The sequence below is a fragment of the Canis aureus genome, chromosome 15 (genome assembly GCF_053574225.1).
Source record: "Canis aureus isolate CA01 chromosome 15, VMU_Caureus_v.1.0, whole genome shotgun sequence".
Taxonomy (NCBI): Eukaryota; Metazoa; Chordata; class Mammalia; order Carnivora; family Canidae; genus Canis; species Canis aureus.
In genome coordinates this window covers 44,560,971-45,714,403 of record NC_135625.1, presented here as the reverse complement: position 1 = coordinate 45,714,403, position 1,153,433 = coordinate 44,560,971, and the positions used below count along the sequence as shown (strand labels likewise).

At 39.8% G+C, this 1,153,433-nt stretch overlaps 4 protein-coding genes, 6 long non-coding RNA genes and 3 pseudogenes across 27 annotated transcripts; 5 read left to right on the top strand and 8 right to left on the bottom strand.

The window, feature by feature from the left end:
• Positions 1 to 27,971: 27,971 nt before the first annotated feature.
• Positions 27,972 to 28,245, bottom strand: LOC144284164 (ragulator complex protein LAMTOR5 pseudogene; annotated as a pseudogene).
• Positions 28,246 to 44,511: 16,266 nt separating this feature from the next.
• LOC144284649 (uncharacterized) lies at positions 44,512 to 51,741 on the bottom strand. Of its 2 annotated transcripts, XM_077849469.1 has the most exons (4): positions 51,572 to 51,741; positions 51,069 to 51,194; positions 49,566 to 49,755; positions 44,512 to 48,009 (listed from the first exon to the last, which is right to left on the bottom strand). In XM_077849469.1, the coding sequence occupies exon 4, from the start codon at positions 45,880 to 45,882 to the stop codon at positions 45,178 to 45,180; it is 705 nt and encodes a 234-aa protein (XP_077705595.1). In that variant the 5' UTR covers positions 45,883 to 48,009; positions 49,566 to 49,755; positions 51,069 to 51,194; positions 51,572 to 51,741; the 3' UTR covers positions 44,512 to 45,177. The 2 variants fall into 2 exon arrangements, with proteins under 2 accessions (XP_077705595.1, XP_077705596.1); XM_077849470.1 differs by lacking the exon at positions 51,069 to 51,194.
• Positions 51,742 to 161,986: 110,245 nt separating this feature from the next.
• Positions 161,987 to 175,879, bottom strand: LOC144284648 (uncharacterized). The gene is made up of 2 exons (XR_013353094.1): positions 171,895 to 175,879; positions 161,987 to 164,777 (listed from the first exon to the last, which is right to left on the bottom strand). It is a non-coding gene; the product is annotated as an uncharacterized LOC144284648 (long non-coding RNA).
• A 13,717-nt stretch (positions 175,880 to 189,596) lies between these two features.
• LOC144284025 (uncharacterized) lies at positions 189,597 to 190,851 on the top strand. The gene is made up of 3 exons (XR_013352501.1): positions 189,597 to 189,727; positions 190,399 to 190,480; positions 190,788 to 190,851. It is a non-coding gene; the product is annotated as an uncharacterized LOC144284025 (long non-coding RNA).
• A 73,188-nt stretch (positions 190,852 to 264,039) lies between these two features.
• On the bottom strand, positions 264,040 to 268,085 carry LOC144284163 (methylsterol monooxygenase 1-like; annotated as a pseudogene).
• An 11,566-nt stretch (positions 268,086 to 279,651) lies between these two features.
• Positions 279,652 to 993,270, bottom strand: PSD3 (pleckstrin and Sec7 domain containing 3). Of its 13 annotated transcripts, XM_077849457.1 has the most exons (18): positions 865,669 to 866,322; positions 726,522 to 726,630; positions 681,615 to 682,698; positions 678,494 to 678,889; positions 616,314 to 616,508; positions 616,132 to 616,212; positions 614,187 to 614,299; positions 611,411 to 611,469; positions 584,234 to 584,323; positions 527,746 to 527,817; positions 483,801 to 483,844; positions 456,841 to 457,034; positions 371,734 to 371,804; positions 339,736 to 339,893; positions 336,796 to 336,940; positions 317,220 to 317,363; positions 292,857 to 292,915; positions 288,421 to 288,590 (listed from the first exon to the last, which is right to left on the bottom strand). In XM_077849457.1, the coding sequence occupies exons 1-18, from the start codon at positions 865,975 to 865,977 to the stop codon at positions 288,557 to 288,559; spliced, it is 3,357 nt and encodes a 1,118-aa protein (XP_077705583.1). In that variant the 5' UTR covers positions 865,978 to 866,322; the 3' UTR covers positions 288,421 to 288,556. The 13 variants fall into 13 exon arrangements, with proteins under 13 accessions (XP_077705581.1, XP_077705585.1, XP_077705582.1 ...); XM_077849455.1 differs by lacking the exon at positions 292,857 to 292,915 and having other exon boundaries at positions 279,652 to 288,590; positions 865,669 to 866,307; XM_077849459.1 differs by lacking the exons at positions 292,857 to 292,915; positions 865,669 to 866,322 and adding an exon at positions 790,694 to 790,811 and having other exon boundaries at positions 279,652 to 288,590.
• On the bottom strand, positions 434,073 to 456,834 carry LOC144284647 (uncharacterized). The gene is made up of 3 exons (XR_013353093.1): positions 454,232 to 456,834; positions 435,163 to 438,290; positions 434,073 to 435,012 (listed from the first exon to the last, which is right to left on the bottom strand). It is a non-coding gene; the product is annotated as an uncharacterized LOC144284647 (long non-coding RNA).
• LOC144284646 (uncharacterized) lies at positions 672,661 to 697,327 on the top strand. Of its 2 annotated transcripts, XR_013353092.1 has the most exons (4): positions 672,661 to 672,758; positions 672,860 to 673,025; positions 691,779 to 691,876; positions 692,824 to 697,327. It is a non-coding gene; the product is annotated as an uncharacterized LOC144284646 (long non-coding RNA). The 2 variants fall into 2 exon arrangements; XR_013353091.1 differs by lacking the exons at positions 691,779 to 691,876; positions 692,824 to 697,327 and adding an exon at positions 673,434 to 676,328.
• LOC144284024 (uncharacterized) lies at positions 802,112 to 806,577 on the top strand. Its single transcript, XR_013352500.1, has 3 exons — positions 802,112 to 802,251; positions 804,628 to 804,701; positions 806,377 to 806,577. It is a non-coding gene; the product is annotated as an uncharacterized LOC144284024 (long non-coding RNA).
• On the bottom strand, positions 848,720 to 850,883 carry LOC144284023 (ubiquitin-conjugating enzyme E2 E1-like). The gene is made up of 2 exons (XM_077848421.1): positions 850,076 to 850,883; positions 848,720 to 848,880 (listed from the first exon to the last, which is right to left on the bottom strand). Exons 1-2 carry the CDS (start codon positions 850,506 to 850,508, stop codon positions 848,783 to 848,785), a joined length of 531 nt encoding a protein of 176 aa, XP_077704547.1. The 5' UTR covers positions 850,509 to 850,883; the 3' UTR covers positions 848,720 to 848,782.
• Positions 993,271 to 1,056,688: 63,418 nt separating the features above from the next.
• LOC144284022 (keratin, type I cytoskeletal 18 pseudogene) lies at positions 1,056,689 to 1,057,970 on the top strand (annotated as a pseudogene).
• Positions 1,057,971 to 1,072,644: 14,674 nt separating this feature from the next.
• LOC144284644 (uncharacterized) lies at positions 1,072,645 to 1,082,221 on the bottom strand. Its single transcript, XR_013353089.1, has 2 exons — positions 1,081,926 to 1,082,221; positions 1,072,645 to 1,074,903 (listed from the first exon to the last, which is right to left on the bottom strand). It is a non-coding gene; the product is annotated as an uncharacterized LOC144284644 (long non-coding RNA).
• SH2D4A (SH2 domain containing 4A) lies at positions 1,081,812 to 1,153,198 on the top strand. Of its 4 annotated transcripts, none has more exons than XM_077849451.1 (10): positions 1,081,812 to 1,082,139; positions 1,087,484 to 1,087,863; positions 1,098,921 to 1,099,080; positions 1,100,749 to 1,100,920; positions 1,118,114 to 1,118,194; positions 1,123,328 to 1,123,439; positions 1,125,109 to 1,125,319; positions 1,128,088 to 1,128,218; positions 1,151,226 to 1,151,446; positions 1,151,931 to 1,153,198. In XM_077849451.1, the coding sequence occupies exons 2-10, from the start codon at positions 1,087,683 to 1,087,685 to the stop codon at positions 1,152,021 to 1,152,023; spliced, it is 1,362 nt and encodes a 453-aa protein (XP_077705577.1). In that variant the 5' UTR covers positions 1,081,812 to 1,082,139; positions 1,087,484 to 1,087,682; the 3' UTR covers positions 1,152,024 to 1,153,198. The 4 variants fall into 4 exon arrangements, with proteins under 4 accessions (XP_077705577.1, XP_077705578.1, XP_077705576.1 ...); XM_077849452.1 differs by lacking the exon at positions 1,081,812 to 1,082,139 and adding an exon at positions 1,082,149 to 1,082,303; XM_077849450.1 differs by lacking the exon at positions 1,081,812 to 1,082,139 and adding an exon at positions 1,082,465 to 1,082,614.
• The last annotated feature ends 235 nt before the right edge of the window (positions 1,153,199 to 1,153,433 follow it).

The window sequence follows — 1,153,433 nt, the reverse complement described above, 5'->3', positions numbered from 1 at the left end:
CTGGCTTCTTAGGAGGTCATTTCAACCCTTGAATTAGCCAAGGATTGAATGAATTACAGATGAATGGATAAGAAGAAGATACACATATACATATTGGAATATTACTCAGCCACAAAAAGAATGAGATCTTGCCATTTGCAACAACAGGGATGGACCCGGAAGGTATTATGCTAAGTGAAATAAATCAAACAGAGAAAGACAAATACCATTTGATTTCTCTTACATATGGAATCTAAGAAACAAAACAAATGAACAAATAGACTCTTGAGCTCAGAGAATAAACTGGTGGTTGCCAGAGAGGAGGTGTATAGGGTTTGAACAAAATAAGTAAAGGGGATTAAGAGATACAGACTTCCAGTTACAAGACAAATAAGTCACAGAGATGAAAAGCACAGCGTAGGGAATATAGTCAACACCATTGCGATAATGCGTGGTGACAGATGGTGACTACATTTATCATGGTGAGCATTGAGCAATGTATAGAATTGTTGAATCAATATGTTGTATACCTGAAACTAATATAACATTGTATCTTAATTATACTTCAATATTTTTTTGAAGTGTGACTTAAAAATGAGGAGGTACATTTTTTTGCAGAACATACTTCCTACAGAGAGTTAAACGAATTTAATGTCCATGTAGACAAAAGACCCGAACATAACATTATAGGGTCTCCAGATGTTGCACTGGTCAATTGCTCTTTGAAAGTGAGGAGTGTGAAGTAAGTGTGATAATATGCAGACTGCATTCTCAAGACTCATAAGCCAGGTCTTTGTGAGGGTCAGTAGGGACGGGGCAGTAGTTAGGAGGGCACTTGGAAAGGTGGGTGCCTGCTGTACAAGTAATGACAAGAGGACTGTTTAACTCCAGCTGGTAATGAAGGGAAGTGTGCGGCTCACAGTGATATCAGGCCTGTGTTGCTCCTTGAGCTCTAAGAACTGGGTTGGGCTGTTGCTTTTGGAACAGCTGTGCTAGGTCACTCACTTCTAGGGAGAAAAGCAAGCTGCTCAAAGAATTCTTGAGATGTCTTTGAGGCAAAATGGTGGTTTTATTAAAGCCCGGGGACAGGACTGTGGGCAGGAAGAGCTACTCCCCTGGCTTAAGAGGGGAGGCTGATTATATACTTGGAAGTTGGGGGAGGTAGGAAAGGGAGGTTTTAAAAGGATTTTCTTATGTTAAAGAAGACTCACAGGACACTGGAGGCCTTGTCATTGTCAAGTTAAGGTTGTTTTTCCTTCTAGCAAGGCATTAACATTAAGATAGTTGGGAGCTTCCTGTAGGAACATTACACTCTGCTCCCCGTCAAATATGTCCATGGGCTACAGGTTCTAAGGACATTTAATTGTATCTACATTTCCTTGTGGAAGCTAGGTTATTGGTGAAAATGCTTTGTTCTTGTAAATTACCAAAACATTTGTAAACTGAGGGAGGCTCAGGTGTTGCAGGATTGTGATCTCTAGAAGTTAACTATTTGCTTTTCCTTTCCTTAGCTTCAGCGCAGCCAGAGCGCCTGAGGAATGTCACACCTGGTGGGGATGTGGGGTGGGTGTCAGCTTCTGCTTAGCCTTCAGCTCGCCTTCTGCTCCCTCATTTTATGGACCCTTTGCCCATCCTTTTTTTTTTTTTTTTTTTAAGATTTTATTTATTTATTCATGAGAACACACAGAGAGGATTGAGAGAGAGAGAGAAGCAGAGGGAGAAGCAGGCTCCATGCAGGGAGCCCGACGTGGGACTCGATTCCGGGCCTCCAGGATCACGACCTGGGCTGAAGGCGGCGCTAAACCGCTGAGCCACCCCGGCTGCCCCCCTTTGCCCATCCTTAACACAGTAGATGAGGACATGAGAGTCCACACATTTTTATATTCTATACTCTATTTAATCCTTATAACAATAATAGAAATCAATACTTTTAAACCTTAGGAAAAAATTCATGGACCATGCTTATTTTTGAGGTCACTCTGCCAGATATCTGATATTCTTGCTGATAACCTCATCTGGCAACCTGCCAGTTGCCTTAGAGGGACCTTGAGTGAGTTGTCCTCTGAGCCCTCAGGTGGCCCCAGGACCTGGATACTGGCTGGCTGGAAAAGCACCAGGAGGAGGGACCCCCTGAGGTAAGCACAAGGCTCCTCCTCGTGGGTTGGGAGTCAGTTTCTCTGTGACTGACACTGGGAAATGAAGCCTCTGTTTCTGATCCCACCTCAAGGGGGAAATATTCTCCCAGAAGTCTTCAGAGAGATACTTTTCCCATAAGAACTCACATTCTGGTTACCAAATCATCTGACAATTGCAGAAATTTTGTGTTCTGTCCTTTTGAATCTTTTCTTTCTCCTCTTTTCCACCTCCATAACACTAACAGCACTGACCGTTACTTCCACAACAGCAAAGGCTGTTGACCACGTGGTTTTTATTAGTTTCCACCAGTGGGCAGATGTCTGTGCCCTGAAATGCTTCGTGAGTAAAGGGGTTTACTTCTGTTTCTTCTTCACCCTGTTGCCTGCATTCTATATATCAGAAAATTAATTTCCCCCTAAATTCCAATGTTGATGAACTAGGGTGAGTCACATCATATTCTTAGGTGGAGAGTAAAATAAAACCACCACAAAATACCCAGGATGACAAGGAGATTCATAAAACGTCAGTTCTCATGCAATTTTATGCTCTCTGAAATATCTAAACTCCTGCTAAGTAACAATTCCTCATGTAGTGGTTCTTTATTGTGTCCTGCAGCTAAACTAACCGTATTTAGATTTTGTGCTTTCCCCAAATCAATTCTTTGTTTTGTAAATACACAGGTAGCTAGGAAGCTGTTGTGGAGGGTGACCTCTCAAACAACGTTATTTAAAAACCTCTGTCAGGAGGTTTTGTCTCAGGAAATCTTAGGAGCTGTCTGCAGACAAGCACCGACGTGGAGGGTGACTTCTATCTTTGCTCACTGCTGCCAAGCGGCTCCTTGACTCTACCCTCTAGTTTGCTCCCTTCTGGTTTGCATCTTGGAACTTACTCATACCACCTAAATATAATGAGTGTGAATCAACCTGGCAGTTCACAAGATATGCCTCACTAAATGTATTCACTAAGTGCTTCTCTAAGCCAGTTCTATTATTGAATTGAAAGCTCACAAACATTTGGATCTCAGCCACTCACATTTATTTATTTTTTTTAAAAGACTATTTATTCATGAAAGACACAGAGAGGGAGAGGTAGAGACACAGGCAGAGGGAGAAGCAGGCTCCATGCAGGGAGCCCGACATGGGACATGAGACATTGGACAAGGGACATGGGACTCCATCCCAGGACTCCAGGATCACACCCTGGGCCGAAGGCAGGTGCTAAACCGCTGAGCCACCCAGGGATCCCCATCAGCTACTCACATTTAACCAACTAGACCTGAGATGCAAATTATTAAAATAAACTTAAAAAATCACACTTTCAAAGAACCTACCAGATGAGCATAGGAAAAAAAAAATTGAAAGTCGATTTAAAAGACAAAGGCTTCCTAGATAAATGACATTGTGTTCTGATGAGTCTGGGGTATCATTTGAATAAAGAAGCTATAATGATGGAATGCTGGCTTCTTGTGGATGACAGAGGGACTAAAGTTGGATGCATCACAGAGGATTACATTTCCATTATCAAAAGACGCTGTTCTGGTTATCAATATATTGCTTTTCTGATCCAAATTCACTTTTCTTGGCCTGGCTTTGTGATATGAAAACTGGACACTAGACATTTCTTTTGCCATCTGGCAATGTTAGAATTTGTTAACGGCAAGCTACTGCTATCTGCCAGTGGACTAGTGTGGGAAAGTGTGACAGTGATCACCTTAGGGATGCTGTATTCAGTCAGCGCCACCCTCCAGCAAGGGTAATGTGCTCAACCTGGCAGCCGCAGCCTCTCCCTGGAGACCTGAGTCTCAGCTTGCTGCTTGTGGTGGGGGTGCTCATCTAAGTTGATAGTTTCTTTGTTTTGTATTCTTCAGGCCTTTTACATTTGCTACTTCTCTACCAATTTCGTGGTCTCCGACTACTATACTTTTTTAGTTGTTAATCACCTTTTACTAGATAAATACACATTATTTTAAAACTTCCATGTGCAGATTAAATAGCATTCCCAGAACGGTGGAGTAAGGATCTGGAAAATCTGTTCTTCTATAAAAGCAGAGAGAACACTGCCAAAATCATCAAAATATTTTTTTTCAGTATTATAGAATTTAACCAAATCTTGCAGTATCCCAGGGAGTTTTTATTCAAGAAAAATGGCTGAATCTTGGTAAGATCTTTTGTGGCATTTTAACTTCTCCTATTCCAACCCTTCTCTGCCAGTTCTGCAGTGGCATTGATAACCAACAGCTGATAACCACAGTCATGGTGGCTGTGAGAAGTAGCAGACTAGTAGCCACTGGAAGGGGTAGGACGGGTTTGAAGCTGCCCAAAGCCCCATGCCTAGATAATTGCCACTATTTGACGTGTCTGGCAGTTCTCTGGAAACCTCCACTCAAGGACTTGTCTTTATTTGACCTGACTCAGAGCTTACTACATGTAAACAGTCTTTTCCCTGGGGCACCTGATGAAAAAATTCAGTGGCAATTGCTTAACATAAAAGCTGCCCAAGGCAGCAATAGCTTTGGGGGCAAACAAGAAGCTGACCAAAATAAAAGAAGGAAAATCAGATGTTCATAGGGCTTTGAAAAGCTCCAACATATTTCTGAGAATGTAAAAAGCTGTGCCCAAGCTGCCCCGGAAAGACCACAGGCCCATAGCTCTCACTTTGTGTCTTCCTTGAGGGTCACCTTGAGCAGGATGTGATGGATGATGCAGTGTTGTAAAGTGCCCACCAACACATACACAAAGCCCCACAGGAAAGGCTAGGAGACTTAATGGTTCAAGGCTTTTAGGGAAATCTCTGTTCAATCATTAGCTGGCCAGTAAGCTAACTGAGCAGAGACTTTAGTGACCACATGCAATAGAGAATACAGACTATAGAATTAATTCAGGAAAGTCACAAAACAAAGAGCAACATAATAACATTGACAAAGGGAAAGAACCACAACCCCTTTGGAGTAGGAGAATGGTCTCATTCCCAGAGCTGCCACATTTTATTATTTAAAATGCCTGGTTTTCAACAAAAATTAGGAGATATCCCAAAACAGGAAATCTTGATTCATCACAGAAAAAAAAATAATCAAGAGAAACTCTTCAGGAGGAAATCAGAGACTTTGGACTTTGTAGGCATAGACATTAAATCAGCTCTTAAAACATGTCCTAGGGGCAGCCCTGGTGGCTCAGCGGTTTAACGCTGCCTTCAGCCCAGGGTGTGATCCTGGAGACCCAGGATGGAGTCCCGCGTTGGGCTCCCTGCATGGAGCCTGCTTCTCCCTCTGCCTGTGTCTCTGCCTCTCTCTCCCTGTGTCTCTCACGAATAAATAGTATCTTAAAAAAAAAAAAAAAAAAGTCGCAGTGTCCCAGGAACTAATGCTAGACCTGGTTTGAGGTCTAAGGAACTAGAGAGTACAAGTATGATGTTTCACCAAAAAGAAAATATCAATAAGCAGATAGAAATTATAAATAGTACTAAAGAGAACTTCAGAAACTGAGAAATAGAATGACTGAAATGAAAAAAATTCAGTGTAGTAGCTAACAGCAGACTGAGCTGTCAGAAAGAAGAAACAGAAAATTTGAAGATAAATCACCTGAGATTATCCAGTCTGAGAAACAAAGAAAAAGAAATAAAGAAAATAAGCAGAATCTCAGATATCTGTGAGACACCATCATGTGCCCCAACATACACACAATCGGAGTCCCAAAAGAGAGGAGAGAGCCCAGAGCTAGGAAGAATATGCTTTCCCAAAGTTGATGAAAAAAATAATCTACACATCTAAGAAATTCAAACAAATTTCAAGAAAGATAAACTCAAGGAGATATACACCTAGAAGAATGAAAGTATCAAATGACCAACAAAGAATCTTGAAAGCAATAAGAGAGAGAGAAGGGACTTCTGGCCAATCCTTAATAGTGCTAACAGTTGATTTCCACGTGCAGCAAACTGTCCTTCAAAAAAGGAGAAGGAAAAATGGCAAGTAAGGAAATTCAAAAGTCATTCCCTCCACAAAGTCATGACTAAACTGGCAAAAATTATTAAAAATCAACTTTTTTGGAACTCTGGCTTTGATATCACTGGGACTTCAAATCAGAACAAGACCAAACACTGTGAAGGTAAAACTTTGAAAATTCTGAATGTGTCTCTTGGCACTTTTATTTCTGCTATTAGCATATAGTGCTCAGCTGTGAGCCTACCCTGTTAAATTACATCCAGCATGTTCTGCTTCCTTTCAAAACTCTTGTAGCTTTTCAAAAATTTCAAATGTAGTTAATATTCTGATTTATAACCAAGAAGTTTTCCAAAGTTTTGTTTTCAAACAGTGATCATTACAATGTTAACCTGTGTGATTCTGTGTAACTGGGTGAAAAGCTGCATCTTTCAGCTCTAAGACCTTTCTATACTCAGGCCAAAACTTCAAATCCAAAGCAAGACCCAGTTTGACTTACATTTCACTGCGATTATAAAGGATATGCAGTCAAGTAACAAATATTTTTCAACCTTGAAAGCCATATTCAAATTAGTTAAAAGGAAAGCCTTAATGGCCCTTTTAATTTAATTTTAATTTAATAATTTAATTTTATTAAATTTCCTATTTTGGAAATGCCTTCTGGGTATTGAAGTAAGCATGAAGGTAAATGCAGAGTTAGAAATTAAATATTAAAATACATAATGGAGGGACATCTGGGTGGCTCAGTGCTTGAGCATCTGCCTTTGGCTCAGGGTGTGATCCAGCAGTCCTGGGATCAAGTCCTACATCAGGCTCCCTGCATGGAGCCTGCTTCTGTCTCTGTCTATATCTTTGCCTCTCTCTTGTCTCTCATGAATAAATAGATAAGATCTTTTAAAAAATAAAATAAAATACATAATGGATTATGGTTTATAAATAGCTAGTAAGAAAAATTCAAGTGGAGTAAGCTCACATTTTCATAGTCACTGGAGAATGCACTGTTAATCTAGGAAATGCTGAACTGAAAAAGGCATACACATTACATATACATAATTTTTAAATATGAACGATTATTCAATTTTTATATGTGCAGATATGTAGATAGATTAGCCCCCTCAGCAGTCTTACCTTTCTGTCATTAATGAATTATAAGCACATACATGACAGGCAAATGGTATATTTCATAAAATCTCAAACAATATAAATAAAGGCAAAATCTCCTGCAATGAGAAAAAATTTTTTATGATCATAAACTTTTCACTCTCTGGACATTCTTTCCTTTAGTTATCATTTGTCCCAGGTACTGAGCTACATTGGAGCATGAAGTTAGATGTTCACCAGCAGCTGAGAATGACTTTGGGAGAATCGGGGACCCAGAATCCTCATTTCTTTGTTATAGAATCACTGTGCACCCACCTGCTCTACTTATATGCAAGACATGCTGGCACATTTACTTCTTTCTATGGTTTCAGCTATGTTCATGGTGAAGGTATGTCCATGATGAGGCTACTGGCTAAACTATATTTAGAAAATCATCCCCAGGCCCTTCTCCAAATAGATCTACTACTAATGCACATTCTGAAAATTTGCCATTATAGATTATTATAAATGCATTCCTTCTTAACTTTAAGATATTTTGTATTCAAAAAATCATCTTTTGAATCCATGAACTCCTAGGAGAAATAAACCATTTATCAGCTTCCATTTTAACAGGGTTAATTAACAGGTAGCTGGGATGCCAAGGAATGGGAGTAGAGCTCAGACCCTAAGTATGGGTCTCAGAAGAGCAAAGCAGCCCAGAGAAATTCCCCATGCTTTGATGTTAATTAAGTATAACCCCTGATTATAAGATTTCAAGAGAAATAGTTTGTAGGACTGTAATCATACTCATAACCATGCCATCTCCCATTACAGCCTGCAAATGGCTCCATAGACCACCTCACTCCATCCTAGAATTCCAGGGCATTCCTCTAGCTGTCACATGATTCTCCTTATAGTATTATTCATTAGGGATACCTTACTGCTGTGTATTGATCTCAGTAATCACAGTAACTTCGGTGTCTATTACTGTGCCAGAAACATGAATGTAATCTGTATTTGGTAATTTGATTGCATGCAGTGAGATTTTTAACCAAGGAGGCATTTGTCTTGGCTATACCTGATCTTCTAGTCTTTCAGATACATTTCAGAATCAGCTTGCTAATGTCCATCAAAGAAACCCGCTGGGAATTTTGATTGGTATTCAATTAAATTTGTAATTTACTTTTTTTTTTTTAATTCATGAGATACAGAGAGAGAGAGAGAGAGAGGCAGAGACACAGGCAGAGGGAGAAGCAAGCCCCATGCAGGGAGCCCGACATGGGACTCGATCCCGGGACTCCAGGATCATGCCCTGGGCATGAAGGCAGGCACCAAACTGCTGAGCCACCCAGGGATCCCCTTGTAATTTACTTTTATGGAAATTTTAAATGATATTATTTTCCCAACCGTGAACATGATTTATTTTCTGTTTATATCTTTTAAAATAAATTCAGTAAAATTATATCATTTTCCACAAGAATTTTGCACATAATGTGTTAGATTTCTTCCTAAATATCTCCTATTTCTCTTGCTGTTATAAATGTATCTGTTTATAATTACACTTTAACTGCTGCTGCTGTTTAGAAAGGTAATGAATTCTATAAAGTATAAAATCTAAGCCTTAAGCCCATGGTGCATTTGAAAATTGTTATTAGGGGTGCCTGGGTGGCTCTGCAGCTGAGTGTCTGCCTTTGGCCCAGGGTGTGATCCCCGAGTCCTGGGACTGAATCCCACGTCGGGCTCCCTGCAGGGAGCCCGTTTCTCTTCTGCCTGCGTCTCTCCCTCTCTCTGTGTGTCTCATGAATGAATAAATAAAATCTTTAAAAAAAATTGTTATTAGGTTACTAGTCTTTCTCTAAAAGACCTTCTCAACCCGTCTTTCTACCTCATAAAGTAAGCACTAAAAATATCTCTCTGAATCAAAGTCCAACAGTTAGTGGTAGGTACATGATTCAGACTTAAAACAATGAATCTAATTTATGACCATGTTATTCAAACCTGAAGAGAGAGTATAAAAGTGGAATTGTGAGGCTTTATTTTCAAAAGTTGTATTCTGGGAATACAGCTGGGCGGTGGGAAACTGCACAGGACAATGTTTAACATTCTCACTGATGTGACTTTCTCAGTTATAGTTCACTTAAGGCCAGTGGAGATCCACAGCATCATCTTATTTATTGGCAGGATAACTGCAGCCGCTTTAGAAAACACAGAACAGACAAAGGAAGAAACAATGATCTCCAGTAATTGTACCTCCATGGAGAGCTACCAATGACTTCTGAGCATCCTTATCCTTACTTCTACTCACATGTTTGTGATTTGGCTGACAGTAGATCTAGTTGGTTCCAAGTTATAGGTGGGTCTAGGTTTTCTTGTATCTCATCCTGCCAGTGAGCTAGCTGGGTCAGCACTCCTCGAGACAGTGGCAGAAGCATAGAGGGCAAGCTCCATTTCAAATCTGCAATAACAATACATCTGCTACTATCCTGTTGGCGAGTGCAAGACCCTAGCCAAGCCCAGCAACAGTGTGAGAGGGAATAAACCCATCTCTAATGGAAGGGAGCTAAAAGTTACATGCACAGAACTTGTGTGCAGAAAGATGTGATGGTCTGGGGACAATAGTTCAATCTATCATAGTTTTTTATTCCAATGATAGAATACTACTATACCTGTTGTTAGTTTAAACACTTACGTATCATCATTGGTTTTACTGATTGACAGGAGCAGAGCATGGACACATTTTAAAAATTCCATTTCCACATAAATAGGGCTGATTTTGCCAGACTCATGACTTTCTAAGACCCATAATGTTACACAAATGTTTATGAGTTGTTGTTGGTATGGGGGAGAATAACCATCTTGAAAATTTTTAGGTATTCATATTTTAAAAACTAGTATACTCTTTTAAAATCTTTAAACCCTAAGCCACCAATAGTTTAGCAATAAGAAGTAGCTTACGAGGTACAGACCACAGCCCTGTAGGGAAGGTTACCTTGGGAGACTGCTCCTTCTCTTTCAGTTTGTGCTGGGGGACTTGTCCTATTTCATCTCATATAAGCACAGGCTTCTTTGGAAACCTGTTGTGTCTTACATATAAAAATCAATAGGCCAATAACAGGAATTTGGGGCGTGAGGAACAATTGTGGATTCTTAATTGAGGACAAGTGTGAAAATGGAAATTTCTGGGTGGAAATTTCTCTTGAGATTCCCACTACAGAGAAGCTGCAGGATTCATGTCTTGCCCAAGTGTTAATCTGAGTTGAGTCATCATATAATCCTTCTCTTGACTTTTTCAGTCTCTGACGATGATAAAAGAAGCAGTATGATTTGAAGTATCAGGAGTGTTTATGAGGAATCATCCACACACTAACAAGGTAATATCATCTCAAAACTATTTCCGATGGAAAAACATAGAAGTCAGATGATTTCATGACTTGTGTTCAAGTTCATTGGAACAACTGAATCTTGCCTGATGTTAAATGAGTTATTAATAAATAAAGCAGATCTGATGGAGTCCAGGCTGTGGCTGAAAAGCTGGTAATTTGGCAGATAATCTGGTTTCACATTATCACTTATAAATATGACTTTTTTTTTATTTTTATTTTTTTAAATATTTTATTTTTTTATTCATAGAGACAGAGAGAGAGGCATAGACACAGGCAGAGGGAGAAGCAGGCATCATACAGAGAGCCTGACATGGGACTTGATCCAGGGTCTCCAGGATCACGCCCTGGCTGCAGGCGGCGATAAACCGCTGAGCCACCGGGGCTGCCCTAAATATGACTTTTAAAGTAATCTTGGACAACATTTATGAGTTAAGCAGCTGTTTATTCCTTTGAAAATGTTGCCCTTTTCTTAGCTGCCAGTAAGTGTATATGTGAGAAGGGGATGGAGCTTGGGGGTGGGAAGTGGAGGAGAGGGAGTGGACTGAAGAAGCAATGAATCATAACAGTTCTGACAGTAAAATAAGTAGGAAGAAAGAGTCTCTTTCTCCTTTTGTAGCCCCAAATAAATATAACACACTCTAAAATTATCTTTTTTAATTGATTGTATCTCCCACTAAATTGTAAACTCCATTTGCCTTAGTATTGTATTCTCAGAGTCCTGCATAATTCTGGGATATAGTCCTGGGATATAATAGCCTCTCACCAAACATGTTTTATTTATTTATTTTTTTATAATAAATTTATTTTTTATTGGTGTTCAATTTACCAAAATACAGAATAACACCCAGTGCTCATCCCGTCAAGTGCCCACCTCAGTGCCCGTCACCCATTCACCCCCACCCCCCGCCCTCCTCCCCTTCCACCACCCTTAGTTCATTTCCCAGAGTTAGGAGTCTTCATGTTCTGTCTCCCTTTCTGATATTTCCTACCCATTTCTTCTCCCTTCCCTTCTATTCCCTTTCACTATTATTTATATTCCCCAAATGGATGAGAACATATACTGTTTGTCCTTCTCCGATTGACTTATTTCACTCAGCATAATACCCTCCAGTTCCATCCACGTCGAAGCAAATGGTGGGTATTTGTCATTTCTAATGGCTGAGTAATATTCCATTGTATACATAGACCACATCTTCTTTATCCATTCATCTTTCGATGGACACCGAGGCTCCTTCCACAGTTTGACTATTGTGGACATTGCTGCTAGAAACATCGGGGTGCAGGTGTCCCGGCGTTTCATTGCATCTGAATCTTTGGGGTAAATCCCCAGCAGTGCAATTGCTGGGTCGTAGGGCAGGTCTATTTTTAACTCTTTGAGGAACTTCCACACAGTTTTCCAGAGTGGCTGCACCAGTTCACATTCCCACCAACAGTCTAAGAGGGTTCTCCTTTCTCCGTATCCTCCCCAACATTTGTGGTTTCCTGCTTTGTTAATTTTCCCCATTCTCACTGGTGTGAGGTGGTATCTCATTGTGGTTTTGATTTGTATTTCCCTGATGGCAAGTGATGCAGAGCATTTTCTCATGTGCGTGTTGGCCACGTCTATGTCTTCCTCTGTGAGATTTCTCTTCATGTCTTTTGCCCATTTCATGATTGGATTGTTTGTTTCTTTGGTGTTGAGTTTAATAAGTTCTTTATAGATATTGGAAACTAGCCCTTTATCTGATACGTCATTTGCAAATACCTTCTCCCATTCTGTAGGTTGTCTTTTAGTTTTGTTGACTGTATCCTTTACTGTGCAAAGCTTCTTATCTTGATGAAGTCCCAATAGTTCATTTTTGCTTTTGTTTCTTTTGCCTTCGTGGATGTATCTTGCAAGAAGTTACTGTGGCCAAGTTCAAAAAGGGTGTTGCCTGTGTTCTCCTCTAGGATTTTGATGGACTCTTGTCTCACATTTAGATCTTTCATCCATTTTGAGTTTATCTTTGTGTATGGTGAAAGAGAGTGGTCTAGTTTCATTCTTCTGCATGTGGATGTCCAATTTTCTCAGCACCATTTATTGAAGAGACTGTCTTTCTTCCAATGAATAGTCTTTCCTCCTTTATCGAATATTAGTTGGCCATAAAGTTCAGGGTCCATTTCTGGGTTCTCTATTCTGTTCCATTGATCTATGTGTCTGTTTTTGTGCCAGTACCACACTGTCTTGATGACCACAGCTTTGTAGTACAACCTGAAATCTGGCATTGTGATGCCCCCAGATATGGTTTTCTTTTTTAAAATTCCCCTGGCTATTAGGGTCTTTTCTGATTCCACACAAATCTTAAAATAATTTGTTCTAACTCTCTGAAGAAAGTCCATGGTATTTTGATAGGGATTGCATTAAACGTGTCAATTGCCCTGGGTAACATTGACATTTTCACAATATTAATTCTGCCAATCCATGAGCATGGAATATTTTTCCATCTCTTTGTGTCTTCCTCAATTTCTTTCAGAAGTGTTCTATAGTTTTATAGGGTATAGATCCTTTACCTCTTTGGTTAGGTTTATTCCTAGGTATCTTATGCTACCAAACATATTTTAAATGAGTGGTTGGACATACATAAGGGCTGCCCAAGCCACAATGCCCAGATGGAAGAGTTTTCTATGACAGGCAAAATGAAGCAGGAAGTGGTCTTTCACAATTTCTCATGTTCCCTTTCAATTGGATCTTTTTTAAACAGGTGCAAATAACATTTTGGAAATATAATTAAAATAAGAAAGGGGAACCCTCTTGCACTGTTGGTGGAAAATGGTACAGCCACTCTGGAGAAGAGAATGAGGGTCCTCAAAAAGTTACAAATAGAACTACCCTATGATCCAGCAATTGTACTACTGGGTATTTACCCCCAAAATACAAAAACACTAATTCAAAGGGATACATGTACCTTTGTGTTTATAGCAGTAATATTTCCAATAGTCAAATTATGGAAGCAGCCCAAGTGTCCATGGACTGATGAATGGATAAAGAAGATATGGTGTATATCTACAATGGAATATTACTCAGCCATAAAAATAATGAAATCTTGCCATTTGCCACATGGATGGAGCTAGAGCATTATGCTAAGCAAAATAAGTCAGATAAAGACAAATATCACATGATTTCTCTCATATGTAGAATTTTAGAAACAAAACAAATGAGCAAAGAGGGACAATAGAGAGAGAGAGAGGTAAACCAAGAAACAGACTCTTACCTATAGAGAACACACTGATGGTAACCAAAGGGGAGGTGGGGGAAGGGAATGAGTGAATCAGGTGAAGGGGATGAAGAAGAGCACCTGCTGTCATGAGCACCAGGGTATTGTAGGAAAGGGTTGGATCACTACATTGTATGCCAGATACTAATATTAAGCTGTATGTTAACTAACCAGAATTAAAATAAAACCTTAAAAAATAAAATAAGCAAGGGAATAACCTTGGTCTGAGGCAATGGGCTAAGAGGTATAGAAAGACAGGAGCTCATGGTAGGCAAACACACAGAGGCCACAGCCTTAGGAAATGAGTGTTGTGCCTTTTTTCCCCAGGCCACAGACTCCTCAAATCACAGACAGAATTGTTCCCTACCACTGACCCTAGTTCACTCACTCCTTCACCTCTGAGATTACCCCAAGCCATCCAGAGTACTGATCCATATCGTGTATTCACAACCACAATTCCAGTCAGCAGGGATTGGAAAGAGCTCTTGGTATAGTGCAGAGAACTCCAAAAGCTTTTTCAGGCCAACCAAAACCTTAAAAAGTTTACATGACTGCTTCTCTGTCTTAGTTAATAAAGTATAATATGTCTAAATTTTTGTTTGCTTATTGAGTAAAAAGTAATTTTATTCACTGAAGAGAATGCTTACAATGCTTTTAGTATAAGAACTTTTGTACAAAGCACATACTTCCACTCAGTGTTTCTCAACTTTTAAAACTGTGTCCCACTTTGTCAAACACCACAATTTATGAGCTCTCTTAATGTTTTAACTTTCCAAATAAACAGGATAACTAAAACCAAATCAAAGCAGGAGACAAATCATGCTATTTTCCCCTAGATATTTTCTCTTACTCATTTGGAAAGTCTCTGCATTATACAATTTGACCCTCATAGCAAATCTGTAACGTTAAGCTGAAGGTATGTTATTACTTCCAAGTTTCAGATGAAGAGCAGGAACAAAGGACTCAAACTGTCCAAAGACCCACCACTAGAGCACTACTTGGGAGTGGGACCGAAGTTTATAAATTCCTGATCCAGGGATCCCTGGGTGGCGCAGCGGTTTGGCGCCTGCCTTTGGCCCAGGGCGCGATCCTGGAGACCCGGAATCGAATCCCACATCGGGCTCCCGGTGCATGGAGCCTGCTTCTCCCTCTGCCTGTGTCTCTGCCTCTCTCTCTCTCTCTCTGTAACTATCATAAATAAATAAAAATTAAAAAAAAAATAAATAAATTCCTGATCCAGCCTGCTGTGGTTTCTAACTGAAGTTGAATGTTATGAGGTTGAACGAATCCTTTCCACTGAAACTGTGAGATCAATACTGAGATACCTCCTAGAAACATCTTTTTACTTTTAAAATAAAAAATTCCTACATTGACTTTTTTCATACATTCTTTGTTTCTCACAAACTATCCAGGATTAATGAAGGAACATGAAATTTACATTTTCTACTGTGCATAAAATCATTCTTTTCGGGGATCCCTGGGTGGCTCAGCGGTTTAGCGCCTGCCTTTGGCCCAGGGCGCGATCCTGGAGACCCGGGATCAAGTCCCACGTTGGGCCCCTGGTGCATGGAGCCTGCTTCTCCCTCCTCCTGTGTCTCTGCCCCTCTCTCTCTCTCTTTCTATGTCTATCATAAATAAATAAATAAATCTTTTTAAAAAATCATTCTTTTCAAAAGAGAATTAGTCCTTTGTGTTCATAGCCAACAATTAAGAATATGAGAACAAGTTACCTTAAAGAAATGGCTTTTCCTTTCCCAAAACAATGTTTCAGAATATAGAGAAAAATTTATAAACAAAATTATTTAAGTAGATGAAGCAGCTGAGACTCATGACAATGACGGCATATGTGGAAAGCAGTCCAAGATCCCTTATGAGGTATTGTTTAGGAATTGAATCATTTGTCCCTGTTCCTGAGAAGCAGAGAAGATGGTAAGCCCCCAAATTAGAAGGTATCTCAAAAGAATCTATATAGCCTTCTGCTAAATAGCAAAGCTATGTTCTCTAAGCTGTTGAGGGATTCTGTTCTGTTGCTGCTGGGTGTGAACTGACCCCCCACCCCACCCCCAGGTTGCTGCAGACTCTAGTTTTCACAGCAGAGTTAGCCCTACCACACAATGTCCTGTGCAAGCATTCCAGAGTCACTGGAGACAAAACATAAATATGTTGGCTGAGGGGAGGGAAAAGGAAGAGGTGGGCAAAAAATGGGGATGGAAATATGTTGATGATTGAAAAAAAATAATGGAGTTAAGAGTAGAAGAAAATTTTCCAGCCCCAACTGGGACCAATGTCAGAGAAGAGGAAGCTTTTTCTCTTTCAGCGTTTCTGCCACTGTGTCTAACTCCATAGATTCCCAAAGAGATTGTAGAAAACCCCAATTCACAGAGACATTAGCATTCCTACGTCTACTGTTGAGTATTAATACAAAAAGAGTGGGTAATACTGATCACTTGCTATCTGCTAGATACTATGCCAGACACTTTTCATGCATCACTGATCTTATTTAATTCCTGCAATAATTATAAGAGGTAGGCATCATTATCCCTACTTTACAGACAGAGCATAAATAGCATTTCTGGAATTCAGATCCTGGCTTGCTTGATTCCAAAGTTCATTGTTTTCTCTTCACATATACACTTCTCGAACTGCTGTGTAGGTGGCCAGGAGCAAGCAGCGATGCAATAGATGAGGAAGGTGCATCTTCCTTAAGGATTTGGTGGAAAAGTTTTGAATTTCTGAGATTTAAAAAGTTTTGTCGGGATGCTTGGGTGGCTCAGCGATTTAGTGCCTGCCTTCAGCTCAGGGAATGATCCTGGAGTTCCAGGATTGAGTCCCTGTGTGGAGCCTGCTTCTCCCTCTGCCTCTGCCTCTGCCTCTGTCTCTGCCTCTCTCTCTCTCTCTCTCTCTCTCTCTGTCTCTCATGAATAAATAAATAAAATATTTAAAAAAAAGTTTCTCAAAGAAATTGTGTGCAAACTCACAGAAAGTCTCACCTTTATGCATTGATCAGTCATATTTTATCTAGTATGACCTGGAGAACTGAAAATTTTATGTGCTGTAATTATGAAATTAACTAATTTATATTTTTTAGTAAATTCAGTGATAGCCATGCTAAAAACATGCTTCTGGGGTGAGAAGGGTTGATTGCAGGGTTAGTCCACTGAAATAAATGAGTGTAAACTGAAATCTTTGGCAAGTCTGGCCAGAATGAAGTGCCTGTTTTTTTGAGGCATTTGGTTTGTTCTCTTGCAGATAAGTGTGATTTTCCTTTTATTAAACATTGGCTTCCCACTAGAACATAACCTCCCTGCAAAAAAGGATTTTGTCTGTTCTCTTTCACTCCTCTATCTTCAGAACATTTCCCAGCATGTAATACACACTCAATAGACACATGTTCAATGAACAAAATGAATTGACATTACACAAAATGTTAACAGTTTAACTTTCTGCTGCAGCTGTATTCCACCAAATGCTTTGTTTATAAACAAAATATTATGCGTAATCTCACTTCCCTTTGCAGGGCGTTTCCTGATGTTTCCTGATAACAAAAGACTACTATCAGTCTCCATTTACCTTTTATAGTTTAACTTTTGCAAAATGGATCAATGTGTGACAGCAGGAAATTTGAATGTGACCTTGAAGTTAATGAAAATACACAACATAATGAGCTAAATTCAGAGGAACCCAACAACACACGGAATGAAGATATAAATATAGATGTAGATAAGTAGAATATTCACCACAATGAATCTGATAACTCTCAATACTCCAGTAATAATGAGTTAGTAAGGTAATGAACAGCAAAAGTAAATCTAAAACTTGTGTGACATATCAACACAGGAAGGTGGGAAAATTACTATTTTTAAAATATTAGCTATCTGACCAGGGTGCTAAGACAATTTAATTGGGAAAAAATAGTCTTCTGAATATATGGCATTGGGAACACTTAATATTCATATGCAAAAGAAAGAAGTTGGATCCTTACCTCACAGAATATAAAAAATTAACTTAGAATGGATCAAACACTTAAATACAGAAGTTAAAACTATAAAAATCTTTGATGAAAACCTAAGGGGAAAATTCGTGATGTTGGGTTTAACAACGATTTCTTGAATACCAAAGGCATGACCAACAAAATAAAAATTGACAAATTAGACTTCATCAAAATTAAAACCTTTGTGTGTCAAATCAACAGAGTGAAAAACCAACCCATAGCAAAGGAGAAAATATTTGCAAAACAATATTCTAAAAAGAGATTGATATCCAGAGTATATAAAGAACTCTTACAACCCAACAACAAAAACATTAAGAAATAGGTAAAGGATTTGAATAAAAATTTCTCCAGAGAAAATATACAAATGTCCAATAAACACAAGAAAAGATGCTCAACATCAATAGTATCTAGTGACATGAAAATCAAAACCACAATGAGATACTACCTTGTGCCATTAAAATAGCTACTATAAAAAAAACCCGGAAAATACAAGTGTTGGCAGGGGTGTGAAGACATTCAAACTCTAGTGGAAATGTAAAATGGTGTAGGTGCTGTGAGAAGTGGTATGGCAATTCCTCAAAAAATTAAACATAGAATTACCATCTGATTCAGCAATTCACTTCTGGTTGGATAGCCCAAAGAAGTGAGTAGGGAAATGAAATGAAAGTAGGGAAATGAAGTGAAAATAGGGAAAGCAAGTATTTGTACACACATCTTCATAGCAGCACTACTCACAATAGCCAAAAGGTGGAAGCAACTCATGTGTTTGTCAATGGATGAAAGAATAGGCAAGTAAAGCATACATACAGTGGAATATTATTCAGCCTTAAAAAAGGACAATCTGATACATTAACAAACCTTTGAAGACATTATGCTAAATGAAATAAGCCAGTCACAAAGGAATAATTATTGAATGATTCTTTAAAAAATTTTTTTTTATTTTTTTTATTTATTCATGAGAGACACAGAGAGAGACAGAGAAGCAGAGACAGAAGGAGAAGCAGGCTCCATGCAGGGAGCCCGACGTGGGACTCAATCCCAGGTCTCCAGGATCAGGCTCTGGGCTGAAAGTGGCGCTAAACCACTGAGCCACCCGGACTGCCCCTGAATGATTCTTCTTACATGTTCCTAGAGGCCTCAAATTCATAGAGACAGAAAGTGTGGTTTACAAGGGCTGAAGGAAGGCAATGGGGGAGTTTTTAATGGAGACAGTTTCAGTTGGCAAAAATGGAAAGCACTTGGGAGATGGATAGTAGTGATGGTTGTACAACAATGTGAATGTATTTAATACAGTAGAACTGTACACTTGAAAATGATTAAGACAGTAAATTTTGTATTAGGTATATTTTATACCCTCCCCTCTCCACACACAAAGGTTAAAAACATATCTTAAAACCACATCAGGTGAAGTTAAAGGTAGAGTATGAAGCTGAAGAGTCCTTTTCAGAAGAGAAACTGTGTACAAGTTAAGAAAATATTCATAGGACTTTTGGTGATAACGGGTGAGGCTGAGACATAGTGTAAAAGAGAGATCACAATATAGAGTTATACTGCTCCACACAAATAAGCTGCCTCCAGATGGAAACTCACTCTTATGTAAACTGGTTTTTGGCTTCCTTCCTTGATCTGTGCCCCTGGAAATAGGTCAAGTTGGGGCCCAAAGATTTACAAAAGCAGAGTGAGGAGCACAGAAGAGGATGATGCCAGGATATATCCTACTTGCTTTTATTCCTGGGCACCACTAACAACATGCTTTCCTGTGTGACAGACTTTTTACTGCAGATTTTTTAATAGCAAAGAGAAATTATTACATAAAATAAGAAGTGACTGAAATCGGTATTATCAAGATGTCAACATTCCTAAGGTGCATGGTTCTACATAATGCGCAAGTTCTCTAGACATGAAACAAAAACAAAACAAGAATTAAAAAACTCCTAACAGGGGATCCCTGGATGGCTCAGCGGTTTAGCGCCTGCTTTCAGCTCAGGGCATTCTCCCCTGCAGGGAGCCTGCTTCTCCTTCTGCCTATGTCTCTGCCTCTCTCTCTCTCTCTCTCTCTCTCTCTCTCTCTCTCTCTCTGTGTCTCATGAATAAATAAATAAAATCTTAAAAAAAAAAACCAAACTCCTAACAATCACAAAAGTGAAATTTGATAATATATTCAATACATATAACTGACAAAGATTCCAAAATACACAAGAAACTTCCATGAATCATTAAGAAAAAGACAGACAATTCTATTAAAAATGGGAGAACACTTGAGCAAACATTTTCCAAAGAAGATGTATGAATGGCCATAAGCACCTGACAACTTACGAGTCTCCATTAGTCATTGGGAAAAGTCAAATGGAAACTGCAATAAGACATCATTTCACACTCACTAGAATCAGTAATAAGTTAGAAGTCAAACACTATCTTATGTTAAAGAGTAATGAATATTTAGAACTTTGAGTCACTTTTGGAGGAAGGGTGGCAGTTTCTTATAAAGTTAAACAGACTTGGGCAGCCTTGGTGGCACAGCAGTTTAACGCCGCCTTCAACCAAGGATGTGATCCTAGAGACAGGATGGAGTCCCATGTTGGGCTCCCTGCATGGAGCCTGCTTCTCCTTCTGCCTGGGTCTCTGCCTCTCTCTCTCTCTCTCTCTCTCTCTCTCTGTATCTCTAATGAATAAATAATAAAATCTTAAAAAAAAAAGTTAAACAGACTTATCCTATGACTTAGGGACTCCACCCCTGGTACTGAGCAAAGAGATAGGAAAATCTATGTCTCCCAAAAGATTTGTATAGAATTTTTTACCATTATTCGTAATAGCCCCATGCTGTAATTAGCTCAAATATCCACCACCAATAACAAAAAAGGATAATCAAAAACTGGCATAGTCATATCACAACAATAAATCTCAGCAATAAGAAGGAATAAACTACTGAAAGAGGAAACCTCATGGGTTTCCTTCCATGACTTTCATGGAAACTACATTTTTATTGTTGTGTTTATGTAGGTGTAAAAGGCTATGAAAACTCACTGACTATACCTCTATTGTGTATACTTTTACAAATCCTAACAATTCCAATTATAAACTGTTTAAAAGATACACACTCTAGAGTACAAGGAGAAATATAGGTTTATTTTTTTATTATTATTTTTAAGATTTTATTTATTTATTCATAGAGAAAGAGAGAGAGAGAGGCAGAGACCCAGGCTGAGGGAGAAGCAGCCTCCATGCAGGCAGCCCGACGTGGGACTCGATCCCAGGTCTCCAGGCTCACACCCCGGGCTGCAGGTGGAGTCAAACCACTGTGCCACCGGGGCTGCCCTCCCTCTCCCAAATATAAGTTTAAATTGAAGACTAAGAAAAGATATATCATACAAATCTAACAGAAAGAAAACTGGTCTGGCTATATTAGTCTCTGATATAGTAGACTTCAATACAAAGAATATTATAGAATATAAAGACAGTTTGCACAATGATAAAAGATCAAATCACCAGTGAGACATAAACATCGATGTACCTAATTAGCTTTAAAATTATTTAAAGAGGGACGCCTGGGTGGCTCAGGAGTTTAGGTCTGCCTTTGGCTCAGGGCGTGACCCTGGAGTTCCACAGCTCCCTCTGCATGCAGCTCCCTGCTTGGAGCCTGCTTCTCCTTCTGCCTGTGTCTCTGCCTCTCTCTGTGTGTCTCTCATGAATAAATAAATAAAATCTTTAAAATATAATAAAAAATAAAATTATTTAAAGAAAAATGTTATAGAATTCAAAGGAGAAATATGTAAATTCACAGTCATACTCTATTAAATAATTGCCATAGAAGGGTGTAATAAATTTGAACAACACTATTAATCATTTTAACCTAAATAAGTATAGCACACCTAGCAGCTGTGGAAAACATTCTTCTCAAGTGCGTGGAATGTTCATAAAGATAGAATATATATTGGGCCATAAAACAAGTCTCAATAAATTAAAAACTTTTCATGACTCTATTTTCTTTTGTTGTCGTCTTGGCAACCAAAAACAGTAAAATTAATTTGGGAAGTTAGAGATGTTAAACCAGTATAAAGCAAGCATAAAATCACAATGAGGCAAGTCCTTTATGAGCACAGAGAGGACGACCCCCGGGAGAGCCAGGTTAGTCAGTGAGGGAAGCCGAGAGAACAGCAGGGAGGGGGCACAGCTCCGTGGAGCTCAGCAGAGGTGGATGCATCACGCAGGACTTTGTTGTTCACATCAGGAATTTTGAATTTTATCTAATACACACAGTGGTGCAGTAGGATGTTACACACAGAGGGGTCATGAACTTTCATTTTACACTTTTATTCTGGCTGCAACGTACAGAGAGGTGATAGGACACCGCAGGACAGATGTGCTAGAACCCTTAAAGGAGCACCGCAGTATCAACGGGAGCTTCCTGCCCTCCGTTCCTTCCTGGGTGCACACGGAAACAACAGCCAAAGGAGAGCAGGATGGAAAGCAGCAGTGCCCCAGGCCTGCACCGTGGCCTGTGTACAGGGCAGAATGACTTCCGTTTTACCGAATTCGTTGGAGTCTCAGGGCTGCAGCCAAGTAGATACCTCAGAGGATGAGGATAATGTGCCAGGAGAACAGCAGTTCTACACGGATAAAAGGCCTGAGTTCTGGTTTGTTTCTCTCTGCTGTGTTTTGAAATCTTAGGACGTTAAAAGCATAAAGACGAAGTGGAAATGTGAGTGCTAGTGATGTGATGCAATACGCTTTGAAGGGGTAGATAGGCCAATCACTCATGTAAAACTTCTGTTGTTATTGCAAAAGTACCAGCAGTCAAGAAAACAAAAATACTTCCAATCATAATACAGTCATTCACTCCCAAGAGCTGTTCTGGAAACATATAACAAATACCCTGCAAAATCTTACTTTTCTTTTTTTTTTTTTTTTCAAAGTGGAAAAATGCGTAAGAATACCTGAAGCAAAAGTGTAGGAGATGGGGGTGCAGGAGCCAGAAGGCCTCGTTCACAGCACTGAATTGCACGGTAAAGCTAGAGCTGCTAAGCAGTTCGTGGAACCCTGATAACAGGCTGCCAGAGCTTTGGTGAAGCCCATGATCCGGAACTAGTCAAGCACAGCTGATAAGATGCCTCTGTCAAAGAACGTATTTGCAGGAAAATTACAAGTATGACCAGCAGCAGTTTTTCCCAAGTAGGACAAAGTTCAATATGTCCCTGAAAATTAAGTCACTGAACTTCTGGTGTTTGCTAGCTATGAACTGAATAAAGACTGTTAAGACGTTTTGCAATCACAAAATTCTGACAAATTTTCTACAACTGGAGAAGAGATTTTCCAACATGTGGACGACTTCCTGACAATCACAGTAGATGGGAGTAGAACGCAGACTGGAAATGAGGCATCAGGATGCCTTAGATGGGCTAAGGCCATGTCAGCCCCAAAAAAGGACGTTCTGTGCAGCCAATCCATTGCACTGGAAGCAAAATCCACTTGCTGGTCTGCTTGACAGGGGAGCCCTTGACAACTGAGAGAAGCATGCAGTGTCAATCATGTTGAGCGCTCTCTCAGCTTTCTGGAGCTTGGTATTGCTATAATCAGTCTCTATGTAAAAAGAAATCGCTTAGGCTCTTTTTTTTTTTTTTTTTACTTTTATTTTATTTATTTATTAATGAAAGACACACAGAGAGGCAGAGACACAGGCAGAAGGAGAAGCAGGCTCCATGCAGGGAGCCCAATGTGGGACTCATCTCAGGACCCTGGAGTCACGCCCTGAGCCAAAGGCAGCCTTTCAACTGCTGAGCCACCCAGGCATCCCTCAAGCTTAGGCTTTTCATATGGAAAAGTCTTCAAATCCATTTGTTTGATGAAAAGATTACAAAACATTTCTTAACAAAAACTTCATTGGGATTAGATGTAAATTAAGGACCAATAGAGGATCTTACAAATAAATTTACTAAAAAGAACAACCTAATTTTATCCTTACAAGTAAAATGTTAATTCCCAGTCTTGGTTAACACTCCGATGCTATCACTTTACTGATAGAAGGCCTCCTCTTCCTCTTAAAATAATGAAAGTCTAGGAGGATATCCTTTCTTGCTGACTGAAGCCCATGATCACTTAGAAATTGACTTTTGTCTATGCATTTTTTAAGCCAGTTTACTTTATTACTGTATTTATTATTCCTTTAAATTTTAAAGTTAATGTAACTTGGCTTTTTAAATATTTTAAAATTAACTCCTATAAAAACAGGTGATACTACTGCTTTTGCATTGGCATAATTGTCCTAAATTTAAAAAGTTGAAACATTTCACTGAATTCTACCTCTGAAACTAACAACACAGTATACGTTAATTAAATCAAATTTAAATTAAAACATTTTTTTAAAACGGAAACATTTAAAAATAAAGAAAATTACCCGATATATCCTTTTAAAGAAATGTAAGTAAAAAGTGAACAACTTTAAAGAAAAATCCTAAGTAACTATCTTAGTATAGGTTATATATAGTTAAAATAAAAAATTCGTAATCCGTAAGTATAATACTCCAGAGTGTCCAAAGCTGGGAAAAACCCAGCCTATATCAATAACAGTAGTATAAAGCATGGATATTTATCTCCAAACTAGAAGACATGTTTTCCAGACCAAATGTTATCTTTAGATTGGCTCTTCTGTGCAGTAACAGGCTGAGTCCTATCATATCAGCATCTTGCTAAAGCAGAGCTTCCACGGTCCTAGTATAAGTTTAACTATACTGTGGAGGCCGAGAAAAATTAAGGCCATCCCACCTAAAGTTTAGCATTAGCACAAGTACAGCCATCTCAGGCCCCTGTGAATAAGAGCTGAACTTTACGGGAAAAACTGCAGGGAATCCCATATCAGAAAGACAACAGACCCCACACCCGTGGTAGAAAGTCCCATATTAGAATGAGAACAGAGCTCAATGCCCTTGAAAGCCCCATATCAGAATGTAAACAGAACTTGAGAAATTCCTCCACCCCTTCTGAAAATCCCCTAGACCAGCCTATAAAAAACCTAGCTGTAACCCACTTCGGGGTCCAAGTCCCTGCTCCACTGTGTCGGGTATACTTGGACCCAAGCTCGAGCTTGCTAATAAACCCTCATGCGCTTGATTGGTGTCGGTCTTTCTTAAATATATATTTTTTAAGATTTTATTTATTTATTCATGAGAGACAGACAGAGAGAGAGAGAGAGAGGCAGAGACACAGGCAGAGGGAAAAGCAGGCTCCATGTAGGGAGCCCGACATGGGACTCGATCCCAGGTCTCCAGGATCAGGCCCTGAGCTGAATGTGGCGCTAAAACCGCTAAGCCACCTGGGCTGCCCTCATTGTTTTCCATAGTGGTTGGACCCATATACATTCCCTCCAACAGTGTTTCAAGATTCCTTATTCCCACTTGTTGCCTCTTGTTTTCTTACTGGTAGTCATTCTGCAGGTGTGAGGTGACATCTTATTGTGGTTTTGATTTGCATTTCCCTGATAATGAGTGATGTTGAGCATCTTTTCATGTACCTGTTTGCCATTTTGATTTCTTTAGAAAAATGTCTCTTTAGTTCTTCTGCCCATTTTTAAATTGGATTGTCTGGATTTTGTGATTGTTGGTGGTGTTATTAAATTGTAATAGTATTTCATGTGTTTTGGATATTAACCTTTTATCTGATATATGGTTTACAAAAACTTTCTCCCATTCTGTAGGCTGCTGTTTCTTTTTGTTAAGTACTTATGATGAGTTAGTCAAAAGGAATGAAAGCAGGAGTGGAGATCACTTCCTTGGGGTTTTGAGAGGCGGCAGTTCAGAGTCTCCAGTTCCCTGTCAGGTACTGATCACATGGGGGAATTGATGTCCTGACCAAATCTGACACTAGTCAGTTTTAAAAACAGCCTGTGTGTGACCCAGTGGCTGGAATGTAGATGACACAGCTGGTGGCATAGGGGTCTTTCCCTCCATCATTCCCGCTTGATTATGTCATGGTCATGGCAGTCCCCTCCAAGGAGAGACACACCAAGGATTTGAAATGTCTTGCTAAGGCCTAGGGTGTGCAAACTGATCTTCACCCTCAGGCTTGTGATATGTAAATGACAAAGACCTCATAATGGTTTCTCTTGAATGCCCATTTCCCAGCTACAGCAGGCTGGGAACCATCAGAGTGGCTGCTGAGTTTGGAGAACTGCTCTAGAGATGGTGTAAAAGAGTCTCAGTGACTTCCAAGGGATTTTTAACAGGCTCTGTGGAGAAAGGGGCCAGTCTAATGGTTTCTCAGGGCGGGGGAGGGGGAGGTGCTCAGAATCAGGGGTTCCTTTTGATCTCACCTGACCCACAGCTATGCAGGGCCTGGGGCCGCACCACAGGCTTCCTCTTAGGGTTCTGCACCAGCCTTTGAATTTAGCCCCTGAGTGTGATTTGTTTGATCAACCAAAATGTTTCCAAAAATTTGTCCTATGTTCTAAAAATAGAGGAATGTCCACTCAGACAAACACCAAGTAACAAACTGCTGGAAGTCAAGTAAATTTCATTTAATCCTAGAATTTCTATGGGTTTGAGATGACAAGAATGAGGTGCTTCATTCCTGTGCAATTTGAACCTAACATGGATTTAAGTCTTCAGTGCTGTACACGAACCATGGGAATCAAGTTCAGAAAACTGCCCTGCACCTCCTTCTATAATAATACTCTACTCCCTGAGTCACATTCCTCTGCTGACCATCAGACTGTGAACATTCCAGAAGAGAAGCCCTGTCTTAGTCATCTTTGCATTCCTAGCTTATGGTTTGGCACATCCTCAAAGTCAGCAAATGTTTGAGTTCATTAATTAAAGGATTACTAAATTGTCAGGTGGGGGCCATACTCCAGAGCTAATTAAAGATGCACTTGAGATCTTTCTGAGTCTTCTTTTTTAGGAGCATATTATGTGAGGAAGGTCTACCCACATCCCATGCCCCTAGAAAACTATGGAGCTGACCACTTCTCACTAAGCAACTCAAATTCAACCTGGTCCTGTGTTTTTTCAGGCTGTGACACTAAATGCTTAAAGATTGTGATCTAAATTGGAAAGATGCTAATTTTAGTGAAATAAATCTCCTTCTTCAGAAACTTGAGCTTTGGCTCTGGAAGGTATTTTGGCCAAATCTCTGTTTTGCTCAGGCATTGGAAATTTTGGCTTCAGTGCTCTATAATAAGGCATGAGGTGCTGAGGACAAATCTTCTACCAGACTCAGCAGAATGTCCCTGTAGCAGGGAGAACTGCTTCCTTTTAGTGATGCATCAGGGATAAAGAGTCTCATTCTGACTTTTGAGTTAGGACCTCTAAAACTTAAGCGTTCAGCATTGTCTTTGGCAGACTCTAGAACTGAGATGGGGTGTTCATAAACAAGATTGGATTGGAGAGAAACATCTTTTCACAAGTCCTACAGATGTTGATGGCCACACAGGCTCACTAGAATCTGACTCCATGTGACAATGTGGTCACTTTTAAGAACCTCAAAGTGCATTGGACAGCAGACTTGGGGTTCTTCCACAGAATCACCCCATCATTCTGACTGGACCCAGAGTACAGTGGTAGCTAACATAGGCAAGAGGCAAAGACATTTGCAATATTCTCCCTCTACTTTCAGTTTCTTCAAACGATTATTAACATTATTATGCTCCCTTTTATTTTGTAAGCTTTATGATTTATGAAATGCTGGCATATACATTACACATTAATATTTTGAGAATATTAAACTGGTAGTATTTTTTTTAACATTATTCAACTCCATAAAGGCCATGTCCTGTAGCTGTTATTCTGTCTTAATGAAATCATGGAAAGAAGATGGGCAAGTGTCACTTGGGGGAGAAGAAGAAGACAGTAAAGAGAAAAGCCTCCTCACATAAAGGGGAAGAAAGTAGAGTCTTTATGCCTGGAAAGTGGGAAGGCAGAGAAACAAGAAGTCAGAGAGAGTATTTTGTTTTGTTTTGTTTTGTTTTTTTGTTGTTAAACTTTCCTCCAACCAGATTTATTGAACATAAAAAAATTCTATGTACAAAGTAACCTTGACCTGCTGCTTCAAAACATGATTCTTTCACACTAATATTTTGATAAGTCAGTCCACTGAGTATCAAAAATCAGCTTACTCTAAAATTAGTAGAAAAGTGTCCAATGCACACTAAATAAATTAATTAATAGCCTAACTACTGGAACTTTAATAGTTCTGCAAGATAATTAGCTTTGGCAGGATCTATCCCCTATGACAAGTTGCTTGAGATGTCAAAAGGCCATTTTGTGCACTGCCATTGTGATGCTGTCAGGTTTTTGGATCATAGTGTCCCATTATCTGATTCTAGACACACCACAGGAATGTCAGTGGGATCTGAGGTTAGTTTAGCTGCTTGCTAGGCTAGAACAGATATCACTCCAGTAGGTTCATCTGATAGAGATCCACAGCATCCCAGATTAGATCCTTAGAATCTGTGCACAGGACTCCAACAATGGGTAGATTCTTCCTTCTGTCCTCCAAGTGCTGCTCCAAGTTTGCCTCCATCCACCTGGCTCTTCTCCTTACTTTTTAAATTTGTAATAACACAAGGCCAAATAATAAAATAGACAAAACTTTAGCAGGCCACAATTCTTATTGTGAAAAGGTAGGCATTTCTGAAAAGAGCCTTTAATAATGAATATGAAGATCCTAGAAAAATAACTAATGGAAATGACTAGTAAGCAGTTAAATGAGAAATTGTTGAAAAAAAAGTTCACTATTTTCCTTCAAATTGCACTACAAATATATGATGGTAAAATTGATAAATTTAGTTCATGATAAAAATGATTTAAGAATCAGCAGAATGGCATAAATTTCAAAAAGAAAATAGATCAAACTTTAGCAGACTACAGTTCATCACCCCTTGGCAGTGCCAAGAGAGGATGAAGTGGGAGCAAAGTTGGGTTTAAATGAAGGCAGATTCTCCCTTCTCATGTCTTGAGAGGAAGATAAGCAAGGAAGTTGTAGAGTTAGAAAACAGAGAGGATATTGGGAAGATATTCTCCCCAGAGAATATCTCCCTTCCTTCAGTTCCCTTCCTACTTCATACATTTTCTAGGCTTCCAACCTGGGGTTCACATTTTATTTCTGCTCCAGATCATGGTTATTAATGCTACTGTTTTATAAAGAAAAGCAAAAACATTTTCCGTTTAAAAGTGTTATTTCTAGGGATCCCTGGGTGGCTCAAGGGTTAAGCATCTGCCTTCGGCCCAGGGCATGATCCTGGAGTCCTGGGGTCAAGTCCTACATTGGGCTCTCTGCACGGAGTCTGCTTCTCTCTCTCTGCCTATGTCTCTGCCTCTCTCGGTCTCTCTGTCTCTCTCGATGTGTATATGTGTGTCTCATGAATAAATAAATAAAATCTTTAAAAAATGAAAGTGTTATTTCTAGACTTTCTCTCGTGGAGTCAAGAGAGAGTATTTTGGCTTCTGCTTCCATGTACATCCAGGTTGAAATGCTGGAGCCCTGTGGGAGGGTGTTAGACTGGATGAGGTTAAAATCAAATACATAGGGGTGTGTATTTAGGACTCTGAGAACATCCTCCATCTTAGAGGTTCCAGCCAATGTAAGTGAACTCCAACAGGAAGTGGTGGGAGGGTGGGGGTAAGAGAGAGGTGGTCAATATTCTCAGGCTTCCTACAGCTCCTGTGTGGTATGCTGTGGGAAGAACCAGAAATAGTCACATGTCTTTGGGGGCACAGATGGTAGTAGCTGAGCTGGAAGACAGTGAACTTGTTCAGGGGCCACCATTATACAGGAGAAAGGACTCTATTGATAGAGGGTGTAACTGAATTTTAGAGGTTGCGTTGGTGAGGGAGAAACAATCATGCAAATGAAGCTCCATGTGAGTAGTTGAGTAACACAAGAGTCCTAGAAGGGCACTGTGGGATAGACTGCTAAGAGTCCCTGAAGGGAGAGCAAAATTGGGCTAAGCCTTAAAGGTGAAGTAGGGCAGAAAAATGATGAAATGAGATGAAATTGGTACAGCAGATAAGAGTAAGTTTGTGGTAAGTCTTTAATGTTAAACCAAGGAATTTAGCCTTCATCCTAAGAGTCGCATTAGAGTATGGTGTAGAGTACTTGTTCACTGTATTACTAATAAGTGTGCCATCAAAAAAAAAAAAAAAAAGAAGAAGTTTAAAGCTGGGGACACAATGAATTACACATAGTGAAGCAAGTTATCCTAATCTCTTCAATATACTAATGTGCCTTAGGAAGAACACAATGGGAAACACAAGCTCCATCAGAGGGAAAGGACACAGATCAGGGGAGACTGCATGGGAACATCTCAGGGCAAGGCCAGGTTGCTCACTGAAAATGGAAAGAAAGACACTGACTGGAAGATCATTAACCCAGAATTGCGGAGGCATGGGATCTGAGCATTTGCAGGTGAAGGAAGAAAGGGAAGAGCCAAAGCTTCAAGTTTGAGGAACCAGGAATAGATGGAAGACTCCAGCATTGTTTATAGATTGGGCTGCTAGAGGGCCTGCTGCTTCCGGAGTACAGAGGGTCAGGTTTAGACCTTGTGGTTTGACATAGAGCAGGATATCCAGGTGGAAATGTCCAGCAGACAATGAACGATTGAAGACCGAGGCTCAGGACAGAAGGCAAAGGCAGAGATGACCTTCTATGTATGGGTCCCAAGACCTCAGGCCAGCATGGGTGCCTCTGCTGCCCTGGACCCTCTCCTGGGTCCCTCATGCAAGTCTACTCTAAACACATGTTGCCAGCTGTGCTGGATCTTTTCTGTTTTCTCTCCTGTGACTGGTCCTGTCTTACTTCCTAGGACCCAATTTTCCACAAAACCAGTGATTTTTTTCAAACTGTGATCCTAGGGAACACTGATGTTTTGCCCACTAGTTCTACGCATTCCATCACCAAAAATGAGCAATGCTGGTCTTTTCCTTTGAAAAAATAATGAGCAAGGAACTTGATAGTTCTCAATTTTATTTTTCTTTCATCATCTTTTTCATAAACTTCTGACACCTGCTAACATTAGTGTACTAGCAAGTATTAGCAGATGGCAAAATAAATGAATAAGGAGTAAATGAATATTATCTAAATTACTCAGAATCAATAGATTATATTTGACTTGACAGCTCTCTTTTGTGGCTGTTAGTGCTCATGATTATAATTTCAGATTAAAACCTATTCTATATATGTTCATAAAGTAGTTTAAATAGATATTACATATATATTCTGTAGTGATCTATAAATAACCTAGAACTCAAATTGTTTTTTATTTTTCACTTCAATTTTTTATTTTTATTTTTTTACATATTTTTCCCTAGGATAGTCCTTTTTTTTTTTTTTTTTTTTGCGAAGGGAAAGTATTTATTTTATTCATATATAATTAAGATACAATGCTTTATTAGTTTCAGGTGTACAATATAATGATTCAACAATTCTATACATTACTTAGTGTTCATAAAGATAAGTGTACTCTTAATCCCCTTCACCTGTAGATGAAGGAGACATTCCTTATTGTTGGTCCCAGGAAATCTTTATGGGTCAGAAAAGGCTGTGTAAAAAAGGCATACTGGAGTACACACTAAAGAAGTCCCCCCAAACTTTCATGATATATCTGTGGAGTTCATGGTTTGATTATCTATAGGGTCTTGATAAGTTCCACATTCACAGTGATTAAACTCATATGTATATATTAATTTTAATAGTTATGGCATGCTGGAAAATTAAAGGAAATTTTTATTGTTTAATGTGACAACTTAATCATCAAAATACTGTTTTTCAGAAAACAATTTCTAAATAAGAGATAACAACCAGGGTTTTGAAAAACCTTTTTGCCATATTTTCTTAGTAACTGTTGGAAGTTAATGTGCAGAACCCATGATAAGTAGCTTCTTTGTAGCAGGCCATCACTATTACCTAAAAGCAAACTGAACTGGCATAAATAATTATACTACCAAAAGCCTTTCTGTTGCACCTTGCTGATCACTGACAATTTACATATCTTAAGAAAACCTTTGTTGGCTTCTGTCATTTCTGCACTATTATGTGCCCTCTGGATAATTACCAGTTAGTATAAAGAAGCAGATGTAAAAATCCTTGAAATTTCTGTTAGAGAATTCCCAAATCTCTCCTCTTTTTTTCTTCTTGTCAGATAGTTCCCTTTATTATGATACAGTACCCTTCTTCATCTCTTGACATTTTTTTTATAAATTTATTTTTTATTGGTGTTCAATTTGCCAACATATAGAATAACACCCAGTGCTCATCCCATCAAGTGCTCCCCTCAGTGCCTGTCACCCAGTCACCCCCAACCCCTGCCCACCTCCCCTTCCACCACCCCTTGTTCATTTCCCAGAGTTAGGAGTCTCTCATGGTCTGTCTCCCTTTCTGATATTTCCCACTCATTTTTTTTCCTTTCCCCTTTATTCCCTTTCACTATTTTTTATATTCCCCAAATGAATGAGACCATATACTGTTTGTCTTTCTCCGACTGACTTATTTCACTCAGCATAATACCCTCCAGTTCCATCCACGTCGAAGCAAATGGTGGGTATTTGTCGTTTCTAATGGCTGAGTAATATTCCATTGTATACATAAACCACATCTCCTTTATCCATTCATCTTTCGATGGACACCGAGGCTCCTTCCACAGTTTGGCTATTGTGGACTTTGCTGCTAGAAACATCGGGGTGCAGGTGTCCTGGCATTTCACTGCATCTGCATCTTTAGGGTAAATCCCCAGCAGTGCAATTGCTGGGTCGTAGGGCAGGTCTATTTTTAACTCTTTGAGGAACCTCCACACAGATTTCCAGAGTGGCTGCACCAGTTCACATTCCCACCAACAGTGTAAGAGGGTTCCCCTTTCTCCGCATCCTCTCCAACATTTGTGGTTTCCTGCCTTGTTAATTTTCCCCATTCTCACTGGTGTGAGGTGGTATCTCATTGTGGTTTTGATTTGTATTTCCCTGATGGCCAGTGATGCGGAGCATTTTTTCATGTGGTTGTTGGCCATGTCTATGTCTTCCTCTGTGAGATTTCTGCAGAACTCAAATTGTTTCAGCATGTGCAAATGTTTAAGAAATTCTCCCAGAGGGACACCTGGGTGGCTCAGGGGTTGGCATCTGCCTTCGGCTCAAGGCGTGATCCTGGGATCTGGGATGGAGTCTCACGTTGGGCTCCTTGCATGGGGCCTCTTTCTCCCTCTGCCTGTGTCTCTGTCTCTGTGTGTCTCTCATGAATAAATGAATAGGATCTTTTAAAAAAAAGAAAAAAAAAGAAAAAGAAACTCTCCCAGAACCATAAAATTGAAATTTAAGTTGAAAGGATTTCACTCATTTAGTAAATCTATTGGGTATCTACCATACCCTAGTGTTGTAGAGAAACTTAGTTTTAGACCTTAATTCACACTCTCCCTTCCATGGTTGTCCAGGGAAATGGCTGCCCAATGTGAATACTCTGAGAATATTATACAATTCTCATCTGCCTTAGCCTGGCTATGTGAACTACCTCTTGGAAAGAAACATTGCAGGGAATGATCTTTACTATTCTCAGCCTTTCCCCATAAAAATTTCCATCCATGATGCTCCATATTCTTTTCCCATCCAATGCCTGGACCTTGACACTTTGGGCATCATTGAAAGCCAACAGTTGAAGGTGGCAGAGGGCCCATCAGACTGGTTATTAAACTGATCAACTGCATGTAAAACTGCCCCCTTTTCCTTTTTTTTTTTTTGTATATTTTTAAATTGGAGTTCGATTTGCCAACATATAGTATAACACCCAGTGCTCATTCCGTCTAGTGCCCCCCTCAGTGCCCATCATCCAGTCACCCCAACCCCCTGCCCACCTCCCCTTGCACCACACCTTGTTCCTTTCCTAAAGTTAGGAGACTCTCATTTTCTGTCACCCTCTCTGATATTTCCCATTCATTTTCTCTCCTTTCTCTTATAATCCCTTTGACTATTTCTTATATTCCCTGTATGAACGAAACTATATAATATTTGTCCTTCTCCAATTGACTTACTTCACTCAGCATAATACCTTCCAGTTCTATTCATGTTGAAGCAAATGGTGGGTATTTGTCATTTCTAATAGCTGAGTAATATTCCATTGTATATATAGACCACATCTTTATCCATTCATCTGTCGATGGACACTGAGGCTCCTTCACAGTTTGCCTATTGTGGACATTGCTGCTATAAACATTTGGGTGCAGGTGTCTTGGCTTTTCACTGCATCTGTATCTTTGGGGTAAATCCCCAGCAGTGCAATTGCTGGGTGGTAGGGTAGCTCTATTTGTAACTATTTGAGGAACCTCCATATAGTTTTCCAGAGTGGCTGTACCAGTTCACATTCCCACCAACAGTGCAAGAGGGTTCCCATTTCTCCATATCCTCTCCGACATTTGTTGTTTCCTGTCTTGTTAATTTTCACCATTCTCACTGGTGTGAGGTAGTATCTCCTTGCATTTTTTTTAATTTACTCATGAGAGACAGACAGACAGAGAGAGAGAGAGAGAGAGACGGAGACACAGGCAGAGGGAGAAGCAGGCTCCATGCAGGGAGCCCAACGTGGGACTTGATCCCGGGTCTCCAGGATCACACCCTGGATCAGAAGCTGAACTAAACTGCTGAGCCTCCCGGCTGCCTTCCTTGTGGTTTTGATTTGTATTTCCCTGATGGCAAGTGAAGTGGAGTATTTTCTCATGTGCTTCTTGGCCATGTGTATGTCTTCTTTGGTGAAATTTCTGTTCATGTCTTTTGCCTATTTCATGATTGGATTATTTGTTTCTTTGCTGTTGTGTTTAATAAGTGCTTTATAGATCTTGGATACTAGCCCTTTATCTGATAGGTCATGTGCAAACATCTTTTCCCATTCTGTAGGTTGTCTTTTAGTTCTGTTGACTGTTTCTTTTGCTGTGCAGAAGTCTTTTATCTTGATGAAGTCCCAATAGTTCATTTTTGCTTCTGTTTCCCTTGCCTTCATGGATGTATCTTGCAAGAAGTTGCTGTGGCCAAGTTCAAAAAGGGTGTTGCCTGTGTTCTCCTGCAGGATTTTGATGGATTCTTGTCTCACATTTAGATCTTTCATCCATTTTGAGTTTACCTTTGTGTATGGTGTAAGAGAATGAATGGTCTAATTTCATTCTTGTGCACGTGGCTGTCCAATTTTCCCAGCTCTATTTATTGAAGAGATTGTCCTTTTTCCAGTGGATAGTCTTTCCTGCTTTGTCGACCATTAGTTGACCATAGAGTTCTCTGTTCTGTTCCATTGTTCTATGTTTCTGTTTTTGTGCCAGTACCACACTGTCTTGATGATCACAGCTTTTTAGTACAACTTGAAATCTGGCATTGTGATGCCCCTGGCTCTGGTTTTCTTAGTCAATCTTCCCGTGGCTATTCAGGGTCTTTTCTGATTGCACACAAATCTTTGTTTTTATTATTTTTATAAATTTATTTTTTATGGGTGTTCAATTTGCCAACGAAAAGAATAACACCCAGTGCTCATCCTGTCAAGTGTCCAACTCAGTGCCCGTCACCCAATCACCCCCACCCCCCGCCCACCTCCCCTTCCACCACCCATAGTTCGTTTCCCAGAGTTAGGAGTCTCTCATGTTCTGCTTCCCTTTCTGATATTTCCCACTCATTTTTTCGCCTTTCCCCTTTATTCCCTTTCACTATTTTTTATATTCCCCAAATGAATGAGACCATATACTGTTTGTCCTTCTCCAATTGACTTACTTCACTCAGCATAATACCTTCCAGTTCCATCCACGTCGAAGCAAATGGTGGGTATTTGTCATTTCTAATGGCTGAGTAATATTCCATTGTATATATAAACCACATCTTCTTTATCCATTCACCTTTTGATGGACACCGAGGCTCCTTCCACAGTTTGGCTATTGTGGACATTGCTGCTATAAACATTGGGGTGCAGGTGTTCCAGCATTTCATTGATTGCACACAAATCTTAAGATTATCTGTTTCATCTCTCTGAAGAAAGTCCATGGTATTTTGATAGGGATTGTACTGAACATGTAAATTGTCCTGGGTAGCATTGACATTTTCACAATATTAAATCTTCCAATCCATGAGCATGGAATATTTTTCCATTTCTTTGTGTCTTCCTCAATTTCTTTCAGAAGTGTTCTGTAGTTTTTAGGGTATAGATCCTTTACCTCTTTCGTTAGGTTTATTCCTAGGTATCTTATGCTTTTGGGTGCAATTGTAAATGGGATTCACTTCTTAATTTCTCTTTCTTCAGTCTCATTGTTAGTGTATAGAAATGCCACTGATTTCTGGGCATTGATTTTGAAACCTGCCAGATTGCCGAATTGCTGTATGAATTCTAGCAATCACCCCTTTTCCTGATAGCCAGGAACCCACTCAGGTACCTGTTAACTGGGTAAAAAAGAAATTTTTGATTGTGTTAAGTTACTAGCTTTCTGTGGTTTATTGTAATAGTATTCAAACAATATCATGGGTGATACTCAGAGGCCTCATTATAGGTGAAAGAAGCCAGACCCAAAAGGCTACATACTCTATAATTCCATTTATATGACATCTATGTTAGGCAAATAACCAGGTATAGAAACTCATCAGTGTTTGCCAGAGGTTGGGGATAGAGGGAGATCTTGACTACAAAGAAGCAGGAAGGAATTTTGGAGGTTGATGGAAATGCTCTATATCTGTTATTAACAGTGGTTACATGGCATCATGCATTTGTCAAAACTCATACAAATGTTCACTTAAATGGGTGAATTTTACATATCATAACAAAATTTTTTAATGTTCTGCAAAAAGAAAAAACTGTGCTTTTTAAAAAGATAAATGGGGAAATGTGTGCCATGTGAATACTAATCAAAAGAATTCTGAATCTATTCCAGGCATATCACTTATTGTGCTCACAGATACTGCAAATTTTTTTACAGATTGGATGTTTGTGGCAACCCTGCATTGGGCAAGTCTGCTGGCATTGTTTTTCCGACACTCTTTGCTCATTTCATGTCTCTGCATCACATTTTGGTACTTCTTGCAATATTTCAAACTTTTTCATTTTTTCTCCCAAATATGTTCTTCCATCTTTATTTTTGTAAAAAAGCAAAAAAAAAAAAAAAAAAAAAACAAAAACCCTAAAAATCCCCAAGAGAAGAAAATCACCAACAAGCACAGGACAACTTACCAGGCAAGGTCTTGATTCCCTCTCTTTTTCACATATGAGTGCCTAATCAACAGTGTCAGGGAAGCAGTTGGCATTGCTATCCAAAGGGAATATTATAATATTATAATCAAGGGCTTAGATGAGGGAGGGAAACCTGGACAGATTTTTTTGTCACTGAGAAGCTGGTTAAAATCCATTGCTTTAAATAATTGATATCTTTAAAATGTAGGAAAGGAAGATCATGCTGTCAGAAATCATTACCCTCTTTCCACAAACATCTCCCTAGAAGCAGCCTGTTGGCTTGGGGGAGAGTTGAATCAGAATTGTGTTTTAAGGAATCCCACGGGATCCAAGAGCCTTCTCTGCAGTCCTGGAGGTGACGAAGATACACACAGGTGTTTGTTAGGCTGATTCTACAGTGGGTCAAGGGCTGCTGGTCTGGAGTCCTTGTTAGTGTATTTAGTGTTGATGAGAAGTCTGAGCCCCACGTTGGACACTGTAGTCTTCTAAAGATAAAGCCAAGACACTGAGAGTCCTGTATGCCCCCTCACCTTCCACTAAATATGAGGATGTGCAGGTGGTCTTGGCAGTTGGCCTATTTCCAGCCCATGTGCATGCAGACTTGTGCCAAGCCAGAGGATGGATCCCGATTCCTCAGGACTACCGGGTGAACCTAAGTCTGATGATCTGAGCAGAGCAGAGCAAGCCTTCCAGGCTGACTCCACAAAGGTCTCAGGCTATGGGCTTGCTGGCTGCCCCACACAGGGACCTGGCTACAGTCTTCAGCCCCAAGGTGGGCCATGGCATAGGTGGTTTCCGTGAAGCTGAAGAAAGCACTCACTCCATAGGCAATCATCACTAATAATGCAAAAAAAGTGACAGCTGTACACTGGTTATTCAGTGGGATGCCCTTTAGGAACATCAGCTCAAGGGCAGCAGAGCAGGTGATGAAGATGATTGTCACCAGCCAGAAGAAGACAGAAATGAGCATGACCCAGGCAAAGGCCAGGTACTGGTGGTACTGTTGGGTGATCTGAGTGCACACCAGCAGCCCCAGCAGCAACTGAGGCAGTGCAAGTCCACAGAGGCTGGGAGCACAGGAAGCCCAGGTCCAGGTGTAGTGATGAAGGCACCTGTGCCCTACCAGGGGCTGCTGCTCTGTGTGCTCACTTTCATTGGGAACTTAGCCTTGGGGGTCCACTCAGCCCCTGGCTCCAGATGCTACAATTACCCCTCCCCTGGCGGATGCCAGCTGCTATGCAGCTTGTCCCCTGGGCGAGGGGTCTCTGGCTCCTGCTAAGGCTCCTGGCACTGGGCTCAACCAAGTTTTTCCTTATTCTTAATTTGTTATCGTGATCTGTGATCAGTGGTTATGACTTGTTGAAAGCTCAGATGATGGTTAACATTTTGTAGCAACAAAGTGTTTTTTAATGAAAGTATGCACATTGGTTTTTTTCTTTTTTAAAGATTTTATTTATTTATGAGAGACACAGAGAGAGAGGCAGAGACACAGGCAGAGGGAGAAGCAGGCTCCATGCAGGGAGCATGACGCAGGACTTGATCCGGGGACTCCAGGATCATGCCCTGGGCTGAAGGCAGGCACTCAACCACTGAGCCACCCAAGTGTCCCTGAACATTGTTTTTTAGACGTGATATTGCTCTCTTGATAGACTATAGTACAGTGTAAAGATAACTTTTATATTCACTAGGAACCAAAAAATTCATTTGACTTACTTTATTGGAAAGGTCTAGAATGGAACTGACAAAATCTCCAAGCTATGCCTATATATTAATATCAAAGTTAACTTCATAAAAAAGGAAATGCTATCAGGTATAAAGTGAGATGTTTCATAATGACAAGTGGATCGATTCATGAGAAATATATATCCATCCTAAGTACATATTTATCTAATAATAAAGCTTCAGAGTATAGACAGCAAAATCTACAAGAACATAACTTATATGCATATACTTAGATGTAAGATTCTCCATAAATTTGAAAGTAGTTCGGTGTGTTGAAGAGCAGTTAATAAGATTTTATCCTCTATCCCAGTCGCCAATGTCCTGATTGGAGGTGATTGGAATAATTGTCAAGTTAATTTGTAATGAGCATTTTCAGCTGACAGCGTTGATTTGGACAAACTTGCATTCGGGTCAGCACACTCTGGAGGCATTAAAAGCTCAGACTCGGGCAGCCCGGGTGACTCAGCGGCTTAGTGCCACCTTCAGCCCGGGGCATGATCCTGGAGACCTGGGATCAAGTCTCACGTTGGGCTCCCTGCGTGGGGCCTGCTTCTCCCTTGCCTGTGTCTCTGCTTCTCTCTCTCCTCTCTGTGTATTCTCATGAATAAATAAATAAAATCTTAAAAAAAGAAAAGGCTCAGACTCTGTCACCCGAGTCCCCTTGCTGTTCATCTGTAATGCCATTGACACTATTACTCCAGTGGCCAGTAATCAGTGTAGTGCCTGTTAAGTGCAGAATTTTTGTCACTGTCTCTATGAGCACCGCCTGTTTCCTCTCTTCCTCACACAGCGGGTAGCTAGAAAAAATATTGTAGCATCTAACAAGCAGACATTGAAATTTTGTTCTAAAATGGCAAATTAAACCTGTCTCTGGTGGTTCTCAATTATGTAAAATAAAAAAGAAACTTGTATCACCGATACATATTGTCATTTCTCTTCGGTTGCCTTTTTAAAAAATTGATGAATTAGAACTTATTTTTCTTCCAAAGAAACTCATCAGCTCTGCTCATTGTTATTCCCGAAAGGCTTACTTCCCAGGTGTAAAGTTCTTTGGATTTTTTTTTTTAACCTTTTATCATCAGTTTTCCTAGCACTGTCGCCACTGTAATAGATTTTTATGAACCAAGAGCATGATTTTCAAAAACCGAGCCAACCGGTTACACAGTATGGATCCCAGGGAGAAGAGCGTGGCGGGAAACACTTTGCTGTTGTGCTGAGAGCCCTGTGTGACTCGAGGTGCTGCCGCCACAGGCCACAGCCGTGTCCCTGGGTTTCGCCATCCGGGCGGCCAGCTGCCCGCGTCCCCCTCTGCGGCCAGGGTTCGGTGCCCACGCCCGGGTCGCCCTCCCCGCCAGGGTGTGCACCTGGCCAGGGGGGGGTGGGCAGGCCCTGCCCGGCGCCATGGGAGCCACACGCCAGCTCCTGCCGGTTAGGGCTGCAGCGTCCGCAGCTCCCCGGGTGATTTCCCAAAGTGGAAGGTGCTGAAATAGCAGAAGCCATGTCCTCTGAGCCTTTCCTGCCTCTTTGCCAAGTTCCCACATCAGACGCCTCGCACAGATTCGTCCTCCACCTTGCCCTTCTTGTTGATGTTCTTATTTTTGAGTGATTTAATCAGTCGTCGTCGGGGTAGTCCTGGAGGGTAGGACTTCAGCGTGGAAGAAATGTTTGCTGTGACCAAAGCTTAGCAAAGGAAAATGACTGGGCTTTGCGAGTGTAGCAATTGGTAGGGAAAGGAGCGGGCCTTCTGGGTTCAACCTGGGAAGCCCCTAAGTGCCCCACGATGTTCCTGGAGAATCCCGTGTCCTCCTCAGCAGCCCAGTGGCTGAGAGGCAGGTGGCCATGGATCAGAAGAGGAGACATAGGGTTCTTGGGGCGGTGGTATTTCTTGGTGGCATGTTGTTGGTCTGACACTGAGCAGCTGGACCTGCAGCTGCATGAGGGTCCAGGAGGGAGGGACCGGAACTGCCAGGCCATTTACAGGTCTTTTTAAAAATTATGCTGTCTCTTTTCATGTTTGTTCCATATGTGGCATAAAGACTTGTATCATTTGATAGCATATCATAGACAACTTCCATCGTTTGATAACAGCCCTCTGAGAGAGGGAAATCAGACCTTGTTCTTACTTTAGAGAAAATGAAATGAACTTCAGTAAGCTATGATTTATTCAGATTTCTGTGGCCAGCAGTTCAATGTGGGTCAAGGCTCCTTCTCTTTGCACACCTCCCAGAGCCCCTACTCCAACAGTTGGGCAGGACTTGTAATAGTTCTGGCCTTTGGGCACCAGCATATGTTCAGAATCATTCTATAAGAGTTCCCAGAAAATGTAGTGTTGTTTCCCTTTTGTCCAGAGTTGGTCCCACTGGTAAAGATCTGTCTCTTTGGTGACATTTGGGGAAAGCTTGGGGTGGTGGCGGAGATGCACGGCACACATCGAGGAGGTTGTAGGGTAATTCCCCAAAGGGCTCCAATCTCTCCCTCAGTCTAGGGGCTCAGAGATACATAGTGGCTTAGGGCTCATGACAGGAGAAGAGATCGTGGCTCCTTGCCCTAGTGACTATTGTATCTAGACATTTATTTTTTTCTGGTACACTGCCCAACACTTTCAATCTGGACAGACCTGATCAACTATCTGACAGCCCACAGCCCTCAGGGCCACATCCTCTGGTTACCATTCTGTCCTGTGGCTTACTGTGTGACTGGATTCACCTTGTCTCTGCTGGTCGAGGCATCAGCCCCTGCCACTCTTCACCTCCCATCCTCTCCTTCAGCGAAGGAGACAGCTCCCACAGAGCTCATCAAGGACACTGGCGACTCCTGTAGCAACGCTTCCTCAAGTGTGCTGATGAAGGCAGTGCATGAGTTGCTGTGTCCCTCAGCAAGCACGGTCGGGGATGGCCGAGCAGACTGCACCCATCACTGATCCTGTTCAGCATTCCTGATGCTTTGCTTCCTGACCTCTTCCTGACTTCCGTGACAGTATACCAAGGAGATCCCAGCATTTGGACCTTAGAGACCCAGTGTAGGGTCCAGAATATCAATACTATGTACAAGTGGTCAGGGCATTCCTTTATAATCCCAGATCTTAACTGAGCATATTCATATCAATGGAGTCAGTCCAGTCAGTCTCTTTCCTTTTCCCTTTGGGCTACCACTCTCACAACGGATTCTCACTCATGCTGCTCAGGGTGTTTCCAGCACAGATGGGCGAGGGCCTGTAAGCTGTCAGTGAATGGTTTGTCCTCCAGGAAAGGCCTTGGAACTTTCTGGTCAGCTCTTTTCAATCTATACTTTTTAAAAACAATTTCTGAGAGAGGCAGAGAGAAAATGACAAGTGAGTGTGAGTGGTGGTGGCAGGGGGCGAGTCTGGAAAGGCAGAAGAGGTGTGAAAATCCCTAGTAGTCTCCACCCACAGCATGGAGCCTGATGCTGGGCTTGATCTCATGACCCTGAGTTCATGCCCTAAGCTGAAATCAAGACTTGGGTGTTCAAATGATTTAGCCACCCAGGTGCCTCTATTATGAAGTCCTAGCGATACAGAACAACAAAGTCAAGCAGCTCTCCCACTCTGTAGAAAACTCTTTTCCCTGAGGAAAGCGTAATTCTCTAGGGACCAGGAGAAGTCACACCTGGAGCTAACCATGGGCTGCAAAACAAGCAGGACAAATCATTTCGGGGTGGTGGGTACCTGTGCATTACCTTACCTACAGTGATTGTTTTACTGATGTGTACTTATATCAAGACTCAGGAAACTGCACTTTGATCTAGGGAAGTTTTGGTTACATAGTTACACTTCAAACCCTATAGGAATACCTAAAGACTCACACGCCCAGGTGCTAAGGACTCTGTCATTATAGATATGAAACGCTTTCTAAATAACCAGCTCATCTCAAATAGTACTACAGTGTCATCATGAGGATTCCCGGTAGGTCCAAAGAATTGGATGCTGTAGAATGATTTAACTAAGGAACCCGGGGTAATAGGAAGCTAGAAGTTAATATATTGAAGTGATATTTACTCTCCAGGTTCCTTCGTGATATTCTCTCTCTCTTTTTTAAATTATTATAAGTTTCTGTCTTCTTACATATTTGGTCCACGTCCCACCCCTTACCTTGGCAACCACGTATATGTTTTCTGTATCTATGAGTTGAGGTCTTTGTGTTTTTGTTGTCTTGTATTTTGTTTGCCGGGGGGTTTTGTATGTTTTAGATTCCACATATATGTGTACTCATGTGGTACTTGTCTTTTCCCTTTCTGATTCACCTCCCTTAGCATGCCCCGTTGGCTATCATGAAACCTGTGGTGATGAAAACAGGCGTGTGGGTATCGTTAGGGGTTACCAATTTCAGGCCTGGAGGACCCAACCGCACGCAATGGGCAATTATTCCTTGGTAGAAGGTAAATGTCCTTTTTTCTTTCTATTGGAATCCTCATTTTATTAAGTAAATATCATCTGTCTGAAACCTTAAACCTCACTTTATTACCTGACACATTACATCAAGGGAACCCTATCCTGGATAATAAAAATATTTCATTTGGGGGCTTCACATGATCTTTGTTCACTCAGGAATATGGCTTTGAAATAAAAATGATATGTTTCTTAACTATTGGGAAATTGATGAGTTGCTCTCGTGTCTGCGGCAGAGACAGGAGGCCACACCGAGGACACCAGGCACACGCACATCCCACGAGGAGGAAAAGCCACAGAGACAGAGAGGCAGGGGCTGCAGGGACAGCAGGGAGAGCATGAGCAGGATGGTCAGAAGTCAGCTGTCTCTGTGGTGGAAATGTGGCCCAGGAACCTTCTAGTTTCACCTGTGCGACACTGGGAATGGACCTAAAGTACCACGATGTATAATTTAAAAGCATCAGAGTAAATTTTTGTACGAAGTTAATTTATCCTTTATTAAAAACAAAATTCATGAAGCCATTATAGAGGTTTATGAAAACCACAAAAATTAGAAAAAGTGCAATGAGAAGGGGGGGGAAGCCTTCCGTTGGGCTGCAGCTATGATGAGCTGCTGCTTGGGGGCCTAGGCTGGCTGCTCCAAAAAGGCAGGTGGCTGTACTGGCCCATCGATGAACTCGAAAGTGGGCACTGGGGCCTGATCCACTTTTGGAGGGACCAAGGGTGCAGGTGGCTCCTCCAGGTCAGGATAGTATATCAGATTTGTGACCACCACCTGCAGTGGCTTTGACTCAGCAGTGGCATCTCGGCTCGTGCCAAGCACTCAGATCCAGCAGCCATGACCTGCTCAATCACCACTGGCCCTGAAGCTTCAGCAGGCCCTGCAGTAGGAACTGGGGTGGGCACTTGACATGGTTCAGGATGTTGCTTGGGGAATGAGAGTCGTAGCTGGCAGGGGCAGGTGGCTGTATATTCATGTCAGGGACTTCCATAGCAGGCAGCGGGGCCTCTTCTTCCTCTGGGGTGGCCAAGGGTACAGGTGACTCATCCAGGTCGGGAAAGTGAATCAGAAGTGTGACCACTATGTGCATTGGCTTGGACTCAGCAGCTGGCATTGCAGCTCGTGCTAAGCACTCAGCTCCAGCAGCCATGACCAGCTCAATCACCTCAGGTCCTGAAGCTTCAGCAGGCCCCACAGTAGTAGCTGTAGTGGCCTCTTGACATGGTTCATGCTATTGCTCAGGGGCTGAAACTGGTTGCTCCACTGAGGCAGCTGATTCCTTTGGCATGTCAGGGACCTTGATAGTGGGCGCCGGGGCAAGCTCTTCTTCCACAGTGGCCAAGGGTGCAGGTGGCTCCTCCAGGTCGGGACAGTGAATCAGAGGTGTGACCACTACGTGCATTGGCGTGGACTCAGCAGCTCGCATCTCGACTCGGACCAAGCACTCAGCTCCAGCAGCTGTGACAGGTTCGATCACCTCAGGCCCTGAGTGTTCGTTGGGCCCCATAGTAGTAGCTGGGGAGGGCTCTTTTTTTTTTTTTTTTTTAAGATTTTATTTATTTCTTCATGATAGACATAGTGAGAGAGAGAGGCAGAGACACAGGCAGAGGGAGAAGCAGGCTCCATGCTGGGAGCCTGACGGGCACGGGGGACTCGATCCCAGGACTCCAGAATTGTGCTGTGAGCCAAAGGCAGGCGCTAAATTGCTGAGCCCCCCAGGGATTCCCCTGGGGCAGGCTCTTGACGTGATTCCGGATGGTGCTCAGGGGCTGAATCTGGTTGCTCCACTGAGGCTGGTGGCTGCTTTGGCATGTCTGGGACCTCGAAAACGGGTGCCAGGGCGTGGTCTTCTTCCAGGGTGGCCAATGGTCCAGGTGGCTCCTCCAGGTGGGGACAGTGAATCAGAGGTGAGACTGCCATGTAAATTGGCTTGGACTCAGGAGCTGTCATCTCGGCTCGGGCCAAGCACACAGCACCGACTTCTGTGCCTGGCTCGAACAGCTCAGGCCCATAAGCTTCAGTTGGCCTTGAGGTCGGAGCTCGGGCAAGCTCTTGAGGTGGTTCAGGATGTTGCTCAATGGCCAACGCAGGTTGCTCTACTGAGTCTGTTGGCTGCTCCAGTACTTCGTGGACCTCAATTGCTGGCCCTAAGGCCTGCTCACCTGGGGGCAGCCAAGGGTGCAGGTGGCTCCTCCACGTCGGGGCAGTGAATCAGGGTTCTGGCCGCTAAGTGCATTGGTTTTGACTCAGCAGCTGGCATCTCGGCTCGGGCCAAGCACTCAGCTCCTGCAGCCATGACAGGTTCAATCACTTCAGGCCCTGAGTGTTCACCAGTCCCCATAGTAGTAGCTGGGGAGGGCTCTTGACGAGATTCATGATGTTGCTCAGGGGCCAAAGCTGGCTGCTCGACTGAGGCTGGTGGCTGCTTTGGCATGTCGGGGACCTCGGTAATGGGCGCCGGGGCGTGCTCGTCTTCCAGGGTGGCCAAGGGAGCAAGTGGCTCCTCCAGGTCAGGACAGTGAATCAGAGGTGTGACCACTACGTGCATTGGCTCAGACTCAGCAGCTGGCAAGTACTCAGCTCCAGCAGCCATGACTGGCTCGATCACCCCAGGTCCTGAAGCTTCAGCAGGCCCCACAGTAGTAGCTATGGTGGTCTTTTGACATCGTTCGTGATGTTGCTCAGGGACTGAAGCTGGTGGCTCTACTGAGGCAGGTGATTCCCTTAGCATGTCGGGGACCTTGATAGTGGGCACAGGCGCAAGCTCTTCTTCCAGGGTGGCCAAGGGTGCAGGTGGCTCCTCGGGACAGTGAATCAGAGGTGTGACCATCACGTGCATTGGCTTGGACTCAGCAGCTGGCATTGCAGCTCGTGCTAAGCACTCAGCTCCAGCAGCCGGGACTGGCTCGATAACCCCAGGTCCTGAAGCTTCAGCAGGCCCCAGAGTAGTGGCTGCGGAGATCTCTTGACGTGGTTCAGGATGTTGCTCAGGGCCCGAAGCTGGCTTCTCCACGGAGGCAGGTGGCTACTCCAGCATGTGGGGGACCTTGATTGCAGGCTCCAGGTCCTGCTCCTCCTCTGGGGTAGCCAAGGGCGCACGTGACTCCCCTAGGTCGGGACAGTGAAGCAGCTGTGTGACCACCACATGTATTTGCTTCGACTCAGCAGGTGGCATCTCGACTTGGGCGACACACTCAGCTCCAGCAGCCGTGTCCAGCTCGAACACCTCAGTCCCAGAAGTTTCAGCTGGCCCCATAGTAGTACCTGGGGTGGACTCTTGAGGTGGTTCAGGATATTGCTCAGGGACCAAATCTGGTTGCTCCACTGAGGCAGGTGACTGCTTTGGCATGTCTGGGACCTCAATAGCAGGCACCAGGGTGAGCTTTTCTCCCAGGGTGGCCAAGAGTCCAGTTGGCTCCTCCAGGTCATGACAGTGAATCAGCAGTGTGACTGCCATGTAAATTGGCTTCGACTCGGGAGCTGGCATCTTGGCTCAGGCCAAGTACTTAGCACCAACTGCTGTGCCTGGCTCAAACGGCTCAGGCCCATAGGCTTCAGGTGGCCCTGAGGTCGGAGCTTGGGTGGGCTCTTGAGGTGGTTCAGGATGTTGCTCAGTGGCTGATGCTGGTTGCTCCACTGAGTCTGTTGGCTGCTCCAGTACTTCTTGGACCCTGATTGCTGGCCCTAAGGCCTGCTCCTCCTCCGGGGCATCCAAGGGTGCAGGTGGCTCCTCCAGGTCGGGACAGTGAATCAGAGGTGTGACCACCACGTGCATTGGCTTGCACTCAGCAGCTGGCATCTCGGCTTGGGCCAAGCACTCAGCTCCAGCAGCCGTGACCTGCTCAACCACCTCAGGTCCAGAAGCTTCATCAGGCCCCACCTTAGGAGCTGGGGTGGTCTCTTGACATGGTTTGGGATGTTGCTTGGGGACTGAGGGTCGTTGCTCACCAGAGGCAAGTGGCTGTATGTTTATGTCAGGGACTTCCATAGCAGGCAGTGGGGCCTCTTGTTCCTCTGGGGTGGCCAAGGGTACAGGTGACTCATCCAGGTCGGGAAAGTGAATCAGAAGTGTGACCACTATGTGCATTGGCTTGGACTCAGCAGCTGGCATTGCAGCTCAACCCAAACACTCATCTCCGGGAACATTGGCAGGTTTGATCACCTCAGGCTCTGAAGGTTTATCGGGCCCCATAGTAGTAGCTGGGATGGCGTCCTGACTTGGTTCAGGATGTTACTTGGGGATTGAAGCTGGTTGCTCAACTGAGGCTGATTGATGCTTTGGCATGTTGGGGACCTGGATTGTGGGCACTGGGGCATGTTCTTCTTACAGGGTGGCCAAGGGTGCAGGTGGCTCCTCAAGGTTGGGGTAATGAATCAGAGGTGTGACCACGATATGCATTGACTTGGACTCAGTTGCTGGCATTTTGACTCGGGCCAAGCACTCAGCACCAACTGCCATGCCCGGCTCGAACAGGTCAGGCCCAGAAGCTTCAGCTGGCCCCACGGTAGGAGCCTGGGCAGGCTGTTTAGGTGGTTCAGGATGTTGCTCGGGGGTTGAAGCTGTAGCTCCAAGACAAAGTATCATCACCAGAATGGACTTTCCACATCTCTCCCAAATCAAGGACAGTCTTCCCACCACTCAACGAGTGTGAGTCTACGAAACAGTCCCTGGGAGGTTTCCACAGACTGCAGGCCATGGTGATGGGGTATGAGCCTACTCAATGCTCCCAGCAAGCTCCATGGAGGTTTGATCTGTGTGGCCCAGCCTGTCCCACCTCAGCCACCCCCAGTTCTCCTTACCTCCAGCCTCTGGCTCTGCTGGCTTGAGGTGTTTGAACTCTGTGAGAAGACTCTGGGCATGCTGCTGCATGTCTGAGCCTGGTATGTTCAGCCTTGTGTATGCCAGCTTTGTCAGCCAAGGAAATTCTGGTGGTTGGTGAAAATTCTCTGAATATGTTTCAGCCAGGCATCCAGGATAGAGGAGACGGCCCTGGCGATGGACAGGTTCAGCAGAGGCATCAGAAGACAGGGCTCCCTCACACACAGGTGTCCCAGGGAAGCCCTGTCGGAACTGGGGCCCCCAGGCCTCCCACTTGTGGCTGTCAGAGGCCAGTCCTGTTCCTTGTCCACCTGGTATCTGGCGGTCCTGCCTGACACAGGCCTGCTCATTGAGGAGGGGCTGGCATGAAGCCTCTGTGAGTGGGAGTCCATGACCAGTGGTGTGACATCCCTATCTTTCCTGGGGAAGTGGGACTCCCTCCTCAGTCTGGCTCACTGCCCACTTGCCCCTTGAATCCACCTGCCCGCGGCCAGGGAGGAGGGGTGTCTGGCCTGTCATTGGCCTCACTGTTCACGCTGTTGCTCTGGGAATATTCAAGTGAGGAGGGAGCAAACGGGCTCCGTGTCTTGCCAGGCATTGCAAGGACCCTCCTGGTATGGCCACCTTCCCTTCACTGCCTCACTCAGGAGTGGCCACCAGTGGGTGTCCTTCCACTGTCTCTAATCTCCCATGGGGCAAGGGCCATCTGGTCCCTGAGCCCTCACTGGCTCTCCTGAGCACCTGCTGAGCACTCAGGTCCATATGCCACCAGATTGGTGAGTGTGATGCTCCCCATCTGCTTTGCTCTGGGTCCCAGATTTGGTATAGAAAGAGGGTAATGAGGGGATGGGTGCAGGGAAGGAGTCCCTTAAAGGTCCCAACTGCTATCCAACAAAGCCCACACCCCATCCACAGCTCTCCTTTCCTCTTCTCCTGAGGGGCCCTTAGACCTTTAACCTGTCACAGGAATTGCAGATGTGTGGGATGAGGGTCCAGCAGTCCCTCCGACTCACAGCCCCCTCACTGCCCTCTTGGAGAGGGAAGGCCCTCCTGCATTAGCCAGAGCTCACTCACATTTTCCACTGCTCTAGGACTCCCTCCATCTCAACACAGGAAGGGAAGTTGCATCCCTATCTCGAGGAAGGCAGGGGGGCATCACATGAAACGTCCTGTGGACGTGACCTCTCGTCATAGCTGCTGTCACCCTTTGACTCCTGACTAGTCCGGATCCCTGGGGTGCAGTCAGCTTTGTGCATGGGGCCACCCCTGGAGAAGCGCCTGCACCTGCTGGGGCTTCCTGAATGCTTGAGGAGTGAAAGGGCTCTGGCCAGGCCCAAGGCCGATATCTGAATGGGCCTGGGGCTCCCTGCTCTTCCCAGAGATCCCTACTCTGGTTGCCCCAGGACACAGACCCCAGATGGACTCTCAAACCTCCTTTTCAATTGGGAAAACAGCCCAGCTCAAGACCATGGTAATGGTTGGGGATGAGGGACACGCTTCGTCATGGGGAGAACGACGACTGATGAGCACAACCACAGCCCCTCTAGCTGACCTGCCACAGGGCCAGGCTCTGGGGGTACTTTCCCTGCAGGGTACAACTAGGCCTTGTGTGACTCTATTCCAGTCAGAGGAGCAGATGGAGGTTCCAAGAAGTTCAGGAACATTCCCATGACTCCCAACCTGTAGGTGGCCCATCCCACTGGGCTGTGGAGGGTCAGGGTACTCACTTTGTAAACAGCATGTCCAGCACCTCTTGGGAGGTGCCAAATCCTGTGTATCCAGGAAACTGGAGATGTAGGTGATGTCTCTGCACAACAAAGTGGGCACGAGGCATTGTACTTGGTCCTCCAGCAGCTCAACCTGGCTGGGCCTCACCAGGCAGGTCTGATTTCTCCTCGTGCTTGAGGCGCTTTCACCCTAAGGTGGAACAAAGGAGACATGCAGCCTGCACTGTAGCCATCAGGAGGGCTGGGAGTTGGAGCGCAGACCAAAGCCCCTAGTTCTCAGTGCTTGGGTGCGGCAGGAGTCCCCACAGCAGGAAAATGGGGCAAGATGCCTGGGCTCAGTCACTTAGCATCTGATCTTGGTTTTAGATCATGATCTCAGCATCCTGAGATCCAGCCCCTGGCAGGCTCCACACTTAGGGCAGAGTCTGCTTGAGGATCCTGAGTCTCCCCCTGCTACTCCCTGCTCTCTGTCTCTTGAACAAAAACAAACAAACAAACAACAAACAAACGAATGAACAATTCAGTAAATAAATAATCTTAGAGGATAAATTTTTAAAATTTTTTGGATCAATACAAGACTCTCAAGTGGGAGAGGTTAGTATCATTTGTCAGCTGAGTTTTGACAGCACCTCCCTGCATTAATGGCTTCACCCCTCGAATTCTAACCCCATGTCCCACTCTTGAGGTGCCAACACAAGACTTTTCCTTAGGTGGAGTGCTCAGGGTATGAGGGCTGCAGGATGTTCAGCACTGCACTGTGATTTGGCAACAGAAGGGAATCACATCAAAGTCGTGCATCAGTGAAGGGCTCAATGGCTGTGGGAACCACCTGGCCTTCTGAAATGTTGTGCAGCACACGAGGCCCCTGTGCCTGAACCCGGGGAGGGGGGGCAGGGATGTGCTCCTTCAAAACCTAACTGCAGAGCAATAAACATAGTACAGTGAGCCCCGTGTCCTTTTGGGAAAAAGTCTCCCAACTCACCAGGTCCATGCTCAAGTCTTGGAGAAGGTGGGGAAGGACTCTCAGGCCAATGAGGCCTCCTGGGAGCACCAGTTAGGAGAAAGCATAGCGCAGTGCAAACTACTGGAGACCGCGTGGGATGAGACATGGTGTGAAGTTGCTCTCTTTCTTTAAAGTTTTATTATTTATTCATGAGAAACACAGAGAGACTGAGAAAGACAGAGAGTGGCAGAGACACAGACTGAGGTAGAAGCAGGCCCCATGCAGAGAGCCCGAGGCAGATCTCATCCCAGGACTCCAGTATCAGGGCCTGGGCAGAAGGCAGGCACTAAACCACTCTGCAACCAGGGATTCCCTGAAGGCTCTATTCTGATATTCATACAAATCTGTGCACAGGGCCATGGGGGCAAGTTTGGGGAGGAGGGGGAATCCAGACGTCTAGGGGGGAGACCAGGGGAGTAGCAACCTGGCTTCTGTGACCCGGGGCCCTTCCTGCTGCATTGGGGCCCTGCGTGTGGGGTGTCCCCAGCCTCTACACTCACCTTGAGACCACACTGGCCCCTGTTAGCTATTCAGGGCACTTTCCCATTCCTCAAGGAGGTGGAGCAGAGGATCTCTTCCTCCCACTCCTGCCCCATGTCCTGTGTGGAGCTCTGTAAAGACAGTGCCTGGCAACCAGGCAGGAGGCTTCAGCACCCAGTCTGGCTGCCTTGGCTAGTCCGCACACCCAGCTGACTCCATTCCAGACACACCACACCAGAGTCAGCACACACCTCCCCCAAGGAGAGAAAAAAGATGCAGCTCTAGAACCTTTAGTTAACTCTGGGATGGGTAAGAGGCACCTCAGGAATCCTCTTTCCACCCTGCCCACCATGATATCAGTGTGACCATGGAGGGATCACCAGGGAACCTGCTGCCCTGCAACCTCCTCCAGCCTGGATGGGACCTGCCCACACATCCCTGGTTCCCTGAAACTGAAGAGGAGGGTATGGGGCTGCCCAGGATGGCTGGCACAGGTGGCCTGGCCTGGGCTGCTCTGTATTACCTTAGGGTGCTGCCTGGCAAATGCCCTGAGGCATGGCGTGTGACGGTGGAACCAAAGTCTAGGCATGTGAAAAAGCTGCGTCCCTGGGGTTTCTGGAAGCCAGAGCCCTGGGAAGTAGGCAAGCAGCAAGAGAACATCTTTCACTAGCGGATGTCTCTAGCCAAGTGAGCCTGATGTGGGGCTGCACTAGAATGTGGGTGCCTGGTTGCAGGGGTTACAAGTTCTGTTGGGCTCTGTGACCTCACTGCCTGGGATCCCCTACCTGAGTCCACTCCTGGTTGAACCTTCAGTGTTGTCTTTTCACTTCATGTCTAATGGACATCTCAAATTGAACTTATGGAAACAAAATGATTCCCCTCCACCTCAGGCCCTCCACTCCAGTGTTCCATTATAGACTTCTTTATTCCACTTCTACTTATGTGGATCATCTACCTTGGAGTTGTCCTAGGTTTCTTCCTCTCTCACATCCTACATCCTGTCCATGAGATTCACAATATGAATTGTGCCCTTGTGCTACCCACATCATTCTTGCCTCGTTTCCTCTGTGCTGTCCGCATTATTCTTGCCTCGTTTCTCATATCATGATGTGTCAGAGCCAGCTCGGACAAGGCAAGCTGATGTGAAAGTCCAAGGAATTTTTGTGAACTGGTTGGCATCATTTTGGGAGCTTGAAATAATTAATCATCGTAGAACAGTGTAATTTATGTATTTATGTTTCCTGTCTACTGTCTGTGTCCACCCAAGTGCCTACAACAGTACCTGATGCAGAAAAGGCCCAAAGATTTTTTTTTCCTAAAGGCACATTGTTGTTTTTTTTGCCTTGTGCACAGATTTTGGGAACGTCAGTGATGAAAGTCACTGAGGAAGAGATATAGGCAGTCTTCCAGATTCCCTTTAGATGCAAGTATCCAACATGTCACTTAAAAATATCAGGTTCAATAGAAGCTGGGTCCTTCATTACTGTCTCATGAGTAAATTTACTCCCTGTTGCTAGGGTGGCAGTCCGAAAATTGTGAACGTTGTTTCTCTAATCATAAAAATGTACTATCTGGATTATAGTTTTTTATTATGTCTTGGACAAAATTCATAATTTTTCTTCATAGTCTAATGTTTTAGGAATTAGATTGCTTTTTAAAAATTTTTTTATCTTTATTTTTTAAATAAATTTATGTTTTATTGGTGTTCAATTTGTCAACATACAGAAAACACCCAGTGCTCATCCTGTCAAGTGCCCACCTCAGTGCCTGCCACCCATTCACCCCCCGCCCACCTCCTCTTCTACCACCCCTAGTTTGCTTCCCAGCGTTAGGAGTCTTTCATGTTCTGTCTCACTTTCTGATATATCCACTCATTTTTTCTCCTTTCCCCTTTATTCCCTGTCACTATTTTTTATATTCCCCACATGAATGAGAACATATAATGTTTGTCCTTCTCCGATTGACTTACTTCACTCAGCATAATACCCTCCAGTTCCATCCACATTGAAGCAAATGGTGGGTATTTGGTGTTTCTAATGGCTGAGGAATATTCCATTGTATACATAGACCACATTTTCTTTATCCATTCATCTTTCGTTGGACACCGAGGCTCCTTCCACAGTTTGGCTATTGTGGACATTGCTGCTAGAAACATCGGGGTGCAGGTGTCCCGGCGTTTCATTGCATCTGTATTTTTCGGGTAAATCCCCAACAGTGCAATTGCTGGGTCGTCAGGCAGATCTATTTTTAACTCTTTGAGGAACCTCCACACAGTTTTCCAGAGTGGCTGCACCAGTTCACATTCCCACCAACAGTGTAAGAGGGTTCCCCTTTCTCCGCATCCTCTCCAACATTTGTGGTTTCCTGTCTTATTAATTTTCCCCATTCTCACTGGTGTGAGGTGGTATCTCATTGTGGTTTTGATTTGTATTTTCCTGATGGCAAGTGATGCAGAGCATTTTCTCATGTGCATGTTGACCATGTCTATGTCTTCCTCTGTGAGATTTCTCTTCATGTCTTTTGCCCATTTCATGATTGGATTGTTTGTTTCTTGGATGTTGAGTTTCATAAGTTCTTTATAGATCTTGGAAACTAGCCCCTTATCTGATACGTCATGTGCAAATATCTTCTCCCATTCTGTAGGTTGTCTTTTAGTTTTGTTGACTGTATCCTTTGCTGTGCAAAAGCTTTTTATCTTGAGTCCCAATAGTTCATTTTTGAACTGGGATCCCCAGTTCTTTCTTTTTTAAAATAATAAATTTTATTATTTATTGGTGTTCAATTTGCCAACATACAGAATAACACCCAGTGCTCATCCCGTTAAGTGCCCACCTCAGTGCCCGTCACCCATTCACCCCCACCCCCCGCCCTCCTCCCCTTCCACCACCCTTAGTTCATTTCCCAGAGTTAGGAGTCTTCATGTTCTGTCTCCCTTTCTGATATTTCCCACACATTTCTTCTCCCTTCCCTTCTATTCCCTTTCACTATTATTTATATTCCCCAAATGAATGAGAACATATAATGTTTGTCCTTCTCCGATTGACTTACTTCACTCAGCATAATACTGTCCAGTTCCATCCACGTTGAAGCAAATGGTGGGTGTTTGTAATTTCTAATGGCTGAGTAATATTCCATTGTATACATAAACCACATCTTCTTTATCCATTCATCTTTCGATGGACACCGAGGCTCGGTTTCCTGGTTGACCCTTTCATCTTTTAGCAGGATGGTTCTTAACCTCCACGTGCTTGAAATCCTTCCAAACTTCTTGTTGTGATTTAGTTCTAATTTCAAGGTATTATGGTCTGAGAATATGCAGGTGACGATCCCAAATCTTTTGGTATCAGTTCAGACCTGATTTGTGACCAGTATGTGGTCTATTCTGGAGAAAGTTCCATGTGCACTTGAGAAGAATGTGTATTCATTTGCATTTGGACGTAAAGTTCTGTAGATATCTGTGAAGTCCATCTGGTCCAGTGTATCATTTAAAGCTCTTGTTTCTTTGGAGATGTTGTGCTTAGAAGACCTATCGAGTATAGAAAGCGCTAGATTAAAGTCACCAAGAATAAGTGTATTATTATCTAAGTATGTCTTAACTTTGGTTATTAATTGATTGATATATTTGGCAGCTCCCACATTCGGGGCATATATATTGAGGATTGTTAAGTCCTCTTGTTGGATAGATCCTTTAAGTATGAGATAGTGTCCCTCTTCATCTCTCACTACAGTCTTTGGGATAAATTTTAGTTTATCTGTTATAAGGATGGCTACCCCTGCTTTCTTTTGAGGGCCATTTGAATGGTAAATGGTTCTCCAACCTTTTATTTTCAGGTTGTAGGTGTCCTTTTGTCTAAAATGAGTCTCTTGTAGACAGCAAATAGATGGGTCCTGCTTTTTTATCCAGTCTGAAACCCTGTGCCTTTTGATGGGGTCATTAAGCCCGTTCACGTTCAGAGTTATTATTGAAAGATAGGAGTTTACTGTCATCATGATACCTACTCAGTCCCTGTTTTTGTGGATTGTTCCATTGGACTTGTTCTTAATGAGGAATTTAAGAGTCTCCCTTAAAATTTCTTGCAGAGCTGGTTTGGAGGTCACATATTCTTTCAGTTCCTGCCTGTCTTCAAAGAACTTTATCTCTCCTTCTATTCTGAATGAGAGCCTTGCTGGATAAAGTATTCTTGGCTGCATGTTCTTCTCATTTAGGACCCTGAATATATCCTGCCAGCCCTTTTAAGCCTGCCAGGTCTCTGTCGAGAGGTCTGCTGTTAATCTGATATTCCTCCCCATAAAGGTCAGGGATTTCTTGTCTCTTGGTGCTTTAAGGATCTTCTCTTTATCTTTGGAATGTGCAAGTTTCCCTATTAAATGTCGAGGTGTTGAACAGTTTTTGTTGATTTTAGGGGGGGATCTCTCTATTTCCTGGATCTGAATGCCTATTTCCCTTCCCAGATTAGGAAAGTTTTCAGCTATGATTTGTTCAAATACATATTCTGGACCTCTGTCCCATTTGGTGCCCTTGGGAACCCCAATTAAACGTAGATTTTTTTTCCTCAGGCTGTCACTTATTTCCCTTAATCTATCCTCATGATCTCTTAATTGTCTCTTTTTTCCTCAGTTTCCCTCTTTGCCATCAACTTGTCTTCTATGTCACTCACTCATTCTTCCACCTCATTACCCCTCATCATTAGGACCTCTAGTTTGGATTGCATCTCATTTAATTGATTTTTAATTTCTGCCTGATTAGATCTAAATTCTGCAGTCATGAAGTATCTTGAGTCCTTTATGCTTTTCTCTAGAGCCACCAGTAGCTTTATAATTGTGCTTCTGAATTGGCTTTCTGACATTGAATTGTAATCCAAATTTTGTAACTCTGTGGGAGAGAGGACTGTTTCTGATTCTTTCTTTTGAAGTGAGGTTTTCCTTCTAGTCTTTTTGCTCAGTGCAGAGTGGCCAAAAACAAGTTTTATTGGGAGAAGGAGGAGAAGAGAGAAGAGAAAGAAGGAAAGAAAAAGAAAAAAAGAAGAAAGAAAAAAGAAGAAAAAGAGAAGAAAAGAAAAAAAGAAGAAAAGAAAAAAGGGGGGGGAGCAAACAGAAATCAAAAAACAAAATATAAGGTGGAGTATCCTCTGATTCTTTATACTGTAAATCCCTCGACTTCCCCTGGAACTTTCCAGTGCTGCTTGGTCAATAATTTGTTTTTCCCCTGTCCATCTAGATGGTCTTCTGGGGCAGGAGTGCTGATTTTCAGGTGTTAGCATTTGGGGGAGCTGCTCAGCCCCCTGCCTGGTGCAGGGCTCAGTGAAAGATGTTTAAGCTGTTTATCCGGTGAAGCCACTGTGAGGCTCAGTGGGGGTTGTTTACCCCGTGAGGCCGCAGGAGGAACAACTACAGTGGCAGCGGCCAGCTCTGGAGCCCTGGAGTCAGCTCCCGCAGTAACTACAGTGCTCTCCGTCTGCAGGGCCTGGAGGCTCCAGGGGCGGGGCCACTGATCTACTCAGCTTGGGGCAGGAGTGTCCTTGCTGTCCTGTGCCCTCCTGGCTTCTGCCTGTCCCTGGGATCTTGGGCTGTGTTCCTGGCGCCCAGTGCTCCCGGGCCTGGCTGTTGGATTCTCACTCCCGGTCCCGGTCCCGCAGCCCCTTCCGCGCGGAGCCTCCACCCGAGCCCCTCTGAGCTGCTCCCATGTCCAGCCGGCTGTGTACTGCAGCCCTTTAGGGAGCTCGGCAGCAGGGTATGGCGCGCTCTCCCCGGGGCGCAGGTGTCTGTTAGTGTCCCTGGGAGCCTAGGGCATCCCTGCCCCTCCTGGGGTCTGCTTTAACTTCCTGAGTTGGCCTTTCCACCTGGGAAGATTGGTGCAGCTCCTGCTTCTCTGGGAGGGTGCTTTCCTGTCCTGGGGACACTCGCCCCGGCCCCAGCCCGGCTCCTTGCGAGGCCCCTCCCCTTTGGATGCCTTTTGCTTCTTTATTTCTTTTTTCCCCGTCTTCCTACCTTGATAGAAGTGTGAACTCTTCTCACTGTAGCATTCCAGCTGTTCTCTCTTTAAATCTCAGGCCGAATTCGTAGATTTTCAGGATTATTTGAAGGTTATCTAGGTAATTTGGTGGGGACAGGTGACTTGGGGACCCTACTCTTCAGCCATCTTCTGTTTTTGACCAGGAATTAGATTTCGTTAATCTTTGTGTTGTTTCATTCAGACATTGATGCATTACTATTTTTTGTAAAAATTGGTTAAAATTTTTTTTTGTTTAGATTATATGCTAAATTCTCAGCTCTTTGAGAGCTTCTTTTATTCATTGTTGAATTGCCTATACCACCTAGCAAATGTGTTAGAAGTGACAGGTGTCTAGTAAAAGTATCTTGAATCTAATTCAATAACCAATTTCAGTTTTCTGTATTGGCCTATAAATTTACAGCCTCTTTGAAACTCCATTATAACATTGTTACATGTACTTTTTTTCATATTTGAAATACATTATTTCACATTTGCTTATGTAAAAAAAAGTACTGTGTCCAAGATTTTAAAATTCTTATTTACCAATGCATTTAAATCTTTCTCATAATGATCTATGGCATTTAATGTAGTAGTGAAATTGTTCATATTGGTGCCTCCAGAAGCTTTTCCTTCTGTTGTTCCTGTTTATATCATTCAAATATCTTTTGAAAAACAATGACATTCTTTAGACCCCTGAAGATTTCCCTGTTTTGTTTTTGTTTTTTTGGTGTCATTTATTTCCATTTATTTGACCTGTTGAATACATCAGTTAAACAAATGTTTGCTTATTTTACATAAATGGTCCTTTTTTTGTACAATCTCATAACTAAGTCTTCATGGGTCCTTAGATAGGAAAATGCGTCTCCCATCTGTCTACAAAGCTGAGCCATAGTGGGTGATACTTTAAAACATAACCTGTTGGGGGATAACTGTATATACAGAATAACACCCAGTGCTCTTTTTTGAGCACTTGCTACTTCATCTTCATTAGAAATTAACCCTCCAGGCAGCCCCGGTGGCCCAGTGGTTTAGCACCACCTTCGGCTCAGGGTGTGATCCTGGATACCTGGGATCAAGTCCCACATTGGGCTCCCTGCATGGAGCCTGCTTCTCCCTCTGCCTGTGTCTCTGTCTCTGTCTCTCTATATATCTGTCATAAAAAATAAGAAGTCAACAGAATAGAAATAAAACAAAGAGAAATTGGAAAACAAAAGACTGATTCTTTGAAATGATCAATAAAATTGATAAACTTCTAACAACATGGATAAGTGGGAAAAATCTCCAAAGCACAAATTACTAATTTCAGGAACAACAGAAAGTTATATCATTACAAATGCTACAGGCATAATAAATTAACAAGGGAATGCTGTGCATGCCAGTAAATTTGAAAACTTCAATGGACAAATTCCCTGAAAAAGCACAAATTACTAAAGTTCACTCAAGAAGAAATATAAGAAATATATAATAAATATAAAATATATAAGAAATATAAAACTTTGGTATTTCAGTATCAATTGGAAAAAAATTAAATTCATGGTAAAACACTCTAAAACAGAAAACCAAGCCCCAGTCTCTGATGAATGCTGCCAGACATTTAAAACAAACAAAACAAAACATTGATGCAAACAATTCCTGAAAAAGGAAGAGGAAAGAAAATTTCAACTACTATTTTATGAGATTAGCATTATTGTGCTACCAAAAGCAGATAAAAAGATTTTAAGAAAAGAAAACCACAAAAATGACTATCCCTCATGAACACAGGCAGTAAAGTCCTTAAACATAAATATAAGTTAATTGAATAAGCAGTACAGAGAAAGGATAATTCATCATGTCTAAGTACAATTTCCCCCAGGTATGCAGATTTGTTTTAACATCCAAAAATCAATTAATGTAGTCCACTACACTAAGAGGCTAAAAAGAAAAAGAGATAAGATATATAATCAAGCCACGGGATGCAGAAAACATGTTGAAAGAATTCATTGTTAGTGTATAGTAGCTAATCAGAAATAGAAGGAATTTTCCAAAGCACCCACAACTAACACTCTACAGAGTAGTGGAAGATTGTTTTCCCTTTAAGATCAGAACTAAAGCAACTAAATGGAATCCAGAAATAAATCCACATAATTAATTTTTGGACAAATGTGCTAAGGTAATTAACAGAGAAAGAATAAGACTTTTTCCTATATATTACCATAACAATTGAATATCTATATGGATAAGAAAATATTTACCCTTACCTCACACCATATACCAAAAAAAAAAAAAAAAGGAAAAAATTAACTAAAAATGCATCATAAATGTTAAAATTGCAACATTGTAAGAAAAAGTCTGTGATCTTGAGTTAGGCAAAGATACACCAGATATAACAGAAAAAACACAAATTATGATAGAACTAACTGATAACCCGGCTTTCTTCAAAATTAGGACTCTTTACTATTCCAAAGACAGTTTAAAAAAAACTGAAAGGGAGGGGCCATTGGGAAGATGACGAAGGAGTAGGGTCCTCAACTCACCTGGCCCCACCAACTAACCTAGATAACTTCAGAGCATCCTGAAAACCTAAAAATTCGACCTGAGAATTAAAGAGAGAACAGCTGGAATGCTACAGAGAAAAAGGTTTTTGCTTTTTACAAGGTAGGAAGGCAGAAAAAAATAAAATAAAAAAGAATCAAGTTGGGGAGGGGCTCTGCAAGGATCCGGGCAAAGGCCTGTGGCGAAAGCCTCTGGGACAGGAAAGCCCAGCCCTGGAGAATCAGAAACTTAAAAAAATCCAAACCAGATTCTTCCAGGACAGAAGAAATCAAGCAGAATCGCTGGAGGGGCAGTGAAGCTTCCAGTCTCCCAGAGTCCCTAACAGAGGAAGTGCGCCCCGGGGTGGGGCGGGGGGAGAACATGCCACAAACCGTGGGCCAATCTCGGTAAAGGGCTGGAGCCGCACCTGGCGGGAGAAGCTGGTCGGTCTGGCAGGGGCTCTGGACAGAGGAGTCTGCACCCTGCAGCCTTCGGGAGCCATGCACCCAGGAGCACGATTCCAGCAGCACAGGCCCCGGATCCCAAGGTGTCAGGGGACACAGCCCACAATCCTGCATTGCCCGGGGACAGGCGAAGGCGGGGAGGGCAGAGGACCGTGAGGACTCTCCTGCCGCTGGGCGCCCCCAAGCTGTGCAGATCAGCGCCCCCCCGCTGCCGGGAGCATCTAGGCCAGTGTGGACTGGGAGCTGCAGGTGGTTACTGGGGGAGATGACTGCAGAGCTGGAAATCTGGCCGCCGCCAGTGTTGTTGCTCCTCCTTGTTTCACCGTGTGTCTGGGAGAGGCGAGGCCACCGGGAACAGAGGCCTCATGGGGTAAACAGCTCCCACTGAGCCCGGCACCCGGCAGGGGGTGGGGCATCTCCCCCAGGTACACACACCTGAGAGTCAGCACAGCAGACCTTCCCCCAGAAGAACAACTGGAAGAACAGGGGAAGAGCAACTTCTTGACCAGGCAGCACTAGAAAGCTCCAGGGCAGTTTGAGGGATTTACAGTATATAGAACTAGAGGATACACCTATTTTTTTTCCTTCCTTTTTCCAGTACAGCTCATTTTTATATCAGACTGTAAATTTCCAATTTTTTAATCTCTTTTTCCACCTTAACTACAATATTTTACCACCTATTCATTTTTAAGTTTCTTCCTTTTTGACTCTCATATTTCCACAATTACAGATCCTAGATATATTTTCCACTTCTAAATTCCCTTCAACATACTCAATTTTGGGAGATATACACGAAATGTGTTTTTTTGTTTTGTTTTGTTTTCTTTTGAGTGTTTTTATTTTCTCTGCTTCATTTTGTTCTGCAATGGTGGAAGTTAATACCTTCTAAAACATGACCAGCATGCACCCAGAGCCAAGTGGTATACCGTGCTGGTTCATTCTGTGAGATTCCTCATTCCCATTCTGCCCTCCTCTTTTATCTCATTTATGTTTGGTGGTCAGTGGGGCTCTCTACAAGTATTTCTAGTTTATATAAACTTGGGACTGAACGTCTTCTAACATACAGAACTTAATATACTCAGAACCAAGAGGATCACCCTTTATTTTTTTAATAATAAATTTATTTTTTATTGGTGTTCAATTTGCCAATATACAGAATGATACCCAGTGCTCATCCCGTCAAGTGCCCCCATCAGTGCCCGTCACCCATTCACCCCCACCCCCCACCCGCCTCCCCTTCCACCACCCCTAGTTCGTTTCCCAGAGTTAGGAGTCTTTATGTTCTGTCTCCCTTTCTGATATTTCCTACCCATTTCTTCTCCCTTCCCTTCTATTCCCTGTCGCTATTTTTTATATTCCCCAGATGAATGAGAACATATAATGTTTGTCCTTCTCCGACTGACTTACTTCACTCAGCATAATACCCTCCAGTTCCATCCACGTCGAAGCAAATGGTGGGTATTTGTCATTTCTAATGGCTGAGTAATATTCCATTGTATACAGAGACCACATCTTTTTTATCCATTCATCTTTCGATGGACACCAAAGCTCCTTCCACAGTTTGGCTATTGTGGACATTGCTGCTAGAAACATCGGGGTGCAGGTGTCCCGGCGTTTCATTGCATCTGTATCTTTGAGGTAAATCCCCAGCAGTGCAATTGCTGGGTCGTAGGGCAGGTCTATTTTTAACCCTTTGAGGAACCTCCACACAGTTTTCCAGAGTGGCTGCACCAGTTCACATTCCCACCAACAGTGTAAGAGGGTTCCCTTTTCTCCGCATCCTCTCCAACATTTGTGGTTTCCTGCCTTGTTCATTTTCCCCATTCTCACCGGTGTGAGGTGGTGTCTCATTGTGGTTTTGATTTGTATTTCCCTGATGGGGAAGTGATGCAGAGCATTTTCTCATGTGCATGTTGGCCATGTCTATGTCTTCCTCTGTGAGATTTCTGTTCATGTCTTTTGCCCATTTCATGATTGGATTGTTTGTTTCTTTGCTGTTGAGTTTCATAAGTTCTTTATAGATCTTGGAAACTAGCCCTTTATCTGATACGTCATTTGCAAGTATCTTCTCCCATTCTGTAGGTTGTCTTTTAATTTTGTTGACTGTATCCTTTGCTGTGCAAAAGCTTCTTATCTTGATGAAGTCCCAATAGTTCATTTTTGCTTTTGTTTCTTTTGCCTTCATGGATGTATCTTGCAAGAAGTAACTGTGGCCGAGTTCAAAAAGGGTGTTGGCTGTGTTCTCCTCTAGGATTTTGATGGAATCTTGTCTCACATTTAGATATTTCATCCATTTTGAGTTTATCTTTGTGTATGGTGCAAGAGAGTGGTCTAGTTTCATTCTTCTGCATGTGGATGTCCAATTTTCCCAGCACCATTTATTGAAGAGACTGTCTTTCTTCCAATGAATAGTCTTTCCTCCTTTATCGAATATTAGTTGACCATAAAGTTGAGGGTCCACTTCTGGATTCTTGTTCTGTTCCTGGATTCTCTATTATGTTCCTGGATTCTCTATTCTGTTCCAGGATCACCCTTTAGATGCCCTGAGGTAGACTACATTCTCCCTCCATTACAACTTCATCACCACCACCATCTCTCAGTCCTCCCACCCTTTTTTCTTTTTCTTCTCCTTTTTTCCTTCTTTTTTTCCCCTCTTTACTTTTGCTTTTTTCATCTTTTTTTTCTCTATTCTTTTTCTCTCTTCTTCTTTGAGATTCTTGGCCTTTTATTTTTTACTATTTTGTTTTAAAATTTGTTTTCCATTTAGTGGTCCTTTTATTTTATTTTGTTCTGATCTTTGTTTTCAATTTCCAGTCTCTGACCTCATCAGAATCCTCTACGGTGAAATTTCTGTAGGTCATGGTTGATATTCTTGACTCAGCCCATTCATACAGCCACTCTGCACTGAGCAAAATGACTAGAAAGAAGAACTCACCACAAAAGAAAGAATCAGAAACAGCACTCTCTGCCACAGAGTTACAGAATTTGGATTAAAATTCAATGTCAGAAAGCCAATTCAGAAGCACAATTAGAAAGCTACTCGTGGCTCTGGAAAAAAGCATAAAAGATTCAAGAGACTTCATAACTGCAGAATTTAGATCTAATCAGGCCAAAATTAAAAATCAATTAAATGAGATGCTATCCAAACTGGAGGTCCTAACGATGAGGGTTAATGAGAGGGAAGAAAGAGTGAATGACATAGAAGACAAGTTCATGGCATGGAAAGAAGCTGAGGAAAAAAGAGACAAACAATTAAAAGACAATGAGGAAAGGTTAAGGGAAATAAATTATAGCCTTAGAAGGAAAAATCTACATATAATTGGGGTTCCAGAGAGCGCCGAAAGGAAAAGAGGGCTAGAAGCATATTTGAACAAATCATAGCTGAGAACTTCCCTAATTTTGGGAGGGAAACAGGCATTCTGTTCCCCACCCCAAAAAAATCAATAAAAACCATTCAACACCTTGACATTTAAGAGTGAAACTTGCAAATTCCAAAGATAAAGAGAAAATACTAGAAGCATCAAGAAACAAGAGATCCCTAACTTATATGGGGAGAAGTATTTTACTAACAGCAGACCTCTCCACAGAGACCTGGCAAGCCAGAAAGGGTAGCAGGATATATTCAGGGTAATAAATGAGAAAAACACGCAGCAAAGAATACTATATACAGCAAGGTTGTCATTCAGAATGGAAGGAGAGATAAAGAGCTCTCAAGATAGGAAGAAATGGAAAGAATATGTGACCACCAAACCAACTCTCCAAGAAATATTAAGGGGAACCCTGTAAAAGAAAAAGGAAGCCAAAGAAATAAACCACATAAACAGACTGAGTAGATATTATGATTACACTAAATTCAGATCTTTCAATAGTAACTCTGAACGTGAATGGGCAAAATAATCCATCAAAAGATACAGGGTTTCACACTGGATAAAAAAGCAAGACCCATCTATTTGCTGTCTACAAGAGACTCATTTTAGACCTAAAGACACCTCCAGCCTGAAAATGAAAGGCTGGAGAACCATTTACCATTCAAATGTTCCTCAAAAGAAAGCTGGGGTAGCAATTCTCATATCAGATAAGGTTTAGCCCAAAGACTGTAGAAAGTGATGAAGAGGGACACTATATCATACTTAAAGGGTCTATCCAACAAGAAGACCTAACAATCATGAATATTTATGCTCCGAATGTGGGAACTGCCAAGTATATCAATTAATAATCAAAGTAAAGACATGCTTGGATAATAATACACTAATAGTAGGAGACTTCAACATGGTGCTTTCTGCAAATGACATGTATTCGAGGCACAACATCACCAAAGAAATAAGAGCTTTAAGTGATACACTGGACCAGATGGATTTCACAGACATATACTGAATTTTGCATCCAAACACAACTGAATACACATTCTTCTCAAGTGCACCTGGAACTTTCTCCAGAATAGACCACATACTGAGTTACAAATCTGGTCTCAAGTGATACCAAAAGATTGGGATTGTCCCCTGCATATTTTCAGACCATGATGCTTTGAAACTAGAATTCAATCACAAGAAGAAATTTGGAAAAAACTCAAATACGTGGAGGTTAAAGAGCATCCTGCTAAAAGATGAAAGGGTCAACCAGGAAAATAGGGAAGAATTAAGAAGATTCATGGAAACTAATGAGAAGGATGATACAACCATTCAAATCTTTGGGATACAGCAAAAGCCGTCCTAAGAGGGAAATACACGGCAATACAGGCATCCCTCATAAAATTGGAAAAACCCAAATACACAAACTAACCTCACACCTAAAGAAACTGAGGAAAGAATAGCAAATAAACCCCTCACCAAGCAGAAGAAGAGAGTTAATAAAGATTCAAGCATAACTCAATGAAATAGAGACCAGAAGAACTGTAGAACAGATCAACAAAACCAGGAGTTGGTTCTTTGAAAGAATTTATAAGAGAGATAAACCATTAGCCAAGCTTATTAAAAAGAAAAGAGAAAAGATTCAAGTAAATAGAATCAGTAATGAAAGAGGAGAACTCACAACCAATACCATGGAAATACAAACGATTTAAAAAATGTATTATGATCAGCTATACACCAATATATAAGCCATCTAGAAGAAATAGAGGCATTTCTGGAAAACCACAAATTACCAAAACTGTAACAGGAAGAAATAGAAAACCTGAACAGCCCAATTACCAGGGAAGAAATTAAAACAATCATCAAAAACCTCCCAAGACACAAAAGTCCAGGGCCAGATGGCTTCCCAGGGGGAATTCTAGCAAGCATTAAAAGAAGAAACAATATGTATCCTACTAAAGCTGTTCTGAAGGGTAAAAACAGATGGAATACTTCTAAACTCGTTTTATGAGGCCAGCATCACCTTAATTCCAAAACCAGTCAACGACCCCACCAAAAGGGAGAATTATAGACCAATACCTTGATGAACACAGATGCAAATTTCTCAACAAGATACTAGCCAATAGGATCCAACAGTACATTAAGAAGATTATTCACCATTACCAAGTGAGATTTATCCCCGGGTTGAAAGGTTGGTTCAACACTCATAAAACAATCAACGCAATAGATCACATCAAAACAAAACAAAACAAAAGAACCATAAGATCCTCTCAATAGATGCATAGAAAGCATTTGACAAAATACAGCATCCATTCCTGATCAAAACTCTACAGAGTATATGGATGGAGGGATCCTTCCTCAGCATCTTAAAGGCATCTATGAAAAGCCCACAGGAAATATAATTCTTTTTTTTTAAATTTTTATTTATTTATGATAGTCACAGAGAGAGAGAGAGAGAGGCAGAGACATAGGCAGAGGGAGAAGCAGGCTCCATGCACCGAGAGCCCGATGTGGGATTCGATCCCGGGTCTCCAGGATCGCGCCCTGAGCCAAAGGCAGGCGCTAAACCGCTGCGCCACCCAGGGATCCCAGGAAATATAATTCTTAATGCGGAAACACTCACAGTGTTTCCCCTAAGATCAGGAACATGACAGGGATGTTCCCCTAAGATCAGGAATATGACAGGGATGTCCACTCTCACCACTGCTATTCAACATAGTAGTTGAAGTCCTAGCCTCAGCAAGCTGACAACAACAAAAATAAATAAATAAAAGGCATTCAAATTGGAAAAAGAAGTCAAACTGTCTCTCCTCGCAGATGACATGATACTGTACACTGAATACCCAAAAGACTCTACCCCAAAATTGCTAGAACTCATACAGCAATTCAACAATGTGGCGGGATACAAAATCAGTGCCCAGAAAAGTGGCATTTCTCTTTTTTTTCCCTATTTTACGTATTTATTTATTTTAAATAAATTTATTTTTTATTGGTGTTCAATTTGTCAACATACAGAATGAATAACACCCAGTGCTCATCCCATCAAGTGCCCACCTCAGTACCCACCACCCAGTCACCCCCACCCCCTGCCCACCTCCCCGTCCACCACCCCTAGCTCATTTCCCAGAGTTAGGAGTCTTTCATGTTCTGTCTCCCTTTCTGATATTTCGAAAAGTGGCATTTCTATACACTAACAATGAGACTAAAGAAAGAGAAACCAAGAAGTCTATCCCATTTACAATTGCACCCAAATGCGTAAAATACCTAGAAATAAATCTAAGCAAAGAGGTAAAGGATCTATACCCTAAAAACTACAGAACACTTCTGAAAGAAATTGAGGAAGACACAAAGGGATAGAAAAATATTCCATCCTCATATACTGGAAGATTTATTATTGGGAAAAGGTCAATGCTACCCAGGGCAATTTACACATTCAATGTAATCTCTATCAAAATACCATGGACTTTCTTCAGAGTTGGAACAAATCATCTTAAGATTTGTGTGGAATAAGAAAAGACCCGAATAGCTAGGAAGATTGACAAAGAAAACCAGAGCCAGGGGCATCACAATGCCGGATTTCAAGTTGTACTACAAAGCTGTGATCTCCAGACAGTGTGGTACTAGCACAAAACCAGACACATAGATCAATGGAACAGAACAGAGAACCCGGAAGTGGCCCCTCAACTTTATGATCAACTAATATTCCACAAAGCAGGAAAGACTATCCACTGGAAAAGGGAGTCTCTTCAATAAATGGTGCTGGGAAAATTGGACATCCACATGCAGAGGAATAAAACTAGACCACTCTCTTGCACCATACACAAAGATAAACTCAAAATGGATGAAAGATCTAAATGTGAGACAAGAATCCATCAAAATCCTAGAGGAGAACACAGCCAACACCCTCTTTGAACTTGGTCACAGCAACTTCTTGCAAGATAAATCCATGAAGGCAAGGGAAACAGAAGCAAAAATGAACTATTGGGACTTCATCAAGATAAAAGCCTTCTGCACAGCAAAAGAAACAGTCAACAAAACTAAAAGTTAACTTACAGAGTGGAAGAAGATATTCGCAATGACCTATCTGATAAAGGGCTAGTGTCCAAGATCTATAAAGAATTTATTAAACTCAACTGCAAAGAAACAAATAATCCAATCATGAAATGGGCAAAAGACATGAACGGAAATTTCACCAAAGAAGACATACACATGGCCAAGAACCACATGAGAAATCACTCTGCATCACTTGCCATCAGGGAAATACAAATGCAAACCACAATGAGATACCATCTCACACTAGTAAGAATGGTGAAAATGAACAAGACAGGAAACAACAAATGTTGGAGAGGATGTGGAGTAAGAAGAACCCTCTTGTACTGTTGGTGGGAATGTGAACTGGTGCAGCCACTCTGGAAAACCGTGTGGAAGTTCCTCAGGGAGTTACAAATAGAGCTACCCTATGACCCAGAAATTGCACTGGTGGGAATTTATCCCAAAGATACAGATGCAGTGAAAAGCTGAGACAGATGTACCCCAATGTTTATAGCAGCAGTGTCCACAATAGCCGCACTGTAAGGAGCTTTGGTGTCCATAGAAAGATGAATGGGTAAAGAAGATGTGGTGTATATATACACTCAGCCATTAGAAATGACAAATACCCACCATTTGCTTCAATGTGGATAGAATTGGATGTGATTATCCTGAGTGAAGTAAGTCAATTGGAGAAGGACAAATATTATATGGTTTCACTCATACATGGAATATAAGAAATAGTGAAAGAGATTATAGGGGAAAGGAGAGAAAACGAGTGGGAAAACTCAGAGAGTGTGACAGAAAATGAGAGACTCCTAACTCTAGGAAATGAGCAAAGGGCAGTGGAAGAGGATGTGGGTGGGGGGATGGGGTGACTGGATGATGGGCACTGAGGGGGAACTTGATGACCTGAACTCTGAGTGTTATACTATATGTTGGCAAATTGAACTCCGATTAAAAAATATACAAAAAAATCCTGAAATGCAAACAGAAAACATGCTCTTAAGTGTAGAGCACACATTAGTAGTTGCCAGAGGGAGGTGAGTGGGGAGATGGGTGAAATGGGTGTAGTGGATTTGGAGTCCACTTATCTTGATGAGCACTAAGTAATATATAGAATTGTTGAATCACTATATTGTACACCTGAAACTAATATAACATTGTATATTAATGATACAGTAATTTCAAAAAATAAATATGACATCCAAAAAACCTGAAAAGGTGAGCCTCAGGCTGGGGCAAAAATATATATGATAAAGTGCTTTATGAAGAACTCTCAAAAGTCAAGATTATGAAGACTTACAATCTGTAAAAATAATGATAAAAGATTGGAACAGACATATAACCACAAAAGGATATTTGCATTAGGAAAATGAAGATGAAACCTAAAAACACCAAAAGATGTCATCACCTAAGTACTAGGATACCTAAAATTAAAAAGACTGGCAAAAGTAAGTATTGAAGAGGATGTGAAGAAATGGGAACTCTCATATATTGCTGATGGGAATGCAAATGAGACAGTCACTTTGAAAAACAGTTTAGACATTTTTTTGTAAATATAACTTACTGTTTAACCAAGCACTTCTACTTCAATGTCCATGAAGCCTTGTACACAAGTGTTCAGTAACAACTTTTTTCTTTTTTTTTTTAATTTTTTATTGGTGTTCAATTTACTAACATACAGAATAACCCCCAGTGCCCGTCACCCATTCACTCCCACCCCCCGCCCTCCTCCCCTTCTACCACCCCTAGTTCGTTTCCCGGAGTTAGCAGTCTTTACGTTCTGTCTCCCTTTCTGATATTTCCCACACATTTCTTCTCCCTTCCCTTATATTCCCTTTCACTATTATTTATATTCCCCAAATGAATGAGAACATATAATGTTTGTCCTTCTCCAACTGACTTACTTCACTCAGCATAATACCCTCCAGTTCCATCCACGTTGAAGCAAATGGTGGGTATTTGTCATTTCTAATGGCTGAGTAATATTCCATTGTATACATAGACCACATCTTCTTTATCCATTCATCTTTCGTTGGACCCCGAGGCTCCTTCCACAGTTTGGCTATCATGGCCATTGCTGCTATAAACATCGGGGTGCAGGTGTCCCGGCGTTTCACTGCATCTGTATCTTTGGGGTAAATCCCCAATAGTGCAATTGCTGGGTCGTAGGGCAGGTCTATTTTTAACTGTTTGAGGAACCTCCACACAGTTTTCCAGAGTGGCTGCACCAGTTCACATTCCCACCAACAGTGTGAGAGGGTTCCCTTTTCTCCGCATCCCCTCCAACATTTGTTGTTTCCTGCCTTGTTAATTTGCCCCATTCTCACTGGTGTGAGGTGGTATCTCATTGTGGTTTTGATTTGTATTTCCCTGATGGCAAGTGATGCAGAGCATTTTCTCATATGCATGTTGGCCATGTCTATGTCTTCCTCTGTGAGATTTCTGTTCCTGTCTTTTGCCCATTTCATGATTGGATTGTTTGTTTCTTTGCTGTTGAGTTTCATAAGTTCTTTATAGATCTTGGAAACTAGCCCTTTATCTGATACGTCATTTGCAAGTATCTTCTCCCATTCTGTAGGTTGTCTTTTAGTTTTGTTGACTGTATCCTTTGTTATGCAAAAGCTTCTTATCTTGATGAAGTCCCAATAATTCATTTTTAGTAACAACTTTTTTCATGATAACCAAACTTGAAAACAACAAAAATGTCTTCCAATTAGTAAATAGATAAATAAATTATGGTATATCATGCAGTGGTATAAGACAAAGCAATAACAAGGCTTGTACTATTCATGATCACAACAGTATGAATGAACTTCAAAAGTATTATGTTACATGAAGAAGAAGAAAAAAGCAGACATAGAAACCACATATTAGATATCTGATTCCAGTTCTAGGAAATTCTAGAAAAGGCAAAACTATAGTGACAGAGAGAAGATCAATGATTGCCTGGGGATGGTGCTCATGGTCAGCACAAGAAAACTTGGGGAGGTGATGGAATTGTTCTCTATATTGTGTGTATCTCTCTATAGTGTTAACATGACTGTGTACATTTTTCAAAACTCATTGAATTCCATACTTAAAATGAATGAATTTTGCCATACCCAAATTCTACAACAATGTAACAAATTATAAAAAAAAGAATATATAGTTATTGCAGGAAATAGGGAGTAACAAATGAAAATAAATACAAGATAAGACATTTGTAACAATTTGGTGCATGGCCTTTCAGATGGTTTTCTATGAATAGATATTGAATATATTGCTGTATAAAAAATTTGTTATAAAGCTGTTTATAAACTGTTCATTTTTCATAGAATTACATATTTTGAACATATTTCTATTTCAATAAATATTTTGTATACTACCTATTTTTATGTTTGGTTATGAAAAATTACCTAACAAATCACCTATAGTTGAATATTCAAGTTATTTTTTTACACTGATGCAAGCCATGTTATAGCTACAAATATTCTAATTTTAGTGCAATAGTTTTGGCCAGAAATGCTTTACAGTTTCATGAGCTTCATAGGAACTACAAAAGGTTTTTCAGGGGAATTACAGAAGTCCTTTTTGGTCATGGGCTGACTCGTAGATTTCAAAGCAACCCAAATGAGATTACAAGGAACTATCCCAGAAGATATATTTTTGGGTGACTAAGATTTTAACTATTTCTACATTCAACCAGGTAGAAATGACCCAGTCAACTCATGCTTGTGATGGCAAGTGGAACAGAGAGAGTTTTTACTCCCAGCTGACACTTGACTTTCCAAGATCTTGCTGTAAGATGGGGAGAGCTAAAAGTTAAAGAGAGTTAAAAGTGTTAGTCTTTGGTTCCACTCATTCTAGCTAAGCACATTGTGATAAATGAATGAAGTTCAGTGATAAAGGTTAGATGATACCAAGCTTTATTCCTCCTGAGCTAATAACAGCACCTGGCCTTTTCATGGTGTTTGACTCCAATGAGTACTTTTACATGTATTAATTAATCTGGTACTTCCTAACAACCAACCCATGTAAAATGAGGAAACTGATTCAGAAAGTGACTGAGATAGTTGCTCGTGGTTGCTAGCTCGTGAACGACTCAGCTAGGGCAAAAGCCACAGGTTTCTGATGTCACATTTCCTAGTCCTTGTTGTGTCTTATAGTATCAGGATGTGATAGCATCAGATGCACGCTGTGGGCAATCTATTGTGCCCAAGATTGCGAATCCAAGAAACCACCAAGGAGCCGACACCGATGCAAACACACGAGGGTTTATTACAAGCTGGAGCTTGAGTCCAAGTATATCCGACACAGCGGAGCAGGGACTTGGACCCCGAGACTAAGAGGCGTAGCAGCTTTATAGGGGCCAGTGGCCCATGGGATACGCAGAAAGTTGCACAGTCATGTCGGTCCACACGCAGGTGGCCAATTGAATTACATCTTACCCTATAGGATCCACTTGAGCTGGCCTATTACTTTGGTCAGAATTGGCGAGCAGTTTTGGCGGGCACAAGGCAGAATTACATTGTTATGAGCCGATTTCCGATTAGGGTGTGCCCAGCAGCTTGACTAGGGTGGGGCAGCGCCTTAAGCAATAAGCAGGTTATGTGGGGGTCACACAGGAGGTGGCGGGTGCAGCACAAAATGGAGTTAGTCCCGCTCTGCTTGTCCAGGTGTAGGGGATTTTTGTTAAATTTCCTGGGTCCCACAAATCACTCCTTCATGTTGAGGGAATTCACCATATTTCATTCTGAGGTGGTGTTTGTATGAATCTGCACATGGGGGAAATGACAGTTGTATCCATACCTTGTACGTATGTCCATTTTTCTGGTTTTGATATTTACTGTAGTACACAGGGTCTCTCTGCACTGCCTTTGCAACTTGTTAAGAATCTAGTTATTGCAAAAAAAAAAACCCACCTTAAAACAAAAACTAGTCAGGAAATTTAGAAAAGTGCAATAAATAGGAAACAATGCTTTAAAAAATATGTAGCATTCTATATCCTGTTGAGGTCAGTGAAAATGTTACTCACAGTTCTTAGAGTCACTGAAATTTGTTAATTCTTAGAGCAATTCTATTCAAGCGAAACTATTGATCACTGTTTTGTCCCAGGATAGCCAACTTATTCGAAAGATAATTTCAGATCTATGTATCTGGCTTTTATTCTGATTTAAGTTCAAGTAGCTTGTTCAAGATTTGTGTGGATCATCTCATCTATCTTCATGATAACCCCAAGAGGTGGGTAACATTCTCATCAACAGATTGCAGATGGGGAAACTATTTGTTTAAGAAAAAATTTCTATGCTATTTTCTACACAAATCTGGGATATTCTAGTGATTTTAATCTAATTTCATTCAAAGCACATATTGTCTTTTATGGATATGACAAATGATTTCAGTACTGGTGGCTCAAAGGGTTTATTTTGGTTTTGCCTCACCCTGAAGCCTCTGTAGTCATGTTTACTACATGCTTTGAAACAACAATGCAATCAGTGGAATGTAGTTCTGTCTTCCCAAGGGGATGGTCAATTTCAAACTTGCCTTAAAGAAGACAAACACGCATTTAGGTGGCTTTAGATAAACAATTCCCAGGAATCATGGACTTTCTCTGGCTGCCACATAGAGATAAATTGGAAAGTTGCACATTATTCTAAAGTTCTTTCAACTTCTCAGAGAATAGATATGAAAAAATTTGGGGCAAGCAACCCAAAGATTCTGAGACACTGACTGCTGGATTCCAGATCCTTGGCTGTTGTTTGTTTCTATCACATGACAGAAAGTAGTTGGCCCACACAACATAGAGCTGTTTTGCCTGTGAGAACTTGAGACAAAGCCCCGTTTGTTTCCCAAGGGATTCAATATCTTTTAATGTCATGTGTTTGCTCTATAAAATAAATATCATCTCCTGCTCATACTACAGGATATTTATATATATATATTTGTATCTTGCATATTCATGGGATATCTAGATAGGAAGTCTGATGGAAACCTAGGGTGGGTGGCTTGATACATATTCTACATTTACTTACTGTTTTTAAGAAAAGGGAAATCCACCAAGGACATGGGTGCCACAGTTAGTTAAGGGGTCAACTCTTGGTTTTGGCTCAGGTCATGGGCTCAGGGTCATGAGATTGAGCTCTGTGTCAGGCTTGAGCTCAGGGTGAGTCTGCTTGAGATTCTCTCTCTCTCTCCCTCTGCCTCTCCTGCTCGTGCTCTCTCTCTAAAATAAATAAATAAATCTTAAAAAAAAAGAGGAAAAGCTGGCTAATGTTTAATACAGACAAGAACCATGAAAACTCTTTTTTAACTGTTCAGTTTACAAATGTCTTTATTGAAATCTTTTCCTTTGATAAGAGGAATAATCCACTTAAACATTAACCGAGCCTCACTTCTGGTATAAAGACCAGGATTTGGGGAAATTCAAATCATATTGTAACTTACCAAAGACTGAATTTTCCTTAAACAGTTGAGTGAGTTTGGCAACAAAATGCAAAGTTAAAACTGGTTACTTTTCTAGGTTAAGCTTACTGCTATAGACATTAATCTCCAAAGCAAGTTATGATTGACAAAAAATGAGAAGAAACTATTCCAACAAAGCTATAAAACAATTAAGACTAGATGTAGATTCTTCCTTTAGCGAACTTGATTTCAGTTACACCTTTAAACACAATAAATCAAACTTTGCATGGGTTTGAAGTTCACAGTAAGACACAATAAATGTAGCTCAGACCAAAAGTGAAACAGGATCTGCTCTGGAAAAATAATGATTCTCCTGGGATAATTATTAACTCCTCAAAGAGAGGTAGATGAAAGGCCTCCCTTTTGGGCAGTTGGGCAGTCTATGTAATTTAAAGGAAACTTCATAGCCTCATTTGAGACACAACTTTGTGTTTTTATTCTGTGGCGAGAACTAGAGCATCATTTCCTAAAATATATAAAATATTTTAGTCTTTTAAAATATCAGCTCTGTTTCTGCTTAAACAGCATGAACAAAATTCCCAGTGTCCTCCAAGACATCTTTTGGCCTTTAAGTATTCATGACTGGTTACAAGTAAGGTTGGGTGATGACTAGATTGCCTGCCCTTAAAAATGCTGTGAAGCATAATAATGGCAGGGCTACTAAAAAACGTTTCCAAGTAAATCAATTTGAACTTCATTAACACATTTTATTTTCTTTTCATGTACTCATGGTTAGAAAATTGAATCCTCATGGAATGTTTGTTTATGTTCTATCTTCCCATGCCATTCTAGCCACGATGACTGTAATTTATTGATGTGCTACATGGAGGGTAATAGTATGTGGGTTAGGCATAATGCTTACACTGTGTGTAGACTTGGATTGCGAAAGGATCAATGTATAATATATCAATTACAGACATACATTTTGTCTGCGCAAATATAAATTGTTATTACCAGCCTACTTGTGTGACTTCTACTTTCTTTTAAAAAATTAAGTAGTAAAAACAAAGGTGAATTGAAATACTCCAAAGTTTAAATAGTGTATTCTTCTTATCACTAAACATGTTAAATCCTACCCAGCTAAATCCATCTCTTACCTTCCTGGTGGCCTCAGGACATTTTCTTGGCTTCAGCTCCATCTCTACTATTCCTAATCCCCATGTGATTTCCATTGCTTCCTTCTCCAGATCAACACCTGGTTTATTTTGTTAATCTTTACCACCTTTCTGAATTTCCACTCTGAAAATAGAGACACATAATGTCCTCAGTCTCATAAAGTCTCATAATGTTCTCAGTCTCATAATTTCTCATGACTCACATGGAATCACTCTTTCTTAGGAAATGGATCCTTCATTTTATCTCCTGGTCTTTCTAGGAAATCATGTCATTTTTTTTCTAAATATTTTAAACTGCCAAACATAACACAATGGTTTTTGAATAGGATTAGTAGGTTACATTTCTTTTGAACAAATGTAACCTTATTTTCAGATTTGAACCCAAGTGTTTCTTGTCCAACTCGACTACTGATGGTGGCAACTCTACCTCACTCCCATAGTCTTCTCTATCCAACTACTGAAACGATTCTTGTCAACATCATCATTGATCTCCATTTTGCCAAATCCACTAGTCACTTCTCTATGACTTGTGGATTTATGACTCAGTGTCTCAGTAGGATTCAACATAGTCCATCACTTGGCCCTTTTAAATTTTATCCTATTTAGAGTACCTTTGTCTTAATACCATAGTCCTTCAGTTTTCCTCTAATCTCACTGACTGCACATTCTCTCATTCCTTAGTAGGTCCTTTTCCTGTACCACAAGTTAACTCTAGTGAATACGGAGTCTCTGATTGGCCCTCTATTTCTATCTTCTCTTCTGCATCGTTTCTCTGGGAATTCTCATCAACAGGAAGTGCCAGTCTCTAAATATTCTTCCCACATCTATGTTTGCTACTTATGCTCTATTTTCTACAATACAGAGTGACTTTTTGAAAACTCAACACAGATGTCTCATTAACTTGATTTTTTATTTGTTCTACAACTCAAACAACACCCTAAGTCAGCTATTCATCTGTGTCTCCACTTGAAACACCATGAGAGACTTGCCATTGTCTGACCAAATTCTTGTGGTTCAGGAATGTAAATTTCCATGCTTTCCTTCTTCCTCTTTATTGCAATTTTGGTCACATTGCTCCTTACAGTTTTGTACTGCCATATGGCCTCTGCATTCTGGAACCCTATAATCCCCACTGATCCAAGGAAATCCATTTTCATAGCTATGTCTCCTATCACCAACCCCAGATTTCAGGGGTGAGCCACCCCATGCTACTCACTGATACCAGCATATTTTCCCCAAAAGAGTTGTTACTAGCCTTAGTGAAGGAAATGTTTTTCAGGGCCTCCGAACAGGTATAGTGGTATCACATAATAAATCCACTTTAATATTTCTACCTTTCTGAAGCCTCTGATCCTTCCTCAACACTGTGCTAAGGCCATTCTACCGACTCTGTCTTATTCCCTGGAGGATATCATTGTCTTGGAAGCTACCCTATGATGGTCAGCTTCAGGTGTTCTTGCTGGGTTGCTAAATCTTAAACCTACCAGTTTTTTTATATAAATTTATTTTTTATTGGTGTTCAATTTGCCAACATATAGAATAACACCCAGTGCTCATCCCATCAAGTGCCCACCTCAGTGCCCATCATCCAGTCACCCCCACCTCCCCTTCCACCACCCCTAGTTCGTTTCCCAGAGTTAGGAGTCTTTCATGTTCTGTCTCCCTTTCTGATATTTCCACTCATTTTTTCTCCTTTCCCCTTTATTCCCTGTCACTATTTTTTATATATCCCAAATGAATGAGACCATGTAATGTTTGTCCTTCTCGGATTGACTTATTTCACTCAGCATAATACCCTCCGGTTCCATCCATGTTGAAGCAAATGGTGGGTATTTCTCGTTTCTAATGGCTGAGTAATATTCCATTGTATACATAGACCACATCTTCTTTATCCATTCATCTTTCGATGGACACCGAGGCTCCTTCCACAGTTTGGCTATTGTGGACATTGCTGCTGTGAACATTGGGGTGCAGGTGTCCCGGCGTTTCATTGCATCTGAATCTTTGGGGTAAATCCCCAACAGCACGATTGCTGGGTCGTAGGGCAGGTCTATTTTTAACTCTTTGAGGAACCTCCACACAGTTTTCCAGAGTGGCTGCACCAGTTCACATTCCCACCACCAGTGCAGGAGGGTTCCCCCTTCTCCACATCCTCTCCAACATTTGTGGTTTCCTGTTTTGTTAATTTTCCCCATTCTCACTGGTGTGAGGTGGTATCTCATTGTAAACCTATCACTTTTTTTCAAGTCCTCTAAGAAGTTAATAAAAGCCAGCTATGTCCATGATCATTATAACAGTTTTAATTATACTTATATTGTCCCTGAATCATCCAACTGCTAGAGATACCACATGGCCTGATGATTCACACATTCCAGTTACCAGGTAAAAGTCAGTAATTTGATCCTATTACTAGCCTTGAGGTCTTCATTGCCATCAGATCTGGCTCCCAAATCTCATCCTAGGGGCCTGTTTTAGTCCAGGTTCTCTCAAAGGCAGAATACAAGACAAGGGCTTGTGTGCATGGTGTGTACCTCGGAAGTGATTCTAGAGAGCAGAAATGAAAGACCGGGGAAAGAGCAGCAGGAATACAGGACACATTGACATAAGAAGGCATTATCTACTGGCCACCAACACCTTCTCAGGAGCATATGAAATGCTTCTCAGAATTTTCTGCTAAAGGGGTAAAGGTGAGAAATATCAGCTCCCAACCATTCCCCCACTCCCACTAATCGAATGATGCCTCAGGGAGCATACACTCCCTCCAATTTCAGCTTGTGCATGTATGAATGCATGGCAAGCTTCAGAGAAGCCACAGGCAAAAAGTACAGCTGAAGTTTGAAGTCAGGCACAGTTATCACTGAGTAGACCTGCTTGTAAGACTAAAGGGTACAGGGGTCTGTATGAGAAACATTCAGGCATGGCAAAGTCATTTCAGAAGTGGGAAGAATGTCAGACACTTCTTGTTCTATCTTAGTCACTTAAATTCCCCAACCTCCCACTTCTACACTCCCAGTGCCTCAGGATGCTTCCGGTATGATGACTACAGCTCAGAGACCTTCAGACCAGTGGACCTGCTAATCAGTCTGGAACTCCGGACTGAACATGCCTCCTGGTGAAATGAGTGTCCCAAAGTTTGTCTTCACCACCCACCCACACCACCCCACACCTCCTCTCCTCCAGAGACCTGTGGCTGGGAACAGGTTAGTATAGACTTTGGTCATGGAAATGTACATTTGGTTTCTATTTCAAAGCACCCAAATAAACTCGGTGAGCCTGAGGGACCCAGAAAATTTGAGTGAATCAGTTGGCAGTCAGCAGCCCTGACATTGATGGCCAGGGCTGTTCTTGGAAACCAAGTCCTTGCTTTGGAACAGCTGATATCATAAATGATTTCTGTGTGCAAACAGATGCAGCTCCCCTCACTTCACTGGAGTCTAACTGCCCTTAAACTATCGCTCCTCTTCCTGAATCATTAGTTTTCTTGAAAAAATAATCAGATCTATAAGAAGGAGGAAAGAAAAGAAAACAGTATGAAAGAAAAGATAAAGACAAATGAGCAAAAGTCTTCCAGTCAAAGGAAGGGGAAAAAAATGAGACTTGTCAGTAGCCTCTCAAAAATAACATAATTCTCTTTTATTCCCTTTTCTGATTTTTTGATTTGCTGGCATTTCTTATGTAAATGCTAACTGTACACATGAGAGCATTAAAAAAATTTTTCCATATTGCTATAGCTACCTTTGGGGAGATAATGTAAGTATAATCTTGCCTGCAGGCAAAGGAGAGATTATTATACAAACTCTCAAGCTTTCTGTGACTCTTAAAAATAGATGCTGAGAAAAGCTTTTGAATGCTTTTTCTGAGGAAGATAAATGTTTAATCATTATATGATCATTCAAACTATAGTCTTCCATGGGATCAGGATTAATCGAATTTATTATGTTTATTTTGTTTTAAGGCATAAGCAGCACCAATGTGTTCTGTTCTAGTGGTGTGGTGCTGCTATAAAACAGGAATTGTGGAGAACTTGTGTTTCATTTAATTTGAACAAAGAGTTCCAAATATGAAAATGAACTAAAAATAAGCTTGACCTCTTTCTGAAAAAAAAGATGAATATATTTGTGAATTTGAAAATTAATCCTCTAAAGTAGATTGCTAAAGACTTTCATATTTATCATATCTCCTGTACAAATCTAGAATTAAATTTATTTTCTATGAACTTAATATAAAGAACAATCATTAATAAGAGGAATAAAATCACATAAAATGTCTCAAATTAATAAGTTTGATGCAAATCATAGCTTGTGTTGAGGGTGTTTTATTTGTCCCCTTAGAAATCCATCAAGGTTTCTTTGTTGAAACCACTCTGTGGAGATGGGGAAAGCCCTAAATATTGTGTTCTTAGGAGTCACTGCATCAGAGAGGAGCTTGCTTGTCTCCCACAATATCTGCACTCATGGGGGAACCTGCTGGCCACATTTCCTAACCATTAGGCATTTTAGATGTTTTTGACAGACACCACATACCACACAAGAAAACTAAAAAGGAAGCCCCTAAAGGTAGCTTTCATAAATTTGACTTCTGAGGAAAGACAGAATTTTTTACAGATGAAATGATTAATCTATTAAAAAGTGGCAGATGTGGAAAAAGGGGAGACACAAGATAAGAGCAATGAACAGGAGATTTAGAATGGAAACAGGAGTTGTAGACACAGGAAGTTGCTATTCTGGGTCCCCCTCAGCTCTGCTGAAAGAATCATCTGGCTTAGGGATTTGAATCAGATGAAAAATCAGCCTGATGAGGGTTGTTTTGAAAAAATAGATATGTGTCTCAATTCTGACTTGCACTAATTAATTAGATTATATATATTTTTATTTGTCCCCTGTTACAAGTAATAATAAATTAAAAAATAAATCTAGGAGCTGGGTTGCCAGGTGGTGTGGTTGGTTAAGCCTCCAACTCTTGGTTTCAGCTCATGGTTCAAGTCATGATTTCATGGTTCACATAGATGGAGCCCAGTATAGGGCTCAACACTCAGAGGGGTGGCTGCTTGAGATTCTCTCCCCCTTTCTGCCCCTTCCCTGCCTTGTGTTCTCTCTTTCAAATGAATGAATGAATCTTTAAAAAATATTTCTAGGAGCCATTTATTGAGCATTTATATGATACTTTACATAAAATTTTAAATTTATTCTCCCAACCATATTAACACATTTTATATGAAAAAACTAAGGAAAGGAAAAGGACCTAAAGCTAAGAGAGGCTGACTAACTTGACCAGCATTATACAGCAATATTGATTTAAAAATTTGAGATTTAACCCAGTTCTTTCTAGCCTCAAAAAGTTAATTATATGTAACATTATGCCAAACCAAGGATTGTGGTTCAAAGTTTATAAAAAATAGGTCTGATTATACCTATTTTGGTTTTATTTAAAATTTTTATTTGTTTTTTAAAGATTTATACATTTACTCTAGAAAGAAAGAGAACAGGAAGAGGAGCAGAGGGAGAGGGAGAGAGAAGCAGAGAAGCAGACTCCCTGCTGAGTGCGGAGCCTAACTTGGGGCTTGATCCCAGGACCCTGAGATCATGACCCAAGCCCAATCAAGAGTCAGAGGCTTAACCCACTGAGCCACCCAGGCACTCTCGTATTTTGCTTTTAAATTCAGTCTGATTTAGGTGTCTGATAATTTATTTAGAATTGCTATATTCAGATATATATGTTGTACTCACACACATAGGAAGCATAATTGTGTACATTCTGATATTTGCCTACACCCTTGCAATGAAACAAAATATCTACAATCCAATTTTTAAAAATAAGAGAAATCACACAGAATGAGAAAAGTGATCATTTTCCATGGAAAATTTAATAATACCAAATTTATTCCATGACTATAATAAAATTGAAAGTTGGTAATGAAAGATACCTTGTGTTTTCCTTAACTGCTTTTCCAGTTGTCAATAACTATCATACTGACCACATGTTACCAGTCAGTTAACACCTCACAGCTTTATTTGTTGTTGTATTATTATGGCATTATTTATTTAGAAATAATTAGGAAAAAATGTAGGGCAATTTTATATTTGAAATGGTTTGTGAAGCATCTCCAAATCCTCATGTGTGTTTTAGCAGATTAATCATCCTCACAATTGGATGTCAGCAGCCACCAGGAAATCATCATTGTGACAATTCAGAGTCAGATGCTTCCTGCCTGTGAGGTGGACTGAACTGCTAATTATTTACCTCATCCCAGCAATTCTACAATTGCCTACCTTGAAAACAAGGTGCTTTTGACGCTTCTTCCAAAGGATTCAGGGCCTTGGAAAGAGTCACTCAAGCCTAAAAAGTATTCCTTACCAGCAGGACTTTGCTTTCACTCACCATGTAACTACCAATGCCACTCAAATTCTTACAAGGAGTGTGTTCCATGAGACTTCGGTCTCTTTAGATCTGTCACTAAACCTATAGAATCTTGTCATTTTGTACTAACAGAATGCAAACATTAAGAAGGGCACATGATATATGCAACTGATAAAATATTGAACACTACATCTGAAACAATTTATGTACTATATGTTGGCTAACTGAATTTAAATTAGAAAAAGAATGCAAACAGTTTATATAAAAATGATAAATCTGTTATATGCAGAATATCTCCTCACTATTCAATAGTGAAATGCACAAAATATTTCCAATTCAGTCATCCTTATACACCCCCATCAAGTCTGGCTGAATTTCAACATGGCAGGTCAGTTGAACTTCAACAGCCATTGATTAGCTATCCAACAATTATCTATGAGCGTGGAGACTATGACTTCTGAAAGTTATTGCCAGAATTCTTGATATTCTTGAAACAAAGTGTGTATGTTTGAAGAGAGAGAGAGAGAAGGGTCAGGGGAGAGGAAAGGGAGCTCTTCATAGGCCAATAAGAAGGACAGGCCTGATCACACAAGAATTAATATGCCACACTAAGGAGGTTAGCCTCTATCCTTTAGAATAGAGAGTCATTGAAAACTTTTGAGATGGGAAATAACAAGACAATAATTGCATTTTGGAAAAATCATTCTACTGGCATGGTAGAAAGACTAAGTTATAGGAAAATTACCTACAATTTAGTAATTTGATTCTAGTCCTACTGTGGTGGAGTAAGCCCAGTACAGCCTATCTCTCTTGCGTATTACAATCAAAAACATGGGCAAATTAAAATAACTCTATAGATTCTGAAAAATATATAAAAAGGGAAGGTTATGAAGGAAGTCACGACTTGGAGAGGCGAACTCTCTGGGGATGGATTCCCTCCCACTCTTTTTTTTTTCCCCAGGCAGCAGCCTCCTGTTATTTGGCTGGTGGCTAAATGTTCAAAAGGAGCAATGAAAGGGGCCCAAGTGTACAGGGAAATGGCAGAGTGAGAGGGCCAGAGAAGGTGTTCTCCAACTCTATGAATCCAACCAAATTCCTGAACTATGCATGCACAGCAAAGACCCACACAAATGAGGCAAAGTTTTGAGAACAGAACTGACATTTGGACCACCTACAGCAAATTTCAGCTGAACCCCTGCGTCATGAATAGGTCAGACACAAAAGACTCAAAGAGATACTTCACAAAAGTAGATAAAGAAATGGCAAATACATTTATGAAAAGATGGTCAACATCATTAGTTATTGAGGAAATGCAAATGAAACTACAATGATGTACTACCCACACATACTTCAAATTGGCTAGAATTTTAAAAGGGTGATGGTGAGTATTGGTGAGAATACAGTGGCACTGGAACACTCCTAACTGCTCATCATGATGTAAAAAGGCACAATCACTTTGGAAAACAGTTTGGCAGTTTCTTTAAAAGTTAACATATTCCTACCATACAGCCTCCTCATTCCACTCCTGGATAATGCAAATATATGTCCACATAAAGACTTACACCATGTTGATGTAGAATTGATGCAGAATTTTTAATTTTTGTTTTTTTGTAATAGCCCCAATCCAAAGGTCAATAAACAGAGGAATGGATAAGCAAATTGTGGTATTACTGACCAATAAGAAGGAATGAATTACTTGGAGGTTGGATGCCAACCTCCATGCAGTCACCCAGTCACATAGCCCCACAGCCACATCCCAACACAGTTATACTGTCACAAGTCTGCACACACAGATAACCTGTGAATGGGAGAATGTGACTGTCCTTGTACATCTTTATTTCCATATCAGGTGTTGGCCCGATTCAAGCTGTGGGCACAGTTGGCCAACCCCTAGTCTAGGTGATCATTACTAAGGCCTCCCTTTTACCTTGTCATACCTTTTGATATGCTAATGTCATCCGTGCACTACTTGAGGAAAGAACCATGTTTCATATTTCTTTGGTATCTCCCTCAAGCTAATGCCCAGCTGGGCACATGTCGTCTGTTAAGTGTCTGGGAAGAAAGGATGACCAGCCCCTGTGAGTCCAGGCTGATAAAAATTCTGTATAATGGGAAAACACAATTGATAAGCAGTACTTCAAGTTTCCTGAAAGCTCAGGAATTAGAATTCTCAAGAAGTAATCCTATGCTTTAGGTTTGGACCAATTAAACTACTAGAGAGAAGAGCAGGCATTAGAATATAAAATTTCTTATTTGACGGTTGTGAACACATGTATTCAGTTATACCCCTTTAGTTATTTGAAGTTTCTTAGTTCTGGGAATTATCTTGATTTCTGCTCAAGCTTCCAGTAGTTTCGCATCAAGTCACAGACATATTTTACATTTCTAAAGACTGAAATGCTTTCAGAACTAGTTTATATGTGTGAAGAATGCGCCTCTTTCTTTAGATTAATTCAATGATTAAAAACCAAAAAACTGAAAAAGCATTCAGAATAAAAATGTAAAAAGAAAAGGTACAGTTAGTGCTGCTAATGAAGTAAAAGAGCATTAATGTGCAATGTTTTGAGATGGGACCAGATAAAGTGGGTAAAATTGATATCTCTCTGAATCAAAAAAAATGCTTAAAAGACTTAAAAGCATTGAGTTTAACTTGGTATTTGAAGTGTTTATGTAAATAAAAATGGTGATAATGCGCTGGAAATTCTTGAATTAATATGAATCATTTTTTCTTGTCATCGTGGTGCTGAGCTAGAACACCAGCTTAAAACTTAACACATTTTCAAATGCTTGGATTCCTGCTGTTTACCTTAACTTGTTTTTACTTAGGCAATTTCTACTTTGTAGTTAAAAATAAAGCTATTGAAAATGTGAGAGGTAATTTTTTGGGTCTTTTTTGAGGGAGGGTGACAACATGGAAAATATTTGAGAAAAAGTAATATCTAGCACTAGTTAGGAGTTGAGTGAACACTCTAACATATGAGTGTAATCTTTTTGCAGAACAGCTTGTTGGAGCATAGCAAAGACCTGGGGAAAAAGTCATGAAGTCGTTAACCTGGACTCATTATTTCTAAGTATATGTCTTAAGGAAACAAGTAAGGAAATTTAGTTTAAATAATAACATTATGCAACCATAAAATGACGTTATACAAATGTGCATGCTAACAGCAACAGACTATGGTGTCTAATCTGGTGGTTTGGCTTATTGTACGCACCCTCCTCAGTCCATTTACATCATTAACTATGGAAGTGGCAAGTTAGTCTATCGTCCAAACACCCTTGCAGCAAGGGTTCCATATATGACCTACATTCTGCCAAGAAGGTCTGCTTGTGCAAAACTGGATCTGGAAGGGAGTGATGGGAAGCTATACCCTGAAATGTCAATGATGACTTTCTCTTGGTGGGAGAGGTCTCATGTGTATTATGGTTTGTTTGTTATCACTCATCTGAATTTTCTCATTTTTCTTCCACAAAAGTACACTAAATGTTAGTAAAATAAATATGAAGCCATAACACTAGAATGAGACCCATAAGTCTTAGTTTATGGTCTTAGCTCTGCACTAATAAGGTGATAAGTTTTAGGCCACAGTTCACCCTGGCTTCCTGTGCAGGTTACAGAGCATAGACTAGATTATCTCCACTCCATTTACAGAATACTTTGGGTGCATGAAACACCCCATAATCCATTTTACTCCCTTGTACCATACAATCGGTAATTCCTACATGTGTAGTTGATGCCAGATTCCATCCAGTGCAGCAGAGAGCAGAACTAGGGCTTGTGTCATTAAGGAAGGCTGCTGAGGAGCTGTGTCCATAGGGTTTAGCCATATAAACCAGTCTGAAGTCTAGCCGCTGACAGCTTCTTCTTCTATTTTAAAAAATGGAGTCCAATTTTCAAGCAGAGAGAAGAGAGGGTGAGATAGTGCCAAGGAGAGGAGAGGTAGATACCAGCTGCTTCATGGCAGACTCTCAGGTCACCAGGATGTCTGTCCAACAGCTCCTCCACTCATTAAGCATATGATGTCAGCTCTTGCCAGAGGCACCTGTGCAGTGTGTGTGTTTCTATGTGGTGTGTGTGTGTGTGTTTGTATGCACCCACACTCTTAGTTTGAGAAATTGTTTCCAGCACTAAACTGTTATCAGAAAGCTGGCCAGAGATTCAGTTAGTGCCCTCAGCACTAGAAGATGCCTTTCTTAAGAGGGTCTTTCTGATGCTTGACAATTTTCTCAAAACATCCACTTTCATTTTTGGGAAATGATGAAACAACATAGTATGGAGGTGATTCATTGTCATTGTGAGAACTGGATTTTTAAAAATAATAGTACTGAAGAGTTGTTGAATGGATCTTTCATACCTAATAAATTTTAGGCATAGGCACTTTGTGTTCATTTATTCATACCTAATAAATTTTCCAATGTTCATAACAAAATTTGAAGTAAGTAGCATTACAACCTCTCTTTTCCAGATGAGAAATGCCTTGTCTAGGTCAGTGAGTTACTAAGTACCAGACCTGGATTCACAATCCCTTCCCTATCATGAGTCTGCCCAGGCAGGATGAAAAGGACACCTTATAGCCATATATTCTTTGCAAAACTGTCTTTTCTCACCAAGAATAGACAGCCTTTCTCCCATGCTTCTGACACATCCTGCAAGGAGCTCCATGTGGAACTGATTGTCCACTTCCTTCTTTCCTTGCCCCCCTAGGCCTGGCTGGCCTGTTTTCCCTCCATCCACAGGTCATCCAGGATTTACCCCTTTGGCTCTCTGTAACCCTAATATGATAGACTTCCAAGCCCCTGATATGCTAAGTGATCTTGCTTTGCCTCTGACCACAAAACTTACGTGTTCTCTGGGTTGCATGGATCCTCCTGTACCCTGGTCAACATGTGTCCTCCTCCAAGACCTGAAAGTCACATCTTTGCTGCTCTTCTCAGGATGCTGCCACAACCTCTCCTATTGTTATATGCAGGCAATGTCTTTTTTACTTTCACAAATAAAACATGAGAAATCACACTAGAAACTTATTCTCCAACCCAAAAGCTATCAATCTGCCTGCCTGTACCTATACCTGTGTGGTTGGCCTTTGTACTGTCTCTGGATAAACTCAGGGCCCTATCTGAGGCCACCAGTCCCTCTCACTTACTCAAGAACTGGGCCATACTTCCTCTCATGTGTTCTAATCACTGACTTCTTTTTTTTTCCATTAATGGCACTGGTTCCCAAGCCAAAAATACTTCCTGAAATAAAAAAACCTTACTTCCTGTCCTTCAGTCCCCATCAGATCCTGGAACTGACTTTAGAACTGATCTGCTCCTGATAACTTCTCAGCAGTGCCATCTCCCTCTGCAATCACATCCACTGTGCCTTTGCCTCAATTGTGGTGAAGCCTCCGGACTGCCTTTCCTGCCCCACCTTCCCTGCAGTCTCTACCCTTTCCCAGCCCTCAGAGGTACTTTTTCAGACAGGAGTCAGGTCTGTTTCTTCCTTGCTTAGGCCTCTAGTAGGTTCTCATTACATTTAGATTAAAAGCTAAACTCTTCACCAAAGCCCACTCTCCACCCTCCTCTCCTTCCTCTCTCTGTTTTGCTCACCTGGTCCCTGAGATGCTGTGCTTGCTCCTACCCTAGGGCCATGATATGTGCTGTGATCTCTACCTGAAAACTTTCCCCCAAAACCTTCACCCAGGTCACCATCATCATTCAGTCCCCTCAGAAGTCTTAGTGTAATCCTCCTAAGTTCTTTCTGCTGACCCTGCACCACTACGTCACAGCACTTACTCCTATTCAAAACATTATCATTTATCTGCTTCTCTACTGTTTGTCTTCTCCACTAGAATAAGACCTTCATAGGCAGGGACCATGTCTATCTTGTCTACCATTTTATCTTCAGTGTGCACATAGTGGGTATTCAATAAATGTTTGTTTGAATTAATTTGACTCCAAAGCCATGTTCCTTAGCGCTACACTCTAGGTTTTGTTTTGTATGTGTTTTGTTTTTTGTTTTTTTTTTACGCTCAAGTTTTTGATGTGAGCAACCCTAGAAGAGAAACTGCGAATGGACATTTCCAAAGAGAAGTCCACATACACTGGGGAGTATTGACATGCTGGGCTTCTCTGCTCATTGTTAACTACTTTTTCCATCAAGAGACAAGGTCAAAGTAAAAAAAAAAAAAAAAAAAAAAAAAAGATATTTATAGCCTGCTTATCTTGAAAGTTACAAAGCTTAGAATAATTTTCTTTCTCTTTGACACTCATACAGCTGATTTTACAACTGATGTAGGCTATGGAAGAGTTTTGAAAGTAAGTTATTATCCTGGCATTGGTACTTTAATTTTGTTTAGTAAAAATATTTATATTTTACATTTTTCCAACACATTTTGCTTTTGTTTTTTTGTAAATTTATTTTTTATTGGTGTTCAATTTGCCAACATATAGAATAACACCCAGTGCTCATCCCATCAAGTGCCCCCCTCAGGGCCCGTCACCCAGTCACCCCCACCCCCTGTCCACCTCCCCTTCCCCCACCTCTAGTTCGTTTCTCAGAGTTAGGAGTCTCTCATGTTCTGTCTTCCTTTCTGATATTTCCCACTCATTTTTTCTCCTTTCCCCTTGATTCCCTGTCACTATATTTTATATTCCTCAGATGAATGAGACCATATAATGTTTGTCCTTCTCCAATTGACTTATTTCACTCAGCATAATACCCTCCAGTTCCATCCACGTCGAAGCAAATGGTGGGTATTTGTCGTTTCTAATGGCCGAGGAATATTCTGTTGTATACATAAACCACATGGATTAGAAATCCAATGAAAGACAACAAATTAGAATTTACACATTACTGGATTCTTTAGAATCAACCCAGTGTTAGAACACAAAGTGCCTATGCCTAAAATATTGAACCAAGGGGTGATGCTCCCAGGCAACAGACTCCTGGAACTTTGTTTCCAATGTGCAGCATAATTTCTTGGCCTTGTTGAAATACATCTTAACTATTTACTCTTAACTTTTAAGGACATCAAAATATTGCTATGAGTTGTTTGAAGGAATATGACAGACATAATTATTATGCAAAAAAATTATTTGTTTAACATTGACAGAATGTGTCTTTACACAAGTGAATTTTCTAGAAAGCTAAAGCATATTTTTACTCATTATATACATGCAAGTCTTATGAATTGGAGAATACAGATCACACTTTGGACTTCTCCTTACAACTCAGGTTGTAATGAACATTCAATGTCGTGCTGAACTAGTGAAAATAATACGAACCTTCCTGGGTATGAGAGGCTTGAATGAAATAATCCAGGATAAGGGTGTGGTCCACACCGGGACAGTATTAGGAGTTAACATGGCTTGTGCTCCCACTCTTTGAAATGTAATTTGTTGTCTGCCTGTTTTCTTCTTCCTGGCTACTGCCAGGGTGTAGATAGAAATCATAGGATATAGTCTTGAATTCCAAATGTGACACTATTTTTACTTTCAAGTTATGTCATATTTCTGGGCCTTGATTTCCTTATTTGTATGATGAGTATACGAGGTTTTCAGCTCTCCTTCATCAAATGTAACAGCTGTTGCATTCACATATTATATACATTGACACCCATTTAAACTCTTTTTATGTGTCACCTGAGCAATGACTATCTTGGCCTCACCTAACAGCCACAATCTTGGACGAATAGAAAAGGATGTGTACACAAGAAATTTAAATGTCTTGGAGTCTCAGGCTTCTATAACAGGATACCACAGTCTGAATGGCTTAAATAACACACATGTATGTCTCATAGTTCTGGAGGATAGGGGGTCTAAGGTAAAGATGTGAGCAGATCAGATGCTTGGTAAGATCCAGATCCCAGTTCCTAGACAGGCTTCTTCTGACTGTGTCCTCACAGGCTGCAGCAGAGTTCAAAAATGCTCTCTGGCACCTCCTTTAAAAGGTACTAATGCCATTCATGAGGATTCCATCCAAAGGGCCAACATTCAAATACCATCACCTTGGGAATTAAGGTGAATGTGAATTCTACATACGGATTTGGGGGAACACATTCAGTAGATCATTGAAGTGACCTTCCAGCCCCTTTCTTCCTATCCAAGTCTCAGTCCCTGATACTGGAAGTCATGATGACCCAGAGCCACTTCATCATGCTGGTCACCATGGACAGTGGTGTCCTTGCCAGGTGAGCTTCCATCACTTCCTTCTGCCCCCTGCTCATGATGCCTGGCACTTCATGAGTTATGGGTTATGGCTATAAAAAGAAATAAAGGAGATCTCATAAAAATGGAGTCAGGAAGCCCTGAAGGGGGAGATGTCGTGCACTGCCTTACCTTACATTAGTTTTCTACCCAGTGGGAGAAAGGAAGGACTTCTCATCCAGAAGCAGCTCAGTCCAGAAGGGCTCAGGAGAACATTTCTTCCAAACTACCTCCCTTCCCCTATTAAAACAAGTCCTTCTTTTCTGTTCTCTGGACTTGCCTATGGTTTGCCATTGTTTGCATGTCCTTAATTGCACTTCCTCTGCTATTCCCAAATAAACTTATTTTGCTGATAAGATAAATGGCTCCTTTTTTTTTTTAAGGTAACGTAGTGCATTGAGGATCAACTCAATCCTGCTCAGCTCTGCAACTACTACAGTATAATAAGAAGAAAAGTCTCAATTCACCCTCTTGAAGTAATTAGGAGAGGAGGCTTAAAGGATTTGCTTGACCTTCTGAGGCCATTGGAAGAGGAGTACAGGTGTTCACAGTTCATCATTGCTATTTACCATACCATGGGATGCCCAGTGTTCATGGCCAGCTATTTGCATTTTTAAATTCAGACTCTTGTTACATTCCTAGAACTTCATAGATGCTTATATAAGCTCAATAGCAGCTTGTTGTGATTTGATAATGATGATGATGATGACGATGATGGTGGTGGCAGCAGAAGCCGCTTAGTTTCCTTGGGGCTGCCTTAACAAATTATGGCCATTTGACTGGCTTAAAACAACAGGAATCTATTTTGGTCACAGTCTTAGGGCAGAAATTAAGCTAAGGTGTTGTCAGAGCCATGTTTGCTGTAGAGGTTCCAGGGGAGATCCCCCTTGGCCTTTGGCAGCATAACTGTGTTCTGCCTGTATCTTCATATGGTCTCTCCTCCCTGTGTGTATCTGTGCGTTGGCGTCTTCTTATAAGCCACCAGTGATTGAATCAAGGGTTGTCCCCTAACCCAGGATTGGCCTCATCCTAACTTATACCCTAATTGTATCTGCAAAGAGACTGTTTTTGAATAAGGTCACATTCACAGATTCCAGGTAGATCTGAATTTTGGGAGGACACTATTCAATCCAGTACAATGATAAATAAACATAATAACGGATGATTTATTATTTCAGCTCTCACATATCCTGCTGTTGATTTGAAGAATTCAGGTGGAGTCAAATCTACCATAAATATCTGCTCCCCTACTCACCCACTTTCCTAAAATGATGAGATTACACAAGATAGTTCTTCTTTGGATTAAGGCATTGAGTGCTGATAAAATGCCAACTTTTTAGTATAATTGTATGATGAGATGCTTTCCATTGGCACAGCCACTGAAGCAAGACTTAATGGAGGAGAAGAGCTTAACTATCAGGTACACTTGGGGGAAGGCAAGGGGAGCTCAGATCCCGGGGAAATAGACACTAAAAGGGGCATAGTAAAATACAAAGGCAAACATCACCAACTTTAGAGTTTTGCTTAAGGTGGATCCAGTGAAAGGAGTTTATAAAACTACCCAAAGAGGTTAGAGACCGAGTAGTCACACTTTGTCAAACTCTTGAAGGACCTAGAACTGTCATTCACAGGAAGAGCACATTTTCCCTATGAACTGGAGCATTTGGGACAGGAGCACCTCCCTCATACTCCACATCTTCACTGCTATGAGAGGCTACAAGGCAGTAGTGATATTGAGACAACTGTGGTGGTAGCTGTAGGAGGAGCCACTTACTGAGAATTTGTTATGTGCTCAACACTATGCTGAGCACTGTATGCACATTAATTATCTCATTTACTCTAATCCTTTTAACCACCTTATGAAGTCGATCTTACTGTTATTTCCCTATTTTATACATAAAGAAGCTGAAGTTTAAAGGTGAGTGATTTGTCCAAAATTAATTTCCAGTGACATAGCTAGGATCCGAGTCTGTCATTCTCTAAAGCTTTTAATGATCTTACACGTGGAGGATCAGAGAAAATTGAAATACTGTATCATGAGAGTTCCTTTTTCACTTTATTGTTTTCTTCTGGCTTACTAGAAAACTTTTTTGGTATATTTTTTTATTGGAGTTTGATTTGCCAACATATACTATAACACCCAGTGCTCATCCTGTCAACTGCCCCCCTCAGTGCCTGTCACCCAGTCACCTCATCCCCCCACCTAACTCCCTTTCCACTACCCCTGGTTCGTTTCCCAGAGTTAGGAGTCTCTTAAGTTCTGTCACCCTCTTTGATTTTCCCACTCATTTTCTCTCTTTTCCCCTTTAATCCCTTTCCCTATTTTTTATATTCCCCATATGAATGAAACCATATAATGTTTGTCTTTCTCTGGCTGACTTACTTCACTCAGCATAATACCCTCCAGTTCTATCCATGTTGAAGCAAATGGTGGGTATTCGTTGTTTCTAATGGCTGAGTAATATTCCAGTGTATACATAGACCACATCTTCTTTATCCATTCATCTTTCTATGGACCCCAAGGCTCCTTCCACAGTTTGGCTATTGTGGACATTGCTGCTATAAACGTTGGGATGCAGGTGTCTCAGTTTTTCACTGCATCTGTATTATTGGGGTAAATCCCAAGTAGTGCAATTGCTGGGTCGTAGGGTAGCGCTATTTATAACTCTTTGAGGAACCTCCACACAGTTTTACAGAGTGGCTGCACCAGTTCACATTCCCACCAACAGTGCAAGAGAATTCCTTTTTCTCTGCATCCTCTCCAACATTTGTGGTTTCCTGCCTTGTTCATTTTCACCATTCTTACTTGTGTGAGGTGGTATCTCATTGTGGTTTTGACTTGTATTTCTCTGATGGTAAGTGATGCAGAGTATTTTCTCATGTGGTTGTTGGCCATGTCTATGTCTTCTTTGGTGAAATTTCTGTTCATGTCTTTTGCCCATTTCATGATTGGATTGTTTGTTTCTTTGTTGTTGAGTTGAGTAAGTTCTTTATAGATCTTGGATACTAGCCCTTTATCTGATAAGTCATTTGCAAATATCTTCTCCCATTCTGTAGGTTGTCTTTTAGTTTTGTTGACTGTTCTTTTTGCTGTGCAAAAGCTTCTCATCTTGATGAAGTCCCCATAGTTCATTTTTGCTTTTGTTTCCCCTGCCTTCATGGATGTATCTTACAAGAAGTTGCTGTGGCCAAGTTCAAAAAGGGTGTTGTCTGTGTTCTCCTCTAGGATTTTGATGGATTCTTGTCTCACATTTAGATCTTTCATCCATTTTGAGTTTATGTTTGTGTATGTTATAAGAGAATGGTCTAGTTTCATTCTTCTGCATGTGGCTGTCCAATTTTCCCAGCACCATTTATTGAAGAGACTGTCTTTTTTCCAGTGGATAGTCTTTCCTGCTTTGTCGACTATTAGTTGACCATAGAGTTGAGGGCCCATTTCTGGGTTTTCTGTTCTGTTCCATTGATCTATGTGTCTGTTTTTGTACTACACTGTGTTGATGATCACAGCTTTGTAGTACAACTTGAAATTTGGCATTGTGATGCCCCCAGCTCTGGTTTTCTTTTTTAATATTCCCCTGGCTATTTGGGGTCTTTTCTGATTCCATACAAATCTTAACATTATTTGTTCCAACCAGGGAGGAGTTTTTACAGTGATGAGCTTCCTCTCCCACAATTCCTCAGCCTCTACTCTGCTGTCATTTGGACATGCAGGGGTTGAGGAGCATCCATAACCTCCATCCACAGGACAGCAGTAGAACCCTCTCCCCTCGACCTCAAGTCTCTGGACATGGTTAGATACCTCTGAGAACAAAATTGCTGCAATTGAGAAGGAGAGCCCAACCAGTGCTTCTCTCAAGCACCCCTTGGCACTTATAGCTCAGGCCCTGGCAACCCCTTTTGGCCTGCAGGCATTAAGGCTTTCCTGCAGGCATTAAGGCTAGTGTGGGGATTTTATTGTTTCTTTGACCTTGTCTACAAGCTCTTTATTAATACCTTGTTTTCCTGTGCTGGGGCCTCACTCAGTGCTTCTCCTGTGTCTTAGAAATGGTCTAGTCACAGTATATTGGAAAGTCCTACTCCAGTCTATGAAGAAGCTTGCTTGCAGAACACTGCCATGGTGGTTTTTCTGCCCTCCTCATAGAAGAGCCTTCTGCTAGAGAAGGGAGGTCAGACCCTTCACTGTCCTGACCCCCTTGAAGCCTCTCTGCCCATTCCCTAAACCCAGAAGCTCACTTTTTCCTAATTTATCATAGGGTTTGAACAAAGGAATGCTGTCAACAAATTTTGTTTTAGGGAAAGAACTCATAACTAGCTGAAATTTAAATATGGTGACCAGAATCAAATTTATTAATGTTTTATTTCTCATATGTTTGATGAAACTCTGAAGATCCAAAACAGTAATTGGCCATGGAATAAATGTGGGATGCTCACTGGGATGGAGCAGAAGAGTACATATGGGCCTTGATCCTGGGAGATTGTAAAGGTTAACCCTTGCTCTTCCATGTAGAGGCAGTGACTTCTTCAACCTTTGACTCAAGAGACCTCTGCTTCAGTCCCTTCCCCAGCATTTTGGGGACTATAGTCAGATGATAAAGACTAGAAGCAACCCAGCTTTTCCCTCACCTCTAGGCATAGGCTAGGTCTTTCATCCTCAGAATTGTGCTGAAGCTGTTTAATTCCATGGTCTCTAAATGTTTTTGATTATGCAATATTCCCAATAATATAAAAAAGTATATATCCAATTACTATTTTTAACATAAAAGTTATGTAAACATCAGAAAGAAAAATTTTTCTGACATGTAACTGTCTTTATTAAGTAAGAAACTTCAAAAAAAATCCTCACATAAAGTCTTGTAAATTAGTGAATTGTTTACTCATAGTTTCTGACATCACAGATTCAATTACAGAAATTTCTTTTTTGTTCCTAAATGCAGTTTCTTAAATTATTGTGACTCAGAGATGACATCACAACCTCACCAGTTAATATCTCCACATACAAGTAAAATTAAGATGAGTTCACTATAGTGGCTCAGTTGGTCAAGTGTCTGTCTTTGGCTCAGGTCATGATCCCAGGGTCCTTGGATTGAGCCCCACATCAGTCTTCATGCTCAGCAGGGAGTCTGCTTCTCCTTTGTCTCCTGACCTGTGCTCTCTGTTGCTATCTCTTTCAAATGAATAAATAAAATCTTTTTTTTTTTTAAAAGATGAATTCACAGTGAAGGTGAGTCCATATTACAACTAATCATGGAAATTGGTCTTTTATAAAATATTATTAGCTTATTATTATTTTATCTCATAATTGGCTAACGAAGAATTCTAAAGAGAAGTAACCCAGTATGTACAGTCTCTGACACTTATCTCATTTTTTTTCCAGGAATTTTTCATAGCTTCTTCTCAAGTTAGCTGAACAACTTAAATGAAAGTAGATACGGCAATCTACCAATCTATTGACTAGATATCTGTAAACTGCAGCATCTTTCAAAAGGAAAAAGATAGTAGGGCTTGGGGGCCACAGCTTTGAATATTGTGGGCCTCCTCTCCTCTGGGGCACATCGCTATCTGGTAGGGCCTGTGATTCTTCCTATATGACCAGTTAAATGAGACTGTTCAAAGTTTTACCTGAGATACCAAAGATGTCGATGTAGGTTAGGCACCCACAAACTCATGGAAGCAGTTGGACCATCAAGCTGTAGGGAGGCCAGGTCCGCATTCCTTATTGACAACTTTTAGCCCACACCAGAAGGTAAGATTGGTCAGAGTTTGAGTGAGGATTTCTTTAAAGAACCTTTTCACAGAGGAATTCCTTTCCCCTCTCCCACGAGGAAGGGAGAGATTGATTTCAAACCACCTGACACCAAAAGAGGGAGTTTTCTAGAAAAACCTTATTTTCCAGGAGCACTGATGAACATCACATGCCTTCTGATCTTGGAGACTTGCAGTGCTGCTCTGTGCTTTAGTGGGACCAAGGCACTGTTTAAGAGTCCTTGGAGAAATTGACTGTGGCCCTGAGGTCCTTGAAGTACAGATATTGCAGCCTAAGTCTTGCCCAAAATGTCTGTTGAGGTCTGGAGCTACCCATGACAGCCAAATGGAGAGAGAAGATTGCAGAGGTGGGGCCTGGATGCCCAGGGCACTGCAGGACAAAGGTGACCTGAAAGGACCCAGCGTAAGGGATTGCCTGCTGCATTGAACTAGCCTCCACAGAAGACGGTGTGCGGCACTGCTGGAGCAGGAGCTGAGGAGCAGCCAGTGGGCCATTCAGACGTTGCAGTGCCTGGGCCAGGAAACAGCAAGGACTGGAGGCCTCTAGGGCAGAAGATTCCATACTTCTTTGACTACAGAAGTACTGGTAACCATGAATCAGAAGAGGGTCAACATTCCCAAGTCAAGCTCTGCAAAACAAGAGCTCTACAACACATCACATTAAAAAAAAAAAGTTGATAACTGAATGCATTGGGTTTTTTTTATAATAAATTTATTTTTTATTGGTGTTCAATATTCATACAGAATAACACCCAGTGCTCATCCCATCAAGTGCCCCCCTCAGTGCCTGTCACCCATTCACCCCACCCCCCGCCCTCCTCCCCTTCCACCACCCCTAGTGAATGCATTGTTTTAACACTGCCTACTTGTTCCCATTTGGAGAGTCCCAACATCGGCAAATTGCAGTCTCTGAGAAGACCTACCTTGAAGAAATCTGTTAGTGTTTATGTCCATTTTCAAATGTTTCCACCCTGGAAAACTTCTTCCTCATATAACCCACTAACATTCTAAAGAATTAAAGGTGCTGGACTACATGATATCTTGATATTACAGACCTGTAGTTACACAGGTCTCTACTTGAAACCCAAAAACTAAAGAAAAAAAAAAAAAGGAGGGTGAGGGCATTAGTGTCAATAAAATGGGAAGAGTATGTGACATACTAGGGTGAACTGATGCCCCATCTCATAACAGGGCTGGGTTCTAAGAGGGATTGAAAAGGTCTGAGGCAAAGGCAAGTACATATATTTCTTAGTACCTTTACCTTTTCTTCTAACACTCTTTTTTTTTTTTTTCTTCTAACACTCTTAAGGAAAACCAAAAGGATTTCCATATAATCAATATCTCACAATCTATCAAGGCCAAAATAAGTGGCAGTGGCCTCTGAAGAGAGGACACATATTATGCAAAGACACAGAACTCTGTAAGAAGGTGTAACAGAAACCCTAAATGGTCCCCTTCATGCCCATTGTGTGGTTTCCCCTGTGTAATCCCCTACCCCATGAGTGGGTGGAGGGCCTGGTTACTTGCTTCTAATACACAGAATACAGCAAAGCTATCACTTTGCTGACTACATTATAGAAGATTGCAACTTCCATCTTGCTAGCAGACTGTTTCTTGCTGGCTATGGATGAAGTAAGTGACCATGCTGGGAATCCTATGTGGCAGGGAGTTAAGGGCAGCAATCAGCTAAGATTGAGGGCAACCTCTGGCTAGTAGCCACAAGAAACTGAGGCTCTGAGTCAAACAGGTCCCAAGGAACTGAATCTGGCCAAAAACCCAATGAGTTAGGTAGCAGATCCTTCTTCAGTAAACCTTTCAGATGAGACCACAGCCCTGGTCCACACCTGATTATGAGAGACTCTGAAGCTGAAGACCTGGGCAAGTCACACAGAGATTCCTGTGAGAAAATAAATATAAGTTGTTTTAAACTGTGAAGTTTATGGGAGATTCTTACATAGCAGTAGATAACTAATACAAAGGGTGTGGTCCATTTTTGAGGGAAAAGCATCACTACTCAGATTCAGGATGCCTGAAATAATTTATCAAAAATAGAATTTTTTGAAAGAAAGGAAATATCCTCCTTATATGGCCCTATTTGTATCTAACATGAGGAAGGCAGTCACCACAAAACACGTGGTTGAGTCAGGAACTCTGCCTTGAGTGGGCTTGCTTTATTTTTTGTATATATTTTTTTATTGGAGTTCAATTTGCCAACCTATAGTATAACACACGTGCTCATCCTGTCAAGTGCCTCCCTCAGTGCCCATCACCTAGTCACCCCATTCCTCCACCCACCTCCACTTCCACTCCCCTTGTTCATTTCCCAGAGTTAGGAGTCTCTTGTGTTCTGTCATCCTCTCTGATATTTCCCACTCATTTTCTCTCCTTTCTCCTATAATCCCTTTCACTATTTTTTATATTCCCCGTATGAATGAAAACATCTAGTATTTGTCCTTCTCCAATTGATTTACTTCACTCAGCATAATACCATCCAGTTCTATCCATGTTGAAGCAAATGGTGGGTATTCATAATTTCTAATAGCTGAGTAATATTCCATTGTAAATATCCAGAGTAGATTTTCTTTAGACAAAGCCATCTGAAGCTGGCTCAGATAAATTTTGTATTAAACCAAAATAAGATTTTTTTCAACTGTAGCTTCTCCTTTAAAAATCATAAAACACAGTTTTGTGCCCAAATAGACCCTTCTTTCCCCTCTTCTCTCATTTCCCTTCCTTTTCTCTAAGTTGGGGAGATGAGTAACATACAATTCAATATTCTGGTGATTATTGGATTTTGTGATCTGTTTTCCTCATCATAGGCTCAAAACCACAATCTAAACAGTATTGTTTCTTGCTGAGCTTGAAGTATTGTATTCAAGGCTGAGAGAGAACTTTCATATTTGTTGTTTTTTAAGGGACTTAGCATGTTTGCTTTCCTGGTCTGGACTAACCTTCAAGGATAGTATAGCCCAGGGCTAAAATAAAACATCAAGCAGAAATTATTTAAATAATTTTAACCCCAAATATATTCCTGCAGGAGGCAGTGAAGATAATTAGTAATTTTTTAAGTAATGCAAAGTCTCTCTCAAAATACAAAATTTGCTCTTGATTTCTTTCTAGCAAAAGTTAGGAAAATACTGAAATCCTTCCTCTTAATCACATTGAGTAAAATATTAATTTTATAAAATATGAACACAGTTCCTTAATTTGCATGGATCCACATAGCAGCAAAGAACATCGTATCAAGCAAAATAATCTTTTATCATTACTTCTATTTATTTATGTTCCAATGAAATAAGAATCAAGTTTCAGAGATATCTTAAAGTATATATTTTAAAACATGTATTACCACCAGTGTTACATGCATTTTATGATGTAAAATTTTGTAATACCCTTTTCATAGACCAGCTGCTGGGCTCCCTACCAGAGCTGAAGAAGGAGTGTACAGTTTTGTAAAGTTTAAAAAAAAAAAAAAGCAAAGTAGCTTTATTAAGGCAAAGTAGCAGTAAAATGAGGTAGCAGTGGCCTCCCCCAAGCTCCACTGGAACAAAAGTTTTATATAACAACAAAAATTTAGTAAGAAAGGCACATTAGAAGATGCATTTTCACTCAGGAAAGGATATGTTATTATTTTTTTAAACACCTTGAAATAATAAATTGCCTAATTATAGACAATATAACTCAATTCATGAAATGTCTAATTATGCATTGCTTTTCAAAAGCACACCAAGAAACAAGCTAAGGAACAAATGTCCTGCATTGAAATAACTTAATAATACTCAAGTAAAATTACACTCCATGATTATGCATAATTCCTATTTAATTTAAAAGGACTTACAAAAAAAAAGGATAACTTTTTTTTAAGATTTTATTTATTTATTCACGATAGACATAGAGAGAGAGAGAAGATTTTATTTATTTATTCACGATAGACATAGAGAGAGAGAGGCAGGGATACAGGCAGAGGGAGAAGCAGGCTCCATGCAGGGAGATCCCGGGTCTCCAGGATCACGCCCTGGGCTGAAGGTGGCACTAAACTACTGAGCCACCTGGGCTGCCCTAAAGGAACATTTTAAATTAGTTATGTAAGAAGCAATCTAGAGTTTGCTTTTTTTTTTTTTTTTTTTTTTTTTGCTGGAAAGCATGATTTTCTATGGTTTCTATGTGTTGACTTACATCTAGATTTCTCAAATGTGATTAAATCCTTGGGAGAAGGTATAGTACAGTACATCAAAGAGGACACTTAATTGAGTAGTCAGCCTAAATCCTAATTATTGGGTATCTGTGACATCTGAATATTTTAGGAGAGGGAAAGTAATATACCTAGTGCATCATGATCACTTAATGTTGGCTCACTGATACTGTGGAATGGAGAATTGGTGGTCATCAGAGTGAGAATGCATATTGTTGAGGTATGTAAGGACTTTCCATGGACTCGGTTAGTTTTAAGAGACCCACTTATTTGCTTCTCAACTTCCTATGTTCTTTCTGGTAAAAAAGAACTGCCTTTGGATACAACTTTGGTCTAAGTACAGGCTCTCCACATTAAGGATCAGTATAGAACATAAGTAGTGGTCTGGGAAAATGACTTGGATAAGTGACCAATCCTATGCTAGTCAGCTGGTTTCTAAGTCTTTGCTTTCAATAAAATTGAATAATGATTATTCATACCTTTAACTTACCATTAAACAATTTGAGTTGATAATTCACTTAATTTGAGTTGTGAGTTCACTACTTAAGTGTTCTTTGCCAAATAACTTAAGGAATTAAGAGAATTTAGTGATTTCTTATAGTAAAATTCCTTCTATTTGCATCTACTTATCTATGTGAATAAGATTTATTGGCACATTTATAAAAGTGAGAAGAAGGAATAGAATTGGTACTACATCCTGCCACAATCTACCAATAAGTAATTCCATTAAAAGGTAGATGAGTTAATTATGGAGAAGAAGCCCATGTATCTCCTTAAGAGAGGCAATTTCATTTAAAAATGTTTTCAGTTTGATAATAATGAAAATGTATATATTTAAGCTTTGATCCATTGTATACTACTATTAATTATAACTCAACCTAGAAGACACTTTTTAATACTTAGAACCTTATGTTACCAGGAAATTTTGGGAAAAAATATGAATTTCAGTTGGTATACAAAAACTGATCAATAAAAGACTTTACAGCAGAAAAATATTACCTTAGGATAAAATTCTGTGGAAATTTAAATAAGAATCCGAAAGAATGAAGCTCTATACAGACTTTCTACTGTTTAAGTGGAAATTGTTCATGTATTTTTAAATGGATGAGATGGAAGAGGGTGGATATCAAACAGCTAGTGTATTTAGATTTCTTTTTTTTTTTCTTTAAGATCTATTTCTTCAAGATAGAGAGTGTGTAGGGGTTAGGGGCAGAGGGAGAGGAGAGAGAGTCTTTTATGCAAACTCCATGTTGAGTATGGATCCTCATGCAGGTCTTGATCTCACAATCCCTAGATCATTACCTGAGACAAAACCAAATCTGTCTTTAACTCACTGTGCCACCCAAGTGCTCCAGTGCATTTAGATTTCACTGGCCACATTTAAGAGAGTGTGTAACAACTTCATTTATAAATGTCAACATATTTACAATATGTTGGAAATTATATCCTTTTTGCATACTTACAATAATTTTTGCTGTTAATTTAAAAGTATGCAAGAGAGTGCATAATATTAGGTATCTCTCTTCTGGTATAAACAAGCAAAATGTTTGAAGCTCATTAGCCTTATGTGTGATTTAAAGTATGTTGTTATAATAAATGTCCTGGAGTGACAGCAGCAAAAAAGGGTAGAGTAAGGTAAGGACCTCTAAAAATCCTCTTTTCCATAAAAGCAAGCAAACAGTGGCACAAATTGTCAGAATAAACACACCAGAGGTCTGAAAATTAACCAGAGGCTTTCAGCAATCCAGAGAGCTTTCAATGAAGACAAGTAACTGAATCTCATTAAGAACAAGCTCTGTGGTATTTTACTTATCCCAGGCCAGCTACACGGTAGCCTCAAAAACAAACAACCTGGATTCACAGTGAGAACCAGCAGTTTATAAGCCGCTGGAGCCAAGAAACATAGCTAGAGCTCAATCAGTGCCTCTTGCTCTGAGAATTGTCATTATTTGACCTGTCTAGAGGTTCTCTACTTGCAACCATCCCCTATTTGAGCTGGCTGGGAGCTGGATCAGCCCGAAAGCCTTCTCCCCAGGGGCATTTGTTGAAAACAATTATCAATGGATAAAAGCTGACAAACAGCAAGCTGACTAGAAAGCATAAAAGGAAGACTGGGTAATAAAATGCCTGCAGGAACTCCGTAAAGCTCTGACACCCCAAGGCTATGTGCAAATTCAGGAAAGGCAAGAGAAGACCTTTAGTTCTCACTTCCTGCTGACCTTGAGACTCTGAACAAGCAAGAAGTGAAGGCAAAAGCATAAATGCCAACTGCTGGTTGATTGTGAGGGTTTGCCCAGCACTCATACAGAAGACTTTAGCAAAGCCTGGGAGACTTACTGGTTCCAGGTATTTGAGGTAATTGGACCAATCACTACCTGACCATAACTTGACTGAACAGAACTTCAGTGGCCACACATAATAAAGAAAACAGGCTTTACTGAATTAGTTTAGAAAAGGCAATAAAAGCAAACAACAACTACTACAAAACAACAACAGCAAACCCCAGAAGGAGGCTGAATCTGATTCCCAGTGTTTCCTTATTGTATTATTTAAAATTTTGGTTTTCAAAAATAATTTATAATGCATGCAAAGAAACAAGAAAGCATTGTCCATACACAGGGGGAGAAAAGCAACTAATAGAAACTCCTTGAAGGACCCCACATGATAGACCTATAAGCCAAAGACTTTAAATCAGATATTTTAAATATATTCAAAGAAATATAGAAAACCATGCCTAAAGAACTGAATGAAAGTGAGAATAATGTCTCATCAAATAGAAAGTATCAATAAGGAGGTTCAAAATATGAATGTATTTTTAAAATCCTCAAATAGAAATTCTGCAGTTTGGTGGGGGTGGAGGGAAGACACGATGGTGTAAGAGTAGGTGACCTTGTTTCATCTGGTCCCTTGAATTTAGCTAGATAACTATCAAATCATTCTGAAATCCATGAATTCAACCTGAGATGTAAGAAAATAATATCTGGAATATTTTCTACAAGTAGAAAAGTGACTACTTTTTGCAAGGCAGGATGTGCAGAGAAGTAGGTAACCCCAGTGGTGCAGTGGTTTACTGCCGCCTGCAGCCCAGGGTGTGATCCTGGGACCTGGGATCCTGGATCCCTGCATGGAGCCTGCTTCTCCCTCTGCCTGTGTCTCTGCCTCTCTCTCTCTCTCTGTGTGTGTCTCTCATGAATAAATAAATAAAATCTTAAAAAAAGGATGTGCAGAGAAGTGATTCTGAGGGGATATATCAGAAGATAAATGGTGGGATGGGGTAGCTCCAGAAACTACCAGAAAGTGATATAGCCCTGGAGGGCAAAATCAGACGCCTTAGCAATCTATTCTGGTGAGAGACATCCCTACCTGAAAGGTGTTCAGGTGGTGAAACAGGCAGAATTATAGGTGAGACAGTGTGGTCTCATGATCCATGATCCATGATCATGTAGTCACCGAACAGAGGTGCCTGAGCTCCAGTAGAGTTCCCAAGCATTGGTTGTGGTCAGTGAGCCCAGAAGGAAGCTCTCACCTGGGTTCACCATAAACCAGCCATGGCCCAATTGACTGACTGCTCTCTGCGTGGGGACCCTGCAAAGGACAGGAACTCGGGACTCTCCATCTTACCCTGGGAGGGATGGAGAGGCTGCTCCCATGACCAGGCAACACTCTCAGAAAGGGGGCCCTGAAAGTGCACAAATTGCTGACCCTCTGCTTTCCCCCCCTCACCTCCACTCCCCCAGGAGGATCAGAGCCAGCACATACCTCATGAGTCTGCAGTTTGGCACACACAAAAGTGAAGACCATTTATCCCGGAGGATTTACTGAAGAGAAGGGACTGCAATGGGGGCTGGAGATCGGCCATTTAAATTTTGATCCTCTGAAGAGATGTGGAAAGCCCTTGGAGAACAAAAGCCACATAGAGCAACCAAAACCAGCTTCCACTAAGACCAGCCCCCTGGCAAGCAGTGGTACAACTTGCCCAGGCAAAAAGAATCAGTGCAGCAGGCCAATCCCCCAGACCAGCTGGAAGAACAGGTGAATAGCAAGTTTACGGACCACACAGGATGTAAAACTGCAGTGCTGGGAGAAAATAGTATATAGAATTTGAGTTGTTTTTCTCATGATTCCTTTATCATTCAGTTAAAATTTTCCATTTCCTTTTTCTTCCTTTCAATTAGTCTCTTATTTTATCAACTCTTTGCTTTTAAGTGATTTTTAAACTTTCATTTTTTACATTTACATTTTATAGATATATTCTTCATTTTTGGCTTCCTTTCATTCTATTCAATTTTATTTTTGTATATGTATATAAAAGTTTTGATTTCTGTACAATTTTGGGATTTAGTGTCTTCTAACACACACCAAAATACACTCAGGACCAAGTGCATCACCCTGTTTTGTCTGTCCTATGAAATTATATTCTCTCCCCCTGCTTTTCTTTCTTTCCCTATTTTGATTTTGTTTTGTTCTTTTTCTTTTTCTTTTTTGGTTTTGATCTCTTCATATTCACTTGGGTTGCGGTTGATATTTTTGATAGTGCTCACTATTCATCCATTCTTCTCTGAGCAAAATGACTAGGAGAAATTCACAACAAAAGAAAGAACCAGAGGTAATATTCTCTACCACAGATCTAATCGATATGGATATAAGTAAAATGTTGGAGATGGAATTCAGGATAACAATTATAAAGTTATTAGCTGGGCCTGAAAAAAAAACCTAAAAGACACTAGAGAATTTCCTAGTGCAGAAATGTGATATAATCAGGCCAAAATTAAAAACTCTCTAACGGGGATGTAGTCTCAATTGGATGCTCTAACAGCTAGCATAAAAAAGAGAGAGTAAGTGACACAGAAGACAAGTTGGTGGAAAGAAAGGAAGCTGAAGAAAAGAGAATAACAACTAATGGACCATAAGGGGAGGCTTCAAGAAATCAGTGATGCTATTAAAAAAAAAAAAGAATTATTTGAATCCCTGAGGGAGAAGAGATGCACCAAAGGTATATTTGAGCAAATCATAGCTGAGAAATTCCCTAACTTGGGGAAGGAAACAGGCATTCATATCCAAGAGATGGAGAGGATCCCTCTCCAAATTAATAAAAATAGATCAACACCATGACCTTTAATAGTGAAGCTTCCATATTTCAGAAATAAAGAGAAAATCCTGAAAGCAGCTTGAGACAAGAGGTTCCTATCCAACAAGGGTAGGAACATTGGACCAGCAACTGACCTATCCACAGAGATCTGGCAGGCCACAAAGGGCTGGCATGATACATTCAGGGTACTAAATGAGGAAAACATGGAGCCAAGAAAACTTTATCCAGCAAGGCTCCAATTCAAAACGGATGGAGAGATAAAGAGCTTCCAGACACACAGAAACTGAAGGAATATGTCCCCATCAAACCAGCTATTCAAGAAATATTAAGGGGGATCTCTGCATCTAATGAGAGGATCATATGGTTCTTGGTTTTTCTCTTGCTGATATGATGAATCACATTGATTGTTTTACGAGTGTTGAACCAGCCTTGTGTCCCAGGGATAAATCCTACTAGGTCATGGTGAATAATTTTCTAAATGTATTGTTAGATCCAATTGGCTAGTATCTTGTTGAGAATTTTTGCATCCATGTTCATCAGGAATATTGGTCTGTAATTCTCCTTTTTGGTGGGGTCTTTGCCTGGTTTTGGATTAAGGTGATGCTGGCCTCATAGAACGAATTTGGAAGTACTCCATCTCTTTCTATCTTTCCAAACAGCTTTAGTAGAATAGGTATGGTTTCTTCTTTAAACGTTTAATAGAATTCCCCTGGGAAGCCATCTGGCCCTGGACTTTCAAACTGTGGAAGGAGCCTCAGGGTCCATCGAAAGATGAGTGGATAAAGAAGATGTGGTTTATGTATACAATGGAATATTACTCAGCCATTAGAAATGACAAATACCCACCATTTGCTTCAACGTGGATGCAACTGGAGGGTATTATGCTGAGTGAAATGAGTCAATCAGGGAAGGAAAACAGTATGTGTTCTCATTCATTTGGGGAATATAAATAATAGTGAAAGGGAATATAAGGGAAGGGAGAGAAATGTGTGGGAAATATCAGAAAGGGAGACAGAACATAAAGACTGCTAACACTGGGAAACAAACTAGGGATGGTGGAAGGGAGGAGGGCGGGGGTGGGGGTGAATGGGTGACGGGCACTGAGGGGGGCACTTGACGGGATGGGCACTGGGTGTTATTCTGTATGTTGGCAAATTGAACACCAAGAAAAAATAAATTTATTATTTAAAAAAAATATTAAGGGGGATCCTGAAAATGAAGAGAGAACCCCAAAGTAACATAAACCAGAAAGGAACAGAGACAATCTACAGAAACAGAGACTGTACAGGTAATACATTCATATCTTTCAACAATTATTTTGTTTTCTTTTTTTTAAATAATAAGTTTATTTTTTATTGGTGTTCAATTTGCCAACATACAGAATAACACCCCGTGCTCAACCCGTCAAGTGCCCACCTCAGTGCCTGTCACCCAGCAACCCCCCCGCCCCCGCCCACATCACCTTCCACCACCCCTAGATCGTTTCTCAGAGTTAAGAGTCTTCCATGTTCTGTCTCCCTTTCTGATATTTCCCTCTTATTTATCCTCCTTTCCTCTTTATTCTCTTTCACTATTGTTTATATTCCCCAAATGAATGAGACCATATAATGTTTGTCTTTCCCCAATTGACTTATTTCACTCAGCATAATACCCTCCAGTTCCATCCACGTCAAAGCAAATGGTGGGTATTTGTCATTTCTAATGGCTGAGTAATATTCCATTGTATACATAGACCACATCTTCTTTATCCATTCATCTTTCAATGGACACCGAGGCTACTTCCACAGTTTGGCTATTGTGGACATGGCTGCTAGAAACATCGGGGTGCAGGTGTCCTGGCATTTCACGGCATCAGTATCTTTGGGGTAAATCCCCAGCAGTGCAATTGCTGGGTCGTAGGGCAGGTCTATTTTTAACTCTTTGAGGAACCTCCACACAGATTTCCAGAGTGGCTGCACCAGTTCACATTCCCACCAACAGTGCAAGAGGGTTCCCCTTTCTCCACATCCTCTCCAACATTTGTGGTTTCCTGCCTTGTTAATTTTCCCCATTCTCCCTGGTGTGAGGTGGTATCTCATTGTGGTTTTGATTTGTATTTCCCTGATGGCAAGTGATGCAGAGCATTTTCTCATGTGCGTGTTGGCCATGTCTATGTCTTCCTCTGTGAGATTTCTGTTCATGTCTTTTGCCCATTTCATGATTGGATTGTTTGTTTCTTTGCTGTTGAGTTTAATAAGTTCTTTATAGATCTTGGATCCTAGCCCTTTATCTGATAGGTCATTTGCAAGTATCTTCTCCCATTCTGTAGGTTGTCTTTTAGTTTTGTTGACTGTTTCTTTTGCTGTGCAAAAGCTTCTTATCTTGATGAAGTCCCAATAGTTCATTTTTGCTTTTGTTTCCCTTGCCTTCATAGATGTATCTTGCAAGAAGTTGCTGTGGCCAAGTTCAAAAAGGGTGTTGCCAGTGTTCTCCTCTAGGATTCTGATGGACTCATGTCTCACATTTAGATCTTTCATCCATTTTGAGTTTATCTTTGTGTATTGTATAAGAGAATGGTCTAGTTTCATTCTTCTGCATGTGGCTGTCTAATTTTCCCAGCACCATTTATTGAAGAGACTGTCCTTTTTCCAGTGTATAGTCTTTATTGCTTTGTTGAATATTAGTTGACGATAGAGTTGAGGGGCCTATTTCTGGGTTCTCTATTCTGTTCCATTGATCTATGTGTCTGTTTTTGTGCCAGTACCACACTGTCTTGATGACCACAGCTTTGTAGTACAACCTGAAATCTGGCATTGTGATGCCCCCAGCTATGGTTTTCTTTTTTTTATATTCCCCTGACCATTGGGGTCTTTTCTGATTCCACACAAATCTTAAAAAGATTTGCTTCTCCTCTCTGAAGAAAGTCCATGAAATACCATGGGAATAGGATTGCAATAAATGTGTAAATTGCCCTGGGTAGCATTGATATTTTCACAATGGTAAATCTTCCAATTCATGAGCATGGAGTATTTCTCCATCTCTTTGTGTCTTCCTCAATTTCTTTCAGAAGCATTCTGTAGATTTTAGGGTATAGATCTTTTACCTCTTTGGTTATGTTTATTCCTTAGTATATTATGCTTTTGGGTGCAATTGTAAATGAAATTGACTTCTTGATTTCTTTTTCTTCAGTCTCATTGTTAGTGTACAGAAATGCCACAGTTTTATGGGCACTGATTTTGTATCTTGCCACACTACCGAATTGCTTTATGAGTTCTAGCAATCTTGGGGTGGAGTCTTTTGGGTTTCCTGTGTAGGTACATGTCATTTGCAAAAAGGGAGATTTCAACTTCTTTGCCAATTTGAATGCCTTTTATTTCTTTTTGTTGTCTAATTGATGAATCTAGGACATCTAGTACTATGTTGAATAGCAATGGTAAGAGTGTACATCCCTGTCTTGTTCTTGATTTTAGGGTAAAGGCTCCCAGTGTTTCCCCATTTAAAATGATATTTGCTCTGGGCTTTTTGTAGATGGCTTTTAAGATGCTGAGGAATGTTCCCTCCATCCCTTCACTCTGAAGAGTTTTGATCAGGAATGGATGCTCTATTTTGTCAAATGCTTTCTCTGTATCTATTGAGAGTGTCACATGGTTCTTGTTTTTTCTCTTGTTGATATGATCTATCACGTTGATTATTTTATGAGTGTTGAACCAGCCTTTCATCCCAGGGATAAATCCCACTTGGTCGTGGTGAATAATCCTCTTAGTGTACTGTTGGATCCTGTTGGCTAGTATATTGTTGAGAATTTTTGCATCTGTGCTCATCAGGGATATTGGTCTACAATTCTTCTTTTTGGTGGGGTGTTTGGTTTTGGAATTAAGGTGATGCTGGCCTCATAGAACGAGTTTGGAAGTATTCCATCTGTTTCTATCTTTTGGAACAGCTTTAGTAGAATAGGTATTGTTTCTTTCTTAAATGTTTTCTAGAATTCCCCTGAGAAGCCATCTGGCCCCGGACTTTTGTGTCTTGGGAGGTTTTTGACGACTGCTTCAATTTTCTCCCTGGTTATTGGCCTATTCAGGTTTTCCTATTTCTTCCTGTTCCAGTTTTGGTAATTTGTGGTTTTCCTGAAATGCGTCCATTTCTTCTAGATGGCTTAATATATTGTTGTATAGTAGCTTAGAATATGTTTTTTTTTATTTTTTTATTTTTATTTTATTTTATTTATTTTATTTTCTTTAGAATATGTTTTTAAAATCATTTGTATTTCCTTGGTATTGGTTGTGAGCTCTCCTCCTTCATTCATGATTTGAGTAATTTGAGTTTTTCTCTTTTCTTTTAAATAAAGCTGGCTAATTGTTTATCTATCTTATTAATTCTTTTAAAGAACCAACTCCTGGTTTTGTTGATCTGTTCACATTTATTCTGGTCTCTCTTTCATTGAGTACTGCTTGAATCTTTATTAAGTCTCTTCTTCTGCTTGGTGTAGGTTTTATTTGCTATTACTTCTCTAATTACATTCAGTGCGAGGTTAGCTTGTGTATTTGAGTTTTCTCCAATTTTTTGAGGGATGCTTGTATTGCAATATATTTCCCTCTTAGGATTGCTTTTGCTGTATCTCAAAGATTTTGAACGTTTTTATGTTCGTCTTCACTAATTTCCATGAATCTTTTTAATTCTTCTCTAATTTCTTGGTTGACCCATTCATCTTTTAGCAGGACGCTCTTTTACCTCCACTTGTTTGAGTTTCTTCCAAATTTCTTCTTGTGATTGATTTCTAGTTTCAAAGCATTTTGGTCTTAAAAATATGCAGGGGGACAATTCCAATCTTTTGGTATCACTTGAGAACTGATTTGTGATCCAGTATGTGGTCTGTTCTGGAGAAAGTTCCATGCGCATTTGAGAAGAATGTGTATCAGTTGCATTCGGATATAAAGTTCTGTAAATATCTGTGAAATCCACCTGGTCCAGTGTATCATTTAAAGCTCTTGTTTTTTCGAGATGTTCTTTGGATATGTTGCTTAGATATCTGTCATTTGTAGAAAGTGCCACGTTGAAGTCTCTCAGTATTAGTATATTTTTACCAAATATGTCTTTACTTTGGTTATTAATTGATTGATATACTTGACAGCTCCCATATTAGGGGCTTAAGTATTCATGACTGTTAGGTCCTCTTGTTGGATAGACCCTTTAAGTATGATATAATGTCCCTCTTCATCTCTTACCACAGTCTTTGGGATAAACTTTAATTTATTTGACATAAGGATGGCTACCCCAGCTTTCTTTTGAGGACCATTTGAATGGTAAATGGTTCTTCAACCTTTCATTTTCAGGCTTTAGATGTCCTTAGGTCTCAAATGAGTGTCTTGTAGACAGCAAATAGATGAGTCTTGCTTTTTTATCCAGTGCAAAACTCTGCATCTTTTGATGGGATCATTTAGCCCTATCACGTTCAGAGTTACTATTGAAAGATATGAATTTAGTGTCATTGTAATACCTATCCAGTCCGTTTCTGTGGATTATTTCTTTGTGCTTCTTCTTTCTTTTACAGAGTCTCCCTTAGTATTTCTTGCAGAGCTGGTTTGGTGGTCACATATTCTTTCAGTTTCTGCCTATCTTGAAAGCTCTTTATCTCTCCTTCTATTCCGAATGACAGCCTTGCTGGATATAGTGTCTTGTCCATATGTTCTTCTCATTTATTACCCTGAATATATCCTACCAATCCTTTTTGGCTTGCCAGGTCTTTCTGGGGGAGGTCTACAGTTTTTCTAATATTTCTCTGTATATATGTTAGGGATCTCTTGTCTCTTGCTGCTTCAAGGTTTTCTCTTTATCTTTGGAATTTGCAAGTTTCACCTTAAATGCCGAGGTGTTGGACTATTTTTTAATTTTTTCGGGAGGAACCTATCTCCTGGATCTGAATGCCTATTTTCCTCCTCAAATTAGGGAAGTTCTCAGCTATGATTTCTTCAAATATGCTTTCTGGCCGTTTGTCCCAATTGTACATAGATTTTTTTCCTTCTGAGGCCATAATTTATTTCCCTTAACCTTTCCTTGTGGTCCTTTAATTTTTTTCTTTTTTCTTCAGCTTCCTTTCTTGCCATCAGCTTGTCATCTTTTTTCACTCACTCTTTCGTCTACTTCATTAACCCTCGTCGTTAGGACCTCTAGTTTGGATTGCATCTCATTTAATTGAATTTTAATTTCAGCCTGATTAGATCTAAATTCTTCAGTCATGAAGTCTCTTGAATCCTTTATGCTTTTTTCCAGAGTCACCAGTAGCTTTCTAATTGTACTTCTGAATTAGATTTCTGACATCAAGTTGTAATCCCAATTCTGTTAACTCTGTGGCAGAGAGTACTGTTTCTGATCCTTTCTTATGTGGTGGGTTCTTCTTTCTAGTCATTTTGCTCAGTGCAGAGTGGCCTATGAGTGAACTGAGTAAGAAAACCAACCTTGGGGCAGCCTGGGTGGCTTCGGCCCAGGGCGTGATCCTGGAGTCCCCAGTCCACACTGGCCTACATGATCCTGGGGAGGTGTTGGGGGCCTCCTGCGGTGGTAGGAGAGTCCTCGCTGTCCTCTACCCTCCCTGCCGTCCACCTGTCCCAGGGGGAACGCAGGATCATGGGCTGTGTCTACTTTGTGCCCTGGGATCCTGGGCCTGTGCTGCTGGAATCAGCGCCCCCCCCCCCCCCCCCGCGCCCCTTCCCCACATGGGGCTCCCGAAGGCTGCAGGGCCCGTACACCTCTGTCCGAAGCCCCTCCCTGACTGACCGTTTCCCTCCCCGCCCCCGCCCCGCCAAGGTCTGCTGGGCTCACGATCTAGCTCTTTACGGAGACTGGCCCACAGTTTGTGCTGAGCTTTCCCCTGGGCGCACTTCCTCTTTTAGTGACTCCAGTAGACTGGAGGATTCACTGCCTCTCTAGAGATTCTGCCCAATTTCTCTGCTGAGGACTTTTCCATCTGGGAAGAATCTTTTGGGGTTAAAGATCCTGATTCTCTGGGGTTTCCTGTCCCAGAGGCTTCCCCAGAATGGTTTTAGCCTGGCTCCTCACAGTGCCCCTCCCCCACTTGATTCCTTTTTATTTTTTTCTGCCTTTCTACCTTGTTAGAAGCCAAAACCCTTCTCTCTGTAGTGTTCCAGCTGTTCTCTCTTTAAATTTCAGGTCGAAATAACCTCGGGGAATCAGCAGTGTAGCATGATGGAGAAGAGACAAGTTTGTCAGAAGTCAGGGTAATCAGATCCTGCGAGCTCAAATTTAACTCCAGTATTGTAAAGTAAACACAAAGAGAGCAAACATTCATACCAAGTCTTCTTTCTCAAACATAAAATAAAACAAATATTTAAAGTTCCCAGCTGGATGTGCTATAAATAGCCAGAGAAAAGTAGGCTCAGGTCAGAGATCCAAGAGTAAATAAGAAGGTATCTCAGGAGACTGACCTTCTCCTTCCTTCCCCCAATCCTTACAGTTTCTAAGCATTACAGACCCAGAGAGCAGACTAAGTCAGTAAAAGGTTTTCAGGAGTAAAAGCCAAAGACAAGCCCTAAGAACAGCTTATTTATGCATTATAGGTGAATACCTATGCTCTGAGTTGACTTCACTGTTGGAAACCTCTTGCTAAAAGACAGTGGGGGTGTGGAGGTTAAACATTTGGCCCAATGCTGTTAGCCATGTGATATAGACAAGCCACTCAATGTTTCAGGGCCTCTATCTGCCTATCTGTAAAACATCTGCCTATCCTAAGGTTCTTAAGAAATAAGAACTCAGGGGATCCCTTGGTCTCTCTGTGGTTTGGCGCCTGCCTTCAGCCCAGGGCGTGATCCTGGAGTCCCAGGATCAAGTCCCGCATCGGGATCCCTGCACAGAGCCTGCTTCTCCCTCTGCCTTTCTGTCTGTGTGTCTCATGAATAAATAAGTAAATAAATAAATAAATAAATAATTAAATGAATCTTGAAAAAAAAAAAAGAAAGAAGAACTCAGGTGATAGGTTGTCTAAAAAGAATCTAGACCTGGCATAAAATACGTACTCAAGCATTCGTTAACTGCTATTACTGTTATCAGATAGCATCTCCATCATTAATGTCTGGGTGTCTGAATTATGCAACAGTGAGGTTGACTGCCCTGGCACTGAGGTACTTGTTCCAAGAATTTCTCTTTTAAAATGTAAATAAGTTCAGGAGTGATTATATATCAGACAGCTTCAATCAGTAATACAATGGTATTTTTAATAGCCAGAAATTTTATCTCCAATTATGTAGCCCAAATCTAAGCTCTGGAAAAATTAAATATGAGGCCCATACATTTTTATGGGAGGTGGGGAATTTGTTTTCTGTTTTAGGAGTTGCTTTAGGAGATGTGACTGATTGTGAATCCTTGGACAATTACGGACCAGTGTGAAAATATAGAACACAGAATACAGAAGTGGGACAGGGTTTAACCATTGGGCAGGGAGAAGGAGGGAGCACACGACAGGGGTTGATCAGTCTGTAGCCCCAGGGGTCCAAGATCATTTGGAACAAATCTTACATAAAATGAAACTTGGGTTTTTAATGAAATTGAAGATTCACACAAGCATGAATACATACAGAGGGTGAAGAAATTACACACAGCAAGTGGTCAGGGAGAAGAATAGCAGTCATTTCTCAGAGAACTGATGTTTATTTTTTATTTTTTTAAAGATTTTATTTATTTATTTGAAAAACAGAAAGAGAGGCAGAGACACAGGCAGAGGGAGAAGCAGGCTCCATGCAGGAAGCCTGACATGGACACCTACAGCCTGAAAATAAAAGGCTGGAGAACCATTTACCATTCAAATGGTCCCCAAAAAACTGGAGTAGCCATCTTTATATCAAATAATTTAAAGTTTATCACAAAGACTGTAGTAACAGATGAAGAGGGACACTATATCATACTTAAAGGATTTATCTAACAATAAGACCTAACAATCATGAATATTTATGCCCCGAATATGGGAGCTGCCAAGTATATCAATCAATTAATAACCAAAGTTAGACACACTTAGATAATAATACACTTATACTTGGTGACTTGAATATAGCACCTTCTACAATCAACAGATCTTCTAAACACAGCATCTCCAAAGAAACAAGAGCTTTAAATGATACACTGGACCAGATGGATTTCACAGATATTTACAGAACTTTACATCCAACTGAACTTTACATCCAACTGAACTTTACATGCAACTGAATACACATTCTTCACAAGGGCACATGGAACTTTCTCCAGAATAGACCATATACTGGGTCACAAATCAGTTCTTAACCAATACCAAAAGATTGGGATAATCCCCTGCATATTTTCAGACCATAATGCTTTGAAACTAGAACTGAATCACAAGAAGATGTTTGGAAGGATCTCAAACACGTGGAGGTTAAGGACCATCCTGCTAAAAGATGAAAGGGTCAACCAGGAAATTAGGGAAGAATTAAAAAGATTCATGGAAACTAATGAGAATGAAGATACAACCGTTCAAAATCTTTGGGATACAGCAAAAGCAGTCCTGAGGAGGAAATACATCACAATACAAGCATCCATACAAACACTGGAAAGAACTCAAATACAAAAGCCAACCTTACACCTAAAGGAGCTGGAGAAAAAACAACAAATAGATCCTACACCCAGCAGAAGAAGAGAATTAATAAAGATTCAAGCAGAACTCAATGAAATAGAGACCAGAAGAACTGTGAAACAGATCAACAAAACCAAGAGTTGGTTCTTTGAAAGAATTCATAAGATAGATAAACCATTAGACAGCCTTATTAAAAAGGAGAAAAGACTCAAATTAATAAAATCATGAATGAAAGAGGAGAGATCACCACCAATACCAAGGACATACAAATGATTTTAAAACTTATTATGAACAGCTATACACAATAAATTAGGCAATCTAGAAGAAATGGATGCATTTCTGGAAAACCACAAGCTACCAAAACTGGAACAGGAAGAAATAGAAAACCTGAACAGGCTGATAACCAGGAAGGAAATTGAAGCAGTCATCAAAAACCTCCCAAGACACAAAAGTCCAAGGCCAGATGGTTTCCCTGGGGAATTCTATCAAACCTTTAAAGAAGAAACACTACCTATTCTAATAAAGCTGTTCAGAAAGATAGAAAGAGATGGAGTACTTCCAAAGTCGTTCTATGAAGCCAGCATCACCTTAATTCCAAAACCAGACAAAGACCCCACCAAAAAGGACAATTATAGACCAATATCCCTGATGAACATGGATGCAAAAATTCTCAACAAGATACTAGCTAATAGGATACAACAATACATTAAGAAAATTATTCACCTTGACCAAGTGGGATTTATCCCTGGGATGAAAGCCTGGTTCAACATTCATTAAGCAATCAATGTGATTGATCATATCAGCAAGGGAAAAACAAAAACCATGTGACACTCTCAATAGATACAGAGAAAGCATTTGACAAAATACAGCATCCATTCCTGATCTAAACTTTTCAGAGTGTGGGAATAGAGGGAATATTCCTCAGCATCTTAAAAGCCATCTACGAAAAGCCCAGAGCAAATATCATTCTCAATGGGGAAACACTGGGAGGCTTTCCCCTAAGATCAGGGACAAGACAGGGATGTCCACTCTCACCACTGCTATCCAACATAGTACTAGATGTCCTAGCCTCAGCAATCAGGCAACAAAAAGAAATAAAAGGCATTCAAATTGGCAAAGAAGAAGTCAAACTCTCCCTCTTCGCAGATGACATGATACACTACATAGAAAACCCAAAAGACTCCACCCCAAGATTGCTAGAACTCATATAGCAATTTAGCAGTGTGGCAGGATAGAAAATCAATGCCCAGAAATCAGTGGCATTTCTATACACTATCAATGAGACTGAAGAAAGAGAAATTAAGGCGTCAGTCTTATTTACAATTGCACCCAAAAGCATAACATTCCTAGGAATAAACCTAACCAAAGAGGTAAAGGATCTATATCCTAAAAACTACAGAACACTTCTGAAAGACATTGAGGAAGACACAAAGAGATGGAAAAATATTCCATGCTCATGGATTGAAAGAATTAATATTGTGAAAATGTCAATGCTACTCAGGGCCATTTACATTAAATGCAATCCCTATCAACATACCATGGACTTTCTTCAGAGAATTGGAACAAATCATCGTAAGATTTGTGTGGAATCAGAAAAGACTCTGAATAGCCAGGGGAATTTTAAAAAAGAAAATCATAGCTGGGGGCATCACAATGCCAGATTTCAGGTTGTACTACAAAGCTGTGGTCATCAAGACAGTGTAGTACTCAGTAACTTCTTGCAAGATACATCCACGAACGCAAAAGAAACAAAAGCAAAAATGAACTATTGGGACTTCATCAAGATAAGAAGCTTTTGCACAGCAAAGGATACAGTCAACAAAACTAAAATACAAACTACAGAATGGGAGAAGATATTTGCAAATGACGTATCAGATAAAGGGCTAGTTTCCAAGATCTATAAAGAACTTATTAAACTCAACAGCAAAAAAACAAAGAATCTAATCATGAAATGGGCAAAAGACGTGAACAGAAATCTCACAGAGGATGACATAGACATGGCCAACATGCACATGAGAAAATGCTCTGCATCACTTGCCATCAGGGAAATACAAATCAAAACCACAATGAGATACCACCTCACAGCAGTGAGAATGGGGAAAAGTAACAAGGCAGGAAACCACAAATGTTGGAGAGGATGAGGAGAAAAGGGAACCCTCTTACACTGTTGGTGGGAATGTGAACTGGTGCAGCCACTCTGGAAAACTGTGTGGAGGTTCCTCAAACAGTTAAAAATAGACCTGCCCTATGACCCAGCAATTGCACTGTCGGGGATTTACCCCAAAGATTCAGATGCAATGAAACTCAGGGACACCTGCACCCCGGTGTTTCTAGCAGCCATGTCCAGCCATAGCCAAAGTGTGGAAGGAGCCTCGGTGTCCATCGAAAGATGAATGGATAAAGAAGATGTGGTCTCTGTATACAATAGAATACTACTCAGCCATTAGAAATGACAAATACCCACCATTTGCTTCGATGTGGATGGAACTGGAGGGTATTATGCTGAGTGAAATAAGTCAATCGGAGAAGGACAAACATTATATGGTCTCATTCATTTGGGAAATATAAAAAATAGTGAAAGGGAATATAAGGGAAGGGAGAAGAAATGTGTGGGAAATATCACAAAGAGAGACAGAACATAAAGACTCTAACTCTGGGAAACGAACTAGGGGTGGTGGAAGGGGAGGAGGGTGGGGGGTGTGGGTGAATGGGTGGCACTGAGGGGGCACTTGACGGGATGAGCACTGGGTGTTATTCTGTATGTTGGTAAATTGAACACCAATAAAAAATAAATTTATTATTAAAAAAAATTTAAATGGATTAACATGAAAAAAAAAAAGACAGTGTGGTACTGGCACAAAAACAGACACATAGATCAATGGAACAGAATAGAGAACCCAGAAGTGGACCCTCAACTTTATGGTCCACTAATATTTGACAAAGCAGTAAAGACCATGCACTGGAAAAGAGACAGTCTCTTCAATAAATGGTGCTGGGAAAATTTGATATCCACATGCAGAAGAATGAAACTAGACCATTCTCTTACATCATACCCAAAGATAAACTCAAAATGGATGAACGATCTAAATGTGAGACAGGATTCCATCAGTGTCCTAGAGGAGAACACAGGCAACACGCTTTTTGAACTTTGCCACAGCAACTTCTTGCAAGGTATATCCATGAAGGCAAGAGAAACAGAAGCAAAAATGAATTATTGGGACTTCATCAAGATAAGAAGCTTTTGCACAGCAAAAGAAACAGTCAACAAAACTCAAAGACAACCTACAGAATGGGAGAAGATACTTGCAAATGACCTATCAGATAAAGGGCTAGTATCCAAGATGTATAAAGAAGTTATTAACCTCAACAGCAAAGAAACAAACAATCCAATCATGAAATGGGCAAAAGACATGCACAGAAATTTCACCAAAGAAGACATAGACATGGCCAACAACCACATGAGAAAATGCTCTGCATCACTGGCCATCAGGGAAATACAAATCAAAACCACAATGAGATACCACCTCACACCAGGGAGAATGGGGAAAATTAACAAGGCAGGAAACCACAAATGTTGGAGAGGATGAGGAGAAAAGGGAACCCTCTCACACTGTTGGTGGGAATGTGAACTGGTGCAGCCACTCTGGAAATCTGTGTGGAGGTTCCTCAAAGAGTTAAAAATAGATCTGCCCTACGACCCAGCAATTGGACTGCTGGGGATTTACTCCAAAGATACAGATGCCATGAAATGCCGGGACAGCTGCACCCCGATGTTTATAGCAGCAATGTCCACAATAGCCAAACTGTGGAAGTAGCCTCGGTGTCCAATGAAAGATGAGTGGATAAAGAAGATGTGGTCTATGTATACACTGGATAATTACTCAGCCATTAGAAACGACAAATACCCACTATATGCTTCAATGTGGAGGGAACTGGAGGGTGTAATGCTGAGTGAAATAAGTCAATTGGAAAAGGAGAAACATTATATGATCTCATTGATTCAGATAATATAAAAATTCGTGAAAGGGAATAAAGGGAAAGGATAGAAAATGAGTGAAAATATCAGTGAGGGTGACAAAACATGAGAGACACCTAACTCTGGGATATGAACTAGGGGTAGTAGAAGGGGAAGTGAGTGGGTGGTTTAGGTGACGGGTTATGGGCACTGAGGGGGGCACTTGGTGGGATGAGCACTGGGTACTATGCTATATGTTGGCAAATTGAACTCCAATATAAAAATTATAAAAAGGAAGCCTGACGTGGGACTCAATCCCTGGTCTCCAGGATCTGGCGCTGGGCTGAAGGCAGTGCTAAACCATTGAGCCATCCAGGCTTCCTGAGAACCGATGTTTATTAATGCTCACCCTAGTACCTAACAAAGATTTCTGGTAGGTGACAACAGCTGGAAATTGATAAGATTGACAAGATTACATGGAGAAACATGTAACAAGTACAGGGGCAGAAAGGTAGAGTGGGTGCTGAGAAGGATAAGGTAAGCTGCCTAGAGTTTACCTCTCCACACTTTTGCCTAGGGTTGACCCAAGCAGCAAGTACTCATTGCTATGGAGAGGAAGAAGAGAAATAAGTTCTTACTGAAAATAGACATAGGCAGCAAGCCTGGGATGCAAAGAATCAAGAGATCCAACTACAAAGTTCTAGTCTTGGCTCACTCCCTGATCAGATTTTTAGCCCTGCGCATTGGTGTTATCTTTTTGTGAATCAGTAACTTAATCTATGAAATGAAGCAACTGGGTTGTTCATTCACAATTATAGAGGTATTGTGGACACTTTTCAGATCTGGTGAAAATTATGGACACCATCCTTAGAAAAGTGCACGTGTTCATATCCACACACAAGTTTGGGTGCAGTCAAGCTGGCTAACTGAGCAGCAACCCAGAAAGAGTCTCCCTCCATGAACATCCTTCCAGAAGTCTCATTTGTCTCTCCACAAGACCCTATGTCTCTTCCCATCCTAAACATCTGTGGTTTTCATCTACCAAGACAGAGGGAAACATTTCTGTACTCGGAAAATTTTGTTATCTCATCTCCCAAAGAATAGTAGTTATTATGCTAACGAAAAGCCTTTTTATTTTACCTAATGTTATCTTTAAGTGATGTCTCCTTTTGCTGCCTGATTTTAACAAACATATAATTATTACTCCCTGGATACTGTAAAGTATATCAATACATGTTTTTACATTTGGCCTAAGTGTTTAATATATAATCATCACAGGGTAATGTTCCAAAACTGTTCCCTTTGTGTCCATCTTAAAACAAAACATAATATAAGAAATATAAAGCATAATTATGAAAGTGGCTTAACTTAGATCCATAACAGACACCATACAATGCATTAAATTATTGAATTATCTGACTTCCACATAAAAATACTGAAATAACAGAATTGTTCTATAAGGTCTATCTTTTCCAGACTATGGGAGAAATGGAATTTATCATCATCGGGAAGGAGAGTGTATTCAAAGACACAGGATTAAGTGAAATTTAATAAACTATGTTCTAAAAAGAAGACTACAAAATTAGAAAATCATAGATGATAAATGTAACTGATAACATTCTAAAATCCCAAATATATGAAACTGAGACTAGTCAAAAGCATGAAAATTCAGCTTATTCGTAAAGAAACAGAGCCAAGAGCTATCACAGGAAGGCAGAGCTGGAGCTCAGACCTCACAGTCCTGAAGTTGGGCACCTGTGAAGGTGGGTGATGTGACAAATCTATCTGGCTGGCTCACCCCCTGCCCATCACCACTAAAGTGACCACATAGTTATCCCCCAAACCGGGACACTAGTGAGAGTCACAGGGGAGATGACAGGTTTAAATCCGGTTTATCCCAATCAAAGCATGATCCATGGCTGTCCATGCGGCCCAGACACACTCATGAGGCCATGCATTCCTTGAAGCGTGACCTTATTACAGAAAGGTTCTCCCACTGAGGGGAGGAAATTAGTGGGCTCCTAGCTGGAGCCTCAGATGAACAGCCTTTCCTATGGTAGATAAAGAAATAGAAAATAGGACAAATGTAAGTTACCATTAATGATTCCCCAAACTAGCAATTATAAATAAGAATAACAGAAAATGTTGGTGAGGATAGAGGAAGAGTTCTTCATTCCTAGGAACACCAGCAATGTTTCTGAAAGGCAAACTAGCACTATGTGAAGTGAAACGGTTTGTGTCATTTGAACTGTATTACACACCCTAAAACAATTCCAAAGAACCAAAAGAGAGTCAAGTGTAATCTATGACAGAAAAAAAATTAAAATTTCAGTGTCCAATAGTAAGGGAATAATAACCAAGTTGCTGTGTATGAATCTAATCCATGATTAAATAGCCAACTCTGATAATAAGGATCTAAACTTTATATGAGATAATTTTTTAAAATTAAAACAAATTTTTTATTGGAGTTCAGTTTGCCAACATACAGCATAACACCCAGTGCTTATCCTGCCAAATACCCCCCTCAGTGCTCATTACCCAGTCACCCCAAAGCCCCGCCCACCTCCCTTTCCACTACCCCTTGTTTTTTCCCAGAGTTAGGTGTCTCTCATGTTTTGTCACCCTCACTGATATTTTCACTCCTTTCCTCTTTATTCCCTTTCACTAATTTTCTTCAACATGGATGGAACTGGAGGATATTATGCTGAGTGGAATAAGTCAATTGGAGAAGGACAAACATTATATGGTCTCATTCATTTGGGGAATATATATATATGATAATTTTAATTAAAAAGGATCATAATACAATATCATAAGTAATCATAACAAGTGTCCATTACAAAATCACTGCTAAGTCTGACCAAAGTCCTCTGCTTCCCACCATCTTTTCCAAATTAACTAAAATTTGAACGTCTGAAGGTCTAATTTTGTGAAGTTTGGCGCAGAAAGTTTTTTTGAGAAATCATCTTATGTAGCAGGAGACTATTAACATAAGAAGCACATCTATATTAAGATCATTTTATGAAATGTATTACCCTTATCTTGTTTAGCATAAATATTCTGAATTTAGGTTTCCTGATTCTCCCCTGATGGCTAAATCTCTTCCTTAGCCCCAAAACAAGTTTTAGACTGAGAGTTTGGGAGCAATATATATATATATATAATTTTTTTGGGGGGTCCTCTTTCCAGAGCATGGTACAACTTTCTTTCAGGCCAACATGTCCCAAAGGAGCAGAGCTTTCTTGTGGTTCACTTGGCGTTTGTTGATTGCTTCAGTTTTTTTGGGTCAGCCTTGCATGTTCTTTTAATTTGGCTTGATGCATCCTGAGGCAATAGAGCATTTTCAAACTTAAAAATATAAATCCAAGAGCAGGAAAATTGTAGAGCAAAGAGGAAGATTTGTGTCTGGACTCCACAGTTAAGGGCAAGATTGTTGAGTAGCTCACAGGAATTTTCAATACGGAGCTGGAAATAAAGGTGGACTGCAAAAATAGTTCAGGATGATAATACACAATTATCTTTTTTTTTTTTTTTTTTTTATTTATTTATGATAGTCACAGAGAGAGAGAGAGGCAGAGACACAGGCAGAGGGAGAAGCAGGCTCCATGCACCGGGAGCCCGACGTGGGATTCGATCCCGGGTCTCCAGGATCGCGCCCTGGGCCAAAGGCAGGCGCCAAACCGCTGCGCCACCCAGGGATCCCCACAATTATCTTTTAAAAGAAATGTCAATCCTGGGCAGCCCTGGTGGCTCAGCGGTTTAGCGCTGCCTTCGGCCCAGGGTGTGATCCTGGAGACCCTGGATCGAGTCCCATATCGGGCTCCTTGCATGGAGCCTGCTTCTCCCTCTGCCTGTGTCTCTGCCTCTCTCCCTCTCTGTCTCTCTCTCTCATGAATAAATAAATAAAATCTGTAAAAAATATAAAAGAAATGTCAATCCTGAACAGGATTCTCTATACTCTTAGTGACATCTTCACACTTTCTCTTCTTACCTTTCCATTGTGATCATCACAGCTTCTCGTCTATGGTGGGGTTCTTGTTCTGGAAGGTCTCAGGTCATGTGACAGCAGAAATGACACATAGTCAATTTCCTTATGTCACCTGTAAGTTACAGAATGACATACAGACAGACTTCTCTCAGTAATGTTCATGCAGAATCCCCCCTTCAGCTTCTGAACAGATTTCTGCCTCCTGGGTTGAGTACCAGTCTGTCTTGTGTTTAGGAAGTATTCTTGAAAATTATTTTTAAACACCTGAGTGTAACTGGCCCAATAAGATGTTATGGGGGCAAAGGCACACAGCACATTGTCACCCCCATCTAGTTCTTCTTTGGGCACATACAAATGTTTTGTTTGTTTGTTTTTGCTTTGCACTGTGGAGTGCATGAACATCAGATGCATGTATAATGGGACTCCACTGTACACTTTATGAAGTACTTGCATCTGTATGATCTTGTGTTATTCTTGCCAAGTCACTGCACCATGTGGCCATGAGGAAGTATATAGAGGAGAGAGGAAGGCTGAGGGGTCAACCAGGCCTGGCAGGAGGGCAGAAGAAGACAATCAGTCAGAGAAAGCAAGAGGGGCCCACGGTGGGGGCAGAAGAGTTGCTAGAGAGGAGAAGAGAGGTGTGTCCCAGACCCAAAAGGAGAAGGCATCCAAAGTCAGTGTATACTAGCAGCACATGCAGTAGGGAGGCCAGTAGTGGTGAAGTCTAAAGGAGCCGTCAGACTGGCATGTAGGAACCATCAGGGTTGGCTTCTCTCTCTTGGGATCCGTAGGCTCCCTGTCCTCTTTTCTGGTATAAAGTTCTTAAGAAAACACTAACTCTATTGCTGTAATAAGACATGAAGTTCCAGAAAATTTAAAGGGAAATAAAAAATGATAAATTTAATAGCTTTTGGAATTCTTTTTCTTGATTGGAGTACACAAACATGACCTGGCCAGTGATTTAATGACTGGCCAAAGAGTGTCAGGCATCCTGGGTACAGACATTGAGCTTTGGTCAGGCTTCTCTGGCCCTAACAGAATGCCCTTCATTTCTTCACTTTTAGAGAAGTCAATCTGTTTTGTTGCTTTTTGGAAAACAACAGGAAAGCAAATAATGAAGGTAAGCACAAGCAGCCCTACAGATTCTTTCCAAAAGAGTCATTATGAAGCTACACACATTTTTTTTTTATTTTCCTGCTTTTCTGCCTTTCCTTTGTTGCACATCTTGACTTAGAAGCTCCATGAGGAAGGATGAACAATGTATGTCTTGTGGTTCAGCATCCAGCTTCATGTCTGAGACACAGAAAATGAGCTATTCAATGAGTATGTGAGGTTGGAGCTAAGAAAGAGATGGGGATTCATGTGGTCTGCCTATAAAGCAGGTAATATAATGGTTTCATTTTCTGATCAGAGTGTTTCAAGCTTGAATCCAATGAACTTGACATCTGTAAACCACCAGGTCACACATAAGCCTCCATGTTACATGATGAAAAGAAGCAACCAAGTCACCCCAGTTAGTCACACAGGGATTACTTGTTTATTTTTCTTCTATATTAGGACCTATTATTAAAGGTTTTTTTAAAAAAGATATTTTAATATAAAACATTCTTGTGGTTTCACTATTGAGTGAAAAAAAAGTATTGAGTTGGTTAATTATGATAATAATTAAAAATAATAAAATATATCGAATGTTTGCTGTATATCAGATATTATCTTTTTCCCTTGGCAGTTTTACCATTGGCTTCTCATAGGAAAGTCACTGGACTAGACCAGGTGCCCCCACTCTGAGGAGATGAGGAATCAGTGAGAAAGCTATGTAAGTGCAGAAGAGAAGGGCCAAAAAAATTAATCAGTTGAGAAGCTATTTTTAGATACACCAAATTCCTAAAACATCCCTTTTTTAGATTTCCAGAGAGAAAAAGAAAGGAGTGCCTTCCATTGGCCATGAAACCTCCCTCTCTGTCCTCTGTCTCTGTCCCACACACATACCATCCCTCAACACAGCTGCCACAGTACCCACCTGCTCTAGGGTCCAACACAGGTGGGGCATTCACACTGCAGGTGCTAGGTGAGCAGTGAGGTGAGGCCCAGGTGCTCCAGCAGCCCACATTGAGAAGATGCCCCTCTTCATTCTCTCACTCCTGCTTTCCAGTCAGCTACGGTGAAGCAGATGTGACAAACCATGGTGACCTGCGAGGCACCTGCCACGTCCTGTCATCGTGATCCCTTCCTTCAAGACTTTCCTCGGGCTGGTCAGAGAACAGAAGAAAACTTAGCCATCTGAAGACACAGAATAAAGGAAAGGCAAGCTGGGGACAGGAAGCCAAAAACTCAGGACAACAGAGAAGAACCCAACCTGTTGTAGGAACTGAGACGTGGGGTCACAGGTCAGCAGAGGTCACTGGCCCAAGAAACCACCAGAAACTTAGGGTAGGAAAAAAATAGTTCAGCACAATTTTCCTCAGTTTTAAACTGTGCCATAAGAGATGTGCCAGGAACCCCCAAGTACATCTTTGCCATGCACACCTACTTTTACTGTCCTTGCTTCTGGCCAGCAGAAGCCTAGAAAGCTCAGTCCCTAAGGCATCTTTGCCTCGGGCAAGTTACCAGCACAGGAGCAAAGGCTTTGACGCTTTTCTTCTGTAAGCACAAACAGAAGAAAGAAGGCTTTATTTAGAATCAGGCAGCTCAGGGATCCCTGGGTGGCGCAGCGGTTTGGCGCCTGCCTTTGGCCCAGGGCGCGATCCTGGAGACCCGGGATCGAGTCCCACATCAGGCTCCCGGTGCATGGAGCCTGCTTCTCCCTCTGCCTGTGTCTCTGCCTCTCTTTCTCTCTCTGTGACTATCATAAAAAAAAAAAAAAAAAAAAAAAAAAAAAATTTAAAAAAAAAAAGATTTATTTAAAAAAAAAAAAAAAGAATCAGGCAGCTCAAGGAATCTGCAAGAAGCTGTTACAAACCATGAGAGACTCAACTCTAGGAAACAAACTGAGGGTCGGTGGAGGGGAGGGAGGTGGGGGGATGAGATCCCTGGGTGACCGGCATGAAGGAGACATGTGATGATGAGCATGGGGTGTTACACGCAACTGATACATCACTGAGCTCTACCTCTGAAACCAATAATACACCACGTGTTAACGAATTGAATTTAAATAAAATAAGAAAAGAAGCTGCTAGAAAGATATTTAAAAAAAAACCACCTTTATAGAATGTTGGCAAAATCCAAATTTAATCTGAAGGAATATTCTCTTATTTTTCTGTTTCAAAGCCCTGAATGTAAAGAAAAGCAAGAGTATGCCAAACTTGGAATGTAGGTTTGTAAAGTCTTTAAAAAATTACTAATTTGGGTGAAGGCAACATGCTTGAGCCAAGAATCCGTGATTGAAATTCTCCTATATATCCATCTCAGCTGAAAAAAATTACTAAGTTTTTCAAGGTCTACTTGTATGGATACAGCAGTTTTGAAGCAGGTTAAGGATGTGTTTTTTTCCCCTGAATCCTCATACAAATAGATGTTCCCTGGGGTCCCCTCTAGGCAGGAGATGAAGGTTATTCTCAGTTGATTAAACTAAGTGGAACTTCATGGGGAAAATGGGGTCACCAGAAAAATAAGTTTCAGAAATTTGAATTTATCTATCAATTATTTAGAGCCCAGTATGGTGAATAGACATATGGTAACAAAGCTCTCCCACTGGTCAGAGAGGGGCAGCTGTTCGCAGCAGCCCATCCTTGTGCCTGAGACCCCTGAGACCCCAGCTCCCATGAGGAGTCACATGGCACAGATGCAACGACCCCAGAGGTGCCATCTATTTTTACTAAAGGCAGTGCCTGGGCTCGATAGAGGGCACCTCTGCTGCAGGTTGCAAACCAGGGGCAGAGAGGGACCTTCTGTGTCCAGGCCCCTGTCCACCTGCTCACAGGCAACTACTGACAACCACTTAACCTCACTCTGGAGACTTCCTCCCTCATCGACAGCCCAAGAGGCCCTGGAGGGAGGGAGGTTCCTTGAAATGTTCATGCAGGGATCTGCCCTTTTTGGGTCAGCACACTCCAAGGTCCCAGTCACCTCTTGCCCCTTTCAGTGGGCCACCCACAACATAATCAAGGATCGGAAAGTCCTTTCTCCTGGGCTAGATTTGGCTTCCTTCTGGGCATCCAGTCAGCAGCAATGGAGAGTGAGGCTTGGTCTGGTGTCCTGTGACCCTTGTGTCACCCTCAGTTCCCTGGGAGACCTCTTGATGAGGGTGGGTTGGCTGTCTGGGTCTCTCATGCTCTTGTGAGGTCTCAGCTTCCCAGAGATCAGAGGCAGTAAGCCCTTGAGACTCACAAATTCGTGACTTGGGCTTTCTGCAGACAAGCACCATAGAACACACTGGTGGTGACCGTACACTTGGAAACCCAACTGTCACCCAGGAGGGCACCCAGCAGAGAAGGAAGCAGGAGGGTTCAAAGGCTGTTTCATAAGAAAGCTATTTTTCTGCATGTTCCTTAGGTACCTTGGCTTATTTTCTCCTTTGCCATCTTTCCCCAAATTTCTCCCTTTCCTTGCCATTTTCTTTTACATTTTTCTCTCAGGTCTTCTAAATGATCTCTTATTAGATACCATTTATTTTTAAACATTGCAATAAACTACAGTATTTCAATATATACGGGATTTGGGAAGGTGGAGACAGTGGTATGCAAGAGACAGGCAAATACACTAGGTTATTTCTAGTTTTCACTGTATATTCTAGGAGTTGAGATTAATAGGCTAATGGGAACAAATAACATAACAGGAAACTTTAAATGCTGGATTCAGTGGAATTCTGCTTATCATGTGGAGACTCCAGCTGGAAGATTATCAGTCATCAGCAAAACCAGTTCCCAGGATATTTTTCCAAAAAGCCACTTTATGATAGCCTTGTCAGTGCTGCCATGCACTCTCCAAGACTTGATCATCCATTGGAACAGAGCAATTTGGGATGCCTGGGTGGTTCAGCAGTTGTCCATCTGCCTTTGGCACAGGGCGTGATCCCAGAGTCCCAGCATCGAGTCCCACAACGGGCTCCCTGCATGGAGCCTGCTTCTCCCTCTACCTATGTCTCTGCCTCTCTCTGTCTCTCATGAATAAATAAATAAAAATTTTAAAAACAGGAACAGAGTAATCATGCCCAGTACTGAGGTGAGGTCAGTGAGAAGTATTCATATGCAACACCTGGCACTTGGTCAACTTGCAATGGCTTTCCTGAGGAAAAGCATTTGTAATACCTGTTTAACTTAACTGAACTTCAGTAACAATGTGGCAGCCAGACTCATCCAGTACATATTAAAAGATGCATATATATATAGTACCCATTAAAGGCCCCGGAATATTGTAAATAATACTTTTGAATAAATGAATGAATGAATGAACATTCCAAGTCAAGTAGTTTCTGTTTAGAATTTATGTTGCTCTTGAATTTTCCAATGTTTGAAGAACACCCTCATTACTAGTATTTCAACAACACCATCTTTTGAAGATGTCTGGATCATGGGATCAATAGAAGATAAATTTGAAAAAGCTTTCAGGATTAAGTGTATTAAGTTGTCTGAATATAAAGAGGCAAAAAAAAAAAATCAGGGTTTACAATGTTTCTATCCCACACAAAAAGGATTTATCCAATCTATGATGAGGTTGCCTCTCAAAATAACCTATTTTGCTGTGTTTTCTTAATTGTTCTGTTTTTCTTTCATAAAATATTACCATGATCTCAGTTTAGTAACAATGATTATCACTAAAATGCAATTCTTTTTTAGAGTCACTGGGCTAGATTCTGTGACACACACACATATACACGCACAAGTTTCTTAAGTGGGTCCTGGTCCCAGGGGTAAATTAAAAGTAACCATAGGCAAGAATTTATTTATTTATTTATTTATTTTTTAAATTTTTATTTATGATAGTCACACACAGAGAGAGAGAGAGGCAGAGACATAGGCAGAGGGAGAAGCAGGCTCCATGCACTGGGAGCCCGATGTGGGATTCGATCCGAGTCTCCAGGATCGCGCCCTGGGCCAAAGGCAGGCGCTAAACCGCTGCGCCACCCAGGGGTCCCAGGCAAGAATTTAAATCAGTTTTGAAGAACTTCCCAAGAGAAAGAATTTTTTTGGTTGATCCTGCCTCTTCAGAATGATTCTGAGGACAGATATTTCCATCTCTAATCTCTGGATATGACAGTAATAGGTTAACATTAAGATTTAAAGGAACCAAAGAGATGGAGTCTCCTCTAAGCTGTTCCTCACTAACCTTTGCTCTACTATTTGCATTTCCTACTATTGCATTTCCTGACTCAGACGGAAAGGTAGAAATGGTTGTGCTTATGGCATCAAGATGTCCTGCATTTCAGATCTGAGCCCCAAGGGTCCAAAGACTTACCATCCCACTCCTTCTGAAACTAGTGCCCAACAGCTTTCCAGTATCTACCAATTCCCCTTTACCATCCCTCTCCCCTGCCCTGGTTTGGGCCTGTCATGGAATTCTTCCTGTGTGATCATCATGATCTTGGCCTACACTTCCCTCCTTCTTTCCCAACAAGCAAAAAATATGTGTGTAAGTAGTATGGGTGACTCCTCCCCACCTTTGGGAATGCCAAGGAAATGTATATGAAATAACTAGAGGATCACTACATGCTGAAACTCTCAGATCTGAAGGTTCAGACAAGAAAGCCATCAAGATAGGCCAGAATAATTGGGCAAGGAGTCCTGGAAATGGATGGTAGGGATGGGAAGGCAGCGTTCTAAGCAAATACCAGCACACACCTCCCCAAGATGTCTCTGCTTTAGGGTCTCTTGCTCCCACTCAGGGGGCAAGGAGACTCCTGGCACCCAAGGCTCCCATGTATCCTGCCATTCAGGGCCAGCCTTCCTTAACCATTAAAGTTCAACTGTCCCATGTACCTTCTCTGAAGACTGTCATAAGCTAGGGTTAATTTATTTGCCTTTTAAGAAAAGATGTCAATGCTTAAATAAGACATGGGTTTTAGAGCATTTTATGGTGAGGAAAGATAAGCACATATCCCAAAGATGTTAGGGAGAAGAACCAAAGGTCTCAAAGCTACACCTAAGTCAAAATCTCTTGACATTTATATCTTATCTTTAAAGTTATTAAAAAAAAATGTACTTGCTCTATTGCTCTTATCACAGATGGATTTGCTCCCCCTTTCATTCTGGTCTTGGCTCAAATGCTACCTCCTCAGAGGGGCTTCCTCATGGGCCTCTCTGAATACGATGGCTCCCTTAGCCCACACTGTTCTCTTTTTAACCGGCATTCCTTCCTACCATTGATCCTTTTTTTTTTTAAGATTTTATTTATTTATTCATGAGAAACACAGAGAGAGAGGCAGAGACCTAGGCAGAGGGAGAAGTAGGCTCCTTGCAGGGAGCCCAATGTGGCACTCGATTCCAGGACCCTGAGGATCTGCCCTGAGCCGAAGGCAGATGCTCTGCCACTGAGCCACTCAGGCATCCTAATGCTAAAGATTTTAAAGATATAAATATCACAGGCCTTGGATTTGCACATATAAAAAGAAGTAGATTTAAAATTTGCAGAGTGTCTTATCTCTGTCACCTGTTGGTTTGTTCTTTTTTAGTTACTTGATAAATTCTTTTTTTTAAATAAATTTATTTTTTATTGGTGTTCAATTTACCAACATACAGAATAACACCCAGTGCTCATCCTGTCAAGTGCCCCCCTCAGTGCCCGTCACCCATTCACCCCCACCCCCCGCCCTCCTCCCCTTCCACCACCCCTAGTTCATTTCCCAGAGTTAGGAGTCTTTATGTTCTGTCTCCCTTTCTGATATTTCCCACACATTTCTTCTCCCTTCCCTTATATTCCCTTTCACTATTATTTATATTCCGCAAATGAATGAGAACATATAATGTTTGTCCTTCTCTGATTGACTTACTTCACTCAGCATAATACCCTCCAGTTCCATCCACGTTGAAGCAAATGGTGGGTATTTGTCCAGTCATTATATCCCATACTGTCTGCAAGCTCCCAGGTGGGACTAGAGCTTACATTTGCACAAAGTGGGTACTCAATAAATATTTATTAACTGAATGAATTTTACTCTGTGATATGCATGGCTTTCTTTTTAATTAAAAATATCAATGTTGTATCTGTGACCTTTTTTACCTTTTTCAGAATATATTTGGAGAAATCCATTGCTCTCTGAATACAAATCTGTCAATGCTGTGGCTTTGTTATGTCTCATGTCATCCTACCTGAGCTTCCAGGAGTCCTCATGACCCATGTATGAAGCCCAGCTTCAAACCTTAGGGGTGAGTTCTGTGGAGGTTTTGGAGGCATTTGGGGGGCTTATCCTACTGAACACCACTGTGTCATCTGGGGCCAGAAGTGAAGTGAGAACCCATGTATTTTGCTCTGCTTTTTCCATCTTCCTCTACCCTCTATTAGTATGGGGGTTTCCCATATACCATATCTTTGCAGACAAACGCTGAGATGGCCTATAGCTTGGGACTCCATTGGCATTATAAAGTCTCATTATAATCAGTGTAAGAGATTTCTGGGACACTGACATGATCTTTGTTCCCAGGATATGTCACACAAAGAGTTACACCAGAGCCTGTCAGTCCAGAAAAGTTAAATGGGTAGTTGTGGCTCCAGCGAAAGCCACTCTCAGTATTCACACTGGAGGTCATACTCAATCTCAGTCTGGCTCTGTCACTGATTTCCAATATGACTTAGGTGAGTCAATGTGAGATTCAGGTTCATCATTTATAAAATTAGGAAATATTTTTAGATTAATTTATTCATTCAAGAACTATGTGATGAACTCCTAGGTAGTCTCCAAGATAGATTCTATCTCAGGAATTCTGTCTGTCATCCACCCCTCTCATAGTGAGTTCCCATTTGACACAATGGCTGTTGCATGGACATTAACTAGGGGAACACTGGACTAGCAAGTGTCTTCAGGGTGGGCCTACATGCCATTTGATGTGGCTGAGCCGAAGTTTTGGCTAGTGCTGTCTTACTTGCACAAAAATAGCAGTGCCTGGATCAGGCCTTCACTGCAACAGCTGCAGGATGAACTGGCTTAGTGAGGACCTTGCCAGAACGCTGTGAGAATTGATAATGTTGTCCACTTATTCTGAGTCCCCAGTTAGGTCGTGCAATATCAATAAGTGATTGTAAATCAGGGTGGATGGTGCAAATCATAGTTTCATTGAGAACATGACAAAAATATTTAAATGACAGAATAGTATGTAATTAAACATATACATATACTGTGTAAGTGAAGGGAAAAGTAAACAATGAGGCCAAAAAGAGAATTGGGAGTTCCAAGAAACAGGCTGGAGGAGTCAGGGGTTGGAGGTGTCTCATGGAGGAAATGACTAGGAGACTTGCTATTGGTTAGGACAGTGCATCATCAGGGTACAAGCTCTGCCCAACCCACTATTTCCTGGGGCACAGGGGGCATTCTAGCTACAGAGGATCTGCAGACTGCTCACTGGCCTGAGCACAGCCTCTGAGGTGTGCATTCTTTGTTCCTGGGTGTGGCTCTTTCTCTGCTTCTTGAGGCTGTTGATTCTTGTTTTTTTGTTTTTTGTTTTTTGTTTTCCCCTCGAAATGCACTGTATTGTGTGAGTTCAATACTGTTAGTTGAGACGAATTATTTCTGAAAATAAGTAGAGTATAATTCATACTTGTTATCTAAGTAGATCTTAAAGTATTCAATACCAGTTTTTCCCAGGCCCCCAGGTTTTCATTTGCTCCCCAGGACCAACTCCGAGAATTTTAGAAAACATAATTTTAACAGTTTCAAGGAATTAGTTTGGCTTTTAAAAAATTCAACAAAGTCACAGTTTTAATAATCTATAAAATGATCTGTAAACATTGAATGAGCAAGGTTGTACAGGATGAGGGAAGCATTGGCTTTGTGGGGGGCGGGGTTTGCGCTGTGTGCTCACTGGTGCCCTCGTGTGGTCACTCTGCAGATAGCATGTGGCGGAATGTGTTACAACCTATCACATTCAAGGGAGGGTAAGGTTGGTCCTGGATTCCCCAGCTCCTAAAATCCGTCATACAATTTACGAACAATTCGGTAGCGTGGCAGGATACAAAATCAATGCCCAGAAGTCAGTGGCATTTCTATACACTAACAATGAGACTGAAGAAAGAGAAATTAAGGAGTCAATCCCATTTACAATTGCACCCAAAAGCATAAGATACCTAGGAATAAACCTCACCAAAGATGTAAAGGATTTATACCCTCAAAACTATAGAACACTTCTGAAAGAAATTGAGGAAGACACAAAGAGATGGAAAAATATTCCATGCTCATGGATTGGCAGAATTAATATTGTGAAAATGTCAATGTTACCCAGGGCAATATACACGTTTAATGCAATCCCTATCAAAATACCATGGACTTTCTTCAGAGAGTTAGAACAAATTATTTTAAGATTTGTGTGGAATCAGAAAAGACCCCGAATAGCCAGGGGAATTTTAAAAAAGAAAACCATATCTGGGGGCATCACAATGCCAGATTTCAGGTTGTACTACAAAGCTGTGGTCATCAAGACAGTGTGGTACTGGCACAAAAACAGACACATAGATCAGTGGAACAGAATAGAGAATCCAGAAGTGGACCCTGAACTTTATGGGCAACTAATATTCGATAAAGGAGGAAAGACTATCCATTGGAAGAAAGACAGTCTCTTCAATAAATGGTGCTGGGAAAATTGGACATCCACATGCAGAAGAATGAAACTAGACCACTCTCTTTCACCATACTCAAAGATAAACTCAAAATGGGTGAAAGATCTAAATGTGAGACAAGATTCCATCAAAATCCTAGAGAAGAACACAGGCAACACCCTTTTTGAACTCGGCCATAGTAACTTCTTGCAAGATTCATCCACAAAGGCAAAAGAAACAAAAGCAAAAATGAACTATTGGGACTTCATCAAGATAAGAAGCTTTTGCACAGCAAAGGATACAGTCAACAAAACTCAAAGACAACCTACAGAATGGGAGAAGATATTTGCAAATGACATATCAGATAAAGGGCTAGTTTCCAAGATCTATAAAGAACTTATTAAACTCAACAGCAAAGAAACAAACAATCCAATCATGAAATGGGCAAAAGACATGAACAGAAATCTCACAGAGGAAGACATAGACATGGCCAACATGCATATGAGAAAATGCTCTGCATCACTTGCCATCAGGGAAATACAAATCAAAACTACAATGAGATACCACCTCACACCAGTGAGAATGGGGAAAATTAACAAGGCAGGAAACAACAAATGTTGGAGAGGATGCGGAGAAAAGGGAACCCTCTTACACTGTTGGTGGGAATGTGAACTGGTGCAGCCACTCTGGAAAACTGTGTGGAGGTTCCTCAAACAGTTAAAAATATACCTGCCCTACGACCCAGCAATTGCACTGTTGGGGATTTACCCCAAAGATACAAATGCAATGAAACGCCGGGACACCTGCACCCCGATGTTTCTAGCAGCAATGGCCACGATAGCCAAACTGTGGAAGGAGCCTCGGTGTCCAACGAAAGATGAATGGATAAAGAAGATGTGGTTTATGTATACAATGGAATATTACTCAGCTATTAGAAATGACAAATACCCACCATTTGCTTCAACGTGGATGGAACTGGAGGGTATTATGCTGAGTGAAGTAAGTCAGTCGGAGAAGGACAAACATTATATGTTCTCATTCATTTGGGGAATATAAATAATAGTGAAAGGGAAAATAAGGGAAGGGAGAAGAAATGTGTGGGAAATATCAGAAAGGGAGACAGAACGTAAAGACTGCTAACTCTGGGAAACGAACTAGGGGTGGTGGAAGGGGAGGAGGGCGGGGGGTGGGAGTGAATGGGTGACGGGCACTGGGTGTTATTCTGTATGTTAGTAAATTGAACACCAATAAAAAAAAAAAAAAAAGGAAAAAAAAAAAAAAAAAAAAAACAATTTACGAACCATATTCTAAATCAGAACATATTCTAAATCCTAGCTAGATATTCGGGTTAGGGTCAGGATCAAGTTGCATACATTAATTATGGAGAGCTTTTTGTATCTCAATCATACCTCCATAAAGTGTTAAAAAAATAAGATAGGAGAGACTATAGTCTCTCAAAGCACTGAGCACATTACCTGTCAAGTAAATATATAAATAAACATAATTGTTGTTTAACCTTAGCTGAGGACCAGGAACTAGTCCTACAGGTACTTGGCAGGTAGCCTCTGTGGCCAACTGCCCATCTCCCCCGGACACCTACACCCAGCTCAGCATTTCCTCTGCTATGCTCAAGGGCAGCCCGGGCAGAGGGGCCAGGTCCAGGCGTGGCTCCCACCTGTCAGCCGTGGCTTGGTTCTGACAGGTAGAGAAGGTGGCCACAGACACATGACATTTTCTCTTGGTTACTTGCTATCTGCCTCCCCTGTCACCTTGGCCTTTAACCTTTAGCTCCTGTGAGAACCTGGGCTTGCAGATTCCAGTTGACATTTTGAAGTGTGCAGATCTGAGTTGCCTTTGTTCTGTATCCTTGGGTCTGGAGATGAAGGCAGGAAAAGTCATCATACTGTGAAAGCAACAAAAATAAATATCAAATGTGTTCTTCCCTCTGTATCTCAGACTTGAAAGAAATGGCAAACTACACACCTCACATTATACACTACAGCTTCAGGGATTCATCGAAGTATGTAAAGTGAAATTGCACTGGAAGAAACCTCGTTACTGAACTTCTACCTTGCAGAAGACAGTTGGCGTAAAAGTCCCTAAGAAAATGTGTTTTTAAAAGAGTGCAAATGTAAAGACAAAGTACATTTCGTGGGCAGAATCCCGTACTTCTCAGTGAAGGTGAGATGAGCAGACAGTACAGCTCAGATTCCTGCTCCTTTTCTATTACTACTATCAGGGGGTGTGGGAGGTCCCCAGAGGGCTGGCCAGCTGGGAGGGGTTTACAGTCTATCACTGCAAGGATGGTGGCTTCCCTGGTCATCTGGGTCTGGCAAAGCCTGAGGTGGGTGAGGCAGAGGGTGGGGGGTGGGTGGGAGGGTCGGTGACACAGTTTTGCCCAGAGCTGTCATGGTGGATAATGGTACCTGGGGAACAGGGGGCAAGGACAGACCTGGGTGATCCTGAGGTGCTGGCTGAATGTCTGTCCTATCCTGCCTGCCCCTGCCCCTAAACTTGAAGGCAAAAAAAGATGATAGTGAGATTGGCCAACAATTAAGGTCTCAGGAATTCCCCCACATTTATCTATATGCCTTGAGCTTCCCATGAGATGTTTGTCTGTGGTTGAATTACATGTGAGTATCGTTTTGCTGATTATGTCCCCATTGACTGGCAGGCGTATCTTGTAGGTTATATACCCTGCAGATGGTCATCTTGTTTGGGACAAGAACATGAGGACATTTATGGTTCTTTTGAGTTAGGGGGAGGAGCTAGCATGTGCGGGGTTTCAAGACAAATTTGATTGAGCCCTCAGCAATGTTATGGAACACTTGGCTTCCTGGCGCTCTGAGGTGCTGGCACTGGCCTGGCCTAGGCCACTTCTGCAGTGATGGAAAGGCTCCTGGCCTCGGCTCCACCTCAGGCTTTGCTCTGCAGGCAGAGACCTGAGGTTCCTGCCACCTCATTGTCTAGGACCAGGTCACATGTCCAAGGATGAGCCAGGGAGTGAGGCTGTGGAGATTGGCACAGGTTGTTAGGTCCTCTGTTGCAATGACTTTTCCACTTGCCATCATGGCAAGGACTTCTGTGATGCATCTGTTCATGCAACAAATATTAATTTCTGTAGTGAATGGGTCCAAGGTGCTGGCTTAGTACCTAGCACTTCAGTCCCAGCATGGTGGGACTACTATAGTATTATGCAGAGACAGTGGCTGAGAATGAACAAAGTTGATGGAAGTTGGTTTGGACTGTACAACTTAAGGGTGTGTGTATATTGGGGAGGGTGGGCAGGTGATATGGGAATTGGGGATAATAGCCCTGGCCAACCTGATTCTCCCATTTACCTAGGTTAAGGAGGTCACCACCAATAATTTTGCAGATGAAGAATATGCCTTGCATGGAGTCTGGCAAAGCTGGCTGCAAATATTTTCTAGGTGGTACCAAAGTTGGAGAGAGCATCACCCTCCCTCTGCTATGATAGTATGAGAGGCTGAGTGCTCTCAAGATGGTGTCTGGCTTGGAACGCCTGGGTAGCTCAGTGGTTGAGCCTCTGCCTTCAGCTCTGGCATGACCCCGAGGTCCTGGGATCAAGTCCCACATCAGGCTCCCTGTATGGAGCCTGTTTCTCCCTCTGCCTCTGTCTCTGCCTCTCTCTGTGTGTCTCATGAATAAGTAAATAAAATCTTAAAAAAAAAAAAAAAAGGTTTTCACAGGGCTCACTTTGAGCCTGCACATGGGACTTTCAAGGACAATGAAAGGTACTGTTCTAAGGATGGAGCATTGGAATAATGTGGTGCACCTTGTAACCCCGGAAAGAGGACAGATCTTTCTTACCCCAAAGATACAGATGCAATGAAATGCTGGGACACCAGCACCCTGATGTTTATAGAAGCAATATCCACAATAGACAAACTGTGGAAGGAGCCTCGGTGTCCATCGAAAGATGAATGGATAAAGAAGATGTGGTTGATGTATACAATGGAATATTACTCAGCCATTAGAAACGACAAATACCCACTATTTGCTTCGACATGGATGGAACTGGAGGGTATTATGCTGAGTGAAGTAAGTCAATCGGAGAAGGACAAACATTATATGGTCTCATTCATTTGGGGAATATAAAAAATAGTGAAAGGGAATAAAGGGGAAAGGAGAAGAAATGTGTGGGAAATATCAGAAAGGGAGACAGAACATGAGAGACTCCTAACTCTGGGAAAGGAACTAGGGGTAGTGGAAGGGGAGGTGGGCGGGGGATCGGGGTGACTTGGTGACCGGTACTAAGGTGGGCACTTGACAGGATGAACACTGGGTGTTATTCTATATGTGACAAATTAATTGAACACTGATAAAAAAATAAATTTATATTTAAAAAAAGAAATAGGGGAATATTGAAAAAGAAAACCAGAGCTGGGGCATCACAATGCTGGATTTCTGGTTGTACTGTAGTCATCAAGACAGTGTGATACTGGCACAAAAACAGACACAATTGAACAGAACAGAGAAGTTAGAAATGGGCTCTCAACTCTATGGTCAACTAATATTTGACAAAGCAAGAAAGACTATCCACTGGAAAAAGGACAGTATCTTCAATAAATGGTGCTGGAAAAATTGGACAGACACTTGCAGAAGAATGAAACTAGACCATTCTTTTACATCATACACAAAGATGAAAGATCAAAATGTGAGACAAGATTCCATCAAAATCCTAGAGGAGAACACAGGCAACACCCTTTTTGAACTTGGCCACAGCAACTTCTTGCAAGATACATCTATGAAGGCAAGGGAAACAGAAGCAAAAATGAACTATTGGGACTTCATCAAGATAAAAAGCTTCTACACAGTGAAAGAAACAGTCAACATAATTAAAAGACAACCTACAGAGTGGGAGAAGATATTTGCAAATGACCTATCAGATAAAGGGCTAGTATCCAAGATATATAAAGAACTTATTAAACTCAACAGCAAAGAAACAAACAATCCAATAATGAAATGGGCAAAAGACATGAACAGAAACTTCACCAAAGAAACATAGTCATTACCAACAAGCACATGAGAAAATACTCTGCATCACCTGCCATCAGGGAAATACAAATGCAAACCACAATGAGATACCACCTCACACAAGTAAGAATGTTGAAATGGTGGGTATTCGTCCTTTCTAATGACTGAGTAATATTCCATTGTACACATCCACCACATCTTCTTTATCCATTCATCTTTCGATGGACACCGAGGCTCCTTCCACAGTTTGGCTATTGATGATCACAGCTTTGTAGTACAACCTGAAATCTTGTGATGCCCCCAGCTATGGTTTTCTTTTTTTAATATTCCCCTGACTATTCGGGCTCTTTTCTGATTCCACACAAATCTTAAGATGATTTGTTCCACCTCTCTGAAGAAAGTCCATGAAATACCATGGGATTAGGATTGCAATAAATGTGTAGCATTGATATTTTCACAATGGTAAATCTTCCAATTCATGAGCATGGAGTATTTCTCCATCTCTTTGTGTCTTCCTCAATTTCTTTCAGAAGTGTTCGGTAGTTTTTAGGGTATAGGGTATAGATCCTTTACCCCTTTGGTTATGTTTATTCCTTGGTATGGCAATTGTAAATGAAATTGACTTCTTGATTTCTTTTTCTTCAGTCTCAGTGTTTGTGTACAGAAATGTCACAGTTTTATGGGCACTGATTTTTTATCCTGCCACACTACCAAATTGCTGTATGAGTTCTAGCAATCTTGAGGTGGAGTCTTTGGGTTTCCTGTGTAGGTACATGTCTCTGCGAAAAGGGAGATTTCGACTTCTTTGCCAATTTGAATGCCTTCTATTTCTTTTTGTTGTCTAATTGATGAATCTAGGACTTCCAGTACTATGTTGAATAGCAGTGGTGAGAGTGGGCATCCCTGTTGTGTTCCTGATCTTAGGGGAAAGGTTCCCAGTGTTTCTCCATTGAGAATGATATTTGCTCTGGGCTTTTCATAGATGGCTTTAAGATGCTGAGGACTATTCCCTCTATGCCTACACTCTGAAGAGTTTTGATCAGGAATGGATGCTATAGTTTGTCAAATGCTTTCTCTGCATGTATTGAAAGGATCATGTGGCTCTTGTTTTTTCTCTTGATGTGATCTATCACGTTGACTGTTTTATCAGTGTTGAACCAGCCTTGTATCCCGGTGATAAATCCCACTTAGTCATGGTGAATAATCTTCTTAATGTACTGTTGGATCCTGTTGGCTAGTATCCTGATGAGAATTTTTGCATCCATGTTCATCAGGGATATTGGTCTATAATTCTCCTTTTTGGTGGGGTCTTTGTCTGGTTTTGGAATTAAGGTGATATTGGCCTCATAAAATGAGTTTGGAAATATTCCATCCCTTTCTATCCTTCAGAACAGCTTTAGTAGGATAGCTATTGTTTCTTCCTTTAATGTTTGCTAGAATTCCCCTGGGAAGTAATCTGGCCCTGGACTTTTGTGTCTTGGGAGGTTTTATGATGACTGCTTCAATTTCCTCCCTGGTTATCAGCCTATTCAGGTTTTCCTATTTCTTCCTGTTCCAATTGTGGTAATTTTTGGTTTTCCAGAAATGTATCCATTTCTTTTAGATTGCCTAATTTGTTGGCGTATAGCTGCTTATAATATCGTTTGTATTTAAAATCGTTTGTATTTCGTTGGTATTGGTGGTGATCTCTTGTCTTTCATTCATGATTTTATTAATTTGAGTCTTTTTTCTTTTTAATAAGGCTGGCTAATGGTTTATCTATTTTATTAATTATTTCAAAGAACCAACTCCTGGTTTTGTTGATCTGTTCACACTTCTGGTCTCTATTTCATTGGGTTCTGCTCAAATCTTTATTAACTCTCTTCTGATTGGTGTAGGTTTTATTTGCTATTCTTTCTCCAGTTCCTTTCAGTGTGAGGTTAGCTTGTGTATTTGTATTTTTTCCATTTTTTTGAGGGATACTTGTATTGTGATGTATTTCTCTATTAAGACTGCTTTTGCTGTATCCCAAAGATTTTGAACATTTGTATCTTCATTTTCATTAATTTCCATGAATCTTTTAAATCTTCTCTAATTTCCTGGTTGACCCATTCATCTTTTAGCAGGATGCTCTCTAACCTCCATGTGTTTGAGTTTCTTCCAAATTTCTTCTTGTGATTGAGTTCTAGTTTCAAAGCATTATGGTCTGAAAATATGCAGGGGACAATCCCAATCTTTTGGTATCGCTTGAGACCTGATTTGTGACTCAGTATGTGGTCTATTCTGGGGAAAGTTCCATGTGCACTTGAGAAGAATGTGTATTCAGTTGCATTTGGATACAAAGTTTTGTAAACATCTGTGAAATCCACCTGGTCCCGTGTATCATTTAAAGCTCTGGTTTCTTTGGTGATGTAGTGCTTCGAAGATCTGTCATTTGCAGAAAGTGCCATGTTGAAGTCTCCTACTATTAGTGTATTATCTAAGTATATCTTAATTTTGGTTATTAATTGATTAATATACTTGGCAGGTCCCATATTCGGGGCATAAATATTCATGATTGTTAGGTCTTCTTGTTGGATAGACCCTTTAAGTATGATATAGTGTCTCTCGTCATCTCTTACTACAGTCTTTGGGATAAACTGATTTATCTGATAGAGGATTGCTACCCCCAGCTTTCTTTTGAGGACCATTTGGATGGTAAATGGTTCTCCAACCTTTCATTTTCAGGCTGTAGGTGCCCTTAGGTCTAAAATGAGTCTCTTGTAGACAACAAATAGATGGGTCTTGTTTCTTAATCCAGTGCAAAACCCTGTGTCTTTTGGTGGGATCATTAAGCCCATTAATGTTCAGAGTTACTATTGAAAACTCTGAATTTAGTGTCATTGTAATACCTATCCAGTCCCTGTTTTTGTGGATTATTTCTTTGGCTTCCTCTTTCTTTTACAGGGTCCTCCTTAATATTTCTTGCAGAGCTAGTTTGGTGGTCACATATTCTTTCAGTTTCTGCTTATCCTGGAAGCTCTTTATCTCTCCTTCTATTCTGAATGAGAGCCTTCCTGGATATAGTATCTTGGCCATATGTTCTTCTCATTTATTACCCTGAAATATCCTGCTACCCTTTCTGGCTTGCCAGGTCTTTCTGGAGAGGTCTATGTCTCCCCATATAAGTTAGGAATCTCTTGTGTCTTGCTGCTTTCAGGATTTTCTTTTCATCTTTTGAATTTGCAAGTTTCACTCTTAAATGTTGAGGTGTTGAACGGTTTTTATTGATTTGGGGGCGGGACTTCTCTATCACCTGGATCTGAATGCTTGTTTCACTCCCCAAATTAGGGAAGTTCTCAGCTATGATTTGTTCAAATATACTTTCTGGCCATTTGTCCCTCTCAGCGCTCTCTGGAACCCCAATTATATGCAGATTTTTCCTTCTAAGGCTATAACTTATTTCCCTTAACCTTTCATCATTGTCTTTTAATTGTTTGTCTCTTTTTTCTTCAGCTTCTTTCCTTACCATGATTGTCTTCTATGTCACTCACTCTTTCTTCTACCTCATTAACCCTCATTGTTAGGACCTCCAGTTTGGATTGCATCTCATTTAATTGATTTTTAATTTTGGCCTGATTAGATCTAAATTCTGCCATCATGAAGTCTCTTGAATCCTTTATGCTTTTTATCCAGAGCCACCAGTAGCTTTAAATTTGTGCTTCTGAATTGGCTTTCGGACATCTAGTTGTAATCCCAATTCTGTAACTCTGTGGCAGAGAGTACTGTTTCTGATTCTTTCCTTTGTGGTGAGTTCTTCCTTCCAGTCACTTTTCTCAGTGCAGAGTAGCTATATGAGCAGGCTGAGTCAAGAATATCAACCATGACCTAAGTAAATTTCACCCTAGATGATTCTGATGAGGTCAGAGACTGGAAATTGAAAACAAAGATCAGAACAAAATGAAACAAAAGGATCATTAAAGTGAAAAACAAATTTTAAAACTAATAAAAAAATAAAAGGCCAAGAATCCCAAAGAAGAAGAAAAAAAGAAGAGAAAAAAAGCAAAAATAAAGATTAAAGGTAAAAGAAAAAAAAACAGAGAAGAAAAAGGGGGGCCTGGGGGATGGTGGTGGTAAGGAAGTTGTAGTGAAGGGAGAATGTAGTCTACTTGAGGAGTCCTATAGGCTGACCCTCTCGGTTTTGAATATATTAAGTTCTGTATGTTAGAAGTAGCTCAGTCTCAAATTTATATAAAGCAGAAATACTTGGAGAGAGCCCAAACATTGACTACCTCATAAATGAGATAAAAGAGGGGAATAAAGTGGAAATGAAGAGAGAATATAATCTCAGAGAATGAACCAGCATGGTGTTCTGTGTGGTTCTGGGTGCATGCTGGTCATGTTTTAGAAAGTATTAACTTCCACCATTGTAGAACAAAATGATGCAGAGAAAACAAAAAACACAAAACAAAACAAAACAAAATATCCAAAATTAAGTTGAGTATGTTGAATGGAACCTAGAGTGGAAAATATATCTAAGATCTGTAATTTTAGAAATATGAATGTCAAAAAGGAAGAAACTTAAAAATGAGGAGGTGATAAAAACGGTGGGAAAAGAAAAAAATTGGAAATTTTCAGTCTGATATAAAAACGAGTTGTACTGAAAAAAGGGGGGGGGAAGGAAAGGTACCCTCTAGTTCTATATACTGTAAATCCCTCAATTTTCCCTGGAGCTTTCCAGCACTGCTTGATCAAGAAGTTGCTCTTCTCCTGTTCTTCCAGCTGTTCTTCCAGAGGAGGGTCTGCTGTGCTGATTCTCAAGTGTGTGTACCTGGGGGAGATGCCCCACCCCCTGCTGGGTGCCGGGCTCAGTGGGAAATGTTTACCCCGTGAGGCCTCTGTTCCCTGGCGGCCTCACCCCTCCCAGGGACAGAGTGAAACAAGGAGGAACAACAATGATGGTGGCCAGACTTCCAGCTCTGGAGTTAGCTCTCTGCAGGAACTACCACAGTCTCCCAGTCCGCACTGGCCTAGATGCTCCCAGAGCAGTGGGGTGCACTGATCTGCACAGTTTGGGGGCGCCCAGTGGCAGGAGAAACCTCGCTGTTCTGTGCCCTCCCTGCCTCTGCCCGTCCCAGGGAGAACGCAGGATTATTGGCTGTGTCTGCCCTGTGCCCTGGGATCTAGGGCCCCTGTGCCACTGGAATTGTGCTCCCAGGGCCATGGCTCCCGAAGGCAGCAGGGCGCAGACCCCTCTGTCAGGAGCCCACACCTGATTAACCAGCTTCTCCCAGATGCCCTGCCAGGTACGCGCTCCAGCCCTTTACTGAGATTGGCCCACAGTTTGTGGCGTGCTTTGCCCTGGGGTGCCCCCTTCCTCTCTTAGTGACTGTCGGAGACTGGAGGCTTTACTGACCCTCCTGGGATTCAGCTCACTTTCCCTGCTAAGGGCTTTTCCATCTGGAGAGAATCCGGTGTGGATTTTTAAAGTTCCTCTTTCTCCTGGGCTGGGCTTTACTGTCCCAGAGGCTCTTGCAGCCAGGCTTTAGCCAGGCTCCTCAGGGACAGTTTCATCCATGTTGTCACCTCCTGTCACGGGACACTGGGCAGTGCTGGCCGCCCTGTCATCTCCTCTCTAGGGACTCCAGTCAATGTCAGCTGCACTTTTCCCTTGTCATTGGGGACACCGGTTAGTGTTGGCCGTGCTGACCCTTCCTCACTGGGGGCACTGGAGAATGTCAGCCACCCTGTCCGCTCCTCTCCACAGACATTGGTTAGTGTCGGCTGTGCTGTCCTCTACTCTCCTGGGACACCAGATGGTGTCATCCGGGGTGTCCCCTCCACTTCAGAGACACCAGTCAGTGTCGGCCGTGCTGTCTCTGCCTCTCCCAGGACACCAGACTGTGGGCCGCGCTGTTCCTTCCACTTTGGGGACACTGGGCAGAGTCATCTGCGCAGTCACCTCCTGATATGGGACACTGGGTAGTTTCAGCTGTGCTGTCCTCTCGGCTCCTGGGACACAGTGCAGTGTTGGTTGCACTGCCCTCTCCTCTCTGGTTACACCAGACAGTGTTGGCCGCGCTCTCCCCTCCACTTCTCACACGCCAGGCAGTGTAGTCTGCGCTGTCACCTCCTATCACAGGACACTGGGCAGTGTGGTTGTGCTGTCCCCTCCTCTCCCAGGACCCTGGGAAATGGTGGCGGCATTGTCCCCTCTTCTCCCGGGACACTGGAGAGTGTCGGCTGCATTGATCCCTCCCATCTAGGGATACCAGCCAGTGTCAGCCATGCTGTGACCTCCTCTCCTGGGAAACCAGACAGGTTGGACGTGCTGTTCCCTCCACTTTAGGGACACTGGCAGTGTCGTCCATGCTGTCACCTCCTGTCACGGGACACTGGGGTGTATCAGCTATGCTGTCTCCTCCTCTCCCAGAATAGAGGGCAGTGCCTGGACACCGGCAGTGTCGCTAGCACTGTCACTTCCTGTCACAGGACACCAGACAGTGTTGGCCGTGCTGTCCCTCCTCTCCAGGGACACCAGTTAGTATCATTCGTGCTGTCCCCTCCTCCCCTGGGACACTGGACAGTGTCAGTTGCACTCCTCTCCACCTGAGGACACCAGGCTATTTTGTCTGTGCTGTCACTTCCTGTCACGGGACACTGGGCACTGTCATCCACACTGTCCCCTCCACTTTGGGGACATGGGGCAGTGTAGTATCTGCTGTCACCTCCTGTCACAGGACACTGGGTTGTGTCAGCTGTGCTGTTCCCTCCTCTTCAGCCACCCCGGACAGTGTTGGCCATGCTGTCCCCTCCTCTCCAGGGACAGCCAGCAGTGTAGTCTGTGCTGTCACCTCCTGTCACGGAACACTGAGTAGTGTCAGCCGCACTGTCCCCTACTCTCCAGGGACCCCAGGCAGTGTTGGCCAGCTGTCCCCTCCTCTCCTGGGGGCCCCAGCAGTGTCTGCTGCGCTGTCCCCTCCTCTCCTAGGACCATGGGTAGTGTCAGCCATGCGGTCCCCTCCTGGGACCCTGAGCATTGTCGGCTGCGTTGTCCTCTCCTGTATGGGGACCCTGGTCATTATGGCAGTGCTGTCCCCTCCTCTCCTGAAACACCGGACAGTGTGGGCCATGCTGTTCCCTCCACTTTGGGGACACAGGGCAGAATTGTCTGTGCTGTCACCTCCTGTCACAGTACACTTGGTATTGTCAGCTGCTCCTGTGACCTTGGGCTGTGTCGGCCACGCTGCCCTCTCTTCTCCGGTTACACTGGTCAGTGTCTGCCATGCTGTCCCTTCCTGTCCCTAGACATCAGACAGTGTCGGCCACGCTATCCCCTCCTCTACGGGGACAATGGTCAGTGTCGGCCACACTGTCCCCTCCACTTTGGAGACACTGGGCAGTGTCGTCTGCTCTGTCACCTCCTATCATGGGACACTGGGTAATGTCAGCCGTGTTGTCCCCTTCTCTTCTGGGATACAGGGTAGTGTGGGCCACACTGTCCCCTCTCTACCCAGACCCTGCCAGTGTTGGGTGCATTGTCTCCTCCTCTCCTGGAATCCAGGCAGTGTCAGCCGTGCTGTCCCTTCATCTTCGGGGATGCCAGTCCGTGTTGTCCCGCTTTTACCTTCTGTCACAGACACTGGGCAGTGTGTCATCTGTGCTGTAACCTCCTGTCATGTGACACTGGGTAGTATAAGCTGCGCTGTCCCCTCATCTCCAGGGACCCTGAGCAATGTCAGCTGCACTGTTCCCTCTTCTCTCTGGGCCCCGGGTAGTGTCGGCCATGCTGTTACCTCCTCTCCTGGGACCCTGGACATTGTCAGCCACGCTGTCTCCTCCTTTCTGGGGACACCAGTCAGTTTCGGTCGTGCTCTCCCCTCTTCTCCCGGGACACCGGACAGTATTGGTTGTGCTGTCTCCTCTACTTCAGGGACACCAGGCGAAGTCATCTATGCTGTCCGCTCCTGTCATGGGACCCTGGGTAGTGTCAGCCATGCTGGCCCCTTCTCTCCCGGGATACCGGGCATTTGGCTTCACTGTCCCCTCCTCTCCTGGGACCCTGTGGAGTGTTGGCCATGCTGTCCCCTCCAATCCAGTTACACTGGTCATTATCTGCTGCACTGTCCCCTCCTCTTCTGGTACACTGGACAGTGTCAGTCAGCTGTCCCCTCCTTTTCTGGGACCCCAGGCAGTGTTGGCCACGCTGTCCCCTCCACTTCGGAAACACAGGCCAGTGTCATCCATGCTGTCACCTACTGTAATGGGATACTGGGTAGTGTCAGCCATGCTGTCCCCTCCTCTCCAGGGACCCTGGGTAGTGTCAACTGAGTAGTCCCCTCCCCTCCCGGGACCCAGGGCAGTGTTGTCCACACTTTCCCTCCTCTCCTGGGACTTCGAGCTATGTTGGCCACACTGTCCCCTCTTTCCTGGGACCATAGTCAGTGTGGCCACGCTGTCCCCTCCTATCCTGGGACACCAGACAGTGTCATCCATGCCGACCCCTCCTCTCCCAGGACACCGGACAGTGTCTGCCACACAGTCCTTTCCTTTCTGGGGACATAAGTCAGTGTTGGCCATGCTCTCCCCTCCTCTTCTGGGACAATGGGCAGTGTCTGTTGTGCTGTCCCCTCCTCTCCCGGGACCCCAGGCAGGGTCAGCCACACTGTCCCCTTGCCTACTGGGACCCTGGTCAGGGTCGACAGTGCTGTTTCCTCCTCTCCCGGGACTCCATGCAGTGTTGGATGCACTGTCCCTTCCTGTTTGGGGACACCGGGCAGTGTCGTCCGCCCTGTTACCTCTTGTCATGGGGCACTGGGTAGTGTAAGCTCCGCTGTTTCCCCTTCTCCAAGAATACTAGGCAGTGTTGAATGCGCTGTCCCCTCCTCTCTCGGGACACTGGTCAGTGTCAACCACGCTGTCCTTTCCTCTTCCGGGACAAGGGACAGTGTCAGCTGCACTGTCCTCTCCACTTTGGGACACAGGGCAGTGTCGTTCACAGTCACCTCCTGTTATGGGACACTGAGTAGTGTTAACTGTGCTGTCCCCTCTACTTTGGGGTCACCAGTCATTGTCGTCCACACTGTCCTCTCCTCACTTGGGATCCCAGGCACTCTTGGCTGCCCTGTCCCCTGCTCTCTAGGGACACTGGTAGGTATCGACCATGCTGTCCCCTCCTCTCTGGGATAACAGGGCAGTGTCAGGCACACTGTCCCCTCCTCTCCCAGGATGCTGGGCAGTGTTGGCCTTGCTGTCACCTCCTCTCTGGGGAAACCTGTCCTCTGCACTGTCCCTTCCTCTCTTGGTCCCCGGGCAGTGCTGCCATGCTGTCCCTCCTCTCCGGCGACACCGGTCAGTATAGGCTGCGCTGTCACTCTTCTCCCAGGACATTAGACAGTATTGGCCCTGATGTCCCCTCCTCTCTGGGAACACTGGTCAGTGTCAGTGTACTGTCCCCTCTCTCCCAGGACACTGGAGGGTGTTGCCACACTGTCTCCTCCTCTCCTGGGACCCCAGGAAGTGTCCACACTGTCAATTCCTGTCATGGGACAGTGTGCTGTGTCGTCTGCTGTCACCACCACTTTGGGGACAGTGAGCAGTGTTGTCTGTGATGTCCCCTCCTCTCCCAGGATATGGACAGTTCAGTGGCTCCATCCCCTCTCCTCCTGTGACATCCAGGCAGTGTTGACTGTGCTGTCACCTCCTCTCTGGGGAAACCAGTGTCAGCCGTGCTGTCCCTCCACTTCGGGGACACTGGGCAGTGTCGTCCATGAAGTCACCTCCTATCATGGGACACTGAGTAGTGTCAGCTGCACTGTCCCCCCCTCTCCTGGGACCCCCAGCAGTGTCGGACATCCTGTTCCATTTTCTCCCAGGATACTGGGCAGTGTCAGCCATGCTGTGCCCTCCTTTCCGGGAACACCAGTAAGTGTCTGCCTCGCTGTCCCCTCCATCTGGGGCACTGGACAATGTCAGCCGTGTTGTCCCCTCCTCTCTGGGGACACCGGTCAGTGTCAACCTTGCTGTCATCTCCTGTCATGGGACACTTGGGTAGTGTAAGCTGCTGTGTCTCCTCCTCTCCCAGGGACTGGACTGTGTTGGCCACGTTGTCCCCTCCTCTCCTGAGATACTGGTCAGAGTTGGCTGCGCTGTCCCCTCCACCTCAGTGACACCAGGCAGTGTCGCCTGTGCTGTCAGCTCCTTTCATAGACTGCTGGAGTCAGACACACTGTTGCCTATCTTGGGATATCTGGCAGTGTCGACCATGCTGTCCCCTCCTCTTTGGGGACTCCGGGCAGTGTCAGCTGCGCTGCCCTTCCACTTTGGGGAGTCAAGAAGTGTCAACTCCTGTCATGGTACACTGGGTAGTGTCAGCCACACTGTCCCCTCCCCTCCCAAGAACCCGGACAGCGTTGGCCATGCTGGACCCTCCTCTCCCAAGAACCCAGGCAGTGTTGGCTGCACTGTCCCTCCTCTCCCAGGACACTGGACTGTGTTGCCCATGCTGTTCCCTCCATTTGGGAACACTGGGAAGTGACATCCGCTTTGTTACCTCCTGTCACAGGACAGTGGGCAGTGTCGTCCACATTTTCCCTTCACTACGGGGACACTGGGCAGTGTCGTCTGCACTGTAACCGCCTGTCACAGGACCATGTGTAGTGTCAGCCATGCTGTCACATCCCCTCCCGGGACCCCAGGCAGTGTTGACCGCACAGTCCCCTCCTTTCCTGGGACCCAGGGCTGTGTTGTCCACGCTGTCCCCTCCTCTCCCACAACCCTGGGCAGTGTTGGCTGCACTCTCCCCTCCTCTCCCTGGACTCCAGGCAGTGCCGGCTGCAGTGTCCACTCCTCTCTGGGAACACAGGTTAGTGTCAGCCACGCTGTCACCTCCTGTTACCGGACACTGGGTATTTTAAGCCGCGCTGTCCCTCCTCTCCCAGGATCCCATGCAGTGTCGGATGTGCTGTCCCCTCCTGTTTGGGGACACTGGGCAGTGTTGTCTACACTGTTACCTTCTGTCACAGGACACTGGGTAGTGTAAACTGCGCTGTCCCCTCTTCTCAAGGGATACCAGGCAGTGTAGCTGCACTCTCCCCTCCTCTCCTGGGATGCCAGGCATTGTTGGTCGCGCTGTCCCCTCCTCTTCCAGGACACCAGGTAGGGTTGGCCGTGCTGTCCCATCCTCTACCGGGACCCTGGTCAGTGTTAACTGTGCGGTCTCTGCCTCTCCTGGGACCATGTGCAGTGTCAGACACGCTGTCCCCTCCTGTTTGGAGACATGGCAGTGTCATATGCTCTGTTATTCCCTCCTGTCATGGGACACTGGGTAGTGTAAGCTGTGCTGTCCCCTCTTCTCCAGGCATACCAGGCTGTGTTGAACGCGCTGTACCCTCCTCTCCTGGGACCCCATGCAGTGTCGGCCCTGCTGTCCACTCCTCTCCAAGGACAACAGGCAGTGTCGTCCGCGCTGTCACCTCCTGTCATGGGACATGGGTAGTGTCAGCCAAGCTGCCTTCTCCTCTCCCGGGATCCCAGGCAGTGTCGGCCGCCCTGTCCCGTCTACTTTGGGAACACAGGACAGCATTGTCTGCACTGTCATCTATTGTAACGGGACCTCAGTCAGTATTGGCCGTGCTGTCCCCTCCTCTCCCTGGACTCCAGGCAGTGTCGGTCGCGGTGTCCGCTCCCTCCCAGGACCCTGGGCAGTGTCTGCTGCATCTTCTCCTCCTCCCCCGGGACCCTGGGCAGTTTTGAACGCGGTGTTCCCTCCTCTTCTGGGATACCGGGCAGTGTTGGCCGTGCTGTCCCCTAACCTCCCCGGACCCTGGGCAGTGTTGGCCGCACTGTCTCTCCTCTCCTAGGACCCTGGTCAGTATCCCCCCTGCTGTCTCTTCCTCTCCTGGGACCCAGGTCATTTTCGAATGTGTTGTCCCCTCCTCTTTTGGGACATTGAGCAGTGTAGTCCGTGCTCTTGCCTCCTGTCACCTGACACTGCATAGTGTCATTCGTACTCTCCCTCCTCTCCCAGGCCCCAGGGCAGTGTTGGCCACGCGGTCGCCTCCTCTCCTGGGACCTTGGGCTATGTCAGCCATGCTTTCCCTCCTCTCCGGGGACCCCGGGCCTTGTTGGCTGTGCTGTCCCCTCTTTCCCGGGACCACAGTCAGTGTTGGTCGTGCTGTCCTCTCCTCTCCGGGATAACAGATAGTGTTCCCTTCGTGGTTCCCTGCTTTCTGGGGATATGGTCAGTGTCGGCTATGCTGTCCCCTCCTCTCCCAGGACAATGGGCGGTGTCTGCCGTGTTGTTCCTTCCTCTACCAGGACCCCAGGCAGGGTCAGCCACGCTGTCCCGTTCTCTACCGGGACCCTGGTCAGTGTCAACCATGCGGTCTCTGCCTCTCCCGGGATCCCGTGCAGTGTCAGACATGCTCTCTCCTCCTGTTTGGGGACACCAAGCAGTGTCTGTGCTGTTACCTCCTGTCATGTGACACTGGGTAGTGTAAGCTGCGCTGTCCCCTCATCTCCTGGGCCCCCAGGCAGTGTCAGCCGTGATATCCCCTCCTCTCCCAAGGAATCCAAGCAGTGTCAGAGGCGCTGTCCTCTCCTCTCCCGGGATGCCGGGCAGTGTCAGCTGTGCTGTCCCCTCCTCTCCTGGGACCTCAGGCAGTGTCGGCCCTGCTGTTCCCTCCTCACACGGGACAAAGGTCAATTTTGGCTGCACCATCCCCTCCTATCCCGGGACCCCCGGCAGTTACAGCCATCCTGTCCCATCCTCTCCCAGGTCCCCAACACTGTCAGCCGTGATATCCCCTCCTCTCCCAGGATGCCGGGCAGTGTTGGCCATGCTTTCCCCTCCCCTCCTGGGACCCTGGGCAGTGTTGGCCCTGCTGTCCCCTCCTCACATGGGACAAAGGTCAGTTTCAGCCACGACGTCCCCTCCTCTCCGGACACTGGCCACCCTTCAGGGTCACCAGGCAGGTGTCTGCCACTCTTTTCCCTCCCCTCTAGGTGCCCACTCCATTTCTCCCATGCTGTCCCCACCTCTCCCAGGACTCCAGGCAGTGTCAACTGCGCTGTGCTCTCTTCTCCAGTTACTGGTCTGTGTATGCTGCATTGTCCCCTACTGTCCTGGGACACAAGACCATGTTGCCATGCTGTCCCTCCTCTCCAGGGACACTGGTCAGTGTCACCTGTGCTCTCCCCTCCTCTCCCGGTCCCCAGGCAGTGCTGTCCACACTGTCACCTCCTCTCTGGGTACAACAGCCATGTCGGTTTCGTTGTCTCTTTGTCTTTGGGGACAACGGTCAGAGTCATTCGTGCTGTCGCCTCTTCTACCGTAACAACAGACAGTGTTGGTTGCACTCTGCCCTCCTCTCCCTGGGACACCAGTAAGTGTCGTGCGTGATGTTCACTCCTCTCCAGGCCCTGCCAGTGTCAGCCTTGCGGTCTCCTCCTTTCCTGGGACCCTGGGTAGTGTCACCTGTGCTCTCCCCTCCTCTCTGGCAACACCATTCAGTGTCTGCCTCGCCTTTCCCTCCTCTCCCAGGACACCGCACACTGTTGTCCACTCTGTCCCCTCCTTTCCTGGTACACCGAACAGTGTCGGCCACTCTGTCCATCCACTTTGGGGACGCCAGGCAGTGGCGTCTGCACTGTCTCCTCCTGTCACAGGACTCCGGGCACTGTCTTCCACACAGTCCCCTCCAATTTGGAGATACCAGTGTTGTCCACGCTGTGACTTCCTGTCATGGGACACTGGGTTGTCAGTTGAGCTTCCCCTCCTCTCTTGGGACCCGGGGCAATGTCGGCCTCTCTGTCCCCTCCTCTCCAGGGACACCATTCAGTGTCAGCCACGTTGTCCCCTCCTCTCCCAGGACACTGGACAGTGTCGACCACACAGTTCCCTTCTCTCCCGGGACCCTGGACAGTGTCAGCCACGCAGTTCCCTCCACTTTGGGGACCTTGGACAGTGTTGGCCATGATGTCCCCTCCTTTCCATGGACACCAGTCAGTGCAAGCTGCACTGTCCCCTCCTCTCCCAGGACACCGGACAGTGTCAGCTGTGCTGCACCTCCACTTTGTAGATACCTAGCGTTGTTGTCTGTGCTCTCAGTGCTCTCACCTACTGTGACTGGACACTGGGTAGAGTCAGCAGCACTGTCCCCTCCCCCTCTGGGATGTCGGGCACTGTCGGCAGTGCTGTCCATTCCTCTCACGGGTCCCTGTGCACTGTTGGCTGCGCTGTCCCCTACTCCCGGGGACACCAGTCAGTATCTGATGCACTGTCCCTTCCTCTCCCAGGACTGGCCAGTGTCAGCTGCGTTGTCCAATCCTCACTGGTAACAGCTGTCAGTAGCAGCTATGATGTCCCCTCCTCTCCTGGGACACCTGATAGTGTCGGCCGCACTGTCCTGTCTACTTCAGGGACACCAGGCAGTGTTATCCGCGCTGTCACTTCCTGTCACGGAACACTGGGCAGTGTCGTATGGCTCTCCCCTTCTCTTTGAGGACACCTGCCAGTGTCCTCCATGCTGTCACCTCCTGTCACGTGGTACTGGGTAGTGTCAGTCATGCTGTCGCCTCTTCTCCTGGGACACTGGTCAGTGTCGGCTGCACTGCCCCTCCTCTCCAGGTACACTGGTCAGTGTCGGCCGCGCTGTTCCTTCCTCTCCTGGGACACTGGACAGTGTTGCGCTGTCCCCTCCTCCCATGGAGCATTGTTGGCTGTGCTGTCCCCTTCTTTCTCGGGACACCAGGCAGTATTGGCTGCCCTGTCCCCTCCTCTTCTGGGACACCAGACAATGTCAGCCATGCTGTTTCCTCCTTTCCCAGGACCCCAGGCATTCTCAGTGGCACTGTCCCCTCCTCTCTGGGGACACTGGTCAGTGTTGACTGCATTGTCTCCTCCTCTCTGGGGAACCAGATAGTGTCGGTGGAACTATCCCCTCCTCTCCAGGGACACTGGTCAGTGTCAGCCACACTGTCCCCTCCTCTCCTGGCAGTGTGGACAGTGTTGGACACGCTGTCCTTTCCTCTCCTGGAACACAAGACAGTGTCAGCTGCGATGTCCCCTCTGCTCCCACACACTGGACAGTGTCAGGCACGCTGTCCTCTCCACTTTGGGGACACTGGACAGTGTTGTCCATGCTGACACCTCCTGTCACAGGGCACTGGATAGTGTCATCCGTGCTGTCGCCTCCTCATCCAGGATCCCGGGCAATGTTGGCAGTCCTGTCCCCTCCTCTCCTGGGACCCCGGGCAGTGTAGGCTGCCCTCTCCCCCCCTCTCCCGGGATACTGGGCAGTGTTGTCCATGCTGTCACCTCCTGTCCTGGGATAATGGGTGTGTCAGCTGCACTGTCCCCTCCTCTTTCTCCATACTGGGTAGTTTGGGCTGAGCTATCGCCTCCTCTCACGGGATCCTGGGCAGTTGTGCTGCCCTGTCCCCTCCTCTCTGGGGACACCAGTCAGTTTCTGCTGCGCTGTCCCTTCCTTCAGGACACAGGACTGTGTTGGACATGCTGTCCCCTCCTCACTGAGGACACTGGCCAGTGTCAGCTGCACTGTCCCCTCCTCTCCTGGGACACCAGACACTGTTGGCCGTGCCATCACCTCCTGTCAAGGGACACTGGGCAGTGTTGTCTGCACTGTCCCCTCCACTTTGGGGATGCTGGACAGTGTTGTCAATGCTTTCACCTCCTGTCACATGGGTAGTGTCACCCGTGCTGTCCCCCTCTCACAGGGACACTGGACAGCGTTGGCCGCATTATCTCCTCCTCTCCAGAGAGCCTGGGCAGTCTCAGCCATGGTGTTCCCTCCTCTTGGGGACACCAGTCAGTGTGGGCCTCCCTGTACCCTCCTCTCTGGGGACACTGGTGAGTGTCGGTCTCACTGTCCCTTCCTGTCATGGGACACTGGACAGTGTCAGCTGCTCTTTCCCCTCCTCTCCCTGGACACCGGAGAGTGTCAGACGTGCTGTTCCTTCCTCTATTGGGATATGGGGCAGTGTCGGCTGCACTGTCCCCTCACTCCCCAGACCCTGAGCAGTGTTGGCCATGCTGTCCTCTCCTTCTGGGACACTGGGCAGTGTCATCTGGTCTGTCCCCTCCACTTTGGGGACACCGGGAAGTGTCATCCATATTGTTACATCCTGTCACAGGACACTGGGTGGTGTCAACCGCTTGTCCCCTCTTCTCCCAGGACACTGGACAATGTCGGCCACACTCTCCCCTCTTCTCCGTGGACCCTGGCATTGTCAACCGTGCTGTCTCCTCTTCTTTGGGGTAAGAGTCAGTGTCTGCTGTGCTGTACCCTCCTCTCCCTGGGCATCAGACAGTTTCGGCCATGCTGTTCCCTCCTCTCTCTGGACCCAAGGCAGTGTAGGTCATGCTGTCCCCTCCTCGCATGGGACAAAGGTCATTTTCAGCAGCACTGTCCCCTCCTGTCCCAGGACACCGGACAGTGTCGTCTGTGATGTCACATACTGTCATGGGATACTGGGTAGTGTCATCTGTGCTGTCCCCTCATCATCCAGCCTACTGGGCAGATTTGGACACACTGTCCCCCCCCCTCTCCAGGGACCCCGGACAGTGTCTGCCACATTGTACTCTCCTCTCTGGGGACACTGGTCAGTGTCAGCTGCGCAGACCCCTCCTCTCCTGGGATACCGGACAGTGCTGTCCCCTCCACTTTGGGGCAGTCGGGCAGTGTCAGTCGTGTTGTCCCTCCTGTCCCGAGATCCTGGACAGTTTCAGCCGTGGTATCCCCTCCTCTCTGGGGACACCAGTCAGTGTTGACTTGCGCTGTCCCCATCTCTCTGGGGACACTGGTCAGTGTCGGCCATGCTGTCCCCTCATCTCCCGGGACACCGAGAGTGTTAGCTGCACCATCCCCTCCACTTCGGGGACACCAGACAGTATCGTCTGCACTGTCACCTCCTTTCACGGGACACTAGGTAGTGTCAGCTGCGCAGACCCCTCCTATCCTGATATCATGGGCAGTGACGGCCACGTCATCCCCTCCTCTCCTGGGATACCTGGCAGTTTTGACTGTGCTGTCCCCTCTTCTTCCGGGACACCAGGCGGTGTCGGCCATGCTGTCCCCTCCTCTTCCAGGACCCTGGGGAATGTCAGCTGAGCTGTCCCCTCCTCTCCTGGGATGACAGGCAGTTTTGGCCGCACTGTCCCCTCCTTTCCCGGGATGCAGGGCAGTGTCGGCCATGCTGTCCCCTCCTCTCCTGGGACCCTGAACAGTGTAGACTGGGCTGTCTCCTCCTCTCCTGGGACACCAGGCAATGCTGGCTGTGCTTTTCCTTCCTCACAGGTGACACCATTCAATATTGCCCGCACTGCCCCCTCCTCTCAGGGGACACCAGTCAGTGTCACCTGCACTATCTCCTCCTATCCGGAGATACTGGTCAGTGTCCGTCATGCTGTCCCCTCCTTTCCAGGAGCACCAGATAGTGCTGGCCGTGTGCCCACCCCACCCCCCGACTTCAGACACTGGTTTGTGTTGTCCGCGCTGTCACCTCTTGTCATGGGACACAGGGTTGTGTCAGTCACGCTGTCCCCTCCTGTCCTGGGATACAGGGTAGTGTCGGCCGCACTGTCCCCTCCACTTTGAGGACACCGGGCAGTGTTGTCCGCGTTGTCACCTCCAGTTATGGGAAACTGGGTAGTGTGGTCTTTGCTGTCCCCTCCACTTCTGGGACACTGGACAGTGTTGTCCACACTGTATGCTCCTCTTTGGTGACACCAATCTGTGTCTGCCATGCTGTTCCCTCCTCTCCAGCAAAACTGGTCAGTCTTGTCCGTGTGGTCCCCTCCTCTCCCGGGACACCAGACAGTGTCAGCTGTGCTGTCCCCTCCTCTCTGGGGACACCGGTCAGTGTCGGCTGTGCTGTCCCCTTCTCTCCTGGTACACCAGACAGAGTCAGCCATGCTCTCTGCCACTCTCCGTGAACACCAGGCATTGTTGGCTCTGCTGTCCCCTCCTTTCCTGAGACCATGGTGAGTGTTGGTCACACTGTCCCCTCCTCTCCTGGGACCCCGGGCAGTGTCAGTCGTGCTGTCCCCATATCTACTGGGAACTCGGCAGCTGGCGGGGCTGTGCCCTCCTCTCCAGGGACCCTGGTTAATGTCAGCCACGCTGTCCCCTCCTCTCTGGGGACAGCGGTCAGTGTTGGCTGTGCTGTCCCCTCCTCTCCTGGGACACTGGACACTGTGTCGGTCATGTTTTCCTCTCCTCTCTGGTTATACCGGTCAGTGTTGGCCATGCTCTCCCTTCCTCTCCCAAGACACTGACAGTATCGGCCCTTCAGTCCCCTCTTCTCTGGGGTATCAGACAATGTTGGTTGCGCTGTCCCTTCCTCTACCAGGATAGTGGCCAGTGTCAGCTGCGCTTTTCCCTCCTCACAGGGGATACAGGTCAGTGTCTGCCATGGTGTCCCCTCCTCCGCCGAGACCCTGGAGAGTATTGGCCACTCAGTCCCCTCTTCTCTGGGGACATCTGACAATGTCGGTCATGCTGTCTCCTCCTCTGCCAGGACACTGGACAGTGTCGTCTGTGCTGTCCCCTTCACTTTGGGGACACCGGACAGTGTTGTCCACACTTTACCACCAGTTATGGGACACTGGGTAGTGTGGTTTGTGCTGTCCTCTCCACTTTGGGGACTTTGGGTAGGGTCGTCTGTGCTGTCCCCTCCTCTCCCAGGACCCTGGGCAGTGTTAGCCGTGCTGTCCCCTCCTCTCCAGTGACACTGGACAGTGTCAGCCGCGTGGTCCCTTCCATTTTGGGGACACCGGGCAGTGTTGTCCAAGCTATCACCTCCTGTCGTGGGACACAGGGTAGTGTCAGCCACACTGTCCCCTCCTCTCCTGATATACCAGGCAGCGTCACCACGCTGTCACCTCCTGGCACGGAACACAGAACAGTGTCAGCTGTGGTGTCCCCTCCTCTACCGGGATCCCAGGCAGTCGGCCTCGCTGTCAACTCCTCTCCCAAACACCAGGCCGTGTCGGCTGACCTATAACCTCCTCTCCCAGACACTGGGTACTGTTGGCCGCACTGTCCACTAGTCTCCCAGGACAATGGACAGTGTCAACCATGCTGTCCCCTCCTCTCCTGGGACCCCAGACAGTGTCAGCCACACTGTCCACACCGCTCCTGGGATGCCAGGTAGTGTCGGCTGCGCTGTCCACACCTCTCCCAGGACCCCAGGCAGTGTTGGCTGATCTCTCCCCCCCTCACCCATTGACCCTGGACAATGAAAATTGTGCCCATTTTCCCGGGATGGATGTCAGTGTCAGCCACACTGTCCCCTCCTCTCCCAGGACACCAAGGAGTTTTGTCCGTGCTGTCCCATCCTCTCCAGGGATGCAGGGCAGTGTCAGCCGCTCTGTCCCCTCCAATCCTGGGACCCCGGGCAGTGTCCGCCGTGCTCTCCCCTGCTCTCCTGTGAACACGGGCAGTGTGGGTCATGCTGTTCACTCCTCCGCCAGGACCACGGAGACGGTTGGTCATGCTGTCTGCTCCTCTCCCATGATCATGGCAGTGATGGCCGTCCTGTCCCCTCTTCCCCTGGGGACCCAGGCAGTATCGGCCATGCTGTCCCTTCCAATCCTGGGACCCTGGGCAGTGTTGGCTGTGCTGTCCCCTCCTCTCCAGGGACACCGGACAGTGTCGCCCGCACTGTCCCTTCTTCTCCAGAGATACCGGTCAGTGTTGGGCATGTTGTCCCATCCTCTCCCAGGACACCAGACAGTGTCACCCGCATGGCCCCTACACTTAGGGACACTGGGCCCTGTCATCTGCACCCCATCACCTCCTGTCATAGGACACAGCATAGTGTCGGCCATGCTGTCCCTTCCTGCTCCAGGATACAGGGCAGTGTCGGCTGCACTGTTCCCTCCTCTCCCAGGATCCCATGCAGTGTTGGTCACTGTGTCCCCTCCTCTCCAGTGACAACGGTCAGTGTCTGCCATGCTGTTTCCTCCTCACCTGGGACACCAGTCAGTATTGTCTGCATGGTCCCCTCCTCTCCTGAAACACTGGACAGTATTGGCTGTGCAGTCCCTTCTTCTCTGGGGACATCAGTCAAGGTCAGCTGCACTGTCCCCTCCTCTCCCAGGACACCGGACAGTGTTGGCTGTGCAGTCCCCTCCACTTCGAGGACACTGGGTAGTGTTGTCCATGCTGTCACATCTAGTTATCAGACACTGGATGGTGGTCTTTGCTGTCCCCTCCACTTTGGGTAAAATGGGCAGTGTTGTCCAAGCTGTCATCTCTTGTCACAGGACACCAGGAAGTGTCAGCCATGCCCTGCCACCTCTCCAGGGACGCTGGTCAGTTTTGACTGTTCTATCCCTTCCTCTCCAGGGACACCAGTCAGTGTCGGCCATGCTGTCCCCTCCTTTTCGGGGCACCAGTCAGTGTAGGCTGTTCTGTCCTCTCCACTTCGGGGACACCAGGCATTGTCATCTGCACTCTAACTTCCTGTCACCGGACACTTGGTAATGTCAGCTGCGCAGTCTTCACCTCTCCTGGGATACCTGTTAGTGTTGGCCACGCTGTCCCATCCTCTATGGGGACACCGGTCAATATCTGCCGTGCTGTTCCCTCCTCTCCCAGGACACGGGAAAGCGTTGGCAGTGCTGTCCCATCCTCTCCAGGGACACTGGTCAGGATCTGCCATGTTTTGCCCTCCTCTTCGAGGACGCCAGTCAGTATCACCACACTGTCCCCTCCTCTCCTGAGACACTGGACAGTGTTGGCCACATTGTCCCATCCTCTCCGAGGACACTGGACAGTATCTGCCACGCTGTCCCCACCTCTCCCAGGACCCCGGACAGTGTCAGATGTGTGGTCCTCTCCTCTCCCAGGAAAATGAGTGTTGGCCACGCTGTCCCCTCATCACCCTGGACCCCATCAGTGTTGGCTACATTGTCTCCTCCTCTCCCGGGACACCAGTCAGTGTTGGCCGTGCTGTCACCTCCAGTCACAGGACACTGGGTCATGAAAGCCATGCAGCTCCTTCCTCTCCTGGGACCCCAGACAGTATCAGCTGCACTATCCCTGCCTCTTGGGACACCAGACAGTGTCAGCGCACTGTCCCTTCCTCTTCGGGGCCATTGGGCAGTGTTATCTGTGCTGTCACCTCCTGTCATGGGATATTGGGTAGTGTCAGCCGTGCTGTTCCCTCCTCTCCCAGGATAGTGGGCAGTGGCATCCACTCTCTTCCCTCCTATCCCAGGATACTGGGCAGTGTCGGCCACGTTTCCACTCCTCCCCCAGGACACCAGTCAGTGTCTGCCGTGCTGTCCCTCTTCTCCTGGGATACTGGACAGTGTCACCCACGTTGTCACCTCCTGTCATGGGACACTGGGTAGTGTCAGCCCCGCAGTCCACTCCTCTCCTGGGATATCAGGCCATGTCAGCCATGCAGTCCCCTCCTCTCCGGGGAAACGGGTCAGTGTTGGCCACGATGTCCTATTCTCTCCCGGGACACTAGACTGTCTCGGCTATGCTTTCCTCGCCACTTCGGAGACACTGCACAGTATCATCTACGCTGTAACCTCCTGTCACCAGACACTGGTAGTGTCAGCTGTGGAGTCCCCTCCTCTCCTGGGACACATGGCAGTGTCAGCTGCGCAGTCCAGTCCTCTCCTGGGACCCCAGCTAGATTGGATGCACAGTCCCCTTCTCTCCTGGGACCCTGGACAGTATCAGCCATGCTGCCCCCTTCTCTGCCAGGACACCAGACAGTGTCAGCCGTGCTGTCCCTTCCTTTCTGGGGACACCAGTCAGTGTCAGCCTTACTGACCCCTCCTTTCTGTGGACACAAGTCAGTGTTGACCCCACTGTCCCTTCCTCTACCAAGACACTAGACAGTGTCACCTGCATGGCCCCTACACTTCGGGACTCTGGACCATGTCATCTATGCTATCACCTCCAGTCTCAGGACATGGTTTAGTGTCAGGCACACTGTTCCCTCCTGTCCTGGGATACAGGGCAGTGTCGGCCGTGCTGTCCCCTCCTCTCCCAGGACCCTGGGTAATGTCGGCCACTCTGTCCACTCCTCTCTGGTGACAACGGTCAGTATCTGCCATGCTGTTTCCTCCTCGCCAGGGACACCGGTCAGGCTTGTCCACGTGGTCCCTTCCTCTCCTGGGACACTGGACTGTGTTGGCTGCAAAGTTCCCTCTTCTCTGGGGACATTGGTCAATGTCGGCCGTGCTGTGCCCTCCTATCCCAGGATACTGAACAGTGTCAGCTGTGTAGTCCCCTCCACTTTGGCACTGGGCAGTGTTGTCCATGCTGACATGTCCAGTTACAGGACACTAGGTGGTAGTATTTGCTCTCCCCTCCACTTCGGGGAAAACAGGCAGTGTCGTTGAGCTGTCATCTGTCACGGGCCACTGAGCAGTGTTGGCTGTGCTGTCCCCTCTTCTCTCCAGACTCTGGACAGTGTAGTCCATGCTGTCCCTTCTCTCCCGGGACCCTGGGCAGTCTTGGCCGCACTGTCCCTTCCTTGCTGGGGACACCTGTCAGATTTTGTTTTGTTTTGTTTTTTGTTTTTGCTTTTAAGAAATGTATTTATTTTATTTTTTTAATAATAAATTTATTTTTATTGGTGTTTAATTTGCCAACATACAGAAATGTGTTTATTTTAAAGATAAGATCACATCATTCCAAAAAATTATATTTATGTCACACATATGACAAACATGTAAAAAAATGCATTTTGTTGGATTTTTTTTCCTTCTGAAATTTCTTTTTAATTTCTTTTTATTGGAGTTCAATTTGCCAACATATAGCATAACACGCAGTGCTCATCCCATCAAGTGGCCCCCTCAGTGCCTGTCACCCAGTCACCCCCACCCCCCACCCACCTCCCTTTCCACCACCCCTTGTTCATTTCCCAGAGTTAGGAGTCTTCATGTTCTGTCTCCCTCTCTGATATTTCCCACTCATTTCCTCTCCTTTCTCCTTTATTCCCTTTCACTTTTTTTTATTTTTTTATTTTTTTTATTTTATTTTATTTTTTTTTAAATTTATTTATGATAGTCACAGAGAGAGAGAGAGAGAGGCAGAGACACAGGCAGAGGGAGAAGCAGGCTCCATGCACCGGGAGCCTGACGTGGGATTCGATCCCAGGTCTCCAGGATCGCGCCCTGGGCCAAAGGCAGGCGCTAAACCGCTGCGCCACCCAGGGATCCCCACTTTTTTTTATATTCCCCAAATGAATGAGACCATATAATGTTTGTCTTTCTCCAATTGACTTACTTCACTCAGCATAATACCCTCCAGTTCCATCCACTTCGAAGTAAATGGTGGGTATTTGTCATTTCTAATGGCTGAGGAATATTCCATTGTATACATAAAACACATCTTCTTTATCCATTCATCTTTCGATGGACACCGAGGCTCCTTCCACAGTTTGGCTATTGTGGACATTGCTGCTAGAAACATCGGGGTGCAGGTGTCCCGGCGTTTCATTGCATCTGAATCTTTGGGGTAAATCCCCAACAGTGCGATTGCTGGGTCGTAGGGCAGGTCTATTTTTAACTCTTTGAGGAACCTCCACACAGTTTTCCAGAGTGGCTGCACCAGTTCACATTCCCACCAACAGTGCAAGAGGGTTCCCTTTTCTCCGCATCCTCTCCAACATTTGTGGTTTCCTGCCTTGTTAATGTTCCCCATTCTCACTGGTGTGAGGTGGTATCTCATTGTGGTTTTGATTTGTATTTCCCTGATGGCAAGTGATGCAGAGTATTTTCTCATATGCATGTTGGCCATGTCTATGTCTTCCTCTGTGAGATTTCTGTTCATGTCTTTTGCCCATTTCATGATTGGATTGTTTGTTTCTTTGGTGTTGAGTTTAATAAGTTCTTTATAGATCTTGGAAACTAGCCCTTTATCTGATATGTCATTTGCAAATATCTTCTCCCATTCTGTAGGTTGTCTTTTAGTTTTGTTGACTGTATCCTTTGTTGTGCAAAAGCTTCTTATCTTGATGAAGTCCTAATAGTTCATTTTTGCTTTTGTTTCTTTTGCCTTCGTGGATGTATCTTGCAAGAAGTTATAGTGGCCAAGTTCAAAAAGGGTGTTGCCTGTGTTCTCCTCTAGGATTTTGATGGAATCTTGTCTCACATTTAGATCTTTCATCCATTTTGAGTTTATCTTTGTGTATGGTGCAAGAGAGTGGTCTAGTTTCATTCTTCTGCATGTGGATGTCCAATGTTCCCAGCACCATTTATTGAAGAGACTGTCTTTTGTCCAGTGGAGTCTTTCCTGTGCTGTCAACTGGTCAGTTTTGACTGCTCTGTCCCTTCCTCATCAGGGACAATGGTTGGGGATGGCCTCACTGTCTCCTCCTCTCCAGGGGCACTGGTTAGTGTTGGTCGTGCTGTCCCCTTCTCTCTGGAGACACTGGTAAATATCGGCCACGCTGTGGCACCTTTCCGGAGATACTGGCCCATGTCAGCCGAGTTGTCCACTTATCTCCTGGGACAATAAGAGTGTCGGCCACATTGTCCCCTCCACTTTGGGGACATTGGGCAGTGTCATCAATGCTGTCACTTCTTGTCACAGGACACTGGAGAGTGTCAGCCATGCTGTTCCCTCCTCTCCTGGGACAGCCAGCAGTTTCTGCTGTGCTGTCCCTTCCTCTCCCAGGACACAGGGCAGTGTCTGCCACGTTGTTCCCTCCTTGCTGGGGACATTGGTCAGTGTCTGCTGTGGTGTCCCCTCCTCTCTCGAGACACTGGACAGTGTTGCCTGCGCTGTCCCCTTCTCTCCGGGGATACTGGTCAGTGTCAGTTTCGCTGTCACCTCCTCTCCCAGGACACCAGATGGTGTCCCCTGCATGGCCCCTACACTTTGGGACTCTGGGCTGTGTTGTCCATACTGTCAACTCCTGTCTCAGGACACAGTTTAGTGTCAGGCACACTGTCCCCTCCTGTCCTGGGATTCAGGGCAGTGTTGGCCATGCTGTCCCCTCCTTTCCCGGGACCCCAGGTAGTGTCAGCCACTCTGTCCACTCCTCTCCGGCAACAACGTCTGCCACACTGTTCCCTCCTCGCCGGGTACACCGGTCAGTCTCATCCACTAGGTCCTCTCCTCTCCCAGGACACTAGACAGTGTTGGCTGTGCTGTTCCCTTGTCACAGGGGATACCGGCCTCCCCTCCTCTCCTAAAACACTGGACAGTATTGGCCGTGCAGTCCCCTCTTCTCCAAGGACATCGGTCAATGTCAGCTGTGCTGTCCTCTCCTCTCCCAGGACATCGAACAGTGTCGGCCATGCAGTCCCCTCCATTTCGGGGACACTGGGCAGTGTCATCCATGCTGACACGTCCAGTTACAGGACATGGGGTGGTGGTCTTTGCTCTCCCCTCCACTTTGGGGAAAATGGGCAGTTTTGTTGAGTTGTCATCTCCTGTCACAGGCCACTGGGCAGTGTTGGCTGTGCTGTCCCCTCCTCTCCCCAGACCTCGGCCAGTGTAGTTCCCTCCTCTCCAGGGACCCCAAGCAGTCTCAGTCACACTGTCCCCTCCTCGCCGGGGACACCGGTCAGTTTTAACCATTCTGTCCCTCACCGGGGACAACAATGGCTTTGGCCGCACTGTCTCCTCCTCTCCAGGGACACTGCAGTGTCAGCCATGCTGTCTCCTCCACTTCAGGGACATTGGGCAGTGTCAGCTGCGCTGTCCCCTCCTCTCCCAGGACATCGAGCAGTGTCAGCCACGCTGTCTTCTCCTTTAGTGGGACCCAGGGCAGTGTAGGCCACCCTGTCCCCTCCTCATCTGGGACAACTAGCAGTGTCAGCCACGCTATCCCTTCCTCTCCAAGGACACTGGACAGTGTTGGCTGCACAGTCCCCACCTCTCTGGGGACATGGTCAGTGTTGGTCATGCTGTCCCTTCCTTTCCTGAGACACCAGGCAGTGTCAGCCGCGCTGTTTCCTCCTCACAGGGGACACCAGTCAGTGTTGGCTGCACTGTCCCATCCTCTCTGGGTACACCAGTATCACTCATGCTATCCTCCCCTCTCCGGGGATACCAATCACTGTCAGTCACACTGTCCCCTCCTCTCCATGACGTAAGGCAATGTCTGCTGTGTTGTCCACTCCAGTCCCGGAACAGTGGTCACTGTCAGCCGTTCTGTCCCCTCCATTTAAAGGACACCAGTCAGTGTTACCCACACTGTCCCCTCCTGCCCCGGACACTTGTGTAGTGTCAGCCGCACTGTCCCTCCTCTCCGGGACACAGGGCAGTGTCCACCGTGCTGTCCCCTCCACTTCCGGGACCCCAGACAGTGTTGGTCATGCTGTCCCTTTCTCTCACGAACTTGGGCAGTGTTGGCCATGCTGTTTCCTCCTCTCCTGGGATCCCGGACAGTGCTGCCCACACTGTCTCTTCCTCTTCTGGGACCCTGGGCAGTGTTGGCCATGTTGTCCCCTCTTCGCCTGGGACCCTGGACAGTGTCACCTGCGCTGTCCCCTCCCCTCCTGGGACCCAGGGCAGTGTCGGCCACACTGTCCCCTGCTCTCCTGTAACACCAGATAGTGTCGGCCCCGCTGTCCCTTACTCTCCCAGGATCCCGAACAGTTTCATCCGCACTGTCCCCTTCCTTCCTGGGACCCCAGGCAGTTTTGGGTCTGGTCCCCTCACCAACCAGGACCCCAGGCAGTGTCGGCCGCGCTCTCCTCTCCTCTCCCTGGACACTGGCAGTGTCAGGTGTGCTGTCCCCTATTCTCCAGGACACCAGTTAGTGTTGGCCACGCTATCTCTTCCTCTCTGGGGACACCAGTCTGTGTCGGCCGTGCTGTCCCCTTCTCTCTGGGGACACTGGTCAATGGCAGCCATGATGTCCCCTCCTCTACCGGAACACCAGACATTGTCAGCCGCATTGTCCCTCCACCTGGTGGACATCAGGCAGTGTCTTCCGCGCTGTCACCTCCTGTCACAGGACCCTGGGCAGTGTCGTGTGCACTGTCACCTCCTGTCATGGGACATTGGGTAGTGGTGGCCATGCCCTCTCCTCCTCTTCCGGGATCCCTAGATGTGTCAGCTGCGTGGTCCTCTCTTACCCTGGGACAACAGAGAATGTCAGCCGTGCTCTCCACTCCACTTCTGGGTAAACGGGTAGTGTTACCCATGTTGTCACCTCCTGTCATAGGACAGTGTCAGTTGAGCTGTCCCTTCCTCTATCAGGACTCTGAGTTGTGTTGGCCATGTTGTTCACTCCTCTCCGGGGACATAGGTCAGTGTCCTTCATGCTGTCACCTCCTATCATGGGACACTGGGAAGTGTCATCTGTGCTTTTCCCACTGCTTGGTTACACAAGGCAATGTGGGGCATGCTGTTATCTCCTGTCACAGGACACTGGGTAGTGTCAGGCACGCTGTCCCCTCCTCTCCCGAGACCCCGGGCATATCGGGTGCAATGTTCCTTCCATTCCTGGAATCCCTGGAGTGTTGGCCATGCTGCTCCCTCCTCTCCCAGGACCCTGGGCAGTGTCGGCCACACTCTTGCCTACTCTCTCAAAACCCTGGACAGTGTTTGCTGCGCTGTCCCCTCCTTTCCGGGGATATCAGTCAGTGGTGGCCGCACTTGTCCCCTTATCTCCCAGGACACCAGACATTGTTGGCTGCGCTGTCCCCTCCACTTTGTGGACACCAGGCAGTGTCTTCCACACTGTCACCTTCTGTCATGGGACACTGGGCAGCGTCAGCCGTGCTATCCACTCCTCTCCTAGGACTCTGGGCAGTGTCAGATTCATAGTCTCCTCCTCTCTCAGGACCCTGGGCAGTGTTGGCCATGCTGTCCTCTCCTCTAACAGTACAAAGGGCAGTGTAGACTGTGCTGTCCTCTCTTCTCCCAGGATAATGGGCAGTGTCTTTTCTGCGGTCCCTTCCTCTCCCAGGACCCTGGGCAGGACCTCCATGCTCCCCACACTCCTAACAGGACAATGGGCAGTATTGGCTGAGATATCCCACCCTCTCCCAGAACAGTGGGCAGTGTCACCCACGCTGTCCCCTACTTTCCCAGGACACTGGACATTGTTGGTTGTGCTGTTCCCTCCTCTTTCAGGACACTGTGCAGTGTCAGTTGCAATGCCCACCTCTATCAGGACACTTGGAAGTTTGGCTGCGCTGTCTCCTCATATGTCGTGACCACAGGCAGTGTTGGCCCCGCTGTCCCCTCCTCTCCTGAGATGCCAGGCAGTGTGGGCCCCACTGTCCCCTCCTCTTCCAAGACACTGTGCAGTGTCAGTTGTGTTGTGCCCTCTGTACCAGAACACTGGGCAATGTCAGCTGTGCTATCCCCTCCTCTCTCAGGACCTGAGAAACAAGCATTCCTTGCAGGCATCTTCTAAATAGCTTCTAACATAAGGAAGTTAGAAGCTATGTTCACAGTAGTTGGGGAGACCCAAGGGATGGACACTTAGCATGACATTCAGAAAGAAGTATTCCTTGATCATAACCTTAAACTGGCATATAACCTATTAGAGTTAGAAGCTAGCTCCACTATAGGTGAGCAGGTGAAATCGGAAGTCCCTGTACTGAACTCTGAGACACAAGCATTCTGTGCTTGCAGCTTGCCACCAGCCACTCACCAACGGAGGGTACAAGCTAGCTCCACAGGAGTGGAGGGCCCATGGAAATGCTATTTAGGGAACTGTGAGCAACCAGAATCCCTGGAGAGCATCTGTGAACTACCATCTCACCTACTGGCTTAGACCTAGATCAAAAGCACGTGAGGAGGGTTGAGGGAAATGCAGCCTACTGCACTCTGAGAAACAAGCGTTCCTTGCAGGCAGCATCTGACACACCTCTAACATAAGGGAGTTAGAAGCTATATCCACAGTTGGTGTGGAGGCCGAAGGGACAGGACCTGTTCCTTACTCTCAGAAAGAAGAATTGAACACCGCTCACATCTAGGATCTCACCTATGGGACTTAGAAGCTAGTGCTGCTCTAGGTGTGGAGGTGCAGTGGAAAGGCACTGTACTGAACTCTGAGACACAAGCATTCTGGGCCTGCAGTTTGCCACGAGCTTCTCAACCACGGGAGGTACAAGCTAGCTGCACGGGAGTGGAGGGCCCATGGAAATGCTGTGTAGTGAACTGTGAGCAGCTACCGTTCCTGGAGAGCAGCTATGCACTCTCCTCTCGCCTATTAGATTTAGAACATAGGTCAAAAGCATATTGTGAGGCTCAAGGGAAATGCGTCCTACTGTGTCCTGAGAAATAAGTGTTCCATGCATGCAGCTTCTGACAAGCCTGTAACATAAAGGAGTTAAGAACTCTGTCCACAGTAGGTGTGGAGGCACAAGGGACAGGCTCTGTACTCACCTCTCAGAAAGCAACATTCCTTGAATGCAGCTTTCAACTAGCCTCTCCCCTATGGGAGTTAGAAGGCAGCTCCAGTATGGAAAGGTGCTGCACTGAACTCTGAGACAGAAGCATTCAGGGCCTGCAGCTTGTCAGTAGCCTCTTATCCAGAGAAGTACAAGCCAGCTCCACAGGAGTGGAGGGCCCATGGAAATATTATGCAGCGAATGCTGAATGCTCTCTAGCATTCCTGGAGAGTAGCTTTGCTCTACATTCTCACCTACCGGCCTTAGAAATTAGAACAAAAGCACCAGTGGACACTCATAGAAAATGCGGCATTCTGCACGTTGAGAAACAAGCATTATCTGTAAGCAGCCTCTGACAAGCATCTAACATAAAGGCAGACGTTATTTCCACAGCAGTTGTGGAGTACTGAGGGACAGGCCCTCTGCTCAGCTCTTCGAAAGAAGGAAACCTTCAATGTAGCTTACAACTAGCCCCTCAACTATGAGAGATAGAAGCTAACTCCACTCTAGGTGAGGAGGTGCCATCGAAAGGCGCTGTACTGAACTCTGAGACACAAGCATTCTGAACCCGTAGGTTGCCGCCAGCCGCTCCTGACAGGAGTACAAGCCCCTGCACGGGAGTGGAGGGCCCACGGAAATGCTGTGCAGTGACCTGTGAGCAACCAGCGTTCCTGGAGAGCAGCTTTGAACTACCCTCTCACCCACCAGCCGGAGAACCAACATCAAAAGCACCTCAGGGGCAGCCCCGGTGGCGCGGCAGTTTAGCGCTGCCTTTGGCCCAGGGCGTGATCCTGGAGACCGGGGATCGAGTCCCACATCGGGCTCTCTGCGTGGAGCCTGCTTCTCCCTCTGCCTGTGTCTCTGCCTCTCTCTCTCTGTGTCTCTCTCATGAATAAATAAATAAAATCTTAAAAAACAAAAAAAACCCAAAAAAACAAAAGCACCTCAGGTGGCTCGTGGTAAATGTGGCCTACTTCATTCTGAGAAATAAGTGCTCCCTGTAGGCAGCTTCTGTCAAGCCTCTAACATAAGGGATTTAGAAGCTTTGTCCACAGTAGGTCTGGAGGACCAAAGGACAGGTTCTCTGCTCAACTCTCAGGAAAAAAGCATTCTTTGACCGCAACTTTCAACTAGCCTCTCATCTATGGGAATTAGAACCTAACTCCTCTCTAGGTCAGGAGGTGCCATGGAAAGGCACTGTACTGAGGTCTGAGATGCAAGTATTCAGGGCCTGCAGCTTGTCACTAGTCTCTCATCCACAGGAGGTACAAGCTAGCTGCACAGGAGTGAAGAGCACATGGAAATACTATGTAGTGAACTGTGAGCAACCAGCGTTCCTGGAGAGCAGCCTTGCTCTATACTCACACCTACCAGCCTTAGAACCTAGAAGAAAGCCCCAGTGGACACTCGCAGAAAATGTGTCCTATTGCACACTGAGGAACATGCGTTCCTTGCAAGTAGCCTATGACAAGCCTCTAATATGAGGTAGTTAGAAGAGATGTCCAGAGTAGTTGTGGAGCACCAAGGGACAGGTCCTCTGCTCAACTCTTACAATGAAGAGAACCTTCAACGTAGGTTACAACTATCCTCTCACTTATGGGAGTTAGAAGCTAACTGCACTCTAGTTGAGGAGGTGCCATAGAAAGGCGCTGTACTGACGAGACACAAGCATTCAGGCCTTCCACACTGTCCCCTCCACTTAGGGGACAACGGGCAGCATTGTCCATGCTGTCACCTCCTGTCATACAACACTGGGTAGTATCAGCTGCGCGGTCCTCTCCTCTCCCAGGTCCCCAGGCAGTGTTGGCTGCACAGTCTCTCCTCTCCTGGGACATCTGGGAGTCTCAGCTGCGCTGTCACCTCCTCTCTGGGGACACCAGGCAGAGTCAGCCGCGCCGTCTGCTCCTCTCCTAGGACCCTGGGAGTGTTGGCTGCGCAGTCCCCTCCCCTTCTCTTGGGACATCAGTGTCAGCTACACTGTCCCTCCTTTCCCAGGACCCCAGGGTGTGTCAGTCACATGTCCCCTCCTCTCCTGGGACATAGGCACTGTTGGCCGTGCTCTCCCCTCCCCCCGGAGCCCCAGGAAGTGTCGACCATGCTGTCTCCTCCTCTCCCAGGACCCTGGGCCATGTCAGCTGTGCTGTTCCCTCCTCTCCCAGGACTACAGGCAGAGTCGGCTGTGCTGTCCCCTCCTCTCCTGGGACACGAGACACTGTTGGCCGCATTCGCCTCCTCAATTTGCAAACACGGGGAATTGTTGTCCACGCTGTCGCCTCCTATCACAGGACACTGGGTAATGTCAGCTGCACAGTCACCTCCACCCCCTGTATATTGGACAGTGTCAGCTGCACTGTCCCTTCCTCTCCTGGGATGCCCAGCAGTGTTGGCAATGCTGTCTACTCCTCTCTTGGGACCCCAGGAAGTATCCCCTGCGCTGTCCCCTCTTCTCCCGAGTTATCAGTCAGTGTCATTCATGCTGTCACCTCCTGTCATGGGTAACTGAGCTGTGTTGTCCACGATGTCCTCTCCACTTTGGGGACACCTTGCAGTGTCGTCCACACTGTCACCTCCTTCACGGGACACTGGATAGTATTAACCTCACTCTCCCTCCTTTCCTGGGACCCCGGTCAGTGTTGGCCACGATGTCCCCTCTCCCAGGACCCCAGACAGTGTCAGCCGCACTGTCCCCTCCACTGCTGGGACCCTGGGTGTGTCGGCCACACTCTTCTCTCCTCTTTCAGGACCCCGGGCAGTGTTGGTCCCGCTGTCTCTTCCTCTCCTGGGACCCCAGGCAGAGTTGGCCGTGCTTTCCTCTCCTCTCCTCTAACAGGACAATGGGCAGTGCACACCGTGCTGTGCCCTCCTCTCCCAGGACACTGCACAGTGTTGGCTGTGCTGTCCCCTCTCTACCAGAATATCCCCTCCTCACTCAGCACCTGAGAAACAAGCTTTCCATGCAGGCAGCTCCTGACTAGCCTCTAACAAAAGGAAGTTAGAAGCTATGTCCACAGTATGTGTGGATGCCCAAGGGACAGGCCCTTTGCTCAACACTCAGAAAGAAGCGCTCCTTGAATGTAACTTTAAACTAGTATCTAACCTATCGTAGTTAGAAGGTAGCTCCACTCTAGGTGAGGAGATGAAATGGAAAGGCTCTGTACAGAACTCTGAGACACAAGCATTCAGGGCCTGCAGCTTGACTCTAGCCACTCACCCATGGTAGGTACGAGCCAGCTGCACAGGAGTGGAGGGCCCATGGAAATGCTCTGTAGTGAATTGTGAGCAACCAGCATTCCTGGAGAGCAGCTTTGACTACCATCTTATCTCTGGGCCTTAGAACCTAGATCAAAAGCACGTGTGGAGGCTCACGGGAAATGCAGCCTACTGCACTCAGAGAAACTAGAGTTCCTTGCAGGCAGCTTCTGACAAGCCTCTAACATAAGGGATTTAGAAGTTATGTCCACAGTTGGTGTGGAGGCCGAAGGGACAGGCCCTTTTCTCAACTCTCAGAAAGAAGCATTCCTTGAATGCAGTTTTCAACTAGCCATTCACCTACGCTAGTTAGTAGCTAGCTATATTCTAGGTGAGGCGTTGCCATGGAAAGAAAGGCATTGTGCTGAACACGGAGACACAAGCATTCTCCTCAGCAGCTTGCCAGTAGCCTCTCACACATGGGATGTAGAAGGTAGCTCCACAGGAGTGGAGGGCCCATGGAAATGCTATGTAGTGAATTGTGAGCAACCAGCCTTCTAGGAGACAGGTTTTCCACTACCCCCTCACCTACTGTCCTAACCCTAACCCAGCACCTAGCACCTAACCCTAACCCCTAATTCTAACCCCTAACCCTAACCCCTAATCATAACTTTACCCTAATCTCTAACCCTAAGCCCAAACCTGAACCCTAACCTTATCCCGAACCCAAACCCAACACTAACCCTAATCCGAACCCAAACCCTATCTCCTAACCTGAACCTGAACCCTAACTCCTAAACCTAACTTGAACCCAAAACTGAACCTTAACCCTAACCCTAACCTGAACCCTAATCTTAACCTGAACACGAACCTTAACCTAACCTGAACCCTAACCTGAACCCGAATTCGAACCCCAACCCGAATCTAAACACTAACCCTAATCTAAACCTTAACCCAAATCAGAAACTTAACCCAAATCCGAGTCTTCTTGAACCCTGAACCCGAACCTGAAACCTAACTTGAACCCTAACCCTAACCCTAACATGAACCCTAAACTGAACCCTAACCCAAACCCTAACCCCTAACCTGAACCTGAATCCTAAACCTGAACCCAACACTAACCCTAACCCAAACCCAATCCTAACCTGAACCCGAACGCTAACCCTAACCCTAACCTGAAACCTTACCAGAACCCTAACTGGTCCCTGGAACCTGAACCCTACCCCGAACCTGAACACAAACACTAACCCGAATCTGAACCCTAACCTGAACCCGAACACAAACCTGAACCTTAACCCCTAACATCTAACCAGAACACGAACCCGAGCCCTAACTTTAACCAAACCTAAACCCTAACCCAAACCCAAACCCTAACTTGAACTGAACCTAAACCCTAACCCAAACCCGGACACTAACTCTACCCAAACCCAAACCCTAACCAGTCCCCAAACCCGAACCCTAACCCTATCCCGAACCTGAACCCAAACCCTAATCCTGAAGCCAAACCCAAACCCCAACCCCTAAACCTAACACTAACCACTAACCCTGAACCCCTAACCCCTAACAATAACCCCTAACCCCTAACCCTAACCCAAACTGCTAACCCCTAACCCTAACCCTAAGCATAACCCTACCATTAATTCTAACTGTTCACTTACCTGTGTTTTTGAGTAGTCCCTGCCGAAGTCGCTGTGTATCCGACCAATGGCTCTAGAATCCTCCAGCAGGTCCTGAGAAAGTCACACTTCTGTTCTTGTGGACATGGCCCTGTACCCTCCCCTGCGGGTCCTAAAAGGCCAATTTCTATAGGCATGTCGGGGCCTCCATCAGGCCCCATACTCACCACAGCCAGTCCTGAGGACACCAGGCTCCTGTCAGTGTGTATGGGGCCCCATGTCTTCCTGAACCATAAACAATGGGTCCTGAGGACAACTGGGGCTACAGTCACTGTGGACACCGCCTCACATCTCCCAAAGCCTCACAGCAGGTCCTGAGGAGGCCGGGGGCTCCTGTCAGCTGGGATATGGCCCCACGTCCTCCCAAACACTCATAGCGGTTCCTGAGGAGGCCAGGGGCTCCTGTCAGTAGGTATGCACCTCACATCTTCCTGAAGACTCACCGTGGGTCAGCCCAGGGCTCCAGTCAGCATGGATGGGGCCTGACATCCTCCTGAGACCTCAGCTTGGGTCTTGATGAGGCCAGGGGCTTCTGTCAGCATGGATGCAGCCCCACATGTCCCGAAGACTTCACAGCAGGTCCTGAGGAGGACGGACGGGGGTCCTGTCAGTGTGGACGTGGCCCCAAATATTCCTGAAGCCTCACTGTGGGTCCTGAGGAGGCCCCGGGCTCCTGCCAATGTGGACAGGGCCCACATCCTCCTGAAGCCTCACCTTGGGTCCTGAGAAGGCCAGGGGCTCCTTTCAGGGTGGAGGCAGCCCCACATCTTTCTGAAACCTCACTGTGGTTCTTGAGGATGCTGGGAGCTCCTGTCAGGATGAACACATCCCATGTGCTCCCCAAGCCTCACTGGGGGTCATGAAGAAGCTGGGGGCTCCTGCCTGCATAGACCCGAACCCATGTCCTCTTGAAGCCTAACTGCAGGTCCTGAGGAGCCCAGAGGCTCCTGTCAGTATGGACGTGGCCCCACAACTTCCTGAAGCTTTACAGTGGATGCTGAGAAGGCTGGGGGCTCCTGTCAGTATAGACGCAGCCCCACATCTTCCTGAAGTCTCACCACAGGTCTTGAGGAGGCTGGAGGCTTCTGTCAGTTGCACATGGCCCAAATCTTCCTGAAGCCTCACCGCAGGTCCTGAAGAGGCTGGGGCTCCTGTCAGTTGGACCAGGCCCCACATGTCGCAAAGCCTTCATAGCGAGTCCTGAAGAAGCTGGGGGTCCAGTCAATGTGGATGTAGCCCCACATCTCCTGAAGCCTCACCTTTGGGTCCAGAGGAGGATGGGGGTCCTTTCAGCATGGACACAGCCCCATGTCCTCCTGAAGCCTCACCTTGGGTTCTGAGGCAGCTGAGGGCTATGGTCAGCGTGGACACAACCCCACATCTTCCTGAAGCCTCACAGAAGGGAAGGTTCCTTCATCAGGTTGAGGAGGCCAGGGGCTCCTCTCAGCATGAACGCGGCCCCACCTCTTCCTGAAGCCTCACCGCAGGTTGAGGAGGCCAGGAGATCCTGTCAGCATGCATGCAGCTTCATATCTTACTGAAGCTTCACAGTGGGTGGGTCCTGATGATGCCAGGGGCTCCTGTCAGCATGGATACAGCCCCACGTCCTACTTGAGCCTCACCATAGGTCCTGAAGAGGCTGGTGTTCCTGTCAGCAAGGACTCAGACCCACATCCTCCTGAAGCCTCATCTTGGGTCCTGAGGAGGCCAGGAGCTCCTGTAACTGTGGAAACAGCCCCACATCCTCCCCAAGACTGACTGCTGGTCCTGAGGAAGCCGGGGGCTCCTGTCAGTGTGGACTCGGCTCCACGTCCTCCTGAAGCCTCACCTTGGGTCTTGAGGAAGCCAGGGGCTGTTGTCAGCATGCACGTGGCACCACATCTTCCTGAAGACTCACCACAGGTTGTGAGCAGTCTGGATGCTCCTGTTAGTGTAGACATGGCCCTACAACTTCCTGAAGCCTCACCATGGGTTGAGAAGGCCAGGGGCTTCTGTCAGTATGGATGCAGCCCCATATCTTCTTGAAGCCTCACCTTTGGTCCTGAGGAGGCTGTGGGCTCCTGTCAGTGTGGACGCAGCCCCACATGTCCTGAAGACTATACTGCAGGTCCTGAGGAGGACAGGGTCCTGTCAGTGTCAATGTGGCCCCACATTTTCCTCAAGTGTCACAGGGGTCCTGAGGAGGCCGGGGGGGCTCCTTTCAGCATAGACATGGCCCCATGTCCTCTCAAAGCCTCGCCACAAGACCTGAGGGGGCTGGGGACTCCTGTCAGCATGGACATGGCCCCAAATCTTCCCAAAGCCTTCACAACAGGTCCTGAGAAGGCCAGGGGCTCTTTTCGGCATGGACGCAGCCCCACATCTTCCTGAACCCTCACAGCCGGTCCTGAGGAGGCCGGGGGCTCCTGTCAGCATGGACGGGGCCCCACATGTCCCGATGCCTTAACAGCGGGTCCTGAGGATGCCAGACTCCTGTCTGCGTGGTCGTGGCTCCATGTCTCCCTGAATTGTCAACAGTGGGTCCTGAGGACGCCAGTCTTCTGTCAGTATGGAGGCAGCTCCATGTCCTCTCAAACCTTCACTGTGTGTCCTGAGGAGACCGGGAACCCTGCCAGTGTGGACGGGGCCCCATGTATTCCCGAAGACTCACCTTGGGGCCTGATGAGGGTGGGGGTCCTATTTGTGTTGACACAGCCCCACATCCTCTCAAACCTTCACCATGGGTCCTGGGTAGGCCGAGGGCTCCTGTCAGTGTGGACACGGCCCCATGTTCTCACCAAGCCTAACCATGGGTCCTGAGGAGGCTGGGGCTCCTGTCAGCAAGGACGCAGTCCCACATCCTCCTGAAACCTCACCTTGGGTCCTGATGAAGCCAGGGCTCTTGTTGGTGTGGATGCAGCCCACGTCCTCCCGAAGCCTCACCTTGGGTCCTGAGGAGGCTGGGGTTCTGACAGCATGGACACAAACCCACATCTTCCTGAAGCCTCACCACCGGTCCTGAGGATGCCAGGGGCTCCAGTCAACATGGACACGGCCCCAAATCTTCCTGAAGTCTTCTCAGCGGGTCCTGAGGAGGCCGGGGGCTCCTTTCAGCATGTATGCGACCCCACATCTGAAGCCTCACCGCGGTTTGAGGAGGCAGAGGATTCCTGTCAGCATGGACACAGCCCCACATCTTTCCAAAGCCTCACTGCATATCCAGAAGTGGCTGAAGGCTCCAGTCTGTGTGTACGTGGCTTCACATCTTCCTGAAACCTCAGTGCATGTCCTGAGGTGACCAGGGGCTCCTATCAGCATGGACGCAGCCCCACATCTTCCTGATAACTCACCGTGTCCTGAGGAGGCTGGGGGCCCCTGTCCACATGGACATGGCCCCAAATCTTCCCAAAGCCTTCACAGTGGGTCCTGAGGAGGCCGGGGTCTCCTTTCAGAATGGACGTGACCCCACATCTTCCTGAAGCCTCATCGTGGGTTTAGGATGCTGGGGGCTCCTGTCAGCGTGGATGCAGCCTCACATCTCATTGCCTCGCTGTGGCTCCTGAGGAGGCCGGAGGCTCCTGTCAGTGTGGATGCAGCCCCACATCTTCTGAAACCTCACAGCAGGTCCTGAGGCCAGGGGCTCCTTTTAGCGTGGACGGGGCCCCACATGTTCCCAAGCCTTCACAGTGGGTCCTGAGGATGCCATGCTCCTGTCTGCATGGTCGCGGCCCCACGTCTCCACAAATCATTGACAGTGGGTCCTGAGGACATCAATCTGTCAGTGTGGACGTGGCCCCACATCCTCCTGAAGCATCACCACTGGTCCTGAGGAGGCTGGCAGCTCCTGCCAGTGTGGACATGGCCCCACGTCTTTCTGAAGCCTCACCTTGGGTCCTGAGGGGGTCTTGAACCCCTGTCAGCTTGGATGCGGCCCCAAGTCCTCCCCAACCCTCCCTAAACCTCCTCAGCACGACCAGGCTCCCGTACTGCAGGCTTGCAGGTGGAAAAGGCCAACTGCGCATGCCTGCCCAGTTGGGTCCAGGCCTGGGCTTGGGCACCCCCTGCTGGATGTTCAGGCACTGTAGGAGGCTGTGCTAGAGGCCATGCCCTCACTCCCTTGAAGACACCTGCCTCCTTCCAGGCTCCAGCTGAGTCCTATACGTTAACCTCACTGAAATGGAGCACAACATCCCAGCTTCTCCAGAAATACTTAAGGAACAATGAATTGAAACCCATAGGATATGAAACGAAATGTGGACAAAACTTTTACAACTTCCACCAAAATTCACTCAACCCTCTTACACTTTGGGTGGGAACACAAGCTGGTGCAGCCACTCTGGAAAACAGTATGGAGGTTCCTCAAGAAGTTACAAATAGAGCTACCCTACGACCCAGCCATTGCACTGCTGGTAATTTACTCCAAAGATACAGTTGTTGTGAAATGCCAAGACACCTGCACCCCAATGTTCACAGCAGCAGTGTCCACAATAGCCATACTGTGGGAGGAGTCACGATGTCCTTGGACAGATGAATGGAAAAATATGTGATATATATATAATCATAGGAAACAAACTGAGGGTCGCTGGAGGGGAGGGGAGTAGGGAGAATAGGGTAACTGAGGGATGGGCATGAAGGAGGGCACATGATATAATAAGCACAAGGTGTTATATCCAACTGATGTATCACTGAATTCTACCTCTGAAACTAATAATACAATATATGTCAATTAATTAGATTTAAATTAAATCAAATTTAATTTTTAAAAAAGACCAGTTGACCATATCAGAGCACATTTCCTTCTGGATTCTCTCTTTTGCTCCATCAGCTTATGCCAGAACCACACCATTGTGGTTTTGGTTTTTTAAAGTATGCTCCATTCCTCATCCATAGCCCAGCACAGGACTTGAACTCATGACCCCAAGATCAAGACCTGAGGTGAGATCAAAAGTCGGATGCTTAACCGACTGAGCCAGACAGGTGCTCTAGAATCACTCTGTTTTAATTCTGTGGCTCTGTGATATAGTTTGAAATAGAAAAGTGACAGGATGCCTGGGTGGCTCAGTGGTTGAGCATCTGTCTTTGGCTCAGGGCCTGATTCTGGATTCCTGGGATAGAGTCCCACATTAGGCTCCTAGTATGGAGCTTGCTTTTCCTCCCTCTGACTCTCTTTCTGTGTCTCATGAATAAATAAATAAAATCTTTTTTAAAAAAGAAATAGGAATGTGCTGCATCCAGCTCTGTTCTGCTTCTTCAATACTATTTTTGCTGTCCAGGGTCATTTGTCGGGGTGGACGAATGTTAGGGCTGTTTTTTCTATTTCTAAAATCTGCCGTGATTTTGATAGGAATTACACTGAAACTGAGGGTCGCTTCATGTACTATCGACATTTTAACAAAATGAAGGCCCCCACCCCATGAGCCAAGTATGTCTTCCCAAAGTCTTGTAGTTTTCAGCATACAAGTCTTTCACTTCCTTGGTTCAGTCTAATCATTTGTTCTTTTTGATGCTACTGAGAAGAGAGTATTTTCTTAATTTCCTTTCTGAGTATTCATTGTTGGTAGAAAGAAAGGCTACTGATCTTTGTATGTTCATTTTGTGTCCTGCAACTTTACTGAATTCACTCATCAGTTCTAACAGTTTTTGGTGGAGTCTCTCAGGTTTCCTGTTTCTAGTACCCTATCTTCAGCAAATAGGGACAGTTTGACTTTCCCCTTACAAGTGAGGATGCCTTTTCTTTTGCCTGTCTGTTTACTACAGTAGGACTTCCAGTGCCAAGAGGGGACTTCCTTGTCTTGTTCCTGCTCTTAGGGGAGATGATTTGAGGTTTTCATTATTGAGTATGATGTCAGCTACAGGCCTTCCTATGTGGCCTTTATTCTGTTGATATCAACATTTCCTCAAAACCCACTATGTTTTTTTTTGTTTTTTTTTTTAAAGATTTTTTACTTATTCATTTATGACAGACATAGAGAGAGAGAGAGAGAGACAGGCAGAGGGAGAAACAGGCTCCATGCCAGGAGCCCAAGGTGAGACTCGATCCTGGGACTCCAAGATCACACCCTGGGCCAAAGGCAGGCGCAAAAACGCTGCGCCACCCAGGGATCCCCACCCACTATGTTTTTATGTTGTATTTTGTCAAATGCTTTTTCTGCAACTCTTGAGATGACCGTATGGTTTTGTCCTTTCTCTTGTTAATGTGATGGATCATGTTGACTGATTGCCAGAGGGGACGTGGGTGGGAGATGGGCAAAATATCTGAAGAATATTAAGAGCTATAAGTGTATGGTTCTAAAATAAATAAGTTGGGGCAGGGCAAGATGGCAGAGGAGTAGGGGTCTTCAACTCACCTGGCCCCACCAACTCATCTAGATAACTTTCAAACCATCCTGAAAACCTATGAATTTGACCTGAGATTTAAAGAGAGAACAGTTGGAACGCTGCAGAGAAGGGTTTTCGTTTTTAACAAGGTAGGAAGGCGGAAAAAAATAAAAAAAGAATCAAGAGGGGGATGGGCACCGTGAGGAGCCAGGGAGAAAGCCTCTGGGACAGGAAAGCCCAATCCCAGAGAAGAAGGAACTTTAAAAATGCGCACTGATTCTTCCCGGATGAAAAATTGCTCAGCAGAGAAATCGGGCAGAATCTCAGGAGGGGCAGTGAAGCCTCCAGTCTCACGAAGTCACTAATAGAGGAAGTGCACCCCAGAGGAAGCATCCCACAAACTGTGGGCTAGGCTTGGTAAAGGGCTGGAGTGCGCACCCAGCAGGGCATCTGGGAGATGCCAGTCCCTTAGGCAGGTGGCTCCGGACAGAGGTGTCTATGCTCTGCTGCCTTCGGGAGCTGTGACCCTGGGAGCACGATTCCATCAGAACAGGGCCCCGGATCCCAGGGTGCCTGAGTGGACACAGCCCATGATCTTGCACTCCCCTGGGACAGGTGGAGGCAGGGAGGGCACAGGACAGCTAGGACTCCTCTGCCACTGGGCGCCCCCAAGCTGTGCAGATCAGTGCACTGGCGCCTGCCCAGGATCATCTAGGCCAGTGTGGACTGGGAGAATGCAGTAGTTACTGTGGGGAGCTGACTCCAGAGCTGGAATTCTGGTTGCCACCATTGTTCTTGTTTTTCCTTGTTTCACCCTATGTCTGGGATAGGCGGGGCCACCAGGGAACTGAGGATTCAGGGGGTCAACAGCTCCCACTGAGCCTGGCACCTGGCGGGGGCGGGGCATCTCCCCCAGGTACACACACCTGAGAGTCAGCACAGCAGACCCTCCCCCAGAAGACCAGCTGGAAGAACAGGGGAAGAGCAACTTCTTGACCAAGCAGTGCTGGAAAGCTCCAGTGGAAATTGAGGAATTTACAGTATATAGAAGTAGAGGATACCCATTCTTTTTTTTTCTCCTTTTTCCAATACAACTCATTTTTGTATCAGACTATAAGTTTCCAACATTTTTCTCTTTTCCCACTTTAACTACAATATTTTACCACCTCTTCATTTTTAAGTTTCTTCCTTTTTGAATTTCCTATATCTAAAATTACACGTCTTAGATACATTTTCCACTTCTAGATTCCCTTCAACATACTGAACTTCATTTTGGGAGATATACACAATATGGTTTTTTTGTTTTGTGTTTTTTGTTTTCTCTGCCTCATTTTGTTCTACAATGACAGAAGTTAATACCTTCTAAAACATGACCAAAATGCACCCACAACCAAGTGGTATACCACGCTGGTTCATTCTGTGAGATTATACTCTCCCTTCATTCCCACTCTGCCCCCCTCTTTTATCTCATTTATGTTTTGGTGGTCAATGTTGGGGCTTTCTACAAGTATTTCTGGTTTATATAAATTTGGGAGGGAGCTACTTCTAACATACAGAACTTAATATACTCAGAACCAAGAGGATCACCCTCTAGGACCCTCAGGTAGACTACATTCTCCCTCCACTACAACTTCCTCACCACCACCATCTCACAGTCCCCCTTTTTTTCTTCTCTTTTTTCTTTCCTCTTTATTTTTGCTTTTTTCTCTTCTTTTTTTTTCTTTTTTTCTTATTCTTTGGGATTCTTGGCCTTTTATTTTTTACTACTTTGTTTTAAAATAGGTTTTTCACTTTAGTGGTCCTTTTGTTTTCTTTCGTTCTAATCTTTGTTTTCAATTTCTGGTCTCTGACCTTGTCAGAATCACCTAGGGTGAAATTTACTTAGGTCATGGTTGATATTCTTGACTCAGCCTGCTCATACAGCTTCTCTGCACTGAGCAAAATGACTAGAAGGAAAAACTCACCACAAAAGGAAGAATCAAACAGTACTCTCTGCCAAAGAGTTAAAGTATTTGGATTACAATTCAATGTCAGAAAGCCAATTCAGAAGCACAATTAGAAAGCAACTGGTGGTGGGGGATCCCTGGGTGGCTCAGCATTTTAGCACCTGCCTTCAGCCCAGGGCATGATCCGGGAGTCCTGGGATTGAGTCCCACATCAAGCTCCTAGCATGGAGCCTGCTTCTCTCTCTGCCTGTGTCTCTGCCTCTCTCTCTCTCTCTCTCTCTCTCTCTGTGTGTGTCTCTCATGAATAAATAAATAAAACCTTTAAAAAAAGAGTGCTACTGATGGCTCTGGAAAAAGGTATAAAGGATTTAAGAGACTTAATGATTGCAGAATTTGCATCTAATCAGGCAAAAATTAAAAATCAATTAAATGAGATGCAATCCATCTGGAGGTCCTAATGATGAGGGTTTTTGTTTGTTTGTTTGTTTTGTGTTTTTTTTTATTTTTTTATTGGAGTTCAATGTGCCAACATATAGCATAACACCCAGTGCTCATCCCATCAAGTGTCCCCCTCAGTGCCTGTCACCCAGTCATCCCAACCCTCCACTAACCTCCTTTTCCACCACTCTTGTTCGTTTCCCAGAGTTAGGAGTCTCTCATGTTCTGTCACTCTCACTGATATTTCCCACTCATTTTCTCTCCTTTCCCCTTTATTCACTTTCATTATTTTTTATATTCCCCAAATGAATGAGACCATAATGTTTGTCCTTCTCCGATTGACTTATTTCATTCAGCATAATACCCTCCAGTTCCATCCACATCAAAGCAAATGGTGGGTATTTGTCGTTTCTAATGGCTGAATAATATTTCATTGTATGCATAGACCACATCTTCTTTATCCACTCATCTTTTGATGGACACCGAGGCTCCTTCCACAGTTTGGCTATTGTGGACATTGCTTCTATAAACACTGGGGTGCAGGTATCCCGGCCCTAACGATGAGAGTTAATGAGATGGAAACAGAGTGAGTGACATAGAAGACAAGTTGATGGCAAGGAAGGAAGCTGAGGAAAAAGGAGAAAAACAATGAAAAGACCCAAGGAAAGGTTAAGGGAAAAAAATGATAGCCTCAGAAGGAAAAATCTCCATATAATTGGGGTTCCAGAGAGCAATGAGATGGACAGAGAGCCAGAAAGCATATTTGAACAAATCATAGCTGAGAACTTCCCTAATTTGGGGAGGGAAACAAGCATTCAGTTACAGAAGACAGAAAGGTCACCCCCCAAAAAATTAATAAAAACCATTCACACCTCAGCATTTAAGAGTGAAACTTGCAAATTCCAAAGATAAAGAGAAAATCCTGAAAGCAGCAAGAGACAAGAGATCCCTAACTTATATGGGGAGAACTATTAGATTAACAGAAGACCTCTCCACAGAGACCTGGCAGGCCAGAAAGGGCTGGCAGGATATATTCAGGGTAATAAATGAGAAGAATATGCAGCCAAGAACACTAGATCCAGGAGGGCTCTCATTCAGAATAGGAGAGATAAAGAGCTTTCAAGATAGGCAGAAACTGAAAGAATATGTGACCACAAAACCAGCTCTGCAAGAAGTATTAAGGGGGACCCTGTGAAAGAAAGAGGAAGCCCAAAGAAATAATCCACAAAAACAGGGACTGAATAGGTATTACGAAGACACTAAATTCATATCTTTCAATAGTAACTCTGAACATGAATGGGCTTAATGATCCCATCAAAAGGTGCAGGGTTTTGCACTGGATTAAAAAACAAGACCCATCTATTTGTTGTCTACAAGAGACTCACTTTAGACCTAAGGACACCTCCAGCCTGAAAATGAAAGGTTGGAAAACCATCTACCATTCAAATGATCCTAAAAAGAAAGCTGGGGTAGCAATCCTCGTATCAAATAAATTAAAGTTTATCCCAAAGACTGTAGTAAGAGATGACAAGGGACACTATATCATACTTAAAGGGTCTAACCAACAAGAAGACCTAACAATCATGAATATTGATGCCCCTAATGTGGGAACTGCCAAGTATATCAATCAATTAATAACCAAAGTAAAGACATACTAGATAATACAGTAATAGTAGGAGACTTCAAGATGTCACTTTCTGCAAATGACAGATATTCAAAGCACAATATCACCAAAGAAACAATAGCTTTAAATGATACACTGGACCAGATGGTTTTCACAGATATATACAAAATTTTGCATTCAAATGCAACTGAATACACATTCTTCTCAAGTGCACATGGAACTTTCTCCACAAATAGACCCACATACTGGGTCACAAATCAGGTCTCAACTGATACCAAAAGACTGGGATTGTCCCCTGCATATTTTCAGACCATGATGCTTTGGAACTAGAATTCAATCAAAGAAGAAATTTCAATCAAAGAAGAAACGTGGAGGTTAAAGAGCATCCTGCTAAAAGATGAAAGGGTCAACCAGGAAATTAGGGAAGAATTAAAAAGATTCTTGGAAACTAATGAAAATGAAGACACAACCATTCAAAATCTTTGGGATACAGCAAAAGCAGTCCTAAGAGGGAAATACACCACAATACAAGCATCCCTCAAAAAATTGGAAACAACTCAAATACACCAGCAAACTTCCCACCTAAAGGAACTGGAGAAAGAACAGCAAATAAAACCTACACCCAGCAGAAGAGGAGAGTTAATAAAGACTCGAGCAGAACTCAATGAAATAGAGACCAGAAGAACTGTAGAACATATCAAGAAAACCAGGAGCTGGTTCTTTGAAAGAATTAATAAGATAGATAAACCATAGCCAGTCTTATTGAAAAGAAGAGAGAAGAGACTCAAAGTAATAAATTCATGAATGAAAGAGGAGAGATCACAACCAATACCAAGGAAATATATTTAAAAAAAAAAAAAAAAAAGGGATCCCTGGGTGGCGCAGCGGTTTAGCGCCTGCCTTTGGCCCAGGGCGCGATCCTGGAGACCCGGGATCGAATCCCACATCAGGCTCCCGGTGCATGGAGCCTGCTTCTCCCTCTGCCTATGTCTCTGCCTCTCTCTCTCTCTCTCTCTGTGACTATCATAAATAAATAAAAATTTAAAAAAAAAAAAAAAAAAAGGAAATATAAACGATTTTAAAAACGTATTATGAGCCGCTATACACCAATATGTTAGGCCATCTAGAAGAAATGGATACATTTATGTATCCACAAGTTACCAAAACTGGAACAGGAAGAAATAGAAAGCCTGAATAGGCCAATAACCAGGGAGGAAATCGAAGCAGTCATCAAAAAACTCCCAAGACACAGAAGTCCAGGGCCAGATGGCTTCCCAGGGGAATTCTAGCAAAGGTTTAAAGAAAAAAAAAAACAATACCTAACCTACTAAAGCTGTTCCAAAAGTAAGAAAGAGATGGGAGTACTTCCAAACTAGTCTTATGAGGCCAGCATCACCTTAATTCCAAAACCAGACAAAGACCCCACCAAAAAGAATTATAGACCAATATCCCCGATGAACACAGATGCAAAAATTCTCACCAAGATACTAGCCAATAGGATCCAACAATACATTAAGAAGATTATTCATCATGACGAAGTGGGATTTATCCCCGGCATGCAAGGCTGGTTCAACACTCGTAAAGCAATCAATGTGATAGATAATATCAGCAAGAGAAAAACCAAGAACCATATGATCCTCTCAAAAGATGCAGAGAAAGCATTTGACAAAACACAGCATCCATTCCTGATCAAAACTCTTCAGAGTGTAGGGATGGAGGGAACATTCCTCAGCATATTAAAAGGCATCCACAAAAAGCCCAGAGCAAATATAATTCTCAATGGGGAAGCACTGGGAGCCTTTCCCCTAAGATCAGAAACAAGACAGGGATGTCCACTCTCACCACTGATATTCAACATAGTACTAGAAGTCCTAGCCTCAGCAATCAGACAACAAAAAGAAATAAAAGGCATTCAAATTGGCGAAGAAAAAGTCAAACTCTCCCTCTTCACAGATGACATGATACTGTACACAGAAAACCCAAAAGACTCCACCCCAAGACTGTAGAACTCATACAGCCATTCGGCAGTGTGGCAGGATACAAAATCAATGCCCAGAAATCAGTGGCATTTCTATACACTAACAATGAGACTGAAGAAAGAGAAATTAAGGAGTCAATCCCATTTACAATTGCACCCAAAAGCATAAGATACCTAGGAATAAACCTAACCAAAGAGGTAAAGGATCTATACCCTAAAAACTACAGAACGCTTCTTTTTTTTTTTTTTTTTTTTTTTTTTTTACTACAGAACGCTTCTGAAAGAAATTGAGGAAGACACAAAGAGATGAAAAAATATTCCATGCTCATGGAGTGGAAGAATTAATATTGTGAGTATATCAATATTTCCTAGGGCAATTTACATGTTCAGTGCCATCCCTATCAAAATACTTTCTTCTGAGAGTTGGAACAAATAATCATAGATTTGTGTTTAATCAGAAAAGACCCCAAATAGCCAGGGGAATATTGAAAAAGAAAACCAGAGCTGAGGGCATCACAATGCCAGATTTCAAGTTGTACTTCAAAGCTGTGATCATCAAGACCATGTGATACTGGCACAAAAACAGATGCATAGATTAATGGAACAGAATAGAGAACCCAGAAATGGGCCCTCAATATTATGGTCAACCAATATTCGACAAAGCAGGAAAGACTATCCACTGGAAAAAGGAGTCTCTTCAATAAATGGTGCTGGGCCATTTGCTTTGACATAGATGGAATTGGAGGGTATTATGCTAAGTGAAATAAATCAATCGGAGAAGGACAAACATTATATGGTCTCATTCATTTGGGGAATGTAAAAAATAGTGAAAGGGAATAAAGGGGAAAGGCGAAAAAATGAGTGGGAAATATCAGAAAGGGAGACAAAACATGAGAGACTCCTAACTCTGGGAAACAAACTAGGGGTGATGGAAGGAGAGGTGGGTGGATTGGGGGTGACTAGGTGATGGGCACTGAGGGGGGCACTTGATGGGATGAGCACTGGGTGTTATTCTATATGTTGGCAAATTGAACATCAATAAAAAATAAATTTATGGGGGGAGGAGCAAGATGGCGGAAGAGTCGAGTCTCCAAATCACCTGTCTCCACCAAATTACCTAGAAAACCTTCAAATTATCCTGAAAATCTATGAATTCGGCCTGAGATTTAAAGAGAGACCAGCTGGAATGCAACAGTGAGAAGAGTTCGCGCATCTATCAAGGTAGGAAGACGGGGAAAAAGAAATAAAGAAACAAAGGCCTCCAAGGGGGACAAAACAGACACATAGATCAGTGGAACAGAATAGAGAATCCAGAAGTGGACCCTGAACTTTATGGGCAACTAATATTCGATAAAGGAGGAAAGACTATCCACTGGAAAAAAGACAGTCTCTTCAATAAATGGTGCTGGGAAAATTGGACATCCACATGCAGAAGAATGAAACTAGACCACTCTCTCTCACCATACACAAAGATAAACTCAAAATGGATGAAAGATCTAAATGTGAGACAAGAGTCCATCAAAATCCTAGAGGAGAACACAGGCAACACCCTTTTTGAACTCAGCCACAGTAACTTCTTGCAAGATACATCCACGAAGGCAAAAGAAACAAAAGCAAAAATGAACTATTGGGACTTCATCAAGATAAGAAGCTTTTGCACAGCAAAGGATACAGTCAACAAAACTCAAAGACAACCTACAGAATGGGAGAAGATATTTGCAAATGACCTATCAGATAAAGGGCTAGTTTCCAAGATCTATAAAGAACTTATTAAACTCAACACCAAAGAAACAAACAATCCAATCATGAAATGGGCAAAAGACATGAAGAGAAATCTCACAGAGGAAGACATAGACATGGCCAACATGCATATGAGAAAATGCTCTGCATCACTTGCCATCAGGGAAATACAAATCAAAACCACAATGAGATACCACCTCACACCAGTGAGAATGGGGAAAATTAACAAGGCAGGAAACAACAAATGTTGGAGAGGATGCCGAGAAAAGGGAACCCTCATACACTGTTGGTGGGAATGTGAACTGGTGCAGCCACTCTGGAAAACTGTGTGGAGGTTCCTCAAACAGTTAAAAATATACCTGCCCTACGACCCAGCAATTGCACTGTTGGGGATTTACCCCAAAGAGACAAATGCAATGAAACGCCGGGACACCTGCACCCCAATGTTTCTAGCAGCAATGTCCACGATAGCCAAACTGTGGAAGGAGCCTCGGTGTCCAACGAAAGATGAATGGATAAAGAAGATGTGGTTTATGTATACAATGGAATATTACTCAGCTATTAGAAATGACAAATACCCACCATTTGCTTCAATGTGGATGGAACTGGAGGGTATTATGCTGAGTGAAGTAAGTCAGTTGGAGAAGGACAAACATTATATGTTCTCATTCATTTTGGGAATATAAATAATAGTGAAAGGGAATATAAGGGAAGGGAGAAGAAATGTGTGGGAAATATCAGAAAGGGAGACAGAACGTAAAGACTGCTAACTCTGGGAAACGAACTAGGGGTGGTAGAAGGGGAGGAGGGCGGGGGGTGGGAGTGAATGGGTGACGGGCACTGGGGGTTATTCTGTATGTTAGTAAATTGAACACCAATAAAAAATAAATTTAAAAAAATCCTAAAAAAAAATAAAAATAAATTTATTAAAAAAATAAAAATTTAAAAATTTTAAAAAAATACCAAAAAAAAAAAATGGTGCTGGGAAAATTGGACTGCCACGTGCAGAAGAATGAAACTAGACCATTCTCTCTTTCACCATACACAAAGGTAAACTCAAAATGGATGAAAGATCTGAATCTGAGACAAGAATCCATCAAAATCCTAGAGGGGAACACAGGCAACATCCTTTTTGAACCTGGCCACAGCAACTTCTTGCAAGATACATTCATGAAGGCAAGGGAAAGAAAAGCAAAAATGAACTATTGGGACTAAACTGTGGAAGGAGCCTCAGTGTCTGTCAAAAGATGAATGGATAAAGAAAATGTGGTTTATATATATACAATTGAATTTACTCAACCATTAGTAATGATGAATACCCACCATTTGCTTCAATGTGGATAGAACTGGAGGTTATTATGCTGAGTGAAATAAGTCAATCGGAGAAAGACAAACATATGGTTTTATTCATTCAGTAAAAAATAATGAAAGGGATTAAGGGGGAAAGGAGAGAAAATGAGTGGGAAATATTAGAGAGGGTGACAGGACATTAGAGATTCATAACTCTGGGAAATGAACAAGGGGTAGTGAAGAGGAGGTGGGCGGGGACTGGGGTGCCTGTATGTTGAGCACTGAGTGGGGGCACTTGCTGGGATGAGCACTGGGTGTGATACTATATGTTGGCAAATTGAACTCCAATAAAAATATACAAAAAGGGATACCTGGGTGGCTGAGCGGTAATTGTCTGCCTTTGGCTCAGGCCGTGATCCTGGAGACCCAGGATAGAGTCCCATGTCAGGCTCCCTGCAGGGAGCATGCTTCTCCCTCTGCCTGTGTCTCTGCCTCACTCTCTCCCTCCCTCTCTCTCTCTCTCTCTCTGTCTCTCATAAATGAATAAATAAAGTCTTTTAAAAATACAAAAAAAAAAGAGAGAATTATTGGGACTTAATCAACATAAAAAGCTTCTGCACAGCAAAAGAAATTGTCAATAAAACCAAAAGACAACCTACCGAATGGGAGAAGATATTTTCCAATGACATATCAGATAAAGGCTAGTACGCTATATCTATAAAGAACTTATTAAACTCAATAGCAAAGAAACAAACAATTCAATCATGAAATGGGCAAAAGGTATGAACAGAAATTTCACAGAGGAAGACATAGACATGGCCAAGAAGCAGATGAGAAAATACTCCACATCACTTGCCATCATGGAAATACAAATCAAAACCACAATGAGATACCACCTCACACCAGTAAGAATGGTGAAAATCAACAAGACAGGAAACAACAAAGGTTGGAGAGGATGTGGAGGAAGGGGAACCCTCTTGCACTGTTGGTGGGAATGTGAACTGGTACAACCACTCTGGAGCACAGTGTGGAGTTTCCTCAAAGAGTTAAAAATAGAACTGCCCTATGACCTAGCAATTGCACTCCTGGGGATTTACCCCAAAGTTACAGATGCAGTGAAAGGGCAGGACACCTGCACTCCAATGTTTATAGCAGCAATGTCCACAATAGCCACACTGTGGAAGGAGCCTTGGTGTCCACCAACAGAAGAATGGATAAAGTAGATGTGGGATATACAATGGAATATTACTCGGCCATTAGAAATGGTGAATACTCATCATTTGCTTCTGAGGGGGGCACTAAAAATCCATTCACTAAAAAATCGTGGAAGGGATTAAGGGGGAAAGGAGAGAAAATGAGTGGGAAATATTCAGAGAGGGTGACAGAACATTAGAGACTCATAACTCTGGGAAATGAACAAGGGGTAGTGGAAAGGAAGGTGGGCGGGGGGACTGGGGTGACTGTGATGGGCACTGAGGGGGGCACTTGATGGGATGAGCACTGGGGGCTATACTATATGTTGGCAAATCAAACTCCAATAAAAATATACAAAGTAAAAATAATAAAATAAATAAAATAAAACAAAGAAGTCACAGGAATTTAAAATGTACAGCATAGGGAATAGAGTCAGTACCATTGTAATAACTTTGTATGGGGACAGATGGTGATTACACTTCTCGCAGGGAGAGCTGAGTAATGTACAGAATTGCGAATCACTAAGTTGTAGCCCCGAAACTAATATAACGTTGCGTGTCGACTATACTTGAATAAATATTAAAAATAGGGGTTTCTGATACAAATCATGGTCGGTCTGTGAAAGGCATTTATATGGCCATTACACACATGAAGACACCTCTGCAGAGATTTCTCAAATATCTTCAATGTTAATTTTTAAAAGATTTATTTGAGAGAATGTGAAGTGGGGAGGGGCAGAGGGAGAGGGAGAATCTGAAGCAGACTCCTCACCCCTGCAGGAGCCTGAGCCCCACATGAGGCTCTATACCACAACCTTGAGATCCTGACCTGAACCAAAATCAAGAGTCAACGTTTAACTTACTAAACCACCCAGAAGCCGCTCAAATATTCTTAAGTGCAAAACTCATGCTGTGAACCTTTGGGGGCAGGAGGACATCTGCGACACCTAGTCTGCCTAGAAGGGCGGGAGGCCTGGAGGGCCTGAGGATGGGAACTAAGGATGTGGGAGGGTGCCTGCTTCCGCTTCCCACCCAGCGTGGTGACAGGACTGTCCCCTGGACCCTTGGCCTTCAGGGTGAAAGTCTAAGTGCTGACTGGACCCCATCAACCTACAGTGATGATGCGGGACCCTATTGTGGGTGGAACTGTGGCACCCCATGGTTCCACAGCTGCCTGGTGCTCACTGTGAGTTTATAGGCAGTTGGAGGCACTTGTGCTCTGGATCTGGCTCACAGCAACCGAACTATCCCACTCTGCACAGTACCCCAGTGCATAAAGAGAAGGTGCTCACACAGTGACAGGTCACAGGTGAGTGGCAGCTGCTCCCTGCTCCCCGCAGGCCTCTGTGGGGCCTGTTGGTCCGATGGGGGCGCTGGGCATCTTTTTCATTCACCTGTCCTGGGACATTGTGGGTCCTCCCATAGTGTGGATATTATGGACACTGCTCCCAGGCTGGGGTCGAGAATACCCTGACCCCCATGCAATAACTGTGAGGCAGCTCCTGCAGCCCTTCCACAGCTCCATGGGATGAGGGATGCCACCCTGCTGAGCCAGTCCAGGGAAGAAGCCTATGGTCAGAGCTCAGGCAGCTCACCTGGGACTCCCGCTCCCCTGTAAGCCCTGTACTTTGCAGGGGAGACCTAAGCCATGACCTTTCCAGCCCATCCTAGATACATGGACCCTGACACATGACAACAAGCCCCTCCCCCCATGGTCTGGGGTGGATGGTCAGGGCTCTCTGGGTCCTCATGGCCTGAGAAATGGCTTGTTCTTCATGAACTGGAACATGGAGTCTCTCGTGCTCCCTCCAGATGCCCCCTTAGGCTACTCACAAATCGTTGCATTCAGGGTGGGTAGTTTGATCACACTTTTGCTGGCATCAGTTTTTAATTTTGATGAAGCCAGTTCATTGCTTTTTCCCTTTGGTCGTTGTACTTGTGGAATCTAAGAAAAACCTTCGATCCCCTCCCCCCTCCAAGCCCACAGGAACACTCGCTGGCTAGCCCATCCACCACCATCTCAGCGCTGCCCCGGGCTAGGAGACGTCACCCCAAGCATCAGGTCAGCAGTTACGTGGAGCCTCCTGGGCCCCCTCATGTGCTCCTGATAACGGGGTGGGAGAGCTCTGTGATCCCAGCATGGCGGTGTGTCCTGGGACAGTGTCTGGGAAGGTAGACTGTAGGTGGCAAGCTACAGACAGTGATCACTGTGTGTGATCCTTCAGCCCAACATGTCCCCCTTGGAGCTATAGGGTTGTCTCCATGCTCCAATCAGACAGATGGGGATCTGCCAACAGGGAGCACACACAGACACATGTGTCCTCTGAAGGTTTTCATGCGGTGTCATTCTTGGATGGTTTGGTTTGCAGCACCATGTAAGAGGACCTGGGGACCCTGCTGGCCTTGGAAAGAGCCGATATCATAGCCATCAGGTGAGGCCCAGACAGGTATCATGGACACTAGACCACCCACTAGAGGTGGGGATCATACCTGCAAGAGCAGGTGAGGCCCAAGAGGAGATCAGAGCCAAGGATGAGCCAGCTCAGTCCAAACAAGGACCATAGTCATCAGGAAGAAGTGATACCCTGGGGATGGTCCCAGACATCAGTAGCAAGTGAGGGTCCATCCTGGATCCTAGTCATTGGTAGCTGACAAGCCCAGGTGGGGACCATAGTTACCAGGTCCAGGTGAGGCCCAGGTGGCATTCATACCTAAGTATGTATGAGCAAGTATGGCCCAAATGGTATCATAAGCAGCAAGAGCAGTGATGTACCAGGTGGGGATCATAGCCAGAGTCCAGTCGATGAGACCCAAGTGGGTGTTGAGACCCTGGGGGCAGGTCCCTGGGCACTCAGAAGAGTGGCCTCCACGCCTGCTTCAGAGAGGGCCAGTAGGAGCAGGTAAAGCCCAGGTGGGGATCATAGTCCACAGAACACCTGATGTCAGGTGGGTGTTTTAGCCAGCAAGTAGAGGTGAGACCCAATCAGGGATCCTAATCTAAACTGAGCAGGTAGGGCCCAGACAGAAATGAAAACAAGAGGAGCCAGAGCCTCAGGAAAAAACTGGAGGCATCAGAACCAGGGGAGGCCCAGGTGGGGATCAAAGCCAAGGATGAGCCAGGTCAGCCCTGAAAAGGACCATAGTCACCAGGAACAAATGAGACCCTGGGGACGGTCCTAGGCTCAGTAGCAAGTGAGGGTCCATCCTGGATCCTAGTCATTGGTAGCAGATGAGCCCAGGTGGGGACCATAGTCACCAGGTCCAGGTGAGGCCCAGGTGGGGACCATAGTCACCAGGTCAGGTCAGGCCCAGGTGGGGATCATTGCTGGTAGAAGGCTGGTGAGGCTGTCAGGCTGCTCCCACTGGGCAGACAGGCCCTTCCTCTCGGAAGGAAGGATTGGCCTGGCCAATCTCAGAGGGTCTTGGGCTCCCTAAGGATTTAAGGGAAAGAGGAACCATTCTGCTCCTTCCTTTTCTCATGTCCCTGGCTCTGATCGGTCCCACCACGGGCATGCCAAGCAGGGTCTCCACAGGACCCTTGGGATGATGCTGACCCGTCACTGTGGAAGCTCACAGACCATCAGGGCTTTCTGCAGTGAGTCCCCTGGACACTCCTTCATCTATCTCAGGGGTGGTTTGCATTTGCAAGAATGCCTCTCTGGAAGATGACCCATGCCCCCAGGTCAGTACCTCATCCTCTGGAGCCCTCTGAGGGCCATGATGCCCTGGGCTGGAGCTGAGAGACCTAGAAGGCAAACCCGGGAAATGCGCAAGAAGGGGGCTGGGCCTGGGGACAGATCCCTGGGCACTCAGAAGAGTGGCCTCCATGCCTGCTTCAGGGAGGGCCAGATGTCTGCCTCCTGCAGCCAGGGGGCGGGGGGGGCGGGTTGTCCAGTCCCTTCAGCAGGGGCTCCCGAGGGTGTGGGGCACTGGGATGATGGCATGCTTTCTGTAGGAGGATGGTCTGGTCTGTGACGAGGTCGGAAGGGTGCTCCTCACTCACACCCCCCAGGCCAGGTCCTCCACATACCGAAAGCTTCTGTGTAGCTGCAGGTAGAAGCTAGGGACAAGGCAAGTTCAGGGAGGGAGGGTGGACAGCAGAGGGAGGGTTGACCAGCTTGAGCAGTGTGGAGGCCGAGAAAATTAAGGCCATTCCACTTTAAGTTCGGCGTTAGCACAAGTACAGCCATCCCAGGCCCCTGTGAATAAGCTGAACTTTACCTTACTTCAGTTACAGGAAGAAACAGCTTAGAGCTTGACATCCTAGAAAGCCCCATATTAGAATAAAAACAGAGCCCAAGCCAAGGGCAGGAAGCCCCTATTAGAATGAGAACAGAGCCCAAGCCAGTGGCGGGAAGCCCCATATTAGAATGAGAACAGAGCTCAAAGCCCTTGAAGGCCCCATATCAGAATGTAAACAGAACTTGAGGAATTGCTCCAGCCCTTCTGGAGGTCCCCTAGACCAGCCCTTAAAACTAAGCTGGAACCCACCTCGGGGTCCAAGCCCCTGCTCGGCTGTGTCGGGTACACTTGGACCCAAGCTCGAGCTTGTAAATAAACCCTCGTGTGTTTGCATCGGTGTCGGCTCCTTGGTGGTTTCTCGGATTCACGATCTTGGGCACAAGCAGGAGGAGGGAAGAGGAGGAGGAGGCTGCCCTGGGGTGGGAACAAGGGAAAGGGGCTGAGGGAAGGGGGACAGCCCAGTGGCCTTGGTCAGAGGGGAGGAGGCTGCTGGGTTGATGGCCCCACAAGAATGTCAGGGAGACTGGAGACTCTATGTGGGGCCAACAGGGCTGCTCCTGGCCCCCTCAGCCCTGCTCACTGCCCAGTGGCTGCTTGGATGAGTCAGGAGTAGGTTGTGCTCAGGGACTCTGAGAAGACAAGAGGTAAAAATGGGTCAGAGTGGCAGAGGTGATAGCAAGAGGGGTGGAGTCAGGGGACAGCAGGGGGATGGCTAGGGTGCAGAGGAGGCCGAGTAGATGCTGGGTACTCAGGCCCTGGGAAGACAGGGTGAGGGGACCTCAGATGGATGGTCATAGGAGCCCCTGGGCCACACTGACAGCTCTCAGGCTGGTCCATCCCAGGACAGGGGCATGTCACCTCCTGGGGGTGCTGAGGGGCCCCCGGCCAGCCCACCACCAGCAACAACCCTTCTCAGAATCCCCAGAATGCTGCCCAACCCACAGGCAGCTGGCAGCCCCTGCCCTCCCTGGGTGGGGGGAGCTCTCCCCTCCTGAGTCCCCTGGGCCCAGATGTGGGGGCCGTGGGGCCAGAGCCTGGGCCTCAGTGCTCTGCGTCTCTTGCCTTCCAGGGAGAAGGAGCTGCCTGGCCTCAGCCCTCATGAAGCCAAGGTGAGAGCCTGTCCTGGGCACTGGGCAGGATGTGGACGGTGGGCTTAGGGCCAGCTGTCCTCAGATCCCATCCCCCAGGACGTCTCCAAGGTTATCTCCCCAAACCCCCTGTCCCAGCACTGCATGGGCTGTTGGGAACGTGCCCCAGACCTAGAGCCGCGGTCAGCAGGAGCGGCCCTGTGCCTTTCTGGCTCCTCTGAGTCCCTGCAGGGCAACTGGATGTGGCACCGAGCACAGTCCCACGGCTGGAGACTCATCTGCTGCTCCTGTTTGTCCTTTTCCAGAAACATTGCCAGGAGACCAGGCGTGCCAACAAGTTGCTCAGGAAATGGGGCCACTATCATCAGAGCGAGAAGGTGGGGCGCTGGGTGCCCCCTGAGGGCACTGTCCCGACAGAGCTGGGGAGCCACCCACAGTCTACTCCTGCCGTGTCCCTGGGAGAGTCCCCTGCCTGGGGAGAGTCTGCTGCTGGAGCTGAAACCTCCCAGGCCCAAAGATGGTGGTGAGGGAGCGTCAGGTCAGAGCCATGGTCTTCTGCTCCTTGTGGGGGACGGGGCCCAGCTCTAGGGACACCCAGCCTCTCTGGAGACACCATGGAGCCAAAGGCAGAATCTTCTAGAAGCCTCCCACTCCCTGGGCTTGAAGATGTGCCACCCTGGGCCCATCTCACCAGAACTGCCTTCTTTCCTGCAGCTGAGTCACCGGGTCTTCAAGGGGGGGACGTCCCACCCCAGTTACAGGGACAGATGTGGTTGCATTTGCTTGACATCGAGAAGATTAAAGCCAGGAACCCAGGGAAATACCAGGTAGGGCCCTTCCACTCCCGGCAGACACATGGCCCTGAGGGGAGGCCTGGGCAGGAGCTTAGGGAAACCTGGGGGGAGGGGGGAAAGTCACCTGCCTGGGGACCCAGGGTGGCCCCAGCATCTCCTGGTGTCTCTCCGACCTGAGTGCCCCGCCCACCTCTCTGCTGCCCCCACCTCAGTCCCACCATCCCCAGAGCAGGGTGGCCTGGGGTGCAGAGAGGGACAGGGCTGCAGGTGTCTGAGCTCCTCCTGGGCAAGGTTAGCATCGGGGTGATGGGAGCTGGCACTGAGGTCAGGCCTGGAGCCCTGAGTGGGGCTGATCAGGTGGGCTGGTGCCAGGTTCTTGCTGGAAGAAGCAGGATGAGCTCTCGGGTGAGGATGTTTGGAAAGGGAGGGCAGCCGGCCCATGCTGTGCCCCACCTGGTGGGGGGACTAGGACTCAGGAGGGCACTAGGAGCAGAGGCCCCCCTGACCCTCTCAGTATCCTCAGGTGCCCTGAGAGGGGCCAGCGCCCTGGAGCAGGTTTCCTGGAGCAGCCACCTCGGGGGCAAGGTCAGGGCATAGCCTCAGGCTCAACCTGGACAGGCCTTGTGCTGGGGGAGGGGAGGAGCCCTGGGATGATCACTGCGAGCCCCGACCTACCCAGGGCTGATGCCCCCATGTCCCCTACCCACCCAGAGCTGACCCCTGGGAGCACAACTCCCACCTAGGGCTGACCCCCCAGTGTCCCCTACCCACCCGGGGCTGACCTCTGGGAGCACCACCCCCCCGCCCCTGGCTGATCCCCCATGTCCCCTCCCCACCAAGGCTGACCTTCAGTCCCCTCCCCACCCACGACAGCTGAGCACAGGCCCTAAGACAGGCCCCATGGGCACAGTGGGCACTTGTGCCATCCCTGTTTCACAGGGGAAGTAAGGAGGTTTCTGCAGGACACACTCACATGGTGGCCAGCCATACTCCCTGCTTAGGATGCCAGCTGGTAACAGTTAGGGTTCTGTGTCCCTGATGCCAGCTCCTCCTCCCTGGCACAGGAAATGAAGGAGGAGGCCCAGGTCTCCTCCCAGGACATCAAACAAATAGATCTAGATATCAACAGAACTTTCCATAACCACATCATGTTCTGGGACCGCTATGGGATCAGGGTGAGGCTGCTGGGCAAGCGGGGTTCCAGGGGCCCCAGGGGAGGCCCAGGGGCCTTCTGGGTAGGGAACCCTCTGAGGCCAGGGGAACGGCGGCAACAAAACAAACAAAACAAAACAAAACAAAACACTGCTGCATGGTAAAGTTTTCGGGATGACCCATGTGCCCCCCACCTCCCAGGGTCTTGGGGATGGGGAGGCCACTGGGACAGGGCCTCCAGGTGTCACTGTATGAGCTGAACCCCAAGGGCGTGTGAAGCTGCTCCATGAAGATGAGGGGGGACAGTAAGGGGATCTGGGGGCCAGGCAGCACAGCCGCTGCTGGACTAGGACACACATGGACCAATCAGAGTGACACCCACCCTCAGTGTTTTTATGTATTTCTGAATTTTGTGAATTTTATTTTATTTTGTTGTATATTTTTTATTAGAGTTTGATTTGCCAGCATATAGGATAACACCCAGTGCTCATCCCATCAAGTCCCCCCCTCAGTGCCCATCACCCAGTCACCCCAACCCCCTGCCCACCTCCCTTTTGTGAATTTTATTTTAGACATTTTGCACTGTTTGTAAAGATATATAGTATGACCGCCCAGATGCCGCCCCTGGTCCAGCCAGGGTCTTGTGCTAACCACACAGGTCCCCAGCAGCAAGTGTGTCACAGCAAACCCCAGATCTAGGGTCGAATTTATCTGTAAACCTGTATGCGTCTTAGAGAATGGAGATGCCCTGTGTCTGCATGCCCCCCACACCATAGCCCTCATTCCACCACCCCCATGCCATCACCCTACACCATCTTTCCTCATGTCATCCCCCTCACTCCACCCCCCCACACACACCATCACCCAACACTATTGCCCCCCACACCATCATCCTACTCCACCGCTCCCCACCATATCACCCTACACCTATGCCCCCTGCGCTATCACCTCCCACACCATCTCCCCCAACACCACCACCTCCACACCATTGCCCCCCTGCAAGGATGTGGTGCAGCTGCTTAGTGTGGGACATGTTCACACCTCCGGGGCCACCTTGGAGTTCTCTGGACAGTTTGTTCCCATCAGAAGCCCGGGTGTCTGTAGAGTCCCCAGGGGCGGCACGGGAGGGAAGGGAAGGCAGTGTGCCCCCAGACAGGTTGGGCGCAGGTGGATGGAGCAGAGGATGGAGCTCTGTTTGTGTGCAGCATTCAGTGGCGGGCAGTGTGTGTTGGAGCCCAGGACCCACAGGGGCTGACCTGCAGGGGTGCCAGAGATGGGGCCAAGGAGCCGCCAGGCAGGGGTGCACTGGGGCTTCCTGGGGGGCTGCTCGGACTGTCTCATTATGAGAGGTCGATGCTTTTCCCTGTAAGGAACCTGGTGATCCCTGTGTCTCCCATGGCCCTCAGAGTGCAGCTGGGTCAGGCTGACCTGTGACCCCTGGCCCAGGGGGAGCTGGCCTCCAGGAGCACTGGCACGGGGGCAGTGGGAACAGGGGGTGCAGAGTCAAGCAGCCATGCGGGAAGGCAGATGGGCGACTTCTGGCAGAGCTGAGCGGGGCCCCCCCGCGTACACTTCAAGTGCTCACAGATAGTGACCCAAGTGGTTTGAATCCTTATATCCATGTCAAACCTATATGAACATTCCCTGCTCTCTTCATGATGGCTCAAACCTGGAAGCACCCGAGATGCTCTGGGATGAGAGGCATGGGGTCCCCCACACAAAATCTAGTTCAGAGACACAAAGGAAGGCGCTGTGGATGTGCTCAGTGCCATGGTGCACCTGCTGCGTTTGCTCAGGGCAGGCAGCCAGCTGGTGGCTGGTGGTGTTCATAGGACACTGGGAACGAGCCAGAGCAGGAGAACAGGTGTCAGGAGCTGCCAGGAGCAGGGGCAGGGGGAAAGCCTGGCTCCCAGGGGGCGTTCAGGGTGTGGGGCTGTTCCATGGCTGGAGGGGGCATTGGTGGCTCTGGGAGAGCCCAGGAGCTGCACACCCCACATCAGGAGCTCTCATGGAGGCACACAGAAAACCCCAGAATGCAGATAAACTTCCAGCACGCTGTATGTGTGAGATCGCTGCCTGTCACCATGTGCAGACTTGACCCCAGAGAATCAGCCCCCACTGAGGTGCCCTGAAGACCGCAGGGCCTGCGGAGCTGATGTCCGCACCTCGCTGGCCTCACTGGGGTGGGGATGGGAGCGGACTGAGCAGAGCACCCTGCTGTCCCCCCTTTTAGGCAGCAAGCCCTGTTCCATGTGCTGTTGGCCTATTCTGTGTATAACACGATGAGTGTCCCTGCCCCGCGGGTGTCCTTGTCCTAAGTATTGGTGACCAACAGGACTCAAAGTTAGGATCCCAGATCCCACTGTCCCAAGATGCAAGTATTGGTGACCAACTGGTCCTGGACTCATAGTTAGGACCCCAGATCCCACTGTCCCTCTCTCCTCTAGGACCCAGGCAGGGGGCTGGGGTGCAGACCTCCCTGTGGGAGGGAGGGTGCCTGAGTGCTGGGGCTTCCTGGGGCTCTTGCGTGCACCACTGCTATCCTAAAACTCGGGTCTGGACCCTGAAGAGATGGGACCTAATCAGAACCTTGGTGGGAGGAATGCTCCTATTGCCCTGAATAGGAGCATGAGGCTGTGGCTGACCAGGAGGCTGCTCCTCTTCCATGGTGCATTCCAGAAAGGTCCCCCAAGGAACCCCAGCTCAGATGCTCCACGGTTCCATAGCAGTGTCTTGGCCCTGCTATCTCCGTGGAGCCTCCCAGAGGCCACAGTCAGGCCCCCGACCTGCACTCATGGTGTGGTCTCCAGACCTGGCTGGTCCCCTTCAGACTGGCACACCTCACAGAGGCCCCTCCTCCTGGTCTGAGGAAGGGGGCCCTGGCATGGTAGCTGCAGGGCTCGGTAGCGGGCTGCATGATGCTGGTGCATGAGCTGGTCCTGGTGGCCCTGCACTCTCCTCTCCTTGCCCTCTGGGAGCACTCTCCAGGATCCTGGGCTGTGAGAGAGCCATGGGAGCCTGACGCCCAAGCAGGGAGGGCTCAGAGGGGGCCTCAGGGGTGGACACCCTCCATGGGGCTCTGGCTCTTGCAGGAAGTGGGCTACTGCCAGGGCATGAGCCAGATTGTGGCCATCCTACTGATGTTCCTGACTGAGGAGGATGCCTTCTGGGCGCTGGCCCAGCTGATGACCAATGAGAGGCACGACTCATAGTAGGGGCTGGCCTGGCTGCTGGATGGAATTGGAGCTCAGGAGAGCTTCCTTGCAGGGCTGCTGCAGCCATGGAACAGGCGGGGATGCCCACCCAGACTGCCTCCCCACTGACAAGGGCACCACCTCCCTAGGTGGCCCTTGGGGTCCTGGTCCAGTCTTGCACTCCTGCTGCTCCTTCAGCCCCCTGTCTGGCTGCCTGCTCGTCCCCCAGGCCACCCAGCCAGTCCATAGCCAGATAAAGCCCAGGTGGCAGCATCTCCCCCTACTGTGTGCCCCCAGCCTGACTCCCAAGCCCCAGAGATGGCCACCCATCTCTCTCCCAAGCCCCAGAGGGTGCACCCCCATCACCCTCCCTGTGGCCTGCACCCACTGCCCCTCAATGCTGGGGACCTGCCCACCCCCATGGCAGCCACTAGAGGAAAGAGGGTGCTGGGTCAGACAGGCCTGATCGTCACTCAGCCCAGGGCAGCCACCCCATGGGGTCTCTGTGAAGATGAGGGTCTCCGGGCCCTGCCACCTCTGGCCTAGAAGGCAGACCTGCTCTCTGGGAAGAGTGGGTCCAGTCAGGGCTCAGAGGGCTGTGAGCACACTGTGGTCAGGGCATGGGAGAGGAGGCCCCTGCTAGGACACCCCACCCCGCCTTGTGTGGGAGGAGGCCTTGATCACTGGGGGCCTGGGGCTTTCTCAGGCTTCTTTATTCCAGGGTTCCCCAAACTACTGAAATTCCAGGTCCATCACAAGCACATTCTAGACAGAGGTCTCCCCAAGCTGAAGAAGCACATGGAGAGTAGAAGCTTCTCAGAGGCTCCATCCCTGTGGCCCCAGGGCAGGGGTGGGGCAGCACAGTCCTTCTGAGCTGCTCAGAGTTTGGCATCATGTTCCTCCTCCTGGGGAGCCGGGGGCACTGTCAGGGCTGGGTGGGGCATGAGGAGTGTGTCCACCTGGCTCCACAGCATGGGGCCTGAGCACCTCATGCCCTTCTGCCAGGACAAGGAACCGATGTGCACTGGCATTTACACCCCAAGTGTTTCAGTGTTTCATTGACCAGGTAAGGCCACCTAAGGATCCCTGCTCCCTGACCTGTCCCCTGACCCTGGGGGAGGGCCAAGCTCAGCCCCACCCTCCAGACAACCCAGGCCCGACCCAGAGACCATATGACTGAGGTTCACAGCCCAGACCCATCCTGAAGAAACCCAGAGGGTCCCTTGAGGAGGTTCTTGGGGGATGGTCTATCTCTGCCTTAGCTCCCTCAGGGAAGGTGAGGTCAGCCTGGGGTGTCGATGAGCCCTCAGTCCATTCTGCAGCCAGCCTGGGGTCCTCTCTAGGTGTGTTGTCATCAAGTAGGGGCAGAGTCTGTGCCTCCCAGGTTTGCAGGTCGTGCTGGCCAGGGTCAGAACCGAGTGGCCCGGAGCCCTGATGTCCCTGGAAGGAGTGCATGCACGAGAGAGGCTGTGGGGCCTTGTCGGATGCAGCCAGGACAGTGACAGGGGCTATGGGCAGTTGGGAGTCCCAGCCCGAGCTGAGACTCCCAGGGGCCCTGCTCAGGCCACTCCTCCTGCCCTCGATGTCCCCTAGACCCCCTTCTCACTCACCCTGAAGCTCTGGGATGCCTATATCCTGGATGAGGAGCACGTGCTCACAGCCATGGCTTACACAATCCTCAAGGTGCACAGGAGTAAGTGAGCCCCTGGGAGCCCAGGTATGCCCAAGGAAGGGGGGTGCAAGGGTGTTAACCCTGTGCTCTGAGCAGCACCCAGGCCTGGGGGTAGGGTGGTATGGCTGGGAAGGCAGGTTGAGCGAGGATCCCTGAGAGGAGCAGCAAGCAGGGGTCTCCCCCAGCCATAGCACTGCCCACGGTGCTCCTGGGCACAGCTGGACCCCCAGCCACTGCCCCTGGGAGGCACCCGGGGGCCACGGGCGGGGCCCGTCTGGGTCTGACTCACACCCACTGCCCAGAACACCTCCTAAAGCTTCCCCTGGAAGGTCTTTGGGAGTTTCTGCAGGACTCTCTGGCCCAGGCATGGGCCCTGGAGGATGAGGTGGTGCTCAGACTCCTTCTGGCCTCCATGCCCAGCTCTGAAGAATGAACTGTGACCTGCCCTCACAGGTGGGCTCAGGGCCCCATCCCTTCCCAATTCAGCCTCCTGGGGTCACCCACAGTGGACAGAGCCCCTGGGGCCTTTCTCCTCATCTCTAGGCCTCTCCTCTTCTTCTCCAGCCTCAGGGAAACCAAGCCAGGCCTGGGTGTGCAGGCACTCACTGCAGGGGCTGGGCATCAACACTGTAGAGGGCTGTGGACAGGGTCAGGCCAAGGGTCTATGCGGGAGCCGTGAAGACCCCTGAAGCCCCCTAGCTGTGGACACATAGCCTGCTGGAGATGCTACCTTAGTCTGCCTCATTCCAGCGGGAACTGACAAGTTCCCTACGAGGTCCCAGAGCCTGGAGCGAGTGTCCCCAGTGCCTGGGCCTCTCCTCCCTTCTCCTACTCTTGAGACATTGCCTAGAGTGGATGAACAGACCTTCCCAGGCCCAGCCACCCAGTCTGAGCTGCCTGGACCCCCTCCTGGCCAGGCCATCCTCAAGGCTGAGGAGCCACTGCAGGAGGGAAGCTCCCCAGAGCCCATGGCTCCACATCTGTGTCCGGGAACATTGGGGGCTCCGGTTCTGGCCTGGCTGCCCCAATCCTAGGACACCTCGCTGCCTCAGCTGCCCCCACAGTGATGGAACTCCCTCCTCATCCTCTGAGTGAACCAGGAGGGTGCAGGCAGGTGGCCCCTGGACTAGGACTTGAAGGCAGAACACTGGGTCCCCTTCCCTTTGGCACCTGCCTGGGCCACCCCAGAGGCCACACAACAGATCAGGCCCTGGAACCCCCCTGTACTCCCATCACAGGGTCCACCCAGCCCACTAAAGAAGACGCTATAGGGCCCAGGACACCCTTCCTGCCCTGTGGCCACTGCAGTTGAAGCCCCTTGCTGGGCAGTGATGGACACAGTCAGGGCAGAGACAGGGCAGCGCTGAGCCAGCTGCCCCAAAGCCCCGCACAGGCCTGGGACTCTCTGACCTCTGCATCCACAGGGAAGCTCAATGCTTGCAGGCCTCTGGAGCAGAGCGTGAGGGTGAGTGTGAGGGCCTTGAGGCTCTGGCCAGCTGGCACCATGCCCTGCCTTGTCTCACTGTCCTTCCTGGAGTGCAGCACCCCCCACACAGGACACAAGCCCCTGACCCAGAGGGACCTGGGCTGGTCTCTCACCGAGCTCTGTGGGGGTAGGGTCGACATGAGCCCCCTGTGGCCAGAATGAAGACTGATGGGATTGAGCTCCCTGTGGCCCTGGCCAGTCCTGGATTCTGTCTCAAGGCTGAGCGAGCCCGCTCAGAGCAAGCAGTATGTGGCCTCCTGGGACCTGGGCATGCCCCACAGATTCAGGTCGCTGACCTAGGGCAGCAAAGGGGAATAACAGGACACCCCAGGGCAGGGGCAGGAGAGGCAGGCCAGTGGGCCCCACTCTCACCCACACTAGGAGGCAGGCTTCTCCACATGCTGGGTCTCCAGCAGTCAGTCACCTGGCACCTACCAGTGGGCCAGAGGCCAGGATCCAGCTGACATGCTGGGACCCAGCCCAGGAACCCATAAGCTGCAGGTCCAGGTCAAGTCTGCTATCCTCAGAATCGCCTCTCAGGCCCCAACCTCAGGAAATGTGCCCCCACCTGGAATCCACATAGGCTCCAAGGTGGGGGACTCTAGCACCTGCACCCCCATGTGATTTCCACTTTCCCCTAAAGGACAGGAAAGTCTCCCTCCCCAAGAGAAGACACACACCCTCGGCTCTGAGCCTGTTTGCTGTTGAAAGTTCAATAAAATGTTGTGTTAAAATGCACAGCCTGGGGATCCCTGGGTGGCGCAGCGGTTTGGTGCCTGCCTTTGGCCCAGGGCGCGATCCTGGAGACCCGGGATCGAATCCCACGTCACGCTCCCGGTGCATGGAGCCTGCTTCTCCCTCTGCCTGTGTCTCTGCCTCTCTCTCTCTCTCTCTCTCTCTCCTCTATGTGACTATCATAAAAAATAAAATAAATAAAATAAAATAAATAAAATAAATAAAATAAAATAAAATAAAATAAAATAAAATAAAATAAAATAAAATGCACAGCCTGTTTCTGTGTCTCCCAGAGCTCTGTGCAAGCAGCGTGGACAGACCCACAGAAAGGAGGAGGCACCTTCCAGGCCCCTGAACAGCCCCTGCAGAGGGGCTGCTGGGCACACAAAGCTGATGTTCCCATGTGCCTTCCAAGGTCGGCCAGATGCCAGGGTCAGGACCATCACAGACTTTATTGTGACTCAGTCTGTGTCCTGTGGGCCAGGATGGGGCTAGGAAAGAGTGACAGTGGGGGTGGGGTGGGTTGGGGGGAAGTGGCCTCAGTTCACCATGGTCTGTGCAAAGTGCCTTGGGAGGTCTGTGCTCCCTCATCCAGGGAACCTGGGCTGGCCGGGCTCCGGGGGCACTTCCTCCCTCCCTTGCCCTGTGCCTATGCTCTTGGGGCATAGAGGGTTAGTGGGGATGTCAGTGTGACCCTGGAAGGGATGCCAGAACAGCAAGCACTTGCAGCCCACACAGCCTGGGCCACCCTCATCCGGCGGGCTCACCTTGCACACCTTGTGCTGCTGGATCTTTCACGCCAGCGTGTGGAAGGCATCCTCCACACCCTAGCAAGCAGGGGCTGGGTGAGAGTGGGGCGCGGCCTGAGGGCCAGGCAATGGAGGGGACCAAGGGACCCCAGCCCCCTCCCCTCCCCAGCTCCCACACACAGGCAGCCCCAGGGCTCCCCCCATGGGCAGCTCACTCCTCAGGAGGCCCCTCACAGGGTGGCCCCAAGGTCTGGCTCTCAGGTGGAGAGGCATCTAGGACAAGGGAAGCAGTTGGTGCACAGCTGGGATCTACTCCCAGAAGCGTGAATGTGGCCAAGATTGACCTTCAAACTCAGCTGACCCTCCAGGGGAAAGCCACTGGGTCGACCAGGAGAACCCAACTAGCCACACAATGCCAGCACCAGAAATGATAAAGATTGTAGTTTCAAGCCATTTCAGTGTTAGGGTGACACAGCCCAAGGACCAGATAGCTGCATAGCAATAGATATACACCCCCCCCCAAACAAACAAAAGTCAGAATCCCCCTGAATGTTGTCAAACAGCAGTAGAATGGTTATGTACATGATGTTCTAGTCACACGATAGAATAGATTAAGATACTACAAATCATGACTCCAGAGAGGCATGGAGATGAGGTTGCTGGGTTTGGACAATGAGCGAGGAGTGATAGGAAACATTTTACAGAGGGTGGTCTCTCTTAGGAAAGGACATCAGATCCCTTTGAAGGCTACAGACGGTGAAATTTGTCCTTCTTTCTTTCAGCTTCTGGTTTTCCCTCTATTATTCATAATTCTATTTCAGCCTCCACCCTTCATCCAACCCAATGACCATGCAGGCTTTTTTATGACATTGGGTCCTAAAAGGAGGCAGAGCTCTGGCTACCAGGTTCAGGAATGATTATTGCCTAGGTTTATGCTGATCCACCTAACTCGTGCCTTCACAGGTCTTTTCTCCTTGTAGAATGAGGGGGAACACAGGTCTTACAATGAAAGAAGCCCACTCCTACTCAGGCGGGACTGTCACTTGAGGAAGATGTCATCTGGGCAAAGCAGTGAAAGCAAGGGCAATAAAGAATAGGTAGCAGGTTAGACATAGTCTGGTTTGAGTTTTTTTCTGAAGCAAGAACTTACCTTTGATGTCATTATTTGTTTATCCACATATTTATTAAATATTTTATTTTTACATCATCTTTATACCCAACATGGAGGGAGATCTCACAATCCTGAGATCAAGATCCACCGACCAAGCCTGCCAGGCACCCCAGTGCCATGTTTTATATATCTTTGCTTGCTTGTCTATCTCTGCATCCAACTGGAACATTGAATCCATAACGAGGGATATTTAGCTACCTCTGAATCCTAGAACATTCTTGCTATATCCCAATCCTAGAATGACATTTGCCACTCAATAGCACTTTAAATAAATCAGTTAAATGAATACTGGTAAAGGAAATTGGCCACTTCTAACATATGTAGGCCCTGGTCCCTGGGCTCCCAGGGAAGCTATGCTTTCTTTAACATTTATCAAGATCCAAATGATTCCACCAAACCTCACAGTGTGGGCTCAATTTCTGCCCTGACATATGATGCATGTCTGCTTCAATTAATAGGTATCAATCAATCAAAGGAACCCGGCCAGCTCAGTGTGGTTGGTAAGAGCATGTGACTTTTTTTTTTCAAGATTTTATTTATTTATTCATGAGAATACACAGAGAGGAGAGAGAGAGAGGCAGAGACACAGGCAGAGGGAGAAGCAGGCTTCACGCAGGGAGCCCGATGTGAGACTCGATCCAGGGTCTCCAGGATCACACCCCAGGTTGCAGGCAGTGCTAAACTGCTGAGCCACCGGGGCTGCCCAGAGCATGTGACTCTTGATCTTGGGGTAGTGAGTTCAAGCCCCATGTTGGGGGCAGAGATTACAAAGAAAAAACAAACAAAAACAAAGTCTTAAAAAATCAGTTGATCTCCCGCAGGGGCAGGGAGCAGGCAGGACAGCCAGCTTACAGGTCCATGCACAGTATTATAAGCAGCAGAGCACAAAATCAGAACTTACAGAAGTCTGCTAGAGTGGGGGACACACCAGCCTTAACAATGCTCAGGTGGTGAAGTGGGGGGCAGCCCCTGGAGCTACAAGGTATGCTCAGGATCCCCAGGGTCACAAGGACTGTTCCTAGGCACAGGAGCAGGGAAACTAGCTGAGAGCAATGGGTAGGGGCCAGCTTTCTCTTCTGTGTGGCCATAAACTGCAAACTCCTGTGCAGTCATGGGATCACTTTCCTGGGATGGGCCAGCAAAAGACAGAAGGGAGAGGAGACCCTCCCAGGCAGGAAGAGCACAGGTCTCCACCAGGAGAGTCCCTAAAATTTGGAGTTTTAAAATTCAGTCACTTGTCTGAGATAAAGCAAAATAAAAGAAAACAAAAAAGCTCAGACATAGGCAGGGTGAACGCAGGGTTCTGACTGCGGAGACAAGAGGGCTTGATGGCTCTTCTGAGAGGCTCACTGCAAACTAGGGGACGAGATGTTCAGCTAAAGAGCCAGGGAACCCAGTGCCCCCAGATTCATCCCTCCCATCAGGGCTGAGAGACTTCAGGGGACTGAACAGCGCCGCCTGGTGGAGATCAGAGGCGCTTACACTGAGCCCCGCCGCTGAGCACTGCAGGTGCATTCTCCATACCTGACAATCAACTCAACGGGCCTCTCCCCCAGAAGACCCGCAGAAGCAACTCGCTTCCACCAAGTTTACTGATCAGAGAGGGCTGAAAAGCTTCAACTCCTGGGGAAAGTAGGATCTAGCTTCCTTTGTACTTTGTTCTTTATTTCTTTATTATATTTTCATTTATTTTCTTCAATCCTTTTTATTAATGGTTTAATTTTAATTTTTATGTATATACTTTATTTCTTTGTTTACTTTCATTGTACTTTACTTTTTCTTTCTTATTTTGGGATTTAGATACTTTTAACAAGCAGGCAAAAACACACCCAGGATCTAGTTTTGGGGGTGTTTGTTTTTATTTTTGTTTTTCTTATATTTTGTCTTTCTTCTTTATTTCTGGAAAAAATAATGAGATGGAGAAATTCATCCCCCAAAAAGAACACGAGGTAGTACTCACAGCTAGGGAGTTAATAAATACAGATATAAGAAAGATGTCTGAACTAGAATTTAAAACAATGATTATAAGGATAGTAGCTGGGCTAGAAAAGAGCACAAAAGACACTAGAGAATCCCTTGCTGTAGAGATAAAAGAATTAAAACCTAATCAAGCCAATATTAAAAATACTATGACTGAGATGCAATCCCAAGTGGAAACCATAAAAACAAGAAAGGTAATGGACCAGAGAGGCAGAATTAGGAAACTCAGTAATTTATTAAAACAACATATCATCTAAACAACATATCATATAAAACATTGTATGACATAACACTCATATCATAGGAGTCCCAGAAGAAAAAGGAGGAGGGGCAGTTTTATTTGAACAAATTATGTAAACTTCTCTAATCTGAGGAAGGACACAGACACCAAAGCCAAGAGCACAGAAAACTCCCACTAACTCAACAAAAGCTGACCATCACCAAAGCACATCAAAATAAAATTCACAAAATATACAGACAGGGAAAGAATCCTGAAAGTGGCAGGGGTGGGGGTGGGGGATATTCTTAACTACAAGGGAAGACGAATTAGGTTCACAACAGATCTGTCCACAGAAACTTGACAGGCCAGAAAAAAAGTGGAAGGAAATATTCAGCATGCTGAATGCGAAAAATATGAAGCCAGAAGTCTTTATCCAGCAAGGCTGTCATTCAGAATAGGAGAGATAGAGTTTCCTGGATAGGTAAAAATAAAGGAGTTCGTGACCACTAAACCAGTCCAGCAAGAAATTTTGAGGGGGATTCTTCTAGTGGAGAAAAGAAGAGACCAAAAGCAACAAAGATTAGAAAGGACCAGGGAACATCACCAGAAACACCAACTCTACTGGTAACACAAAGATACTAAATTCATATCTTTCAATAATCACACTGAACATAGATGGACTAAATGCTCCAATCAAAAGATACAGGATATCAGAGTGGATTAAAAAACAAGATCCGGGATGCCTTGGTGGCTCAGTGGTTGAGTGTCTGCCTTCAGCTCAAGGTGTGGTCCCAGGGTTCTGGGATCAAGTCCCACATTGGCTCCCCTTGGGGAGCCTGCTTCTCCCTCTGCCTATGTTTCTGCCTCTGCTTCTATCTGTGTATCTCTCATGAATAAATAAAATCTTTTTTAAAAAGAGAAGAAAGAACAAATACTGTAATAAGAGATGAAAAAGGACATTATTTCATAATTAAGGAGACTATCCATCAAGAAGATCAAACAATTGTAAATATTTATGCCCCCAACATGGGAGTCCCTAAATATATAAACCAATTAACAACAAACATACAGAAACTCACTGATAATAATACAATGACAAGGGATTTTAACACCCACTTACACCAATGGACAGATATTCTAAGCAACAGAGAAACAATGGTTTTGACACCCTGGACCAGAGGGACATAACAAATATATTAAGAATATTTCATCCTAAGGCAGTAGAATACACATTCCTTCCAAGTGTACAGGGGACATTCCCCAGAACAGATCATATAATGGGCAACCAATCAGCACTCAACAAGTACAAGAAGACTGAGATCATACCATGTACATTTTCAAACCACAACACTATGAAGCTTGAAGTCAACTACAAGAAAAAAAATTTAAAAGACCACAAATACATGGAGATTAAAGAACATCCTACTAGGGAATAAATGGGGCAACAAGGAAATTAAAGAAGAAATTTTAAAAATATATGGAAACAAATGAAAATGAAAATGTGTTTGTCCAAGCCTCTGGGATGTAGCAAAGGCAGTCCTAAGAGGGAAGTATATAGCAATACAGGCCTACCTCAAGACACAAGAAAAGTCTCAAATACACAACCTACCCTTACACCTAAAGGAGCTAGAAAAGGAACAGCAAACAAAGCCTAAAGCCTGCAGAAGAAGGGAAATTATAAGGATTAGAGCAGAAATAAATGATACAGAAACAACAACAACAACAACAAAACAGTAGAAAGGAATAATGAGCTGGTTCTTCAAAATGATTAATAAAATTGATAAAACCCTAGCCAGACTTATCAAAAGGAGAAAGGACCCAAATAAATAAAATCACAAATGGAAGAGGAGAGATCACCATCAACACTACAAAAATAAAACAACTATAAGAGAACACTATGAAAAAGTATATGCCAACAATCTGGGAGACCTGGAAGAAATGGACAAATCTCAAAAAATGTACAAACTACCAAAACTAAAACAGGAGGAAATAGAAAATGTGAACAGACCCATAAATAACAAAGACCCTGATTCAAGCAACAAAACCCTCCCAACAGGACACCTGGGGGGCTCAGCGGTTGAGCGTCTGCCTTCAGCTTTCATCGTGATCCCAGGTCCTAGGATTAAGCCCCACATCGGGCTCCCCTCAGGGAGTCTATTTCTCCCTCTCTCTCTGCCTCTCTCTGTATGTGTCTTTCATGAATACATAAATAAAATCTTTAAAAAAACCTCTCCCAACAAATGGAAGTCCAGGGCTGGAGGGCTTCCCAGGGCAATTCTACTGGACATTTAAAGAAGAGTTAATACCTATTCTTCTCAAATGTTTCCAAAAAAATAGAAATGGAAGGAAAACTTCCAAATTCGTTCTATGAGGCCAGCATTACCTGGATCCCAAAACCAGACAAGGACCCCACTTTTTACAAATCAATACCCCTAATGAACATAGATGCAAAAATTCTCAGTAAAATACTAGCAAATAAAATTCAGCAGTACATTAAAATAATTATTCACCACAATCTAGTGAGATTTATTACTGGATTGCAAGCATGGTTCAACATTCACAAATCAATCAATTTGATACACCACATTAATAAAAGAAAGGATAAGAACCATATGATCTGTCAATAGATGCAGAAAAAACATTCAACAAAATACAGCGTTCTTTCTTGAAAAAAAAAAAAAAAACTCTCAGCAAGGTAGGGATAGAGGGAACATACCTCAGCATCATAAAGGCCATATACCAAAGATCTACAGCCAATATCATGCTCAGTGGAGAAAAACTGAGAGTCTTTCCTATAAACTCAGAAACGAGACAGGGATGGGATGTTCACTCTCACCATTCCAATTTAACATAGTACTAGAAGTCTTGGCCTCAGTAACCAGACCACAAAAAGAAATAAAAGGGATACAAATAGGCATGGAAGAAGTCAAACTTTCACTATTTGCAGACTACATGATACTCTATGTAGAAAACCCAAAAGACTCCACCAAAAAAGTTACTAGAAGTCAAACATGAATTTGGAAGAGTTTCAGGATATAAAATTAATGTGCAGAAATATTTGCATTTCTATATAACAATAATGAGGCAGCAGAAGGAAAAATTATGGAATCAATCCCATTTATACTAGCACCAAAAACATTAAGACACATAAGATTAAGCCTAACCAAAGAGGTGAATGACCTGTACTGTAAATACTATAAAAAATTTGATGAAAGAAATTGAAGATGACACAAACAAAATGGAAAGACAGTTCATGCTTATGGATTAGAACAAATATTGTTTAAAGAGCTATACTACTCAAAGCAATCTACACATTTTTTTTCTTTTTTTTTAAGATTTTATTTTTACTTATTCATAGAGGTGCAGAGAGAGGGATAGAGAGAGGCAGAGACACAGGCAGAGGGAGAAGCAGGCTCCATGCAGAGAGCCCGACGTGGGACTCGATCCCAGGACTCCAGGATCATGCCCTGGGCTGCAGGCGGCGCTAAACCGCTGCGCCACCGGGGCTGCCCACAATCTACACATTTAATGCAATCCCTGTCAACATAACAATAGCATTTTTCACAGAGCTGGAGCTAATAATCCTAAAATTTGTATGGAACCATGAAAGACTGAAAATAGCCAAAGTAGTATTGAAAAAAGAAAGCCAAAGCTGGGGCATCACGACTTCAGACCTCAAATTATATCACAGAGCTCTAATGATCAGAAGAGTATGGTGCAGGCACAAGAAGTAGACACATAGATCAATAGAATAGAATGGAAAACCGAAATGAGATATGAACAGATAACTCTATGTTCAGTTACTCTTCAACAAAGCAAGAAAAACTATTCATGGTTAAAAGATAGTCTCTTCAGAAAATGGCGTTGGGAAAACTAGACAGCCACATTGGACCATTGGTATATTCATACACCATTGGTGTATTCTTACACCATATATAAATAACAAATTCAAAATGGATTAAAGACCTGAATGGGAGACATAAAACCATAGAAAGAAGACAAGATAGGCAGTAATGTCTTTGACTTGGCCATAGAATCTTCTTTGTGAATATGCCTCTGAGGCAAGGGAAACAAAAGCAAATATAAACTATTGGGACTTCATCAAGATAAAAAGATTCTGCACACGGAAGGAAACAACCAAAGCTAAAAGACAACATAGAAAATGAGAGAAGATATTTGCAAATGACAAATCCAATAAAGAGTTAGTATCCAAAATATAAATCTCAACATCCAAAATGAATTATCCAATTGAAAATGGGCAGAAGACATGAATGGACATTGTCTCTAACAAGACATCCAGATGGCCACCAGACATACGGAAAGACACTCAACATCACCCATCATCAGGGAAATGCAAGTCAAAACTACAATGAGATATCACCTGACATCTGTCATAATTGCTAAAATTAACAACATAAGAAACAACAGATATTGGTGAGGATGGGGAGAAAGGGGAACTCTCTTACACTGCTGGTGGGAATGCAAATAGGTGCAGCCACAGTGGAAAACAGTATGGAGGTTCCTCAAGAAGTTAATAAAGAACTACCCTATGATTCAGGAATTGCACAATTGGTATTTACCCAGAGGATACAAAAGTACAGATTCAAAGGGGAACATACACCCCAATGTTTCTAGCAGCACTATCAACAATAGCCAAACTATGAAAACAGCCAAGATATCCATCAACGATGAATGGATAAAGGAGATGTGGTAAATATACACACTGGAATATCACTCAACTATCAGAAAGGATGAAACTATGCCATTTACAACCTGAAAAGAATTATACTAACTGAAATAAGTCAGTCAGAGAAAGACAAATACCATACAGTTGCATTCATATGTGGATTTTAAGAAACCAAACAAACTGGCAAAGGGTAGGGGGAATTAGAGAAGCAAACCAAGAAACACACTCTTAACTATAGAGAAAAAACTAATAAAAACCTGTGGAAGGTGATGGGGGAATAGAGAAAACAGGAGATGGGGATGAAGGAGGGCATCTGTGATGAGTCCCAAGCATTGTATACAACTGTTGAATCACTACGTTGTACAACTGAAACTAATATTATACTATGTTAACAAACAGGAATTTAAATAAAACTTTAAAAATAACAACTGTTAGTATTGATGACAAAGGTACACACATACAGATAAAAACAGAAAGTAAATTGAATATCCTTACATAGAGTCACAAATCCCCTCCTTAGCTCAGGAGATGCCTTCCACGTCTATTCTAACCCTAGTAGAGGCCTGGACAGGGATTCTTGGGAGAGGCCTCTGAGTTGGTTGAGCCAGGACATCCTCAAAACAACAACCAGAATATCTCGCTTAAAACAAACCCACCAAAGTTACTGGGAGTCTCAGATGCCAGGCACAAGCCAAGACACAAGCTCACATTCTACAAACAAACAATAACCCTACACAAACAATAACCCTACTCTAAACTTAATCCTAACCTTAGAATATAAATAATAATGAAAGGGAATAAAGGGGAAAGGAGGAAAAATAAGTGGGAAATATCAGAAAGGGAGACAGAACATGGAAGACTCCTAATTCTAGAAAACGAACTAGGGGTGGTGGAGGGGAGGTGGGCGGGGAGTGGGGGTGACTGGGTGGTGGGCACTTACGTGGGCACTTGACGGGATGAGCACTGGGTGTTATTCTGTATGTTGGCAAATTGAACACCAATAAAAAATAAATTTATTATTTAAAAAAAATCCTAACCTTAACTTCACCATAATACTAGATATATCACTAACAGAAAACCAAACACACACTATAAGCTCCAAAGACATACAACTGACCCAAATGCCAACCCTAACCCTACCCCTAACCCCTAACCCCTAACTCTAACCCTAACTAACCCTTTACTTTAACCCTAACCCTGATCCTGACCCTACCCGAAAACCAAACCCTATACGTGACCCTGACCCTAACCTTTCTTTTTTCATTTTTTTTATTGGAGTTCAATTTGCCAATGTATAGCATAACACCCAGTGCTCATCCCACCAAGTGCCCCCCTCAGTGCCCATCACCCTATCACCCAAACTCCACACCCACTTCTCCTTCAACTACCCCTTGTTCATTTCCCAGAGTTAGGTGTCTCTCATATTTTGTCACCCTCACTGATATTTTCACTCCTTTCCCTTTATTCCCTTTCACTAATTTTTATATTCCCCAAATGAATGAGACCATATAATGTTTGTCCTTTTCTGACCGACTTACTTCACTCAGCATATACCCTCCAGGTCCATCCACGTTGAAGCAAATGGTGGGTATTTGTCGTTTCTAAAAGCTGAGTAATATTCCATTGTATACAGAGACCACATCTTCTTTATCCATTCATCTTTCGATGGACACCAAGGCTCCTTCCACAGTTTGGCTATTGTGGACATTGCTGCTAGAAACATCGGGGTGCAGGTGTCCTGGCGTTTAACTGCCTCTGTATCTTTGGGGTAAGTCCCCAGCAGTGCAATTGCTGGGTCATAGGGCAGGTCTATTTTTAACTCTTTGAGGAACCTCCACACAGTTTTCCAGAGTGGCTGCACCAGTTCACATTCCCACCAACAGTGCAACAGGATTCCCATTCTCCACATTTTCTCCAACATTTGTTGTTTCCTGTCTTATTAATTTTCACCATTCTCACTGGTGTGAGGTGGTATCTCATTGTGGTTTGCATTTGTATTTCCCTGATGGCAGGTGATGTGGAGCATTTTCTCATGTGCATGTTAGCCATGTCTATGTCTTCCTCTGCGAGATTTCTGTTCGTGTCTTTTGCCTTTGGATTCTTTCTTTCTTTGCTGTTGAGTTTAATAAGTTCTTTACAGATCTTGGAAACTAGTCCTTAATCTGATAGGTCATTTGCAAATATCTTCTCCCATTCTGTAGGTTGTCTTTGAGTTTTGTTGACAATTTCTTTTGCTGTGCAGAAGCTTCTTATCTTGATGAAGTCCCAATAATTCATTTTTGCTTTTGTTTCTCTTACCTTCATGGATGTATCTTGCAAGAAGTTGCTGTGGCCAAGTTCAAAAAGGGTGTTGCCTGTGTTTTCCTCTAGGATTTTGATGGAATCTTGTCTCACATTAAGATCTTTCATCCGTTTTGAGTTTATCTTTGTGTATGGTGCAAGAGAGTGGTCTAGTTTCATTCTTCTGCATGTGGCTGTCCAATTTTCCCAGCACCATTTATTGAAGAGAGTGTCTTTTTTTCAGTGGATAGTCTTTCCTGCTTTGTCAAATATTAGTTGACCATAAAGTTGAGGTTCCACTTCTGGGTTTTCTATTCTGTTCCATTGATCAATGTGTCTGTTTTTGTGCCACTACCACACTGTCTTGGTGACCACAGCTTTGTAGTACAACCTGAAATCTGGCATTGTGATGCCCCCAGCTATGATTTTCCTTTTTAAAATTCCCCTGGCTATTCAGGGTCTTTTCTGATTCCGCACAAATCTTAAGATGATTTGTTCCAACTCTTTGAAGAAAGTCCATGGTATTTGATAGGGATTGCATTAAATGTGTAAATTGCCCTGGGTAGCATTGACATTTTCACAATATTAATTCTTCCAACCCATGAGCATGGAATATTTTTCCATCTCTTTGTGTCTTTCTCAATTTCTTTCAGAAGTGTTCTGTAGATTTTAGGGTATAGATCCTTTACCTCTTTGGTTAGGTTCATTCCTAGGTATCTTACGCTTTTGGGTGCAATTGTAAATGGGATTGACTCCTTAATTTCTCTTTCCTCAGTCTCATTGTTAGTGTATAGAAATGTCACTGACTTCTTGGCATTGATTTTGTATCCTGCCACACTGCCGAATGGATGTATGAGTTCTAGCAATCTTGGGGTGGTATTGTGGGTTTTCTATGTAGAGTATCATGTCATCTGCTAAGAGGGAGAGTTTGGCTTCTTCTTTGCCAATTTGAATGCCTTTTATTTCTTTTTGTTGTCTGATTGCTGAGTCTAGGACTTCTAGTACTATGTTGAATAGCAGTGGTGAGAGTGGAGATCCTGTCTCATTCCTGACCTTATGGGAAAGGCTCCCAGTGTTTACCCATTGACAATTATATTTGCTCTGGGCTTTTTGTAGACGGTTTTTTAAGATGCTGAGGAATGTTCCCTCCATCCCTACACTCTGAAGAGTTTTGATCAGGAATGGATGCTGTATTTTGTCAAATGCTTTCTCTGCATCTATTGAAAGGATCATATGGTTCTTGTTTTTCTCTTGCTGATATAATCAATCATATTGATTGCTTTACAAGTGTTGAATGAGCCTTGCATGCCGGGAATAAATCCTACTTGGTCATGGTGAATAATTTTCTTATGTACTGTTGGATCCTATTGGCTAGTATCTTATTGAGAATTTTTTGCATCCATGTTCATCAGGGATATTGGCCCATAATTGTCCTTTTCAGTGGGGTCTTTGTCTGCCTCTGGAAGGAAGGTTTGGCAGGCCTCATAGAACAAATCTGGAAGTACTCCATCTCTTTCTATCTTTCCGAACAGCTTTAGTAGAATAGGTATGGTTTCTTCTTTAAACATTTGATAGAATTCCCCTGGGAAGCCATCTGACTTTTGTATCTTGGGAGGTTTTTTTTTTTTTAATTTATTTATGATAGTCATACAGAGAGAGAGAGAGGCAGAGACACAGGCAGAGGGAGAAGCAGGCTCCATGCACCGGGAGCCTGACGTGGGATTTGATCCTGGGTCTCCAGGATCGCGCCCTGGGCCAAAGGCAGGCGCCAAACCGCTGCGCCACCCAGGGATCCCCTCTTGGGAGGTTTTTGATGACTGCTTCAATTTCCTCCCTGGTTATTGGCCTGTTCTGGTTTTCTATTTCTTCCTGTTCCAGTTTTGGTAGCTTGTGGTTTTCCAGAACTGCATCCATTTCTTCTAGATTGCCTAATTTATTGGCGTGTAGCTGTTCATAATATGTTTTTAAAATTGTATTTCCTTGGTGTTGGTGGTGATCTCTCCTTCCTCCTTCATGATTTTATTCATTTGAGTCTTCTCTCTCTTCTTTTTAATAAGGCTGGCTAATGGTTTATCTATCTTATTAATTCTTTCAAAGAACCAACTCCTGGTTTTGTTGATCTGTTCCACAGTTCTTCTGGTCTCTATTTCATTGAGTTCTGCTCGAATCTTTATTAACTCTCTTCTTCTGTTGGGCATAGGATCTATTTGCTGCTTTTTCTCTAGCTCCTTTAGGTGCAAGGTTAGCTTTTGTATTTCAGTTCTTTCCAATTTTTGGATGGCTGCTTGTATTCTGATGTATTTCTCCCTCAGGACTGCTTCTGCTGTATCCCAAAGATTTTGAACAGTTGTATCTTCATTCTTATTAGTTTCCATGAATCTTTTTAATTCTTCCTTAATTTCCTGGTTGACCCTTTCATCTTTTAGCAGGGTGGTCCTTAACCTCCATGTGCTTGAAATCCTTCCAAACTTCTTCTTGTGATTTATTTCTAATTTCAAAGTATTATGGTCTGAGAATACGCAGGGGACGATACCAATCTTTTGGTATCAGTTCAGACCTGATTTGTGACCCAATATGTGGTCTATTCTGGAGAAAGTTCCATGTGCACTTGAGAAGAATGTGTATTCAGTTGCGTTTGGGTGTAAAGTTCTGTAGATGTCTGTGAAATCCATCTGGTCTAGTGTATCATTTAATGCTCTTGTTTCTTTGGAGATGTTGTGCTTAGAAAACCTATCGAATGTAGAAAGTGCTAGATGGAAGTCACCAAGTATAAGTGTATTATTATCTAAGTATGTCTTAACTTTGGTTATTAATTGATTGATATATTTGGCAGCTCCCACATTCGGGGCATATATATTGATGATTGTTAAGTCCTCTTCTTGGATAGATCCTTAAGTATGATATAGTGTCCCTCTTCATCTCTCACTACAGTCTTCAGGATAAAATTTAGTTTATCTGACATAAGGATGGTTACCCCTGCTTTCTTTTGAGGACCATTTGAATGGCAAATGGTTCTCCAACCTTTTATTTGAAGGCTCTAGGTGTCTTATGTCTAAAATGAGTCTCTTGTAGACAACATATAGATGAGTCCTGCTTTTTTATCCAGTCTGAAACCCTGTGCCTTTTCATGGGTTTATTAAGCCCATTCACATTCAGTTACTATTGAAAGATATGAGTTTAGTGTCATCATGATACCTATTCAGTCCCTGTTTTTGTGGATTATTCCATTGGACTTCCTCTTTCTTTTACAGAGTCCCCCTTAAAATTTGTTGCAGAGCTGGTTTGGTGGTCACATATTCTTTCAGTTCCTGCCTATCTTGGAAGCTCTTTATCTCTCCTTCTATTCTGAATGAGAGCCTTGCTGGATAAAGTATTCTTGGCTGCATGTTCCTCTCATTTAGGACCCTGAATATATCCTGCCAGCCTTTTCTGGCCTGCCAGGTCTCTGTGGATAGGTCTGCTGTTAACCTAATACTTCGTCCCATAAAGGTTAGGCATCTCTTGTCTCTTGCTGCTTTGAGGATCTCTTTATCTTTAGAATTTGCAAGTTTCACTATTAAATGTCAAGGGGTTGAATGGTTTTTATTGATTTTAGGGGGGGTCTTTCTATCTCCTGGATCTGAACGCCTGTTTCCCTTCCCAAGTTAGGGAAGTTCTCAGCTATGATTTATTCAAATACACTTTCTGGTCCTCTGTCTCTTTCAGTGCCCTCTGGAACCCCAATTAAATGTAGATTTTTCCTTTTGAGGCTGTCATTTATTTCCTTTAACCTATCCTCATGATCTTTTAATTGTTTTTGCCTTTTTTCCTCAGCTTCCTTCCTTGGCATCAACTTGTCTTCTATGTCACTCACTCATTCTTCTACCTCATTAACTCTCGTCATTAGGACCTCCAGTTTGGATTGCATCTCATTTAATTGATTTTTAATTTCTGCCTGATTACATCTAAACTCTGCAGTCATATTCTAAGTCATAGGACTTAGCTCCTAACATCCTTAGGTTCGATGCTGGCAGAGGTTGTGGGAAAAGCATGTGGAAGTGGCGGCCCATAGTCTTGTGTATCTGAATTCAATACAGAGATTTCCAAACACCGTCCTCAATAAAGGTGGAGCTGGGTTCTACTCCCATAAATGAGCACCTAGCGGATAGCTGCCTCCAAGGCATACAAACTCCTGAGAGTAGAGCTTAGGGCCTATACCGCCCATATCCTGACTGCCTGTATGCTTGCTCTCAAAAGGCTTAGGTTCAATGTGAGAAAGAAGTGGTAGGAGGGGAAAGTGGAAGGTGCAGGGCCAGAAAACTTGTGTCTCCAAGCTCAATCCAGTGATTTCCGAGGAACTCTTCCCTTATATGAGAGCTACATACTTCCTTCCATACCTGAGAAGCTAGTTGGAACCTGAATCCTAGGGGATCTACCTTCTGCGAAGTGAGCTCACCCACGGGCCTCCCAGGTCCACACTGCTTGCAGATGGAGTTTCGAACATCCTCAATAAATGTTGGTCAGAGGCTCGTGGGAGGCAAGTGGCAAGGTGGGAGTTGGATGGCTTGTGTCTCCGAGTCCAGGAGAGTGGTATTCATGGAACCTTGTCACTTGGAATGCTGCTGGTTCCTCACTCCATGAGACTGCAGCTAGTTGAAAGCTGGCTTCTCGGCATGCTTGCTTGTGAAAGCTGAGCTCAGGCCAGGACCCTCCCGCATCCTGACTGCCTGGAGACAGAGCTCCTAACCTCCTTATGTTCGAGCTGGAAGAGGTTGAGTGAATAGCATGTGGAAGTGTCAGGCCTGTACTCACGTGTATCTGTGTCCAACACAGCGATTTCCAAACACCGTCCTCAATAAAGGTGGCGCCCGGGTTCTACCTCCCATAAATGAGTGCCTAGTGGATAGCTGCCTCCAAGGCATACAAACTCCTGAGAGTGGAGCTTAGGGCCTGTACCTCCCACATCATGACTGCCTGTATGCTTGCTTCCAAAGGGCTTATGTTCGAGGCGTGAAAGAAGTGGTAGGAGGGGAAAGTAAAAGGTGCAAGGCCAGAAAACTTGTGTCTCCAAGCTCAATCCAGTGATTTCCGAGGAACTCTTCCCTTATATGGGAGCTACATACTCCCTTCCATACCTGAGAAGCTAGTTGAAAGCTGTCTCCCAGGGGATCTTTCTTCTGCGAGGTGAGCTCACCCACGGGCCTCCCAGGTCCACACTGCCTGCAGACGGAGTCTTGAACATCCTCAGAGGATGTTGGCCAGAAGCTCGTGGGCGGCAAGTGGCAAGCTGCGTGCTTGGATGGCTTGTGTCTCCGAGTCCAGGAGAGCGGTATTCATGGAACCTCGTCACTTGGAATGCTGCTGGTTCCTCACTCCATGAGACTGCAGCTAGTTGAAAGCTGGCTTCTCGGCATGCTTGCTTGTGAGAGCTGAGCTCAGGCCAGGACCCTCCCGCATCCTGACTGCCTGGAGACAGAGCTCCTAACATCCTTATGTTACGAGCTGGAAGAGGTTGAGTGAATAGCATGTGGAAGTGTCAGGCCTTACTCACGTGTATCTGAGTTCAGTACAGCGATGGCCAACGGCCTTGTTCAATTAGAGTGTAGCTAGGTCCTAATGCCCATAAATGAGTGGTCGCAGACATCTGCCTCCAAGGCATGCACACTTCGGAGACTTGAGCTTATGGCCTGTACCTCCCACATGCTGACTGCCTGTTTTCTTCTAACAGGACTAGGTTCGATGCATGACAGAAGTGGTGTGAGTGGTTAGTGGAAGGTGCAGTCCCAGAACACAAGTGTGTACACGCTCGATCGAGCGATTTCCGAGGAATTCCTTAGATTGTTGCTACATACTTACTTGCATACGCGGGATGCTAGATGAAAGCAGTGTCCAAGGGTTCCTTGCCCCTGAGAGTTGAGCTCACACGCTGTCCCTCACAGTTCCACACTGCCCGCAGATTGAGTTTTGAATGTCCTAACTACAGATTGTCAGAATCTCGTGTGAGTCACGTGGCACCCTGAAGGCATGGAAGGATTGTGTCTCTTCGGACTGTAAGACTGTATTCATGGAACGTCCTCACTTAGAATGCTACTCATGAATGCAGCTAGTTGAAAGGTGGCTTCGAGGCATGCTTCCTCCTGAGAGCGGAGCTAAAGCCCAGACCCTCCCGCATCCTGACTGCCTGGAGACAGAGCTCCTAACATCCTTATGTTACGTGCTGGAAGAGGTTGAGTGAATAGCATGTGGAAGTGTCAGGCCTGTACTCACGTGTATCTGAGTTCAACACAGCGATTGCCAACGGCCTTGTTCAATTAGAGTGTAGCTATGTACTAACTTCCATAAATGAGTGGCTGCAGACATCTGCCTCCAAGCCGCATGGAGGCAAATTTTCCAGGTTTCCAGGTTTTTCCAAAACCATCCTCAATCAGAGTGGAGCTGTGTTCTACCTCCCATAAATGAGCACCTAGCGGATAGCTGCCTCCAAGGCATACACACTCCTGAGAGTGGAGCTCACGGCCTGTACCTCCCACATCCTGACTGCCTGTATGCTTGCTTCCAAAAGGCTTATGTTCAAGGTGTGAAAGAAGTGGTAGGAGGGGACAACGGAAGGTGCAGGCCCAGAAAACTTGTGTTTCCAAGCTCAATGCAGTGATTTCCAACCTCCTTACTTGGAATACTGCTGCGTTCTCACACGCAGCTAGTTGAAACTGGCTTCTAGGCATGCTTGCTCATGAGAGCTGAGCTCAGGCCAGGATGCCCCGCATCTTTCATTCAGAAGGACACCTACAGCCTGAAAATAAAAAGTTGGAGAACCATTTACCATTCAAATGGTCCTCAACAGAAAGCAGGGGTAGCCATCCTTATATCAGATAAATTAAAGGTTATCCTGAAGACTGTAGTAAGAGATGAAGAGGGACACTATATCATACTTAAGGATCTATCCAACAAGAGGACCTAAGAATCATGAATATTTATGCCTGAATGTGGGAAACACCCTTTGTGAACTTGGCCAGAGCAACCTTTTGCAAGATACATCCATGAAGGCAAGAGAAACAAAGCAGAAATGAATTATTGAGACTTATTCAAGATAAAAAGCTTTTGCACAGCCAAAGACACAGTCAACAAAACAAAAAGACAACCTACAGAATGAGGAAGATATTTGTAAACGACCTATCAGATAAAGGGCTAGTTTCCAAGATCTATAAGGAACTTATGAAACTCAACAGCAAAGAAACAATCCAATCACGAAATGGGCAAAAGACATGAACAGAAATCTCACAGAGGAAGACATAGACATGGCCAACAAGCACATGAGAAAATGCTCCACGTCACTGGCCATCAGGGAAATACAAATCAAAACCAAAATGAGAGCCCATCTCACACCAGTGAGAATGGGGAAAGTTAACAAGACAGAAAACAACAAATGTTGGAGAGGATGCGGAGAAAGGGGAACCCTCTTGTATTCTTGGTGGGAATGTGAACTGGTACAGCCACTCTGGAAAACTGTGGAGGTTCCTCAAAGAGTTAGAAATAGATCTGCCCTACGACCCAGCAATTGCACTGCTGGGGATTCACCCCAAAGATACAGATGCAGTGAAACGCCAGGACACCTGCACCCCGATGTTTATAACAACAATGTCCACAATAGCCAAACTGTGGAAGGAGCCTCGGTGTCCATCGAAAGATCAATGGATAAAGAAGATGTGGTCTATGTATACAATGGAATATTAGCCATTAGAATTGACAAATACCCACCATTTACTTCGACGTGGAGGGAACTGGATCGTATTATTCTGACTGAAATTAGTCAATCGGAAAAGGACAAACATATGGTCTCATTCATTTGGGGCATATAAAAATTAGTGAAAGGGAATAAAGGGATAGGAGAGAAAATGACTGAAAATATCAGTGAGGGTGACAAAACATGAGAGACATCTAACTCTGGGAAATGAACAAGGGGTAGTGGAAGGGGAGGTGGGTGGGGGGTAGGGGTGACTGGGTGATGGGCACTGAGGCAGGCACTTGGCAGGATGAGCACTGGGTGTTATGCTATATGTTGGCCAATTGAACTCCAATAATAAAAATTAAAAAAAAAAAAACAGAACTGGCCCCAACCTTACCCCTATTGGTACTCTTTCTCCTACCCCTACACCTACCCCTGATCTTATACTTAGCCATCTCCTACCCCTAATCCTACTGCAACCTCAACACCTAATCTTACCCCTACCTCTGAATTTAACCCTAACCTTACCCCTCCCCTCCCCATACCTCTATCCCTAGCCCAGCTCCTACCCTAATCCTACTGGCACCACTACCCTTACTCTTACCCCTACTTCAACCTGTACCCCTACCCCTACACCTAGCCCCAAACCTATCCCTAACCCTAATTTACCCCTAAACCTAACCTACACCTATCCATACCACTACACTTACACATATCCCTACACTTAACCCTGCCCTTAATCCTACCCCTAACCCATCCATTAACCCTGCCCTTATCCTACTCTTACCCACAACCATACCCCTACCCCTAACCCTGTCCCTACCCCTAAACCTACTCCTAACTTTCATCCTACCACTACCCCACACCTACTCATACCCCTACCCATAAGACTACTAGTCCTATCTCTAGTCTTTCATCTACCCCAACCATATATCTAACCATACTGCTAACCTCAACCCTATGCATAACTCTACCCCTACACCTACAATGACATTAACCCAACCTCTACCCATATGCTTACCCCTACCCATAACACTAACCCTACTCCTATCCTTACTCCTATGCCTACTCCTACGCATAACCATACTCCTACTCCTGCACTACCCTTAACACTAATCCTACGCCTAATCTTATGCCCTACACATACTCCTAACACTACACCAACCACTGCACAAAAGCCTACCCTACACCTAACCCTAAATGCTTTTTTACACCTAACCTTACCCCTACCCTTTACCCTACCCTACTCATACCCCTACACCCACCCCTACCTACCAGTGCCCCTACTCCAACTCCTAGCGCTGACCCTCATTCTACCCCTACTCCTACACCTACCCTTACCCCTACCCCTAACACTAAACCTACTCTTACACCTATCTCTAGAACTAATACTACCCATAACCCTCACCTCCCCTACCCCAACTCTTAACCCTAACCCTAGCCCTAATGCTCCACCTCACCTTAGCCTACACCTACACCTACCTTTACCACTAATCCTACCCCTACACCTACAACTAACCCTATCGATATTCCTAACCCTATGCCTACCCTTATCCCTAAAACTAAACCTACTACAAACCCAACCTCTATTACTAACCCTAAACCTAACTCTATACCTACCCCTAACCTTGCTTCTACCCACACCTTACCCCTAACCCCAAACCTACTCCTACACCTATCCTTACCCATAAACCCATAACCCTACAGGTACTCCTAACCCTACTTGTACCCTTAACTCTAGCCTTGACTCCACACCTACCCTTAAACTTACACATTACTCTACCTCTACCTCTCACCAAATCCTATCCGTAATCTTAATGCTAACCCTATGCCTACCTTGTCCCTTACCCTTAAATATAACCCTACCCCCAACACTACTCCTACCACTAACCCTACTGCTATGCCTAATCTGGCTCCTACTCCTATCCCTACCCCTACCACTACAGTTAATCCTATCCTACCCCTATCGTTACCCCACCTTAACCCAACCCGTAAACCTACCCCTACCACTCTTCCTACCCCTACCCAGAACCCTTAATCCTACACATAACCCAGCCCTACACCTACACCTACCCTTCCATTATTCCTGCCCTTAGCCTACCCCTACACCTAACCCAAATCATACCCCTACCCCTACCCATACACCTATCCCTACCTATAACACTACCCCTAGCCCTATTCCTACCCCTAACCCATCCACCAACCCTAACACTTACCCTTTTTCTCATACCCATACTCCTAACAATAACCCTGCCCCTATCTCTAACCTTACCCCTAAACCTCACCCTACTTACTCATAGTCCTACCTGTAACCCTACTAGTCCTACCTCTAGCCCTACCCCTACCCCTACTACTAACCCTATGCCTAACACTACACCTGCCCTTAGCCCTAAAACCTACAACTACACATTTGCCCAACATTTCTACCCCTCTGACTACACTTATCTCTACACCTAAACCTACTTCTAAATCCTACCCCACCTCTATCCCTATCCCTACCACAACCCCTTCTGTACTCATACCAGACCCTTACCCCTACCTTTGCCCTTAACTATTACTCTATTTCTACCTCAACCCCTACCTCTACCCTACCCCCAACACTAACTCTACCCTACCTGTACAGTTAATCCTACCCTATCCATAACCCTTTCCATACCCCTACCCCTAACCCTATCCTTTCCTCTAACCCTTCATCTACCTCAACCTACCACTAACCCTACCACGACCCCTAATCCCTCCCAACACCTAATTCTCCCCTACCTCTACCTCTACACCTAACCCTACATCTAACCTGTATCCCTAACCCAAACTCTACCCCTACACTTACACCTACCCATACCCTACTCCTACCACCACCCCTACTCCTAACCTCAAACCTACCTGTGAATCTAGTCCAACCCCTATCACTACCCCTACCCATACACCTAAACATAAATCTGCCATACACCTACCCCTATATCTAACCCTACCACTAAACCTACCTCTACCCCTAGCCCTACTCCAAACCTTATACCTTACATTATCATAAAACCTACTTCTACTCCTACCCTTTCCTCTACCCATACTAATAACCCTACCACTACAGCTACTGCTAACCTTACACCTACCCCTACCTGTACCCTAACCCCAAATCTAATCTACCCATATTTTTATCCCTATGCCTACACTTACATCAACCTTTAACCTTACCCCTACCTTTAATCCTAACCCTAACACTACTCCTACTCCTAACCCTACCCCTACTCATATCCTTACCATGTCCTTACATCTAAACCCACCCCTACCACTACATCTGACCCTCACCCTACCATAACCCTTACCCCTACAAGTACCTCTACCCCAAACCTATCCCTAATGATACTCCTACCACTACCCCACACTACCCCTAACCCTACTGTGATTCCCAACACAACCCATACCCCTATATCTATGCCTACCTCTACCCCTTCCCATAATCCTAACCCTAACCAAACCCCTAATCCTACTTTACACCTACCCCAACTCTACACCTATCCATAACCTTACACCTACACCACCTACTATAACCCTACACCTTATCCTACAATTAACCCTACCCCTAACCCTACTCCTATCAGTACCTCTACCCCTTATTCTAACCATAACCTTACACCTACCCAACCCCTACCACTACTTGTATCCCTACCCTACTCTCTACCCCTAACCCTATTCCTACCCCGACCCATAACCTAACCCTACTCCTACACCTACACTCACATCTACACCTATCCTAACCATACCCATACCCTACCCCTACCCCTACTCGTATCCCAACCCCTAACACTACCCCTACCCCTACCCCAATCCCTAACCCTACCCTGACACTAAACTTAATCCTACCCCTAACCCTATCCCCTATCTATACCCCTAAACATACCCTACCCCTACACCTACCCCTACCCATAGCCCTGCCCCTAAATGACTCTTACCCCTAGCCATACCCCTACCTGTATAGTGCATTTCCATTGTGCCTCCACACTTTCTGTTGCAATAAGTTCTATCCCTTATGTGAGAGGGTAGTTGAAAGCTGTATTCAAGGAATACTTGTTTCTCAGGTTTATGTTCAGTGCATTTCCATTGTGCCTCCTCACCTACTTTTAAGATAGGTTCTAACTCCCTTATATTAAAGGCTAGTTGAGAGCTGTATTTAAGGAAAGCTTTTTTTCACAGTTAAGTACAGTGCATTTCCATTGTGCCTCTACACCTACTGTTGAGATAAGTTCTAACTCCCTTATGATATCTAGTGGTTGAAAGTTATATTCAAGGAACACTTATTCTCAGAGTTAAGTACAGTGAGTTTCCATTGTGCCTCCACAATCCCTTTTGAGATAGGTTTTAACTTCCTTATATGAGAGGATAGTTGAAAGTTGCATTCAAGGAAACCTTGATTCTCAGAGCTACTCATAACCCTACACCTACCCTTACCCCTAAACCTACCCTTATACTTACTGCTAACCCTAAACCCACCCCTACACCTAACCCTAACCCTACTCCTACCCCAACACCTACTGCTATCCATACTCCTAATTCTAAGCTAACTGCTACTCCTATGCCTACTCCTACCCCTACACCAAACCTCAACTATACCCCTACCCCTTATCCTACTTCTACCACTAATCCTACCCTTACTTTGAACCCTACCCTACTCCTACTGCTTCTCCTACTCCTACATCTGTCCCTAATCTTATGCATACCCCTACCCTAAACCTTACTGCCACCCCTACCACTTCCCTACCTGTACCCTTATCCTTACCCCTAACCATCTACCTAATCCTACACCTACTCCTAACACTACCCCTAAACCTACCACCAGCCCTACACCTACACCTACCCCTGACCCTATCCCTACACATACCCCTAACCATAGTTACCTCTAACCCTACACTTAACCCTAATCCTCTCTTACCCATATCCCTATCCATAATCCTACCCTAACACCAACACTAAACCTACCACTACCATTAACTCTACCCCTATCCCTACTGCTATCCTTACCCCTAACCATAATGCTACACCTAACCCTACACCTACACCTAATACTAACCCTACCATTACCCCTGCCCCTAACCCTACTCTCAGCCCTTCCACTACCTTATCCCAAACCCTACACCTACCCCTACCACTAACCTACTCCTACACCTACCACAATCCTTACCCTTACCCCTACACCTAACCCTAACCCTACTCCTACCCCTACTCCAAACCCTACTCCTACCCCTACACCTAAACCTACTCCTAAATCCTACCCCTATCACTACCACTAAACCACCCTCTACACTTACCCCTCCCCTTACACAGATCGCTACCATACCCCTACCCCTATTCCTACATCTACCCCTACACCTACACTTAACTGTATTCCTATACTCTTCTATCACTAACTCTACTCCTACACCCATCCAACCACTACACGTACCCCTACCCCTAACCCTTCCCATTCCACTCCCCTATTCCTATGCAACTGCTACACCTACCCATACACCTACCATCACATTACACCTACTCCTATGCCTACCCCTAACCCTACTTCTACCACTATGCTATCACTATCAGTACCATTAACCTTACTCCTACACCAATCCTTACCTCTACCACTAACCTTACCCCTACCCATACCCTTACCAAAACCCCCAACGTACTCCTACCCATACCACTACCCCAAACCCTACCCCTACTCTGACCTTTACCCCAGCCCTAACTCTAACCTTACCCTAATGGTATACCTAACACAAACCCTAACCCTTAAACCTAACCATAAACACAACCCTAACCATAGCCCTAAACCATAACACTTAATGCTAACCCTAACCCTAACCTAAATCATAAACCTAACCCTAACCATAACTCTTAACCCTAAACCTAATCCTAACCCTAACCTTAAGCTTAACAGTAACCCAAACCCTAACCCTAAACCATAAACATAAACAGTAACCCAAACTCTAACCCTGACCCTAACCAACCACTAGCTATACTAACTGAATCACTAACAATAAAATTACTTTTAATCCTAGCTTAACCCTATGCCCTAACCCTAAGACTCACCATAACACCTAAATAGATATAACAACTAACGCTAAACCTAACCTTAACCCTAACCCTAACACTAAATCCATAACTAACACTAACTCATACCCCTAACCTTAACTGTAACCCTAATCCTGACCTTAACACTAACCCTAACCCCTAACACTAATCCTAACCATAACCCCAAATCATAAACCTAATCTTTAACCTAATTCTAACCCTAACCTTAACCCCTAACCCTAAATGTAACCCCTAATCCATAACCCTAAACCTACTACACCTAACCCCTCATCCTAACTGTAACCTTAATCCCTAACCCTAACCCTAATCCCTAAATCTCAAATTTACCCTAACACTAACCCTTACCCTAACCATAACCCTAACCTCTAACCCTAACTTTAACACTTATACTAACTCTAAAACTAACCCATAGCCATAACCCTAACTATAACCTTAACCCTAATCCTAACCCTAACCCTAACCCTACCCCTAACCATAACCCTAAAAGTAACACTAAGATTAACCCTAATGATAACCCATAAGCATAATCCTAAATCTATCTTAAACTTAACCCTAACCTTAACCCTAACATTAACACTAAATTCTAACACTAACTTTAACCACTACCCTAAAACTAAACACTAATCATAATGCTAAATCTTAACCATAAATCAAACCCTAACCCCTAATCCCTAATCCTAACCCCAACCCTAAACCCCAAACCAAACCCCAACACTAACCCAAACACTAACTCTAATCATAACCCTAATGATAACCCTAACCCAAAACCATAACCCTACCCTAACCATAATGAATAACACTAAACCTAACCCCTAAACCAAACCCTAACCCATAACCTAAACCCTAAACCTAAACCTAACCATAGCCTAACAGTACACCAAACCCTAACCCATAACCAGAACCAGAATCTAACTCATAATCCTCAACCTAACCCTAAACAGTAACCCTAATACTTAACGCTAACATTAACCTTAACCCTAACCCTAACCCCTAGCTTTCAACCTATCTGTAACTCCTGACCCTAACACTAACCCACCCACCCTATCCCTGCCCGCACCCCTATATCTATGCCTACACCTAACCCTTACCCTAGCCCTCCCTTAACCCTAACCCTACACTTACCCCTGACCCTAACCCTAACCCTATCCCTACTTCTACCCATACCACTAACCCTAACCCAAACCCTACAGCTCCAAGCACCCATCAACCTAAATCTACCCCTACACCTAACCCTAGCCCTACCCCTCCCATATCCCTACCCCTACCCCTAAACTGACTTTAATGCGAACCTTAATCCTTACCCTACCCTAACCCTACACCTAACCCTACCTCTACACATACTCCTATGTCTAATCCTAACCCTCACCCTCATCCTAAAGCTAATACTAACTCGGATCCTGACTCTGAATCTGACTCTGACCCTGACCCTGACCCTGACTCTGACCCTAACTCTAACTCTAATCTAACCCTCACCCTAACACTAACCTTAACCTTAACCCTAACCCTAAATCTAAACCTAAATCCAACCCTAACAGTAACCCCTAACCATAACTCTAATCCCTAGACCTAACCCTAAATATAACCCTAACTAACTGTCCAAGCACCTGTGCCCTAACACTAATCTTAATTAAGGCTCTGCCCTGACCACACCCTAAGACCTGGCTCTGAACTTCGAAGGATGGGAGACTAGTAAGTGACACCATAAAGGTCAGCTGACCCCCCATGTGGAAAATATGCCATTCAGATGAGGGGCAGAGAGGAGGACCCTGAGATAGATGAGGAGCTCCCTGAGTGCAGGGTCGATATTCAGTGCCCCCCCGCCTGCACATCAGCTGTGAGTCTGAGCCTCTCACTCAACCTGGCCTCACCTCAGCCCTCCGGGGAGGTCTCCATAGGCAGATAGGACTTTAGAAGCTCCAGGGTCATAACCATAACCATAACCATAACTCTAACCCTAACCCCAACTCTTACCTCTACCCCTAACACTAACCCAAACCCTACCTCTATCGCTAAATCAAAAACAAACTTAATCCTACACCTACACCTAACCAACCCTACCCCTAACACTACATCAAACCTTAACCTAAACCTAACCATATGCCAACTCTAAGCCTAATATTAACCCCTACCCATACCCCCTCCCCTACCCCCAAACCTACCCCTAACCTTAACACTAAACCTATCCCAAACCTTACCCCTACCATGAGCCTTACCCCAAACCAAACCTAATCCTAAACTGAACTCTACCCTTACCCCTAATCCTAACCCTAAGCCTAACCATGACCCTTCCCTGACCCTAACTCATACCCCTACCCTTAACCCTAACCCTCCACTTACCCATAATCTTACCCCAAACCCTACCCCTATCCCTACCCCTAACTGTAAGAGTAACCCTAACCATCACCCTAACCCTAACCCTACCCAAATCTTAACCCCTACACCTACCTCTACACCTAACTCTAACCCTAACCCTAACTCTAACACTATCCTTACCCCTAACCCTACCACTATCCCTACTACTACCTCATCCCTAAGCCTAACCCTAAAACTAACCTTAACCCTAACCTTAGCCCCTACCCCTAACTCATTGACCTTGATCCTGACCCTAACTCTAACCACTCTAACACTAACCCTACCCCTACCTCTCCCTACACTTAATCCTACCCCACCCCAAACACTAACCCTAACCCTAATTCTAACTCTACCCCTACCCCTGACCTTTATCCTGATCCTAACTCTAACCTAATCTTAGCCCTATCCCTACCCCTAACCCTACCTCTACCCCTACCACTACACCATCCCTAACCCTAACCCTAAACTTAACCTTAAACCTACTCCTAATTCTACCCCTACTCCTAATCCTACCCTTAACACTAACTCTAACAATAACCCTGCCCCTGCCCCAGACCCTGAATTACCTCTAACCCTAACCCTACCATTACCCCAACCTTAAACCTAACCCTACACCTACACCTACCCTGACCCCTAAGCCTAACCAACACCTCACCCTAACTCTACCATTACCCCTAATCCTATCCCTATCCTTGACCCTGACCCTAATTCTAACCTAACACTAACTGCAACCCTAAAACCTTAACCTACTGAGTTCCTGGACCCTAATACTAACTCTAATTTGGGTTCTTTCCCGACCATGCTTCAAGGCTTGGCTCTGAGCTTCGAAGGATGGGGGACTACTGAGCAACACCATAAAGGTCAGCCAACACCCAGGTGGAAAAAGTGCCATTTGTATGAAGACAATGAGGAGGAGCCCGAGATAGATGAAGTGCTCCCTGATCCCAGGCAAATATTCAGCACATGCCTGCATATCTACTGCGAGTCTGAGCCTCATGCTGGGCCTCACCCTCCACTCAGCCCTGGGGAGGTCTCCACCATGGAGGCAGGTAGTACCTTCCAAGCTCCAGAGCCTTAACCCTAACCCTAGTTTGGGTTTTTACCCCAACCAGCCCCAGGGCCTGGCTATAAATCCGGAGGGATTGAGGACACATAAGTGACACCAGAAAGCTTGGCCAACCACTGAGATTGATACAGTGCCATTTGGGAAAATGGCATAGAGATAGATTTCAAACAATCTGAAGGGCCCAATGACACCAGTTCCAAGCTCAGTGCCCCCATGCACCCATGCCCTGCACTGAGCCTCATGCTAAGCCTTGTCCTTAACAGCCTTGCTCGGAGGTTTGCCCAATGCCAGCTCATCCAAGCTCCTGGGCCCTAACCCTAAAACTAGATGGTTTCTGTCCTGACCCAGGCCCTGAGCCTGGCTCTGAATTCCAAGGCATTAAGGACACGTGAGTGACACCAGAAAGCTCATCCATGCATCCAGATGAAATTGTGTAATTTAGAATTCCAACAGATGATTAAAGCCTGGAAAATCAGAAGGACTTCCTAAGCCCAGTCAACATGTTCCCTGGCATCATGTTCCCTGAACATCAGCAGCAAGTCTGAACTTCACTCTGAGCCTTGCCCTCAACTCAGGTCTCTCAGGAGTTCTCCACCATATGGGCAGATAAGACCATCTGAGCTCCTGGGCTCTAACCCTAACTCTTTAAAAAAAGAGAGAAACATCATTTAAAAAAAAGATTTTTATTTATTTATTCATGAGAGACACATAGGAAGAGACACAGGCAGAGGGAGAAGCAGGCTCCAATGCAGGGAGCCCAATGTGGGACTTGATACCAGGACCCGGGATCACAAACTGAGCCAAAGGGTTAATTTTAGAATAGGAATTGATGTTGGGGGGGGGGGGATTACAAGAATCTTTATTTTATTTTTGGATGAAATTTTTATCTATTATATATTAAACATTCTTGCTGCTGCGCTGCAAAGCCATAGCAGATTTGAGGCACTGTTGAGGGCCGAAGTAACTCTCCCAGTTGAGAGATGTCCTTGGGTTGAATTAAAGCCCTACCTGAAACTGAAGTGGGGAGGAGGAGAGCCTCTGCCTCCACTATCCCTCCCCTGCTCCCCCCCCCCCCATAAACCCTCTGCTTTTGGAAGCAAATTGTTCTCACTGCGATATTGGACACTACAGGTATCTGTCCCCAAGCCAGCAGGGACCTCTGAAGCCTTCTTCATCGCCTGGATCTTTGTTTTGTTTTTCCATCCTGTGGTTTTTCTAACGGATATTCAAGACTTTTGTAATCTCATAGCTACTTGAGTTCCACTTTCCAAATTTTAAGAACTTTAATTGAAAGTTTAAATTGAAGGTGCTGTTTGTAGACACATAACACCCGATGAAAGCCCAGCCATCATGACAAACCCTTCAGTGTTGTCTTGAGAAAATGATGCTGGTCATCACAGCTTCAGCATCTCCTGGTTTTTGATGTTCGGCTCCCCCGGCTGATCTCAGAGTTTCCTGGCTTTTCCTCCTCCCCCTCTCACCCCTTTGCTGTCCTGTGTAGTGATTTGGTGAGAGAAATTATTGCTGCCTACCCCCCCAAACCCACCTGCCCGCACTACGTATGAGTTTCAAGTTTTATTATTGCAATAAAAGTGCTTTATGCTGGATTTTCTCAAAAAAAAAAAAAAAAAACTCAGCTCAACCACTGAGACACCCAGGTGCTCCCTGAGAGAAACATCATCCTTATAAAAGTATCTGCTCTCTGTTAAGTGATTTTCACTGCATGAGGACTAGAGAATTATCAAAACTGGTATTTTTCCCTATTGTTCTCATTCTTTGATACATAAGACCCTGAAATCTTGAATTTATATCCAAAACTTTAAATGGAATGTTTAAAAGGAACATTATGATCCAGAAGGTAACTTCCACTTCTCAATCAATAGCCTTCTAAAAATTATGAATGCATATGCTCATGTTAACATACACACAAATGTATCATCACATATTTTCAGACACATGAATGTACCACCATGTATTTTCAGTCTTAAGAGCCAGAAGACCTAGGTTCTAGCATGGTCCCATCCTGGCCCTAGCATTACACTTTGCCTTTTGGCAAACATTTTCCACATTAGAACCTCACTTTCTGCTGCTGTGAAAAATAAGTTGCATTAAATGATTCAATGGTTTATCTTGTATAGCCCACTATTTTATAAGTAATCCACAAGTCAAAATGCATTAGACATAAAAACAATGATTGAAACCTGAAGATTGTGGTGGAGTAGGAGGACCCTAGGCTCATCTGAACCCAGGAAATTAACTAGATAAATATCAAATTATTATAAATACTCCAGAAATCAACCTGAAGTTGACAGAATAAATTCCACAACTAAAGGGAGACAAATAGCCACATTGAAGAAGGTAGGAAGTATGGAGATGTGGCTTAGGGGAGAAACACATCATAGGTGCTGCAGAGGGGAGGGAGCCATGGTCATGGAGAAAGGTAAGAAAGAGAGAGAATGGAGCACACAAGAATGTACAAGGAGAGCATTTCCCTAGGCCCTCTTATTTGGCTGCAAAAATAAGAGGGGTTGATTATTTTGAGTACTTTCAAACAGCAAGGCTTAAAGATAAGTTTGGGCGGTCAGCAAGGGTTGTTATTTGGAAGAAGATGGAGTAGTAGGGGCTTGTCTCATCCTTAAACACAGCTAGATCAACATCGATTCATTTTGAACCACTAGGAATATGATCTGAGAATTAAGAAAACAGTCTGCACAGCTGAAGGGAGAGAACGTGGCAGATGCAATGTTCAGAGCTGTGAACTTGGAGCAAGGAAAGGCTGGAAGTCATGAAGGAGACATAACCCTTTCTGTGGAGCAAAGTCAGGGAGAGAGAGAAAGTGGGACAGAACACAGTGGGTAGGGATCACACAATGAGCCACGGTGAGGAGATCCCCTGGGTGCACTTGGAGAGATTGTTCCTCTTCCCAGAGTACATTTGGAAAAATATATTTTGCCTCTCCAAGGACAAAAGGACAGCTGGGAGCCACTGAGCACTGCTCAGCAGCAAGGTCAGAGTGTGCACAAAAGGGCAGAAAGCTTCTTAACAACACCTTGCTGTGAGAAACAATAGGCTTAGACCTCTCTGTGCACAGAAAGTGGCTTCCTTTCTGTGGCAGAACTGAGCAGAGAGCATATACCCCAACAGACCTCAGATAACCTGGTCACTGCTCTTCCCTGTCTGCCACAGTAGATTCAAGTCTCTGTATGACAGCTTTTCTGGGACAGAACGGAGTGGGGGGCTGAGTCATGTGCAGAGGGGTTAACCTGATTCCAACTTTCAGTAAATCTGGCTTCTGCATGCACACTGTGTAACTGCTCTTCAGGGATGGCATGATGCATGCCATGAAGACCTCTTCAGTGGGAGATAAACAGGCCTGCTCCTTGCCAGGGCCTTTAAAACTTGGAATATTGAATCCCAGCCTCTAGCCAGAGATAAAATACAGGAGATCTGGGGCTCTGGGCACACCAATGACCTGGGGACTAATGGGTTAAGGGCAGGGAACTGATGTAAGGCCAGGACACAGGAGATTTTTCATCTTTCTGAGAGGGCCTCCTAAAGAGTGGTGGCCAGGAATTCCCCTTCCTGTGGATAAGAGGGCAAGATGACACCATATTCTTCCTCCTCCACCACCCTCTCTCCCCCACACACGCACCAGGACAGTCAGATTTCAGAAATAGTGGAGGCTGGAGTCCCCTATGCTAAACTCTACCTGTGCTTGGCAGGGGTATCTTTTCAAGGACAAGTCAGCTTGTGAGCCTCCCCAGCAGGCCTCTCCCTCCGAAGACCAATACAAGCCCCCTAAAAGTACCAAGTCCACTGATTAGAGAATGCTCTCGAACCTCAACTTCTGATGAGAAATAGGACGAGGCTTGCTTTTTTTCTCCTTTGTTCTTTTCTTGATTTTTTTATTTTTCTATTTCTTATTTTTTATCTATTTTTTCTCTTATTTTTCTTTTGTCTTTTAAACTTTAAACTTTTTGTCTTTTAAACTTTAAACTTTTTGGGGGGTGTATCCGGCATACAGTTTTTTGTTCATTTGTCTGCTTCTCTTATTTATTTATTTTTTTTACTTCTCTTATTTTTTGGATCAAGCTTCTTATTAGTTTTTTCTCTTTTCTTCTTTCCTTACTCGTTTTTTCTTTCTTTCCTTCTTATTCTATGCAATCAGGCTAATAAATTTTTGTTTGTCTATTTATTTGCATTTTTGTTCATTTTCTCTATGTCTTTGATTAGGCTTTTTGTTTTCTGTTTTCTTCTTCTCATTTTTCTTTTACAGACTTCTCTTGACAAACAAATCAAAGTATACCTATTTAGATGTCCAAACGCTCCCCCACTATAAGCAAGGAGGAACTCTGTAAAGACCAGTGGGAAAAAGCACTCAAAATACAACAGCAGGGGGTACAGGGCATGCAACAGAAACACCTTCTGAAGAACTTGCTGTTGCTGTTTTTCTTGTTGTTGTTGCTTTTCTTTCTCCCTTTCCATTCTGGAAAAAATGATTATATTCACTCCAAAAGAAAGAACAAGAGGTAGTCTTCACTGCCAGGTATTTAATCGATATGGGTGTAAGTAAGATGTCTGAACTAGAATTTAAAACGATTAAAGATACTAGTCGGGCTTGAAAACACATAGAAGACACTAAAGAACCCCTCTGTGTAGAAACAAAAGAACTAAAATCTAGTAAGGCCAAAATTAAAATTAGTATCACAGAGATGCAATAAAAAAAAAAAGGAGGCTCTAACTACCAGGATAAACAAGGCAAAAGAAAGTCGGTGATATAGAAGGCAAAATGATGGAAAGCAAGGATGATGAAAAGAAGAGAGAAAGAAACTATTAGATCAGCAAGGAAGACTTGGAGAATTCAGAGATTTCATAAAGCAAAGTAATATCCAGATTATAGGGATCCCAACAGATGAAAGAGAGAGAAGGTTTATTTGAATAAATTATACCTGAGAACTTCCATGGTCTGGGGAAGGAAACAAGCATTCAAGTCCAGGAAACAGAGAACTGCTTCTCAAAATCAATAAAAATGGGTCAACACCTCAAAATAGAATAGTGAAGATTGCAATTTTCAAAGATAAAGAGAAAATGTGGAAAGAAGCTCAGGACAAGTGATCCTTAACCTAAAAGGGTAGAAACATCTGGCTGGTGGCACATCTGACCACAGAGACCTGGCAGGCCAGAAAGGACTGGCATGATATATTCAGGGTGCTAAATGGGAAAAATATTCAGCCAAAAATACTTATCCAGCAAAGCTGTCATCAGAATGTAAGGAGAAATAAAGATCTTCTTCTAGGAAAACAGAAACTAAAATAATTTATGATCATTAAACTGACCCTGCAAGAAATATTAAAGAGGATCCTTTGAGTGAAGAGAGAATCCAAAAATAACAAACACCAGAAAGGAACAGGAACTATCTACAGAAACAATTACTTTACAGGAAATACAATGAAACTAAATTTATATTTTTCAATAATTACTCTAAATGTAAATAGACTAGATGCTCCCAATCAAAATACACAGGATATCAGAATAAATAAAAAATAAAGCCCATTGGTATCCTGCTTACAAAAAAACTCATTGTAGACTCAAAGACACGATCAGATTTAAAGTGAGGATGGAGAACCATTTTATCATGCTAGTGGACAACAAAAGAAAACTGGAGTAGTCATCCTTCTATCAGACAAACTAAATTTTAAACCAAAAACTGCTCTAGAGATGAAGAAGGACTGCCTATTACAATACAAGAGTCTATTCAACAGTAAAATCTAAAAATTGTGAATAGTGAACAGATCATCTAAGCAGAAGATCAACAAGGAAACAAGGACTTTGAATAACACACTGGACCAGATGGATTTCACATATATTCAGAGCATTTCATCCTAAGTCAGCAGAAGATACATTCTTCTCCTGTGCACATGGAACATTCTTCAGTATATATCAGACATGAGGTCACAAAACATGTATCAAGTGGTATCAGCATATTGAGATTATTCCCAGCATATTTTCAGATCACAATGCTTCAAAACTTAAACTTCTCAGTATCTTATGGTTTTGGGTACAACTGTAAGTGGGATTGATTCCTTAATTTCTGTTTCTTCATATCACTGTTAGTGCATAGAAATGCCACTGATTTCTGGGGATTGATTTTGTATCCTGCCACACTGCCAAAATGCTGTATGAGTTCTAGTAATCTTGGGGTGGAGTCTTTTGGGTTTTCTAGGTACAGTATCATGTCATCTGCGAAGAGGGAGAGTTTGACTTCTTCTTCGCCAATTTGAATGCCTTTTATTTCTTTTTGTTGCCTGATTGCTGAACCTAGGACTACTAGTACTATGTTGAATAGCAGTGGTGAGAGTGGACATCCCTGTCATGTTCCTGATCTTAGGGGAAAGGCTCCCAGTGTTTCCCCATTGAGAATATTTGCTGTAGGCTTCTCATAGATGGCTTTTAAGATGCTAAGGAATGTTCCCTCTATCCCTACACTCTGAAGAGCTTTGAGCAGGAATGGATGCTGTATTTTGTCAAATGCTTTCTCTGCATCTATTGGGAGGATCATATGGTTCTTGTTTTTTCTCTTGTTGATGTGATCTATCATGCTGATTGTTTTACGAGTATTGAACCAGCCTTGCATCCCAAGGATAAATCCCACTTGGTCATGGTGAATAATCTTCTTAATGTATTGTTGGATCCTATTGGCTAGTATCTTTTTTTAATAAATTTATTTTTTATTGGTGTTCAATTTGTATTGGCTAGTATCTTGTTGAGAATTTTTGCATCTGTGTTCATCAGGGATATTGGTCTATAATTCTCCTTTCCGATGGGGTCTTTGTCTGCTTTTGGAATCAAGGTGATGCTGGCCTCATAAAAATGAGTTCCAAAGTATTCCATTCCTTCCTATCCTTCATAACAGCTTTAGTAGAATAGGTATTACATATTCTTAAACGTTTGATAGAATTCCCATGGGAAGCTATCTGACCCTGGACTTTTGCATCCTGGGAGGTTTTTGATGACTGCTTCAATTTCCTCGCTGGTTATTGGCCTGTTCAGGTTTTCTATTTCTTCCTGTTCCAGTTTTGGTAATTTGTGGTTTTCCAGAAATGCATCCATTTGTTCTAGATTGCACTACTGGGGATTTACCCCAAAGATACAGATGCAGTGAAATGCTGGGACACCTGTCCCACAATGTTCACAGCAGCAATGTCCACAATAGCCACCATGTGGAAGGCGGCATGGTGTTCTTTGACCAATGATGGATAAAGAAGATGTGGTCTATATATACACAGAAATATTACTCAGCCATCAGAAAGGACTAATACCCACCATTTTCTTCAACGTGGATGGAACTGGAGGGTATTATGCTGAATGAAGTATAGGTTTACTTCAACAACAGCAAATAAAGCCTAAATTCAGCAAAAGAAGAGAAATAATAAAGATCAGAGCAGAAATCAATGAAATAGAAATCAAATGAAACTAACAGCTTGTTCTTTGAAACAATAAGATTGATAAATCCCAGACAGACCTATCTAAAAGAAAAGAGAAAAGGCCAAATAAATAAAAACATAAAGGAAAGAAGAGAGATCACAACGCTGAAGAAATGTCAACAAGTATAAGACAATATTAGAGCAATAATATGCCAATAAATTAGACAATCAGAAAGAACTGGAGGCATTCCTAGAAACCTATAAAGTACCAAAATTGAGGCAGGAAGAAATAGAAGACCTGAACAGACCAATAACTAGCAAGGAAATTGAAGCAATCATCAAAATATCTCCCAATTAGACTCCAGGCTGGACAGTTTCCCAGGGGAATTCTACCAAGCATTTATTTTTTAAAAAGATTTTATTTATTTATTCATAAGAGGCTCAAAGAGAGAGGAAGAGGCACAGGAAGAGAGGGTAACAGGCTCCATGCCGGGAGCCCAATGTGGGACTTGATCCCAGGACCCCAAGACCATGACCTAAGCTGAAGGTAGATGGTCAACCACTGAGCCACTCAGGCATCCATACCAAACATTTAAAGAAAAATTAATACCTATTCTGAAGCTGTTTAAAAATATAGAAATGGAAGGAAACTTCCAAACTTTTTCTATGACCCCACCATTATCTTGATCCTAAAACTAAAGATCCTACCAAGAAGGAGAATTACAGAGCAATATCCCTGATCAACATGGATGCCAAAATTCTCACCAAGATACAAGCCAATAGGATCCAACAGTACATTAAAAGGATTATTCACCATGACCAAGTGGGATTTATTCCTAGAGTGCAAATTTCCAAAGGATATCCAAAGAGTGGTTGAACATTCACAAATCAATCAGTGTGACATGCTGCATTAACAATAACAACAAAAACAAGATAAGAACCACGTGATCTTCTCAATAGATGCATAAAAAAATTTGACAAAATATAGCATCCTTTCTTGATAAAAACTCTTAACAGTATAGTGATAGAGGAAAAATACCATCATATCATAAAAGCCATATATAAAAAACCCACAGTGAATATCAGCCTCAAAAGAGAAACTGGGATCTTTTCCCCTAAGGTCAGAAGCATGACAAGGATGTCCACTCTCATGACTGCTGTTCAGTGTAGTACTGGAAGTCCTTTCCTCAGCCATCAGACAACAACAATAAAAAATGCATCCAAATCACAAAGAAGTCAAACTTTCATTCTTCACAGATGATATGATATTCCTTGTTAAAAACCCAAAGGGCTCCATCCAGAAATTGCTAGAAGTGATGCAGGAATTCAGGAAAATGGTAGGATATAAAATCAATGTACTGAAGTGAGTTGCATTTCATTCCACTAACAATGGAGTGGAAGAAAGAGAATTGATCCTATTTATAATTGCACCCAAAACTATAAGATACTAGAAGTAAACCTAGTCAAAGAGGTAAAGGTTCTGTACTCTGAAAACTATAGAACACTTACAAAGAAAATTGAGGAAGAGACAAAGAAATGGAAAAACATTCCATGCTCATTGAATTGGAAGAAGAAATACTGTTAAAATGTCTATGGTACCCAAAACAACCTACACATTTCTTGAAATTCCTATCAAAATACCATTGACATTTTTCACAGAGCTGGAAAAAACAATCCTAAAATTTGTATACAACTAGAAAAGACCTCAAAGGGGATCCCTGGGTAGCACAGCGGTTTGGCGCCTGCCTTTGGCCCAGGGCGCGATCCTGGAGACCCGGGATCGAATCCCACATCGGGCTCCCGGTGCATGGAGCCTGCTTCTTCCTCTGCCTCTCTCTCTCTCTCTCTCTCTCTGTGACTATCATAAATAAATAAAATTTTTTTTTTATAAATAAAAATTTTAAAAAAAAGAAAAGACCTCAAAAATCCAGAGGAATATTGAAAAAGAAAACCCAGGCTGGTGGCATCACGATGTCTGATGTCAATCTGTATTACAAAGCTGTAATTATCAAGACAGTATGTTACTGGCACAAAAACATACACATAGATCAATGGAACAGGATAGAGAACCTGAAAATTGACCCTCAACTCTATGGTCAATTAATCTTCGAAAAGCAGGAAACAATCAGATATTCTTTCCTACTTTGTTGAAGATATTCTTTCCTGGAAAAAAGTTTCTTCAGCAAATGGTGTTGGGAAAATTGGACAGATACATGCTGAAGGATGAAACTGGTCCACTTTCTTATACCATACACAAGATAAATACAAATCAAAACCACAATGAGATACCACCTCACACCAGTCAGGTCAGCTGCAGTTAACAAGATAGGAAATAACAAATGTTGGCAAGGATGTGGAGAAAGAGGAACCCTCCTACAGTGTTGGTAGATATCCCTCTAAAAGTTAAAAACAGCTGGAATGCTAGAGGGAGAAGAGTTCACGCTTCTATCAAGGTAGGAAGACGGGGGGAAAAAAGAAAGAAACAAAAGGCATCCAAGGGGGAGGGGCCTCGCGAGGAGCCAGGACAAGGCCGGGGCCAGTGCCCCCAAGACAGGAAAGCCCCGTCCCGGAGAAGCAGGAGCTTCACCAATCTTCCTGGGCGGAAAGGCCAGCGCAGGGAGTTGGAGCAGGACCCAGGAGGGGCGGGGATGCCCTCGGGCTCCCGGGGACACTAACAGACACCTGCGCCCCGGGGGAGTGCGCCGAGCTCCCTAAGGGCTGCAGCGTGCACGGCGGGACCCGGAGCAGCTCGGAGGGGCTCGGGCGGTGGCTCCGTGGAGCGGGCTGCGGGGCGGGAGCAGCTCGGGGGCGGGGCTCGGGCGGCGGCTCAGCTGAGAGGGGTCTGCCCAGCCAGGAACGTGAATCCAACAGCGCAGGCCCCGGAGCCCAGGGCGCCGGGACACAGCCCAGGATCCGGCCTCCCCCGGGACAGGCAGAGGCCAGGAGGGCCCAGGACAGCAAGGACGCTCCTGACCGGAGCTGAGCAGATCAGCGGCCCCGCCCCGGAGCATCCAGGCCCTGCAGACTGAGAGCTCGGTAGTTACTGCGGGAGCCGAATCCAGAGCTCTGGAGCTGCAGCAGCCACTGGGGTTGTTCCTCCTGGGGCCTCACGGGGTAAACAACCCCCACTGAGCCTCACAGTGGCCTCACCGGATAAACAGGATAACATCACTCACTGAGCCCTGCACCAGGCAGGGGGCAGAACAGCTTCCCCAAGCGCTAACACCAGAAAATCAGCACAACAGGCCGCTCCCCCAGAAGACCACCTAGAGGGACAGGGGAAAAACAAATTATTGACCAAGCAGCACTGGAAAGTTCCAGGGGAAGTCAAGGGATTTACAGTATACAGAATCAGAGGATACTCCCCTTTGTTTTTTTTTTTTGTTTGTTTGTTTGTTTTGTTTTTTTGCCTTTGTTTCTTTTTTTGATTTTTGATTTCTGTTTGCTTCCCCCACCCCTTTTTTTCCTTTCTTTCTTTTTTTTCTCTTTTTCTTCTCTTTTTTTCTTTTTTCTTCCTTTTTCTTTTTTCTTTTTTTTCTTTTCTTTCCTTCTTTCTCTTCTCTCTTTTTCTCCTTTTCCCGGTATAACTTGTTTTTGGCCACTCTGCACTGAGCAAAATGACTAGAAGGAAAACTTCACCTCAAAAGAAAGAATCAGAAACAGTCCTCTCTCCCACAGAGTTACAAAATCTGGATTACAATTCAATGTCAGAAAGCCAATTCAGAAGCACTATTATACAGCTACTGGTGGCTCTAGAAAAAAGCATAAAGGACTCAAGAGACTTCATGACTGGAGAATTTAGATCTAATCAGGCAGAAATTAAAAATCAATTAAATGAGATGCAATCCAAACTGGAGGTCCTAACAACAAGGGTTAACGAGGTGGAAGAACGAGTGACAGAGAAGACAAGTTGATGGCAAAGAGGGAAACTGAATAAAAAAGATACAATTAAAAGATCATGAGGACAGATTAAAGGAAATAAGTGACAGCCTGAGGAAGAAAAATCTACATGTAATTGGGGTTCCCAAGGGCGCCGAAAGGGACAGAGGTCCAGAATATGTATTTGAACAAATCATAGCTGAAAACTTTCCTAATCTGGGAAGGGAAACAGGCGTTCAGATCCAGGAAATAGAGAGATCCCCCCCTAAAATGAATAAAAACTGTTCAACACCTCGACATCTAATAGTTAAGCTTGCAAATTCCAAAGATAAAGAGAAGATCCTTAAAGCACCAAGAGACAAGAAATCTCTGACCTTTATGGGCAGGAGCATTAGGGTAACAGCAGACCTCTCCACAGAGACCTGGAAGGCCAGAAAGGGCTGGCAGGATGTATTCAGGGTCCTAAATGAGAAAAACATGCAGCCAAGGATACTTTATCAGCAAGGGCTCTCATTCAGAATGGAAGGAGAGATAAAGAGCTTCCAAGACAGGCAGGAACTGAAAGAATATGTGACCTCCAAACCAGCTCTGCAAGAAATTTTAAGGGGGACTCTTAAAATTTCCCTTTAAGAAGAAGTCCAGTGGAACAATCCACAAAAACAGGGACTGAATAGATATCATGATGACACTAAACTCATATCTTTCAATAGTAACTCTGAACGTGAATGGGCTTAACGACCCTATCAAAAGGCGCAGGGTGTCAGACTGGATAAAAAAGCAGGACCCATCTATTTGCTGTCTACAAGAGACTCATTTTAGAAATTAGGACACCTACAGCCTGAAAATAAAAGGTTGGAGAACCATTTACCACTCAAATGGTCCTCAAAAGAAAGCAGGGGTAGCCATCCTTATATCAGATAAACTAAAATTTACCCCGAAGACTGTAGTGAGAGATGAAGAGGGACACTATCTCATACTTAAAGGATCTATCCAACAAGAGGACTTAACAATCCTCAATATATATGCCCCGAATGTGGGAGCTGCCAAATATATCAATCAATTAATAACCAAAATTAAGACATACTTAGATAATAATACACTTATACTTAATGACTTCAATCTAGCGCTTTCTAAACTCGATAGGTCTTCGAAACACAACATCTCCAAAGAAACAAGAGCTTTAAATGATACACTGGAACAGATGGATTTCACAGATATCTACAGAACTTTACATCCAAACTCAACTGAATACACATTCTTCTCAAGTGCACATGGAGCTTTCTCCAGAATAGACCACACACTGGATCACAAATCAGGTTTCAACCGATACCAAAAGATTGGGATCGTCCCCTGTGTATTCTCAGACCATTAATGCCTTGAAATTAGAACTAAATCACAACAAGAAGTTTGGAAGGACTTCAAACACGTGGAGGTTAAGGACCACCCTGCTAAAAGATGAAAGGGTCAACCAGGAAATTAAGGAAGAATTAAAAAGATTCATGGAAACTAATGAGAATGAAGATACAACCATTCAAAATCTTTGGGATACAGCAAAAGCAGTCCTGAGGGGGAAATCGCACTACAAGCATCCATTCAAAAACTGGAAAGAACTCAAATACAAAAGCTAAACTTACACATAAAGGAGCTAGAGAAAAAACAGCAAATAGATCCTACACCCAGCAGAAGAAGAGAGTTAATAAAGATTCGAGCAGAACTCAATGAAATCGAGACCAGAAGAACTGTGGAACAGATCAACAAAACCAGGAGTTGGTTCTTTGAAGAATTAATAAGATAGATAAACCATTAGCCAGCCTTATTAAAAAGAAGAGAGAGAAGACTCAAATTAATAAAATCATGAATGAGAAAGGAGAGATCACTACCAACACCAAGGAAATACAAATGATTTTAAAAACATATTATGCACAGCTATACTTCAATAAATTAGGCAATCTAGAAGAAATGGACGCATTTCTGGAAAGCCACAAACTACCAAAACTGGAACAGGAAGAAATAGAAAACCTGAACCGGCCAATAACCAGGGAGGAAATTGAAGCAGTCATCCAAAACCTCCCAAGACACAAAAGTCCAGGGCCAGATGGCTTTCCTGGGGAATTCTATCAAATGTTTAAAGAAGAAACCATACCTATTCTGTTTAAAGAAGAAACCATACCTATTCTACTAAAGCTGTTTGGAAAGATAGAAAGAGATGGAGTACTTCCAAATTCATTCTATGAGGCCAGCATCACCTTAATTCCAAAACCAGACAAAGACCCCACCAAAAAGGAGAATTATAGATCAATATCCCTGATGAACATGGATGCAAAAATTCTCAACAAGATACTAGCCAATAGGATCCAACAGTACATAAGAAAATTATTCACCATGACCAAGTAGGATTTATTCCCGGGACACAAGGCTGGTTCAACACTCATAAAACAATCAATGTGATTCATCATATCAGCAAGAGAAAAACCAAGAACCATATGATCCTCTCATTAGATGCAGAGAAAGCATTTGACAAAACACAGCATCCATTCCTGATCAAAACTCTTCAGAGTGTAGGGATAGAGGGAACGTTCCTCAACATCTTAAAAGTCATCTATGAGGGATTCCTGGGTGGCACAGCGGTTTAGCGCCTGCCTTTGGCCCAGGGCGCGATCCTGGAGACCTGGGATCGAATCCCACATCGGGCTCCCTGCATGGGGCCTGCTTCTCCCTCTGCCTGTGTCTCTGCCTCTCTCTCTCTCTCTCCTTCTGTGTGACTATCATAAATAAATAAAAATTAAAAAAAAGTCATCTATGAAAAACCCACAGCAAATATCATTCTCAATGGGGAAGCACTGGGAGCCTTTCCCCTAAGATCAGGAACAAGACAGGGATGTCCACTCTCACCACTGTTATTCAACATAGTACTGGAAGTCCTAGCCTCAGCAATCAGACAACAAAAAGACATTAAAGGCATTCAAATTGGCAAAGAAGAAGTCAAACTCTCCCTCTTTGCCCATGACATGATACTCTACATAGAAAACCCAAAAGCCTCCACCCCAAGATTGCTAGAACTCATACAGCTATTTGGCAGCATGGCAGGATACAAAATCAATGCCCAGAAGTCAGTGGCATTTCTATACACTAACAATGAGACTGAAGAAAGAGAAAATAAGGAGTCATCCCATTTACAATTGCATCCAAAAGCTTAAGATACCTAGGAATAAACCTAACCAAAGAGGTAAAGGATCTATACCTTCAAAACTATAGAACACTTCTGAAAGAAATTGAGGAAGACACAAAGAGATGAAAAATATTCCATGCTCATGGATTGGAAGAATTAATATTGTGAAAATGTCACTGTTACCCAGGGCAATTTACACGTTTAATGCAATCCCTATCAAAATACCATGGGCTTTCTTCAGAGAGTTAGAAGAAAGTATTTTAAGATTTGTGTGGAATCAGAAAAGACTCCAAATAGCCAGGGGAATTTTAAAAAAGAAAACCGTATCTGGGGGCATCACAATGCCAGATTTCAGGTTGTACTACAAAGCTGTGGTCATCAAGACAGTGTGGTACTGGCACAAAAACGACACATAGATCAATGGAACAGAATAGAGAATTCAGAAGTGGACCCTCAACTTTATGGTCAACTAATATTCGATAAAGGAGGAAAGACTATCCATTGGAAGAAAGTCTCTTCAATAAATGGTGCTGGGAAAATTGGACATCCACATGCAGAAGAATGAAACTAGACCACTCTCTTTCGCCATACACAAAGATAAACTCAAAATGGATGAAATATCTAAATGTGAGACATGAGTCCATCAAAATCCTAGAGGAGAACACAGGCAACACCCTCTTTGAACTCGGCCACAGTAACTTCTTGCAAGATACATCCACGAAGGCAAAAGAAACAAAAGCAAAAATGAACTATTGGGACTTCATCAAGATAAGAAGCTTTTGCACAGCATAGGATACAGTCAACAAAACTCAAAGACAACCTACAGAATGGGAGAAGATATTTGCAAATGACCATCAGATAAAGGGCTAGTTTTCAAGATCTATAAAGAATTTATGAAACTCAACACCAAAGAAACAAACAATCCAATCATGAAATGGGCAAAAGATATGAACAGAAATCTCACAGAGGAAGTCCTAGACATGACCAACAAGCACATGAGAAAATGCTCTGCATCACTTGCCATCAGGGAAATACAAATCAAAACCATAATGAGATACCACCTCACACCAGTGAGAATGGGGAAAATTAACAACGCAGGAAACCACAAATGTTGGAGAGGATCCGGAGAAAAGGGAACCCTCTGACACTGTTGGTGGGAATGTGAACTGGTGCAGCCACTCTGGAAAACTGTGTGGAGGTTCCTCAAAGAGTTAAAAATAGACCTGCCTTAGGACCCAGCAATTGCACCGCTGGGGATTTACCCCAAAGATACAGATGCAATGAAACGCTAGGACACCTGCACCCCTATGTTTCTAGCAGCAATGTCCACAATAGCCAAACTGTGGAAGGAGCCTCGGTGTCCATCGAAAGATGAATGGATAAAGAAGATGTGGTTTATGTATACAATGGAATATTACTCAGCCATTAGAAATGACAAATACCCACCATTTGCTTCAATGTGGATGGAACTGGAGGGTATTATGCTGAGTGAAATAAATGAATTGGAGAAAGACAAACATTATATGGTCTCATTCATTTGGGGAATATAAAAAATAGTGAAAGGGAATAAAGGGGAAAGGAGAAAAAATGAGTGGGAAATATCAGAAAGGGAGACAGAACATGAGAGACTCCTAACTCTGGGAAATGAACTAGGGGTGGTGGAAGGGGAGGTGGGCGGGGTGTGGTGGTGAATGGGTGACGGGCACTGAGGGGGGCACTTGACGGGATGAGCACTGGGTGTTATTCTGTTGTTGGTAAATTGAACACCAATAAGAAATAAATTTATTATAAAAAAAGAAGAAGTGGGGTATTTATATACAATGGAGTATTAGCTATCGAAAAGAATGAAATTTTGCCATTTGCAAGGACAAGGATGGAACTAAAGGATATTAGCAAATAAGGATATTATGAAATAAGTCAATCAGAGAAAGACAATCATCAGATGATTTCACTCATATGTGATATTTAAGAAATAAAGCAGATGAACATAGGAGAAGAGAAGGAAAATACAATGAAATGAAATCTTAGGGATAAACCATGAGAGATTCTTAACTATAGGAAACAAATTGAGGGTGCCTGGAGCGGAGGTTGGTGGGGGGATGGAATGACTGAGTGATCAACATTAAGGAGTGCACTTGATGGAATGAGCAGTGGTGTTCTATGAATCACTAGGCTTTATCTCTGAAACTAATGATATCTAAGTAATTGATTTTGAATAAAAGTAAAAATTAAAATATCTATAGCACTCAAAGCAATCTAGACATTTAATACAATCCCTATCAAAATAACAATAAGCATTTTTCACTGAACTAGAGAATACAACCTTAAAATTTGCATGGAACCACAAAAGAGCCCAAATAACCAAAGCAACCTTGAAAAAGATAAGTAAAGCTAGAAGCATCACAATTCTGGACTTCATGCTGTATTACAAAGCTGTAATCATCAAGACAGTGTGGTACTGGCAAAAAACAGACATATAGATCAATGGGACAGAATAGAGAACCCTCAGAAATGGACCCATACTTATATGGTTAATTTATTTTGACAAAGCAAGAAAGAATATCCAATGGGAAAAAGTAAGTCTCTTCAACAAATGATGTTGAGAAAACTGGACAGCAAACCATTGAAATTGAACCTCTTTCTTTTACTATCCACAAAAATAACTTCAAAATGGACTAAAGATCCAAATGTGTGACCTGAAACCATAAAAATCCTTTATGAAAGCATGGGCAGTAATTTTTCTTATACAGCCATAGCAACTTTTTCCTAGATACATGTCCTGTGGTAAAGGAAACAAAAGCAAAAATGAACTATTGGGACTACATCAAAATAAAAAAGCTTCCACACAGTGAAGGAAACAATCACAAAACTAAAACCAACCTAGAGAATGGGAGAAGATATTTGTAAATGATATACCTGATAAAGGGTTAGTATCCAAAATATATAAAGAACTTAAAAAACTCAACACCCTAAGAATGAATAATCTAATTAAAAAATGGCCAGAAGAGATGAATAGAAATTTTTCCAAAGAAGACATACCTATGGCCAACAGACACATGAAAAGATGCTCAACATCACTCATCATCAGGGAAAATCAAATCAAATAAAATCTCACACCTGTCAGAATGGCTAAAGCCAAGAACACAAGCTACAACAGGTGACAGGTGTTGGTGAAGATGTGGAGAAAGGGAAACCCACTACCTTTTTGGTGGGAATACAAACTAATGCAGTCACTCTGGAAAACAATATGGAGGTGCCTCAAAAGGTTAAAAATAGAACCACTGTAGGATCCAGCAATCACACTACTGGATATTTACCAGAATACAAGAATATTAAGTCAAATGATACATATGCCCCAATATTTATAGCAGCTGTATCTACTATAGCTAAATTATGCAAACAGCCCAAGTGTCCATCAATTGAATGGATAAAGAAGATGTGGTATATATACAATGGAATATTACTCAGTCATAAAAAATGAAATTTTGCCATTTGCAATGACATGGAAAACTAGAGAGTGTCACGCTAAACAAAGTAAATCAGTTAGAGAAAAACAAATACCATATGATTTCACTCATATGCAGAATTTAAGAAATGAATCAAGCTAACAAAGGGGGAAGAAAGAGAGAAGCAAACTAAGAAAAACTCTTAACTATAGAGGACAAACTGATAGTTACCAGAAGAGATGTGGTTGGGAAAATGGGTCAACTGGGTGATAGGGATTAAGGAGTGCACCTGTTGTGATGGGCACCACGTGATGTGTGGAATTGTTGAATCAATAAATTGTACACTTAATATTACAATTTATGTTAATTCACTGGTATTTTTAAAAAAACTTTACAAAATATAAGCAAACCAAATCCAATGATACATTTAAAAAATTCACTGATAAAGGATGGAAGAGTGGAAAGGTGAGTCATTATTCACAAATCAATGTGAAATGTCACATCAATAAAAGAAAGGATAGGGGTATCTGGGTAGCTCAGCCAGTTAAGCATCTGCCTTTGGCTCAGGTCATGATGCTGGGGTCCTCAAATTGAGCCTCACATTGGGCTCTCTGCTTGGCAGGGAGCCTGCTTCTGCCTTCCCCTCTGCTTGCTGCTCTGCCTACTTGTTCTATTTCTCTCTCTTTCTCTTTCTCATTCTATGTCAAATATATACTACACACATATATACATATATAAATAAAATATTTTTTAAAAATGAGAGAAATTATAAAAATCATATCATTTCAATAAACGTAGAAAAAGCATTTGATAAATTGCAACATCCATTCATGATAAAAACTATCAACAACGTTGGTCTAGAGGGAGCATAGTTTAACATAATAAAGACCTTATATGAAATAGGAACCCTCATGCACAAACTGGTGCAGCCACTGTAGAAAACAGTAAGGAGGCTTCTCAAAAAGTTAAAAATAGAACTGCCCTATATCTAGTAATTGCACTAGATATTTGGATATTTACCCAAAAAATACAAAAACACTAACTCATATGTTTATTACAGCATTATTTACAATAGCTAAATCATAGAAGGAGCCCAAGCATCTACTGATTAATAAATGAATATAAATATGTGGACTATTATTCATCCATATAAAAGAATGAAATATCGCCATTTGCAGTGATGTGTATGGTGCTAGAAAATATAAAGACAAGTGAAATAGTCAGAGAAAGACAAATATCATATGATTTCACTCATACAGGAATTTAAGGAACAAAACCAATGAACAAAGAAAAGAGAGACAGAGAGAGAGAAGACAATAATCGAACTCTTAGCTATAGAGAACAAATTGATGTTTACCAGAGGGGTGATGAATGGGGTGGGTGTAATAGATGATGGGAATTAAAGAGTATACTTATCACAATGAACACAGAGTAATGTATAGAGTTTTGACACACTATATTTTACACCTGAAACTAATATAGCACTGTATGTTAACTATACTGGAATTAAATATAAATATAAATAATAAATAGAGAAGTTGATACTCAAAACAATTACTTTGATGTACCTGTGATAATAGTACTATTTCATGGGGTTATAGAGAAAACTAAATTAAGCCACAGTTTTGAGCTCAGTTTCTTTGTCTGCAAAATAATGAAGAATGTCAGGAAACTCATCTGAGGCCATGTAACAGGAAAGTCTTATGGATGAAAGTCAAATAATAAGCTTATATGTTCTCAGAGAGGTTTCAGATGCTACACTTCTAATTTTCTCATTTAGGAGTTGGTTCTATCTAGCTCACACAATTCTTTTGAGAGGAATTTAACTATAGTAGGCAGTGTTTCTCTGGATTGGCCTCTGGTTGTCCAGGGGCCTACTGCCCTTGCCAAAGGGATGGTGGCCCATTGTGAAGGGTTTTAAGATTCAAGGTTTGTCTAAAGTGTATTAAGTTCCTAGTAAGTTGAGTTGGAACTTATAGGTTTTCCCCATCACAGCCCAAGCCTGGCTGACCAGCACCTCCACTTCCACAAAGTTGTCTTCAACACAATGCACAGCAGACAAAAACCAGGTCTCTACAGCAGTCTGTGGGGTTCCATGGGACCATTTGGAGCATTGAGGTATGGGCTTACAAAACTCAATGCTCTCAACCTCATCAGCTAACAGGGAAATTAAAATTAAAACCACAATGCCATACCACTACCAACCCACAGAGATAGGAAATACCCATTATTAGTGAAGATATAGAGGAAACAGAACTCTCATATACTGTGTATGAGAGTGTAATTTTAATTGGTACAACCACCCTGAAAAACTACTGTCAAGATCTATTGAAACTGATTGTTTCCAGGGGATGTCTGTGTGGTTCAGCAGTTGAGCATCTGCCTTGGGTTCAGGGTGTGATACCAGAGTTCCAGAATCAACTCCCACATCTGGCTCTCTGCATGGAGCCTACTTCTCCCTCTGCCTATGTCTCTGCCTCTGTGTGTGTGTGTGTGTGTGTCTCATGAATAAATAAATAAATAATCTTTAAAAATTATTGTTCCCAGATAAAATGACCCAGAAATTCTATTCCTAGGCATATGCCCAACCGAAATGCATATATATGTCCACCGAAAACATGTCTAAGAATGCTCACCGCAGCACTATTTATAATAATCCCAAACTGGAAATGCCTGTTAACAGAAAATGAGCAAACATGTTGTGGTATGCTTATACAAAGGAGTATTATAAAACAAAGAGAATGAATAATCTACAATTACACACAACAATATGGCTGAGCCAAGGGAAAAAAAAAGGGGATCCCTGGGTGGCACAGCGGTTTGGCGCCTGCCTTTGGCCCAGGGCACAATCCTGGAGACCCGGGATCGAATCCCACATCGGGCTCCCGATGCATGGAGCCTGCTTCTCCCTCTGCCTGTGTCTCTGCCTCTCTCTCTCTCTCTCTCTCTCTCTGTGTGTGTGACTATCATAAATAAAATAAAATAAAATAAAGAACAATATGGCTGAGCCTCACAAACATAACTGAGAAAAGAAGCCAGACACAAAAGAGTACATATTGTATGATTTTCCATTATACAGTTCAAAACCAGATAAAACTGATCTATGGCATGAGAAAACAGGATACTAGTTACTTCTGGAGGTGAGGGAATAGAGACTGAAAGGAAATATGAGGGGCCTCTAAGGATAACAGTAATATTCTGTCTCTCAATCTGAGTGTTAGGTATATGGGTAGGTTCATTTCATAAAAATTCATTGACTTGTACCTTGTCAATATCTGTGCTTTAATATTTAGATTTTGCTTTATAGAGTGTAAAAACAAGCACTGAGTAATGGGTGGGGACATCCTGCTTATAGTTTTGCAGGGTGAGGAGTGAGATGGAGGTTAAGAAAAGAGTTAATAGGCCAGATATAATTAAGGGTAAGTATAGCACTTGGATGGTTAGTCACAATCTGAGAGAGGGCAGGTTGGGCAGAGTTGAGATCCTCCCTTACCACAGAGTGTGGCCTCCTATGCTGGCTGTTTTAAAAAGAAACAATAGGCATTTGTGAGTGAAGACACATACTGTCCACTCCCATCCCTCCCAGTGGTGATTGGGCAGTAGTAGCCCTTGTCACTGGCTTCTACCCACAGAGGAGAGATGAAATGTATTTCTCCAGAATGGCACACATAAAGAAAGTGGGAGAATAAGACTGACAGGCTGACAAATTACCTGTTTCAGAGCCACAGGCATCAAGCTGGACATGACTGTAAAGCCAAACAGAGGCTTCTAGACTTAATGAAGGTAGGAAATGAGTGCTATCACAAAATCTGATCTAAGAATATTATGATGGAAGAATTGAAACCATACAAATCAGCTACTATTAGCTGAATGATCTCTCCAGAAATGGCCTGCTTGCTCAGAGGTTATTACAAGGCCCATTAGGATTTCTAAGTTTTTAAAAAAAGTTCCAAAATGCCTCAGCTCATAACTTCAAGCCATAGTACAAATATTTCTAAAGTTGATGGAGAAATTGTCCTTTTTAAAAATACTATGTTATTTGAACAAAAAATAGACCTTTTTATAAACCAAGCTATAAAATAAGCTTTTGAAATAAGCCTTTGCAAGTCTTGACAGGATTAGAAAAGGAGGCCAGATTCCCTATAGCTCAGGTCAACAGAAATATATGACAAGGTTTGAATTCACAGAGGTAAGTTTTATACACCCATGCTTACATGAAAAGCTTCAGTTGGGAACTCTAGAAATTATTTTCTTTACATTTTTATATTTATAAAATGTACATTCACATTAAACACACACACACACACACACATACACACACATAACACTGAACAGCTAGCACCAAGAGCCAAACTGAGAGCAGCAACTATTTTTATTGACAAGGACACTTTGATAACCACTGAGATGTGCTAGAGTTCCCAGGGAAGACTTTTAAAGAAGACACTTGAAGAAGACACTTGTGTTATAGAAAGAAATGGGGAAATAAATTCTTTATAGGTATTTACCTGGACACCAGGAATAGCACTTATGCTATCTTTGGCTTGGACTCAGATTTGAGGTCTATCCTCTGTAAGTTCTGTGTCTGCCTCCCAACATCATAAAAGCAGTATGATAACGCAGCCTAGAGACATAAAAAGGGCCTTGAGTTGGGACTCAGGAGATAAGGGCCCTAATCCCCTAATATTTGGGACAGTCCTGGGTTATATCTGTTTTCTTGATGTAATTCTTAAAGGCATCACCTTTCATTCTCAGAAAGGACCAATTTAAGATATAAATTATATGATAGGGTACATTGCAAAATCAATGTACCAATCTTTCACCAGCATCCTTTCCAATATGAATTTCAATTTCTCCATCAAAAAGGGGAATCTATTTCCCCTCCTTGAATCTGGACTTACTTATGACTTGGCTTTGGCCAATAAAACACAGTGGAAATGATGTGCTAGTTCCAGGCCCCAGAATATCTTGCATATTTTCATTGTCTCTTTTGGAGCTCTGTGCAGCTGCCATGAAAACATTCCTGAGTGAGCCTGTTAGAGGCTGAAAGATCATGTGGAACAAAGATAAAACCCTACCAGATGAGGCCATCACAGGTCAGCCAATCTCTAGATGACCTGGCAACTGACTGTAGTTGCATGGATGTGCTCAGTGAACATTAGAAAAACTGCCCAGGCAAGCCTAGCTTAAATTTATGATCTGTAAAATTGTGAGCTAAATAAAAGTTCATTGTTTTAAACCACTCAGTTCTGGGTATTTGTTATGCTTCAAGCTATCTGAAACATAGTCATCCTAGTTCTAATCAATACTTTGTCAGTAACCATTCTTGTGAACTTGGACAAGTCCCTTAACTCTGCTGAAGTTAAAAGTTAAGAGTAAATACATTTTGTAAAAAGGTAACTAACATTGCCTGTATTAGTTCCTTAGTGGTGCTGTGAGAAATTACCAAAAATTTAGTAGTTTAAAACCACAAAAATGTATTCTTTTAAAGTTTGGGAAACCAGAAGTCCCAAATTAGTTTCAATGGGCTTGAGTTAAGGTATTGGCAGGAGTCATTCCTTCTGGAGACTCTTGGGGAGAACCCATCCTCTTGCCTTTTTGAGCTTCTGGAGGCTACTTGCATTCCATGGCTTGTAACCCCTTCTTAACATCAACTCCAACCCTTTAGCTTCTGTTGACACATCTACTTTCTTCCTGATCTCCTGCCTCCCTCTCATATGATCCCACTGATTATATTGGACCTATCTAGATTCCAGTTATAATCTCCCGTCTCCAGATCCTTAAACTTGACTTAATCTGCAGACTCTATTGTGGCATATAAAGAAACATTCACAGGTTCCAGAGAATAAGACCTAGATATCTTTGGGGAGCATACTCCATTCAGCTTACTACATTGCCTAAGAATTCTTTGCATGTTAGGCTCTCACTTGAGCAGTGAAGAAGTAGAGATGTAAAGAATAGTTCCTATTATAAAGTCAAGAAGTTAGACAGGAATGATTTACATGGAGTCCTAAACAATTATAATTGAGTATTCTGTATTTTTTGCAGTCACAATTGCATCTTGCATAAGATATGCCATTGCTTATGGGGGGATACAAAAACCAGCTTGTTCATTAAAGGTTTGAGTTTCAAGGGCAACTATTTCTCAGTGTCCCATCCTAAGTAAGTCATTTAACCAGAATGCATTAAAATGTTATATAGTCTATCCCTAAGGCAGTGATGGTTTAGTAAAAGCAGCTGGAAAAAGAAGTGGAAACTGAATGAGAGGGGTAATTCCAATCTGGGAGGAGAAATATTCTAAATATAAACTATTTGTTTAAGTGACACACTGCAGAGCAATCATTTATTTGTTATTGAGGATGCAGGGGAGGGAAAAGGATATGATAGTGAAAGAGAGAGCAATATAGATGAAGTATCAGAAAAGGGAGAGGAGAAATGTAAAGTGAAAGAAAAATGAAACAGCTCAGTTTAGAAAAGTAAATATTTTTTTATAAATTTACTTTTTATTGGTGTTCAATTTGCCAACATATAGAATAACACCCAGTGCTCATCCCCTCAAGTGCCCCCCTCAGTGCCTGTCACCCAGTCACCCCCACACCCCGCCCACCTCCCCTTCCACCACCCCTAGTTCGTTTCCCAGAGTTAGGAGTCTCTCATCTTCTGTCTCCCTTAGAAAAGTAAATCTTACAAAATACAAAATGGCACAGGAGCTAAATGCAGGCAGTTCAGGCAGAAAGAGAGGCAGAGCCACCATTCCAGCCCTCCTACTAGGATCCACAAGGCATTTGTATTCATTACCACTCCATCTGCTTTTATGATTAATTGCTTTTGAAGAAACATTTCTCCTCAGTGGAAAAATATCAGAATATTTTTTTCAATATGGTAAAATGATAAAAATGACAACTTGTCAAACTCAAGTTAAATTAGAAAGGAAAACAGGGTTAGCACATGCTACTAAGAGAGGATCTAGAACTAAAAGTCAGGTTCTCCCTCTCTGAGGATTCTTGATGCATGAGGAACCAGTGAAAGCACTACAATGTGTTTCAGAATAACAACATAAGGGACACCTGAGTGAATCAGTCAGTTAAGCATGTGCCTTCAGCTCAAGTCATGATCCCAGGGTCCTGGGATGGAGCCTCCCCACCCCCATCAGTGCGCTCTGCTCAGCAGGGCACCTGCTTCTCCCTGTCCCTCTGCCTGCCACTCTGTCTACTTGTATTCTCTCTGTGTGTCAAATAGATAAATAAAATCTTTTTTTTATGATAGTCACAGAGAGAGAGAGAGAGAGAGAGAGGCAGAGACACAGGCAGAGGGAAAAGCAGGCTCCATGCACCAGGAGCCTGACACGGGATTCGATCCCGGGTCTCCAGGATCGTGCCCTGGGCCAAAGGCAGGTGCTAAACCGCTGCACCACCCAGGGATCCCGATAAATAAAATCTTAAAGAAAGATTACCAACATAAGAACTAATATTTGTTGAACATTTAATACATGCCTATCCTAGGCTAGGAATTCTATATGTTTTACTTCATTTAATTCTGAAAAAAACAAGAGGTAAGTTTTAGACATCTTGCTTTATTTTTTTAATAATAAATTTATTTTTTATTGGTGTTCAATTTAGACATCTTGCTTTAATATAAAAGATCTGGAAGAAAGGAGTTAAGTGTCTGAGGTACACACACATCCTGGGTCTCCTGGAATAATGACAGAAGTCTGAATTAGAATATAACACATTCTACAAAAACCACTCAAATCACAAAGAAGTTCAAGTAAAACTAACTTTAAAAACACCTGCACCCCGATGTTTATAGCAGCAATGTCCACAATAGCCAAACTGTGGAAGGAGCCTCGGTGTCCATTGGAAGATGAATGGATAAAGAAGATGTGGTCTATGTACACAATGGAATATTACTCAGCCATTAGAAATGACAAATACCCACCATTTGCTTCAATGTGGTTGGAACTGGAGGGTATTATGCAGAGTGAAATAAGTCAATTGGAGAAGGACAAACATTATATGTTCTCATTCATTTGGGGAATATAAATAATAGTGAAAGGGAACAGAAGGGAAGGGAGAAGAAATGTGTGGGAAATATCAGAAAGGGAGACAGAACATGAAGACTCTTAACTCTGGGAAATGAACTAGGGGTGGTGGAAGGGGAGGAGGGCGGGGCGTGGGGGTGACTGGGTGATGGGCACTGAGGGGGGCACTTGAGGGGATGAGCACTGGGTGTTATTCTATATGTTGGCAAATTGAACACCAATAAAAAGGTAAATTTATTATTAAAAAAATAAAAAAAATAATAAAAACATGCCTACAGTATGATTTCCTCTACAGGATAAAAGCATACTAAAACTTTAATTTGCATGTAAATAGGGGAAAAAAGCATCTGAAACAAATTGAGACAGCTCTAGAGTTCATACAGAAGAGAATCAAAGAGACACTTCACAGAAAAGAGAATGTGAGAGACTGACTAGTTGATAAATCAGGTCTCAACTGACACCAAAATATTGAAATTGTCTGCTTCATATTTTCAGATCCCATTTCTTTGAAACTAGAACTAAATCACAAGAAGAAATTTGGAAGAAACTCAAACACATGGAGGCTAAAGATCATTATACTAAAACATGAATGGGTCAACCAGGAAATTAGAGAAGAATTAAAAAGATTCATGGAAACTAATGAAAATGAACACAACTGTTCAAAACCTTTGGGATACAGCAAAGGCAGTCCTAAGAAGGAAATACATTGCAATACAAGCATCCCTCAAAAAATGGGAAAAATCTCAAATAGTCAACCTAGCCTTACACATACAGGAACTGGAGAAAGAATGGCAAATCAAGCCTAACCAAGCAGGAGAAGAGAAATAATAAAGATTTGAGCAGAACTAAATGAAATAGAGACCAGAAGAACTGCAGAACAGCTCAACAAACGAGGAGTTGGTTATTTGAAAGAATTAATAAGATGGACAAATCAGCTAGATTTAATAAAATCATGACTGGAAGAGGAGAGATCACAACCAATACCAAGGAAATACAAACACTTAAAAAACTTATTATGAGCAACTATACACCACAAATTAGGCATACAGTATGGAAGAAATTGATGCATTCCTGGAAACCTACAAATTACCAATATTGGAACAGGAAGAAATAGAAAACCTGAACAGGGCAATAGCCGGGAAGGAAATTGAAGCAGTCATCAAAAACCTCTCAAGACACAAAAGTCCAGGGCCAGATGGCTTCCCAGGGGAATTCTACCAAACATTTAAAGAAGAAATAACACCTAATTCTACTGATGCTATTCTGAATGAGAGAAAGGGATGGAATACATCCAAACTAATTCTTTAATTCCAAAACCAGACAAAGACCCCACCAAAAAGGAGAATTATAGACCAATATCCCTGATGAACGCAGATGCAAAAATTCTCATTAGATCCTAAGCAATAGGATCCAACAGTATATTAAGAGGATTATTCACCATGACCAAGTGGGATTTATCCCCAGGATGCAAGGCTGGTTCATCACTCATAATACAATCAACGTGAGAGATCACATCAACAAGAGAAAAACCAAGAACCATAGGAGCCTCTCAATAGATGCAGAGAAAGCATTTCACAAAACACAGCATCTATTCCTGACCAAAACTCTTCAGAGTGTAGGGATAGAGGGAACATTCCTCAATATCTAAAAAGCCATCTATGAAAAGCCCAAGGAAATATCATTCTCAATGGGGAAGCACTGGGAGCCTTTCCCCTAAGATCAGGAACAAGACAGGGATGTCCACTCTCACCACTGCTATTCAACATAGTACTGGAAGTCCTAGCCTCAGCAATCAGACAACAAAAAGACATTAAAGGCATTCAAATTGGCGAAGAAGAAGTCAAACTCTCCCTCTTCGCAGATGACATGATACTCTACGTAGAAAACCCAAAAGCCTCCACCCCAAGATTGCTAGAACTCATACAGCAATTTGGTAGTGTGGCAGGATACAAAATCAATGCCCAGAAATCAGTGGCATTTCTATACACTAACAATAAGACTGAAGAAAGAGAAATTAAGGAGTCAATCCCATTTACAATTGCACCCAAAAGCATAAGATAGGTAGGAATAGGTTTATTCCTAGGTAGGAATAAACCCAACCAAAGAGGTAAAGGAACCATACCCTAAAAACTACAGAACACTTCTGAAAGCAATTGAGGAAGACATAAAGAGATGGAAAAATATTCCATGCTCATGGATTGGAAGAATTAATATTGTGAAAATGTCCATGCTACCCAGGGCAATTTACACATTTAATGCAATCCCTATCAAAATACCATGGACTTTCTTCGGATAGTTGGAACAAATCATCTTAAGATTTGTGTGGAATGAGAAAAGACCCCAAATAGCCAGGGGAATATTGAAAAAGAAAACTAGAGCCAGGGGCATCAGAATGCCAGGTTTCAAGTTGTACTACAGAGCTGTGATCATGCAGGGGCAAGATGGCAGAAGAGTAGGGTCCCCAAGTCACCTGTCCCCACCAACTTACCTAGATAACTTTCAAATCTTCCTGAAAACCATCCTGAATACGGCCTGAGATTTATAGAGGACAGCTGGAATGCTACAGTGAGAAGAGTTTATGCTTCTATCAAGGTATGAAGATGGAAAGAAAATAAAGAAATAAAAAAGCATCCAAGGGGGAGGGGGCCCCCATGAAGAGCTGGGCTAAGGCCTGGTGGCAAGTGCTCCCAGGACAGGAAAACCCAGTCCTGGAGAAGCAGGAGCTTTACCAATCTTCCCAGATGGAAAGGCGCTTGCAGGGAGCTGGGGCAAGATCCCAGGAGAGGCAGGGATGCCATCAGGCTCCCAGAAGCACTAACAGAGGAGGTGCGTCTGGGGGGAGAGCACACCACACACCTTGGGCCCAGCTCCCTAAAGGGCTGGAGCCAGCGCTCTGTGGCCCAGGAGCAGCTCAGGTGGCGGCTCTGCAAGGAGGGGGCTGCGAAGTCCTGGGAGTGTGATTCCAGCTGTGAAGGCCCGGGAGCCGAGGGCACTAGGGGACACAGCCCAGGATCCTGCGTCCCCCTGGGACAGGCGGAGGCCGTGAGGACACAGGGCAGCAAGGACGTTCCTGCTGCCGTGTGGCCCCGAGCTGTGCAGATCAGTGTCCCCCGCCCCCGAAGCATCCAACACCTGCGGACTGGGAGACTGCAGAAGTTACTGCAGGAGCTGACTCCAGAGCTGGAGAGCTGGCTACCACCACTGTTATTGTTCCTCCTGGTGTCACCTTGTTCCTGGGACTGAGAAGGGGCCTCACAGGATAAACAGCTCCCACTGAGCCATGCACCTGGCAGGGTGCTGGGCACCTCCCCTAGGTGCAAACACCTGAGAATCAGAACAGCAGGACTCTCCCCCAGAAGACCAGCTGGAAGGACAGGGGAAAAGTAAGTTCTTGACCAAGCAGCGCTGGAAATTCCATGGAAGTCGAGGGATTTACAGTATAGAATCAAATTATACTCCTCCTTGTTTTTTGTTTTCTGTTTGTTTCCCCCTCCCCTTTTTTTATTTATTTTTTCTCTCTTTTTTCTCCTTTTTCCAGTACAACTTGTTTTTGGCCACTTTGCACTGAGCAAAATGACTAGAAGGAAAAACTCACCACAAAAGAAAGAATCAGAAACAGTCCTCTCTCCCATAGAGTTACAAAATTTGAATTACAATTCAATGTCAGAAAGCCAGTTCAGAAGTACAATTCTAAAGCTACTGGTGGCTATAAAAAAAGCATAAAGGATTCAAGAGACTTCATGACTGCAGAATTTAGATCTAATCAGGCCAAAATTAAAAATCAGTTAAATGAGATGCAATCCAAACTGGAGGTCCTAATGACGAGAGTTAATGAGGTAGAAGAATGAGTGAGTGACATAGAAGACAAGTTGATGGCAAGGAAGGAAACTGAGGAAAAAAGATAAAAACAATTAAAAGATCATGAGGATAGACTAAGGGAAATAAATGACAGCCTCAGAAGGAAAAATCTACGTTTAATTGGGGTTCCCGAGGGTGCCAAAAAGGACAGAGGTCCAGAAAGTGTATTTGAACAAATAATAGCTGAGAATTTCCCTAATGTGGGAAGGGAAACAGGCATTCAGATCCAGGAGATATAGAGATTCCCCACCCCCCCCAAAATCAATAAAAACCGCTCAACACCTTGACATTTAATAGTGAAACTTGCAAATTGCAAAGATAAAGAGAAGATCCTTAAAGCAGCAAGAGACAAGAGATCCCTAACTTATATGGGGAGAAGTCTTATATTAATAGCAGACCTCTGCACAGAGACCTGGCAGGCCAGAAAGGGCTGGCAGGATATATTCAGGGTCCTAAAGGAGAAGAACATGCAACCAAGAATACTTTATCCAGCAAGGCTTTCATTCAGAATAGAAGTGGAGATAAAAAGCTTCCTAGACGGGCAGAAACTGAAAGAATATGTGACCACCAAACCAGCTCTGCAAGAAATATTAAGGGGGACTCTGTAAAAGAAAGAGCAAGTCCAAGGAAACAATCCACAAAAACAGGGACTGAATAAGGTATCATGATGACACTAAACTCGTATCTTTCAGTAGTAACTCTGAATGTGAATGGGCTTAATGACCCCATCAAAAGGTGCAGGGCTTCAGACTGGATAAAAAGCAAGACCCATGTATTTCCTGTCCACAAGAGATTCATTTTAGAAGTTAGGACACCTACAGCCTGAAAATAAAAGGTTGAAGAATGATTTACCTTTCAAATGGTCCTCAAAAGAAAGCAGGGCTAGCCATCCTTATATCAGATAAATTAAAGTTTATCCCGAAGACTGTTAAGAGATGAAGCGGAACACTATATCATACTTAAAGGATCTATCCAACAAGAGGACCTACACAATCATGAATATTTATGCCCCAAATGTGGGAGCTGCCAAGTATATCAATCAGTTAATAACCAAAGTTAAGACATACTTAGATAATAATATACTTATACTTGGTGACTTGAATATAGCACTTTCTACAATCGACAGGTCTTCTAAGCACAACATCTCCAAAGAAACAAGAGCTTTCAATGATACACTGGACCAGACGGATTTCACAGATATTTATAGAACTTTACATCCAGGGCAGCCCCAGTGGCGCAGCAGTTTAGTGCTGCCTGCAGCCTGGGGTGTGATCCTGGAGACCCGGGATTGAGTCCCACATGGGGCTTCCTACATGGAGCCTGCTTCTCCCTCTGCCTGTGTCTCTGCCTCTCTCTCGCTCTCTCTGAATGAATAAATAAATAAATCTTTAAAAAAAAAAGAACTTTACATCCAAACACAACTGAATACACATTCTTCTTTTTTTTAAATAAATTTATTTTTTATTGGTGTTCAATTTGTCAACATACAGAATAACACCCAATGCTCATCCCGTCAAGTGCCCCCCTCAGTGCCTGTCACCCAGTCACCCCCACCCCCCGCCCACCTCCCCTTCCACCACCCCTAGTTCATTTCCCAGAGTTAGGAGTCTTCCATGTTCTGTCTCACTTTCTGATATTTCCCACTTATTTTTTTCTCCTTTCCCCTTTATTCCCTTTCACTATTTTTTATATTCCCCAAATGAATGAGACCATATAATGTTTGTCCTCAGATTGACTTACTTCACTCAGCATCATACCCTCCTGTTCTATCCATGTTGAAGCAAATGGTGGGTATTCGTCATTTCTAATGGCTGAGTAATATTCCATTGTATACATAAACCACATCTTTATCCATTCATCTTTCGATGGACACTGAGGCTCCTTCCACAGTTTGGCTATTGTGGACATTGCTGCTATAAACAGCGGGGTGCAGGTGTCCCGGCGTTTCATTGCATCTGTATCTTTTAATACACATTCTTCTGAAGTGCACATGGAACTTTCTCCAGAATAGACCACATACTGGGTCACAAATCAGGTCTTAACTGATACCAAAAAATTGGGATCGTCCCCTGCATATTTTCAGACCATAATGCTTTGAAACTAGAACTAAATCACAAGAAGAAATTTGGAAGGATTTCAAACACGTGGAGGTTAAGGACCATCTTGCTAAAAGATGAAAGGGTCAACCAGGAAATTAGGGAAGAATTAAAAAGATTCATGGAAACTAATGAGAATGAAGATACAACTGTTTAAAATCTTTGGGATACAGCAAAAGCAGTCCTGAGGGAGAAATACATTGCAATACAAGCGTCCATCCAAAAACTGGAAAGACCTCAAATACGAAAGCTAACCTTGCACCTAAAGGAGCTAGCAAATAGATCCTACACACAGCAGAGGAAGAGAATTAATAAAGATTCAAGCAGACCTCAATGAAATAGAGACCAGGAGAACTGTGGAACAGATCAACAAAACCGGGAGTTGGTTCTTTGAAGAATTAAAAAGATAGATAAACCATTAGCCAGCCTTATTAAAAAAAGAGAGAAGGGGAACCCTGGGTGGCGCAGCGGTTTAGCGCCTGCCTTTGGCCCAGGACGCGTACCTGGAGACCCGGGATCAAATCCCACGTCAGGCTCCCAGTGCATGGAGCCTGCTTCTCCCTCTGCTTGTGTCTCTGACTCTCTCTCTCTCTCTCTCTCTCTGTGACTATCATAAATAAATAAAAATTTTAAAAAGAGAGAAAAGACTCAAATTAATAAAATCATGAATGAGAAAAGAGAGATCACCACCAATACCAAGGAAATGCAAACGATTTTAAAAACTTATTAAGAGCAGCTGTACGCCAATAAATTAGGCAGGATTTGAATCCAGATATTGTTTTCTTTATATGGAGACTTTTTTTTTTTGACTCAGCAGTATGCCAGTTATCAATGTATTGCCTCTAGGCCTAAATTCATACTTCATTGCCTGCTCTGTAAAAGTGGGTCTGAGCCCTTGAAATCTGTTTCCTTTGCCAGCTGGCACAAAAGCTTTGTTAGTAGAGGGTTTTTTTCTGGATTGGAAGTGCCCATTCAACAGTCTCCTGCAAAGCCTCTCCTGCGGTGGATGTGGCTTCACCTGTGCTCATTTCCATAGCATGAATCTTTTCCAGCAATTAGTTCCTATAGTAAGCATGGCTCATGCAGTGAACTTGTCTTGCCCAGCACTCAGCAATTTCAGTGATGCAGTGTCCCCAGCATCCAGATCCTGCAGGTTGAGTAGCTTCTCCAGTGCCAGGTTCCTGAAGTATACAGTGGTCAGCAAACTGCAATGGCCAGCAGCTTCTTCCTGCATCTCCTTGGGCAGTTTTTTCGCAGAGTGACTCCAGTAGAATACCTTTCCATGAGATACTTTCCCTGGCATTCTTGAGGATAGATTTCTAGCAATTTCTAGAGGGCAAATGCCCAACAGCTTCTACTGGCATAGTGGCATGGCAATTTATCTACCATTTAGTGAGTATAGCCATGCCTTTCCAAGATCTGGATTTCAGCCCTGGGGGAGATGTGGACTCTTCTTTGAGTGCTTTTTTCTCAGCCTTACTGGTAGTTGCTGCACCTTTTATTTAGTATTCCTATTTTCTTTAGTGTTTTTCTTACCCTTTACTCATTATTTCAGTCCTCTTTTTTTAAAAAAAAAAAAAGCAGAATTATTCCTTTTATTACAAAACTTAGTGATCTAATGACTTCTGTACTTTTCCTTATAAGAATAAGATATAAAAAAAATCACTACTGATGTTCAAAATCGGAAACCAGATAATCAGACCAAAAAAAAAAATCACATTTATTTCAATTGTTCAAAATGAAAATACAGCAAGTCAATTTACAATGTTTCACATTCAGTTGCGTTTGGATGTAAAGTTGTTTGTTTGTTTTTTTTAAAGATTTATTTATTTATTCATTCAGAGAGAGCGAGAGAGAGGCAGAGACACAAGCAGAGGGAGAAGCAGGCCCCATGCAGGAAGCCCGATGTGGGACTCAATCCCGGGTCTCCAGGATCACACCCCAGTTTTAAGTATAATGAAAACTTGATATACAAAAATGAAAGGGTAAATAGCACAAATAAAGCTCAATTAAAAAAAAATTCAAGTAACCCGAAAACCTTTAGACTAAAATATCCCATTTATGACAATTTGGAAACTCCTTAATTTATAGACACCAGTAGCACATTGCTGTCGAAAGGGCTTCTCAGAGAAGGAGAATCACCCCAAACCAGTCAGCTCAGGACCAGAGTGGAAGTTTTTGGGGCGGGCTATTCTGGATTTGGCCGCCTCACTCTCACTGTTGATCCATAAGGTTCGACCCATGATACTTGGATGTTTAGGCAAATTCTAGAAAATGTTTAAAGTTCAATATGAGGCCAACACCCTGCTAAGAGATACTGAAATGGCCACTATATATTTACAAGATTTTAAAGACCAATCTTAGCTTCAGGCCTCTGGTGTTACGGGGGAAAGACAGACTGATACTTCTTCCATTACTTAGAACCTTTCTGTAAGGTTAGCAACACGGCTTTTACAACCTCCTCACGAAAATCATACTTCGTTATAGATTTACTTATTTCTACACATACAGAACTTTTTACATAAAAGTAGAAAAAGTTCCCGCTAGGAAGGTAATTAAAGGTTGTTAATGTTCTTTGTTTCTCAGTTAATGTTTTCTCAGCCTTACTGGTAGTTGCTGCACCTTTTATTTAGTATTCCTATTTTCTTTAGTGTTTTTCTTACCCTTTACTCATTATTTCAGTCCTTTTTTTAAAAAAAAAAAGCAGAATTATTCCTTTTATTACAAAACTTAGTGATCTAATGACTTCTGTACTTTTCCTTATAAGAATAAGATATAAAAAAAAATCACTACTGATGTTCAAAATCGGAAACCAGATAATCCGACCAAAAAAAAATCACATTTATTTCAATTGTTCAAAATGAAAATACAGCAAGTCAATTCACAATGTTTCACATTCAGTTGCGTTTGGATGTAAAGTTGTTTTTTTTTTTTTTTTAAAGATTTATTTATTTATTCATTCAGAGAGAGCGAGAGAGAGGCAGAGATACTAAGATATCACTTAGCAGCCAAGACACATGTTTATTTCTGCTCCGCAGAAGCAAGGTTAGCTATTCGCTTCAATTCAGGAAGGTGTGTGCTTTCAGGATGGTGGAGATGAGATATTTATTGCATCTTTTTCTCAGTCTTCTTCATCTTTTCATTATAGGCAGTAAATTTGAGAATCTGTTCCGAAAATTCTATCCCACCATGTAAATGTGGAAGCATAGTTTCCGATAAAGTTCATGTGGTGGAAATCATGATGCCGAGAACCAGCATAGAAAGGGATCAGATTTAAAGGGTTCAGGGGAATGTCATAGCCACAATGGACATCAATAGTTTCTATCAAAAAGGGTGTTGCCTGTGTTCTTCTCTAGGATTTTGATGGAATCTTGTCTCACATTTAGATCTTTCATCCATTTTGAGTTTATCTTTGTGTATGGTGAAAGAGAGTGGTCTAGTTTCATTCTTCTGCATGTGGATGTCCAATTTTCCCAGCACCATTTATTGAAGAGACTGTCTTTCTTCCAATGGATAGTCTTTCCTCCTTTATCGAATATTAGTTGCCCATAAAGTTCAGGGTCCATTTCTGGATTCTCTATTCTGTTCCACTGATCTATGTGTCTGTTTTTGTGCCAGTACCACACTGTCTTGATGACCACAGCTTTGTAGTACAACCTGAAATCTGGCATTGTGATGCCCCCAGATATGGTTTTCTTTTTTAAAATTCCCCTGGCTATTTGGGGTCTTTTCTGATTCCACACAAATCTTAAAATAATTTGTTCTAACTCTCTGAAGAAAGTCCATGGTATTTTGATAGGGATTGCATTAAACGTGTATATTGCCCTGGGTAACATTGACATTTTCACAATATTAATTCTGCCAATCCATGAGCATGGAATATTTTTCCATCTCTTTGTGTCTTCCTCAATTTCTTTCAGAAGTGTTCTATAGTTTTGAGGGTATAGATCCTTTACATCTTTGGTTAGGTTTATTCCTAGGTATCTTATGCTTTTGGGTGCAATTGTAAATGGGATCAAACTAATGGTCACCCATGCCCAAAGGAGAATGACATGATCACATAAAAGCATGATTCCAATGAAAAATCCAGTTCCAAGAATCAGAGTTTCCAAAGGATGCGCATATTCAGCTTCCATTCCAAATGGAGCCTGAAACTAATGATGAACTTTATGAATATATTTACATATTCTTTTGTGATGCAAGAGCCTATGCAGGAAATAGTGCCAGGTATCCTCAATCACCTCACAGCCAAAGCATCTTGCCAAAAGCATATACTACCTTGATTCTTTCCCAATCATAAGGTATATTAAAATACTCTGTAAAATAATAAGTTCCACAGATCAAAGGAAGCTGGATACAAAAGTGATTAAAGAGAAGTACTTTAAAACATTTCCATTGGTTTTCGCATGTTTCTGGTTTATCCTTTTGAATTTTGTACTTTTTCATGAAAGGTATTAATTGAAACAAAAATCCAGGTAAACAGAACAAGAAATAAGGAACTTTGTGAACTATCAAGGATCCCCATGTTGCAATCTGGAACTTTGTGTAATTATTCAAGAAATAGTTCCAAGCATTTTTAAATGGTTCTTGTAGAGGGTTCTCAGGTAAAAGTGAATCTACATACTCCACAGCCAAGGATGCTGACCTAAGATGCTGATACTTTCATTTGTGCCATTTTTCAAATCTCTGCAGAAAACCTTAGAATTCTGGCGGAGCCATTTCAGTCCTTTCTTATACTCTTTTTTTTTTTTTTTTTTTTTTTTGGTATTCAATTGTCCTTGATCAAATTACTGTGCATTTTCTCTTCTGATTAGACCCTAACTAATACAAGTAGTTAGCTTTGTGGCTATAAGCATGGATCCTGGTGCTATCACTTATAAGTAACCTGGGGCAATTTATTTGTAGGGGTTTACTGAAATAACATATTTAAATGCTTTGCACAGACTTTTTTCAGTAAATAACAATTTTCATCATATTTTTAAAAATTAAATTTTACTTAACATACAGTGCAATATTGGTTTCTGGAGTAGAACTCAGTGATTCATCACTTACATACAATACTCGGTACTCATCACAAATACCCTCTTTAATACCCAGCACCTGTCTAGCCCATCTCCCATCCATGTTCCTCCATTAACCCACAGTTTATTCTCTATCATTAAGAGTCTTTTAGGGCAGGGCACCTGGGTGGCTCAGTGCTTGATCGTCTGCTCAGGTCATGATCCCAGGGTCCTGGGATCAAACCCTGCGTCAGACTCCCCACAGGGAGCCTGCTTCTCCCTCTGCCTGTGTTTCTGCCTCTCTCTCTGTGTCTCTCATGAATAAATTAATAAAATCTAAAGAAAATAGTCTCTTAGGGCTTGCTTCCATCTCTCCTTCCCCCCTTCACATATGTTCATCTGTTTTCTTTCTTAAATTTCTTTCTTTCTGTCCACATATGAGGGAAATCATATGGTATTCGTCTTTCTCTGACTTATTTCACTTAGTATGATATACTCTAGCTCCATCTACATGATTGAAAATAGCAAGATTTCATTCTTTTTTATGGCTGAGTAATATTCTATTATATATATAATATAAAAAATAGGTTGCTATATAAAATAAAATATAAATATAGGGGATCCCTGGGTGGCTCAGCGGTTTCCCACCTGCCTTTGGCCCAGGATGCGGTCCTGGAGTCCCGGGATCGAGTCCCGTGTCGGGTTCCTGGCATGGGGCCTGCTTCTCCCTCTGTCTGTCTGTCTCTCTCCTGTCTATCATAAAAAATAAATCTTTAAAAATAAATAAATAAATAAATAAATAAATAAATAAATAAATAAAATAGAATATAATATATAATATACTATATAGGGATCCCTGGGTGGTGCAGCGGTTTAGCGCCTGCCTTCGGCCCAGGGCGCGATCCTGGAGACCCGGGAGTGAGTTCCACATTAGGGTCCCTGCATGGAGTCTGCTTCTCCCTCTGTCTATGTCTCTGCCTCTCTCTCTCTGTGTGACTATCATAAATAAATAAATATAAATAAATAAATAAATAAATAAATAAATAAATAATATACTATATATAATGGACATTTGGGCTTGATGGATATTTGGGCTCTCTCCACAGTTTGGCTATTGTTGATGCTGCTATAAACATCAGGGTGCATGTATGTATTTTAATCTGCATTTTTGTATCATTTGGGTTAATACCCAGTCATGCAATTGCTGAATCATAGGGCAGTTCTATTTTTAACTTTTCGAGGAACTTACATACTGTTCTCTCAAGTAGCTGCACCCCAACAGTGCAAGAGAGTTCCTCTTTCTCTGCATCCTCACCCAAACCTGCTGTTTCTTATGTTATTAATTTTAGCCATTCTGACAGGTATGTAGTGGTTTCTTATCATGGTTTTGATTTGTATTTCCCTGATAATGAATGTAGTTGAGCATCTGTTTCACCTAGATGGTCTGTTAGCCATCTAGATGTCTTCTTTGGAAAATGTCTATTCATATCTCCTGCCCATTTCTTAACTGGATTATTTGGTTTTTTTTGGTTGTTGAGTTTGGTAAGTTCCTTATAGATTTTGAATACTACTAACCTTTTATTGGATTTGTCATTTGCAAAAATCCCATTCTATGGGCTGCTTTTTAGCTTTATTGATTGTTTGAACTCTCAATAGTTCATTTTTGCTTTTGTTTTCCTTGTTTTCAGCGACCTAATAAGAAACTGCTACAGTTAAGGTCAAAGAGGTTTCTGCCTGTGTTTTTCTCTAGGATTTTTAAGGGCTTTCTGTCTCACATTTAGGTCTTTCATCCATTTCGAATGTATTTTTTTGTATGGTGTAAGAAAGTGGTCCAGTTTCATTCTTCTGCACATGCTGTCCAATTTTCCCAATACCTTTGTTGAAGAAACTTTTTTCCACTGGATATTCTTTCCTACTTTGTCAAAAATTAGTTGATCACAGAGTTGAGGGTCCATTTCTAGGTTCTCTATTCTGTTGCATTGATCTAGGTGTCTGTTTTTCTTTTTGTTTTGTTGTTGTTGTTTTTAATATATTTTTTTAAATAATAAATTTATTTTTATTGGTGTTCAATTTGCCAACATACAGAATAACACCCAGTGCTCATCCCTTCAAGTGCCCACCTCAGTGCCTGCCACCCAGTCACCCCCACCCCCGCCCTCCTCCCCTTCCACCACCCCTAGTTCGTTTCCCAGAGTTAGGAGTCTTCCATGTTCTGTCTCCCTTTCTGATATTTCCCACTTATTTTTTCTCCTTTCCCCTTTATTGGAGTTCAATATGCCAACATATACTATAACACCCAGTGCTCATCTCGTGAAGTGCCTCCCTCAGTGCCCGTCTAGGTGTCTGTTTTTGGGTCATTACCATACTGCCTTGATGATCACAGCTTTGTAATATAGCTTGAAATCCAGAATCATGAGGTCTCCAATTTTGTTTTTCTTTTTCAAAATTGCTTTTGCTATTCAGAGTCTTTTGTGGTTCCATATAAATTTCAGGGTTGTTTGTGAAAATTGCTGGTGGTTTTTTGATAGGAATTTTATTAAATGTATAGATTGCTTTGGGTAGTATAGACATTTTAACAGTGTTTGTTCTTCCAACCCATGAACATGGAATGCTTTTCCATTTCTTTGTGTCCTATTCAATTTCCTTCATAAGTGTTCTATAGTTTTCCAAGTAAACATCTTTTACCTCTTTATTAGGTTTATTCCTAGGTATCTTATTGTTTTTGGTGCCTTTGTAAATGGAATCAGTTCCTTGATTTCTTTTTCTGCTGCTTTGTTATAGGTGCAAAGAAATACAACAGATTTCTGCACATTGACTTTTTAAAACTTTTATTTACTTATTCATGAGAGACAGAGAGAGAGAGAGAGAGAGAGAGAGAGAGTGGCAGAGGCAGAGGGAGAAGCAGATTCCCCATGGAGTAGGGACCCTGATGCCAGACTCCATCCTAGGACCCCCAGACCATGATCTGAACCAAAAGCAGATGTTTAAGCAACTGAGCCACCCAGGTGCCCCCTGAACATTGATTTTATATCCTGTAACTTTGCTAAAATTTATGTATCAGTTCTAGCAATTTTTTTGGTTCTGAGGTTTTCAACATATACTATCTGTTGCCTACAAATAATGAAAGTTTGACTTTTTTCTTGCCAATTTGGATGCTTTGTATTTGTTTCTGTTGTCTGATTCCTGAGGCTAAGACTTCCAGTACTATGTTAAACAGTAATGGTGAGAATGGACATCTTTGTCTTGTTCCTGATTGTAAGGGAAAGGCTATCATTTTTTTCCCCATTGAGAGAGATATTAGCTGTGGGTCTTTTGTATACAACCTTTGTGATGTCAAGGTATGTTCCCTTTATTGCTACTTTGTTGAGAGTTTTTATCAAGAAAGGATGCTGTACTTTGTCAAATGCTTTTTTTTTTTTTTGCATCTATTGAGAGGATCATGTGTTTCTATCCTTATTAATGTGGTGTATCACATTGATGGACTTTCAAATATTGAAGCTTCCCTGCACCAAGGAATAAGTCCCATTTGATTGTGGTGAATAATTCTTTTAATGTACTGTTGGATTTGATTAGCTAGTATCTTGTTGAGAATCTTCGCATCCATGTTTATCAGGGATATTTGCCTGTAATTCTCCTTTTTAATGGGGTCTTTGGTTTTGGAATTAATACTTTTGATTGGAGCATTTGGTCCATTTACATTTAGAGTTATTATTGAAAAATATCAGTTAAGTGCTGTTGTGTTACCTGCAGAATTGGTGTTTCTGATGATATTCTCTGGTCCTTTCTAGTCTGTTGTTTTTGGAGATTTTTTTTTTAAATCCACTCAAAGAGTCCCCTTTAAAATTTCTGGCATGGCTGGTTTAGTGATCACAAATTCCTTTAGTTTTTGTTTGCCTGGGAAACTCTATCTCTTCTATTCTGAATGACAGACTTGTTGGATAAAAAGTTCTTGGCTGCATATTTTTCCCTTTCAGCACATTCAGTATTTCTTTCCATTTTTTTCTGACCTGCCAGGTTTCAGTGGACAGATCTGCTGTGAACCTGATTTTCTCTTATAGGTTAAGAACCTTTTTCCCTGTTGTTCCTTTTAGGATTTTTTTCCTTGTCTTTGTATTTTGTGAATTTGACTACGATATGCTTTGGTGATGGTTGGTTCTTGAGTTTAATGGGAGTTTTCTGTGCTTCTTGGATTTGGATGTCTAGGTCTTTCCACATTTAGGGAATTTTTCAACTCAAATTTTCTCAACAAAACTTCTGCCCTTTTTTCTTTCCATCTTTTGGGATACCTAAGATATATTATTATGCTTTAATAAGTTCCTGAGATCCCTACATCTACCTTCATGGTCTATTACTTTTCCTTCCCTCTTCTTTTCAGTTTCATCATTTTCCAAAATTTTATCTTCTATATCACTGATTCACTTCTCTGCTTCACTCATCCTTATTTTTAGGGCCTCCACTCAGGACTGGATCTCAGTGATAGCATTTTTAACTTCAGCGTGACTAGATTTTAGTTCTTTTATCTCTGCAGTAAGGGGTTCTGTAGTGTCTTACATGCTTTTTTTCAAGCCCAGATAGTCTGCTTTTAAAAGAATCTAGATCCCATTAAACAAAAAAATAAAGTAAAATACAATGAAAGTAAGTTAAAAATGAAAATATAAATATAAAGTATACATAAAATATGAAAAAGGAAAAAAATTAAAATGAATGAAAAATAATAATTCAAAAATGAAGAATAAAATACAAAGGTAGGTAGATAATATTTTCCCCTACAGCTGAAGATTTACAGCTCTACAACTCTCCATGAGCAGTAAACTTTGTGTGATTTGTTTTCTGCTGGTCTTCTGGAAGAGGGCCTGTTGCTCTGATTCTCAGGTGGATTTGCCCTAGTGAAAATATGCCTCCAGGGCATGGGGAGACAAGGTTTGGTAAGCAGCTCTGGAGTCCGCTAAGTGGTGCTATTTTGCTCCCTGAAGGCTTTCAGCCATGATTAGCAAGATGAATATGGCCACACCCAACTCTAGCCCAATCTGAAAGTTTTCACCTCCCACTCTTCAGTGAGACTCACAGAAGAGCAACCCATCACATTTTTGTCCCCAGTTTTGGTCAGAACCCTGCATTAACCCTGCCCGTATCTGAACTTTTTTATCTCATGCTCGTGACTTTCAAAACTTCAAATTTTAGGGACTCCTGTGGTGTGGATCTATGCTGTTCTTCTGGGGGAGGGAGTCCCCCCCATGCTTTCCAATTGTCATCATTGTTAATAGCACAATTATTTTTTTCCAAAAAACTTACTGAGCCTCCCTGATTCAAGTGCCTTTTAGGTACATTGGAAATCCAAGTGGGCATTTACAACTGTTTAGATTTAGAATTTAGCTAGGCTTTGAGGAGAATATACTAAGAAAAGATGGGCTGTAGATGCTTTCAGGTAGAACTGAAATCCCCAGATCTGAGCGTTCATCTACCCCTGTCCATGAGCATGTCTCTTATTATGGTTAGGAATCATAGATTACCTAAACATCAAGTACAGAGAGGCAAACCACAGATCACACTGCCCAAAAACCAGCCTCTTCAGGGTAGAGACACTGCCTCTCAAAGTTGTCCACAACCTGGCTGCAAGTTTTTCTCAACCCTAGCATGGAATAGCCCAACTTCCATATCTCCTAGTAGACAAACTGGAGGAGTACATTCAGGGAGATCATTCTATCACCCCTCTTTTAATAGTTGTAGGGAAACGAAGAGGAATAGCGATCCATATTTCAAAGGAAGAAGTAAAAACAAAAACTCAGAGCAGACTTGCTCATTGGGTTGAATTACACAATTTTTTCAGTAAATTTCATTAGTTCTTAACTTATTTCAATTAGATCTCTGTTATACTTTATATTATTTTTATTGGAATTTTTTTCTGAGGCTATTTAGCGATACTATACTTATCTTTTTATGTAAGGGCTAAAGTAATGTTTGGATATATGGTTTGCTGCTATTATTGAGCATGGTTCCGTGGCAGAACAAATATTTCTTAAATGAATGAATCAATTTTTGGTACCTAAGTCTTGATCCATAAAGATGTTTTCATGGTTATCTTATGTGCTATGTAAAGTGCATGAAAAATCTCAGCTTAAACATGCATCTAGAGTAGTATTGTCCAGTAGATGATTGAGATGTGTATATAACACATATAACATATGCTATATATATGTTACTTAAAAAAATATTTTATTTATTCATGAAACACACACACACAGAGGCAGAGACATAGGCAGAGGTAGAAGTAGAAGCAGGCTCCACGCAGGGAACTCAATATGGGACTTGATCCCAGGACTCCAGGATCATGCTCTGAACCAAAGGCAGATGCTCAACCACTAAGCCCCCCAGGTGTCCCAGTATATATATGTTATATATTAGTGATATGTAGGTCAGGTAACTAAAACAAAATTTTAAATTTCCACATGTGATTGGTGGCTATCATATTGAACAATACTTTTCTAGAGGACCAAGATCATAACTAGTAGTAGATATCATCAAAGTAGTAGTATCATCAAAAGTAGCTGATAGGAGTACTAAATACTTGTTAACCTTTATGTGCAGACTGTGGCTTAGTAAAGTAGCCCGCTCCAAAATTCTTCTAAGAGTTAAATTACAAAATCAACACAATGTGGATGAGCTGAGATATATGCTAAAAACACAATTCTTCCTGGGCCAGAAGCCAGAGGAACAAGCTGACAACTACTATTAATGGAATTAATGCCATCAATAAGGTAATGTTAGTTAATATTATCTATCATTATTATTTTATATTACTATTATTACAAGGGTTTGTTAAGGGCCAAATACTGTGTTAAGTGTTTATATGTAATGTCTTATTTGAGCTCCATAACAACCTGATGAGTGAGTGTTATTATTCACATTTTATTTATTTATTTATTTATTTATTTATTTATTTATTTATTTATTTTTAAATATTTTATTTATTTATTTAGGATAGTCACAGAGAGAGAGAGAGAGAGAGAGAGAGAGGCAGAGACACAGGCAGAGGGAGAAGCAGGCTCCATGCACCGGGAGCCTGACGTGGGATTCGATCCCGGGTCTCCAGGATCGCGCCCTGGGCCAAACGCAGGTGCCAAACCACTGCGCCACCCAGGGATCCCTATTATTCACATTTTAAAAATGTGGAAACAGGAACAGAGATTAGGTAATTTGACTAGGGTCACACAACCAGTAAGGTGCATGGTGTGGAGTTAAAGGCAGCTCTTTTGGATTCCAGTATATCTGTTATTAACCATTTATTCTACTGAACAGAAATAAGCATGTGAGGCCATGTATATTTAACGCTACATAGTGTGGTGTCCATCCAAGACCCTGTGAATTATGTTTGTAAAGTCACTCCTTAGTAGGGAAAAGTGTCACAAATGACTTCAAAGGAAAGGTGACCTAGAAGACATAATGCCTTTCATTTTGATTCCATCCAAAATGTATTCATTGAGCAGCTTCTTGGGATGCCACGTACATAGCACATTACTTCACACAAAGTTGAGTAAGGTAGTTTTTTTCTGCCCTTGAGGAGCTAAATTATACTTTGTAGATATGCCTAAGGGGGAAAATGTTTGTTACCACAACAGCAACATTCCAAGTCACTTTATGATTTTATTTTTATTCTCATTTAAAAGATTGACATGTGACTTTACCCTTCCATCCTCTGAGTCTGTCAGCACAAATGAGCTTCTGTGGATCTTATTAACCTGAAGATATTGACAAAATCCTCTTTTTGGCCAGCAAAGGAAATGCTACCTAAAGGGACCCCCTGGGAGGACTCCCAGATAAAATATAGAATACTCAGTAACATTTGATTTTCAGATAAACGACAAATACTTTCCATAGTATAAGTATGTCTCAAATATCGCATGGGGCATATGCTAAAAAGCCATTGTTGTTAATCTGCAATTGAAATGTAGTTGAGCATCTTATATTTTATCTGCAACTGTACTCTAGAGAGATTGCCAGTTAAGAATTCCATGGATATACTCTTCCAGGCCATAAAGGCCTCTCACAAATTTTAGTAGTGTGGCCAAAATTGTTTTTTTCCCCCCAAATTCTGTTATAACTTAGGACAGAACTATCTGTAGTCAGGAAACGTTACCTAGAAAAGGAGCAGCAGATTGTCCTTAAAGCAAGGGTAGGCAAATGAATTGACAGAAAGAGCTGTTTCAGAAGGGCAAGCCCAAGGCACATACTTCAGGCAGGGTTTATGCAATGGGCCAGTAGGAAGCCCCCTAACACAGAGAAGAGAGTGCTGGGCTCCCCATTCACTTCTACGTATAAGCAAGCCTTCTGGCCAGCTCAGTAGCAACATCCAGGTCACGTTTCATAATACAGTGGTCAAAGCCTGGTCTCCCTTCTTTATGAGGAGAGCTAACAGATACAAGGCAGAATGGGTAGCACTGCATCATGCACAATAATGGCAGGAAACAACCAGTTGCCCTTTGTGAGTACAGAAGGCTTCTGTAGCCATGTGAGTTAACAAAGCAATGATTCTCAAACTTTGTTGGCATCAGCTCCATCTGAAGGGCTTGATAAAGCACATATGGCTGGGCTTCATCCCCAGAGTTTCTGACTCAGTAGATCCAAGGTAGGATGGAGAATTTGTATTTTAAACAAATTCTCAGGAGATGCTGCTAGTGCTGCTTCAGGACCACAGTTTGGGAACTGCTCTAAAGCGGGGTTTCTCAAGTTTTAATGTACACCTGGGGACATCATTTAAATGCAGAATCCTAACTCACCAGGTCTGGGGTGAGGCCTAAGATTCTACTTTTCCCAAAATGTCCAAGGGGATGTTACTAAGTTGCCAAGCTCCAAGGAAGTAGTTCTCAAGCCTGGGTGCATGATAGAATCACCCAGGGAACTTCTAAAATTTCCATATTCCAGATCAATTCATTCAGAATTTTGTGGGTGGCATCCAGGCATATGGAGCTATAAAGACTATTTTTACTGCCAGCTCCTCCCAAAGATACACAGAGATTCCTACTCCCGTGATGGAGTCATTGCTTCTCAAAACGGAGGCTGACAAGAAAGATACTGACTCTGATTTCTGTATATCAAGATAGAAGCTGTTGAGGTATTAAAATGCTAAATATCTGAAGAGATGGAACCTGATGCAGGCTTGTTCTCATCTGTAAAATGGGGGAAATAATAGTGCTATATCACAGAATTTCATAAAGATTGAATGAGAGGATCTATGCTAAGTAGCTGGCATAGTGCCAGGTGCTCGATAGATATTTTAAATAATAATATTATCTGTCATTGTTACTACAATCCAACTGCCCACCTGAGTTTTCTCTTATTTCTCAATATTACAACCTTCCACATGGGTGCCAGACCAAATCTGAACTACTCTATTGGCAAGTGATTTGTCTGTTGTGGCCAGCCTTGTGTGGAAAGCTCTTCCTTCTATTAAGTTCTTGTAGATTCCAATAATCAATCCTAGTTAAACCCCTTAGATTGCTATAGCACAATTCTCATTTCCCTTCCACATAAGATTCATTAACTTTTAAATCAGTATTCCTTAGTTCTGTCATGGATTAACCGTTCTCTGTTCGTATATGCTACATTTCTCATTACATTGTTCATGATTTTTGCCATCCTGACTGATAATTTTGCATACTCTCTGGTTTGTTTACATCTCAAGTCTCAAGACACTTTATCCTGGTGTAGTCTCATTAGTGTAGAGCATTAGTGTAGTGACTCACCTTCTTGTTTTAGAAATCATACTTATATCACACAAAGTATGCACCAGTGTTTTTGGTGGCTACATCACTGTTCGTTTTGAGCTTGCTGTGGATTAAAGCTGGAGAATTTCTTTCCTATGTGTTTGCTATACTATGCAACAGAAGGTCTTAGCTTGACCTTGTATGGTTGGTTTTTTTTTTAATAACTGATATGTAAAATCTTACACACTTACACTTTAACACTTCACATTGTTAATTTGTCCCATTTCCCTGCCTCGTGAGATTTTTTTTTTTTGTATTTTGATTCTATCCTTTAGTAAAATCATTCTCTCCCAGCCTTTTGACATACACACTTTTAATAAACACATTTTTTTGTAGTTTTAGTCAAGTTATTAATTGAAATGTTGGACAGCTGGAGCCAAAAAGCAGGCTTTGCATAAGGACACTAGACATGCTCTTCTAGGTTGAGAGGTATCTTAGCACCATTCAAATGATTACACACCCACCAATTGTATTATATCGATTATTTCACTATTTTGCCCAGATATATTTATGACCACATTAAATTCTTTGTTATGGCTCATTTTGTCTACTACATTTTCTAATCTACTTAATCTTACAAAATAGGAAATATATAGTCTGAAATGATTTGTTCTTGAGAATCCATGCTGGCTTGTAGTAATTGTTGCATCCTTATGCTCTCTTAACTATGCCTAGAATTAATACCAAGCTCACTAGTCTACAGTATCCAGAATTTCTTTTCTGATATTAGAAAAAATATATGCCTATCTCTAATACTTACCATGGCTTATAATTTTTCAGTAAAAATTGCATGACTCAGCAGTCCCACGGTTAAATCTCACAGTACTGTGGAATAGAATTAATGTAGAGGTGAGACATTACTTAGAGTTGATAGTTCTTTCCTATCTTAATTTTCCCTGGGTTTTAGTTTCTTCTCATGAGTGTTTCATCTTTTAATATTAAATTCTGCAATAAATAGAATATGCTAAGACATATAAAACTCCTAATCCTGAACAGACAACTGGGCAATTAGGATTCATGTTTGTTTCTTTTCTAAATTGAGATATAATTGACATTATAACATTATATTAGTTTCAGGTGTACAGTAGGATTCAATATTTAAGAGGATTAATTTTTTTTAACAATAAATTTATTTTTTATTGGTGTTCAATTTACCAACATACAAAATAACACCCAGTGCTCATCCCGTCAAGTGCCCCCCTCAGTGTCCGTCACCCATTCAGCCCCACCCCCGCCCTCCTCCACCCCCTTCCATCACCCCTAGTTTGTTTCCCAGAGTTAGGAGTCTTTATGTTCTGTCTCCCTTTCTGATATTTCCCACACATTTCTTCTCCCTTCCCTTATATTCCCTTTCACTATTATTTATATTCCCCAAATGAATGAGAACATACAATGTTTGTCCTTCTCCGATTGACTTACTTCACTCAGCATACCTTCCAGTTCCATCCACGTTGAAGCAAATGGTGGGTATTTGTCATTTCTAATGGCTGAGTAATATTCCATTGTATACATAAACCACATCTTCTTTATCCATTCATCTTTCAATGGACACCGAGGCTCCTTCCACACTTTGGCTATTGTGGACATTGCTGCTATAAACATCGGGGTGCAAGTGTCCCAGCCTTCCATTGCATCTGAATCTTTGGGGTAAATCCCCAACAGTGCAATTTCTGGGTCGTAGGGCAGGTCTATTTTTAACTTAAGAGGATTCATGTTTGAGAGTCACACAGGGAATCTTAGTGGAAGCCAATGGGTGCCAAAGAGCCTATCTCCTCCATTTTCCCCACCCCAAGCTATCTATTTCTTTGAAATTTACACATAACAACAGTTTTCATCTCTGCCAGACAGCACTTTCATTCATTTATCAGCTATCTTGCTTCAAAAAGCCCAAATCCCCAAACATAAAACATCTTCTCAAATATTCAGAAGTTAGGTGATTAGGGTGGAGTTTTATTTTTTCATTTTTCAAATCAACAGATCTTAGTTTTAGTATTAAGTTTGGTTATGAGAACACAGATGTATATACTAGGCACCATAAAGCAGTGACCAACATTTGCATTTTAGCACAATAATGAACTCTCCAGTCCTTACTTTGATAAAAAATGTTAGGAGTATGGGAATGCAAAATGAATTTTTGAAATTGCTTCAAAACTTCTTTCTCTGCTCAAAGTCTGCTAATGAAGACAGTAGGCCCCCTAAGTCTCATCAACATCTTTGTGCAAACACGGGTTTTGACCGATGTTAATGGAGGTGAGAGCTAACGATTTGACTTTCTTAACATCTTAATCAATTATCCTGGCCACTGTGGGGCTTTTTAATGCAGGATGGGGTGTGTTGTGTTTTGATTTTTAAAGGTATTATACAGTTGCTTAAATAAGCAAATAAAAATATTCCCCTAAATGATTGAAATTTGTTAATTTATTTCTTTCTAAAGTTTGTACATTTACATATATCATATACATATTTTAAATCTTTCACTATTTTGCATAATTTCTATTACATAAAAGCCACTTAAGTTCAATTGATTTTGTTGTTGTAAAACAACAAATTATCCCCAACTTATAAAAACACAGAACAATTATATTCATAAACATTTACACAATAGAGAAAAGTACTATATATATATCATAGCTTCTATACATATCAGGTGACACACTTGTCTACATGGTTAGGTTTACTTTAACATCAGTGAAATGGAGTAATATTTATATACAACTATTTTAATAAAAAATAAAGCAATTGTAAAATGTAAACTTAATTTTCAAAATAGTCTCTGAATGCTTTAACAATATCCGCATAAGTTACTGTTCCATTAAAAAGATGACCACCATAAATGCCATAATTCTCTAGGAGATGGCATGTCTTCAGTCTGGTGGGTGATAATGAGGAACAGGTTTCCAGTACATAATTCAGTCCCACTAGCTTACCTAAGTCTGCTAATGCTGACAGTCTGGCCACTGAAAAGGATTAGGCTGCTATTTTGTCACTAATTACTTTCACAATTTGCAGGGAGATATGGCACCAGTACTGCAATGAAACTGCAATGATTGGTGGAGAAAACTTTGAAGGTAAATGAAAGTTCCACACTGCCAATTAGTTTGAGTCACAGAAAACATAATCCAGTTACTAGGTTGGACAAGTTAAAAGCTTGTTCTATATTACAGGATACATATTACTACCCTCCTGCCTGTCCTACAGTAATCAAGGCTGACAGTATTGGTTCTCCACTCGTATAAATTTCTGTTCTAGAAATGGGCTCCTAAAACCTGAGGTAGAAGAGAATGGAGGGAGGCATTTAGGCCTTTACCCAACAGCTCTCATCTAAACTGAGCAGAAATGCTAAGCAATAAGCACTGAGCAGAAATGCTAAGCAATAAACTTAGTGTTCCCTGACCCTTCCCACAGAACTGAAACATTATCCATTTCCAGAAATCTGGGTGCAAAGGCAAAATATGTGGTCTTGGTGTCAGTCAGAAAATTTTTAAAATACCTTTGTCATATGTCACCTCCAGTGACTCAGTCACTCTCAGAGTTGATATCTTACCTCAGCAGGGTCTACTCATTACAACAGCTGGATTCCTAAAGCCAGGGAAACAACATTGAAATCCAGGATGTGCCTGCTGCTCAGTAGAAGCCCAAGTGGAGTGGAAGGCCAGAAGAGAAGCTCCTCTTTGCAGAGAGAATACATTGTCATCCTCTGTAGTGCCCCAGTATTCAGGGGTCAGAGCAAGGAGCCTCAGACCTACAGTACTGTCCTTAACCGAGCTTTCTGAATAGGACTCTCTTGGGAGTGTCTAAAGTCTTATCTATGCAAGCTCACAGGGAAATGGTAAGTGAAACTCCAAATTTCTCTCCATTAACCAAGATTTTCAGGAATTGAAGTGAAGGTGTTTATGACATTATTAGTGAGAGTTTAGTTCTTAACCCTGCAAAGGGAAATATATTTTAGCTAAGTTTCTTTTCATCTCCATCTTTACTGTCATTGTTGATAGAAAAGTGCTTAACTGTTCAGCATAACTTCAATCTGAGCTTTCTCACCAGTATGGCTGAAAAGCGAATGTGGACAATTCATATTAATGCTCCTATGGTAAGCGCTTTTTTGCTTCTCTATTTGTGTTCCTTTCTCAAAGGAATGATCTCCAGGGCAAGCAGCAGTGCCACCCTGGAAAACAGTGAACATCAGCCTTCTGGAATGTCCCCATGGTACTGCAAGATGTTGGAGACTGGCTGCTTATGAATGATAAGAAAGCTTTCAATTTGGTGGATGTGATATATATGTATTCATATATTTGTTAAAAATCCGATGCTTCTCAAAGTCAGACTCTAGAGCTCAAACTCCTCCCTAGCCCTTAGAAAATATTCCTGTGATGCAGTTTCCACCCACTTCGTTCAACATTTTTACACCCTGGCCTTTTGTGTTTTAAAGTTTGTATAACTTAAAACATCCACTATGTATACATGTGTGCAAGTGTATGTACACATGTGGGAGGCCTACATGTGTAAGACTTTCCCCTTACACATGTCCCTAAGGGGACAGTTAACTGGTTCTGAATCTCTCAGGAGCAGAGGACTGACCACATGTATGTCTACCTTAAATGGAAGGCAACCAGCTCACATACTTCCCCCTCAAGCCCTCTGATTTCAATTTGGTCTAATTAGTCTCATTCGTATAGCTTAAAAAAGTATCCTGATGGCATTAAAAATCAGTGTGCATATATACTCTCTATACAGTGGATATTATTATCCATGCCAAATGGTTACTTGGCTTTATAACATACATGGCTTTATATGAAAAGTCCAAACATTTCAAATGATTAAGGCCCAAAATGAAACTTTATTTTTGCTACTCCTTTTATGTATACTTTCTGAATCAAATGGATTTTTTTGCAAATCACTATAATTTTTAGAAAGAAACACACTCTTGCAGAACAAAGATCCTTCTGGTTAGTCACAGAGCCAGTTTACTGCATGTCAAAAACAAATTAGGAAATATGATATATTTGCAAAAATAGTTTGAAACTGTAGTTTAATAAAAAAAAAAAACCCTCCAATGTAACTACCAACACACTACTGTAGACTGGAGCCAAAGATTGGTCTTCCACTCTACAACTCCAATTCTCTGAATCAGATACAAAGAATAGGAGACAGTATTTTTAAAAATATACTGCACTCAACCACTCACTCAGACATACTCAGTTGCTGCTTTAAATACACCAAACATGCTGGTTAATATACATTTAATCTCTAATTATATATTTACACACTGTAAGATAAGCAGTAAGCTCAAACAACTAAGGCCAGTGGCTCTTCTTTGGGGAGAGGCAGGAAGAGACCTAAATATAAAAATATTAAATTAAGTTTTAACCTGGTCCACAGCCTGCCCTAAAATTCTTTTACTTGTGACACTAGATGCTAATTTGTACAACTGCAAACCTAGAATATAGTACCTGATCTTGGGAAACCCTGATATACTTTAACATTGTAATATTTCTTAAAATTAAAGAGGGTAAAGAGGCGGTGCTAGAAGAGTGGCTTGATCTACTGTAAAATAGACACAGGCACAAAAATGATATGGTGGGCACTTATTTAATTCTTCTGAAAGCTCTATTTTTCTGGACTAATTACAACAATAAAGAACATGTGCTTTAAAGCATCACAATTTGTAATAAGCCCAAAACTGCCAGTTTGAGTTTATGGTTAAGCGCCCAGAATACTGAAGTTGTTAAGACTGCATAGGATGTCTGTTTTTTCCCCTCTTTCCATGTATCTAAAATTACAATGAGCTACCCCCTTAGTGTTGTACACAGTACACTGAAATAGTTTCACAAAGTTAGTTCAGAGTCATTTTGCCCTGGTGATTCAAAGATCAAAGATGGAATTTTCTAACATAAAATCTTATTAAAAATCTAATCAAAATATTTTAATTTAAGTTTAATAAAACAGTACCACTATATATATTCTCAATAACTGCATTATATAATCAATCCTATGAGGTTTTTACTTGCTTTTCATATCACACTGGTTATTAAAGATAAAAATAAATTTGATATACATATACCATATACTGATATACAGTCTACACAATGATACATATACATACGTACAACTATAAATAACCACAATACAACATTGGCAGGTGACAGAAAGCATTTTTTGATGTCTGACACACTATCGATATGAATATTCTCCAAAATCCTGCACTACTACAGATACACACATAAATTACAAAGAACAAGCCAAGGAGATTTAAGGAAACTGTATATACAATTACTTAACTTGCAATATTTTCTTGCTGTTGCATTCAAGTCAACAAACTATCATGCAGATTCAAGTATTTACTGACATTCTGTCTATGAAGATATTCTCTTTGCATGCAATGGGCGTTATTATCCTAAGCAGAATGATGCCCACTTGGGATTTGGATACTATAGGTACAAAAGGAGAATGGCAATGGCTTTGGACTTTAGTCCCCCTTTTATCAGTGAGACATTGAAAAGGATTCTGAGAGGAGAAGCAATGACCAAGCACTTCCCTATCATTTGTTGGGATTATTTTATGGTGAACTACTGACCTTTAAAGTCTTGTAGGTGACTTGACAGTACAGGATGTCAAAGGCTAATGGAGATATCTGTTGACCCAAGGAGAAGGCAGACGAATGGCCTGAACTGGCCTGGGAGAAGAGACAGCCAGAAAGCTTTGGAGCAAGGTAGCTGCAGAGGGCTCATCATACAGCTGCAGTCACAAAGCTGACTGATCTCTTTTTGTCAGAGCAAATTAGATGCTGAGAAAAGCAGATGCTATTTAAATCCAAAGTCACACTATTATTCATTAACTAAACTCTACTTTAACAAGTCCTTGGATGCCACTTTGGTTCTTTGTTTAACAGTGTTAATGTTACAATTGGAAAAAATTGTCATTTGAAAAGTGAAGAGATTGTTCACCGCTGAAATTAGGTAAGGTAGCTACCAATGTGCTGAAAACTTGACTAGGTCCATAAGTGCTAAAGTACAGAAATTTGGATCTATAAGGCTGAGAAACTCCCTGTGAATTCAAAATCCAATGACAACTAACTGTACTCAAGAAAGTCTGGCTAGTAAGAAATAGAGAAACTTCTGAAAAGTTCAATATTCTTCCCATTGTCTATGATTAGGGATAAAGACAGAGAAGAGGTTTAGCTCATACCAAATCAGGCCCTTCCTTACCTAAGAACAGATTTTCAAGCTTTTTACATCAGAAGGAGTAATAGGACAGGAACAGCAGAAAACTCTCCTTCACTTCAGGTTGTATAAATTATTATCTAGCCTCAGAAGTTCTGTGGTTTGGCCACAGGGTAAAATACAAACTCAAGAAACCACCTGTAGCTTGGCCTTGGAAAGCCAGCCAATTTTTCTCTTTCAGAATTAATTCTCTCTTATCACTCCTGACTAGGACATTGTCCTATCTTCTGAATTAGTATAACAGAGAAGTCTAGAAGGTCTCACACAATTGCTTTCTACCATCTTTACCTAGGATCAATTGGAACTACAGTTTTACCAGTGGACTCTCCCACATATTGGTTTTACTTGAGATTAATTAAAAACATGGAAGTATTGCTTGGTTGAAGTAGGTGTTGCTAAAAGTACCAAAGTGTTTCTAAAAAGTGCACTTTAAATAAGGGCTATAAGCCTGGCAAAAAAAAAAAAAAAAAAAAGGACTCTGTATGCTAGTGATTAAGTTTGATTGCTATCAAGAGATTTCTGACACCTGTAAAAGTCAACATGCAAGGTGGGGGAACAAAGCCCGAAAACTCTCAAAGATTTTATACATTAGCCACGGTCAATTATGCAACAAGACTATCACCAAGGTGTTTTGATGACTATCAAGATTTTCTGTACAAAAAATATTAAGTGTATTTATATGAAGGAGAATAATAATTTACCACACGGAGAGAAATCCCAAGGCTCCTGGTGCTGAGATATGGATGAGGAGTGGGAATGGGAAGAAGGAAAGGAGAAGAGGAGGTCCCTGTACTGTGAACTAGGTAGCAGGCTTGGAATAGCTGTGAAAGGAAATGTCTTCAATTTCTTCTGACTAGATATCATTGTAAAAAAAATTATCACAAAGGAAAATGTGGTTGGCTATTGGCAAAACTCTTAGAATCTAGTCAAATCAGGGACCACTTCCTCCTACTGAATAAACTCTTGGCCTGCTAGGTGCACTGACAGCAAATAGGGCAGAAGTATTCTCAACCCATCCCCTGCAGATGGGCAACATCATGCCAGGGCAATCTGGGATCCTGGCTCACAGAAAAACCTTTTGCAGTTGTTTTTAAAGAGGAACTATGCAAGCATAGTATATGGCAGCTTCAAAGTGTCCTTCTCATCCATTTATCTATTAGCATATCCTACAGAAGTTCCTGTAGGCTAACAGTAGTAAGTCATATAATAGGAATAATGCTATAGTGCTGCTGATGCTAACTGAGCATTTCAGAACTACTCTAAATGTCAGAAACACTGTAGCAAGGTACCATTTCATGTCTATTATATACTGTAAGTAAAATACACAGAGACATTCTATATACACAGACACAGTCACACTATGGACAAACACATTCAAGCCAATCAGGGATGTTTATTTTTCTTTAGTTATTGAAGCTCAGAGATTATATATATAGTCTAGGTATTTTTCTGCTTGGTATGAGTTAAGTATCTAGGCAGAAAACAAATAGGTTAATTATTCAGATTTGAGGAAGAGAGATGATTCCCTCATGGAAATCTCGGATTTGGTCAGAAGCTACAAAAATGAATCAGGTACACAGGGCTATATTGGGAACTACCTTGTTTTTTGGGTTTGAAACATAAATTAGTCATTGCCTTCATGTAAACAAGATAGAGGGTTAGAGTGAACTTTTCAAGGTGTGGCAAAATACTTATCACAAAGCAAGCAGCTACAACCTTAGCATGGGGTTTCTCTTTTCTGGGCACTAGCAAATATGGGCATTTATATAGGTAAAGGAAGTAAATGTTAATAAATAATCTTGTGATTAAATGCTGGTACATCAGAACAATACAGCACTAGAAACCACCATGGTTTAATAGCAGGTTTTCTCTAATTTACCAGAACCATGCTATTCATGCAGAGTCCCTGATTCTTTGGTCATAGTACCTTTAACTAATAAACTGAGCACAACTAGAGCAAATATGTATGGGAGAGAAGAGTATTCAAAGTGATTCTATTATCTCTGAAGTCATGAAGATTATAGCTTTAACTATCACAAAGTATCAAGGTTTCAAAATCAGAAAGTTCTAACTAATAGAAGGCTCAATTTTCACTTTTTCTACCTCTACAGGAGAATGTGATGTTTATTATCCTAAATTGCAAAGGGACCATCACTGGAAAAAACTCATGACTGTAAGGTTAATAAAATTTGAGTAGATAGAAAATAATGATTTAAAATAAAGTACTTGTTCTCAGGAGAAAGTTCAGTAGTAGCAGACTGAATTGGCTATCAAAAAGACTGAGATAAGAATAAACTAAGTAACCTTGCTTATGTAGCCAGTAGATTCCAGTTTTCCAATCACAATTCATTCAATTTATTACTTTCAGATTTATTTTAAAGAATCAATATTCATTGCATTGCTGAACAACTGCAGCTACTTTTTCCTGTCTTACTTTGTTTTGATTTAAAAAAGAACAAAAGGAGTTCTGTTTTCAACATTATTTTGTTAGGAAGACTCCAATATTTTACAATCAGGAGATAACACCATGCCTAAAATAACCTAATTCCTGAATGGCAGAGTATTGACGATAGAGATGATTCTGGATTCCTAGTCTAGACCCTGGGAATGAGGTAACGATTTCCTGCACACCAATCGCAAGCCTACTGCTACAGCTCCCCAAGAGTCAATTATTGCCACTACCCTTTAGGAAACAAAATGAACTTGGGTGTCGTCTTTCCACAACCTTCAATGGCGAAAGATTTCACTTTCTCTTTCCTTCTTTGGCTGAAATGAAATCAATACTTCAAGGAAGCTAATGCACTTCTTAAGTTCTCCAGTCCTCTGATCTTCACACCTCCTATCCCTGCTTCCAGCAGAGTCAGAACTCAACAGTAAGTGTGAAGATGTATGCACATCTGCATCACAGTGGGACATCTTGATTCCCAGAATTTTAATTCTTAACTGAATTTCTGTGAGTGCTCAATTTCACCTCAGTGACTGAGCAAGATTTCACATATAAAGGCTTATATTAACTCTGGCTAGAATTTGCTAAACTACCAAGTTTGTCCAGTTAAATGTTCCACAAGGAATTTAATTTTTTAACCTTAAAAAAAAGTGTAATAGCTGATTTGAGAATACATAAAACAACTGAGCAGAGTGCAAACAAGAAAAAACCAAAGGAAAAGTGACACATAATCATTCTGAAATCATGATCCCCTTCCCCTCATGAAAAAGGTGCATTAGTCATCAAGTAGCAAAAAAAATCATCAAAGCCAAGAAATCAAGAGCAAAGAGACAATCAGTACAGAAACTAACAAAGCTATGCAATAGAAAAGGTTACTAATGCACCATTTAGTCACAGACTGTTTAAAAAGATATTCACGGGTTTACCAGAAAGATCTTGAAAAACTCTATTTTGCTCCATGACCAGTACTTCCTGGTCACAGATGGATTCTAAGTAACTTTTTGCTTAATGCTTGGTGTTTCAGGTCGGTGATCTTTCCTCTCTGACACGTTACGCTTGACCTTGGCTGTAACTGGAGATGAATCTGGGTTCAGCGAAGGACTTGAATGTGACTTCTTCAATCCTACAGCCTCACTTTCATTGTTACTCAGGAGCTCCTTGCCTCCTTCTTTTAGAATGCTGACATAAATTTCATAACGGGTTTTCTGGAGGGAAAATCAGAGAAGAATGGTAGTCAGTACATTGTTCATAATGCATGGAGGAATCATGCTTCCTCAACATTAAGGCTCAAGAATGGTACATGCTGGAGGAGCTATCACCTCTGGTTGTGGGCAATCAGATGGCCCCTATTGCGCCGTCACTCGAGCTTCCCTCACATGACCTAGGCCCTCATCTGAACCTAGTTTGGATATGGTTGTTTACTTCTTTCCTACTCTCCATACTTCTACAAAGAATCTATGGTGAATTTACTTTCCAGTCCCCTACAAGACCACAACACTTTCTAGAAGCTGCTCTGGGTTTCCCAACATCACTTTCTGTTAGAATTATCAATTTCTCAGAGTATTATGGTTTCTTATAAAACTTCATATAATATTTTGATAGTTTTCTCATACTACAAAATTTTTTTCATCATCAACTATTTCTTGAATATTATGTTTAAGCAGCCATTTGATTCTCCTATCTCCATGTATGTTTACCTAAAAATACCTGGAAAAAAAAAACACTGCAGAGATTTTTTTTCTCTAACTGTAATTGGTGCTTTTGTTTTTATCTAGGTCACTACAGAACTATATAGTATACTATATATGATATATATATATAGAAAGAGAAAGAGATCTTGCAAATTACAGATGGGTCCCAGGTTCTTGATTTGATAGATTCTAGTCAAAAGAAGCCTTTCACCATACTGCTTTGACACATGAAGCATTTATAGAAAACCTAAAGAGTTTTATTTCTAAACAAAATGACATGTCGGTTATAAGTTATCACAACAGAGGCAAGCAAATTCCGTTATGACTATAAGTCTCTTAAGGGTTTTCCTAGTCAGATTGAGATTTTGTATATCTTAGTTTAAAGTTAATAATTATGAGGTTGACGCTACTGGAAGTTACTTTTTTAGGTTGTTTTGTTCAAAAGTGGGAAAAAGTTGCTAGTAATTAAGCTTGCTCTGAGTTTGGTATCTATGTGAAGATGCCAAGCTTTGCTTGATGATGATAATGGCATATATAGGCAGTACTCATCATATGCTAACTTCAAGTCACTAGTACAATAATCATGTATGTAATTGGTACATTATTATCCCTGTTTTACAGTAAAGCAGACAGAGGCATACTCTCTAGAAGTCCAAAGTCAAAGTTTGCAAAGACGCTAGGGTTTAAACTTAGGAAATCTGACTCCAGAACCCATTGTCTAAGATATAGCTCCTCCCTGGATATGAAAATATATACATGTATATTTTAGGATGACCACTCTGACAGTTGTTGGTAATTTAGTCAATCAAAAGGGATTCTCAATCCCCTATGCTACTCCTATATTCCTCCCACTATAAAGATTCCTCTCACTGTAAAACATGAATGCTTTCCCAGCCCCTCTTGCAGCTAAGATGGGTCATGTGATAGTCTTGCCAATAAAATGTAAGGAGAAATGTATTGGGGAGCTTCTGGGAAGGTGATTTTACTTTCTGATAAGGGGGCCAGGCTTTAGAGGAGAAACTACAGGTGCAAGGCCCCCTTTCATTCTTATTTCTTCCTCAACTTAGATATGATTGCTTAAACTGCACCCCATGACATAGGGCAGCAGGCACGAAGACTAAAGGACCAGATGCTAGCTTGAGGAAAACTGGAAAGACAGAAAGAACTCAGGTTCTTGAAGATAAAATCAGTTGGATCCAAATCTAAGATTCTCTATTATCTCTGAATATCTTGTAAAGTATGAATAATAAATATTTTTAGGGTTTAAGCCACTGTTCATCAGGCATTGTCAAATGCAGCTGAAAGCATTATTAACTGATATACATTCCAATTTTAATAAAGTAACAAAGTAAAAGAATAAAATACTAAGCTTATCTCAGAAAGTTGTAAAAGGGCTTAATAAGGGCATTTGCTAATAAAAAATGTTATCAGTATTACCCATCAGTCAAATCAGGGGACTGAACTAAACAATATCCAAAGGGCATACTAGTTCTAAAGTCTTATTTATTATGAAAGTTTATTATTTTAATCTATCTCTACACTGCTTTGGTGGCAAGATAAAAGTGCAGGAAGAACTACTCCCAATATGAACATCCTTTAGTAAAATGATCTAAAGGCAGTTTAAAAAGAGATTTGGAAAACCAGCAGAAGGCATACTATTTATGAAGCTGGGGCATTTATACAATAAAACGAGTATGAAAGATGAATTTTTGAGATGACTTAAAGGGGACAAAAGGAGAGAAGGTAATAGGGCCAATTTTCTAGTAGTCTTTGAAGAAACTGATACCACTGGGAAAATTCAACTAAAAAACACATAAAGGGAAAACCATTTCAAACATTAATTCTACAGCTTTAGCTATAAAGCTATTGTCTCAAATAAATTACATCAGTGTGTCAGTCAACAAACAAAAGGAATAGCACAGAAGAGTAGGAGCATGAGTCATCAGATGAAAAGAAAAGGCAAAGCAAAGGATGAAAGGGGACTAGAAAATGAAGTGTTCAGTTGTTGTTAAGAGAAATAAAGAAAAAGAAACTGATGGGTCTTTATAAACTTCCAAATAGCTTTACTCTGTGTGTGTGTGTTAAAAAGGTTTACAGAGACAGAGACTACCAAACCCACTGATGCAGACTTGCCTTTCAGCCTTCTCTAAAATCAAACCAAATGCATACTGAAAATATTTTAGGGCGTCTTTAATCTTAGAATTATTCAGCGGGTAGAGTTTCCTCATATTCTTCTGAGATTACAGATTCATCTGAATATGTAAATCTCTATCTATCTAAAGGCTTGCGGCTAAGGAAAATGATGTGGGAGAGTTTATTTCCTTTCTTCCTTTCTTTCAGAGAAGATGTGATTCTTATCTCTTTTTCTAAGACCAACTTTAAGTTTGAAGTTAAAGCTGGGGAGAGAGGAAGATGGAGGAGTAGGAAGATCCTGCACTCACCCCCTCTCAAAAACATATGAAGGGTACAAATACGTGTAGTGCAACTCACTCTGAGAAAGAGCTGAAAACTATTATGACTCTTCACAAGATAGGGAGAAAAAACCAAATTGAGAAGGGCAGGAAGGGCAGAGATATGGTCAGGAACTAAATCCCTGACATAGGGACCCACAAGGGGCAGAACTATTTATTACAGGTGTGGAGGTCCCCCTTGAGAATTGTGGGATTTAGCCCCTACATTACACCCTCCCCCTGGAGGTGGGAAGATGAATGCCTATGACATTTGACTTTGAAAATCAAGTGAATCTTAACTCTGGGAGAGCCAGAAATGGAGACTCCACTCTTAAAGGGCCTGTGTGCAATATCACTCACTCTAAGCACAAAAGCAGCAGTATGAAAATACTTGAGCTATCCACAAAGGACACTGATTGAATAATTTTAGGGCATGTGCTGGAGGTGCAGGGATCTAGCAGAACTTTTGCTGGGAATGGAAGTGTGGGCAAGTGCCATTTTTATTGCCCTCCTTTAGCCTAGCAGGCTTGGTTGGCCCATGTCAGTTCTGACATTCTCCATCTATCTTGCTAGCCTTTTGCCTCACCCTCCCCAATCTTTCTGTCCTGGCAGGTGCTCCTCCAAAATAGCTCCCTACCATCCCTGCAACACCTGGCAGGCAGCATCAACCAGGACCTGTGCCCTTCCAAAGCAACTACTGGCCCATGGAGGGGGATCAGGCCTGCTCACCAGAACTGCTGCAATAGTTACTTGAGTCTTGCAGCCAGCCACAATGGGTGCTAGTCCCACCACCAGTACACCTGTAAGTCACACCAGGCTGCAAAGCCAGCCATAACAGAGGCTATCCCCACCCACCAGCATGCCTGTAGCAGCTGCAGCTGGACCTCTTAGCCAGTCCTACACACCAGTACATCTGCAGTAGTGATGACTACATTACAGCCAGCCTGGCAAGGGGCTAGCTCTACCTATGAGCACTCCTGAAGTGGTGTGGCCTGCCTAATCACAACAGGAAAGCCCACACAGGGGACACCCCTAGAATGCCTGGTTCTGGTCATCAGGGAGAGTTGCTGATTCCCACAAGATACCTTCATTTTTTAAATTTATTTTTTATTGGTGTTCAATTTGCCAACATATAGAATAACACCCCACAAGATACCTTCTATATAAGGCCACTACTTTTAAGACCAGGAAACATAGCTAACCTACCTAATACATAGAAACAAACACAGAGAGTTAGACAAAATAAAGAGACAGAGGAATATGCTCCAAATGAAAGAACAAGGCAAAACCTTAGAAAAAGAACTAAACAATATGAAGAAAAGCAATCTACCTGATAAAGATGATCATCAGACTTGGGAGAAGAGTGGATGAACTCAGTGAGATCCTCAACTAAGAGACAGAAAATATTAAAAAGAAACAAATCAGGCTGAAGGGTACATAACAGAAATGAAAAATACCCCACAGGGAATAAACAGCAGGTTAGAAGATACAGAATGTATCAGAGATCTGGAAGATAAGGTAACGGAAATAATCCAAACTGGACAGCAAAAAGAAAAAAGTTTAAAGTAAAATGAGGATAGGTTAAAGGATCTCTGGGATAACATCAAAAGTACTAATCTTCCCATTATAGGAGCCCCAGAAAGAAAAGAGATAAAGGGGTAGAAAACTTATTTGAAGAAATAGCTGAATAATTCTCTACTCTCGGGAAGGAAACAGACATCCAAGTCCAGGAAGAAGAAAGAGCTCTAAACATGAACCAAAAGAAGTCCGCATCAAGACACACAATAATTAAAATGCCAAAAACTAAAGATAAAAAGGGATCTTAACAATAACAAGAGAAAAGCAACTAGTTACATATAAGGGAACACCCACATGACTCTCACCTGATTTTTCAGCAGAAACTTTGTGGGCCAAGTTGGCTAGCAATATGAGTAAAGGTTATCATGTCTAGTTTAAATCATAATTCCATTCCTGGGGCTAGGTATACTGATCCCCTCAAAGAAAATCACAGGTCTGCTAGCATGATGGTAGAGGTTGCTAGGGAAGCAGAAAAAAGTGCGCAATACTATACAAGCTTGTTTGACCAACATTGATCATTTGAACACGACCATCAAGTTTTCAGTCTCTAAACTGGTACCTCAGATAGTTTAAAAGCAATTTACAAATATACTCCCTGTTGATTCACTGCTTGCCTTGCACACTAGCTTTAACTTAACTTAAAAATGTTTATTTTTAATTAATGTATAGCTGACATACAATATTAGTTTCAGGTGTACAACACAGTAATTTGATATTTATATTTGTTATGAAATACTCACCATGATATAAGTATTGTTAACATCTGTCACCATACAAAGTTATATAATCTTACTGAGTATATTCCCTCTGTTGTACTTTACATCTCAGTAACTTATTATTTTATAACTACGGTTTGTGCCTCTTAGTCTCCTTCACTTATTTGACCCATCCCTGTACTCCCTTACCCATCAGGCAACCACTGGTTTCACTGTTATTTATGATTCTTTTTTGTTTTGTTTTGTTTGTTCGTTTTGCTTCTTAAATTTGACATAAAAATGATGCTGTCTTTGACTTCTTTTACTTAACATAATACCCTCTAGGTCCATCTATGTTGTTACAAATAGCAAGATCTCAATCTTTTTTATGACTGAATGATATTCCACTATGTGTGTGTATATATACACACACACTAAATCTTCTTTATCAGTGAGCACTTAGGTTGCCTCCACACCTTGGCTATTTTGTGTGTGTGTGTATACACACACACACAGAATAGTGTATATATACACACACACTAAATCTTCTTTATCAGTGGGCACTTAGGTTGCTTCCACACCTTGGCTATTATAAATAATGCTCCGATAAACATATAGGTGCATATATCTTTCAAATTAGTCCTTTTGTTTTCTTAGGAAACATACTGTTTTCCATAATGGCTATACCAGTTTTCATCCCGGAAGGGTTCCCTTCTATCTACATCTCCACCAATACCTGTTATTTCTTGTCTTTGATATTAGCTATTCTAACTGATGTGAAGGTAATACCTGTGGTATCTATTTGCATTTTCCTGATGAGTAATGACGTTGAAAAAAAATTTTTTTTTTTCATTATCTGTTGGCCATGCGTATATCTTCTTTGGAAAAATGTGTATTCAAGTCCTTTGACCAATATTTAACTGAACTGTTTTTTTGTTTGTTTTATTTTTGGCGTTAAGTTGTATGTGTTCTTTATCTATTTTGGACACTAACCCCTTATTGGATATAACATTTGCAAATATCTTCTCCCATTCAATAGGTTTTCTTTTCATTTTATTGATAATTTCCTTTGCTGTGCAAAAACTTTTTATTCTGGTGCAGTTATTTTTGCTGTTATTTCCCTTGCTGAGGGAAAAGGACGGTCTTTTCTCCAATGTATATTCTTGCCTCCTTTGTTGAAGATTAATCAATCATGTTATTTTGGGTTTATTTATGGGCTCCCTATTCTGTTCATTGATCTATGTGTCTATTTTGTCTATGTGTCTATACACTGATGTATGTGCCAGTACCACATGTTTTGATTACTCTAGCTTTGTTAGTATATCTTAAAATCTGGGATTATGATACCTCCAAGCTTTATTCTTTCTCAAGATTGCTTTGGCCATTTGGGGTCTTTGCTGGTACCATATAAATTTTAGTATTATTTATTCTAGTTCTGTGAAAAATGTTATTGGTATTCTTAGAGGGAATTCATTGTATCTGTAGATTGATTGCATTGGGCAATACAGACTTTGTAATAATTCTTTAACAATTAATTCTTTCAATCCATAAATATTCCATATTCTTTTGTGCCATTTAATTTTTTCATGTGTGTCTTATAGCTTTCAGAGTACAGACCTTTCTTTTCCTTGGTTAAATTTATTCTTAGGTATTTTATTTTAGTCTTTTTGATGCAATTACAAATGGGAGTTGTTTTTTCTTTTTTTAAGATTTTATTTATTTATTCATGAGAGACCAGAGAGAGGCAGAGACATAGGCAGAAAGAGAAGCAGGGCTCCATGCAGGGAGCCTGATGTGGGACTCGATCCCGGAACTCCAGAATCACGCCCTGAGCTGGAGGCTCATTCAACTGCTGAGCCACCCAGGCGAGTTTTTAAAAGATTTTTTTCTCTTTCTGCTAGTTTGTTATTAGTGTATAGAAACACAATGGATTTTTTGTACATTAGTTTTGTATCCTGCAACTTTACTAAATTCATTTATTGGATCCAGTACTGTTTTGGTGGAGTCTTTAGGGTTTTCTATATATGACAGTATCATGTCATCTGCAAATAGTGACAGTTTCATTCCTTTTCTAACCAACTTAGATGCCTTTTGTTTCTTTTCCTTGTCTGCTTGCTGTAGCTAGAACTACTAATACTGTGTATAATGAATATGGCAAGACTGAGAATCCTTGTTTTGCTCCTGATCTTAGAGGAAAAGCTTTCAGCTTCTCACCATTGAATACCATGTCTGTTGTGTGTTTGTCATAAATGGCATTTATTAAGTTGAGCTATGTTTCCTACACATCCATTTTGTTGGAAGTTCTAATAATGAATGGATGTTAAAATAAGTTCACTTGAGCATGTCATCTTTGCTCAAAATTCTCCAATGGTTTCTCATCCTTAGAAATCTTTCCCAACCTCAAATCCTTAAAATGGCCTAGAAATAGCAATGCCTACTCTTAATACTGTTCACTGATTTATTTTTCTCCTTAGTACTTCTATCAGGCTTAAATTTTACTTAGAAAAATCCTGTTTCTCTTTCTCCTGCCAATCCTAGAATATAATTACATGAGCTTAAGGACTTGGCTTTTGCACAGAGAATACAGAGAACACATAGAATACATTGAATAAATGTTGAATGTTTGAATGAAAGTGGGAACAAATATGAAAAAATAAAATTTCTCAATACACCTTCACATATTTTCAACTCTCAATATGGAAAATACTAGAAAAATTAAAATAACATGTATATAAAGGATGAATAGATGCCTGATGAATTCCTAAGTCAGTAACTCCTGGGGACACACATAACTCTTCAGCGTTTTACCATTCCTATGTTTTCCAGAAAAACACGAAGGGCTGAACCTGTGGATCAGTAATGAGACTCATGACCCTCTACTCATCAAAGACTTGTTTATATTCTTCCCATGTCCACATCTACTTGAGTATGGTCATCATGATGACATGCAGGGCAAACCCTGCATGGTGCAATGACAGGCAGGCTGCTATGCTTAAAACAGAGGGTCTGTTGGGGTGCCTGAGTGGCTCACTCAGTTAAGTGTCCAACTTGATTTTGGCTCAGGTCATGTTCTCATGGTTGTGGGACTGAGTTGTGTTAGGCTCGAGCTGAACATGAAGTCTGCCTGAGATTTTCTTTCTCTCCCCCTGCCCTTCCCCACCAGTTTGACCTCACGCACACTCTCTCTGAAAAGAAATAAATAAAATTTAAGAATTAAATTTTCTCAGTTTTCTCTTTCTCCCTCTATGCTGAGAAAGATAAGTAGTTTATATCATATTTTTATGGTAACTAAAACAGACATATTTCTGAGCATCTCATATAACAGTAAATGAAGACCCACTTTGAGCTTAAAAATAAATTGAGAAGTGGGACCACTGTAAACAGACTATGGTGGCTCTTTTTCTGATAGTTACTAGACACTGTTTTGACATGAAGAGCAGCTTCTACATTTACCTTCTAACAAAAGCAGCCATTATAAAGATCCAAGGATTATTTTTCAATGGTTATTTATATCTGAATTCCCTTGCTTGATCATCTACATGTAACTTATATCACATTTACTCTTGGGTAAATACCTCAATACTGACTGAAGAAACTAGACTCCCTGGGTCTGAGAGTAATAGCCTTGTCAATATTAATAATCATCTGTTGATAGTAAACAAATAATAATAGTTTTTAAATATTTTTATATTATTTATATTATATTTTTTATATTAAAATTTTATACCTTTGCTGTGACAATAATGTTCATAGCCAGATGGTAAAAAAAGGAAGAAGAAACAGCAAAAAATTGAATGTTTTAGTTAATATAATTTCATGCCACAAAGTAATCACTATGTAAGAATTAACATGGTCCCTCTAGGGCAAGTAAAAAATGAGATAGAATATAAAAAAATGAGTGAAAAGCAATGAAAAGACTGGTGGCAATGAAAAGACTAGTCTTGGGGTCAGGTGGCCTGCTGTTGACACTGCCACTGTAAGTGTGGAATTTGTCTATTTTCATAAATTGTTATTCACTCTTTGTTATGTAGTTCTTTCAGAGATATTTCTTTCATTAAGGAAGGCATAGAAAGGGATGCCTGGGTGGTTCAGTGATTGAGCATCTGCCTTTGGCTCAGGGCATGATCCTGGGGTCCTAGGATGGGTCTGGGATTGAGTCCCACATCAGGCTTCCTGCTTCTCTCTCTTCCTATGTCTCTGCCTCTCTTTCTCTCTCTCTCTCTCTCTCTGTGTCTCATGAATAAATAAATAAAAATCTTAAAAAAAAAAAGAAAGGCAAAAAAAAAAAAATAAAGAAAGGCAAAGAAAATTTGAGAATAAGATGTACCTCAGGGACAATTTGCTGCCTTTGGCCAAAGTTATATTTTTTATTTTATTTATTTATTTTTTATTTAAAATTTTTTTATTTTTTTATTTTTTAAAGCTGTAAACTAGGCTTTATTCATTTTGGCCAAAGTTATTAAAAATTTTGTCTTAGTCTCTGCTGATTCATTCTCAGATCAATTCTAGAAAATCTGGTGGTTGTATGTTTAGCTTTCTTTCTCAGGAATTCAACAGTGTGAATAGATTTCTAGCAGTGTAACTGCAAAACCTTAGTATACTATCAAAACAATTTGAGATGGGATTTTACCAAATCCAAGTATAATAGCTACTCTCTTACAGAAGAACTTCTAAATTTTTTTTTTTTTTTTTTGGTGATTTTGTCCATTCAGGAAGCTCTCTTCTTTAATCTCCTTCTTAAGATTTGCTATTTTCATGAAGCCTTCTGTGACCACCAAGAGCTAAAGACAATTCAAATGATTAATGCCTTCTTTCTCTACTAAAATAAAATTTTCTTCTGTCTGTAACCTCTTGACTACATTTTTGTTTTGCTATATTTGTTTATTAAAAAGTTGGTCTTTAATTACCTATAACAATGCTTCTCAATATGTAGAATATCCCTTTCACTAGCAGCAATGCCTACTGGGGAGGAATGGAAAACACTATGTCTAAGGCAAGCAAGCTGTTGCTTAGGTTGAAAAAAGAAAGAAAAACAAAAACAGAAAAAGAAACAAACAACCAAACTATTGATATAATTTGAAAAGAATGTACACGCATCTGATTGAACAGCTTACTTTCTCTTGAACCCTGCATACCATTTATTTCATTTAAAGGTAGACTATATCCTTTTGATTTCTGATACATGAATACAATAGTAATAACCAGAATGAAAATAACACTGTGCTGGCAATTTTAATTTGGTACTGCCATTTGTATTCAGACCTCATTGCTTTAGCAATCAAATCCTGAATACATTTCCTCCTGACATTTGCCTTTCTCATGCAGGTAGGGTAAAAGGTCATTCCAAAATGAAGGAAGGAAACCAATAATGTCATATACACTACAAAACACTTTTGCTCTTAGATTTCTACACTGGGAAACAAACTAAAAAATAAAAACATGCAAACAATAGAGGAAGGAACTCTTCAAGTAACTGCTTATTCAAATAAAGACTGTTCATCTCCATTTTGCGTTGTATGGAATGATGGCAGAATTGATTTGCAGAGACTTTATTCTTAACAAGCTGGCTCATCCACCATTACCTGCTAACTTAAGAAAGCAATTACATTCAAAGCAGCTTTCTGGAAGTTCTTATCTGAAAGCTATGCTAAGACTTACATTTTTAAAAAGAAATTTTTCCTTTATGAGGGGATCCCTGGGTGGCGCAGCGGTTTGGCGCCTGCCTTTGGCCCAGGGCGCGATCCTGGAGACCCGGGATCGAATCCCACATCGGGCTCCCGGTGCATGGAGCCTGCTTCTCCCTCTGCCTGTGTCTCTGCCTCTCTCTCTCTCTGTGACTATCATAAATAAAAAAAAAAATTAAAAAAAAAAAATAAAATAAAAAAGAAATTTTTCCTTTATGCGACTCTCATATTAGGCCTCAGCATGCAGTGGTAATGCACTGCCTAAATATAGCAAATATACACCTTTCAATCTGTATAGTCTGCATTTGTGGCTTTCTGGGAAAATCTGAGGAAATGTGAATTCCACTTTTTTTATTTCACCTCTTGGCTGGCTCTCTCTTTTTAAAAGATTTTATTTATTTATTCATGAGAGACACAGAAAGAGAGAGAGGCAGAGACACAGGCAGAGGGAGAAGCAGGCTCCATGCAGGGAGCCCGATGTGGTACTCAATCTCGGGTCTCCAGGATCATGCCCTGGGCCAAAGGCAGGTGCTAAACTGCTGAGCCACCCAGGGATCCCCCTCCTCCCCCATGAACTTTGTGGCTTCTATTTGAAAAACTTTAAAACAAAAAGCTTGCTTCTGTATAATAATGTAAGCAGAAGGGATCAAAAAGTTCTACTATATACAGGAAGGACTGGATTTGTAGAGAGCTTTTCTGTCTCCATTCTTTTGCCCTTGGCCCTCCCAGCCCAGATATTCCTATGTCATTCTGTCTTTGCCAGGTGGGAACTCAGCCCTCCTCCACTGCACCTAGAAAGCTCTTCCACTGGCCCATTAGAGAGCAAGGGGAGATGAATGGTTATCAGTGGATCCATTCCACCTCCTGGTCCAGCTACTGCTCTCCTCAGGGCCTGCCTGGCTGCCAACACAAAGCATGCAGGTCACCTGCAGTGCTTTTTACCTTTGTAGGACAACATCTCCATCTTTGTGGAAAAGGAAAAGGCTTGGATTTTTAAAAATATTTTTAATTCATTTATTCACGAGAGACACACAGAGAGAGGCAGAGACACAGGCAGAGAGGAAGCAGGCTTCCCATGGGAAGCCTGATGTGGGGCTCGATCCCCATACCCCGGGATCACAGCCTGAGCCAAAGGTAGATGCTCAACCACTGAGCCACTCAGGCACTCCAAGGCTTGGATTGTTAAAGAATAGTCCTGATTCCTGCTAAGAAATAATTTTTAAAACACTGTTACCTCTCTCAATCATTTACTTTCTCTTGCTTTCAAAACCCTTTCTAAACACCCAGTCTTTATTAGTATACAGATTTCTATCCCTTTAAAAAAATTAAAGTCAAAATTCTTAAAGTCCACAAAGCTCACTTAGAAAATAGTACACATTTTGTTTTCTTGGTGGAAAGTTCAAGAAAGGAATTGTTTAGTTCCAAACCCACCCTGGGGCATTTGTACAGAGAACTGCCATCCACAAGGCTTCTGGCTCTGGGAGCTCTAGCTACACCTATTCTCAATGGACCCACACAGTTTGGCCTTGTGTGAGGGTTTTGAAGCAGCCAAGTATAAAGTTAAATATAAAAGAAAGTTCAAAAAAAAAAAAAAAAAAGAAAGTTCATTCTGGATTAATGGTATTAAAGTTTGCTGTTAAAAAAATGGAAAATATATTGTCCTTTGAAACACAGGGATACAAAGTCAAGTTTTACATACCCAAGTTAAGTAATGTGAGCTAGAGAAATGCTATTTATCTGGACAAATGACTAAATTTAACTCTTATGGAATAAAAGTTTGTCTCTTACTAAATTTTTCCTTATGGAACTCACATCTAAAACATCTAAAACAAAATTTCAGTTTTTATGACAACATTTTTATAAAAACTCTTAGTCTCTTGGTTTATATCTTGGTAATACTTCTGATTATATTGTAATTCCCTAAAGTCATATCCCTTAGCAGCACATTCCCAAAGTCCTCACTATAGCTTGTCACAAATTCACAGTTCCACAAAGCCCAATGCCAGTCATAAGGACCCAAAGTCAGTCTTTCCAAGAAATTTTTAAAAGGTCGGATTTGAGGAGGCTTTGAAAAACCTTGGCTTTAAACTACCTTCCCCACTAATCTTCCATGATATTTCATTCCTGAGATTTATTAATTGCTTTTGAGCTAAAAGCATTTTTACACTTTCTGTATTCTCAGTTCAAATGTCCCTTTAAGAGAAGTACCATAAGCTACTATCTGTGTCCAATTTTTTGAGCCTGTCTTGGTAAAGCAACTTCCCAACAGTGGAGTCAGAACACCAAGCAACCCAACCATGGCTAAGTCCCTTGCTCTCTCCAGGTCTCAAGTTCCACATAGGGCACTGAAGGGAAATGGAAAACCAGCCATGCTTTACTTATTTCACAATTTTGCCAAAAGCCAGACCCGGTCAGGGAAGAAACCTGCTGTGAAAACACCTTGCACATTCCTTGGTGTGTGTGAGCTACACCTCAAGGAGGAACACAAGTAGACAAATTATTGAGTACTCCTAAAAGAAGTCTATGACACGAACAGAACCAATTTCTAGTCTTCCAAAGAATGTTGGCTGAAAGGTCTTACAGAAAACATCTTTTGCTTTGCATATGGTTTTATTCCCTAATATTTCCAGAAAATTTTTTTAAAAGTTTACATTTTCATTATAAGTCTTTTGAGTAATTTTAAACCAGATACATCTAAAGAATCTCAATAGCCTGTTACAGCACCCCACCCCAAAGCCTCTTCATCTCAGATTAGATACTGAAGTTCTTAAAAGTCTTATATCAAAAACATATAGATACTTCTAGAATAAATAGGAAAAAAGTCTAATATAGTTAGAGATAAAGTATTCTGGGTGAAAATAAAAAAGCAAAACCAATATACACACCACCTTTTCATTGTTCTGATTCGGCAGGTTAATCCAAGGGAAGGATTCAGCACCAGCAGTTAACAAACAGATGAGACAGGGAGGGTCATTTAACAAAAAGTCTACAGGAACCAGAAAGGAGGTGATTCACATTGTTTGCATAAGAACTTTCTTTGTAAGGGAAATGTATTTCGTTTTTTTCCTATCTCAAAAGTTACTGATATGAAAAAGGACACAAGGCTACAGGCAACATCATTCACACCAGGTGAGCCTCCTGTTTATTGTATTTCTAACCAGAAGTAATAATCAAAATATTAAACTACTGCTACAGTGCTAAATCAGAATGAAAACCACTTGCAAACCATTGTAAAGCTTTACAGATGTCTGATAACTGCCTATCAGCTCACTTACCACTTCTTAAATTAGCCATTAAATCTACCCAGGCCTGTTATCAGACCTCCAAGTCCCTGACTGACTTTTAAGCAGATTTAATGGTTTTATACATGTATTAGTCAATACAGCAGCCGCTACCCTCAGGTAGCTAAAGTACATGTGAAATGTGGCCAGTCTGCATTGACATATGGTGTAAGTGGAAAATAATTACTAATTCTCAAGATTTAGTAAGAAAAAAAGAATGTAAAATATCTTAATATTTTATATTGATTACATGTTAAAATGATAATGTATTTTGGATATATTGTGTTAAATTTATAAGTCTTATTACAATAAGTTCTACGTGTAATTTAATTTTTAAATGTAGCTACTAGAGAATTTAAGATTACATAAGTGATTTGCATTATATCTCTATTGGATAGTACTGGTCTAGATCTCCTGACATCCCTAAATCAAAATATCTTTTTTTTTTTAAAGATTTAATTTTTTTTAAAGTAACCTCTACACCGAACATGGGGCTTAAACTCATAACCCCAAGATCAAGAGCTGTATGCTCTATGGATTGAACTAGCTAAGTACTCCCACCAAATTGGAATATTCTTATTCTATGTTTAACACTCTTAGGGGGGTCTTCATGAGACAAACTAATAAACTAAGTGGTGGTAATACATCACTCTCTTCAAAAATACAGAGTTGGAAGGGACATTTAGCCCTTTGGGATCTTTGGGTTAGTTCACCCAATCCCATTTCATTTTTAATAGCTAGGAAACTGAGGCCCAGAGACAATAAATGTGTAACAAACACATCAAGGATAAGATTAAAACAGCCTCCTAACTCCCAGCCCAGTCCTTTTCCCAATTTTACTATTTTATCCCTGCATTTGCCCTTATCCTGCAGCTAATACCTTAACCCAAAGCAGTGACCCTCATGAGAGCAAATATTCAGGAATAAGGAGGGATATAGGGACAATGAGTCATTTTAAGTCATATGGCTGGCTGTTTATTCTGTCTTCTCAGGTATGGTCTTAGCTCTTTTTGATCATCTACTTAAAATATGATTCAAAGGATCCTTTGCTTAGCTTCTCCTTTTAAAAGCATATATCTTCACTTACAGAGTAAACTTCTGAGCTTCTTAGCCTTCATTGTCATAAAAATGCAATTCCAAATGGCATGGCAAGAATGATGTCTCTATTATTAATCACCAACCTAAGTTCTCTAGCATTTGACATACAATAGTATCCCACTAAAAAAAATTCTTAAATTTCCTTAACAATTCTATTAAGTTGCAATACAGCTTCTCAGATCCAGACATTATCAATACTTCTGTGATGTTTTCTGTACTATCATTAGATTCCAGTCTAGATTCAGTTGCTAATACTGAGACTTCTCTAAGTGAATGGAATTTCTCCCTTGCTTTCACAAGAGAGAAAAGGGTAATAACTGCTATCACTGTACCTTTATGATCAAAGCCATTATAAATTAATAGCATGATCATTTGCTTCAGAGGTGGATTTGCCTTGTGACAGTTGACATTGTATTGAGGTATGCCCTTGCACTGCTCCTGTGAGAGGAAAAGTGGTCTACAATGTGAGAATTACTTATCTAATGTTGACAAATTAAAGATGAACAATCTGAGGAAACAAGGCTAAGATCACAAGGAATTTATTTTAAAAAGTATCTCAAGCTACCTACCCACCCACCATGCCACAAACAACCCAACAATAAAACTGAGGGTTGCAACTAGATATTTATATTATGTGCACTTCTAAATATGAGTTTCTCTAATGAGGATGTGTCAAATATGCTCTTATTCCCAAGTATGTAAATTTCAGAAAGAATCATGCCATTTTACATGTCAAGAAAAATTAGAAATTCAGAAAAAAATGCATCATGTTTCAAGAATGTCCTAGATTTTCTAGATTTAAAATACTCTGTCCCCAAACTATTATGTCTTGTTATAGTGGACATTTGTTGTTTCTAAAACTGAATTTTCTAGCCATGTGGTTGGTGTGAGTCCTAATGGTCTTAAACCATAAGCATATGCTACACTAGGTCGCAATTCAGGAGTGAGAACTCACTTAAACCTACCACATGAAGCCAAGGGGACATTATTCTGCATCTAGCCTGAGCCATCCGGGAAGTAGACATTTTTTCCTAAGATTAGGACCTGAAAACACATACCTGCAAGTATCCACTTTCTAAATATGAAGGGACTAGTTGACTCCAAAGCACATATTCAAATGTCTCATCTAACTGAGACAAAATATATACAACTGGCTGCAGCCTTTTTTCGAGGGATGGCAAACCCAAATGCCTCCGGGGGCCAGGCCAACAAGTCAATGTGGAAACCTACCAGATGTGATATAATAGGGACTCGTGGAGAAGATACTGCTTATCTTCTCTCAGTGCATATAAATTACAATGAAAAAAATATAGCACTATGGTAATCAAACAAAAATGCTGACATTAGGTCTGATGGCCACATAAAATTCACTGACATCGCGTTGGCCACCAGGTTTCCAGCTGGCTCTACAATGAACCTTAGAAACCAATCTCTATTAACCCAACTCTAATCCCTTTTCATTATATCTCTTACAGCCCACTTATATTTTTAATCAGTTTGGGCAGCTACACCATTTCCCTTTCACTACTTAGGTCTAACGATTAATTATTGATGCCAATAAAAACATCTTAATTGTTTTTTTAGAAATCTCAATGAACTAATACTTTTATTAGCATCAAGGTAGAGTTTAGTGATTTATCAATTGTATATAATACCCAGTGCTCATCCCATCAAGTACCCTCCTTTTTTTTTTCCAAGTACCCTCCTTAATGCCCATCACCCAGTTACCCCATTCCCCCACCCACCTCCCCGCCCAGCAACTCTCAGTTTGCCTCCTAGAGTTAAGAGTTGCTTACGCTTGTCTCCCTTCTGATTTTTGTCATATTTTAGTTTTCCCTCCTTCTCCCTATGATGCTGTTTTGTTTTTAATATCCACATATGAGTGAAATCATATGTAATTGTCTTTCTCCAATTGACTTATTTCACTTAGCATAATACCCTCATTACATGCATGTCATGGCAAATGGTAAGATTTCATTTTTGATGGCTCAGTAATATTCCATTGGTTTTTAAAAAATACTTTATTTATTTATTCATGAGAGACACAGAGAGAGAGGTGGAAACATAGGCAGATGGAGAAGCAGGCTCCCTCCAGGGAGCCTGATGTGGGACTCAATCCCAGGACCCCAAGATCAAGACCTGAGCCCAAGGCAGATGCTCAACCACTGAGCCACCCAGGTGTCCCTCAGTAATATTCCATTGTATATATAGACCACATCTTCTTTATCCATTCATCTGTCGATGGACATGTGGGCTCTTTCCATAGTTTGGCTATTGTGGACATTGCTGCTATAAACACTGAGGTGCAGGTTTAATCACTATGTTTGTATCCTTTGGGTAAATATCTATAGTGCAATTGCTGGGTCGTAGGGTAGCTCTATTTTTAACTTTTTGAGGAACCTCCATACTGTTTTCCAGAGTGGCTGTATCAGCTTGCATTCCTACCAACAGTGTAGGAGGGTTTCCTTTCTCCACATCCTCTCCAACATTTGTTGTTTTCTGTATTGTTCATTTTAGCCATTCTCACTGGTGTGAGGTGGTATCTCATTATGTTTTTGATTTGTATTTCCCTTATGCCATGCGATGTTGGGCATTTTTTCATGTGTCTGTCTCCTCTTTGGAGATATGACTGTTCATATCTTCTGCCAATTTCTTGACAGGATTATTTGTTTTTTGGGTGCTGAATTTGATAAGTTCTTTATAGGTTTTGTTTACTAACCCTTTATTTGATAAGACACTGGGAAATACCATCTCCCATTCAGTAGAGTGTCTTTTGGTTTTGTCGACTATCTCTTTGCTGTGCAAAAAAGCTTTTATCTTGATGAAGCCACAATAGTTCATTTTTGCTTTTGTTTCCTATACATTTGAAGATGTGTCTAGGTAGAAGTTGCTGTGGCCAAGTTCAAAGAGTTGCTGCTTGTGTTCTCCTTTAGCATTTTGATGGATTCCTGTCTCACATTTAGATCTTTCGTCCATTTTGAGTTTATTTTTGTGTGTGGTGAAAGAAACTGGTCTAGTGTCATTCTGCACATGGCTGTCCAATTCTCCCAGCACCATTTGTTGAAGAGACTGTCTTGTTTCCAGTGGATATTCTTTCCTGCTTTGTCAAAGGTTAGTTGACCACAGAGTTCAGGGTCCATTTCTGGGTTCTCTATTCTGTTCCATTGATCTATGTGTCTGTCTTTGTGCCAGTACCACACTGTCTTGATGATCACAGCTTTGTAATACAGCTTGAAATCAGGCATTGTGATGCCACCAAGCTTTGGTTTTCAACATTCCTCTGGCTATTTGAGGTCTTTTCTTGTTCCATACAAATTTTAGGATTATTTGTTCCAGCTCTGTGAAAAAATGTCAATGGTATTTTGATAGGGACTGCACTGGATGAGTAGATTGCTCTCGACAATATTTGTTCCTCTACCTATGAACATGGAATGTTCTTTCTATCTTCCTTAATTTCTTTCATAAGTGTTCTATAGTTTTCAGGGTACAGATTTTTTACATTTTGGTTAGGTGTGTTCGTAGGTATCTTATGGTTTTTAGTGCAATTGTAAATGGGATTGATGCCTTACTCTTTCTTCTGCCTCATTGTTAGTGTATAGAAATGCCACTGATTTCTATGAATTGATTTTATACCCTACAACTCTACTGAATTCCTGTATCAGTTTTAGCAATTTTTGAGAGGAATCTTTTGGGTTTTCCAAATACAGTATATCATGTCATCTGTGAAGAGGGAATGTTTGACTTCTTCTTTGCCAATTTGAATGCCTTTTATTTCTTTTTGTTGTCTCATTGGTGAGGCTAGGACTTCTAGTACTGTTCTGTTCCTGGTCTTAGGGGAAAGGCTATCAGTTTTTCTTCATGGAGGATGATAGTCACTGTGGACTTTTTGTAGATGGCTTTTATGATATGGAGGTATGTTCCCTGTATCCCTACACTGTGGAGAGTTTTAATCAAAAAAAGATGCTGTATTTTGTCAAAAGCTTTTCTGCATCAATTGAGAGGTTCTTTTCTTTTCTTTCTTTTTTTTTTTAAATAAATGTGGTCTTTCATTGACTTGCAGATGTTGAACTACTCTTGTAGCGCAGGAATAAATCCCACTTAGTCATGGTGAATAATCCTTTTAATGCACTGTTGGGTTTGTATTGGTATCTTGGTGAGAATTTTTGCATCCATGTTCATCAGGGATACTGGTCTGTATCCCTGGTTTTGGTGGAGTCTTTGTCTGGTTTTGGGACTATTGTAATGCTGGCCTCATAGAACAAGTTTGGAAGTTTTCCTTCCATTTCTATTTTTTTAAACAGCTTCATAAGAGTAGGACTTAATTGTTCTTTAAATATTTGGTAGAATTCCACTGGGAAGCTATCTGGTCCCAGAGTCTTATTTGTTGGGAGATTTTTGATGGCTGCTTCAATTTCCTTGCTGGTTATAGGCCTGTTTGGGTTTTCTATTTCTTCTTGTTTCAGTTTTGGTAGTTCTCTGTTTCTAGGAATGCATCTATTTGTTCCAGGTTGCCTAATTTGTTGGCATATAGTTGTTCATAATATGTTCTTATAATTGTTTTTCTTTGGTGTTATTGTGATCTTTCCTCTTACATTTATGATTTTATTTATTTGGATCATTTCTCTCTCTCTCTCTCTCTTTTTTTTATAAGTCTGGCTAGGGGTTTACTGATCTTGTCTCAGAAAACCAGCTGCTAGTTTCAATGATGTGTTCTACTATTCTTTTGGTTTCTATTTCATTGATTTCTGCCCTAATGCTTATCATTTCTCTTCTGCTGAATTTAGGCTTTATTTGCTGTTCTTTCTCCAGCTTCTTTAGGTCTAAGGCTAGCTTATGTATTGAGACTTTTCTTGTTTTTCTTGTAAAAAGCCTGTCCTGCTATATACTTCCCTTTTAGGACCACCTTTGCTGCATCCCAAAGGTTTTGAAGTGTTGTCTTTCCATTTTCATTGGTTTCCATGACTTTAAAAATTCTTCTTTAATTTCCTGGTTAACCTATTCATTCTTTAGTTGGATGCTTTTTAACCTCCATGTATTTGTGTCCTTTCCAAATTTTCTCTTGTGATTGAGCTCAAGTTTGGAAGTGCTGTGGTCTGAAAATATGCAGGAAATAAACTCAATCTTTTGATATTGACTGAGACCTTATTTGTGACCCTACTCTGTAGTATGTGATCTACAGTATGTGATCTACTCTGGTGAATGTTGCATGTGCACTTGAGAAGAATGTGTATTCTGCTGTTTTAGAATGAAATGCTCTGAATATATCTATGGAGTCCATTTCTCCTGTGTGTCATTCAAAGCTTTTGTTTCCTTGTTGATCTTTGGCTTAGATGATCTGTTCCTTGCTGGGAGTGGGGTGGTAAAGTCCTCTACCATTATTGTATTATTTATAAATGTATTTATTTAATTTGGTTTAATTGGTTGATATAATTGGCCGCTCCCAAGTTAGTATTTACAATTGTTATATCTTCTTGTTAGATAGACCCTTTTATTATGATTAGTGTCCTTCTTCATCTCTTATTACAGTCTTTGGCTTAAACTCTAATTTGTCTGAAATAGCGATGGCTACCCCAGCTTTCTTTTGATGTCCATTAGCATAATAAATAGTTCCCCATTCCCTCACTTTCAATCTAGAAGTATCTTTGTGTCTAAAATGTGTCTCTTATAGACAGTATATCGATGGGTCTTGCTTTTTCATCCAATCTGATACCCTTGACTTTAGTTAGGAGTATTTAGTCCATTTACATTCAGAGTGATTATTGAAAGATAAGGATTTAGTGCCATTTTATTATGGTTAAAGTTGCTGTTTCTGTAAATTGTCTCTGTTCCTTTCTGATCTTTGTTACTTTTGGGCTTTCTTTTCACTCAGATAAGTCAGTTTATTAATATTTCTTGGAGGGCTAGTTTAGTGATCAACAATTCTTTTATTTTCTTTCTGTCCTAGAAGCTCTTTATCACTCCTCCTATTCTGAATGATGGCCTTGCTGGATAAAGTATTCTTGGATGCATATTTTTCTCATTTAGCACCTTGAATATATCATGCAGTCCTTTCTGGCCGGCCAGGTCTATCTGGACAGGTCTGCTGCCAGCCTTATGTTTCTACCTTTGTAGGTTAGGGACCTCTTGTCTGCAGCTGCTTTCAGGGCTTTCTCTCTGAAATTTGCAAGCTTCACTATAATATATTGAGGTGTTGACCTATTTTTTTTTGTCTCTCAGGGAGTTTTCTGTGCTTTCTCAACTTTAATGTCTGTTTCCCTCCCCAGATCAGAGATGTTCTCAGCCATAATTTGTTCAAATAAACCTTCTGCTCCTCTCTCTCTTTACTTTTTTTTTCTGGGACCTCAATTATTCTAATATTGTTTCATTTTATGGTATTGCTGATCTCTCAAATCCTCAAATCACTTCATGATCCAATAGTTAGCTTTTTCGCAGCTACCTTATTCTCCATCATTTTGTTTGCTATACTACTGACTCTCTATTCTGTCTTATTTATCCCAGCAGTTAGAGCCTCCATTTTTTATTGCATCTCAGAGAAGTCTTGATTTTAACCTGATTAGATTTTAGTTCTTTTGTTTCTACAGTGAGGAATTCTCTAGTGTCTTCTATGGTTTTCTCAAGCCCAGCTGGTATCTTTATAATCATTGTTTTGAATTCTCATTCTGACATTTTACTTATATTTGTCTTGATAAAATCCCTAGCAATGAGTAGTGGCTCTTGTTCTTTCTTTTGGGCCAGGTCTTCTGTCTTGTCATTATGTCCAGAAAAGAACAGATGAAACAGAGAAAATACAAAAATAGCAACACCACCACCAGAAACATATACAGTAAACAAATCAGTAAGGAACAGAAACACACACACACACACACACACACACACACACACACAGAATAAAATCAAAGAAGAAGTTGAGCAGGATGATAAACTAGATCTTGGGTATATTTTGGTCTGTTGCTAGCACAAACTAGATCCCAAAATAGGAAAGAAAAAAAACACATACGAAAATAAAATTGAATGAAAGGAAGCCAAAAATGGGAAAAAAAACATAAATGTAAAAATGAAAATTAAAAAAGATCTAAAAAAAGATTTGATATAATAAGGAAATAGCTGAAAAGGAAGAAATTATAAACAAAAGACTAAAGAATAAGAAGAAAAAACCAGGAATGCTAAATATTGCCTTCCTCAAGAGCTGAAGTTTTGCAGTTCTCTATAATGGGTAAACTGGTATTAGCAGGATGTTCCTACTGGTTTTCTAGGGGAAGCGCCTGTTGTGCTGATTCTCGGGTGTCTTTCCCCATGTGGAATTGCATTTGCCCTTGTCAAGGGGTTGTGCTCAGTGTGAGAGGCTCTGGATTGCTCTTTGTGCCTGATTTGCTGCCTGAAGGCTTTCTGCACTGATGTGGGGGATGAAAATGGCGGTGTCCCAACTCTAGCCCTGGAGCTGAACATTTGTGCCCTCTACCTTTCAGTATAACTCACAGAAAAGTAGTCAATCACTCTTGTCTCCCTGGTTTCCAACCTCTTTGTTCACCCAGCCTGTGACCAAGCGTTTTTATCTGGGATATAGGATTCCATTTCCAGCCTCCAAACTTTATGGACTCCTTTGGCGTGCCCCCATGTCACTCCTCTCAGGGGATGGAGGGGGCTCTCACCATAGTTCTGCTTCTTGCTGGGCATTTGCTTGGAGAGTGGTCACCTGACCATGCAGTCATTCATGGTTTACTGTAACACTGAGTAAAAAGTCAGCACCTGGACTCGATGTTTTCAGCTGGATTCCCTGTCGATGCTTGGGAACTCTACCACACTCAGGCACCTGCATTCTTTTTGAGACCCTGGGGATCCTGAGACCATGCTGTCCCATCTGGGATTCCACCCCTCTTCACCTCCTGAGGACCTTTCAGGCAGACTTCTAAAAGTTCGGATTTTGTTCTATGCTGCTTATAATACTTTCTGGTAACATGTTTACAGAGACTCCCTCCCCCTGTGGTTTATCTTCTAATAAATGTATTGCCTTGGATTCATATCTCCACACCTCCTACCTTGCAAAAAGTGGTCACTTTTCTATTTGTAGAATTGCAGCAATTCTTTTTTTTTTTTTTTTTTCAGATCTCTGGTTGATTTCACAGGTGTTCAGAATGACTTGATAACTATCTAGCTGAATTCTAGGGATCAGATGAAAGTAGGGTCTCCTACTCCTCTGCCATCTTAACTCCTCTGAAAACCTAATTCTTACATGAAAAAGATCTTGTTGTAAATAGTAACTTCACTTTCTAATTGCTATTGTCTTTAAGGCTGAAGAAACTAAGACAAATTTATGGGGCTACCATGCTATCAAAGGAATCTCCTTAACAGGGCTGTTTCTTAAAGGTCTCAGAGGTTTCCTGGCACAGCTCAGCCTACTGTGCTTTGACTGGCTCAAGTTTTGTAAATTTTTATATTTGATTCAAAGTATCCATCTCTCTCATATCTTGAAAAATTTCCAAATGCACCAGAAGCATTTAGACAATTTTAAGTGAAATAGGAACTGAATAAAGTAGAAATTACTTTTAAAGAAGTGAGGCTATTACTGATATTTATTTATTTATTTATTTATTTATTTTTATTACTGATATTTATTTTTTGAAATTGGTGAGTTTCTGAACAGAGACTTGTGATGTCTAATAGCTCTTTCATTTTTTTTTTTTTTTGATGTATAATAGCTCTTTCAAAAGTGAGTTTAGGTTCCAGGTGAACTCTTCCAAAGAATTAATAGCCACAGCTTGGGGGTACCAATCTAATCAAAAACAAAACAACTGCCCTTCCCTGCTAACTAACAGTTAACAGAGAGATAGGAACGGATTTAGTCAATGATAGCCCATTCTAAAGGAAAGTTGCTGCTTTAAGTAAAAGAGAATCTATTTATTACACGCTAAGGCTAGTAAGATAAATGGACGTTTCCTTGCTTTCTTTTCTTTCTTTTCTGTAGATTTTGTATAGACCTTAAAACAAAAATGAAACAAACTCTGAACCTATTTATTTAGTACAATTTCTAGTAACATACTGTCAGAGTTTGGAGACTATTTCTTTCTTCTTTTGGGGGCATTTTATATATTTATTGTCAGATCTAAGACAAATACTTCTTGAAAAATTAAGAGGCAGTAAAAGGTAGTGCTTTCTTCTTTTCTTTATTGAAGTTTTAATTTAAATTCTAGTTAGTTAACATATAGTGAAATATTGGTTTCATGAGTAGAACGTGGTGATTCATAACTTACATATGACACCTGGTGCTCATCACAATAAGGGCACCTCCTTAATACCCATCACCCATTTAGCTCATCTCCCTACCCATCTCCCCTTCAGCAAACCTCAGTTTGTTCTCTATAGTTAAAAGTCTATTTTCTAGTTTGCCTCTCTTTTTTTTCTCCCTATGTTCATGTTTTGTTTCTTAAATTACATGTGAGCGAAACATGGTATTTGTCTTTCTCTAATTTCACTTGGCATAATACTCTCTAGATCCATCCACATTGTTGCAAATGGCAAGATTTCATTATTTTTGATGGCTGAGTAACAGTGTGTATATATCTTCTGTATATATCTTCTTCATCCATCTATTAGTCAATGGATATTTGAAGTCTTTCCATAATTCTCTTATCAACAACAATGGCTATTGTTGATAAGAGAATATTTCTGAGGCACAGGAAGAGCTGTGAATTTGGCCCACCATGAAGAACTGTTGGTACTGAGAACACCTTGGGATATAAACAACTGAAATGCATACATTTAGGAACAACTCCCAGTGTAATTACTAAAAGTTTAATATTTTAACAAAATAAAAACACTTGTCTTGGGATGCCTGTGTGGCTCAGTGGTTAAGCATCTGCCTTTGGCTCAGAGCATGGTTCTGGAGTCCCGGGATTGAGTCCCGCATCGGGCTCCCTGCATGAAGCCTGCTTCTCCATCTGCCTGTGTCTCTGCCTCTCTCTGTCTCTCTCATGAATAAATAAATAAAATCTTAAAAAACAACAACAACAAAAAACATTTGTCTTTACCAAGATGTAAAAAATTATAAGAACTGTCTGTGGTCTGAAACCACAGGGAGGCCCTTTCTATAGGAATAGGTGAAAGAGCTCATTTCTGTCTCTGATTCTTCTTGGTGACTGCATGCAGATGGGATTAAAACTCCCCTTCTTGTCACTGCCCATTTGAGGTTCACACTGAACTATGGAGAATGCTAGTGCTTTCTGTTCTCATCTGCCTATCAGATTTGTTCTCAGGGGACCTACACTAAGCTATCTCAGAGAACTACTTTCTTTGATGTTATTTTTTATATATAATAATAAAATTCCACTCATTTATTCAATGAATATGTATTGAGCACTCAGTGCATGTTCCAGAATGTGATAAAATATACAAGATGATCAACCACTCTCACGTCCCCTATTCAGGGAATGAGATTAGATCCATCTGGGGAATGAAGTTGTCTGCTCAGGGAATGCTGTTCATAAAGCAGGGTACTTACTGCTATATAAAAGATCTCCATAAGCACACACACAAGGCAAATACTGGTGGCTGAAAGAATAGCAAAGTGGACCCCACAAGATATACTATTTCAATTTTAAGTTCATGAAAAATAATAATTCATTTTTAAAAAGGATTACTTTTACAAAAGCCTGTTTGGATAGCATCTACTCTTCTACATTCCTGGTGGACACAAATTAATGCAGTTTGAGAGACAATCTAACATGCCTAACACATCAGCATCAGAATATGATTTTAATGAGCCAGGGGCTGTGGGTACAATCTTCAGGTTCCCTGAGGTGATGGTATGATGAAAGCAACATTTATCCCCACAAAGCTTGGTCTAAGTTTCATCAGGAAATGAAAATGCTGCTCTTGTTAGGTTGCATTTTTGAAAAGGGGGCACCGGAGCACGTTTGAAAATAAGGAGTGCTTTTAGCAGTGACAACCCTCCCATGGTCGTGCAGCCACCCCCCATCTCCTGGGAGCAGACTTATAATCTGCAAAGGCAAGGACTGAAAGTAAGTTGTTGGGGACCAGAAACAGGGGACTGAGGTGTTGGGAAATTTAATTAGCATGTGTGAAAATAAAAGGGCCTATAGGTGAAAGCTACTCTAGGAGTGTGAAGAATTATGATTGCTTTTTGAGATATTCCCATTTCTCAAGAATGAACAAGCCTGGGGAAAGAAAGATGAGCTGTAGTTGTTTTGTTTATTTTTTAAAAAATATTTTTCAGGTCTTTTGCTGGCAAGGTTGATGTGGAGAACAAAGGCAAAAGAAATGTAGATAAAATTAAAGTTCCTTACAACTTGCAGCCCATTGACAAATACTTGAGACAGGCATAGAATGACATTCCTCCAGGAACTCCCAACTGTCTTAATTTTAATGCTTTGCTAGAGGAAAAAACAATCTTAGTGTGACAACAGTTAGGCCTCCAGGATCCTATAAAGCTTCTTTAACATACAAAAATCCTTTTGGAAACTTCCTTTGTAAAGACAAACTTAAAAAATACATAACCAATCACTGCTCATATTCCCAGTGCAGCTCCTTCTGCCCAGGAGTCCAGTCCGGGTGCTTCAATAATAAATCAACTTATTTTTTTGCACCAATGACATCTCGAGAATTCTTTATTATCCATACACCCCAGAAGCCAACAACATTCCAAAACTACATGAGGAGGAATTTGAGCTGCATCTTGAAAGATGAACAGGACTCTTAGAAATGAAGGTGCAGGGAAGAGCATTTGGAGCAGAAGAAAGTAGAGGAACAAAGGTGTGCTTGGAGAGAGTGGGCAGAAATGTGACTAACATACACAAAGGCTGTTGTGGAAAAACTAGTGTGGTGGAAACATAGAAAGAATCCAAATCCTCTTAAATTAAGGATCGAGACTTTATTCATAAGTTGTGGGGAGAATTGTAGGGGAAGTCATGGCAACTGTTGAAGAGAGGAACGCCATTGTCTGGGTTAAGCCTTAGAAAACTGTCAGAAGAGAACTAAAGAGCAGGAGGTAACCACCACATTCAGGTGAGAGATGAAAATCCCAGGGCATGAGCAAAGGAAGTATAAAAGCAATGCCTGTGATAAGGAAGGGACAGAAGCAAGACACTATAGAGACAGAACACTGAGATTTGACTCCTGGCTAGACGTGGGGGCCTGCAGGTGCCAGGAGGAGGGTGCTCAGATGATTCTGAGTTTCAAGATAAGGCTTTCTTCCTTCCTATGTGAGGAAACAGGATGGTAAGATGGGAATAAACGAGATGAATGATGGGAAGTAAAACGACTGTAACTAGAAGAAAAACAGTAGCTAAAGATGGATTTAGCACACCTAACAGAAAACACAATCATGTGAGAAATTTTAAAATAACTGATTTATTCATTTTGGACTATATGCTATCCATGTAAAGCAAAACAAAAGACACTTTAAATGTCTGAAAGTGGCAGCTGAAGGGGGGGAGGGAGTCAGAAGATCCTTCCTAACCCTGATACTGTCTAACTGGGGAGAAAATGTAGCCAAAGCTAACATTGACTATATATACTGCTTTCACCTTGCTGTAAAATTTTTCACCTTCCCAGAGATTACAGATCCTCCTCATTCTTTGCTTTTAAGATTTTATTTATTTATTCATCACACACACACACACAGAGAGAGAGAGAGAGGGAGAGAGAGAGAGAGAGAGGCAGAGACACAGGCAGAGGGAGAAGCAGGCTCCACGCAAGGAGTCTGACGTGGGACTCGATCCCAGGTCTCCAGGATCAGGCCCTGGGCCGAAGGCGGCGCTAAACCGCTGAGCCACCCGGGCTGCCCCTTCCTCATTCTTTTTAATAACTATACTTGCTATATACTTCATGGATATGACACAATTGATCTATTAATCTCCTTCTGAAGGATACAGGTGAGGAGAGGAACAATGCATCAGTGTTGCCTAAAAGCAGGCATGTAGGAAGAAGCTGATGTTTCATATCACCCTGTAGCTCATTCCCTCCACTGTATTTTTATTTATTTATTTAGACTAAAACTCTGTTAGAAAAGACACAGACACATAGAAAGCAGCTGCCCATTCTGGCATTGTCCATCTAATGTTGTTTTTTTCTCACAGCAGGCACACCTTATCCCAAATGAGCAGGCTATTTGCTTTTAAGCACATAAACTGGCAGTTATTATTATTTTTTAATGTTTGTTTGATGCTTCAATAGAATCTTGGACACGAGTGGCAGCATGAACTAGACCATGCCTGGAGCTCCAAGTTAGAGCCACGGCCAAGATACATGTCCTACAGTTATGGTGGCTGAAGAAAACCTGCCTGGTGGAAAAATCATAAAATAACTTAGGCATAGGCACTTACTACATTTCGGTTCAACATACCTCGAACTCCAGATAGTGATCCTTCAGTCTGTATTCATCTATCTCCTTGGCTTTAACTTTCTTGTCTGGGGGATAGGAGCGGTGCTCAGCCAGCTCAGTGGTAATCTGCTTCAGCTTGCTTTCATGAGATTTCAGCTGTTCCTCCTGCAGGAAATTATTAAGCTATTTAGCATCCGGAAAATAAGTCAATCAAAAAAATCATAGAGTACTTTTCAAAATCTCTGATGATGAACGATTTTAATTAATCAAAACAGTCCAGTGTGCCGCTGCTGCCCCATCTTATCAACTTTCTCAGACTAGTATTCATATGTACCTCTGCAGAATGACAACCAGGCCCCTTGCTGAAATCCAAACACTTTCAGAGCCCCTTATCAAGGGTAGCTGTCATGGAGTGAGACCAGGCTTCCTAAGGAATACTTCAAAAGGCAAGGCCCCAGTGAAGCACCTATCCTTAGAGTCCTGCATGACTTTTTCATTCCCTGTTCACTCAGCAATGCTGCTGATTCCTCCGTCTGTCACAATGAATGAAGAGCATCTCTGCTTAGTTTTTCTTTTTTTCCATTTTGAGAAAAGCAATGCCACCAATAAATCATTCTCTGTAGACTATCAGATGATATTCTAAAAAATGCAGCAGCTTATGCTTTTTCCCTCCAAAGTAGTATAGGTTCTGACTTCTTTCAAAATCATATTGACCCAAAGTAATGATTCAATTAAATGTACCTATAGAGCAATTCTTGCCTAGACAGTGTTACTATAGATAGGCACCAAGCACCAACGCAACATGATTGATCCTATGTCAGAGAACTCCCATCCTACCAGCACCATTTTTATCACCTTACAATAATGAAAGATGCTGATCAAACCCTCTGACAACATTTTAAAAATGAAAAAGATTGGCATTTTCTTGCATTCCTGTAATTGCATAACCACTTTTTTAATATTCCACTTTCACAAATATATTACCCAAATTCTTGTTGAATATAAATTTTACATGCACAGTAAGACATAATGGATGAAAGTGAATGAAAGGAACTGATTAAAGTAGGTGATAAATATATATTGTATAATAATATCATAATTTTTAAAATAGCAGACAAAAGGGATTTCCCTCTTTTATTAACTTCTTATTTTAGGACATACCAATTTGTACTTCTTATAAAAGGCATGACATTAAAAAAAAAAGATGAGTTTTTCCCTTCTGTTCCCAAAATTCATGTCACTGTGGATGAACACAAGCAGAATTAAAGGTAAAAAATTAACATGCACAACATATCATCACCACAATTTCCAGCTGAATTTTTTCCATATGGCATTTTATAAATCAAAATTATTATCTAGGTGAAGAGTTGGACTAAGGCTGGTGGTGAAAGCCTCCAGGACAGGAAAGCCCAGCCCCAGAGAAGCAGGAATGTTAAAAATCTGCACCGGGGGGGATCCCTGGGTGGCTCAGTGGTTTGGCGCCTGCTGGAGTCCCCAGATCCAGTCCCACATCAGGCTTCCTGCATGCAGCCTGCTTCTCCCTCTGCCTGTGTCTCTGCCTCTCTATCTTTCAAGAATAAATAAATAAAATCTTAAAAAAAAAATCTGCACCAGATTCTTCCTATACGGAAAGGTGCTCATCAGGGAAACTGGGCAGAACCGCAGGAGGGGCAGTGGAGCCTCCAATCTCCCAGAGTCACTGAGGAAGTGCGCCAGGGAAGAGTGGCCACAGACTGTGGGCAGACCTCAGTAAAGGGCTGGAGTGTGCCCGGTGGGGCCTCAGGGAGAAGCCGGTTGGTCAGGCAGGGACTCCGGACCGAGGGGGCTGTGCCTTGCTGCCTTCAGGAGCTGAGGCTCCAAGAGTGCGATTCCAGTAGGACAGACTGTGGATCCCAGGGCGTGGGGGGACACAGCCCACAATCCTGCGCTCCCCTGGAGACAGGTGGAGGCAGGGAGGGCACAGGACAGCGACGACTCTCTGACCGCTGGGTGCCCCCGAGCTGTGCAGATCAGCACCCCTGCCCCGGAAGCATCCAGGCCAGTGTGGACTGGGAGCTACAAGTGGTTACCCTGGGAGCTGACTCCATAGCTGGAGAGCTGGCCGCCGCCAGTGCTGTTGTTCCTCTGGTGTCACCCTGTGCCTGGGAGGGGTGAGGCTGCCAGGGAACAGAGGCCTCATGGGGTAACGGCTCCCACTGAGCCCCGGCACCTGGCAGGGGGTGGGGAATCTCCCCCAGGTGCACACACCTGAGAATCAGCACAGCAGACCCACCCCTGGAAAAGCAACTGGAAGAACAGGGGAAGAGCAAGCTCTTGACCGAGTAGTGCTGGAAAGCTCCAATGGAAGTCGAGAGATTCACAGTATATAGAACGAGAGGGTACCCCTCCTATTTTTTTTCTTTTCTTCCTTTTTCCAGTACAACTAGTTTTTATATCAGACTATAAATTTCCATTTTTTCCTCTTTTCCCACCTTAACTACAATATTTTACCACCTCTTCATTTTTAATATTCTTCATTTTTGACTTTGATATTTCTACAAATACAGGTCCTAGGTATATTTTCCACTTCTAAATTCCCTTCAACATATTCAACTTAATTTTGGAGATATACATGATATGTTTTCTTTGTTTTGTGTTTTTTATTTTCTCTGCCTCATTTTGTTCTACAATGGCAGAAGTTAATACCTTCTAAACCATACCAGTATGCACCCAGAACCAACTGTGCTGGTTCATTCTGTGAGATTCCTCATTCCCATTCTGCCCCCCTCTTTTTTTTTTTTTTAAGATTTATTTATTTACTTATTCATAGACACACAGACAGAGAAAGAGGCAGAGACACAGGCAGAGGGAGAAGCAGGCTCCATGCAGGGGGCCTGATGCAGGACTCAATCCCGGGTCTCCAGGAACACACTCCTGGCTGCAAGTGGCGCCAAACCACTGCACCACTGGGCTACTCTCTGCCCACCTCTTTTATCACATTTATGTTTTGGGGGTCAATGTTGGAGCCCTCTACAAGTATTTCTGGTTTATATAAACTTGGGACTGAGCATCTTCTAACATACAGAACTTAATATACTCAGAAACAAGAGGATCACCCTCTAGAACCCCTCAGATAGACTACATTCTCCCTCCACTACACTTCCTCACCACCACCATCTCCCAGTCCAGCCTTTTCTTTCTTTCTTTTCTGTTCTTTTTCTTCTTCTTTGGGATTCCTGGCCTTTTATTTTTTACTATTTTGTTTTAAAATTTGTTTTTCACTTTAGAGGTCCTTTTGTTTTATTTTGCTCTGATCTTTGTTTTCAGTTTTTGGCCTCTGACCTTGGAAGAATCATCTAGGGGAAATTTCTTGGGTCATGGTTGATATTCTTTTTGTTTGTTTGTTTTTAAAGATTTTATTTATTTATTTATTCATGAGAGAGAGAGAGAGAGAGAAAGAGAGAGAGAGGCAGAGATTCAGGCAGAGGGAGAAACAGGCTCCATGCAGGGAGCGTGACATAGGACTCAATCCTGGGTCTCCAGGATCATGCCCTGGGCTGAAGGCAGCGCTAAACCGCTGAGCCACAGGGGCCGCCGCACGGTTGATATTCTTGATGCAGCCCACTCATACAGACACTCTGCACTGAGCAAAATGAGCTTCCAAGATAGAGCTTCCAAGATAGGCAGAAACTGAAAGCATGTGTGACCACAAAACCAGCTCTGCAAGAAATATTAAGGGGAACTCTGTAAAAGAAAGAGGAAGTCCAAAGAAATAATCCACAAAAACAGGGACTGAATGGGTATTCTGATGACACTAAATGCATATCTTTCAATAGCAACTCTGAATATGACCGGGCTTAATGATCACATCAAAAGATGCAGGGCTTCAGACTGAATAAAAAAGCAAGGTCCATCTATTTGCTGTCTACAAGAGACTCATTTTAGACTTACGGACACCTAAAGCCTAAAAATGAAAGGGTGGAGAACCATTTACCATTCAAATGGTCCTCAAGAGAAGGTCATCCTCATATCAGATAAATTAAAGTTTATCCCAAAGGCTGTAGTAAGAGATGAAGAGGGATACTATATCATACTTAAAGGATCTATCCAACAAGAGGACCTAAAAATCATGAATATTTATGCCCCAAATGTGGGAGCTGCCAAGTATATCAATTAATAACCAAAGTTAAGACATACTTGGATAATAGTACAGTAATACTGGGAGACTTCAAAATGGCACTTTCTATAAATGATAGATATTCTAAGCACAACATCTCCAAAGAAATAAGAGCTTTAAATGATACACTGGACCAGATGGATTTCAGATACTTCCAAAACTTTAATGCAAACACACCTGAATACACATTCTTCTAAGTGCACATGGAACTTTCTCCAGAATAGACCACATACTGGGTCACAAATGTGGTCTCAATCATACCAAAAGATTGGGATTATCCCTGCATATTTTTAGACCATTATGCTTTGAAACTTGAACTCAATCACAAGAAGACATTTGGAAGAAACTCAAATACGTGGAGGTTAAAGAGCATCCTGCTAAAAGATGAATGGGTCAACCAGGAAATTAGAGAGGAATTAAAAAGACTCATGGAAACTAAGGAAGATGAAGATACAACCATTCAAAATCTTTGGGATACAGCAAAAGCAGGAGGGAAATACATCGCAAAACAAGCATTCCTCAAAAAACTCAGATACAAACTAACCTGGAAAAAAACTCAAATAGAAGTTACCCTCACAGCTAAAGGAACTGGAGAAAGAACAGCAAATAAAACCTACACCAAGCAGAAGAAAAGAGTTAATAAAGATTCGAGCAGAACTCAATGAAATAGAGACGAGAAGAACTGTAGAACAGCTCAACAAAATCAGGAGTTGGTTCTTTGAAAAAATTAATAAGATAGATAAACCACTCAGGTCCTATTCCCAGGGTCCTGGGATCGAGCCCCACATTGGGCTCTCTACTCAGTGGGGAGTCTGCTTCTCCCTCTGACTCTGTCCCCACATGTGCTATGTATTTCTGTCAAATAAATAAATAAAATATTTTTAAAAAGACAGATAAACCATTAGCCAGTATTATACAAAGAAAAAAGACTCAAATTAATAATATCACAAATGAAAAAGGAGAGATCACCACCAACACCAGGAAATACAAATGATTTTAAAAACATATTATGAAAAAAAAAAACATATTATGAGCAGATATACCCCAATAAATTAGGTAATCTAGAAGAATTGGATGCATTTCAAGAAAACCACAAACTACCAAAACTGGAACAGGAAGAAATACAAAACCTGAACAGGAACCAGCAAGGAAATTGAAGCAGTCATCAAAAACCTCCCAAGACACAAATGTCCAGCACCAGATGGCTTCCCATGAGAATTCTATCAAAAGCTTCAAGAAGAAATAATACTTATTCTGCTAAAGCTTTTCTGAAAGATAGAAAGGAATGGAATACTTCCAAACTTGTTCTATGAGGCCAGCATCACCTTAATTCCAAAACCAGACAAAGACCCCATCAAGAAGGACAGTTATTATTATTTTTCAAAGATTTTATCTATTCAGGAGAGACAGAGAGAGAGAGAGAAAGAGAGAGAGAGAGACAGACACAGAGACAGAGACAGAGACACAGGCAAAGGAAGAAGCAGACTCCATGGAGGGAGCCCAACATGAGACTCGATCCTGGGTTTCCAGGATCAGGTCCTGGGCTGAAAGCGGCACTAAACCGCTGAGCCAACTGGGCTGCCCCAAAAAGGGGAATTACAGACCAATAACCCTGATGAACACAGATGAAAAAATTCTCAACAAGATACTAGCCAATAGGATAAAACAATACATTAAAAAGATTATTCACCATGACCAAGTGGGATTTATCCCCGGGATACAAGGCTGGTTCAACACTTGTAAAGCAATCAACATGATACATCATATCAACAGGAGAAAAAACAAGAACCACAGTATTCTCTCAATAGATGCAGAGAAAGCATTTGACAAAATACAGCTTCCATTCCTGACCAAAACTCTTCAGAGTGTAGGGATAGAGGGAACATTCCTCAGTATCTTAAAGCCATCTATGAAAAGCCCACGGCAAATATCATTCTCAATAGGAAAACACTGGGAGCCTTTCCCCTAAGATCAGGAACAGGAACGGGATGTCCACTCTCACCACTGCTATTCAACAAGGTACTGGAAGTCTTAGTCTCAGCATACAGACAACAAAAGAAATAAAAGGCATTCAAATTGGCAAAGAAGAAGTCAAACTCTCCCTCTTCGCAGATGACATGATACTGTACATAGAAAACCCAAAACTCCACCCCAAGATTTCTAGAACTCATACAGCAATTTGGCAGTGTGGCAGGATACAAAATCAATGCCCAGAAGTCAGTGGCATTTCTATACACTAACACTGAGACTGAAGAAAGAGAAATTAAGGAGTCAATCCCATTTACAATTGCACCCAAAAGCATAAGATACCTAGGAATAAACCTAACCAAAGAGATAAAGGATCTAATCCTAAAAACTACAGAACACTTCTGAAAGAAAATGAGGAAGACACAAAGAGATGGAAAAACAGTCCATGCTCATGGATTGGAAGAATTAATATTGTGAAAATGTCCATGTTAGCCAGGGCAATTTACACATTTAATGCAATCCCTATCAAAATACCATGGAGTTTCTTCAGAGAGTTGGAACAAATCATCTTAAGATTTGTGTGGAATCAGAAAAGACCTCGAATAGTCAGGGGAATATTAAAAAAGAAAACCATAGCTGGGAGCATCACAATGCCAGATTTCAGGTTGTACTACAAAGCTGTGGTCATCAAGACAGTGTGGTACTGGCACAAAAACAGACACATAGATCAATGGAACAGAATAGAGAATCCAGAAATGGGCCCTCAACTCTATGGTTGAGGTCTCCCTTTCATTATGTTTTATATTCCCCAAATGAATGAGACCGTATAATGTTTGTCCTTCTCCGATTGACTTATTTCACTCAGCATAATACCCTCCAGGTCCATCCACATCGAAGCAAATGGTGGGTATTTGTCGTTTCTAAAGGCTGAATAATATTCCATTGTATACATAGACCACATCTCCTTTACCCATTCATCTTTCGATGGACATCGAGGCTCCTTTCACAGTTTGGCTATTGTGGACATTGCTGCTATAAACATCGGGGTGCAGGTGTCCCGCCATTTCACTGTATCTGTATCTTTGCACTCCCCAGCAGTGGAATTGCTGGGTCATAGGGCAGATCTATTTCTAACTCTTTGAGGAACCTCCACACAGTATTCCAGAGTGGCTGCACCAGTTCACATTCCCACCAACAGTGCAAGAGGGTTCCCCTTTCTCCACATCCTCTCCAACATTTGTTGTTTCCTGTCTTGTTAATTTTCACCATTCTTACTGGTGTGAGGTGGTATCTCATTGTGGTTTGGTTTTGTATTTCCCTGATGGCAAGTGATGCAGAACATTTTCTCATGTGCTTGTTGGCCAGGTCTTCTTTGGTGAAATTTCTGTTCATGTCTTTAGCCCATTTCATGATTGGATTGTATGTTTCTTGGATGTTGAGTTTCATAAGTTCTTTATAGATCTTGGATACTAGCCCTTTATCTGATAGGTCGTTTGCAATATCTTCTCCCATTCTGTAGGTTGTCTTTTAGTTTTGTTGGTTGTTTCTTTGGCTTTGCAAAAGCTTTTTATCTTGAGTAAGTCCCAATAGTTCAATTTTGCTTTTGTTTCCCTTGCCTTCATAGATGTATCTTGCAAGAAGTTGCTGTGGCCAAGTTCAAAAAAAGGGTGTTGCCTGTGTTCTCCTCTAGGATTTTGATGGATTCTTTTCTCATTTAGATCTTTCATCCATTTTGAGTGTATCTTTGTGTATGGTTTAAGAGAATGGTCTAGTTTCATTCTTCCGCACGTGGCTGTCCAATTTTCCCAGCACCATTTATTGAAGAGACTGTCCTTTTTCCAGTGGATAGTCTTTCCTACTTTGTCGAATATTAGTTGACCATAGAGTTGAGGGTCCATTTCTGGATTCTCTATTCTGTTCCATTGATCTATGTGTCTGTTTTTGTGCCAGTACCACACTGTCTTGATGACCACAGCTTTGTAGTACAACCTGAAATCTGGCATTGTGATGCTCCCAGCTATGGTTTTCTTTTTTAATATTCCCCTGACTATTCGAGGTCTTTTCTGATTCCACACAAATCTTAAGATGATTTGTTCCAACTCTCTGAAGAAACTCCATGGTATTTTGATAGGGATTGCGTTAAATGTGTAAATTGCCCTGGCTAACATGGACGTTTTCACAATATTAATTCTTCCAATCCATGAGCATAGAATGTTTTTCCATCTCTTTGTGTTTGGTGGATTTTCTTATATCTCAAAAGTTCTTCTACCACTTGACTGTACAGTAATATTGCACAAATGGCATCATTTTGGTGGTCCTCAGGGTGAAACCAGGCAGTTTCTGATGATGTCACACAAGGCCACGATATCATCACTATCTAGAGGTTGAGCAGGTTATGACAACCCTTTATCCCTCAGTAACTAAGCCCTGACATCTTGACACCCCAAAACAGGGGGGAGAGGGTAAGTCATTAATGTCACCCCTTTAGGCCCACCAGGACAGGGTCTTGGCTCATAATTTTAAGATATAAAAATTTTATCTAGGGTGCATGGGTTAAGCATTTGCTTTAGGCTCAGGCTATGACCCTGGGGTCTTGGGATTGAGTCCTGAGTTGGGCTCCCTGTTTAAGGGGGAGCCTTGTTCTCCTTCTACTCCTCCCCAGATCATGCTCTCTCTCTTGCTCTCAAAAAAATTTTTTTATATAGAGAGGGAAGAACTAAAGACTACCAAGAAGTGAATAATTATGACCATAAATTAAGATTATATAGCATCATTCTAAATTAAAAAAAGATATTCAGAAATTATGAGTCAAATGTATTTGTTAGGGATTTGTTATAATGCACATCTTAAAGGCCAAACAAGGAAAAAAATCCAAGTCTAAAGCCATCAAAATAAAGAGAACATGAACAGTTTTTAAGAAGCTAAGTACATAAGTGGAAAACTAAATGAGAGAGAGGGCAGGAGCAAGTAGAGTAGATGAAAGATGACAAAATTCATTTTTAAATATTAACTAGGGGTGCCTGAGTGGTTCAGTCGGTTAAGCATGTGACTGTTCATTTTGGCTCTGTTCATGATCTCAGGGTCATGAGACTGAACCACAGGTCAGCCCTGTGCTCAGCATGGAGTCTTTGAGATTCTCTCTCTTCGTCTCCCTCTGCCTCTCCTGCTTTCTCTCTCTCTAAAACAAACAAATAACCCTCCCCCCAAATTATTATCAACTAACTAAAATAAAAACCCAACAAGATACCAGAAAAGTAGAGGGAGAAAAAAAACTTTGAGATTTTATTCAAACCTGTCACTTGTACACTAATAATAGATGTAAGTAGATGAAAGCAATACTTCAGTAACTTTTATTTACAACTTCTCATTTATCTTTTTGTTTCTTTCTCCAAGAAGGCTGTAGACTGGGCAGCCTGGGTGGCTGAGAGGTTTAGCACCTCCTTTGGCCCAGGGCGTGATCTTGGAGTCCTGGGATTGAGTTCTGTGTCGGGCTCCCTGCATGGGGCCTGCTTCTCTCTCTGTCTGTGTCTCTGCCTCTCTCTCTCTCTCTCTCTGTCTCTCATGAATAAATAAATAAAATCTTTAAAAAAAATAAGGCTGCAGACTATATTATGGACTGAATATCTGAGTCCCTTCAAAATTTCTGTTGAAGCCTAGTGTAGTTATCTCTATACATAGGGCTTTTATAGTAGTAATTGAGGGTAAATGAGGTTTTGCAGGTAGGCCCCTGATAGGACAGAATTAGAGACCACTTAGGAGACAGAGAATACACACTCCCTCTGTGCACAGACTCTAAGAAAGACCATGTAAGGATGCAGAAGGGCCCATTTGTGATCCAAAGGGAGAGCCCTCACCAGACTCTGATGCTGCTGCTGCCTTGATCTGAGACTTCCAGTCTCCAGAGCTGTGAGAAAAACATTTCTGTCATTTAAGCTACCCAGTCTGTGGTATTTTGGAACTAAGAAGAATGTATCAATAGATTTTTCCTTTTTTTTTTTAAGATTTTATTTATTTATTTAACAGAGAGAGTACACACAGAGCAGCAGAGGGAGAGGGAGGAACAGACTCCCCACAGAGCAGGGAGCCCAACACGGGGCTGTATCCCAGGACCCCAGGATCATGACCTGAGTCAAAGGCAGACACTTAACTGAGTCACCCAGGTGCCCCTCCTACTTTTTTTTTTTTTTAAATATTTGTTTGAGAGAGAGAGAGCGTGCATGTGCACTCACCAGTGGGGGGAGGGGGTGCGGGAGAAGGAGAGAAAAGCAGAGAAGCAGACTTACCACTGAACGCAGAGCTTGATGCAAGGCTCAATCCCAGGATCTGGGGGGCATGCCCTGAGCCAAAACTGAGTTAGAGGCTTAACCAACTGAGCTACCCAGGTGCCCCTATCTTCTTCCTTTCAAAATAATTTTCTTTTGTGTATTTACTGAAACATGTACATTATTTAATAGAAGGTTTGACAAAGAATTTGGTAATCAGACCATGTCAATAAATTAAATATTTGGTATTCTTTTCTTTAATAAAATGTTTCCGATATACAAAAAGTCATATTGAATGATGTATAAAAAATGCTCATGTATCTAAAGAAAAAAATAAAAATTTACTCATCTTTAGGATTTATTTATTTATTTTAGAGAGAAAAAGCAGGGGTGGGGGCAGAGGGAGAGAATTTCAAGCAAACTCCCTGCTGAGCATGGAGCCTGACTCTGGGCTTGATCTCATAATTCTGAGATCTAAGCCGAAATCAAGAGTCTCCTGCTTGACCAACTGAGCCACCCAGGCACCACTATCTAATTCTTTTTCTATGCTTCTCCTGTACAAATATAAGGATCCATAAAAACAGAGAATATGTTCTACTTTATAGGTTTCCTTTTGCAATTTGTTTTTCACTCAACATGTTTTTAAGATTTATTCACATATATACTCTAATTTCTTTTAAGTATACCATTCCACTGTAGGACATACTATAATCCCACTGCAGTATGTTTAGGTTGTTTTCAGGTCTCTTGAGGCTATTATAAATGATGCTACATTGAACATGCTGCCAGTGGCTAAGGGCAAAAACTGTCCTACAATGTAATCAAGATACAGAATTGGGGGGTTTTAGAATATGCACATCTGTAAGATGACATTAACTTGTTTTATAAACTGTTTCTACCAGTTTACATTTCCATAGTAGGCCTAAAAATTCCCATTGTTCTATATCCTTGCCAAAATTTGATATTCACTCAAAACCAGTGTTATTCCAGATCTCACAATCTCTTCCACTTCTGCATTACTATAACACTTAAATGTCTGTACTGCATGCTTATAACAAAATATACTTTGACTTATGTGTGAATTTTATCTCCTTTACTGATTACAGGCTTAAAGGCAGAAATCCTGTAGTGTGCAGTACTGGGCAGAAAAGATAGTAATGGAATAGTTTTTATATAATACCTGAATAACATTAACACATTCCTTAAGTTCTCATTAGCTGAGAGCCAAGACAATCATCTTAGCTATTTTTATAATGCCCATACCTAATACAGTACCTGATATATAGGTTCTTCAGTAAACAATAGCTGAATAAATAATTTAATAAAGGGGGAGAAGACTTAAAGAGGGTAGGGCTCAGACTGGTTCCTTTGTGCTGTTTTAAAGTAGATGATTTAGAAGGTAATGACATTTCTAAGAATCTTCTGGGAAATGTATAAGTTGAATTGCTAAATACTGCAGCCTCATCAAACCACCCAAGCTATATGGAATTTAGAATAAAGAATATTAGTTTTAAGTCAGTTTGAACTATTGTCAGAAAGATTTTATCATTTTATGTTTAAGAGATTTAAAGACTTTAAACATTAGTGAGCTTCTGCATAACTTCAACATGATTTAATTGTTTATTGAATACTTAATATATGTTAAATACAAATGTCTAAGAAATGAAAAATCTGTCTATTTTGGAAAAGTGTAGTCAACCATTTAAGGCGATGCCAAGGAGTGTGGACTGCATCTTTTTGGCAAAAGTGAGCCAATTAAGTTTAAGTGATAGCACATGAGTCATATTTTAGCCACAACTGTGAAGGATGGATTGGAGCAAAGCAAGACTGGAGGAAGAGAGATCTCAAGTGGTTATACAAATAGTCTGTTAGAGTTTTTCAAAGTAGGTTGTGTGCAACCCAGGCAAGACGATCCACTGAGGAGAATTTTAAAAATCAGCTTTGGAATATAATTCACATAGCATACCATTAACCCATTTAAAGTATATAATTCACTATTTTTTAGCATAGTCACAGGGTCGTACAACCATCACTACAGTTTAATTTTATGACATTTTATTTTCCTAAGAGAGATCCTTTTGGAATGGAATCACACAATATGCTTCTTTTTGTGACTAGCTTCTTTCACTTAGCAGAATGTTTTCAAGCTATTTTGTAGGATGTATCAGTACTTCATTGTGTTTTACAACTGAATGATATTCCATTGTATGGATATATCACACTTTATTTGTCTATTCATCAGCAGATGGCCATTTCCACCCCTGGCTGCTATGAACTTTGTGCAAAAAACATTGTGTAAAAAGCTGTTTTCATTCTCCTGCTACCAAAGCATGGATTGCTGGGTCACATGTTAACTTTATGTTTAATCCTTTCATGAACCACCAAACTGTTTTCCAAAGTAGCTGCATCATTCTATATTCCCACCAGCAATATATCGAAGCTGTAATTTCTCCACATCCTCATCAGTACATTATTTTCCTTGAAAAATTAAAAAAAAAATTATAGCCACCTCAATGAGTATAAGGTGGCATCTCCTGGTTTTCATTTGTATTTCCCTAATGACTATTGATGTTCAGCATTTTTCCATGTTGTATTGATAATAGGACATACAGTATATTTTTATAAAAATATATACATATATTGGAGGATATCTGCTCATTTATTTAGTAGTAATAAGGTGAATAATCAAAAAAGCTAAGAGACCAGTGATTTAAGTGAAAGATGACAAAAGTCTGAATTAAGGAATGTGGGTAGGATATGGAAGTTATTTAAGAAGCAGAAGTGACAGGATTTGTGACCAACAGTATAAAATAGAGTGGGATGGGAAGGGTGTGGTTTTGGCCAGCGAGAGACACAATTACAAGAATGACTTCCTCCTGTGAAATCCTACCGCCCTAATGCTTGCCTGTCGGTGGAGGTCATCAAGAGGATGTAACCACCGGCTGACAGGCAAACTGGATCTGGGCAATTGGAGGCTCCTGACCTCCTCCCCTCCATGAGATGGACATTCTACTTGCCTTTCCTGAGCTAGAAGCTGCCCCAAGAACATAGCCTTGAAATAGTAATGTAGTTTTGAAACCATCTGAATGGTCTCAATTAAGGTCTCTGTCTCAACTTTATGATTCTGGCAGGTGGGTATAAAGATCTCATCTTGTGGCCAGCTGAGACAAACCTCTTAAGTAAGTTCCATTGCTTATTAAAACTACCACTTACCAATCTGAAGCAGTTTACTTCTTTCTTCAGTCTCTCCTTGCCCTCTGTGTATATAGGGCCAGTTTATGAACGAGCCCTGCCACACTCATCTGGCCCCCTGGCCACTATTGCCCTGATGGTCAAACCACAGGATAAAAAGAGGGGTGAGAGGGAAGCAGAGGGTTTCCCTTTGTTTCCAGTCAGTGTTTATCACAAAGCCTGGCCCTCAACAGCTAACATTTAGTGAACAAACTAATCACTGATTATTGATTCAAATAATCATTGATCATTGATTCAGACCTTTATAGGAGAATGGCTGAAATTCAAAGAAAAGAGGACTACATATCAGGAAATGGTAACTCCATGAGGTACAGGTGAGACAGAGCAGGGACTAGACTCACGTCCCCTAACCCTGACTGTGAACAGTGTTCCTTGCCTTCTCCATAAGGAGAAAAAAGAAAGATAAAACTCTGTGCCTCCTGAGTGGCACATCTTGCAGGAATGCAGGGTGAGGATGCTTACTGAAAGGAAGATATTTACTATGATGACTGGTAAAGACCGGACCAAACCAGTCTGCACCAAGATGGACCCCAGTGCTGAACTTTTAAGGACTTCTTCCCTCATAATAATATTAAAAATCACACCTAGGGGTGGAGATTTCACATACTATTCAGACATGTGAAATATGAAGAAAAATGAATTTTAAATGCTTAGGTACTAATAAACCCCTGCCTCTCCATGCTTACACAGTACCCTATTCCTACCCAAGTTTCTTTTAAAAACTCCCCTAACCTTGCCTCAGGGGAGCCCGCTTGAGGGGTTTTCCTTTGTGTTGACTGCCCTGTGCTCAAGCATAAGCCCCAATAAAGTCTTGCCTGAAACTCCCATCTGGCCTCTTGTCAATCTCTATGGTTGAACTAGCGCCAGGGTTCAGTTCAGTTTCACAGTCTCCAGAGAAGTAGTGTAAGGGAGTGGGGGTTGTAGGAATTACAGTGCAGTCCCTTTAAGTATGATCTGCACACCTGGTGTGTATTAAAACATACATGTTCCTGGGCCCGTGACCTGGACTTGATTGACCTGGGGTGGGGATGTTGGGACATGTGCACTTTCAAAGTCCCCAGATCATCTTGTGCATATTCAAGCCTGAAAACGATTACTTTGATGTGTACAAAGGGAGGTCCTGAATAGATCCTGCAGAGGGCCAACCATGAAATCCTAAATTGAGAGTGCTGTACCAGAAGGAGAAATGAAACTTAAATTTTCAAACTAGTCTCCCCACCCTCAAAAGAAGAAGAAAAATGTGCTTTGGCAACACTGCTACAAAAACAACCAAAGAAGATGACTCCTACACAGCAGAGTTGTTCAGAAAGAACTGCACTGCACTGACAATAATCAATTTTAATAATGAAGGCTAATATGTTTTCGATAGAAGACAAGAATAAATTAACGAAAAGCTTGCAAATGACAGGGTGATCATGAACAGTATGTCTTTAAAAGCATCAAACAATCTTTTAATTGAATGTTTAGTTTTTTCCTAATACTATTAAGTTTTTTTTTTTTTTTTTCCAGCTGGGTACTCACACTGTTATACATGTATTTTGTAAACTAAAATTATCCAAGTGGTTCTGGCATTTAGGGGAATCACAGCCAGGCTGTGGGTGTATGGAGAAAGGAAAGATGGCTTGGATAATTCAGTGGTTCTCAACAGCAGCAGGTAGCAGTAGAGTGGGTTTTGACCCCACAGATATTTGGCAATAAGTAGAGACATGTTTGGTTGTCACAACTAGGGGGATGATACTGGTATCTAGCAGAGAGGCTGGGAATATTGCTAAACATCCTACAATTCAAAGTACAACCACCACAACAAAGAACTAGCTAGGCTAAAATGGCAGTGGTGCTAAAGCTGGCAATGCCAGGGTTAAATCATGAGGATTAATCTCCAAGGCACTGGAAACCTTGTGGGTGCACCTTGACACATATTCCAGGAATCACTAAAGTGCACTATGACTCCTCCAGAAATGCACCCACAGAGTCTCTACCTGATGTGGAGGGTGCACCAAATACTGTACAGGCTGTGTGCGGACTAATTCTTCTCTTCCTCTTTCTAAACTATTCTTTATCACGTGCTTGGTTTTACATATTTATTTCTAAATTGTCCTGTTACTCTCAAAGGCAAACTATCTTCATTTTTAAGTTAACAAAGATAATCACCTGGGCAAAAAATACACAGCTAGTGAAAGAATCTTAGAAACATTCTAGAACAATCTCTTCATTTTCCAGATGGAACTGAGGCCCACAAAGACTTGGTGATTTACTTGTGGAGGAGGAAAATGTCTTATTTTTTATAAGGAAATTAAATTCCTGAAAAGTCTTGGTCATCTTATGTGACAAAGGAACACATTTCTTTTTGGTTATTGCCTTATTTTAAAATGCTATCCATCATTTTGATCACATTACATAGCAGTTGTTTTTTTTTTTTTAAATCTCTGTGGATTTATGTTCAAAATCAGGACAAATATTAAAACTTTTATGTATTCTATTTTTAGTTCCAGTGTAAGACATTTGTTTAAAATAAGAGATTTTTGCCTTGATAAAGGTGCTTGCTTGCTCGGTATTGTGGTAAAAAATATACAAATGGAGGAACATACTCATTTTCGTGCACCAATGACTTACTAATATACAGCGCATGTATAAATAGAACAGAAGTACATTTTCAAAGTAGAAAGTAAATAGAAGTGTAGATCCATAGGAAGCAAAGAATAAGTTAAAACTTGCATGTTGCTCTATGCTTATTAATGCTTCTTTTAAACTTTAACTTACCTTTCTCCTGGATCTTTCATAAGAATGATTGTGAGAAAGACCAGTCTATTGAAAAATAACTACTGGAGAATCCCTATTGAAATTAATAGAACAAAACCCAAAGGTATCTGTTGCCTCTATCTAGTTGTTCAATTGTTTTCTCTCCTTATATAATGTGGTTTACTGTTTATTTCAAATATCCAAAATTAAAGTGGGGGAAAGCATTTGCTTTAAGAAGTCATAGTTTAGTTATATAGATGGAGAATCCTGCTAACATTGTTCTTGGTCCTCAATAAGATGACCTGTTCTCTTAGAATATTTGTTATCTTTGAAAATTAAATGCCATTCTGCCTTGTACAGTCCTTTCTATTCTTAACAGTTTTGGGTTGTCTTTGAACTACAGAGTAATAGTAATGTTTACATGGGGAGTATCCAATTCACGTTAATAATAATTATAAATTAACAAAACCAAAAGAGTCTGTCATTAAACCAAGAAAGGAGTCTCCTCTTACCACTAGTCTATTTTTCATAAACCCATGGCAAGACTTGTACATATTCCCTTCCTCCACTTCTTTACCACCTTCCAGTCCTTCAAAGAAGACTAATGTGGCTTCTCTTTCCATCACTCCATGAACTACTCCCACCAAAGGACCCAGTGACATCCTTGCCACTTCATAGGAGATATTTTTTGTACTAATTTTACCTGATTTCTCTCCTCGTTCTCCCTTTTCCTTGGCACAACATTCTCCCTGTTTTTCCTTAAAAAATTGTTTCTCATGTGTCCGTTTTGGCTTGCTTCTGAGCACTGAGCATTACAACATTTGGAAGTAGAAAGAGGAAAAGGACCCAGGAAAGAACCCTCAAGAGAAGAACAGGATGAAAACCAGATGATGAGGTCACAAAGGCCAGTCAGACACTATAATCGCCAGTTGCTGATGCCTAGATGACAGTCTTTATTTCTTTAGGAGCCATAGGAACACACAGTCCACACTCTCAAGATCTCCAAATACTTTCACTTCTATTCCTCTCTTCTACAAATAACTTTGTTATTTTTCCTTTCATTATTTCCCCTGCCTTTAAAATTAGACTTTCTACTTCTAGTAGTTTCCTCCTCTGATACTTTCTTCCTATTTTAACATAAGTAATTTTTAAAGTATAAATTTGGTCACATTACTTTCCTGCTTAAACTGTTGTCTTAAGAATGCTGGGGAACCAGTGAAGCATCCAAAAAACTGCACATGACATACAAGACCTTTCATCATTTGGCTTTACTTACTTCTACAGAGGAATGTATCTTGCCTTTTCTCAGTATTTTGTGCTCAAGTCACATTTGATAAATTGTATGTGATTCCCCCATCTCAGTATTTTCTCCTCTGGGCCTTTCTGATCCTCTGCTGCATCATTTTCTCTTCCCACACCACAACTAACTGCTGTTCATCCTTTAAGTTTCATATGAGATAGCACACTTCCTCCTCCACCTACAAGCCAGGCTAAATGTCTTCTTATACTCCCTTAGCACTCTGGATTTATGTTTCCTGTACTCTAGTCAAACTGTATTATAATTACTTGCATGTTTTGTATCCAAAGAGTGTCTGGGTTTCATTTGTCTGTCTTCAGAGCCTAAAATAGTGTCTCAGGTTTAATAGGTACATAATACATTGATAATCCATGATATCAGGTATGTAGAGGAGTTAGTTAATAGTACGACCTAGTTGACTAGAGCCAGATGAAACTATTTCTATTATTTCACCAATAAGAAATTCACAAGGACATCAAACTAGCTTCCAAAATCCTTAACTAGTCAATGGCAACAGGGGCACCACAGACAGGTTTTAAATTGGCAAAACTGGCCTATATACCATGTCCTTACAACAGAGTTTTAAGTAGGAGAGGGATACAATAAAATATGATCTTTAGACAGATCAATCTAACACCAGGAGAGAAGCTTATGTGACTACATTTGGAATACTGTTTTACTGTTTATTGTCTTGATTAACTAGGAAAACCCGTATGTTCTACTCAGTTGCTCCCTGAGAGGCAGGGAAATCTCTGCCCCATGGTACTATGGATAGTGGATCCCTGGAAATATTCTTATATATCCAGCATAAAATACAGCCTGGGATATGGGAGAAGTTCAAGAAAATGAAAAATAAATAAATAAATAAGCTTGTTTTTCAAGACAGGATGTCTAATACTAGCCAGTCATTTAAAAAATATGAGCTGTTAGTACAAACAAGACCAAAAACCTAAACCCGCCGTTTATAAAAACATGGATGGACCTAGAGAGTATAATGCTAAACGCAGTAGGTCATACAGAAAAACAAATACCATATAATTCCACTTAAATGTAGAATCTAAAGAACGAAACAAATGAATAAACAAGCAAAAAGCAGAGACAGACTCATAAATACAGAGAATAATAGACTAATGGTTCTCAGATGGGAGGAGGGATGGAGAATGGGCAAAACGGGTGAAGGAGGTTAGCCTGGGTAGCGCAGCGGTTTAGCGCCACCTTCAGCTCAGGGTGTGATCCTGGAGACCTGGGATCGAGTCCCACATTAGGCTCCCTGCATGGAGCCTGCTTTCCCTCTGCCTGTGTCTCTGTCTCTCTCTCTCTCTCTGTGTCTCTCATGAATAAATAAATAAAATCTTTAAAAAAAATAAAATAAAATTGAAAGTTTAAAAAAAATGGGTGAAGGAGAATAGGAGGAATAGGTTTCCAGTTACAGGATGAAGAAGTCATGGGGATGAAAAGTAGCAGAGGACATAGAGTCAATGGCATTGTATAGGGACAGATGTAGAGGAAGAGATGATAGCTACACTGATGATGAGCATGGCATAACGTGCAGACTTGTTGAATTATTATGCTGCACACCTGAGACTAATGTAATATTATGTCTCAACTATACTTCAATTAAAAAAAGTAATTGTTCTTTAAACAAAGTAAATGAGTCTTGTATGACTGAGTAGTATAAACTAATATAAATTTTGGAAACTCATTCAAAGTATGTGTCCTACCAACCATGACTCAATTGTGTCAGCTTCCAATATGAAGTATAAAACATACTGCATTTTGCCCCATTTATACAATAGACCTCCCAGGGCAAGGTCTCATCTCTGCTGCTAAAATGTGGAGTATTATTCCACTCAAATGTTAATAAGATTATTTTACAAAGTGGTTTTGCCGAAAGTCGGAGCACTATCAAAATGACTTACTTACCTGAGATAATTTTGTTGTAGTGGCAGGCAGAAGTGGACGACTAAACTTTTTCTGAGATCCAATGGCTGCTGGAAATGGTGGTGCAGAAAATACAGCTGCAACACAATTAATTTTGTTTATCCACCCCTGCATTTCCTCTGGACTCCTATGAGAAACAGATAAATTTACATCAGGGCATTTCTCTATCTTAAGTGCATTACATATTGCTCATTTCTCACTATTTATTTATTTATTTATTTATTTATTTATTTATTTATTTATTTATTTATATTTTTTATTTTTAAAAGATTTTATTTATTCATGAGAGAGAGAGATAGAGAGAGAGAGAGGCAGAGACACAGGCAGAGGGAAAGCAGACTCCATGCAGGGAGCCTGATGTGGGACTCGATCCTGGGTCTCCAGGATCATGCACTGGGCTGAAGGTGGCGCTAAACTGCTGAGCCACCCAGGCTGCCCCTCACAATTGAATTAAAATGGCACATAAAATTATTTTTCTTGGTACAGTTAGTTCCTGACAAAATTTCACTAAGATGAACATTTTCAACAGCAATCACCACGGTAATAAGAGGTCTTGGAACCTGTGATCATTATAGTATAAGGCTGTGATTATCCCTCAAGGATACAGAAGGGGAAAAAGCAAAGTCACTTGAAAATAAATATTAAACCCCTACTTTGTCTGATGCTAGGCTCAGTCAAAAACTAATTGAAAATTTAACTCATCTTTTCCAATCACATAATTCAATTTAAAAATCCAACTGAGTGACAAACTGATAGAATTTAAAAGGAATGTAAAAGAGAACACCCACTTGGAAAGCAGCTTTGACAGTTTCTTGAAAAGTTAACTATAAATTTATCATATAACCCAGCAATTCTACTCCCAAGATAAATAAAAACATACAGGCACAAAAAGATTTGTATGTGAATTTTCATAGCATGAGAGTCCAAAAGAGGAAACAATCCAAATGTCTATCACCTAGGGAATGAATTTTAAAAGTGCGGTATATATTTATACAGTGGAATACTACTCAGCAATAAAGGCAAGAAGTGCAGATACATGAACCCCCAAAACTTTATGGTAATTTAAAAAAGCCAGACACATATCATTATATGATGCTATGTGTATGAAAAGTCCAGAAAAGGCAATATTATAGAGACAGAAAGGAGATTAGTAGTGTCTGGGATTGGGGGTAAAAATGGGGAGTGAGTACAGAATGGTCATGGAGAATCTGGGGTAATGGAAGTTTTCCAAAACTTGATTGTGGTGATGGTTGCACAATTCTGTAAGTTTTCCAAAAGTCATTAAAGTGTACACTTAACCTAGATGAGATTAATGGTTGGTAAAGTATATCTCAAAAGGATGTTAAAAATATACCTGAAAGGATGTGAAAATCATCTGGTGACATTAACATAATTTTAACTTGAATGTCATATATTTGCAGAGACCAGCCTTGACAGCACTTAATAAATATTTGTGAATTCATAAATGCATGGGAGAAATAGTTAGGAGCCAGGAGAGATTATCCATCATGTATATAAGCAATAAACAGAAGATGGACAAAATTTCAACCCATTTAAAATCATTTCATTTACTGATTACTTTGAGAAACCACACTAATCTGAGACCACACTAGAAATCAACTCCTCTTTGCACCCCATATGCTTCTCTAATCTGATTTCTTGGGCTCTGTTAATTTAATTCACTGATTTCTGCATCAATTCTATCTGAAGTAATTAGAGCTTCTTAGTTATCATATTTGGTATTTTAGCAAGAAAAAATGTTGGGGAATAGAATAATTTGAGGGACTCTGATGACTAATAACTGCAATTATACATCTGGCTCTGATTCCCTCTGTGGTGTTAAAGCTGTCTTACTCCCACATTAAAAAAATCCTGTGTAACTTGGATTTCCTTACAGCTTCCTCCTCACCCGATGTCAGCTATCTCATACCTCTGCAAATTCAACATTCAAAAACCACCAGAGTACCTGCTACTGTTCTATTTCTTTTTTTGATCTTACATTGCTACAATCAACAAGCATGCAGATGTTTGTGTTCACTATCTTGATGTCAAATTTTAAGTCTGGTGCCTAATGCAGTCAATTGGTGGTGTGCTGAGAGTGATTCTGAAGTCAGGCTCAGGCTGTGAAAAGCATGCCATGAAGAATTAACACTGCCACAGATACTGATGCTATGTGTGCTTCTATAAAAATTCTTGTTCTAGAGGCTCAGTTCTGAAAATCCAAAGTTTCTTACTTCACAAATTCAGAATTCTCCACGTGAAATGCTTCACTTCTAATCTGAAGTTTATCATGGATTCCTTATTAAACTGGCAATCCATCCCATTTCCTTGCCTACAATATAATTCTTTCTTTTTCTTTGAATTTTATCACAGACTATTAGAGCTCAGAAGGAGAAAGAAGAGAGACAGAGGGAACAAAATGGAAATCTACACTAACTAAAACAGTTTCTATGTGCCAGACACTGTATGGAGTACTTTATATACTTGATCTCATTTAATTCTCACAAAAACCTTATGAGATAAACAGTATCGTCTGCACTAGTGACAAGCTAAGGTTCAGAGAGGTTAAATTACACACCAGGACAAAGAGCTAGGAAATGATGACTTGAATCCAGGTTTATTTTACTTATTGTGTGATAAAACTTGTACACTACAACCTTTGTATTTTATTCATAAAAATATTAAGTTCTGGAGTTGGTAAGTGGCTGACTAAAAGTCATAGGGCTACTTTGCAGCAAACAAAAAAACCTGAACTCAGGGTTTTTATTTATGATTCTAGTTTTCTTAGGTAATTGCCTAAGAAATGTTTTGAATCTACCTCAAAACATTTCCCCTGAAGACTCTGATTCTAGTTCTTGGTCTAAGGTGATGCTATGCAAACTAAGAAGTCAAACCAAACCAAGCCAAACCAATGAAACATACTGGGCTTGAAAAAGCAAGACCCTCCAGTCAGCCGTTTTAAGTTTAAGCACATTTGGCTTCTTCTCGTAGTCTGTGGCCTTGGATGCCAGCGCATGATGCACACTCACGGCGTTTTTCAAATCCTCTTCTGACAGGGCCTTTTCTGGTTTATATTCATCCTATAGATGGATAGATGGATACAAAGAAAACTAAGACAAGAACATGTTCACATTTCACCTCTTTTTATGATAAAGAAAAAAAATCCTTAAAATTAAAAGAAATTAGAAAATCCAAGAAGGTGCATGAAAAAAGTGACATGGTGTAAAAAAACTTCTTTGCTACTTCAAATACCCATCAACAGAATTATACTAATGGTGAAAACCACACCATTGTGTTCTTTGCTCTAAAGATACTATATTTTTCTTGCTACTTTCTTTCGAATCTAGTATTATCAAAAGAAAATGAACAGTAAAATAAAATGATTTCTCCAGCTATTCTTTGAAAAAAAAAAAAGAGGAAAATCAGTTTAATATACAGGAGAAGGCTTAGTTCTATTAATAATAAACTTGGAAAATGGATAAAATTATATGAAATGGAAATTATATACACTGTCATGTATACATGCAATTTTATCTTTGGGCATAAATTACACGCAGTTTATAAAGGCCTTTGTATGGCTTCCTTCCAAAATAAAAACAACAAAAAAATCCCAACTAGTACAATAATAATTTAAAGCAAATTTGATTATTATTATCATATTATTACATCTAGTAGTTTCCGCAGATCCATTAGAATAAAAAAGGACTTCAAAAGCAATTAAATATAGTGGATATTACAAACTGTTTTAGGAGATGTTTTCTAGTATTTAAGGTCCTTTCTTTCCCCTTTTCATATTTTGTCAGACATGCTAAATAAACTTGTACTTCTGTAAAGAAACATGAGCACGCATTCCTCTTACTTTCAAACTAGTAAAAAATCCTAAAGGAAGACATTATCTATTCTCCTGTAGTCTGGTTTTACAAATCTCCAAAAAATCAGTTACACTTTCTCATACCTCCTACTTCTGTCCCCCATCCCCTCCACAAATCAAGCAATTCAAATGTACTATTGCTATTAATTCAAACTGAGTCAGAAATAAATAGCACCTGTTGATCCTCAATGATCAGTCAGTGACAGTGTTGAGACAAAGGTAATTAAAACCTAAAATACATAGCAAATAGCAATAGGAATATAAAGATTACCCAAATTTATAATATTAAATGATGAAATTACTACTTTAAATCACAAGTCTATTTAAGCCTCAGGGATTAAGAATTGCTATTGACAAGGACGGTTATCCAGAGAAGTATGACAAATACAGAAAACAAAAGGCAATCTTAAATACAATATATTTACACCTATCTGCTCTATAATTCCCATTAATACATAAAGTTGTAATCTAGTTATGTTCTAGGGTCTTGTATTTTCTAAATGAGATTTTCCTTAGTATGTGGCATTGCAAAGATTCACAAATCTCCTCCAGGGGAACTGTCATTAGAGTAGGAGGTATCAATTCATGGTTATGCTACAACACAACCCTGCGTAGCTGGCCATCCACTCATTTTAACCACTTAGTTCCATATGGGAATCTGGAGCAGGTAAATCATGGGGAGTGGGCATAGAAGGCCAGGGCCAAAATTATCTTCATAAAATTTATATGCTATCTCCAATTCCATACACCCTTATCTCTAATACACTGGATACTGGAGTTTGCACAAAGATCAGCCTAGAAATTTCTGTGTTGACACACAGAATTACCTTAATTCCTTCTCACTAGTTTCTTTTCTTTTTTTGTTTGAATTTAAAATGATTACTTCTTTTGCTTTTCTGATTTCTTAAGAAAGAATTTGAGGCTAGAATTTTTCCTCTGATTACAGGTTACACATAGTTTGAGGATGAGTATTTTTTTATTGTTCCCTAGATAGTTTGTAGTTTTATTTTTTGATCTCTTCCTTGATCTCAGTCATGTCAAATACTATGTTTCTTAACTTTAAAGTAGTTAAAGTTTTAGTTATCACTATATATTTCTAACTTTATTGGCTTGTGACCAGAGATTTTCTAGCAGTCTGTTAAATCTACTTTATTTCTTCAAAATTTGTTAGGTTTTCAAAATATATTTGATTTTTGTTAATGTTCCATGCACACACAGAAAAAAATTATTCTGAGGGATGAGTGTGATTTTATCTTAAAAAAATGGAATATATTCTATCTGCTGATATTTTCATTTAAAACCAAGATTACACTCTTAGACTGTGCTTAAAGTTCAAGAGATTTTAAAATGCAACATTTATTATAGCCCTAAGTAAAAGCAAACAGTGATTATCAAATCTGGGAGAAATTATATCAATGTTGCTGAAGAGGACTCTAGAGATTCTATGGTAGTTTCCAAAACTAAGATACACTGCCAGTTTACCTACATTGGAAGGAAAATACTGCTCAGGACAGAAATGGTAGGCAAAATCTATGTAGTTAGGATGGAACCGAGGTCTAGGAATTTAAGTTTAATAAACTTATTTTTTTCTAGTTGATAGTAATACCACTTTACCATGAAAAAATAAGGCAAAATAGTAGAGGATCAAGATAATGGAATAGGAAGATCCTGACTCATCCTCTCTCACTGACACACCAAAAAGCTACAACTACAAATAGAACTATCTCTGAGAACAAACTGAAGAACAGCAGAACAGATCATACACAATTAAGGATACAAGAAAAAATCCACAAGGAGTTGGGTAGGAGGGGCAGAGATGTTGTCTAGTCAGGAACCATACCCCTGGTTCAGTGACCCACAGGGAAAGGGATTTCAGAACCAAAGAGGGCCTTCCATGAGGAAGGAGGAGTTCACAGCCCAGGGGATCTGCACCAGAAAGATAAGCACCCATAATGTTTGGCTTCAAACATCAGTGGGGCTTGTGTCTGGGGAGCCTTTAGGTGTGTGCACACAACTCACTTGCTCCAAGTCCCAGCATAGGGGCAGCAGTTCCCAAAGTGCCTGGGTTAACAGAGAAGGAGATCCATCGACTAACTTTAGGGTGTGTGCCAGAGAGAGGAATCTGTTGGAACGTTCTCTGGGGATGGAAGTGCTGGCAGGAACCATTTCTGACAGTCCCCATCTACTGTGCTAGCATCATTCATTTAATGCTTACATTTAACTCTGTGGACTTACACTGCCAAACTGTCTACCCCAGCACAACACTCCTTTCAAGTGGCTTTCTGCCCTTGAAACATGGTGGTGGCCTTGGTTGGCACCAGTGACCCAACCCCCAACCCTGCACACCAGAGCATCTACAACAGTCAGCCATCCCTCACAGCCAGCTGTATCAGAGACCTGTCCCACCATCAGCACTCCTACAGTTGTCACAGCCAGGCATCTCAGCAGGCTATGCTGGGGGCCAACCCAGCACTCTATAATTTCTACAGCAGTCACAGCCAGGATGCTTGGCCAGATGAGTTGGGAGTCAACTCCATTCACCATGGTGCCCACAGCAGTTGTGGCCAAGCCTCACAGACAGCCACGTTGAGCCAGTCCTGTTAACTACTGAGTCTGCCGGGCAGCCCCGGTGGCTCAGCGGTTTAGTGCTGCCTTCAGCCCAAGGCCTGATCCTGGAGACCTGGGATCGAGTCCCACATCGGGCTCTCTGCATGGGGCCTGCTTCTCCCTCTGCCTGTGTCTCTGCATGTCTCTTGCCTCTGTCTCTCATGAATAAATAAGTAAAACCTTAAAAAAAACCAAAAAACTACTGAGTCTGCCAGTCATGACCCAGCCAATAGAGGAGTGTTCACACTGCCAACAAAAGGGCTTGGGTGACTAAAGTTTGCAGAACTGGGCCCCAGTGACATCTCCATCAAATCACTCCTTCAAAACCGGGAGATATAACCAATCTACCTAACATATTGAAACAAACACAAGAAGTTACTTAAAATGAAGAGACAAAGGGATATATTTCAAATGAAAGAACAAGACAAAAATCAAGAAGAAGAATTAAATGAAATAGACATAAGTAATCTATCAGATAAAGAGTTTAATGTGATGGTCATAAAGAGGCTCACTGAAATCAGGAGAAGAATGGATAAAAACAGTGAGAACTTCAACAAAGATAGAAAATACAAAAAAGAATCATTGGAATTGACAGATACAGTAACCAAAATGAAAAATACACTAGAGGGTATCCGCAGCAGCAAATTAAATGAAGCAGAAGAATGGATCAGTGATCTGGAAGACAGGTAGTGGAAATCATCTAAATATAACAGTAAATAGAAAAAAGAATTTTAAAGAAAGAGGAATATTTTAAAGGACCCATGAATATACTATCATTCATTTAAATGTGTCTCAGAAGGAGAAAAGAACAGAAACTCTATTTGAAGAAATAACAGGTGAAAACTTCCCTAACTTGGAGAAGGAAACAGATATCCAAGTCCAGGTAGCACGGAGAGCCTCAAACAGGATGCACTTAAAACGGCCCATACCAAGACATATAATAAGCAAAGTGTCAACAGTTAAAGAGAATCTTAAAAGCAGTAAAATAAGAAAAACCAGTTATGTACAAGGAAATCCCCACACAATGACTTTTTCAGGACTAACTTTACAATATATTCAAGGAGGGCACAATATATTCAAAGCATTGAAATGAAAAAAAACCTCCAACCAAGACTACTTCTTCTGGCAAGGTTATCATTCAGAATTGGAGATAAGGAGTTTCCCAGAAAAGCAAAAGCTAAAGGAATTAATCAACACCAAATTGGTCTTACAAGAAACATTAAAGGGCCTTCTTTAGCGGAAAAGAAAAGGTCATAACTAGAAAAATAAATATGAAAGAAATAATCTTACTGCTAAAGGTAAACATATAATAAAGGTAGTAGATCAAGTACTAACATAGCTACTATGAAGGTTAAAAAACAAAAGCAGTAAAATCACCTAGACCTAAAACAATTAGTTAAGGGACATAACAAATAATAAGATGTAAAATATGACATCAAAAATATAAAATGTGGTGGGGGGATGGGAAGATATAGTGCTTTTACACTGTACTAGAACTTCAGCCACTCACAACTTGAAATAGTCTGCTACATATAAGAAGCAATGTATGAACCTCATGGTAACCACAAACCAAAAACCTGTAAACCTGTAAGAGATACACAGTAAATAAAGAGAAAGCAATGCAAATACACACCCCTAAAAATCACAAAATCCAAACAGATGATGGCAAGAGAAAGGAACTGAGAAGAACTATAAAAACAACCAGAAAACAATCAATAAAATGACAATAAGTACATATCTATCAATAATTACTTTAAATGCAAATGGACTAAATGCTCTAATAAAAAGGCACAGTGAAATTGAATGGATAAAAACAAGATACCAATCCATCAGTCCAGGAGGCCTGAAGGCAGGAAGAGGGCAGGTAGGGCAGTGTCATTGTGTTGGCTGCCTGGAAGTGGGAATTAGGTCCCCAGGCACGGCTCCAGGTTCAGGGCCTGTAGGGATTGTTTGGGACACCACTGGTGCTTACAAGGTTACCTCAGGGATGAAATTATAAGGAAAAAAACTGGAAAAAAACCCAAGAAACACATACAAGCTGACATCCAACGTGTCAAAGAAGAAAACAGATAGGAAAAAAATATATTGAGGCAAATGAAAAATAAAACAGTCCAAAACAATGGGATTCAACAAAAGAGGTTCTAACAAGGAAGTTTACAGTGATATAGGTCTACCTCAAGAAACAAAAAAAAATTTCAAATGAACAATTTCATACTTAAAGGAACTAAAAAAAAAAGAAGGCCCAAAGTTCGTAGAAGGAAGGAAATAATAAAGATCAGAGTGGAAATAAATGAAATAGAAAGAAAAAAAATAGATCAATGAAACTAAGCTGGTTCTTTGTTTGGTTTTTAAAGATTTTATTTATCTATTCATAAGAGACACAGAGAGGGAGGGAGGGAGGGAGAGGGAGAGAGAGAGAGAGAGAGAGAGAGAGAGAGGCAGAAATACAGGCAGAGGGAAAGCAGGGTCCATGCAGGAAGCCTAACGTGGGACTTGATCCTGAGACTCCAGGATCACGCTCTGAGCCAAAGGCAGACGCTCAACCACTGAGTCACCCAGGCATCCCCCAAAAAACAGAACTTTCATATGAGCTAGCAATTGTACTTCCAGGTATTTATCCACAGAAAACAAAAACACTAATTCAAAAAGATGTATGTGCCCCAAATTCATTGCAACTTTCTTTTTTTACTATAGCCAAGATGTGTATGCAACCTAAGTGATCATCAACAGATGCATGGATAAAGATGTAGGGTGTATGTGTGTATGCGTTGTGTGTGTGTGTGTGTATGTGTATACATACATACAATGGAATATTTCTCAAGACATATAAAAGAATGAAATCTTGTCATTTACAACATGTATGGACTCAGAGGGTATGATGCTAAGTCAGAGAAATACAAATAGCATATGATTTCACTTATATATGGAATCTAAAAAATGAAAGAATTGAACAAACAGAAACAGACTCATAGATACAGATAACAATCTGGTGGTTGCCAAATTAGAAGGGTTGGAAAGATACAAAAAACAGAGTAAAGAGGGCGAAAAGGTACATACTTCTAGTTATAAAATAAATTAAGATAGGCAGATACAATGTAGAGCAAAGGGAATAAAGCGCATAATATTGTAGTAACTTTGTATGGTGATATGGTAGCAGATTTATGATGGTGATAAATTCCTAATGTTGAATCACTGTGTTGTACACCCAAAACTAATATAATATTGTATGTCAACTACATTTCAATTAAAAAAAAACAAAGGCCAAATAAAAACAAAAAATAAAAACAAAATATGTTTGACATTCTAAACTCTCACTAGAAATTGAAGCTCCAAGTCCCTAGAAAATGAGCAAATCCCGAGACTAGCAACACTAGGATTGACAGCCATATAAAAAGAAATGACTTTATCCTACACAGTTTGTTCTGACTTCTTTTTCACTATTTAAAGCAGAAGATAGTGTTTAAATGATAGAATTGGAAAGGAAGAAATGGGATAAATTATCATCAAACCATTTCAAACATAAGATTCTTTGCTATGCAGACTATATACGAAACAGCAAAATAAATACAATCAAGAAATTTTCTGCAAGAAAAGGAAATGCTCCATGACATCTAACTACTGTCCATTTTTTTAGTGCCGAAAAACATGTTACTTTTCTCTCCATGTTCTGTCACAATCTTCCTATCTAGTGTGATTCATCAGAGCATTCCACCACCCTATTAAGCACCAACAATGTGATTTTACGATGCTGTTTACTTTAACTCCATTTAAAGTATGGAATGAAAAGCTTCCCCTGTCCCATAAGCTTGTTAATTAAACATCTAATAAAACTGAATCATAACATACTAAAAAAATCATCTACATCTGTACAAATAACTGGTATCGGTCTGAAAACTTGTACTCTCAGGTAAATATAAAGTCCAGTTTGGAAAGTGACCAAATTGCAACTGAAATTCTTCAACATCAATGAAAAAGATTCTCAGATTTACAGTTTTCAAAATATTATTAACTTCATGCCTTACTAAATATGTAAATTGGTATACCTACTTAAAGCAACTTAAAGCAAGTTGTAATGGTCTTGATTTCCACTGAGAGAATACAGACTGGAAAACAGAACAAATTCTTCTTTGAAACTATGATGATATTAATTAAAATGTTAGTAACTAAGGGAAACTGGATTCTAGGCAGTCTATTAATCCTTGATTTTTAAAAAGGCATTAACAGTGTTTTTTTATAATCTGATGACTATCTTTTTTAAAAATTTAAATATTTCTGGCTAGATAGCTTTCTAAAAACCATTCAGTTTCCTTTTCTTCTCCCAGGGAACACATAAAGTGCTATGTTTTCACAAAAGTGGGAAGTGAAGAGTAAGAAGAACAAATGAAATGAAGGCATGTTTTAGCCCATTACTCAACTAATTACATATTTGAAAATTAATTATTTGTAGAATTTTAAAAATGGAAAGGAACCTAATTTTCCCATGTTAGGTAAGCAATGTTACAGTCAGAAAAATATGACCTATTTTACAGTACACTACAGAGAATTAGGGACAAAATAAACAAGTCAAAGGCAAAGGATTCAAAATGCTTATATTACTGCTACAATAATGTGGAGGCACTGGCTTGTACTAGGAGAACTTTGTTATGTACTGAACACTTTGCACTGTAGCCCTCCTTAGTCTACATAGAGAGGAAGCACTTACAGACACAGGAGAACATGAAGGACTTGAAATCCTTTCTCAGTAAAGGTCCTGAACTTCTGCAAAGCCCAGGAAATTTTCTAGGATCAGTCTGGTGACTGAATTAGGAATTTAGGATCAATATTTTTAATGATTCCACAACTGAACTGAAAGAGTTAGGTGGAAGTGATGGTTACATCAACAGCCTTTGACCAATTTTTGCAACCTCATTTATTGAAGAGAGTGTCTTTTCTTCAGTGGATATTCTTTCCTGCTTTGTTGAATATTAGTTGACAATAGAGTTGAGGGCCCATTTCTGGGTTCTCTCCTCTGTTCCAATGATCTATGTGTCTGTTTTTGTGCCGGTACCATACTGTCTTGATGATCACAGCTTTGTAATACAGCTTGAAACCCAGAACTGTGATGCCACCAACATTGGTTTTCTTTTTCAATATTCTTCTGGATATTCAGGGTCTTTCCTGGTTCCATAAAATCTTAAGATTATCTGCTCCAACTCTGTGAAGAAAGTCAATGGTATTTTGGTAGGGATTGCATTGAACATGTAAATTGCCCTGGGTAGTATAGACATTTTCACAATATTTATTATTCCAATGCATGAGCATGGGATGTTTTCCCATCTCTTGGTGTCTTCCTCAATGTCTTTCATAAGTGTTCTGTAGCTCTTAGGGTATAGATCCTTCACCTCTTTGGTTAGGTTTATTCCTAGGTATCTTATGCTTTTGGGTGCAAATGTAAATGGATTGATTCCTTAATTTCTCTTTCTTCAGTCTCATTGTCAGTGTATAGAAATTCCACTGATTTCTGTGCACTGGACAGCCACATGCAGAAGAATGCAACTGGACCATTTTCTTACAGCATACACAAAGCTAAACTCAAAATGGTTGAAAGATCTAAATGTGAGAAAAGAATCCATCAAAATACTAGAAGAGAACACAGGTAACACCCTTTTTGAACTTGGCCACAGCAACTTCTTGCAAGATACATCTATGAAGGCAAGGAAAACAAAAGCAAAAATGAACTATTGGGACTTAATCAGGATAAAAAGCTCTGTACAGCAAAAGAAACAGTCAACAAAACTAAAAGACAACCTACAGAATGGGAGAAGATACTTGTAAATGACATATCAGATAAAGGGCTAGTATCCACATCTATAAAGGACTTAAACTCAACACCCAAGAAACAAACAATCCAATCATGAAATGGGCAGAAGACATGAACAGACATCTCACCAAAGAAGACCTACACATGGCCAACAAGCACATGAGAAAATGCTCTGCGTATCACTTACCATTAGGGAAATACAAATCCAAACCACTGAGATACCACCTCACACGAGTGAGAATGGTGGAAATGAACAAGACAGGAAACAACAAATGTTGGAGAGGATGTGGAGAAAGGGGAACCCTCTTGCACTGTTGGTGGGAATGTGAACTGGTGCAGCAACTCTGGAAAACTGTGTGGAAGTTCCTCAAGAGTTAGAAATAGATCTGCCCTATGACCCAGCAATTGCACTACTGGGGATTTACCCCAAAGATACAGATGCAGTGAAAAGCCAAGACACCTGCACCCCAATGTTCATAGCAGCAATGTCTACAATAGCCAAACTGTGGAAGGAGCCTCGGTGTCCATCGACAGATGAATGGATAAAGCAGATGTGGTCTATATATACAATGGAATATTACTCAGTCATCAGAAAGGACGAAACCATTTGCTTCTATGTGGATGGAACTGGAGGGTATTATGCTGAGTGAAGAAAATCAATTGGAGGACAATCATCATATGGTTTCACTCATACAGGGAATATAAGCAATAGTGAAAGGATAATAAGGGAAAGGAGAGAAAATGAGTGTGAAAAATTAGAGAGGGAGACAAACCATGAGAGACTCCTAACTCTGGGAAATGAGTTGTGGAAGGGGAGGTGGGCAGGGGGATGCGGTATCTGGGTGACAGGCACTGAGGGGGGCACTTGATGGGATGAGCACTGGGTGTTATACTACATGTTGGCAAACTGAATTTAAATAAAAAAAAATTTAAAAACCAGCCTTTGATAAAGCCAATAGGATTCCTTGACTCAATATATGAAAAGACATAAGAAGTCTTTTCAAGTTTATAAACACACAAAAAAAGAATCTTGAGCACCCTTCCATATTTCTAATACAACAATTAGAATTTTTATTGGTTGGAGGCTATTTTCTGCTTTCCTCTCAGTTATAGGCATCACTAACATTCTGTTAAAGCCTGTGGTTTTTGTTGGTGGGAATGTGAACTGGTGCAGCCACTCTGGAAAACTTTGAGGTTCCTCAAAGAGTTAAAAACAGATCTGCCCTACAACCCAGCAATAAATACTGGGGATTTACCCCAAAGATACAGATGCAGTGAAATGCTGGGACACCTCCACCCCGATGTTTCTAGCAGCAATGTCCGCAATAGCCAAACTGTGGAAGGAGCCTCGGTGTCCATCGAAAGATGAATGGATAAAGAAGTTGTGGTCTATGTATACAATGGAATATTACTTAGCCATTAGAAACAACAAATACCCACCATTTGCTTCGACGTGGATGGAACTGGAGGGTATTATGCTGAGTGAAGTAAGTCAATCGGAGAAGGACAAACATTATATGGTCTCATTCATTTGGGGAATATAAAAAACAGTGAAAGGGAATAAAGGGGAAAGGAGAAAATGTGAGTGGGAAATATCAGAAAGGGAGACAGAACATGAGAGACTCCTAACTCTGGGAAATGAACAAGGGGTGGTGGAAAGGGAGGTGAGCAGGGGGTGGGGGTGACTGGGTGACGGGCACTGAGGGGGGCACTTGATGGGAGGAGCCCTGGGTATTATTGCTATATGTTGGCAAACTGAACACCAATAAAAAATAAATTAAAAAAAATAAAGCCTGTGCTTTCATGTGTCTGTCCATCACCCACCCTACCATCATTCGGTTCAGAATCCTGTGAGATCCAGTTAGTGTCTAATTCTTGTTTCCCTTTACAACTTTCACATGATTGATGAGGGTATAATATTTATTAAAAGGAAAAAAGAGGGAAAGTGAGAGGGAGGAAGACAAAGAGGGAGAGAATCACTGCCTAGGGACCTGAGAAGCAAATGCAGAAAAAAACAAAAAAAGGTTTGAGTTTGGGATCTTTCTCACAGTTGAATAATTTGGAAGAAACCACAAAGTACCACATCATCTCTTCATGTGGGGGGCAAAAAATTTTTTTAGGAACAAACTAGTTTCTATTTGCTAGTTTCTCAGCTGAATGAGAATTGTGTTTTAAACAGAAATCTTCAGAGTATAGTCTATATGACTTAAGCCCCAGAGACCAGGTGTGTTTCTAGATATACTGTCTTTTTATAAATTTATAGTTTTTTTGATGTGATTATTTCTAAAATATCTCTTATATAATGGTCACATTTCTCTGCTGGACTACATCATTCATCTAAATTATGACTAGTGAACACTTGGATCATCGTTCTCCCATGGAAACACTAGGCTTAAAGCCTAATTATCTTTATCTTTCATGCATTTTCCATTGTTTTAGAGAATAAGAGAAGTCCTCACAGCCTTTTGAAAGGATGAAAGGGCACAGGAGCCAGCAATTTCATGAAAGGAAATAAAAATGCTCTGACAATACAGGAAAGATTTTTGCTCTTAGGGATTAGTCGGATCCTGGCACTAGCATCTGTTATATCAGCCCCAGACTGGCCACCATCATCACAGTTAGAAGACTTAAATCATCAGTATCTTCCTTCCAGGTTCACTCCTGATGCAACCTATACTTCAGACAAACACTGCAAAAAAAACAACAAACAAACAACAAACAAAAAAACAAACAAAACCCCCTCTCTTTCTAATCACATTTTAAAAACCTTATAGGTAATTGGAACAAATCTCTTTTCCAATTAATCCAAGAAACAAAAAGAACATCTTGTTATATGCACAGAGAGCTCCTAGGATCTAATAACAGCAAATACACTTTTATTTTATTTTTAATAAATTTATTTTTTATTGGTGTTCAATTTACCAACATACAGAATAACACCCAAGGCTCATCCCATCAAGTGCCCCCCTCAGTGCCCGTCACCCATTCACCCCGACCCCCCGCCCTCCTCCCCTTCCACCACCCCTAGTTTGTTTTCCAGAGTTAGGAGTCTTCATGTTCTGTCTCCCTTTCTGATATTTCCCACACATTTCTTCTCCCTTCCCTTATATTCCCTTTCACTATTATTTATATTCCCCAAATGAATGAGAACATATAATGTTTGTCCTTCTCCGATTGACTTACTTCACTCAGCATAATACCCTCCAGTTCCATCCACGTCGAAGCAAATGGTGGGTATTTGTCGTTTCTAATGGCTGAATAATATTCCATTGTACACATAGACCACATCTTCTTTATCCATTCATCTTCCGATGGACACCGAGGCTCCTTCCACAGTTTGGCTATTGTGGACATTGCTGCTAGAAACATCGGGGTGCAGGTGTCCCGGCGTTTCATTGCATCTGAATCTTTGGGGTAAATCCCCAACAGCGCAATTGCTGGGTCATAGGGCAGGTCTATTTTTAGCTCTTTGAGGAAGCTCCACCCAGTGTTCCAGAGTGGCTGCACCATTTCACATTCCCACCAACAGTGTAAGAGGGTTCCCTTTTCTCCACATCCTCTCCAACATTTGTGGTTTCCTGTCTTGTTACTTTTCCCCATTCTCACTGCTGTGAGGTGGTATCTCGTTGTGGTTTTGATTTGTATTTCCCTGATGGCAAGTGATGCGGAGCATTTTCTCATGTGCATGTTGGCCATGTCTATGTCTTCCTCTGTGAGATTTCTCTTCATGTCTTTTGCCCATTTCCTGATTGGATTGTTTGTTTCTTTGTTGTTGAGTTGAATAAGTTCTTTATAGATCTTGGAAACTAGCCCTTTATCTGATACGTCATTTGCAAATATTTTCTCCCATTCTGTAGGTTGTCTTTTAGTTTTGTTGACTGTATCCTTTGCTGTGCAAAAGCTTCTTATCTTGATGAAGTCCCAATAGTTCATTTTTGCTTTTGTTTCTTTTGCCTTCGTGGATGTATCTTGCAAGAAGTTACTGTGGCCGAGTTCAAAAAGGGTGTTGCCTGTGTTCTCCTCTAGGATTTTGATGGAATCTTGTCTCACATTTAGATCTTTCATCCGTTTTGAGTTTATCTTTGTGTATGGTGAAAGAGAGTGGTCTAGTTTCATTCTTCTGCATGTGGATGTCCAATTTTCCCAGCACCATTTACTGAAGAGACGGCCTTTCTTCCAATGGATAGTCTTTCCTCCTTTACCGAGTATTAGTTGACCATAAAGTTGAGGGTCCACTTCTGGGTTCTCTATTCTGTTCCATTGATCTATGTGTCTGTTTTTGTGCCAGTACCACACTGTCTTGATGACCACAGCTTTGTAGTACAACCTGAAATCTGGCATACGGTTTTCTTTTTTAAAATTCCCCTGGCTATTCGGGGTCTTTTCTGATTCCACACAAATCTTAAAATAATTTGTTCTAACTCTCTGAAGAAAGTTCATGGTATATTGATAGGGATTGCATTAAATGTGTATATTGCCCTGGGTAACATTGACATTTTCACAATATTAATTCTGCCAATCCATGAGCATGGAATATTTTTCCATCTCTTTGTGTCTTCCTCATTTTCTTTCAGAAGTGTTCTGTAGTTTTTAGGGTATAGATCCTTTACCTCTTTGGTTAGGTTTATTCCTAGGTATCTTATGCTTTTGGGTGCAATTATAAATGGGATTAACTCCTTAATTTCTCTTTCTTCTGTCTCCTTGTTAGTGTATAGAAGTGCCATTGATTTCTGGGCATTGATTTTGTATCCTGCCACACTGCCAAATTGCTGTATGAGTTCTAGCAATCTTGGGGTGGAGGCTTTTGGGTTTTCTATGTAGAGTATCATGTCATTGGCGAAGAGGGAGAGTTTGACTTCTTCTTTGCCAATTTGAATGCCTTTAATGTCTTTTTGTTGTCTGATTGCTGAGGCTAGGACTTCCAGTACTATGTTGAACAGCAGTGGTGAGAGTGGACATCCCTGTCTTGTTCCTGATCTTAGGGGAAAGGCTCCCAGTGCTTCCCCATTGAGAATGATATTTGCTGTGGGCTTTTCGTAGATGGCTTTTAAGATGTCGAGGAAAGTTCCCTCTATCCCTACACTCTGAAGAGTTTTGATCAGGAATGGATGCTGTATTTTGTCAAATGCTTTCTCTGCATCTAATGAGAGGATCATATGGTTCTTGGTTTCTCTCTTGCTGATATGATGAATCACATTGATTGTTTTACGAGTGTTGAACCAGCCTTGTGTCCCGGGGATAAATCCTACTTGGTCATGGTGAATAATTTTCTTAATGTACTGTTGGATCCTATTGGCTAGTATCTTGTTGAGAATTTTTGCATCCATGTTCATCAGGGATATTGGTCTGTAATTTTCCTTTTTGGTGGGGTCTTTGTCTGGTTTTGGAATTAAGGTGATGCTGGTCTCATAGAACGAATTTGGAGTACTCCATCTCTTTCTATCTTTCCAAACAGCTTTAGTAGAATAGGTATGATTTCTTCTTTAAATGTTTGATAGAATTCCCCTGGGAAGCCATCTGGCCCTGTACTCTTGTGTCTTGGGAGGTTTTTGATGACTGCTTCAATTTTCTCCCTGGTTATTGGCCGGTTCAGGTTTTCTATTTCTTCCTGTTCCAGTTTTGGTAGTTTGTGGCTTTCCAGGAATGCGTCCATTTCTTCTAGATTGCCTAATTTATTGGCGTATAGCTGTCATAATATGTTTTTAAAATCGTTTGTATTTTCTTGGTGTTGGTAGTGATCTCTCCTTTCTCATTCATGATTTTATTAATTTGAGTCTTCTCTCTCTTCTTTTTAATAAGGTTGGCTAATGGTTTATCTATCTTATTAATTCTTTCAAAGAACCAACTCCTGGTTCTGTTGATCTGTTCCACAGTTCTTCTGGTCTCGATTTCGTTGAGTTCTGCTCGAGTCTTTCTTAACTCTCTTCTTCTGCTGGGTGTAGGATCTATTTGCTGTTTTTTCTCTAGCTCCTTTATGTGTAAGGTTAGCTTTTGTATTTGAGTTCTTTCCAGTTTTTGAATGGATGCTTGTATTGCGTTGTGTTTCCCCCTCAGGCCTGCTTTTGCTGCATCCCAAAGATTTTGAATAGTTGTATCTTCATTCTCATTAGTTTCCATGAATCTTTTTAATTCTTCCTTAATTTCCTGGTTGACCCTTTCATCTTTTAGCAGGATGGTCCTTAACCTCCACGTGTTTGAGGTCCTTCCAAACTTCTTGTGATTTAGTTCTAATTTCAAGGCATTATGGTCTGAGAATATGCAGGGGACGATCCCAATCTTTTGATATCGGTTCAGACCCGATTTGTGACCCAAGGTGGTCTATTCTGGAGAAAGTTCCATGTGCACTTGAGAAGAATGTGTATTCAGCTGCGTTTGGATGTAAAGTTCTGTAGATATCTGTGAAATCCATCTGGTCCAGTGTATCATTTAAAGCTCTCGTTTCTTTGGAGATGTTGTGCTTAGAAGCCTATCTGGTATAGAAAGAGCTAGATTGAAGTCACCAAGTATAAGTGTATTATTATCTAAGTATTTCTTCATTTTGGTTATTAATTGATTTAAATATTTGGCAGCTCCCACATTCGGGGCATATATATTGAAGATTGTTAAGTCCTCTTGTTGGATAGATCCTTTAAGTATGAGATAGTGTCCCTCTTCACCTCTCATTACAGTCTTCGGGGTAAATTTTAGTTTATCTAAGGATGGCTACTCCTGCTTTCTTTTGAGGACCATTTGAATGGTAAATGGTTCTCCAACCTGTAGGTGTCCTTCTGTCTAAAATGAGTCTCTTGTAGACAGCAAATAGATGGGTCCTGCTTTTTTATCCAGTCTGAAATCCAGCGCCTTTTGATGGGGTCATTAAGCCCGTTCACGTTCAGAGTTACTATTGAAACGCATGAGTTTAGTGTCATCATGATATCTATTCAGTCCTTGTTTTTGTGGATTGTTCCACTGGACTTCTTCTTAAAGGGGAATTTTAAGAGTCCCCCTTAAAATTTCTTGCAGAGCTGGTTTGGAGGTAACATATTCTTTCAGTTCCTGCCTGTCTTGGAAGCTCTTTATCTCTCCTTGCATTTTGAATGAGAGCCTGGCTGGATAAAGTATTCTTGGTTGCATGTTCTTCTCATTTAAGACCCCGAATATATCCTGCCAGCCCTTTCTGGCCTGCCAGGTCTCTGTGGAGAGGTCTGCTGTTACCCTAATACTCCTCCCCATAAAAGTCAGGGATTTCTTGTCTCTTGCTGCTTTAAGGATCTTCTCTTTATCTTTGGAATTTGCAAGCTTAACTATTAGATGTCGAGGTGTTGAACGGTTTTATTGATTTTAGGCGGGGATCTCTCTATTTCCTGGATCTGAATGCCTATTTCCCTCCCCAGATTAGGAAAGTTTTCAGCTATGATTTGTTCAAATACATATTCTGGCCCTCTCTCCCTTTCGGCGCCCTCTGGAACCCCACTTAAACGTAGGTTTTGCTTCCTCAGGCTGTCGTTTATTTCCCTTAATCTATCTTCATGGTCTTTTAATTGTTTGTCTCTCTTTTCCTCAGTGTCCCTCTTTGCCATCAACTTGTCTTCTATGTCACTCACTCATTCTTCCACCTCCCTAACCCTCGTCGTTAGGACCTCTAGTTTGGATTGCAACTCATTCAATTGATTTTTAATTTCTGCCTGATTAGATCTAAATTCTGCAGTCATGAAGTCTCTTGAGTCCTTTATGCTTTTTCTAGAGCCACCAGTAGCTGTATAATAGTGCTTCTGAATTGGCTTTCTGACATTGAATTGTAATCCAGATTTTGTAACTCTGTGGGAGAGAGGACTGTTTCTGATTCTTTCTTTTGAGGTGAGGTTTTCCTTCTAGTCATTTTGCTCAGTGCAGAGTGGCCAAAAACAAGTTGTCTTGGGAAAAGGAGAAAATGAGAGGAGAGAAAGAAGGAAAGAAAAGAGAAAAAGAAAAAAAAAGGAAGATAATAAAGAAAAAAGAGAAGAAAAAGAGAAAGAAAAAGAAAGAAAAAAAAGGAAAAAAAAAAGAGGAGTGAGGGAAGCAAACAAATCAAAAAGAAAAAAAAAAAAAAACCACGGGGGAGTATCTTCTGATTCTCTATAATTTAAGTCCCTTGACTTCCCCTGGAACTTGTCCGTCTAGCTGGTCTTCTGGGGGAGGGGCCTATTGTGATGATTTTCAGGTGTGAGCACTTGGAGGAGCTGCTCTGCCCCCTGCCTGGTGCAGGGCTCAGTGGGGGTTGTTTACCCCGTGAGGCCCCAGGAGGAACAACCCCAGTGGCGGGGCCAGCTCTGCAGCCCTGGATTTAGCTCCCGCAGGAACTACGGAGCTCTCTGTCTGCAGGGCCTGGAGGCTCCGGGGCGGGGCCGCTGATCTGCTTAGCTCCGGGCAGGAGCGTCCTTGCTGTCCTGGGCCCTCCCGGCCTCTGCCTGTCCCGGGCGAGGCCGGATCCTGGGCTGTGTCCCGGCGCCCAGTGCTCTGGGGCCTGCGCTGTTGGATTCGCGCTCCCAGCCGCGCAGCCCCCTCCACGGAGCCGCCGCCCGAGCCCCTCCCAGCTGCTCCCGGGGCCGCGCAGCCCCCTTCGTGGAGCCTCTTCCTCTGCCCAAGCCCCTCCGAGCTGCTCCGGGTCCCGCCGTGCGCGCTGCAGCCCTTAGGGAGCTCGGCGCACTCTCCCGGGGCGCAGGTGCCTGTTAGTGTCCCCGGGAGTCCAAGGGCATCCCTGCCCTCCTGGGTCCTGCTCCAACTCCCTGTGGGCCCCTTTCCGCCCGGGAAGGTCGGTGCAGCTCCTGCTCCTCCGGGACGGGGCTCTCCTGTCCTGGGGACACTCGCCCCGGCCGTAGCCCAGCTCCTCGCGGGGCCCCTCCCCCTTGGAGGCCTTTTGTTTCTTTATTTCTGTTTTCCCGTCTTCCTACCTTGATAGAAGCATGAACTCTCCTTACTGTAGCATTCCAGCTGTTCTCTCTTTAAATCTCAGGCCGAATTCGTAGATTTTCAGGATAATTTGAAGGTTATCTAGGTAATTTGGTGGGGACAGGTGATTTGGGGACCCTACTCTTCCGCCGTCTTGCCCCTCCCTCTAACAGCAAATAAATTTTTAGATAATGAACTGGCTTTTCACCTTTGAAAGACCTGATGAAGATAAATACATCCAGGTTTGAATAGTTATCTTCTACACCCTTGAGATAAAAGAGAAGATTCTTGGGAGCCTGGTCTGGAGAATGCAGTAATCAAGTAATTTAGTGCCATGTACTAACCGACAACCTACGCCCATTTGTCTGAACCAATCCATCAATCACCTGACAATTTATTTTAAGAGTCACATAGTTCAGTTTTGTCACCACCAGACCTGTAATAGAAATACTGTCATAAAGCTTACAAAAAACTACTTTCAAGAAAAAGGCACAGACTAGCAAGGTCAGGCACAAAGCCCATGATAGAAATCAAAAGAGAACTTTTGAAGCTCTGTGATAGCAAAGGCTTGTCTAAGCATTTAGCTAGCAGATGACTCCTTCTCAGTTAACAAATGGATATGAAGTTAATATCTGAATTAATAATGATGGATCATCAGGACCAATAAGAATTTAATCATTAATTCATCATAATTTCAAAATTTTAAAGCATATATAAACTGTTACATTAAAGTGATAATACTAGAATCATCTGTAATGAATACTTTATATTCCAATAATAATAATATAATTACAAGGGTATACTTTTCTTAGGGATGAGCTGCCTGGGTTCAGGTATACTGCAAGTATGAGACCTAAACAAAGACAGGAGTGTATTCTTACTTACCTGGAAGACAGACAAAATCCTTGTATTATAAACACCCTATTTTGGTGTACCTGAAAGAGTACTAGAAACTGGAATCAGTTATTCATCTAATTTTATTCCATTTATCCTATTTTTCCATCTATACACTTGGTTAATATCATATCACTAGCCCTTCATTGCACGAGACTGGTCTTCTCAACTACATGGTAAGCTTAAGCTTTCTTTGGGGGTAGTTTGTTTCTTACAGAGCTCTCAATATGACATTTTATAAATAGTCCTAACATTACTATGTGATACTCTGTGGACTTACTTTTTGCTTGAAAGTTAGAGACAAATGTGACTAAATAATATTAAGCAAGGGGCAGAATGGGAAATGGGTGGTCATGAAGAAGACTATGTGTACCCCAGAGGAGCAAAACAAGGGCTCTGCATAATGTCAGGAATTGTCTAGGGAAAAAGAAGAAAGAAAATGATGTATTTTACTTAGAGAAAAATCAGTAACAGGAAATAAAAGAAATTCAATAGAAATGTATTAGAAACTGGGGATATGTTATTGGTAAAATTCACAGAGAGAGGGTATTGGAGAAGGGGGAGTGAAGATCAAAGGGAAAGCTATAAAACAAGCCTCTTCAAAACAGTTGTCTATATATTTTCTGCCTGTATGCCTTTTTTAAAAAAGAGTTATTTATTTGAGGTCGGGGAGAGGAAGAGAAAGCGCCTCAAGCAGACTCTCAGCTGAGTATACCCGATTAGAGGCTTGATCTCATCACCCTGAGATCAAGACCTGAGCAGAAACCAAGAGTTGGATGCTCAACCAACTGTGCCACCCAGGTGCCCCATCTGCCTATGTGTCTTTAACTCTTAGTCCATTTTGGTTTCCATACCTGCTACTCTACTGAAACTGATTTATCAGTAATTTCCTTATGGTGAATTCAAGTGATACTTTCCAATTCCTATCCTATCCTATCCTATCCTATCCTATCCTATCCTATCCTATCCTACTTAACTTCTTACAAATTGACATCTGTAGCATCTCATTTCTCTGTCTCTCTGGTTACACTGTTTAGGCTCCTCAGGCTCCTTCACTGTCTGTTCCTCTTAGAATACTTATGAAGTATCTGTTCCCCTAGCTCTATCTTCCATCTTTTCCTCACTCTACTCTGAGTGACATCACTTATTTCAATGGCTGAGATCAGTAACTATTTTTTGATGCCTCTCCAGCTCTGTATTTCTTTTTTTTTTTTTTTTTTAAGATTTTATATTTATTCATGAGAGAGAGAGAAAGGCAGAGGGAGAAGCAGGCTCCATGCAGGGAGCCCGATGTGGGAGTTGATCCCAGGTCTCCAGGATCACGCCCTGAACTGAAGGAAGTGCTAAACCGCTGAGCTACCCGGGCTGCCCCACCAGGTCTGTATTTCTAGGTTCCCTCCTCAGCTCTGGAACTGAATATCCATAACTGTTGGATATATTCATGTATTATTTATTATTCCAAAGACACTTTGAATTCAACACTACAAACTGAACTCTCTAGTCAAACTATGTCTCTCCTTTTCTGTTACTCCTACTATAGTTCAAGCTAATCTGGCCTCTATGATTCTGATTTAATCGGACTCCAGTCCTCTCTATTATATAGTCCAACTAATCTTTCTAAAATATTTATCTGATCATGTAACATCCCATTTATACCTTCTGATAACTCCACATTGCTCTACAACAAAATCTCAGCATTTTATTTATTTATTTATTTATTTATTTATTTATTTATTTATTTTTAAGAGTGAATTCTTTTTTTTTTTTTTTTTTTTTTTATTTATGATAGTCATACAGAGAGAGAGAGAGAGGCAGAGACATAGGCCGAGGGAGAAGCAGGCTCCATGCACCGGGAGCCTGATGTGGGATTCAATCCCGGGTCTCCAGGATTGTGCCCTGGGCCAAAGGCAGGCGCCAAACCACTGCACCACCCAGGGATCCCCAAACTCAGCATTTTAAAAAAGATTTTATTTATTTACTCATAAGAGATACACAGAGAGAGGCAGAGACACAGGCAGAGGGAGAACAAGGCTCCCTGTGGGGAGCCCGATGTGGGACTTGATCCCAGGACCCTGGTATCATGCCCTGAACCAAAGGCAGACACTCAACCACTGAGCCACCCAGGCGTCCCAAAATCTCAACTCTTAAATATAATTTTCTAGGCTCTTTTATCTGCTTTGAATATCCTTTATTCTCCACTGACACTGCAGTTCCTTAAATGTGTTGTGGTCTCTCACAACTAGGCATCACGCTGGTTTCTCCTGTTTCAATTCTTTGTATGACTAACTTTTATTTGTCTTTTAAATGTAGGCTTAAATATCACCTACTTCATGAATTCTTCCACAATCTCCCCTTCTCTTCCTGAAGCTCATTTAAGTGTTTCCAATTTGTACTTTTTTGTAGCATCTATTAAGCTGGATTCAAATAGTTTGTTTTGATTTTGTTTTTGATCTCTTCAGATAAAGCATAAACTTTAGGGACTGTATCTTGCTCACAATCATGTCACGAGTGTATAACACTTTGAAAAACGGGCAAAGTCCTAATCTAATAGATGTATTCATTATGGATTTTCTTCCCAGTATGGTCCACTGTATCAGAATGGTAGTTTCTTTGCCAAAGTTCAGCTGATAAAGAATGCTTGGAGTACTTTTATGTGTCCGTCTGGGAGTCATGAAATGGTGAGAATGTTGATATTTTCATGATTTTTCATGGTTTGTGGGAATAAGGAAGAATAATTGAAAATGTTAGAAAAATTTCAAATAGTTACTCTAACTATAGAAGATAATTAGAGAGTCTCATATTTTAGTTAAAACAATAGCTGGAACCAGGGGAGCACAATAAGAGAGAGAAGGTAACCATTAGTTCTTACCAAAGCAGGGTGTTAAAGGGAAAGAAAATAAGCTATTGTGTAATTGCTATGTATTGGTTGAGAATGTAGAGTTAAAGAATATCTCTCCAAAACTGCTTGTTTTAAATGTCTAGTAGGGGTGCCTTGGTGGCTCAGTGGTTGAGCATCTGCCTTTGGCTCAGGCCGTGATCCTGAGGTCCCAGGGTCGAGTCCTGCATTGGGCTCCCCACGGGGAGCCTGCTTCTCGTTCTGCCTATGTCTTTGCCTCTCTGTGTCACTCATGAATAAATAAAAATAAAATCTGAAAAAAATAAATGTCTAGTAATTAAAAAAATCACAAAATAGAGTTTTAGTGTTTATTCAATTAATACTTTAATGGAAAAAATACTAGTATAGCTGCTACTATCTTCACAATCTTGAGGAGGTTTTTTAACCTTTGAGCCTCAGATTCTTAATTTAAATAATGGGGACAATATCCTCCTATGAAGCTGTGATACTCAAATATACAAAATATCTTAAATACTATATCATACTAATAAACCAGTCATTTCTGGTGAATATCACTGAAGTAAACTGGCTTATTAATAAGTTTGCCAACCCATTTCCTATCTCTTTGCTGTATGATGCTTGGATCAAGAAATGACTATTCTCCTAGATATTAGATAAAAAGCAGTGCTCTGTAAGGATTTTTTAAAATACAGGAATAGTCATGCAACAGAGAAGGTTATAAACATACCAGCAGTATTATAAACTTTAGAGTTATTAGATATTTATTAACGCTTCAATTTCTTATAATGGTCACTAAAAACCTTTGGGATAAGCTTCTTTGGCTGGGATGGAAGTAGAAAAGGAGGCGTAAATGGAGATTGAGGCTTCAGAACTCTTAGTTCTGAATGACTTTTTTTTTTTAAAGAGGAAGTGGTTTTTCTTATTCTTCACTCTTAATCAGGAAATACTAACTGAATTGTTCCATATGGGTAAAAATCGTTAGGCTATTTCATAGCTGGGAAGTCTTGATGAAAGGCTTAAATGTAAATGATGAGCATCTGATAATGGAATGAGCACCTAAATATGCCATTAACTAAATAGGAGAGGGGTTTTGTGTATGTGTACAGTGTGTAAATATTTATAATAAAAAGAAAGTGGGCTTTAAAGGAGGGAGTTGCCAGTCATTACAATCTCTTTAGAATATTTACTTGATTGATTTATCAAGAAAGTAGAAGCCCTGTGTCTTCCTGCCTTAGGCAATACTATCCAGCACCCCTCTCCACTGCCCACTGTTGTCCCTTTAGGAGCCAAGATATCAGAAGTCATGATGTGGTAGGGAGCAGTGATAGAGCATCTGAGCACCTGAGAAAAATGGAAGGGACCCAGTACAGAACAATTACTGGAAGTCTTTGGATAGGAATCTTTAATGCTAAGAAGTTTATATAGCGTGAAAACACATGAAAAAAAGAATGGTGGGCAATCTAAGTTTGAAGCTCTAATACAAACTGATGCTAAAAATTCAAAGTTCACAAAATTATTTCCTTGTCAATATTTGTCCTTTTTCTTCAGTTATCTGAATGAGTCAAACTCAGTCCAATATACTTAAACTGAGGGAGAGGGCAACAAGATAGGAAAGCTGGTAAGCTGGAAACAGCATCTCTCTTTGTATTGCCTCTGTCAAATGTTGAATGCAAGAGTATTTTTCTCTCTTCCCAGGCTCTGGGATGGAGTGGGTGGAAATCCTGTGGCTCAGTATTCAATGAAATGGTTTTGCCAAAGACAGCCATGCCCTTTATAGAGATTTTAGAGAAAATGAAAAAGTAAGCCAAAAGAATAGGAATTGTGCTGGGGAAACAACCGTGCAATGTGAAATTTAATTTCAAAGGGTTGTTTCCTACAGAGACAAAGCTAGCTGAAAGAACCAGTGTGGGGCCAGCATGTACATACCTGCTGCTTTGGCAGAGGCCAAAGTGGTTGACTTATAAATTAGAAGCTGTAATGGCTCCATAGGGAAATAAAGACAATACAAGATATCTGACCATGTAAGAACATGGATAATCTAATATCAATGATAGTCTCCATTTCTCCTGTTGTTTTGTAACTCAAAGTAATGTGTACATTTTAGAAGGATGCTGCAACCTCTTTGTAATCTTTGGATTTCAGCTAAGTCCACACCTTTTTCTGCAAAGGTGATATATCAACAAAGAGAACTCTGGTCCAAGGTGAAGCATCCCATGCTCTAATATTCCTTACCTAAACTATTACAAAAGCAAGAAAACAAAAGGGTTTGTGTAAGATACGGTTCTTTCCAATGTAGACATCTAAAAAAAAAAAAAGGCTCCAGTAAAGAACAGAACAAAAGAGAATTATAAAAGTTTTCCTTACAAAGCTGCTCTGGCAATATGCAAAATGTTGATATAATAAAGTACACTCAAAGTCCTTTGGACTGAGTGGACTCCTAAGGAAGGGTGGTTTTTAAAGCAAATCATTCTTTCAATTTTATTATATAGGGCATTATTAGAGCATTTGAAATGTTTAAAATAAAAATATATGAAATATATTTCCAATTAGTGATATCTCCATTCCAAAGCATTTTATTATCTCAATGGTGCAAGTGTGGGTGCCATCATACAGGGAATGCTACCTGACTCAGTACTGTAGATGTTATAGCAAAGGAAGGGCTCTTTCCCAGAGAAAAACACATATGAAAAGGTAGCTATAGAAGAGTATAAAATGTATAAGGGCATGTGTTTGTACACTAAAAACAAATAGTTCAAAATGGATGGGAACTTTCTCTTCAGATATACAAATAACAGTAAGTAATGTGGCGAGAAGAGGCTCTGATGAGACAGATATTGTTATAAATAATTGTTGGGAATAAATGTTGGTTCAGCCTCTTTGGAAGGAATTTAGAATTATGTCTCAATAGTTTTAAGCAGTTCCTATCCTGTTCCTATGACCCGTGACACTACTAGGGCTCTATCTTCCAGATATAAACAGATACGTGCACAAATACACCATAATTTTAACTGAAAATCAACTGAAATGAGGGTATGTTTGAAAATGGGAAAAAGATGAAGTTATGGTAAATCTACTTAATGGAAAATATACTATAAGCAATTAAAAATGAATGCTTTTGTAAACTTTATTAAGGAGAGAGGAAAGAATTAAAACCATATGACTTACCATATCACAGTCACTAGATACCAGATTGACCAAAAAATATGCTTCTGAAAAAAATTTTAATTCAAGAATGCTTATAAGTAAAAAAAAAGATGCCAAAACTATATGTTATAGTCCAACTATATCTAAAAATATTTTCCTAGAAGTGATGTCAGTAAGATGGCAAAATAAAAGTCTCAGTTCTTGTTCCCCTACAGAGACACAATTTAGCCATGATATATGCATCAAAATGCCTTTGTAAAAATTTCAGAATGCAATGAAGAGGTTGCATTACTATAGGAGAGCAAAAAGTCAAGAACCACACTGAAAGATAAGAACAATTTTACTTTACCAGTGTCAGCCTCTCCCTGAAACTGCCACAGGTCAGCACTACAAGAAAACACCCTGACCCTTGACTACTCCCCTCAGGGTAGAGTGAAGAGTGGGAAAAAATGAATAATTAAACAAATAAAATAAAATGATCTGGCTTTTTTGAAGGTTTCTCAAGGAATGGTTTCTGGCTTGTCTGGCTTGGAATTCTGAGTGAACCGGCATAGATTAGATGCCTGGACGTTGCTGAAATTAAAGGAAAGTTGTGGGTGGCTTACTGCAGCCAGTACGGCCTGCTAGAGTTTGGGAGAAAAGTGCACAACCTAAGGCTTCTCTCTCAAGAGGGAGATATAGGTGTGGAGTGCATATCTGGCATTCTTATCAGAGGGCTGCCCACGGGAAATGGTATCTGTCTTGCCTGACTTGGGGTATTGATGGGAGCTGGCATACTCTGGATGCGTGATTGTCACTCAGAAGAAGAGGGAGCTGAATGGCTTGGTGCTATAAAACCAGAGCATTTGCACTGCTACAAATAAACACGAGAGAGCAAAAATTACTAGTGCTTAAAAAAGAAGAATGCAAGATTGTTCTCCTGAGAAACTGCATGCAGAGGCACAGAGAAGTTGCATACCTCAAAAAAGTTTTAGAGGTCCCCAGAATCTTAGCCAAGCAGATTGGTAAGGGTCTTCCCTATATAAAAATGGTCTGTAAAGATGAGAGATGTAACTTTAGATGTGCAGATCCCAAAACAGTGTTATTAGACAAATGAACAAACAAACAGATATGGCCTGAACAGAAAATCAAAATAAACCTCCAGAAACGAACTCTAAGAAACGGTATATAACGTATCTGATAAAAAGTTCAAATTAACCATCATAAAGATGCTTAATGTGCTCAAGAAAAAGATGTGTGCACAAAATGAGAATATTAACAAACAGATAAAAATATAAAAAGGAACTAAAGAGCAACTTTGGAGTTAAATAATAGAATAACTGAGCTAAAAAAATCACTAGAAAGGTTCAACAGCAGACTGGAGCAAGAAGAAAGGATAAGCAAACTTGAAGACAAGAAACTTGAAATTCTTCAAAGAAATACAAAGAGAAAAAAGAATGAAAAAGAGTGAAGAAAGCATAAGAGACCTATTGGACACTATTAACTGGACCAAAATCTACATTATCAGAGTCCCTTAAAGAGAAGGGAGAAAGAGACAGAAAGCATACTGAGATAAATAATGGCCAAAAATTTCCCAAATCAGGAAAGAAATGGATATCTAGATTCAGGAAGCCCAAAAGTCTCAAATCTAGATAAACTTACAGACAACTACACCAAGACACATTATAATCAAAAAGTCAAAGATGAAGAGACTTTTGGAAGTAGGAAAAGAGTGACTTTAAATATACATGGACTCTCTTAAGACTCTCAAAGGACTTCTCAGCAAAAACCTTGCAGGTCAGGAGAAAATAGCATGATACATCCAGAACAGTGGGAAACAAACAACCTGCAAACCAACAAATTAGTACTTTACTCAACAAATTAGTCCTTTAAAAAATGAAAGAGAGATAAAGATTTTCCCACATAAGCAAAAATTGAGGGAATCGGACATGCTTTACCAGAAGTGTAATGAAAACAAAACAAGAATTTGAAATGAGAGAAAGTGAAACTGTAACTTGAAAGCATATGAAGTAAAAATCTCACTGGTAAAGGTAAATATACAGACAAATACAGATTAATGTAATACTGCAGCTGTGGTGTGCAAATCACATATAACTACAGCATGCAAGTTAAAAGAGAAAGGTATCAAAGAATAACTTTAAACACAAAGCTTTGTCAAAAGAATTCTGACATCAGTATCATAAATTGTGCATGTTGTGGTCGGCAGTGAAAGTGTATGTTTTTGTATATGACTGAAGTTAAGCTGTTGTCATCTTAAAAGAGACTGTTAGAACTATAAAATATTTTATGTAAGGCCCATGGTAACCACAAAGGAAATATATACAGAAGATGCACAACAGAAAATGAGAAAGCAATAAAAACATGTTTCTACAAAACATCAACAAAATGCCTAAGAAGACACTGATAGAGGAAAAATGTGTCAAAAGGCCACAAAAGAGACAACACTTTACAAAATGCTAGTAGTAAGTCCCTGACTATTAATAGTTAAATGTAAATGGATTAAACTCTCCAATCAAAATAGAGAGTTTCTCAATGGATAATAAAACAACCCCCAACTACGTTGTCTATAAGAGGCTCACTTTATATTTAAAGGTATATTTGAGTTAAAGCAGTAATTAAAGAAGCAGAAGCCAGAAAAACAATATGAAAAAAAATCAGTGAAACAGAATTTTTTTTTTAAGTAGGTACGCTCCATGCCCAAATTGGAGCCCATCAAGGGACTTGAACTCAAGACCTGAGCTGAGATTGAGTCAGATGCTTAACCAACTGAGCTACCCAGGAACCCCAAGAATTGGTTTTCTGAAAAGATTAATAAAACTGACAATCCTTTAGATCCACTACAAATAAATAATATCAGAAATGAAAAATGAGGCATTACAATTGACACCACAGAAATTAAAAGGATTATAAAAAACAACTATGAACAAATTGGACAACCTAGAAGACAGGATAGATTCTCAGAAAAAAATACAATCTGTTAAGACTGAATCATGGGGCAGCCCTGGTGGCACAGTGGTTTAGTGCTGCCTGCAGCCTGGGGTGTGATCCTAGAGACCCAGGATCGAGTCCCACGTCGGGCTCCCTGCATGGAGCCTGTTTCTCCCTCTACCTCTCTCTCTCTCTGAATAAATAATTTTTTTTTTTAAAAAAAAGACTGAATCATGAATAAATAAAAAATCAAAACAGATGTATAACTAGTAAGCAGATTAAATCAATAATAACCTCCTCCCCTCCATGAAGAAAAGTCCAGGACCAGATGGCTCACCCATAATTTCTTTTGAAGAAGAGTTTTAAAGAATAATTAATGCCAATTCTTCTCAAATTCTTCCCCAAAATTGAGGAGGGAACACTTTTAACTCATTTTATGAGGTCAGCATTATCCTGATACCAAAATCAGAAAAAGATACACAAGAAAGCTACAGGTCAGTATCTCTGAAGAATATGGATGCAAAAATCCTCAAGAAAATATTAGCAAACCAAATTCAACACTACATCAAAAAGAGCACACACCATGACCAAGTGGAATTTATTCCTGGGATGCAAAGATAATTCAACGTATGAAAATCAATTAATATGATAAATCATATTAACAGAAAAAAGGTTACAAACCACATGATTATCTCTCAATAGGTGTAGAAAAAGCATTTAATAAACATTGAAGACTTTTCTTTAAAAAGGTTTTATTTATTTATTTAAGAAACAGAGAAGCAAGAGAGGGGAGGAGAGGAAGCCCAATGTGGGGCTTGACCCCAGGACCCTGGGGGGTCCAGTATGCCGCCCAGGTGCCCCAAAGCTTTTTTATGATAATATTCAACAAGGAATAAAAGGAAATTACCTTACTATAATAAAAGCCATATATGAAAAGCTCACAGCTTACACTATACTCAATGGCGAAAAACTGAATGTTTTTCTTCTAAGATAAAAATAAGACAAGGAAGCTCACTCTTGCCTCCTCTATTAAGTTCTGAAGTCTTAGCCAAAATGGGTGAGAAAATGAAATAAAAGCCTTCCAAACTGGAGAAGTAACATTATCTACTCACAGATGTCATGACCTTATATATAGAAAACTCTAAAGATACCACAAAAAAACCTGTTAAAACTAAGAAACCTATTTATTCACCTGGAAAAATCAGGTGCATTTCTATATACTAATAATGAACAACCCTGAAAGGTAATTAAGAAAACACTTTCACTTACAATAGCATCAAAAACAGTAAAATATTTAAGAATAAACTTAATAAAGGAGGGAAAAAAAACTTATGCACTGAAAGATACAAAACATTGCTAAAAGAAATTAAAGAAAAAAAACAAATAAATAGAAAGACATTTCATGTTCATGCATTTGAAGGCAATAGCGTTAAAATGTTCATACTCCCCGAAGTCACCTACTGATTTAATATAATCTCTATCAGAATCCCAACAGTATTTTTTACTGAAATAGAAAAACCCTCCTTGAGATTCATATGGAACTGGAAATGATCCTGAACACTCAAAGCAATCTTTAGAAAGAACAAATTTAGAGGCATCACACTTCCTGATTTCAAGATATATTACAAGGGTACAGTAATTAAAACATTATAGTATTGGCATAAAGACAGAATCACAGACAAATTAAACAGAAAGGAGACCCCGGAAATAATCCTATGCTTATCCAGTAGTAAACTGATATTCCATACAGTGCCAAGTGCAGAAGGGGGAAAGATGATTGCTTCCACAAGCAGTACTAGGGAAATGGGTTTCCACATGCGAAAGAATGAAATTTCATTTTTATCTTATATCATTCACAAAAGTTAACTCAAAATAAAGTCTCAAATGTAAGATGTGACACTCTAAAAATCCTAGAAGAAAACATAATGGAAAAACTTGTTGGCATGGACAGTGGAAATGATTTCTTGGATGTGATACCAAAAGTACAGGCAATGGAAGCAAAAACGGACAAGTGAGACTACACAAAAGTAAAAAGCTTCTGTACAGCAAAGGAAACAAGGGAGTAAAAAGGCTACCTACAGAATGGGAGAAAATATCTGAAAGCCATGTATTTGATAAGGGATTAATATCCAAAATATATAAAGAATTCCTATAACTCAATAGAAAAAAACAAAACAACACAAAACAAACGGAACAACAGAGAATAAGAAGTACTCTGACATGCATATGGAGACATTGGAACTGCTGTGCTCTGTTGGTGGGACTTGAAAATAATTCAGCCACCATGGCAAACCATATAGACCTCCTTCACAAAATAAATAGAACTACCATGTGATCCAGTGATCTCACTTCTGTGTTACCCTTATCAATGGGAATTGAAATCAGGATATCAACGAGAGATTTGCACTCCATGTTTACTTCATCATTATTTAAAATGACCAGAGGTGGAAACAACATAAATACCCATAGATGAATGAATGAAGTAAAAAAAATGTAGTATTAGCCCTAAAAAAGAAGGAAATTCTGTTATAGGCTACAACATGGATGAACCTTCATCACATTATGTTAAATGAAATCAGCCAGTCATTGAAGGACAAATATTACTTGTTTCCACTTATATCCAACCACATTGAAACAGAAGGTAGAATGGTTGGTGCCAGGGACTGGGGAAAGGGGGGAATGGGAGGATTACTGTTCACTGGGTATTATTTGTCATGCAAGGTGGAAGATTTTTCTTTTTTTAAAAGATTTTACTTATTTATTCATGACAGAGAGAGAGAGAGAGAGATTGGCAGAGACACAGTTAGAGGGAGAAGCAGGCTCCATGCAGGGAACCCGATGCGTGACTCGATCCCGGGACTCCAGGATCACACTCTGCGCCAAAGGCAGGCACTAAACCACTGAGCCACCCAGGGATTCCCCCAAGATGGAAGATTTCTACAAACATATTGTACAACATTGTTCTGATAGCTAATACTATCCACTGTGCATGCAGAAATTAATTGAGGGTAGATCTCATGTTATGTGTTTTTGACCGCAATTAAAAAAATAAGATTTTTTCCTATCAGTCATCATTAAGGGGCAGTGGTAGCAACTGCCTTGCCACCTATTTGCCCAAATTCCAAGCTGCCCTTCACAGTTAGAGCTGAAATCCTGTTTGGCCCTGGGAAGCAGTGGACCTTATTCCAGTCAACACACATATTTTCATGTCCACATACACAGAGCTAGGGAAGTAGAAGCTCCAGGGATTACCTTACAAAGGCTAGAACACACAAACTTGATCCCAAACAGATTTCCAGATTCTGGGATCAGAAGAAAGGATCCAGGCAGGAAATGGTCTGATGGAAAACTTACCCAGATAATTTGGATTATATACTTGAATGAAAATGTGTTTTTAGATTTAAGTAAGATCTAAATGAAGGCAAATCACTAAATGAAGAGATACTGTTACATAGCAATAGTGAGGGAGATAAATGAAGGATCTAACTAATCTATAGTATAAATAACCATTGAAACAAGTGCTGCCACAGGTCTATATCTACATAGACTGTATGCAGTCTGACTTAACCTATATTTTAAATTTCTAACTGAACACAAATGGAATATAGTTCTGATCACAGGCACATATACACTATTTATATATATTTAATATATTCTACAAAATATATATAACATATACCTTAAAATATTTTGTGCAAAATACTTTATATTATATATACAATTATACATATATAATTTCTAAAGTAATTTTTTAACCAGAAACAAAAACAAATCTGAAAAAGAATTTAGACATCAATTAAATAATTTTTAGGGTGTCTGATGTAGCCTCTGTGCAAAGTAAATATTTCCTGGATACCTTCTCAAATCATTTCATGAAGTTTTCTGGGCTTCATTTATTTAACTTATGTTTACCTTTTGCAAATAAAGGACTGTTCCCTTTAGTACAGCATAAAAAGTTTTCCATCCTCGCTTTCCTCTTGGAGCTAGAAAGGAGAAAAAAAGGAAAATTTTATTTGACAGAAAATAGCATTTTAGACAAAATTGAAACAATCAACATGGTGATTGTGTTTCAATGTTCCTGGTTTATTAATATCCAAAATTAGTAACAATGAGAACTAAAATTTTCTTGAGGCTTAACTTTGTAACAGGCAATATTCCAAACATGTCTTCCATATACTGTCTCACTAAATCCCCACAATAATCCTTTGAGGTAGGTATTATGACTCTTGTCTTTTTATAAAACTGAAACAATGATACATAATCCACCCGTGGTCACATAACTAGGAAGAGAAGCCAGAATCTGAACCCAGAAGCATGGCTCTATAGTCTGCACTTGAGTAGACAGAACTTAAGGACTGGGAAAGCAGTGAGACATTCTGGAAATACATATTAATCCAAGAAAAGCTTAAAAGTCTCATTGTACCAGATCATTTATAGCCCTGTCAAAGTTTCTAGAAAACATTAAAATCTCAGAATATAAAAGAACTCCTGTTGGCATTTCCACACACACACCCACGAATTGGATTATAACTTTAATTATTACTATTCTTATGGCAACCTGTGATACCTCAGTTGCAGATCTTGCCATACTATAATACAATATTTTTGTTTAATGTCTCTCAGGAGACTATTAATGACTTGAGAGCAGGTATCCTTCATTTTTATAATTCACAGTATCTGGCACAGTGTAAGGCAGACATTAAGTACCCTCATAAAAATTCTCCAAATTAATTTTATTTCAGAAATCCTTACATTCTTTTTGTTTACATTTTCTTGGAGTAAAAAGTAGAATTTCCCTATTGAGATCTATCTATCTATCTATCTATCTATCTATCTATCTATTCTTAATCTTAATTAAAGTATGTAACTGGAAAATGTTACCCGAATGCCATTTTTCTAAACATGTCTATCCAAATAGGGAGGGAGGACCACTTATTCTTATTTCTTTATCAACTATTTGGCTAATTTTATACTGTCTTTAACTTGGATACCTGATTAAATTAGGAAATACATTATTCTTAAGCAAATCCTTTAAATCTCCTTTGACTGAAGACTCAAGAATCCTTAGGGTTGGGAACTGTGTGAATATCCACCTGCAGAACACAGGTGCCCTTGCCAACACCATACTGATATATTCACCTGGCAAAAAAAGACTCAAAACATCCACTCTGCAGGTTTCCAGGGGAAATTAAAAAAAAAAAAAAAAATCATCCCATCTGTTTTCACTATGCAAGGATGTACTCAAAAATAAATGATCATCAACAGTACATCATTATCTCCTTTATAAAGAAAATCTAGATAATTATACATATATATATAACATAAATATTGACTATATTGTTCAAAGATGTCAAATTCTGATATACTTAATGTGAGAACAGTACACACAGAAGTGACCACAGGCTGCAGGAGTTGTTGCAGAGCAAACCAAAGGCAGCAGCATGGTGTGCTGAAGGCACCTGACCAGAAAGACCAGCTGGTTTCTAGTCCTGTCTTAACACCCATCTCACCCAAAACCCCTAACTGGGGAGCTCCTGACAATCCAACTTTTCAAAGCTTTGGATGCTTCATTTAATAACATGGATAATTTACCTAAGTTAAAGCAAATACTAGCTAATGGTGGAAAGTAACTTAGAAAAACCCTTTTCTTTTTCCCTGTTTCTTTCTTTCTCTCTCTCTCTCTCTCTTTTTTTGCTTTTTTTCCCATCATATTTAATCCCCATCACTTCCATCCATCCCCCCACCCAAATCACCTCTGGTAACCATCAGTTTGTTCTCTATATTTAAGAGTCTGTTTCTTACTTTGTCTTTTTTTCTTTGTTCATTTGTTCTTTTCTTAAATTTCACATATGAATGAAATCGTATGGTATTTACCTTTCTCTAACTTAGTTTGCTTAGGATCACATTCTCTGATCCATCCATGTTGTTGCAAATGGCACAGTTTCATTCTATTTTTATGGATGAGTAATATTAACAGTGCGATTACTGGGTCCTAGGGTAGTTCTATTTTTAATTTTTTGAGAAACTTTCATGCTGCTCTCCACAGTGGCTGCACCAGTTTGCATGCCCACCGACAGTGAGTGAGGGATCTTTTTTTTCCACATTCTCACCAACACTCATTCTTTCTTGAGTTTTTGACTTAAGCCATTCTGACAGGTGTGAGATGATATCTCATTGTGGTTTTGATTTGTATTTCTCTGATGACTAATGTTGAGCATCTTTTCATGTGTTTATTGGCCATCTGGACGTCTTCTTGGGAGAACTCTCTGTTCATGTCTTCTGCCCATTTTTTAATTGGGTTGTTTTCTGGGTGTTGAATAGGTTCTTTATATATATTTTGCATACTAACCTTTTATTAGATATGTCACTTGCAAATATCTTCTCCCATTCCATAGTTTGGCTTTTAGTATTGTTGATTGTTTCCTTTGCTGTGCAGAAGCTTTCAATTTTGATGTAGTCCCAACTGTTCATTTTGGCTTTTATTTCCCTTGCCTCAGGAGAAATATCTAGAAAAATGCTGTGTGTGATGTCAAAGAAGTTACTGCCTGCACTCTCTTCTAGGACTTTTATGGTTTCAGGTCTCACATTTACATCTTTAAGCCATTTTGGCTTTATTTTTGTGTATGGTGAAGAAAATGGTCCAGTTTCATTATTTTGGACATAACTGTCCAGTTTTCACAAGACCATTTGTTGAACAGACTTTTTCCCATTACATATTCTTTCCTCCTTTTTCATAGATTAACTGATCATGTGTTGTGTGTTTATTTCTGTGTATTCTATTTTGTTCCATTAATCTATGTGTCTATTTTTGTGCCAGTACCACACCATTTTCGTCACTGCAGCTTTGTTAACATAATTTGAAGTCTGGATTGTGATGTCTCCAGCTTTGCTTTGCTTTTCAAGATTGTTCTGGCTATTCAGGGCCTTTTGTGGTTCCACATAAATTTTAGGATTGTTTGTTCCAGTACTGTGAAAAATGTTAGTATTTTGATAGGGATTTGCATTAAATCTGCAGATCACTTTGGGCAGTACAAACATTTTAACAGGATTTGTTCTTCCAATCCATGAGCATGGGATGTCTTTCTGTTTCTTTGTGTTGTTTTCAATTTCTTTCATCGGTGTTTTACAGTTTTAGAATACAGGTCTTTCACTTTTTAGTTAGGTTTATTCCTAGGTATTTTATTATTTTTGGTACAATTATAAAGGGGATTGTTTTCTTAATTTCTGTCTGCTGCTTCATTAATATTGTATAGAAATACAACAGATTTCTGTACATTGATTTTATATCCTGCAACATTAATGAATTTATTTATCAATTCTAGTAGGGTTCTTTTAAAAAAGATTTTATTCATTTATTTATTGTCGGGAGTGGGGAGACAGAGAGAGAGAGAGAGAGACAGAGAAAGCCTGCACAAGTGGGGGGGGGGGAGCGGGGGGTGGCAGGCAGAAGGAAAGGCAGGCTTCCCACTGAGCAAGGAGCCTGATGAGGGACTAGATCCCAGGACCCTGGGATCATGACCTGAGCTGAAGGCAGTCACTTAACCAAGTGAGACATCCAGGGCTCCCGAGTTCTAGCAGCGCCCAGTTTCATTATTTTGGACTTTTAGGGATGTCTATGTAGGGATTTCTATGTAGTCTTATGTCATCTGCAACTACTGAAAGTTTTACTTCTTCCTTGCTCTTCTGAATGCTTTTTATTTCTTTTTGTTGTCTTACTGCTGTGGCTAGAACTTCCAGTTGAATAAAAGTAGTGAGAGTGGACATCCTTATCCTCTCCTTCACATAAGTGAAATGCTCTCGGTATTTTTCCTGTTTAGTATGATGTGAGATTTTCATATAAGGTCTTTATATGCTGAGGTATGGTTCCCTCTAAATTACCTTGTTGAGGGCTTTTTAAGAAAAAATCATGAATGGATGTTATACTTTGTCAAATGCTTTTTATGTATCTATTGAAAGATCATATGGATCTTATCCTTTCTCTTATTGATATGATATACCATGTTGATTCATTTGCAAATACTGAGCCACTCTTTCACCCTGGGAATAAATCCCACTTGATTTTGTTCAATGATTTAATATAATTAATGATTTAATATATTGTTGTTGTTTAATGATTTAATATATTGTTGGATTTGGTTTGCTGGTATTTTGTTGATGATTTCTGCATCCTCAGAGATATTGGCCTGTAGTGTGGTTTTTGTTTTTTGTTTTGTTTTGTTTTTGTAGTATCTTCCTCTGGTTCTCTTATCAGGCTAATGCTTGTTGTTGATCTTATAGAATGAATTTGGAAGCTTTTCATCTTCATCTATTTTTTTTTTTGGAATAGCTTGAGAAAAATCGATGTTGACTCTTCTTTATATGTCATCATGATAAATACTCGTTAATCCCCTTGCCCTATTTCCCCTATTGATTCATCCCACCCCCACTCTGGTAAGCATCAGTTTGTTCTCTATAGTTAAGAATCTGTTCCTTGGTTTGTAGGTCTCTCTCGTTTCCTTTCATTGTTTTCTTTCTTATATTGTGCATATGAGTTTGTCTTTCTCTGGTTTATTTCATTCAGCATTATACTCTCTACCTCCACCTACATTGTTGCATATGGTAAGATTTAATTCTTTTTATGGCTTATGTATATACCACATCTTCTCTATCAATTCATCGGTTGATGAACACGGGCTGCTTCCATTAATTTGGTTATTATAAATAATGTTGCTATCAACATAGGGTTGCATATATATCTTTGAATTAGTGTTGTTATATGTTTTAGGTAAATTTGTGATTATTAGATTATAGGGTAGTTCTATTTTTCAGTTTTTGAGAAAGCTCCATACTATTTTTCACAGTAAGTTCACATGTCTATGTTCCGGTCAACAGTGCAGGAGGGTTGTTTTTCTCCACATCCTCGCCAACATGTTTTTCTAGTGTTGCTGATTTTAGCCATTGTGACAGGTGTGAAGTGGTATTATACTGTTGTTTTCCACCCTTGGTCTTATTAGATAAGATAGTACATTTATATTGAAAGTAATTGTTGATAGATGTGTACTTATTGCCATTTTCTTACTTGTTTTGTGGTTTTTCTTATACTTTTTCTCCTATCCTATCTCCTCTTGTTCTCTTTCATGGTTTGCTGGCTTTCTTTAGTGAAATACTTGGATTTCTTTCTTGTTATTCTTTGCATATCTATTACTGGTTTTTGATTTGTGGCTACTATTGGTTTGTATATAACATCTTCTGCATATAGCAGTCCATGCTATGTTGATGGTTGCTTAAGTTGGAACCCATTCTTTATGCCTCTCACCCCTATGTTTTAGGTATATGGTGTCATATTTTACATCCTTTAATTTTGTAAATCCTTTGAGTGATTTTTACAGACACACTTATTTTTACTGCTTTTGTGTTTCCTACGTTTCATACTCTCAACTTTCAGTCTTTCCCTTTCTTTCCACTCAAAGGATCCCCTTTAATATTTCTTGTAGGGCTGGTTTAGTTGTCATGAACTCCTTTATTTATTTATTTATTTATTTTTTTGTTGTTGTTTTTCTGATAAATTTTAGCTGTCATTCTGTTCTGAATGATAGCCTTGCTGGAAAGAATATTCTTGGCTGAAGATTTTTCCTTTCAGCATTTCAAATATACCAGGCCACTGCCTTCTAGCCTATAGAGTTTCTGCTGAAAAACCTGCTCATTTTCTTATAGGGTCTCCCTTATAAGTAATGTCTACTTTTCTCTTGGTGTTTTAAAATTTTTTTCTTTGCCACTCTTCCTATCTTCTTTCACGTGACGACTTCTTTACATTTAGTTGTCGACTTTGTCAGTCTCGGGCTTGTTTTCTTGGGTTATTTATGCTGATTTGAGTGTTACCTAGTTGTATCCGTGGGAGACAGCGAGCTTTGGTTCCTCATACTCCGCCATCTTCAAGAAAACCCATTGTTTTTATAGGACTATCAGAGTCCTGGATTTTAAAGGCTTTCCCCAAAATTCTAAAACTAGTTTAGAGGCATCTTGAGATTCCTTCATTTCAAAGATCTACAAACCTATTTTATACTTTTCAAGTAGAAATCTCTAATCCATGAATCCTTGTAAATGTTCCCCCCAAATTTTAATAGCTCTTTATCATTACCACACCAAGCCTACTAGAATCAGATCCCAAAGAACCTTCCAAATGAAATGTGATCTTAAGTTACTATGGATGACAAATGCTTAAGTCAATGAGCATTAACTGCTTGCATTCTCTACTTTTTCATCTCCTACAGAAAGTTAAAACTTAAAATCTTGTTTTTGATCAATTATATTGTAGTTGTTTAAGTCTTTGAGTAAACAATCAATTCTCCTAACAGATGACTAGAAGCAAGTGCTCAACAGTATATAATTAGTGTGTCATAAAAGCACTTCTTTAAATGATTTTACATGTATTAATTCATTTAACTCATACCACAATGCTAAAAATAAGGTATACTGTTACCTCCACTTTACATATGGGACTGTGAGTGCAAATGAGTGGAACTCAGGGAAGAAAGAGACTACTATGCACTAAAGCAGGCTGGGGAGGCTCTCGAGAGGCAATTTCAACTGTCCTGATCCTAAAGCCACACACATAGTGCTGCTATGGCTCTTGCATCTGTGATAAGACTTGCCATGGGAAGCACATGGGTTAGAGGTCAATGAACCAGGAGCATCCTCCTCATAATGACTGTAGAATGAGTTAAAACTGATTTCATAACTCTAGATTACTAAGTACAGAAGACCAGGGAAAGAGTTGTAACTGTGGTTACATAATAAACATGATAGAAGGAATAAGTGAGTTTGGAAACCCAATGTTTCCTACTAAAAGGCTTTAAATTATGAAGGTGATAGGGAGTGGGTAGATAGACTTTTAAAATACTTGGGTTTATACTGTGAAAAGATGTTTACTGACCTTGATCAAAAGACACCACTCTAAGCACTAGACTATGTTTTCACTGCCGTTTTTAATATGCATACTCAAAACCTAAAGATACTTTCTTTCTTTTTGAAAATACAAAGATCTTGGAGTATTTTATTCTAATCATCTGCCTCCAGTCTTACATGATAATGGTACCTGTTACTTTATTTTTTTAAACACTACCAAAAGGGATATCATTTTTCTATAAACTGCCATTATCTATTTAGATTTACTCTCCTCTTTACTATTACCTGTATTCATTATCACTTTCTTTACCTTAGATTTTTTTTTTGAGGTAAATTTTTTTTTTTAAGATTTAATTATCTATTTAAATATTTTATTTATTTATTTTTTATTTGCGAGAGAGAGCCAGGGCCAGAGCACACGCAGGAGGAGCAGCAGAGGGAGATTGAGAAGCAGGCTCCCTGGTAAGCAGGGAGTGCGATTCAGGACCTGATCCCAGGACCCTGGGATCATGACCTGAGCCGAAGACAGATGCTTAACCAACTGAGTCACTCAGGTGCCCCTAAAATTTATTTATTCATTAGAGAGAGAGAGAGAGAGAGAGAGAGAGAGAGAGAGAACTTGAGTAGGGCAAGGAAGCAGAAGGAGAGGGAGAGAAATCTTCAAGCAGACTCCTTGTTGAGCCCGGAAACTGAGGTGGGGCTCCATCGCAGGACTCTGAGATCAGGACTTGAGCTTCAAAAAGAGTCAGATGCTCAGCTGACCGAGCCACCCAGGCACCCTGAGGTCCCTTTCAATTAATTCTTTAAATGTATACTTATAATTTCCTTTAGTGAGGGTAATTTTGTAAGTAAATCTTTTTCTATTTTTGTTTATATAAAAATGTCTTCATTTTATTAAAAGTTCTAGGTTGAGGGCAGCCCGGGTGGCTGAGCAGTTTAGCGCTGCCTTGGGCCCAGGGTGTGATCCTGGAGACCTGGGATCGAGTCCCATATTGGGCTCTCTGCATGGAGCCTCCTTCTCCCTCTGCCTGTGTCTCTGCCTGTGTCTCTCTGTGTGTGTCTCTCTCTGTCTCTCTCATGAATAAATAAATAAAATCTAAAACAAAAAAGTTCTAGGTTGGCAATTATATTTTCTTATGAAGATATTATTTCACTATCCTTTGGTTCCCTCCCATCATTGTTGCAATGCCTATCTTGAGCATATTAGGTCTAAAAAGAGGTTTCTTTAAAATGATGCAGATTGGTGTTCTTTGGGTTTTCTGTGTATTATTTCCAAGCACCTGTAGTCATTAGATCTTTAAATATTGTCTGTCCTCCATTGTTTTCACTATTGTAACCTGACATTTTAAACTTCTCATTCCCTTCCACAGGTTTCTTAACTGCTTCTTCATATTCCTTTTGTCCTTCTGTGCTAAAAATTGTGTAATTTTATTTCCAATATTCCTTCAACCTCCAGATCTGGAGATACTCTGAAGGTATAGCAGCCGGAGGTTTAGCTTCCTTCCCCAGATTTGTATTCACGCACTTGACATGGCTCACAGGATTTCACTTTCATTGTTATAGTCATTCATTCTTAGGGAACATACCTCAATATCATAAAAGCCATAAATGAAAAGCCCGAATATCATTCTCATTGGGAAGAAGTGAGAGGTATTCCCTTAAGGTGAGGAGCATAGCAGGGATGTCCACTGTCACCACTGCTGTTCAACATAGTACTAGAAATCCTAGCCTCAGCAATCAGACAACAAAAAGAAATAAAAGGCATCCAAAGCAGCAAAGAAGAAGTCAAACTCTTACTCTTTGATCACGTGATACTTTATAGGGAAAGCTCAAAGGACTCCACCTCAAAATTGCAAGAAGTCATAAAGGAATTCAATAAAGTGGGGGATCCCTGGGTGGCGCAGTGGTTTGGCGCCTGCCTTTGGCCCGGGGTGCGGTCCTGGAGACCCGGGATCGGGTCCCGCGTAGGCTCCCGGTGTGTGGAGCCTGCTTCTCCCTCTGCCTGTGTCTCTGCCTCTCTCTCTCTCTGTGTGACTATCATGAATAAATAAGGATTAAAAAAAAAAAAAGAGTAAAATCTTAAAAAAAAAAAAAAGTGGCAGGATATAAAACCAAAGCAAAGAAATCAGCTGCATTTTTATATACTAACAATGAGACAGAAGAAAGAGATATTAAGGAATCAATCCCATTTACAACTGCACCCAAAAACATAAAATACCTAGAAATAAACTTAATCAAGGAGGCAAAGGATCTGCATTCAGAAAACTACAGAACACTCATGAAAGAAACTGAGGAAGACATAAAGAAATGGAAAAATGTTCCATGCTCACAGATTGGAAGAACAAATATTATTAAAATGTCTATGCTACTTAGAGCAATCTATACATTCAATGCAACCTCTATCAAAATATCATTGACATTTTTTACAGAGCTGGAACAAATAATCCTAAAATTTGTATGGAACAAGAAAAGACCCTAAATAGCCAAAGGAATGTTGAAAAGGAAAATCATCCAATGCCAGACTTCAAGCTATATTACAAAGCTGTGATCATCAAGACAGTATGGTACTGGCACAAAAACTGACACATAGATCAATGGAACAGAATAGAGAACCCAGAAATGGACCCTCAACTCTATGGCCAACTCATCTTCGACAAAGCTGGAAAGACTATCCACTGGAAAAAGGACAGTCTCTTCAATAAATGGTGCTGGGGACATTGGGCAGCCACGTGCAGAAGAATGAAACTAGACCATTTCCTCACATCAAACACAAAAATAGATTTAAAATGAATGAAAGACTAAATATGAGACAGGAATCCATCAAAATCCTAGAGAACACAGGCAGCAACCTCTTTGACCTTGGCCACAGCAACTTCTTGCTAGACTTGTCTTCAAAGGTATGGGAAACAAAAGCAAAAATGAACTATTGAGTCTTCATTAAGATGAAAAGCTTTTGCGCAGCAAAGGAAACAATCGATAAAACCAAGAGACATCCCACTGAATGGGAGATGATATATCCAAGTGTCTTATCAGATAAAGGGCTAGTATCCAAAATCTATAATGAATTTATCAAGCTCAACATCCAAAAAATAAATAATCAAGTCAAGAAATGGGCAGAAGAACGTGAACAGGCATTTTTCCAAAGAAGACATACACATGGCCATCAGACACATGAAAAAATGCTCAATATCACTCTGCATCAGGGAAATACAAATCAAAACCACACTGAGGTACCACCTTACACCAGTCAGAATGGCTAAAATTAACAACACAGGAAATAAATGTTGGTAAGGAGGTAGAGAAAGGGTGCAGTCACTCTGGAAAACATTATGGAGGTTCATCAAAAAGTTAAAAATAGAACTACCCTACAACCCAGCAATTGCACTACTAGGTATTTACCCAAAGGATACAAACATAGTGACTTAAAGGGGAATCTGCACCCCAATGTTTACAACAGCAATATCCATAGTAGCCAAACTACAGAAAGAACCCAGATGTCCATCAACAGATGAATAAAGGAGATGCAGTATGTATGTGTACACACACACACACATACACACACACACAGAGGAATACTACTCAGCCATGAAAAAATGAAATCTTGCCATTTGCAATGAAGTGGATAGAACTAGAGGATATTATGCTAAGTGAAATAAGTCAGAGAAAGACAATTACGAGTTCACTTATATGTGGAAATGAAAAAACAAAACAGGATCATAGAAGAAGAGAGAAAAAATAAAATGATGAAATCAGAGAGGGAGACAAGCCATAACACTCTTTAATTATAAAAAACCAACTGAGGGTTGCTGAAGGGCAGGGGGTGAGGAGATGGGGTAACTAGTTGATGGATATTAAAGACGGCACATGATGTAATAAGCACTGGGTATAAGACTGATGAGTCACTGACCTCTATCTCTGAAACCAATAATGTTATATGTTAATTAGTTGAATTTAAATAAAAATTTAAAAATAAAAGGAATTTTAAATACTTAATCATTTTTATTTTTTATTTATTTTCCTTTTTTTTTCCCAAAGATTTACTTGTTGGGGTACCTGGGTAGCTCAGTAGGTTAAGTGTCTGTCTTCAGCTTAGGTCATGATCCCAGGGTTCTGGGATTGAGCCCCATATTTTTTCTCTCAATATATTTTCTTCTCAACTATTTATTTGAGAGAGAAAGAGAGCACATGAGAGATAGCCTGAGTTGGGGGGTGGGGCAGAGGGAGAGGGAGAAGCAGGGTCCCTGTTTAGCAGGGAGTCTGATGTAGGGCTCCATCCCAGGACCCTCTCATGACCTGAGCTGAAGGCAGACACTTTACTTAACTGACTGAGCCCAGGCTCCTCTATTTTTATCATTTTTAGATGTTTTATAAGAGAAGTTTTGGAATTTGTAGGCCATCATATTGCCAAAATAGATCCTCTAGCTCTTTTATCTTTTCTTTTTTTTTTTTTTTAAAGAATTTATTTTGTAGAGAATTTTGAAATCTTTGAAGGGTTCACTTACAGCAGAATACAGGAGATAAGTGCTGAGGGCAAGATGAGAGAAATTAAAAAATGGAACACTGGTGAGGAGGCTATTACAATTGCCCAGATGAGAGAAAAAGCCCAAAATATGACAGAGGTGAATGATATAAAAGATAAAAAATAGGAGGAGTGTCTGGATAGCTCAGTTGGTTAAGCATAGGACTCTCGATTTTAGCTCAGGTCAAGGTTTCAGGGTTGTGAAACTGAATCCTACATTGGGCTGTGTGAAGCCTCCTTGAGATATTCTCTCTCTCCTCTCTCTGCCCCTCTCTCTTTAAAATAAATAAATAAAATCTTTAAATAAAAAAGAATAGAAGGAAAGGGGTCACAGTCGTCTATGACCAACAAAGAATAATCAGACCCAAAGAGAGCCATTAAAGGTGGTATCACCACCTTACTCAAACCAGGACATCACAAGAATGATAAGGCCCCAAGCTCCCTGCTCAGTTCTAGATAAAAGATTGTCCGAAGAGGCCCCCATTGGCAACTCTGTTGGGACCCCCTCACTCCTGAGAGCTTTCTCTGTATCCTTGCTTAATAAACTTCTGACACTTTACTCATTCTCCTTTATCCTCAAGACTCATTCTTCGACTCTGTGAGACAAGAACCTAGCTCTCCAACTTCACACCTAACCTGTGGTACTTGGTTCCCATAGTATTGGATACTTTTATTCTGGTTTGTATGCATGGAAAGATCAGTTAAGCTAGACTTAGGATATAAAGATTTGGTTAACTCAGATATAAGAGTTATATTCAAGTTATTTAACAGCTGACTCAGCATGGACCCTGACTCACCAGGAAAGGCATCACCCAACCAGGATTTGAAGGGATATCCATGGTAAACAATCTGTACAACTGAACCAGTCCACATTCCTTGATTAATAGCTCTGGCTGGGGGGCTGTTTCCTGCCCACAGTAGGTTAAAAGAAGAAGAAAAGTCAAACAAACCTCTGTGGTTATTATTCTATACCACACACAGACACACAGATACACACACACACACACACACACACACAGAATATACATTTCTGCAAAAGAGAAACTGGCAGTTGTTCCAAAGATGGGCGATATTGGAACTATCATTAAATCTTCAATATTACAAACCAGTTCTTATCTCATCTTCATTATACACTTGAAAAAGTCTTTTTGGAAATATACAGTAATAATACCTTGGCTTCACTTATTGTCATTGATCTTTGTAAAATAGTGAAATATAAAACTGGGATGGAAAGCACCGGTTGTCATTCTTTCATAAAGAGAAAGGAATCAGAAAATATTTCTGAGCAATGTAATGCTGGATATATGCCAGAAAATAGTTATGCATTTTTTAATCCATCAAAAGATATAGGCATCATGTTTATTTTTTTTATTTTTTATTTTTTTGTGTAAAAGTTTATATATGCATGTTATACTCTCCAACTTTAATTTCTTCTTAACTAAACTGGAAACAAATTGTGGCTAAGGTCTTAGTGTTCCATTTTTTCTAATTTATTAAAAAATCAGAGAATTTTTTCCTACATCAAAATCAATTCATCCTGTTTCTGACCACTGGTCACTCTGGGTTCTCTGATCATCGATTTTTGCTTTTATTCAAGTTTAATATGAGAAAAACTTAATATATATTGAAAGATATAGTACATACATTGCCTAATTTTTTCTCTTAATGTGCAAATCTTTCCTGTTCGTTGGCTTGAAAAGCATTCTTCCACTACCCCAGTAAAATGACAAAAATACCATTTCCCCCAAGAGTAGAGAAGATCAGTAAGCCATATCCGCACTTATGAGAAAGAATTGTGGAGTAATGGCCTGAAGGCTAACACTGCAGGCTCTATGAGGTATGGAACCAAAAGAAATGTGAAAATGTGAGCTCTATGCAAAATACCTTCAATTTCCTTATATTAACAGACAAAGATATTTAAAATACAGTGTGATACCAATGAGGGCATTCCCAAATAAGTCCTTGCTGAACTTGGAAACAGGGATGTGCTCAGCATAGCTCTTCTATACTAGTACAATTGGGATACATTTATATTAGATTTGTAAAAGGAACAAGACATTTTTAGAGCTGCTCTATTTCTCTAGTGACATCATCTGAAAATTGGGAAAATTCCTAAAGTATCTTCCTTACAGGAGGAAGAGGTATCCTATCTTGGTAGAAGGCCAAATTCTTAAATTCTACATCACTGAGGGAGGTTTTTTTTTTTTCTTTTAAAGATTTATTTATTTATTTGAAGGGGGGGGGGGAGAGAATGCAGGGGGAGGAGCAGAGGGAATGTAGATGGAGTTGAGCACATTTCCCACTGAGTGGGGAGTGGGACCTGGGGCTTGATTCCAGGACCCTGGGATCACGACCTGATCTGAAATCAAGAGTTGGCCCCTCAACTGACAGAGCCACCTAGGGGTCTCTAAGGTAGTTGAAGGTTCAACACAGGCAGGCGGAGTTTGCTTTCTGTGACTGGTTTGCAAAGGATTTAGACAGATTCATAAATGACAGTCCTACAAATCGTTAAGAAAGTTAAGGGTAATCCTTGTGAATTTATCCTTAATTTTTTCCTATAAATATCCTCAGGCATCATCATAACCGATGAGGGAACAGAAAGCTAGGAGAGGACAAAGCACAAGCTGACACCCTGCATCCCTTTCACCCCCCACCCAGATGTGATTCTGTGTGACTTTCCCCAGGCACTCCTGGCTGACCTAAAGCTAAGGAAAGGATAAACAAATAGATCAGAATCTTGCAAGACATGAGTCTCCCTCAGTTTACAAATGTCCTAGTAATTTACATGAACAAAAAGCATTTTTATCAATAACCTAGCTTCCAGAAGGAAATTTAGATACAATGAAATGTCCTTATAATCTGCCCCCCATTAGTAAGATACTTGAAGTGTGCAGAGTGTAATGCTCCTCCAGGAAGCTCCCAACTACTTATTGTTAATGCCTTGCTAGAAGGGAAAACAACCTTAACTTGACTTTGGCAAGGCCTCCAGGATTCTGGAATCTTCTTTAACATATGAAAGTCCTTTTGAAACCTCTCTTTGGTTACCTCCCTCCAACTTCCCAGTATATAATCAGCCACCCTTACAGGCCCTGGGCAGCAGCAGTTTCTGCCATGGGTCCGGTCCTCATGCTTTAATAAAACCACCATTTTGCACCACAGATGTCTCAAGAATTCTTTCATTTGTAGAATATAAGAAATAGTGCCATAAGTGAAGGAGGGGAAACCAAAATGGGGGAAAATCAGAAGGGAAGACAAACCATGAGAGACTCTTAACTCTGGGAAACAAACTGGGGGTTGCTGAGGGTGGGGGCATGGGGTAACTGCATGAGGGGCACTAAGGATAGCATGTGATGTAATGAGCACTGGGTGTTATACTATATGTTGGCAAACTGAAATTAAACTTAAAAATAAATTAATGTTTTTAAAAAGAGAATTCTTTCTTGATCACTAGCTCTGGACCTCCCACCACCAAACCTCACCAGTATTTTTGAAAAGTACATCAATAACAACTACTAAGTCTTTATAGAGTGTAAAGGCCAAGGGCAGGCCACACAAAATGTTCCACTTCAGCAAAGGCCAAGGGCAGGCCACACAAAATGTGCCACTTCGGCATATCCATTATTTTTAATAAAGTTGAAACTTAAGAAACTACCAATGAACCTAAGGAACAACCAACGCAAAAGGAACACTGTAATCCCACCCTCCTTTGACTCCAGAAAACAAGATGTACATCTCTCATGTGAAAGGTACCCTTCTTGTACCAGATAGTAAAGATATTCTTATAACCAAGAGATTGAATCTTATTTGGAGCTGAGAAGGCTATATTAAGAACCCTTATTATTTTTTACTAATTTACTACCCGAGCCCAATTCTTCTTAGAATTCCTTACTAATTGAAGTTCCTAAGATTAAGTATTCCTTTTGTCAATTCCACACAGATTTATTGTCTGTTTGTCTAAAAAAGTATAAAAACTGCCTTCTTTGGCCATTTTTAAAGGCCTCAATTTCATTTTTGGGCTTCTGTTTGCATGTAATAAAACTTTGGTATTTTTCTCCTATTACTGTCTCATATCAATCTAATTCTTAGTCAAGAAAGATCCTGAAGGGCACAGGAAAAATTATTTCTTCCTTTCCTACAGTAGGCATGGTTGGCAAGATCAAATTCTGCTTGATATCTTCTCTGAAGATTCTGCAGCTTTCTGATCTTGGGACATCTGATATATAGCCTGCAGAAGGTAAGATTTCTTACCATGGCAGCTTTCAGGACCCCATCTGCAGAGTCCAATGGAGCAAGTGCCAAGGTGCTTTTTTTTCCTTTCCCTAAAGTTAGATTAGGGCAGCCCCAGTGGCTCAGCGGTTTAGTGCTGCCTTCAGCCCAAGGCCTGATCCTGGAGACCCGGGATCCAGTCCCATGTCAGGCTTCCTACAGGGAGCCTGCTTCTCCCTCTGCCTGTGTCTCTGCCTCTCTCTCTGTGTCTCTCATGAATAAATAAATAAAATCTTTAAAAAAATTAAAAAAATAAAGTTAGATTAGCAGGAGAAAATATTATGGAACTAGTTCTTTGGGCTTACTTACTGATTCTTGGTAAAACTTTGGTAGAATACTCTTGGTTTTACTAATTCATTTCCTCTTAGAGATGGTTATTTTCCTTTCTCAGTGTTTTTTTGTGTTGTTTGCTACACAAAGGTATCTTATAGGACAGAACACAGGCATAGGCCCTATACACCTGCTGTTCAAGCTTGCTTTACAGACTGAGTTCATGGTTCTCATCAGACCAGCATCTGTTTAAGACAAGCTTTGTTGAGGGCTAACGTGCATATGAGGTAAAGGCTATCCTTAAGAGACATCTTGGAAGCCAAAGCCACAAAATTGGCTGGCATAGGTCGAACACTTAAAAGCTGTTAGGGCACTCGCCACCTAACTCAAAGACTCCTACGTTAGGATAAATTGGTCACAGAACAGGGCAGATTGACACTAGATCACTGGCAAACCTCAGGAAAACTATCATGCAATGAGGTACACTGTAAAAGAACACATAATCCCCAACCCAATGGCACATTGCTTATAGGTATTAGCTTAATGCTGAGAAACCCAATGCTTAGCTAAAGCTGCTAATGTGCATTAAAAAAAACAAAATAGGGCAGCCTGGGTGGCTCCACGGTTTAGCGCCGCTTTGGCGCCGCCTTCAGTGCAGGGCATGATCCTGGAGACCGGGGATCCAGTCCCACATGGGCTCCCTGCAGGGAGCCTGCTTCTCCCTCTGCCTGTGTGTCTCTTTCTGTGTCTCGCATGAATAGTCAAAATCTTAAAAAAAACCAACACATGGTTTAAGAAATTCTATTCACAAATTTACCAATCTAAAACAATGCTGGTGCAGCAGTTAACATTTGCCATTTAGCTTTCACTAGAAATTAAAGCTTCTGAGAGTGAAAAATTTCAATTAATATATATGGATAAAGCTGAGGCAGGGAAGCTGAAGGGACTCTATTTGGAAGTAACTTTGTCTCTGCTGTTTTTTTGCTTGGCCCCATTTATTCATGTTCTATATTTTATCTCTGAATAAGCCAAAGAAGCTTAAGCCACTTCAAGGGGGAAACAAGAAAGTTAATCATTCTCTAAGTTTTATCCTAAGCTCCAAACACCTAATAATGTCTAAGAAAAGCCAGATACTGAACATGTTCCAGAACTAGCTTCAAACAAACTTCGACTGAGGCTGGTATTGGTGTAGGAAACAAAGGAGGAAGGAAATGTAGATAGAATTAAATGTTCCTATAACCTGCAGCCCATGACAAATATTTGAGGCATGCAGAATATATGTTCTCCTCCAGGAGATACCTCCTGTCTTTTTTTTTTTTTTTAAGATTTTATTAATTCATAAGACACATAGGGAGAGACAGAGACACAGGCAGAGGGAGAAGCAGGCTCCCTATGGGGAGCCCAATGTGGGACTTGATCTCAGGACCCCAGGATCACTACCTGAGCCAAAGGCAGGTGCTGAACCACTGAGCCACCCAGGCACCCCTTGTCTTAATGTTAATACCTTGCTAGAGGGAAAAACAACCTTGGTTTGACAATAGAAAGGCCTCTGGTATCCTTTGACTTCCTTAGCATATGAAGATCCTTTTGGAACTTCCCTTATCTTTACTCCCCCCAGCCCCAAAACATATAATCATTTGCTCCTCATAATCCTGGGGCAGCAGGCAACAGCAAGCAGCAGCAGCTCTTTCTGCACATGGGTCCTATCCCCTGCTTTTAATAAAGCCACCATTTTGCATGGAAGATGTCTCAAGAATTCTTTCTTGGCCATCAGCTCTGGACTCCAACAAATCTTACCTAGGTATCCAAAAACTACATCAGCATCAATATACCTACCTTTGGTAATTTATGGAATAACATGTATTGTTCACTTAATGGTTGCCTTTGATGGGATCTCACCATGGATTCCTGAAGGAATGAATACTACCCTAGACCTCTTTCTTTCTTTCTTTCTTTCTTTCTTTCTTTCTTTCTTTCTTTCTTTCTTTCTTTCTTTCTTTCTTTCTTTCTTTCTTCTTTCCTTTCTTTTCTTTCTTTCTTTCTTTCCTTTCTTTTCTTTCTTTCTTTCTTTCTTTCTTTCTTTCTTTCTTTCTTTCTTTCTTTCTTTCTTCTTTCCTTTCTTTCTTTTTTTTTAAGATTTTATTTATTTATTCATGAGAGAGAGAGAGAGAGAGAGAGAGGCAGAGACACAGGCAAAGGGAGAAGCAGGGTCCATGCAGGGAGCCTGATGCAGGACTTGATCCTGGGACTCCCAAGATCACGCCCTAGGCCGAGGCAGGCGCTAAACCACTGAGCCACCCAGGATCCCCTACCCTAGACCCCTTTCTAATATAAATCCCTAACCCCAAGCAATGACGAGACTTATTCTCCTTTTCTTTTTGAGTCTTCCAGACACTGCTATTCTCTGTTACTCACACTATTTAATAAATTCTGTTTTCACTTTCTCCAATTTGCATTTGATTTCTATGCTGTGAAAAGCCAAGAACCTTCTTGGCTGGTTCTGTGGGGGCCCTCTCTGGGTCCACGAACCCAGCCTGCCTGCGTCAAAGCTACCAAAAATAAAAAGAAAAAAAATCTTGGTAAGAAAGGAAAGTAAAATGCATGCTTTTGGTATGAAAAAGTATGAGGAATGGAAATAGGTTTTTTTTTTTTTTGAGGAAAAAGAAAATTTTGTCCTAAAGTGAAGTTAGTTATTTAAAGAGAGAAATCTCAGGACAAAATCTGAATGTAAAAAAGAAAGTTGTAAAAGGTTTACTGGAAAGGAACCTCTAGAAAGAATTTTTTCTATGCAGTCTGTATCAGCTAAATTTCAAAGAAATTTACTTAAGAATGAGTTTTGAGAATGAAATTTGCTTATTTGCAATGACAAGGATGGAACTAAAGGGTATTATGCTAAGCAAAACAAGTCAGTCAGAGAAAGACAAATACCATATGGTTTCACTTATATGTGGAATTTAAGAAACAAAACAGATGAACATGGGGAAGAGGGGGAATCAAATAAGATAAAAACAGAGGGAGGCAAACTGTGAGAGACTTAACTCTAGAGAACAAACTGAGGGTTGCTGGAGGGGAGGGGGTGGAGAGTTGGGGTAACAAGGTGATGGGCATTAGGAGGGCACGTGATGAGATGAGCACTGGGTATTCTATACAATTGATGAATCACTGATTGGGTCTGATGAGAGGATTCAAAGGATCCTCTACATAAGAAAGTGCTCTCTACATAAGAAAGAGATAATAAATGACTTAGGTTTTTTAAAAAATGTAAACTACATGGGAAGCACTATCAAATAAGTGATACTTAACCTTCTTATATTATATTTGCATAGGTATATGCTATAAAAAATATAATATGCCCTGGTATGTTATTGTCTTGAAGTATTGTACATTCCAGAAATGACCAAATTTCTCTGTCAACTGCAATATGATGAACACTGATCTGATCTTTAGCCATGGCCATTTTTAAATCTTTGATCATTCACAACAATTAAGCTATAACTCAGATGTGTTTGCAGAATCTTTCTGTAAATGAATGCATTTCATCTTTAGTAAGACTCAAGAGAAGAACTCTAAGTACAAGTTTCTGATGACCTTAAGATCATAAACTGACACTGGCTAAAGGTTTCTGGAACTAGTGTAAGAACTGGATTCAAGCAAAAGTAGAATTAATAACATGGGACCGAATGAGTTGAAGGGGATGGTTATAATTTTTATAACAATTTTGTTTGTAGCATTGCTAGTTTTCCTAATTTTTGTTTTTCCAGATTTAGGGAAAGTTTTTCTCTTAAAGTAACTAAGACTTAGAGCAATTTGATAAAATATACCTTTGTGAACAAAATGAATCATTTATCTTTTTCTCCCTACCAGATTCCTACAGAATTAAAAAATTCGTAGTCTTATATTTTCATGACAACATATTTATTTGCTTTAGTTCAATAAGAATCTGTTTTCTTTGTAACAATTGGAAACCTTGGTAAAATAAATAAATAAATTTATTTTTATTTACTTACTTTAGAGGGAGAAAGAGAGAGCAGGAGCAGGAGAGGCAGAGGGAATGGGAGAGAGAATATCAAACAGACACCATGCTGAACACAGCCTGATGAGGGGCTCAACCTCATGATCCTAAGATCATGACCTGAACTGAAACCAAGAGTTGGACACTCTACCAACTGTGCTACCCAGGCACCCCTGAAACATTGGTTATATTATGAAAGACTTGAGCAGAATGTCATATTTGAGAGACATGCATAAACTCAAGATATGACCAGACAGCTTTAAGGTGCTAAAGTTGACTTTACAGAGCCGATAAAGCCCATTGGAAAAATAGCCTGCTACCTTGTTTATGGGGTTCCCAAGCAGCCTTAACAGATGAGTAAAGAAAGTTACTTCCTGGCAGGCCTAAGAACCTCAAGATATTTTAGGAACCTTAAGAAGAGTATTATTAACCCAAGTGCACACAGAATGATAGGCTAAATCTGATGGCAAGTATTTTGCTTGGCTTTTGGCTTAAGAGACTGTTAAAAGTTCAATTTGGAGATTCCTTATAAAAAGTTTCAGCAGAGACTCCTGAGTAGCTCAGCGGTTGAGCCTCTGCCTTCGGCTCAGGATGTGATCCCGGGTCCTGGGATAGAGTCCCTCATTGGGCTCCCCGCAGGGAGCCTGCTTCTCCTTCTTCCTATGTCTTTGCCTCTCTCTGCGTGTCTCTCATGAATGAATAAAATCTTAAAAAAAAAAAAGTTTTAGCAGACCAGATTTAAAGAGCTTATATGACCAATTGTTCTTCTTGCTGCACTAAGTAAATAAAAAGGACAAAGTTTTTTGTTTTTTTTTTTTAAACTTGACTTATTTTGCAAACAAATTAGTATTAATTTGGCTATTTTTGGTAGGGTAATGGTCATTACAGAAGGAAAAAATGATATTTTGAAACACACCTTTGTGGATATTAGAATATCCACAGTAATACAGTCCATTATAAACTGAACTAGATCCTGATCTCTTATACTTTTATACAATGCCTAGGCTACAACTCTCCAAAATAATTTTTTCAATTCTTCCTCCATCCTTTTGACTCGTTAATCTTTTGATAACTAAAACTACCCTTTTTCCTGAGGCCCTACAAACTGATTATGAACAACTTAAACTTCATAGCAATCAGCACAATCTCATATATAGTCTTCATGCCTATTGCCCCAGTGGGCAACTCAAATAGATCCCCAAAGACACCTGAACGACAAAAATCTGTTAGATTGCTGCTACCTGCCCTCACTCTAAAGATGCTTGAGGCTGATATCTAGAAATCCTCTTGACTGCCCTCAAAACTCAAAAAGTAGTTTATAATTTGATCTAATCATTAACCATTGTTTTTTCTTTTGTTTCCATGCCTCTGACTTATTACCTGATTATTTAAGCCCTAGGTCTCAGTTTGAGAATACACTCATAGCACCACTACCTGAAATGAGTCTAACTGAACTGACCTACTATCAGAACAAGGAGACTAGTTGGAGGAGACAGAACCACCTACCACCTGAACTTTTAATGTGTGAAACTGATGTAAGAATGAGTTAGGGGCAGATGGGGCTAGCCAGGGAAAGATAAGGTAAAGGCCCAGAGTCAGGCCCCCGCAATCTGCGGGTTCCCATAAATCCCAAGGAAAACAGAGATAAGGCAATCAAAACAGAGAAGAAAGTAAGTTAGGCTCCCTGGCTCTGAGGAGTTAGGGAGTATCTCCCCCTTTGATGGTTACCAGACAATCCCAGAGATGAGATTCACCAGAACCCCAAATAGCCATACATCAATCACTTGAGATAGTACAAAGAAATCTCAAGATCTTGAGTTACCTAGTTAGGTTCCCAATAAAAGGTCAGTCCTACAGGTCCCCAGTGGCAACACTGTCAGGACCTCTCTCACTCCTGAGAGCTTTCTCTGTATTTTTCCTTAATAAACCCCTATTGCTTTACTTACTCTCTTGTGTCTGCAAGATTCATTTTTTGCCTCTGTGAGACAAGAACCAAGCTCTCCTGTATCAAAACTTCCAGAGAACTTTAGGGGTGAAGGGAAGGATACCCAAAATGTGCCACTTTGTTATATATTTTTCAATAAAAGCTACTTAAGAAGCAACCAATGCAAAAAGCACTCTCTGATCTCCCCACCATTAACACACTTTGTCTACAGAAATAAGAATCTCTTATGTTGAAGTAGGTTTTTGTCTCATGGAGTCAAAGAATGAATCTCATGGACAAAGGAGAGTGAGTAAAGCAACAGAAGTTTATTAAGCAAGGGTACAGAGAGAGCTCTCAGGAGTGAGAGGGGTCCCGACAGGTTTGCCAACGGGGCCTCTGCGAACAGTCTTTTATTTAGAATTGAGCAGGGAGCTTGGGGCCTTATCATTCTTGTGATGTCCTGGTTTGAGTAAGGACGGTGATACCACCTTTAATGGCTCCCTTTGGGTCTGATTATTCTTTGTTGGTCACAGGGGATTGTCATAAAAAGACACCTAGGGCAGGGTGATCTGGTTTGTTTCCTTATCTCTGGTTTCCTTACACCTCAGCATTTTTGGGATTTCTGTGAGCCTGATCCTATAGTCCCCTACTTATTTTTCCCTACCTAGCCCTGCCTGCCCCTTACTCCATGTAAAAGGTACCCTCATTGTACCATGAGGTAGAGGCATTCTCATCACCAGAGACAGAAAATTTAGAGATGAGAAAAACAGTATAAACAACCATTGTTACTTATTTTTTACTAATTTACTCCTCCAGCCCCAACTCTGGTTAGAATTCCTTACTAACTAAAGATCCCGAAGTTAAATTTTTTCACAGGTCTATTGTGTCTTTGTCTAAAATGTATAAAACTTGCCTGCCTTGGTCATTTCTTTAGGTCTTGGTTTCATTATTGGGCTTCTGTGTCCATGTAATAAAACTTTTTTTTCCTGTTTATCTGTCTCATGTCAACTTAATTCTTAGTATAGTTAGAAGCATTCTGAAGGGCAGAAGAAACATTTCTTCCTTCTTTACAAGAGTAATTCAGACATTTTTAAACTACTACTTGAAGCAATGGAATAGAAACTCCACATAACAGAAGTTACTTTTGGAAGATGAGTCACACAGGATTAAGCTACTGACAGTGTTTATCCTGGGTTCATAACAGAGTAGTAGAAATAAAATAGGACTATTATTATCTTATATTTCTACATCATTTATATTTGAAACACTTAAGGCAATTTGCTTATGTTTGAAATCAGTTAATCTTTGCAATTTTTCTCTTCAAGACTAGGAGCTGTTATTTGTACTCAACTGTATTTTATAAAGGAAAAAAGCAGCAGCCTCAACGGAACCAGAAATATAACCTATTCTTACTATTGTATCCAGTAAAATATTTCCTTCTTTTATATATAGGACTAGGTTTTTTTAATTGATAGACAACAGAACCTGAAACAAAATAGAGGACTGTGAGAATATTTAACATAAAAATGTCCCCTAATGGGCTGATGATCGTTCTGGATGTGGTTCTATGCCTTTAAGAAATCAAACTCTTACCTAAATTGATCTTCCTAGAATGGCAGAAAATGCCTTAAACTGGTTGCTAAGAAATGTGGATTTTATTTACACCTTTATATCCACTATTTTTCTGATTTTAGATAAGTCACCTAACATCTCCAGTTATAAATCTATAAAATGAATATGCTATATGGTACTATAATTACTTTACAATGTTGTTAGAATTTTGTTACGTAAGGATTAACAGTACACAGATGCTCCCCCTAGCGAGTCTGTATATAGAGGTAGGCACATTTTGTTAATAATAAAACTTAATACAACATAGTAAGCTGTGTAAACAAATGGTAGCATGGTAGCAATCTAAGAAAATCTAAACCATCTAAACACAATGGTGTTTCAAGTTGTTAAAGACCAAAAGAAGTCATTAATTCTACCAATAAGTAGGATTTAGAAGTCAGAAGATTTTAAATAAGCATTTAGTTTTCAACAGGACTTTGAAAGAAAAATAAAGGTTTTCTTTTAACCTTCTCTTTCTCTACAGTATGTCTGGGCTAAGACACTGAATCAAAATGTGGATCTCAATTATGCAAGTCTCATAACATTGTTAATAACCACCATCCCTTAATAAGACAGCCTCTGGATGAAAGCCAACATAGCATTTTTTTCCCCAAGATTTTATTTATTTATTCATGAGAGATACAGAGAGAGAGGCAGAGACACAGAGGGAGAAGCAGGCTCCCTAAGGGGAGCCCAATGTGGGACTCGATCCCAGGACCCTGGAATCATGACTTGAGCCAAAGGCAGACGCTCAACCACCGAGCCACCCAGGTGCCCTATCAACATATTATTTTTTATAGAAAGCATCAGATTTGAAATTGTGATATTATCAGAGTGACATTGGGCAAGTCACTTAACCTTTTCATGTTTCACTTCTTTTCTCTGTAATAATAAAACAGTACCTACTTCTGAAAATTAATGTATGTGAATCTTTTAGAAGTGTACTTTTATTTTTTTTAAGATTTATTTATTCGTGAGAGACACACAGAGAGAGGCAGAAACACAGGCAGAGGGAGAAGCAGGCTCCCAGCGGGGAGCCCAATGCAGGACTCCATCCTTGGATCACACCCTGAGCGAAAGGCAGACGCTCACCCACTGAGCCACCCGGGCGTCCCTAGAAGTGTATTTTTCTTTAAGGATACTGTCTGCTAAAAGAAAATGCATCCAAATTCCATGATAAAACATAAGAGCTTCTTTTAAAAATTTCATTCATGTATTCAGAATTTTTTCTTTATTGTTAAAATCAATATTTTGAGAATACTCCCCTGACATAATTGATAAATTTTTAATAGAGCATACACCTTTCACTCTTAATTTGACTAGGGTAAGTGCAACACATTTATTAACATATTTTTTATCTATTTGTCTCAGGCTCCATCTTAATATTAGTGATATAGAATACAATTACAAACAATAAAAATAATAGGAGAAAGGACAAAAGCTGATGGAGAACTTTTTACCCAAGTAATAAGCTACAAAAATGTACAAACCTAACTTATAAACAACTATCTTTCTCCACTTGGGTAGAGACAGCGTCACTGGTGACCATTACTGAAGCACAGGAAGAATTTAAATGATGTTTGCTGAGGTTGAAAAGAGGGCAGAACACGAGAAGAACTTATCATAAACTCAGAGCTACAGGATTCATCACGCAGGAAGCAAGAATCACAAAAATGACGCTAAATATATTTTCAGGAAAAACAGAAATAGTAGTCATGTAAAACTTAAAAAAAATTTTTTTACAAAGGAACATAGCTTACATTCTCTCCAGCTAAAATGTTCCTTCCTCCAGTATCATCGTGGCTTACCCCTTCACGTCAACCAGGTCTCTGCTGAAATGCCACCTCATCCACAGGTCCACATTAATCACTGTATGTGATACAGCACCTACCCACTTGCTTCACTCTCAAAAAGAAAACCAAAGGCCCAAGATGGACTCAGTTATATTTAGGCCCCAAGTCAGCAAATCAAGACTTAATACTTAACCTAAATGCAGTTTCAACCTCCCCACGAATGTAACCTTTAACCAATCAACATAGAATTTCTTGGTCAGCACTAAGAAATTTGTGGGAAGACAACCTCTGTTGCCTTTAGGAGGAAGATCTTGTCTAAAACAATGCATTCTTTGTGAATAAACTTTTTTTTTTCTTTTTTCTGTTCCTTTTCTACTTTTAAAAACCTTTCCTTTTTTACTGCTGAATAGAATTCCTTTCTATTTGCTAGATGGGATGCGGCCTGATTAATGAACCATTTAACAAAGCCAATTAGATCTTCAAATTGACTCAATTGAATATTTGTTATTTACACAGATTTGGTGACAGTAGTTGGGACCAAAGGAGACTTCTGGTGGCTTGAGGAACAATGAAAAAAATGTATAGTATCACAAACCCTTTGAGGTCACTATTTTTCTTGCAGTTTCCAAGCGCTGTGGATAAGTTCCCTCTTGGTTCTGAGCTTTGCTCTCTTTACTTTGAGCACCCAATCTAATCGGCTTTTCTTTCCAAGGAACATCAGTTGGAGCTAGCTGGCAGACAGTTCTGCCTCCAGCCCAGTTGAACTGGCAGATGATTCTGCCAAAAGTCAAGCCCCGTAGTCTTTCAGACTGCAATCCTAGGTTTTTTAGTGGAAAATCCTAGTCCTCAATTCTATCTCCAGATTCCATGCAGGAAACTGCTGGCAGTTTAGTCCATGGTTCTCCATTTGTTTGGAATCCTTCCTGGGATTCCAACATTGGGAACTGTGGGTGGCAGCTGCAGTTCTGCATTTTGTTTGGAAACAGTCTGCAGTCCCCATTCTTGGATTTGTTGGTTCAATCCTTTCCCCAGTCCAAGGTTCCATGGGAATTAGTGGTGGTGTGCACAGGGCCTTCTCTTGGCCAACACAGTAACATCTCTTGGTTACTGCTGATTTATTAAATGCACATGTTTTTTTGTCTTGTTTGGTGTAGATAAAAGCTATTGCTAACAGGGATCTCAAATGCCAAAAGGTCATAAAGATTGGTGGGTACACAATGAGCATTTAAGAGCTGTGAAAGTGCTCATTTCCTAACCCAAAGACTCCTTTGTTAGGATAATTTGGTCATGGAAACTGTTAGATTGACACTAAGTCACCCACCAACCTCAAGAAAATTTCTGTGCAACAAGGCACACTGTGAGACACTACACAACCCTGCAGCATTATCTCTTTTTGGTATTAATTTGGCTCCAAGAGACCAAGATGCATAGCTAAGAGAAAAATCATAAATAAAGAACAATAAAATGGGATCCAGAATTAAATGCACCACCTTCTATCATACCTGCTTATTTTATATTTAAGAACTATGGTCCCAGAAGTCAGAAATATCTACAAAAATGGCAAAATCTTACCAAGTTTGTTTTGTGTCCTAAAGAACTTGATTTGATGACTGTCAGGCTAGGGTGCTTAAAAATAAGGCTGGACAGAAATGTGAGTTGTCATATGCAGCTAGGGTCTGAGTGAACTGCCATCCCTCAGGGTTATTACAATCTAGAATTACAATGGCCATTATGAGGAACATTCTAATTAGATAAAATTATGTAAGAAGTGAACCTAAAGGCAAAATTTTCAAAATTCCCCAAATAACTTTACTAAAACTTTCACTGTAAAAAGCTGGTAACAAATTAAAGATAAGAAGTACCTGATAGGAAAGGCTACAGATATAACTGATGTAACTCCTGCTGCTCTCTTCTGTTTCCCCTGTGAGTACTCATTCTAGTGACTCTCTGAATAGTTTTCCCTGCTCTGAAAAGAGGACATGAATGTAAACAAGAGCCCACCAAGTTAATGTCCTTACAGACACCTTCATATCTACCTTTCAAAGGAGGGCCCTATGCGCCTCTTCCAGTCTACTCAGGGCTTTTCTGATAAACTGCAACCTTATACCCTTAAACAGCCAAGTGAAGATTAAGATTAAAAGAAATTGTCCTTATTTTACAAGTCTTTTCAAAACCAGACATGCAGCACTAGAGGCAATTCAAAATTTACTTATTTCTTTCACACTGATCTCCAAACATTCTGTTTATCTCAAAGGCTTTTAAATTATTGGTCTTGGAAAAACAAAGTTTTCCTTTTGGAGGAACTCACATTCTTTCCCTGTGCCAGAGATGAAAATATTAAAAGTACAAACCTCAGGGAAGTAATTCTTTTCAGAAGTAGAATGAAAAAAGGAAAGGTCATTTTAAATTTAGAAGAGTAAAAAAATCATGTGTTGTTTCCACAAATATTAGCAGAAAAAACTTAAACCATTTGAGCAGGTAACCTTAATTTACTCTATTTGCCAGTAAAACAGTTTGGATCCAACTGTTCTTTTACAGACTAGTGAATATTGCATACCATAATACCAGTCCTATGGCTAAAAAAATCTGAAAACAAGATCTCTGTTTATATGTTTATCTATTGTAGATATGCAGCATTTTCTACCTCATTTCTACATTTGCTGAGATTTGCAAAGCATTCTATTTAATTGGCTTAAAAATAAGCACTTATTTTAAAATCTCAAATAAAATAGAAATCAACACAAATGCTTTTAAGTTCATGTGACCATAAGATATTTATATTAAAGCTAGTTTAAGGTTGTTGGTTTGATTAAAATACTTATCTTAGAATTATAAACATTGAATATAATGCAGACATAACTTCCTTACTCTTTCTGGGTTTATGAGTCAGGTAAGTTAATGTTATATCTGCTGCAAAACTTGTCAGCAAAAAATAACAGAATAATGGCTGACTTTGCCTAATGCTTCTTGATGTCTTCACAAGTAATCTCAAAATAATTATTAAGAACAAGTAAATTAAATAAATATATGGATGATAAAAAGGTTTTATGTCAACTTTTTTTAGCAGTAAGTATGTTTTATAAAACATATGTACTTAAAAACAGTTTTCCTAATCTCTTTGGTAGCTTAAAATTCTAAAGTTTTGCTAAGTGAAGTTAAATAATGGAAAATTATCAAAATATCTAGAACATTTCCAGATAAGATAAAATAATGAAACACTAATCACTAAACATAGGCTTACCCACTTTTTGCTCCCTTTTACATAGGAACTAAAAATATCTGCAGCTATTAGTAAACATGTTTTAAGCAATGCTAAGAAATTTCCTGAGGGAAAAAAGCATGTTTCTAGAAATCATAAAAAAGTATTTATAAATCTGCCAAATTCACAGAACGCTAATGTAAAAGACAGCTCACAGTTGTTTACTTTTTAGTTAAGGTTCCTAAAGGTTAAGAAAGAATTCAAGTAAATATATGTGATTAGAACTACTAGAACATCTCTGTATACAAAAAAAGTAGGATTGCTCTTCTGATTTGGAATCATTAAGAACAAAGACTGCCCTTAAATCTTCCTGGAAGGGACTATACCAGATCTTTCTTAGTACCCAGATGAGAGTCACAATTCAGGGACTTAAATTTTGGATATGCATCTCACAAATAAAGAAGTCTCCACCTGACATGCAGTGCTGTACAGATGTTGGAGACTCCAAATTAAATTGATGAGGAGGGCAGCCCGTGTGGCTCAGTGGTTTAGCGCCGCCTTCAGCCCAGGGTGTGATCCTGGAGACCTGGATCTGGTCCCACATTAGGCTCCTGGCATGGAGCCTGCTTCTACCTCTGCCTGTGACTCTGCCTCTCTCTATCTGTGTCTCTCATTAATAAATAAATAAAATCTTAAAAAAAGTTGATGACGGAAGTGAAGTCGCTGACATTGAGGTAGACTCCTTCCTCCAAACATGCTGGATCAAGATTTCATACTTTAACTAAACAGGTAACTCCTTCTTCTTTCCTTTCTGTCCTTTACTCTGGCACTGGTCTGGAAAAGATAATGCCACCATCTGGGTCTCCCAGGCCATGGCAAATGGGAGAAAGTTTGTCTTTCAGATCGTTGGATCTGCCATCAAAAACTTGTAGGTACCTGAGCGGCTCAGTGGTTAAGCATCTCCCTTAGGCTCAAGTCATGATCCCAGGGTCCTGGGATTGAGTCCTACATCGTGCTCCTTGCTCAGCAAGGAGCCTGCCTTACCTTTCCCTCTGTCCCTCCTCCCGCTTGTGCTCTTTCTTTCTTAAATAAATAAATAAATAAAATCTTAACCCCCCCACCACACACACCCAAACTCTTGTCTATTAACAGTGCCAGCTTAGTGGAAGTAGTTTATATCCTGATAGGGTTTATCTTTGTCTGTGATGTTATTCCTTGGGCCTGTGAATGCTAAAATGGCTGCTGCATAATCAGGTAATGCCTCTCAGGTTTTCCCAACTGTGCCCTAAATTGTTGTATCTCATCGTTAGACTCAGGGGGATTTACATCATGAAGGTAGAGAAAGGAGCTACAGAATTATTTACAACTCAGGATTTGCTTCCTTTGGTGGGACCATACTACTCTGGTTAGAAGTAAATATAAATAAGAATATGATCAGAAGCCACTCCTTAACTCAAAGATTGAACAAAATCTGTTGCTAAGACAATAGCTGCTCTACAAAGATCCTTAGAGCTTCCTTCATTTATAAGGCTCCAAGTAAGCAAACCAAGACTCAATACCTGACCAAAGTTCAGTTTCAACTCCTACCCAACACTGCCAGGAATATAACCTTTAGCCAGTCGACATGGAATTTCAAGGTCAGCACTAGGAAATTCACTGATAGGCCCCTTCAGTTCCTCTCAGGAGGGTGACCGTGCCTAAAACAATATATTCTTTGCTAACACTTTTCTATGTTCTGCCTTCAAAAACCTTTTATTTCCTACAGTTCCTTTTTCTTTGTTAGATGGGGTGCTGCCCAATTGTTTACAAAGCCAATTAGATCTTCAGTTTACTCAGCTTAATTTTTGTTATTTAACAACTCTCCCTTGGCTTTTTCTCTGGATCACTTAATATCTGTCTGAAATATGGCATGTTTATTATTGAGCTCCCTCTATGTTAGAATGGAACCTCTGGGTTTGTACTTCAATTTGTTGCCATTTTCAGAGAGCAGATTAAAAACTTGGAAGAAAAATGGAAAAAATCGGAGTCCCAAATAGGCATGCAAATGATATGACTGAACAAATGCTAAAGGGAATTTTTAAAAAATTTACTTTCTCAGGCAGCCCAAGTGGCTCAGCGGTTTATCACCATCTTCACCCCAGGGTGTGATCCTGGAAACTCGGGATCAAGTACCGTGTCGGGCTCCCTGCATGGAGCCTGCTTCTCCCTGTGACTGCTTCTCCCTCTGCCTGTGTCTCTGCCTCTCTCTCTGTGTCTCATGAATAAATAAACAAAATCTTAAAAAAAATTTACTTTACCATTGAGGTGAAACATGTTAGAAAACTCAGGTTGCTTAAAGAGAAAAGAGCAGGCAGGATAAAATTTTTATGCAGATTATATCAGCAAGATGATGTTAGATACGAAAATAAGATTATTAGCAAAGACAAGGGCTCATAAGGAACAAATATAGCTTGACAAATTACTATGGTTTTCAAGAGTGTATACAATGAACATTTGTGGTAAAACTTCAAAATTCTAGGAAAGAAATAACACCTCAAAAGTCCTTTTTTTAAAATTGAGGTATAATTGACATATAACATTATGCTAATTTCAGGTATATAATATAATGATTTGATATTTGTATATAATGAAATGATCACCACACTAAGTGTAGTAGCATTTTTTTTTCTCTCACGATGAAGATGTTTAAGATCTTTTCTCTCGGCAACTTGCAAATATGAAATATAGTATAATTAGCTACAATCAACATGATCATAATTCTTATAAAGTGAAGAAGGATGCAGAAGAACTTGTTTTTAATAACCATCTTAACAAGTTGGACACAGCTAAGTGTTACTGAAGTTCAATAACTTCATTATACATGAAAGGTATGAACACTGAACTACAAGAAAATCAAGCATACTAACATTTTTTTCATAATTTCTTCAGCAATTTATAGAGCTCATAATAAAACTTACAGAGAGCTAAGTGCTAAAATAAAATGTAAGGTTAAGTCTATCTGAATAGTGCAGGTAACTGTTGGATCAGGCACATAGGCTTATCAAGTGACATCAAATCAGGTTTCTTCAACTTCGTAAGAATGTTATGACTGAGAAAAGTCAGAGTCAAAGACCTGCTGAACACGCATTTCTACAAATAGCAATTCAAATAAGCTATTGTCATTGTAAAACAGCCCAAGGCTCCTGACATCTTTAGAATGTCCCTAGGTAAGAGCTACTGCAGGTCAGTAAAAATAATTCCTAGCGGCAAGGATGAGCAGCCTCCAGACAGAATCTGTTCTCCAGGGCATATAAGAGCAGTCTTCCACTCTTCTCCAAACTTAGAAGCTTTAGGAAAGGCTTCCAGCTCCTTCTTCTGAAATATGACTCTGGATCCTCAAGCTACAAGGCTGCTCACACAGAGGTGTCGCAGACTCTATCTGAATGGATGCTGCTGTGTGCTAAATTCTTGGCTTTTCCAATTTAGGTCAAACTTCTTCCATTTACTTAAATTTCTGGTGCTCTAAAGTGCTTCCCACTTTGTAAAAAGGCAAACAGGAATGCATTCCCAGTGCAAGAAGCAGACTTTAAACAAATTACTGCTGCTAAAACAACACAAAACCACCTTTGTCAACTATATGGTCATCCCTTAGCTCCAATTTATTTATGGTAAGAACCGTATCACAACTACCATTAAGTGAATCTTTAAAAAGGAAAATACAGACCCGTGTTACCATAAGTCATTATTTTTTTATTGTTAACTCCGCTATGATAAATGTTTGTAACATCTTTTTTGATTTATCATTATTTTGCAAATGTTTCTCTAGATTTTTAGATATAATTCTACTTCATTGGAACATTAAAAGATACCATTGAATTAATGTCACATTTTAAATAACAAATGTTTGGGCCTGGGTGGCTCAGCGGTTTAACACTGCCTTTGGCCCAGGGCATGATCCTGGAGACCTGGGATCCCGTCCCATGTCGGGCTCCCTGCATGGAGCCTGCTTCTCCCTCTGCCTGCATCTCTCTCTCTCTCTTTCTCTCTCTCTCTCTGTTTCTCATGAATAAATAAACAAAATCTTTAAAAATAAATAAATAACAAATGTTTTAACATAAAATATTGATTTTCCCTGAAATTGTAAATCATGCTTGCTCAGTATTAATAGCAAAAATACAAAATTAAACAAAAAATAAAGAGAAATAAGTGAAAAAAATACATAAAAAAACTATAAATTCACCAATCAAATCAGAGACTATCATTGTTGACATTTTGGTATATTACTTTCTAATAATTTCACTATTCACACACAACTGAGATTTTACACTTGTATCTTTTAAACACTTCTGCTAAGAATATATCATATGTTGCTTAAAAATGACATTAAATAATGACATTATATTGTTCTCTTTAGTTTACTCAGTGAATCTTCCGTTGGCCATGGAATTTCCGAGATGATGATGATAATATTCTGTAGCAGAAAGGGCAATTAGGTTCTTTCTATGTGCTAAGGAAATTTAAGTAAGCACCTTAATAGGCATTAGCTTCATTTGATCCTTCTCATCTTAAGGCTTTGCATGATCTACTTCCTTGCTAGAATACTTATATCCATGATCTCTGTGTGCAAAGATTTTTATGGGCTTCCTTTGATAATTCAGCTCTCAGTTGAATGACACTTTTCAGATATATCCACTTCTCCTTACTTCCCATCAAGAGTAAGTGTACTGGGGATCCTTGGGTGGCACAGCGGTTTGGTGCCTGCCGTTGGCCCAGGGCGCGATCCTGGAGACTCGGGATCGAATCCCACATCAGGCTCCCAGTGCATGGAGCCTGCTTCTCCCTCTGCCTGTGTCTCTGCCTCTCTCTCTCTCTCTCTCTCTGTGTGACTATCATAAATAAAAAATAAAAATTAAAGAAAAAAAGAGTAAGTGTACTGGCACACAGCTGGTGCTCCAAAGTATTTTTTAAATGAATCCATGAAGGAGGAGAAATAAAAATGGCAAAATTGAAGATTTGGAGCTCATCTCCTCACACAGACATGCTAAAACTACAAACACATAAGAAGAATCTTCTCTGAGAATGACCTGACACTAGGAGAACAGCTCTTTCACAACTAAAGATATAAAGAAAAAGCCATATTAAGAAAACTTGAAGGGGCAGAGATATGATCTGGTAAGGACCAACAATTCCACTGTGGTGGCCTACAAAGCAGGAAAGTTATCACAAATGAAAAGATTCTATCTGAGGAGTGGGGTGTTTTGCCCCACATTGGGTACTCCAGCCCTGGGAACCTACACCAGAAAGCCAAGAAACTCACTTGTCCTGAGACCCTGCACAAAGGTAGTAGTTTGAAAAGCACCAAGGTCACATGTGAAGGACACTTAACTAATTTTAGGGTATGTGCCAGAAGGGAAAGGATCTGTAGGAACTTTCTCTGGGAATGGAAGTAGATACCAGTTTTTGTTACTCTCCTTCTGTGTTGCTGGCCTGACAAAGGTGAACACCATTTAAACACTTTCTGTCTGCTTGGCCTGCCTGGGCATTCCTGTATAGACTTGCCCCATTCAGGTAGGCACCCCTACAAATTGGCTCTAATCTTGCCACAAGTATCAAGCAGCCTTGGCAGGAAAGCAACTCTCACACACACAAAAGTGGCTCTATTCCAAAATACCTAGCAAGTAGCCACAGTCAGGACCTGTGTCCCTGATTCAAAGCAGCTCCCACCCTACCACACCTGCAAGGTGCCTTGTGGGGACCAGTGCTGACAGCTGCTGGGCCTGGCAACTGGCAAAACCAGGGGTTACCCTGCCCATCAGTGTACCCACAGAAGTCATTGCCCAAACACAACAGACACATGCAATAAATACAGTAGACACCCCTGTAATAGCTGGTTCGGTTACCAGGAGGAATATTATCAAAGGCCACCACAGGACGATTCTACATAGGCCAAATATCTTTAAGACCAGAAAACATATGGGATCCCTGGGTGGCGCAGCGGTTTAGAGCCTGCCTTTGGCCCAGGGCGCGATCCTGGAGACCCGGGATCGAATCCCACGTCGGGCTCCCGGTGCATGGAGCCTGCTTCTCCCTCTGCCTATGTCTCTGCCTCTCTCTCTCTGTGACTATCATAAAAAAAAAAAAAAAAAAAAAAAAAAAGACCAGAAAACATAGCTGACCTACCTAATACAAAAAAGCAAACAAAGAAAGTCAGGCAAAATGAGGAGACAGAGAAATACGTTTTAAACAAAGAAAAAGGAAAAATCCTAAAAAAAGAACTAAACAAAATGGACATAAGCAATCAACCTGACAAAGAGTTTAAGGTAAAGGTCATAAAGATGCTAATTGAATTCAGGATGAGAATTAACATGAGGAATTTTTTTTTTTTTTTTTAACATGAGGAATTTTTAAAAGTGATAGAAAATACATACAGAAAGATTTAGAACTGAAGAATATAGTGGAAATGAAAACCATACTACATAGAATCAGCCTAAGGGACTAAAAGAAAACTTCAAGCATAAAACATTCACATCATACCTATCCCATTATACAGAAAGAAGAAGGAAAAAAGGAACAGAAAACATATTTCAGGAAATAATAGCAGAAAACTTCCCCAACCAGGGAAAGGACATCTAGATCCAAGAAGAACAGAGAGCCCCAGGCAAGATCACACAGAAACAGATTATAATTCAAACGTCACAAATTAAAGATAAAGACAGAATTTTTTTTTTATTAAAAAAAATTTTTAATTTATTTATGATAGTCACACACACAGAGAGATAGAGGCAAAGACATAGGCAGAGGGAGAAGCAGGCTCCATGCACCAGGAGCCCGACGTGGGATTCGATCCCGGGTCTCCAGGATTGCGCCCTGGGCCAAAGGCAGGAGCCAAACTGCTGTGCCACCCAGGGATCCCAAGACAGAATTTTTAAAGTGGCAAGATAAAGTTAGGTAGCTACATATAAGGGAACACTAATAAGACTATTATCTTTGAATGATAGAAACTTTGCAGGCCAGAAGGGAGTAACATATATTCAAAGTGCTAAGAGGAAAAAAAAAAACCTATAACCAAGAACACTCTACTCAGAAAAGTTATTATTCAGAAATGTGGCAGAGAAAGAGTTTCCCAGACAAATAAGAGTTCACTGAAACTAAACTGGACTTACAAAAAATTTAAAGTGACTTCTTGGAAAGTCACTTTATTTTTTTTTTTTAATTTTTATTTATTTATGATAGTCACAGAGAGAGAGAGAGAGAGAGGCAGAGACACAGGCAGAGGGAGAAGCAGGCTCCATGCACCGGGAGCCTGACGTGGGATTCGATCCTGGGTCTCCAGGATCACACCCTGGGCCAAAGGCAGGTGCCAAACCCCTGCGCCACCCAGGGATCCCGGAAAGTCACTTTAATTGGAAAAGAAAAAGCCATAACTAGCAGTAAAAAATTATAAAAGAAAAAAAAATCTCACTGGTAAAAAAGCAAACACATAGTAAAGGTAGCAGATAAACACTATTACAAAGGTTGAAAGAACTGGTAAAATCAACTGTATCTACTAATTGGTTAAATGATACACAAAATAAAAAGATGCAAAGTAACACATCAAAACATAAAACATGGGCAGCAGAATAACAATGTAGTACTTTTAGAATGCATTTCAATTTAAGTGAACATTAACTTCCAATAGACTGCTATGTAAATAGGCTGTTATATGAGTCACATGATAACTACCAATCAAAAAGATATGACAGGTAAACAAAAAATGAAAGGAATGCAAACATAACACTTAAGAAAGTCATCAAATTACAAGGGAAAAGAGCAAGAAAAAATTAACACAGAATAACAAAAACGATTAAAAAAGCAGCTAATAAATGGCAATAAGAACACAGCTATTACTTTAAATGTAAATGCACTAAATGTTCCAATTAAAAAAATACAAGGTGGAGATTCCCCAAGATGGCAGCAGATTAGGAAGATTCTAGGCTCATCTCGTCCCAGGAACACAACTAGATAGCTATCAAAATCATTCTAAATACCACAGAAATTGGCCTGAAGATTGACAGAAAAAACTCCACAACTACAGGGAGAGAAGAGGTCACACTGAGAAGGTAGGAAGTGTGGAGATGTGATTTAAGGAAGAAATGGATTGTGAGTGCTGCAGAGGGGAGGAAGCCTTGGCCCTGGAGCAGGGCAAGAGAGAGGAGCACACTGGGGAATGCACAGAGAGACCATTTCCCCAAAAATGCTTGCCTGGAAAATAAGAGGGGATGAATTTTGTGAGTTCTTGCAACCAGCAGGTCTTAAAGCCTAGAGTTTAAAAGGCCAGTGGGCTTGGCTGGGATACAGCCTGGAGGGCACTGCTATGTTCCTGGAGAAAAGGCAGGCAAACAACCCAGGGGCAGATGACATGGAAATAGCCATCTGAAGAATGCCTGGGGCACACAGTGGGGAGATTATTTGCTCATCTTGGGAATGCATTCAGAGACCCCTTTCCCCAACAGGGAGCTGGCCAGTGCCATTGGCCTCCCCGGCCCCTCAAGATAAACACAGTGCCACTTGCAGGAAGCAGTGCAGAGTCCACACAGGCTGCCTCAGTTACTTACACTGATGGGACTGCCCCTGTCTTTTTTTTTTTTTTAAGATTTTTTTTTTCGTTAAGATTTTATTTATTTATTCATGAGAGACACAGGGAGCGAGGCAGAGACATAGGCAGAGGGAGAAGCAGGCTCCACACAGGGAGCCCGATGTGGGACTCGATTCTGGGACTCCAGGATCACCCCCTGAGCCAAAGGCAGATGCTCAACCCCTGAGCCACCTAGGCATCCCTGAACTGCCCTTCTCAATCAAGTCTACCTTAGTCTCACTGGTGGGCCATTCTCCAAGAAGACTAGCACAAACCCCTGCCCACACAACAACTCCTGACTAGAAGCTTGATGCAATGAATAGCAGGATGGAAGAAGCAGAGGAATGAATTAGCGAACAAGAAGACACAATAATGGAAAATAATGAACCCAAACAAAAGAGAGGAAGAATTATGTAACATGAAAGTAGACTTACAGAATCCAGTGACTCAATCAAATGTAGTAACATTTGTGTTATAGAAACTCCATAAGAGAAGAAAGAGAAAAGGGGACAGAAAGTTTATGTCAAGAAATAACATCAGAAAACTTCCCTAATCTAGGAAAGGAAACAGATATCCAGATCCAGGAGGCAGAGAGAACTGCAATAAAAATCAACAAAAGTAGGCCAACACCAAGACATATTGTAATTAAATTGGCAAAATGTACTGATAAAGCAGCAAGAAAAAGAAGTCCTTAACTTACAAAGGAAGACTAGCCCATTAAGCTAGCTGCAAGAGTTCTCCACAGAAATGTAGCAAACCAGAAGGGAGTGGCATGATATCTTCAAAGTTCTGAATATGAAAAATCTGCAGCCATGTACACTCTATTCAGCAAGGTGATGATTCATAATAGAAAGAAAGATACAAAGAGCTTCCCAAAGAAAAACTAAAGGAGTTTGTGACGACTGAACCAGCCCTGAAAGAAATATTAAGGGGGACTATTTGAGTGGAAAGGAGAGACCAAAGTGACAAAGACAAGAAAGGAGCAGAGAAAATCTCCACAAACAACAAAACGAGTAGTAAAAATAGGCCTAAATACATATCTATCAATGACTACTCTAAATGTAAATGGACTAAACGCTCCAATCAAAATGGATTACATGTTCCAATCAAAAGTGTCAGAATGGATTAAAAAAACCAGACCCATCTATATGCTGCTTGGAAGAGACTCAATTTAGACCTAAAAACACCTATAGATTAAAAGTGAGGGGATGAAAAACATTTATCACACAAATGGATGTCAAAATGAAGCCAGAGTAACAATATTTCTATTTGACAAACTATTTTGTTCTTGTATTGTTTTTTTTTTTTAAAGATTTTATTTATGAGAGAGAGAGAGAAAGAGAGAGAGAGAGAGGGGCAGAGACACAGGCAGAGGGAGAAGCAGGCTCCATGCAGGGAGCCTGATGTGGGATTCGATCCCAGACTCCAGGATCATGCCCTGGGCTGAAGTCAGGCGCTAAACCGCTGAGCCACCCAGGGATCCCTCTTGTATTGTTTTTATCCTGCTTTGGTATCAAGGTAGTACGGGCCTCATGGAAAGATTTTGAATGTGTTCACTCTATTTGTAAGATTTGTAAAGATTTTTTAAAAAAGATTTTTGTAAGATTATTTGTAAGATTTTTTAAAAAATATTTTATTTATTCATGAGAGACACACAGAGAGAGGCAGATATGGGACTTGATCCCAGGACCACAGGATCATGCACTGAGTCAAAGGCAGATGCTCAACTACTGAACCACCCAGGTGCCCCTATTTGTAAGATTTTGATAATGATTGTGATTATTGTTTTAATGTTTGGTAGAATTCATTAGTGAAAACATGTAGTCTTCGGCTATTTTCTTTGCTAGGAGATTTGTGACTTCTAGTTCAACCTTCATTCCTAATATTGGTCTAAGATGATTTCCTATTTCTTGGATTTAAGATTCATGATTCAATCTTAGTAATTTGTGAGTTCTTAATAATTACCTGTTTTTCTTTTCCTAAATAACCTATTTGTCAGTATATAATTTCTTATAGTAGTTCATTATCGCACTATGTATTTTTGTGATTATCTGTTGTATTATTTTCTTACACTTCTCATTTTGCTTTTTGAAGCTTCTCTCTCTTTTTTCTTAATGTAGTATGGCCAATTTTGTTTATATATTTGGAAAAACTGGTCAATATTATGTTATTATTTATTCTGGTCTCTATTTTATTTATTTCTGATTTTTCTTATTTATTTCCTTCCTCTTCTAAATATTAAGTTTCTTCTTTTTCTAGTTCTTTGTGGTATAATGTTAAATTGCTTATTTTAACTTTTTTCTAATACAAGTATTTATATAATTTAGAGTATAAATTTCACTCTAACATCTGCTTTTGTTGCATCTAATAGGTTTTGAATATTGTGTTTTCTTCTTTTATTTTGAGACATTTTTGACTTGCCATTTGATTTCTTATTTGGCTCACTGCTTGTGCTGCAATGTTTTAATATTTGCATATTAAATATTTCATATTAAAAACGATAAAGACAAATCAAGAAAGACAAGTCTTAATTATAGAGAACAAGCTAATAGTTACCAGAAGGGAGAGGTGTGGGAAATGGGTAAAATAGGTGATGAGGATTAAGGACTACATTTGTCCTGATGAGTACAGGGTGATGTATGGAAGGGCTGAATCACTCTATTTTACACCTGAAACATATTACACTGTACACTAAGTAGAATTAAAATAAAAAGTTTTTAAATTGAACAAAAGATATAGGATGGCTGAAAGGATAAAAAAACGAAACCCATCTATATACTCCCTACAAATGATTCATTTCACAGCTATAGACACATACAGACTGTAATCAAAGGAAAAGAAGAAGACATTCCATACAATTGGGAATGAAGATATATTTGAGATAGCAAAACTTATACCTAGAAAATAGATACTAAACAAATCTTATCAAGCATCTTTTCCAACCACAATGGTATGAAACTAGAAATCAGTTATAGGAAAAACAAATCCCACACAGAATACATGGAGGCTAAAGAACAGCTACTAGACATTCAATTGAGTCATTGAAAAAAATCAAAAGAAAATTGTTTCAAATATCTTCAAACAAATAAAAATAAAAGAACAGACGAAAAACTATGGGATGCATCAAAAGCTGGTTTAATAGGTTTACAGTGATATAGGCCTACCTCGAGAAATTTAAAAAAAAAAATCTAAATAAATAATCTAAACTTACACCTAAAGGAAATAGAAAAATAAGAAAAAACCCCTAAAAGTAGTAGAAGGAAGGAAGTAATCAAAGATCAATAGAAAAGATCAATAAAACCAAACAGTTTCTTTGAAAATATAAAACATTTTGACAAACATTTAACCAAAGCCATTAAGTACAAAAGAGATGACTCAAGTAAATAAAATTGGGGATATATGATGTTATAATGTATACCACACAAATACAAAGGATTGTAAGAGACTACTACAAAAAACTTATACACAAATAAACTGGAGAACCTAGAAGAAATTGATAAATTCTTAGAAACATACAATTTTCCAAGACTAAATCAGGACAAAACAGAAAATCTGAATAAGATTGATTACTAATAACGAAATTGAATCAGTCATCAAAAAACTCCCAACAACAAAAATTCAGGAACTAGATGACTTCACAAGTGAATTCTACCAAGCATTTAAAAAATAATTAAATACCTGTTCTTCTCAAACTATTGCAAAATATTAAAGAGGAGGAAACACTTCCAAATTCATTCCACAAAGCCAGCATTACCCAGATATCAAAACCAGACAATGCAATGACACTACAAAAAAGGAAACTACAGGCCAATATCTTTAATAAAAAAGATGTAAAAATCCTTAAGACAATATTAGTAAACCAAATTCATCATTATTTTAAAAGATTCACATACACAATAATTAAATGGGATTTATTCCAGGGATGCAAGAAGGGCTCAATGGTTTAATATCCATAAACCAATCAACAGTTCACCATATTAACATACTGAAGGATAAAAATCATGTGATCACTTCAATAGATGTAGAAAAGGCTTTGATAAAATTCGACCATGCATTTATGGTAAAAAGTCTCAATAAAGTGGATATAGAAAACATACCTCATAGTAAAGGCCATATATGACAAAACAACAACATCATACTCAAAAGCTGAAAGCTCATCCTATAAGATCAGGAAGAACAAGACATAGATGCCCAATCCTGCCACATTATTCAGTGTTAGAAATTCCAGCCACGAAAGACAAGGGAAAGAAATAAAAATCATTCAAATTGGTATGAATGAAGTAAAACTATCACTATTTGCAGATGACATGTACTATATATAGATAACCCCAGACGTTCCACAAGAAAAACCAATCAGAATTAATTAATTCGGGGATCCCTGGGTGGCTCAGTGATTTGGCACCTGCCTTTGGCCCAGGGCATGATCCTGGAGTCCCAGGATCGAGTCCCGCGTTGGGCTCCTGGCATGGAGCCTGCTTCTCTCTCTGCCTGTGTCTCTGCCTCTCTCTCTCTCTCTATGTCTATCATGAATAAATAAATAAAATCTTAAAAAAGGGGATTCCTGGGTGGCTCAGCGGTTTAGCACCTGTCTTTGGCCCAGGGCGTGATCCTGGAGTCCCGGGATCGAGTCCTGCGCCGGGCTCCCGGCATGGAGCCTGCTTCTCTCTCCTCCTGTGTCTCTGCCTCTCTCTCTCTCTCTCTCTCTCTCTGTCTATCATAAATAAATAAATAAATCTTAAAACAATCTTAAAAAAAGAGAATTAATTCAGTAACGTTTCAGGTTATAAAATTAATATACAGAAACTGGTTTTGTTTCTATATACTAAGAACAAACTTAAAAAAGTGAAATTAAGAAAACAATCCTATTTACAATTGAATCAAAAAGGACAAAATTTCTAGGATAAATTTAACCAAGGGGAAAGACTTATACGCTGAAAACTATAAGACACTGCTGAAAGAAAAGGAAGATGACATATAAATGGAAAGATATCTTGTGCTCATGAATTGGAAGAATATTGTAAATATTTCCATAATACCCAATGAAATCTACACATTTAATGGAATACCTACTAAAATACCACTGTTATTTTTCATAGCATTACATATCTATGGAAGCACAAAAGACCTTGTCTTGTATAGCCAAAGTAATCTTGAGAAAAGATAACAATTCTGTAGGTATCAATCTCCTTGATTTCAAACTATATTATAAAGTTATAGTAATCAAAATTAGTATGGTACTGGCACAAAACCACATAGATCAATGGAACAAAATAGCCCTGAAATAACTCAGGCTTTTCTGGTCAATCAATCTATGACAAAGAAGACAAGAATACCAATGGGAAAAAGACATTCTCTTCAATAGATGGTGTTGGGAAAACTGGACAACTACACACAAAAGAATGAAGCTGGGCCACTTTCTTATACCACACACAAAAATAAACTCAAAATGGATTAAAGACCTAGATGCAAGACCTGAGACCATAAAGATGCTAAGAGAAAAATAAAAGCAATAAACTCTTGGACATTAGTTTTAGTAGTGTTTTTTGGAGTTGTCTCCTCAGGCAAGGGCAACAAAAGCAAAAATAAACAATTATGACTATATGAAATAAAAAATATTTTACATAGTGAAGGAAACCATCAACAAAACAAAAAAGGCAGCCAATTGAATGAGGGAGGATATTTGCAAATGGTATATGTGATAAGGAATTATTATCCAAGCTACATAAAGAACTCATACAACTCAATAGCGAAAAAACAAGGTGATTAAAAAACTGACAGAGGATCTGGATAGGTATTTTCCCAAAGAAGATACAACAGATGGCTAACAAATACATGAAAATAAATTCAACATGATTAGTTATCAGGGAAACACAAATAAAAACCATAATGAGAGAACACCTAACACTTGTCAGAATAGCTATTATTAAAAAGACAACAAATAAATGTTGGTGAGAATATAAAGAAAGGGAACCCTCAGAAACTGTTGGTGGAAATGTAAATTATTGTACCCACTATAGAAAACAATATAGAGGTTCCTTAAAAAATTAAAAATAGAACTACCATATGATCCAGCAATACTATTTTTGGATATTTACCCAAAGAAAATGAAAACAATAACTTGAAAAGATACATGTGCCACTTTGTTCACTGCAGCATTATTTACAATCATCAAGATATAGAAGGAACCTAAATGTCCATCAATAAATGAATGGATAAAGAATATATACACATGCACACACATACACATATATATGCATGTTTGTGTGTATGTGTGTGTATAAAAAAGACGGCATATTTAGCCATAAAAAAGCATGAAATCTTGGCATTTTGACAACATAGATAAACCCAGAGAGTATTATGCTATGTGAAATAAGACAAAGAAAGACAAAATCTATATGATTTCACTTATATATAGAATCTAAGAGACAGATAAAATAGAAACACACAAATACAGTGAACAAACTGGTGGTGCTGGAGTAGGAGGGATGGGCAAAATTTGGGAAGGGATTAAGAGGTACAAACTTCTAGTTATAAAGTATAGCATAGGGAATAATAGTAACACTGTAATCACTATGTATGGTGACAGAAGGTAGTTAGACTTATGGTAATTATTTTGTAATGCATATAAATGCTAAATCACTATGTTGTATATCTGTAACCAGTATGATATAGTATATCAACTATACTTTAGTAAAACAAAAAAAGTGAGTCAATGGCCTAATTTCAAAGTCCAAATTAAGTCTGTATTCGGCAGCCCCGGGGGCTCAGTGGTTTAGCGCCACCTTCTGCTCAGGGCATGATCCTGGAGACTCAGGATCGAGTCCCACGTCCGGCTCCCTGCATGGAGCCTGCTTCGCACTCGGCCTGTTTCTCTGCCTCTCTCTCTTTCTCTCTCTCTCTGTGTGTGTGTGTCTCTCATGAATAAATAAAATCTTAAAAAAAAAAAACCAAATTAAGTCTGTACTATTTGGTGATAAAAGTTTTGTGTGTGTCTTTGCTGGAAGCTTTATTTTTATTATTTTTTTAGAAGCCTTATTTTTAAATGCCCTTGGTCACTTAAAGAGATCCTTGGGGTTGTCTTCTGTCTGTAGAAGATGAAAAATAGTTTATTTTTGTTTACCATACAGGACCCAGAATTTCTGGATTCTCTCTGTTTTCTTTTATCTCTGCTTTCCAGTCAGTCAGTTCTTTCCTGGGTTCATTTCTAGTAACTTCTTTTCTAGTAACTTCTCCATTACAGCCAATATTAACCAGATACTCCTGTAACATTGTATTTCCTCATTTCTTTTAAGGCATAAATATATTCAGTACATTATCTGCCTTCTCAGTTGTTGAAGTTGATAGACTCACCAACACTATGAGTTCATTCCAGCCTCCAGTAATAATTTCCTCACCAACCACTCCCAGCAGCAGAGCTAATGACAGTGATATTTTTAGTGGTTTTGCTACTGTTGTTGTTGCTGCTTAGGCTGCACGTTTGTGTTTCCAGCTTCTATATCACTTAGTTGTGGTGCAATAGTAACAAACAACCCCCAAATCTCAGTGGCCTATGGCAACAGGTTTTTTTGCATGTCACTCAAAATTAGATATTGCCCATAGGTTGGCTGTACCTCCACTCTATTGTAGAGTGCAGGCTGAAGTAGCAGTCTCCATCTGGGTGATGTCACTTTTGTGACAGGGAAAAGAGAGATGATGGAACTATGTGGTAGTTCTTAAGGTTTCTACTCAGAAGAGACACAAATATTTTGTTAGCCAAAGCACCTTACATGATATCTTCAGGAACAGATGTATAATCCTCTCATAAGGACAGGCTTAATAGAGAGGGGCAGAGAATGTTTGAACAAACAATATGTAATCTCTTAAAAACAATGTATCTGAAAATACAGGGAAAAGCAATGTATATCAATTTTAATGCATTTTAAAACATTCCATAACTACAGAACATCTATTCAATGAAATATATAGAACCATCAAAACAACCAGTCAGTTCTATATTTATATACAAATATATGCATAGAATATCTCTAAAACATATTAAGATGCCAATGTTTGTTCCTTAGAGGGAGGAGAACTCTGATAGAGGATATGTTTGTGAGGGAGATTTATTTTTCACTATATACTGATTGGAAACATTTGAGTTATGTAATTTATATTTAACATTGCCTAGTAAAAGTGAATTAATTTAAAAACATATTACATGAAAAGCTTGACTCAGGAAAAAACTGATAAATTAAAGCTTTTGCTTTAATAAAAATGAAAAGCTTTTGCTTTGTGAAAGTAGTGTGGAGATAGTGAAAGACAACCTGCAGCCTGGGAGAAAATATTTGTAAATGACATATCTGACAAATGACTAATAGCTATGATATTTAAAGAACCTTCAAAATTCAGCAACATAAAATACAAACAATCCAATTAGAAAATGGGGAAAAATATGTGAAGGTGTATTTCACCATGGAAGATATACAGGTATTAAAAAAACACATGAAAAGATGTTCAACATCATTAGGCATCAAGGAAATGCAATTTAAAACTACATTGAACTATCACTGCATACCTATCAGAATACCTAAAAATGATGACAACACCAAATGTTCATGAGGATGCTATAGAATCTAGGCCATTCATACTTGCTGGTGGGAATGTAAAGTAATATCACTATAGAAAAAAGTTCCAGTTTCTCAAAAAACTAAGCATGAAACTACCATAGGACTCAGCAGTTATACCTTTGGGCATTTATCCCAGAGAAATCAAAACTTATGTTTGTACAAAAACCTATACATGAACATAAGGGCCAAAAATCAGCCCAGGTATCCTTCAATAGGTAGATGGCTAAACAAACTGTGATAACACATATCATGGAATACTATTCATCAGTAAAAATAAAGTAACTATTTGATTCATGCAACAACTAAAACAAATTTCCAGATAATTATGCAGAGCCAAAAAAGCAAAGCTCAGAGGTTACATACTGTAAGATTTCATTTACACAACATTTTGAAATAATAAAATTTTAGAAATGGAGTGCAGATTAGTGCTTGCCAGGATTTAGGGATATTGGATTAGCAGAGGCAGAGGGAGGGGAGTATGGTTATAAAAGGGTCCTTGTGGTACTGGAGCTGTTCAGTATCTTGACTGTGGCAGTGTATACATGAACCTTCATAGGTAATAAAATGGTATAGAATTTAATACCTACACAGACATACAAATGAGTACAAGGAAAACTAAGAAAATCTAAATAACATTAGTAGATATATCAATGTCCATATCCTGTTTTTGATATTATACCATGGTTTGGTAAATCTTATCATTAGGGGAGGGGAAGCTGGGCAAAAATGTACAAGGTATCTCCATATTTTTTTCTAACAACTCCATACAAAACTACAATTATCCAAATAAAATTTTCTAAAAATATTAAATAAAAGAAAACTAATAGTCTAGCAATATAACTGCCCCCCCCCCCCAAGTGCTGATGTAGAGGAATTATCTTCAAAGTGATTAATAATTTATTTTGTGACCCAAAAAGGAGGAAATAAATCTCTCTGGGCTTATTAAACAATCAGGGAATACTGAATGAGAACACATTATATGAGAAAATTATTGCTAAAATCCCAATTTAAGCATTTTTGAATAGCATATACCAAATTTAAATCCTGTTGTAGGAGTCTGATATAAATAAGAAAGTTCTTTAAAGTCTTAGAGCTAAAAAGTGGACCCTAGACAGTCTTATCCCTTGACTGTTGTAGGTCTGATTTAAGAAGAATGAAATCAGTTATATTGTTGAAGTTGTTATATTTTTTATATTTCACTTCTTTACACTCATTCTCAGTAAGAGGGTAAAAGCAAAGAACATTCTTAGTACACAAATCTTCCTGGAATATTTTCTTTTCATTATTTCTATGTCTCACAGTCTATTTCTTTTTATTATTTGCATTTCTTCTTACAGCATATTGGAGAATTGCAATGAAAAAGTTATTTGATGGATTGAAAGCTTCTACAGGTTAGTAGGAAATGATATGAAACCAAGATCCTCAGGCTTTATGTAGTAGTTCATTTTTACATATTTTCTATTTTATTTATTTTATTTTATTTTTTTAAAAAAGATTTTATTTATTTATTCATCAGAGAGAAAGAGAGGCAGAGACACAGGCCGAGGGAGAAGCAGGCTCCATGCAGGGAGCCTGATGTGGGACTCAATCCTGGGTCTCCAGGATCATGCCCTGGGCTGAAGGCGGCACAAAACTGCTGAGCCACCAGGGCTGCCCTTCTACTATTTTATTACTGATTTGTAAATATTAGCTTTCAACCTTTTCTAATAAAATATTTGCTCTTCATGTCCCATAATTTGCCTTTTTATATAGTAATCAAAATCAATAACTTACCAACAACTTCTAAACTTTCTGGAGTTTTTAGACTAACAATATTTATTATTTAACACTAGATTCCTAAATCAGGATGTATCAAGCGACAAGATAAAGTTTTATTGTCAGTATTAAAGCAAATAACATTTCAGAAAAAAATTTTTATTTTATTTATTTATTTATTTTTAAATTTTTATTTATTTATGATAGTTACACACAGACACAGAGAGAGAGAGAGAGAGAGAGAGAGGCAGAGACATAGGCAGAGGGAGAAGCAGGCTCCATGCACTGGGAGCCCGACGTGGGATTCGATCCCAGGTCTCCAGGATCGTGCCCTGGGCCAAAGGCAGGCGCCAAACCGCTGCGCCACCCAGGGATCCCGAAAAAAAATTTTTAAATGTAAAATACTCTGGTAAGGTGTGTAAACGAATTGATGTTGATAACCAGATAGTTATTCAGATAAAATTCATTCTCTTCTACTTTGACTCCTTGTCCAGTTAGGAAATCATACTTTTCAGTATCTTTATGTTTAAATTTGATATATGGTCCTTAATTCTGAATAGATGTATATATGTTATTATATCCTTGAACTTCCACAAATTAAGAAGAAACATGTTTAATATCATTAAATTATTATTTGAAATAATTATTCTATAAAATTATTTAATGATCACATTTCATATTTTCAAAGGACGAAGGATTAATGTGCAACAACTGCCAGATTTTGTGAGCAATATGTGTATTGAGCTAACAGATAACAAAAGAGGCTGCTAAAGGAACTTCCAGTTGATGGTGAGCCATAAAGATACCTTAGTTGCCATCTGGAATACTTAGCTTTATGGTATGATGGGAGAAGTTTTTTCAAGTTCTCTTTTAGCTGTAAGAATACATTTATTTAAAGTAATTAGAAAAGGTATGTCTTAAGTTATATGGATACCCTTCTGTTCATTTTTTTTTAAAGATTTTATTTATTTATTCATGAGAGACACACACACACACAGAGAGAGAGAGAGAGAGAGAGAGGCAGAGAGAGCAGCAGGCTCCATTCAGGGAGCCTGATGTGGGACTCGATGCCGGGTCTCCAGGATCACACCCTGGGCTGAAGGCAGCACTAAACCCCTGAGCCACCTGGGCTGCCCCCCTTCTGTTCATTTTAATCCAGGCCATCAGGGGCAAAATAAATTTAGTGTCATAACCTCTAGCCAAGGAGAAAACTACAGGAAAGAAAATGAAGAAATGTGATCTGGGGAGAGATTTTTTAGAAGAATTAGAGATCAAAGGAGAAAGAAATATCAGTGTAGAAAGTCTGTTAACAGTCCTGTCACCTGTTTGGAATTGCATAATTCTCCCTTTTAAAAAAAATAACACTTATTAAAAAAAAATTTTTATTGGAGTTCAATTTGCCAACATTTAGCATAACACCCAGTGCTCATCCCGCCAAGTGCCCCCCCTCAGTGCCCATTACCCAGTCACCCCAACCTCCTGCCCACCTCCCCTTCCACTACGCCTTGTTTGTTTCCCAGAGTTAGGTGTCTCTCATGTTTTGTCACCCTCCTGACATTTTCACTCATTTTCTCTCCTTTCCCTTTATTCCCTTTCACTAATTTTTATATTCCCCAAATGAATGAGACCATATAATGTTTGTCCTTTTCCTGATTGACTTATTTCACTCAGCATAATACCTTCCAGTTCCATCCATGTAGAAGCAAATGGTGGGTCCCACAACTTTATGTTCAACTAATATTCTTTTGCACGTGGCAAATTTGTCATTCCAAATGGCTAATATTCCATTGTATGCATAAACCACATCTTCCTTATCCATTCATCTTTCGATGGACACCGAGGCTTCTTTCACAGTTTGGCTATTGTGGACATTGCTGCTATATACATCGGGGTGCAGGTGTCCCGGTGTTTCACTGCATCTGTATCTTTGGGGTAAATCCCCAGCAGTGCAATTGCTGGGTCGTAGGGCAGATCTACTTTTAACTCTTTGAGGAACCTCCACACACCATTCCATAGTGGCCATACCAGTTCACATTCCCACCAACAGTGCAAGAAGGCTCCCATTTCTCCACATCCTCTCCAACATTTGTTGTTTCCTGTCTTGTTAATTTTCAATTTTCCCCATTCTCACTGGTGTGAGGTGGTGTCTCATTGTGGTTTTGATTTGTATTTCCCTGATGGGCAGTGACCCGGAGCATTTTCTCATGTGCTTGTTGGCCATGTCTGTGTCTTCCTCTGTGAAATTTCTGTTCATGTCTTTTGCCCATTTCCTGATTGGATTGTTTGTTTCTTGGATGTTGAGTTTCATAAGTTCTTTATAGATCTTGGATACTAGCCCTTTACCTGATAGGTCATTTGCAAATATCTTCTCCCATTCTGTAGGTTGTCTTTTACTTTGTTGACTGTTTCTTTGTGCAGAAGCTTCTTCTCTTGATGAAGTCCCAATAGTTCATTTTTGCTTTTGTTTCTTTTGCCTTCGTGGATGTATCTTGCAAGAAGTTGCTGTGGCCAAGTTCAAAAAGGGTGTTGCCTGTGTTCTCCTCTAGGATTTTGATGGACTCTTGTCTCACATTTAGAACTTTCATCCATTTTGAGTTTACCTTTGTGTATGGTGTAGGAGAATGGTCTAGTTTCATTCTTTTGCACGTGGCTGTCCAATTTTCCCAGCACCATTTTTTGAAGAGACTTTTTTCCAGTGGATAGTCTTTCCTACTTTGTCGAATATTAGTTGACCATAAAGTTGTGGGGCCCATTTCTGGATTCTCTATTCTGTTCCATTGATCTACGTGTCTGTTTTTGTGCCAGTACCACACTGTCTTGATGACCACAGCATTGTAGTAGAACCTGAAATCTGGCATTGTGATGCCCCGAGCTCTGGTTTTCTTTTTTAATATTCCTCTGGCTATTTGAGGTCTTTTCTGAATCCACACAAATCTTAAGATGATTTGTTCCAACTCTCTGAAGAAAGTCCACAGTATTTTGATAGGGATTGCATTAAATGTGTAAATTGCCCTGGGTAACATTGACATTTTCACAATATTAATTCTTCCAATCCATGAGCATGAATATTTTTCCATCTCTTTTTGTCTTCCTCAATTTCTTTCAGAAGAGTTCTGTAGTTTTTCAGGTATAGATCCTTTAACTCTTTGGTTACATTTATTCCTAGGTATCTTATGCTTTTGGGTAACAATAGTAAATGGGACTGACTCCTTAATTTCTCTTTCTTCAGTCTCATTGTTAGTGTATAGAAATGCCACTGACTTCTGGGCATTGATTTTGTATCCTGCCACACTGCCAAATTGCTGTATGAGTTCTAGCAATCTTGGGGTGGATACTTTTGGGTTTTCTAGGTACATTATCATGTCATCTGCGAAGAGGTAGAGTTTGACTTCTTCTTTGCCAATTTAAATGCAAATTAAATTGCCAATTTATTTCTTTTTGTTGCCTGATTGCTGAGGGTAGGACTTCCAGTACTATGTTGAATAGCAGTGGTGAGAGTGGACATCCCTGTCTTGTTCCTGATCTTAGGGGAAAGGCTCCCAGTGCTTCCCCATTGAGAATGATATTTGCTGTGGGCTTTTCGTAGATGGCTTTTAAGATGCTGAGGAATGTTTCCTCTATCCCTACACTCTGAAGAGCTGTGGTCAGGAATGGAAGCTGTATTTTGTCAAATGCTTTCTCTGCATCTATTGAGAGGATCATATGGTTCTTGTTTTTTCTTTTGTTGATATGATCAATCATATTGATTGCTTTATGAGTGTTGAACCAGCTTTGCATCCCAGGGATAAATCCCACTTGGTCATGGTGAATAATCTGTTGGATTCTATCTGCTAGTATCTTGTTGAGAATTTTTGCATCTGTGTTCATCGGGGATATTGGCCTATAATTCTCCTTTTTGGTGGGGTCTTTGTCTGGTTTTGGAATTAAGGTGATGCTGAACGAGTTTTAAAGTACTCCATCTCTTTCTGTCTTTCTGAACAGCTTTAGTAGATTAGGCATGGTTTCTTCTCTAAATGTTTGATAGAATTCCCTGGGGAAGCCATCTGGCCCTGGACTTTTGTGTCTTGGGGGGTTTTTGATGACTGCTTCAATTTCCTCCCTGGTTACTGGCCTGTTCAGGTTTTCTATTTCTTCCTGTTACAGTTTTGGTAGTTTGTGGTTTTCCAGTAATGCGTCCATTTCTTCTAGATTGCCTAATTTATTTGCGTATAGCTGCTCATAATACGTTTTAAAAAATTGTATTTCCTTGGTATTGGTGGTGATCTCTCCTTTCTCATTCATGATTTTATTAATTTGAGTCTTTTCTCTCTTCTTTTTAATAAGGCTGGCTAATGGTTTATCTATCTTATTATTTCCTTCAAAGAACCTACTCCTGGTTTTGTTGATCTGTTCTATAGTTCTTCTGGTCTCTATTTCAATGAGTTCTGCTCAAATCTTTATTAACTGTCTTCTTCTGCTGGTTGAAGGTTTCATTTGCTGTTCCTCTCCAGCTCCTTTAGGTGCAAGATTAGCTTTTGTATTTGAGCTCTTTCCAGTTTTTGGATGGATGCTTGTATTGTGATGTATTTCCCCTCAGGACTGCTTTTACTGTATCCCAAAGATTTTGAACGGTTGTATCTTCATTCTCATTAGTTTCCATGAATCTTTTTAATTCTTCTCTAATTCCCTGGTTGACCCTTTCATCTTTTAGCAGGATGGTCTTTAACCTCCACGTGTTTGATTTTCTTCCAAACTTCTTGTCGTTTAGTTCTAGTTTCAAAGTATTATGGTCTAAAAATATGCAAGGGACAATTCCAATGTTTTGGTGTCGGTTACGACCTGATTTGTGACCCGGTATGTGGTCTGTTCTGGAGAAAGTTCCATGTGCACTTGAGAAGAATGTGTATTCAGTTGCGTTTGGATATAAAGTTCTGTAAATATCTGTAAAATCCATCTGGTCCAGTGTATCATTGAAAGCTCTTGTTTCTTTGGAGATGTTGTGCTTAGAATATCTATCGATTGTAGAAAGCACCGTATTCAAGTCTCCAAGTTAAGTGTATTATCTAAGTATGTCTTAACTTTGGTTATTAATTGATATACTTGACAGCTCCCACATTTGGGGCATAAATATTCATGATTGTTAGGTCCTCTTATTGGATAGATCATTTTAAGTATGATATAGTGTTCCTATTCATCTCTTACTACAGTGTTTGGGATAAAGTTTAATTTATCTGGTATAAGGATGGCTACTCCTGCTTTCTTTTGAGGACCAACTGAATGGTAGATGGTTCTCCATCCTTTTATTTTCAGGTTGTAGGTGTCCTTAGCTCTAAAATGAGTCTCTTGTAGACAGCAAATAGATGGATCTTGCTTTTTTATCCAGTCTGAAACCCTGTGTCTTTTGAGGGGATAGTTAGCCCATTCACGTTCAGAGTTACTATTGAAAGATATGAATTTTGTGTCATCATGATACCTATTCAGTCCCTGTTTTTGTGGACTATTTCCTTGGACTTGCTCTTTCTTTTACAGGGTTCCCTTTAATATTTCTTGTAGAGCTGGTTTGGTGGTCACATATTCTTTCAGTTTCTGCCTATCTTGGAAGCTCTTTACCTCTCCTTCTATTCTGAATGAGAGCCTTGCTGGATAAAGTATTCTTGGCTGCATATTCGTCTCATCTAGGACCCTGATATATCCTGCCAGCCCTTTCTGGCCTGCCAGGTCTCTGTGGAGAGGTCTGCTGTTAACCCATAAAGGTTAGAGATCTTTTGTCTCTTGCTGCTTTAAGGATCTTCTCTTTATTTTTGGAATTTGCAAGTTTCACTATTAAATGTCGAGGTGTTGAGCGGTTTTAATTGACTTTGGTGGTGGTGGTGGGGGATCTCTCTATCTCCTGGATCTGAATGCCTGTTTCCCTTCCCAAGTTAGGGAAGTTCTCAGCTATGATTTGTTCAAATACAGTCTCTGGGCCTCTGTCCCTTTCAGCGCCTTCGGGAACCCCAATTAAACGTAGATTTTTCCTTCTGAGGCTGTCATTTATTTCCCTTAACCTATCCTCATGATCTTTTAATTGCTTTTCTCTTTTTTCCTCAGCTTCCTTCCTTGCTATCAACTTGTCTTCTATGTCACTCACTGTTCCACCTTGTTAACCCTCATTGTTAGGACCTCCAGTTTGGATTGCATCTCATTTAATTGATTTTCAATTTCGATCTGATTAGATCTAAATTCTGCAGTCATGAAGTCTCTTGAATCCTTTATGCTTTTTTTCTAGTGCAACCAGTAGCTTTTTATTGTGCTTCTGAATTGGCTTTCTGACATGCATTGTAATCCAAATTTTGTAACTCTGTGGGAAAGAGTACTGTTCTTGATTCTTTCTTTTGTGGTGAGTTTTTCCTTCTAGTCATTTTGTTCAGTGCAGAGTGGCTAAAAACAAGTTGTACTGGAAAAAGGAGAAAAAGAGAGAAAAAATAACGGGGGGGAAGAACAAACAGAAAACAAAAAACAAGGAGGGGTATCCTCTGATTCTATATACTGTAAGTCCCTAGACTTCCCCTGGAAGTTTCCAGCACTGCTTGGTCAAGAACTTGCTTTTCTCCTGTCCTTCCAGATGGTCTTCTGGGGGAGGGGCCTGTTGTGCTGATTCTCAGGTGTGTGTACCTGAGGGAATTGCTCCTCCTCCTGCCAGATGCATGGCTCAGTGGGATCTGTTTATCCTGTGAGGCCCCTGCTCAGTCCCAGGTACAAGGTGACACCAGGAGGAACAACAACAGTGGTGGCAGCCAGCTCTGCAGCTCCAGAGTCAGGTCCCGCAGTAACTACTGCAGCTCCCAGTCTGCAGCGGCCTGGATGCTCCCGTGGCAGGGGCCCCGATCTGCACAGCTCAGGGCCACTATGTGGCACGAGCATCCTCGCTGTCTTGGGCCCTCCCAGCGTCCGCCTTTCCCGGATCCTGGGCTGTGTCCCTCTGCGCCCTGGGGCCTCTGCCACTAAATCACGGTCCTGGAGCGGTGCAGCCCCTTCCATGCAGAGCTGCCGCCTAAGCTGCTCCTGGGGCCCTGCCAGTCCAACGCTCCAGCCCTTTAGGGAGCTTGCCTGCGGTGTGTGGCGCGCTCTCTCCCAGGGGGCACCTCCTCTGTTAGTGCCCCTGGGAGCCTGGGGGCTCCACTGCCCCTCCTGGATTCCTGCCTGAGCTCCCTACAAGCGCCTTTGTGTTTGGGAAGATTGGTGAAGCTCCTGCTTCTCCGGGCCTGGGATTTCCTGTCCTGGGGCACTCACTTCACAGCCTGCCCAGCAACTCGTGGGGCCCCTCCCCCTTGGATGCTTTTTTATTTCTTTATTTTTTTCTGTCTTCCTACCTTGACGGAAGCGTGTACTCTTCTCACCGCAGCCTTCCAGCTGTTCTCTCTTTATAAGCCGAATTTGTAGGTTTTCAGGATGATCTTAAAGTTATCTAGGTAAGTTGGTGGGAACAGGTGACTTGGGGACTCTACTCTTCTGCCATTGTGCCCCACCTCCCTGATAAACGTTTTGTACATAAATTTCTGTCACTGTAATTATTTCCTTTAAAAAGCATTATTGTATTTTTCATTTCAAATTTTTACCTAATTACTGAAGAATTTCAGAATGCATTAAATAACCATAACAGATACACCAACATTAGTTTTTTCAAAAGATCAAAAATCTTTAGAATCAACAGTTCAAATAGAATAATTTCTAAAAATCAGATATAGTGAAAACAGTGCATTCCTCTTTCAGAAAGAAATATGTCAGAAATTATGAACACAGACATTTTTTATGAACACAGGTACTTTATTTTTTCACAAAGGGAAAGGAGAGAAAATGAGTGAAAATATCTGTGAGGGTAACAAAACATGAGAGACACCTAACTCTGGGAAATGAACAAGGGGTGGTGGACAGGGAGGTGGGCAGGGGGTTGAGGTGACTGGGTAATGGGCACTGAGGGGGGCACTTGGCAGGATGAGCACTGGGTGTTATGCTATATGTTGGCAAATCAAACTCCAATAAAAAACTTAAAAAATAAGTATTTATTCATGAAAGACACAGAGAGAGGCAGAGACACAGGCAGAGGGAGAAGCAGGCTCCATGCAGGGAGCCTGATGTGGAACTCTATCCTGGGTCTCCAGGATCATGCCCTGAGCCAAAGGTAGATGCTCAACCAGTGAGCTACCCAGGCGTCCCCAGATTTTTTTTTGTTTTTGTTTTTGTTTTTGTTTTTTTGCACTATAATGTTTGCAGTTCCTGTTACATGTCAAAGGCTTGTCAAGGGCTTCTGAGGATAGTGGATGGTCACTTTCAAACAACTTTTTTCCACGTTAAGAAAAGAATTTTAAATTATAAAGACAGGGATCCCTGGGTGGCGCAGCAGTTTGGCGCCTGCCTTTGGCCCAGGGCGCGATCCTGGAAACCTGGGACTGAATCCCACATCGGGCTCCCGTTGCATGGAGTCTGCTTCTCCCTCTGCCTATGTCTCTGCCTCTCTCTCTCTCTTTCTCTGTGTGACTATCATAAATAAATAAAAATAAAAAAATAAAAATAAAAAAAATAAATTATAAAGACATTAGCCATCAAAATGAAACTTAAAAAATTAATTTAAATGTAGAATTGTGAAGAGGCTTTCCCCATGAAAACCAGGTAAAATGTTACCAAAACAAGACTGTTACATGTCATACTACTACATGAGATTCAAAAGGTGCTGCCCCTTAACCTTATACAACATATCAAAAGCTTCATTTTACACCCAATGCTCACAGCACAGCAAAGTGGAAGGAGGGGGAGAACTTAGCATATTTTAAAATAATTGCTTTGCTTTGCCTCCACTTAAAGAGTCTTTCTCTAACAGGAGAAAACAACTGGCTTATGGAAATAAGAAAACTATTTCAATTTTATCAACTTTTAATTATAGTGTCACTGTTCCAAATGTTACACAATAGCAAAGGATTCTACCTGCACTGCCATTATAAACTCTATTTTCAGTATGTGTGACTCAGAATAACATCTACTCTCTCAAATTTGACACGTTGGAATAAATTTTCAAAACTTTTACTGACAAGCAAGTGTGTAAATCCCTTTAAAGTGAGTGAACCTCCCTAACCTTCTCAAGATGTTACCGAATTCTCCTTAAATACAAAGTATTTAAAATAGGATGGCTCAGTGGTTTAGCGCTGCCTTCAGCTCAGGGCCTGATCCTGGAGACCTGGGATCAAGTCACACATCAGGCTCTCTGCATGGAGCCTGCTTCTCCCTCTGCCTGTGTCTCTGCCTCTCTCTCTGTCTCTCATGAATAAATAAATAAAATCTTAAAAATAATAAAGTAAGATTAAAAATATGAATCCAATGGGTCTTACTTTCTTACAAAGCAATCTACATTTCAATATTTCAAATTAGAAACAAATCTCACATGGGTAAGGTCACTGAAGAATCTATACTGGAAATATGATGTGATTAAAGTATTTTAAAATTATTAAAGTGGCATGTCCACACAATTAGCCAACTTGGTTCACTTCTTCACAAGTCCTCCTATCCAATTTGCCATCAGAAACTACTTTTAACAATTGACCTAGAGACGCCTGGGTGGCTCTGCAGTTGAGCATCTGCCTTTGGCTCAGGGCGTGATCCCAGAGTCCTGGGATCCAGTCCTACATTGCGCTCCCTACAGGGAGCCTGCCTCCTTCTGCCTCTCTGTGTGTGTCTCTCATGAATAAATAGGTAGAACCTTAAAAAAAATGTTATTGTAGTGATGGTGATTACTAATTGTTTTTTTTTTTTTTGGCTTTTCCAACTGTTCTTTTTCTCACATAGACTTCAAGAAAAAAACACCCTCCACTGTTTCTAAAGTTCCAATGCAATCATGTGTTCTATCAAGTTTTTAAAAATCATAAAACACTAATGCATCTAAAGTTTATCAAGAGCAATAAAGCAAACAGACATGCATCCTCACCTAATTTTTTAAATGATCAATATAGTTGCACTGCTGTGTATTCCTCACTGACTACATGTTTCCCCTCTGTCAGAGGTAACCACTATTCCATATTTAATAATTTTCTATATGTGAACATATTCCTACTAAAAACAGTGCTGTTTTACATGCTTTAGAATCTTAGGGGAAGGAAGGGAAAATAAAATTAAGATGAAATCAAAGAGGGAGACAAATCATAAGAGACTCTTAACTACAGGAAACAATCTGAGGGTCACTGGAAGGGACAGGGGTGAGGGGATGGGGTAACTGGGTGACGGGCATGAAGGAGGGCACGTGATAGAATGAGCACTGGGTGTTATAGGCAACTGATGAATCACTGGAACTCTACCTCTGAAACTAATAATACACTATATCTTAATTAATTGAATTTAAATAAAATTAAATTTAAAAAATCTTCTATGTGTGCATTCTTCTGCAAGCTGGTTTTTTTCATTTGACATCATGTTTGTGAGAGCCATCCATTTTGATACATGGAACTCTAGTTCCTTGCTTTTCATTGTTACATAGTTTTCTATTATATGAATATACGAAACCTATTCAATCCCTTATTAAGGTCCATTTTGGTTATTTCATTTTCAGCTATTATAATATTGCTATGAAGTTTCTCCTCATAAAATGGCAAGAGTTTTTGTCAATATGTACCTAAGTAGGATTGGATTAACTAAGACAGACTGAAGTATTTTCAACTCTTCTGATGAATGCCACCTGTCTTCCAAAGTGGTGATACCACTGATACATTTACATGGTAGGAGAGTGCTCATTGCTTGCCAACATTTGGTATCATTCTTTTAAATTCTTGCCAATATGACATATGTGAAATAATATCTCAACATGTGTTTAATATGAATACCCTTGATTACTGGAGAGTTTGGGTATCTCTTCATATATTTATTAATCATCTCAATTTCTTTTTCTATTGGTGATTTGTTGCAACTGTTGCTCCTTATGTTATTAGGCTGTCACTTCTAACTAATTTAAGATTTTTTTAAATGTATATTATGGAAATCAATCTTTGCAATGTGCTACAAGTATCTTTTCCCAATCTGTGATTGTCTTTTAACTTTTCAAGAGGATTTTAATATACAAAAGCCTTTACTTTTAATGTAATCATATATTAAACTATTCTTCCACTGTTTTTGTTTTTCTAAATTTTATGAAATCTTTCTCTGCCCAAAGATCATAAAGATATCGTTCCATAGTTTCTTTTAAAAATTTCAGATTTTGTCTCTCAGATTTTTACTTTTGATTTATCTGGAACTAATTTTTCTGGTTGGACTGATGTGGAGAATACACACACACACACACACATACACACACACCCTACTATACCCTACATGAACACGTACTACATAACCCCCTACCACACACACCATATCCTCTACATACCCCATCCACATACTTGTATGCCCCATACTCTGCACATTTACTGAAGCATTTCTGATATCCTTAATTATTTGAAATACTTTTTTTAAAAAAATTATTTATTTATTTGATATAGAGGGAGCACAAGCAGGGGGAATGGCAGAGGAAGAAGGAGAAGCAGGCTCCTCGCTGAGCAGGGAGCCCAATGCTGGGCCCAATCTCAGGCCCCTGGGATCATGACCAAGCTGAAGGCACACGTCTAACTAACTGAGCCACCCAGGCCCCTGAAATACTTCTGATGACATCTTTCAAGTTATTATAAATAATGGATATTACTGCTTCTGGGCTCTCTTCTATTCTACTGTCTTATCAATGTCTTCTTATTTGAGAAAATGTAAGCATAGTCTGAACAGCATTTCTTCCACTCAACTCTGAACACTAAGTGTGGTACCTTAGCTGATTATGTATATAAAAATTTGTACTGTGGATGCTAGATTGTAATTACTTTCTACATATTACACCTGAAAGTAAGCTACTTAGGAGGGAGATTATGTTTCATATAAATCTTTCTCCATATACAGTCTTAGGTACTTAAGGAGTGCTTAATTCATATAGGAAAAAATATCATTACTTGCACTTCACCTTATGTAGACTGTGGTAATAAAAACTTGGCAACCACTTCATTTCTTGCCACACTGATACCACTAAAATACAAAGATGGCACTATGTATGATCTTATTCATCTGCTTGCTCCTAGCTTTTCTGTGCTACACTAGTCTAAATGGAGGACAGGTATGGGGGTAACAATCTCAAAAGAATACGTGGCCAGAAAAGGAACAATTATTGTGCGAGAAGGCCTTATATGACGTAGGGAGTTGTGGAAAATATGGTCCACAAGAAACTAACAAAATTAGAATTTTGCCTAACAAAATTCATGCAATTCAAAATATATAAAAGAACTGTGTTGGCCAAGGAAAAGAAATGCTCAGCCCACAGAGGCTCTAGATTGAGACCTCTAGTCATCTAAACGCATGCTACATAGTAACAGACTGTTTCTCAACAAAACAGAAAATGCAGAACTTAAATATTTCATAAGCATATTTTCTCTTGGGCACTGCTTTAAACAATATGCTGCAATTAGTTTGCCATAATCAGATTTTAATAGTACCAGATGTCCTGCTATTCTCTACTATAGCCTTGGTTAAGAGGTTTAATATCAATTTTCTCCTTAATAAAACGGGGATACTAATAATATTTACTTCATAAAGTGAAGATTAAATGAGTTAATACACAAAGTGATTAGGATAAAGCTTTAATATTGTCACTTTTATCACTTGCTTATCAATGTTATTATCCTCATTTTAGGGCATTTATATTTTGAATACTTTGTTTCCAGTCACTTTGATTTCTACAAGTTTCTTACATCAGATTAATAAAACTAAGAGTTCATACTGGATTTTTTTTAAAGAGTTTATTTATTTATTCATGAGAGACACAGTGAGAGGCTGAGACAAGGCAGAGGGAGAAGTAGGCTCCATGCAAGGAGCCCGATGTATGACTCGATCCCAGGACCCCGGGATCATGACTTGCGCCGAAGGCAGATGCTCAACCACTGAGGTTGTTTTTTATTTTACTTGACAAAATCCAAAGATACAGTTTGCTTTCCAAATTTGACTATTCAAGGGCTCCTGGAGGGCTCTGTGGCTGAGCGTCTGCCTTCGGCTCAGGGTGTGATCCCTGGGATCAAGTTCCACATTGAGACCCACATAGGGCTACTTGCTACCTGCTTATGCCTCTCCCTCTACCTGCCGCTCCCCCTGCTTGTGCTCTCTCTGTCAAATAAGTAAAATCTTAAAAAATTTTTTTGACTTAATGTCAGATTTAATGAGGCTGATAAACACATATACTTCTGTGAGAGATACAACATTTGCTTTCAATCATGATTTGTCTCCTGGAGGTAGAATTTAAAATATGATTTGAGCATATTTTTAAAAGGCTAAATAAATTAATTCAATGAAGCAAAGAAAAGCTCCAAAGCTTTTAAAGTGTTTATGAGCAATTACAGATGCAATCTGACAAACTAAGTCCTTAGGGTTAATTACAAAAGTGAAAGATACCAAATACTGAGTCAGACAAAAGGTCCTTTAGAGACAAGTTAATCAGGGTTTTAATCTCTCCACAGAGCTTTAACCCAAATCTTCACTTATTAAAAAATTGTAGTAATATCTGTCATGATAGCACCTGGCTATGTTTACATATATATTCAAATGCAATACAGTTCTTGCTACACTGACCATTATAACCCAAATAAATGTCTATAGACTTTGCAGGATGAATGTCATTACACAACTTTCTTAAAAATTATTTGAAGCACCTATTCCAAATAAGCTTCACTATTGTTCTGATTTTTTAAATGTCTTAAACATGAAAAGGGATATATTTTAAAGCACATTAGATATGAGTGGCATAAAATATATTCCAAATTTACTTATACTGACCACCTCTCAAAAGAGAAGAGCAGATGCATTCAGAAACAGTTCAGCCACTCTGGTACATCTCTAAGAAGCAGCAGCTTCACTGAGACAAACCAGTTCAACCAGATATTACTGAAAGTCCAACAAATAGGAGTTGGGTAGAGCATGGAGAAGATTAGCTGGGAAGCCAAAATATTCCCTTCTGGATTTCCAAATACATTTCTAAAGAGTTCGATTGTACTCACATGCTTAGAATTCCTTTTTTTTTTTTTTAAATGGTTCCCTTCCCACCCACCCTACCCCCAATTTCTATTTAAATTCTTTTTGTTTTTTTAAGATTTTATTTATTTATTCATGAGAGACACAGAGAGAAAGAGGCAGAGACACAAGCAGAGGGAGAAGCAGGCTTCATGCAGGGAGCCCGATGTAGTATCTAGGATCAGGACCTGGGCTGAAGGCAGAGGCTCAACCACTGAGCCACCTAGGCGTCCCTCTATTTAAATTCTAATTAGTTAACATACAGTGTAATATTGACTCCAGGAGTAGAATTCAGTGATTCATCAACTTACATTTAACACCCTGTGTTCGTCGTAACAAGTGCCTTCCTTAACATCCATTACCCATCTAGCCCCTCTCCCCGCCCCTCCAGTAACCCTCCATTTGTTCTCTGTCCTTAAGAGTCTCTTATGGTTTGCTTTCCTCTCTCTTTTTTCCCCTTCTTCTCCTATGTTCGTCTGTTTTGTTTCTTAAATTCCACATATGAATGAAATCATTTGATATTTGTCTTTCACTGGCTGATTTATTTCACTTAGTATAATATGCTCTAGCTCTATCCACCTTGTTGCAAATGCCAAGATTTCATTCTTTTTGATGGCTGAGTAATATTCTGTTGTGTGTATATATATATATATACACACAACAGAATATTGTTATATATGTTATATATATGTATAACAAATTCTTTCCTTCCTTCCTTTCTTTTCTTTTCTTTTCTTTTCTTTTTTCTTTCTTTCTTTTTCTTTCTTTCTTCTTTCTTTCTTTCTTTCTTTCTTTCTTTCTTTCTTTCTTTCTTTCTTTCTTTCTTTCTTTCCTTTCTTTCTTTTTCTCTTTATATCTCTCTTTTTCTTGTAAGTCATAAACTTTATTTTCAAAGTTTCCCAATGGTTGTTGCTGAGGGCAACTTGCAATTATGATAAAACCAAAAGGGCCAGTGCAGTCAGAACATTGGTTATTGATATGCTGAGACTAGCACAAAGCAAGTTCAGCACAACTGAATGATGTATATAATAAATTCATATTCTATCATTGCAGTTACTAACCAGTGGTACCACAAATATGTTCAACATTTTTAATACTTTGTCATTTCCAAAATTTTATATAAATGAAATCAAATAGTATGTAGCTATTTAAGATGGGCTTTTATTGGAGCACCTGGGTGGCTCAGTGGTTGAGTATCTGCCTTCATCTCAGGGCAAGATCCTGGGGTCCTGGGATCGAGTCCCACATCGGGCTCCCCGCAGGAAGCCTGCTTCTCCCTCTGCCTGTGTCTCTGCCTCTCTCTGTATCTCTCATGACACATATAAATAAAATAATAATAAAAAAAGATGGGCTTTTCCTCATTCAGCATAGTTCTCTGTGTCATCCCAGTTGCCTGGTGTATCAATAGTTAATTTTATTATTACTCTGTAGTATTCCAGGTGTGTATATAATACAGTTTACATTTAACCTGTTGAAGGAACATCTGGCATGTTTCCAATTTTTGGCTATGACAAATAAATCGACTATGGACATTTGTATAAAAAGTGTCTGTGTGGCCATAAATTTTTATTTAAGATAAGAGTGTATTTGCTGGGTTATATAATAATTGAATATTTAGTTTTATAAGAAACTGTTTTCCAGAGTGGCCTTGCCATCTTACATTCTCACCAGCAATACAAAGTGATCCAATGTCTCCATATCCATAGGAGACATCCTAATCTCCAAATAAAGTCACTCTGGGGGTAAGAACTTCAACATATGAATTTTGGTTGGGGGGTGGGGGGCAAATTCAATCCACTGCACTAAGTAATATTTTTTCCTTAAAGTAACTGTAAATGGAACTTCATTTTTAATGACACCATAGGATGTCACTGACTTTTACTTTAGCCATTCTGATACATGTGTAACAAAATTTCATTGTGGTTTTAATTTGAGTTTCCATCACAGTTAATGATATTGGACAATCTTTCATGTGCTTATATGCAGCAATATGTCTCTACAGCCTCATGTCTACTCATTTTCTCATTGGATTTTTGCTGGTTTTTCTTTTCTTAATTTTTACTATTGAGTTTTGAGACCTATTTATATATTCTTGATAGTAGTTCTTTATTAGAAATTTGATCTGCAAATATCTTCCTCTTGCCTGTACTTCTATTTTATCCTCTTTACAATGGAATTCGCACAGCAAGTTTTTAATCTTTATGACATCGAATTTATCAATTTCTCCTTTATTGATCATGTTTTTGTTGTCAGACCTAAGAACTCTTTGGCCCTAAACTCCAAAGATTGTGTTTTTATCCCTTGAAGTTTTAAAGTTTTATATTTAACTTTGTGATTCACTTTGAGTTAGTTTTTATATAAGATGTTATGTTTAGATCAAGATTTAAATTTTTTTTTTAATTTTAATTTTTTTTCTTTTTTGCCTGTTGATGTCCAATTGCTTCAGTGCCACTTGTTGAAAAATCTATCTTTCCTCCACTGAATTGTTCTTGCACCACTGTAAGTAAGATGAACATATATGTATGGTTCTATTTCTGGGTTCTTTATTTTGCTCCATTGATAGGTGTGACTATACCTGTACTAACACCACACACTCTTGCGTAGTGTCAGTATACAGTAGGCCTTCATATCACATAAAGTCATTCCTGATACTTTATTCTTTTTCAAGACATTTAAGCTATTCCAGGGCCTATGACTTTCCATAGAAGTTTTAGAAATAGGCTTCTTTATGTCTACAAAAATCTTGCTAGAATTTGGATATTAAATTGCATTAAATCTACATATCAATTTGGAAAAAAATTGACATCTTGCATATGCTGAATTTTCCTACCTCTGAACACACTATGCCTCTGCATTTATTCAGTTTATTACTTCCATCACAATATTATAATATTGAGCACATAAATACTGTACATGTTTTAAAGGCATACCTAAGTGTCTTAGTCTGCTTTGGCTGCCATAACAAATTACACAGACTGTGGCTTAAAGAACAGAAATTTATTTTCTCACAATTCTGAAGCCTGGAAGTGTGAGATCAGGGTGCCAGCATGGTTGGGTTCTAGGAAGAGCTGTCTTCAAGTATTCACATGGCATTTCCTCAGTGCATGCATGTGGAGGGAGAGGGAGAGGGAGAGGGAGAGGGAGAGGGAGAGGGAGAGGGAGAGGGAGAGAGAGAGAGAGAGAGAGAGAGAGAGAGAAAGATTCCTCTTCTTTTAAGGCCACCTATCCTATTGGATTAGGACTCTAACTTTATGAAATCATTTAACCTCAATTACTTCCTGAAAGCCTAATCTCCAAATAAAGTCACTCTGGGGGTAAGAACTTCAACATATGAATTTTGGTTGGGGGGTGGGGGGCAAATTCAACCCACTGCACTAAGTAATATTTTTTCCTTAAAGTAACTGTAAATGGAACTTCATTTTTAATTTGGTTTCCTTATATTCATTGTTAGTATATAGAAATGGGATATATTTACCATGTAGAACTTTTAATCTGCAACAAGTCTGAACTCACAACTAAATACTATGATTTTTCTTTTGCACTAAATCCCAGGACTTTTTGGTAGATTCTTTGGAAGTTTATATAAAAAATCACGTCATCTATGAATTGAGGCAGTTTTATTTTTCCATCTAATTTTCTAATTTTTTTTCCTTTATCTGGCCTTATTGCACTGATTAGAATTCCAGTATTATGTTGAGTAAAAGCGGTAAGCATATAAATCCTTGCCCCCTTCTCAGTCGCAGGGGGAAAGCATTTAGTCTTTCATTAGTAAGTATGATGTTGGAAACAGGATTTTGGTATAGGCTCTTTACCAACTTCAGGAAATCCAATTATTGCCGAGTGTTCTTTCGTTCAGTTAACAGTTTTTAATAATTTAATATTGTCTATATTCATCATACTTCTGATCTCCAGAACATACATTTTTTTCTTCCAAGTTTTAATTAAATTCAAGTTAAATTCAAGTAGTATTTAGTGACTCATCACTTAACATATACCACCAAGTGCTTATCACAACAATGGTTTTCCTTAATTCCCAACACCCATTTAGCCCATCCCTACTCACCTTCCCTCCAGCAACCTTCAATTTGTTTTCTATAGTTAAGAGTTTCTTATGGTTTGTCTCTTTCTATATATATTTTTATCTTATGGTATTTTTCCTACCCATCCCCTCTGTTCATCTGTATTGTTTTCTAAATTCATATGAGTAAAATCACATGGTATTTGTCTGTCTCTGATGGACTTATTTTGCTTAGTAGAATACACTCTAATTCCATTCACGTCATTACAAAAGGCAAAATTTCATTCTTTTTGATGACTATTTTGCCACATATTCATTACTATTCATCAGTCTATAGATACTTGAGCACTTTCCATAGTTTAGCTATTGTTGACAATTCTGCTCTAAAGATTGGGATGAATGTACCCATTCGAAATTTGTACTATTGTACAAATTCTTTGGGTAAAGAATCTAGTAGTGCAATTGCCGAGTTGTAGGGTAGCTTTATTTTTAATGTTATCAGGAACTTCCATACTGTTTTCCCAAGTGGCTGAATCAGTTTGCATTCCCCCCAACAGTGCAAGAAGGTCTGCATCCTCACCAACATGTGTTGTTTTCTGTGTTGTTAATTTTTGCCATTCTGATAGGTGTTAGGTGGTATGTCATTTTGGGTTTTGATTTGTATTTCCCTGATGATGAGTGATATTCAACATCTTTTTATATGTTTGTTAGTTATCTGGATATCTTCTTTGGAAAAAAATGTATATTCATGTCTTCTACCCATTTCTTAACTGGATTATTTGTTTTTTGGGTGTTGAGTTTGAGAAATTCTTTATAGATTTTGGATACTAACCCTTTATCAGATATGTCATTTGCAAATATTGTCTTCCATTCTGTAGGTTGTCTTTTAGTTTTGTTGATTGTTGTCTTTGCTATGCAGTTGTTTTTATTATTTTCATTAAATTTTATTTATCTGAGAGAGAGAGAGAGAGAAAGTGAGTGAGCGCACGAGCAGGGGGGAGGGCAGACTTTCTGCTTATTGGGGAGCTTGATGCAGGGCTCCATCCCGGGACCCTGAGATCATGACCCAAGACAAACATAGATGCTTAACCTATTGAGCCACCCAGGAATCCCAACCAATAGTCCATTTTGCTTTTGTTCCCCTTGCCTGTGGCAATGTGTTTAGTAAGAAGTTGCTACTGCCAAGGTAAAAGAGGTTTTTGTCTATTCTTGTAGACTGTCTTTTTTTCCATTGGATATTTTTTCCAAAACATATTGGCTCTAGCAGTTTTTTGGTGGAGTCTTTTGAGTTTTCTCCAGAGTATCACTTCATCTGAGAAACTGAAAGTTTGGTTCCTTCCCTGCCAATGTGGATGCCTTTTATTTATTTGTTTTTTGTTTTCAGATTGCTCAGATTAAGATTGCCAGTAATATGTTGAACAATAGTGGTGAGAGTGGACATCCCTGTTGTGTTCCTGACTTCAGGGGAAAAGCTCTCAGTTATTTCCCTTAGGATAATGTTAGCTGTGGATCTTTCCTATATTGCCTTTATGATGTTGAGGTATGTGCTGCCTTCTTTCCCTACTTTAGGGTTTTTACCAAGATAGTTACTATATTTTGTCAAATTCTTTTTCTGCATCTATTGAGAGGATCACATGGTTCTTATCCTTTCTTTTATTAATGTAGTGTATCATGTGGATTAAGTTTGGGATACTAAGCCCAAAGGAAAAAAACCTTTCTTGGTTGTGGTGAATAATTCTTTTAATGAACTGTTGGCTTTGATTGGCTAGTATTTGTTGAGAATTTTTTTAAAATTTTATTTATTTATTCATGAGAGACACAGAGAAAGAGAGAGAGAGAGAGAGAGAGGCAGAGACACAGGCAGAGACACAGGCAGAGAGAGAAGCAGGCTCCATGCAGGGAGCCTGAGGTGGGACTTGAACCCAGGACCCCGGGATCACTCCCTGAGCCAAAGGCAGATGCTCAACTGCTGAGCCACCCAGGCGCCCCTGTTGAGAATTTCTGAATCCATGTTCATCGGAGATATTGCTCTGTAATTCTTAGTAATTTTTAGTGGGATCTTTGCCTGGTTTTAGAATCAAGGTAATACTGGCTTCCCAGAATGAGTTTGGAAATTTTCCTTCCATTTCTATTTTTTTGGAATAGTTTTGGAAAAAAAAAGGTATTAACTCTAAGTGTTAGTTAGAATTCTCCTGGGAAGCCATCTTGTTCTGGACTCCTTTTCTTTTGAGAGAATTTTGATTACTGACTCCATTTCTTTGCTGGTTATGAGTCTGTTCTAATTTTTTATTCCTTCCTGTTGTTTGGTAGTTTATATGATTCTAGGAATGCATTCATTTCTTCCATATTGCCCAATTTATTGGCAGGTAATTGCTCTTAATATTCTCTTATAATCATTTCTATTTCTTTGGTGTTGGTGTGATCTCTCCTCTTTCATTCATGGTTTCATTTATTTGGATCGTTTCTCTTTTCTTTTTGGTAAGTCTGGCTAAGAGTTTATCAATTTTGTTCATTATTTCAAAGAACAAGATCCTAGTTTTGTTGATCCATTCTGATTTTTTATTTCTGTATCATTGATTTCTGTTCTAATCTTTATTATTTCCTTCTGCTGGTTTTAGCATTATTTGCTGTTCTTTGTCCAGTCCCTTTAGGTGTAAGAGTATGCTGTGTATTTGATACTTTTCTTGCACCTTAAGAAAGACTGGTTATCATTATATACTTCTCTCCTATGACCACTTTTGCTGTATCCTAAAGATTTGGGACTGTTATATTTCTTCTTTAAAGTACTGGTTAGCTCATTCATTCTTTATTTTTTTAAAATATTTTATTTATTTATTCATAAGAGAGAGAGAGAGAGAGGCAGAGACACAGGCAGAGGGAGAAGCAGGCTCCATGCAGAGAGCCTGACGTGGGACTCGATCCCAGGTCTCCAGGATCACGCCCTGGGCTGAAGACGGCACTAAACTGCTGAGCCACCCGGGCTGCCTTCATTCATTCTTTAATAGAATATTCTTCAACCTCTATGCATTTGTGGTTTTTTCAAATTTTTCTTGTTATTGATTTCAAGTTTCATAGCGTTGTGGTCTGAAAAAAATGCATGGTATGATCACAATCTCTTTATATTGGTTGAGGCCTGATTTGTGACCTAGTATGCGATCTAGTCTGGAGAATGTTCTATGTATACTTAAAAAGAATGTGTATTCAGTGCTTTAGTATGAAATGTTCTGAATATATGTTAAGTCTATCTGGTCCAGTGTGTCATTCAAAGCCCTTGTTTCCTTGTTGATTTTCTGCTTAGATAATCTGTCCATTGCTGTGAGTGGGGTGTTAAAATCCCCTACTGTCATTGTATTATTATCAATGAATTTCTTTAAGTTTGTTACCAATTGCTTTATGTATTTGTCACGGAGTTCAGGGGCATCAATATTTACAATTGTTAGATCTTGTTGGATAAGATGCTTGTATTATGATACAGTGTTATTTTTCATCTCTTATTACAGTCTTTGGTTTAAAATCTTGTTTGTCTAATATAAGTATGGCTACTCCAGCTTTCTTTTAATGTTCATTTAAACGATAAATGGATCTCCATCCTCTCACTTTGAAACTGAGGTGTCTTTGGGTCTAAAGTCCATCTTGTGTAAGGAATTTATCAATGGGTCTTTTTTTAAAAATTTTTAAAAATTTTTATTTATTTATGATAGTCACACACAGAGAGAGAGAGAGAGAGAGGCAGAGACACAGGCAGAGGGAGAAGCAGGCTCCATGCACCGGGAGCCCAACGTGGGATTTGATCCCGGGTCTCCAGGATCGCGCCCTGGGCCAAAGGCAGGTGCCAAACCGCTGCGCCACCCAGGGATCCCCAATGGGTCTTTTTAAAAAAAAAAAAAAAAACCTATTCTGATACCCTATGTTTTCTGAGTAAACAAACATTCAGAATATTGTTAGATAGGAATGTAGTGCCTTTGTATTACCTCCCGAGTCCTGTTTGTATAGCTTGTTTCTGTTCCCTTCTGGTCTTTGTTGTTTTTGGTCTAATATTTCTTGCATAGCTGGTTTAGTGTTCATGAACTCCTTTAGTTTTCACTTCTCTTGGAAACTCTTTATCTCTCCTTCTATTCTGAGTGACAGTCTTGCTGGATAAAGTATTCTCAGCTGCATATTTTTCTCACTTGCATGTTGAATGTTTCCTGCCCTCCCTTCTGGCCTCATAAGTTTCAGTGGCCAGGTCTGCTGCTAACCTTATGCATCTACACTTGTAGGTAAAGCATCTTTTGATCCCTAGCTGATTTTAGAATTTTCTCTTTATCACTGCATTTTTTAAGTTTCACTGTGATATGTCATGATGTTGACCTGTTTTGTGTATTTTGAGGGGAGTTCTTAGTGCCTCTTGGACTTCAATGCCCGTTTCTTTTCTGAGCTAAGGGAAGTTCTCAGTATAATTTGTCCAAATAAAACTTCTGCCACTTTTCCCTACTCTTCTGCTAGGACTCCTATGATATGGCTATTATCTCGCTTTATGGAATCATTGATTTTCTTAAGCCAACCTTCATGATCTAACAGTTTTCTTCCCCTCTTCTTTTCAGTTTCATTATGTTCCATAATTTTATCTTCTTTATCACCTATTGTCTCTTCTGCTTCTCCCATCCTCATTGTGATTATATTCATTTGGTTTTACATCTCAGTTCTAGCATTTTTTATTTTGGCCTGGCTGGTTTTTAGATTTTTATCTCTGCAGCAAGGATATCTCTGGTGTCTTCTATGTTTCCTTCAAGCCCAGCTAGTATCCTTATGACTACCGTTTTGAATTCTTGTTCAGATGTATTGCTTGTATCTGTTTTAGTAAATCCCTGGATGTGATTTTTTTCTTGATCTTTCTTTGGAGAGAATTCCTTCATCTTGTTATTTTGTCTAGGGTTCTGTCTTTTGCATGTTATGAAAGCTTATTATGTTCCCTGCTCCTGAGAGTAATGCTATATCAATAAGGGGTAATATATCAATATTGATATATTAATATATCAATAAGGGGTTACACTGTCCAGGGCTTGGCACTTCAAAAGGTGTTTCTGGTATATGCTGTGTGTACTCTGCTGTTGTGTTCTGGCTGTACTTCACAGGTTAGTCATTTTTAGAGTTCCTCCTTGCTTGCAGTGGGGAATGTTTAGGCATTTAACCAGGTATGCTTTGATTTGCTTGAAACTATAAGCCTGGTTTTTTAAAAAGAGAGAGAGAGAGAGAGAGAGAGAGAGAGAGACATAATATCCCAAACACACAAACTAAAAATGATGAGTCTGATTCCAAAGAGAAAAAAAGAGGAACAACAACAAAAAAACCTGATCCGAAAAATGGCTTTGGAAATGAAACCAAAACCAAAACCAAAACAAAACAAATTAAAAACTATAGACCTGATTCCAAAGGGGAAAAAAAAAAAGGAGAAAAAAAAGAAAGTCTGGGCCTCTTTCCACTGGGGGTGAAGATGACAGTTTGGAGCACTCTAAGATCAGTAGACTTGGTGCATGCAGGGATCTTGTGCTATTCCTCTGGGGGAGAAACCTGCTGTGCTAACTCTCAGTCTGACCTGCTAGAGTAGAGATGCACCTGCAGGATGCAGAGGGGCCTGGTTGGGTGTAAGTGGCTCAAGATTCCACTGGGGGCACTGAGTGTTGCTCACTGAGGTCCAACCATGCAGTTGGGAGAGGGAAAGATGGCATTGCCCCATTCTCTCCTCCCCAGAGAGGGGAGCTCAGGCTGCTGCTGTTCAGAAAACTTTCACAGAAAAGAGAACAATCTCCCTTCTTGTGTCTCAGGCTTCAGTCTGATCCCCATCCTCAATGTGTCTGTGCCTGGACCACAGGCACACCTGGCGACAGAGTTCTCTTACGTTTTATCTCTGGTGCCTGGATAGGACACAAAACTCAAATTCTTAAAGGACTTGATATGGCTCGGACCCAACCTGTTCTTCTGGAGCAGAGCTACATTGCATTGTTTCTGGTGCTGTTCTGTCCCAGGAAAGTAATCATATGACAGTGTAGGTGCTTGGATTTGATTGTGAAGCACAGTGAAAAACTGCGAACAGGTTATTTGCCCTCTGTGTGTACTTCTATTCCTTGCTAACAAACAGCCACTCAACGGTGCTCAGTGAGTATTTTGTCCTTAGAGAGACAATGTAGCCTCTTCCCAATGTACTCAGGGAGGGGAGTAATCTCTCCCAGGGTGACCCAGGGGACACCTGCACCACGCTTTCTTCCCCTGGGCCTTCACCTTCCTCCCCAGAAGAAACACTGCCTACCCTGCTGGATTCTGGTGAAGAGTGCAGGCTTCTAAAACTTCAAAATTTGAATTCTGCTGCTTGCAAAAACTTGTGACAGTCCCTCTGGATTCCCAGTCAATGGTTTTGGGGAAGTGCTTTTCTAAACCAAAACACTGCTCTCTGTTCCCCTCTCTCTCTTTCCTTCCTCCATGGAAAGTATTCCCTCCCCTTCATGGCACTGTGCCTTTTCTCTCCTCTAATTCATATCTCTGCAGCTTGTACATGCCACATTCTCTCCAGTTGTGCAGACTGTTCTCTTAATCCTCAAATAATTTCCTAGGTATTTAAAATGATTCAATGTTACCCTAGCTATTCAAAGGATAAGGCAAGACCAGGGTACCCCTACTACTCTGCCATCTTAACTCTCCACACCCATCACAATTTCTTTATTCAATCATCAATAAGTGGATATTGAGGCTCCCTCCATAATTTGGCTGCTGTTGATAATGCTGCTAGTAACATTGGGGTGCATGTACCCCTTAAAATCAGTATTTCTGTATCCTTTGGGTAAGTACCTAGTAATGCCACTGCTGGGTGATAGGGTAGTTTTATATTTAACTTTCTGAGGAATGTCCATAGTGTTTTCTACACTGGCTGCACCAGTTTGCATTCTCATCAACAGTGTAAGAGGGCTCCCTTTTTCCTGAATCTGTGCCAAAGTCTGTTGTTTCCTGTGTTGCTTATTTTACCCATTCTGATAGGTATGAGGTGGTATCTCATTATAGTCTTGATTTGTATTTCACTGATGAGTGATATTGAACATCTTTTCATGTGTCTTTCAGTCATCTGGATGTCTTCTTTGGAAAAACGTCTATTCATATCTTCTGCCTATTTCTTCAATGGATTATTTGTTTTTGAGGTGCTGAGTTTCAGAAATTCTTTGTAGATTTTGGATAATAACCCTTTATCAGATGTATAATTTTATTTATTTATTTATTTATTTATTTATTTATTTATTTATTGTTTAGAAATTTCATTTTATCTCACATATGTAAACACAAAATTTGGGTGAATACAGAAGTCAGAAATAATTTTTGTAGATACCCATAATATTCTTTACTCTGTTTTAGTGCTAGTGCATATTCTACAAAAGAAAATGGTTTCATAAATTAATATAATTTAAAAGTAAATGCCAATGTTTTTATTTTAAAAATTAATTTTAAGTAATGAAATCTAAAAAAAAGGTGTTGTTGACAATTTTTAATGCAGCAAGTTGGTCTGGGATAACAGTTTTCAGGTTAGATGTATCATTTTAAATATTGTCTCCCATTCCATAGGCTTTCTTTTAGTTTTGTTGGTTGCTTCCTTTGTTGTGCATTAGCTTTTTAACCTGAATAAGTCCCAACAGTTTGTTTTTACTATTGTTTTCCTTGCCTCTGGAGACATGCATAGTAAGAACTTGCTCTGGTTGAGATAAAAGAGGTTGCTGCCTGTGTTCTCCTCTAGGATTATGATGGTTTCCCATCTCACATTTAGGCTTTTAATCCATTTTGAAATTATTTTTGTGTATGGTGTAAGAAACTGGTCCAGTTTCATTCTTTTGCATGTTTCCATCCAGTTTTCCCAATATCACTTATTGAACAGACTCTCTCTTTCCCACTGAATATTCTTTCTTGCTTTGTTGAAGAGCAGTTGACCATATATTTGTGGGTTCATTTCTGGGTTTTCTATTCTGTCCCACTGATCAATTTGTCTGCTATTGTGCTGGTAAATTTTACTATGGCAAAACTGAAGAAACAGCAGTAAAAGAAGTTACTAAAAGAAAGTCCTAAAAGTACAAAAAAAATTTAGAAAAAAATAGAATAGTCTTAATGAACTTTTTGTGTAATATCAAGTAGTTGAATATACAGGAAAGGAGAATCCCAGAAAGAGGAGTGAGTGCAATGGAACAAATGGCCAAAAGATTTCCAAAATTGGTGAAAAATGTAACCTGATGAATCTAAGAACATCAAACAGTACCAAACAAGGAAAACAAAATGAAGATCCCATTAAGCCAGCTCATAATAAGACTGATGAAAATCAAAAATAAAAAGAAAAATCTTGAAAGCAGCCAGAAGGAGAGAATAAAACCATGATAGGTGCAGAGAAACAAATAATGTCAGTAGGCTTTTTGTCTAAAACCACACAGGGCATTGAAAAATAGAACATTTTTTAAATTACTGAAGGAAAAGGAAAACACTGGCAAAAAAATTCTGCAACCAGTAATAAAAAAATTCCTAAAATCAAGGTGCAGTGTACAATTTTTAAAAAAACAATAAAACAGAACATTTCTTGCTAACAGGATGTCACTACAGGACATATTAAAGGAAATTATTTAAGCAGGAAAAAAAGGTACTAAATGGAAATTGGGAATGCAAAGAGAAACTCAGTATGCCAGAAATAGTCAATTTGTGGGTAAAAGTAAAAACTACATTTCTATTTAAAGCAAAAATAATCACAATGTCCTGAGTTTTATGCACAAGTAAAACAGAGGACAATAGCACAAAAGCAAGGAAAATAGAAAAGAAAATAATCTGTTGTAAGAGTTTCAATGTACACATGAAGTGGTAAAATTTGAGAATAGACTGTGCCAAATGAAAGATTATACTGTATATCCTAAAAAAAATCACTAAAATTATTAAAGAGGCACAGCTAATGCACTAATAATGAAGACAGAACCACACAGAACATATGCACAATCCTAAACAAAGCAGGAAAAGAGGAAAACATAAAAGATAGAATAAGTAAAAATAAATAGCAATATTGAACATTTAAAGTCAACTATATCAGTAATTACTACAAATATAAATGGTCTAAGCACTCTAACGAAAACAGAGATCATAAGCTGAATAAAAAACAAGTTCTGTCATATGTTTTATACAATGATTTTCAAGACAAGATCATAGATTAACAATGTGGGGAAAATGTCTAAATATCAAACAAAAACTAAGAAGAAAGGTGGAGTCACCATTATTATAGTTCAAAATAAGTAATGACCAGGAATAAGGAGGATCATTTCATGATAAAGGAATCATTTTATAAAGAGGATTTAACATGCAGAGCTGGCCAGAATGCAAAATGGTAGACACTTTAGAAAAAAGTTGGGAGGTTTCTTATAAAGTTAAACATATATTATACTAAGGATGTACTGCAGTAATGTTACAATCCTTCTCACTCCAAAATAACTTATTTTTATTTTTCCAAATTTTCACCTAAATTCCAGTAAGGTAACATATAGAAATATTATTTTCAGAATTAGTGAAATTAGTGATTTAGTGAATTTAGTGATGCATCATATACAATACCCAGTGCTCATCACAAGTGCACTCCTTAATACCTATCATCAATTTAAATATTAACTGGTCCTCCCACCTCCGCTCATCTCCCCTACAGCAACCCTCAGTTTGTTCTCTATATTTAAGAGTCTCTTATATGGTTTGGCTCTCTCTTTGTTCCCCACTATGTTGGTTTCTTTTGTTTCTTAAATGTCACATATGAGTGAAATCATATGACATTTGTCTTTCTCTGACTTATTTTGCTTAGCCTAATATTTAGATGCATCTACATAATAGCAAATGGCAAGATTTTATTCCTCTTGAGGTGGGGAGCTAAGGAATATTCCATTGTATAACATTTCTTAATCCATTCATCAGTCCCCATGGGATATTTGGGCTCTTTCTATTATTTGGCTATTGTTGGTACTGCTGCTAGTAACATGTATCTATTGGAGGTGCATGTATCCCTTTGAATTAAATTTGTATCCTACTAGGATAAATACCTAGTAGTTCAACTACTGGATTGAAGGGTAGCTCTATTTTTAACTTTCTGAGGAACATCCATAGTGTTTTCTACAGTGGCTTCACCAGCTTGCATTCCCACCAACATTGTAAGAGGGCTCCGCTTTCTCTGCATCCTCACAAAATCTGTTGTTTCCTGTATTGTTAATATTAGCCATTCTGACAGGTGTGAGGTGGTATCTTATTATGGTTTTGATTTGCATTTCCCTGATGATGAGTAATGCTGAGCATCTTTTCATGTATATGTTAGCCATCTGGATGTATTCTTTGAAAAAAATGTCTATTCATGTCTTTTGCCCATTTTTAAACTAGATTATTTGTTTTTGGGGGGTTGGGTTTTTTTTTAAGATTTTATTTATTGATGAGAGAGAGAGAGAGAGAGAGAGAGAGAGAGGCAGACACACAAGCAGAGGGAGAAGCAGGCTCCAGGCAGGGAGCCCAATGTGGGACTCAATCCTGGTACTCCGGGATCATGCCCTGAGCCAAAAAGGCAGGTGCTAAACTGCTGAGCCACCCAGGGATCCCTGACAAGTTCTTTGTATATGTTGGATACTAAGTCTTTATTTGATATGTCATTTGAAAATATCACCTTCTAGTCTGAAGGTTGCTTTTTAGTTTTGCAGACTGTTTCCTTCACAGTGTGAAGATCTGTATTTTGATTAAGTTCCAATAGTTTATTTTTGCTATTGTTTCGCTTGCCTTTGGAGACATGAGTATTAAGACGTTGTTGTGGCTGAGGTCAAAGAGGTTGCTGTCTGTTCTCCTCTAGGATTTTGATGGTTTCCTACCTCCTACTTATGCCTTTCATTCATTTTGAAATTATTTTTGTGTATGGCATAAGAAACTGGTACAGGTTCATTCTTTTGCATGTTTCCATCCAGTTTTCCCAATACTATTTGTTGAAGAGACTTTTTCCTTTTTCCTTCCTGCTTTGTCAAAGTGTAATTGACCATATATTTGTGGGTTCATGTCTAGGTTTTCTATTCTGTTCCATTGATTGTGTCTGTTTTTGTGCTGTATTATAGTGTCTTGATCACTGCAGCTTTGTAATATGACTTGAAGACTGGAACTGTGATGCCTCCAATTTGCTTTTCTTTTTCAAGTTTGGTTTGGCTATTCAGGATCTATTGTGGTCCCATACAATTTTTTGGATTGTTCTAGCTCTGAGAAAAACGCTGGTGGCATTTTGATAGGGATTGCATTAAATGTATAGATTGCTTTGAGTAGTACAGAAATTTTAACAATGTTTGTTCTTTCAATTATGAGCATGGAACTTTTTTCCCATTCCTTTGTGTCCTCTTCAATGTCTCTCGTAAGTGTTCTATAGTTTCCAGAGTACAGATCTTCTCTCTGGTTAGGCTTATTCCCAGGTATCTTACAGTTTTTGGTGCAATTTTAAATGAGATTGATTCCTTGATTACTCAGTACAACATATTTCTGTATGTTGATTTTGTGTCCTATGAACTTTACTGAATTCGTGTATCACTTCTAGCAATTTTTTGACGGCATCTGTAAGGTGTTCTATATAGAGTATCATGTCTTCTACAAAGAGTGAAAGTTTGATTTCTTCTTTGCCAATTTGGATGCCTTTTATTTCTTCTTGTTGACTGACTGCTTGGCTAGAACTTCCAGTACTGTGTTAAGTAACAGTGGTTAGAGTAGACATCCCTGTCTTGTTCCTGACTGTAAAGGAAAAGTTGCCAGGTTTTCCCCATTGAAGAGGATACTACCTGTGGGTTTTTCTTACATGGCCTTTATTATATGTTGAGAATTTTTGTTTTTTTTTGTCATGAATGGATGTTATATATATTTTTTCAAATGCTTTTTCTGCATCTTTTGAAAGGATCGTTTGGTTCTTGTCTTTTCTTTCATTAATGTAGTTGATCATGTTGATTGCTTTACAAATATCACACCACCCTTGCAGGCCAGGTATAAATCCCACTTGATAGTAGTGAATGATTTTTAAAAATTATTTTAAAGATTGCATTTATTTATTTGAGAGATTGAGAGAGAGATTGCAAGAGAAAGAGCAAAAGCATGGGGAAGCACCTTGGGATCATGCCCTGAGCCAAAGGCAGATGCTAGAACTGACTGAGCCACTCAGGCACCCTGGTGAAGGATTTCTTTTTTCTAATGTACTGTTTGATTTGTTTTGCTACTATTTTATTGAGAAGTTGTACATCTATAAGCATCAGGGATATTGGCCTATAGCTCTCTTTTTTAGTTGAGTCTTCATTTATTTTTGAATTCAGGGTAATGCTGGCCCCATAGCATGAATGTGGAAGCTTTCCTCCCTCTTGTATTTTTTGGAATAGCTTGAGAAGAATAGGTATTCACTGTCCTTTAAATGTTTGGAGGATTGATCTGTGAAGCCACCTAGGCCTGGATTAATTCAATTTATTTGCTAATTATTGGTCTCTTCAGGTTTTCTATTTCTTCCTCTTTCAGTTTTGGTGGTTTATATGTTTCTAGGAATACATCCATTTCTTTCAGGTTGTCCAACTTGTTGGCATATAGGTCTTCATAATATTTTCTTATAATTATTTCTGTGGTGTTGGTTGCTATTTTTCCTCCCATTCTATTTATTTGGTTTCTTTCTCTTTCTTTTTGGTAAGTCTCACTTGGGGCTTATCAATTTTGTTCATTTTTTCAATGAACCAGCTCCTGGTTGCATTGATCTATCATTTTTTGTTTTTTAAGTTTCTATATTACTTATTTCTGCTCTAATTTTTAGTATTTTCTTCTGTCTGCTGGATTTAGGCTTCATTTATTGTTCTTTTTCTGGCTCCTTCAGGAATAAGGTTAGGTAAGATTCTTCATGAGGTTACCCTATATTGCTATATATTTCCTTGTTAGGACTCCTTTTGCTGCATCCCAAAGGTTTTAGACCATTGTTTCACTGTTTTTTTTTTTGTTGTTGTTGTTTGTTTGTTTGTTTGTTTTAAGATTTAATCTATTAGGGTTTTTTTTTTTCCTTTTACTGAGGAGGAAAAAAAATTTAATATTTTTGTTGTATAAGGAATAGCGCCCAAGGCAGGTACTTATACTCCTGACCTCAGCCCCACACACTCCTGTTTTAATAAAGCTATAGGACAGAGCAGAGTTGGAACTGAAAATAAAGGCAGGGTAGAAGACACAACAGATAAACCAAAGGGAGCAGGGGGATGCAGAAAGAATGACAGTCACACATATACCACACACATTCTAGCCCCTGCAGCGAATCAGAATGATGCCAACAGAATCTGCACTGGCTGGTGACCCTGCCATGGACGCAGGAGGAACGATGGATACTAAGAGTGACAACAAAGAAGACTGGGCCATGGCCACAGTTGGGCAATCCAGAGGAAAGAGGGGGAGTACCGGGTTTTACTCCTTGTGTCACACGAGCTAGAAGAACCCTACCTCCCATTGTGGAGGCACACCTACGTCCCACCCATTTCCTTACCTTACCGTACGGTCTACCCCTCTGGGAAAACTGAGACCCTGGCTAGATACTCCACTCCAGGATAAGGCTGAGCAGTCTTAGTTCTCGAGACTGCCTCTTTTATAAAGATTGGATTAGAGTAGGTGAGAAGTGAGACAGAGACATCAGAGACAGAGAGAGAGAGAGAGAGAGGCAGAGACACAGGCGGAGGGAGAAGCAGGCTCCATGAACAGAGGGAGCTTGATGTGGGACTCGATCCCGGGTCTCCAGGATCAGGCCCTGGGCTGAAGGTGGTGCTGAACTGCTGAGCCACCCTGCCTGCCCCATTGTTTTCACTTTTATTTGTTTCCATGTACATTTCTATGTCTTCTTTGATTTCCAGGTTGACACATTGTTTAAGTAGCACATTATTTAACCACCATGTGTTTTTAGTCTTTCCATAGTTTTTTTTTTTTTTTTTTCTGTGTGTGTGTGTGTGGTTGACTTTAAGTTTCCTAGCACTCTGTTCAGAAAAGATGCATGGCATGATCTCAATCTTTTTGTACTTGCTGAGAACGGATTTGTGACCTAGTACATGATCTATTCTGGACAATGTTCTATGTGCACTCAAAAAGAAATGTGCATTCTGCTGCTTTAGGATGAAATGTTCTGAATATATCTGTGAACTTCCAGTGTGTCATTCAAAGTTATTGTTTCCTTTTTGAATTTCTGCTTAGGTGATCTGTCCACTGATATAAATGGGGTGATAAAATCCCCTACTCTTACTGTATTATTTTCAATGAGTTCCCTTATGTTTGTTTTTTTTTATATATTTGATGCCTCCATATTATGCATATAAATACTTCAATTACTAGACCTTACTGTTAGATTGTGCCCTTTGTTATGATATAATGCCCTTCTTCATTTCTTGCAGTCTTTGGTTTAGTCTAGTTTCTCTGACAGAATATTGCTTGCTACTCTGGCTTTATTTTGACATCCAGTTACATGGTAAGCATTTCTCCAAATGGAGAAATTCACTTTCAGTGAATGCACAGGTATCTTCAGGTCTAAACTGAGTTTCTTGTAGGCAGCATTAGATAGGTCTTTTTTTTTTTTTTAAAATACATCCTGACACTATATGCTGATTGAAGTGTTTAGTCCATTTATATTCAGAGTAATTATTGATAGATATGTATTTAGTGCCATTTTATTTGTTTTGTTGTTGGTTTCGGAGATTTCTCTCTATACCTTTCTTGTCTTTGTCACTTTGTTCTTTCCTTTTCACTCAGAGTCCCCTTCAATATTTCATATAGGGCTGGTTTAATAGCTACAAACTCCTTTAGTTTTTGTCTGGGAAACTCTTTTATCTTTCCTTCTATTCTCAATGATACCCTTGCTAGATAGAATATTCTTGGCTGCAGATTTATTGCCATTCAGTACTCTGAATATATCATGTCACTCCCTTCTAGCTTGTCAAACTTATGTCGAAGATCTGAAGCTAGCCTCGTGGGTCTTCCCTGTAAGTTAGGTCCTTCTTTTTTTCTTGCTCCTTTTAAGACTCTTTTCTTTATCAGTATATTTCATAAGATTTAATTACAGTATGTTGTTGGCCAGCTTTCATTTTTTTAAAAGATTTATTTATTTATTTGAGAGAGAGGGAGGGAGGGAGGGAGGGGAAGAGGGAGAGAGAATCTCAAGCAGACTCTCTGTTGAGCACGGAGCCCATGCTCCACGGGCTCAGTCTCACAACCCTGAAATCATGACCTGAGCGGAAATCAAGAGTCAGATGCTTAAGTGACTAAGCCACCCATGCACCCCAGCTTTTGTTGATTTTGATGGGAGTTCTTACTTAGTGCTTCCTGGATCTATGATGTCTGTTTCCTTCTCCAGTTAAGGGAAGTTTTCATATATTATTTTCTCAAATAAATTCCCTGTCAACTTTTCTCTGTCTTCTTCTCCTAGCACACCTATAACATGAATGTTATTATGTTTGATGGGGGCACTGAGTTCCTTAAGAGTATTCTCATGTTGCAGAATTCTCTGTTTTGTTCAGCTTCAATATGCTTCATTATTTTATCCTGTACATCACTTATTTGTGCCTCTGGTTCACCCATCCTTGTATTCATTACATCATGTCTGTTTTGAATCGCAGTTATCACATTTTTCACTTCTGACTTTTTTTTTTACTCTTTTATCTCTGTGGTAAGGGTCTCCCTGGTCTTCCATTATTTTCTCAAGCCAGCAAATATCCTTAATGATTGTGCTTTGAATTCTTCACCAGTCATATTACTTTATACCTGTTCTGCTTAATATCTGGCTGTGTCTTTTTTTTTTTAATTTTTATTTTTTTATTCATGATAGTCACAGAGAGAGAGAGAGAGAGAGAGAGAGAGAGAGAGAGGCAGAGACACAGGCAGAGGGAGAAGCAGGTTCCATGCACTGGGAGCCCGATGGGATTCGATCCCGGGTCTCCAGGATCGCGCCCTGGGCCAAAGGCAGGCGCCAAACCGCTGTGCCACCCAAGGGATCCCTGGCTGTGTCTTTTATCTTGTTCTTTCATTTGCAAGAAATTCCTCCACCTTGGGATTTTGTCTCTGTCTTCTTCTCTGTGTCAGAAAGCCTGTATGTTTCCTGCTCCTGATAGTCATGACTTTCTGAGGAAGAGATCATATAGGTCCAGGGTTTGGTAGTTCAGAATTCAGATTCTCTGTGTGTGTGTGCTGTGTGCTCTCTGCTACTGTGTTTTGGCTGCTGTATCCTTCCGGCCTGTCATCTGCAGTCTCTCGTTGCCTGCAGTGGGAAGTGTTTGGTCTTTGCCCAAAATGTTTCAACTAGGTGCGCTCTGGTCAGCTTGTTAAAAAATTTATTTTTTTTTTAATTTTTATTTATTTATGATAGTCACAGAGAGAGAGAGAAGCAGAGACACAGGCAGAGGGAGAAGCAGGCTCCATGCACTGGGAGCCCGACGTGGGATTCGATCCCGGGTTTCCAGGATCGCGCCCTGGGCCAAAGGCAGGCGCCAAACCGCTGCGCCACCCAGGGATCCCTGGTCAGCTTGTTAAATGAGACCTGATACTTCCACTTAAACTGAAGTCATGTAGAACTCTCTGGTCAGGGGCCATGGTGTGGGCAGTGGTTTTTGCTGCTCCTCTGTGGAAAAGGCCTATAGCACTGGGACTGAGGCAAGCTTCACTGACAAGGGCAGTACTACCAGACTGCATGGGTGCTGGATTTGTAAGGAGGTTAGAAAGCCAATGTGGGTACTCTGCAGCTCACTACAGGTGGCTACTGTTTATGTTGAGGGGTGGGAAAGGAAGTAGCACTAGTCAGTTATTTTGCTCCTGGACAGGAGTATCTACCTATGCTGCTTTTCGGGGAGGCACACCTAGAAGAGTGAATAATCTCACCACTGTTTGTTCCTGGTGTTTTTCAGATTGCTGTTTTCACAGTCTGCTTCTGGGTTGTTTGACTCCTCCCAGAAACAGGGCAATGCCCTCTGGGCAGTATCCCAGGCAAGTCTGCTGACTTTTGAAACTCCAGGCTTCAGAAGGCAGGGCCTTGTGCTGGTGCTCAGGGGCAGGATCTCCCCTTTGCAGAAATTCTTAAGTTGCTAAAATGACAAAAGTCCCAGGACACTTAAAAATTGCCTTAATGAATCTAAAGTTCTCAAAGGAGTTAACTAAGGCTCTAAATGAGTTATATTGGCAAGAAAATCTAGCATGATATAAAAGGTCTGTGATGGCTCAACTACTAAGCAACTCCCAGGTTTTGTACCTATATGCATATACAGTGGGCTGTTAAGGGAGTAGAGCTTCCAACAAGGGAATTCTCTCAAATAATCCTCAGAAGTGGCCCAGGAAAACAAGAAAGAAAGAAAATTTCACTGGTAGGCTGAATCTGGGGACTCTTTGGAATGAGTTAACCAATTATGTCAATCCATTGCTAGGGAAGTGAGTCAATGAAAAGATGCTCAAGTAGGTTAACTTTGTTATCTTTGTTCAGCATAATGTAGTAAAATTGCTGTTTTTGCTTCCCTTTTTGAGCCTTTCCTGAACTGGTATTTTAAACTACAGTTATTCTGCTTTTTTCATCTAGTACTTTATATGAAATATGTCAGATATTTCTGTATTTTTCATTTAGCCCATAGAGTGAAATTTACATCCTCACCTGAGGAAAATGGACACCAACCTGCAAATTTAAACCTTAGAGATGGGAGCTATTCCTAGGCAAAACATGTGGGACAGAGATGAATATACCTGTGGCTATAAATGGAAAACAGTACCATGTTCAGCAAAAGCTTCATTTGAAGTGGCTGGAGAAAGGGTGTGTGTGTGTGTATGGTGGCAACTAAGAGAAGATTATTGCTTTGTCTACCAAAAAGAACTCCTTTTCTGTGAGAACCGTATCTTATTCGTTTTTTTTTTTTTTTTTTTTTTTTTTTTTTTAAGATTTTATTTATTCATGAGAGACAAAGAAAGGGAGGTAGAGACAGAGGGAGAAGCAGGCTCCTCATGAAGCAGGGAGCCCAATGTGGAACTCTATCCCAGGGCTCTGGGATCATGACCTGAGCCAAAGGCAGATGCTCAAACAACTGAGCCACCCAGGTGCCCCCTATCTTATTTGTTCTTGAGGGAGCTTTCCTCTTTGCATTTCAACCAAGTGAGAGCTGTCAATTCAGTATTCTATCCCTCAGTCATACAAATCGGAGTTCTGCCCCAGATTATAGTAAATTCAAAATCAGGGAAGAAGGAGAATACTTTTTGTTGACAAAATTGAACACATGCTCTATAATGCTGCTAATAATCCTGTACCCAGCAATGTAAAAGAGACCTGTTTCAAAGAGTAAAGGTGACATGCAATGTAATGCAGATACAGAAATGGACAAAATGTCCTGGAAACAATTCATTTGAAGTGTGTTGTTGCCTTTTCCCCTAAGCCCGTCAGACTTGCTGTCACTGGCAACTATAAGAGTCCAGAAATAATTCTCTTAGAGAAAATTAAGTAGTCTAATAGGCTAGTATATAGAGTGTACAAGATGTATGGTAGAGGTACTCCTAAGGAACTTGGAAAAACTAAGAAACATACTCAGCATCAAAAGGCAGTGTCAAAGCCACTTTATTACAATGTTTCTCTTGACTGTAACTCAATAGAATGTGCTAACACATTAAGAAAAAGTCCCCAGCCAGATAGAAATAGTGGTACTGTCCATCCAAGCACTGCATGTTTGCGTTTATAGGGAGAAAGGAACACCTTAAAGGTTTAACCTACTAATTTTGAGCATACATTCCAGCTTACCTTAACCTGTTCAAGTATATCAAATGGCTATTTCACTCTCTGCATTGGCTTTTCCAAGCACAGAAACACACTTCATTTCTTTTAAATTTCAAATGTCATTACCTGTCAGTAGATAACAATGTCTCACACTTCACAGAGCCATCAGATGGGACTCCTTTAGTTTTCCAATACTAATTATACCATGCTTACCTACAACACACCTCCCATCCATCTCTCATAAAGGCCAATCCATTCAAACGTGTGTGTGGACTGAAATTCTTTCCCTTCCTTGTCTGTGGGATCTTACATTATTGATTATTCTATGTGTTATAAATCCACTCTTCCCCCTTTCCTTCAACCAACCAGAGATATCAACTCCATGAAGACAGGGACCTTGCCAATCCTATTCACTGCTATATTTTTGATGCTGAGCCCATGCTAAGTACTTAGAATTATATTTGTTGAAGGCAAGGGTAAATAAGTGAATAAAAGGTTGGAAATGAATAATCTGTAAGAGGTCTTCCATTTCTGAAGCTTTATAATTTTACTTGGAGAAAAGCAGGTGCCAGAATGGATTTCTGCCTTAGGGTTAGAGGTTTCACCAAACTTCAGTTAACACTTCTCTAGATAAACCTAATATAATATTTCTTCATTTGTGACTTTACTTCAGATAAATTCACTTTAAATTTTGAGCCTCAGGATGAAATAAGTGAAATAGACAATGACAATAAATTGTGCTTACTCTTCTTTCCATCCATATCTGCATGGATTTTCCGAGCCAAGAATCCACTTTTGTACACAGCAGCATTCGGGTCGTGAGGAATGTCTAAGAATGGATTGGTAGTGCTCCCGATACGACTGATGGTCTTTGGATGTGTTCCATTAGCCTTCTCATCAGTACCTTCTGATGGAGATTTTTTTTTCTCTTCGTCATCTCTAAAGGGAGAAAACACAGATTGAGCACCTAACACAATATTCAATAACTAAAGTTATTTAATATAATAAACTATCATGTTTTCCAATAGTCTATCAGTCTTGATAACAAAGACTATAGTAACAGCTATCACTTACTATGTGTGTATGTGCCAGGTATCAATGATTATAACAATTTTCTAAGACTGATATTTGTATTCTATAGCACAGATAAGGAAACAAACTCAGAATAAATAACCCAAGGCCACAGATCTAGTAATCAAAGAAATAATGAGGCTATGATGGCAAAAACAGCTAAAGCCTTTGCTCTTTCTACCCACTACAGTTTCTTCCTGTCTTGTCCTCTTTCAAGAGTGGAGATTCTTTGGCAAAGATCATGATTTTGGTTTTGATTTTTTATTTTTACATGGTTTATAACGGTTCCAAGTATACAGAATACAATTATAGATTATTCATTATATATATTATATAGATTATTATATTCCCCAAATAACCAGGTTATTCTTTTATAGTAAAGCCCCTGGTAAACCTATCAATGAGGTAGGATGGTGACGTTACCCACAGTGCTTTGGCATCTTATAGTGACTACTTTCTCAGCTGCCACGAAAGTGTGGGGCATCCTAACAGCCATGAGAAAACCTGTAATTGCCTAGTCTTTTAAAAATTCTGTTCCTTCAAGGAGGGAAATTTAACTCTGAGATTCTAATGTACATTAAGTATGAAAGAGGCATAAAGTGAATGGTTACACTCAATAAAGAGGAGTGAAGAGAAGAAAATAAACTCTGATATACAGCTGAAGAACACATCACCGAATTAAGAGCATTTGTTTTGGTTCACCTGTTCAATTTCCCGAATCACCTCTGGTTTTATTGCCCATTAGATACTGATTAGTGAATATATTTATTAAAACTTCAAAATAACCACAACTAAAATATATTTAAAATAAACCACAAAATTGATAATTATCAAAAGTGTTTATCTGGTGATCAAATTAAAAGTCTTTTTTTCTCCAGTGCTATTTGATTATTGTGAGATATAAAAACAACACTGGAATGATCCTTAGATATCTATATTTTGTTTCTATTTTTGAGATAATTCTAGGTTTGTAAAGATAGTACATATATTCCCATCTGCCCATTATCCAGTTCCCCTAATTTTAACTTACATAACCATAGTAAATATTTCCAAATGAAGAAAGCAATAGTGCAAAATACTGTGAGTTAAATTTAAAACATTATTCAGAAAAATTTGTCCTGCTCCAGGATCTATCCATGATCCCACAGTGCATGTACTTGTTAAGATTTCTTAGTTTTCTTCAGTCACCAACAGAATATTTATCTTTCCTTGTCTTTCATGACCTTGATATTTGAAGAGTACTAGTACCAGTAGTACCAGCCAATGATTTTGTAGAGTAGCCCTCATTTAGGTTTGTTTGATTAGACTGAGGTTGTACATTTTGGGGAAGGTTATCAGGGTGATGCATCCTCTCAGTGCATCAGATCAGGGTATAGATGTTTTATGACAAGTGGTATTAACCTTATGACTTGGTTAAGGTGCTGTCTGGCAAGTTTCTATTCTGTAATGTGATTTTCATTTGTGAATGTCTTGGAGAAAATTTGTGACTATGAAAATACCCTCTTTCTCCTTAAATTTCTCAACACTAATATGAGAACTCATCAGTGGATCTTGCCTATGATAATTTTTATTGTGCTGATCAAATGGTGTTTATTTCCTTCATTTCTTCTACATTAGTAATTGGAATTCTTCTGTAAGTATGGACACATGGGTATAATCTTATTCTTTTGATAAAATATTATCATTATTAAATTTGTTGCTCCATTTTTTTCAGTTTTGGCCACTGGGAGTTCTATCAAAGAGGTTTCTGTGTCCTTTCAGCATGCCTTTCTCTTTTTCCTTTTTGTTTTTTAAGCTCTTCTTTTAGATAACACAAGATGATATTCCAAGCTCATCTTAAATTTTCCCTATTTCAACCCCCAAAGAAATGTCTCCAAGAAGTCTAGTTTTTCTTGTTGGACAATGGTATTTAAAACCAAATTTAGGTGCTAAATGTGTTCACTATGTGTACAAAGTTCCCTCCTGCTGCCCTCTTTTAGTCAATTCCTTTTCCCACCAATTCTTGAAAATTACTGATGTCATCCATCGCTATAGATTTCCCTTTTTCAAAATAGCATAAAACTGAGTTCTTTTACCCAGTAAATTATATTTGATTCATCCATATTGTGTAAATCTATAGTTTGTTTCCTTTTATTGCTCCATATTATTTCATTTTATGCTAGACCATATTTGTTTATCCATTTGCCTCTCCACTTTACTGAGGAACTGATTTTTAATACATTTTAAAATTTTTAAAAAAGATTTATTTATTTGAGAGCGAGAGACAGAGATAGCAACAGAGAACAGGAGCCAAGGAGGAGGGGAAAAGCAGGCTCCTCCCTGAGCAGGGAGCCTGACGTGGGGCTCAAGCCCAGGACCATGACCTAAGCTGCAGGCAGACACTTCACCAATTGAGACACTCAAGTTTTACTTACTGAGCCACCATAAGTTTTTAGTCGATTTCAGTTAATTAATACACAGTGTAAGAGTTTCATGTGTTAATACAGTGATTAAACACTTCCGTATATTACCTGGTGTTCATCACAAGCACATTCCCTTGGATCCCATCATCTCTTTAACTTATCTGCTCACCTACCTCCCCCTTCTAGTAACCATCATTTTGTTCTCTACACTCAAATATGTTTCTTGATTTGTGTGTGTGTGTGTCTTTTTTGTCCCTTCTCTCAGTTGTTTTATTTCTTAAATTCCACATTTGAGTGAAATCATATGGTATTTGTCTTTTCCTGACTGACTTATTTTGCTCAGCATAATACTGTCTGGTTCTCTCTGCTTTGTTTGCCTCCTTTCTCTTCAGGAGTAGCACAGTGCCCTCTAGTCTCTAAGTAAGCCAGGCCCTCTGACCTTTAGAACTCCAGGTTCTGGGCAGCCCAGGTGGCTCAGTGGTTTAGCACCACCTTCAGTCCAGGGCCTGATCCTGGAGACCAGAATCCAGTTCCACGTCGGGCTCCCTGCATGGAGCCTGCTTCTCCCTCTACCTGTGTCTCTGCCTCTCTCTCTGTTTCTCATGAATAAATAAAAAATCTTAGAAAAAAAAAACAAAAAACAAAAACAAAACTCCAGGTTCTAAGCTCCTCTGATGGCAAGAAGACATGAAATCCCATCCTTGTTGTTTGCCAAACCAACGGCTTTGGGGAAACATTCTCCTTGTGTGTTCCCCTGTGTGCTCCACTCTCTTTTATCCTTCTCTACAACCACACTTCTCTCCCCTCTGTAGCACCTGGCCTCCATTTCTCCCCTAAATCACATCTCTGAAATTCCTATGTTCTTCAATGTCTTCTCTCCCTTTAGTTGTGGGGCTTTTCTGTCAGTCTTCATGTCAATTTCTGGGTTATTTAGGATGATTTGACAGTTATCTAGTTTGTGGTCATGGGACATTAGCCTAGGATTCTCCAACTCTTCTCCCTCTGTAATAACTGATTAGTGAAATGTAAGAGATTTATTTATTTATTAATTTATTTTGAATTAATGGTCACTATTGATGTTCAGAAAATATCTTCTGGATATTGCAAAAATCCTGGAAAATTATAATTAGTTATTGTACGGATTACATTTCCTCTTCTATGCTGCTTATTAATTTTTTTGAGTGTAATTGACAATTTAATGTGAGATTTTTATTTTTTATTTTTTAAAAATTTTTATTTATTTATTTATGATAGTCACACACACAGAGAGAGAGAGAGGCAGAGACACAGGCAGAGGGAGAAGCAGGCTCCATGCACCGGGAGCCTGATGTGGGACTCGATCCCGGGTCTCCAGGATCGCGCCCTGGGCCAAAGGCAGGCGCTAAACCGCTGCGCCACCCAGGGATCCCCTAATGTGAGATTTTTAGAGTACACAGTATGAGGATTTAATATATATATACACACACATATTGTGAAAAGAGTCCCCTCATTGAGTTAACATCCATCACCCTACATATTTTATACATTCACACACTTTTTTTTAGATGCTGTGTAATATTCCATTGTGTGTGTGTGTATATATATATATATATATATATATCTCATGTTCTTTACCCACTTATCTGTAGGCACTTAAATTTTTTTCATACTTTGGATATTGTAAGCCATTCTGCTATAAACATGAGAGTTCAGGTTATTCTTTCAGATTATTTTGTTTCCTTTGCCTATATATCCAAAAGTGGGATTATTGGTAGTTCTATTGTTTTGAAAGATTTTATTTATTTTTGATAGACAGAGAGCATGTGCACAAAGGGTGGCAGAGGAAGAGGGAGAAGCAGACTTCCCACTGAGCAGGGAGCCCAATGCAGGGCTCATTCCAGGACCCTGGGATCATGACCAGAACCAAAGGCAGACACTTAACCAAATGAGCCACCTAGGTGCCCCAGGTAGTTCTAGTTTTAATTTCTTGAGGAGCCTCTATGCTGTTTGCCATAGTGGCTGTACCAGTTAACATTTACACCAACAGGGTGACCGTCTTTTCCCATTTAGTAGGTGGCCTTTTTATTTTGTTAATGGTTTCCTTTGTTGTGTAGAACTTTAAAAAATGTTTGATGTAGTTCCATTAATTGTTGCTTTTATTCCTAAATCTAAAAATGTATTTATTATCAAGATCAATGTCAAGGAGCTTATTCTTTGTTTTCTTCTAGGAGATTCATGGTTTTAGGTTTCATGTTCAAAGATTTGATCCATTTTGCGTTGATTTTTGTGCAAAGTTGAAGATAGAGGTCTATTTGCATTCTTTTTCTTTTTTTTTAAAAAGATTTTATTTATTTATTCATGAGAGACACAGAGAGAGTGAGGCAGAGACATAGGCAGAGGGAGAAGCAGATTCCATGCAGGAAGCCAGATGTGGGACTCAATCCTGAGACTCTGGGGTCATGCCCTGAGCTTTGGCTCAATGCTGAGCCACCCAGGCATCCCATTTGCATTCTTTTTCAGGTGTATATTCAGTTATCTAAAACCATCTATTGAAGGGACAATCTTCTCCCTTATATATTCTTGGCTGTCTTGTCAAAAATTAATTGAACAAATCTCTGTGAGTTTATTTCTAGGTTCTCTATTCTGTTCCATAGATCTGTATGTTTAATTTTTTTTTAATGTCAATGCCATATTGTGTTGATTACTGTAGATCTGTAGTATAGTTTGAAGTCGGGACTTATGATGCCTTCAGCTTTGTTCTTCTTTCTCAAGACTGCTTGTCAAGATACCACAAAAAGAAGAGATCTACAATCCAATATTTCTCATGAATATAGATGCAAAATTCAACAAAACCTTAGCAAACCAAATCCAACAAAAAAATCCATTAAAAAAATTATACACCAGGGCACCTGAGTGGCTCAGTTGTTTAACTGTTTGACTCAGATCACAATCTTATGGGTTGTGAGATCAAGCCCCACACTGGAGTCTGTGCTCAGCCGGGAGTCTGTGTGAAGATTCTCTTCCTCTGTGCCTCCCCACATACATGTTCTCTCTCTCTCTAAAAATTAAAAAAAAAAGTCATACACCATGACCATGACCAAATGGGATTTATTCCCAGGATACAGGGTGGTTCAACATTTCCAAAACAGTCAAATGAAATATGTCACAGGAGTACAGAAAGGATAAAAACCCTATTTCATTAGATGCAGAAAAAGCATTTGACAAAGTACAACACTCATTCATAATAAAAATCTGTGAAGTAGGTCTAAAAGGAACATACTTCAACATAATAAAGGCCTATATGAAAAACCCACAGCCAATATACTCAATGAGAAAAAACAGAGCCTTTCCACTCAGGTGAGGAACCAGTCAAGGATGTCCACTCTTACCACTTTTATTTGATATAGTACTAAAAGTCCTAGCCACAGCAATTAAGCCACATAAAGAAGTAAAATGCATCTAAATTGGTAAGGAAGAAGTAGAAATTTTAGGATTCACATATGCATGATACTATATATAGAAAACCCTAAAGACTCCACAATAAAAAAAAATTATCACTAGAATTGATAAATTCAGTAAAGCTGCAGGATACAAAATCAAAGTATAGGAATCCGTGGAATCCGTTGAATTCCTATACTCTAATAATGAAGCAGCAGAAAGAGAAATCAAGAAAATAATCCCACTTACAATTATGCCAAACACAATAGGATATCTAGGAATAAGCATCATTAAAGAGATGAAAGACCTGTACTCTGTATATGATAAAATACTGATGAAAGAAATTCAAGACAATGTTAAGAAATGGAAAGATACTCCCTGCTCATGGATTGTGTGAATAAATATTGAAAATGTCTACACACACACACACACACACACACACACAAAAGAAAATGTCTACACTACCCAAAGCAATCTACAGATTTAATGCAATCTCTAACAAAATACCAAGAGCATTTTCTACAGAACTAGAATCCTAAAATTTGTATATAACTATAAAAAGAACTCAAATAGCCAAAGCAATCTTGAAAAAGATCTCAATCTTGAAAAAGAAATACTGGAGGTATCACAATTCCAGACATCAAGTTATGTTCAAAGCTGTAGTAATCAAAACAGTACTGTTTATGGTACTGGCATAAATACAGATACATAGATCAATTTTTTGCTCTTTGTTGATTTGTTTCTTAGATTCCACATATGAATGAAATCCTATGGTATTTGTCTTTCTCTGACTGACTTATTTCCCTTAGCATAATAATCTCTAGAGTTCCAACCATGTCATTGCAAATGGCAAGACTTCTTTATAATGGCTGAATATATATATATATATATATACACACACACACACACACACACACACCACATCTTCTTTATCATTCATCAGTTGATGGACACTTGAGCTATTTCCATAATTTGGCTATTGTAGATAATCCTACCATATATATCAGAATGCATGTAGCCTTTTTGATTTGTATTTTTGCATCGTTTGGACAAATACCTAGTAGTGTGATTCCTGGATGATAGAATAGGTTCTATTTTTAACTTTTTGAGGAACCTCCACACTGTTTTCCAGAGTGGCTGCACCAGTTTGCATTCCCACCAACAGTGGAAGAGGGTTCCTCTTTCTCTGCATCCTCACCAACATCTGTTGTTTCCGGTATTGTTGATTTTAGCTATTCTGAGATGTGAGGTGATTATTACATTGTGGTTTTGAGCTGCATTTCCCTGATAATGCATGAGGTTGAGCATCTTTTCATGTCTGCTGCCTATCTGTATGTCTTCTTTGGAAAAATGTCTACTGATGCCCATTTTTAAAACAGATTATTTGTTTCTTGGCCTTTGAGTTTTATAAATTCTTTATATATTTTAGATACTAATCCTTTTATCAGTTATGTCATTTGTAAATATCTGCTCCAATTCTATAGGTTACCTTTTAGTTTTGTTGATTGAAGACAGTCTTTACAACAGATGTAGTTGGGAAAACTGGACACCTACATGCAGAAGAATGAAACTGGACCACTTTCCTATACCATATACAAAAATAAACTCAAAATAGATGAAAGACCAAAATGTGACACCTGAAATCATAAAAATCCTTGAAGAGGACACAAGCAGTAACTTTCTGACATCAGCCATGGCAACATTTTTCTAGATACGTCTCCTGAGGCAAGGAAAATAAAAAGCAAAAATTAACTGCTGGAACTATATCAAAATAAAAATGTTCACAGAGTGAAGGAAACAATCAACAAAACTAAGAGGAAACCTACAGAATGGAAGAAGATATTTGCAAATGACATATATGATAATGGCTTAGTACCTAATATATGTGAAGAACTTATCAAACTCAACACCCAATAAAAGAGTTATCCAACTGAAAAATGAGAAGACATGAATAGACATTTTTCCAAGAAGACATACAGATGGCCAACAGACATGAAAAAATCCTCAACATCATTCATCACTAGGGAAATACATATCAAAACTACAATAAAATACCACCTCATACCAGTCAAAATGGCTAAAATTAACAACGCTGGAAACAGGTATTGGCAAGATGTGGACAAAAGGGAACCCTCTTTCACTGTGCGTAGAAATGCAAACTGGTGCAGCCACTGTAGAAAACAGTATGGAGGTTCCTCAAGAAGTTAAAAATAGAACTATTCTATGATCCAACAATTGTTCTATGTATTTATCTGAAGGATACAAAAATGCTAATTCAAAAAAATACATGCCCACCAACATTTATAGCAGCTTATCTACAATAGCTGCATTATGGAAGTAGCCCAAGTGTCCACTGACTGATGAATAAAGAAGAGGTATATATGTATATACATATATAATGGAATATTACTCAACCATAAAAAAGAATGAAATCTTGCCATTTGCAATGACATGGATGGAGCTAGAGAGTATTATGCTAAGTGAGATAAGTCAGAGTAAGACAAATACTGTATGATTTCACTCACATGTGCAATTTAAGAAACAAAACAGATGAACATATGGGGAAAAAAAACAGAGAGGGAAGCAAACCATTAAAAGACTCTTAACAACAGTGAACAAACTGAAGGTTTGTTTGTTTGATTTCTGTGAAAAATGGTATTGCAATTTTGATAGGGATTACATCTAGTCTGTAGATGGCTTTGGGTAGTACAGACATTTTAACAATATATATTGTTCTAATCCATAAACACAACGTACTTTTCCCATTTACTTGTGCCCTCTTCAATTTCTTTCATTAGTGTCTTATAGCTTTCAGTGTACAGCCTTTAACTTCCTTCATTAAATTTATTCCTAAGTATTTTGGTGGTTTGGATGCTATTGCATACGGGATTTACTTAAAATCTGTTTCTGATGGTTCATTTTTTTTTTTAAGATTTTATTTATTCATTCATGAGAGACAGAGAAAGGAGAGAGAGAGAGGCAGAGACACAGGTGGAGGGAGAAGCAGGCTCCATGCAGGGAGCCTGATGTGGGACTTGATCCCAGGTCTCCAGGATCACGCCCTGGGCCGACGGCAGGCGCTAAACCACTGAGCCACCCAGGGATCCCCAGTTCATTGTTAATATATAGAAATATAATGGATTTTCATATATAGATTTATATTTTGCAACTTTACTGAATTCATTTATTAACTCTAGTAGTGTTTCTGTTGAAGTTTACAGGCTTTTCTACATATTATATCATGTGATCTGCAAACAGAGGTAATTTTACTTCTTTCTTTTTGATTTGTAGATCTTTTATTTCTTTTTCTTACCTAACTCCTCTGGCTAGGATTTCTAGTACTATGTTGAATAAAGTTTTGAGAGTGGGCATCCTTGTCTATTGTTCCTTATCATAGAGGATCTGCTTTTAGTATTTCACTGTTGCGTATGATATAAGCTATGGCTTGTCACATACAGCCCTTCCAATGTTGAGGTACATCCTCTCTCTACCTAATTTTCTGAGACTTATCATAAAAGGGTGTTAAATATTGTCAAATGCTTTTCTGAGTTTACTAAGATAATCATATACATTTTTTATACTTCATTTTGAACATGTGGTACATCACATTTATTGATTTGCAGATGTTAAATCCATCCTTGCATCTCTGGAATGACTTCCATCTGATCATGGAGTATGATCTTTTCATTGATTGTATTTCTGTTGTATCAGTTGTAATGTGTTTCATTTCTTCTAAGATTTTATTTATTTATTCATAAGAGACACAGAAAGGCAGAGACACAGGCAGGGGGAGAAGCAGGCTCATGCAAGGAGCCCAATGTGGGACTTGATCCCGGGACTCCAGGATCACACCCTGGGCTGAAGGCAGGCACCAAACTGCTGAGCCACCCAGGGATCCCCAACTGTCTGTTTCATTTCTAATTTTATTTGAGTCCTCTTTATTTTATCTTTTTGAAAATTGAGCTCTTCGCTTCATTGATCTTTTCTATTGTCCTTTTTAGACTATTTATTTCTACTCTGACCTTCATTATTTCCTCTTTTCTTCTAATTTGCAGTTTTGTATATCCTTTTCTTTCTAATACCTTGAAGTATAAAATTAAGTTGTTTTTTTGAGATCCTACTTTTTACTTAATGTAGGTATTTATTGCTATAAACTTCCCTCTTAGAATTGTTTTTCATGCATCCCATAAGTTTTGGTACATTGTATTTCCATTTTCATTTTCTCAAGATTTGTTTTTATTTATCTTTTGAAGGATATTTAGGGTACTTCTAGTTTCTATGCTTTATTTTCATAATGAAAAATTATCTATGTTGGTAAATACCATCATGATAATAATATAAAAATACAGTTTTATAGATCTTTCATAGTTTGGAATCAATCCAGAAGGAAAATTCCTAATATTCAAAAAGATTATTCTACTGTCATTATTAAGATTTAATACTGGTAAGATATAAGTTTGGATTCATTTGAAAAACAAAAAGTAATTCATTGTATTAAAGAAAAACAACTGCAGGTTCACATTCAAATATTGCTTGTTGAATATCACTTCATTCTGTGTCACGTCCTATATAATTTTTTGTTTGTGCAACTGATGATATGTGAGCAAGCCAAAATACATTTATCTGAAGAAATTATAACTCCTTTCCAATTTCACCTATTTACAGCATGCTTACAAAAATTACTTATTTTTTTCACATTATTCTATATTATTAAATTTGATAGTCATCAGAAATACAAATTTTGAAAGTTCTGATTATATTAGATATTTTGTAATGTGAATAAGCTACATTTCTATAAGAGAGCACATGACACACATAGTTATTTCTAAAACAATTTTGACTGCTTTAAGTGGTTATGTCCAAGACAAAAATAATAGTAAATTATTATTTTGCAGTTTTCCATTTGCTATGCAGGGGTATTTTAAGATGACCCAAAAGTACTATTTTCTCATTTTTAAAAGAGAAAAATAGGACACATTAAATAAAAGTTAATGAACTGTTAGCTGCTTGACTTCAAAATTTATTCATAAATCTGTCCTTAGCATTTGGGCATAACTAATTTTTTGGGGGGGTTAGTTATGAATAAAAAAAACAATGATTATCCTGGGAATTATGTTAATTATTTTAGAAATGAAGAGCTATAAGAGACACTACTATATACATGGTTTCCAAGCTTGTTTTCTAAGCAGATTAATCTTTTGGAGGGAGTAAACTAAACAAAATCTGAGTATGAAGTTCATGAAACATAATTCTGCTTTATAAATTTTAATGTATTTTATTATAAATCATCAATTGGAAAGGTGGAACTTAATTGTTTTTGTTTTGTTTTGGGGAACAGTTTTTTACAAACACAGAATTTATAAAACTTGGACTATGTATCAGTGTAGTTAGCCTCAATATTCTGTTTAATTTTGTACTTTGGATGGTTATACAGGTTTGTAAAAATTCTGATTCATGCAAAAAAAATGGTATAAATGATAAAATTTTTATTTTAAGTTGCCTACTTCATAAACAGATCACTCATTAACAGAAAAGTGAGATAGCAGTAGGACAGTATTCTGAGATCTGTAAAAATTAATATGATGATGTATAAATGCGTACATTTTTAGTACATGTCAGGCATTTTGTATTTTAAGCTGAAAAGTTTAAAACACATTTTAAAATGAATGCAGAATCAAATTCGTTTAAAAGTCCTGAAGGACTATGAAAAACTCTTCAACTTCAGTCAACACAAACACAATTTGAAAAGCACTGTACTAAAGAGTTAGCATCAAAGTCATGTCCCAATTAATGTACTTAATTCATTTCTGGAAATCAATGTTTGGTCAAAAAATGCAAAATGGAGGGGCCCTGGGTGGCTTAGTCAATTAAACACCTGCCTTTGGCTCCAGTCATGAACCCGAGGTCCTGAGATCAAGCCCTGCATTGGGCTCCTTACTCAGTGGGCAGTCTGCTTTTTCCTTTGTCCCTCCCTCTGCTCGTGCTCTCCTTTGCTCTCTCAAATAAATAAATAAAATCTTAAAAAACAAAAGCAAAATGGAGACCTACTTCCCATTACTTGCAAGAGAAAAAAAATGATCGTTTATTACATGTCAATCTCAAATAATTTTCTGAAGAAGTGGCTAAAACATAATAATAATGCCTATATATAAGCAATAATCACCCACATAAGATAAAAAGAACTTAAAATATTACTTCCATATCACCAAATAACTGTGTTTTTAAAGATTTTATTTTAGAAAGAGACAGAGAGCATACACACACCAGTGGGGGGAGGAAAGAGGGAGAGGGAAAAACTCCACACCCAGTCTGATTTTTCTCTAAATAAACATCAATGAAAAGAAGCTTACAGAGGGACAATGTTTAATATGGTAGCACTGGCCAGATATACCTACTGAGAACTTGAAATGTGGACAATCCAAATTGAGATGTGCAATAAGTAAAAAAATATACACCAGATTTCAAAAGATTCAGTATGAAAAAATGGGAAAAAATGTTTCCATAGTTTTTTATTCTGTTTACATATTAAAATGATAATATTCTGTATACTCTGGATTAAATTAAAAAATACATTGTGAAATTAATTTCATTGATATATTACTTTTATGATATGGTACTAAAATTTTTAAAATTACATATGTGGCATACATTAGATTTCTTTTAGGTAGGTCTGCTGTTAGAGTAGCTTGTATATTCTAGAATACTTGAATATTAAAAATAGTTGGACAACAATAATTAAAGAAATGTTCAGTAAAACCCCGAAAATAAGTGAGGGCTGAAAATATTCAACCCTGCAAAACAAGTATTCTTGATATTTTGAAAATTAATGAAATGATCTTGTCAAACTCTGAGAGTAAAAATCTACCCTAGTCTGAGATGCAGATTGGTTCCATCTGGTGGTAGTTGCTTTTTGGGCTTAAATATATGTAGGTATAGGCCTGCGTTGGCTGGGATTTCTAGGATGAATGTAATAGGAGATAATAATGTGAGGACCTTCCCTTTCTCTAACAGCTACCCCTCCACCCCTGCAGTACACTCCGTTTCTCTATTATTCCTGCCTTTCTTCCGATGTCTCTGTAATCCCCAGAGGAACCTGTACCAGCCTTCATTTGAGACATGGAATTTGCATAGAATGGGAACCAATCACTTTATTCCTTAATTCCTGACTGCATTATTGTGAGGTTTTATTGCTTTTATAGTTTATCATAAATGCCAGTGCTTCCCCATAAGGGAGATTATTTCCACTGTATATAGGAGAAGACATAATATTTTGATAAGAATAATTCTATAAATAAAGTTAGCTCATTTCTATGGCAAACAGCCCACCTAACTAGGACTTTTCTGCGTACACTGAACCATTAAGAAATTTTCAGGATGATGATACTTTGTTAAAGTAAAATGATGGAGACACACAACAGGGCTCTTGGTCTTGATTATGAAAAGAATGATTCATGCCTGAATATTTTTATAAAGACTAATAGTGTAATATTTTCTACTTGAGATTCCAGACATCTCAAAACCTTACAACCTACAAAATTCCCCTACTTTTTAACATGAATGTATTCTCTCAGTAATCAAGTATATAACTCATGGAGTGGTCTAAATTCACTACTTAGTGGTACAGTTCATTTTAAGATGATGAAAGCTCTAATGCTGATAGCAGATAATCTTTATACTTGCATGTTCTTTTTGAAGGTCACCTGTAAATCACGACTTTCCGACATTCTGTCTTACTCATGACAGGTGATTTATTGTGAAACCACAAACTTAGATAAGAAATCATATGAATTCGCTGGAGTATTGTATCTCAGTGGAATTCCACAAAGAATGGAAAACAACTGCTTCCTATAATTTAGAAAAGCTGAGTATCATTACATTGACCTGAACACTGAGCAGATTTTGAAATACCTCATTTTGGTAAGTCTCATCATAGTGGAGTTTCAGTTTAAACTAAATAGTTAAGCTAGAACCAAACTTAAACTTATCTTGAAGGGCCTTGGTTATATGGAATTCAAATACTGAAATCAAATATAAATTGGAGGGGCTTGTGGGTGTATGTGTATGAGTGTGTTGGGGGTAGTGGTGAGAAGTAACAGTTGAAAACAAAACCATTTTCCAGAGCAAAACTGAATATTACTCAACTACATTCAATATGAAATCATCACTAAGAATGTGATATTGGAATTGGATAATAAAGATAAGTTCACTAGGCAGAAAAAGTGAAACACTTCCAGTATTCACATTTATACGTGCATTTCCTTTTTTTCTAAATTGTAGTAAAATATACTTAATATAAAATTTACCATTTTCAAAATGGTACTGTTCTGTGACATTAAGTACATTCACATTGTTTTAAACCAAAACAACCATCCATCACCAGAATTATTCATCATCCCAACTAAAATTCTGTAACCATTAAATAACAACTTCTCATTCCCTCCTCCCCCAGCCACTAGTAACCATCATTCCATTTACTATCTCTATGAATTTCACTACTATAGGTATACCTCATATAAGTGAAAACATACAGTAATTGTCTTTTTGTGACTACCTTCTTTCACTTAGTATACTGTCCTAAAGGTTCATCCATGTTGTACATGTTTCAGAATTTTCTTTTTAAGGCTAATATTCTATTGTGTATGTATATGTATATAAATGTGTGTGTTTATCCATTTTGTTTAAGCATTTAGCCATCAAGGGACACTTAGGTTGCTTCTACACTTTGGCTACTGTGAATAATGTTGCTATGAACATGAGTGTAAAAATATCTCAAGTCATTGCTTTCAGTTACTTTGGGAAAACAGAGCTATCCTATGACCCAGCAATTGCACTTCTAGGTATTTGTTCAAAGAATACAACATAGTGATATGAAGGGACACATGCACCCCATTGTTTATATAACAGCAGTGCCCACAACAGCCACGTATGGAAAGAGCCGAGATGTCCATTGACAGATGAATGAAGAAATACTACAAATATACAACAGAATATTAATCATCAAAAAGAATGAAATCTTGTGATTTGCAACAATGCAGATGGAACTAGAGTGTATTACGTTAAGCAAAATAAGTCAGTCAGAGAAAGATGAATGCCATGATTTCACTCACATGTAGGATTTAAGAAACAAAACAGATGAACATAAGGGAAGGAAAGGAAAAATAAATTGAGATGACAATAGAGAGAGAGGCAAACCATAAGAGACGCTTAATTCTAGGAAACAAACTTAAGGGTGCTGGAGAGCAGGTGGGTGAGAGGAAGAGGTAATTCACAGGTGGTCAGCATTAAGGAAGGCACTTGATGTAATGAACCCTGGGTGTTATATGCAAATAATGAATCACTAAATTCTATCCCTGAAAGAAATAACATAGTATATGTTAACTAAATTGAAGTTAATAAAGAATTAAAAAAATTACTTTGGGGATATATTCAGAAGTACAATTGCTGGAACATATGGTAATTTTTTGAGGGTGGGGGGTAATTCTTTTCTTTTTAACTTTTTGAGGGGGGATCCCTGGGTGGCTCAGTGGTTTAGCACCTGCCTTTAGCCCAGGGCACGATCCTGGAGTCCCGGGATCGAGTCCCACGTTGGGCTCCTGGCATGGAGCCTGCCTCTCCCACTGCCTGTGTCTCTGCCTCTCTCTCTCTCTATGTCTATCATAAATAAATAAAATCATTAAAAAAAAAACTTTTTGAGGAATTGCTTGCCATAGGTGGCCATGCCATTTTACATTCTCTCAGATGGTCCACAGAGTTCCTTTACATGTTTGCTAACACTTTTCTTTTGATTTGATAGTAGCAATCCTAACAGGTATACAGTAGTATCTCATTGTGATTTTGATTTGTATTTCCTTAATGATCAGTGATGTTGAGCATCTTTTCATATGCTTATGAGCCATTTGTGTATCTTCTTTGGAAAATAATCTATCCAAGTACTTTGTCCATTTTTTAATGTTTTGGTTTTTTAATTGTTGAAGTGTCATCCTTTATATATTCTGGATCTTAATCCATCATCAAACATTTGAATTACAGATATTTTGTTTCATTTTATGGGTTACTTTTTCACTCTGTTGATAATGTTTTGATGCACAAAATTTTTTAATTTTGATGAAACTCAGCTATCTAACATTTCTTTTGTTTCCTGTATTTTAGGTGTTATACCCAAAAAATCATTGCCAAATCCAGTGTCATGAAGTTTTTCCCCTTCTGTTTCTTCTAAGAGTTTTATATTTTAGCTCTAATATTTAAGGTCTTTGATCCATTTTAAGATAATTACTATATATGGTGTGAGATAAAGGTTCAAATTCTTTTTTTTTTTTCTCATGTCTAAGTCCAGGTTTCCAAATGCCAATTGTTGAAGAGTGTCCTCTCTTCATTTGAATGATCATAGCAAGTTGTTGAAAATCATTAAATCATAATATGGAAGGGTTTATTTCTGGCTCTCCATTCTATTCTATTGGTCTTTATATCTTTCTTTCTGTCAATACTGCACTGTTTTTGATTACCATGGATTTATAGTTAAGTTTTGAAATCATGAAGTGTGAGGCCTCCAACTTTGTTCTTTTTCATGATTATTTTGGCTATCTGGGGTTCTTTCAGATTCCCTATGAATTTTAGAATAGGTTTCTATTTTTTTGCAAAACAACAAAAAAGTCATTTAGGAATGTTCTGGGAACTACACTGAATCTGTAGGTTGCTACAGGCAGAACTGATTCCTATAGGTTCATTGGGCCTCTTGGATCTGGTGTCTATTTCTATCTCTAGGTTTGGGGCATCTGGGTGGCTTAGCTGGTTGGGTGTCTTGACTCTTGGTTTCAGCTCAGGTTATGATTTCAGGGTTTTGAGATTAGGCTCCACATTGGGTTCTGTGCTTGGTATGGGGTCTGTTTGGGATTCTTTCCCTTTCTGCTCCTTCTCTTGCTCATTTTCTTGCTAAAATAAATAATAAATGGATAAAACCTCAAAAAATATTTTTTGAAAGTCACTGCATCATCCACAGGGATGCCTGTGGAGCATGGCAGACAGCAAGAGGTCAAGCCCCTGCTTGTCTCTCCAAGATGGAGTGGGTGCTGGCTCACTAATAATTAAAATGAGCCTTTAGTTGTCAGGCAGTGTGCTAGGCAATGTGTATATCAAAAAGATTAAGACCATCTGAGGGACTTATAGTCCAACAGAGGAAATAAATACATATAATAATGGGTAATATACTTTTTTTAATAAATAAAATAGAGTATTGTATTATAAACCTCAATAGAGCTGGGCACAAAACAGTGAAGGACTGGACAAGAGGGAAGAGTTCATATCAAATATGCTGAATGATATGCACAAGGGATCTTTATGAGTGGTAACAATGGGTGATGAATTCTAGTGATTGTTATACAACTCTATAAATATACAAAAAAATCATGAAATTGCACAATTAAATGAGTGAATTTTATTGCATGAAAATTGTACCTCAGTAAATCTGTTCTTAAAAAATAAACATAGTAGTTGAGTGCAGGAACAGAACACTAAGTTGAATGTGATCCAAATATTATGATCAGGTGATTGTTGGAAAATAAAGAATAAACTTATTTTAAAAATCTGCTGATGTGTCAAGATATTTCTGTGATACCAGATTATATTATGGCACAAGGCAGAGTGAGTTTAAAATGAATGTCTTTGTCATTTACCAACAGTATAAAATAAAAAAGATATGTAAATTTAAAATTGATGAAACTTAGAAATATATTTTATTTTCTAAAATTATCTTATTCTCACACAGGCATCTGAACTATAAAAAAGAGACGGACTTTGTATTAAAAATGTCAAACTCCGTCTTTATTTTTTTTACCATCAAAAAGAATGCTGCAAAATGTGAGGATGATGCAGGCTGGTAACTTGGCTTTCTGAAACAAAGGAGCCGACCATATGTACAAGTACTGTAGCATGCTTTTCCAACTAAGAAAAAGTTAACTATAAATGATAAGAGGTTTTTAAAAAGTTGTTGAAAGTGTAGTGGGATCAAATAAGAGGTTTCCAAAAGATCTACTGAGAAATTTTTAATGGGCAACTTAAAATAACTTCTTTTAGTATTATTGACCTGGCTAAATTTTCCTCACCCCTGAAAATGTATGTATGCTAAAATGTACACATACAAAATGCTTAATTAAATCCAGACAACTATTGTCTAAAATGTCTAGGCACTATATTAGCTACTGCATACATAGTATGCTTCATTTAGAAACTATATGCATTATAGTATTTTCCTCTTATGTCATTAACAAAAATCAAAAGGTTAGCAATTAATATAGATGGTATAAAATTCTAAATCATCAGCATGTTAGGAAAAATGAATTCCTTATAGCCCCGCTTCCATAATTCTTTGCACCTCAGTGATTCTAAAATTGCTGTGGGACAAGTAGGATACTAACATTATAATCATGTTCTATCTGGTCACCAACTATCTGTTCAGCATATTCTGAAGTTAACGATAATGTAAAGCAAAGATAACAATATTTGTAAATTACATCATTTTCATCATCATCTTTATGGATATTAAAACTGTTAGGATAATAATTCCTTAAGTATTCTAAGTATCCATCTATATCAGCATTGAGAGATATGCTGCTTACATAGAAAGCAGATGTTTTGTTTTTAACTTGCCCTTTAAAGCTAAGAATTGGATAACAAATTCCTCCAGTTTCCTATACACTTGAGTTCAGAATACTTGAAATGGCTGAGAAAAACAGGTACTTACAGATTAAACATTGTGGGCTATGATTCAGATTCTTAATAAGTTACATTTCACAGACTATGAATATATTCTTTTCAAGTGTACATGGAACATTCTTCAGATAGACCACATATTAGGCCAAAAAAACAAGTCTCAAGAAATTAAAAAATATTGAAGTTATACCATGCATCTCTTGTGACCACAATGGTATGAAACTAAAAATCAACTACAAGAAAAAAATCTGGAAAGAGTACAAATACATGGAAGTTAAATATCATGCTATTAAACAATGAATGGGTCAACCAAGAATTTTTTTTTAAATAAAAAATTAAATGGAGAAAAAAGGAGATAACATAATGATACAAAATCTTTGGGATGCAACAAAAGCAATCCTAAGAGGTAAGTTTAGCTGAGACACCTGCACCCCGATGTTTATAGCAGCCACGTCCACAATAGCCAAACTGTGGAAGGAGCCTCGGTGTCCATCGAAAGATGAATGGATAAAGAAGATGTGGTTTATGTATACAATGGAATATTACAGCCATTAGAAACGACAAATATCCACCATTTGCTTCGACGTGGATAGAACTGGAGGGTATTATGCTGAGTGAAATAAGACAATCGGAGAAGGACAAATATTATATGGTCTCATTCATTTGGGGAATATAAAAAATAGTGAAAGGGAATAAAGGTGAAGGAGAAAAAATGAGTGGGAAATATCAGAAAGGGAGACAGAACATGAGAGATTCCTAACTCTGGGAAACGAATTAGGGGTGGTGGAAGGGGAGGTGGGTGGGGGGTGGGGGTGACTGGGTGACGGGCACTGAGGGGGGCACTTGATGGGATGAGCACTGGGTGTTATTCTATATGTTGGCAAGTTGAACACCAATAAAAAATAAATTTATTAAAAAAATAAGAGGTAAGTTTATATAGTAATATCGCCCTATCTCCTAAAGCTGGAATAATCTCAAATAAACAACCTAACTTTTTACCTAAAGGAGCTAGAGAAAGAACAGCAAACTAAGTCGAAAACAAGCTGAAGGAAGGATATAACAAAGATTACAGCAGAAATAAATGATACAGAAACTAAAAAAACAATAGAACAGATCAATGAAACAAGGAGTTGGTTTTCTGAAAAGATCAAAGAATTGATAAAATTCTAGCCAAAATATCGAGAGAGAGAGAGAGAGAGAGAGAGAGAGAATGAATGAAAGAACTCAAATAAACAAAACCAGAAGTGTAAGAAGAGAAATAACAACCAACATCACAGAAATACAAACAACTGTAAGAGAGTATTATGAAAACCTATATGTTAACATACCAAACAACATAGAAGAAATGGACAAATTCCTAGACACATATTACCTGCCAGAACTAAAGCAGGAAGAAATAGAAAATTTGAAAAGATCTATTACCAGCAATGTAACTCAATCAGTAATCAATAACTCCCAATAATCAAAAGTCCAGGATCATATGGCTTCACTGATGAATTCAAATATTAAAGAGTGAATACCTATCCTTCCCAAAAACTATAAGAAGAAAGAAAACTTCTATATTCATTCTATGAGGGTAGCATTACTCTGTTACCAAAACCAGATAAAGACACAGTAAAAAAAGAGAACTGTAGTCCAATATCTCTGATGAACACACATGCAAAAATCATCAATAAAATACTGGCAAACTGCATCCAACAGTACATTAAAAAAATCATTCACCACTGTCAAGTGGGATTTAATGCAGGGATGAAAGGTGGTTAAATACTGGCAAATCAATGGACTACATCACATCAGTAAGAGAAAGGATAAGAATCTTAAAATATCTGCAGAAAAAGCATTTGATAAAGTGCAAGATCAATTCATGATAAAAGCCCTCAACAAAGTAGGGCTAGAGGGAATATACTTCCACATAATAAAGGCCTCATATGAAAACCCACAGTCAACATCATCCTACATGGGGAAAATCTAAGAGCTTTTCTCTTAATGTCAAGAACAAGAAAAGGATATCCACTCTCTCTGCTTTTATTTAACATAGAACTGAAAGTCCTATCCACAATACTCAGAAAACAAAAAGAAATAAAAGGCATTCAATTTGGGAAGGAAGAAGTAAAACTTTTGCTATTTGCAGATGATACCATATTTTAGATAGAAAACCCAAAAGACTACACCAAAAAACCTCTAGAATTCATAAATGAATTCGGTAAATACATAGGATACAAAATCAATGTACAGAACTCTGTTGCATTTCTGTGCACCAATAATGAAGTAGTAGAAAGTGAAATTAAGAAAATACTCCCTTTTCCAAGGCACAAAAAATAATGAGATAAGTAGGAATAAACTTAACCAAAGAGGTGAAAGACTTGTATTCTGAAAACTATAAAACACTGATGAAAGAAATTCAAGATGGTCTGAAGAAATGGAAAGACATTCCAGGCTTACGGATCGGAAGAACAGATATTGTTAGAATGTCCATATTACCCAAAGCAAACTACACATTTAATGCAATCCCATCAAAATACCAACAGCATTTTTCACAGAAATACAAAAAACAACCCTAAAATTTGTATGGAATCATGAAGACTCCAGATAGCCAGAGCAACCTTGAAAAAGAACAAGAAAGCTGGAGGTATCACAATTCTGGACTTCAAGTTATATTACAAAGCTGTAGTGATCTAAACAGTATGGTACTGACACAAAAAGATACCGAGATCAGTGGAATAGAAAATCCCAGAAATAAACTTATAATTATATGATCAATTAATATTCAACAAAGCAGAAAAGAATGTGTGTTGGGAAAAAGACAGCCTTTTCAACAAATGCTGTTGAGAAAACGGACAGCAACATGTAAAGGAAGAAAACTGGATGACTTTTTCACACCATACACAAAAATAAACTCAAAATGGATTAGGAACCTAACTGTGAGATCTGACGCCATTAAAGTACTAGGAAAGAACACAAACAGTCATTTCTCTGACACTGGCAGTAGCAACATCTATCTAGATATGTCTTCTGAGGCAAGAGAAACAAAAGCAAAAATAAACTATTGGGGCGACATCAAAGGAAAAGAAATAGCCAAGAAAACTAAACAACAACCTACTGAATGGGCAAGATGTTTGCAAATGACATTTCTAATAATGGTTAGTATCTAAAATATATTAAGACTTTATAGAACTCAACACTCAAAAAACAAAAATCCAATTAAAAAATGGGCTGGATGCGTCGAGCTCTCGGCGTGGAGCCTGCTTCTCCCTTTGCCTCTCTTTCTCTCTTTCTCTCTCTATCATGAATAAATAAATAAATAAATCTTTAAAAAAAATGAGCTGGAGACATAAACAGACATTTTTCCAAAAAAGACATTCAGATGGTCAATAGACACATGAAAAGATGCTCAACATCACTCATCATCAGTGAAATGCAAATCAAAATCATAATGAGACATTACCTCACACCTGTCAGACTGGCTAAAAAATACAAGAAGCAAGTGTTAGTGAGGATATGTAGTAAAAGAACCCTTGTGCCCTGCTGGTGGGAATGCAAACTGTAGTAGTAACTGTGGAAAACAGTATGAGGTTTCTCAAAAAATTAAAAATAGAACTACTCTATAATCCAGTAATCATACTACTTATTTACCACAAAAAATACAAGAACACTAATTCAAAGGGATACATGCACCCCCCCCCATGTTTATTGCAACATTATTTACAACAGCCAAATTACTGAAGCCTTCCAAGTATCCACTGAAAGATGAATGGATAAAGATGGGATGTGTGTGTGTGTGTGTGTGTGTGTATACAATTCTATATATATGTCTGTATAGAATTGTATACACACACACACTGATATTATTCAGCCCTAAAAAAGAATGAAAACTTGCCATTTGTAACAATATGGATGGACCTGAGCATACAATGCTAAGTGAAATAAGCCAGTCAGAGAAAGACAAATACCATACTATTTCACTTGGGTGGAATTTAAGAAATGAAACAAATGAACAAAGGCAAAAAAAAAAGAGAGAGACAAACCAAAACAGACCCTTAACTATACAGAACAAGAAAATGCTTACTAGAGGGCAGGTGGGTGGGGGGATGGATAAAATAGGTGGAGGGGATTAAGAAAACACTTATCTTGATGAGCACTGAGTAAAATATGGAACTGCTGAATCACTGTATTATGCACCTGAAACTAATATAAGACTATATGTTAATTACACCGGAATCAAAATTAAAAGAGAAAATACTTTTTAAATTACTCAAAAATAATTAAAAAATAAAAACTGAAATAAAAAACGAAATTACTTTTGGATGTCTTAGATCAAAGTGTGATATAAATGTCTTGATCCAAAATACTTTGTTTAAGTAAGAAAGTTTTCCTTTGTCTACATATACTATTAAGAAACACCACCTTAGGGAGATCCCTGGAGATAAATAAAATCTTAAAAAAAAAAAAAAAAAGAAACACCATCTTAATTAATAACTTCATATATCTAAATTCACTAGGGCTTTAGGATATTAAAGTTATTAACAGAATAATTCACTGCAAAAATGAATTACTGTGATTTATCTTTTTGTGATAGAAATAAAATAATTTTAACTTCAAGGTAAAAAGTATTTAAAAAATAAGACAGAGAAGTACTCTTTTCTTTAGAATACAAGTTCAAAACATTCTTTTTTTTAAAAAAAAAAATTTATTTATTTATTCATGAGAGACACACAGAGGGACACAGACAGAGGGAGAAGCTGGCTCTACACAGGGATCCTGATGTGGGACTCGATCCCAGGACTCCAGGATCACACCCTGGGCCAAAGGCAGGCGCTAAACCACTGAGCCATCCCGGGATCCCTAGAATATAAGTTCAAATCTAAAAGGTAAGTATAGGGAATTACAATTTTTCTTCCTGGAGGACTCTAATGTTTACAAATAATAAAAAATAGGGAGTATTATAATAAAAGAGAAAATGATAAGGAAAACAAATTTAGGACAATAAATTGCATTCACAAGCTAAAGGTGGCTCATCTAAATCAGTCTAAGTTACAAGAAAAACACGATTGAATGGAAATAAAACTACCCTTTTCATATGGCCATTTCCTACAGAGCAACATTTGAAACAACATTTTAACAAATTCTAGCTTTGTCACTAGACTGTAACTTTGGATTTCTTAATGAATGCTTCTTTCTTTTTTAAGATTTCATTTATTTATTCATGAGACACAAAGATAGAGAGGCAGAGATACAGCAGAGGGAAAAGCAGGCTCCTCAAAGGGAGCCCAATGTGGGACTCGATCCCAGGATCCCAGGATCATGCCCTGAGCTGAAGGCAGATGCCTAACCACTGAGCTACCCAGGCATCCCTTAATGAATGGTTCTTGACTTCATTTTCTTCATATAAGAAATGAGAACACTGGGATTTCAGTGAGATACAGTGAGAACCAGTGAGAACTGGGAACTGTGGATTTTGAAATACACATTTCAAAAAAGATAAAAGTGAGGCTGCTTTGATCATCTGAAATAGGCATGATGCTTCTAGAATGTAGAACTGAGCCCCTGTTATTGCCCTTCTTTCTCCTTACTCAGATCACCTAGGGTGGTACCTAGATGTATTCCTAGGTTCTAGGAAGTTCTAGTGCTCTATGAAATCCAGCTAGAAAGCCAAAGGACTAAAAACTCTTAAGTCTCTCCATTTTATAACATTCCACAGTTGCATAATTTGATTTTTTCTAAGCTTCTACAGTCCGTATCAAGTAGCCTCCCAAGCAAGTATACATTATTCTACAAATTTTGTAGAAGCATCTTCTTTCTCACTAACCATTGTCTAAACTATACAATGGTAGGCTGATCTTTTAGGAAACGCAATTCCTTGCACTATTGTTATTGTTCTTTCCATAGCTTTTTATGTAGACTTCATTGCCTATAAGCACTATACTCAGTAAAGGAAGATATAAAGGGACAAATGCAGACATGTATCATTTCCTTAAAGAGCTTACAGTAATGGAACATTCCTACAAATAACTATAATGAGGAGTAGAAGCTGACAGTATCATTAAATAAAGTAAAATAGATGTCTAAGGGCTGAGATTATTTCCGGTTAGGAGCTCAGCTACAAAGAATGGCAGGCTTTGAACACAAAAGATTGGTACAGATGTGGATTCTAGGCAGAGGTTGCTTCATGAATACCAGCATAAAGGCAGGTAGCCATGAGACAAGTACAGGGATGTGTGCATAGTAGTTAACTTAGTTGAAATGTAGGCTATGTAAAGACAAATATTGGAGAAAAAATAGATTACCGACAGAATGTAAAGAGCCTAAGTGAAGTTTTATTTTTTTATTTATTTATTTATTTTATTTATTTATTTTTATTTATGATAGGCACACAGTGAGAGAGAGAGAGGCAGAGACACAGGCAGAGGGAGAAGCAGGCTCCATGCACCGGGAGCCCGACGTGGGATTCGATCCCGGGTCTCCAGGATCGCGCCCTGGGCCAAAGGCAGGCGCCAAACCGCTGCGCCACCCAGGGATCCCCTAAGTGAAGTTTTAGAGCAGGGGAGCAAGTTTGAATTCTGAATTCAAATAGGTTAAAGTAGTAGAAAGAGGCTGGAGACGGATGCACCTGCTAGGATACAAAAAGTCTGATTGCCTGAAATCAGACTGTAGCAGTAGGAATGGAGAGGAAGGGTGCTGTTTGGAGTCGAATCTGCAGCAGTGAAAAAAGTGGCATGGGAGGAGTCAAAGATAATGTAGAGGCCAAAATCTAACCAGACGCCAAATTCCCTAAGTAGGGAAATACTGGTACTGTTAACAGAAATGGAGAATATATGACAAAGTTCAGACAGATGATTAAGGCTAAGTTTATTTTTTTTAATATTTTATTTATTGATTCATGAGAGACATAGAGAGAGAGAGAAAGGGAGGGAGGGAGAGACATAGGAAGAGGGGGCATAACTCTGCCTCTTTCTGTGTCTCTCATGAATAAATAAAGATCTTAAAAAAAAACTGTAACAAATTCACTACATCAAGAATTTAGATTTACAGAACAGATCCTCAGAGGTACATTTATCTGGTTTTTAAAATAACTTTTATAAAGGAATCTTCAAAATATTCTCTCCCATAGTATGAATATATTTATACTTCATTTTTATTAATTTTCTCTAGAGGAGATTAATTTTCTCTACAGAGGTCAGGATATGCCTTTTTTTTAAAAAAAGATTTTATTTATTTATTCATGAGAGACAGAGAGAGAGAGAGACAGACAGAGACAGAGACACAAGCAGAGGGAGAAGCAGGCTCCATGCAGGGAGCCAGATGTGGGAGTCAATCCCTGGACTCCAGGATCATGCCCTGGGCCAAAGGCAGGCACTAAACCACCGAGCCACTGAGGGATCTCCAGGATATGCCTTTAGTATCTCAGCAAGATTCTAAGTATAGTATTTATGAAATTTTTCTAGGAAACTCACTTTTACTCATGACTTATAAGTCCAAAAGTGATCACTTTGGAGCATAGGCCATGAATTCTTTTTATTATCTTAACAAGTTTTCCTTGAAATGATATATTGTCTTTGAATCTGATGATGTATACAAATATAGACATATCACATGTACTTGTAAATATTAGTCTCAAATTCAAAATCCCTAATTTAAAATAGTATCATACAATCTTACAGTTATTGGAAACAGTTTAAGTAGCATTTGCTTAAATTCATTCTGGCCTGTTATATGTGAGATATATGTAGTCAATGCTAAACCACTTTTTTCCAATGTACAGATGAAAGGAATAAGATTTATCCTCCAAATTCTGATTCTAAGTTCATTTGCAGATTGTTGTTACGTCACATGGTAGAAAAACATATTTGAATTCTTACTATCAGTGAAAATCAAAAATAAAAATCATATGCAGTTCTATTTAAAAGACATATTTTGATCTAATTTATGGACAACTTTAGTAACTTTTTTAAGTTAAATTCTTACATTAGACACTGGTGTAAAATGAGAACTGGCCATGCATATTTAATCCTTCTCTAGGATCACCTTCTCTAGGATCACCTCTAAAGCATAAAGAAAGACAGTAAGAAAAGAACTGGTTCATTTATTAAAATGCTGACATGCAGGTACTTACACTGCCCATTCAAGCTTCTCATTCTTAATAGAGTTGTACAAAGCCTGTAAAGAGAGAAAATAAGATGGAATATTCTTTCAGTTCTATTCAATATTTTTAATTCAGCAAATGACCAAAGCCAAAAGGTTTGAATGGAGTCAGCAAGCAACTCCCCAGCCCCTTGTTGGTCACTCTGTCGGCTCTGAAAGATCAGGAATACACAGATGAAACAAATGAGCATAGGGTAAAAAAGCAGCATTTTGTAAAATAGATTTTGCACCAAGTAAAAAATGACTTTTATAAATACACACAACACTGTATTGCATTGTACCATAGTAAAATATTAGGATATGATGAAAATTAGACTGTGTACTCCATTTTTTAATTCAAAATACGGTCTTATAGTTTCATGAGTTTGGATACTGAAGTGTGAATATCTTTTTCATTGATATAATAAATATAACTGTTTTCATAACAATTTAATGAGCAAGATACATGTGAGGGGGGCTGAAGCTAGATTATGGAGAATGATCGTGGAATAATTTTAGAGTTTTATACCAATGACTCATGCAGTTTTTATCAGTCTAACTTCATAATTGTGCTTATAGCTAATGAGTGTTACCCTGGTGTGCATGAGGTGGTCAAGGGGAAAGACAGAAAACTTCCTTAGAGCCTTGGCAACACTAATGACAAAGTCAACCTGATTGCCTCTGATTCTCCCAGATATGATAAGATCCTTGAAATCAATTGTTCCACTATGAAAATCATCCAAGAAAATGCTATTCCACATCTCTACTTCCTTAATTTTGAGTAAGTTATATATAAAAGAAAACACAAATGTATCTCTAAGCTATAAAACCACTGCAACAAATTGTATCAAAGAAAAGAATACTGCCTCATAACATTATAATGATGTTGGAATGTTTTTCTTCAAAAAGGACTTGGACCTATATGACTCGCCAAAGATTCAGCACAAAGACATTTAGGTTATAGACTTTATATTACTTAAGATTTAATCCATGTATCTTTAGCCAGTATTTTCATAGATTCTGTGGGAATTTTGTAGGTGGCTATAACAGTCAGTTTAAATACTAGATAATTACCAAGCTAATAAAAATTAGGAGGCATTTCATCACTATCAGGACATGGTAGAATGCATCCTCACATGTAAAAACTGATAGAACATCAAATTAAAATAAGGGGTAAATTGAAGGACAAAGATTGGATATTCTTTTTGAAGAACTAAACTTCCTGAAGAACTACAGCAACCCACTGTTTAAATGTCTCAAGAGGCTGCACTTATTTAGAAGTGCAGAGAGAGTAGAAGTCTAACTCAAGCCTGGAGACTCCTGCTGGCAAATCCTTTCTGAATGTGTTTCATTACTTGTGTGAGTATTTTGAATCCCCAAGCAAGAGTGAGCTGAGAAACTGCATTGAAAAGAGACAGATGTTGGCAAATTGAACACCAATAAAAAATAAATTTATTGAAAAAAAAAAAAGAGAGAGAGAGAGACAGATTGGGGCAGCCCCATTGGCTCAGCAGTTTAGTGCCGCCTTCAGCCCCGGGCCTGATCCTGGAGACCTGGGATTGAGTCCCACGTTGGGCTCCCTGCATGGAGCCTGCTTCTTGTAGTAAAGATTAAAAAAAAAATCGATTCTTAAAGGCAGATACTTGAAAATGATATCTAAGCATCTAAAAATTTTCAATACATTTAATTCTGTCCTAGAACAAGTTTTTTCAAATATTTTGCCCTTGAGAATATTCTCCTTAATGAGGTACTGAGTTCCAAAATAGAAAATCCTATTCAGCTGTACATCATGCAAAAAGAAATCTTTTATAAAATATCCTATAAAATTCAGCAAACTTGCCATATTGTAGTCCCCTCCCAGTGTATATATTATAACATGACAAATCTAAGAAGTGGATGTTCTCCTTATCCTTTTCAATTGCAAAATTACAAAGGGATTTTCTTGAATTTTTCTGGTACTTTATAATGACACTATTTTCCTTAAAAAAAAAAAAAAAAAAGGAAAAGATATTTTGCAAATGCATCTAACACTACATATCCTTCATCACAATTTCCCCTTTTTTTTATCTACTTAGCTTAGTTAAGAATTGAATTCCCTGATTCCCCTTATCTTTAGCACCAGTCTCCCTTCCATCCTTGTGCAGCCTAGACTCCACGGTCTCCCATATCAACCAGTCTTGTTATTATTAATATCCTCAATTTCTTTGTCCCCCTGCCTCTTTGCTGTACCCAAAAAGAAACATTGAAACTCTTGAGCAATCCTACTCTGACTTCTCCACAATTATATCCCCTACATTAGTTAAGGTTTCTTTAGTTTCAGACATTAACCCAGAGCTACCTTGAGCATGAGGGTGAACTCTTGGTTTCTTTAGCCAAATCAAAAAAGACATGGATGAACCTGGCCTCAAGGACACAGGCATTCAAAACTCTGCTCCTCTCTTCTCAACAATTCTCCTCTTTTTACCCCAAACATCTCCATTCCTTGTTTCCTTACTATACAAGCAACTTGTCTACAATAAGCAACACTCATTTACTTCTTTTATAATAAGAGAAAACAGTTCTTTCTCCTAACTCCAACTTGAAAAGATTCTAATTGATGTCGTTTAGATCACCTGTCCTCCCCACAGACTAATCCATGTGGCTGGAAGATGAGGTATAATAATTGGACCCATCCCTGAAGTCAAGGAGGTTGGCTACGCAGCGCTGACCTAGCCCCTAGAGTAATCCTCCTGAGCTTCACAGCTGACCCTAATTCAGCCCTAATAATGAAAATTAAACAAGAGCACAAATTAATGCCATTGAATATTCATCATCTCAAACTTCAGGAGACACTTCATTCATAAGCCTCTTTTTGCCATCTTCCCTAAAATACATTTTTTTCTGTCTTTCTGATGGTAAGGAAGGGGACATCCCACATCTACAAAAGGCTGTCTGTGGTAACACGTCTCTTCCTTTATTAGCTCTTTTCTATCAGCTCTCAGACATGTGCAAGTTTCTCTGAACCCTACTTCTGCAACTTAGTTATCACCCTTTGTTCCTCAGTCCCTATTGTAGCCAAATTTCTGGGAGAAGTTTCTGCAATTCATATCTGTACTTAATTGTCTTCTCTTCAACTCAAGCAACTTGCTTTCATTCCTGCTCCTTCATTAAAAACTGATCACAATAAATGTGTCAGCTTCATTATAAATTCAAGGCCACTTTTCAGTGTTCCTGTATCACTTTGCCTATCAGCAGCATTGAATATTCTTAATATTTTCTTCCTTATTTTCTGTGACACAATACAGTTATTTTCTCCTCTTTGGATAATCCCGATTACTCATATCTTCCTCATCTTATCACTTAAATGTGGATGAGCCTAAGGGTTTATCTTCAGCCCATGTGACCTCTTGTGAACTTTAGATCCATATGTCAGATGCACTGAGATGTCTCCAAAGCACCACAACTCAGAAAAGAGGAACTATGGCATGAACGCCTAAAAGCGAAAATGTACTCTCAGTCTTAGTGAACTCTGTTAGTATACAGTACTTAAGTTTTTGATGGAAATGCTATACATAAAGCCCAAGTAAAGGTAGCTTATAGTAATATGAAATATATCCAAGATGATCCTAGGACTGCCAGAATTTTTCTATCAACTGTTTCATCCATTACTATTATATTTATATCATACAAGCAAGAAAGCTCCAAGTTAAAAATCATATTTGTATCCGCCTACTAATGGCAAAGGGACAAGCCTTTTACTAATAATGTCGGGATGAACTGCGAAACTCTCTAATTTCTACTCAAGAAATTGTCGGGCTGGCAGGATCAAGGGGGATCAGGAGGGACCAAAGAAATGGAGGCCAACCCTCCACCTTGTTGCCCCCACCTCAGAACTTTCCCATCACAGCAGACCACCCAACAATACATCATCAGGGGGAGACTGGACCTATGCAGGAAACCTGAACCGTACTTTACCCAGATCCCATGTAAGGGCATAAGCAGTTATCACTCCATGCTGATTTACCAGTAATATGCCTTATACCTATCATCCAGTACAGACACACAACCCCTCTCCCCTCCCCCCTTAAAAAGCCTGCTTGCACTCCCCTGGGCGCAACTTTCCCAGCTGCGACTTCCCTGCTCTCTCCCTCCCCTGCTGGCTATGGAACCTCACCCTAGAGCACATCCCATTAAAAGCCTGTTTCAAACCAACTTTCTTTTTTCTTTTCTTTTCTTTTCTTTTTTTCTTTCTCTCTTTATCTTCTCTTTCTCTCTCTCTCTCTCTCTCTTTCCTTCCTTCCTTCCTTCCTTCCTTCCTTCCTTCCTTCCTTCCTTCCTTCCTTTCTTTCTTTCTTTCTTTCTTTCTTTCTTTCTTTCTTTCTTTCTTTTTCTTTCCTCCCTTCCTTTCTTTCTTTCCTCCCTCCCTCCCTACCTTCCTTCCTTCCTTCCTTCCTTCTCTCCCTTCCCTTCCCTTCCCTTCCCTTCCCTTCCCTTCCCTTCCCTTCCCTTCCCTTCCCTTCCCTTCCCTTCCCTTCCCTTCCCTTCCCTTCCCTTCCCTTCCCTTCCCTTCCCTTCCCTCCCCTCCCCTCCCCTCCCCTCCCCTCCCCTCCCCTCCCCTCCCCTCCCCTTTCCTTTCCTCTTTTCTTTTTCTTTATTGGAGTTCAATTTGCCAACATATAGCATAACACCCAGTGCTCATCCTGTCAAGTGCCCCCCTCAGTGCCCATTACCCAGTCACCCCAACACCCTGCTCACCTCCCCCTTCCACTACCCCTTGTTCATTTCCCAGAGTTCTGTCACCCTCTTGGATATTTCCCACTCATTTTCTCTCCTTTCCCCTTTATTCCCTTTCACTATTTTTTATATTCCCCAAATGAATGAGACCATATAATGTTAGTCCTTCTCCAATTGACTTACTTCACTCAGCATAATACCCTCTAGTTCCATCCACGTTGAAGCAAATGGTGGGTATTTGTCGCTTCTAATGGCTGAGTAATATTCCATTGTATACATAAACCACATCTTTATCCATTCATCTTTCAATGGACACCGAGGCTCCTTCCACAGTTTGGCTACTGTAGACATTGCAGCTATAAACATTGGGGTGCAGGTGTCCTGCCATTTCACTGCATCTGTATCTTTGGGGTAAATCCCCAGCAGTGCAATTGCTGGGTCGTAGGGTAGCTCTATTTGTAACTCTTTGATGAACCTCCACACAGTTTTCCAGAGTGGCTGCACCAGTTCACATTCCCACCAACAGTGCAAGAGGGTTCCCCTTTCTCCACATCCTCTCCAACATTTGTTGTTTCCTGTCTTGTTAATTTTCACCATTCTCACTGGTGTGAGGTGGTAGCTCATTGTGGTCTGGATTTGTATTTCCGACCAACTTTTGCCTGGCCTCTCTATTTCATTTCACTACCCATCGATTGGATTAAACCTGACAGAAACAACAAAATGAAATTTCACAGATGACAGGACAGGAGCCTTAGAGATCATAAAACAAATTCTTCCTTTTATAGATGAAAAAAATTGAAGTCCAGTGTTAACTAACTTCTCTCAAGGTCCAATAGCTGTATTTCATAAACTGACTCAAAAAACACATTTCTCAGAAATCAACTGGCTATATTCAACTAACTACATTCTCTCCTCTCAAGACCAACCTTTACAGCACTGTAAATGCTGGCTTGTCAAGGCCCAGGTGAAAAGGTAACAAGGCTTGTGCCTCTCTTAGAATATATTCAATAATGGTAGTCACTGTAATATTCTAAAGGATGAGCTTTCAACAAGAGCCACTGCTGCTAGGACATATATTTGAAATGCCTTTTTGGTGACCATGATTGGTTTGCCACACTGATTCTATATCCTCAGTCCACTTACAACTAAAGATACTTGCCATATAAATGGCTAAAACTGGAGATGTAGTCTATAGCTCAGGAAAATAATTTATCCCTAATTTAAGGAATAAATTTGTGAGGAATTATTTGGTCTAGCTCCAAGAGAACAAGGTTTCTGGGCAACATTGTCATGAAAGGCTGTTATATCTTGGTGACTATGAATTGATGGTTGGGGATAAATCAACCTTAATGGGTCCATAGCAACCCATATATATATGCAGTGAGGTGATAACCAGTTGTGGTGGGATAAATAATGGATCCTCCAATGATGTCCAGGTTCTAATCCCTGGAACCTGTAAACATTTCTGATTATAGTAAAAGGACTGCAAATGTGATTAAGTTAATATCTTGAGATGGGGAGGGTATCTGGTCTGGGTGGTATCTATAGACGATGGAAGATGGGATATTTATGGAAGACAGAAGAAGAGAAGGACAAGTGAAGATGGATACAGAAATTGGATACAGACACAAGTGAAGGAATGCCAGCAAACACCATACATTGGAAGAGGCAGGGATTCTCTCCTAGACACTCCAAAGGGAGTACAGCCATGTTGATACCTTGATTTCAGATTTCTGGCCTCCAAAGTTATGAGAAGATAAATTTCTGTTGTTTTAAGACACCAGGTTTGTTAGAGCAGCCTTAGGAAACTAATACACAAAGGTATAAATGGAAGACAGATATCTGAGTAAAGAATGAGCATACCCATAGGTTGATTTTCAGAAATATTTCCAGAATTGGTACCTAGGGAAAACATAGTCTTCACCATACTGGTTTCAACCAAAAGTGTAAGGTTGCACACCAAAATGAGTCAAGGGATTCTTTAAAAATATTGATCACTGAGTCCCATCCCAGATCTACTAAATCAGATTTCCAGTTGAGAAAATACATGAACGCTTTTAAATGCTCTACTCCTGACTCTGATATGAACTCTTTGTTGAAAACCACTGCTTTTGATGGACATCTGGGCTCTTTCCACAGTTTGGATATTGTGGACATTGCTGCTATGAACTTTGGGGTGTAGGTGTCCCCTCGGATCACAACATTTATATCTTTGGGGTAAATATCCAGTAGTGGAATTGCTGGACAAAGAAGATATGGTCTATATATACAATGGAATATTACTCAGCCACCAGTAAGGATGAATATTTCCAATTTACATCAATGTGGATGGAACTGAAGGGTATTATGTCTAGTGAAATAAGTCAATCAAAGAAAGACAATTATTATATGGTTTCACTCATATGTGGATTATAAGAAACACCACAGAGAATCATAGGACAAGGGAAGGAAAACTGAATGGGAATTCATCAGAGAAGGAGAAAAACCATGAGATGCTCTGCTCTTAACTATAGGAAACAGAGTTGCTGGAAGGGAGGTGGGTAGGGGAGATGGGGTAATTGGGTGATGGACATTGGGGAAGGCACTGTGCGTTATTGCAACTGACAAATTATTGAACACTACATCTGAAGCTAATTATGTACTACATGTTGGCTAACTGAATTTAAATTAAAAAAAAACAACAACATACCACTGCTTTGAAGTTTATCAATTGTTTAAGTGAAATTCCTGCAACTTAACCCAGGAGGTAGATAATAACCAAATCTCCACTGAGATTAAATAGGACAGAATGATTCTTCAGATTTGAAGTTCATTAAATTTTAAGAATGAGAAAGCAAAAGTAAATTGCTTAAATCACAGAGATCAAGGTATCTTGGTCTAAATTTACTTTTAAGTCTTTGTTCTAAAATTTTGATTGCTTTTCACTGAGATGATAAAATGCAATTTTATTCAAGGCTTAGCACCACCACTGACAGCCCACACCTGGTTCTCTGATGTTTTCTCCATTATCATGCATTGTGTATCCCTGAGATTCTCTGTCTCTCTTTCTTCCTCCCTTCCCTCTCTCCCACCCTTCTACCGAGAGGCACATTTTACAATCTATGATGTTCATGTATTTTAGTTCAATCATCTCTAAACTCCCATGATTTTTTTCTCCATGTAGTCCTTAAGTTATTATACAAAGTACAAAGGATAAATTAGATAGCTTCCAATTTCCTTTAGTGAGACAGTGACCGCAGTAAAATTTGTACCCAGGAAGAATTATGGCACCATCAACACCATAGCAATCTTTTCCAAGTGCAATGCTGCTTCATGCAGATAATCAGATCAAATAGACTTTTTAAATATAAAATTAAATATGTACTCCTCTGGAAGTTATTATAAAAAAATGACTATGTTTGAAAAAGACATTACTTAAAAACTAATGATAAAACTAGTAACCAAATGAATTTCAAATTGTTTAGAGAAACTCAAAATATGTTAAAGTAATGGTGATCTATTTCTATTTTCTTCTCTGTGCCTTCAAATAATATTGACAAATTGCATTATCTCCCTCATTAGAGGCTCCTCTAAAATCAATATTTAGAATAGGCTTCTTGTTTGCCCCTTCTATTCCTGTAGGATTTCACATGTTTGCAATGTACCAAATAAGATTACAGATAAGAGCTATACCTCCCCTTTTCTTTAAATTGGTCTGTCATTTATTTCATCACGTGTAGGTAATTCTTTTTTTTAAAATTTTATTTATTTATTCAGAGAGAGAGAGAGAAAGAGAGAGAGGCAGAGACACAGGCAGAGGGAGAAGCAGGCTCCATGCAGGGAGCCTGACATGGTACTCAATCCCGGGTGTCCAGGATCACACCCTGGACTGAAGGTGGCGCTAAACCGCTGAGTCACCGGGGCTGCCCCCCCCCCCTTTTTTTTTTTAAGTGGCAGAAGGCAATTGTCAAGCAGAGGTGAAAAACAATAAACAGCCTGAAACTCTGACCATAAGTGCATTCACAGAGGGTAGATTCATTTAAGGGAGAAGTACTAAAGATGAATTTCTCAAAATTGATTCCCTTAATCCACTTGTTTTCCCATACCCATGAGGCAATTTTCATGTACCCAAGTTTAAAGAGCACTACATTAAAGGACATATATTCACAAACATCATAAACATTCATCTCTAGTTCTCACTCAGGGTGACAGAAGCATGCTTAGTATAAAGTAACTTATTTTGAGTTTTGTTTTTTCCACATCTGTTATCAGATTTATTTTTTTGGATCCAGCCACCATGTAAACAGAATCAAAACCTATGTCTTAGGTTAACCTATGTCTTAGACAATTAACTTAACCTTCTGTTGTGGTACACTTATAAACCCAGCTAGCAACGGCGGAAATATTGAACCATTAACTGTCTGACTCAACTGAGTAGACATGCCAACAAAAACGCAAATAAGCACTAGAAAACTAATTAAAAAATGCTTATATTATTGAAAGGCAATCTGAGGTATAATTAATATGCATAATTCATCACATAATAAACACTTTTGAGAACATTCTATTGTCTGGAGTAACACTATGCTAGGTGCAGATAATTACATTCTGCCTTCAGGGGCCTCTTATATGAGGGTGACAAAATGTGATGCTAAACCTGACTGATCTATTGGAGAATTAGTTGGCTAACAGTCAACTAATTTTACTTCCTATTTACAATGTGCAAGATGCTTTTACACACAGAAACTGTAACTGCTAATTAACATTTCTATTAATGTAATACTCCAAACAATTACACACACACACACACACACACACACACACACATTTTTATTCATTCATTTTGAGGGACAGGTTGGTCAATAAGGTGTTATGAGAATTTATACTCCTAAAGTGCTTTTCCTACACCTTACAATTGCTTTCCATTTGATTAGCACCTGTGTCTTTGGGAAAATTTCTTAAATATGCTAGTACAAAAAACATTATTGCAAATGTAAGCAAAAATTTAAATACTAAGTAGCCACTAAGTTCTTTTTTTAAATTGAGGTATAATTGACATATAACATTACATTAGTTTCAGGTATACAATATAATGATTCAGTATCTATACTAAGTTCCTTATTAAGCAAAAAAAAATTTTTTTAAAGAATTTATTTATTTATTCATGAGAGACACAGAGAGTCAGAGACATGGGAAAAGGGAGAAGCAGGGTCCATGCAGAGACCAACACGGTACTTGATCCCAGGACCCCGGGATTATGCCCTGAGCCAAAGGCAGTCACCCAACTGCTGAGCCACCCAGGCATCCCCCAAAATTTTTAAGCAGAATTTTCTTCTACTTGTTAGAGCTGTAGCAGATCCCTTAACATAATAAAGGCCATATGTGACAAGTGCACAGCTAATATAATATTCAACAATGAAAAGGCTCAAAACTTTTTCTTTTTTTAAAGATTTATTTATTTATTCATGGGAGACAGAGAGTGAGGCAGAGTGAGAAGCAGGCTCCCATTAGGGAGCCCGATGCGGAACTCGATCCTGGATCCCAGGATCATGCCCTGAGCCGAAGGCAGATGCTCAACAGCTGAGCCACCCAGGTGTCCCTCAAAACTTTTTCTCAAGTCAGGAACAAGATAAATATGTCTACACTTGCCACTTTTATTGATCACAGTATTGAAAGTCCCAGCCAGACCAATTAGGTAAGAAAAAGAAATAAAATTCATTCAAATTGGGGAAATTAAAAAAAAAAAAAGAAGTAAAACTGTCCTTATTTCCAGATGACATGGTATTATATATAAAAAAACCTGAAGATTCCATAAAAAAAAAAAACAAAACTATTGGAACTAATGAAAGAGTTCAGGAAAGCAGCAGGACACAAAATCAATATATGAAAAATATGAAAAGTGTAAAGTGTTTCTATACACTAATAACAAAGTATAAGAAAGAGAAATTAAGAACATAATTCCATTTATGATTATATCAAAAAGAATATAATATCTAGGAATAAATTTCACCAAGAAGGTAAAAGATCTGTACAGTGAAAACTGTAAGATATCAATGAAAGAAACTATAGAAGACAAAAATAAATGTAAAGATATTATGGGTTCAGGTACTAGAAGAATACTATTAAAATGTTCATTGTACCCAATGCAATTTATGAATTCAGTGCAATCAAATAAAAGTTCCAACAGCATTTTTCATAAAAATAGAACAAACCACCCTAAGAGATGGATAGGACCACGAGACCTCAAACAGCCAAAGCAATCTTGAGAAAGAAGAACAAGGCTGGAGGCATCACTCTCCCTGATTTCAAACTATTTTTCAAAGCTACAGTAATTAAAACAGTATGATACTGTCGTAAAAACAGATTCACAGGTCAATGGACTAGAAAGCCCAGAAAAAAAAAGTCATATATATATATATATATATATATATATATATATATATATATATATATATTTCAATTAATTTATAACAAAGAAGCCAAGAATCTGCAATGGAGAAAGTACAAGTCTCTTCAATAAATGATGTTGGGAAAATTGGACAGCTACATGCAAAGGAATGAAACTGGACCTCTTTCCTACACCATACCTAAATATTAACACAAAATGAATTACATATTTGAATACAAGGCCTGAAATCATGTAAGTCCTAGAAGAAAACATAGAGGGTAAGCTTGCTTTATTTATGTATGTATGTATGTGTGTATGTATATATGTATGTATGTATGTATGTATGTATGTATGTATGTATATTTTTTTATTGGAGTTTGATTTGCCAACATATAATACCCAGTGCTCATCCCATCAAGTTCCCCAGAGGGTAAGCTTTTTTTTTTTTAAAAAAAAAGATTTTATTTATTTATTCGAGAGAGAGAGAGAGAGAGAGAAAGAGAGAGAGAGGCAGAGACACAGGCAGAGAGAGAAGCGGGAGAAGCAGGAGAAGCAGGCTCCATGCCGGGAGCCTGCCGCAGGACTCAATCCCAGGACTCCAGGATCACGCCCTGGGCCAAAGGCAGGCGTTGAACTGCTGAGCTATCCAGGGATCCCCCAGAGGGTAAGCTTTTTGATGTCACTATTGGTAATGATGGTTTTGGATTTGGTACCAAAAGTAAAGGCAGCAAAAAGCAACAATCAGTTAAGTGGGACTGCATTAAACTAAAAAGCTTCTGCACAGCAAAGGAACCACCAACAAAATAAAAGGGCAACCTACTGAATGGGAAAAAATATTTGCAAATCATATATGTGATAAAGGGGTAATACCCAAAATATAATACACACAACTCAACAGCAAAAACAAAAAAAATCCAATTTTAAAATGGGCAGAGGATCTAAATAGGCATTTTTCTAAAGAGGATCTAAATAGACACTTTTTTTCCCCCAAAGAAGATATATAGATGGCCAACAAGTACATGAAAAAAATACTCAACATCACTAATCATCAGGGAAATGTAAATCAAAACCACAATGAGTTATCACTTCACCCCTGTTAGGAAAGCTAGTATCAAAAAGACAAGAGATAACAAGTGCTGGCAAGAATGTAGAGAAAAGGGAACCCTTGTGCACTGTTGGTGGGAATGTATACTGGAGCAGCTACTATCGAGAACATTATGGAGGTTCCTCAAAAAATTAAAAGTAGAGCTATCATATGATCCAGTAACTCCACTTCTGAGCATTTATCTGAAGAAAACAAAAAGCATTAATTAAAAAAGATATATGCAGCCCCATGTTCATTGCAGCATTATTTACAATCACCAAGATATGGAAACACTGACAGATGAATGGATGAAGTGATATATATATATATATATATATATATATATATATATATATATATATAATGGAATATTATTCACCATAATAAAGAGTGAAATCTTGCCATTTGACACAATATGGATCGACCTGGAGGGCATTATGTCAGGCGAAACAAGTCAGACAGAGAAGGGCAAATACTGTATGATATCACTTATATGTGGAATCTAAAACAAAAACAACAAACAAAAAACCAAGTTCATAGATACAGAGAACAGATTGATGGTTACCAGACTAGGGGATGAATAAAATGGGTGAAACAGGTCAAAATGTACTAACTTCCAGTTACAAAATAAATTATGGCATGTAACGTATGGCATGGTGAATATAGTTAATAATATTCTATTGCATATCTGAAAGTTGCTAAGAGAATAGTTCTTAAAATTCATCATCACAACAAAAAAATTGTTCTGTCAATACGTAAGGTGATCATTTTATAATATATACAAATATCAAATCATTATGCTGTATACCTAAAACTTCTCACATACTACAAGAATTGATAGTAGTTCGAATTATCCTTTAACACATTACTGAATCTTTATAAACTGTTTCAAATGGCATATCTTGCATAATTCATAAATACTGTACCACTCTACTGTACTGTAAGTACAACAAATATTTTATCATAAGCTGATATGTCACAGGAAATTCTTAAGTAACTTTTAAAAACTACTTTTTATAACTACCAATGATATTTTTTTCTATAATAGTGTATATATACTGTAAGTATTTACACAAAATAGTAGTTTCATTCTTCACTACTAGAAGCCTATAATTCCTACTGTAACATCAACAGTACAGTATAACAGTTGTAACACTTGTAACAATATAATATAAACAAATGCCTTAAAACTATTCACTCATTCATTCATATATTCAGTCAATAAATATTTACTGAGTCTCTACTACCTATCATGACATCAGGTATTAATACAAGTCCAGTGGTGAAAAACACAGGCATAGAACTTAGATTTAGTAGAGGTAGAAACAGACAATAAAGGAATAAGAAAACAGACAAACACATCAAGGTGATTCTGTCATTTTCTGGTAGACTTCCACATAATTATCATAAGGTAGTTAATATAAGGTACCTTAAAAGACTAGCTTTTCAACTGGATGGACAAGAAGACCTCTATGCAAGGAAATTCAAAACATAAGTGGACAAGGGGCAACCATACAAAGATAAAGGGAAGATCAATAAGCAGCTCCTTGGCATACGTGAGCATGGTAGGTCTGAAGGCCTGCGGTCAGGGCCAATAGGCAGACAGGTCACATAGGACTTTTTGACCAGAAAATAAGGAGTTTCTGTGTGTGCTGGGCAACCATGGAGGAGACACCTACTCTAGCACATGTTCTTACAGGTTACCCGGGGTTCTGTGTGGAGAAGGAAGTGCAAGAGAGCACAGGAAGTGGCAGAAAGACTGGCGATGTCTGGGTAGAGATGATGGGACCTGGACTGAGGTAATGGCAGTGGCAGATTTGGGACGTATCAGTTATATTCCTAAATTATGGGAGAAGGGTGGCCCATTTTTGCATGCCTCAAGCACAAATAAAAAATAGTTTATTTTTTATTTAACAATACCAGACATATATTGTTATCCATTCATATTTAAAGTCATTTAAACGAAAAATGAAGTAGATATATTAGGACATATTGTTAAAAGAAAAAGGTGCAAAACAGTGCATATGTGTATGTACAAATATAAATGTATGCTCCTACAGAACACTTCTGAAATGCAGAAAAAACCATTCCATTGAGAGTGATTGCCTTTGGATCCCTTCTGGGGCGAGAGAATTTTCAATGTATAATCTTCTGTACTATTTCAATGTTTATCACACCATGTATATATTACCTCAACCGAAAATCTAGATAATACTAAATTTTAAACTCCTTGCACATGTGATCAAGTCTTTTCCCTCTCTGTGTTCTCTACAATGCCTTGTAAATTATTTTGACCACAGCAAGTTTAAAAAAAAATTGTTGAAAAGACAAAGACCTCAAAGATGATAATCCTAATATAACAATTATGATGGGAAGCAGCAAACATAGAAAAAAGAACAATGGACTAGAAATCAGCAGACTTGTATCCAACCAGCCTCTTCAATCAGCTGTATGACTTTAGCCACTAACACTAAACCCTCACTTTCTTCATCTGTAAAAATAGATAACAACACCTACGTCACAGAATTGTGAAGATGATATGAAACCATTGTACTCTGGTTAAATGACACATAAATAAAAGGTACTACTTTTGTTGCATGCAGTCTACTCCTATCCTCCTCAGTACTTTACAGAACACTTGAATTTAAATATCCAGAATCTTTCCATTTCATGCCAAATCAACTCCATGAGAATCAATAGCCCATGGCAAACATATGCTGGGCATTGGGAGAATCACTTATTTTGAATCATGGACAAATTATGTCAACAGCTAACATTTACTGAGTAGTTAACAAGTGCCAAGACCTGTTCCTAGGGTTGCGCAAAACCTACATCATTTATACTCTGTATACCACCACCAAAGGGTATTACTCCTATTTTACAGAGAAGGAAAAGAGAGTGCAGAGAGGTTCAGTGCTACTAAGTGGAAGATCTCAAAATGGAATCATAGGCAGTTTGACTTTACAGCCTTTATAATTTTTTCCTTGACCTTTGGTTTCCCTAAAACCAAATGTGCTTTCACTTCCTATTTCCACCTCTGTGTATAACTAATGAGCCTGGGTTATATAATTATTCCTCCCCAAATTTTGAAAGACAAGAGTATAAAGTCTCTGACCAGTCAGACTAGCATACTGTTCGTTCAAATATCCTAGAATTTGACACAGAAGTCCAACCTGGGGGATCCCTGGGTGGCTCAGTGGTTTAGCGCCTGCTTTCAGCCCCCCGCGTGATCCTGGAGTCCCGGGATCGAGTCCCACATGGGGCTTCCTGCATAGAGCTTGCTTCTCCTCTGTCTGTGTCTGCCTCTATCTGTATCTCTCATGAATAAATAAAATCTTTTTTTTTCCCTTTTTTTTTAAATTTATTTTTTATTGCTGTTCAATTTACTAACATTACAGAATAACCCCCAGTGCCCGTCACCCATTCACTCCCACCCCCCGCTCTTCTCCCCTTCCACCACCCCTAGTTCGTTTCCCAGAGTTAGCAGTCTTTACGTTCTGTCTCCCTTTCTGATATTTCCCACACATTTCTTCTCCCTTCCCTTATATTCCCTTTCACTATTATTTATATTCCCCAAATGAAAGAGAACATATAATGCGTGTCCTTCACCGACTGACTTACTTCACTCAGCATAATACCCTCCAGTTCCATCCACGTCGAAGCAAATGGTGGGTATTTGTCATTTCTAATGGCTGAGGAATATTCCATTGTATACATAAACCACATCTTCTTTATCCATTCATCTTTCGTTGGACACCGAGGCTTCCACAGTTTGGCTATCGTGGCCATTGCTGCTATAAACATCGGGGTGCAGGTGTCCCGGCATTTCATTGCATTTGTATCTTTGGGGTAAATCCCCAACCGTGCAATTGCTGGGTCGTAGGGCAGGTATATTTTTAACTGTTTGAGGAACCTCCACACAGTTTTCCAGAGTGGCTGCACCAGTTCACATTCCCACCAACAGTGTAAGAGGGTTCCCTTTTCTCCGCATCCTCTCCAACATTTGTTGTTTCCTGCCTTGTTAATTTTCCCCATTCTCACTGGTGTGAGGTGGTATCTCATTGTGGTTTTGATTTGTAAAATAAAATCTTTTTAAAAAATAATTATTTGTATTTCTTTGGTGTTGGTTGTTGTTTCTCCTCTCATTCATGGTTTAATTTATTTGAGTCCTCATGGTTTAATTTATTTGAGTCCTTTCTCTTTTCTTCTTGATTTGTCTGGCTGGAGGTTTATCAATTTTATTGGTTCTTTTCAAAGAACCAGCTCCTGATTTTTTAAATCTGTTCTATTGTTTTTTTTTTTACTTTCCATTTCATTTATTTCTGTTCAATCTTTATTATTTCTTTCTTTCTGCTAGTTTTAGGTTTTGTTGTTCTTTTCCTAGCTCCTTCAGGGGTGAGGTTAGGCTGTTTGCTATTTTTCTTGCTTCTTGAGTTAGGCTTGTGTTGCTATAAACTTCCCTCTTGGAACAACTTTTACTGCATCCCAGAGGTTTTGGCTATTGTGTTATTTTCATTTGTTTCCATGTATTTTAATAGCTTCTTTTAATTCCCATTGGATTCATTCATTGCTTAGTATCATGTTATTTATCCTCTATGTATTTATGGTCTTTCCAAATTTTTTTCTTATGACTGACTTCTAGTATCATAGTGTCATGGTCAGAAAAGATACATAGCATGACTTTGATCTTAAATTTGTTGAGGTTTGTTTTGTGGGCTAATATGTGATCTATTCTGACAAATGTTCCATGTGCTCTTGAAAGGAATGTGTCTTCTGCTGCTTTAGGATGGAATGTTCTGAATATATCTGTTAAAGCCATCTGGTCCAGTGTGTCATTTAAAGCTATTGTTTCCTTCTTGATTTTGTTTAGATGATCTGTACTTTGATGTAAGTGAGGTGTTAAAGTCCCCTACTATTATTATATTATTGATTAGTTCCTTTATGTGTGTTATTAACTATTTTATGCATTTGGGTGCTCCTATATTGGGTACATAAATATTTACAATTGTCATTCTTTTTGGATTATCCCTTTATAAGATAGTGTCCTTCTTTGTTTCTTTCTTAGTCTCTGTCTACTTTGGGGCAGCCTGGGTGGTTCAGTGGTTTAGTGCTGCCTTTGGCCCAGGGCATGATCCTGGAGACCTGGGATTGAGTTCTGTGCCAGGCTCCCTGCATGGGGCCTGCTTCTCCCTCTGCCTGTCTCTACCTCTCTCTGTTTCTCATGAATAAATAAAATCTTAAAAAAAAAAAAGTCTAGTCTGATATAAATATTGCTACTCCAGCTTTCTTTTGAAATCTCTTCACATGATAGATGTTTCTCCATCCCCTCACTTTCAATCTGCAGGTGTCTTTAAGTCTGAAATGAGTCTCTTGTAAGCACTATATAGATGAGTATCAGTTTTTTTATTCACTGTCACCTTATGTCTTTTGATTGGAGCATTTAGTCCATTTACATCCAAGGTAATTATTGAGGGGCACCTGGGTAGCTCAATCAGCCAGATCTGCGTTTGGCTCAGGTCATAATCCAGGGACTGAGCCCCACATCAGGCTCCCTGATCAGCAGGGGTCTGCTTCACCCTCTTCCTCTATGCACTCACTCTTTCTCTCTCAAGTAAATAAATAAAATCTTAAAAAATAAAACAAACCAAAATAATTATTGATATATACTTACTGTTGTCTTATTATTTGTTTTGTGATTGTTTCTTAATATTTTCTCTGATCTTTTCTCTGTTTCATGAGTTGCTTATTCTCTTCAGTGATATATTTGGATCTCTTTCTCTTTATTCTTCATGTTTATTAGTGGGTTTTGATATATGCTTATCATTAGGTTTGAATATAACCTCTTCTGCATATAGCAATCTATATTAAGTTGATGGTCATTTAGGTTTGAACTCATACTTTACTCTTCCCTGCACTTTAGGTTTATGTTTTCATACTTTCTGTACTTTTATTTTGTGGGTTTCATGACTGATTTTTTTAAAGAAGTATTTATTTTTATAGCTTTTGTGTTTCCTACTTTTATACTGTCACTTTTAGTGTCCCCTTTACACCCAAAGAGTCCCCTTTAATATTTCTTGCATGGCTGGATGGACCTAGAGTATATTATGCTAAGTAAAATAAGTCAGAGAAAGACAAATACTATATAACTTCACTCATGTGGAATTTCTGTAACAAAACAGATGACCATAGGGGAAGGGAAGGAAAAATAAGAGAAAAACTGAGAGGGAGGCAAACCATAAGAGACTCTATAGCTAAGAGACAAACTGAGGGTGGCTAGAGGGGAGATTGGGGGGGATGGGCTAAATGGGTGATGGGTATTAAACAGAGTACTTGCTGGGATGAGCAGTGGGTGCTATATGTAAGTGATCAATCACTAAATACTACTCCTGAAACTAATATTACAGTATATGGTAACTTGAATTTAAATAAAATTAAAAACATATTTCTTGCATGGCTGATTTAGTGATCACAACCTCTTTTATTTTTCATTTGTTTGGGAAACTATCTCTTTCTGTTCTGTATGATAGCCTTGATGGCTATTCTTGGCTGTAGGCTTTTCCCATTCAGCACTTGGAATATATTATGCCACTCCCTTTTGGCTCTTAAAGTTTCTGCTGAAAAATACCCCACTAGCCTTATGTGTTTTCCTTTTGAGTTACTGTCTTCTTTTATCTTGCTGCTTTTAAAATGTTTTATCACTGTATTTTGCCAATTTGATTATGTCTTGGTGAGGATCTGCTTTTGTTCATTTTGATAGTAGTTCTCTGTGTCTCTTGGATCTGGATGTCTGTCTCCTTCCCTGGATGAGGGATGTTTTCAGCTATTATTTCTTCAAATAAATCTTCTCCCCTTTTGGTCTCTCTTCTTCCAGGACTCCTATAATACAAATGTTGTTACAAATGGAGTCACTGAGTTCCCTAAGTCTGTTTTCATTTTGCATAATTCTTTTTTCTCTTTCAGTTAGCTTAATTTCCATTACTCTGTCTTCTAAGTCACTAATTCATTCCTCTGCTTCTTCCGTTGTGCTGTTCATTTCATCAAGTGTGCTCTTCAATTACTGAACCTTTTATCTCTGCTATATTATTCCTTACCTCCATGTTAAAGGTCTCACTCATGTCTTCAACTCTCTTCTCAAGTCCGGTGAGTATCCTTATGGTCGTTACTGTAAATTCTCTATCAGGTATATTACTTATATCTGTTTCACTTAGATCTCTGGCTGCGGCGTTGTCCTGTTCTTTCATTTGGGATAAATTTCTCTGTCCTCTGATTTTGTTTAAGGTTCTATGTCTGTTTCTGTGTTATGAAAGTCAGCTATAATCTCCTGCTCTTGAGGATAATGGCCTTATGAAGAAGAGGTCTTGTAGTGCCTTGCTGTGTAGCGTCCCCTATTGCTTAGATTCTGGCATTCTTGGAATTGTCTCCAATGTGTACTGCTTGTGCTCTGCTTTTGTGTCCTTGGGGCTTTATCCTTGTGGCCAGTTGTCTGCGGAGTCTCCTTTTGCTGTGGCAGTGTTTGTTCCTTGGCCTGAATGCAGTGCATTTTATCTAGGTATGCACTGTCTGCTTGTGAAATGAGATCTGTCACTTCCACTAGTAAAAGGCTCTACAAAAAATTTCATATCAGGATATTGATGTGAGCAGGGGTTTGGACCTGTCTTCTGGGGGAAGGGGTGACATGTTGTGGCTAAGGCAAGACTGGGAGCGGCTGTTCCACTAGAGCATGGGGGTGGGGCTTGGTGTAAGCAAGTTAGGGAGCGAGTGTTGGTGCTGTGCTGGTTCCTGCAGATGGCCTGAGCTTATGCTGAAGGCAGGGAAGGGAAATAATGCGTGCCAGTTCCTTATTTCCTGGAAGGCTGTCTGTGAATGCTCTCTCTCTGGGGTGAGCTCCAAGAGATGAGCAAATAACCTCCCCACTCTATGCCCTGGGTGTTCTTCAGATTGTTTCCTCACTGCAGGTCCACAGGTTGTTTGCTTGCCTTCTCCTCAAGAGTAGTCCCAATGCCCTCTGAGGTCTCCCAGAGCCAAAGCAGGTTGACCTTTAAAACTCTAGGCTTTAAGCCCCACTGTTTGCAGGAACTACAAAATTTGGACCCTCTTGCTTTCCAAGCCAATTACAATGGTGATTTGTTTGCCCCATGAGCTCTCCTATGTGCTCATCTGCCTCTTACTCCATGACTGTGGCTCCCTCCCTATCACAGCAGCCATGCTCCCTTTCTCTTCCAGCCTGTGTATCCACACTTCTTACCTTCTTTGATGTGTCCTCTTCTCTAACTTTAGTTGTGAAGTTTGTTTTGGCAGTATTCAGATTGATTTCTGGGGCATTTAGGATGATTTGATAGTTATCTAGTTATATTCATGGGATGAGGCAAGCCCAGTGTCCTACTCTGTTGCCAACTCCTCCTCTAGCCTTTCTACAGGAACCATTTTATTCACTGGAAAATATTCTAGTCCTGTGTGTGTGTGTGTGTGTGTGTGTGTGTTTGCTATTTTCTATTCATTTTAAAAAGCTTAACAAGGCAACACATGTCTGTAATTTTTATAATAAAACAATTACTAAAAGGCATATAATGAATATAACAATCCCTTGATTTACCTCTGATTCTTGCTGCCCAGAAATAATCTCTTTCAATTCCTTTTGGTTTTTTGTATTTTCAGTATGACCTATTGACTTTCACCTATTGATTTGTGGAAAAAGGGCACTTCTCTCTCTCCCTCTTTCTCACTCACACATACACACAGCTGACTCTCACTCTCTCTTCCCTCTTGCACCTCTAATCCTTTCACTATAATTATATCACAATCACAATTTAGCACTACATCCATTTTCAGTGCTTACATTATTATGACTGCTCCGATATAATCCACCCCTGAGCTATGTATGCACTGTTTCATTTGTTTTGTTGTGACCTTTTTGTTTTCTCTGGAGTTATTACCTGATTTTGTTGTTTACTTCATTTTCAAAAGCCTATGTCTAATTCACCTCCACAATCTCCAAAAGAACCGTGACTCTCCTCCTCCATATGGTCCAACATTTCACATATTTTCTCAGTGACATTGTTGGAAGCATCCTTGGAAACCTCTATTCTCCCACTCAAAACTGGTTGGTTTCTATCTCCTGCATAGTTGATGTTCTAAGGTTTCCCTTTATTATCATCCTGAGGTTTTCCTCTGCCTCTTTGCTATTAGATTTCCTGTTTACTGGATACAAACCTCCTATTCTTCAAGTAACTAAGAAAAAGTACATGAATGAGGAGAAAGGGAAGAGTCTACCCACTGTGAAATGTGTGTACTTTACCCTTAAATTTGCTATTTTCAATGTTGGAATCTCACTATTATTGGCCTCAACTAAGCCTGAATTCCTATGTCCAAAGCTTTTGGGCTAATCTTCTAAGACAGGAGTTGCAGAAGATGAGGAGAGTAAGGTCATTCGACTCTACAAAGTAGGGAGGGCATTGATAGTGTCTAGTTATTAATTTAGAACCTTTAAAGGGTCTTCTTGTTTTGACCCACTGCCCTTAGATGTAACCAGTGCATCCAATTCCTAGACTTTCCTTGTGTTCTATGGGGAAACATCAGTCATCTTTTCTTGGCTTCCAGGCCTGCAGCCACCTGGGTTTCAGCTTTCTCTGGGGTGATAAATAGTTGACGTCTGTAAGCTTTCCATATTTCAAATTTTTTTTTTTTTGACATTTTGAGGGCATCAGGTCTCATTCTGTGTCCTTTAAGATCTATGGAGTTCTATTGTCATTTTAGTGAGGTTTATATAGGCATGGAGAAAAAAGCATACTATTATCTTTATTTTTAAGAGTTATGCTTTTGCAGTATGTAAATACCACTTAATCAATATTCTTAGAGGTCACAACAGGAGGTTAATGAAACATACAAAAATCCCCTTAAAATACTGCCCAATCATAATTAAAGTATTCTGGAGAGTCTTTCTATTTTACCTGTTCTTTAAAAAGTACTCTGAGGAGAATTGTTATAAATCAGTGCACTGATTTATATACCAGTGACTGCTGGTATTTTAGCAATCCTACGTGCCTATAAAGAGCTTTTTCTGTCAAAGCATTCTCCTGTATCTGTCTGCCTATTCAGTCTACTTAATTAGCTAGACCTCAACACTTCTAGTTTGCTTACACTGGGAAATCTTAGAAGAAAACTAATAAAAAGCTCCATAGGAATGAACTCCCTTGTCATGAGCTGCTAGGAGCTCCAAGGGTCTAGCGAAGTTCCTATTTCGCTGTAAACAGCTCAGCATGATCCAGCGGATTTCTCAATTACAGAGTGGAAACTGACCCCACCTAATTGCACCTGGATGCAAGGGGATTATTGTGTCCGGAAAAGCTATAGAATATTGTTTAATTTGGTAGAATCAAAGAAAAGCATGGCTTGCCAGATTTGAATCTGGTGATGAGTAAGTATATTAATGACTCCAGTGCCTTGGGTATCATCCTGCCTTCCAACACTTAACTGTAGGCTACAACCAGTGTTATGTTATGAGATGAGTCAGACTATAAAAATTGAGTTTCAGCCAGTACTTTCTTAAAATTTTTGACATGAAGCACTCTAAGTAATCTACCTAGAAAAACAAATTCCACAAAGATCAGATGACCTATATGCACAAATAAACCAAATGTTGTACCATCAGAATGTGAAAGATTGGCTTTTAAAAAGCAATGAAAAGTGATCTGCTTAAAGAATAAGATAATGCGGGATCCCTGGGTGGCGCAGCGGTTTGGCGCCTGCCTTTGGCCCAGGGCACGATCCTGGAGACCCGGGATCGAGTCCCACGTCGGGCTCCCGGTGCATGGAGCCTGCTTCTCCCTCTGCCTGTGTCTCTGCCTCTCTCTCTTTCCTCTGTGACTATCATGAATAAATAAATAAAATCTTTAAAAAAAAAAAAAAAGATAATGCTCCAAAATCTTAATTAAGATCAAAGATAAAATAGAAAATCCCATGATAAATGACTGAGGAGGAGCCACCTTGCCCAGCTCCTCATGGTTTCTGTATCACTATGGATGAGTAAATAGAAATATTTTCCAAAAATCTATTAGTCCCTAAACTGAATGCAATCTCTAAATTATAAACCAGGCAACCAGGCATGATCTAATAACAGGATAAATAAAGGAAAGGCATCATCCTGGGAAATCAGGACATCTGGTCACCATGCATATTCCCACACAAGAGCTCCCAGATGGTTAAGTTCAGGTTATCACGATGCTACTAAGTTCCCTCAAGCTTCAAAAACTCTTAAAAATGAGAGGATTCTTTTTTCCTCCCTGAACTCTGATCTTAATATTTGATAGATTTTTTTTTTCCTTTTCCTTGATTCTGACAAGGGTATTATACTACTTGCCAAGAATGATGGCATGGGCCAGCAATTTCCTTACAATGTCCAAATACTACATGGAAACCCTGAAACACCTGCTTTAGAGTACCATCACTGGAAGAATGTGTTCAAATAGAAAGGCATGAGGTAGCAGATCAAGAACACAGTATGACACTGGGAATTATTTTAGAGACACTCAAATCAAGCACAACTCTACTGGTACTTTAATCAAGTGAAAAATGAGTAAATGATAAGATCTGCTTTTAATTATATTCAAGGGTCAACAAGGGTCATTTTATCAGGAGCACAGTTTGCTCAACACTCAAATAATTTGTATTATCTAAGGGAAAAATATTAATTTACATGAAAGTACTGGCAAGAGCTGAGAAACTCAGAAACAAGCTGGTGGTGGTGGGAGGTAGGGTTAGGGCTTAAACGAAAATAGAAAAAAAACCCAAACCAACAACAAAAACCAGTATCACTTTGCTAGCTTTATTATTTCAAAATAAACCCAAAAGTAGTACAAGCTTCTATTTGGAGGCAAGGCTGACTAAAGTCATAGGAGAGTTAAACGGCTATTGATAATAATATAGTCTGCAGAAATATCTTCCAGAAGGAGCCAGGTCTCTTCCTAACACCTCCTTTGGGTAAAGACCACTTTAGAACATCAAAATTTGTTAGTCTAGTAGAATCACATCTGAAGGAAAAGTGTAACTTCTTGAAATACAAGAAGTGACTCTAGTGTAGAGCCAATGAAAGAAAAGCACAGAGTTCTGGAGATAAAATTATTTTTATCTTTACACTATCAGATTTGTTTTGTAAAAAACACTTGCTCTCTAATTTTCTCAAGTGCCAGAGTTATAACTAGTACAGAGAGATGTTCTTGAATTCTGATCCCAATTGTTTAAATCTCCTGTCCTTCTGAAAGGATCCAAGTAGGGATGAATTTACAAGATTAAAAGATGTTCTGCTTCCATTTAATAATAAAATATATATAAACAGACATTTGCACGAAATTTTTCAAATTATGACTAAGGATTTTTCCCATAATGTATGAGATATACATTTTTAAAAAGACAGATATAAATGATCCATTTGACCAGAATCTCCTTCCCAGGCTTTAGCCTTAATCTAAAGCACAAAAGGGATCTAGTAGAGAAAGACAACAATCTGCAAACCTCTCATGAAAAACTTTGGATTGCAATGGGCATTGTAGTGGTATCTTTAAGGTTCCCTTGTCGTATAGATTTGATTCACAGAAGGGGAAATGAGTAACATTTACCTAACAATGTAAAGAAATAACAGGCAAGCTTATGCAGGATGGAGAGAATAGAGTTGATGGGGTCTTTCACCACAACCGCAACATGTTTTACAAAGCAATGAATTAGGCACTTACATGTTTATGGTTAACATCTCCTAGCACAGGAAGAGTTTTATCCAAATACATATAAAACTCATCTTCCCTGAATCTAGCTCAGTCTTTAGGTTCCTTTTAGAGAGGAAATAACCCCCATCAGCCCCCGCAAGATTTCTAAAATTAACATTGCTCAGAACAAAGCTATCATTCTATCAACCCCTGCATTTTATGGATGAGTCCTAGGGAGAAGTATCTGTCTAGGCACACAGTGTTAATTATAGGGAACACCAGGATGCAACACCCTGGCACAGACAGCAAATGGCCAACTTCTTCCATTTTGCACTATCCAAAGTACCAGGTTTTGGGGTTTTTTTTTAATGATTTTATTTATTTATTTATTCATGAAAGACACAGAGAGACACAGAGAGACACAGAGACACAGGCAGAAGGAGAAGCAGGCTCCCTGCTGGGCTCCCTGCAGTCCGGCAAGAGATGAAGTAAATAAGTGATCTTATCAATATCAACTTTTACAGACTTATGTTTTAAACTTGTAATTGACTTACTCAAGTTAAAAAATAAGGAATAACAAAATAATTTATATTTGAGGTATAACTAAATCCAAGGGAGACCTGTGAAAATTCCTGGCAGAATTGAGGCCTACTCAACATTTCTTATACTACACACACCAAATTCTCGAGCACTTGCCTGTTAAGAAATTGATTCCAAAACGTTACTTCTGTCAAAGTCATAGCAACCAGCTGGACCTGACAGCAGGAAGGTCTGCACTGCCCCCTCATGGCCAGGAGCCTCACTGGTAACTCTTCCAATGACAGACCCTTGTGATAAACAGCTTAAGTCAAAGTAAGACTTATTAATACATTTGAACATTGACTGTGTCCTCCACAAAAATGCATAGTCTTCTAAAACATACTGAACATGTGTCCTATCCATTTTATCTGCTTCAGAACTTGATATAAGCAATGTTACCTAGAAAAGGACAAAGCCACATTCTATCCAGAGGTCTAAAGAATAGTTTAAAATACCTTGAAGAAAAAAGAAAAAGACCATACAGAAAATCAAGTTTCAAAGAAAATAACATATAGACTGTGTTTTGGTAGTACAAATAACATTCTTCAGACTATGTCAAAATTAACCACAAAAGATTAGAAAATTCAATTTTCTTAATTTAAAATGATTAGATCAAGGGAAGCTTTTAAGATATTTTGCTAAAATCAAAGGCAAAAATACCTAATCCTTTCAGAAGTCCTTTAAGACTTCAAATGAAGAACAAATATGAATAAACTAGATAAAAAGGGAGGAAAACCGTTGAATCAAATTTACATTAAACCATTAGGTTTTCAATAAACAACAAAACAGAAGTTACAAACATGAAAAATGAAAGCTTTTAAGGAATACAAAACATGTTCCAATTCCAACTCTCTACAAAGGACATTTGATATCCCTATTCTAGAAAGAACCAGAGTTCCAGAGAGAGAAAATTAAATCCCAGGAGCATATATCACAAACACCTTACCAAATTTTTGGAAGGGATTAGGGGAGAAATTTTTTCTAATCATTGGAGTAGATCTCTTTTATTTTGTATAAAAAGTCAGATAATTAAAGAGTGTTATTTACATGGTTAGCAGGAAGAAACACTAATTTGAGTGCTAACAAAGTACTACCAGTGAACAAGAATTGATTATTAACCCCCCAGAGTAAAATGTGTACACTGTGGATAGAAATATGTGTTGATATGTATTTATGCAACTATAATACAATTCAATCCCCTGTATTTAGGGTACAATCTTTAGTGTTACTCAGTTAACTTCATTTAGGCAGTAAAAATCGCTAGTGAAAGATGAAGTTCAATCTATCTAATTTCCTGTTCTAGTGATTTTCTATTAGCTCCTGGTGTTCAGTTTTAAAAGACTACATAATCCTACAAAAATATCTCTTGTGAGATATTGGGGACTTGAATTACATTCTTAAATATGCACTCTAGAACTTAAGACCACAAATGTTTAAAAAATATAATTAAAAAAATTTGATTATCATTTCCGAAGTATTATATGATGACATATTGATTACAATTCTACCAGGGGTCTTTTATACTGTTCACTCCTTGTAATGTTTGTGTTATTAAAAAAAAAAAAAATTCTTGGCTTTCTCTTGCACAGATGCAATGTCAAATAAGAAAACCTATACTGTGTAACAAACAGAGAAGACAGTAGAAAGTCTTTTCCTCTCACATCTATGCTAGATTCCAACATTAATTACAGTATACAGCCATAATTCTGGGCAAACAGACTAATATTATAATGCTCACATTACCATCAGGATTGGTGGTAGATGATGATGATCTGTTAATTTCCCAAAGTCTCTGACTGAATACTGTAGGGTAAAATTCATGTTAAAACAAAATCTAAAAGATGCTTCTTAGCATTCCTAGTAGAAGCTAATGTTAAAGCCATGTTGAGAATCATACATATGCTTACATACATTTAGTTATTTAATAGTATAATAAGCCATCCAGGTCTATCATAGCATGACACAGTAGTCATGACACCACAGGAGGTCTCACGGCAGTCTCAACAGAGACCGATACATCACTGTGTGGGTCCCAATGACAGGACGGTGAAGATTACATGTGAACAGGACACGTGAAGACACGTTTCTCCCCAAAGCTACAGCTTTAAAAAAAAAAATACCGAAGGGGAAAGAGCTATATTTGAAGACGTTCTGGCTAGAAAATTTGTTAATGCTAATAACCACAGTGGGTTACATCCCACTGTGTCATGATCTAAGGGGGTGGCGGGTGGCTAGAAAGCCAACATGTTTCTTAAAGTCACATTAAGGTATTCTGCACCCCCCGCCCCAATTCCTCACCCCTGCCATTCTTTGAAAGGAATCTGATATTGCCAAAGGCTTTCAATAATATAAATGCCATAGAAGGGGACCGGGAAGGTGAAAGGTGGGAGGTTGTGAAAGCCTAATGTCACTCTCCGGGGGTCTGGATATACGACTTGTGAAAAGACTGAAAGGACACGGAGATCTACCTTCTGAGGCTTTTTCTGTGCATTTTCATACCTCCGAAATCTCCATCATAATCATCTACATCTCCAGCCTTAGAGTTCTATGATCCTATGATTCTATGATTCCATTTTTAAACCTGTGGAGTGGGAGTGTTTCTGAGTACCCTGCTCACACAGATGGTGGTGGGAAGAATCTCAAGAATATGTTGCATGTAGTAAATGCCCATTTCACTACGTAATCACTCCCTTCATATTTCATATGAACAGAGATAATATCATCCTACAGACAATCACAAAAAGACAAGCAATTAATGGCAGCACAGCCAACACACGTGTAAGAAAAATGAAAGAAGAAAATCTTCCCGATTACATATACCTCAGGCTAATGCCTCTGTACAAGGCAAGAATGTAGTTTAGTAAGACCAGGTTGCTATTGTACCTCAGCTCCATATACTGTGGGCAGAGCAGAGAAGGGGAAGCAAGGGGACTAACTGAATGCTAAAATCATACACAATGTCTCTGTATTCCTGATGTTCTAAAAATACACTGCACTGGCAAATCATCTGTCAAGGCAACCTTTCTGAGACTAAAAACAAGATCGATGTGCCAACCAACACTTTCTCACAGTCATCTCATTTTGAGCATTGCCTCACCTTCTCTCTTCCACAAATGGGCTCTTTACAAAACTGACCCATGTAGCCACAATCTTCCTATCTGGAGTTCAGATACCACCCCTGTCAACTGATCTCACCTGATTGTCTTAGAACCATTCTATACACCTTACTCTCCCATTCTGTCACTGCACATTCAACACTGGCAAGACTATCAAATTGTCAATGCAGTTTAACATGGTATTTCTTTACCTTGGTATCCTTAGCTGAAAACTCTGAGGAGTTAGAAATTTTCATAGACTTTGACCGGTGGGACTGCCGCCGGATAGAATCCTCCCGGGAGTATTTCACGGAACCTGAGGTCCTCACCCGCACCTTGCTGGTACTCTGAACACTGTTCACGCCAATCATGTTGCAGGTTGACGGGAAGGAGGTTGGGAGAAATAGAAAGGCACTTTCCAACCGCTGAAAGGCTCTATGCTGAAGGAACTCCGTCCGGTTGTGCCTGAGCAGCTCCGAGAGCCGAGATCTGCGTTAGCTTAAGAAACACCAGGCTGCCTCCCCCAGCATCTTCAACAACCCTGTTTGCAGCGAGTCTGATTGTTCCAGGCACGGCTCACGTCACTGGCTGCGAAGAGGAAAAAAATGCAATCCCACCCCTGCTACTTGCCTCTCTTTTACACACACACACACACACACACACGCACACGCACGCGCATGCACGCTCCATATTCACACGCTGGAACAAATGGCAACTGGCCAGGCAAGCTATTCATTAACATTCCAAATAGCAACACCGTTTCTCTTGTGATATTGTGCAGCAAGCTCATTAATGTCAACAACAAAATAAAGATAGCACAAATAAAAGTCTCAAGTAACCTGCTAGGCACCATGTGGGGTGGGAACAGAGATAAATCTCCAAAAGGAGGGGGGAATAAGGATGGAAATCAAAAGGCTCATGAGTTATGGGCTAGGAAAAGGGTGGTAGCCACAAAGGCATCTCCAAAGATCATTTATTTTCCTCTTTCTCCAGGCCACAGACTATTTAACAGTCATTTAAACTGTATAGCCTTCTAAAGAATTAAATGTTTATTATGACCTTAGAGTACTTAGTCATATATTTAGACAGGAATTGTGTCACATTGTATGAAAAATCCAGAATAAAAAAAGGTTATGCTACCTTCCTATCACACTAAAAAGTCAGTTCGCATGTTAATTTTAAATATGGTTTAGAATAAGAGCAATAAAACCGATTCCAATCAATAAAAAGAAGTAAGTTTTTCCAATAGCTGTAAATGCTTGTCAGTGTAAATAGCACATACAACCTTCTGAGTAAGAATTACAAATTGGAGTTTATTAGAAGACCAAATAATTTCCGTTCCTGACACACAGAGTCAGTTTCGAGTATAACACTCAGGAATACAATGTCTCACTTATCTGGCCTCTCAGGAGTAGAAAGAGTGTCAGCCAGATAACCTCCAGATAAAAGAAGCTTTAGTATTAATACAAATTTAAAAATTTTAAAATAGTTTGTAAAATGCCAATCTAGGAAGAGAGTGGGGCCTCAATTGATCCAATCCTCAAGTCTGAACTCTCCCTCGATGACTCAGGATTATAAATTTTGTACGTAGTACGTGGTAAAGCACAGAACTTAACCACCACTTAAGAACACCAATGGTGTCCAGGCCATTTTATCCACTGTCAATCAGCCCAGGCAAAGTGATATTTGGACTTGGGGTTTTGTTTCACCCCAGGTCAGGGGCTTCCTCCCACCCTCCTCTAGACTTCTTTACTTTCCATCTTTTATCTCTGAAGGCACTTGATACTTCAACTCTGTTATAAACAAAAAAAAAAAAGAAAAAGAAATTTATTTTTGATAGAATTTTGTCTAAAATAATAATAGATGATAGCTTTTTAGAAGATCTTGGGGATCTCCTCTAAGAATCCATTTCAGAGTCTATAACATCTTTTTGGTTACTATGCAGTTGATTTTTCCTCTTTTCTCAGGTAATCTTAAGCGATTGCATAACTGTTCTTTAAATTAAAGAATAAAAACAAAAACAAAAATGCAGCAGCTTTACATATTACAAAGCATGTTCCAAAGACATAAAAAGAAGTGCTATAACATTATGATAAAGTTGATCATTTAAAATATGCATAATTCAGATTTAAAATATGCATGATGTTTATATAGGAACATATCTTCATTTAACACAAGTAAGCCTGAGGTAGAACCCATGAAGGAACTAACAGCAGAGGCAAGATAAAAATTCAAAAAGTACTTTGTAAAAGACAAAAGCCCCTGCCTCAGCATGGTTATAAAACAGAATACTGGTTTAAAAGAAATATGTCTTTTGGATATTTGCTAGTCACTATAATAAGGAGTTAAAACTTGTTTCCTGATGAACTGAATTTCCTTTTTTCCACCAAAAAGGTTACATAAAAAGAATGAAAACCACGTGTTAGTATGTACAGAAATGGATTGTGACATACAACTTGATTTCTGTTTAGCAGAAATATTCTCTTTCTACCCACAGACTGCCCAAATGGCACTATTATTCCTGTAATGTCATTATTAATAACAATTTTCATCTGTTAACACTTTATAGAAGCAACATTTGTTATCTTGTTTTGATTGCAATTTGGCAATTTTGTGAAGTGGGTTGACGTCACATTACAATCCCTACCATTTTATAGATGAGAGAGTTCAGTTCGGGATCATGCCACCAACCATACAGTCTTCCACAAACTATGGCTGTCTACATTGGCCCCTTCCTTTTTAAGCCTAGAATAAATCTTTCTGCAAGTCAGGGAGGGAAAATTCCTTCCCTTTACTTCCCCTATATTTTCTGTTCCAAACTTCTATCTGGACAGAGTGAAGAGAACCACTGCAACGCTGCTAGTGCTCTACGAATTAACAACAGATGATACCTATCTGAGCATGTCCACCAATAGGTATGTGGAGAAGCTGGCAGGACCCCTAGCACTCATGACTAGTGGTGTGGGCCTCATCCTACTGACCTAAGCTTAATTCCCACCACTTCCCAATACACTCTCTCCTTCAGTCAGGACTGTCTCTCCATTCCAGTTTCATGCACTGGACTGTAGCTTTCACTAAACCCACATATAAAATGCAAGCTCATTTCCTTACTGTAGCTTTCCTGAGTCACTTCCTATTTGCTGTCCTCCCACCTGGAACTCTGTTGCCCCACCCTGATCCTCCACATAGCTGGGTTCTCATCATTCAGGGTTGAGCTCAGCCGCTACTCGTTCCAGGAGACTTTCTCTGTCACCCTTCCTAAAAGAGCCCCACTCTCCACCCCTCTTGTTCTCAACTGTAACCTCTATCTTCTGGTCTTTATAATGCTCATTCCTGTCTGAAGTCATCGGCCCCTCTGAGCCGACAACAGTACCTGGTAGAGAGCAGGAGTTCAAGGACTGTTTGTTGAATAATTAAACTCCTTAAATACACAATAAGCTTTGCTTCTCTACTGCATTTCATGTTGTTAACCTTTCTAAGAAAATTCATCATAACTTTTTTCTGAAAAATGAATATATTTAATACACAATTTATTTCCTAATGGTACAAAAGAGTATGCAGTGAAATTTAAGTTCCCTCTCACACCAGTTTCCCAGTCCTCTCCCCAGAAAAAAGCACTATTGCCAGTTTCCTGTGCACCCCTCCAGAGATAATCCATCCACATACACTGTGAGAGTGTATGTTGGGCTTTTTCTCCTTCTTATGGGCTATAAATGAAAGCATGGCATATATTCTTTTAGTTTCTTGCTTTTTTCTCTTTTCAAGATCTTTCTACATCAACACAAAGCTACCTTATTCTTGTTAATAGCTGCATAGTATTCCAGTGTGGTGAAGTATCATATGTTATCAGAATCATCTTATTGGACATTTACTTTACAGTCTTTACTATCATAAATAAGGATGCAGTTATGGGCACCTGGGTGACTCAGTCAGTTAAGCACCTGCCTTCAGCTCAGGTCATGATCCTAGAGTCCTTGTATTCAGCTCTGCATCGGGCACCCTGTTCAGCCCATCTCCCTCTTCCTCTGTCTACCGCTCCCCCTGCTTGTGCTCTCTGTGTCAAATAAATAAACAAATAATTAATTTTAAAAATCCTTGAAAAAAAAAAGGGATGTTGTGAATCTGCCTGTAATATTCTACATCTTAAATAATATTTAAACCATATGGTTTTCTAATTGTTTTCTGAACAGGTCTTATTTTCCTTTTCCTACATTTATTTCATATCCCTCATTGTCATCATGATTAGGTATTTATGGGGTTCACAACTAGAATCAGTATGAATCACTTCAGAGACTTATTGGATGGCCCTGTCCTGCCCCATCCTGCTCTGAGTGGGCTTGACTGTCCTTAGACTTTAGCCAGCCAGTGCACAGAGAGTCTGCTTGCTATAAAATAAAGGCAGGCCTCCTAGAGAGCACCAGCTATTTAGAAGTTAAAATAACTTTACATAAAAGCTTTCATAGAAAATAAAAGTCACTTCCACATGAAATAAAAAGGGTAAGGGAAATTTAATTATACAAATTAATTAACTGGAAGTCTGAAAATTAGCACTTCACCTCCTGATGCTTTCTCTGACTTAGGATACTAAACCCTAAAAGGCTGCTAAAAAAGTGTCCCAGTTAATGGGTAACAGAAAAACTCCCTAAGCCTTTCCACAGGCAGAGTTCCAGAGAAACTAATCCAATTTAATGCCTTGTTCATGTGTGCCAACTAGATACCAGGTGCTAGGGATATATACAACACCAGTACGAGGCCCCTAACTTTAGGTAGCTCATAGCCCATTGGGGGTAAAAGTCAGAAAAAACAGGAAAGTCTATTACCATAATTATAATGGTAAATACTTTGAAATATCAATGAACTTAAGACTGTAGGCCCCAAATGAAATAGAGAAGACAGCATCAATGGTATCTACGTAGACACTTCTTTCCCTTCTAGGAAAATGTCATGGAATCACGAGCAGAAAAAGATAAAGACTGAATTATGAAGAGACAACTGGAGATAAGCCAAAGTGGTATAAATTAGGTATAAATTCTAAATACCCACTGTCCAGAGGTAAAATTATTGACATGATACATAGAAGGGCTGGGGGTGGGGAGAGACGTGTGATCTGGCAGGAGGAAATGAAACCAGCTCACTTTATTTTTAGAGCAGAGTGGTGGATGTAACATTCACTTAATATAAAGTTCTCGAGGCTTTCCCTCGGTTCTTTAGAACACACTGTCTTTTTAAAAAGAGAGTAAAGTGACAGAATGTTCATCTGGGAGTCAGGTGCTCACTGAGCCTCTCTGGCCATGACTATCATGTGGCCCCACATATTTAATACTGGTGCTAGTGTTACTGTCATAAAGGTGCTAATGAGTGGTTGTCTTCTAGGTCATTCATTTGGATTTCAGCTCATTGGTAGAGAGCTACAAGGGACCTTAGAAATAATCACCTTCGATCTCTTCACTTCACCAGTGAAGGCTTCTGAGACCCAGAAATATGAAGTGACTTGTTTAGGATCTCCTAACTAATAAGTGACAGAACTGAGACTTGTGTCCAGGTTTCCTAATTTCTAACAGAGGCTGTTTTTCTCCTGTGTTGTTTGTTTCTTGAAAGCTAAGGATTCTAGGGCCACACATTTTTTCAGATTGCAGTAAGGCTTAAAATGGTTACCCAGAAATGGAAACTTCACTACAGGAAGATTGACTCTAAAAGTAAAATGGACGCCAGCCACTCATACAATAACTGCAGGGAAGACCTGAAAAATCAACTCCACCAATAGCTTAGGAACTAGTCTTAGGGTCCAAGAAAATGTGTGACAGCCTCCTGTTCCTGATGGGGCAAGAATGAGGTATGCATGCTCCCATTCTCTGGGTCCTATTCCTTTCCATACAGCAACATGATTGCAAAATTAGTTAATCTTCTAGAGGACAATGTCTACTTTATTGTGACTGCTGAGAGTACATAAAAACAACAAATGATTTTGAAGTAATAGATACATTAGATAAAAACTTATTCCCTGCTTTATTTTCCTGTCTTCTTTCAGGCTTTCCTATAATACTGATACTTTTCCTATCTGGGGACCCATTTTGAACCCCAGCAAATGGTGATAGCCTAGATTCTTCTAGAGCTCTACACCCCAGGACTCGATCCTGATCCACAGGTGGTCCGACCACACAAGGCCTCGTGCAGGCTCACCTGCCTGACATCTGTGCTGACAGTTTGAACTTGAGCTCTATTGCCATGTGTCACCAATCTACTACTTTAATGGACCAGACACACCATCCACTAACAGACACTGAACCTATTCTCTAGTCCCTCTATCCTTCAGTCTCAGCCTAACAAGCAAGTCTCTTTCCTTTGTCCACTGTCCCTTTTCCTAAAGGTCTGACCATGCTTATCTTTACATATCTCAGCCCTGCACAAAAGTGAAAAGTTCTGTCTAGCAGTGGGGCTACAGGTTTCTTTGGGTCATAATTCATCATCTAAAAAGTCTAATTTTAAGGAATAACCAATTGTCTTCTGCAATTGGCAGTTTGAAGTCAAAATCCCTATGACTTGTTCAACCTATGAAGGCACACTGCCTCACTCTAGCAGCCCTCAATCTTGCCTCTATTATCACATGCTTTAGTTCCATCTGTTCCTCATACAAAGCAACAGGATGGGGAAAAAAAATCTTTAAATAGAACCTTCTTACATTTAAAATTAAATAACATTCTTGAGGGGGGAAAGACACCCTGTAAGCATGTAATAGTTCCAAACTTGAAAAAAAACCTATCATTTTTCCATCATAAAACCAAATCCAGTGATGTAAAACATTTAGATAAGGGTCAAATATTAAATACGCTATTTAGAAGTACAGGAAAGTACAGAAGGAAGACTTCATTCACGTGTTCATAACATAATTTTCTAGAACACTGTCATGCTCAGCTTAGGCCTTCTAGGATGCTAGAAAAACCTATCATGTATACCTGAGACACTATAAATTCTTCTTTCTGTGCCACAAGAAGGTACTCTTCATTCTATCCCAAAATACACACAAAATGCAAATGCTGAAATGGTTATCATTTCAGAGCCATAAAAGATGTTCTTCTAGGAAGTAAACCAATAATTATAGATGGGATGGTAAGTGCTGAGAAAATAATCTGCCCCAGAAGCTAATCCAGTAAGTCCAGTCACGATAATCTCTTTATAACATTTAGTGTTAATTCAACAAATATTCCCTAAGTCCTTTACACATGTCAGGCACAGTGTCTGGGAGTAATGAAATTGGTCAGAGATTGCTGCCCTTGTAGAGATTCACACAAAAGACAAATTATTATCTGAGTAAAAAATAATGCTAATCAAAGTACATGACTCTACTTTCATTTTTTTTCCCAAAAAAACCCACATGAGTTGTAGAGAGAGAGCACCACTCTTTGCTGTCTCTTTTTCAGAAAATCCTTAGAAACCACAAAATTTCATTTTCCAATTCTTTGATTCGTTTGCTTTGATAGGTTAGGTCACTTTATCAGTTTCTATCAGTCCTTAGTTATTCAAGTCATATTTAATGTCACCAAAAATGGTCACCACTTAGTGTTACATAAGAGTAACTATAAGCTCTATGGTGCAAGACAAAAGACCAACTTAATTTTGTTCACCACTAGAATTTCCTTCATTCACTATGTTAGGCACTAAGAACAGAACAGTCACAAAACCAGACAGGTTCCTGCTTCTACTGAGTCTACACTGAGATGGACATTTGTCAAAGAATCAATAATTAGTAGATAATTAAATAATCCCACAAGCAAATGGAAAACAATAACTGTGCCACTGATGTGAGAAGAAACACAAGGTACTTTGAGAGTCTCCAACAGGTTCAGAGCTGGTCTTAAGAAGTCTAGGAAGGCTTCCCTGAGGAAGCCGATGATGAGATGGAATCTGAAAGATAAACTGGAAGGAGAGGGACCAACAGTCTAACCAACTAAAGCATAAAGCAGTAGCTAGCCATGGTTATATTAGTCAAAAAAGGAACTGCAAAAATTGTTATTTGGGGACATTTTCTGTGTCCAAATCTATCTGTGGCTTTCATTTTCAAAAGGACAGTAAAATCAAACTGCTCCAACTACATGGATACTATTTTAACTTCTTAATAAGAAATTCCAACCAAAGGAAAGAATGGAACACAGAGTGTTAGGAACATTCAAATTCCTGAAATATCAAAGTTGTGATCTGGAGCTTTAGAAAGTCATTTCCATGGGTAGAAGGTCCAGGTGGGAGGTTGGATTGGTATGGGTTTACCTTCAAGTAAACTCCTGAAGGGTTCAGAAAAATATTGAAGAAAATTCAGGAGTACAATTTATTCTGAAATAGACAAAGGCTAGACTAGACTATATATATATTATAGAGTATCCAATGATCAACTTCTCAAACTGAGCCAGATTTTTCCAATGGAACCAGACCAGCTGGAAATGTGCAACCTTCAAAAAACAAAACTAACTAAACAAAGCAACAGATTTTCTATTTAATACTCCTTGCTTCATTCAAATTTCAATGTGCACAAGACTATAGCTGTGGCTTCTACAAGGTTAACAGCCTTAAGACAGCAGTAAAATGTAAGGTTATGAGCCAAAACAGACTAGAGTTTAAACCTTGGCTTCATCACTGACTGGATGTATGACTTTAGGTAATTTATGTGAATTCTTGAAATCTCAGCGAAAAACAGGGGAAACAACTCAGTGTACATTTGTTGATTTTAGGCTACTCATCAAGAACAACTTCCTACTTTGGGGGAAACCCCTACTGCAGGCCAGAGGTGGGGTCCAGATAGTCTCTGTCTGTGTAAGCTGGCAGCAGAGGCCCTGTGACCTAGGTTTGACCACCTGGTGCTCCCAAGGGAGAGGCAGTAACAGAGCATTCCTGTTACAGTCCTGGTGGCTGGTGCAGGGTCCTAACTGCACCTTTCTCATGGAAGCAACTTGATATTTTCCTCTGCTGTCAGCCTGCCTTGGAAGGAGCCCATTTTCCACTACGATTCTCAAATAATCTCCCCCTCCATTCTATGAGCTACCTGATGACCCTCCAACAAATTCTTTTTATCCTTACCAAAGGTCAGTTTCCTTTTTGAGGAGGAGGGGAGTCAACAATTGTGGTTATTACAATGTCATTATGGAAGATGGTAGAGACAGGAAACACAGATGAAGCACTTAGCATAGCACCTGATATATAGAAGATGTATTTGTGATAATTGAATAGTAAAGCTAGATCCTGATGCTCTGAAAGACTTGATTTTGAGATCAGAAAATACTCCTGTCCAAGTTTCATGAAATAATAAAGCAGCTCAAGCCAGAGTTTCACTTAAGCAATGAAGATTAAAAAGATCCTGGTACCTATTTAAGCCTGGGCTATAAACAGTAAATAATCATTAATAAAACATTCTTATTTCCTATGGCTTAAACAGCAACCCACCATTCCCACCCACCAGCCAACTCTGCTTACATGTTCCCCTTGACACAGTGCTCCCAAGTCTTTTGGAAAAATATCCTACCGAACTCAAATTAATTAAAATGTGAGGTTACCTTTCTAGATGAAAGCTCTTCCATGTCTTACTTAGATAATGAATCTAAATTATTCTGATAATAAAATGGTTTTTAGGTTAGTGGCAGTCATTCAAGGGATCCTTAGAGCTAGCCAAGTATATGGAAATTTATACCACCCCCTCAAAATACTACTAACTCTTAGATATTAAAATCCAATACACATTTTATTTATTTATTTTTAAGATTTTATTCATTTATTTGAGAGTGTGAATACACCCACACAAGCACAAGCAGTGGGGAAGGGGTAGAGGGAGAGCAGACTCCCCAGTGAGTGAGAAGCCCCACTAGGTGCTTGAACCCAGGACCCCAGGGTCATAACCTGAGCTAAAGATGGACACTTAACTGACTGAGCCACCCAAGCAACCGGAAAAACAATCCAATACAATCCAATACATTTTAATATAAGAGGAACCAATAAATGGAAACAGAGAATCTAAGACAAATAGTGTGAAAAATGGACCACAGCTATTCTGTGCAATTCTAAAATTCTCTGGAGATAAGTCTCTAAGAAGACTAAAGACCTCTAGCAGAAGGAAAAGCTTCTTTACAAAGAACAACAAGGACTGATGAGAGCTATATCACAGTAATACAGTAGCATAATCACTCATCAAGTCATACTCATCAATTAAGTTTATCAGGAAATACTTAGTTTTGATTAAGCTAGTTCTAACAAATTTGGCTCTACCACTTTCATCCATTCTAACTAGGACAGGGAAGAGGTGTTCAGTCTTAAATCATACCATCGTTAGTTTTGGGGAAAAATTGGGGGCAGGTACTGTCCAAGAGAAATATAATGAAACATACGTACTTTAAAATTTTCTAGTAAACTCATTAAAATGAGTAAAAAGAAAACAGGTAGAATTAACTTAAGGCTAATAGGGCTGTTGCTGGAAACACCCACTGTTTCTCAGCTCCACTTGCAGCAAGATGCCTGCCAATGGAATGTGAGTGGAAGGAACATGTGCCACTTCCAGGTCAAAGCTTTTTAAGAAGGAGCTCCCTCTCCCTGCCTGCCCCCCATGTCCTCTTTCTCCTTTTACAAGCCAGATATAAAAAAAATTAAGGTGTCCCTGGGTTTGTTAAAGCTAAAAAATGGAAACTGACTGCTATTTTTCTTCATAGAAAAAAGCAACAACTTGCTCACCAGGAATACCTGCCTTGGACAACTGGGTAAGAAGCAAAATAAACTTCTAATGTGTTTAGCCATTATACAATCTGAGATTATTTACTATCGCAATTTAGCCTACCTAAACTGACAGATCTAGTTGCAATTAAGAAAGAGGACCCAATATTTGATTTCAGTTTACTTTCATGGTGACAACGTGGTATGTGGTAATTCACGTAGTAGGAAAGATAAATTAATCATAAGAAAGGTTTGGATCGGCATATTGAGATACAAAATGGGTTTTTAAATTAAATTAAATTTTACTTTACATTTTATTTTATTTTATTTATTTTTTAAACTTTAAGTCCAAAGCGGGGCTTGAATTCACGGCCCTGAGATCAAGAGTTGTATACTCCACTGACTGAGCCAGCCAGGCACTCCAGAATGAGTGTTTTAAGACAGATGAAAAAGTAAGATGTAAAGCATTTTAATTATTTCCATTATTTAAACAAAGTTTATTAGTTTTCTTCCTAGTACTACACATCGTGTAAATTGTAAAGAGGCCTTAAAAAAACAAAAAGCAAGAGATTCTATATATTCTGCTTTTATTTCTTCCTTTCTTTACTGACCACTGGTGAATGGTTAACTTTTTAAACTTACTTCCAAGAATAAACTTTTTCCCACAGGCCGTTAGTTAATCAATGACAAAATTCCTCGAAAATTTTAATGTGGTGAGGCTTCCTTCTTTGCAAGAGGATTTGATAGAGTCTTACTTCAGCCAAATCCTGTTATCATTTTCCTAAGCCAAGATTTAACCAAATGGGACCTAAGAAATTAATCACCACTTTTGGGGGCTCTCGTGTTAGCATTAGACATATCTTTTAAAAACAAAGATCTATTTCACTCTGAAAACAGATTTCTTAATCAGTTAATTAAATATAATTTAAAAAGCTACATAAAGTCCCAGAATTTATAATATAGGCTGATATATTATAGATTATAATGAATGAGTCATCAAAAGGGTATATTTATTCATATTAATAACTGGAAATATGATGTACTTTCTACAGTGTGGCTGGTTTTTTTTTTTTTTTTTTTTTTGGATCAAGTTCTTAAAGATATAAAACATCACTAAACAGTGTGAACATTGCTTACAGGCCAAATCCTACACCTACCATCTACACCTGCTATATACTCCTAATAATCTGAAAACTGTTTAAGAAAATCAACAATTTGCTTTGGGAGCTAAGACTAAGCAGAAGCACAGCTTCATCATTTAGCAGGCCTGCAGAATGGAATAATGGCTTCCAAGCAGCTGTTTAGGGGTTTATAATTTTATAATTAAACACAGTTACCTGTTTATATATGATCTGTACTCTGTAGAATAAAGATTTAAAGAAACTCCCTTTTATAAAACAAAATGTATAAACATTCACTTTCCCATCAGAAACCAACGAAACACCAAAATAGGACCAGATACATAAAACACTGCAAAAAATAGTTTTTATTTAAGAGGAAAATAAGACCAATATTAGCAAGGGCAAAGACAGTAACAGAAGCCAAACCTCTAAACTACTAGACTCTGAAACCAATGGATTTCACATCACACTAAAGACCAATCTACAGAATATTGAGGCCTCCTTTCCTTTTGTCCCTTCGTCCTTCATTTCTTTTTAAAGATTTTATTTATTTATTTGACAAAGAGAAAGAGCGAGAGACAGTACAAGCAGGAGGAGCAGCAGGCAGAGGGAGAAGGGGAAGTGGTCTCCCTGCCAACATGGGACTTGATCTCAGGTGGGGATCGAGCCCAGGGCCCTGGGATCATAACCCGAGCTGAAGGCAGATACTTAACTGGCTGAGCCACCCAGGTGCCCCTCGTCTTTTCTTTCTTTACCTCTGCCTACATCTAAAGAAGCAGTGGAATAGAAAGTGTGCTAGGCTGAGATTCAAAACCCTAAGTGAAGTTGAAGCAACCTTGGAAGAATCTCTTCACATCTCAAGGCCTCAGTTTACTCATCTGTACAGAGGGTATGACCTCTTAGGCCCTGGCAGATTTAAAGTTTCACAATTTCATAAAATAACATCTTAAATTACAACTAAAATTTTTTTTGGTCATTTTTTGGAAATGATACTTTGAGTTGGTATAGCTCAAAGTTGGAGTTGGATATTTTGAGTTGATATAAATAATTTCAATGACAAAACAAGTTTCATTCAGCTCGCTATAAATTTCAAACCTGTATAAAGTATGCTACTTTAACATGTCCCTATGTGAAGACTGCACAACTTAAAACCTAGCATATAGCAAAGGACCTCTCATACAGAACAAAGCAATCTTAACAATTATCAAAAGACTATAGTTGATCATTTATATTACAATCCAGTTAAACCAAAAGAGTGCAAAGGCTATCATTATGAGTTAAGTTCTTCATTGTAGAAAGAAACAAAAAATGGTTTCCCAACAGGACACAACAAATAAATTCCAAGATATGCACATGTATCTGTCAAGGTGAATTTTCTTCAAATGCAATGAGTTTATCTGATAATGTTTAGTATTTGTCTTTAAGTGGATATTTATTTTTAAAATGGAATTATTTACCACTTACAATAAGCTTTACAATAGCATAGCCATAAGCTCTCCCAAGGGTGTAAAAACCTACTTAGGAAGTAGAGACTTATGGACAATACTTCATTTCAATCTTTTTCAATCTGACACACAAAAAAAATCATGAAAATGTCTCCATGTGTAATACTACGTTCATAGGACGACTTATGGCTCTTGGGACTTTTTGCCTACATATTGTTTGAAAACTATGTGAAAGAACTGAAAATAAAAGCAAAACAAAACAAAAAAAAAACTCAAGATCTAGTTTTAACACTGTACTTCTCAAGGCAGATGTTTCCCAGGAATTGTGGTGTTGCCTTCAGATACTCTGAGTGACGTTTATCACTGCGGGTATTACACTGATAGCTCATCCATGTGCAGAGGAAGGCTGAAACCTTCCAATTTGTAACCAGCAGTTGCTTCTACATGCTTAAAATAGTCTTGAAATAGATGGAACTGTTTGTAACTCTATATCTAAGACCCACATTCTTTCTCCCTAATAACTTCAAAACATGACCTGATCAATTAAGAATATTATACTGCAGCACACACAAACACAGTACAGTGGTTGAGAAAGATGGGGGGGTGGGATGGGGAGATGTGCCATTTTCTGCCAAGGGAACTATGCTATATGTTAAGCTGTAGTTTTCAATTCTGTAAAATAAGGAAATCTTGTGTATATGTATATGCGTACATATATATATGTATATATATATGTACGCATATACATATCACCTACTTAGGGATTGTTCTCAGAGTTATAAGATGGAAATGACATAAAATGTTATTACAAATGTTATTTGTAAAATATCTATACCTTAATTGGTACTCTTTACAAAAGGCACTTTATTATTTTGCACACTGCTTGCCAGGGCCATGTTCACGTTCTACTAAAATATCCTTCGCTTATCTCTTTTCTAATAACTGTCTTGGTTTTTGTGAGGACTAGAACTGGGAGAAATTCTAGCAAGAGAAAACTCTTATTTGTCAGTGTCAAGAGCTGCATAAAGTGTCCTTTAATTCTTTGCTGCTAGGACTCCATCAAAAAGAAGGCACCAACAGTCCCTGAGCTTTCTTATTATTCTCCTGGTTATAGAAGGTGTTTTCTTGTTGAATTCATAGTCTATGAACCATGACAGTGATTTTTCTCATGTGTCTTCCATGGTTGTAAAAGAGAGTGAAGCTCACTGACCAACATGCAAATGAGACCTGCAGCTACCTAGGACCCACTTCGCTCAGGAATGGCTTACTCACAGTTATATAGTCATTGTCCCCTCCAGGTACCTAAAGGTGCTTAATCTGACTTGATTCAAGGGGTTGAAACCAAAATGGTTTTCCGTCAATTCTTCATTAGCAGGAGATTATTTGAACTCTGAGGAGATCAGCCATCTACTTTTCAAGGACAAGTTTAAAATAAATTTCTAAGAATATAAACAACAATGTGCCATTTTTGTTGGTGTAAATAATCACCCACAGAAAACACACTCCCACATAGAGAATTTCCCTGGAAGTACAACTGTTAGTTAAGATAAATAACATACAAATAACTTCCACAGAAGACTGGGTGATATATATCCATTACAATGGATGCTATTTCTAAAAGATCAGTTGCCAACCTTTAGGGTCATTTTTTTTTTTAAAGTAAAATAACATGAGTGTGTTTCTAATGAGAATATAGAACACTAAGCCAGAAAATTAGTAAGTAAACATTGCATTCTAAAACCAAGAGAAATGAATGCAGTTGAATCTCAAAGCAATCATTTTCAGCATTTGGCTTGAAGTATATTGCCATGAATTTCACATTAATCAAAGTGCTTTTAACCCTGAAAATACTGCAACATCACCGGTTTGTTCCTAAAACTGTGGCACTGATTTAAAAACAAATAAGCAAACAAACAAAAACAAAGAAAAAGAAGATAAAGAAAAAAAGCTGATTAATTGAAAACTAACTTCCTGGCAGTAAGACCTAAAATAAAGATGCCAAAAGGATGAAAAAGCAAAAATCAAAGCAAGGCATGATGTACCAAAGTATCGCTTCCCAATTGAAAACATACACTTCTGTATTCTTTTCAATCACTAACTTTACTGCCACTAAAATAAAGATTATTTACTTTATTCTGAACATTTTTTCTCTTACTAGATAAATGAAGAATGCTCCGGTTCTGGGAAGATACATGTCCACAGCGGGGGGAAACGTTAAATACGGAGTCTAGAGGAAAGAAAGAGAATCTCAGTGCTTCCTGCTCTTCAAGTTTCACCCCAGGCCCTCCCAGTTACTGAGAGACCTTCTGCCCTGTCTCAGTGCGTCTATTTCCTGCATTCTACTCAATATACTATCCATAAGGTTTTTGCCCTGATTAATATTTAGAAACTGAAAGTTTAAAAAATAGAGTTAAAAGACAGACCAGAAAAAATAAATAAAATAAATAAAAGACAGGCCAGAAAAAAAATAAGCAGCATAGGTGAGAGACAAAGATTAAAAAATCGTTAAAATACAAATTTTAGAGATGAATCAAAGAAAAAAAAAGATGAAAAACCCAATTCAAAAAATTGGAAAAAAGTAATAAGCAGGCGATTCAAAAATGAATACTAAAATGTTCAATAAACATAAGGAAAGGAAATTAATACTTAAAAAGGAAACAATAAGATAGCATTTTAACCTGTCAAACTGGTCCAGAAACAGCACAGAATAGCCTTTCTGGAGTATAATTTTATAATACAAAGGAAAAGCACTAAAAATATGAATTTATCCTTTGACTCAGCAATTCCTAAGTAAATAACTGAGAAATAAAACAAATGTTTAAACAGGTGTTTAAAATAGCAAAAACTAAAAACAAATGTCTACTAACAGGAGGACTGGTAAAAACCCGTATGCCATAAATAATGAAATGCAATGCAAGCACTAAAATTTTATTAAAATATAAATGGATATGGAAAGACTATTTATTATATGAATTGAAAAAAAGAAGACCACACCACTTAAATTTGTTTTCATTTATGGCTATATTATAAAACCCATGAAGAATGCAACACAGGCTGTTCTTGGATGTCTCTTCTTTGGAGAGGGGGTAAGAGTATGTTTGCCTGTGGAAGGAAGTTAGTATTCATGAACAGGAAAGTAGAACGTAGTTGTTGTTTTACTGGATACATGTATATTTGGGGTGTGAAGGAATATTTGTGACCAAAACTATCGCAAATTGTACTGTTTTTCACAAATCCCTATATACACCCTTCTCCCAAGGTTTCCCAAGAAAACCTACCTACCCCATTGATGTTGGCCACAGCCATGTAAGTTGCTTTGGCGAACAGCATATGAGTATTTAAATATGATCTATGTCACACACCAGTAGAAGCTTTAAGTTCGTTGTGGTTGGGTTCAGCCTCTCCTGGTCTTCCTTCTACCACAAGAATGGGCCTGTACACAGAAGAACCCCTTGTCCAGGTTGGATCTCCAAATGAGAAGACACTTGGAGCAGAGCAGAGATCAGTCATAGCCATTCCACAACCACCAATATGTAATAGGAGAAGGAAATAAATCTGATTTAGGTCATCAAGATTTTGGGGTTGTTTGTTATGTAGCAAAGCTATTTGAAAAAATATCCAACGGAATGCTATTCTGCAAAATGTCATTATGGGAGAATTTTTCTCTTGTTTTGCTTATATTTATTTCCTAATTTTTCTATTATAACTATGTATTACATAATCATACAGTAGTTCAAAAAGTTACCTCAACAAGCCAGAAGTATTCATGCTGACCGCATATATTACAATATCTAAAGAAATACACACTGTCAGCTATTTATTAGCCAAGGAAGAAGAGCAAAAGAGCCATACACAAAAGCACTGGCAGTGCCCATCCCTGTACATTCCAGAGGGGAAGAAGCCTGAGCTAGTGAGGCTAGATATATTTTTGGTCCAATTGGCAATCTCCAAGCACAGAGATGAATACAGAAGCTACAGCTAAGGAACTCTGAAGTTTGTGGTCCACTGCACACTCATCTCTATTGGAAACTGTTATATCAAGATGCCTTATTAGCTCAATGACGTTAAACATTAAATTCATCTAACTCTCTCTGTCCTGATGCTACCCCCAAAAATCTTCTACATATAATATAGTCTTGTAGTTTTAAGCAATGGAAAAGAATTTGCTAATAAAAGGCTCAGATAAAGTTATTTAAGTCCATAAGTTAATAAACTGGGATTCAGATTTCATTTTGAGGAGAGAGAGCAACAAGGTGTTTTCAAAAAAAACACCTCCAAGCTCACTCTCCTCTCCTTTCCAGGAACCCTTATTCCTTCTTTTCTAATTCACAGCAGCACTACCAGTTATTTTGCTCCACTCACGTGTCAAGTATATGAGACTTTTCCTCTGCAGAGAACTATAAGCTCCTTGAAACTTTCTATATTCCCCACAGCAACAGGTGAGCAGTGGATTCTCAAAAAATATTTGTGCAACTGATTTCTGACCACATTAATTTGGCAGTTTCAGGGCATTGTAGGCTTAGGATTTATGGGCAGCAGCCCTGCAGCAATCATATTTACTATTCCAAGTTATAGTCCTGAGCACTCGTTTACAAATTACCTGGAAAAAAAAAGTACAAGACTATGAGATAGATACTGTCACCACACCCATATTTCATAGACACAGCAAGACTCAGATAATTAATAACATTCCCAAGGGCAGTAGTAGTAGAACTGGGATTCAGAGTCTATTAGCTTGGTCTTGTGTATATTACCTCCTGCTAATTTTAGCTTCTAATGTAAGGCTCATTGGAAATGTAACAGGATAGAGAAAAATTATTATACTCCTTAGAAGAGTACCATGTGAGATTGGAAAGTTTGGAACAGGAAGTAAGAGCCTCCCCAAAGAGTGCTTGAATTAAAACAAATACCAATCTGTCTTCTCCGGAAGGCAGAGGTCACAGTTTTTGTTTGGTCGAGTAGGGTATGACAGCTTTAAAAAACAGTAAGGTCATCCACAGGCAAATTTCAAACTTTCTTTTTTTTTAAAGATTTTATTTTTCATGAGAGACAGAGAGAGAGAGAGAGAGAGAGAGAAAGAGAGAGACAAACAGGCTCCATGCAGAGAGCCCAATGTGGGTCTCGATCCCGGGACTCCAGGACCACGACCTGGGCCAAAGGCAGGTGCTAAACCACTGAGCCACCCAGGAGTCCCCAAATTTCAAACTTTCAATATCAGCGGTACTTCTGGGTAAAGCTCTATCACTGATGAATTGTGGATCATACAGTTGCCTCTCCCATGTTTTTTTCAGGCAGTTTCACTCCAATATTCAGTAACAACATTTTCATCATGACCCAGCACATACAAGACACAAATATATATCTGAAACAAAAATTTCAGAAAGTAATACTTTTCCCATAGGTACTTTTCCTACATGTACTTGCATTTTTTCTATTCCATTTTAATGAAAGAAATGCTAGTTACAAAACAGATTAATTTAATGATCCAGTAACCTGCAATTTAAAAAGCAATGGTCTAAACTCAGCAGATTTAAACACCCAATTTTAGGACATTAATTTTATTAATGTATTCATGTATGTATTTGTTTATTGTCCATCTACAAACTGTAACACTTGAAGAAAACATTCTGCTATTCTTTAAATTATCCTAATTCTGATTGTTCAAGAAAAGTAAGCACTCTACAAATTCTAAATTACATAGCTTATAAATTGGCAATAATTTTAAAATGTGACTTATTTCTAGAGACTAAGTCTAAAGACTTATCTGTTATATTTATTAAACATAACAGATTTTTAAAAATATTAAATTACTTGAAAATGCTTTCTAAACACAGGTATCTAAACACAGGTATCAAATATTAAATTACTTGAAAATGCTTTCTAAACACAGGTATCAATGCTTTCTAAACACTGTGCCTCATCTGTGAAAGTCTACGGCAGGCATGGTAAACACATGCCTTGCTGCTCTTTATAGCCCATGATGGATATCACTTATTAATAATGCTTGTTTTTCTTTCTTTTTTTTTTTTTTTTTTACCAAACCCCATTTAGGTCTTTAGTTTCTATCTCAATTCTCTCAGAAGCTACCCCAAAACTGGATTGGCAAAGAGATTCTTTCAATAAATATGTACTGAGACTACTACATGTCAGGCATTGTTTTGGGTATAGAGGGGCACACTAAAACAAAGAGCATCTACCCTCTTAGAACATGGATTTCAGTGAGGGAACCCACCAACATATGAATAAGCAAATGCATGAATCATTCCAGGTTGCTTAGGTGCTATGAAGAACATGAAGTGAGTAAGATAACAGAATGTAATGGTCGGGGTGGGTAAGTGCTACTTGAGAGAATAGGCACAGCACAAATACTGGTCAGGGTGTAAGTGCAGAGAAAGGAATATATTTAGGAAGTTTAAGACTGTGATTTACCAGATATTAAACAGTTTATAGATTGCTAGAAGGGCTAATGAAAAAATCCTGGCTGAGTGTGCAGGAAATAGTAGCAGAGCTGTACCACAGAACAGCACCACTATCAGGGCCACTGCCCTGACCACGATCAGGACACAGTGCTGCCATCAGAACCACCTAACCTCAAACATAACTGGCCCTTCATCCTGCCTCTGGATAGGTACACAAGCAATGGACATTGGCATATCTGCCATGGAAGCTACAGAAAAATGAAACTCCAGCAGAAAGAGGAGCACTATTACAAGCAGATTCGGCCTCTTCACGGCTTATGTCCATCTCACTTGGAATCTGGATGGCCAAACCTAAATCACAAATCTGAACCTGAGCAGCAAGGATAAAAGTAATACAATTTTTACCTTTTCAGGCACTGTAGAGGCATACACGCCTGAGAATCCAATTTTTGAGGAGGCTGCTGATTAAGTTCTGAGTGTGTGAAACAATAAAAAGGCTGAGAGTAGGAATGAGCTTAGTGTATTCACAGAGTGGCAAGAAGGCCAATGGGCTGAAGGTTGTGCAGCCAGAAAAAAACTGGCAAGACATGAGGTGGGGGTGAGGTTAGAGGGTCAGTGTCAGGAGTCTGATCACAGGAGCCTTGCAGGTCTTGATAAGGAGTCTAAATTTGTTTTTCTAAGTGTGGAGGTTAGTTATAGGATGAAGGATTTTATGCAGAGTAGCATGATCTGATTAACCTTTATAATAGATCATTTTATCGTTTTATAAACTATTCTCCATGTCTGCTTTAGTCAATGGTTTAAAAATGGCTAATTTGGGGATGCCTGGGTGGCTCAGTGGTTAAGCGTCTGCCTTCAGCCCAGGGAGTGATCCTGGAGACCCGGGATCGAGTTCCACGTTGGGCTTCCTGCATGGAGTCTGCTTCTCTCTGCCTGTCTATGTCTCTGCCTCTCTCCGTGTCTCTCATTAATAAATAAATAAATTCTTTAAAAAACAAAAATGGCTAATTTGATCTCATCAGAATGAGAATTTTAGAAATCAAAAGGAATAACTACAAGGTAGTATCTCTCAATTTTATCTCTGTTACAGAGATAGAAGTGTGAATATGACCGTCTCCACCTCCCCCAGGACAGAGAAGGGTGGTACAATGGCCGCTGGCCCAACCTTGGGCAGATGTCTCCTGCCAGCCTCCAAAGACATGTGGTTGACCAGGACGCACCTACTTAAAAAAAAAAAAAAAATTCAAACCCCTGGACTTAGAAACCTGAAGCTCTTCAAACATGAAAAAAATGGTGCAGTTAGAAAAGAAAATGAAAATTAGCCAGCAGAAATGAAATCAGCCTTTTTAAAGGAGTCCCAGTATCAACAGTGGCTTTTTGTTTTCTTCTCCAGTACACAAAACAAAACCAAAACAACAGGATTAAATAAAAATAAATAAGCCATCAAAGTAAATCATGTTTCAGGTAGTAAGCATTACACCCCAAGATTACATTTACAACAGACCTACTTTTTTTTTTTTTAACAAGGAGTGAAGCCATTTAAAAGAAAATGTCAATTTAAAAAATGTTCCAGAATGAGAATTAGGGGAACTTTCCTTAAGTATATACCAAGTTAAGCAATTGTCTTGCTTTTGCCAGGAGCACCTGTTACTGGTGTGAGGTCACACATCTCAACTGTGGTCAAAACATTCTAATTTGCTTTTATTTTTACAATTATAATGTTTTGGCCTTTTGAGCCTAAACATATTTTGCTCCAATTTTAAAAGAAGACATAAAATTGCAGAAAGGGAGTCAGTTTTATACATCTCTTGATATATTATCTATTTCATGTATTTGTATATTAGTTATTTATATAATTTCTCTTACCTTTTTCTACACAGAGCAACCACAATACTGGCTTTGATGAATTCCTGCCATCTTGACAGACTCAGAAAAAACATTATTTGGCTTTTTTTCCATACAGCCTGCCTTAGTGATTTTTTTTTTCCACACATAAATTAAATCTGAACCAATCATTCTTTCCATGTCACAAACTTTCACCTGCTTCAGCTCCCCTTCCTATACTAAAGGAGACAAGTTGACACTTGGTAAATAAAAGAACATAGAAAATGTTCCACAGGGTTCAAACCAAATGCCAAAGACAGCTCAGAAGGATTTGTGGCAGCAGGTGGCTTAAGAAGGTACCCACTGTGTCCTGCCTCTGGGAGTCATGCTCTTGTGCATCGCTTCCCACTTGAATTTTTTTTTTTGTTTTAAGATTTTGTTTATTTATTCATGAGAGACACAGAGAAAGAGGCAGAGACACAGGCAGAGGAAGAAGAAGGCTCCATGCAGGGAGCCCAATGTGGGACTGGACCCCAGGACCCTGGGATCATGACCTGAGCCAAAGGCAGACGTTTAACTACTGTGCCACCCAGGCGTCCCCCTTTTCCCACTTTGTAACAGGGTTCTTTTTTTCAAGGATATTCAGTACGGGGGCGGGGGGTGCGGTTTTCACATGGGCTCCAGTGAACCCTCCATGAACCTTCCACTGTCAGCTGGCTTTGACTGTTTCTTACCTCCTGCTGCTCCCATGCAAACCACCTACCTCCATTTACTAAAAGAACACCACACAAAGTTATAGTGTAAATAACACTCTTTTACACTCACACTTTATCCTTTCATCCATTTATTCATTCATGTTCATTTCTCTAGAATCATCAGTAATGTTTATCTGTTTTCCCATGCTATCCATTACCTTTTTCTCCCCATAAGAAATTATAAAAGACACCTACCTTTTGCATACTATTGTATGTGTTTTTGGTTTTAGTTTTTCTAAGAAAGTAGGCAGAGGAAGGGATTACAAAGAGATTAAACCATTCAGCTTCATAGATAAAAAGGACTAGAAGGAAATATTCAAAAATATTGTCTCTGGGCTACAGGAATAGTGAAGGCATTTTTAATACTTTAAATATTTTCTATAACTAGTATTTAGTAATTTTATAGTCATAAAATATTAATAAAAAGAAAATACATGACTACTGCATATATTCATGTCTCAGCTGTGTTCTTGAGTATAAGGTCTTCTAAAACTTGAAATGTCAAACAACCTGAAGTAAAAACCAAAAGCCCTTAGGAGATGAAAAACAGAGGCAGGAGGAAAATAGGAAATGATAGTAAAAGAAAGTAGGAAGTCAGGGAAATTTTTTAACTTAGAGATATAATGAATTTGAAAGTAAAGAGATTTGGTGTTAAAAATAAAAAATTAAAAATTAAAAAACTAAACTAAAATGGGAAAACAGGTTAAAAAAAAAAAGAAGGCAAATTAGGATAGCAGAGTTTAGCAAAAATGCCTAGACAATGTGCAAAGACAGACATCACAGAACTTCAGACTGTACCCAACAGACATAGACATCTGTAAAACTGTCAGGCAGCTGATGTAGAGAACTTGTGAGAATAAAGGATTAAGGAATATAAGTGATAACAGAGTTAGATCAGGATGAGGTTAAAGGGAAGAATGAAGAGGGAGATTGAAAATTAGGTGTCTGTGACTTCTGATTGGCATGGAGTCTGTTTCAGGAGCACTCTGTCCTGTTCCAGCTAATAAACAAGATTCTAGAAAGCACCTGGGAGGAGGAATATGAGTAGACGCCACTGAGGCTGTCAAAGTAACACGTTTGGTGTGTAGCATATATAAAGTCCCCTCGTTTTTTTTAAGATGTCATGTGAGATGATTAGTAGCACCGAGATCACTACGGGTTCATCTTTAACAAAACTGCCAGCTTCTTTATGGGATGTATCCTGTTTCTAAAATGACAGTATAAAATACAAAATCAAAGTTAAGACTCTGGAGTCAGGGATGCCTGGGTGGCTCAGCGGTTGGGCGTCTGCCTTCGGCTCAGGTCGTGATACTGAGATCTGGGATTGAGTCCCTCAATGGGCTCCCTGTAAGGAGCCTGCTTCTTCCTCTGCCTGTCTCTGCCTCTCTCTCTCAGTCTGTGTCTCTCATGAATACATAAATAAATCTTTTAAAAAAAAGACTCTGGAGTCAGACTTTAGGATTGTAGAAATGTTCCTCACTTAAACACTTCAACTGCCTTATCTCTAATCTGAGGATGACTCCTAAGAAAAAAAAATTTCAAGCCACATAAGCAACATTGGCAGAAATAGAAGACATTCAAAGGCATCATCTTTATTATGTATTACTAGTCATCTTGTTTAAAACAATATTCACATCTGTATTAAACTGTAATGAACTATAAACCATAGACTCTTATTTGAGAAACACTTGAAAAGTTATTTGGTTCAACTATTCTTTTAGCTGAACCTTCTCCTTCAGTATCCCAGCTAACTGCCCAGTATGCTTGAACACTTTCAGGTCACGGAAGCCACAATTATAGAGGCAGTACATTTTATCTGTGGACAACTCTAACTCTGAGAAAGACTGACTTGCTTGTTCTAGGATATTTTATTTTTATTCCTAAAACTGCCTACATCTCCTCTTTTATGGTCAAGTGGTTTCATTTAACCAAATAGCTTTGTAGGAAGATAGCATATATGTAAATAGCAAAACTCGGTATTTTATATTTTGTTTTGCTAAAGATTTTGAGATAATAAGAAAACATTTTGTACATCATAAGCTATATACTAACACATATGATTAAAAAATATAAGTTACCTGCATTATCCTGATATCAAAACCAGACAAAATCACAAGAAAAGAAAACTACAGGTCAATATCCACGAGGAACATAGATGCAAAAATCCTCAACAAAATATTGCCAAACCACATTCAACAATACTTAAAAAGAATCATTCAGCATGATCAAGTAGGATTTATTATGGGGATGCAAAGATGGCTCAGTATCAGTGAGCATGATATACCACATCACAAAACAAAGGATAAAAATCATATGATTATCTCAATAGATGCAGAAAAAGCACTTGACAAAATTCAGTATCCATTCATGATAAAAAAACTCTCAACAGGGATCCCTGGGTGGCGCAGCGGTTTGGCGCCTGCCTTTGGCCCAGGGCGCGATCCTGGAGACCCGGGATCGAGTCCCACATCGGGCTCCCGGTGCATGGAGCCTGCTTCTCCCTCTGCCTGTGTCTCTGCCTCTCTCTCTCTCTCTCTCTCTCTGTGACTATCATAAATAAATAAAAAAAAAAAATTAAAAAAAAAAAAAAACTCTCAACAAAGTACGTTTAGAGGGCACATATCTCAACATAATAAAAGCCATATATTAAAAACCTACTGCTAACATCATACTCAATGGTGAAAAATTGAAAGCTTTTCCTCTAAATCAGAAATAAGGATGTCCACTCTTGCTACTTTTATTCAACATAATACTGTAAGTCCTAGCCACAACAATCATACAAGAAAAAGAAATAAGAGGCATCCACATGGGTAAAGTAGTTACACTGTCACTATTTCCAGAGAATCCTAAAGTCTCCACCAAAAAACTATTAGAAGTAATAAATTTGAATACAGTAAAGTTGCAGGATAAAAAATACTCAGGAATCGGTAGTATTTCTAGACACAAATAACAAAGTAGCAGAAAGAGAAATTAAGAAAACAATCCCATTTATGATTGTACCAAAAAGAATAAAATACCTAGGAATAAACTTAACCAAGGAGGTGAAAGACCTATACTCTGAAAAATTTAAAATATTGATGAAATTGAAGATAACACAAAAAACTGAACGATATTTCATGTTCATGGATTGGAGGATTTAATATTGTTAAAATGTCCATACTACTCAAAACAATCTACAGAGTCTATGTAATCCCTTACCAAAATTCTAATAACATTTTTCAAGAACTAGAACAAAAAAATCCTAAAATTTATATGGAGCAAAAAAGGCCCTGAGTAGTCAAAGTGGTCTTGAGGAAGAAAAACAAAGCTGGAGATACCATAATTCCAGATTTCAAGATACATTACAAAGCTATAGTAATCAAAACAGTATGATACTAGCACAAAAACAGACATATAGATCAATGGAACTGAACAGAAAACCCAGAAATAAACCCATGCTTATCTGTTCACTTAATCTATGAAAAAGGAAGAATATACAATGGAGAAAAGACAGTCTCTTCAATAAAGGGTGGTGGGAAAACTGGACAGCCACATGCAAAATAATGAAACTGGGACACTTTCTAATATCACATACAAAAATAAAATGGATGAAAGACTTGAAACCACAAAAATCCTAGAAGACAACACAGACAGTATAATTTCTCTGACATTGGCCATAGCAACATTTTTCTTAGATAAAAATCTCCTAAGGTAAAGAAAATCAAACCAAAAATAAACTATTGGGATGATAAAAAAATTAAAAGCTTTTGTATAGTAAGGGAAACAACAAAACAAAGACAACCTACTAAATGGGAGAAGATATTTGCAAATGACATATCTGATAAAAGGTTAATATTCCAAATCTGTAAAGCGCTTATCAAACCCAACACCAAAAAGCCAAATAATCTAATTAAAAACGGGCAGAAGACTTGAAAAATTTCTCCAATTAAGACACACAGATGGCCAGCAGACTTATGAAAAGATACTCAATACCACTCATCATCACGGAGATGCAAATCAAAACTGAGTTACCTGTCAGAATGGCTAAAATCAAAAGCTCAAGAAATAACAGATGTTGGCAAAGATGTGGAGAAAAAGGAGCCCTGGTGCACTGTTGGTGGGAATGCAAACTGGCATAGCAACTGTGGAAGACAGTGTAGAGGTTCCTCAAAAAATTAAAAAGAGATACTCTATGATTTAGTAATTGTATTATTGGGCATTTACCCAAATAATATGAAAATAATAATTCAAAAACATATATGCACCCTATGCTTTTTGCACTGTTATTTACACTAGTCAAGAGATGAAAGCAACCTAAGCATCCATTAATAGGGGAACAGATAAGGAAGCTGTGACTATATAAAAATACACACATACACACACATAAACACACAATGGAATATTATGCAGCCATAAAAAGGATGAGATCATGACATCTGTGACAACATGGAAGGACCCAGAGGATATTACGCTAAGTGAAAAAAACCAGAATGAGAAAGACAAATACCATATGACTTCACTTATATGTGAAATCTAAAAATCAAATGAATAAACAAAAAGCAGAATCAGACCTGTAAATACAAACTCAATTGCTAGTGGGTAAGTGTAAAAGAGTGGTAGTAGGATGGTCAAATTGGGTGAAGGGGAGTAGGAGATATAGGCTTCCAGTTATGGAATGATAAGTAATGTATAAGTAATGCCCATAAAGGGCACATCAAAAGGAATACAGTCAGTGACACTGTAACAGTGTTATATGGTGACAGATGGTACCTATACTTGTGTTGAGCACAGCATAATGTATAAACTTGTCAAATCACTATGTTGTATACTTGAAACTAATGTAACACTGTACTCAAAAAAAATTTTTTTAAATAGAAATGAGGTATTTCTCTTCTGTTCATAGTGATGTATTACATTTCTCTCACTAAAATACAGAAAAGTAAAGATATGTAAATTTTGTCCTCAGTGCACAAAGTGTAAAATATAGAAACCCACAGGCCATTATGACTATTCCATTCTGACCCACCCCATTAAGGGTAACTACCATACCCAGTATGGCAAAAATGATATGTACAGAGAAAATCTGCAGCGATATTCTGCAAGTAGAGGAGCATGCTGGGATATATAAGGAAGCTCAAAGCCCTAGCTTTGGGTATAAAAACATGACCCTGTTTTATTGGACTAGACAATAAAGCACATAGGTACATTCCAATCATTACCACCTACCTGAACTACCAGATGTTTATTGGATTATACTTTTGGCAGAACTGCACTCTGAACCTCTTAAGACCCTTTGAATTGACAATCTATTTTAATATAAATCTGGAAAAACAGCACAATTTTGGTGAGTAAAACGCAGTAATGCAGGGAAAAAAACTTAAAAAAAAAACTATATCCAGATCCTCAAACTACTGGAATTACATATATTTAGAGCTATTTATAATTAGCAAAAAGCAGCAAGAATGAGAAGCTCTTGATGGGACAGAAACAAAGTATCATATGCAAACTGACCAGAAGAAAAGAAAAACGAAAGATTCTTAAAGAAGTTCATACTGAAATCTGCCAGAAAAACTGAAAGAAAAATCCAGTCTAGTATGAAATCCTCCTCCCTGACCACCCCCACAGTGCTCTGCAGATGGCATATAATACCCATAAGCAGAGATGCAGATGCATTCATGTAATGCGCTTTAAATACATACATAATTACAACAGCTCATCAAGTCTTCAAGAAAAGCAAAGAAGGTTAAAGGTCACTTTCAAAATTTGTGACTTATCATTAGTGGTGATTTTTTTAAAGGTTTTAATTTTTTCTACCTATTTTCTTTTTGAGGAAGAGAGCAGGAACACAAGCAGGGGTGAGGGGTTGAGGAGGGGTAGAGGGAGAGGGTCAGAGAGATTCTGAAGCAGGCTCTGGGCTCAGCACAGTGCCCTAGGCAGGGCTCAATCTCACAACCCTGATATGACCTGAGTGGAAATCAGGAGTCCGATTCTTAACTGACTGAGCCATCCAAGCACCTCTAATTTTTCTTATTTTATATCACTCTTCCTCAGAATTTGGGGAAACCAAAAGGAGCCTTTATTCTAAAAGCAAGCATGAAGATAAAAATATTTATACTGAGGCGTAAGCCTCATCAGCCAGTGTAAACAAAGAGATTTCATGAACATTCTATCAATTTCTTGGTGAAAGAAGACTTTGCCCACTGTCCCCATCCCTCTGAGAACAAAGGCCTACCCGCTCTTAGAACCCCAGTGAATATCACTGCCATCTGACTCACAGGATACCACTTTGGAGCACTCTCTTCAGGGCTAGCAAAACAAGATGTATGCAATTTCTGTTTTTTTTTTTTTTTAAATACACTTAATGGGTTCCTTTTAAGGATCAATTATTTCTGAATAAAATCTACCAAATTTCTAGGAGAGGCTCCAAAAGGCTGGGGGAAGAAACAGTGCTATTTGATGTAAGATTCATTTTGAGATATGCCTACAAATGTCTACTTGGATGAGTCAACCATGTCCTAGGTAATCAGAACCAAGTACTTGAGCCACCTGAGACCAAGGAACTGGATTGATCCTTTCATATTCCTCCAGAGTTCTGTAGAATACCAGGAGCATAAAAATCTCAGAAATTAAAAAGATTGACATTTACTAAGATGATAAGGCAATGTCTCTGTTTATATAGGAGGAAAGTGAAGCTGTGTGTACCTGGCCCAAGGTCACAGAACAGTGTACCATCATGGCTATAGGAGGACCTGCGTGTCTCGACTCCTGCTCTAGGAATCACTCCGCATAAACAGATGGTCACTCTGGAAAATGTGTCCTAACTAACACAGAACAGGGGGGAAGTACTTAATTACTATTAACTATTTACTAGATAATTCCCTGAACAAAAGCTCATTGTACTTCTTCACCCAGTAAGATCCAGTCCATTTAGAATCAGTCAGTATTCTTTTAACCTCTCAATGTTCAAAATCAGGTTGCAATTAAAAGACAGATTTGTAGAGGGCCTACAAGTCAACCAGTGGCTATACACATGTTGTTCCCAGTGCAAGGACAACCATTTTAAGTAGGTCACAGATAGTAATTCCATGTAATTTAAAGTGTGATGACTAATAACATTCTAAAATGAAAGTCAATTTATTGTTATGATTTCTAAACTAGTGCCGACATAGAGACTGTGATTTCTGAGGCTTTTTTAACAGTATAAATTATATTTCAACTCCCCTTTCTCCCAGCTGCAGTATTGAACTTAAATGTCTACTAGATCAGTGGGTGGAAGATCAAAGAACATTTAAAAAATTTTAACTTTACTACCCACAAGGATGTGGGAGTAATATGTCAGTGGGACTAAAAAGTATGTGACAGAGTCTTAGAGATTCCCTAATTCGACAAGGAGCAGGTTGTTCCCTTTTTTAAAGAGGCAACAGTCAGCCTTCCTTTGCCGGGTCTACTTTAGAGAGCTGACAAACACAAGAAAAACTTCAACCAGAATCTAAAAATGTGTATGTTCTTATAATGTTCTCTTTCCAGCACAGTATAAGCACTAATCACAGGTGACGATCTGAGATTTTTCTTACCTAGATGGCCTTGTAAAAGGTTTCCCTTGATCTGGGTAATAAATAATCTATTTACTCTTTACTAAGAGTAAATTTAGTCTTTGAAGAAAGGGACAAACATTAAGTCTTTCTCTCCATTGTCTCTCCTTCACTCCCACTTCACAAGAGGACATGGCAGTGGCATCAGCTGTGCATGGAGCAAGGGAAGCACACCCACCTCCTCAAGCCCCTGCTCTTCCAGTGTCTCCCATTAGCGTGACATCCTCTCAAGTAACCACAAGACTTGAGCAGTCAGACTTCAGTTGGCCATTTCCAACTGCTAGCCAACACTATTAACTATTCTCCCTCCTCCCCCCAAATCTCTAACCCCAGAATGTCCTTTTCCTCCTCACCACAAGCCCCCTTCCCATCTGTCTAAATCCCATCAATTAGGCCCATTCAAAATTCATCACTCAAAGAGAGCGTCCCTGGAGTACCACCTATCTGCCACGCTCTCATTTTCTGAACTCTTACAGCACTCTTGTGTGAAATCTGTTAATTCGTCACCAATTCCAGAATGTCTTGTGTCCTTTGCTAGTTGTTGCATATATATCACCAGCTTTGTTTCCACACTTAGACTGTAAGATCAAGGACATACACCAGAACTTATGCTTTCAAAATATGTTCCATTGGGGATCCCTGGGTGGCTCAGCAGTTTAGCGCCCACCTTCAGCCCAGGGCATGATCCTGGAGTCCCGGGATCAAGTCCCACGTCAGGCTCCCTGCATGGAGCCTGCTTCTCCCTCTGTCAGTGTCTCTGTCTCTCTCTCTCTCTCTGTCTCTCATGAATAAATCTTTAAAAAAAATATGTTCCATTGCACTAGTATGCCAGTGGACAAATAGGTACTTGGGGAAAAAATCCTGCTGCACTGAATTAGCATAGCATGGTCAAACTCATGCCTCTCAAAGGTGACACAGTATTTGTTCCTTTGGCTATACATGAACTCAGATGCAACTAAAAAATTTATGGCTGTAAATCACACTGTGATCCAGCTCCTTTGCAGACTAGACATAATCATCAATAGTATTGTTGTTATTCATCTTCAAGAAAGCAAAGTGCTATAAGCAACACTTAGGCATGCAAATTCCTCAAATGCCTTTGTGCCAATATGGAAGTAATTTTCCTTTCATTTTTGGACTTCATCATCCAGTGCATTTTTTTTTCATTTTACAGCAAGTCATTAAAAGGATCCTTCAGTCAAGTATTTTAATGTAATCCAAGTTAGTCATATAGGCATTTATTTCTCTACTGAAGATCTATTAAATGCCCAGCACCAAACAACACCCTGAAATACAAAAAGACATGTAACAGAGTTCCCTTCTTATTTTGTTAATTCTCAAATATAAAAAGCACACACATAAACACACCTAGACACACTCACATGTACAGAGTTCTCAAAGAAAGGAACAGAAACCTATTCCTTCTTTATCTCCATCACCATCTTTCCTAGTGCTGCATACACAGTAATAGCTCAAAGAGTGCGTCAGTGGCACTGCATTGTTTATGAAATAATGATGTTTGTAGGTATAAAGACAGAAAAGCACAGTAGCCCTTTATAAGTAAACAATCCTATGAAAGCCAAGTACATAAAAATAATATATTTTAAGAACATGTTTTTTCTTCTGACTTAATTTCTAGAGAAGAGTTGATTCACCCACACACTGTCACTGCAAAAACCATTTATTGATTTTAAATCTCATGTTTCCTGAAGCAGAAATTAGAGAGTCAACTTCTGTATCTATACATATTAATACCTATGGAAGCCTGCTGTTGCCACAGCAGTGATTTGCTATCACAGCTATATTAATATAAGTAAAGGACTGTAAACTTATGTGTATAAAGAAAGTTCCATAGAAAATTATGTTTTCAAAAGTAAAAAACAACAGTCATTAAAAAATAGATATACTAAACAGACCAAAACACAAACCTAGGGTTTGGGTCACAGGTGACTGTGGAAGTATTATGAGGAATGGAGACTTGGCATCAGGCATGCCGATGCCCGTTATCAAGGGGTTGATCACCAGAAGAAAAATGAGGCACCAACATACTAAGTAGCCAAAACAAGTAGCAGTACTTCTATGTCTAGACACTTCTTTATAATTCTTTCCAGCATGGGTATAAAAGTTAGTGTGAATATGCAATGGTTAATGTGAGGAAGGCAATTATTACTTAACAAATGATTCTAGAACAAATAAATACATAAATAAATAGAGGAAGGAATAAGTGAATACAAGAATAGAACAAGGAGAGTGGGGATAAATGATTTACTCTTGGATACAGGGGAAGTAAATGAACAAAGAACAATCCTAACCACTGGACAGCAATACCGGATGATCTGAAGTGGGCAGGTGAGCTTGGGGCAAAGTTAGTTAGGAGGAAAAACAAAATTATGTAAAAAGATTTTAAGACATAGATAAAGTAAATTGAATTTTTCCCATGTAGCTCATTGAGCAAATCCTAATTTCCTAGTTCTTTTCTGCCAAATAACCTTTCATTAGGCTTTCACTATAGAAAACATGTTCTATGTATTGGCTCCCAACTATGTTATTTCTTTTGTACCTCACGTCCGTAATAAGCCTCCACCCCACCTCACCCTGTATTCATCCTTAAGGTCTAACTCAATACAAGCCCTAAGAATTCTTTCTTCTTTAGGAAACTTAGAAAATAGCTAGCTTTGAGAAGAGAGCCTACAAACAGATAGGGACAAAAATAGATAAAGGAGGAGATGTAAGTAGGATCTGAGCTTGGAAGAAATTAATATTACAGACTTCCTTGGTTGGGATATGAAAAAAAAAAAAAAAAGATGAAAACCAGGTCTCTCAACCACACTTTGTCCTAAGGGGGTAAAAATCCTTCAAGAAGGCTTGCTTTTGATTTCTGGAATCACTGGAAGGAATAGGGTTGGCATTCTTATTTTACAACCCTTCTATCTTATGTCCCATTTTAAATCCCCTCTTTTTGGCAACTGAGGCATCTCAAATATATTCATTTAGGATATGTCCCGAGTAGAAGACAATCAGAGAGAAAAGCAGAAGATCAAGTGAGAGGGACCTTCTCTCTCTTCCACTGTATTTCTTTCACCAATTCCTCTAGCATTAACCCTGTAAAATGGGATGGGTAACATTTCCTAGATTATTGAGAACATTGCCACACCTCTAAAGAAAATAAAATGCTGAGACACTGGGCTACTCCCAAAGAAACAAGGATGGATGGGGTAAGTAAAATTAGTGGCACTAGTGGCAATGACGCAGAGCAAAAGAAAAAGGGAAGAAATGCCAAGCTGTAGCCAGGCAATGCAATGCGAACCATTGCTTCACGTCCCGCCCACTTCCACACCCACTGAGAGTGCTGTTCTTGGGGACGGAAAAAAAAAAAAAAAAACAGCTTGAGATAGCAACAGAAGAATCAATGCCAAACCATCCTTATCTCTGAGCCAAGACACTAACCTCACAGTTCAGGGATATTATTGAAAGAAAGAAGAAAAGACAAGAGAAGCTATGACCATGGGTCTCTCCTTATTTCACTTCCCTAAACCCAGAAAGGCACTCATGTGCTAATAAATCTATTTAAAAATCATATGAATTACTGGTCCCTATTTCTTTCATGCATTTGTTGGAGACAAGCCTAAATTGACATCGATGAGCTAGTGAGATACTGCCAAGTAATAAGCAAAGAGAGACATTAAGTTACTGAACTTTAATAAAATGACAGTTCAGAATTTAAAGACAAGGAAATGTCTTTATTTCCGTACTTCTTCCACATAATGGAATGGAGTATAGCTAGATAAAAGATTCACAGTAATTCCCTGATTTTCTCTTATCTTTTTTATTTTCATATCAATTGCCATATAACTGTTTACAATTATTACATTATTATAGCAAACCCTAGATATAAAAACTTAACTATAAGATTATCTGCTACCTAGACATCCCATGGCTGCAACTCATATTTGTTACAGAAGATTGCCAAACTCTGATCTACAATTCCATCCTCTCATTTGGGTATCCATTAAAATGTAAACTTTATGACAGCACAGGCCTCATTGGTCTTGGGTATGTATGACTCTGTATGACTACACATACACGAGAATGATAAAGTGTGAGAGCTTAATAAGCATCAATTGAGTGAACCTAAGTCTGATGAAATCTGATTCAACTTAGGCAAAATATCTTAATTGCCCCTGTGTTTCTTGCTTTCCAGGCTCTAAATGTATAGTCTTAATTTATCTCTCTCCTTTATTTCCTTTATCCAGACAGTCCATCATCTAGGACATTTTCTTTAGAAACTAAGTTGCTGAATTAAAAACAAGTCCAGGGACACCTGAGTGGCTCACCAGCCAAGCATCTGCCTAAAGCTCAGGGTGTGATCCTGGAGTCCCAGGATTGAGTCCTGCATCGGGGTCCCTGCATGGAGCCTGCTTCTCCCTCTGCCTGTGTCTCTGCCTTTCTCTCTGTGTCTCTCATGAATAAATAAATAAAATCTTTAAAATAAATAAAATAAAAAGAAGTTCAACACTCCCCCCATACACACGTGCACTCTCACACACACCACACACACACAGACAATGTCTCTTCTAACAATCTTTACCTCTCTGCTACTACCCTATTCCAAGTTGGGTATCATTACCCCTATTTTGACAATCTTGTCTAAGTTGGACTTTTTACTTTCAGTTGCTGCATACTAATTACAGACTAAAAGTCTCCTTTACTCAAAAGCTATATATACTTCTCCAATACACACCTACTTTCCGAAGTTAAATTATGCTCTTAAGGGGAGCCATTCAAAGTCCAACTTGCAGCGTACCTTATTCATCAAGCTGGTCCTCCCCATTGCCTTACTAGCACCAAGCTAATTTCTATACTCCAGTTTAACTCATTTTTATCCATTTAGTCCATCAGAATATGAACTCCACTCCTCTTTACTTTTATATCTTTAGCACCTAGAATAATGCTGAAACATATTAAGACATCAAAAAATATCTGTTGGATGAATGAATGAGTTGTTATAAGAATAATAGAAAAACAGAAGGGAGAAAAAGAGAAGTAGGAGAAAAAAGATGCCAAACTTTCCCCACGAAGGAGTTTATAATTCAGGTCAAATTCCCATTTTTTCAAATCACTTCTATCTTCAGTGCTTTTTCATTTCATACAGCTTAGCACTTTGATACTCATCCCAAGTATTCAGCGAGTAGTTGAGAACCAGCTATGCATCAAGCTCTGTGTCAGGCACTGGTGATAGATCAATGAATACAATAGACATGGTCTTTGTCTTCTCCAAATTTATAGTCTGGTGTAAACATTAAAGTCAATTAAAACCCAGGTGCTATGGATGAAACAGAAAGCACACTTGGAAGTCAACAACAGGGAAGGCTTCTCAGAGAAGGGACATATAAAGGAAGACCTGAAGGATGGGTATGAGTTAGGAAAAAAAAAAATTGAGATGTATTTGAGGCAGAGGGAATGGCATGAATGAATGAAGACCTAGAAGCAAGAGAGAGTAGAAAGTGTTCAGGAGTTGAAAGAAGTTCAATAGGTCTAGAGTTCAGAGCTCAAAGGAGTTCCAGGATCGAGTCCCACATTGGGCTCCCTGCATGGAGCCTGCTTCTCTCTCTGCCCCTTTCTCTCTCTGTGTCTCTCATGAATAAATAAATAAAATCTTAAAAAAAAAAAACCCACAGAATAAGATCCTTGTGATCTTACATTTTCTCTATATCCTGAAATGCCTGCTCAAGAAATGCACTGTTGAAAAAACTGATGGAAAATTTTTATTCTTCTAGCCCCTTTCCCAAAGAGTAATTTTAAAATGTAGTAATTGAACTAATAAGCTATTTTATTTTATTATAATAAATTTATTTTTTATTGGTGTTCAATTTGCCAACATACAGAGTAACACCCAGTGCTCATCCCGTCAAGTGCCCCCCTCAGTGCCAGTCACCCATTCACCCCCACTCACCGCCCTCCTCCCCTTCCACCACCCCTAGTTCGTTTCCCAGAGTTAGGAGTCTTTATGTTCTGTCTCCCTTTCTGATATTTCCCATACATTTCTTCTCCCTTCCCTTATATTCCCTTTCACTATTATTTATATTCCCCAAATGAATGAGAATATATAATGTTTGTCCTTCTCCGATTGACTTACTTCACTCAGCATAATACCCTCCAGTTCCATCCACGTTGACGCAAATGGTGGGTATTTGTCGTTTCTAATGGCTGAGTAATATTCCATTGTATACATAAACCACATCTTCTTTATCCATTCATCTTTCGATGGACACCGAGGCTCCTCCCACAGTTTCGCTATTGTGGACATTGCTGCTAGAGACATCGGGGTGCAGGTGTCCCGGCATTTCATTGCATCTGAATCTTTGGGGTAAATCCCCAACAGTGCAATTGCTGGGTCGTAGGGCAGGTCTATTTTTAACTCTTTGAGGAACCTCCACACAGTTTTCCAGAGTGGCTGCACCAGTTCACATTCCCACCAACAGTGTGAGAGGGTTCCCTTTTCTCCACATCCTCTCCGACAATTGTGGTTTCCTGCCTTGTTAATTTTCCCCATTCTCACTGGTGTGAGGTGGTATCTCATTGTGGTTTTGATCTGTATTTCCCTGATGGCAAGTGATGCAGAGCATTTTCTCATGTGGGTGTTGGCCATGTCTATGTCTTCCTCTGTGAGATTTCTGTTCATGTCTTTTGCCCATTTCATGATTGGACTGTTTGTTTCTTTGGTGTTGAGTTTAAGAAGTTCTTTATAGATCTTGGAAACTAGCCCTTTATCTGATACGTCATTTGCAAATATCTTCTCCCATTCTCTAGGTTGTCTTTTAGTTTTGTTGACTGTATCCTTTGCTGTGCAAAAGCTTCTTATATTGATGAATTCCCAATAGTTCATTTTTGCTTTTGTTTCTTTTGCCTTCGTGGATGTATCTTGCAAGAAGTTGGTATGGCCAAGTTCAAAAAGGGTGTTGCCTGTGTTCTCCTCTAGGATTTTGATGGAATCTTGTCTCACATTTAGATCTTTCATCCATTTTGAGTTTATCTTTGTGTATGGTGAAAGAGAGTGGTCTAGTTTCATTCTTCTGCATATGGATGTTCAATTTTCCCAGCACTATTTATTGAAGAGACTGTCTTTCTTCCAATGGACAGTCTTTCCTCCTTTATCGAATATTAGTTGACCATAAAGTTCAGGGTCCACTTTAAAAAGATTTTATTTATTTATTCATGAGAGATACGGAGAGAGAGGCAGAGACATAGGAAGAGGGAGAAGCATCTCCCTCCCATGGGACTTGATCCCAGGACCCCAGGATCACGACCTGAGCCAAAGGCAGACACTCAACTGCTGAGCCACCCAGGTGCAATTTTATGTGTAGATTTCATCAACTATAAGAACTTTAAGTCTCTAATTCCCCTCACCCATTTGGACTCTGAACTTCCTTTGCTAGTCAGCAGAGATTTCTGAACTGGACTCCTCTCAGGATCCATAATCCTATAAATTTGCATAATTACCAGGAGTATATAAAAGTTTAAGCAGTGAGCTAAGGAAACAGTTCAAACTGGTTCTGCTTTCCATTTTATTTCTTGCTTTGAATTTATGAGATCTCTTTAATCCACCACATTAGTCCATAATCAATACCAAGTTCTGTTCAAATGTGGTATCTTGTTTGGGACTGTCATCTGAAATTCAAGACAGAGGGCTAAATCTAGACTCATATAGTATTCCTGAGAACATGCCATTACATTAAAGAAGTGTACAACAAAGATAAAAGGGATAAACAGAATTCACAGCTCCCAAGACAAAAAAGATGCAGTTTTCCAAGTATGAATTAGAAAAGGTATGGATTTTAAGTGGACAATTTCTAGTAACTGTGCATTAAGAACTGCCCAGAACCTGTCTCATATATTACCTTTAAACATTGTTCTTCCTCAAAACAGCCATCAATCACTCTGAGCAATGAATGAAATGACAACACTATGAAAAAATATAAATGCTATTCTGGGGGAAAAACCTCATATCTCTGTTCTGGCCTACTATACAAGAGAGGGAAACAAATCCCCTGCTAAGCCTTCCTTCTGAAGAAGTTATTTATTAAATCAATTTTTAAAAATAATATTGCCCTACTGCATTAAACAATGTTACCATCTAGTAAAAACTCTATCACATTCATTTATTTCCTCTTTCATTAAAATAGAGAAGCCAGAATTCCATGGAGACTAGAAAAGAGAGCATCATAAAACAAAAAAGCTGCCCCTTTTCTAAAATAGGGGCATCATATGCCATACTAGTTCTTGCCTTTCAAAAGGAAGAAATAAAGTGTTGTTTTTTCTAATTACAACTGGTATGCTGTGTTATTCCCAACTACCACTTCTTTTAAGATTTTCCTAACAGGGAATGTTACTTTGGAACAGCTTTAAAAAATCACATGTATTCCACAACCCTAGGACAACAAAATGAGGACCTGACATTATAAGGATGAAGGTCCCATGGTGTGATCAACCTTGTCATTAATTCTCATCTGTTAATACCTTAATCTCTTGATCTCTAGTTGGTAAGTGGCAAGTATTCTCTAATATAAGCACACATGTGTGCATGCATACATATACCCACCCCCACATTATAACTAAAAACTTATTTATCTTTCATCTCTATTGTGTGTAGGAAATGCAAAACCCTTTTATCTATGCAGATTAACAAGAAGACCATGTGATCTTTAACAAAGCCTATGCTCAGTATCTTTGAGGCAAGAGAAGGGTGACAGACTAATAATCTTGTTACACTCACTGACCTCTCAACCATCCATTTAATACTCATTTAATCATCACTTCCTGTGTGCCTGATATCATGCACTGCACAATGTTCAGCGGCACTTTTAGTCTCTGTGCATTAAATATGAGTAGCATCCATCCACCTCCAGTTGTAAAACCCAAAAATGTCCCCACACATCGCCAAATGTCCAGTTGGAACCAGGGCCTCAGAGGTTGTTAAGAGTACATAATAGCACATTAGGGTTGGAAAGATGGTAACCAAGCAAAAATTAACACATACCTAGGTAAGGTCGAAAATATTTTTAAATAAAATGAAGGAAAGAGAATTCAGTCCTAAAAATCATTCCCCTCAGCCTTTTATAGAAAATTGTCTCCTCCCCTTCACCTCAAAGAATCCTCTCATCAAACAGCAAAACATTTATTCTAACTATGGACTACTGCTCATAGAATCATGTTACCCCATAAATAATGACTCGAAGTAAGTGAAACCGTAAAAAAATCATTAAGGTGGGCCTGATATGATTTTTCTATTAATAAAGGCAACTTAGATCCTCTAAACCCAGCCTCTTCTATCCATTAGATAGTCAAACTTTACTGCCTGATCAAACGTGATTCTAGTAAGTCTTTTTAGTCAACTGTTTGGGAGTTTGAATAAAGAAATTGCTAGACCCAAAGACAACAGAAAAAATGACAAATCTTTAATTGAAGTATAAAAAACTGACAACAAAATGAGAAAAATACTACCTTGAGTTTTCAAAGGAAATTGCTTATAGAAGCTGACACTAGGACCTCAGAATAAGCATTCATTCTACTCAGGAAATTAAAAGTCATATTCTTAAAAATGGTTTCAGATCCTTCCAGAAAATGTAAAGTAAAACTAAATAATTACTTTCTAAGTTTTCTGGGAATACTTACAATTTGAATAACCAATATATGTTGTAAACTCTCCCTGGACTATCTTGGTCTTTGCTTGATTTTTTATCCCAGATCCTTCTGCTTTGTTCTTTGTCCACAATGAGCACAATGTTCAGTTACTTTGGAGTTTGAGAGGTGAATATGTAGTAGCAGAAATACTGGGGTAGCAGAAATACTCTTTAGAGAAAATAAGTTATCTTTTTTGTTTTTTTATTTTTCTTTTGAAAGACAAGACTAATATTTTGTCGTCCACACACTGTGAGAAATCGGTCTCTCTGTGTGCTCCATAGAAATGACCTCTTAGGGGCATTTCAGGAGACATAGAATCTGCTCTAAGTGAAGACAAATAAAAAGCTGGCAAAGAACAAAATGAGAAGAGCTATTAAAATAATGTCAATACATTTTTACCACAACAAACAAAGTCTGTTTGTAACTGATCAATTAGCAGAACCCTCAGGAATATTATTAGTTCATGGATGTACTTAGATGATCAGTAACCAGCTATGAGAAAAGAGGAAAGATTTGGAAGAAATAAAAATCCTGTTTTGATTATCTCTTGCTCTGCAACAAGCTACCCCCAAAGCCAGTGGCATATAACATCTACTGTTTTATTTGCTCATGATTCTGTGGATGTGAGTTTGAGGCAGAGCTCACAGGAGACTGCCTATCTCTGCCCCCATGTGTTAGCTGGGATTACCTGGTGCTGGAGGATCCAAGGTACCTCACTCTTATGTCTGGAAGTGGTGCTTCCTACAGGAAGCAGAGTTTTGAAGTTCCTATTACAAATGCTTCCCTTCTCCAGCAGGATAGCTTGGGCTTCCTTTCTTACATAGTGGCTAAGAAACTGTTCCTTCTAATGCCTAGAACTCTCACAGCATCCCTTCTGCCACTTCTGTCCCACTAGGGCCAGTCCAGACTTCAAAGAGAGGGGAAAGATGGATGGAAGAGCATGTGCAGAACAGGATGTGAAGAAGTACAGGTGACTATCTTTGCAAACAATCTGTCATAAGCCCCACTACTGGAAACCACTATAACACAAAGGAAATCAAGAGAAAAAATTAAAAATGGCCAAAATAAAGTGTCTTTTCTTGCCAATACACCCTATTTCCTACCCTTGACTCTTCAGCCAATGAAGACAAGAACAAAGTGGAAGATGCAGGACACAGTCTAGTCTTCACAGAGAGCAACCTTGATATAACATTTAATTAGAATTTCTTATTAAATGTAGAAATAGAGAACATAAGAGTGAAGTTATAAACTGTCCCTCAGTCTCTTTGTACTTTAGCTAAATGTATATTGTAAACAAAAAGATACCAGAATTTAGTACCAGGTAAAGAATATACAAATTCTTAGGGGAAAAAAATGGAAAGTTCTTTTCAAAAAAGTTCTACTTCTTAGGGTCATGATTATAAGACATCAACGTTTCTAACATCTTTTTAGAAGAAATAAATATTGGAATATCCACAGTTGAAAAATAAAAGTGATAGCAGCTGCCTCTTTCCTGCACCAGCCGTGCAATGCTGTGGAATACCATCCCCTCTTGAAATCTCCAGTCTCCATGTAGGGGAAACAATGGTATTACTCATGCAGGACTTTTCCCAAAAAGTGGTTGATAGATGGGTTTATATACCAAAGTGGAGATGTAATGAGATTGTCCTGAGTCCCAAGAAACTAGTCCAATTGAGCTTAGACAAAATTTCATTGGGTAAGAGGTTTATCATTTGCAATGAATGTGGACAAATATGCTTCCACTCATTTCCCAGTTTGTCATTGTTCCTCTCCATTTTCCAGAAGAAAAACAATAAAAGGCAGTATTTTTCTGCCAGCCATAGATGTTAGTTTCCAACTAAGTAAATACCATATCATCTCAAGGGTGTCCATAATTTATTGTTTCTTTTTTTTTAAGATTTTTAAAATTTATTCATTGGAGAGACAGAGAGAGAGCTAGTGAGAGCACAAGCAGGGGGGAGGGTCAGAGGGAGAGGGAGAAGCAGACTCCCCGCTGAGCAGAGAGCACAGTGTAGGGGACACCAGGATCATGACCTGAACCTTGATCCCAGGACCCCGGAATCATGGTCTGAGCCCAAGGCAGATGCTATCTGTAATTTACTAGGAAACCTCTGAAGCCTGCAAATCATATAAGACCAAAATTGGGAAGCGATGCTTCTTTTCTTATCTTTTAAACAGAGACCTGTAGGAAAAGCCAACACTCAACAAACTTTACAGGTGTAACGTCCGCGACATAAAAGGCTAAGTAATTTCAGGTACTGTTATTTTGGGCCTGGATCATTCTTTATTCTGGCAAACACTGGCCCCACATAAAAGGCAAAAGTAGAAAGATCACTAAACTTGGGAAGTGGTAAAAAAATGGATTTGAATCCTGGCTTTCTGACTCTGTATAGAACTCCTGGTAAATTAATCTTTAAAAGTGCAAGTTTCTTCACCTATAAACATATGGATAAAAATACAATCAATGAGTTTTACTCTATGGGCTCAATGAAATAAGTAGTTTTTATGCCTGAAAATTAGTATCGAATAAATGTAAACTGGTATGATTCTGCCTTTTTATACAGATTAAGGCCCCTGAATAATTAAGTAAAGTCTATTTTTTTAATTATAAAAAAGGCACAAAGTTTGTAGTCAGAAGTTAAAGCTTCTAGGTCATATTTTGCAACTTCTGGAAGGACAATCTTGGGTAAGTCTTTTTTCCCTAAGTTTTAGGCTCTTCACCTATTGGAGCACTGGAGACCTAACAGTGAACAATGCTGATCGAGTCCCTGCCCTCATTGAGCTCTTTGTGGCATGGGGAGACATCAAAGGAACAGAGGCATAGTGCCAGGTAGTGTCACCTATATATGACGTGAATGGGCCAGAGTGTCTTCAAGCCCCACCTCACTCCCATTTAAGTCTGTGAGTCCATGACTGTAAATATCAAAATCAACAAAAAGAAAGGAAGATCACAATTTCTCATTCTGATATTTTATAAGGTGTTAAATCATTCTTTCTAAAGCTGAAATCAAAGCTTCCAAAGAATAGCAGCGTCAGTCACTACAAAGCTTTTCTGTATGACAAAAGTAATAGTCCTCATCTGAGATGACAACTTAAAATTCTGTTAAAGGGAAACTTAGATCTTCACATCAAAGACTGCTTTTCCACATAATCCTAAAGCCAATAATTTAGAGGGCAATACTGGCACATATTCAGAAGACCACCAAAGGCCTTAGCATAAACAATCAAACTGATGGCTGAGAGGCTCACAATACTAGTTCAGAAAAATATACTGAGCTGGTGCATGGACTGCAAATGAGCACAAGGAGACCTACTACCCTGTAAGTTAAGATTCAAAGGGAGCAGAAATGTTTTATTTGCAGTTTTTATACTTTATATTCTGTCACCAGTCATACAAACATATCTGCTAAAGTAAGCAGATGAAGACTAAGTTCTATAAGGTCAATTTTTCTCTGAAATGTTTCCATTCCCCAGTGGCATGGTTTTTACTGGCAACCTTGAATATATATATAAGCCTTACACAGAAAGACTGAGCTTTCAGAATGAATCAGATAAGGACTAAGAAATAATATTCATAAAAAGTTAGAATCAATACAAATTTCTCAGGCTGGTGAAACTGTGAGAACACAAAGGATTACTAGGTATCAACAAGTGTTCTTGAAATGATTTTTCAATGATACAGTTGAAATTTTCTGTGAGTTAATTGAAGAAACACTCATCTAGATAATAAAATTATGTTTTAGAAAATTTACTTGGCAAATTGAACAAAGATTATCTAGCAGAATTCATTAAAAATCTACTTTAAAGGGATCCCTGGGTGGCTCGGCGATTTAGCGCCTGCCTTTGGCCCAGGGCACAGTCCTGGAGACCCGGGATCGAGTTCTGCATTGGGCTCCCGGCATGGAGCCTGCTTCTCCCTCTGCCTGTGTTTCTGCCTCTCTCTCTCTATGTCTATCATGAATAAATAAATAAAATCTTTAAAAAAAAATCTACTTTAAAGAATAAATAAAAATAACATAATTAGCATATAAATTGTTTTTATGGAAAGTAGTTTCTGAAGTACTTGAAGTTTCTTAAAACAGCATGTAATTATAACAAATCTGAGCACATCTCCTATAATTTAGTTTACCTATTTAGGTATAAAGCATAAACCTCATGCTCTCCATATAACTCCTTTAATTTCCAACTTTCACAATTACAAACTAAGGATAATTCAAATCATGAGTCACAATGCTTAAAACTCTAGAGATCGGGATCCCTGGGTGGCGCAGCGGCTTGGCGCCTGCCTTTGGCCCAGGGCACGATCCTGGAGACCCGGGATCGAGTCCCACGTCGGGCTCTCGGTGCATGGAGCCTGCTTCTCCCTCTGCCTGTGTCTCTGCCTCTCTCTCTCTGTGTGTGTGACTATCATAAATAAATAAAAATTAAAAAAAAAAAAAAAACTCTAGAGATCTAGAATTCTATGAAATGAAATATAACAGGATTTAGGCCAGATTCTCCCTAGACTTTTAGATGATGGATGAATGAACAGAGTTTATTTTACATGTTTATGCATGTATGCATGTCTGTATTACTATAAAATAAAAAGATTAATTTTTTGTGCAAATTTAGGCAATGTATATGTGATTTATAATAAAATAAATGAAAAACTCTTGGCTTCAGAAATCTTTGCATATACTACGCTAAATTGATTAGTATCAATATATTAGTATTAATTTACATAGAATCATAAGAATTTGGAGCTTAGTACTTAGAAATCAAGATTCTTACATTACAGATGAGGAGACCTCTACTGAAAGGCTGAAGGGTTACAGGTTCTGCAGTAGGAGGTTTTATAGTATTCCTACTCTAGCTCTGCCACCCATTATAAAAATCAGAAGCAAGATACCTACCTGTCATGCTTCTTGGCTTGTTTCTTCTTTTTATCTATAAAATGAAGATAATAATGGTATCTACCTAATAGGGTTATTCCAATAATCAAATGTGTTAATATACTTAAACACTAGAACCATGCCTGGTACATTAGAATTCAAAAATACTAGGGATTACATAATCTATGGTATTTATTAGTGAATATATTTGTAAACTAGTGAGTGTCAGTAAATAATTAATTATTTACTGAAACTAGGGTCTTTCATTAACCCTATGCTCAGTAAGAGTTTCAGAGGATGACAATCACCAAAACCACCTAGGCTCCCTCCTGTCATCATCAAGGGATTGTGTTCATTTCTGGGAACACACTTCACAGAGATGACAGCCATCCAGGATGTCAGGATATGGACATATTGTCCCATCAACAGAGATGGGTATTCTGCTTTAAGAGGCAACTTTGCAGAATCATAAAAGTAATCTTCATATATTAGAAAAGTCATCAAATAAGGAATTAAAGTTATTATCTGTTTCTCCAAAGGCCGATATGGTTGCTTATCAGAAAAAAATTTTTAAGAATCTTAAATTTCTGATGGTAATGGGTATTCTTTCAACGTGTTAACATAAAAATAAGATCCCACTTTTCAAATACTAATGGATGATTTTGCTAAGTGAGAAGTTGGACTAGATGACATTTTTTTAAAACTCTGAGAATTGCAGAATATTAGAACTTGAAAGAACCTTCAAAGTCATCAGGTCTGCTGGCTTAGTTCTCCATTGGAATCACCTCAAGAGCCGTAAAAACAACACTAATTCCATCCAGGATCACTTAAAATCAAAGCTTTCTCAGGGTAAAGGCTGGCACTATTTTGTTTGCTTTGTGTTGTGTTTATAATTCTCCCAAATCATGCTAACATAGCCACAGTTGAGAAACAGTGCCTTAGTTCAACAAGAAAGATTAGAAAGAAAATTAGATGGAACTCAGAAACTGATACAACTATCATTTGAACCCAGGAATTCTGCTTGCCATGTTATCTTTGTTCGATTTTAGAAGTCTTTTGGTGTAAGACTGGGAGAAGGACAATGTAGTAGGAATCATGAAATGTGATCCCTGACATGGGACCCTGGCAAAAAACAGAACTGAGTGTTAATTCTAGACCTTGGCATCTGTATCACAAACTATTATCATGATTTTCCACTAACCAGTTTTACATATGTCATTTCAAAATCAGAGGCATCCTCATAGGTGGGAAAACCATAGCAGTGAGAAAGAAAATTAGCTTTTACTCCTCTCTATTCTGTCTTTGCCGAACCATACTGACTAGGACCTTGAATAAGTCACTATTTCCCTGAAACCCATTTTCTCATTTGTCAACAGAGAGCGTTCATCAGAATCATGTCAGGAGTGACTTCTAACCCTAATGACTTATGACTAAATAACATTCATATTGTCAGGACCAATATGGTTTACTATATGTAGCTGCTTTTTCTGGGGACACAATCCACCATTTGAATGGTACATTTGAATCCACCTAGTAATCATCTTATAAAGGGGTCTACAGTACATACTGCACATTAAATTTTGAAAATTCTACTCATTATTGGATATAGGTTAAATCACAACATGAATAGGTCTAAATGCCAAACTGGCACCTTATTCTTAGCACCAAAATGAAGACCCATACTAGTTACCAGAACAATGGCTGCATGAAAGAAATATAAACATCACATGGGTGGAAGGATTGATTACACCTTTAATTCACTGATTATGTTCCAGAAATGGTCTTCTTGGATTGCTAAAAAGCAGACAAAGTTAAGCTTTCTGACTACCTCCTCTCTCCAAAAAAAATTGCTCTATAATTCTAGTCATTCTTTTCTCTAAAATTGTCTTAATATATTTATAAGACAAAACCCCTAAGAATGATTTTCTTTTCCTTTTAAGAACCTGTGGCATATAAGTGTCACAGATTGTTCAGGACAACTCGGACTAAAGGTTGATTTTTATTTTGTGATTTAGTTAGTAATAAGTTCAATGTTAAAAAATCATTTTGGAAGGCACATATGGAAAAGCAGAAAAAGTTCAAATGGATAAGAATTTAGCAATAAATATCCTTAAGAAAGAAAATATTAAGCAACTGAAAAACTCATTTAGATTGAAAACTATGCTCAGCTATAATCGGTAACAAGGAAACATATGATTCTCCCAGCAGAAATAGATTTTAGGCAATAAACAAATCTTTGTGCAAGAAAGAAGACTAGGATATATAAGGAAAAAAATGGGTGTTCCTATGCTTAATTATTAGTTTTAGGCTCACTGTTGAAATACCATCAGTATTTAAAGAAACAGAGGGCTGGGCAAACCTGGAAAACATCAAATATAAATACATTTATTTGAACTCTACGGTGAACCATAAAATTTCCTAAAACATCTGTGTTTTATTATAGGATTGGAAGTGAAGAACAGCATTATGTACTCCAAAATTAATTTTTTAAACTTCCATTTTTCATGTCTAATAGTAATAGGATAAGTCCATTTTATTAATACACTCTACCTTTTACTTACTAATAAACATGGTCACAGATTTCTAACTTATCTTTTTTAGTAGCAAAAAATAAAAACCAATTTTTTAAGATTATATGAGACTAGATGAAATTAACACTATTAGCTATTTTTATTTATTTATTTAAAGATTGTACTTATTTACTTGACAGAGAAAGAACACAAGCAGGTGGAGCAGCAGAGGCAGAGGGTGAAGCAGGCTCCTCACTGGAGCAGGCGGCCCAATGGGGCTCGATCCCAGGACCCCAGATCATGATCCGAGCTGCAGGCAAACACTATTAGCTATTTTTAGAACATAGGGTCTTTTCAAAAGAATACCGCAAATAATATAACATCAAATCTGGGATAAAAGACTGCTTGGTAATTTTCTTCTTCATGAAAAAGCTCAGAGAAACAAGCCTGCAAGATGTCAGAAGTCAGCAAAACCCTCAAGAACATAGTTGGCAGGCCAGCCTGTGGGAGAGGTCCTCGGCCACCTCACAACAGCTTCCCACCTTACTGCTCTGCACCAACTCCATATTCATATAACATGGCCTTGCTTCCTTGTCTTCTGCCCTCAGCTCTGATCCCTACCTGGCCTGCTGAACAGGTCACTGACCCTGGCTCCAGGCTGACTGCTTATGCTGTGTTGACTCACCCTGGGTCACTCACACACTCCCTTTACTAGCAATGGGTGTTGGCAACCTACTCACTCCTCAGAATCTGACCTCAGCTCCATCCTTTTTTTTTTTCCCCACTTCACTACTCCTCCTCCATTCTGACAGCTTGCAGTGACCTCTTCCTACAAAGACAGAAATGCCTTGGTGTTTCATGCGTAAAATTCTCAAGTAAAACACATAATAAAACCTTTAGTCCCATTTTGTAGGGCCTCTTTCAGCAAATTACTCCTAATAAATCAGGGAGAGTGTCTGAGTGACCTTGAATAAATCTCAATTCCTCTTTGAGCCTACGCTTAATAGTTCCAGTTTTCTCATCTAAAATTTCAGGGATATCAGACTAGATAACCTTTTAAGACTACCTCCAGTTCTTGCCCTTGAGTTCCTAATCTCAGTGAAATGACACCACCAGACATTCAGAAATCCTCTCTCTCACTCATCCCCATATCCAAATGAACAAATTATTCCCTCTATCCCTGTCACTTTGTCTTCTGTTCCTCCTAATTTTGCTTAAACATTGCCTCAACCTCCTCTATAGAGCCAACGTTAACCCTCTCACACCTTTTAGCTCCGCTTCAGACTTCTCCCAGTGTCTTCTAACATTCTCCTGAGTGTGAGCTTGGGTGCCTTCCTAAGAGTTTATATGATCCTCCAGAAAATGTTCTGATACACAGTCAACAATGAATGAAAGAATGAAAAGAATAAAGAAAGCCTGTAAAAATCTTCAGGCCCAAATCTATAAAAGGGACTTAAGTAATATATATTTTTAAATTTTTTCTTATTTTTAAAATTTGACTTAGGTAATATTTTCTGTTTTTTAAATATTGGAAAACAAAGCACTGAGCAAGAGGTAGATTAGAACAAGTGGGGTAGGGTGGAGGTAATGGTTATGAGCCAGAAGATGTGATAAACATTTTGATACACAAGATCTAATTTAATCCTTGTAACAACTGTTCAAGGGGATTTAATGTTGTCTCCATTTTACAGTTAAGGGAAAGGATCTCCAGAAAACTGCAATAATTTGCCCAAAGTCACAAGGCCAGTTAAGTGGCAGGGTCAGAACTACACCCAAGATGATGTGACTCCAAAACTCTATTGCTCTTTCCTAGACTTGATACTATCACGATTCTACCTTCAAAGCACTGGCTCACATGAGCAGTGCCCACTACAGCTAGCCAATTTTATCTCATATTAAAATTCTAGAATTTAAGAAATCAAAGTATTTAAGAAAAAGTGGGAAACTCTTGACATCCCAGCTGTGCTATTCATGTATAGACTCTATAGTTGTATGTTGGCCCTAGCTATACATACCAGTCAGTATCTTTAAAATGTAATATTGTATAACCCAATCTTGTGCTAAGATTATCCAACAGTACCTTATCTACAAGCACACTGCATTTGGGGATGCCCTCCTTTATCTATGTTAAGCTTCCCAGAGATTGCAATATAATAATATGGGCTTTGATGCACTGCATCTAATTTTATCGTAAAAGAAACATTCTCTGCCATCCAGTTACCATGGATGAAACAGTAACTACTGCAAACAGAAGAAAAAAGCAGGTGGAGTCCTGAAGTAAAAGTGAAATGTAAATGAAACCTAAATTATTTTAAAATAGTAGGTCAACTACCGGTTGTATATTTGAACAAAATCGTTTAACAAAACCAGGAGGAAAGAGTGTAAAACCATTAACAAGAGTCAAATGAGGAAAATATGCTTTCAACATTTTCACTTTTTTTCTTTCGAAATCTTTAGTGATTCAAATTTGAGAGTCCTCTTATAGGGAAGATATTAAAAAGGAATTACAAATGCAAAAGAACAGAAGAGCATTTTACCTTTTATTCCAGTTTCTAGAAATAGTCTTCCTATATTCCTGGAATATACTTATTTTTGAGATTTCATCCTAGTCCACCCTGTGATCCTTTTAGAAACCCAGTACAGTCTAAAACTACAAAAACAGATGTACTCAAATCTTCCACACAGACCTGTACAGATCAGAGTGGTCAAGCATAGAGTCCTAGCACCATAAAGAACTTCAGAACATTATAAGTACTGAAGAAAGTATGAAACACAAAAACAAAACAAATCAAAAACAAAAAAAGAATCACAAACCTTTTAATCACAAAAAAATTGATGTCATATTCCAAATATGAAGCAAGCATATTCTTAAAAAATGTGTAGTTATTTACAGGTATACTTATAAGTATATTCTATCCATACTGTATATAAATATAAATGGCTTTTGCTATCATAGTGGGCCACACCACTACCTAGGGGTCAAAAAGCAATTGATACCTATCTATCTTAAACTATAAGCCTAGAGATTACATCATTTTGGTGCTCTCCTTCAGAGTTTAATCATTTTGATGAAAATTACTAGAACTACTTATTTCTGGCTAAAATCTACAATTTATGCCTTTTGGGTTAGATCCCATGAAAACAAGATCCCATATCCACCCTCATAATAACCTTTCAGAGGCTAGAATAATCAGCTAGAGCCATTCAGTTCTTCATTTTCCAAGTCAAGAACCGTGTTGCAAAGGATTAGATATCGAGTAGCTTTACATGATTAAGAGCAGAGTCAAATCTCTTATACTTTCCACTATAATGGAACACAAGTCATATGATCTTGAAGACTCATCTAGAATGACTAACCAATTCCTTTAGCCTTACGATACAGTTTCCATTTCTATTAATAATTATTTCTATTTAATAATTTTTATTTAATAATTATTGATAGCAGGTTTCTTAAAAAGCTAATATATATACTTGTCCAACTATATACTTTATAGAAAATATATTTTTAAAAGTTTAACTTAGAATGTGCAGGTTCCTTAATTTGCCAACCTCCCCTAACACCACCACCATTAACACATTAGTATCTGATCTTTAAAATTCATACATATGATTTAAGTAGACTTCTTTTTTTTTCTTTAAAGATTTCATGTATTTAGAGAGCACACATGCACAGACACACACATGAGCAGGGTTGGGGGCAGAAGGCAGAGAGAGAGAGAGAGAAACTGAGAGAGAATCTCAAGCAGACTCAGTACTGAGTGTGGAGCCTGCCTGACACGGGGCTCAATCCCACAACCTCAAGACCATGACCTGGGCAGAAATGAAGAGTCGGATGCTATCCCGAGCCACCCAGGTGCCCCACAATTTTTTTTAACAGAAATGGCATCATTTAATACTTAATGTTATTTTGGATTTTTTTCCTTCATTTATTCCTAAAAAATAATAAATAATATTTAATCAATATTACACTTGCTAAGTATTATTAGCACAAGCTTTACAAGTGTTTTCACATTTAATCTTCACAGCCAGTCCATGTACTTATGTATTGGAAACTGGTAACAGAGAAAAGAGAAATAATCTGCCCAAGGTCATAGAATTAGTTTTAAGTATGGAGGAGAGGATGAAAATCCAGGCAGCCTAAATGAAACTGTACACTCTCAACCCTTCACTATGACATACCTGTAAGTACACACAATGCTATGTGGTTCTTTTTATGACTATATTAATTGTATGAATATAACATAATTTACTTAATCCCTTACCAAAGATGGCTATCTGTTTTACTTTTAATTTCTTGCTTTGGTACACAGTGCTGCAATTAATGTCCTTGTACACACAGCCTTGTACATTTAAGTACCCAGCATCTTCTCTTTTTCTTTGAAATAATTCTGACTTAGAAAAAAGCTGTACCAATAGTACAGAGTTTCTGAATACCCTTTATACCTGGCCTTCCCCTAATGTTAACTTATAAAACTAAACTATAATGACTAAAACCAAGACATTAACATCAGTATGGTCTTATTAAACTAAACTACAGAACTTATTTGAATTTCACCGGTTTTTCCATTACTGTCTCTCTTTAATTCCAGGACCCTATCCAGGATTCTATGATCCATTTGGTCATTGTGTTTTCCTATACTCCTCTAATCTGTTTATAGTTCTCCAATCTTTCATGACCTTGACACTCCTGATGAGAATTGGCTGTTCTATGGAATATTCCTCAGTTTGAGTTTGCTTGTGTTTTCTCATGTTTACAGTGAGGTTAGGCATTTTTCAATGGATACTTGTTTCTTTCTATGGGGTATAATCGAATATAATATTTTTGCTCGAATCGTTCCAGCGTTGACCTTGGGCATCTCTCTAGGTTGGCCAGGGGTCCTGGCATGCCTCTCTCCTTTGTTGAGCACTTCCTTAACTTTCTGGCATTCTGAGATGTATTTTCCCTGCCTCACGCCTAGAACCAAACACTCTCCCAAGGACCTCTGGTTCCTTTTATTGGTGAATAATACTTAAAATCAAGGTCTGGATGCTAGGAAGGTCACTGCTTCTGGATCCTCTCAGCAGGCAGAACCAGGAAATATCTGGATGTGTACTAACCCAGCATATACACACCCAGCTATATTTCTGTGTCTTTACATTAAAAACTATAAATTCATACTGATAACTCCAATTCCAATCTGACACCAAAGGGTTTGATTTTACCCCCTTTGTAATTTGTAATGTCTTTCTCCTATAGAGAGAAACCTGGCTCTTACCATCTACAGTTTATTTGCTTATTTGTTTAATCTTAGTAATAATTTCAGAATTGCTGCCTCATGGCCTCCTGTGTTCATAGGAAATAATGTGAAGTTTAGAAACACTAATTTTTTAGTGTTAAAAAGCACTTCTCAAATGCAAATATTGCCAGATAGTTCTCTATTTCTTAATAATGTAAAACACACCACAAATCAGAGTTTGGCCTTTTCATAAAAATATATGTGGGTACCTGTAGAAGTACTGACACTATTTACTGGAGGTTAACAGCACTGGAAAAATCCTTACAGTAAGCTTTATTAAAAGTATCATAAACAAGGAAAATATAAGACCATAAGAACTTGAAGAAGTTACTGAAGAGAGTTTCTAAAGGTTTAGTTTTCAGGTATTTTTAATTCAATTTTTCCTATTAAAAATGTACCTGGTATAGTAGACAGACAAAAAAATATATAATCTCAAAGTCAGTAGCATTATGGAAATATGAAGAGAAAGAAATAAGTAAAAGTAATTGCAATCTCTTAGAGCTCTTGGGAAAATATACCTTAGCATATAAAAGTGGGTAAATGACTGGAAAAAGATGAAATCTGAAAGAGTTCCCAGTAATTTTGAATATGAAAGCATCAAGTTTTGATCAAAACACCAGCAGAGATCCTGGCAGGATGATGACAAGAAAAAGATGTGTGCTTCCTTTGCAGGTGCTAAATAGCTAAATTAACTACTGTATGAATAACTTATATACAATTTACCCAGAATGCAGAAAGCAATTCCAAAAACAACAACAACAACAACAACAACAGCTAATTCTCCTCTTAAAGCTAGTAAAAAATGACACAGAAGAAGTGGTTTCTTTAGCAGGACTCCAATCATCAATGACTACCACTTCAGGTTTGGGTAGAGGCTGGGAAGAGAAGGAAAGAAAACAGACACTGGCAAGACCTAGGAAGAAAAGTCTGGGAAGACTCTGGAATGCTTAGTATGCACCAGAAGTTTAAAGAGCTAGCTGTGCTCATCTTATTATTTTAGCTTTTATGTACATATCTTTAGAAGGCTGAATAAAATGGCCATTGGCAGTTACATCCTTTGTATTTTTAAAAGGTTAGCAAGAAGTATTCTAAGACTTTTTAGATAGATGCATGTATTTCAAAATAAAAATTTCACACAATCTTTTTAAAAACTATCTGGGTGACCCAGTTGGTTAAGTGTCTGACTCTTGATTGAAGTTCAGGTCATGATCTCAGGATTGTGAGATCGAGCCCCAGTGTGGAGCCTGCTTAAGATATTCTCTCTCTCTCTCTCTCTCTCTCTCTCTCCTTCCACTCACCTCTCCCTATCTATAAATAAATAAATGAATGAATAAATAAATAAAAGCTTATAGATAAATTAGGTAAAAAGAAGGTAACATACAAAGTAATTAATGCTTATAAAAATTTTCCTTCATGCTAAATTAATATAAAAAAAATCAGTGGAGGGATCCCTGGGTGGCGCAGCGGTTTGGCGCCTGCCTTTGGCCCAGGGCGTGATCCTGGAGACCCGGAATCGAATCCCACATCGGGCTCCCGGTGCATGGAGTCTGCTTCTCCCTCTGCCTGTGTCTCTGCCTCTCTCTCTCTCTCTCTCTGTGACTATCATAAATAAATAAAAATTTAAAAAAAATCAGTGGATAACACTGAGTTTTTTGATAGATGCCACAGGGCCATGCCACTCTACACAGAAGCTGCGATTGTATTCATATTTTATCACCCATCTATAGCAGGGTACAAAGTCCACTAAAAATGGTCAAGAGTTAAGTATTGTGGGGAAATATGAAGGAAGAGTGGTATACTTTTACGGAAGGCCACAATCCCCAGGTTTTCATCAGTATATCTGGAGTTCTGAAAAATTTAGAAATACATAACTAACTCTTTAGACTTTCATATGTAATTCTACTGGGTTCTAATAGCTGAAGAAAAGTTGACACAAAAGTCACATCACATAATTGCCCAGTCTTTTTAAAAATGATATTTCTACATTAAGTGTGTAACTTTTTTACATTCCTATTCTTCTACTTTAATCTAAAAAAAAAATCTGATTTTATGCTATAGTGGTTCAAACAGCTCAGTGTAAATAACCAATACACATGGATGTTCTAAGTGTATCACACACTGTCACCTTTCCATTCTCTACACTTGGCACTTAAACTATTACCCCACCTCTCTAATCTAGAGTTCTGTCTCCTATTTTAGCCTCGCAGAATCCATAAGAACCACCTTTTAAATGATTAACTAAATTCTACTTTCTCAAAGGAGGTTTCCATGATCCCTAGTTGGAAGTCATTTCTCTTTATTCTGAAAGCCCAAAGCTTTTTATACGCAACTCTACTGTAGTCTGAACATGCTTGCCCTCCCTCCCATGATTCTCATTCCATATGTGCTGCTGAGAAGGAACTCTGCAGGTAGAATTAAATTTATTAATCAGTTGACCTTAATACAGGATGATCATCCTGGATCATTTAGGTGGGCCCAATTTCATTTTACAAGCCCTCCAAAATATAAGAGGAAGGCAGAACAGTCACTCGGGAGATGTGCCAAAAAGAAGAGCAGAGGAAATATGAAGCAGAAGGGAGGTCAGAGAGACATGAAGAAGGAGAAGAACTTGGGCCATCATTGCTGGGTGTGAAGATGAGAAAAGGCACCAGAAGCCAAGGAATGTGGCTGGCTTCTAAAAGCTGAGAATGACCACTAGCCAACATCCAACAAGGAAATGAGGACCTCAGTTCTATAACCACATGGAACTGATTTCTGCCAACAGCCTATATGAGCTTGAAAATGGATTTACCCTCAGAGCTTTCAGAAAGAGTAAATTTGTCTACACCTTGACTTGGTTTTGTGAGACGTGGAGCATAAAAATCCAGGTCAACCCAAACCTGTGACCTACAAATCAGTAAGAAAATCAGTCTGTGTTGTTTTAAGCTGCAGAGTTTATGGTAATTTGTTACAAGAGCAATAGAAAACTAACATGTTTGCTTTTGCACTTTATCCTACTCAAGAAACCTTCATATCTCCTCGGACATCAGAAATGTCTGAGGAGCTTTTAAAAATGCAGATGGACCCAGAGACTTGAAATTGATGAGGAGGGGAGAACTGGGAGAAGACATCAAGATTTTATTTACAGCTCCACAAGTGACATTTTCCCCAACACTTTTTTTTTAATATTAGCATCACCAGAGAAAGTTCCTCCTGCATGCCCATTCCTAAGATATTCCCACTCTCACAACCTCAGACTTTTTTTTATTCACCATAGGTCAGCTTTGTTTATAATAGAACTTCATACATCATATAACCATGCATTGCATACATTTGTTTATAAAGCTTTTTTCATTCATGAACACCACACTACGTGCCATAGTTCATCCATTCATCTGTTAACAGACTTTTGGGTTGTTACCAGTTTAGAACTATTATGAATAAGGTTGCTAACAAGTATTTTTGCAACATAGGCTTTCATTTATCTAGAATTGCTAAATCATAGGATAAATGTATGTTTAGTTTCATAAGAAAGTTCAAGACCTTACTTCAAAGAGTCTATACCATTTAATACTTTCCACCTAAGTAAGAATACAGTAGTTGCCTATTATTTCTCCTCTCACCTCAAATGATTTTAATGTGTAGACAGAGTTGTGAACTACTATATTATATTAAAAATTCCTTCAAGGCAAGATGCATGTCTCACTCATCTCTGCTTTCCCCAATATATTTAGCACAGTCTTTACCAAAGCAGAAACTCATGAATCCTACCAAATTTCATCTTTTTTTAAAAAGATTTACTTATTTATTCATGAGAGACACAGAAAGAGAAAGAAGGCAGAGACATAGGCAGAGGGAAAAGCAGGCTCCCTGCAGGGAGCCTGATGTGGGACTTGATCCCAGTCCCCGGGATCATGCCCTGAGCCAAAGGCAGATGCTCAACCGCTGAGCTACCTAGGCATCCCTCAAATTTCATTTTAATCCAGTTTTTTATTACTTTTGTCATACATGGCAAACCTATTAAGTATGCCTTTTCTACCTAACCACAATTAGTGTATAATTTTGAGTAAAGCATTTCATAATCTGTATAATCATCGGTCCAAAATTTGTTTTCCCTAACAAATTCTGAGCTCTATGAGGGCATAATCTGTATCTGTCTTATTTAGGGGCTGCACCCCAGAATCTAACAGAGATTGGCCCATAGCAGGACCTCAATGAACGAACAACAAGTGTTGGGGAAAGAAAAACTCTTCCTGCTAAGTACTTTGTGTGTTTATTTAAATCAAAACAACAAGGCACAAATCTCTACTCTCGGAGGGTCCTAAGTTTATAGGCTCTTAATATTTGGGGACCAAAGATCCTTCTGCAATCTGATTAAAAATATAGTTTTTCATACTTAATATTAAATAATAATTTAGTATTTAATAATAATTTAATATTTATGGATCCCCTTGCTCTCAAAAAAAAAAGATGGAATTATATATACACACACACATTCACAATTCTGCATACAATGTCAAGTTGTTCACATGATGCTCACAAAGCCAATTCATGGTCAGAAATCACTGCAAAGTGTTTTATGTAAAACTACTTTCTTTCACAAGTATTTGTTGAATACCTGATTTGTCCTGGAATTACACTAGGTATTAAGATACTGTGACCAATAAGACACAGTCTCCGCCCTTAAGAATAGGGTGAGAGGGATCCCTGGGTGGCGCAGCGGTTTGGCGCCTACCTTTGGCCCAGGGCGCGATCCTGGAGGCCCGGGATCGAATCCCATGTCGGGCTCCTGGTGCATGGAGCCTGCTTCTCCCTCTGCCTGTGTCTCTGCCTCTCTCTCTCTCTCTCTCTGTGACTATCATAAATAAATAAAAATTAAAAAAAAAAAAAAAAAAAGAATAGGGTGAGAGAAAACAAAAGCAAAAATGAACTATTGGGACTTCAACAGGATAAAAAGCTTTTACACAGCAAAAGAAACAACCAATAAGACTAATAGGCAACCTATGGGATGGGAGAGATATTTGCAAATGACATATCAGATAAAGGGCTAGTATCCAAGATCTATAAAAAACTTGTCAAACTCAATACCCAAAAAGTCCAGTCAAGAAATGGGTAGAAGATATGAACAGACATTTTCCCAAAAAAGACAAACAAATGGCCAACAGACACATGAAAAAATGCTCAACATCACTTGGCATCAGGGAAATACAATTGCAAACCACAATTAGATACCACCTCACACCTGTCAGAATGGATAAAACAATTCAGGAAACAATAGATGTTGGCAAGGATGTGGAGAAAGGGGAACCCTCTTACACTGTTGGTGGGAATGCAAGCTGGTGTAGCCACTCCTGAAAATACAGAGGTTCCCAAAAAAAGTTAAATATAGAACTACCTTATGATCCAGCAATTTAACTATTGGATATTTATCCAAAGGATACACACACACAGTGATTCGAAGGGGCACTTGCACCCCAGTGTTTATAGCAGTAATGTCCACAATAGCCAAACTATGGAAAGAGCCCAGATGCCAACAGATGAATAGATAAGATTTCACTCATAAGTGGGGTTTAGGAAACGAAACAGATGAACACAGGGGAGGGGAAGAAAAAATAGAAATAAGATAAAAACAGAGAGGGATGACTGGGTGGCTCAGAGGTTTAGTGCCTGCTTTCGGCCTGGGGCATGATCCTGGAGTTCCGGGATCAAGTCCCACATTGGGCTCCCTGCATGGAGCCTGCTTCTCTCTCTGCCTATGTCTTTGCATCCCTCTCTCTCTCTGTGTCTCTCATGAATAAATAAATAAAATCTTAAAAAAAAAAAAAGACACAGAGAGAGGCAAACCAGAAGAGACTCAACTATTTGGAATAAACTGAGAGTCACTGGAGGGGAGGTGGGTAGCGGGATGGTCTAGATGGGTGATGGGCATTAAGGAGGACACTTGATATAATGAGCACTGGGTGTTATATGCAACTGATGAATCACTAAATTCTACCCCTGAAACTCATAATATGCTATATGTTAACTACATTGAATTTAAATAAAATTAAAAAAAAAAAAAGAATAGGGTCAGGGAAATGAATAAAGAATATGTCACACACACACTGGAATATTACACAGCCATAAAAATGACAGCATACCATTTGATACAATATGGACCTAGAAAGTATTATGCTAAATGAAATAAGCCAGGAAGAGAAAGATAAACACTCGTTTATCACTCGTGTGATATGATTTCACTCGTGTGGAATGATTTCACTCGTGTGGAATTTAAGAAACAAAACGAATGAACAAAGTGGGGGGCGGAGACAAATAAAAAAACAGATTCTTAACTATACAGAATATTCAGATGGTTACCAGAAGGAAGGAGAGGGGATGGGATGGGTGAGTTAGGTGAAGAGCATTAAGAATACATTTATCTTGATGAGCACTGAGTAATATACAGAACTGCTGAATCACTATATTATACACCCGAACTAATATAACACTGTACGATAACTACACTGGAATTAAAATTAAAAAATGAATACATAAACAAAAAGAATCAGAACTATAAATACAGAAAACTAACTGATGGATGCCAGAGAGGAGAAGGGTGCAGGGTTGGGCAAAATGGGTGAGAGGGAGAGGAATAAGCAAGCCACAGGAATAAAAAGCAGAACATAAGGAATACAGTCCAGAATATTATAATACCAACATAATGGGTCAGATGATAGATATACTTGTGGTGAACATACCACAACACATAATCTTGTCAAATCACTAAACTGTACGCTTGAAATTAATGTAACATTGTGTGTCAACTATACTCAAATTTTTAAAAAAGGGCCAAGGAGGTCATACACAAGCAACAAGCCATATCATCTAATAAAAATTCAGATACTCTCAAAATCCATAACTCTTTTCAAATATGCCTTTCTTTGGTGAAGTCTACAACATATGACAACCTGAAATGCAAACAACCCTTCAAGGTAATATTTTAGGTACACAGATTCGTCTTTGATTTATGTTTCTACAAGTGAAAGAAAACAAAAGAAAAAGAAGTCAAAACAAAATTTATCTATGTTGCATTCTTAAGGAATAATTGCTTTTGATTGCTTCTAGAATTAAGTAACCACCAGGTAAAATGACTTGCCTAGGATTAAGTACTGACTTCCCTTAATGGTGTTCTTTAAATGGCAGTGTATTGAAATGAACATAGTAATTCATTTACATGAAACCATCAGAATTTTCAACAGGTAGCTGAGATGATGAGGGAGAAGTGCAGGAATGTCTACTGGTCAACAGTAAAGCTGTGCACCTACATCATACTAGAAACACTTCCTTGTGAAGTGTGGGAAAATGCTATTTCATGTTTTTTTCTGAAAAAGCAGCATTACAGCACAATAACTATACTTCAATCTATGACAAGTCTGAGGGAAGGGTAAATGTTACAATTACTAAAATAAAAAGCTTTAAATTAACAACAAAAAATCCAACATTGACAGGGAATGGAGTTCATAAATGAGTAGAGAAATGAATTATTCTACAATACTGGATTTTCTGATGTCAGCTAATTTCTTTAAATACCAAAATCTTTATAAAATAGTTTTGTTGGCAATCTTTCCAAATCTATTTCACATTGTCTCCTTAAACTAAAGTTTAATGCAACATTTTTGACAACTCATTAAATAGAACCATTTCTTTGATGTGCCATATAAGTGCTCGCTTCGGCAGCACATATACTAAAATTGATGTGCCATATAATATAAAATAATGTAATTAAATATAACTTCTCTGAGAAGTTACTTGACTACATAGATTTCCTATCCTTTGTCAAAACAACTCCAGCTGTTCCATTTGGAGACCCAGAGCTTTTTACGGTTTCATTTCCTTGTCACCTCATTATCACATCACTTCTTGCTAAGGTCCATAGAGCTAACAGCACTCACTCCAGCTTCATCCTTCCAATTCATGGCTAACTGGGAAAATAACAAAATTAAGTTAAATTTTCAAATAAAAAATTTAAATGACGACCTAAATACTTGTGTTTTATGAAGTATGTTTATGAAAAACTAATTGGATATGGCTATTACTTTGTCAGTAAAGAACTGGTTGAGATTGGCAAGTGCCCCAGCCAGCTCATAGACTGAAGCAGTCGTTTGTGTATCAAGTATCCACCTGTGTCTGCATGTCCATTTGCTTAGGATACACCAAGGAAGGGAGATAAGGATGAAAATTTTGAAGTAAAAATTGTGGTTTTTATTCAAAATAGGCCACAAATGCGGGCCTGAGTAAAATATTAAGGTCTGTTACACAGACACTGTAACACTCATTTCTTCTGGCTGTTTAGAGGTCTTATTTTAACTTTGTGTTTTCAATTTTCTGAGTCTTTTTCAGACAATTGACCTTTACATGAGTAAAACATCAATACAACCACAAAAATTGTTTATGGCATTTTTATTGTACAGCTAAAAATGCCTTTCTATTAAAATTTGTTTCATTGTATCCTTAATGGATAGGTAAGCATTGTACTTAGAATACGTATTTGCTGACAATTCATTTACATTTGATTGCAGACCTGTTTAAAAAAAAAAAAAGCACGTCACTCCTAAGGAACCCATCCCCATGTGGTGTATCATAAGCAAAAGGACAATGGTTTAAATTCACAGTGTGACTCATGACATTCATACTAATATCATATGTTCATACTTGAGTGAAAGGAGCAGCAACCTGGACAGATTATGCTATGATGTTTTAAAAAATCTCCAAACATACAATTTAACTTCCATAGAGACATCTGAATATGAAATTCTGTAGCACTCCTTCATGATCAAATTAAAAATAGAATCTCTGTGGGAATCATTAATATTCCATTAAAATACCCATAATGATTACTATCTTGCTACTCAAACTTCTTTCCTTTCTTTTTTCCTTTTTTTTTTTTTTTTGGTTAAAAAATCTGTTCGTACTCTTTAAGTAGCATCTGTTCTGCCAAAATGTTCTACCAGACTTCTTTTTGGTAGATTTTTAAAAAAAGATTTTATTTATTAATTTATAAGAGACACAGAGAGAGAGGAAGAGACACAGGCAGAGGGAGAAGCAGGCTCCCTGTGGGGATCCTGATGCAGGACTTGACCCCAGGACTCCAGGATCACGAACAGAGCCAAAGGCAGATTCTGCTCAACCACTGAGACACCCAGGTGTCCCTTGGGAATTTTTTTTTTTTTGGTAATTTTTTTTTTTTAAGCATGAACGTGATTTGTGGATTTTCAGCTACTTCAAAGTATTATCCTCATTACAGTTACCATGTTTCATTCAAGGTCTGAACCATATGAAAAAGCAGCATCATTATTCAGTCCGTGACGAGCACAGGACTGAAAGCAAAGCATGTTTCTAGATCTCCATGGGGAAAGCAGAAGGAGAAACACACCACGAACCTTTCATCACAACTCAGCTTGATTCATTTTACTGAAAAAAAGCAGTAATCTTTATTTTAAACAAGAACCTTTAGAGCTTTTCTCTGAAAAAGCTTGCTAACATAGCTTTTCTCTTTAAAAGCTATCCTGCTTATACCAGGATAAGTATCCAAGCCCTTTTCCTCCATAGATACTGTTGCTACCAGGTTTCCATGACCTTCTCTCTAAGAGAACTCACCTACTCTAGGCAACAGTAGATGCTCTTTTTTTAGCTACACTTAAATACCACCCATAAGTTCCTATTTTCAACTACATACTCCGAATATAACTCAGATCAAGTATTTTTGAGAATCCACTTCAAGCTTTTCATTTATAAAAAGTTCAGACTTTTTTCTGACTGCAGCCTGTTTCTTCCTCTCATGTAATTCTTTAGGACTAAGCCTTTGAGAATGCTGCTACAACAAAAGTGATTTTCCTGGATTTAACTCTGAACTTTCACTATTAGGTACACACTTGTTTGTCTAAACCAATAAATGCAATATGAAGGATAAAACTTGATATGATTTGAGTTTACAAAGAGGAAAATGATGTTCAGAATGCTTCCAATATTTAGATTGAAAGGTAACTTAAAGATTATTTGTAAGATTTTTCCAATGTATCTGCCATGGAATATTTAGATCAAAAAATATGAGCACAACAGAAGACCAGAGCAAGAAGTTCAGGTCCAGGTGGCAAGTGGTGGTGACAGAACAGGAGTAGGCCTTAGACATGATGGGCTAAAGGAGACCAAACAGATTATGGGCACAGCCCAAATATCTTATTTTACAAAGAAGAAACTAAGGCACAAAGAGTTGAAATAACACCGAGGGTCCATCATCAGTCATTGGCAGCTAAGACAGGCTCTGAGCCAGTGACCTCCACAACCCAGTCACAAAAACTATAGTAGTAGAAAAAACAAGGAAGCTAACATTTATGAACATTTGAATGCATTTTAGATCACATAATGCTAGCCACTGAACACACATCATCTTACTTAATCCTCAAAATGACTCCTGGAGGAAAGTAGTATTATCCATGTTATACATGAGGAAACTGAAAAAAGTTAATCAGGTAAAATATTGGGCTTGCTTTCCAGATCTGATACTATTCACTTCAAATGGCCACAAAGCCTACCATGACATTCAGCCTAATAGGTCAAACATTAACTCAGAAAAAAAATTATGGTTGTTCTACCTTTTATTGCTCTTCCATTCCACGCAGATTAGAATGCAGGTGATATAAGAGGTGGCAGATAGGCAATTCAGGGTAACAATTTAGCAAGAGAAACTCTAATGATAAACTTGAAATAATAAAATAGTATTTTTTTCTCAATACTGTCAATTACCCCTCTCCACATCACTATTCCTTCTCTCATGGGCAGATCATTTCTTTATCATCTTTTCCATTTCTATTTCCACATCTTCTCAAAAAATCTCTACACTCTCTGGAGTAATCATAAAGGTAGATTTACATGACTTTCCAGCTTTCAACTCTTCAAAATAATTCCCATTGCCTTTTTCTTAATATGCCATTGTTTCTAATGCTGCTACACAGTTATACCTATCCTGTTGATATTTGGTAATTTATTTTTATTTTTTTATTTTTAAAATATTTTATTTATTTATTCATGAGAGACACAGAGAGGCCGAGACGTAGGCAGAAGGAACAGCAGACTCCCTACAGGGAGCCTGATGAGGGACTCAATCCCAGGACCCTGGGATCACCACCTGAGCCAAACACAGATGTTCATCCACTGAGCCACCCACTCAACCACTGAGCCACCCAGGCACCCTGATATTTGTTATTTTTTTTTAAGATTTTATTTATTTATTCATGAGTGACAAACAGAGAGAGAGGCAGAGACATGAAACTTGATCCTGGACCCCAGGATCATGCCCGAGCCAAAGGCAGATGCTCAACCGCTGGGCCACGCAGGTGTCCTGATATTTGGTATTTTAAAAGGAAGAGCCAAGAGTGGTAAAATTTCATTAAGCTGATTTTTATATGATTCCTAAATCTCTGGCTGAGTGGAGAGAACAGCCTCATTTGCCTTATTTTTTTTTTTTAAGTGAGCCTTTTCTTCATGAAAGTTTTATTGAGATAATTTCAGATCTGCATATAGTTGTTAGAAATAATAGATTTCTTATACCTTTTACCCAGTTCTCTCCAATGGTAACATTTGCAAAACCACAGTATAATATCACAACCAGAGTACTGACATTAACAAAATCCGATCTTAGTCAGATTTTTGTCTTCAGTGATAATATTTGAAGAGAAGATGAAAGCAAAAGTGATGTGTGCAAGGGGGAGTGCGGGATGTTGCTTAAGGTCAGTTTTGGGCTAAAAGAAAAGAAGGGCAATTTTAGGTGTTAAATTTTCAACCCTCTCCCTGGCTGAAAGGGTTAAATTAGATAGAAGCCTGGGAGTGAAGTGGCCTGGATTTGCTCTTTTTTAAAGAAGAATTCTTACAGCTCTTCCTTCATGTCACACTGTGTGAAGCAGGTCCTTTTCAGGGATTGAGATCACAGAAAAATCACTGATCTCTAAGTCTAACTGCTGACTGATTTTTGTTTGTTTACCCTTAAATACAACTGTAACTGATTGAAAAGCCTAATGGTTATCAACCTTCACAGGATATTTCCTAATCATATTTCTTCCTTGTCCAATAAGACAGATTAATCTTTATTTAAAATGTATTTTTCACCCCAAAGAGTCAAAGCAATCTCTAAAAAGTAAAGCAAAGTGGAAGGCATCACAATTCTGAACTTCAAGTTTTATTACAAAGGTGTAGTGATCAAGACACTATGGTACTGGCATAAAAAATAAGCAAATAGATTAATGGAACAGAATAGAAAACCCAGAAATGAACCCACAACTATATGGCCAACTAACATTGACAAAGCAGGAAAGAAGATCCAATGGAAAAAAAAGGACAGTTTCTTCAACAAATAGTGTTAGGAAAACTGGACAGCAATATACAGAAGAATGAAACTGGACCACCTTACACAAAAAGAAATTCACAATGGATGAAAGACCTAAATGTGAGAGAGGAAACCATCAAAATCCAAAAGAACACAGGCAATAACCTCTTTGACATTGGCTATAGCAGCTTCTTACTAGATATGTCTCCTGAGGTAAGGGAAACAAAAGCAAAAATAAACTACTGGGATAGGACTTCATCAAGATACAAAGCTTCTGCACAGTGAAGGAACAACAACAACAAAAAAACTCAAAGGCAGTCTACGGAATGGGAGAAGATATTTACAAATGACATATACGATAAAGGGTTGGTATCCAAAATATATAAAGAACTTATCAAACTCAATATCCAAAAAAACAAATAATCCAGTTAAAAAATGGACAGAAGACATGGATAGACACTTTTCCAGAGCCAACTTATAGATGGCTAACAGACACATCACTCAGCATCAGGGAAATACAAATCAAAACTACAATGAGCTACCTCCTCACACCTGTCAGAATGGCTAAAATTAACAAAACAGGAAACAGGTGTTGGCAAGGATGCAGAGAAAGGGGAATCCTCTTGCACTGTTGGTGGGAATGCAAACTAGTGCAGCCACTCTGGAAAACAGTGTGGAGGTTCCTCAAAAAGTTCAAAACAGAATACCTTACAGTCCACCAATTGCACTACCAGGTATTTACACAAGGGATACAAAAATACTGATTTGAAGGGATACATGCACCCCGATGTTCATTGCTGCATTATCGACAATAGCCAAATTATGGAAAGAGCCGAAATGTGCATCGACTGATGAATGGATATAGATGTGGTCAAATATTATATATATATACTTACACATGCAACAGAATATTACTTAGCCATCAAAAAATGAAATCTTATCATTTGCAACCATGTGCATAGATCTAGAGCATCTTACGCTAAGCTAAATAAGTCAGTCAAAGAAAGACAAATACTATATAATTTCACTCATATGTGGAACTTAAGAAACAAAACAGATGAACATGTGGTAAGAGGAAGAGAGGCAAACCAGAAAACAGACTCTTAACTTTTAGAGAACAAAGCATTACTGGAGGGGAGGTGGGCAGGTGAATGGATTAAAAGGCTGATGGGTATTAAGGAGCGCACTTGTGGGGGATCCCTGGGTGGCTCAGCGGTTTAGCGCCTGCCTTCGGCCCAGGGTGTGATCCTGGAGTCCCAGGATCCAGTCCCACAACAGGCTCCTTGCGTGGAGCCTGCTTGTGTCTCTGTCTCTGTCTCTCTGTCTGTCTCTCAAATAAATAAATAAAATTAAAAAAAAAAAAGGAGGTACTTGTGATAAGTTTGGGTGTTGCATGTAAGTGATGAATCACTGGACTCTACACCTGCAACTAGTATTAAGTTGTATGTTAACTGGACTTTAAAAACTTGAAAAAAAATTAACTCTTTTTTTTTTTTTTGCTGACCTTTTAAGTATATCTGTTTAAATGATACCCTTCTGGCTAATTTCTCCATCATTTTCACAAATTATTTTTCCCTAATAATACCAAATAGGAAAACTGCATTTACAATAAAACATAATGCTTTCTTTCTTTTTTTAAAAAAATATTTTATTTATTATTTGTTTGAGACAGAGAGAGAGAAGGAGAGAGGCAGAGACACAGGCAGAGGAACTAGCAGGCTCCATGCAGGGAGCCCGACGCGGGACTCGATCCCAGGTCTCCAGGATCACGCCCTGGGCTGAAGGCAGCGCTAAACCGCTGAGTCACCCGGGCTGCCCGAACATAATGCTTTCAGCCAACTACCTATGTTAAGGATTATATATAGCAGCTTATATATTCTTAGAAATTTCTTATAAAAAAAGCTCACAGAAATTCTGTCTTTAGTGAAAGCTAAAGGAAAACAAGCACATCTGAATAAGAACTTTCATTGGGATTCTGAGCAATACAGTATGTAACCATTTAATTCACTATGTTATTTACCATTCCACTTAATGGAATGATGCATATAAATCCCACTAAGCCAGGCATACTGATTAACATTCTGTCAATTTAATTTAATTGCCACTCCCCCTACCCTGCAATCTTCACACACACACACACACACACTCTCTCTCTCTCTCTCTCTTTCTCTCTCAAACACTTTTCACCAGTAACTACATCCCTGAGAGAGTGAAAACTTTTGGTTTTCCCTCACTGGAATGCAAGTTAATATAATGTTAATAAATTCTCAACATGCAAGTAATTTCTACCCCCAAAATTAAAATTTCAGATATTCTAAAGTCAAACATCTAATCATAACCAGGAGCCTGAAAGGATGGCATGTTATTGACTTGCCCAAGCAAGATTTATTTACCTTGCTTTTTTTTTATTTCCAGTGACACTGCCTTGTAACCAGAGCTATTATTAAAGCTATTTGTGTACATAAGCAGATTTAAAAGGAGTTATGTTTCAAAACCTCTGCAAAATGTATTCAGTTTTTTTTAGTTGTATTAGAATCATTTTGAAAGTTGTGGGTGGTTTGTTGTTTCTACTCTCTCATCATTAAGATGGTATAAAAGTTCTTAAGACATTTTTTTAGATAATTTTTTTCTAATTTCCTTTGGCACCTATTGAATTCAACTGCTGCTCAAGAAAAAAGAAACTTAAAGACCTAACTATGACAAGGATAAAAATATTAAGAATGTTACTTGAGTATCACATGGTAGGTGGCAATAAGAAAGTTGAGTTAGAAAACAACCAGGGTTTCATGTTTCATTGCCAAAATCTTGAATCTTGAATCTGAATCTCCCCAAAATAAAATTATGCAGACAATAACTTACCTTCCATCCTATATGTTTACATGACACTTTTCTTCGGCTCTTTTTGCCTTATTTCCCATTGCTTCTTTCATGCTTTCATGTAAATATATTTTGAAATGGCTACTTTCCCTCTAAATATAATATAACTGGTGGCCATCTCCCAAAGTTCCTGTGTTTCCCCCTATATGTAATGAGAAATGAAGGATTATCAACTGCCAGGGTTAGAAATGGAAAGCAGAATGAAGATAAAAATGTAGCTCTTCTGTTAAAACCAAGAATAGAGATTTATAGGAAACTCAGAAGATATAAAACTTACAGAACAGTTTAAGACCAAACTTAAACTGGTCCTGGAATCCTGATGAACCTTTGAGGAAGCAAATTAGTTCCTGTCCCCTTTGATGATCCCAAATAATCCTGGGATATTAATGGAGATGTGAATTATTTGAAGTGGTGAAAAATACTGGGGAAAAAAGAAAGGTTGCTAGATGTCCAACTGCTCTCTTATATTTTCTCTAAATAGTCCTAGGTAAGAAAGCTCAGGACCTCCAATCTTGCAACTTCAAAGATCCAAACCAAATATCACATATAAAAGTGTGGCAAGAGGGATAAGATCTAGGAGAAATCGCTTATTGTTAACAAGGTAAAAAGGCAAGGAAAACATATTGCTAACCAAGGTTCATTTTCAGGTGCCTCCACGATGATAAGACAGACTTTACGGAACAAATGTATCCTGCAGAAAATTTTGATGGCCATTCTTTGGAATCAACAAGTCTCCGGAAAGAAAGGAAGCTATAAATGATAAGGGTTAAAAATCTTACCACAGAAAGAGGAAATATTCAAGGTCAAGGTCACAGATGGCCCATTTAAAAGAGCAAGAGAATGTGTATGCTTAGGCTAAAAAAGGATGGGTAACAGAGGTCTTGTGAATTAATGCTAATCCCACGTGGCCTAGTACTTGTAAAACACCTAAGATCCAAACCCTAAAGGGATGCAGGCCCTTTCCAGTCCACTTCAAGCTAGGTTAAGAATAAAATAATATTAAAAATAAAAAGCTATGACAGCTAACACATACAGCATTTATTACATGCTAGAACTCTAAAGGCTTTATGTGTTAATTCATTCAATTATTAAAACTGATGAGGTGGGTACTAATAAAATCACCCATTTCACAGATGAGGAAATCAAGAGACAAAGTTTCAGTGAATTTGCTTACAATCCCTAAACTAATAAGAGAGGGGAACTGGGATTAGAACCCAGTCAGAATAGCTCCCAAGTCATAGTCATAATCACCACACTACAGTGTCTCTCAAAAAGTTCAGTCTCCAACCCAGAGCTGGCCCACATTTACATTTTCATCCTTCTCTATTCATGTATGTAAGAGTTTTATTACTTATTATAAAATCTTAGGAATGTCTTATTGAGTCTATCAGAACTCAAAGCAGAGCCTCCCTTCCCCCTTCTCTTCCACATCGTCCCTCCAGGATGTTTAAGCACAAACCACATCCAAGTAGTGCGATGGGCAGTCCCTATGCAAGCCATAAAACACGCCAGATTGTTTGGCATATTTCGTTAAATGAATTGCTATCCTGGTTTGGTGAAATAATAGAGAAAGGTACTTATGACAGAGATCATTAATGTTTATGGGTGGGAAAGGTGGTGGGAAATGAAATACAATAATAATCTAACTAAAAAACAAAATAAGTCTACTATTACAATGGTACCTATGTTTCAAAGGCCTCTCTCAAACATCACATCCTCCCAGCCAGATGACAGCTTTAAAGAACCTAAATAATATTCTGTAACTGGTTGTCTTTTTAGTATTCAACTAATTCTACTTTACAATATAGGCATCTAGAATGTATACTCAAAGCAACTTGTGGGAGAAACATTCTTATTTGCACTAAGCACTCATTTATCTCTTAGGTCATCAGGTCAAAAGGGACACTGCAGTGGAACTGAAAATTATTTAAAAAAGCACAAAGTAGCATCTATCCCTTTCACAAAGTCTAAGGCAAAATTAAAGCAAAATATTAAATAACTGAAGTCTCCAAAGTGAAGGCTTGAAAAAAATTTCTCATCTTTCATACTTTTAAATACATTAAAGTTTATCTTTTTTGATAACCATTTCTGTTGAGAACAAGTAGAATCAGTTTATATTTTAATTTTAATATGGAATAACTGTTCATTTTAAGGGAAAAAGAACCACCCATCTTTCTTAGTGATTTGTGAGGAAAGGTGCCCAATTAGTTCCAGCATGTTTTCCAAGTCTACAATACCCAATGAAATCACAGGGCCTTCACTAAGTATTTCCTATGACCCAACCACACTGACAATAGACATTAAGTGAAATATTACTGCCAGTCCAAAGAAATCTGAATAGACACAGATCCAAATGTTACTTTTGATCCAAAGAAACCTAAAAGTAATAGGATCTATACGTAGCAATGAAAGCCTCAGTTTAATCCATGTAACTCTAGGCATCTCACCTCATAAACTGATTGTACATGCCTGCAATTTTCAAGTTGGAGAGAGGGTAGAAGAAGACTGAGAGGGGTTAGGTTACTCAGAATCTGTAATGTAATATCAAACATTTTGTGTTTATCTGTGTGATGTGTCATTTTCCACAATAGTTCAAATCAACATTCCACTTAGTAATTTATCCCCGAAGAGAATCAAGAAACAGCCATTGAGAAAGAGAGTGAGGGAGAGAGTTTGAGAGAGAGAAGAGGAAAAAGAAGAAAGACAAAAAGAAGAGCACAAGAGAAAGGAAAAAGCAGAAACAGAACCAGAGGAGTAAGGGAGGGAAAAGAGGAGGAGGGAAGAGCCAGAGGGCAGGAAAGGAAAAAAGAACAGCCACATGGGAAAGAGAAATGAAACAAAAATGGTTTGAAGAAAACCTTTTCTAGATGGAATCTGCAGTAAAATCCAGATTCTTACTGAAATGGAACTCCCCCATCTCAGGTGGGTGAGTGGCTGGAGTCTTTGCTATGAAAGGGAATCGGTATTTTACTTGACAGTTTCCATGCAAAAAACCACTGTCATTTTTCAGTGTCATTTCACTGTCATCTTCCTACAGTAAATAAAAGAGTTTAATAAATATTTTCCCCCCTGAGGTTTATAAACATGATCTCAATGTACAACTGTAACAATCATCCAGAAAATTCTCGGCAGAGTCAATCAAAGAACATATGTTTACCCAAGGTGAATGGCAGCCACTGGACTGTATGTTAACTATATTTGGTTTCAGACAGCTCATCAAACATGCTCTAAACCTGCCCAATAATTCATCCACAGTCATGCAGGTTACCACAAGCCTACCAATAGAATCTAAAAGCTTCACTATGAAAATTTTTCCTGCCAATTTCCATTTCTGACATAACTTGGTAAAAGCCTCACCAATCCTTATCTTAGAAAGACTGCATTATTTTCCAGGTTAATACCACTAAGCTGAAAAAAGGCTTATTAACATGTGTCTATAGTACATCTTCAATGGATATAAAGAATATATTTATTATGTCACAATCCAATACCGTTTCTCACTCAGAACCATAGCTTCAGCAATGGCAGCATTTGTCCTTTAAAGAAACAATTTAAAAAATACCTTCTTTATATAGTAACCTGAAGCTACTTTTCTTCCTGCTTTTTCCATAGTGTAATTTTTTAATGAGCTGCAATTAAAGTCAATAAAGAGAATCTCATAATACCATATTCTTGTGCCTTTTTTCACTTTCCATATATATATGTCTTTCAAAATACAGAACACTCTATATTTTATATGATTTAAAAAATATCATAAAACATAATAAAGGACTTATTTTCAACTGGTATTTTTTCCAAATCATACCATGATTCACGTGTCACCCTTAGAAAATTCAAAGGAATTGCCAAAGAAATCTACACATGTACAAAGATTTTAAAAAGGCTAGAATCAAACAAATCTGTAAAGCTCACATTGTCAACATACACATCTTATACTGAACTTCTAAAATACAACCATTATCAATCACTATTTTGTATTCACTTTAAGAAATGAATATCATCTCATTATACTGCTGTAGAATGTTATGAATTGTAAAGCTGATTTTTTTGCCTCCTTGAAAATAATCTGATGGGAACAACATGCTGATTGTTACCAATAATGAAGCTGACTACAAATAATTCGGACGTTCTACCATTACTCAGATTTCCAGAGACAACCTAAGTGGCTCTGTAACTAGGAACTGAATACAGCTTCCATTATAGAATGTAAATGCTTTTTTGTTTCCATAGTAAATATACCTTTGTGATCTTTCTCAAGTTCTGGCAGTATGTTTACAAATAAAATAAAAACTACCCATTATTTGAATCACTAATTATTAATTACAGTGTGAACTTTTAGCATTATTCATTGAAGGGTACTTGCAGACTGACACATTAGAGGTCCAATAGAAATATCATCAACAAAACCAAAAACCAAAACCAAAATGCTTAAGTGATCCTTGGTCTGTTTATTTTAGATTAAAAAATAAGCAGAAAAGATAAATATAAGCATATCTTTAAAAACAAATATTTCATTGCTCACTTTTAGTAGATCCTTGGAGAAATCACCACCCTCATTTACCCCTTGGAGGTTTGCAATGAACTCTTGGCAGGTCATCTTCTTTCCAATATTCTGGAATAGAGGCAAATGATACATTCTAATGACACACATACATGGAATCCTTAAAACCATATAATTAAGCAAAGCAAGACTGGATTTTTCAAAACATAAATGAATACACATGACCTGTATATGTGCATATATATCCACACATACATATAGTATAAACTTATATGCATAAGAAACAGATAACATTATGCTTTCAAAAGTCATTAAATATAAATAACAAATTATCCAAACCTTTATTTTAACCTAAGAAAACAGCTGAAAAATCTATGCTATGTTCATATACAAATAAGGTCATTTTAATGAAAAATATGTATAAAATGACATTTCTGAGCTAAACTCTGATAGCCATTTATGAAATAAGCAAATAAATGGCTATCAGAGTTCCTACACATCGTCAAGAACTGTGAAGGATCTGAGATTTTAGCCCACTTTCAAGCTAACACAGTCTACCACAATCTCACATGTTGGCAGATGAAGTAAGATTCCTGAGTCAGAGGCACAGAAATTTATTACAGCAATAGGAGTAGCCAAGATACCAGCATTTTCTTGTTCCAGTTTCCTGGGTCCCAATTCTCACAGAATCTGAACATGGTCAGCAGATATGCATACACAGTGGGTTGTGACAAGGAAAGGAGCCCTATAATTTGGGAATCTGAATATCTTTAATGGACAGTAACCATGTCTATCAATTGCTTTTGCTCTAAAGGAAGAAACCAACTCCTATCATCCAAGGCTATAAGCAAACCTACCTATTGTTCTAAAGTCACTATATTTTCCAAAGTTGATCACTAGAGAAAAAATTTTGAAAAAATAGACCAGAACAAAGGCAACCAAAACTTCTGTTCACAAAATGTACCGAAATGCAGGAGACCCATGGAAAATTGTCTCCAAACACATTTCCAAGTTGATTTTAGAACAAGTTTAACCAAAAGAAGACTACATAAATAAACAAAATGAAAAACACTAGGAAATCTAAACTACAAAGAAAGAGAACATACAAATATGTTAGACTGAGAAAACTAATAAAACTCCTATGCCAGCTTCAGTAAACTAGTAAGAGCTTCCAGTCATGAAGGATTCAGAGGTTCAATATGAACATCAACAGAAGTCTGTCATGACTGCAGGAGAGGGATGTAGAACACACATGCACCAGCATGGGATCACTGGCAAAATGTGGTCCAAGCGAAATGAAGTGTACCAACATATGAATATCCTTGTACACAATATGCATACAAATAAAAGTATGTTCTGTGAGGCTTTTTCAGAAAAGACTAAGAGTGGGGTGGAACATTAATTTTCAAGTTGAGGAAAAATATTAAGGCTTTAAAAAGGATTCAAAGCCATGGGTAGTTTTAAGAGAATATGTATACAAAACCTTAACTTCAAAAATACAGATCTGCCTGGGAACATATACATCAACATGCCTTAAAAGTAAGCACTTCCCACTCCTCCTCTCAAAACTGCTCTCTGCTTTATAACATGAAACAAATCATCAACCAATCTCATCTAATTAATTGTAGTCAAAGTGCTAAATAATTTTGTTAAAAACCTTGCCTCTTCCATCAGCGAAGAGGGCATGAAAGATTGGATGAATGCTTTAATAATGAAAACTGGCTTTGCCAATTATTTGGTAGATACTTCCCATAATTTAAGTAAATTAAACCTGCAGCCCTAGGTTCTGATGAAAATTTATTTAAAGCACAGAAACTTTAATAAAACATAGTATTTCAACCTTATATTGAAAAACAAAATTATTTCAACCTTCCAAATCCTTATCAAGTGTATCAGATCAAAAAAGGTACTTCAAGGTAAAAAGTAACAATGACTATTAAGTCATTTTGATATGACTTGACAAGGTCTTTCTGGTTAAGTTATGAAGACCTGAGAAAATGACTAAATAAGGACTACATAATAAATTCTTTCCCAAGCCAGTCAGTTTCCAATTCTCAAAATCAAAAGAGGACATGATTTAACCAACATTTAAAAATCAAAATTTTCTCTAACATGTGATCTGGTGAATTCGAATATTTGTAACATTATCCTTTGTAACAATTTTGTATTGTTCATAACAAAAATTTCTTGAATGATTTATATTTAAACTATTGTAGTATTATACTCGTGAGATATCAAAACTCTCATTTCAGTTTATACAGTTTTTGTTACAAATAAGTAGCAAATAATAATCAATAAAGGACTCCCAAGTATAAAAACATATTACATGAGAAAAAAAAACTATAGAAAAGTAGACAATTATGACTATTAGGAGAAAAAAAAGTGAAATAAAATAGTTGATTTTTTTATATGATGGAGTGTCCACTCACTATAATTTTTTACAAATACTAGTTTTATTGAAATATAATCTACATAACATTTATTCTTTTGAGTTATACAATTCAGTAACTTATTTATTTATTTGCTTGCTTGAGAGAGCAAGAGGGAAAGTGGCAGGGTTGGGGCAAATGGGGAGGGAGAGGGACAAGCAGACTGCACTGAGCATGCAACCCACCTCGGGGCTCAATCCCACAACCTTGAGATCATGACCTGAGCTGAAATCAAGAGTCTACTACTCAACTGACTAAGCCACCTAGGGGCCCCCAGAATTCTTAATTCAGTAATTCTTAATATATTAATAGAGTTGTACAGCCATCATTACTATCTATATTCAGAACATTTTCATCACCCTAAAAGACACCCCATATCCATTAGCAGTCAGTCTCATATTTCTCCTCTCAATCCCAGTACCGATCTCCTAACAACCACTAATCTTTTTATTCCCATGGATTTGCATCTAAATTAATGGAATCATATAAAATGTGGCCTTTTTTGACTGGCTTCTTTCATTTACCATATTCTTTTATTTTTTTATTTATTTTTTTTTAAATTTCTATTTATTCATGATAGTCACAGAGAGAGAGAGAGAGAGAGAGAGAGGCAGAGACATAGGCCGAGGGAGAAGCAGGCTCCATGCACCGGGAGCCTGATGTGGGATTCGATCCCAGGTCTCCAGGATTGCGCCCTGGGCCAAAGGCAGGCGCCAAACCGCTGCGCCACCCAGGGATCCCTACCATATTCTTTTAAAGTCACATCTATATTTCAGCATTTTATTGCCAAATGACATTCCATTGTGTGAATATACCAAATTATCCATTCAGAATTGATGGCTTCTTGGACTAGTCTCACATTTTGGTTATTATGAATAATGTTGCTATAAATATTTTTGTTAAGTTTTTGTATAGACATATGTTTTCATTCCTATATATATAACTCACGAGTGGGTTTGCTAGGTCGTACAGTAACTCTGTTTAATCATTTGAGGAACTGTCAGAATTTTTTCTAAACAGACCACACCAGTTTACACCCTACTAGAGGTGTGAGTTTCAATTTCTCGACATCCATACCAACATTTATGTCCTTTTTACTTTAGCCATGTCTCATAGATATGAATTCCCATCTTGTGGTTCTAATTTGCAATTCCCTAATGACTAATGATGTTCAGTGCCCTTTCATGCACATATTGGCCATTTGTATATATTCTTTTTTTTTTTAAAAAAAAAGATTTTATTTATTTATTCATGAGAGGCACAGAGAGAGAGAGAGAGATGCAGAGACACAGGCAGAGGGAGAAGCAGGCTCCATGCTGGGAACCTGACGTGGTACTCGATCCCACGTCTCCAGGATCACAACTTGGGCCAAAGGTGGCACTAAACTGCTGAGTCACCAGGGCTGCCCCATTTGTATATATTCTTTGAAGGAATGCCTACTCAAATCCTTTGCCCTTTTCTTGAGTCTTTTGCCTTTTATTGTTGAGTTGTAGGAGTTATTTATATATTCTGGATACAAAACTCCTTATCAGATATATACTTTGAAAATGTTTTCTCCCATTCTGTACTATCTTTTCTTGATAGTATTGTCTGAAGCACAAAAAGTTTTCATCTTGATGAAATCCAACTTATGTGTTTTTTTTCTTTTGCTGCTTGTGTTTTTATTGTCAAACGTAACAAATTATTGCCTAATCCAAAGTCAGAAAGATTTACTCCTATATTTTCTAAAAATGTTATATGGTTAGTTTTTATATTTAGATATTTAATCCATATTGCAATAATTTTTGTACAGGGTAGGAAATACAAATCTGAGTTCATTCTTTTCCATGTGGCTATCCACTTGTCCCAGCACCATTTGTTAAAAAGGCTGTTCTTTCTCGCACTGAATAATCTTGGCATCCTTGTTGAAACTCAACTGACTGTAAATATAAGGGGTATACTTATAAATTCTCAATTCTATTGTATTGACCTAGACATATGACTGGATGCCAGTTTAATACGGTCTTGATTCTTGTACCTTTGTTGTAAGTTGTTTTTGCCTTTGCACTTTACTATGGCTAAAAAATACACAGCAAAAAAAAAAAAAAAATTGACCATCTTAAGCATACTTAAGTGTATATTGCAGTAGTGTTAAGTATATTCATATGGTTGTAAAACAAACTTCTAGAACTTTTGCAACTTGCAAATCTTAAACTCTATACCCATTAAAAGACAACTCCCCTTTCCCCATCTCCTGAGCCTCTGGTAACAATCATTCTACTTTCTTTCTGTTTCTCTGGATTTACTGCTTTAGATATTTTATGTAAGTGGAATCATAGAAAACTTCCTATATAGGTACATATATGTATGTATAAATGTATGTATATTTTTCAAGTGTACAGCTTCATATATAACGACATCTGCACACACTACCAAATGATCATCACAAGTTCAGTTACCATCTATCAGCATACAGTTACCACCATCACCATGCTCTACTTTATCCACTCCCCAGTTCCCTTACACTTAGGTAACCACTCACTACTCTATTTTCTCTAACTATGAGTTTGTTTTGTTTGTTCATTTATTTTCTTTCCATATATGAGGGAAATCACGCAGTATTTGTCTTTCCCCATCTGACTTATTTTGCTTAGGATAATATACTCAAGGTCCATCCATGTTGTTTCAAGTGGCAAGATTTCATTCTTTTTATGGCTAATATTGCATTATATATCACATCTTCTTTTTCCATTCATCTATTGATGGACACTTAGCCTGTTTCCAGATCTGGGCTATGAGAAAAGGGGGACATGCATCTTTTTCAGTGTTTTTGTATTCTTCAAAAATATGTTCAGAAGTAGAATAACTGGGTCATATGGTAGCTCTATTCTTAATTTCTTGAGGAATTTCCATAATGTTTATAATGTTTTCCATAGTGGCTACACCACTTTACAATCCTAACAGTGTATGAGGGTTCCCTTTCTCCTACACCCTATCAGACACTTACTTCTTGTCTTTCAATAATAGCCATTCTAACAGGTGTAACGTGATATTTCACTGTGGTTTTGATTTGCATTTCCAATAATCAGTGATGCTGAACTTTTGCCCAACCGTATGTCTTCTCTGGAGAAATGTCTATTCATATTGTCTGTCCATTCTTTAATGAGGTTATTTGGTTTTTGTTGAGTCCCTTATATATTTTGGATATTAACCCCTTATTGGATATATGGTTCACAAATATATTCTCGCATTCAGTAAATTGCCTTTTTGTTCTGATGATGGTTTTCCTTTTCAGAAGCTTTTTAGTTTCATATAGCCCCATTTTATTTTTGCTTTTGTTTCTCATTTTGGGTGTCAGATTCAAAAAGACATCACTACGATTGATGTCCAGGAGTTTCCTGTCTATGTTTTCTTCTACAAATTTTATGGTTACAGGTCTTATATTCAAGTCTTTAATTCATTTTGAGTAAATTATTGTGTATGGTATAAGATAGTGTGTGTAGTTTCATTATCTTGGATGTGGCTGTTCAGTTTTCCCTGCACTCTTTATTGAAGAGACTATCCTTTCTCCATTGTATGTTCTTGGTTTCTTTTTTGTAGTTTAATTGTCCATGTATGGATTTATTTTGGGGCTCTCATTTCATTCTGCTGATCTATGAGTCTATTTTTATACCAATGACATACTTTTTAATTATTACAGCTTTCTATTATGGTTTGAAGTCAAGTAGCATGATATCTACAGCTTTGTTCTTTCTCATGATCATTTTGGCTATTCAGAATATTTTGTGGTTTCATATAAATTTTACAAAACTTGAAAATTTTAAGTTCTGTGAAGTATGCCATTAAGATTTTGATTGGTATTGAGTCTACAGATTATTTTGGGTAGTATGGATATTTTAACAATAGTAATTCTTCCAATCCATGAGCATGGAATATCTTTCCATTTATTTGTGTCATGGATTTCTATGTATTGATTTTATGGCCTGCAACTTTATTGAACTCATTTATCAATTCTAACTGAACAGTTTTTTGGTGGATTTTTCAGGGTTTTCTATATGTAATACCATGTCATCTGTGAAAAATTTGACTTCTGCCTTTCTGATTTGGGTGCCTTTTATTTCTTTTTCTTGTCTCACTGCTATAGCTAGGATTTCCAATACTATGTTGAATAAAAGTGGTAGGGGTGGGCAATGCTGTCTTATTCCTGTTCTCAGAGGAAGTTTTTGGCTCTCTACCATTTGAGTATGATGCTAGCTCTAGGATTGTGATACTTATTATGTTTAGGTATGTTCCCTCTATATCCACTTTTAGTTTTTCTCATAAATGAATGTTGAATTTTATCAAATGCTTTTTCGGTGTCTACTGAGATGATCATATGATTTTTATCATACATTTTGTTAATAGATCACGTTGATTGATTTGCAGATGTTAAACTGTCCTTGCAACCCTCAAATAAATGCCACCTGATGATGGTGTATGATCTTTTTGCATATTACTGGATCAGCTTACTAATAATTTGTTGAAGATTTTTGCTTCTATGTTCACCAAGGACTCTGGACTATAATTTTCCCTTTTTTGGTTGTCCTTGCCTGGGTTTGGTATCAGGATAATGCTGGCCTCGTAAAATGTGTTGGGAAAGGTTCCTTCCTCTCCAATTTTCTGGAAGAATTTGAGAAGAATATTAAATCTTCTTAATGTTTGATAGAATTTTCCAATGAAGCCATCTGATCCTGAACTTTCATTTGTTAAGAGGCTTCTGATTATTGTTGTAATCTACTTCCTGGCAAAAGTCTATTAACATTTATATTTCTTCATTTTCAGTCTTGGAAGATTGTATGTTTCTACAAATTTATCCATTTCTTCTAGGTTGTCTACCTTGTTAGCATACAATTGTTCACTGTAGCTCTTATGATCCTTTGTATTTTTGTGATATCAGTTGCAACTTCTCTTTCATGTCTTATTTTATTTATTTGAGTCCTCTACCTTTTTTTCTTGGTCAGTCTAGCTTAAAGTTTGATTTTGTTTCTGTTTTCAAAGAACTAGTTCTTAGTTTCACGGATTTTCTTTTCTTTTGGTCTCTATCTCCTCTCTGATCTTTACGATCTTCTTCCTATCAATTTTGGGCTTTGCTCTTCTATCTTTAGTTCTTTCAGGTATAAAGTTAGATTGAGTTTTTCCTTGTTTTTCTTGAGGTAGGCCTATATTGCTATGAACTTCCTAGAACCACTTTTGTTGTGTGCTACAGATTTGGGATTGTGCATCCCATAAATTTTTATATGTCACATTTGTTTCATGTTTCTTTAGATGTTTTTTCTTTCTGTTTTGATTCACCCTCGTTTTTCAGTGCCTTATTATCTAATCTCCAAGTTTCTGTGAGTTGTTTTTTACTCATTATCTTCTTGTAATTTCTAGTTTCCTATCATTATGATTGGAAAAAAAATGTTTGATAGGATTTATTTTCTTCAATTACTAAGACTTGTTTTATGACTCAAAATGTGATCTACCCTGGAGAACATTCCATGTACACTTGAGAAGTTTGTGTATTCTGCTGCTTCTGGATGGAATGTTCTGTATATAGTTATTAAATACATCTGGGTCTAATGTGGTATGTAAGCCTGATGTTTCCTTCTATATCTTTTTGCCTGAATGGTCTGTCAATTTATGAAACACTACTACTGTTATTGTACTGCTTTCAGTTTCTCTCTTTAGGTCTGGTAATATTTGCTTTTTATATCTTGCTGCTTCTGTGTTGTGGGCATATTTATTTATAAGTATTCTATCTTTCTATTGTACTGACCCCTTTAAGATTGTGCAATACCTTTCTGTCTTTTACTACAGTCTTTTAAAGTCTACTCTGTCTGATACAAGTATATCTACTCCGCTTTCATTTCAGATCCATTTCCATGGAATATCTTTATCCATCCCTTCACTTCCTGTGTGTGTCCTTACTTCTGGAGTGAGCCTCCTATAGGAAACATCTATATTGACTCTTGTTTTCTTGCCCATTCAGCTACTCCATGTCTTCTCACTGGTGAAATTAGTCCATTTACATTTAAAGTAATTATCAATAAGCATATACTTATTGTCATCTTGTTCACTGTTTTCTGGCTGTGTTATAATTCCACTCTATTCCTTTCTTCTCTTTCTCTCTTCCCTTGAGGCTTGATGGCTTTCTTTCAAATTTTATTTAGATTCATTTCTCATTTTTGTCTATTTTAAGTTTCTTTCTTTGTGGTTACTGTGAGGCTCACATAAAATATCCTATATAAACAGCATCCTGTATGAACTTGGTAGCAAATTTTAAAGTTTTTATATAAATTCCAGTTAGTTAACATACAGTGTACTATTAGTTTCAAGTGTACAATATAGTGGTTCAATATTCCCATACAACATCTAGTGTTCATCACAGCAAGTGCATTCCTTAATCCCCATCACCTATTTTACCCATGCCCCCACCACCTCTCTTCTGGTAACCATCAGTTTTTGTTCTCTATAATTAAGAGTCTGTTTCTTGGTTTGCCTTTTTCCCTTTTTTCGTTTCTTAAATTATACATATGAGTGAAATCATATGGCATTCCTCTTTTTCTGACTTATTTTGCTTGGCATAATACTTCCTAGTTCCAACATGTTGTTGTAAATGGCAAGGTTTCATTCTTTTTTATCTATTCATCAGTCGATGGACACTTGGGCTGTTTCCATAATTTGGCTACTGTAGATAATGCTGCTATAAACTTAATTTTAAACATATTCCAAAGCTTTACCTCTTTTACTTTCTTCATCCACATTTTATAATTTTGATGACACTTTCTACATATTTTTATTTAATGGTTCCATCATCTGTATTGTAATTTTAGTTAATTTTACCACTTTCGTCTTTTTAATGTTCATGCTTCATTTTTTATTACAGTTTTGGTACATATACAGGATATTGACTCCTCACCACATACAGAATTTGCAAATGTTTTCTCCCATCCATTTAACTCTGTTGTGTCCTTTCATGCACAAAAGTTAAGTCTAATATAACCCTGTTTGTCTATTTTTGCTTCTGTTGCCTGTGCTTTGGGTATCATAGCCAAGAAATCATTACTAGGCCCAATGTTATGAAGTTTTTCTTCTATGTTTTCTTCTAGGAGTTTTATACTTTTAGCTCTTATATTTAAACTGTTCATCCATTTTGAGTTAATTTTTTATATGGTATAAAGGTCCAACTTCATTTTTCTGTCTTGATATCATTTATCCCCAACACCATTTGAAGAGACTGTACTTTCCATTGAGTGGTTTTGGCATTCTTGTTGAAGATCATAAACCAAATATGGAAGGATCTATCTTTGCACTGTATATTCTATTCCACTGATCTATTTGCTGATCTTTATGTCAGTACCACACTCATGATTACTGTAGCCGTACACCCATATTTTGGAATCAGGAAGTGTGGGTCCTTCAGTTTTTTTCAGTCATTTGGGCTATCCACAGTACTTCCGAATCCATATGAATTTTAAGTTTTTTTTCTATTTCTGTAAAATATGCCATTGGGATTTTGATACAAATTGTTGAATCCACAGATCACTTTGGGTGGTATGAACATCTTAACAATATTGTCTTCCAATCCATAAACATGGGGGGTCTTTCTACTTATTTGTCTCCTCTTTTAGCAACGTTTTGTAGTATGTTTTACAATCAAAAAGTAGAAGTCCTCCCAGTTATTTCTGGGCTCTAGGGGTTTTTTTTGGCATTTCTACATGAACTTCAGGATTCACTTATCAATTTCTGCCCCCCCACCGCTGAAAAAAGAAAGCCAACTGGGATTTTTACAATGATTTTACTAACTTTTAAGATCATTTTAGAGAGAGAAAAAAAAAAAGATCATTTTAGAGAGTATGACAATTGAACATTAAGTGTTCCAATCCCTATAGAATGACCATGGATAACCTTCCATTTGATTTCTTTGAACGTTTTATAATTTTCAACATCAATATATTAATCTTATTTTCAGTTTATTCTTATGTATTTCTAATGCTACTGTAAATGAATTTCATTTTCATATTGCTCATTACTGATATGTAGAAATATAATTGATCTCTGTATATTTCACTTTCATTCTGCAGCCTTGCTGAACTTGTTTTTGAGATTTTTAAAGGGTTTTTTGGTAGATTCCTTAAGATTTTCTATATACAAGATTACTGCAAACAGAGTTAATTTTACTTATTCCTTTCTGATATTGGTATGTTTTTATCCTTACCTAATTACTCCAGTTAAAATCTTCAATACGGTACACAGAAGTGACAAGAGGTACCAACTTACATATCTATCAACAATGCACAAGAGTTCCCTTTTCTCCAAATCATCACCAGCACTTGTTACCTCTTGTCTTTTTGATAACAGCCATTTTAACAGGTGTGAGATAATATTTCATTGGGGTTTTGATTTGCATTTCCTGATAAGTGATGGTGAGCATCTTTCATGTACCTACTGACCATGTGTATTGATCTTCCTTGGAAAACTTCAGTTCCTTTCCCAATTTTAATTTTTTTTCTTGCTATTGAGTTGTAAGAGTTCCTTATACTTTTTGGATATTAATCTATCAGATACATGAAATACAAATATTTCCTCTCATTCTATAGGCTGCCTTTTCATTTTATTGATGGTTTCCTTTGCTATGCAAACTTTTCAGTTTGATGTAATCCCACTTACCTATTTTTACTTCTGTTGCTATTGCTTTGGTGTCAGATTAAAAACAATAATTTCCAAAACCAATGTCAAGGAGCTTTCTTCCAATGTTTTTGGCCTTATGTATAAATCTACTCCGTTCTGAGTTAATTTCGTGAGTGGTGTAATATAGGGGTCCAGTTTCATTCTTTGGCATGTCGATAACCAGTTTTCCCAACCCCATTTATTGGAGAGACAATTATTACCCCATAGAGTATTTTTGGCTCCCCTGTCAAATATGAGTTGATTATAGGAAACCTGGGTGGTTAATTAGCTTAAGTGTCCAACTCTTGATATCAGCTCAGGTCATGATCTTAGGGTTGTGAGATCAAGCCCCATGTCAGGCTCTGCACTCACCGTGGAGTTGGCTAAGAATCCCTCCCCCTCCCTTTGGCCTTCCTCCACCTTTGTTCATTCTCTTTCTCTCTTTAAAAGAAAAACATTGGGCAGCCTGGGTGGCTCAGCAGTTTAGAGCCGCCTTCAGCCCAGGGCGTGATCCTGGAGACCTGGGATCGAGTCCCACGTAGGGCTCCCTGCATGGAGCCTGCTTCTCCCTCTGCCTGTGTCTCTGCCTCTCTCTCTGTGTTTCTCATGAATAAATAAAATCTTAAAAAACAAACAAAAACAAACATTTATATACATATAATGTATACATATAACATATAATACATAATAATTATATATAATTATATGTGTGTGTGTATATATATATATATATAATATATAAAATCAACACATATGCTGATTGTGTATGTGGAATTCATTTCTGGGCTCTCAAATCTGTTCCATTGGTCTGTGTGTCTATTTTATGCCACTTCCATACTGTTTTAATTACTGTAAATTTGTAGTATAGTTTGAAATCCAGAAATGTGATATATCTGGCTTTGTTCTTCCTCGAACTGCTTTGGCTCTTTGGGGTTTTTTTGTGATACTATATAAATTTTAGGGCTGTTTTTCCTTTATTGTAAAAATTGCCATTGAAATTTTGATAGGGCTTGCTTTGAATCTATAGATGACTTTGAGTACTATGGACATTTTAACAATATTAATTATTCCAATCATGAATGGGACGTCTATTTGTGTCTTCAATTTCTTTCATTAGTGTCTTCTAGTTTTGAGTGTACAGATCTTTCACCACCTTTTATTCCTAGGTATTTCGTTGTTTTTGATAATATTGTGACTGGGATTGTTTTCTTTTTCACATACTCTGTCATTAGTATATAGAAACCCAAAAGACTTTTTGTATATTGGCTTTTTATCTTCAATGTTTACTGAATTCCTTTATTAGTTCTAACATTTGTGTGTGTGTAGTCTTTAGTTTTCTATATTTAAGATCATATCACTTGCAAACAGATGATTTTACTTCTTTCCAAATTGGATTCTTTTCTTTTCCTTGATTGCTATGGCTAGGATTTGCATTACTAAGTTGAATAGGTATAGTGAGAATGGAAACCCTTGCCTCATTCTTAGATGAAAAACTTTCAACATTTCACCATGGAGTACAATGTTGGCAGTGGTTTGTTGAGGTACACTTCCATATCCAATGTATTGAGAGTTTTATCATGAAAGGATATTTATTAAGTTTTGCTAAATACTTTTTTTGCATCTATTAGGATGATTATATAACTTATTTCATTTTATTAATGTAATATATCATATTTATTGATCTGTGTATGTTGAAATATCCTTGCCTCTTGGGAACAAATCCCACTTTATCACAGTGTATGTTCTTTATCAATGTGCTTTTAAATGTGGTTTGCTAGTACTTCAAGAATTTTTGTATCTGTCTTCATTAGTGGCCTGTAATTATCTTTTCTAATGGTGACCTTATCTGCTGTTTGTAACAGGGTAATGCTGTTCTTATAAATGGTTTGGAAGGGTCCTCTCCTCTTCTTGAATTTTTTGGAAGAATTTGATAAGGACTGGCATTAATCCTTCTTTAAATGTTTGAATTCATCAGCAAAATCATCTGGTACTGGCTTGTGAGGCTTGTTTCTAATACTGAATCAATCTCCTTACTCACAATGGGTCTGTTCAGGTCTTCTGTTTCAAACAATCTTGATGGGCTGTGTGTTTCTAGAAATTTATCCATTTACTCCAATAAACTGGAGTATAATCATTAATATGTAGTTTTCCATAATTCTTTGGATTTCTGTAGTGTCTGTTTAATGTCTTCTCTTTTTTTCTTGGCTAGTCTAACCTAAAAGTTTGTCAGTTTTGTTATCGTTATCATTTCAAAGAACCAATTCAGTTTCTTTTTTTTCTTTTTTCTTTTTTTACCAATTCAGTTTCTTAATCTTTTCTATTGCTTTCCATTTTCTATTCCATTTAGTTCTAATCTTATCTTTATTATTTCTTTTCTTTTGCTAACATTGGGCTTTTAGTTTGTTGAGGTATAAGATTAGGTTGTTTGAGATCTTTGTTTATTCTAGCTATAGTTTCCTTTTATAGCTTTTATAGTTTTTAGTTTAGTTTTAGTATATATGTTTTATAGTTTCCTTTTGTAGCTATAGTTTCCTCTTGGAACTGTTTATGCTACATTCCGTAAGTTTTAGTATGTTGTATTTCCATTTTTAATTGTCTCAAGATACTTTTTCATTTCCTTTTTGATTTCTTCTTTGATACACTGACTTAATTTCGATATATTTGTGAATTTTCCTGTTTTCCTCCTGTTATTGATTTCTATTCTCATTTTCTGACCTTTGTGGTCTATAGTATTGTTTAAATATATTGTTTCCTTATTGATTCTCTAAGTGATCTATCCATTCATGAGAGTGGGTATTAAAGGCTATTACAGTACTGCCGCTTATTGCTCCTTTTAGTTCTGTCAGTATTTGCTTTGTAAATTATTGTGCTTTGATTTTGCGTGTATTATCTACCTTCCACTTGTCAGTTGTTTATCCATTTATTACAGGGCTATTTACTAAGTGCCTACACTTAGACCTGTTGTAACCTCTTGGTGCATTAACCTTTTCATCACTACAAAATGCCTTTGTTTCTAGTAATTCTGGTCTTAAAGTATATTTTGTTGATGTTAACATAGAAACACCAGCTTCCTGCCCATTACTGTTTACATGGTACTACTCTTCTCATTCTTTAACTTTCAACCTATTTGTTTCTAAATCTAAAAAGTGTCCCTTTTAGACAGCACATAGTTGAATATTTTTAATCCCAAAGTCTGGCTTTCCTTGAGGACAGTTTCTATTGACTTCTTTCTTTTACTGTGTATGACCCATACTTTCTTATTTCTTTGCAAGTCTCATAGTTATTTGTTGAAAACTAAAGATTTTAAATAATGTGGCAAATCTATAAATCAGATTCCTCCCCCTTCCCACCTGTTTGTTGTTACTGTATTGTTTTTTTTTTTAGTGGCTTTTCCGGAACTAAATCTTTGCTGTTCAGGAACAACGTTGACCTCTGAAGTCTCAGTGAGCTCAGCAGCCAGCTTATTATTGGATAGAGATTTCCTTAAATGCTTTGGCATCGGGTTCTGTGTGTGTTAAGAAACACCTTCAATGCTCCAGGAGACAGTAGATAAATAAGCTTTGCAAGTCAGGATTTTCCAGGGAGCTTCCAGACAATTCAAATAATGACAATTCCCTGGGAATGGGGCTTTTGAGGGAGCTCCTAACTGCCCATTCCAGTGAATGCTAAACTTCTGGTTTTTACAGCTCTTTTTACTGACTGTCAGAGACTACTGGTTTTCAAGACTACTGTGGAGCTGGGGAGAGGGGAATGATAATCTTGCAAGTGAAAACACCACAAATTTTACTGTTCTTATGGATATTCAGTTGTTTTTTGTTTTCTTCAATAAACATTCTTTGTATTGTTTGTAAGCCTTTGTTAATCTCCAAAGTTCTGAGAACACTGATTTTTGACCAATTTTTGCAAGTCTTCTCATTGTTCTTTGAAGGAACAGATACTCAGAAGTACTTGCTGTCATTTGGAAGTACTATTCCCTCAGTATAACCTTTAGACTCTAACAAAACACTATTTTTTTTAAGATTTTATTTATTTATTCATGAGAGTCAGAGAGAGAGAGAGAGAGGCAGAGACACAGGCAGAGGGAGAAGCAGGCTCCATGCAGGGAGCCCAACGTGGGACTCGATCCTGGGACTCCAGGATCACGCCCTGGGCTGCAGGCGGCGCTAAACCGCTGCGCCACCAGGGCTGCCCAAAACAGTATTTGTTAATGTCAATACTCTCCACATCAAAAATTATTTTTTAATTATTTAAGCTTATAACAAAAAAAAATTTAGAGGACATCTTTAAAATGGAAGGATACTATTTTTTGTTCAAAATTCTTTTGAAAGATTCATGAGAATACGTTTAAATATCACTAAGTCAAAAAAGCTTCTTTAGGGCGGGCACCATAAATTTCTATTATATGGTATAAATAAAACTTTCATTGTTTAATTAACAATTGTTATGTTTTATAACATTTAAAAACAATGGTAAAGTCTCTGGCATTATTTTGGTTTATAAAATCATACTGCGTTCTAAAGTCAGATTTATTTTATTACTTACTTAAGCGTTTCACTTTTTGTCTACTTTCACAGACTACCTTAGTTTAAAGATACCATTCTAACTCATCTGTATTTTGAAATACAATTAGGAAAAGAGCAATTAGAGGGAAAATGGATATGTGAATTCAAACCAACAAAAACAATTCATACGTTCTGGGTGCTCCATAGTAAGGAAGAATTTGTATAATCAACCCAACACCAGGTGCCTCAATTTGTCTGACTAATGCAAGAAAATAACCAAGATAAATGGCTTTCTATTAGTCCAAGATGCCCAACATCTTACTGAATATTTCATTAGTTGAGGCTATTTATATCTGCTATTTATTCTCCTCCTCTGACTCCCTGGTATTTCTAGGTAAGGCCTAGGAGGAAAGGCAAACGTTCTCATTAGCCCATTTGTGCCTTACTAACATCTATGTTTAAACGTTCCCTGAGTTTTTATACCATTTTTTAAATTGTATTTATTTTTATTTTTTTAATATTCTTTTTTTTTTTTAAGATTTATGTATTTATTTATTCAGAGAGAGCGAGAGGCAGAGACGCAGGCAGAGGGAGAAGCAGGCTCCATGCAGGGAGCCCGACGTGGGACTTGATCCCAGGCTGCAGGCGGCGCTAAACTGCTGCGCCACTGGGGCTGCCCTTTATACCATTTTTATCATGGATTAAAAGTAAAATGAAGTAAATAAAGTCTTTGTCTTCATTTCTTTGTCGAGAAACACTCCTTCACATGATACCTGGATTTTTCCTTCTTGTTATAGCAAATTGTATCAATTATTTTGAAATACTGTTATTCAAATACTGTCCACTGAACAAAGCTAGCTGTAATCATTGATTTTGTATCTCTACCATATATAGCTATCACAGAGAAACTCACACAATGACATGGTTCTATTTTTTTCCCAAATTGATTCATAACTTTGGAAAAAAGTAGGCTTGCTCTGAAACAAATGCTGGCCAATTACATGCCAAGGCAGTAATTCTGTAGTAACTTTTTATATTCTGGATTGCTTTCCATTAAACGAATAAAGCATAGAGATGTGAAAAAGCCTCCTGATACACTGAGAGCCAAAGAAATTGTTATTGAAGTCAACGCAACATTTCCAATATAATCTGAGATGTTCAATGAACATGAATCTCTAGATAATTAACTTTAAAACCAAGAGGCATCTTTAATCAAACCTAAAATTTAACATACAGAATGGAAAACCAACAAAAACTAAGAATTTTATTTGAAGTCCCAAAATAAGGCAGGCCCAAAATTTTAATATTTGGCCAATTAAGGCAGCATCCTTAATGAGAGAAAATATTAAGCAAAAAGAAGAAAAACCCAGGGCTGGAGGTTCATATACCCCAGAAAAAATTAAGGCTTTTCTCCAAAATGATTATATTGCTATTTTTTTAAAAAAATATTTTACTTATTGATTGTGAGAGACACAGAGAGAGAGGAGGGGGGTGCAGAGACATAGGTAGAGGGAGAAGCAAGCTCCCTGCAGGGAGCCCGATGTGGGACTGGATCCCAGGACCCCAGGATCATGCCCTAGCTGAAGGCAGATGCTCAACTGCTGAGCCACCCAGGTGCCCCTATATTGCTATTTTCAAATAAGTTCTCTTATAATACATAATAAAAAGCTGTTTATTCCATTTGTTTTCTTTTAAAGATACATTAAATCCCTTTTAGAGAGAAATTCTTTGATAAATGTATCATTTCTGAAAAATTGAACTCAGATGTTTTTAACATGTTCTCATTCAGAGTGTAAGTAAAAGGATCATCGTCAACATTACTACGGTTGGGAGACAGAGAAGGTTTCAAGGACTAAGGATAGGGGATGTAGAAGAGAAAAGTTCTATAAATTTGTGGAAAGAACCAGATAGGAAATATTTTAGGCTTCACAGCCCATGAGGTCCTTGTTACAACTACTCAACACTGTCATTTTAGTGTGAAGATGTAAAGAAATGGATGTGATTGTGTTCCATAAAACTTTACTTACAAAAATAGACTGTTAGCTGGATTTTGCCTATGGTGCATACTTTGCTGACTCCTGATTTTTTTTTTTTTTTTGAGATTTTAATTTTAAGTCATTTCTATACCCACATGCTCCACCAACTGAGCCAGCTAGGTACCCTTCTGACCCCTGATCTAAAAGAAAACTGGAAAGGGACACCTGGATGGCTCAGCAGTTGAGCGTCTGCCTTGGGCTCAGGTCATGATCCTGGGGTCCTGGGATCAAGTCCCGCATCGGGCTCCCCACAGAGAGCCAGCTTCCCCCTCTGCCTATGTCTCTGCCTCTCTCTGTGTGTCTCTCATGAATAAATAAATAAAATCTTTAAATAAAAAAAAAAGAAAACTGGAAGGAAGTGGCTTGTATTGAGGACAACACCATGAGCAAGCATACATCCAGGCATCCTGATGTATTCTGTGCCTTACTATTAAAATTATGGCATTTTTTTTTCCTAATCAGCTGATAGCTCCCAACTTTAGTGGTAACAATGAGAGCAAAGGGGCAAAGTTAAGATGAAGACATTCCTTCTTTAGGCTCACCTACAAACCATTCAAGCTGCTGGCCAAAATTCTGCACAAGAGTGACCAGGTCTTTGCTTTGAGCATGCCTTCCCTGACAACCGGAGGTATGAAGCCTTCTTTATTTATTTTTTATTTTTTTTTAATAATAAATTTATTTTTGTTTGGTGTTCAATTTGCCAACATACAGAATAACACCCAGTGCTCATCCCTTCAAGTGCCCCCCAGTGCCCGTCACCCATTCACCCCCCCCCCCCGCCCTCCTCCCCTTCCACCACCCCTAGTTCGTTTCCCAGAGTTAGGAGTCTATGTTCTATCTCCCTTTCTGATATTTCCTACCCTTTTACAGCCATACTACCGTGAATGCGCCCGATCTCGTCTGAAGCCTTCTTTAAAGCTCCAGTCAAGACCTAACCCAAACTCAGTCGCAAGAGAGAGCTGCTAGCAAAGCCAGGTATTCCTGTGAATACCCAGAAAAACAGAACGCAATATATATACTCTGACCTACAGGTTGTAGACTTAGGCAAAATAACCCTAAAATTATTTTTTTAATAATGTAGAGTATGGAAGCATTGTGGGAAACATGCTTTCAGAGAAATTAAAAGCCTTCATGATCCATTCATAAAATCTGGCCCCATAAATCCTGGGATACTAAAAACACAGCAGGCATACCTTCCCACATGACAACCCCACCCTCTCCAACATGTTACAATAAATGGTAAAAACGAAACAAAAAAAAAAAAAACCCATACTACGAACTCGGTAATTACTTTAGTTCCGTAGCTCTGCTATAAGATCCTATTTTGTTTTTGTTCTGTACTCTTCTCTAACAAATACGTTTAATCGTATTATGCCACCCTCAGGTGTCTATTTTTTTATATTTTGATTAGCAGGCAAAGCAGAATCCTTTGTAAATTTCCAACCAAGTAGCTATGACTGATATTCAATGTACTCTTTCATAAACTCCAATCACAGAGCTAATGTAAGTTTTAGAAGTTCAACTTTTAGGGATATCTGAACTATTACTTGGACTTTTCCTGCGTCTTGTGTATAAACTACCATTGACAAAAGAACTAGAAGTGGTATAAAGAAAAAAATATGGCAACTGATAATAATACTGTAACACAGTGCTTCTCAAAGTATGACTCAGGGATCCTGTTCAGAGTGTTCATGAGGTCAAACCTGCTGTTAAAATAATACTCAGAACATTTTTGTCACTCTCTCTCACAAGTTATAGTGGAGTTTTCTAGAAGCTACATTACTTGTGACATCCTGCAACTAAATAAATAACAGCAGCAGAGAGTTTAGCTGTCTTCTATTAAGCAAAATACGAGTTTTGCAAAAAATTTTCAATCCTATTCTTTTCACTGATTTTTTTGTTTTTCTAAGTATAATTATTATTCATAAAAAAGAATTATTCTCATATGATTTCACTTATATGTGGAATCTGAAAACAAACAAATGAACAAATAGGTGATGGGGATTAAAGAGTACACTTGTGATGAGTACTGAGTGTTCTTTGTAAGTACTGAATCACTAAATTGCACATCTGATACTAATATTATGCTGTATGTTAACCAACTAAAATTTAAACAAAAACTTGAAAAAAGGGCAGCCCGGGTGGCTCAGTGGTTTAGCGCCGCCTTCAGCCCAGGGCCTGATCCTGGAGACCAGGGATGGAGTCCCATGTCAGGCTCCCTGTATGGAGTCTGCTCCTCCCTCTTCCTGGGTCTCTACCTCTCTCTCTCTCTCTTTCTCTCTCTCTCTTTCTGTGTCTCTCATGAATAAATAAAATCTTTAAAAAATTTTTTGAAAAAATAAGTGTTTGTAAAGTAAAAAGAAAAAAAGAAAGAAAAACCGAAACAGACTCATAAATACAGAGGAACAAACTGATGGGCTGCCAGAGGGGAGGAGGATGGGGAGTTGGGCAAAATAGGTGAAGGGGACTGGGAGACACAGGCTTCTAGTTATGCAGTGAGGAAGTCACAGGAAAAAAAGTACAGTATAGGGAAAATAGTCAAAAGTATTGTAATAGCATTGTATGGTAACAGATGGTAGTTACAGCTGTGAGCACAGCATAACATAGAGATCTGTCAAATCACTATTTGTATACCAGAACCTAACAATGTATATCAACTATACTTCAATTTTTTTTTTATACTTCAATTTTTAAAAAGGGTACAATCTTCCAGTTATAAAATAAATACCACCTTGGGATATAATGTAATTCATGGTGACTGTAGTTACAGTCACATGGTGAATGTTGGAAAATTAAGAGTAGCTTAAAAGTTCCGATCCTAAGAAAAAAAATTATAAACATGAATGGTGACAAATGTTAACTGGACTTATTGTGGTGACTATTTTGTAATATATATAAATAATGAATCATTATGTTGTACACCTAAAAATAAACTAAAATATGAAATTCACTCATTTTAAAATAGTATGTTATTCAGTTAATGGATTAATTAATGCTACTTTAACTTAATAAATATTTTAAAATATTATCCATTTTAGTTTCTAACATAGTACATATTAATGGATATAAACAAAGGTTCTTTGGAGCCCTCAAAAAGAATTAAGAGTATAAAGGGAATGTGATACTATCAAGTTTGAGAAGTACTGTAGTAGCAGATTCTATCACAATTTCATAGAAAGTGTTTCCTCTGAAATTTGAGAAGATAAAGGAAAAGATATTGACCTCATTATCATATTACAAAGACTAAACTTGTACTTTAGGACAAATATTAACTTAAATAATGGAATTAGAGGTGAGAGGTTTCAATCACCTTCCTCACTTCACAGGAAGAAAGAGCAAAAACAGACCTAATATGGAGTTTCATCTACTTTCTTTTATCATTTTCTACTAATGACTGTGCAAATGTAAAAAGTTCATAATAGTAAGAAGGAATGCAGCAACTGAATAATGTATAAATTATACTACCTGAGGTCCCTAAATGAGCCCACTGACCCAACTGATATCTGAGTTGTATTTTCCATGTATGAACCTATTCTTAAAAAAGCAGAACTACAAAAAAAAAAAAAAAAAGTGAAGAATGAAAGAAGAGGTATGAGGTGACTAAGGAAAAAGAAATGGGAAAAAAAGGAAAAGGAAAGGAGGAAAGAGAAAAAGGAAAGGAGGCTTTCATTTTGAGCAGTCACAGAAGAAAATGCACCAGTACATGGTTAACTGTGACATGATTAAGTAAGCAAGCATTCCTATGAAAATTCACATAGTCATATGTGACAGGATTTTTTTTTTTAAGATTTTATTTATTTATTCATGAGACACAGAGAGAGAGAGATTAAGAGAGAGGCAGAGACACAGGCAGAGGGAGAAGCAGGCTCCATGCAGGGAGCCTGATGTGGGACTCGATCCGGGGACTCTAGGATCACGCCCTGGGCCAAAGGCAGGCACTAAACCACTGAGCCCCCCAGGGATCCCTGTGACAGTATCTTAAAGGTCATTTTAAAATTGAAAAATCTGAGGGGTGCCTGGGTGGCTCAGTCAGTTAAATGCCTGCCTTCAGCTCAGGTCATGATCTCAGGGGCCTAGGATTGAGCCCCATGTCCGGCTCCCTGCTCTGCTCAGCCAGAAGCCTGCTTCTGTCCCTACCTCGGCCCTTCCCCACCATTTGTGCTCTCTCTTGCTCTCTCTCTCTCTCACTCCATCTCTAATAAATAAATAAAATCTTTTAAAAAATTTAAAAATCTGAAATCAAGACATTTTTCTGTATAACATTTCCACAGCTGATGGTTAAAGTTGTCAGGCAATCCCCAAAATGCTCATTCTAACCAGAGAAACAGTAACAGTAAAACTGAACCCAACACCCCACCATAAACCTTTGGCAATTCTGGTCCAGACCTGATGCTTCTGTGAACTACCAAATCACTGAGAAGCCCCAGGAATGAGAGCCTTCTGGAAGTCACGGTGGCTGGGAAGCTCTCAAAGAGGTGAAAAGAAAGATTTGGTATCAAGGACATGGAAAAGAGGATTCCCAAGGGATGGGAGTTGTGCTGGGTGAATGGAAATTAAGAACAAGGCTAGAATCTACAGTAGAGTAAAACTTAGGAAAATTAATGAATGCCAGGGATGGCTTTCCTGGCAGAGGGCATCAAGGATATCAAGGATATGGGACAGCACAGACAGGAGAGGAGCCCATAGAGAAGAAAGCTATACAGGAGGGAGGGCAGTAGGCAAAAGGTACTTAAGGTAGCTTCCAGTTACAATAACGATAATCACAGCAAGAGCTTTCCTAAGGATATTAAACCTACTTAATCAACCTCACAAAGGTTTGTGATGCTTTTGTGAGTAGAAAGGCAAAACAGCATACATGAAAAGTAAATGTATTAAACAATTCTACTTATAATAGTCATTTTCCACTTCTGATAATAAACCAAATATTTTACCCGCCATTTAAAACTCTATGATCCTACAGAGCAAACCTAGAAATTAAAAACACAATTACCAGTGCAGTTTATAGACTGCAAAATAATGGACTGCTGTGACCTATGTCAAATTGAACTACATATATATTTTTTTAACACTATTCTATTAACAAAATCTATACTTGATTCCTTGACTTCTTTATGGCCCCCTACCAGTATGGTATACTAACTGGGTTTTATTCCTTTTTTTTTAAGATTTTATTTATTTATTCATGAGAGACACAGAGAGAGAGAGAGAGGCAGAGGCAGAAGCAGGCTCCATACAGGAAGCCCTATGTGGTACTCGATCCCGGGACTCTGGGATCATGCCCTGAGCCGAAGGCAGATGCTCAACCGCTGAGCCACCCAGGCGTCCCACTGCGTTTTATTCCTTATTCAACCTACAAGTGAACACCAAAACAAAAACAAAACAGTAAGGTCCTGCCTCATACACTAAACTCAGACCACTGAGGATGATACTCAACACACTCAGAGTATCCCAAAGATATCTACAGGATGCTCCTTGCCTGAGCCACATAGAGCCACCACTCCAGAACCACACCCCCAACCCCTTTACACCTGTTGCAGAGCGGGCTAGCTCCTGCCATTACTGAAAAACATAAGATACTTCGGGTAAAATTGCTACTAAAAATCTTAAGCCACATTAAAAATAATGTCCTGGCTATTGCCTTTGACCATGGTCTGACCCTGGCAGCCACTGTCTTATAGATCTCTTTTGACTTCTAGTTGTGAAACTGACCAACTGATTCTATACTTATCTATCCCACTTTTCATTACAACTCAGTCTATATCTAAAACCTCCTCCCACCTCAGGGTCCAGTCCTGGTGAGAAGTTCCTGCTTATTGCCCTGCCCCTGATACCTGTCTTCGGTCCAAGTGATAATCCTGGCAGATAGTTGAATCTCAACTATGACAGAAGTACCAGAGAGCTACAGTCAATAAAGTACATTTGAATATTAGTCCAGAAAAGAAATAGGTTTGAATTCATTCTAACATGACAAAATCTTTTTATTCATACTATTTCCAATAAAACACAGGGCTTTAAAGAAAAAAGATTTTCAGATTTTCAGCTCTTTCCACATTGGTAGTTTAAACATCAATACAACTTAATTCTAAAAAAAAAAAAAAAAACTTAATTCTAGTACAGTAAGAGAAAAATAAACTCTAGAGTTTATTTTAATGAAATTTATCTGTATGTGCAAAAATTTAATTTACATACATATTTTACAGATGAAGGCATTTTAAAAATAAGAGATTACTTATAGCAAATTAGCCATGTGACCATAACTATAAAATACTTAATTCATCTAAGAGAATAAACCACATGCAGACAAACAAAACCAAGTCAATACTATTGCTAAAATAATGATGTGCCATTCATATTTTTAAAAATAGGTAAGAAAGAGAATCATCGTTTTTAGCTCCAACAAAATTATAACATCTGAATGAACTTCTCCCAAAAATATTGCATTTTCTTCAGTTTGTTTTTTTTTCCCTAGGCTACTTAGTGAAATTCAATAATCTAAGGTATAATTAAAATAGCACCCCAGTACTTTTCCACCATAGTACCTCATTTACCTGCTATCATTCTTCAGTTAAAAGGAGTAATGGAAATCAGCCTAACCAACACTACCAGAAATGAAATTTGACTTCCATGAATGTCTCATTCATTCCCGATCCTTACCCAAATGGCACAGAACTTGGATAGAGTAGACATACTGTGTTTGCTGAATGATAGAATAAATTTTAAAAAGAAAGGCAGAAAGGCATTCCAACATATAACATTATATTAGATATGCTATATTATTAGTATTTGTTTTGTCATTTTATTAGTAAGAAAGTTAACAGAATGAACAAAGGCCCATACCAGTGCATTTTCAATGTATCATCATTCCTTAGAGTAAATAAAACTTTCAAGGAGGATTCATACACACACACACACACACACACACACACACACAAAGCCAAAAGAAGCTAATTCCCAAGTTATGCCTCCCCCACTGAAAGCATGAGGACAAGTTTATCTCAGTACTTCTGAGAAAGATCATGCTGTTGTATTGCTATCATGGCACAATGGTAAGGAAGAAAAAGAAAATGGTTTATTAGTTCACTCCCCAAGAGGGTTATTCTAGTATTAGACTAAGTAATGAGAAGTGATGATGGCCTAGGCAGTACAGCCTAAGGAGGTGAAAAGTGGCCAACACTGGAAATAATTCACTTTATATTTTGAATGATTCACCTTCAAAGGGGCCATGCTATTAAGTCAAACAAATACTGTAACAATAAATCAGGCAATCATGATGCAAGAGAAGCTACATCCAAAATTATGGATAAAAACTTACCACCTAGAAGGAAAATTTATTTTTTAAGTGAATCCAGAGTTGGAAGAAAAAGAAACACATTTTCATATGGTTAGTTTTTATGAAACTACTATATATTCAGCAAACTTTTAACAGCATCCATTGTAATTAAGGATTAAAAAGCACCTCTACTATTTAAAACCTAAACAACAGATAACCCTAAGTATATATATATATATAGCACACATTTTTCAAAAACAAAGCTACGAACTAATAATCACTAAAAATATGATGATGCTATTGTACTTATAATATTCTCCCTCTTATACGTAATTCTGTCACTATAGCCAAGTGTTAATTATGTATGATTGGCATAAATCAGGATAATACTAAACTGCTCATTTGTATACTGCCTCTTACCTATAAACTCTTACATTCTAGTTGCCAAAAAGAAGTATGATGCTCCACTTAATCTCTTTCCAGTTATTCAAAAGTGGTCTGAAGACAGAGCAAGAGCAAATCCGAGGTCTGTGGTTCTGAACCTATGGACATAGACACTAGGGTGCCCATGGCTAGTTTGGATATCAAGCATGCTGAGTTATCTGAATAAAAAACCAACTTCACACCTTTATTTACTACTATGTTTCAAAGTATTGTGATTAATAAGATACAAGTTTATTTGAAAGTATTATTAAAGCAATATTAGCTTTCCACAAAGTAATTCAGGTTTTAAAAGAAACCAGTCTCCCATCTAGCAACTTCCACAGAAGTTCTATGAGATCCTCAACTCTTAAATAAGAATTGAGAGTATTACTGGACTTTTTTTTTTTTGGTCATTACACATTTTCTCAGTCAACAGACACTAACTGCAAAACCACTGTATGTGAAGGAGACCTCAAAATATCTCATGTGAAGAAGATACCTAATGCTGGAACTCACTGACTTGGGTCAAAGTTATATGTGGACAAGAGTATTCAAAATTGTCTCTTTCAGCTGAAAGTTAGGTTGAGAAATTATGTGGGAGGAAAAGAATGGGGACAGGATTGTAACTGTCACCATAAGACAGAGAAGAAAGGAGAGAAAAACAGTGGTCAGGACTGTCCACTGACCGGTCATCCCCGTTACAAGCTGGATGAGTTTAAATTCTGATTCTCATGTCAACGCTCACATTATGGGAATCCTAATACTTTCATTTCCCCAAGATGTATTACAATGCCACTACCCCAAAATGTCCTTCGAAAGTATCTACTAATTTTATTCTGTATCACCTCTGGACACGTATCTCTGAATCAATAGGTCATTCTAAATTTACCTCATGGAAATTGCAGTAGGAACTTCCTGGTTGAGTATTGTGAGATTTGCGAAGGCAATGTTAACTATCACTACAACTCTTCCTCATTTTTCTGATGATAGAACACTTATTTTCCCTTCAAACCATCTCAATGGCCCCATACAGCTCCATTTTGCCTTTCCTAAGGAAATTATATAGCCTTTTGGAATATGAGATCAAATTTGGATGGATACCTAAAGTTTTAGTTCTTTTAATATGATTTTTTTAAATTGCAAAATACATTGTATAGCAAATCAAGGAATGATCTAGATTCTTTAATTATAAGAAACCTGGTTTTCTCTTCAAAATAAATGGACCTGGGACTAATGAAATAATTTTTGTGCTAAGTACATATTGGCCTATATTAAACAAAAACACTTTCATTTTCTCTAATATAAAGTTTAAGTGAATGCTAAAACTTCACATCTATGATAGGTAAAAATTTATATATAATTATAAATTAAATTTCACTCAATATCTTAAATAGAAGATGAGACAGTAATTAGATTATTTTGATATTTCAACTAGTAAAAGGCCAATGTGAACTGAGAAGTGTAGAAAAGGCTGATCCTAAGACTGGCTAGCTACTGTATTTAGTAAAAATACAGTTAACATTTTCAGATCTAACTTATATCCCCTTTCCATCAAATATTAACCCAAATAGCTAACCAAAAAAATGAAACAAAAAAGCAAATGCTCTGTCTCTGCCATCTACTGGAGAAAGAAGATACAGAACACACTCACTACAGATAAGACAATTCCACACATGTAGACAATATATTCACTTTTAAGTGAATTATGCTCATAAAGTTATTTCTTTTTCCAAGGATTTACATTTACCTATCTGCCATGTAGAGAATGAGAGTTGGGAGGCAGAGAATAAGCACATGTGAATGCAAAAGCAAAGATAAGCCTAAGATATTTCACTTTCTCTAAGACAGCTTCACAACCCTATACTTACATGGCCATGGAGATCTGTGTTAAGAAGCATCATTGCACAAGTGAGACAATGGACTCCATCTAAGAGAAGAGACAAGGAAAGAAAGCATTGATTTGCTATTTCCTGTTGGATTCCTTATTATCATTAAAGTAGCAAATTATATTAAGAACCTGTGAACACATAATAATGTAGCTAGCCACCATTGATCATATCTGTTAGGGAGACAAGAAATAGATAAATTATTAAAAGGACCTCAGTGTACAGAGTTGGACTCTGTTGGTGATAAACTATATTATTCTTCCCTCTTTGGAGGGCAATTTGATAGTACATATCTTAAGCTTTGAAACAGTATCTTTTGACATATCAAATTAGTTTATAGGGCTTTTCACTAAGGAAATAAAGATCTATACAAAATACAAGTGTATCCAAAGAAACGTTGCTTACAATGGGGAACAAGTAAATAAAACTCTCCAAAAACACAATCCTATTATGCTTAAGTCACTAAAAACATTGTCCAAGTATACATGTTGAAATAGATAGTTCACAATAAATTATTATATAAAAAACACATTATATGCAGTATGGTACCATTTAAATATAAATACACCTAGAATAATATATAACATTATATTAAAAGTTTATTGTCTCTGGATAGTGAGATAATTTTTATCTTTTTATTTATATTTTCCCAATTTTCTGTAACACAAGATACAGAAGCGAAAATAAGTCATTTGCTACTCTTCTTTCTTTTTTTTTTTTTTTTTTTTTACTTCCTGGGAGGAAAGTGAAGAAAGAAGCAAAAGTCAAAGAAAACTAAGTTTTGGGTCTTTCATTGTACTGTCTTGGTATCAGTTCTCTGGCTAAAAACATATGGGCAGGAACAGTTAGGCAACATGTAGGTTGACTGGTCCAGGATATTATGGATCAAACAAAAATACAATAATACAATAATCTCTAAAAATTGAAAAATTAAATATTCAGGGGGAAAATGTTGCTTAAACCAGACGGATCATGTCACATTTAGACAGAAACATCACTCTCTCCTTACTTTATAAAGGAAAAGAAAAAGCACTAAGAATTAAGCTTCTCATTTCCAAACCTTAGAATTACTTCTCCCATTCTTTTCCCCCAATTTTCAATCTACGTATAGTAGACAAAGGTGGTTGCAGATACAGAAAAATCTTATTAGTGTATGCCAAATATACAGCAAGGCCTTCCTAATTCCTGAATTCATGAATTAAAGACCACTTATTCTTCAGGAGTATGCCTTTGAGTATAGTAGGTGATTTCTGTCATTAAGGTCTCTAAGGAGATGCTACTAAATGCCCAAAAGTATATTTATTCCAGTTCCAGTTTATTAAATTTTAAATATATTTAAAATAAATTCCTTGAAAGCATTTGTAAAACTCAGCAGCCAACTCTCATATATCCTTATCAATGTCCAGTTGAGTGTACACATCCATATTCCTTATTTCACTCAGCAATGTCACCATATGGGGCACCTGGTGGCTCAGTTGGTCAAGTGTCTACCTTCAGTTCAGGTCATGATCCCAGGATTCTGGGATCAAGTCCTGCCATCAGGCTCCCTGCTCAGCGGGGAGCCTGCTCCTCCTTCCTGCTTGTGCTCTCTCTTGCTCTCTCTCTCTCTCTCAAATATATAAAGTCTTTAAAAAAAAAAAAAAAAAAAGGAAAGTCAACATTTTATTAGATTTGAAGGAGGTTTTAATAAAAACAACTCCCTTCTATCTCTTTCATTCTCTACTCAATCCTGATAGTGATAGAAGCAGTGAATAAGTAATCTAAATATAATCCAAAAAAGGACTAAAGAAAATTAAGTTTCCATTTCACAGAGAGGAAGTGACTCTAATGATCAGTTTGTTAGTTAATTTAGCTATACACTAGAGGGCAGAGGCTGGGGGATAAGTACACTCATTCCAGTTAACTGGCAATACTGAAGCTAAGACAGAATTATTATTTCTTGCGCATTTAGTACTAGTGATCTATTTCAGATTTGTGTTTATTAAAATTCTCCAATGGCAAATGAATGCATCAAACTTTGAAAATTTTGCTTTATTGCAGGAATCAACATGGAGGAGAAACCTCTTGGTAGAGTGAAAAATAAATAGTTTAAAGTTGCATTTTAAAAATAATACAATGAATATAAACTCATAGTTCATTAAAATCACAAGCCAAAGTCAGTGGTCAGTGCTGTTACAATGAATATCAAACCAAAGCACTGGAGACACACTACAAACTCCAGTGTGATTTGTAAATGTTCCCAAAACATTATTATCCCTAACCACAAAACTAAGCAAACATGCACTTCAAGAAGTTTAGGGATCAGATGTATAGGGAGAAGAAATAAGAAAGCTGGCATTTCATTTATTACAATATGCTTTGCATGTAAAATCTCTGAGTGACTGCATGAGCAACTTAAAGCATCTCGTCATACTATGGAACTGGAAAGCAAAGTAAAAAAAAATGAAAAGAAAAGAATATCAGGCAGTCATTAAATATCATGTTTTTTAAAGAATATTTAATGACATGAGAAAATGCTCAAAACGAAAAGGAAACAACAGGAAAAAAAAATTCTGGAATGATTCAAATTCAACATTGTACAAATAGAGCAGAAGCAAATATATCAGTGAATAATAGTTATCTCCAGATAATTAGAGATATCTAGATGATTTTCATTTTCTTCTGTATAATCCTCCATATTTTCCACAATAAAATAGAACTTTCATAGTGAGAAAAATAAGACTTGTTTTTGGAAATATAAACATTTGCATCAAATTACCTTGTGAAGCAATGGCATCTGGGTTACAATAAAAGTATCTATTGGAGAAGTGTATTAAAACTCTCTCTCGTTCTTGAGTTTCTCCCACAAGAGAAAATGCTTTAAAGAAATACCTTAAAAAGATTTAAGAGAAAAAAAGTGAAACTAGAAAAAATTACCATACTCTTCATGTTTGACAATTAAAGTTAATTCTATATAAGAAATTAATTATACAAAGTAAGATAGATATTCTACAGTTATTTTTTTAAATCACTAGACAGCCATTCAATATAAATTTATTTAATTCTATAAAATGTCAATATAAAAGATGAAAGGCAATACCAACAACATGTAGTTAATACATTAAGAAATGCTTTGGCAAGGTAGTAACTCTCCCATATGACTAAGTGACAAGTAGCCATTTAAAAGATAGGTCAGATAAAAACCAAAGAACACTCAAGACTAAACCAACCCATAACCATTGGATCATTGTTTGTCATCTTGCTGTATGATTGATTGTATTTGCTACTGACACATTGTTAAAATTACAACTATATTATTATCCTGTGTACAGTAGGTTTCTGTTAATTTTATTTTGCCTATTATCATATTATATTACTTTTTATATGAGAAGAAAATTGGGAGCCAAAATCCTAATTTACTCCTTAGGTTAAGAATAAATTAATTTATGTATAAAAATTTTTGAAAAGTAAAAATATGCCTAGAACCACACACCAATCTAAATCAGAGTCACTAAGAGTATTATCTATTAGTGATAAAATCCTCACTTGACAAAGTATATGGACTTCCCTGAATATAAGATGGAAGAAAAAAAAAATCCTTTAAAATGTTCTAAGAAATCTTACAATTAAAAGAAACATACAAAAATCTTATTTCTGGGACACCTGGGTGGCTCAGCAGTTGAGCATCTGCCTTTGGCTCAGGGTGTGATCCCCGGATCCAGGATCAAGTCCTATATCGGGCTCCCCGCATGGAGCTTGCTTCTCCCTCTGCCTGTGTCTCTGCCTCTCTCTCTCTGTGTCTCTCATGAATAAATACATAAAATCTTTTTTAAAAAAATCTTATTTTTATGATAAAAATGTTGCTATCTTAGTTTGTTAAATCTAAATTATATTGATCAAACTTTAATTTTTCATAACTGTCTTTTATAAACCACATCAGAAAGCAAACTACAAATATAGATATTTCCTCTCCTCTTATCTGTTTTCAGTGGGAAAACCTATGCATGCCCTCAATTCACGCGAAGTGCCACTGAATAAGTCACTATTGAGCATTCTAATCCAAACACCCTCACTTTACCTCTCAAGATTCCTGATTTATAAAACTATAGGGTTACACAGATGATCTCACAATTCTTCCAGGCTCTGACACGTTATAAAGTTTATAAGAGTAACTGCTGACTGGGTTTTACCTTCAGTGGCTCCTAGAAATTTACAGTACCATATGGTGTGAAAAGTGAGGATCAGTGTGTTTATTAAACTTTAATTTGAACAGATGAGCAAAATGTGTTACTACCTAAAACAGTTTTGCAGATATCTTCTGCTTATTAGTATGGTGATATTCTTTTTTATTCCATTCATAAATTAATTCCAAAGTATCATCTTAGAAGGCTATTTGGTTATTATAAATCTGTGCCTTCTTTAAACTGATCATTAGAAAACCAAATTCCCAGATTCCACTTCTCAAGACTTACTTTGTCACTATTCTTTTCTACGTCATCTACTAGATACAAAATATCAGTTCATGTGTGTTTTTATAAAAACAATATAATTTTCATTCTACTAATGGGCTACTAATTCTACATTCTACTAATCTGGGCTAAGATCACAAAGTCACTGTGCTCTAAAAAAAAAAGAAAAATCAGATTTTAGTTTCAGCATTACTTTCTCTTCTCCGAACTAATCATTTGGAAGCAAAAAAGAACAGAAGTGATATTTAATCATACCTGAGAGACTGATCCAGGGTCATTCCTGTAAAATCAAAAAACTTCAGATATTCTTCTGCAACTAGTTTGCTAAATTCATTGCTATAAGAAAACAAGACAGACTTTGTTATTCAAATTCAAGCTATTAAAAATGAGACACAAACGAGGACATACGCAAACACCAGCCCTAGTATAGAACGTACTTCTTGCCTAGGTGCTTTGCGACATCCGACCTTTTGAATCTGTCTAGTTGATAAAGTCGTCTGGCCAGCCTCCTGGCTGCTTCTACGTTGCTGCGGGTACCATTACTGAGACTTTCTGAGGCCTCCTTTTCCAGAATTTCAGTGCTCCCCATCTCAGAATGAGCCTCTAGCAGGGTTGTTTTTACACCAGCATTGCTGTGAGAATTGATAAAGAAGAAAAAAAGAACAGAAAAGTTTTTTTTTTTAATGTGACAAAAAGGGAAACTAGCTGATGAAATTATCGTGCCTTAGAACCAAATGAAAAAATTTAGATGAGATAGTTTTATACTTATTATTATTCATAAAAGTACTTCCAGCTGTTATATTTCAATCTTTCAAAGTGTTGGCTTAAACCCTTGATGAACAGTTCTCAAAACTTTTGATCTCAGTACCTCTACATTTTAAAAAATATGGAGAAAAAAATAAAAAATAAAAAATAAAAAAAATAAAAAATATGGAGGACTCCAAAGACCTTTGTGTTTATCTGAGTTGTTATATCTATTGGTAATTCACCATATTAGTAATTTAAAAAGAAAAAATTTAAATACTAATTCACTTAAAAATAACTAGCTCATTTCATGAATATAAATATTTTATTAAAAATAATTATAACTTCCAAAACAACATAAAATTTAGTGAGAAAAGCAATAATTATTTACATTTTTTACAAATTTCTTTAATGGCTGGCTTACTAGAAGACAGCTGGGTTACTCACTGTCACATCTATTTGTAACCAATATTTTGTTTTGGTTGAAATTAAAATAATCCAGTCCCACACAGATAATTTAGTTAGAAAAAGAAGTATTTTAATATACTTTTCAGATAATTGTAGATATTCTTTTTTTATATGGCACTAAAATAAGACAAGTGGTAGTTTCCCAAAGGTTAGTGTCAATATAGTATCAAAGAATTTTTTGTACTCATATTAAAATTTGTCTTCATCTTTAAATGGATCTTTTACCCAGGCAAGATTCTGTACCATGCACTGGTCATTGGCAAAATATTGGTTGACACATTTTATTATACAATAGTTTTGAAAATCACATTTATCATGTCACCACTACTATCTTCATCAAAATCTTTAAGTACGGAAAAGCTACTAAACTTTTAGTGGAAGACAGAAGTTTTTTTGACTGAAAGCTCACATTGTATTGTTGGCAACAAATACTATCAATTGTTTTCTTAAAGTATTGATAGGCTTACTCAATTAATTTTTGAGAAAATGGTTGCCAATAACCATGGCTTATCAGCTACACTGAAAAAATGGCAAAATTTTTCCTAAAATTGCATTTCCTAAAAAGTAACTAGTTTATAAGTCACAACTCAAATTGCATACAAAATTGTCCTCAAGAAAACCATCAGGAGAAGTGTCTTATGCATATTTTCCATCTCATTACATGTGAAATTAAAAGGGTATGTACCAAGGGTTAAAATATAATTATCAAGGAATTTTTATCAAGGAATTTTTAGGTGAGACTGGTTTTTTTATCTTGCATGCAGGACAGTAAAGAACATCAGAACGATTAGGACAGTTTAGTGCCTCTACGTTGATTTGTGCTGAAGCCCTCACCATGGCTTTTGTACCATCAGTGTGATTATCAATATAATGAAAAAGGAAAATAATGCTGTATACTGTTATTATAAAATAACTTCAACCTCATAAACATCCTAAGAGGGCCTCAGTAAGCCATGTAAACCACCTGTGAGCATCTCTGCTCTTGAAAAAGATCACAAACTATAGTCTGTGGCTGCCTATAGAATGCTACATCATGCAATATATAACATGGACACCAATAATGCAGTAATTTCCAAATTGGTGAATGAGGAAAAGATACATTTGTGATAAACTAGACTTAAGTAGCCTTCCAACATACCTACCACACACTCTAAACCAGACATAGAAATTCTTCTGTAATGAACTAGATAGTAAATATTTCAGGTAAGGACACATAAGTTCTCTGTTACACATACTTGTTTTTCGTGGGCTTTTTTTCAACCTCTTAAAACTTAAAACCATTCCAGGTTAGGCTGAAATAGGCCAAGAGGCCTCATTCTGCAGGTCTTTGCTCTATCATATTCTTCTTTAACTTGTCCTAAATTATGAGTATCCATTTATTGTCTAGCCTGAGACACTTGGAAGAGGGAACAGGGATGATAAAATCACTCAATATGTAATTATAATTGTTATAATGTTTTTTAAAAAGGTACTGCCAATAAAAAAATTATTTGTAAACTTGCAGTATATAATAAACGACAAAAATCATTATAGCAAAAAGTGAACATATTTCTAAGCAGAACTATTCACTATCTATTTTTGTTACTTATTCTACCTCACAATTTTCCATTGTAATTGGAAATTACACCAACTAAGTGGTAGCCTAGCAGGTTCACTATCCCTCAAATGCAGCAACTGCCACTGTCCGCCCAGCCCATACACCAAGTAGCTCCGAGGGACCGCACAGCCCCAGACATCCCCAGACATCCCCAACCACTGCCAGACTGGAGGCAGATAACTGTCCCTCACGACTTCTCTCCGAGCTCATTGTATCAACAAGTATTCCACATGCTGTCCTTGACAGGGAGCATACAGGGAGGGAAAAGAGAGATTACCTCACATTGTCTTTTAGACTCAACTATGTGAAAATTCTGTTCAACGCACACGTCCACTCACACAGCCCAGAGGAGACTGCGGAGAAGCTTAGAAGTACCAAGTGGAGGCTTATCAAACCCAAGCTGACTTATTTTACTGCAGTTATTAATGATAATACTTCATTTTTTAAAATCAACGTAAAATGTTAAACCACAGTCAATGCCAGGACAACAAACATAAACTGGAATTGCCCCAAACTAAGATGTTTAGTAATCCTTCTTTAAACAATTAGCCACCTTAAATAATTTTCCAACAGAGACAGATACCAATTAATATAAATTGCTTCATTATGATGAGATCTTCAGGCAAATACATTTAAATATTTTTTCATCCTAAACCTTCCTCCACAGTTACCAGCCAGTTTTATGAAATCCATCCTATCAGAAAAATGAGTATTTAATCATTATATACAGCAAAGCTATTATAAGTAAACTCATATCAGAAAATTCATTTAAAGGACAATTCACATTTCAGGTTTTCCCACATTCATGGCTGAAACATAAAATATTAATTCCAAGAACTATTTTAGTGACGATCAAGTAATCTTTTTAATTATAAAAGAAAATCCCTGCAGTTGTGTCTGCATGCATTCTCTTACTCTATATAGTAGCTATCATGGAGAAAAAAACAAATGCCAAAGAAAGAATTTTCTTTTCAATTACACTGCCACTTATTGCTCATTTTTCATGACAAATTTATGGCATATATTTATGTCACTCCATGTAAATGGTATAATTACACCAGATATACGGCACTGCAAAAATTTTGTTCAAATACAAGAGACTTATCCTAATGAGTATATATATTTTTTAAATGTAGTGGTCACAGTCACTCCTGTTTCTTATTTTTCATTCCTTATGTTTCCCTTCTTCCTACTCTCTTGCCCAACCTAGGCTATTTCGCCTCATTCTCCCTACATTCATCAAAAAGAGGTAATTTAAAAATCTGTAAAAATCAGACTTCTCTGGATCTTCTTAAAAAAATCTTCAATAAGGGCAGCCCCAGTGGCCTAGCAGTTTAGTGCCACCTTCGGCCTGGGGTGTGATCCTGGAGACCCGGGATCGAGTCCCATGTTGGGCTCCCTGCACGGAGCCTGCTTCTCCCTCTGCCTGTGTCTCTTTCTCTCTCTCTGTCATGAATAAATAATTTTTTTAAAAAAATATCTTCAATAAAATAGAAAATAAGGACTACAGTGAGGATAAATACTTTCATTCCTAGATGGCTTCATTCTGTCCCACTTCATGATTTAAGAGATTACTTGAATAAGAACAGAAACTGTTTCATTTAAATCAGAAAGCCTAGCAATATAAATATAAACTTACCAGCAATCAGACAGACCCCAAAAAGAACTCATCTCAGAGCCCAGGGTGCCTGGGCCACACATATGTCCTTTTATAAGCCCCTTCCCAGTACTCTTTGCCCTATAAGTTCAGTTATCTGTTGGTCTCTAGGCTTCTAAGGACCTGGCTCCCTGTGGGGTCATATTACTATGACCTCACATTCTTGGCAGAGTGCTTATTGTTAGAGTTTTTGTAATGTTTTTACAACCCTAATAAAAACAGAAGCCAGAACACAAGAGCCACTGTATATCAGGAGCATAAACAACAGTGGCAACCCAGCCTTGCTCACATTTGATAAAGCAAACTGGATGATCCCTCTCAGGAGGGATGACACCCCATTTTGTTTCCTGGAATACACAAGACATTATCCATCTAGTCCACTGAATATTAGATGCTTTCAGTTGTTTCAATTTTCCCTTTTTTTTTAAAACTCTCTTTTCTTTTTCACAAGTAACTTTTACAATTTTCTAAGGCGAAATCCCTAATAGCCACTTAAATGTAGAAATGATTCCCCAAAAGGTTCTCCCTGTGTTCCAGAAAATGCTTCACTGGGGCCCATACCTCACACCTGCAAACAAATATGGTAACACTATCACCAAAAGAAGGATCAGATTGTTGAGTGTGATCGTGGGGCATTCTTATAACCTTTTTATCATACTAGGATTACCAATTTTTCTAAGTAAATATAATAGGATACTCAGTTAAATCTGAATTGCGGATAAACAATAGTTTTTAAGCACAAGACATACACTAATAAAAATCATTCAATGTTTATCTGAAATTCAAATTTAACTGGCCATCTTATATTTTACCTGGTAACCCTACTTCCTAAAATGTTTGTTCTAAACTTATTTGAAGAATTCCAATTATGGCATTCCTTGTCAATTGGTAATATGTTTCACAATAGATTCCTTCTGGGTTTATTTTGACTGACTTATGTGATTCAATTCTTATTCCTTATTAAACTATTGTTCTATAGTTTCACCAAGACCTTCTCTCAGTTGTCCATGACCTACTGATTCTTCTCTGATGTCCTCTAAATATAAAGGAAAAACTCTATTTTCTCTGTATTTCCACCCTTCTTTCCCAGCCTACATACTGCTACCACAGATGTAATAAAAGGCCTCCATAAAAATCCTACACAAGATAAAAATCCATATTCTGTAGTATGTCAGATAAGACCATTCACAAGGTGACCCCTATAGATCATTTAGATTTATCATTTACCAGTTTCCTCATGCTTGGGCCACACAGGAATTTTAGCTATGCTCTCGTACCCTTGTTCCATCTTGCTCCCTTTGCTTCTCTTGTTACCCCTACCCTAAAATTCTGAGATGCCCCAAGTTTTGCAAATTCTTGTTGATTCTACAAGAACCCTAGTGAGATAACTTTTTTAAGAATCATACCCCAATTCCCTCTTGCTGCATTCTCAGAGCACTTGATAAATTACCTTTATTCTAGCTCTTCTTTTAAAAGTCCTGTCTTTCTCGTCTACTACAATCTTGATTTTCACTCTGTATTCACATCACAGGAATAGGCTAAAGTTATTCAATAGCCATTTGTTAAAAGGATGCAAGAACTGAAATGGCTGTGTCCACATTCTCCACTGTCTTCTATGCTATCAATGACACGCAGCACAAATCTTCTAATTCATTATGACTAATCCTGGAATGTTCTAGAAGGACTGATATCAGCAGAGGGTACCAGTTACATTGTCTGGTTTCATATTCACTTTGAATTAATTTTAAAAAAGTATATAAATTTTTATTGAATTGAGATAATAAAACTAGGATAAAAAAAATACATTAGGCTAAAGGTTCAAGGCTTCCCCTCCCCATCATCCCACTGCATTTATAAAGTATACTAGGGGAGTTGTGCATAAAAAACAACAACAAACAGTAACTTGATTCAATTTCATACTGTAAAAGCTAGATAAAGGCAATCAGAAGAATCCCAAAGAGTGGAAAGAAATGACTCCAGTTGCACGTGGAATGAAAGGACCAGAGGGTGCAATGACTCTGGAAGCATTCTTCAGGCTGCAAAGACAGATATAAAAGGCCTGGAACTGATAGATTCAGGAAAACTGGTACAAATGCATTAGCTTTCATGGGTAGAATGAATGTCAGTCAGAAAGTGTTCTAAGTATATCATAAGCAAGATTAAAATCCTGAAATATAAAAAATTGCCTTTGAGAAAGGAAAGGAAATCTTCTTGGCCATCATTATGTAAGATATTCATTTCTCAGGCATTGCAGAGATAGCATATCTAATCTTGGAAGAAATATACCTGAGAAATTATTCAGAGTAGCTACACTTCTTCCAATGGTTCCCATTCACCTAACAGCATCTAACATTGGCTAAGTACTTATTTTGTGCCAGTCACGGAGATAAGTGCTTCCTAGAAATTGTCTCATCTAATCCTCAATTATTTTATGAAGTACATAGTAGTATAAACATTTTACAGATAGAAACTGAGGCACAGAGCTGGACATGGACAATGGCACTTCAGTACCCAAGTCCTTTATATCCTCTAGTACTATTAATTTTGCTACTGCTAGTCATTTTCTGGTATGATTGTTTTGGCAGAGTCAACAAATATCTTACCATGTGTCAGGCAATGTATACTTCAATAAACAAAACACTTCTACTCCAGGGGAGCTAAAACTAAACAAACATAATAAATGAAAAAAATAAATATACATAGTATGTTAGAAAGTGGTAACTGCTATGGAAAAAACAAATAGAACAGAGAGATCAAGAATTGCAGTTTGGGGAGAGAGGTAGATATATTTTTAAAGTGGTCATGGGAGTTCTGAGCAACTTGAAAGGTGGAGTTACCTTCAATTAACATAGAGAAAACAAAGTTGGCACAAGTTTTAAGAGAAAAAAGTTCCATTTAGACACATTCTATCTATCTCCCTTAGATATCCAAGGAGAAATATGGCAATATGAACATATGTGACGCTTTCAGAAAAGACATGTGCCTGGGGCTTACTCCAGGGAATTCTCAGACCATTGGCCTTCACATTTTCTTTTTAAGCTCTAAGATGATTCTGATGTGTATCAGGATTTTGAGCCACCACTATCCCAGGGAAAATCACTATAGGTCTAAAGAGGGGAAATGGTAATGATCAGACTTGGATATTTTATTTTATTTTATTTTATTTTATTTTATTATTTTATTTTATTTATTTTATTTTATTTTATATTTCTATTTTATATTTTGTATTATATTATTTTATTTTATTTTTATTTGAGACAGGAAGAGATTGTCTTAAGCAGGCTCCATGCTCAGAGTGGAGCCCAACTCTGGGCTCAATCTCACAACCTTCTAAGATCATGACCTGAGTGGAAATCAAGAGTCAGACAGTCAAAGTACCCAAGCACCCCATTAGACTTGGATTTTTATAAGATCACTTTTCTTTGTACCGTGGAGGAAAAACTGAGCCTAGAGTATTTTGATAGCTAGGACAGCTGAACCTGAATTGAAAGATAATTCATGTGAATATTTTTTAAAAATACCTGCTCTGAGGGGCGCCTGGGTGGCCCAGTTGGTAAACTGACTGAATCTTGATTTCAGCTCTGGTCCACAGTCTCAGCGTTGTGAGATCAGGCACCTCCGGCTCTATGTTCAGCACATAGTCTAAGACTTTCTCCCTTTCCCTCTGCCCCTCCCCATGTGCACTCTCTCTTAAATAAATAAATAAATAAATAAATAAATAAATAAATAAATAAATCTATCTAAAAAAATCCTGCTCTGAAAGATATTTAGAAAGTAAATTCAAACAACATAGTGAATAATTTGGTATGTGTTTGGAGTTGTGTTCAAAGAGAGGGCAGAAGGCTAACTGACTTAGAATCAACAAAATATGTTGCCAACAACCAAGATAACAAATACAAGAGGAAGACAACAGAATGTGTAACAGTGTGGGGAGGGGGGCATGTGAGCACACACATGCACATACAGAAACAGGAAACAGAAAAAAGATGATGAGTTTGGCTTGAAGATGTAATAAAACATGGCATCCATATGACTCTCAGACAGAGCTGTCTAGTAGCCACAGCAACCATCCACTACCTGTAGGAACTCAGTATGGGCATAGCAGTCCCCTCCACTAATGTGAATAGATCATCTGGTAAGGGGTTGTAATGTCCAATATGCTCAAGGAACTCAGAAATGTGTCAATAAAGAAATATGTATAGCAGCGTATTCATCTGAACACAGTTCCATTACAGTAGAAGAATTAGGAGGTCTCTTTTCTTATTAATGAGATTCTACATGCAAGTGCTTGGTTTGCCAGTAATAATTACTAATTTAGAAGATGCTAAATTCAAGTAAAAGATTCACATAAATGCTTACTTAGTAGTGTTTGGCTCATAGTGAACTATAAATGTTAGGTGCCATCACCAGACCCAATTCTTATCATTACTACTACTCCCTTCATCTTTAAGATTATTACTTGGTTATTTGGACGACCACATGAGATAATTACATCAGGCAGTAAATGTAAATGTAAACTGCTATTTGTATTGTATACAAGTGTTAATTTAGCTCTTAGTAGCAACTAATACTTGACTTCTCTAAAGAAAATTACCTCAAATAAACACACTTTTGACATTTATATAGAATACATCTCTCTAGATAGGACAGCATTTACTTATGATTTCAGAGACTTTAAGAGAACCATAGGTAAAATCTGATAGAAACTCCTAATGGCTATTTCTCTGTTTGGAATGGAAAACGTAATTCAGTCTTTACAAATGAAGAACTGTAATTAAGTGTCACCTAGAGGTTCTGGCTCAGGATATTGTTTTAAATAAACTTCATTCGTTTTATTCAGTTCTGCATTCAGTATTCAGGTCACCGACGTGCAACTGACCAAACTTAGCAATTTGCCCTGGAAGCACTTATTTCCAATAAAGAATTGGAATCTTTACTCTTCTGGAGCTTCATACTCCTCTGGGGGCATAATCCAGATGATTCAGGGTTTTGGGGGTGTTTCTTGTTTTTTTTTTTTTTTTGCTTTTTTGTTTTTTAAAAGGAATTTTTTTGTTTTGTTTTGATTTTCCATATTAAACTCAGTTTTTCTGGACCAGCTCTCAAATGAGAACATAATTTTGCTGCAATATTATTAAGTCAATTTTAATACAACTACATTATAAAAAAATTTTTAAGATTTTACTTATTTATTCCTGAGAGATATAGAGAGAGGGACAGAGACATAGGTAGAGGGAGAAGCAGGCTTCTCACAGGGACTGGGATGGGGGACTCCATCCCAGGACTCCAGGATCACACCCTGAGCCAAAGGAGGACGCTCAACCGCTGAGCCACCCAGGCGTCCCACATTATAAAAATTTGAGATGAATCATTTGCAAAGCAACTACTACTAGATGTCTAGCTTGATAATAAATAAGGAGGAAAGTGATGCATAACCACTAACATGTTCATTATTTGCACAGAAGCTTCAGTGAACAAATCAGTGAATTCCAATTCCAGTGGACAAGAAAGGAAGAATGAATCATTCACAGATGGACTAGCTTGTTTTCTTAGAATGCTATTAAAATGTCACTGCATATTTTGAGTTTACATCTTTCATGAGATATAGCTTTTGGCTATGTTACTTCATTGCCTTTATATGGCATTAAAAATCTCTAATGATACCGTATCACTCTCTACCCTGACAAAAGGAAATAAAAGGGGTAACTACATTCCATATCCTTGCAAATTCATAAGTCGACAGTCTGAAATTGATCATACCCTTTAATGACTGTGATTATGCACTGCACATTCTGAGCAAACAGGGTGGTATGAAATTGGACAATATGTCTACACAGAAAAACACTAGCTTATCCCCCATGCCAAGATATTACATTCTTTCATGGTATTCCAAATCCGAATTACCTAACTTAAATTTTTTTCATTTAAAGGAAGGCATTAACACTCTAAATGAATGCATACATACACAAAGCCAAACTCATCAAAACACACGTTCCTTTGACTGAGGAGAAAGGAGGTACTACTTGGCCCTATGACACATGAAAAAAGAAACATGTAAAAGAGACTAAACTGCCAGAGCTCACTAACCTCATTCCTGGGATTTAGCCGAGGATACTATTGCCAAATGTAATACAATTATAAGCAAAAAAATTTAATACCCTTAGGGAGAATATTTATAATAACACAGAATGAGAAAGATGAAAGACCTGCACTCTGAAAACTTTAAACACTGATGAAAGAAAGTGAAGACAACACAAGGCAATGAAAAGACATTCTATGCTCATGGATCCAAAGAACAAATATTGTTAAAAATGTCTCTATTACCCAAAGCAAGCTACACATTTAATCCAATCCCTATCAAAACACCAACAGCATTTTTCATACAACTGCAACAGACAATCCTAAAATTTGTATGGAACCACAAAAAAAACCCAAATAATCAAAGTAATCTTGAAAAAGAAGAGCAAAGCTGGAGTTATCATAATTCTAGACTTTAAATCATATTACAAAGCTATAGTAATCACAACGGTGATCACTGGCACAGAAGACACATAGTTCAATGGAATATAACAGAAAACCTAGAAATAAACCTACAATTACATGGTCAATTAAACCTTGACAAAGCAGGTAAGAATATCCAGTAGGAAAAGACAGTCTCTGCAACAAAAGGTGTTGGGAAAACTGGACAGCTACATGCAAAAGAATGAAACTGGACTACTTTTTTACACCACACACAAAAATAAACTCAAAATGGATTAAAGACCCAAATGTAAGACCTGGAACCATAACAATCCTAGAAGAAAGCACAGGCAGTAATTTCTCTGACATTGGCTATAGCCACATTTTTCTAGATACATCTCTTGAAACAAGGGGGATAAAGGCAAAAATAAATTATTGGGATTACATCAATATAAAAAGCTTCTGCACAGTGAAGGAAACAATCACCAAAAATAAAATGCAACCTATAGAATGAGAGAAGATATTTGCAAATGACATATCCAATGAAGGGTCAGTATCCAAATATATGAAGAACTTATACAACTCAATATTCAAAAAACAATCCAATTAAAAATGGGGAGAAGACATGAACAGACATTTCTCCAAAGAAGACATACCGATAGTCAACAGACACATGAAATGATGCTCAACATCACTCATCATCAGGGAAATGCAAATCAAAACCACAATGAGATATCACTTCACAAACCTGTCAGAATGACTGAAATCAAAATCACAAAAAACAAGTGTTGGCAAAAGTAGGAGAAAAAGGAACCCTCTGGCACGGAGGGTGGGAATGCAAACTGATGCAGTCATTCTGGAAAACAGTGTGGAGGTTCCTCAAGAAGTTAAAAGTAGAGCTATCCCCACCATCCAGTAATCATCATGCTACTAGGTATTTATTTAAAAAAAATAAAAACACTATACCAGATGGATACATGCATCCTTATGTTTATAACAGCATTCTTTACAACAGCCAAAATATGGAAGTGGCCAAGTGTCCAGCAACCAACGCGATATGGAAGTGGCCAAGTGTCCAGCAACCGACGAGTATATAAAAGAAGATGTGGTGTGTATATATATACACACACACACACAATGGAATATTACTCAGCCATATAAGAGAATAAAATCTTGCCATTTGCAATGCCGTGGATCAAACTCGAAAATATAATGCTATGCAAAATAAGTCAGTCAGAGAATGACAAATACCATATTGATTTCACTCATGTGTGGAATTTAAGAAATAAAAAAAAATAGAGCAAGGGAAAGAAAAGAGAGGGAGGCAAACCAAAAAGAGGCTTTTTAAAAATTTAAATTCAATTAGCCAACATATAGTACATCATTAGTTTCAGAGGCAGAGTTCAGTTATTCATCAGTTGCATATAACACCCAGTGCTCATCACACCATGTTCCTTCCCTGAATGCTCATAACCCAATTGCCCCCCCACTCTGTCCCCTCCAGCAACTCTGTTGGTTACCTAGAGTTAAGTCTCTCATGGTTTGTCTCCCTCTCTGATTTCTTTCCATTCAGTGTTCCCTCCCGTCTCCTATGATTCTTTGCACCGAAGAAACAGACTCTTAAGTACAGAGAACAAACTGATGATCACCAGAAAGGAGGGGAGTGGGGGGGTTGGGTAAAATAGAAGATGGGGATTAAGAAGTATTCTTAGCATGATGTGCACAGGGCGATGTATGGAAATGTTGAACCTCTATACTGTACACCTGAAACTAATATAACATTGTATGTTAACTATATTGTAATTTAAAGAAAATTTTAAAAGGCTGGTGTATCTAAACCAATCTTGTGAATCTATTTCCCTCAGAGCACACAGGTCAAGAGGCACCAAACCGAGTCAGGGATAGACAGCCGTCTTCTATCTTGCAAGCAGTGGCTAGAGTTAGAATATGTATCCTAATCAAAATTGAATGTTTTTATTTTAATCAACCCCTGCTAGAAGTCTCAACTTAGAACTTAATTTTTCTTTAATGTAATTTACTTGAGAGTAATAACCATTAGGGGTAAAACAGTTAAAATTAGCTTAGTGAACATAAGTACCCCATCCCTAAACTCAAAAGTATACTTGTAAATACAAATTTAGCTTGATCAAACACCCCCCCCCCCCCGCCGCCCCCCACACACACCTTTGCAGGTCCAGGTACTAAATAGTATTATCTAGCTAGGGAACATTAGATCAGTTTTGTGCTCTCCTCTGTCTCTCTTCCTTTTCTCTTTCATTTTCCAAAGAACAAGAGGCTTTATGAATATTTTTATGGTTAGATATATCCAAATGTTATCATCACTATTAGTGTTTTATGATCTCTCTTTGAATTTTTATGAATACTTGTTTTCACCGTCCCATATCACAGTTTTGCTGCACCTAGAAGGGCATGTCTGCCCTGCAGCACCCCTCAGCTCTGGGAGGTTCACTACCGGGCCCTTAGGCTCACGTTCTGCAGTCTTCCAGAAGAGGGCACCAACATGCAAAGCAGTGGCACAGAAACTGACCAAACACCCAAATGAATAAAATAGGCTGCATTTACCTTAGAAGCATTTATTTCCAATAAATAATTGTACTCTTCACCTCTCTAGAGTTTCACACTCCTCTGGAGGCACAATCCAGATGATGCAGGTTTTTGTTTGTGTTCGCCAGCTCCATACATGTCCTACTACCATGGCCTGTCAGTACATCTTCTCCACACTGGGTTTTCTCTGAGTGCTATTTATTGCCACTACACTGTAAGCTGCTGTATTTGACAGAGGTTTCTCAGATTTGCTTAACAATTTTTTTGTGTGTAATTTTAAAGAGAAAAAATTAGCTCCCTAACAAGAGTGTAGGAAAATCAGCACGAAGAAGGCAGGACGATCATTCCCTAAGGAAATAAAGTCTTATCTCTGTCATGTCCTGCTTTTATCTCTTTACATTACTCAAGCTCATCTGGAGACAGATCAAAGAGATCATCATCATCTGGGGCTACAGGAATAAAAAGGGATTTTTCCACTCTTTATTGCCTATGATGATGAATGAGTTAGCAAGAAAGGCCATATACATTTTTGTCTAAAAAATGTAAGCACATCTGGAATGTTTACTGTGCTCTGTGCACTATTCTAAGCATTTTATATTGCCTCACCTATAACCCCTTTAACAACCCCTTTAACAACCCTATGAGAAGTACTACCATCACCATTTTACAGAGGAGTAAACTGAGATATGGAAACATAAGTCATTTCATAAGTCACAATGCTAAAAATGGCAAAGCTGGGATGGGGCTCAAGCCAGGCAGTTTTATCTGCAAAGTTCAAGCTCTTAAACAATATGCTGTGTGGCCTGTCTTCTGTTGCAGTATAACTACAGGTTCTACTTCAGGTATAACACTGGCATGTGAGAATAAAAATGTCTACTTTTTAAGGGACATCCATATGACTAAGCATGCTTAGTATAACTATACTTAATTAAGTGTACACATCAAAATTGCGTAATTCTCTCTGCAATAACTTATTAAAGCATGTAATATGTGCTGGACATACCACAGGTGCTAGGAGTACCGAATAACTATAAAAAAGCCCTGTCTTTGGTACAGTTTTCACTTCTAATAAGAGACAGACAATAAACCAAACAAAGGTCCTCCCTCTCTTTTACCATTCCACAAATATTTCCTGAATATATTATGAGTCAGACACTGTCCTAGGTAAATATTAAGTATTCAATAAAGCACTGAATAGCAAAAGTGCTTGCTTTCATGGAGCTAACATTCAGATAGTGATAGTGATTAAATGCCATGGAGATAAATATAGCCAGGTAAAGACATGGGGAGGACTAGACTTGCTGTTTTATTCATGGCACCAGGAAAGTGCCATTTGAGTGAAAACTGAAGTGAGGGATGTGTCCTGGCAAGGTATCTTCAGGAAAAGTGTTCCAAACAAGGACTAAGGACGGCGCAGAAAGGGAACTATGGCTAGAGAGGAGAGAGCAGGGGGTGGGTGTTGAATTCACTTGTACTTCCAAAGCAGTCCCTCACTCAAAAGACCCCAAATCAACTCCAATTCTCAAACATCTATGGTCAGAAAAGGCACAGTTAAAAAACAACAGACTGTTAGTATCCTAGACACATGTTAGCTTCCCAAGTTAGTAGGCAGTTTTTTAGTTCCTCCTCTACTACTGAGAATGCTTCTGTGACCCTTAGCATCATCCAAGGCCAGACTCCAGCCATCCCCTAAGTCATCCTGTGGAAGGAACAAGGATCCACTGCATACTGTGCATACTGTCTACACCATGGTCCCCACTGGGCTGGTCTGTGACGTTTCTGGGGTTGAATCCAGATCTTCATCACATTTCTATCCCAGTGCCTAGTACAATAGGCTGGCACATAAATGGTTGCTCACTAAAAGTGCCCTAAATCAAATTGCAAAAAATTTAAAAAGAAAAGTCAACGACTATATTCTAAACAGACCACTCAACTTCACTAGAAGATGCCTAAAAATAATAATTTGGATGCTTCCTCTCATGAGCCTAAATAAAGGCTGAAAGTCTCCACCACGAAGTTTTGGTTACCCTTATCCACCAATAAGAATTATTACTTCAATAATTTTAAGGACTTCTCTTCTCATGTAATCTAGAAGCTCTGACCAGTAGAAAACACTTACCAGTAAGCTCTCTCTAGACATTTTTCCCCAGGTTTATTTATTTTTAAACATCACCTACTCCGTAATATTGCACAATGGGGAGCAAAGACAAACAAGTGGCAACAAAGTAGACAGAATCCAAGTGGGACACTCAATTCCTAATAACTCAGAAAAGTAAAACCATATTTACTAAATGAAAAGACCATATTCATTATCTTAAAAAAGAAAAGCACCATTGCCAGTTGCCAAGCTCTGTATGTTCCCAGGCATGATGCTTAAACCAGTTTCTTTCCATCTTCATTTATTATATGTTAAAAATAGATGAGACAATGCTTAAGATGACTTCCTCAGATCACTGAGTCACATAAGAGGAGGAGGTGCTCAGACATGGGGTGCCTTCCTTTCCAAGGAATATGTTTTAGAAAGTTACAGGTTTCTTGAAACTATCTTTGATTTTTAAAAAATATATTTTTAAACAAATGAGGTAATAAGCGAGAAAACCAGGAGAACTGTGCCTACCAGACAGTTGGCACACAGTCTATTCTTACCAAAGTGTTTGCTTAATGAATAAATCATCTGAACCATGTATAAGTTTAATTTAGAAATAAACTACTTTGGGCAGCCCCGGTGGCGCAGCGGTTTAGCACCGCCTGCAGCCCAGGGCGTGAACCTGGAGGCCCTGGATCGAGTCCCACGTCGGGGTCTCTATATGATGCCTGCTTCTCCCTCTGCCTGTGTCTCTGCCTCTCTCTCTCTCTGTCTCTATGAATAAATAAATAAAATCTTAAAAAAAAAAAAAGAAATAAACTACTTTGCCCATGCAAAAAAAATTACCAAATTTTAGGGAGCTGTTTATCATCTTAATTTGCCCTTTGATTTCACACCATCACCTCCTAAAATCAATCACTTGCAATGCAAGCGGAGGGAGCCTGGTGCTCCTTAATGTAAATTATATCAGCTATCTACCATCTAACCCTTTTCCCAAGTATTTTGGTATTTTAAAATTGAAATTGTAGGATTTCAGAGGTAGTTTAATAACATGAGCTGGAACAGATTCAGTTTCTGGACACAAGACAAGACAATCTGCTCCCCAAATAAGCTGAGAATTAAAGGGACACGTTAGACAACAAATCGTAGTGAACACCTCCCCTCCCCAAAAAAGAAAAAAAAAAAAGAGTCTTTAAAATCAGATGAGAAGAAAGAAAAATCACATTTCCTATCACTCTGGCATGTGACAAGCCCTTTACATATATCATCTCATTTTAATGATGATCAGAACCTCCAAGTACAAATTCTTTGAGTGAATTTTAGAAAAGTATCCCTATGTACAAATGAAATATAAAAAAGTATCCATTTTGGTACATGTTTTAAATAAAAGAAGCCCTACCAGGACTCACAGCTGAGCAAAAAATAATTCAGGACATATAACTTATCACTCTGAGACCCTTGGAGTGGTGCGAAGAAGTTAGTGCATAATTACGACGACCACCTACCATTAGATCATGCGGCCTTAGGAAAGCACCTGCAGAATTTTCAAGTAATAGATCCCCTAACTATTCATTGTTCACATGATAATAATTGATATCCAAAAGGTGTGACTTGCCCTTGGAGTCATGTCTTCCAACTCTAAATCCAAAACTTCGTCTACTACACAACTGTCCAGGCAGAGATGATAATTTAAATAATTGATAACAAAGTTGTGCTTCCCAAAGGGTAGACTCAGTCTCAAAAAAGGTTTCAGAAAGTATTTTTCAGGTAAACTGAAAATGACAAGTTTCTTAGTCAAGGGAAGGGCACTGGGGGAGGAGCACTTCTGAAAGTCCAGAAAACTAATAAAGGAGGGCATGGTATCAAAGGCAAAGCAAACTAGCTTGAAGCCCTGAAAGTAATCCTCTAGAACCTGATCATGAGCCTTCCTATAAGGGAGGGGGGTGATAACAGGAAGAGCCAGGGATGCTCCTGAACAGAAACTAGACATCCTCTCCCCCTTCCTGTTTTTCCCAGTGCGCATCCCCAGAGAGATGAAGAAAAAGTGGTACTGAATTTGGCAAAACTGTATAAATACAAGTACATATCATATTCCATTGACTCTTAATTTCTTCTAAATTTCATAGTCTCTGAAATTAGGATGGTTTCTTATAAAGTATAACCCCTGTCAGCCAGACAGATGTTCATTACCTGTGTACAAAGAAATATTATACATTGTTGGTTTTGTCTTGACTTAATTGATATGTGTACAAGGTCTCCAAAAGGATTATCCTATTAATTGGTATCAAAACAAAAGTATTATGTATGGAGAAGGTAATGAAAACAAGCAACTAAAAAAAAAAAAAATAAAGAAAACAAGCAACTATATACTTATTTTTATGTAAAAATCTGTATGTTTAAATAGAAATACCATATGATCTGGTAATTTCACTGCTGGGTATTTACCCAAAGAAAACAAAAACAAATTTGAAGAGATATATGCACCCCTATGGTTACTGTGATATTATTTACAATAGCCAAGATATGGAACCAACCCAAGTGTCCATCGACTGATGAATGGATAAAGATGCAGCATATGAATACACAATGGAATATTATAAAAAGCTATAACAGAAAGAGACCTTGCTATTTGCAACAACAAAGATGGACCTAAAGAATATTATGCTAAGTGAAAGAAGTCAGAGAAAGAAAAAACTTCTAAGTATTAGAAAGCATTGTCATAATTAATTAGTGGTATATTATTTTCCAGTGGTACTTAAAATAATGATTTATTTCTAATCAAGAGCATCTTAGATTTTAAAAATTTTTATGCCTTTTTGTTTTTATTACTTTATACTTACCTTAAATTTCAATAACATTTAATTTTTAAAAGGAAAATTATATTGTTTCTTGATATGCTCGTTTATGAGTCATGAGAGTAAAATAATGATGGCACAGAATTCTTTGGCTTCTGTTTCCTCCATTTTGGAAAAGACAAGTTATTTTGTCTTTGTCTCTTATTTTGAAGTTCTGGTATTTACATTTAATTCCAGAAGTATATGACCCACTTCTCAAAAATCACCATTCAAAAGGTCGTATACTCTCTAAACAGTGCTTTTTAAAATACTATTTTTCAGCATAAATGAGAGCAGTATTTTTAAAGCTGTTATCTCCAAGACAATGTGCACCAAGAACACATTTGAGATCATTAGTATTAAAATTTTGCTCCTCTAATTTAAAAAAACAACAATATACTAAGTTCCAAAATGCTAAACTTTTAAAATTATGGTTAACTATTCCTCCTAAGAAAAATGATAAAGTATAGTTTATGTGAATTAGTTAAGGCCTAATAGGTGAAAAGCAAATGAGAACTCTTGTGCTTTCTTTAAAAAAATAAATGCTTTTCTCATTTTTTGGCCAGTTTCTGTAGAAATTAAGACTATTTCCTAGCTAATTCAAACACACTACAGATAATATTGAATATTCATATTACTATAATATCAAAATTTTGAGCTTTTAACATGCATGCACACACACACAAATAAAGCTGCAACTCCATACAGTTCATGAACTTCTATATCCATGGCTTTAAATATATACATATTTTTTTAATATTGAATCATAATCAATTCTATCACTTCAAATTGTATTTTGAGAAAGTGACAGCAAAGAGAGAAAATAATCTATAGAATAAATACCCTTCATACCATAAAAAGGAGGAATGGGAAATAAAGAGTATTTACTTCTAACACCTCCTCCTCCCCTGCAGATTCACAATACAGTTAAGTCCTCTTTGTAATAAAGACTTAGAAGTTCTTCAGAAAGAGTTTTACTTTAATCTTCATAAAATCTTTTTTTGTTGTTTGGTTTTGGTTTTGTTTACTACCCATTTAGATCCTAACTATTCTACATGGAACACAAACTCTGTGAACACAAGCTTTCAAACTTTCACACAGTTAGATGCTTCTGTATTACAGAAACTTTTGCAGGGAGGGCCATAAGAAGATCCTGGGTGGCCTGAATCTAGTAGATGGCCCAGGCTGAGTCTTTAGATTTCAAAGACAAGCAAGCAGAAGGAGATCTGGTCACACATATGCCTTCCTGAAAAAGAAGTACCATGCAGAGCCCTAGACTGTATCTGTTGTCTCTCCAGCGCAGCTCCTCAAAGAGTGTCACTCACTTCAGAGTAGGAAGGCAAACCTGGGTCCCTACTTCCCTACTACAGTCCATCCCCTATAATGTGTTCCTGATACGCCTTCACCTCATCCCTAGCTGGACATACACACTCTTATGAGCAATACCTCACACCATGGTGCAAGAATAAAGTAGAAATATCCTCAAACTCAACTTTTAAAGCAGCTAGAACAAATAGCCCAGATGTGATGTCTTGGGTGAAATCTATCTATCCCCAAGCCATATCCCGCTAATGACTATCTGTTTATTTCCTGACCTAAATGCCATAGCTGTCAATGTGAACCATTTAACAAATCCCATCTATGTGCCATATAAAGCTGCGTATCAGAGATTAACCCAGGAAACAGCTTGCACATATATTTTGTGACTTTCAGAGAATATTCTGACATTTCAGAATGAAATTCACAACAGAAAATAAAATATACTGTCCTCACTAGTACATTGACTCCATAGAACATCTTGTCCTTCTTCTAAAATAAAAAATACATGTCAGACGACCGTAAGTATTTTAAAGTTTATAGAAAAAAAATATTTGCTTGCCCACCCTGCTCCTAGATTCTAGCACCACAACTCTTATTCCTGCTAGGGAGATATATACTCATTCAAAAATGATGAATCAATAATCAGTCCATTCTAGTTTTTATATAAGCATTATTCTTTAATTTTATTTCTTAGGTATATGTAAGAAATTTTATTCTGAGGTATAAAAACTCTAGTTTTATAAAGCAATAGGGAAGGAAGGAGGGAGGGAAGGAAAACAAAGAACAGAAAAAACTAAGTTAATAGCTAGAAAAACACCCAAGGAGTAAAATTAAAACACACACACATACACAAACAAAAGAAAACCTACCAGTCTGGAACTTCTACCCAAAGGATACACTCCTTCCTTTAGGGTCTGTAGGAAACAGAGTTTACTGTGGCGCCATTCTTAAAATTCATTTTTAAATTTCTCCCTCAACTACAGTCAAATCACCTGGACAGTCTTACTTTCACATTCTCAATTCTTATCCTTGGAACAAGGGTTGATAAAATAAGATCTAAACATACTTTAAGTCAATCTCACCATTCCTATCAAAAGATTTTTTATCTCAACCACTTAAAATAAAAGAAGACAGTGCAAGTCAAGTGGCAATAATTGCAAAGGTGTGAATTCTCCACTCCCCTTTATCCATCAAAGGTGTTAAAAGTCCTGTCCTACTGGAGATCAGGCTAGCTGTTTGGTCCTGTCACAGAAGATCCTAAATTCTGCAATTTGCTGCAATGCCACCAGCTCCAAGTCACCCAAGAGATGACGTTTCTGCACCTTGTCACAGTGTTGTCACATGCTAGTCACTTCACAGCGACCAAAATACTTGCAGAAGTAACCCCCATTGATACCATTTTAAACTTGCCAAAGTTTGGGGATTCTCATTCTTATAAATGAGAATACCATTACCTGCTCTCTTCCTTTACAGTTACAGATGGAACTTTATACTGAATACACACACATACACACACTCAAAACTTTTCCTAATATGCTGAGGATAAGATCTGGAAAGCACTACAACCTTAATGGAGGAAAAAAAAGTGAGTCCCAGAGAGATTACTTCCTTTCTCCCAAAACACAAACTACTAAAGGCACAGAACTGGAACTGAGTGGGGCACCAGAGTGAGTGGGTCAGCAGTTGAGCATCTGCCTTCAGGCTCAGGTCCGGGGTCTGGGGATCGAGTCCTGCAACGGGCTCCCCGCAGGGAGCCTGCTTCTCCCTCTCCTTGTATCTCTGCCTCTCTCTGTGTCTCTCATGAATAAATAAATAATTTTTAAAAAACAAACAAACCTGAAACTGAGCGACTTTAATCTACAGTCTTAGAGTATTTCCCACAGTAAACAACCCAATGCACTAATATAGATCTTAAATGAAATTGAAAGGCAAGATCCCTACGGAAAAAAAATTATGAGTTTAGAGACTCAAACAGACTTTAGGGTCAAGGGTCAGCCTCACCACGTTGTATCACTTATTTCAGCCTTGGCTTCCCTACCTACAAATAATGAAGATCACAATACCTCCATTCAAGGGTTACTACAAAGATTAAACAAAATTAGTCACTCAAAAATAGTGATAACTATTAAACTTTTTAAAAGATTCTAATGTTTTCTCTTTCCCAGAATTCTTACTTTTACAGAATAGAAATGGGGAAAAAAAAGTTCCCCACAACTCCCCAGAATCAATCCAGGGACCACATACCAATGCCTAAAGTTCACACTTCATCATCTATGATAAATACTCCAAAGAAACTTTCAGTGGTTGGGGACAGCAGTTAATAAAAAAGTAGAACCAAGATAGCTTTATTCAATACCTGACTGTAATACAGACACCTAAAAGAGACAGGCTAACCCCCAACTCAAAGTACCAATGACCAGTGTGCCCTACTATAAACAAGTCCAACATCACCTCTTTAGTCATGTCTTAGAACAAAAGGGACAGGAGCCACCTTCTTCAAATGTCCCCCATGTCCCCCAAAATAGTATTCCATTCCTAGTGCTCCAGGTTCTGAAAAGTGGAGTTATTAAAGACAACAACAAACAAAAAAAACTTTTTAACTTTCAACATTGCGCAAGCTTATTTTGTACTGAGGCCATCTCTACTGACACCTGGAGAAATACAATTCAGAAAACCCTGACTTACTACAGTGCTGTCATATACTAGAGCAGTTTCTTGAACTTACTTTGCATTAGAAGCACCTGGGAAATTGTTACAAAGGCAACTTCTCTAACCCACTCAAGACTTAAAGTTTGAAAAACAATGGGTTAGTTATATTTCAAATAAGCCTCCCAGGTTATAACAAATTTAAAACCCTATACCAGTAGTTGTAAAGTTGTTAGTATGTCTCATTGTAATTACCACCAGTACTTCTCAAAGTTCATTGTCTTTAAGAGTCACCTGGAAGCTTATTCTAAACAAAGCACATGACTGGGAACCATCCCCTAAAAGAATCAGATTTACAGGATGTAGGCCACTCTGAGAATCACGCCTAGAGGGCATAACTGAAATGCTGGCTATATGCACCCTCATCCTAATCATTATATTTTATAAGATTATTGTTAATTAACAATTAGGATATGAATGCTGAGAGGGAAGGGAGCTCTGTTCACTGGTTAAAAACAGCTCAAAGCATTTCAATATTATTTTGAATGAAGATGCTTTCAATATCTGCTTTAAGATAGGAAACTGTGATATATAGTTTGACTGGTTTGACTGATGGCTACCTTTCATGGACTAAGAATGACCTGGTAAATCTGATCTCTCCCACTGCCTCCATGCAGATGGCTGTCAAAGTATGGCAAGATCAGAATACCCAGCAGGATCTATGTAGTTGGCTCACAGCCACTTCCTTTGGTCAGATACTTAAGTTCTTCTGCATGTTCCTTTTATAAAACTAAAGGCATTGTGATGATTAATTTTATCTATCAACTTGGCTGAGCCCCAGGATGCCCAAATATGTGGTTAAACATTACTTCCTGGGTCTCTGTAAGGGTGTTTCTGGAAGAAATTAACATCTAAGTTAGTAAACTCAGGAAAGCAGATCACCCTCCTCAATATGGGTGGGCATTATCCAATCCACCAAGGGTATGAACAGAAGAAAAAGGGAGAGAAAAGCTGAGTTTGACCTCTGCCTGACTGTTTTAACTAGGACATCGATCTTCTTCTGCCCTGATCACTCCTGGTTTTCAGGTCTTCAGACTCAGAATCTTGCTTCTCTGGCTCCAAGATCTTTGAAATTACACTGCCAGCTTTTCTGGGTCTCAAGATCAAGATGGCAGGCCATGGAAACTTTCAGCCTCCATAAGCATGTCAGCCAATTCCTTAAAATAAATCTCATTATATATAGCTCCTATTGATTCTGTTTTTTGAAGAACTCTGACTAGCACAGGTACACTACACTCTGTATGAATTTGTGCAATTGTTGGATCCAAACAGAATAATATTAACAGTAATTTCCCTGCTAACCCAAGTTATAGGTTCTCCTATAGTTCTCCTTAGATGGTATAATGTCATAATACTTTATATTCTCTGTGATGTAAAAAGAGTTCCTTTTGTACTTTTCTGTTGGGAAAATAAAAGTGTTATCATTAAGGAAGAAAAGTTTATTATGTACAACTGATTTCACTAATATGTATTGCATTATCTCTGATGCTTGGGAATGCATACCAGTCTTGGCAAAGGCCCTTTGGAAAAATTTTTGAAAGTTTTGTTTCTGATTTTTTAAAAATCTAATTATGTCTACACATACCCAGGACTACTTCCATATCATATTCACAAGAATGATATACATATTTCTATAGCCAGAGGAAGTACATCTTCTATCTTTCAAATGTACTGTAAGTTCTAAGTGCTGTAATAAAACTAACATCAGCTCATACCAAAGTAATATGAATAGCATGATGGTTTCTACATTGTTTTGCACAATGTTAACATCATGGGAAGAGCACAGGCTTGACAGATATGTGTAACCATCTGCGATGTACCCTCACTGACATCAATTACTAAGTATCCAGACTTCACAATAGGTACGGAGTATACAGAGATGAATAAAGAACAAAATATAGCTCCCAACATCCAGGATTTCAATCTAGGGAGTGAAGACAAACTATACAAATAACTACAAACAAGATAAAATCATGGATCAAATAGTGCTTTAGATGGAAGAGGTTATATTCTGCACAACCCTGAACCAAAAGGAGGCATTCACCAGGTGGATCGTGATGAAAGGAAGGCTTTCCCAGCACAGGAAATGGCTATGTGTAAGTTATGGAGGAGTAAAACTGCATAGTTTGTTCAGAGAACTGCAACAGGCCAGTGTCACCAGATTACAGGGTTCAGGAGAAGGGGAAGGAGGAGAATGAATATGCAGGCAAGGAAGCCAGACAAGACTAAGAAGGCAGGAAAAATGGCCAGATATGAGAGAGATCACTAAGTGGCTTTATGGAAGGTGATTGGATTACACAGATGGATTAAATTAGTTGGAATTTATAAAGTACTTAAATTGGCAGCTGGAAAGTAGTGCCATATAGATGTCTGTTAGGAAGAGAAACTGAATATAGGGGCTTCCAATTATTAAACTACTGCAAAGGTCCAGGTGAAAAACACAAAAGACTCGATACAAGGTAATGAATATGGAGCTAATGAGCAGAACTGTGAGAAAAGTAGTAAAACTGGTAAGATGTTTTAGCCAATTATACTTGGGAGATGAAGGAAAGAGAGGAATCAAAGTAGGCTTCCAGGCTTTTGGCTTTGTATACCATATGGGTGTTGGATGAGTAATAGTGAATTTAACCAACTTTTAGCCAAGATAAGAAATGGAAGTTAGACTGATTTTGGAAGGACAGTGATAACGCATATGATTTTTTTTTATATCTGCAATAAAATCTGATATTTCTCATTCTTAACCACATGGGTTTCATAAACTCCTTGTAAGGTGGACAGTTTATGTTAATTTACAAAAAAAAAAGACTCAGAGAAGTTAACGAGATTCCCTGAGTTGCATAATTTAAAAGTTACAGACAGAAGAATTACAAGCCAAATCCTCTGGTTCCTTGGTTCAGACTTATTTCCGCTTCACAGATTTCACTGGAGGAAACACATCATCCTCATACTCTAATTTTCCACTTTTCCCTTAACTAATTGTAGAAAGCAGTCTAAGTTACCAAAATAGCCTTTTTTAAATACAGACTAGTCTGAACAGATGCTAATTTTTCCATTGAAGGCTTTGCCATATCTATTTAGTAATGAGAAATGCCTAGACACTTAATAATAACTAAGGATTCAAGTCTATTTATAAGTTACAGGAACAACCAAGTTATCATATCCCAAATTTTGATAATAGAAAAAAACTGTCTTATTCATGATTTTTAAAAACTTTTTTTAATTCCCTGACAAGGGCACTTTTCTTTACAATGAAAGGCAAGGTACTTAATATTAAAAATTTTATACATTTTGTTTTTAATTAATATTTAAATTTAATATTTAATTAAATTTAATAACTATGTATAGAAAAAATAAAAGCTCATTAAAAAATACAGAAGGAAAAAAGTTTCAAGGTTTTATGGTAGCGTGGAAATCTTTAGACCCATTCAATCACCATGGGCCTTTTCTTTCTAATCCAATTTCCATTCGTCCAGAGTCCTCCTACTATCATAGGATGGATATCATTCTCTTAAAAACAATTCCAAAGCCTACAGAATATCTTCCTACCTCTCTCAGCATGATGTTCATCACACTGTTCCCAGCATGGCACTGGTTCTTAGTACTGCTGATCGAGTCCCTAGCCCCCGTCCCCACTGCATCTTTCCCTGGACACTACACCGCCCTTTGCTCAGATTACTGTTCTCTTATAGCTCCAAGTGCTTCATCCTGTCTAGCATAAGGAAATCCACTCACTCCTCCAGGCTCAATTCAAATGCCCCCATGCAGACTCCCCAAGCCTTCAAATGACTTGACTTTACAATCCCCTAGCACCCTTGCTCTGCCTCTAAAAGGGCACTTCTTTAATTCTGCCTTGAGATAATATATAGGAGATGAATTTAAAGATGCCCTAAAGTTTGAGAGAAAAATTTTATTGTAATTTTATAAACAGAAATTTTTAAAAGGCTACCATCTTATATAACCTGACTAGAAAAAAAGAACCACTATTTTTCCCTCAAAAACGCTCTAGGAACACCAAACCTTAGCAACTTTCTACTTAATGAATAAGCCCTCTGGACACCATGGACTCTGGATTCCTAAGGTGCAGTAAAATGTGTTCAGGTCTACTTGGTCTTCCCGATGATAGATATGTTCCATATCTAAAACAGATCCATTTGGTGGTAAACCTAGCTTTACAGCAAGTTTTATGCACCAAAGCCCCTGGGTTTTAGCTATTTCTCGAGAGGACATAGAACAGATGCATAAAACAACTCATTTCAAAGAATACGAGTAGAAATTACCTTCTGTGGGACACCTGGGTGACTTAGCGGTTAAGCGTCTGCCTTCAGCCCAGGGCGTGATCCTGGCATCCTGGGAATGGAGTCCCACATCAGGCTCCCTGCATAGAGCCTGCTTCTCCCTCTGCCTGTCTCTGCCTCTCTCCTTCTCTGTGTCTGTGTCTCTTATGAATAAACAAATAAAATCTTTAAAAAAAAAAAAAAGAAATTACCTTCTGTGATCTACAGCAGATAAATATTTCATAAGAATCAGAGTACCTTTGCCTATTATAGCATTAACAAATTTCATCTGTTGGTTTTTGAGGGAAAACAAATTAGTTACCTAAAAAATTCCATGGCTGAGAAAGGAAATAAAAGGATTGCAGCATAACCTAAACTATGTCCCTACAGAAGTTGTATTGGTCTTTTGGGGAAACTGCCCCTACTGCCTGTAGATCTATCTCCTGTCTCAAGGTTCCTTAATCACAGAATAGATCCGTTCAGCTTCAACCAGCTCTGAGGACAGAGTATATATGTGTCTTGGGGAAAAGCTAATACCATTTTCAGGTATGAAAAACATCTACAGGAACCAAATACAGGGGAAACAGCAATGCTGAAACAATTCTAGGGGGCAGTATGGTAACTTAGAATACCGGACTGAGTGGAGAAGCAAAACAATCCAGCGGTTAAAAGCAAGGATGTGAGACCCTGTCCTTGGCTGATGTGCAAAGGTTTGTGTGTAGGTGAGCAAGTTACTATTCTGTGCCTCAGTTTCCTCTTCTGTAAAGCAGGTAAGAGTGTTACCTCATCAAGTGCATACAACAGTGTGGCTACTATTATTAGTCTGACCCTGCAGCTGGAAAGTCACATGACCTCAGGTAAGTCCCTTAATATCTCATACCTGGTCTGTAAAGTGAAAGGGTTAAATCTGAGCCCTTGTTCAGCTCTAGAATTACACTGAACTGAAAAATTCAGCACCGCAACCAAACTGCCAAAAAGCACAGTCTCAACTTGTTTATTAGTCATACAGTAATCTCACATAAAATCAGCTCAATTGCTGTTTGTCTTTAATAAAAATTCAACCCTCAGTTCAACATTATGTCAAATAGCAGATTTCCTCAGAAAGACATAGTATGAGTAAATGAGACCTAGAAAATAACAACCAAAAATGTATTTGATCTTCCTATTAATATTCAGTTCTGAGTTCACACTTTATAATTTATAAGAGGATACAATAATAGTCAAAAAAGAAGCATAGGAAAACAAGTTTACTCTCACTTAAAGAACACTGAAACTATATGATAATTTTTCCCTCATGGCTGGAGATATTTTCATCAGCTGGTACCATCAGGCTCACAAAAGCAAAGCTTCCTTTTTCTTTTGACAACAAAAGAGCACCAAACACTACATTTTTATAAACATTCTTGTTTTTCCTTTTGCATTTTTTCACTCTGGCTTCTTAAATATGGTCTTTATTGTAGGTGGGGTTCCTGAAATTGATGAGGCAGCCTGCCATTGCAGACAATGTAGAAGTCCAGGAGCTGAACAACTTCAACCCCAAGGAGCAAATAAATTAAAGGGTAAAGGAATAAAGTACAGGGTTATATTTTCTTTCATGTCCAAGGGTACACAAGGGTACACAGAGTTCATCTGTGTATGAAACAGCCTTCCAAATTCCTCAAAACCCTATGTTCAAACACCAGCAAGAGAAGACAGGCCTTCTTTCAGTACTGCAGGGGCTGAGATCCAGGTAAAACTAAATGCTTTTGACACAAGCATATGCTGTTGTTACCCCTTTCAACTCCTCCAACTTCTCTCTTGCTACTACTGTTGCTACTTAATCGAGGCAGCTCTCTGCAGGATCTTACTGATAAATCCACCCATAAGCACGCAAAGCACTATCCTCCATACTCTTTTTTTTTTAATTGTATTTAAATTATATTAATGAACATACAATGTATTATTGGTTTCAGAAGTAGAGTCAGTGATTCATTCGCCTTGTATAACACCCAATGCTCATTACATCACATGCCCTCCTTAATGTCCATCATCCAGTTACTCCATCCCCTCACCCCCTCCCTTCCAATGACCCTTAGTTTGTTTCCTATGATTAAGAGTCTCCTACGGTTTGTCTCCCTCTCTGATTTTGTCTTGTTTTATTTTTTCCTCTTCGCCTATGATCCTGTTTCCCGTTAATCATCAATTTAAGAAGCATTTATTGAGTGAGAACTTTTATGTGTCAGACACAATGGTCAATCAGGCAGATACAAGATATACTCTCTGGCATTGCAGTATGAGGGCACAGTTGAATAGCTGTAACAATTTTTTAAAGGCATGATTTTAAAAATCACAATGTTATTCAAAAGACAAAAACCCCAAGTGCATTAGGAATACATGGTAGGACTCAACTTAGTCTAAGAAAATCAGTCTTCCTAGATAAACTAATACTGAAGTTGACCCTGAGGATGAGGATGTACTGGGGAAAAAGAACAGGAAAATCCAATGCAAAAGAACAAAATATAGTTAAGAAAGCAAAAATTCACTAAGGTTGAAGTTTATGGGGTGGAAGTGGGAGGTATGCAGAACACAGAACAGGCAAAAGAAGAAGCTAGAGAGGTATGTAGCTGCTAACTTATGAAGGTTTTCTGCTGACATTACCATCAAAACACTTTCTATTTCTATTTAAGGTGTATTTATCAATTTTCTATAATAGTAAACAAGAAACAGAAAAATAAATCCATCAGAAGACTAAATCCATGACATACTATATTAGCAAGTATAATATGTTAATGGGAGGGATCATAACAGGGACTTTCTAGAGACATTGGTTGGACCAGAAAAAGTGTGAAATGTTCAAGCTCTAAGAGAAGACAGTGGAAAACAACTGGAGGTCAAGATCCATTTTTCACTCGTTTCACTTACTTATAGGTTCCCAGAGCATTCTAATCAGAATGATCCCTAACAAAATGCAACAGAGTCAGACATGCCTTAAATTTCAGTATTTCAACTATTACATTTATTTATTACAACTATTAGATTTCAACTATTATTATTCTCATTCTAAAAGTTCTACCACCAAAAAATGGAAAAAGAAAGAAAGCAATGAAAAAGGTAGAAATAAAGTGATAATTACTTATTTATTAAAATTCTCCAAATGTAAAGCCCTAAAGTATCAAGTAAAAAAGTTATTAGAACTAGTATGAGCCAGCCTGCCAGAGTTGGTCAGTCATAAAATTAAAATATTTTTTAAATAGCTTTAATAAACCATGAAGGAACAGTTAGAAAATATAACTGAAAAAAAATCCTACTCATAATAAAAAAATTTATAAAATAGCTTGAAATAAACTTAAAAGTACAAAACTAAAATAAAGCGACAAAACTTTGCTAAGCAGAAAAAATTAATACTAAATAAAGACTATACTCCTGGAATGGATGTGGCAAAGATATTATTTCTCAAATTCCTCTAAAATTTAACACAATTCAAGGGGCACATAAAAAATAAAATCATAAAGAACTAGAAGAAAATATAGTTAAATGTATAATTTCCTCACAGAGAAGGTATTTCTAAACATTACACCAGCAGAAATCATGTTTTAAAGTAACAGATTATATGGCAAAAACACTAAGCAAAACTAAAAATGTTAAATGGACAGAAAAACACCCATGAGATAAAGACAACACTAGCCTACATATGTAAAAGACTTCTGTGTACCCAAAAGAAAAAAACGAATACAACAAATCAAAAAATGGGCAAAAGCACTCTACTGAACATTCTAGTTGCTGTGTCTCTTGTAGAGAAGCTGCTTCATCCACAGCGCCTGGAGAGAACGGACCCCAAGTACCTCAACTCCTGATCTCAGCTGACTGAGCCAATCAACTGCTCACTCCTAGAAACCTGGGACACAGTGACACACGGCATTTAGATGATGATGGGTACCCTGAACTGGAAGGTCCTGTGAAAACAAGGGCTGAACTAAGTGACACACATGCCAAAGCTAGATGGAACAAAGAGTTACGGGAGGGCAGAGAGGCCAGGAGCAAAAGGAAATCCAGGATGTAAAGGAAAGCAGGAGAGTGAGGATGACAGAGGCAGTCTGACTCTCAGGTTCTGGTCTCTAGGAGGGAGGATGAACCTTTGTATTCTATTCCTCGATATAAACCAGAGGGCCTGTGATATCAGTCTCATAAAACCAGTTCATGTAGGTTTTCCATCCACTACAACCAGAGCCCAGACCAAAATAGACATGAGCAAACAATTCACAAAACAGGATAAAAAATCAGAATTATACATGTGACAAAATGCTCATACATATAAGTTGTCAAAGAAGTACAGGTTAAGGTACTCAGACAGCTTTTTTAGCTATTCAACTGGCAAAGATACAAAAAAATGTACTGAGATAACTGCACAGTGGGGCATGGGAAGGAATATGTATGGACACTCATACTGGAGGGAGGAGTGTTAACTGTAAAGTTTCTAGTTTCACTAAAACTTAAAAACTGTATATCCTAAGAATCAGAAATTATACTTTTAAGCATTCAGTTTAAGGAAATAATCATAAACATGCACAAAAATTATGTAAAAATATATAGTACAGCACCACTTATAATAACACAAAAGAAACAAACTCAAAGATTCCTTAAATCAGTGTTTCTCAAACATCATTCCTTTATCACTTTCAAGGCTTTTATATATCCCTTTACCCCATGTATTGATTTACTTAACATTATTCAAGTCAGCTCATGATTTTTATTTAACCTCCTATTTCGACAAGGTTTTACTGAGTGCCTACTATATGCCAGGAACTGTTCTAGGTGCTGGAAATGCAGCAATGACTAAAGCAAACAAAAGTCCCTATCCTAGTGGAGCATACATTTTAGTGGGGTGATAGTTAATAAAAGAACTAACATATACTGCATCTAAGTGACATGGTTAGGGGAAAAAATAAAACAGGAAAGGGGAATATGAGGCTTAGGGGTGTTAGAATTTTAGAGAAGGTAGCCAGGTAAAATGCTAACTAGAAAGACCTGAAGTGAAGGAGCTGGCATTGAGACTAAGAGATAGTATTCCCGAAAGACGAATAACAAGGACAAAGAACCAGAGGTGGAAACATGTCTGGTGTGTTCAAATAAGGGGAAAGAAGCCAACGTGAGTAAAGCCAAGTAAGAAGGCTGAAAGGAGATGAGATCATAAAGGTGTAGGATGTAGACATGGAGTATATTTAAATTGTAGGGACTTATAGGTCATGGTAAGGACTCTGGCTTTTGCTCTGAGATGAGAAGCCAACAGAGATTGTTCAAAGACTGAAGTGGGACACTAGTTAAAAGGATATTGTAATAAACCATCATGACTTGGATTGTTTGGATCATGGAGGCATTTGTGATGGTAAAGAATTATTTTTTTAAAATTGAATTATTAATATATTTTGAAGCTAGGGATGCCTGGGTGGCTCTGCAGTTGAGCATCTGCCTTTGCCTCAGGTCATGATCCTGGGGTCTTGGATTGAGTCCCATATTGGGCTCCGTGTAGAGAGCCTGCTTCTCCCTCTGCCTGTGTCTCTACCTCTCTCTGTGTGTCCCTCATGAATAAATAAATAAAATCTTAAAAAAAAATAAACTAAATTTTAAAATATGTATATATATAGATGCTAGAGCTGACCAGATTGCTGATGTGCTGGATATTAAAGACCTAGTGAAATCACCTAAGGAGTTAGGCACTGCAGAGGTATGGAGGATGCCCAACAACTAAAGGTCTTACACAGTAATTGTAACCATGAAATCACAGGCTTGATGTGCTAGTTATAATTTCATAATATATTTTAGAATATATAACTATTAATGAAACATGCTCATTACCTCATATACTACAAATAATGTCTGCACCAAACTTGGGGAAATTCTATTTAAATAAAGTTGATACATTCTGTGCACACACGCGTGCACACACACACACACACTGAAAATGTATATACCAAAATGGCAACAGTACTAATCTCTTGGTGGTAGAATAATAGACTGTTTTCTTCTTTGTGCTTTTCAGGTTGTCTTCAATGAATATATACTTTACTTTTTGAAATTATCTTCAACAGATATATACTTACTTTCCTTTTTAGAATTAGATTCCTTTTAAAGTGGTTGGGTTTTTAATATACACGCAAGTCTTGTTCAATTTAAGTTCTTTGACTTATCAAACTCAACACACAAAAAACAAAAAACCCAGTCAAGAAATGGGCAGAAGATATGAATAGACATTTCTCCAAAGAAGACAAACAAGTGACCAATGGACACATGAGAAAATACTCAACATTACAGAACACCAGGGAAATACAAATCAAAACCACAATGAGATACCAGCTCACACCAGTGAGAATGGCTAAAATGAACAAGGCAGGAAACAAGGCAGATGTTGTCAAGGATGTGGAGAAAGGGGAATCCTCTTATACTGTTGATGGGAATGCAAACTGGTGAAGCCACTCTGGAAAATAGTATGGAGGTTCCTCAAAAAGTTAAGAATAGAGCTACCCTATGACCCAGAAATTGCACTACTAGGTATTTATCCAAAGGATACAAACATAGTGATGTCAAGGGGCACCTGCACCCCAATATTTATAGCAGCAATGGCCAAACTATGGAAAGAGCCCAGATGTCCACCAACAGATGAACAGATAAAGAAGAGGTGGTATGTGTATACACACACACACACACACACACACACACACACACAAAATGGAATATTACCCAGCCACCAAAAAAATGAAATCTTGCCATTTGCAACAACATGGATGGAACCAGAGGGTATTATTATACTGACGAGGTAAGTCAGTCAAAGGAAGACAAATACCATATGATTTTACTCATATGTAGAATTTAAGAAACAAAAGAGATGAACAAAGGGGAAGGGAAGGAAAAATAAAATAAGATGAAAACAGGGAGGCAAATCAGCACCAGGTGTTGTATGCAACTGATGAATCACTAAATTCTTTTTTTTTTTTTTTTTTTAATTTTTATTTATTTATGATAGTCACAGAGAGAGAGAGAGAGAGGCAGAGACATAGGCAGAGGGAGAAGCAGGCTCCATGCACCGGGAGCCCGATGTGGGATTCGATCCTGGGTCTCCAGAATCGCGCCCTGGGCCAAAGGCAGGCGCCAAACCGCAGCGCCACCCAGGGATCCCTGAATCACTAAATTCTAACTCAGGAACTAATACAAAAAAAATAACTTCTTTGTTTCTGGTTTGATCCAATGGGTAAGGCTTTTAGTTACATATCCAGGACAGAAAGGAACTAAAGAGACTTCAAGGTGGGGCAAGGGATTATGCTCAGAAACAAAAACCAGAAGCCCAGATAGCAGTAGTATACATAATATTACTAGTCACAGATACAAATATCTGTTTAAGATTGTATACACAATCTTAAAACTCCAGTAGATGGCATTCCACATGCAAAAATCAAGGTTCAGAAAGTAGAAGATAGCAAATGTGAGATGCTCTTGAATCAGTCATGAGTAAGCTCTTGGGCACTCTGACCAGGGGCAGCTCTCTACCAAGAGCCTCTTCAGTGCTTTGTGGTAAACAAGTCTTCTCAACACATGCCAATACCAAAATACCATATTGTAATAAACTGCTCAAATATTTCCACATTAATGTCATCTAAAACATTACCTAGGTAAAATGAACATAGGTTCACCTGCACAGAGCTCAAGAGGAGTAAGAGCAAGTTCAATGAAAGTCAGGGTAGATTCAGAAGAAACTGACTATGCTTTCCATCTCCTTCCTAATGGCCTAATTTTCATACCATTTAAATTATCAAGATATCACTGTTCTGAACACTTTATTACTAACTGGCAAGAGACCATAAAATGTACACACTAAATGAAATGAGAGAAGAAACTCTAAAACATTCTAGTCAGCTCTAAGGTTTTCAAGTACTCCACCCTGGGTGAGAACTAGGATGACTCTCTTCTAACTTCAATCAGATCAACAACTCGTTTTATCTTCAAAATGTCATGCTGGCTGTTGTACATCAGATAGCCAGTCACTGGGTAAGGGAGGGTTAGTCTGAGAGTGAAATGATAGAGGACTCTTCTAGATGCCTGCCCTATGTAGACACAGCTCTCCAATTCTCTAATAAAGCATAATTATGAATGGTTTTAAGTTGTCTCATTTATTGAATGAATCACATGGCTTAACCAGTTATCACACAATGTTATCTGACAAAGCTCACACCTGTATTCACCTGGCAGCCCTGAGCAGGGCTTTTAGTTTCTAAACAATCTTCTGCCATTAATACTAGAGTTTAAGTTTTGATTACATGTAGAGCTATGGCTCCATGATGTGATCAAGAAACATTAAGTCTAAAATACTATCCAAAGGACTGCATTCATGGTCTTACCACTCTTGACAAGTGTTAGAATATGGTTTCCTTGAAAGGAAATACTCCACATCTGCTCATCTGCTCTCCAAAGTACTTCTGTGATTAATAAAGTTAAGTATCACTATTCACTAAATATGTCCTGTCCTGTTTAAAAAAACAAACAACAACAAAGCTACATAGAGTTAGGGAAACTTTTTATTTATTTATTTTTAAAGATTTTATTTATTTTTTCATGAGAGACACAGAGAAAGAGAGAGACACAGGCAGAGAGAGAAACAGGTTCCATGCAGGGAGCCCGATGTGGGACTCGATCCCAGGATTCCAGGATCACGTCCTAAGCCAAAGGCAGACACATTCAACCCTTAAGCCACCCAGGCGTCCCTACGGAAACTTTTTAAAGTACATGCAAACCAAAGTTCGATTTTTCAAAAAAATTATGTTCAATAAAACAAATATTCTACAAATGACCCAGAGGAAATGGGCTTATCAAATGGAAATGGCAGAAAACTCAAATCCAACTTTGAAACAAACAGAAAGAAGAGGTCTTTGAATAGGAAACTAAATCTCAAAACATCACTTCTTGGGATGCCTGGGTGGCTCAGTGGTTGAGCATCTGCCTTTGGCTCAGGGCGTGATCCTGGGGTCCTGGGATCTAGTCTCACAGCAGGCTTCCCACAGAGAGTCTGCTTCTCCCTCTGCCTGTGTCTCTGCCCACCCCTCCCCCATTGCTCATGAATAAATAAATAAAATCTTAAAAAAAAAAAAAAAAACACCACTTCTTGCACTAAGCTCTAAGCCCTCTCAAAAGCAGCCAAGGTATTGCTCCTCATTTTAACCAGAAGAGCAGCCATGGAAGTGTGCCAGCATCCTAACTTGAGAGTACACCATTTACAAGTGTTCTGATTTGGCTAATTCATCAGTTTCTCGCATTTATATCTCATCAGAGCACAGACAGAAAAGGCATCCCTAGTACAAACACATTTTCTCTATTGAACTTTTAAACACAAATCTAACTTACTTTTTAAAAATATTTTATTTATTTATTCATGAAAGACACAGAGGGAGACAGGCAGAGACACAGGCAGAGGGAGAAGCAGGCCCCATGCAGGGAGCCCAAGGTGGGACCTCTATCCAGGGTCTCCAGGATCACGCCCCGGGCTGAAGGTGGTGCTAAACCGCTGAGCCACCCAGGCTGCCCTAATCTAACTTACTTTTAAAGGAAAATTGTTTCTTAAGCCTAAAAGAGGAAAATGACCAAAAAACAATACAGCAAAGCTTTTCCTTTAAAAGATCCTTTATCAAAAGGCAAATTTCCCTGGTTTCTCTAGGAACACCTTCCTCACAGAATTCTCTCTCCACCAAAGCACCTTGAATTTGCTTTTCCTCATACAATTCATGGCCCTTAAAGGCAGAGCATGTTTACTACAGCAAAGCAAAGGGAGTGACAGCCTATGGCCAGTCACAGAGGGGCAACTGAGGAGAAATGCTTCTGCAGATGTAAGCTGGAAGCAAGATTACTCCTCCAGAGAAAAGGAAGTTTCCTAAGAAGGTTTCAGAACTCCAGTAGTTCCAGAACACCACTCACCACAGGTATCACCCGCTCAAAGTACCAATGGGGTTATCCTCCAAGAATTTTAGTACACAAAGCAAGACTTGGGCTTGGCTGTAGCTCTCCCATGACACAGTGATGACACAATTAGCTTCACACAATATCTCCCTGCCTCCCCTGCAGCCTATGGCAGTGGACTGACAGATGTGGTAGTTACTTAGCATACTTTGTGGTTATTTCACCCACATCATTCACATAGACAGACAATGCAGTGCCATCGCTCCATAAAAACCTTTCTCTCTCCTCCCACATACTGTTCCACATAATAATTTACATTTTTACATGAACAAACAAAATAATGGCTCATGCTTAGTAAAAAGTAACTATCCCATGATCCTACTTCTGATCCCTTTGTCCTCCAGGTCTCTGAATTATCTCAAAGCAATGTGATTGCCAAGTGAATAAGCCTAAAGAGCTTACAGCGAGAACTACCTGCCGCCTGAAAACATCCCACCATATCATGTTAAGCAGCTAAGCCTCGTGCCCCTAATCACTCCTGTGTTATAGGCTGGGATGGGGAGGTGTGTACTGGAGGGCAGGCTAAGCCAAAATGTCTCATACTTGTGACAAACACGTCAGCCTTCTGGAGATGACCTGGATGGTATATATTTTGCTAATGCTACATGAACTAAATGAACCCTAGCTGGTCTGCCCAGGTGGAGGTAAACATTTCAGTGTAATCTATAATGGACCACACTCAATTTCTCTGCACTGCCATTCAGTGCTTATCTGCATTCAGATAAAGATGACAGTTATGGGATCCCTGGGTGGCTCAGCGGTTTAGCACCTACCTTCAGCCCAGGGCATGATCCTGGAGTCCCGGGATCGAGTCCCACATCAGGTTCCCTGCATGGAGCCTGCTTCTCCCTCTGCCTGTGTCTCTGCCTCTCCCTCTCTCTCTGTGTCTCTCAGGAATAAATAAATAAAATCTTTAAAAAAAAAAAATGACACTTAATGTGTATTAAGTACTTTCGATGTTCCAGGCACTGCTCTGAGACTTTTACAGGCATTTGCATACTTAATTTTCATATCAACCCTATGAAGTAGATATTATTAGGATGTCCACTTGACAGATGTGAAAACTGAGGCACAAGTAAGCAGTATGTCAGAGCCATGATGTGTATCCAGACAGTCTGACTTAAGACATCACACTGCTTATCCTGCCTCCCCAGCACAGGCCTACGATGCCAGTGTGGTAAGGCAGACTTACAAATAGTGGTCAGATGGGGAAGCACATGTCAAGGACATTCTGGAACAGCAGGATATATATTGGAGTCAAGGAAGCTGAATTCTTGTTTCCATTTCATCATTAGTTGTGAGATTTGAGGCAAGCTGCCTCACTTCCTTAACTTTTAGTATATTCATTCATCTGCACAACTCTGGGGAAGGGTAGGTGGGTGTTTAGGAGAGGGATGGATTATGAATGTGCCTTCTCCTCTAAAATTCTACAACAATCTACTATAGCTGGTCAGGTTATTAAAATACTTATGTGCTACTAAAAAAAGCACTAAAAACAACCTAAGTAGGGGATGGAAAGTAAAAGAAGTCTCATAATTTCTGTTGAATAAAAATCAAGTTTATAACCTAAACTGCCTGGTGAAGTCCTGGCCGCAGTGACAATTCATACTTAAGGCATTTAGGTAGTACCTAACTTTGTCATGGCTTAGTAAACTGTCCTACTTGTTATGGCTTGCTGACGTATATACCCGTGCATATGCATGTTCATGTATAGCACGGAAAGCATATGTTATGCATTCTTAGCAAGGACAACTCATGAAAGCAGCCCCTGGGGAATGCTGGGAATGCCTGGAGTAGAATTCAGTTTATCACCCTATTAAGCTTCTGACAAAGCAAGTTCCATTGTCAACCATCTGATAAAACTGGGAGTTCTCTATACTTTCTTATTTTTAAAAATGTCTGTTTAAACACACATACAAGCGAGCAAACCCACTAGCATGGAGGAATCAATCACTCTTACTTGCCATGAGGAGAAAGAGCTCACTGGATCCCATGTGGAAATGAATGGAAGTGCAGGTGTTGTTTGAACTGGGTAAAAAGGACGCTGGTGAGTGGGTGGGCTTCTCTGGGTTGCACCCAGCCAGCTGGTATCACCCAGGCATGCCTGGGTGACTCAACTTTGATGATGACGGACAAAATTCTCTTTAGTATTTTAAGAGACAGTTGCGTGCTGCTAACAGGAATGAACCATTCTCAGGAAGCCTTAGAAGGACCAGTTAAAGAAAAGTCTTGTACACTGAACCATACTACCTATAGAAAAATCCTGCATGGCTCAATATATGAGGGCTAACAATGAACTTTATTTTTTTTATTTTTTTTATGATAGTCACACACACAGAGAGAGATAGAGATAGAGATAGAGATAGAGATAGAGATAGAGATAGAGAGACATAGGCAGAGGGAGAAGCAGGCTCCATGCACCAGGAGCCCGACGTGGGATTTGATCCCGGGTCTCTAGGATGGCGCCCTGGGCCAAACCGCTGTGCCACCCAGGGATCCCAACAATGAACTTTAAAAGCTTGACCTTACAAAGGGTCCCTGGCCCCTTCCAGAATCTACTGTATGTGTAAGCAGAATACTCAAGGTCAACAGAGGTGTATAGCTGATGAGGAAACCCTAGCTACTTGTTGTCATAGGAGCAGAAAAAGAGTCCCTCCTCTGCTGTTCCCAAGGCCAACAATCAAATGGACTTCACCATCTTCCCATTTTAGTCAGTATTTCAAATGTCTTAGAATCCCAGGAAGGAAGTAGTACCTGGAGCCTACCACTGGATACACAATAAGACTTGAGTCAGCTGACTGAAGATCACACCAACTAGCATTTAGCCCACAACCAGAGCTCCGTGGACAAAAACCACAACTACTCTGTATGGTATCACTGTGTACATTCCCTTTATCCCAAAGCAGCTCAAGACTGCACAGTTTCAAAGTTTACATGCCTTTATATACCTTCTGTGTTGCAGAGCCTGCTTAGAGGTAGTCTATTAGATGTAGTTCATTTTTGACACAAAAATGCTCCTACCATGCACTTAAAGGGAAAAATCTTTTCTGGATCTCTTCGTAGCAATCTAAATGTTTTCTTTATGGGTGTCTGCCTAGCTCAGTTGGTAGAGTATATGACTCTTGATCTTGGGGTTGTAAATTCGAGCCCCACGTTAGGTATAGAGATTACTTAAAAATAAATAATTTTTTCTTTAGTTTTAAGATGAGTTCAATCTCACAAAAATTTATAGTTTTACTAATACATAGACTTTGTTAATATTCAGTCAATGAGAGCTCTTCAGCAAAGGTTTTAGACATAAATATATATCAAAGAATAAGTGTAGTGACTAAAGAAAGCCTGGTAAAATGTTAAGGTACAGAGGTTTTTCTCTTATGTTCCCTTTTGTCATTATGGAATCAGGCATGGGATTTTTCTTGGGCAGAGACCCATAAATTTTCATATTATTCTAACTTTTAAAAAGAGATACTCAGTTTCCATGTTGTTTTACCTGATGTCAATGCACCACTCTAGAAAGCTATGTTTCTGCTGTGGATGTTAATAAAAAAGAAAATCTTTGGAAGAATTATAAGGAACCGGTTACTGAAAGTTATTATTCCAGATAGACAAACAGCAGCATGAGGAATTAAAATCACCATACTTAAAAATCAAAGCATAGGAATCAGACATTATATAAATTTTTCTACTTTTTTTTCTCTTTATGCAATAAAGTACCACCAGAGACATTAGGAAATTCCCTCTCCCTGGAAAGATGACTGCAAAGAACTCTGTATTCTGGATTTTCTCCTCCTCTAATAATAGCTGTGAGATACAGCTTTAATCCTCACCTAGCGACCCCTGACCAAAGGGCACCAAGAGGTACAAAGTAGAGTGGAGAAGTAGCAAGAAAATGAGTATGCAATAATGTCCCCTGTTGCTAATTTAAGCTTTTATGCTTGATGGAAATAATATAAAAAGCAGAATGAAAACACCGACATTTTCAAGTATATGGAATAACTTGATAATGATGACAACTGACATCTTTCTGTAAAGTGCTTCATGAGCATTATCTTAACTGAAACACCTCTAGGAAGTAGGTATATTACTGTCCTTTTAAAAGGGACAAAAGGCCCGTTTTTTTGTTTTTGTTTTTGTTTTTTTGCCCAAGGTAATACTGTCAGGAAATGGCCAGCTTGGGCTGTGAAGATAAATCTCCTGATAAAGAAAGAGTTTCTTAGCCCTACACGTGATACTAAGCCATTGCATACTTAGAATTCTAGCCCTAAAAGAGGTCCAGCAGTTAGCCTGATGGGATTACGTAAAATAGTTACAGCAAGACATGCATTAATACCCTTTAAATCATATAAATTACCCATAATGATCTAAGGGCTGTGGCTTCCCAAGGATAAACCATGAGTTCAGGTAATTATTCATCAAATATGAAGATATCCTAGAAAGTAAAGAAGATCCCTGCCCTTCGTTCCCTGAGAGTTCTAAAGAGGGTGGAATTTTCTATAAGGTGACCCCTCGGGCAGCCCAGGTGGCTCAGTGGTTTAGCACTGCCTTCTGCCCAGGGTGTGATTCTGGAGACCCAGAATCCAGTCCCACATGGGACTCAGGCTCCCTGCATGGAAACTGCTTCTCCCTCTGCCTGTGTCTCTGCCTCTCTGTGTGTGTGTCTCTCATGAATAAATAAATAAAATCTTAAAAAAAAAAAAAATGTGACCTCTCTCCTATTGCTTTTCATATAAATAATTTGAAGTAAACAAGCATACCTTCCATCAGAAACTTGAAAACTCTATTACTAATTACTAATTCCTCTACTTCAAGGCCTTATGTATAAACAATTTAGAGTACACTTTATTTTGGCTAAATAGAATAATGATTCTCCTTTTATTCACCATATTTATTGCTCTTACTGTTCTATACCCTTGAACCCAAACCGCACTGATATTAAGCCATTTCCGCTGAATACTCTGAAGCTAGAAAATCAAAATAGAACACACTGAGCACACACACACATGTGTGTGCTCGCAATTTCAACCACAACTCCCACTCCACCTTAAATAGAATGGACTGCTTTCTCATGGAAAAATAAGATTTATTACTAGCAAAATGAGAATCACAAAAACAATAACTTATAAGGGAAACTGTTCACTAGCAGGGTTCCTTTGCAACAGATTTTAATTGGGAGAAAAATAGAGCAGTCAAATTCCAGAATAATCTAGTCTGCACAGCATTTATTTTGAGTATAAAGAAAATGATGTCATTATAGGGCTAGGATCTGAAACAACTGTCCCATACAAAACTGGTTACAATGACCAGTTCATTCCAAATTGGTGGGAAAAGCCTTGTACTCAAATCTAGGAATGTACAACCATGGATGGATCAAAGCACATCATATGAGTTCACAAACTAGCCTAGATTGTCTAAAATATTGTTATTTAAGTAGAACAAAGTTTTAACTTGAGGGCAAGTTTGTTCTAAATCGGAAAAAATCAGGAGGTAGAAATATATCTAGTAAATTAGTATTTTTCTTCAAAAATAAATAGCATCTTTCACTATTACTATTCTGATTTGAGATTACTCATAGAAGCTTGGCACATCAATACAGATATTATCTTGAAGAAGATGGGGAGAGAAAAGGCTATCACATCAGCAGTCAGCTGAAGAAATCTTGGAATCAGCTGGAGTAGCGGCCCCTGGGCAGTCAGCACCTGCTCCATCCGACTGACATGGCCCTGTTTGTGGTCCCAGAGCTAGTGACAGAGGCAGGGTAGCAGCTCCATCCTCAGTCATCACCTCCAGGGTAGAGGACAGGGCTTTGGGAGGGTAGGTACTTCCAAACTCAGAGAGCTCTGTAACTACCACATCCACGCCTTCTTAGTTGTGTCATCACACGGGTGGGGGCTACTTAAGCCCTCTGACCCCCTTTTCTCCCTCAGGCAAAGCTTTGCACATCTCATCAGTATATCAATTAGGACACAGCAGAAGAGAGAAACAAAAATAAATCAAACTGTAACCCAGTCTAAAAGTATGACAGGAGAGAATACTGAAACTATGATTTTGGGGGTTTTTTGTTTATTTTTTATTGGAGTTCGATTTGCCAACATATAGCATATCACGCAGGGCTCATCCCATCAAGTGCCCCCCTTCAGTGCCTGTCACCCAGTCACCCCATCCCCCTGCCCACCTCCTTTTCCACTACCCCTTGTTTGTTTCCCAGAGTTAGGAGTTGCTCATGTTCATCACCCTCATTGATATTTTCACTCATTTTCTCTCCTTTCCCCTTTATTCCCTTTCACTATTTTTTATATTCCCCAAATGAATGAGACCATATAATGTTTGTCCTTCTCTGATTGACTTATTTCACTCAGCATTATACCCTCCTGTTGAAACTATGATTTTGAATAAAATAAGCATATATAAGTAAATGAAATCCTTCCTATTTCTGCCAACAGCACAGATAACTAAATGCAATTGTAATAATCTCTACTCACAGGGATACCCTTCCCTTAAGTCAGTGGTACGAGCCTAAACAAAAGCATTCTCCAGGATTGGATATAGTGGCATCCCTCACTGAGACAGGATGTATTTTAAACTCAGGGCAATGTGCCAACTCTGAAGTTGCCCTGTGCTACCAAAAAGAAGTAAAAATAGGAGAAGGATTCTTTCAGATCTCCTCAGGAGCAGAAAACAATTCCTAACAATCTATTCAATGCACGTACTCAACTTTATCAATCAGAATACACATTTTAAAAATTTTTTTATTTAAATTCAATTTGCCAACATATAGTATAACACTCAGTGCTCATCCCATCAAGTGCCCTCCTCAGTGCCTGTCACAAATGTTTTGAATGGCACTATTGTTATCAAGAAGGCAAAGGCAAAGAATTCCCTGAAGAAATACTAATGTCCCTTGCTAAGCTTCAGGAAGGGTTGAAATCCACAAGCAGGTCCTTCAACCAGGATGCCAACAGACATTTTGACAAGCTTGGGAACAACGCATGTCCTTGAGGCTTTTGTTGAAGAAAAAACAAAGAGAGATCAACAGAGAAGTTTCTACCATTCCACGGAGGGAGACATTTTCCTCTTGAAGGTACAGATAGTTCAAAACTTCACCACCATGACAAGGAAAATTCAGGGTGAAATCCGCTCATGTTTCTGGGAGGTTGTCTCCTCACAGGGAGAGCCTCAGACTGCTGATGCCTTCATAAATGCTAAAATCAATACACCAACCCAAAAGAAGACTCAATTTTAAAACACTGTGGTAACCCAAACATAGTGCTGTACAAAAATTAAAAGAAAGCCTATGCCCTCAAGGAGGCTGTAAGTGCCACACAAGGCATAAGAAGAATCTGAGTGCTGTCACTGTTGTCTCCCTCACTGCCACCTCTTTCTCATGGTCTCGCAGATGAAGAGCAAAATTACAGGGCTCGTGGCATGCTGGCTCTGGAAATAAATCTAAATACTGCCTAGCCCAACTCCCTCATTTTAAAGACAAGATCAGCTCAGAAATGGGTAAGTGACATGCCCAGAGCCACAGAGCTAATGTAAAGTACTAGAAAAACCCCAGGCTCCTGACTGCCAAGTCCATACTTCAGTTCAAAGAGCAGAGAATATTTCTCCTAAATGCAGGGGATACAATATCCAGACATTGGATAACTTAGAATCCAGAGAGAATTACATGGACTTTAACCTCCTACACTCTGGTTTCATTTCAGCTGCTGTGGGTCACACTTCTGCTTTCATGTGAGAAACAAGGACTCTAAGAAGGGATAAAGAAGATGCAACATTCAGTCACTTCAGCCAAGAGAAGGAAAACTCTGACGCCTTCCTATCTCTGCGCTCATCTTCCTAGCAGAGTACATTTGGATTTCAAAATAAGTATTTCTTTTCAGCCAACTCAGACTAAAAAAGGGTAATTGGTAGATATTGCTTCCATGGAAGGACAATGCAAAAGTCAAGCTGTGTACACAGCCCAAAAAAGATCACAAAAGGATGGAAAAATGGTCTCTCCCGCCAGTTGCTCTCCATCCTATCAACTCTATGAGCATTGTTGGTAAATATTGGTGTTATCCTACCTGCTCCAATTCCACAGTCTCCTCATGATTTTTCAGTTTGTTCTTGTAGAGAAGATTCTAATCGGTCACAAAGAGCTAATCTAAGGAGCCAGAATTTGTGTAATTTCAGAGTCAAGTAATGGATTTTTGGAGTTGAAAACACACTTTGTGAATTATTTAATATAATCTCATTTTCCATATGAATGCAATGAATGAAAATGGAGTGAATGAAGAGACAGGTTAAGAATTTAGAAGAAACAGAACAAGGGCTAGAGCCCAAGTCTTCCGACTCCCAGCGCAGCACTCTTCCTACTACCACTTGCATCACCAGAGGACATGGGGCTCCTGTAAATGTCTACCTTTCATAGACAGGCCTGGAGGCAACCTGGGCTTATCAGAGACTCACGGGTCTTAGATGTGCAATGGCCATACCAACAACATAGCAACCTAAAGACCCTGCCCATCAGTGGCTACTGAGGCTCCGCAAGATAAGAATGTGGACTGGAGAAACAATAGGGGAGACATGAACATGGTTAAATATTCAAAGAAAGGAAAAGACCCTGTAGCAATGTGAATTCTGAGGATAGAGGAGACAGGAAAGACAGAGGACGGAAAGCAAGAAGGAGAAAAACACGTTATCAAAAAAGCAAGTGAGAGAATGGCATCAAAGCACAGAAAGGATAGCCGGTGGCCGTATTCCCTTCAAAATATATAATATTTTATTATATATATAATATTCTTATATACTATTATATATAATAAATATTATTTAATATTAATATTTTATTATATATTATATATTTTGAAGGGAAATACCTAAATCCTGTTATTTTTCACAATGAGACTTCCTCTATAAGTTCTTTAAGAAGATATATCTAATTCAACTTTTAATCAGCTTGGTGTACAGATACAGCAGATTGCTGTCTTTAGGTATGGTTCAGAAAACTGAGTATAACACTCGACAAATATTAATTCTACACTAGCCAATATGGGTGGATTTTAATACTTAACACATACTGGGTAAGGCAACCCCACCCCTGGCAAACAGTCCAGCTTCTCCAGATGTACGTCTCAGCTCATTGCCAGAGCTGGCCCTATGGCTGTGTGGCCCTGAGACATCCCAAGAAGACCAGGAAGAGATATTGCTGAATCACGAGATGGCCAGCTCTCACTTTGCAGCAACCAAATGAAGCCAGGCATGGAGCTAAGAATCAGTACGTAGCAGTGCTGACATTTCAAGAATCCAAGGACTGTGGCTCAAATGTAAATGCTGTATGTTCTTTCTCATGTTGGGATATTTCTGTGAATAGCCGTGTGTGTGTAATAGTGGTGCCTGTTTTGTTCAACCTAAATTTCCCAGTAAAATATTTTGCTAATAAAAATGTTTTTCTCCTTAAAAAGAAGTTATATTCTAAGGATTGAGATGTGAAATCCATATTGCCTACCAGTGAGGAGCTCCAGAATGATCAGCTCCAGAATGTACCAGGACCTACAGAGAAGGTAGGGCTCAGAGACTAGGCAGTTCCTTATTACATTAAAATATGCCAACATTTTTTGGCTGTGTTTCCAGTAGATACTTTGGTTCTCTCATTTTTAAGCTTAAGATAATGCCCAGCAATTATCACGGTGAATTCAAAGTCATAGTCAAGGATGGAATACACCAGCTCTCCCAAGGTCAAGATGCCAGAAAATGCAAGGCCAAACTCATCTTATATTGACTTAGTCCTTAGGTTTATTCTTCATTACCTTCTAAACCTGTTGGCCATATCCCCACCTCCAATCCTGAAGCAGCACTTATACGTTTGACATTTAAGTAGGTATTGATCTACTTATCACAAAGTTTATGCAAGGTAAATGTCGGAGACCTCACCTTTAGGAATTGGCAAGAAGTATGAAATCTTGAGCAACAGAATCTCTACTTACACTGAGACAGAAGAGTCCACAACAGAGATGATCTCTTTAACATATGGACATTATTGGGCTATTCAGCCAATCATATAAGAAATCTATTGCCTTCCTACCAACCATTGACTTGAATTCATGAATCCTGGAATTCTGTAGCTGAATTATTTCAACAAGGACACTTTCCATAGGACTCCAACAGTTGGCTCGGCTGATCTAAGGAACTCACTAAACACAAGTCACAGCAAGCAATGACTGTCTCACGATACTTGGGCCAGTCCTAAAGCCATCTGATTTATAAGCTGCAGAGACGGTTTTTAACTCTTTTTATCTTTTAGCAGCAAAATACTGAAGAAATACAAATGTTTCCCTATCATTCTGTCACCGAGAAATGCAATCTTATCCTGGGAAAGCCAGACTAAAATGTCCACACATGATAAATGTGCTCCACTAGTGAATAAGATTTAGATTAAAAAACAAACAAAAAAACAAACAAACAAACAAACAAAAAACTTAAGAAATCAGAATGGATGAATAGTACTGAGAACCAAGCCACAGCAATGCAAACACCTCATACACAGGCTGGCAAAAGACCCCTCCTTTTCACACTCTGTTTCTTCTCATGGTGGCATCTCTATTTCAGCTACCACATGCCATGGTATCCTTTTTCTCTCTCCCATCAGGTACTCACAGCTCCTGTAACAATAGATCTAAGACATGGAAGCCCTAATCAAAGATGATTAGTTCTAGATAATCATGCTATAAAATAAAGCTTGTCAAGGTCACTGGATTATAGACAGGAGAATCTGACATTCACTCTTAACCCTGTCACTCTTAAAGGGTTTTCATTATATTTAGGTCTCACAAATCAATACAACATCCCTCAAGTTGATGTTTAGCCTCATTACTCACTTGTCTTATCTGTCCTAAGAAGATAACTGTCCTAAGTTGTTTAAAAGGGGCAGTAAGAATTGATCAGTAAGATGATGGATATAATTAAGATAGAGGCAAGATAGAAAAAGTCAGATATCTAGTCACCATCTCCACTCCCACAAGCCAAAAAGTCTTCTGTCCAACCGCCTTTGTTTTACAGATGAGAAAAGTGAGAGATCAGGAGATGAAAGGACTCTTCCCAGATCTCACAATCAATAGCACAGATGGGCCAGTGGAGATGCCCAGGGCCTTCAGTTCTCAGTGCTTCCTCTGCTAAAAAGTAGGGTCTCAATAGAGGACCAGCTGAATCAACAAAATGGAGTGGCCTCTTTGAGACATCACACTGCTCTCCCCCATTCCCAATGCAGGCCTTATAGGTATGCCAGGAGCATTCAACAGCAGAGGGGACCAGCGGCCTTCACAAAGAGGTGGGATCAAGTCCAGCTATACCATTCCTCCTTCCCCAAGGCACAGAATTTAACATACCTAAGCCAATCAAGAGAAATAAGCCAGTCCTTCCAACAATCCATTAAGAAAAACAAATTTAAAAACCCCTAGAGGACTTTGCAGTCCACCTAGCACTTTCACATGCATTATTGTATCCCACCCTCACAAGAGTCCCATTTTCCAAGTAAAGAAACAGAAGCAAAGATGCCTTGGCCTGGCTCACAGCTGGTAAGCAGCAAGGCTGCAGTTGAGCTTGTATCTCCCAACTTCACATTCAGTGCACCTACTTGTATGCTCCCTCCACCCAGTGTTATTAATGACAAAAAGCCTAACACAACAGCAGCTCAAAGGGCTGACTGAACCACACCCTCTAGCCAGCTAAACAATGACTAAAATCCTTGCTGGAACCCAAAACAGATTCTGCCTCCCCAGAATTCCAGGACTGAACATTTCACAGTAGGGTCAGACCCAGTATGCCTCACTATCCTGCAGAAAATCTGGCCTGATCACATGAATCACAGCAGTGTGGCTACAGCTGGACCTGCCCAGTGCATGCGGCTCCTGGTGACACAGCCCAGCTGTGCAGGCAGCTTCCCTGTAGGAGCTCCCAAACATTCCAAACATGCTGCCGCAGAGCTGGAGGGAGGAACTGAGCTACAGAGGGAGCTGGCAAATCTGACAGAACTTTCCATCCCACATCTGCACTTTTGCACCAGTAAGGCAGTCTAAACATGGTTCCCAAAGTCGGCACAGACCATGCCTTAAAAAACACACTAGAAATCATCAGGAGGTTCCTTCTGCAAAGTGGGAGCAACGTGGGAACAAAGAGAACATCGATTTCAATTTTTACCACTTGGCACATATTTGTTTCATAGTTTTGAAAACTAGTTCAAAATTAAATGTAAAAGCTATAATGACTGCCCAGGAAAGTCATGGGGACAAAGAAACTGACACTAGACAAAGTAAACTATAACAGACAAGAAAATCATTTTAAGCAAAAGCTTTAGAAACACTGATCTATATATGAGACCTTTATAAAGCAAAACTGGGGAAGAGACCCATCTACAAGTTGTATGGATTTTCCTTTCACAGTAATAGAAGAATGGAAAAAATTTTGGAGGAGCAAAAAATCTGTTGTTACTTAGGACTTTGTGCTAAGGCATTTCCACATATTTTATCTTACTTTTTAAAAAAGTTTTTATTTAATTATTTGAGAGAGAAAGCACAAGCTGGGAGAGGGGAAGAGGGAGAAGCAGGCTCCCCACAGAGCAGGTAGGCCGACTTGGGCCCAATCCCAGGACCCTGAGACCATGACCTGAGCTGAAAGCAAATGCTTAACTGACTGAGCCACCCAGGTGCCCCATATTTTATCTTATTTAATCTCAATAAGCATTAAGAAAAGATATAATAAGAAAAAGACATTATCCACAAGTTATAATTCGGGAGATAGAAGTTAAGCAGCTTTAAAAAGCTGCACAGCTACTAACCCCGGGAGCATAAAGATAGAAAAGGCCAAGCTGGAAACACAGAGAAACCCTATCAGAACAGCCACCAGCGGGTGGAAAAGGACAATGTACACCTATGGAAAGAACGCAGAAAGAATGGCTTGGTTCTGACCATCGTTTCAGCATTACTCCTAGTGTGGGTCACACTCCTCCTCTGAGGTACATGTGTATGCAGTGCTGTGCTCCCCTCCAATGATGATGGAACAGGTACACTATCAACAGGACACAAGCATAAGGAAGCTTTCACAGGGTGTTGATGGACAGCTGTCAAGGGGAAGCCTGTCTGTCAGAGGCTCAGGGCACTGCCTGGAACCCTGCATGCTTGTGGTGTAGGCATGCAACAACTGCAAGTCCACCACCACCTCCTCTGAGGTCTAAGTGCCCTCACGGGCCTGATGTAAGGAAGGGCAACTTAAACATAACAAAAGCCAGCTTATTAATAATTATTGAGCTTTTATTAATGCAGTAGAAATTCTGCCAAGTGCTTCCCATGCATTGTACCTCAGTTAATCTTCACAACATCCTCTCTCGGGTTAGGTGCTGTCACCATCTCAAGGTCACGTCTGAAGGCTGGTTAAGTGACTTACTAGAGGTCAAACCGTAAAAAACAGATAAAACTCAATCAATAGGCCTAAGACTCAATCAATAGCTTAAGTCCAAACTCATAACCACTAAGCCTGTCACAAAATGTTCCACATCCTTTTAATCAAGTATTCTCTTTGTCCTTTGTTATTAAAGCTATCAAACAAAATATCCAATTGGAAAGAAGCTTTTCTAGTGCTGATGGCTATGTAAGATAAATGACATTATAAAATACTGGAAATATGAATTTAAAATGATGAACTTAAAAACTGTTATCAAGGCAAGAAACTTCAACTTAGCCAATACCAACCCACCAACACATCTGTTACAATCAGCTGGCCATCCTGGGCATCCAAACGCCAGGGTTCTCATGGGCATCTAGGTGCTCGTGAATCCTCTAACCTCAAGCATCTCAAGAATGGACAAAGTACCAACACACTGGGTTCAAGCTCCTTTCTTTACCATCGCTGGCCTTATTTATGAATATGAAATAAGAGAGAGACCTTCTCAGAGGTAGACTACGGAGGTAGTAAGCTGGTGACCTTCCAATGCCTAGTCGCGGTTTCAGAACAGGTAGCTGAAAGCACACTACAGTCGTGTCTGAGCACCTCCAAGAGCAGCACAGCTCTAAGGAAAAAAATCTCATCCTGTCCAAACATTACAGACCCTACAACAAATACACCCTCTTCATTTTTTCAACCTTATTTAGAAAACCATACAAATGAACTATCATTTTCTAAGACTTTCTTACAATGTTTTCCATTTTAAATAAAACAACTTAAAATCCAAGGAATTTTCTGTAACTACAATTATACAGAATCCAGTACTGCCTAGGAGGAGACAAAGAAAACAAACTGAATTCCAGTTACATCTGTCAGCAAAGAGTCTGCCCCTAATTTTGTCAGGAATACAAAGAATATTCTCCCGTTCCATGTGTTCAGCAAACCTTCATCATCAGCAAGGCCTCTTCTAATATACTTACACAGCTGCTTCTGTCATGAGTACCAACTGTTCCACGCTGACTCCACAGAGACATGCTCCCAGAACGCCACTCTGTCCCTCAGGGGCTGTGGGATAAAGACTGCAAAGAAGTTCAGGGAGCATGCCCCCCACCCCACTCTCAGCCAGCCTCCTTCTCAACAGGCAGCTTCCCTCCAAGAGATCTGCTTCAAAAGTCCAGACCCAGTGAAGTCACACATGATCTCACAAGCCTCCATTTAACTCTTTGGAAGCCAGACAGCAAGCGGACCACAGGGAGGAAGGACAGCTGACCTGGAGTGGCTCTTATAGGAGGAGGGAAAGTTTGCCCAACATCATTTTTTTTTTTTTTTGCCCAACATCATTTTAAAAAAGAAAAAAAAAAGGTAATTTCAGCATTGTTCTTCCATAATAGCACTAAGACTTCTGAAGTACTGTTTTTGAAGTACCATTTCTTGCAGCACACAAAAAGATTGAATTCATTTATACTATATAAAATTCACAATCTTATGTGATTTGTGCTTTCCTATTTTCATTTCTAGTTTTGTTTCTGTTTTTCTGCTATAACACTAATGTGAACATATTCATTTGCCCTGTTGTTAAGTCTTGCTTCACACAACCAGAAGCAGACAGGCAACAGTCACAGATGTCAGAGGAGCAACAATTGTCACTGGTGCTGGTGCTTCCAAACTGGGAGCATTAAGCGTCCAGAGAAAGGACGGCCACCAGACCCAACTAATGGATAACAGAGTCTGCACTCAGTGCTCCTCAACAGGAAAAAAAAAAAGGAGTATTTTACTTCATTTTCCTTCCCATGCATTTCCTTCAGGCACTAGCTCTTTTTGTTGGGATTATCAGAATTATAAGGATCAGGAGGTAAAATAACTAAAAATTATAAACAGAAGTAGATAAAATTATATCCTCTCAAAGAAAATGTAATATACACATTTTCAAGAATGCCTTGGTTCACCCAGAAAATGATTATAACTTACTGTCCAGCAATTTTATTCCTAAATATACACCTCGCCTAGAGAAACTCTCATTAGTGCACAAAAGGCCATGAATTAGAATGTGTTCACCATGATGCCATTTGAGATAACAAAAATACAAGACAACCAAAGTGTTCATAAATAGGAAAATGGAAATAAATTATAGTATACATCATGTAATGAATACTATACAGCAAATAAATTAATAAATTTGGACTTCATGAATCAGTAAGAATGAATTTGAAATACTGAGCAAAAAAGTGAGTTACAAAAGGAGAGAAGATAGTAGCATTTATATAAGGTTTAAAAATATAAAAAAATCCTATCTAGTTTACAGATGCATTTATACAGGAATGACAAACACCCACAGGTCATGGTTACCCTAAAGAAGAGAAAGAGACGAATGGTACCATGCAGACATTCACAAGAACTGGCAATGCATCTGCAATGTTTATTTTTTAAATTGGCTGGTGAGGTCACAGATATTTATTATTTTCTACACTTTTTGGTATGCCTAAAGTGTTTCAAAAGTGGTGAAAGTCAACCATATAATGGCTGCCTTTGAGTGTAGCAGCACCTGTTCAGTCTAAAAACATTAACAGAAGCAAAGAGGTTCGCAGTTCCCTCGAGTCCCCAAATCCAAGTACATGTTACCAATTCTGCCTCAGTCTGGCTCCATCCCGATAGTGACCCTGCCTACTCCCCCCATGACCATTTACATGTATCTGCCTCTGCCTCAATAACCCCCACAAGAAGCAACACTTCAGAGGGCCTTCAGGACACCTTAGACTGGAAGCAGCCCCAGCCTCAGGACCTTACCTGAGGCTGGCTGGCTAGGCCTGTACTAGAACTATTTGTGAAGTTATCTTATCTGCCTGCTTTCTGGAGACACCAAGTACCTAGCAGCTGGTAATTAAGTTCTTCTTTGAACAAAAACCGAGTGCTGGTATGTGCAGGCTCCTGTGACAGAGATTCTTTGAGTCTCCACACTGAAGACTTGTGAAGATCACTGCCTAAGAGAAGGGACAGGCCCATACCTGACTACGTACAATAGTACAGGATGAATCCTGAAACTACCAGTAACACTGTGAATAAAGAACTTTTATGATTTTGTTTTGCAATAACTATGCAATACTTCTTATTTTCTCTGTACTAAAACTTTTATATTACTATATCATTAATACAGATATACAACAGCTAAGTTGATCTGACCACAGCCTATTCCATTCAGATAACTTTAAAAAAGTTTTAAAGAAAATACTTCAAGCAGTGTTATTACTGACAATAACAGCCAACATACTTTGAGTATGAATCAGGTGGAATTAAACTATTATCCCTTTTCCTAGATAAGAAAGTTGAGGTTTAGGGAAATCATTCACCAAAATTTGAACCAAAGCAGTCTGACTTCAGAACTCACACTGTACTAAAAAACCCATACTGTTTCCTGGCAGGAAAATGGATCAATCCCTATTATTTCCAGAGCAAGGACGGGCAAGATGAAACGAGGTTCACAGCCAGGACCACTCATGTTTACAAACCTCTGTTAGGCTTCTCCCTGCCACCAGCACAGTGACCCTGTTTACCTGAGAAGAGGGACTAACTTAGTTTTGTATCCTGCCTCTAAAGAGTTTTTACCGCATGTCAGTCTCAAACTTTGAAGTACTTATGAATCACCTTGGAATCTGCTAAAATACACATTTTGATTGGCTAGGTCCAGGGGTCAGGTCTGTGGTACACATTTCTAACAAACTCTGAGAGGTGACGGCCTAAGCTAAACACCAAAATCATTTGGGAATCTTCTAAAGCTATCATTGTCACCACTGTCCAGATGTCGCCCCACAACAACAGAATGAGAACCTCTAGACATAAAGTGTGGGAAGTCGGAATTTTAAAAAGCTCCCATGTAACTGTAATGTGAAGTCAGGTTAGAAAACCCTATTCTAGAGCTTTTCCTACTTTAGCTTGGTCCATGGACCACTGTTCTAGACCAGTGCTTCTCAAACTTCATTATACATGTAAATCACCTGGACATCTTCTTAAACTGCAGATCCTGTAGGTCAGAGGTGGGGCCTGAGATCCTGCACTCCTAACAAGTTCCCAGGTCAATATTCGGGGAAGCAAGGTGGTAAGTAGAAGGATTAAAAATCTTATTCGTTCAGTGTGTGTAGTTTATAAGGCTTTCCTTTCATAATTCTTAATTCAGAGACCAGTAGAATACTGCAGATGGATGTTTAGGCACAGGCATACGAAATAGCATATGGGATACAGGGATTATAAAGATAAAGTATTATCTAACATTGGTTTAGATGTAGTTTAATATTAATCCTCATTAGCATTCATGAAAAAGATGATGCTGAATACAACTTGCACCATGGCCACTCAGGTACTAAGTATTAAGGCTCTGCTAGGACCCTGAACCCATTTAATCCAGACTCCATACATCAATTTATAGAAAGCTTATGAGATCTGCAGTAGAAAAAGAAAAAAAAAAAAAGATTAAAGCACTGGAAATGTACCCATTTGGAGTTCTGATAAATTGGTAGTCCATGTAAAATACCTTCAAAGAACTTTATTTCTCTTTTTTCCCCCTGAAACCACAAATCAATGGATAACAACTCATCTAGTACTACAAATCTTGTGTTAAGTGATCTCTGCTGAGAGGAAGTGTTGTTTCCTTTAAAAGTTAAATATTCCACTGATATATGAATAAAAAGACTGCTGCATCATCCCAACCAGTTTACAGTATTAACCGCCAGTCCAGTTTTTATTTAGACCTGTGATCCTCCTTGACCAACATCTTTTATCACTTGAAGTCTTTTAACGTGGTCTTTGATAAAAGATCATCCACTTGAGGGAGCAGTGTTATTACTGACAATAACAGCCAACATACTTTGAGTATGAATCAGGTGGAACTAAATTATTATCCCTTTTCCTAGATAAGAAAGTTGAGGTTTAGGGAGATCATTCACCAAAATTTGAACCAAAGCAGTCTGACTTCAGAACTCACACTGTACTAAAAACCCATACTGTTTCCTGGCAGGAAAACGGATCAATGTGTGCTTGATGCACAAGCAGCACCCTGGTGTTCCTTCTGTGCGCGTCTCTGCAGCTGGCCTCCGCGCAGCCCTCACCCTCCATGAGTCCGCGTGCACCCACATCTGTGGGCTTCACCTCTACAAGGTCACTCCACAGTCTCTGTAGCCAACCTTCAATCTCATATTCCCACCAGCATTTCTACATAAAGCACCATCCCTCTCCTCAAATTTAACCTGTGTAAAATGACTCCACTACAAGCTGTTCTCCTACAAAACCCTGATCTCCCCAATTCCTATTACTTCTGGATTCAGTAAGTCCTCTAAGCTTGAAGTCTTACAATGATTTTGACTCAGCCTGCATGTCCTGTACTCAAACAGTCACCAAATCCTTACATGTTTTTTTTTCTTTACCAGGCTTGTCTTACCTATTTTCTTATATCCCTTAGTCTATTACTGAGAGTACTACAAAACTCATAACAGGTTTAAAATAAATATCCACAAACTAGAACTTAGCAAATTCTTACAACAAAAACATACACTGAATGGTAAGGTTACTTTCATTTTATCCATTAGGAATCAGAGGCTTTCTGAAGTAAAACAACCTACCCAAGATCAGGCAGCCAGTGAAAAGGATGACTTGACCTCCTGGTCTTCTGACCCCAAATCCCCACATTTATGCCACCCTACCACAGTGCACTGTACTTTATGAAAAGAAAGGATATAGCAGGAAGTCCAGTAATAGGTATGCCAGATAGCTTAGAGTTGAGAGGACAGTGCTGGCAGCTCAGAGCACACGGTAGAGTGGCACGATGACATAAATTTTAATTTATTTATCTCCTACTATGTACACCAGCCACTTGATTTCCTTTTCTTGATTTTTGTCACCTGATTCATCCCGTTTGCTTCTCCTTCCTTTACCAGATAGATATTATTCATTGTATTTTACACTTAGAAAAGTTCCCAGATTTTCTATAATACTCAAGATCACACACTAAGTAAGTAACTGTGGCAGGATTCAAACCCAGGTATGCCTGGCTCTCCTAGAAAAGTCCACATCACTCATCACTCAGCAAGAAGCCCCTTTAATTAAAAAAAAAAAAAAATCCATTATAACTCCTAGAACGCAAGCTAGAAAGAAAAAAATGAGAACCCATTCTCTGCAGAACTAGTTTTAAAGCGTAAAAAAAAAAAAAAAAAAAAAAAAAAGGACTAAAGAGATTACTAGGGCAACAGCAAATCACCAATAATGAACCTATGAGACAGCAGAGCTTCCCACTCCTAATGATCCAAGAAAAGTTGGGAACTCAGTGGTCAGCCAGATATCTAAAAACCATTTCACAAGATCAAATCCTTCTCTCGGTCACCAGCTTACCTAATACATTATTTTAATTTCTTATTTTAATACTTATACCTCATATTAAAGTGCCTGCAAGTCTTAAATTGGAATCAAAAGAATTTTTGAAATCACACTTCCCAAATTTCTATATTAATCTTATTTCACATGACTTTTTCCTAGACAGAAAGACACTAAAGAAAGAGAAAAACTAAGAAAGGGATACTTTTAAATGCCTGCATTCCATGTAAGAAGGGGCAGAGGGAACAAGAGGAAGACAAAACCCAAAACTACCCAATTCAGAGAGGACTCAGGGTGGGCTGAAGCACTCCCTCAGGCAAGCCAGCTGCACACAGATGCAATTCACCTCCTCTGCTGGCCTCCGTATCTGGAGTGCTATCTGAAAGGAAAACTAGGAAGCTGAGACATAAAATATATCCATTACCCCAAACAGGTGATTTTAAAAAGCAGTTTTATATATTTCAGAGAAACAGAAGAAAGCTCCTGCCATATTACTGTATTTGATCTCTCTTTTCCTATCTGTCCAAACCCAAGCTCAATGGAAATGGACAATGTTCAGCTCTGTTAATGGACACAGTGACAACATCTGTGCCTTAGTCTTCAGGTCAGAACTTACTGATTGGAGCCGCAATCGTCAGAGGATAAGCCAGCGAGGGAGAAGCACCCAGACACAAAGGAACCCATTGGAACATGTACAACTGTAAGTAGATAATCATCCTTTCTAATTTTGGAGCTATGTGACCCTTTCAGCCTGAGTGCTGTGTAGCGGACCACAAAGGGAGGGGATACTCCTCTTTGCTCCTTCATTAAAATATTGTGTTACATTCATAGGGTGAGCTATTTCCTGACTGATGTGCAGCTCCCTCACCAATATTCAGTCTTCAGAGCACTCAGAGCACCTGAGAGAACTTAACTATTTCTGTCCAGGTTTATTAGTCCAAGGTCTTAAGAGGTTTTTTTCACTTTATAAAGAATGATCTATTTGATTATTGCAAAAGTATATAATCTTTAAGAGACAAATAGTGAGCACGTGTTCTCTTTAAAAACGTCCCTTCCGACCTGACAATAGAATATTATAGATTTGAAATGTTTTCTTCTTTGACTTAAGCAGAGAGAGAGAATAAGGGAAGAACCACCCCCGCCTCTGGCCACCAACTCATGGTTAAATCCCAAACTGGAAGGTGTTCCTGAGAGACAAAACTAACTTTTGCTGAAGCAATAGGACAACCTCATCACCTTTTCCAAACACTTGCACCTGTCTTTAAAGAAGCAACACAACAGAGAACAGTGTCATCCTGCGTTCAAAAGAAATCATGTCAAATATTGCCACTGAAATCCTCTTTAGCAACAAAGTAAGTCATGTACTGTCGTAGAAAAAGATTTTAAAATATACCTAGGCCGTGTCAAATGCATTTTTGTTTAGAAACGAACAATAAATGGACTATGGAGCCTGACTGGCGGGTTCAAATCCTGGGTGTGCTGCTTACCACCTGTGTGACTTCGATCAAGTTACTCAACTGTGCTATGCCTTATTTACCTTATCTGGAAAATTAAAACATTACTAGCTCCTTTCTCTTGGCTTTTTTTTTTAAAGATTTTATTTATTTATTCATGAAAGACACAGAGAGAGGCAGAGACACAGGCAGAGAGAGAGAAGCAGGTTCCATGCAGGGAGCCTGATGTGGGACTCCATCCCGGGACTCCAGGATCATGCTGTGGGCTGAAGGCAGGCGCCAAACCGCTGAGCCACCCAGGCGTCCCTCTCCTGGCTCCTTATGAGAATTACGCACTCATGTGTTTACAAAATAAAACCTATAGGATGCCTTTGATATTAAATTGTGCTGAAAGACAACCTCTAAGTAATCTTATAATCTTTTCTATTGGCTGAGAGCTAACATTTTATACAATAACATCAATGCCTCAATAGAAATGGGCTTAATTTCTTGGTTCAGGTCTAGTTGAATCAAAGAAGCATTATCAGGAAGACAGTCATATCATTAGTCACTAGTCATATGATTAGTGGTATCATCCCCTCTCCTTTGAGCCTTCTTCAGATTCTCATTATTTAATATGGTCAGAGCCCCCCAGTCTACTGCCAACAAACAGCAAGACCAGTGAATAGAGACAAAATACTAAACATGTGCACTTATTTGTCACTTTGCTTATGTAAATGTCACAACATTAATAAAATTGGAAAATATTTTTCCCCCTTGAATTATAACACTTTGTCTCTGAGTGCTTGGTTGAGGGAAGTCAATCAGGTTGACAATTGTGCAGTCAGCATTCTAGTCTGGATCTCCTTAACAGGCTCAATAGTCTATCTCCTTACCTATGCAGAAGAATGTTTTAATGTAGAAGAAATGTTTAAAAGCCTGTTCATTGATTACTTTAAAAATTTATGGAGGCATGTTTATTATCAATTTGGCAAATTTTTTCTCAAATTAAACACACACACCACCACCACCACCACCACCACCACCACCACCACCACCACTACCACCACTTGGTTACAATTACCAACTACAGACTCCTGATGCTATAGACTTATGAATGAGAGAAATTAGATTTAGAAAAAGAATAAAGATATGAGACCAGGCAGCCTAGAACAATGAATGTATCTGGTCTAGGAGTCAGACAATTTGAATTCTGGTACAGTAATTTTGGTACAGGATCTCTCACAAGGTAAATCTATCCCATCAAACTGGGATTTGGATTCTTTACCATAAAACCAGATTATCTAAGACCCCTTTAAGCTGAAAAATGTCATAAATCTTCAACCTACAATTCTGGTGCTGTGACTTGAAAGCATCAATAAGAAAGAGGGAGTAAAGAAAAATGTAAAAGTTACCTAGTTTCTTTAAAATATCTTAGGATCATTGAGCCCACTCTATTTTTTTAACCCTGAATAGAGACATATATCATAAAACAAAACCTCTTCCCCCTATAACCACTTATTATCATATGCCAACTCAAAGAACACAAATAGGTCCAACCATATCACCAGCAGGGTTCAAGGAAGGGTAGAATGACCACTAGTCAGGAAGCACGTGGAAGAGTGCCAGGGCTGGGAGAGAAGTTTGGCTGGCACATCTCTAAGAACACTCCTTATTCAGTACTAGAATTTCATCTTATTTTTTTAAGCTTTAATTTAAATTCCAGTTAGTTAACATACAATGTAATATTAATTTCAAGTGTACAATATAGTGATTCAACATTCCCATACAACACCCAGTACTCATCAAAAGTGTGCTCCTTAATTCCCACCTCATCCATCCAAACAATACAAAGAATATTTTTTTTTGTTAAAAACCAGTAAATTTAAATATCTGTTCTCTTTTTGGTTTTTTTGTTTGTTTGTTTTGAGGTAGGGAGGTTTTGTTTGGATTCTTTTTGTAGTCATTGCTGGTGACACATGACTTTTTTTAACAGGAAAAAGGAGTTCATTATATTCATATTTTTATTTGTATTTTCAAGGCTTGAAACACCTACATTTAAAAGTGAGAAGAAGAATAATATTCAGAAACTGATTCTTGAAGTAATGCAAGCTGATAATGTATCCCAATAACTTTCTGACATGATGAGAAGACTTTTTTCTATAGTAAACTCTGTGGGCATTCTCCAAGTATTACCTCTGGACTATAAGAATTAGCTCCTGCATGCACACATGGACATACCCCCCCACACACATCTATCTATACATACTAGCTTAATCCAAACTCTTGTCTGGCAGATATAGAAACTGTTGCTTTGTTTCTCTGATAAAACTGGTTTTAGAGAAAAAATAGGGATAATCTCTCTCTTAGACCATGCGAATGTTAATAGAGAAGAAGCATTCTTTTCTTTCTTCTATATAAAACTTGAATGAGGAAAAGCAATTCTAGTGTAAGTCATATAAGCATTGTAATTACTATATATAAGAAAATTCAAGAAGATTCAATCACTGTATAGAATGGTAAAGTACCAAATCATTTCTTCTATCAATCATACTGTTAAATAAACTGTGTGCAACAGACAAAAAGAGTGGTCCTTTCCTTAAACTTACCTGAAAAAGCTATAATTTTTTTCCTGGATTCAGGTTCATAATATTAACACTTAGCTTTGGGTTTTTTTGTTATGAAAATGCTGCTGCCCTCCTTATTCCCCATCTCACCCATCCTCCTACCCATCTTCCCTCTGGTAACCATCAGACTGTTCCGAGTCTGTTTCTTGGTTTGTCTTACTATTGGCCAAGATCCTGTGGTTTTACAATGCAGGTACTATAGTTTTGTCTTGAGAAGACCTGAAGTATACAGCTGTCTAAATCTAAGATGCTAAAATACTGTAACCTACCCTAATACTCTCTTAACTATCTAACTCTGCCCTAATAATAATGACTGGCACCCATGCTGTGCCCAATGATGACTACTTCCTATTCCAAGTAAACAAACCATACATTTGATAAGCCTTTTACCTAATTTCTTCCTGATCTGACTCCCTGATGTTCACCTCTTCTTTTTCTTACCGTCCCTGCAGCTTCTGTAAACAAGGCCTCTCAGCTCAAAATGCTTGGGCTCCCCAACTTATTTTTTGGGTCTGTAATATAAACTTCAACTCACCCCAGAAAGGTGGACTGAAATTTTAATAAAATTATCTGCGTGCCTATGCTATTGCATTTTATCACAACTTAAAGTTATCAGAGATGATGGTAAAACAGAAGGATAAATGAGCAAAACAAAAAGTTTCCCCTCTGAGAGGAGGCCACCTGTCTCAGAGAAACCTTCCCCTCCAAGATCCCCTCCAGAGATACCCCCTCTCAGAGATGCAGGAAGCCTAAATGTGGACTTAGCAGCCAAGCCAATTCTGATTCACACCTTTACTCAAGCTCCTACTTTGTGCCAAGTACTGTGCTAGTTGCTTAAATCTATATTAATTCTTTAAATTTCATAGCCACACAGCATACTGAGTATCATTAACCCTGTTTTGCCAATAATATCAGAGAAAGTGGCTTGCCCAAGTAATTCAGACCAAGGTCTTCTGCATTTAAGGCTAGTATTTTTTCATTATCTCACTAGTGACCCAAGAAGATAATCAACATCCGTGGTCCATTTCACATGGAAATGCATAGCTACAATGCTATAACATGCTGGTCTTAAATGTGTTCATTCAACGAATTATAGAAAATGCTCCACATAAGACAGTCTGCTCACACAGAGAGGTTCACTGGAAACCTATAACATGAATACTGACTGAAAAAAAGCACTGACACTTTTTCATACAGCTTTAAAATAGTTTATCCCCATATAACCTCCTCTCCCCCTTTCCCAACACACATGCACTGATACACTTTAATTCAAGTAAATTAAATAAAAAACTAAATTCAGAAAATCGCTAAGAAGTTTAGCATTTCCTGCCCACTGATAAAGATGCTAAAGGATAGGTAAGTGACCTGAGGATGATGAAGAAGAAATGAAATGCTGGATAATCCATAAATAGACAGGGAATCACTAAATGACCAGTATGGCAGATAGAAACTATATTACTTGTCATCTTATCTCCCAGATAGATTTAAATCCTAAATTTCGCAGATGTAGAAACTGCGATTTTTTAATATTTGTATTTATAGCTTTGACCAAGGTACTGGCTCTATCAAGCATTCATACAATCAGATTCTTCCCCCACCATCTCAGGAACAGGAAGAAGGCCTGACTGAACAGGATTTCATACAGCAAAGGCCTGGAACAGACTTTGGTGACCATCTAACCCAACATCCTTAATTTGCAATTAAGGAATTTCTGGCCTAGTCAAGCAACCTGCTCCAAGTCATCAACCAACATTAGTGCCAAAACGAAAGTCAACACCTCTCAGTGTTCTTTTCACAGCACCATACCACTGCTACCAAAGCTGCACCATGGGAACTAACACCCACTCCTCACCCACAAATATTTGCTCACGACAATTTACATATGGTAATCCAGGAAATGTCACCTAATAAGATAACCACAGCTTGCCAATTTGGCAAACTGCTAAAGTGTATTCTGCCTGCCCCTCAATTACTTTCTACTCACATCATTCACTTATATCCAACAGAAACTGGCCAGATGCTGCTCAGACATATTTCACACTCAGATTTCCCAAAGAGAAAATAATACCAAAACCACTGCATGAAAGTAATGAGAATAGGGTTAGTACCTTCCCCAGAAAGCAATCTCCGGGGTGCCTTTCGTGTAGATGGGGTCACTGGTGTCATTCAGCCCATTGGCGATCTCACTAGAACAGCCCATCACTATCTCACCAACTGCTGAGATGCTCAGGACGTCCTGCTGTCCTGCCACCGATGTCCTCTCCAGGAACTGAGTGCCTTCTTTAATGCGCTGCTGGATCATCGGAGTGAGGGGCATGTCAAAGCTAAAATAGCTATCGGGTTCTGAATATAATGTCTCCAAGGATTCAGCACTGTAGTATAACGAAGTGTTGTCCAAAATAGTTTCAAACTGGGAGCTGTACACATCAGTGGAGTCCTCTGCATACCCATGCCCAAGGAGATCATCATCTCCCCCCCTAAAGTGCTCCTCTTGCTCAAGAATCCTGGAAAGGAAATAAGAATAAAGAATTTCAATATTAGGTTAATATTCTTTTTTACTTTTTCCTATATTTCAACCATATAAAAAAGATAATATTCTGTAAAGCTAACAATTATATTCTTTGGGGTTATATTTTAATATATTTGGAAAGGAAGCTATCATGGAAACATAGGCTGAGAAACCTCTTAGCATACATGTGCTACACAACCCTCTAAATAATTTATTTAGTTTCATACTAGTTTCCTAGCATGTGACTAATCTGGTCTAATGAATTGCTGGATAAAATATTAAATTTTCTCATTTTAATGAACTAAACTCCACAAAATCAAATTATTAACAGCTACTGTCATACTCAGTGTTAACAGACACAGATAAATATAGTGTGTAAACCTAATGGAGTAAAATACACTAAACTTTCATCAGTCTATTAATACTTTCTGGTTTAAACAAAACCAAATGCTTTTAAGAAGATGAATACATTAGAATCCAAGGGCCGCCCTCTGCTGACAACAAGGCAGCACTGCAAGAGAGATTTCAGGCCCAAAATTAGCCAGTGAAGGACCTTTAAAAAAAAAAAAATTTTTTTTAAGCCAACAGACATGTTAATTGCAAGGCTAACCAAAAGAGTGAAAAAACTATAAACAAATTACAATTTAATATATATGGGTGAAGCATCAATTAATTAGTATGTAGCATTTTGTTCAAATATTAAAAATGAATGTTAGAAAAATAAAATAAAAATGAATGTTAGGATAGCTATGTAAAATTTTTAAAACTCAGTAAGAGGAGATCAAGTGTTAGAAAAAGCTGCAGCTGAATGCTGGATTGCCAATCACCAGCTGTGTCACTTTAGAAAACTTCACTTAACCTCTCTGAGCCTCAAATTCCTAGATACAGGAATAACAGGAAAAAAAAAAACTACCTCATAAGTACCCATATTCCTAGGTATTATGAGGATTCACATCAACCATACAGTTGTCTCTGTTGTGGGTTTGTTTTTGTTTTTTGTTTTTTGTTCTTCTCTGTTGTTTTTAAATTACAAAGGTCTACCATGTACCAAAGAGCATCCTGGGTTTATCTCTCTTAATAACTTCTTCCTGCTTATGGAATCAAAGGGGAAGTTCCTTTGAGGAAGCTCCTCCCTCCCCCTCCACACTCACTTCCCACTCCCACCTGGCTTCCTCGTGGTCCAGCCACACTGCTGGAATTCCACATCTTCAAACTTGCCATAAAGCTTTTGTTTCACACAACTCTAGGAAGTGCATGTAGTCAGGCATCCCAGCAGCCCTCCTCTGCATGTTGTCCCTTTACATGTGCTGATCCTCCCTGGAATAGTTTTCTCCTCATTCTCCACCTAGTTAACTCATACTCATTTCTCAAGCCTCAGCCTACTTATCATTTCCACAAAAAGGCCTTCTCAGAGCTATCAACTGAATTTATTTTTTCCAGTATGTCTCTCTTCTTCTTCTTCACAGAACCTCCCACAATTTATGATTAACCTATTTTATATGGTCAGTGTTTATCTTCAGCAGTAAACTCCATGAAGGTAGTGACCACAGGCCATTACCTATTGTGAACATCCTTTTATGCCCAGCATCTAGCAGGGTCAAGAACACTGTGAACAAACAAACACCATTTGTGAGAGGAGAGAGAGAAAAAAGGAGGAATGAATTAATAATATCCATAAGTGCATATTCCAGTGGGAATATCATTAGTGAGCCACATGCTCTTAAGGGAAGTCAAGAGATTTTATGTATTAGGGAGTTGGGGAGGCAGGAGTAGAAAGGAGAGACATCCTGGTAACCATCTAAAGGAGCATTGCTATAGGTGGATTTGTTAATTAACTGCAGAGGAAAAGGCATTTCTTTGCGCCAAAAAAAACCCACAAAAGCCCTTCAGCCTTGACACAGATGTTCCTACACATAAACTATAAAATGTGGTCTTATGAAGACTGATGGAATTCAAACTGGAATGATAGTACACAATAAATGACTTTGACAAAAGCAGCACTGCATGCTCAAGACTGCAATCAAGAGAAGTGAAGAAAGGCAAATCATGTCTTCCATTTATCAAGCCTTTAAAGCTGGTACAGCTGCCAGAAATGCATGGAAAGATCAGGAAATATCATATATATAAGTTGACTTTTCAGGCTTAAAAATCAAAACATGCTACTTGCAAGAAGGGATTCTCAGGTGAATGCCATGGGACAGCTGAACAATGAGTCACCTTCTGACCTCCTGACCTCCTTTCTAAACCCAGGAAATTGAGGCAGCCTGAACCCAAAGCTTCAGTGTTCACACATGTCTGGAGCTTGTATGCAGGCACTGGTGTTGCACCCAGAAGAAGTGTCTAAAATATGACTATAGGATACATCATGACTCTAAATCTCTTCATATTATTAAAGATAACTGTGGGGTATTGTAGTTATCTTGATGCTAGAAAACTTTAAACCTGGCAAATATAAAAAATGTCAGAAATGTATCAACATGATTTAGGGTTCACAGTTTGTCCGTAACTCTGCCTCCCCTAGTCAATGGCTAATGCACAACTTTATAACAAAAGCACTTACATATCCTACAGACTTAAAACCAATCTCGCTTACAGGAACTCCTCTCCCACTGTACAAGGACCAGAGTACTGTGTGGAGTTCTCACAGCTAAGCAGAGGATAAAGGTCTCCCATGATGCGTATCAGGCATCACAGATAGCAGACTGGCTATGGGAGCTCACCTTTCCTTGTCTCTCTCCAGTTCAGGTTTCTTCTCAAGATGTTCTTTGTTTTCCTTTAGGAAGACTTCATCCTCTCCACTGTCAACAAGAGGCAGAGGCGAGAATGCCCCTGAGCTAGCTCCCGGCTTCTCTGATGAAGCGCTCCAGGTTTCATCCCAAACACTCTCAGTTAAACCAACTGAATTATACAAACCAGCAGATGAGATGAGATGGCTTGGCACTCGGGGAAACTCTCTGCTTTCAGGAGGGGCCGTCCTTTCCAGTGAAATCTCAAAATCCACAGGCTGTTGTGGCTCTCTTTTCTCCCCTCCTGTCCACAATATCTCTACCCCTTGAAATTCCACATGTTTGACCCGGCCTGGGCGTCCCGTGGAGCTACCTTGATCAGACCTCATCTCCCTCAGAAAACCAACAGTACCTACAGAGGCATGGGCAGCTGCTGGGCTCCCCACAGAGGATGCTGGACCAGCTGGCCCCTGCACATGCAAAGCCCCTTTCCTGGCATCATCAGTTATCCTGCAAAGCTCTACTTGAGCCTCTCCAGCTAACAGTACAGTCACATCCTTCTGGATGCTCGAATAAGAGTTCTCCTCAGTCGTAACTTCAGCTGAAAGAGGTACATCTGGTCCTTTTTCTTGGCCAGCAGGAAATATTTTGTTGGCTCTCTGTCTCTCTGTTTTATAAGGGGCAGTGCCCAGCTTCTCCTCCACCTGCTGAGTTGAAAAACTAGAAACAGCATTCTTTTCCAGTACCTTTGTAGCCTGTAATGTTCCTGAAGCTATTCTGGCTTCTGTGGCTTTCAGAGTTGAAATCAAATCATCAATGGGTTGTAAACTCTGTTCCTTGAGCTGACATCTAGGATGGGACTCTCTGCCATCCTGTGGTCCTTCTGTAACATTGTTGAGCCTACAGTGGGGGCCATCGACAAACTGGACCCCCTGCTGTCCTCGTGGGGCACCTGACAGAGACTCTGTATCAAACCCCAGAGAAGCTCTTAGGCCGTCTCCACTTTCTTCCATGGTCCCATATTCTGGAAATTCATTTGTGACATTCGGTGGGAGTAAAGTGCTTCCTCCATGATCACCTATGAACACAATAGAATGGACATATAACTTGTTTTGAATAAGTTCCAACATGTATTAATAAATATCCATACATAGCAGGCACTCAATAATCCTTATTTGATTCTTTCACTGTTCCTGCCTGTCAACCACCCTGCCATACATCTTTCTCATAACTTTGCCAGTGGTCCCCTCCACTTAGCTTACACGAGGGCAACCACGAAGGTTTCAGTGTAGAAGAAGACAATCTACTGACACATCCATATCACACCTGCTTTTGATAAAGTCTCATACATGCAACTCAACTGCTGCATATGCAAAAATAGATTACAATAAGATGTATTTCATTTCCATATACCACTTATGAAGTAGTAACTAGAATATTTACATTGGGCATAAAAACATACAGCTTTATGATCCAGCCAACAGCATCTGTGCAATGCAATCTCTGAGACTGATTTGATCTATTTAAAGTCAGTAAACACTTTTTCAGCTGGAAGCCTCCCCTTCGCTATTGGATTTCTATGGGGAAAAAGGCTTTCAGAACATCCTTTGAGAATGAAAGTGAAGTCAAAATGGATTAGGATACTTAATGTGTTAAGAAAAGTTTCTGGGATCCCAGCTGCATAAAACTTAAATGGTGTTATGCAGAATATATATATATACATATATATATATATATATATATATATATATGTATATATATCACAGTAAAGACAATAATTAGTATATATTTACTATATTGAACCAAGTTTACAACTTGGTAAGATGGTACCAAGTTTTTCTTATTAAGATGGTAGGCAGTGAGAACAATAAAAATGTTCTGATGAAGAAAGATTTAAATTGGGAGTTTATGGATAACAGTTAAAGTTATACCAGCTTTGATATCCAATTTCCTTTTGAACATGGTTTTAGTTACTTTGTATCAAGAAAATCCTCATCTACATGGGGAAATGTAGTATACTCACTTTGACAACTTTATGAAAGAGCACATTTTTTGTTTTGGGTTGTTATTGTTAAAGCACTGTGAACTACAACCTTTCTATTTAATGAAATATTAGATAAATGTCTGAATATATACACTAAATGACATGAAAAACTTAATTCCAAGACATGCAAAAAATGAGCTTAACTTGGAAACATGAATTTATATATGGTATCCCATAGTATACAAAATATAATGAAAGGTATTACATCTGAGAGCGTATATTGTTTAATATTCCATTTTTAAAATAATTTGAAATACATTTTTAAAATTAAATTTGAATATAGTATGGATGGAATCCAACAAGCACTTCTCTATGATGGCAGTACTTATAATACCTTTGTAAGACAGAACTAAGAGAATGTGGCTTGCTAAAATCTGAAGAGGGAGCAGCTCTTCAAATCCTGATTTTGAAAACAAAGACAGTTAAAAACAGTAAGATCTCTCTTACTAGGGTGGCATATTGACATTTTTTTTTCCTCTAGTATTTTTGCTGCGTAATATTAGTCTGCAGTTGTTTTGTATTACATCTTCATCTGGTTTTCGTATTAGGGTAATGCTGGCTTCATAAAACAAATTGGGAAATATCTTATATTGGCATCTGTTTATACCTTTTTACACTTTCATAAAACATTTTTCATGTTTTACACTTTTTTGGGCTTTTAAAATTTTTATCTCCATTAACCAGTTTCTTCAGCACTTTAAACCTATAAATTTATTATTAATATGCAATGAAAGTAAAAAGTGAATAATCCAAAAAGATGTTTTTCTTTAACATAGTAAAAGAGCTTAAAATGAATAGAGAAGTACTTAGTCCACAGTAGGAAATATTTCCTTTAGATTTTAAATGTTTTTCATTAGTTCTCTAAGCTAGAAAATACATTTACAAAGAATTCAAGAACGAAAGAATATAGAATTTCAAAGGTTGAAGGTATTTAAGAATTAATTCAGCCACCTAACAATTACGTAAGAAACCAGGCTCAAATGGATTGTGTACTCTACCAACATGACACAACAATAACGACAAAAAAAAAAAATCAGAGCTTTTCTATTCTACCTCTACTATGCTTTAATCCCCCCCACCCCTCTATCTTTATTGTAGTAAGGTACCCTAATATGTGTGTCTTCAACCTTTTCCTACAGAATAAAGTCTAAAGTCCAAACTCCTTGATCCAGAGTAAGGATCCATAATTCTGTCCCAATCTATTTTTCCCAAACTACTTCGCTTGCTCAACTCTCTTTACAAATATGTTATACTATTACTTCTCTAACTGAAGGAGGGGTACAGCACATGGATATTTTGAAAAGATTCTCTGAAATATATAGTGGAAATAAGATTAACTATATATACACATCTTTGCCTTTGCTCAAAATCTTTTCCCTATAGGACACAGTTTTTCTCCCCATCTCTAAATGACCAGATTGTCTTCATCTTTCAAGACCTAACTCAAATCCCTTCTCCCTAATGAAGCCTTCCCTTAATCACCATCCCTTGCAAGAAGTCATCTTTCCCCTAACAAATGTCAAGAGAATTTTAGCTGTACATTACCTATAGTACAAAGAGATAAAATAAGTGACATCACGTTAGCTCATATTTTAAACTAAGAGGCCTCTGAGTTGCCAGACCTTTATTTCTAACAGCAATAATATTACCAGACACAATAAAGACTGAAAACGCTTCCAGATGTAGCTTCTGGGTAGAAATAGCCTTAAGCATCACATGGCCCAGGTTAGACCTGACTCAGCACAGCATGATATCTTTACTTTCAAATAAGACACTTCTTCATTAGAAAGCAAGAGCAGTTTATTTCTGGTTTGCATTTCATGTCACCACTTAAGCTGCATTTAACAGCAAACAAAACTTCATAAAATATTAATCCTGACCTTTTTATTTAGAATCTAAGATTTATTACTTATTTTTAAAAATCAGGACTATTTGTATTGGGGTGATTTTTTTTTAAAGACCAAATTCTTTTACTATAAGACTTTTTTTCTTTTCCCTTTTGAAACAGAACATAGATAATTCCCATTAAATGCCTATCATTTCCAAAATTCCTTCAAATTCCACAAACATTTATTAATTACTTGCTATTACTAAACACAGGGGATTCAAAAGTGAATATTGCCAAAGCATGGAAAGTCCATTTAGTATGTTAGAAAAGTCTATTCTGGTAGCATTTGAAGGAATAAACAGGAGAGAAAGAACGAGCATAAACAGACTCAGGAATAACAACACAGGCTACTGGCTGTCGCACAGGTAAAGGGGATACGTGCTTGAGCCAGGGCAAAGACCACCACATCTCCCACTCCAGCCAGTATCCACACCCAGCATCACCTCATGCCCTCTGCCCAGTCCCCCCTAACTTCAACGTGTTCCCACAATGCTACTGCGCAGCCTGTGCCCTGCTGTGGGCTCTTACACCTAACTTGTTAAAGCTTTTCCTTCACCTTTGTCAGTCTAAATCTATTACTAATGTAAGAATCCACGTGAATACTAAAATAGCTATTTCTCTTCCAGAAAGTCTTACTGAATTAGTCTTGCCCAAATTTGGTTTCATATGTGTGACAAAGGGATTTGCAAAGTATAAAAAAAGAACTTTAGCACTTACCTAAATATAAACCACACACTAGTAGAATCTGAATTAATCTGAATTAATAAGAGTTCATAGCTTTTCTGCATTTATTTTTCCCCTCAAAGGAATGAAAATGTAGTGTCATATGTGTTGGAGGGCAGGGAGGGGAGAGAGAAGAGCTTTTCATACTTGTGTGGAATGTATATACTTTGGGAGGCAGCTACTTATATTCCTTTAGGAGTCATCTTTTTCTTTTTTTTTTTTTTTTTTTTTTTTTTTGGAGTCATCTTTTTCTAATAGGAATTGTATCTACCACTTTGTGTATTTGGTCAGATCCCTAACAAATTTCTTCCTGTTGTTTAGTAAAGATGCTTTTCCTGTGATGAAATAAACCCAGTAATTTTTTTCTTTTAACTTAATATATTGAGAAAGAAATGAGATACTTTTGAATGTTAACATGATCAATTTCAAGAGTGTTTTGGGTTGTATATTAAATAGCCATCCACTTCTGGGAAACAGGGACAGGATTGAAATAAAACAAAACAGAAGAGAAAAAAAAAAAACTTCCACATACAACTAAAAAGTTTCTTGTTTGGTAAAGGAAATCATCAATAAAATGAAAAGGCAACCTACTGAGAGAAAATACTTGAAAATCATACATCTGGGAAGAATTGATATCCAAAATATATAAAGAACTCTTATAATTCAATAACGGAAAAAAATCCAATTTAAAAATGGGCAGAAGGGGCAGCCCAGGTAGCTCAGCAGTTTAGTGCCACCTTCAGCCCGGGGTGTGATCCTGGAGACCCGGGATGGAGTCCCACATCGGGCTCCTGCATGGAGCATGCTTCTCCCTCTGCTTGTGTCTGTCTCTGTCTCTGTCTCTGTCTCTTTCTCTCTCTCTGTCTGTCATGAATAAATGAATAAAATCTTTAAAAGAAAAAAATTAAATAAAAATGGGCAGAAGATCTGAAAAGACTTTTTTTCAAATATGACATACAGATATACATACTGGTATACGAAAAGATGTTCAATATCATTAATCATCACAGAAATGCAAATCAAAACCACAATGAGATATTACCTCATACCTCTTAGAACGGCTATTCTCAAAAACACAAGAATAACAAGTGTTAGAGAGAATGTGGAGGAAAGGAAACCCTTGTGCACTACTGGAATGTAAATTGGTGCAGTCACTACAGAAAACAGTATGGTGGTACCTCAAAAAATTAAAAATAGTACTAACACACCTCCACTTCTGAGTATTCAAAGAAAATGAAAACACTAATTTGAAAAGACACAGGCACCCCCCTGTTCATTGCAGCATTATCTATAAGAGCCAAGATATGGAAACAGCCCAAGTGTCCATCGATGGATAAATGAATAAAGAAAATCACACACAAACATGCATGTACATGCATGCGCACACACACACAATGAAATATTAGTCAATCATAAAAAAGAAGGAAATCTTGCCATCTGCAATAACATGAACAGACACCTTGAGCGCACTGTGCTAAGTGAAATAATCAGTGAAAGATAAACACTGTATGATCTCACTTACATGTGGCAATCTAAAAACAGCAACAACAACATCCCACACTCATGGACAGTGAACAGAGTGGTGGTTACAGAGACAGGGGGTGAGGGCTAGGTGAATTGGGTGAAGGGGTCCAAAGGCACAAGCTTCCAGTTATAACATGAGAGACTCCTAACTCTGGGAAATGAACAAAGGGTAATGGAAGGGGAGGTGGGCGGGGGGGGGGGGGGGAAGGGATGGAGTAACTGGGTGATGGGCACTGAGAAGCACACTTGATGGGATGAGCACTGGGTGTTATTCTATATGTTGGCAAATCGAACTCCAATAAATATACAAAAAAAGAAAAAGAAAGAAGTCATAGAGATGTAATGTGCAGGACAGTGACTCTAACAATACTGTATCATGCATTTCAAAGTTGCTAAGACAGTTGATCTTAAAAGCCCTCATCACAAAAAAAAAAAAAAAAAAACTATATATATGGTGATAGATGTTAACTAGATTTACTGTGGTGAATATTTTGCAAAATATACAAATATCGAATCGTTATGCACTTGAAACTAATATAATGTTATATGTCAGTTATATCTCATTAAAAAAAAATCCTGTTTTTCTTCCAATCATGAGGAAATGTGCCTCCTCCATAGATGGGCTTCAAAAAGACTGTGGCCCTTCTAATAATGATCCTGTTTGAGGACCAGTAAATGAAATAGATCTTCTTCTATCCTGGCTAGCAAACCCCTTAAAAGAAAATGGTCAAAGGAAAAAAGTAAGAACTATTTGGCAAGTCGACTGCAGACTGTGACACAGGAAACTGAAATGTGAAGCAAGTAAAAAGGTTTATCGTGAGGGATTCTGAGCAACAGTACCTCGGCTTCCCAAGAGACTATGACTGTCAAGTTTATGCCTACAGCCCCAGAAGACTTAGTCATTTATAATTGGACTTAGTCATTTTTAGGAAGAGGTTTTTGTTTTTGCCCTTGTACTGTTTTTGTTTTGTTGCCATGAAAATATAAACTACAAAAGGCTGGAACTTTGCTTTCCTTATCATTATATCCCCAGAGCCCAGAACAACAATACCTAGAAAATGGATATATATTTGTTGGATCAATGAATTAATAAAGAATGTCCTATAGCCATCAGGATACCATTTAACAGAATCTCAAAACAGAAATAAAAAGAAACCTACCAAAACACAAGCAAAATACTACATGTCAGTGCCATCCACCTTTCTGTCCCCTAGTCCCAAGAACAAGCTTGAATAGAATGCTGAAAATACAGGGGTCCTTCCTAACATGACAGCTAGCTAATTCTTCCAATTGCTCAGCCAACATTTTCTGTGAGCCAAGTATGTGCTGAACACTGGAAAACAGGCCCACATGGCTCTTGCCCTCAGGGAGCTTGCCATCCAGTAGCCCCCATTTGTAGACACTTATCTACTGCAGACAAAGCTCAGGCAGTGGCAAAAGTAAAAGGACACTATCTTGTGCAGGGGCTATTACCATTAAGAATAAATTTCTCTATTAGATTATCTTACTCTAAATGCTATGCTGCCCAATATGTTATCCACAGCCACATATGGCTATTTAAATTTAAATTTATTAAAATAAAATAAAATTTAAAATCCAGTGCTCAATACCATATGTAGTTAGTGGCTACCATATTGCACCACACAGATATAGAACATATTTCTGTGATCAGGAAAATTCTATTTCAAAGTACTGTCCTAGAATCTTCCTACTCAGAATGTGGCCTTGGGACAGCAGCACTAACATCACCCAGGAGTTTGTGCCACCCTAGACCTTCCTAATCAGAATCCATATTTAAAAAAACAAAAAGAAACCAAATTATTTGTATACACATTAAAGTATGAGAAGCACTTCTCCACAGAACTACAACAATATCTACTACAATATTTAGAGGCTGTTCTGACTACACTTTAATGGCTCCTTTTTTTATTCTAAAAGAGAATCCCAAGAGCTCCTACCTCCCAACTGAAAAGTCTAAATGCTTATTCAAATAGACAACAAGTAATGGAGCATACAGTCCCTCATTCCTACCAAGAGAAAGGCTTGCTCATTCTGGTCTGGATTTGCCCTCCAATTATCCTGGAATCCTTCTTAAGAGAGGAAGAGAATCGCCTCTACAGTCATATAATCTCTTCTTTATTTTACATCTCATAGTATATTTCTCTCACAATGAATGGTCAATGACTCAACTCTACTTATGCAAAAATACCATAAAATCCTGAAATAATGCAAATGCAGCCTGAGCATTGTGAACATCTGTAGCCTTAAAGAAATAACAGGAGAGCTTAAAGGTAAAGGGTTGAGGGAAAGGTAAGCTTTTTCAATTTCTAAAAACAGGGTATTTTCCCAGATTTTTATTGTACCTGTAATTGGATATATTACTCGTAACATTAAAATGCATGGGCAAATTCACTCTGATGAGGTACTTTCAAGAGTGCACTAGGGGTCTGTAATCTACTTTTTATGAGTACAAATCAACAGATTTTCATTTCTTTATAAATTGTAGCTAACTTAGCCCCTAAAAATCTATTTTCTCTCCTTTCCATGTACTTCGTTCATAAATGCAATAATATCGGGGTGCCTGGGTGGCTCAGTCGTTTAAGTGTCTGCCTTCAGCTCAGGTCATGATCCCTGGATCACATGGGGAGCTGCGAGTCCACTTCTTCCCCTGTGCCTCCCCTCCTTGTTCTCTCTCTCAAATAAATAAATAAAACCTTTAAAAAAAAAAAAATTGCAGGGCAGCCCGGGTGGCTCAGTGGTTTAGTGCAGCCTTCGGCCCAGGGCCTGATCCTGGAGACCCAGGATCGAGTCCCATGTCGGGCTCTCTGTGTGGAGCCTGCTTCTCCCTCTGCCTGTGTCTCTGCCTCTCTCCTCTCTCTCTCTCTGTCTCTCATGAATAAATAAAATCTTTAAAAAAATAAAAAATAAAAAAAATGCAATAATGTCCCTGGTACTCTTTTTTCCTTAATGAGTATCAGCTAGCAAACACCTTAAGACTTATATCATGAGTTAGTAAGATAAAAGAACTATATATTCCTAAATTATTTTAACACTGGAGATTTTACAGAAATAAGCTTAAAGTCCCCCTGATTTGTCAAACAGGAGTTCAGTCCTATAAACAGGAGGGTGACTATTTTGTCCCCATCAGTCTGAAATTTCATAAATCAATTACAAAAAATTGGAAGACAAAGGTCCAATTTATAAAGCAAATATAAAAAGCTTCGCAGAGCTAAAAAAATCTCAAATAAGTTTCACCTGTATATAATCCTTAACTGTGAATAACAGTGTTTTTTTAAGTCTAATAATCAATAAACCCCTCCAGTAAGAGTGACGCATGCATGTACTATCCAGATTTGCAATGCAATACAAAAGTTGCCATTAAGAAAATAATCCAGGGATCCCTTGGTGGCTCAGCGGTTCAGCGCCTGCCTTAGGCCCAGGGCATGATTCTGGAGCCCCAGATCGAGTCCCACATCAGGCTCCCTGAATGGAGCCTGCTTCTCCCTCTGCCTGTGTCTCTCTCTGCCCCTCTCTCTCTCCGTGTCTCTCATGAATAAATAAATAAAATCTTAAAAAAAAAGAAAAGAAACTAGTCCATTTTTACTAAGCAGTAGAAAACATATTTAGCATGATAAAAATAACAGAAAATGAGTATGAGTAATGAGAATTTACTAAGTGAGTAATCTAAGTATTTCAGTACATACCCTTCACCCTAATAAAAGTCACAGAGAATGCTGGCTACTGTCTGGTCACTAATACATCTCTAAAAACACAGACATTTCAGGTATTTATTTACATGCTGCAAAAACAAGGAAAACGCCTGCTAACCACGACACAAACTATTAGTATATGCACACAAGTAGAGGGACTGTTGCATAAATTGAAGACTCTTTTCCTGACTGATTAATAGTTACAGCTGTGCTTACCACGAGCGGAATTTCACATACTAATGATTCAGAACCTTTTTTTTCTCATTCAGTTCTAATCCCTGGGAAAATGAGACTAGCTTACCATCCCAGTCAACTTCAGAGGATGCTCTGCAAACTAAGGAGCGGCACTGCATACAGCATACAGAAGGTAAAATGAGTGAGATAAGAACAGCCCATTAATTGTAAACCAAAGTCTCTGCAAGTGTGCAGAACACTGTTCTTGTCATGGAGAAGAAATACTAAAGCTGTAAGACCTGATTTTAAGCCAGCTTTAAAATCATTGTTTTTTAAAGCTGGTTTCCTTTTTTCAAACAGTAAGTTCCTCCACTGTCATCCACTTCTCATAACTTTTGTTTCTTCTTATATCCACATATCGTGCTTCTCCTTTCAGCTTTACCACATCTGATCAGACTTGCTCCTCTGATTTCATCTACTCTATCCATTTTCTACTGCTTCTTCCTGTCTAGGAATTCAAACTCTTAAAAACGTAATTTTATTTTTTCATTTTTTTCCAACTTTACTGAGCTATAATTGACATACAACATTGTGTAAGTTTAACGTATACATGTTAATTTGATACTTATAGACTGCAAAATGACTACCAACATAGTTTAAACTAGCATCTCCATCATGTCACATACTTACCATTTCTTAAGATCTACTCTCTTCAGCAGTTTCAAAGTACATAATACAATATTATTAACTACAGTCACTATGCTGTAGCTCAGATCCCCAGAACTCATTCATCTGAGAACTGGAAGTCCGTACCCTTTGGTCAACATCTCCCCACTTGTCTACCCCGTAGCACCTTATAACCACCATACTATTCTCTGAAAAAGCCAATTTTAACACTTCTCTTTGATCTTTACTTGTTGTTTTAATTTTATTTTGAAATGCAAAAAAAAACTTTAACTTTTAAAGAATTCCACAGTTTTGTTTACAGCAGGCTCTCTTCTGCTAAAGTTGATACAAATGTAGAAGTATTAATAGAAATTCTTCTAAAAATATTTTATGAAATATTTTAATATTTAAGAAACTGATGTTTCAAAATACACCTTTTTTTTTTTTTTTTTTTTTTTTTTTTTTTTTTTTTAGTCATGCCTGCCAAGCAGCTGGAGCTCCTAGCAGTGATGATCAACTACAGCTGTGGACTTCTGCACACTGCTGTGTCAAGACAGATGTTAGGTGCTCAGCCTGCAGTCTGTAAGAAGCTTTAGCTGATTCAGATTTGCATTCAGTAATTTTCATGCTCAAAAAGAGACCCACAGTCTTGCTAAGGATTCAGCTGCAAACTAACATGAGCAATAATCCCAAGTAGATCTGAAATGGAGATTTTACAGAGAGTTAAGTACCCTGGTGAGAGAAAAATAAATCTTGTATTACTCTAAAAGTGACACTTTCAATAGACACAAAAAGGCACACCCCTATGTATAAACTGAAGCATTAAAATACCTGTTATAAATCTCCAGCAGATACCATCTCAGCTTTAACTACAGTGTTCACAGAACATTTTTGGTGCTACCGTGTGGTCATAGCCATACATTAGGCATGCAGATGGAAAGGGGTTTGAGCTCTTTAAGAGAAACTCCTCCCCTATTCCCATCCAGCGCCACAATATTATGTCTTTCTAAAACTACAGGGGTAGCCCGTTTTCCTGACTCGTTCTATACAATACATCACAAACAGAGTAGAGAAATAGCTTGAGAGAACTGTATTCTCAGGAAAGCTCGGTTGAACAAAAACAAACAAACAAAAAAAAAAAAACAATGAAAGGAAATGAAATCACAGGTAAGAATATTGCTTTCTACTTAAAAATAAAAATTTTGGAGAATCCAATGTCAGATGCTAAAATAAACATTCCCAGTTAAAGCCAGGTAAGGTACTGGGCGAAAGCATTCAGGGGGTAGGTGGCATCTTTTTGATGACTTGGGAATTTAAAAAACACTGGCTCAGGCATCCCTAAATAATGCAGTATGCTCTTCCCTATGTCAGGATTCAGCACAACCTGGTCCAGCCCCAGGAGTCTCCTACCGGGACAGTCAAAGGACAAGACTAGTAAGCAAAAGCAGTCAGTAATACAGATGGATCATTTCACAGCAGCATTTTACAAGAGAGAGATATAAAATATATTTGCCTCCGCAGACCTACAAACAGAGGTTACTCACAGAGATTACTGCAGCTCCAGCAGTTACCCATTGATCATAGAAAATGCCCAGTTCATCAGCTTAATGCTCGAGAAAAGTTAGCTAGAAAAAAAGGCAGCTAATTCAAAATCTGCTGTTCTAGTCAACTGGAAGCAAATTAGTTTCAAATTTCCTGGCAGCCCCTTTTGCCCTGCACTGCACACGGTGATGTCAGTGGAAGCACTTTGAGCACCAGAAACCCTCGCGGAGAGGTGCTGCCGCCTGGATCCTCTCTCACAAAGGCTAAGCTGCCTGTTCTTTCGCTCGCTCACTCACCCCCTTTCTGCCTGTCTCTCTCTACCTTGGTAGCTTACCGAAAACAACCACCGTAGGGCTTTTCTATATTTGTGAAAACTACTTCCAAGGAGATAATTGAGATGCCGGGAGTTAGCTTTAATGTAACCATTTCCCCAGTGCAGCGGCAGAAACCCCAGCGAAGGCTCTGAGAGGATTGTACCATCCTCGGTGACATCAGAGGTGGGGCTGTCATCTCAGGATTATGCAGCATTTTCTCTGATGAGAGAATGACATATGTGAAATGAAATGCATGGGTTCCCTTTAAAAGGGCTTAGTTCCTATGCTGTTTTAAACAGAACAGGCAAAAGCAAATACAATGTTGAAAAACTGCTGTAGGAAGATAGAAATCTTGCTTTGCCAGTCCTTATCTCGCTACTAAATGACGCTGCCATCTCAAGTCATTTTACTGATGATTACATTATCATTACTGTGATTAAATTAATATTTCATAGGTAATTGATAGTACTTGGAAAATGTGATATGAAAAATTCATATTTAACATCTGGTTTTAAATATGATGGCATAAACTTTTACATCTCTAACAGTACCTTGGACATATGCAATACTTCCAACACATTCTCAATAAAAATACTATATGTAAAAACAGTTTTGTAGATGAGAAAAATGAGGTGAAAAACAGCACAAGATGAAAAGCATAATGTAATACTGGTCTTTAGTCTTGGTAATGGAGGTTAATACAAACAGCAAAAAGAACTCATCTTCTATAACCTTAATACTCCAGTGTCAAAAGCGTAGGCCAACAACACAAAGCAACTGATGGTGATTTTCATTAATTCCATATGCATTTACTGAGAAGAGGCTAACAGGTTTTTAAAAATGTGTGAAACCTACTTTGGAATGTACCTTTCCACTAAGTAATAAAATCACAACAGAAAATACATATATAATGCTTATTATGTACCAGGCACCAGGCAGGTTTATTGTATTAACTCATCTATTCCTACTAACAGCCCCCTGGGCTGCTGCTACAGTTAACCCATTTTACAGATACGACTACTGAAACACAAATAGGGATGTAACATGTCTGAGGTTACGTGGCTAGAACTGGCACAGGCAGGATGCAAACATAGGCAAGAAGGCCACAAAGTCCACCCTCTCAACCACTAGGCTACATTGTCTCCTGTGGGCTTCCTTGTCAAGTATAAGAATTCTAAAGGAAGAACATAATTTTCAAGATTTAGAACCACAGAAAGCCAAAAATAGCCACCTCTCCAGAACACTGGCCCAAATATAAGAGGATAAAGGTGGAGAGGGCACCCAGAGACTGCACACAGAAACAACGGAAATAATGTCCAGAAGGAGTTTAGTGCTGACTGCTCAAGGGACCTGGAGACAATGGCTTAAAATCGTCCAGCATTAGTTTCCTTATTTCTAAGCTGCAGGTTTTTAAATTATAGCCAATATTAAAGTGTGGTTAAAGCACACGTTCCAGACTTGTAATCTGGGCTCCATTATTTTCCAATTATGTCAATTTAAGCAAATTATTTAACCTCTGAGAGGCTCAATATCCTCATCCAAAAAAAATGAGGAAAACGATGGGGTCATTCTGAGGATTAATGACTATGCATATAAATATATAAAGCACTCAGAGTAGCAACCAGTATATAATAAAAGCTCAAGGCTCACTATTATTGTTTTCCATAATCATCATTTCTTTTAGTATTAATATCACATTTTTTTACTAAAACTACCAACTTTTCAAAAACCTCTCCAAGGAGAGCTGCTATTTTTCCAGAGTTGATGGGAAAAGCAAAGAAAAACCTCTACTGGCTTCATATAAACATTAACCAATCAATGACACTGACTTCTTATGAGAGGGAAGATGGAAGTTATTAGGCATGCCTTTCAAAAAAAGCTCCTTCTATGGGAGCTTTTGGGGAAGAAACAGGAGCGTTTACCTTTTTGCCCTCCCCAACTTCTTCCTCTGCCAGGAATATGGAACGGGGCTAGAGCCAAGTAGCCATCCTTAACTGTAGGCATCCTGTTAGTTAGGGAGATGACACAGAAAATGAGTGTCCAAACCCACCATAGATCTCCCACTCTCATCTTCTTTTATGTTAGAGAAAAATATACCTTTAGTTCAAGTACTTAATTCAAGCTTTTATTTAACACAACTCTCCACGACCCTGTGAAACACAGTTAAAGGCCACAGTTTCCCGGTAGTTTCAAGGGCTACCTGGCGGGCTAGGCTATGTATCATGACTTTTCTGTCACATCCTTTGAGCCTGCACCCTCCCCAATGCCAAGTCAAAGTCAGTGGATGACCCCATGGGAAAGAAAAAGCAAAACATATTACTTCCAATACTTAACAGCTATGCTGTTTTTTTACAAACAGAACAAAAAGGGTTGAATGGCTAAAGCAACAGCATGTGAAATGCTCCTCCCCCATCTTACTTTCCTCCAGTCTCTAAATGGATCCAATATATCCAATCTGCATGCTACTAAGCTAATGTTAAAGGAGAAAAACAAAGAAAGTCAAATACAAGAATAAGGATGCTTGATAAAGTTACTGCTATTATAAGGCTATCCAACCACAATTACCAGGGACCATGAAGAAATATGTCTCCACCTCACAAATGTTCCAATTCCAAATGTCTAGCATTTCACATTAGGCTTTAACTAACAGTATCTTGGACTGACACTCTAAAATCTTCTATTTCAAAAAGTAAAGCTCAAAAATAGACTTGTTACATATTCTCTAGTCTCTCATGGGCACCATCTCTAAAAATCGTATATACAAAAACAGCAGTTGAGTCCATAACTAGATTAAATGAAAGGATTTCAATCTAAAATGGAACCAAAAAAAAAAAAAATGGAACCAGAGGATATGAGATGGAGAAACTCACACAGGCACCCACAGAAAAACAGTACTTAGCAACTAAGAGAGAGATTCCTATTCCTATTCCTATTCCGAGACTTATCTCCTGACCTACAAGTATCTGCTACTACTCTCTCTCAATCCTCAAGCCAAAGAACTTACCTCCCTGAACTCTGGCTGGCCCTTCACTGCTGTACTCCTTGGCCAGAAATACAGCATGTATTTTCCAAACTGCAATTGCTCTGGTATTCCCAAATAAACTCAATTTCTGGTCATTCAAGCTTGCCTCAGTTTACCTCTTTATTTAGATTGACAGAAATACCATCCTTGAAATTATTTTATGTCTGAAACTTAATCCAATAATACTGCCATTATTATTAAAGAATGCATAATACCAGATACTTCGGAGAACTATTAAAAAATTCAAACCAATATTCTGTTTATATTTCTTCTGTAAAATATAATAGTTTTTCTAGAAATATCACTGACAGAGTGAAGTAATCAAAAAAGCTGGATTTATTTTTCATTAGAATGTAAAGGAATATTTTATAAGTAAAAGTATGCCAACTAACTACAACCAATGTTTATTAATAAAGTATGAAATTTAAATTATAAAACATTTTGTACAGTAATATAAAGTTTATATTGACTGTATCTTCTTATTTGCTATACTGATGCTCTGGCATTAGGAGCTTGGCTCTTGAGGAGGCAACGAATCCCTCCCTGCCCCAGTAGCTGTTTCCTGGAGATAGCAATGGACTCCCAGGGGAGTGCACTTTTGATATACAAACCAATCTACAGCCACACCACATTTCCTTCATAAATCCTTCACACTCTTAAACCAATATTCCCCCTATCCTAAATCACTCCAGGGCCTTGTACTGGACAAGTAGGAACTACCATGATAGACCAGAACACCCATGAAATTATTCAAACTATCCAATCCTAAACATACTCATGGATATTCTGCTTGCCCATTCCTTCCTGCAAGGAACCACAGGAAATACTGGGCCCCCTTGGCCTCCTTCCCCATGTTGCCCTGAATACCTACTATGCTTCCTGTTTCTAGGGATCTGTGGATATAAACTTCTTCCTTCATGACAACAGCTTCCATGCCTGTGTGCCTTACCATATCTGATAAAACAAAGCCAGGAAAAAAAAAAAAAAAAAAAAGGCCAGGTACAAACTTTCTAATAAATTTTTAAGAGAAATGAACAACTAGGCACTGCCCAAGAACAAAATTCTAATCAGTAATGTATTTCTCCTCTTTAGCATCCCTAGCACTGCCCCTTTTAGTTCAGAAATGATAAGCAGTAGGTAATAAATTGTTATTTGATATGTTATTTCTCAAAATCTTCAAAGTAATACCGACAAGCAAGCAAATTGTTACCTAATTTAGTATGAGATTTCAGAATTAAACTTTTACAAATCAAGACTGCCTATATGATGCCAATTCTTATCACCATATCATATTTTATTGTTAGCTTTTATTAATTCCTAAATCCATGTGGAAGACAATACTATCAGAAGAACTGGTAACAATAGTTCCTTATTTGAAATAACTGTCTGTCATTAAGCAAATTCCAGTAAATCAAGAGTTTAAGTTTGGTTCTTAGATCTTAAAAATAAAAAACAAACAAAAAAACTCAATCCAATTTCAAGGTTACTGAAATTTAGTTTATATATGTCTATTGTCTCTATCCTAAGATACATCTGAACTTTTAAGCTTCACCCAGACAGATAAATAGAATCTAGGAAGATACAACGTGAAATAAATCCAAGTGAGCACAGAGGAGTGGTGGGCCATACCAAGACTGGTATGATGCCAGAACTTTATGCTCCAAAATACTGTTAAAAAAAAAATTAACTCTACAGTGAAATGTAACATATTAAAGAAAACACAAAATAATAAAAAAGTAAAAACAAAACAAAACAAAAAAACCAACAGGCAATGGTCTCGCTTATTCCTAAGCTCCACAGTACCAAAATGAGACATATCTGAAGTACAGTTTTGGCACTCTCACAAATGTAATCTTACACCACTCAATCTGGAATGAATCACCTGATCAGTACTAGTTATATACTATGCCTGACAGGCCCCAGCCATCCCCTATAGGAAAGTGACTTTACAATAACCAACCCATTTTGTTGCCTACTATAACCTCCTTGTTCCATTCCTTTCTGCCTATTAAGTTTTTCATTTCATACAGCAAATTGGGACTCCTGTCTGTCTCCTATATTGGATGCTGCCTGATTCAAATTAATTTTTGCTCAAACTCTTAAAATTTTTAAGACCTGGGCTGCCTGAGTTGGTCTCAGTCACTTAGGTGTCCAACTCTTGATTTCAGCTCAAATCATGTTCTCAAAGTCATGAGATCAAGTCCCACTTCTGGGCTCCGTGTTGGGTGTGGAGTCAGCTAAAGATTCTCTCCCTTTCCCTCTGCCCCTCCTTCCTCTCTCCACCTCTCTTTAAAAAAAAAAAAAAGTTTTTTTTTAAAAGATCTCAGTTTACCTATTAGCACTTTTACTGTTAATTTGTCCATATTTGTACAAATTTGCACATAAGTTATGCTAATTTTGTATTTTGTTAATTCCATGTTAATTTTGTATATATATGTATTTAACAACATACCACATAAAACAAAAATATTAGCCTTTATTCATTTATATTTCAGAGAATTATATTATTCAAGCTTTTCACATGCAATTTGTCACTAGGATCTTTGCTACCATAGCATCTTATTTTGATATATTACATCTTCAGTTCTGTCTTAAATTGAGATACAACAATATTTAAATCTGTGTGATGCTGTAACTGGAAATTCTATCCTAACCTACAGTATCCATTCACTTTAGATGATACTCATAATGTAACCACTTACTCTATGTCCTTGGGAAGTCATCTTTAAAAGGCTACATTACAGTGACTTCTGACACTTACAACTCTAGGATCATTTCCCCAGAAATAATTACTAAACGTGTTTAAACATTTTCTTCTTTTTTTTAACCTGTTTTAGTGATTTCTGTAAACATCCCAACTAGCATTATCGGTAGTTGTTTCAAACTAATGTGCTTTCTCCAAAAAGTTCTTTGTTATTCAAAATAATAAAAACATCTCTAATATAGGAAAAGTAAAAACTTGAGTATAAGGCCACTCCAGGGATGCCTGGGTGGCTCAGCGGTTGGGCACCTGCCTTCAGCTCAGGTCGTGATCCTGGGATCTGGGATTGAGTCCCACATGGGGTCCCTGTAAGGAGCCTGCTTCTCCCTCTGCCTATGTCTCTGCCTCTCTCTCAGCCTGTCTCTCATGAATGAATGAATGAATGAATGAATGAATGAATGAATGAATAAATAAATAAATAAATAAATCTTTAAAAAAAATAAATAAATAAGGCCACTCCTTTTCTGACAAGCTTTTTAGGGAAACATCCTTACCCTAATTTGGGAGTATATAGGATATTAACTGCTTTTTACAGATCAAGAGTATGAAGCTGAAGAAACCTAGCTGACACACAATTAGAAGATAAGAAGAGCAAGAAACATCTCTCAGGCCAAAGTTTAAAAAAAAAAAAAAAAAGGAAGAAGAAGGAATTTAGTTGCCAGCCCACATACAGAAGAGTAGAAGGAAACAAAATCATTAGATTATACTTCATTCTTATATCTTAATCTAGCACAGTTTGGGGATTTGAACTTTTATTTTCTTGTTGATTGTATTAACTTATTTTACCATAGTATTCATATCATGTTATTTTTATTAATATAAACCACATAAACATCATTTTTAGTAGTAATATAATTTAGTTATTGTCGAATGGTCTAGTTATTTCCAATATTATCCTTAGTAGATTCTTATACTGACAACTGGCTAATTAACATTATTCAGAATGTAATAAAAATATAAGCCCTCCAAAGATCCAAATGAAACTTCCATAAAGTCACTGATTTTTTTTATTTTGTTACCTGTTGTATCCTCATACCTCTGAGATCTCAGGAAGCACAAATATCAAAGCACAGGGCAGTTCAAGATGGCACAAAACTCTGGTTGTGTATAATTAGTGAGGAAAATGTTTACAGTCAGGAAACTGCCTTCATCACATATGGGGCCCAGGGTGGAATCAGAGCCCAAGGGTGCCAGGACAGCATTAGAAGGAAAGTAGAGTCTTGAGCTAAAGAGGTGACCTGAGGGGTCCTTATCCATACACAGAAGTAAAATTTGAAAGCAAATACTATGAGTAATTGAATCTCCCCTAACATAGAAAAGTTGGTAAGTATCCAAATTGTATTCAAGTGGGCAACTAATGCTAGCCAGAAGGACTCAGTGAGCCATACTTAAATAATTATCTATCCTATAAACTCCTCTATTTGCTATCTCTATTTTCTTTCCTTCTTTTGGTAAGAGTTTCTGTTCAAAAATTCTCATCTTATCTCAACTACGTCAGTGTAAAATGTAAAGTTTCATCTCTCTGTAGGGAGCAATAAGGGCATCCATGAGCTAGATGGCAGGGAACCAAACTCTCCACTCAGCCCCCAAAACAGAGCAGAATCTGCTCAGCCAAAGGACAGAAGGGAATACCATTTCTTTTAGAAACTGTCCCCCTATTGGCTTGTATAGCAATATACCGTCCTGGTCCTGGTCATGGTTCTTCTGCCCTTTGATTATAGGTAGTATCAAGAACTCGATGGGATGAGCACTGGGTGTTACACTATATGTTGGCAAATCGAACTTAAATAAAAACAAATGTAAAAAAAAAAAAAATCGATCAATTCTCAGCTTACTGCTCTTCTAACTTAGCATTCTTTGCCTTCTAAAATACAAGAGCTTGTAATAAATATTTATCATCCAAAAGACAAACTGGTATGGTGGCAAAGGCATCCTAATGAGTTAATACACATAAAGTGCTTAAAAGGGCACCCAGCACATAGGAAATATTTAGTACAAACTAGCTAATATTACTATTACTACTAGGAATCAGACTTTGCTCCATTACTTACTATATAATTTGGGCAAATATTTTTCTCTCTGAGCTTCAGCTTTCACGTATTATTTTTTTAAAAAATCATTAAAAGTCAACTTTTTTCCAGCCTTTTGTACTCACTAAAATAAAAATTTGCAATTAATTTTGATTCACAAGTCAAACAATGTAGTTACCTCACAAGGTTGCTAGAAGATTAAAACTAGAAAGGTCACATGATAAAGTAACTGAAAACCACAAAATGGTATTTGAAAGTAGGGCTCTACCCTGATAATTCCAGGTGTCCAGACCCAACATCTCTCCTAAGCTTCAGCCCACCTCACACCTCTGTTGAGCGGGAAATACTAATCATATGGAGACCACTATAGATAGAAAGAGAAAGACGTCAATGATTCAAATAGTTAATTCAGAAGCAACTATTAATCAGCCAGACCAGACATCTGGGGTGGGGTCTTGCCTTGGACTGCAGTAACAGAACAAGGAGAGAAAACAGGGGAACTCTGGACCAGTTTGCATTCAAGTACAAGAATGAAGGAAGCTGGGATGCCTGGATGGCTCAGCGATTGGGGGCCTGCCTTCGGCTCAGGTTGTGATCCCTGAATCCGGGATGGAGTTCCGCATCAGGCTCCCTGCGAGGAGCCTGCTTCTCCCTCTGCCTGTATCTCTGCCTCTCTTTCTGTCTGTCTCTCTCATGAATAAATAAATAAATCTTAAAAAAAAAAAAAAAAAGAGTGAAGGAAGCCAAACACAGAGGAAATCTTCCCAAGGAGAGTTAAGGGTCTTGAGGCTACATTCCTACATGTCAACCTAAGATAAGGACAACATATGAGGAACTCAAGTTAATGACAACATAATGAGAAAACAAATAGAGTGAACCACAGCTAGAAGCAGTTCACAAAAAAACTAGTTCGGTTGCACAGTGGTAGGGGTAGGGGGGATCTTAGGAGGCATCTAGGAGGGATGTGTGTCTCATGTGAAGAATGTAAAGGAAGAGTTTTGTATGATGGGCAAAACTTGAATCAGTATGTTCCAGGGAGCCTTTGGAAGCTGTGCCCTGTGCTGCTCCATAGCCAGTAATCAAACATGTGTTAAACATCCTCCTTATTTCACCAAGCCAACCCCCTGCCTTCAAGCTTTGAAAGGTGCTACCAGGAAAAAGGAAACCTGGACTGAGGAAATAAATTCTCTTTTCTGGGATCCTGTATGGGGTCTCAGGGCAGCCCCCCTTGAAATTGTACCTACCATCCCTGGAAAGTTGGGTCCATCCAGAGAAGCAGGGAAAAAGCAAAGAGTCAACAATACTAAACTACCTGACAGATGTCTCATGTAATATATTCAACATGTCAAAGTCATAGTGATCACCTTCCCTGAAAAACTAGCTTCTGAGAGAGAATTCCTATTTTGATGTAACATTAACTTCCCGTCACCTTAGAGTCCTCACATTTCCCCATTATCTTTAGTCTCCAAGACTATAACTAGTTTCTTAAAAGTCTTATGAGTCTATCCCTTCATTTATATTATTACTATCGCTTCTCTAGAGCAGGTACTATTGCTTTAGGAATTAGCTACTGGTCCTAAGCAGCCTCCCCACCTCAGCATGAATTCATATCCTCTAAAACACTCTAAGTAATTTTGCTATATTAATCTTCCTAAAGTACTTTTCTCATAGCATTGTTGTCACCACAGTCCCATTATATGCCTCCCTTCCCCCAAACAAAACAAAACAAATTCCCAGTGTGACTAAATTAAAGCTGTAATTCTTTAACTCAGGAATCAGCAAATCTTTTCTGCAAAGGACTAAATAGTAAATATTTTAAGCTCCATGGGCCATAAGGTCTCTACACAAATATGCAACTCTGCCACAGTAGCAAAAACAGCCACAGACAATAGTAAATTAATCCATGGCTGTGTTCCCATAAAACTATTAGGCAGTTATTCCTTCTCTTCCAACTATGCCTTACTCATCAGTCATGACCATCCCCACATAAGTTCTACTTCTCACTGAGGTCCTCCATGCTTGACCCGACTCTGTGATCATTCCCTCCTTTTTACTCTTAAAATATATATTGCCTATACTTTTCACTGGGTCCTTATATATTCATGATTTCATAATGCTTTCCCCACTTACTTTTTCACATTTTCTATATCCTAGACAACTACCCTACTGTTCAAAAGTTAAAAGGTACTCATTAATTCTTTACTAGGATGATGACAATGTTAAGTTACAAGGCAATCCATGGATATACGGACCCACAACATTTTTCACCACTCCTCATATTTATAAAGATTATAGAAAGCGATCCCTACACAGTAAATACGTCAATTTTTTAAAAGGAAGAAATAAAGTATAAATCAATCAGTTTGATCTTTTTAGTATGAGATATATCTTGCAAAAAACAATGACAACATAGATTCAGTAACTGAACTACTTCACAGAGGTTATTTTACAATAAACATCTTATTAGTGTTGTTGATTTAGGATAATAGTTATATTTGTAAGACTAGGAAAATATAGTCCTTAAACTGATTTTTCTGTTCCCCACGTCTCAGAAGTGATTCTTAATTTTTTGGTATCGTGGATCTCTTAGAGAAAGCTATGGACCCTTTCCCAATAAGAAGCATCCAGATGGACATTTACAGAAACCTTGCATAAAATTTCTAGGGGGCTCATAGACCCTCTGAAGTTAAGAAATCCTCCCTCAGAGGGTTTCATGTTAGACATTTACAGCTCTCACTCACCTAAGAAATTTTCCTTTTAGTTCAAGTCATTCAAAAAAATGTCAATGCACCAAAGGGTCTGGGCAATATTTTTTTTTATACTGGCAGTATAAAAAGAAAATAGAACAAATAATTATACCCAAATCAGAAGATGTCAAAGATCATAAACAGAGGAAATGGAGAAATTTAGAGTTACAAGCAAATGGGTGGGCGGTGAGAGCAAAATACCAGCAAGGACTCTCAAGTTTCAATTTCATTTCATGGCTTGCTGTAAAACATCTCTATAAAATTCAAATTCAGAGATAAAAATGAGTTCCTAAATACCAGTGGAATAACACACTGTCAATACAAGGGCAGCTAAATAAAACATTATAATATTCATGATACATAGTGGCTAAATTTTAATTTTCTTTCAATTAGTCTTTTTTTAAGACAAATTCATTAAATGTATTGTTAAACAGGATTTAATTTTTAATGTCTTGCACTTGGCACATGAGGAAACCAATATAGCACAAAAATCTAAATTTTAAGATTCAACATAAAAAAGTTAAAATCAAACTATCATAGAAGTAATCCATCATGAATATAATAGGTAAATTGAAGAATGTGGAATTTCAAAAATAGCCAAATTCCAGGCAGGGTCACAAGGTGTAGTGGAAGTCAGAATGACTGACTCAAAAGCTCTGTACTCTAAGGTACAGAGGGGGCCCTCAATCAGATTGAGAGGGATTAAATAAAGCTTCTCCGGACAGAGAGTAAGTAAAGCTTCTCAGGACAGACTGCAAATCACACCTTTCTGAGCTGATGCTAAAGGCCATGACCATTCATACCTTCACTCACCCCTCCACTGGAGTCAATATTCTACTGCTCTCCACATCACTCTCATCTTCTCCCAGAACACAATGTTCTCCCCATTCTTTCCCTATGTTCAAATACTAACTACCCTTCAAGACACAGAACACATCATCATCCCTCCAAGAAGCCTCTGATTATGCTTTTACCCACTGCTCTGTTCTCTCCTCTCCTGTACATAATATGATGACCACATCTCCTTGGCTTCCCATGCTGCTTCTGATCTTGACAGTCTGTCTCCTTTTATAACGTATGTCTGTCTCTACGCAGGATCTTTAGCATGAAATTAGTCATCTGTTCATGAGGTTTAAACCAATTATCTGGCACTTAAATACATCATTTTCTATTTAGTGGTTCCGAGTATACCATCTTGCTCATAAATTCATCAGCTTCCCATAAGTAGTGATTAGCAGTATTGGGTATGCAGCAAATACTCAATAAATATTTGTAAAGATTATTCAAATGTATTCAACAAGAGATACTTATTTCCTGCCCTTACTTTTTTCCTCTTATTTTTAAACACCTAGATATAAGAACCAAAGCTATTTAAATCTCACTTCCCAACACATTTTAGGGAACTTGCCACCACAAAGAATCTCCAGTCATTTTTCCTTTAAAAAGAACAGGGTGAAAAAAAAAAAAAAAAAAAAGAACAGGGTGTCAAGCTTCTTTTAAGAATTCTCTTCATTTTCACCAGGACTAACTCAAAGTTCACCATGCCAGCTGTTCCAAGGACAACTAAAGAGACCATATTTTAAATATTTAACAATGTGCATCAAACAGGCAAGCTCTCTAAACTGCTTTTTCCTTAGTACAGTTAGTTGGGTTTTACACTGAGCCATCCTTGTTCATTTGCTGGTGCGCCCTCATAATCAACAGAAATATTTTTGTAAAATTGTTTGTAGGTCTCCTGATATACTGAAATAAACTTATCTATTCCTTAGGATTGGACTCTGGCCTTGTCAGCACCACTGTCTTATCAAGTGAGTGAATACTGACTGGATACTCCAATATACGAACAGAACAGACACAAGGGAAAAAAAAACTATAAAAGAAAACACAGATAACATAGCAATGTATGAAAGGGTGCTTGGTCTTGCTCATTGCTCTCGTGTATCTTGCCAAGAAATCTCTAATTCTACAATGTCAACAGCAAATAGATATTTTAATTTATGTTTCAGTATTTTTATGTATTTTTTACTTTTATCACATTCCTGGCATTATAATTTCCCTCTGGATGAAGAGGCTTGGGTTGAGGAAGTTACACTGCAAGGAAACAAGGGCAGGCTGGATGCTCCAATTATAACAGATAAAAGATTTGAGACTTTTCAGTATCCTGAGACACAGAAGACTGCTCCATCAAGAGTCTGCTTTCTTCCTCATTTAATGGCCTTGTCATCAGCATTGCTGCCAAAGGAAGGAACATGCATTAAATAATCTGATGCCTTAGGTCCTATCTCCTTTCCCTCTCAAACGAAAATACAAAGGGGTACTACACTGCATCAACACCTGTCAAAAAATAATGATCTACATGAGACCTCAGAAATCACACAGACCAACAAAACAAAAATGTTTTAAGAGGAAAAGTGGTGCCTTCAAATGGTATCTCACACAATAGTCCAATATGTAGAAGAGACAAATGAGGGGGTGCCTTTGGTTGACTGGGATAAGGCATGGACTCATATCAACGTCTCCTTGTTCCCCAAACCTCGGGGAGACATGAAGATTTTTGTTTCAAGATTTAAAAAAAAAGGGAAGAAAAAGTGAAGCCAAAAAGTTAAATAATTTATCCAATATCATACTACCAATGACTAAGTCAGAATTACAGTCCAGTTTCACGTAGATGGCAGCTGGGGGAACAGTGGCACCCACTCTGATTCTCTATGAAAACCTAGGACATTGTGGGAAGACTTAGGCTCGGAAGTCACGCTCAAGCTGGCATGCCAGCCCCATGCCTGTGAAACCTAAGGTTAAATTATTTAAATCTCAGTGAGTCTCATCCATGAAATAAAGTGGAGGAGGGAACACGACACTAGTATCAGAGGATCAGAGGATTCTTCTGAGGTTTAAACTAATATAAAAATTTTCAAAAAAAAAATTTTCTAGTAGGGTATCTGTTACATAGCACAGAAACCAAAAACCTATTTGTTAAGGAAAATTTAGGACTTTCCACATTTGTCTTTCAATCGTTACATCTCCAGTAATACTGATTTCTTTGGAAGTTTTTGCAAAATTTATTTATATATGAGGGGAAAAAAAACAAATAGCATTCCAGACTGGGTTTCATGTATTATTTTAATGCATCTTATATTCAGGCAATATTATTATCAGCAGACTACTAAAATGTCCATCTGATGGTATAGTTGGTTAACATCTCTATTTCAAAAACTGAAGTGGATTTTTTTTTTTTCCATAAAAATTCCAAAATCTTGGGATGCCTGGCTGGCTCAGTCTGTTAAGCATCTGCCTTCGGCTCAGGTCAAGGTCCCAGGGTCCTGGGATGGAGACTGTGTCAGGCTCCCTGCTCACCGGGGCATCTGCTCCTCCCTCTCCCTCTCACCCCTCCCCACTAGTGTCCTCTCTCTGTCTAGCCAAGTCTCTCTCAAATAAAACCTTCAAAAAAAAAAAAATCCAAAATCTTTCATTTCATAACATAATGAGATTATGTATTTATACACCACTGGAATTTTTATAAACCCCCAGATTAGATTAGGCAGAAAGAACAAAAGCATATTAGTGACCTCCAAATCTGCAGGAAATCTGCCTGCAGGAAAAGCACTTGACACCTTGACAACTGCTACTGGAAGTGCCACACATTCTGTCCACCAGAGGACAGTGTCGTCTCGCTAGTAACAGAATGTGAACAATTTAGAACTCAGGAATACAATTCTGTAGTTTCAAAAAATTTCCTTCCAAGCTTTCGGGGGCGGGGGCGGGGGCGGGGGGGGGGGAATATCTACTCATTGAAGGAAAACCTAGAAATCTGTCATTAGGTATCTGTAATTAGGTTAAAGTGTTATCCTAAAAGATGGTCCAGTTTTCAAAATCATGTTGTGCCTATCAATTAATCAAACCTCCAGGTGTAGGATTATCCTAAAAGGAACAAAGACTCACCATGTCCTGGTCCACTGAGCTGAGGCCCCTGGGCTCTGACCAGTCCTCATCCTCACTCAGCCTGACATGAGAATGCTCAAGAAAGTGGTGGACAGTGGCAGGTGGAATAATGTTTCCTCACGTATTTTAAACCATTTCATGCTGCTTAGGGCACACCAGTCCTGGTATTCAAATACTTGCCACTCTATACTCCAGAAAACATTCTCGCTTAGCAGTAAATACATGCAGAATTTTACTTAGGAGATGCAGTCACTCTTCTGTCTCAGTGACAAAAGCCACTGTGGGCTGCCATGGGGTGAGGAGTCACTTCAAGGAAACAGCAACCATCTACCCTGAGTGATTTTAACAAGTCAGAAGACCACAAGGTTTAACCTAAACAACTTTAAACATACACACATTTCTCTATTTTATTGCATTCAGTTACCTCTTAATTTCTAGACACTCCAGTCTTAATCTTACTAGATTCATATATGGCATGAATTAATCCCTTATTAAAAGCCTTTCTCTCGTTTCCCAAATAATCTTCCTGTCCTGATTTCCTTCCATATTCCGCTAATCCTGCTGATTTTCCTTTAAATACTACATTCTCAGGGGCGCCTGGGTGGCTCAAGGGCTGAGTGTCTGCCTTCAACTCAGGTAATGATTTTATAACAAATATTTTACAATGTCTCCTCCTTTATCATCCTGAAGTGACAATCAAAAATAATATAACCTGCCTAAATGTAAAGTTCAAGATAATTAATATAATAATTTATGGAATGTGGTACACTCAGCAGTTTACTAAATACAATACAAAAATTAAAATTATTTTCATTATGTAAGTACTTAGGTTAATCAGCTGCTTGCCTGCACCTAAGCACAGAGTTACCTGGACAGCAGGGCTTGAGCACAGACTAACAGGGTGTGAAGTGGACAACTCAACAGCAGGAACATGGCCTGTGGGACATGGTATTTTGAAACAGTGGACAATTTTTGTAAATTTCCAAACTAAGTAAAATCTTCCCTTGGTTCACATGATAGTTATAATCCTAGAAAATGCAGCGATATTTAAAATAATGCAGAAAACACTGTTTAGATATCCTAAGTACAGATCATTAAAAACACATTTTCTCCCCTATGGGACCATCCAGGAGGACACTTAAAGTCATGCAGCATATCGAACACTTCTTCCCTGTACAGAACTGTCCCAAGCACTACAGGATACTACCATCCCTGGTCTGACCCATGAAAGGCCAGTAGCCAACCTTCATTCCCAATCATTGTGACAATTAAAAACATCCCCACAAATTTCCAAAACCACTGCCTTAAAATAACCATCAACCTCCTCAAGCAATAAGAACAGAGGCAGCTGTATCAGGCTGCAATCTTACTTTCCCTCATACTACTGTCTGACGTTATAGTAACTCCAGAATCTTTACTTCATTCCACCTATACAAAAATGTTTTCTAAAGCAAACATTTACATACATACTAGCAAAACAAAAATTGCTGATGAAATTCCACATGAATAGACAAATTATCACAGATATGTGAAAACTTCTTCATCAATTCTTTAAAAATTAATGCAAATTTTTATAATCAAATCACATTTTCCTATTGACATTACTTTTTAATTTCAGAGATGTCTTCTCATTTCACTGATGGGTCTTCAAACTGGCAGTGGTCCCTAAGCCCTTCGGTTTTGAATGTCTGTAAAATATATCCACAATCATAGTTCAAATGTATTGATAAATCCTTTTAGTAGTAAGAAAAATTTTAAATGCAGTTTTTAAATTCCAGTTAGTTAATGTACAGTGTAATATTAGTTTCATGTGTACAGTATAGTGATTCAGCACTTCTATACCATACCTGGTGCTCATCACAAGTGCCCTCCTTAATCCCCATCACCCAGTTCATGCATCCCTCCACTGACCTCCCCTCTGGTGACCATCAGTTTGTTTTCTATAGTTAAGATTCTGTTTCTTAGTTTGCACCTCTCTCTCTCTCTCTTTTTTCCCTTTGCTCATTTGTTTTATTTCTTTGCTCATTTGTTTTATTTCTTATATTTCACATATGAATGAAATCATATGGTGTCTTTCTCTGAACAACTTATTTAGCTCCATCCACACGTTGCAAATGGCAAGATTTCATTCTTTGTGATGGCTGAGTAATATTCCATTGTATATATATACAACTTCTTCTTTATCCATTCATCAGTCAGTGGACACGAGCTATTTGCATAATTTGGCTGTTGTAGATAATGCTGCTATAAACATCAGGGTGCATGTATCCCTTTGAATCAGTATTTTTAATACAGTGGTTCTTAAGCTTGTCTGTATAATAATCACCTGGAGGGCTGCTTAAAAATTTAGAGATGCCAGGCAGCCCAGGTGGCTCAGTGGTTTAGCGCTGCTTTCAAGCCTAGGGTGTGATCCTGGAGACCCAGGATCGAGTCCCACATCAGGCTCTCTGCATGGAGCCTGTTTCTCCTTGTGTCTGTGCCTCTCTCTCTCTCATTTTCTCTCATGAATAAATAAAATCTTAAAAAAAAAAATTTAGAGATGCCTGAGTGCCTTGCCCAGAGATTCTGATTGCATAGGCCTAGAGAAGGTAGGGCCCAGGAATCTTCATTCTTTTTAAGAGTTCTATGAAAAGGTGATTTTCATGCTGGCAGGGCCAGATTCAGTTTTGTGCCTCCTGAAACTTGCCCAATTTGGGGTATTCTCATTAAGAGAAAGAAGAAAAAACTGCTATGTCTCTCAAGGCCTTGGAAAAGTCCTCTGCATTAGCTTCATGATATACCCCCTGCTGGATGCTAGTCAGGGTTGCAAAGTATGACATAATGAATCATTATTGCAAAACATGACTGAATGTGTCAAGTCTTACACTAGTATGACTTTGAAGCAGAGACCATAAGCTCAAAATGCCTACAAACTTCAGGAGGTTACAAGCATAAGGCAGGCAAAACAGGAGACCACACAAAAGGGCTGGTGACCGCTGGTGAACCTGAGCTCCAACAGGGCCAGCTGCTACTTAGCATCATTGCCCACTGAGCATTGCAGTCTCAAATTTTTAACAGAAGGTTGAAATCTGGGTTTTTGTATGAAATCTCCCAAATTTTAAAAGTTAGCTTAATTTTTAAATAAAACATTGGCTAAGCTAAACAAAGCATGAATGAAAGACAGCTGCATATAACCCTTGCTTTACAAAATAAAAGGGAAAAGACACCTTCTACCTAAAAATAAAAGGAAACTTAAGATTAGACAGTTGATTTAAGGAAGACGGAGAGCAATGCTGCCAAAGGCACACTTTGTAAAGCAGTCTGTACACTTGACAATAAAATATTTGGTTCAGGGATCCATCTCAAGGACCCAAATTTACTCTAAAACATCCCAACAGCACTCGGCAAGTTCTGCAAGTCAAGAACAGACTATCTCTCTAGTATGAAACACAGACACATTGAAACACTAGTATGTGTTTGAAACACTAGTATGTGTTTGAATACACTAGTATTAAACACTAGACACATCTAGTATGAAACAAAGAAGAGAAATCCTTAAAAATGAATCCTTAATGGCTAATAAGTACCTAAAATAAGTTTGATCTCAACTACATGTGGTGCCTTTAGTTTAGCGAGATAAAAGCTTTTTTCTAAATCACTATGCTGTACACCTAAAACTAATTTAACCTTATGTATCAACTATACTTCAATTTGGAAAAAAAAAAAAAAGCTCTCTTTTCCGATTGAGATGTCCTGTTCTAAAGTTGATTGTATCCCACTCTCAAAGTCAAATCCTGTTCAGTATTTCAATAGGTGCCTTAAAAAAAATACAATGAACAATGGTTCAAAAAAAACGGATCTCCTAGGTAAAATTAAAATACTGTACTGAGCAGAGAGGAGGAACAAGCTTTTCAACATGCCCTCCACATTGATTTCTGCAACGTTCCTTAGCTATCTCAGTCCAAGAAACACCAGGCAGTTCTGAGGAGGTGGCTGAGGCTACCAGTATACAGTTCATTGCGCACGTATGTGGACCAAGCCAGGAGAAGATGAAATGCTGGATTATCATTACCCAAAATGCTACCCAGAGACAAAGATTACAGTCACTTCCTGGCCTACTTCACCACGCCAAAACAGACCACTGAAGACTACAGCCTATCCAGCAGGGTCTATGCAATAGCTAAAATAACAGAGGACATCTGGACATTTGGCCAATTTAATAAGGGCCAAGGATTGGTGAGCTAGTCTAATATATACTTGTGTATCATACTGTAAAATTATCTTTCTGCTTCCCATCATGGGTGGGAAGGAGGCTGGGAAGGGTAAAGGAAGGAGCAAACTAAAAACAATGTGCCAAAGACAGAGGATTTACCAAAGGACTAGGCATAAAATAACAAACCAACTTGTATCTGTGATGAAGACAAGAAAATAATACAACAGAAGACCCTAGAGTTAGTGGATTTGTCATTTGTTACTTCAAACGTTTGTGGTTTTCTACACCAACCCACATTTTTCCTAAAGCAATGTCTCCTAGCTTTCCTGGGTCCCGGGTCCAGATGCAATGAATAGGGTTAGGCTGCAATGCTACTTTGTTTGCATCCTGCCTTCCAGGAATTCGGTGTGAATGGGGAGGGGGTCAACACAATCAAAAAGATGCTCCACATTTACCCAAAACCTTCCATCATTAAGAATTATTCAGCTGCCTTCTCACACCAAAAGCAAAGGAAGGAAACCAAGGAATAAAGGGAAAAACAATTAAAAGATCATGAGGAAAGGTTAAGGGAAATAAATGACAGCCTCAGAAGGAAAAATCTACATTTAATGGGGTTCCAGAGGGCACCAACAGGGACAGAGAACCAGAAAGTGTATTTGAACAAATCATAGCTGAGAACTTCCCTAACTTGGGGAAGGAAACAGGCATTCAGATCCAGGAGACAGAGATACCCCCCTAAAATCAATAAAAGCCATTCAACACCCCAATATTTAATAGTGAAAATTGCAAATTCTAAAGATAAAGAGAAGATCCCTAAAGCAGCCAGAGACGAGAGATACCTAACCTTTATGGGGAGAAGTATTAGGTTAACAGCAGACCTATCCACAGAGACCTGGCAGGCCAGAAAGGGCTGGCAGGATATATTCAGGATCCTAAATGAGAAGAACATGCAGCCAAGAATACTTGATCCAGCAAGGCTCTCATTCAGAATAGAAGGAGAGATAAAGACCTTCCAAGATAGGCAGAAAATGAAAAGACTATGTGACCACCAAACCAGCTCTGCAAGAAATATTAACGGGGACTCTTTAAAAAAAAAAGAGGAAGTCCAAGGAAACAATCCACAAAAACAGGGACTGAGTAAGTACTATGATGACACTAAATTCATATCTTTCAATACTAACTCTGAACGTGAATGGGCTGAACGATCCCCTCAAAAGGCGCAGGGTTTCAGACTGGATAAAAAAGCAAGACCCATCTATTTGCTGTCTACCAGAGACTCATTTTAGACCTAAGGACACCTACAGCCTGAAAATAAAAGGTTGGAGAACCATTTACCATTCAAATGCTCCTCAAAAGAAAGCAGGGGTAGCTACCCTAATATCAGATAAATTAAAGTTTATCCCAAAGACTGTAGTAAGAGATGAAGAGGGACACTATATCAGACTTAAAGGACCTATCCAACAAGAGGAACTAACTAACAATCATGAATATTTATGCCCCGAATATGGGAGCTGCCAAGTATATCAATCACTTAATAACCAAAGTTAAGACAAACACAGACAGGATTTTTTTAAAGATTTATTTATTTATTTATTTATTTATTTATTTATGTATTTATTTATTTATTTATGTTAGACATAGAGAGGGAGAGAGACAGAGGCAGAGACACAGGCAGAGGGAAAAGTAGGCTCCATACTGGGAGCCCGATGCAGGACTCAATCCCGGGACTCCAGGATTGTGCCCTGAGACAAAGGCAGGGGCCAAACAGCCGAGCCCCCGAGGGATCCCCAAGACAAAATTAGATAATAATACGCTAATACTGGGAGACTTGAACACAGCACTTTCTGTAATTGACAGATCTTCTAAGCACATCTCCAAAGAAACAAGAGCTTTCAATGATACACTAGACCTGATGGATTTTACAGATATTTACAGAACTTTATATCCAAATGCAACTGAATACACATTCTTCTCAAGTGCACATTGAACCTTCTCCAGAATAGACCACATACTGAGTCACAAATCAGGTCTTAACCGATACCAAAAGATTGAGATTGTACCCCGCATTTTTTCAGACCATAATGCTGTGAAACTAGAACTAAACCACAAGAAGAAGTTTGGAAGGAATTCAAACACGTGGAGATTAAATACCATCCTGCTAAAAGATGAAAGGGTCAACCAGGAAATTAGGGAAGAATTAAAAAGATTCATGGAAACTAATGAGAATGAAGATACAACCGTTCAATATCTTTGGGAAACACCAAAGCAGTCCTAAAGGGGAAATACTTGGCAATACAAGCATCCATCCAAAAACTGGTAAGAACTCAAATACAAAAGCTAACCTTGCACCTAAAGGAGCTGGAGAAAGAACAGCAAACAGATCCTACACCCAGCAGAAGACTGTTAATAAAGATTCGACAAAGCTCAATGAAATAGAGACCAGAAGAACTGTGGAACAGATCAACAAAACCAGGAGTTGGTTCTTTGAAAGAATTAATAATATAGATAAACCATTAGCCAGCCTTATCAAAAACAAATGAGAAAAGATTCTAATTAATAAAATCATGAATGAAAAAGATCACCACCAATACCAAGGAAATACAAACGATTGTAAAAACATATTATGAGGAGCTATCTGCCAATAAATTAGGCAATCTAGAAGAAATGGATGTATTTCTGGAAAACCACAAGCTACTAAACTCGAACAGGAAGAAATTGAAAACCTGAACAGGCCGATAACCAGGGAGGAAAATGAAACAGTCATCAAAAACCTCCCAAGACTCAAAAGTCTAGGGCCAGATGGCTTCCCAGGGGGAATTCTATCAAACGTTTAAAGAAGAAACCATACCTATTCTCCTAAAGCTGTTCCGAAAGATAGAAAGAGATGGAGTACTTCCAAACTCATTTTATGAGACCAGCATCACCTTAATTCCAAAACCAGACAAAGACCCCACCAAAAAGGAGAATTATAGACCAATATCCCCGATGAACACAGATGCAAAAATTCTCAACAAGATACTAGCCAATAGGATCCAACAATACATTAAGAAGATTATTCATCATGACCAAGTGGGATTTATCCCCAGGATGCAAGGCTGGTTCACACTCGTAAAGCAATCAGTGTGATAGATCATATCAACACAAGAAAAAACAAGAACCACAGGATCCTCTCAATAGATGCAGAGAAAGCATTTGACAAAATACAGCATCCATTCCTGCTCAAAACTCTTCAGAGTGTAGGGATAGAGGGAACATTCCTCAGCATCTTAAAAGCTATCTACGAAAAGCCCACAACAAATATCATTCTCAGTGGGGAAACACTAGGAGCCTTTCCCCTAAGATAAGGAACACGACAGGGATGTCCACTCTCACCACTGGTATTCAACATAGTACTAGAAGCCCTAGCCTCAGCAATCAGGCAACAAAAAGAAATAAAAGGCATTCAAAATGGCAAAGAAGAAGTCAAACTCTCCCTCTTCGCCGATGACATCATACTGTACCTAGAAAACCCAAAAGACTCCACCCCAAGATTGCTAGAACTCGTACAGCAATTTGGCAGTGTGGCAGGATACAAAATCAATGCCCAGAAATCAATGGCATTTCTATACACTAATAATGAGACTGAAGAAAGAGAAATTAAGGAGTCAATCCCATTTACTATTGTTACCCAAAAGCATAAGATACCTAGGTATAAACCTAACCAAAGAGGTAAAGGATCTATACCCTAAAAACTACAGAACACTTCTGAAAGCAATTGAGGAAGACACATCATGGATTTTAAGAATTAATATTGTGAAAATGTCAATGCTACCGAGGGCAATTTACACATTTAATGCAATCCCTATCCAAATACCATGGACTTCCTTCAGAGAGTTGGAATAAATCATCTTAAGATTTGTGTGAAATCAGAAAGGACCCCAAATAGCCAGGGGAATTTTAAAAAAGAAAACCACAGCTGGGGGCATCATAATGCCGGATTTCTGGTTGTACTACAAAGCTGTCGTCATCAAGACATGTGGTACTGGCACAAAAACAGACACATAGGTCAATGGAACAGAATAGAGAATCCAGAGGTGGACCCTCAACTTTATGATCAACTAATATTCAACAAAGTAGGAAAAACCATCCACTGGAAAAGACAGTCTCTTCAATAAATGGTGCTGGGAAAATTGGACATCCACATGCAGAAGAATGAAACTAGACCATTGTCTTACACCATACACAAAGATAAACTCAAAGTGGATGAAAGATCTAAATGTGAGGCAAGAATCTATCAGAATCCTAGAGGAGAACACAGGCAACACTATTTTTTAACGTGGCCACAGCAACTTCTTGCAAGATACATCCATAAAGACAAGGGAAACAAAAGCAAAAATGAATTATTGGGACTTAAGATAAAAAGCTTCTGCACAGCAAAAGAAACAGTCAATAAAACTAAAAGACGTCCTACAGAGTGGGAGAAGTATTTGCAAATGATGTATCAGATAAAGGGCTAGTTTCCAAGATCTATAAAGAACTTCTTAAACTCAAAAGCAAAGAAACAATCTAATCATGAAATGGGCAAAAGACATGAAGAGAAATCTCACAGAGGAAGACATAGACACGGCCAACATGCACATGAGAAAATGCTCTGCATCACTTCCCCATCAGGGAAATACAAATCAAAACCACAATGAGATACCACCTCACACCAGTGAGAATGGGGAAAATTAACAAGGCAGGAAACCACAAATGTTGGAGAGGATGTGGAGAAAAGGGAACCCTCTTACACTGTTGGTGGGAATGTGAACTGGTGCAGCCACTCTGGAAAACTGTGTGGAGGTTCCTCAAAGAGTTAAAAATAGACCTGCCCTTCGACCCAGCAATTGCACTGTTAGGGGATTTACCCCAAAGATACAGATGCAATGAAACGTCGGGACACCCGCACCCCGATGTTTATAGCAGCAATGTCCACAATAGCCAAACTGTGGAAGGAGCCTCGGTGTCCATCGAAAGATGAATGGATAAAGAAGATGTGGTTGATGTATACAATGGAATATTACTCAGCCATTAGAAACGACAAATACCCACCATTTGCTTCAACGTGGATGGAACTGGAGGGTATTATGCTGAGTGAAGTAAGTCAATCGGAGAAGGACAAACAGTATATGTTCTCATTCATTTGGGGAATATAAATAATAGTGATAGGGAATATAAGGGAAGGGAGAAGTAATGTGTGGGAAATATCAGAAAGGAAGATAGAACATAAAGACTCCTAACTCTGGGAAACGAACCCGGGGTGGTGGAAGGGGAGGAGGGCAGGGGGTGGGGGTGAATGGGTGATAGGCCCTGAGGGGGGCACTTGATGGGATGAGCACTGGGTGTTATTCTGTATGTTGGCAAATTGAACACCGATAAAAAATAAATTTATTATTAAAAAAAAAGAGAGTAGATCTTAAATATTTGCTTAGAGAGTAGATCTTAAATATGCTCACCACAAACAAAAAAGAACAGAAAGAAATAGTGACTATGTGACATATACATGTGCTAACTAAACTTAATATGGTAATCACTTCACAATATATTTATATATCAAGTCATCACATTATATACCTTAAAATTACACAATGCTATCTGTCAATTATATGTCAATAAAACTGGAAAAAAAAGAATTATTCAGGCTTCTGGGTTACTATGACAGACAAGGACACAAGTTTGCCTCCTCTCATTTTCTAAGTCCTATTAAAATGAAAACAGGGACGCCTGGGTGGCTCAGTGGTTGAGCATCTGCCTGCAGCTCAGGGCACAATCCTGGGGTCTGGGGGATCAAGTCCCACATTGGGCTCCCCACAGGGGGCCTGGTTCTCTCTCTGCCTATGTCTCTGCCTCTCTCGCTCTGTGTCTCTCATGAATAAATATATAAAATCTTTTTTAAAAAAAATAAATAAAATGAAAGCAAATTTCAAAAGAAAATAAATGTGTTAACAATGCTGAGAAAAAGAGGAAAATTATTAAGCCAGAAATTTTAATGAGTCTTTCAGACTGAAAAGGATAGGGTTATAATCACAGGTAAAATAAAGCAGAAATCACAACCAAGACCTTAACCCAGAAGTGTTCAGATAAAGCCCAGAGAAACAAAAAGCCCAGGGTTGACAGGTGTCCATACCTAGAATGGGAAGAAGAATAGATGTCACTCTGATTAACTGAAGAATTATCTATAAAACAGCTTCCCATGTTAGACCCTCTCCCACCATCCTCCCTACCTAGAGGCTTGGTGGTCTCTAAGCACTTAGCCTGATTATAGCAGGCAGTCCACCGGCCTACCCCGTACCAGTTGACAAATCTCAACTCATCAAGATTCTTCTCAGCCCTCTCTATTTACAAGAAAGAGGACTGCTGGGGATGTACTCCACACATATAGAGAAATTCTAGGTATCTATCTTTGGGTACTCAGTCTTTTAATTCATACCATATGGATGGGAAAAGAATAACTCCAACAGACATTTGAGGAAAGACAGCAGCTTCCAAGAGAAGTTCCAAAATTTAATAAAATAGAACTGACTCTGGATGAAGTAGAAATTATATGAACAGAAGGTAATCTTAAAAAACAAATATGATTAATTCTTTAGAGATTCAACATAAAATGGATACATAAAAGAAGAGATTACAATGAAAATTGAGTGATCAGAGAATGAGAAACATCTTTTGAAATTATAAATATAATTATCAAAGTGAAACTTTTATTAGAAAGAATATAAAGGGGATCCCTGGGTGACGCAGCGGTTTGGCGCCTGCCTTTGGCCCAGGGCGTGATCCTGGAGACCCGGGATCGAATCCCACGTCGGGCTCCCGTGCATGGAGCCTGCTTCTCCCTCTGCCTGTGTCTCTGCCTCTCTCTCTCTCTCTCTCTATCATAAATAAATAAAAATTAAAAAAAAAAGAAAGAAAGAATATAAGGTAATATTTTAAAATAGAGAAAAATAAGAGACACTGACCATTAACCACATCCTACCAAACCAACATCCATGTAATAGGATTTTTTTTTTTTTTTGTAACAGGAATTTTGAAGTAGAAACCATCAAAAAAGTGGAGAGGGAATAAAAAAAGAAAAAATAGAACAAATGTTTCCAGAGCTACAGAAAAATACAACTGAAAGAGCTCAACAGGTGTCATGTAGAAAGTACGATGAAAGATTCACGCCTCCTGACACGTCAGAGGACAGTGGTAAAAAGAATACTTAAAAGTTTCCAAAGAGAAAGAGCAGATGGCATATAAAGGAGCAAGCATCAGAATGACATCAGTACCAATGGGCGCAACAGAAAGTGAAGCAGTAACATCAGACTTTTTAAAGGAACCTAGACATTCACTCTGGAAAAAAACAACAAAGCATAAAAACAGGATAGTCATTTTCTGACATACAAAGCTGAGAAATATTACCAATCCCAGAACTTCTCCAAAAGTATTACTAAAGGTTAAAGGACATACTCCAGCCATTAAAAAAAAAAAAAAAAAAAAGATTCCAAGAATGAAATGTGGAATCCAAGAAGTAGTAAGTACATCTAATCAAGAATGCAATAAACAACAAAAAAGTTCTGTTAGGGATGCCTGGGTGGCTCAGTGGTTGAGCATCTGCCTTTGGCTCAGGGCGTGATCCCAGGTCCTGGGATCGAGTCCCTCATCGGGCTCCCCACAGGGAGCCTGCTTCTACCTCTGCCTGTGTCTCTGCCTCTGTGTCTCTCATGAATAAATAAAATCTTTTAAAAAAAATTCTGTTAAAACCTAAGTAGAATATCTGGATAAAGGCCTAGAAAACTTTTGGCACAAATTAGCACAAGTTGTCAGAAGGTTCTAAGGATGTGTTCAAGATGAAAATGAATGACCTGTTACAAATAATACAGATATACCTAGTGATAAAGTGAAGACATAACAACTGATGAATAAATTATAACAATCTGTTGGCCCCGCCCCTCACTCTTTTCTCCCTGCTGCTCTGGTCAACTGTATACCCATGAACGGCAGGCTGTCGACACAAGATCTACTTCTGTTTCACATCAGATCCAACCCCATGAACGGCAGGCAGCTAACACAGGATCTACTTCTGTTTCACATCAGATCCAACCATGTTAACATTCTGCTAATGCTGATGCTGGTTTTAAATTCTTAGAGTCAATGTGTAGCAAAACACAAAAGATTTTGTCATATTACAGAACAGAAGATTGTGCCATCAGTTCCTGTAGAAGTAAAGATGAGTTGGATGGAGGCTTAGCATGGGGAAGGGGGAGACAGAAGGGGAAATGCAGAGGTGCTACATTCTCATTTTATAGAAGGTTGTGAGATGACTTTTTAGAACAGATGGCTGAAGAAACAAAGTTTGAAATATTAATATTTGTAACCAAGTAAATAATAAAAACACAACTTTTGTTACGGGGTATGATAATATGAATCAAATTTCTGATTTTTCATATTATAGAATTAATATTTTTTAATAATACGTTTCAAGTAGATAAGAAATACAGATGTAAGCATATTATCTACAAGGCAATTACACTAAAAGCTTTTTTAAAAAGGAAAAGAAAAAAGTTGAATAAAAAAGCAATAATGAGTCAAAACAGCAATCACTGCCACTGGGAAGAATAACTGGAAGAGACTGTGGTGGGGTCCTCACTTGGAGCAGTGAGGGGTAGGGCTCCCGGGGTTTAGAGAGATTAGGAGACCCGTGTTGGCAGCATGCCTCAAGGAAGGGAATGGAGAGTGGTACAGAAGGTGACTCTCTTTTCTGGCCATGCATGACTGGGTAAAAGTTATAGGTTTCAGATTATACACACATATCATTTGGATAATTTTGTTCATTACTCTAGTCCCAAAACCTATAACAATGTCTGCTACAGAGTAACCACTCATATATTTACTGAACAAGGAAGAAACAAGAAAAGAAGAAACATTTGTGCACTCTAGGGTATGGAACATACAAACAAAAATCAGAACTGGGGCACCTGGGTGGCTCAGTGGTTGAGCGTCTGCCTTTGGCTCAGGGTTTGATCCTGGAGTCCTGGGATCAAGTCCCACATCGGGCTCCCTGCCTGGAACCTGCTTCCCCCTCTGCCTGTGTCTCTGCCTCTCTCTTTCTGTGTCATGAATAAGTAAATAAAATCTTTAGAAAAAAAGGAGAACTTTACCAAAATGAGACCATATTGCTGGGAATTACTGATGTTCTTCTCTTCTCCTTCTTTTTACTTCTCTATAGATAACATTTGATAAGCAGGGGGGAACGCGGGCTTCAAAAAAGAGTTCATCAGCCCCCACCAAATGTAAACTTAATAATGTGCACCTAATCTCACATTGTGGAATTTTTTTTTATTCCCCTATCTACATATTTTTTTATTTTCTGTATGTTGTATTTGGTTCATGTTCAAATATGTGTTCTCTACTTCATACTTTGCTCTTTCATCATAATGGTTTCTTTCCCCTCTTTTATCTTTTAAACAAACCAATTTTACAATTTCAAAATATTCTACTGCCTCTAGTTCTTTGGGTCTTGATACCCTATTTGTTGTGCATCTAGGGACTTCCCTTCCTTCCATGCAAGTTCCTTCCTTTTTGCAATTTATACCATTTTATTGTGAGTTGATCAATGTTATGGATTACAGACTTATTTATTAATATGAGTTTTCTACGTCCTGAGCTGTGAAATGATTTCTCAGTGGTTTTGCATTTACTTTGGGAATACTCTGTGGGTTTTCCCCAGTCTGTGAATGGAGTGGGGAGGCCAACAGGGGAGCTCTCATGCTCTACCACTGGCCAACTGCAGACCTCAACATGAAGGGAGACGCTGTGGTTTCACAACAGGAAAAAGCTTACTTCATGATTCCAGCGGGAAAAAGGAAGAATTTCTCATTGGCCAGCAATAAGCTCAGCCAATAATGCCACAACTCAACCAATGAGAAATGTCACCACCTTAAGCTCTCACTTTCTTCCAACAGACTTTTGTTAAAAGCAGCCCCTTCCAACTTCCTTTCTCGCTATAAAGTAAGGTTCCTCTCCTTGGATCTGCTATGTTTTACCATAGTTTGCGTGTCCCAAACTGCAATCGCTCTACTATTCCTGAATCAGCTGATTTGCTAGTAAAGTTAAGAGGCTCTTTTACTTTTAAGGTTAACAGTCGAACACCAGTTTTGTGTTCATTTCTAGATATCATGTGAAGATACACCTGGATCTCTACCCCCTCTGTACTGCAGCCTTGGATTTCATTCCATGTGAGTGATGTTTCCCCCCTCAGAGCTCTGGAAAACCAATATCAATCCCCAGGCCCCTCACCTCCTCTCTGATCTCCATCTCATTCTAAAGCATCTAAACTATGTATCCATGGGCAAGTTCTTTAAGATTTCTGAGGTGCATTTCTTTACCTACTTACCTTAAAAAGTCTATAGATCAATAAAGAATATAGGAGTAAGATTTTGTCAACTTCTAAGAGTTAATATAAGAAGTTGACTCCCCTTCTAGCATCCTATAGGCCCTTTTACTTCCTCACACACTTCCATAAGTCCCTTGTTCTCCCTATAAGTTAAGGAACAGAGTCTTAGTTTTCTTCAAAGACTTTCTCAAATATTTTTTCCTTCCAGATTGTGACCAAAAGAAAGACCAACCAACCATGGTCATTTGATACTGCCTTACAAACACATCAAAAAATATGCTTTCCCAAGCCACCCTCCTGTTAAACTATATGTTATTTGGCTAGTTTAGAAAAGCTGTGCTGGTCATCAAAGTGTGGCAACCTACAGGGGAAAACTGAAAGGCACTGCCACCCAAACACTAATTCATATAGGCCTTATGGCTAGCCTAGGTAAGGTTCCTATGATATCTCTTTTTATCTCTTTGAAGTTCAATGCAGCTCACACATATTCCAACAGCTGATTGGAATGGAAGAGGGGAACCTACCTCTGGTAGCTCACAGCCTCATTAAGTCACATCACAACTCATGTCATACATAGCTCAGAGCCTCTCAACAAGTACCAACCACTGCTCTAGCCCTTGAGAAGCTCCTGAAAGCTACAGCTCCAGGAAGCAGAGGGAACACAGAAACCAGAGAAGCACAGTTATCTGTTTCCTTTCACTATACTGATGGACAGATAATGAGAATCTAGATCTTAATTTCAAGCCAAAGGATTCTTCCCACTATTCACATGTTCTCCTGTATCCCATCCAACACCCTAAGCCTTGTCATTGATTCAAAATCTCCGCGGTAAGCTATAGTTGGCAAATAATCTTGACTTGTTTTCCCTGGAACCTCCCACCTACAACTCCTGTTAAATCCCTGCTCAATGGCAAAGTCTAAGCCTTCTCTTGTTGTAGCAGCACCACTTTCCTTGGGCCTGACTGGGGATCACAAACCAAGTGACTGTGCCTGATCTGATTATGTCATTACTAGGGCTCTACCCCTCAAGCAACAACACCAGAGTATGACTGGGGATGTGTCCATTTCTCCAGCAGGCTGTTTCTGAAGCACCTAGTCTAAATCACTTATTAAATTCACTTTTTTTTTAAGGAAAAAAACAATCTTTGTGGAAAGAGGTATGTCCATCAATCAAATTCAAATAAAACACTGTCCTATTCTCTCTACTACCTTACCCTACAGTCTTCTAAATTTGGGCAGTGTTTGGATGAAAGATGACTAGTCTATGTAAAAAACTTCAATAGTGTTTTTGAAATGAAAAAAATATGCCATAAATTTTGTAAAGATATGAAAAGATACGTAAAGATATGAAAATGATCTTACAACCCTCCTGTGGTAAGCAACAGCTTCTGCTACTCTATTCCAATTTCCAGATCAATTCATCTAGATTTGCCACTTTCATTTGCACACCTGGATAAAATTCAAACTCTTTACCTTGCCGTAGAAGGCCCTACATGTTTTTGCCCCTTTTTAAATGATTATCTTGCTAAACTTCTCTCTTACTGATATGCTTTGTTAACCAACCAGGCTAGTCTCTTTCCCGTCCTTCAAACAATTTTTATTTTCTGCCACCATACCCTTACTCATATCATCCCTTCCAACCTGAAATGCCCTCCCCAGACGTCCTACTAATCAGAACACTAGTCATCCCTTACAAAAGAGTCCAACTTCTACTTGCTTCATGAAGTCACAGCTGACAGTAATCATTCCCTCCCTCTAGTCACTTACAGAAATGTTACTCCCTGACCAAAGGAAAAGCTCCTAAAGGCAAAGAATTCTAACTTCTTTGCCCCTCACAGTGTCAAGTACAAGTGACTACACATAATAAGTGTTCTTTAAATATATCTGTTCAATAAATGTATGCATACTTTCACACTAGAAACAAATAATACTAACATTTTCACCAAGGCCAATAAAAATAGGTTTAAAATGTCATTAAAATTTCATTTGGATTTGCCTCAGGTATACAGGTATACTCAAAATCTGAATAAGGAAGAACCAAACTCACCCACCAAGTCAGAGAACTATGTAGACATTTGATACTATCTCTACATAGCGAAGTAAAAATAATTTTTTATCAAAGTCCAAAAAAAGCTTAATCAGCACAAAATCACAATGTGACAAGCAAAGATAAGGCTATGTCAAGGACTTTTAAATAGTCTTGGGTGAATCAGTATTCCCTGTCTGAGAAATAGTGAATAGATGATTAAGTGCCCCAACCTCAAGCCCAGAATAGTTAGGTATTTATGCTGAATGATAAATAGAAATTCGAGAACTTTAATGAAAGCAGAATGATTTTTAAAAAAATAATCAAGCTGATTTATACTTCATTAAGAGTCCTCAACTATTGAAATGTCTAATAAGTATTCATTATTAAGATAAAAGAAATTATTAAACAGCTGCATGTGCACTACATTCTTGCTATCCCCAAATATTATGGGGATAATCCTATCTAACATGTAAGTCAAAAATGCAGTTATTATTTAATATTTTTTCAACTGAACAACAGCTATATTAGGTCAGAATCCTTGACTACCCAAAACAAAAATCAGTGTCAGACAGTGATAAAATCGAGGAAAGTCAGGACTGTACATCTAAATCCCAGCTTCAAAGGTCAGGGAAATGAGGATGATGATTACAATAAATAATAACATCAGCAAACACTTTCATAGCACTTATTACATGCCACACATGGCTCTAATATCTTCATAAATGTCAATATACTTAAAACCTTAAGAGAACTCGGAGACATATGTAACTATTGTCTTTATAACATGTATAATCCCATTTTACAGGTAATAGCACTGACACACCAACAAATCAGCCTACTGAAAGTCACGAACCTCATAAACTACAAGGCTGGACTTCAAATGCAGTAGGTCTAGCTCCAGAGCCCAGGCTCCTAATTACAAGCAACATCCCTTCCGAGGTAACTCCCAAACACACTGATAACCCCTTTATCACCTACTGAGTATTTCTCCACCCTCATTGCTGCCTTCCTATCCCTTTGAAACCTCCTCACTTTAATTATTCTTCAAAACAATCTTTCTAAGAAATACAGGATGTGATTCTTGTAGCCTCTTCTGGGTAATTTCAAATGAGTTCTTGGTTTGAAGAATTCTCAGTTTCTGATATTTGAAATTTCAGTAGCACTTCACATCTGTTACCTGAAGGGGGAGAGTCAGGAAATACTTACTAGTATTTGGAGGTTTCTCTTCAGATCTGCCAAATAAAAATTCATATTTGGCCTTGGCAACACTCTGGGAATGCGCTGATGCATTGTTAACCCAAACAAATGTCTCTGCCTGCAAAATTAAAACATAACAAGAACATCATTTAAAATATATCATAAAAAATACATCATAAAGCAAACCAAACACAAGAGAATGTTTAGGCAATAATGACATATCTACTTGACAGAATTCTACACAACCATTAAAAATGAAACATGAAAAATAGAACACAACAAAAAGCAAAATACAAGATGATCAATTCAAGATTGCAATTATAGAGAAAAATAAGCATACATCTATAGGGGAATAAGAAAAATACAAAAACTCTGGCTTCGTGGGGAGCAGAACTATGGTACAATATTTTTTTTTAATTGAAGTATATAGTTGACATACAACATATTAGTTTCAGGTATACAATAGTGATACAAAATGCTCATCACCATAAATGTCATTACCACCTGTCACCATACAAAGTTATTCCAACAATATTGACTATATTCCCTATTCTGTAATTTTTATTCTTGTGACTTACTTATTTGGAAGTTTGACCTCCTAACCCCCTTCACCTACTTGGGCCATCCTCCCAGCCCCCACCTCTCTAGCAACCACCAGTTTGTTCTCTACATTTATGTTCTCTGCACTTATCTGTATTTCTGAGTATGTTTGTTCATTGATTTGTTTTTTAGATTCTATATATAAGTGAAATCATATGGTATTTGTCTTTGTCTTACTTATTTCACTTACATAATACATTCTAGGTCCATCCATGTTATCATAAATGGCAAGCTTTCCATCTTTTCTATGGCTGAGTATCATTCCCTCGTACATATATACCACATCTTATTAATCCATTCATCTGTGGATGGGTACTTGGGTTGCTTCCATATCTTGGCTATTGGAAGTAACACTGCAATAAACACAAGGGTGCATGTATCTTTTCAAATCAGTGTTTCTGTTCTCTTCTTCCAGAAGTGGAATTCCTGGATTACACACTACTTCTATTTTTAATCTTTTGAGGAACCTCCACAGTTTTTCATAGTAGCTGTACCAATTTACATTCCCACCAACAGTGCATGAGGGTTCCCTTTTCTCCACATTCTCATCAACACTGTTATTTCTTGTCTTTTTGATAATAGTCATTAGTCATTCTGACTGTATGAGGTGATATCTCGTGATTGTAATTCACATTTCTCTGATGAGTGATGTTGAACATAGTTTCATGTGTCTCTTGGCCATGTGTTTGTCTTCTTTTGGAAAAATGTCTATTTAGGTGCTTTGCCCAATTTTTAATAGATTATTTGTTTTTTTTTTTCAAGTTGAGTTGGATGAGTTTCTTTGGATATTAACCCCTTATCAGATATGTCATTTGCAAATATCTTCTCCCTTTCAGTAGCTTTCCTTTTTGTTTTGTTAATTTCTTTTGCTGTGCAGAAGCTTTTTATGTCTCAATAGTTGGTTTTTGCTTTTGTTTCCCTTGCCTGAGAAGACAGACCCAGAAAAATATTGCTAAAGGCAATGTCTGAGAGTTGACCGCCTATGTTTTCCTTCATGAGTTTTTTTATTCTAGGTCTTATATTTTGGTCTTTCATCCATTTTGAGTTTATTTTTGTGTATGGTATAAGAAAAGTGGTCCAGTTGCCCCAATACTATTTATTAAAAAGACTGTTTTCCCCCAGTGTATTACCTCCTTTATGATAGATTTATTGATCATACAAGCGTGGGTTTACTTCTGAGCTATCTACTCTGTGCAATTGATGTACATGTCTATTTTTGTGCCCAGACAATACAGTTTTGAGTAACATACATAGCTTTGAAGTATATTCTGAAATCTGGATTGTGATACCTCTGACTTTGTGCTTCCATCTCAAAACTGCTTTGGCCATTCAGGGTCCTTTATGGTTCCACATAAATTTTAGGATTGTTTGTTCCAGTTCTATGAAAAGTACTATTGGTATTTTGATAGGGACTGCACTGCATCTGTAGACTGTTTTGGGTTAGTATGGATATTTTAACAACATTAATTCTTCCAGTCCATAACTGCAATATATCTTTTCATTTATTTGTGTCATCTTCAATTTCTTTCAACAATGTTTTATAGTTTTCAATACAGGTCTTTCACCTCCTTGGTTAAATTTATTCCCAAGTATTTTCTTCTTTTTTATATTATTGTAAATAGGATCATTTTCCTAATTTCTTTCTGCTAGTTCATTATTACTGTACAGATGTTTGTATATTAATTTTGTATCCTGCGACTTTACTGAATTCACTTATCAGTACTAATAGTTTTTTAGTGGACTCTTTAGGTTTTCTATATGTAATACCATGTCATCTGCAAATAGTGATGTATTACTTCTTCTTTACCAATGTGGATGCCTTTTATGTCTTTTTCTTGACTATATGCTGCAGCTAAGACTTCCAATACTATGTTGAATAAAAGTGACAAGAGTTGGCATCCTTGTCTTGTTCCTACTCTTAAAGAAAAAGCTTTTGGCTTTTCACCATTGAATATGAGATCAGCTGCGGGTTGCTGGAATTTTTTTAATTAAATTCATGTTACTTCTCTGTAAAATTAGAAAACTGTATTTTATTTTTAGATGCATCATTTTCCAAATGATTACCATTACCCCACAGCACATAGCAGGAATATTTGTGCATGGGTTCTACTAAAATATGCCAACAAAAAGTAGTCTTTCCCCAAAAAGAGACCATATTTTTATAATAAGGAACACCATTCAGCCAAACATGGGGCATAGAGCAGAAGTGCCAGTCATCCCATTTATACTAATTGTCCTAAATTTATTTATTTTAAAGATTTTATTTATTTATTCATGAGAGACACAGAGGGAGGCAAAGACATAGAGAGAGGGAGAAGCACGCTCCTCACAGGGAGCCTGAAGTAGGATCCCCAGACCGGGATCAAGCCCTGAGCCGAAGGCAGATGCTTAACCGCTGAGCCACCCAGGCATCCCACTAATTGTCCTAAATTTAAGCATCTGTCCCATTGTTCTTTGAAATCCCTTCAAGTCCTCTATTTGAAAGACTACAATAGTAACAGTGAAAGTGGTTCACATCATGGTTCTGAATTCCTATGACCTTCTTACTGGCTGCTTTAGGCAACTGCCAAGAATCAGAAATGCCTCCTTTCTCTGGCCCAGGATTAATTAAAAATCAGTAACAAGGCAGAAGCTGGAAAACACAGAGAAACCTGACCTAGTTCAGTCAGGGACCCATTCTTCTGCCACTTTACCCCAAATTCAAAAATCAACCAGGATCCAGACACTGCCCTCACTGGCTTCCACCCTTCCAGTCATGAGACACCTTCCTTTCTCATGTCTAAGTAGCATACTTGACCATTCACTTTGAGAGAAACACAAAGGGTTTTATTGGCAACCAGGAAACTACTTCAAAGAGGGAAATTTTATTATTTCTATTATATTCTTTGGAGCAGAAATGATTGACAGTAGTGAGAAAGCCCATGATGAAGTTCTGATTCACTCTATCACGCTACTGCAGACCAGTTCAATGAGCAGGCTTCTCTTTGTTCTTTAATACCAATATCAAAAAGCCAGTTGTACAATTTTGAGATAACAATTTATTTCTTAAAATAGCTCTACTATCACTTAATGTTTATAATGTGTAAAATTTATCTTTTTGGTAAAGGTGCATGCTCCTCTTGGAGTTACATGCTTGATAATTACAGGATCTTAATCATCCTTTTCCCCAGCACAGAGGAAATAGCAACGTTTTAATGTATTTGGGGAGCTTCAGACTGGTAGAAGAGGAATATGGTGCCCTAATTTAAGTAGAGTGGTTAAGGAAGGCATTCTGAGGAATGAATGCTTGCAGAGATGAGAACAATGAGAGGCTAGGAAGGGCCAGAAACCTCCATCCAAGCAGAGGGAGGGTCATACAGGATGACTTTAAGCATGAAAGGGTTAGGCTACTGGAATGATTGAAAAGCCAACGTGACTACAGAATAGTGGGTAAATGGGAAACTTTAGTGACTGGCCAGGACAATAACACAGCAGAAAGTAACAGTAGAGAGGAGACAGGCACCAAATACACAAGGTGTGTAGGTCAAAGAAAGGTTTACTGGGAAGCCAGTAAAGGGTTTGTAATATACAGTGATTCACTAACATTTTTTAAAAATCATTCATTTAAGCTTTTAAAAGAATATTGATTGTTATAGGAAAATGGACTGAAATGCATCCAGAGGAAGCAGGCAACAGTTAGGAGTCCAAGTTAGAGAGTATGGAGGCTTAGAGTAGAACAATGGCATGAAAATTGGCTGAAGTAGATGAATTTTAAATATATTTTGTAGGGAGGTTCTACATAAATTTTCTGATAAATTGGGATTTAAAGAATGAGAGAAAAGGAGAAATCAGGGATAATTAAAATGAGTAACATTTGCTAATCACTTAGTCCTGGCAAATCACTGCTCTGATGCAGCAGAGAGAAACTTCGCATGTCCATATTGCTTCTATTTCCCTTGATACTGTGACCTATAGCTTAGAAACTTCTGCTTACTGTAACCTGCACATGGGCATGTTACAGCTAAGATTTGCAAAACTGTTTTCCATCTACCTCACCCAGGGAGATAAGAAAGTATGTACAAAAATGAGTATGCTCTGTTCAAGATTTACGGAATGACATGACCAGATTTCTGTATGCAAAGATCAACTGACCAAGGACAAAGAAGTTACACAACCTCCTTCAGATATCTAGAGACATCAGTCACCTCTGGACTCCAACCCTCTCCCACTTCCCCTCTTCCTAACATAAAAAATCTCAAATCTCACGCCTGGGGAGATGGCTCTTTGGGACAATAGTCCTAGTCTACCATCAGTTCACTGGTTTTCTGAATAGAAGTGCTTTCCTTACCCCAACATCTTGCCCTTGACTTACTGGTCTGTCATGTGGCCAGCAGAACAAGCTTGGACTAGGTGATGCTAATGCAATACATGGGGTATCTCATTTAACACTCAGAACCATCCTGTGAGGTAGGCACTACTATCACCCCACATACAGAAAGAAGCAATGAGTGGGTAAGTTACTTGTCCAAGTTTATAAATTGTGGATTCAAATCATTAATCCAGAACCCATGACTCTCAGGAATCTGGCCTAAGCTACTGGGTCCATGTACTGAGACCAGGGAGACTGGAGAAGGGACATTATCAATAGCTTGGATTTGTGCTTCCAGGTGACCTCTTAAGGTCTCAGTAAAACAACAGAAAAGAAAATCCTAAAGACAAAATCCATTACTACGGTTCTAAAAAACAAGAAAAGATGCCATCAATGAAGTACCAGTTTTAAGAAATTACAGAAAGATCATTTTTTGGCACAGTTTCAATTTAAAGCCTGAAAACTGTTCTCTAAAGGAACATTCCTCTTCAGCCCTTAAGGGTTCTTTTTTTTTTTTTTTTTTTTTTTTATTGGTGTTCAATTTACTAACATACAGAATAACACCCAGTGCCCGTCACCCATTCACTCCCACCCCCCGCCCTCCTCCCCTTCTACCACCCCTAGTTCGTTTCCCAGAGTTAGGAGTCTTTATGTTCTGTCTCCCTTTCTGATATTTCCCACACATTTCTTCTCCCTTCCCTTATTTTCCCTTTCACTATTATTTATATTCCCCAAATGAATGAGAACATATAACGTTTGTCCTTCTCCGACTGACTTACTTCACTCAGCATAATACCCTCCAGTTCCATCCACGTTGAAGCAAATGGTGGGTATTTGTCATTTCTAATAGCTGAGTAATATTCCATTGTATACATAAACCACATCTTCTTTATCCATTCATCTTTTGTTGGACACCGAGGCTCCTTCCACAGTTTGGCTATCGTGGCCATTGCTGCTAGAAACATCGGGGTGCAGGTGTCCCGGCGTTTCATTGCATTTGTATCTTTGGGGTAAATCCCCAACAGTGCAATTGCTGGGTCGTAGGGCAGGTCTATTTTTAACTGTTTGAGGAACCTCCACACCTCAGTTCCATAACGGCCTATCAATAGAATTCAGGAAACCTGAAGTTCCTGAAGGGGGAAAAAAATTCCATCTTTATTTTCACTTACCTTAAGCCGAAATGTAGCATTTTTTTTTTCAAATATGAACATATGCAATGAACCACAGTATTATTATCAGTAGCTGCAACTTTGTTACCAATGGAAATCACAACCATTTTCACACCATATAATGGTTACTGCAGATATCTTAAAACACAATTTACATTCATCCCTACTTTGAAATGATAGTAGTTACTAGATCCACCACTAAATTTAATTATGAATAAAGAAATGTATTACCATATCACAAATTTGTTTAATATTTTGTTAAATATAAATCATTAAACATCTGTTAAATACTATCACTAGTTTTCCTGAAGCTCCACGTATATTATTAAATGTACTTAGAAAGCATTATTCTGACAAGAGATCCAGAGCATTACCGGACTGCCGAAAAGGGCGATGGCACAAAAGAAGAGACCTTGCTTTTTACTATAGAGAACAAAGTGATGGCTACCACAGAGGAGGTGGGTGGTGGGACCGGGGAAATACATGATGGTGATTAAAGAGTAGACTTATAATGAAATGAAATAAAACAAATAAAAAAGAAGAGGCCCTGCTTCAATAGCATTGTTCCTCAATGTGCATCTCATCACCCATTAGTGACTCGATCAGGTTTTTATATAAATAAATTTATACACACATATATATTTAAAAAAATAAAACTGAAAATACCAGACTATGATATCTTACTATTGCAGTAAGATAAGCATTGCTTTATAAAATTTCTAAGTTACTGTGTGCATGTGCACATGAACGTGTGTGTGTGTGTGTGTCAGAGCATGATGTAAAATGTGTATCTCATCGTAAATCACAATCAAACTGGTGCAAACACATTGCTCTAGAGAAGCTCTCAAACTTCAGCATGAATTAGCATCATCAACAGGCCTTGTTAAAACATGTACTTTGGATTCACCCAGAGTTTCTGTTTCAGTGGGTCTGGATGTTTGGCCTGAGAATTTGCATTTTCTAATAATGCTACAGGCAGTGTTAATGCTGGTGCTCCAGGGATTGAATTTTGTGAGTCACTGTCCTAGACCAATGTTTTTCATCCTTTCTTGTATATATGAATCACGTGGGAATATATTGTTAATATATAGATTAAGCAGGTCCGGTCCGGGGTGGTGCCTGAGATTCCTGAGACTCTGCATTTCTAAAAAAGTTCCTGGGAGATGCTGACTCCAGTTCACAGAGCACATCTGTGCTACAGTTTGGAAGTAAAGTGGTGTTCAAAGTATATTCAGACTGTAGAGAAGAGAAATATTTTTTAAAGGGATGCTTTACCCAGAATTAAATACACTAAAAGGTTCCACTCTGATAAAGCACCCTACACTCTGACAATTATGAGGGATCCTAAAACCCAACTTTCAAACCTGAATCAAAGCATTAACATTCCTCCACCTTGCCTAGTGAAATAAAATTCATTCTACCTAATTTTATATACATATAAAATTATATACATCAATATATATATACACCTTATTCCCATGCCAAGTGTTATAAACAAGTACCCATCTCTACAATAATTTTTGCAGGTCTCTGAAAAATCGTATTTGAAATGAGCAACTTGAAGGAAGCCCCATATAATTCAGTCCACATTTCCCTCTGTATTACTAATTGAATAAAATAGATCTTTTATTTTTATCAGTCATTTAGAAACATAAATTGCATTAAGAAGTATGGGATATGAAGTAACATTAGCAAATGGACTGTTAGATGATCTAGACTTTAATCCCACCAGGAATTTCCACTCAATCTCACACTAATGCTTATCTTTGGACTTTAGCTTCTCTATTGATAAAGAATGTTATTCATATTTATCTCTAAAATCCCTTCAAATTCTGAAGCACAAAGATTCTTCACACTTCTGAGCCACCTTCACAAATATTACATTAAGGAGGAATAACACAAATCCCCTGTGATAACATTACAATGACATGATTATCAAAACAGGCCCAGCATTTAAAGATGCGAGTCCACTGTTATATGGACAGGACAAATAAAATCTCAATCTTACTTTTTATATAGCTTTTCAAATTTGCAAAGAATTTTCTATTACATTATCCAACTCTCGGGATGTTGCTGAATCGCCGATCTTAGGCACATGAGAAACACATGATGTAAAATAATTCTTCTAATTGTCTAGCTACAAAACATCAAGAGGAGAAGCCGAAAGCAGCAAGAAAATTTTAGATGTAAAAGCAGTTTGATTTGGGAGGAGACGGATGCGGCCAGAGGAAGAGAAGGGTGGAATAGGGGCTGAGAGCAGAGTTTGAGGAGGGTGTTGTATGTTCTTTCATTTCCTTATCATTTCAATTTCACCGTGGGGTTCAGAGCATATGAGAGCCTCCTAGTCAGTTAGAGCTGAATATTATAAATGCTTTAAGCCAGAGATGATTAAAAGCTAAAATAAAGTATTTTATTTTAAAAACAGTATTTCAGAACTCATGAAGAACAAATACTTGGTTCCAACATTCACACCTCATACTTGATCCTTCAATCTCATCTGCTCCCACTGCCCAGCAGAAATCAGGCCTGTGGATACAAGGCATTGTGCATGCCATCTTACATGCAGGCAGGGCTGAGTACTAATGCTGCAAAAGGCAACAGTCAATTAGGTAGGTGTTATGGGGTGAACTGTGTCCCCTAAAATTGATATGTTGAAGTCCAGTGCCTTAGATGTGACTTTATTTGGAGACTGTCTTTAAAGGAGTAATTAAGTTAAAATAAGATCATTAAGGTGGATGCTAATTCAATATGACTGGTGTTCTTATAAGAAGAGGAGATTAGGACCATATGAAGGCACAAGGAGAAGCCAGCCATCAGCAAGCCAAGGAGAGAGGCTTTCAGAAGAAACCAGCCCTGCTGACACCCCGATCCCAGACTTCTAGCCTCCAAATCTGTTGCTGTCTAAACCACCCACTCTGAGGTACCTTACTATGGCAACCTAGACAACTACCACATTGGGGAAGGCTGAAAGAGCTAAGAGCAAAAAGGAAGTTATTTAGTATAACAAGTACCTTACATTCTGTCAAGAGAGAACAGAACCAAAGTCACACCACACAGTATTCACAGTCCAAGGGGAGGGGAAGGTGGAGAGAGGAGTGGCTAAAACAAGCAGAATTAGTAAAAAAGAACTATCAGTTCCCCAGTTCCTTACCCCCACTTCAATGGGCAAAGGTCCCTCCCTAACCCAGGCAAAAGAATGGAGTTGCATTCACTAGAGACATTTTTTTGAAGAACACCTCCGGCTGAGGGACACCAGGCACAAATGACACAAGATACTATAGTGGAAATGGGGATTTATTTGCTAAACGTTAAGATGCTTAGTCTTCTTCTCCCACCCAGGCTGTAAAATGCTGGCTGCACCCTAGAGTCTACCTTGCAGGCAGGCAAATAGATAAAGAGCTTTCTCTGCAGAATGTAATCAGCTCAAGAAAGACCTACATAATTAAATCAAGGGTCCACTAGTAAGTAGCTAACCAGGTCCTCATACAGTGAAATTTAGAACTACCAACTGGCCATTAGACCCCACTATTACATTAAATTATATTCCTTAATTTTCCTAGCTATGATACTTTTTGAAAATTACTGTCCAGTTATTTTGTAGAATGTTCTTCACCTTGGGTTTGTCTTTACCTTTCCTCATGATTAAATTCACACTATGCATCTTCCATATAATATCATAGAAGTGATGCCATTCTGCTCTTTGCATCCATCCTCCAGGGGGCACAAATTTAACTTGTCCCACTTACCTATTAATCTTATTCACTTTGATCTGCCAGGCTTTTCCACTGACAATCGCAACTTTTTCTCTTTGTAATTAATTATTATGCTGTAGAAAAATACTTAGAAAATATGTAAATACCCTGCTCCTCATCAAATTTTCAACCTATAAATTTATTTTTATCAGTAAAGGCTGAATTTACTATTTTATTCGGTGGGCTGTAATCTACTTTCATTATTTACTTCAAAGCTCAGATTGCCTGGTTTTGGCCAGTGGAATTTCTACCTGGCCTCTCTTTTTCTGGACATATCTCCACTATTCCATGAGTACCACTTTATTTTCTGGTACAACAGGACATTCCAGGCTTCTCCCTACAATCAGCTGTTTCTTTAAAAAAAAAAAAAAAGTCCCTTTCAGTGAAAGATATTATTTAGTATTTGGATACAAGAACTGGACTTTGGGTGATTGAGTATGCTCATTGCTACTAGGGTGTACTTGCTTATAGACTGGCTCAGAGGACCCAGAGAATTTTAAACAGACACAAACATGTATGTTCACTGCAACAGGCCAGCATATCCACGTTCTAATCCCTGCTATCTGTGAATGCAGCCTGATATGGCAAAGACTTTGAAGACATGATTAAGTTTCTTGATATAAGGAAACTATTCTGGATTACTCAGGTGGGCCAAGGTTTGATACAAAAAAGAAGAAAGTCAGAGGAAAGCAAGAATGAGAGAAACAGTACTGTTATTAGAGCAGTGAAGGGTCCAAATGCCCCTTGTAAGGAATGTGAGAAATGGCAGTTCTAGAGGCTGGAAATAGCAAGAAAACTGATCCTCCCTTGTTTCTAGAGGAACCACTACCTTGCTGGCACCATCATTTTAGCCACTAAAACTCATTCAGACTTTGGGCCTCTAGAACTGTAAGAGAATAAATTCCTGTTGTTTTAAGCTACCACATTGCAGTACTTTGTTACAGCAGCCATAGAAACTGATAACAAGCACACAGACAAATATATATATATATATATACACACATATATATATATATATATACAGAAGTGCACACTTTTTATTCTATAATTATTTCTACATCTATGCAATCAAAAAACCAAGGACTCACATTCATATTTTTTCCATGAATATACCTTTTGTGCTTTGAAGTACAAATGAGTTGTTAATGAAATAATCACAAGACTTATTAAGGAATTGTTATTCCACTAATATTTTCCTTGTTATTATAGTTCATTCAAATATACTCCATTATTCCACTAAAACTAAGAAATTTGTATTGCTGAAACACCAAAAATAAAACCATCCATTCCTTCCATTTATATGGCTATAAATAGAGATATTCAAAGCTTATCATGTGTAGCATCTTTCCATTTAAAAAGATTACTGGCACATGCCTGCCTATGAACAAGCAGAAAAAACACTCGTGTTTGAGAAGAGGATGGCCCAATTGATGGGCGGGAATTTACAATTCCCCTATAACTAGCCCCTACTATTTTGACAAGCTAATAGGTTAGATATTCAAAATCAGTAACAGCACCAAGGGAAATTGGGACAGAGGGCCTCTCAAGAGTAGAGAGAGGCCAAAAACAGTCAGGAGATAAACAAGGTAACAGAAAGCCATTAAAAAACAGCATCAAAACTAAAGAGCAAAGCAGGAAATGGACTACAAGACCAAAGAGAAGACAGTGGCCAAAAGGAGAACTCGGCTCCTCACCTAATCACTATCTAGCCCTGCTCCCAAGCCTGGTTTTTACTGTGTGTTCACAAAGACAAGAGCTGAATTCATGGCTTTTTAAAAAGCCCCGGAGGTCCATTCTTTTGCTACCAGCTGTTGTCCACTCACTCAGCCCATTTCCTGAATGCATACTCCCCTGGGGCAAGGCAAGTAGGGGTTCTGGGGCTTCTCCAGGGATGGGGTCAGGGAAGCTGGCCTAAAGGGGGAGGCGGTGGCAGGAACTCCAGAGCAGAGATAGACTCACCTTGCTGCCCTCCATTGCGGAAAGTCAAAGGGAAGAATAAGCAGGCTTTGGGCTACAAAAGGCAAGTCACCCTCACAAACACGGATTTTCAACAGACAATGCATGAGCTAAAGAATAATGAGTGAATGCAAATTACCTTTGTTCTTAAATACAGAACACTGGAGAATAAATGATTCACTGAGAGGTATCCTCACTTTTATAGTTGTAAAGACATTTACATATACCCTCCTCCCACCCACCTACCCACATACCCCACAGTCTAGATCAGGAGAGCTTCTGCAGATTAGAGGCTTGTTCTATTTTTACATCTATAATTGGAATATAAAAATCATGTGATAAGCTATATTTTTTTTAGGCTGAGCTCAAATAATACTTAGTGCTTTACTAAGTATTAAGAGTTAATTTTGGGAAGCCGGGGTGGCTCAGCGGTTTAGCGCCTTCAGCCCAGGATGTGGTCCTGGGGACCCGGGATTGAGTCCCACGTCGGGCTCCCTGTGTGGAGCCTGCTTCTCCCTCTGCCTGTGTCTCTGCCTCTCTCTCTCTCTCTCATAAATAAATAAAATCTTTTTTTTAAAAAAAAGAGTTAATTTTAAGAATACTTGATTGGGCTTGCTGGAAACCTAGAAACTGGGGATCCCTGGGTGGCTCAGTGGTTTGGCACCTGCCTTCGGCCCAGAGCGTAATCCTGGAATCCTGGGATCAAGTCCCACGTCGGGTTCCCTGCATGGAGCCTGCTTCTCCCTCTGCCTGTGTCTCTGTGTCTCTCTCTCTCTCTTTCTCTCATGAATAAATACATAAAATCTTAAAAAGAAAAAAAAAAGAAACCTAGAAACTGATTTGTTCCTGTGGAAAAATAAAAGCAGAGTTCCAAATAATGATAAACTCTTTATTATTTACCTATACATTTTACTCAGACATATAGTAAAATCTGGTTAACTGAGGTTGGTAGCTCATATAAATTTATGAGTGAAGACTACTGATATGAGTGATTACAGATCCTTAATTTTGTCTGGGGGAGCTGAGAACAAATCATCTTTTTGTACAAGAGCAAATTAGTTAAAAATATAAGGAGATGGTGGTATTATTAGTGTAACACTTCCCTTATCTGAAACATAATAATCCAGCAAATACATATTGAGATAACAGAAAACAGATTTTCAGAATGATTAAAAGTATACATGTTCAAAGGTCCATGCAATTAAATATATATACACTAATCAGGAGAACATTTCAAGGCTCTTGCATATGAACAACTGGGAGTAAATCTTGTTCTCTTCTAAGTTGGTTAAGACTCTCAACAGTTTATTAGGGTGAAGGGCTAAAGGCAAGCAGACACTATCAAAAATCAAGAATTGGGCAGCCCCGGTGGTGCAGCGGTTTAGCGCCGCCTGCAGCCCAGGGTGTGATCCTGGAGACCGGGAATCGAGTCCCACATCAGGCTCCCTGCATGGAGCCTGCTTCTCCCTCTGCCCGTGTCTCTGCCTTTCTCTTTCTCTCTCTCTCTCATGAATAAATAAAAACTTTTTAAGAAATAAATAATAAAATAAAAAATAAATAAAAATCAAGAATGACAACCAGAAGTCTGACAGTAAAGACAAACAATAAAAGGTAATGTAAACAAGGTAAAAGACAAGCATAGGCTGGGAGTAAATATTTGCAACATATATTTAAATAATGAAGATGCAACAAATTCCAACAGACCCATAAGAAAAAGATATACTCAACAGAGAAACAAGCAGAAGATAAAAATGATCTGAGAAATGTAAATACCAATGACCAATATACACTAAATGATGTTCAAACTTGCTAATAATCAATGAAGTACAAATTAAAACCAAAGTCGCCAATTTTTAACCATCGTATTGGAAAATATTAAAATCTATGAAAATAACATAATTTCTTCATGTGGAAGTAACAACAGTCTTGACTTTATAGGATTTTTGCAAGGATAAAGGAAGATAATATATATGAAGACCTTAGAACAGAGGCCAGAACATTATAAATACACAACAGATGTTAGTTGCGGCTGTCATCATTACTATACTTGTATTTCTATATTATTTGGTTTATATATCTCTTACTTAGTCAACTATAAGTCTTTGGAGTACAAGAATTAAAGCATGCATTTTTTTAAAGATTTTATTTATTCATTTGACAGACAGCATTATTTATTCATTTGACAGAGGAAGGGAGGAGTAGAGGAAGAAAGAGAAGCAGGATCCTCATTGGACAGGGAACCCAATGTAAAATTTGATCCTAGGACCCCAGGATCATAACCTGAGCCGAAGGCAGATGCTTAACCGACTGAGCCATTCAGGTCCTCCTAAACATGCATTTTTAATAATATATTTTGTATTGGTAATATAAAGCTAACATATTTTCATTTCAGTAATACATATGCATCTCAGTTTCTTGACTATGTAACAGTCTGCTATATAACTGTAACACAATTTATTAATTTATCAATTCTTACTATTATAAGTAATGTTGTAGTGATCAACTTTCTATCCATTTCACATTTCTTTACATTCTCCTCTGATTATTAGTTTAGGAAAATCTCCTATAAGTAGAATTTTGGGGTCAAATAAAAAGCACACTTTAGACTCTTGATATGTACTGCTAAGCAGTCCTCCAGAGAATTGGTAGCAGCCGTAGGCAGAAACTACACTATCAATGATGTCTGAAACCAATCCAAATCATAGTTCTTAGCACATTTTAAGGATCCTAATAAACTGAATGAATGGAAGGAAAAACAGAAGGAAGTTGACAGAAAAAGACATTTGTGGGGAAAACGGTATCATTTGAGGAAAGGCAGCTACTGGGGAAGTAAAGAACACGTTCAGAAAATGACAACCCAGTTAAGGTGATGATGGCAAGGTACAGAGGGAAGGTGAGAAAGTGAAATAGATTGGTGCTTCTCGAACTGCACTGGGCACACACCAAACACTGGAGATCTAGCTAAAATTCTAGTTCTGACTCAACAGATCTGGGGTAGGACCTGAGATTCTGCATTTCCAAGAACCTCTCAGGTGGTGCAGATGGAATGCACTTCAAAATAAGGAAGTAGGTGATTTACTAAAGGAACAGATTAACACTGGAGACTTTCAAACCTCAAGGTAAAGAGTTTGGATTTCGGGGTATTGAATTATGTGGTACCCAATTGGAGGGAGCCAGTTATATTAGAAGTTTCTGGGCAAGAGAGACCTCCATGACTACAACTACAAGGACTCATAATTCAGTAAGAGATGACGGCCAAAACTAGGAGTACATATCAATCACCTGAATACACCTATGCTTCAGAATAAATAATCCCTCAGGAAAGAAAGGGTGATTGCACACAACTCGAGAAATTAATCTAATTTAGGGCAACAAAATCAAAGGTAAGAACAGCCCAGACAGAGTCCAATTCTCCAAGAGCTAATTCCATGTCATCTCTTCAATCCCTATCCTCTCCAATCAGCATAAGCACTGGAAAGGAGACTAAGACAGAAGCCAGAATTTGCTGAATTTATTTCCACTATCCCACTACACTATGATCTGGAAAAGGAGGAGCAAAGAGAAGGGACAGGGATAAGTTAGGTAGACTGGGATCAGGTAGACATTAGAACAATAATATGTTAGAACATAGCCATTTCCAAGGCTCCCTAAAGGCTCTTAAGCAGGAAATCACTGCTTGCTAAAAGCTTATGAGATCACCAAGATCATCAAGTTAATAATGAATACACTTATTGGTGGGATGAAGAGTGGGTGCAACTGGCATGACAAAGAAACCCAGTGACCTGTGCTGTAGTAGTCAGGATCTCTCGGACATTTGCCATGGCATGCTCATACACTGTTGGGAGTGTGAAGAGATGTAACCAATTTGGAAGAGAATTTGGCTATTTCTGTCAAAATCTAAAATGTACACACCCCTTTAGCAACTCCAATTGTAGGAATTTAGTCTACAAAAAACCAACGAGCCAAATAATTTACATGTCTATCAATAGGGATCTAATGACCTATTCTATAATGAAATACAAAAAAGATTTAAGAATAAGGAAGACTTTATGTGCTACTCTAAAGGTATCTCTAAGGTACATTATTAAATAAAAATAGTGAAGTAGAAAACTGTGTAGAATATGCAACCATTTATGGGAGGGATGTATGGGTATACACACGCACACACACACACACACACATACACATACAGAGTCTGGTAACAGATGGCCAGGAGACATGGGTTTCTGAGATGAGAGGAAGACTTTCTTTATAGAGTTCCTTCCTTTTTGTATCAATTAATTAATTAGTTTTTAATCATACATCATGTATTATTATTTCCAATTTGGGACTTGTTTTTTGGGTTTTTTTTTAAGGTCCCTCAATGCATGGATTCCTTCTGAAATTTCAAGGAGTTACATTTTACACATTTTCCTGCAAACAAAAACTGCAGGTCAATCTCACAAAACTAAATGTAAAAATCCTAAACAAGAAATTAGCAAAGTGAATTCAACAATATTTTAAAAAAAAAGTAATCCATTACAATCAACTTGGCTTTATTCCAAGAAAGCAAAACTGTTTTAATTTTAGAACTCCATTAATGTAATCTACCATACTGACAAATAAAAGGGAAAAAAATCTATCTGATCATCAGAATACATATAGAAAAATATCTGATAAAATTCAACATCAATTTATTATTTTAAAAAGGATCCTTAGCAAACTACGTATAGAAAAGAAGTTCCATAAACTGGCAAAGGCATTACAAGACGATCCAGAGTAATTGGTGAAATTCTTCCTACATGTCCAATAAGCAAGCAATACAAAGATGTTTAATGATGGGCTTTAAACTCTTTTTGGAGAATGACTTTAAAATATACTACATATGCTTTCAGCATACTTATAATATCTTACATCATAACTTCCAAAGCCAGAAGTTCCATGAATCCAACTGAAGGTTTGAAAAAAAAAAAAGTATAAAAATAGGAATCCATTCTATAGCACTATCAGATTTACATTACCAAAACAAGACTCTATACACTCTAGAGTTCAAAAATTTGTAAGTGTCCTCAGCCTACAAATTAAAGTCCATGCTCTGCAGCCCTGCAAAGTCTGGCTCTATCTCCGCTTTTAATTTTTACCTCTCACTAACCAACACTACTCATCACCTCAGTATTTTAATGCCTTATGCCTCCACCAACCTTGTCCTTCCACCCTCTCTCCAAGCTCACAACCAATCAAGAGAGAAATAAGTCAAGATGAGTCAAGATATCATCTTTGTTATTGATAAAACTGGCTAAAGAAAATGGCTATAGATCTATGATAAGAATTAGCCAGACTTCTCTAGCTAGTCATTGGCACAGCTAGACAACTCCAAGCCATCCCAGCAGGGTCAGGTCTTTTAAGGCAGAAAAAGCCAAATGTAGCTGACTCTGAACAGATGCCCAGCAGGTGCTGCATTGAGAATCTTTGTTCTCCCCAACTCACCAATCATTAAGTCTCTCCTCTTTCCATGGCAGTCCCTTTGACTAGAAACATGAGGCCAGGTAAAGGTAGACTGTCTCACTAATACTCAACCCTTTCTTCAAGGCACAGTACAAATCCCATCCCTGACCTGAAAACTATCCCATCCCAGACATCATTTATCATGTTATCCTTTCCTTTGGAATTCCTATAGCACTTAATACTGTGCTACTCTTTTCATTTACAATAATATCTGTTATACTGATGAGCAGTCTACAAGATAAAATAGACAAGAAGTCCCCTGTCTGACTTCTCATCACTTAGCTGCATGCCCTAACAAAACGATAGTCAAGCATCCACTAATTCTGAAAAATTATTTACGCCAGAATGTGGACTGGAGTGTTTGATAGTTAAAGAATGCTAAATAAAGGGGAAACATGATCAAGTGGTATTCTCTAAAGACTCATAGTCAGGGATCCCTGGGTGGCGCAGTGGTTTAGCGCCCGCCTTTGGCCCAGGGCGCGATCCTGGAGACCCGGGATCGAATCCCACGTCAGGCTCCCAGTGCATGGAGCCTGCTTCTCCCTCTGCCTGTGTCTCTGCCTCTCTCTCTCTCTCTGTGTGACTATCATAAATAAATAAAAATTAAAAAAAAAAAAAAAAAAAAGACTCATAGTCAATGACATGCCCGGTTAGAATACAAAGAAGCAAAAGCCATGAAGATAATAGGCAAGAGAGAAGCAAAAGAGAGAACTACAGCTCTTTAGAGGTAATTTGGAAAAGGCTTCTTAGAATGTCAGAGTAATAAATCAGAAATTATTCAATAATGGAAACCTGTCAAACACAGAACTGAACAAAACAATTCATGAAAACAAATTAGGAAATGCATAAATATACTAAGGGTCACAGTAGATCATTAGCTGATACTCACATAACAGAGTTGCCAAAAATTGGAGGTGGTAACTAAGTCATTTTTATACTCTACGTACAACCAACAGATCCCAATTAGAGCCTTATTAGAGTTCCAAGCTTAACTGAAAAGAATAAGGAAGATGATTTAAGGACCTGAAAAATGAGACTTCTGCAAAGAGTAAAAAAGCTTAGGACAAATATAAAAAAAATTCTGAGGAGTAATCATACTCTCAAAGACCAGAAGTTAAAGAGAGTATAGCAATTAGACATTTTACAGCTCCACTGAAAAATGATGAAATTCATCAACAGAGAAATTTTAGCTAAATACACAGGAGAAACTCTAAGCATAAGCATTGTTAATGAAACAGTAGTAGAAAGAATACTGTCTTTTTTAGTTAGTCATCTCAGTACTCGGTAGTCTACACAGCTGTCAACACAATGGGACAGTAATACAGAACATAGTAACAGAACATGTTGCTACAATTTACGCTATCTAAAGGCAACAGAAAACAAAAAATAAGAGTCATAAAAAATAAATATACACAGAAGCTATTTGTAGATATAAATATTCCTCTAATAGGTCTTTAAAATTGTCATTAAGGGGGATCCCTGGGTGGCGCAGTGGTTTAGCGCCTGCCTTTGGCCCAGGGCGCGATCCTGGAGACCCGGGATCGAATCCCACGTCAGGCTCCCGGTGCATGGAGCCTGCTTCTCCCTCTGCCTGTGTCTCTGCCTCTCTCTCTCTCTCTCTCTGTGACTATCATAAATAAATAAAAATTTAAAAAAAAATTTTTTTAAATTGACATTAAGGTACAGCCCATCAAATCAGGTATCTGACAAAAATATTCCTAAGTCCTAGTCAACAATGAATGTGCTTCCACCACTGCCCAGAGCTCATTCCTTCAAGCACATAACAGACATTACCTACTTTCCTCATCAAACTTTGTAAAATCTACAACACTGGCTTTCATTCTGCAAAGATTTTGTATTAGTCTTAAAATGAAGACAGGTCAACCATGATTCTTAAAACCTTGTTGTGCCTATCAGGAATTTCCTTCAACACTTTCCCCAACATTAAAAAACTTATGTCTCTGGTTGGCTTTAAAGTTGGCAAGATAAAAAAAATAATAATAATAGTAAAATAAAGTTGGCAAGATTTAACAATAAAGACATGCAGCAAAGGGATTTTTTTTTTGTGGGACAAAAAAAAGTTGTTTTGGAAAAAAATGGCAAACCATATTGCTAATGTAATATGCAATTAAGATGTCTTTTTTTAACTGGGTAAAAGGATAATTCTTAGATGGGACGTGGAGTTATTTCAGTTTGACTACCAAGTTTATGCTTGAATCCTTCCACAGCCTACTGAACTTTGAATACCTCCAAATGTCAAAGAACTGACTAGCCTAGATAGTTCTTACTGTCTAATAAAAAATTTTTTTTAATTTTTTTTTAAAAAGGTATGTATGATTACAAACTATGAGCCAGGAGTGCCTAGGTATACAACTTCATATATTGTATCACCTTAATCATTACAAGCACTTGAGATCTAGGTTCCATAATCAATTGTATCTCAAAAAAGACACACAGGGTTAAAGGTCATATCAAGCCATCCACAGAACCAAGATCTTTAGAAGATTTCTGCTTAGACCATAATACTCCCATACATTACAACCCACAAAGAACTTGACTTTCTTAACTTCTGCTTCTAAAACTAAAAAATTCCTTCAAAACTTTTCTTATGCATATACCAGGTTCTCAAAGTTTTCTGCGTGCTATGGATTCTCAGTTTATGAACCTCAGGGGTTTTCTTTTCCTATTTTATACATACTCAACTAGCAACAACTGAAATGCAAAGCATAAACAAAATAAATTCTTTTTCAAAATTACTCAGGAGGGTGAGTAGAGACCAACAAAATAGTTAAAGACTAGAACCAATGATTAGTTCTTTACATTTACCTTGCCCGAGCAATTTCTACTACACAACACTGCCAGGAGTAAATAAGAAATGGGCAGGGAGTGGAAATGAATGGTCAGTAGCAATGTTTCAGGTATAAATAATTAACAGTACTACAAATTTAATAAAACAGCAAATATTTTAAGGCTTTGCTTCTAGCTACAATATAAAGGCCATATTATTGCAACATGAAGCAAATATGTCACTGGAAACAGTAGGAGCTATCAAGTTGGCCTCATCGGATGGGTCCATTCTTCCTGTGTATTCCATACTTGTATGATCTGCTTACTACTTCTCTGTGAATCATGGCGCTGCTTTCAGTAATGTAGCCACAATAGGTAGGCCTTCTTCATATACAGAGGAAAGAAGAGTCATGAAAACTAATGAATTTAAACATTTCAGTACTTTCTATCAAAAATATAATACCTCGTTAAGAAGGCAGTATATATATATATATATATATATATATATATATATATATATATATAGTTTCCACTTGTATTTGCCTATATTTACAGGCGAAATAGCTCAATTAAGTTCTAAGAAATATTTATTTCTAATTCCAATCAATATCTCTTTGTTACACTTCACAAAAATAATGTTTTACTCCCTAAAACCCTGGAGATACTTACTTTCTTTTTTCAAGGATTCTGTTGCCTCAGAACCAATTCATATCACAAGCAATGATTTCCTCCTTACAATGCTAATTCATGAGCAACCACTACCTTCACTTCTCTCTTTGCAAGGTCCCCCTTGATTTCCAAAGCTGTTGGCATGCAGAGTGGCTGTTTTTACCCACAGGGGCACAAATGATTCCTGTGTCTACAACTATTCTCAATTCACTCAACTCACAGGTCTCCATTTTTACATCTAACCCACTCCTTTTGCATATTTTGAAACTCAAAGAAAACATTATAAAGAAAACATTATAACATTATAAAGAAAGTGACACATTTTCACTGAGCTATATACAATGGATTATTATTATAATTAATGTTGCTTGTAGGTCAGACTTTTTGCTTTTAGAGCCTAAAAATGTTTTTTAATCCCAGCCCTAAAATGTTTAAAACAGACCACTAACAACAATTTGCATGACCAACTTATTCTTCACTGAAGTTCAACTCACAAAAAGGTTCGTTCATGTTAAAAAGCTATTTTTAAATATGCCTAACTCATTGCTTAAAATCACTAACAATTAAGCATTATACTTTAGTGGAATCTTATGTTTAAAATTGTATTTCTCTCATCTCATTCCCAACTCCCCCAATTCTGCCATCCTGAATATCAACATTATTTTAAACGTTACTGTCTTCTATTACAGTAGCTTCATTCATTGATAATTCAGAAATAATGCCTTTCTGAACACTCTGGCATCTGACTTTTAAATGCAGTTATTATACTAGTCAGGTTTTGGCTACATAAAGATTTATGAGCACATCCTGCCAAGCCCAAGAGGTTTCTCCAAATGAAACCTGGGAAGATCTACCCAGAGAGAGAAGGCTATGCCCCTCAGGAATCATCATCCCTACTGGGCCATTCACAAAAAGACCACTTTGCTTTGCTGGCAAGGCTTTGTTCTCTCCCCTCTCATCAGCCCCCCTCCTTGGCCTGCATCATATCCCCTGGTGAGAATGCACATCAGGTTGCCAGAACGACAATTTATTACTCAAATAGTACACAAAATTTAAATTATATGCTTTTAAAAATAACAGCCTAGAGTTAGTAACAAAGCCAAGTCCCACAAACAGACTTGAAACTGCAAAATGTAGTAAGCAAAGTCTACAGAAAAACATGCAATCCAACATGCAATAGTCAAACATGCAGAAGGCAAGCTAAAACATGTGAAAACAATGAGCATACCACTCATTTTGACACACCCACTGGATGGGCCTCCAGCTTAAAACAGGACTTGACTTTATTGTTTAAAGCAGCATGTAAACAAATAAATAGGACCTTAGTGGCAGAGTAAAAGCCATGCCTTGCCCATTTCTTCCAGAGTTTAAGGCACATTACTAGCATGATCTCATTAATCTTTAGAACATCTTATGAGAGGAATAGGCAGCAAGTATTTTAATCTCCCTTTTTAAAATGGAAAAAAAAATGTGATGTATAACTTTTCCCAGGATTACAGGTGGCACACAGTCCCAGAGTCAGGAAACAGTTGACCTGACTCTCACTAAAGGGTGGAATGCACTGGGCTATTTGAGATAAGATGGATTTCTTAATTAGGTGGCTATATACTGTTAACTTTGAATATAAAACTGCCAGTTATTTTGCCAGCAAAAATGGGTTTATTTGGGTATAGGAGAGAATTGCAATTGAGGACACACAGACTACCATGCTATGGCAAAACCATAGCTAAGTCTGGAGAACAAAGGAGAGGAATGCTGTTTTAGAGAAAAGGAGGAAGTTGAGAGGGGCTATTATAGTCTACTAGGGGAGTAAACTTGGAGTTCCAAGTATAGTGGCTTTTCATTGGCTGGGCCCTTTCGAGCAAGGTGAAAACCCTTCCTTCTCCTGTTGGGGTAGTAAAGTAAAGTTGGGGTAGTATGGACTTGCAAAGTACCTCTCTCTCTCTCCTGTTGTTTCTACAAATGACAAGTGGTAGGGCATGAAGGCTCTCTCTTCTGACCTTGTAACTTCATTTTGTTAGGTTTTCTTCATAATTTTCAAACTACTATATACTTTGCAAAAGAGATTGCCATTCCACTTCTCACAAAGTTTTTACAATCTATACTACAATGTCAGACAAAGTAGCTTTTAAAAATGTATACTTCCCCAGACCTCTTAGCTTCTAATTATACCCTACAACTGTGCTCCTCAAACATGGGTATCTTCAAATCCTCAGGGTTACTCAGTGGTGTGTCAAGGGGTACACAAGGTCCCAGGACCAATGGGTACATTTTCTGGGAGTTCAGTTTGAATAAACAGTCATTTAAAACCTGATTTGTATATTAAAATAAATATATTCTTAAATGTAATGCAAAATGAGCATAACATTTTTATAAAAGAAATTATGTTCTGGCAGCATATTGCTTTAGGGCATGCACTTAAGCAAAGTTGGGAGAAGGAACATTTACTTAGTATTTTAGGGGTAATTCAAGGGAAATGTTTGAGAAGTTTTGATAAACAAAACTGAGATTTAAGAGAAAAACTTATTCCAATCTTCTTGCCTGGCCCAAACTATTCCAGGCAAATGGGAATACACTGTTCCATAAAGTCTTTTACTTGGCTTCCTTTTCGTGTAGGTTCTAAGACCTATTAGGGGATTCTACTTCAAATCTTCTACAAAGGTATCTTAAGATTACCAGCAGTAAATGGGGCTCCTGGGTGGCTCAGGAGCCAACTGTGATTTCAGCTCAGGTCACAACCTCAGGGAGCTGGCTTCAATTCCCAAGTTGAGCCCCAAGTCAGGCTCCCTGCTCAGCGGGTAGCCTGCTTCTCCCTCTCCCTCTGCTTCTCACCAATCCTGATTTCTCACTCTCTTTCAAACAAATAAATAGAATCCTGGATATATATATATGTGTGTATATATATATATATACACATATATATATATATCCATTAACTGCCAGGAGTCATATGATCAAGTTAGTAACCAAAGGTAAAAAGCACACAAAAGTAACATGCAGGTTACCAGGAAAATCAAACGACTGAGCAAAAACAGGCTTCCGCCAAAACTCACTTGCTTCCAAATGCATAGAACTAGGATTAAGTATTGAGGGCCCATTCGTATATTCCCAGACGCTATGAGGGGAATTGCTTCCAATGTCCAAGAAGTTCAAGAGGCTAGTGAAAGATCTAAATCTAAACCACCAAAATGAAACTGGTAACCTTTCTGAGGAGCTAAATGAACAACTACACCCATGGAAGACATTCATTTCAGCTCCTTGGGACAGCTCTAGATTTATAAAAGAAACAGGGTACAGAATGCATCTCCATGCTCCTACAGTTCCTGAAGTGCCAGAGAAGGGAGAGTCTCTTGGTTTTCAATTGTTTTGGGGTTCCAGGAACCTTGGAGAAGATGGTGAATACACTGTACCTTTTCCTGAGGGGAAATAAAAATATCTACATATATCCACCTAAAACACTGTACACTGCTTTAGGGTAGCCATTGCCCTTGGTTAAAATCATCTTATATTTCTACCCAATAACTGAGATTTCCCAACTCAGAAAAACTATTCCCAAGTCCAATTTTGCCTAATTGGGATACTCAAACATTGAGGAAGATTTCACAGACAGAACATAAAGTATATTGAACTTTATTTTTAAAAACAGAACTTGAAAAAAAAAAAAAAACAGAATTTGTATGTCTAAATGAATTGTCCTCATTCAAAGAGCCTCCCTAGGAAACCACACTTGTTATTTCAAGAAATCCTGAGCAAATCATTTAGAAATCCTGTTCTGAAGTAATTTCCAAAACCAGTTTTCACATCACAAAGGACAGGAGGTTTCTTTATAGACACACCTTAATGTCTCACTAAAAAGATATTATGTCCCAGCTTGCTATCACCTGGCCTACAGAGCAAACTTTAAAAGTTATAGTCTGACTCAAAAATAAAATTCACCCACAAAAAAATAAAACTCCACCACCACTGATGTTAATTTTTCAAAATGCAATGGAGGATATAAATATAATTCCAAAGTAAAAAGGTCCAGGATTGTGTTGAGCTACCACAAAATCATAAAAATAAGAGTAAAGCCTTCTAAAGTGTCTTCTTTGAAAAGAACATTCTTTTAAATCTTTATATTTTGATATAAAATTTACTTATTTAATAAACATGTCAGGTGGCAGGGGGAAGCTAATGTTCAGTATGCCTTCTTTTACTGGGATCCATTTTAGTAACAGTTTTAAGGTACTAAGTAAAGTTACATCATACTCATAGTCTTTTAAAACTCTCTTTCCCACAAATATTCTTTGTTCAAGTGCCCCACAATGCACGGTATCTTAATGAAATCCTGAAAACAAAATAGTTGAATTTAGGTTTAGAAATCCACAGTACAATGTGAATTTATAGAATGACCAGAAAATAATATAAATTCCTAATGGGGGTAAATTCAGTAATGAAATACAAAGTATCCATGTTTAGGTCTTGTTAAAAACTATTTTATACTTATGGCCTTTTACTTGGGTCCATTTCTAAAAAAGAGGTCACGCTATACTTCATTTGTTCAAGGTATGGTATTCATAGAGTGTTCATCTGTAAGAAAATTCAATATCCAAATTGTTATAGTATTAGTATCATTAATATTAACATTATTAATATTAGCCTTGGCTATCATACTCCACAGACCCAAATTCCTGTTAACTTACCTATGATTTAACAAAAAATGGGTGTAATTTAAAGTAACCCAAGGACCTTTAGGTATCTGAAAATCCTAGTCATAAGAAATAAATATTCTGAATGAATAGATTATTATTATGGATTTGTAGACACCACAGACATAGGTCTCCATATAGAATGGCCCACAGGGATTTTTTTAAAAACCCCTCCAAATTACATATAGATTTAAGAATTTAAAGTTTATTTCTGTTCATAAACGTATACAAGTGAGCAAGGTAATATTAATTATTTCTTAACTATCTAGTTTTTGAAATAAGAAATAACTTGCTAGGTAAAAGAGGGGAAAAAAATCCTCATTTACCCTGATATATCCAAACACTGATAAATTAACTTACCTTATTTTCTTAAACTTATTTGCAATTTGAACCTTTACATGGAGCTTGGTAAAAACTTCAGTGTTCATAATAGATTGTAACCTTCCTAACATCAGTCATAGCTCTACCATTTTGTAACACTTTCCACGTCCAAAATTTCAATATCCTGGCATTTCACCACCTGATCACCTTCTTTTAAAAAATGCTATTACCAGGGCACCTGTCTGGCTCAGTCAGGAGAGCATCCGACTATTGATCTCAAGGTCATGAGTTCAAGCCCCACATGGAGTGTGGAGTCCACTTAAAAAAATAAAGTAAAGGGCAGCCCCGGTGGCGCAGCGGTTTGGCTCCGCGTGCAGCCTGGGGCGTAATCCTGGAGACCCTGGATCGAGTCCCGCGTCAGGCTCTCTGCATGGAGCCTGCTTCTCCCTCTGCCTATGTCTCTGCCTCTCATTCTCTCTCTGTGTCTCTATAGATAAATACACAAAATCTTAAAAAAAAGAAAAAAAGTAAAATAAATAGAAGTACTATTACTAGCGGGAGAGTCTGTGTGGTGTGAATGGTCTCAGGTCTTGGATTCCCCATAAATATGTGAGGATCCACGCTCAAATAAAGACAGAAAGAAAGTAGCAATCATAGAGCAGTGTGTTAAGGTGGAAGAGCAGGCAGGCCTAGAAGTGGGCAGCTGCACCAGTCAGGGATCTTTTCATGTCAGTAGAGGTTGGGTCACGGCAAGGGCAGTCTCCAACTGAGGTTGTTTCCAATCATCTAAGGGATTCCTTCTAATGGTTGAGAGGGCAAGGTTTTTGGCCGTACAAGGTACTTGACAGAACAAACACAAATAGAACTGTCAGAGTCATCTTCTCCTATAAGCGTGGGGGGGGGGCGGTGGTCAAAACCATAACATAAATATATTATAATGAAGCCACAGGTTACCATGGGGCAGAGGCTGAAGAGGAGAGTACATGTACATGTTCTGTGCCTGTGGCTCTTGCTCTGTCAGCCTCAGGGTGCTGGCAAGAGTTAAAAGGCAAAGTCAGGATGTTGTACCCTCAGGCTTCTGACGTGTCACCTATGTATCACCACTTATATCTCCAGGTCATGTCTGACTGCCTACTCTATCAGTATCTGCTTTGAAAGGGTCAAAATATAAATCTTTCTGGGGAACCTGGGGCTTGGTCAGTATAGCAAAAGACTCATAGGGTTCCAAGCCCCATGCTGGGCATAGAACTTAATTAAAAACAAACAAATTAATCTTTCTTAGAAGAGTACTCTGAAAATCAGTTAAGGATGAGAAGATATAACTCCTAACTGCCACATAAATAGCAATTATACACCCTAAGGAGTACATTCCTTAACCAACATGCAAACCTCAGATGTGCTTAGGCAGAGATGATTAAACACCAAAATCCTATACCACAACTTGAAAACACTCAAATAAGAATGTACTGTCTAGGTTCCTGGTAAAAAACAAGAAACTGTCTCAGGATAGTTTAGGCAGAAAAGGCGTTTGTTACTGGCAAGGTTTCAGGGAGCTCACTGGGTACAGGAGGGTTGCAGATGCAAGCTCAGACAGGAGCCAAGCAGGGCAAAGCATCGCCAAGGTCCTACAACAGAACAGCCTCGCCTGCTGCAGCCACCGCTCCTGCCACTACTTCACCACGGTGGGCAGTCTCCTCCATCCACCCAGGCTCTGGATCATAGATACTGTCCGCAGGATGCCCATCAGCCAGCCAGGCTGCCTTCAACAGTCTACAGAGGCAAACTGGAAGAACTCAGGGCTCCTCAGACTCACAAGCCCAGCCTGATGGCAGGGAGTGAGCCAGGGTAGGCTGAGCCCAGCTGCTGACTTCTTTGATTACCACAGCAAAAAACTGAGCGCAGAAAAGATAAGTATCTGCCACAGAAGGGTCTACAGGAAATTCAGTGTGTAGGTACCTCCCAGATCTAAAATACTATGAAGAGTTCAGGTAAAGACTTAATGCTTATCACATTAAACAGAAAAGAAAGGTATTGAATCTTACAGATTCGAATAATAAGGAATGAATAGCCTGTTACCTCAAATCTGTTTTCATAGAGAATGATCTGATGGAAGCTACTCATTAAAAAACCAAATACAGTATCCCACTGTCAATTAAGCTCCTCTTTTAATTATGTATTACAGATTCATTTCTCTATATATCTTTGGCCTGTGGAAAACAAGTGTGATTAATTCTCCCAATGATGCTAATATTATCATATTGTTGAGAGCAAATAACAGGAGGAGAGAGGGGAGTCTATGAGAAACGGTGAAGTGCAGGCAGGACAGACATTTTCTGCCACAGCCACAAAGACAGATTTTGACTCAATATAAGTCATTCCTCAAAGCACTTAAAGGAATCCAAACAATGGAATAGTTTCTACAGCAAAACAGCAACCTCCCCACCACTGGAAGTAGAGCAGCAGGCTAGGTGGCCAACGTTAGGAACACTGGGCAATGTGTTTGTGTCTCCCCAAAATCTGCATCCGAAATTCTAATCCCAATGCAATCATATTTGGAGGCGGGCCTTTGCCAGGTAATTAGGTCATGAGGGTAGAGCTCTCGAGAATGGGATTAGTGCCCCTTATAAGAAGGGGACAGAAAGCCAAGGAGCTATCTTTCCCCTCTGTATACAGCAAAGGACGGCCCCGTAAACCAGAAACCAGGCCCTCACTGCAGAACCACCACGCCACCACCCTGAACCTGGACTCCAACCTCCAGAACCAGGAGAAATGCTAGTATGTAAGCCATCCAGCCTACGGTAGTTTGTTACAGCAGCTCAGACTAACCAAAACACACAACATGAAAAGTGCCAGCGCTGAGTAAGCTGGTCCAGAGAGAGCTCCGGGGGCGGGGGAGCCGAAATCAACAAGATAACATATGAATTCTGAAGGCATATAAATCATCCACAAGATCTGATCTTAAGTACCTGAATGAAAAAAAAAAAAAAAAAAAAAAAAAAAAAAGTACCTGAATGACGGTGACTGAAGAAGATACTCACTTGTTTATTACTCCAGGAGGCAAAATTGGAAATACAGGAGTAGGGGTGCCGGGGGTGGGGGGGCTTCAGTCAGTTAAGCGTCCCACTCTTGATTTCCCTTAGGTCAGGATCTCAGCGTCCTGAGATTGAGCAGGGAGTCAGCTTGAGACTCTGTGCCTCTGCCCCTCCCTTGCTCACAGACTCAAGCACTCGTGCTCACTCTCTAAAATAAATAAATAAATCTTAAGGAAAAAAAAAGAAACACGGGAGTACTAGACGCTATATAACATCTAAGCTTGTGTCACCTCTACTAGGTATTCTAACTATTACTATTGGGGCACTGGGGGCTCAGCGGCTGAGCCTCTGCCTTCGGCCCAGGGTGTGATCTTGAGTGTTGAGATCAAGTCCCGCATTGGGCTCCCCACAAGGAGCCTGCTTCTCCCTCTGCCTATGTCTCTGCCTCTCTCTCTCTGTATCTCTCATGAATAAATAAATAAATAAATAAAATCTTAAAAAAATATACCAGTTGTTTCTACACACTGCCAGAGTTCACCTTCACTTGCACACCAAGGAATTGGGTATTATCATGCACATTTACAGATGAGCAAAGAGGCTCAGAAAGCTTTCCTCAAATTCATACATCAAAGTGCTAATTACAAACAACAGATCAAACAGCAAGAAAAATACGAAGTCTTTTTCCTTGACCTCAAGGAAAGCAGTTACCGTGCACTGTTACCATGGCATTGGGAAACACGGAAAGCAGCATTCTAATGCCAGGGTATGAAGAGAAATGCACTAGCAAGAAAAGCCAAGTGAAGTATCACTCCCCTGAAAGTGTGGGGAAGGGGAAGAGGTCAAAGCTATTAAGGAAAAGGTCTTTGCCTAATCCCCACCTATTTTCTATGCCCCTAATAAATCACAGTTTGATTTTTTGTTTTGTTTTTTTAAGCTTTTATTTATTTGACAGAGAGCACGCACAAGCAGGGGGAGCAGTGGCAGGCAGAGGGGGAGAGAGAGAGAGAGAAAGAAGGAAAGCAGGTTCCCTGCAAAGCAGGGAGCCCGATATGGGGCTTGATTTCAGGACCCCAGGATCATGACCTGAGCTGAAGGCAGACGCTTCACTGACTGAGCCACCCAGGCAACCTATATCACAGTTCTTAATGGAAGAATTAGCAGAAAAAGAAACAGAAAAATACACCAAGTTTCTAAAGTACTCTATATCACATTAGCATATTTCTAAACAGGTATTTTCTGAAAATTTCTTCTTTTTGGTCAAAATGTACCTTAAATTTCAACCAGCTAACTTAACACCTAATATAAATGTGCCTTCTTACACAAGTTATGCCCAGGAGTGGGAGGCTACATGGTTAGAGTGGAAAAAACATGTGCCACAAGGTTAGGCAGGTGTATATCCTATTTCTGCCATTTACAACTATGGGACCCTAGGTAAGTTACTTGGCCTATCTAAGCCTCTTGTTCTTCAACTGCAAGATCAAAACAGAAAGATTAAAGACTGACTTATAATTATAAGTTAATAAATATTTATTCCCTGGCTTTTAAACAGTTGCAGTATCTAACTGCTACATTAGTATCATCCATGGGGAACGTGAGGCAGTTCATTCCACTGGTAGAAAACTGGAATAACAATCGAAAAATGGTTCAAAAGTTAAAATCTTCCTTAATGCTTGAGCAGACAATTCATGAAAAAATATCAACTCCTAAAAAAAAAAAAAAATCAACTCCTAATAAATATATGGAAAAAATCTCAATCTTAACTCATAAACAAAGGAGTACATACTAGCCAAGGTTTTTTTACTTAATAACACCAGGTAATATCATCAATTATGAGGACACAAGCAATGTGTTATACACAGCTGGCCAATATATTTTGCAGATGGAAATAGAACAATATGAATCAAAGCCTTAAAAATGTGTATTCCCTTCCATCTACCATTTATACTTCTAAGAAATTTCATAAGAAAATATTAAGTGGATGTTCTTGACAGCACTGCAATAAAAAACTAGAAGCAAAAAGACTGGCCATTAAAATAAATTACAATATCTCCATATAATGGAAAACATAATCATTAAAAATGCTTACATTGGAAAAACATTTTCAATGCATATGAAAGTCGATGGGCTAATTATTTTATAGAGAACTCAATCTTTTAAAAAAAAAAAAAAAACAAAAAAAGAACAGAGGGATCCCTGGGTGGCGCAGCAGTTTAGCGCCTGCCTTTGGCCCAGGGCGCGATCCTGGAGACCCGGGATCGAATCCCACGTCGGGCTCCCAGTGCATGGAGCCTGCTTCTCCCTCTGCCTGTGTCTCTGCCTCTCTCTCTCTCTCTCTCTGTGACTATCATAAATAAAAAAAATTTAAAAAAAAAGAACAATATACAAAAATGGACCCCATCTTACACCAAAAACAAAAAAATCAACTCAAAATGGAAATAAGGACTTAAACATAAGATCTGAAAACATAAAACTCCTACAAGAATACACAAGCCTTGAAATCAGCCCTTGGCTATGGTTTTTAAGATTTGACACCAAAAGCTAAGACAACAAAGGCAAAAATAAACAAGTGTGATAACATCAAACTAAAAAGCTTCTACAAAGAAAAGAAAATAATCAACAAAGTGAAAAGGCAATCTATGGAATGAGAGAAACTACTTGCAAATCACATATCTATTAGGAGTTAATATCAAAAGATAAGAATAAACACATGTCAATAACAAAGGAACAATCTAATTTTAAAAACTGGGCATTGGAAGTGAATAGTTATGTTTCCAAAGAAGACATCCAAATGGTCAACAAATACATAAAAGATGCTCAAATCACTAGTCATCAACGAATGCAAATCAAAACCACATTCTGATATCACTTCACAACTACATGAACAGCCATCATCAAAAAAACAAAGATGGGATATGTGGGTGACTCAGTCAGTTAAGCATCTGACTCCTGATTTCGCCCCAGGTCATGATCTCAGGGTTCCTGGGATTGAGCCCCGCAACTGGGCTCCACACTCAGCGAGGAGTCTACTTGAGGATTCTCTCTCACTCTCACCCGCCCCTCCCCCTGCTCACATATTCTTTCTCTCTAAAAGAAATAAATATTTAAAAAAAAAAAAAGACGAGATAACGATATTGGTAAGGGTATGAAGAAAAGGAAATCCTTGTGCAATGCTGGTGGGAATGTAAATTGTTGTAGCCACTATGGAAAACAGTATGGAGGTTTCTTCAAAAGTTAAAAAAAAAAAACTACCATGTGATCCAGCAATCCTAATTCTGGGGATATAACCTAAGGAAATGTAAACAGTATGTGGAAAAGATATCGGCATTCCCATATTTATTGCAGCATTATTTACAATAGCCAAGATATGGAAACAACCCACGTGTCCATCAAGGGATGGATAGTGAAGATGTGGTGTATTCGTATATTTATAAATATATAATATGCACATTATGTACATTAGACATAAATATACATTTATAAATACATGCATATAATTACATACATGTTTATATAAATAATATATATATTAGTATATGTATATATAATGCAATATTATTCAGCCATGAGAAAGAAAGAAAAATCCTGTCACTCCAAAAACATGATGTATCTTGAGGGTATATGCTAGGTGAAATAAGCCAGAAAGAAAAAGACAAATATTGCACAGTATCACATGTGAAATCTAAAAACAAACAAACAAACAAAAAAAAGCCAAAAAATAAAAAATTTAAGTCAAACATTTACACAGAGTAGAAAAGTGGTTCTCAGGAGCTACATGTGGGGAAAATAAGGAAAGATTGGTGAAAAGGTACAAACTTTTAGCTATGAGATAGATAAAGTATGAGGATGTAATGTAAAACATGGTGACTACAGTTGATGACACTGTATTGTAAAAACAAAATTTACTGAGAGTAGAACTTAAATGTTCTCACCAAAATAAATATATTCAGGCTCCTCCACTTCTGGGTACTGGGAGGATCACAACTCCCTGGAGCCAAACGTTAGGCATATATAGACTGGAGTAGTGAAGATCATGTGCCCCAGAATCACAAGGCTGGGTTCAAATCCTGGGTTTTACTCACTTCACCATGTGACACAATGAAAACTGTTTAACCTCTCTAGGCCTTAGTTTTCTTACCTGGGAATAATAACACTATTTCTTAGGGATATTATGAAGATTAAATAAAATTTTAGCACAGGGTGTGGCACATAGTATTAACAGTAATAACAATAACTATCTTATTATATAACAGGTACTGTTCTTTGAACTTTACAAATAGTACCTGGTTTTATCACTTAATAAATATTAGTATAATAATATTATTGCCACATTGCTTATAGGTGCAAAATCTGGAAACAACCAAATTGTCCATTGCAGTGAACTAGATAATTAAACCAAGATACACAAAGGATGTCTACGTAGCTGTTATATATAATGAAATAGCTCTGTGTATACCAATAAGGATCTCTAAATTTATTAATTGTTAAGAAAAATGTGTATGATCTCTCTTGTATCAACAGAAATGGACTGGATAGGGGATGAATGAATGCTAAAATGGACATAAAAGTATTTCTGTTTGTTTCTTTGGTATATGGTTAAGAAATTGGCTCTGGGGCCAGACTGCCTGAGTCCTATTCCAAACTCATTTCTTACTAGCTCTACGGCTTTGGGAAAGTACTTAAACACAGCCTCAGTATCCTCATCTGTAAAACAAGATTAATAAGAGTATCCAATTCTGATACCTTCTGTGAGGATTAAAGGAGTTAACAGAACAGTAAGCAACCATTTAATGTTAGTTGTTTTATTATTAGCCATTCAAATATGTCAACATGGGTTGTGAGATTATGGGACTTTTTTGTTTTCTTGTACTTACCTGTATTTTAAAAGACAGAGGCAAAGAGATCTGTCTTTTGATGAATGGATAAAGAAGATGTGGTCTATATATACATGGAATATTACTCAGCCATCAGAAAGGATAAATATGTACCATTTACATTGGGGTGGATGGAACTAGAGGGTATTATGCTGAGTGAAGTAGGTCAGTCGGAGAAGGACAATCATCATATGGTTTCACTCATATATGGAATACAAGAAATAGTGAAAGGGACTATAAGGGAAGGGTGGAAACTGAGTGAGGAAAAATTGGAGAGGAAGACAAACCATGAGAGATTCCTGACTCTGGGAAACAAACAAAGGGTTGTGGAAGGGGAGGTGGGGGGAGGGGTTGGGGTAACTGGGTGACGGGCACTGAGGAGGGCACTTGACAGGATGAGCACTGGGTGTTATACTATATGTTGGCAAATTGAATTTAAATAAAATAAGTTAACAATTTAAAGAAGAGACCTGTCTTTTGAAAATGCAAGACTATATTTATTGACATGAGAGAGCTATAAAATATGCAAATGTAAAATGCTAGTACAAAACAGTATATACAATACAAACTCATTTTTATTAAAATATATTTAGTATTATGTGAATAAACATACAGAGAAAACCACTGAGATATGCACTAAAATGTTACCAGTGCTTTCTCTAGGAGGAGTATTATAGAGTACTTTATATTTTTTCTTATTTTCCCTATTTTCTGATTTTCCTAAAATGAACATACATTACTTGTGCAATGAGAACATATTAACTGTCATAATTTATGTATGTATAGAACCTACAAATTAAGAGGTCAAACTGAAAGACTTCCAATGATATAACCAGAAATGGACTTTAGAGTACAAACAAGTGAAGAGCACACGCTTTCTAAGAAGTTGTAAATCAGGTATCACATTAATACCAAAGAAAACAATTGATAGTAGCTAAGACTACCAGGCTCCCTGACTTGAGGGAAGTATTCAGGGATTTAAGAACCTAAATCTGGCGCCAGGTAAACACCACAGGCTTGATGAAAGTCCAGAGGGCACCGTGGGCAACATTAAAAACCAGCGCCGCTCACCCACATACACTGTTTCAACACTTGCTTCACAGCAGCAAATCACCTTGTGTGAACTGGGAAAGGATAACTAAAACAATCAAAATACCTCTGAAAATTTGTTTGCATTATGACTCTTTTTAAAAAGTCAAACTCCAACCAAGCAAGGAAGGTCAAACAACTTGGCTCAGAAGATTTGAAAGTAGAAAAGAAAGCAGAAAGGGTACCTTTTGCTAAGATTTGAAAAATCTGAAATCTGACAAATTATCAGACACATAAATTTCAATTTGCCTCTTCTCTACTTAACATCTCTATATATCCTGAAACAGCTAGCGACTGTGGAGCTGGACTGAAGTACAGCCAGCAAGTCTCAGTTAGCTCGAGGCAGGATTTCTATTGAGGGTATAGAACATTCCTAGCTCCTGACCACTGCCAGTGTCCGCTCACCCCATATATGCACTGTGTCAGATCCCTGCTTTACTTCCCCGTTCTGAGGAGCAATGAGGACATTACTGTTTTCTTTATCATCCTCTATGCCCCTCCTCCTCTCAAGCTCAGTCTCTCATCTCTCTCTCTCTGACACTAACCCTCTCAACCTCTCTCCCTTTCTATTTCCTTCTAGAGTTAGTCATAGAAATTCAGTCCAGTCCTCTAACCACTGTGGATCTATTTTCTTCTCATCTGAAGAATGAAAGAGTGACAAGAGTTTTTTGAGAACCTCTCCCTGGCTTAAAATTCTGTGATTTCATGACAACCAAATAAATCCCTAGACAAGAGGACCACCAGGACACTGAGGGGAAACAGCATATACCTTATTTCTCAATAAACATTTCCAAAATGTCTAATGCAAAAAGTACACCCAATTAGACTCTGGCTGCAGGTTTTAAGTTTTATATATTGTGATTAAAAACAGAATGTCTTGTTTTTACTTTGGATTCTGCAATTCTTTCCACTCATAAGTAGCTCTTACATGAAGTCAACTGAGTTTTATATCAAGCAGTATATTCTCGGTCAACAAGGGAATTTTAAGCATTTGGGCTAATAGAATCAAAAATACCTTTACTCCAGAAAATGAAATTGCGTTTTGACATATTCTGCCCAATATTTCTTCCAAGAAAAATATTTCTATTATTTTATTATTAATATTTTACTATAGATTTTATATAAGCAAAGTATTTATTTTGGTATTAAATAAATCATGCTTTTCAAAACACAAGGAAGAACTTTTTTGGATGTTAATTTATTTTTTTAATTTTATTTTAATTGCAGTGTGTTATAACACATACTGTGTTATATTACTTTCAGGTGTACAATATAAGTGATTTAACAATTCTATACATTACTCAGTGCTCATCAAGATAGGTGTACTCTTAATCTTAACCCCTTCACCTATTTCACCCATCCCCACCACCACCCCAAAAGAATACTCTTCTACCTATAAAATATATTTATGGAAAAGTAGGTTATTAGGTTCTTTATTATGTAAAGAAGTGATTTTTATTTTTCTGTGCTATACAAAAAAGCCTCCAAAGCATTCAGAGGTAGAATATCCCCATGCAGAAGTCAGATTTAACCTTGACTGAATTAAGAAATATTTATTATATACTTATACATATTTTAACAGATATTATGGAAAAGTTAAACTCTCATATGGAAATCAAGTGTATACACATGATAAATACTAGAAAAGGTATTTATATTTATGTATACCAAATACTATCATGTCAAACACTGCATAAGTCACTAGGGATGTACATAAAACTCCCACCTCTGCCATAAAGGTCTCACAACGTAGTAGGGAGCCAGTCCTTCATAATCCAGAACAACTAACCTGCCAGCTCCCAGTACGACCATTGCACTTACAGCGGGCAGTCCAGTGACAGCTTCCCGAGTACAAGGGGAGTTGAGGAGATGGGGGTATATTACTTCACGGCCACTTCTTGCCATTTCTCATATTGTGAGGACCAAGAAAAAAGTATGGCCTTCTCTGGTGGGTTGGTTTTTATCAGTCCGTCAAATCTTTGTCTTTTAATTTAGTCCATACACATTTAATGTAATTACAAATACATCTGTAAGATGTACCATCTTATTTTGTGCTATTAATACCACCTATTTTATTTTAATCTTTCTTGCCTCCTTTTGAACTGATTTATCATTGTTTCCTCTACAGGTATGGAAGCCATCCATATACTCTGTTTCTCTGCCTTATTATGCAGAAATTACAGTAAAGCATAAAGTTATTTATTTTACTTTTCTATCTTAACTTAGAACAAACACTTTTATACTACTTACACCCTTCATCTCTCCCAATTCAAAACACTGAGCTTTAGCCACAATTTAAAGTTCCCTGAACAGGGATCCCTGGGTGGTGCAGCGGTTTAGCGCCTGCCTTTGGCCCAGGGCGCGATCCTGGAGACCCAGGATCGAATCCCACGTCGGGCTCCCGGTGCATGGAGCCTGCTTCTCCCTCTGCCTGTGTCTCTGCCTCTCTCTCTCTCTCTCTCTCTGTGACTATCATAAATAAATAAAAATTAAAAAAAAAAAAATAAAGTTCCCTGAACAACATACACAGCCTCTCACCCCAGCCTCTGTGCTTAATTGTTCCTTCTAACCAGAAAGTCACCCTTCTTCTCCTCACACCTCCTTCCCACTCTAGCTCAAGCCAGCTTACCTCTCCAGCCCCTCACTTCTCAGTGAGTTCTTTGTAACCCCACAGTAAATCGCACTCTGCTACATCTGTCTTCCCTCCTACTAGACATCAAGCAGTAACAGTCATGAGCTGCTAGAGACTGAACTCCAACAGGTAAGGGCCTACCTGGATCACCTGCTGAGCCCTCAGCACCACATGATGGGTGCTCAATATGTGTTGATGAACAAATGAGTGAACAAAAAGTTTCACAACATATAAAAATCAGGATAGAAACAAAACAGGCCACAGATTACCAAAAATGAAAAACAAAATCCATTTGTTACACAACAAAGTCACACTACCTTGGTGATTAAGAGTGAAGGCTCTGGTGCCAGATCAAAGAATTCAAATCTAAATGCTACTAATTACCAGTAGGTAAGTTTAGACAAGGTACTTAACTTCCCTGTGACTTCACAATGAGGATAATTATAAAACAAACAACCACAGTAAGTTGTAAGGAATAAATAAACTAATACTTGAAAAGTACTTAAAACATTTTTTCTTAAGATTCTGTATGTACATCTACAATAGGGGCTGAATACCTAATTGTTAAATAGCGTAATTTAAAACTGTTTTTTTAAACCTGGTTATTAAACACTATTATTTAAAACTGTTATTTAAAACCTGGCTAACCATACATCAAAATAATTTACCATAATGCCTTTAAGATACAGATTTATAGCCTATAAAGCCAACTTTAAGTGAATACTAGAAAACAGTCAACATGAATCATCAAAAACAGTTAAGCAGCATTAAGTACACATTTTTTAATTCAAAAAAAGGAATAATAGATTTTTTAAAGAATTCCATCAAAAAATGATCTAAAAGTGCAGTGAAACGCCAGAACACCTGCACCCCAATGTTTATAGCAGCAATGTCCACAACAGCCAAACTGTGGAAGGAGCCTCGGTGTCCATCGAAAGATGAATGGATAAAGAAGATGTGGTCTATGTATACAATGGAATATTACTCAGCCATTAGATACAACAAATACCCACCATTTGCTCTGACGTGGATGGAACTGGAAGGTATTATGCTGAGTGAAGTAAGTCAATTGGAGAAGGACAAACATTATATGGTCTCATTCATTTGGGGAATATAAAAATTAGTGAAAGGGAGTAAAGGGAAAGGAGAGAAAATGAGTAAGAATATCAGTGAGCGTGACAAAACATGAAAGACACCTAACTCTGGGAAACGAACAAGGGGTAATTGAAAGGGAGGTGGGTCGGGGGTTGGGGTGACTGAGTGATGGGCACTGGGTGATAGGCACTTGGCGGGATGAGCACTGGGTGTTATGCTACATGTTGGCAAATTGAACTCCAATAAAAAAAATTAAAAAGAAAAGATCTAAAGGAACCATTAGACTATTCTAAGGAAGTGTCAGTTTTTTAAATGAGGCAACAAAGCAAATTTATGAATATTATTATAATTCCTTAACTGTAGCTATAAAAAATGTTGAGTTTTTAAACTTCTGCACTATACAAAAATATTACCCAAATAATTAAATCAATATTCATCATTATCTCTTAAGACAGACGAAATATTTTAAACAGTTGTTTTGGATTTCTTTTCTCCCTAAATATTTAAGTATTAGAATGATGTATTTCAGTACCATGAAAAGGTCTCAGAATCAATTCTAATTCTCTGTTCCTGATTTTGGGTAGCAAATCACTCTATAACATTTTCTTTTTTTTTTTTTAAGATTTATTTATTTATGATAGACATAGAGAGAGAGAGAGGCAGAGACACAGGAGGAGGGAGAAGCAGGCTCCATGCCAGGAGCCCGACGTGGGACTCGATCCCGGGACTCCAGGATCGCGCCCTGGGCTAAAGGCAGACGCTAAACCGCTGAGCCACCCAGGGATCCCCTCTATAACATTTTCTATTATTTCCTAGAAGCCAATTAAATATTTTCTAATTAGTTTGATTTTAATAGATCTCTAGTGACTAAATTAATAACATTATAATCATATTTAATCAAGCTTTGCTGTTGATAACCCACTTCATTTTATTACCCGAAATTCTATTTAAAGACTAAGATTCCAGTTGTGTCTCAAATTCCCAAGCCACAGGATGCTGTGTAGCAGAGCAATAGGTCTTCAAAATCCTTAACTGGTAATGATGTAATAGAGGCTCATTAACTCAGATTAACTGTGAAAGGTCATACTGAATTGAGAAGTTTTTATTTTAAAAAGAATGATTTTGATCATTTCACCTACATGGAATAACTGAAATTAGGTTAATAGTAGAGGTCTTTGAAGGGACTGCATTAATAAATAAAAATTAGAATTAGAATTTCAATTATAAAGCAAATGAAGGCACCTAAAAATAGTTTTATTCTCCCCTTTGGTGTTTAGGTTTTTACCTGGTTTTGTTTTACTTTGTTCTTGCTACCAAACCTTGCGTACCTCATAGAAGTAGCACCTTGCTTAAATGGATTACCATGTAATCCTCGAGACACTCCTACAAGTTTGGTGTAATTACTCCACTGTATATCACAAAATACACTCAGAGGGCTCAGAATGCTGTTTGGCTCTTCACCTCACTACAGATTTTCAGAAAACCCATCACTCTCACTTAAGGTTAAGGACAATGGACAAATCGGGACAAAATGTTCACTGTGTGAAAAAAGTCTCATAAGAATGTTCTAATAGTGCTGTATTTATCTGATTAGTATATATATATATATATATATATATATATATATATTATATAAAACTAATGCTGTTTTTGAAGAGTTAGACACTTTACTTACTGCTGAATGCCCCTAAGGATTCTTTAAACCCAGTGGGTGTACTGTAGCCATTTGTGAACTGACTGCAGAGGAAAGTATTCCTTTAAGAAGAGACTAAAATTAGCCAGGAAAGGGAAGACAAGGTAATGTTCTGTCTCTGTTACATACTGGCTATGAGACCTGAGGAAAATGGGCTAACTTTTCTGCACTCCACACAATGTGCCCAGTATCAGGGTTCCCACAGGACATGTATGCCTGCCTGCCTCACAGTTGGCGGCAGGATAGAACAACACAGCATGTGTAAACGTGCTTAGTAAATTGCACCTGATACCATATTAAAATTTGGCAAAATTTTTCACTTTGTATTTTTATTTTTAAAAGATCTGCAGCATTGGGACACCTAAGTGGCTAAGTGGTTGAGGTCTGCCTTCGGCCCAGGGCCTGATCCTGGAGACCCAGGATCAAGCCCCACATCGGGCTCCCTACATGGAGCCTGCTTCTCCCTCTGCCTGTGTCTCTGCCTCTCTCTCACTCTCTGTGTCTCTCATGAATAAATAAATAAAATCTTTAAAAAAAAAAAAAGCAAATCATTTGAAGAGATTCAGCTTAAAGTTTGAAACTACAAGGAAATAAATGGGATTCAGTCTACAGAAATTTCTTTTAAAAAAAAAATCTGTTTTGCCAAATCAGCTAGAATTGCATGAGGTGAATCTGAACATATGTATCTACCATGCCAAGCAGTTGGGGCAATTGGGGCAGTAACACTGAACAAAATAAAGTCTCGAATGCTACATATATTTGTATCCTTTGTATCTAATAGTATCTGGCACACAATAGACACTGAAGGAATGACAGATAGATAAATGTACACATGAAGAAGTTAGGTATATAAAAATGTCAAGAGGCCTGCCACTAGAAAGTTGCTTGTTCACTGACCAAATAAAACACTCCAGTTGTTTGCAAAGACCTAAGGCTTAACTACAGGTGCCCTATTAGATCTGCTCCACTACAACAAGGCAGTGCAGAAGGAAACAAGCAGAAAAGCCCTAGTCCCACACTCCAAAATCAGATATACCTGCCTCTCCTCTATCAGAAAAATAAAACTGAAACAGATGAAAACCAGGCAAATCCCTAATTTTAAAAATAAGTAAACCCCATGTGTAAAACCTGTTCTTCATCAATCAGATAAATCAGGAAAGGCGGCATTTCTAGGCCATTACCCTTGGGCACTTACAAAATGGCTTAACTAATTAGTCCAATCATCATTTCTGTTCCACATGGTTGTAGCTGCCTCATTACCTAACTCAAAATGTTCACCCAATCCCCATAAGCCAAGGCCCTCTACAGCTCTACTTCCTTAAATAATTTTTCCACAAGAACATTTAATGATACAACCACACGTAAAAAAACAAGCATTGATTTGGGAGTGCGATAGAAACCCCAAAGTTTTGGGGCATTTTTTTCCTTAGAAACTTTTAAGGAACAGAAGTTAGAGTTCTAATAATCCTTCAGGAGTATACAAATAAGAGTAGGGAAAATAACTCTGGTTTCTGAGATTCTCGTAGTCAATTAATGTTTTAAAAATCTGCCACAGGGGCCCTGGGTGGCTCCGTGGATGAAATGCCTGCCTTTGGCTTAGGTGTGATCCCAGGGTCCTGGGATCCAGCCCCAGTCGAATGGGACTCCCTGCTCTGCAGGTGTCTGCTTCCCCTCTGCCTGTACCCCCTGCTGTGCACAAGTTCACGCTCTCACATGCACACACTCTCAAATAAATAAAATTTAAGTAAATAACCAAAAAAAAAATCTGCAGCAAATTGAGCAATGATAGAACAAAAAGCATGTTTCTGTCCCAGAAGGTGAGGTGTGTACTTGTAGACTAGAGTCTGCCATTTGAGCTGGGGGCTTCAAAACTAACTGCACACCCAGGCCAAGCAAACCATGGGGTCGTCGGAGCATCCTCCCTCAACCACAGCCTACGCAGTGAGGACACCAGACAAGGGTAGCTTGTGTTCTGGACCCATTTTTCTTAAACTGCTTCTATTTAAGCCCTCTTGTTTTAAAGTTTCTCCTGAGAGGAAATAAAAAGCATACCAGAGAGAGCAACAGCCTTGAATAAGACAAACCAAAGCACCAGCACGGGTGAGCAACTCCTGAGACCCAGCAAGGCATTGTGCATACAACATCAGGGGCACATTCTGGGAAAGGGTTTAGTAGGCCCTACAACCTCAGGGAGCTGGTTGCTGGGCCACTGGACTGATTTCTTCTGGTGTAGGCCTCATGCTCACAGGCACTTCAGAATGAGGGTTTTTGTAAAATAGAAAAAAAGAGACTGAAAGAAACAGAGATAATCAAAGCAGCATCAAAGGTTCAAGGACCACCCAAAAACAACGTGGCTAGTTACATAGTGTCTTGTTTTACTTTTCATATCAGGATGCCAAAGGAAGAAAAGAAAAATATGATTTTAGGCAAAAAAAAAAAAAAAAATTACCCAGAAGAACAAGAATAGGGTAGATGATTTAATGAGAATACCAGGGAATAGAAAATGTTACAGCTCAATAAATTAAGGCAGATTTCTTTAACTCTAAGGACTGATTACATTTGCTATAAAATGCAGCTCTTGGTACCTTCTTCCCACACAATTTGTATCTTAAGCAAATTTAAAAATCCAGTAAGGTATGTCCGAACAAATAAGGATTTGTCGTTGTTACTTTAAGCCTCCCCTCAAGGCCCACCCTGGAAGGTGACTAGGCTCAACCACCCACCTAATAGATGCTGAACCCAGTGCCTATCACACACTCCAGCTCTGTGCTACAACTAATGATGAATAGAGGATGTCTAATCCTATTCTCAGGACATCCACAGTCTAGGTAGAAGGAATTGATTGGGTGACACAAAACAATACCAACAAGAGTGCTGAATCTCAATAATGGCAATTCCATCCATTGTGTTAATCAAGCCAGAATCTAGTTCATTCCCTTCTCCTTACAAACCATCAACAATCAGGTCCTACTGATCTACACAAAGTATGGCTTATTTATCTATTTGTCTGTATCACAAGTGCCACCATTCCCATCCAAGAAGCCTTCCTCTCTCACCTACAAATGCCTCCTGAGTGCCCTGCTCCCCTTCTACAGTGTGGAAAATGGAATGGTGAATGATCTTTTTAAGGATTTTATTCTTAAGTAATCTCTACACCCAACATGGGGCTCACAACCGAGGTCAAGAGTTGCACACTACCAAGGGAGCTAGACAGGTGCCCTGAGAGTGATCTTTTTTAAAATGTCAAACTGCCTAAACCCCTTCAATGACTTCCCATTTTCATAGGATAAAATCCAAGCAGCCTACTTTATAAGGTCCTGCACTATCTGCTTCAGCCTACCTTTCTAATTCCCTTCTCTCCCATCCCTATCTCCCTCACTTAACACCTCCTTAACTCACTTATTTCTATTCTTTCTAGGCTAAGCTCTAGCCCACTCTTGGCCCCTGTGCTCACTCTTCCTCTATACAACATATGCCTCTTCTGGCCAGCCCCACTTCATCTGTCACCAACAGCTGTTGTTTCTGCCTGGCCAGCACTTTCTCTATTCATAATAGAACACCTCTTCTTGGAATCCTCTCTCCCCTAATCTCACTCCAAATGGACAACTTCCCTTCATCTCTACCTTGGACCATGCATGTGGTAATGTGATGCAGGCCTAGCCAAGGCATTCCACTCCCTTGGCCACAGATATAGACACATAACTCAAGCTAGGCCTACCAAAATTAAGCCAGGGGATTTTGCTAAGAATATGGTTAGGAGGCATGTCAGGAGGCCAGATGATAGTACTGTACTGTACACCAAATGGAGGATCTGCTATAGCCAAAAAAAAAAAAAAAAAAAAAAAAATCTGGCCCCATTCCCCTGTAGCTCAGTCCTGGAGACAACTATCTGGTGCATCAGGTTCAAGCTGAGGAAGAAAAGATACAGAACAAAAAAGAGTCAAGTCTCTAACCCTGGCTCAGCCAATTACAAGCTACATGATCTTGGGTAAATTAATTAGTTCACTGTTGTAGTTCTCAGTTTCATCTATAAAACTATTAAAGTAGGACTAGATCTCCAGATACAAAGATTTCAGCTCTGTGATGCCACCACCTCCTTTTTAAAGGTGTAAACTTAGGATAATGGCTAAAACGGAGCCAGCCCTAACATGAAATGCCTAAAAACTACACATTTCTGTCTGACTCTGTATGATGGTGGGTAAAATGTAAATGCCACCACCTTTCCAGGAAAGAACATGGATTCTGGGGCCTTAAAAAGTTTGCACCTTTGACTCTTAAACTCCTCTCCTAGGAAAATATTCTATGGAAATAATCAAAGACACAGAAGTTTATGTAAAAGCCTTTATATATAAAGTATATATATATATATATATATATATATATATATATATAATCACAATAAAAAACTAGAAACATCTTAGGTATTCAATAATAGGGAACTGATTAAATGAGTTACAGAAAAGCCCTAAGATTAAATAGCAGGTGGCCATTTAAAAGACATATTTGTTGGGATGCCTGGGTGGTTCAGTGGTTGACTATCTGCCTAGGGTGTAATCCTGGAGTCCCACAATGGAGTCCCACATCGGGCTCTCTGCATGGAGCCTGCCTCTCCCTCTGCGTCTCTCATGAATAAATAAATAAAATCTTAAAAAAAAAAGACCTATTTGCTGAAACTAATGTAACATTGTATGTCAACTATACTTCAATTTAAGAAAAAGTGTGCTCGTCAAAAAATAATAAATAATAAACTGTATTTGTAAATAGTTTTAATGATATGGGGAAATGTTCAAATTATAATATTAAGCAAAGTAAAACAATGTAAAACAGTATTCTATGTAAACACATATATACACATATACTTAGATAAGAGAGGAAATAGAAATGTCTCAAAAAAGGTTAACTATTTAATCTCTGAGTAGAAGGATTAGTTGATTTTTTGTTGTCTCTTTTAAATATTTCTGTATATCCCAATTACCAGGCCTTTTCCCAAGTCAGAAAAAAGTGTAAAATTAAAATTTTATATTTTAAAGTAGAATTTTAAAAATTACACAATCCAAAGAGGGGAAAAAAAGCCATACCTGCCCATATCTTCACAAGAGTCCTGCCACACACCTACCTTTTTTTAATGATCTAAAAGACTCCTATGACATTCACTAATGACTCAACTGAAAATAATGCTGTACGGTTATGTTAACACAGTGGTCTTAAGTTTTGCTGAAGTATTTTCAAGTAACTGAGAGGAGAGGAAAGCAAAGTAGTGCCTTTAAAAACAGTTAAAATGTCCTCTAACCCTCTCCCATTAACCCACATGAATTTATTAACTCAGCTAGATGATACCTAAAGCCTCGGGAAAATAAGACATGGAGCTGGGCTAGAAGCACCCAACAGCCACAGCCCAAGGAAAGACAGGCACCATGAAGACGCGTTTTACAGAGGTCCAGGTCAGCTCACACAGAGCTGTGCCCCAGTATCACCTACGACTGGCTAGTCAACTTCGTTATGCTTTTAACCAGCCATAGACAGAATAGATAGAATACTGATAGAATATGGAACTGAAAGTCAGACTGAATTTCCAGGTATAAAAATGGGCAAACAAAAAAAATTACAGAGGTGAACTTATCCATAGAATCATAAGGTGTTGTTTACTCTCAGAGGACAAAGATTCTGGATAACAGAGTGTACACACACACACACACCCTAAAACCCAGGGAAGCTTCACCATGAACCAGTCCCATGGCTACAGGTCAACTATGACCTACAGGCAGGGCTCTTTCCTGCTGCTTCGATCAATAACCAAGACTGCAAAACTGATAAGGTCCATGGAATGTGGAGGAGAGCTCTAGAATTTACCACATTATGACACAACAGCTAGTGACAAACAAAAGGATTAATTTCATATACATGTAAAACAGTGTTAAGAAAGCATATTATTTTAAGCATTGGGTCAATGTCAAGGCTTCTAGACAAAGATATTTAAGACATTTAGTCTAAACTAAAAATAAATTAACACTGAGTTACCACCCCAAATCTATCTTTAAAATAATTTACCCATTCGTAAAATTCCCTTGACTAAATTATCATAGTACTAGTTTGACTGAATGCTTGAAATGTGCCAGGCACTGAGCTGAGGATTTCACATGTGTGGTCCCATTTTAATCACTTAGCCATCAAAACAGTCCCATGAAAAAGGTTTTACCCCCATTTCACCAATGAGGAAATTGAAGCTCGGAGAATTAATACGTTTCAAAATCAGATTACCACGGAGAGGAGGGATTCAAACCCAGGTCTTAAATTCCATCATGAAGTTATAATGTTTTACAAGCTGGTATACGGTCGACTATTTTCAAGAGGTTTATACTTGTTTTGTCGTGAACTTACATATATAATTTATATGAACCTCTGACAGCAGTTATTCCAGTCTTGTGCCTCTCAGCCAAAAGGTGTGTCTCACTCAATCAAGGCAGACTATGCCTGGCTGAAGCTCCTAGAGTCCTTTTTTATTTCAGCCATACTTAAAAGAAATAAAAGTAAAAAATAAAAAGCAAATCTCCTCATCTTCTGCTCAAAACTATTTGATGGCTTCCCATTTCAGAGTAAAGCCTGTGACAGTACAACTGTGCTTAGAAAAGTGTTTGGCACACAGAGATCTTCAATAAGTATTTGAATGCACAATAAATTCTCAGCACCACTGTTGCTTTCTTTCTGCCTTCAATGTGAAGATGCATATGTCTTCAAGGAACTAATATACCATGAAGAAACAGAATGTTTGTCTTTAGGAAAATCACTAAGCTCCAAGTTCAGATGAGATAACAACGAAAGGACTCCAATGTGCCCCAATTAGAAAATGAACTTACAGCTGCTTCATTCTGTTAGCTCTGGATAAGACTAAAAAGGACCTTTAAACATGTGCTGTAGGTGATGTAGTCTGTTGCCCCTATACGTTAGTAATGGTAATGAAAAAAAAAAGCAGTGGAGCGGAAGTCAGTACCTGACTATTTGTCCAACTGGGGCTTATCTTCTCTTTCTCTCTCCGTTTCCTCAATTGCAAAATGAGTTTAGGTGATAAGATTTCAGAAGCTCTGACATTCTTATTAAATCACAATCTCCAACTTAATTTACAAACTAACTGAGACAATTATTTATATTACAAAAACATCTGATTTTGACATAGTTTATGACAAAATCACAAACCCCCAAGAATGGAAAAAACTTCTATTTGAAGAATTGGACAACTTGCTCAATGGCCAATTCCCATAATCCAAATCTTCCAAACACAAGCATTAAACTAAAATGTCTAGGTAAGGACCCAGTCTCTGTCCAAACAAAGCTAAACAAAAAGCTGGCTTAGTTTTTCAAACAATTCTTTGAGAGAAAGTTCTCTCTTATTTAGAAATAAAAATATATTATTCTGTAAATTTTTCCTCTATATTCTTTGGAGAAAGACAGAAAAGTATATTCCTTTCTCATAGTCAGGTTTCTCTTTAGATCATATTCCTTGTCCTAAATACTTAAAGACAACTATTCTATTCACTGAGTCTTTTTTCCTTAGGTTAAAGACAACAGTTTCCACCACCTCTCCTATCACATTATTTTCTGACCACTCACCTACCATTCAGCTACATAATTGTCCTTTCACTGTTAGTGTCTCTCTTAAAATATGATCCCCAGGATCAAATATAGTAATTCTCACAGAATCTAATTGTCTTAGATTGCAGTGGCACTGCTTTTGGTACTTTCTTGACTTACTGAGGAAGAGAAAACCAACCATGCAGCATCATTTAAAGATTAAATAAGACAAGAAGTACAAAGTCTTATTAGCACAATGCCTGGCATGCAGTAATCACTCAATAAATAGTTGTTGTTACTGTTGTTGAACTCTAGTTCTCTCTTACACTGAAGGTTTGCCTTACATATTATTAGGAGTTTTTTTCCCCCAAATCAGAGTTGGACAGAGTAATAAAGTGTTGAGGCTCCATTTTAATGGAAGATCGGTGAGAAATCAAGACAAAGCAACTCTAATATTAAGACAAATTAATGATAAACAGAATGTGATTTATTTAAAGAGTTAATTTACAGTCAAGTTTCCAGAATATATTGATTTCCTAAATCAAGCGATCCCCATTCTTCACCCCTCAATCATACAATTTAAAGATGCATTGTTAAGATATGTTGAGGAAGCAGTCTCACAAAGATTTTAAGAAAATAAGCTCATCAATCAGACTATTTAGAGTTCAAATCTTGGATCCTCACTGTGTGACCTGGGGCAAATTACTAAACCTCTCATCTCAGGCTCCCTGTCTGTAAAATATGAGTCATGATGGTCCCTATCTACCTTATGGGGCGGTTTGTGGGAATCAAATGAAAATGCATGTTAAGTGCATTTGGGATGGTGCTTCTCATCTTTCAAAATTCTTAGTAAAGTTGCTGTTACAACTAATACTCAAAGGTTATCTGAAGAAGCAAATTATTTTAGATAATTTTGCTAAAACTTATTATCAGAAAGTCTCAGCCACTTTTAAGTTATGTAGACCCTTGCCTCTATTAGCCATTGCTGAAGTCAATCACAGCTTAGTGTTTTTTTCTGCATATTTATGATTATGTTTTCCACACACACATCTATTCATTTTAGGGTAGATTTTAGAATGCCCATCCTACTTTAATTATTTAACGAACCATAAACGCTATCACTTTAACAATAGTGTGTTGATATTCACAGAGGATAGTGAAATAAAGACAGAAACAAAACTACCCTTATATCTCCCACTGTTCTGCATAGAGATCTGTCTAATAAGCACTCGGGGCAGTGGACATCTGAAATATGGCAGATATGCTAGGAATATAAAATACACATCAGACTAAGACTGAGGACGAAAAAAAATACAAATTATCTTGACAATTTTTATAACAATTACATATTGAAATGACAATATTTTGGATATACTGTGCTAAGTAAACTATATTATTTAAATTCATTTCACCTGCCTCTTTTTACTTACTTAAGGTGGCTACCAGAAAATTCAAAATTATATATAAAACTTACATTATATTTCCATTAGACAGCACTGATATAGATGATCCTAAAAAATATGCCTCATATCTTGTCCTGAAAATTAAATTCAGGACAAGATACAATATCTAAATTTTAGCAGAAACTAAATGTAAAACTTAAATGAATTTTCAGAATTTATATGTAATTAATTAACTTCAAACTATTCCTCAACCAAAAAAAAAAAATGTTATCTTTGATAAGAACCTCTTCAAATCTAGAGCCATCTAAGAAGCTTTCACCAGTATGTGGTGCTTCAGGACTTAAATAAGACCCAGAAGTCTGCCATTCTTACAAATAAATGTACCTTGAGTCTCTTCAGCTACCTAATCACTACACATATACCCAGGAGCCAATAGCCTTTTTGCAGAGATCAGTAAAAATGCAAAGGCTAGGTGACAGAAGATTCTGAAATACTACCTGCTCTGAAAGTCAAAAAGTTCCTGTTCGAGAGGACCTGATAATAAGAGAAAGTAGGAAGAAAAAAAAAAAAAAAACAACCTAAGAAGAAAGAAATAAGCTTATTAGTAGTACCTCTGAACTCTCATTCAATGTTGGTGGGAATGCAAAATGCCATGTGGAGGACAATTTGGCATTTTCTTATAAAACTAAATGTATTCTTACCATGTGATTCAGCAATCATGCTCCTTGTATTTACCCAACGGTAAATACCAAGTGACATCCACACAAAAAACCTACAGATGTTATATTCTTAGCAGCTTTATTCCTAATTGCCAAAACTTGGAAACAACCAAGACATCCTTCAGTAGATGAATGGATAAATTGTGGTGTATCCAGACAATGGAATATTACTTAGCACTAAAAACAAATGTTATCAAGCCATGAAAAAACATGGAGGAAGCTTAAGTCATATTATTACGTGAAAGAAGCCAACATGAAAAGGCTACACACTTCATGTGTCCAACTATATGACATTCTGGAAAAAGAAAACTGTAAAGATAGTTAAAAAAGATCAGTTGTCAGGTGCTGGGACAGTGGGGAGGGATGAATAACAAAGCACAGAGGGCTTTTTAGGGCAGTATAAATATTCTGTATGATATGATAATGAAGGATACATATCATTATACATTTTTGCCAACCCACAGAATGCAGAACACCAAGAGTAAATCCCAAATGCAAAGTTTGGACTTTGGGTGATAATGATGTGTCAGTGTGAGTTCATCAATTTTAACAAATGTACCACTCTGATGGGAAATGCAAATGGGGGATGCTACAAATATGTGGGGGCAGGAGATAAATGGGAAATCTCTGTACCTTCCTCTCAATTATGCTGGGATTTAACACTGCTCTTAAAAAATAAAGTTTAAAAAAAAATGTCAACAGCTACTAAAGAAATTATGTGAATTGAGTGTACCTCAGGCCCACGCATACAGGTACAGAACTAAGGACTACATTAGGTTGAGTAAGATGAAAAGAAACTATCCATACCAAAACATCATTTATTTAAAGGCTCAGACAAAAGAAAAGGTTTTGGTTTTTGATGGAGATGGGAAGATAAGAACGTTGTAGGTTGAAAATACAGACAACATTAACAAAAATTAGTGTTTACAATAGCAAGTCAAATGATTTTAGCTTTATCAAACAAAACCAATGTTCTCCCAAGATTTATGCTACTACATGAAGACTCATTCCTTTTTTCCTCCTCTTACCTATCAGCAAACATCTTGCTATTTTCCCCATTTTAAAATCTCTTTTGACCTCAATTTCCCTTCAGTTATATTTCTCACCTTCCCTTTGAGCAATATTTGTCCACGTTTGATATTTCCATTTATCTATTCCTGCTCTCTCTTGAATCCTTACCAGTTTTGGTCCCTAATACTCCACCAAAATTGCTGTTGTTAAGTCCACCAGCGACCTTCCCATTGCTAAATATCTAGGACAAGTCTTGACCCTTATGTTAGGAGCATCTGATTCACTGTCCTGCAGTTTCATCACTGGGCTCCCGAGACTCCGCTCTCTCCTGGTTTTCCTCCTGCCTCTTCTCAACTCTACTGGTTGCATCTCATCTCCCAACCTCAGTGTGGAAGTCACCCAAGTTCTTGGTCCTGAACTTCTCTGCTGCTCTATCTACGCTCATTCCCTTATGGATTCCATCCAATCCCTATACTCTGACAGTTCCCAAATGTCTACCTCCAGCCCAGACCTCTGCTCTGAAATTCAGAGTGATACATCCAACTGCCAATGGGGCATCTCCAAAACTGAGCTCCTGCTCTTTCCCTCAAAATTAGTATCTCTGTAGCTTAGTTGGTGCAATTCCATCCCTTCAAGCTGCAGAAGCCAGAAACCTTGCAATTCACCACTGATTTCTCTTACACCTCACATCCTGTCACTCAGGAAAGCTTCCCTACTATACCTTCAAAACATAACCACTCGTCAGCAACACTCACCTGGGTTCCTACATTAACCTCTTAACTGGTGTCCTCATTTCTACCCTTCCCCACTTAAGCTTAGGTCATGAGACACAGCAATAGTCTGTCTTCTTAAAACAGAAGCCAAATCATGTCACATCTTTATTTGAAATTCTCCTCTGGTTTCTTTGCTCACTCTAAGTAGAACCCCAAGCCCTTGACACTAGCTTATAAGACCAGAAGCCTCACAGGAACTGGTGTCTGCTCTCCTCCTTGCTCACTCTACCCCAATCACACTGGTCTTGTAGGACCAGTATGGAAGGCGGGAAGCATGCCTCAGTCTCAGGACTTAGCATCTGCTGTCCACTATTCCTAAGTACTCTTCCCTACATGACTCACTTTACTTTCCTTAGGCCTTTTATCACAAAGCACCTCAGTGAGGTCATGCTTGATGATCCTGTTTATAAATGCAACTCTAGGGATCCCTGGGTGGCACAGCGGTTTGGCGCCTGCCTTTGGCCCAGGGCGCGATCCTGGAGACCCGGGATCGAATCCCACATCGGGCTCCCGGTGCATGGAGCCTGCTTCTCCCTCTGCCTGTGTCTCTGCCTCTCTCTCTCTCTCTCTCTCTGTGTGACTATCATAAAAAAAAATAAATAAATAAATGCAACTCTACCTCATTCCTAATCTCTTTCCTCTGCTTTATTTTTCCCCAAAGTACTTCACACACATACAGTCTATCGTACCTCGCAAAAGCATTTTTTGTCTATTTTGTTGACCACTGTGTATCCCCAGTATCTAAAATAATGCCTGGTACATAGGAGACAATAAATATTTGTTTAATAAGTATATGAGTAAATGGAAGAGAACAGTGATACAAATCTGTACATAATATATAACAGCATACTTTGAAGCCTTTCCAAAGGGTTATATTTTAATAAAGCACTTTGTATGTATATACATATTTAGATACTTTGGAAAAAACAAAGCTGTCCCAATTTGATAATTAAGTTAACCTCATAAAAAAACAGTATTTGTAAAGAAATAGTTCTCTAAACTGAGAGATACTCTAAAACACTCCAAAGGCATTAGGATTTCTCAAAACCCTGGATCTTGCTTCACCAGAGCACACTGAAGAGATGGTCCCAATATATACACCTTTCCTGAAGCAGGTGAAAGGTGCCAGGCCAATATAATGGGCTTCAGTTTCTAAAAAAAGAGAAATTATGATACAAAGTACAAAGCACTTAATGTTTTAATAATATTAAAAAATCTAGGTGCAACCTAGTTTTAGTGAATCTCTGAACTTAAATATAAGACAAAAATTGTGTTTTTTAATACTTTAGTAATGTATTCACTCAATAGATAGACATGGGTGGGTCATATTTTTATAAACCACATTTTAAAAGAATTTCAGCTATCTTCCAAGTAAAATAGAAAGCAAAATAATTTCAAAAAAATTAACATGCAGAAATAACTTATTCAGGAGTAAAGTAACTCTGTACACAAACCGAAATGTGAGGCAGATAAAAGACAAAACTGACTTTCAAAAAAACGAGTGTCTAATTCTCTACTTAATAATATTAATTCTCATATATATGTTTGTTTCTGAAGTTATATATAGGAAGTCATGTAATATAGCAGAAGCTCTTAACCAGCCTCCAATAAGCCAACTCCAGAATGAACATTCATCCTGTGAAATATCCTAGCTGATGCCCATTACTACTTGATGCCCAGAGCTAGTAATCAAGACTGTCAAGCTTACGAAATTCTGCTATCATTGAGTTGATGGTCACCAAGAATCAACTATGTTAGCTCCCAAACTGACTTGTGCCAGGTTATATTTGCTACTGAAATTGTGAAATTCAATTAAATATTATGTAAAACAATTACATATGGGTATATATGAACAAGTTGTTTCCATGAAAGCTAAAAGGAATGTTTTAGAGACATTTAAATGACCATAAGAAAATTCTACCAACAATAGTTTACTTTTAAATTGTTTTTGCTGTATAGAAACAAAGTAAAACTTATAAGACTCATGATGCAAATACCCCTACATACACTGAGACAACCGCTATCCTTTTAGCTCATATGTGAACCTTCTTGACAGATAGTATTATAAATTAAAACATTTTTCTCACAAACTACTTAATCACAGATATATTTATTTTAGTAGTGCTTTTAAAATGTTGGCTTTAATTGCTGTAAGCCCACCAAGTTCTTTGAAATACATAAATATTTTTACATATCAAATTAAAATATATAGGGACACCTGGGTGGCTCAGAGGTTGAGTGCCTGCCTTTGGCTCAGGGCATAATCCTGGGGTCCTGGGATCCAGTCCCACATCAGGCTCCCTGCAGGAAGCCTGCTTCTCCCTCTGCCTATGTCTCTGCCTTTCTCTCCGTGTCTCTCATGAATAAATAAAATCTTTTTAAAAAATTAAAATATATAGATATTTTAATGTAAATATACCTTTTGTAGGTTTGTTTTAGAATATGCCATTTTATTAGACTTTTTTTTCCAAACAGAACCCAACAACATAAGAGACAATCTATTGACATACAAGCCACATAAGGAAGGTAAAAGAAAATGAACCAAGAATGAAATACGGTAAAATCAAAAGAATAGATGAAACAGATTTCTGAGACCATTACATAACTCCAGGCAAACACAGCCCATACGTACCTTTCTCTGCCATAAGGAAGAGGTCTGTGTGAGGAAATTCACAGTGACACATTACTCTTATCTCTTGTGCCCTCGGTTATCATTTGTAAGAAAGTTGTAATGAAAAGTCACACTCCTCAAGCTCTAAAAGCAGACCATAAATGCTGTCTGCAAAGTAAGGGAAAATGCCACTCCTCTAAAACAGGAGATGCAACAAAACCCACAGTAAGGTCAACCGCAAAAAATGATGAGGCCATCATTTCTGAGTCTGGAAATTCTACTCCACCGGGACACAAGGCTAAATGTCAGAGCACCGACTCTGTCCATACCTTTTTGGAAGAGTTCCTGGGCTTAGCTATTCAATAGACTGTGGTCTTCAACTCCTTCACTGAACAAACATTTACTGAGTAACTACTGTATGCCAAAGCACCACACAAAGTACTAGAATTTTCCTCTTGGCATCCACCGTGCACTACAAGCAACAATAATATAGGGCACAAGCAAGATCAGTTTTACCACTTAAAAGCTGTGTGACTTTAAGAATGAAAATAATTCCCACCCATCCAGGTAAGTAACCTACCATCCAAGCTACGTGGAGATTTGTGTGGCTACGGGATTCAACGATGCTAAGAAATTTATAAACACATCTTAAAAGAGAAGAAAAGGAGAGAGCAATACTCTCAGGAGGATGGTGGTAACCTCATGACATGAAAATGTTTATGAACCTTGTTTTTAATTTTTATAGTGGAACCACCTCTACTATATGGCGGGGCGGGGGGGGGGGGGGTGGTAGAGAATTTGGGTTGTGTTGGATCAAGATCAGTAACTGCAGTAACCAAAGTAGCCAGACCAGCTGGATCTTCTTTTTGTAATAACCTTTAGTGAAGGATGCTCATCCCTGGAGGGCACACCCACTAAAAAGGTCTAATTAAGTTATAGGAGCAACCACTAAAAGGTCATTATTATCACCAGTTTAGACCACAATTTCTCAAGTATTTCTGACCCTAATCATATGAAGTGTTGATGAAAACTGCCACTTCAGAACTATTGAACCAAAACCTTCAATTGGCCCTAGAACCCTAGAAATCTAAAACCAGGTAATTCCTTCTAAAAAAAAAAAAAAAAAAAAAAAGTTACATAAAACCAGGTAATTCCTGTGAGACAAATATGGGAAACACTATTTAGATCATAAAATTACAGGACCTCAAAAGAGGGCTCTTCTACGTACTCCTATTCTTTTTAAACAGTTCTCTCTAATCCAGGAAGAAAGAACTACATTCTATACATAAAATTCTATAGAGAAGTGACTTCCGAGTTTTATTTTCAATACACATGATAGTTTTGCAATCCTGCCTGAGTTGCTTAGTCAAAGGCTAAACCTATCTTTTTCTCCAGCCAGAAACAAACAAAATGACATTCATTACACAAGCCATTTAACAAGTCATTTTGTTGACTGACCTCAGTTAAGTATGTGAAGTGTGCTAAGCCCTCTCATGCTTTGCTTGAGATAAAGAAACTCACTCGCTTCAAAGTATAAGAAAATGAAAAGACCACCCACAGAATGGAAGAATATATTTGCAAAGCATATATCTGACAAGAGCCTTGTATCCATAATATATAAAGAGATTTTACAATTCAATAACAAAAAGACAAATACCCAATTTTAAAAGACAACCCATTTTACCATGAGCACAGGATCTAAAGAGACATCTCTCCAAAGAAGATATACAAATGGCCAACAAGCATACGAAAAGATGCTTAACAACATGAGGGAAACCACAATGAAATAACACTCTACACCCACTAAGATGATTAATATCAAAAACACAGAAAATAAGTGTTGATGAAGATGTACAGAAATGGAAATTCTCATACACTGCGGATGCAAATGTAAGATAGTGCGACCCCTGTGAGAAAGTTTGACAAATCCTCCAAGTGTTAAACGTAAGTTTTAATATGACCCAGCAATTGCATTCCTATGTATATACCCAAAAGAAATGAAAACATACGTCCCCGCAGAAACTTGTACATGCCTGTTCGAAGCAGCATCATTCCTAATAGCCAAAAAATAGAAACAACCCATTATCTGATGAATGAAAAAATGATATGTGTCTTGTGTATTCAACTGAATATTACTCAGCAATAAAACTAATAAAGTACAACACAGATGAGCACTGAAAACATTGTGCTAAATGAAAGGAGACACAGAAAGTCACATATTGAAAAAAAAAGCCACATATTATACAGAATAGGCAAATCCATAGAAAGCAGATTATCAGTTGCCTGGGTTGGAATGTGAGGGACAGCTAATAGATCCAAAGTTTATTCTGAGGTGATAAATATGCTCTAAAGCTGACTATGGTGACAAATGCACAGCTCTGTGACCACTAAAAATCACTGAACATACACTTTAAATGGATAAATTGTGTAGTATGTAAACTTTATTGTCAAGAAAGTTGTGTTTAAAAGAATCCCATTTAAACCTTCATAAGCCTCAATTTCATCCTCTGAAAATGGGGACACCACCTGTCTCACAATATGGTAAAGAACATACAAGAATATACAAATTTACACACACACACACACACACACACACGTGGACACTTCACAAAGAACCCGGCATGTAGTAAATGCAGAATCCATGTTACTCCTTCTCCTCCTCCCATCCCCAAATTTTTGCATTGCTATGCCTTGATTTCATGGTGTATTCACCACAAGTTACAAAACTCCAAAACTGGAATGTATTTCAACAAGGGCCTAATCCATGAGAATTCACTCATGATTTCACACATGCTACACTCAAAGCTATTCCCATATGCCTACCTGGAGAAATCCTGGAGCCTGCAAACAGGGCTGTCCACCTCCTGGACTTAACATTAAAAAGAATTTGGGTGGCTCAGTTGGTTAGGTTTCTGCCTTCTGCTTGGTCATGATCCTGGGGTCCTGGGATCGAGTCCCACATCAGGCTCCCTGCTTCTCCCTCTGCCTCTGCCTCTCTAATGTCTCTCCTGAGTAAATAAATAAAATCTTTAAAAAAAAAAGTATTTGGGGGACAAAGAGTAAATTTTTTTTTCTGCATTCCATTGTCTTACTGTGTTTTGGTATCTAATGATGGTGCAGAAGCACCTCTATTAAGGAGTAATTTTAAAACCAGGCACACACAAAAAAATAAAATAAAAATAAAAAAATAAAACCAGGCACAATTCCTTGCCAATATCTACACTATTCAGGCGTCTTTCCGAGTTTCATCTACACTGAAAATCTATTGGGTCTCCAGGACAGCTTTGAGGGGTCCTAGGAAAGAGCCTAGCCACTTGGATACCCTCATATTCACTGCAATGTAAGCAGATCAAAAGGGACCTGAAATTATAGCACTATCTACCAGGTTGTAACAAAAAAAAAAGTCAACTGCAATGCTCTCACCATCTCAGCAAGTTTTCAAACAACTCATTATTAATACAATAGTAATATAATGGTAGTATTAACATAATAGTATAATATAACCCAGTATTCATATAATAACAAGACACTCAAGGTTTTCCAGTTTATCAAAGGTTTTCCTCCATCTTGCGGAATACTTTTCCTTATCACTTTCAATGATTCTACCTCCACTTTCATTTGCATTATAATCCCATGCTTCCATACACTCTCACTGCTTTCATATTATTTGACATGATCAGGTAAATATGTGCAAAACTGAAAATGCAGCAAAGCCTTGTTCCATGATTATATCATAAGCAACCAGATGGTCAACTGTGAAATGACTGCCCAGGACAGCCAATCCCATCTATTAGTGCATTTTTGCTCTAGAGCTATGTTATCCCACATATTAGCCACTAGCACATGAGGCTATTTAAATCCGCCTAAATAAATAAAACTTAAAATTCAGTTCCTAAATTTCACTAGTCACATTCCAACATGAGGCTGCTGACTACCATCCTGGTAGTCAGATATGTTGCCATCACAGCAGAAAGTTCTATGTAACATTTACTGATATAACAGAAACTTCACTGATTCTACTAAAGTTTGTAAGTTCAGAGCTCTTAAGTACATTATCAGTATTTACAGATTGTGAGGTCTGACTCTGAGAAGTACCCAAATGCCTCTGAATGTTCTTGGCAGGCTTTCTTACTAGTCAGTAGACCAGGTTTTTTAGAGCCTACCACAGAACTCAGCACACAATAAGTACTAAACATCTGCTAAATGAATAAATAGTGTCTGTATTTCAGTTTCTGCCTTAATTTACTTATAGATACTAGTTCATGGAAAGCAACTGGACTTTTTCTTGCACAGGGGATTTGTATAGGGAGAAATAAGCATCAGCAGATGGGGCAGGCAGCTCATGAACCCTTTGAAGCCACTAGAAACAAAGCTGAAAATAAACATCTGCCCAGAGTGAACTCTGATATTCAAATGAAAAGTTTCAGACTCAAGGAAATATCTTGCTTCTTTAAACACTCAGGACTTGTAGCTTTTAGAGACATGAAGGAAAGATCACAGGAGATGCTATGAAAGATCACAGAGCCTGCTGTCATTTCTCAGTATTCCTAATACAATTTTGTTAGAAAATATTATTAATCACAAAGGCAGCAATCATTTAACCGCATTGTCTACGCACTCAGTCTTACATCTAGATTGCCCTTTCTCCCAGGGTCTTATGTGTGAATATATACTGTGCCTATCAGATGACTTCTTGGAAAGGGTTACTAAAAATCTAAATTCAGAAAGAATGTATGTTTTCATATACAGAGAAATTCATACAGATATACGTATGTAGGGATCCCTGGGTGGCACAGCGGTTTGGCGCCTGCCTTTGGCCCAGGGCGCGATCCTGGAGTCCTGGGATCAAATCCCACATCGGGCTCCCAGTGCATGGAGCCTGCTTCTCCCTCTGCCTGTGTCTCTGCCTCTCTCTCTCTCTCCCTGTGTGACTATCATAAATAAATAAATAATTTAAAAAAAAAGATATACATATGTATACATTTTCATATACAGAGAAATTTCATATACATATACGTATTTAATATACAGTTCCATTGGCCCTTAACCAATAATCTCCTGAAGTCCAAACAAAAGAAGCTACAGCCTCTTCTATTTACATTGTTCTACTTGCCTTGTCCACAGACCAAATAGCCATAGGAAGAACCAAGCTGCTTCATTTCTATAATTCACTTTTTCTTAGCAAAAGTCTGGGAACAGAAGGCAAGTGAAAAGGGAGCAGCTGCCGCCCAATCTTTTCATTAATGCCCTCAGCTCATTCCCCATTTTCCTCCTCATTGTTTCAGGTTCCCTTTCTCAACAGCCTAAGTCCCGCTCATGAGAAGAAAAAAGCAGCCTTCTCTGTGTCAACACCCACAATTATAAAAAAAAAAAAAAAGTCTAGATTACTTCTGAGGTGATGTAATTATAAAAGTGGGCCTTATAGTCAATTTTAAATTGTGAAATCTGCTTTATTTTGAATTCCAATGAATTGCTTATAACTGTATGGAACTTCTTACGTAATCCACTTAGTGATCCCTTTAGAGACTAAGAGTGTTTCTGAAAGAAAATTACACAGTTTCCATCTCATAAGCCAAACTACAATCCTTGTCCTACTACTTAAACCAACCCGTATGTAAAATAATGGTTTTTGGTTAGTCAACCAATTTCAGATTCTAAGACCTCCAAGAATCTAAATATGAGAGCCAAAAGTTCAGTTTCAGCAATACACAACACTAACTTTGAGGACATAAAAGCGGAACAGTAATTAAGAAAACCATACTGAATTTAAATCTTATTCTGCCACTTTTTAGCATCTCCAGACTTCAGAATGGACATAATGACAGTAGTGGCCTCATGGGGCTGTCATGGGGAGGAGAGAAGGTGATCTGTCAACGCACACAGTAAGGTCTCAAAGGAGATGGTAACAACGCATCTCCTGAAAACTTAAACTTTTCTAAAATGCTTAAAATAAGCCTTTTCTAGAAGCTACAGCTTAAGATGAAACTTAAAGGAAAATGTTGCTCCTCAGACAACCCAGATGAGAATACTCTGTAGGAGAAGAGCCCCAGGCTTCAGTCAAATGTTCACTTTTCCACTTACCCTAAATCCCTAACTCCAAGAATAAACTTGAAAACTATCCATCAACATGTACAATTATTCTGACTCATATCACTGACTTGTGGCCAAAGAAAAAAGAGTTTTATACTAGATGACTGTTCAAAGTTAAGCAAGCCTCAAGAAATGAGTGGCGAGCCCTGGCCAGGGCCTGGCACTAACACAGAAGAAGGGGTGAGGAGCTGATGACTCCCTCACACAGGAATGCCCAAAAGCAAAAATGTTTCACCACCTCTGTGCCCCAGATTGTCGACAAAGTCCCTGCCGACTGGGGCCCAGTATGTTGACCTTCTGGGTTCAGCAAAAAACAAGGACTGCAAGGACATGTGCTATTTTTATATAAATAAGATAGCATAAGCAAAGATTCATTATTGTTAGGAGTTACACCTTCTTTTCAAAGGAAGCATGGAAATCTGGTGATCTAGATTTAAGAATAACTTGTTAACTACATGCTGCAAGCTATCCTTTTTCCCTTCCGTAAACTGCAGTAAACTGCAACAGCGATTGACATTGCCACTGTAGCCACTGCAACTAACATCAATTTGCAGTATGTGAAAAATGTCTTTGGAAGATGGTCTTGTAACTCGGAAACACAGGAAAAGTACAAAGGAACACACTCTCAACATGTCACCACTAAAATTCTTTCTGGTAAACCTCTGAGTCTGCACATAATATCACAAACACCACAAACTATACAGGCACAGGCACTCTGAACACATGCTCTGGAGAAATTCATCTGGATCCTGTATTCCTCTAACATAAGGTTAGGCTGGTTTAACTGTAAAAGGACTCAGAAAGAACTAAAAGGCAGTATTCAAGATAAATCACCTCCACTCTCAGCAAAGGGAAGCTAAGGATTTCTATGTTTGGCCCAGACTACAGGTGAAGAGTCCCTAAATATTGAGAACCCACAAAACAACAATAATTTAAAGCTAGACTAGATCCCCAGCCTTCTGTGAGCCTGACGCATGTCCTGAGGTTAAGTGGACTTTGGTCACCTACTGATCACCAGATTATTTTTCACAGACTGCTTAAACTTCAATTGTGTCCGAATTCATTTCTAAATATTGGAAAGGATCACCATCCATTACTCACCTCCTAATCCAACCCAAGCCCAAAGAAACACTCCTTTCATAACTGCCACATGACAACATACTTCAGGTAAACCTCGAACAAACCAATCTGAAGCCAAAGCACATACACATTTTAATGTTCACGTAGTTTTTCCCTCAGCTTAACCATGGCTGAACTTGAGACGCTTGCGTGGCTCAGTGGTTAAGTGCCTGCCTTCAGTCCAAGGTGTGATCCTGGGGTCCTGGGATCGAGTCCTGCCTCGGGCTCCCAGCATGGAGCCTGCTTCTCCCTCTGCCTGTGTCTCTGCCTCTCTCTCTGTGTGTGTCCATGAATAAATAAATAAAATCTAAAAAAAAAAAAAAAAATGACTGAACTTAACCCATTACCACAATGACATGTTGGTTTATGAATAAGGCAGGACAGAAGACTCCAGAATTTCTAAAGGGAAAAAAAATCACCTCTAAAAGTAGTAATGACTTGGACATATTTTTTTTCAAATGTAAGGTAAGACTAAATCCCATTCATATTTTCCATCAGGATTAGCAAACAAATATACAAATACCAAGTTTTTAAAAAGTGAATAGAGCCATTTATGGAAAGTATCTCTGAATTTTCCTTTTTCAATTAACTGATTTTGTTTTATTTTATTTTTATTTCCAAATTCCCAAGATTTACTAACCTAAAAGGATTTCCAAGGTACCTCATTTTTCAACTGCTACTATTCAATTAAAAGCAAAATTGAACTTCTTAAGTACAATGTACATAGTAAAGTATTATTCTTTGTTCACAAATGAAGAGTGTCAACAAAACTTTTTTTAAAGCCAACACAAATTGAGTTTTGCAAGTCAAGTTTATGCTTGCATTTTTTAAAAATAACATTCAACCGTGAAATTTCACCTTAAAATAAGGTTATTTTAGCTTTTCAGCTTTAATGGCTCTTCCACATTCAATGGCCAGGGTAAGAGTGATGATCTGTTCACAAGCATACAAATTGAGAGACAGTCTGTTAAGCGTCTGCCTTGGCTCAGGTCAGGATCTCCAGGTCCCAGGATCAAGCACCACATCAGGCTCCCTGCTCAGCAGGGAGTCGGCTTCTCCCTCTGCCTGTTCCCACTGCTCATTCCCTCCCCCACCTCTCTTTCTCTCTCTCTCTCTCTCAAAATCTTAAAAAAAAAAAGTACATCACTAAGTGATGCATGTACATGTTAAAGCATGTTAGCATAAAATGCTAGTGCTAGACGGCTCTCAGAAAGCACCTACCCAATCCCCTCAACCTACAAAAGAAGAAACTTTAGCTAGAGATTAAATGATTCGCCCAAAACAACAGAGGTAACTCAGTCAGTGACAAAGTGTCCCACCCAAGTGCTTTCCAGGGTACCACTCTGCTCTTTTTAGTATAAAAAACATACGTTAATGAAATATCTGACAAGACAAATCAGCCATTTGTGATATGATCTGTGAATGGATATAAGAAAGTTATTAGAAGCACATGCATCAGGGCACTAAAAATTGGTTGGGAAGGTGTTAATTTATTCCGTATTGTTTTGCTGGTTCTGTTGAGCATATTGCATTCTTTAGTGAAGAGGAATTTAATGACTTTTAGAGGAAAAAAAAATCTCGATTTGTAAATACTCTAAGAAAGAAGAGTAAAGCATTTCTTGTTATAGAATAGAACGTGCACTTCTCTTCCTTCAGCAGGGAACATCCTTTCCGCCACACACAAAAAGCCAGCCAAACCCTCCTCACTACAAGCTCCTGCTCAACTGCTAGCTCCTTTCCAAGGACTTCCAAGCCTTAGGTCAGAAGCTCTCCTTCCTCTGGGTTCCTCTATCCTAACCTCTGCAGAAGTCTGTCTTACTAGAAAGCAGCTCGTTGACGGCAGGAATTCTGTCTTAACTTACCTGGCTCTTGGGCTCTGCAAAATCCTTTATATATATTCAATTATAGTTAATGAACTGAAGCATTTATTCTCAGAATCCCACTTGGTGATCTGCCTTTGCCCCACACCAACACCTGGACGCACTGAAGCGTTACCCTGGAGTGGAAATCCTGCATCCCGCTGTCAAGCAAAACAGTTTCTATAATATGAAATCCTAATGCCTTTTACATCTTCTGCGTTCTGGGTGTCTGACGTCCTTTCCCCTCGAGGGGAACGGTAAAACAATATTCATTATGCAAGTCAACCATACCGTTCTAAACCCACGTTCTCTAAGTGCTAACCTGGATTTTTTTTTTTTTTTTAAATCTCGGAACATCATTTGCTAGAGTTTACAGCTGAAAACAGCAGATAAAAGTGAAATGCATGTAAGACACAATGAAACGTCCTTAAAAGCTCCTGAGACTATTAAACCAAATAATCTTCCCCTGTTGGCTCGCTCAAGGCAAATTTGTTTTGGGGATTTTTGCTGTTTTTCTTTCCGACAGAGCAACGTGATAGCCCAGACTAGCGGGGCGGACTTGGACGGAGCGAAAGCGGCGCCGTCCCCGCCGCGATCACCGAGGGGTGCGGGCGGCTCGGGCTCCCCGTCCGGGCCAGGCTCTCAAAGCGCCCGACCGCTCCCCGCGAAGTGAGCCCTTCTGGGCTCCGCACACAAAGAGCGGGCGGAGGGTCCGTGAGCGGACCCGGCTCGGGCACACGCACCGGGGCCGGGCACCGGGCCGGGCGCCACCACGCCAAGGGGTCCCGCCGGCCCGCGAGCCCCGCGCCCCGCACGCCCCCCGCCCGCCGCCCCGGGGTCTCACCGCCGCGCGGCCGCCTTCCATCTTCCATCGCCCGCGCCGCCGCCGGGTCCGGGCCGGGGAGCCTCGGGGAGCCTCGGGCGGGCTGGCGGCGCGCTCTTTGTTGGGCTCCCGGGACGGCCGGGCGGTGGCGGCGGCGGCGGCGGTGCGCACCCTGGCGGAGGATGCCCAGGCCGAGGCCGTCCGTCCGCCCGCGCGCCCCGAGGCCCCCAGAGACGTCCGAGCGCCGGCGGGGGCGGGGGCGGGAAGGGGGCGGGAAGGGGGCGGGAAGGGGGCGGGAAGGGGCGACTTCCTGGGGGTAGGAGGGGCGGCGCCCCGGGGAAGGGGGGAGGGGAGGGGCAGCCCCCGGGGGTGGGAGGGGAAGAGGCGGCGCCCGGGGGAAGGGGGAGGGGCAGCTGGGGGAGGGGAAGGGGCGGCCCCCGGGAGTGGGAGGGGCAAGGGGCGGCCCCCGGCCCTGAGCCCACGCGGGGTCCGGCGCGCTCGCCCTCGGGCGGCCTCCCCCGGGGGAGCCTGCCTGCCGCTTTGTCTCCTGGCCGGCAGTTTCCCCCCCCTGAGGACAGTGAGAGGCGCTTTCCGGGATGTTTCCTCCCTGGAAGGGCGGGGAGGGATCCGGGAGGGGGAGCCGCGCGCCTGCGCTCCCCGGGGCCGCGGCGGCGGGGGTGCCCCGGGGAGGCCCCTCGGGTGAGGGCCGAGCCGGCCGGCCCCCGGGAGCGGGGCTAGGTGGCTGCGGACGCCCCACCCGCCGCCGCCGCCGCCGCCGCCGCCCCGCAGGCCCACCCCCAGGAGGGGCCCCGGGAGAGCCGCGCGCACGCCCACCGCAGGCCGGCCCCCCTTCCCCGTCCCTGCGACGGGGCCCACCGGGCGTGCTGCAGGCCGGCTCTCTCGCGGGCCGCGCTTTCGATCCGAGCGCCAAAGTCCCGAGTCGCGGGCGGCACAGCGGGGCCGGGAAAGGCGCCCCCGTCTGGGGACGGGGAAGGGAGGTGTCGGGCCGAGCGCAAGCCCGGGGCTCAGCCCAGCTCCCGCCAGTCAGCCCGGAGCTGGACGTCCACGTGGCCGGCTGCGCGGTGCTTACGGTGCGTCTGTTACACCTTTGTGTCACGAGCACAGCCTTATCGCTAGAAGATACCAAAATAAAGGGAAGTGGCTAAAAAGGAGTTTTGACCTAGCATTAAATCTCCGCTTAGCTGGAAGTGTGCGGTAGGGAAGGGGGTGGGCGAGGCCCCCGGAGGACATCTCCTGTTCCCGCTCAATCTCCCTCTAGCGCACCCTTTTGAATCCACCCCAAGAGGGCTGACCCGAGACCAGCTCTCTTGCACGTAATCCACATCTGGTTCACAGAAACACTCTACTGTCCCTGGCTTCACTAATTCTGCAAGTGCAGACTAGTCCCAACCACACAGCCGCCACAGCTCTCTGGCCCTGCCCTCAAACCGTGCTCAACTGGCTCCTGCGCTGGGTTTCCCGGGAAGCAGCAGTCTCCAATAGCTTTTTGGGACATGGGTTAGGCCACCATCCTCAGTATTTTCCAGGCACAGGGAACAATTTCAAATATCTACGAGGGGCCCCTTGAAGTCCTTTCCCTAGGCTTAAAATTAGAGAGTAGCACCTCCCACCTCTTCCTGATGGGAAGGAGAGCTAGGCTCCCACTCTTCTCATACTCTCACTTCTTTTTATAGATTTGATATGGGTGTAGGACCCAATATTATGGAAGAGGGTCTCAGGACCATTTCCTTAAAAATCTGCATATGGGGTAGAGGTTTGCCTCACATTCACTTTGATATCTATTGCATTGACACTTCAATAGAACCTAAGACAGAGCTTTATTCACCATCCTCTTACACTTCTTAGCTTGAAAGAGTCCTAGTATTTTATCTTCTCACTATAAATATGTGGGCACATATATATTTACATGGACACTGAAGTATGCACAGTATACATTGTACCAATGGATATAGACTTATATATAAGTCCCTTTCATTGTAGATTCATTGAAGGTGATGATTCTGAAAGCTTGGGCACCCTTGTGGACAGATATCACTGGAAACAATCCTACCTCTATCTGCATCTAGCCCAGTACACCCCAACCACATTGTCCATGTTGAGACACTTCATATTACTTATTCCTCATACATATCCTGTCCAATTTGATAACTACTAGCCACATGTGCCCATTTAATTTAAATGAATTAAAATTAAATTAAAATTCAGTTTTTAGCCATATTTCAACTGTGGCTAGTGACTCCTATATTTAGACAATGCAGACAGAACATTGCCATCTTCAAAAGTTCTCCTGACCGTCCTGCCTCACACAGGGCTTGACACATAGGTGGCATTGAATAAATGACAAATGAAAGTTTGGTCCAAGAATACCATGTGATTGCACTAGTTTATTTTTATGAGAAGATAAAGTTTTTTTTTTTTTTTTGAAGATAAAGCTTTTTAGCGCAATACTGTGTACCAACTCAACCATTAAAAACAAAAACCAAATCTTTACATAGCTACAGCTGCCTTTCCATTTCACACTTGAAAACCTATCTTCACCAGAAAATGCTTCACCATCAGAATAATTGCGGAAAATATTTGGGAAAAAGTCCCTATTCTCCACCCCCCCCCCAAAAAAAAAGACAAATCACTTTTTTTCTGAATCATTCAACAAATGAAAAGGAATTGTTTCAAAAGCAGTATTTGTATTGAAGGGGGAATCCATACAAAGTATTTCTTTGCTGAAATAAGCATTTCACTTCTAATATTTTTTACAGAGTAGAAGTGACCTATGGAAATTACCAGTGATGTGTGTGTTTGAATTGTAAAAGTAACCAGCCATTTCTCCAAGAATAAAGCATAACATAGTAACAGGCTGCTCTACAGTCTGTAATGAGAGGAGACAATGAAGATGACCCCAGGGGCCTCCAGAATACTGAACAAGAGTCAAGCAACAGATAGAGTCTCAGCTCACTCACTGTCTCACCATGGGATGGGAACTTCTAATCTTTAGGAGGCCCTCATTTCCTTTTCTATGACTGGGAAAGATTGGCCTTCCCACTTGAAAAAATTGCAGCATTTGGGGATTTAAAGGACTTTCGATTAAAAATATTCTTTATTTTCATTATCCTCAGTCTTTCTGGCAAGTCTTTAGTGACAATGGCAAATCCCATTGAATGCTCTGAATTGTGAATCCAACAAACTCCAAGCAGATAGCACTTTCCAGAGGATACAGACCACACCTTATTCATTCATTTATTTTTTGTCTCCAGCGGAGCATATTGCCTCGCAGAGAGGAGATGCTCAACAAATGTTCATTGAATGCATAAATGAATGAAAGAATTCTCTCTTCTTGTTTTAGGAAGGAGCAAGAAGTTTAAGAATCTCATTGACTCTGCAGAGAGTAATGTTGGTAAGCACTATCAACAAAGTAGGTAAGAGAACTTTGACTAGAACTCTCATCACAGAATACATGCATTATGAAGTCTTACATTTGAAATTTTCTGTAAATTTAAATGTTTCTGAAAGGAGAGAGATATACCAGTTTTCTATTTCCCATTATAGACTCTCATTCTAGACAAAACTGCTGAATTACTTGCAAGAAGTGACACATCCCTGAGGCTCAATTCTGACAGAGTGACTCTTTTTTGAGTCACTTCACTTCTAAGATCTGTGAGACCAGCTATTTTGGTCTGTTGATTCAAATAAATCCCATCAGGAACCCTGGAAAAAAGGGTCTTTTCCCTCTGATATCAGCTATATTCAGGTACAATTTACAGACAGTAAAGTTCACCAATTTTAAGTATTATGATATTATGATTTATAAGAAATACTTTTTCCATCTTTGTCCTCATTCCTGGCACAGGAAACCCTCAGAATTTCCTAAGTGACTAGAGCATTAAAATGTCTTTTGTTTTGGGGCACCTGGGTGGCTCAGTGGGTTAAGCATCTGCCTTTGGCTCAGGTCATGATCCCAGCATCCTAGGATCAAGCCCTACATTAGGCTCCCCGCAGATGAGAAGTCTGCTTCTCCTTCTGCTCCTCCTCTGCCCACTTGTGCTCTCTCTCTCTCTTGATCTTCTCAAATAAAAAAATAAAATCTTTTTTTCAAAAGTGTCTTTTGTTTTGTTAATGAGGTAACTTTTGGGCCTCACCTGAAGATGGGACTTGTTGCTTGTTGCCAGGAGAACCAACCATGTGACTATAGGGTCCCAACTCACTGACCTCTAGGAAGAGGAGAGGCGCTGAAGGTTGAATTGATGCCCAGAACTAATGGTTTAATCAATCGTTTCTGTGTAATAAAGCCTCCATAAAAAACAAAAAGCACAGGTTGGGAGAGAGTATAGGTTGGCAAATACTTGGATTCTGGGAGAGTGGCTCATTCAGAGAGGACATGGAGGCTTTGTGCCCTCTCCCCATACTTTCCCTTTGCATCTCTTCCATCTGGCTGTCACTGAGTTATATCCTCTAATAATAAACTGATAATCCAGTAAGTAAACTGTTTCTCCGAGTTATGTGAACTGCTCTAGCAAATTACCTGAACCTGAGGAGCGAGCTATGGGAACCTCTAATCTATAGCAGGTTGGTCAGAAGCCCAGGTGGCAACCTGGACTTGTGGTCTCTGAAGAAGAGGAGGTGGTCTTGCCATTAGTCCCTTAAGGACTGAGCCCTTAACCTATGGGATATGATGCTGTCTCCAGGTAGATAGTGTCAGAATTGAGTTGAATTGTAATATACCCAGCTGGTGTGGGAGAATCAAGAGTCACAAGCTCTACCCCTGAGCCAGCCAGGTACCTCTCATGCGTATTCTTATATGGATCTATAGTTTATTCCTCTATATTGTTCAGTAATGTTCCATTGCATGGATACATAATTTGTTTCTCTACCAGTTGATGGACAATTGTGTCCGGTTTTAGGCTTTTACAAAAAAAAAAAAGTATGCATATATATGTTCAAGTTTTATTGTGTATACATGTTCTTTCTTGGATAAATACCCAGATGTGGTATTGCTACTTTTATGGTTTATATATGTTTAACTTTATTTTTTTAGAATACCGAATATTTTTCCAAATTGACTATATTATTTTGCATTCCCATTTGCAAGGTGTGAGAGTCCAGTATTCTACATTGTTGCCAACATTTAGTATTATCCTTTTCTATTTTTTAATTTTGGCTTTTCATGTGTGTGGTTAGTAGTTTGACTAGCACTTCTTTTTTTTTTTAATTTTATTTATTTATTCATAAGAGACAGACGGAGAGAGAGAGAGGCAGAGACACAGGCAGAGGGAGAAGCAGGCTCCATGCAGGGAGCCTGACGTGGGACTCGATCCCAGGTCTCCAGGATCAGGCCCTGGGCTGAAGGCGGCGCTGAGCCACCTGGGCTGCCCTGACTAGCATTGCTTAATGATGACTGGCACTAAGCATCCTTTTATGTGCTTATTTCCAATTTCTGTGTCTTCTTTCATAAGGTATCTGCTTAAAATGTCTTTTTTCTCTTATGATTTGTGTTTTTAGTGTACAAAGAAATCTTTGCCTAACATAATGTCACAAAGAGTTCCCCTATGTTTGCTTCTAGAAGTTTTATGGTTTTAAGTCTTATGTTTAGGGATGCCTAGGTGGCTCTGTTGGTTGTCTGCCTTTTGGCTCAGGTCATGATCCCAGGTCCTGAGACTGAGTCACACATGGGGCTCCCTGCTCAGTGAAGCCTGCTTCTCCCTCTGCCTGCCACCACTGCCGGCCCGCCCTCGTGCTCTCTCTCTTTTTATCTCTGACAAATAAATAAATGAATTTTATGCTTACATTATGACTTAATTTTTATATTATGGTATAAGTGAAATGTCTTCTCACATGGATATCCAGTCATTCTAATGTCATTCTTTAAAAGATTATCTTGAGATGGGGTAATATAAGTTTTTCAACTTTGTTCTTCCTTTTCAAAATTGTTTTGCCTCCTCTAGGTCTTTTGTATTTCCATATAAATTTGAAAGTCACCTTGTTGATTTCTTTAAAAATGCCTTCTAGGATTTTGATTTGGATTGCACTAACTCCATAGGTCAATTTGGAGAGAATTGAAAATTTCAGCAGCACTTAGTCTTCTGAAACATGAACATGTCATATATATATATATATATATATATATATATATCCATTTACTTAGGATTCCTTTCATTTCTTTCATCAGTGTTATATAGTTTTCAGTGTATAGTATTTACACATATTATATTAAGTATATACCCATTGTCACATAATTTTTCATGATATGTAAATGTTATTATTTTCTTAATTATACTTTCAAATATTCTGCTACTAATACAGAAAAACAAATTTTATTTTTGTGTATTGATCTTGTGTCCTGTGACTTTCCTAAACTCACTTATTCTAACAGTTTTGAAATAAATTCCTTATAATGTTTAACATAGCTGATCATGTCATTTGTGAATGAAGATAATTTTACTTCTTTCTTTATTATACTGATCAGGAACTTTAGTATGATATTAAATCAAATTGGTAAGAATTCTTGCTTAGTTTCTGATCTTAGGGGGGAAGGCATTTGTCTTTCCCTAATAGGTATGATGTTAGCTACAAGTTTCTGGTAGATGATTTTCATCAGGTTGAGAAAGTTCCCTCCCATTCCCAGTTTGTTGAGAGGTTTTTCTTCTTTTTCTATCATGAATGGGTACTGAATTTTGTGAAATGCTTTTTTTTTTTTTGCATCTATTGATATACTCATATGATTTTTCTTTTTTATCCTGTAATTTTGGTGAATTACAATGACTGATTTTCAAATGTTAAATCAACCCTACATTTGAGATAAACCTCATTTGATCACCATATATTATTGCATTAGTCTGCTAAAGCAGCCATAAAAGAATACTACAGTCTTTGTGGTTTAAACAACAAAAATATACTTTTTCACAGTTCTGAAGTCCAAGATTAAGGTGCCAGCTGGATTAGCTTCCAAAGAGACCTCACTTCTGGGCTTCTAGACAGCCACCTTCTTGCTATTCCTCACATAGTCTCTCCTTTGTGTGTCCACACTCCTGGGGTCTCTTTCTCTTATAAGGACACCAGTCTTATTGGATTAGGGTCCAACACTTAGGACCTCATTTAACCTTAATTATCTCCATAAAGTCCCTGTCTCCAAATACAGTCACATTGGGGTTAGGGCTTCAACATATGGTTTTTTGAGGGGACATTCAGTTCATAACAATTCAGTTCATAACAATTATACCTTGTATATGTTGCTGAATTCAACTTGCTAATTATTTTTACTATCATTGCAGTTATGCTCATGAAGGATATTGGTTTGACATCTCCATTCTTCTATCTTTCTGATTTGAATATCATGGTAACGCTGGCTTCATAAAAGAGTTGGGAAATATTTTCTTCTCTCCTGCTCTCTAGAAGAGTTAGTGTAGATTCAGTTTTGGTTCTTCCAGAAGTGTTTGGAAATTATAATTTACCTGCAATGCCATTTGAACTTGGAGTTTTCTTGGAGAAGGTTTTTAATTACAAATTAAATTTTTAAAAATATACATATATATGTATATATAATTGAATGTAATAATAACATATAAACTATATATGGATATCTATTTCAGGTTATCTAATTCTTAAGTGAGCTCCTAAAGAACTTGTCTATTTCATTTACACTGTCAAAATTAATTCAAAAAAATTTTTCATAGCATTTTTTTATTATCCTTTTAATGTCTCTATGATCTCTAGTCATGTTCTCACGTTCATTCTTGATATTGGTCATTTGTGTCTATTTTTTCCTTACCAGTTTAGCTACAGGCCTGTCAATTTTATTGATCTTCTCAAAGAATTAATTTTTTGTTACATTTATAGTCTATATTGTTTTTCTAGTTCCTATTTTATTGATTTCTATTTTTATTGTTTCTATGTCCATTTTACTTCTTACTTTGGATTTAATCAGCTTTTCTTTTTCTAGCTTCTTAAGGTTGCAGCTTAGAAAAATCTTTTTTTAAAGATTTTATTTATTGGGATGCCTGGTTGGTTCAGCAGTTTAGCCCCTGCCTTCAGCCCGGGGAGTGATCCTGGAGTCCTGGGATCGAGTTCTGCATCGGGCTCCCTGAGTGGAGCCTGCTTCTCCCTCTATGTGCCTCTCTCTGTGTGTCTCTCATGAATAAATAGATTTTAAAAATTTTAAAGATTTTATTTATTTGAGAGAGAGAAAGCACAAGTAGGAGAGTGGGGGAGAGGGAGAGGCAGACTCTCCACTAATCAGGGAGCCCGATGTGGGGCTCAGTCCCAGGACCCTGAGATCATGACCTGTGCTGAAGGCAGACACTTAACTGACTGAGCCACCCAGGTGCCCTACAGCTTAGAGAGATCTTGAATTTAAGCCAACGACGAAGAAAATAAGGCATATTATAAGCAAGTGTAGACTGTAGAAAGGTTAAGAGGTGGGGCATCCAGGCAAAAATACGAAGCCAATATCTGACAGAGAATATCTCCAGATTCTGTAAATACTCCCCCAATACACATACACACACACACACACACACACACACACACTACAGAATAACACAGTTTTCCCCAACTCAACATTTATCCTCTCCAGCCCCAAATCAACTTAATTTCTAAACTTTTACCACTCTTTCATTTCTGAATTACTCAAACAGGAGAAACTCAGCATGATCATTGCTACAGCCTCTGAGGATCATCCTAACTCTGGCCAAGAAATGTACCTGGATAAGCTGCTTTTCCCTTCAAGCTCCTCTTCTTCAACTCATTGCTAAATGTGGCTCCTTGCTAAGGAATAACTATGGCAGAAACAATCCCCTGTGTTTACTAGCCTGCTTTAATTTCCTCCTACACATGTTAGGAAGACTATATTTCCTAGCCCAAAGGTATCTAGATGGGGCCATTTTATTAGTTCTGGTCAATGAAATGTCAACAGAAGTAATATATGCCACTTCAAAGCTTGACACCCAAAAATCTTCCTTGTTCTCTTACGTGTTTATGAGGGAGTTGCCAGTGCCCAGAGCAACCAGAACATTCACCAGCATACATTCTGTGAAGTACATGAGAAATAAACTTCTATTGTGTTAAGCTACTGAAATTTACGGGTTTTTCTATTAAAGCAAGAACATTACTTACATTGATTAATACGTAGCCCCAGTACACATAATCAAGTACCAAATAATAAGCATACTACTTTGAAAGCTATAAGGGAATTCTGTTGTTGGAAGATATGAGAATCATGTATTCTGAAAGCAGTTACCAGTTTAGTCACATTTGCCATGCTACTTCTAGGAGTAAAATCACAGCGGGGAACAGGGTAGTGATATAACTAATTTAAACTCATGCTTTTATCTACCTTGTTGAACTGCTTTTTGTTGTTTGACACAATAAAGTCAAGAATAATCTGAAAAAGTACTAAACACATATGTAGGTGAAGGTATTCCCTCACTTCTCAACAAATGATCTAAAAGCTCTCCAATAAGGAGACTTAGGATGAAAATTCATTAACAAGTATGTTAGATTTATCATAGTGTAGATAAGTGCTACTTGTGAAGAAAGTGGGTGACATTCTGATGACAGGTTTGTTTCTGCATGTTAACTAAACGGGGGTAGAAAAATAAAACCATGAGTAAGAGATTCAATCAACTTTGTAGACAGAACTAAAAGGGACATTAGAGATTATTTAACTCAATTTCTTTATTTTACACATGCACTCTTGGTATAGGTTGCAAGGCAATTGTTCCAGTCAAGTCATCATCATAACATTTTACTATAAAAATTTAATAATTGGTTTCCTGCCTTGTTAATTTTCCCCATTCTCACTGGTGTGAGGTGGTATCTCATTGTGGTTTTGATTTGTATTTCCCTGATGGCAAGTTGGAGAGGATGCGGAGAAAAGGGAACCCTCTTACACTGTTGGTGGGAATGTTAACTGGTACAGCCACTCTGGAAAACTGTGTGGAGGTTCCTCAAAGAGTTAAAAATAGACCTGCCCTACAACCCAGCAATTGCGATGTTGGGGATTTACCCCAAAGATACAGATGCAATGAAACGCCGGGACACCTGCACCCCGGTGTTTATAGCAGCAATGTCCACAACAGCCAAACTGTGGAAGGAGCCTTGGTGTCCATCGAAAGATGAATGGATAAAGAAGATGTGGTTTATGTATACAATGGAATATTACTCAGCCATTAGAAACAACAAATACCCACCATTTGCTTCGACATGGATAGAACTGGAGGGTATTATGCTGAGTGAAATAAGTCAGTCGGAGAAGGACAAACATTATATGGTCTCATTCATTTGGGAAATATAAGTAATAGTGAAAGGGAATAGAAGGGAAGGGAGAAGAAATGGGTAGGAAATATCAGAAAGGGAGACAGAACATGAAGACTCCTAACTCTGGGAAACAAACTAGGGGTGGTGGAAGGGGAGGAGGGCGAGGGGTGGGGGTGAATGGGTGATGAGCACTGAGGGGGACACTTGACGGGATGAGCACTGGGTGTTATTCTGTATGTTGGCAAATTGAACACCAATAAAAATAAATTTATTATTTAAAAAATTTAATAATTGGATATATCCAATGATCTACTCTATTTTAGAGAAATGATCACTTTTTGAGGGGAGTCCCTATTGCCACTCCCCATGACTTGGGAATGGGATTCTCAGGCCACTGGACACTTGGAAGGAGGGGACCAATGGAGGATGCCAACCTGAAGCCAATGAGTCATGTATCCTGATCATTTTATTCCAATTACCATCTTCATTTGTCAAATGAATTACAAATAAAAATTCTTTTACCTTATAGAAAAGACATTAAGATTTGTGGAGCAATTTCTATGTTTTAAAAATCAACATTTTATCATCTTACACTACCCCCAAAACACACACACACACACACACACACACACACACACAACCCATATGAGTGATAGTTTATCATCTGTTGTGTTACATGTTAAATATAATATTTAGGGACAAATTGAAAGCCGAGTTGACTTATTTTATAATTTAAGTTATAAATTTGCTGTGGAATTTTTTCAGGTAGGAAAATATTTTCAAAGAAAGTGTTAGTAGTTTTGTAGTTGATGGATGTTCAACATAATGTCAGAGTGTAGAACTTGCCTCTCATTTTGTTCTGAATATAAGTTGAATAAGCCCACATTTTAGCTACATAAATTCTGAAACTATAAACATCAAAAAGGAGGGCTATTTTAATGCTCTAAAATTTGTCATTTGGTAAAAATGCCACATAGATGTCTCACACACACGCACCGAACAACAGGGATTTATCTTCAAATCCATTTTGTTCCGAAAAATGACTTTTTAGTTATTCTTGAATATGAGATTTTCTCCTTTAATTTTTTTCTCATCTGTGGTTTACTAAGGAAAGTGCCCATACCGGATAGACTAGTTTATATTGCCTACCCAGTAATAGTGCTTCTAGTAAATGATTAATTCTACAATGGCTGTCTGTAAAAGGACATTTTTTTCTCTTACTATCTATTTTGGCCTTCAAACTTTAATTTTTATTTTCTCTGAAGAATAATTTTTGCTGCATTTGAAGGATCTGTGTAGATGTAGGTTTGAAGGTAAAAGAACAGATTTTAAACCTCCTTTCTTTCTCTGCTTTGTGCTCTTCTTTTTCTTCTGTTTCCATTCTCTTCCTGTACTGTTTATATTGAGCCTTTTACCCTTGCCTTAGTTACCTCTCCAGGATTCACTTTCTCATTTCCTTTGCCCTTGGCTCTGTCTCAGCCTCTCTTGAAGGCTCTTAGTCAGTTCACTGTTCCCTTTTGTCATAGTAACAGCCACACTCCTAGGAGTAGCAGTCTCAGGAGTGGCTGGGACCAACCCAACGTCATGTCCCACAAACAAGTCCCGAATGTTGTGGATTTCAGCAGCTCTGTGCAACTAGACCAGAGTTGTCACCATGCAGTACTGTTTAGAAAGAAGGAAAGAAAAATGGGGAAAAGGATGAGAAAGAAGCTCCTACTGTTTAAAACCTAGATCAGTTCCCTGCTTGCTCACTGACAGAAGAGTCAAACGACAAGGTAGAGGTTGATATAAATATTTAGGGAAATGTGATTATGACATCAAACATTCTGGATGTTAAGGGAAGTAATTTGTAATTTTAAATACAGTGAGCCACAGACTTAGGGAAACCAGTTGGAAAAAAATCTCCACTTAAAATGACCTAAGGGGTGTCAGAGGAAAACCTAGTAGAGACTAGATTGTCAAAACAAGTGGATTTTTCCCCCCAGAATTATGGCTATTTCAGAGCAAAAGTCTGAAAGAGAAAAGTTTGCTCCATATAATTAGTATCATTTAACCAATAATACCATATCACCAATGTAGTCAGTCTCCCAAGCATTACATTATAGAAAGAATCCAGTGTAGAAAAGGCTGAAAGATAAAAGAAGTCTTTCCACCTTCCCTTTCCAAAAAATCATATGGACCCAGGAATCACCTATTTCAATCTCACCCTCAAGTGGAAAGCCCTTCTACAATATTTTTAACAGGTGACATTACTTCTGGTGACAGAGAAGTAAGTCATTGCCTCACAAAGCAACCCATTCCTTTTTTTAACAACCTTCCACTAATGAAGTGCTGACACTCATGCACTCTTCACTGTATACAAGGCATAGGCCTGAGTGCATTCTCAGTGCTTTAATTTAATCCCCACATGAACCTGAGCAGCAGGTCTGTGGCTTAGAGTAGGTAGCCTGACTTATGGAAGGGACAGAGTCTGGATTTAGGCCCATCTGACTCCAGAGTGTTTGCCGTAACCATAATGCCATGATGTCTTAGATCATATTTCCCCGGAGTTTCCACCGTGCACCTTGGTCTGGATCCTAGAGGACAAACCATCAGTCCAATTTGTCTTTCCCTCCAATAACCCTTCAGACACTTGAAGATGGTGACTGGGTCATCTTCCCATCCTTCCCCTTAACTCTTCTCTTCACTGTTAATTTAACAGCAGATTTTTTTTCAGCCTCTGTCATTCTGATGACCCTATTCTCAGGATGGGTACCCAGGAAGAAACATAATAGATAAGATACAGAGTAATAATTATAGATGAAATTTTCATTTTTAGCTATCCAATTCAGTAACAGAAAAAATTTTTGAGTAACAAAAAATTATCTTTATAAATATCTGCTGTTGCATGTACTTATGTGTACTTGCAAATCTTTTCATTAGTAACATTATAACATAATTGCCATTCTAAACATATTATAGTGCTACATAATGATGATTTATTGCCCATACTGAATTATGTTTCAGGAGCTAAGAACAGATTTGATGGAGGCAACTATTTCTGTGTATCTTTATTTGCTACCATGGCAACTAATTAAAATAGGTTTGTTTAATTAATTAGTTATTGGTGAAACACTATGAAGATGAAAACTGGTATTAATAGGTGCACAGTGTTTAGTATTGATGCTAGTGTTATCATCATAAATGGTAAAGTGTTCATGGCCAGAATAGATCAGTTCATTTTTTCATTAACAGTCATAATTTCATTGTTGAATTAGGAAGTTTTTTTTTTAAACTTCTTTTCATTTCTTTTCTTTTTTTAAACAAATTAGTTTCTCTTTTATACTTCTCTTGTCCAAATCTTAACTAAAGTTTCCTGATGAAAAAGGAATATCTTCTGATGGTGAATATAGTGTTCAAATACCACTGCTGGGCCTTTTAGTTTCCTAAAGCTGAACAAAGGATATGGAGATTGCCAGGTGTATAAAGCTGGAAGAATTACCACAACATCTCCCCAGAACTATTTCCAGAAATGGCGCAAGTGGTTGTTTGTGGGGGAGGTTTACGTTCCCCCAAATCTTGTTAACCTCCCCTAAATACTACCAATGCTTATGCAATTAAGGTAAAAACAGCCACTTGCCAAGAAGATGCAGCTCCATGACAGCCTGCAGCCTCCCCCTTCTAATAGATTGGCCCCAATTCTGTCCTAGGTTAAAATTCTAGAGCTGCCACTGCCTATCTGCCTCCTGCCGTGACCTCTTGAGTCTCCAGGGAGATCTTAAAGGTGAGCTACTATCATGGAACTTAAAAGTGGGAAGACCTACCAGAGGCCTTTTAACCAGCTCTCTGAATTCTAATAGATAAGGTAATTTACAAATGAGGAAACAGAAAATTCAGATTAGATGAACTCAGAGCTTGTTGGGCTGGGTTGGGTTGGACTGCATCTAGACTAGACTGTAGTAGCATTACGTGGCTGGGGTTGGAAATCTCACCACAGATAGCCCAAAAATACCTTTAGCTTTCTTAGCTTAGACCAGATCCATGTACTTCTGGCTAGGTCCATTTAAATGGGCTAAATGGACTATCTTATTGCCCGTACTTGAAATGCTTAGGCCTGGGCTCCTCTTTAGATGATACCTCACCCCATCATCCACCTCGAGTTAGAACAAGCCAGGGGTATGAAGAAGGATGAATTTGCCTTCAATATTTCCCTTCCTTTGATGCCCTGTGCTTCTGTTTCACAACTCTCTAGAACTAACCCTTTTAGCAATATCTTATGCTCTTTAACATCCTCTGTGCTCCAACCTTTCCTACTGGACATTAGAATTTACCTGTCCTTGAGGTCATTCTACATTACTAACAAAGGAATGTTATAGACAAGTCACTACCAGTGTCTTCAATCCCAGGTTATATATTTGTTTGAAAGAATTCTTCTGTCGGAGTGCTTGGGTGGCTCAGTCAGTTTGAGTATAGCATTCTTTGTTTCAGCTCAGGTCAGGATCTCAGCGTCCCAAGACTGAACCTTGCTTCTGGCTCCCTGCTCATTGGGAAGTCTGCTTGAGATTCTCCCTCTCCCTCTGACCCTCTCATTATGTGCTCTCTCTCTCTCTCTCTCTCTAAAATAGTCTTCTTTAAAAAGAAAAGAAAAAGAATCCTCTGTCCCTTAAATCTAAGGAGTGATAGGTGTGCCTAGGTGATCTCACTCAGTTAGGCATCTTCCTTTGGCCCAGGGTCCCAGGATGGAGCCCTGCATCAGGCTTTCTGCACAGCAGGGAGTCTGCTTCTCCCTCTGCTCCTCCCCTCATTGTGTGTGTGCTCTCTCTCTCTCTCTCAAACAAAGTCTTAAAAAATAAATAAATAAACCTAAGGAGTGGTTGAATGTAACCATTTCAAGGCCCATGGCAAATCAGTGGGAGAACTTTACATGCTGAAGAATCTAACCTGAGGAAGAAAGGTCTGGCTTGCAATATATCAAATGGGATGCTGTTCAAATACAGCTTATATGAAACTGCCTGCTAAAGACATTGTAGAGAGAATTCAGAGGAGATTGGGTCAGATGGCCTTTCAGATGACTTCCAACCTAAAATTCTGAAAAGACTGTGTTAAATCAATAGCCACTTGATTCAATGTTGATCAATGGCAACCTGGAGAGTCTTTCTCACAGCATGTTGTGGAAATCTATTCTTAGCTCTTTGCAATGCTTATCAAATTTATCAAGCTTATCACTTCTAGTGTTGGAATTATTAGCCAGCATGTGACATTATAAGAAACAAGGACTCAAAAGCTCTCAACAAGCTGGGACATGGACTGATCTATCAAGGTGACTTTGGAATACATCTTTCTTTATAAAAATATCCATATTTCTTCTCATTCTTATAATCTGTTTTGTGTTCTTATTTCAGAATTTCAGAAACTAAGCACTGTTCCTAAGTTTGTGATCCTTTTTCCTTTCTTTACAGGATTTTTCACTCAAAAGCAAACTTCCTATGGGACACCTGGGTGGCTCATTGGTTGAACGTCTGCCTTTGGCTTAGGTCATGATCCTGGGGTCCTGGGATGGAGTTCTACATTGGGCTCCCTGCAGGGAGCCTGCTTCTCCCTCTGCCTGTGTCTCTGCTTCTGTGTCTCTCATGAATAAATAAATAAAATCTATTTTTTAAAAAAAGCAGTCTTCCCTTGACCCTATTAATTTCCAAAAATTTATCTCTCTCCTTCCTTGATATTCTAAACTTTTACCAAAAGAAATAATAACTAAATTTTTTTAGGCAGTTACTATGTGTCAAGTATTGGGGTAAACTATTTAAATGAATTATTTCATTTATTTCTCATAATACTTAATGTGATAGATATTAATTTTATTCCTGTTTAATATATGAGGCAATAAGGCATAAAGACATTAAAAATCTTGCCCAAGGGCATACAGTAAATGCTGAAGTCTAGATTTAAATCCAAGCACTTTAATTCCAGAACTCTTAACCATTAAGCCCCTCATCCTTAGTCTCTCAATCCTGAGCAATTTGACTTTTTATCCCACATTGTTGAAACTGCATCTCCTTCTGCCCAGTACTTACCCTACTTGACCTTTCCTATATTGATTTTCTTTCTTCTTTGACTCTGAGACCACATGGATCTTTTTCTTTGCAAATTGCTTCCATAAGTAAAGATTCTGATCTTTACTTTTTTTCCACCTCTCTTCTTTCCCTGTTCTTTTTCTTCTGTTACTCTACTCTTGGCAATGTCATCCTTTCCCACAGCTGCAATTACAAAGTCAATGCAAGTATCTGAGCTCATTTCTGAGTTTCAGTTTTTACATCTATGGTATATGACATATTAGTCTAAGTGTTCCAGTAACACTTCAAACTCAGCATATCCAAAGTTGAACTTATGTTTCCTTTGCCGTTTTAGCTATACCACCAACTTCATCTCTTCCTGCTGACTTAAATGAGATGGTGTGGTGTTGTGGAAAAAACACAGATTGGGGAAATTTATACACATCTTTCATTCCACATAAATTCAGTCTTAAAATGGAAAGGAAAGTTTTCTGATAACAAATATATTCATTTCATCAACATATATAGAATATCTACTTGTGGCACGTAGTGAAGAATGAAAGAGACAAAGTCCCTAACTCATGGAGTACAATAGGGAGGCTGACAATAAACATCCACACAAATAAACACGTATAGAATTGTTAAGTCATTATATTGTACATCTGAAACTACTATAACAGTGTGTTAATTAAAATTGAATATAAAAAATAATATAAAGGAATAATAAAACTATGAAGAAAAATAAAGCAGATCAAGCATTTATGAGTGATGTGAGGGGACCTATTTTAGTTAGGCTGATCTGAGGAGATGCTATTTGAGCATTGATCTGACTAAATGAGGAAATGTGCCATACACAGATGCATGGATAAAGCTCAGCAGGCACAGGGAGCAGCATGCAAATATCATGAAATGGGAACAGCAAAAAGACCCATGTGGTCAGTGCAGAACACTTAAGAAGGTGAGGGGCAGGAGACTTAGGCAGGAAGCCAGGCCATTGGACCCTAAGGCCATAGTAAGAATTCAGATTTAGATTTAAAGCATGGTGGGAATACCTTAGAAAACTTTAAGCCTGAGAATAGCTCGACCTGATTACATTTTTAACTGTTCATTTGCTGCAGTATGAAGAATAGATCATGGAGGTTGGGGCAGGGCAAGAAAGATAGCAGAAAAGACCTGCTAAGACTCAGTGGGTTAGGTAAGAAATTATGGTGGCTTAGACCAGAATATCAATGCAAATGATGAGTTTGTTGAATAAGCTACTTGTGAAGTACTATGTCTCTTATTGGAAGTATCCAGGCAAAAGGGAGGGGAGTAGTTAGGGATGCTGTCTGTGAGTTGTGCTTGGACCACATAGTATGTAAGATTTCTTTAACTTCAACATTTTACATACTGTGAGACTTGATCCCATTTTATGTAGAACCTACCTTATTTACGTTTGTATGGCCCCCTACATCCTGTGAGTCAGAAGCCAAATGGGAACGGCATTATCTCAGAGAAGGCTCTTCTGAGTTGGTCTAGCTAATTATCCTATCCTATCTTTAGCAGCTCATACGACCCTAGCATGGTAACACTGCCAAAGTGAATGGGCCCCATTTTATGACACTCATTTTATGTTATGTTATTTTATTTTTTAAAAAAGATTTTATTGGGCAGCCCCGGTGGCGCAGCGGTGAAGCTGCCTGAAGCCCGGGGTGTGATCCTGGAGACCCGGGATCGAGTCCCGCATCGGGCTCCCTGCATGGAGCCTGCTTCTCCCTCTCCCTCTGCCTGTGTCTCTGCCTCTCTCTCTCTCTCTGTGTGTCTCTCATGAATAAATAAATAAAATTCTTTACAAAAAATAAAAAAATAAAAAAGATTTTATTTATTTATTTATTTATTTATTTATTTATTTATTTGAGACACAGAGGGAGGCAGAGACATAGGCTCCCCTGAGGGGAGGCTGCTGTGGGACTCGTTCCTGGGACCCCAGGATCACACCCTGAGCAGAAAGCAGATGCTCAACCACTGAACCACCCAGGTGTACCTTATTTTATTTTTAAAAAATTTATTTATTTGAGAGACAGTGAGTACACTCATGAGTGGGGAGAAAGGTAGAGGAGGAGGGTGAAGGAGAGGGAGAGAGAATCTGAAGCAGACTCTGGGCTGAGTGCAGAGCCTGATGCAGGGCTGGGGGCTCCATCTCAGGACTAGGAGATCATGAACTGAGCTGAGACAAAGAATCAGTTGCTTAACCAACTTAGTCACTCAGGCACCCTGACACTTTTTAATTATGTCCCCTGAGCCTTAAATTCATGGTAAAAAAGGTATAAGTTTGTGAGGACTAAATGAGAAAATATATATGAAAACCATAAACTATAAAGTCATATACAAATCTAAGTTACTATTGTTTATTTAAGTAAAATTCAATACAAAAGGTGCGACCAAATATTTTCTCTGTCACCTTGTAACTGCTAGAAATGCTGTACCTCTTGAACTTTCCTGAGCTGTACATAAAGATAGCTAAAAGCTGTAAGTCAATATGTATCAGATAAACACACTGGACTATATGCCCAGACAGCTTTTAAATAGATAAGACAACAGTAAGGATGTGTCCCAACATGCTCTGAACAACCAGGATTTCTCTCTGTTGATCTTGTCAGCAAAAATATTCTGATTGATCTTTTCTCATTAAAAAGAGACCAAAAATCTTATTTGCTAATAATATTTTAAAATATGTGCTTTTATAGAGTTAAGTGAGTGAACATATTTGAGAAATGGAGACAAGAAAAAGAGACAATCAAAATGCATTTTGTTGTAAATTCTCTTTTGGATTCTTACCTTGTACATTTTCATAACTTAGAGTTCTACATGAATTCTATCATCAAACTTTAAGGGAAAAAGAAAATTTCTCTTTTCATTAAAATTGTCTTATTTTATGTGTATGTGTTTATATGGGAACAAAACATAACTGATTAGAAACAGCTGGATGAACATGTGGTTTTTAAAACTTATATAACAAAGGAGAAGAAAAAGATTCAGATTCCCACATTACACCTAACATATGGTATTTCATCCCTGTGGGCTCTTTTTTTTTTTAAGGATATCAGATTCCAAAGTGATTTTACAGGTGACCGAGCTTCTAGAATTACATTCTGCAAAATGATTTCCCTTCCATATGCTTAATGAACTGTGGGATGAGGGTCCTATGTAAGTCCTCAACATGTTTCCACGGAAAACTGGCACATATTTAGAAGAAATATATCAGGCATGATACATCTAGTTCTATAATACATAAAGTTAAAAAAAATCATATGTAACAGCTGAATGTTAGTGATTGAAATACCAGAAACTTTTATTCTGCGCCAGCAAAGTAGGCAGTCTATGAAATTGACCAGGTCTAAACACCAATAGAATTTCTGCAGTTTTCTTTAGAAAAAAAATCGAGGATATAAACAAAAACCATGCATGAAAGTGCTTTTTTAACGGGTCACTGAAACTTAAAATAGCTGAATTCATGAAGAACTCAAAGGAGTATCATAAATCCACATAATGCTCTTGAGCACAGACTTGGGCGTTTTAATTTCATTCATAATGCTTGAGTTTGCTGCCAAAAGTTCAATTTTCTTTCTTTTTTAAATTGAATTAAATGCCTGTGAAAGAATCATGCTTTCTAAAAAGAAAGCACAACTTTACAAGAGAAGAATAATTGCTCTCATCTCCAGTTAAAAACGACTACCATTCTCGTAAGATCAAATAAAGAAATATTTTATCAGTGAGTTGGCCAATAATGTAAGTAAGAGGGAGTTAAAGAAAAATATAGCCCTTACTCTGTCTTATCTCTACTCTATAATTATCTGGTTCTTGCCCTTAAACTACTTGGACCTTATAGAAATAAAAGGTCTGAAAAGGGGAGAGAGGACAGAACAGAAGAGTTGGAAAAAGAGCGGACTCAAGACCTGACACATATTAGCCAGGAGGACAATTCTGTGTTCAGCATCAGACCACACATTTTGTCAAATACTACAGACTAGCAAATAGCATATTCAGCAAAAATGGCTGTGGAAAGAATTCATATGTGCAGAATCATGTTGCATAAACAATATTTCAAACAGTTTTAGTGGTCATTTATGGTCAACCTTTCCATATACTGTGATATTCAGCCAAACACAACTCAAACAGCCCTCTCATCTGTCAGTGCTTTTGTGGGGCTGAGTGCTGTCCTTTCTGGGCAGCAGCTGATATGTCCTGTGAACTTGACAAATCTGAGCTGAAAGAGAAATGGATTCAGACTATTATTTTTTCAGGTCACTTTTAGGTTCATAGGTGAAAAATACCTTGACCACCTCTCATGTCCAATCTCAAATACTCACATAGGACTTAACACATTATGATTTTTTTTTTTTTTTTTTTTTTTTTTTTTTGCAGGACCTGAGTCTTTTTTGTTTTCTGTTCCACATGCTGGAGCAGCTACCTCTGAGAATCCAGGCCAAGGACTGTCTCCTGCCCCTACTGCAGGTCCTCTGTCCCTCAACCACATCTGGACCATGTCCTGTTTGCATTGGTGATTTCTATGAATCAGCTTTTCATTTGCTTGGTTCTCAGTTTGGTTCCTCCTTGTCAGTGTCTATCACTTTCATTAAGTACTCTCTACTTAGTATCTTATCCAGGCCCTCGGTAGTTTACAATTCAATTGCTCCACTAGCTGGTACCCTACTGCTTTTCCTCCCTTATCAAATCTATACTGCTTACTAATGCCAGCCTATATCTTCCATTGTAGCATCTCCCTTCTCTGAGCCAGCCTAGTGTATTGCAAAGAACCTGGGTTTTGGAACATCAGATAGGATTCAAATCTAGGTTCTATTCTTAATTAGTCTAAAGAAGTCACTCTATCCTTAAACCATTTACTAATCTGCAAATGGGTTAATCCCTGTATGGCTGTTGAATAGATTAAATAAGATTTTATCAATTATATCTGAGAAAGCATCCAGCACTCCAACACAGTACCCAGCTTATAGCAGATATTAAATGAATATAAATTATCATCTGTTCTTTTCACTATATTTACTGTCCTTTTCAACTCATTCCATAGTCCTTAATCTAGCGACTTCCAGTGCCCAGGACTTGGTCTCCAGGACTTTGTAGTCCAATGAGGACAAAGACATGAAAATAATTACAATAAACCATGAAAAGTACTGTGGAATTTAAAGACATAAGAAAGAATGATAACCTTGCTCTATGAATACCATAAAACTTCATAGAAGAGATTCTTCAAGAATGAAGAGGAGTTTGGTGCAGAGATGAGGAAGCCTGTGAAGAAAAATGTGAAGACTTAGGTATGTTCCAGGGAGAGACAGAGATGACTTTGAAAAAAGTTAAGGTCTAAATTATGAAAATCCTTGAATGGCATTATCAGGGATTTGGACTTTATTTCTCACAGGAAATAGGGAGAAAATTTTAAGGAGAGGTAATAGAAAACTAAGAGATTCACAGTATCAAACCCTTGACCAAAGGGCCTAGATTTTCCTTTTTTTTTTTTTTTAAGATTTTATTTATTTATTCATGAGAGACACAGAGAAGAGAGAGAGGCAGAGACACAGGCAGAGGTAGAAGCAGGCTCCATGCAGGGAGCCCGACATGGGACTCGATCCTGGGTCTCCAGGATCAGGCCATGGGCTGAAGGCGGCGCTAAATGGCTGAGCCACCAGGGCTGCCCTAGATTCTCCTTTCGTATGTCTCTTATTTTCAATATATCAGAAGCGTTAAGGGACTTGAGAATGACAGTAGCAAAACTCCCTTGAATATGTCAGGCATCTTTCTTGGAAAAATAAAACACATTTTTAAGCAACAGCATAGAGCACTTGAAAATAGCAGTTCCCAGTTGTTGTTCTCTAAGACTGACTCTATAGAAGTTCACCAAGTAGTTAGAAAATTTTGGGCTCTTGCAAAGATGAAGTTTCTTTATAGCACAAAAGAAAGGTAATAATTCCTTCCCTTAGTGACATCTCCATTGAAAGGGGAAGGAAATCCTAGAAATGGAAGGAAGTTAAAGAAACCGACTATCTGATTCAGCTAAAACTCAGCTAGTGTTGAGAGGGCTGAGAAGAGGCTATTAACAATTGTTGGCCATCTCCTAGGTGCCGGCATTATGCTAGATGCTTTATATCCACTAATTCATTTAATTCTCACAATAACCTGCCAGGTAGGCATTTTGATCCCAGTTGAATTCAGGATTCTATCAACCTAATCATTACTATGTTCTCAAATGCTTTTCTTTATATCACTTTTTAAGCCATAACCATCATCCCTTATGCTCTTAATAAATGGTTGCTAGGACAATTGAAATCAGTTTCAAGTTTAGAATTCCAAGATTCTTATTGGAATCATCCAGTGGGGACCAAAAAATGTTGTTTAGAAAAAGATGAAATAATTAGATCTTACACTTTCACATCTGATAGGGATCCTGATTTATTCATCATTTCAGCATTGATCAATTTCCTTTCTTGGGGCATCACTTACTTATTCACTAAACATGAAGTAAATTCCCAGCACCATGCATCTGTTTGAAGTCAGACTTAACAAAGGGCCATGCTTACTCCCTACTTAATTGTACTCCCCTTATCATTTCCTTCTGCCTCTTGAAATACCCAAGTATACTCTTGCCTTAAGTTTTTAAGGCAAGATAAACTTTTTTCTTACAAATTTGATCCAATGTTGGATTATCCAAATGAAACTCCAGATGCTAACCTATTTAATAAGATCTGATGACGTTTTGTTAGAGTCAACAAAAGAAGTTTCACAGAAATACTGTTGGCTAAACAGTATTTAATACTGAAACTTACTATCATTCAATTCTTAGCAAGTGAAATGATTGGTTAGTCCTGCAATAGAAGAAAAAGCATTGAACTGAGTAGGAACAGGGACAAAGTTCTCAGGTGTGAGCCTCAGGGGAATACTTGTCTTTGATCAAGAGTGCTCCCTATCCATCCTCAATCCACATACTATCTGAAGAATTAATAATTAAATCTTATGACTGGCATCCTTGGGACCAAGAGCTGCCAGCAATTATATTTGCCAGCATATCCTCTACAAACTCCACCACCTCTGTGGGGCTCACTGCCAGCAGGCCTCTCATTCCTGTGAATGCGGGGACATATATCTGTTTGCAGGAAGCAGGAACCAAACTATGTGCCTGAGTAGACAAGTATTTAAGAGCCTCAACAGAGAAATGCAATGCCACTCTGCTGTTTATTTGCTAATGACAACATGCACTATTGATTTGCAAGCCTGTAGTTCTTGGCACTCTGGAGCAGCCTTTATGGACCTCCACGAGGCTTCTAGGCTACAGCACTATGACTGCAGTGTGCAGACTTCATCACAAAACAAGGGATTCAGGATTGTGTGATTGGAGGGTCCACAAGATGCTCATTTATCATAGAAGATCTTCTACCCAGATGATAAAATTCTACCATTAAGCATTCTTGCCTTAGGTGAGCATCACTCTTCCTGTGGCTGTCTTCCTCAGATGCAAACCTCCGGGAGTAGAAGTACAGGGGACAGATAAATGGAAGAAAGGACAAAGAAGAAGGAGATACAGAGGGTGGGTGGGGGAAGGAAACACAACCTTTACTTCTGCACAACTATACTATTGAGCCCAAAGGGCAGGGATCATGTCTATTTACCACTGTCCTCCCACATCTTACATAATACCTGGCACAAGGCAGGCATTCAATAGGGACATGTTGAATTATGTGAATTAATAAGTCAGAGAACAGCCCCTCTCCTTCCTAAGAATGGGAACCTCTTCGAACAAACAAGGATCCCAAGGTGCCGATGCTCCAGGCAGAAGCTGGACATCATACTGCCCTGGGGGCTAATGCTGTGGCCAGATGGGCCTCCTGCTTTGAAGTTTCTGCTGTGAGGTGACATCTACTTAAAGTTCAGTTGGGCCACTGAGTGTCTTAATGGTTAGATATTTTTTTTTTTTCAGATGAATCTTCCTTCAGATCTACTTTCCACCTTTGTATGCAGCAGTTCCACTGACAAACCAGTTAGCATCCTTGGCTTGCCTAAACCTAGAACAAACAGTATGGGCACAACCAAACACTTCAAAGAACAGGGCCAAAAGCTTCTACTTCATTCTCTAAAGCTTCTGTCAGAAGCAGCAGCCAGGGTGAGGCCAAGCTTGAGAGCTGCCCTCAGGGACTGAAATTAAATGCCAGTGAACCTGGTAGGGCAATAGAGCCAACTTCTTCGGCTCTTCAAAGAGAAGTGGCCCTACCCTCTTCTACAGGCCACAGGGTTCTGGCAGACCTAACACCTTGGTGGCTAAAGCAGCTAGAGACATCTTTTATGGGATCCTTTTATAAGGTCAGGGTGTACTTTGTCTCCCCAAAGCCCACACCCTTGAAAGATTTCTGAAGAAACGGTTTATAGCACTAATCATGGTAAAACAAACAAACAAACAAACAAAACCATTTAACTTACAATGATATACGGGTAACCTATGAAAGGTACTTCGCTACTGAATTAATACTTTGTGTACTCTAGGCAATTTAATTGCCAAAGTGCTAGCTTATTTATCTTCATAAGAGAAATGAGAAAGAAGAGAGGAGATTCCAAATCATCAATATGGTCAATACATGTGAAACCTATGTGATGTTGAGTTGAAAGAAATGGAAGGCAATTTGCTTAAGCAGTAGGCAGCCTCATTCACAAAATACAGAAAATTGTCACAGAGTCAGATTTATTCCATATGAGCAGGAAAGCAAGGAAACTTAATCAGGTTTTCTCATTTTACATGGATTTGGTAGAGCTACATGAGGCTCTGTATTAGTTTGCTAGGGCTGCCATCACAAAACACCACAGACTGAGAGGATTGAATAACAGAAATATGTTTCAGGAGGTAGAAGTCCAAGATCAAGTCATCAGCAGGTTTGGTTTCTCCTGGGGCCTGTCCGCCTTGGCAAGCAGATGAACACTTGCTCTCTCTGGCCCCCAGGATTGCCCCTCGGTCTGTGTGTGGTCTGTGTCCTAATCTCTTCTTATAAGGAAACCAGTCATATTGAATTAGGGCTCAATCATCCAACCTCATTTTATCTTAATTTCCTCTTTGAAGGCCTTGTCTTCAAATACAGTCACATTCTGAGGTGCCAGAAGTTAAGAATTCAACATATGAACTGGAAGTAGGGAAGGGAGCATGGTTCACAGGCTATCAAAGGAGATTATACTCTCCAATGAGGAGGGAGGAGCATATTTCCTACATTGTAGTCCTACACATAGGCAGGAGCTCAGGGATTCCTTACACCTAAATCATATGTATGGATGCGCTTCCTATGCTTCTAACACTTTCCTGTGCCTCTAAGATCTATGACAGAAGATAACAATGAAGATGGCTTTATTTTCTTATTTAATGAAAAGGGAAACATCTAGGTGTTTATCCTCTTGCCTCCTGAGCATGCTTTAACTAGTGAGAAGGCAGAGTGGCCTGGCAAAATCTGGAGTCTGAAGCCAGACTCCCTGCATTTGGATCCCATCCCTGCCACTTATTAGCTTCACCTCTTATTTGACTAACCAATTAGTAGAAAACAATCACAACAAGGAAAGGAATGAAACACTTAAATTCTTAGTTCCAACCAGTACTGAGCAGAAAATTGAAGTCTTGAAGAAGCCAGGATTTTAAAAACATAGCACTTCTGCTCAAACAAGCCAGCCAATTCGTGACAGCGATTGCAACAATTCTTAGATCAAGATCTCATTACTTATGATGTAGGTTAAGGAGGCCATGTCAGCTCTGCTAAGTTTGTTTTTGACAAATGCAATTTGGAAATTAGGAAAAAAAAGTGTTCTAATTTAAGTGATTCCACCTCTCCTGGGCCCGGGAGGTTTGCCTGAAGTTCTTTTAACTTGCCACAGAAATGCTGTGGGTTCCAGAGTCTACATCCCTCACCCATATCCCTGCCTGTCAAATGGATTTTGGCTATGAGGCTTAGAGATTTTAAAAGGTATAGAATTAAACAAATGGGCTAAGGACCTCCTGTGGGCCAGAACCTAGTCACATACAAGCCTCTGTCCAGAAGAAATGAAGTCTCAGGAAGAAAAGAATCTGCCCAAGGTCACTGGACTTATAAAATTTGGAGATGGAACCTTTAATTCCCAATTCTAAGTCTAGTGCTTGACCCCTAAACCCTCTACACTGTTCTTCACCTTGAGGCTAGAGTGCTCATTTATTTATACATCCGATTATGATGTTTTTTCTTAAATCATCAACAGCTCCATGGCTCTTAGAATAAACATACAACTTGTAAGTCCCTCCCTCATGGCATCTCTTCACTTGACATGCATGCCTCCCAACCTTCCATGGTATCTCCTTCCCTTGATGGCCTCCTCTAGGCTTATGTCCTGTTGAGCTCCCTTCCCATCCAGGAGCTCTACACAGGCTAGCCCTCATCTTGCCTCCATCTTTGCCTCCATAACCAGCACTCATTCTTCAGTTCCTAGTTCCATTATCCCAGGTTCAGGGAAGACTTCTTTGCTTCTAATAGAAGACCACATCTTCTATTATGCTCTTACATGATCCAGCAGCATCCTTTTCTAGCACTTACTATAGCATACTTAGTTGTATAATTAAGACTTTTCTTATTCAATTATCTATATGCTCCAGGAATGCAAGGGTCTTGTCCTTTTTTGCTCATTAAGAAGCCTCCAGCATCCCAGCAGTGTTAACACAAAATAGGCACTCAATAAATATTTTCTGAACGGATTAATGAATTAATTTACATTCATTTTCTCCTTTTCTATAATTTTGCTGCTAGAATGGGGGAAATTGGCTTCAGGGCAGTTGAAAAGCTTGAGAAAATAAAAATCCCCCATCAGAATAATTGTTCCTTCCTGAGAATACCTGGAGAACTATTTGTCATGGTGTCGTGCTGACTATATTATAATAGTCAGGGGAATAGCATGTTACTATCTTACCCTAAGTAGCTGAGGGCAGGAGCCACATTTTTATTCTTTATTATATCCACTGCATCTAGAACAGTGCAGGCAATCAAAAAAAAAAAAAAAACACAAAAAGCTAACTGAAAATGACAGACTACACAAGATACTAGAAGAGGATGACAAGATACAGAAATAATATCTCTCAGCTTAGATGTAAAGAAATTTAGAGGACAGGTAAATGAATTGACTCTGGGAACAAATAGGAAAACCTCTTCCTTGCGAACTACAACAAAAGAAGAGAGAACAGATGTAGAAATAAAAATAGAGAAAGGTGATAGGGGAATGGAGCATTTGTGCTAGGTGTCCACAGTTTGCTTTGGTTCAGCTTTCCCACGGCAAGATCCTCAGGTAGGAATAAGGGTAGGTGGAAGAGAAGATGGAGGCTTGAAGAGAGGACAGGTGGTCGGGAAAAGCTACTATGATAATAAAGCCAGAAAGTTAGAAAAAAATACAGAAAGTCATAAAAGCAAGTATCAGGAGCTGAGAATTGGTTTGCTATAAATATATGTATGGATTTCTTGGGATTTCTCTAACTGTGCTTCAATGTCAAAATTCAGAACTTGAAGAATGGAGTGGAGTCTTTGCATGACTACAGTTAATCAAGGAGTTCAAGGTGGGGAAGGAATCCAGAGTCATCAAGAGAGGACAAATTATCCATGCAAAATGGGAATATTTGTTACTAGAAATCTTGATGATGCCTAAAGGTCAGGACTTAAGGCTCCAAGATGGTGAGTGGGTCCATTGGGTGCACCAGGACTTGGAAGTCAGACTAACTGGGGAGGACAGGTGTTTGGGTACAGACCTGAGTGTAAGTAGGGAGCTCTAGTGACCATGTTTCTACCTACCATTTCCTCCCCACTTGAAAGCCTAACACCGTGCCCTGTTCCTCCCTCCTCCCCACTAACAGCCTTTCTGTACTGCCTCAGATGCATCACCTAAAGGCAAGAAGGGAAAATGTCCCCCTTGAAAGGACCAGTAGTTGAGACACTAGCCAGGCGATATGTAAGATGTTTGGGAAGGAAAAATATGGAAAGAGGATAGAGGCAATGAGCAGTTAAAGAGGGTACCAAAAACAGTTCAGATGTAATAACAAAAAATAGGTAATGAAATGGTGAACACTCACCTGTTTACATCTAGATTTATCCAATGTAAACATTATGCCGTATTTGCTTCAGATTCTTCTAAGAGAATTTATGCTTTATGGATACACACAAGGACCTCTGTGTATCCCTCCCCAATCCATTTCCCTGTTGCTTTGCTTTTTTTTTTCAAAAAAAACAACCACTATCTTACATTCTGTGTTCACCATGTTGATGCATGTTTTTAATTTTTAATATATTTGCATTCATGAAGAGTATACAGTATTATTTTCTGGGGTTCTTAAATTGTTTAAATGTAACTCTGGTTTATTAGTAATCATTCTGCAATTTACTTTTTTTCATACAATATTGTGGTTTTGAGATCTATTCATGTTGATAGATGTAGCTCAAATTTTTAAAGTTTATCTGCTTTATAGTAGTCTATTGAATAAATATATTATAATTTATTTTTCCAATGATGGACATTTATTCCCATATTTTTTTGCTTTTACAAACAATAATGTAAACATTTTGTATGAGTGTTCATTTTTTATTTTTTATTTTTTTTTAATTTTTTTTAAATTTTTATTTATTTTATGATAGTCACAGAGAGAGAGAGAGAGAGAGGCAGAGACACAGGCAGAGGGAGAAGCAGGCTCCATGCACCGGGAGCCTGAGGTGGGATTCGATCCCGGGTCTCCAGGATCGCGCCCTGGGCCAAAGGCAGGCGCTAAACCACTGCGCCACCCAGGGATCCCGAGTGTTCATTTTTTAAAAGATCTTTTATTTATTCATTTGAGAGAGAGAGGGAGAGGGAACACAAGCAGGGGGAGGGGCAGAGAGAAAGGGAGAAGCAGGCTCCCCACTGAGCAGAGAGCCTAAAACAGGGTTTGATCCCAGGACCCTGAGATCCACTTGAGCCAAAGGCAGGCACTTAACCATCTGAGCCACCCAGATACCCCTAGTTTCTTATTTATATATACAAGATTTTCTTAAGAAGAATTTTTTCTACTTTTTTCTAAAAGTAGAATTTTTGGTTAAGAATATTTTAAACATTACCATTAGTCTAATGAGAGAAGAATTGTGTCTATTTTTAAAAATATTTTATTTATTTATTCATGAGATACACACAAAGAGAGGCAGAGACACAGGCAGAGGTAGAAGCAGGCCCCACGCAGGGAGCCCCATGTGGGACTTGATCTGGGAACTCCAGGATCACACCCTGAGCCGAAGGCAGGCGCTTAACAGCTGAGCCACCCAGGTGTCTATTTTGTTCCCTGTAGTATATCCTGTATCTAGAACAATGCTTGAAGGAGAAGGCACTAATGATTATTTGTTGAACAAGTGAATAAATGAAATTTTTATTTCTGTAAACCAAAAGAGGACTCCTTGAGTCTGTTTCTTTACGGTGCAGTAAGTCTTTCCTGCTCTGGCCCGCCCTTCCTGCGTTTGGACATGGCAGTGGTGGAGAGCACTCCGCAGCCAGGCCTATAAACATCCCTCCATGAGATCATCCATGTGTTTTCCCTTCTGCTAGCTTTTACAGTCATACACTTTGGAAGTCACATGTAAAATTTGTGGAGCCATGTGAGTGAACTACTTGATTGAAAACAGCCTCCCACTGCTCTGAAACACACATTTTGGATTTTACATGAATTAAAAGCAAACTTTTATTGTGTTAAACCACTGAGATTTGATGGTTTATCTGTTACAGCACTCAGTGTTAACCTAATATGGGGACAATGACGACCTTGTTTGTGAATGTTTCCTTGGTGCCTGGCAGAGTTTGTGGCATATGGCAGAGATTGAATAATATTTGTTGAAGGAAAGAAGAAAGAAAAGAAGGAAGGGAACAAGGAAATTATGTTTCCTATAATCATCTTGCATGGAGCCAGCTTCTTTGCCCCATATGTTTCTATTTTTTTCCTCTCATCTCCCCTACTTGTCTTTATGCTGAAAAATGAAGCAAAGAAACTTCACTTGGGAATTTGCCAAATGCAGTCCAGGGAACTAATCTTAGTTTTAATAATATGTGTGAGCTAATTATATGAATCTGAAACTATTTTATAAAAATAGGATTTTTTTCTAAAAGCCTACTCCCAAACAGGAATCATGCTAATAAAATTTCCCCTTAATAGCATCTAAGAATGCCAATAATTGTTAACTCTGGCATATCTGCAAGTCGAGGCTTGAGGGACTTTTGAACTAAGTTATTTAGAAAATAGGAACACTATACACATTACAGGTTATATGATATATATAATGCCAACAGAAAGAAAATGCATGGTAGAAGCTTGTCTGTCCTGTTTCTTTCTTCCTGGGCACCTAGAAGACCACATGTTGACCCACTTTGCAGGGAGCCACACAGTGCAGCTAATCCTATTTAATGTGAGTGGAAGAGATATATATGTCATTTTTGGACTGTGACGGTGAAAAGCCTTTGCATAACCTTCTTGATCTCTCTTCCCTTATTTGACTTTGCATTAGCAAGAAATAAACTTTTGTCGTGTTAATCCACTGAGATTCAGGGGTGCTATGTTGCCAAGGAAGAGTTTAGCCTTGCCTAACTAATATGGACAGCTGAAGATTACTGACGAGGCAGTTCATACATAACTAATGACACATCTACTTCCTAGATGACTTGCAGGCTTTTTCAATGATCTATATCACTGGTTCTGGGGTAAAACGACTATTTCAATCTCCAAGATAGCAAGAAAAGGCAAAAGGCTCAGAAAGGTAAGTGTAGAATTGATGCTAAAGATAAAGTGTGTTAACAAAGCAAAATTAATAGTTAGGACCAGTATGCTAAGTCCCAGACCCAACTACATCCACGCCCCATTCTGTGACCTGTGACAACAGAGATTTAATCTTCTCAGCGTTTCCTTTCTTGTATTCGGATTACCTTAAACATGACTGGAAAGCCATTCTACCAAATAATGGTAGATACAGAATTCAGCACAGTCCAACTTCAGGCTCCACACTGCATGCTGATGTATATGTCAAGAGGACACATTACTTCCCCCAAATTATTTGTCTTATACTAAAAGTGTTGCTATGTGCCTTATTAATATATCGTCTAATGAAAAATAATTCTATTATCTTGAAAATATTTGTTTCTTGGTCTGAATTTTCTTTTCCTCCTTAATGTCAAATTCTGTGCCCTTTGTTTTGCTTCTTTGAGTTTTAATCTCATCTAAGTGTGATAATTTATAACAACTTTCTCATGGGGTAGCTTCCTTCCCTTTCATCTTTTTCAAGTACAAACAAACAAAAGAAATTATTTCAATGCAAAATCTAACACTCAGAAGCCACAAAAGAAACCCGTTGTGGCCTCTGGGCAGTTTGTTACATTGCAGCTTTCAGATAAAGAAAGTTGACTCTCTTCTACCCTAATTAGCCAGGCCAGGCTGAGTCTGGATGTTTGAATATTTATATCAAATCTAAAATGTGTCTTGGAACCATTCCTCTCAGTTGAAGTGAGTCAGAGTTTTTTATTCATTGAACGACCACAAAGTAAAGAGAATGTTCCTGATGGAAAGATTGGACATATTCCATGCATGGAATCTAACTAGCACAGAAAAATGCATGGGCAAACCAAGATATGGGTTAGTGGAGACCATGTTAACAGGGCAGTTGCTTCATTTTCATATTTCAACCAACAGAAAACATTCCATTCAGACTCCAGAGTATATATGGTGTCTGTGCAGGCTTCCTCATCAGCTATTCCAAACCCCTTCTCTGGTTTTCTGCTTTCCATATTCTGAAGCTAAGTGAATACTGATGTCTGTCTGGTGCAAATATACTTGAGTATTCCTTGCTAACCCCTTCCTCAGTTGCACAGATTCAAAATATACAAGCAAAGACAAAAATAAAATGAAACAGAAAGTTAAACATATAATAAAGCTATTCACTATGTAAAAATTTGCAAAAAGAAATTGGGCAGAAGCTTCTTTTGCTCCCCAAATCCCACCTTATCTCTTGACTATTGGCGATGACCTCAGTTTGCTGTTCTTCATTAAGAAAGTATAAGCCCTCACAGGGGACATTCTCTGGAGTAGATCACATGTTAGGTCACAAATCAGGCCTCAACAAATACAAAAAGACTGAGATCATAGCATAAGTTTTTTCTGACTACAGTGCTATGAAACTAGAAGTCAACCACAGGAAAAAGTTGGAAAGACCACAAATACATGGAAGTTAAACAACATGTTATTAAGCAATGAATAGGTCAACCAGGAAATAAAAGAAAAAATAAAAAAGAATACATGGACGCAAGGGAAAATGAAAATACAATGGTCCTAAACCTTTGGACCTACAAGGGATGTATACAGTCCTAAAAGGGATGTACATAGCAGGTATGGACCTTCTTGGTCCACCTCAAGAAGCAAGAAAAATCTCAAACAACCTAAAGGAGCTAGAAAAGGAACAACAAACAGAGCCTAAATCCAGCAGAAGGAAGGAAATAATTAAGATTAGAGCAGAATAATGAGATAAAAACTCAACAATAGAACATGACAGTAGAATAGATAAATGAAATCAGGAGCTGGTTCTTTGAAAAAATTAATAAAATTGATAAACTTCTAGGCAGTCTTAGCAAAAAGAAAAGAGAAAGGACTCAAATAAATACAATCACAAATGAGAGAAGAGAAATAACAACCAACACCACGGATATACAGAGAATATTATAAAAAACTATATGCCAACAATTTGGACAACTTGGAAGAAATAGATAAATTCCTAGAAACAGATAAACTACCAAAACTGAAACAGGAAGAAATAGAAAACTTGAACACACTGATAAACACCAAAGGAATTGAATCAGTAATCAAAAAAATTCCCAACAAACAAAAGCCAGGGCCAGATTGCTTCACAGGAGCATTTTATCAAATATTTAAAGAAAAACTAATACCTATTCTCAAACTATTCCAGAAAATTGAAAAGGAAGGAAAACTTCCAAATTGATTTTACAAGGCCAGCATTACCCTGATACCAAAACCAGATAAAGACACCACTAAAAAAGAAAACTATAGGCCAATATCCCTGATGAAGATAGGTGCCAAAATCCTCAATAAAACACTAGCAAACTGAATCTAACAATACATTAAAAGAATCATTCACTATGATCAAGTTGGATTTATTCCTGGGTTGCAAGAGTGCAAGAGTTGCAAGTATTCACAAATCAATCAACTTGATACACCATGTTAGTAAAAGAAAGGATAAGAACCATATGGTCATTTCATTAGGTGCAGAAAAAGCACTTGACAGAGTACAACATACCTTCATGATAAAGATCCTCAACAAAGTAGGTTTAGAGGGAACATACCTCAACATAATAAAGGCCATCTATGAAAAACCCACAGCTGAACATCATGCTTAACAGGGAAAAACTGAGAGCTTTTCCTCTATAGTCAGGAACAAGACAGAGATGTCCACACTCACCAGTTATTTAACATAGTACTAGAAGTCTTAGACACAGCAATCAGAGAACAAAAAGAAATAAAAGGCATCCAAAATTGGCAAGGAAGAAGTCAAACTTTCACTATTTGCAGATGACATGATACTGTATCTAGAAAACCAGAAAGATCCCACTAAAAAATTACTAGAACTGATTCACGAATTCAGTAAAGTTGCAAGATACAAAATTAAGGTACAAAAATCTGTTGCATTTCTATACACCAATAATGAAACAGCAAAAAGAGAAATCAAGGAATCAATACCATTTACAATTGCCCCCAAACCAATAAGGTACCTAGGAATAAACCAAGGCAAAGAGGTAGAAGACCTATACTCTGCAAACTACAAAACACTGATGAAAAAAATTGAAGATGACACAAAAAAATAGAAAAATATTCCTTGTTCATGGATCTGAAGAACAAATACTATACTACCCAAAGCAATCTACACATTTAGTGCAATCCCTATCAAAATACCACCAGCATTTTTCACAGAACTAGAACAACAATCCTAAAATTTGTATGGACCCACAAAAGATCTGAGTGGCCAAAGCAACCTTGAAAAAGGAAAGCAAAGTTGGAGACATCACAATTCCAGACTTCAAGTTATATTACAAAGTTGTTATGATCAAAACAGTATGGTATTGGCACAGAATAAAAACATAGATCAATGGGACAGAACAGAAAACCCAGAAATGAATACACAACTATATGGTCAATTAATCTTCAACAAAGCAGTAAAGAATATCCAATGGGAAAGAGATAGTCTCTTGAACAAATTGTGTTGGGAAAACTGGATGGCAACATGGAAAAGAATGAAACTGGATCACTGTCTTTCACCACACACACAAATAAATTCAAAATGGATTGAATTTTGGATTCAACTTTGGAATTTTGGATTGAAGGCCTAAATGTGAGACATGGAACCATTAAAACCCTAGAGGAGAACACAGGCAATAACCTCTTTGACATGGACTGTAAGAACTTCTTTCTAGATATGTCTCCTGAGGTAAAGGGAACAAAAGCAAAAATAAACTATTGGGACTTCATGAAAATAAAAACCTTCTGCACAACACAGGAAAAAGTCAACAAAATTAAAAGACAACTGATGGAATGGTAGAAGATATTTGCAAATAACATATCTGAAGTGTTCATATCCAAAATACATAAAGAACTCATAACCCCTCAAAAAAAGAAAAATCTAATTAAAAATGGGCAGAAGGCAGGAACAGATATTTTTCCAAAGAAGACACACAGATGGCAAACAGACAAAAGAAAAGATCCTCAATATCACTCATCTCAGGGAAATACAAATCAAAACCACAATGAGATATTACTTCACATCCATCAGAATAGTTAAAATAACAACACAAGGGTCAACAGGTGTTGGTGAGGATATGGAGAAAGGGGAACCCTCATGTACTGTTGGTGGGAATGCAGACTGGCGCAGCCAATGTGGAAAAGTATGAAGATTCCTCAAAAAGTTAAAAATAGAGCTACCCAATGACGCAGCAATTACACTACTAGGTATTTACCCAAGGAATACAAAAATACTAATTTACAAGGGATACATGCACATCAATGTTTAAAGCAGCATTATCCACAACCGCCAAATTATGGAAACAGTCCAAATGGAAACAGTCCAAACAGATAAAGAAGAAGTGGTCTATCTATACAATGGAATACATTACTCACCCATTAAAAAAGAATGAAAGCTTGCCATTTGCAACAATGTGGATGAAGCTAGAGAGTTTTATGCTAAGCTAGATAAATTAGAAAGACAAATACCATATGATTTCACTCATGTGGCATTTAAGAAACAAAATGAATGAGCATAGGGAACAAAAGAAAGAGGCAAACCAAGAAACAGACTATTGATTATAGAAAACAAACTGATGGTTATTAGAGGGGAGGGGGCTGAGGGCTGGGGGATGGGTTAAATAGGTGATGGGTTTAGGAACGTACTTGTGATGAGCACTAGGTGTTTTATGTAGGTATTCAATCACTAAATTGTACACCTGAAACTCATATTAAAATGTTGTTAACTGGAATTTAAATAAATACTAAAAAATTTAGAATTTTTAAAAAAGAAAATTTCTTTCGCTAGCTTTTGATGAACCCTTGGTGCTATTTCATCTCTATTCTTCTCAAAGCTGTATTATTTTGGTTCTCCCCTGGACTCTGTATCACCAACACTTACTCCCCTCTATTACTCACTGGCATGCAAATATATTTTACTGTCTCTTTACACATCCCTCCATCCACTTACTCAGTTTTCTTCTCTATTTTGTAGCCAAATTTCTCAAAGAGTGGCATACACATACTGTTCTTCATTTACTCCTCAACCTACTGTAATTTGGTTTCACTCCTATCTTTCCACTGAAATTTCTCTTATCTAGGTCTGCGTGTTGCCTCATCTCAGCAGAGTTAGACACAATTAAACCTTCCAGCTTCTAAGACACCAAAAATTCTGTCTACCACTCTAGTTACTTTTCCATGTTCCTTTACAGGTACCAGTACTGATATTCAACTGGTCTGCACCACTTTGACTATACCAGTTGCTAAAATACTGAAATGCTTGGTACCACTTGTAAATAGCTACAGTCCTAAACCACTTCTGCCCCAGGCTTCCTGCTGTCTTAGATCTTCTTCTGGGCCCTGAGAAACATTTATTTAAAATAGCACAGCAGGGGGCTTCCAAGACCCCATTTTAAGGATGTCACCAGCATTTCTTCAGATTGGCCAGTGTCTGTGCCTGATCTTTGTGACTCCTCTGCTGCCTAATCTCTAAATGCTCAGAGGCCCAAGGCTTTGCCCTAACTTCTATTCTTTTCCCTCTACAGTCTTTCCCTGAGTAATCTCACCTATATCTGTTGTCTTCAATATCTTCAATCTGCTGATGATGCCTAAACTTTTATCTTCTGCTCCATCCTCTCGCCAGAGTTCAATTGCTTTCCCAACCTTTCCTTTTGTTTTTTTTTTTTGTTTTTTGTTTTTTTTTTCCCAACCTTTCCTTTTGGATGAATTCAGAGACATCTCAGACTTCATACATCCCAACTGAGCTCTTGATGCACCACCCCCACCCTCACACACACCAACTTATTTGTCTGTGGTCTTTGCCATGGTTCAAGTTGCTCAAGATTCTTCCTTCACTCTTAATCAACCCTTACATTTCTTTTCCATTTTCTGTCAATTCTACTTCACAATATATTTCACGTCCATGTTCATATCATTTCTTCATGAACCATTGAATAGCCTCTGATCTTGTTCTCTGCTTCCATTCTTGCCTGTATCCAATCTATCGTCAGAGTAATCTAAAAATATATATTCAATTATAGTAACCCCCTGGCTCAAACTCTTCAGTGACTTCCCACAGCGTGTAGAATAAACCAAAATACATCAGTAATAAGTAAGTAAGCATGCTACTTATTTTTTTTTCTGGGATCCTATCACATTGGTGCTCTTTCAATTCCCTAAATTCACCAAGCTTTTCTCCAACTTCAGGACTTTGCACTCCAACCTAAAATGCTCTTTCTTTCTACTCTTTTTTGTAAAATTCTTCCCACATTTTAGGTCTTAGCATAAATGTCTTGTCTTCCATAGAGGTCTTTCCTCACTATCACGTGTAAAGTATGTTCTACCTCCGCCCATTTTTTTCACCCACAGTTCTCTATTCTTTTTTTTTTTTTTTAGTACTTTCCTCAATTTGTAATTCTATTTCCCATTTGTTCATTTGTTTGCTTGTTTTATTTGCAGTCTTTCTCCTTCATTAGACCATAAATGAGAAGAGGGTAAAAATCTACCCCTTTTATTCACAATTATATACCCAGAGCCTGATACCACACAAAAAACAAAATGAAACAAACAAACAAAAAAAACAAACAAAAAATCCTTCCTTGGATTTCATGGCCAACTGATCACCTTGCATGTAGCCATTCGGTCATATTCTTAACAGTGATACCATTCTTCTGCAGAAAAGAGCTTCAAGTAACCAGCATTGACAAAATAGAAGCCCTTTACCTCAGTATTATGAAATCAAGACATGGTGATTTCACTGATAGAAACCAATGAAAGCATATATTTAGAATACATCACCTATAAAAGCATATTTATTTGTAATTTGAGATTTTTTAGCTGCTGATCAGTGAAAGAATACAAAAGAAGCACCCATTTTGTTAGTAGAAGTATAAGAAATCCAACACTTATGTGCTAGCTATTGGGTAGACATTCATATACAACATCTCACCTTTTTGTGCAACAACTCTAAAGCATGAGGTCTCACCAACAGTGCCCAGACATTATTATCACCTGGGGATCTTTGAAATCATTATTATCACCTGGGGATCTGATACATGGGTCCCATCTTAGAGATTCTGATATATTTCGATAGACGTACCTATTTTAACATATGCTAGAAAGCATGTAATTAGAACATCAAAACTTGGGGCTCCTGGGTGGCTCAGTTGGTTAAGTGTCTGCCTTTAGCTCAGGTCATGATCCTAGGGTCCTGGGATTGAGCCCTGCATGGACTCCCTGTTTAGTGGGGAGCCTGCTTCTCCCTCTCCCACTGCAACTCCTCCTGCTTGTGTGTGCTCTCTCTGTGAATAAATAAATAAAATCTTAAAAAAAAATAAAATCTTGACTTTAGAGATACTTAGTTGTGGAAAAAAAATCACAAAGACAACATATAAATGACTAAAGCTGCCTGAAAACACTGTTAGGCCAAGTAATCTTCCTATAGAAATCAGAAAACTCTGGTTATTTATAAAAGTGTCTGACCCAATCTGTAGATATTCTGAAGGCTTTCCTCAAGGCCATTCTATGCATTGATGAGTGATTTGAATGGACAGGATGTCTAGCAGCAGAGAAGTGCAGAACTCAGGTTCCAAGAGCAACTAGTTAGCACTTATCTTCTCTTAATAAAAGACCATTTTCCCATTTGTCACCCTTCACTCATTAACTAGCAGATAGTGCCTCTCATTTCTCACACTCAGAAGTTGCTAGGAGAGAAAAATTAAAGTTGAGGGGCCTGCAACTGACTCTATAGGTCTGAAGGAAGGGAATTTTAGGGTCTCCAGACCAGTTTTAGAGGTAATCCCTGAAAGCCCAGATCACATTGTAATTGTCACTTCTCCTCAGATGTCAATGACATAAAGGACACACTTTGTGCTCTCTCCTCTCCAGCACAAGGGAAGGTAGATTTCAATATTCAGAAACTGCCCTGTCCTCTGTAGGCCTTCTCTTGAGCTAGCCCCATGGGCATAAGGGAAGAATGACAGCATGAGGAGATGTGAAAGCTGCTCTCTTCCAGTTGGGACTATACTGGTTTGGAGGATGACTACTGAGAGCAGGGAGAGGGTGTCAAGTAAGATACAACATACAAATACAGAAGTTTAGTGAGACTGCCTCTTGGAGATAGTGATTTTTTTCACTCAGACTTTTCACATAGTACTGGTATAATTTAAGTAGGCACGATTTTGGGATTTTTGAATTGATTTTCTTTACATTTGAAGAAAATAAAAAAAGAGAAACAGGGCTGGACTTCGTTGACATTTTGGAAATATGAATTAAATTAAAGAATGATGTCAGCTAATCAAGTTAAAATTATGGCTCTCCTCCTTTGAAAAACTGTGATTGAGTGTCTCATCCCTGACTTAAAGACTAAGCCACAAGAATGTCTGAGAACAACAAAAAGCCTGACAAAATATACAGAATTGTTAGTGTGACTGTTCCTATGTACAAACAACAGGAAGAATGGAAGGGACACTTCTAAAGCAACTTGGACAGGATTTTTTTAGGAAAATTCAACTAAGCAGATGTAAACTGTTATTGGTTTGAAAAATAAGACTCAGTGCTTCCCAAATAGAGGGAGTGGTTTTAGTAAGGAATCCAAATTTTTTCAGCATTTAGAATTGAATGAGCTTTGGATTCGTACTAAATTGTTCTTCAGAGAAACAATGAGAAATTATATATTCATATAATAAGAAAACTCACATTTGCAATAACCTTCAAGGAGCATCATGGTTTATTTTTACAATTAGGTACCTATAGTAAAGAAAGAACTTCAAATTTTCAGTGGATTTTTTTTATTGCTTAACTTTCACATTTAAATGTCATTGTATTTTACTTGCTTAACTTTCATACGTAAGTATAAAATTGATACTATATTTATTTTACATTTTTCCTAAATTCTATATAATTGCTTAAAATTTATCTTTTATCTCTATTTGCACATATATTTGAAATATCAAAATAGATCTAATCTTACAAAATGATTAATGTCTTTATAATGGTGTATAATGATGATACCAAAAGCTTATATAACATTATGTTTGAGGCACAATTCTAAGTGTTACGTATACATTACCTTATCTAAATCTCATAACAACTTAGTAAAGTAAAAATTATCTTCATTTTTCAGAAGAGAAACCTGAGGCATGGAAAGATCTAGTAATCTTTTATTCTAATTTTATATAATAATGCCTTAATTAACAACACTTCTTCAAATCAAAATTGGTTGGGTTAAAAAAAATTACATCATGCAAAATGTATCAGAAGTTCTGTTTCCAGGTATGATGGCATAAGAACATGCCACCTGTTCTCTCACTGAATGCAACTATAAAATCTAAATAGGAATCAGCGTTCAGATATTTGAAGAACTGAAAAAAGAAATATATACTAACAGGCAGATCAGGGAAGAATATTGGCACTGAAACTGTTGGTAAGTTTATCATTTTATTTTCCCTTTCGTGTGCTGCAGCCTGAAGTTGAGGTAGCTGGAAATGTGGAAGTGAGCACTGTGATACCTATAGAGAGAGTTCAGGAGAAGCACTGCAGTTCTGGCTTGAGAAGCAATGAAGGGATCTACTAAATTTCAGAGAGTGTAGGGGAAATCACCTCTTTGTTTTTTCCGATTTCTCAGGTATGAGCCACCAGATTATCCTGTGGCAATGATGACGGCAGTGATAGCAGTGGCAACAGAAACCTGCTAGAGCCCAAACTCCAAAACCTAAAAGGAGAGAAGCTTTTTTCCTCTGTTCAGTGGAGTTGCAGCTCTCAGAAATGGGATAAAATCCCATTACTTTCCTTTTATTTCATTTCTCTCATCTTCTCCCTCTCATATCTCCTCCTGTAATTTGGCACCAGATATGGTACAAGTATGGAAGTGGAAAGTTTCTTGCCAGAAGATCAAAAAGGGAAACTAGTGAAGTGGAAAATACTAGAGAGATAGTGAAGAGAGAGCATCTTGGGAAACTGACTATGTACAGTTGTTCATGAACTCCTAGGCTCAAGCCTGTCATACCCATGCAAGGATTTGATGCTAATTAGTAAATCAAAGACTTTGAGAACTGAGTTAATGGATAAACTCCACCCAATTCCCACACTGACCACTGAGTGGTGCACCTGTGAGACAAATGAAACTAGTACTGCAAAAACTTTGAAAATTGAACTGACATTGGAACCACAGACCACAAAAGGAGGGTTGGAATTGTAGCCTGAACTTAACCAGGTCAGTTATCTGCTAAAACAAAAATAATATTCTTCATATGATTTAAACAGTTCTAAGTCTCAAGATAATATTCAACAAGTCCAGGATACAACCCAAAATTGCTTGGCCTACAAAGAATCAGGAAAATGTTAATTCATGTGGGAAAAGATAGTCAGTGAATACCAACAAGGTGACATAGATACTGGGATTATCTGATAAAATACTTTAAATAGTTATTGTAAAAGTGCTCAGATAAGTAATTGCAACCATTCTTGAAGGAAATATTAAACTAAAAGGCATCAGACAATATAAAGAAGAACAAAATGGCAATTTTAAAAATAAAATTAAATAAACAAAAAACTCAATGGATTGGAAAGGAATAAATAAAACTATTCTCATTTATAGACTACATAATTGTCTATGTAGAAAATCCCAAGAAATCTACAGTAAAACTCCCGGAACTAGTAAGTGAATTCAGAAAGGTCACAAGATACAGAGTAAACACACAAGAGTCTTATTTCTATATACTAACAATGTACAATTGAAAACTGAACTTTAAAAATAATAGCATTTATTTTTGGGGTAATAAGAAAGTTATGGAGCTAGATAGAGGTGATAGTTTGTGACATTTTGAATGTACTTGATGCCACTGACTTGTATATTTTAAAATGGTTAGAATAAGGGGCACCAGTTGGTAGAACATGTGACTCTTGATCTCAGAATTGTGAGTTCAAGCCCCAAGTTGGGGTAGAGTTAACTTAAAGAAAATAAAATATAATGATTTAAATGATAAAATGTATGTTATATGTGTTTTACTGTAATTTATAAAAGAAGAATCAACACTAAAACAAAATATATCCCATTTATCATAAGTCCCCAGATTGCAATATTTAGTTAGGTAAGGTCTAAAAACATATTCAGGAGCTACGTGCTGAAATCTACAAAATAGCCATTAAAAAACCTCAAAGAAGACCAAAATAAATAGAGAGATACTGTGTTCATTAACTGGAAGAGCCAACATGTTAAAGATGTCAATTCTCACCAAGTTGATTTATAGATTTAATGCAATACTAATCTAAATACAAACAGAATATTTTGAAACTATCAACAAGCTGAGTCTAAAACATATATGAATGATAGATGAATTAGAATAGCTAAAACAGTTTTGGAAAATAATGAAGTTGGAGGAATCACAGTACCCAATTTTGACTATAAGCTATAGTAATAAGACAGAGTGGTATTCATCAAGAAATAGATATAGTTCAAGGGAACAGAACAGAACCCAGAAATAGGCCCACAGAAATATGACTATTTAATTTTTAACAATGATGCAAAAGTAATTCAATGGAGAAAGTGTAGCCCTTTCAACAAATGATGTTGGAACAACAGGTTATCTTTATTTATTTATTTTTAAAGATTTTACTTATTTATTCATGAGAGACACAGAGAGAAAGAGAGGCAGAGACACATGCAGAGGGGAAGCAGGCTCCATGCAGGGAGCTTGATGTGGGACTTGATCCCAGGTCTCCAGGATCACGCCCTGGGCCAAAGGCAGGCGCTAAACCGCTGAGCCACCCAGGGATCCCCAACAGGTTATCTTTATACCAAAAAAAAAGTATGCTCAATTTATATCTTACATACAAAAATTAACTAAAAATGGGTAGTAAGCCTAAATCCAAAACCTACAATATAAAACTTTTAGAAGAAAACAACTGAAAAGAATATCATGACCTGGGATTAGATGAAGAGTTTTCAGACATGATATTCCATTAGCATGATCTATAAAAGAAAAAATATGATAAATTGTAGTTTATTAAAAATTTAAAACTTTTGTTTAGTGAAAGACACTGTTAAGAAAATGAAAAGATAAGCTATAGACTGATAAAATATTCACAAGCCACATTCCAAAGAACTTATATCTAGAATATATTATAAACATTCAAAACCCAAAAAAGAAAAAAAATCACTTAAAAAATGGGTTAAGGGGGAAAAATAGACAAAAGAGTTAAATGATTACTTCACTAAAGAGATTGTAAGCATGGACATTAGGGAATTGCAAGCTAAAACCACAGGGGATACTACTATACCCGTATTAGAATGGCACAAATACAAAACAGAGAAAATATCAAATCCTGGCAAAAGGAAAAATGGGATCTCTCCTACATGGTTGGTGGGAGTTCAAAATGGTAGAACAATTCTAGGAAAATAGGTTGGCAGGTTTGTTTTGTTTTTTAAAGATTCATGTATTTATCTATTCATGATAGACACAGAGAGAGAGAGAGAGAGAGAGAGGCAGAGACACAGGCAGAGGGAGAAGTGGGCTCCACGCCGGGAGCCCGTCGCGGGACTCGATCCTGGGATGACAGGATCGAGCCCTGGGCCAAAGGCAGGCGCCAAACCGCTGAGACACCCAGGGAACCCCCTGGTTTTTTTGTTTGTTTGTTTGTTTGTTTGTTTGTTTGTTTTTATGAAATTAAACATATTGTATGACCTGACAATCTCTCTCCCGAGTATTTTCCCTGGAGAAATGAAAACTAATGTTCATGCAAGACCTGTACATGAATGTTTATAGCAGCTCTATTCATAATCACTAAAACTTGAAAACAGTCCAATGTTTTACAAAGGGTAAATGGATGAACACCCATGCAGTGGAATACTCTGCATTAAAAAGGAACAACTATTGATATATGCAATAACTAATAACTTGGTTGAACCTCAAAATCCTTGAGACTAGCTGGGTGAAAGAAGCAAGTCTCAAAAAATTATATACCTATGATTTCATCTTTATGACAGTCTTGAAAATACAAAACTATTGTACTGAAGAACAGATCTATGATTTTCAGGGATTATGAGTGAGGGGGATGTATAACTATAAAGGAATAGCACAAGTGCGTTTTTTTGAGGTGATGTAACGGTTATATTTTCCTGATCATGGGATCCCTGGGTGGCGCAGTGGTTTGGCGCCTGCCTTTGGCCCAGGGCACGATCCTGGAGACCCGGGATCGAATCCCACATCAGGCTCCCGGTGCATGGAGCCTGCTTCTCCCTCTGCCTGTGTCTCTGCCTCTCTCTCTCTCTCTGTGACTATCATAAATAAATAAAAAATAAATAAATAAATAAATAAATATTTTCCTGATCATACTAGTGGTTGGTTGCACAAATTTACAGGTGTATGTATTATATATGTATATATATGTGTGTGTGTTGAAACTCAAAGAACTGTACATATGCACATATACATATGTGAACACACAAAAATCAATTTTTCTTTGTGATACTTTAAGTGTTGTCTACTCTACCAGCTAGGTCCAACTAAGATACTGCCAGTATCCCTTCTTTTTCTCTGAATTGGAATAATTTAGCACATTGTACAGAAGTCCTCTGAAGTTTGGAGGTGTTTCTGGAAATTAAGGAATGGTGCCAGCTGCTTATCTGGATATTTTTGATGGCAAGAGCTCAGCAGTACCTAGGACAATAGAATGAAAGAGGACCATAGCATGGAGCACACCAAAGAAGGAGAAAGTGAGGACATTGTCATTCCAGTTCTCTGTGGCTTTGGGTATCAAGGCAAGAACCCAGCTGGTTTTTGTGATCCAAATGAAATTAACCAAAGGAAGGAAGTCAATAGCCTGCCTTTGAGATCACCATGCAAAGCAGAGTTGCCCAGCCTGAAGGGATATAGCACATACTGTTGGCAAGAGCCACAAGAAAGTTTGACTATCTTCCAATGATCTTTTGGGCTGGTTACATTTCGGACCTGAATGCTGCCCATGCAAATTCTGTCTGCCACCTACACTATAATCCCTGTTTTAGTAGAGACCATGAAAAACAGAATGATCAAGGTCTAAGTCATGGGCACTTCCCTCCACCCAAATAGACCCAGCTGTCCTGAGTCTGCATCATCATGCCAGGAATCGGACCAGGGATTGCCACCATAGCAGGGACAACAAAGAGTGAGCACACCCAGGCTTCTAGATTCTGTAGACTGCCTCCATTCTCCTAGGAAGATGGCTGCTCTATCCTCCAGCTCTGTTGCTGCTTCTGCATAGGATGCAGCTCAAAGGAAAAAATGGGAAAATTAGGAGAAGGACAAGGAATACAGGGCATGCCAAGCTCTGCAACTCATTCTTCCCAACAGTAGCAGTAGTAGTTGCTCTTGAACAAAAAACTAGCCTTAACAGGAAGGTGAGAGATTTAAGCTTTTAGAAAAGTCTGGGATTTAAAACAGTATCAGATTACATGGGGATACTTTATTTGATGAAGTCAAATAGATTCCTCTTTCTCCTCCCTTGGTACATAAGGAAATTATGACAGCAAGTTTATTATCAGTTATTAAATAATTAAAAATTTTCTATGTTTGTAGAATGTTGAGTTGAGACCTTTAACCACTCCCACAACAAAAAGAAGAAAGGTTAAAGAATAGATTATGGAGACAATGAAAGGAGAGAAATAAGCAAGAAACAACATTTGATAGACAGTTCAAGGCTTTTCTTTCTCTTGGACCATTTTCTTTTTTCTAGCCTGTCAGAGTCCCCTTCAGCTCTGGATAGCCAGCCTCCAGTCCAGGGTGCCTTCTGTCTCCTATAACCATGGGAACTTCTAATTTTGTGCTGTGCCTCACATTGCATCCCAAGCAACTGCACTGAGACCCAAAGGATTAGCAAGTTGGCCTGGGCTGCTGTAACATCAGTGCTTGAGATAAGTGCTTTGGAGCCCTACATGTCATTGATCTTTCAAATGGTAGCAATTATATCATATTATGATGTTTGGAGGGCCCAATTCCCTGAAATGTTAGATTTTGTTGAGTTGGGGTTTGTTTTTCTCCTTATTTGTGAATAATGTCAGGTGAAGGAAGTGAATACATTTTGAAGTTTGGGATTTAAGGAGCATGTGGTTTCAAGAAACTAGAGGAAAATTGAAAAATACATCACTTTAAAATTTAATTGAGTTTCTAAGAAGCAGCTTTAGAAATATCTATATAAAGATTTTGCTATCAATACCTCTTATTTATCAATACATAAATATCTGCAGCTTCACTGATAGGACTGTTGGTTTCCTTATACCTATAGTCACAGAGATCTGTAGGTTTTATATACAGCTCAACACTAACATTAATACATGTCAACAAATCTTGTTAGCGTAGAACATGCTTCCCTGATGAAGCCAAAGTGATCATCATTTCATTCTTACGCTGTTTTTTATTGATAGGATGAAATTCTTCTTTATAATTCCCTCAATTATAAAGTTAACTAAAGGAAGAAAGAGGGAAATGAAAGATGATAAATGGAAGCAACCAGTCATGCAAGGGCATGAAGCTTTAGAATAGCAAGTGGCTCAGGAGGTGTCTGTACCCGGTTATCTAGATAACTTCTTTGGCAAGGTAACAACAACCCCTTGTTGAAGGCTCCTGGCTTTTACCTACTGTGACTGGCCCTTTCTTTGTCCTCTTCAGTCACAAAACACAGTAGGGCACATTCATTACCCAGGGTTTTCTTTAGAGCCTTGGCACATTTGCACGGCATCAGCCAGGTGCCAGGCTCTACCAGTGGCATCTGATCATGCCTCATTTGTCTTCACCCTTTCCCATTTTCCTATACCAGCTTAGAATTTCTCAGAAAGAAATAAGTGAAGTCATAGTTGGCAGTCCTTATAAATAACTCCTACACACACACACAACTGCACCATACTTAGAAAACAAACAAGCAAAAGAGATAAAGTAATTTAGTTGGTCAAGATTCTTATAGTTAGAGAATATTTTGGAAAATTTAAAAAGGACATAGCTAATAATTTAATCATTGACATCGAGACAAAATTAATGAAATGACTCAACCAACAAGCATGTTAGTTTGCAAATACTAACATGTCCCTGAAGCAGGACTAAACAGGTATTGCTATTTTGCTCATGGGCTAGTAAATTTGTTAAATTACATGTTTAAAAACATCGCTGCTGAAACTTTACATACACGGCTAATCCTGTTTAGAATGTTCCTCTTCTTACCTTTTATTTTAAACTCCTCTTCCTTCCTGGCCATGTTCTATCTCCTCCTCATACTTGCTGATAACGTTCACCTGCCCATCCTGGGTGAAATTCGCCACATCCAATTATATTTGCTCACCTACATGCCTAACTTGCCCTCTACTACCTTCCCTGTAAACTGTAAACTCCTTGAGGATATTCACCATTTCTGACACTTCTCTTGTTTCCTACATTGTATTTTTTTATGTCCAGGGTGCGCTTGCGTGCGCACACACACACACTAAACAATGTTTGGATATTCAGCTTGTGGCTATGCAATGTGTTTCTATGAGTAGGCAACTGAAAAGAAAATTGACATATTAATTACTATAGACTTAGAGGCACCCTCAAATGGCAGAATTGAAGAGGTTCCAGATAATTTATTCAATCTTACAGTCATACATTGAGTCACATGACAGTGTTTCTCTCACATATTGGTAGTTGGGAGAGAAAGATGACTAAAATCTGGTTGTAGGCTCAGGATGCTTACAATTGGTGCGGTGATCATAAGGTCCAATTTCCATTTCGTAGATGAGGAAACCAAAGCTTAGAAAAGTGATGTGAAAAAAAAAAAAAAAAGTAAGTGACTTGCTCAAGTCGTGCAGCTAAGAGCAGCAATATTCCACTGTTTCCCTAGTTTTACCTCCTCACACATATGCACAAAGTTTGCTGCATATGAATAATATCTGTTCAATTCCTACAACAAATTACTTAATGAATTTAAGAAGAAATCTTTAGAATTCGCATCAATAAATGACAAACCAGTATTATTTTCTATAAGCAGAAGGCATATACCAGTATTATTTAAAATACATAACTTTTAAAATAAAAGTAATAAAAGCTATGTTACAACCTAAAGTTTGCATCTTGAGAAACATTAAATTATACCAAAATCCATATTGACCAGATAGATTAGTATATTTTTACATAGGTGTTACTATATACACATGATATAATCTATATTTGAAAAATAGATCTTTTCAAAGTCATATGTATGTGAGTTGACTATTTTGCCTCAAATGCAAAAGAAAATTCAGAACCACTCAAAATTAGTCAAGAAAAAAGTCTATTAGCCCTGCAAAATAAAGATGTTAAAAAGTATTCAGCAAAAAAAACCCCAAACTAACAAATTAATTAGAAGGCATGTGTGAGACAGTGAGACTTGACAAATTCAGAATTAACTTAAAAAGGCAGAGAAAGGGACACCTGGGTGGCTCAGTGATTGAGCATTTGCCTTCAGTTCAGGTCATGATCCCTGGGTCCTGGGATTTCTTCCGGCATCGCATTGGGCTCCCCACAGGGAGCCTGCTTTTCCGTCCACCTGTGTCTCTGCCTCTCTCTCTGTGCCTCTCATGAATAAATAAGTAGGATCTTCAAAAAATATAAAAATAAATAAATAACTTTTTTAAAAAAAAGATAAAAAGGCAGAGAAAAATAGCACTAATTCCCACCTGGCAGTCTATTTAAACTTCACTAAAATCAGAGTTGACTATTTCATTGACTCTGAAAAGTGGTCCTATTTTTTCTGCAGATAAAACACTGTAGTTTCTGAATATGTAAAAAGTCAAGTCTTTATTAACCTGAATATTTTCTAAATTGGGCATTCTAGTTACCTGATTTTAATTGTAGCTTACCAAGGGTTAACCAGGAAATATTTTAATTTTAATTATCATTGTTAAAAATAATTTTTTGAAAAAATGAAGGCATAATGTTCCATAAGAGTACTGAATACCAAGTGTAATGTCACTTTTCTTTATTATTTGTGATATTGGATTAGCTAAATCTTGGTTTTAAAAGATTTCCGTTTCTTGAACACCTACCTATCTGTCAAGCACCTGAGCTGGCTCTCTGCTTTACTTATGCAAACCCTTTGGACTCTTCCTACGTTACTGCAAGACAGTATTATTATCCCTTTTGTGCAGGTGAATGAATTGAGCTATCAAGAAATTAAATAACTTGCCTGGAGACTAATAGCAAGTATAATAAGGACTCTCAGCTGGGTCCATCTGATTTCCAAATTCATGCCTTTAATCCCAAGTGTAGCAGAACTGGAATGCACAGAATCCTGGCCTGAGGTGCACAGTCAGCATGACATGCTTTACTCTTAAAATATATAAGCTGGATTTTTTTGACACTTTATTATCTGGCAATTTTCCTTAAGCCTTAGATACAATTTGAGTTAATTATGAAGTCCAGGTACCTGAATTCTAGTTAATTAGGCTTTAGTGGCATGTAATTCCTAGTAATTAAAGATGCTTTTGGTATGCACCTAGATAGAGTAATATTGGACATGCTTAAATTGCTTCTTTGGAAGTTAAGGTGGAAATGTTCTAATACTGAAGAATCTAAATACTGCCCAGCACGTTTATCTTTTAAATGTTATATCCTTCCTAGCTAAGAAATGTTCAAGTTAAACTTTTTTAGAGCTATGCTTAAAATGTCAGAAAGAAAATTCCTCCTTACCACCATTGTAATATTTCCTCATTATTCCCACTTCTTCCCTGAATAGTAATTCCAAGTATCGAGAAAAAGAACCTGCTAGAATCAATGCCTTTGTGACTTTAGCTAGAATTATTTTATTATCAAAACAGTGAATATCCACTGTTATTGCCATCTGATAAATACCAGGTGGAATTTCATTAAGATCATTGTTGAGTTTTATTACTCAAGGCTTATTAGAAAATTAGACTGCCATCTATCTTATGAGAAAGTTTTACATTAGAGAAATTCTACCTCTCACAAACCCTAATATTTCTGGCTGTATATAAACCATCTCATCTCCTTTCTTGGATTTTAAAGCAACTTGTTTTTCTTTCACAAAAATATTATCATCTTAACGAACAGTGAAAAACTCCCTCCCAAGTTCACACATAACCATTTGATACTTTCTTCTAGTGCAATTTCACACAGTCCATCAAGTACTGCAGGACCCGACCCAGCCTTTGTCTATAGGCTTGTCTAGCTTCTATTCTACCCAGAATCAGTGAAGTGTATGGTATAAAACTACCTGTGCCTGTTTCCAGCTGTTAGCTCTAACTAGCTGGGAGACTTGGGCATGTTTTTCACCTGTTGTGCTTTGATTTTTTTTTTGTCTGTAAGTAGAAATAATAATAGACCCTACCTGACAGGGCTTTTGTGAAGACTAAGTGAAATAATGCACATGACATGATGACATGTAATAAATATTCAACAATATTAGCTGTTATATTAACCTGGATAGTTACTTCTGGCAGGAAGCTTTTGTTACCCACTCAAACCAGGGTAGGTGTCCCCTTTTTACATTTCTATAGCATCTTGACCTTCCTTATAACACTCATAATACTTTTAATTACTTATTCAATGTATGTCTTCCCAGCTAGATTATTTACACTTCAAGAACAAATCTGTGAATTATTATTATTACTATTATTATTATTATTATTTATATCTCTACTGTTTAGCACAGAGCCTGAAAAGGAATATTTGTTAAATGAATGAGAGTTAATGCTGAAGCTATAAGACTGATGAGTTCTTTGGGTAGACATTCAATTATCTTAATTATGATTTTTAAAAATTGGTGAATTTGAAGGAATTATTGAAAGAAATTGGTAACACTACATCTTAGTTTGTGATACGATGCAGAGGAAAATAAGTAACAGTAGTGACACCTACTTTATAGTGCTTTATAGCATGTTCATACCTATTATTCCATCTCAGAGGCTCACAGAATATTAGAGATGGAAGACACTACAGGGTCATTGCTTCCAAATCTTCATTTGAGAGATAAGGAAACCGAAAGTCGTCATTGCACCAAGAGCCACTGCATTTTTCAAAACATCTCCCACAGAAAGGGCATCAGGACAGCCCTTGGACTCTAACCAATGCATTCAATGAGCTCACAAGTCTGAATCATAACTTTCATTAGCATCACTCAAATAGCTTGTGAAAGGACAGGAAATCCCACAAAAATGAGCAGCCAGAAATATCATATAGAAGTACAGTTTGGTGGTCCAGACATACTTTTTCCTGGTGTGTCTTGAGCCAGCAGCAAGGGGTGATACCCAAGGCTCAGAGTGAAGTGAAGCACAGCAAGATAGGGAAAGCATGTAGGAGTTGCTCTGGAGAGACCCACAGCAGTCACCAATTGTGACTGATTTCCCCCTTTGAGACAACTGGGTAACCACTGGATTTATCAAATGTAGCCCTTCGTACTATTTATTGGCCAGGTTAGAGAAGTGCTCCTAGCATCATTCTATGTTCTACGTCTTTTCTGCGAACTGCAGGGGTCTCCCGTTAGCTTTCAACATGGACACCTGGGCTCTGAAAGAAAATCCCTCCATTAGTGAGGCACATGAGAAATGCTTTCTGATACTGATGTGGAAGAGAGGGATCTTCCACACGCCCAAAGGTTCACGTAAGTTCACTTGTTCATGGCTCAAGTCCATGACTGGGAATACAAGACTGACTTCCCAGTCCCCTAATTTGGGCTCCTCTGCAGCCTGCATATAGAGCTGTAGGGGCTAAGGGCAGGCCACCCAAAATGTACCACTCTGCGTACATTTTGGGTGGCCTTAAGAGGCCAAAGTTACTTAAGAGACAGCCTGTGCAAGAAGAACACTTAGACCATCCTCAGCGCCCTCAAAGCAGGAAAAAAACCTCCCATGTGAAAGGTACCCTGCCTATACCAGGAGGTAAAGAGACATCCTTACACCTGGAGATGGGAAATTTAGAGCTGAGCAGGCTGTGTAAATAATCCTTGTTACTTTAGTAATTGACTACCAAAACCCAGATTCTGTTTACAATTCCTTGCCATCAAAGTTCCCAAAGCTAAGCTTTCCTTGTCTTGTCAATGCCTCATAGATTATTGTCTCTTTGGGTAAAAAGTATAAAAACTGCCTGCCTTGGTCATTTATTTATGTCTCAATTTCATTATTGGGTTTCAATTTGTACTTTATAAAACTGGGCTTTTTCTCCTATTAATCTGTCTCCTGTAAATTTAATTCTTAGTCCAGCTAGAAAAATCTTGGGCCAAGGAAAATTTTTCTTCCTCTTCAAAGGATACTTCCAGAGCTCCCAGAATACCTGAGAAATGGGTGACCCAGTGGGATACTTAAGAATAACAGATTTGAAATGGGGGAAGCTAAGGTCATGGACATTTTTTAAAGATAAGGTTACATTCAGTCTTGATTTTTTACTTTCATTATTGATAGCAAATGGGCGCAGGACAAACAGCTGGCATGGGAGATGAGTGAAGTGCCTTGGTGCAGTGATAAACAGGTCATCTGGAGTTGGGCTTGCTGTTTCTGTGGGGACCATGGTGGTTCTTTCTTCTGGGCACCTCTCATTCTCTCGTGGTGTGATCTAGACAGATGAGCCTTCCAGGAAGTCCTTCCCACTATACCCTGTCACTGTCCTTGGAGTCCCCTCCCCCAATCCTTGTTATGCTTCATAATTCTATAAAAATGTCTGTTTCCATCATATCTAGCCCACAATTCTAATGGAGATTGTTCACACACCCTGAATTAATGTCAAGCTAACATACGGCAAGTTGTTTTAAACTGTCTAAACCCTGCAGAAAAATAGCTATTGAGCAGCATAATTATTTACTTTCAGAAGCTTGAATGCAAGTGTCATTAAATCTTTACAACAGTTCTAGTGAATACCATTCATTTTCATCAGTAGTTCCAAAGAATTACACAAGGGAACTTTCCAATTTAATATGAACGATAAATCTTATACACATTGTGGGATCTTTTGGCCTATAAAAACTGACTGAAGCCTTTCCACAAGGGCTTAACTTGCTTAAAATAACTTATGAATCAAGCTTTATTCTTCCTATGGGGGAAGGGAAAGGAAGGGAATAGGAGAATGGGAAGAAGGGGACAGCCAAGTGGCCCGTCAACCAGACTCCACGGAAGTGGTAGAGGCTATATTTATGCAGAGTTCAACAAATTACAAGCCCATTATGTGCATCTCTGTACAAGTTATGTCGATCCTAACTTCTAATAAAGGAGATAAGACTTGTACAAAAATACTTGAAACTAGGTAATAATACGTAAAACTGTGTAATGTTTGAAACTACAAGTAACAGTGTCATCTGTGATTATAACATCTAAATAAATAAAATTTATTTATTTATTTATTTTTGTTTTAATATTGTTTATTAACACAGTAACAAATGTAGACTTAAAGGATCTATCCAACAAGAAGGCCTAACAATCATAAATATTTATGCCCCTAATGCATCCAAATGCAACTGAATACAAATTTATCTCAAGTGCACATGGAACTTTCTCCAGAATAGACCACATACTGGGTCACAAATCAGGTCTTAACCGATACCAAAAGATTGGGATTGACCCCTGCGTTTTTTCAGACCATAATGCTTTGAAACTAGAACTAAACCACAAGAAGAAGTTTGGAAGGAATTCAAACACGTGGAGATTAAATACCATCCTGCTAAAAGATGAAAGGGTCAACCAGGAAATTAGGAAAGAATTAAAAAGATTCAGGGAAACTAATGAGAATGAAGATACAACCGTTCAAAATCTTTGGGAAACACCAAAGCAGTCCTGAAGGGGAAATACTTGGCAATACAAGCATCCATCCAAAACTGGTAAGAACTCAAATACAAAAGCTAAACTTGCACCTAAAGGAGCTGGAGAAAGAACAGCAAACATTCCTACACCCAACAGAAGACTGTTAATAAAGATTTGACAGAACTCAATGAAATAGAGACCAGAAGAACTGTAGAACAGATCAACAAAACCAGGAGTTGGTTCTTTGAAAGAATTAATAATATAGATAAACCATTAGCCAGCCTTATCAAAAACAAATGAGAAAAGACTCTAATTAATAAAATCATGAATGAAAAAGATCACCACCAATACCAAGGAAATACAAATGATTGTAAAAACTTATTATGAGGAGCTATCTGCCAATAAATTAGGCAATCTAGAAGAAATGGATGTATTTCTGGAAAACCACAAGCTACCAAACTCGAACAGGAAGAAATTGAAAACCTGAACAGGCCTATAACCAGGGAGGAAAATGAAACAGTCATCAAAAACCTCCCAAGACTCAAAAGTCTAGGGCCAGATGGCTTCCCAGGGGGAATTCTATCAAACGTTTAAAGAAGAAACCATACCTATTCTACTAAAGCTGTTTCGAAAGATAGAAAGAGATGGAATACTTCCAAACTCATTCTATGAGGCCAGCATCACCTTAATTCCAAAACCAGACAAAGACCCCACCAAAAAGGAGAATTACAGACCAATATCCCTGATGAACATGGATGCAAAAATTCTCAACAAGATACTAGCCAATAGGATCCAACAATACATTAAGAAGATTATTCATCATGACCAAGTGGGATTTATCCCCAGGATGCAAGGCTGGTTCACACTCGTAAAGCAATCAGTGTGATAGATCATATCAACACAAGAAAAAACAAGAACCATAGGATCCTCTCATTAGATGCAGAGAAAGCATTTGACAAAATACAGCATCCATTCCTCATCAAAACTCTTCAGAGTGTAGGGATAGAGGGAACATTCTTCAGCATCTTAAAAGCCATCTACGAAAAGCCCACAACAAATATCATTCTCAATGGGGAAACACTGGGAGCCTTTCCCCTAAGAGAAGGAACACGACAGGGATGTCCACTCACCACTGCTATTCAACATAGTACTAGAAGCCCTAGCCTCAGCAATCAGGCAACAAAAAGAAATAAAAGGCATACAAAATGGCAAAGAAGTCAAACTCTCCCTCTTCGCAGATGACATGATACTGTACCTTGAAAACCCAAAAGACTCCACCCCAAGATTGCTAGAACTCATACAGCAATTTGGCAGTGTGCCAGGATACAAAATCAATGCCCAGAAATCAATGGCATTTCTATACACTAATAATGAGACTGAAGAAAGAGTAATTAAGGAGTCAATCCCATTTACTATTGTACCCAAAGGCATAAGATACCTAGGAATAAACTCAACCAAAGAGGTAAAGGATCTATACCCTAAAAGATACAGAACACTTCTGAAAGCAATTGAGGAAGACACAAAGAGATGGAAATTTATTCCATGCTCATGGATTGGTAGAATTAACGTTGTGAAAATGTCAATGCTACCGAGGGCAATTTACACATTTAATGCAATCACTATCCAAATACCATGGACTTTCTTCAGAGAGTTGGAATAAATCATCTTAAGATTTGTGTGGAATCAGAAAAGACCCCAAATAGCAAGGGGAATTTTAAAAAAGGAAACCATAGTTGGGGGCATCACAATGCCGGATTTCAGGTTGTACTACAAAGCTGTCGTCATCAAGACGTGTGGTACTGGCACAAAAACAGACACATAGGTCAATGGAACAGAATAGAGGATCCAGAGGTGGACCCTCAACTTTATGGTCAACTAATATTCAACAAAGTAGGAAAAACTATCCACTGGAAAAGACAGTCTCTTCAATAAATGGTGCTGGGAAAATTGGACATCCACATGCAGAAGAAGGAAACTAGACCATTCTCTTACACAATACACAAAGATAAACTCAAAATGGATGAAAGTTCTAAATGTGAGGAAAGAATCTATCAGAATCCTAGAGGAGAACACAGGCAACACCCTTTTTGAACTTGGCCACAGTAACTTCTTGCAAGACACATCCATAAAGACAAGGGAAACAAAAGCAAAAATGAATTATTGGGACTTAAGATAAAAAGCTTCTGCACAGCAAAAGAAACAGTCAATAAAACTAAAAGACAACCTACAGAGTGGGAGAAGATATTTGCAAATGACCTATCAGATAAAGGGCTAGTATCCAAGATCTATAAAGAACTTATTAAACTCAACAGCAAAGAAACAAACAATCCAATCATGAAATGGGCAAAAGACATGAACAGAAATCTCACAGAGGAAGACATAGACATGGCCAACAAGTGCATGAGAAAATGCTTCGCATCACTTGCCATCAGGGAAATACAAATCAAAACCACAATGAGATACCACCTCACACCAGTGAGAATGGTGAACATTAAGAAGACAGGAAACAACAAGTGTTAGAGAGGATGTGGAGAAAGGAGAACCCTCTTGCACTGTTGGTGGGAATGTGAACTGGTGCAGCCACTCTGGAAAACTGTGTGGAGGTTCCTCAAAGAGTTAAAAATAGAACTGTCCTACAACCTAGCTATTGCACTGTTGGGGATTTACCCCAAAGATACAGATGCAATGAAACGTCGGGACACCCGCACCCCGATGTTTCTAGCAGCAATGTCCACAATAGCCAAACTGTGGAAGGAGCCTCGGTGTCCATGGAAAGATGAATGGATAAAGAAGATGTGGTCTATGTATACAATGGAATATTACTCAGCCATTAGAAATGCCAAATACCCACCGTTTGCTTCGACGTGGATGGAATTGGAGGGTACTATGCTGAGTGAAATAAGTCAATCGGAAAAGGACAAACATTATATGTTCTCATTTATTTGGGGAATATAAAAAATAGTGAAAGGGAATGGATGGGAAAGGAGAAAATGAGTGAAAATATCAGTGAGGGTGACAAAACATGAGAGACACCTAACTCTGGGAAATGAACAAGGGGTAGTGGAAGGGGAGGTGGGCGGGGGGGTTAGGGTGACTGGGTGATTGGCACTGAGGGGGGCACTTGGCAGGATGAGCACTGGGTGTTATGCTATAATTTGGCAAATTGAACTCCAATAAATATAATAAATAAATAAATAAATAAATAAATAAATAAATAAATTCAGCAAAGTTGCCGGATACAAGGTGAACATACAATAGTCAGTAGTATACTATTTACTATAATGAACAACTAAAAAGGATTTTGAGATAACAATTCCATTTGCAATAGCATCAAAGGAATGAAATGCTTATGAATAAACTTAAATAAGAGCTGAAAGACTTGTATGGTGTTATAAAGTATCACTGAAAGAAATTAAAGAAGACCTAAATTTTTGGGAAAAAATCCTGTGTTCATAAAACTGGTGCTGGTGAAGGACAGACATATAGATCAAAATAATACAACTGTGAGTGTTAGTTAGCTAGCTTTTGACAAGGATTCCAAGATAATTACATTGGAAAAAAAAAAAGACTAATTTCCACAAGTGATGTTGAGATAACTGGATATACACATGCAAAAGAATAAAGTCGGGTCTGTTCCCTTTTAAAAAAAAAAACTGTTAAATATCAATGTTACCTCCCAAGAAGGGAAAAGAAATTCCAATTTTTTTGAACAAAAAAAATTTGTAGTCTTGCAAGGACTTTACATAAATCGCCATGTGTGTAACCTGTACAAAATTAAGCTATTTTAAATTTACAGACTATAAGAAACTGAACCCAAATGTCTATTCTCTGTACTACATTTCAGCTAATATTGCAGAACTAATAACAGTTTTTAAAGTGGCTATTACCAATTCTGTCTACTGTAGCAAGATACCTTAAGTTACAACAAAATCTTAGGAAATAAGACTGAATAATATCTGTTATAGAAATACCCTACTCCATGGGAAATATCAGAAAGGGAGACAGAACATGAAAGACTCCTAACTCTGGGAAACGAACTAGGGGTGGTGGAAGAGGAGGTGAGCGGGGGGGGGGGGGTGACTGGGTGACGGGCACTGAGGGGGGCACTTGACGCAATGAGCACTGGGTGTTATTCTATATGTTGGCAAATTGAACACCAATAAAAAATAAATTTATAAAAAAAAATACCCCACTCCTTACCAACTCCCACCCTCCCCCACCCCTTCAAAATCATAAGCAGCTCTCTCTGTGACAGACAAATAATGTAAGCATTGTGAAAACCCAATTTATGTGGCATATCTCTTGGTCCACTGTCTGACCATTCTGTCATATTCTGCTCTGTTGGTCATATACTGAGTGGCAATACTTCCCACCAAAGGGTCAGCTGGAAGAAAAAAATGTAGATTATTTTGAAGAAAGGAAAAGAACCTTTCAAATTTTAGCCAATAAATTGACAGCTTGGGAAGAAATATGCAAAGTATTTGTGATCAAAACCAGTTTTTAAATGCCATTCCATTGTCCTGGGCACTTTTTCTTTCTAAAACAGTATGCAGGGGGGAAGAATTCTCAGACTTTAGCACTAGTGTGGCTTTATCTCCTTAATTCATTCTATTTTTCTCCCAACAACCACCACCCACTTAACTGGAGTGTTAAGTAAGTTCAATAAAAACTGGAATGTTCAAGGCTATGATGAACATCCAGCTGTGTTCACACTGACTGTTCCTTCAAGTCCTCTGGGCTGTTAAAATATAACACTATTTACCTCTACATTAGTTACCTAGAAAAAAACCAGGCTGCCAGGTCAAAACCAACAATTAAGTTGAAACCTAAATAGAATCTTTTATGGTAAATCTTTAATAATAAAAGGAAATTAAGCCTCCTCTCACCCCTAATCAGTCTGAGAACCACTAACTATTAAGCAAAGAAACTCAACATTTAGTTAGAAGTAGGTGGTTTAGGGGAACCGTATGAAAAATGTAAAAATCTAAGGCAATTTTGTAAGTCTTAGTTTTAAAACACTTTGTTCCTATAGCATAGAAGTTGCTGCCTTTTTCAACAAGCAGATTGAACTTTTCTTGATTAAAACTTTTTTTTAAGATTTTATTTATTCACGAGAGATACAGAAAGAGAGGCAGAGACAGGCAGAGGGAGGAGAAGCAGGCTCCCTGAAAGGAGCCTGATGTGGGATTTGATCCTGGGAATCAGGGATCAGGCCCTGAGCCAAAGGCAGATGCTCAACCGCTGAACCACCCAGGCATCCCTGATTAAAACTTTCTTTCAAAAAAGGTTAGTTTTTGTCCTTTAAAAAAAAAAAAAGATTTATTCATTTGGGAGAGAGCATGAGCAGGAGGGGCAAAGGGAGAGAAAATCCCAAGCAGACCCCACACTAAGCCCAACACAGGGCCTGATCCCAGAACCTTGAGATCATGACCTGAGCCCAAACCAAGAGTCAGATACCCAACCAGCTACACCATCCGGGCATCCCTGCTTTTTGTTCTTCAAAAGCTTTGTACTTTATCAAAACAAGTATTTTTCAGATAAGGAAGAAAAAAGAAAAGAAAAAGAATTATTAACCTTACCAGGATTACAGTCTGTAAGAAGGGAGCAGATAGAAAGGAGAACTTTAAAAATGGTTAGTGCTGGACTCCAATTATCTTTTAATATATCCAACCAAATAACTCCTTGACGGTTAATATTACAGTGAGAGATCCTTGTCCGAAATGTAACCTTTGGAGGCTTGAAGGGGTATTCTGGTGTAAAAGTGATATCAAGGAAGAATACACCACCCTCATACACGGATCCTGGAGGCCCCAGAATGGTTGATCTCCATTCATAGATGTTATCGCCCTTGGGACCAGCACTCTTGGCTCTGGTAGAGAGAAGTTTGGAGTTTTTGCTCATGCTGACTTTACTCTCCTTCTTCTTGGGGGTGTTTGTTTCTTTCTTGGTTTGCTGGTTGGAGGACAAAGGTGAGGAGGAGCTGGTGCTGGCCCTTGAATCATCATCCGACATAGCGAACCCCCTGCCCGACCCCGCAAACAGCCCCTCTCTTTGTGTCTGGCTCCTCTGTGCTGTCCCGGTGGCTGCTACATCTAGAATTTAGTAAGAACTTTACTACGTGCAAGAACTGTGCAAGTGCTTGATATCCTCTATAAAAAGGATGCTCACAATAATGGAGGGGTACAAAGAAAGTGAGGCTCAGAGAAGTTAAATAATTTGTCAAAGATCACTTAGCTGAGTGCAACAAGTTGACTTCAAACAAGGACAAGTTGACAAGTCCACTTCCAACCAAGTATTGCTAAATAAAATATAGGACACCAATAAATTTGAATTTCAGGTAAACAAATAATTATACTGAAAAGCAAAAGTATGTCTCACATATTGCTATTTTTATTTGCTAAATCTAGCAACCCTACTCCAAATCTCAACCTATAAGATAAGGTAAGATCCTATTTTTAGGTGGTAGGGAATTCAGGACTAGAAGAGATTCCCTCTGGGTAGGAGTATCACAAAACAGCCTATTGCCTGTATGTGATATTATGATTTATAATAAGAAATATGTATTTGGTCTTTGTCTCATTCTTGGCTGAGAGTTCCTGAAACCCTTGGAATATCCTAAGTGATGAGGGCCGTGAAGATACATTTTGTTATGTCAGCGAAGTAACTTTTGGAAAGCCCTCCATGGGTGAGAGCTGGTCCCTAAGGAACTAACCTGTGATTAGAATTGGAGCATTGCAGTCCAGTTCCTCCTTCCCACACCGCTCTGGAGAGGAGAAGGACAGGAGATCGAGTTCAATTACCAATGGTTAGTATTAATCATACCTGTGCAATTAAGATCCCATAAAACCAGAAAAGGTGGGACTCAGGAAACTTTTGGGTGAACAAACACTGGAGATTTGGAGAGTGGCATACCTGCCCAGTGAGAGGATGGAAGCTCTATCTCCCTTTCCCGTACCTCACCCTATAGTCTCTTCCATCTGGCTGTTCCTGAGTTACATCGTTTTATAATAAATTGTGGTCTAGTAACTAAACTGTTTCTCTGAGTTCTGTGAGCTGCTCTAGCAAATTAATTGAACTCAAGGAGTAGTCATGGAAAGCTCCAATCTAGAACCAATAGTTCAGAAGCAACGGTGGCAGTCTGGTTTGGCATCTAAAATGGGGGAAGAGGGACAGTCTTGTGGTACTAAACACTGAACCTCTGGGATCTGACGCTGTCTCCATGTTGATAGCATCAGAACTGAGTCGAATCATAGGGCACCCAGATGCTATAGAATTGGTTGGTGGTGTGGGGAAACGCTCCACACACTGGAATTTGGAGCAGAAGCAGATCATAGTCCTGGGCACTCCCGCCCTATTTCAGATGCATCATGATGCTACAAGAAGCATAAGACCTCAACAAAATTGCCACGTAAGTAGTATTTTTTTTAATATAAATTTTTAGTGTCTTATACCTAGTAATGTTTAAGTCTTTTCCCCGAACCCAGTCATTGCAATGAATACTATCATATTGATATATCACATAAATTTTATGACACTAAATAAAAATTTTAAAAGACCAGATGTAAAAATATTAAAAGGAGTCTATCTTTTTCTTTTTGTACCAAATAGATTTTCTTGTGCACTCCACTTTGCACATCATTGCGCACTTTGGGCACATTATTGTCCTGAGCAAGACTTGTTGAAGTCTTCAATAATATTTATTGAAGACCTATGTGCAGCTTTTCTCACTCGTCTTTGCATCAGTTCTAGAGTTCCTATTTCAAGTCCCACCATAACCAGCAGAATTGAGACTGCAGAGCCCATGCTCCGTCAGCCAAGCTGCCTTGTAGGGCACCCAGGGAGGGGGCTGCAACAGCTGCTGGAAGCTGGGGTGAAGCTCTCCCTGCTTTACTGAAGAAACTACAGGTAATGTTTGCCAAATGTCACATAATTAATACATTTGTGTTGGAATTTGGACATTGGTTCCAGGGTCTGTGCTTTTCCCTGCTTTGCTATCCTGTTTAAGATGCATCTGAACAGGATCCCAAGTGTAAATCAAGGTTGGTTTTATCTCCCAAAAATTAAAAAGAAAAAAAAATACACTGGAACTAACCAAGTAACTTGAATCTTGAATCCAGGATATTGAATCCAAAGAACCAGCATACTTTATCAATAAATTTTTGTAAAATCTAAATTTTCTTTAACTATTTCCTCTTAGGCGAGGCAGACCCAGCCTGAGTTATTTTTAGAATGTGGTCTAATAATTAAAAACCTCTCTAAACCATCTTGAGGGGCAGAATAATTTATTAATAAGGATTTGTGAATTTTCTCTTGATTTTTTTTCAGTGCCCTTCCCTCTAAGCAGAGCCCTTTGCTGTGCCTTAGGGAGGTTTATCATGTCAAGTCACAGTGTCTCTCAAGACATTTCCCTTCTGTCAGAAGACACTAAAGATGCTAAAACAAGTGTCTGGGAGAGGAAGGTGTTGACCTGAGCCTGACAAAGGGTACAATGAAAATTCTGATTAATCTCAGGGGGCTGCTCAGAGGCAGCGCTCTCCGGGAAGTTTTAAACAGGAGAAGGCAGAAATTAAAGGAAGGGTGGGTATGTTTCTGAAATGACCTGCACTTAGCCAGGATTTTACAGGCTTTCATATTTCTGCCTCCCTCTTCCTAACCTTGTTTTAGGACTCAGAGGCAAATCACTTCACGTTTCCAACTACAGAGAGCTCTCTTTTGTTTTCCTGAAGGTTTCTAAGCTTCAATGCATTTCCTTTCCTCCCAGGTCCATCAGTTTTGGACTGCAAGAGATGATGACTCGATAGAGAACTCACATACTAGGTGCACATAACACAGAAGTTATGATTCAACAAAGAGAGTCTTTACCATTTAGAGATGGAAGGGGGTAAGAAAAGGAATCATTATTCAGGCCTACAGCTAGAGAGACATTTACCTCCACTCCCCTACTCCTGACTTGTCTCCTTCCTATGTGTTACTCTTCCAGAAGCACAGAGTCCAGACCCCAGGCCCTGGGGCAGAGAAGCAATGGAGCTGCCAGACCTGAAAGCACACAGCCTAGAATGACAACCTTTGGCAAAGGTTGTAGTAGATGGAGAACTGGTGATCAAAGTTGGAGGAGGTCCCCAGTATCTGCATTCCCTGTGCCAGGCTTGGGTCTATGCGCCTTACAAACTGGAACTTAATTCTTATTTTCTATCTGGTAAGAACTCACCTCACCTCCATTTTATAGATGAGGAAACTGAAGTACTGATTTAAGTAAGTTACCCAAGGCTACCCAGCTAGGAAGGTGCAGGAAGAGCTGAGACTCATACCCAGAATCTGGCTCCAGGGTTTGTACTCTCCACCATGGTGCTATGCAGACTATGTCCTGAAGGGACAAGTAAAAGCAAGAATTCATGAATGCTTTTGTACCATGGAAGTTTCAGGACCCTTGATCCAATTTTAGTGGACAGAGAACCCTGAGAATATCTGAGACTGAATTTATTGCTAGTCCAGGAAGATGGGAGTATGGAGCGACATTTTAGTGTGATTTTATTAAAAATAATAAAATAGCTCTTTCTCTGAACATGGTGATGGCTTTTGAGACCCACTATAGTCATAATTCATGAATGACTAGTTTCTTCTTTTTTCTTGCTCTTAACAGAGTAAGAACCAATTTTTTCATAAGGCAACAGGTTGTACCTGTAGCATAGGCTAGGCAAGTCTAAAGGGAGGGATATTAAAACTACAAATTCATTGGCCTGTCTTCATGATTAAAAGGCCTAAGAGGTCTCCAAAATCATTTTGTCTGGAAAGAAAGATGTAGAAGAGACAATGTATACATGACTGCTGTGAACTGACATATTGTTATGGTGTCACAAAGTTCTAAACTTCATTTTTGTTCAGAGACCATATTCCGCTCATTCCCAACCCAGATCACCTGCTTTGATTTGCTGTCCAAATGACAGAATCCTTCATGTGCTACAGGCAGGATTGTGGTCCTTGCACAAGGAGCCACATTCAAAGAAGCACCCCAAGCCCGACCTCCCCTCCCTGTCCCCCTGTGCACTCTGGCCAGGAAACAGTTTCAGATTCACTGGCTTTGATCAAGCTTACAAGACCCATCCCTGTGTGTCTGCTGTCTCTTAGCAACGCCTTGCGAAGTGGCCTTAATCAGTTGCCATCACTGCCTGCCACCTGGGAAGGGAAATCTTATAAGGTGAGGAGAAATATTCTCCATGGAGGGGGGGGGGGTGTGCTACCTCTCTCTATTGCACAAACATGGCAGTCTACGTCCAGATTTTCTGGTCATGACTTCAAATTCTCCAATGTTGGATTACATGATGCATGTTTTTATGCTGAAATCTGTGCTACTTTTTGTGATACTTTTTATTCAGTAAATGCAGTCTATTATTCTAAATTTGTTTTTTATATTTTGAATAAAAGGTATAAACTTACAACCCAGAAATCTTAGTTTTTAGTTAGGAAAGCATTCACTCTATGTGTGTATAACTGTACTAGTTGTTATGTTCCTTATTAATGAATAAGAAAAGTTACACATGAACTCAGGAGAAAGTCCATAGTAAATCCTCCTTACATTCTATGAGCCATACTTTTCCTTCCTTCACTCAGAAAGCTCCTGAAGCTGATCCCAAATATAAATCTTCCCCTGACTAAATGGAACAGAAGTGGTCACTTTTCTCCTCAAATCATGATGAGCAGGTAGTAACTTGCACAACAACCTTCTTATTTGGCCATCACCAGAGTGCAGGCCTACATTGATTATTTCACAAAGTAGCAAGCCTTTGTCCTTATTCTGCTGATGTCTCTTATCTATGTCTAAGAATGCCTTTTAACATATATGTTTGTTTGTCTCAACCTTCAAGCTTATAAAAGGCAGGGAAAGAATGTCCCACCTGTTTTATGTCTGCCCAAAGGGGCTACAGAAACATTTTTATTTGAAACTAGAGGACATGAGGAAGGAAGTGAAGGGATTAGTAAAAGAGGAGGTCACTTAGAGTGGCTATGCCATGGACAATCTAGAGGTTATATTTATGGAGCACCTGTTATGTGCATTTATAATAAACAATAATAAACAATAAACAACATTTTATAATAAAAATAAACTTTTAAAAATTTAAATTCTAAACATTGTTATCCTAAACAAAATCAAACTTTTCAAGGTTACAAATATTGAAAGGACCTGCTAGATTGTCTATCACCAGAATGCAGTTTCATCCAGGGAAATATCAAATACTTGAGTAACTGGAGTATCCTTCCCCTTAGCCTGTCTTAATGCTTCATGGATTCATCATAGCTCTTTGGTTCAGAACTAAAGGACTTTGAGGACAAAATTAGAGCTCCCTATCATCCAGAGGGAGTTAAATGGTATGCCTCAAGGATTTTTCGATAAGATTAGGAAGTGGGAGTCAGGAATATTAAGTCCTATAATCTGTGTTGCTCTCCTGTTTAAGACTCTCCAAAAGCTTCCCATTGTCCTTAGAATAAAATTCAAACTTCTTACCTGAGTCTATGAAGCTCTCCATGATCTTCCTTTTTCTATGGCTTTGACTTTTCTGGAAACCATGGTCACTTGTGATTCTGCAGGTATGCGGGACTCCTGTGTTAACCCTGCCTTAAGCCTTCCTCTTCCCAATCCTCTGCTGGCCTGCTCCTGCTGCTCATTTAAGTCTTAATTCAAAAGTCACCTTCTCTGTTAGGCCAACTTTTATCACACAAATCAAATGATTCATTCTAACACTCTTCACCTTACCATTGCCTTCTGTTTTATTTTCTCCCAAGCATTTGTCTCAATCTGACGTTGATGTTCAGGTCTTATTTCCTTGTTTCATCTCCTGCTCTTAACAGGATATATGAGCAACAACTGTGGTTGTTCTATTCTCTGCTGATTCCTAGTGCCTAGAACAGTGCCTGCCATAGATCTGGAGAGCAAAAAATATTTACTGAATGGATGAATACAGAAGTTGTTTCTTTAGCAACTATTCATCCACATTGTGACCATAGTCATGACAAAAGTATCAGGTCTGAACACACAAAACCAAAAGAAACATCCATATTAAAATTCATGAGATTGTCTGCTAAATGAGCCACTCAACCCCTCACATAGAGGTTTTTTACTTTTACTTTACATAATTAACAAACTTGTTTTACAATTTACACAAATTTGTTATCTAGTTTCCTGGCATGTGGTGGATGCTGGTTAGGCACACTAATAGCAGTAATGAGAAATAGGCCAGCATGGAGGAAACAGAAAAATCACTAAAAATCAACAAGAACTCAGAGAGCAGAGTATTTGGGGGCATTACATACAAAGCAAATAGTCTTATAGATGTAAAGTTGCCAACGAATGATACTGTTATTATAGAAATTACTTAAGTTATCAAGAAAATTAAATTATGTTGTATATACATCTAAAGAAACAAGGAAATAGTAAATATCAAGTGCTCCTTAGAAAAGATTTTATCCAAAATGTTATTGTTTTATTGCTATTTTAAAGGGGAAGCAAAATTTGGTTTTCTGAATTATTTCTGTGGAACATGTTAAAGAAACTCCTTTCTCTCCTTCTTTTCTTCCCTCCTTCCTTTCTTCCTTCCTCCTTTCCTCTTTCCTTCCCTCCCTCCTTCTCTCCTCCTTCCTTCCCTTCTTCCCTCCTTCCTTCCTTCTCTCCCTCCCTCCCCCTTTCTTCCCTCCTTCCCTCCTTCTTTCCCTTCTTCCCTTCTTCCCTCCTTCTCTCCTTTCTTCCCTCCTTCCCTCTTTCCTTCTTCCTTCCTTCCTTCCTTCTCTCCTTTCCTTCCTTTCTCCTTCTCTCCCTCCTTCCCTCCTTCTCCCCCTTCTCCTTTCCTTCCCTCCCTCCTTCCTTCCTTCCCCCTTCCTTCCTTCTCTCCTTCCTTCCCTCCTTCCTCCTTCTCTTCTTCCTTCCCTCCTTCTCCCCTTTCTCCTTTCCTTCCCTCCTCCTCCCCTTCTCCTTTCCTTCCTTCCTCCCCTTCTCACAATGAGAACTAGGTAGTTAACCATGTCCCTTACAGCATGGATACCTAGAAAGCGCAAATCCAAATCTCTCAAAAACACCACTCTGTAAGCTTTTATGGTACTTATGTTGTTATTGTTGTTCTTTTCCTGATTTTGACTTGATCTCTTTTTCATCTTGATCCTTATTTATATTTTCCTAGACCTGATTCTTTATTACTATTTACCTTTAACATTTTTTAAAATTTATTTATTCATGAGAGACATAGAGGGAGAGGTAGAGACACAGGCAGAAGGAGAAGCAGGCTCCACACAGGGAGCCCAACGCGGGACTCAATCCTTGGTCCCCAGGATCCCACCCGGGGCTGAAAACGGCGCTAAACTACTGAGCCACTAGGGCTGCCCAACATTATTTTTATTTATTATTTGTGCTATAGTTGTAGTACACTTGAAATCCTTTATGGAAAAAGATCAAGTATATATAACAAACTCTCTTGAGAACTTTTTGCTTATGGCAGGGGATAAATGGTATGATATTTTAATTGTTCCTTCATCATACAATCACTTTAAGAATTCAATAAAGAGACACCATGCTCCTTGCTGGTAAAGTGGGATCTTTAAATGATAAAACATTGTGATTGAATAATGCCCTGAAGCTTTTTGCTCATAATCTGCTGGACCTGGTAATTAAAAGGTTAATACAAAATCACACATTCTGAAAATTGAAAGTTAAATTCCAAAAAGTTAAAGTTGACTAAATATAATCACAGGAAATATGTACAACACAAAGGCCAGCCAAAAAAGCATTGCAGCTGCTGATTACTTCAAAATGAGGGAAAGTAAACCTCCTAAAAATGCAGCCCTGCAATAGCCTAACAATGTGAACTATATGGGACCATCTTCCTTCTTTTGCCCATCTTTTTGTTGTTGTTGTTGACATGGTTCAATTCAAGGAATCAATACAATGTGGCTCAAGGAATATGGCTTACCCATACAATTTTTGTTATTCTTAATTTTTGAATAGTGGGTCAGGAGTCCCAGTGAGTTGCTGTAAAGTGCAAGAGATCACATGTAGAATCTGAGATGGTAATCTATAAACTCCACTTTCACTAACGACTTCAATTTCTTGTAAATCTTATAGCATCCTATAGTCTCTGAAAAACCTATGACGAAGAAACATATTTGCAAGAGAATATTTACAATGTCATAACTACGGTTACAGTACGGATTCTAGAAGCAAATCTATTCATAAACCATAAGGCAATAGTTTGATCCTAACATTTTGCTTAGTTCAGGCATGCTCTTTTTTTTAAAAAAAGATTTTATTTATTTATTTATTCATGAGCTACAGAGAGAGAAACTAGAGACATAGGGAGAGTGAGAAGGAGGCTTCCTGCAGGGAACCCCAGGTGGTGCTCGATCCCAGGACCCCGGGATCACGACCTGAGCCGAAGGCAGAAACTCAACCACTGAGCCACCCGGGTGCTCCCAGGCATGCTCTTTTTAAAAATCTCCCCAAAGGCATATAAAAATGGCTTCTCTAAAATTTGAGAAGGCTCAGATAAGACATTTATACAAAGCAATCATGTTATAAATTTTAGTCGAAAACTACCTGAAAGTGTTTTTGGTCATTTATTGGCTTGGTTGTCCAAATTTGTTGCCCACCTCTCCATGTCCCATTAGTTTCTAGAAACTGTCTCTTTTTAAGATATACATATTTATCACCATCTTTGGGCTTTCACAGACCCAGTAGCACCTTGTGAGCTGCACCTGCCCCCACCCTCATCATAGTAAACCGGGGGGACACCCAACCCACACTGGAGATTGGGAAGCAGGTCTAAAGGGTCCCAGTCATAGTCTGCATTGTCTCTAGAGAGGAGCTGTAAACCTGGGAATTGTGGGTGACCATATTTCCTCCTTTGGAAGAGGGAATAGAGGAAGCAGATGTGCAGAAAGAAAAAATAATTCAGAGAAGAGCAGAGACCAACAGAAAAACAAGATAGAGAGTTCTGAAAGGTCTGGAGCCTTCACTCCAGCTGGTCTTGAGGCCCATTTACTTTTCTGCCTTAGGGTTTTATGAGATCCCACTCTTAGACATGTGTTCTTCATCCAATGAGTCCCCTGCATTTGGGATAGAATCCTTGATTATTTCTATCATACACAACCAAGAACCCTAACTAAATCTATAAATAGAACACTTTTGTTCAAGGACACAAACCTTCAAAGTTAAACTGAGGCAATCTATTGGAACTAATTCAAAGTAGCTAAGTGAGGACAAGTCTCTTCATCACTCTAGGCCTTAATTTCTGATTGGAATTGATTTTCAAATGCTCCTTTTGCTGAATAAGTGATTAAAGAGATTAAAAAAACACTGAACAACCCCTTTCAGCATTTATTTCCTTTTTAATATAAGAAAATAACAAGACAAAACTCCTAGGTATAGTTATAAAGAACATTCAATTTTATTCTCTTTGTCCAAATGTCTTGGGCCAAACTAATACTCGTCTAATGCTACTAATATTTTATAAAAACAATTAACACTTGGTATAAAGTGTTTTAATGTGTATTTATTTATTTTTAAATATTTTATTTATTTATTCATGAGAGACACAGAGCGAGAGGCAGAGAGAGGCAGAGACACAGGGAGAAGGAGAAGCAGGCTCTGTGCAGGGAGCTTGATGTAGGACTCGATCCCAGGTCTTCAGGATCAGGCCCTGGGCTGTAGGCGGCGCTAAACCACTGAGCCACCGGGCTGCCCCTTAAGATGTATTTAGTTCTGGGGCGCCTGGTGGCTCAGTTGGTTGAGCATCCAAGTCTTGGTTTCAGCTCAATTCATGATCTCAGGGTTGAGAGATGGAGCCTGCATCAGGCTCTGTGATCAGCAGGGGGTCTGCTTGGGATTCTCTCTCTCTCTCTACCCCTCCCTTTGCCCCTCCCCTTGCTTGCACTCTCTCTCTAAAAATAAATAAGTATTTTTAAAAACAAGTAGTTCTTGTTTACCCTCTGGATAGTGGAGAGGCATCTAATTTTACTAATAAAGGAGTTTTCCAACTCACAGTAACTTCTAAATATGATGGTCTTTTAGAAATTTGTCATCAAAAGCTGTATTTTTGGTTGAATTTTAAAGTAGGCACAAATGGCTTGGCAAGAACTTAGAATCATAGAACTAGATAGGAAGAAGGCAGTCTAATCTTTTCACATTACAGGTAAGGAGTTAAGACCCAGAATGAAGAGACTTGTCCTTACTTAGCTAACTTGAATTAGAGTCCCAGCTCCCATTCCAATTGCTTTTCTGTATGTCACAGGGACACCCAACCATAAAGTGGCCCATGTGTTCTCTGCTCTCTCCTACCAATCAAGATACTGCAGTGCATATAGTTCTATGACGGTAGGACTTGTACAATGATCCACAGGACTTGTGTATTTGAATGTGAAAGGAAAGGGTAAGGAGAGAAAAAGAGCAAGTAAATGTTGCCATGGGAACACCAAGGCAAATCACAAGATAAAAAAGAATTGAAACCCATTGTGCTATCTCAGACTTCATTTATTCAAGTAATAAATCAAGACATCTATGTCAAAACCAATGCAGTGTAAAATAGACTAAGGATAAGCTTTTCAATCCAATCAACACCATTTCCTAAGTACCAAAATCTTTTAAAAGGGACACCATTGCACATTTATCTATATTGTTGTTAAAATTACTATATAGGCATTTGTGCAAGCTCTTTGTTCTAATTTCTTTTCTAAATTCTAAAATGCTCACCAAGAAGGATTAATGTAAAGGATTATCTAGAATAGCATTTTATGTGCAGAACAGTTTCTAAACTTATGACAGCCCAGAAAAGTCCAACAGATTTGGGTAAGTGTTTACCCTAGATAAGATAAATTATCTTTTCCAGGGGTCATTTACAAATTTATGTATTTACAATACATACCTGGGAGGGGGGGGTCAGTATTCAACACCAGAGGGGAATTTAATTCACCTGGAATCTGGTCAAAAAGGAAGTATCAATCATTTGGGGATAGACGGCTGGGAATTCTAGCCCTAAAAATCCCGTGGTAGGGATTTGTTTTATTGCCCAGAAAAGGCACTGACTCTTTGATCTCACTGAATGCTAATCAGCCTTTCAAAGTTTCATTCCTTTATTTATTCACTCCTTCAGCTAACTGTTAAGTGCCAGGCACTGTGTTATTCATGTATATAACCACACTAGTGCCCACTGGAGTCCCAGACCTCCCTGAGAGAGGCAAGCCCACTAAGTATCTTCCTTGCAGTGAGGTCATTTTACAAAATCATTGATCTTTAGAGACAAGCTGATTGTTTTAACACTTTTATTTCATTAAACAGTTTCCTTCCCTCTCTGGATTAATAGAGTCATACTGATTACAGTGTCAGAACTGGACAGACCTCAGAAAAAGTGATAACCTAGCTTTGTTCAATGAGTTGTCAGGGGCCACTTAGCTAGTTAGTTGCCTGAACCAGAACTTCATTTTCAACTCTTCAATTTCAGTGCCAGAGACCTTTACTCTAAATAAACCTTTCCAACAAAAATGTAATGCACTTTACAAACATATTTCAGACATGGGTCTTATTTAAGGCAAAACAATCCATGACACAGAAAATTAAAACTATTTTTGTTCTGGTCTGCTTGACAAGGCCTGCCTAAAGGGCAGTAGACACTTAATTCTCTTCACTACTTTAAAGAACTACCCATCTCTGTCTCCCTCCTGCATAAACCCTCCATGGACTCCAGGTCCGTCCTGCTCATTCTCCACCTTATCTTCTAAACCTGAACACTCCTAGAAGCTGGTGATAAAAACTCAAAAAGGTGATTGCTTTTGAGATGAAAGAAGAAGAGAATAAAGAAGACCAATAGAAAAAGGTAAAATTTCTAGGAAATTTAAAGCTATAAGTGAAAATTTGGGAAGGGGGCTTATAAAAATTGTATTTGATGGAAGATTTTCTGTCATTTACATACCAAAAGTCATTGTTATTTCAAAATATAAAATTTGTAAGATATGGAGACCTAGTTGTAAGAAAATTGGAAATTTCCCAAAATTATTATAGAGAAGGGTTATTTCCCTCTCTTGTGTTATATCTCTTTTCTTTATCTTTGTATCTTTTGCCCCAAATTGAAAGCCACACACTGACAGTTCCTCTCATTCCCACAGAGAGGCAGCAGAACATGGGGCCCAACAAATTGTTAGGGCTGGCTCTGGCTTCAGACCATGGAACATTTTCTGATTCACATTGACAGACTCACCACAGGAATGTTATAGCCCTCAATTGGCATTGTCCAGAGCTGCAACTCCAAGTCCTCCAAACCCAGGCCTTCATTGCTTCTAGAAAGCAGCCCTTGTTAGACAAGGCTAGTCACTAGATGTGATATTCCTGAGGGTTTTTCTCCCATCCTTTCCATCAGAGAAAGTAGGAATATAGTATCACAGGTCCTAGGAGGTAGTGGGTTGCCTTCCAAGGAACTCTCACCTTCTCAGAAGATACTGAGAGAAGGCCAGCTTTGGCCTCTGAGTGGAAAACCAGAGTTCTGTCCTGAGCTTCCATATCCTGTTTATGGGACCCAGCAAGTCGCTGACCATCCCCAAGCATCTTGTCTCCTCATCCATGAAGGGGGATGATAATAATGTATATCCTCATAGAGTTTTGAGGTTTTAATAAGAGGAAATAGTGCATTGGAAGTCCTATGTTGGTCACACAGTGCTATAATTGTTTTTACTATAAATTAGGAATCAAATTGATTTGATTTGATTTGCTGCACTTACTCCCTGTGATAACTTGGAAGGATTAAGTCAAGAATTTTCACATTGAAGCACATTTGTTTCAATTGTGAGAGAATAAATTTAGCCATCTGGAGTACTGTGAAAAAGAGGGTTTATACTTAAGATCCAGATTTTTCTGCTTGGAAATCAATCCTATTATGCACATGTAGTATATGTAGGCTTTGCTTTCATATAACCAGCATTTCACTTTAACAAATACAACCTATCACATATTTCTTGAGTACATCAAATGAAATTTCCCATGATGGGTAATCAAGGGTTTTCCACTAACAGGTGACAAGAAGATTTTTTTTTTAAGAAGATGTTTTTAATCACCTTTCTGCCACTTTGCTGTGACTTATATAGCTAAATTCCAAAGTCTGAGAAGACTGGAGAATTCTCATACACTAATCTATTAAATCTAGACAACTTAGTCTGATCAGGACTGAGCAGATGGAAAATCTCTCTCTGTTAATTTCTCCTTCTCTAACACAAAAGACCGGGCAGAGGTCACCTGGTTGATAACAGCCATAGGGCATTTAAAAGACTTGTGGTCTGAGGGTGCTAATTTCCCAACTTGCCTTCTTGTGGTGGAGGGAATCATAACGTCTAACCAGAAAACCCAAGGTTAATTTTTTTAGCCCTGCTTCTTAACCACCTTGTGTCCCACCCTATAGGGACAATGTATTCCCTGGTCCTCCTCAGAAGTCCTCTAATTAGCTCTCTTCTTCTCTCCCTTAAGACAGGAATACTGAGAGTCTCTTTCCCTGGCCCAACACTTTTGTACACAAATCTAAGTTTTTAGTCTGGAACCTTGCAATCCCTACTTTATATAGTGCATTTATCTGGAAGCCCATTAGTAAAAGTGGCTACAGTGAGGCAGGCAAGTAAAAAATCTACCACTTGGACCAACTCCCAAGGTGCCTCTCCCTAGAGAAATGGCAATCGTTCTGAGGGGAGGGTAAGAAAATAGAGTTTTCAAGTTATCAGACCAGCCTTAAAGTACGTAAACTACTGTGTGACCCCACATACAGAGAGAAGACTCTAATGCCTGGGTATGTCATTCCTTCTAAATCCCTGTAGGAAATGAGGGATACAAAAACTAGGAAGGAATGTAAACTATTTCTTAAGGAAGTATGCTAGCTAGCATCTCTCTTTTTCTAAGAGTTCCCCTCTGAGTAGAAATTGGGCTTACCCTTTCTCCCCGACTCTTAACTGTGACTGTACAAGCTCCCTATTACAAAGGGAAAGGGAAAGGAAGGATGATGTATAGAAGCATTCAGGAGAGAGCCACAGAATCTAGATAAAGCCGCATCACTTCCAAGCCCACGGAAGACCCATTTTCCCTGTGATTTTCATCCATTTCTCCTGTGAGGTCCCTGAGAATCTTCTCCATGTCAACCTTCCACATACCCCAATAAGAGTCCTTACTCTTCTATCTCATCCCAGCAACTCCAAAACATAGTCTTCCTCACCCTCATTGCTGTCACTTATATATGTGCAAAATATAGCATATTGTCCATGCTGTGAAGAAAGGGAAAATAAAAGCATAATTTTTTTATTTTGTCCACCCACTTTAGCAGCCATACACCTGAACTGGGTGGAGAGAGCATCAGCATGATGAGGAGGTGGAGTCAGAGATGGAGAGAATAAGAATGGCCATGATTGGAGATAAAGCCCGTAAGAGCTGGAAGAGACCCTGAAGATCAAACAGATATACCCATCCTTTCCCTTTCTGCTGGAAAATGGAGGCTGGGAGGCTATAGATCCTCTTGAGGCAAGAAAGGGTGATGGGAAGTAGATGTGGGCCATAGGAGGTCAAGCATGTGAAGATGTGGCTGAGTCCCAAGTTCTGAAAGCCTCCACAAAATTCACTGAAGCCTCCCCAAAGTCCCCAGAGCTCACTCTGGAGAACACACTTTGCTTCTGCTCTTTTCTTTTTGGAAGGAAGAGGATTTTTGCCTAGCCACTTCTCAGTTCCTCCATCTGGAATTGGGGATATGGGCCTCTATTTTTCAGGGTGGTTATGAGGATAAATGGGATATAAGAAAACATCTAGTATGATGGCTGGATTATGCATAGGGCTCAGTAAAGGTCTGTACACCTCTTTTGTTCTTGCTCTGGTCCTGTCCTGCCAGACTTTTCTCCTCCTGTCTTTGGCAGAGATCTTGGGAAATAGTTATTCATTCTCTCTGTCCAAACAAAATGTGGCTAATGGCTGGGAAGGTGGCAGAGCACACAGGAAAGATCCAGGGCCCAGGGGACCGTCGCTGGTGAGTACCTCTGCTGTTGAGGTGCACCCCATCCACAGTGGAGGGGACAACTAAGTGTTCAGAGCTGGGAACCCTTGTGGGCACATCTACCCCACTCTCTATTCCTCTTCCAGGGGAACAGCTGGGGTCTGGGGCTTCAGCCACACACACTCTCTTACCTTGAGAGGCAGAGGGGCAGGCGGGGCCGGGGAGCTCCGGCAAGTCTGAATGGGCGGACAGTACATGTAGAGCCTGGCTCTCCTGGCTTGCACTGTGCTGCAGGGGCCCTCTTCACAGCTCTTCGGGAGAACCTGGCAGGTGGCAACACCTCTCCTCAGCACAGCACTTTTGCCCTTGTCAGTAGTGTGAGCCAGGCTGGCCTGTGGTACTGAATATCTCAAGGGATCCCAAGACCGAGGGTCCATGCTCCACAGGTCCTGGGGTCGGTGCTCCCAGCCCATGGAGGGATTGCTGCTTTCCTCGCTCATTATGGGAGCTGGGCTACGAAGTCTGCATGACAGGGGCAGTAGTCGTCCAAATTTCTTGGAGGCAGGGGCCAGGGAAAGCCTGTGATGTGGAGCTCTGCAAACGCCACCCCTCCTTACATCCAGATCCTGGGGTTTATCCTCTCTCTCCTCCTTCAGAGTGGCGCAACGGAAAGCAGCGGGTTCCTCTGTCCCAGGGCCCCCCTTCTGCAGCAGGCGAGAGGGAGGAGCAACCAAGCCCTGTGTGCGCCTGGCCTGCCAGGAAGCCAGTGCTGGGACTTGGGAAAATGTGTCCCTCCTCCAGGCCCCCTGGGGCTGCTGTCCAGGCCTGGGCCTCTGGAAACCGGGAGGGGAGAGCTCTGGCGGGTGCAGGGGTGGGGGGGGGTGCTGCGGCTGGATGAAGAGGAAGGAAGTTTTCATCTGCTGTTGCTCAGGCTGTTCAGCCGTTTCCTCCAAGGGGGTAGGGCTGGCTCTTGCCAGGGTCGAGTTTCAGATCTCAGTGCCCAGGGATGCAAATGCTAGCAGCTGTGAGCAGATATGACTTGGCCCCGTGGCTCCACTGACAGCCTGAGGAAGCAAATGACACACCTTCAGAACCCGGAGGGTCTTCAAAGAACAGGGGTGATGTTGGCTGTGGGACTGGATTCAGCACTCACTTCATAGAATCACAAAAACAGACAGACTGCTGGAGAACAATCTAGGATTGAGGGATGGGAGGGGACGGTCAAGACTCCGCCACTCTCACCCTGTTGCATTTGACAGAATTCTTTTTTCTTAATTAAAGGTCCCCTTCCCCATATTTGAAATGAAAACACTAAAGTTATTTGTTTCTTTTTAATCCTAAATTACATATTAGCTACACCTGTTCTTTGGTGTTTGACTTGTGAGACACTACGTGATTTATAGATGAAGCCTCCAGGACACTTCAAAGTGTATTTTTAATCTACCTTGCCTGTACCAATAATGCACAGTTGTAAACAGCTTTAGTGTTTTAATGAATTTCCTCTTTAAACTCTGTGGTTATTAAGGAGTTCCCCAGGATTAGTCCCATAGTCCCACATCAAAATATTTGGCATCACTCGAGTGCACATGCACACACACACACACACGAATAAAAATAAAGACATAAAGATAAAAAAGAGATAAGGAAAAAAGAGAGAGAAAGATGAAATAAGAGAAAAAATATTCAGGTGACAAACTAGATGCAAGGGGCTTTTGTTTCTTTTAAAGAAATACTTAGCCTCTGTGAGAACTACAGTGATTCACCTGAAAGTTCACTGAGTAGTAATTCACTTGCAGAATGTTACTGTAGGCTCAATACCTCTCACAATAGAAAAGAACATTTTGAGTTCTATGGCCTTGTTCACGAGGAGTGAAGAGAGCAGGAAGTGGGAAAGGTCTTTTCTTTCTCAATTTGAGCTTGACTGAAAGGAAACCAGGGAATTATGCCCTGAGACCAACTGAGCACATACATAGCCCCGAAAGTCGGCTGCTATGCAGCACACGAGTGTGAGCTCTCTCCCCCTGAGGCCCAGCCATCGCCTTCCTTTTTTTTTTTATAATAAATTTATTTTTTATTGGTGTTCAATTTACCAACATACAGAATAACACCCAGTGCTCATCCCGTCAAGTGCCCCCCTCAGTGCCTGTCACCCATTCACCCCCACCCCCCGCCCTCCTCCCCTTCCACCACCCCTAGTTCATTTCCCAGAGTTAGGAGTCTTTATGTTCTGTCTCCCTTTCTGATATTTCCCACACATTTCTTCTCCCTTCCCTCATATTCCCTTTCACTATTATTTATATTCTCCAAATGAATGAGAACATATACAGCCATCGCCTTCCATTGAGGGCACCCCTGCAATGTCAGGGTTGAGGCCCTGGCTGACCACCAACGGCCAGGCTCCCTTGGGAAGTTCTCAGGATACTTGGTTGGGGCTCTCCATTTATTTTTATTTTTAAACATTTTGCACACTCTCTACAACCAAGGTTACAGAAGCTCTGCCTGCATTTCCAGGCAGCTGACAAAGGACTCTGTGTATATCTACTTAGAAATGTGCCAGGGCTGTCTAGTATACGCATGGGACGTGGTGCCTCCTTTATGACAAACACCGTCACAGAGAAAACTTTGGCAAAACAACATTATGTCCAAGTCTTAGACCCTCCGCAGAATAATGATATGTGGATCTGATCACACTGTTTTTCTTTCTTTCTTTTTGATCAGAACCAGAGATTGAGAACTTTTATTTTAACTTTTTTAAAAAATTATTTATTTATTTTTAACAGTCAGGATTTTCATTTAGGTCTGCCTGATTCACACTGTTTTTCAACAAAAATGCTGTATGAGTGATGCTTGGTCCTTTTATGTAATTCACCCATTATCCAATAAAACTCCTTGCTTGGACACTGGAATCCCTCAATAATACTAGTTTGTTAACTGATTAGCTGCTAATAAGGCAAGGAGCCATGTTTTTGTACAGAACAGGGATTTGGGTGAGAAGAAACCATCTTTTTGTTTTAACTTCTACAGGTCCCAGGCATTACATTAGGTGCTTTACATACCTTATGCTATTCAAGGCAGAACACAATCCCATGAGGAGGTGGCATCATCTTCATTTGGCAGTTGAGAAATGTGAGACCCAGGGAAGTGAAATAATTGCCGGATGCCTCTTTCCCACAACTACCTGAGAACTTCAACCTCCAAATAAAACAATGTATAAAAGAACTATGGTGGTCGTGGTGGTATGTTCAGGACACTTCTTTCTTCTAATTTTTATTTGTAAACCTACCACAGAAGTGATTACAGCCAAATATTTCTAGATTGTGGGGTTTGGAGTAGGAGAAGAATAAAGTAGATGTCACAAAGAGTTTCCAGAAGGACTGACAGGACTTACTTGGAGGACACATTTAAGACATCTCCTTAGGATATTCTTAAGTACTTGGGGGGCATCTTTAAGAGAAGCTGGAGTTTTGTATGAGAAGTTGGGGCAAGTGCCAGAGAAACATGGGTTTCTGCTATGATGTAAATAGCACTATGATTGAGAACATGTGCTTTGGTGCCAGACAAACATTTCTCTGAATCCAGTGTGACTTTGAGCAAATTACTTAACCTCTTTGATAATTCGGATTAAGTGGAAGTGCATATAAAGGGCTTACTTAGCATAGTAGCTATTACATCATGGTTTCTCACAAAATGTTAGTAACTCTTGGAATTTATACCCATATACTACTGAGGCCTAGAGAAGACTGGTTGACCCAATGGAATGATTAGAGCTATGTCATGAAATGTATATATTTAATCTTCAATGGACAATCACATGCATGTTTTTATGCTTCTCATGTGATGGGAAGCATCTAAGAGCTAGGAAATTATTTGGGATGAGGGAAGAGTCAGACTGAATTGGGGTCTGGACACATATGCTTGAGTCCTGGTGTGATCATTTATTAGCTCTGACTCACAGCACGTTTCTTTTCTTTTTTTAATTTTTTTATTGGAGTTCGATTTGCCAACATATAGTGTAACACTCAGTGCTCATCCTGTCAAGCGCCCCCCTCAGTGCCCAGTAACCCCATCCCCCCACTCACCTCCCCTTCCACCATCCCTTGTTCATTTCCCAGAGTTAGGAGTTTTTCATGTTCTGTCTCCCTCACTGATATTTCCCACTCATTTTCTCTCCTTTCCCCTTTAATCCCTTTCACTATTTTTTATATTCCCTGTATGAATGAAGCCATATAATGTTTGTTCTTCTTTGACTGACTTATTTCACTCAGCATAATACCCTCCAGTTCTATCCATGTTGAAGTAAATGGTGGGTATTTGTCATTTCTAATGGCTGAGTAATATTCCATTGTATATATAGACCACATCTTCTTTATCACAGCATGTTTCTGAACTTCAGTGCATTTACCTGAGAAATAAATTTCTGCTTTTCCTGCCTTACAGAATTATTTTGAAGGTCAAATGGGATAATCTATGTAAGAACACTTTGTAAACACAAAATTAATATATATTAGGTCTTTAAGATAGCATGGGTTTGTTATAATGATATCAAAAATAAATCTAAATCATTGTCTCTGATTTCTCTGAAGACTCAAGATTTCTTTGTCTGAAAGCGTCTAGGTTGACTCGCACCACCACTGACCTTCAAGATTCGTAAGGTGCGATCGCAACAACAGATAATTTAAATGGTACTCTATTTCTGCTAGTGATTTCTTCTTATTACTTTTAGAGAGAAAAAGAACATTCTAGACTCTGAACAAGGGATGAGTGGGCACTGGGAAGGGGCATTAGAGCACTTGTTTCTCTCTCTTAAACTTTATGACAACTTTAGGAAGTAGGCAGCAGAATCCTCCTTTTAGAAATGTAGAAAAGAGAGAATAAGGGAAATGAAGTCACTTGCTAGAGCAATGTGACTTGAGAGTACAGGAATTTGAGATTTTCATCCAGGTCTGGCTCTTTTTCCTCACTAGAATGGGTAGACCCAATTAGCGCAGCTTGTTCAGCCTATGTGTTCTTCCCTTCTCCAAAGCCTGGATTCCCAGCAAAGAACTACTCACCACACATGTGTTACATTTGCTCTAAAGTGGTTTCCCTAGTGTCTTTAAGAGCTTAAATGATTCAAGATTGTCTAAAAATGGTACAATCAAGATTTGTTATCTGAGTTGAAGATAAGTAATTCTCCTAAGAATTGGAATTCCAGAGAACAAGTGTTAGAGGTGCATGTTCCAGGGAATCCCAAGGATTCCTGGAAGTATTCTCTTTGGAGTTTAAGTCAAAGAAGTCACAACCTGTCCCTCCACAATCATTCATTCTCTCAGAAGGTGGCATCCACAGTGGTCTGCCCTTGGCAATTAAAGGGGGAAATTTGTGGAGTCACCGTGTCCAATTTGTCTATGACCTGTTGGTCATCCACAGCCTGATAGGAAGAAAAGAAGGTAGTAACTATAGCTTCTCCTGCTCTGTGTGCTTGGAAAATGCATTATTGAGTCAAGAAAGAATGAGAAACGGGGCAGAGGTAAGGGTAGGGCATGAGACTGAGGAAGGGCTTGGCAGAAGTGAAACCCCAATGGCTGGGGAGGCACGAAAAGGCTAAAGAGAGCACGTCTAGGGCCGGGACACAGACTGAACTGAAAGATAAAACTTAGGAAAGTCTGAGCAATGCCAATAATAAGCACTGAGCATTCCTATTCACACTATTTCGAATAAGGCTTCAAGATTCTTCAGGATATTCTATCTACTGGCTAGAGTACACCTCACAGTAGTGGCTTATACAAGATTTGCATAATAGTGAACATGTTAATGCTGACATAGACAGTTACCACTTACTGAATGTCTACTATATGCCTGACACTGCCATGGGCATTTTAGATACATGTATATATGTCATTTCTAATCCTCACAAGGAGTCACTGTCTCAAAGACACAGATACTGAAGAAGTCTTCAGAAGTTAAACTATTTTCCAAAGTGACATAGCAATTAAGTGGATTCAGACTCAGGTCTTTCAGGCTCCAAAGTTTATGCTCTTTCCATGATGCCACACTACTTCAGAATGCATCTATTAAGGGACCAACTTTATCTTCTCTTTTGTAGACAAACACTTGAGATTTGGAGAGGTTAAAAAAAAAAAAAAAGGAAAAGAAAAATTTCCTCACATCCTCTTCAAGTACCAGAGGCAAATGATCTCCTCAAGTCCTTTGCCTTTTTCTTCACACTCACTCCCCTGTGACCATTTTGTCTCTCCCCCAAAAGCAAGCTCAGCTCATTTCTTCAGCAGTTGACACCATGTCAGATATTCCACCTTGTGATGATAGTTTTTGGAAGAAGTAGGTGGAGTTTTCCCATTTCCATTCTGTTTCTATTTCCTTTGCTGCCTGCCATCTTGACTCCACACACATGGGTATGTTTTGAGTGACTCTTTCTGTTTTAAGTTGGTATGTGTCTACCCCAGTATCTGACCACACAGGCTGACTGTTTGGAAGTGAAATGGAAAAAGTTCTTGAACAGATCAGAGCGATGGCCATGAGGAATGTGAATGCTCTTCTGTGTCATGCCCAGGTGGCTCTTTTGGTTTCTAAAAACTTTTCCACTGTGGAAGCTCTGGACAGTCAAAGGTGGGGTTCCTTGCAGCTTGGCAGGGGGCAGGCTCCCCTTTACAGAGGGGGTGGGTGCGGTGGGGTGGGACAGTTTGCGGTATGAGGAGCGAGGTTTGAGGTGTTTGTTTTTCTGAGAGCTAGGTCAGAGTCAGAGGCTATACCTCCTTCGCTTAATCTCTAACTGTTCTAGATTATTCCTCAGTGACTCACAGTGTTGTGAGTTTACCAGAAGCAGCCTTCAAAAAAGCTTGATTAGATCAATAGGGATTATGTTTAAATGCACTTTTTATAACTAATTAGAGGAAATGACTCATTTCTCTATTGAACTCTACAGTAGCTGCAATTTTATCTAGTGCCATCATGTGCCAAGACTTCTCATGTGCTATCCAGTTTAGTCCTCAAGAGGCCATAGGATGAAGAAACTGAAGCCCAGAGAGATGAAGCACCTTGCCCAAGGCCATTAACAAGAGACAAAGCCAGCACTTGAGCCCTTTTTGTCCTAACTCCAAACAGGGGCCAAGTGCTTGTCAGTGCCTCCCTGTTCTCATTCCAACCCACTTGTAGTTCCCTCAATGCTCACTCCATCCCCATTCAACTGATATTACTAGCTGCTGCTACATCTGTCTTCTTAGACCCCAAGTCTGCCATGCCCATGAGCTGTGGTCATCAGTTTCCAACATAAGGATAATCTTAGCCACTGGTTTATCTGTACCTTCCCTCTTTTTCCAGACTTTTCTCCCATTGCTCCTCCATGCGATCCCCCTCATGCAGGTGTGCTCTCCATGCAAAGCTTTCACTTCGACCATTGTTGGGTCCTTCCCTTCTCTGTCGTCCCCACCTCTGGAAATGCCACTGCCTTCTGGGATCCTGTATAGATTCCACCATCTTTCTGACACTTTTGCCAGACTCTCCAACCATCAGTAATCCTTCCCTTTCTAGCACTTTCTGCCAATAACATTTATTCTGATGCCAGTCACATATTGTTCCTATGGTGAAAGAAAGGAAAGAAAGAAGATTTCAAAAAGTTTTAGAAATTTTCTTTTTTTAGTTAAAAATAGAGCTGCCCTACGACCCGGTAATTGCACTACTAGGGATTTACCCCAAAGATACAGATGCAGTGAAAAACTGAGACACCTGCACCCCAATGTTTATAGCAGCAGTGTCCACAATAGCCACACTGTAGAAGGAGCCTCGGTGTCCATTGACAGATGAATGGATACAGAAGATGTGGTTTATGTATACAATGGAATATTACTCAGCCATTAGAAATGACAAATACCCACCATTTGCTTCAACATGGATGGAACTGGAGGGTTCCATAAGGCATAATAAGGCAATCAGAGAAGGACAAACATTATATGGTTTCACTCATACGGGGAATATAAATAATAGTGAAAGGGATTATAGAGGAAAGGAGAGAAAGTGAGTGGGAAAGATTAGAGAGGGTAATAGAACATGAGAGACTCCTAACTCTGGGAAATGAACAAGGGGTAGTGGAAGGGGAGGTGGGTGGGGGGTTGGGGCGACTGGGTGACGAGCACTGAGGGGGGCACTTGACGGGGTGAGCACTGGGTGTTATAATATATGTGGGCAAATTGAACTCCAATAAAAAAAAAATACAAAAAAAAAGAGAAATTTTCTTTTTTCTAACTCCCAACTCATTCTCAAAAATCCCAAATAATTTGGTGTTGCAACTATTCTAACCTAAATTAAACATTTGGCTTAGTTGTAAACTCAGATCAGAACTACATATTGATAATCTTTTATATATGCCAAACAATAAATTCACTTGAAACACTATCAAGTTATGACTAATGCAGCAGTGAACTTGGAAAGCTGTGTGTGTGGCATACCAACTTTCCCGCTGAGGCACTGTTTAAATAGAAGTGAAGGAAGTTTAATTAGGTCTTAATAAAAACAATTACTAAAGGCATATAGATTGAGCATCACTCTCTACCCTGCAATAATAATGCTACTACATTGCTGCAATAATGCTCCTGTGTAAAGGCTCTGATGGGAAAACACAGCGATCTTCAGTCCTTGGGAGTTTGGTTTTTTTGCTTTATTCCCTAACTCCTGCAAGGGCAAAATGATCCAGAATCAAACCAGTCACCTGGATTACTGTTAAACACAATTTCTCTCCCAAGAAAAGAATGATGTGATCCCTTAAGTAACAGGAAGAAAGAAGTCTAGAATAGAAGGCTAGATAATATTTGGGAATACTTACTTATCCAAAATGGATTCCCTGCTTTGTTTTTAGGATTTCTGGACCTCTGCTATAATTCAGGTCAAAGGAATGATGTTAATTGGAGACAGGCCTAGGCTTTGTTTTGGAGATGAGTGATAAAAAGATACGAACCCTACCCAGATTGCAGTACTAGCACCATACCTCACTGGAGCACAGATTCAACCTCTGTGTGTAATATAAAAATATCTGCCCTAACTCAGAACATTATTGAATAATTACCATGTTAGGACTATAGAGAAGAATTTGAATCCTGATGTTTCCTTTTAAGAGAAGACAAATTGAACAAATGAGTTTCTTTTTCTTAAATTTATTTTATTTAAATTCAATTAATTAACATATAGTGTATTGTTAGTTTCAGAGTTAGAATTCAGTGATTTGTCATTTGCATAGAATACCCAGTGCTCGTTCCACCACGTGCCCTCCTGAATGCCCATCCCCCAATTACCCCATCCCCCCACCCCCACTCCAACAATCCTCCATTTGTTTCCTATGATTAAGAGTGTTAAGAGTCTCTTATGGTTTGTCTTCCTCTCTGATTTCATCTTGTTTTATTTTTCCCTCCCTTCCTCTATGCTCCTCTGTTTTGCATCAGTTGAGATTTCTAACATCAGTGGCATATATGTCATTGCCATGAAGTGACACAAATTCACCATTTCAACAAATATTGTTGAGCATCTGTGTGGCAGGGACTACAGGGGTAAGTACGCACTAGTCAGTGCCCAGAAGCAGCTTAGATCCAGTGGAGGTGCTGCCTACATGGAAAACTCTGAATCCAGACACAAGTAAGTAAATGTCCTTAGAGGCAATGAGGCCAACGTGCTGCAGGGCTCAGAAGAAGGGACATTGGAGATAGTCAGTAGATGAATGCTGAATGCACTGAATGTTAGTGCCCCCCCGCCCCCAAGGTTTATATGTTTAAATCTGCTCCCAATGTGGTGGTATTTGGAGGTAGAGCCTTTGGAAAGTAATCAGGTCATGAGGATGGAGTCCTTTGGGTGGGATAAGTGCCTAAAAGAAGAGGCCAGAAGGCTGTTCCTTCTCTTGTCATGTGGGCATAGTCAGCAGTGCACAACCAGGATGAAAGCTCTCATCAGACACTGAATTGGCCAGTGCCTTGATCTCAGATTTTCCAGACTCTAGAACCTTGAGAAATAAGTTCCTACTGTTGATAAGCCACCCAGTTTATGGTATTTTGTTATAGCAGCCTGAGTTGACTAAGACAGAAATTCATACCAACAAATGGGGTGCTACTACAACAAATATCCAAAAAGGTAGAAGTAGCATTGAAATTAGACTATAGGTAAAGGTGGGAAGACCTTCAGGTGTATGTTAGAGGAAGCTAAAATGATCATACAGGGACTTTTATAAACAATTGTGGTGGGAGCTCAGAAAGGAAAGGAGAGCTGTAAGGAAGGTTTCCATGTTAGAAAATACATAGATGGGGACACCTGGGTGGCTCAGTGGTTGAGCAGCAGCCTTTGGCTCAGGTAGTGATCCTGGGATCCTGGGATCGAGTCCCTCATCGGGCTCCCCACAAGGAGCCTGCTTCTCCCTCCGCCTGTGTCTCTGCCTGTCTCTGTGTGTCTCTCATGAATACATTAATAAAATCTTTAAAAAAATAAAATACATAAATAATCATGTACAGAATGTTGATGGAAATGCAAACATTAAAGGCCATTCCGATGTGTGGTGGAAGTCAGGAACATGTGGTGGAAGTCAGGAACATTCTATGGGACAGTGGAGAAAAAAAGGCAATCCCTGTTACAACATGGTGACGAACGCGGCTAAATTGTGTTTGTATTCTACTATTTTGTGGAAAGTAGAACTTGCCAGTTAGGAAACTGGATACTTGGCTGAGGAAATTTCTAAGCAGAAGTGTTGAAGAAGTGACTTGGTTTCTTCTGACCTCTTACGGTAAAATACAAGAGGAGAAAAATGACGTAAAGTTGGAATTATTGAGCAAAAAGGAACCAGAACTTAAAGATTTGAAAATTTTGCATACTGAATAATAAGAGAATGTGCTTGGAGGAGAATGTAGGGTGTGGTCCAGCACCCATTTGATAAGGAGATTAGAATAAGAGTGAACTGACATGTGAGGAGCATGATGAGCATTTGACTTTTGAAGATCAAGGTGAGATCAGAGTAGGGAAGAGGGGGAAGTTCAGAAAATATTTACTTAGGGATGCATCTCTGCAATAGGTTTCACAGCACATATGATGACACATATGTGTGCTCGACTCAATGGTACCCAGTACCATGGCAAGCACCATATGATTTTATTCTTCGCCTCATCCCCAGGCCCCAGCACAGAGTGTAGCACAATAAATACTTGTTAAATGAAGAAATGGTGTATATATAGGCAAGTTCTTGTCTTTCAGAAGCTTGTAATTTAATGGAGAAGACAGAAAAATACAGTTTTAATATAAGACAGAAGGTTATAAATATTGAACAGAGGTACAAGTAGAGAGAGATTGATTCTGACAGCCGTCAGGCAGGTTGCATAGAAGAAGTGTCACCCGAGGTGGCCTTGTATGTCAGTATTATACTAGGTAAAGATTAGGGAGTTATACATTCAAGGCAGGAGGACCTAGGGGAAAAGCACAGAAATGGTACATTATGTAGCAAGTTTAGGGCACATGATATGTTGCTCAAAATGATGGAGTGTGTGCAAAGCATGCTTTACAATGGGAAATTAGAGGGGTTTGTTCTAGATCATGAAGTGCCCTGAAAACAAAGTCAAGGGGGTCCTTTAAAGCTTTTGAGGAGGAAGTGACTTTGAGTGTGTGAAAGACAACATGTTAGTGCATTCAGTTCAGTTCTCCAGCCCAATAAACATTTTTTGAGGATCTAGCAAGAGCTACGTCTCCATACTGTGCTGGATGTGAGTGTACCAGGTTCACTCGTACCACATTTCAGGAATTCCCACAGTTCACACTGGCACCTCCGGGTTTAGATAAGTCAACAGAGACTCTGAGGGTGTCTTGGCCAGGCAGCTGTCTTAGTAACTAGTGCCAGACATCCAAGTCACTCTCTGCAGCCCTCAGGCTATGTTCCTGTCAGGAAGCAAACAGAAACGCTGTCTGTGAGACACAGCATGTCCTTTCTGCTGGGAGAAGAACAGAGCCAGTATGGTTCACTGAACTTAGTGGGCAAGTGGCCATGTCCAGACACGGGCACATGGATCCGCTTCCCCTTTGCCTGGCACACCAGGCGGCATTGACTACCTTGCCTGGATATGAATGAATGTGCTTCTCTCACATAGTTTATGCCTTTCAGAAAGAAATATAATAGCAGGAGGGGAAAAAAGTCCTATTTATCTTGAAAGGAGTAAAAGAAGAGTAGAGGGTAAAGGGCAGAAAGCAATACTTAAAAGTATAACTGTTTGAAATAGAATGCTTTTCATTAGGTTTGTGCAGCTCTTTCAATGATGGAAAATGGTTGTTTATTCCATCTCACACACATATGTGTTAGGGCCTCTATTTCAACTTAGCATTACTTCCTTCCCTCTGGTAGTCAGGATGGCCCTATACGTGGGGAAAGAAAACGTCCTTCCATATGATGTGAGTTGAAAGATGCCAGGAAAGCCGACTTGGCTTAAAAGAGATGCTCGTCAGAGTGACATAGATCCAATAGTTCCACCCTTACAGATTAACTTCTCTGGGTCAATTGTCACCTAGGGGTGAGGGTGGATTCTCTTTTAAAATTCTAATTACTCTGGGAGGTGCAAACCCACCATACCACTAATATCTTGGTGCAAGCGGTTTTCTGAGGCTGTTTCCTCATACGCTGTCCAGGTTCAGCAGCTCCTGGAGATGAGAGTAGGGCAGCAGGAGGGAAGGATGGACCATAAGCAGGCCAGGGATAGTCTATTCCACGTGAACTCCACACAAGTCAAGGGCATGGGGCAACTAGTAAAGATAAAGCCCTACAAGAGCACAGGTCTTTATTGGGCTGAGCGTTTATAACTGTAGGTGGAGAATTTTTCTTTAGTCACTTTCTACTTTTATTTCTTTTTTTATTTTTTAAAGATTTTATTTATTTATTCACAAGAGACACACAGAGAGAGAGATAGAGGCAGAGACACAGGCAGAGGGAGAAGCAGGCCCCATGTAGGGAGCCTGTCGTGGGACTCGATCCCGCATCTCCAGGATCACATCCCGGGCTGAAGGCAGCGCTAAACCTCTGAGCCACCAGGGCTGTCCACTTTCTACTTTTAATATATAGAAAATGATGTAAAAAAATTTTAGAGGCAAGTTTCATCCTTTCCAGCTCCTTGTTATTACAAATATTTGCTTCGAAAAGACATATACTAGCATGTGTATACACATGTGACTGTGCTTTTTGTTTGTTTTGCATTTAGCAATAGGAAAAACACAGTTAACACTCTTTAAAAAATCCAGCCAAAAAAAAAAAAAAAAAAATCCAGCCAAGCAGAAAATTGGGAACAGCAGCAGCTGTGAGAAGAGACATGTGCACAGGGTACAAATGAGGTTTATTCCACCCTAGATTCTCTGTCCTTCTCAGTCACTAAAGGCCCATTCAAGAGGCAGACACTATGATGCTGGCAATGATGATGTCAGAAAAAGAGACACTCAGAAAGAGATAGAGGGAGAAGCAGATGATTTTTTTACAGGAAGCGCTTTAAATGCTTTGAGACTATTTCTAATAGCTCACATACCCACTGTATGGGCAGGCCTTGGCTTTGAATTGCAAATGCCCTGCTTCTGCCATTTCCTGGTGGGGTAATCTTGAGCAAGTCACTGGGGCTTGCTGATCTTCATTTTCTCACTTATAAAATGATGATAATAATAAGGTCTCCCTTGTAGAATAGAAGCAAGGACTGAATGAGACAATATGTAAGAAAGCAATTTATAGAATGGGCATTGCTATGCGCAGGCAAGTTATTTTTCTGAATATATGACTCCACTCAAAGTTACAAAATACCCCTGACAAGCATGGCCTCCTGGATACTTCTCACACAGATCTTAAAAGATGAACGGGAATTAGCCAGTCTGAAAGGTGGGAGAGCATTTGTTTTTTCAGTGAGCAAAACATACATAAAGAAACCATAAGTCATAGTAAGCCGGGCAGTGTGGAGTGTGCAGACTGGGGGTGGGGGAGGGGGTGGGGGTGGCCTCTGGAGATGAGCCCCCCATGATCTGGCTTAGCAGCACTAAACATTAAGTTTGTGGCAGGCAGAGGCAGGAGCTCCATCCTTCAGGGTGTTATCCACCCTGTTAGCAAGCTTGGGTTTTATACCCTAGAACAGTGTATTGTGTTTGGTGAAATTTTAACAAACATACTTTTTTCCAGCATGATTTCTTTTCATTTAATTTTATTTTTTCATCTTGATAAGCATATATTTAATCCCCATCCCCAATTCCCCCCATCTCCCCATGCACGTCCCCTCTGGTCACCATCACAAACGCACATTTTAAGAAGTTTCTATGTTCAAGTGAGTTCAGGGGTTAAATAGTTAATCCTGTTTCTTTCCTGTGTGTCTCCCCAGAGCCTTCAATATGCTAATACACACCATGAATCTTCAAAAAGGGAATGCACGCGGCAATATTTCTTTAGATTTGACTGCGGGACCTTTTCCTGACCCCTACTCTCTCTCCAACTCCCACTGCTCAACGATTTCCATCTTCACACACTGGGAAATGCTGCCGCTGCCAGGAGCCATTTGTCGGGTTCACTACATATCTGTGCTTATAAATGTTACAGTGGTTTTGCCAGCTTTTCCTGATCTCCTTCTGCTCACTAAGACACTCCTAAACTTTCTCCTCACATAGGCTCCTGCTTCTTCCCCTAGTGGATAACGTCACTTCCTCTCTACAGAGAGGATGAGGGCCAAGCTGGAGGCTGGCTTTCTACTCCACTCTTTAGCGCATCTACATCCATAGACTCTGTCCTGGTTAGTCTATGATATGTCATTCCTCCTGGCTAAGGTGGATGTCAACATTTTAGTCTAAGAAGAGGAAAGAATTGTCAGAAAAGGGAAGCTAACTATTCAAAGTCAGTGGTGGTAAGAGTCAGAGATCTGGCTGGAACCAACCCATCTCCTGAGGGCCCTTTCCACCCACGATGCTATCTTTCAAATGTCTCCTCAGAGGCCCAAGTATATGATAGATGCATGTCACTAATACATTTTTTATACTGGTATAAAATTACCTAGTCACATTGTAAATATCTGTTAGTCGTAATCTGTTAAGTTTGTTTTGTTTTGTTTTTGTTTTTTTTAATGGAACTATTTTGTTTCCTTTTTTTTTTTCCACTATACTTTCTTTAGGATAAATGATTCTAGTCCTAGAACTACCCTAGAACTATAATGCTTTCTGTCCTATTAAAAAGAAAACTAATTTTTTCAGCTGCCTTTCCTAGGAGATCCATTTATTTTTTTTCCATCATTTTCTCTGGGTTACCACTATGTTGAGGATGTCCCAGTAGGTGAAAGTAGGGCAGGTGCCACACCTGCAGAGCCTATGAAGGGGGGTGCTTGAGTCGTACCTCCTTTTCAGTAGGCAGCAAACTGCTTTCATCAACATATCCATGCATGCATTACCACTACAGAACCAAACACACCAGTGTGCACTTACAATTTTTGGATTTTGAAACAACAATGAATAAAATAATCATTTATAGCCCTTTGCTAGAGGTCTCTTGGCATCAATTCAGTTCAACACATTTCTTTCTCCACTGTTCATTTCTTTCGTTATTTAAAGTAGAGCTGTTCTTGACCTCTTTCATTTCACAGGTAATTTGTGTAAAATTAGTTTTTGTTTATTTGCTTTTAAAGACATCTTTAAAATCTGTATGACTATTTTTGAGGTTTTCAAACTTATTGCTACTGTAGTCACTTTTTCCAGGCACTATTTCAATCCAGATACTTTGAAGGAAATGGGTCTTAGACCTTCAAAGCTGCTACACACATGTCCTGAATAAGAGTGCTTCTTTTCCAAGTTTAAAGCAATCTGATTTGGAAGGACTGAGAGGTTGCTTGTGTTTAAAAATAGCCAGCTGAGTATGGGAGGCTTTTTCCAATTACTGTGGAAAGATACTTTCAGGCCTGATTAGCCCCCAAGCCACAAACTATAAATATTTTACAGCTTGTGGGCATAAAGAGACTGAGATAATCTGGGGAATTTACTTAAAAATCATGATGATTTGACCATGACAAACCAAGGTCGAACTATTTGATCAAGTCGAATATTATTAATTCTTAATGAAGATATTACTAAATGTAAATTGGTACAACCATACGTTTATATATAGCCCATTTACCTTTTCAAAGACTAGATTTATATCTGTAGAATCACTTTATCCTGTTGGAATCACTTCCCAACAGTTTTGCCTCCAATTTCCTTCTAATTTAATTCATTCCTTATGCTGCTACTGGGGATACTTGCCCATAACACATCTATGAAGCAATGTCAGATAAGTAAATTTATGGCATGTGTAAAAAATGATTATAATGGTGGAGTATGGAATTGAACCTAAACAGGAAGGGAGGTATTTATGAAAATATTGTTGGATAGTGAGAAAGTGGGAGGATCAATGAAGTGGAAGGCATGATGAGATTAAAGGATATCTATAGTAGGGATACATAAATAATTAAACTAGAAGGATATGGATAGTTTGGGAGCCTGATGTTGGCATTCAAGGTTTCAGAGTTGGTGCAAATTGTCCAGGGTGCAACTATAATTGAAGGCAACTAAAGTAGAGGGAAAGAAGATCATATGAGACAGAGGTAAAGAAACTGAGATGACAGGGAATTAACATAGACTTGCCTAGGAATGTTGCAATTACAAAAAGTGACAGAATTTGGAGTGGAGAGAAAGTCTGGGAACACGTGAATGAAGAAGTGATGGGAAGTGACAGAGACCCGGGATGCAGTGTGACAAGTTACATGAATGTCAAAGGGCAAGGTTTTGTAGGAAAAAATGGTCTGGAGTGGAACCATCACCTCTTCCTTCCTGAGCTCTCACCTGTCCACGGTCCAGGTGCCTAGTAGCTAGTTGTGCTGCTTTGCCCCATCCTGGCAGGGGCCCCGTGCATGTGTAGTAAGTACTCTGTATGGATTTATTGAGTTAATAAAACATCCTGTGAGGTAGATGGGAGTAGGTCTTAGCCTCTGTACTTTCCTGCTGAAGATTCTGAGGCCTAACAAAGTTACAATGACATCCTTGTGTTATGTAAACAGGGACTGACAGCGCGGGAGGAAGAATCCAGGCTCCTTATGTCCTGGCATGGCTACCATTTGCTTAGCTGAGTTAAGCAATGGGAATGATTGGGATATGTAGAAGAGAAAGGCAAAACTTTGTGATTCTGTACTACAATTATCTTATAGGGGGGCGCTGTAAAACTTACTCCTTTCGTCTGCATAAACAAAAAGCTACTGAATCTCCTGATATGAGCGCTACAATAGCTACAGCAGGCCAATTGAAATGAATGCGGACAGGATTTGAGAGATGATATGCAAAATTAAATTCGTTGTAGAGTTAGGTTGGGATTATGAGTAATACCCACTGACTTTTCTTCAATATTTAATATACTATTTTTATGTTATATTTTCAGTAGAAATGCTTAAGAAAAATCTCAACTTTACAATAAGGCAACAACTAGTAGCATTTGTTGAATTACTGTTCATGCCTTTGCTCCTGGAAGATGGGGAGAATGTTCTTTAGGTAAGAGCAGCATCAAAGACTCTTCCACTCAGGAGACATTTCACTTGAGATACAGGAGGCCCTGGGTATTAGTTGAGGACTCTATGGATTGACTGCCACAAGTCTCAGGTGCCTTTTGAGGCTTTGTTAATTGAAATGTAATTGAGTAGGAAGCAGAGATGATTAAGGAGCAAGGATGGAGAAAATGGGAGGGAGGTGAAATGCATATATTAGCTTCAGAACATCATCAGCAAATGCTACCCATTGCTAGTTTCTCCCTACCGAATTCTCATTAGCTGTCACCTTGACACCTCCAGCTGGCAGCTCCTGAGCAAATTCTGATTAAGGCAGATGACATCTCAGGACATTTGGGTCCATCAGTGTGGGACTCCAATTAGACTGGCCGCCATAGGTGACAAGGTCTAGGGGGCCCACGACATCGTCATGCTCCCTGTGTTAGAGCCTTTTCCTGAGTCTTGCATGTAGGAGGTTAATGAAAGTAAAGATCGACTACATTAATTCCTGCTCTTAGAACTTAGGATGCAGTTACCTTTAAGGTGTGTGGGTAGAGCCTGGAAAGGAGCAAGGAGGAATGTCTGGGTCGCTAGTCAGTCGTGTGAGAATTTACTAAGAGATGTACTCTTCTAGATGTAAATTAGAATTCAATCCAAAGTCAAAAGGAATGAAGAAAGAAGAGGAGAGAGGAAACAAGGAAGGAGAGGAAGGAGGCAGACAGGGAAGACTGTAAAGCCAGATGGAGGAGAGCAGTTGTGCACCATTCTACTTTGTTCAGTGGTGGTATGACACGATGATAGCTTTAGTAGAGCACAATTAGCTTGACTGTGGAGGGTGGTTTAAGTGGAATGACGGTAAGGCAAGAAAATGCAAGAAAATGCAGAAAGGATTGCCTCAGTCTGGGTGATGAGGGCTTAGATTAGATTGGTATCCACAGTGGTGACATCCAAGAGGGTAGCAGGGCCATTAGCTATAGAAGGAGCCAGCTGTGGGATAAGCTATTACAGAAGTGAACCAATCCACAGCATATGCTGCAGGCTGCTTTACATAAGCTGATATTTATTATTGTGTTGTACAATATTAAAACCCGCCTCATTTAAATAGTGATTATCATTCTCGTTCTTATCAGTTGGGCAGGGCCCAAGGTAGCTCACTTAGACATGCTCAACTGAGTTCTGGGGCCTGGAGCTTGGGGCCTGACCAGCCTCTATTCCCAGATCAGTGCCATTTGTCAAGAAGCACCTGGGGAGTGCCTACAGGTGACTCTAGCACACACCAACTGAATGATTGCCAGGGTGAACCTTCTTTTGTTGTTTTATTTTGCTTTTTAATACATCATGATAATGTTCACGTCAAATGATTAACCTGTCAGATAAAACTACTAAATATTTTAGGACCTGTTCAAAAGATTAATTTAATATTTGAGGTTGAAGAAAATATTGCTTTCCAAACTACATAATGAAAATTTTAATGATTGGATTGAACAGATCAAAGTTATCCTTTGGGAAAATAATGTGAAGAATGTATTAACACAGGGTCCTTAGTAGAATTTAGATTTATGCAAATCTTCAATTTTCCATAATCCAAATTTAACAAACTCAGACTGACACAAATTTGTTATAATGCAAACTAAACATTTTAGTACATCTCTCTAGAATTCAACAGAATGTTGACATCTAAATTCACATTATGCACCTCATTTAATTTCTGCATGATGAACCAACAGGCAGAAATAGATGAATTGCTGACACATTGACTTTTTTCCAACTCCTAGGAGAAAAACTAAGGTTTGTGTCAGAGATAACAAAGAAGCTCATCTGCTTGCATAAAGTCATAATTATGTATGTAAGTAATGTCTATGTACAGCACTACTGTATTATTATTATTTGGCTTTTCTGTGATGCCAGTCATTGAAACATAATCGAATTTTACTTAGTTCTTTAAAGGCTTGGAAAATCTTAGTTGTGAGCTGGTTCTGTGCTCATTAACATTGACCTCTATGGTGTGTTTATTTGGATTTTTTTTCTGTTTTAACTTCCTGCCCCCAAGTTAACACCCCTTTGTTTCATAATCCATATTGTCATTGTGCCCTCTTGACCCAGAAGAAAGGCAGATGAATGGAAGCATTGATGCCAACTTTACAGCTTCTGCAAACAGGCAAAGAAGCCTGAATGCCTACTCACTTGTCTCTAATTTATTTGGAAACAAAGAAGGGAGGAAGAAAAAGAGAAGAATCAGACAGGTATTTGGGGCCTTTCTGGATTCATCAGTAAGCACTGGCATATGTAATATGATTACACAGTGCATAGCCCGTAGGAAGTCTTGTATGAATAACATTTGTTATTGTTGTCATCTCTTGTTGGTATTTCTGAACTCTATTTCAGTCTCGTACTCCATCCTGAGACTTTGTACAAAGGTTCTGTATCCTCAACTGCAACTCCCAACCAACTAAGCAGCCTTCTGCCCTCTAGAAAGACAGGAAGAGTCAAATAAAATGATCTGCAGGATGGGTGGTGCTATGTGAGGATGTGCAAAGGAGGGCAATGCTCAGCCTGCAAAGCCCAAGTAGGCTTATGTTCAAAATCTCTAAAATCTGAGTGGCATGCATAAAATGAACATGGGCAGTCCCTAAATCAAGAAGTACTCAGAAGATACATAAATTCTTAAGTTCTAAGCATTTAGGATACATACAATGAGTTTTTGCTTCACACAGTTGGTAATGAACTTATAAAATTCACTAGTGCAAAGGTCATGCAAGAAATATAATTGAATTATAAAAAGGTCATACATATTTGTTAGCATTGCCTTCAAAATAAATATTATACAAACAATCTGAAAACATGGGAAATTATATTATACTATAATTTTTAAAAGAAAAAAACTGAATTGAAATTAAATGCGTATCACAAATGTAATATCCAAATATGGAAGTTTGGGAAAAAATGAAAAATTTACAAAAATTAAAAATCAATGTGGTTAAGATTTTGAGTGGTTTTGTTTTCTTTATTCAAAAAGCTATTTAATATAATATTTCTTTAAATTAGTATTTATCTGCTATATCATTTTCTATTCTTGTACTTAAACTTTCTGGTGCTTTTTTTTTTTTTTAAGATTTTATTTATTTATTCACAAGAGACACAGAGAGAGAAAGGGGCAGAGACACAGGCAGAGGGAAAAGCAGAATCCATGCAGGGACCCCGATGCGGGACTCGATCCCAGGTCTCCAGGATCACGCCCCAGGCTGAAGGTGGCACTAAACCGCTGAGCCACCGGGGGCTGCCCTGGTGCTTTTGTTTTAAACATATCTCATATAATAGTACATAGCTGGATTTTTTTCTCTCTTTGATTTAGTTTCTTTTTGTAAGATGATAACATTTACATTCACTGTGATTATTGATATATTTAGACTTGTTTATTCCACCTTATTTTATTATTTTTGTCTGTTTTCTACACCTCTTTTCTCCCTCTTTGCCTTTAAAAAATATTTAACATGACTTCTATTCATTTATCTTTCTTATTCTCTTTTTGCTTCTGGTTTGGAAATGAAAAAGTTCTACTACTATTTTTTTTTCAGTAATCTTTCTTGAGTAAACAAAGCCTAATTGTAATCCATTATCTTCATCTTCTCCCCAAAATGCAAGAGCTTTGGAATAGTTTGACAACTAGACATAATTTTTTTTTATTATAAGCTAGATGTTTTCTAATCTATTTGTTTACCATTCCTTCCTGCATCTCAGACCTTCCTTCTGGAACCACTTTTCTCTATTTTGAAGTGGATTCTGTAGAAGTCTCTTTAGTAAAGATCTGCCAGTGGCAATTCTCCCAGCCTTGATGGTCTATAATGGTTGTTATTTCAGACTTACTTTGTAAACAGCTTTTCTAGTTTTTCGTTCAACTATTCATGACGTTATTCCACAGTTTCTGGCTGCTTTTATGTTCTGTTCAGAAGTCTGCTATAGGTTTAATTGTTATACCTTTGTGAGCAATTTGCATTTTCTCTTTGGCTGCTTATAAGATCTCTTTGCTTGGATATTTTGCAGTTTCACTCTGATTTATCTAAGTGTAGTTTTATTTTTATTTATCCTGTTTGGTGAGTCTACTCTCATCAGAAACCCATTTTTCTCTTCAGTTATCACCTCTCATCCATATTTCCTATTCTCTACTTCTGCTTCTGGGACTCTGGTTATACCTATGGCAGGTTTCTCATTCTCTTTTCCACATGCCTCTATCTCTTTTTCATAGTTTCTATGTATGCCCTCAGAGACTCCCTCTTCAGCTGCTATTAATCCATTTCACCTCTCCATTGAGTTTTTAATTTCAGCAATTATATTTTCAATTTAAAAAGTGCTATTAGATTCTTTTGTAAATATACCTGTCATTTTGTTTCCTCATCAAATTTAAAAATCTCATCCTTTATTTCTATATTATGTATTGTTTATCTAATAATTTAAAAATGTGAAATCCTTGGGGGTCTAAACCTGTTTGTTTCCTTTTTCTGCAACATGGTAGCTTATTTACTTGTGTTTTTGGTGATCTTTTTGAACTCATATCTGCATCATCTTTAAAAATCATGGAAATCATGTAGATTTCCTCAGAATTTCTGCCTGTTTTTGCTACTAATCAGGTACTATTTTAGTCCTCTCTTTGTCAGAATGGCAGATTTCCCTTATCCACCTGGTACTGGCCTGAGCTTCTTTTTTTTTTTTTTTTAAGATTTTTTTTTTATTTTTTATTTATTCATGAGAGAGAGAGAGAGGGAGGCAGAGACACAGGCAGAGGGAGAAGCAGGCTCCATGCGGGAGCCCGACGCCAGACTCGATCCGAGGACTCCAGGATCACGCCCGGGCCAAAGGCAGGCGCCAAACCGCTGCGCCACCCAGGGATCCCTGAGGCCTGAGCTCCTGAGGGCAGTGCTGCTTTTAGCCTTTGTTCTCAGGAAAACACTACACTTCCCATTTTCCTATACTGCTCCCAGCTTCTGACTGCTTTCAGCTCACTTTGTGGTTGGGAGGTAGGGGTTGTGGGCTAGAGATTGTGGGACATGGATGTTCTTAAAGGGCTCCTTTACTTCTTCTTCTTTTTTTTTTTTTTTTAAGAGCTCCTTTACTTCTTATGAATCCAGCAGTGTATTAAAAGCTATGATTTATCTCAAAAGAGATGTATTTTTTTTAACTCAAACTCCTTTAGCACCTAGCACAGTATTTGGCACTGTGTTTATTTAATGAATGGATAAGTAATAAAAATTTAACAACGACAATATTCATGGAGCATAGCCTTGTGCAAGCCTCTATGCTACTTTTAGAAATAAGTGTCCTATTTAATCTTCCCAATAACCTTACAAGATCAAGGCATTTACTATTTTTTAAATATTTAACAAATAGTAAATGGCAGCTATGATTCTAATCTAAGTCTATTTTGTTCCAAAGACTATGTACCTAATTGCTATATGCGTTGTTTCAGCATCAATAAATGAATAAATATTTAAAAAGTCATTCATTTGGGGTACCTGAGTGGCTCAGTAGGTTAAGCATCTGTCTTCAGCTTATGTCATGATCCTGGAGTCTTGGGATCGAGTCCCACATTGATCTCCTTGCTCAGTGGGGAGTCTGCTTCTCCTTCTTGCTCTGCCTCTCTCCCTAGCTTGGGCTGTCACTCTCTTTCTCTCAAATAAATACATTTTATTTTTAAAAGTCATTCATTTGTTCAATTAAGGATTGAGTAAATCCTTATTGAGGATTTACTAAGATCCAAACATTGTTATCAGGTACTGGGGATATAGGAGGGAACAAAACAGAAAAAAAATCTGGCCTGTATGGAGCTTACATTATTAAGGACAGAAAGAGCACAAACACATAAGTAAATTCAGAATAATGAATTTATACATAAATTTATAATTTATATATTTATCATATGGAATTATATGTATAAATTTATAATTAATAAAGATTGAGATTGCCAAGGGCTGGGAAAGTTTATTATACTTTAAATGATCAGAGAAAGTTTCACTAATAGATGATATTTGAATGAAATGAATGAATGAGTTTAAATTTCAGCAGTTTGTTACATATAATTTAAACATAAAACAACATGGACAGAGCTAGAGAGTATAATGTTGAGCAAAATAAGTTAGTTAGAGAAATACAAATACTGTATGATCTCACTCATGTGGAATTTTAGCAACAAAACAAATGAATGAAAGAAAAAAAGAGATAGATAAACCAAGAAACAGACACAACCCTAGAGAACAAACTGATGGTCACCAGAGGAGAGGTGGGTGGAGGAATGGGGGAAATAGGGGTGGGGATTAGAAAGTACACTTGTCATATGAAAAATAAAATAAAATAAAATGTTAAAAAATAAAGCAAATTTGGGAATCAAAAAAAAGAAATACTACTCAATACTATATTAATGCTCAAGTGAAAAGATCTCAAGGCTAAGTTATTAGGTTTAAAAAGAAGCAAAATTCATAGCACTCTACATATTATGCTAACATGTGTATTAAAAGAGGGACAAAATACATATATTTATAAAACAAAGCCACAGCAAATAGGATTTCCTTTAACAAAGGTATTTTCACTAAAAGATTGTTTTTAATATTGCATTTATACTGTGATTTCTATTTAAGGCAATCAGGTTTCATTTTATTTTTATCTCATGTTATAAATGTAGTAGGTTACAGAATTATGATTACTAACACCAGTTTGAATACTATTTCATTTCTTCTTAGCTGTGTGATCTTGGATAAATTACCTCTTTGGTCTGTTTCTTCATCCTTCAAGTGGGAATAAAATACAGTGTCTTCTGTATACAATTATTGTGAGGATTAAGCAAATCAATGCAAGTAATACACTGAGAACAATGCCTATAATAAACACTAAATATTATTCTCATTTTGTAGTTGTCAAAATCTAGATGCAACTCATTATTGCACAATAAGATTGTAAGACCTAAATTCCCTGTTCCAGAAGGCAAGAAGGCTAACTGCCTAAACATGCTTGAATTTTATTTTTAAATCATTTTAACATTCACTTGTTAGCATTTACCATGTTCATGTTTTCCTTAGAGCAGTTTAAGTTGCTACCAGCAGAAGTTCAGGCTGAAAGCAATAGAGATACCTGTTCTGCAAATTTCTTTGCAAAAAGACCAGTGGGCAACAAGTTTCTGATTGCACTATTACCCCAATTTTGGATCCAAAGTGTGACTTCTACCTAGCCAAGGAATGACACACAATTCTTAGCATGAGTCCTGGGTATTTCATTAGTTTACTGGAAGTACCGACATTATTTTCCACTTAGTTGGTGGTCTTTACATTTCTTTACAATATGTAGTAGAATTAATGTGAAAGAAAAGTCAAGGTAGGAGCCATTTTGTCCCCAGACTTCTGCTTTCTACACTTTCACATTCCTTTTACTGTCCAATATGGTAGCCAAGAGCATGTGGCTCCTGAGCACTTGAAATGTGACTCGTGCAAATCGAGATGTTCTTTAAGTATAAAATAGCCACAAGATTTCAAAGACATGGTGTGAAAAAAAGTAAAATATTTTGTCATTAATTTTCATATTGGTTACATATCAGAAAATTAATGTTTTAGATATATGAGCTTACATGAAGTATATTATTGGCAACTATATTATTGGCAATTATATTATGTGGCAACTAGAAAATTTTAAATGGCAAGTATGGCTCACATTATGTTTCTGTTGGACAGCCCTGGTCTACATGGCTACAATGGAGCCTTGCTAACACAGCCCTTAGTTCTCCCAGCTAAGAGCTTTTCTTCATTGCGTAGGTCTGAAGACCAAGAAAATTGCATTTTCAGTTCCTACACTGACAGCTCTGCCGTGAAAATTGGTTCACAGCCAAAGAGATTCACATTGACTATACTCGTTATGCTTGTGCTAGTTATCAAAATAAGGTTTTTCAGAATTTGCTCATACTTTCAATCCCATTTAACTTGGATTGGGGGTAGAGGGCTCAGGGGGAAGAGAAGAAACAAAAGAATAGGCAGGGATACCTCATACATTTACATTTGCTTGGAAAGTAAACATTTTTTTTATCATCAGATAATCTTGAACTGCTAAGATAAATGATTGACAAAATTTAGGTGACAGTGAATGAGAGAGTGAAAGATTCCCAAGATAATTATCTGGAAGGTAACATACTCACGATGATTCACCAAAATCAGCAATTAGAGAATCCTTTGACTGGCTGTATCACTAACAAGGATCTCTGAATGAATGTCAAATTTCTCTCCCAAGACACATAGATCTGTTAGAGCAGGAGTCAGACTGGGGCCTGCAGCACTGCTTTTTTTTTTTTTTTTTAGTATATGTGCTGCCAAAGCGAGCACTGCAGCGCTGCTCTTTTGCTCAAGTTCCATTATAGGGGTGCCTTGGTGACTCAGTGGTTGAGCGTCTGCCTTTAGCTCAGGTCGTGACCCCAGGTACTGGGTTCAAGCCCCTAGTGGGGCTCCCTGCTCAGCAGGGAGTCTGCTTGCCCTCTGCCCCTCCCCCACTGCATGTGCTTGTATGAGTGTACACACACTCGCTCTCTCTCTCTCTTTCTCAAATAAATTAATAAAATCTTAAAAATAGGGCACCTGAGTGGCTCAGTGGTTGAGCGTCTGGCTTTGGCTTTGGCTCAGATCATGACCCTGGGGTCTGGGGATTGAGGCCCTCTGCTTATGTCTCTGACTCTCTCTCTGTGTCTTTCATGAATAAATAAATAAAATATTTTAAAAAAATATTCTATTATGAAGTGTCAAAGGGACACAGAGGGTGAAAAAGATATCTGAGATGATTTTCCACCTACAACCAAGACAAAGAGGGCAAGCTCTTTAATTTCATTACAGGTTCATAATCTTTTATCCACAATTCCAAAATAATCTCTAAAAACCAAAGGATTTTTTCAGAATTCATTTGAAGGTAAAACCTGATCTGAACTGACAAGAGGCTGTTTCAGTCATTTTTTATCCTACTTAGTGACGTTCATACATTAAACTGCAGACATGCTGATACATGTAGTCATGAGCTCCAGTCACCCTGGGGAGGTCATGGCATGACATGGTCAAATATCCAAAACAGATTACCTTCATGAAGTCCAAAACACTCAGAAATTTGAAAGACCCCTCACTTGACCCCACGAATTTCAGCTAAGGGGCTGTGAGACTCCCTGGGGGGATACCACGGCACAGAAGGCAAGGCGAGGAACATGGCTCTCGACCTACTTGATTTTTCTTCTGACTGTTACTTACCTAAAAGTTATTTCTCCCTTCTCCACTCCCTCATTCACATAATCCTGCCCAAACATGAAGGTAATTTAGCAGATGATTTAATGGCTGCCAGATATGTTTCAGGGACGCTGTGATAACGTGCATGCTGTCTCTTTATAATGTGGGTCAGTCTGCGTTCGCAAGTCTATGTGAAATTAAAGTAATTAAGTTTACCTTCTCTAAACTTATTAAAACAGGAAAAGGATCTATAGGACCTGTTGAGTATAACACAAAGAGAAAAAGAATCCCATGAGTTATGAGAAGAGAGTAATGTGTGAAGATGTGGTATTCCTGTTAAGATTATAAATTATTTTGAGAAGGTATGCAACATTGAGAGAGCTTGATTGTTCTCAAATTTCCTATTAAGAATTATCAGTTTGATTCCTTTTCATGAAAGATTTCAACAATTTGGGTAGGAATTAGCATCTAAAATATAATTAGATCTGATTTACCTTAACCAAGAAGTTAAGAAAAATCCTACACTGTTTCTTTAACAACACTTCATATTATTTGGCTTTGGTGAAGGCATTTATGGATTCCTTCTTGGAATCGTTTCCTTAGCGACTACTCATGTACCACTCCAGATGGTTGTTGCATATCTGTTACTGCTTACTGCCCTTCAGACCTGAATTTCATTTTGCATGATGACAGAACATGAGAAAACTAATCAAAAAGATGTATACTTTCCTTGCCTTAAAAAAAAAAAAATCCTTCCATTTCTCTTTCCTTGGGAGTGAGTTAAATATGTAACTCCTTAAATAGCTTACAATATGCAGTGATTATAGTCAAATATCTGTCAAATTACTATTTGTTTGCTTTTGAGTACTATTGCTCTAGTATAAATTAAGAACTCAAGTATTGTCAGCCTACAATAACACACAAGATATAATGTAACTTTCCACTTTGTGCACTACACAGAATTTCTACATACCAGTCTATTGCGGACCTCTTCCTTCCTCCTGCCTGCGTGGGTCATCTTATTCTTTACTTGAAAATCCAGACAAGGTTGCCTACCAGTCAGGGCCCCTCAACACTCCTGGGTCTCCTAAGGAAGTTGACACTTGGAGACTACTCCACTTACAACAGGCTATATCCCATTACTCCATACGTTGAAAACCACTCTTGAATTCTTTTTCTCAAAGTTCCTCTCTCTTGTGGTGGGTTTGCCTCAACAACCATGGAGTCTCTGTCTTGCTGCTTCGACTATATCTTTTTTATTGTTCTTACTCTGGCTGTAGATCAGGGAGTGGCTCCAAGAAAAGGTTCATCAGACCATTTCCTCCCAAGATGTATAGCATTTGATGTATTTCTGGGTAATGAGCTTTTAACTTGCTCATATTTAAAAAAAAAACACTTGTCTTTTGCCATTAAACTCAAATCTTGTACTTCTGTGTTCTTCTTTTGGGAATGAATTCAGATGAGTGCTGGTTTGACAGGATCATCTATCCCAAACTCCACAGGTGGCCAGAGAAAAAGCATTCAATGCATAAATAGATTATTTTCCCATGATCTATGAAACCCATGTGCTTTTATAGTTATAGTGGTATTTTTAGTTTTGTCATTGTTTCCTTATTTCTAGTAGTTAGTTTCATTTCTGCCTGAGTTTTACAAGAACGTATGAAAGCTCTGCCCTACCTCAGGTGAAGGCATTGGCCAGCAGCCCTTAAACTGGCCTATCATCATGTTCTTACAGGCATTTGTGTGCCCTACCATCGTTGTGTGCACTCAGTGTGAACAATTGCATTTTCAAACTGCTCACTACAGCAGTGACCCTGAGAGTATGGCAACCTGAGAACTAAGTCCAACTCTGCTTATCTGAGAGGATCACTCAGGCTGGCAAAAAAGAATTCTTCACAAATCCCCCCTCAGCAGAAATCCACAGTAGTCTCTTTCATCCATCCATTTATTTTCTGGATCACAAAGTTGTCTCTAAATCTCTAGATAATTTCTGGAAGACACCATTTTTTTTTGCAATGTTTATTTGGGATATCATTCATATAACATGAAATCCACCACTTTAATGTGTTTTTTTTAGTACGTCCAGTGTTTTTCAGTCTATCCACGATGTTGTTCAACTGTCACCTCTATATAATTCCAGAACATTTTCATGACTCCAGAAAGAACCTCCATACCTGTTAGCAGTCATTCACTGTTCTTCCATCTACCCATCTACCAGCAACCACTAACTTACTTTCTGTGTGTATCTGTCCACTCTGGATAGTTCATATAAATGGATTCATATAATATGTGGCCTTTTGTGTCTGTTTTTTCCACTTAGTATAATGTTTTCAAGGTTCATCCTTGCTGCAGCATGAATCAGTACTTTATTCCTTTACACAGCTGAAAAACATCCCATTGTATGCCCATGCCATATTTTGTTTATCCATTTATCAGTTGATGGACATGTAGGTTGTTTCCACTTTGGGATATTTTGAAAATATTGCTGCTATGAAAATTTATGTGCAAGTTTTTGTGTGAACGTATGTTTTTAATTCTCTTGGATATATACCTGGGAGTGGAATTGCTGAGTCTATTTAAAAATTGGCATATTTGTCCTTTTTTTATTGAGTTGAAGACTTCTTCATGTATTCTGGTTATAAGACTCTTATCAGATACATGATTTGCAAATATTTTCTTCTGTTCTGTTCATTTCTTGATTGTGTCTTTTGATCCACATAAGGTCTTAATTTTGATAAGGTTCAGTTTATTGGAATTTTTTTTGGTTGCTTGTGCTTGGAGGACCCTTTCAAAAAAATTAAATCTATGTTGAATCTCACTATAGAAAACAGACAAAAAGTGAAGGTACTCTGGTGAAATAGAAGTGGGTATCTTAGATCTCTGATCATAATAGGAAGCCTCCTACCACCACATCAGGCCTCAATAGCAGGGGAAAAAAAAGTTTAAAAAGTATTGCAATGATATTTGTCAGTGAGGATGAAGAAAATGACACGGATTCCAGAAACATTTTGAAGTAGAATTCATGAGGTATAGTAGCTATATTAATGTGCAAGTTAAAGCGGAAGGAAGATTCAAAGGTAGCTCTGAGTTTCCACTCTGGCTATTTGGGCATGTTTAAATGCCATTAAATTAAGTTAGAATATATAAACTGCAAGGAAGGTAGTAAAAACAGTGGTATCTTCTAGGGAGAAATGCCAAACGGACTAACTTCTGGGCTTTATGGTCAGTCTCATGCTATGAGTCAATTTTTACATATTACATGAGTGATTTCCTATACCAGAGAGTGGGCATGCTAGCGATGGTCTGTCCTTAAATTCCTTAAATTCAGTTCCCCAATTTCAACTGGAATCTAAGGTTGGAAATGTGGGGAGATTAAAAATAAGCAAGTCATACTTAGATTGGAGATACTGGAAGCTTTTTATATAATACTATAATACAGATTTAAAGATAGCAAATAAGCATCCAAAATATTCAACATTTTTCATCAAGAAACTGCAAGTTAAAACAAACTATACAGGTACTAGAATGGTTAGAATCCAAAACGCTGCTGACACCAAGCGCTGGTAAGGATGTGAAGCAGCAGAACACTCATTCATTGCTGGTGAGAAGGCAAAATGGTTCAACCACTTCAGAAGGCAGGTTGTCAGTTCCTTACAAAGCTACATAGGGTCTACCCTATGATCTAGAATCACGCTCTTTGATATTTAATCTTGCTTTTGCAAACGAGTTACAAAATTATGCCCATATACAAAAACCTGCACATGAATGTTTATAGAATCTTTATCCACAATTGCCCAAACTTGAAAGCAACAAAGATGTTCTTCAATAGGTAAATAGACAAATTTTAGTATATCCATGCAATGAATATTATTCAGTGACAAGAAGAAATGAGCCATCAAGACACAATTGCTGAGTCATATGGTAACTATACATTTAGCTTTTTTGAACAAATGCAAAACTGTTTTCTACAGTAGCTGCACCATTTTAGAATTCCAGCAGAAATGGTTGAGAGTTCTAATTTCTCCACAGCTTCATCAACACTTGTCATTACCTCTTTTTGATTATAGTCATTCTAGTAAGGTGATATTTCATTGTGGTTTTAATTTGCATTTCCCTAGTGACTAATGATGTCGGGCATCTTTTAATGTGCTTCTTGGCCATTTGGATATCTTTTTGGAGAAATGTCCATTCAAATCCTTTGTCCATTTTGTCCTGTCTTACCCCCACCCATTGCATTCTTTATACTCTATATGTATTTAAGTATCTCTCTCTCTCTCTTTCTCTCTCTCTTTCTCTCTCTCTCACACACACACACAAAATGGTATAACCACCTCTCTTGTCCTGTGATTTTCTAATTTTTAAAAATATTTTATTTATTTATTCATAAGAGACCCAGAGAGAGAGGCAGAGACATAGGCAGAGGGAGAAGCCCTGCTGGGAGCCCAATGTGGGACTCCATCCCAGGACCCTGGGATCACGCCCTGAGCCAAAGGCAGATGCTCAACCTCTGAGCCACCTAAGTGCCCCTCTATTGTTTGATGAAGTTTTACCACAGCACCTTCAAGAGTTGGACCCTTGTGTATCCCTTCAATCTCAACTTTGATCATTTCATTCTTTATTCAGACTCCAATCACTCATTCATGAATTTTACAAATATTTATTGAATGTCTATAATATTCTGAATGTTATTCTAAGTTCTGAGAATACAGTAGTGAACCAAACAGACAAAAATCTCTATTCTTCTGGAGCTTATATTCTAGGGGTGGATTTGAAATGGCAAATAATAAACCAAATAAATACATAGAATATAGAATGTGTTTGATAGTTATGTATGATATGAAAAATTAAAAAGAAGATAGAGTGAGAGGAGAAAATGCAACCTACAAAGGGCAATTAGATTTACTGAGAAGGGCCATTGGATAAGAGCTGGAGGGAGTGGAACAGGCGAGCCTGGGGGCAGTGGTGGGGGCGGTGGGGGGGGAAAGCTGGAGGAAGAGCTAGACTTCTGTGGGTGGAGAGGAGGTAAGCAGAATGAGGAGGGGGAAGGGTCAGATTACTCAGGACCTTGATCAACCAGTGAGGACTCTAGCTTTCACTCAGAGTGAGTTGGGAATCAAGATGGGGTTTGATCTGGAGAAGTATATGATCTATTTTACTGTATAGACAGATCACTCTGTCTGCTATGTAGGTAAAGTGGGGCAGCACAGCAGAGATGATGGTGGCATCAACCAAGATGGAAGCAATAGAGCTGCTGAGTTGTAATCAGGTTCTATATCCTTTCAGGGGATCCAGAAAAGTTTGCTGATACTTTGTATATGGAGTATAGAGAAGATTCAATAGTGACTCGTAGGCATTTGGCTTGAGCAGCTGAAGGATGCAGTTGCCATTCACTAAGAAGAGGAAGACCTAGGAGAAGCTGCTGGAGGTAGAGAGTAGAGAAATAAGCTCAATGTAGGGTATATACAGTTTGAGATGGTTATCAGATATCCAAGTGGACATGTTTTTTATTTTTAATTTTTTTTATTATTTATTTATGATAGTCATACAGAGAGAGAGAGAGAGGCAAAGACACAGGCAGAGGGAGAAGCAGGCTCCATGCACCGGGAGCCCGACGTGAGATTCGATCCCAGGTCTCCAGAGTCGCGCCCTGGGCCAAAGGCAGGCGCCAAACCGCTGTGCCACCCAGGGATCCCCCAAGTGGACATGTTGAACAGACATTTGGAGATATGTATCCTCCGTGCCCAAGAACAGCAGTATTCTTGTCTTTCCTTCCATACCTCATTCTTTCATGTTTATATACTGTTTTGCATTTGCTTAGATGTATTTTCCTCTTGACCTCCACATTACCATTTACTCCATTGCACTGTAATTACTGTTTTAACTTAATCTGTTCCTTTCACCACACTGTCCCCCTGCTCATGCCCGGCATCATGCCTAATCCAAAATTAACAATCCAGAGAAGTCCACTGAATAATTGAAACCTATGAGGGCCATAATCTCCTATGTTCACTTGATAGATTTCTTAACATATGCTGCTATTATTCCTCCCCTACAAGAATTGTTTGGCACATATTGTATTAATCAACATGAATTACATTCTATTTTTGTTGATGTGCTTCTTTTCATATTCCCTTGGGCATGCAATTTATCAAGTATGAGTAATATCTGGCACATAGTATCTCTAATAGCTTCCTTTTGTTATTAGATCAGTGATTGTCTGAATAATTGAGAAAGAAAATACCTAGAAAGAGAATGCCTCAATTCCTTGAAAATAGAGCTAAAGAGAAAACAGGGCAGAATAAAGACATTAACAGTGAGATTGTTTTGGGGGCACTTGAATCCTTATGGATGGAAACTTGGAACCATTTTTACAGTATACGTTCAGCAGCCAATATCTTAGAAATTACATTTGGCCTCTGATTATTGAATGCAATCATTGTGCCTTCTTTAATGTTTGTTATATTTAGAAGATACATTAAGAAAAACTTCATTTTAACAAATTCCCCCTCACACCTCTCTACCTTCACCTGCCCACAAATACCTTTCCAGAGCCTAACCAGTTAATAGCTATTTTCCCTATTTTTTCAGAGACTGTTTAAGCCTTAATATACATTTATATTTACATATATCCCTTTTTAAAAAAATAAATGGTCCTTTTTTCCTATCCCAGAGCTTTCTTTCATAATGTATGCTGATACACTTTTTTCTTGACAACAGCTCCATAACATCCCACTGTATATATGGCCCATAATATAATTTAAAATATCTTATTGTTGGGCTTTTATTGTTGGATTTATTATTGCAATAAAAAATGTTACAGTGAACAACTTTATGTACACACACACATATGCCTATGTATACATATATACACACAGATACAGTAGCATTAAGTACTTATGTATATGTAAGTAAATGAATATATAGATATATGTGTATATATACACAAAGTTGTTCATATACATATTCAATATATAGGATACTTTTTAAAAGAGCTTTTGCTGTCATAATTTTTTATATATAATTGACAACTCTGAGAAATCCTGCAAGATACACTAGCATCCTCAAAGACATGCTGCACAAAATTTAATCATGACCCAGATTTCTATTATTAAAACCTCATTAACCAAGTCATCTACACTCATTTTCTAGATTGCTGGCTGGCCAAAAAGCAAGTAGCAGATGTTGACCTTGCAAAGATAAACTTAATAGAGTTGAATTTGATTCAGATTCAGTCATTGCCTCCACAACTGTTCTGTGGGCCAAATAGTAGGCTGCAGAGGTGATGTCATGGTGTTGCATTGCAGAGCTTGATGCTCAAACATGACTCACACCTATGCCCTGAAAGGAGCTATTGTCATTTTGCTCCTGGGTGGAGCAGGGATTGACTCACTCACTGACTCAGTCCACCAGCACACCCTCAATCTGCTGATGGGACTTTCACGTGGGGACTTTAACTCCAACATGACCCCCTTTCCAGCAAGCAGATAAAGGTGTGGAAAGCCCCAATCTAGGATGGGCTTTTCTTATGCAAAATAAAGTTAGATCTTGGAGTTCTCCATCCTCTACTCTTTTCCCCACTCTACCCCCACTACCTAGTTCCCTAATGGTATTTTAAATTCAAAGTGGTCATTTAAGTATAATTCAACAAACATGGTATGTGTAATATTGTAGCTAAACATTTCAGTTAAATCTATGTGCTTAATTATAGATATATAATTTATCTGTAAATAAATCATGCTAGAATAAGAGCAGTTTGAGCCTCAATCCTTCTTTACCAGGGAGGTGATAGTTTCACAGCTTGGATGTGAGCAAGCTTCATGCTTTGATTGGATTCCTTACCCTCTTTTAAAGCTCTACGTTTTCTCTATTGCTTCCAGAGTTACTTTTTGATGTGTTCTAATTGACATGGTTATGAATGTTAGTAACAAGATCATTTTCTGGCTGCCAATTCTTTGTCTTTTAATGTATTACTTTGCTTTGCTTTGCTTTCTCTTTGAAGAGATGCTGCTCCTCTCCAAATATTCCCCTTTCTTCTCATTTTCCTGGTAGAGTCAGCATCTGCATTAAGTCAATGTATGGTCTATGTTTGTTTAGATCTCTCTGTCTTTCCAGAGATCTTTCTGGGACTGGCTCTTTTCACAGAGTGAGAGGCAATTTCTCTGCCATGCAGGAAATCTCATTAGTAGTCAGGAAAGACCAGGATTCAGGCACAATCATCAGGAAGAGTGCTCCCTCCCCAACACACATACACACACACACACACACACACACACACACACACACACTACAATGTGCCTTTTTAATGCGAATTACTATTCTTGCATTTTAAAAAACACTTGAGATTGGCTGAAAGTACCCCTTAACACCTTCCCTTTTTAATCCTGACCTGCAGCCTCAGGCTGTTTTGAGGTCTAGGATGTCAGCAGATGGGAGGGATGGAACAGACATACGTGAGTGGAGGAGATGGGCAGGAGGGAGGCATGTTTGTTTCATCATCTGGGTAGAATGTTGTTCCAGCTTGGACTGGGATAAGGCTATGATCTTATTCCTTGGGGTAGTGCCTATTCTGAGCTACAGATTTTGGTTGTTTGCCTTTCTTAAATTCTTCCGAATCCGCCAGGTAGAAACATAATATACCATTTTTTATTCTACGCTTACCTCTTCACTCTATACTTTGAACTGGTCAAGGAGAACTCATGGTACAAATGGGCCATATCTCAAACACATTGAATCTCGCTTTCACAACAAAGTTCAGTTTAGAAGAAGGAGATTTTAAAAGGTGGAAGGATCTTAACAGAAGATCTGGACTGTGGTTTTCATTCTGCCATTTTTTAGCTCTGTGGCACAGAGAAGGTGATTTAACCTCTCCTGCCCTCCTGTGCATAATCTTCTGAAGGCACAAGGCTAGCTTACACCTCCCAAAGCCCTTCTATCTCTAATATCTATGGTCCAAGCACTTAGTTGAGTTAATTTGTCACTGTCCTCATCCTCCCCTCAAAAGAGAGAAGTACACATAAGTGATTACCCAAGTCCTGTGAGGTGAAGAAGATTACATTAATGGAAAAGCTGCCATAAGTCAAATGGTATAAGTCAGATCAGATGGCCCCCCAAACCCTGGGATTCCTTGAATACATTACTTTTAGTTAGAAATAATACCACAATAGTGGGGACATGAAATCATGCAAAATGTGGTCAGCACAGTGCCTAGAACACAGGTACCAAGAAATGAAAGCTTCTAATAAAAAAATAATGATTTTCTTGTTAACTTTTTAAGAAAGTTCCTCATGTGATATACGCAGTTGGTATATTACCTATCTTTGGTTTCCACCGAGCAAACAGGCACACACATTTTAACTTAATATTATATATTATCTCTATGAAATATGCCTCATTTCAATTCATAATTATGGTCTAATTTTACTACAATAAATTAAAAAGCTTAGGAATATGTTTACTTGGAAGACAGTATGGTCCAGTAAGAAGAGTATGGGGTTTCAGGCTGTCAGGAGTAACCAGGAAAACCTGGTTACAAAAATTAAGGATGTTGTTGTCAGATATGATGCCACTTTTGAAGAAGGGACACTTTCTGCTATTCTGAGATACTTCTTGACACATAAAGCCTGAACTTGTGCCTGGCCTAATCCTGGGCATTTCTTCCTTTGGAATACATAACCAAGTCTTATTCACAATGAACTTTTACCTTTGTTCCTTTACAAAGTGGTTGCCTTACAATGTCAAAAACTTGAAAGGCTTGGTTGGCTTGAGTGGTGCCCAAACTCAAAGGTGCAGGACTTCGAATTTTATCCTGAATCTTTAAAAACAAAATTATTTCCCTCTTGGTTGTCATTCTCAGTCTACTCCAGTACTGTGTAGCTACATATGCCCTGTCCCTGCCAAAACGATCTACCCACTTTAGGCTTGGACCTGGTGAGGCTGTGAGCCAACAAAAGTGAGACCTTGCAGTACATTCAGAGCTCCCACACTCAAGCGAGTGGGTTTGGGAGCTTGTTTGCTGCCCCATGTCTGTCGTATGGGATACACAGGGCTGAACTGGTGCTTACGTGATGCTTACATGAGTTAAGAGCCATGGTAGCCCTACTAAACCTTTCCCTAGAGGATGCCAGTCTGTCCTACCTTGTTCTGATGTTTCATCTCCATCAACTGAGACCATCACCAATTCACCTAGTACCTGCTAGTGTATTCCTTCAGGGCAGGATACGGTTTCTATAATGGCTTCCATCTTCCAAATGTCTGCTCTTTACCCTTAAAGACTGGTCCTTGAACCAACCCAGATAAACTATCTAAACCTGGCATTGCCTGATTCTAAGAACCTAGGCTTCCTCATTACCTCATTCCTAAGAACCAAGTTCCCCAAAATGGACCTCATTCTGGATTAAACCCCTGGGCTTGTGATTCTGGCCTTGTCTCACAGAGCTCTGCGTGATCTGACTTACCTATCCACACATACTTCCTTGCCATCTGCCCTCACCACCCCACTACATGCCCACTGGCCTTCTTTGTTCCACTGGGACTTGTTAAACTTGGTCCTTTGCATTAGCTGAGCCTTCCAGCTATGTGTTCTTCTCACCTGATTTTATATGATTTGCTCCTTATCATTCAGATCTCAGCTTACATGGTACGTTTTCAGAAAGACCTTTCTTGATGACTGCATTTTCTTTCACATCACTTTTTAAAATCTTTACATAGAATTTGCCACAAACTGATGTGTTTGTATTTATTTATTTTCATTATCATGTGCCTCTTTGTCTAAGTCTTAGCCTTCAACCTCCTCCATGCCCTACCATTCAAGCTTCATGAGAGCAGGACCTCACCTTTTTCCACCTCTGCTGTGTCTACCACCTAGGATATCTCTTAATATATAGGAGTTCCTCAGTAAACGCTTAACAAGTGAATGGATGTTAACCCCATTTTGGGTAGGAGGGGGGACAGAGACTCTCACTCTGCTAATTACCCCATCTTGGTTACCACATAATCACCTGAGTTCTCATTTTATTCCCCATCACGTATACCTAACATCTGCAAGTATAAGCTACACAGCATAAAGTAATTATCCTACATTTTGTTGCAAGAACACTGTTGTTCTGATTTTTGAAACAAAATTCAAATATATCAATAAAATAATGAGACTTCTACTATATACTCACTTCTTCAACACATTGATATAATTCTTTCCAACTTTTAAAAATCAGCTAATTACTAATAAAGCAAAAATCACATTCCAGGGCATTCTTGTTTCTTTCCCTCTGTCCTCATGAGTTCTCTTTTTCCTTGGCCACACTTGAGGACTGTCATGCAGCAGAGTTGTGGTGGCACAGAGTTACTGGGGAGAGGAGCTGATGGAGCAGGCTAAAATAGAGAGATGCCACTTATGTGCTGCCCACCTAACTGTCATGGGCTTTAATTGTGTGTGACGAGCTGGACACAAAACTCCAGGAAATTGACAATTTTCCCCATTGAAGAATGGGGCCTGAATCAGTGATAGAAAGAAACTCCAAGGCACAACTAGAAATGATGAGCTTTAGCTAAGAAAGGCTTGAAAACAATCTGGAAAGTGCCTCCTAAGTTGCCATTAGGAAAGGAGAAGCTCCGAATAAAAGCAATTCTCAGAAGAGTCTTATCTCACATAGAAGTACTCAACCACATGGAAGTTATTCCAGCCTACACCAACACACACACCCAGAGATGGTAGTGACTATCAAAAGTCAGGCCTTGATATGGAGTATGGAATATGTATGTAGATAATATATAGAGTATGTCAGTAGAACTGGAAACAAGACTTATGGAACTTCAAATAAAATCTAATGCATGCTACTTAAATCCTATTTGTAATTCTAATTCCTAACAATTATATAAATTTTGGATTCTATAGAGCATTTTCCTACATTATCTTCCTTGGTCCTTATAACAATCTCATAAAACAGATAGAGCAAATAATATCATCCTTACAATTGATATCATTGAAACTTATTGTCGTTTAAAAAATTACCGTAACATCATACATGTTGTCAGATTCCCTTATAGGTTCAGTAGGTTTAATTGAATCTAAGAAATGACATTTTTCTAAGTGTTAATTTTGAGAAACTTATATTAGCCTAAAAAACTTGCCATAAAACTTTGATTTTTAAGAAGTCAGTGGAGTATATAAGTCTATCTCATTTTTTTAAAAAGACTTTATTTATTTACACAGAGAGAGAGAGAGAGAAAGGCAGAGACACAGACAGAGGGAGAAGCAGGCTCCATGCAGGGAGCCCAATGAGGGACTCGATCCCGGGTCTCCAGGATCAGGCCCTGGGCTGAAGACGGCGCTAAACCGCTGAGCCACCCGGGCTGCCCCATCTGTCTCATTTTAAATAAACTGAGTAGGTGAAATTCCATGTTTCCGAAAAGAGAAAATTGGAATGGATGAGAATTACTCACTTTATAAAGGAAATCTTAATTTCTCAAAAGAATGTGACATGACTTATTTAACAAACTCCTTAAAAATTGGAGTGTCTGTTTTTTCCACTTAGTATAATCATTGTAAGATGCTGGGAAATGTAGTCCTTGGCTGGACAACCATGTGTCCAGTAGGAAGGGGAGAAGGTGAGGACTAGCATTCCTTCCTAAGCAGGTGTTTATTGACCTTTTGGGCTTCATCATCTATGACTCAGCTGGCAATACATTTTGTCCATTTTTATTTTCTTTGCTTTTTCTTACTTATTTATAGGAAATCTTTATATAGTCTAGTTTGCTTATTTATAATAAATTTGATCTCTTAAAAATGTACCAATATACATACATCAATAAATATAACTTAAAATATTCTATTGTATATAACAATTGTAATACATATACATTGTTACATATACAATTGTAATACATATACATTGTATATTACAATTATTGTAATAATTAATAAAGATTAGCAATATGAAAATGAGAAATTCTCAAATAATTCTACTAGGAGTATAAATTGGTACAACCATTTAGGAAACAGTTTGTCCATATTACGAAAGTAGAAAATAACCTTCCCCTACAACTCATTTGTTTTACTTCTAGGCATTGTAACTTTGCACACTGAGACATATCTACAATGGTTACAGCATCACTTGTATTAGCAAAACTTGGAAACAAAAGTCCACTAATAAGAGGATGTATAAATAAGTTGTGATATTTTCATATAATTTAGCATAATGAGCATTTAAAATGAATGAGCCATATCTATGTGTATCAATATGAGTAAGTTTCCTAAACATAATGTGAGAGAAAAAGAAGCTGAAGAATATGAACAATATGATAGCATTAGGTAAAATTCAAAATATACAAAGCATAATTACAGTTTTGACTACATATGTATTATAGTAAAGGTGTGAAGATGCAGTCTGGAAGAATATATACTGGAATCTTGATAGTGGTGTCTCTGGGAAAGGAAGATAAGGAGATGGATCCTTATGGAGAGAAACAAGGAGGACATCAACGTTGTTCATAATGTTTTATTTTGTGAAAAATCACCATGCAAAAATTGCTAATATTTATTAATTATGGCTGTTGGGTATGATCAGTGTGTGCTGGATCTGGATAACACCAGGCAGAGTGAATTTTGTGCTTCCCTCCCCAACTCCCCTTTCAATGATGTCACCATGAGAGCTTGAAATTGGCCACTGTGGAAGTATTTATGTCACAGAAATCCGTGGATGCTACAAATCAGAGCTTTTTTCCCCCCTCTGGAGAGTCAGTTGTTATCATTGACCAGCATATCTCTGGGTACAATGTATCTATCAAATTAATCTTACTACTTTTTAATGATCATAAAACTTTTCAAAATATAAAAAATTACAATCCTATCTTCATCTAATTTTTCAGAATTTTTTTTTCACAAAACATCTTGTACATATGTCTTGCTGGGGTAATGAAAAAGTAAAGCTTCTTTCAGAAAGATCTCCACCAAACATCAGGTTTTATTTGGTTTTTGAGACAACCTGGTTAATTTGTGTTGGGAGAAATTTTGGACTTCCCACTTGTTGCACAATTTCAGGAGAAAGTATCTTCAAATCATATATGGCATCCTCTATGCGATAAGAAACTCCCTGCCTCTTCTCAAAACAGATTAACACTTTTTATAACTGCCAGAATACCTACATTTACCTCATAAAAGTTTATTCATTGAACTGCAATTTTGATTTCTACTTGTATAAAACTAAATGTGAATTGAAAGTGGTTATGGTATCGCCTTGAAAGTCGATATCGTTTGAGTGAGCCTCTACTTCCATAACTTAGGGTGCAATGTAATGACATTTTCTGAACCTCCAATCAGTACCTGTGGTCACACAGGTATGGAAGACTATGGGGCAGGATGTTTGACTTCTTCATTAATCACATAGGAATGCTCTGTTAACCTTAATCCTTGGAGTGATTATTTCAAAATAACTTGCAGTTTTTTAATAAAAAGTAAAACATCTTAAATATAGAAAACATAGATGTGAAAAAAGAAGTAAATAAAATAAAATCATCCATCCATAATTTCATGACCCAGAGACAATAAACATTTATAGTTCAATAAATAACTTTTCAACTTATCTTGTATTTATATTTTCTTTTAAAAATAATATTAGATCATATACACTGGATTTTTTATTAAGGTATGGTTGGCACACAATGTTAAATTAGTTTCAGGTGTGCAATACAGTGATTTGACAAGTCTATACTTTATGCAATGCTCACCAGAAAGGTAGCTACCATCTGTCACCATACGATGCTATTACAGTATCATTAGCTATATTTCCTATGCTGTAACTTCCATCCTGTGATTTATTCATTTCATACATATACACTATTTTAACCAGCCTTTTTCACTGAGACCCTATAATTAATTTATTTCCATATCATTTAATTTTCCTCAAATGTGTTATTTTTATAGCTATATGCATTATATAGCTTTATTCAAATTTATTTCATCCGTTCTCCCACTGTTAAATATTTGGATTGTCTGCAATTCTCCATATAGTAAGCAGTGATGTGGTCATCATTCTAGTAAATCTTTGCATACATCTCTGTTCCTTTCTTTGTGATAAATCTTAATCATGAAATTCCTGAGTCAAAAGTTAATGCATATTCTTCAAGCATGTTTTGCTGATTATCTTCATGAAAATTGGTTATTCATGTAAAAACATTATATCATACACAAAAATACACTTCAAATATATTAAAGACAAATGTAGAGGAGGGGCAAGACGGCAGAAGAGTAGGGTCCCCAAATCACCTGTCCCCACCAGATTGCCTAGATAACCTTCAAATCATCCTGAAAATCTACGAATTCGGCCTGAGATATAAACAGAGACCAGCTGGACTGCTACACTGAGAAGAGTTCGCGCTTCTATCAAGGTAGGGAGACCGGGAAAAAGAAATAAAGAAACAAAAGGCCTCCAAGGGGGAGGGGCCCCGCGAGGAGCCGGGCTGAGGCTGGGGCGAGGGTCCCCAGGACAGGAGAGCCCCGTCCCGGAGGAGCAGGAGCTGCACCAACCTTCCCGGGCGGAAAGGGGCTCGCAGGGAGCTAGAGCAGGACCCAGGAGGGCGGGGATGCCCTCGGGTTCCCCGGGACAGTAACAGACACCTGCGCCCCGGGAGAGTGCGCCGAGCTCCCTAAGGGCTGCAGCGCGCACGGCGGGACCCGGAGCAGCTCGGAGGGGCTCCGGGGCGGCTCCGCGGAGGGGGCTGCGGGGCGGGAGCGCGAATCCAACAGCGCAGGTCCCAGAGCACAGGGCGCCGGGACACAGCCCAGGATCCGGCCTCCCCCGGGGAGGCAGAGGCCGGGAGGGCCCAGGACAGCAAGGACGCTCCTGCCCGGAGCTGAGCAGATCAGCGGCCCCGCCCTGGAGCATCCAGGCCCTGCAGACAGAGAGCTCCGGAGTTCCTGCGGGAGCTGAATCCAGGGCTCCAGAGCTAGAAAGACCACTGCAGTTGTTCCTCCTGGGGCCTCACGGGGTAAACAACCCCCACTGAGCCCTGCACCAGGCAGGGGCAGAGCGGCTCCCCCAAGTGCTAACACCTGAAAATCAGCACAACAGGCCCCTCCCCCAGAAGACCAGCTAGAGGGACAAGGTCCAGGGGAAGTCAAGAGACTTAAAGTATACAGAATCAGAAGATACTCCTCCGTGTTTCTTTTTTTTTCTTTTTTCTTTTTGATTTCTGATTGCTTCCCCCACCCTTTTTTTTCACCTTTCTTTTTCTTTCTCTTTTTCTTCTCCTTTTTCCTTTTTTTCTTCCTTTTCTCTTTTTTCTTTTTCTCTTTTCTTTCCTTCTCTCTCTCTCTTTTTCTCCTTTTCCCAATACAACTTGTATTTGGCCACTCTGCACTGAGCAAAATGACTAGAAGGAAAACCTCACCTCAAAAGAAAGAATCAGAAACAGTCCTCTCTCCCACAGAGTCACAAAATCTGGATTACAATTCAATGTCAGAAAGCCAATTCAGAAGCACTATTATACAGCTACTGGTGGCTCTAGAAAAAAGCATAAAGGACTCAAGAGACTTCATGACTGCAGAATTTAGATCCAATGAGGCAGAAATTAAAAATCAATTGAATGAGATGCAATCCAAACTAGAAGTCCTAACAACGAGGGTTAACGAGGTGGAAGAATGGGTGAGTGACATAGAAGACAAGTTGACGACAAAAAGGGAACTGAGGAAAAAAGAGACAGACATTAAAAGACCATGAAGACAGATTAAGGGAAATAAACGACAGCCTGAGGAAGAAAAACCTACGTTTAATTGGGGTTCCCCAGGGCGCCGAAAGAGACAGAGAGCCAGAATATGTATTTGAACAAATCCTAGCTGAAAACTTTCCTAATCTGGGAAGGGAAACAGGCATTCAGATCCAGGAAATAGAGAGATTCCCCCCCTAAAATCAATAAAAACCGTTCAACACCTCAACATTTAATAGTGAAGCTTGCAAATTCCAAAGATAAAGAGAAGATCCTTAAAGCAGAAAGAGACAAGAAAGCCCTGACTTTTATGGGGAGAAGTATTAGGGTAACAGCAGACCTCTCCACAGAGACCTGGCAGGCCAGAAAGGGCTGGCAGGATATATTCAGGGTCCTAAATGAGAAGAACATGCAACCAAGAATACTTTATCCAGCAAGGCTCTCATTCAGAATGGAAGGAGAGATAAAGAGCTTCCAAGACAGGCAGGAACTGAAAGAATATGTGACCTCCAAACCAGCTCTGCAAGAAATTTTAAGGGGGACTCTTAAAATTCCCCTTTAAGAAGAAGTTCAGTGGAACAATCCACAAAAACAAGGACTGAATACATATCATGATGACACTAAACTCATATCTTTCAATAGTAACTCTGAACGTGAACGAGCTTAATGACCCCATCAAAAGGCGCAGGGTTTCAGACTGGATAAAAAAGCAGGACCCATCTATTTACTGTCTACAAGAGACTCATTTTAGACAGAAGGACACCTACAACCTGAAAATAAAATGTTGGAGAACCATTTACCATTCGAATGGTCCTCAAAAGAAAGCAGGGGTAGCCATCCTTATATCAGATAAACTAAAATTTACCCCGAAGACTGTAGTGAGAGATGAAGAGGGACACTATATCATACTTAAAGGATCTATCCAACAAGAGGACTTAACAATCCTCAATATATATGCCCCGAATGTGGGAGCTGCCAAATATTTAAACCAATTAATAACCAAAGTTAGGACATACTTAGATAATAATACACTTATACTTGGTGACTTCAATCTAGCTCTTTCTACCCTCGATAGCTCTTCTAAGCACAACATCTCCAAAGAAACGAGACCTTTAAATGATACACTGGACCAGATGGATTTCACAGATATCTACAGAACTTTACATCCAAACTCAACTGAATACACATTCTTCTCAAGTGCACATGGAACTTTCTCCAGAATAGACCACATACTGGGTCACAAAGCGGGTCTGAACCAATACCAAAAGATTGGGATTGTCCCCTGCATATTCTCAGACCATAATGCCTTGAAATTAGAACTAAATCACAACAAGAAGTTTGGAAGGACCTCAAACACGTGGAGGTTAAGGACCATCCTGCTAAAAGATGAAAGGGTCAATCAGGAAATTAAGGAAGAATTAAAAAGATTCATGGAAACTAATGAGAATGAAGATACAACCGTTCAAAATCTTTGGGATGCAGCAAAAGCAGTCCTAAGGTGGAAATACATTGCAATACAAGCATCCATTCAAAAACTGGAAAGAACTCAAATACAAAAGCTAATCTTACACCTAAAGGAGCTAGAGAAAAAACAGCAGATTGACCCCAACGCCCAGCAGAAGAAGAGAATTATTTAAAATTCAAGCAGAACTCAATGAAATCGAGACCAGAAGAACTCTGGAACAGATCAACAGAACCAGGAGTTGGTTCTTTGAAAGAATTAATAAGATAGATAACGCATTAGCCAACCTTATTAAAAAGAAGAGAGAAAAGACTCAAATTAATAAAATCATGAATGAGAAAGGAGAGATCACTACCAACACCAAGGAAATACAAACGATTTTAAAAACATATTATGAACAGCTATACGCCAATAAATTAGGCAATCTAGAAGAAATGGACGCATTCCTGGAAAGCCACAAACTACCAAAACTGGAACAGGAAGAAATATAAAACCTGAACAGGCCAATAACCAGGGAGGAAATTGAAGCAGTCATCAAAAACCTCCCAAGACACAAGACTCCAGGGCCAGATGGCTTCCCAGGGGAATTCTATCAAACGTTTAAAGAAGAAATCATACCTATTCTACTAAAGCTGTTTGGAAAGATAGAAAGAGATGGAGTACTTCCAAATTCGTTCTAAGAGGCCAGCATCACCTTAATTCCAAAACCAGACGAAGACCCCACCAAAAAGGAGAATTACAGACCATTATCCCTGATGAACATGGATGCAAAAATTCTCAACAAGATACTGGCCAATAGGATCCAACAGTACATTAAGAAAATTATTCACCATGACCAAGTAGGATTTATCCCCGGGACACAAGGCAGGTTCAACACTCATAAAACAATCAATGTGATTCATCATATCAGCAAGAGAAAAACCAAGAACCATATGATCCTCTCATTAGATGCAGATAAAGCATTTGACAAAATACAGCATCCATTCCTGATCAAAACTCTTCAGAGTGTAGGGATGGAGGGAACATTCCTCAACATCTTAAAAGCCATCTATGAAAAGCCCACAGCAAATATCATTCTCAATGGGGAAGCACTGGGAGCCTTTTCCCTAAGATCAGGAACAAGACAAGGATGTCCACTCTCACCACTGCTATTCAACATAGTATTGGAAGTCCTAGCCTCAGCAATCAGGCAACAAAAAGACATTAAAGGCATTCAAATTGGCAAAGAAGAAGTCAAACTCTACCTCTTTGCCGATGACATGATACTCTACATAGAAAACCCAAAAGCCTCCACCCCAAGATTGCTAGAACTCATACAGCAATTTGGTAGCGTGGCAGGATACAAAATCAATGCCCAGAAATCAATGGCATTTCTATACATTAACAATGAGACTGAAGAAAGAGAAATTAAGGATCAATCCCATTTACAATTGCACCCAAAAGCATAAGATACCTAGGAATAAACCTAACCAAAGAGGTAAAGGATCTATACCCTAAAAACTATAGAACACTTCTGAAAGACATTGAGGAAGACACAAATAGATGGAAAAATATTCCATGCTCATGGATTGGCAGAATTAATATTGTGAAAATGTCAATGTTACCTAGGGCAATTTACACGTTTAATGCAATCCCTATCAAAATACCATGTACTTTCTTCAGAGAGTTGGAACAAATTATTTTAAGATTTGTGTGGAATCAGAAAAGACCCTGAATAGCCAGGGGAATTTTAAAAAAAGAAAACCATAGTTGGGGGCATCACAATGCCAGATTTCAGGTTGTACTACAAAGCTGTGGTCATCAAGACAGTGTGGTTCTGGCACGAAAACAGACACATAGGGGATCCCTGGGTGGCGCAGCAGTTTAGCGCCTGCGTTTGGCCCAGGGTGAGATCCTGGAGACCTGGGATCGAATCCCACGTCGGGCTCCTGGTGCATGGAGCCTGCATCTCCCTCTGCCTGTGTCTCTGCCTCTCTCTCTCTCTCTCTCTCTCTCTGTGTGACTATCATAAATAAATAAAAAATTAAAAAAATATATTAATTAATTAAAAAAAACAGACACATAGATCAAAGTAACAGAATAGAGAACCCAGAAGTGGACCCTGAATTTTATGCCCAACTAATATTCGATAAAGGAGGAAAGACTATCCATTGGAAGAAAGACAGTCTCTTCAATAAATGGTGCTGGGAAAATTGGACATCCACATGCAGAAGAATGAAACTAGATCACTCTCTTTCACCTTACACAAAGATAAATTCAAAATGGATGAAAGATCTAAATTTGAGACAAGAGTCCATCAAAATCCTAGAGGAGAACACAGGCAACACCCTTTTTGAACTTGGCCACAGTAACTTCTTGCAAGATACATCCACGAAGGCAAAAGAAACAAAAGCATAAATGAACTATTGGGACTTCATCAAGATAAGAAGCTTTTGCACAGCAAAGGATACAGTCAACAAAACTAAAAGACAACCTACAGAATGGGAGAAGGTATTTGCAAATGACCTATCAGATAAAGGGCTAGTTTCCAAGATCTATAAAGAACTTATTCAACTCAACACCAAAGAAACAAACAATCCAATCATGAAATGGGCAAAAGACATGAACAGAAATCTCACAGAGGAAGACATAGACATGGCCAACGTGCACATGAGAAAATGCTCTGCATCACTCGCCATCAGGGAAATACAAATCAAAACCACGATGAGATACCACCTCACACCAGTGAGAATGGGGAAAATTAATATGCAGGATACCACAAATGTTGGAGAGGATGCGGAGAAAAGGGAACCCTCTTACACTGTTGGTGGGAATGTGAACTGGTGCAGCCACTCTGGAAAACTGTGTGGAGGTTCCTCAAAGAGTTAAAAATAGACCTGCCCTAAGACCCAGCAATTGCACTGCTGGGGATTTACCCCAAAGATACAGATGCAATGAAACCCCAGGACACCTGCACCCTGATGTTTCTAGCAGCAATGTCCACAATAGCCAAACTGTGGAAGGAGCCTCGGTGTCCATCGAAAGATGAATGGATAAAGAAGATGTGGTTTATATATACAATGGAATATTACTCAGCCATTAGAAACTACAAATACCCACCATTTGCTTCAAAGTGGATGGAACTGGAGGGTATTATGCTGAGTGAAGTAAGTCAATCGGAGAAGGACAAACAGTGTATGTTCTCATTCATTTGGGGAATATAAATAATAGTGAAAGGGAATATAGGGGAAGGGAGAAGAAATGTGTGGGAAATATCAGAAAGGGAGACAGAACATAAAGACTCCTAACTCTGGGAAACGAACTAGGGGTGGTGGAAGGGGAGGAGAGCGGGGGGTGGGGGTGACTGGGTGATGGGCACTGAGGGTAGCACTTGACGGGTGAGCACTGGGTGTTATTCTGTATGTTGGTAAATTGAACACCAATAAAAATTATTTTATTTTAAAAAAAGACAAATGTAAAAAGTAAAACTTTCGATCTTAGAGTAAAATTTATGAAATTACCTTTTATAACATCAGGTTTGGGGAAGAGAAAAATATAATCAATAAAGGTAACACATATTTTTGAGTATATTAAAATGTAAAACTCTTGGGGTGCCAGGGTGGCTCAGCATTTGAGCATCTGCCTTCGGCTCAGTGCATGATCCCAGGATCTGGGATCGAGTCCTGCATCGGGCTCCCCTTGGGGAGCCTGCTTCTCCCTCTGTCTATGTTTCTGCTTCTCTCTGTAGGTCTCTGATAAATAAATAAATAAATCTTTAAAAAAATAAAACGTAAAACTCTTACATAACAAAAGGCACTATATAAGACAAAGGACAGACTGGAAGAAAATATCAGTAACCTATAGAATACAAAAATGTTGGGATCCAGAACATAAGAACACTTATAAACCAATAAGAAAAATATAAGCAATACAGTAGAAAAATAGATAGAGAATATGAAAGGCAAGTCATGAGAAAAGGGAATCTGAATGGCTAATAAACTTAGAAGACAAGCTCAATTTAATTAGTAATAAACAAAATGTAAATTGAACAAACTGGATTACATCCATCAGAGTAACAAAAATTTAAAGTCTGACATCAAATTTGACAAGAATGTGATATAACTGGGACCCTCACATGTTGCCAATGAGAAAGTAAATCAGTGCAAACATATGGAAGAGTAATTTAGTGATATTTATGAAAGCTGACAATGTTTGCGCTGGGGGTCAGCCAGGTTGAGTCAAGCCAGGTGCCCAGGACACAACATTAAAGCTGTGTTCCAGGTATTTTGCTTGCCTCACCCTGGTCCCAGCCCTGACGCACATATCCTAAAAGCCAGTCTCCATTTCCAAATATGTATCCACAAGTTTGTTCACAAGTGCATCAAGAGATGTAAGAAAGTCATCTGAAGGATAAATACCAAATTCATATTAGTCTTTCTGCAAAAGAAGGGAGAGAAATAGAGTCAGATTAATAATGTAAAAGGTTTCTTTAACTGTTTTTATGATTTTTTTTAAAGTATCTGAAGCAAACACAACCAAATATTAAGAGTTCTTTAAAGTTGGATGGGGCACCTGGGTGATGCAGTTGGTTAGGCCTCCAACTCTTGGTTTTGGCTCAGGTCATGATCTCAGGGTCATAAGAATTAGCCCCACATTGGGCTCTGAGCTCAGCATGGAATCTGCTTAAGATTATCTCTCCCTCTCCTTCTGCCCTTCCCTCCTACTCTTTCTCTCTCTCTCTCTGAAATGGATAAATAAATCTTTTTTAAAAAGAGTTCTTAAAGATGGGTTATTCTCTCCTGGGTGTTAGTTAAATTATTTTCCATAGTTTTGTGTATGTTTGAATATTTCATAATTTTTTAAACGCCTAAGAAAGTTAAAATTCATATTCACATCCACAGATGGATGACTCTGGGCAAGTTAAATAACATCAAATTTGTTATTGATTAAATATTTTTAAAAATTTGTTATTGAAGAAATATTGATGAAAAATAGCATTAGTTTTTTGTCTCCAAAATAACTATATTAATTCCCAGGTCATAGAGTAATAGTTACTATGTTTTCTGACTCTCCAGAGATTTTCTTGCTCCATAGTTAACAACAACAATGAAAAGCACAAATGGTCACTGGCAAAACCAGCTATCTACGGTGGATTGAATAGTGTTCTCCCCTACCACCCATATTCACATCCATCCAGAACCTCAGAATATGACCTTATTTGGAAAGAGGATCTCTAACTTCTGACTCCATACACAAAAATAAATTCAAAATGGATTAAAGACCTAAATGTGAGACAGGAACCACTAAAATCCTAGAGAAGAACACGGGCAGCAACCTCTTTGACCTTAGCTGGAGCAACTTCTTACTAGACACATCTCTGAAGGCAAGGGAAACAAACGGGAAACAAAAGCAAAAATAAACTATTGGGGCTTCATCAAGATAAAAAGCTCCTCCACAGCAAAGCAAACAATCAATAAAACTAAAAGGCAGCCCACAGAATGGGAGAAGATATTTGCAAATGACATATCTGCTTAAGGGTCAGTATCCAAAATATATAAAGAACTTGTCAAACTCAACACTCAAAAAACAAATAATACAGTTAAGAAATGGGCAGAAGACATGAACAGACATTTTTCCAAAGAAGATAACCAGATGGCTAATAGACACATGAAAAGATGCTCAACATCATTCATCATCAGGGAAATGCAAATCAAAACTACAATGAGGTACAACCTCACACCTGTCAGAATGGCTAAAATTAACACAGGAAACAACAGATGTTGGTGCAGTTGCAGAGAAAGGGGAACCCTCTTACACTGTTGGGGGGAAGGCAACCTGGTGCAGCCACTCTGGAAAACAGTGTGAAGTTTCCTCATAGAACTATCCTATGACCCAGCAATTGCATTACTAGGTATTTATCCAAAAGATACAAAAATACTGATTTGAAGGGGCACATGCTCTAATGTTTAAAGCAGCATTATCAAGAATAGCCAAATTATGGAAAGAGCCCAAATGTCCCTGGACTGAGGAATGAATGAAGAAGATGTGGTTTATATATATGTACATACATACATACATACATACAGTGGAGTATTATTCAGCCATCAAAAAGAATGACATCTTGCCATTTGTAATGACAAGGATAGAACCAGACAGTTTTATCCTAAGCGAAATAAGTCACTCAGAGAAAGACAAATACCATATGATTCTACTCGTATGTGGAATTTAAGAAACAAAACACATGAACATATGGGAAATGGAAAAAAAAAAAGAGGGAGGCAAACCATAAGAAAGACAGGTAACTATAGGGAATAAACTGAAGTTTGATGGTGGGAGGTAAGTGGGGGATGGGTTATATGGGTGATAGGTATTGAGGAATGCACTTATGATGAGTACTGGGTGTCACTAGCTTCTACTCCTGAAGTTAATATTATACTATATGTTAACTAACAGGGATTTAAATAAAGATTTGAAATATTAAAACAATTTTTTAAAAAAGGAAATAAGGTCTTTGAAGATGTAATTAGTTAAGGGTTTCAGGATAATCATCTTAGATTTAGGATTGCTTTAAATATAATGATTGGCATCCTTTTGAAAAAAGGGGAAACATGCAGACAGAGAGATGTTGGGAAGAAGGCACATGAATATGGAGGCAAAATGTAAAGTCATATAGCCACAAGCCAAGGGATGCCAGGAGCTACCAAAAATAGGAAGAGGAGGGAGGAATTCTCTCTCCTAGAGCCTTCAGAAGAAGACTGGCTCTACTGATACCTCAATTTCAGACTTCTAGCCCCCAGAACTGTGAGAGAATAAATTTCTGTTTTTTAAGCCATAGGAAACTAATACTTGGTTTGGTTGTTAAACCTTTCACCAGTAGCAAATTGAAATGGTATACCAGTGGAAGGAAATGCAGTAGCTGGTATAAAGAACCAGATGTGTCCAAAGTCTGGAGAAAATAGTAACTATAATGTAATTCAGTAGCTATTACTAAAATAGGTTGACACTCTGGAAAAGAGAAAACCTGAAGGCAATTTACAGGCAAATGAGAGCCAAATGAAGAAGCAAGAGGACCTCCTTGAAGTGTACAAAGAGGCTCTCAAATGCTGGATAGAGAAGGCAGAGAAAGCTGACTACCAGACTCAGGATAATTGTGAGAACAGCAGACCTCTAAAAAAAGATGAAACTTTTAGCCAAGGACTTCTGAGTTGATTTCAGCTTCCCCCTTTGATCTTGAAATTCCTAATTCCCCAAGCCCTCTGGGCCTACAGAAGTGGGCCACCCTCTCTATTAATAGCAGCATCCTCCCTTACTTGAAGACAGTGTAGAGACCTCTACCCACAAGATATGTATCCCCATCAGAACCTACCCCTGTTCACCTCTTGACCTCAGTCCTATAACAAGGGCTAAGTTTCAGCACATCCCAGATGCTGAGAATACAATTTGAGCCCACATCCCTTACTCTCTTACAGGAGTGGTTCCTGATGACACACCCAATAAATCTCCTGGGAGTCAATTTTTGTCTCAAGACTTCTCCTGGGAAATTCTACCTAATACCATAGTATTGTCATTGTCCAAGAGTTTGACTATTTGCATACGATTTCATGTTTTAAATAAGTTTCAACATATTGGAAGAGGAAATTGGGAAGCAAGGGTGGTGAAACTAGTATCTCTAACTTTGTCCACAGCAGATCTGACTGTTCTGAAAGCTCCATAAATTGTCCTAAATTCTCTGGCTTTCCAGTCAGTTTTATTAATGAATTTAAGAACATTTGACCTGTAATAGTTCCACACAAGCTTACAATTCACTAATTGGAAAACTGCCTGAAACTAAAAGCATGCTTTGCACACCACGGCCTTCTTGCATATCGGAAACAAAGGGCTCTCAAGGGATTTCAGATTTAGAAAGTCACATTCATGTTTGGAAATTTATGGGCTTAACATTTTTTGTTAGGTCATTTCATATGTTTAGGTTTTAAATCAGAAGATTGGGAATATGCAGGCATGGTCATGGAACATTAACTGGAAATAATGAAGCTTTCTCAAGTACCTCTGCACCACTGCAAGGGAGATACTTGATTTAAAGTCCATGCAACACTATGCCTTTCCAAATTAGATTATTTGGGACTAAATCTGAAGGGTTAAATAACTCTTAACATAACAGAAAATACATCTCATGGTGATATGACCCAGAGGAGAACTAGCAGTGATGCTGAAAGGCATTGATGACCTTGAACTTCAGTTCAAGGCAGAAAGAGCTTCACCTAAGTAAGAGAGCAGACATTGCTCCCATCAAGCCACAACTGAACTGCGGCTCATCTAGTTGCGCAGGGCTCATCCAAGTGTAGTTGGTGTGCAAACACAGGCAGTGTGATTATGTTTCTGTTTAAGGAGGTAGCCTCAGCCAGTGCTAAGTTAACTTCCTTTGTGCAGACAAAATGAACAAAGTGAAACTATGGGGACAAAGGCGTGTGAAGTCATAGCCTTCAGCACCCAGTCTAGCATCTCATTACAGTTAAAGAAATACAGATGCATTGGCATGAAAGAAGTAAACTTAAGAGCTAAGGTAAAAGGATTTCTTTCTATGAAACCATCATGAAAGTGAAAAAACAACCACAGAACAGAAGGAAATGTTTGCGAATCACTTATTGGATGAGGGACTGATAACTAGAATATATAAAAGACTCTTAGGATTCTGTAGTAAAGAAACAACCTAATTAAAAATGAGCAATGTCTTTCAGTAGATATTTCTTCAGAAAAGGTATTCAAATGGCCAATAAACATATGAAAAGGTATTCAACATCATTAGTCATTTAGAAAATGCACATCAAAACCACAGTAAGCTATCACTAGGATGTTAGAATCAAGAAGACAGATATAACAAACATTGGTTAGGATGTAGAGAAATTGGGAACTGTATACATTGCTGATTAAGATATAAAATGGTGCAGTTCTTCAAAAGGTTTTTTTTATTTTCAAAAGGTTAATAGAATTACCATCTGACCCATTAACTCCACTCCTTCATATGTACCCAAAGAAATGAAAACATATGTCCACACAAAAACCTATACACAAATGTTTATAATAGTCAAAAATGAAAACAACCTAAATGTCTATTAAGTGATGAATGGATAAATAAAATGTAGTATATCCACACAATGAAACACTATTCAGCCATCAAACATTATGAAGTACGATACAGCATGTGCAAACCTTGAAAACAGATATTTTATGATTCCATTTCTATGAAATGTTCAGAGTGGGCAAATCTGATGAGACAGAAAGTAGATTAGCGGTTGTCTTGGACTGCGGGACAGGTAATAAGGAGAGAATACTAGGAGTACTGGTTTCTTTTTAAGGAGAAAAATTTTCTAAATTTAGATTGTGATGATGGTGGCACAATTCTTTCAATATATTAAAACCACTGGATTGCACTGTATACTCTAAAGGAATGAATTTTATGATATGCAAATTATATCTTAAAAAGATACAAAAAATTTTAATTAACTTCATTTCATTAAGGATGCTCTATCCATTTTTTCTCTAAGCCTAGGTCAGAAATGGAAAGAAGCCATCATTCTTAGTCTCCTGAGGGAAGACCTGCAAGTTATTCTATAGCTAATCTGAATTTTTCTTCATCTATGTATATTTTTCATGGAGGCTAGAGCTATGTATACAACAACTTCCTAACGAGAAATTATATAAGGATGGAAAATTAATGTGAAAGAGCTTTTTGAATGCACTTGCTTAGCTTGGCAATACTGTTGTTATAACACTGGAGATCTCCTGTGGATCTGCTTATTTTAAGTTCTGTATCCTTCATTGTCTTTCTGGTGGATTATATTATTTTTCAGTAAATATTCCCTCACTTCTGAACCTGTTCCTCCTCATTCCTGGGAGAAGAATATTTCCCAATGAAGTAGGATTTGGCTGGGTGACTTGCTTTGGCTGAGTAGTGTAGTAGTGAGGGAAGTAGTAACTCCTGTTAGTTCCAAATAGATGATTGAAGAAGCTTTGAGATTTCCCACCAGTCTTCTTATAACCACTCAACAATAGAAGTGAGCATTCCAGATAGAAGTGTCTCTTTCAGCTTGAGTCCCAGGTGAAAAACACATGGAGCAGAACTGAAGCAAACATCACCCCGAAGCACAGATACCTGACTGTCCACAACCTCTGAGAGAGAAATTAATTTTTGCATTCCATTGATTTTTTTTTACACAGCTTATCATAGTGAAAGCTAAGTGATGCAATTGTCATTTTACTCATTTAGAAAACATATTTTGAGCACTACCATGCATTAGATTCTGTGGCTATTCTTTAATATACAAAACTTGGTCTCTTTTATTGTCAAGCACCTTACAGTACAGAATGTAAAATACAAAAGGACACAAATACAAAAATATAAAATATGTGGTGATATGAGAGATAAAAACATAAGAAGTTTAGAACAGAAAGAGATTATTTCTGATTCAGAGGGATCACAGAGCTTCTTGCAGGAGGTGGCATCTCCATAATCAGTTATTTTAGGAGATGAAAACTCATTTGTATATAGATTGAAAGTAAAAGATAGATAGATGATAGATAGATCATCTTGTTTATGCTGTTAACTGAACATAATATAAGCAGTAATCAGCATAAACAAGCATAAAGGTAAAATACAATGAATGAAGACAAAGGTGAAGGTAATTTAATATGCTAATTTAATGTCATAGAATGAACCCTGATACACTATAGATTTCCAGTTGCTTACAAAAAATTTCTTCTTAATATTTTTTTTGTAAGTGAACTACTTTCTCTTTTCTTTATTCTCTCCTCTCTCATTCAATTATTTAAGGCACATTCACACCACAGAGTACTTCAGAGGTGAGGGAATTACTATTTCCCTGAGCAGAGAGGTGTGTCGTGGTGAATACATAAATCAAGTTCACTTGAGGGAAGAGTTCAGAGGAAAGGTGGGCCCATAAGAAAGCTGTTTCCACTGATTTTAGTATTGGAAGGGGCCTTTACTACTTTAATCCCACTCCGTCATTGTATTAGTGAGGAACAGAGGTGCAGACATGCTGAGGGACTCAGTCACACAGCCTGCTAATTGGCATTCATGAGACCTGGGAGCAGGTCTCTTGATTCTCCATTCTGCTCTTATATTTATTTATCATAACTCTAGTCAGATTTTTTTTCCCTTGTCTATGGTGAGTTCAATTTAAAAACTGAATGTAAAAGTTAGTAATTGAGGACCCAAGTCACATGCACCTATAGGCTTTGGACAGTTTACATAAGGCTGGAGGGCAACTGTTACTTCACATGGATGGACTGCCGTCAGACAGGCATAAGGACCCACTGTGGCCACAACTCACAAATATTCCAAGATTGAATAATGTTCTGAGACAAGATTACTGAATGGAGAAGACTACAAATAGAGGGATCATGTGGGCAAAAACTGAGAAATGGGGATATGTACTTAAAGAAAAGTCAGCGGTCTTATTTGAGGACATATGAAGAGTGTCTCTTAGTTGAGACAAGAGTGTGGATGCTATTGCCCAAACTGAGATAGGGATGAATTCACCCAAGTGAGCACCAGTATGCAGAGGGGTCCACACCCAAGGATGAAGCAATTGTCCTTCTCACTAGGTGCCACTGTAGGACAGAAAACAACTAGAGCTCTTGTGCTTTCCCCAAATGCTACTTCTGCCCTATGATGCTAGACAAGCCTCTGGAATGTACACGATCCTTCAAAATAGAAAGAAGGGGGCAAGAAAATCCTAAAATGACTGAAAAACCTTTATGGCAATAGGTATACTTGGAACTGACTACATTTCTTTTTTTTAATAATAAATTTATTTTTTATTGGTGTTCAATTTGCCAACATACAGAATAACACCCAGTGCTCATCCCGTCAAGTGCTACCCTCAGTGCCCGTCACCCAGTCACCCACAACCCCCGCCCTCCTCCCCTTCCACCACCCCTAGTTCATTTCCCAGAGTTTGGAGTCTTTATGTTCTGTCTCCCTTTCTAATATTTCCTACCCATTTCTTCTCCCTTCCCTTCTATTCCCTTTCACTATTATTTATATTCCCCAAATGAATGAGAACATATAATGTTTGTCCTTCTCCAATTGACTTATTTCACTCAGCATAATACCCTCCAGTTCCATCCACGTTGAAGCAAATGGTGGGTATTTGTCGTTTCTAATGGCTGAGTAATATTCCATTGTATACATAAACCACATCTTCTTTCTCCATTCATCTTTCGATGGACACCGAGGCTCCTTCCACAGTTTGGCTATTGTGGACATTGCTGCTAGAAATATCGGGGTGCAGGTGTCCCGGCGTTTCATTGCATCTGTATCTTTGGGGTAAATCCCCAACAGTGCAATTGCTGGGTCTTAGGGCAGGTCTATTTTTAACTCTTTGAGGAACCTCCACACAGTTTTCCAGAGTAGCTGCACCAGTTCACATTCCCACCAACAGTGCAACAGGGATCCCTTTTCTCCGCATCCTCTCCAACATTTGTGGTTTCCTGCCTTGTTAATGTTCCCCATTCTCACTGGTGTGAGGTGGTATCTCATTGTAGTTTTGATTTGTATTTCTCTGATGGCAAGTGATGCAGAGCATTTTCTCATGTGCGTGTTGGCCATGTCTATGTCTTCCTCTGTGAGATTTCTCTTCATGTCATTTGCCCATTTCATGATTGGATTGTTTGTTTCTTTGGTGTTGAGTTGAATAAGTTCTTTATAGATCTTGGAAACTAGCCCTTTATCTGATAGGTCATTTGCAAATATCTATTCCCATTCTGTAGGTTGTCTTTTAGTTTTTATGACTGTATCCTTTGCTGTGCAAAAGCTTCTTATCTTGATGAAGTCCCAATAGTTCATTTTTGCTTTTGTTTCTTTTGCCTTCATGGATGTATCTTGCAAGAAGTTACTGTGGCCAAGTTCAAAAAGGGTGTTGCCTGTGTTCTCCTCTAGGATTTTGATGGAATCTTGTCTCACATTTATCTTTCGTCCATTTTGAGTTTATCTTTGTGCATGGTGAAAGAGAGTGGTCTAGTTTCATTCTTCTGCATGTGGATGTCCAATTTTCCCAGCACCATTTATTGAAGAGACTGTCTTTCTTCCAGTGGATAGTCTTTCCTCCTTTGTCGAATATTAGTTGACCATAAAGTTGAGGGTCCACCTCTGGATTATTTATTCTGTTCCATTGACCTATGCGTCTATTTTTGTGCCAGTACCACACTGTCTTGATGACCACAGCTTTGTAGTACAACCTGCAATCTGGCATTGTGATGCCCCCAGATATGATTTTCTTTTTTAAAATTCCCCTGGCTATTCAGGGTCTTTTCTGATTCCACACAAATCTTAAAATAATTTGTTCTAACTCTCTGAAGAAAGTACATGGTATTTTGATAGGGATTGCATTAAACGTGTAAATTGCCCTGGGTAACATTGACATTTTCACAATATTAATTCTTCCAATCCATGAGCATGAATATTTTTCCATCTCTTTGTGTCTTCCTCAATGTCTTTCAGAAGTGTTCTGTAGTTTTTAGGGTATAGATCCTTTACCTCTTTGGTTAGGTTTATTCCTAGGTATCTTATGCTTTTGGGTGCAATTGTAAATGGGATTGACTCCTTAATTTCTCTTTCTTCAGTCTCATTGTTAGTGTATAGGGATCCCTGGGTGGCGCAGTGGTTTAGCGCCTATCTTTGGCCCAGGGCACGATCCTGGAGACCCGGGATCGAATCCCACGTCGGGCTCCCGGTGCATGGAACCTGCTTTTCCCTCTGCCTGTGTCTCTGCCTCTCTCTCTCTCTCTCTCTCTCTGTGACTGTCATAAATAAATAAAAATTAAAAAAAAAAGAAATGCCACTGACTTCTGGGCATTGATTTTGTATCCTGCCACGCTACCAAATTGCTGTATGAGTTCTAGCAATCTTGGGATGGAGGCTTTTGGGTTTTCTATGTAGAGTATCATGTCATCGGCGAAGAGGGAGAGTTTGACTTCTTCTTTGCCAATTTGAATGCCTTTAATGTCTTTTTGTTGTCTGATTGCTGAGGCTAGGACTTCCAGTACTACGTTGAATAGCAGTGGTGAGAGTGGACATCCCTGTCTTGCTCCTGATGTTAGGGAAAAGGCTCCCAGTGCTTCCCCATTGAGAATGATATTTGCTGTGGGCTTTTTGTAGATGGCTTTTAAGATGTTGAGGAATGTTCCCTCTATCCCTACACTCTGAAGAGTTTTGATCAGGAATGGATGCTGTATTTTGTCAAATGCTCTCTGCATCTAATGAGAGGATCATATGGTTCTTGGTTTCTCTCTTGCTGATATGATGAATCACATTGATTGTTTTATGAGTGTTGAACCTGCCTTGTGTCCCGGGAATAAATCCTACTTGGTCATAGTGAATAATTTTCTTAATGTACTGTTGGATCCTATTGGCTAGTATCTTGTTGAAAATTTTTGCATCCATGTTCATCATGGATAATGGTCTGTAATTCTCCTTTTTGGTGGGGTCTTTGTCTGGTTTTGGAATTAAGGTGATGCTGGCCTCATAGAACGAATTTGGAAGTACTCCATCTCTATGTTTCCAAACAGCTTTAGGAGAATAGGTATGGTTTCTTCTTTAAACGTTTGATAGAATTCCCCTGGGAAGTCACCTGGCCCTGGACTTTTGTGTCTTGGGAGGTTTTTGATGACTGCTTCAATTTCCTCCCTGGTTATCAGCCTGTTCAGGTTTTGTATTTCTTCCTGTTCCAGTTTTGGTAGTTTGTGGCTTTCCAGAAATACGTCCATTTCTTCTAAATTGCCTAATTTATTGGCGTATTGCTGTTCATAATAAGTTTTTAAAATCGTTTGTATTTCCTTGGTGTTGGTAGTGATCTCTCCTTTCTCATTCATGATTTTATTAATTTGAGTCTTCTCTCTCTTCTTTTTAAGGCTGGCTAATGGTTTATCTATCTTATTAATTCTTTCAAAGAACCAGCTCCTGGTTTTGTTGATCTGTTCCAGAGTTCTTCTGGTCTCGATTTCGTTGAGTTCTGCTCGAATCTTTATTAAGTCTTTTCTTCTGCTGGGTGTAGGATCTATTTGCTGTTTTTTCTCTAGCTCCTTTAGGTGTAAGGTTAGCTTTCGTATTTGAGTTCTTTCCAGTTTTTGAATGGATGCTTGTATTGCGATGTATTCCCCCTCAGGACTGCTTTTGCTGCATCCCAAAGATTTTGAACGGTTGTATCTTCATTCTCATTAGTTTCCATGAATCTTTTTAATTCTTCCTTAATTTCCTGGTTGACCCTTTCATCTTTTAGCAGGATGGTCCTTAACTTCCACGTGTTTGAAGTCCTTCCAAACTTCTTGTTGTGATTTAGTTCTAATTTCAAGGCATTATCATTTGAGAATATGCAGGGGATCATCCCAATCTTTTGGTATCGGTTCAGACCCGATTTGTGACCCAGTATGTGGTCTATTCTGGAGAAAGTTCCATGTGCACTTGAGAAGAATGTGTATTCAGTTGAGTTTGGATGTAAAATTCTGTAGATATCTGTGAAATCCATCTGGTCCAGTGTATCATTTAAAGCTCTCGTTTCTTTTCTTTTTTTAAAAAATATTTAAAAAAAATTTTTTTTATTTATGATAGTCACAGAGAGAGAGAGAGAGGCAAAGACACAGGCAGAGGGAGAAGCAGGCTCCATGCACCGAGAGCCCGACGTGGGATTCGATCCCAGGTCTCCAGGATCGCGCCCTGGGCCAAAGGCAGGCGTCAAACCGCTGCACCACCCAGGGATTCCCAAAGCTCTTGTTTCTTTGGAGATGTTGTGTTTAGAAGACCTATCGAGTGTAGAAAGCACTAAATTGAAGTCACCAAATATAAGTGTATTATTATCTAAGTATTTCTTCACTTTGGTTATTAATTGATTGATATATTTGGCAGCTCCCACATCCGGGGGATATATATTGAGGACTGTTAGTCCTCTTGTTGGATAGATCCTTTAAGTATGAGATAGTGTCCCTCTTCATCTCTCACTACAGTCTTCGGGGTAAATTTTAGTTTATCTGATATAAGGATGGCTACCCCTGCTTTCTTTTGAGGACCATTCGAATGGTAAATGGTTCTCCAACATTTTATTTTCAGGCAGTAGGTGTCCTTCTGTCTAAAATGAGTCTCTTGTAGACAGCAAATAGATGGGTCCTGCTTTTTTATCCAGTCTGAAACCCTGCGCCTTTTGATGGGGTCATTAAGCCTGTTCACGTTCAGAGTTACTCTTGAAAGATATAAGTTTAGTGTCATCATGATATGTATTCAGTCCTTGTTTTTGTGGATTGTTCCACTGAACTTCTTCTTAAAGGGGAATTTTAAGAGTACCCCTTTAAATTTCTTGCAGAGCTGGTTTGGAGGTCACATATTCTTTCAGTTCCTGCCTGTCTTGGAAGCTCTTTCTCTCTCCTTCCATTCTGAATGAGAGCCTTGCTGGATAAAGTATTCTTGGTTGCATGTTCTTCTCATTTAGGACTCTGAATATATCCTGCCAGCCCTTTCTGGCCTGCCAGGCCTCTGTGGAGAGGTCTACTGTTACCCTAATACTCCTCCCCATAAAAGTCAGGGATTTCTTGTCTCTTGCTGCTTTAAGGATCTTCTCTTTATCTTTGAAATTTGCAAGCTTAACTATTAAATGTTGAGGTGTTGAACGGTTTTTATTGATTTTAGGGGGGGATCTCTCTATTTCCTGGATCTGAATGCCTGTTACACTTCCCAGATTAGGAAAGTTTTCAGCTATGATTTGTTCAAATACACATTCTGGACCTCTGTCCTTTTCGGCTCCCTTGGGAACCCAATTAAACGTAGGTTTTTCTTCCTCAGGCTGTCATTTATTTCCCTTAATCTATCCTCATGGTCTTTTAATTGTCTCTTCTTTCCTCAGTCTCCCTCTTTGCCATCAACTTGTCTTCTATGTCACTCACTCGTTCTTCCACCTCGTTAACCCTCGTCATTAGGACTTCTAGTTTGGATTGCATCTCATTCAATTGATTTTTAATTTCTGCCTGATTAGCTCTAAATTCTGCAGTCATGAAGTCTCTTGAGTCCTTTATGCTTTTGTCGAGAGCCACCAGTAGCTGTATAATAGTGCTTCTGAATTGGCTTTCTGACATTGAATTGTAATCCAGATTTTGTGACTCTGTGGGAGAGAGGACTGTTTCTGATTCTTTCTTCTGAGGTGAGGTTTTCCTTCTAGTCATTTTGCTCAGTGCAGAGTGGCCAAAAACAAGTTGTATTGGGAAAAGGAGAAAAAGAGAGCAGAGAAAGATGGAAAGAACAGAGAAAAAGAAAAAAGAAAAATGGAAGAAAAAAAAAGAGAGTAGAAAAAGAGAAAGAAAAGGAAAGAAAGGGAAAAAAGGGTGGGGAAAGCAAACAGAAATCAAAAAGAAAAAAGAAAAAACAAAAAACCACGGGGGAGTATCTTCTGATTCTGTATACTTTAAGTCCCTTGACTTCCCCTAGAACTTGTCCATCTAGCTGGTCTTCTGGGGGAGGGGCCTATTGTGCTGATTTTCAGGTGTTAGCACTTGGGGGAGCTGCTCTGCCCCCTGCCTGGTGCAGGGCTCAGTGGGGGTTGTTTACCCGGTGAGGCCCCAGAAGGAACAGCCCCGGTGGCGGTGCCAGCTCTGGAGCCCTGGATTCAGCCCCCGCAGGAACTCCGGAGCTCTCCGTCTGCAGGGCCTGGAGGCTCCGGGGCGGGGCCGCTGATCTGCTCAGCTCGGGGCAGGAGCGTCCTCGCTGTCCTGGGCCCTCCCGGCCTCTGCCTGTCCCGGGGGAGGCCGGATCCTGGGCTGTGTCCCGGCGCCCAGTGCTCCGGAGCCTGCGCTGTTGGATTCGCGCTCCCGCCCCGCAGCCCCCTCCGCGGAGCCGCCCCCGAGCCCCCCCCCCCCGGGCTGCTCCCGCCCCGCAGCCCCCTCCGGGGAGCAGCCCCCGAGCCCTCCGGGGAGCAGCCCCCGAGCCCTCCGAGCTGCTCCCGCCCCGCAGCCCCCTCCGCACGGAGCCTCTTCCTCCCCCCGAGCCCCTCCGAGCTGCTCCGGGTCCCGCCGTGCGCGCTGCAGCCCTTAGGGAGCTCGGCGCATCTCCCAGGGGCGCAGGTGCCTGTTAGTGTCCCCGGGAGCCCAAGGGCATCCCCGCCCTCCTGGATCCTGCTCCAACTCCCTGCGAGCCCCTTTCCGCCCGGGAAGGTCGGTGCAGCTCCTGCTTCTCCGGGACGGGGCTCTCCTGTCCTGGGGACACTCGCCCCGGCCTCAGCCCGGCTCCTCGCGGGGCCCCTCCCCCTTGGAGGCCTTTTGTTCCTTTATTTCTTTTTCCCCCCATCTTCCTACCTTGATAAAACGTGAACTCTTCTCACTGTAGCATTCCAGCTGTTCTCTCTTTAAATCTCAGGTTGAATTCGTAGATTTTCAGGATGATTTTAAGGTTATCTAGGTAATTTGGTGGGGACAGGTGACTCGGGGACCCTACTCTTCCGCCATCTTGCCCCTCCGCCCCTGGCTACATTTCTAAAAGTAATATTCTCTTTTTTTAAAAATTTTAATTCCACTATAGTTAACATATAGTGTTCTATTAATTTCAGATGTACAATACAGTGATCCAACAATTTCACGCATCACCCTGTGATCATCACAACACTTGCACTCCTTAATCCCCATCACCTACTTCACCCATGCCCCCACCCGGCTCCCCTCTGGTGACCATTAGTTTACTCTCTATAAATCAAGAGTATGTTGGTAGAGGAAGGTGGCAGCAGAGTGAAGGGCCCTAGACCTGTCTTGTCCTGTGAACACTACTTGATAGCAATCAAATCATCCTAAATAACCCAGAAATCAACCTGAAGACTGACAGTACAAACTCCACAACTAAAGGGAGAGAAGAGGCCACATTGAAGAAGGTAGTAAATATGGAGATGTAGTTTAGGAGAGAAATGGATTGCAGGTTCTGCAGAGGAGAGGGAGCCATGGTCACAGAAAAGGGTAAGAGAGAGAGGAGCACACAGGGGAACACACAAAGAGAATATTTCCCCAAAGCCATTCACTTGAAAAATGAGAGGGGCTGAATTATATGAGTTATTGCTACCAGTAGGGCTCAAAGCCTGGAGTTTTAAAGGTCAGTGGGTTTGGTTGGTACAGAGCCTGGAGGGCACCGTGCTACTCATAGAAAGAAGGCAGGCAAACAACCCAAGGGTAGGACAGCATGGGGACAGCAATCTGAAGAGCACCTAGGGGCACGTGGTGGGGAGATAATTTGCTCTTCTTGGAGTATGTCCCTGAGAAGCAGCATTCATGGAGACAGCTCTGTGGGGACAAAGGAGCTGGCTGGTGCCATTTCCCTCCCTGGCCTGCCAGCATAAACACAGAGCCACCTATGGGAAGCAGTATAGTGCTGACAGTGGCTACTTAACTTGCTTGCACCCAATGCCATACCTCTGCACTCTGGTGGAACTTTCCTCCTCAGAAAAGCGTGCCTCATTCCAGTGCAGTGGGACCCTTCTATAGAAAGCATCAGAAACCTCTGTCCACATCACAGCACCAAACCAGAGAGTTCTACAGTTCTAGTGGAAGGAGTTCTATAGATCTAGTGGAAGAAGTATCAGGTCTTATTTAATAAGTACACCAGAGCACATCTAGTTAAAACTCACCATATTCAGACTAGCGTCCAAACACTGGCCACTGCAAGCAAGGAAAGCCTCTGCAGATGACTGGCCTGAAGGATAGAGCAGCCAAAACACAACACCACAGCTCATGTGGCACATGCTGCAGACACTGTCTGAAGTGCCAAGCCCTGGGCACTATATGATCTCTCCTCCATAAGGCCATTACTTTTAGGAGCAGGGGACATAATTGGATTTTCTAACACTCAGGAGAAGACAGAGACTTAGGAAAAATGAGACGAGGGAAGAATTTATACCAAATGAAATAACAAGGTCATGGCCAGAGATCTAAGTAACAGATATAAGTAACATGCCTAGTGGAGATTTTTTTTAGAAAGAAAGAAAGAGGGGGAGAGGGAGAGAAACAATCCCAAGCAGGCTCCATGCCCAGTGCAGAACCTGACATGGGACTCAATCTCACAACCCTGAGACCATTACCTGAGCCAAAATCAAGAGTCAGACACAACTGACTGAGCCACCCAGGTCCCCCTATGCCTGATGGAGAATTTAAAGCAACTATCATAAACATACACTTTGGGCTTGAGAAAGGAATAGAAGACATCAGAGAGATCTTTACAACAGACAGAAAAAAGTTAAAAAGAATCAATCAGAGATGAAGAGTGTAATAAATGAGATTAGAAGCATGTTTGATAGAATGAACAGCAGGCTGGAAGAAGCAGAGGAACTAATTAGTCACATAGAAGATAAAACAATGGAAAAGAATGAAGCTGAACAAAACAGAACAAAGAATTATGCAACACAAGAATAGACTTAGAGAAGTCAGTGACTCCATCAAACTTAATAATATTTGTATTATAGGAGTCCCAGAAGAAAAAGAGAGAGAAAAGGGGACAGAAAATTCATTTGAGTTAATAATAGCTGAAAACTTCCTTAATCTGGGAAAAGAAACAGACATTCACCTCCAGGAGGCACAGAGAACTCCTATCAAAATCAAAAAAAGCAGGCCAACACCAAGACTATTGTAATTACATTTGGAAAATATAGCAATAAAGAAAAACCCTAAAAGCAACAAAGCAAAAGAAGTTCTTAACTTAAAAGGGAAAACCCTTAAAGTAACCTGGAGATTTCTCAATAAAAACATGGCAGACCAGAAAGGAGTGGCCTGATATATTCAACGTGATAAATGAGAAAAATAAACAGCCAATAATATTCTATTCAGCAAGGCCATCATTCAGAATAGAAGGAAAGATAAAGTGTTTCCCAGACAAACAAAACCTAACAGAGTTTGTGACCACTAAATCAGCCCTGTGAGAAGTATTAAAGGGGGCTCTTTGAGTGGAAAAGACAGACCAAAAGTGACAAAGACAAAAAAGGATCAGAGAAAAGTCTCCAGAAACAATTATAAACCAAGCAATAAAATGGCAATACATACATATCTATCAATAATTACTTTGGATGTAAATGGACTAACAGCTCCAACCAAAAGATATAGAGTGTCAAAATGGATTAAAAAGCAAGACCCATATATATGTTGCCTACAAGAGACTCATTTTAGAACTGCATACTCTGCAGATTGAAAGTGAAGGAATGGAGAAATATTTATCATGCAAATGGATGTCAAAAGAAAGCCAGAGCAGCAATAGTTATATCAAACTAGATTTTATTTATTTTTTTAAAGATTTTATTTATTTATTCATGACAGACACACACAGAGAGAGGCAGACACAGGCAGAGGGAGAAGCAGGCTCCGGGCAGGGAGCCTGATGTGGGACTCTATTCCGGGTCTCAAATATCACACTCCCGGCTGAAGGCGGAGCGAAACCGCTGTGCCACTGGAGCTGCCCCACAAACTAGATTTTAAAAGACTGGGGGATTCCTGGGTGGCGCAGCTGCCTTTGGCCCAGGGAGCGATCCTGGAGACCGGGAATCGAATCCCACATCGGGCTCCCGGTGCATGGAGCCTGCTTCTCCCTCTCCCTGTGTCTCTGCCTCTCTCTCTCTCTATCATAAATTAAAAAAATAAATAAATAAATAAAATAAATAAAAATAAAACAAAGACTGTAACAGGATATTTGAGAAATGGGACATTCCAACAAGAAGATATAGTGATTGTAAGTATTTATGCCCCCAATATGAGAGCACTCAAATATATTAAAAAATTATTAACATATATAAATGAACTCATTGATAATAATACAATAGTATGAGCATACTTTACCACTCCCCTTCATCAATGGACTTAGATCATCTAAGCAGAAAATCAACAAAGAAACAATGGCTTTGAATGATACACTGGACTAGATGAATTTAACAGATACATTCAGAACATTCCATCCTAAAACAGCAAGAATACACAATATTTTCTAGTGCACATGGAACATTATCTAGAACAGATCGTATATTAGCACAAGACAGGCCTTAAGAAATATAAAAAGATTAAAGTAGTACCATGGCACTATTTTTTTAAAAGATTTATTTATTTATTTTAGAGAGCAAGATTGGCAGAGGGGCAAAAGGAGAAGGAGAGAGAGTTTGAAGCAGACTCCATACTAAATGTAAAGCCCAGAGTGGGGCTCAATCCCATGACCCTGAGATCATGACCTGAGCTGAAATCAAGAGCTGGCTGCCCAGATGACTGAGCCATCCAGTCAGAAAAAAATCTAGAAAGACCACAAATACATGGAAGTTAAATGACATGCTACTAAAGAATAAATGAGTCAATCAGGAAATCAAAGAAGAAATTTAAAAAAAAACATTGAAACAAATGAAAATGAAAACACAGTAGTGGAAAACCTTTCGAATGCAGCAAAAGAAGTCCAAAGAGGAATATATAGGAATTGGGAGGCGGGGCATGATGGCGGAAGAGTAGGGTCCCCAAGTCACCTGTCCCCACCAACTTAACCAGATAACTTTCAAATCCTGAAAACCTACGAATTTAGTCTGAGATTTAAAGAGAGACCAGCTGGAAGGCTACAGTGAGAAGAGTTCGCGCTTCTATCAAGGTAGGAAGACGGAAAAATAAATAAATAAATAAATAAATAAATAAATAAATAAATAACATCCAAGGGGGAGGGGCCCCCGCAAGGAGCCGGGCTAAAGCCCAGCGGTGAGAGCCTCCAGGACAGGAAAACCCAGGCCCGGAGAAGCAGGAGCTTCACCAATCTTCCTGGAGGGAAAGGCGCTCGCAGGGAGCTCGGGCAGGATCCCAGCAGGGGCAGTGGAGCCCCCAGGGTTCCCAGGGGCACTCACAGAGGAGGTGCGCCCTCGGGGGAGAGCGCGCCCCACACCCCGGGCAGAGCGCCCTAAAGGGCTGCAGCGCGCAAAGGCGGGGCCGGGGGAGCAGCTCGGGGGTGGCTCGGGCAGTGGCTCCGCACGGAGGGGGCCGCGCAGCCCCAGAGGCACCTCTGCCCAGAGGGGGCTGCGCGCCCCGGGAGCGCGGTCACAGTGGTGCAGGCCCCGGAGCCCAGGGCACTGAGGGACACAGCCCAAGGTCCGGCGCTCCCCGCGACAGGCAGAGGCCGGGAGGACACAGGACAGCAAGGACGCTCCTGTCGCCGGGCGCCCCGAGCTGGGCAGATCAGCGCCCCTCACCCCCGGAGCATCCAGGACCCTGCGGAGTGGGACACTGTGGTAGTTACTGCGGGAGCTGACCAGAGCTGGAGAGCTGGCTGCTGCCACTGTTGTTGCTCCTCCTGGTGTCACCTTGTACCTGGGACTGAGCAGGGGCCTCACAGGATAAACAGCTCCCACTGACCCGTGCACTTGGCAAGGGGCTGGGCAGCTCCCCCAGGTGCACACACCTGAGAATCAGCACAGCAGGCCCCTCCCCCAGAAGACCAGCTGTAAGGACAGGGGAAAAGCAAGTAATTGACCAAGCAGTGCTGGAATATTCCAGGGGGTGTTGAGGGATTTACAGTATATAGAATCAGAGGATACTCTCCCTTGTTTTTTGTTTTCTGTTTGTTCCCCCCCCCTCCCTTTTTTCTGTCTCTTTCTCCTTTTTCCAGTACAACTTGTTTTTGGCCACTCTGCATTGAGCAAAATGACTAGAAGGAAAAACCACAAAAGAAACAATCAGAAACAGTCCTCTCTCCCACAGAGTTACAGAATTTGGATTACAATTCAATGTCAGAAAGCCAATTCAGAAGCACAATTAAAAAGCTACTGGTGGCTCTGGAAAAAGGCATAAAGGATTCAAGAGACTTCGTGACTGCAGGATTTAGATCTAATCAGGCTGAAATAGAAAATCAATTAAATGAAAAATAAATAAAATAAAATAAAATATAATAAAATAAAATAATAAAATAAATAAAATAAAATAAAATAAAATAAAATAAAATAAAATAAATAAAATAAAATAAAATAAAATAGCAATTAAATGAGATGCAATCCAAACTGGAGGTCCTAATGATGAGGGTTAACAAGGTGGAACAGTGAGGGACATAGAAGACAAGTTGATGGCAAAGAAGGAAGCTGAGGAAAAAATAGAAAAACAATTAAAAGATCATGAGGAAAGGTTAAGGGAAATAAATGACGGCCTCAGAAGGAAAAAAAATCTACATTTATTGGGGTTCCAGAGGGTGCCAAAAGGGACAGAGGACCAGAAAGTGTATTTCAACAAATCATAGCTGAGAACTTCCTTAACTTGGGGAGGGAAACAGGCATTCAGATCCAGGAGATAGAGAGATTCCCCCCTTAAATCAATAAAAACCGTTCAACACCCCAACATTTAATAGTGAAACTTTCAAATTCCAAAGATAAAGAGAGGATACTTAAAGCAGCAAGGGACAAGAGATCCCTAACCTTTATTGGGAGTAGTATTAGGTTAACAGCAGACCTCTCCACAGAGACCTGGCAGGCCAGAAAGGGCCGGCAGGATATATTTATGGTCCTAAATGAGAAGAACATGCAGCCAAGAATACTTGATCCAGCAAGGCTCTCATTCAGAATAGGAGAGATAAAGAGCTTCCAAGATAGGCAGAAACTGAAAGAATATGTGACCACCAAACCAGCTCTGCAAGAAATATTAAGGAAAACTCTGTAAAAGAAAGAGGAAGTCCAAGGAAACAATCCACAAGAACAGGGACTGAGAGGGTATTATGATGATGCTAAATTCATATCTTTCAATAATAACTCTGAACGTGAATGGGCTTAACGATTCCCTCAAAAGGCGCAGGGTTTCAGACCAGATAAAAAAGCAAGACCCATCTATTTGCTGTCTACCAGAGACTCATTTTAGACATAAGGACACCTACAGCCTGAAAGTAAAAGGTTGGAGAACCATTTACCATTCAAATGCTCCTCAAGAGAAAGCAGGGGTAGCCATCCTAATATCAGATAAATTAAAGTTTATCACAAAGACTGTAGTAAGAGATGAAGAGGGACACTATATCATACTTAAAGGATCTATCCAACAAGAGGAACTAACAATCATGAATATTTATGCCCCAAATGTGGGAGCTGCCAAGTATATCAATCAATTAATAACCAAAGTTAAGACATACTTAGATAATAATACACTTATACTTGGTGACTTGAACACTGTGTTTTCTATAACTGACAGATCTTCTAAGCACAACATCTCCAAAGAAACAAGAGCTTTCAATATACACTGGACCAGATGGATTTCACAGATATTTACAGAAATTTACATCCAAATGCAACTGAATACACATTCTTCTCAAGTGCACATGGAACTTTCACCAGAATAGAACACATACTGGATCACAAATCAGGTCTTAACTGATACCAAAAAACTGGGATCATCCCCTGCATATTTTCAGGCCATAATGCTTTAAACTAGAACTGAATCACACGAAGAAGTTGGAAGGATTTCAAACGCGTGGTGGTAAAGGACCATCCTGCTAAAAGGGTCAACCAGGAAATTAGAGAAGAATTAAAAAGATTCATGGAAACTAATGAGAATGAAGATACAACTGTTCAAAATATTTGGGATACAGCAAAAGCAGTCCTGAGAGGGAAATACATTGCAATACAAGCATCCATCCAAAAATTGGAAAGAACTCAAATACAAAAGCTAACCTTGCACCTAAAGGAGCTGGAGAAAAAACAGCAAATAGATTCTACATCCAGAAGAAGAAGAGAGTTGATAAAGATTAAAGCAGAACTCAATGAAATAGAGATCAGAAGAACTGTGGAACAGATTAACAAAACCAGGAGTTGGTTCTTTGAAAGAATTAATAAGATAGATAAACCATTAACCAACCTTATTAAAGAGAAGAGAGAAAAGACTCAAATTAATCAAATCAAGAATGAGAAAGGAGAGATCACTACCAACACCAAGGAAATACAAACGATTTTAAAAACTTATTATGAGCAGCTATACGTCAATAAATTAGGCAATCTAGAAGAAATGGATGCATTTTTGGATAACCACAAACTACCAAAACTGGAACAGGAAGAAATACAAAACCTGAGCAGGCTGATAACCAGGGAGGAAATTGAAACAGTCATCAAAAACCTCCCAAGACACAAAAGTCCAGGGCCAGATGGCTTCCCAGGGGAATTCTATCAAACGTTTAAAGAAGAAACCATACCTATTCTACTAAATCTGATCTGAAAGAGAGAAAGAGATGGAGTACTTCCAAACTCGTTCTATGAGGCCAACATCACCTTAATTCCAAAACCAGACAAACACCCCACCAAAAAGGAGAATTATAGACCAATATCCCTGATGAACACGGATGCAAAAATTCTCAACAAGATACTAGCCAATAGGATCCAACAATACATAAGAAGATTATTCACCATGGCCAAGTGGGATTTATCCCTGGGATGCAAGGCTGGTTCAACACTCATAAAGCAATCAATGTGATTGATTATATCAGCAAGAGAAAAACCAACCATATGATCCTCTCAATAGATGCAGAGAAAGCATTTGACAAAATACAGCATCCATTCCTGATCAAAACTCTTCAGAGTGTAGGGATAGAGGGAACTTTCCTCAACATCTTAAAAGCCATCTATGAAAAGCCCACAGCAAATATCATTCTCAATGGGGAAGCACTGGGAGCCTTTCCCCTAAGATCAGGAGTAAGACAGGGATGTCCACTCTCACCATTGTTATTCAACATAGTACTGAAAGTCCTAGCCTCAGTATTCAGACAACAAAAGGACATTAAAGGCATTCAAATTGGGAAAGAAGAAGTCAAACTCTCCCTCTTCGCCAATGACATGATACTCTACATAGAAAACCCAAAAGCCTCCACCCCAAGATGGCTAGAACTCATACAGCAATTTGGTAGCATGGCAGGATACAAAATCAATGCCCAGAAGTCAGTGGCATTTCTATACACTAACAATGAGACTGAAGAAGAGAAATTAAGGAGTCAATCCCATTTACAATTGCACCCAAAAGCATAACATACCTAGGAATAAACTTAACCAAAGAGGTAAAGGATCTATACCCTAAAAACTATAGAACACTTCTGAAAGACATTGAGGAAGACACAAAGAGATGGAAAAATATTCCATGCTCATGGATTGGAAGAATTAATATTGTAAAAATGTCAATGTCACCCAGGGCAATGTACACATTTAATGTCATCCCTATCCAAATATCATCGACTTTCTTCAGAGAGTTGGGATAAATCATCTGAAGATTTGTGTGGAATCAGAAAAGACCCCAAATAGCCAGAGGAATTTTAAAAAAGAAAACTATAGCTGGGGGCATCACAATGCCAGATTTCAGGTTGTACTACAAAGCTGTGGTCATCAAGACAGTGTGGTACTGGCACAAAAACAGACACATAGATCAATGGATCAGAATAAATAATCCAGAGGTGGACCCTCAACTTTATGGTCAACTAATATTCGACAAAGTAGGAAAGACTATCAACTGGAAGAAAGACAGTCTCTTCAATAAATGGTGCTGGGAAAATTGGACATCCACATGCAGAAGAAGGAAACTAGACCATTCTCTTACACCATACACAAAGATAAACTCAAAGTGGATGAGAGATCTAAATGTGAGACAAGATTCCATCAAAATCCTAGAGGAGAACACAGGCAACACCCTTTTTGAACTTGGCCACAGTAACTTCTTGCAAGATACATCCATGAAGGCAAGAGAAACAAAAGCAGAAATGAATTATTGGGACTTCATCAAGATAAAAAGCTTCTGCACAGCAAAAGAAACAGTCAATAAAACGAAAAGACAACCTACAGAATGGGAGAAGAATTGCAAATGACCTATCAGATAAAGGGCTAGTTTCCAAGATCTATAAAGAACTTCTTAAACTCAACAGCAAAGAAACAAACAATCCAATCATGAAATGGGCAAAAGACATGAACAGAAGTGTCACAGAGGGAGACATAGACATGGCCAACACGCACATGAGAAAATGCTTTGCATCACTGGCCATCAGGGAAATACACATCAAAACCACAGTGAGATACCACCTCACACCAGTGAGAATGGGAAAAATTAACAAGACAGGAAACAACAAATGTAGAGGATGTGGATAAGGGGGAACCCTGTTGCACTGTTGGTGGGTATGTGAACTGGTGCAGCCACTCTGGAAAACTGTGTGGAGGTTCCTCAAAGAGTTAAAAATAGACCTGCCCTACGACCCAGCAACTGCACTTCTGGGGATTTACCCCAAAGATACAGATGCAATGAAACGCCGGGACACCTGCATCCCGATGTTTCTAGCAGCAATGTCCACAATAGCCAAACTGTGGAAGGAGCCTCGGTGTCCATTGAAAGATGAATGGATAAAGAAGATGTGGTCTCTGTATACAATAGAATACTACTCAGCCATTAGAAATGACAAATACCCACCATTTGCTTCGACATGGATGGAACTGGAGGGTATTATGCTGAGTGAAATTAGTCAATCAGAAAAGGACAAACATTATATGGTCTCATTCATTTGGGGAATATAAAAATAGTGAAAGGGAATGGAGGGGAAAGGAGAGAAAATGAGTGAAAATATCAGTGAGGGTGACAAAACATGAGAGATACCTAACTCTGGGAAATGAATAAAGGATAGTGGAAGGGGAGATGGGTGGGGGTTTGGGGTGACTGGGTGATGGGCACTGAGGGGGGCACTTGGCAGGATGAGTACTGGGTGTTGTGCTATATGTCGGCAAATTGAACTCCAATAAAAAAATTTTTAATAAAATAAAATAAAAACAAAGAGGAATATATATAGCAACAGAGGCCTACCTCAAGAAGCCAAAAAATTTTCAAATAAACAACTTAAATTTACACTTAAAGAAGCTAGAAGAAGAACAACAAATGAAGCCTAAAAGCAGAGGAAGGAAGGAAATAATAAAGATTACAACAGAAATAAATTATATAGAAACAGACAAACAAACAAACAAAAAAAAATCCAGTAGAATGGATCAATGAAACCAGAAGCTGGCTCATTGAAAAAATTAATAAAATTGATAAGCCTTGTAGGCAGATTCACCAAAAAGAAAAGAGAAAGGACTGAAATAAATAAAATCACAAATGAGAGAGGAGAAATAACAACAAACACCACAGAAATACAAACAATTATAAGAGAATGTTATGAAAAACTATATGCCAACAAATTGGACAACCTGGAAGAAATGGATAAATTCCTAGAAACATATAAAACTACCAAAACTAAAACAGAAGGAAACAAAAAAAATCAACAGACTGAAAACTAGCAAAGGAATTGAATCAGTAATCAAAAAATTCCCAACAAACAAAAGTCCAGGGCCAGATGGCTTCCCAGAGGAATTCCACCAAACATTTAAAGAAGAGTTAATACCTATTCTTCTCAAACTATTCCAGAAAATAGAAAATGAGGGAAAACTTCCAAATTGATTTTATGAGGCCAGCATTTTCTGATACCAAAACTAGATAAAGAAACCACTAAAAAGAGAACTACAGGCCAATATCCCTAATGAACACAGATGCAAAATTTCCCAATAAAATACTAGCAAACCAAATCCAGCAATACATGGTAAGAATCATTCACCATGACCATTTGGAGTTTATTCCTGGGTTGCAAGAACAGTTCAACATTTGCAAATCAGTCAACATGATATGCCACATTAATAAAGGAAAAGATAAGAACCATATGATGGAGGTACCTGGGTGGCTCAGTCAGGTAAGTCCCTGCCTTCAGCTCAGGTCATGATCCCAAGATTCTGGGATTGAGCCCCACATTAGGCTCCCTGCTCAGTGGGGAGCCCGATTCTCCCTCTCCCTCTACTGCCCCGCCCCCCTTGTGCTCTCTTGCTCTCTCTCAAATAAATAAATAAAATCTTTTTTTAAAGAATTGTATTATCATTTCAGTAGATGCAAAAAAAAAAAGCACTTAACAAAGTACAAGCATACCTTCATGATAAAAGCCCTCAACAAAGAAGGGTGAAAAGGAACACAACTCAACATCATAAAGGTCATCTATAAAAAACCCCGCAGCTAATGTTATTCTCAATGGGGAAAAACCGAGAGCTCTTCCTCTATAGTCAGGAACAAGACAGGGATGTCCAGTTAATACTCTATATAAAAGACCCTAAGGACTCCATCAGAAAACAGCTGGAACTGATAAATGAATTCAGTAAAGTCCAGGATACAAAGTCAACACAGAAATCTGCTGCATTTCTATACAGCAATAATGAAGCAGCAAAAAGAGAAATCAAGGAATCAATACCATTTTCAAATGAACCAAAAATAGTAAGATACCTCAATTTCACTTAACCAAACTTAACCAAAGAAGTGAAAGAGCTATACTCTGAAAACTATAAAACATTGACAGAAATTGAAGGGGACACAAAGATGTGGAGAAGCATTCCCTGCTCATGGATCTGAAAAACAAATACTGTTAACATGTCTACATCTCAAAGCAATCTACACATTTAATGCAATCCCTATCAAAATGCTACCAGAATTTTTCAAAGACCAAGAACAACAATCCTAAAATTTGTATGAAACCACAAAAGACCCCAAATAGCTAAAGCAACCTTGAAAAAGAAAAGTAAGCTGGAGGTATCACAGTTCTGGACTTTGAGTTATATTACAAAGTTGTAGTGATCAAACAGTATGGTACTGATATGAAAATAGACACATAGATCAATGGAACAGAATAGAAAACCCAGAAATGAACACACAACTTTATGGTCAATTAATCTTCAACAAAGCAGTAAAGAATATCCAATAGGAGAGACACAGTCTCTTGAACAAATCACGTTGGGAAAACTGGATGGTAACTTGGAAAAGAATGAAACTGGATCAGTGTCTTTCACCACACACATAAATAAATTCAAAATGGATTAAAGACCTAAATATGAGGCATAGAACCATTAAAACCCTAGGGAAGAACACAGGCAATAACCTCTTCGACATGGACTATAGGAACTTCTTTCTAGATATGTCTCCAGAGACGAGGTAAGTAAAAGCAAAAATAAACTATTGGGACTTCACAAAAATAAAAAGCTTCTGCATAACAAGGGAAACAATCAGCAAAATTAAAGGGCAACTGATGGAATGGGAGAAGATATTTGCAAATGACATATCTGATAAAGGGTTAGTATTCCAAAATATATAAAGAACTTATAGAATACAACATACCAAAAATAATAATCCAGTTAAAAAATGGGCAGAAGACATGAATAGACATTTTCCCAAAGAAGACATCCAGATAATTACCAGACACATGAAAAGATGCTCAACATCACTCATCATCAGGGAAATACAAATCAAAAGTACAATGAGATATCACCTCACACCTGTCAGAATGACTAAAGTCAACACAAGAAAAAACAGATGTTGGGGAAGTTGTGAAGAAAGGGGAACCCTCTTACACTGTTGGTGGGAATGCAAACTGGTGCATCCACTCTGGAAAACCGTATGAAGGTTCCTCAGAAATTTAAAAGTAGAGCTACCCTATGATCCAGTAGACACACTACTGGGTACTTACCCCCCAAAAAGAAAAAAGCTAATTCAAAGGAATTCATGTACCTGTATGTTTATAGCAGCATTATTTACAATAGCCAAATTGTGGAAGCAGCCCAAGTGTCCATCCATGGATGAATAGATAAACAAGATGTGATATATAGATAGATATAGATAGATATATAGATATAGATATAGATAGATATATAGATATAGATATAGATATAGATATAGATATAGATAGATATAGATATAGATATATCACACGAATGGAATTAGAAGGTATAATGAATGGTAAGTGAAAGAGGTCAGTCAGAGAAAGACAGATACCTTATGATTTCACTCATATGTGGAATTTAAGAAATAAAACAAATGAACAAGGGGAAAAAGAGAAAGAGACTAACTTAAAGAATCTTTCTGTGATGTAATTTTTTAGATCACATTTCCTTTTTTCTAGGTTTTTATTTAAATTCCAGTTAGTTAATATATAGCATAATATTAATTTCAGGTGTACAATATAGTGATTCAACACTTCCAAACAACACCCAGTGTTCATTACAAGTGTACTACTTAAATCTATCATCTATTTAACCCATCCCTGTATCCACCTTCCTTCTGGTAACCATCAGGTTTTTTCTATAGTTACGAGTCTGTTTCTTAATTTGCTTCTTAGTCTCTTTTTACCCCCTTTGTTCATTTGTTTCATTTCTTAAATTCCATGTATAAGTGAAATCATGGTATTTGCCCTCTCTGACTTAAGTAGCATAATACTCTCTAGCTCTATCCATGTTATCGCAAATGGCAAGATTTCATTCTTTTTATGGCTGAGTAATATGTGTGTGTGTGTATATGTGTATGTGCGTCTGGACATCTTCTTTGGAGAAATGTCTATTCATGTCTTCCTCCATTTTTAATTAGATTATTAATATTTGGTGCGTTGAGTTCTGTAAGTTCTTTATATATTTTGGATGCTAACCCTTTAGGGTATAAGTGATTTACAAATGCCTTTGATTTTTATCTTCAGAAAGAATGAGACTTTAAGGTAGACTTGAGGTTTAGTTATAGAAACATAGAGGCAGTTAGAGTTCTGTATAGTTCAATCTGTGACTATGAAAGTCATACACACAAGAAGGGAACAGCTATTCTAAAGAAGGCTATAGATCTTAGATATCCAGGTGCTTGGGTTCTTGCCCAAATGTCTTGTACCATTAAGTAACTGTTCCATTTCATTTTCTTTGCTAAAATAAAGTCCTATGAATTTTCCATATATTATGCTATGACTAAGACATAATGAAAACCAACACACCCAAAAGAAAAATCAACACATTTGCTCTTTTTCTATACTGAAGGCATGCTTTGGAATAGTGGAATTTCCTCCCAAGTGTTTCCGTTAAACCATCCCTACTCAGACACTTCAACTTGTTTTAAACAATACACTTATAATAGGGGAAACTTCAATGTACCTTTATTATAATATACAAAAACAGACCATCAATACACTAAAAAGACTCAAAACCATGTTGAAATTATACAGACATTTTTGGTAGCCTGAATTTTAACTCCAACTTAAATGTATTTTTTTGTGAAATCAATCAAAAGAATAGGAAAATATATCCTTCAACTTCCTTCAGTCAATTTTAGGATAATCACTAAGTCTCCAGTAGGTTTCAGGACTAACTATCGCAGCAATGGATTGCAGAAAACTGATTTTGGCATCTTCAACAAACTCCAGTGAGAGCACTGGAGTGGGCCTGGTTCTACTCTTGGCTCTCCCAGTAATTCCTCAGGAGGCTCTGGCTAGTCCTTTCCTGTCACTGGACCTCATTTTCTCATCCTTAAGATGTGTGGGCCTCTACATGATCTCTAGGCCTTTCCCATTGTCACATTCTTTGATTCTCCTTATTTTTCATGAGACTTTTAGACTCACAGATTGACAAATGAATCCTTTGGAATTTTTCTAGCAATAACATGTTTTATTCAAGTCCATTAGAGCTAACTTTATCCATCTTTCTAAAAGTTGATTCAGAATTTTTCTTTGTACTTACGCATATGGAGGGGTGTTAATGCTGGAGGAACTGTACGTTTCTATGTATCTTTTCATCTCAGATCAATTAACTCTTCCTTTTTGATCGCAAGTAATTGCATATCACTCAGTAAGGAAAAATATTACCCCACAAAAAGAGAAAGTGAGCATGATTTTTCATTAGGAAGAGAGCCTGTTGTATCTCAGCAGAGGTTGTTCAGTACAAACTATTACCTAATTCCTACATTCCCATACAGATTTGTTGGTAGATTCAAGGGTAGGATTGAGTTTGGGGGCAGTTAACAGGATTGATGGTTTTCTTTCAAACACAATTTTGCTATATAGAAAGCTCAAAAATATAAAGCTTAGAAACAAATGCAACCAGTGTAATTGTGTAGACAGTATGACATGCTGAGAAGGAGGGCCTCAAGATTACAGAGAAGAAAGGGAGAACCAGGGGAAAAAAGATAATTTTAAAGATTCCACAAAAGGAATGTAACAGCATCTAAAGTCTAAATGGGAAAAGATACTCAATTAACAGTAGAATATAATATGAAAATAAAAAGTAAACTGATGCACCTGGGTGGCTTATTAGGTTAAGCATCCAACTTTGATTTCAGCTCAGGTTATGATCTCAGGGTTGTGAGATCGGGCCCTGCTGAGCATGGAACCTGCTTAAGATTCTCTCTCTCACTACCCCTCCCCTACTCACTCTCCACCCCTTCTCTCTCTCTTTCTCTCGTGCACACACATGTTCTCTCCCTGCCCCTCTGGGAAAAAAAAAGTAAACAGAAAATAAAAAGGATGGATTTTGAGAACTAAAGTAAACAGTGAAAATGAGAAATTACTAGTCTGAGTGAAGAACTAGTGCTCTAGGAAAAAGGGGGAACATAATTCATAAATACTAATATCCTTCTCATCAGCATAGTTGATGCATGTCTATATCACTATGCTCACTCTCATCTTCGTGGTTTATTTAACTCATGACTATGTTGTTACAGGGTATTTAAGTATTTTGTTAATATATTCTTAAACTTCAGATAGGTAAATAGATAAGTGAACAGTCATTAGACTATGTATATACGCATAAACTAATTAACAGAAGGTTAAGATAATTGAGGTGGAACTAAAGACAATTCTTAAACTTTTTCCCAAAATACTATTTTTCACAGGTCCATTCAAAAAGAGTATGCACATTAAAATAAAAAATTCGTATGCATATAATATCAAAGATTTGCTACTGGCATTTACAATGATAAAATATTTTTTAACTTATAATCAAAAATTATGCCAAGATTCTTACAGCATTAAAACCAGGTTGTATTAAATATTTTGAAGAAAATTTGAGAAGTATGACCAAAAATATCTTCATGATGATGGGTAAAAAGAGTAAAATAAATTAATTTTTTCACTTTAATTTTTTCTTAGGAAATTCTCAAGGAGTGTTTAACAGTGTTTGCTGTTACTGTTTAATTCATAAATAATTTACATTTAAATTCATCAATATCTTTAAATCAATAAAGTCATTTGAAATAAGGGATCCAAAGTACATGTATCTAGACCCCTTCAATATTTCTGGTTGTACAAGAGACCCATCTGAATACAAGACTCCTGTAGTCCAAGGGGGGTTTCAGTGGGTTTCAAATGCCTTTCTTTGCAAGAGGACTTTGAAGGAATCCTGAACCAAATTAAAGGGCTATGTAAGCAAATTCAGGGCTGCAAGTCTGGTTCATAATGTTACATACTCTTTCTTCAAAGAAGTAAGGAGTAGTATTGTTTATTGGAATGAACTTAGACATCTGGTGCAGCTGCAAGAGGAGGACTGGAAGGTGATGCTTACCCACAGTCATTTGGCTCATATGAACCAGAGCTGCAAGTGGGATCCCCTATTTTGATTTTTACAGCCCTGCTCCTTTCACTTCCCTATTGCTGTTATTATTTTTGTCTTTACTTTCTCTCAGCCTAGTTTTTAAAAGTAGCTTTGGGAATAAGTCTTAAATATTCAAATGCATGGCATTAGGCAAATTGCTAATTGCAGTTCCCCTGTAAGGATTAGACACATGATTGCAAAACATACAGCAGTATTGCATCTGCCTTATAAATGGCTTCTTTTTAAGGACACAGTGCAATTAAACTCATAGTTCTGGTCTGATAATCAGAACTCCCCATCTATGCCCTAAATTTAGTTGCTACTTCATTGTATGATCTTTCAGTTAACATTTATTGAGCAAATCACTCTGGAGAAGTACTGAGCTAATAGCAATGATTCTCATTTTTTGTGCAGTTATTGTGCGCCAGGCACTGTTCTGAAAAATTTCTGTGTATTGTTATTTAACCCTCAGAGCAATCCCACAAAGTTATATTCTTATCTACATTTTACAAACGAAAAAACAGACACAGATAGGCCAAGTAAGATGCCTAAGGGTAAGTGGTAGGGCCAGTCAGTGTTCAAGTTGAGACAGAGACCAGCTCAGTGGTTGGGGTGAGGTCTGTCTCTGTGGAGCTCAGGGGCTGGGAAACAAACGCAAACAACGGGGCCCACGTTTCCATTTGTGTGTGTGTGTGTGTGTGTGTGTGTGTGTGTGTGTGTTGGAGAGGGTAGTTGACGGTATTTAAACTTCTTTCTTTGCCAGCCTTGAGGGGATTTAAGGCTGTGGCATGAATGCCAAAGGGAAAAGAAAAGGAAAACATTAGCATTAAGATTCTAGTGGACATGATTTTTGAATTAGATTTTCCATTACAAAATAGGCCTGAAAGCCAGGCACTATGCAGACATGATATGAAGGGAAGAAAGCTGTTAAATTTCAGGCCAGATGTGCAGACCAGAGTTTCATGTAAGGGGAGGTGGGGACAGCCAATCCACAAGAAACGGAGGAAGGCCTTCATTCTACTTCGATGGATTGTAGGAATAAGATGGTCAGAAGAGGTTGTATGTATGTTTGATAGAGTTTGGAAGTATTAGGGGCAGGAGAGTTGAGGAGTCTGGTTGTCCTGGCATAAATCAGGGCAGGGCAGCACATTCCAGCAGGTAAAGGGTCCAGTTTGTGCTACTGATCTCCTCACATGTCTCATGTGGTGCAGGTACTACGCTGAGAGGCCACTAACAGCAAGAAAGCTGGGAGCGGGGGAAGTGTAGCCCATCTGGGCAGGGAACAGGAGGGGAGACCTGACACAGACTCGGAGGAAGCTGCATCTGCAGGAGCTCATCAGCAGGGAGAGGCTGGGAGGTCTTCTTGAGCGAGGGGGAGGTGAGTGTGAATTGTAGCAGCAGCACCAGTGAAAGGCCCATCAGTGGGGATGAGACAGGACCAGAGGGCACTGCAGTCCTGGAGGTCCTGACACTCCCCAGGCAGAGGCAGGACATTCCCTCTTCCTCCTAAACCTCAGACGCCCACCTGGAGGATGTGGGTGGGGTTTGGAGAACACAGATAAGAGTCTAAGCAATTATTTCAAAGACAGCATGATCAATGGGCTATTTAAATGATTGGATCAAACTCCCTTTACAAAGCTGGAATGACTTTGGTTGCTTCATCTCCCAGAGCAAGAAGAGTAGAGGTGGCGGTTGTCAGTCAAGAGGAAGCCCAGAAACTTTATGAACAAATTGAAAGAACTTTATCTGCACAACTGAGCTTTGATGGTCCTCTTTTTTGCTCTTTCAGTCCTGCTCTGCATATAAACAGTTAACTACCCTGAGTGGGAGGTTTTATAGGAGGATGATAGAACAGCACTTACTAGGTGTCACTGTGCTGAGCACCCTGTCGCCTACCTCAAGGCCTCCAACATTTCTGCATCCCCCATCTTGCAGATGAGGATACTGAGGCACGGAGAAGGAACTGGCTCAAGATGACACAGTCTGTAAGCCCCAGAGCTGGGACTGAGCCCAGACAGCCTGGCCCACGGGTCTGTGTGCTTTACCCCCATGTCAGTCTTCGCGTACACAGAGTGTGAGGAGAGTAAAGAGGTGACCTGATGCTCTCTGCCATATGCGGCGTGGGCTTCTCAGAGGAGGCGGTGCCGGCTCTGGCCTTGGCGAGGAGAAGGGAAGCAAAGACCGTAGGAAACAGGGAAGACAAAGGCACGAAACCCTGAAACAACATGCACTCAGGGAAGAACAGCTCACTAGGAATGCTTAGCAGTCAGTCAGGCTCACTCACTAGCTAGGCGATCGCCAGCCCATGACTAAATTCAAGCTTCAGCAGAATAGCTCAGGAATAGTCAACACCAGGAAAGTCAAATCTGGGAAGGCCGCAAGCGCCCTCTGTCCTGCAGGCTGCACTGCATGGCGTGGACCCGCGGCGGGACGGGGTGCCAGGGCGTCGTGGTGGCCCACCCGGCAGGCCTCAGGGGCCCTGCTCTGACAAGCTGAGGCCTGTGGAGAAACGGGAATCAGACAAGGAGTCTCGGAGCCTGGACATACCCTCAAGCCGTGAAGTGTTCTGGGTAATTTTTCTGGCTTAGAATATTTCCCTACATGTCTATTGGCCACTTGTATTTCTTATTTTGTACATTTTTAGTTTACTTTTTTAAAAATTTATCCATCTTCTCAGACATTTGTCCCTTTTGTATTCTTAGAATATTAACTTATACATGTCGTGTTTTGTTCAGTTGTTGTTAACCTCCTAAACTTTTAGAAAGTGTTTTTTTATATAAAAGTTTTAAAATTTCATGTGGTTAAATCGGTGCATTTTCCTTTATGGTTTCTTCATTTGTTTATACCACAAAAAGTTTTTTTCTTCCTCCAGTTCAGAAAAATCGCCCTGTATTTTCTTACATGGGCTTTTTCAGTTCTATTGCAGTTTAGAGGTTAAGAGCCCAGATTCTGAGTCTGAAGAAGGTGAGGCTGACTCCTTACTGCCCTTGTCTGGCTTTGAGACTATTCCATCCTTCTGTTTCCTCACTCGCTGTGAGCCTCACTCAAAACTCCAGCGCCAGGAGTACTGCCCCAGTTATGCTGATGGGAAACTTGACATTTAGAAGGGCGAGATTATGATGCAGAGATTTTCAGTAAATGGAAACTGAAAGGATACAGATTTTGCTCTTCCTAATTTCACTTACAATCTACCAATTCACACAAAACATTACCATTTTATTCCTTTACAATAATATTATAGGAAGCTTTTTTTTTTTTTTTGAGATGTTTGCAGCTATCAGCAAAAGAGAAAATGTTGTGCATTCTTACTTACAGACACATTTCCTAGCCTTGGTATTTAAAGTACTTGTTGGCTTTGGCTGCTATTCAGAATCTATGATATCTTCTGAGGCCTTAACTATAATGTGTGGCCTCTTTCAAACACAGTACTAAATGCCTGGGCTCGGCGGACAATCTCTCTAGTGGGCCCTACAAAGGTCAAGGGATCCAGAGCGAGACTAGAAGAGATCTTCTGCTTGATTAGTAGCTCTTAGTAGGTTTCTCTCTCCATCCGAAATGAAATAAATATGTTGTAAGGAAGTGACAGGAACATGTCATTCCCCCACTGTTACTTGAAGCAAGAACTATCTGTAGATGATGTGGGTTCAGTTCAGGGTATTTTTTCATTTTCATTTAATCTGATTAGAAACAGCTGGAGATCAGAATGACTGCATAATGTCTCCAGTGATGCAGAGGGAAAGAATGTTCGCAGTGACATAAACACAAGTTACCATCCTGGCTTGATTCACACAGGAAAACAATTCGCATCGCTTCAATGACAAACCCCAGACGTCTTGTCCTTTCAGTGTTCATCTTTATGTCTGTCCAGATAAATAATGTCCCAACCCTCCCCTCCGTGGCTGCCAAACGTGCTAATCATCACATAATTAACATGCGTTTGGCTTTTACAAAGGGTTTTTAAAAGTATTTATATTAATATATGATTCTTAAAATCAATAGTAATTATTTTCACTATTTAATCATAAGCAAATGGGGGAGAATTTTCTCTAGACAGAGAGAGGAATCAGACGTTGAAGGAGCCCTGAAGAAACGTGCTCCTGGGAGAGCAGAACCCCACCCCCACCACAACCCAAGCAGCTTCCAGCCCCTTTCCTGGGGATCTTCTTCCCAGGCAGGGGCCCAACTCTATCCTCAGATCCTTGATTGAGTTCAAGACTAGTTTCACTGAGAAGTTGGAGGACTTTTCTCTATTCTTCATTGCATAATGTAGACAATTAAATCAAAATTTTAAGTGTCAACTTCACAGAGCCGCTGGCAGAATAAATAGTACAGCTTCTGTATCATGTTTTTTTTAAAGATTTTACTTATTTATTCATGAGAGAACAGAGAGAGAGAGAGGCAGAGACCCAGGCAGAGGGAGAAGCAGGCTCCACGCAGGGAGCCCGACGTGGGACTCAATCCCGGGACCCCAGGATCACGCCCTGGGCTGAGGGCAGGCACTTTAACTGCTGGGCCACCCAGGTGTCCCATGAATCATGTTTTAAATAAAGCAAGTTGCCCAATGACGAAAACTAATAATACTTAGTTTTGAAATGTGAAAATACAGAAAAGAAAGAAGGTAAAAGAGAGAGAAAAAGTCGTCTATGATCTTCCCACCTCTCACAACCACTATTAACATTTTGTCACGTGTTGATCTAGTATACAGTACTTTATTCTCTCTTTCTCCTTCCTCTGTCCTCCCCATCTCATTCAGAGGTTGCCTCATTTATTTTCTCTCCCAAATAAGAGAGAGAGGTGAGAAGGGAAATGGGTACAATGGGACCCACACTCTGGAAACCTTGTTGGGGTTACTAACTTGCCATGGCCTTGGATCTCCACATACCATGTCTTCCCAGCCCCACTAGACCTAGAATGTTTATTAGCTTACTTCGGAAGTATCTACAACTATCTCAGTAGAGGTGAGCAGGGATGGGATAAAGCATGGAAGCATGTGGACAGGATACAGAAGGACCAAGTTTTCATGGCTACTTGACCCCGGCCCTACAAATTCCAGGTGCTGCATCTAACCCTACCTATCACCCCTCCAGGGGCTCTTCTTTTGTCATAGCCAGATTGTCTTAAAATTCTTTTCCTCTTGGCATGGCAAAGACAGTTAAAGCTCACCAAACATTTCATTTGCTCATCAACAATTCTAGCTCTTCTTCGGTTAGGCAAGGCTGTATGAGTAATCCCCTCTTCCCTTGCTGATGAGGAGGACTTGCGTTCTCTCCAGATGCTGCAGCTCCAAGACGGAATATTGAGGGATCATGTGTTGCAAAACCCTTGCCAGCTCATGTGGGACACATTGTGTGGGAGAGAAAAATAAATGTATTTTAAGCCCTTAAAATTTGGGGCTTATTATTGTAGCCCAACCTAGTACATTCTCATTAAAACAACTGGGGTCTCAGTTGATGCTATACTTTGATGTTTTTATAACCTTAAAATAAGAATTTGAACATGGAATTTCCTTATTTAAAAAGTAGAAGGGGCTGGCCATTAGCTAAATGATGACATACAAATGCTTTACCCTGGCCAGCTTGTCCTTGTGGGTTAATCTCCTGGTGTTATGCCCCCCAACCTATATCCTAAATTGTTGACACAGTTACTCCAATGCCATTCCTCAAGATGCCATTCCCTGACTATCCCAGTCCTTTAAATGTCACCAGATCTTTGTTAACGTTGTTTCTTTTTTTTTCGCTGGCTCTTGTGTTTCTCTATTTGGCATATCGTTACATACCCTATAAGATCCAGCTCAAATATATCTGTGAAGTTGAACCCAACTCCACAAAGCCCTGTTGGCTCCTTCTTCCAAATTGCCACAGTGCTTGGTAAAGTCTCTCCTTCAGAAAGCCTCCTCCCGCGAAAATCACCTTCTGGGGAAAATTCTACTGAAGAGCCAGATCTCTATAGATGGTGTGATGGGCCCCAAATACACAATTTTCTGTAACAGACACATCTACCATTTTCAAATGGTCAGAGTGCTGTCAGCATGTCATGTTTCGCAGCTCTCGCTGTTGTGGCTCAGTGGTTAAAACTTTGTTGCCTACAGAACTAGATCTGGTCCCAGCTCTACTGCTTACCAGTCAAGTTGATGGGAGTTAGTGGGACAGTTAGGTAGTCAGGGCCAGGCCCAACGAGAAGTTATGGAGTCAGGCCAGCTGAGACAAAACAGCACTGACATCCTGTGTACAGCTTAGACAGGACCACACCAACATTGTGTTTTGCAGCCTTTGCAGAAGTGACTTTTGCTAAATGTCCTAAAAAAGACAAGTAACCACAAAGCATTTGTCACCATCACAGGCAGGAGGCAGTTAATACATAAGCCCCAGATGTCAGCACAAACCACCATCCACACGTGGACACTAACTGAATAGGTAGACAGATACATGACCAAGCCCTGATGGCACGACTCCGCACACTCGAATTGCTTAGGAAAGTTCTGCAAAAGAGCTCCTAAAAATCTCTAAACTTAGACACTCCAATGACAACCCTCTCAGAGAGTTTTGTACTATTGATTGATAAAACTTTGCTTTGCTGCCCACCACTCTTCATCTGGTCTACCTCTTCATTCTTCAAAGCAGCCTGACCAAGAACCACGGGCACTAAAGACATAGAATTCTTGCAACAAAGTCACCCTGAGCAAGTTATTTAACTTATTTCCCCCATTTCCTCAGTAGAAAATTGGGGAAATACTAGACCAACCTTATTGGGTAAGGGTGTGAGGGTTGTGTGAGCTGATGCACATCAGACACCTAATAAGGGACCTGGTGCTCACTGCTACTCATCATTTTTCTCAAGCATTACCCTTGCCATGAGAGAAAGTGTGCAGGTATTAAAATGTTTTCCTCTCATTAATAGGGTCAGCTAGAATGAGAGCTGTCCCTGAGCTATCTGTGAACCCAATGCTCCCCTCAGTGCACTGAGAACCGAGCAGACTTAGCAGAGGCACTGTCAAATTAGGTGTCCAGATCCAAATCACTTCTTGGCTGTGCAAATAGCAGGCATCTCAGAGCCTTTTGACTCAATCTCTGGACAATGAAGATACCAATATGCCACACTGTATAAGTTTCTGACTTAATTGTGAAATCAATGTATAAAGAAAACAGAGGTGGAAGTTGTTTGGTTATGTGAAATTTGTGATTTTAAAAAAAGATGTACAGGGCACTTGGGTGATTCAGTTGGGTGTCCAACTCTTGGTTTCAGCAGGGGCCGCGATCTCAGGGGTGGTGGGATGGAGCCTCTTGGCGAGCTCACCAGGGAGTCTGCTTGAAGAATCTCTCCCTCTGCCCCCTCTGCCTCTGTGTGTGTTTTCTCTCTCCTTGTCTCAAATAAATAAATATTTAAAAAATAAATATATAAAATAAAAAAGACATATAATTATGTGTAGCCTACTAAGGAAAATAAGCCATGAATTACAAGAATGAAAGCTATGTGGGAAGTGGACTTAAATATTTTCTATGATAAACTGGTATAATTATTCTGTAAATGATTTTTTTAAAAAAAGCTTAAAATATTCCTTTGTTTGTTCATTCAATATTTTATTTATCATGATCCAGGCACTGTGTGAGGCACTTTCACATATTGTCTCATGTAATCTCATTCAATACGCCCACTAACCCCACGAAATGGTCAATTGTAGAGAGCAAGGTGGGGTCTCTCACGTCAAGCAGGGGCCTGTGCCAAGCAATGAGGTAGGCAGGTAAGGGTACTGCTCCTGGGAGGTGTCCTGGGGACCCAGGCCTGACCACACGCAGAACCAGAGGGGGTCTGCAGGAGCCCGAGACTGATTCAATCCCTTTATTACGGGAGGACCCGGGCAGCGAGCTGTCAGCCTCCTCAGACGTGACCCCTCTGTGTCTGACCACCCTAAAAAGGCAGCGGCTGCCAGGCTCTGGCGGTCCCTCTCCACGGTCTCCGACGGGAGATCCCCGAGGCCCTGCCCTGCGGGAACAGCAGAAGCACCAGGTGCCGGCCCGCCCCGGACCCACCGGACCGACTCTGGCTGTGGCCACTGCTTCTGCGACCTCGTTTGTCGTGTGACTTGCCTCCTGTTCGCTCTGCGTGCGCTGGAAGGAGCCGCGTTTAGTCACCTGGTGAGCTGCTGACTTTGGAATCTCGAACCTGCTCTATAATTATGGTCGACTTTGCTTTATTACCGAATGAAGCTGACCTTGTGGAAAGACACAACTCGTGTGCACCTTGGGAACGTGCTCAGGACAGCAATCTCTTCTCATGTTACAGAGGAAGAACCGAGGCTAGGCACTTAGCCACCTTTAGAAAAGTCATAGCCAGGGACACCTGGGTGGCTCAGCGGTTGAGCGCCTCGCTTTAGCCCAGGGCGTGATCCTGGAGTCCCGCGATGGAGTCGTGCATTGGGATCCCTGCATGGAGCCTGCTTCTCCCTCTGCCTCTTTCTCTGTGTGTCTCTCATGAATAAATAAGTAAAATCTTTAAAAAAAAAAAAAAAAAAAAGTCATAGCCAAAGGCAGAACTAATGCCTATAGTTTTTTTGTTGTTGTTGTTTTTATCCGTACTTAAGCAAGAGGTTGCTCCAAGATTATTCATGCACCTCCCTGCAGACACACTGTCAATAAGCGAAGAGCTCAAAGCAACAGTCATCTAGGTCGCCTTCCAAGCCATGTTAGCCCTCAGCTCACACCTAAACCGCACACTCCTAAGGCAGAAACCAGAAACTAAAGGGTTTAGGAGGAGGCGATCAGCTTTCAATTACTTAGAGGATGTTCATTCAGATTGAGATTCACCTTATATGCTTTTACACTCTCTTCCTTTAGAAGAATTTTCCTGCTAAAAGTTACATCTGTGAGAGAGAAAAGGTAAGAAGGAGTAAACTTCATCCAGTTTTTCAGAAGAGCTCTGGGAAACAGTCAGAGGGAAATACTTGAGTTGTACTAGTTCAAATGGAATTTAGAAATACTGAGCAACATAGGTGCTCTCTGTTCACACGGCATAATACATTTCTAGAAACCACAACGTAAACTGCAATCTCTAAGCAGCTGCTGTTGCACTGCTTTACATCTCGCCAGTGGGTAATCTTTGTTTTCCCAGGTTATTTTTTATGGAAGACGCTGTGGTAATAGTACGAAAACTCTTGACTTTTTAGGCAATGCCAGAACTGGGGATAAGGTAATCAGGGTGTAAAAGTAATTTTCATGTTTTTGATTCCTGAGACCTCCATTTTTGGAATAACATTCTTTCTGACAGGGACATATGGCAGTGTGGCATGCAGAGGCTTTGAAACAACACAGACCTGCATTCACATTCAGACTCCACTCTCTACCGTGTGATGTCAGACAAATTGTCCACCTTTCTCAGTTCTACTGGTGTTACCTGTAAATTCAGGATAATAATGTCTAACTGTAGATTGTTCTGAGGCTTAATGAGTTGTCATATTTATACAAAGTTCCAGGGCCCTGGCACACCCTCACTGGCATTCAAGAAGGTAAATCATCTGTTACTCCCCCGGGGTCCCCTTCTGTCAAGCCTTGGGTGTCTCCTCCATAGCCTGTAAGCTTTGCCCAGCATACCCCTCTGAGGTCCTGTGACTTGGCTGCTTGGTCACCAGCTCTAACTGGTGGCCCAGCCAGTGCTGGACCTGCCTGGTTACTCTTGTGAAGGCCCTGCTGATCACCTGGGAGAGGTTTAGTCCCAGAGGCCAGCCCTATCTGATCTAGCCCTGCAGTTAGCTTTAACTTGTTATTAGTTTGCACCCCTGTTGCAAGGCTTGAATACTTTATAATAGACAAACTGTTTAATTGTATTTAGTCCATTTAAAGAAAAATATGAGTAGTCATATATGTTTAAAACACACAAACTACTATACCTACACTATCCAATGTAGTAACCACCAGCCACATGTGGCTATGGAACACCTGAAATGTGGCTAGTCATATGGGTGCTGCGACATAAAGTACATACCAGATTTCAAAGATTTAGTACACAAAAAAATTCTTTAAATATTTAAATGTATTTGTATTGATTGCATAGTAACGTCCATAGGGTTAAATAAAACATCATTAAAATATGATTCAACTATTTCTTTTTACTTGTTTTACTGTGATTACTAGAAAATTTTAATATGGCTCATATTATATTTCTATTGGGTAGTACTGTACTAGACAAGCCTGAAAAGCAGACTTATTAACTATTGTGAAAATACTACAGTAACCAAAAAATAAAAAAAAAATAAATTAAAAAAATACTATAGTAACTAGTACTATTGGGGCAGCTTTTTCTCTAAAGTGATTAAGGAATGAGCTGTGTATGTCATATGCCCTACATAATTATTAATATTTGAAAGGGTGCTTGTTGCCCTTTGTAGCCTCCTTCATATATTGTCATAGGATGACCATTTCTTTTACTTTTCTGAATAAAGTCACAGATAAATGGTTTTAATTTGGTAACAAAGTTAAAATTATGCATAGGTTTTTCTGTTATAAGACTAATGCACAATAATCACCAACTGATAAAGCATTTGCTATATCCTATGAAGAATTTACAGTTACGGAGTAGTATTTGTTTCTGGTTTATTTATTTGATTTTGCAACTCATTTTGTAAAGGATTTCCAGTTATTTTGATTAATGTTATGTAAATTATTTTGCATAAGCAAGTCATTTTTAAAAAATTGTTAGTTGATCACACAAAAATGCATCAAATCCAATAATCAGCTTAATTATTTCCATGAAAGTTCCAGTGTTTTTGAAGAAAATTTCTCATTGCACTTCTCATTGCAACATCAGGATAATCTTTCACCTAAAAAAATAAACAAAATGGGCCAGTGAAGAAATCAAAGAGGAAATTGAAAAGTATATGGTGACAAGTCAAAATGAAAACGTTATGATCCAAAATCTTTGGGACATAGCAAAAGCAGTTCTGAGAAAAAAGTTTATAGATACATAGACCTACCTCAAGAAATAAGAAAAATCTCAAATAAGCAACCTAATTTCACACCTAAAGGAGCAAGAAAAAGAAGAGCAAATAAATCCCAAAATTGTTAGAAAGAAGAAAATAATAAAGATTAGGGCAGAAATAAATGAAATAGAGATTAAAATAACAATAGCGGGGATCCCTGGGTGGCTCAGTGGTTCAGCGCCTGCCTTTGGCCCAGAGCACGATCCTGGAGTCCCGGGATCGGGTCCATGTCGGGCTCCCGGCATGGAGCCTGCTTCTCCCTCTGTCTGTGTCTTTGCCTCTCTCTCTCTCTCATGAATAAATAAAACCTTAAAAAAGATTATAAAATAATAATAGCAATGAAACCAAGATCTTTTAAAACTCTTTTTAATCTTTGAAAAGATAAACAAAATTGATAAACCTTTAGCCTGACTCAAGAAAAAGAACACTCAAATAAATAAAATAAATAAATAATCAGAAATGAAGGAGGAGAACTAATAACCAACACTACAGAAATACAAGTAGTTACAAGAAAATATTTGAAAATTATATGCCAATAAGTGGAACAATCTAGAAGAAAAGGATAAATGCCTATAAACTTACAAGCCTCCAAAACTGAATCAGGAAGAAATAAAAAATTTGAACAGACATACTACTAGTAATAAAATTGAATAGCTAATCAAAAAACTCACCAAAAAACAAATAGACCAGATGGCTTCACAAGTGAATTCTACCAAACATTCAAAAAATACCTATTCGTTAAAAAACAACAACAACAACAACAACAACAACAAACACCTATTCTTAAACTATTCTAAAAAATAGAAGAGGAAGAAACACTTTCAAATCCATTCACTGAGACCAAGCATTAGTCTGATACCAAAATCAGACACTATAAAAATAGAAAACTACCAGCCAACATCTCTGATGAACATGAACACAAAATTTTCAATAAAATATTAGCAAACTAAATTCCACAGTATATTAAAGAGTCATTCAATATTCACAGATCAATCAATGTGATATGTCACATTAACAAGAGGAAGGATAAAAAATATGATTATTTCAATAGATAAAGAAAAATCATCTGATGAAATACAACATATGTCCATGATAAAAACTCTCAACAAAGTGGGTTCAAAGACAACCTACCTCAACAAAATAAAGGCCATTTATGAAAAACCCACAATTAACATTATATTTAATGGTAAAAAAAACTGAAAGCTTTTCCTCTAAGATAAGGAATAAGATAAGGAATAAGATAAGGATGTCCACCTCACCACTTTTCTTCAATCCAAGTAGTGGAAGTCCGAGCTGCAGCATTCAGTCAAGAAAAAGACATAAAAGGCATCCAAATTGGTAAGGAAGAAGTAAACCGTCACTATTTGTAGATGATATGATGTAGAAAACTAAAGACTCCACCAAAATAGTTTTAGAACTAATAAATGAATTTAGTTGCAAGATAAAAAATTAATCTACAGAAATCAGTTGCATTTCTATACACTAATAATGAAGTAAAAGAAGGAGAAATTAAGAAAAAAATCCCATTTAATTGGGATTGTATCATAAAAAGTAAGATCGCGGGCAGCCCTGGTGGCGCAGTGGTTTAGCGCCGCCTGCAGCCCAGGGTGTGATCCTGGAGACCCTGGATCGAGCCCCACATCGGGCTCCCTGCACGGAGCCTGCTTCTCCCTCTGCCTGTGTCTCTGCCTCTCTTTCTCTCTGAATAAATAAATATTTTTTTAAAATCATAAAAAAAGTAAGATCGCTCAGAATAAATTTAACCAAGGAGGTGAAAGACCTATACTCAAAACTATAAGGCATTAATGAGAGAAATTGAAGAAGACACAAACAAATGAAAAGGTATACCATGCTCATGGATTGAGACAATTAATATTATTAAAGTGTCCATAGTATCCAAAGCAATCCACAGATTCAATGCAATCCTCATCAAAATACCAATAGAATTTTTCACAGAACTAGAACAAAATAATCCTAAAATTTATATGGAACCACAAAAAACCCCAAGTAGCCAAAGCAATCTTGAGAAAGAAAAAACAAAGCTAGTGGTTTCACAATTCTCGACTTCAAGTTATATTACAAAACTTTAGTAATCAAAACAGCATGATACTGGCACAAAAACAGATCAATAGAACAGGATAGAGCCTAGAAATACCCTATCTCAATTAATCTAGGACAAAGGGGGCAAGAATATATAATGGAGAAAAGACAGTCTTTTCAATAAATGATGTCAGGAATATTGGACAGCTACATGCAGAAGAATGTGACTGAATAAGTTTCGTACATTGTACACAAAAATGAATTCAAAATTGATTGAAGACCTAAATGTAACACCTGAAATCATAAAACTCCTTAAAAAAACTCATAGACAATAATGTTGTCAACATTGGTCTTGATAACATACTTATGGATCTGTCTCCTCAGATGAAGGAAACAAAAGTAAAAATAAAGTGTCGGGACTAAACAAAATAAAAAGCTTTTACACAGCAAAGGAACCCATCAACAAAACAAAAAGACAACTAAATGGGAGAAGATATTTACAAATGATATATGTAATAAGGCATTAATATCCAAAATATATAAAGGACTTACACAACTCAACACCAAAAACCAAATGACTAGTTCAAAAACTTCAGGCAAAAGACCCAACTAGACAATGGACATGAGCTTATAAAAACACCCAATATGAGGTAAAGGACAGAGACAAACAGAGACTGAAATCTTGACCAACAGTGCTTAAAATATCTTTTCTTGGGGCACCTATGTGATGCAGTTGGTTGGGAGTTTGACTTGGTTTCAGCTCAGGTTGTGATCTCAGGGTCACGATCTTTGGGTCATGCCATGCACTGGGCTCATGCTCAGTACAGAGTTTGCTTAATATTCTCTTCTCCCTCGCCCCTCCTCTGACTCTCTCTCTCTCTCTAAAATAAATAAATAAAAATTTAAAAACAAAATATCTTTTCTTTTCCTTTCTGTGAGCATATTTTAAAAAGTACATCTGACTGTGTAAACACATTGCTAAGGCCCCTCCCAGGGCCTCTTGGAAGTGGTTCATAGAAGCTAGGGGCCCCACAGCATAAGTTTTATTAGCTTCACTATGAGTCAGCCTCTACCCTATGTCAGCCTTGGACCAGTGTTCCAGGACATGGACAGGTACCTCAATTATCTGTTTGGTTAAGGTCCTTTTGATGCTCACCCACTGTGCTCTTGACCCAGGTAGGGACACCATGTGCCCCCTTTTATTCAGATGCATTCATCAGAGTGGAGAAGCCCTGTCATATATGTTACTGGTCTTGATTTCTCCCAGATGGTCTGCTGCATCTTAATGCAAATATGTCTCCTCCTGGCTTGTTCTGATAACTCACACTTCCTCAACTAAGCTCCTTACTTCTGGTCTTCTTTGGTCCTCACTGTGAGTTATGGAAGAAACTATCTTTGAGTGAGTGAAGAATATGAAAAGTTAAACACCAGTTTTATCACACAAAATTCAAAGAACCTACACAAACTTTCTATGTTAACAAAGGAAAAACTTCCCAAGTGTATTTCGTTACTTAACATAATGTAGATAACTTGGAAATGATTCTGGGAAGAGCATCAAACATCAGAGTAGATGATGTAATGCAAACCCCCCCCCCCCACACACACACATTTTTTTTTTAAAGATTTTATTTATTTATCCATGAGAGACACAGGGAGAGAGAGAGAGGCAGAGACACAGGCAGAGGGAGAAGCAGGCTCTATGCAGGGAGCCCGACAGGGGACTTGATCCCAGGTCTTCAGGATCACACCCTGGGCCAAAGGCAGGCGCTACACCACTGAGCCACCTGGGGCCCAGCCCAAAGAATTTTTAACCCACTTGTGACATTTGGAAATGGATATGATAGCTACCTTTTAATAATTGCTATGTATATACAAGAAAAGGATGAAAAACTTAGCTTGGTAGACAGCAATCTAAATTAAATTAAGTAAAAGATAATTAAGGCCAAATGTGAAACTCCATTAGATTATGGAAATCTCCCAGAAGAGACACATGTAATACTATTACTCAGCATAGATAAAGCAATATTGTCACTGAATGTGTTATGATAATTGCACTGTGTTTCTTCCAAGGGACAAAAGGATGTCCAGACACATGTTTACGGTTTCTTTTCTTCACATGCCATGATTCTATGGTAACCACATCTTTGTTTACACAGTGCTAAATTATGAGAACAAATGTCTTCACTAATGTAATACTTAAATACAAAGACTGTTGTCTATAGAGTTCAATTACTTAAATCCCTAATTCAAATGTAGTCATCTCATACAATAGCTGAATTTTCCATGCAAGCCAATTAATCTTGATGTTATCCAATGAAGAATGTCAAACCAGAAGGAAAGATGAGAGCAGAGATAGCAAGTAAGTTTCATCTAGCAAGCCTACCCTAATCTATTAGTAGTGTTTGCTTGAAGCTCTGAGTTGAGAAGGGTTTTAGGAAAATAATACGATTCGTTAATAATGCCCGCCACGACATAAGATAAGCTAGTGACAATTTGTCTGCCATTTGACAAGCTCTCTTGGATCACAGCTAGAGGTCAGAATCCAAGATGCCCCTGGCAGTATGGACATCCTGTGCCAGGTTCTGGAGCTGAGATTGTTTTTCCTTTGAAGTTTATCAGAAGCTGCTCAAAGACTAGAAACCCATGTTTTAGGTGCCACTACCTTAGGTTCTGGAACTCACGGGTATACTACTGAGCTATACCCCCTACAGGGAAAGCCCTTAGAAGTCTTCTTACACAACTCTACCATTTTAATTATGAAGAGGCTGAGGCCAGAGAAGCCATTTCACCATAAGACATAGGAAAACTTAGAGGCAGGGTTCGGACTAGAACCCATACTCCCTGGCTCCCAGACCTGTGACATGAAGTTCTTTGAGAATGGAAGATCCTTCCCCTATGCCCAACCTGCAGTACCAACCTCAGGTCCTGGGTAGCCAGAGCAGATTCATCTTGAAGCTATGCGGGACTTGTCAATGTCTGGGCTGTTGGCTGTCTTCCTTCATTCATAGATCCTGATCCTGTTTCATTTCAGTGTTACAGGTTTGGCCTATTGCTCTTTAAGATCCAGTCACTCACATGTCAATAATCATGGCTCCCAAAATATCCAGTCAAAGCTCAGGCTGGAATATAGTGTCTTTTGTCATGTAAGCAATTAAACTCAATGTTCTTGGGCAGCCCAGGTGGCTCAGTGGTTTAGCGTTGCCTTTGGCCCAGGACTGTGATCCTGGAGACCTGGGATTGAGTCCCATGTCGGGCTCCCTGCATGGAGCCTGCTTCTCCCTCTGCCTATGTCCCTGCCTCTGTGTGTGTGTGTGTGTGTGTGTGTGTGTGTGTGTGTGTGTGTCTATCATGAATAAATAAATAAAATCTTTAAAAATAAATAAACTGAATGTTCTTTTTTTTTTTTTTTTAAGATTTTATCTATTTATTTGAGAGAGCACAAGTGGAGGGAGGGGCAGAGGGAGGGAGAAGCACACTGAGCAGGATGCCCGATCAGGGCTCGATCCCTGAGATCATGACCTGAGCTGAGGGCAGATGCTTCACCGACAGAGCCACCCAGATGCTCCCACACTGGATGTTCTTAACTGGTGCCTAGAGAACCCTGAACAAGCCCCAACATTCCTGTCTGATCTGTCAGTGACAAGAACCATTTCAGGGCAGATAGGAGTCAGATTGATGTCAGGCTCTACGTCAGGCTGACCTTCAAAATGCTCTGCCCAGAAAAGTCCTAGGGACAATGAGGAGAAGCCTCCCTGGCTTTGCCACAAGCTTTAATACTTTGCAGAGAATGATCTGATCCATTTCGCTTGGCTTCCTTTCACTTATGCTTTTTTCTCTTCCTATTAAAGGACCTACAGTTATCTGACAGCAGGACCATCCCCACCTTCATTCTTCCAAAGGCTTGGCAAGACACTGACAAAAGTAGAAGAAATAGAATTTCACATCAGCAGAAAGTGGAACTCCCCCACTCCTTTCCATGACTGACAGCTGACTTGTTTCCTCGTATGCCCTTCTGAGCTTTCTTCTTGTTTTACTTACTTTCTAGGTTTGGGCATGGGCCACAGCCAGGGGAGATTCCTACAGGTCCCCTGAATGGAAAGAGCTTACTCTCCTCCTGCAAGAACATAAACCATTCCTGATGTGAGGTTTTGGGCATTTGAGGTTGTTTTTATACATGACGTGGCTCTGGCTGGACTACAGGTCAGTGTTGTTCTGGCCATAACTAGGATTGCATTGAATGAACATGAAACCCAAAATGGCATCATGGTCTCCTCAAGCCGTAGGACCTCTTATTTGCAGAGTGCCTGAGCAAACTGCAATCATTCCTCCAACCATCTGCTGCATTTTACATATTTAGGCCTCTGTGAAGGGGTTCATTTTTCTGCCTCATTATTTAACATTTAAAAAGGAAATATCCAATTTCTCATGTAAAGCATTTAGCATAGGGTCTGGCACATGACAAGTGCTACTGTAATTTTTTTCTAAGATTTATTTATTTATTTATTTAGAGAGAGAGACAGAGAAGAAAGGAGAGCACACATGTGAGTGGGGGAGTAGAGGGAGAGAATCTTCAAGCAGACTCCCCACTGAGTGAAGAGCCCCAGATGGCTCAGTCCCACAACCCATGAGATCATGACCTGGGCTGAACCAAGGGTCAGATGCTCAACCTACTGAGCAACTGAGTCACCCAGGAGCCCCAATGCTATTACAATTTTTATTGGGTACGTAGTATTATCCTATGGTGTGTAGTACTATGCAGCTTAATCTTCATAAGAGCTGGCATATTACAGAACTTTATAGCTATTACATAATTTTGTCATAATCCCATTTTATCCACAGATAAATAGCTCTATATAAAATTTTCCCCATTGGTTCCAATCTCTCCCTTCTCTGAACCACCATAGCATTTTGTTTGTCTCCATTTGTTCACACCCCTGACCTCCACCACCCGCTCAGCGTGCACAACCCTGGGACTCAGCCACTGTCTTCTGCATTGCTCTGAGCCCCAGGACATCATCCAGGTCCTCTGCTGGCTGGTTTTGGCCAATGGAAAGCACCAATAGGAGTTCAGAGTGTGTACTAGTCAGATATTAGGGTTCTCCAGACAAACAAAACCAACTAGATGTGTGTGCATGTGTGCATAATTTATAGGTGTATTATAATTAATGGGCTCACACTAATCTGGAGGCTAACAAGCTCCAAGATCTGTAGGGTCACTCAGTAAGCTGCTGACCCAGGAGAGCCAATGGTATGGGGTTCCCTCCCAAGGATTGGCAGGCTTGAGATCCAGAAAAACTTCATGTTTCAGAGAAGTGCAAAAGTAGGAAAAAGTCAAAGGCAGTCAGACAGGAAAGATTCTCTCTTACTTGGGGGACAGGCAGTTTTTTTGTTCTTTTCAGGCCTTCAATTGATTGGATGAAGTTCACCCACATTCTGGAGGGTAATCTACTCGATCTACCAATTTAAAGGTTATGCTCCTCCCCAAACACCCTCAGAAACACCTACAATAATGCTTGATCACATATCTGGGCACACTGTGGCTCAGTCAAGTTGACCCAAAATTGACCATCACAGTGGGTAAAGGAGAGAGATCTGAATATTTCCTTCCTCCTGACTCTCTGCTTTGGCACTGTATCTCTGTAAATGTTCATGTTTCTCTGTGACTACAGTTCTGGTGGAATAGCCTCTGGCCCCAAGCCACTGTTTTATTTCTTTTCTCTCGTACCCTTCCAATACCCTGGGTGGCGGGGGGGAGTTACTATTTTTGGGAAGCCTGAACAATCTTTGCTCATTCTTTTAACAGCACATGCCTCTTTAGAATATCCACCATTCAATTCTCTTTATTTAAACCATTTGGGGTGAATGTTGTTTCCTCTTGCAGCCCTGACAGATACAGTGGTATTCATCTGCTTTTCCATTATATAATTATAATGGAAATATATGTTTATAATCAATATTTTGGAAAATAAAGAATACATAAATAATAAAATAAGATGAAGTAGATTCCTACTAAAGGAGATAATTATTACTGATTTATTATTGCATTCTCTTATTGGATACATGGGAGGGGGAGCATTAGATAAATACTTTGTTGTTGTGTATGTCCCATTCCTATAAATATTCCTCAATTTTAATTTTTAACAGTTGTCTATTATTTTGTGATATCTTCACTCTTTTGCCCTTGGATTATAAATTATTTCCTGCCCTTAATAGAAACTCATAGAGGTCAATTTACTGTGTTATTCAACTAGCTTGATACCTTACACATTAATGTAGTCATTCATAGACACACATCATCCACCCTACCCTGTCAAAAATGTAAAATAGTTTACAGAGATAAATACAATGTAACAAGATAAAGTACATTTCAAATATATGACACTGAAAGAGAAAAAATAGGCATAGTTAAATAAGATGGAGCCAAGAGCAAGGTTGGAATCCAATAATGCATGTCAAGAACCTTATACTCTTATTAGAAGTTGGCTACAAACTTGGCTTTAAGCTTTCTTATTGTCCATTCAAAGAGGACAACACTAGCAGTTACTCAATTCAGAGTTTCCACCAAAGAAAACCAATCCAGTTACTCAGGAGGAATACAGAAGGCAGAATTTGTTCTTTTCAGCAATATCTTTATAGCAAAGGCAGTGATGGGTTTCACAGGGCTGTTTCTGATAAAATATGCCTATATAAGGTGAGAATGTCATGTCAAACTGTAATTTGAGAAAAGCAATTCTACAAGAGGCCTGATGAGATGCATTCCTGGTATCTAGCTCTGGATCCTTGATCTAGCTTACTCCAGGAGCTGAGTTTGAAGAATCTATAGAGAAAAAGATGGCTTGCATATTCTTCAGGAAAATCTTCCTGCTAGGTCTCTTTATAATATCTATATATCTATATCTATTAAGTGGCAGAGTTCTGGTTCCTACAAAAGGGTCATTTGGACTAAAACAGGTTCTATCCCTTCTACAAACACATAAAATATAACAAGAATTGTGTAAACACATAGCCAAGATTGAAAGAACAAATGGACTTTCTACTGTTATTGGTAACAGCAAGAAATGTCTCAGGCAGAGTGATAGGCTTACAAACTGCCTCTGGCAGCCCAGGGGGCACATCATCCCTGGATACAGGTCCAAAAGACTGAGGTTTTAATGCCCCAAGGAGGGTATTTTGATGTGGTCTTAAGACTGCAAAATAGAGAACTGAAACTGGGAAAAACTTTCTGTAGCTAAGTCCCTGGAAAGACATTCCAGAAAATTCTAGTATTAGCTGTTCTGGAAAGGCTTCTGATTTTAAAATAAAAATCAAATAAATGGACAACAACAAATCCTGTTATGAAATCCCAGTAAGTATAGAGCCCTAATCTGTGGGATAATAAGCTGCAAAATTAATATAAAAATGGTTCCCAGGTCACTGAAACCCATAGAACAATTGGCAAAAGAAAATGCAAAATGAGTCTCATGGGACACCCAGAGAAACAAACAACTTCAGTCAAAAATGAACTCACAAATAGAAGTTACAAACCACAAAAGAAAATGAATCACCATAAGGGAAAGTCAGCACATATAAATATATAGGAAAACATGTGCTCCCTACCAAATTGAAATATTGGAAAGGGACTATATAATAATTATGTTTAAATAATTTAAAAGTTAAAACAGGAAATAGAAACCATTTTAAAGATCAAGACACTATCTGAAGAAAGGGGAATCTAAAGAGAACTAAAAATGAAAGATATGGTTATTGAAGTTAAAATTTCAAAGTCTGGATTAAATAACAAATTAGATGTAATTAAAGAGCAGAAGGGTTCTGAGGAAATACTCCAGAATTCAGGTCAGAGAGAAAACAATTCTAAGGTATTAAATGACTGTGAGTTCAAGATCATGTTTAACTTTGCATGTACATAGCACTCACTTCAGCAGACACTGTGCTATGTTTTTTATAGATATCATCTTACTTCATTCTCATTAACACTCCTACTTTTCAAATGGATTAATTCAGGTACTAAGGGTTTGATTTCCTTACCCAAGCATCACAGCTAGAGAGTGGCAGAACTGGGATGGGAACCCAGCTTCCTGACTTGAGGATAACTATGCTCAGAGACATCACTGCCTCTGAAAACCCCTCTCTCCATTGTGCCACTTACCCCCTCCAATCCCTCTGTGCCTGCTGCATCATTCCTATCAGCATGTCAGGATGTTCTTCTATTTCCCAAAATTTAGAAAAATCCTTTCCTGACCCTATATTCCCTACAGTTACCAACCCCATTATTTTGCTTTCTCACAATCAAAACTTATAAAAAATTCTACAAAGGCTCTTGACTTCCCTTTCTATTTCCTCCTCAATCTACTCAATGATTCATCTATATTATACCACACTACCTTAAAACACTACTCTTAGCTTCATATTCATATATTTGATTTTCTATTTGATATCTCAAGTTAATTTATCTAAAACTAAACTCTTGATCCCCCACTGTCCCTATTTTTATTATAAAAATATAAATTAAAAATATATGAAAGTAAATGATCTCTTCACAAGATGTTTATTAATGACAAAGAGAAAATGTAGCTTTACTGGCTTAAATAACCTTAATCAAGTAAAGTTAGTCACAAATAATGTGACAAACAGATATTGTGTGACTCTTGATAGGACACTCTGAGAGGATACATCCCTTCTGTGGTTGTCACAGCCTTCCGGCTGGTCTTAAGGGTTATTACCTTGCTTTAAGTTAGCATACTTCTTGCTTGCTGACTTAAGGCCCTTCACCAGAACTAATTTACTTTCTTGGAGATTTGCAGGCCTTAAGGAATGAAAGACCAGAATGTTCCAGGCCATAGAGGCCAAGAAGTCTGTTTGAAGCCCCCTTAGCTTTCTGATTAGCCCAGCAGTCTTTTATCAAAATTCTTTTATTTTTTAAGGTCACTTTTTTTAAGGTGAAAAATGACTTTACTGGCCTCCCTTTGCACATCTGTAGGCCTTGCCCTCCTTTAAAGAAACAAGAGAATACTCCTGCACAGGCCCTGGGTGCCAAGGAATCGGACCTTCTCGCCCAATCTCCAAGCACCACGATAACTCTTGAGGCTGACATCACTGAGTCTGCCCCTGATCAAGAAATGTCACAGACCACTGCACTCCCTTTAAAAATTCATGGGCCAGGCAGAAACCTTGGATAGGCCTTTGGACAAGAGTCTACCTTCTCCCCAAGTGGCTGGCCTCTGAATAAAGCTCATATTCCTTTCCAGTCCAAACCTATCTCTTGAGTATTAGCCTTTAGAACAACGGGAAGCTGAACTTGGGTTTCTGTAACATGGCTTTCCCATCAAAAATGTACACCCTGAATCTAATCATAAGGAAACATCAGACAAGCCTAGACTGAGGGACATTCTACAAAATAAAGGGCTGCGCTGCAAGATGATAAAAAAAGAGAGAGAGAGAGAGAGAGACAAGACAGGAACTGATCCAGATTTAAAGGGATTAAAGACATTAAACAAACATCTGCTAAATGCAAGTGTGGTCCTTGATTGGATCCTTGATTGGATACTGGACCAGAAAGCAAAAATTCTTTTTCTTTAGCTATAAAAGAGGTTAGTGAGACATTTGGTGACATTTGACTGAGCTATGAGGCATAGATAATACTGTATAAGTGTCATACATGAAATATTTATAATGCTATATAGGCATTAATGTCCTCATTTTGATAATTGTACTGTAGGCATGAAAGAGGATGAATTTGTTTGTAGGAAATACACATTCATGGGAGTAAATGTCATCATGTTTATAACTTATTCTCAAATGATTTAATAAAAAACCCAATACATACACATTCATCCATATTACATATAGAGAATGACAAAGCACGAGGGGTATATTATCAACATTTGGGGAATCTGATGGAGTGTATACAGAAATTTTCTGTATTATTTTTGCAGCTTTTCTGTAAGTCAATTATTTCTCAACACAATGTTCTACACACACACACACACACAAGTAGAATGTGTAATAAACTCCTATGTGCTTATCATCTAGCTTCAATTATCATCAACTCATGGCTAACCTTGTTCCATCTTACCTACACCTATATGTTCTACATCTGTACAGTGCTTTAGTCCTATAACATTCTTATAAGCACTATTTCATTTTGAGCCTCGCAGAAATCCTCTAAGAGGAAGGGCAGGAATTATCCTCTCCACTTAGTAGAGGAAGCAGCTGAAACAGAGAGAAGCTTAGGTAGGAAACATTCTTTTGTTCATACAGTTAGCTAGCAACAAGTTTAGGACTGGAAGGCTTTCGGGCTTGGGCTTATTGCTCATCTCACCACATATCATTATTCTATAATAGTAACCATGAAAACCCCACCACAGTGGGATCTCCAGGACTTTCCTCTTTCTTCCTGATTCTGTGTCACTATCATTAACGAACCAGCCCAAGATCTCTTAGGTTGTGAGGGCATAAAGATGCCAGGAAATCCACCACCTCTGCTCTCTCCATGGCTCAGGTGCTATGCTCTGGGTGAAGACTACTCTATGTGTCTCCTCGCCTCTGTCTTTCCTGGGAACACATCCTCATTCTTTCCTCGGGGCCCTGACATCAATTTGCATGGGCCTTTAACTGTAAAGTTTTTATTTTATGATACAGTTAGCTGTTATACGTCTGTCTCTCCAGCTAGAAGTGAGCTCCTTCATGGTGAGTCCGTACTTTCTTCAATTAGGATCTTAGCCTCTCATATTAGTAATCTGGAGTCAGTTTAACAAACAGACTATTTACAAAACTGTGAGCAGAGTTTAGGAAAATGAGAGAAATCCTATAGTATCGTCCCTTCCCTTCTCTCACCAGCTCCCCCAAACCCCATATTTACCAGCCCTAGAGCTGACCAGTTACTGGAATCCTTTTGGAGTGAGAACCAGAGAAAGTCAAGTGGACACACCTGTGACAGATGGGCACCACTTCGCAGGTGCAGCTAACACTGACTGGAAGCCAGGAGGCAAGGGAGCCATCGGTAAGGGTCAGTCTCCAGGGTACAGAATGGGGAAGAGAGGGCAGAAAGTGGAACAGGTGGAGATGGTACTCACATCTTTGCATCCCTAGCATGTGAGAAAGTGCCCAGCATATAGCTGGTGCCAGAAATATTTTTTATTGAAAAGCTGAAACTTAGATATTGCTCATTGATATACCCTAGAAATATAGAAAACATTTTTTCGCATTGCTACAGCATATTTAACACAGTTAAAACCAGAGAAATACCAAACATATTATCAAAGTTTAAAGTGTATGTTGTCATAATGAAGTTAGATTTCTAAACCAAAACATAAAACTGATTGGTTTAAAAAAAAAAAAAAACAAACTGATTGGGACAGCCTGGATGGCTCAGCGATTTAGCACCACCTTCAGCTCAGGGCATGATCCTGGAGACCCAAGATCGAATCTCACATCAGGTTTCCTGCATGGAACCTGCTTCTCCCTCTGCCTGTGTCTCTGCCTCTCACTTTGTCTCTCTCACGAATAAATAAATAAAATCTTTAAAAAAACCTGATTGGTTAATGAACATTATAGCCAAGGTAGAGTGTTGTATGATTTTGAAGTGATAATTCTTCTCTAAGTGGATTCAGTTAAAGATTTTATACACCCCTTAACATGAGAAAAATAGATTTTTTTTGGTTCTACTTTTCTCGCCCAAATACTTAACCTCCTCTAGCTGTTTAATAATCAAAACACCATGAAACTCAGGCATAATGGAAAGCGCTGCTGCTAATGACAAACACACAAACGTACCCATTACACCCCTGCAACGACACTGGAGAGCTGGTCCAATGTCCCACGGCAGGCAGTGCTGGTCCTCCAGCTCTCTAGAGTCAGAGTCTCTGCTCTTCTAAGTATATCTGCTCGGTGATTTTTGCAACATAAACCCTTGCTTCAGGGCCACCGGGGTGGCTCAATCTGCGAAGCAGGGTCTGACTCTTGATTTCTGTGAAGGTCATGATCTCAAGGTCCTGAGATCAAGCCCTGCTTCCTGCTCTCCGCTCAGCAGGGGTCTGCTTGAGCTTCTTTCCTTCTGTCCCCCCTCAAATATAATCTTTAAAAAATAAAACCACAAAAGAAAACCTTGCTTCAAAGGCCAGTCAGTACTTATTTCTGTTGATCTACTTAACAAAAAACCCCTGAAGTGTTTGCACTCTACACTAGAACTCCTTGAACATCTATACTTAAAGTGAGGTTGTAGTTCCAATAACAAACTTAGCAGGGGCCAGTAATTTGCTGGGAATTTACAGTTTAGGCCCTTGATCACATAGGGCAGTCTGTCCAGGATTTGTCCCCGCTGTCCAGGCGTCATGATGAATAGTACTCCTTTTCTCCAAAGTATTCTGATTTGGTCAATAAATTACCTGGTCACCCTACTTAAAGGCAGAGCCTCAGTTTACTCTTGAAGACGGCAGCATTCCGCAGGGATGTGGTCCAGCGCCCCGGTTGCGATGCCTCTGCGGTGGATCGCGTACCGGACCCTGTGAACAACAGCCACCAGCTCCATGGCTCCCCGCAGCACACATTCATTCCCTCCCAGCTCTGGAAGCTCCAAGTGCAGAATCAAGGTGCGGGTCAGTCTGCAGGCCTCGGGAGACCCCGGGGCGGGGGGGGGAGGGGGTAGCCGTTCCTTGGGTCTGAAGCTTCCCAGGCTGGGAGGCCCCCGCCCCCCCCCCACCGCCCGTGTGTCCCCCGCCGGTCCCACCACCTGTTGGATTCAGGTCCCACCCGGGTAACACGAGGTGATCTCCTTATCTCAGATATTTAATTTTCAATTATATCAGCAAAGACTTTTGGGGGGTTTTTGTTTTTTTCAAATAAAGTCACATTTGAAAGGTCACATCTAAGACCTGAGATCACAGGTCTCAGGGGTCATGAACATGGACAGATCTTTCTGAGGGCTACCATTCAACCCAATACACACCTTAAAGTTAAGCTTACATTTTCTAACTAGATTGTTTCAAGTATGGAATTTCTGGGTTACATTTTCAAATGTAATTCAAATCTCATTGAATCACTTACACTTGGCATGTATATCCCAGATGTCCCCATGACACATTAAAGGCCAACTAAGGACCGCCTCCCTGGCCCCTGCCCTGAGAAATCTGCTTTCTATAACCCTCTTCACAAAAGATTCGTCAAATTCATTTAGAATCCATCAATGGAACTAGCATGAGGGGAGTGAGCCACTTGCCTCAGGCACAGAATTTAAGGAATTTGCTAGTATTATATTATTTATCTTGATGACGGAAGTTTTGGCACCCCAATGAGCTGTGTCCCCAAGGTCAGTGCCTCATGTGTGTCTCCCCCTAGAATCTACATCTTCAGCCACTTTCCTTTGTAAGATCAGGCATCATAGCTGTTGTGTTTGTGGCAATTCTCTACTAATGAATATATAAAACATGCTCTTTCCTCTCCACTCTCAACATTTCTCAGTTATCATAATCAGTGTTTTAAGTCAATAAAAATACAATACAAATGCTTTGAAGGATTAAGTTTTCCTTGGTCCCTTTTCTTCCTCCTCACCACTAGTCTGCCCCACTTTTCCTATTCTAAAGCCCAGAATAAGAAAAAAATAGACTTTCTAATTTTCCCTTCTTGGAGTGGCCATCAAACAGTGAAGACGAGATTTTTTTTTTCTGGATGAAAAGGTACATTTAAATCAATAATAAGTAGTTGTCGAATGTCTTAAGTGTTCCTCCAACCCCAAACACTCAAGATTTCATGTTCCTTTCATTTTTATTTCCACTGGAAAATATGTATTGATATGTTACCACCATCCTACCTCATTCTGAAACGTCACATTCAAAGTTATGAAGACCACAAGCCACCATTCTGAACAGCAGCTACCATAAGCATTATCTTCCAAATTAAGCCAGCAGAACTTGAGAAGCCTGGCCTAAAACCGCAGCCCCCGAGTCTTTACTTGCAGCCCAATTCCCTAAGATATCGCTTCTGTTAGAATTCCAGCCAATTCTGACCCTTCTCTTCTTCACCTTTGAGAGGATGTATGGGACCTGTCCTGAAAGAGTCTTAGTCTGACTCTCTGTGTCTAAATCACAGCCTCTTTCCCATGATACTGGGAAACATGTCCCCCAAGCAGGGAGTAGGGGAGATAGATCTAGAGAGTCCCCTGAGGAGGTGAGTCTCTTGAGGGACATTCCACTTTTCAGAATTTGCTTAGCTTCATTTTCAGAACAGGATAGAACTTCATGGCTGGTCATTTTTCTGAACAATTACTTTTTCAGTCACTGTTTAGACATCATGTCAAGCTGGAATGAGGTAGCAGACTGTGGAGACAAGTTAAATTTGTTATGAGATGTTTACATGGTTCGAGATATGAATGCTTCAGAAAGAGAACTTCTCATTTTATGTTTTTTACTTCAAGCTCAAGTATATGAGTCTGGTGGCCACTGGCTATTCATTAATAATAGTTCATTGGATCCATGTTATTTTTGTTTTCAGCTTGATCTGCTCACTGGTCTTTAGTCTTAGCACCCTCAAAAGACATTGTTTTGAAATTACTATAAGGGCTCCTGGGTGGCTCAGTTCAGCGTCTGTCCTCGACTCAGGTCATGATCCCAGGGTTCTCAACAGGAGCCTCACTTGTCTCTCTGCTCAGTGGGGAGTCTGTTTCTCCCTCTCCCTCCGCCCCTCCCCTGCTCATGCTCTCTCTCACTCTTTCAAATCAAAATAAAATCTTTAAAGAAATAACTATAAAACTATAGCCTTAGGAGATTGTGAAGAAAAACAATTTATCCTTTTGTCAAACCTTAGAAACTTTGTTATAATGCAATTTACTAAGTAAACCATTGGCTTGAGAACAATTATAAAAATATAAGCTTTCAGTTTTCGTATAATTAAACTCACAGGACAAAAGGACAATCAGTCAGTCAATAATTTAAAGCCTGCTAAAGTATGAGGCAATATACTATGTTATCTATTATAATGGAAAACAATCATAATCCAAAATCATAGATAATATTAAAAATCTATATTTGTTGGAGTTTGCACATGATATTTGCAGATCACCATTTTTTACTTATATTTTGGAGAGACTAGCATTAAGAGTTACATTATTTTGAGCACACTCCATTGGACAATAAAATAACTTGCGAATTTGTGGGAAAACTTGAGGACACTTCAGTTTGAGACTGAGAAAAAAGAATAAAGAAAAAATGAGAAAAGAAAGACTGAATAAGCTGAAAAATATAATTAAGACTAGATCTATTTTGTCATAGCTATAAAATAAAAGGATTGTGGGGCATTTGGATGGTTCAGTCAGCAAAGCATCTGACACTTGGTTTCAGCTCAGATCATGATCCCAGGGTCATGGGATCAAGCCTCTTCTTGGGGGCAGCCTGGGTGGCTCAGCGGTTTAGCACCGCCTTCGGCCCAGGGCGTGATCCTGGAGTCCTATGTCAGGCTCCCTGCATAGAGCCTGCTTCTCCTTCTGCTGGTGTCTCTGCCTCTCTAGACTCTCTCTCTGTGTCTCTCATGAATAAACAAATAAAATATTTTTTTTTACAAAAGCCTCTTGTTGGGCTCTGCGCTCAGCACGGAGTCTACTTGTCCCTCTCCCTCTGCCCTTCCCCCTGCTCAATCTTACTCTCTCTCTCTCATAAATAAATAAATAAATAAATAAATAAATAAATAAATAAATTCTTAAAAATAAAATAAAAGCACTGTTTCTCCTGTGCAGTCGGGCAACCAGTTTATGGTTTTGTAGTCATTTTATATATTAGAAGAATAAGGGGTGGGGTAAAAGGAAGAAGTTAGAGGGATCAAAACTGTAGAGAAAGAATGAAGTGAAGGCTAAGAGCACTTCCCTGACTCTCTCTGCCTCTCCCTGGCAGCAGCAGTTACACTGGAAGGTGAAGGGGTGACTCTAGATGAGGCAGGTCAAAGAGAGAACATGCTTGACAATCGTAACCAAGTGCAATATTGTTGATTCGTTTTCCCTTCAGACTACCTTGCTAACACAGACCTAGGTGTAAGCACTAGCGATTGTAAGCTGTTCTAGACTCAGGCTGCATCTTACAGGACACCAAAAGTTTGGAAAGGAAAATATTCAGGCACTTGTTGTGCATCAGCCTCTGTGCAACAATTGCCAGCGCTGGCATGAGAGCACTGTCCTGGTGCCCTGTGGGGCTTTTCCTCCTGCACACAGGGTGTCGCCCAGCCTCTGCTGGGTCCTCACCCGCAGCCGCACCCACCGCTCAGTTCTGGTGGTGCGGTCTTTGCTCGGCTGCTTCATAGCATATGAGCTTGAGTTTCAGAGCTCCTCTTTTCTGACACGTGGGCTTTTTAAAAAGGTGAAATATCACATAGGGAATATTAAAAGACTGGTGGTCTTCAAAAGCCATAAATACTTTAACTTTTTTTTTTAAGTGAGGCAAAACCAATAAAAACATGTTGTGGGGCACTCTTGCACCTGTTCTTCGAATAGTGACTCAGGGAATTTGATTTGTGTTTGAATTCCAAAGGTAAAATTTCCAGAGAGAGACATTTGCTTTGGGTGTAGGAGCAGTACTGATTTAATCCTGCCAGCAGGGCAGATGACCATTAATTAAATATTGTGATGTAAAATAGGCCAACTGGGCTGCTGATTAGACAGGCTTTGTGTACAAATGGATCCAGCTTCGGCAATAGCCATCTGACATCAATCTCATCATCTGTTTGCAAAGGCAAAACCAGAGTTGTTCTGTAGCAGCAAATCACTGAGAAAAAGATGACTTGGTTTGTCTCAGGTGTTTTATACATACAATGTTACACTTTGGAGGTTATAGGGAATAGTCGGTTTTTAAAATATAATTTTTCTCTGTATGTGTTCTTCACCAAAAAGTGAAATTCCCACATTAATCTTTCAGTTTCTCTTACATATGCAGAGATGAAAATAGAAATCCATCTAAATTGCCATGTATGATTATCATGCTGTAACATTGTAGTTAGAACAACGGTTCTCAAAGTGCAGTTTCTGTCCAAGTAGCATCAGCATCATCTGGGCACTCAGGAGTGCAAATTCTCGGGCTTCCCCAGGACCACCGAATCAGAAACTCTAGGGGTAAGGCCCAGCCATGGAGCAAGCCCTCCGATTCTGATTCAAGGCAAAGTCTGAGAAAAACGTTGTCATTACTTATTTTTGCTTATAGTGGAATCATTACAAATTGAGCACAAGGAAACCACGGAATCACACATTCTCTTATCTGGTCTCACATCTGCTATTCAGCAAGATGGATGATTTTGGAACTGTGCTCACATGTATCTAAAACACAAAGCCTAGACTCATTCCACTGGAAGGAGAATTCTGAGATGACAGAATTGTCATCAGAATGTCAACAGAATGGCTGTTTGCCATTCAACTTCTGAAGAAAGATTAGATCCTGAAAAAAACATTGCAGCTGAGTTGCAAACATTGTAAATTATTCAAAGGGATGGATGTTACATAGTTTCAGACTCTGGATGGCATTTTGTTAGACTGGGTAATTTAAACTCCCACAGCAATTATTGAGTACTCTGATTTTTAAAGAAAGTAAAACAAAACTAAACAAACAGGAATAAACCTTTTGTTTGTTAATAGATGGATGGAAATATTTGGGAGAGCGAAAGAAAGAATAAACAATATACAATATCATTAGCATGATCAATCCTTTCCCATCCAAGCACTTCCATTCTAAATTAAAGCTGTTTTCTTCTGGTGTAAACTCTTGAAACTCTCCAGAACATACAAAACTACAAAATAAGGTAAAGAAAAGAGTCTTCTGATAATCTTTTACATCCTAAAAGGGTACTGTAATGAACTGCTCCTTGGAAAATTATCAAAAGTGTTCACATTCCTTTAAAAGTTGTCTTTAAAAAAAAAAAAAAGAAAAAAAGGAAAACGAAAAGACTGAGCCTGAGAAAATCAATATCTTTTAGTTTGTCAAAAAAATGGGGGATTTTACTCATTTATTTTTGTAAAATTTCATTTATTCATGAGAGACACAGAGAGAGGCAGAGACACAGGCAGAGGGAGAAGCAGGCTCCCTGCGGAGAGCCCAGTGTGGGACTCCATCCCAGGACCCCAGAATCACAACGTGAGCCAAAGGCAGATGCCCAACCACTGAGCCACCCAGGCATCCCTACATTGGGCTTTTAATAACTGCTAGAAATAAACTTTATCAACATCTGCGAATGGTGCAACATTAAATGAATTTTGATACTCTAAAACTCTCAACGACCTATCTGGGGTGATTAGTTTCCCTCTATTAATATCAGAGAGGGCCAGAGAGGGCCTCTGAAATTCCTAGAGCTTCAGTGGTAGGTTTTCTGTTCGCCTTCCCCCTTGAGGCCATGAAATAGGTCTTATGCTTTATTTCAGGCTTCTTTGCTACTTTCTGAGTTTTTCTCTTTCAGTTTGATATGTGCACAACTTCTGTTGTCTGTTTCCTCTGTTCTTTAGGGGAAAGTTGAAAGTGCAATTTGGGGGGATTATTAATAGTTTCCAGTAAAATAGTCCCATGAGCAAGAAGGGAAGGACAGAAAAGAAAAAAAGTAAAAAAGGAAGACTTTGCTGAAATGAGAAGTAGGCGAGTAACTCTAGCCTCCACATACAAATCTGTAGTATAAGCAAATCTTCTAACTTTGGGAAACCTTTGAGGGAATATACCCAGAGACTAGAGGAAATCTCCACTGGGTGTGTTTCCTGGACATTTCTCAACATTGTGGTAAAGGGATATTGCATAACTTGTAACAAGCACCACCATTTCCTAAATGAAAGACATGGTACTTATGCATCAGAAATACTTTATGCAGAATCCTGGGATCCAGCTCCTGCTCTGTGGGGAGCTTGCTTCTCCCTTGGCCCCTGCCCTCACTCCCCTCACTTATGCTTGCTTGCACTCTCTCTCTCTCAGTCACTCTCTCTCAAGTAAATAAATACAATCTTGGGGGAAAAAAAGGAAGGAAATCAAAAATATCAAGTTCTGGATTTGCGTGTTAGATACTCTGAAACATTCCAATTTCTGTAAGGCTGTAGGGAAGAAGAGAACGCAGAACCCAGTGAGTGGCCCAGGCCCCGAAGTGTCACCACACAGAACATGGTAGGAGCCATTGCCAAGCCCACCTCTGCAAACCCAACTAAAATCAACCCCCGCGACAGAACCATGGGTAACATTTAAGGGTGAGACTAGTTAGGGAGGAGTAGGGAACTGCTCCGTAGACCCGGGGAAGACTGTCAGAAGAGAGGACTAGGGATGCCCAGGGGATCCTGAGGAAGAGGCTGCCTTGGGCTCAGGATGATCCTGGGTCCTGGGACCCAGCCCCACATGAGGCTCCCTGCTCAGCTTCCCCCCCTCCTTCCTAGTCATGCTCTCTTTCACTATCTCTGTTGCTATCTGTCTCTGTCTCTCTCTCTCTCAAATAAATAAAATCTCTATTTAAAAAATCTCTATTAAATGAAGAATTGCTTAGCTTCTCCCCCTCCTTCCTAGTCATGCTCTCTTTCACTATCTCTGTTGCTATCTCTCTCTCTCTCTCAAATAAATAAAATCTCTATTTTAAAAATCTCTATTAAATGAAAAATTGCTTAGCACAGAGGCAGTTGTGGTGAGGTCCAGTTAGATGACCATTCAGAAGGACGCTAGATTTGAGACCGTGGATGATTTTTGCTATGACAAGTTCAGTTGTGTAATGAGGATGGAAACCAAGCTGAAAAGTAGACAAGAGATGAGAAAGCAGCGATTGCAGAAAACTCTATCAGGAAGTTGGCAATGAAACAAAGCAGAGGGGAAGAAGGGTAACTGGATGGGGACTGTGAGCTTAGGGAAGATGCAGGGGTAAGACTTGTACACATTTATACGTACCAGGGAGGAGAAACTAGAAGAGAGAATGAGAGAGAAAAAATAGTAAATTAAATCCCAGGAAAGGTAGGAAAAGAGAAAGATCATTGACAAAGATGAAGAAAGATGGTTTTGGAAAGAAATGAAGGGTTTCTTTTCCTCTAAGATAGGAGGGAGAATAAGATAGATAAACATATGGTAACTTGGAAGCAGACAAGAAGGAAGGCATGACGATGCCTCATAGCTTCTCTCCGGGTGAGCTAGGACGCCGTCCTCCTGGGAGCGGGGCTAGTGGAGCCCAAACAGGAGTGACCCGAGTTCACACAGGGAGTGACGGATGCCGGGCTCCAGGGTGCAAAGCTTAAAAAAGAAAGAGAAATCTTATGTATTTAAAGCTTTCTCTTCCCTTCAGTACATCTCCTGGTAAAACGACACTCTAAAATAAGGAGAAAAGTGCTATTCGGACAGGAGCAGTGGTAATGGTTCAATGGCACCACTTTTGTCTGAAAGAGAAACCCACGTGGGGAGTGACCTGAGCACGGCCGTGGTGGGCTCCGTCGTCTTCAGAGGCGCCCAAAGCAACATCAGTCTGAGGCGAGGTGACCATCAATCTTCACTCCGAGACTCTCCCAGTCATAACTGTGCAGAAACCTTGTCATAACCTTGCCCAGGTGTCAACGGCCAGCTTGCTTGGCCGAGTGTTGCCCCAAGTGCAGCATTTAAACCCCTTCAGGGCTCTAATTCCCAGCTTCTGCCCAGGAAAGAGGAACACGAAGCCAAACTCAGTGGAGGAAACGAACAAGCCTCAGGTGACACACGCTGCTTTCTGGCTGCTTCCTACAAAGCTCGGAAAACAGTATGCTCTAAGCTAGGGTTTTATTAGAAAAGGGAAAATAGGCGGCTTACCGTACAGACACTGACCCAATGTGTGTACAATCCTTTATAACATATGAAACCTACAATGTGTGCGATCGCAAAAAGTTTGAGGGTACACACACTGTCCCAGGACACTGATTACGTTCCCAACAGGGAAGCCGAGCTACCACCAGGAGGAAGGTGCCAAAGGGTGGAAACCCCGGTGATGGGTCTACATTCTCCAGGTGAGAACAGTACACTTGTTACAATGCAGACATTTATTCTTTTCTACAAATAGAGTAAGGGGGGAAAATATTTATTAACTCTTGTGTAACTACATAAGCTGGTACAGAGCAAGATTTAAAGAAACTCAAACATCCAGGTATATTAGGGTCTTCTGAACAAAATTCAACTAATAGTTCTATCCTTAAGGACTCATGGGCAGCCCTGGTGGCTCAGTGGTTTAGCGCCACCTTCAGCCCAGGGTGTGATCCTGGAGACCTGGGATGGAGTCTCACGTTGGGCTCCCTGCATGGAGCCTGCTTCTCCCTCTGCCTGTGTCTCTGTCTCTGTCTCTGTCTCTCTCTCTCGGTGTCTCTCGTGAATAAATAAATAAAATCTTAAAAAAAAAAAAGGACTCACTGAACCTTTTCTTAAAATCAGAAATTGCTCAGCACACAAACAAGTGTATACATTGTATATAATATACATGCAACAATCTTGTGGACAAGAAAGCTTATTGCCCTATCAGGCCTTTTATTAGTTCTTTATTCTAATTAGGACTTTATCTGTATCTATATCTTTATTATGAGAGGAATCGAAAATCCCTGAATCTTCTTTTCTAAAAGAAAGTTACTTTTCCTTCTCTCTGCTCCAAATCCCTAAGTGTTCTCTTCCTTACCTCTAGCAGAACAAGATGAGGAAGAAACAACCAACAACCCCACAGCACACGCTACAGTTTCCTTTGTCTTTCCTTTGTTCTATCATAACAGTGTCGCTCTGGCAGCGAAGTTACTAACTTCCTAGGAATGCCTTCCTTCTTTATCTTCAAATTGTATGTTGCATCAAATATTGCTTTGTTTGACCTTAAGACTCTTACTCCTAAGAGACTTTTTTTTCCTTTCCAGTTTTATGGAGATATAATTGACATACAGCACTAGGTAAATTTAGGATGTACAGCATTATAATTTGACTTACATAGATTGTGAAATGATTAAGAGACTTCTTAAATGGGCCAAGCTTTTTTTCTGAAGATTTTAAGATTAAACAATACTCAAAAAGTGTCTTTAGCCAAGATATCCAATGGTTTCTTAAAATATCTTTAGAAAAAATGATTGAAACCATTTTGTTATACGTTGCATTGCTTTCCCACCATCAAATTTGTTGACTATACACATTTTCACACAAGAAGATATTCAATTTTATTTTTCTCAAAATTAATTTATTTATTGAGACACATTTATTTCCAATCATTATTTAAAGTCCCTATCTCATGAGATAGTTGTGAAAACTGTATGACTCATAAATTAATTACATGTAACATAAAACCCTTAGGGAAGTGCACACAAATAAGCAAGTGATACAAAAATGTTAGCTGCTCTTATTATCACTTTAAGAGTGATTAAGAAAATACTGATTATCTTTTTTATGTTTTTGATTACATATTAAATACATATTTAACAGATGGTTGGTCTGTATTTTCTGCCTAAGAAATGTATGAGTTTTTTTTTCTTTTCCAGAGAAGTCATTTGAAAGTTAATAATATTTAAGATATTAAACTCCTGCTAAAAACTGAGCAGGGACTGTGGTTACCTAAAAATCTCCTATTAAAACTTCAGACATATGCATGTATGTGGGATAGAATAAACTGCAAAGCTGAACATGAGATGTAAACTATGGAGGGACATTATGTTTACTATCATCCTCTTCTTTTTTAAATAAATTAATTTTTTATTGGTGTTCAATTTACCAACATACAGAATAACACCCAGTGCTCATCCCGTCAAGTGCCCCCTCAGTGCCCGTCACCCATTCACACCCACCCCCCCGCCCTCCTCCCCTTCCACCACCCCTAGTTCGTTTCCCAGAGTTAGGAGTCTTTTTCTTCTCCCTTCCCTTATATTCCCTTTCACTGTTATTTATATTCCCCAAATGGATGAGAACATATACTGTTTGTCCTTCTCCGATTGACTTACTTCACTCAGCATAATACCCTCCAGTTCCATCCACGTTGAAGCAAATGGTGGGTATTTGTCGTTTCTAATGGCTGAGTAATATTCCATTGTATACATAAACCACATCTTCTTTCTCCATTCATCTTTCGATGGACACCGAGGCTCCTTCCACAGTTTGGCTATTGTGGCCATTGCTGCTAGAAACATCGGGGTGCAGGTGTCCTGGCGTTTCATTGCATCTGAATCTTTGGGGTAAATCCCCAACAGTGCAATTGCTGTGTCGTAGGGCAGGTCTAGATAAGAAGCTTTTGCACAGCAAAGGATACAGTCAACAAAACTAAAAGACAACCTACGGAATGGGAGAAGATATTTGCAAATGACGTATCAGATAAAGGGCTAGTTTCCAAGATCTATAAAGAACTTATTCAACTCAACACCAAAGAAACAAACAATCCAATCATGAAATGGGCAAAAGACATGAACAGAAATCTCACAGAGGAAGACATAGACATGGCCAACATGCACATGAGAAAATGCTCTGCATCACTTGCCATCAGGGAAATACAAATCAAAACCACAATGAGATACCACCTCACACCAGTGCGAATGGGGAACATTAACAAGGCAGGAAACCACAAATGTTGGAGAGGATGCGGAGAAAAGGGAACCCTCTTACACTGTTGGGAATGTGAACTGGTGCAGCCACTCTGGAAAACTGTGTGGAGGTTCCTCAAAGAGTTAAAAATAGACCTGCCACATAGATCAATGGAACAGAATAGAGAACCCAGAAGTGGACCCTAAACTTTATGGTCAACTAATATTTGATAAAGGAGGAAATACTATCCATTGGAAGAAAGACAGTCTCTTCGATAGATGGTGCTGGGAAAATTGGACATCCACACGCAGAAGAATGAAACTAGACCACTCTCTTGCACCATACACAAAGATAAACTCAAAATGGATGAAAGATCTAAATGTGAGACAAGATTCCATCAAAATCCGAGAAGAGAACACAGGCAACACCCTTTTTGAACTTGGCCACAGTAACTTCTTGCAAGACACATCCACGAAGGCAAAAGAAACAAAAGCAAAAATGAACTATTGGGACTACTATCATCTTCTATATGGATTTCTCAGACTCTACATTATCAGTTTCTGCTGATGTTTCATCCAACAAAATATTGCTGAGATCAGTTTATTCATGAACTTGCCTGAAGTATGGCTCCAGTAAAGCTGTGTGTCATAGTCTGCTTTTTTTTGTAATAGTTGCAAAATATAAAATTTTATAAACACTGTAAAATATTGTAGCATTTTACCACACTGTGCAGATTATAGAGTCTTGAGAATTCAGGTAGTAAGGAATGAAACCTTTCATAAGTGGGGATTGCATGGTATAGCATAGAAGTACATGTGTCATCAAACTATGGGCTATCTCCAGGAGCACACCAAGGAAGGGAGAGCTTTACAAGACCAAAAACGTGGTCAGTCATTTTAAAGGTGGGGACTTTTTTCCTTGTGAAGATCTACTGACTACACGCATGTGTTTGGAAAGAAATCAACCAAAGATGTCACATAAATTTAAAGAGATACAATTCTTAAGAGAAAAATATAAAATAACCCAATCACTTTGCAAATTAGCAACACATGATACAGAACCTTCTTTAAAAACAAAAGTAAAATATATTTAGAAAGGCAGAGAAGGTCACAAACCATTGAAATATCTAGATTTTCTTTCTCCCCCATGAACCCCTAGAATATTTTCTGACTTGGAAGTGATATCAAGCTCACTGAAAAAGTATGCTGTTGATGGATATTTATTGACATGGAAAGATGTTCATATTTTGGATAGTAAAAAGGTAGAACATACAATATAATCCATATTTATTTATGTATTAATTTGTAAATAGGCATAGAAAAAATGTCTAGAAGTTTCTGTGTAAAAATATTAATCATGGTTATCCCTGGGTGGGAACCAGACAGCATCTATTCACCTTCTCAATGTGCAAGCACTTGTCATGTCATTTATACTTGTAATAACTCTGTGAAATAAGTACTAGAGGCCTACAGTGAGACCAGGGCAGGGGAGCAGGCATTTAATAAATGATAGTTATTTTTAAATTATCATCTTATTTTTATTTTAATATTATTTATTATTTAGAGACTATCTCTGTTTTATAAATTAATACACATAGGTGAAGTGGCACCAAGGGCCCCACTTTGAATCTTTGCTGTTAGCTGGCTATCATTGGGTAGGCCATTTAATCTCTGATATTCAGCTTCTTCACTTATTAAATGATCCCAATGATAGTAATTATACTTACTTCATAGGGTAGATGTGAGGATTAATAAATTAATCCATATAATGTACTTAAAATAGTGTCTGATACATAGCAAGAACTCAATAAATGTTGGCTTTTATTCTTCCTGTCAAAAAAGGAATAATAACGTCCACCTCATGAAGTCAGTAAAAATTAAATAAAATAAAAACAGCTACCATGTAATGAGTGCCAGATGTGCAAAAAGCACCATACAAGTCCCTTTACACAAATTCCATTATAGGCTCTAAAAAAAGAGTTAATAACATTTCATTTCAAGCTACAAACCATCCCTGAATAAACTCTTCCTCCTTCTGTCTTCCATTACCAAAGAATATCGTCTTGAGATTTGTGACTATCACAAGGATCATCAGCACTTATCACACTCTCTAGGAACCTCTTCTCTCATCAAATAGTGGTTTTCCTCTTCCTTCAGACCTCTCTGTTGCAGAAAGAGGGAACAATGATATGGGTCTCCTGCAACTGACTACTTTTCCCTGCTTTAAAACCTCTCTCAAGGTCCAAAAAATACAGAAACTATGAGTTGGGTTAAAAGATCCAGAACACAACACCAAGAAAGAGATGGTGGAGAAAGTATGGCCCAATAAATCTGTATATTCCTAATGTCTCCCTGTCTCCCAGGGAGACCAGAAGGGATGAAAACTTTAGTTAAACTTTAGTTAGGTAAAAGAAAAGATACTTATGACTGAAAGCTATAAAATAATGGGGAGGGTTATCTTTTCTGCAAAAACTTCCTGGAATGACATAGAAAGGGTGCTTCCTAAAAATGAAGAAATGTACAACATAAATCTTTTTTTTAGAGAGAGAGAGAGCACATACATGGGTGTGGGAGGAGCAGACAGACAGAGAGAATCTTAAGCCCTCATGTGAGTCCAATCTCATGACCCTGAGATCATGATCTGGGCCAAAATCAAGAGTTGGGTATTTAACCAACTAAGCCACCCAGGCAGCCCACAACATAACTTTTTAAAGATCCCCCAATTAGGGAGAAGCATAGATGATTAACATTCAGTTTATACAATATTCTGTGCAAGGGCTGAGATACTTAGACAAACAGTCAAAGCCTTGCCCTTGTTAGTCTTATGCTCCAATTAGGGGAGACAGACAATGAACGTAATAGTATATAAAGCATATCTTAGAATGTAATAACTGCTACTGAAAACAGAGCTGGTTAGGAAATAGAACCAGCCAGAGTGGTGATAGAGACCAGAGATTGTGATTTTAAATAGGGTGGTCAGGGTATCATTGAGGTGTTATTTAAACAAAGACTTGAAGTAGATGAGGGAGAGAAATATGTCAGTATCTGAAGAAACATGTTCCAGCAGATAAAGCAGCCAGCATGAAAACCTTGAGGTAGGAATGTGTCTGATGTGTTTGTAGAACTATAAGGAAACACCTCAGGAAAAAGTCATGTAAGAGATGATGGTGGAGAGGAGAGAAGATAGAAGGGACTTGGAAGCCATCCATTGGCAGGACCAGTTTTCATTACAAGTGAAACAAGGAACCATTGGAAGGGTTTGTTGAGAGTAATGTGCTCTGACTTATGCTTTAAAATGGTCATTCTGGCTGTTGTGTTGAAAATTTCCAGGGAGGGGACATATGATGAAGCAGAGGGCACACCTACTGCAATCATCCAGGTGGGAAACTATGGCAGCTTGAACCAAGGCGTCAGATTCTGGATATTTCTGAAGGCAGAGCTGACTAAACTTCCTGAAGAGTTGAATGTATGGTGTGAGAGAAAAAGCAAAATCAAGAGTGACCCTGAAATTTTGGGAAGGATGGAGATACCATTAATGGAAAAAGGTTGTAGGCAATTTAATTTCCCCCTTTTCAAAAACAAGGAACATCCCAAAATGAGACGGAGAAACATCCAGTCCTTCCCTCATCTCAGGGAAGTGGGGGGAAAAAATCCCATCTCATAACTACAGGAGTTCTTCCTGAGAAACTGGTCTTTTCAGTTCATATCCACAAAAAGTACAGCAAACATATCCAGGACTCTCCTCCCCTGGTGCTTGTCCTTGAAACCTCACTCCTGTGCTTATATCTTGCCCATGTATCTGACATCACGGAATGAGGCTGAAATTCTCTGCGCTTACAGTTTTCTAACACGCTGATACTTAATCGCTCTTATGAATGACACTAATGGAAATACTTAGTCTTTTTAGGAACATATAGCATAACATGATACACATGCTTTCTAATCTTTTGTTCATAATTATTTGTAAACTATGCACTCTGTGTTATCCTTAAAGAGAAGACAGACACTTCCTGGGTTAGCAAGTGCTCTGCGTGGCAATTGGTTATCTGATACGTCTGGTTAACAAGTTTCTCTTTGACATTTAATAAACTGCAATGATTTCTCATGTGGTTATTTCCCCACTTGCTTCATGAGGGCAAAGGTCGGTATAAAGGGCAGCTTAGTGGGTCTGGTTACAGTAATAAAGGCAATTCCTATGGATAAGTGGGAAGTAAAAAGTTGTCTTTTCTGCCTCTGTTTTTTGAAGTTTAAATGTCCAGCTTTTCTGTGGAAATACATGATATCTTATTCTAATATTTTTGCCGTTCACAGTTTTATTTATACCTTCTTTGCCATCAATTCAATGCTTTTAGTTATGGTTTCACATCTTCCACACTAAAGATATTATTTTTTTTAATTTTTTTTAAATTTTTATTTATTTGTGATAGTCACAGAGAGAGAGAGAGAATAAGGCAGAGACACAGGCAGAGGGAGAAGCAGGCTCCATGCACCGGGAGCCCGACGGGGGATTCAATCCCGGTTCTCCAGGATCGCGCCCTGGGCCAAAGGCAGGCGCCAAACCGCTGCGCCACCCAGGGATCCCACTAAAGATATTATTAAATAAAGGACAAAAAGCAAGGTTTTTAAAAAAATGGAACTAGATTTTCTAAAATCAAGATATACTTGAGTTTTCCAATAAAATCATCCTTCAGTTTATGTTCATGAAAACTCTATATATCCAATAAATCAATATTTCAAAATATACTAAAAGAAAAGCATGATTCACAAGTCATCAACCTGCCCGGAGCCTCAAATACCCAGCCACTGGCAATTTGACTTTATAGAGTAGATTTAAATGGTAAAACCAAGAGTATTTTTCTGACCCTCCTCCCTCCAAAGGAAAACATAACACAAAGCAGCCCAGAAAATACCTCAAATCACCTCACCCATCACCATGTAAGAATTCTTATTTTTACATAGTCATGGTTACAGAAAGGACAGAATTTTTTTAAAGACCCAACATTTCCTCCTAAAATATAGTCTTACTAGTGTTTTGCTTCACATGAAAGTTTACACGCTCGTCAGTGACTCACCAGGCTTGCATCTCGTTAGGTCCTTGGAAAGGTTCTCTTTGCTTTGAGGCTGTGTCAGAAACTTAAAATATAAAATGTGTTCAGTGAAGCTGCCTGGTGTGAGTGACTTTGTTTATTCCCTGGACTCCACAACGGAGTGAAAATCCCAATCCTTCTCTTTGTAAAATAGCAAAAATATTCTCTACCTCACTCATCTCTTCTATACTTCAGGCCATAACGAACCCCACCACATGATCTTAGCTGATTTGTCAAGGAAAAGGTGTAAAATGTACATGTGTCGAGCAAATTAGGAATGGTCGATTACAAAATGATTTAAAAGTCTCTTCAAGTTGATGGAGCTGCCTCACTAGCTCTTTGCTTGTATGTATTTGTCGAAAGAGTAGGCTTTTTCAGGGTGGCAATGAGGTAAGTGCAGCAGGAGACACTTGCATTAGCAGAGAGAGAGTGATTCTAAAACAAGTCTAGGGTAATCAGACTCTTTGGCTCTGATGACCAAGCCAGAGCACGTACAGGAAGCGCACTGGTCAGCTAATGTTAGAGAAACACTGGCCTCTCACAGGGCCCCAGATGTCACACTGATTATGGATGGTGTGATAACTTGTAGTGTATTTTGACAGTCATTCAAGTAAAAATATAGCTGAGAGAACAGCAATAGAAAAGCCATCTGAGGCCTGATTTTTTTCATTTTTGTGAGTAAGGCCATAAAGTTCCCAGTCCATTACCATCCTCTCTCCTTCCTTTCCAGTAGCGTTTACCTTCCTCTTATTTTTAAAGGTGCAAATACACTAATGAGATACAACTTTTTAAAAATTAGTATTGATGTGCAAATTTTTGTTTTCCTAATGTTTCTGGCATCATCTACGGTGATATCATAAGCAAACAATCTTACAGTATGTATCTTGACTACTTGTATAGACAAATATCATACGACTAGGAAAAACCCTCCATCTCTGTATGAAGTGTTTTGTCCACTTATAGCAGCATAAAATACAGCCAAGAATCACAAACACTGGGAGATGGCAAGAGGTAGTGGCTAAGTTCTTGCACCGTTGGCTAGGTTCGTTTATTTTTTTTATGCCATTTTTACACATGTGAGCACAGCCAAGAAAATTAGCATAGCTGAGTCTACCTGAAGTGTAGTAACAAGCTAATCCTAAGGAAAAACCAAACAGAAGCTGTACCCTGACCCTTTTCAGATTTGCTCTTTATTGGGGCTTAGGGACCTAAACCTCTCCCTGGCAGACCCTAGTGTGCTTTAGTGTCACTCTGGATGTCAGAGTGACATCCAGAACAGGTAGTGATGATAAACAGAGCAAGGCCAACGAAAATTGTAGGGAAGAGAAATAATATTTGAGGAGAGCTCCCTGAACTAGCATATATTTAAAACAACACATTGGTAAATGTAAAGTAAATTCCAAGATAAACCAAAAGGAAGGTTCCAACTGGCAGAAACTTATCTGCCTACTAAAGATAATTCCATGGATTTTTATTTAAGGGATAGTACAAGGTCATGTGAAATAACATAGTTATTAGAAAACTGAGTCAAAGACTATTTTAACACTTCGTATAGCTTCAAGGAAGTAGCCCTGTCACATCATATTATCTGTTTACTAAGCACAAAGCCAGGAAATATCATGGATCAGTATCAATATCAAGATTCTAAGAATTATTCAACTAGTTTTCAATTATGTTCCTCCAGGGCCCATTTGTGGTCTTATTTCCTAGAAATATTTTATTTAGTTATACAATTGCTTATTAAAAATTCCCAATGCATAAATGTTTCATAAGACAACTGGATAGTCAATTTCCACTTCTGTTCAAATGCACAGTCCATGGAAACATTCTGCAGTCCTCATGGAGAACCAAGAGGAATCCTGGTAAAGGTCTTCTTGAGGGTAGCAAACCTGATGGAACACCTTGTACAATGAAGCACTGTTTGCAATTATGACGTAACTGCGTTCTTATCTACTTCTGGAGTTGCTTTTGTATTTATCAGAGCTGCAAGCATTTTCCTAAGATCAAACTACCTTACAGAGAAGTATTCTGATTTTCCTTCAGTAAAGGAAGGAAAAACTGCTCTATTTTTGCAGCACTGCAAAATCTTGTTCAGCTCTATTCCCCGTTTCCTCTGAAGGTCACTTCTCCATCTCTACCACTTCTTCAACATTATTCTCTTCCACTGATACTTACCAAGTCAGATAGAGAAGGGTGTACCTATTTTATATTTTATTTTTAAACAGTTAGAAGGGACACATCTAAAGATTTTAAACAGTAGTAGCTGATCTCATTTTTTTTTATTTTCCTAAATATATTTTTTCTTATTTAAAAGAAAAAAGCCTCATTGTACAAAATTTGGAAATTCCAGAAAAGTACAAAGTACAAAAGTGATGATACAAATTGGCCACATTACCATCAGCCAGAGATGACCACTCTTAATGTTTTTTCCAATCTTCTTTTCTATTCATATATATATATATTTTAAGATTTTATTTATTTAATCATGAGAGACACACAGAGAGAGAGGCAGAGACATAAGCAGAGGGAGAAGCAGGCTCACTGCAGGGAGCCCGATGCGGGACTCAATTCCTGGTCCCTGGGATCACGCCCTGAGCCAAAGGCAGATCCTCAACCACTGAGGCACCCAGGTGTCCCCATATATTTATTTTTAATGATGTTCAGATAGTATTGTGTCCTGTTTTCTCTACCTACCTTTATATTTTGAAAGTTATGCCCCCAGGTTGTTCAAACATAATTTTAATTTCTCCATAATGGTCATAATTTATTTACATCTTCCTTCATTGTAGGACATTTAGATATTTCTCAATTTTTCATTATTTTAAGTAATGTTATTGAGAATATCTTTCTAGATATTTAAAAATTGCCCTTCATCATTAAAACAGCTGATTAATCCAATATTTCTATGTACCTAGTGAGTTTTAGTCCCATGTGAGATGAGGGTCGCTGTCACATTCTGCCATCACACTGTCTCCAGATGAGGCACCCCAACATATCTTATGACTTGCCTGAGGCCACAAAACTAGTAATGTGAAATTTGGAATTCTTCGATTTTTTCACTTTCTCCATCTCCCATGCTCAATCACACTACTAAGTCAATCCTTTTGAATGGTATCTTTTTAACCCATTTATTTTCATTTAATACTAATGTTTGCTCCCCTATCCCAGGCCCTTCTTTGTAACCAACCCCAAAGTCATCTAAATGGCCTTCCTGCCTCTGGGACCTCCTTGTTCTAATCCTCCTCGTACACCTGCACAGTAGCAGATGGATCGTTCTTTATGCCACTGTCCAGCTGATTGACTTCTTACTGAAACCCCACACATCATATAAACTCCTTTGACCGGCTCTCAAAGCACCGTTTTATGCAACCAATCTTAACCTCATCCACTCCCCTCTCTGTTCACTATCCCATACTTGGCTTCTTGCCTTCTCCTTATAGCATTCACCCCACTCAAAATATTAATGTTTCCCTTCATCTCTTCAAATTTTACTCCATCCTCCAAGGCCCAGTTCAAGTCTCATGAAATTGAAAGAGCTTCCTATTGGATTGGAGCAAGTTGCCTTCCTTCCCAGTGGATTTGACATTGGCCAACTTGTGTTAAAAACTCTTGCTTTGCTGCTTCTGCTGGGAGAGTTGAGGGGACATAATTAACTCCCCAGAGCCTATTTCTACATTTGGAAATATGAATGGTTATACTAATATCTGCTGTCTATCAACGTCCCAGGATCCTAAGAAGGACTGGATATGTGTTACATAGTTTTGGTAAGATGTTAAGTGTCATAAGATAAGAAAAAGGATTGTCCACACTTTGAAACAATTCAGTACCCAGGTCTGTACCACTAATACCTTCTGCTTCATCATATGCTCTCACTGTTTGCATATGTTAATCATTTCTCCTCAGCTTGATTGCTAAGTTTCTGAATGCAATACAGTATCTCATATTACTTCTATAATCCCAGACTGTAACACTGAACATTGTCCTAAAGACTGCTAGTCTAATAGAGATGAGTTACAGCTGGTAAGGTCTGGCTATGAGTCACATTGGGATTTAGATATAAATGAAAGACCCCCAGATTTCTGTAAGCCTTCTGGAAGAGGATAGTCTGACACTTTGGGGAGCCCTGGAAGACTTTGTAAAGTCTATGAAACGTACTCTTAATTTGGATCTTGCCTTTCAGAGATATTCACTGAATTTTCACAGCAACCCTTAGGTAAAATACACATTCTGAAATCAGAGAACAGAAACAAGTATATCCTGTAGACATCCAGGAACAATAGCCAGACCTTTGGATATCTTTATCAGAAAGCTCAGGTTACCTAATCATGATATGTTGTTAAAGATGGTCTGCTGATGGTCTGCCTATAAATTACTCATTTGGTCTGAAATTCATGTCTCAGTTTTGATTATCTAATTACCAGAGATCTGAAGAACACTTTTCCCCATAGGCTTACCCCTAAAAGAGCCAGTTCTAGGTTACAGTTAGAGTTAATGACAAGAAATAGAATCAGTGCTATATTTAGGTTCAGAGTTGGGGTTACTGTTAAGTGGATGGTTAGTGTTCAGGTGAAGGCTCAGCTGAGAATGAAGTGTAAGTCTAGGTGTACAGATGTAGATTTCTGCTAGAGTTAGTATTACACTTGGGGTTAGGGTTGGGGATAGAGGTATGGTTAAGGCTACAGTTTAGGGTTGGAGTTCAGTTTAGGGTTAGGTTAGATTCCTGGATCCAAAGACAATTTAATAAAAAAGGATTCCTGAAGATCCCACTTTGTCTAGTAAAACATGACAGGCTTTTCCAATTTCCAAATTCCCAGAACTAGTGAAATACTGTTGGTAAAGAACACTGTACAGCATTCCAAGATTAAATGCAACTATATGGTTTCCCATAGCTTATCATGGTTTCCACCAGTTTATACAGTTTTCATTAAATCTCTAATACCAAAAGGGCAAGTAACACTTTTAATGTCAATGTTAAAACCCCCAAGTTCAATTTGCAGATTGTATTCAGTCTGTATGGCCCACTTCCTCTGCCCTGGTAGGCCCAATTTCCAACATAAAAGCTGACACCATTAAAGAAAAAAACCATAATCTAGAATTTACTTACATTTCTATAAAAAACTATCTTCAAATAAACTCTATACTTTGAAAGTACTAGTCAGTTGTCCAATGCCATCTACAGAAAACACCATTGGTTTTTAATAGAAACATGCTTCCAAATTGTTAGATGCCAGTCATGTCTGTTTTTCCAGCCCAGACCTCTTTCTCAAACTTCAAACTTGAATTTCCAATGAACGAATGATGTCCCCATGTCGCACTGAATGGGAACAGTCCAAAAATGAACCCATTGTTTCCACAGCCCTCACCCAAATCACCTGCTTCTCCTTCTTTTACAATCTGTTTAAAGGCAATGTTAATTACCAAGTGCTCAGAACCAAAAACTTTTGCTCAACTTTTTCCTCATCTCCCCCCGTATCAGTTCATTGTAAAAATTCTCTCAAATCTTTTCTGCATCCTCTCTCTCAATCTTCAATTAGGCCTTCGCTATCTCTTGCCTAAATCATTGCAACAGCCTCCTAAATAACCTTTGAATAATTTCCCTAATTTCAAGTTCTTCCTTGTCCAGTCTGCCCCTCTACATTGTCACCAAAATGTGACATCTTTGTTGGAAATCTTTTCTAGATTGTCTTCTAGTTTCTTCTACAAAAACCTTCTCCCTCCTCTGTTCCCCTGGAACTTTCCAATTCCTCCTTTGCATCACGCCATATCTTGTACATCTATGGTGGTACTTACCACACTTTATTACACTTGTCTCCTTGGAATCAGTGGTAAACTTCTGGAAGCTGAGTCTATCTCATTTATTCCTGCACATGGTATGTGCCCACAAAATTTTGCTAAGAGAAAATGGTTTACAGGACTAAGTAACTTTCACAGATCCTCTTTATATATTAGCACAGCCAGTCCCAAAATAAAATTCATGCTGTGTAAGGGTTCTTTAAAAAGCACACCCTGCATCTTAACAGGAAGTTACAGATTAATAAACAGCTGACAGAACAAACTAAATAGCATCCAGTGAATCACCAATTGACTGTCCCATTGCTGTTAACCAGATGCAGGGAGAAAGTAAAGATGAAGACAAAACATCATCCCTCAATGATGAAGAATTTTGCAAGATGCTCCAAGGCTCTGGGTAACAGAGCATTACATATTGCCCTACACCATGGTGATAATTCAAACACAGAAAAAAGGCTATAATAAAAATGGATTTGGAGGCTACATGAATACAGAAACTGGATTAATACCAAGTTTGAGGCCACAGAATATCCACCACACCCTATCTCATCCACTGTGTCATGGAGACCCTTGCATGTGGTGTATAATCAGTTTTTTAGTTACTATTCATGAGCATATGATGAATATACAGACAATATTTGGTTTTCTGTAACCACTGGCTGCACCGCAATAGAACTAAGAGAGGTGGGTTTCACAATTTTAAAAAGCAAAGAGCTCAGCTACCCTTCTTCTGAAGGCCTAAAAGACACAGCTCTGGGCATAGATTGTATGTACCAGAGGCCTAGCACTTAGAGCTTTTTCTCTTAGGAAAAATGCTAAACCTAGTACCCTGGAAGGTTAGTCCCTATTGAAAACTCCCAATGAAAAAAAAAAAAGAAAGAAAGAAAGAAAAAAGAAAACTCCCAATGACAGCTTTTACTTGAAAAGTGGCCAAAGGAAGCATAAGGGATGACTAGTGGGAGACGATATACAGAAGGACTGTGGCCGTACCACATACAAAAATAGAATACTGACCCACAACGTCTGCACTGACCAGACCCAAATAGTCAAGATTTGATCAATAAATGCAAGCTCCCCTAATATTTGCCCTGCTTGTGCCAGTGCTTCTAACTCAGAACCAACTAGAGAAAGCCAAATATACTCCCCAACAAATCACATAGAATGTTTGCCTTCTTTCCACAGGTGAACAGCCTCTAATCAAGGCCTACCCACAGCCTTCCTTGTTTTCCACAATAGAATCTTCCCACTACTTGCCTGCTCTTTGAGTCTTTTCTTAGGTATGGCAGTGGCTGACTTCCCTGCCAAATCAAGCTCTGAATAAATGGCTTCTGCTTGCTCTCATTTGAGTGTTTGTGGTCTTTGAAGCCTTCTAAGAGCCTACGTGTGACAGAAAGAGGACTTGGTGTTACAGTGGGGGCTGCAGAGGATGGGGGGGGACAGTGGGGGAATTGGCACTTTCAGTTTCAGTGGAAGTAGCTGGGGGTGCAGAAAAAGTGCACAAGTGACTCTTCTGGCTAGGGCCTGAAGGCCCACTGGAGAAAAGGGAAAGGAAACAAAAAATATGCTCAGGAGTGAGCCAATGGTGCAGGCACATGAAGATGGGGGTCCACAAGGCTTGGGCTGGAAGCTGGGTTTGCCAGCTGTTCCAGAATGTGGAGATTGAGGAGGGTGGTGCATGTCGTGCGGTGACATCTCCAATGACTAGTGAGTAAGAAGGAACAGTTCCGCAACCCGGAGAAGTACATCAGCAAGGTCCACTAGATATCTGCTGTGCAGCTGGGATCCAGGTGGAGGAGGTCCACATACCGGACCTTGCAGTGGGAAACTGGTGCAGATCCCCTAGGGCAATAGGCTGCAGTGGACCAGCTGCTGATCCTCCAGCACCACCTCAGGATGGAGGTAGGAGATGGTGAAGAAGACACTGACCCGTGACCACATGCTGCTGTCTGGGTCCTAGGTGGCCACAGTCACTCTTCACTCCAAAACAGTCTCATCCTGTCTTTGCTGACTCATGAAATAAAGAGCAAAGATGATACAAAGAAAACAGATTCTCATAGGACCAGAGAGGGTAAAACAACCCAAGAGAGCAAAAACAAATGCAGTAGATTCAGATGTTACTAGCACCGAAGAGTAGTTGATTCTATAAGACAAACTCAGTTATCCACAACGAAACTGGCAAGTATGATTTGCTGATGGCTTTTCCGCCTTTGTCTTCTTAATGACCAATTATGGACTTTTGGAACTGGGGAGCACAAATGGTCTTTATATTGCATTGCAGTTTACATAGAATATAGTGTTCAGTTTCTCATTATTGGAATTTGGTGATGGTGAACCCAAAAAGCCTTCCATTTGCAGTCTCTCTTTCCTTGGCTTATTCTGTAAAGAAAATAACAAAAGATAATAACTTACTAAAGCACTTGGAAGCTTTTGAAACTACAGGAAATGAAGCAATCGTTTGCTTGGTTAAATAAGAACACTGACAATTAACAGAATGATAGTCCAGGCTTACATTGGTGAGATCATTATAGAACAATTCCTAAACTTAAGTCTGTTCCAGACCCATTTTGGGATATCTTTTTAACAAATATGTTAATGGTTCTTATAATTCCAATATGTTTTTTGTTTTTTTAGATATCAAAGGTCCACTACAACAGACTGGCAATAAAATAAAATATGTGTTGTTAGGATTTATACTGCATTTAAAAATAGACTATAGGAGGGGATCCCTGACCGGCTCAGCGGTTTAGCACCTGCCTTCAGCCCAGGGCATGATCCTGGAGTCCCGCGATCGAGTCCGACATCAGGTTCCCTGCATGGAGCCTGCTTCTCTCTCTGCCCGTGTCTCTGCCCCTCTTTCTCTCTCTCTTTGTCTCTCATGAATAAGTAAATAAAATCTTTAAAAAAATTTTTTTTAATTAAAAAATAAAATAAAAATAGACTATAGGAAAGAAAGAAAGAGAGGAAAGGGAAGGAAGGGAGAAAGGAAGGGTATAATATAAGAGAGTCTATAAAAGTACATACCTTCTACTCAGAGAAGAAATCCATGACTTCAGTCTTAAAACTGCCTGATGGGGGTTTCCGTTGTTCATCAAAGGAATCTCAGGACTATGACTTAACAGATGGTGTTATATCCTGAATAAAAGAAATACCCAGAGAATTGGCAGATGCATAGAGATCTTTCCCAAAAGGTTATGAAACCAATGACTTAGGAATTTTCCAGATGCTGAAAATGAACCTGACCAGGCAACAAAGGGGATATTATTAAAGATCCCACATGCATTGCTCTTGTAGGAGTTGAGGATCCTGTGAGAGCTGAAGTATTAGTTTCCTGTGGCTGCTCTAACAAATTCTTACAAACTGGGTGGCTTAAAACAAATTTTTTTCTCTCACAGTTCTGGAGGCTAGATCAAGATCAAGGTGTTGACAAGGCCATGATCCCTCTAAAGCTCCAGGGAAGAATCCTTCCTTGCTTCTGCTAGTAATTGTTGGTGTTCCCTGGCTTGCCACCACATCACTCCACTCTCTGCCTCTGTCTTCACATGGCCATCTTCCCTCTATGTGTGTGTCCAAATGCTCTTCTTGTAACAAGGACACCAGTCATTGAATTAAGGCCCACTATTAAGCAATATGATCTCATCTCAATTACATCTGCAAAGACCCTACTTCCAAATAAGGTCATGTTAACATGTACCAAGGGTTAAAACTGAATCTATCTTTTTGGGAAACACAAGTCAACTCACAGTACTTGAGGTGCCAGATAGGATTTTAAATGTCAGAATGGTGGAATCACTATGTGTATGATTATCATGATAACCTTTGTACTGAAAGTTCAATTGCCCTAAGATGTAGCATCATACAGGCCCCTGAAGACTATCTATGTTCAGAGGGTACAGATTGTATATAATAGAAATGTAAGAGAAATAAGTAATAGAAATAGAGAGACAGAAACAGTTCATAGATAGGATTTGGCCAAAACTTTGTGTTCTTGCAGCATCTAGTCCTACTGACAAATACAATCCAGTAAAAGGTGTAACTGAGAGTAATGTTTTAAGACAGAGGCAAATTGCAATAATTCCTGACCATGGTAGACATGATGGGTGACCCAGTGCTAAAGAGAGCTGATGCTAAATTTGCAATGGGATTAACAAGAACAGATATAGGTAAAGAGCTCCCAATATCATTCTTATCAATGACAATCTCAAAAAATTGTTAAAGTTGTCAAGAAGGAATAGCAATGTTTATAACAGCATCTCCAAATTCCTCCAATTTTAATGGATGGTCAATATTGTAGCCACAGGTGGAAATTTCTGAGGAGCATGTGCTGTCTAGGGCTCTCCTCTCATAGCTGTACCCAATCTTCAGGTTTTGCTTTACTTGCGCACAAGAAAAAAGGCTATGGAATCACCTTTTCTTCTCAAACCTTATGGGAATGGGAATATGTCTTGTTCATTTCAATTACAAAATTAATGAGTTCATAGTCCCTTTTAGTCTTATTTTTGTTGGTGAAATCCTTTTTAATTTTGATAGTGAAAGAAACATTGCACTGCAGGATCCTCCTCATACCTATTATACAATGATATTTAATACTTCTCTGATGTAACTTTTTTTTAAAAAAAGATTTTATTTATGTATTCATGAGAGACATAGAGAGAGAGAGAGGCAGAGACACAGGCAGAGGGAGAAGCAGGCTCCATGCAGGAAGCCCGACATGGGACTGGATCCTGGGTCCCCAGGATCAGGCCCTGGGCTGAAGGTGGTGCTAAACTGCTGAGCCACCTGGGCTGCCCTGATGTAACTTTTTAATGAAATTAATGCCAGGAAGCTTCATGGCAAAATAAATATATTTCAGAGACTCTTCAGTAATAATATCTTTTGCCTAATTATCAGGGGCACATTTATCCTACAATTTTATATTATGCAATATGGGAGACAAGTGTCCAACTGCACAAATCTTGGTCCAGACACATGGTTATGGTGCATTTTTGAAGGAGTACAGGTGTTAATGCACTGCAATTCTTTTTTAAAAAATTTTATTTATTTATTTATTCACGAGAGACACACAGAGAGAGGCAAAGACATAGGTAGAGGGAGAAGCAGACTCCCTGCCAGGAGCCTGATGCGGGACTCAATCCCAGGACCCTGGGATCATGCCCTGAGCTGAAGGCAGATGCTCATCCACTGAACCACTCAGGCATCCCAATGTAGTGCAATTCTTAATTACAATTTCAAATGGCTGTGTGGAGCTTATTAAAAGACTTTCATTGAAGGAAAGGAATAAATTTACTAACAAAGTTCAAGAGTCAGAATTAAAAGTAAAAAGCAAAGAACCATTTTGTACCCAGATAGAACTGAGAATCAGGATAGAATGGTAGATGTGTATAATCCTTCCATCCAACTCACCTTATTTATCAGTCATCTAGTATAAGGAAAGGAAACCTTTCAGAGAATTTGTGTAAGCTGTGAAAACTAATAAAGAGAAACCTCACTATAATGGAGTCAGGAGTTTTGGCAGGAAGAGCTATCATGTACTACCACTTGTCATTAATTGCAAATCCAACAGGAAAAGATGGACCCTGAAACTTTATCATCCTTGCAGGAGGAAAGGTTTACCTCCTCCCAGTGCTGAGAGCCCATCCAATGAGAGAGTCACAACTCAGCTAGTGAGAAGCTACCACACTCCCAACCCCCCGTTTACTCCAATGGACTCTGTCTACAACATGCCTTCCAACTTCCCCCTTTCCTCTATAAAAGAGGGTTTCTCTCCTTTGTTCAGTGGATTTGCCTGTAATTTTTGCTGTAGCTTGCTTGTCGTGGATTATAATTCTCTACTATTCCAAAAAAAGCCTATTTTTTGCCGTTAAAATAACTGGCAGTTTTATTTTAGAGGTTAACATAATAAATAAGTACTTTATTTTATCCTTTTTTGAAAATTTTGTTTTTATAATAAACATGTTATTTGAGCTATCCTTAATGCTACATTTTAAGCTGTTGAGAGGTGAATATTTTAGACAGAGTTATATTTTTAGAGAGTTAATGTGACAGTTATTTACAACTAAAACAGACTCAAAAAATAGTTTATTGTATTTCCTTTGATTTTTTAGTAGACTTCCAAGAGAAAAATTATGAATTATTAATATATGTTATAAATAAAATCAATTGTCTATATTATACAAAATAAAAACATTCAAAAGGCCATGTACCCTGGTTGATGAGAATGCAAACTGGTGCAGCCACTCTGGAAAACAGTGTGGAGGTTCCTCAAAAAGTTAAAAATAGAGCTACCCTACAGTCCAGCAATCAAACTACTGGATATTCACCCAAAGGATACAGAAATACTGATTCAAAGAGGCACATGCACCCCAATGCTTATAGCAGCATTATTAGCAATAGCCAAATTATGGAAAGAGTCTAAATGTCCATCAACTGATGAATGGATAAAGAAGTTGTGGTATACACACACACACACACACACACACACACACACACACACACACAGTGGAATATTACTCAGCCATCAAAAAGAATGAAATCTTTCCATTTGCAACAATGTGGATGAAGCTAGAGTGTATTATACTAAGTGAAATAAGTCAGCCAGAGAAAGACAAATATGCTCATATGCTCTCACTTATATGTGGAATTTAAGAAACAAAACAGATGAATATAAGGGAAGAAGGGGGGAAAAGAGAGAGGGAGGCAAGCCATAGAGACTCTTAACTCTCGGGAACAAACTGATAGTCGCTGGAGGGGAGGAGAGTGGGGGATGGGCTAATGGGTGATGGGCATTAAGGAGGTCACTTGTATTGAGCCCTGGGTGCTACATGTAAGTGATGAATTGCTAAATTCTACCCCTGAAACTAACATTATACTATATGTTAACTAACTGGAATTAAAATAAAAACTTGAAACAAAACAAAAAAAGCTATGTACCTTCTTTGAAAGTGTATTGATTTTTTTTGATAATTTACCATAGATAAGTAATATGTATTATTTTAAGAACACAGGCAACATGAGTGCTTTCGAAGAATAGAGACAGCAGTAATCTAATGTCATGGCCTTTGAAGTAATTCGTTCTTTATGCACAGTTGCTCTTTACAGTTACTAAAGAAAAGTAGAAAAACTAAAAATACCAGCAATATTTTCTCTATTTGTCATCTGACTCAAGTTACCACTGTAGCTGGCCCTTGTAGTATATTTAAAATGTGACGAAACTCTATAAGGAAAATGAAGTAGAGCATTAAGAAAATCACCGGGGGGAAAAGTAAGGCAAACAACTGACTTTTTACCTATGTAAAATGAAATATGCTTCACTTTTTACTTTAGACATCTTTGCCTGCGTTAGCTTTGAGATTATAAGTGGAGAGAGTGGGGCAGCCCGGGTGGCTCAGCGGTTTAGCGCCTTCAGCCCAGGGCCTGATCCTGGAGACCCGGGATCAAGTTCCACGTTGGGCTCCCTGCATGGAGCCTACTTCTTCCTCTGCCTCTCTCCCTCTCTCTCTCTCTCTGTCTCTCATGAATAAATAAATAAAATCTTAAAAAAAAAATAACTGGAGAGTGTCAGGTTCTAGTTTGTCACCAAACCCTAGAAACTTCACACTCAATTATCTACTACTAGAGAACAATTAAATCTATCCCTTTTTTTCATTTCTGTTTGGCTTTTCTGCATGCCAAATTTGAAATGACATGGAAAGCTAAAGCATATTACCCATATACAATGAGTCAAGGAATTTGGCCTTATTAGTGCATTCGCCTTCTTCTCTATGTAGATTTTTTCAATAAATCAAGAATTTGCTGAAAATCACAATGCGGACAGCACTGTTCTAAGTATTTTAAAGTGTTACAAGGAACAGAGAAGTGCTTCTTGTCTTCAGGCAACTTTTGTAAAAAGTAAACTTTGCAGAGCACATAGGTTAATAAAAGCTTTACGTATCAAAGAACCCACAGAACTTCTGAATCCACAGATGATGACCTCACTTGCGCCAAAGAATCCTATGAGAATTCAGGGGGCCCAATCTAAAATAAACTTAGTCTACTTCTGACTTTGTAAAACCCAGAATTTAACTAACAGATATTGCTATTCCCTAAAAAGGTTAGATTAACCACTCATCATGATGGCTGTGATTTGTATTCTTGGGCACATCAGCACAAGAACCATCTGAGCAAATCTAGTAATAGAACCAAACCCAAAGGGTCCTAAGAAACTGTGCACTTTGATTTTAACTTATGGACATGTACACAGTTTCTTTAAACAGAAAAAGGACCTTTTTTTAAGTTAAAAAACTGAGTTTATTTGGGACTAGCAGAGGAATTGCAATTCTGGACAAGTAAGCTATGACGAACCACAGGCAAGTCTGAAGAGACAAAGAGAAGGTCAACTTTTGTCACATTTTAAAAAGCAATTGGGTGAGTTAGGGGGAAGGGTGAAATAGATAAAGGGGATTAAATGTACAGTTATCAGAGCACTGAGTAATGTATGGAGTTGCTGAATCACTATATTGTACACCTGACACTAATATAACACTGCACATTAGCTATACTAGAATTAAAATATTAAAAAAGATCTTTAAAAAAAAAGGCAATTGGGGAAAGTTGTTCTGAACGAAAGTGTACTGGAGAACAGGAGCTTGAGGTTGTGGAGGTTTCTCATCTGCTGCAAACAGTGGCTAACGCATTGTTGCTGAGGCAGGGGAGAGAGGGCTTCCTTCCTAAAAGGCAAAAGATAAATTTCATGTGAAAGGTGCCCTCCCTTTGTTGAAGTGATTCTTGTCTTCCTTCTTCCTCCTGGTTCCCTCACCCACCATGAGTGGTTTGTGAGGGCTCCCCCTTCTGGACTACCCAAACTCCATTTTAAATGAGGTTTCCTTATGTATTTTCCCCAGAAAGACGGAAACATTTCTTTTCTGGATTATTTGAATGCCTCCATATAGAACCAAGGGATCTAAATTTTTTTCATTTGCTGGGTCTTGTGATTAATATGTCTAGAATAATCAGTGAATTTTTAAAAAAAATCAATGTGGTAATGGAGCTTATATTTGAAAGTTTTGGAGAATGGCTAACCCCCAGATACCATGTAATGGAGTATGCTATAATGTGTGGAAGAGTTAAAGCCAAAAGTCATCATTATTGGTTTCTGGTTTCTATATAACATATTCGCTATAATTTTTCTGCATTAAGGATGAAATGAGGGTAGCCCGGGTGGCTCAGTGGTTTAGCACCCTCTTCAGCCCAGAGCCTGATCCTGGAGACCCAGGATCAAGTCCCGCGTCGTGCTCCCTGCATGGAGCCTGCTTCTCCCTCTGCCTGTGCCTCTGCCTCTCTCCCTGTGCCTCTGCCTCTCTCCCTGTGTCTCTCAAAAATAAATAAATAAAATCTTTAAAAAAAAGAGAAAAGAATGAAATGAATTACAAAATGAATGAATGAAATGATTGACTTATGAAATAAACTTTTAGAAAACTTCATAAAACATTAGGGCTGTTTACATTCTGAAAAAGAATAAAAAGATGATATTAGTAGTAATCATACTTCTTAAATATTTGTTTTTGTGTCAGAAGTTGCTAATAGGACTGGGAGAGAGGGGGGCTTCTCATTCTGACTCTCACTTCTTCATTTCTTTCTCTAAAGTCTGGAGTCTACCACCAGAAGGGAGAACTCCTGTCCATCAGCAGCCCTCTAGACCAGAGAAGTTAACCTGCTAAATCCATAACACTTTGGCTTATCTACCCACACTCTCTTCTCACCTTCTAGGTGTGGGAATCAAATCCCCAGCGGCCTGCTAATAAGTCAAAAAAAAAAAAACAAAAACAAAAACAGTTCGGGCAGAAGAATCACACCTGGTGCTAAAAGAAGGCTTTGGTTCATGTTCACATGGCTACAGTCTTCATGGTCACAGAGAGGATGGGACTGTCCTCTTCTTCCATCCTCTGTTAGCACTGGTTGATGTTTAGCCTTTTTATGTGTCCTTTTGTGTCCTATGAAGTCATAGGAGATTATTTCAATCTGATTTATTTCACAAGCACACAGTTCTGTTGAGGGAAAGGACTTGTATATGTGCCTTTGTTCATACCCCTGGTAATGCTTCCTTGCCCCTGGCTTATGTCCTCTAATGCTGGGGCAAGCTCTGTTGACTGCTTCTGGCAAAAGAATTTGTATCACTTTTGGGTCACCTGGGTGGCCCAGTTGGTTAAGTGTCTGCCTTCAGCTCAGGTCATGATCCCAGGGGCCTGAGATTGAGCCTGCATTGGGCTCCCTGCTTGTTGGGGAGTCTGCTTCTCCCTCTATCCTCCCCACCCCCTCTCCCCTGCTTGTGCTCTCTCTGTCTCAAATAAATTAATAAAATCTTTTTAAAAATTAAAAAAAAGAATTTGCATCACTTTTAGTTCACTATAGCCAAGTACTTGTGAATAAGTTTAGCACAATAGAAAAATGAACCTCAGAAACATGGAGGGATTACTTATGGGGCCTTTGACAAAGAAGGATATGGCTCAATCACCTAGTGACCCTATCCCACCCCATATATGATCAGATATTCATTCCATTATTAGATTAATCTTCCTTAATAAACTGCTTTTCCCTAACTATTTTTCAGTGGATCTTATTTCCCATGATATTCAATGTAAATGTGACTTGGCTTTTAAAGCCTTCCAAAATCCATCCCTACCATGCCTCTCTAAATTCAATCCCTAAAACTCTATAATCTGAAATTTTCTGATTAGTAATAGTGACGTAATATTCATGAGGAAAACCCGGTAGACCCCTGAAGAAAATGTTCTGGCCCAAAACTATCCTTTTTTTTTTATTATTAGACAATTTTTAATTATTAATTTAATTTGTTTTTTAAGCTTTATTTTTTTTAATTTATTTTTTATTGGTGTTCAATTTACCAACATACAGAATAACCCCCAGTGCCCGTCACCCATTCACTCCCACTCCCCACCCCCCTCCCCTTCTACCACCCCCAGTTCGTTTCCCAGAGTTAGGAGTCTTTACGTTCTGTCTCCCTTTCTGATATTTCCCACACATTTCTTCTCCCTTCCCTTCTATTCCCTTTCACTATTATTTATATTCCCCAAATGAATGAGAACATATAATGTTTGTCCTTCTCCGATTGACTTATTTCACTCAGCATAATACCCTCCAGTTCCATCCACGTTGAAGCAAATGGTGGGTATTTGTCATTTCTAATAGCTGAGTAATATTCCATTGTATACACTGTTGGTGGGAATGTGAACTGGTGCAACCACTCTGGAAAACTGTGTGGAGGTTCCTCAAAGAGTTAAAAATAGACCTGCCCTACGACCCAGCAATTGCACTGTTGGGGATTTACCCCAAAGATACAGATGCAATGAAACGCAGGGACACCTGCACCCTGATGTTTATAGCAGCAATGTCCACAATAGCCAAGCTGTGGAAGGAGCCTCGGTGTCTATCCTTTCTTTTCTTTAGCTAATCATCTTTTCCCCCACCCTCCTTCGACAAACAATCTTAAACTTTGTATGGAACCAGAAAAGACTCTCAATAGCCAGAGGAATGTTGAAAAAGAAAATCAAAGATGAAGGCATCACAATGCTGAATTTCAAGTCATACTACAGAGCTGTGATCATCAAGACAGTGTGGTACTGACCCAAAAACACATAGATCAATGGAACAGAAGACAAAATCTAGAAATCGACCCTCAACTCTATGGTCAACTAATATTCTACAAAGCAGGAAAGACTATTCACTGGAAAGATGATAGTCTCTTCAAGTGGTGTTGGGAAAACTGGACAGTTGTGTGCAGAGGAATTAAACTGGACCACTTTCTTATACCATACACACACACACACACACACACACACACACACACACACAAAATGGATGAAAGACTTAAATGTGAAATAGGAATCCATCCAAATCCTAGAAGAGAACACAGGCAGCAACCTCTTTGACCTGGGCCACAGCAACATCTTGTTAGACATATCTCAAAGGAAAGGGAAATAAAAGCAAAAATGAACTATTGGGACTTCTTCAAGATAAAAAGGCTTCAAGATAAAAGCCCAGCAAAGGAAACAGCAAAACTAAAAGGTGACCTACAGAATGGCAGAATATATTTGTAAATGTCTTTTTAAAAAAGATTTTTATTTATTTACTCATAAGAGACAGAGGCAGAGACATAGGCAGAGGGAGAAGCAGGCTCCTCGCAGGGAGCCTGATGTGGGGCTCAATTCCAGGACCCTGGGATCATGACCTGAGCTGAAAGCAGACGCTGAACCACTGAGCCACCCAGGCATCCCTTTTTGCAAATATCTTATCAGATAAAGAGCTAGTATCAAAAATCTATAAGGAACTTATCAAACTCAACACCCAAAGAACAAATAATCCAATTGAGAAATGGGCAGAAAACATGTACAGTCATTCCTCCAAAGAAGACATACAAATGGCCAACATCCAGTTTTATTCTTGTAATTGACTTTTTAGTTTATACCATTGTAGTCAGAAAAGATGCTTGATATGATTCTGATCTTTTTAAATTTTTCAACATTTGTTTTCTGGCCTAACATGTCATCTATCTTGAAGAATATTCTGTGTGTACTTCAAAACAATGTGTATTTTGCTGTTTTGGGATGGTATTTTCTGTATAAATCTGATAAATCTATTTGTTCTAACATGTCATTCAAAGCCAGTCTTTTCTTATTAATTTTTTTGTCTGGATGATCTAGCTATTTATGCAAATGGAGTCAAAGTCCCTTACTATTAGCATTAGTGTCAATTTCATTCTGTTAATATTTGCTTTCTGTATTTAGGTGCTCCTATGTTGGGTGCATAGATATTTATCATTGTATCCAATCCTAGTAGGTTGATCCCTTTATCTTTATGTAATACCTTCTTTGTCTCTTTTTTGCAGCATTTGTTTTAAAGTCTATTTTGCCTGACATACATATTGCTACCCCAGTCTTTCTTCATTTCCATTTCCATGGAATATCTTTTTCCACCCCTTCACTTTTGGTCTATATTTGCTTTAGGTCTTGTGTAAGTTTATTCTAGGTAGTGTATAAGCAGGTCTTTTTTGTTTTTTGTTTTTTGTTTTTTTAATCCATTCCATTACCCTATTTTTTTTAATTAGAGCATTTAGACCATTTACATTTAAACTAATTTTTCATGATTATATACTTTCCATTTTGCTGATCCCCACCTTTTTATTTTGTGAATCCTTTAAATAATAGTTTAGATATAATCGATTTGCTAACTTTTGTTTTTTAATCTTTTTACTAGCTTTATAAGTATTGATCTACTACCTTTACTGTATATTTGCTTTTATCAGTGAATTGTTTTCCTTTCATTATTTCCTTACTTCTAGTTTTGGCCTTTTCCTTTCTGATTTAAAAATTCCCTTTAATGGGGATCCCTGGGTGGCTCAGGTGTCTCTCTCTCTGTCTCTCTCTGTCTGTCTCTCATAAATAAATAAAATAAAAGGGATCCCTGGGTGGCGCAGCGGTTTAGCGCCTGCCTTTGGCCCAGGGCGCGATCCTGGAGACCCGGGATCGAATCCCACGTCAGGCTCCCGGTGCATGGAGCCTGCTTCTCCCTCTGCCTGTGTCTCTGCCCCTCTCTCTCTCTCTCTCTCTGTGTGTGACTATCATAAATAAATAAAATCTTTAAAAAAAATAAATAAATAAAATAAAATATTTTTAAAAATAAATAAGTAAATAAATAAAATAAAAATAAAAATTCCCTTTAACATTTTTTTGTAAGTCTTGCTTAGTGGTGATAAACACCTTTAACTTTTTGTCTGGAAATCTCTTTATCTGCCCTTCAATTCTGAATGATGATGATGATATTCTTGGTTGTAAGTTTTTTCTTTCAACATTTTGAACATACCTTCTGGCTTGCAAAATTTGTGCTGAAATATCAGCTGATCATCTTATGAGACGTCCCTTGTATGTAACTAATTGTTTTTCTCTTGCTGCTTTTAAGATTCTCTCTTTATCTGTAATCTTTGACATTTTAATTATTATGTGTGGTGGTGTGGATCTCCTTGGGCTCAACTTGTTTGGTGCTTTCCATGTTTCCTGGATCTAAATGTCTGTTTTCTCCCTCAGGTTAAGAATATTTTAGCTGTTATTTTTTTCAAACAAGTTTCCTCCGCCTCCTCTTTCTCCACCTCCTAGAATCCTTACATTGTGAATGTTAGTATACTTGATGTTGTTCTAGGGGTCCCTTAACCTACCCTTTTTAAAAAATTCTTTTTCTTTTTGCTGTTCAGCTTAGGTGCTATCCATTACCCTATCTTTTAGGTCATTGATCCATTCTAAATCCTCAAATCTGCTGTTAATTCCTCCTACTATATTTTTAATTTCAGTTATTTTATTCTTCAACTCTGATTGGTTCTTTTAATATTTTCTATCTCTTTGTTGATGCTCTTGTTGAGTTCATCCACTCCTCTGAGGTCTGCTGAGCATCTTTATGACTATTATTTTGACCTCTTTATCAAGTAGATTGTTTATCTACATTTTGAGTAGTTCCTTTCTGAAGATTTATCATGTTCTTTCATTTGGAGCATATCCTCTGTATCCTCTCTTGGTTTACTCTCTGCTTGTTTCCACAAATTAGGCAAAACAGCAACCTCTCCCAATCTTGAAGGGGTGATCCTCTGTAGAAATATTCCATGTAGATTGCATGTGCCTGACAGCTTTGACTGATTAGCTGGAGCTGTACCAGGCATGAGTTGGTGGTCATCTGGTGTGCCGAAGTCACCCTGGCAGGATGATTGGAGCAGAAGTAAGTGCTCACATGGGGAGTGTGTGTGTGTGTGGGGGGGGGGTGGTCCTGATGCCCTCTATGTAGTGCAGTGCACAACCTAGCAAATGGTTGGAGGTGAAGCAGGCATGGGGCAAAGAGTCCTGTGAAACTCTGTGCCAGGGGCACCCTAGAAGGAGGGCTGGAGCTGAGTGGTTATGGGCGGTGTAGTCCCAGGGGGCTCTGCACAGGGTGTGCCCAGACAGAACAGTTGGAGCTGAAACAGACATGATTGGGGGAGACAGGGAACCCCATGCAGGTAACACCCCAGAGAGACGTATTTTATAGTTTTTTATGCTATGGTAACAGGATTGCTTTCTTTGTTTCTCTCTCAGGTAGCTCTTTGGTAGTGTATAGAAACATGAACAATTTACTTCCAAGTGATGATGGCTGCATAATAGGAGGCCATTAACTTCATTTCATTTCTTGAACACAACTAGATAGTTATCAAATCATTCTGAATACCCACGGAATCTCCCTGAGGAGATTTCAACTAGAGGGAGAGAAGAAGCTACATCAAGGAAAGTACAAAATGTGGGGACAGGGTTTGGAGGTAAATGGATCACGAGAACAGCAGAGGGGAGAGAGTGATGGCTATGGGGAAGGGCAAGAGAACACAGAAGAATGCACAAGGAGAACACTTCCCCAAAGCCATTGGCTGGGAAAATGAGAGGGGCTGATTTTCATGAGTCTTTGCAACCAGCAAAGCTTGAAGACTGGAGTCTTTAAAATTGGCAGGCTTGGCTAGAATAGAGAAATAAGGGGTCAGCCCTACTCTTGGAAAGAAAATAGGCAAACAACAAAGGTGCAGATGGCACAATCTGAGAAAGGCCTAAGGCTCACAGGGGAAAATTATTCACCCTTCTTGGAGGGCATCTATGAGAGATGGTATTCACAGAAACACCTCTCTGGGGACTCATAAGCTGGTGGGTACAATTTCACTCCTGCATTCCTCAGCATAGGTGCAGATACACCTGCAGGCAACAGTACAATTGGACATTCTTTATTTAACCTGCTTTGCTCCAAATCCCATGCCGCTGCATTCTGGCACAATTGCCCTCGTCAGTCAAACCTGCAGCAGTCCCAGCATGGCGAGACTCTCCCCCAGAAGACCAGTTCAGGCCCCCATCCACATCATGTTCTTTAAATTTAGAGTTTTAAAACTTAGCTGGCTTGGCTGGGAGAGAGTCCAGAGGGCACTGAGCTGTTTTGGGTGAGAAAGCAGGCATGAAAACAGTGATCTGAAAAACACCTGGGATGCACAGAGGGAAATTATTCACACTTCTGGGAGTGCTTCCCTGAAAGAAACAAGCACAGAGACCCCTCTCCAGAGATAAAGGTGCTGGCTGGCACCATGTCCCTCCCCGACACCTCAGCATAAACACAGTACCACCTGCAGTAAACAGCACAGCACTGACACTGGCTGCCTAACCTGCTTACACCAAGTCCCGCCCCCACAGGTACTCCCTTTGCTCTGCTGGTACTGCCCTTCTCAAGCAAGTGTGCCTCAGTCCTAGCACAATGGGTCCCTTCTCCCAGAAGACCAGCAGAAATTCCTTCCCACACCACATCTTCTGACCAGAGATTTCTGCAAGCCTTCAGTTCTAGTGAAAGTAGAATCACGTTTCATTAACAAGCAGAACAGAGCACACCTACTTAAAACGAGCCACACTCTGGCCAAGGTCCAAAGACTGCCCACTGAAGGCAAGGACAGCCCCTGCAGTTGACTGGCCTGAAGTTTAGAGCAGGCAAAACACAGCAACCGAGTACACACAGCACACACCAGAGACACTCCCTGAATGCCAGGCACTGGTCACTACACGACCTCTTCTTCATAAAGCCGTTACTCTCAGGAGCATGAAATATAACAGGCTTTTCTAACACAGAGAAGACAGAGACTTAGACAAAATGCCAAAACAGAGGAATTCATCCCAAATGAAACAACAAGATAAGGTCACAGTCAGAGATCTAATCAAAACAGATATAAGTAATATACCTGATGGAGAATTTAAAACAACAGTCATAAGGATACTTTCTGGGCTTAAGAAAAGAATAGAAGACTTTACAGTCAGGAAAGACAAATACCGTATATTTCACTCATACATGGAATTTAGGAAACAAAGCAGATGAATGTGTGGGAAGAGGGAAAAAAAAAGAAGGAGAGAGGGGGAGACAAATCATAAGAGACTCTTCACAACAGAGAACAAACTGAGGGTTGATGGAGGGAGGTGGGGGGGTGGGCTAAATGGATGATGAGTACTAAGGAGGGTATTTGTTGAGATGAGCACTGGGTGTTATATCTTAGTGATGAATCACTAAATTCTACTCCTGAAACCGGTATTACACTATATGCTAACTAACTAAAATTTAAATAAAAATTTGGAAGAAAGAAAAGATGAAAGATTTTAGGAAGGCCCTTACCGCAAAGATAAAAGAGTTTAAAAACAGTCATAAATGAAAAACGCAATAATCAAGATTTGAAATAGACTGGATGTAATGAATACAGGGGACAAATGGGTAAATGATATAGAAGATAGAATAATGGAAAATAATGAAGTTGAACAAAAGAGAGAAAGAAGAATTATGGGGGCACCTGTGTGGCTCAGTGGTTGAGTGTTTGCCTTGGGCTCAGGTCATGATCCTAGGGTCCTGGGACCAGGTTCTATATCAGGCTCTCCGCAGGGAGCCTGCTTCTCCCTCTGTCCTGTCTCTGCCCCTCTCTCTGTGTCTCTCATGAATAAATAAAATCTTAAAAAAAAAGAAAAAAGAAAAGAAAGAAGAATTATGGATCACAAGAATAGACTTAAGGAACTCAGGGTCTCCAACAAATAATAGCATTTATATTAAGAGTCTCAGAAGAGAGAAATGGGGGGCAGAGAATTTATTTGAGAAAATAATAGTAGAAAACTTCCCTAATCTGGGGAAGGAAACAGATATCCCACTCCAGGAGGCATAGAAAACTCCCATTAAAATCAACAAAAGTTGGCCAACACCAGGACATATTATAATTACATTTGCAAATATAGCAATAAAAAAAAATCCTGAAAGCAGCAAGACAAAGGAAGTCCCTAACTTACAAGGGAAGACCCATAAGGCTAGCTACAGATCTCTCAATAGAAATTTGGCAAGCCAAAAGGCAGTTGTATGATATATTCAACATGCTGAATGGGAAAAATCTACAGCCAAGAATCCTCTATCCAGCAAGACTATCATTCAGAATAGAAGGAGAGATAGAGTTTCCCAGACAAACAAAAAGTAAATGAGTTTGTGATCACTAAACCAGCCCTATGAGAAATAGTAAAGGGGACTCTTTGAGTGGAAAAGAAAGAACAAAGTGACAAAGACAAGAAAGGACAGAGGATATTTCCAGAAACAATAACAAAACAAGTAATAAAATGGCAATAAACATATATCTATCAAAAATTACTCTGAAGGCAAATGGACTAAATACTCCAATAAAAAGACTTAAGGTATCAGAATGGATTTAAAAAATACCCATCTATATGCTGCCTACAAGAGACTCATTTTAGATCTAAGAACACATGTACATCGAAAGTCAGGGGATGGAAAAATATTCGTCTTACAAATAGACATCAAAAGAAAGCCTGAGTAGCAATACCTATTTTAGACAAAATAGATTTTTTAAAGATTTTATTTATTTATTTGAGAGAGAAAGTACAATAAGGTTAAGGACAGAGGGAGAGGAAGAGGGAGAAACAGACTCCCTACTGAGTGGGGAGCCCAACGTGGGGCTCCATCCCAGGACCCTGAGATCATGACCTGAGTCAAAGGCAGGTGCTTAACTGCCTGAGCCACCGAGGTGCCCCAACAAACTAGATTTCAAACTGAAGACTACAACAAGAGATATAGAAGGGCACTATATCTTAATAAAGGGGATTATCAAACAAAATGATCCAACAATTGTAAATATTTATGCCCCCAACATGGGAACACCCAAATACATAAAACAATCAATAACAAACATAAAGGAACTCACTGAAAACAATACAATAATAGTAGAGAACTTTATCACCCCAGTTACATTAATGAATAGATCATCTGAGCAGGAAATCAACAAAACTTTAAATGAAACATTGGACCTGGACATAACAGATACATTCAGAACATTTCATCCTAGGGCAGCAAAGTACACATCCTTTTCAAATGCACATGTGACAATCTCTAGAGTAGATCACATACTGGGTCACAAATCAGGCCTAAACAAGTACAAAAATACTGAGGTTGTACCATGCATTTGTCTGGTCACAATATTATGAAAAGTGAAGTCAATCACAAGAAAATGAGTCAACCAGGAAACAAAAGAAGAAATTAAAAAAATACATGGGAACAAATGAAAATGAAAACACAGCAATTTGAGGCACCTGGGTGGCTGGGTAGTTGAGTGTCTGCCTTTGGCTCAGGGTGTGATCCTGGGGTCCTTGGATGGTCCCGCATCAGGCTTGCTGCAGGGAGCCTACTTCTCCCTCTGCCTGTGTCTCTGCCTCTCTCTCTCTGTGTCTCGTGAATAAATAAAATATTTTTAAAAAATTAAAAAAAGAAAACACAGCAATTTAAAATCTTTGGGATGCAGCAAAAGTGGTTACGAGGGAAGTATACAGTAATACAGGCTTACCTCAAGAGGCAAGAAAAATCTCAAATGAACAGCTTAAACTTACAACTAAAGAAGCTAAAAAAGAACAAAAAATGAAGCCTAAATCCAGCGGAAGAGAAATAATAAAGATTAGAGCAGAAATAAATTACATAGAAACTAAGAAAACAATAGAACAGATCAATGAAACCAGGAGATGATTCTATGAAAAAAAATAATAAAATTGATAAACCTCTAGCCAGACTTATCAAAAAAAGAGAGAAGAAAGGAACCAAATAAATAAAATCACAAATGAGAAAGGAGAAATAACAACCACCACAGAAATACAGAGAATATTATGAAAAACTATATGTCAACAAATTGGACAACCTGGAAGAAATGGATAAATGCATATAAACTACCAAAACTGAAACTTGAACAGACCAATAGCCAGCAAAGAAACTGAATCAGTAATGAAAATCTCCCAACAAACAAAAGTCCAGAGCCAGATGGGTTCACAGAAGAATTCTACCAAACATTTAAAGACAACTTAATATCAATTCTTCTCAAATATCCCAAAAATATAAATGGAAGAAAAACTTCCAAATTCATTTTGTAGGACTAACATTACCCTGATACCACAACCAGATAGACTTCACTCTAAAAGAGAATTACAGGCTAATATCCCTGATAAACATGGATGCAAAAATTCTCAACAAAACACTAGCAAATCAAATCCAATAGTACATTAAGAGAATAATTCACCCTGATCAAGTGGGATTTATTCCTTGGTTGCAATATTCACAAATCAATCAACTTGACATATCACATTTATAAAAAAGAAAAAAAGATAAGAACCATATGATCTTTTCAATAGAAACAGAAAAGGCATTTGACAAAGCATGATAAAAAATAAAAACTCTCAACAAAGTAGAGTTTGAGGGAACATACCCCAATATAATTAAAGGCCATACAGCTAATATCATGTTCAATGGGAAAAAACTGAGAGCTTTTCCTACAGTCAGGAACAAGACAGGGATGTCACTCTCACCACTGTTGTTTAACATCGTACTGGAAGTCCTAGCCTCCACAATCAGACAACAACAATTAAAGGCACCCAAATCAGCAAGGAGGAAGTCAAACTTTTCCTATTTACAGATGACATGAAATTGTATATAGAAAACCTGAAAGAGAGGGCATCTGATGTAATGAGCACTGGGTGTTATATGCAGCTGATAACTTACTAAACTCTACCTCTGAAACTAATAATAATTAATGTTAATTTATTTAAAATTTAACAACAACAAAACAACCCAAAAGACTCCAACAAGACTGAACAGGTAAACAATTCAGCGGAGTCCCAGCATACAAAACCAACACACAGAAACCTGTTGCATTTTTATACATCAACACTCAAGCAGCAGAAAGAGACACTAAGGAATCAATCCTATTTACAATTGCACCAAAATTTTTATGGAACCACAAAGACCCCAAATAACCAAAGCAATCTTGAAAAAGAAAAGAAAAGCTGGAGACATCACAATTTCAGACTTCAAGTTACATTACAAAGCTGCAATGATCAAGACCTTATGGTATTGGCATAAAAGTACATATATAGATCAATAGAACAGAATAGAAACCCAAAATGAACCCGCAACTATATGGCTAATTAATCTTTGACAAAGCAGGAAAGAGTATCCAATAGTAAAAAGACAATCTTTTCAACAAATGGCATTGGGAATGCTGGACAGCAACATACAAAAAAATGAAACTGGACCACTTTCTTACACCATACACAAAAATAAAAATGCATGAATAAAAATGTAAGACAAGAAATCATCAAAATCCTAGAGGAGAAAATAGAGAGCAACCTCTCTGACCTCAGTCACAGTACCTTCTTACTAGACACATCTCTGAACGCAAGGGAAACAAAGCAAAAATGAACTATTGGGACCTTCTCAAGATAAAAAGTTTTTGCACAGTGAAGGAAACAATCAACAAGACTAAAAGGCAGTCTGTGGAATGGGAGAAGATATTTGCAAATGACATATAGGATAAGGGCTAGCATCCAGAATTTATGAAGAACTCATCAGAATCATCACCCCCAAAATAAATAATCCAGTCAAGGAATGCACAGAAGACGTGAACAGATATTTCACCAAAGAAGACATACAAATGGCCAACAGACACATGAACAAATGCTCAATATCACTCAGCATCAGGAAAATACAAATCAAAACAACAATGAGACACCTGTCAGAATGGCTAAAATTAACAAGCCAGGAAACAACAGATGTTGCCAAGAATGTGGAGGAGAAAGGAGAACCCTCTAGCACTGTTAGTGGGAATGCAAACTGGTGCAGCCACTCTGGAAAACATTACGGATTTCCTCAAAAAATTAAAAATAGAGCTACCCTATGATCCAGCAACTGCAGTACTAGATATTTATCCAAAAGATACAAAAATGCTTATTTGAAGGGGCACATGCACGCCAATGTTTACAGCAACACTATCAATAATACTCAAATTATGAAAAGATCCCAAATGTCCATAGACTGATGAGTGGATGAAGAAGATGTGTGTGTGTGTGTGTGTATATATATACACATATATGTATGTATATGTATATCTGTGTGTATATATGTATATGTACATATATATCAGAATATTACTCAGCTATCAAAATATTGAAATCTTTCCATTTGCAAGATGGGTGGATCTAGAGAGTATTATGCTAAGGTTAAGTTAGAGAAAGACAAATACCATATGACTTCAGTCTTTCATGGAATTTAAAAAACAAAACACATGAACATAGAGGAAGGGAAGGAAAAATAAAATAAGATAAAAACAGAGAAGGAGGCAAACCATAAGAGATTCTATAATTAAGAGAACAAACCGAGGATTGCTAGAGGGGAGATGAGTTGGGGGGATGGGCTAAATGGGTGATGGGTATTAAAGAGGGCACTTGTTGGGATGAGCACTGGATATTATAAGTTAAATGATGAATCACTAAATTCTACTCCTGAAACCAATACTATATTATATGTTAACTAGCTTCAAGTTAAATAAAATAAATAAAAGATAAGTTCATTAAGTATGCCCTTTGAGAAAATTGAGAAAAAGACCTGAAAATAAACATTAATACAGTAGGTGCAGGCCATTAGATAAAAATTTTAAATAATTAAAATTTTTTAAAAATCACAGAAATAACAATAGAATCAAATCTCCATTATTTGTATAAATAGATAACTTCCATAAAGCCTGATAGATGAAAAAAAGAAAAGGCAAATACAAACACATCAACACCAGGAAAGAGAAATAATATACCCATAGACACAAAGAAGATTAGAAAAATTATGAGAAATTATTGTATACTGTTCAATGGTAATATAAATAACAACCTAGAAGAAATGGAAAATTTTATGGAAACATAAGAAGCAATAAAATTGACTGGAGAACATATAGGAAACTTAAATAAATCCCCCCACTCAAAATTAGAGTCACCTGATTCAATTGGTTTTGCAATACTAATCCCAACATTGTTTAAACTATTTCAGTACATTAAAAAAAGGCTCCCAATTTATTTTAAAAGGTAACAATTATTACCAAAATCTGATAAAATACAAAAAAACTCTATGACTTAAGTTGTCTTAAGAATAGATGAAAAATCATCTTAAGAATAGATGAAAAAAAATTATTTGTCTAAAATAGTAGACAAATAAATATAATGGCATATTAAAATTATTTTAAAATTATGACCAGGAAAAGTTTATTTCAAAATGCTCATATGAGGAAATTATCAACATGAAATTTCATCAACCAATTACCCAATAAAGGCCCTATGTCGACATATTCTAGGAAAATATTCAATAAATTTCAGTGGCTATTTCAAACAAAAATTCTAAGTAAAATATGAACAAGAGAAAAATAAACAAAAGTTTTATGAACTATCAAAAACCAAGAGAAAGCATTGTACTTGGGGTGAAATGTAAAAGCTATTGTTCTTAAAATGAGGAAATACTTTCTTCACTTTTTTCCAACAAGTGCTGTCTTCCTACCTTTCTTGTGAACTCATTGGCCTTTCCGTCTCAGTCTTCCTTGCTGGCTTTTATTTCTCCTTGACATTCTAAACTTTGGGATCTGGGCTCAGATTTGGGTTCAGCTCTTAATCTCCATTCTGTTCTCTCTATAGGTTTACCTGATATTCACGGTAGTCTCATAGCTTTTCAATATCACCATTATTTATTGTTCAATTTCTATCTCTAGCCTAGATGTCAACCTTTAATCCCAAACTATGTCCAACTGCCTATGGCTATCTCTACTTGGATCCCTGATATAGACATGTGTCAAATGTAACATGTCCAAAACTAGATTCCTGATCTTTTTCTTTTCCCCAACCTCTCTCCCCATAATCTTTTTCATCTCAGTTAATGGCAACTCCACCTATCCAGTTGCTTTCACCAAAAGCCTCAGGTTCAACGTTAATTCCTCCTTTTCTCCCAAAGCCTCACAAGTTGTCCGCAAATCTTGCCCCTTCTGCCATCATTAGAATCTGACTACTTTTGATACTCACACTACTGTTACCCTGGCTCAGGTACAAGCCACCAACATAGTGGGCTTCAATGTCTGCAATAGCCTCCAAATTGAATTCCTTGCTTCCACTTTTTTCCCTCCTCTTAGAATCTAGTCTCAACATAACTGTTAAAGTGACCCATACAAGACATAAGTCAAGAAACTTCAATGGCTACACATTTAAGTCAGAGTAAAAATCATATTCTTACTATGGCCTATGTACTTCTGCATGTGTTGGATCTGGTCCTCCATGTACTGAGCCTCTTAACTCTCTGATGGTATCTTCTACCACTTTCTCCATTATATGCTCTGTTCCAACCACACTGGCCTTCTTGCAGTCCATTAAACATACTCCTGCCTCAGAGTCTTTAAATTGATTCTTTTTTTCCTGTCTAGAATGCTCTTGCTCCAGATATTCCCCTGGCACACCCCTCATCTTCTTCTGGTCTGCTCAAATGTCACATTCTCAGCAAAGCCAACACTGACCATCCTACTTAGAATTGCATACCTTCCATCCCATTTTTAGCACTCTTCTTTTATTATTTTCTATAATCTACTCTTCTTTTAACAGACAAATATATATAATTTACTCATCTATTTTCTTTATAACCCCCTCAGTCCTTGAGAAGGCTGTAGGCCATACTTTTCATGATGGTAGGGGTTTTTTTTCCTATATGTTTCACTGATGATTCCTAGTACATTGCTGACATTCAGTAAGTATGCTCTGAATCAAAGAATAATGTCTTCTCTCACAAGAGTCATTAAACATTGTTTGTTAGTTCTAGCTAATGTGATAAGACAAGAAAATGAAATAAGTGATGTAATATTTAAAATAAAGATACAGAATTATTCTTAATCGTAGTTAATAGAAATAGTAATATTTATTTTTCGTATTGTGGCCCCTTAGCATTTCCTCAAACCAAATGTCTTCTTCCCTCACTGCAGGAGACTTGCAAGGTGAGGCAAAAAATAAAATAAAATAAACAAGCAAGGGATGCCTGGGTGGCTCAGTTTGTTAAGCATCTGCTTTCAGCTCAGGTCATGATCCTAGGCTCCTGGGATTGAGCCCTACATTGGGCTCCCTGCTCAGTGGGGAGCCTGCTTCTCCCTCTCCCTCTGCTGCTCCCCCTACTTGTGCTCTCTCTCTCAAATAAATGAGTAAATAATCATATTTTAAAACAAACAAATAATTAAAGTTACAATAAAGGAACAGAGCCAAGATTTGAATATAAGTCACCTGATTCAAAGCCTGTACCATGTAGCAACCCTAGATCTTAGAGACATAAAATGCACATCTATTATGTCACACTTTTTGTGGGCAAGGCTTAGCTGGGTGCCTCTGACTCAGGGTTTCTCATAAGATGGCAGTCAGCGCATCAGTCAGGACTCTCCTGAGGGAGAATCTGCTTCCAAGTTCATTCACTTTGCTCTTGGCCCCAGAAATCCACTTCAGCCTCAATCAGATGGCTGTACACAAGCCATAGCTCCTCACTGATTGTTGGCTGGAGATGTAAGTTCCTTACCTATGAGCCTCTCCATAAGACTACTTACAGCATGCCATCATATTTCACCCAGAGAGAGGGCTCAGAGAGATACAAAGAGAGTGAGAGAGCAAAATGGAAGTCACAGTCTTTCACAACCTAAACACAGAAGTGATATCCAAGCACTTTGCTAGAAGACAACTACAAGATCCAGCCCATACTCAGGAGCAGAGAATTAATTACATGGGAGTGTGAATCCCAGGAGATAAGAGATTGTTGAGAGATATGTAAGAGGCTGCATACCACAGTGAGTATATGTTATGCTTTGAGAGAAACTGTATTTTAATTCCATTTTAAAATCTTGTGTACTTCTTGGTCTACTTATTTTTTTTTAATTCCAGTATAATTAATGTACAGTGTTGTATTAGCTTCAAGTACACAATATACTGATTCAACAGTTCTATACATTACTCAGCTCATCATGATAGGTACATCCTTAATCCTCTTCACACATTACACCCATCCCCCCACCCACCTTCTCTCTAGGAACCACCAGTTTGTTCTCTATATTTAAGAATCTGTTTTTAGATTTGTCTCATTTTTTCATTGTTCATATATTTGGTTTCTTAAATTCTACATAAGAGTGAAATCACATGGTATTTCTTTTTTTCTGACTGACTTATTTCACTTAGCATTATATTCTCTAGGTTCATCTATGTTGCCTTAAATGGCAAGATTTCATGCTTTTTTACAGCTGAATAATATTCCATTATGGGTGTGTTGATGGACACATGGGCTGTTTGCATAATTTGGCTATTGTAAATAATGCTTAAATAAACATAAGGGTGCATATGTATTTATGAATTACTATTTTCATACTTTTGGTAAATATGCAGTAGTGGAATTACTGGATCAAATGATAATCCTATTTTTAATTTTGGTGGGAAGCTCTGTAGTATTTTCACAGTGGCTTTACCAGTTTGCCTTCTCATTAACAATGCATAAAGGGTCCTTTTTCTCCACATCCTTGCCAATACTTGTTGTTTCTTGTGTTTTTGATTTTAGCCCTTCTGACAGAAGTGAGGTGATAGCTTATTGTAGCATCTGCTTTCAGCTCAGGTCATGATTCTAGGCTCCTGGGATTGAGCCCGATTTGCATTTCCCTGATGATGAGTGTTGTTGAGCATCTTTTCATGTGTCTGTTAGCCATCTGGATATCTTCTTTGAAGAAATGTCTATTCATTTTTTTCTGCCCATTTTAAAATTGGATTATCTGGTGTTCCTTGGTGTTGAGTTGTAGAAGTTGTTTATATATTTTGGACACTAACCTATTATCAGATATAACATTTGCAAATATCTTCTCCCATTCACTGTTATCTTTTTGTTTTGTTCATTACTCCCTTTGTTGTACAGAGGCTTTTTATTTTAATGTAGTTAAAATAGTTTATTTTTGCTTTTATTACCTTGCCTCAGGAGACATATTTAGAAAAATTTTGCTGTGACTGATGTCAGAGAAATCATTGCCAGTGCTCTCTTCTAGGATTTTTATGACTTTAAGTCTCATACTTAGATCTTTAATCCATTTTGACTTAATATTTTGTATGGTATAAGAAAGTAGTCCAATTTCATTCCTTTGAATGTAGACATCCAGAATTCCCAACACCATTTGTTGAAGACACCGTCTTTTTCCCACTGCATATTCTTGACTCTTGTGTTGTAGATTAGTTAACTACATAATCATGGGTTTATTTCTGTTCCATTGACCTATGTGTCTATTTTTGAGACAATGCCATACTGTTTTGACTACCACAGCTTTGTAGTATATCTTGAAATCTGGGATTGTGATATCTCATTTTGTGTTTCTTTTTCAAGACTGCTTTGCTATTCAGGATCTTTTGTGGTTCTCTGCAAATTTTAGGAAAATATATTTTACTTCTGTGAAAAGTATTACTGGGGTTTTGATAGGGATTGCATTGAAGCTGTAGATTGTTTTGGATAGTATGGACATTTTAGCAATATTTGTTCTCCCAATCCATGAGCATGAAATGTCTTTTCACTTGTTTGTGTTATCTTCAATTTCTTTCATCAGTGTTTTATAGTTTTTAGAGTCTTTGCTCTCCTTGGTTAAGTTTATTACTCTGTATTTTATTATTTTTGGTGCAATTGTAAATGGGACTGTTCTGTTAATTTCTCTTTCTGCTACTTCATTATTAGTGTATAGATATGCAATGGATTTCTTTATATTATTTTTTTGTATCTTGTGACTTTACTGAATTCATTCATCAGTTCTAGTAGTATTTTGGTGGAATCTTTAGGGTTTTCTATATATAGTATCATGTCATCTGCAAATAGTGAAAGTTTTGCTTCTTCCTTACCAATTTGGGTGCATTTTATTTCCTTTTCTTGTCTGATTGCTATGACTAGGACTTCCAGTATTATGTTGAATAGAAGTGATGAGAGTAGATATCCTGGGCTTATTCCTGATCCTAAAGGAGAACTCGTTTCTCACCATTAGGTATGATGTTACCTGTGGGTTTGTCATAAATGGCCTTTATTATGTGGAGGTATGTATGTTCCCTCTAAACCTACTTGGTTGAGGGTTTTTATCATAAATGGATGTTGTGCTTTGTCAGATGCTTTTTTGAATCTATTAAAATGATCATATGGTTTTTATCTTGTCTTGTTGATTAGATGTATCACATTGATTGATTTGTGAATATTGAACCACATTAGCATTACAGGAATAAATACTACTTGATAGTGGTAAATGATTTTTTAAATGCATTGTGGGACTTAGCTTCCTATTTTTTGAGGATATTTTCATCATGTTCATTGGACAAGTTGGCCTGTAGTTCTCATTTTGGGAGGTATTTTTTATCTGGTTTTGGTACCAGAGTAAAGTTAGCCTCATAAAATGAATTTGGAAGCTTTCCTTCCTCACTAGGTTTTTTTTAAATGGTATAAGAATAAGTATTAACTCTTCTTAAAATGGTAGAATTAATCTGTGAAGCCTTCTGGTGCTGGACTTTGGTTTGTTGGGAGTTATTTGATTAATGATTCCATTTCATTGCTAGTCTTCAAATTTTATATTTCTTCTCAATTCAGTTTTGGGAAGTTTTTTATTTCTAGAAATGTATTCATTTCTCCTAGTTGTTCAATTTGTTGACATATAATCTTTCATAATACTCTCTATTATAAGAACCCTTTGTATTTCTGTGGTGTTGCTTGGTTTTTCTCTTCTTTCATTTCTGATTTTGCTTATTTGAATTCTTGCTTCTCTCTTTTTTCCTTTCTTTCTCTCTTTCCAATAAGTCTAACTATAAGCTTCTCAATTTTGTTGATCTTTTCAAAGAACCAGTCAAATTTTGTGGGGAATTCATCTTCCCAAAGCAGATTTTCCCATATCTGGGGTGACTGGGATGAGGCCTGTTCACCCTACTTTTCCATGCTTATGGTATCCTCCCTCCCATGGGCTGTCTCTCTCCCAGCTCAGTTTGGTTCCTGACTACATCTCTGTTCTTTCTATCCTTTTTATGTGGCCTCTTCTCTACATTTAGCTGGAGAGGGTCAGTTCTGTCAATCTTCTCGTCATTTTCTGAGTTATTTACACTGATGTGAGTGTTATCTAGCTGTATTTATGGGATGAAGTGAGTTAGGATTCTCTTACACCACCATCCTTTCTAGAAGTTCTGGTCTATTTAATTTTTAAATTTCTCTTTGTGTCAATTTTTACAGTTTTTACATGTTACATTTTACATTCAGGTTGGTTTTCAAATTCATTAGTATATATTCATTCATAACAACCTTAAATTTTTGAAGTGTCTATAGTTACTTTATTATGTATTTTGTATACTTGCATCTTCTCTCTTTTTCCCTTCATATTTTTGTTATCAATTTCTAATTTAACTGAATAAAATACAATTTCTACTTGAATAAATCACAAGTTGCAACTTCTCAGTGAGACTTTTCCTACTCTGAGTTTTGGCAGAAACAGTAACATTTCCTTCTTCTTTTCCTGTGTGAGGTCAGCCCACCCAGGCCTGGCCTATGTGAGGGGCTCACTCATACCTCTGCATGCTGTGAGCAGAAGCTTCTTCCTCTGTCTCAGGCTGATGCTCCTAGAGCAGCTGTGGCATCAGGCAAAGCCACCCTGATTTTCAGCACATGAGCACTTTTCTTTCTTTCCTGCAAGCTCAGCTCTGTGTTGGAAGGGCTATTTGCAATATGCATTACAGCATTGTCTGGTGTTTGAAGTAGGAGGATTTTCAGGTAATTTAGTCTTTTGTGTTGCTTATAACTGGAATAGATTCAAATAACACAAACAAGTACAAAGTGAAACCTTCATTTCACATCGGGAATCTTAGTCTCTAGTACTAACCACTATGAAAGTGTGGTCTCTTCTCATGAGACTTTTCTTTAAGCTTAAATAGTCCTATATGTTTGGGGTAGTGATAAAAGAGGGCTTTGATTCCTGGGCACAGCTTTGTCACAAACTACCTGTGTGATTTTGAGAAGAGTCACTAAGTTCTTGGGTCTGGTTTTCTCCTTTTGGGAAATGAAGGAGCCAAGGAAACACGAAAATGTGGCATTAGTAAGCTTATTTTTTTCTTTGACTTCTTAATCATTAAAGTGGACTTTTCATGAAAGTAGACTGTGGTTAGTAATGTGTAACTTATCTGTAACTAAAAAGAAAAAATAAAGGCATTCATGCTATGTCTAAGACTCTTTTAAGCACATATGCACAGACACACAAAGCCAAAAAATAAAAAACAAACAAAAAACCCCCCTATGATTAGCTATATGAACATTCCTAATAACACAGACAAGTAGTTCTCAAACGTGCTATGCATTGGATTCATCTGAAGGCACTTGTTAAAAATGCAGATTCAGGGGCACCAAGGTAGCTCAGTGATTGAGCATTTGCCTTTGGCTCATGTCATGATCCCGGGGTCCTGGAATCCTGTGATCCCACATCGGACTCCCCACAAAGAGCCTGCTTCTCCCTCTGCCTCTCTCTGTGTGTCTCTCATGAATAAATAAGTACAATCTTTTAAAAAATGCAGATTCATGTTAAAAATATAATCCCTAGGTTTCAAGAAAAGAGTCCTGGAGAATTCAGATGACCAGCTGATAGAAGGTGGAACAAATCTCTGGCATTGAGAATGTTGCCTCACCAATGCCACCAAGGGCAACAGCACAAGGACATTGCTTATATCAGTACTGAAGATAATTTGCAGGTGGATTGTGAGGTCCTCTTGCTGACGTGGACAGAATTTTTCCTCTCCTTGGGCCTCAGCTGCTACTTCTATGAAACGAAGGCTCGGATTCTCTTCCAACTTGGACATTCTGCCTGTTCAAAATCCAGCTATAATGCTCTCTTGTACCAAAACATGTCCTCCACTATAGGACATCCCTTTGCCCAGGGCTGGTCCTCTTCAAAATTCTGAGGTGACACTTGTCCTTCAAATCCTTCACAGAGAAGAGATGTGTGGGAAATATCGGAAAGGGAGACAGAACATAAAGACTCCTAACTCTGGGAAACGAACTAGGGGTGGTGGAAGGGGAGGAGGGCGGGGGGTGGGGGTGAATGAGTGACAGACACAGAGGGGGGCACTTGACGGGATGAGCACTGGGTGTTATTCTGTATGTTGGTAAATTGAACACCAATAAAAAATTAATTTATTAAAAAAAAATCCTTCACTCCCAAGGCATTGTCACTGAGCTGTCCTGAACCCTTACATTCTTCCTGATAAAAAAAGATTTGGTAATCACACTTACTCCAAGGAGGTGGTCTCATCCTTCGTAAGGAATGCTTATATTTTCAAAAAGCCCTCAGGCATGGACAATGTTTAAATCGAATAAATTATTGATAAAATTAAATACCTGTTTGGCTGATAAACGAGATGCTGAGAGGTAGGGGGTGATGGGGTTATGTTTATTTCAGACATACTATGTAAATTTCCACCCATATTACCTGCACATAAGGAAAATCTTACTTGTCTACTAATCTTCTTTCATTAATTAATGAATTCTACTTCGAAGGACTCGGTTCATGTGCTCAGGGAACTTAACATATAAGGGAGAGACATATTTGCAACATATATGGCCAGGAAAGGTGGACTGAAATGACCAAGGGAGACAGAAGGCCTCACAAAGAGGCTGACCTCTGACTCCCTCTGGATGGATGTAGAAGAGGGTGTCAAGTGGGAGAAGTGGAGGAAAGGTGGGAACTAGAGGGTTTTACAAGGTGACCAGTTTTAACAGAAAGGCTGGCTGTTGTTTCATCAAGTGTCAGATGGAAGGTTCCCAAGGAGACTGACTGCCCCAGTGTTCAGGCTCAATGCATTTTCAGTGAGATTTTCTTTTAGTCTCTTCTCTCAACATGAGTAAATAAAATCATTAATGACCATATATTACTTTCCTCCTCCTACTGTGAGCAGATTTAATGATTCATTTGAGGAGTCTCTGTATCCCAAATCATTAAATAGTGACCCAAAAGAGCACTGTTTTAAGACTCATTTGCTACTTCTTAAAGTATATCATGACAGAGGCTCGATTTCCTAATACTTACCAGCCTTAGGGAAAGGACATCACTGTATTGTAATTGATTACTGAGGATGAAAGGACATCTCAACAGTGACACATTCAACATCATGTCAATGGTTTTGTTTGGGAGCTGTGGGGGATCATATGGAGAGATCTAGGCACCCAGTCACGGTTAATGTCTGGATTCAGTTGCAGGAACTAGTCCAGCTATGCAATTTGGCCCTGTTCACAAATGAGCAAGTCAATTCAGAAAACTGAAAGCTCACTAGATGTAACCTGTTCTTCCCATTATATCACACTGACTTAAGAATAATACAGATAATACAGGTCAAGAATAATACAGATGACCTTTGCAACATTGTACCAGATACCGGGATCATGCTCTGGAATCATCTATGGAACTTAAGAAAACACAGAGGCCCAGATCCCACCCAGACTTATCCAATTAGAGCATTCAGGAATGGGAGCAAACAATGTTAATTTTGTTTTTAGGCTGTAAGGAGATTCTGATGAGTACCTCTGCTTAATTATATGCTTTATTTAAACTTAAGTTACTTGGTTTCTTTGGTTCATTTGTTTATTTGACCTTTAATTCAGTCCAGTTTCTGTGACACGGCATATATAAAGCTAACATTATGGTGTTTCACCAGGATTATTCTCCATGCATACTTGGGCTAACTTGCCCTTCTATTTCTCCAGGATTGCAGTACTTCAGGAAGGCTATATGTCTTGTCTGTAACAAGATGACATGACAACACTGTTGGATTCCAGGATGAAATCCTGAGTATGTGACTCTGTCCTTGAACAAAACTAGAAAGGCTTCTTTTCTGACTGTAGAATGGGCACCTACTTCTGGAGCCAGTGCCTTCCAGATCCTCTGGAAGCCTACAGTGCCGCCTGCTGGAAGAACTTTTTATTTTATGCAATTTTAGTAAATAGAAGTGGTGAACTTGGAAAAACAAACATACAAAAAGTATCAGCCAACCCCATTCTTATGCCTATATATTGTAGGCAAATAGAAGGTCAACCAGAAAGAATTCTGCCAAAAGGAGATGGGGTGGAGAGAGGGAGGTAGGAAGGAAGGAAGAAAAATGGATTATGGCATTTCATTTCGGTAGCCACTATGCTAACTGTTCTACACATGCTATCTCTAAAGCCAGTGCACAGCTAGACAGCTTTATGAGATGGCTAAGAATAGTAGTACCAATATTTTATAGAAAATATATGCCCATTGGTTCAAGAAAGTGCTGAGAGGGACAGAAGATCAAAAAGCATATTTGAACAAATCATAGCTGAGAACTTCTCTAATTTGGGGAGGGAAACAGGCATTCAGATCCAGAAGATAGAGAGGTCCATTTAATAGCGAAACTTGCAAATTTCAAAGATAAACAGAAAATCCTTAAAGCAGCTAGAGACAAGAGATTCTTAACTATTTCTTATATTCCCCATATGAGTGAAACCATATGGTGATTGTCCTTCTCCGACTGACTTACTTCACTCAGCATAATACCCTCTAGTTCCATCCATGTCGAAGCAAATGGTGAGTATTCGTCCTTTCTAATGACTGAGCAATATTCCATTGTATACATAGACCACGTCTTCTTTATCCATTCATCTTTCGATGGACACCGAGGCTCCTTCCACAGTTTGGCTATTGTGGACATTGCAGCTATAAACTTTGGGCTGCAGGTGTCCTGCCATTTCACTGCATCTGTATCTTTGGGGTAAATCCCCAGCAGTGCAATTGCTGGGTTGTTGGGTAGCTCTATGGGTAACTCTTTGAGGAACCTCCTCCACACAGTTTTCCAGAGTGGCTGTACCAGTTCACATTCCCACCAACAGTGCAACAGGGTTCCCCCTTCTCCACATCCTCTACAACATTTGTTGTTTCCTGTCTTGTTCATTTTCACCATTCTCACTGGTGTGAGGTGTATCTCATTGTGGTTTTGATTTGTATTTCCCTGATGCCGAGTGATGTTGAGTATTTTTTCATATGTCTGTTGGTCATGTCTTTTAGAGAAATTTCCATTCATGTCTTTTGCCCATTTCATGATTGGATTGTTTGTTTCTTGGATGTTGAGTTTGATAAGCACTTTATAGATCTTGGATACTAGCCCTTTATCTGATAGGTCATTTGCAAATATCTTCTCCCATTTTTAGGTTGTCTTTTAGTTTTGTTGACTGTTTCTTTTGCTGTGCAGAAGCTTTTTATCTTGATGAAGTCCCAATAATTCATTTCTGCTTTTGTTTCTTTTGCCTTCGTGGATGTATCTTGCAAGAAGTTACTGTGGCTGAGTTCAAAAAGAGTGTTGCCTGTGTTCTCCTCTAGGATTTTGATGGAATCTTGTCTCACATTTAGATCTTTCATCCATTTTGAGTTTATCTTTGTGTATGGTGCAAGAGAGTGGTCTAGTTTCATTCTTCTGCATGTGGATGTCCAGTTTTCCCAGCACCATTTATTGAAGAGACTGTGTTTCTTCCAGTGGATAGTCTTTCCTCCTTTGTCGAATATTAGTTGACCATAGAGTTGAGGGTCCACTTCTGGATTCTCTATTCTGTTCCATTGATTATGTGTCTGTTTTTGTGCCAGTACCACACTGTCTTGATGACCACAGCTTTGTAGTACAACCTGAAATCTGGCATTGTGATGCCCCCAGCTATGGTTTTCTTTTTTAAAATTCCCCTGGCTATTCGGGTCTTTTCTGATTCCACACAAATCTTAAAATAATTTGTGTGATACAGATGCAATGAAATGCCGGGACACCTGCACCCCGATGTTTATAGCAGCAATGGCCACAATTGCCAAACTGTGGAAGGAGCCTTGGTGTCCATCAAAAGATGAATGGATACAGAAGATGTGGTTTATGTATACTATGGAATATTACTCAGCCATTAGAAATGACAAATACCCACCATTTACTTCAACGTGGATGGAACTGGAGGGTATTATGCTGACTGAAATGAGTCAATCGGGGAAGGACAAACATTATATGTTCTCATTCATTTGGGGAATATAAATAATAGTGAAAGGGAATAGAAGGGAAGGGAGAAGAAATGGGTAGGAAATATCAGAAAGGGAGACAGAACATAAAGACTCCTAACTCTGGGAAACAAACTGGGGGTGGTGGAAGGGGAGGAGGCGGGAGGTGGGGGTGAATGGGTGACGGGCACTGAGGGGGGCACTTGATGGGATGAACACTGTGTGTTATTCTGTATGTTGGCAAATTGAACACCAATAAAAAATAAATTTATTATTTAAAAAAAAAGGTGGGAAAAGAGAAAAAAACTGGAAATTTTTAACCTGATATAAAAACAAGTCATAATGAAAAAAAGTAAAAGAAATGCAAAGGAAAAAAAAAGACCCTCTAGTTCTATATACTATTTTCCCTCAGTCCCAGAGCTTTCCAGCACTGCTTGGTCAGTAAACTTGCTCTTCCCCCGTTCTTCCAGCTGGTCTTCTGGGGGAGGGGTCTGCTGTGCTGATTGTCAGGTGTGCCTAGGCAGAGATGCCCCACCCCCTGGCAGGTGCTGGGCTCAGTGTGAGCTGTTTATCCTGTGAGGCCTTTATTCCCTGCAGCCTGCCTCTCCCAGGTGAAAGGCGAAAAGAAGAGGAAAAAAATGACAGCGGCCAACTTTCCAGCTCTGGAGTCAAGCTCCCTGTGAGTAACTAATGCAGTCTCCCAGTCCGTACTGGTCTAGATGCTCTGGGGCGGCGTGGGTACACTGATCTGCACAGCTTGCAGGGAGCCCAGCAGCAGGAGAGTCCTCACTGTCCTGTGCCCTCCCCACTTCCACCTATCCCAGGAGGAATGGAGGATCACTGGCTTTGTCCACTTCAGTGCCCTTGGATCCAGGGCCCTGTGCTGCTGGGCCACCTCCATCTGTAGCCAGGCTCTAGGGTAAAGGGAGCTCCCCATGGCCCACCTAATTGACTGGCTTCTCCCAAATGCCCTGTCCAGGAAAAATCCAGCATGGATTCTTAAAGGTCCCACTTCTCCAGGGCTAGGCTTTCCTATCCTGGAAGCTTTCACTGTTCTGCTTTAGCCCAGCTTATTGCAGTTCCCCTCCTCCACTTGATTTTTTTTTTTTTTTCCGCCTTCCTATCTTGTTAGAAGTGAAAACTTTTTTCTCTGCAGTATTCCAGTTGTTCTCTCTTTACATCTCAGGTTGAATTCATAGGTGTTCAGGATGTTTTGAAAGTTATCTAGGTAAGTTTGTGGGGCCAGGTGAGTTGCGGATCCCTACTTTCTCCAAATCCAACAATACATTAAAAAAATTGTTCACTAACTACAATATAGTGGGATTTATTCCTGGGATGCAAGTGTGGGTTAATATTCACAAATCAATCAGTATGATACATCACATCAACTAGAGGAAGGATAAAAATCATATGATCATTTCATTAGATACAGAAAAGCATCTGATGAAGCACAATGTCCATTCATGATAAAAATTCTCAACTAAGTAAGTTTAAAGGAAGTGCACCTCAACATAATAAGGCCATATATGAAAAATGCACTGCAACCATCATGATCAATGGGGAAAACAGAGCTTTTCCCCCAGGTTCAGGAACAAGACAAGGTTGTCCAGTCTCACCACTTTTATTCAACATAAGTCCTAGCCACAGCAATGAGACAAGAAAAATAAAGAAAATGTACCCAAATTGGTAAGGAAGAAGTAAAACTTTCACTATTTTCAGATGACATGATACTATATGTCGAAAACCCTAAAGATTCCACCAAAACATTACTAGAACTGACAAATGAATTCATTAAGATCACAGGATACAAAATCAACATAAAGAAATCCATTGCATATCTATACACTATGAATGAAGTACAGAAAGAGAAATTAACAAAACAATCCCATTTATAATTGTACCAAAAATAATTAAATATCTATGAATTAATAAGGGAGGTAAAAGACCTGTACTCTGAAAACTATAAAACATTGATGAAAGAAATTGAAGATGACACAAACAAGTGGAAAGATATTCCATGGTCATGGATTGTGAAAACAAATATTGTTAAATTGTTCATACTATCCAAAGCAATCTACAGATTTAAAGCAATCTCTATCAAAATACCAACAGCATTTTTCACAGAACTAGAAAAAAATAATTCTAAAATTTGTATGGAACAAAATAAAATACCCTGAATAGCTAAAGCAATCTTGAAAAAGAACAAAACTTGTCGTATTATAATCCCAGATTTCAAGATATATTACAAAGCTGTAGTAATAAAGACAGAATGGTACTAACATAAAAATAGACACAGATCAATAGAATGGAAGAGAGAGCACAGAAATAAACCCATGATTATATAGTCAATTATCCTTTGACAAAGGAGGCAAGAATATGAAATAAAAAAAGACAGTCTCTTCAGCAAAAAGTGCTGGGAAACTGACAGCTATATGCAAAAGGAATGAATTTGGAATACTTTCTTTCTCCATACAAAATATAAACTCAAAATGGATTAAGGATTTTAAATATGAAACTTAAAACCATAAATCCTAGAAGAGAGCACAGGCAATGATTTCTCTGACATCAGCCATAGCAACATTTCTCTAAATACGTCTCCTGAGGCAAGATAACAAAAGCAAAAATAAACAATTGGGACTACATCAACATGAAAAGCTTTGGCACAGCAAAGGAAAAAATCAACAAAACTCAAAGGCAATTGACTAAATGGGAGAAGATATTTGCAAATGTTACATCTGATAACTGGTTAATATCCAAAATATATAAACAACTTCTACAACTCAACATCAGAACCTCCAAATAATCCAATTTAAAAATGGACAGAAAACATGAACAGACATTTCTCCAATGAAGATATACAGATGGCCAACAGACAGATGAAAAGATGTTCAATGTCACTCATCATCTGGGAAATGCAAGTGAATACCACAGTATCACCTCACACTTGTCAGAATGGCTAAAATAAAAACGCAAGAAACAAGTATTGGCAAGGATGTGGAGAAAAAGGAACCAGCTTTTAACTGTCGGTAGGAATGCAAATTGGTGCAGTCACTTTGGAAAACGATATGAGGTTTCAGTAATTCCACTACTGAGTATTTATCCAAAGAATATGAAAACACTAATTTGAAAAGATATATGCAGTCCTATGACTCCTATGTCTATTGCAGCATTATTTACAAAAAACAAATTATGGAAGCATCCCATGTGTCCATTGATAGATGAATGGATAAAAAATATGATATATATATATAATGAAATATTATGTGATATATATAATGTGATATATAAATATATATTTTATATATGTCACATAAATATATATTTATATCATATAAATATTATGTGATATATATCATGTTATATATAATGAAATATTATGTGATATATATATAATGAAATATTATCCAGCAATGTAAAAGAATGAAATCTTGCCTTTTGCAACAACGTGGATGTATCTAGAGTATAATGCTAAGTGAAGTAAGTCAGTCATAGAAAGAATTACCATATGATTTCACTCATTGTGGAATTTATAAAACAAAACAAATGAAAAAAAGAGATAAATCAAAAAATAAACTCTTAACCGTAGAGACTAAACTGATGTTACCAGAGAGGAGGTAGGTGCAGTGATGAGTGAAATAGATGAAAATTAAGAGTACACTTATGATGAACATTGAGTAGTGTAATAATACATATAATTTCATAGAATTGTTGAATTGCCATATTGTACATCTGAAACTGATATAATCCTGTATGTTAACTACACTGGAATTTAATAAGATAATTTTTTTTTAAATAAGGGGCCATTTCTGCTGAAAGCAGATCTAATTCATGGGCAAAGGGTGCTCTGGGAATGCATCTGGCTGGGTGAAGCGTGGCCCCACACCACAGGCCTAGAAGCCTGATGCCTTGGGTGAGAAAAGCAGGCTAGAACTACACATACTAGAGCCACAAGGCCTTATTTACACTTCTTGTGTATGTTTCAGGTCTTTTATCTCTGGGGATTTACCCATTCTCATTGTAGACTTCTGTGGTCCACTCGACTCCAAAATATTTGCCTCTTTTGCTTAAGCCAGGTCTCATGGGAATTCCTGATCCTTATGATAAGGGGCAAATTTTGGAACTTCTCTAATGAAAAATAGCTGTAAGGATTGATTTGTACGTAGGCCTGAGTATCTCTTCAACAGTGGACCACAGTGAACTGTCTGATTCTTTAAAAAAAAATTTTTTTATTTGTTTATTCATAAGAGAGATGCAAAGAGAGAGAGGCAGAGACAAGCAGAGGGAGAAGCAGGCTCTACGCAGGGAGCCCGATGTAGTACTTGATCCCAGGACCCCAGGGTCACAACCTGAGCCAAAGGCAGAGGCTCAACCACTGAGCCACCGGATGCCCCAAACTGTCTGACTCTAATGATCTTTCTCTTCATATCATCAATGTAATGAGAGTAATCCCAGCTACAGACAGCTTGCTGGCTGGGGCACCCTTTGTTTTTTTGTCGTTGTTTTGTTTTTAAAGATTTTATTTACTTATTCATGAGAGACACGGAGAGAGAGACAAAGACACAGGCAGAGAGAGAAGCAGGCTCCATGCAGGGAGCCCAATGTGGGACTCGATCCCAGGTCTCCAGGATCACGCCCCTGGGCTGAAGGCAGATGCTCAACCGCTGAGCCACCCAGGCGTCCCTGGGGCACCCTTTGTACACATAATCCTAGAAATCTGAAGCCTGAGTTCGGGAACTTCCCAGAAAGCAAAGTAACCATGTGTTGGCTGCTCTGGAGAATGAAGGCTCCCCTGTATGGGCACCTGGATCAAGGCCACAGTAGGGTAGTTTGGGTAAAGGCATGGACATGTGGGGAATACACAGAGTCAAAGGGTCCATTCTGCTCCAGATTCCTCTGACGGCAGATCCTTTGCGATATCAGGGCCAGTTTTCACAGGATCTCATTGGCCATTCTAGGCCAGATTAGGACTAGATGGAACAGGAAATACTTGGGAATCGTAGTTGCCAGTCAGGCCTCGACTCCTATAAGGAGAGGAAAGGCATATGCACCTGACAGGAATCACCATTCAAACCTTTTCATCAGTGAAGTCGTAAGGAGAAATATTACCCCCAAAATTCCTTGGTAAGCAAAATGGGCCAGATGACTAGAACACGTGTCAGGGAACAAGCAAACTGCAATACTGGGCAATATAACTCAGTGTTGTGTGTTGGTTTGAATGATTTCAAATCCACTTATTTATAATGTAAGTGAAGTTGTTTTAATCCACTTGCTTATAACAAAAACAAAAACTATTGTTTTGATATAAAAATGAAGTAAGTGTCAGGATATCATCATTTCATCTGTTCTCACCAGTTAAGAATTCAGTAGCTCAACTATTGGTATTTAAACTATAAATTCTGAGATTTTGTGAGGATGATGCGAGACTGTTTGGTCTGGCCACAATTATGCTTTGCTGATCTAAAACAGCTCTTTGAATATCGTGGGGGCAATTAGCTCCTGCAGCAGTAAAGGCGCCTCTTATTAGCAGTGGCAAAAGCCATACAGTGGTCCTTTGAAGAATGTCATCTTGCCTATCAATCCCAGTGGCATCATTTGCTAGTAACATGCTCTAGCAACAGGGGACTTTGACTTTTCATGCTGGCAGCTGGACATCAGGTCTTGGTTGACTAAGCCATCTCTCCCAAGTGCCAAATCATATAAAGGTGCACCTCAATTCAATTTGGACTTTAATTCTAAAATCTTTCCTTACAAAAAATAAATAAAATAAAATAAAATAAAATAAAATAAAATAAAATAAAATAAAATAAAATAAAATAAAATAAAATAAAATAAAATAAAATAAAATAAAATAAAATAAAATAAAATCTTTCCTTACTTGGAACAATAGTACAATTAATCAATCTATCATTGATTTGGACTATGTCATTTCTTTATTGGCTTGTCAAATTCCCACAGTGAGCTTATATTAAATAAATTGCTGGGGGAAATGAACTCAGTCTCTAAGCATAATTTGCCTTCAAAACAAAACACCTGAGCATCATGACCACCAGACAGGTGTCTAGCCCCCTAAGAACAACAAGGCCATATAGGGTCTGATAGTGACCATGATTCAAATGTCCTCATCAATGACACATGGGGAAAGTCTGCCCTAGGAAGAAGACCTGGTGGGTGAGGGATGGTCCTATCTGAGGACCAAGGAGACCAGATGTCTGGAGGCAGGTTGGTGGAGTATGCTGCACATGTGCCTGTCATGGTGATTCAGCATCCATGCACTCTGCCCCAGGATTTGTGGGGATGGACCTGGTCCCCAATGGGGACATTTGGGGGATTCACAGAAGTGGCAAAGTTCATCATACTTTAAAATTCAAGTACAGGTAAGCCTGTACCCCAACTTAACTCCCTAGCCTCACCATCCTGGGTATCACTGGGAATTCCACTGATAGAAATACCAGGGGAACCTGACTCACCATGTATCTTGCCAGCACGAGTCAATAAAGAGTCTGACTCTAAGACCTTCCCCACTCTGCATCACCAGTGCAATGCAGGGAACCCCAACTCTAGGAAGACAACCTATAGGGCTGGGGCAGTCCTGCTTACTCAGGCCTAGAGGACTTGGACACATGAGGGTGGGAGGCAAGCAGGGATCAGAGTACTCATGCTCCTGTGGCTTACTTCCTGCAGCCAGGTTCCCTAGAGTCAGTCTCTGGGTCAAAGCCATGTAGGTACAGGCTGAGCCACAGGTAGGGACTGCTGGGGGACACATGGGGCTGCCAGGCTCCACTCTGCTCTACAACAGAGTAGCTATTTCCTCTGATACCAGATTTCATGAGATCCCAGAAGTAATTCTGGGCCTGACTAGGGCTATATGGTATGGGAGACACCTAGGAAATACAATTGCCAGAGAGGACTCTAGTCCCATAAGGATAATAGAGCCCAATGGAGTCTGAAGGTAATCACTACTCAAGTGTCCTCACTACTGGTGTAGTTCTGGAAAAGACTGGTTCAGGGGGACGGCTTGGCCAGCAAGGATAGGCCCTATCTAGAGGACCTAGAGATTCTGATACCTGAGAGCAGGTGCACCAGAGCAAACTGTACATGGAAAAGCTGCTGCAACTCCATGTTATATATACCCTGGGATGGTCTTCTATATCTGGGACTTGTGAAGATGGACTGAGCCCCCATGGGGACTTCTAGGGGACTCACAATGATGTGAAGTCCATCCCATTCTAAAACACAGTTGCTTTTCCCCCTAAAAGCCATATTTCAAGGAGCTTGTTAGCCTTGCCATCCTGGCATGGCCAAGAATTCTGCTGAAAGACACCTAAAAGACCTGACTCCCAACAAGGTCCATGTATCCTCCCAGCATAGGTCCACAAGGGTATGACTCAAATGACTTTCCTCACTCTACAGCAGAATTGCAATTTAAGGAAGCCCTAGCTCTAGGAATATGGTCTGCTAGAGGTCTTGGATGCCTTTGGCAGGTTGCAGGAGTTAATTTGCATATGGAGTCCATGGGCTAAGAAGCCTTGCTTTCTGAAGTTGGTCCCCAAATCTTGGCCTACTAGGGATAGGCCAGGCCATATGTGGGGGTTTCTGGGGCACATGCAGGGCTGCCGAGGTCTATCCTACCCCTAGAGTTATTAATTTTCCTCAAGCTAGATGTATGTAAAATGTTATGCATAGTATGTATGTGTCTATATATATATATATATATATATTGCACGATAGCAAGTATAGCCATATATATACTTCTTAAATGCAAGACTGAATTCAGTAATATAACTTTCCCTCCAGTTAATTTGCATATTTAACAATTTCTCTACTGGCAGGGCTCTGTGAATCAGACTACCTTCTGTATCAATGGTGATTTTGTGAAGCTGCACAATCCTTCAGAAGGTAAGCTGACGGGCAGCCTGGGTGGCTCAGCGGTTTAGTGTCACCTTCAGCCCAGGGCGTGATCCTGGAGACCTGGGATCGAGTCCCACTTTGGGCTCTCCGCTTGGAGCCTGCTTCTCCCTCTGCCTGTATCTCTGCCTCTCTCTCTCTCCCTCTGTGTGTCTCATGAATAAATAAATTTAAAAAAGAAGAAGAAGAAGAAGAAGAAGGTAAGCTGGCAATATATGTAAAGAGTTATAAAAATATTGGGGCACCTGGGTGGCTTACTGGTTTAGTGTCTGCCTTTGACTCAGGTCATGAACCTACAGTCCTTGATCGAATCCCACATGGGCTGCCTGCAAGGATCCTGCTTCTCCCTCTGCCTACATTCCTGCCTCTTTATCTGAATAAATGCCTTTTCTCATGAATAAATGAATAAATTCATAAATCTTTTAAAAAATATATAAAAATATTAAAGCACTTTGGCCCATAATTCTATCTCTGGGAATCTATTTTAAGGAAGTAATCTAAATTAGAAGAAAACCATAAGTTCATAGATGTTCACAGCAGTAATTTTGATGATGAAAATGGAAGCTATTAAATGCTAACTAATGGAGAATGATTATGGTATGTCATAGAAAGAATATTATGCAGAAATTAAAATTACTAAACAGGAAATCACATTAAGGAACAGAGCACAATACAAGTCTTTATTGGAACAACTAGTAAAAAGCTGAGAAGCAAATGTTTAAAAACTTACATTTTATGAGTTAGGATAGTGAGTGACTTTCTCCTTACCAAGTGTTCTAGAATTTTCCTGCTGTTATGAAAGGCAAGTAAAATTAAAGCATAATTGAGTTATAAAAGTGTACTTTATTACTTGGGATTCAACTAAACACATCAAAATAAATTGCAAACAGTTTTAACCTATCATTATTCATTTGGTTTTTTTTTTAAGATTTATTTATTTATTTGCGAGAGAGAGCAGAGGAAGGGAAAGAGGGAGAGGGAGAGAGAGAATCCCAAGCAGACTCTCTGCTGAGTGTGAAGCTTGAATCGGGAGTCAGTCCCACAACCCTGAGATCATGACCTGAGCAGAAATCAAGAGTTAGATGCTTAACTGACTGAGCCACCCAGGCGCCCCAGGCACTATTCACTTGTTAATTGCGAATACTGCTGAAGAAGAAGAAAACATTTCTTGAATGTTTTAGGAATGTCTTGGAAACCAAACTGACCACATGGTAGCAAACATTCTTTCTCAAAGCGGCCACTGCAGAGAACAGGTCAGACTGCACACCCACTCCTCAGTAAGTCATGCCAAGGGACTGTGTTGTTTCCCCACCTGGTCCAAGGCTCACAAACACCTGGCCAAGTTTTCAAAACTGCCAATATATTCATTGCAGTGAGAGAGAAAACTGCCCCATGAATAGATACAGGCACCACATGTGTTGGGCATTCTTGTCTCTGTCCCTAGATAAACCACTGGTAGCATCGCAGCAACCCTCTGGCCAATCCATCTCTGCATTAGCACTGCCTCACCTGAAGTTCACACCACTCTGAACTCTCCCTCTGTCCTGGGCAGCTACTGCAAGGAGATCTGATCCCTCTCCTTTGTCCTTCTAATTCCATTTTCCTGCTCTGTCTCCCTTGCAGCTTGCATCCCCAGGTGCTCTTGCCCTCAGGCTTCCAGTTGGAGGCCAGGGAAGGCATCAGAAGATAGCTGAAGACCAGGAAGAGAGTCAGGACATTTCCCCAACTGCCCAATAGGTCCAAGGATGTCTTCCTCTCTCAGACTTTTCATCACCAGGGTGGTAATGGCTCCTCACCACGCAAAGCTTCCAGATGCTTCAGCATCTTTTGTTAGTTCACTTAGCCCTATTCACAACTTTGGGAATAATCTGTTTAATAAACTCTCTTTATTAAGGGTCTCTTGAAGTTGACCCTTCAAGTGTGCCATCTGTTTTCTCCAGGACCCAGACTGATGTAATCTCATTGCCCAGGTTTGACTTGAGGGCTCTCCGCTGTCTATACTTCAAAGGTTAATCAATGGACCAACTCTTCAATCAAGTAATGGGAGCTTTTCTAGAAACACCATCCAGTAGAGCTGTGATATAAAATGTCTACCATCTGCACTGTCCAACGAGATAGCCTTAGGTACATTGTCTACTGAGCACTAGAAAAGTGATAGTGGGACTGAGGAACTGAATTTTTAATTTTATTAAATTGTTATTAACTTACCTTTAAATCACATCATCTTTGACAGCACAGGCCAATTACTTACTCAGTCAAGTACTACTGACTGGGTAGTTATTTATTTGTCCTTCAAATGATATGCCTGTGTCTAATTAATCCCTTATGTAGCAGTCTTCCCAATCTCCAAGTGTTTGGTGGAAAACTCAGCGGAGCCCCCAGGCCTCATGACAACAGTACCCAGAGGCTGGACAACTTACCAAAGTGGGTGGTGTAATAGCAGCTATGAGAGTGTTAAACAGGGGCTTCCTCTAGTCAGGGGTGGGTGTAACAGTGCTACACAGGGAATGTTTCATGGGGCCCCGTCACTTCCTTGTTTCTGTTTGGGAAGTGGAATAAAATTCTCTTCCTTTATCCAGATAGAAAAGTCAGAAAATACTTACCAATATATTATCAATAGCCAGTAGGTTCAGGGAGGCAGAATGACTTACCGGCTGTGAGTTGGGGAAAGGAACTGGATCTTTGTCAGTCAGGCTTTCTCCATCTCCTGGGAACCAGCTGTCCGTGAGAAGTATGCATTTTGCTCTCTCAGGCCGCCAGGAGGAGGGCCTGAACTGACCCAATGTGTTTAATTCTGGGGCTAACTGTCCAAAGGACTTTTTCATGGCAAACATAAACTGTTCCCTAGCATCCTCCAGTAACTAAAGGAGTCACTTAGGTGTCCCATCTGTTTCACTCTTGTCTTAAATGTTTCACAACTTGGAAAAGAAAGAGTGGGGTTATTACTGGGACTCCTCAAACACTCCATTTGCAAGTCTGGCAAGTATTTCATGATAATGACAATACCATGTGATATGACAGGGAGAACGAGCAAAGGAACAAAGCAACCCCAAGAAGCAGCTCTGGGGAGGAACTGTGTACAGGAAATGCCGGAGCGAGGAAACACACCGAAGCTTACCATCATTACGAGTCTGAATCAACTGCTGTTTTGATTGCTGCGTTATCAATTGGGTATGTAGCTGCATCAGGAAAGGCACTGTCTTGTTCATTGCTAAATCCTCAGCACTTAAAGTTCTTCCTGGAACATAGCAGTTGTGCAATAAATATTTTTTTGAATGAATAAGTAAAACAAAATTGCCAATGGTAGAAGCACAGACTCCCTTTACAGGTGCAGATGCTCAGGCCAAGGGAACCTGATTTCCCACAGAGAAAATGCTGATTTGTGGCAGAAGCAGGGCTCCTAGACTCCCACTCCTACTCTTTCCATGACAATATGTTGCTCTTCCTCTCCTCCAGGCTGCCTCCCAACCCCAGGCTCCTGACAAATCAGCTCACCTTTAACCTAATTTACTTAAATGCTCCTTAATCTCAGACTTTAGTTTTTTGGACTAGTCAGCAAAGTGGTTCCTCTTCCCAAAACAAAGCTTGCCTCTGTGCACGCCCTTCTCACTATCTGAACTAGGCTGTGCCTTACCAAACCAGGTCCTTTTAAGTTGCCATTCAGGGACGCCTAGGTGCCTCAGTGGTTGAGCATCCGCCTTCGGCTCAGGTCGTGATCCCGGGGTCCTGGGATTGAGTCCCACATTGGGCTCCCCAGAGGGAGCTGCTTCTCCCTCTGCCTGTGTCTCTCATGAATACATAAATAAAATCTAAAATAATAAAATAAAATAAAATAAAATAAGATAAGATAAAATAAAATAAAATAAAATATTGCCATTCAATCTGTCTCCCTTCTAAGAACGCCTTCCTGACCAAACTTACCCAGCTTTAATTGTACCATTAAAGATTTATTTTACTTATTTATATAAACGTTCTTGTGAACTGTGGTAGTTCATGCAGAATTGACGTAGAACTGAAAGATATGGTATAGTCCCTCAGCTCTTATCTATTTGTGTTTCTGCTGAAATTACTTCCTTCCCCCTCTATTCCCACCTGAGACGCCAGGTGGGGTCCTACAGCTGTGTTTGTACTTTAAAGAGCCTCTCTCCCCCGTCATAGATGAGTGATCCTGATGTGAGCAGCTGACCCAGCCTGAGCTAATTGGATATTTCTCCCAGAAATTGGAGCTTTTAGGTTGAGAGACACAGAGTTTTCTGAGGAGAGGGACCTTGTTATTAAATCATGTGCAAAGCAACATTCTAGAAAACAAATTCACAAATCCACCTGCTGGGGTTCCTCGTCCTTGTTATTTCCAGGCCTAGATTTTCAGCCCTTCTTTGGATATTACCTACCCCAGCATCTTTCCAGTATATTCTTGTTTTTGCTTTAAGCAGCTAGAGTTAGTTTCTGTGAATTGCTATCAAACCAAGACATATTTCATTCTTTTCATTTTAAAGATAAGAAAACTTGAGGGCTGGAAATACCTTCCTTCAGGCATTTTTGGGCATGTCTGTCCTTTTTGCTTCCACTAGCTTATCATTCACCCTTTTGTTGTTACCTTCCTCACCCATATCCCACTTTCTTGTCCCTGTCCCATGCCTGTGCTTGTATTCAGGTAAAAGTGCACTCCTTATGTATGCAAAGTATGTTCCATCTCCCTCCTCTCCAAATCTGCATGGACCATGTTTCACAGGAGGCATTTTATTAAATACATGCTGTTTTCAGGGCCTTCTTGCCCTTGCCCTCTCCACAGCCAATCTATCACTGCTCATCCATAAAGGCCATTTGTTTACTAGCTTCTAAGCTGAGATCTAGTCATGTAAAAAGCACTATTTCATAACAAGGCTCCTTTGATAATCTGCACAAGTTTTACCAGCCCCAAGAATTAAAAACCCAAGTTCTTGGTTTCATAATAAGGGACAGTGATAGCTGACACTTCCAGCTCAGAGATTTAAATTTTATATGCACCTCTGCTTCTTTGTAGAACCATGGACAAGGGACTGGATTGTGTTCAGATAGCCTTCCTTTAAATGCCTCTCAATGCTGCCAATACTTACAAGGTTGGGAAGTCTGGGTGCAACATGAATGGGAATAGAAACTGTCCTTTTTGTAAAGATCAATAGAATAGAATAGAATAGAATAGAATAGAATAGAATAGAATAGAATAAGCCCTACTTTATTTATTTTAAATTCTGCTGTGAGAAAAGCTAGCGTATTTGATTATGGGATTTAATGTCTTTCAGAAACTCACATTATTCTTGGATATTTTTAAAAGATACCTTTTTACACTAACTACTTCATTATATTCACAAATATGAGCTGCTTAATTTTATCTTTAAAATAGATATTAAAAAGGACACTTGTAGGACACCTGGGTGGCTCAGTCTTCAGCTCGGGTCATGATCCTGGGGTCCTGGGATCCACATCAGGCTCCCTGCTCTGCAGGAAACCTGCTTCTCCCTCTTCCTCTCCCTGTTGTTCTACCTACTTGTGCTCTCTGTCTCTGTATCAAATAAATAAATACAATCTAAAATACAAAACAAAACAAAACTAAAAACCAGGAGACTTGCAGTCCCTGAGGGAATAAAGGAGACTATCAGTTTCTAAAACTAATTCTGAAGTTTTATTTGTCATCCATGACTTGATTTTTATACCTAATGACAATTTAGTGCCTGTATGTTTTCATTTCAATTTGGCAGCAATTTTTATTAGGTATTACACTTACTGTGCCCCTATGTCTTGATGTGTTTTTAAGGAGTTTAATAACTGGGCACCTGGGTGGCTCAGTGGTTGAACATCTGCCTTTGGCTCAGAGCGTGATCCCAGGGTCCTGGGATCGAGTACCACATCAGGCTCTTGTAGGGAGCCTGCTTCTCTCTCTGCCTATGTCTTTGCTTCTCTCTGTGTGTCTCTCATGAATAAATAAATATTAATTAATTAATTTTTAAAAGGAGTTTAATAACTAAATGTAGAGGCAAGTCTTACACATATAAAATAGTTTAGATAACATCCTAAGCCAGAATAGGTTTGCATCCCATGGAGGTCAAAAAATAGGGGATGATTATATAAATACGTTTATGATCTTCAGAGAATGGTTTCCCTTTCAAAAACATTATACCAATAGACTATTCAATCATCAAAGTTATGAAGCACAATTAATAGGCAAGACATTATGCAATGATTCTAAAAATGGATATGCTTCATTAAGTACATCTTTAAGTGTTTAAATCAAACAGAATCCTTTTCAAGGCATGTTTCGTAACTACTTAAATAATGTCATTTTCAAGGAAGTTTGAAAAGTACAGAGATGCCTTGAAAACTTTATTTCCCTGTGCTATATCAGTTGAAAAGTCAGTTAAGACAGCTTCACTTCCACACAGGCATGCTGGTTCTGAAGGTGTAAGCGTCAGCCAGATGTTCACGCCATGAGTGACTCAGGAGCATACTTGTTGGTTTGCAATAAGGGAGGCCAGTGAGGCAGATAGATTAGCTTCTGTGGATGCCAACCATACTTTAGGATGCCACTTGGTTCAGAAGGCATGGGAAGTGTGACAAAGAAGATTTCCAATCAGTTTTTCACTCTAGGATTACAGAATGTGTACCAGTTAAGGACATAAACTTGGGAGTTTAATGGTCCGGATTGGTATCCTAGCTCTACCATTCTTTAGCTGCATAATCTTGGGCAAGTAACTTCTCTGCTTCAGTTTACTCACTTATAACATGGAGATAACAAAAGGTTTACTGTGATGGTTAAATGAAGTAAAGCATGGAAGATATATGGTGCCTGACAAACAGTAAACACTTAATATAAGTTTTTGTTTTGTTTTTTTACTGAAGGCTATTTGAATTATTTCTTATATAAAACACCAGTCCATAGAGGGCAGTGTTCTCTGGACCCTTCTCAGGACCACATCCTGTTGTATAAATCAACTGGAGAACAGAAAAGGTGAGGAATGACAAAGTCCATGTGAATATTTGCTGCATCCACTTTGCATATCATTTCTGTCTGCATGTGTATCTACATTCTGTTGTCTATCCATACTATGTGATCTAGAACTATGCAACTCTCAAAGTAGATAGTCTCCAAGATTGAGTCATAAACTGAGATCGTTTAACTAATTTTTCCATTCTAAAGTATATGGTAGGCAGAGGACAAAAACAGAACCAGACAAAAAGAGAAGAGAAAGCATAGAAGCCTGTGTAAGTAAGTCTCCTAGAGGGATGAGGAAAGGTTCCACCTCATCAGTGTTTTGAGTACTTAAATTAAGCCTGTGCCATTTCTGTGGCCAATGGGCCTTTCTTTCAGTTGTGCTGATCAGATCAAGTTTTAGTGATATTTTTGCCCAAATAATTCCGGTATTCTGTTTCAGGAATCCAGTAGAAATCTACTTGAAATCTTTATTTTTTTCTTTAAGATTTTATTTATGTATTCATGAGAGACACAGGGAGAGGCAGAGACACAGGCAGAGGGATAAGAAGCAAGCTCCCTGCAGGGAGACCGACGTGGCAATCCCCGGTCTCCAGAATCACACCCCGGGCTGAAGGCAGCGCTAAACCGCTGAGCCACCCGGGCTGCCCATACTTGAATCTTTATTATGTCAGTCTGAAGAATGTTACCCTTCCTCAAAGGACTGGAAACCTGAGCGCAAAAGCCTTATCTTGCCTTTATGTATATATAGATACATATACTCTCCCACCTAGCACTTGCTTAGAAAATACTGGCACTTGGCACATATTTTTTGACTGTTGGGTCAGATCATGGAAACTTGTAACTGAGAATAATTCAAATAGTTCAGTTCTACATGAGTGCCCATGCATTTGTACTGTTCCCTTTGGAAGTGCTGAGGGACATGCTGAGAAATATTCAAGTGCTGGAAACCTATCAAGGGTTCTAGTCTCCCATGCCTCATATGTCACTAGCCACTCACTAATCACTGTAAGATAGGGTCCAGATCTGTCATCACAAGACTTTGGCAAAAAAAGAAAAACAAAAACAAAACAAAACAAAACAAAAACAAAACAAAAAACAAAAAAAACCCAAGACTTTGCCAGATGGCAAAGTACTTTTGAAATTCATCTAGGTGCATTATCATAACAAACACTGACAGGACCTTTACATCCCCCCAGACCCTTGTCCTTCATGAGGCTCTAGGAAACTGACATTGCTGATGAATGTTTGACACATCAATGCTAAATTTAACTGGCTTGGTTTTGGATTTCAGTTTGATCTTTAAGAATGAAAAAAAATTAAATTAAATGGTTACAGGAACACATCTCTTTTCCTACTGAATCAACCAGAATTTCTAGTCTTAAATCATTCCACGTTTAAATCTTGAGGCATTAGTTTCTGATTTACGAAAAGAAAAAGAAATAGGTTGACAACTGGATATATCTTGTCATGGGCTGGAGAAACCAGATTATTGGCATTTTCAAAATCGTTCCTATTTATTATTTATGACAATATGTATAGAATAGTGATTGAAATTGCAACTGTATTGCATTTACCCTTAATTACATTTGACTCAAATTAGTTATCTACTTCTCAAGGTTTATAAAACTAGAATTTTAAACTTTTCATTTCCTTTCCTTTTAAATCCCTCATTATGGAGTTGGGGAAACTGAGGCTGGAGAGAGGAGTGACTGAGCCTTGGACCCCTTTTTTGTTCTGTAGGAACCAAGATAAGCCTCCAGGTATCCTCACTCCTCTTTGCATTCTTCATTTCGTCTTTATTCTGCTCCGAACTGTCATCTTTCAATCATAGGCCATTTCTACAAAAGAGTAGTGTTCAGGGACTCATTTCCAGAAGCATGGGTGTTTTAGTTAATGACAAACTCACTTCCAAAAGTGTAACTGCAAAAAGTTCCTTTTGTCCTCTAAGGAAGTTAGTTCCCCGCCAAACAGCCAAACACACTAGATGTGGGAAAACAGAAGCCAGTCCTAGGGCTATTGTCACATTAACATTCATTTGGGGAAGGAAAGGCTCCTAGCTGCAATGAATGCAACTTTCACCATTCTGGGCAGAGGGTAGCATATGGTTCCCGTGCAGAAGGGAGGGGACAGTGGCCTATGGCCAACAGCTGGCATGTCCTCAGGGAGCAGCAGGAAGTGGTCCCACTGGAGATACCAATGAGTTTAACAGAGCAAAAGGAAACAGAGTGTATGTCATTCATAGGCTAAGAAGGACCAAAGGACTCCAACAATCATGAGGCTAATGGTTATGGCTCTCATTGAGAATGACCAATTAAGCATAAGCCACACAACTCACAGATAAAAATAATACATTAATCCTTTTTTTAAAGATCTTACTTACTTATTTGAGAGACAGAAGGAGAGAATGAGCAAGAGTGGGCAGAGAGGCAGAGGGAGAAGGATGAGCAGACTCCCCACTGAGTAGGGAGTCCTACACGGAGCTCTATATCAGGACCCTGAGACCATGACTGGAGCTGAAGTCAGAAGCTCAACTGACTGAGCCACCCAGGTGCCCCATCACCAATCCTTTCAAGTTACCCTGGCAAAAACCAATTATACACTTGCAATTCAATTATAACATTTGTATCTAAAAAACTTTATATTATTGCACTATAACACATTTTGCCATCTGCATACTATATATTTATGCTATACTATATGACCAGGCTATAGCCCATAGAAGGAAACAGTTTATTAAGTAAGAGAGTCTTTTTACCTGATTACATTTGCTCTGAGAGCCCAGATTCCACCAACATAGGGCTTTCCTCTTAGGAAATACAGATGATTAATACAGATGATTAACAAAAATAAACAATTAATATTTTCTTTAATTAAGGTAAATAAACAAATAAGCTTCTAAAGTTTATCTTTCTGGATATTTGGCCATTCCAAAGGTCCAAGAGCATTTTGCACAGTGGCAAGTGAAGGGGTTTTCATTGTTCTGTTTTCATAAAGAAGGATGGAGTATTTGGGTCCCTGTGAAACCTACTTGGTAGATTGGCATTCTGGCAACTTATATAGTGGTCTTAAGCTCTGCTTCATGATTTCCCTCAGAATTTCAAAATAGCCCCAAATAAGAGTTAAATCATTTAAGAGTGGAGTATATCAATTCAGGGAATCTAAAAAACCTTTGAAAGTTGAACCATGGCCATGGCACATGATAAGCACTCCTTCCTCAACTGCTCTAATTTCATTCCAGAGATTGCAATATATTGGACTTCCATGGGGTTTTGTCTTCCTTCTTACCTTGCCTACCAACCTTGGACATATTCTGATTATCCAGGGAGCCCAAAGGTCAGTAGTAGAGTGCTTTATTAATTTTAGACAACAGACAGTACTTATTCTGTCACATTTGTGATACTGATGGGCCAACTGTGTAAACTTACACTCTTAAGCTTTAAAGTGCTGTTAGAATTATATTTTGGTAACATTGTAAACCTTAACCATAAGATTATTAAATGGTAGAGCCATTTTTCATGTGCTGTCAGGGAATAATGAGACAGTTAGCATCTTGGCACCAAAATATGATGCCCAGGTTTGTGTGGGCCATGAAATTTCCCTGTATGGACCACCAAATGTGGGACAACCAGATTGGGGGGAGGCTGGTGGCATGGGCAGTGAAAGAATTCACCAAAAGTAGACGAAGAAGATAGAAGTTTATTGAATATACTGGAAGGAAGTGGTTGACAGGACAGCAAGGTAGAGACTATCTGCCAGGAGGTGGTGGATAGGGGTGGTAGTTAAAGGGGAGTGTAAGGAGGTGTGGGAAGATATGGAATTTCCCTTTATTTGGTACCTGTGTCTGGATGTAAGTAACCCATTGGTCAGCTAGGACTTATGCATATTTTGAGATGGGTCATCTGATGGGCCTATCTGTATTCAGCCAGGGGGTCACCTTACTCAGCTTTTCTTTGTTCAAGCTGGTTGCCTAAAAGCTGCCTCTACATTCTTCCCTAAACAATTTAGACCCCTAAAATCTTTAAGTCTGCTGAGGGTAGAAGATCTTATCTTCTGTAACTTCTTGCTTCACATTGAATGAGGGATGTAGAGATATCCCAACCTATGGGTCAACATTGATCAGTTGGGAATTTAATAGAAGTTATTGAAGGCTGAGACAGCTGTATCTAGAGTTGATGACATATGGGACTCTCTTTGAGCAGAGAGGATCATCTGTCAGCTTGAAGTTATGGCAGTGAAGGAGTCTTGGCACCAGGTGAAGAGACATGGGAGAAAATAGCAAAACATGATTATAACAACAAGAAGAAAAAGAAGCCCAAATAAGAGTCAATTAATAGTTGACAAAAATCTTCCTCCTATCTAGAGGTTAACCCATCAGTAAAAGAAAGGGGGGAACTTTTAGTGTATCAGTTTGAGTGTTCCTGTCAGTTAGAAACCCAGAAATATTGTAGTAACCTGCAATGTATACATGGCATTCTGTTTTTATGATAGCACACATTCCATCTTGTGCAGCAGGTTAAACATCTAATGCCATTCTATTTTGTAAAACTGCTTTATGAACTTGTGTTACTTCAGTATTTAATAGGGAAATACTATTTTGAGTATCATTTGGGGCTTTGGCTTTGTACTTATTAAGAGCTTCCATGTGCCAAGTGACATCCTCTAGTCCTAAAGAGGGAATAAAGAAGGGTGGTAGGTGGTCATACCAATGAAACACAGGACATGTCCACTGTTACTTTAAATTTGGAAGATTGGCTGGGTCGGTAATGGTCTTAATGCATCTGAGAATCCAGGCAAAACCCAGAGTACAGTGACCTATCCAGCCTGGGGGAAGCTGTGGCCACATTGCCATTGTGTCCCACTGGGAACCAACCATCTAATTCTGGGTCTCCTCCAGCTGAGTAAGGGACAGGTGAGGCTAACTAGTAAGAGATAGATAGGGAGCTATATGATCAGGCTTACAGAAATCCCAAAGATGTTGAGGTGTAAGGAAACCATAGATGAGGGAACAAACCAGACCAGGCTGCCTTAGATGTCTTTTTATGATAGTCATCTGTGAGCAACAAAGAATAACCAGACACCAAAGAAGAAGTAAGCCATTAAAGATATTATCAGCAGTCCTTACTCAAACCAAGACATCACAAAAATGATAAGGCCACAAGCTTCCTGGTCAGTTCTAAATAAAAGACCATCAGTGGAGGTCCCTGTTGGCAACCCTGTCAGGACCCCTCTCACTCCTGAGAGCTTTCTCACATACTTGCTTAATAAACTTCTATCGCTTTACTCACTCTCCTTTGTGAGATTTATTCTTCGACTCTGTGAGATGAAAACCTAGCTCTCCTGCTTCACAATCAATAGCAAACCAATCAGTAACCCAAAGAACAATGCTTTGTGAGCATACTTCTGATGACAGCCATCCTAACTGCTCTGTGCTACTTGCCCAAGTATTATAAGTATGGTTTCTTTATTCCCAGCATAGAATTGCCTTTTGACCTAACTGTCCAATTGTGGAGGTAAGCCATAAATATTCATCCCAAATTTGATACATCCCTTTCAGTAAAACTGAGAAGTTGGGTTTTGTAACTTAGGCATTTTCTGATCCCCATTTATTTGTGGGTGAGTGAATTCAGTCAGAACCTTAATAGTTTGAAAGCATGAAAATGTCTGATTGTGGCCTAAAAGATTCCAGGTGGCATTGACCATAGGCCAGAGGGTAACATTTCATTTTGTTATAGAAATATCACAAAATATAGCATATTAGGGTGGTCAGAGATCATCTCTAAGGCATAGTTATACAAGGAATGCCTACCTCTGCCCTGAAATGGGGAGAACCATCAAGGCAAACGAGATATGCTTGATAGAGGCAGAACACCACATATCCAGCAAATTTGATTTTGAAGCTCAGTGTAATGCTGTGCCCATTGTAAGAAGGAATTGTCAGTATAAATTGGGAAAAGATAATGACAAAGAAAGGTACAGCCATCATTGTCATTTAAAGAGTTTCAAGGTCTTTCACAGGTTCACAGGAGTAAGAAGATACAATATGGTCTATGTATTCATTTAGAGATTTATGAATATTAACTCCACTTTTTGGCAGACATATTTGCTGGGAGGGCTTTGGCCTCAATAGTCTGAGTTAGACTGACTATAGCATACCCAGCTTTTCTTATCTCCTTTTCCATGAAACTGCTGCCATCAGTAAACCAACTGCCAGTTGCCTTATCAATAGGAAAATCTTTTAAGTCTGATCTGCTATAATAAATAAGATCAATAACCTCTGAATAGTTAATGTTCTATAGAAGTACAATTGTCAGGTCCATGCATAAATGGCTTTAAGAGAATGGAAGGCACAGATATTTGAGGAAAACAGAAGAATTCAGAATCTAGTCTAGTTTATGATAAATAGTATTAAAATATAATATCTAGAAAGATGTTATTGAAACATTTTCTCTATAATTGCCCTCGTTTTTATCAAAGATAGCCAAATCAAGACAAGTTTGTTTTTCAAAAAAGTCCAATTTTAACAAAATTGGCCCCGTTATTTATATAAGCTCAGCAAGAATAGTGATTTATTATATAGATCTTTTAGAATCTGCTTTGCAGAAATTTTTTATAAGGAATCTCAAAGTTTAACTTCTATTAGCCTCTTTAGACCAGAAGCCAAGTACTTGCCATCAGACATGCCTGCAGTACTTGTAGATTTGGGCAAATTCCTCTCCCTGAGGTCCCCAAGGTATCCTGAAGTTCCCGCACCTGCCAGGAAGTGACATTCTTTACTCACCTGGTAAGGCTTCTGGAAATTTTGTGAGCAAGGTATCAGGCCAACATTTCCATGAGGCTCTATTGGCTTCATGCTTCATAAAGTCAACCTTAGTTCCTTAAAGCTGCCTGGTCATATCTGAGTCTATGCAGGTCCCTCAAATATGACATTCCAGTCAAAGCCTTGGTAAAATACCAGTGTTTCCAATGGTGTCCTGTTACAAGGAGAACAGATTCTTATTGAACTTATGCAAATGACCATGATTACCAAGGAAGAAAGAATACTCACCGTGACTTTTCTGAATTCTGGAGGGTTCAAGTAGACAGAAAAGTTAAACACTTCAATCTGTTCACAAAGAAATAGTTTATCATATTTCTGTATATCATCAATATCTTAGGAGAAAGTTTCCTTAATCTGGAAGAACATAGAGAACCAGTAATGTTTCAAAGAAGAGTAAAAAACTATAATCACCTTCCTTAATTCATTTAATCCCATGTTACTAATTCTTGTCAGCTACAATACAGCTTTTAGTTAGTTCTGGAAGTTCTTAGCTATTTTAGTTTTATGATCTTAAGGATATCAAATAGCTGTATTCATCAGAAGTCCTTTTTATGAATCTCCTTGAAGATGAAACTCATTTTGCAAGAGAATAAGAACAATAACTATAAATGACAGAAAACTCAAAAATGGACGACATGGGTAAAGATCTGAGAGTTACCAAAACACATGAAAACCTTAGGAATTGCTTATAATCTCTAGAATAGCTATACCATTTACCCAAACGACATAACCAAAGACCTAACATTGTTAAGCAGTGCTTCCAGAGTAATTTAACATACTAAATAAAAAGGCCTAATAAGTCAAAAAGACTTCATTTACAATTCAAATCTCAGGGAAGTTTGTTAAAACCTCAGAAAGTTATAAAGTACATGCCTAAATAGGATTAGGGATCTTCAAAGACTTGATAAAGACAAAATGGAAATTTTGGTTTTCTGGGCAGACAAAAGAGGAAAAAAAAAAAAAAAAACCTGTGTTTACATTTTTTTAAATCAAGAGCAGACCAACAATCCAAGAAAACTTTGTCTTTTAACAGTCCCAGTCTTATACCAGTGAACTTTTAAAATCCATTCACTTCAACCTTAGCCTGTCTTCCACATATAAAATTCTAAAGCTTTCCCCTTACAAACCTTCTACAATTTTCATTTACACTCAGATTTTGTTCTAAGCCTTTTCTCTCCAACCAACCAGTCTCATCTTAGGACAAAATTACTCTCTTTTCCCTTCAACAAAATGTATTCCCACTCCTTATACCTTTCTTACACATATATAAGTCTCTGACTCTGTGAGACAAGAACCAAGCTCTCCAGTATCAATAGCCCCCCACTAAAAGAATGCAGTCCAAGGGTGAGTCCAAAGGAATAGAGGGAGTTTGTCCCATAGTGAGAAAGACCCACCACCAATCCCCAAAGGGGCATCTCACCAAAAGGAACAAAGCTCTGACTAGTAATTGTGGAGGCCAAGAAAATTAAGGCCATTCCACTTTAAATTCAGTGTTAGCACAAGTACAGCCATCGCAGGCCCCTGTGAATAAGCTGAACTTTACCTTACTTCAGTTACAGGAAGAAACAGTTTACAGCTTAATGTCCTAGGAAGCCCCATATTAGAAATAAGAACAGAGCTCAATGCCCTTGAAAGCCCCATATCAGAATGTAAACAGAACTGGAGAAATTCTTCCACCCCTTCTGGAGGTCCCCTAGACCAGCCCATAAAACTAAGCTGGAACCCACCTCGGGGTCCAAGTCCCTGCTCCGCTGTGTCGGGTATACTTGGACCCAAGCTCGAGCTTGTAAATAAACCCTCGTGTGTTTGCATCGGTGTCGGCTCCTTGGAGGTTTCTCAGATTCACAATCTTGGGCACAACAGTAATCACAATTACAGTCAGGACATCCCAGTGACCTGAGAAAGCACTGAAGGGGGAGAGCGTGGTTCTTGTCTCACGGAGTCGAAGAATGAATTTCATGGATACAGCAGACTGAGTAAAGTGATAGAAGTTTATTAAGCAAAGATACAGAGAAAGCTCCCAGGGATGAGAGGGGTCCTGATAGGGTTGCCACTGGGGGCTTAAAGGGTTGGTCTTTTTTTTTTTTTTTTTTAAACCCAACCAGTGGAAGTCAAACCAGGAGAGACTCCTAACTGGGAAACAAAGAGTTGCAGAAGGGGAGGAGGATGGGGAGATGGAGTGACTGGGTGATGGGCACTGAGGAGGGCACTTGATAGGATGAGCACTAGGGGTTATACTATATGTTGGCAAATTGAATTAAAAAAAAAAAAAAGCCAACCAGGGAACCTAAGTCCTTTTAACATCTCCATTGACATCACTATGAGTGAGGACTAGTGAGAACATCTTCAATGGCTCACTTCCTCTTTAGGGTCTGGTAATTCTTTGTTGGTCACAAGTAGCTGTTATAACAAGACTCCACCTCTGGCACCTGGATGGTCTGATTTGCTTATCTATGGTTTCTTTTCATCTCCACATTTTTGGGATTTTTGTGAGCCTGATTCCATGGATCCCTATCTAGCCCTGCCGGTCACTTACTCAGGACCAGACCTTATACAGGGTGATTGACTCTTTTGGGGCATCTCACCAAAAACAGGGTTGCAGCAGATAGTGGTAGCACTTCCTGTTGCGGTGTCACCTACAACAGGAAAAGCCAGACACCAAGTGGCTGAACCAGATCAGAAAAAGGATGGGGAGGACTCACCACTCAGATGCGTAGGAAAGTGTTTACCCATAGATTAAGATGTGGGCTGGATCTATGGAAACAAAGGAAAAAGAGGAGGTAGCTGAAACAAGTGAGGCAGCTAAGAGTCAGCCAGCATCAGGAGAGGGTCCCAATTGAGTCTGTAACATATGTGGACTCGCCCTGGTCAAGCTGCCATTGCCAGCCGTGGCACATGTTAGAAACAGACCTTGAGGGGTGGAGTGAGAAAGCAGAGGCAAGGGGTCCTTCACCCTCATAGGCATAGACAATCCGACCTGTTTGCTCTCAGATCTGCAGACCACACTAGGGAGCTGCCATGGCCAGAGATCTTCAGTTGGCTGGAAAGTTCTAAGGTTAGGCTGTGGAAAAGCTGAAAAGAGAAAGGAGAAGGAGGAAAGAATCCCTCCAATGGGCAAAAGGGGAAATCCCTCACCCTTTCAGGCAAGGGCAGTCCTCCTGATTCTCCTTGGGTCTTTGGATGCTCACCAAGGAGTAACCTCAGCCAGAGTTTGTCAATTCCCCAAGGAGTACTAGACTTGGTCCCCTAAGGCAAGTCCCAAGAAATTCCTGGAGAATCCAGGAAGACCCCTGGGTTGGCAGAGGCTCCCCCATAAAGGCCATCAAATGTTGGGGGCTACCAAATGTGGGGTTCCCTGATTAGATAAGGGGCCAACAAATGTGGGGCAACCTAATCAGGTGGAGGTCAGTGGCCTGGGCAGTGAGAGAACTCACCAGAGGCAGAACAAAGGGATAGAAGTTTATTGAATACACTGCAAGGGAGCAGCTGGCAGGACAGGGCAGGGAACTGTCTGCCAGGAGATGGGGTGGGGGGGCGTGGGGGTGGTAGTTAAAGGGGGAAGGGGAGGAGGTATGGGAATGTAGGGAATTCCCCTTTATTGGGACCTGTGTCCAGGGGTAAGTAACCCATTGGTCAGCTAGGGCCTATGGTGATTTTGAGGTAGGTGGCCTGGTGGGCCGTCCATACTCAGCCAGGGGGTTGGGGGTCCCTGTGGGCCTTTTATCTTACTCAGCTTTCCGTGGTTCAAGTTGGTTGCCTCAAAGCATTCTCTGCACATTTCATTAGTTTCTCAGATACTAATGAATTATCTACTAACTGACAGGTACTTTGCCAGATTCTGAGGTTACAACAAAGAATGACACTAGTTTTTCCCTTAAAGGTACAATCTCATAGAACAAAAGACCTCTTATAACTTGATGTTATAAAATATTGAATAAGTGCTCCAACACTTCATAGCACGCATTATGGGAGAACTCAAATGGAGTACCTAACTCTGAAGTGGAGGAGAAAAGAGGTCAGGATCAGCTTTGTGGAGGAGCCTGCAATGATAAGGAAGCAAGGATAAGGATGAGTTAGACATTGGCTGGGGGGTGGGGACTGTTTTGGTGGAAAGGAGTAAGTGGGGGCAATATAGAGAAGGAAAGGAAGAGCATTCCAGAAAATGAGATGGTATGTGCAAAGATGCAGAAGCCAAAAATAGTGTGGTGGTGCAAGAAATGATAAATTATTCTGCTGTTGAAGCCAAAAGTGTAAAACAAATAGTGTAAGGAATAAAACTGGAGAGGGAGACAGGAGCCCACCTCAGGGATAGAGAGCTTTGACTTTACCCTCTCTGTGAAGGAGGCAACAGGGATCAGGAGAAGATCGTATGCAAGAGAATTCCAAGAAGTTTGCGAGGATTTTGTATAAGGCTCGTGTAATTGGTCCAGTGAAGTGGGTGCTTTGATCACTGGGGATGGTGGAAGGCGTACCCCAAATGGGAAACACACTTTCTAATATTTTCTTTGCTGCTTTGAGGGCATCAGTCTTGCAGCAAGGAAAGGCTTTTTACTCATCTGGTAAACATACATGCAATTACAGGAAGATGTTGATAATCCATACTGAGTGGCAGGTGAATGAAGTCCATCAGGAAATGTTCAAAGCAGGTAGAGAGAGGAGACCTGAGGTCACTAGGGAGCAAAACCTTTTTTTCCAGAATTATAGACCTGAAAAGTCAGACATGGTTGATAGACTGTTTCTGTTTTATAGAAGTCTCCCCACTAACACCTAATGTATGCGTCATCTTAAATGTACTATGGTGGATGAATGAATGCAAAAATTTAAAAATGGGGTTTGTCAGGGAGCCAGGAGGAACCAAATCTGTCTTGGGTTTTCTAAAGCCCTGTTTGCTTAATTTACAGTCACTGTTAATATTTTATTTAAGAGCAGACTGTTGCCATGTTGGAAGGACCAGGATGGCAAAAGTCTGGCAATGAGGGGCCATTTTTGATACCAGAATGGACTCTATCCACCTATACCATAATCTTACAAATGCAACATAAAGAAGGTTTAGTACTCTTTTTATTTAACAGTGCTTCACCATATAATTTAACATTGCAAATAAGCCTAATTGTTTAGCAAATCTTTTGGAACGTTCCAGGTTAAAAAGACTTAAGCAGACTAAGAGTCCAAAAAAAAAAAATGTCCTTTTAACTGAGAGAAAACCAAATTCTAATTTTGCACCAGCTTACTTTTGATATTAAAACTGCTTTTTAAATGAATTCATTTTCAACTTGGTCGACTTGGCCACAAATTAAAATGTGCTTTCAAAGATTCCCTTTTCAGGGCACCTGGGTGGCTCAGTCACGTAAGCATTTGACCCTTGACTTCAGCTCAGGGTTGTGAGATCCAGCCCTTGTCAGGATTCACACTGGGCATGAAGCCTGCCCGAGATTCTCTCTCTCCCTCCTTCCCACTGCACCCCCGTGCACTCTCTCTCTCAAAAGAAAACAAGATTCCCTTTTCAAAAAACTTCTACAGCTTTCTTTTTTACATTCTGTTTTTTTTTTCTTTAAACAGCCAGCCTTACTTTAGGACGAAATTACTTTCTTTTTCCTCAACAAAAAATGTATCTCCATTTTTTTAAACTTTCTGTTACAGAAAACACTACTCTCCTGCCACATGGAGATGTTTTCCCTTATTATTTCCAGTAGCTTTAATTACATATATTAAGTAGAATGTTTAACCCTTAGCAACCTTAACCAAGTAGTGAGCAATGGTGAACTGTTACATCAGCAGTTTTTGTTTGTTTATTTTATTTTATTTTTAAAGATTTTATTTATTTATTCATGAGAGACACACAGAGAGAGAGGCAGAGTAATAGGCAGAGGGAGAAGCAGGCTCCATGCAGGGATCCTGACGCAGGACTTGATCCTGGGTCTCTAGGATCACGACCTGGGTCTCCAGGATCACGACCTGGGCTGAGGGTGGTGCTAAACCACTGAGCCACCCCGGCTGCCCTGTTTGTTTAGAGAAGAAGGAAGAGGGAGGATGGGTGGGAAGGGGCAGAGGGGGAAGGAGAAGAATAGTCTTAAGCAAATTCCACACCCAGTGCAAGGCCAGTGCAGCGGAGCTCGTTCTCACAAGCCTGAGATCATGACCTGAGCTGAAATCAAGAGTCAGATGCTAACCCACTGAGCCATCCAAATGCCCTAGCATTCTTTAGATTTGCAAAGTTACGAATACCTTTCATAGTTTTTAGAAACATATGCCTTTTAAATTTTTCCAGTGTAGCATTAACATATTCAAAGGTCATTTAGTGCTCGCTTCGATTTATTTTTTTGTCTTATTCTTATTCAATTCGATCTGGATTTTAAATAAATTTAACTTAATTCATTATTTAACCTAACTCAGCAAAACTAAGTTTTCAGGTTACCAGAAAGATTTAGGAGACTATTTATTTTTTACAATTATTATTATGTTTTAATTAAAGAGAAAGAGTGGAGGAGGGGAAGAGAGAGAGAGAGAGAATCTTAAGCAAGCTCTTCACCCAGTGCAGAGCCTGATGTGCGTCCTCTATCAAGAGACAGATGCTTAACCCACTGAGCCACCCAGGCAGCTCTTGGGAGACTATTTAAAAATATACCTAATTTTTTAAAAAAAATTATTTACATCTATTCCATGTACTTGTTCTTAACAATAATGCTAAGATTACCTATATAAAAACTTCATGTGACATCAAACTTAGTCATTCTTCCAAGCTATTTAAAATATTTTTATAACAAATAACCTCCATTTACTTGACTTTAACTAAAGTCAGGCAGAAAAAAAAGTTTTAATTTTATTGCTGATAACTCTAAAGATATGCCTATTTTAATTAAACCAACAACTTAGTTCCTGGCCTGAGCCTGAGTCCTTGCCTCCCGTGTCACCCTATTACTCTCCGAACAGCATGAGCTTCACCACCCGCTCCACCTTCTTTTCCAACTACTGGTCCCTGGGCTCTGTGCAGTCGCCCAGCCACCGGGTCTGGCCGATCAGCAGCAGCGTGGCCAGTGTCTATGCAGGCACAGAGGGCTCGGGCTCCCAGATCTCCTATCCTGCTCCACCAGCTTCCGGGGTGGCTGGTGGTCCAGCAGCCCAGCTGCAAGGATGGCTGGGGGTCTGGCAGGCATAGAGGGCATCCAGGGTGAGGAGACCATGTGAGACCTGAATGACTGTCTGGCCTCCTACCTGGAGAGGGTGAGGAACCTGGAGGTTGATAATCAGAAACTGGTGATGAAAATCTGGGAACACCTGGAGAAGAAGGGACCCCAGGTCAGAGACTGGGGACATTACTTCAAGACCAGGGAGGACCTGAGGGCTCAGATCTTTGCAAGTGCTATGGACAATGCCCGCATCGTTCTGCAGATTGACAATGTCCGTCTTGCTGCTGATGACTTCCGAGTCAAGTATGAGACGGAGCTGGCCATGTGCCAGTCTATGGAGAGTGACATCCATGGGTCATTGATGACACCAATCTTGCTTGGCTGCAGCTAGAGACAGAGATCAAAGCTCTCAAGGAAGAGCTGCTCTTCATGAAGAAGAACCACGAGGAAGAAGTAAAGGGTCTACAAAACCAAATTGCCAACTCTGGGTTGACGGTGGCATTGGATGCCCCCAAATCCCAGGACCTCAGCAAGATTGTGGCAGATCTCTAGGCCCAGTATGACGAACTGGCTCGGAAGAACTGGGAGGAGCTGGACAAGTACTGGTCCCAGTAGATCGAGGAGAGGACCACAGTGGTCACCACACAGATTGCTGAGATAGGAGAAGCTGAGATGATCCTCTCAGAGCTGAGACGTACTGCCCAGTCCTTGGAGATCAACCTGGACTCCATGAGAAACCTGAAGGCCAGCTTGGAGAACAGCCTGAGGGAGGTTGAGACCCGCTATGCGATGCAGATGGAGCAGCTCAACGGGGTCCTGCTGCGCCTGGAGTCAGAGCTGTCCCAGACCGGGGCAGAGGGGCAGCACCAGGCCCAGGATGAATGTCAACCCTGCTGAATGTCAAGGTCAAGCTGAGGCTGAGATTGCCACCTACCGTCGCCTGTTGAAGACTGGGAGGACTTCAGTCTTACTGATGCCCTGGACAACAGCGACTCCTTACAGACCATCCACAAGACCACCACCCACAAGATCGTGGATGGCAAGGTGGTATCTAAGACCAAAGACACCAAAATTCTGAGGCATTGAGGCAGCAAAGCAGTGTTCCCTTGAGGGGCAGGAGGCCAATAAAAGGTTCAGAGGCCAAAAAATTTAAAAATAAAAAAATAAACCAACAACTTAATTTTTTAAAAGATTTTATTTATTTATTTGAGAAAGAGAGTATAAGAGCACGAGCAGAGGGGAGGGAGGGAAGTAAATTCCCCACTGAGCAAGGAGCCTGACATGGGGCTCCATCCCAGGACCTGGGATCATGACCTGAGCCAAAGGCACATGCTAAACCAACTGAACCACCCATGGGCCCTAAAGCAACAACTTTAAACTAGCTTTTATATAGAATATTTTCTATTTTCCTAGATGATCTAGGAAAGATGAACATGAAAAAACATTGAGTTTCTATCTTTTTGAGAGTTGTAGAATGCCCAGTTCTTACAAGCACTTGCTTTAAAACCAGGTGGGATCTTTTACAAATTATTTTAGCAATACCACCCAGAGGTAGAAAAATATCTCATGTTTACAACATATGTAGGGACACACAGAGATAAATGCAAAGATCTTATAGTTACTAATATTTGTGAAGAGGAATTTTTTCCAAAAATTATTTATTTCATATTAATTGAAATTGAGCACATGCTTTACACAGTGAAAATCAGTGAAAATATTTTATGTTTTTCAAAGGAGGGAGGGTATCATGAGAACAGAAAAATGAATAGAACTTCCTTGCAATAATGGCCTCAGTCTGGGATTTCAGGTGTATTTGAATAGTGAGACTAGTGAGGTGAGGTCTCCAAGTTCTTATCCAGATTTTTAAAATATTTTATTTCACTTTTATTTATTTTTTACTGAAGCATAATTAACATACAATGTTGTAGTAGTTGCAGGTGTACAATATTAGGATCCAGTTCTATATCTTACTCATTGCTCATCATAAGTGCATTCTTTTTTTCTTTAAGATTTTATTTATTTATTCATGAGAGACACAGAGAGAGAGGGAGAGAGAGGCAGAGACACAGGCAGAGGGAGAAGCAGGCTCCATGCAGGGAGCCTGACATGGGACTCAATCCTGGGTCTCCAGGATCACGCCCTGGGCTGAAGGCGGTGCTAAACCACTGAGCCACCGGGGCTGCCCTATTTTTTAATTTTTTGAGGAACCTCCACAGTTTCCACAGTGGCTGCACCAATTTGCTCTCCCACCAACAGTGCATGATCCTCCCCAACACATGTTATTTCTTGTCATTTTGATTCTAGCCATTTTGATAGGTGTGAGGTGATAGCTTATTATGGTTTCCATTTGCATTTCCCTGATGAGTGATGTTGACCATCCTTTCAGATGTCTGTTGGTCATTTGTATGTCTTCTTCGGAAGAATTTCTGTTCAGGTCCTCTGCTTCTTTTTTTTTTTTTAAATTGGATTATTTAGGTTTTTTGGTGTTATCTTTACATATTTTCAATATTAATCCATTATGGCTATATCATTTGCAGATAACTTCTATTCAGTAGGTTGCCTTGTCACTTTGTTGTTGATTTCCTTCACTATGCAAAAACCTTTTATTCTGGCATAGCCCCAATAGTTTAATTTTGTTTTTATTTCCCTCATCTTAGGAGACATAGCTGAAAAACGTTCCTATGCCCAATGTCAAAGAAATTACTACCTATGTTTTTTTCTAAGAGTTTTACGGGTTCAAGTCTCACATTTAGGTTTGTAATCAATTTTTAGTTTATATTTTTTATGGCGTAAAAAAGTGGTCTAGTTTTATTCTTTTGCATGGAGCTGAACAGTTTTCCCAGCACCATCTGCTGAAAAGACTGTATTCTTCATTGTATATTTTTGCCTTCTTGTCATAGATGTTCATCTATGACATATAATTGACCATATAAGCATGGGTTTGTCTCTGGGCTCTCTATTGTTTTATTGGTCTATATGTCTATTTTTGTGCCAGGACTATCCTGTTTTCAATATTACAGCTTTGTAAAATATCTTGAAATGTGGAATTATGATATCTTCAGCTTTGTTAATCATTCTCAAGATTTCTTTGGCTACTTGGGGTCTTTGTGGAGAGATTTTTGAGATTTGTGTTTGTTCCTGGATTTAATCTCATGAGGCTATGCAAGAGTTTGGGCACAGGAGCCTGTTTAGCAGTTTGTATTTTAATAAGGCTTCTTTTCTCCTCTCTTTTTCCCTTCAAGTCTCAGGTGCAGTGTAGACTGTGTTTACAATTCAAAGATATGATAATATATATGGCTTTAAGAGACAGAGAAAGAATGTTAAGTTCTTTCAAGAAGGATTTTAGTTCTCTGAGGCCAATAATTTACAAGCTTTTTGAGATAAACAGGAATGGGTGAACTTTGAATTGCCTCCAGAGCTGACTTTTGTTTTGCGAAGATTTTTAAGATAGTTGTTCTCAGTTCTTCAAAGCATTAGGCTATAACCTAAATGACTTCATAGGTTGATCTACCTATCCAACTATCTTATCCCAAATATCTTATCCTTTCCCTCTAGCTACATAGTTTTAAATATTTCTGGCAGTGTTGAATAACTCCTCTTGGGTATAAGATAGGCCCCCAAAGAGGGTGCAAAGGATATTACCTTTCACAAATCCAGAGTCACTCCCCAAGGTAACCAAAAGAAAGAATCAACAACCTGAGTTGTTGACAGGCAGAACACCAAACCCAGTTATGCAAAATGAAACAAGCAAGAAGGAAATGGTTATTCCTGGGAAAGAGAGGATTGATAAACAGTGGGTTTGGATTTAGAAAGGAAATGACAAGGTAAGATTTTATTTTTCTCTCTCAAGTAAGAATTACAGACAGGGATTTAAAAGAAATTATTCTAATAAGAATGTTTACCTTTTGCCAGTTTTTATAGGATCCCCTTTGCAGGCTCTGGTAGCTATCAGTTTCCTCTTAGTTTAGATGAAAGATATTGCAAAAATCAGTGAATGATTTTTTTTTTTTTTACTAGAAAATCCCTCAGTTTTGTGAACTCTGGGAGGAGTTCAGGAGCCCTCCTTTGAAGATAGATAGGAGAGTGTCTGTAAGTGTCTATTAACTTGGTGGACTTTTGTTTCTGGTTGTGGCATCATTTCAGAGTGGAAAAACAATTTTGACAGAGGATTGATTAACAGAATAAGTCCTCAAAGGAGGATAGAAGGGAGCGGTAGGAGTGACACTGGTGCAGGCAGGCTGGGTCCAAGGACCTAGTGTGGTTCCCACAGGACCAGCCAAGAGGTCCTCGACTTTGCACAAGATGGAAATCAAACACAAACTGGGAGGAGGTAGGAGCAAAGTTTACTGAAGACATGGAGAGAGCAGATACAGAGCATATGGGAGATCCAGAAAGGAAAAGAAGCATGAGGCTCACCTTTGCTTGGGCTCTGGGGGTTTTATTGAGGAAGGTGGTCTCGTGTACATGTTGTCTCAGGCATCCAGAATTGGTTGGACAAGAACAATTGCTCAGGTATCCTGCATAAGTTGCTTATACCCTGGAGCCAGGGGCTTTGGTGAGTCATTGGTCTTGGAAAACATACATGACAAACTCACATAGTCACTTCTTAGATGTTATCCATTGAGCTGGAAGACTCCAAAGAAATCATCAACCCCTCACCTTTACAAGGAGGACATACATCAAGGTGTGTGTAAGATGGGGAGGCAAGTCCTAACAAGAACAGAAACAGGACAAGGAGCAAAGAAAAAAACTAACTTTTTTTCCCTTAAAGAGGTTCCTTTAATTTCTTTGTCTTAATATCAGTCTTACAAGTCTTGTCTTAGATACCTCTTACATCTTTATTTTTTCTTTAGCCTTTTGCAATGAATCATCCAATGAAATTATTTTGGGATTTTAAAACCTTTTGGAGTCTTCTGATTGCCTGTTTTAACTGCCTGTTTCCCATTCTGTTTAATTTGGGAAACTTGCTGTCAAGTGCACTTCTGGAATGATCTTACCTAATTGAAGTATTCCCTACAATGGACATTGCAATTCTAAAATTTTGCCATTTCTTTAGATATTCACAGCTCTTAACACTATAGTTTTTAGACTTTCAGATAAGCAGGTGTGCTAGAAGTTGATGTTCTTAATTCTTTGGATTTTAAGCATCCTATCAGCTAAGCTTTTATTTACACAAAACAAGACAAACAAACTTGTGCACCTTAACATACCAACAGTAAACAAAAGAAATAACTGGCCAAGAAAAGGCTATGCACACCATCAGCAATTCCTAAACCAGTAAATGGAGACTAGGAATGGGAAACAGGGAAAGGACTCAATCAGCAAACTCCAATAAACAGGGATAGTAGCCTGGAAATTGGGAAAGGACTCCCATGTGGAATCACAGACTGAACCAAGGGCAAAGAACTGGTGTTCTGTTAGACTTTTGTTAGTCTAAACTAATACATTAACCCTGCACTGGAAAGCCAGTTAGGTCAGTAGCTCAAACAAAAAGAGCAAAGCTCAAAACTAAAGAAACTTATCAACAGCCTAGGAAACTATAAGAACTCAAAGGGCTTCTTGGGTCCCTGCCTGTGTTTCTCATTGTCCCCAAATGCCATCAGAAGTTCATTTCAGATCCCAACACTGCCACCAAGTCTGTTAAAAAAACAAAATGCAACCAAGTAAATTTGAAGATCTAATTGGTTTTATTAAATGATTTGTGAATCAAGGAGCATACTGTCTAACAAGTAGAGGGAAGCTCCACTGAGCAAAACAAGCAAAGGTTTTTAAAGGCTGAGAGAGTGCATTAAAAAAAGAAAAAGGAAAAAGAGATATATTAGTGGGGCACCTGAGTAGCTTGGTTGGTTGAGCCAAGTCAATTTTGGTTCAGGTCATGATCTCAGGGTCATGAGACTGAGCCCTATGTAGGGCTCTGCACGGGGTGTGGAGATGGCTTAGGATTCTCTCTCTCCCTCTCTCTCTGCACCTCCCCCTGTCTCTGGCTCATGCATGCACACACTCTCTTTCTCTCAAAAGAGACAGAGAGAGAAAGGAAGGAAGGAAAAGAAAAGAAAGGAAGAGAAAGAAGAAAGAAAGAAAGAAAGAAAGAAAGAAAGAAAGAAAGAAAGAAAGAAAGAAAGAAGAAAGAAAGAAAGGAAAAAAGTTAGCAACGAATGATTGTTTAGGCAAAGTTACCTTCCTAAGAGGAATGGAAAGGGCCTATCAATAAATTTCCTAGTTTTGACCAGGAAATTTTATGTTGACTGCTTTAGGTGTTCCCCAGGGCTGAAACTGCAGTAAAGCTAGGTATTAAGTCTTGGTTTACTGATTTGGGGTCTTTTTTTTTTTAAGATTTTATTTATTTATTGAGAGACATAGAGAGAGAGGCAGAGACACAGGCAGAGGGAGAAGCAGGCTCCATACAGGGAGCCCGACACGGGACTCGATTGTGGGTTTCCAGGATCATGCCCTGGGCCAAAGCTGGCGCTAAACCACTGAGCCACCCAGGCTTCCCTGATTTGGGGTCTTAATCTAAGTGATTTAGATTAAACCACATTTTGGGCCTGTGGTTTTCTGAAATCATGGAATAAGCTTTATTACAAGAAATGTGATAAACTGGAAAGCAGTGGTGGGTGAAAATATTTAGTGTGGGTGCAAATATTTAGAAAGGAGTCACAGTCAGAACTAAGGATTATGAAACCTAGTGTATCAATACACAAGAAAATGGACCAGTAGAGGTTGAAGATGGTGGTAAGTTCTGGTTGTCCTTCATTTAGTAAATGATTATCAGAAGAGATGAGATGTCTGCTGAACAACAGCTGATCTTATATTTCAAATGTCCTTATTTCATCCAAAGTATTTCTATTACTAGAAATAACTTGAAACCACACAGGACTCCCTCAGATATTTGAAGATGTTTCCACATACCCCCAGGCCTTCTTTTATTCAGGTTAACCATCCCCAATTCCTTTAACTATCCTTCACTAAACATATTCATTATTTTCTGGAAAAAAACGGCACTGGGTTGTGATTGATGTTATCTCAGTATCAAACAAATGTCCCAAAGGTAATCTGACCAAAGAGGAATATGGTGAATCTATCTAACCTTTCCTCCCTACTCCCTAAAATTGCTTCATTGAGCCAAAAGAAAGGCTCTGACATTTTCTTTGATGTTCCCCTTCTTTTCTTCATTTCCTTCAAATGTACATGTGCCTGAACAAAAAATGTGCTCATTGATGACAAAGTAAGGAGAACAATATGACTAATAATGACAATGATAAAATGATGAAGCTCAGGGCAATCCACGGATAATAGAGATTTCACAGAACTCACATTAGCACTCCTGAGGTTGGTAATGAATAGGTTTTGTTTTGTTTGTTTGTTTAACCTGACACTTATATATAAGACAAAGAATATGAATTGCTCAAGGACCTGCTATTCTAATGCCCAAGTTACCTCCTGCTTTAAGCCAGGTAGTACAAGTTGAGAGTGTTAATGTGGCTTCTAGAGGGGCCGAACTTATCCCCCATATAATGGCCTGGCATACTGGGAAATTTTGACTCCTACAAAAGGCACAACAGAAAGAAGTACTCAACATCCTCCTCCTATTTGGCACTCTACTGTTTGTTAAATTATACCTTAAAGCTTAATGAAAACTAAAATCTATCTTAAAATGTACTTTGAATTCACTTAGTTACAAGTTGAGGTTTATTTGATATGTAATGATTATCTCTTTTCTGAAAAGCAACCCAAGTTATACATCAAACCACAACCTTATAGTCAGATTACCAGCTAAAATAAGGTAAATCAATGCTAATAATAAACAGGAGGAAATATAGTTTGAGGAATACAAGATTCAGTGCTAAAGGATCTGGTTTGGGACCATTCCTCTTTGTTGGCTCTACTAGTAAATGTTAAACATCATAAAAACAAAATTAATGAGAAATTAATTAGGAGGTAAATAAGGGTCATTCGTGGCATTGAAAAGTAAACAAAATATCAAATACATTAATTATAAGCATTGAAAATCACATGAAATGTTAGACAAGAAGTCCTCATTGTATAGTTTAAAGGAAATGAAACTGGAGACCACATATCCTCGGCAGATGGATGGGGAGAAAGGTTGTTTGTGCAAAGATCGTTAGATTAAGATTGTGTTTAATGCTCCCTAATTTAGCATGAGTAAGTAATTGTCCTCCAGGGAGAAAGGAAAAAAGGAAGAGGAGAGGGAGAGAGGAAAGAGAGAAAGTGGGGAAGGAAGGAAAGAAGGAAGGAAGGGTGGGAGGGAGGGGAATTGTTGAGGGAGGGAGAGAGGAAGAAAAGTCCTTATAGGAAATGCTGCAATGGTTTATTATAATTTATGAATTGTCTAGTCACTCCATATCAGATATCTGCAGAAATAAACCAACCCAGGACACTGTAGAATAAATTCCTATACTCTGAGCTTCCCTGGGCATGCTGTTCATATTCTAGAGAATTCTGTATTGGACTGTGTGGTAGATTGTTACACCAGTGGTTCCCAGGGAGTCGCATCTCCCAGCATTCATGCCTTTGTGTAGCACCTCCTGGGTTGACTCTGGCTGTGGCCCTGCGGCTTTCCTCAGCCAATAGGATCATGGGCACCTGTGCTCCAATACACTGGAACTTGTCCCCTTGAAATGCTACTACTGCTATGTGAAGACCGCACGAGAGAGGCCAGGTGCAGGGAGAGGCTCAGCTGCTCCAGCCTGTCAGGTTTCAGCCAACCCACATGAGTGAACCCATGCAGATCACCAGAATGACCATCCAGTCAAGTCGCAAACCCATGAGAAATATGAAAGTGCTTTTGTTTAAAATCACTCAGTTTTGGGGTGTTTGTTATACAGTAAAAGATTGCTGATACAAGCTGGAGAGATCAAGCCAGAGAACTAAAAAGTTCTAGTTGAGAAAATCTTAGAGCTTTAAAATTTTGTTATGTGTTCAGCTTCCCTGAGAACCCCAACTGCCTCTGGGACTGCCCCACGAATTCTCACCCTTCCTTAACCAATAAGCTATAAAAAGAGAGAGGAAATATAAGATAAATTTTATGTAATGTAAAGAAGAAAACTTCTTCATTTCTAGGTTTCTTGGATGGCCTGATAATTAAATTGATATAAGATAGATTAACAGGGGAAAAACAAATTTAGTTTCATATGCTTATCAAAATATAATATTCAAAGAAGTGACCAAAGCAGGCAGTCTTTATATCCTTTTGAAACAATAAATTTGTGAAGAATTGACAAGATAGATGAATTTGAGCTTGAGGTAGTAAATAGTGAAGCAACAAGGTTTGTTTATCCAGTCTTCTCAGCCCTAAATTCCCGCTTTACCTCCTGACATAATGAGGGCACCTTTCACATGGAAGATTTATATTCTGCTTTCAGGTGTACAAAGGAGGATAGTGTCCTTTTTGCAGTAGCTGTTGCTTAAGTAACTTTAATTTTTAAAAATCAATATGCCAAAGTGGTACATTTAGGGGCAGCCTGCCCCATCAAAAACCATCAGAATTTTCCATATACAAGGTAGAGATCCTTCCAGGTTGATGTAATCTGTTCTCTCCTGAATGATCACAGCTTTGTCTCTGTAGCCTTTGTAGGTCTTTATACTTTCTACCCCTTTGTTAAAGTTATTACAATTGTTTTTATTTATAGCATTTCTCCTTTTGCTTATTGCCATCAGTGACTGTTTCTTTTTATTACCTCCCTCTCCGGTAATAATAGGCATTTACTACACATTTGACAAATAAGCAGAAGCAATCATTCATTTCCCTTTCACTTTAACAATGGAAAGTATACACCTACAGATTTTAAACATGTTAAGTGAGCAGGAAAAGAAGGAAAAATAAGAAGAGAAGGAGAGCCATATGTGGCTTTTCTTAACTCAAATATCCTAAAAGTAGCTCTCTTAATTCTGTCTACATATTTTGCCCTACTAACAAAAAGTTTCATTATAAAAAAATATATACTCTTAGGAAAAACTGTGAGGAGTTTGATAAAACAGAATTCCATTCTAGCTACATATATCTATTAAGTTGGATCAAGATGAAAATTTGAAAAGACAAATATTTTCCCAAAACATTTTCAGACCTCACTAAGAGCTCTCTCAAAGGAGAGAGCTACATTCTTTGCCTTGATTTGTGTGCTCAGAAATTCATCTTTGCTGTGCTTTCAGTTGTTTATTAGGCAGGAGGGAGCTATGAAATGAATAAAATGCATAAATTGATCCAAAGGAGTTTTTAAACTAGTTGGACAACCAAAGACAATAAAACTATTGAATAATAATTTTAAATGGTATATTACTAAAATTGCAAGACCAATCATAATAATAATTCTTCTGGGCCAGAGTTCTAGAAATGCTATGTATTTAAAAACAATAGTTACTCATATGTGTGCCATTCACATCTTAGGGATAAAAGATTTATATCATTGCATGTAATGAGTGATTATTTGAAAAATCATAAGAATTCAAGGGAAAATAAACAAATATATGATTCTGTGACAGGATAATAATCTGATCCCCATAAATTATTCCCTCCTTTCCTACAGAGTAGTATCTCATCTCAGGAGATTGAACTTTAACGAACCATTCCTGGGATTAAGATAATTCCATAAAACATGTTGATAATTTCTTAGGCTACAAGGCCTAAAATTAGCTTACCCTGACTATTCAGAGAGGTACTGATTCTTCCTGGGCAAGCCCAAATTTAGATTCATTCATTTATTCAACAAACATGTATTCAGGACCTACTCCATATCATGTACTGGGTTAGACTCTGGGGATACAAATATAAGAAGACAAAGTTCCAGCTTTACTATGCATGCAGGGAAATGAGACTGCCAGAGACAGTAGGTCATACGAGAAGGAGCCTTGGACTGAATGTTAGACATCCTGAATCCCAGCCCTGGTCTCACCACTACCAGTTTACTATATAACAGTACATGTTAATCTGTAAGGATTTATGGTGCCATTATCATTTACAACACACACAGAGGACTAGAAATTATTTCTGTTAAGTGTCATCTCTTTAGTGGCATATGTTACCTCCTGAAGTCTAACTAGGAAATATTATTTTAAAAAACAGATGAATTGAGACCATTAAACGTCTGCCTTCAGCTCAGGTCATGATCCCAGGGTCCTAGGATCAAGCCCCATGTGGAGCTCTCTGCTCAGTAGGAAGCCTGCTTCTTGCTCTCCCTCTGCCTGCCACTTCCCCTGCTTGTGCTCTCTCTTTCTCTCTCTGTCAAATAAATAAAATCGTAAACAAACAAACAAAAACACCCAGATAATTTGGGTCTTTTGTTCCTGGTAGCCCTTTTATTCAGCCAATTTAGGAGGGCTGTCCACCATGTTGAAAAACTAACAATAACATTTATGCTTTTGGAGGAGGCATTTCAAGATGGCAGCTTAGGAAAATCCTAAACTTACCTCCCAAAGACAAAACAAATATATAACTATATATACAATTAATTCCCTCTAAAAATCTCCCTGAAAACTAGCTCAACAGATCTTCCACAATCAAAAATTAAAAGGCCACATTCAGATGGGTAAGGAAAAGAGACACAGTCTCTCCAAACCCCCTGCCCCCGACATGTGGCCCACACCAGGAGGAATTGGGAGGGATCTCCTATACACAGAGCTTCTCTCTGTGATGCAAAGGTTTTGTGTCTCACATCCAGCATCCAACCCAGGGGACCTAACCTGAGAGATAAGTTCCCAAAACAGCTAGCTTCAAAAACTAACAAACCTTATATCCAAGAGAAACACAGGGCTATAAGGAATGGAAATTCTGCTCTTAGAAGGCTCATACAAAGACTCTTGATCCAGGACCCAGTGCAAAAGCAGCAAACTGAAAAGCACCTAGATCATATGTGAGGCAGATTAATTTGCTAACATTAAAGCATCTGCCAAAGGATCAAAAGCCTGTTGGAAATTTCTGGGGACAAATGCACTAGCAGATGCTATTTTTGGCACTCTTCTTCTACCTTCTAGTGCCAAAAAAGGCAGGTAGCATCTTTACATTTTCTTTCTACCTAGCTGGCACCAACACACTGTGTGATCTGATGGGCAAGTGTCCTGCCTGTCCATGGGCTGGTGCCCTGCCACTCCCCATTGCTCCTGTGGCTGCTGCCAGGCTCAGTGGTTCTGAAACAGAGAGACGATTTGAGAGAAAATCAAGAGCTAGGGCAAGATTAAAGATATGGTTCATCTCCTACACAGGGCTACTCCTTCAAGCCTGAAAGAATCAGCTGTTTCTCTTAACACATAGAAACAAACAGAGAGTCAGTAAAACAAGGAGACAGAGGAATATGTTCCAAATGAAAGAACAAGATAAAACTCCAGGAAAAAAAGCAGAGTTTTAGAATGCATACAGATTAAACTTGCTATCAACTTAAAATAGACCATTATATATCAATCAGTATGATAGACTGCATTAAGAAATGAAGATTAAAAATCATATAATCATCTCAATAGATGCAGAAAAAGCATTTGACAAAATTCAACATATACTCATAAAAATTCTCAGCAAAGTGGGTATAGACAGAATGTACCTCAACATAATAAAGGCCATGTATGGAAACCCTTCAGTTAACATCATATTCCCCAGTGAAAAGCTTTTCTGTGAGTTTAGGAATAAGACAAGAATGCTCACACTAACCAGTTTTATTCAACATAGTATTGGAAGTCCTAGCCAGAACAATTAGGCAGGAAAAAGAAATAAAAGATACCCAAATAGGCAATGAAAAAGTAAAACTGTCACTATTTGTGGGTATGATTTTATATAGAGAAAAACCCTGAAGAGTCTACAAAAAAACTGCTAGAACTATAAAAAAAAAAATTCAGTAAATTTGCAGGGTATAAAAATCAACATACAGGCATACCTTGTTTTATTGCACTTAACAGATATTGTGTTTTTCACAAATTTAAGTTCTGCCGCAAGCCTACCTCAACCAAGTCTATCGGCACCATTTTTTTTTTAAAGATTTTATTTATTTATTCATGATAGACAGAGAGAGAGAGAGAGAGAGAGGCAGAGACACAGGCAGAGGGAGAAGCAGGCTCCATGCAGGGAGCCCAACGTGGGACTCGATCCCGAGGCTCCAGGATCACGCCCTGAGCCAAAGGCAGGTGCTAAACCACTGAGCCACCCAGGGATCCCCTTGGCACCATTTTTTTTTTTAATTAATTTATTTTTTTTTAATTTTTTTTTTTATTTATTTATGATAGTCACAGAGAGAGAGAGAGAGAGGCACAGAGACATAGGCAGAGGGAGAAGCAGGCTCCATGCACCGGGAGCCTGATGTGGGATTCGATCCCGGGTCTCCAGGATCGCGCCCTGGGCCAAAGGCAGGCGCCAAACCGCTGCGCCACCCAGGGATCCCCTGGCACCATTTTTTAAATGGAATTTGCTCACTTCCAATCTGTGTCACATTTTGGCAATGCTTACAATATTTCAAACTTTATCACTTTCATCATATTTGTTATGGTGATCTCTGATTAGTGATATTTGATGTTATTGTTGCAATTTTTTGAGGGCACTATGAACCACATCCATATAAAACAGCAAACTTAATCAATAAATGTGTGTGTTTTGACTGCTTTATCAACTGACTATTCTGCTTCTCTCTCTTTCCTTTGCCTTACTATTCCCAGAGACACAATAATACTGAAATTAGACCAGTTAATAACCCTACAATAGCCTCTAAATGTTCCAGTGAAAGGAAGAATCGATCTATGTGGCAAACTACATTGTTGTCCTGTTTTAAATTGTCATAGCAACCCCAACTTTTAGCAACTACTAACCTCATCCAGCAGCCATCACCATCAAGGCAAGACCCTCTAACATCAAAAAGATTTCTATTCACTGAAAGTTCTAATGATATTTAGCATATTTTAGCAATAAAGCATTTTTAATTAAGGTATATATCTTGTTTGGGATGCCTGGGTGGCTCAACAGTTGAGCATCTGCCTTCGGCTCAGGTCATGATCCCAGGATCCTGGGATGGAGTCCTGCATTGGGCTTCTCACAGGGAGCCTGCTTCTCCCTCTGCCTATGTCTCTGCCTCTCTGTGTGTCTCTCATGAATAAATAAATAAAATCTTTTTTTTAAAAAGGTATGTACCTTGTTTTTTTAGACGTGATGTTATTGCAGACTTTAAATAGAGTACAGTATGTTATAAACAGAACTTTATATATGCATGCACTGGAAAATAAAAAAATTATTTGGATTGCTTTATTGTGATATTTACTTTATTGTGGTGGTCTGGAACTGAACCTGCAATATCTGTGAGATATGCTTGCACAAAAATCTGTTGTGTTTTTATATACTAACAGTGAACTATCAGAAAGAGAAATTAAGAAAACAATCTCATTTACAATTGTATCAAAAGAATAAAATAGGGCAGCCCCGGTGGCACAGCGGTTTAGCGCCGCCTGCAGCCCAGGGTGTGATCCTGGAGACCTGGGATGGAGTCCCACATCAGGCTCCTTGCATGGAGCCTGCTTCTCCTTCTGCCTGTGTCTCTGCCTCTCTCTCTCTCTCTCTCTCTCTCTCTCTCTCTCTGTGTTTCTCATGAATAAATAAATAAATAAATCTTTAAAAAAAAAACAAAAGAATAAAATACCTAGAAATAAGTTTAACCAAGAAGTCAAAACCCTGTACACTAAAAACTGTAAGACATTTATGAAAGAAACTAAAGAAGACACAAAAAAATGATATGCCATGCTCATGAACTGGAAGTATCAATAGTGTTAAAAAAAAATCCTTGTGTCAAGATAGCCACATTATCCAAAACAATCTACAGATTCAGTGCAATTTTTAACAAAATTCCAAAGTCATTTTTCACAGAAATAGAACAAACAGTCCTAAAATTTGTATGGAACCACAAAAGATCCAGAATAGCCAAGGCATCATGAGAAAGAAGAACAAAGCAGGAGACATCACACTTCTGGATTTCAGACTATATTACAAAGCTGTAGTAATCAAGACAATATGGTATTGGCATAAAAACAGACACACAGATGAATGAAGTAGAGAGTCCATATGCATATGGTTAATTAATTTGTGACAAAAGAGGCAAGAATGTATAATGGGGAAAGGAGAGTCTCTTTAATAAACGGTGTTGGGAAAACTGGACAGCCACGTGCAAAAGAATTGACCACTTTCTTATACCATACACAAAAATTAATTCAAAATAGATTAAAAACGGTCTCTTCCTGCGGATTCCGTCCAGGGTACAGCAGTGGCGCCCTTCGTGATGAAGACCCTGCACCGATCGCACGGCTCAGGAGCCAGCAAGAAGTATTCTCTCTCCAAGAACTGGCTCCTTGTCCACACTCAACGGTACTGGTGTAGGTTTAAGCACTTTCTGAAGCCATCCGTGCTTCATGTGGATGCCCGTCTGCTGGAGAAGATTTTCGGACCAAGCAGAGCCCTCGTCCCGGGGTTCGAACGGGAGTTCAAGGTCCTGCTCCAGATGAGAGAGCCCAACTCCGAGGGCAAGGTTGAGATCCTCATCATGGGGAGGCGCCAAAAGGCTGATTCGCATCTTGGTGGCGAAGCCCCGAGGGAAACGCTATGGAGGCACAATGATGTTCAGCCTAGAAACCATGAAGTCTTTTGAAAGAGAAAATGTTCATTCTGATGATTTCCTCTCCACCGCAGTGATGAGCAGCCTGGATGAAGCCATGCAGTCCCTGGAAATAGGTCAGGAGACTGTCCAGGAACCTGTTACCAAAACAGTGTAATTTTTGTGATTAGGAACCCAGTGCAGGGGGGTCGGTTTGGGTCAGGAGCCTTACCCTCAGAGGCCCGGTCTGAACTCTGCCTTTGTTCCTGTGGCTAAGAAGAAACAAGTATTGTCAGTGGTCTATCCACCTTCCTCCTTCATAGATAGTTGTTTAAAGATTCAAATGTGAGTTACAATAAAAAATAAACTTTAAAAAACATAGATATATACATAGATATAGATTAGTAGTGTCAAGAAAGGCAATCTTGCTTTTGCATGCTCCAAGATGGGAAAATGCTAAGAATTAACAAATGGTTGGTTCTGCTTTTTCATAGTGTTTTGTGTGAGGTGGGTATGGCTGGGATCTTTAATGTTCCAGGAAGCTTTTGTCCATAAGGAAGAACTTTACTACTGTTTATTCTTTCACTAATACTAATTTTGAAAAAAAAAATGTTTGATATTAAACAAGCTTTAAAAAAAATAAAAAATAAACAAGCTTTATAAACCCAATCAGTAAGTATTGAAACATTGATGACAAGCTGATTCCATTCTCTTTGGCTTTTAGTTAAAAAGAGGTCGGTTAATGTTTCTTTGTTGCATCTTTTTTAATAGCTTAAATGTCAAAACACATTAGCGAGTACAAAATTTATTATGACTGGAACAAAAGCATCTATGTTTCTTCATTATTCCTGTAATTCCAAATAGAATAGATTTCCTTATTTAAATAATTTTGTTATTTCACTTTCTCAGAGTATTACCATAAATAAAAGAAAACGGATTCTATCACAGCCCCCCCAAAAAATAGATTAAAAACCTGAATGAAAGACCATAAACCATAAAACTCCTAGAAGAAAACAAGTACTAAGCTCTTTGACAGTATCTTGGCAATATTTTTTTGATCCGACTCCAGAGGCAACAGCAACAAAGCAAAAAAATAAACAAATGGGACTATATCAAATTAAAAAGCTTCTGCACAGTGAAAGAAACTATCAACAAAATTAAAGTGCAACCTACTGAATGGGAGAAGATATTTGTAAACCATATATCTGATAAAAGGTTAATATCCAAAATATGTGAAGAACTCACACAACTCAATAACAACAATAAAAACAATTCAACCAAAAAAATGGACAGAGGATCTGAATAGACATTTTTCCAAAGAAGACATACAAAGGACCTACAGGCACATGAAGAGATGCTCAACTTCTTTAATCATCAGAGAAACGCAAATTAAAACCACAACTATCAGACACCTGTCAGAATAGCCATTATCAAAAAGACAAGAAATAGCAAGTATTGAGGACATCTAGGGTAGGGAATCCTTGTGTACTCTCAGTGGTAATGTGAATTGGTGAAATCACTATGGAAAACAATATAGAACTTTCTCAAAAAATCAAAAATCAACTACCATATGATCCAGCAATTCCACTTCTGGGTATTTATCTAAAGAAAATGAAAACACTAGCTCAAAAAGATATTTGCACCCCCATGTTCATTGCAGCATTATTTACAATAATCAAGATATGGGAACAATCTAAGAGTCTACCAATGGATGAATGGATAAAGGAATTGTGGTGGGTCTGTTTATCTGTCTACCTGTCCATCTACAGTGGAATACTACTCAGCCACAAAAAGGAATGAAATCGTGCCATTTGCAACATGGATGGACTTTGAGGGTATTATGTTAAGCAAAAGAAGTCAGAAATAGATAAATACCATATTATTTCACTTAATTGTGGAATCTATCAAAACAAACAAAACTCACAGATTGGTGGTTGGCAGAGGGGAGGCAAGTTGGGGGCCAGGTAAAATGGGTGAAGGGGGTCAAGGGGTACAAATTTCCAGTTATAAAATGAAGTCATGAAGATGGAATACACAGTGTGGTGACTAGTCAGTAATATTGTATCACATATTTCAAAGTTTCTAAGGGTAATCTTGACAATTTTTACCACAAGAAAAAAACTTTTTGTAACTATATGAGGATGGACGGTAGGTAGCTAGATAGTATTGTGATGATCACTTTATAATGTATACATATATTGAATCATTATGTTGTACACCTGAAACTAACATAGTGATACATGTCAATTAGACTTCAATTTAAAAAAATAACTGGACCATGAAAAGCACTCAATAAATAAACACACACACACACACACACACACACACACACACACACACACACATCATGCTTTCATGTCCAATACTGGCCAGAAATTCTTCCTCCATTAAGGATTCTTCAAAATCTGGAAGCCAAATGCACTCTTGCTTTCTCTGCTGTGTGAGCCACTCCCCTACAAGAAAAAAGTGTGAATTTGAAGCTCCAAAGGAAAGCACCAAGGAAAGCTCACTTAAGAAATCAACCAAATTATGTTCAAATTCACTTCCATTCTCTTGATTCTTTTGGTATTGATTCCTCTATTCCTTCTCAATTTATCCCTTCCTTCTCCTTATGCTTCCTCCTTTGGTCAGAACCTAACATTCAGAATGAATTTGTTGTTTCATCAATACCTGCATGTTATACTTAAGAGGGTCTCAGCCTCAGCTTTGTTTCCTCCAGAGGGGGCTTGAAAGTGTAGCATGTTATCTGCAGGTCTTGTCCTGTGAGCCCAGTGCTGGGAGTGGAGGCTGGAGTGATCCTGTGCACCAGTTGCTGGCCAAGAACCAGTGCAGCCTGAGGGCAGTTCCTGTATGCCTCTCCACACACAGGGGTGCTTTATGTTAGGAGAGAATCACAGGATGTGGTGAACTCTCACTTTCCTGAGTTCAGTAAGGCAAATGAACTAGTTAATCTAACATAGTATAAGAACTCTGCAAGGATTATGTGTCAGTCTTTTGAAATTCTGGATATGCCTCTGATCAGCTAGTTCTGTAATTATTAAAATTGTTTTTGCCTCATTTCTTTCAGTGGCAGAATGGGGTCCAGGTGATGTTCAGATTCCTTCTGGTCCCAAACATTGTATGGTTTATAGTCTTTTAATGAGAACTCATAAATATGTAGTGTTTAATCCCAATGAGGGTTGGCAAGTGTGGTTATATACATTCTATGTGGGTAGAGACTCCACAAGGGAAAGTCTTCCCTCTTTCATATTTCTCTTTTGTATAGCATGATCTGTCATTTATTGGCCATAAACTTCTACTATGCTAGATATTGCACAAAATGCCTTGTCATTAAAACATTAACATGCCAATAAAAACCAAGTTTCTGTCATAAACTAAATGATAGCACTCACTACTGTGGCCATAAGCTGGCTCTTATTTAAACATATCCTTAGAGGAAGAGGCAAAGTATGTTCTCTTACCCATGGGTGGAATGAACTCCAATTTCTAGTTAGAGAAAAGTCCTCAGGCAAACAGTACAATGGAGGGAACTGGTTTGGTGGAGAAGGCAAGACTTGCTGGGGGCAGAACTGGAGCTACCTCCAGGAAAGAAGGACGTGACCACACATTGGAGCCCTGCTGTGGGGGGCAGCCTCTGGTCTAGAGAGGAAAGTGCTTTCCTCAACTGGAAGGCCAGAGAGAACATCTGGCTTTCATAACCAGGAGCAGTGAAAGGAAGGAAAGAAGCAAAAGTTAGATATACTAAAGCAGCCATGATGAGCCAGACGCTGTCACCTGTTTCATTGCATTTAAATAACTGGGTTTGGTGTAACATTCATTTCCAGAGAAGGTGGTGGGACTTATATTAAGAAAGGAACCCAAGACATGAATATCTAGCTTCATGGCTGTTTTCGTAAAGTCTTTTTTTTTTTTCTCAAAGATGTTATTTATTTATTTATTCATGAGAGAGAGAGAGAGAGAGAGAGAGAGAGCAAAGACACAGGCAGAGGGAGAAGCAGGCTCCATGCAGGAAGCCCAATGTGGGACTCGATCCCGGGACTCCAGGATCACGCCTTGATCCAAAGGCAGATGCCCAACCACTAAGCCACCCAGACGTCTCTGTTTTCATAAAGTCTAGGGACTGCCACCACTGCTCCTTCAAAAACCATAGCCAATTAAGTTTGTTTCCAAATATTTTGGTGGTTCTCAGCCTTGGCAACACATTAGGATCTCCTGGGATGCTTTGAACAAAATGTTGATGCCTGTGTGCTATCCCATTCCAATCAAATAGGAGCCCCTTGGGAGAGGGGGAAAGGGACAAATATTAAACCTCCCAAGGTTACTTTAATACATGCTCGAGACTACTTCTGTGCTCCCAGGCAGCGAATTCTTATAAAACTAAAAAGAGTTTGTGTACTTTTTGCAAACATCGCAAGATGAGCAATGTCAGGAAATCAAGACCTGGTTCTGAATCTGGTCCAAGGAAGGGATGAGACTTTGGTTTTGTTAGCATTAGGTGATGTACTCAGAGCTCATGGGAAGGTTCAGGGAACATCACCGTACTGGTCGAAGCTGGTTTCTGCTCCTTTCTCAGGAAAGAGAAAAGCTTTCTTCAGAGCTTCAACCCGTAAGAGAGCATGGGTTAACACAGGCTGTTCTCAGATGTCCCACATCACTTGGGGTGTAAGTTGTCCAGTTCTATCCCCAAGCCTCAGATGAGCAGTTCTTCTGAGCCACAGTCTGCTTACCACTACATTACAGAGATATATGGAACACATAATGTCTTTTTTCTTTTTTTAAGATTTTTCTTTTATTTGAGAGAGAGAGAGTGAAGAGAGAGCATGAGCAGGGGGTAGATGGAGAAGCAGGCTCCCTGCAGGAAGCCAGATGCAGGACTCGATCCCAGGACCCCAGGATCACGACCTGAGCAGAAGGCAGACACTCAACCACTGAGCCAACCAGGGGCCCCCACATTTTTAATTCTTAAAGTCATACATTTGCCCCACAGTGAATGTGAAGTAGATGTGAAAGAAAAATACTAAAATGTTTCAACTTTACTAGAACTTGATCAAATCTCAAAATAAATCTGTTAAGTTACCAATCATAAAAAAATGTATTGAAAGTGTGCTATTTCAGTTTTCTGCCAGCAGTTATGTTTAATTTTGAACTATTCTCATTCCTTTATGGCTCTGTGAGGGCTTTATTTTATTCATTTTCATAAATATAATTTATTGGTGTTTACTTTCATCTTTAAAATATTCTAATTTCAGTGTTTTCCCTGAATTACCTTTATGAACTTATTTCCTCAAAATCTATGCTCTGAGTTTCTGATAAGACATTCTGTGTTTCACCAAAAAAAAAAAAAAAAAAAAAAAAGAATGAGAGAGATACAGAAGAAAAAAAAAAAAAAAAAAAAAAGGAACGCCTGGGTGGCTCAGTTGCTCAAGCGTCTGCCTACAGCTCAGGTCATGATCCCAGGGTCCTGCCTCTGCCTGCCACTTCCCTGCTTGTGTTCTCTGTCCCTCTCTGTCAAAAAAATAAAATCTTTTTTTTTTAAAGTCTCTCATTTTTGTAAAAAAAAAAGAATGTAGGCTATTTGTTTCATGGTATCCATTACTACAAATAAATGACAAATTTAAAAAATTAGCATATAGTAAATAGATATTTAGCTTTTCTCTTGGAGCACTGGCCCTGGATGGGCCTTGGGGCGCTCCTGAACACATGTGCTGGTGACACGCGTAGTACATGTCTCCACATGCCAAGGGGCCAGTCAACAGTAGATGCTCAGCACCTGTGCCCTGCCAAGGCCTAGTCGTCCAGACCTCCCACCTATCAGATGTGCTGCCAGCATGTGAAGGCAGCAGTCCTCCTCACAGGGCATCCTAGGCCACTAGTAAGAGCACTGGCCCAAAGGGAGGAAAAGTAAGGGAGGGCCTCATGAGTAAAGAACAGAGCCACTTGATGTTTTTTAGAATCTGTAACATTTTAATTGTCTACTTGTGAAATTAATTTAATTTCAATTGTGCCAATTGAAAGAGAAAATACTGGGTGATGGGAGAGAGGAAACCAAAAGGAAGGTGGTAGAAGATAAGGAGGACAAAATTAAGAGGATAGAAAAAGAACTACAGAAATAAAAGGAGGAAAAGGGAGATATTCACAAATACAGGAAAGAGGCACAAGACAAGAAGGATGGCAGGGAAAGCAGGAGAGAAACAAGATGAGTTGCCAGGCTCCACACTGAATGATTGCTGAGGGTATTTGTGTACACCCTAAAATTCATTTGGGCTGTCAACACCCATCCAGCTGACACGCATTGAATACCTACTGTGTGCCTGCGTGTGGGTAAGACTCAAACTTGCATAGGATTAGTCTTTGTGATCAAGATGTTTACGATCAAAGAGACATAAAACATATACAGCTACGCATGCAGCAGGAGCCCTGGCTGTCTGCTCTCTGCCATCCTCCAATGTCACCACAGGGCCCAGCACTTAGCAAGAGTTCACTAACTGGTTCTTGAATGTGTTAAATGCTAACTTGTGATATAAGCACTAGAAATATAGAAGAGGCAGGGATTGCTTCCGGCTGAGGACAAAAGAGAGAGGAAAGGATTCCTAAAGATTAATGCTTGAAGAATAGGTAGAATTTTCATAAGCCAAGTTATAGGGCAAGGCATTTCAATTAATTAATTAATTAATTAATTAATTAATTAAGGTGGGCTTCACACCCAGGGTGGAGCCCAACATGGGGCTCAAACTCACAACCATAAGATCAAGACCCAAGGTGAATTCAAGATTTGGATGCTTAACTGATTGAGCCATCCCAGGACCCTGGGGCAAGACATTTTAGACAAATGCCACAGTGTGAAGCTGCAGAGCTTGTGTAGGTTTAAGAGCCAGGAAAATACCAGATTATCTGAATGCAGGGTCTGTATTAGGGAGATGATAAAGCTGAGGAAGATGAATACTAGGCTGCCCTCGTCCTTGAAAGCTGACAGGAGGTTTCTTCTTACTTGAAACAAGAAGGAGTGGTCATCAAAGGATTTTTAGCAACCAAATATGAAGGATTAGAGTTAATGTTTAAAAAAGATGACTTTGGCAACTGCATCCAGGAGAGTCTGGAGCAGAATTTCTGAAAGCATGATCTGTAACCCCATTTTTGATCTAATCACTTGGAGTGCTTATTGCCTGGGCCTCACAGACATTATATTCCCTAGCTCTGAGGTGAGGTCCTTGGATCTGCATTTACAGAAGTTATCCAGTATATGAAATTTTCTGTACACAAAAGCTATCTAAAACTGGCTTAGAAACAAGACTAATGAGGAGGTATATATTAGTTATGCATTGCCATGTAACAAATTTCCTCAAACTTAGTAGCTTCATATAGCACAAATTTACTACCTCAGTGTTGTTGATTAGGAATTGGAGAGTGGCTTAATTAGGTGGTTGCATGAATTTGTACCGAAGCTATAAGCCAATGCTGCAGCCACCCAAAGGCTTGACTAGGGCTGGAGGATTCACTTCCAAATTGATTCTGTGGCTGTTGGCAGGAGTCCTCAATTCCTCCCCAAAGGTTTGCTCATGACGGAGCAGTTGACTTCCTTTAGAGTGAAAGATGAAAGAGAAAGAGAGAAAGAGAGAGAGAGAGAAAGAGAGAGAGAGAGAAACCAAGACAAGCTACAAGGTTTTTTTAAAAAAATTATTTTTATTTATTTTGTTAATTTCAACTCTTATTTTTAAATGTTAAACTTATTACAGGCTGATCAAGTAAGATCAAAAATGACTTCTTTAAACATGCAATATTTGAAATTAGAAAGTTTTGACTTAGAACTAATATTTTTTAAGTTGCAAGAGCATTTTATGAAGATGTTGCCTGTTTCAAATATAGAGTAGGATCTTCTCTTTCACTCCACTTTTTAAGACCAGCAAAGACCAGGGATATGTTTCTTTGGGTTCTCCAAATATTCCATCAGAGTTTCCTCTCCACAGATAACCCCTTTGTTTTTGCTAGCACTGGAATAAGAAAATGCTAGTGCTTGTCCTGTTTTTCATCTCAAAAGGCCCAGGGATTTGGACCAGTCTTGTGTTTTCCACTTTTTTCCACTGTGTGGCACTGAGTACATTTAAAAAAAAAAAAAAAAAGAAGATTTTATTTATTTATTTGAGAGAGAGAGCACAAGCAGAGGGAGCGGCAGGCAGAGAGAGAGAGAGAAGCAGACTCCTCACTGAGCAGGGAGCTCCATGTGTGGCTGGATCCCAGAACCCTGATCACCACTGAGTGGAAGGCGCACATTTAACCGACTGAGCCACCCAGGTGCCCCCACATTTTTAAATAAAGATCTTCTTGCCTGCTTCAGCATCTCCCATCTTGTTCACAGGGTTAGCGGCTCTGCCCACTGCTTGCATGGAGAACACTTAGCAGTCACCCAGGCTGCTGGTGGGCCAGAACGTGCACTACAAATTTGAGGCTGGTGTTCTCACAGTCGTGCCTCAAAGACCAGTGCTGGATGCCCAGCCAGGCATGTGCTCACGTCTTTTACAACCTAATCTCAGAAGTGACATACTGAGGAGGTGGGGATGGATCACTGAGGTTAACATGGAGTCTAGGTACCACACAAGGCAAAATCCAAGGTCTGAGTATGAAGTTATAACTTGAAACTGCAGTATGTGATGTGAAATAGTATAAGCTAATGTATTTGTACATTCACCAGTCCACGAACTATTCTAAGCACATTACATATATCATCTCATTTAACCTTCACAACAACTTCATGAGGTAGGCGTTGTTATTATCCAGAAGGGAAAACCGAAGTACAGACAGGTTAGTGGCCAAGTGGGAGTACTCTTATAAAGAAAGACTTATCAGCACATGAACTTGAGCGTCGGGGAAGGTCATCCGCTGCAACCAGTGTCCGTTGTAGGAAAATTTTACTGACTGATGAACCACCTGTTAGTTCTTCAACTGCTGGATCCATGAAATGGGAGGATTCATTTTCAGCTGGCCACAGCCGCTACCCAGGGGCAAGAGACAATCCAGCCAAATGCAGTCACAGGCCATTCATTTAATAAGCAGTGGGAACCAAAAGTAAACCAGAAATTCTCCCCTGATGCGATCCCTAGAATGGTTCCTAAATAGGTTCTCAAGGACTTCTCTCTGCCCCCAAGGCTCTTTCTAACTTTGAGTAACTTCTGAGGTCTAGAGAAGTTAGGAAGAAGAAAGTTTCACTTTTGAAGGAAGCCAATCAGACCCCTGAATGTATCAGGTGGGCTGTGGAGAGGACTAGAGAAGGCTCAGTGTTCTTGACTCCTCCCCACCATGCGCAGGGTGGGGTTCCCCAGAGCAGGCTATTTCTCCGCGCACATTCCCAACGCTCCTGCACAATGGAAAATGCCCTGCAACGTTTCTACTCGCTTCTGCCCAACTTTCCTGTACTCCGTCAGCTCCTCCCTTCCGGCACCACCCCAACCTGTTCTTGCTGCTATTCACAAGATTCCTTTACCTTCTTTCCTTTCTCCAGAGTTCTTTCATTTTTCCCTCCGTGTCTGTTGTTTGCAGCCTGCATCTTTCCAGCCTTTCGCCTCCTTGATTCTGCCCTACAAAGCTTTGTGGCCTGTGCTGACAAGTGCCCGAGTGTCTGATAAATGACTTTAATGTCAACAAACGGGGGCGGGGCGGGTAGAGTAAGCTCCGGGAGTCGGGAGGCGACCCGGGAGGTGAGCTGACTCGGCCTGCTGGGGCTGTCCGTGTGACCGAGGCCTCCCGCCTCCGCAGGCCCGGGCTTGCAGGAGCCCTTGAGCCCCGCGGCGGAGCAGGCCCGGGCCGCTGACACCACTGCGTCCCGCGGCCGAGAGGGCGCGGCGGCCTCGGCGGGCTGCAGGTGGGGGGCGGCGGCCTGGCCCCCACACGCGGCAGCTCGGGGCCGGGTGCCCGGGCTGGGGGGTCCCCTGGGGCAGCGGGCCGCGCCGACGCCTGGGCCTGGAGCGCGTCCAGGGGCCCGGGTGGGGCCGCGAGCACCCAGTCAGCCGCTGGGGCACGCGGGCCGCGGGTGGGGCAGCGCGGGCGGGCGGGCGCGCAGGGACACTGTTTGCACAAGCGAGGCCGAGGGTTTGAGCCGCCTTCCCTCCGTCTCGGCCCCGCTGGACGCCGCGTGGCCCGGGGCCACCTGCTGGGGAGCGCGGGCCCCGCCCGGTAGGTGCGGGGGGCGGCGGGGCCAGGGGGCAGAACGCGGGACCGTGCGGGTGGGGGCGCGGGAGGGCGCGGGAGGCGCTGGGGGTCCCGGGGCGCGCGGGGCGCCGGCCCCAGGGGGAAGGCGAGCACTTCTGGGGCACCGGGAGGGGCGCGGGCGCGTCACCAAGTGGGCGAGCCGGGAGCGCCGGAGCACCCGCGGGGCCTATGCCTGCCGTGGGTCCGGGCCTCCTCCGCGGCCGGGCACCGCGCTCCCGCCCCCGCCGACGAGCGCCCGCGCCCGCGCCCGCGCGGAACTCCGCCGCCCAGACCTTCCGGGACCGCGGGGCAGCCGGCTCCCCGGGGCCCGCCCGCAGGACGGCAGCCCAGCCTCGGTCCTCCCAGTCGGGTGGGCGCCCTGCCCGCCCCGCCCGCCCGCCCCTGCCCGCTCTGGCCCTCGGGTTCGCGGGGGCACCGAGAGCCGGCGCGCAGGTGCCAGTTTGTAGGCTTCCTTAACGGTATCGTTCCCTTCCCAGGGCGCAGGGCGCAGGAGCAAGGGCACCTCTCTCTAATCTTAGTCTCCTCACCTCCTAAAAGGGTTTTTTGTTTGTTTGTTTAAGTAAACACGAGCACCCGCTCGAACTCAGAACAGGGAAATCAAGATTGCGCATGCCCTACCCGCAGAGCCAGCCAGGCCCCCGCCTGAGAGGCTTCGGGTTGCGGACGGAATACTAACGACTTGGAGCTTTAGAAAGTGAATAAACACGTGGAAGTCCTATGCAGGCGTAGATTTGGCCCATGAGTGCAATTTCCTAGATAAATCTGTACAGTCGTTTCACATTTCTGAAGAATGGCACATATGTACAAAACTTACCAAATTGCTATCACCTCTGGTAAATCATTTTATCCTCAAAAATAGCCCTTTTGGGGCACCTGGGTGGCTCAGTGGTTGAGTCTGCCTTGGACTTAGGTCCTGATCCCCAATGAGTCCCTCATCCGGCTCCCCACAGGAAGCCTGCTTCTCCCTCTGCCTACGTGTCTCTCTCTCTGTCTCTGTCTCTCATGAATAAACAAATAAAATCTTTAGAAAAAAAATAGCCCTTTTGCAGATAAACTCTATTAAGTGAAGTTGAATAAGATAAATGAAAATCTGAAAATAGCCAGCCATTTTAAAAGAAGTACAATTCAAACTATATTCAAACTATATTCATTTTCTTAAAAGATTGTATTTATTTATTATTTATTTATTTATTTGAGAGCGAGAGAGGCAGTAGGGGGAGGAAAGGGGGGAGAGGGACAGACTCCATGGTCAGTGCCAAGCCAAAGGCAGGACTCAATCCCACTACCCTGAGATCCTGACTTGAGCCAAACCAAGAATGGGATGTTTAACTGACTGAACCACACAGGTGCTCTAAATTATATTCTTACCATTAAAGTTTTACTGTCCATATTACATTACTGCTATAATTTAGGCTTTATCTACCTGCCCCCCCCCCCCCCAAGGTCTTAGAATCATGAGAAACACAATTTTTATTTTGTCGAACAGGGCTATGGATGATGTGAGAGTCAGGCCAAATGTATGTTATCCTGGAAAACAACTGATCCTATCACCCTTTAGAAATTTAGTTTTGGAATAAATAGCAGATTTGGGCTTGTTGCTTGTCATTTCCTTTTTTAAGTAAAGTGCTATATGAGAAGAAAACTGAGTTAGCTTAGCTTTTCTTTTTATTGGATCTTGAATAACTGGAAGTTTGCTGCTCTCAAGTGTGTTAGATGAGGAAAGTCATTCAAAGTTTGAATCAGTGTCAGTGGTTGTCCTTTCAGGGACTGAAAGTGGGAAAAACCCTGGTTAGTTTCCTCATTCCTGTTTCCTCTACCCTACCTCCACTTGTGTCTGTAACTTCACATAGACTATGACATAGTCTTCACATTACAAAGATGTATGGTGCAGTTCCTCATTTCACGAATGGGAAAACAAAGTAGTAAAATGACAGCTGAAGGGCACACAGCTCTTCAGAAGCTCATGCTGGGGTCCTTGCTAGGTGTTCTGTGATCACCCTGTGCTGAGTTTTCCTTCTGAAAGTGTAAGGGAGGAAGGAGTTAATTCACAGCCTTAGAATGGCATGCATATTATTCATCTGCCTGACTCCAAGGCAAGTGCTAGCTGAGTATCCACTGAGGACACAGGGAAGCCAGTGTCTTTCCTTCGAGATCCAGCAGTTAAGTTTAATGCTAAAAATCCATGTTTGCCAGAAAAGGCAAAACAAACTCAAATTAAAACTGTGAAAGAGCATGAGTGTCTCATGGAACTCTTCACACCTGTGAGAGGCTGTACCATTTGTGCAACTCCTGATGGCTGTGAGAGGGGAAACTGAGAACACGAAGTACCTGTGAATCAAGTCGGCAAACATGTACACATGGGCCACTGTAACATTTCCCTGCTTCCTTCCTTGGGGGAGGTCTTTTTCATACCTGACCTCCCCTCAGCTTATCTACAGTTACCTAGATGAGGCTTCTGCCCCTCAGAGGCATTGTGTGTCACGCACCTTCAAGTCAGCATTTACATTGCTGTAAGATCCTACTGTTCTTCATTCTGAAATTTCATAGATGGTACCATATCCTGATGATATGCTGATTCTGAGCTTATAGAGAAACTCTGTTGTGCTACTGGAGGACAGTAGAGCCAACTTAGAGTCAGACTGCCCAGTTCTGCCACTCTCCATCTTCTTCATCTGTGAAAGGGCAGTAGGGATCCCCAGGGTAACTGTGAAAATATAATAAGTTAATACATTCAAGGTGCTTGAGGTAGTGGCTGGCACAGTGCGTGCAAGCTCTTATCATTGGGAGTACTGCGGGCAGGGGAGAGGGGAACAATGTGAATTTGGCCCTTTCAGGGTTCCAGGTTTTAGGCCATGCTATCCCTGTTGCTATGATTCACCGCATTCAAAATAGGGAACAAAACAGAACCTCAGGCCTCGCTGGGTTCTTCCTTTTCTACCATGTTTTATTTCTGTGAAAGTCAATCATCAGTCATGGGATGTGCCAATGTAAGGACACCTATTGGAACATCAAGGAGTACTTTTGTTACCACTTTGTCTCAGAGCCCTGGAGTCAAGTGTGCTGGGGAGCCAGACTCTTCCTGTTGTTCCTAGGAAGACAGAGCTCAGCCTCTGGCAAATTCTCCTTTAGTGTGGATTTTTTTTTGGCCCTGCCCCTCCAGGAGCTTGTTGGAACCCAAAAGTCAAAAAAAAAATTACAGAATATCAATTCTTTGTGACAGACTTTGAGGGTCATCTTTCAAAGCAAGGGAACTTTGGAGGGACACAGCAGACCAAGTTAGAGTCAAACACTGCTTTTATTTGTTTTTAAATTTTTTCCCTTAAAAAAAATTTAGGTGGGGGCCAGGGGCAGAGGGAGAGAGAGGATCCTAAGTAAGCTCCACCTTCAGTGCATGACCCTGAGATCATGACCTGAGTAGAAACCAAGAGTCGGGCATTCAACCTCCTGAGACACTCAGGCTCCCCTAAAAGTTTTCTAATGTTGTGTTCCATTTGAGTTCCAGTAGTTTGAAAGCTGCAGGAGATTATAGGATGCAGTTAGCAAGAATAGTTCCAGCCTCAATAAAGGTCCCAGCTACACAATGAATAGGTAGTGAATTTAAGTATGTGCTGTGTATGCAAACATCCTGGGGTGTCCCATCTGTTGAACATGCTTGTGTAAATGAAGGAACAGCTTTGCAGGGAAGAAGAAGGAGAAGGGAAGCTGCAGGGGAGCTCCCAGGGAGTCTGTGGGGATGACAAGGTGAAGGGCCGAAGAGGAGCCGAGGAGCCGGGTGGGGGGGGGGGGTATGACTAAGTGATAGTCTGAAGCTTGTGAGCATTTGCACTTAGTTGGCGAGAGGAGGTATTTGAGAGGCATGGCTAGATGGTGAGATTATCTGAGGCATTGTGAGCACCAAATTCCCAGTCAACTTCATTAACACCGGTGATCCTGAAAAGTCGCAGTAAGTAAACTTCTTTGTGCATCTTATTATATTGAAAAAAATTAAAAGTCTTAAAAAAATCAACTAAGTAGAAATGCATAAGTTACATGAAACCTCAATGGAATCGTCCATCCCCACCCCCAACCACTGTGAGTGCACTTGTGAGTGCTGGAGCCTGTGGCTTCTTACCAAAGGAGCCTCTAAGAAACTCTTTAGTAAATCAGGAGCCTTTATTATGAACCTAGTTACCTCTTTATTCTCCCAGTTTTTCTGGTCCGTAAATTCAGATTTTAGTAAATTAGATATATGGGACAGATAAACTTAAAACCTGGTGACCTTCAAGAATATACAGGGATGTTTTCTCCTGCTCCTACACTGTTTTCATGGTTCAGGTGGGCTGTCTGGAGATTGCCTTGTCTGACTTTTATTTCTTCTTTTTCCTTCCTTGAACATGGCCCGGTTTTGGTTTGGTTTGGGGTACATAATTCTGTGAAATCTCAAAAACAGTATTTTCTTTTGAAATAAGTTGTTTAGAGAAAATCTTTTAATTTCTTCCTGTGCCTTTTTTTTTTTCTTTTATTCTTTTCTCAGCCATCCAGTTGGTGCTTAGGCTCTAAGGTAATAATATGTTTGCTTAGTTGGGAGAAGACCAAACCTCTGTTAATTTTTTTTGTTTCCCTGAGACTGACCTGTAAAAAGTTAGGATTTGTTTTGTTTTTTTGATATACTATCTGGAAATTATGGGATACAGGTTACACAAACTCTTAACAAAGCATGCCTCGGCTTTTCTTCTCCTTTCACCTGAAATGAAAAGTGATACTGTATTTCCTCCAAGCTTGATTCATGAGCCTGCCCCTGCCTGGCGTCTGCACATTTGAACACTGCCTGTTTTTTCCTATTGCTCTCTGCAGGTTCCTGAACAGCTTTGTGGACGGTATCCGTGGTTCCAGGAGCCAGGGGCCAGCTCTCCGAGTCACCGTCTGGGTCACTAGGATTGCTGAGAGTCTGGGAAGGTGTGCGGGTGCCCTGGGTGCCAGCCCAGGGGAGGCCACCTGGAGGGCATTTTCAAGAACTTCTGCCACAGGTGTAAAAGACTCCCGACCTGCAGAGATGCTGAAGCAGATACTATCCGAAATGTACATAGATCCCGATCTGCTGGCAGAGCTCAGCGAAGAACAGAAACAGATCCTGTTCTTCAAGATGAGGGAGGAACAGATCCGCCGGTGGAAAGAAAGAGAAGTAGCAATGGAAAAAAAGGAGTCCCTGCCAGTGACATCCAGGCCGAAGAAAGGTGAGCTCACCGGGTCTCTCCCCTGGATGTGTTAGCACAGGGGCTCCCGCTTGCGTTACCAGTTCACGCCAGAAGCAAGCCAGGTGTGTGTTCCAGTTTGGTAGATGAACCCTACGTGTTGTTGAGATCCTAACAGGGCTATTTATCAACTTGAAGTTCATACTTAGGCACACAGAGCCATCCGTGCACAGCAATTATCATGTGCTTGGGTGGCTGTAAGCAGATCTCTTACTTGAAACCAGACTCACCTGGAGTACAAGTGAGTGTACAGTTTGTTTGGAGTGGGTCTTGAGGAAGGGCTTCTCTCCCATGTATTGTCACTGGTGCCAAGTATTCTACAACCAGCATAGAAAGGCATTGTATCAGCAGGTTTATAGCAATTAACATTTACATTTCTTAGACTTTAAGATAATTTTCTTTGCATTGTCTTTTTTAGGATAACTCCCTCTTAAAATGCAAATACTGCTGTTGTGGGAAAAAGTCATACTACACATTTTTTTAAAAAAAGATTTCTTTATTTCTTCACGAGAGACACAGAGGCAGAGGCAGAGACACAGGCAGGGAGAGAAGCAGACTCCTTGTGGGGAGCCCAATGTGGAACTGGATCCTGGGACCCCAGGATCACGCCCTGGGCCGAAGGCCCCCCCGCCCCCAGGCGTCCCTCAGATACACTTCTTCCTGATGCAAGGAAACCCTGGTAGCTTGAGAGAGCCTTTTAAGACCATGAGGAAGGAGTTCTTGCCCATCTAACCATTAGGGGTTTCAAAGAGGGAGAAAATGAATGTGCGCTGGTGTAGACAGACTCAAAAAGGAAGTCAGTTTAGGGACCTTTATCTTATATTGCCTTTAATTAAAACCTTTCCCATTAAGCCTCTATAATGATGTGGAAATACATTTGAGTATCTTATTGATTATTGTGGTTATTATCAATAGCAATAGCTTTTTATTAAGGATGTGTTTCATCAGACACTTTTATGTATATTATGTCTCGTCTTCACAAAATTTCTGCAAAGTTGATCTCATCTGTTTTATAGGTGGAGAGACTTAGAATCAGAGAAGTTAAGTAATATATGCAAAGTCACACCACCAGTAGATACCCAGGTTTACTGGATTTCACAGTATCCTGTATGATCCTAAATAGAATTTTTTTTTTTAGTAAGTAACATGTCCAAGCTGAAGCATGACCCTTTTATATTTCTTAATTGGCTTCTACATCTCCTGCACCCCTGAGTCAGAGCTCATCAGATAGAGCTGGATGTCTTTGGGCACTGTTGTTCACCGCGAGGATGGCATACTGACATGTCGGATGACTTTGGGGCCAGGGAGAGGTGAAGGGCTGCTGCCCCTATTGTCGGTGGCCCAGACACTTTCTAAAACTGAGCTTCTCATGTTTGCTGAAGTGGTCTCAGCACCCAAGCAAACATGAGTGTGACTACTTAAGATAGTAATTTCATTTCCTTGCTTAAATTATTATTTTTTTTTTGCAGACTTTGAATCTACCTCTTAGAAAATCTATATTATTCTATTAAATGGCCATTGAAAAAGTACGTTAATATACACAGTGAACGTTCTATCAATATTTCATGCCAAAAGTTTGTTACTCCCTTAAATCTAACACTTGGAAAAATACATTTTGTACTAGATTAGTTCTCTCATGACTACAGAAAAAGAAAAGGTTTGAGATTCATTCCTGACTTCCCCTAAAAGACAGTATTTCTCCATCTTTCTTCATGTTCTGCCTTTGAAGATAAAGCCACAGTTAGTACCAGGCAGTGTTATGGCTGGTGCTCCCCAGAGCTGTGTATCTGTGCTGTTGACCGAGGCCCTGGCTGTTGTTTGCTTAGATCTCACTGTGTGCCTCTGATCCTTTGAGGCTGGTGCTCATGGCCTCCCCCTGCCAACACCCCCTACACCCCTCCAACTCATACTGGGCAGACAGTGCTGCTTTTTTATTAGCAGTTCTGAGCCAGGCTCTGGAGATTGTCCTTTTCTTGGCTCTTTAAATATATCATACGCCCTCCCTCCCCGTCATTCCTTTGCACCAGCTTAGCTCATCACTTGGCAGTTCTTTCATTGTCATCTGGTCATTTTTTTTTTCTCTATATGGTCCACTCTGGTGAGTTTTCAGGGAGCATCACTAAAACATTTGCATATTGTGCACACCAGGAACCTTTAGCAGTCTATGGCTAAAGTAGAAAGGGCTGAAATGCAATTAAAAATATGGATTTTACTTAGTAATAGATGAGAAAATCATTTCAAAATGTAATGGGAAAATGTGATTCTTAGGTAGAGGATCATGGCCTCCTCGGCCTGTGGAGGACATAGAGCCGGAGGCCCCATTTGTGGCTGTTGAGGACGTGAAATGAGAATAGTCTGGATTGAGGCATGTGACAAGTGTAAACTACCAGATTTCAGAGACTTGATAGGAAGAATAATGTAAAATACCACATTAATAGTCTTATATTCATTTTATATTGACGTGATAATCTTTTGGATAATGTAAAATTTATTAAAATTAATTTCATCTATTTCTTTTGCTCTTGTAATGGGGCTACTGGAAAAGGTATAATTACAGATGTAGCTCACGTTTGGACAGCGCGGCTCTAGACGAGTGAAGTAGCACCGTCGAGCTGATGGTGTATCAGAGCTGAGCTCCGTGCTTAAATATATGATCTCATTAAATGATGACAGCCCAGCCTGAAGCTGACTTACTGCTCACGTGTTACAGAGGGAGGGGAGTGAGACTGGGACTCACTAGCTTGCCCAGGACAACGGCTGCTGGACCCTGAGCCAGACTTTCCCGAGTAGTGAGGTCACGAACTGGCTGCATGGCCAGCTTGCCTGGAGCTAAGACGTTACCCTTGTCTGCAGGTGCCTCATGCACATTTAACACGTGTGCTTGTGTCAGGGCCCTGCCTTGGTGCTGTGAGCTCTTTCTGGTAAAACAAACGGTAGAGGCCTTTCCTCAGCAGTGGGCTGCCTGGCACTGGTTTCATTGGGCCTTCAAGCGCTGGAAACCTAAGCGGTAGGCTGCCATCTGCTTGCCGTGGGCGGTGTGGGAGGGGCTGTATGGGACCTGGAAATGGACTTGCATCTGGGAGACTACCTTTGCTGCAGTCCCATTGCTACCTGGTGAACAAGGCCCCTGCTAGAGGGCCTTCCATTTTTCATGAAGTGGCCATAAACCACTGGTTTGTGCCACCTGCAATGGCAGCCCCTCCCTCCCCTTCACTTCCAAAGCTGAAGCCACTGTAGTGACCTCCCCTGAGGGACTCAGTGCTGATCTAGTAGACTCCACCCTCATCTGACTTTAGAGTTGCCTCTTTCGGTCTCTTTCTCGATGTCATGGGTTTCGTGCTCTCTCCATGATAGTTTCTTTTTTATCTCTGCCTGAGCCCTGAATGTCCATGTTCCCCCTAGGGGGCCTCACTCTGCACTGGTGGCTTGTGACCTGGAGGTGGGGTTGAGAGGCTCTTAGACTCCTTTGAAAATTTAGTGAGAGCTTCAATCAGGAAAATGCACATAAACCGCATTTTGAATATAGTTTCTAAATGTTCATTCTCCCTAAATCTTGTTCACAGATGCTGGGGTCCACAGACCCTAGGTTTTACCTTTTGTTTTTGTTTTTTGAGAGAGAGATGGTGAGTAGTGGCAGGGCGGTGAAGTGGGGGTGTGGTGGGGAGAGGGAGAGGGTGAGAGAGAATACCAAGCAAGCAGTATGCTCAGTATGAAACCGGACCTGGGATTGATCCTATAACTATGACCCTAGGTCATGACCCAAGCCAAAATCAAGAGTCAGATGCCCAAGGGACCAAGCCACCCAGGCACCCCCTGCTTCTACCTTTTAGGGTTAAACACCACCTATATGCCAGCAATGCTCAAACCCATACTGCCAAGCTCATCAGTGTCAGCTCAATCCTCCTCACCACTGCCAGGCCTCTCATTCTCTGTTAAAATCAGTGGCACTGCTTTTTCCCTTGTCACTGAAGCCAGAAACCTGGGAGCCACTCTGGTACTCTCCGATCTCAGCACACATCCAGTGACTGAACCCTATAGATTGTAGTTCATCTGTTCCATCCCCTAGCGCTTTTTTCCTACCAAAGTGCTGGCCCATTAGGATGTGCCAGATATAAGCATTATATTTACGCTATTTCATTTAAACCTCACAAGAATCTGTGTATGGTAAATGTTGTCACCTTTCTTCCTACAAAGAAGGAAACAAACAGGGAAGCCTGGGTGGCTTGGTGGTTGAGCATCTGCCTTCGGCTCAGGACGTGATCCCAGAGTCCCAGGATCGAGTCCCACATTGGGCTCCCCATAGGGAGCCTGCTTCTCTCTCTGTCTATGTCTCTGCCTCTCTGTGTATCTCTCATGAATAAATAAATAGAATATAAAAAAAGAGAAAGAAACAGAGAAAGTGATTTGTATGGGTCGCTGGTAGAGTTAGGATTTGAACTCAGGTCCAGATCTACTCCATGTCTGTTCTGAACCACTGGTTGTGGCCCTCACTCTGAGTGTGGTGGTTTCGCTCAGTTTATCTTGTTCTGTGGTGAGCACCCACGTGTGGATGATAACCCATCTCCCCTTCCCATTCACCTGCCTGAGTCCTGAGCTGGTCTCCTCTCCTGACTCAAGTTCTCACTTGTCTGTAGTGCCACCTGCTTTCCTGGGCTATAGCCCAAGCACATGCAGCTTCTCCAGCATCCTTTCTGCACATTGTCTCTAAAATAGGCATAAAAATTATTAGAAATTTTAAAGATGGACTTTAGTATTAGTAACTACAGGATTATGAACCCAGACTAACAAATCCTGCAACCAGTGGGGAAAGCAACAGTCCTCAGTCATTTTAGGAAGTCCCGAGGGGACTCTGCAAGCATGTAGGGCTGGGTCTCACCTTCTCCTGGCCCTTCTTCTCCTGCTCCTCAGGACCTGGAGGGCACGTGATGGTGGCCGGAGCTTGCCTGTCACAGCCCTGTCTGCATTTGTGTCCTGGCATCCTTTTTGCTCTCAGAAGTGTTCAGTTTGGACAATGCATTATAAGGCTGCCTTAGACACTGGTTCTGCAGTCCTGCAGACAGGTTTTGAATTCTGGTTCCAATTTCACTAGCTCTGTGATCTTGGGCAAGTTAAATACCCTCTCTGGGCCTCCACTTCCTTCTTGTAAGATGGGACTAGTAATAGCCTTGGGTGACACTCTGAATATTTAATGCCGACATGGTGTGGGCATCAGTCAGAGGGGATGTGGCTGTAGTACTGGAGTCCTGGCGCTAATGTTTTGGTTTCTGTTTGTGGGGGTGGGGTCCCGAGAGGAGGGTCTGAGTGGGGGAGGCACATGAGAGGCTGCGAATTTAGGGAAGTGTATCATATTTGAACAACCTTGGTCCTGGTGGGTGCTGCGTCAGCCCCAGTGATAGTCTGTGTTTAATACATAAACTGGTCAGGAGGCCCCTAGTGTTGATGCTGTGGCTTCTGTTCACTCAGGTTTTGGTCTTCTGTGTGTAGGGACATGGTACATAATTCTCCTGTCTCTGTCTCTTGTCCTTGCCCGTCACTATGTTTGTCCTTCTGAGTTGGATCAGGTTGGAGTGGAGAGCAGCTGCTGACCCCCTGAATCACAGTCTTAGTTTGGGGAGAGCCCTGGGGGTTTTGCTGACCCACACCTGAGATGCGAACACCCACACTTCCAGTCTCTCCCTCCTGCACCCCTGCTGCGCCTGCCATGTGGGCAGAGATCGGGCAGAGATCGGACATGAAGATGGTGTGAGCACACACCAGTGGAAGACTGGAGTAAGCCTGGCCGTTCTCTTGCCAAGAATGTGTTGCCCCGTTTTTATGTGATGTTTTACAGCATTGCCTAGTTGGAGATTTTATATGGTGAATGGGGTGTGGATGAGAGTCTGTGCGGCGGTCCTTTGTGCTACCGTGCAGAGCAGGACTGATCCACCGATCTAGAAAAGTTGGTTTTAGAAGTTCTCAAGAAGCCCTAAGCTAGCAAATATGATGAGCACTGAAGGATGCAAACATGATTCAAGGAAGGACTGGCACAAACCTTATAATTAAATGGAAGTGCTATGAAAAGGTCCCTCCCTCACTGTTCCCTGATTAAAGAGTGCATCTAATTTCAAGGTGAAGTAGACAGAAAATCCAGACTGCAGTAAAATATAATAAGATGTACTATCTGCCCCTTTAGGATCTCTTAAGTTTATCCCTTTACCTTCAGGAAGTACCCTAGGGACAGAAATGTGGGTGTATGTATAGGAGTTTGCAGCTGTTGGCAGACAGGAGCTTTTCTCCTTGTCTTGTCAGCATCTGCTTCTTTACCTGTCCTCTGCACATTCATTCCCCTGGCCTCCTTGCTCTCTCCCCACCCCAAACCCCAAGTATAAAATATGTCCCTGTTTCTTCTATTTATTTATTTAAATATCTTTTTTAAAGATTTTATTTATTTATTCATGAGACACACACAGAGAGAGAGAGAGAGAGAGAGAGAGAGGCAGAGACACAGTCAGAGGGAGAAGCAGGCTCCATGCAGGGAGCCTGATATGGGACTCCATCCAGGGTCTCCAAGATCACACCCTGGACTGAAGGTGGCGATAAACCGCTGAGCCACAGAGTCTGCCCTGTTTCTTCTATTTAAAGAAATCTTTCAACCCTCCATACCCCTAAGCGATGCATTATCTCATCATAGGCCTTTGTCTCATAGGCCTGTAGTATAGTGCCTGGCACATAGCAGATGCTCAGTAAATATTTGTTGAATGAATAACTGAGTCCTCTTTTACTTCCTTGCTAATAAACTTCCCCAGAGCACGTCTTTACAACTTCTACCTTTTACCATCCTTTCTGTCCTGCGTTTGTAGCCTGTCTCCGCCTGTCTCCCTAGAGATACTCTCCAAGGTCAGGGACTGCCCACGACCTCCTCAAGGCTCTCCATCCCACTTTCTATGTCTCCCTTTTCCTCTCTTGGCTGCATGGCAGTGCATTCTCCCCAGGCAACTAGATTAGGTCGTGTTTAGTAATCAGAAATCTTTTTCTCTCTCTCTCTCTCTTTTAATCAGGATGTTCTTTTGCTTACCCTTTTTTTTAAAAATTATAATTTATTCATGAGAGACACAGAGAGAGGCAGAGACATAGGCACAGGGAGAAACAGGCTCCATGCAGGGAACCCGACATGGGACTTGATCCCGGGACTCCAGGATCACACCCTGGGCTGAAGGTGGTGCTAAACCACTGAGCCACCTGGGCTGCCCTTTTGCTTACATTTTGCCTCCTGAATGGAGTACATGCTCTTCCTAGGTTCTCACTAGGCTTCATTCCCTTTGCAATTACTTCTTCTGTGCCAGTGGCTTTCAACGATGATGGCTGTAAAGTAATTCCCAAATTCACACTGTCAGCTTAACGGCGTTTCTGAACTCCATAGTTTGGGTATCTACTGAAGCTCTCTGTGTAGATTATTTGTAAAGTTAAAAGTAATTTATTCTCCATTTCCAAAAACAGCTCAAACAAATTTATTTTCCTCATGTCACTGTTTCTGCTTATTACCCCACCATCCTCCCAGTTAGTAAGTCTCACAATGTTGACATTATCTTTGAGTCCTTCCTGATCCCTACTGACCTTTCCCTCATTCAGGCCCCTGGTACCTCACTCCTGGTCTTCACCCCGATCCCAAGTGTCCCCACTCAGCCACTGGACAAACACCTCCTACTTCCCAGATCCAGCCTCCATGCTGACGTGGTATGGTACTTCCTAGAACTCTTTGACCCTGGCACCATGTCACAGAGACAGCCATGGACTCTTCCCTGGCCACTTAATCAAGAACACGGAACTAATATTTTTGAGCTTTGATCATGTGACAGGCCCGGGAGGTGTGACTTACTGCTTCTGTTTTATCAGAGAGGGAGCTCAGGCTCAGTGAGAGAAGGTCACATAGCCATGGTCACATAAAGCCTTGTTAGAAACACTGGAATTTTAACACCACTTTCTGGCTTTATGCAGTGCGGGTCCTACGTTTAAATCATTTAGCCAGGTGTCTGGGACTTGTGCCATGTGGCCCTGTGCCCTGGGCTGGATCCTCCGCCCACGGCCAGGTGACATCTAAAGGTCTTTTCAGCTCTCCCTTAGACCCTGATCCCCTCTGGCCCTTCCGTGATTTCCTGCTCTGATCATCGATCATCTTTGTGTAGGTCACCAAACTGACACCTACTCTGTCTAAATTCTACATTCCTCCTCCAAAATGCAGTAGAAGAACTTCTTTTTTCTTCTGTGTGCTTCCAAATTGATTTCTCCATCTTGTGAGTCTTCACTGGACTTAAAGTCTGTTGCGGTTATAACGTATATCCTTCAATGGTCCTTCAAACTGATCGGTTCTTCTCCTTAAGCATTCCTGTGGTGGCATCCTTTCCCTCGCCCCTTCCCCAGGTTGTGTTACTTTTATAATTAATTAAGTGTTCGATTTCTGTCTCCATCTAGAACAAGTTCCCTGAGGAAGGGCTGGTCTGTCTCACTCATAAATGCTTACGCATGTCTACCTCAGTGCCTGGCATATAGTAGATATGCAATAAAATTCATTAAATAAATAATTTATTATTTATTTAATGAATAAATTCGCCTTGCTCTTTCTCTCACAGACTCTAGGTGACTTGCAGGAAAACAGCCACATCTGTTTGATCCCTGTATCGCCTGCAGCATTTAACTCATCTGCATTAAGCTCAGAGTTAGAAACTCAGTAAGTTTTTGTGCCTGAATGGGCCTCCCCCATCTTGGTACCAGACTGAGGGGACCAGAGCTCACACTCATTTTAGTATAATCACTTCTCCAGCCTCCTGTACGGTTTTAGGGAGCCGTGGGGAAGCCCTTGAAGCCCCCCACACTCTTTGCTCTCAGGTGACATTGAAGAGATCCTGAAGGTGAGGAACACTCAGAGCAGAGATTTACTGTCAGCGCCTTTCCATCAAGAGCCCTTGTTGCAGCATCCGGCTAAACCTGACAGTTCTCTTTTTCTTGCCTCCAGTCATTTCTTTCTTCACCTTCACCGCCCTCCGACCATTCCCTTGCTTCTAAAATGTCAAGATTCTAGTCTTCTAGTCTTCTTTGGTGATCTTCTCTACTTTTAGTCGCAAAGTCCCCACCTCTGTTCACAGGCAATTCTGGGGTCTTCACCCCACCTCACCCGCAGGGCAGCATCTTCCTACCCTGAGACTTATTCCCCCAGCCTGCAGCCTGCAGCACTCTCTGCAGAAGGTGTCCTGCTGTACTGAGCAAAACTGCAGGAATCTCTGGGTCCTTCCTCTCTGCCTTCCCTGGCCCTCTCCACCCTCCTTTCAGGGCATCTTTCTCCTGCTGTAAGAGTTACTTAGGTGAAAGGTGAGAGATGGACATAGTAAAAAATATTAGTTGCCCTGAGAGACTGTAATAGAGGGAGTTTTATGAGGTATAACAGTTTTCTAGAGTTAACAAATCATTTGGCATTTCCTCAAACGGAGCCACAGCCAGCCAGGGCCCATCCCCATGAGGGCACACTTGGGATCCATCTTCCCTTCATAGCTGGTGCCTCTTTCACTGTTTCTCCACTTGAGAGAACAGAGTGAGGTCAGCTTCCTTCTGAATGATACATTTGACTCCTCCTATAGCGAGGCTTCTGTCTTGCCTCCCTGCTGCCCCAGTGTCCTATTTAGAATTTCATTGTACCATAGAGAGTCTTCATTGCACTGAGAAGGGTAGAAAGTGCCCAAATAAAGAGCATATCTGAGTTTGAGCAGCCTGCTTCTTGAATGTATCCTGAGGCCACAGTAGGAAGTAGGTCAACAATTCACTGGACAGCAGATGCTTTAATTGGAAACCTACTAGATATATGAAGATGAGACACAATCCTAGTGTGGATTTCTCACCTATAAGCCTAGCCTTGCCTGTGTCCATCAGGGGCCCTCTTACGCATACTCAATGCCACCGGCCAGTTTAGGGTCCTTATGGCCCAGGGATCTTGACTACAACATGGACCATAATGACTTTGGTAGGTCTGCTTGGGGGCTTTTAGATTTAGGGACGGCACCTCTTGGCCTCTCCTGGGTGTGCTCCCCATAGCCCAGGTTTCAGGGAGCATGACCTGTGTGGCCACATCTCAGGAGTCCAGGAACTAAAATGTAATACAACCCCTGAGACCAATTGTAAACAAAGGTCATTTAAGTAGCTTCACCAAGTATCACACTACCAGTAGTATTATCTTCTCACAAGCTGGTGTGAACCTCCAAGTAAACAATAGCAGGGTGACAGTAGCACTTAACCTCTCGTGAACTCCTATTATGTGGCAGGCACTGGAGGCAACAGCTGGCATGTTTGGCCTGCCCGCTCCCCATGGCGGTCCTGCATTGTACACAGTCGTAATCCCATTTTGCAGACGTGGGAATTGAGGCTTAGGGAGATTAAATAATTTGTCCAAGTCACACAGCGAGTAAGTGGCAGGGCTAGGATTTAAACTAAAGCCAGTCTATTTCTAAAATGGAAGAACCAAACCTGGGAGCAGCTAAGTACTTCTAAGGTTCCAGAAGATTCTCAGACCTTAGAGGTTCTGATATCTGATGTTAGCATATACAGTGCATGCCTTCTCACCATTTCGCCTTCTTTGGTTACAAAATGGGCACACTCAAAAACCATATTCATATTTTATTCATTTATTTTAAAGATTTTATTTATTTATTCATGAGACACACAGAGAGAGAGAGAGAGAGGCAGAGGAAGAAGCAGGCTCCCTGCAGAGAGCCCCATGCAGGACTCGATCCCAGGATCCTGGGGTCATGCCCTGAGCCCAAGGCAGACACTCAACTGCTGAGCCACCCAGGTGCCCCCATATTCATATTTTAAAACAAACATTGCTACAGCTGCCACCCATGGCTCCCACCTCCATTGCTCCCTGGGAATGCTGCTTGTTCCCGAAGAGACTGGAAGTGCTTTGTCTCATCTAACATATTTTTTTTCCTGAAAGACCCTAAATACTTTAACGATGGCAAACATAATAACCCATGACTAAAGATACTTGTCCAATCCAAATTTTGTTTTGCTTGCAGAGAATGGCAAATCTGTTCATTGGAAACTGGGAGCCGATAAGGAAGTCTGGGTGTGGGTGATGGGTGAACACCATCTAGATAAACCCTACGATGTGCTCTGCAACGAAATCATTGCTGAGAGGGCCCAGCTGAAAGCAGAGCGGGAAGCGGAAGAGCTCAGGTACGAGATCTGTAAACCAGTGAGACGCTGGCCACATATAAAATCATACAAAGGGGGGGGGGAAGGGAATAAAAATAAATAAAATAAAATCATACAAAGATTCCTCTTTTTCCCAGTATCTGCAGGGTGAGTAGAGTGGGGCCTGAGAGTCACAAAAGTAACTTTAAATCCCTCTGGCAAGTTTCTTTATACTTTTCATGGTTCCCTTCATTCCCACAATGTGATCACATTAACCATTTTACCTCCTCACTTGTCATCCCAGTTTTGATCTGGATGTGGTTCCCCCATGATCAACTGGCTTCACTAGAATCATGCTGGAGCACCCCAGGCTGGCACAGCTGAGCATCGGAATATAAGTGAGAGGTGCAACATTGTTCAAGCTTTGGGCCTTCAAACAAGATTGGTTAGAGAGGGCAGGCCTCTGGGTGCTTACATGTGCCAGGTGGTAGGGATTCAAAGGTGAACGACAAGCTACCAGTCTAGGAGAAGAAACAGGCCAGTACACGATTAACTTCAGTCAGGATGGGCTGTGATTCATGCTACAACTAAGTTATAAACAGAGCATTAACTGAGCCCATTATTCCAAACCACAATAGAAGTGAAATCTGAATTGAACCTTGAAAGATAAGTAGAGTTTTCCAGCCACAGAATGTCAGGAAGGAGATGGCAGGGAGAGGACATGATGAAGACCCCTAGTTTTGAATGTGTATGGTTCTTTGAGTGACAATGAGTTCTTCCAAGTGTTTGGGGGTATACATGAGCAAGTAGCAGGAGACAGAGGGCTGTGCTCTGAAGTGCCTTGGAAGCCAGATTTAGGACTTTGGACCTTATTCTGTGGACGGTGGAGGTGTTTGAATAAGGGAGTGACGTGATCAATCAGAGATATAGGATAACTCAGCTGGTAGTGGTGAGGCAGATGATAGATCTATCCCTTCTGCTAGGGGCCAAGGTGGCTTCTGTGAAGCCTCTTATCCCTTGAGTATTGACAGCCCTATCTGAGCTTATGAGATAGACAGCAGACATATGGACCTCAGTTCAGGTCCCGAGGGCTAGTGATGCTGCCCATCAATTCCTATAACTAAAACTATAAATGGGCATACAGAGATAAAGTAGTTATGTGCTGCTCATCATAGGAAGGCAGGGTGCTCTAGCAGTCTAGCTTCTGAACAGAAGTTGGGCAGACCTGGGTTCAAATCCTGGCTGTGCCACTATGTGGTCTTGGATAAATAATACAATTATTTTGAGCCTCTTGCAATCAAGCAAGGATAACACAACCCCTTCCTTATAGGGTTATTATGAGGATTAATTAATGCATTTTCTTTTTTAAAGGTTTTATTTATTTATTAGAGAGAGCACTCATGCAAGCAGGAGGAGGGAGAGAGACAAGCAGACACTGCACTGAGCACGGAGCCCAAAGCAGGTCTTGATCTCATGACTCTGAGGTCATGACCTGAGTCAGAATCAAGAGTCAGACACTTAACCAATTGAGCCACCAGGTGCTCCTAAATTAATGTTTTTAAATACTAGCAAAGGGCTTAACATATTATAAGCACTTAGTAAATGGTAGCTGTTAGTGTTTTTCACATAATTTGAATGTAGGCATCTGCTTTGGAAAAGCTGTCTGTGTTGGAGAATGTTTTTTATAATTCCACATTTGTTTCTCTTCAGAAAAACTCAGTCCAAAGAATTTGCCAATAGCTTGAAAACGAAATCACAATATTATGATCTGCAAGCACCAGATACCCAGGAGACTCACAGTATCTGTAAGAAAGCTGCAGAAGAAGAGGAGCTGGGGAAAGGCTCTCGACCATCACCATCCCTTGAAGAAGAGAAAATCCCAGTGAGTCTTTCATATGTGTAAACATGAGAATTTCATAACCAGAGGAGTTAGAGATATTGGGACACTGAGATGAATGTAGATGAACAACAGGATCTCAAACGTTTCTTGGAAGAATCCCTCCCAACTTGAAGGTCCTGGTGTTCATTTCATTTTGGGGAATTTGGCTCACCTGCTACTTCACACCCCCTTTTTTCATGAGACTGAAGGCATAAAGAAAGAACTCTAGAAATAAAGTTTTACATTTTAAGATATTTTCAGGGTTTATTTTTCCCTGATATATTGTCTTCTATAACAGAGGTGGGCAACTTTTTTGTATGTGTGAAGGGACAGATGGTAAATACTTGAGGCTTCGTAGACCATACAGTCTGTCACAACTACCCAAGTGAATAGGTGAGGCTCTGTTGTGGTAAAACCTTACTCACCAAGACAGGGCCAGGTTGGCACCCAGGCTGACTGACCCCAGGCCCAGGACGCTGACATTTTTGTGATGTTTGGCTTCACAGACTCTGCCTGTGACTGTGGGGACCATTATTTCCTCAACACAATAGAACTTTACAATCAGAGTTGGTGTGAATTCTCTTGTGTGTCAGTTGGTTTAAAGAGCTCAGACATCATTTGCTGCTTAGATTATAGTTTGGAAGAACAATAAAACTATATTAATGAAGTACCTTCTTCTGCCAGGAATTTAATTAAACTAAGAATTAACAGGGGATTTGTAGTTTGACTTGCATTCAGGTCCCCAGCTCCATGACACTAGGTGCGTGGGCTCTTGACCTCCATGAGGCTCTCGGACAGGGCTACAGTCATCTGTTCTTCCTGCTTCATGGGCGTATTATGTGGCAAGGCACACTGCTGAATGTCTCATTTAATTCTCGCAATGACCTTTTTTTCCTAGGGACTGTATTTGTCCATTTTATAGGTAAGGAAACAGGATTAGAGATGCCCAAGGTCTCATAGTTGACTGAACTGGGATTCAAACAGAGGTCTGCAGGACCACTAGGTCATTCCTTAACTATTGCATTTGATTGTCTTTTTAAATGAGGAATGTGAAGAGGCTTTATAAAGGGCTGCAAATATGAGGCTCGAAATATGTAGGGGCATAAAATTCTAAAATTTGGTTTATATCCCAGGGTCAGAACTGGGTCCTTTCCTCACATCTGCTGCTTTGTACTCCACACTTAATACCAAATTCCCTCCTTTTCTAGCACCCCTAAAATGAGAAACAAAACAGCAAGATCAAAAAACCTCCTTCAAAAGCATCGAGTATCCATGCTTATCCTTGTGCTTGAATTATAGTATTTCCATAGAAAAAAAAAATGTTTTCAAAAGCAGGACAAAAGATTAAAGTAGAAGTTAAAGTAAATACCATGGCTATTATTTTGCTATATCATCAATATTACAGGGATTGTATTTTATGCACATGCATATGTGTGTAATACACCCACAGTGAGAGGAGACAATCTCAAGATTGACAGATTTACTCATTCATTTAAAAAGTACCCATTACATGCTTGGCACTGAGATTGTAGTGTAGGAGTAAGAATGGAATCACTGCTGAATGAACTTTGTAGTTGAGAGAACAGAGAGAGACTTCATATAACATGTCATTTCAAAAGATAGTAAGTGATCTCCATAAAAGGATATGTTTCTGTGCACCCCCCCCCACACTAGAACTTGAACAACAGTGGGGACTGTGGAGGGGTTTTGCGGAGGACATGGAGCTGGAGATGGTGGCAGAGGATGACTGGGCTGGCGGTTCCAGTGAAGGGACAGCATGGACAAAGGCAGTGTAGCCAGGAGGACAGGGAGCTGAGGAGAACCCAAGGGAGGCTGGAGTGCAGAAGGGACAGAGGAGCCATGTGGATGAGTGGGAGGCTAGGCAAGGCCACACAGGACAGGCTCTCAGGGACAACTTTGTGTTTTGACCCCTGTTTTCAAGAACCATTGAATATTGTCAGAGATTTTTGAGCAAGGGTTTGACTGGATCAGATTTATATTTTGAAATTTTATAATTTGAATGGATCATTTGTGGGTCAGAGTAGGTAGAGGGGCAAGCTTTCCAGTATAAGCCATGTTTCTAGGCTTAGATGCCTGGGATAATGGGGTTGTTATCAGCATAAACAGGAACATCTGGAGGAGAAGCCAGTTTTATTTTTTTATTTTTATATTTTTTAATTAGAGTTAAATTTGCCAACATATAGCATAACACCCAGTGCTCATCCCATCAAGTGCCCACCTCAGTGCCCGTCACCCAGTCACCCCCACCCCCTGCCCACCTCCCTTTCCACCACCCCTGGTTCGTTTCCCAGAGTTAGGAGTCTCTCATGTTCTGTCTCCCTTTCTGATATTTCCCACTTATTTTTTCTCCTTTCCCCTTTATTCCCTTTCACTATTTTTTATATTCCCCAAATGAATGAGACCATATAATGTTTGTCCTTCTCCTATTGACTTATTTCACTCAGCATAATACCCTCCAGTTCCATCCACGTCGAAGCAAATGGTGGTTATTTGAAGTTTCTAATGGCTGAGTAATATTCCATTGTATACATAGACCACAGGGAGAAGCCAGTTTTAGAGAAGAGATATCAAGAATTTTGCATGCCACTTGAAGTGTGGCAGTAGTATAAGTTGATTTTATTCATAATAATATAGTGCATACAATTTGACTTAGAGTTGCAAAACTTTCATATAGTTATTTCATTTCACAATACTCCTGTGAGGTAGACAATGCAAGTATTTCTTTTGTACAGATGAAGAGACTAATGCTCAAAGAGATAAGTGGCTTGCCCAAAATTCAGTTAGAAAGCTCTTGTTTTTGTTTATCTACTTTAATTCTTATCACAACCTTGGTGTATTTAAAACAGAATTCATCATACTCCCCAGATCTGCACCTTTAGACAAGAACTCTGGTGAGAAACCAAGACTAGGGCTTTGGGAGTCATCCATTATGTTTACAAATGCAATTCAGGCAAGCCTGTAAAGAGTTCTACATTTAATCCATAATTTATTTTAACTATAATATTTAGAAGGGTATTGTCATGTCTTTAAACGCCATGGTCTACACATGGCCTAAAATTTATTATAAAGAGAAAAATTGTCAAACAGGTTTTATTGAAGTTAGTGATCATGAAGCTTGCCTGGATAACTGTGGACAGGTTTAAAGAGCAATGAGTCTTCCAGAATTATGAACAGGATTCACGGAAAAACAACTATAGATTTACCAATGTAAAATGGCCTTGTTAGATTTGTAATAAATTTCCACATGACAGATCATCACCAGAGGACTCCAGACCTGAATGTGAAAGCACCCCTTACTGGTCTCATCCAAACTCTCTGAAGGGCTGCGGAGAACTGGAGAATGTTAAATTCTACCCAAATATTGATGTGCATCCAGAAACGTAGAAGCCTCTAGTGTGGAGTCATTTATTTTTTATTTTTTTTATTTTTTATTTTTTTATTTATTTATGATAGTCACAGAGAGAGAGAGAGAGGCAGAGACACAGGCAGAGGGAGAAGCAGGCTCCATGCACCGGGAGCCCGATGTGGGATTCGATCCCAGGTCTCCAGGATCGCGCCCTGGGCCAAAGGCAGGCGCCAAACCGCTGCGCCACCCAGGGATAGTGTGGAGTCATTTAGTTGTGGAAAGTAGTTCTGGTGGCCAATGGTGACCCATTGTATTTGTGCCGAGGCATAAGGGTACACTGTATTTCTGCATTTGTGTCAGGCAGTGTTTTCCAGCTCTGCTCTGATTATCTTATGAAAGGGTCAAGTCAAACAGAGTTAGGGACCCCTCTGGGCCTGTGTGGGACTTGAGGTAAATTCAATAGTTACTAGTTACTCCTTCACTGTCCTCCTTGTTTACCCAGAAATATTTTGAGCAAGATAAAATCAGCCTGAATGAATGCTATGGCTAGCTTCAATGGGAGAAAACAGTACATCTTAGGAGCATAGCCAGGAGCCTGGGAAATTATTTGGTGAAGCAGGCAGCTTGGCCTTTGTGCTAGTAATTGGGGGGATAGTGGTTGAGGTGGGGAATCTGGCATTTAAAATGTGTGTAGCCCTGTACAGCTGTCAAAAGACTTAGATTTGCGGGAATCCCTGGGTGGCTCAGTGGTCTAGTGCCTGCCTTCTGCCCAGGGCGTGGTCCTGGAGACCCGGGATCGAGTCCTGCATCGAGCTGCCTGCATGGAGCCTGCTTCTCCCTCTGCCTGTGTCTCTGCCTCTCTTTCTCTCTCTTTGTGTCTCTCATGAATAAATAGATTTTTTAAAAAAAGACTTTGCCATTTCACTTCCTCCTCACAGCAGAGATATGAAACAGGTTCTTGTTCTCTGAGTGAACGGTTCAAGGGCAATGGTTTCCACAAAGCCTGATTAGAGGTGGAGCTGGGCCAGAAAGCAGGTCCTTTCCTTGGGGGCCATCTCATTGTGTCCCGGGGGGGTATTCACATCTGTATCTTAAGGATCACACTGGTAGCGATTGGGGTTTCTTCCCCTAATGCAGGAATGTGTTAGGCCCAGAAGAACTTTTCCTGTAAGAGAGCATGGAGGAAGGCGAAGAGGAAGGACTGGGGAAATAGTGGAGAAACAGACACGGTTCAGTGGAACTGTCCGGAAACAGTCTGATTCTGGGTGGAGGTGCTTCTCAGAGCTCAGGGCCCTGCCGTGACGCTCCCATCACGCTGTCTCCCAAGTCTTCGGGGCCAGCACTGATCCGTGTGGCGGTGTCTATCACTAGGCCACTTTGCCAGCTAGGCAGATCTCTGGACCTTCTGGAGCTTCTGTTTTCTCAACCAGAAAAACTGGGAATTAAAAATACCCGCCATGTTTATCTCATGATTTTTTTGTAAAAATCACTTGAGACAGTATATCTGGGAATGCTTGAAAAACTGCAAATCCCACTACAAACCCAAGGGGTTGGTTCAGCTACAAATTCTCAAAGCCTCTCATCCTCTGCGTGAGAGTGTCCTGCAGGCAGGCTGCACAGGTGAAGGCCATACTCGGTCTGGCTGGCTGGATGGAACCAGTGCTTCTCTGAGCAGATATTTATCAAAGGTTCCCAGTACATGTAGTGACAGGTATTATGGAGCCTCAAAGGAGGCACAGACAAGGTATTTATCTTTCAGGAGCTAGGAGAAAGATCAGAAGTACTCAGTATTCAGTGAGGCAGGACAGAATCAAGTTCCAGCAGGGGACTGGCCGGGGTTGACTGGTTTGTGGAAGGCAGGGATTGGGGTAGGCCTGAGCCTGAGGGAAATGCAAAGTGTCTATGTGATAAGGAAAGCATCGTGTGTGGGGATGCTGTGAGGAGAGCAGCCCGACTGGGAGAAAGTACCCTGGCTGGGATGGGGAGGGTGCTCTGGAGGTGCTGAGAGGCCACATGATGGGATGGGAGCCACATTTGTCTCGTGTATGTTTTCTATTGCTGCAAATTACTGTGAACAGAATGGCTTGAAATAATACGTATCTGTTATCTGACAGCTCTTTTGGTCAGAATTCTCATGTGGCATAGCTAGGTCCTCTATTTGAGGTGTCAGAAGGCAGAAATCAAGATTTTGGCTGGAAAAGAATCCCTTTCACACTTACTGAGTTTGTGGGCCATCAGAGTGAGCTTGGAGATGGGATGCTTGCTGAGATGATTCCACATAAGTTTTCCAGGCTCTAAACGTTCACAATCTGAAACAATACCCATTAGTATGACTTGAAGTCAAATATTTTTATCTTTAAAAAAATTTTTATTTGTTTTTATTTTAAAAAAAACTTTTAAAAAAGATTTTAACTTATTTGAGTGAGAGAGTGTGTGTATGTGAGTAAGCAGGGGAAGGGACAGAGGGAGAAGCAGAGCCCCTGCTGAGCAGGGAGCCAGACTTGGGGCTCGATCCCAGGACCCTGAGATCATGACCTGAGCTGAAGGCAGATGCTTAACCTATGGAGCCACCCAGGCGCCCCTCAAATATTTTTTATATCACTACAGCTGTAAAGGAGGGTTTCCATACAGTTTCAATAGATAAGCCTCAGCATGAGGTCTGGACTTTCATATTCAAGTAACATTTAGGCAAATATGTGAAGTTCAAGACCAGTAGGACAAGGCTGAGGTTAACCCAATCTCATTCCTGGCAATAAAGTACACATTTTGTCTTTCCCAGTCAATTGGTAATCCTCTTCTGAGCTATTCTCCACAGCTGTTCACCCCAGACTCAAAAGTGTATCTTTTGGCCCACCTGTGAAATAGCTAAGCTTCTCACATACAAAAAAGTGTAGAGTTGTACCTTTCCCTCTATGGAACTGTTGCAGGAATTCTGTGTCTTCAGTGCCTGTGGTTCTTGGTCATGCCTCTTCGAAGAATGAAGAGGTAGACCAGACGAAGAGTGGTGGGCAGCAAAGCAAAGTTTTATTGAATATAAAGCTCCCTGAGAAGGAGGGGACCCGAGAAGGTTGCCATTGGAGTGTTTAAGTTTGGGGGTTTTTATGAGCTCTTTTGCAGAACTTTCCTAAGCAATCTGGGTGTGCTGAGTCGTGTTGTCAGGGCTTGGTCGTGTATCTGTCTACCTATTAGGTTAGTATCCACGTGTGGATGGTCGTTTGTGCTGACATCTGGGGCTTATGTCTTAACTGCCCCCTGCCTGTGATGGTGACAAATGCTTTGTGGTTACTTGTCTTTTTTTAAGACATTTAGCAAAGTCACTTCTGCAAAGGCTGCAAAACACAATGTCGGTGTGGCCCTGTCTAAGCTGTACAACAGGATGTCAGTGCTGTTTTGTCTCAGCTGGCCCGACTCCATATCTTCTCGTTGGGCCTGGCCCTGACTACCTAACTGTCCAACTCACTTATGATAGAATCAGGAGTGAGGTTTACCTTTGGATTATTTTATACCATTATAATAATGATTCATTTGTATATCTTCATTAGCAGATGGATTCATCCAAAGAGATCTCTTATAGAATAATGAAAGATTTGCCCCAAGTATAAGGGTAAAGAATTTGTTTCAACACTTTGAGCAGTGAGAAACAAATTTGGGGGTTTTGAGAAGAGTTGTTTCATCCCCACTTCAGGGCTTAGAATACTTGGGATCAGAACAGTTTTCTACACATTCAGGATAATCTTTATGAAAAACATTTTTTTGAAATAGTATATTTATGTTGATTTAACATGTTCATTTTAACAAATAGATAGCCAAAGGTAAGACTGCCCGATTAAGTGCCACATACTGTGAAACCGTACCACTGACATGGGGAAGACCTCTTGTCTGGGTGGAGGCTTCAGCCCTCAGAGGTGGCTGTGGGGCTCTGGGCAGTACCCTGTAAGGAATCCATTCCTCCAAAGAAACTCCTTTGTTTCTTTACAAAGGAAGCTGAGGACATGTATAAACATGATGTTTGCCCCATATCATCTGATGCAAGCAGCAAGTTCTTCAGTGGTATGCTCTTTTTATCATGAGCCCAGCCTTCGTCCTGTTCATTTTTCAGATGAATAGTTGGAGACCAGGGAGGCTCCATGGTTTGTGCAGTCTGAGATGAGGCTGAGATGATGACTGGATTAGAGCTGAGTGTGTATGGTTCTTATTCTGAAAAGCTATTGCCTCCTACAAAATACCTGCCCTGTCCTTATTTTTGGCAGTGGTGATAGTGCTTGGGAAACTCAGAAATGATGCCCTGATTGATATTTAGTGAGAATGTCATGGTTCTCAGTGGATCATGGTTGGACACTTAGTGTTCCCGGGAGCCTGTCCCTGAACTGGAGGTGATGGTGAATATCGGGATCTGGCTGTCACCCAGCCAGGCTCTGAGACAGGCAGGTTGGGAGGCAGACACCGTTCCCAGGCCAAGGCAAGTGTAAGGGGAAGTTAACAGGAGCCAGAGAAGGTGACAGATGATGCACTGTGCGGGACTTTCCATTCCAGGGGTTTCAGGTATAACTAGAAGTACCCTGAAGTGGAGTGGAGATCTCAGGGACCCTGGATATGGACAGCCTTCTCGATGCACTCGTTTTCCCCATTCTTAATGCAAGAGAATTTGGAGGAGAACAGAACAGTTCTCAGTGTGATCCAGAAGCTGGCAGATTATGCTAATTCAAAGATAAGCCCCTTTGTGTTTCTGTGTTTATATGTAATTTGTAGGCTGGGAACTCATTAATCAGTAGACTGACCATTCCTGTCCTAAGGGGACCTTGAGTAAAACTGTATCTGCTCACTTGTAGATTTTATCTCCAGAGAATTACTTGTTATTTTTGTAGAAATGGCCTTCAGAGTGGACCATACTGCAAAATAGAAGATTAAAAAAATTAAAACACAAACATCTGGGATTCAAAGCATTCCTTTAAAAAAAAAAAACCTTGAAGCTCATAGATTAAAATGCCTTTAACAAGATTCCTCCTCTTCTTATCTTTAAAGAAGTAGAGTTTGTGATGACACCTCTCCCCTCTCTACCACTGCTTTGCACTCATGCACAGGGCTGATAGGTTTTTAAATCTGGCATTTTACTATAACAAAATGAAAACAAAAACATGCTACTAAAATGTACATTCTTATTGTAAACTTGACATTGACATTGTGGTGGTAGTCAGTTATATTTATAAATGTTATTCTAACTCACAGCTTTGTGTTCCCATTAGTAAATAGCAGTGAAGGAACACTCTGTAAAACTACTTTCAGACATGACGAGAGACTTCCACTCAGGTTTCTTTCTTCCATACATCCCCTCCGAACCAAAAAGTTAAGCTTGCTCTCTACTCAGAAACCAACAGTTGTCTAAAACCAGATTTTAAAAAGGAGAGACTCAGAGGCAAGGTACTAAGATCAGGACCACTTCTTTGAAAGAATAGAACAGAATATGCTGAGTTGTTTTTGGACTCCTGTTCTTCTCCAGGTGCTACTTGTAGAGCAATCAAAGTCTTGCGTTATATATGTGGTTTGTGCTTTTTGTAAGGAGTGAACTGTAATACTAAATCACGGTTCCTTAGGTTATTTAATCGGAGGTGAGGACTAAAGCTAGCTGAGTAGGCAGGGTGGAGGAGTCTGCACCCCACCCCGGAGTAGGTGGTGGTGGAACCATGGGCATGGTAGGACCATGTTGGCGTTGCCTGGCTCTTATCTGCAGACAGTCATATCATCAAGCCCTGAAGGGAATTGGGTTCACATTTATAATAAGAAGCCCCAGTGCAAACAGAATGGAAAAATGTATTCCTGAAATGCAAACTAGAATTTTAAGGATTGAACTGGATGTGTCAAATAACAAAAAGTAAAATTGAGCAATTTTTGAAGATCTAACTGCCTTTATTAATTGGTTCAAGAATTGGACAGCATTTAGCAAATAGAGGGGAACTCCAAAGGGCTATCAAAAAGGAGAGTTAGAGAGGGACTGGAGAAAAGGAAATGAGTAGCAAAGAATCCATTGTTTTAGGCAAGGTCGCCCTCCTAAGAGGAACAGAAGTGGTCTATCAGTAAAATTCCTCATGCTGACCAGGAAATTCCCATGTGGGCTGTTGAAAGGTCACATTTCTGGGGAGTTGAAAGTGCAATTAGGTTAGGTATTAAGTCTTAGTTTACTGACTTGGAGCTTCAACATAAATGACACCATTTTGGGCCCTTGTGGCTTTCTTTTCAACCGATGTGAAGGAAACTGAGAGATAATCCCAAACCTATAACTGTGTCCGTTGATGTATATTTCCCTCTCATATACCTGCAGGAAGCATTTTAATGTCGTTGTGAGAGACAAAGTATTGGGGGACTTTGTTGTGCTCATTTTATTAATTCCAAAGTAGAGCCGTAATTGGAAAGTTACACGATTACCCAAGTAGTTTCCGTGTAACTGTAATAGAATTTCATGGTAGTCTATAGAATAACATTTTTTTAAAAGATTTTTATTTATTCGGGATCCCTGGGTGGCGCAGCGGTTTGGCGCCTGCCTTTGGCCTGGGGCGCGATCCTGGAGACCCGGGATCGAATTCCACGTCGGGCTCCCTGCATGGAGCCTGCTTCTCCCTCTGCCTGTGTCTCTGCCTCTCTGTCTCTCTCTGTGTGATTATCATGAATAAATAAATAAAATCTTTAAAAAAATAAAAATAAATAAAAAATAAAGATTTTTATTTATTCATGAGACACACACACACACACACACAGAGAGAGATTGGCAGAGAAAGGCAGAGGGAGAAGCTGACTCCACACAGGGAGCCCGATGTGGGATTTGATCCCGGGACTCCAGGATTACGCCTTGGGCCGAAGGCAGTGCCAAACCGCTGAGCCACCCAGAGATCCCCTAGAATAACATTTTGTATAAGATAGAATTACAAAGTCCTAGAGCCTTAGACACCATTTAAGCTGCTATGTTTTTAAAAGCACTATGTTGTATAAAATGGTTAATATAAAGTAAATGACAAGAGAGAAAAACATTTCTAGTCTTGAGAATTGCACAGTACAAAGTTAGTAACACAACTTTATTTTGCATGATGTTTACAGTAATTCACTCATCCAACTCACTAGAAGTAGTGTGCCAAGAAGAAATCATGGAATCCTGAGTCCAGATACATGAGGTCCTGCTGACTCATTTAACCTGTCCGGGGCTCCATTTCCTTACCTAAACAATAGCGGTTATAATAGCTACTACATATCACTGGGTTGGATATGAGAACAATCCAAATGAAGCAATAAATACTGAAGTGCTTTATATGGTATTATGTATGATATAAATATTACTTTCTATCACTTATAGTTAGGTTCCTCTATTCCATTGTGCCAAGACTTCCCACAACCATCATGCTTTTAAGACTCTGTCTATTCTCTCAACAGTCCTTTATTACTTTATCCTTACACTTTATATTGAATGATTACTTTATTTCCCTTGCTTATTATCTTCTTTTCGTTTTTCATGGAACATATATCAGGTGTGTTCCTGGTGAGACAGTGAGGGTGGCCTTTGAAACTCTTTCACATCTGAAATGCTTTGCCCTAACAGCCCTTACCAGTTCTGCATTATCTGATTTTCTGAGCCTGTCCCTGCCCAGTGCTGCTGTTTGCACATTGCTTTGAGAGTTCCAGTGGAAGTGGACAGATGTTCATCCAGTATGACAGTTCGTTGCTCTAATCTGTGTAAAATAAACTCAGACAATGTGTTATTTAAAGATGTACCATAAAACAACACACCACATTAGAGTCTGCTGTACAGGCTACACAGTAGTCCCTGTGCAGAAATTTTACTAGGAACAGTGTTAGCAAATAGGGAAAGGACTCCCTAGGTCTCCATTGTCCTAATTCATGTTAGAGAAAAATCATTCCATAGGGACTATGTACCATATTTTCACCAGTAAAATTGATTGTTCTGTTTTTCATCTTGTTAGTCTATTGGCTTTTGGAAGGTATCTCCACTCTATATTATTCTCCCTTTGTAACTTTATCAAGGCAGTTTCATTATTCTCCTCTCTTACTATTCTAGAAAGAAAAAGCTAAATCTCAGTATGCTCAAATGCTTAATATTATAGTCATCATTGGGAAATTTTGTTTAAAATGGCTGGAAATAGGATGATCTGATTATTCCAGTAACCTGATTAATGAACTAGGTGAGTTACAGGCCATTGATTTTCAGAGAATTTTAATATTAAAACAAGGTAGAATATTTTTTAATGATTGAGAAAGTATTTTGTGAATTTATGGTGAGATCATTTATGCACCAAATATTACTGAAGCCCTTTACTAAATACCAGTCACTTTTCTATTTGCTGAGGCCCTGGATATCAGTGAATTAAGCTGACGTGCTCTTTTGCCTTCATGAAGGTTATTATTCTAACCTGTGGTCCATTAAGGAATACCATGGATGTAAGAGGTGTAAGAACAGGATAGCTAAATACTTACCCTACTATTCTGTTTTCAAAAGTAAATTCTTGGTTTTAATCTGTTAATTCATCATTTTCATTTTCACTATAAAAATTGGGTGCTAAAATTTTTCTGTTTATTGGAGCTTTCTGGTTTATTTTGAATTAATAAAATTGCATAGCCTGACTTTAAACAGAGTGAATATTAAATTAAAAGCCAGAACAAATTATTTTTCAAATCACATTTTAAAAATGAATATAAGGGGCAGCCTGGGTGGGCTCAGTGGTTTAGCACCGCCTTTAGTCCAGGGCCTGATCCTGGAGACCCGGGATCGAGTCCCATGTCAGGCTCCCTTGCATGGAGCCTGCTTCTCTCTCTGCCTGTGTCTCTGCCTCTCTCTCTCTCTCTCTCTCTATCTCTCTCTCTCTCTGTGTTTCTTATGAATAAATAAATAAATAAAATCTTTAAAAAAAGTAAATATAATTAGAATAATCCTTATAGGACACATAGTCTCTGGGGGAAATATAATTTGTAATCATGTAATACTGATGTTGCTATAGCATCTTTTGATAATCCAGTCGCTTATATAAATTTGAACTGTCATACTTTTAAGTTTAATGATAATTAATATATACTTATTATACAGACACACACACACACACACACACACACACACACACACACCATATACCCTTTGGTCAATACCGATGGGCTCCACTCCCAGATCTAATTGGTCCTGCATTGACTAGAGGGGACCATTCTGACTCAGCGTCTGTAGAAAGTCCACTAGCTCTTGATGGCACTGGCTTTCAAATTTTCACTTTATTTTGTGGAGTTTTTGTATAAATATTGTGGCAGTTTTTATTTTTAAATAAACAAAATATGAAGCAGGTAAGATTGCTTTAACTGTGCCCACAGAGTTTCAGCAGCTACCAAAGCATCTATAGTGTAGCAATTGGGAGGTGGCTGCAGAGGCTTGTATGCATGAGAGCAAATGTATGTTCTCTCCGGAACACCCCATGAAGGAGCAAGCTGTAGACACGGCCTTCAGTGTCTGATTTCCTCCATATTAGTAGGTCAGTTTACCTCTTTGGTAAAGGGTCAGTACCTTGACAGTCTTATAGGGTTGATAATGAGGGTCAAATGATATATTGGACTTGAAAGCACTTTGAAATCATGCAGGTAGGTGGGAGTTTTCCTCTCTTTCTCATTACAAACAGGAATAACTAAAGAGTATATTTCCTGGAACACAGCAGCATATGAAAATTTCAGAGGGGGCCTGGTACGCAATCTAGGAAACCTCTCCATCTTCATTCTGGGAATGCTCAGAGTGGCAACAGCATCCCTGAGGTTATCTCCATTTGATATTGACATCATTAATCATCACTTTTTGAGCCAATAATCTTGTTTTGTTTTTTAATAAAGGAAATCTCTTTGGGATCATACTATTTTTTGTCTATTACACTGAACTTGTGTCCCATGGATTTGTAGAACGAACATGTAAATGTGTCTGAATGAACCTAATCTATACAAGTGTTGATTAGTTTTCCATATTATTTTAGCACTTTGGAATAATGGCAGATCTTGGCGCACATTGAAAATTAGAATTTTTACAAATGTGGTTCTTAGTATATGTGGATAGTTTTAGAGTGTGCAATATATTTTAGATGTATAGAAGTGCTTCAGAAGACGTACTGGGCGATTGTTAACTGGGTGGTTGCTAAACTAATTGAAATCATTTATGCTCACTCTTCTACTCAAGAACCAGCTTTGAGCTTTGGTATACTGAAAACAGAACCTCAAACTTCGGACAAAGAAAGGAAGGCAACTCTGACTGGCACCAGCAGATGGTGCCGATGGTCATAGTCTTTCCTTCATCCCCAGCGTCACATCCATTTCATTGTCTGGTTAGTGTGTCTGTGCTTAGTTTTGGATTATCTTAATAAGAATATTAATAACCTCATCGTTTCTGATAAGTGCAAAAGCAGCGAGAATGTTGAAATGCTGGCATCAGGGAGGAAAAATTTCCTGTCTTTCAAGGTCCTCCAGGCCAGGCTAAGAATCAAATTGACACGAGATAGATTAACAGGAGAAAATCAAATTTAATTTCATATGTATGGGAAACCCACATACACGGAAATTCCAAAGATAGTCAAGTAAAATAAGATATATGTATCATCCTGAACTAAAGAGAAAGAGGCTAGGGGTCTGGGACTTAAAGGGAAGGAATGCAATTCACAGGAAGTGAAAAGGAGTGAATGTTTGGTGAACAAATGTTTACTGGTCCACTCAGAAAGAATGGGACATAGGGGACTTTGATCAGACAGGCTTGGCTGGGTTCTTCGTTTCTGCTGTATCTCATTCGCAGTATGATGTAGTTGTCTGTAGCAATGGTTCTCTTTCTGGAGCAGGTCCTCTGTCTAAATTCTTTTAGGCATTTGCAGGTGAGGAGTTAAAGAGCTTTTCCTGAATACATTGTGGGTTGATTACTTTTAACTCAACAAGAATCTGCATGCCAAAGTGGTCCATCTTGGGGTAGCTTGCCCTTGGTGATAGAAAAAAATTAAGATCATTAAAAAAAAAGCAAATGTTGAGAAAATAGTGTTGTATGTGTGTATAAGATGAATCATTCAGTTGAACAAATAATTCTATGGGACAAAGAACTCAGAGTACATGTGAAGTGTTATATCTGTGACAGTAATTGGCATGTGATAGGAGGAAAAACATTTGGCAAAGTAGAATATATGTTAGAAGAGACGTGTCAGATGCCTGTTAGTCTGATGCTAATTCAGGAGACAACTGAGACTTTGTTGAGAGCTGAAAGGCTGAGCGTGGTGGAGGTGCCACTGGCAAATCATTGGTCCCAAGCTCTGCTGGCTGCATGTGTCCAGGTCCTGTGACAAGCCAGTGGAGAGGCTGAGTGTGTAGCTACTGTAGCTGGAAATTTAATCTACAATGCTTGAGGAGGCAAGGGTGGGGGGTTACCTGCCTAATTTTCAACATAGCAGAAACTGATCCTTTTTGCAAAATGATGCCCCACACATCTTATATTATTGAAGAAAGGGAGAGTGAGCCTGTTTTTAAAGCTCACATTCCTTATGGTGGAAATTTATTCAGAGACTGCAAGTCAAAGCCCTTTTTAAACAGATATACACAGAACCTATTGGAACAATTCTGACCCGTTCATAAATTAGGATGAATTAGAATGGTTACTGTAGTTTATTTGTTTGTTTTAAGATTTTATTTATTTATTTGACAGAGAGGGAGCACACACAAGTAGGCAGAGTGGCAGGCAGAGGGAGAGGGAGGGGCAGGCTCCCCCCTGAGCAGGGAGCCTGATGTGGGGCTCGATCCCAGGACCTTGAGACATGACCTGAGCCAAGGCAGCTGCTTAACTGACTGAGCCACCCAGGAGCCCCTACTGTACTGTTTTGGATGCAAAGCAATTATGTATCCTTTTATAATATTAAAATAAACAGCAAGTCAGAATATGGTAGGTTGCAGTTGTGAAACCTATAGGATCTATTATTTTGCCAAGAAATAAGCATAATGAAACTTTTTTTTAAAAAAAAAATTTATTTATTTATTCATGAGAGACACAGAGAGACACAGACACAGGCAGAAGGAGAAGCAGACTCCATGAAGGGAGCCCAATATGGGACTCGATCCCAGGACCCCAGGATCACAACCTGGGCGGAAGACAGATGCTCAACCACTGAGCCACCCAGGCATCCCACATAAAGAAACTTGATCTACAACTCATTTCCTATCATTACAGTGTTGATATAGTGGAAAAGTATAAACTCAAGCCAGCTGTGTGATGGCTGCAAGGTACACAGCTCCTCTGAGATTCAGTTTCTTCCTCTGATAATTGGGCACTGTGTTACCGATCCATCAGAGATGTTGTGAGGAATAAAATCACATTTAGTGATTTTATTTATCACACTAACACAGTGCCTCATCATAATGGGCCTTCAGTGACTAGTGGACATCAGTGGAAGTAACATTAATAGTAAGAAATCCCAGCAGAGGATTTTAAGGGTGCCACCAGCAATTGCTGTGGCCAGTTTTATTAACTAAGATGAATGAAACTTTCTTAACAAATAGCCCAAAAATGCAATGGTCAAACACAATGGAAGTTCATCTTTCTCCCTTAAAACATCCAGGATGGGTTCTGGTTCAGGAGGGAGAGGTTCACTCCCCTCTGTAGAGTCAAGTAGGGACTCAGGCTTTTGATGGCTTTCCTGTCTTCAGCAGCAGTGTGACTGTGATCACCATTCCAGCCCAGAGGAAGGAGGAAGTGGCCTAGAGGCATGTGTGAAGGAGGTTTTAAGGGCTAGAATAAAAGTGGCAAATACCAGTTTTTACTTACATTATATCAGAGATAACTTATTCCCCTGGGCACACCTAACTGCTAGGGCAGCTGGGAAATGCAGTGTAGCTACTGTGGAAAAGAGGGCAAAATAGTAATGACTCTACAGTATCCTCTGTGCTCCACACTGAATCTTGGTAAGTAAATGTACCGACATTTTCTGAACGATACCAAAATTCAGGAGTGAGTCCTCAGTCACAAGACACATAAATCCTGGTAATAAAGGTGCAGGTGGCTCTATTAAGCTGTCTAGGGCATGTGGCTTTTCATGCTGGGACTTGGCCCAGACTCTGCACTCAGGCCAGGGCCAGGGTGAGGGGGTCACGGGTAGCTGACCTGGTCTACAGAGGCACTCGGTGTGATATGCCAGCTCTGTTGCAATGCCAGAGCAGTTGGCATGTGGCGGGCAGGAGTGACACTAGGGAATCCAGGCGATGGATCTGGGAACCCCATGGTCAGAAATTGCCTCCTGGGAAATCCATCTCTCCAGCAGTAGTAACCCAGACACTGGGCTGGCTAACAGGGATGGAGAGGGAGTGCAACCAGGCAGGGAATATGGGCTGGCTCACAGGCAGGCACCAGTCATGCTTCTGGTCCTAGCCAGGGAGCGAGGCATATGCAGTGAGATGGCAGAGACTAAGTGTTTCTCTGATCTGACCTAAAACGGGATGACATAGAGCAGGGATAGAGAGAAAAAGAGAATTTAAATGAAGGGATAATGGTGATGTCTTGAAGTCATTCAGGGGCCCTGGGGCCAGCTGGGAACAAAATACAGAAACCCACTCATCATGACCAAACCACCTCAGGGTCCCTACTGAGTAGGGAAGCTGAGGCTTCACATACCTACTGCCTCAGTCATTACCGCTCAAGAACTCAGGTGCTGGAGGGACACGTTGGTGCCTCTACCTATGGGGGGAAGCAGGTTAAGGGACATTGAATCCAGGGAAGCATTAACAGATTATCTGCTGAAATTACATTGTAGCTCTAAATGGTATAAAAATGTGTTTCATTTAATTTTTAGTCACTCTCCAGTTCCTCAAGAAATATTCAACAAATGTTGGCAGATTCTATCAATCGTATGAAGGCATATGGATTTCACCAGGTAAAGACTTAAATTCTGTCTTCACGGGGCTAAATTCATAGCCATTTCCACTAATATTTCACAAACTGCTATATTAGTCTCATGCAGAAATGAAAGCAGCAGAATGTGAAATCTGTCTTTAAAAGCTTGTGAACATAGCTATTCATTTTTACCTGTTTGTCTGGAGTTGCAAAAGTCTTGAGGATTGTGGAAAGAACAGCTGCCAAGACATATCTGCTAAACTCCTCACAGAAGATCTAAAACAGACAACATCCTGGGCTACAGTGAACACAGAGGGAACACTGATTTCAGAGAGCAATAAACGAAGCATTTAGCTTGGCAGAAATCTGAATTCATATTAAGTTCTTTGTGTGTTCCTTGTTTCTGGGAGGTTGACCCTTTCCGATGAGCAGCCTCTTGTGCCATCCAGGCCCACTGTGCCAGGAGCTCCTTGGGCACTCAAATATCTCCTCTCACACATCCATCCAGGTATCATTCTCCCTATAGATACAGTTTATAGGGCATGGTGTTTCCTCCACCATGCTAGGCCATGACCATTGGCCCATTGCATTGACCATGCCTCATGATAAATGGGGCATGACAGGCAGTTGGAGACCATCGTAGGATTTGACCTGCAGAAAGTTTGAAAAAGTAGTATAAGATATGAGACTGTGAAGAGAAGGTTCTGAGTGACTACAGACCTGAGATGGAGCCATGGTGGAGGCCTCTGTTCCAGCAGACAGTGCCATCGATTCCCTGACTGGTCTGCAGGGATGTGCATGAACTGGGATAGTTTGCATGGAGACTTAGTGAAACTATGATGAATTTTTGCAGTGTAGTCCAGTGTGCATACTGCTGGCATAATAGGTACCTTTCTAAAACAGCAGCAATAAAGCATCTAAAGGAAAATTTCAGTAAATCTGAAATTTTGTGTTCAAAATTTCATCTTAAATGATAGAAAGACAAAGGGTTTATATGTTTATTCAACCAACTGTCTGTTGAGTTTCTCCTATGTGCTAGGCACTGTTACAGGGACTACAAACACAGCAAAGCATAAAATCCCTGCCCTCAGGAAGCCTGTATTCAATGAGGGAGACAGACAACAAACACATCTATGAAGTCAGATGATCATAAGCTCTGTGGAGAAAAATAGTGCAGGATGAAGGAGCTGAGGAATGCTGGGACGTTGGGAATTGGCTTTTTATAGAGGTGGTCAGAGAAGGCTACTCTGAGAAGGCACTATCAGAGTAGAGACCTGAAGGAATGAGGGAGGGAGCTATGCGGATCGCAAGGGGAAATTATGTTCCAGGCAGAGGCAACAGCAAGTATGAAGGCTCGCTGGACATGGTCAGGGAATGGCAGAGATGTCGGTGAAAGAGAAGGGAGACTAGAGCTGAGAAATCATGGAGACCCCTGTAGGGAAATCATGCAGACCCTGGGATCTTGGTGTTCTGTCAAGCCATGATGAAAGATGAGATCATCTAGAGAATGAGTCTTGATGGAAAAGAGAAGAGGACCTGGGCTTTTTTGTCTCCAAAATAAGGGGGGTAGACTAGACCAGTGGTTATCAAGCATTTTTAGTTATGAGATAGGCAGATTTTCATCTGTCTTTACACTCTCTCAGGAGAATGGCCATAGCCATGGACCAATGCATTTCTTTTCTAACTTAAGAAATTATAGGGACGCCTGGGTGACTCAGTGGTTGAGTGTCTGCCTTTGGCTCGGGTTGTGATCCCGGGGTCCTAGGATCAAGTCATGCTTTGGGCTCCCCTTAGGGAGCCTGCTTCTCCCTCTGCCTGTGTGTCTGCCTCTCTGTGTATCTCATCAATCAATAAACAAAATCTTAAAAAAATATTATATGGGAACTTAAGAGAATGGATGAACAGATAGATCACTCACCCATCTTCTCTATAGAACAAGAATAAAACAGAGCCTTCCAATTTTGTAGGCAGTGGAGAGGATCTAATGAGGAAACTGGAGGGAACTATTTCTATTACAGGCTGGGATGGGAGGCTTTCTGTGGGAGATGTTTTGACATCAAACTGCCCATCCCTGTGTTTAAACCTCAGTCAGTGGCTGTTTGGATCAGGGTCCATCCTCAGCTTTGCTGCTCCTTCAACCCCTCACCTGACTTTCCCATGCTTAGCTCACCATACCATCCTGGACCTACATGCTTCCTGCAAACATTTCTAAAAAGGAATTGGTGGTTTGGTTTCCTAAGCAGCGGATGTAAAGACCAATCTGTAAAGATTTTGCTCAAAGTAAATTTTCTGGAGGAATTCTTAGAGAAACTCAGGACAAAGTCCTTAAGTTTTCCAGCTTCTTGGAATAAATGTAGTTGTCAGGGCTCATCTCATCCATTACTCTGTGAAACTCGTTAATTTGTTTTCTTTCCTTCTGTTCCCCATACAGAATGATACTGCAGGTTAAAAAGGAATATGATTTACTTGCTGTAGCACTCCCCAACATTTGATTGTCATCAACCACATACCACCTACATTATTAGGTACTGAATATTTCTCCTTCAGTGGAGTCACTTTGTAAACTTTTTGCTTTTCCTAAGCAACAATATTCATGCTGTCATGGTTTAATGTTATAGCTCTATTCTAATCATTTTAAATCATTTTAAAATATTCATGTGGAAGTTGAACAAAGTTCCACTTTTAAGTTTTTTTATGTTTAAACTTAGAAATTGCTAGCAGTACTTTTTATGTATTTCAGGTTTATAAATGGCTTCAGTTAGGTGACAGCAAATTTTAACAGTCACTTAAAACACCAAAAACTGTTTTTTTAGTTTTTGTAATATTGTAAACCAAGAGGGCTTAGCTCTAGGCAGAAAAAGAAAGTAAGAAAAAAAATACACAAAAGTTGAAAATAATAAGAACACAAAAGTTCAGTTACATCTGAAATGAAATACAGTGTATGAATTATCAGCTTTTACATTAACTGTGATTTATGACTTCCCACAATGGTTGAAAACAAGTTTCCCAACATCAAGGTTTATATTTTAGTTGAGGTGAAATAGTTTAACAGAAAGAGTGTCTTTAGTGTCTTTTACTATGGGAAAACATAAAAGAAAAAAAAACTGTCATTTTTAGGATGGAGAGCGAAGCATGGTCAGTCAGGCTTTTATACAACCTCTTAGCTTGTTTATCGAGGTGACCAAGGCTTTTATTTAGTTCACCAAGTGCTAAATTCTGTTTTCTAATAAGCACTCAAAAGGCAGTACCCAAATAAACAAAGTACTTTTTTTAAAAAAAGATTTTATTTATTTATTCATGAGAGACACACAGAGAGAGAGGCAGAGACAGGCAGAGGGAGAAGCAGGCTCCATGCAGGAAGCCCAACACGGTACTTGATACCGGGTCTCCAGGATCATGACCTGGACTGAAGGCGGCGCTAAACGGCTGAGCCACCTGGGCTGCCCAACAAAGTACTTTTTAGGTCTAAGTGATCTAGTGTGTGTTTCTCTTTAGTTAAAAACTAGTTCCTTTAATGCCACGGAGCTGTTCACTTCAAAATGGCTAACACAGTCATTTTTATGTTATGTATGTTTTACAATAAAAAAAGCATATTTCCTTTTAAAGGAGGACTTGTGTTTCTTATTTTATATTTTCTCAAAGAGGATGTTTAGTAAAAAAAAAATATATATATATATATATTATATATATAGTAAACAAAATATTCCTTTTTGGGTCATCAAAAATGTGTAAGTACCACATTTTAAGATAATTTTAAAAAAAGATTTTATTTATTTTGAGAGAGAGAGAGAGAGAGAGAGAGGACAAACAGGCAAACAGGGGTTGGGAGTGTAGATGGAAAGGGAGCAGCCGGCTCCCCGCAGGGAGCCCGTGGGAATGGATCCCAGGACCTGGGAATCATGACCTGAGCCGCAGGCAGACGCCCAACCACTGAGCCCCCAGGTGCCCCTAGCACCACATATTTAGACACACTGGTTTGAGGGCACATGGAGATACAGCTGAGACTGCTCTAGAAATGTACTGTTATTTTATGGAGCTGGTCAGATACTGCAGTGTTCACACACTGCCTCAGGGAATTCAACTGAAACCTGGTAAGTGCTGTTGAAACGGGAGAGCTGGGTTCTCGCGCGGACAACAGAGCCAGCAAAGCGACAGATGTTTATTAACCAGAGATACAGAGGAAGCTCTAGGAGTGAGAGGGGTCCTGACAGGGTTGCTGAGGGTTTGTAGGGTCTGTCTGTTATAGGAACCTTACCAGGGGACTTGGTACATTGCATGTCACTATCAGGGTGGCTCTTCGGAACAAACATGGCGGACTTGTAACCATCAGAGTGACAAACAAGATGGTTTTATGAATATCATGAGCCCAAACAAGGTGTTCCCTTTTCTCAGGTTAACATCTCCATAACATTTCTCTACATCTGGGATTTCTGCAGCCTAGTCAGGGAGCCCACGGCCTTGAGATTCTTGTGTGGTCTTGGTTTGAGCAGGGACTATCGATAACACCTTAATGACATGTTTCTGTGATTACTTAGTAGCCATTAAAGGGGGGAGACTCCCTAACATTTTGGAGTTAGGGAGCCAAGTTTATTTTTTTATGTTTTTACTGTTTTATCTCTGTTTTCTCGGGATGGGTAGGAGCCTGACTCTGGGGCTTTTCCCTTATCATTCCCTGCCTAGCCCTATCTGCCTCTAAGTCATTCCTACATCACTGTGTTTGAGAAAAATGGATATTTATTGGGTCATATACTGTGACTCATATACTATGTGTTTCATATACTATGGAAGATACTTTTAAAATATTATTTAACCCTCACTATAACCTTATGAAATATTCTAAATTTTCTAATTCTGCTAAGGCAAAGACAGCCTAAAAGAGGTTTGGTAATGGTCCCTAAGGTGCTATAGCTAGGTCATGACTGAGTCAGCCTCAGGTATCACCGACTCCAAGCTTTTCCTGCAACAACAAACTGCCCAGTCAGGGGCCAATGGGAGTCACACAGAAACTAGGCCCCTCAGTGCCCCTGGCCCCTCTGCCTCCTCCCCCTCCCCCCACCTCCCCCTTCCTCCTCCCTCCACCACTTCCTCCCCTGCCTCTAATCCCTCCTCGCAGAAAACTGCCAGAGTTAATCACTAGTGTTTGTTTCTGGTTTTTATTTTTTCTTTTAAACAGAAGAAAGAATCCATGAAGAAAACACAAGATGAAGAACTAAAACAAATAGACGAGGAGAAAACCAAGCAGATTTATAAAAGCTGGAAAGAAGATTCGGAGTGGCAGGCGTCTCGTGAGTACCCAGAGGCCTCTGTAACACCTTAGACCCGCCAGGCCAATTCCTTCTCTTAACAAATGATCAATCCAGGAAGCACTTAAAATGGTTGTTGAGAGAATTATTACCAAGTTGTTACATAAAGGCTTACGAGTCACTTCTTGAATAGTAGGAAGTTTCTCCATTGTCTTTGTGCCATCACAGCTGTGGTATAGTATGTCTGTTTGATGGAACGGTATATAGCTCTGAAAAACCATGTTTTGGAAATGTTTAAGGACCTTAGGATATGTTTATAAATTGATTTTCACTTGAAGAAAAAAAATTATAAAATAGTATGAAAAACATCCCCTATTTTAAAATGCCTTGGTATGTGAAGTAAAAGAACTAGAAAGTTATTAACATGTTAATTTTTTTGGAGACATGATATTTCAGATTTGTTTTAATTCTTCTTGTTATTCTTTACTTTTCTAAATTTTCATAGCGAACTCATCTTAACTTTGTAAGAGAAGAACCAGGAATAACCGATTGAATATATCAGCATCTGTCCCATGCCTGTGACCTGACCCTGACTCCTTTTTGAGTTAGCGCTGCTGGAGATGACCCTCCTCAGGAGGAGGTGGGGTGGGCTAAGGCAGAGCAGAATGCACTCAGGGATGCTAGGAGACAATGCAGGTTTGAAATACCAGTAGGGTTTCCAGGTGACTCAGAAAGAGCTTTACCAGCCGGGTCATCCGTTGGGGCCATTTAAGGGAGAGAACGAGAGTGAGAATGTTTGCAGGATGTGGAGCATCCTGTCTTCAGTTTCATTAGTGAACACCATGAACAGGACAGTTTTTGTGAAATGAAAATATTTGCAAGATCCAATCACTTCTATGCAGTGAAATTCTAGTGTAATGGAACATTTTTGGCATCTATTTGAAATGAGACTTAACAGGGCTTGACCAAGAATGCCCGAAGCGCAAATACACTCAATAAAAATTAGTCTTAACATCCTGCATTATAGCCCTTTACTGCCGTGTTGCTAAAACAAACACAAAACAAAACAATAAGCCCTCTGTTATACAAAGCAACATTAGAAGGTGGCCTTGAGGTGCTTTTATGTGTACCAGCACGTTCTCTGATTGCCGTGAGAACCATTGTAGTGTTTCCCTGGCAGGCCAGTTCACAGTTGGCTCAGCTCTGGGGGGGCCTCTGAGTGTGATCTTTGGCACGACTGGCCCACCTGTCACCCTGTCCACAGCCATGAGCGACTGCACCAGGAGCTGCCGACAGCTGGTCTCCGCTAGTGACTCGAGCTGAGGGCGTCAGGGATGTGACATCACCTCTTGGTCAAAGGCTCTGGGCCAGTTGGAATTCGCACTCGGGCTATGACTCATCCCTTGGTCTTGCCAAGTGCAGGAAATTGTCCAACAGGTGGTTCTCCAGTTCTATCTCCTCCCTTCCTCATCCTCCTTCTCCCCCTTAGGAAGCCCTCCCCCCACTGCCATTGCCTCCGCCACCCCACTGCCACCGCCACCCTTAGAAAGACAGGGATTGTGCGGCAGGCTGGGCAGTTGTGGCTGCACAGGCCCGAGCTGTGTGAGCCGGAGGTGATGACAGCGACGGTCTGTTATCATCTCCTGAGGGACTGCTCCCTTCACCAGCAGATCCTTCTCACCATCTTCTTCTCAAATCCCCGTTTTCCTAGTGCGAAAATCCAAAGCAGCTGACGAGAAGAGACGCTCTTTGGCGAAACAGGCGCGGGAGGACTACAAGAGGCTGTCCCTGGCGGCGGACAGGGTAGGGAGCGGAGGGGGGCAGCACGGCGCCCCAGCTGCTCCGCAGAGACCCAGGAGACCCCCCCTTCCACCCAAGCCGCAGTTCCTGCACCCAGCGGGGTCCCCTCGGCAGCCTCTCAGGTAGGAAGCCACAGAGACGGCTTGCAGCGCAGGCAAAGGGCAGGCTGCCGGGGTGGGGGCGGGGGCGGGGGGGGCGGCCGCAGCGCGGAGCCCAGCTCTCCTCCACTTAGCCAGTCGCCCCAAGGTCCCCGCGCCGGATGCACCCCCTTGTCGTCTGGAAAATACCCACCGTTGTCATAATTAAGATAGACAGTGATTAAGGATGAACACGGAGTTGGTGCCTCCGCGCCCCACCAGCGCCCCCACCAGTCCCCCACCAGCGCCTCACCAGCCCACCAGCACCCCCACCAGCGCCCCCACCAGTCCCCCACCAGCGCCCCCACCGGCACCCCGCCAGCCCCGCACCAGTGCCCACAACAGCGCCCCCACCAGCGCCCACACCGGCGCCCCACCAGTGCCCCCACTGGCCCCGCACCAGCCCCGCACCAGCGCCCCCACCAGCGCCCCCACCAGTCTCCCACCAGCGCCCCCACCGGCGCCCCACCGGCCCCCCATCAGCTCCCTACGGTGGCCACTGAGGGGGAAGCAGAATGGGTTTCGGTCAGGACTCAGCATCACCCTTAGCCCGCGCGGTGCCAAAGCAGGAAGCGGGGCTTGCTGCGGTTCAGGGCATCATAGAGTCGTTCTCCTTCCTCCGGGTTAAAGGTTTGGTCCCTCCTTTCGGGCTACAGAGTCGAGCTCCTACACTGAGAATCTGGAACTGTTCCTCTTTGGAATGAGTACTGTTTTGGTCACGATGGTGCCTTTGCCCCCTAGGCTGTAGAAAATTGCGTAGAACAGTTTGTTCTGTAAAATCCCTGAAGAAAAATAACGATGACATCATAGCAGAAACCCCCTTTCCCTTGTGTTAGTTAACTGATTATAAAATTATTGTCTCCTGGATATCATATGATTGTTTTCATATTCTAATACGCAGAAAGACAGTATTTACATACCAGAGAAATCAAATAGCAATTGAATGAAACAGAACTGTCTCAAGTCTCACCTTATGAAATAAAAAGCAGAAAGACTTCTCTGTTGCAAGTATGGAGAAATTTAAAGCAAATAAATCTCTCTTTGCTTGGAGTCAGTAGTGATCTTCAAGGCTTTTCCTAACGGGGATTATGACCTCAGAGGAAACAGGAAGGTAGAGGTTTTTTCTATGACAATGATTTCTACTTACTCAACTGAAAGGTTCCATTTTGGGATGTGGGTACCAGGACCAGAAGATCATGTTCTATACGGGGACAGTGTGGAGAATGATTTTTTTTTTCTTATGTACAAAAACCCAAGAAAAGTAATAAAAAAAAAAAAAACTGGGATCCTGGCCATTTTGTGGCCAAGTCACAAAAGTGTGAATCCGTGCTCAGGGCCCTCTCGAGTGCTCCCAGCTGGTCAGGGTGTCGTCCACCCCCCGCAGGGCTGCGTGTGTACCCACCCCTGCCCTCCCAGTTCTTCCAAGGGTGTGACTGTCATTCATAGTCATTCATAGTGTGCCCTGGCCCACGGTACTGTTCGTGCCCTGGGTATGTGATGGACAGCAGGAAGGTGGCCTTTAATAAGAGCCGTTCTTCTTTTGAGCTGTGCTCACTGAGCTGTTTTTCCAACTTCACAGACTTGCACGAAATGCTTCTTGTGAGGCAGCCACACAGGATGGTTTGGGGGCTGGGACCACATCACATCACATCAGCGAGGAGCCAGGCTGAGAAAAGACAGAGATTGGCTGTCCTTAGAGTTTTTGCTTAACCTCCAAAGACTTCCCAAAGAAAAAGAACCTAATTTGAAAGCTGGTAACAGCACTCATCGTGTAATCTCACGTGCGTGCAGTATCTGGTTTCCCCAGTATAGGCTATCTTCTCCAAAATACTATGTAGTATGTAACTGGATGCGTGCATGCATACATGTACATCTGAAATACATGTCACATGCAATTCGTGGAGACGTGTGTTACCATAAAATGCAGAAAGAGCCATAAGTTAATTTACATGACAGGCATCCCAGAAGTTCATCCAAACTCATCGTTTTTACACTGAATTCTGCTCAAAATGAGTAGGCTGTTGTGAGAGACTTGGAAATATGTTTATTACATTGCAAAGTTACTTTTTGTGATGGAAATTGACTTACATCCCAGAACTTAAGTTCTGCTACTGAATATATTTCAAGATGATTCTGCCACTTGTATCTTTTTCTTACCAATCTTCAAACACTCTTCTTTCTTTGACTTTATATTTCTGAGACTGTCTTTAAGCAGAACCAAACCTCTTCGAAGTACAGGAGGAAGAAAGCAAGTCAGGGAGTTGGAAACAAAAGAGAAAGTTTAATACTGAAACTGTTAAAGAAAATTATTTTTTTTGCATTTCTTTGGTTTGTGAGAGCATGTTCCCAAGGAAAATAGTGCTGGGGGTGTATTTCACTTTTTAATAGTTATTTTCTCAAATTTTAATTGGAAGTTAATGGACCTTTAATTCATATTAAAAATGAATTAATATCTATGTATTAACAGCAGTAGCTCATACCCATGACTAGTCCGATAGGACTGGAAGGACAAGGTGACAGATATATGTTCCTTCCTATTTTTTTTGAGCAGCCCTTGAGGACTTAGTTGTATAATGGCAGTAATTAGAGATCCAACTTCCCATTAGCCCAGCCCATGTAATCCGATGTTCAGACATATAGGATGCTCTTTCCTCTTATACATGATCTATATATACAGGATAAATATGATTTTCGAAGGCATTGTTTTCAAATTAGTTAAATCTAACTTGAAAAAAACGTTTTCTGAATAACAGAACCCAGGGAGTGACAAGGACGGCATCGAGCTCTTCCCAGGAGGACATCATTCGGTGGTTCAAAGAGGAGCAGCTACCTCTGCGAGCAGGCTACCAGAAGGCCTCAGACACTATAGCGCCCTGGTTCCACGGTGAGTACATGGGTTCCTTTGAAGGAACCTCATCTGACGCTGGAGGGTGCTATGCTTGCCCACCAAGAGGGCAGAAGGAAGAAAGGCTTCCTTTTACTTGTGCTGCCCAAAAAGAATCTTTGAAATTATTTTCACAAAGCAGTTTTTCAAAGGTTTCTCAGTGAGTTGCTAGCTCATGATGAAATTTGAAAACAGTGAGCAGTTGTAGTCTCTGCATGTATAGGTAATTTGTCACCACAAATAAAACACCACTGGGTGGGTGGGGAAAGCAGTGCCTCCTATGCATCTCTACTAGGGCACTGGATTGTGATTTCCTTCAAACAGCAATGCCTTTCATCCACCATCCACCATCCACTGGAAGAGAGTCATACATGCCCTGTATATGATGTGCAGAGCATCTGGTGAGCAGTCAAAACATCAGCTCTCCATTGACAGGTGAATGACTGAGCAAATCAGCTTTCTCTGTAGCAAGTCAAGTTATCTGAGCTGCATTTTCCTCACTATTAAATGAAGGAGTTGAACTTTATGATTTTTAACCTGAAAATTCTGTTACTTTTTTTGTATATTTTTTATTGGAGTTTGATTTGGCAACATATAACATAACACCCAGTGCTCACCCCGTCAAGTGCCCCTGTCAGTGCCCATCACTCAGTCACCCCAATCCCTATCCCACCTCCCTTTCCGCCACCCCTTTTTCGAAGCCCAGAGTTAGGAGTCTCTCATGTTTGTCACCCTCACTGATATTTCCCACTCATTTTATCTCCTTTCCCCTTTATTCCCTCTCGCTATTTTTTTATATTCCCCAAATGAATGAGACCATATAGTGTTTGTCCTTCTCCGATTGACTTACTTCACTTAGCATAATACTCTCTAGTTCCATCCACATTGAAGCAAATGGTGGGTATCTGTCATTTCTAATGGCTGAGTAATATTCCATTGTATACAAAGACCACATCTTCTTTATCCATTCATCTTTCAATGGACACCAAGGCTCCTTCCACAGTTTGACTATTGTGGACATTGCTGCTATAAACATTGGGGTGCAGGTGTCTCAGTTTTTCAATGCATCTGTATCTTTGGGGTAAATCCCCAGCAGTGCAATGCTGGGTCACTGAGTAGTTCTATTTGTAACTCTTTGAGGAACCTCCACACCATTTTCCAGAGTGGCAGTACCAGTTTACATTCCCACCAACAGAGCAACAGGGTTCCCCTTTCTCCTCATCCTCTCCCACATTGTTGTTCCCTATCTTATTAATTTTCCCCATTCTCACTGGTGTGAGGTGGTGTCTCATTGTGCTTTTGATTTGTATTTCCCTGATGGCAAGTGATGCAGAGCATTTTCTCATGTGCTTATTGGCCATGTGTATGTCTTCCTCTGTGAAATTTCTGTTCATGTCTTTTGCATATTTCATGATTGGATTGTTTCTTTGCTGTTGAGTTTAATAAGTTCGTTATAGATCTTGGATACTAGCCCTTTATCTGATAGGTCATTTGCAAATATCTTCTCCCATTTTGTAGGTTGTCTTTTAGTTTTGTTGACTGTTTCTTTTGCTGTGCAGAAGCTTTTTATCTTGATGAAGTCCCAAGAATTCATTTTTGCTTTTGTTTCCCTTGCCTTCATGGATGTATCTTGCAAGAAGTTGCTGTGGCCAAGTTCAAAAAGGGTGTTGCCTGAGTTCTCCTCTAGGATTTTGATGGAATCTTGTCTCACAATTTGATCTTTCATCCATTTTGAGTGTATCTTTGTGTATGGTGTAAGAGAATGGTCCAGTTTCATTCTTCTGCACGTGGCTGTACAATTTTCCCACCACCATTTATTGAAGAGACTATCCTTTTTCCAGTGGATAGTCTTTCCTGCTTTGTTGAATATTAGTTGACCATAGAGTTGAGGGCTCATTTCTGGGTTCTCTATTCTGTTCCATTGATCTATGTGTCTGTTTTTGTGCCAGTACCACACTGTCTTGATGACCACAGCTTTGTAATACAGTTTGAAGTCTGGCATTGTGATGCCCCCAGCTATGGTTTTCTTTTTCAATATTCCCCTGGCTATTCAGGGTCTTTTCTGATTCCACACAAATCTTAAGATGATTTGTTCCAACTCTATGAAGAAAGTCCATGGTATTTTGATAGGGATAGCATTAAATGTGTAAATTGCCCTGGGTAGCATTGACATTTTCACAATATTAATTCTTCAACCCATGAGCATGGAATGTTTTTCCATCTCTTTGTGTCTTCCTCAATTTCTTTCAGAAGTGTTCTGTAGTTTTTAGGGTATAGATCCTTTACCTCTTTGGTTAGGTTTATTCCTAGGTATCTTATGCTTTTGGGTGCACTTGTAAATGGGATTGTCTCCTTAATTTCTCTTTCTTCAGTCTCATTGTTAGTGTATAGAAATGCCTCTGATTTCTGGGCATTGATTTTGTATCCTGCCACGCTACCAAATTGCTGTATGAGTTCTAGCAATCTTGGGGTGGAGTCTTTTGGGTTTTCTAGGTACAGTATCATGTCATCTGCGAAGACGGAGAGTTTGACTTCTTCTTTGCGAATTTGAATGCCTTTTATTTCTTTTTGTTGCCTGATTGCTGAGGCTAGGACTTCTAATATTATGTTGAATAGCAGTGGTGAGTGGACATTCCTGTCGTGGTCCCGATCTTAGGGGAAAGGTTCCCGGTGTTTCCCCATTGATAATGATATTTACTGTGGGCTTTTCGTAGATGGCTTTTAAGATGTTGAGGAATGTTCCCTCTATCCCTACACTCTGAAGAGTTTTGATCAGGAATGGATGCTGTATTTTGTCAAATGCTTTCTCTGCATTATTGAGAGGATCATATGGTTCTTGGTTTTTCTCTTGTTGATATGATCTATCACATTGATTGCTTTACCAGTGTTGAACCAGCCTTGCATCCCAGGGATAAATCCCACTTGGTCATGGTGAATAATCTTCTTAATGTACTGTCAGATCCTATTGGCTAGTATCTTGTTGAGAATTTTTGCATCTCTGTTCATCAGCGATATTGGTCTATAATTCTCCTTTTTGGTGGGGTCTTTGTCTGGTTTTGGAATTAAGGTGATGCTGGCCTCATAGAATGAGTTTGGAAGTATTCCATCCCTTTCTATTTTTGGAACAGCTTTAGTAGAATAGGTATTGTTTCTTCTTTAAACGTTTAATAGAATTCCCCTGGGAAGCAATCTGGCCCTGGACTTTTGAGTCTTGGGAGGTTTTTGATGACTGCTTCAATTTCCTCCCTGGTTATAGGCCTGTTCAGGTTTTCTATTTCTTCCTGTTCCACTTTTGGTAGTTTGTGGTTTTCCAGAAATGCATCCATTTCTTCTAGATTGCCTAATTTATTGGCATATAACTGCTCATAATATTTTTTAAAATCATTTGTATTTCCTTGATATTGGTTGTGATCTCTCCTTTTTCATTCTTGGTTTTATTACTTAGAGTCTTTTCTATTTTGTTTTTAATAAGGCTGGCTAATGGTTTATCTATCTTATTAATTCTTTCAAAGAACCAACTCCTGGTTTTGTTGATCTGTTCAGTCTTTCTGGTCTCTATTTCATTGAGCTCTGTTCGAATCTTTATTAACTCTCTTCTTCTGCTTGATGTAGGTTTTATTTGCTATTCTTTCTCCAGTTCCTTTAGGTGCAAGTTTAGCTTGTGTACTTGAGTTTTTTTCCAATTTTTTGAGGGAGACTTGTATTGTAATGTATTTCCCTCTTAGGACTCTTTTTGCTGTATCCCAAAGATTTTGAATGGTTGTATCTTCATTCTCATTAGTTTCCATGAATCTTTTTAATTCTTCTTTAATTTCCTGGTTGACCCTTTCATCTATTAGTAGGATGCTCTTTAACCTCCATGTGTTTGAGTTTCTTCCAAATTTCTTTTTTGATTAAGTTCAAGTTTCTTTCTTTTTTTTTAATTTTTATTTATTTATGAGAGACAGGAGAGAGAGAGAGAGAGCAGCAGAGACATAGGCAGAGAGAGGCAGGCACCATGCAGGAGCCCAACGTGGGATTCGATCCTGGGACTCCAGGATCACACCCTGGGCCAAAGGCAGGCACACAACAGCTGAGCCACCCAGGTGTCCCAAGTTCAAGTTTCAAAGCATAATTGTCTGAAAATATGCAGGGGACAATCCCAATCTTTTGGTATCGGTTGAGACCAGATTTGTGACCCAGTATGTGGTCTATTCTGGAGAAAATTCCATGTGCACTTGAGAAGAATGTGTATTCAGTTGCATTTGGATGTACAGTTCTGTAAATGTCTGTGAAATCCATCTGGTCCAGTGTATCATTTAAAGCTCTTGTTTCTTTTTTTTTTAAAGAGTTTTATTTATTTATTCATGAGAGACAGAGAGACAGAGACACAGGCAGAGGGAGAAGCAGGCTCCATACAGGGAGCCCGAAGCAGGACTCGATCCCAGGTCTGTAGGATCAGGCCCTGGGCTGAAGGCGGTGCTAGACCGCTGAGCCCCGCCCCCACCCCCCCACCGGGCTGCCCTAAAGCTCTTGTTTCTTTGGAGACGTTGCGCTTAGAATATATGTCATTTGCAGAAAGTGCCGTGTTGAAGTCTCCCAGTATTAGTGTATTATTATCTAAGTATGTCCTTACCTTGGTTATTAATTGATTGATATACTTGGCAGCTCCCACATTAGGGGCATAAATATTCATGATTGTTAGGTCTTCTTGTTGGATAGATTCTTTAAGTATGATATAGTGTCCCTCTTCATCTCTTACTACAGTCTTTGGGATAAACAATAATTTATCTGATATGAGGATTGCTACCCCAGCTTTCTTTTGAAGACCATTTGCAAATGGTTCTCCAACCTTTCATTTTCAGGCTGTAGGTGTCCTTAGGTCTAAAATGAGTCTCTGGTGGACAGCAAATAGATGGGCCTTGCTTTTTTATCCAGTCTGAAACCCTGCATCTTTTGATGGGATCATTAAGCCCATTAATGTTCAGAGTTACTATTGAAAGATATGCATTTAGTGTCATCCTAATACCTATTCAGTCCCTGTTTTTGTGGATTGTTTCCTTGGACTTTCTCTTTCTTTTACAGAGTCCCCCTTAATATTTCTTGCAGAGCTGGTTTGATGGTCACATATTCTTTTGGTTTCTGCCTATCTTGGAAGCTCTTTATCTCTCCTTCTATTCTGAATGAGAGCCTTGCTGGATAAAGTATTCTTGGCTGCAGGTTCTTCTCATTTAGGACCCTGAATATATCCTGCCAGCCCTTTCTGGCCTGCCAGGTCTCTGTGGAGAGGTCTGCTGTTAATCTAATATTTCTCCCCATATAAGTTAGGGATCTCTTGTCTCTTGCTGCTTTAAGGATTTTCTCTTTATCTTTGGAATTTGCAAGTTTCACTATTGAATGTCGAGTTGTTGAACAGTTTTTATTGATTTTAGGTGGGTATCTCTCTATCTCCTGGATCTGAATGCCTGTTTCCTTCGCCAAATTACGGACGTTCTCAGCTATGATTTGTTCAAATATGCTTTCTGGTCCTCTGTCCCTCTCAGAGTCCTCTGGAATCCCAATTAAAGGTAGATTTTTCCCTGAGGCGCTTGTTTATTTCCCTTAACCTTTCCTCATGGTCTTTTGTTTGTCTCTTTTTTCCTCAGCTTCCTTCCTTGCTATCAACTTGTCTTTTATGTCACTCACTCATTCTTCTACCTCATTAACCCTCATCGTTAAGACCTTCAGTTTGGATTACATCTCATTTAATTGATTTTTAATTTCAGCCTGATTAGATCTAAATTCTGCAGTCATGAAGTCTCTTGAATCCTTTATGCTTTTTTTCCAGAGCCACCAGTAGCTTTAAAATTGTGCTTCTGAATTGGCTTTCTGACATCAAATTGTAATCCAAATTCTGTAACTCTGTGGCAGAGAGTACTGTTTTTGATTCTTTTGTGGTGAGTTCTTCTTTCTAGTCATTTTGCTCAGTGCAGAGTGGCTAAAAACGAGTTGTACTGGAAAAAGGAAGGAAAAAAGGTTAAAAAAGGGGGGGGGTATCCTCTGGTTTTATATACTGTAAATCCCTCATCTTCCCCTGGAGCTTTCCAGCGCTGCTCCATCAAGAACTTGCTCTTTCCTGCCCTTCTAGCTGGTCTTCTGGGAGAGGGGCCTGCTGTGCTGATTCTCAGGTGTGTGTACCTGGGGGAGCTGCCCGCCCCCTGCCAGGTGCATGGCTCAGTGGGAGCTGTTTATCCTGTGAGGCCGCTGTTCCCCTGGAGGCTCCACTCCGTCCCAGGCACACGGTGATACCAGGAGGAAAAACCACACTGGCAGCGGCCAGCCTTCCAGCTCTGGAGTCAGTTCTCGTAGTAACTGCCGCAGCTCCCAGTCCGCACTGGCCTGGATGCTCCCTGGGGTGGCGGTGGGTGCTGATCTGCACAGCTTGGGGGTGCCCTGCGGCAGGACAGTCCTCGCTGTCCTGTACCCTCTCCGCCTCCTCCTGTCCCCGGGGGGAGCGCAGGATCACTGGCTGTGTCTGCTCCAGCGCCCTGGGATCCGGGACCTGTGCTGCTGGAATCACGTTCTAGGGCCGCAGCTCCCGGAGGCAGCAGGGCGCAGATCCTCCGCCCGGAGCCCCTACCTGAGCTTCTCCCCGAGGCCCTGCCGCGTGCGCTCCAGCCCTCGACCGAGCTCGGCCTGCGGTCTGTGGCGCCCTCTCCCCCTGGGCGCACCTCCTCTTAGTGACCCCAGGAGACTGGAGGCTCCACTGCCCCTCCTGTGGTTCTGCCCGGTTTCCCTGCTAAGCGTCTTTCTGTCTGGGAAGAATCCGGTGTGGAGTTTTTAAAGTTCCTGCTTCCCCGGGACTGGGCTTTCCTGTGCCAGGTGCTCTCGCCGCCGGCCCAGCTCCTTGCGGGGCCCCTCCCCCACTCGATTCTTTATTATTATTTTTTCCACCTTCCTATCTTGTTAGAAGCGCAGACTCCTCTCTCTGTAGCGTTCCAGCTATTCTCTCTAAACCTCAGGTCGAATTCATAGGTTTTCAGGATAATTTGAAAGTTATCTAGGTAAGTTAGTGGGGACAGGTGACTTGGGGGACCCTGCTCCTCCACCATCTTGCCCCGCCCCCAATTCTGTTACTTTTATCTAAGTTTCCATTAAGCATCAAACACACTGCCAGGTAGATGAATGGATAAAGAAGATGTGGTCTATGTATACAATGGAATATTACTCAGCCTTTAGAAACAACAAATACCCACCATTTGCTTCAACGTGGATGGAACTGGAGGGTATTATGCTGAGTGAAGTAAGTCAATCGGAGAAGGACAGTGTATGTCCTTTGGGGAATATAAATAATAGTGAAAGGGAATAGAAGGGAAGGGAGAAGAAATGTGTGGGAAATATCAGAAAGGGAGACAGAACATAAAGACTCCTAACTCTGGGAAACGAACTAGGGGTGGTGGAAGGGGAGGAGGGCGGGGGGTGGGGGTGAATGGGTGACGGGCACTGAGGGGGGCACTTGATGGGATGAGCACTGGGTGTTATTCTGTATGTTGGCAAATTGAACACCAATAAAAAATAAATTTATTATAAAAAGAAAAGAACACACTGATAGTTGCTAGAGGGGAGGTGGTGGGAGGATGGGAGAACAGGTGATGGGGATTATGGAGGGTGCTTGGCGTGCTGAGCACAGGATGATGTGTGGAGGTGCTGAATCACTATACTGTACACCTGAAACTAATATCACACCATATCTTAACTAACTGGAATTTAAATGAAAACTCTGTGAAAAGAGTGTAAACTAGGAATACTGAAATGAAAGGTCATCGTCTTATGCTCTGCTGGAGGAGGCAGCGGCCTCTGACCAGTATCAACGCCTCTGCCACCTTAGTGACAAAGTCGAGGCAGGGAGCATAGAAGGGAGGTGACATTTTCAGGTCTTTGACCAGGCTTGGGAAGCCTTTGTTCAAGCTGAAATTTGGAGCCACATGATCTCTTTCCTGGGCCACTTCTCCCTCCAGAACATGAGTACCCCCTCCATAGCAAACAGACTCTTCTTTGATATTCTGAGGCTTATTCCATCCAACATCATGGAAAAAGCATTCTTCCATCAACCATGAGAAAACAAAGTACAGAGGTGAAGGTAGGAGTTATGTGTCTGTGCCAGAAACTAGGAATACATTAGGGACCAACTAAAGGAAGAGAGTCACACCAGGTTGCTACAAGGGAGGGCACAAAAAGGACAGAGAATGTAGCACTGAAGGTTGGGCATGCTTCAATAATACTACAAATCGTTTATTACAAATCCTATAATTTGCCTTTACCTGTTAAGACTCTTGAAACCATGATCTCAAAACTTAGAAAAAGAAGAACTCAGAAGAGATCTGAAAAGTTTCTATCTTTGTTGGGGATAATTTAATGTGCTGGGTTAATTTAATGTGCTTGAAATCAAGATGGGTTTGGGATGAGGAAATAAGTCTGAGGGGAAAAAGGAATTCAGATTACTATGAACTGCCCAGACTTTGCGTTTGTCAGGGAGATCCAACCAGACCTTGGTCTCCTCAGTTTTCCAGCTCCTCCCCATACAAGCACATACAGGGTTATACCATTGGCCAGAAAAATACTTGCAAGTTCACTGGTCAATAGCTTTCCTTGGGAGGCTAAGGAAACATCCTACGAGCACTTTTCTATCCTCTTCCTTGATAATCCTGCCTAAAAATGCCTACTCTATCCTTGGTCCAAATTATCATTCACTCCGAACAACTGGGAATTGAACTTTGCGTACTATGCTCCCACAAAATGTAATGTTTTGCATCTCAGGGTAATGAGAACAAGAATGTGATGGAATTTTAAGGAAGGAAATGGTGAGGAACAGCTGTTGACCAAATGAGCAAGGGTAGTGATGATATGAGAACAATAATGACAGTATTACCTTGTATTTTAAAAGCACCTTTCTCCAAAAGGCTCACAGTGCTGTAGATTTTCTCTCTTTTCCTTGGTGATTGAAAAATAAAATTAGATGCATTCTTATTAAGATGCAAAAACAAAACAAAACAAAACAAAACACACTGCCAGGTGTGTTTGTTGGAACCTGAGCAGATACTACCTAATAAACCATTTCTTTTTTTTTTTTAAGATTTTATTTATTTATTCATGAGAGACACAGATAGAGACAGAGAGGCAGAGACACAGGCAGAGGGAGAAGCAAGCTCCATGCAGGGAGCCCGATGTGGGTGGGACTCGGTCAGGGACTCCAGGATCACGCCCTGGGCTGAAGGCGGGCGCCAAACCGCTGAGCCACCCAGGGATCCCCTAAACCATTTCTTAATATGACCCCAGAAACTGGATTTATTCAAGCCCTCTGTCTAGCCAGCACACAGTTCACTGTCTTCTCAGTTTCTTGGACTTCAGGCAAAGAAGTGGTTTCTTGCTTCAGTTGGCTTCTTTAAGGGTCTGTGGTTGAATTGGATTGAATGGCTCTATGTACAACAAAAGTGCTTTAGAACAAAAATAAGATTCTCTCACAGAGCACATTTGTCCTAAAGGGTATCTTGGTTTGAATCATGTTGAAGGCTTCTCTCTTAGTATCATGTCATACGTAAATATACCCTCAAAAATAGGCTCCCAAACAAACAACATGGGAACCTTCTAAAAAGAAAAAAAATTATTTATAGTGGGCTTTCTGTTAATGGGCTGCTTTTAGGTCAGAACACTATGGAACTGTCTAGCTTTCCTTGAAAATACGTGTTCTTTGGTGATTCAGGCTTTAGTGACCCCAGAGGAGCACCTCTCGCTCTTAGGACTGAGTCATGAGCCTCCTTCCTTTCCATTCTTCCCTTCAGAAGACATTGGAAGAGGGGCCCCTGGGTGGCTCAGGGGCTGAGTGTCTGCCTTCAGCTCAGGTCATGATCCCAGAGTCCAGGGATCAAGCTCCACATCGGGCTCCCAGGAGGGAGCCTGCTTCTCCCTCTGCCTATGTCTTTGCGTCTCTCTCTGTGTCTATCATGAATAAATAAATAAAATCTTTAAAAAAGAAAAGAAGACATTGAAAGAGTGACATCAGTGTCAGAAGAGGAATGTTTCATGTTGCCTTTTTTTCCCCCTTTTTAAGATAAGCACTGCCAAAGTCAGTACTTTATCGTTTCTGTGTCTTTGGACAGAAGATGTCATTATTCTTGATTACAAGCCTAGTAGGTCATTCTAACAATAGGAAATGAGAAATTTAAAATGTTGGTTGATGTTTAAAAATCCTGGTACTTTAACAGGCAACTCCATTTGAAATAGTTGCTTAAAGCTAGGAAGAGAAATTTGGACTAAAAATCCAGTTGGAGCTTTGGTTAAAAAATAAGTTGAGTTTTACATATAATAACTTATTAATCGCATATCTTAATATTTTTGAAATATAATTGTTTATTGATCATGAGCTCTGTTTGAAATAATAGATTGGTAGCTCTTCTAAATTGGTTTACCATCTTCCTTCCATTATCATACACTCCATAAGTTGCCTTTCTTTGTTTTTTGGTGTTTTTTTTTTTTTTAAGATTTTATTTATTTGGGAGGCAGAGAGTGAGTGAGCAAGACAGCACGAGTATGGTGAGGGACAGAGGGAGAGGGAGAAGCAGATTCCATGGGGCTTAATCCTGGGACTCTAGGATCATGGTGTGAGCCAAAGCAGATGAGTAGCCAACTGAGCCACCCAGGCGCTGCCCCTACCGCTTTCAAGATTTTTATTTATCTGTTTGACAGAAAGTACGTACAAGCAGGGGGAGTGGCAGGCAGAGGGAGAGGGAGAAGCAGGCTCTCCACTGAGCAGGGAGCCCAAGGCAAGGCTCGATCTCAGTACTCCAGGAACATAACCTGAGCCAAAGTCAGACATATAACCTACTGAGCCACCCAGGTGCCCCCAAAAGTTGCTTTTCTTATGTTACTGTTTTGGTCAGCTAATTTTTCCCCATGGAATTTCACACTTTTACCCTTTTCTTTTCATTAGCTTTAGACAGGATGGGAATGGTTAGAAAAGGACAAGGGAACTGAAGATTACTGGTCTCTGGTGTGTGGGGCTGGTGAAAGGTGACATGCTATAAGTTAGAAGAAGGAACACAGCAGTATCAGGAAATTAAGGGGAGAAAAAGAGGAGAGACAATGAGCTTATTTGGGATATCATGAGTTTGAAATGTCTTTGGGGCAGTCAAGTGAAAATATCCATTTGGTAATTGTATTAATAGATCAGTTCTAGAGATAATAGATTGGAGTCATCAGTACACAATGAAAAGCATGGGAGGGAATGACATTTTCCAGGAGTGAACTGGAAGGAATAAGAGAAGACAAAGAACAAGACCCCGGGAAGCACTAACAACAGTGTGATGGCAAAGAAGAGCAGAGACCCCACATCGACGCGTCAAGTTTCCTTTCCCACTCGGGGTCATGACAAGGCAAATACCTGGCCCTGGGTGCCACTTCAGCAGGCAGTAAAGTAAGGCATTGCCTCTGATCTCCTAGATGTAAGAACTTGGAGAATCCCAAGTACAAGAGAGATTCTGAAATGCAGTGCTGAACTCTACTTTGTGAGCATCTTTTGATGATCTCAAGCACATCTAGATATGTGGTCTCCCCACTACTCTCTCAGGAAGCTTTTTTCACAGAGGCCACGGGGTCTCAACTTTCACTGCCCTTTTTGGTGCAGCTCCATCTCAAACCACATTCCCCACAGAACCCTACCTTGATCATTGCTTTCCATCACATGTTCCTGTTCTGTCCCTGACACACCACACTGGCCCCTTTTGTAGGGCCTTTGCTGAAGATCCTTCTATGTCAGCATCTTAAGGAGATGGCTCACATGCCTGGAGGCCTGATGGGTCCCAAATCTGTTGGGTGGGCTAGCAGGCTGGAGACACAGGGGAGACTAGCAGCCCGAGGCCAAAGGCTGAACTCTGGCAGAATCTATCTTGCTCAGGGAAGGTCCGTCAGTATTTTTTTAAGGCCTTCAGCTGATTGGATGAGGCCTACCTACACTATGGAGGGGTTCTCACCCTTCATTTAAAACATAATTTTTTTGATCATGGAATATTTTGAACAAACAGAGAGTACAAAGGAATCTATTACACCAGTGGTGTAACAAATGTTATATCTACTTTCCAGGATACAATAAATGTTAGAAGCCATAGTTACTTCATATCTGTTTTTCTTATGAAGAAATAAAGCCCTAAAGAATGAAGGCCCTCTCTTTTATTTCCTTATTGACTCTACTTACTTCTTTCCCAGAGGTGAACCACTCTTTTGTTGTCTTTTTCATCCATATTTTTATACTCTCATTACATATGTATGTATGTGTGCATTTTTGTAAAATATATTGAAATATATATAAAACACATATATCTGCTTCTATAAAACATGCAATATTGTGTTTAACATTTACATAGTGTCATGCTATAGGCCTTCCTCTGCAACTTGAGTTTTCTCCCAACATTATGTTATGTAGATTTGTCTTTGTTTATAAATGTAGACTGGCTCATTCATTTTACCAATTGTGCAGTATGTTATAATATATGTATTATATTTTGTTGGAGCTGTAATTTTTTGAGGGTCCCATATGTGCCAAGCATTACATTGAGCACTTTAAAGAAAGTAACTTTTATTCCTACTTTATGGAATAAGAACCAAGGAACTAAGATGTTAAGTTCTTTTAAGGCTTCTACCATTAGTGTCAATATTCAGAGCCAGATCTATTTAACTTCAAATCCCCAGCATATCTGACCATTAATAGGGGAACACCCGTGTCATGCTTTTTATATAACTTAAACATAAATCAGTGAACAATAATACCACAGAGATGTGTTTCTCTAATAAATGGATGTGTTTACTAAATCTCAGTCTGTGGTGAAGTAAGAGTGTGAAGGAACCTTCATGCAGCATAAGTTTTGTCCCATCCCCCACCTATGAGAATAAGGAAAAAGCACATTTTTGTCCAGACACTATTTTGCTCACTCTCAGGTAGAATTTCAAGAAGCAGATATGTAACATTCAGGTCTTTAATACAGTGCTCCAAGGCCACAAAGGCTTAGAATAATAGAAATGGAATCCATATTATGATTGTGGTAGTGGTTACCTAACTGCATACATTTGTCAAAGTTGATCATTTACACACTTAAAATTGGTAAATTTTATTGTACATAAAAATCATATCTCAAGCTGATTTTTAAAAAATATAAAGCCCGAGAAGTACAGTTTTCTTAGCTCTTAGTATAGAAAGATAGTGCAGTTGACCCTTGAACAATGTAGAAGTTGAGGTGCCAACTCCTTGCACAGTTGGAAATCTACAAATAAATTTTGGCTTCCCAGAAACTTAATGACAAATACCCACTATTGACCAAAAGCCTTACTAATAACATCAACAGTCAACACATATTTTGCATGTTCTGTGTATTATGTACTATATTCTTATAATAAATTAGAGAAAAGAAAACATTATTAAGAAAATCATAAGAGAATATACATTTACAGTATTATATTTATTTCTAAAAATCCACATATGAGGGACCCACACAGTTCAAACCTGTGGTGTTTGAGGGTCAACTGTGTGGTATAGGTTTGGCACAAGACTCCCAAGTCCAGATCACCTAGGTTTGAGCTATGTTCTCTTTATTTACTTATTTTTTTAAAAATATTTTATTTTTTCATGAGAGATACAGAGAGAGGCAGAGGCAGAGGGAGAAGCAGACTCCCTGTGGGGAGTCCGATGCAGGACTCAGTCCCAGGACCCGTGATCATGACCTGAGCCAAAGGCAGATGCTCAAGCACTGGGCCACTCATGCATCCCATGCTCTCCTCTTTAAAACAGGGATGATAATATCTATACTGTAGAGTAGTTTTGTTCTTTTTTGTTTTTGTTTTTGTTTTTTTTTTAAAGCAAATCAGCTAATATATATAATGTGCTTACCACAGTGCCTGGTACATAGTGTTTCTGTTATTATGACTTAACAGAACTGAACATCTAAAGAGTAAGTTTGCCCTTCCTGTTCTCTCCACCTTTCTCTTCATTATTAAAATCCTCATCTTGCCACAAATATTGTTGTAACAGCATCATGACAATACCATATACAAGGAATAAGTGGCACTTCAATAAAATGGATCTTAATTACTGCTAAAACTGGCCTCTGCTCTTTTGACAAGTATTTATTTAGGGCCTGTCCTTAAAAATCCCAGAACCCAAGAGGTCACCCCAGAAGGCAACAGGAATTTGGAAGGACAAAAGGACAACTGCAAAACAGGGAATTAAGTTGTTTGGAAAAGTTGAACAGAACATGGCCTGTCAAGTTTGGGAGGGAAGGTGCGGTGAGATGGGGGTGAGTCCTAGACTTGCTACAATAAACTCTTCTATTCTCTAGACTTAAAATCTTCTGAATACTGTAATTAAATCTGTTTGGTTTTGTTTCCTTAAGAAGGATTTTTTTCTTTTCCCTTTGTCCCCCTTCTCGCATCCTGTTAGACTCTCTTGACCCTGAAATACAGTCCTTGTTTTTATTCATTTTCTTCTTTCATCTGGTCACCGTATTATAGCAGTCTTTAAGACACCCGTTCTGTTGCAGAATGTTTGTACAGTGGAGATGAGTGTTGGAGAGTCCTTGTAGCTAAATTTAATGTCTTGAAAAGTCATTTTACTTACTGTGGTTCCTGATTATGAGTATCCAGAATGTGCAGATATATAAGTAACTGTACTCACTAACATGCTTTTTTTACACTTTTTCAAGCAAAGAGCCAACAAATAGATAAAATTGAAGTTTGAAAGCCTGTTCAGAAACCCACAGACTCATTTCTTCATTCTCTCCATTAGCATATCCCATCTCCTCTGAATATATGACAGTGTTTAGGAGCTTTGAATTCACCAGGGGCTGGGAGGAGGAAGGTGGTTTATCCAGCAATAGTAGATAAACAAATTTCTGATTTAGAAATTTTCTAATTGCTTCTGTTGTTAGAGAATTGACGTATTTGCTTTTTGCATCAATAGTCGATCATTACTCCTCTGAAATGTAATGTAATGCATATTTCCTTATTCAAATATGGATATAATTAGCCTGCTGCTGAAATGTTTCCATCCTGATCCGTTTCTTTGTGGATATCTTTTTCTGTCATGGTTTATAATCGAACCTGCCTGTAAATTCTTTAGTCCCAATATTTTATATTTTAAGCTACTTAAAAAGCAAATCCCTTTCACACCTGTGGGATTTCAGTATAGTTCACACTGCAGCTATTTTGAATGCTTCCACTTTTGACACGTCCCTCCAACGTTTCCTTCTCCTTGGAGAGCAGGTGCTGGGTGTTTCTGTGGAGGCAGCTGCTCTCTGGGACTTCAGTTCCCTGAGCCACGCCGGCCCGTCCAGGTGGAGTCCTGGCTCCCACTCCGAGGGCACCTGCCAGCCCACAGCCCCTGCCGCTGGGGCCCTGGCCCCCCAGGGCGAGTGCACACATGGGAGACATTGCACACACAGAGCATCACAGAGGCTGCCCAGGATTTCCTTCAGGCTAAAATGTTAATGAACCTGGGAACTGGCACTCATAAGTGATATCTGTCCTTCAACTTTTTGGCTGAGGGGTGGTGATTTCTTAATTGTGGGGCCGTCGGAATTCTGCACCCCCCTCACAGGGAGCCTTTCAAGCTTCTGTCTTACTAAGCGCATCTGGCCTCATTTACACATGTGATTCCTAGGCTTCATGTGGCCAGCAGCAGGACTAGGTCACTGTGAGTGGACAACTGCAAGTCCCTTCCCCGGCAGTCCCTGTCCTACCCTGGAGAGGGATCGCCATCGCTTTAGCATGGAGCCTGGGCATCTGCCTACATTCTAGCACGAAGACTTCATCTACAGTAATCATGAAAGCACTTTGAATTATTCTATGCAGTTCTCTTATCTGACTGCTTAGCATTTGTTCAGATTTCCCAAATAACTGAAGAGGAAACATAGAGAGGGTAACATTTATTACCTCTTTATTACCCTCTTATATACGTTTTTGAAAAGAGATCACTTTTCTGCAGCAAATACTATGCACTATTGTGGGGTTTTTTTTTCTGGAAGACCTTGACTTTTCTCATAAATTACCCAGTGTAGCAAACTGGCTGCACAAACATTAGTATGTATTTCCATTAATGTTGGGAATAGTACATTAATCCTAAAGGCCTTGCTTACTTGAGTTTTTAAAATAATGCCCTTGAGTCCTCACCCTAGTGCTGCCAGCCACTGAGTGACATGGCCTGCTTGTGCCAGGTGCCCCATGCTTCCCATTACAGATGCCCAGGGCTCAGTCTTGTGGCTTCACTCTGTGTCCTTGGAGCGACCAAGACAGACCCCGCAGACAAAGGAAGGACAGACTGGATGGATGAGGGGCAAAAGAAGGTGACTTGCTTTGGGGATTTGACTTCAGATTTCTTATGGAAAGGGGGATTCTGGTATTTAGAGAAGTACGTTTATTTTTTTATTTTATTTTTTTAAATATTTTATTTATTTATTCATGAGAGACACAGAGAGAGAGGCAGAGACAGGCAGAGGGAGAAGCAGGCTCCACGCAGGGAGCCCGACGTGGGACTTGATCCTGGGACTCCAGGATCAGGCCCTGGGCTGAAGTCAGCACTAAACCACTGAGCCACCCGGGCTGCCCGAGAAGTACTTTTAATCTGTACTCTTATTGCCAGAGTTTCTTTGTCATCACATGGTTTGATTATAAAACGTGGACACTCTTTCTCTATGTTGGGCAAGGACACAGCAGAGGATAGTGGTTAAGAGCACATCTCCAGGGCCAAGTCCCAGCTCCCACCAGCCAGCTCTGCACCCTCAGGCAAGTTACATGACTTTTGGACTTCTATGTAATGCAGACAATGATATTACCTGCCTCACAGAATCATTCAAAAGGTTTGTGAGCTAATGTATGTAAAGTACTTAGTGCCGAATGTGACACACAGTAAGCCCTAATTAATAAGTGTTAGCCATTAAGGTAATGAAGAAAGAACAAGTGATGTAATTTTAATTCTCAATTCATTAAGGAAACATTATGAATAACTTTGAAAGCTCTACTTTTCCTCATCTCAAAGGGCCTGAGACCTCAAGGATGAAGCTCGACGTGATAGTGGATCTCCCTCCATATAGAGGATCTAGTACAGGTCCCAGAGCTTCTCTGAAAGTACTTCCTTTAGGAACTAGGGAGCTAAAAAAAAAAAAAAAAAAAAAAAAAACGGCATAAAATAGGAGCTAAAGTGGGAAAATATAGAGCTCATGTCCAACTTTAAGACCTCCTATGGATAATGTGTGCATCTGGCAGGGTTGCTACTTGGAAATAAGTTCTTCTAAGACTCAGCTTTCTGGGGCACCTGGGTGGCTCAGTCAGTTAAGCATCTGCCTTTGGCTCAGGTCATAATTCCAGGGTCCCGGGATCAAGCCCCACATAAGGCTCCCTGCTCAGTGGGGAGCCTGCTTCTCTCTCTGCCACTCCCCCTGCTTGTGTTCTCTCTCTCTCTCAAATAAATAAATAAAATCTTTAAAATAAAATAAAACTCTTTTTTTCTTTTTTCATCCATAATCTAGGCACTTTGCAATGTAAGACTTTGAGCTCACCTTAACAGTGGAGATGAATTCCTTCATGAAAGTTATTTTAGCTCTGTCTCCTCCCTGCAGGGTATTCTGGACAGCCCAAGTAGCAGAGAATGACAAATGACAAAAGAAGGAATGAGAGCTTCTTGGCAGAGCTCTGGAAGGGCAGCCCCCAGACAGCTCTCAGCAGACTGGTGCATGGTCAAGGAGAATGCTGAAGCCTGCCTTGCTCTGGGGCTTCTCAGTCCCTGGAACCAGGAATCCTGAGCTTAGGGGAGGTGGCATAGGTCACTGATGTATGATTCTGCATCCAGGTGACTATACTTAAGTAATCACTGAAAAATGCATCATCTTTATGTTGCTTGGGTCATAGGACCTGGGGAGCTCAGTCAGCTGAGTGTCTTTCTCTTGATTGCAGCTCAGGTCATGATCTTAGGGTCCTGGGATTGAGCCCTGTGTTGGGCTCTGTGCTCAATGAGGAGTCTGCTTTTGGATTCTCTCTCTCCCTCTAACCCACCCCCACCCCTACTCTATGTTGCCCAGGTCAGAAACGAACAACTCTTTGTGAAATAAATATTCATAATTTATTTTCAGCCAATTTCAGGAAAAATTCATGAGCCCAGGGGGGTTAAAAAATAAAATACTTGAGTGAAAGACAAGAAACTTGAAACCATCACTAAACTAATCCTATAACCTAAAGCATATACCTCTTCTCCTTCAGTTTTCCCATCTGCATGGCAATGGTAGTAATAGCAGTTCTGTTTATTTTGAGTTGTTTGAGAATTAAATGAGATAGTAAATGGAGGCACATTGAGCAGCGTGAAATGCTAGCACACAGGGGTAGTATTTTGGTTGAGTAGGAGAGAGCCTGAACTCTGGGGTCAGACTGCTTGGGTTCAAGACCAATGCTTTTTCTGGCCTGCCTAAGTGACCTGAAGCACATTGTGAATGCTCTCTCATGCAGGTTTTGCTCATCTGAGATTTCAGAGTAGGAACAGTACTTGTTCATCCGGCTGCTTTGAGGATTAAATGAAGTAATGTGCCATTTGAGGAGTTCCAGACAGACATTAAGAACTCTATATGCTACTATTATTTGGTTACCTTTCATCTATTTTTAAACATGCATTTTCCAGATTCTGTAAATAGGTCATACAAATGTACACATATAAACAAAGTTGGTAGTGCCTTGGAGAAATGTATATATCCCTTGTCCCTATACATAACAATGTTCAGACTAGAGGCAGTGGTTGCATAGAAGTGTCCTAGAGAAGAAAGTTTCTGGCTTGGTGATAAGACAAAATTACTCATTAGATCTTTTCTGGGCATCTTGTAAGTGGCAGGTGCTGCAAGTGTGGAAATAAATAAGATGCGGTAGTTGCCTCTAGGAGAGCACAAGGACGCGGGGCAGGGAGAGACAGAGTAGAATATACTGTGAGTGCTCTGATAGAGCTGTGGGTTGTACATGCCATGATAGAGGGGGAACCAGATGAGACCCGGGATAGACCAGGTGAGTCTCAGGTGGAGGTGGGAACCGGGTGTAGAGCAAATTTGACTTACTGCTCAGGGAGAAGTCAGAAAGCTTCATGCTATGGAGTTGCATCTTGGAGAACAAGTAGGCATTTTCCAGAAGGAAGTGGTGGAGACCTGCCCTCCTTCTGTAGGGTGGTAGCTGCCACTTGGATTTCTAACTTGGGCCATGCTGGGGTTTCTAAGTTATATGAAGTATAGAAGGGTCTGTTCACCCTCTTTTGTGTAAAAAAATAGTCCTCCTAGGCCTGTCACGGAGCTGTACCTTCACTCCAGGGGGTTTAAAGCCACCCTGTCTAATATGGTAGCCACTATTTATATGTGACTCTTTAACCAATATTAATTAAAATTAAATAAAATTAAAGGGTGAGTCCCTCAGTGACACTAGTTACATTCCAGGCCCTCAATAGTCACATGTGGCTAATGGCCTCCATATGGCCAGCCAGACATTTCCCATGCCACAGAACATTCTATGGAACAGTACTGTCCTAGACAGTGCTCTGGCATCACTCAGAGAAAGAAGTGGGACGTTTCTCTCTGCTGTCTCCCAATTCCTGCTGTTGTGAACCTCTGTGCTGGGTATTCAGGCTCGCAGGGGTTTTAGCCAGCTCTGTCCCAGGCTGTTTGAGAGCTACAAGCTGCCCAGTAAGACCTTGTGCGTGCAGTGACATCTGCTTTCTTCCAGATTGTAGTAGTTCTGACACACCCTGCCCAGATTCAACTTAAAATAGAGCATTGCTGAATATCTGGCTCATTTGAAAAACTGATGAAATAAAAGAAAGCTTTTTATTTACCCCTCTTCACTAGCACAGAAATCCTCTTGTCAACTCACATGGGCTTGGTTCTTATAATATCAGAGAGGTGGTCAGAGGAAGGTTGCCTGGAGGCGTCCCTGCCTATAGGGAGCTGGATGAAGACTCCTGCTTCAGAATTCTTAGAGTCATGCTCCAGGGTAAGGAGATTGCCCTGTGCACAGAGATTAATGTCTGACACTGGGTTTTGTCTTTGTATTCAAGAATTCTCTCTGCATGCAGACAAAGCTCACTGCTTGGCAGCAATCATAGCCAGGCCTCCCTGCCTTCGATGGAATCATGACAAATTGTACAAGGACAAGTATCATCAGATGAGCCAAAAGACTATGCTCTTCAGGAATGATAATCCTGTTGTGAAGCAAAAAGAACAAAGTGTGGTCCCCACAGCACTTCACTTCTAAACCTGCCATCAGAATGATTGTGTTCGAATCTCCATTACGACTTAAGATTTGCCACAAAATCATTTTATTGTATTCTTGTGTCTCTGGATATTACACAGTGCCAAGATCTGAGTGTAATGGGTATTAATTTCAGTTTGAGAGGCTTTTGGGGAGTTGGATTTACAGCTACTATCTGACCTGATTTTAGGAGGAATTTAACCTAACTTAACCCAGGTTTGGTTATAATTTTCCAGAATAGCTTTCATTTTAGGATCTAAATCCATCTGGATAACATGCTGATGTTATAAATTATAACATCTACCCAATCTGTTGAAGTAACCTGGAATTTCAGAGTTAGCCTGTTGGGAAGTCTGGAAGAAGTTTTTCCAGAATGCTGCTTCTCCTTCACTCATTGCTTATGAGCCCCCTCACCGCTGAAAGGGAGTTTTCGGTGTCAGTGAAAAATATCCCTGGTTTCATAGACAATCAAATACAGAGTCATGAAACTTCAGTCATGTTTAGTGCCTGGGTAGGCTGGTTACCTGTTGCCTTGTTTCAGATTATTGTTGTCATCTGCAATGATCAGTAGGATCAGGTGTGTTTAGAAAGGTTAAACTAGACCAATGGAAGCAGCAGTCGTATCTGTTGGCACTTATATGGGCATCATTTGAGTGCCTAACCTGGAGAAGACAGCAGCTGACCCAAGAGGCTCACTCAGTATCAGTGGTGCTGCAGTTTCCATTGGCTCAGTCTCCTCAAGGAAGGGGCAGAAAGGTAACTAGAGACAATGGAGATCATGCACAGGCATCAGTAACCTGTAACCTTGTTGGGCCTCAGTGCAGTAGAGCTAGAGGCCCTAGAAGAGAGGCTATGACTCTTCTTCTCTTTCAGGGATATTTCCTATCTGTGAGTGAGGGGACCTGTCAAGCATTTTCAGCACCCCCAGTTCCTATCCTGGTGCTTCACTGGGGTTGAGCCTCACAGGGCTTGAGCGCTATAACTTTGAGGCATTGGCCCTGGGGCCTCCTGAAAGGTACATGGGATGAGAGAAAGCAGGGGGATTAGTTGGTTGGTTATTGGCTGGGAGAGAATGGGTGATTTTTTTAAATCCCCACCTTTATTAAAGGTCTGTTTACAAAAAAGAAAATAGAAATGCTTTTTTAAAAAAAGATTTATTTATTTGAGAGAGAGAGAGAGAGAGAGGAGGGACAGAGGGAGAAGGAGAGAGAACCTTAAATAGACTGCACACTGAGTGGGGAGCCCAATGTGGGGCTTGAGATCATGACCTGAGCTGAAACCAAGAGTCAGATGCTCAACCTACTGTGCCACCCAGGTGCCCTGGAAAATAGAGATGCTTTTATCTGATGTCCTACTCTGGACACTTAAGGTTCAATTCTCAATTAACTTTACTAATAACAAGAATAAAGGGCTATAATAATCTATCCATTGCCTTTTCACCAGGAGATTGTTTGCCTGGCTTTTCCCTAATAATAAGATACAGAATATCAATATGGAGCAAACCATGGATTACGAGAAGCAAGAGCTTCTGTCTGCTGAGGCAAAAGGGATCACTAGAAGAGTGCCATTCCTCCCAAATCTGAGCTCACTTGAATAAGTGAATGACTTCACCATCTCTCCAACACATGTTTGCACACTCCTTATATGTCTCACAGCATTACTGATACATCTGATGAACTATAATAGGAATAAGAAGGCTCGAGAGTTTGGACTAGTTGGGGAAAAGGCTGGTCTGAATTAGTGTGAATTCATCTCTACTCTATGTACATATATATGAAGAGTTTTATTTTGAATATATATGAAAACATAAATATAGAAGCATATATATAAATCCTTATGTATGTATATAAACTTTTATTCCTTTAAATGCCACTGAAGCATCATTTAAGAGTAGCTAGAGTAGAAAGCACTTGTAGATAGGGGTCCCTCCTGGTTTTATTCTTAACTTGCTGACTTCTAAGCCGGGGTCCTCAGCACAGCACTATTGATATTTGGGTTGGATGACTCTTTGGAGTGTGAAGCTGTCCTATGCACTGTAGGCTGTTTAGCAGCATCCCTGGCCTCTATGCAGTGGATGCCAGTGGCACCCCCTACCCATGACATTTCCAGACGGTGTCCTGGTTGAGAACCACTGTTTAAGACTGTGTAGGATAACTCTTCAGGCCACAGAGTCCTCACTAATAAACTGAGGAGGGCACCTTCCAGTCCCTTTCCAGAATTGAACACTTCCAGGATGCCTGTAAAGGGTCCTGCCAGACTCAGAAGCCGCCTAACATCTGTGGTGTTATAACCAGGGGCACAGGTGGAAACATATTCTGAAGGTTAAACACTCTCATTGATATTATCCAGTGGCTTCTGTCGTTTCCCCTGCTTGCCCAGTCACCAAATACCAGGAGATGAATGATACTGTACTATATGCTTAAGAAGTCCCAATGGCGGGGATCCCTGGGTGGCTCAGCGGTTTGACACCTGCCTTTGGCCCAGGGCATGATCCTGGAGTCCTGGGATCGAGTCCCGCATCGGGCTACCTGCATGGAGCCTGCTTCTCCCCTGCCTGTGTCTCTGCCTCTCTCTGTCTGTCTCTCTGTCTCTCATGAATAAATAAAATATTTAAGAAAAAAAAAAGTCCCAATGAACTTGAAGTTGCTCTTACTTTTAACTAAATGTTATCCACACAGCTACATTAACTGAAGAGGGTTCTCGAAATGATTTGGCTGAAATACCTGCTTTTCTTTCCTACAGGGATTCTTACATTGAAGAGAGCAAATGAGCTCCTGAGCACCTGCGTACCGGGCAGCTTTCTGATCCGAGTCAGTGAGAGGATCAAAGGCTATGCCCTGTCCTATCTGTCTGCGGAGGGCTGTAAGCATTTCCTCATAGATGCCTCTACAGACTCGTACAGCTTCCTGGGCGCGGACCGGCTGCAGCACGCCACCCTGGCAGCGCTGGTGGACTACCACAAGGTGAAATGGCCTACACTGTGCAGTGGCGTCCTCGGCGGCCCTAGCAATGAAAGGCAATTACAAGAAAAAAGATTGAAATGGGTAATGGGGGGATTAGTCTTTGATAATTCTTCTGGATACTCCGGATTCTTAACTGCATTTCCTTTATCCCGGAACCTGGTCCCTCAGATATTCAGGGAGAACTCGCTGAGGCAGAGAACGTAGAAGATACTAAACATCGGTGCACAGACGGATCCCGTCTGAGACCACTCTTGGGTAGAATTCATGCCCAAGAGGGAAAAATCATACATGGCAATTTGCAGATGAGAAAAACCTCTTTTAAGATTGTCATAAATCGATAAAGCTCCATGTAAATCAAGGGTATACAACAAGTTCTGTACTCTGAGGAGGCCGGAAGGGCATGGCATTATTATTTACAGTATCTTAACAGCCTGCCCTTCCCCGTCCCCCCAGCCTGGTCTGATCTCTGCCTTCTGATTCACAGGAGGAACCCATAACTTCCCTGGGGAAAGAGCTCCTTCTGTACCCCTGTGGTCAGCAGGACGAGCCGCCCGACTACCTGGAACTCTTTGAGTGACAGCCTCCGTCATGCTGTGTCATCCTCAGCCTCCATTGGGCTTTCCTCTGGGTAAACTCTGCTGAAACAGACATTTGTGTGTGAAGCCAACGTTACCCTGCAGCATAGCCAGGATTGATCAACAGCAAGGATGCTTGGAGCCCCATGGAGATCTCTCTTCTGCACTAATGCTGGAGTTAACCACATTGTATTCACTCCAAAAGACAAGGGAGATGATCCCCAATTTCAGCAACTCCCTAACATGAAGTCTACAACCTTAATGATGTACATAAATGAACAAAGAAGAAATGGAAACTTTCTAGGAATTAAGGCGTACTTCAAAACCCAGTAGCTCATGGTAACTATTTCATGACCTCTATACTCCCACTTTGCATCATTTCAAAACATCTCAGGATTGTGTTTAGATTAAGTTCCACATTGGCTTTGGGGAGCTGGCAAAAAAGCCTTTACTGGTGGCTGAAATGACCCTGCAGACACACTTCATTTATTATGCATGTTGGAGCCAGGATATAAGTAAGAGGCATTGAAAAACAAAAGTTGGGAATGGAAATCGAATGAGGAGTTTAAAACGGAGGAGAAGCTTAACATGTCCAGAAATACTGTGGACTGTAGGGGAGTGAGCAAACTGTTGTGCACTGTTTTCTCATTCCGGACAACAGGACAGTGGTCACCCCATCTACTTTGGATCCATCCACAAGCACACCAAGGAGGTTGAAGTGCATGCATGTGTGAGTTGCTGTCAGTAGTGATAGGCCAGCACAGAAGAGCATGTTGTGGGCTGAGTGGTATCCCCAGAAAGGCAGGGTGAAGTCCTAAGCCCTGGTACCTGTGAACGTGACCTTAATTGGGAATAGGGTCTTTGCAGATGTGATCAAGTTCATATCGGGTTCAGGTGGGCCCTCCATCCAATGACTGGCATCTTTATAAGGAGAGAGGGATTTGGAAACACACAGAGGAGAGGCAACCATGGGGTGACACAGGCTGAGACTAGTGATTCCAGGGGATTTCCTGCAAGCTAGGGAATGCCAAGAAGAGCTGGCCACCCCCAGGAGCTAGGAGAGCAGTATGGCACAGATTCTCCTCGGAGCCTTAGAAGGGAATGTGGCCATGCTGGCACCTTGGTTTCAGACTTCCAGGCTCTAGATCTATAAGAGAATAAATTTCTGTTGTCTTAAGCCTCTGAGTTTATGATAATTTGTTGCGGCAGCCCTCAGAAACTAACACAGAAGTTCATGTCATTACAGAACCTGATGGGCATTATGTGCCATTTGTTGCTCTACAGCCTGCCCCCTGATGATGAAGGAAGGATGGGAGAGGAGAGTAGCCTCCCACCTGGCTATGCAGGTTTGCTCAGGCAGGAATTGTATCCCACCTCCCTGCCATCTCCACACCCCCAACCCCTAGCAACCC

What these genes read in the sequence shown, in the direction of transcription:
- LOC144284649 (XM_077849469.1), bottom strand. Translation starts at nt 45,882, where the DNA reads ATGCCAGCTGCTGAGTCCAAGCCAATGCACGTGATGGTCACACCTCTG.
- LOC144284023 (XM_077848421.1), bottom strand. Translation starts at nt 850,508, where the DNA reads ATGTCGGATGATGATTCAAGGGCCAGCACCAGCTCCTCCTCACCTTTG. An exon ending in TCTTACAGACTGTAATCCTG is followed by an intron (nt 848,881 to 850,075) that starts GTAAGGTTAATA and finishes TTTTTCTTCCAG; the next exon opens with CTGACCCTTTGGTGGGAAGT.
- SH2D4A (XM_077849451.1), top strand. Translation starts at nt 1,087,683, where the DNA reads ATGCTGAAGCAGATACTATCCGAAATGTACATAGATCCCGATCTGCTG. An exon ending in TTGAAGAAGAGAAAATCCCA is followed by an intron (nt 1,100,921 to 1,118,113) that starts GTGAGTCTTTCA and finishes TTTAATTTTTAG; the next exon opens with TCACTCTCCAGTTCCTCAAG. An exon ending in TCCCCTCGGCAGCCTCTCAG is followed by an intron (nt 1,125,320 to 1,128,087) that starts GTAGGAAGCCAC and finishes TCTGAATAACAG; the next exon opens with AACCCAGGGAGTGACAAGGA.
- PSD3 (XM_077849455.1), bottom strand. Translation starts at nt 865,977, where the DNA reads ATGAGCGAGGAAAGCAGCAATCCCTCCATGGGCTGGGAGCACCGACCC. An exon ending in CTGCCCCTCTGCCTCTCAAG is followed by an intron (nt 726,631 to 865,668) that starts GTAAGAGAGTGT and finishes TTAATTTTGCAG; the next exon opens with GCAGAGACATTTGTTTGGGT. An exon ending in GAGATTGCTTTCTGGGGAAG is followed by an intron (nt 616,509 to 678,493) that starts GTACTAACCCTA and finishes CAATTCTCACAG; the next exon opens with CAATGCTGGTGTAAAAACAA.